The sequence below is a fragment of the Pezoporus flaviventris genome, unplaced genomic scaffold (assembly GCF_033815535.1).
Source record: "Pezoporus flaviventris isolate CSIRO_AGI_PZ_B2104156 unplaced genomic scaffold, CSIRO_AGI_Pfla_v1 ptg000007l, whole genome shotgun sequence".
Lineage (NCBI taxonomy): Eukaryota > Metazoa > Chordata > Aves > Psittaciformes > Psittacidae > Pezoporus > Pezoporus flaviventris.
Genome location: NW_026892555.1, coordinates 15341410 through 16494842, shown reverse-complemented (window position 1 = coordinate 16494842; position 1153433 = coordinate 15341410). Strand labels below are relative to the sequence as shown.

At 37.5% G+C, this 1153433-nt stretch overlaps 1 protein-coding gene across 3 annotated transcripts; it reads right to left on the bottom strand.

The window, feature by feature from the left end:
• Positions 1-487154: 487154 nt before the first annotated feature.
• Positions 487155-1088471, bottom strand: CSMD3 (CUB and Sushi multiple domains 3). Of its 3 annotated transcripts, XM_061447844.1 has the most exons (71): positions 1087912-1088471; positions 1002049-1002271; positions 975901-976013; positions 933609-933803; positions 903558-903765; positions 873762-873874; positions 846812-847120; positions 836632-836709; positions 831631-831718; positions 824655-824779; positions 817143-817264; positions 804356-804459; positions 798167-798279; positions 763022-763204; positions 761612-761938; positions 753010-753204; positions 745372-745510; positions 739938-740125; positions 738362-738550; positions 724132-724248; positions 716905-717120; positions 715917-716105; positions 703909-704078; positions 695056-695212; positions 690654-690845; positions 685437-685563; positions 684424-684626; positions 665565-665756; positions 664140-664278; positions 662609-662796; positions 650043-650237; positions 628426-628542; positions 607599-607712; positions 606883-606978; positions 605829-606032; positions 602635-602759; positions 598398-598494; positions 597375-597479; positions 593278-593396; positions 591506-591575; positions 589681-589797; positions 582928-583137; positions 580788-580976; positions 577974-578151; positions 575835-575980; positions 574364-574444; positions 573159-573272; positions 567910-568098; positions 567261-567407; positions 564836-565024; positions 562314-562499; positions 560807-561001; positions 560244-560417; positions 550767-550940; positions 542765-542938; positions 540475-540660; positions 535549-535722; positions 530415-530597; positions 528674-528850; positions 525514-525693; positions 521308-521481; positions 516900-517073; positions 516577-516650; positions 505443-505554; positions 503983-504162; positions 499963-500028; positions 498719-498877; positions 495735-495847; positions 493777-493864; positions 490592-490727; positions 487155-489280 (listed from the first exon to the last, which is right to left on the bottom strand). In XM_061447844.1, the coding sequence occupies exons 1-71, from the start codon at positions 1088087-1088089 to the stop codon at positions 489121-489123; spliced, it is 11121 nt and encodes a 3706-aa protein (XP_061303828.1). In that variant the 5' UTR covers positions 1088090-1088471; the 3' UTR covers positions 487155-489120. The 3 variants fall into 3 exon arrangements, with proteins under 3 accessions (XP_061303828.1, XP_061303829.1, XP_061303830.1); XM_061447845.1 differs by lacking the exon at positions 846812-847120 and having other exon boundaries at positions 1087912-1088470; XM_061447846.1 differs by lacking the exons at positions 836632-836709; positions 846812-847120 and having other exon boundaries at positions 1087912-1088470.
• Between the last annotated feature and the right edge of the window lie 64962 nt (positions 1088472-1153433).

Sequence of the window (1153433 nt, the reverse complement as noted above, 5' to 3'; positions counted from 1 at the left end):
AGCTCAGATGTAATTTACTGGTTTTTTTTTTATAGTATGGGCAATGCTAGAGCTTTTCAGGTAAGATCTGTGCTGCTGTAGCCATGCCAGCTGTTGAATCTGAGGTATCAATTTATGAGATTAACTAACCATTATTATTGGGTAACTGATGAAGAAATCTTTAAGTCGTTGAAGAAATTGAGGATCCTAAAGCAACAAGCAAAGAAACAACCAAACAAACAGAAAGCACAAAAAAAATAAACCCTCACTTTTTTTCATGTATCAGTGAAGTTATTTGTTGGAACAAATTGGAAAGGTAGACTGAAAATCTAAAACTCAAAAAGAGGTTGCAGTTTATTAAACTCTTATCCTAATAGTAACTCTGTTCTAAAGGGGGAGACCTCAAAAAACTTTATACAGAGGGAAGGAAACAGTATTTACAAGAATCAAATATGATTTCAATTATGTATTACTGAAGATTTTAGTGAGCAAACAACCATTTCTTGTTCAGAGTCTGGAGTTTTAGGTAAGCATAAGCTGTAGGAAGGACAAAGAAAGACCTGTAAGGGTGTAAAACATCATGACCTATTCACAGAAAAGCACTGAGCAAAACACTTTCATATGCCCAAAATGAAAAAAAAAAGCCACAACAAACCAGCAGTTGATTGCCTAACTCAGCTTCCAGAAACTACATATTTTTAATTTACCAATCAGAACACCATGGTTTGCAAGGTGTAATGTTCAGCCTGAGTTTGCTTTCATCAATTTCCTTGAGATCATCAGGACTTAACTAATATAAACCATGGACAAATAAAAATTTATTTTAGGAGAACCTTATGCTCTCAAGTTAAGGCTCAAACTGAAAGGCAAGTAAAAATTACAGGAATTATCTTAAATAAATTGCTGTCAAATAGGAAAAGTTTTTATTTCTACGTTATCTGTGACATGGCTAACAGACTTTGGGTCATCTCTTATAAGTATAATAACCCGTTTACAATTTCATGCTGTGACTACCTGATAGTAATATAAGTAGGCAGATGACTATCAGGGTTTGTACTTTCAACATGCTACCTTGTACTTATCAAACACTAATGTTTCAGGAGCTGCAACGTTACTTAATTCGAAATTGCTGACACCTTCATGATAAAACATGTCTTTACTGGCTGGAATGCTGTTGTATTTCAGACCATAATTTCTACAGGTTATGTGTTTTCCTGAACATAAACTTATTTTAATAACTTCAGCAACAGCTTTCAATCAGGTTGAGTTTATATATGTTCTAATATAAACAAAAGATGAAAAGATTTTTGAAGGATTCTTAGGGTACGCACTTGAAAGAGACACATGCATGTAAGGGTATGTTTCAGATGAAAGGTGCTTAGTAGAGGAAAAGTATGTTTGCTGATGAAAAATCCCATTGTATTTGACCAGGCTATGGCCATGTACAAAAATCAGTAGTTCATTTATCTGGGTATTTATAAGTAGCTTATTTATCCTCAGTGTGCTCTACACTTGATGAAGCAGATCAACAGATCAGCTTTCCTCCGAACTGTTGCTTATGTCTGGTGTGCAATATTACACATAAGCTGAGAGCATGGAGAGTGCATCTCTGTTCCCAGCACCCTGCCCTGCTCAGGCCATGCTACACAATATAAAGGGAGTGTTTGAGTGGAGTATGCAGGGATGAAGACTATGTATACTCAGCTTTGAGCTGAGGTGAAAGCCTTTTCACAATTCTGAGTTCAAAACTATGCAACCTTCACATTCCTTAAATTTGGTTTTGTCAGTTTTCATAATCTCAGAAAATATCAGTGAGTGACAGGTTTCTAAATACACAGTTTCAAAGTCACAGCAGAGGTTTTCAGATGTCAAGTTAAAAGTAAATAAAAACAATTTTGCCATTCCAGCAAACTCTGAATTTCAAAGCAATAAATTAGGAAGTTTATGTTTTCATTACAAGAACATACTTTTAAAAATGTTAAAGTAAATATATATTGTAGGAGTCAGATCATTTACTAAGGCAGGTTCCTGCAACTTTTGGATTATAAAGTAGAGATCCAGAAGCAAATTGATGCATGGTCTGCTTGACGAGGGTGATACTGACAATGCATATCAGCACATGGTGGAGTATTTTCCACACTCCTGTGGTAAGATACTCCTATGGGCTCTCCCCACAATTTTTCACCAGCAAAGCTCATGAAGGGTCTGGAGAGCAATTCTCATGAGGAATGGCTGAGAGAACTGGAGTTGTTTAGTTTGGAGATGAGAAGGCTCAGGGGGAACCTTATCACTCTCTACAGCTACCTGAATGAAGGTTGTGGTAAGGTGGGGGCCAATCTCCTTCCAAGTAACAAGTGGTAGTACAGGAGGTAATGGCCTCAAGCTGCATCAGGGGAGGTTTAGATTGGATATTAGGAAATATTTCTTTACCAAGAGAGTGGTTGGGTATTGGAACAGGCTTTCCCAGGGAAGTGGTGGAATCACCATCCCTTGAAGTGTCAAAAAACTGTGTAGACGAGGCATTCAGTGACATGATTTAGTGGTGGTCTTGGCAGTTCTGGGGTAATTGTTGGATTTGTTGACCTTAAGTTCTTCCAACCTAATTGATTCTATGATTTTATTATTCTATGATTCTATTTAGTCAAGGTCAACTCTAAGAGCCTTTTTGATCTTCCATTAAAGTGGGATGCAGATATTAATCTTGTGAAATATCAGGAACTGGTCTGTATGCGCAGATTTTTTTACTTGTGCTTGGTAGTAGTTGGCATTTTAAGTTCTAGTGTAAAACTGAAGGATGTAAATAGAATATAAGAAATTACACAATCCCATTTTCAGATAGAGATTTCAGCAGTAGAAGAACACAAAATGATAATCATAATCCTGAGAAAGAAAAGGGCTTCTAAAAATCCTCAATGGCTGAAAAAAGGTAAAAAATCAACCAAACCTAAATATTTTCCCCCAGTGGGAAAATCCTTCCTTGACTTCCATCAGCATTTTATTGGTTCCTTATTTTTGTGAAAGATCTTGTGACGAATACCAGAATTTATACCTTGCAGAAATAAAGATGTGTCTTCCTACTTTATATCTCCTGCTACTAAAGAAACATCATTGAGGAAGTGTGGTCTGGATGATCAGGTAGTGAGGTGGACTGTGAACTGGCTGAAGGAGAGAAGCCAGAGAGTTGTAGTCTATGGGGCTGAGTCTAGTTGGAGGCCTGTAACTAGTGGAGTGCCTCAAGGGTCAGTACTGGGACCAGTATTATTTAATATATTCATCAATGATTTAGATGAGGGAATTGAGTGTACTATCAGCAAGTTTGCTGATGACACTAAGCTGGGAGGAGTGGCTGACACGCCAGAAGGCTGTGCTGCCATCCAGCGAGACTTGGACAGGCTGGAGAGTTGGGCAGGGAATAACTTGATGAAATATAACAAGGGAAAGTGTAGAGTTCTGCATCTGGGCAGGAACAGCCCCAGGTTCCAGTATAGGTTGGGGAACGACCTGTTAGAGAGCAGTGTAGGGGAGAGGGACCTGGGGATCCTAGTGGACGACAGGATGACCATGAGCCAATGGCATCCTGGGGTGTATTCGAAGGGGGGTGGTTAGTAGATCGAGAGAGGTCCTCCTTCACCTCTCCTCTGCCCTGGTGAGACCGCATCTGGAATATTGTGTCCAGTTCTGGGCCCCTCAGTTCAAGAAGGACAGGGACCTGCTGGAGAGAGTCCAGCGCAGGGCAACAAAGATGATTAAGGGAGTGGAGCATCTCCCTTATGAGGAAAGACTGAGGGAGCTGGGTCTCTATAGTTTGGAGAAGAGGAGACTTATTAGTGTCTATAAATATATAAAGGGGGAGTGTCACGAGGATGGAGCCAGGCTCTACTCAGTGGCAAACAATGATAGGACAAGGGGTAATGGGTACAAACTGGAACACAAGAGGTTCCACTTAAACTTGAGAAGAAACTTCTTAGTGAGGGTGACAGAACACTGGAACAGGCTGCCCAGGGAGGTTGTGGAGTCTCCTTCCCTGGAGACATTCAAAACCTTCCTGGACACATTCCTGTGTAACATTATCTAGGTGTTCCTGCTCCGGCAGGGGGATTGGACTAGATGATCTTTGAGGTCCCTTCCAATCTCTAGCATACTGTGTACTGTGTGTACTGTGTATTAGATAAAATGTTGCTTGACAAAAAAAAATGGATACTAATTTTTCTTTTCTCTCCACAAATACCTGTGATCAATATCTTCTTTATAATAAAAATGTTGTTTATGATTTCTCTTTTACCAAGAACTCATGAAGCATCATAGCAAGGTAACACTGTACCTTACGGGTGCTAGGATTGTATTTCTGTGTCAGGTCTTATTCTAATTACCAGCCAAATGAAAATGCCGATCAGTCAACATCTATTGTAATATCAAACTGAATTCTTATTTGAGTCAGTAGGATCTTTTCCTCATTTACTAAGATAATAATATTCACTGTAAAGAATGAGCCTTTCCTAATCAGACCACTCAATTTTCTTCCTCATCCCAGGAGGCTATTAGCATTTACCACTAAAAGATAAGCAGTAAAACCCGTGTTTCAACCAGGAAAATGTTGACACAAAGTAAATCTTGAAAGCTGAATGGTTTTGAACTAACTTTTTATAATCTTCAGTGAGTTCTTAGTCTCTGAAATATGCATATTTAAATATGCTGCAGCCTGGTTTGTTGACTCTATCAAATGTAGACCCTCATCTGTCATTTAACAACCATCTGGTGTCTGTTGGCAAAACATCACTTCATCATCTGTAGAATATTGTTCATGTGAGGGCTCCAGTCCTAAAGCAAATCCTGAGATATTTGCATATTCAACATGATCAGATATCTTTTTTTTTTACACTTGCAGATATCAGTTTTGTGGATTATTATTGATAAACAGTTATTTTCAAGCAGTAAAATATTTAATAGTTCTTCAGACACTGAGGCTTAAAATTTAAAGCTTATGTCCACATCCAGGTACCCAACAAGAAGCCTGTTCAGGATTTTGAGAAACGATCAGCATATGCCATTCCAATCGATCAGTATATGCCACTCCAGCCCAAGTTTTCAGGTGCTCACTGTTCTCAGGAAGTCAGGTAGGTGTTCGTTAAGGTCATCGATATATAATGCTAAGTGTGAATTAAAGACTGTAATTTTAAACAGAAGGTTCTTAAGCTGTTTGCTATATTAATTTTCCCTATACTAACAGCCTTTGATAAGTGTTGCTCTAGTTTTCCAACTGTTGCTTTGATTTTACATTGCTATCTGATAGAATATCATTATGCCACCACATTCAGTGGAAAAGAAATGATGGCCTGACAAAATTTGATTTAGTGCTAGAATTTGAAATTACATACAAGTGCAAGAAGAAAATTGTGCAGAGTTTCTGCCAAGTGTAGATTACTGCACAAATATTTTGAAATAATAGCAATGTTAGAATAAAGATTAACATCTCAGATTAGATTATTTTAAAATGTGTAGATATAGTCATTGAATATTTGTGGTTGGGGATTTTGTTTCCATTCTAGGGCTTTTGGTTGAGTGCTGCTAGGATGTTAAAACACAACAGCAGTTTATTTTCTCCACTGTAATTTCCTCACTGAACCTTGGGCAACTGTGCTGATTTTCAGTGGTTCTTACTGTGCTCAAACATGAAAAGTAAGTGCTTGCAGCCAGACTCAAGAACTTATTAACCGCAAATTTTGTCTTGTGGAATTTCCTAGGTTTGGGAATATGCAAAAATATGTCTTAGGTACATTTGAAACCTATTGTTCATCACATTCAATGTTCTTCTGAAAAATTAATTATTCTGTTAGCTATTCAATGCCTGCAGTTTTTTGTCTTATTTTAGATATATAGCATAATAAGAACACCCTTGTCACTAATAAGCTGATAAGTGTTTGCATGTGGGTTGTAGCTAATAATGTGCCTACCTTACAATCAAAAGGACTTGTGTATGGGTGTTGCTGTCATTGTATCCATAGCAGGAAAAGGCACAGTACATACTAGCTGCTCAAATTGATTTAGCAGCTTCTGCTGAGTTTGGCTGGAGTGCTGTGAGTAGTTAAAGGAAATAGTTTAATTGCAGCTTATGTATTTCTGCCACTTAAGTGTACTTCTGTACTGAAAGTTATCAATGGCTCTTAAAAATCATTAATGTTCAATGCTTAAATTTTCTAAGTGTAGAATAGAGAGAAGATATGTAATTTAAACGCTGGTAAGCCTTTGGGTTCTCCTCAGCTCTTACCCTTTTTTTTTTGCTGTTTAAAATTCCCAGAGTGCCTAATCCTGGATAATTGGCAATATTTCTTAGAAATTTTTTTTTTTTTGTCCTTATCATTTTTGAAGGTATATTTTGTAATGTGTTTAGTCCTAAAGTAGAATATGCTGAAGAAATTACTGTTTTCCAAAGTTACTACATGAATATTCATGAACAAAAAAACTGTTTCAGTATTTTATCCTGACCTCTGGCTTTGCATATGTTCTGCTTGCTTTTGTATGAACAAAATACTGAATAAGAAATAAAGAGGAAAGTTCTTGTTAAATAATGTCAACTTGTATTAAGTGATCAGAGATTGGAACATTATTTGCTAAAAAGATGTTTTGAGTGAACCTAATTAAGAACACAGTGCAGGAATGGATTTAAGGTCAAGCTCAAAGCCAGACTTTCCTCATTGCTTATTTATGGCTGATGCAACCTGTCTTTAGCTCTGCTACAAGCTAGCTGAACTGCTTTGGATGTGAAAGGAAACCTCAGACAGTGAGGCAAACTCAGATGCAGATAAAGGAAAACTCAATTTTTTTAAGAGTGCATATATTCACTCTTGTTAAATGTGGCTGTCTCCTGGCATTGTATACCAGGCTGCCCCATCTATTTTGTTTGTTTAATTTTTTGTTTGCTTGTTTATAACAATACTAGGTTACCATCTTTGGGCTAAGAAAATTATTTAGAATTGTTACTGAAAAGACACTTGGGGCAATTTCTAAAGTGACAATTCCAGACACCAAGTCAAATAGGATTACAGACAACCTGAGTCAATTTTATATGGGCAAGTGTGGCTTGGTCACAGGATTTAAATCCTTAAGATCTGAGTGACTTTCCTGAACAGCAATAATGTAAAGGCATAATTTTACCTGGAATTCTGGAGAGGCTAAATTAATCCTCTTTTGTCATTGGTGGGTCATTCTTGTAGGCTTTATGAGTTTATAGTATTCAGAGCAATATAGTGTAGTACACCCCAGAAACATGTGCAGATGGCACATGAACTGATCTCTTCAAATTATCAAGCTCTGTATTATAGAACAAAGGAAATCTCAGGCATCAATTCTGAGAATATTTGGCAATATTATTTAAATAAAGCTTTTGGTAGAATGAGTTGCTTTCTATTAATCTGTTCACTTTCTTTACATTTGGATGACCAACAAGCTAGAATCCCCACCCAAAATCATTCTACCTACTGCAAACCCCACTCCTGGCTCATGTACAATGTCTGCTTTTCACATATTTAAGGACAAAGGGCTCTGTAACTAGAGTTCTGGTTCTGTTGAAATTGATTTATGGGTCATTACATTTCTGACTTCCTCCATAGTCCTGGATAGTCTCAATAGCAAATGAGGGATAACCTTAGTTACGTCACTTGTCTAATCCTTTCAGTTGTGTTAAGAACTTTTCCTTGAAGGTACATTACTACTGCTTCAGCATGCCTGAGGAACAACATAATGCTAATAAAGTATTGATGATTTGATAACGTTGTAATTACTTAATAAACTTGGGAAAGGAAATTGTTGTCTTCTTTGCTATGAAATAAGAAAACAAATGCTTCTTCCCAAGTCCAAGCGTAGCACAGTTAGGATGACTGCTAAGAATGGTAGCCAAACTTGTGAGTGTATGTGAACTTGTATGAATCTATACACAATTGAAACAAACTTGTATTTAGAATTTGAATGAGGATGGGATGAAACAAGTGAGACAGTTTGTTGGAGTTGGATAGTAAAATGTGGATGCAAGATGAAGTGCTGAGTTTATGGGCAGCTAAGCATTCCCTGTGCCATGCCAGTCAGTACAGCTGACGTTATTCCAAAAGATTTTTACTTTTCTTCATGCTGTTCACTCCACTCCCACCTGCTGGCATTGTCAGTGCTGTATCTTTAAAGATACCACAAGATAATCCATAAAGTTGTGGCATAGAGACCTATGTTATTCAGTCACTATAAATACATGACAGGTGACTACGATTTGAATAACTTTTTTCCTGATTTCTGATGAACAGATGTTGCAAGAAATAGCAAAGCATAACTTCATTATATTTTTAAAAGAATATGCAACAAAACCACCCATACTCATGATGATCTGCAAGGGGAAACAGGATTCTTTTGAGATATTGTACAAGAAAAAGCCTCTCAAGAGAGGCTGGGGTCTCAGACTCAACAGTCTGTTGAGGTTTAACCATCATGACAGTTAAGGTCCACAGAAGTGGGGATTAGCTTTCCTTCATTCCCTCCTGATCTGTATTTATGCTGTCCCTGTGCCTATTTCACTTTTTAAGTGTGAATTTTACATTCTACTATACTGTGCATTATGAGGTGTCTCAAACTGCACTTTATATCTTTATTATTTGACCTGACCTAGTCTTTGTAGCTTATTTGCTTCTAGCTCACCAGGGATCTATAAGATAAAATACTTCAATTCCTTGAGGTCCTTTGCTGTGGTGAAGGGATGGTGTCTCCACATCCATTCTATTTCTTCTGCTCTCTGACCTCCCTGCCTCTGTGTCTTCCATCCTACTGACTGTGCCTGGTATTTGGGGATACTGTATGTTGCTACTTAAATGTCCCTTTATTCTCTTTCTTTTTCATTGTCTCTTATTTGATCACTTGTAAAGTTTAACATTTTCTTCTACTATAATTGTTATTATACTATAATACCTTGTCATATTTCTTCCACTTTTTTTCACTGATTTCATTTTCATTCTTGGCAAATCTGTTGTAGGATAGTGCTTACCTGCTTTATTTTTGCTCCAGAGATTATTGAACAGAAATTTAAGCCTGTCAGTTTTTGACTGACGAGAATGTTTGCGGTCTTCTCCTTAGTCTCCATGTTAGACTGCTTTTAAACTCTGCTGCTTAGTCTGATGCCAGATGGGAACAAGGCCCAGTTCCTTTCATTTTCATCAGCAATGCCTGGCCAGCCTTTATGGTGCAATTTTCTGTTTCCACTGCTTGACAGGTATTCTAAGAAAAGAAGTTTTTTAGATTCAGGACACGTATCTTGCTAAAGCTATCAAGTATTTGAAATTTCACTGCTCTCAGTCTAATAAAAGAAGGTAGCATCAGAAATTACACTCATGTTGACCTTAAAAGGGCTAAAATACGATCTTGGAAAAAAAAAGTCAGAAACTGTATCTTATATACACGTGCTTTGTCAGAAGATGCTATAACTAGGATATTCTATATCTCATAAAAATACTAAATTCTGTGTCTTTGAATTATCACTAATTAATCAGTATGCTCATACTTGTATCTCTGCCTTTATGTTATCATGCAATGCGATCTCCCACGCTGCTCTGTGATTCTGTGCTGCAGAGAAGCAGTGGTCACCATCTTCAATATCATACTAAAAAGGTTCTGTTTGTTAAATGAAGATTTTGTTTATTAATTGGATTCTGAGAGCATCTGCTTGATTTAAGGATTTAAGCAGAATCATGCCAAACATCTGGATCCCCGTAGAACTAGCAGTTTGGTGCTCAGCTGTTACCTCTGATCTGTCAGAGAGATTTCTTGAGAATACCCAGAGAAACAGGAAACCCTCTTGTTCAGAAACATCTGTACACAATAGTGGTTTATGCACATGCGTCTAGCTGCTAAGTGAGAAAACCCAAAGCTAACCATCTTGTAAAATCCCTTTTGGGCAAGCCTGGGGCTGTGTCTGACCCTCATCCCCATCACTGGGCCTCATCCTGACTCCTGTACATGGGTTGATACCTCTGCCTGCCTTCAACTATTGCCAGAGAGGTATATGGTGCCCAGGACTGGGGCTGCCATAGTGCTCCCCAGCTGCCTTGCTTGTGGCTGGGGGAGGCGGGATGGGTCTTGTCAGCCAAGACCTGACCTGCTGCCTGGCCATCCCCCACTGCCCCTGAACTCCAGGGAGTAGCTGACCCACATGGTGCCCTGACACTGAGAATGTAAGAGTCAAATGCGATAAAGCCAGTTCACCCTGGCTCTGGAAATGCAGTCTCAATGAAAGCTACAGATGTTCAAACCTGGGTCGCTTGACAATTTTTTTTTGAAGGCCAGAATGTGTTGGGTGGAAAAGGCTGTGCACCACAGCTTCGAAAGGAGAAGGGGACTGAAGAGGCCCTTGAGAGGAAAGATGACATGCTGATGGACAAAATGCAGCGTGGTATTTCATGCTTAATTTTTTTATTTTCGGAGACACTAACTGTATGAGAGGAATGGGCCTGAAAATGTCATGGATAATTCTTGCAATGTGGTGAGATTTAGTAATATGTTGCAGGGGACACTAACTCTGTCAAACCCAGTCTCAATGTGCATGTGATGAGCCAGTTTAACATTCCCCATTTAAAATCACACTTTCAGAAATTTAAACCATAAGAAAAAGTTAGAAAGACATGATACTGTACTACATTTTTGTCCTGACAGACCTTGTAAAAGATTTTACTCAGTTTTGTAAAGGTCTAGTGCTAAACCTTCCTCATTCATTAACTCAAAAATCATAGCTCATAAGTGCTTTTAAACATTGTCTCTGCAGCAGTGTGGCTCCCCAGCTGTTCGCCAATGCATCACTTTCTAAGACTAGCTTTTCCCTGGAGTTATAATATTTCATTAATGGAGAATTTGAAATTGACCTCTTCTTCAAAAGCTTTTTCCTGTATTTCTGTCTATTCCCATATCATAGCTTTAAGTTAGTTGGCTCAGAGGCTCACAGTTTTTTGACAAGTGGTTAAGAAATTTCAGCTCGATCCTTAAGGTTCAGTGACTAGCACATATTTATGAGACTGAGCATCTTTATGATTTTTTTCTTCAGTCCATAGTTCAGTCCTCCTTTTGTTAGGAAAAGTATGACATGAGGCACTTTCTCTTACTAAAACAAATTCAATGTAATTTCAGGTTAACCAGATTCCGTCAGATATTTTTTCCCTAAGTTAATTTCAGTTTCTGTTCCCAATCTCTTCACCTTGCCTTTTTCTCAAGTAATGAGAATGTCAACAATTATTTGTGTAATAGTCAGGCAGTCTTTCTTGGTCTATATTTAGTTTTGTTCAAGTGATTCTTACATATATAGTGCTTTTAACTACACGTAACTATGCACTACCTAAAATAAAAATAGTTAACTTGGTGAAATCCACTCATGTTTCAGGGAAATTTTCTCTTCCACATTTTTCAGATCTCTTAAAGAATTATTTCTATGGAGAGAAGACCTGAGATTAAGATATAACCTCAATCAAAAACATATATTCTTCTAATAATTGCTGCTTGTGCTTAAGAAACTTTTCAACAGTGACAACTGTTTTTCAACTGAAAAATTCATAGTAAATATTCCAGGCTTAAACATCCTGATGATGTTGCTGGGCATTCATTATGCACTTCTGCACGGTAAATGGAATAGATGTTCTAATTTATACTTTGTAAAAAACACTGCAAGTCAGACAGAAATTCCTTTGGCAGTTGTGATAGAGATAAGCTTAAGTACCTTTTACAATAAGCTTGGAGAAAAATGAACTCATTTTTTCCTATTTCTTTGAAAAATGTTTGAGGAGAGATGATCCATGGCTGTTTTTCATGGCGCAGCCCAGAGTCCTAAACAAATTATTCTGACTCCTTCTCTTGAGTCTCTATCACTGATTTTTTTTGTTTTGTTTTGTTTTTGTTCCACTGAGGATTGGTGCATTCAAAAATTTTAAGTTTTACATTAACTTGTGAAAAAAAAACAAAACACAGAATGAAAACTATCAGATTCTTTTTATAACTGTGTCACCTCCCATTGAATAGGAATTGTTATAGCCTTCAAAGAAACCTCAGTGCATGTTTTTCTCCCCTATGTTTCACTGAAAAGGTCCACAGCTGACTAATGCTCAACTTGCTGAAGTACCCTTATGTCCTTTTCTGTAAAGCGGCTCCCCAGCCAGTCAGGCCCCAGCTTTTACTGGTGCATAGGGTTAGTCTGTACTTATTGCAGGGTTCTGGATTCTCCATTATTGAACTTCAGGAGGTGTCATCCCATTTCCCCAGTTTGATGTGATCTCTCTAAATAGCATACTTCAGAATACGAACCACTCTTCCCACTTTGGTATCGTCTGTGAACTGAGTGTCTGCGTTTCTTTGCCACAAAGGTCAGCACTGCAGTTAAACAGTAACTGACCTAGTATCAGCTACTGAAGAATAATATTACTAGCTGAGGGTAAGCCATGGATTTTAGTGGCATAATGATATTTTCTGTTTTCTCCCAGAGTTTTTTCATTAATGATTCCCAACAATGCGTTTGCTGTTTTTGACTTTTACTGCAGGCTGTGCTTATATTTTCATGGATTTACCTATCAGCTGAGATGGGGGGGGGGGGCACAAAATTAGGAAATGAAATATATAAACCTTCAGAATCAATTTTAAGTAATGTTAAATTTGATGGCCTTGTAAGAGTAGCAATGGAAAATTACTGAGGTGCATGAGTCACAGAAAAAAAAAATAGAGTACAGCTAGAGAACACACTGAGTATTCTTGTATAAGATAAACCATTGTAGTTGATGTAGTTTTAGGCCCTTATGACTTTAGTGCAAAATGAGTGTAAGAAAAACAAGGTAGAAAAACAGGACGTAAGGATAAGAAGTATCTGGGAATGGCAGGTGTCCAGGATGGGCTACAGTTAAACTAACTGATAAGTAGAAGGACAGGATGATTGCTGTGTCTGTGGTTTTAACAAACCAATTAAGCTGGTATAAACATCTGCTCTGTGTGCTTCAAAGGCTGCCAGAAGTATGAAGATTGTTGGAAGAAGTAAACGACCCCCAAAGACCAGCACCACATTTTTGTACGCATGTAGGGAAACTTTCTGGAAAATGATGTAATCCATACGTAGCCTCGTGAATATGTATGTATGCCCAGTGGCTATATAAGGATGGCTTGTGTAGCAATAAGGGGACACATGTTAGGAGGAGCTATCCCCCGTGTCTTGTGGCTCCACAATAAAGAATACCTGCTTGTCAACTCGAAAACCTTGTTGGCGAGTTTGTTCCTGGAGTTTTCTCTGAATTACAGCTGAGAATCTTGCTCCTGAGTGGTAGTAGACAGGTCATGCTATTTCTACATAGGTGCAAACAATGTGCTTTGAATTTCACCTTCTATATCACTGACCAGTAACTCGGGTCTTGTTAAGTTCTTCATAACTTGTTTTTTAACTCACCCAACTTAATGCACTGTTCAAATGTTTAAATGACAACTCACACTAAACCATGCCACCCAAGGCTCTGTCTGACCCGGCCTTGAACACCACCAGGGATGGAGCATTCACAACTTCTTTGGGCCTTACCACCATCACAGTGAAGAACTTCTTCCTTATATCTAACCTGAACTTCCCCTGTTTAAATTTAAACCCATTACTCCTTGTCCTATCACTGCATAAACCCCTATGGAACACTTCTAGTTGCTTCCAGTGATAGTTGGATAACTGGACAATTATTCCTAACATTTTTTTCCTGTGAGTTACCCAACTAATTCAAATTTTCTCCTAATTTTGATTTTATCACAAGCTTCCTTTTCTCCTTTGTTCCTCTATACAGGATTAGAATCTAAGCGCATCAACACATTTACAAAATTATATCCTGCTTGTAAGATTCTGAACAAGATCCTGTACATTGTGCACCAAATAAATGGACATTGTTATTTTTTATGGGCTCCCTGGTTGGCCGATTCTAGTATGAATGTTGTTAGTCACTTGAAATGTAATCTATTTCATTTCCCAAAGTGGTATCTGCCTAATTTGTAGAAGGGTGCTGATGCAGTTAAATACTTAAGAGCTAAAGCTGCAAACTGCTATTTCTCATAGTTTAAGTCCAGTCAGTAACTCAGAACCATGTAGTCGCTCTCTCACTCCCCCCCTTCCTCTGCCCCACTCCAGGAGGGATGGGGAGGGGAATCGAAAGAATGTAACAGTTTAATAACTGAGAGCAGTTTAATAACTAAGGTATAACACAAAACCACTACTGCTACCACCAATAATAATAATGATAAGGGAAATAACAAGGGAAGAGAATACAACAGCTCACCACCCGCCGACTGATACCCAGCACAACTGAGCAGTGACCTAGCCCTTCCGGGTAACTGCTCCCAGTTTTACATAGTGAGCATGATGCACTGTGGTATGGAATACCTCTTTGGATAGTTTGGGTCAGGTATCCTGTCTCTGCTTCCTCCCGGCTTGCCCTCCTCCCTGACAGAGCATGAGGCTCAGAAAGTCCTTGGTCAGAGTAAATATGACTTAGGAACAAAGAAAAACATTGGTGTTATCAGTGCTGTTCCCAGGCTGAAAGTCAAAACCACAGCACTGCACCAGCTACTAAGAAGGAGAAAAATGACTGCTACTGATGAACTCAGGATGCTATTATAAACATGGCACTCTTTAATTTTACAAGATAATTTAGTAGATTTGATGTGAGAACTATGTATATACTATGACTTAGTGGTTTAAATGGCTTTGACTTCTGTTTTAAAGAGAGTACAATATGTGGTATCTGTATTTTTTTTTACTTTATTTTTATTTTAGGTGTTGCTCATTTATATTTCTTAATTTTTATTTTTTTTTATACTTCTCTGGTCTCAGTTCAGAAGGTTTGTGCATTATTTTGAACTCTGTCTACAACTGAAATTCAAAAAATAGGTACTTAGCTGTTGCCTGCTCCAAGGACTTTTTCTCCCCTTGAGGGGAACCTATAGCCCATAGCCTTCTACTTCCTACTGTGAAGTTTTTTTGACAACTGACACTGCATCTTTACAGAGCTGGATGGCTCAGGGTACAGTTTATAAGCCCAGTCAGGATTTAGGAACTATTTGTTCCTCTATATAGCCCTCCTGATAGATTTAAGTGTACATGGTTTTCCAGGATCATGTAAAGGCACACCATCAGAACATCTTTTGCAATATGCAGTGATGACTGCTTTCTTTTAAAAGCAAAAAGATAACGCTTTCTTTTTTGATGTAACTCATGACTTATCATAGTACTCAGGTCTTATAGCCTGCAGCCCAATATGTACAGCATTGCCATTGCTGGTAACAGACCACATTTTTTTGTACGGGCTTTTTTCGCTTCTTTTTTTTTAGTTTCTTTACCTGCAACCACATTTTTTTTTATGTTATTTAAAAAAAATATATGCATTTTGCTTATCTTTTTATAGCATAACTATAATTTTTATATAGTAAATAATATGATTTTTTTTAGAATGAAATATTTTTGATTCTAAGGTAATGACATAGTACAGAAAAAATGCATGCCTGGTATAAAGCAAAGGCCTGAAAGTGAAACAGATGCATCTACTGTGTGGAGACTATAAAGGAATGAGATGATTAAAAAAATAAAAACAAAAAACGTACAGTTGAGGCTGGAGCTATGAAGAATTCAACAATGGTCAGTTAAAGTAGTGCAGATTTGGGAGCTGGTCAAAACTGGGTGTACAGTAGTTAAAAGAAAATGCAGCAAATATCTGAAGTACAGAAATATGTTATTCGTTTTTAAATGTATCAAATATATAAGTATATAAAGGATAGAAAAATAGTCTTCCTACAATGAAGAAGAAGAAAATGTCAGAATCAATAGCATGCTCCTCCTGGCAAAGCAGAAGAAATGCCATCATTAACATCACTGTCCTCCAGGAGAAGAACTTAAGATGAGGCCAGCTTAGAGCACCCTTTCTGCTAGAGGTCGTGGAATACATCATCAGTGGGTCCCAGGGGAATAGTGTATGGATGAGTGCAAGAGCAGACAAAAGGCAGCGCTAGAAGTTTTCCATATCACAAATTTTAAGTATTTTATTAATGAGGTTTGTTCTGAGTCATCTAGAGAATTTGGACTATAAATTTTACTATCATTTTAACTGGACTAATCATACAAACTGTTACAATTTAATTGAAAACTTTTAATAGACTAATAATAAATCCTTGGCATCTCATGAAATGTATGGTCCCTTATTTGCACATAAAAAAAGGTTTTGAGGGTTACATTCTCAAAGTAGGATGCTTATATGAGTTTTCTCCTCTGCCTGTAAGATTTCTGTCTCTTCCTATAAGTCATTATAAAGCTTTTCAGGTTGAAACTGTTTCAGTTTAAAGGAATTAAATTAGGAATGAATGATGTATCAAATTCCACTAACTGGGACAAGAATACCATAAAATAACTTGGTGCTCAATTTCTGTTTCTCTTCCCTCCCTCTTTCTCCTGCTACTTGAACTTCCCCCTGTCACTCAGTTGATTGTGTGAACACAAAGCAGAAAATTTGTACTGTTTGTTCAGAAGCAGAAAAATTTGTACTGTTTTTATGATAGTGTTTTGGAAATTACCATTTTGTCTACTTTACAGGATGATCTTTCCTAGATGACCTAAAATTGACAAAGGATGATAGCTGGAGCTGGAGCATAGCAAAGTGCCTTGTTCCGTTAACTTTCTTTACCACTCTGGTTTCTGAAGACTCTGAAGATGTACAAGAGTACCCTGCAGGTTCTATCTTTCTCTCCTAAATGATATTTCCTTTCACTTTCTCTTTTTTTCTTTTTTAGAATCTCTTGCAATCTCTGCTTTGTCTCTTTGGTGGATCTGATGCCATCTTTCACAGTCCTTTTAAAGTCATTGACTCAGAAGTAGATTAATTTTTTCCTTCCCTCCTTTCTTTATCCTAAAATTTCTTTGCTTTTTTTATGGATCCCATATATGCATCACTGCAATTCTTTCATGCATTGAATCTTATATTTTAAAACAACATTGTATATCTTTATTAAGTTTTATTAAAGTGTATCATGTGGCTGAAACCCACAGTTCAAAACCAGAGTGAATCTCTTATCAGGCAAACATTTTGGTCTTTATGAGATATATGAGAGAGATGCTCAGAATACCTGAGGAGTTGCTCAGTAATTCAGTACTACTCTGTGCTGTCACTGCAACTCCCAGAGAAAATGCTGGGTTTGTTTTCCTCTGCAGTGAAAAATTAGAAAAGATTAATTGATCAAAACATCATGAAAAAGAAAAGTGAAACTGAGACCTGAGAACCATTTGTGGTGAAAACACTGTTACAGCTAGCTAACTTTGTTAAAAATAGTGTTATGATTAGGGTAGCTGTTGATATGATAATGTGTGGGGTTTCAGAATATCAGTGAAGCAAAAAAAAAAAAAAATAGATACTTCATTGCCTAATTTCTTTCCAATTTTAGGTTCTGATATGAGCAGCTACAATTCTGAGATCTTTGGACATTGGTACAGCATTTTTTTTTTATATGAAACATTAATCAGTAAAGCAAGAGATCTGTATAAACAGGCTTCAGATTCCATGTCATTTCCTATCAACTATAGCTGTTTGTAGCCCATACTGAATGTCAGTTTGCTCAGATACTATCTTCTCGGTCATTCTCAACAATACTGCAGGGAATGTAAGACCTGCATGTTAAATGTCTCCTTTGTAGGTAGACAGTATCAAAGGCAAAGAGGTATACTGCATACATCTCCTAGATAATCTATACTAGTCTCTAACTATTGCTTTTTAAAATACAAGACTTCCTTCCAAAGCCCGTTTCATTTTGCATGCACTACTGTTTATGTCAGGATAGATATGAAATGTCTTAGAGGCAATGTCAGAGTTGACAGGATTATTGCTTTTTCCCCCCTCTTTTTAGCCTTTGTGCCTGACACTGCTCTGCACAAGAGTAGTGGTTTGTTTCAGAATCCTCTTACTGATAATACCATGGGAGCAGCTGTTCTCACAGAATTTTCTCAAAAGCATGAAGATGAGAAGAACATGAAGGGGAGTCAGGAAGACACATTGTGATTCATAAGAGATTATCTCAGCATGTGGGAGAAAAACAAAATAGTTAAAATAGACAAACAAGTCTTTCACAGAGCTAATGTAAGTGGTCCTTGAGTGATCTTAATGTTGGTGTGAGAAGGAGTAGTCATGGCTCAAAACTAAATATATATGTACATATCCATACTTAAAAAAATATCTGTGTATTTATAAGATTAGAGAGTCATAAGAAAAAAAAAAGCAACAAAAAAAACCAACAAACAAACAAAAAAAAAAACCCACATTTTTCTTATTTTATAATTATTACTATTCTACATGATCTTGGATTGTTCATTGCAATGAAAATTACTTTCATACTAAAAAATGCTGAAATACTGTTCTTTCTATGAGAACACCTCATTTGGCATTGGCTATCCTTACGATGTTTAGAATCAGTATAATAGGAAGGCAAGGAATTATATCTTAAAAACTTCCTACCATGATTAATATTCACTCCACAATTACTTTTATTTCCCCACTGGGAAGTGGCAAGCTAAGACATTATCCGAGGGGTAATGGGGCATTAAAAATCATATTCAAATTCTGTTGAAGACACTTCTTTATCTGCCAGTTGTATTTAAGGAGCTGTAGCAGGATCTGCTATATATCTGTAATATACCTGAATTTCCTTCCAATAACTAATTACCAGAGAAAATACACAATGTGTGCCTGTGACTCTCACAGCTGTGTCACTAGTATCTCTAACTGAGCAGAGGAGCATGCAGTGCCTGCAGTATAGTTTTTTCTCATAACTCAGAACAGAATGATGTCAGTTCTAACCAGTTTTACTTCACTGATATTTTAGAAAGTATGTCTGGGACGAGTCCTTGTTTTTCCAGTTTGGGTATATTTGAAAGTATGTCTCCTCTGCCAAATAATTTACCTTCTTGGTTGTTAAGGTTCTAATAGCTTGCTTTGGAAAAAAAAAGTAATTACTTATTCTTATAATCTTGGGCTTTCTTTTTGGCTAAATTCTTCCTACCACATTTTTTTTTTTTTCCTGGGGATGCCAAGTAAGAAAACTCTTCCATTGCCCTTCCATTATAAAGCATAGACACAGTGGCATTGTGTGGTTTTGGGGGATTTTTTTTATTTTTTGTTTTTTGGTGCCCTATATAGTCACTTGCCACTGTCTCAGAAGACCTTTTGTCCTAGAACTTTCTCATAAGGTGACAGGACTTGCACAATATGTAATTCATGCTCTTATTTTAATTTCATAAAAAACATAATTCCGGTCAACAGCAGCACAACCTCACTTTATTATTATTTTGAAATAAAAAAGCACAGAAGATGACACTGATGTCTCAGGACTGCAGAGTCACCACATGGGAGTTACTTCAGTGAACCTGTAATAAATGCTCGAAGCACTGTAGAGATATCCCAGCTGCTCCAGGCAATGAGCCGGCTTCAGTTGGAGCTCGGCTCAGGTTCCTCTATACAAACGCACATAGCATGGGAAACAAACAGGAGGAATTAGATATGTGTGGACGTCTATGGGGGTATGATATAATAGGCATCGCAGAAACATGGTGGGATGGCTCCTATGACTGGAGTGTTGGAATGGAAGGTTACAGGCTCTTTAGAAAAGACAGGCCTGGCAGGCGGGGAGGGGGAGTTGCCCTTTATGTTAGGGATAGGCTGGAGAGTATGGAACTCTGTCTGGGGACAGGTGAGCAGTCCACAGAGAGTTTGTGGGTCAGGGTTAAAGGGAATATAGCTATGGGAGACATTACTGTGGGGATCTGTTACAGACCACCTGATCAAGGAGAACCTGCGGATGAAGCACTCCATAGACAGATAGGAAAAGCCTCACACTCACAGGCCCTTGTTCTCATGGGTGACTTCAACCACCCTGACATCTGTTGGAAGGACGGTACGGCCCAGCACAAGCAATCCAGGAGGTTCCTCGATTGTGTAGAAGACAACTTCCTTCTGCAAGTAATAGAGGAGCCGACAAGGAGAGGTGCCGTGCTTGACCTCGTGCTCACCAACAGGGACGGGCTCGTTGGAAATGTGACTCTTCAGGGCAGCCTTGGATGCAGCGATCATGAGATGGTCGAATTTGAGTTCCTCAGGACAGTGAGAAAAGTGTGCAGCAAGCTCACCTCCCTGGACTTCAAAAGAGCAGACTTTGGTCTCTTCAGGAACCTGCTTAGTAAGGTTCCATGGGATGCAGCCCTAGGGGGCAGAGGGGCCCAAGACTGTTGGTTGATATTCCAGGATCACCTGCTACAAGCTCAGGAGTGTTGCATCCCAACCAGAAGTAACTGCAGCAGGAGGGCCAGGAGACCTCCTTGGATGGAAAAGGAGCACCTGAGGAAAATTCAAACGAAAAAAGAGGCTTATAATAAGTGGAAGCAAGGACAGGTAGCATGGGAAGAGTACAGGGATGTTGTCCGGGAAGGTAGGGAGCAGGTTAGGAAAGCTAAGGCCCAGTTAGAATTAAACTTAGCTAGAGGTATTAAAGATAACAGGAAGGGATTCTGCAGGTATATAGCAAATAAAAAAACAGACTAGGGAGAATATAGACCCCCTCAGGAAGCTCTTGGGAGAAGTGGCTACCCTGGATTTGGAGAAGGCTGAGGTTCTGAATGACTTCTTTGCCTCAGTCTTCACTGGCAAAGGCTCTGACCAAACCACCCAGGTCTTGGAAGGCAGACAGAAGGACTCTTCATTAGAGACTGTAGTGACAGGACAAGGGGTAATGAGTTAAAACTTAAACAGGGCAAGCTTAGATTGGATATAAGAAGGAAATTCTTTCCTGTTAGGGTGGTGAAGCACTGGAATAGGTTGCCCAGGGAGGTTGTGAATGCTCCAACCCAGGCAGTGTTCAAGACCAGGTTGGACGAGTCCTTGGGTGATATGATTTAGCGTAAGGTGTCCCTGCCCAGGGCAGGGGGGTTGGAACTAGATGATCTTAAGGTCCTTTCCAACCCTAACAATTCTATGATTCTAAGTGTGAGTGCATTGGTTTGCTAAAAAGTGGGCTAATCCCAGGCAATGTGAACATGACTCCTGGCTTGGGAGTGGACCCTGCTTCCTGGATTAGATGCATTTAAGGATATTGATGTAACCTCGGAGACCATTACTAGCAAGGTGCATAGGACATAGACTTTGTACTGGTGAGTCCTTTACCTCAATTTTCTTCACTCTCATGGCTGACTTCGCACTGTAACTGTTCACTCTGTATCAGAACCATGTATCAGACTAAGTGTGGTGACAGGGAGGCTGGTTTTGTTTTTTTAACATTATCGAGTGACACAATTTCTATTTGTCGTGGTTTAAACCCAGTCAGGTAACTTGTTCACTCACTCCCAGTGAGTGGTGCCAAGCTGACAACAATCGAGGTCCGTGTCCCTCCCCCACCGGGGTTCTCCCCCACTCCCGGAGGAACGGGGAGGAGGATCAAAAGAGTGCAACTCCCACGGGTTGAGACCAGAACAGTCCAGCAACCAATGTACAAAAATCACCACCGCAACTATCAACTACAACAATGATAAGGGAAAATAACAAGGGAAGAGAATACGATACCACCGGCCAAGAAGACGAGTTCCACCCGGAAGCCCGTGTCCTTCCGGGTAACTCCCAGTCACCCCCCACCCCGGCCATGACGTGCTGTGGTATGGAATACCTCCCTGGCTAGCCCGAGTCAGGCGCCCCATCTGCTTCCTCCTGGCTTCCCCTCCTACCTGGCAGAGCATGAGCCTCACAAAGTCCTTGGTCAGGGTAAACATCACTTAGCAACAACTGAAAACATCGACTTCACCAACACTGTTCTCAGGCTAGAAGTCAAAACACAGCACTGCACCAGCTAGAACAAAGGAAAAAAAAAAACATGACTGCTGCTGCTGAACCCAGGACATTATCCACCCCTTATTCCATACCATTCACGTCGTGCTCAGATCCCACATTTTCAATACACCATCGCTCTCCCATATATATACATCCATATACATACAGACCAAGAGGAAAAGATCATTTTCTTAGTGCATGGACCAATCCCTATAATGCTGCCAAGTCCATTCGGTCCATGATGTTCAAAGTTCATTCTCTGTTGGGATGATGGCTGGAGGGAAGTCAGGGCCAGTCGCTGGTGACCTGGAGACATCTAGTTGATGGGCTATAAAAGCATTACACAGCAGGCAACAGCATACAATTGAGTTCACTGGCTGTTTTCCCCTAAAATCAAATCCCCTTGAGGTATACATCGGACTTCCCTATCTTCCTGCATTACCCACCAAGTATATCCAGGTCCCTGAGCAAAAGCAATCCCACGAGTGGGTTCGCCTTTACCTGAAGCAGGAATAACCCAGACTGTCTTCCCCAGCAAATTCTTCATATGCACCACGGGAACTTTGTCCCCCTCTACAGTATGTAAAAGTTCTGACTGGGCTGGGCCAGCCCTGTTGGCAGATCCTCTGGTGTTGACCAACCAGGTGGCCTTTGGTAAGTGTGTATCCCAATGCTTGAAAGTTCCCCCACCCATTGCTCTCAGTGTAGTTTTTCACAGCCCATTGTACCGTTCAATTTTCTCAGAGGCTGGTGCATGGTAGGGGATGTGATATACCCACTCAATGCCATGCTCTTTGGCCCAAATATCTCTAAGGTTATTTCGGAAATGAGTCCCATTGTCTGACTCAATTCTCTCTGGGGTGCCGTGTCGCCACAAAATCTGTTTCTCAAGGCCCAGGATGGTGTTCCGGGCAGTGGCATGGGGCACAGCGTATGTTTCCAGCCACCCGGTGGTTGCTTCCACCATGGTAAGCACATGGCGCTTGCCTTGGCGGGTTGGTGGCAGTGTGATATAGTCAATCTGCCAGGCCTCCCCATATTTATACTTCAACCATCGTCCTCCATACCAAAGAGGCTTTAACCGCTTGGCTTGTTTAATTGCAGCACATGTTTCACACTCATGAATAACCTGGGCAATAGTGTCCATTGTTAAGTCCACCCCTCGGTCACGGGCCCATCTATATGTTGCATCTCTGCCCTGATGGCCTGAAGTGTCATGGGCCCACCGGGCCAAAAATAATTCACCTTTATGTTGCCAATCTAAGTCCATCTGAGCCACTTCAATCTTAGCCGCTTTATCCACTTGTTGGTTGTTCTGGTGTTCCTCAGTGGCCCGACTCTTGGGTACATGGGCATCTACATGACGTACCTTCACCACCAGGTTCTGCACCCGGGCAGCAATATCTTTCCACAGTGCAGCAGCCCAGATGGGTTTACCTCTGTGTTGCCAGTTGCTGTGCTTCCATTGCTTCAACCACCCCCACAGGGCATTTGCCACCATCCATGAGTCAGTATAGAGGTAAAGTACTGGCCACTTTTCTCATTCAGCAATGTCCAGGGCCACCTGGATGGCTTTCACCTCGGCAAACTGACTCGATCCACCCTCTCCTTCAGCAGTTTCTGCAACTTGTCGTCCAGGACTCCATACAGCTGCCTTCCATCTCCGATGCTTTCCCACAATACGGCAAGAGCCATCAGTAAACAAGGCATACTGCTTTTCACTTTCTGACAGATTATTATATGGTGGGGCCTCTTCAGCACGCACCACCTCCTCCTCTGGTGACATTCCGAAATCTTTGCCCTCTGGCCAGTCCATGATGACTTCTAGAATGCCTGGACGACTGAGATTTCCTATTCGAGTTCGTTGTGTAATTAGTGCAGCCCATTTACTCCATGTAGCATCAGTTGCATGATGTGTAGAGGAGACCCTGCCTTTGAACATCCAGCCCAGCACGGGCAACCGGGGTTCCAGAAGGAGCTGTGCTTCAGTGCCAATCACTTCTGAAGCAGCTCGAACCCCTTCCTAGGCTGCCAGTATCTCTTTCTCAGTTGGGGTATAGCTGGCCTCAGATCCTTTATATCCCCGACTCCAAAAGCCGAGGGGTCGAACTCGAGTCTCCCCTGGAGCTTTCTGCCAGAGGCTCCAGGTAGGACCGTTCTCCCCAGCTGCAGTGTACAGCACACTTTTTACATCTGGTCCGGTCCGGACTGGTCCAAGGGCTACTGCGTGAACTATCTCGCGTTTAATTTGCTCAAAGGCTTGTTGCTGCTCAGGGCCCCATTTAAAATCATTTTTCTTCCGGGTCACATGATAGAGAGGGCTTACAATCGAACTGTAATTCGGGATGTGCATTCTCCAGAACCCCACTGCACCCAAGAAAGCTTGCGTTTCTTTCTTATTAGTTGGTGGAGACATTGCTGTTATCTTGTTGATCACATCTGTGGGGATCTGTCTACGTCCATCTTGCCATTTTATTCCCAAAAATTGAATCTCCTGTGCAGGTCCCTTGACCTTACTCCGTTTTATGGCAAAACCGGCTTTCAGCAGGATTTGGATTATTTTCTTCCCCTTCTCAAAGACTTCTTCCGCTGTATCGCCCCACACAGTAATGTCATCAATGTATTGCAGGTGTTCTGGAGCTTGCCCCTGTTCCAGTGCAGTCTGGATCAGTCCGTGGCAAATGGTAGGGCTGTGTTTCCACCCCTGGAGCAGTCGGTTCCAAGTGAACTGGACACCCCTCCAAGTAAAAGCAAACTGTGGCCTGCACTCTGCTGCCAAAGGAATTGAGAAAAATGCATTGGCAATATCAATCGTGGCATACCACTTGGCTGCCTTTGACTCTAGTTCATACTGAAGTTCTAGCATGTCCGGTACGGCAGCACTCAGTGGTGGTGTGACTTCAGTCAGGCCACGATAGTCTACTGTTAGTCTCCATTCTCCATTAGACTTTCCCACTGGCCATATGTGGCTATTGAAGGGTGAGCGGGTCCTGCTGATCACCCCCTGACTCTCCAGTCTACGGATCAGCTGATGGATGGGAATCAGGGAGTCTCGGTTGGTGCGATATTGCCGCCGGTGCACTGTTGCGGTCGCAATTGGCACTTGTTGTTCTTCAACTTTCAGCAACCCCACAGCAGAGGGATCTTCTGAGAGACCAGGCAAGGTGGACAGCTGCTCAATTTCCTCAGTCTCCAAAGCAGCAATACCAAAAGCCCACCGGTACCCTTTTGGGTCTTTGAAGTACCCTCTCTTGAGGTAGTCTATGCCGAGGATGCATGGAGCCTCTGGACCAGTCACAATAGGGTGCTTTTGCCATTCCCTCCCAGTCAGGCTGATTTCAGCCTCCAGCACAGTCAACTCTTGGGATCCTCCTGTTACTCCAGAAATATAGATGGATTCCACCCCTTGACAGCTTGATGGCATCAGGGTACACTGTGCACCGGTATCTACTAGAGCCTTATACTTCTGTGGGACTGATGTGCCAGGCCATCTGATCCACACAGTCCAGTAAATCCGATTGTCCCCTCCCTCCACCTGGCTGGAGGCAGGGCCCCTCTAATGGTCGTCACAGCATTGGACACTTAAGTAGTGTTGAAAGGGATTATTCTCCGTTATCACAGGGGCTGGAGTAAAATCAGCTCTTCCATTCCATCTGGGAAACTGCTCACCAGAGACTGAAGCCATAGCTCTCATGGGACGATCAGTCTTGGCCCTTGCTCCCCTCTTCAGTTCACTCACCCGTTCCTCCAAAGCTGAAGTAGGTTTTCCATCCCACTTTGTCATGTCTTCTCCGTGATCCAGCAGGTAAAACCATAGGGTACCCCGTGGCGTATACCTCCTGTATCTCCTCTCTTGAACAATAGGACGCCTTTTGTTAATAGCTGAGACGTGTGTTGGTACACATGAGGAGCTGGATAAATCAGATAGATCGTCCCTCAATTGTTCGAGGTCCTGGGACAGTTTTTTCACAGCTGAGATGATGGAAGGGGTGAGATTGTCTTCGAACTCTCGGAGTTTATGAACCATTTCATCCACTGTTAGTGGTACTATGTCATTCCAGGTCACTGTTGCCAATGAATGGGCATATGATGACGGTGAATTTCGTGTAAGTTTTCGCCACATGGGTCGTGTACATTCAACTTCATCTGAATCTATAGGTGTATCCCCGTTATTCGGCTTGATGTGATAGAGCATCGCTACGATGGCCGATTCCCTCAGAGACTGGATGCCTTTGTCTATAGTAGTCCACTTGGCCGAACGACTCGTAACATCGTCCTTGTATGGAAACCTTTCTTTCACAGCTGCCAAGAGCCTCCTCCAAAGGCTGAGGGACTTTTTCTCTCTTGCAATTGCTTTGTCAATTCCCCCTTCTCTAGCAAGTGATCCCAGCTGCTTGGCTTCTGTACCTTCTAGTTCGTGACCATCGGCCCCATTGTCCCAGCATCGGAGTAACCAGGTGATGATGTGCTCCCCTGGTTGACGGGTAAAATCTTTTCGCATATTCCGCAGCTCGGTTGAGGTCCGAGGTCGAGAAGTTACCTCTTCTTCTTCTTCTTCGTCATGTGATGATGACTCCTGATCAGATTCTGGACCGGGTGGTGAATTCATTGGTTCTTCATCTCGCTTCACCCTTTTTGCCTCCTTTTTGCTTGTTCTCTTGCGTACAGGGGCAACTGATATTGGTACGAATTGGTCCTCTGGTTTGGCTGCAGTGATTATCACTGTGGTTTGAGTAGCGACTGTACTTGTTGCTGGGGGTGATGTAGCTGCTGTGCTTGGATCTGGGGTAACCGCGTTATCTGTTGCAGTGGAAGTTCGAGCAGCTGCTGTACTTGCCACTGGGGTAGCTGCGCAGTTCATTGCAGCCAAAGTTTGAGTAGCGACTGTCACTTTGCCCTCAGATCCGCCGACATTCTTTTCCTTTTGAAGGTGCTGGATAGTGTTGAACAAGGCCCTGTAAGCATAGGCCAAGCCCCAGCATGTTGCCATGATTTGTCCATCTCTGGTATGGCCAGAATGACCACACACCTCATTTAAGTGTTTTACTAATTCTTCTGGATTTTGCAGTTGTTCGGTAGTGAAATTCCAAAGTACTGGAGGGGCCCACTGACCTAGATACTTGCCCATACTATCCCACACACCCTGCCACTCATGGCTGTCCAGCCTCAGGGAAAATCTCTCGGTCCTCCTACATTGTCGTTTGACCCCAGACAAGACCCAAACCTGACTCTGCTTAACTCTTGAAATCAGTAGTGGGCAAAACACACTCTGTATGCGTGCTGGCATGGTGATTCCCATCACCATCAGCAAACAAGTCTCAACAGCATTAAAAGGCCATTCAAAAAATTCAAAACTCTCAAATGTAAATGGTCTGGGGGGACGACTGGGAGGGTAAAAGAATGTCTCCTTCACAGGTTGAGCACCTGAGAATGAGAAAAAAGATGTATAATTGCTAAGCACCTCCATCATATACCTCCCAAAGTATAAAGGTGGTGACCACACTGGGAACATAAGCCAGATCAGTTTCATGATCAATGATTCTATTGTATTACAAGTCATTACCATAAAGTACAATGGGACAAAAACCTTAGCCCAAGCCCCACACTTGAAAAACACTAATACAGCAAATACCGGATGGACGTAAGATACGATATACTGAAACTGTGAGATCAAGAGGAACAACCTTGAGAGCCAATAAATCAGCATTGTGACGAGTGACTTCCAATCCAGTCAGATCTGTTCTTATCTCAACCCCTCGTGCCCCACGTTGGGCGCCAAAAAAGAACTGTCATGGTTTAAACCCAGTCAGGTAACTTGTTCACTCACTCCCAGTGAGTGGTGCCGAGCTGACAACAATCGAGGTCTGTGTCCCTCCCCCACCGGGGTTCTCCCCCACTCCCGGAGGAACGGGGAGGAGGATCAAAAGAGTGCAACTCCCACGGGTTGAGACCAGAACAGTCCAGCAACCAATGTACACAAATCACCACCACAACTATCAACTACAACAATGATAAGGGAAAATAACAAGGGAAGAGAATACGATACCACCGGCCAAGAAGACGAGTTCCACCCGGAAGCCCCGTGTCCTTCCGGGTAACTCCCAGTCACCCCCTACCCCGGCCATGACGTGCTGTGGTATGGAATACCTCCCTGGCTAGCCCGAGTCAGGCGCCCCATCTCTGCTTCCTCCCGGCTTCCCCTCCTCCCTGGCAGAGCATAAGCCTCACAAAGTCCTTGGTCAGGGTAAACATCACTTAGCAACAACTGAAAACATCGACTTCACCAACACTGTTCTCAGGCTGGAAGTCAAAACACAGCACTGCACCAGCTAGCACAAAGGAAAAAAAAAACCATGACTGCTACTGCTGAACCCAGGACACTATTTTACAGGAACTTATAAGGAACATGTATATGATACATAAACTTACAGATTACGTGTGAATGAATTCAGGTGTCAGGTTCCTCGGGTTTTGCCACTTGTTTGAATCCATGTCAAAAGCTTGCTCAGGGGTCTGTTTTCTCAGTTTATTTTAGGCTGGGGACTCTCAACTACTTAAATGTTATTAAACCTATGAGGAAATAGGCTGTCTAGATACCCGATAGTATCTTATATTTTGTACCAGTGCATCACGAAGTGCTTTATAAACAAATAGAATACTAATAGTTTAATACATACACTTAACTAGGCTTTGATATATAGCACTCGGGTTAAACAGACCATTTAGAATAAGGCATGTAAAATACTGTCTAGTCATTATTTCAGGATGATTTCCCATAAGTATACACACTTCCACCGACATGATATAATTTGCTGTAGCATGTGTGCCCATATAAGTAGGCATAATATCATTACCCAGCTTGATGCTTTGTCCTAAACGCAGATTAGATAATCATGTCATCTGGATATTTGCATGGTTTATATGAAATAAGATGCTGCTAGCAGCCCTATATCTCCTCACGCCGTATCAGGTGTGTGGTGCTATTTTGCAAGTCCCATACCAGTTTGGAACCGAGATATCACTGTTGTATGTCCAGTAGACTATACAGGAGATTAGTCCAAGGGAAATTTGTCTATAAGCTATCTCACTCCCAAGGATGCTTCCCCTTGCCCCTATTTAGCATTATTTGTCTGAAAGCCATGAAAGTATGCACCTGAATTTTCATTTATCATTGGTAGATAGAAAAAGAGAAAATTACAGTTAAACTTATACTGCTGTAAGCAAGAGAGGTGGCCTTCTATGATGGGGCTACAGAACTAATGGACAGGGGTAGAGCAGTTGATGTCATCTACCTGGACTTGTGTAAAGCGTTCAACACTGTCCCACACAACATCCTTGTCTCTAAATTGGAGAGACATCAATTTGATGGATGGACCACTCGGTGGATAAAGGACTGGCTGGATGGCTGCACACAAAGAGTTGTGGTCAATGGCTCAATGTCCGGCTGGAGACCAGTAACAAGTGGTGTCCCTCAGGGATTGATGTTGGGACCGGTCTTGTTTAACATCTTCGTCGCTGACATGGACAGTGGGATTGAGTGCACCCTCAGCAAGTTTGCCGATGACACCAAGCTGTGTGGTTTGGTTGGTACGCTGGAGGGAAGGAATGCCATCCAGAGGGACCTTGACATGCTTGTAAGGTGGGCTGACGCCAACCTCATGAAGTTTAACCATGCCAAGTGCAAGGTCCTGCACCTGGGTCTGAGCAATCCCAGGCACAGCTACAGGTTGGGCAGAGAAGAGATTCAGAGCAGCCCTGCAGAGAAAGACTTGGGGGTTCTGGTTGATGAGAAAATGAACATGAGCTGGCAGTGTGTGCTTGCAGCCCAGAAAGCCAGCCGTATCCTGGGCTTCATCAAAAGGAACATGACCAGCAAGTAAAAGGAGATCATCCTGCCCCTCTCCTCTGCTCTCGTGATCCCTCACTTGGAGTATTGTGTGCAGTTCTGGTGTCCTCAACATCAAAAGGACATGGAATTGTTGGAACAAGTACAGAGAAGGGCCACAAGGATGATCAGGGGACTGGAGCACCTCCCATATGAAGACAGGCTGAGAAAGTTGGGGTTGTTCAGCCTGGAGAAGAGAAGGCTGTGTGGAGATCTAGCAGCCTTCCAGTATCTGAAGGGTGCCTATAGGGATGCTGGAGAGGGACTCTTCATTAGGGCCTGTAGTGATAGGACAAGGGGTAATGGGTTAATACTTGAACAGGGGAAGTTTAGATTGGATATAAGAAGGAAATTCTTTCCTGTTAGGGTGGTGAGGCACTGGAATAGGTTGCCCCCGGAGGTTGTGAATGCTCCATCCCTGTCAGTGTTCAAGACCAGGTTGGACAAGGCCTTGGGTGATATGGTTTAGTGTGAAGTGTCCCTGCCCATGGGAGGGGGGCTGGAACTTGATGATCTTAAGGTCCTTTCCAACCCTAACTATTCTATGATTCTATGATTCTATGAAGAAAAGAAGCACCTATATCACAAGAGTAACGCTTTAATATGTACTGGGACTGTTTATATTAGAAGTGATTTCATATGAGTGCAGGTTAGAAGTAGACAGATTTATTCCCTAGCTGGTCTGCATATCCAGATTAATTTTCAAAGGAAATTAACTGCATGATCAGAGTAGGAGCCATGGTGTACTGAGATGCACACCTTAGAAAGGATGATCAAAGTACCGGGACATCAGATTACATCGTGTGTGTTTTCTCTGCAGTTGGGCTGTAGTCCAAGTGCTCATTCTGGAAGCAGAGCTGTAGGATATTCCTTTGTCTTGTAATTTAACTGTGATTAATTACACAGTCAGGTAAATGATGTTACTGTCAGCTAAAGTTTCCTATCTATCTGGCATGAAAACTGGCAAGAAAAATGATCTTACCTTTGAAGCTATATATTTATTCTGAGTAGCCTTACACTCCTAACAATCAATTTAACAAATTTCAAAAATGCCGTGTCTTTTCATAGAACACAGAGCACCTGTTTCCCATGATCTTGGCTACAGCTTTCTATCCCCTTTTTGGGTACTGTACCACATTCAGACAGACACAGTTTTTATTAGAACTCCTCTCTGAGCAACTGAAAAGGGAAAAAGTGCAGAGGCATTGTGTTCAAAATTAGTGAACAGTAGCCGGGGAAGAGAACTTTAGGAAGCAGTTTACACCACTGACACAGTGTGGCTTCAGAAAACAAGGATGACTGTAGGGTATTTGATTAGCTTTCCACTCTGAAATGAAGCATTTTGGAATACATGAGGAATGGATTTTTGTGATTTTTTGGCAGTTTTTGAACAATAAGTTTATTTAAAAGATAAAAGCTAAATTCCATTCAACTGAAGCAATATTCTGTATATACAAGTTAAGAAAATAATTGCATCATAGTACTTTAAAGAAAAAATGTTTTTGTTTGTGTGTCATTTGCCATTGAAAATAAAATCACCAAAACTAAATATAAAGAGAGGTTTTTTTCTTATTTTTTCCCAAGTAGTTAATCTGTCCGGATTATTTCTTGGGCCCTCCGGAAAAGCCAAGTGTTTTTGCAGCTGATGCACTTGGAGTAATTAAGTGACAGGAATTCATCTTACCAAATGAAAAATTAAGCGAATTGAAAGAATAAAATTTATTTTAAATTTCATCCTTTACACAACCAAATACTAATGTTTTGCAGTGAAGAGCCACTATAATTTGAAAGAAATGCATGAGAATATAATTACATAGGTTTAAATTATTTTAACTGGGCTTAAAGACCTATTTCTGGTTTAACGCTCTTAAAAATAGATGTTTTGTTACACAATAGCATAATATTATATTTTTGTTAACACACTACATGTCTTAGTCTGTGCACAAACAACTAACAAAGCCATTAAATGAATTCCCACAGTCTATAATAAACTAAATATTCTTATGTTACAGTGTACATGACAAAAGGTTTAATAATGAGATATATTTACGAGGAAGTTTATTAATTGGATATGAAATTAAAACCACTTCTTGAGTAGCTAAAAGTGGATTCCATCATGAAAAGATTAAAATGCAGTTAGGCTTTCTACCAAGGGCATACATTAACATGTTATGAACAGTTAAGAAATGTTTCCTTAAAGTTCTCCACTAATGAAATTTGTATGTTTGCAAAATACCAAATCATATTATTTTAATAATAGTTGATAATAATAGTAATATGATATTGGGAAAAGATTGTAGGTTTTGGATTGGATCAGTGGCATGAGCTTTTTATTCTAATTCTTTATGTCATTAAGAGAGCAGAGACCAGGGGAGTGGAGTCTACTTACCACAGGGATGTATACAAAACTAGTATTTTAAACATTGAGCTTACATATGCCTTAAGAGTCTGTAAGTGTCAACTACTCAGTAGACACCCTAAATCCATTCTGTTATACGACATGTTCACTCTAGTGATCAGTACTGCTCATTCTCCTTTTTAGAACAAATAGAAATAATAGAAAAGAACAAATAGAACAAATAGAAATAATATTGTCAGTCTATAGATTTCTGCTTAATTAGACCCTGTGCATATAAATTAGGAAGCTTTCTAAGGGTTCCTAATATTTTCCCCTTGTTCACCTGCTGACTGGTCAAAAAACATGAGCATACCAAACATGGAACTGTTCTCATTTTGATAAACAAACAGGCCTCACAGCCTCAGGCAGCACATCTGTGTCCCACTTCTGTACAGTTTCTTTGTGTCTTTGGGCAAATATCTAGAATATCTGTCATCTCTTGCTGTGCATATCTCTGATCTTAAAGAAAGTTCTATTTCATAACAACAATTTGCAAAAAGGTTGGTAGAGAGTTCTTTGGTTTTGTTTTGTTTTTTTTTTTTAATATTTTGTTGCCTCAGCCCCATCTCCAAGGGGATACGTGAAGCATGGGACTGGGGCTGCCCTAGTGACCCCGGTTGCCTGCTTCTGGCTGGGGTGATGGGAGGGACCCTGGTAGCCAGACCCCTGAGGTCCCAATGCCTTGTCCCTGGAGAGCCACCCATCAATACTGAGCCTCAGCACACCGTTGCGCAGAAGACATGGAAATAAAGTTCTCAAAATACTACTGAGCTGTTTGGAAACTAAATTGTAATCATGGATTCTACTGATTTTAGTCAAACTAACAGAATATTAAAGAAAGATTTCGAATGGTTTGGGGATTTAAAAATAGAAATTCCTGAAACTTCATGCCTGGATGTTCCTTTTTTATACAGAATTTTAATTGTTGCTTATTTAACATTAAAAAGAAACCAGTACTGGCTAACATAGGTATGCTCAAGAATGTGTAATAAAATAGATGTATTTTTTTAATATATATATGTATATAATTATTATACATATTTATATATAACAATAATTTTATGCATATACATATATATACATATTCATATGTATGTATTACTAAATAGAATTATGTGGTTTTCGCTAAGAAAAACATCTGGGAATTGCCTGTTTTTAAGGCATCCACTCTTTTTGTAAGCCTGATTTTTTTTTTTTCCCAGAAAAGGTGATTCAAATAGTTCTAAGTAGAAGCGAGTATCAGGGTTTGAGAAATAGCAGGTTTCATAAGGTGTGTAATTACACAGCGTACTGTTAATCAGATTCAAGTGTTTCTTGACCACTATTTATGGCATTAAATAATGGAATTAGAAATAAAAAAAAAGATGTAAAATAAAAACTACTTGACATTTATTTTCATATTTTCATATTCTCTTTCTAAAAGTTGTTTTGTGGATTTTTTTTTTTTTTCCGTGTTTGGGGAGGGGGGAGGAAAGAGGAAGTGGGGAGGTTGTGGGGTTTTTTTTTCTTCACCACAGTTTTTGAACAGGAACAATTTTCAAAGTGTTGTATAAGCAGATATGAAAAATATATAACATGCTATGAATAGAAAAAAATCCATTTTCAATGGTCTAAATATTCAAATGCATAGAGTTGCACTAAACATTGTTATTTACCATAACTGGTCAAGTCACATGTGTATGTATACGAACAACTCCATTTAAAGAATGATAGCAATTTTTTGTAGTTGTTTTTTTTTGTCGTTGTTGGGGGTGGGAGGTGTTAGTTTGGAGGTTTATTCCACCCTTTATTTTTTTCATTCTGGCTTTGATTTTGCAATTTCTGCTTTATATAATCTGTTCTGCCCAATTCTGTCTATCTGCTTGCCATCAAATCTGTTATTTCAAGACACTTGCACTATGTAGTTACAGTACGCCTGCCAAAATTCTTCTTTATTATTAGCCTTGTTATTGATAGGTCTTCCAGACATAATAATAATGGGGAAGGTTTCAAAGAGCTTTTCTGTTAAATGTGGAAGGGAAATCCCTGTCTCAGTCATCTGAGTCTAGGCAATTGGAATCCAACTAAATACATAAATCTTAACTGCCCAGTAATTTCAACTTCTTTTAAAGTGAGTCACTATTGACAGCAATAATGCCCTTTTAAACAATGCCCTGCAAGACTGGACCATTGTCTAGACAAATATATATGCCTTTATGGCCATTAGTCAAGTTTCCATTCATGCTTGCTTGTAAAATTGCCAGATAAATCAACAGATCAGCATAAAGTGGAATTTGCCTTTATTTTAGTTGATCTTTTTTCTCATAAATCTTTTTCTCATAATTATATTCTTGAACTCCTCCTCTGCCTTACCCCCTTAACTATTTCTATATTTAAGGGGTTTGATATGGATTAATAAGTGTCATGTTCTCATCACAAAAATTATTTTCAAAGAGAGAGAATGGGAGAGAACAATTAATGCTGATCAGAATTAATTAACCTCAGTTTAAACAGCAATATTAATCCACTTTACCTCAGGTACTTAGAGTTTGAAAGTTCTATTTACAGTGATAATTCTTCACTGTGAGATGCATGACGGAAAAATCAGAGATTGAGAAAATATGTTTAAGGTCACTTCATTTCAGCCATGTTTTGGGCATTAGCTCATTCCTTGGGCTTTATTGTGAAGATTGATAGTAATATGAGTCCTTGCATCTTATGAGTATTTTATTTCTCCTTTTGCATTTGAAAGCTGTGTGCTTGGGTATTCCAGGTTAGAATCTTTAAGGTTAAAGCTTTATGATCAGAATAACTGGACATTGTGGAGGCAACTAACAATTTAAATGTGATTTTACAAATGATTTTCCCTTCTGCTATTAGGGCACACTAAACAGGATACAAACAGCCCTTCACTTGCTTTGTTAACTTGTGTATTCCAGTGCTAGACCAATGTTGGAACAATCTAATCATTTTTACACCTCAGAGATAGATATACTTTAGAGCAGATGGACTCCGGTTTATCTTTACTATATAACCAAATCGTAGCCACATGCATACCTCCTTTCTCTCATTTCCAGTGTTGTGTCTGGTATAACTATCATAACATAAAGTGTTTTCTTCAAAATAGAATTTTTTACTGCATTTTCCTTCCAAGAACCATTAAAATAAGCAAACATTATGCTTCACTGCTTTATACGTTTTGGAAAAGATGATAAACTCATGTTCAGTAGAGAATATGCAATTGCCATTACTGTTAAGATGTTAATTTGACTTTTCTAAACTTGAAAGGCATAATTAATTTTTATTTTTGGATATTGGCCCACATTTATTCTTCTTACATTAAAATTGCAGAATTGTGTTATACTCCTTCCTCACAGTATGTTGTATAACAGTACAGAATAACAGAATTGTATTAACATGAATATGAGGATTTTTTCCAGATGAATGCATTTAAAAAATAGTATTAATTGAATATCAGAGTCACTAGGATTTCTTTCTAAGCAAGCTGGCTGATATTAATGACGACTGCTTCTTTTTGCCTGTCTGGTTTCTTTAGATGGCAGATTGATTTTGAAAAGACACTGTTAAAATTTCTTCAATATTTTTTAATCTCACATTTCCACTTCAGTGGGATTCATACAACCTGCACAAAGAAGAATCTATAATTGATAAAAAATATATATCAGCAAATAATTAAATTGACCAAACAACATCATTAGTGAAGACTTTCCATGCTGGGTTTTTAAGCAAGTGAAGTATCTTTCATGCTGTGAAAACAATATAGGTAGATATTCTATGGGTATTCTCTTCTGAAGAATGAGTTTTAACGTTATTTTAAGCCAAAAGATGGATGTTTGCTTCAGTCTGCTTTTAGCTTGAATCTGTCTTTCATAATACTTCCTGAAAGATCTCAATTCAAACTTCTTTTTTTGGTTTACTTCAAGAATATCCTGGCCACTGTTACTGTGCATGGGGATAAACAGATTCCATGGCTGTCAACAATAGCTTAACATTTTTATGCAGAATTATGTTCAGGATGGTTAAGAACTTTTTCACAAAAATCTTTTGGTTTGATTTTTGGAGGAAAGAGATGATTTATGAAGCATCTTGATTTTCAGCCTTAGTTTTTACTAAGGTGGTCCAGGGATCCCATCAGACACATTGGTTCGTATTCTACACAGTCTCATCCAGAAGGTCATAGCACTCAGCTTTTTTTCTTTTTCCATTTTTTTTTTTTTTTACAAGGGGAAGGTTTCAGAAGTAAATATTCTGAGTTAATTCTGAGTGGACTCTCAGGGAAAGTAGCTAAAGCCACTGTTAATCAAACTAGGAAGATGCATTATTTTATGTCAACAGAGAAGCTACGTTCTTTTGTCTACATGGATAGGGTAGGAGGCCAGGGCTCTCTGCTTTGATCTTAGGCTTGTCCGACACTGGAGAAACAGTAAAGGAATGCAGTCTGTGTTAGCTGTGCTATTTTGTAATGTAAAAGAAACTAAATCCTATCTATAAATTTGCACATTCCCTTTAGAGAATCAAACAAGTTACTATCAGCACAATGCTTTCCGTGTGCTCTTCTTGCTGTTAATCCTACATTTGATTTTTATGGTATTTTGAAGGCAAACTTCTTGTGAAAATGGTAGTTAGCAGATCCTGATTCAAAATAGCTAATGTAGAACACTAGGACTTATTCTATATGAGATATAAACTTTATACTGAAATTTCAAATCTTAGTGTTGACTTGGGCTTCAGTCATGGTTACAAATATTAACAAAAATGTTTCTTTGAAATCAGAATAAAGTAATAGCTATTCCTCTTAAACATTATCTACTTGTTTATATCTAGCATTCTTTTATAATCTCTCTGTTTTTTGCCCACTTTGGGATAATGATCTAATTTTGAAGAAATAGAAGGGGTGATAACTAAGCTCACAGATTTCAACAAAAGTTTAGAAAAAATTTAATCTCACTTTTAGCACTTCAAACTAAAATCTAAGTTTGACACTTGTTCTGTTAGCTTGTGCCTTCGTAAATGTTCCTTATGAATATTTGTAAAGTTTTGCTAGAATTTGCAAAGAATTTTTTGTGAAACAGTTGGTTTTCATCATAAAATTCTAATCTTCTGAAATGGAAATGGAACACTGGCAGGCTGAGAAAGTTGGGGCTGTTCAGCCTGGAAAAGAGGAGGCTGCATAGAGACCTCAGAACAGTTTTCCAGTATCTGAATGGGGCCTACAAGGATGCCAGAAAGGTACTCTTCATCAGGGACTGTAGTGATGGGACAAAAGGTAATGGGTTTAAACAGGGGAAGTTTAGATTGGATATACGGAAGAAGTTCTTTACTGTAAGGGTGGTGAGGCACTAGAATGGGTTGCCAAGGGAAGCTGTGAATGCTCCACCCCTGGTGGTATTCAAGGCCAGGTTGGACAGAGCCTTGGACAACATGGTTTTGTGGGAGGAGTCCTTGCCCATGGCAGGGTGGTTGAAACTGAATGGTGTTAAGGTCCTTTCCAACCCAAACAATTCTATAATTATATGATTCTATGAAAATATTTTCCATTTTAGGGTCAAATTTCTTACTTTAAAATTTGACAAGAAATCTGTATAAAAGAAAATAATGCTTGGAATTAAGGCACCAAGGAAGTCATATGCATTTTAAATATCAAAATTAACTTGGGATAAGGAACATTTTTCTGCAACTTCTAGCTGAATAGCAAAACAAAATTAGATATCTTCACCAAATCATATCAGTTTGCTAATGAAAATTTTAAAACAATGGAGGAGCTGGTCAGTTCCCTTCTTTCTACTATCACTAGTGTGATATCTGCCATGATTACTAAAAAGCCACAGCATTACACTGGGATGTCGGGGCAGGTCTCAGCACTTCCCTGGGCATTCCTGGGTCAGAGCTGATGCCATCTTGACCACCAGTGACCTGGTGATCACAGGACCATTGCCTGGTCTAAGCTGAACACTTATAATGGCCATGGATTGTTGCAGAATGACTCTAAGAGCAGGACCCTAAAGCCCTGGAGGACTGTGCGAGCAAGGCAGGGGGTGGCCCCCACAGGTAACCGGAAACCGGACATGGGAGGAGAATGTGGAGGAAGCTGTGTGGGGCTAACCAATATTCAGCCAAGGAGGAGTGGCTGAATACCACTCCTATATATATGTGAACTGCGTCACAAATAAAGTAGGAGTTTGCTTATCACCCATATTGGGTTGGCCTGTCTGCTTCTCCTCGCCGCTTACAGTGGATGGGAAAGACTGGAAAAGTCACTGCAAGACAGGTTTCCTGGAGTTGAGGAAGGCTGTGGTGCACCTTCTAGGCAGGGAACAGAAACCAGTGTGAAAGGAGCATGTCAGGGTAAGAAAACATAAAAATAGGCTCAGGAATACTCAAGTGTGAACAGGAAGGGATCTTTACCACCACAACAGTTGTAATTCTCTTGGGGAAGACCTCAGTTATGAAACATTGCAACATCCCCAAGCTGTGTTTTTCTTGTACTATTGACCTGAGGACACAGCGGGACATGGGGAGTGTGAATATAACAACACAAAACCCAGATTGGTATTCTGAAGTTTTTTTTGTATAATAATTTAAAGGGTATTATTGCTATATTTCTGTATTCATATAAGTAATGAGTATTAGTAGTATAACTGAACAAAAAATGTTTGCTATATCTTTATTCATATATGAAAGCAGTAGTTGACTAGTAGCAGATTCTCTTCTCCAGATGTACAGCATGTTTCACTTTTTACCCATAACAAGGTGGTGAGGGTGTAACAGGCTGGAAGTCTCATGTAGTCTAAGTCACCTAGACTTGTTTTCTAAGTATTTCTTAGTTCAGATAGTTTAAACTAAACCAAGTCTAAGTGGCTTACTGTTTTACTCGTGACACATAATCAGAAATAAATGAACTATAGATTCAAGATCAATATTCTCAACTCAACAGAAAAAAAATCACTTATTAGGCTCTTCTGAAATGTTAGTATTACCCACAAATTTCTCAACACCCTTGTATCACTAATCCTGAAATATTTTTTCACACACACATACATCCACTTTCCTCGGTGCAGCCTCCCTTACTTGCACACGCTTTCTGTTGGTGCTTCAGCTTTGGGCAAACCTGTCCATCTCCTGACATGTCAGTGATCCCCACACTAGTGAGAAAACAACCAACTAGTTCAGGTTCACACACCTTGAGTTTCTGTGGGTCTCTGTGTCTCTGTTCTGCCCATCTTGTTACTCCAGCACCTGGGGTTAGACACTTCTCACCAACCAACAAGTTACGATGTCAGTGTGGAACAGCAATTGCTGCTGCCTCCACCCACCCCAAGGTCTATCCCCACTGTTAAAAAATATTCATACTTCTTTTATATCTGTTTTCAAGCTGAATCTTTTGTTTCAAATGTCTCTTTGTGATTCCCTGGTTACTGTTTAATCTGATTGATTGTCATCATATTCTTTAACAGGCGTTTTGGTCAAACAGCACCCTCCCAAACAACTTTGGGAGTGCCATTGAGTGCACTGTGTGTATTCATATTTCTGTCTTAACATCTGTTGTTATTCAGGCCACAGGTGAGCCCTGTGGGCACTCCACACCAGTCTAAATGAATAAGCAAGTTAGAGAGTAATAAAATGTGACACTTTAAGAGCAGAATACTATAACATGATGGATCAAAAAATTCAGAAATAGTTTTAGATTTTTATCACAGTTTCACAGTTGCTGTAGTACTTTTCATATTGTAATTGGTTATGGCTTCCTCTGGCTTTCCACATCTCGGTTTTGCCTGTGTAACTCTCTCCTATTGCTAAATAAACTGTATGTTAGGTTCCACGTCAGATGTCTTATTTTTCATTGTGATCTTCTTTATTTATTTACATAAGAGCAAAGGGGATATAAAACCTCACTAAAACAGAAAAATAATAATTTTCACTACTCTGCAGTTGCTGCACGCAGATATAATTGGCTACATAAAGCAAAAATCAAAAAGATATCCAGCCCAAACTATCTACAACATTATACAGCTTACTGCAGTTAATTCTTCAAAAGGTGAGTAGTCACATTCAATGTATTCATATTTAAACATCTGGACCTATTTTAATATATTTTTAAAAGGGTGAAGTGGAAGAACAAACAATTCGGGACAGGGAAATGAGTTAGGAAAGAAACAGACACTATGAAATATATTTTGGATGTAAGAGTTACATGTGCTATAGTATTTAGGAATCCAGCTCCAGCTGGGAGAGAAACCAATGGGAGAGTGTCCAGAGGATCTGGTGAAAGCTTACATGTTGCTAGAAAGGGAGAGCTCACAAGAGTGGTATTTAACAAAATGGTTATGGGGAGAAAGAACAAAGAAGAGACAGATCCTTCTAGGACATTGTTATGAATGACAACTGACAATAGAAGATGCTCAGTGTGATGTTGTAAATGCACCCATTTCCACAAAAGAATAAAAAAATCCACACACAATTGGAAAAAAGAAACTTAAGACAATTAGATGTGTTGGGGGAGGGGGGTATCATTCCATCCCAATACACCCAGTCAGTTGCCAGAACCTATAATAAATGCTCGGAGCACTGTAGAGATATCCCAGCCGCTCCAGGCAATGAGCTGGCTTCAGTTGGAGCTCGGCTCAGATGCCTCTATACAAACGCGCATAGCATGGGGAACAAACAGGAGGAATTAGATATGTGTGGACGTCTACGGGGGTATGATATAATAGGCATCGCAGAAACATGGTGGGATGGCTCCTATGACTGGAGTGTTGGAATGGAAGGTTACAGGCTCTTTAGAAAAGACAGGCCTGGCAGGCGGGGAGGGGGAGTTGCCCTTTATGTTAGGGATAGGCTGGAGAGTATGGAACTCTGTCTGGGGACAGGTGAGCAGTCCACAGAGATTTTGTGGGTCAGGGTTAAAAGGAATATAGGTATGGGAGACATTACTGTGGGGATCTGTTACAGACTGCCTGATCAAGGAGAACCTGCGGATGAAGCACTCTATAGACAGATAGGAAAAGCCTCTGAATGACTTCTTTGCCTCAGTCTTCACTGGCAAAGGCTCTGACCAAACCACCCAAGACTTGGAAGGCAGACAGAGGGACTGTGAGAATGAAGACCTTGAGCCCACTGTAGGAGAGGAACTGGTTCAAGACCATCTTAAAAATCTGAATGTGCCCAAGTCCATGGATCCTGATGATATCCATCTGCGGGTCCTGAAGGAGCTGGCAAATGAAGTTGCGGAGCCGCTGGCCATCATATTTGAAAAATCATGGCAGTCAGGTGAAGTTCCCAACAACTGGAAAAAGGGAAATATAACCCCCATTTTCAAGAAGGGGAAAATGGATGACCCAGGGAACAACAGACCAGTCAATCTCACCTCTGCGCCTGGCAAAATCTTGGAGCAGATTCTCCTGGAAGGCATGCTAAAGGCACATGAAAAACAACAAGGTGCTTGGTGACAGCCAGCATGGTTTCACTAAGGGGAAATCCTGTCTGACCAATTTGGTGGCCTTCTATGATGGGGCTACGGAACTGACAGATAAGGGCAAAGCGGTTGATGTCATCTACCTGGACTTGTGCGAAGCGTTCGACACTGTCCCACACGACATCCTTGTCTCTAAATTGGAGAGACATCAATTTGATTGATGGACCACTCGGTGGATAAAGAACTGGCTGGATGGCCGCACACATAGAGTTGTGGTCAATGGCTCAATGTCCGGCTGGAGACCAGTAACGAGTGGTGTCCCTCAGGGATCGGTGTTGGGACCGGTCTTGTTTAACATCTTTGTTGCTGACATGGACAGTGGGATTGAGTGCACCCTCAGTAAGTTTGCTGATGACACCAAACTGTGTGGTTCGGTTGACACACTGGAGGGAAGGAATGCCATTCAGAGGGACCTTGACATGCTTATGAGGTGGGATGATGCCAACCTCATGAAGTTTAACCATGCCAAGTGCAAGGTCCTACACCTGGGTCGGAGTAATCCCTGGCACAGCTACAGGTTGGGCAGAGAAGAGATTCAGGGCAGCCCTGCGGAGAAGGACTTGGGGGTGTCGGTTGATGAGAAAATGAACAGGAGCCGGCAGCGTGTGCTTGCAGCCCAGAAAGCCAACCGTATCCTGGGCTGCCTCAAAAGGAGCGTGACCAGCATGTCGAAGGAGATCATCCTGCCCCTCCTCTCTGTTCTCGTGATCCCTCACCTGGAGTATTGTGTACAGTTCTGATGTCCTAAACATCAAAAGGACATGGAACTGTTGGAACAAGTCCAGAGAAGGGCCACGAGGATGATCAGGGGACTGGAGCACCTCCTGTATGAAGACAGGCTGAGAAGGTTGGGGCTGTTCAGCCTGGAGAAGAGAAGACTGTGTGGAGACCTCCTAGCAGCCTTCCTGTATCTGAAGGGTGCTTATGAGGTTGCTGGGGATGGACTCTTCATTAGGGCCTTGTCGTGGTTTAAACCCAGTCAGGTAACTTGTTCACTCACTCCCAGTGAGTGGTGCCGAGCTGACAACAATCGAGGTCCGTGTCCGTCTCCCCCCCTCCCTGCACCGGGGCTCTCCCCTTGCCCGCTCCCGGAGGAACGGGGAGGAGGATCGAGAGAGTGCAACTCCTACGGGTTGAGACAAGAACAGTCCAGCAACAAATCACCACCGCTACTATCAGCTAAAACAATGATAAGGGAAAATAACAAGGGAAGAGAATACGATACCACCGGCCAAGAAAGTGAGTTCCACACCGGAAGCCCCTGTCCTTCCGGGTAACTCCCAGTTACCCCCCCACCCCGGCCATGACGTGCTGTGGTATGGAATACCTCCCCGGCTAGCCTGGGTCAGGCGCCCCGTCTCTGCTTCCTCACAGCTTCCCCTCCTCCCTGGCAGAGCATGAGCCTCACAGAGTCCTTGGTCAGGGTAAACATCACTTAGCAACAACTGAAAACATCGGCTTCACCAACACTGTTCTCAGGCTAGAAGTCAAAACACAGCACTGCACCAGTTAACACAAAGGAAAAACATGACTGCTACTGCTGAACCCAGGACATTATCCACCCCTTATTCCATACCATTCACGTCGTGCTCAGATCCCACATTTTCAATACACCATCGCTCTCCCACATATATACATCCATATGCATACAGACCAAGAGGAAAAGATCATTTTCTTAGTGCATGGACCAATCCCTATAATGCTGCCGAGTCCATTCGGTCCATGATGTTCAAAGTTCATTCTCTGTTGGGATGATGGCTGGAGGGAAGTCAGGGCCAGTCGCTGGTGACCTGGAGACATCTAGTTGATGGGCTATAAAAGCATTACACAGCAGGCAACAGCATACAATTGAGTCCACTGGCTGTTTTCCCCTAAAATCAAATCCCCTTGAGGTATACATCGGACTTTCCCATCTTCCCGCATTACCCACCAAGTATATCCAGGTCCCTGAGCAAAAGCAATCCCACGAGTGGGTTTGCCTTTACCTGAAGCAGGAATAACCCAGACTGTCTTCCCCAGCAAATTCTTCATATGCACCACGGGAACTTTGTCCCCCTCTACAATATGTAAAAGTTCTGACTGGGCTGGGCCAGCCCTGTTGGCAGATCCTCTGGTGTTGACCAACCAGGTGGCCTTTGGTAAATGTGTATCCCAATGCTTGAAAGTTCCCCCACCCATTGCTCTCAGTGTAGTTTTTAACAGCCCATTGTACCGTTCGATTTTCCCAGAGGCTGGTGCATGGTAGGGGATGTGATATACCCACTCAATGCCATGCTCTTTGGCCCAAATATCTATAAGGTTATTTCGGAAATGAGTCCCATTGTCTGACTCAATTCTCTCTTCCGAAGCAGCTCGAACCGCTTCATAGGCTGCCAGTATCTCTTTCTCAGTTGGGGTATAGCTGGCCTCAGATCCTTTATATCCCCGACTCCAAAAGCCGAGGGGTCGACCTCGAGTCTCCCCTGGAGCTTTCTGCCAGAGGCTCCAGGTAGGACCGTTCTCCCCAGCTGCAGTGTACAGCACATTTTTTACATCTGGTCCGGTCCGGACTGGTCCAAGGGCTACTGCATGAACTATCTCGCGTTTAATTTGCTCAAAGGCTTGTTGCTGCTCAGGGCCCCATTTAAAATCATTCTTCTTCCGGGTCACATGATAGAGAGGGCTTACAATCGAACTGTAATTTGGGATGTGCTTTCTCCAGAACCCCACTGCACCCAAGAAAGCTTGCGTTTCTTTCTTATTAGTTGGTGGAGTCATTGCTGTTATCTTGTTGATCACATCTGTGGGGATCTTTCTACGTCCATCTTGCCATTTTATTCCCAAAAATTGAATCTCCTGTGCAGGTCCCTTGACCTTACTCCGTTTTATGGCAAAACCGGCTTTCAGCAGGATTTGGATTATTTTCCTCCCTTTCTCAAAGACTTCTTTCACTGTATCGCCCCACACAATAATGTCATCAATGTATTGCAGGTGTTCTGGAGCTTGCCCCTGTTCCAGTGCAGTCTGGATCAGTCCGTGGCAAATGGTAGGGCTGTGTTTCCACCCCTGGGGCAGTCGGTTCCAAGTGAACTGGACACCCCTCCAAGTAAAAGCAAACTGTGGCCTGCACTCTGCTGCCAAAGGAATTGAGAAAAATGCATTGGCAATATCAATCGTGGCATACCACTTGGCTGCCTTTGACTCTAGTTCATACTGAAGTTCTAGCATGTCCGGTACGGCAGCACGCAATGGTGGTGTGACTTCAGTCAGGCCACGATAGTCTACTGTTAGTCTCCATTCTCCATTAGACTTTCGCACTGGCCATATGGGGCTATTGAAGGGTGAGCGGGTCCTGCTGATCACCCCTTGACTCTCCAGTCTACGGATCAGCTGATGGATGGGAATCAGGGAGTCTCGGTTGGTGCGATATTGCCGCCGGTGCACTGTTGCGGTCGCAATTGGCACTTGTTGTTCTTCAACTTTCAGCAACCCCACAGCAGAGGGATCTTCTGAGAGACCAGGCAAGGTGGACAGCTGCTCAATTTCCTCAGTCTCCAAAGCAGCAATACCAAAAGCCCACCGGTACCCTTTTGGGTCTTTGAAGTACCCTCTCTTGAGGTAGTCTATGCCGAGGATGCATGGAGCCTCTGGACCAGTCACAATAGTGTGCTTTTGCCATTCCCTCCCAGTCAGGCTGATTTCAGCCTCCAGCACAGTCAACTCTTGGGATCCTCCTGTTACTCCAGAAATATAGATGGATTCCACCCCTTGACAGCTTGATGGCATCAGGGTACACTGTGCACCGGTATCTACTAGAGCCTTATACTTCTGTGGGACTGATGTGCCAGGCCATCTGATCCACACAGTCCAGTAAATCCGATTGTCCCCTACCTCCACCTGGCTGGAGGCAGGGCCCCTCTAATGGTCGTCACAGCATTGGACACTTAAGTCGTGTTGAAAGGGATTATTCTCCGTTATCACAGGAGCTGGAGTAAAACCAGCTCTTCCATTCCATCTGGGAAACTGCTCACCAGAGACTGAAGCCGTAGCTCTCATGGGACGATCAGTCTTGGCCCTTGCTCCCCTCTTCAGTTCACTCACCTGTTCCTCCAAAGCTGAAGTAGGTTTTCCATCCCACTTTGTCATGTCTTCTCCGTGATCCAGCAGGTAAAACCATAGGGTACCCCGTGGCGTATACCTCCTGTATCTCCTCTCTTGAACAATAGGACGCCTTTTGTTAATAGCTGAGACGTGTGTTGGTACACATGAGGAGCTGGATAAATCAGATAGATCGTCCCTCAATTGTTCGAGGTCCTGGGACAGTTTTTTCACAGCTGAGATGATGGAAGGGGTGAGATTGTCTTCGAACTCTCGGAGTTTATGAACCATTTCATCCACTGTTAGTGGTACTATGTCATTCCAGGTCACTGTTGCCAATGAATGGGCATATGATGACAGTGCATTTCGTGTAAGTTTTCGCCACATGGGTCGTGTACATTCAACTTCATCTGGATCTATAGGTGTATCCCCGTTATTCGGCTTGATGTGATAGATCATCTCTTCGATGGCCAATTCCCTCAGAGCCTGGATGCCTTTGTCTATAGTAGTCCACTTGGCCGAACGACTCGTAACATCGTCCTTGTATGGAAACCTTTCTTTCACAGCTGCCAAGAGCCTCCTCCAAAGGCTGAGGGACTTTTTCTCTCTTGCAATTGCTTTGTCAATTCCCCCTTCTCTAGCAAGTGATCCCAGCTGCTTGGCTTCTGTACCTTCTAGTTCGTGACCATCGGCCCCATTGTCCCAGCATCGGAGTAACCAGGTGATGATGTGCTCCCCTGGTTGACGGGTAAAATCTTTTCGCATATTCCGCAGCTCGGTTGAGGTCCGAGGTCGAGAAGTTACCTCTTCTTCTTCATCTTCGTCATGTGATGATGACTCCTGATCAGATTCTGGACCGGGTGGTGAATTCATTGGTTCTTCATCTCGCTTCACCCTTTTTGCCTCCTTTTTGCTTGTTCTCTTGCGTACAGGGGCAACTGATATTGGTACGAATTGGTCCTCTGGTTTGGCTGCAGTGATTATCACTGTGGTTTGAGTAGCGACTGTACTTGTTGCTGGGGGTGATGTAGCTGCTGTGCTTGGATCTGGGGTAACCGCGTTATCTGTTGCAGTGGAAGTTCGAGCAGCTGCTGTACTTGCCACTGGGGTAGCTGCGCAGTTCATTGCAGCCAAAGTTTGAGTAGCGACTGTCACTTTGCCCTCAAATGCGCCGACATTCTTTTCCTTTTGAAGGTGCTGGATGGTGTTGAACAAGGCCCTGTAAGCATAGGCCAAGCCCCAGCAGGTTGCCGTGATTTGTCCATCTCTGGTATGGCCAGAATGACCACACACCTCATTTAAGTGTTTTACTAATTCTTCTGGATTTTGCAGTTGTTCGGTAGTGAAATTCCAAAGTACTGGAGGGGCCCACTGACCTAGATACTTGCCCATACTATCCCACACACCCTGCCACTCATGGCTGTCCAGCCTCAGGGAAAATCTCTCGGTCCTCCTGCATCATCGTTTGACCCCAGACAAGACCCAAACCTGAATCTGCTTAACTCTTGAAATCAGTAGTGGGCAAAACACACTCTGTATGCCTGTTAGCATGGTGATTCCCATCACCATCAGCAAACAAGTCTCAACAGCATTAAAAGGCCATTCAAAAACTTCAAAACTCTCAAATGTAAATGGTCTGGGGGGACGACTGGGAGGGTAAAAGGATGTCTCCTTCACAGGTTGAGCCCCTGAGAATGAGAAAAAAGATGTATAATTGCTAAGCACCTCCATCATATACCTCCCAAAGTATAGAGGTGGTGACCACACTGGGAACATAAGCCAGATAAGTTTCATGATCAATGATTCTATTGTATTACAAGTCATTACCATAAAGTACAATGGGATAAAAACCTTAGCCCAAGCCCCACACTTGAAAAACACTAATACAGCAAATACCGGATGGACGTAAGATATGATATATTGAAACTGTGAGATCAAGAGGAACAACCTTGAGAGCCAATAAATCAGCATTGTGACGAGTGACTATCAATCCAGTCAGATCTGTTCTTATCTCAACCCCTCGTGCTCCACGTTGGGCGCCAAAAAGAACTGTCGTGGTTTAAACCCAGTCAGGTAACTTGTTCACTCACTCCCAGTGAGTGGTGCAGAGCTGACAACAATCGAGGTCCGTGTCCGTCTCCCCCCCTCCCCGCACCGGGGCTCTCCCCTTCCCCGCTCCCGGAGGAACGGGGAGGAGGATCGAGAGAGTGCAACTCCTACGGGTTGAGACAAGAACAGTCCAGCAACAAATCACCACCGCTACTATCAGCTAAAACAATGATAAGGGAAAATAACAAGGGAAGAGAATACGATACCACCGGCCAAGAAAGCGAGTTCCACACCGGAAGCCCCTGTCTCCTTCCGGGTAACTCCCAGTTACCCCCCCACCCCGGGCATGACGTGCTGAGGTATGGAATACCTCCCCGGCTAGCCCGGGTCAGGCGCCCCGTCTCTGCTTCCTCACAGCTTCCCCTCCTCCCTGGCAGAGCATGAGCCTCACAGAGTCCTTGGTCAGGGTAAACATCACTTAGCAACAACTGAAAACATCGGCTTCACCAACACTGTTCTCAAACTAGAAGTCAAAACACAGCACTGCACCAGTTAACACAAAGGAAAAACATGACTGCTACTGCTGAACCCAGGACAGGCCTGTAGTGATAGGACAAGGGTTAATGGGTTAAAACTAAAACAGGGGAAGTTTAGATTGGATATAAGGAGGAAGTTCTTTCCTGTTAGGGTGGTGAAGCACTGGAATAGGTTGCCCAGGGAGGTTGTGAATGCTCCATCCCTGGCAGTGTTCAATACCAGGTTGGACGAGTCCTTGGGTGATATGATTTAGCGTAAGGTGTCCCTGCCCATGGCAGGGGGGTTGTAACTAGATAATCTTAAGGTCCTTTCCAACCCTAACTGTTCTATGATTCTATATTCCCTTCACAGGAAAAAAAGGCATATGCTTATCTTGAACATTGTGCAGCTATAACAACTGGCTGCCTGAATTCACAAAACTTTTCCTGAAATGGTGAGATTTACATGCTAAGCATGTTGGTGTTGCTGTCTCTTGATCTGCAGCTTTTTCCCTGTAACCAGCTTGTTTTCCGTCCCAGTGAAATTGCAGATATAAAACTGTAATAAGGAAAAGCACTCAAGTAAGGAGTAAATTGCTTTTTTTTTTTTTTAAAAAAAGTTTACAGAATAAAATAAAAATGGCAGCAGAAATGCACTGTGTTTTTCTACTACTTTCAAACACTTTTTTAGAACATATTAAATTGTATTCTTTTAGAATGACTGTTTGATAAAGCACTGTTGAATATAAAATCATGTTAGAGCAATACCAGTATTTATGGTGTGTGTATATGTATATTTAATGTATTAAAAAAAGAGATTTAAAGATGGATAAACTCTACTAATTTTATATTTTCATTAAATAAACAGATTTCATGTTAGTAAATCTCTGAATTATTCTTCTGCAGTGCTTGTTTCTAAGTTTAGGACTAACAATTTGCCTTTTAGCAAATATTTTTTGTGTGTGCATTTACTATTCACTTAAATTGAGAACTTTGGTGTCCTGGGTTCAGCAGTAGCAGTCATGTTTTTTCCTTTGTGTTAACTGGTGCAGTGCTGTGTTTTGACTTCTAGTTTGAGAACAGTGTTGGTGAAGCCGATGTTTTCGGTTGTTGCTAAGTGATGTTTACCCTGACCAAGGACTCTGTGAGGCTCATGCTCTGCCAGGGAGGAGGGGAAGCTGTGAGGAAGCAGAGACGGGGCGCCTGACCCGGGCTAGCCGGGGAGGTATTCCATACCACAGCACGTCATGCCCAGGGTGGGGGGTAACTGGGAGTTACCCGGAAGGACAGGGGCTCCCTGGTGGAACTCGTTTCTTGGCCGGTGGTATCGTATTCTCTTCCCTTGTTATTTTCCCTTATCATTGTTTTAGCTGATAGTAGCGGTGGTGATTTGTTGCTGGACTGTTCTTGTCTCAACCCGTAGGAGTTGCACTCTTTCGATCCTCCTCCCCGTTCCTCCGGGAGCGGGGAAGGGGAGAGCCCCGGTGCGGGGGGGGGGGAGACGGGGGGGGGGGAGACGGACACGGACCTCGATTGTTGTCAGCTCGGCACCACTCACTGGGAGTGAGTGAACAAGTTACCTGACTGGGTTTAAACCATGACATTTGGTCAGAAAGGCTGTGAGCCCTGAGCTTTCTAAAGAATTTCAAAATATATTTTCAGTCATCTCTTGAACTGATCTTTTGAAGTGGATGTTTTACGTAATGCATTAGGTTTCCATGAAGCAGGCGAAAAAAAAGTTCTTAAACAGCTTCTAATCAGTTATTGGTTTTAAAACCAATAGATTCAATGAAGATTAACAGACTTGGAATTTCTGAAAAATAAGTCTATCAAACAAAAATTTGTAATATCAGTTCTGGAGCTTAACTGACAAAAGAAGTTTGGAAAATTAACTTTAGTGAAGTGGATTAATGATTTCACTATCTATATTCTCAATATTAGAAGTTCAAGTGTTCAGTGTATCAATGCAGTCTCTTAATAGCCTCCATGTGTTTCCCTTTCTTAGTTCACAAAAACAGTTCCCCTGTGTTTAAGGGAATTGCATACCGCTTTCTGTTGATAAGGATAAATTAACCGACAGATGTATTTATGTTCCTCTTTTCCTTCAGTTGCATACCTAATACCACTGTGAGTAACAAGACCTGATACATACTTTTACTGTCTTCAATAAGTGGAACAAAACAAGATCATAATGTGTGACATACCATGGTGGGTGCCCTTGATTAATCACAGCTCAGATTCGCTTCTTATGGATTATGTTATCATTTGTGCGTTTTGCACTGTACTCACAGCGTCCCTATGTTAAACAAGATCTTTCCTTCTATGAGAAGAGATTCAGAGCAGCCCTGCGGAGAACGTGTTGGTCGATGAGAAAATGAACATGAGCAGGCAGTGAGTACTCGCAGCCCAGAAAGCTAGCCATATCCTGGGATGTATCAAGTGGAGCATGACCAGCAGGTAGAAGGAGGTGATCCTGCCCCTCTGCTCTGCTCTCGTGAGACCTCACCTAGAGTACTGTATACAGTTCTGGTGTCCTCAATGTAAAAAGGACATGGAACTGTTAGAACAAGTCCAGAGGACGGCCACGAGATTGATCAGGGGACTGGAGCACCTCCAGTATGATGATAGGCTGAGAAAGTTGGGGCTGTTCAGCCTGGAGAAGAGAAGACTGAGTGGACACCTCCTAGCAGCCTTCCAGTATCTGAAGGGGGCCTATAGGGATGCTGGGGGAAGGACCATTCATTAGGGCCTCTAGTGATAGGACAAGGGTTAATGGGTTAAAACTTAAAAAGGGGAAGTTTAGATTGGATATAAGGAAGAAGTTCTTTATTTTTAGGGTAGTGAGGGACTGGAATGGGCTGCCCGGGGAAGCTGTGAATGCTCCATTCCTGGCAGTGTTCAAGACCAGGTTGGACAGAGCCTTGGATAACATGGCAGGGGGGTTGGAACTAGATGATCTTAAGGTCCTTTCCAACCTTAACTATTCTATAATTCTATAACATTCATACACTGTTTCCTCTGTGTAAATCACAACTTTCACTGATGTCTCTGCAAAATTCTCATTGATGTCTCTGGAAGTGTAGAGTTCTTTGGTTTCCTTGCAGCAGTCTCTCTCATCCCATTTTCACAGATTCACAAATTTAGAAAGCAAAAATAAAATCTTGTACATCAAGTGCCTAACACAAGCCAGTCATGGATGTGCACCAACAGCATCATGCTCTTATGTTTTGTACAGTACTGATCTGTGTTTTAATTGTTTACCAGTGTAAATTCTGCATGGCCTGGATAAGATGGCTTAAGCTTTGTATTTTTATTTGTACTCTAGTTGCTTTGACCTGCTTTTGAGGTTTTAAATGCACATTTCTTAAAAAAAAAAAAAAAAGAAAGAAAGTAAAGAGAAAAAGAAAATACGCAGCTATTAGGAATGCATAAGCCATAGTTTTATCAAACATTGGCCACATTTCAGGTATCTCAGTTTCCTACTGAGGGCAAATCTGAAGATTTTGCACTTAAAATTTATTATAATGAGATAAACTTTTTTGTTAACAATTTAGCCTTCTCATTTTTGCTCATCATACTAGTTAACAGTAAAAAGCCACAGTGAGCAGTATGATAAAAGAAAAGATGTTAATTTGTGGTGTGCATGTGAAATACTCCAGGTGGAATTTAAAACTTCTTGCCAAAACCAGTTCAGTCTAATAAGGAAATTGTGCTGGAGTGCTGAATTAACAAGAAAGTAATCTATTTATGCTGTCACTGTACAGCAGTAAAACATTAGGTTCCTATTCAGCCTCCTTAGACTTTTATCATGAGGCAGATAGTAGAGGTAGTGCATTCATCTGAACATACTTCTCAGTTGTTTCATCACTGTGTTAGAAAATGGTGCCACAAATGGGTATGTTGTCTCAGGTGTACTGCCCTACTTGAGTTTACATTTTCATGGACTAACTTCCTTTTCAGTCACTGCATCACACTATAAACTCGTTTTTTTTTGGCTGGTAGGTCCCTGCCTGTTTTAAGGCTTTGATTAATCCACACACTTTAAAATATAATTTTCCAATTTATAGTTGTTTGTACTTCTAGTGATTAACAGCTGTCATATGCAGCTGGTAAAGAGCACTTGCATCTTTTGCATAGAATCACCAAGAAATCACATGTTCGGTATAAAGTTAACTATCTCCATTGCTAATGGAATTATCACTGATACAAAGCTATCACTGGCCTATAAATCATGTTATTTATAGTTTTCCTGAGTCTCATCAGAGGAGTTTGTTAAGTGAGTGACAGTGGAATCCCTTTGCTTGTATTTTTTTAAAACCTCTGACATAAGAAAATACTCCAGTTATAAATCATGTCTTTTTGACTTATTGGTAAGTCCAAAAAAGAAATATTTTAGCCTGCTTCTGATTAAGATATATCAAGAAAAATGAAAGGGTGATTATTGTATCTTCTACCATATTGATGATAACTTCCTGCTCTACTGTGGTCTCTGCTTAGCAGCTGATACAAATACCTGTACAGGAAAATAAAGTGAAATGCTGAGCAAATAACTTTTTATTCAGTTCACTGGAGGGCCTCAGAACAACAACTCAATATTTCCAGTACTACTTAGAAGGACTTTTTTCTCTAAATTTGATGTGAAACAGAATGTAAAAAAAAAAAGATTAAGCAAACCGACTAATTTAATACAAAACTGAAATGGTTTCTGTAGATTCTGAATTAATTTATATGTTTGAAATAGAATGAAATGTGCCCTTATGAAACCTTTTTTAACATAACATTGAGTGGCCTGAGTATTTTGTTGAAGAGAAAAGAATAAATTATTGATAAATAAATAAGACCTATCTTTATCTAAAGATGTATACACAGATACAAGAAGCATCACCTAAAGCAGTTTCAGAATGATATAAAAATCAATGTGATATCTGGTAATTAAAAAATTACGTGGTTCTGGTCTGCTAATAGCAGTAATCATACTAAATTTGTTACCGAATATAGTTCCTATGTTAAAATATGCAATAACAAGATGCATAGCCATATATTAAATAAATGTCATATCCACTTGTGCCCATTTCATTCTGTGGTCTGGGATACAAACCAGACAATGATACAATCTTACAGTGATTAAAGTTCCAGCTGTGATTTGTGTTTTAAATATTAACCATCGCTCATTCTTTTTTGAATCCAGATAGCTTTGGTTCATCATGTGTAATAGTGATCCAGGAATAACGTTTTACTTTTACATGTTTAAGCTAACCTTTCTTTTCTCAAAGATGTAGTGTAATTATTAATTCTAAGTGGTATCTTGACCTTTTCTACAGTGTGGTCCTCACAAAAGCAATTGTGAGAAGAGGTACCTGACAGTTCAAATTGGAACAGAGAACAAAGAACTCTCAAGAAAATTTAACAGTAGTTCCAATTTCACTTTTCATTTAGTTCTAATGGGACAGATCTACTTTGATGAATCAGCAATCAACCTAAATTCATAAAAACTGAAGAACATGGGTTTGGATAATGGTACAACACCAATAAATTACTAATGATTTTCAATTTGAAAGAATCACTACCAAAAACACCCACATTATTTAAATTAAAAAAAAGTGAAATATATTTTACAATCATATTCTGTAAAATTATGGTGAAAGCTCCCATTTTATTTTGAAGAAAAAGTTCTGCAGAGAAGAGTATGCTAGACTACACAGAAGTAGTGTTATGCATTTTCCTGTATTCATTTATTTTTCATGTCATGTTCTTCTGTTGTAGCCAAGTTGCAAACTGGGAAACATTTGTCTGGTGGATCCTGTAACTCCACCAGATGTCCAGAGATGACTCGTTATTGTCTACTAAGAGAAGAAAAGAAAAATTGCAAAAGATAAAACTAATAATCTGCTTTACTCAATAATTTAGGTTCACTGACCTGAAGCAGGATTTTGTTTGTTTTTTTTTTTTTTTTTTTTTTTTCCTTTGAGGAAGAGTTAGTAGCATTGCTGTATGCTGAATTTCTTAATTATTTTATCCCCAGCCCAAACATATCTTGCCCTCTTATCTCTCATGACCATAAACTATAACTTGCTTCTAAATGTTCGCTGGTTCCAGTTTAAAAATTACCTACCAGTTCTCTTACAGATCTTGGAGAGGAGCCTATCAATGTCACAACGTGTTTCTATGCCCTGATACTTGCTATAGTTTGATTACCTTAAACTTTTTATACATTTTACCTTTCTGAATTCCAAAACCAAATCGTATTTTAAGGTCACAAGTGACCTTCTGTGGAGCAGCTAAATAGGGTTTCTATGAAAATCAAGAATCCCACGTGATCCTACTTGGACAGGACTCCACTGAGCTTTACTTCCTAATGCATTCTGTTAAAATGGCTCGAGCTTTGTACAAAACTCCAAAATGATTAAATCTCTGGCTTGTCAAGCATGTGTATGTGAGGACAGGAGGAGGCATACTGTCTTAGGGAGGCTTACTTTCTGCCTTAAATCATTCTTTTGAGTATCTCTGAAAAAGGCTGCCAAGGCTCTGGATATGTTTGTAAAGGTGATGTTTGTAGAACATTTATGCAGTATGCAGCACATTTTGCTGATATTTTTATGCCTACTTGGTTATATCTGTTAAGTCTTATTGACAGGAGATGGTACAAAGCAAACTAAAATAAGTGCTATATTAGTTCCCCACTAACCCTGAAGTTAAAGTGTAAGTGCTGCTGGCATTCAACTCAATACCTAATAGTAAGGGCTTCTCTTTCATTATTGCAACCTCAGAAAGAACAAATCAGATCAGCAGGACAGATAGACAATAAAATAACTATTGAACTGTAACTAATTTAGAAAATATATCATCTGTCACTTCACAAATGGATGCTTTCTGTACTTGTGCCAAACTTCTGAAAAAGTAATTCTATACAAGCTTTGATTCTTTTGCATGTTTTTAGCTATGAAATACACCTAATTTTGCTTCAGTTGTTTTGGATTCTTAATTTTTCAAATATGTTGACCATTGTGCAAGTGGTGAGGAAGAAGGGAAGGTATTCACATATAGGGGCTTTTTTAGATTGTAATGTGTGCTTCAATGGCAAAAGTTTAATTTCTCTTTCACTTCAAGAAATAAAATAAAAAGAATCTCACAAACACATCTTCCAGACTAAATGCACAAAGTCTCTTATGTTTTTCCATGCTTTTGGACGCTGGAATTTAATTTCAGTTATTTCTTTTGTTTTGTTATCTGCTATTTATTTCTGAAGTATCTAAAGTCACATGAATGTCATGAAGGTAATTAAACTGACAAAGAAGAAAGATGTTCTGTTTTTTTTCTTTTCCTGAGGAAAAAAAAACAACTGTCAGACAAAAATCTAAGCAATATTACTGGGTAATATTTCCTTAAAACTTTTTGCCCAGGGAAGCTGTGAATGCTTCATCCCTGGTGGTGTTCAATGCTGGGTTGGACAGAGCCTTGGGTGACATGGTTTAATCTGAGGTGTTCCAGCCCATGGCAAGGGGGTTGGAGCTAGATAATCTTAAGGTCCTTTCCAACCCTAACTATTCTATGATTCTGTGATTCTAAAAAAAACCCCAACAAAACCAACAACAAACAACCCAAACTGAAACAAACAAGAACAACATCAACAAAAATCTTTTGCGGAGAAATTCCATATTTTCATGTAGGATATGTTCCTTGGGGCTTCCCAGGTTCTACGTGCTGGAACATGAAGGTGTCCCAGTTCTAGATTAACAGCACTGACTTTATTTTTTATGTTCTCTAATAAGGTTTGATCTAAATGTTTTTTTCTGATGTAAAATGGAAGATTGATCTGACTATACCAATAATTCTATGAAGTTACACCATATATTTTTAATTTCTTCTTCCTTAGCACCAAAACACCAGTCACAATCACCTTTTCAAGTCTGAGTTGCAGGGAATGTGTGTACCCATTTGTGTTCTGTAAAGATCTGTTGCTAAAACCTAGGGCAGTATCTCATGCTTTGTTTAAACAGACATTTTCTTCCCTTCCTTTTTCAACACCATAATTCTGGCTGATAATATTCATGACATACCAACTCATCTCATGATTCTTCATTCAAATCTATTCTTTGTTTACCCATATTGGTTTTATATAATATTTCAAGAATCCACCTGCACCAAGGTAACCAATGGTGTCACCTTTTAAATCCCATAATAAAATAATGCATTTAACATTTTTATCTAATTTGAGCCTTGTTCTTTAGTATGGCATGCACTTTACTTTCAACTTCCCTGTTGGCCAGTAAGGCAATTACTATAGATCTGCTTTTTCTAACTTGCCTTGTAGATATGACTGGCCAGACAGTAATTATTTCTTTACCCATTGTACTGCAACTTGAGAGTCTCATTTTGCCCTTTTTAAGTGCAGACTCCTAATAATTGATGTAAATTTATGAAAATATTAACTTGGAATATTGATACGGCTGCAAGCCTTATTCCACCCTTAATGGGTTTGGAATGAGTGCTGCATAATTTAAAGTTATGTGTCTCACAAACACAGGCTAAGAGTGGGTGTCTGCCTTTCAGAAACAGCTGCAGTACAGCAAAGATATATGCACAGATGCTCATCACTAACCCTTTTTTATGTAACAGTCTTTTTTCCTTTCGTCTTCTTTTCATCCATCAAATACAAGACTAGACAGCCTTCTTGTGCAGAATCCTTGGTGGTAGCCTAGCGTAATCAGATCTTTCACCAGTCCTTGAGCGATTCATTCAGGCTGATCAATCTGATGCACTGATTGCTCAGTCTCCAGTTACACTCAGAGAAGTGGTATTTAATCTAATGCCTGCACTGGTGATCTCTCTATTTCTTCAAGTTTTCTTCCATTTTAGATAGATAACATGTATTAAATTCTAGGCTTAGGGTGACAAAGGCAAGTATTGGGGAAGGCAATCTAAAAAGATCTGTCCTTTCTTCAGTGCCACCATATCTAAGGCCTGAGGGAACAAGAATATTTTGCGGTGCTCTGCCCACTTCAGATTATACTGATTAAACCACTTGACTGTCATTTTGCTGTAGCATGAAGCATCCTACATTCTGGAGGTACCTCTCAGATACTGGTGATACTGTAAGTTCAGAAACAGAAAAGTTCCCAAACAGAAAAGTTCCCATCCATCTCCATGTTGACATCACACATTTTATTACTCTACCGTTAAAATACAAGTAAAAGAGCAAAATATTTAATACAAACTCTTTCCACAGATGATTTTTAAGTATATGTTTTCAAAGATACACGAAAATAACTAAATATATGCTGCCCTGATCAGAAATTTTGATCATTTAAAAAAAGCCAAATTTGGTGAAATAAAATGTCTCCGTAAGATATTTCCCCTTAAAAAAAAGAAAAAAAAAGAAAAAAAAGAGAAAGGCATGTAGAATCATAGAATCATAGAATAGTTGCGGTTGGAAAGGACCTTCAGACCATCTAGTTCCAACCCCCCTCCCATGGGCAGGGACACCTCACATTAAACCATGTCGCCCAACCTGGCCTTGAACACTACCAGGGATGGAGGATTCACAGCTTCCCTGGGCAACCCAGTCCAGTCCCTCACTACCCTAAAAATAAAGAACTTCTTCCTTATATCCAATCTAAACTTCCCTTGTTTACGTTTTAACCCATTACCCCTTGTCCTGTCACTACAGGCCCTAATGAATGGTCCCTCCCCAGCATCCCTATAGGCCCCCTTCAGATACTGGAAGGCTGCTATGAGGTCTCCACGCAGCCTTCTCTTCTCCAAGCTGAACAGCCCCAACTTTCTCAGCCTACCCTAATATGGGAGGTGCTCCAGTCCCCTGATCAATCTCGTGGCCCTCCTCTGGACTTGTTCCAACAGTTCCATGTCCTTTTGATGTTGAGGACACCAGAACTGTACACAATACTCCAGGTGAGGGATCACGAGAACAGAGAGGAGGGGCAGGATGATCTCCTTCGACATGCTGGTCACGCTCCTCTTGATGCAGCCCACTGGCTAGCTTTCTGGGCTGCGAGTGCACACTGCCTGCTCATGTTCATTTTCTCATTGACCAACACCCCCAAGTCCTTCTCCACAGGGCTGCTCTGAATCTCTTCTTTGCCTAACCTGTAACTGTGCCTGGGATTACTCCGACCCAGGTGTAGGACCTTGCACTTGGCATGGTTAAACTTCATGAGGTTGGCATCAGCCGACTTCACAAGCATGTCAAGGTCCCTCTGGATGGCATTCCTTCCCTCCAGCGTATCAACTGAACCACACAGCTTGGTGTCATCAGCAAACTTGCTGAGGGCGCACTCAATCCCACTGTCCATGTCAGTGACAAAGATGTTAAACAAGAGCGGTCCCAACACTGATTCCTGAGGGACACCACTCGTTACTGGTCTCCAGCAGGACATTGAGCTGTTGACGACAACTCTTTGCATGCAGCCATCCGGCCAGTTCTTTAACCACCGAGTGGTCCATCTATCAAACTAATGTCTCCAGTTTAGAGACAAGGATGTCATGAAGGACACTGTCATGCACTTTGGACAAGTCCAGGTAGATGACATCAACTGCTTTGCCCCTATCTGTCAGTTCCGTAGCCCCATCATAGAAGGCCACCAAATTGGTCAGGCAGGATTTCCCCTTAGTGAAGCCATGATGGCTGTCACCAAGCACCTTGTTGATTTTCATGTGCCTTAGCATGCCTTCCAGGAGAATCTGCTCCAAGATTTTGCCAGGCACAGAGGTGAGACTGACTGGTCTGTTGTTCCCTGGGTCATCCATTTTCCCCTTCTTGAAAATGGGGGTTATATTTCCCTTTTTCCAGTCATCGGGAACTTCACCTGACTGCCATGATTTTTCAAATATGATGGCCAGTGGCTTAGCAACTTCATTTGCCAGCTCCTTCAGGACCTGGGGATGGATTTCATCATGTCCCAGGGAGTTGTGTAAGTTCAGGTTCTTAAGATGGTCTTGAACCAGATCCTCTCCTACAGTGGGCTCAAGGTCTTCATTCTCACAGTCCCTCTGTCTGCCTTCCAAGACTTGGGTGGTGTAGTCAGAGCCTTTGCCAGTGAAGACTGAGTCAAAGAATTCATTAAGAACCTCATAGTTATATATATAGTATAGATATAAGACACAACCAGTTCAGTGCACAGGTTTCAAGGTGTTGTAGCACTGTTCCCTTTTGTATAGCATTTCTTAATAATAAATAAAGATAATTTAAACCTGAAAAATGGGAATTTCAAATCCTTGCCAGCTGGATTTTCTTGCAGAGCAACTTTTAAAACTTAACATATTTCTTATAAACTCCTAAATAGCAAATTTTCAGAGGTTAAATTCCACTTAAAGATGCTCAATTCATGGTAGCATGCACACAGAATTGATTTAAAAAAAACAAAACAAAAATCCCCATAAGCTTGAATGGAAATATAATTTCCTTTATTAACATGTATTATCCTGGAAAGGAGACATCTTGGTGTCAGAAAATAATTTCTCTTTTTCCCATATTTGTCTGTGTTAGCAGTTATTTCCTAACGCTTTTCTGAACTGACTAGTATTTAACTGGACCTTATTGAGTGCAGAGTATTTATCTCTGTTTTTCTTCTCTTTTCTTTTCTCTGCTTCTTATTTTGACTCATTTTGGACTCTGGCTGCTCACTCATAGTGTTTTCTGCAGACTCAGTGTTGTCAGAATCTGATAAATTGATTTTTCTGTTTGGAACATATTCCGTATCTGTTAAATCCCTAATCCACCTGCTTACAACAGTGATTTTTGACAGCTATGTTGTACTGGTGTTTCTGTCAATATTATTTAACTATACTGCAGATTGGACTGTTTCACTTCTTCACAGATTTTTTCATTTTATGACTGTTTTAAGAATTTTTTCATAACCTTGACTGATTCTCCAAAATGTACAATTTAAAGAGGAATGGGTTACATGCTTCCCATTAAGAAAAAAAAACAAACAAGCAAACCAAAAAAAAACCACCCCCCCCAAATATGCTTACATTAACTACACAATGACATTGCTTTAATTTCATCATTGGCGTACTATAATGTGACACTAATGAATGCTATCTTAAAAAATAAATCTATAAAATTATTTCTATTTCTTTTTACAAAGAAATATCTTTGTTCCCATCTAGATGAGAATTTTCAAAAGACAAACAGTGCACTGCAATTGTTTTGATTGTAAACCACTTACAGGAACCTGTGTAAATAAAGAATAACTAAAAGAGAACTGTAAGCATCAAAAATCTTTTATTGTGGTGACATCTACTGCTACTTTGCTGTGGTATATGTAGCACATTCCAGCATTCCATAGACAGTATTCTTATTCAGTTTTAATTAGAAGGATAAGAAGGTACAAACGAGGCATGGCTTTTGAGAAGTAAATGTTGGTTGGCAGATGTCACCACAGTAAAAGATTTTCCCTTAGCAGGAAATTCCGTAAAACTGGTATACTTAAAATGCTGTAGTACGATTTTGAATAGATAACTCAACAGCTAACTTGGATTTTTCTTGAAAGACTTTATTGGCCTAGTGTGATGATATGTGATATTTCTGTGAGTAAGAAGAATAAAAGAGTGGATAGTATGGCTCCAAGCACTCTTGGGAATTTTTTTTTTTAATTTCATCCGTTCCATGTCTCTAAGGACCTTCTATCTCTTCAAGATGTTCTTCATATTCTGTGATATGTATTAATAGATGCTTACAAATCCACCAAAGAAATAGCAGGTGAATAGCAAAAGGATTGACTATGCAGATATTTTTGGAATAAATATTTTTGTATCCAAGGCCATTATAATCCAGGCTGACTGAGAATGGCAACTCACATAACTTGAGTAACTTAATAATTAAAAGACTCAAAATATTGATAAAATTAAAAGGATTTTAAAAATTAAACAAATACATCTATTTTATAAAGAGAAGAAATATTGGAATTGATTTGGGGGTGGAGGGTAAAATTTCTGCTGGTCCTGACAAACTTCCTGGGTTTTATACACATGTAAGATTTAAAAAGGCTTAATCTGTAAACCAGAACTCAAATTTCTAAGAGCATAAAAGAGAATAAACTCATTGTCATTACAGTGAGGTTGCAACTATACATATTCCTGAAAATTTCTTTCCCAAATGCATAGTGTAATTGTTTTGATCTTCAAGCAAGATCTCAATTTGAATTTAGTCTCAATTTTTCTGCTTTTCTCACAATCATAAAAAAATCTACATAACTGCATAAGAGAGAATATAGATATAAATAAACAGACAGATGACAAACTGGAGAAGACTGAAAAATGTTTCAAGTTGCAGGAGGACCTCATTGAACTGAACCTGTTGACCATTATTCTCTGACCTGTTTCCAGATATGTAAGGACCTGTTTACAGAAAAATGTTATGAAATCACTGCTATCAACTGTTTAAGTATGTCCAAAACCCTTTAATATTTCACACGTATAAGTTCTAGAGCTGTTTTAAAGGCCTGAAAATCAAAATATATGAGTCTATTAAAGGTTAGTACCAATTATTTTGAACTAAGTGCAATTCTTTCATTTAGTCTTGAACAAAACCATGGCAAACTTTCTTGGTTTTGAATTTTTATCTTTTGTTAAATTGCATAATTGCTGAATATTCTGCTTTAGTAAAATGTAATTTGCAATCTCTAATTCATACTAGTAAATGTTTTGCACAACTACTGACTTTAATCATGTCTTCTTACCTTGGCTTATTTTCAAGGATTTTAGCCTCGATGTCACACCTAGGAAGACAACTTTTCCAATTTCATTCCCACACTGAGGTTTGTCCCTATCTATTAGAGAGACTGATCAGAAGTTTTTCTCTAACCATGTGTTCTGGCATTCATGGATCACTGCTGTTTTCTCCCTTTATGACTTCAGTTAATATATATTGCTATAAAAATCAACTGATTCAGTTTGATGAATAAAAATATTTCCTTTACCTCTCTTTTCATTGCAATTGAAAAATTGACAAGTTTCTTTCCTTCCTTCTTGGCCTCATTAAAAATAAGCTTTGAGTGCCTTTGGGATTGTGCAAAGGGGGTTATTTTATTTTGCTTTCTTAGAGTAGCTTCACACATTTTTTTGTGGAGTCTCAAGGATTTATTGCCTTTTTGAAGAAAAAAGGGTTGAACGACACGTATTTTATGTTCTTGTTGTAGAAAGACATAAAGCCACCTGTGGGGAAGCTGGAGGACTGACAGGGCATGTTTAGGAAATAAGTGAAAGACACATTTAATTTTTTTGAGAAAAAATTGGATATATGTACACTTTTTTTAGATTTACCATGCAGCTGCTCTCTCACTCCCCCCGCTTCTTACCCTGCTGCTCCTGGAGGAATGGGAAGGATAATCAAAAGAATGTAAACCCCACAGGTTGAGATAAGAACAGTCCAGTAACTAACGTACAATACAAACCCACTACTGCTACCACCAATAATCATAATGATAAGAGAAATAACAAGGGGAAATAATATAAAACTAAAAGGGAAAAAGGAAAAGAAAACTATAAATACAAGTGATGCATAACACAATTTCTCACCACCTGCTGACTGATACTGAGCCCAGACCAAGCAGTGATCTGGGCCTTCCAAGTAAGTCCCCCTAGTATATATCCAGGCCATGACGTGCTGTAGTATGAAATACCTCTTTGGCTAGTTTGGGTCAGGTGTCCTGTCTCTGCTTCCTTCTGGCTTCTTGTGCCCCTCCTCACTGGCAGATCATGAGATTGAAAAGTCCTTGATCGGAATAAACATTACTTAGCAACAACTAAAACTTAAGTGTTTTACCAGTATTGTTCCCCGACTAAGGTCAAAAAGACATCACTGCACCAGCTACTAAGAAGGATTAAAAATAACTGTTACAGCTGAACCCAGGACAATAGTGCTGAAAAGCTTAACTCAGTCATGAATTCAAACAAAGATATTTTTCTGAGGTGTTTTTTGTTTAATATCAGAATTCATACATTTCAGGGATCACATGTAAAATAGAGTATCTGACCATTGTGTTGGTTTGTTTTTCTCATGATGTTATAAAATACAGATCTGCAACAGCTGTACCACCATCATCATGGGACAGCATTAATTTCTAGTGCTTCTGCAGGATTTCAGACCCCAGCCTTGGAGATACTTGCCTTTGAATTAGGTAGCCAAGACTGCAAGACAGGCAAAAAATTATAAAGGCATCTCTCTATCTCTTCCTGTTAGCTTGTTCAAGTATTTTGCCCACATTTATCTTTAGAAGTGCATAAATATCCCATTTTATTTTCAGAGAGATACAAAGAGTTGAATGCCAGCCTGCCTGTGTTTTCAGATGGGGCATGTGAGCCACCTGGGAAAGCAAATATATCTAACAAACATATAACCCATGAGGTATGGACCAGATCACAGGACAGAGAGGGCAGAATTTGGCAGGCATAAGATACAAGAAGGTTTTGGGTACAGAGAAGGAATGAAGCTGGGAATGACTTTGGGACTGTGAATTTCAGTAGGAAACATTATTACAGTATCAATAAAGTGGAGCATCTTCATGAAATTATGTCTGACACCTTTTATTTGAGGAAATAGCAAAGCATCTAGGAGGTCATATTCTAGGTAGAGAGATTCATGGTAGGGCATGGCTGGAACTCATTATTTTAGGAGTTGTACAGGTAACTAAGCAACTGTCAGAGGGAAAGCATAAAGACTGTATTGTGTACATCTTGATATGTTTGCATAAAATTGCCTGACAAAGTCAAAACTATTGAATTCTATAGACTCATAAAGATCCTATTTTGTTAGTCAGTATGTATCTTAGTGACTGTCCTGCTCCAAAACTCTGCCAAGGTAATAATTTAAGTCTAATAATGTTTCTGTATATATGATGCCAAATTTTCTGAGATATAACTGTTTTGTGCTCTGTGCAGTAACTGCATTTTAGCTAAATTTGTGGCATCTCTGTGATTACATGAGAGCTGAATACCTTTTGTTTGTTACTACAAAGCTTAAATAACATTGTTCACTTGAGGAATCTTTGAGACCCTAACCAGAATAATGGAAGAATTTCAAGGCAATATGTTAAATCACTGATGAAACAGAACTGCAGTTCAGTTCATTTAAGATGAATATTTTAAGATAAAAATACATCACTGAGTGTTGTGTTTTTTAGTTTATTTGAGGACATTGATATGCTAACATCTGGAGGTCATAATTCTCAAATTCTGGTGAAAACAGATACTTTGATAATAAGAATACCATTGAGTTGAGACAGCACCAATTAACATACCATGCATCCAGGAAAAGACATCTTTTTTTTAGTTCACTTTCTCACACTTGTACTGTGACATATGGAAGTCATAGGCAAGTTTGCCAATAACACCAAGCTGTGTGGTTCGGTTGATATGCTGGAGGGAAGGAATGCCATCCAGAGGGACCTTGACATGCTTGTGAAGTCGGCTGATGCTAGCCTTATGAAGTTTAACCATGCCAAGTGCAAGGTCCTACACCTGGGTCGGAGCAATCCCAGGCACAGCTACCGGTTAGGCAAAGAAGAAATTCAGAGCAGCCCTGCGGAGAAGGACTTGGGGGTGTTGGTCAATGAGAAAATAAACATGAGCAGGCAGCGTGCACTTGCAGCCCAGAAAGCTAGCCAGTGGGCTGCATCAAGAGGAGCGTGACCAGCATGTCGAAGGAGGTCATCCTGCCCCTCTGCTCTGCTCTCGTGAGACCTCACTTGGAGTATTGTGCGCAGTTCTGGTGTCCTCAACATAAACATGGAACTGTTGGAGCAAGTCCAGAGGAGGGCCACAAGGATGATCAGGGGACTGGAGCACCCCCTGTATGAGTATCGGCTGAGAAAGTTGGGGCTGTTCAGCTTGGAGAAGAGAAGGCTGTGTGGAGACCTCCTAGCAGCCTTCCAGTATCTGAAGGGGGGCTATAAGGATGCTGGGGATGGACTCTTCATTAGGGTATGCAGTGACAAGAAAAGAGGTAATGGATTAAAACTTAAACAGGGGAAGTTCAGATTGGATATAAGGAAGAAGTTCTTTCCTGTTAGGGTGGTGAGGCACTGGAATGGGTTGGCCAGGGAAGCTGTGAATGCTCCATCCCTGGTGGTGTTCAAGGCCAGGCTGAACAGAGCCTAGGGTGACATGGTTTAATGTGAGGCGTCCCTGCCCATGGGAGAGGTGTTGGAACTAAAATATCTTAAGGTCCTTTCCAATCCTAACTATCCTATGATTCCATGGTTCTATACCAGTTTGGTTGATTTTTTTTTTTTTTTATGTAATAACATAAACCAAGACTATTTTTGGTTATACAATCCAGAACAATAGAAGAAATGTACTGAACTTGATAGCTTCACCACCCTTGACATAATGGGGTGGAGAATTAAAAGAACATAGAACCCACAGGTTGAGATACCAACAGTTTAATAAGTACAGTATAGTACTAATGCTACTAATAATACTAGTTATGGAAATAAAAAGGTGAGAGATACAAAATTAGAAAAATAAACACTAATAGGAAGAAAAATAAAGCTACTAGGAAGAAAAATAACTATTACAGTTGAAACCAGGACAACTTTTGAAGCTCCCTTCCAACCCAAACTATTCTATGACTCTACAGTTCTATGGTTTTCTTTAATATAACTAGTATGGGGCTAAGTGTGGATTTGTGCTTGAAACAGTGTTGATCGCACAGGGATGTTTTAGTCACTGCTGAGCAGTGCTTACAGAGTCAAGGCCTTTTCTGCTCCTCACCCCACCAGAATGTAGGCAGGGGATGCACAAGAAGATGTGAGGGGACAAAGCCAGGATAGCTGACCCCACCGATCCCAGGCATACTCTACTATATGACAACGTGATCAAAATATAAAGCTGGGTGAAGAAGAAGGAAGAGGGGCCGTTTGGAGTGATGCTGTTTGTCTTCTCAATTAACTGTTACACATAGTGGAGTCCTGCTTTCCTGGAGGTGGCTCAACACCTGCCTGCCCACGGAAAGTAGTGAATGAATTCCTTGTTTTGCTTTGCACGTGCATAAAGCTTTTGCTTTACCTATTAAACTTTATTTATTTCTACCCATGAGTTTTCTCACTCTTACCTTTCTGATTCTCTCCCTGTCCCAACATGAGGGGAGTGAGCTCATGCTTAGCTACCAGATCAGTTAAAAACCACAACAAATGTTGATTGGTTTACAATATATCTAAATAATTGGAAAATCACTAAGTATTTTTTTTTTTAATTATTAATGCTTTACTTCCACAGCATCTTTGGGAAATAACTGTAATATTTCTGCACCAAATTCTTCCAAAGATACTATGCATATTGATGACTTACAGTAGCCTACTTTTTTTTAAAATAATGTTAGCACTGAAAGAACTTTTTCACTGAAAGACATTTATTTATTAACACATCTTAGAATTATTAACAGTGGTTCTATATTAAAACATTATTATTTACTCAGTAATCAGATGTTATTCCAGGGTAGCTATTTATAAGCCATTGGTTTTTTATGTCACTGAAAATACATTTTAAAAAAATTATTTTCTAGTACCGGGATACTCATGGAAACACTTTTCTATGAGAATTTAAGAATATGGTGTGAATTTCCAAAAACCTTTCTTCTTCAACACTTTGCTCTTAGCAAATGCTCAGTCCACAGAGACAGCAGAGGCTAGAAGAGACAGAATCAATTCTTTCTTCCTCATGGCTTAATGTGACTGGGAATAAGACTCGTGGCTTGCCAATGAGATGGAAGGATTCTGTTCAAGAAACTTACCTTGCTCCTTACAAAGACTCAATGGACTTTGCCAGCAGTGCTCCTCTCTGTAATCTCTTTACCTCACTGAAATGTTTTGCTGCTTATGTTTAAAGCTAACTCTTGTATGGTCTTTCTCTTCTGGGAGATAAGCTGTGAGAAGTTTCATCAGGGGTCTCCTCCCTGCTTTGTTTAGGAGCTGTTTTCAGGCTCAGGTCCCAGCCCCTACCTGAGCTCCACTGCAGGGTGACTGTGCCTGGCTGTACAACTCCCTGGTCCTAAATATGGAGCCTACCTGGCCAACTTGAAATCTTGGCTTTTCCTCAGACCTTTCTCAGCACTTTGGACTCATTTGGCTGCCTTGACTCTTATCTGAACCTGGTAAGTTCCATTGGAATGTGTCTGTTCAGTAGCAGTCATGGAGATGAAACTCCCTCAGAAGTTGTGACTTCTGTTGATGCACCTGCAGTCTGACAGTGAGCTCTGCCTTAAACTCAAGGAATAGTTTGCATAACATTTTTAGAAAGCCAGGATATCTTAACAATTATCAGTTTAAGGGAAAACCTTTTTCCTCAGATGAGTGTAGCAATTTGTTAATCATTTTCTTTCCTTCAGTATACCACATATTAAAAATATCACTGACTATTAAATACTTTTATGAGTCAGTGAATATGTCTATCACCAAAGAGAATGGTGAATTATTTGTTTATTTTCATCTTTTAGCTTGATAAAAAGACTCATGACAGTAACTAGGAGATTATTTTAAGGAATGAATTATGTTCAATTTAGCTAGTCAATATTCAAATTAAATGGAAAAAATATGCATTTCAGAAATGCTGCATCTATGTGCAAAAATATCTCCTGTAGCATGAATTTCAGTCAAAAAAGGAGCAAGAGTACTCCAACATCAAACCTCAAGTTATTCCTTAAATATCCTCTAACAAAGCACAGTGATAATCCAAATAAGTTCTCTGACCTTGATGATGTACTAATATACCACCTTTTTTTTTTTTTAATGTGGAGTATTAGAAATAATCACTATACATAGTGACACTATAGCTCACTAGATATGAGAGATATACACCAGATGATTGGCTGAATGCTGTTTAAATGATTATCTAATCATCTTTAATTAGGTTGTGACATAAAAAACTGTATGCCTTATTTGCATTTGTTCCCTATATTCTAAAAATATAATTATTGTATGGTTGGATGCTATGAATAATTGTTAAATTATATCTATGCTCTGTAATATTGACATAACTCACTGTCTATGAATATTGAACACTCAACCTGTTTATCAATCTATTTGTAAGGTGTGGGAGTTTCTAAGTAACAAGAGCACTCTCCTGGACCACATGCTCTAAGAAAAGCATCTTTCCTTTTGTTCTCTGTTATTTGTATCATTCAAATAGCTGGGAAGTCTAGTACTTTTTCCTGTGGTTCTTTCCATTGTGATTGTTATAAATTGCAACTGAAACACTGAATATTCACAAATATAAACTTATAAGATGATCAGAAGTGACAGTTAAATGAACTGACAGATTTCATTTGCAAGGTTATTTACAATTTCCATCTTGTCTGACTTCTCTGAATTCAGCCAGTTGTCAAGACCAGAGAACTCTTTTTTCTGGAAAAAGGCCCTTCTATGGATGTTTTTTGGGGGCGGTGATCTTAGTATTTTCATGGATTCATTTAAGTGCATTTTTTTTCTTGATTTACTTAGAGATTTTATTTCATTATTCTCTTCTTTAATGAGGTACTGGGGGTTTAATACAAATGAAAACAGATAATAATTTGATATGGATTTTCAAACCATGGGAAGATTATTATGAGTACTCCTTGCTCCTGGAAACTGCCCTTGCAGAACACATGCATGCAGAATACAGGGTGAGATTACACAGGGAGATAAATAAGAAGTTTAATAAGAAGATATAAGATAGGACAACATCTCAGTGCTCAGGAGCTACATAGGTCTAGTATTCCTATTATTCCTTAAAATTCCTGCACCCCTCCAAAACCAGGGATTATAAATGCTCCCCTGGTTTATACCCTCATCATTTGCAAAGTTTAGATTGATTTCCCTGGAAGTAGAGTCTGTAGTTTCTTGATAGCCCATCAATTACTGTGAGTTGCAACCTTCACTTGTTGTCATAGTCTCTACATTTACTGTGTGAGGTCTGTCTCTCTTCATATTTTATTTGTGTTTTCTTCCTTTTCTCTTAGTTTCTGACCAGGTCCCTGATCAGATAATGTCTCACACCTTCATCAGTTAGTGTGACTGAACACTGGTTCTGTGCACTGTCACCCATTATCATTTGTCCCCCAGGACTGTGTCTCTGTCTGTTCTTGTTTATGGCTTTCTCCTTCTCTTATTATCCCTTGATGCACTGAATAAAGGAACAGAACTCTCCTTCAACATACCCTTACATATGCTATTAAAAGATACTCTGAGATTGGATTTTCTACCCACAATGGGATAGATGTACAGAGACTGCTATACCCAAAGAGAAACTTTATTCTCAGTAATGAGTTTTTTCATGTGGCGTTGCAGTGTTCCCTTCAAATATTGTGGATTACTGCTGTGCTTTCATTAATTTGATTCATTCCTAGTGAATGTTACTTAAGTATCCTCCAGACATACGTCTAATCTCTCTGGAACTGGTTATTTATCTTTCTTGTAAGTGTTTATAGTATAATATCATATATGAATCATTTTCATAAAGTGCCCTGGTCAACTTCCAGAGCAGTAATAAGGATATTAAATAAGACTAGACCTAAGTTCTCTTTGTTCTTCATCAGCACATCCTTCTAATACAAAAGTAATAGCTTACCATTTTTCAGAACACATCCCTTTATTAAAAATTATCATCAAGCTGTTAATTTATTAAATTTTTCATTTTTGAGATATTTTTTCTGGATTAAACTTTATGGAATGACTAAAATCTATATATACTGCATGTAAGTTCTCGCTTTATCCATTAATGTGCAAGTTTCAAAAAAGCAGTAATATTTTGTTTGTCAAAAGCTCTTCATTTACTGAGATATCATTTCTAAAAGTCTTATTTGCCTTAATCCTTTTGCTCTGATAATTTTAATTTTTTGCTGCTTATAATACAGATTTTGCTATAAAACAGAATAATTGTTATTTATGGAGCTAGCTGAGATAAAGGAGATTTTCTGCCAGACTATTATTCAGATACCTGAACATCATCAGTTTAATTTTGAACCTCTACCTGCCTATTTTTTTTAACAAGTTAAAGTAGGTTTAACTTATTTAGAATTTCCATTATGCATGGATATATCTATTATATACAGATTACAAATACACTTATTTTTCTCTACCTTTTTAAATGGGGTTTTGACTTAATTAGTCATTGATACTTGCTTGCTGATTTAAACTGTTCAAATTAACTTTCTTAATGGGTTAATTTTGTTTAGAAACCCTGCCAATTTTTAATATAAAAGATAAGCTTAAGATATCTTTTTTAGAAGCAGCAATTAATTGAGGCAGGATATTTCAATTTATGATACTTGCATTAAGATCTCTTTTCCCTTGAGATCCCTGAGATAGTCTTAAATTATCTTAACTCTTCTTTTGCTGATTCTGTTTTCATTATGACTATCATTGCAGGCAATTTTTCAAAATTTGTCTTGTAACTATGTTAAAATATTATTTCTCATAATACTGTATCATAATTTAACATGATAACATAATATCCTCATTTTCATGAGTGATTGGATTTGCTGATCATGTTCTTCAATAGAAGATTTTCAGATTATTTACACTTTCGTAAGGAAATTTAAAGTTTTTGATCAAGATGTGCATTGCCATCCTCCTTCAAGCCGGCAGGTTTTTTCTACTGTGTCAATTCCATTTTTTGTACTGCTTATTCATTTTACATATCTCCAGCTATACATTTTTCTCTGTCTTCCTCACTGGCTTCATATTCCTTTATGGGCCAACATATACTTCTGTCCTACATGGACATTTTGAGTAATTATCTCAGAGAGAAACTTCCTTTTCAACTGGAATGTTAATTTGATCAAATCTGTCTCCCTTTGTACTTTCAATAGAGTGAACTTGACTTTCAAGATTTCTTGATTTTCATTCTACGTGAAAGAGAAAAAAAATCTTTGTAGGTGGAAGTTATGATTTCTGAAAGGTTGGAACAATGGTTTGTATTCCAATCCTGCTCAGTTTGTCCTCTGTGACCTTTTAAAGGTAATTAAAAATAAACTTTGACAGTTTTTTCTGGGTCTGTTTTGATGGGTTTTGGTTTTGCTTTGTTTTTTTTTTTTTTTCATTTAAAGAGTTCACATTTTGTGTTTTGAAACCTTTTTTTCAGTGGTGGTCTTGGCAGTCCTGGGGTAATTTTTAAACACGACAATCTCAAAGGTCTCTTCCAACCTAGTCGATTCTATGATTCTATAACTTTATAGAAGTGTACACATGTTCAGGTATTGCACAAACTAATAATTTCAGACAGACGGATATGTTGGACCATAAAGGAATATGAACCCAGTGAGGAAAAAGGATAAAAATGTGTAGCTGAAGATATTTTACATGAATAAGCAGTGCAAATTCTGAAGCACCACTGAAATGTAACAGAAATTCTCTGTTATGGGAACAGAATTCTCTGTTATTGTTATACAAGATTGTGCAGAGAGAATTCTGCATCTATGAAGCATAAAGGGGAGTTTTAATTCTTGAAATAGAGCATCACACATTCTGTGTCTTTGTGGAAAATCTAAATAAACATTACTAGGTCAAGCCATGTTTACAGCTACTATTAATACAATCTTTCTCTTCCAGATTACAATAAAGATGATCTAAACTTATCTAGAAGTCTTCTAAAATATTTAAGACTTCATTAAAACTTTATCAGAGCAGTATTTTCAATTATCTGTTTAAATACTAAAACATAAACTTCCCTTCTGCAAAAGTAAAACCACCTGTTCAATACGAGTTAGCCTAATAGGTGTTTATCAGGTGTATATTGTATTTTTTCTCTTTGTTCCAGAGTAAATTCAAATTTGTTCACACAGTAAAGCCATTTCAGATTGTTAAATTGGCCATAAACTAATGACTTCATTTCTCTGCTTCTTTGGCTAAATTAAATCAGACAAATGAGAGCTTGACTGAGTGAAAAAGAGAAAACCAGTATATGTCCAGCAAGGATGAGCAGCAACTTATTCTTGGGAAGCATAATATTGGCTCAAGCAATGTGAAACTTCATCTCAAAGGTGAGACAATCATCAGACAACTTGTTTTAGCAGAGGGATTTTTATAAAGGTAGGTGTGACTTCCTAAATTCAAAAGTTCCCAGAGTTCTTGTTCAGTTCTGCATAAAATTGAACCTAATGGTCATTGGTAACAAGATAATCTAAACTTTTCAGCTGGTTCTTTTCAGTTCAATTCTGGTGTTATTTCCTTCTGACTTCAGTAAAATATTCTAATTTGAATCTTTTTCTCCAGTTGCTTTTGGTACTGATATGATCTTCATCCTTATGGATTAAATATGTTCTTTTAACTTGGAGTCCTTTCACTGCATGTCAATTTCAGAGTGAATGAAGGCTTTAAAATGAAAACAGTCATACAGATATGAGAAATAATTAAATGGCAAATGGACAATATTTTTCATGTTTCACACATTATTTAGGCCGTTCCTCTGTCAAATGAAATATGTGATGCAGCAAAAATAGAAATATTACTCTAACAATGATGAATTGGAATACCTTTTTTTAATAAAGAAGGTTTTATTTAAAAGAAAATAAAGTGCAGAAAGAAATATAGGTTCTCAAATTCTGGTGTAAATAATATGATAATGCTCTGCGTGTAAATAATATGATAATTTTTTTTGTGAAATTAAGACAATACTTTAGTTCACTATCATTCTATTGAAATTCGTTTATAGAGTCATGGGAGGTTTGATTCTGGAGAAACCCTATATATGTCATAGCAAACTGGAGCCAATTCTGCACTGATTTCAAGTGTGTATTTCCGATTAAAGTACTGTTAAATTAACAGATGCAATTTAGTTACTGAACTATATTTTGAATTTCTGTTACTAAGTAACATTTTCCTCTTTGTAATATGAAATTTGTGTACTTTTACTCTCTTTCCTTATTTACCATGCCGGTGTTGTCTACACAATACCAAATCAACTAAATGGGTGGAGTAAATCACATTTTTGTATTAAGTTCTTTTACGGTGTTTGGATTGGGTTTTATTATTATTAAAACTCTATATAGATAATATGTTGTAAATACTATATTTTATGTAAATTACTAACTCCATGCTCCTACAGAGTGCTACATTGTGATCTGCTGTTTGCAGAGTTCCTCTGCTACCAAAATGGAATATGTAACTGTAGTTGAGGTAATAATTGTTGCATAAGGAATAGAACAAATAAAAAGGTTATTTATAAACACTTTAGAAGTTCAAGAAAGTACTCATATTTTTTTTTTTGTTAAGATGTCAAGGCTTGGATCCATCTTCTCTTGGTGTCCAAAAGGGAACTAAACCTCCACATGCATTACACTTCTTCAAAAGAAATGCCATAAAAATGAGAATGTATTTCTTGTGAAATATTGGAATAGAACAAAAATTAAAAGGGATAGATGAGAATGAAACTAGTCTGCAAGAGTTTTCAAGGTTTCCCACCATGCAAGAATATGTTCCATGCATAAAATTTAGTATTGTAATCATATTCATAAGGAAAAATACATTTTGTTGCCTAAAACTTTCACTTGCTTATTCAGAATATGCATCACTATGATAGTTACATTTGCGGAGGTTACTTTTATCTTTTGATGCAGATAATTTCTGATAAACAATTTCTTTTCTTTTTTTTTTTTTTTAGATTGCTGTTGGTATGTTATCCCGTTTAAAAACTGGAAGAAATGAAGTTTCTATTACTGTCTTTGGAAAGTATGAGCAATCCCCTCATTGCTAGCTCCTTGCCTCTGAGTTGGGGGAGAGAACTAGAAACGCAAAAGTGAGAAAACTTGTGGGTTGAGATAACGAGAGTTTAACAGGTGACACAAGAGATCTGTGCACAAATAAGGCAAAATAAGGAATTCCACTACAACTTTTCATCAGTAGGCAGATGTTTAGTCATCTCCATGAAAGCAGGGCTCCACCATGCATAACAATTACTTGGGAAGACAAATGACATCACTCTGAACTTCCCCCTCATTGCCTACCTCTAACTTTTAACAATATTTAGTAGATATTATTTAATTTTCCAGGCTTTGCATCTTCTCACACATGCTAAGTTTTCCTGAACATTTTGGAGAGTGACTGTATTATTCTGCTTGATAAAAGTTTCTTGGGCAGATGTTGCGATTTTAAGCCCAGCCACTCAGCCTCTCTCTCACTCCCCTCTCTTCCTTCCCCCCACTCCCAGAGGGATGGGGAGGAGAATAGAAAGAAGGTAACTCCCACAGGTTAAGATAAGAACAGTCCAGTAACTAAGGTATAATACAAACCACAGTTACCACTAATAATAATAATGAGAAGGGAAATAACAAGAGGAGAGAATACAAACACCACCTGCTGACCGATACCCAGCCTGATTGTGCAGTGACCTAGCTCTTCCAGGTAACTGCCCTCAGTTTATATAGTGGGCATGACGTGTTGTGGTATGGAATACCTCTTTGGTCAGTTTGGGTCAGGTGTCCTGTCTCTGCTTCCTCCCGGCTTCCCATCCTCCCTGACAGAGCATGAGACTCAGGAAGTCCTTGGTCAGAGTAAACACAACTTAGCACCAAATAAAAACATGGGTGTTATCAGCTCTGTTCCCAGGCTGAAAGTCAAAACCACAGCACTGCACCAGCTACTAAGAAGGAGAAAAATGAATGCTACTGTTGAATCCAGGACAGCAGAGGAGATTTCTGCCCACATTGAAAACAAGAAACAAATTAATTTTGCCTTATTTTTCTATAAGTCTGAAGTCTTTTTTAGATTAGTAGATTTCTGGTAAATAATGCTGAGCTACTTTCAAGGGATTAAAATGGAACCATTCAACTTTATATTAGTTCATGCACCCAGTTTCTCATCCCAGCTGGGGGTTTTAACGTTACTTTGCAGAATACTGTTTCTGTGTTTGCAACTTCTGTAACTTTAGAAACCTTCTCATAGTGCTGGTGTTCCTCCTTGGTACACAAAGGCAGTGTGGATAGACTCCAGAGCTGGTGAAATCCATCAATATCTGACATATTCACTGTGCTGTACAGTGCCCATATTTCATTTCAGATAAAATTCTTATTTTAGTTAACATGTATTTTTCTTGTTTGAACTCCTTATGTTAAGGTGAATGCGATGGCAATATTCCATATGTGGTATCTGAAAAACTCATGAGTTTTTAACACTGTATTAGGTTTACATGGCATGGTTTCAGTAGCATAGTGGTTATGGTGATTGTTTATGTAAGAAGCAGCTAGAAGGTGCTCCCATGTTGGACAAAGTCTGGTTTGGTTCCAATGTAGAAACGCTGCTGGCCAAAGCTGAACAAATCAATGACACTGGTAGTGCCTTTGTGATGACATATTTAAAAAGGGGTAAAAATACTGTACAGCAGCTATGAGAGAAGAGTGGGAAAGTAGGAAAGAAACAGCTTTGAAGACACCAAGGCCAATGCAGAAGGAGGGGAGGAGGTACTTAAGGTGGCAGAGCAGAGATTCCCCTGCAACCCATGGTGCAGACCATGGTGAGGCAGGCTGTGCCCCTGCAGCCCATGGAGAACCATGGTGGAGTAGATATCCATCGTGAAGCCTGTGGAAGACCCCATGCTGCAGCAGCTGTATATGGCCTGAAGGAAGTTATGACCCTGCAGAAAGCCCACCCTGGAGCAGGCTCAAAGTAGTTATTGAATTAGTCAGATATACTGAGCTCAGCAAACAGTGCTGTCAAGGAGGTACACAGTGCTAGATGGCTTGTGTGAAATGGGACAGTGAAGAAGTCATGCTCAAGGCTTCAGAGAACTGACAGAGTTGGCATAACTATGGTGATTCTTTGCTAGAGCAGACAGTCCCTGGCCTGGCTGAGGCAACCATTCCAGTGCAACAGAGGAAGCTGCCCTGCTCCTGAGTTGTGGACCGTGCCTGCTGGTGCTTCTTTCTGAGACAGGGTGTTACAATGTACAGAAGGAGGGACATCGAGAGGGTGGTAAATCAAGTCTTTAAAACAGGTACAGGGCTATGGTATTCCTCAGAGGAGACATTTGGACCAGCTGAGCCTGATCCCTGCACTGGCACCAAGTAGAAGCAGATGTACTGGTTTCATCTGGGATAGAGTTAATTTTCTTCCTAGCAGCGGGTACAGTGCTGTGTTTTGAATTTAGGATGATAATAATGTTGATAACACACTGATATTTTAGTTTTGTTAAGAAGCACTTACCCCGATCAAGGACTTTTCAGTCTCTCATGCTCTGCCAGTGAGAAGGGACACAAGGAGCCAGGAGAGAGCAGAGACAGGACACCTGACCCAAACTAGCCAAAGGGATATTACATACCACAAAATGTCATGCTCAGAATACAGACTGAGGAGAGTCAGCTGGAAGGGGCTGATCGTTACTCAGGGACAGGCTGAGCATCTGTCAGCGAGTGGTGGGTAATTATATTGTGTATCACTTCTCTTTTATAGAGACTTGATTCTCCTCACTCCCTTTATTTATTATTATTATTATTTTTGTTGTTATTGTTGTTGTTGTTGTTATATTTTACTTTATTTCAATTATTAAACTGTTCTTAACCCAAAAGGTTTACCTTTTTTCCAGTTCTCCTCCCTGTGCCACCAGGGAAAGTGGCTGCCTGGTATTTAGCTGCTTATTGGGGTTAAGCCACAACAGCCAAATGGTAGCAGCAACATGGCATTTTAAGGAGCTCCTCAATTCTGTCAAAAGGAAGGACTCATATATAGGCAGATGGATCCAACGTGTCAATGCCTGGTTACTTGCATAATATTGCAGGCAAGGCTTCTGCTTTTCTGGTGATAGCACTCTCTGAGGAACTGACATTAGTGGGGAGAGATAGGATATATCTGATGAGATGAGGAATAATGCCTTTGCCAACAGGTTTATTCACCTGTTGAGGAGGGCTTTAAAATACATTCACAGGAAGCTTGTGACTGTTGTGCTTCACCACTAGCCATTTATGTCAAATGGCTAAGGAACCACATGCCTCATACCCTATGATGAATCTGTGAGCTGGAAAGGTCTTGGCTCACTCACAAGGCAGTGAAGGTGCCCTGGAAAAATATTTTGAAAGGTGGTTTCAAAGCCCAAAAATGCAAGATAACCAAAGTACAAAAAAAAAAAAAAAAAAAAAAAAAATACCAGAGCTAAAATGAAGAGATCTTGTCTACACTACTGACAAACATCCAACTACTTCACTGTATAGCTGGATCCATAGAATCCACTTATCCTGTGGGCAACAGGATGAATATGAGTCAGCAAGGTGTGCCTGCAGCAAGTAAGGCTATAGCATATTAGCCTGTATTAACAGGCTGTATTAACAAGAATGGATACGGCAGCTAGCTTCTGGCAATTCTGAGAGCAAATTTAGAGTAATTTATATAGGTTTTAGTTTCCAGTGGAAAACACATGCAAAAAAAAATCAACCCACAAAACCAGACTAAAACAGCAAACTCAGTAGAGGTCCAGAAAGGTGACTAGAGGCCTTAAGCATGTTCCATAAAAAAAAGGAAAAGAGAAAACTGTTTCTTCAGTTTTGAGAAGGAAAACTGAGGGAGGATCTTACTGTTATCTTCAACAACAGTGGGAGAGTAGAAAGAAGATGGAACCAGAGGTCTTATAGATGCCCATCAAATAAATAAAACTTAATAGAGACAAGTTGCAGCAAATCTGGGTTCTAAGTAAAACCAGCATTTGTTCTCCTTCCCCTCTACTCTGCCCTGGTGAGACCTCATCTGGAATATTGTGTCCAGTTCTGGGCCCCTCAGGTCAAGAAGGACAGGGACCTGCAGGAGAGAGTCCAGCGCAGGGCAACTAAGATGATTAAGGGAGTGGAGCATCTACCTTATGAGGAAAGACTGAGGGAGCTGGGTCTCTATAGTTTAGAGCAGAGGAGACTGAGGGGTGACCTTATAAGTGTCTATAAATATATAAAGGGGGAGTGTCACGAGGATGGAGCCAGGCTCTACTCGGTGGCAAACAATGATAGGACAAGGGGTAATGGGTACAAACTGGAACACAAGAGGTTCCACTTAAACTTGAGAAGAAACTTCTTCTCAGTGAGGGTGAGAGAACACTGGAACAGGCTGCCCAGGGAGGTTGTGGAGTCTCCTTCCCTGGAGACATTCAAAACCCGCCTGGACACATTCCTGTGTAACATTATCTAGGTGTTCCTGCTCCGGCAGGGGGATTGGACTAGATGATCTTTTGAGGTCCCTTCCAATCTCTAGCATACTGTGATACTGTGATACTGAGATTTTCAGATACTGGAACTTAAATAAAATAGTTCAATAGGTATGCTATTGTAGATATTCCTAGCATGTCCACCAGATACCATTTGTTCTGTTAAAGAGTGAGTATTCAAGAAACTGCATAAGAGACTAAGTAGTTTCTTCTCTTTTCTTTATTGTATTTCCAGTTGGCTAATCTCTGTGTAAAGATGAAAAGGTTATCATTCATCCTTGGAGGTCAAACGCTTATTATTAAGTGCACAGTCCACAGGGTGCTAGATTTACTATATAACTCAAATGATCTGAATAAAAGATTTTTTTCTTTTTGGACTTGAGCTGGAGATGAACAGTTGAAGCAAATAGAGTTTTTTCTAATTTACATTCTGGAGACACATCTGTCATTATTCTCAGGACTTCAGAAAATTCCTCTATAAATTCACATTCTTCTTACATTCAAGGCTTCACTATTAACATAGAAAAAAAGAACTTATAGAATCATAGAATAGAATACATATATATGTAACTGTATAAAATATACATATACATGTAACTGTATCAAAGATTAAAAAATGCTCTATAAAATAAAATTACTTTAGAACATTCTTGTGCATGTTGAACCTTTTCTGTATTAAATTTTTGTTCTATATTCAAAATTTGTATACAAAATACATGTATATTTTCACCAATTTCAAAATTGTCTGAAAATAGTGATTATACAGTGCATTTGCCATTATCATGAGTCTGGCTTTTATATTAAAATCAGCAAGTCATTTTAAAATTTACCAAAAATAATCTATAATCATATGTTCCAGTCTGAGTATAATAAAGGAATTATTTTTTCTAGTGTCAAACAGTGTGCCAAGTATTTCTTGAAAAAAATCAGTACCACTATGCTATGTGAAAGCAGTTAACCATGTAATAAGAACTCCATTTACAAGATAAAATAGAGGCCTGTGACAGATATATATACATTAACTCTGGTGGAACATTAACTTTACTTACTGTAATCAGAGTCATTAGTACTAGGCCACATTCAATTTAGCATAGCAGTGGATGTCAACACATTATAAGTTTCAGAGAAAAATATCCTGAGTTGCACCAAAAGAAGAATGACCAGCAGGTCAAGGGAAGTGTTTCTGCCCCTCTATTCTGCTCTTGAGGCTTTAGCTGGAGTACTGAGCTCAGCTCTGGGGCCCCCAACTTAAGAAGGACATGGAGCTGTTGAAGCAAGTCCAGATGATCAGAGGGCTGGAGCACCTCTCCTATGAAGACAGGCTGACAGACCTGGCATTGCTCAGCCGGGAGAAGATAAGGCTCCAGGGACATCTTAGAGAAGACTTACAGTGCCTAAAGGGGTCCTACAAGAAATCTGGAGAGGCATTTTTTTACAAGGGTATGTAGGGATAGGTCAAGGGGGAATGAATATAAACTGAAAGAAGGTAGATTTAGATTACATGACTGGAAAAAGTTCTTCCCCAGGTTGTTCACAGAAATTGTGGATGACCCATCCCTGGAAGTGTGCAAAACCAGGTTGGATGGGACTTAGAGCAACCTGGTCTAGTAGAAGGTATTCCTGCCCATGGCAGGCAGGTTGGAACTAGATGATTTTCAAGGTCTTTTCCAACCCAAACCATTCTATGATTCTATGAAAATGTCTCAGTTAATTTTTCAATGATGGGAATAGAATTTAGATCTCAAATCAAATGCATTTCACAGGTGTCTAATTTAGGTTTTGGTTTAAGCTTTCAAATAATTTCCTTATGCAAAAGGTTTCTGATAAATGGGTCATTTTCTTAGTCTAATTTAAAATTGTCTTCTGCATAATGTTGCCTACAGGTAAAAACATATGTGTCCCTTCTCTGTCCTGCAGCATTAGACTTGGTCCTGCTAAACCAAATCCTTAAATATATTCTATAACTGACATATGTCACTTTAAAGTATGATGTGATCTGGCATTTCCCCTTCAAAATCCTTTCAACTTGAGTCATACAGCAATTATGCATTCCTTTGTGCTTCAGGATGGATAAATAGATAAACTGACTGTCTTTCTGAGAATATGTCTTCTGAAGAATGGGCATATTTCCAAAACCCTTTGGAAGAAAAAGAGATTAAATAGGGCTGGACTTCTAATGCAAATGTGATCTAGCAGGTCTTATTCTGAAAAAAACCTTGTTATAGGAGGATTGCTCTATGTTGCAAGCTTAATTTAAGTAAAAATACTTTGCTGTTTCTTGTCTTTGTCTAAATTATGAAGATATTTTTCAATACTACACACATCACTACACGTTCTATTTCTTTAGGATATTTCTTATAAAGATAGTGATTACTTTACACACAGAACTGTAAGAAAAATATGAAATAAACTATTTGGAGAAAAGTAGGTAAATGAGTTGAGAGATACTGTTTATGAATATTTAGTGAAGTTACATTTCTGAGTGTTTGAGGTGTGGCTTCACCAGTGTTGAGTACAGGGGCACTATCAATTCCCTAGTCCTTCTGGCCACACTAATACAGATACAAGGCAGGATAATATTTCTGATATAAGCCACTATCCTATTGGCCTTCCTGTGTACCTGTGTATGCTTCTGGCTCATATTCAGCTGGCTATTGACCAAAATTCTCAGATGCTTTTCCACCAGGCAGCTTTCCAGCCATTCTTCTGCAAGTCTGTAGTGTTGCAGAGTTGTTGCAAACCAAGTGCAGGACATGGCACTCAGCCTTCTTGAACCTTATACAATTTACCTAAGCCTATCGGTCCAGCCTATCCAGACCCCTGTGTAGAACCTTTCTCCCCTGAAACAGATCAACACTCTCAATCAACTTGATGTTGTTCAAATGTAAACACTCTCCATCATTACCTAAGAATACCTTAAGTTGATGAATATTTACATTTATACATGAGGCTTGACATCTGCTATGTTGTGCATATTTATAATCTAGTTTTATGTTGGAGTACTTGAGGAAGGTCAGGTAGAATAAGTCCTAATTGCTTTGCATTGTAGTTTTTAATGTTTCTGAAGTTGGAATACACTTGAATGGCAGATTAAATGAATTGCACTGCAGACCTACTTGGGACAGTCTTTATTTCATGAGAGGTAATGGAATTGCATAAAATACAAAAGGACAAAATCTTTCATGAGAATTTCCATAAAATCACTGAATGTTTGAGGTTGGGAGGTACCTCTGGAAAACATCATATCCAACTTCCTTGCTATAAGCAGGATGAACTAGAATAGGTTACTCAGGTCTTTATCCAGTTAGGTTTTTAATATCTCCAAACATGGAGACTCCACAATGTCTCTGGGCAACATGCTCCAGGACATGACCATTCACACTGCACATATATTATTGTTACCTCTACATGGAATTTCTTTTTTTTTTTTTAATTTGTTTCAATTGCCTCTTTTCCTGGTGCTAAGCACTACCAAGAAGAGTCTGGATCCCTCTTCTTAATGCCCTCTTATCAGCTCTTTATACACACTGGCAAAATCCCCAAGTCTTCTCTTCTGGTTAAGTAGTTGCAGTTCACTCAGCCTCATCTTGTCCAAAAGTTGTGCCCCTTCACTTGAGTATGACCATGTTTCATTTGTACTGGTGACCCCAGCACTGGACACAACACTTCTCACCAGTTCTGAGGACAGGAAAAGGATCACCTCCCTCGACCTGTTGGTAGAACTTCTGCTGCAGCCCAAAAAGCTGCTGACTCATGATCCTCCCCCTCTACTAGAACCTAGGGAGGCCACATCTGGAGTACTATGTACAGTCCTGGGCTCCCCAGTTCAAGAAAGACAAGGAGCTGCTGGAGAGGGTCCAGTGATGGCCACAAAGATGGTTAGGGATCTGAAGCATCACTCTTATGAGAAGAGATTGCAGGAGCTGGGCCTGTTTAGTCTAGAGGAGAGAAGACTGAGAGGGGACCTCATTGATGCATATAAATATCTCAAAGGTGGGGGCCAGGAGCATGGTGCCAGACTCTTTTCAGAGGTGCCCAGAAACAGGACAAGGAGCAATGACCACAAACTAAAACATGAGAAGTTTCACCTCAACATTAGGAAGAACTTTTATACATTGAGGGTGACAGCGTACTGAAACAGGATGCCCAGGGAGGTTGTAGTGTTTCCCTTTCTGGAGACATTCAAAACCCACCTGGACATGTTACTGTGTAACCTGCTCTAAGTGGCCCTGCCTTGGCAGGGGGATTGGACTAGATGGTCTCCAGAGGTCCCTTCCCTTTTGTGATTCTGTGATTCTTTGTGTCAAGGGAACACTGGTGGCTTAGCTTATGTTCAGGCCTTTTACTGACAAGCTGCTCTCCTGCTTCTTGGTCCTTAGTCTGTAATGTGCAGGTACAGGTTTTTTTATTTCCTTTTTTGAATCTCATGATGTTCCTCTTAGCTCATTTCTCCTCCCAGCTGAATTACCTCTGAATGTCAGAACAACTGTCCTCAACCCTCATGCACAGATCCATGAAAACACACTTGTAAACCATGCTCCTCCTCCCATATTGTTGATGCCTACATGAAAAGCAGCAGGGAGGTATAGTTTCAGGACCAGACAAGCCTCAGCATCTTCTTCACCACACCTTGTATCTGAGACTGGGCAAGCAGCAAGCTTCCCTAAATACCAGTGAGGTCAGCATGTGAAGGCCTCTTTCCCCTGTAGCAGTGAGTCTCCTACTGCTCTCATCACTTCTTTTAGGTGATGCTGGGGGGTTCAGTCTCAGCTGCCATGGGTGCTAGGCTTAAAAAGCTCCCAGTTTATCATCTGCTAGCAAATCCAATCCTGTTAATTATACAGACTTTCCAGTGCAATTGAGATTCAGTTAGGATTAGGATAAATACAAAGACTTTCAGTTACACTTCAAATGCGCACCAATTGGAGTTACTTGGTAGTGACAATGCAGGTAGTATAATTTCATCACCGATCATCAGCATTATTTTATATTACTGAATAAAACAGGTACTAATGTTAGTGTAAATACTACTTACCTGTATTTTAGGGTGCTAAAAATGTCAAATTGCTCTGAATACCGACAATTTGTAAGAAGTAATTAATCCATACACATTATTAATCCATAGTACTTTTCAAAAGATATCCACACATGACCTTATAGTGACTATAAACTTAAATGTATTTTGGTAACAGCTGCGCATCATAAAATTACAATTGTGGAAAGGCAAGGAAAAGCAGTTGTGCATCATAAAATTACCATTATGCTGAGCAGCATACAGTCACAGAATGGAAGGATGATTGCTGCCATGGGGAGTTCAGTATGTAAAAGCAAAATTATTTTTAACTATGTTCGAAGACTTTATTTCTAGCTACTTTCTAGCAGTTAGTCACTGCATCTACATCTATACTGGAAATTAAGGATTGTTAGGAATTTTTTTATACTCACTGGAACTCAGTTGGAAATACTATTATGCATTCCTACTTTTCCTTTACTACAAACATTAAATGTGGTTGGCTCAATATATAACTGGAAATACAATGTTATTACATTTGATTATGACATCAAATTTCTTGTCACATGAGACTCCATATATGTGAGAAAGCAGTGAATTTGTATACATGAATTACTCATTTAAAAAAATATAAATAAACAGAAAAGACATGACAATTTTGAGTTGAAAATATCTTTGAAAAGCATACTGTATTTAATAGGGAATATCTGGAAGTGTTTTAAAGCACATTATAATATTCCTTGTTATTTGTAAAATCCCCTCATAAATTCCATAGGCTGGCTGAACAAAGCAATGTTTTCTTGTGCAACTCTGTCATTTTTCATAAGACCTTATGGTAGTAATTTAACTTTGGTTGCGTAGAACTAGAATAACTACAATGTGCATTGACATTACAGAACAATATACTGCATAAGGTCAAAGATAGAGGTGGTTTTCTTAGAGAGTACATTACCAGAGTTGCGGTAAACATTTCAGGTAAAACACAATAGTGTGATTTTCTGTCAGGAAACTAATTAGATTTTATTTTGGTTCCCATTTTCTAGAAAATTTACAAATGCATAAATCTTTAAATATTACATTTTTCCCATTTGTATAATTTAAGAGTCTACTTTTCAATTGTTATCCCAAAAGAAATAATAGAATAGATGTCAACATTATTAAGTATTGTTGCAAATTGCTGAAGTAGAGGTTGACTATGTGTTAGCCAAACCTCCATTCCTTCCTTTCTTGGAAGTAAAGCAAAGTGGAAGGAAGAGAAAGGGGAGGGGAGAGGAAGGGGAGGGAAGGGGAGGGAAAGGAAGGGAAGGGTGAGGAGAAAGGAACTTATGATGAGACAAAAAAATTAAGTAAATGATGAATTACAATACTTATTTCTCAAGCTACTAGACAATAAAGAATTACAGAATTTATTTCATAAGCTATTAGTCGTTCTATTTGCTCTGGGTTTATAGGTTAGTGTTGTTTTGATTCTGGACTCCAGTCAATGTGCTAGAGGAAGACTGTCACGGACAAAGACTAAAGTCTGTCAGCTGCTCTGTAAATTGTGCTTGCTATACAAGAATACTGCTCAAAGAGAGAATGCTGGAGGAAATTTGATTGAGGCTTGACTTCATTTGGGCTTTTATTGAGAACATATGTCCATTGCTGAAAAGAAGCAGGTGCCATAAAGTCCCTTTAAGTAGTAGATATTTTACTTCTATTGTGTCCTGTAAAGTTTGTTCTTATCTATGTTTTACTATAAGAAATCTGGTCTATCATTCACATATATACCCTATAAAGTTTCTTCTATTTGTTAAGCAAATAAGATATAGCATGAATTTCCACAAAACCCATACAAAGCTGAAGAGTTTATCAGAGTGGCATATCACATGCATCTTGGAAGAATACACCATTAAAAATCACTTTTATGGAAGTCAGATCTCTGATATGAGGCTTTGATTCATAAGGTCTGATGATTCTTGAAGCTTTCCAAGTTCTTAAAGAAGTTAAAAACAAGAATCTAAGATTATCAGATTAGATGAAAAATGCAGGAAAAAATGATAACGTTGATATAATTACTAGTTTTATTGTAACTTCTAACTTTGTATTCTATTTTTTTTACTAGCTTTCTGTTGATTTATTTTTATATTTTTTTAGTAATAGGAAAATATAGACAAGAAAATTAATTTTACATATCTGAATATTTCTTCTGGTAAATTTATGTTATTTAGATAATATTTATTCAGAATATTTTTGTTGTTCTGTGCCTCATTCATGAGGTCTGTATGAATGCTGATGCATAATGGATGTTTGGTTGGACTATTTCAATAAAAAGAATAAATGTTGCTGTAATTTCTTTTAATATGAATACTCATAATACTGTTATTGTATCAAAAATAAATAGCATCTTCAGTGGGAGTAATTAGGTCTAAAACACAGTGAGTGATCAAAAATTGCAAGCTGGTGTAACATATGAGACATCTTGAAAAAATTCCTCAAATCCATATTTTGAATTTGAACAAGGAAAATAGAGATATTTTAAAGCAGATTCTTACATATAAAGCAACTCTGGGAAATACTGAGCTCAGTCCTTGGCTCTGGAACCTCAGGGGATCTGAACCCTTGAATGTAGTGAAACATACCTGCTCAGAGATTAACTGCTTTGGGGAAGAAATACATTGATCCATATCACTTTGTTTAAACTCATGAGCTCAACAATTTTCCCAAGGTTTCCTCTCATTATTACTTCTATATGTAGTTACCATAAGGCTGGCATAACTGCATATTAAATATCTATTGAAAGAAACATCTCTGAGAAGATAGTGAAACACTGTTTGGGTGAATTCTATGCTGAGTAGTTCCAAAACAGAGGTCAACTCTTCACCATATACAGATTGTAATAATAAATTATGGAATATTATTCTAATATTATGTCACTATTAAGTGATATTGCTTAAGATTTAAGACTAAGAATTCGATCTTGAACCACATGGGATCAGTGTATAGTTTTGCTGTCTTCAGTTGTATAGCTTCAAATCAGGATACTGTCAAGTTACCCGTCAATAAACTACTGAAGAGTAAACATATATAACTTGCCAGGAAATAGAAATATGCAGCACATAAAAAGTTCCTTCAGATTACATGAAAGAATAATAATAATTTATTTCTATTATGGGGATTTTTAATAAAAAACATTTGATATAAGCCCAGTCAGAATTGTTGGATACCCCACTACCTCCAGGACTCTTAGTCATATTGTTTCTGCCAGGAGGTTTGTTTTTTTTTTTAATGTAATCCTGTATGTCTAACTCAGAATCAGCATTTATTTCATACAAGTATCCATCTAAGAATTTTTGTACTTGTTTAGTTTCTGTAACAATTTCTAGTGTATTTCTAGCTTCTATAAATAGATATTTAGTATTCTGTATTTAGTCAAGACTTGATCTAAATATTGTGACAGAATTCTTTAGACACAGAGAATTGAAAATTGAAAAAATAAACTTTTTTTCCCCATGGCTATTCTTTGCTTGGCTAAATAATGCAATAACATTTGCCTCAGTTCACAGACCTACTCATTATTGGAACCACCATATTTTGTCTTGAAAAACTGTGTATCACTTACTGTTCTTAGAAGAAGGATCTGTGAGTCTTTTCTTCTTCCTTGTAAAAGGATTTATGTCATGAATAAAAGTTTTAGCTATACCTCCAGCAATATAGCCACTGATGATATGAGCAGAGAAAACTGATTTCTACAGAAGAGAAGCTATGGGTTTCTTTCAAGAATTTGGGCACCTCATGGCCTTTAAGCCTCAGGTCTGATTCTAGGTGTTGCTGCACGACACTCTTTTTCACCTGTTGTGTAGTGTCAGCTTTTCGGTTGTTTTACTTGAAGTGTCCAGGTCTAGACCTGCTCCTGAATATCTGCCTTCTGTCTCTGCTGCATTCCTTGATGCTCTGCTAAAAATTCAGCTGTCTTCTTGTCCTATTGTTTCTCTCTGATTGTCCTGGGCTTCCTCATACACCCTTTCTGAAATTTGTCCCTAAACACAAATTTCTAGCTTATGCCAGTTAGTTTATCTGCTGTTCACTCACTGAACTGTTCAATGAATGAACTATTTATTCACTCAATATAGCAGGCTATAACTGGGATCATTATTTTTTACAGTATTTAGATATTACAGGATGGAGTTTCTATCAACTGTTAAAACAAGGAAATCCTCAAGAGATTGTTAGATTGAATTTTGTTCTTATATTTTAAGTGTTGTAGATTTCTGTGCTAGACAACTATGTCCTTGTCTGGGCTTACTTTGCTGTCCTGCAATTTACCAGGAAAAGTTCTGAGCATATGTGTGAGTTTTAATACTCAAAATGAGTCTGTGCAGACTCAATAGTGCAGAAATAAAGAATTATCCCAGTAGCATTTTGCTGAAGGGTTAAGAATAACTTTCTATGTTGTGGCATCTATTTCTGTTTTTTATTTCTTAGAGTAATTTTCTTTTATCAAAAGGACCTCTGTTCCAATTGTAATTAACCATGTTTATGGAACAATTTTTGGGACTTTTCTGTTCACAGAGATCTTTTTCACAATAAAGATTACTTTTTCAATGATGGATTATGTTTGAAGAGAACATCCTGCTCAATCTAGAAAAGTTTTATCTAGCTGGACTCCTAAGGTAGACATTTTGTGACTTAAGGATTGTTTAGAGGGGCTCTTGTCTTGACACTGCTGGTATGACTTCTTATCCATGCTGCCATAGCAAAAAAGAATGAAAAGGAGAACCCTTTCAGGAGATTTCAATGCACTTCAGATCAAGTCTGTACATGAAAGGGCATATCTGTAAAGTTAAATGTACAAAGTAGACATTGGAGGGAAAGAGGATTTCTAAGTGAAAGAATATTTTTAATTTTAATTTTTTTAATTTCTGAAAATTCAGAGAGAAGGAGGAAAAAATGTCACAGTAATTTTATGATTTTTTTTTTTTTTTAACCACGTGGTAAATCCAAGGGGTTTTCATTGTTTTGTGGGATTTTTCAATATCTGACAATATGAAGCTGCTATGTGAGTAAGTGAAAACTTCTTTTCAAGAATAATGAGACCATATTAGAAAAAGAATTGCCATCAACTTCAGGAACTGAATAAATAAAAAAATCTTCTGTCTCAAAGAGCTGTCCTAAACAGGGCAGCTACACAGTAAACGAGAACAAATCACTGGAAGCAATAAGTCCAAAGTGAATCAAATATTTGTAAAGGTAAAATTTAGTGTAAACAGTGTATCTTTTACAGTGATGCAGTCTCTAATTCTGAAAGATCTGAAATTCTGTCAATAATAATTTCACTATAGGGCAGAGTGCTGCTATCTGGCAAGATCGCTGTGAAACACACAGGAAAGTGAGCATCCTGATTTGTTGGCTGGAGGTTACGAATCAAATTATACTAATTTATTTGTTTTTTTGTTCAACCAAAATCAGCTGGTACTAATCTCCATGTTGCTTCCCTCCTGTTCCCCCCAGTTTATGCATGAGAGTTTGTCTTCATAGTACCAGAGGATTTTTTTTCTTTCTTTAATGCATTTTTTTTTCACACTTCATTTTAAATTTAGATGTTTACTTTGAAAGCAGAAAGAAATGTAGTGGAAAAAGTAGAGAATGACAGAACCAGAAAAAGTTTCCTGGTAAAGTATCTTTGCAATAGATAGATCTAGATTGCTAGATGGATGTCATCAGAAGTATATGATCCATACTTGAATTGTGCAACATTTAAATATATTTTACTATCCTAATAAAAATAATCTAATTTAAACATTTAAGCTAATGGATAGCAAATTTATCTAACTATGATTTCTTCCTGGGTGAGACCTGATTTGGCAGTACTCCATTTAAAGTGCTTTTATAAAGGTAATACGAATTCGCATGCTGTGAAACTCCAAAAATTGTCATGAGGAAATGTGCCTTTAAATGTCTTTCTATTCACAAGAAAGGGAGGTAGTAAATACTTATGAAAAAAGAAGAAAAACTTAATATAATGTCCTGGGTTCAGCAGTAGCAGTCATGTTTTTTCCTTTGTGTTAACTGGTGCAGTGCTGTGTTTTGACTTCTAGTTTGAGAGCAGCGTTGGTGAAGCCGATGTTTTCGGTTGTTGCTAAAATCATCAATCAGCACGATTTCTGCCAAGTATTTCCTGGGTGTTCTTTTAATGACACTGTGGACTGTCCATTAAAAGAACTAATCTTCAGTACTAAGGTTTACTTCTATTTAAAGCAGAAAAAAAAAAAAGACAAACTGTCACATAAATAAAAGCATCTCACTGTCAGCTGGCAGTAATGGTTAGTGTCTATGAAGTTAGAATGATATATTATATATATTATATTTTATATATATAATATATTTTTTATATATATACTATTTTTAGGGTGTTTTGTGGGTTGACCTTGGTCAGCAGGTTAGCCCCACAGAGATACTTGCTCATTCTCCCCACAGAATGATGGGGGAGTGTAAAAAATTAAAAGAATAAAATGTTAATTTAATGTGTAAAGTAGCCAGAATAGGGCAATTTCCCTACATGTTAAGTTCCTCTGTCACCACCACTAGACAGAATTCTCAGCTCAAGACACTTACTGGGTAAGTTCTTACATTCTTAATTTGAAAAATAAATATAATTAAAAAAAAAAGGCCAAATACTTGTTAATCTAAACAAAAAAACTTCATTTTATGTCAAATGAACTTAATATATGGAGTTTGGGTTGAGTTTGCTCTTAAAGAATACATGTGACCTGAGTTCAGCAGCAGCAGTCATTTTTCACCTTCTTAGTAACTGGTGCAGTGCTGTGGTTTTGACTTTCTTTTTCTTTGTTGTCTGAGGAAAGATTGGCATTCTGCTCCTTTTATTCTTGTCTTCTAAGTCTTTATAGTATATTTAACAATTAATATAACTAATTACATAAGAGTTTGCAGGACTGCCTTTGGTTGTAAAACAAATTACATCTTACAGCTTTCCAAAAGTTGAAAGGAATGGACTTGTGTTCGAAGCACAAATAAAAGGTGAAAGGTGCTTGTTTGTCATTGCTCCCTTATATCCAAACATGACTGTTCAAAAATTACCTGTCTTGTTGTGAAGGAAATAAACTGCTTGATAATTATAATTAAACAAGGTTTTTCAGTCTGTCTGCTGAGAACTTGGCAAGTATACTTTGAGGTCCTGGGTTCTCTGAAGAGATAACTAGGAAAATTCTTTACTGTCCCTCTTTGTTTTATTTTGTCCATCTCCTTCTTGGGAATGAAGTACGCTTTTTTTCCTATTTTATTCCTCTGAATGTGGGAGTCAGTGAAAAATTTATGTTTGTTTGTTTTTTTTTAAGCAGACAGTGAAAATGGATATCATTCTCTAACTCAGCTAAAGAGTAGACCAGAAGGCTAGAATGAAAGTGTTCTTTGTTTCGGTTTGCTTCTTAACAAAGCTTTTACAAATAATGAACGCTTTGGAGCGTACATTTTATTTTCTGTTACAAAATATATGAGAAGTTCAGCTTTGTCATTTGAGTTACTGTCTCTTCAGGAGGTTAACCTGATACTTTTGAAATAAATCGTTTCACTCCTAACTCAGCTTTAAACACAAAAGCGTGTCTTTTCAAATCTGAAAAAAAAGAAAAATTCCTACAAAACCTCCTTGAAATTCTTCCTTACGTTTTTCTTTTCTCAGATGTGAGGTGAAAATCTTTTGAATTTTTTTTAACTTATGATTTCTCTTTTCCTTACTTGTTTCAAAGAGAAAGTGAAATAAAAAAAGTAGAATATAGAGAATTAGGGAGTTATCTGAAAATTCAGAATAATTTTCAAAGTTTGAAGACTCAGAAAGGAATCTTATTTTTATAAATTAGTGTTTCTTTACAATTCTGTCAGCTTTATTTACATTTTTTCAATTTAAGAGGAAAATCCAGTAGCTGCTGTTACCTTCCTTTTTCTTGTCCACTTGTTATATAAAGACAGCGGTTAATCAGCGTATAAGAGAACAAGTAGATCTTCCCATTCTATTCTACTATGAAAAGTTTCAGATATAGTTTGAGAGAGTAGCAAGCATTGAATATGATTTTAGGAAAGCTAAGGCCCAGTTAGAATTAAACTTAGCTAGAGGTATTAAAGATAACAGGAAGGGATTCTACAGGTACATAGCAAATAAAAAAACAGACTAGGGAGAATGTAGGCCCCCTCAGGAAGCTCTTGGGAGAAGTGGCTACACAGGATTTGGAGAAGGCTGAGGTTCTGAATGACTTCTTTGCCTCGATCATCACTGGCAAAAGCTTTGACCAAACTACACAAGTCTTGGAAGGCAGACAGACGGACTGTGAGAAGGAAGACCTTGCGCCCACTGTAGGAGAGGAACTGGTTCAAGACCATCTTAAAAATCTGAATGTGCACAAGTCCATGGGTCCTGATGAGATCCATCCACGGGTCCTGAAGGAGCTGGCAAATGAAGTTGCGAAGCCGCTGGCCATCACATTTGAGAAATCATGGCAGTCAGGTGAAGTTCCCAATGACTGGAAAAAGGGAAATATAACCCCCATTTTCAAGAAGGGGAAAATAACAGACCAGTCAATCTCACCTCTGTGCCTGGCAAAATCTTGGAGCAGATTCTCCTGGAAGGCATGCTAAGGCGCATGAAAATCAACAAGGTGCTTGGTGACAGCCAGCATGGCTTCACTAAGGGGCAATCCTGCCGGACCAATTTGGAAGCCTTCTATGATGGGGCTGCAGAACTGACAGATATGGGCAAAGCAGTTAACGTCATCTACCTGGACATGTCCAAAGTGCATGACAGTGTCCTTCATGACATCCTTGTCTCTAGAGAGACATAAGTTTGCTAGTTGAACCACTGGGTGGATAAAGAACTGGCTGGATGGCTGCACACAAAGAGTTGTGGTCAACGGCTCAATGTCCAGCTGGAGACCAGTAACGAGTGGTGTCCCTCAGGGATTGGTGTTGGGACCGCTCTTGTTTAACATTGTCGCTGACATGGACAGTGGGATTGAGTGCGCCCTCAGCAAGTTTGCTGATGACACCAAGCTGTGTGGTTTGGTTAATAAGCTGGAGGGAAGGAATGCCATCCAGAGGGACCTTGACACACTTGTGAAGTCAGCTGATGCCAACCTCATGAAGTTTAACCGTGCCAAGTGCAAGGTCCTACACCTGGGTGGGAGCAATCCCAGGCACAGCTACAGGTTGGGCAGAGAAGAGATTCAGAGCAGCCCTGCAGAGAAAGATCTGGGGGTATTGGTTGATGAGAAAATGAACATGAGCAGGCAGTGTGTGCTTGCAGCCCAGAAAGCCAACCGTATCCTGGGCTGCATCAAAAGAAGCATGACCAGCAGGTCAAAGGAAGTGATCCTGCCCCTTTACTTTTCTCTTGTGAGACCTCACCTGGAGTATTGTGTGCAGTTCTGGTGTCCTCAACATAAAAAGGACATGAACTGTTGGAACAAGTCCAGAGAAGGGCCATGAGGATGATCAGGGGACTGGAGCACCTCCTGTATGAAGACAGGCGGAGGAAGTTGGGTCTGTTCAGCCTGGAGAAGAGAAGGCTGAGTTGTTAAAAAAAGAGTGAAATTTTACGTTAAAATTATTATATAGAGGAAGAGAAATGACTATATTTGAAAAATTTTTGAATCAATAGTAGACTTCTGTATATTAAAAGAATGCTGTAACTTTGCTGTGGTAGCCTCAGCAGTAGAAACTAACGTAGCAATGAGAAGGATACAGGATGCCTGGCCTAATACCTTGTAGTTTAGATACAGGGCAGCCTTGTCTAACTGTGCGTCTTGATAATACAGACATTCATAAATTTTGTAGTACTTACAAGGAAGCTTTGTCTAGAAATGGAAACCATGTATCTCAAGCAGCAGAAAGTTTCATCTCTGCAATATTGGTAACTTTGTGAAATCATTGCAACATAAAAGGACAAGCAAAGCGAGAAAGTGAGAATGCTGACATTCACATAATGGTTGGGGCCTGTCCAAAGAGCAGAAAGGTGAAAAGAATAAGGGGAGGAAGACTCCTTACTTCATCTGAGGAAGACTCCTTACTTTATCAGGACGACCACCAGAGAGGGCTGCGCAAGCGTAGAAGAGTCTGATGTCGGACTAATGAAGTAATCCTTAATGCATATGTATTAGTTATGAAATTTTAGTGTATAAATTGCGAATGCGATGTGACGAGGTCGAAGCCAGATTTGGGTGCATGACCCTGGTTTCCCAGAGCTGCAATAAAGCACCTCATATAACCATTCCAGGGGTTATGTGTCAGTTCTTATGCTAACTGCATGGAGACCTCATAGCAGCCTTTCAGTATCTGAAGGGGGCCTACAGGGATGCTGGGGATGGACTCTTCATTAGGGCATGCAGTGACAGGACAAGGAGCAACGGATTAAAACTTAAACAGGGGAAGTTTAGATTGGATATAAGGAGGAAATTCTTTACTGTGAGGGTGATGAGGCACTGGAATAGGTTGCCCAGGGAGGTTGTGAACACTTCATCCCTGGCAGTGTTCAAGGTCAGGTTGGACGAGGCCTTGGGTGATATGGTTTAGTGTGAGGTGTCCCTGCCCATGGCAGGGGTGTTGGAACTAGATGATCTTAAGGTCCTTTCCAACCCTAACTATTCTATGATTCTATGATTCTATGACTCCAATGTTTGTTACAAGATGTGCAAGGTTGCCCTAGCTGCTTCACTGTTGTATTATTTGTCTTGAGAGACCTACTACTTGTAATGCAAAAAGACTGTTGGAGTTTTTCCCATTTCACCACTGATCTCCTCAATCCTCAAATTTTGTAAGCATATTTTTTCTTCCTTTTTGTTATTCTTGACCTTTTTTTTTTTTCTATCATATGACACTGGGCAAATTATTAAATCAAAAAATCTGAAGAACTTTTAATAGTATTCTAGATGCACTGTCCTGCACACTTACAAAATCATTAGCTTAAAAACATAAATTGAATTCTAGTGTCCAAAACATAAGGTTTGGTAAGGTTCTGTCCTGGGTTCAGCAGTAGCAGTCACGTTTTTCCTTTGTGTTAACTGGTGCAGTGCTGTGTTTTGACTTCTAGCTTGAGAACAGTGTTGGTGAAGCCGATGTTTTCGGTTGTTGCTAAGTGATGTTTACCCTGACCAAGGACTCTGTGAGGCTCATGCTCTGCCAGGGAGGAGGGGAAGCTGTGAGGAATCAGAGACGGGGCGCCTGACCCGGGCTAGTCGGGGAGGTATTCCATACCACAGCACGTCATTTGGGTCAGGTGTGCTGTCTCTGCTTCCTCCCGGCTTCCCCTCCTCCCTGGCAGAGCATGAGGCTCAGAAAGTCCTTGGTCAGACTAAAACATGGGTGTTATCAGCTCTGTTCCCAGGCCGAAAGTCAAAACACAGCACTGCACCAGCTACTAAGAAGGAGAAAAATGACTGCTACTGCTGAACCCAAGACAGGCACGAATAACCAAACCTTATGCAAACAAATTCATATTGCTAGAAATTCCACAAAAGCACAGGTTGGAAGGAGCTACTTAACAGATACATTCTTTTAGCCTTGGAATACATATGCATGCTTTTTTTTTGTCCCCTGATCTTCAAATACTAATAATGTTAGCAAAGAAAAACATAAATTGCAGTTTTAGCTGCATAATCTGCAGATTCAGATATTGCAGTGAGCTACAAGAGGCATCAACTTCCACTATTAAGTTCCACAAATCTGAGACCATTTTCAAGCATATTACTAATACAGAAAACACTACTTTCATCTTGAATTTTAAATGTATTTTCAATTCTCTTAGTAATACTTTACATGTCCCCCAGGAAAACCTTGATATTGTGTACTTTAAATTGGAGATTTACTTTCATGTGTTGATTGCTACATACTTTCCTTGCTTAATCTCAAAAGTTTTTCTGAACTGCATTTTTATGTACGTTTACTTTAGGATGCACCTTCAGTGCCTTAAATGCTTTTAGCTTAGATTATTTTATTCTGCAACAATCTAATTACTTTCAAGTGTCATAGATGACCTTATTTACTGTTTCCAATACTTTAACTTCCTCTCTAGAACTGGCTGCAGGAATTTTTGTGCCTTGTTTTATTTTGGCTTGTAAATCGTAGTTTCAGACAAGGAACTCTGCACCCCCACAGAGCTATCATGTCTTTATGCTCTTTATTTTGTATAAGTTCATGAAAAAAAAAAAAGAAGAGATTTTTCCTTCTTCTTTCTTCTCTGGAAATATGATCCAAAGATGACAGCAGCAATGCAGTATTCATGTAATACTGAAGATCAAAAATTTCTGACCTAAATGTGCCCAACGAATACTTATTTTAGAATGGGGGAAAAGGACAAAAAGGCAAAAAAAGGCTATTTCAGAAGTTTCATTGTGACCTAGAAGCTTAAAAGAAATGTAAAAAAAAAAATAATTTAAAAGTACTTCAAACTTGGCATTTTGAGAAGACAAAGGGCAGTCAGGAAAAACTGATTAAAAAAACCAACTGTATCTATTACATTCAGAACTACAAATCAGTTCTATTCATCCTCCATTCTCTGGTACCTCCTTCCTATTATTCCCTTATCTCAAATGCTCTTGCTTCGTCATTTCTTTAATCCATGGTAACAGCATCCAGAACTCATCTTCTGCTTTCTGGATTCTTCTGTCATATGTCATTGATGAACTACTTGATTAAAAAAAATTCTATTACTTTTTAATTCCTCATGAGGTTTAACAGATTTACATTAGTAAAGCAGCATTCATTTTTTTTTCACAGTAAATACATTAATAGCAAAAATTGTTGTTATGATTCGAATAGGAGAGAGAAGAAAATATTCTAAGTGCTTACATAAATAACCCATGCCTAACCTATTCCATGTCTAACCAATAATCAAATGAATATAACATATGTCTGATATTTCATACACATCCTTTGTGACCTTAAGTACAATGAACATTATTAAAATCTTCACTGACGGTATTTATGTATGCCTTTGCCTTTCTAATATTTTATAAGTGCATCATATTAAAAGACTGAGTAGGAGAACCCATGGTAATAATGCCCAGAACATGTTCTTCCAAAAATCGTTTTTCTTTTCATAAGCACACAGCCAATAAAATCTGATTTAAATGTAAATTTATTTGTACTTTTTTTATTAATATTGTTTTAATAGCTTTCAACTGCAATATTTTCAAAATGAAGTAAATTTAGTAAACCCGAAGTAAAAAAAGAAAATTTGAGCAACTTGAATTTTTTTCCTATAGTGATACAGCTTTCAATGACATGCATACATGTTTTTTTCCTGTATTTGTGTCAAGAGTATTTGTGTTGTCTGACCACCTGGTAGTCATCTTGAAGACTTATTAATGATAAATAAGATTAATGTCCCCATGGTGCTGACTGAGGTCTAGAGACAGTTATTTAGACTCTAATTCTCAAAAGTACTATATTTTTAACCTGGATTATTAGTTTGAATAATCCATGTCTGTCTTAAGTCACATTATTACTTCCTAGAGTACAATGAGACCATGACTAGCCTAGCCAGAGAACTCTTCATTTTGCTTCAGAGCAGAGTGTAACAACAGACTAACATGTATGCACTGTGTGGGACTAGGAAACTCTCAAGAGCCCACATGACAACTCAGATATGCCCAAATTAACATAATTTTACAGATGTGAAATAAATACTTACTCCAGATTAACCACACTCTAAACACATGCTCCAGCTTTGTGACATAAACCTCTTTTTCATTAATAGGTGTGTAATTTATACTCCATTCAGGTAATCTTAAATCTAAATGGATGAATCTGAATAGTTTTGTCTTCTGTGAACTGTCTCTAAAACCAGAAAAAAAAAACCCAACAAAACAGCACTAGTAAAATTCAACCTTCATTTATTTATGTATTTATTTTAATTCTCACCAACTTCTCTGACACGTAGCTATCCAAAGAGGGAAGAGCACAGAATCTCTGCAAGGTACAAAACACCAACTCCAAGGGTCTTATTGTCATGTTTGATAGCACCGTTTTGAAGAACTTCCAGAAAGATATTCATGAGGCATTTTTATGACTGGTCATTACAGGGTCCTCAGCACTTAATACTTCACAGACTGAAAATGCATGATCTGATTATAGCTGATGTTATATTAGACTGCCAGAAATGTCACTGACTTCATTAGAAAAAAAAAATCTTATATCCAATTTCCTTTTAATTATAGCTTTGATAACTAAATGATCCTTTCAACTTATGTTACTTTCCATCTTTTTATTCTGGCAACAAAAATGCATAAGCTAGCTAAAGCATCCTCTGTCTTCCAAAAGTCAATCTATTTCCTACTGTTAATGAGAGAAAATTCCTGATATTTGGCAGGGTAAAATATTCTTAATAGCTGCTTTTCTAATGCACTGTAAACAATAGAACAAAGGCAACACAACTGTATGAGTAAATCAATCGGTTTCAAATTTTCTAACCTATAGTTCATTTCCAGAAGTTCTGAATCAGCAGCTATGTATTAAAGTAACAATTTAGGTTATTCATATTTTATGAGCATTCTTCTGGAAGTTTCAGCTGAAAAGTAAGGAGGTATATACTGAAAGGCACCGGCTTGAGGGTTGTTTGTTGCTATCTGTGAAATGATCTGGGTGATCTTAGTCCACTGATCTCTTACAAGCAAAATTTATAAACCTATATATGTAGGTATACTCAAATACTAGACATGGGGAAATGTAGATGTGTTCCTGAAAAAATCCCAGTGTACTCTAAAGAATGAAAATAAAATTTAAAAAAAATCAGTTAGTGTGGATAAAGACATCTGAAGGTGTGTAAGCTGAAGGAAGCAGATGGGGAAAAGGATTCTCTTAGGAAGTATCAAAATTAATTTTCTTTCACTTTCAGTTTCTATGGAAGCAGTGAATTTGAAAGGAACCATTAGCCCAACTCTGGAGGAACAGCAAGTTGGGGTGATCAGTGTCTTCAACCAGTATTTAGAACTTCTGTCAATCTCCCTTTTAACCTGAGCAGCTAGCCAGGGGTCTGAGTTCAGCTCTGTAGGCTCATCAAAACAGCCTGAATTGTTGACAATTCAGCCTCTTAGGTTCAATGCAGATGATCTCTAACTGCCACAGACTCCATTAGGAAACTATTCTAAGGGGTGGCATGGAAGGTCTGGCAGCAGTACTTCCCTTCCCCTCCCCCTCCCCCTCCCCTCCCCTCCCCCTCCCCTCCCCTCCCCTCCCCTCCCCTCCCCTCCCCTCCCCTCCCCTCCCCTCCCCTCCCCTCCCCTTCCCTTCCCTTCCCTTCCCTTCCCTTCCCTTCCCTTCCCTTCCCTTCCCTTCCCTTCCCTTCTGTCCTGGGTTCAGCAGTAGCAGTCATTTTTCTCCTTCTTAGTAGATGGTGCAGTGCTGTGGTTTTGACTTTCGGCCTGGGAACAGCGCTGATAACACTGATGCTTTCAGTTGTAGCTAAGTAATGTTTACCCTGACCAAGGACTTTGTGAGTCTCATGCTCTGCCAGGGAGGAGGGCAAGCCGGGAGGAAGCAGAGACAGGACACCTGGCCCAATCTAGCCAAAGAGGTATTCCATACCACAGCACGGCATGCCCAGGATGTAGAACTGGGGGCAGTTACCCAGAAGGGCGATTTCACTGCTGGGTTGGGATGGGTATTATCGGTCAGAGGGTGGTGAGGTGTATTCTCTTCACTCGTTATTTCCTTTATCATTATTATTCTTATTGGTAGTAGCAATAGTGATTTGTGTTATACCTTAGTTATTAAACTGTTCTTACCTCAACCTGTTGGAGTTACATTCTTTCAATTCCCCTTCCCATCCCTCCAGGAGCGGGGGAAGAAAAGGTGAGGGGAGTAGACTGTGTGGTTCTGATTTATGGCCTGGGCTTAAACCTCGAAAGTTCTTTTTTGCACCCAGCGTGGGGCACAAAGGGTTGAGATAATGACAGATCTGCCTGGAGTGTGTCTAATTGTATTTCTGCTAAGAATTCTTTGTTTTGGATTAATAGCCACTCGTCACAATGCTGAGTTATTGGCTCTCAATGTTGTTTCTCTTGATCTCACAGTTTCAGCATGTCATACCTTACTTATAGTCGGTATTTGCTGTGTTAGTGTTTACTGGCTGGGGGCCTTGGACTAAGGTTCTTGTTTCACTGTACTTTATGGCAATGACTTGTGATATGGGCAGGCTTTGGCAGCAGGGCGGGATGGAGGGGGCCATGGACTGGTACCTGGCCGTCCCGCTGCTCTTCAGTGTCCTGGCCCTCGTCCTCACCTCTGTCTTTGTGAGGCTGCCGAGAGCTGTGGAAGAGCAGCCCTGGAGCTGGCGGCAGCCGAAGTGGCCCGGAAGAGTGGCCCCGGGGACCAAGAGGCGACAGTAGCGGGGCCAGAGGCCGGGAGGGAGTGGCTGCCGGTGGAGGAGGTCGGGGTGGTAGAGGAGTGGAAGGAGGCAGCTGTCGAGCATTGGGAGGAGGTGGTGGAGGAGCCGAGCCCCGCAACCGAGCCCAGCCCCACAACAGCAGAGAGAATCGCCCTGCAGCTGCCCACCGAGCCCCGCGAGCCCAAGCCCCAAGAGGATGTGGAAAGCAAGATACCACCTTTGGAAGCCTCAGCTGGGTTCAGCCTGTGGCACCCGGGACAAGTAGAGGATGCAGGAGACCACGCAGGACACTTGACCCAAACTAGCCAAAGGGGTATTCCATACCACAGCATGTCATTCCTAGGATGTAAAACTGGGGGCAGTTGCCCGGAAGGGTTAGATCACTGCCAGGGTTGGGCTGGGTATTATCAGTCAGCGGGTGGCATTGTATTCTTTTCCCTTGTTATTTCCTTTATCATTATTATTATTATTATTGGTGGTAGCAGCAGTGGTTTGTGTTATACCTTAGTTACTAAACTGTTCTTATCTCAACCTATGGGAGTTGCATTCTTCCAATTCTCCTCCCACCCCTCCGTGAGCAGGGGGAAGAAAGGCCGGGGGGGGGAGTAGACTGCATAGTCCTGATTTATGGCCTGGGCTTAAATCATATCACCTTCCCTTCTCTTTCCATTCCTCTTCCCTTCCCCTTTCCTCCCTTCCCCTCCCCTTCCTACTCCCCTTCTCTCATCCCTTCCTCTTCCCCTTTCTGTTTCCCTTTCCCTTTCCCTTTTCTTCCCCTTTCCCTTGCCTTTGATTTGCTTTGCTGTCTGTTCCATGTTGAATAAGAAATAGCAAAACAGATTTCAATGATTAAAGTGACCACTTTTCTCAATTAGGTAAATCAGTGTTTTTTAGAATACTAGTGTCCACTGTAAATACAGAAAGTGAGCTTTTTCTGGGTTTAAATATTGTTTTTTATGAGGTTGCACTTTTTCCACATTCTTGATGTTCAGATTCTTATATTCATGAAAAATGTCTGTTATTTTCTTCTTGCAAATAATGAGTTAAACTAAAGTAAAATGACAATGAATACTTAGCAATAGGGCTTTAATGTCTTGCAATAACAAGGTGCTAAAAATGTTTAAATTGAGATACTAAGGTGATCTGTAATACTGCAGATACACACCAGGTATTTCTTTGACATTTCTAACTTTTTTTCAAGTTTTATTTGTAAGAATAGGAAGATTTTCAGTGTAGCACTCTGTTCAAAACAATCATGTTCCCTTTCTTCCTTTCCACAGGGCTCCTCATTATAAGTCCTCAAGTGATGCTGATTAAAGGTATAAGATTCAGTTTATAAAAAAAAACATAAAATACCTAATAGTCTATAACTTTCAGCTCCTGTTTCTCCAGAGCACACATGATTTGTTACTGATTAGGGATAAGTGATGTCCTTCCCTATACAGTGTTGTTTTCTTCTGCACAGTGCTTTCTTGAAACAAGAGTTGTGTTGTCCTTAGAGAAATGTACTGTGAGGAGCCTGACTGGTTGAATTTCTAGATTTGTGATCACAGAAAGCTATGTTTCACATAGGTTTGAATTAGGTTTGTGTTCAACTAAAATAATTGCAGTTGCTTATTAAATGTGTTTCTGTCCTAGCAGGTTGCAATTGCAAGCCATGTGTTGGTGAGATTTCTGTGGAAATACATTTTTCTCAGGCCAGACAAAAATCTACTCAAACTGTTGTTAATCTCAGATACAGACCAGATCTGTAGCATTGCATCCAGTTTTGGCTTCCGGTACAAGAAAGAATTTGTAGTGAGTTTAATAGAGAACCACTAAGCTATTTGGAATTAGGGACCTTATTCTCTGGGTAATGGCAATTCTCTGAGAAGTTGTGTTTAGTCAGGCACAAAAAACATTTTTGGGGTACACAATAGCACCTTACCAATACCTATGATGAAAATCCTGAGAAGATAGAGCCAGGTAATTTACTGAGATGCAGGGTGGAAGAACAAATTATAGTGGTCATAAATTGAAATGGAAAGGTTCTGACTGTGAAGTATTGCAGGAGGCTGCCTAGTGAAAGTGCGGTGTTTCTCTTGTTGAAGGTTCCCAAGATTTTCCTGAGCACCCTGCTTTCTCTTACAGTAGAGCCTGCTTTGAGCAGGAGGGTGGACTAGAGACATCCTGAGAAACCTGTCAGCCTGAATGATTCAGCGATTCTATGATATTGCAGTGAGTGACTATGTAGAAAAAGAGTCCAAGTTTTAAAATACACTGAGGTGTTAGATATTTTTACATTATCTGGTCTGGTATAAATGTACTTCAGAAAATGATTAGTTTATAACCAAACAAAAGTGTCAATAATATTTTGATCCAACAAGTATTCACTATTACGGGCAACACTAAATGTCTGTGATTTGTGTCTGCTTATGTAAAAGAGAAAACAGCAGAGATCTGTTTCTTTATCCACATTTACAAATGATAATTAGTGATTTTCCCTGAAAATACATACCTGAATTTTGTATGTTTCTTTCAAATCCAAATGAATTGTTTCTTTATTACACTTCCTTAATATTTATAAATCACTTAAAATACACATGCAATATTAATGTTTTGGTCTACTTCATTTTGTCATGGTTTAATCCTAGCTGACAACTAAAGTAGCACACAGCCACTTGCTCACACCTCCCGCTTTAGTAGGACGAGGTGGAGAACTGAAAGAATGCAAAACCTATGGATTAAGACAAGAGCAGTTCAATAGCTAAAACAATGTGTGATATAATGCTATTACTACTAATAATAATGAAATGGAAATTAAAAAAAATGAAAAGAGAGTTAAAAAAAAAACAAAATAGAAAATATCTAATAAAAGTGATGCACTATACAATTGCTCCTCACCTGCTGACCAATACCCAGCCTGTAGCTGAGCAGCGATCTGTCCCTTCTGGGAAACTCCCCCTGGTTTATATACTGGTCATGATGCGCTGCGGTATGGAATACTCCTTTGGCTAGTTCAGGTCAGGTGTCCTGGCTCTGTTTCCTCCTGGCTTCTTGTGCCTCTCCTCACTGGCAGAGCACAAGACTAAAATGCCCTTGATCAGGGTGTTATTGAGCAACAACTAAAACATTGGTGTGTTATCAGCATTTTTATCAGACTAAAGCCAAAATACAGCATTGTACCAGCTACTAAGAAGAAAATTAGATCTACCCAAGCAGAAACCAGGACACATTTATACATGGAACAAAAGCAAATTGTGGCAACTTCTTTACTACCTATTTATTGCTGTCATTTAGTTTTGGACTTGGTATAATCTTGTCTATCAATCTACTAAGTGTCATCTGGGCTGGACATCATATATGCTTAGACTTACACTTTTTGCAATTGCTTCTATATTTTAAAATGAGTTCAGCAGTCCAGCTATGTTTTTCTTGGAGATTTTATCTCCTTTTTTACATTTTTACACTTAAGTAGTTTCTGTTTGTTTTACCTTCTGTTTTGATTTCTATATAATGTGTTTACTTTTGCTAGCTATCAGGGTTTGTTTGCTGTTTATTCATAATTGTGTCTTCACTTCCCCTTTAATTTAGGGTTTGGTTTTAAAACTTACATTCTATTTCTTAGACTACATCTTTTACACCACCTGACATTAAAAATATATGTGCTTACAATAACAAATGGTTTTCTCAAGAAGATTGTAGAACAAAGAATAGCAAGTGACCCAGAAGGCTGCTATTTCTGTTTCCATTTCCTTTTATTTACTCATTAAACTATGCACAGAAAACTACTAAGGCAAAATACTTTATACCTAAACTTTTTTCCCGGTTCCTTTTCATTCTAAAATTTCAAATACTCACTCCATTAAAGTTAATGAAGCATCTATGACTGACTGCAGTAGTTACTTAGAAAGACATTGTTACTGAACCATGTTTAATCAGGGTACTGCCAGAAATCAGGTACAGTATGTGTGTATCACAGTAAGATGAACAGAGAACCTAATTAGAAAATCAAAAGGACAAATTTGGGTTTTATGATGGCAGGCACTGCTCTCAGACTCCCTACATACAAATTAATAAGTAAAGTGCTGGAGAAAAAGAGTATTCTTGGCAACATCGCTTGATGGACATTTTGCACTAAATCATCAAGTCATATTTCCCTGAGGACCAGCCCTAAATCTCTGAGAAGAGATTATTATAAACAATTGAACAGAGATGTCAGAAACCATATATGACAAATAGATTTTTGGCTACATAAATGTATGTGTGTGCACACACACAAGTGAAATATTTCCTGTGTAAAGAGAAGTTTTATGTAGTCTAGGGAACTAAAACTTTGCAATAACAAATCACAGAACTTGTGTTCGAGCCCCAGAATTGACCACAGTATTCCAGGTTGGGTCTTACAAGAGCGGAGTAGAGGGTAGAATCATCCCCTTCGACCTGCTGGCCGTGCTTCTTTTGATGCAGTCCAACATACAGTTATATTTTTCCTTTTCCAGTCAGCAGAAACTCCATTGGACTACTACGATTTCTCAAACATGACAGATTTTAGAGTAAAGCTCAAAAGGTAAAATTTCTGTCTCAGTTTCATATAATTTCAAAATTCATATTGAATAGGTAGGACAGTTTAATTCTCTCCATTATTTTGCACAAGCTTGTTTTATTTTTATTATATGAAAAAGACATACTTAAAAAGAAAGTATGTGTTTAATAGAGTGTTTTGTTTCACACAATGGAAGATAAAAGCCAGATACCAACGTAATTTACTTTTCTTTAAACATTAGTTGCAGAATATATTATATTTTGCCATTGTTTCTTAATAAAAGCGCTTCTCTCATGACTTTCACTTGAGCTATTCTGGACATCTCAAAGGAAAAGTTTTTACCTCATCTGCAACATCTGCTATTTCTCTTCCTTCTAGTTCTGAAACTGAAATTTGATTTCACAAGTTGCTCAGTAAAGAATAGTTCTTTAAATATTGGCAGCATATATTCTCATCCTTGGGCAGAACATATGCTGGTGACAAAAGTATGCCTGCCATCAATGGGCTCAGATAACTGTAAGAAATTTTTTTTTCCTCATTTTCAGGACCCAGGAATTTATTAATTCTTTGAGATTATAAAAAATCTGTTTGAAAGTCAGTATAAAGGAAAGAAAAATTAACAGTCAATGATAGGATTATCATAGAATCATAGGTTCAGCTAGATTGGAAAAGATCTTTAAGATCACCCAGTCTAACCCTTACCCCAGGACTGCCAAGTCCACCACGAAACCATGTCACTAATGGCCTCATCTGCGCTGGTTTTGAACAGTTCCAGGAATGGTGATTCTACCACTTCTCTAGGAAGCCTGTTTCAGTGCTTGACTATCCTTTTGGGGTAGTATTTTTTCCTAATATCTGATCTAAATCTCCTTTCAGCATGACATAATTTGAAGTTGCTTTTCAAGACTTTACTCTGGACTTTGCAGTATAGTTGCATTAGTCTTACACATATTGCCTTTCCTGGCAAAGTGATAATGCCAAAACAGAACATTCAGAAGGGCAAATGTTATCTACCTTAGTCATGCTGCAAGGAAATGGAAACTGAAAACTAATAGATTTATGAAGAATAAAAGGATTTATGAAGGCAGAAAGTGAAACAGACATAGTAGTTATCTTTCAACCATTTGATGTATCTTGTCAAATCACAACATATAGTATGACATGGTACATACATCAGATGCTGAGTTTAATATCTGGCATATTGCATGCATTCTATGTATTATCGTATCATCATAAATGTTTTATATCACAAGATACTGGGTTTATTGGTTTTGCTGTGATTATAAAGTAAAGCTGAAGAAATGGCCTGGGAAAAAGTAGCAATAAAAAATAAAAAATACAAAGGACAAAAAACCAGAGTAATGCTAAGATTTTATTTTTTTTAACTGCAAACACACATACAAAATAAGTGTGCTGCACTACCACACCCTGTTTCTAAGCTGAAACTACTTAGTAAGTAAATTATTCAGCTCTTCTGGAAGACTGTAAAATTTCAAGCATTGGACTAAAACACACAGATTTTACTCAAGTTTATGGCAAGCAGTATGCCACTTTAAGGCAAGCAGCATGCCACTTTATGGCAAGCAGCTGGAGCTTTCTCCAGCTTTCCAGTGAAAGTACTGAAATTGCAAAACTATGGATTTTCACATCAATTGATTTTCTAAGAAGATTTAAAATAGGTTTCAGTTAAAATTATTTTGTCATTTTTTAATGAAGTCAGTGCATTTGACTATAATTAGAGCTAATATAAACCCAGAGAGTTCATTCACTGTCATTCACAACTAATCAAAATTTGGACCAATAGTCTTAATGATCAAATTGTGTTCTTATGAAGTACAAGCTTTATTCAGTGTTATGAAAACATCCATCAGTTATTTGACAGGGTAGAATGAATTGCATAGGATAGCAAACTCCACTGTATCTCCCCACAGAAAAGACTCCTGAAAACCTACTAATTTGCCTTAAATGGGTAAGAAAAAAATGCATGAGGTAAATGATGCAATATGTGATTCATCAGATCCTTACCTCTACAACTGTTTGGAAAAGAAACTAAAATTGTGAAAAATAAATGAAGAAAGGAATCAGAAAGTCTGTCACTCAAGACATGCCATTGTGAGCTGGAGAAATATGAAGCAATGAACTGAATGATTGTTCTCATCATATGGTGCTTAGAGAAGAAATTTATTGATTTTTTTAATCAATGAATTACTAGAATTTTCTATTTGTACTATACAAAGTGTAATTCAGAGACTGTAGTCTAGGAGCATGTTATAACTTGTTACATAATAAAAAAGGAAAGAGAAATAAGTTTTCCTGTAGTCTCTTACCGTTACACCGCACCATCCTCCAGCTCCTGACAGGAATACCAACCTTATTTTTTTCATAGAGCAATAAGCATTAGGAAATTATCTACAACAGAGGGTTATTCTCAAGAATATCTCTAGACATTGCCAAAATAGAATAACTGTTTAGGGCATCAGGCTAAAGAGGTCAATAAAATGGCCATGGCACACCACAAGTTTTGTCTATATGGAATAAGCAAAAGTCATAGAAGGCATGGGAAACTGCCATGTGGATAGTGATAATATTTCATAAAAATATTTTTATATTCTTCATTTTGATATTTCATTAAAAACATTTTAAATAAAAAAAATAGTTCAAAATCAAAAGTATTTCTGTTTGTTTTTTTTTTTGCCACCCACTTCCAACTCCTACAGTAGTATAGCTATTTTTTTTTTTTTTTTTTTAGGCTTTGTTCTTTTCCTGCCTTTAAATGAAATGAGGAAGTTAAGAAGTTTCACAGCAAAAGTTATTGGTTTCAATCTGGCATTTCCTAAGTTAAAGCTCTTTGGAGAATTGTTTATCTTCAGCTCAAAACATCAAACCTTTTGAAAATCTGATCCCAGTTTCTGGTGCTCAGTGTGATCCAGTGTCTGCCCCTTACAACATGAAATAGGACAGAAAATTCTACTTAAGTAAATAGTTGAAGAAGGTGGTTACTCAGTGTCTCACTCTCCTTTACTTTCTCACTTTGAACAGCAAGAATGTTTATCTTATATTGAAAAGCCTAATTCCAAATTCTGCTGTAGAACCATGTAACCAAAAACATGGCCAAGATTAAAAAAAATAAGGAAACACCAATGAAAAAAAAGTTCTTAAGAAGGAATTGTGAAAAGATTATCAAGGGACAAAACCATACAAATGCATACTGAGAGTGGTATTCTGAATTCTGTCAAAAGATTTTTTTGACAGTAGATGATAATAGTCAGTGGCAGAGTGAGTGCAGTCAAGCTTAAATCACCAGTAGGCAAATTCCTTATCTATGAAAAAAATCAGGAGTAGGGGACTTGAAGGTAAACTTTTTGAAATTGCCACTGACAGCTGCGACATTGATATGTTTTTCTATCCATATGAAAGCAATTCCTGTTGTTTTTAACATATTTGGAGATATAAAAGCTAAGCTTTTAAGGCAGGAAATCACTACAGGCTCAGATTTGAACTAGAAAGACATTTGTCTCTGGGCTCTGTTTATGTATTATCTTCTCAAAATGTCTAGTTTTCTGGCATTTCTTATGAGTTTGGACATTGACTTGCTCTTCCTTACCTCTTTCTAAAAATCATAGTGACAATTTTTGAGCTGCTTTTCTTCTTGTCCCAGTGTCAACCCTCCACTGTAACATGACAGTCCTACTTCCACCACACCGCTACTCACACATAAAAGAGGGCTAGTTTTGGATTGGGGAAAGGAAAGATCTAAATTTAATTTACAGCAATACTAAACAATAAGTCTACACTGCTGGAGATTACACAGCTGGAGTCAAACAAAAGTAAGTAACTTCAAATAAGGTGGGAATGAAAATATTTCAAGACTAGTCAGATAAAAGAAAAGGTACCTTGTGTTTGAGGAAGGAACGTGACTTCACATAACCTCTTTTATCTGCATCACTGTTTGAGTGACACTTGTGCATTGATAGTTTGGACTGACATTTCTCTCTGGATGAAGAAATAAATTGTTAGACCAGTGGGTTTCCAGGAAAATTAATGACAACCAAACATCAGAAATATAATCACATAGACCCTAAGGAATTTTGAATTCTTAGCATGTATCCAGATCTTTGCATTTTCAAATTATTCATCCTCAATAAATTAGCATTTGTTCTCTGCCTCTCATAACTTTCAAATGGTCTTATATCCAACTAATTCAATAAGATTTACTGGGGGTTAATGTTTAAATAGGGATTTAATGTTGAGTCTATTAATCTGTGTGTGTTTATAACCACTAGTTTTAAAAGCATGTTGAAAGAATGGTCAAAAACCCGGTGCCTTCCTGATACTTGCCACATCTTAAAACACATGAAATGGCAGTTTAGCTCAATTAAGAACAAATAAATTGACACCAATTTCAGCTAAAGCTGAAGGGAAAATTTGCCTAAAATCCAAGCTCTGGACTGCAAGACACCACTTTTGGCTCATGTCCAGCTTTTAATCCACCAATACCTTCTGTGGTTTCACTACCAATTCCTTCTGTGCAGGGCTGCTCTCAATCCATCCTCCACCTAGCCTATATTTGTGCTTGGGTTTGCTCTGACCCAGGTACAGGACCTTGCACTTGGCCTTGTTGAACTTACTGAGTTTCACACAAGTCCACCTCTCAAGCCTATCAAGGTCCCCCTGGATGTCATCCCTTCCCTACAGTGTGTCAACACAGCTTGGTGTCATCAGCAGACTCGATGAGGGTGAACTCAATTCCACTGTCCATGTCGCTACCAAAGATGTTAAATAGCACCAGTCTAAATACTGACCCCTGAGGAACACCACTCGTCACTAGTCTTCACATCGACATCAGGTTGGTATTGTTGTTGATTGAATGTGACCAATTTCTTATCCACAGTGTGGTTCATCTATCAAATCTGTGCCTCTCTACTTTAGGGACAAGATATCATGTAGGACAAAATCAAATGCTTTGCACAATCAAGGAAGATGTCAGTTGGTCTTTCTTTTTCCACCAATGCCATAGTCCTGCTGTAGAAGGCCACCAGTTTTGTTTGGCATGATTTGCCCTTAGTGAAGGCTGTCACTAATCACTCTCTTTTTGTCCGGGTTCCTTAGAATACTTTCCAGCAGGATCTACTCCATGATATTGCCAGGCACAGAGGTGAGATTGACTGGCCTGTAGCCTCCTCAATCTTCCTTTTTTTTCCCTTTTTAAAAATAAGGGTTATGTTTCTGCTTTTCCAGACAGCACAAACTTCACCAATCTGCCACAGCTTCTCAAATATGATGGATAGTAGCTTAGCCATTATATAACTTAGCCGTATTACAGCTTTCTTTCTTAGCGTGAAATTCTTGACCCTTTCTTAGAAGAAAAGTTTTAGGGCTTTTTTTTTTTTTTTAAGAATGAAGTAAATAACAGAGACAATCTTTAGTGTCTCGACTTTGAAAAAACTCAGCCTCATTAAATCATTAAAAAGGAGAACCAGAGGTGTTAGACAATGGTCAGACAGGAGATCTCTTTAAGAATGCCCTAGAGTTACATCTCAAGAACCTCATTATTAACAGTCAGAAGGGCATGAGTTGCAAAATCTCAGGAAAATTCCAGCAACTCTACATGTAAAATAGCATTGGTCCCTCCAAGACTACTGTATATTAACTAGACTTGAAGCCCAGGCCCGTGACATTGTATGTATTCTTGTAAACTAAGTAGACCCAGGCCACAAGACTGGTTTAGCACCATTTATGTGTTAGAGTATTATTTTGCATAGTTTTGTTCTAGACCCAAAAGCATTCTCTAAGATAATGGTCAGGGGATATTTGAAAGACAGTGTGTGTCAAGAAGAATTTCTTCAAGGTATTTTAGCATGCTGGGTTTACTCAATTTTGTTTAATTTGGTTCTTGCCCTTTTTTAAATTATTTCTTATTTTCTGCTTTTTGTTTGTTTATTTGTTTGTGCTTTGTTTTGGGTTGTTTGCTGTTTTCTGATTTTTTATTTTTTATTTTTTTAGTGAGAGATGTGCTAGTCATTTTCTCATGCTATTTCCTTTCCTGACTCCTTTTATTTGCTGATGTAGGTATGGCTGTCATAAAGTCAGTCAGAAAGTCTTCCCAAAATCTTGACATAACTTCATTGACTTTGCAAGGGAATTTGTGGGGTACTAGTCAAATTATACCATTTCATCATGAAGGATGTCTTAAAGCAGACACTGTTATCAGCCCACAAAAAATGTGGAGAAGCAACATTCCCACAATGCTACTACTACTATAATACATATACTACTACCACTACAACAACTACTACTAATAAGGGAAATAACAAAATAGAGTGATTAAGACAAAACAAAAAAACACCAAACCAATGATGCACAACACAGTTGCTCATCACCCACTGAGCAGTGTCTAGCTTATCCCTGCCCCACTTTATATCCTGAGCATGATGCTCTGTGGCATGGAATACCCCTTTGGCTAGTTTAGCTCAGGTGTCCTGTCTCTGTTCCCTCCTGGTTTCTTGTGCTCCTCCTCACTGGCAGAGCATGAAAAATTGAAGTCCTTAAATCAGGGCAAGTAAGTGCTATTGAGCAACAATTGAAACATTAATGTGTTATCAGCATTGTTCTCAGACTAAAGCCAAAGCACAGCACTACACCAGCTACTAAGAAGAAAATTACTCCAGCGGAGTAGACTGATAAAGTCTTACAAATACATTCACAGTTTTCTCAAGGATTTCTTTTTTGAGGGGTGGGGGAGGGGAAAGAAGTTGGAGGACAGTCCAGTGTCAAATAGTTCGATATACTAGCAATAGCAATGAGTTTTGCTCTTAAATTTCTTAGTAGGGTGGCTTTATTTTTTTGATCTGTTACCAAAAATATGGATGATAAACACCAACAATTCTGAATTACAATGATCATGGCAACTTAATTTTGTCTAAGACAAAATAAAGGAGTAAGTTGTAGTTGCGAATAAAGATATCGCCATCAACTGAGAAGTGGTTGCTCAAAACATGACTGATCTACATGACTTATAGTCAAGACTGATTTCTAAAGTGTCAAAATATGTATGAAGAGTTCAATTAAAATAGAAATAAAACACCTTAAAAAGAATGAATGATCATAGTAGATTCATAACAGGCTTTGGAGCAATTTTTTCATGCTGAGTTTTTGAGAATATATTGAGGAATATTGATGGAAAGATCTAAGGCTGAAAGGAGTTTGATCGACTGTCTTCTTTAGCATTCCCTTATGTCTTTTAATAATTTTATTTCTGAGTCTCCTATTTTGAGCAAATTAAAATTAATTTTTTCTTTCTTTGGAAAAAGTCATCTGGTTGTATGGATAATCTGCCAACACTAACATGGACTAGTTGTATCATTTCTCACTTGATAGTTTGTATACAAGATTTAGACCCAAAGGTCCTTTAGTAAGATACAGATAAAATGTCTTACCAAGTCAGAGTTTTTGCTGTTTATTTTTGTTTCAGTTCCTGTGCTAAAACAAAATATTCTATCAGCTATTGGAAAACAAAGCTGTTAGTCTGTATAAATTGACTGAATCCTCATGGAAATCTTGTGATTAATAGGTTACCATTTCTTACACTACTGACAATAGTTCTTGCAAACCTAGTGCACATAGCATATGTTAGAGACAAATTATTCCTGTACGTTTTGTTCACAAAGTAGAATACACAAAAGCTGCCTGTACAGCTAAACTCAGCCTTCATATGTTTGAGGCTTGGAGGCACTCTGCTACTACGCCTGCAAACAAAGCAAGTTTGTAAAATCCTGTTCTAGACAGAGGTATAATTAGTATAGAAATCAATCTTATTTTATATATGAGTAATCGAATCTCATAAACAATACAATCTGCAATACAATTTTGCAAGAAGAATTATTAAATTTCACATTCCTCCAGGCATGACTTCAAAACTAAGAGAATTCTTAAGAAAACAGTTTTAGAAAAAACAAGCCAACAGATAAAAATGACCAATTCTTCTAAAAGAATGTTCCTAATTATGGAATACTGTCATGAAGGATTTTGTGTATGCCAGCTGCAAGAACCAGGCCACAAACTGTGATGTATAACCCAGAAGTTATTTACTAAGCAGGATGGTAAAGTGAGTGCAAAGAAGTTTCTATTTGAGATTAAAAAATAGTTTTTATTTCTGTTCATAGAATCACACTATCTTTTGAGTTTAGAAAGCATCTTAGAAGATCACAGTCCAACCCCACTGCTGAGAGCAGGCTCAATTATGATAGATTGCTCAGGGTTGTGTTGTTTTTAATATTACCAAGAACAGACACTCCGCAGCTTGTCTGGGCAATGTGTTCCAGGACTCAAACACCCTCACAGTAAAAAAAAAAAAAAAAAAAAAAAAAAAAAAAGAGAAAAAATCTTATGTTTAAATGGAATTTTCTTTATTTATATTTGTGCTCATTGCCCCTTGTTCTCTCACTGAACACCACTGAGCCTAGTTTCTGTTACTGGCTTCCTCTCATCAGATATTTGCATACATTCATGAGATTCCTCTTGAGCCTTCTCAGGATTTTTGGATTAGGCAGTCCCAACTCTTCAGTCACTCTTTCTATGAAAGATGCTTCAGTTCCTTAATCATCTTCATGATCTTTTTCTGGCCTTATTCTGGCACATCCATGTCTCTTCTATCAGTGATCCCAGAAGTGGACACAGTGCTCTGATGGGGTCTCATCACTGGTGGCAGACCCTGAACCTGCTTCCTATAGTGCTGTTGAGAGACCCCAGGGTGCTGTTCACCTTTTTTTACCATAAATGCACATTGCTGACTTATATTCAACTTGTTGCCTATCAAGACCACCATGGAGTTCTCTGAAAATCTGGTTCTAGCTGGTTGACCCCAGCATGTACCTGTGCACATTCTCCTCATACATTTCATGTTCATTTCAATCAAGTTTCAAGTCTCTCCTGCCCACTTGTGATCAGTGTCATGGACCAAGCAGAAAAGGACACTTCAATTACATGATTTAACATGCTGCCCAGGAAGTTCTGAATGCCACGTCACTGGCAGTGGTCAAGGCCAGGTAGGACAGGGCCTTGAGCAACCTGGTCTATTGGGAAGTGTCCCTGCTCACAGTAGGTTGCCTGGAACTTTCCAACCCTGACTATTCTATGGTTCTATGTATCCCAGTCCTGGATGACGGTCTGCCCTTTATGTGTAGTAGTTCCATCTTCAGCTTAGACTTCAATATGATGTCAGATATCAGATCGATTTGTTGCCCTAAATGGGGCTACTCTCATAATGGGTTATTGCATTTCTAGATTAGACTGTCGGCATGAGCTACCAATGTACTTCTGAGTTAGGTAGCTTCAGGCTGATATCTCTTACTTTCACATTATATAAAACCATTTTGTAATCATTACTTAGTGACAGTCATCCTTTAGCTTCTGTCCCAAGTGACTGAGAAGAATGTAAATTTGGCAACAGTTACATAGCAAAACTCATCCACGCTTCTCTATTTTCCCAACACATACAGGAGTAATCTAATCAATTATATACTGGCAGGTGTAGTCCAGCTCTCATTTGTTTGAGCAGTGCTTTCAGATAGGATTTTTCCTGCAGCAAACACAGAAGAATAATTTAAATACTGTAGAGATTTAAAGTTGCACAGCAACACCTTAATATCAGATTGTCAGTCTTTTGTACATCTAAGCATAAAAGAGGCTTTGAAACTTCAGTAAATCTTTTCACATAGACACTTGATGATAGCCTTCCTGGAGCTGTTTCCATGAAACCAATAAACTTTGTGTGTAAATGAGATTTGTAAAAAGGGGATAGTGTGATTTATATAGAACTCATCAAGACTTCGGAAAAAAATCTTTAAATCTGATTTCTTTTTTCAGGTCTTCTTCAAGCTTCCCTCAAAATGAAGCTGTACTGTAGCTCATTTTCTGTGTAGATGGATTCACATGGGAGAAAAAGATGTGCAGATATCTTAAGGAATATATTGCCAATAATCTGTATAGTTTCTACATTTTTTTTTCTGCTGCTATTATGCCACTGTTTTTCAGTGAACTATTAACAACTGTGCATTTAAGACAAGAGAGAAGTTATTGATGAACAGAAGAGAAAAAAATTCAATGTCAACTTATGTTTTCAAATTAATAGAGATTTACTGAATGCTTTTTGAAGCCCAACACTGAAAAGTTTTATGGACAAAAATAAGGAAAAGGTGAAATTTAAAATATTGGAACAGCTTGACATTTACCAGTGGAGTGTGGAAACAACTCTGTTTGAAGTCTGTTCCACAATATTAGACTTCTAGGTTTGCATCAGTCCTGCATTTCAGTATGCAAATTTCTTTCACACTGCCAACAAAGGCTTCTTCATTTTGAGCTTCCTTAAAATTTACAGTTTCAAGTGTCAGCCTGATCAATTAAAAGATTGATGAATACAATAATTTATTAGTAGATACATGTCTGCCTGACTGACAAGAAATGTAGTTTATATTTGTACTGTGATATTTTGAACATGTACTTATAATGCTTTCATATTTTTCTGAATAAAGACAAATTTTATTTAACAAGAAACTAGCATGGATTAAGCATCATAGAACTGTTAAATTTTACTGTAATGTATAATCATAATAAATAAATAATTTATGAAATAATTTCTTGTTATTATTTATCCTTGCTGTTGATGGAGAGATGGAGTGCATGGAAAACAACTGCAACAACAGAAACAAATATAATAAATTGTTAAAGACATATATCTATAAGATGTGTGTCTACTTTCTGAAAGTAAATATTTTGTTTATTATTGGGTTTTGTTTGCTTCGTACAATCCCATGACAACATTTTGCTACTAACTTTTGCGAAAAAATAAAAAAAAATCAGATGTTACCTGCAGTTCCTACTACCATCTGGTTTTTATTTGATAGCTGAAAAAGCATGTATAGGTTACCTAGACTTGAAAAAGGTCATATAAAAGTACTGTATTTACTGAACGTATCATCAGTTCATAAGAGATCCAGGATCACAAGAATAACTGTCTAAGGGGATCATGAAGATTGCTCAGGAACTAGAAACTGTGAAAATTCAATGTGAATTACCTAGCAGTTTGCCCAGTAGTTTGCCTCGTTCAGTACTCTTCCACTTTCTGCAGATAATTGTGAGGATTTTGAGGAAGTCAGAGGTAGGTAGGTTTGTACCTAATGGAAGTAAAGCATATTTTGAAATAACATTGTTATTTTGATTGTACTTTACTACTAATAATATTATAGCAAAGTGAAACATCCAGGTGAACTTTACAGCTTTTGCAATTTGAATGAATGCTAAAATGCTTGAGTGGATGAAACTGTTGATGCTGCAGAAGAAATTAACTTACTTCTGAATATAGTTACAGAAACAGAAAAGAGAGTTTTGGTTTTTTTTAAAATTCTGATACTGCTTTGACTGAGTTCTATCTTATTGGTCATAGGTCAAAAATTTCACTCAGACTACCCCTAAAATCTAAATAAAATTGTAAAAGTAGCTTCATATAAGAATGAAATGTATTAACATTCAATATGAAGCAAAATATTTTTATTTTATTTAGTTTTTAAGGGATTTTTTACTCTACAGTCTTGAAGTCAAAACTTCTTTAGGCTGTTTTTTGCTTTAGTCATCACCAGTTACATTCTAGGTGACAAAAACCCAGCATATATCCCTTCATTTCTGCCTGTGCAAACCACTCATATGAAATTCACCTGTGCTAGAGTACAGTCTCCATGACACCAACTGTAACTTTAGCATGACTGAAAACTTTTTGGCAATATTCATACTGCTCTAGTTTTGAGGGAACATCAAATATGACAACTGTGTGTACCATAAGCCTTTGGGAATTCTTTCATGTTTGTTATTTAGCCTCACCTTACCTGAATGACACACAAGCCACTGTGAGATCCCAGGTGTCTAAATCAGTCTGACTTTCACCAATACGTGAAACACAAGTGAAGAAAAAAGAGATGGAAGAAGCAACATGTACTAGAGCAGGCAAAGGCCTTGTAAGTTATCATTCCTCCTTGCTCTTCTCCAGGCTTATACTGCAGTTATACAAGGTAGCCCACACAAATGTCCCAAAGAGGAAGAAGGATCCTTGTGCTACAGGATTCCATGGCCAAACTACTTTGCTGTGTCCTAGGAACCCCTTGAAATTCCCCAGGTGTGTGATTTTGCCTCTGGATACCTTTTCTTTAAGAGCACTTGTGGGCTCAGTCTGGAGTTTTCAATGTTTGATTTCAGAAGAACCCACAAAAAGAACACAAGAACTTTTTCATTTTATGGCAGAAGAGCTGAGCAGGTTTCAATGGTCAGTTATAGAGCTGGTACCTATGTGTAAATCTAGTACTGACCCACAAAGCCTGCTTGGTCAACACGACCTGAGCTAAATTCTGCTTTGTCTTATATTTAGAGTGGTTATGCTGAAATTAGAACAGGTCACAGAATCACAGAATAGTTAGGGTTGGAAAGGACCTTAAGATCAACTAGCTCCAACCACCCTGACATGGGCAAGGACACCTCACCCTAGACCATGTCACCCAAGGCTCTGTCCAACCTGGCCTTGAACAACACCAGGGATTTACCACTTCTTTAATCAACCTTTTCCAGTGCCTCACCACCCTCACAGTAAAGAGCTTCTTCCTTATCTCTAACCTGAATTTACCCTGTTTAAGTTTTAACCTATTACCCCTTGTCCCATCACTATAGTCCCTAATGAAAAGCCCCTCCCCAGCATCCTTATAGGCCCCCTTCAGATACTGGAAGGCTGCTGTGAGGTCTCCATGCAGCCTTCTCTTCTCCAGGCTGAACAGCCCCAACTTTCTCAGCCTGTCTTCATACAGGAGGTGCTACAGCCCCCTGATCATCCTTGTGGCCCTCCTCTTGACTTGCTCCACCAGTTCCATGTTTTCTTGAGAACACCAGAACAGAAGTCAGTGAAGTATTTGATGTTAAATACGCGTTTAGTATCCTGAACATGTTCTCCTTGCCTTTTAACTACTCAATGTATGACTTTTACCACGCCATGCTATATTCTGCAATAATAAGTGGGAATCACTTATGAGGACATAGCTAATGGGTATTGTTAATCCTCACTGAGACCAAATACAGCTTCAGGTAAAAATATGGCAGTATGCTTAGCACACTGTGACGGGAGTTGCAATGGAGAAAGGCATATTCTTGTACACAACGCAAATGGCAATTTTCTGATGGCTGTAGCTCAGGAATAATTAGACCTGTCATCATAAAATGTAGCATGTAGCACCAGAGAAGGCCTGTTCCCACAAATTTTTAGTCAGATTTTGTTCAGACTTTTCAATTTTGAAAACAGGTTAAGGTACTGTGGTATTTAGATACTGACTGAGATGTCATTGTCTGTTAGCATGAATAAGAAACCATTTCTATTAGTGGAAAAAAGTAGAAAAAGCTGAAATACAACTGACTGAAGTGTTTAGCTAATTAGAACAGTTTGATTTTTTTGAGAATTATCTATATAAATAAAAAATAATATTATAGTATGCAAGCAAATGAGGCAGATAAATATCAGATGCTTATCACTAATTAAAAGTTAATTTAGACAATAACAAAACCAAGAAGTTGAGTGACAGACTCTCCTAAACAGACAAGACATGACAGACTCTCCGTTTAAAAAAGCTCTGTCATAATTAAGTAGATTTTGGCCACAAACCAACTCCTGTTTTAGTCAATGGCAAAATTCGTCCCTTTCAGCGACAGTAGACCAGGGGCAGGCTCTAAACAGAAAGTAACTGTGTAAAATATCAAAATTGCTAAACGTAGAACTAGCACAGAGGGATAGAATTTAACTCCCTCAGTGTGACAGAAAGAAAGAAAGAAAACAAAGGATATAACAAATTTCTTTGTAGCCTCATTTACATGAACAATAAGTGACTTAAAATGGCTTAGCTTTATTCCAGCATGCTGACCTGGCAGGTGAGTTCTACCAGATTAACAGCAAGAGTACTAAACCGACTCCCCACCAGGTCAAACTAAATCAGTGGTGCAGAAGTTGCAGGTGGGTGTGGTTATACCTCTGACTGTGAACTGCTGGTATGGTTTCCTGTTGACAACAGTTGATAAACAAAGAAGAAGTGATAGCATTCTTGAAATACAGGAAATTTGAGTCTGCCTCTGTACATCTGTAAATTGCATGTGCAAGGGAATGTTTGATGACGCTGAACCCAACTGACAGCATGGCCACATTTGCAGTTTCAGAGTCTTTGACAGCCCCTAACAGAATAGCTAAATCTAAATTCACTGTGCAGAATGGTCTGGCTTCTTTTAACTTCTGTCTGTGCCCAAGGTGAGTGAGAGAGAACTGAGAAAGATAAACCAACACCCTGAGAGGGACTATTTCAACAATATGAATATATGTTGGTTTTATTTTTTTCCTCTGCTTTTTTTCCTCTAAAATGAAAACGAAAATTATCACATCTCTGGTATTGTCAATAACAAGCCAGTGAAAAATAACCTACAAAGACAACTGGAAATGTTTTACATTTTTCATAGAGGCACAAATTATAATCAGCTTTTCCTTCTCTCCAGTTGAACTGTTTTATCTTGCCATACTTTCTTTACTCCTACTTACAATACAGAAATGCAAGCTGAGCAATCTAACTTGCTTTCTGTAAGGTAGCTTTGAAAACTATCCTCCTTTATCATTTCGCTTTCAGTCCAATGAGGTCTCATGTTTTGAACTCTGATAATTCCAACATATACTGAATGCCTTTTCACTGTAAAAAATTTAAAGTTGTTTTCACAGAGCTGAGTGTTCATTATAACTATTTAAAGGAATGGCAAAAAAAAGTGACTGCAACTTGTAAAAACAGGAGCCTAAATTTAGATTCCAAAAGTTGAACAGCAGTTCCCAAACTCATGGTCAGACAGATGATTAAGTTAGAATGTTTTGAGAAGTACCACCCTAGAAAGGCAAAATAGTTGTGTATATTGTATATATAGCATATATTCCCATAATATTTCATTTTTCTGTGGTTTTTAGAACACATGTTTACAGAGTCTCAGCTGAAGGACACAAATACAAAGTCTTAAACTGAGAGCTTGCAAGGGACTTGATTTTTCAGCAGTGCTGAAAAAATGGCAGTTGTTCATGGCATAGTGGATCTGCTTAAGAAGTGAAATCCTGTGCCTAGTAAATAAGACTGATTTTGGTATTTTTAGGCTTTAAAATGGTTAAGTTTTATATATAATTGCTACATACTGATATACACTGATCTTTTTGTATCTAGTAGTCTAGTGAAGACTACTTTAAATTTGGAAGATAGATGTAGACAGTTTTGGCTGCTTTTGTAGGAAAGACAATATTAATACTTTAGCATTCTTATCAACTACATTGTTTAAAAACATCAATCCTCCAGCTGAGCCACTCAGTCTGGCAGCAGGAACAATACTGAAGAGGCTCTTACCCTGTTTGCCAAGATAATCTGACATGTGCTGCAAAATACAGATTGGAAAGACAAAAATCGCATAACAGATCTGATGTTTTTAATGTATTTGAAATAGAAAAAAAACAACAACACAGAAGACTCAACGTTTAATGTTTGTAGCAAATGAAAACAGTCTAATTTCTTTTTCAGATATTGTCCTGGGTTCAGCAACAGCGGTCATTTTTCTCCTTCTTAGTAGCTGGTGCAGTGTTGTGGTTTTGACTTTTGGCTTGGGAACAGCGCTGATAACACCAATGTTTTTAGTTACTGCAAATGTTTAGGCTGATCAAGGACTTTCTGAGCCTCATGCTCTGCCAGGGAGGAGGGGAAGCCAGGAGGAAGTAGAGACAGGACACCTGACCCAAACTAGCCAAAGAGGTATTCCATACCACAACACGTCATGCCCAGGATGTAACTGGGAGTTACCTGGAAGGGCACGGCAGGGTTGGACTAGGCATTGCTCAGTGCTCGGTCAGGCGGAGTGGGGCGAGTTATCGGTCGGCGAGTGGTGAGGTGTATTCTCTTCCCTTGTTATCTTGTTATTTCCTTTATCATTATCATTACTGGTGGCAGCAGTAGTGATTTGTGTTATACCTTAGTTACTAAACTGTTCTTATCTCAACCCATGGGAGTTGCATTCTTTTGATTCTCATCCCCATCCCTCCAGGAGCAGGGGAAGTTCAAGAAGGGTGGGAGTGAGAGAGCGACTGTGGGATTTATGGCTGACTGGGTTTAAACCATGACAGATATATAAAGAATGCGGTTTTCCCTTTGCTATGAATACTGTATTTAAAGCTTTAAAATTGTAGTGATCAGCTATTGTGATAAGGAATAATTACAGATTTTAAAATATTGGATTACATAACATACGTTAGCATTTACCATATTAGCTTCATGTATATCCTCAAAGAGGGATGCAATCATCCTTTTAAATTTTAAACACAATAATTAACGGAAACTTAAGATGTAAGTTAGTTTGAAAATATAACAAAAAAATACTTTTCCTGACATTTTATTTATTGTTTCATTAATATTATCTGTAAGAAATGCAAGATTAATCATTCCAGTAGTTTAATTCCCTTCCACTTGCCTACACTTAAATTGTAAACACAGATATTGGAATTTTTCCATCTCTAAACTGGAGGGATTTACACACTGAGAACAGAATGGGGTTTGGATGCTGGTGTGAGTACGTGGAGTTTTCTGTCTTCCTAGAGAAATTCTGTCAGGAACAGCAGCCATAATGTCCTTTAGAATAGCAAATTTTTTTTTGTAATGTGTCTTACCTGCTTCTCACTTTATTTAATAGGGTAAATTGCGCTACTGCTATGTTTCTTAACTGTGCCACCACCATTTCAAGAGTATCACCAAAATTCTTCTTCACACAACACCTTTCTTGAGATTTACCTTCTTTCTTATTAATTTACCATCTTTCTTATTCAGTGGTATTGTGAGACTTCAGGAAAGCAGAACTGTCTAAATTTAATGTGCATTTACCTGAAATAGTGCTATATCTTGTGAGCCACCATACTCAAACAGCAGTTAGGAAAGAACACATACTGCATGAATTTATCTTCCAATGTACCACCATTTTCTTTAGAAACAAATTTAGTGGCTTTTCTTACAGGCAGCTGCCAGATAGATTTGTTATTTTTGCGTTTTGAAATTAAGCCTGACAAAATTGTTTTAACCATGGTGCACTTGTTTTGGCAATGCCTACTTATTTGTCCTCTAAATGTTATTAATTAATATTGTGGAGTTCAGTGTGGAGTTCCCTGATTATTACATTAACATAATAAATCAAAGTCAGCTAAATACAAAGAAAATATAAAATAGTGTGCATCATTTTATTCTGTGTTCCATGCCAATTGCACAGCAGAAAATTGCTTCATGTCTGAGGTTGCTTATTGGAATTACAGTATAAGTAATAGTATAAAGGCAGTATTCAGTATCTACTAAACTGTGGTTTTTCACTAGGTTTTTCTTAACTTTAGCATTGAAAAAAATCATCAGTGTAGGGCACTGTCATGAGCAAAATTGTCTTGAGTGGAGAAATTTAACTGAATTTTAATTTATTGCTTATGTGAACCTTTAATTGCTGATTCTGCTATTGAGATGCAATGAAGACAATAAGTTAAAAAAAGGCTTAGGGAAAATCTTTTCCCTCCTCCTTTGCCTGTCTCAACAACACTCCATATATCTTTCTTCTCTCTTTCTGGTCTCCCTTGCTTTTGCAACACAATGTACTCTGTCCCTTCAGAGGTGATTGACAGCACAGGAGGAGGGGGTCAATGCACAGCAGTTCCTTCTTGCCATTACTTGTCTTTCTTTAGGCTTTTTTTCTTTCCTCTGCTCTTTTCTTGAATGTTTTGCTGCACTGTGTGAGTCATATAGAGCCTGCAGACCCTGTCAGGGTGTACCTGCTCTGGCATGGGTCACCCATGGGCTGAAGTCCCCTCAGACACATACCTCCTGTGCCTCCTTTAGTGTGTTTTCATTTCTTCCTCTGCAAGTCCTGCAAAATACAAAACCTTGGAATTTTTCTTACTCTTCAAATTCTGCTTCTATAGGTTTTCTGAGAACATGGTCATTATATCTGTCTGCATTTCCACTTACAAGGAATGCCCTGAAGAACTTCTGTGAAGCTCTATGAATCTATACTGTATATCATTGAAATGCAGCTTTATGATATTTATTTTTATGAGAAAAAAAGTCATTCTCATTATTCAAAAAAAAAGTAAAATTCAGGGTGTAATTTCTACATCCTAAAATGTAACTATAGCCTTTTCAATCTAAAAGTCTTATTTCTGTTGAGTTAACAAAAAAAGGATAATTAAAATAAATCTTTTGGAAGTATGGCACTTGATGGATAAAACTGTATTACAATCTTATAAGCATATGCCTAATTACAATATTATAATTTAAAATCACTTAATATATAGAAAAGTGAATAGTAAAAATAGAAAAGAATATGGAAAAGTTGTATAGGCACAGTTCAGTGTGCAAAAATATTTCTAATATTATTATTCAACATCTTTCAATATGGCCTTACATTAGTCAGTTATTTCATACATAAAAAGTTATATTTTTCACTAAAACTTCCTTTAAATAAATTTAATAAAACTAATGCTTTTATTTGCAATTGTGCTGGATTGCATGCATAGAAATCTACCCACATAAGAGGAGAAAATATATTTCTTTGCATCAGTTTCCTAGGAAAATGAGGACAAAACATATTTTTCTTCTTTATTCTTAATGTATACATACTGATACTTTAAATTGGTGATGAACAAAACTTTTTTCTTTATGTTGCTTGTCCCAGTAGCAACTCTATTTTTGGCATTGTTTAAGCCCAGCCAAAAATTAAGTATCACGCAGGTGATCACTCACTTCTTCCCCCCTACCCCCAGCAAGTGGGATGGGGAGGAGAATTGGAAGAAGGTAAAACCCTCTGGTGGAGATAAGAGCAGTTTAATAATTGAGATTAAGTAAAATAAAATAATCATACAAATAATAGTTACAATAACAATATTGATGATAATAATAGGGAACAACAGTGAAAAAAAAAGATAAAAAAAACAAGCTCAAAAGTGATGCACGATGCAATTGTTCAACACATGCTGACCAATACCCAGCCCACTCCTCGTTCGCTTTTCTATACTGGAAGACAATAGCATATTCATAACATTATGATAAAAACAGGTACAATAAGGCTCCATGTTTCTTCTGCTGAATCAGATATGTGTCTCCAAATTCAAAACAGAGATATAAACCACTGAAACACACTGTGTGCCTGTAGCTATAATTGAACATTTTATATCAAAATAATTTTGGCATTTGTATGTTTTATATAAATTATCAATTTGTAGTTAAAACAAAATGCTAAATTTGTATGAAGTGAAACAGTAAAGGATTTTAGCTAAATGCCTCTAATTTTGATCTAATGCTATAATAGTTTAATTTCTGCCAAGATCTAGTTGCTGAATATCTGTGTACATAGAACAGATGCATATCTAATTTGATCATACTTAAAATTTAAATACATTAAGGCTTCACTAGATAGTTACTTCAATTAGTATTAATGATGTATGTATAGGAGATAGACTGTCATGTAGTGTTGGAGTTCAGTCTGATATAAAGTAGAAGGTAATTTGTAAAGCTTTGTTTCAATACAGCTTCAAGACACTTAAATAAAAATAACTTAGAAACCCCACACACAACAGAAATCTTATTCTGTGGCTGTCAATTGCAAAAGAAACCAAGAATATGACAAAGACATAGATAAGCACGACAAGGCCACAATCTAAATGAAAGAAGAAACCCTTTCAGAGGAAAGATTAAACAAATGCCCTTGAGGTTCTACCACCCTGTGTGTCAAGGAGTAGCCAAGGAGCTGAGAACTATTAGGAACAGTTCAGACTATTTAACTGCATAACCAGCAATGAAGAGAGAAGACATTTCCTCGTCTGTGGAAGCTAACCCCTGTGTATAGTCAGAGTCCTATTAACCAGTGACTTTTTACCTTGGGCTTAAGAGTGCACCATATTTTGCTGTGTGTTATTTATGTCATAAGATTTCTGCATCTCATATCCACATTACAATGATGGAAATATCTGTCATTCAACTAGCTTCAGGTCCTGGTCCTACCTGACTGGCAACAAGTTTTCAGTTTAATCCCAGCTATGTAGTGTTGTTGCTCCAAGACGCTACGGGGAGGACTTGTCTAAGCAAGCAAAACCACTGTACTGTTCAGCCCAGCTGTGCTGAACTTTAAGCATTACCCGCCTTTCCATGACTTGCAGATCTCCCAAAGAATACATTTGGAGTTGAAGCCATATAAATTTGGGCTTCATAAAATAACTTGATAATTAGGGATTGTTTCATTTCAACATCCTGAGCAGTTCCCTGGCTGCCTTCACTCTGACTGAGGAGGAATTGTTAACTGCAGTAACAGCACAACAGAACTGAAGTAGCTTTGTAACCACAATATTAGCAAGTCTGAGAGCAATGACACTACAGAGAATACCTCCCTTCCCCTCCAACAATGGAGATAGTAGATCTTCAAAGAATCATCAAAATTGTCATGCAGATACAGTCCTAGACACTACCTACTTAGTTTGGAAGAGTATGAGACCAAATTAGTAAACTCTGTAACAGACTGATGATTTAAAATGTTCTTATTTCACAGGCCTGCTACAGACTGAAACAGGTGGATTTGGGAGAACAAGGAGTTGTTGGTATTTAAAGGCAGAAATGTCAATGCACATTCAACTACCTTAGTTTCACTCCCAGAAAAAAAACAGGTAAATCTTTGGCACAAGGACAGAGCAGTAGCTCTCAGAAAATGAACAGTCTACAAACAGTTGTTTTGAATTATAAATAGGGATTCATCCCAGAATGAAGGAAGACAACCAAAAAACAACACCCCAAAGCACTCTTTGCATTGACTTGTTATTAACATTTAGCCTGTGGCAGCACAATCAATAAGCTGAAAGTTATTTATAAATTTAGAAGGAAGAGCAATTATGTTTGACTGTCTGCCAGCAGTGTTTACTAGCATAAGAGATTAAAAAAAAAAAAAGAAAAAAAAGAAAGAATCAAACTAACAAGGAAAAACTCTACATTGTAGTCTTCAGTACCTTTGCTCTGAAGTGAAAAAACTTTTTTCATTCCCTCAGATGCTTTCCTTTGCATCTTGATTACATTTACTGGTTTTGCCCTCATCTTCAGATTAACTCTTCCTGCCTGATCATGTTTCCATGACTTTGCTCTCATGAAGCTATGATGTCAGCTTTCTAATGCAGTTTGTTTCCTGTTCTCCAAACTAGATGCATACTTTTTCTTTTGTTCTCCTAGCTCTGTCTTGCATAACAAATGCTTTTGAAGGTTAAATTGAAGTTTCCTTTCCTCTTATTTGGATCCACCTTTAAGAAAAAATTCCATGTTGCTTTAAAACATTAATCAGTGATATCAATAACATTATATTTATATATTGTTATTTAAGAAGAAAAAAGTCAGTTGAAAGTAGATTTGCCAAAATTTATTCATGTTACTAAAGAAATTATGTTGCTGCTTCCTTCTGTTTAGCCTTCTTATCACAACCTATCTGAAAAGATTAGAGTGAAGAACCTTAGTCTAAAATACTGATTTTTCTCCTTGCAATAATCTTTGCAACCCTTTTGATTATGTAAAATTATATATTGAAATAGAATATCAAGATTTTTTTTTAATTTGCCTTGAAACATGTAAGAGAAGAAAGATTATTTTTGAATGAAGGAATCAATATGTGTTTTGCTTATGTGAGCATTTGCAATACAGTAGAAGTGTTAATTGGGATTAAACTTTCAGTGATTATCTGAGCATTCAACACATTATGTGCCTGAATTTGCCTCTGTGTTGTCTTACAGTATCTGAGTAAGAAGTAAGTATGAAAATTAAGAACATCCACCAGGTTTTGCTTACATGTGAATTTTGTAAATAGTACCTCAAAAAGTGCAAAACTGAATATTGTTTCTTATGAGGACATGGTTTCATTAATAAATGTTTTCTTACAGAACTTTCTTGTACTTGACAAGTTTAACATGTTTCCTAATTATTAATAATTGAAAAAATTTACTGTACAAAATCGTTCAGAGGCTGTTTGTATGGCTGAAAAGCAAAGCCATGTTGCAAATAAAAAAAATTAATCTGAGACTTCTCTGAAATCTAAAAGAAAATAAGAATATTTCCTTCTCTCAGCTGCAAGATATTTTAAAATTTCTTCTAATGCTAAGACTATATTCCCACATGTGGTTGGGCACATCTGTACCCTCATATTTTCCCGTGCATGCACATTTTAAAAGTATAAAATACTTTTTTGTATAATTTTTTGAAATATTAGGGGGAGTGGAGTCTTGTCTTTTTTTAATATATATAATAAACAGTTTTTTATAAAATGAAAGACAGAAATGTCATACATTTGTTCCCTTTTTACTGTCCTCGGGACTCCCTTGTGAACTGGTTTAAACGTAAAATATCAAGTGTAATCTTGAAGGACACAATTTTCTATTTTGACTTGTACACTTATATGTGTGCTTCAGCATCTGCTTTCATAAGTGAAGATCTTCAAGCTAATCCACTACTGAAATATATATATATAATGAAAGGAAAAAAACACTACCTAGAAGAAAACTTAAAGAATAATTCTGCTCAATGCAGCAACCAGAGTACAGAAATAAACTCTGAAGAGATTCCCATTTTAAGGATCCCTCAGTGAAGCTCAGAAGCTTGCCTTAATCATCTTAATTCTTTATGTAAAGAATGGAGATAAAGAGATAGAAATGGTACACAGGAGGGCTTTGTGGTTTTCTTACTGAAGCATCCATTACATATCAAGGGAAACACTTGTTTTAGCAATGATAAGAATGAAAACTTCCTTTGATCCCAGACAGTACAGTAAGGAGGAAGTTGTAAAAATCCTCTTTTTAAGTCAATGTTTACTTAGAATTCAAAATTTTATTATTATGTAATTACTATGATCCAGTCAATTGCACATAGATCATGTAATTTTATACGGATATGCCTTAATATGCTTCCGGAGATCAGGCATAATAGCCCTTCTATGTCTCAGAGTAAAGCCTTGAGATGAAATACATTGGAATATGATCAGTGAAAGGTGTTGGTGAGAAGCAAACATTTGTCAGCCGATGCACTCTAATTGTAATAGCTTATGTGTACCACAGGAATAATATGGAAAATAATGCTAATCAGCTAGTGGCAAGAGTAACTTCTAATGCATACTGGAAGATTGTAGAGATGATGATTAATTTAAAATTAATCTCTCATAATCTAGTGTTTCACGCCATAACAGAACTGTTATAATGACTGAAATATCACAGTATCACAGCTATAGTCTTGTATTTCGGATGTAGTGAAGACTTCATTTTACACAATACTTCCTTGAATGGAAGTGTCCCTATCAGTACTTGCTGCTCATTAATTAATAAATTTATTGCACAGATAAAAATCTTAAAAAAATGCATATAACTATAAGCAGATTCAGAAACACTTATGCATATGTAAAATGCAGGAACAAGTATATAATTTTGGAATCTGCAATCTGCATGTATAATATTTGTAACATTTTATCTTAAGATTCTATTTGCCTGGTGCTTTTTAGCACAGATCACTTTTATTCTATTATGGAACTTAAAATGCACATTAATGTGTATACATTCCATTTTGCTCACCAGCACACATCAGTAGGAAGATTTGCTGCTGCAGGGGAAAACCAGATGATGCCATATTTTTGTCTCATTTTCCATCAACGGAAAATTCTGCTAATACTTTCTGGTATCTGATCTGTGTCCATTTCAACAAATATATATATATATATGCATATAATATATATGTATAACATATAACCATAAATAATGAATGCTATTTGTCCATGTACAGCAGATTATTTACTTGTGTGTGTGTTTACTTGTGTGCGTGCATATGTATTTAAAATAACAACCAAGGGCCACTGAAAAGAGGTCTAAAAGCAGGAAGAAGGCAAGTAACTGTGATGTACTGAGGCCATTACCAGTCACACATTACAAGGATCTTTCTTTTTATTTGACATTTTCTCCTACATTTAAATTAAGAATACTGCTATAGGAGCAACATCCCTGAAAACAGAAGGTTTTTATTATATTTTTTTTAAAGCATCATTTTATTCTGTGGAAGCCCTAGGTGGCTTGCTGTTTGCATGATATCCAATACTGCAGCAACTTTGAAAAGGCTAGACACTGTTTTCTCTAAAAAATTTAACTTATGGGGAAAAACACGAAAGTTGATAGATGACGTCTCTGATTCTCTAAAGAAAAACTCTTAAAAACTGAAGTTCTTGCAAGTGGACAAGCCAATCAAAGCGTTCAGGTGTACTCCCTTCCTAGAGTCCTTTTACTGGGAAGAGTATGCCTATTTTTCAGGAGACGATGCTTAGAGTTTATCCCAGTATGGGCAAAACTTTGTATAAGTTGAATATAGTTCATAGATTTTTCACCTCCTCAGTATGTTTTGCAATACACATAATTTACATGAACCATATAAATTTCTGGGAAGTGACAGCTCTGTCTAATAGAATGAACACTCCTACTGGTCTAACATTTAACTCAGCAACATTAAATCCTAATGTGAAGGAAAATAAGCTCATGAGAGGTATCAGATGGGAAGATGTGACACTGGAACCTCCAACCACCTGGAGAAGGATGAAAAACAACATTAATCAGCACCTGTTTTTTCAGTGATGTCATGTTTCACCTTGTGCAGGGAGTGTGCACCTTACTGTGCCCTCAATTATTTTATATCAGGTGTAGTGTCAAAATCAGCAGTTACACTGGAATAAAAACACATGAGGTAGGCTCACGCTTCACATTCAGTTCTATTGTCATAAAAAGAAAGAAGGAAAAACACATGAAAATCATCACCTCATTAATATATTTGCAGGTAATAGTGTTACCTGTACGTATAGACACATGAATAACTCAAAATAGCTTAGTCACGGGTAAGATCAGCCCCCTTTTTGGTTCTATTTCTATTACAGACTCGAAGTTGGGTGGAGGGAGGGATCTATCAAAATATGTTTTCACTGTGGAATGAAAAAAGGTATAGAAATATGCAAGGGAGTGGAACTCTGAGCTGGGAGGTTTATTTAGTGATATGAAATGTTGTACAGACCTTGTCAGCAGGGAGCCCAGGAAATAATGGGTCCAGCTTTGTGGACGTGAACTCCACTCTGGCTCAGATCATCAGTAGTGTGGAGACCTTTGCCATGGGCATTACTTTTGAAGTAGATTTATTCCAAGGAAAGACTTTAAGACAGCATCTTTGTGCAGTTCAGAGGATGTGCAAAGACCACAACACAAACTACAGGAATACATAACTAAGTAATATACAAGGTGCAGTTTATAGTGCTTTGCTCTTCTTTACTGTTTTTCCTCGCCATCATATCCAGCTGTGCCATCCACATTTGCCATTTAAACTCTGAGAAGGAAGTCTGAAAAATGAATTTCTTTCTATAAGAGCTTTCACTATATGTGGTTTCCCACACTCAAAGCCAACTCCTTGGTAATGAGGTTTAGTTGAGAAGACTCAGATGGACTTAAAGATCTTCAAGAAGAGTCTATAAGAAGCATCAGGGCATTAGCTATCCCAAACACCTTTGCGAAGAAGCCTCATCAGAGGCTTCCCTTCCTTCATGTGAGAGCTATTTTTAAGCTGAGACTTTTGTCTATGGTCCTGGCCTGAGCTATGTTGCAGCAGCCTTACAGATACACCCATGTCTGGCCATGTACATCCTTGATCCAGTCACTGACAGTAACTAAGGTTCATCCTAAAAGTTCATAGGAAAAGTTCAACAGGCAACAGACAAGGAAATACCCACTGAATATAAGGCAAATATAAGGCAAATTTCCTAATCAGAGTTCTTAGACTATGGAACAGGTTGCCTAAAGTTGTTTTAGACTTTACATCCTTGAAGGTTTCTAGAACTCAGCTGGACAAGACCTGAAACAACCTAATCTAATATTCCAGTTAGCCCTTTTTTGAGTAGGAGTTTGGACTAGATGTCTTCCAGAGAAGTTAATAGATGACTTCTAAATTTTTTTTCTGGGATTGCATGAAGTTATGCTTTCAGCGAGAGAACAGAATTAGCTTGGGTGTAGCCTTGTACTTAGGATGCTGTACAATTATACCTCAGATAAGACTTTTTGAGAGATAACAATGATTATTTTGTTCAAAAGGTACATAATGAAGAACCTTAAAAAAAAGTAAAAATCCAGTAAGTCCTGTATGCTGTTCCTAGTATATCTTGCTTCATTCCGTGGGAAAATTGTAGGGCTACTCATGATCTAATTATTTCTATTCCCTTTTGGAAATCATGCTTTTAGCACCTTTGCTGTTGTTCCAGTAGATAGACCACAGCTTTGATGACCTTTCATAAAGATCATGTGGCTACATAATTATCACCCACAGTTCATGTTGTTATACTGAAGCTTGTTGGGTGTGCTACAGATCCACTAAATATTAGTGGTGACATTCCTTCTGCTCTGTCAGTAATGGTCAAGCTTTCTGAAGAAAGGGGAAATAAAATTTATAACTGAATAGTTATAAAATCATGTTCTAAGACAGCAACAGATCTAGGAGAGAGTTATTAAAAAACAGTTACAAATGTGACAACATAAGACAATGAAGCAAACAAGAAGCACACCTGAATGAGATAAATATTTATGTAACATTCACATTGACAAGAAACAAACTAGGGTGGAGAACCTCCATATTTTCTTTGCAAATTAGCTTAATTTAGGTAATTGTGTTTTCTGTATTTTGTTACATTTTTAGGTTGCAAAAGTTATTTTTCTAAGGATGCTGACAGCAACTGGTAAAATATATCAGTATTATGCAAACATGAATCTATGTTTTCATATTAATAGCAAAATTTATCAAATTAAGTGAGCCTTTTTTTAGGTGATGGGTAATAATGATCAGTGACATTATGTCTTCAATAATGATTTTTCTCTAATTAATTTTCTCAGCATATTTCTGGCTGATATCAAGGCTCCTAGCAACAGTGGATTTATGTTACTGGATTGATATCACTGATATCCCATGAGACTTGCTTTGTAGTTCAGTGTAATACTACTTTGCCCTTTATCATCTAATTACATGAGATATTTTTCTACTTTCTATATTTGGTAAATCAAGCATTTTTTGAAAATAATTTTCTCCTAATAATACCATAGTCTAAACAAAGGTGACTTCCCTCCAGCCATTAATTTAATCAAATTGTAATTAATTTTCTCTCTTGGCTGTAATGTGCAATCATTTAATTAAACACAAAAAAGATTCTCCAGCATGGTGATTCCGTAAGATGGAAACTGCATTAAATGGCTTCTGCCTCCTGTTTGTTCTGAAGAATTTTTTTAGAAAAAAAAATGATATTTAAAACTTGGATAAATATCAAAGATTTTGGGTGCTTATCATGATTTTTTCTGTAATGATAGGACAAGGGGTTTAAACTTAAACAGGGAAGTTCAAGTTAGATCTAAGGAAGAAGTTCTTTACTGTGAGGGCACTGGAACAGGTTGCCCAAAGATGTAAATTCTCCATCCCTTGCAGAGTTCAAGGCTGGGTTGGACAGAGCCTTGAAACACATGATCTAGGGAGAGGTGTCCCTGCCCATGGCAGGGGGGTTGGAACTAGATGACCTGAAAGTCCTTTCCAACCCAAACCGTTCTATGATTCTGTGATTCTATAGAGTATTTCTCACACAAGCTTGGTGATATTTTGATTTTACAAATAGTAGAAGTGCAGTCTAAGGCCTTTTCTGCTACTCTCTGGGGGTGCCCAAGAAGCTGAGAGTAGCACAGCCAGAACAGCTGACCCCAACTGACCTAAGGGATATCCTATACCATATGGCATCGTTCTCAGCATGTAAATTTGGGGGAAGAAGGAAGAGGGGATGTTCAGAATAATGACTTTCCAGGTAACTGTTATACATGATGGAGCCCTGCTTCCCTGGAGATAGCTGAAACACCTGCCTCACCATAGGAAGTGGTGAATGAATTTCTTGTTTTCTTTGCTTGTGTGCACAGCTTTTGCTTTACCTGTTAAACTGTATTTATCCCAACCCACAAGTTTTCTCACTTTTACCCTTCTGATTCTCTCCTACATCCCTCCAGAGGGAAGTGAGTGAGCAGCTGTCTGGGGCTTAGCTGTCAGCTGAGGTTAAACTGTGACATGGTCATATTGACAGAAGGCAAGTTTATTAATTTAGATCTGCAATATATTTGTGGTTTATTTTGGTAAAATAGGTCACTGAATACATTTATGAGTATTAAACCAGAATTATTTACAGATAAGTACAGAATTAAAAATTAGTTTTGACACGTACCATCATTCTGGGATAAGTTCTAACAGTTCCTTAAAACTTTGTACTTCACCTTGCTGGGAAAAGTATGAAGTGACAGCTTTTCCTGCAAAATTCAGAATCATGTTTTTTCTGTCATGTTCTGTACCTTCCTGTTTCATCACTGGTCTTCAAATCCATATCACACCTGAAATTTACTATGTGAGTATGTTCCACATTCATTAAATGTTTATTCTCTGCTTTCATTGCTATCTCTGTATTTGGTTTTATCTAACATCCAAGGTTGCATTCCTATAATGACCCATAACCATTTGTCATTGAAAGTTGCTATTCTTTTACAACAGACATATCTATTCATCTTATGTGGCATTAATCTATTCAGAAGAGTCTCTCTGATTAGGTAATCGTATAGTTATTAACAGATATACACATCTGTCATGGTTTAAACCCAGTCAGGTAACTCGTTCACTCACTTCCCCCCTTCTTTCCCTCCCCCTACTCTGGGAGGGACGGGGAGGAGAATCAAAAAGAATGCAACTCCCACGGGTTGAGATAAGAACAGTTTTAGTAACTAAGGTATAACACAAATCACTACTGTTACTACCAATAATAACAATGATAAAGGAAATAACAAGGGAAAAGAATACAACATCTCACCACCAGCCGACCGATAACTCGCCCCCCGCAGCCCGACCAAGCTCTGACCGATACCTCCTCCAATCCTGCGGTCTCCCAGCCCTTCCGGCTAACTCCCAGTTACCTCCTGGGCATGACGTGCTGTGGTATGGAATACCTCTTTGGTCAGTTTGGGTCAGGTGTCCTGTCTCTGCTTCCTCCCGGCTTCCCCTCCTCCCTGGCAGAGCATGAGGCTCACAAAGTCCTTGGCCAAACCAAAACATCCCTGTTATCAGCTCTGTTCCCGAGCTGAAAGTCAAAACACTGCACTGCACCAGCTACCAAGAAGGAGAAAAATGACTGCTACTGCTGAACCCAGGACCACATCTTAATGTCATTTTTCTTTACTAGAATCTGGTATTCTTTAGAAAGCAGGAAGAGTTGTAGTATGCATTACTTCTTAAAATGGACAATGAAAGGTGCAAGGAACACAGCATGACTGGGGGCAGTGAACTCTGTTCTCCAAGGTGCACATGCTTGACTCTGATATGTACTATTGACCCACATTTAAATGCTAATTCATGAGTGACACCTAAATGGTAATGCGTTAAGTCCTTTGCGACACATTTCTTTGAAATCCTTAAGGTTCAGCTTTCAGACTTGACCTCTGTGGTAAAGCCAACAGAGATATAAAGCAGTTCTGCTTGGGCATTTTCAGGGATATAAGTATATGGAGATAGGCAAAGATGACTGAATGCAGCCCACATTGTTTCACTGACAGTAAATAGCAGCACTTGCTGAAAGTTATCATAGGCATTTTTTGTACCTCTTCAAACTGTAATTACATTAATGAACAATGAATAATCTTGCAAATAAGCAAAATTAAAAAAAAAAAAAAAATACAACACTTACTTTATGATATCAGGCAACTGTGGAGCTACCTAATCCACCACTTTGAGATATTGGAATTGGTCGTCTAGCCTTGTAAATTTCTGTATTCCATTATCAATCATTTAAGCCTTTAATTTTCTGTTCTGAAAGAGATAAGACATTTGAAGGTTATATTGCAGGTAACAGCAATAGACAGTGTACAGATTTCACTCAATTCATTGAGTGTTCAGTCCTAATTACATGAGTTATCTGTGACAGAGTACAAATAATCTTTTTTTTTTGTCTCTAATCTTAAAATGTCCAAAAATTCCTGTAATAAAACTTAATATTTATGAACCTCAACACACAGTTAATAATGAAGTCTGTTTTTTAACTTTTATCATTTGTTGAATAGTGCTACAGATGTACAAGTGCTACTTCGGTGAGCTTGCAGATAAGGACAAAAAGAATAAAGGAAAGAACTTAAGTAGAAGTAAATGCAAATAGTGCCACAGGGAAAATTATCCTGAAAATGTACAGAAAAGACTGTGCTTGGTGGGGAAATCATAGCTTCCTTTTTTTTTGAGCCTGATTAACAGCACCCCTTAAATATTGCAAGAGTTACAACGTTAACTTAACTGCCCCACACTGGGCAAGCAGAAGGGTCAATATTTCCCTTAAACTGACTGCATACCTGGAGATTTATATTCTTCTGGAATTATTAGTTGACCCTGGATCCTGTTTGTCTTTCTTCACAACAAATTATAACAGACTAGTCCTTTTGAAAATTAAATCATAGAATCATAGTATGATTTGGATTGAAAGGTACCTTTAAGGGTCATCTTGTCTTACCCTCTCCTTCCTGTAATGAGCAGGGACCTCTTCGATTAGATCAGGTTGCTTACAGCCCTGTCCAGCGTGACCTTGACTTTTGGGATGGGGCATCTACCAGCTCTCTAGGTAAACTGTTCACTACTGTCGTAAAAAAAAAAAATATTCCTTAATCTAGTGTGAATTTACCATCTTTTTATTTAAAACCATTACCCCTTGTCCTATCACTAGAGGCCCTGCTAAAAAGTTTGTCCCTATTTTCCTTACAAGCCTTTTTAGGTATTGAAAGGCCACAGTAAAGCCTTTCTTTCCTCATACCCTCTGCTTTTCCAAGCTGGGCAACCGCAGCTCCCTCAGCCTTTCCTCTTAGAAGAGATGTTCCAGCCCTCTGAACATTTCTGTGGCTTGGGCTCACTCCAGCAGTTCCATGTCTTTCCTGTGCTGAGAACTACAGAGCTGGACACAGTACTGCAGGTGGAGACTCATTAGCAAGGAGCAGAGGAGCAGAATTACCTCCCTTGATCTGCTGACGACATTTTTTTGGCACTTCATGTCCTGCTTCTCACTCTCCAGTACACCCTGCCCTTCTCCACAGGGCTGCTACCAATATCTTCATCATCCAGCCTTCATTGATATCAGGGGTTGCCTTGACCCACTTGAGGGACCTTAAACTTGGCCTTGGAGAATCTAATGAGGTTCACAGGGGCCCACTTCTTGAGCTTGTCCAGGTCACTCTGGATGGCATCCTGTCCCTCAGGCATGTCAACCACACCACTCAGCTGGGTGTCATCTGCAAACTTGATGAGGGTCCGCTTGATCTCACTGCCTGTGTCATTGATGAAGATATGAAACAGTACTGGTCCGTGACAGTGCAGACCCCTGAGGGACAGCACCCATTGCCATTCTCCATTCATGGACATTGAGCAACGGTCAAATTCATCGAGGGAATGGTCAAAACCAATGTCTTCCATGCATAAGGCTATAGGTAACATGGTATTACTAACCTGTTATAATATTTTCCCTTCTATATCTTATAAGATGGTCTTGACTATATTAAAGTTCAGATTTGAATATTAGAATAACTGTTCATTTAAAGGTGTAAAATGTAAGCTCATATCCATATTTTGTTAAAATAAAAATCTAATCGTAGGTTTCCAAAATGTATTATGTATAATTTATACATATTTCTTACTGAAACAGGATATTTCAATATTTAAATGCATTGACAGGAAAGAAACAAACAAAACCAAACAACACCCAAGAGCTTTGGCTGCTAAAATAGTTTTTCAAGATTTTACTGGAGGTATTCAAATTTCCACTAATGTAATCCCAAAGTTGAATTCGACTATCATTGGATCTAATAGTACCAAGAAGATAAACTGCTCCTGAGAAGCAGAGGGACTCAGAATTAGTCCATGTTGTCTCTTAAAAATCAGGCAAAATTAGGACTCATAGGATTCTGTGACAGGAATCAAGCACCAGTACTTTGTAGTGCAGGTCCACGGCAGGGGGGTTAGAACTAGACGATCTTAAGGTCCTTTCCAACCCTAACGATTCTATGATTCTATGATTCTAGGTATTTGTCAACCCTGAAAAACCTGTACAGACTTCTCACAAGTGAAAAATTCTGTAGTAAACCTTCTGGTTAGGATGCTTGCAGTTCTGCTACTGAAGCACAAAAAAAATGTCCTCATGTATCATTCTAGGATGTGACCTGAATTTTTGCAGTAACAAATTGGATTCACATAGTCCCTCATATCCATTCAAACTTCTTAACGATAACCTGGTGAAATGGATTCGTAAGAGTTTAATAAAGTTAGACAGAGGCATGATTGTCTTAGTGATAGCACAAAACAGATGTAAAAGTTTCATTTGTCATTTTATTCATTCATCTGAAAATCTTCTGCATACTTATATTTCTTTAGTGAATTTTTCTTCCATTTATTTGTATAGACACAAGTATTGATGGCTTATGCACATAACCCATTGAATTTAGCACACAGTTGAAACCCAGCTGTGTGATCCGATAGAGAATTAAACATATTTGCGACTTAAAATTAATTTAGTGTCATGGAAATCTGTGCAGCAGCAAAGAAAACAAGGTTTTTAAAAATAAGCAGCAAAAGTAAAACCTGTTTTTCAATAGGAAAAGAAGTAAGAAAGTATATGGTTTAATTCTGATGTAAACTCATTTGTGTCATTTAAATGATTACACAGAAGATTGCATTGCATTTCATCCTGTTATGAGTAATTTGTTATGAATAGTAGTTATATACTTCCTCTACCACATTTTTACAAGATCCTCACACATATGTTGTTCTTATTCCTACTATAGCTAAATCCACAGAAATCACAGAAATACTAATTTAACAGATAAATATGATGCCAAACTAGGAAAATATCACTGGCAGCATTCTTCAAATAATTAATTTATTTTCATAAGGCCTCTGAAAATGTGTATAAATGTTCTCCTCATTTGTTACTTTTAATTTACTTTCTTTTCAACATTATTTTCCAGATTTCATAGTATCCTTAAGTGATGCTCCCTGCATCAAATATGTGACATTTCTGGTTCCACTCCTGCTTCGCTGGAGGGTCTACGTGTGCACAATAAATTTCCTCTAGAAAGCACTCATTGTTTCCCCACTCCAGCTGTTCTCTTGGCATGTCATATATTGCCAATCAATGGTTAGGCTTTTATCACTCCGCAATTTATCTGCCTGTGTCATCTGTATTTTCAAGTGTTATACCCTACTTTAGGTGCCCATAAAATGCTTCTGCTTGATTTGGGGGGGGGGGCACTAAATATTAGCAGACACAATTGGTGCAAAGTCACCTTCTGCATGTGCTGTTACGTTTTTTTTTCTTCATCAAAAGAGAAAACATTTCTAGCAGTAGTGCACTGGACAATTCTTCACGATGCTGAACACTATGAAAAATAGTGATCAGTCCTCCCTCACCTTGGAAGTACAAATACTCTCTGACAGCACAGCCTGAATGATAAGATAGTAAATAAAGGGAAATATTATACTGTATATGCAATTTTAAACACCAAGTACTCTACGAATGAAGCTAAACGTTTCAGACAAAAAGTATTTTCACAGTTCTGATACAGCTTACCTTGTCTCCAATTCATCTGTGAATTGTGCTGTATCCATAATATCCATCAGACTATTCCTAAGTCATTCAAGGACACCCTTTCAAGTACAAGAGTCTCAGCAGACTCTTCCCTTTTTACTGTTTTGTTGGGAAAAGGTATTGTAATATTTTTTCCTATTTGTCTCATTCAAGCAGTGCTTTACCAAACCATGGACAAAGAAGCAGTGAGAAAACGGCTGTAGCTATATATGATTGGGAAAAGCTGATACCAGCACTCTTGAGGCTGCTGTGCTTCAAAGGATTTGAAAGTTTGTTTTGATAGAAGATGAAGGGACTAAAGTTCAAGTTCTGTGATCAGAGACACAAAAAAAGGATATCTTCTGATAAGCTTCAGTTGTAAGCTTTAGACTGCGTGCACTCAGACTGTCAAAGTTGCCAGCATGGCTAAGCTGGATAAAAAAAATGAGTGACACAAAGAAAAGAAGGGCCGCAAAGAAAGTCACATAGAGAAATACATGAGCACTTGTCAGTGGTGGGAATCACAGGACAGCTAACTCTGCTTTGGTATGCCTAACTGATTTGTACAAGTATTTCGTAGGCATGAACCACACAAAATGCAGTACTTGCAGTCTCCCTAAACTATTAACCCTTGCCTGCAAAGAGGGAGAATCACCCTATAGAAAGTTTATGGAATGGGTTCTCCTGCATTTTTTCTGCAGGGCCCAGGAAGCTCTGAGATTTGAATTTCATTCTATAAATTATAGAATCACAGTAAAATTTAGCCTGGAATAAACCTCCGAAAGTCATCTGGACTGACCTTCTGCTCAAGACAGTTTTAACTTCAAAGTTTGATCAGTTCCTTTGGCCTCTTGGCATGTGCTTCAGTCTGCTTACCAACTTGGTGACTCTTCACTGGACTTTCTCCAGTGTCAGCACCTGTCTTTTATATCATGGCCCAAAACTGGATCAGATACTCCAAATGCATCTTTGCAAATGCCATGTGAAGGGAAATTAACACTCTCTTTTGACCTGCTGGTCACACTCTTTTTGATGAAACCCTTTGTGCTTTTACTATTTGTTGCCCCAATGTGCTGAAGATATCCTCTCTGACAGTCCTGGAATTCCTGTTTGTCCATTTTTCAGCCATTTATACTTTTTCTTATTACAGAAATGAAAGAATTACCCATAGAAACTTAAACCACTACCCCTGCAATTGCCATCAAGAAACCTGGCATATGTAAAAAGCTACTAATGAAACTGATGCTTAAATCCAAACACCCGTAATGTAAAAATGTAGAAATGCAAGCTACAAAGTTCTTATCTGAATGACAGCCTGCTGCTTTTTGATTGAACCTTTTCAAATGAAACATCTCTGTAGTGACAACTGATTTTATCATGTTCTTTGTATGAACCTCAAGCTGTCTTCCTTATGGCTGCTTCCATTAGTCAGCAGGCCAAAAAACTTTATTAAGACAATTTCATTAGTTAAACTTACTTCTAAATATGCCAGCTATCATGTTTTACATACTGTAAATGTAATATGTATACAAAGCTAAAAAGTGCAATATTTAGTATGCTCTTTACAATACAGTATTTTTTCTATGTTCTGTAGTCTCAAAGACACTAGAAATACTTCTGTAGATTTCTTTAAATATGGGTAGCAGTCATACTTTCTGAGTATGGTCCTCAATAACGCACAATTTTAAAGTTACAGTTTAGACACCCATTAAGTAAGAGAATTAAATAAACACTCTTGGAGAAGTTAAAAGTCCATTAAAAATCCTAAGCTTTATAACTGGGAGCTCATCACACCTAAAATGAAGATTCACTTATCACTTCAGAGTACATTCATCTGTGTCTCTCGCTAGTGGATTAATCTTCTAATTTTATTTTTTCATTTTTATTTTCAGCTTTTTGCTTGGCAGGCTTCCTTTTCCAACAATTGAGCTTGTGGTAAATCTTTAAATAAATTTTCATACATTTCTTTCCTAAACATGTAACCCTAAGCCTGAGTCATATCTTCTGTTTAGGATCTATCAGATTTTATTTATCAAAGCTTTTCCTGGAAACAGTGTGCTGTTTCCAGTATTGAAACAGTATTGAAACATTCCATATGAAATGAAGGAACTCCATCAAAGGAGACTAAGAGAAACCCATCACAGACCTATCACAGCCTGGTGGTTAGTCCATTCATAAATCAGCTCTAATATAGAATCATAGAATCAACTAGGTTTGAAAAAACTTTTAAGATCATCAAGTCCAATTATTATACCAGGACTACCACTTCCAAGAATTCCAAAGCTTCACTGGAAAGTATGTTCTAATATCTGGCTACTGTTTCTGGGAAGAATTTTTTCCTAATATAAAATCTAAACCTTCTCTAGCACAGTTTAAGGCCATTACCTCTTGCGTTACAGCTAATATATTCAGATTACATCAGATAAAACCCTTACAATTATTTTAATTAATATGAAAATACAATGAAATTGGGATAATGGTTTACCATCAGCTGCAATGCTGAAATTATTTACTTACTAAGATGTCCCAACTATTTGTCATGGTAATGATGATAAGCAGTTTCTTTTTTTTTTGCCTCTAAATTGGAGAGACATAAATTTCATAGATGGACCACTTGGGGGATAAAGAACTGGCTGGATGGCCGCATGCAAAGAGCTGTGGTCAATGGCTCAGTGTCCAGCTGGAGACCAGTAATGAGTGGTGTCCCTCAGGGATGGGTGTTGGGACCGGTCTTGTTCAACATCTTTGTTGGTGACATGGACAGTGGGATTGAGTGTGTCCTCAGCAAGTTTGCCAATGACCCCAAGCTGTGTGGTTCGGTTGATATGAAGTGAAGGGAAGCCATCCAGAGGGATCTTGACATGCTTGTGAGGTGGGCTGATGCCAAATTTACGAAGTTTAACCATGCCAAGTGCAAGGTCCTATGCATGGGTCGGAACAATGACAGGCACAGCTACAGGTTGGGCAGAGAAGAGATTCAGAGCAGCCCTGCAGAGAAGGACTTGGGGGTGTTGGTCAATAAGAAAATGAACATGGAATGGGTTGCCCAGGGAAGCTGTGAATGCTCCATCCCTGGTGGTGTTCAAGGCCAGGTTGAGCAGAGCCCTGGCTGACATGATCTAGGGTGAGGTGTCCCTGCCCATGGCAGGGGGGTTGGAAGTAGATGATCTTAAGGTCCTTTCCAACCCTAACTATTCTATGATTCTATTATTCTTGACTGAATAAAGAAAGTTTCAAAAATGGCAAAACTAGTGTCACTTCAGCTATAATAACAGCTGGAGTTTTGAGGATCTAAGCAGCTAATAGTGATATCTCTACACTATTTTTATAATTTTATCTTAATTTCTACCTCAAGACCAGAAATTCTGGTCCACTACAGTCAAAAAAGACCTGAGGGTCTTTCTGTATTTGAAACTTTTAATTTACCATAGATAAAATGTTCTGCAGTATATAAGCTGGAGGTTCAGGAATGCAACTGTATGCTAAGCAGAATGACACAACTCTCAAAAAAATCTTACTTAATACATTTTTTAGGTCTAAAATACATTTCTTAGGACATTTTTTAGGTCTAAAATACATTCAATGAGAAAAAGACTGCTTACATTTTTATTATTGCTTCTTACACCATCAATAACAAGAATTCTGTGGATATTGCAAGAGCTCCATATAGCACAGCATACTTTAAGTGTTTTGCAGTGAACTGTCTTTGGGTTATAGCAGTTCTCCTCTTGATTTATTTATACTTCATTACAAAAATGGTTATAGAATAAACTGAAAGTTTCATTAAAGACCAAATTATTTTCTGTCAAATCTGATTAAGTAGCTATGAGAAGATGCACCCCTACTTTTGAATTACGTTTCTCGTTCTTTGTATTGTCAATAACTTTATTCTACATGTTCTTGGACTTCTTTCACTTTGAAAAGTCATATTCTGTATTTAAATTATGGTATCATGAATCTGAGGTTGGTATTAAATATCTTAACTTTCCTCATGAATATTTTTATTCTTCTTGCTGAATATTCAGCCTTTTAAAGGTGGACTTTTCAGTCTGAAATATGCTGCAAGATCACATTTGTACTATTGTTTCCCTCCATTGCCTGTCTCTGGTAGCCAGGCAGCTTTGTAGCCTTCTAGCATCTGTCAATACCTATGTATTTTCTTAGGATTCAGCAGCCTTTCTGGGTCTGTTTCTTCTCACCCCGTGATCAGCAATGTCATTCTCAATTTTTTACCACAAAGAACTGTGGTTACATAGAAGTTCTAGGCCTCTTTTTCCTCATTTCATATTCTACCTTAGACTAAATACAAAGGTAGTTCATCAAAAGAACTGAAGTTATAATCTCAATAATACATTTATATTTAACTGTCACGATGTTCCCAAGTGTATTCTTATTTTGAATGTATTAATTTCTTCCCCTGAGGAAAACCTGCAGTCTGTGTGATTTCTTATATAACTTGCATTATTTTTTTCCCCATTTGCAACACAGAAGATAAGGAACCTTATTACTCTACTGTACTATAGTACTATGTAAAAGATTACTGTCTGCATAGGTCATTTTTCCTTAGTCTTCAACAACATATTCAACCATTTCTTTATGTTATTTGCTAAAAATTGTTATTCATATGACATTTTTCTTGAATTTCTGATTAAAGTTTTTCTCTTGTTTGGTCAGTTGATTGGTTTTGTTTTCTTTTTTTTTTTTTTTTTTTTACTATGGTTTAACAGATAATCTGCAGGTTTAAAATTCAACATTTCATTAACTGGACTACAAAAAAAAAAAAATTTTCTTTTTTTGCCAAGAAAGTTAACTGTAATATGTGTTTATATAGTTATTCCTGCTCTCTAATTTTAGAACAGCTGAAAAAGTCTGAGTATCGCATGCCTGACTTGTTCTATCGTGTATCCTCAGATTTATTCCACAGCATACACATTTCAAAGACTATATATCATATAAGGCTGTATATCACTCTGGTTTGATATCCTAATGCTATCACTGATGATAGAACTCTTGACTCAAGTCCCTTTATCATGAATAATATGTTAGTTATGTTGGTTTATGTTTCAATTGATATGCCTCAAACTTTTGGTTTGCTACTTTTGCATATTAAAATAGCAATTTCAACAGCTAAGACTAGCTAAGTAGTGTATAGCAAAAACATAAGAAACTGAGGACTTTTCTAGTAAAAATATTAACTTTTTTCACTTTATTTTTAGATGGAAGCTGGGCCCTCTTTAGTTTACCACTCTGTTACCAGGTAATTATGTCTGTGAGAAATATACCAAAATACGCAAAGACAAAGGACGGTTGAGAACATGAGAATCTTCAATAAAATTCAGACATTAAGAAAACAGCCATGAGAAAATGGGATGGAGATGGACAGGATGTAGCCAGGACCTGCAGAAGATGAAGAATGGTGAAGTAAACTTTCTTTCTTCTCAAAACACTGTGGAAGGAAAGTAAAATACAGTAACCATGTCTGGGGACATCATGAGCTGAGTACCACCAAAAAGCCATTACTCTTTTCTCAATAAAAATTAAAATACAAAAGTATTAAGTAGATGAACATCAGCATTACATATATTTCTGGAAAACGACTGTTTTATTGGTGGTTTTGTTTTTTATCTGATGATTACTTTATGTCTGATAGGAGGCATTTATACTTGGTGAAAATTAGTTACTGCTTTTGACCACCATGTTAAAGGAATTACCACCTGGCATTTTCTTCTTCTGTTAATGAGAAAAAGGAATTATCACTTGGCATTTTCTTCTTTTGTCAATCAAAACACTAAAAGTACAGAGAGGAACTGAAATTTTACTTTGTGAAGAATTTTACTGTGTAAAAATTTTGCTATAAAATAAGTGTGTAAGAAACTTAATTCTAGAACATTAAAGGATTAAAAATAACTTCAAAACTACATGTATCTAACCAAGCAAAATGAAAGAGATAGTGACATTTCTTGGGGGATATTTCATTTTGGTCTTTGTTCTCATGCATCAGCTCACAAGAAAAACAAAATTACTGAATTAACAGAAACACTGTCATAGGTAGTAATGTTGAACAGTTTTTCAAGAGAAGGAGGAGTTTGGTCTTTAAGGTTAGCTTCTATTCTGTCATATGTCCCTGTCCTAGGCAAGAATAGAAAAAGATGGTCACACACATTTTTTTTAATCTGTTAATATAATAATATATTTGATAGCACACAATGGTACAAGTGAACAGTGAGAGAGAAAAAATAACAAAAAACAACTTGTCACAAATTTTGTAACTTTGGTATTTGTATGCAATGTTTTCAGTGTTCAAGGCCAGGTTGGACAGAGCCTTGGGTAACATGGTCTAGGGTGAGACATCCCTGCCAGTGGCAGTGGGGTTGGAACTAGATGATCTTAAAGTGCTTTCCAACCCTAACTATTCTATGGTTCTATAAGAAAAACAACAAAGTGAGCACATGCTTTCTAAGGGAATAATCTGAATGTCTATGCAGATATGTTCTAAAGATCACATGTAGATTTTGCACTCGATGTATATAATTTCAAAGAGTGCAAGTACACAACTTTTCTCTGTTGGTGCTGTATTCAATTTCTTGATTAGCAAAATAATTAACATTACGTATCACTAAGAAAAAATATTTTATTATGAAGGCAATTTTTTTTTGTAACTTCAGTGTCATGGTTTAAGCTCAGCCGGTAATTCAGAACCGCGTGGACAGCAAATTATGTGCACCACAGGAACTTTATCCCCTTCTACAGGATGTGAAAGATCTGACTGGGTTGGGCCAGCCCTGTTGGCTGATTCTCTGGTGTTGACCAACCAGGTGGCTTTTGGCAAATGTGTATCCCATGTTTGAATGTCCCACCACTCATTGCTCTCAGTGTAGTTTTTAAAGTCCATTGTACCATTCAACTTTCCCAGAGGCTGGTGCATTGTAGCGGATGTGATATACCCGCTCAACGCCATGCTCTTTGGCCCAAGTGTCTATAAGGTTGCTCCAGAAATGAGTCCCACTGTCTGACTCAGTTCTCTCTGTGGTGCCTTGTCACCACAAAATGTTTCTCAAGGCTCAGAACAGTGCCGCAGACAGTGGCTTGTGGCACAGTGTATGTTTCCAGCCATCTGGTGGTTGCTTCCACCATGGTAAGCACGTCATGCTTGCCTTGGCAGGTTGGTGGGAGTGTGTTATAATCAATCTGCCAGGCCTCCCCATATTTGTACTTCAACCATCGTAATCCATACCAAAGAGGCTTTAACCATTTAGCTTGCTTAATTGCAACACGTTTCACACTCATGAATAACCTGGGCTATAGTGTCCATTGTTAAATCCACCCCTTGATCCTAAGCCCATCTATGTGTTGCATCTCTGCCCTGCTGGTCTGAAGTGTCATGGGCCCACTGGGCTCAAAATAATTCACCCTTACGTTGCCAATCTAAGTCCATCTGAGCCACTTCAATCTTAGCAGCTTTATCCACCTGTTGGTTGTTCTCATAATCCTCAGTGCCCCGACTCTTGGGCACATGAGCATGTACATGGTGTACCTTCACCACCAAGTTCTGCGCCTGGGCAGCAATGCCTTGTCACAGTGTAGGAGCCCAGACGAGTTTACCTCTGCACTGCCAGCTGCTCTGCTTCCATTGCTGCAACCACCCCCAGAGGGTATTTGCCACCATTCATGAGTCAGTATAAAGTACTGGCCACTTTTCTTGTTCAGCAATGACAAAGGCCAGCTGGATGGCTTTTAACTCTGCAAACTGACTTGATTCACCCTCTCTTTCAGCAGTTTCTGTAACTTGTCGGGGACTCCATACAAGTGCTTTCCATCTCTGATGCTTCCAAAGCATTGGAGGGGCCCAGTGGACTAGATACTTGCCCATAATGTCCCACACACCCTGCCACTCGTGACTGTCCAGCCTCGGGGAAAATCTCCTGGTCCTCCTATATAGTCATCTGACTCTAGACAAGACCCAAACCCAACTCTGCTTAACTTTCAAGATCAGACAAAATGGTCGTGGATAAAACACATTCTGTACATGTGCCAATGTGGTGATCCCCATCACAATCAGCAGGCAGGTCTCAAGGGTACCCAAAGGCCATTCAAAACTTTCAGAACTCTCAAATGATGCTGTAAATAGTCGGGTGGGGGGGGGGTGGGAATGTAAGGGAATGTTTCCTTCATAGGTTGACCACCTGAGGCGGAAAAAAAGAGATGTGTAATTGCTAAAAGCTTCCATTATATACCTCCCAAAGTGTAGAGGCTATGGCCACACTGGGAATGCATACCAGACCAGCTTCATGATCAGTGAGTCTATTGTATTACAAGTCATTACCATAAAGTATAGTGAAACAAGAACCTTATCCCAACCCCCCCAGACAATAAACACTAAAACAGAAATACCGGCTATAAGTAAGGTACGACATGCTGAAACTCTGAGATCAAGAACAACAACTTTGAGAGCCAATAAATCAGCATTGTGATGAGTGACTATTAATCCAAAACAATAAAATGCTTATCACAAATAAGATTAGACACACTCTGGTCAGATCTGTCATTATCTCAACCCTTTGGGCCCACGCTGGATGCCACAAAGAACTGTTTGTTTTAAGCCCAGCTGGTAACTCAGAGTCATGCAGCTGCTCGCTCATTCCTCCCTCCTTTCTCCCCCTGCTCCCAGAGGGATGGGGAGGAGAATCAAAAGAATGTAACTCCCATGGGTTGAGATAAGAACAGTCCAGTAACTAAGGTATAACACACACTGCTCCTACAACCAATAATAATTACGATAAGGGAAATAACAAGGGGAGAGAATGCAGCCAATCACCACCTGCCGACTGATACCCAGCAAAACCCAAGCAGCATTCTGGGCCTTCCTGGTAACTGCCCCCAATGTTCTACATAGTGGGCATGATGTGCTGTGGTGTGGAATACCTCTTTGGATAGTTTGGGTCAGGTGTCCTGTCTCTGCTTCCACACAGCTTCCCCTCCTCCCTGGTAGAGCATGAGACTCAGAAAGTCCTTGGTCAGAGTAAATATTACTGAGCAACCACTGAAAACATCGGTGTTGTTCCCAGGTTGAAAGTCAAAACCACAGCACTGCACCAGCTACTAAGAAGGAGAAAAATGACTGCTGAACCCAGGACATTCAGGATCAGGGGAAAAATTAATCATACACAAATTGACAATTCTCATGATTTATCATTATTTGCTATTTCAACATATTAGCCGGCCTAGAAACTTAGAGCTATAAAATCACAGAATAGACCTCTTTGTTCAAGGAGGGCCACTGAGAGCTGGTTGCCCAGGACCATGTACAGACGGCTTTTGAATATCTCCAAGGGAGGAGATTCCACCACCTGTAGGGGCAGCCTATTCAAGTGCTCATTAACCCCCTCAGACAGAACCTCTTGTTTCAGCTTTTGCCTATTTCCTCTGGTTCTGCCATTAAGCACCACTGAAAAGAGACTGGTTCTGTCTTCATTACACCCTCCCTTCAGGTAATTATACCCATTAGCACAATATCTCCTGAGTCTTCTCTAGTCCAGGCTGAACAGTGCCAGCTTTCTCAACCTTTCCTTCTACGTAGAAATGCACTAGTCCCTTAATCATCAAGTGGCCATTTGCTGGACTCTCTCCAATACATATTATCCAGTATATCCAGTACTTCAGGTGTGGCCTCACCAGTGCTGGGGAAGGATCACCTCCCTGGCAATAATCCTCCTTATGCAGCCCTGGATACCTTTAGCCTTATTTGCAGCAAAGGCACATTGCTGAACCAAGTTCAACTTGGTGTTCACTAAGAGCCCCAGGGCTTTTCTGCCAAGCAGCTTGCCAGCCAGTTGACCCCCAGCATATTCTGGTGCATGGGATTGTTCCCCACCAGCTGTAGGACTTTGTACTTCTCCTTGCTGAACTTCCTGAAGTTGCTGTCAGCCCATTTCTCCAGACTCTTTAGGTCCCTCTGAATGGCAGCACAGGCCTCTGACACTCTTCCCAGCTTGGAGTCATCTAAAAAGCTGCTGAGGCCACACTCTGCTCCATCATCCAGATCATTAATGAAGATGTTAAACAGGTCTGAATCAAATACTGACCCATGAAGTACACTGTGTACCTTGTGTCTCTAAGTAGTCTTTGTGGTACTTATCACCATCCTCTGGACCTGTCTGTTAAGCTAGTTTTCATTCAAATATATTTTGTATTTGAAGAGAATACCTTTTTAGCCTGTAGTTTGACCTGGAGTAGATAGAATTGCCAATTGGATCAATCGAATTTCCCAGTAATGTGTGATGTGAAGTAAGAAACCATAGGGTATACAATAAAGTGACCATAATATCATGACTAGAGCTGTCAAGTGAGTTAAACATATAAGGGATGGTAATGTAGGATAACAATCCAAGCTTTAAGAAACTAAAGAGATGCAATTTGTATTTTCAATCTGTATTTGCAGAGGAGAATATTAGGACAGATATTTAGCAACTATTAAACATTAGGTCCCAAGCCATATGAACATGAAAGTAATTAAAAAAATTCAGTATATTACGGTTATACACGGGTCAGATATTTTTCAGAATCTTTAAAGAGATTTCTTTTTCTTTCGGCATAGATTGTCTCAGAAGCATCCATTTTGCTTTTCTGCTCAATATGTTATTATGTTTTGCACCTGTGCAAGTTCGCTAAGTCTGTTGACAGCTTTAAGGATTTTAAAGAAGGTCTGCATTTGGATTTCATCCCAGAAACTGACAAGGTCTTTTAGAACTAGAGGGTGAGTTTATTATTCAGCAATTCTCATAAATAGATTAAAAAAAGTGGGAAGTGGCTCTAAGTGTAATATCTAAAATAATCCGAAAACAAGTGTAAATATGAACAATTAGTGCAGAATAACACAGTTCTGTGGAGAGCTGAAGACAGGGACATGCTTTTTGAAGGCAGAACTGAGTTTGATCAGATAAATGTGATTGCAAATATACACTGGAAAATCCTTTCAAATAGGAATTCACAATGGGATAAAGGGACCCACTGAAATTTTATCTAAGCTTTTAAAGCAGATAAAGACATAGACTGTTTGTAGATGAGAAATTTCACTTAGATTGCAAAATGGAAAAATGAATGAGCTTTGCAGTGTAAAAACACACTCCTGAATTCACACGTGCAAAGTGTGTGTCACTGTCCTTCATGACATTCACATCTCTAAACTTCAGAGATATAAATCGGTTGGATGGACCACTTGGTGAATAAAGAACTGGCTGGGTGGCTGCATGCAGACAGTTGCAGTCAATGGCTCAATGTTGATGCTGGGACCAATCTTGTCCAACATCCTTATTGGTAACATGGGCAGTGGGATTGAGTGTGCCCTCAGCAAGTTTGCCAGCAACACCATGCTGCGTGGTGCAGTTGATATGCTGGAGCGAAAGGATGCCATCTGGAGGGACCTTGACACACTTGAGACATGGGCCAATGGCAACCTCACAAAGTTCAACCAGACAAAGTGAAAGTTCCTACACCTGGGTTGGAGCAATCCCAGGCACAGCTACAGGCTGGGCAAAGAAGAGATTCAGAGCAGCCCTGAGGAGAAGGACTTGGCAGTGTTCGTCAATGAGAAACTTAACATGAGCCAGCAGTGTGCGCTCTCAGAACAGAAACCAGCCGTATCCTGGGCTGCATCAAAAGGAGAGTGACCAGCAGGTCAATGGAGGTGATCTTGCCCCTCTATTCTGCTCTCGTGAGACTTCACTTGGAGTACTGTGTACAGTGCTGGTGTCCTCAACATAAGAAGAACACAGAGCTGTTGGAGCATGTCCAGAGGAGGGCCACAAGGATGATCAGGGGACTGGAGCACCTCCCGTATGAAGACAGGCTGAGAAAGTTGGGGCTGGAGAAAGTTCAGCCTGGAGCAGAGAAAGCTGTGTGAAGACTTCATAGCAGCTTTGCGGTGTCTGAAGGGAGCCCATAAGGATGCTGGGAAGGGACTCTTCATTAGAGAGTGTTTTGACAGGACAAGGGGTAATGGGCTAAAACTTAAACAGGGAAAGTTTAGATTGGATGTAAGATGGAAGTTCTTTACTGTGAGAGTGGTTAGGCACTGGAGAAGGTTGCCCAAAGAAGTGGTATATGCTCCACTGCTGGCAGTGTTCAAGGCCAGGTTGGACGGAACTTTGGGCAACAGTTTTGTACCTTTGGTGTTTGTATGTAATGTCTTCAGTGTTCAAGACAGGTTGGACAGAACTTTAGGCAACATGGTCTAGGGTGAGGCATCTCTGACCATGGCAGGGGTTTAGGAACTTGATTGTCTTAGAGATCCTTTCCATCCTTAGCCATTCCATGATTCTAGGATTCTGTAATTCTTTGAGAACCACTGTTGAGTGCGATAGGATCCCTGATGGTAAAAAATGAGAAAAAGATACTCTTAGAACAAAATGTCTTAGATGTTTGTTAGTGTTGTGGAATATAAAATTTGTAAACAACAAGAATTAAATTCCATGTGAAGAGTAGCACTATATTTCAATAATTAATGGAGTGTCTAATAGGGATATTTATAGTCTTTGATCTTGTCATTATAATCTCATTAGCTGGGCTATGATTATTCAGCAGAAAACTTTATTTAAAATTTCTAATTTCAGTATTTGTGGAAAAGGGCAGCATGATAAATACCAGAACATGATTCTTAAATGGTCTGCAGGCAGGGTAAGATATTGCTACCAAAACATCAAGTAACAATTCAGTTCACATGCTGACAAAGACAAGGGTGATCAATGCAAACTAAATTGTCAATATGATTAAAAACTCAATACTGAAGAGACAATATTAAAATCAGGAAGAAACTGATGTAAATTCATTAGTCCTTCAGTGGGTTTATACTCTTGTAAAAATCAAATTCAGTGTGCAACTTGAGAAAACATTGCCTTTAATTTTGCAGGTTAAAATATTTAAAAGTTGAAGGTTTTCTCACAAGAAAAACAGGAATCATAGAATAGTTAGGGTTGGAAAGGACCTTAAGATCATCTAGTTCCAACACCCCTGCCATGGGCAGGGACACCTCACACTAAACCATATCACCCAAGGCCTCGTCCAACCTGGTCTTGAACACTGCCAAGGATGGAGCATTCACAACCTCCCTGGGCAACCCATTCCAGTGCCTCACCACCCTCACAGGAAAGAATTTCCTCCTTATATCCAATCTAATCTTCCCTGGTTAAGTTTTAACCGGTTACCCTTTGTCCTACCACTACAGGCCCTAACGAAGAGTCCCTCTCCAGCATTCCTATAGGCCCCCTTCAGATACTGGAAGGCTGCTAGGAGGTCTCCACGCAGCCTTCTCTTCTCCAAGCTGAACAGCCCCAACTTCCTCCGCCTGTCTTCATACAGGAGGTGCTCCAGTCCCCTGATCATCCTTGTGGCCCTTCTCTGGACTTGTTCCAACAGTTCCATGTCCTTTTGATGTTGAGGACACCAGAACTGCACACAATATTCCAAGTGAGCTCTCACAAGAGCAGAGTAGAGGGGCAGGATCACCTCCTTCGACATGCTGGTCATGCTCCTTTTGATGCAGCCCAGGATACGGTTGGCTTTCTGGGCTGCAAGCACACGCTGCCTGCTCATCTTCATTTTCTCATCAACCGATACCCCCAGATCTTTCTCCACAGGGCTGCTCTGAATTTCTTCTTTGCCTAACCTGTAGCTGTGCCTGGGATTGCTCCCACCCAGGTGTAGGACCTTGCACTTGGCATGGTTAAACTTCATGAGGTTGGCATCAGTCCACCTCACAAGCATGTTGAGGTCCCTCTGGATGGCATTCCTTCCCTCCAGCGTATCAACCAAATCAGGACACTTTAAGTAGGTGAGCATTCTAAAATACCGTTTAATTCATATAAACTATTTATTATTTTATAAAAATCCCAAATTTTCCTAAATAACAAATCATACATTGCTATGGTCATTAAAGCCTTTTCAGTAAGGCTTTATTCAGCTGCCATTCTTTACACTGCTTATAGAATGAGTAAAAATTTTGTTTAAAGATATCTTCATAAATTATGATGATTTGACTGTCACATTATATTTTATATAGCAGTTTTATATACCTACACATGATATTATTTCAGAAAATAAATAAGAAAAACAAAAACATAATCATTTTCTATTTTGGAGTTCACCTTCTGAGGCACCATACGGTGCTCTGTCAGGTAAAAATTACCAGCTTTTACTATATCAGTCATTCTACAAGTGTTTTCGAAGATCCATGTCTTTAATTATATATGGTTATCTAAAAGAGGAATAAAAAAATATAGGAGTGAAAATACAAGCTAGATCTTAAGATAGTTTCAGACAGCATGACTATTATTCTGACTATCTGGTAACTTCAACTATTTGGATTCTTTCACCAGTAAGTTTTAGCTGACTCTGGAGCAGTCAGACTATTGCAAACACAGGATCACCTGACTGCACAGCGGTTCAATATAATCTGTCAAATATCATACTTCTCCTGCAAATTTTCACATGAATTCATAGAAAATTTTAATTCTTGGAGGAAAGTTGAAGGTTTACTATAGAAAAAGAATAACAAAAAAAACAAACCCAAACAAAACCAAAAATAAATGGACTAGACATTATTAGTCTTCCTGGGGAGTAAGGCACAGATAATTCTTAGACTAGCAGTTCCTTACATTTACATCCTAGAATTTTTTGTCAAGAATCTCAAAATTATTGTATTTTGTCACCTCCATTGTGGAAAACCTGCATTTTACATGTCCTGTAAATCTAAATCACAATTACTTTATACTTCACATTAACTTTTAAGTTACCTTAAATAGGTTAATCTTCAATTCTGAAAGCAAGACTGTCATCACAGTTATGTACTACATGAACTGTAGCTTCAGTCACTGAAATTGCTTTCCACTTTAAATTTCCATGTGCAACCTGAAAGCCTGAAGCCTCTTTGATTGGAATGACATATTATCCTGAGACTTTCAAAGCCAAAAAATTGAACATTTAATTTTTTATGTACATTTTTTATTAACCCCTAATAAATCACCTTTGTGCTCCTTATTTTCTTTCTAGATTAGCTTTGACTTTCAATGAAGAAGGATAAAGAAAAGTCTCTTTAAGCGCATGTCATGAATTTTAGGGTAGTACAGATGAGTATAGAAATTCTACAGTATTAAAGTATAAAGAGGAATGTAAACATAAAGAGTTCTGTTTATTTTTCATTCTAAACGCTTTCCCTTTCCTTTTTTCTCATTTATTTTCCAGACTAATGAGCCAAGGTATTCAAGTACCTCATAAATATATGATATCTTTTTTAAGAAAAAAGATGTTTTCACTCTAAAATTTTATATGATTGTTTAATGTGTTATTTCTGTATTTTAACAGCTTAATAATTTTGTTTTGCTTTTTTAATTTTTTTCTTACACTCAAGTCAAAATACCCATAAGCTTGTCTTTTATAATTGAAGTCTAAAAACATATATACAAGAAAGTCATAGAAGTCCATTAACAGAATATTATGCTGAAAACATTGATTTGCTATTTGATATAACTTTCATGAAAACACACGATATGGAGCAAATTGTATACTTTAGCTGTAATACGTTGAAAATTCTCCTCGAGTATTTACAGGAACATAATACTTTGTTCTTTGGATGAAAGTAAGATGAGAATGCTGGTCTTTATTACACATAAGACTCCAAATGCATTAAAAGCGGTTAGACAGAGCTAATAAATGATATATTAAAAGAAGAGCTGAGGAAAGACAATCATTTAGTTACAAAATTTTCTCTGAAGATCACTAATGTCACAAAAAAAGGGCTTCAGTGTTTTTTGCATTAGACTTTAAGTATCATCAAAGAAACTGCACTGTTTACAGTGGGGATACTTTTTACATGTGAGCAGGATGCAATAGCATATGTGGGTGTGTCCTGGGTTCAGCAGTAGCAGTCATTTTTCTCCTTCTTAATAGCTGGTGCAGTGCTGTGGTTTTGACTTTCGGCCTGGGAACAACACTGACAACACCGATGCTTTTAGTTGTTGCTCAGTAATGTTTATTCTGACCAAGGACTTTCTGAGTCTCATGCCCTGCCAGGGAGGAGGTGAAGACAGGAAGAAGCAGAGACAGGACACCTGACCCAAAGGTGGTGTTCCGTACCACAGCATGTCATGCCCAGTGTATAAACTGGGGGGAGTTACCAGGAAGGCCCAGAATGCTGCTCTGGTCTGACTGGGTATCAGTCAGCGTGTGGTGAGCGGTTGCATTCTCTCCCCCTTTTATTTCCCCTTATCATTATTATTACTGGTGGTAGCAGTAGTGGTTTGTGTTATACCTTGGATCCTGGACTGTTCTTATCTCAACCCATGGGAGTTACATGCTTTCAATTCTCCTCCCCATCCCTCCAGGAGCGGGGAAGTGAGGAGGGGGGAGTGAACTAGCGGATGCGTGATTCTGAGTTACCAGCTGGGCTTAAAGCGTGACAGGGTGTGAGAAGTGAACCATATTAAGGAGGATCACAGCGTTCTATAAATTCAATGGTTTTATTTCATAAGTCATTGTCTAGACATTGTTTTTTTTTATACTGGCATTTTTTTGGTTTTATTTTCAGTCAGCCAAGGAAAATTTAGTAATGCGATTGTCACAGTCATAACTAAAGCAACAAAAATACAAACTGTATGTTATGTAACTTCAACCTGTTATAAAGGGCGAAATCTTCTTCATTTTCTTCTATTTCCTACTGCTATTCATAAGATATTCTTATATCATTAGCCAACTTATTTTTCAGAACAGACACTGTAACTATCCTCTGTATAATATATGCAGCAAAGAATGCACGAACTAACAATATGACTTCTCCGGAAATCAGTAGGAGATTTATATGGTCATTAAGCCTTAGGAAAAAAGTCTTCTTTGAATAAAACAAGCTTTATCGAGTGATAAACCATAGATTTCAGACTTAAGAGGCATATGCTTCAGATTATACAGTTCTCAGCGCAACAGGATTTGTTGCTATCAGATTTCAGAGAAAACTGAGAAAGCAACTTTGTGAGATCAGTATGTTTATTTAAGGAGCTTATCGCAGAGTACCTTCACATGTGCTGAAAAGGTTAGGTATGTTCTGGTTGTACTTTCATCTTTCTTTACATTTTATTTACATATATCACACACATAATCCAAAGGCTTTGAAATCCAGACACTGATCTGTGTTAATTTGACTTGGAGGCGTATTTCAAAAATTCCCTAACACAAGTGTACAGGTACCCACAGATTACTCCCACTGAAATGGGTTGCTTCTGACTTTTCTTAGACTACTGTGAAAAGGACAAAGCCTCACCTATTTCTGCCAAAATAAAAAAAAATAAAGAACAAGTTTTGTGGATGGTAGCATTAAAAAAAAAAAAGAAGAAGAAAAAAGATGTATAGGATGATCCCGTGTAGTTGGTAGCTTGTATTCCATCTTTGTTGATATTCAATCCTTTTCTTAGTGTGAAATCAGATCTGAAATCTTTCACATACCTTTTCTCTGATGAGATAAGCTTAATATGTAGGATTGTGTTGCTTTAAATGTTGCTCTTGCTTTTTTCTTCATTGGTTTTAAACAAAATCGTTACCAATCTGTTTGCATTTAAAATGTTACCAACAGAATAAAACAAAAGAGGTGGGAAAGGTGGATAAACAGAAAATACCATGACAAACTTATTAAGGCAAAATAAGAAACACCATAATTTATTGAGTCAGGGACACATAATAACAGAAATTTTGAGACCCTGAATTCAATACAACTTAACAATACTTTCATGAAAACTCTAAGAATCTGTAAAGCACACACAAAAATGAAACAAGCAAAACCTAAACTTAGCAGAAGGAAGGCAGTCAGGCAAGCATGAGAAAAGAGGTTTTGTTTGGTTGGTTTTCTTTTTAACTTTTTGAGAGAGACTGTAGAAAAAAAGTTTACAAAAAGAAAAGAATCAAAATTATTTCATTTCTCCCTGTCTTGGCTGAGTCATATTCACCACACAACAAAGAAGCTTGTGTATTCAGACAGTATGGGCAACTAAGATACCAGGGAATTTTAGTGGATGTATGCTAAAGAAGTGGGAGTGTGAGGTAACAAGAGGTTTCACCAGTCATTATATTCTGCTGAAGATTAGGGAATCATAGAACCATTAGGATTGCTAAGACCTTAAGATCATCTAGATAACTCTCCGGTACCCTTGTAAGCCCCTTTCAGATACTGGAAGGCTGCTATGAGACCTCCACGCAGCCTTCTCTTCTCCAGGCTGAATAGCCCAACTTTCTCAGCCTGTCTTCATACGGGAGGTGCTCTAGTCCCCTGATCATCCTTGTGGTTCTCCTCTGGACATGCTCCAACAGCTCTGTGTTCTTCTTATGTTGAGGACACCAGCACTGTACACAGTACTCCAAGTGAAGTCTCACGAGAGCAGAATAGAGGGGCAAGATCACCTCCGTTGACCTGCTGGTCACTCTCCTTTTGATGCAGCCCAGGATACGGCTGGTTTCTGTTCTGTGAGTGCACACTGCTGGCTCATGTTAAGTTTCTCATTGACCAACACTGCCAAGTCCTTCTCCTCAGGGCTGCTCTGAATCTCTTCTTTGCCCAGCCTGTAGCTGTGCCTGGGATTGCTCTGACCCAGGTGAAGGACCTTACACTTGTCATGGTTAAACTTCATGAGGTTGGCATCAGCCCACCTCACAGGTGTGTCAAGATCGCTCTGGATGGCATTCCTTCCCTCCAGCATGTCAACTGAACCACACAGCTTGGTGTCATAGGCAGACTTGCTGAGGGCGCACTCAATCCCACTGTCCATCTTGCCAATACAGATGTTGAACAGGATTGGTCCCAACACCAATGCCGGACACCACCCATTACCAGTTTCCAGCTGGACATTGAGCTGTTGACCACAACTCCCTGCGTCTGGCCATTCCGCCAATTCTTTATATAACCAGTGTCTGCACTTTAGAGACAAGGATGTCACGCAGGACAGCACTGAACACTGCACAAGTCCAGGTAAACAATGTCAACTGATTTGCCCCTATCCATCAGTTGCATATCCCCATCACAGAGTTCCATCAAATTGGTCAGGCATGATTTGCCCTTAGTGAAGCCACGCTGGCTGTCACCAGCCACCTCATTGCTTTTCATGTGCCTCAGCATGGCTTCCAGAAGGATCTGTTCCATGATCATGCCAGGCACAGAGGTGAGACTGACTGGTCTGTAGTTCCCTGTTCCATTTTCCCTTTTAAAAATGGGGGTTATATTTCCCTTTGTCCTGTCTTGGGGAACTTCACCTGACTGCCATGATTTTTCTAATATGATCAACAGTGGCTTAGCAGCTTCATCGGACACTTTACTTTAGGACTCCACTGACGGATTTCACCAGGTCCCATGGACCTGTGCATGTTCAGAGTCATTAGATGGTCTCGAACCAGATCCTCTCCTACAGCAAGCCGAAGGTCTTCATTCACAGTCTCTGCATCTGCCTTCCAATACTTGGGTGGTGTGGTCAGAGCATTTGCCAATGAAGACTGAGGCAAAGAAGTCATGAAGAACCTCAGCCTTCTCCAAATGCAGGGCAGACAGGTCTATCATTTCCTTTTGTAAATGGCCCACATTATCCCTAGTCCTTCTTTTGGTGGCAGCATACCTATAGATGCCCTTCCTGAAATAATTAAATTGGTTACATCAGGATTGCAATCCTGATTACAACTAGTAAATATTTTCAGAGATACATGAGTTCATCCAGATTTTTCTCTCACTTGATAACTCAGTAATAATATTTGAAATATTTGAATATTTAATATTTGAATAATTAAATAATATTTGAAAATAATTATTTAAATTTGAATAATTTATTCAAATTATAATTTGAAATTTTATTTTGAAATTTATTATAAATGAATTATAATTTGAAATTTATATTGAAATTTAATTATTTGAAAATAATTAAATAATATTTGAAAAATTAAATTTAAGATTTTGGATCCTTAATTCAGAATTGTCAATTCCTTTTTTTACGCCATGGGGCTAGTCCATAACAGAAGACTTCCAGTGAGATCTTTGTTTAGAATATTTCCAACTGTCTGTCAAAGCTGGAAGTAAGTTGGAAAGCTGTAGTAAGATGGAAAAGAGAATCTTCTCCATTAGCACTGGGCACAGATGAAAAAAACCCAAAACTTCTAGACACTAAAAATGTGGAAAAAATCCATAAGAACACTCTGACCACAGAAGTGTTGCTAGATTAATCACAACTTCTTTCACATGTATTAAATAAAACAATTTTTGTAAATTCTTATTTGGGTGAGATCTCAGATTTTGCACTGATGAAAATGACAAAATACAATAAAGTTTCTGTGAAATATGACCCCCCTAAATCCCAAATGGTTAATACATACAGGTAGGTACAGTATTTCCTTGCTCAAAAAAAATGTTTTGATGGTCATCCCCAGTGGCAAGTACAATACACCTGCCAGGTGGCACACATCTTAATTTGAGCAAGTGATCTTGCACAACAGCCCCTCAGTGATTGAAAAGTCCCACTCCTGAGTCTGTATTGCAACATAACATTATCCATAACTTAAAATCTTTAAAGGGAATAATAAAACAGCTGCAGACAGTCAAAATCACATAAACAAACTGCTTTTCCTGTTCAGAAGTCTTCACCAAATACTCTCAGTTTCTAAGACCAGAGTTTGCTTTTTTCATTATTGGTCCATCTGTCATGCACAACAGCCATGGGCAGAGGGGAAAACACCTGCGCTTCAGTAGAAAAGCTGCCAGTTTACTCTTGCCTTTGGCAAATTGAATAAAAAAATCAGGTCTTACAGATAGGATTGTCTTGTGGCTGTCATCGTCCACATGTTCATTGGGACTATTTTCAACTGCTGAAACTAACAACACTTAGCATTTAAATACTGTTAGAGGCTGACAGTCATTCTTATTAGACTTGGGTTTTAAGTAAAGTCTCAAAATCTGGAACTAATAAGCAATGGATCTCCAGAATAAAGGAACTGATGCAAGAAAAACTGTAATATATAAACATGTGGTAGAATTCTGTAAATGTCAAATGCTGATTTAATGTAGCTACAGCAACAGGCTGTAGATCTATGATGATTCAAATATGTTACTGTCAAATATTCCTAACTTTTGGCCAGACCCAGCCACAGTTTATTCAGGATCTCTCTCTCTTAGATATGAATAAACCCCTTATACTTTGAGCAATACATTATGATTTAGTATAGGCTGGTGACAATTTCAGGTGATGATTTGAAATAGCAAAACCAAGGGACCACAGAAATTAAATCAGTCTTCTCCCCTCTCTCCTCTCTAGCCAGTAGAATTTTATTTAAAATAATCAAGCAAGAAAAGCTTATGTAAAATAGTAATTACTCTGACCTGGCTTAGACCTTTTTATTGGTCTGACTTGACTTATGTTCCAAGATGTACCAGCTCTGGCTGGTATGAAATTCAGTAACTATCTCTGTTAGAAAGTCTCTATATAAAGATATTAAATTCTTCTCGGTGAAAGATCAGCATCTTGGAAGATAGATCACATTTCTAGGATTCAAATGCTTATATTAAAATAATTAATTATTTACAGAATTTATGCATAAAATGGTCTCCTTTTTGCACCAGGACCTGCATATTTTTCTGTGGTTTGCTCACATCACATTCATGTACTGATTTAAATACTGACAGTAACAGCATTAATCTTGATGGCTTTTCCATGCATTTAGGAGTAGTTTCCTTATATTCAGAGCCCTCTAGACCTTATTTTCTACTATCCCACCCTCTCATGTCTCTTATGCAGCACTTAATATACTAGACACATTGCATATTCAAATACACAGTGTTAAACAGTGTCCCATCTGGCTGATGCCTTTTTCAGGTCCTTGCTCCTTCCTCAGTTACTCATTCACTCTGATACCAGAAAGGTGCCTACAGTGATGCTGGGGAGGGACTCTTCATCAGGGACTGTAGTGATAGTAATAGGTTTAAACATAAACAGGGGAGATTTTAAGTTAAGTATAAGGAAGAAATTCTTTACTGTCGGATTGGTGAAGCACAGGAAGAGGTTGCCCAAGGAAGTTGTGATCCCTGGCAGTCTTCAAGGCCAGGTTAGACAGGGGCCTTGAGCGACATGGTCTAGTGGAAGGTGTTTATGCCCATGGTAGGGGCATTGATCCTAAGGTCCCTTCCAACCATAACCATTCTATTATTCTATGATACTATGATATTGATTTTTTCTCCTTTTTAGTTAGTTTGTGAATTCACTTACGTTTTTCTTCAGCTCTAAAGAAGGAGAAAATGTACAAAACCCCAGTGACTGTGATGTTTGTGTGTTCTCTTTTAATTGATAGATAAAGATTGCAGGGATCCTCTACAGACTATAGAAGCAGACAAATGAGAAAACAAACGCCAGTATACAGTTTAGTGAATGGTTGCAGATTATAAAGATGCAGTACCGGTGTTTCATAATACAAGATTTTGTGGTTGTTCAATCACATTGGAAGGTCGGTAATTTGAAGCAGACAGAAAAATACTTGTTTTGTAAGCAACTTTTTTGAATCAACTATTTCAGTCATCATTATCAGGCAGTAGTGTACCAATGGTTCAGCAAAATCAAACCCAAGTTTTTGGGAAAGAGTACAAGGTGTTATGCATCAGAGAATATACCAGCCCTCCAACACCAGTGTATTGAGAGGGAATCAGAAAATTATCTGATTGACAGAGAAGTTTTTCCTGACCAGCCTCAAAGAGATCCTTTTGTCTTCTTCTTTCCTTTACTTTTAGTGGTCCTTCTATTTTAGTGTTTTTGAAAACTACAAACTACTAATAAAACTAAATTAGGAGGACCACTTATTTGGAACAAGGGAAAAAGTCAACATTAGAAAAATGTCAAAGGCTGGTACTAGATTAAGTCAGAATTTTCTTTGGTAGTATTCCCTAATGTAACATAAAAGTATGCCCACAGGGTTTGTTTTCTTTTTTTTAGATTAGAATTGTCCCATTTTTTCTGTGTGTGTTTTAGATTTCTGTTCCATTGTTAAGGGTATGTTTTTGTGTTTATACACTAAAGAGAAATGTGTACAGTATTTTGCATTATAGAGCGGCAAACTACTTTTAGAAATTTTGTGGAAAGAAAACGTCTCAGTATAATGAAGTTGACATTATAAAATTGTGGGGACACAGGACGAAAAAAAGCAAAAGAACAGCAACATTCACAAGAAATATAGAAAAACTGAAGACTAGTCATCAGTTGGGACTGCTCCTTAGCATTAACTACAACATACTTTACTAAGCAAATGGATTAGTTCTATGACATATTTTAATAATTAATTTTTAGAACTTTAGGTTGTTGAGGGGTTTTTTTCATTTTTAGTTTCTTTCTTACACTAGACTGACCTTCCTACTCATTCTTCTCTATCTTCTTTTTCATCTTCCAAAACCATATTTTCAGAAAAAAAGTGAAAAATTTTAATTAAGAACATTTTCAATGGATACAGTATAATTCTCCAGCGCATATGGTAGTGCCAATCTTATAAAAATGTGAGGCAGAATAAAAACATAGAAGCAAGATAAATTTTCTTTATTATGTAGTTATCAATATAGGTAACCTTCAGATATGTTTTATAAATTGCAGTTCTGGAGACTGTGAAAACAACCATGATGTTTATTTCTCTATGCACCATTATAATACATACTAAATCAAAGTTTTCTCTCAAGACTTTGATGAGAATGGTGGAAATGTGCCTGCTGAAAGTGTTGACTTTAAATGGCTGACAACTGCTTAAATGACTTTGCTATATATAGCAGCTCTTCAGGGAATATTTAATTAAGTCATAATTGCACAGAAATATCCTTGTAAGGCCCTACAGGACCATAGGGAAACTGAAAGACACGTAGAGGAGAATCTCATTATTGGAGATCTGTTTTATACAAATTAAAATTTACTTATTCCAAATAGACTAGATGAAATGAAAAACCTGTGCCTTTGCAAATTAACATAGTTCAAGCTTACTATAAAATACAGAAGAAAGAAAATATTAAAATATAAAGCATGTACTTGATTGGAATATAAGATTTGTGAGTAATGAGAACCCCCAAATTACCTCTAAAATTCACATTTCAAGAAACCTCAACAATAATATAAATACTTCCCTTTTTTCTTCCTTTTTGTGATTCTGTATCTGCTCCTCAGTCCTGTAGGCTGTATGCAGCCTGTGTTAAGCAGCACACACAAAATTGAGCTATCTCATTACTCTTCACTCTCAAAATCAAAACTTGAGTAACTATAATAATAATATAACACGGCATTCTTATGACTTTCATTGCACAGGAACAGATCAATCAATTAAATCAATAAAGTCAGTACGTTCTACAAAATGAAATACTAATCTCTTTACTGAGTCATACGGACACAGGATTCTGATTTTGTGAATTAGATTAGAAAATACAGGTTGTTGGTTATTTGAAATGTTAATTTATGACTTTATAGGTGGATAAAGACATCAAAGACACAAGCTGTCCATGGTTTACTTCAGGAATTTATGATGTCAGGATCAAAGAACAAAATGAAACATTCAAAAAGGAAAAATAATATTTAGGGCAGGTACAAAATAATACATTATAATGCAGTAAGAGTACTGCTTTCTTCTTAGGTTCTTTGTACGTGGTACAGTACTGTTGTTATCAATGTTATACCTGTTACCTAAAATATTATACTTGTAAACAGTCAGATGTTTTTAGAATTGTTTTTGGTTTTGGTTTTTTACTTGAAGCTTAAAGACTTTCTATAAAAATCAGGTTGTTCCTTCATTGTTTCCCTGACTTCTCTGCTACATAGCTCTTAAAGTCTACAGGTCAGATACACAGATAGTATAAACTGATCTCTTCCTTGATGATACTTCTTTAGAAGATGTATTCTGAGAATATTGGCTTTTTACACAGTCTGATAGACTGTTTCACCATGTCATTTTCAACAGCTTTTCTGGCACCATGAAATCTTACAAGGATTATTCTTCATGATCCATAGCTAATAAAAAAAATAAGAAGGAAAAAGAAAGCTGACAAGAGGTTGCAAAATGCCTTTGCCCTTGATGAACATTAATGTGTTTCAGTCATGTTCCTCCTTCTGACTACCTGATTCTGCTGTGTTTTTTAGAGTAGAACAGAAAGCTGTGGCTTTTACGGTGTACATTGTTGGGCAGGCTTCTTACACAGTCCAAAAGAAAACACTGAGGCATTTATACTTCCTTCTGTACCACTGCCTCTATATTAAACTGAACGCCCCTACATTAGCTCTTGTGGACTAACAGATTGGAAACTGACAGTCTTTCTGGAGTCTGTCCCATGTCTTTCCACAGATTAAAAAGGGAACATCTCTGAATGGATACTACAGAGCAAACAAAGAGATCACGGAATGGGTTGTCCAGGGAAGTTGTGAATGCTCCATTCCTGGTGGTGTTCAGGTCCAGGCTGGACAAGGCGTTGGGTGACATGGTTTAGTGTGAGGTGTCCCTGCCCACGGCAGGGGGATTGGAACTAGATGATCTTAAGGTCCTTTCCAACACTAACTATTCTATGATTCTGTTCTATAATTCTAACAAAGTCTGAATGAACTAAAATAAAAATCAGAGCCTAGAGTGAGTCAGTTATCCAAAAGGCAGAGTTCATATCAGTTGCTGAAATACAAACATAAGTTCACAGTATCACAGTACCACAGTATGCTAGAGATTGGAAAGGACCTCGAAAGATCATCTAGTCCAATCCCCCTGCCGGAGCAGGAACACCTAGATAATGTTACACAGGAATGTGTCCAGGCGGGTTTTGAATGTCTCCAGGGAAGGAGACTCCACAACCTCCCTGGGCAGCCTGTTCCAGTGTTCCGTCACCCTCACTGAGAAGAAGTTTCTTCTCAAGTTTAAGCGGAACCTCTTGTGTTCCAGTTTGTACCCATTACCCCTTGTCCTATCATTGTTTGCCACTGAGTAGAGCCTGGCTCCGTCCTCGTGACACTCCCCCTTTATATATTTATAGACACTTATAAGGTCACCCCTCAGTCTCCTCTTCTCCAAACTATAGAGACCCAGCTCCCTCAATCTTTCCTCATAAGGGAGATGCTCCACTCCCTTAATCATCTTCGTTGCCCTGCGCTGGACTCTCTCCAGTTCCCATTATAACAGCAGCAGAGTATTCAAGTCACCTGTATATATATGTCAAATATGGTACAAGAAACTTACACACTAGGGAGACAACTAACGTTGTGGACCTGCAGTTAAACGCCAAACAAGAACAGCTTGTGACAGTTTAAATAAAGGTACATGCCTGTGTTTGAAAAGCTGAACCATCCCATGCAAAGCAATTTAGTTCATTCTAAAATGCACATTACCTGCCTAGTCATTTCAATTCATTAGCTGTACTGAGAAACAATGTATTTACCAATGGGATAAACCAGCTGAGGAAATATTTTCAGTGCCTTCATCAACTGGTTCTTTAAGGAGATGGACAAGACAACCTGTTTTAACAATGCTGCTTTAGAGCATATTTTGAGTGACATCGAATCAGAGAAACATAGAATCAGCTAGACTGGAAAAGACTTTTAAGGTCATCAAGTCCAACCAGGACTACCAAGGCCATCACTAAACCATGTCACTAAATCATCTATATGTTTTCTGAGCACTTCCAGGGAGAGTGATTCCACCACTTCCCTGTGAAGCGTGTTCACCTAAGGTGAGACTTTATTAATAGATGCAGAATTTGCCCAATTAGATCTTTGTCTATTCAGATAAACTAAAGTGTGCTTAAATGAAATTTGATCAGCTCTCACAGGTTGCTGAGGGGGAGTCCGGGTTATCAAGCTGTCTTTCAGGCCATGCTGATGTTCTTTCGTTGTGCGGTATTCCTTGCAGAGGTTAGATTTGGATCTTCTTTTTCATTGTTTTTTTCTCTCCATGCTTCTATACAGTCATTCTTTATAAGTTCTTAGGTGTTACGCAGACCTATTTTTATCTCTCTGGTGAGGAGCTTTATCATACACACTAAATACTGGTGACCCTGCATTCTGTCCTACTTGCTGTGTTCTTCAAAATTGTTTTAATCTAATTTATGTTCTTCCCAAATTAGATTCTATGCAAGTAAAACATTCTTTATTACAAGGTCAGTTTTTTCTTGTTTTTTTTGTTAACTAGCATACTCATGCATGGTGGGCACTACTATCTATCAAGTGTTAATGAATATCTTGTGTTTAAGTTGTTTATATATATCAAAAGCTGTTTCATAATCACTTGAAAAATAGGAAGAGTATTCCGTGCTAAGGTATTCACTAACTCATATTTTATTTTCTGTTTTTCATGTTTCTGTCTATTAAACACCACAGGAGTTTTGCATGAGAATATAACCTCAATATTTAAAAATTCTCTGCTCCCATTCGTAATCATTGCATCAAATACCAATCTGTTTGTGGCTTCATTGTTGGTCACAAGAGAAAATGACAGAAACTACATTTGAAAGTAGCCAATGTAGTTTTTAGAACACCCCAATGTGACAGGCTCAGCAGATTTGGACTGCATAATTACAGTCCCAATGTCACATGGTGATATGACTTCTAATTTATAAAAGGGTGTAGGAAAGTAAATAATTCCTAAAGACCATTGAATAGTTACTTGAATATCTATGCTCACAAAAAACATGAAATAACATGGCAAATGGCAGAGGAAGTGTCCTAAATACGTTTGTTAGAAATTATACCTGTGGTCTTCTCACTGTTAGAAAGTAAAGTTGTGTTAGAAAAGATTTTATGAAAAGTGCATGTGTTTCATAGAATCATAGAATCATAGAATCATAGAATAGTTAGGGTTGGAAAGGACCTTAAGATCATCTTGTTCCAACACCCCTGCCATGGGCAGGGACACCTCACACTAAACCATTGCACCCAAGGCCTCGTCCAACCTGGTCTTGAACACCGCCAGGGATGGAGCATTCATAAACTCCCGGGGCAACCTATTCCAGTGCCTCACCACCCTAACAGGACAGAATTTCCTCCTTACATGCAATCTAAACTTCCCTGTTTAAGTTTGAACCCAGTACCCCTTGTCCTACCACTACAGTCCCTAATGAAGGGTCCCTCCTCAGCATCCCTATAGGCCCTCTTCAGATACTGGAAGGCTTCTAGGAGGTCTCCACGCAGCCTTCTCATCTCCAGGCTGAGCAGCCCCAACTTTCTCAGCCTGTCTTCATACAGGAGGTGCTCCAGTCCCCTGATCATCCTTGTGGCCCTTCTCTGGATTTATTCCAACAGTTCCATGTCCTTTTGATGTTGAGGACACCAGAACTGCATACAATACTCCAAGTGAGCTCTCACAAGAGCAGAGTAGAGGGGCAGGATCACCTCCTTTGACCTGCTGGTCATGCTCCTTTTGCTTCAGCCCAGGATACGGTTGGCTCTCTGGCCTGCAAACGCATGCTGCCTGCTGATGTTCATTTTCTCATCAACCAACACCCCCAAGTCTTTCTCCGCAGAGCTGACAAAAGATAGGCATTTGTTGACAAAAGGTAGGCATCTATTTTCATTGGAAGTACCAGACTTCAGCTGGCAGCCCTGAAGGGCACAGGTCTGCTGTAGACCCTGCCACGTACAATCACATATGATGATTAATTTTTTTTCCTAGGCTACAGAACTGAATTTCTCATATCTCTAATAGACATTTAGGAGCCTAAATCGTCAAACTTGGATTGAATCCTATCCATTACGATGGATAATAAAGCTTTCTGTGCATTCCTGAAATGAGTGTTAGAACTTGGTATTCTTACCAACAACCATTATTTAGTATCTTAGTTTTATTTAAAAACCACAAACTTATTTAAAACTTCCAGTTGTTGCACTGAGTCCTGATTGAAATAATTAAATTCAGATGATAAATATAAATCAGGAAAGATTGTATTATAATTAAAGGTTTGTGAACTGAACTGAAGGAAATATTTGTGTTCTTTCTGAGTAGTCCTCTCTAGTTGTAAGTATGAAGAAAGAACATTGAGTGAACTCTGCAATCTGACATTACCATTACAGCCTCCTGTTCAGCCATCACAATAGTTTCTTTTCTAATTCTGTTGATGGCATGAACTTATTTTGTGTGCTGAAGTCCTCCGGTATGTAGTTCATAGGAAGATGAGCCTCAGGTGAAGAATGTCAAAGCAAAAAATGCCTAAGTCATTTTCAAGTGAGTGATGAGAGGAATGTAGCTTTGAAGTGAGAAATAATAAAGGAAAACCTGTGCGGTTTAAAAAAATAATTAAAAAAAAAACCAAACAAACCAAGCCACACCTTTCTTATTTTAACAGCCAGAAACTAAAAAATAATGATGGGAACAAGCTTTCACAGAGAAATTATATGCTGCTTCTGAGAACAATTAGGATAGATATCAAATAATTACAAATGCAAGGCTTTTCAAAAGACAATTTTCCACACAGTGTTCCCTGTGTACTGCTGAATTCAGGGGTTAAGAAAACATTGTTTGTATTTTAATGCTCTGACATTTGCCCTGATCTACCATTACTTGAGTGACCCCAATTGAAGATTATCAAAGAAGTCAAATAACTGTACTGTTCATCCCTTCTCTAGATTACCTCTATTTTAGCTTAAATAACAGCGATGGGAACAAGGAAAGCTCTGCAGCAGATCCAAGTCCCTGAAGTAGAGAGAAGCCTTCAGCAGATTTTGTTGCTGAACTTTAATCGTTGTCTTCCATCACTGAATTGGGTTAATGGGTCAAAGGGTTGGCAGTGGCAGGACTGCATGGGTGTGCTATGTTAGTAGAGGCCAGGGGCTGTCCAGTAGGTCTGCTTTAGGATGCAGCTGAGCAAATCAGCAATTCTTGTGATGTTTCTGTGATAACATCTTTAAGAAAACCGTTGTAAGAGAGTGAGGAAAATGTGAAACAACCCTGTAAATACAAAGAAGAGAAGGGAAGGGGAGGGGAGGGGAGAAGGAGGTGCTTTAGGTGCCAGAGCAGAGATTCCCCTGCAGCCCATGGTGCAGCCCATGGTGTGTGCCCCTGCAGCCCATGGAGGTCCATAATGGAGCAGATATGCCCCTGCAGCCCAGGGAGGACAATACAGCAGAGCATGCAGATGCCCAAAGGAGGCTGTGACCCCATGGGCAGCCTGCACTGGAGCAGGCTCCTGGCAGAGCATGTGTCCGTGTGGAGAGAGGAGCCAGCACTGGAGCAGGTGTGATGTCAGCAGCTGTGACCCTGTGGGGGACCCATTCGGAGGCAGTTTGTTTCTGAAGGATTGCACCCCATGGAAGGGACCCTACACTGGGGCAGTGGAAGAGTGTGAGGAGTCCTCACTCCCTGAGGGGGAACTGTTATGGCATAGAATGCATGTGCATGATCATAATAATGTGTTGTATTCATCTCACTGACATTCTTTTAACAAACACTTCCTCTTGTTTGTCACTATGTACTGTATAGGAGTATGTGTTTATATATAATAAAGCTTTACATATGAAAACATTATTTCTCAGTAAGTGTTTCTAAACTGTGTATTTCCACATTAGTAGCAACTCTGCTGCAGCAGAATGTAAATAGTATATGTAATTAGATTGGTTTTTTTGTTGTTTTGTTTTTTTTTAGAAAATTAGTTAACTTTCTTTACATACTGGAGGGGAACTACTTATTTGTTTGTCTGTTTGCCTGTTTGTTCAATGTTTAATCCATAGAAATTGCTTCTCTAATCTTTGATAGTTCAGATGTTCTCTTGAGCTTTCTTTCCATCTTACTAAAGTTATTTATCAGTACTGTCTTTTTATGATCTGATGACTGGGACAAGGTCACATTCTTTTTGAATCAGTCTTCTGTGAAAAATTTCTAATCTGCTGTAGAAATTAATCCTGAAATATCACAGGCAGCTTGGACATTGCAAACTGGTGGTTTCTTACATCCATGTTTAAGGCTATCCATAACCCAAACCTTATAGGTTCCTTAATCTGCTCAGAATTTATGACTGAGGATTTTTGTCCAACTACAATAGGCATGACATGAGTTTGAGTGCATTTGAATAATTGTGTCCCAGGAATATTAAAGGGTGTATTTTGCTATCATCATTATTTCTTCCCTCCTTAGTATGTTTACAGCCACAGTTAAATCCTGCCTTTTATGAAATGTGCCAAGGTGTCCTGGTGAATGTTCTTCTAAAATTATTATTAATGACTCTTTGGATTATTGACTGTTCAGATTTTGTTTTGGTAGAATTTGTATCCTTCAGCATTCTGGGATTATTTACATGAAAACATATCTTCCCTTAAGGTATGCTAATATAAATATATTTTAGCCTGTAATTTCAAATGTATATAGAAGGCAGAGAAAGTAAAAATAAATGTATTATGTACAATGTTATTTATTAGGAAGGAATTTATTAGAAGGAATGTTATCTGATGGATATATTGCTGGAGTCAGCAAAGCAAGCTTTCCACAGTTATATGATTATAGGTAAACCATTTCCTATCTTAGTCTCCCTTCTGTTGTCTGTGTTATCAGTGTAGGATCTAAACTTTTCAGGTAGTATGTTATATTTCATTTGTGTAGTTAAATTTTCATGTTGTTACATAACATTAAAGTTTCTGGACTTCTGCAAAAACAATGGAAAACAAAGTCCCTAACCTTCTTTGGTATAAGCTGCATAGCACCACTGAAGTCAGTTGATTTGTATCCAGTGAAGATCAAATCATAGTCTGTGTGTGGGCTGCTTGAAGCTACTCAGTTTGTTAATTCCATTACCTTGTCCTTTTTGCACAAAAGGGATGACAGTGCTGAATGCAGATTCAAAATCAAGTGTCAGCACTGAGACACAAACTACAGGAAATTTATAAACATATAGTATTTACAGCATCTGTTAGAATACATGTGATACATGTGATAAATAAAGTGAGATAAATAGAAGTCCATGGGGAACACCATTTTCTCTCTTGGAAGTTTTCATAAAAACAGTTTTTCTCTCCCCAACAGATATTGAATGCTGAACAAAATTTAGAATAAACTGAATATTAGTGAAAGATGTGAAGTCAGAGACAAATTGATTTTAGCAAACTTGAAAACGGAGACAATTTCAAATGTATGAGGAAAATACCCAAAGCAAGCAAATATACAACATAAAAAGAGCTACAGTGTGTGCATTACCATTAGATAACCTTACAACCTTGGATACAAGCGGCTAGATAAAACATGCAGGTTTTCAAATACCTATGCAATGTTAAACAAAAACTGTTTCACTTGGATGTGTAGACAGAGTAAACCTGATACATATTTGTATTACCTCAGCCTGGTTCTGAAAAATGTCGTTGAAATAGCCATTTGATATTTCAAGAGAAATATAATGATTTATTAACTTATGCATAGCACAGTCATTATTACTAGCTTGTGTATGTTAAAATATTGATAGTTATCGGTTTGCCTGTAGTAAGCTTGTCTGTGATAATATAAGGGTAAGAAATCCATAAGAATCTACAGTTGCTTAGGCTTCTGAGAAGTTGGAATGAGGAGGTAACAGTGTAGTCATTCCCCTGCCTTTTAGGTTACTCAGGAAGAGGGTTGAGAATGTTGTAGAAATATATATATATATATAATTCTGAGTATTAGCAGCAAAATAAAAGTAGTTAACATTTCATATACTAAGGCGTCTTCTGACTAGGCAAGCATGAGAGATGCAGAAAAAATTCCTTATGATTTAATTACATCTAGGTACCTATGTCTGTTATAGTCAAACACAAAATATAAGATTCCCATATTGAGAAACTGATATCCTTAGAATAAACCTAAGGACCTGAACCCAGGACAAAGTTTTGCAGGCATATGTATGTACACAAGCACAGGGGGAAAAAAGAAAAAATACGAGGAAAAAGAAATTGTTATCCATTTGTTTGCACTCATGTATGAGTTTCACCATTTTAGATATATTTGGTACCTATTGGTTCAAAATACTGAAACCACAAAAACCTCTTATCTAAAATGTTGAACTGTCAACTAAGCCAAACTTTTGTAATTTATACTCTTTTTCTATTTAGATTTATTTGCACTCTTCAAATATTATCATGGAGGACAGAGCGAATACAGGACATGGTTTTCTACAAATGTAGGATGTAATCTATACCCCTGTGTTAAACACCTGTCTATACCATGCAGGGAGAGAGCTGAGGGCCACAGAATTAAGCCCGCGTCTGCCTGAAACTAAAATTGAGCTCCATACAGATCATCAGTAGGTACTAATCAGGATATTAGTGGTTTTATTGCTAACAGTTTGAATGCTAGGATTCTCCTCAAATATATGAACCTATATCAAATGAATGGAAGCAATCTTGAGCCTACTTCAAAATTTGATGCTGTTTGGTAAATATAATCTTAATTTTCTTGGTAGAATTGTTCTCCATTAACAAATACCTTTTGCCTTTGCAGACTACTTAAATAGTTTCTCAGTATGAAAAAATATCCTTGTAGTGTCACTAATATCAATGTTTGGTAAACCTGTAATTTGCACATTTATATCTTATAGAGCTGTAACACACAGTGCCTGATTATTGTTTATACAGTGGCCATTCTATACGATGCTGAAACTAAAATATGAGTCTTCAAATGCAATTTACAATTCAGAGGTCTACATAAAGTAACTCAATATCATAGTGCAAAAAATTCTTTGTAAATAAATATCAAATCCATGACATTTGCAAAAATTGAATGGTACTGGTGGTTGGCTTATTGTTGGTTTTGAGTCATCCTCTTGATTTTCAACTCCAGGAATAAACAACCTAGTTCAAACTGCTACTTCGTAGCTTAGTGTGAGTAAAACCTGCTGTAAAGATGAATTCTGTAAGTTAGTAGCATACTAACTGGTGTCTCATAATGTATTTCAGTAGTGAATTCACCAAATCTTGAAAAAACTATGTATTCTCACTATGTGGCTTTTCTATGGTTTTAAATTTTGAAGATATCATAGAAGGAAAGTTTTTCTAAATCTATACAAAAATGGGTCACATTAAGTGCTGTGACAATTTCAGTAAGCACTGAACAAGCCCTGGTCCCTCAAAATGAAAGGTGGACAAATCCATCTTGTAGAGACATCATTTTCCTGTTTGCAGGTCAAACATGTAGCCACACTTTCCATAAGGTGAAACATTCCCTTATATTTTCCATTACTATTTTTTTTTTTTTTTCGGTTTAACTTTTAAGAGATGTTAATGGTTTTGACACAATTAGATTTTTTTTGGGTTTTTTTTGACAAGCTTCCTTAATACTTTCTAAGTCTGAACAAACCTGGGTCTGACCCATTTTTGGGGGTCATGGTGTGACCTAAAATTCTTTTCTCTTGAACACAAGGGAGAAACTTGATGTGTTCTTTTTGTTTTCACTTTGATCCTTACCCTTTTTTTAGCAACACTAATGGTACTGAACTATATTTATGATGTTGGTTATAACTGCCTTCTTTTATGATCCCAAAACTCTTTCCCGATTATATGTTCTCAGAAATACATTTAAGGAAGACTTCTAATGCGCATTTTATTTTAAGCAACATTTTATTGATTCTCTTCGGGTACAATGGTGCTGTATCTGTACTTATTTCAAAACAAAAATAATGTCCAGAAATGGAGCTATGCATAGTAATGAAATTAATCAGTACTTACAGTCATGCTTACTGGCACAGAAGAGTCTTACAGCTAATGCTTTGCAATATCACACTGAAACACTTTAAAGGAAAAAAAAAAGGAAAATATAAACACATTCTTCTCATGGATAGAATAAATTCAAAAGGCACCGAATTTGAATGGAATTAAATGAAACTTTAAAATGTTTATAAAATCTCTCCAAACTTACCTGAATTATGTATCTAGAAACAGATTTCTTGCAAAGATTCTGAGCCACTGGAATACTCCAGATACAGGCAGCAAGGGGGATGACTGTTTTGTGACACAGTAGAACTCCTATCTATGGAAGGGAAATGTAAAATAATTTTGACATTCATCAAGTAGTAAGTCTTGTTTGGATTCATTTTAAGTATGAAGAAAATTGCTTCTTACTTCAAGCGAAGGGGTTCACTGACTCAAATATTGTAATAGCTACAGAAATAAAGCAATAGCTGTGTTTAGGGGGTTTTAGTATTTTGTTGTTTGGGTCTTCTGCTTTTTTTCCCTTTTAAGTTAGCTTTTTAGAAAAAAAAAAAAACAAAAACAACCCAAAAGAGTACTTTCATGGGTCTTAGTAACCCCACAGCTTTATACAACTCTAGCACTCCAGAAAATAGCCTGAAGAATTCATGTGATTTAGCAGCCAATTCTACCAACATAATGAAATAGAGGTGTAGTATCTGTTTCAGTCTCTCAGTAAAGCCACAGCAGTAATACTATGTCTTTGTAATAAAAAAAAAAGCTTATGCTCTAATTCATGAATTATTTTTGGTTGGTTGGTTGTGCTTTTTTTTGTGGATTGTTTGTTTGTTGTTGGTTTTGGTTTTTTTTTCTGTTGACATACTGAAGGTTTCATTTTTGTGATTTTCTTCATAAGGCTTACATTTCTATACCCATATATTGTCAGATGGACACATAACATTCCAGTGGCACAGCTTTCCACAGCCACTAATTTTAAGAATAGCAGTGGAGAAAGGCTCTAACATACAAAACACCTCTGTTCATCAGAATGCCTTTGTTTCAGTTGATTTGTAGTGTTTGAAACTACACATGCTGAAAATTGTAGAGAGGTGCCCCTGCTGCATTTAATCAGATATGGTCTTATTTGACGTTGTTTAAAATGCTTGGATTGTTAGTTGCCCTTAGGTGTTTCTGAATTGTTAACACGTTTCCAACAGATTTATCACAAACCATCTATTTAGTGATTTTTGTCTGAGTAAAAATATTGTAAGAGATCCACAGAAATGTAAACTAATATCCAAATGAACAAAATATCCATATAAGCTACATTTAATAGTCCATGCAAACAATGTAGTTTTTTACAGAAGATAACCGTCATTCACTGATATCTACAGCTACATATTAATCATGCCAAAGTTCCAATCTTTAAAGAATTTCTCTACTTAGAAGTTCAAACATATTATTTTACAAATCTATCTCCCATTGTGAAGTCTATGTTTACGTAGCTCCTGAAGATGGAAGAACTTCAAAGCTGAACTTAAAATTTAGAGTTGACATGCTTTATGATTGTTTAAATTTTTAATGCTAGAAGAATAAAAAGGACTATTTACCACTGATGAACTGATCAAGTGGCGAGTTCTCCAAACATCTTCCAGATTTGCTCCACACAGTGAACTGAAAATTCACATTTCAGGAGTAAAATGCATTATAGATTTTAACCTACTGGAATCTGAATTAATGGTAAGATTTCATTTAAAATATTTAAATTTTATATAGAAATTATATAATCAATTAAGCCGTGTTCAAAGAACATTCAGATCAGTAGAATAGTTAGTCTTGTTTTCCATGGCTTTTTTTTGAGAAGTCTCACTTCCTTAGATCTGTAGGACATCCCACTGAATGATAGAACCAAACTGTAAGTAAATGCCATGTTTCTCAGTACTGTAGGAGAGGAGTATTAACTTATATTTATCATGTAAACACATACTATATGCTATGCAAATTAGATAATTTATATATAAAGAGTGAAAATAATTTTATTCTGATATTCTTCGTACCTGGCTTTCTCGATGAAGTAGGTGCCAATGAAAAATAATTGTATCAGACTACCTTAACACTGTTAACTATGTCATCAGTCATTCTTTGTTAGACTCACAAAATCAGAATATAGAATAATTTATGTTCAAGTGGCCTCCTGGATACTGGCTGGTCTCCCCATTTTAGTGTCATTCATGAAGTTAATGAGGCTGCATTCTGTGCAACCCTCCAGGATAATTTACAAAGTAGAATTGTGAGAGCCACAGTACTGAGATGTCTCTAGTGGGTGGCAACTGAGCTTGTATCACAAATCTTAAAAGTTCTGACAGTTTTCTGCCTAATCTCTAGCCCACTTAACAAAAATTTCTCTCACCATTTTGACTGTAAGGAGAGATATGAAAAATCTAAGTCTGCCTAAGCTTTATCAGAGCCAAGCCTTGTTTTGTCTTTCTTACTTCCAAGAGTGGATCTGATAGGTTTTTCTCAGGGTCCACTATTAGATTGAACTCTACATAGAATATAAATGCAGGAATGTGACATGTCCTGTTTCTACCTGCCTGCATTCCTTCTTTAGTCCAACAGTTCAGTAGTTAGAAAGTATCTGGAGAAACAGATATTTTTCTGCCTAAAGAAATCCTCTTTTTACCAGCTGTATATTTCTACATTATAAACTAATATTCCAAAGCAGTGAGAGAGGGTGAAGAGTGTTTATTTTTTTTCTTTGTGAAGAAAGGTGAATTTGATATTCATTTAACTAGCAAAAGAAATCACTGTAATAATAGTACTATAATTAGACAATTCACCCAGAAATAGGGACATGCAGGTTTCTCTCATTATTCCAAGTACATATTCCTGTGCTATATTCCAGTATTCCAGTACATCAGATGTTTAAATATTCATTTCAGAAAACAATGAAACATCAATATTCCCTTGCAAGTAAGTTTCTTAATATTGTGTTAACAAGGTTATATGTTTCTTCATTCATCTTCTCACTGAGTATGCAATCAAAAGAGGTGGAAGCTTAAAGGAATCACTTTACCCACAGTAAAGCCGAGAATTTGAATTTCTCCACTCTGAAGAGGAAGATTTCTTTTATGAGGAGCCCTGGTCTAAGGTAGCAGAACAGTCCTAGACCTCCTTTTTCAGGAATAGCAATGGATTGTACAATGACAACTGCTACTTGGAAAGGTCATTCACAGAAGCTGTTGCACACAATATCACACCTCCCTTCACAGCAGAAACAGCTGATTTCAAAGCCACATAAAGACAAACAGTTAAACAAGCCTCATTTTGCTATATGCCATCTCGTACAATTACGAAAGAACGAAAACAACCCAACAAAACAAGCACAAAAAAAGTACAAATATACCTGAAGATATTCTTGGGTTACTTAAAGCATTTTCTATATTTAGGACATAGAAGATGAGATCATATCAGCTTAATCAAAATTCTCCACTACTCTGACTAAGCATAGTAACTACTCAAACTCTGGTTTAAAAATAAGGGTGGATCCTTTCACTGAGGACAACTGAACCCAGGACAACTAAAAAGAGAACTGAAAGTAGATATTGGTCCATTTTGGCAGAACCACTGTTTCTTCAACAATATGTGTCTACTAAGATAATATTTGTAATACCGTAAAGACAGTGAAATGTAGTTAAATGACTATACAGTTAAAACACAGGTTTGTCTGTCAATTACCAACATGGGCACTTGGAATTTAATTGCAAAGAATACCCCTATGCCTGCATAGGGGTTTAAAACATACCCTAGTCTTACTGTTATTTGATCTTTTGCAATATTTCAGGAAAAATTCTTAACTTCTTATGCCACTTAGATGTCTGTTTGATTTATTCTTTTGTTTTCTTTTAAATCTTGCTCCTCAATTATTCTTTTTTTACAATATTTCAAACAACTTTCCTTTTATTTTTAGTTGGAACTGTACTCAGCTATTAGTTAAGCATCAGCAGGCAGCACCAGTCATTGCTTTACTACAATAGCAGGCACAGAATAAACACTTACTATAATAGATGTGAATATAGAGTCAAATGTGATATCTGTAAATCTAGATTTTTATTATATAGTATTTATTTTGTAATGATGCCTCAAACTGGTCAAATTGAAATATTTCCTCAAAGAAATAAAAATGTCAAAACTTTTCAAAAACTTTTTTAATTTTTACATAGCTGAAACCCTCTTGCTGTATATATGTGGAATAGAAATGTATGGTATTAACCGTTAGTAAAAAATCAAGACATTCCATTTAAATTATACTATATCTTGATTCGAAATTAAATATTCCCATGTTTCAGATATGAAAGGAAAAAGCTTATTGGTTTTCCACAGTTGTGGTTTAAACCCAGCCAGACAGCTCGCTTACTCACTTCCCCCCACCTTCTTTCCCTCCCGCTACTCCCGGAGGGACGGAGAGGAGAATCGCAAAGAATGCAACTCCCACGGGTTGAGATAAGAACAGTTTAGTAACAAGTATAACACAAATCACTCTGCTACCACCAACAACAACGATAAGAGAAAATAACAAGGGAAGAGACTACGATACCACCCGCTGAAAAAAGAGTCTGACCCAGAAGACCCCATGTCCTTCTGGCTAAATCCCAGTTACCCCCCGGGCATGATGTGCTGTGGTATGGAATACCTCTTTGGTCAGTTTGGGTCAGGTGTCTTGTCTCTGCTGCCTCCTGGCTTCCCCTCCTCCCTGGCAGAGCATGAGGCTCACAAAGTCCTTGGCCAGACCAAAACACCAGTGTTATCAACTCTGTTCCCAGGCTGGAAGCCAAAACACCACACTGCACCAGCTACCAAGAAGGAGAAAAATTAGTGCCACTGCTGAACCCAGGACACCACTGTAAAAAGCCTCCACCCACCGATATATAAGTCAAATAACAGACACTTATTTTCACACTTTTTTATAACACTTAAGTACAAGTTAGATTCATTATGCAGTAGTTTTATGTAAATCTAAGCACCTAAGATCATGATTTTACTGGACCATCCACAGACTGATGCTCAAAAGCTCATTTACTGTGGTGGTGGTAGAGTCCACACTGGAATTATATGGTTCATAACAACTGCAATATTCCAAACTCTTCTGTTCAATTTTGTAGGCCAGGTAATTTCCTGGAATAAAAGGAATGTAGAAGCATTTATTTTGCCTGTCCCTTTTAATACATCTACATATGTTTGTGACTCAGAATTTTCAGCTATGTCTTTCAGAAATATTTTCATTTCTTCCCAATATTCTTGCACTATTGTTGAAAACTGGATTCAAGTATTATACTAATCATTGTGTAAAGGGTTATATAATATCTTTTGTTACTCATCTGCAGCTGAAGCTCAACTTTTCTAGAAAAAGACCTTTTGGGTCTTTGAAGTACCCTCTCTTGAGGTAGTCTATGCCGAGGACACATGGAGCCTCTGGACCAGTCACAATAGGGTGCTTTTGCCATTCCCTCCCAGTCAGGCTGATTTCAGCCTCCAGCACAGTCAACTCTTGGGATCCTCCTGTCACTCCAGAATTATAGATGGGTTCCACCCCTTGACAGCTTGATGGCATCAGGGTACACTGTGCACCGGTATCTACTAGAGCCTTATACTTCTGTGGGACTGATGTGCCAGGTCACCTGATCCACACAGTCCAGTAAATCCGATTGTCCCCTACCTCCACCTGGCTGGAGGCAGGGTCCTTCTAATGGTCGTCACAGCATTGGACGCTTAAGTCGTGGTAAAAGGGATTATTCTTCGTTATCACAGGGGCTGGAGTAAAATCAGCTCTTCCATTCCATCTCGGAAACTGCTCACCAAACTGAAGCCGTAGATCTCATGGGACGACCAGTCTTGGCCCTTGCTCCCCTCTTCAGTTCACTCACCCGTTCCTCCAAAGCTGAAGTAGGTTTTCCATCCCAATTTGTCATGTCCTCTCCGGGATCCCACAGATAAAACCATAGGGTACCCCGTGGCGTATACCTCCTGTATCTCCTCTCTCAAACAATAGGATGCCTTTTGTTAATAGCTGAGACATGTGTTGGTACACATGAGGAGCTGGATAAATCAGATACATCGTCCCTCAATTGTCTGAGGTCCTGGGACAGTTTTTCCACAGCTGAGATGATGGAAGGGGTGAGATTGTCTTTGAACTCTCAGAGTTTATGAACCATTTCATCCACTGTTAGTGGTACTATGTCATTCCAGGTTACTGTTGCCAATGAATGGGCATATGATGACAGTGTAAGCATTCCATGTAAGTTTTCGCCACATGGGTCGTGTACATTCAACTTCATCTGGATCTATGGGTGTATCCCCGTTATTCGGCTTAATGTGATAGATCATCTCTACGATGGCTGATTCCCTCAGAGACTGGATGCCTTTGTCTATAGTAGTCCACTTGGCCGAACGATTCGTAACATCATCCTTGTACGGAAACCTTTCTTTCACAGCTGCCAAGAGCCGCCTCCAAAGACTGAGGGACTTTTTCTTTCTTCCAATCGCGTTGTCAATTCCCCCTTCTCTAGCAAGTGATCCCAGCTGCTTGGCTTCTGTACCTTCTAGTTCGTGACCATCGGTCCCATTGTCCCAGCATCGGAGTAACCAGGCGATGATGTGCTCCCCTGCTTGACAGGTAAAATCTTTTCGCATATTCCGCAGCTCGGTTGAGGTCCAAGGTCGAGAAGTTACCTCTTCTTCTTCTTCTTCGTCATGTGATGATGACTCCTGATCAGATTCTAGACCGGGTGGTGAATTCATTGTTTCTTCATCTCGCTTCACCCTTGTTGCCTCTTTTTTGCTTGTTCTCTTGCGTACAGGGGCAACCGATATTGGTACGAATTGGTCCTCTGGTTTGGCTGCAGTAATTATCACTGTGGTTTGAGTAGCAACTGTACTTGTTTCTGGTGGTGGTGCAGCTTCTGTGCTTGGAGCTGGGGTAACCTCGTTGTCTGTTGCAGTTGAAGTTTGAGCAGCTGCTGTACTTGCCACTGGGGTAGCTGCGCTGCTCATTGCAGCCAAAGTTTGAGTTGCGACTGTACTTGTTGCTGGGGGTGGTGAAGCTGCTGTGCTTGGAGCTGGAGTAGCTGCACTGTCTGTTGCTTTGCCCTCAGATCCACTGACATTCTTTTCCTTTTGAAGGTGCTGGATAGTGTTGAACAAGGCTCTGTAAGCGTAGGCCAAGCCCCAGCACGTTGCCACGATTTGTCCATCTCTGGTATGGCCAGAATGACCACACACCTCATTTAAGTGTTTTACTAATTCTTCTGGATTTTGCAGTTGTTCGGTAGTGAAATTCCAAAGTACTGGAGGGGCCTACTGACCTAGATACTTGCCCATACTATCCCACACACCCTGCCACTCATGGCTCTCCAGCTTCAGGGAAAATCTTTTGGTCCTCCTACATCGTCGTTTGATCCCAGACGAGACCCAAACCTGACTCTGCTTAACTCTTGAAATCAGTCATGGGCAAAACACACTCTGTATGCGTGCTGGCATGGTGATTCCCATCACCATCAGCAAACAAGTCTCAACAGCATTAACAGGCCATTCAAAAAATTCAAAACTCTCAAATGTAAATGGTCTGGGGGGACGACTGGGATGGTAAAAGGATGTCTCCTTCACAGGTTGAGCACCTGAGAAGGAGAAAAAAGATGTGTAATTGCTAAGCATCTCCATCATATACCTCCCAAAGTATAAAGGTGGTGACCACACTGGGAACATAAGCCAGATCAGTTTCATGATCAATGATTCTATTGTTATTACAAGTCATTACCATAAAGTACAATGGGACAAAAACCTTAGCCCAAGCCCCACACTTGAAAAACACTAATACAGCAAATACTGGATGGAAGTACGATATGATATACTGAAACTGTGAGATCAAGAGGAACAACCTTGAGAGCCAATAAATCATCATTGTGACAAGTGACTATTAATCCGGTCAGATCTGTTGTTATCTCAACGCCTCGTGCCCCACATTGGGCACCAAAAGGAACTGTAGTGGTTTAAAACCTAGCCAGGCAGCTTGTTCACTCACTCCCAGTGAGTGGTGCCGGGCTGAGAGCAATCGAGGACTACCCCCCCGTCACCGGGGCTCTCCCCTTCCCCGCTCCCGGAGGAACAGGGAGGAGGATCGAAAGGGTGCAACTCCTACGGGTTGAGACAAGAACAGTCCAGCAACCAATGTACAACACAAATCACCACCTCTACTACCAACGACAACAATGATAAGGGAAAATAACAAGGGAAGAGAATACGATACCACCGGCCAAGAAACGAGTCCCCCCCGGAAGCCCGTGTCCTTCCAGGTAACTCTTAGTTACCCCCCACCCCGGGCATGACGTGCTGTGGTATGGAACACCTCCTTGGCTAGCCTGGGTCAGGTGTCCTGTCTCTGCTTCCTCACAGCTTCCCCTCCTCCCTGGCAGAGCATGAGCCTCACAAAGTCCTTGGTCAGGGCAAACATCACTTAGCAACAACTGAAAACATCGGTTTCACCAACACTGTTCCCAGGCTGGAAGTCAAAACACAGCACTGCACCAGCTACCACAAAGGAGAAACATGACTGCTACTGCTGAACCCAGGACATATAGGTACTGATGTACAATATCTTAGGGAATAAAAACTTATAAGGTGGTTCTGTTGCAATGCAAATGATAAATTAATAATTAGAATGTAAATGGTAAGTACTATAGAAGGGGAAATGTCAACAACAGTCCATCATTATTAATTCAAATCTCTCAATTTGAACACCTAATCTGATTTATAATACTGTTTTCAAAGGCATTGAGTACCATCAACTCCATTTAAATTGTAGCTTTTCAGTAAAATGGAAGGTCAAATTGAGTTTGCTCGATACAGACAGATTTAAATATTTAATGATCTAAACACACAGCTTCTAAAACTGATCTAAACAGAATGTTTATGAATTTTTTTTTATAAATGTTTGTTTTTAATAAAAAAATGATTAGAACAAGAGGAAAATAGAAGAAAAATGTGTGAGCACCTAGTATCTGCTTAGGCCATTTTTTGGACTGAATCCTCTTTCTTCAACTGTCCACGAGTTTCTACCATGCATTTCTGAATAAGCTGGTAATTTTTAAAAGAAGACTTGAAAATTTCAGGGGACTTTATAAAGACACAGAGTGTCTTAAATGCAGTGTTCCCAGGTAACCAAGAAGTCTAATGGCATCCTAGCCTGTATTAGAAATAGTATGACCAGCAGGGCCAGAGAACTGATCATCCCTCTGTATTTGACACTCGTGAAGCTGCACTTCAAATATCCTATTCATTTCTGGACCCATCATTACAAGAAGGTTATTGAGTTGCTGGAGTGGGTTCAGCGTAGGGCAACAAAGCTGGTGAAGATTCTGGAACAAGTCTTCTGAGGGAAGAAGATGGGGGAACTGGAGTTGTTAGTTTGGCGACGAGAAGGCTCAGGGGGAACTTACCCTTTTCTATAGCTACCTGAAAGGAGGATGGAGCCAAGAGGTGGCTGGTCTCTTCTCCTGAGTAGCAAGTGATAGAAGAAGAGGTAAGGGTCTCACAGTACACAAGGGGAGGATGAGACTGGATATTAGTAAGTATAAATATGTCAAATTGTCTAATTATTAAGCAGGTATGTAAAATTTGGTTGGAAATTAAAAATGCCAACTCCTAAGTATGCATTTTCCTAAAATCTTTTCTTTTCCAGGTAATTTAAAAAGATTCATTTTCAAATAACAGAAAGACTGGGTTTTGTGCGTAATAAAAAGGAACACAAAAATTAACCACCTGAAATCCAATAGACTTTTTAGCTCATTTTCATCCTACTGCTTATTCTAAGGCATTGCAGCACTGCACAATCATTAAAGTCTTATATGAGCTTATTATGATTTTGGCATGACTCTTCCTGAGTTTTAATGAAAGGAGTTAGAAAAAGGGTGTTTGCTGTTTGTTTTCTATTGCGATCATGCAATTTCACAGTTTACACAATCATGTCATTTTAGCAATTCACATATTTTTAAACAGTTTGTTATGCAAAAGAACCCCAGAACATTGATGACTTACATTCATATGCTTCATTTGGGCAAGTATTTTCCATATTTGAAAATGCTTTAAAGGCAGGAGTTGTGATGATGATCTTATATGAGCTCTTTTCCAATACAGTTAATGAGCTGCCAGAGCAACTATTATTTTTTTATATCTAATGCAATTCCTTATAACAAATCTTCATTCTTGTCTTAAAATACCCAGTAACATTTATGTTACTATTTTTTGTCAGGTTTTAAAGTGAAGATCCTACTGTTAAAATATCCACCTCAATTCCAGACTGAATAGCTTTCTATACTGCTGGTATTTGTTGCATGCTGATGAATTAAAGAAATATCTAAACGCATTTCACTTCCCCATAAAAAGTGGTCATAAGCTATTATCAATCCACAACATGAGTTCTTCTTTGCAATGTTGAGTAAATCAGTCATTTGGACTGTCTTACTATAAGCTTGCTTTCAAATGCTTCACTGTTTCTTCCTGTGCTCTAAATTGTTTCCATGTGTTGGTCCACTCAAGGAAATTAATCACAACAAAGCACATTACAATAGTTCTACAGGGCTTGCATCACAGCAATTTCCTAAGGATACATGAGCAGTCCTGCTTTCTTTTTGTCCTGAGTTTGGTATTGTCTGTGCTAAACTACTGTGCTTGTTCATGCTACTAAATAATTTACAGCAAAATTTCAGCTACTTTTTGTGGTATGTAAACATTAACATCAACTGTTGCAAATTATTTCAGTAAACTAAAAGAGCTTTCGGGGAATTTCTATATGTACTTTAATATAGCTGACAGAAGAAAAAATATTAAAAAAAAAGAAGGAAATTAGTTAAGACATGGCATGGGAAAGGCACAAATAAGGGAATAAATGAGAACAGTAGGTCACAGTATCACACAGTATCACAGTATGCTAGAGATTGGAAGGGACCTCAAAAGATCATCTAGTCCAATCCCCCTGCCAGAGCAAGAACACCTAGATAATGTTACACAGGAATGTGTCCAGGCGGGTTTTGAATGTCTCCAGGGAAGGAGACTCCACAACCTCCCTGGGCAGCCTGTTCCAGTGTTCTGTCACCCTCACTGAGAAGAAGTTTCTTCTCAAGTTTAAGTGGAACCTCTTGTGTTCCAGTTTGTGCCCATTACCCCTTGTCCTATCATTGTTTGCCACCGAGTAGAGCCTGACTCCACCCTCGTGACACTCCCCGTTTATATATTTATAGACACTTATAAGGTCACCCCTCAGTCTCCTCTTCTCCAAACTATAGAGACCCAGCTCCCTCAGTCTTTCCTCATAAGGGAGATGCTCCACTCCCTTAATCATCTTCGTTGCCCTGCGCTGGACTCTCTCCAGCAGCTCCCTGCCCTTCTTGACCTGAGGGGCCCAGAACTGGACACAATATTCCAGATGCGGTCTCACCAGGGCAGAGTAGAGGGGAAGGAGGACCTCTCTCGACCTACTAACCACCCCCCTTCTAATACACCCCAGGATGCCATTGGCCTTCTTAGCCACAAGGGCACAGTGTTGGCTCATGGTCATCCTGTCGTCCACTAGGACCCCCAGGTCCCTCTCCCCTACACTGCTCTCTAACAGGTCATTCCCCAACCTATACTGGAACCTGGGGTTGTTCCTGCCCAGATGCAGGACTCTACACTTTCCCTTGTTATATTTCATCAAGTTATTCCCTGCCCAACTCTCCAGCCTGTCCAGGTCTCGCTGGATGGCAGCACAGCCTTCTGGCGTGTCAGCCACTCCTCCCAGCTTAGTGTCATCAGCAAACTTGCTGATAGTACACTCAATTCCCTCATCTAAATCATTGATGAATATATTAAATAATACCGGTCCCAGTACTGACCCTTGAGGCACTCCACTAGTTACAGGCCTCCAACTAGACTCAGCCCCATAGACTACAACTCTCTGGCTTCTCTCCTTCAGCCAGTTCGCAGTCCACCTCACTACCTGATCATCCAGTCCACACTTCCTCATTTTAGCCGTGAGGATGCTGTGGGAGACTGTGTCAAATGCTTTGCTGAAGTCAAGGTAGACCACATCCACCGCTCTGCCATCATCCATCCACCGTGTTATTTCCTCATAAAAGGCTAAGAGATTGGTCAAACATGATTTCCCCCTGGTGAAGCCACGTTGACTGCCCCTCATAACCTTCTTATCCTTGATATGCCTTAAGATGGTACCAAGGATAAGGTGTTCCATCACTTTCCCAGGGATGGAGGTGAGCCTGACCGGCCTATAGTTACCCGGGTCCTCCTTCTTGCCCTTTTTGAAGACTGGAGTGACATTTGCTTTCCTCCAGTCCTCAGGCACCTCTCCCGTTTCCCAAGACTTGGTAAAGATGATGGAGAGTGGTCTAGCAATGACTTCTGCCAGTTCCCTCAGCACCCGCGGGTGCATCCCATCTGGACCCATGGATTTATGGATGTCCAGATTGCTCAACTGGTCTCTAACCCATTCCTCATCGACTAAGGCAAACCGCTCCGTCGACCTGACTTCATCTAAGGTCTCAGGGGTACAGGGCTCTTCAGGACTGCCTGCAGCAGAGTAGACAGAGACAAAGAAGGCATTCAGTAACTCTGCCATCTCTGTATCATTCAGATGTATGAATTGCTGAGGTGAGTAGCTCGAGAGAGGACGCCTTCAACACCGGAGCAGGGGGGAGATCAGCGTCCAGGAGCCTCAACTCCGAGTGACAACAGCCACCGAGGGAACCTCAAGTCCTCGACAGGTCCTGCACAGGAGCTGGCAGCTCAGCTGACACGAGCAGCTGATTCACATGGGGCGGAGCCTGAAGCATCGGCACCAGCCCTGACTGGGTAAAAACCTGCCCCAGCGAGGGTAGCGAGCGACCTGGAGCACGGCGAACAGAGCGGGCAGGCGAGCGGGATGGTGAGCTCCCGTCATATGTTCAGGGCCTGGTCTGGGAGCCCTGCTCTGGCTGCCCTGGCGGTGGCAGCGTAGGCACCCAGAAAGAGCCGATGAGAGGGGAGGCTGCAGTGCAGAGCTCGGGGTGTGGAGAGTGCCTGCACTGGTCTGGTGAGGGGAGGGTGCACAATGGGCAGGGCTGCACTCGGTGCTCCCTGGTGGAGGTCCTCCTGCAGCAGGGGCTGAGCTGCGGGATGCTGTTAATAGGCTGCGAGATGTCAGGGAAGCTGAGAGGAAGCAGGAATGCTTGCTCCCGGCCCAAACTGTGCAGGGGCCTCGAGCTTCACCTCTACCTAATGAAGGAAAGAAGGAGGCCGTTAACCTGGGAAGCTGGGAATTAGTGACAAAAAAATCAAAAAAAAAAAAAAAAGAAGGAAAAGGACAACTGAAAGCAAGGGGCTTCCCCCTAAATCCCTTGTCCCCACGCAGAACCGCTTTGCTGTCCTGCAGGGGGCTAATGAGGAAATGCACTCGAGCCAGAAACAGCCAGCTGATACCTTGGTAAAGAAGATCTCTACTGGTTCTGCTAGGAAAAAGCAGCGGGTCGTAGTAGTAGGGGACTCTACACTGAAAGGGACAGAAGCACTTGTCTGCTGGCCAGACCCCATCTCAAGGGAGGTGTGTTGCCTACCGGGGGCACGGATCAGGGATGTGGCAGAGAAGCTGCCTCCTCTAGTAAGTCCCACAGACTATTACCCTCTCCTGGTGATATATGTGGGTGCTAGGGATATAGATAGTAGTAGCCTGGGGAACATAAAGAAGGACTACAGAGCCCTGGGGGAGGTGGTTAGGGGCTCTGGAGCTCAGGTGGTCTTTTCATCAATTCTCCAGGATACAGGGGAGGACCTAAAAAAAGATAGGAGGATTAGCCAGATTAATAAATGGTTAGAAGGATGGTGTCATAGTCAGGGGTTTGGGTGTCTTGAACACGGGACCCAAGCTTGTAGGCCAGGTCTAGTGGGGGCTGGTGGAGCTGATCTGATGATAAAGAAGGGAAAGAGCAGTTTTGGTAGGAGGCTTGCCAGACTGGTCAAGGAGGGTTTAAACTAGATGTGCTGGGGAGGGGGCATCATTCCATTCCAACACACCCAGTCAGTTGCCAGCACCTGTAATAAATGCTTGGAGCAATGTAGAGATATCCCAGCTGCTCCAGCCAATGAGCCGGCTTCAGTTGGAGCTCAGCTCAGATGCCTCTATACAAACGCCTGTAGCATGGGGAGCAAACAAGAGGCATTAGAGATGTGCGCATGTCTACGGGGGTATGATATAATAGCCATCGCAGAAACATGGTGGGATGGCTCCTATGACTGGAGTGTTGGAATGGAAGTGGTGGGATGGCTCCTATGACTGGAGTGTTGGCTTTTTAGAAAAGACAGGCCTGGCAGCCGTGGAGGGGGAGTTACCCTTTATGTTAGGGATAGGCTGGAGAGTATGGAAATCTGTCTTGGGACAGGTGAGCAGTCCACAGAGATTTTGTGGGTCAGGGTTAAAGGGAAATTAGGTATGGGAGACATTATTGTGGGGATCTGTTACAGACCACCTGATCAAGGAGAACCTGCAGATAAAGCACTCCATAGACAGATAGGAAAAGCCTCACCCTCACAGGCCCTTGTTCTCATGGCTGACTTCAACCACCCTGACATGTGTTGGAAGGGCAGTACGGCCTGGCACAAGCAATCCAGGAGGTTCCTCGACTGTGTAGAAGGCAACTTCCGTCTGCAAGTAACAGAGGAGCCGACAAGGAGAGGTGCCATGCTTGACCTCGTGCTCACCATGGAAGGGCTCGTTGGAAATGTGACGCTCCAGGGCAGCCTTGGATGCAGCAATGATGAAATGCTCGAATTTGAGATCCTCAGGACAGTGAGAAGAGCATGCAGCACACTCACTACCCTGGACTTCAAAAGAGCAGACTTTGGCCTCTTCAGGAACCTGCTTAGTAAGGTTCCATGGGATATAGCCATAGAGAGCAGGGGGGCCCAAGACTGTTGGTTGATATTCAAGGATCACCTGCTGCAAGCTCAGGAGTGTTGCATCCCAACCAGAAGGAAGTGCAGCAGGTGGGCCAGGAGACCTCCTTGGATGGATAAGGAGCTCCTGAGAAAAACTCAATTGAAAAAAGAGGCTTATAATAAGTGGAAGCAAGGACAGGTGGCATGGGAAGAGTACAGAGATGTTGTCTGAGAAGCTAGGGACCAGGTTAGGAAAGCTAAGGCCCAGTTAGTATTAAACTTAGTTAGAGGTATTAAATATAACAGGAAGAGATTCTACAGATACATAGCAAATAAAAAACAGACTAGGGAGAATGTAGGCCCCTTCAGGAAGCTCTTGGGAGAAGTGGCTACACAGGATTTGGAGAAGGCTGAGGTTCTGAATGACTTCTTTGCCTCGGTCGTCACTGGCAAAGGCTCTGACCAAACCACTCAAGTCTTGGAAGGCAGATGCAGGGACTGTGAGAATGAAGACCTTGGTCCTACTGTAGGACAGGAACTGGTTCGAGACCATCTTAAAAATCTGAACATGCACAAGTCCATGGGTCCTGACGATATCCATCCGCGAGTCCTGAAGGAGCTGGCAAATGAAGTTGCAAGGCCGCTGGCCATCATATTTGAGAAATCATGGCAGTCAGGTGAAGCTCCCAACAACTGAAAAAAGGGAAATATTACCCCCATTTTTAAGAAGGGGAAAATGGATGACCCAGGGAACAACAGACCAGTCAGTCTCACCTCTGTGCCTGGCAAAATCTTGGAGCAGATTCTCCTGGAAGGCATGCTAAGGCACATGAAAATCAACAAGGTGCTTGGTGACATCCAGCACGGCTTCACTAAGGGGCAATCCTGCCTGACCAATTTGGTGGCCTTCTAAGATGGGGCTACGGAACTGATGGACAGGGGTAGAGCAGTTGATGTCATCTACCTGGACTTGTGCAAAGCGTTCGACACTATCCTACACGACATCCTTGCCTCTAAATTGGAGTGACATCAATTTTATGGATGGACCACTCGGTGGATAAAGAACTGGCTGGATGGCCGCACACAAAGAGCTGTCGTCAGTGGCTCAATGTCCAGGTGGAGACCAGTAACGAGTGGTGTCCCTCAGGGATTGGTGTTGGGACCGGTCCTGTTTAACATCTTCGTCGCTGACCTGGACAGTGGGATTGAGTGCGCCCTCAGCAAGTTTGCTGATGACATCAAGCTGTGTGGTTTGGTTGATAGGCTGGAGGGAAGGAATGCCATCCAGAGGTACCTCGACACACTTGTGAGGTGGGCTGACGCCAACCTCATGAAGTTTAACCATGCCATGTGCAAGGTCCTACACCTGGGTGGAAGCAATCCCCGACACAGCTACAGGTTCAGCAGAGAAAAGATTCAGAGCAGCCCTGCGGAGAAGGACTTGAGGGTGTTGGTTGATGAGAAAATGAACATGAGCAGGCAGCATGTGCTTGCAGCCCAGAAAGCAAATGATATCCTGGGCTGCATCAAAAGGAACGTGACCAGCAGGTCAAAGGAGGTGATCCTGCCCCTCTACTCTGCTCTTGTGAGACCTCACCTGGAGTATTGTGTGCAGTTCTGGTGTCCTCAACATCAAAAGGACATGGAACTGTTGGAACCAGTCCAGAGAAGGGCCACGAGGATGATCAGGGGACTGGAGCACCTCCCGTATGAAGACAGGCTGTTCAGCCTGGAGAAGAGAAGGCTGTGTGGAGACCTCATAGCAGCCTTCCAGTATCTGAAGGGGGCCTATAGGGATGCTGGAGAGGGACTCTTCGTTAGAGACTGTAGTGACAAGACAAGGGGTAACGGGTTAAAACTTAAACAGGGGAAGTTTAGGTTGGATATAAGAAGGAAATTCTTTCCTGTTAGGGTGGTGAAGCACTGGAATAGGTTGCCCAGGGAGGCTGTGAATGCTCCAAACCTGGCAGTGTTCAAGGCCAGGTTGGACAAGGCATTGGGTGATATGATTTACCGTAAGGTGTCCCTGCCCAGGGCAGGGGGGGTGAAACTAGATGACCTTAAGGTCCTTTCCAACCCTAACGATTCTATGATTCTGTGATCTTAAGAGATATTAAAACTGTAATGATGCTAGAAAATATAAGTATTTCCATTGATATATTTGCTGGACTACCGGGTTTATTATGAGGTACAATATTAAGTGAAATATTAAAAAAGATTTGATAACTCATTATTTCTTGTATTCTTTTCTGAGTTTAAATAGGAATTGTTTTGATGGAAAAAAACAATATATTTTTGTAAATTCTGAAAAATGCCAGGTATTTTAAACAGAAGCTGAAAGGCTATTATTACTCTTTGATTAAAAAGTGAAAGTTATACAACCGAAAGCTAAAATCCTTTTTCTCTTTGTCACATGCATTACTTTGCAAATCTGTCTGAATTGAGAAATTTGCAGACCCTTTGTCTAAATGACATGACGGTTGCTTCTTTGAAAGAACAACGAGGTTATGATAAAAAAGTAAAAGCTAGAAGGGCAAGAAAACAAAATTATTCTCTGGCCATAGTCTGCTCCTTTTTCGTTTTTTCAAGAGCAAAACTGTGTGTATATGATCTCAAGGCAGAACTGTTTGTTTTCTTGGACCTGCAGTACGCTGCATTGGTATGATAGTCTCTGGTGTCAGAAGTCAACCTTTGAAAATCCTGCCCTCACAGTATGCACTTTCCCAGGCAGTTTTTAATTTCCCAGTTAATTGATCTTCTTGAAACAATATAGCTATTAACACTTCTCCAAGGACTTGATGGGTATGATTTCCCACATGCTGAATTTGTTTGCCTGTGACGCCTGCACACTGTGTCTGCTGCATTGAAGTTCTTCCAGTTCTTGACTGTGGAAGTCAACAGATGAGGGAACTGCTAAGTAAACTCAACAGCTCACAACTTTTTGTTATTACCTCAAGTTCTAGGAATGCTTCGTTGTAGTTTAAAAAAGTACATTAGAAAAGAATGCTTGCATTTGCATTTGACTTTACTGCAGCTTCAACAATTGAACTCACTTTCTTATTTCTAACAATCACTACAACTTTTTCATTTACATTTTTTCCACTTTTTTCTTTTCCTTATAACAAAAGAGAGTCCTGGTGTTTTACATAAAATATCCTCTTTATTATATTCATTTTTATCAGCTACATTGAAGGCATGACTTCCCACACGGCAATTTGTAGTTTAAAAAAAAAAAATACCCTGTTTAGTTTGTTAAAGCCATTAATATATCAAGTCATTCGCTTAATTATATTTCCTTTGTTCTTCAAGGAAAATGAAATTATAAAGAACTGTTAGCTACTTCACACTAAAGTATTCCAGAACTTCAGTGATTAATTTTGTTTCATCTCTTTTACAGCAATACTAAGTTTCATCTCGCACAGAATCTAAGATGTTAGATATTTCATGGGTTAAAACATTAAACCAAGTGTGCTAATAAAAATGGAAAGACCAGCCATAATCTTATTTCTGAATGACAAGAAGCTCTGTATTTTGAAGGATCAACATCAATTGACTTGGTGAAATATAAGCTAACTTCTTGTTTGTAGAAAGCTAAAGGCATTATTTGTCCTGATAGATTAAATTAGTAAGAAGGAAAACCTTGTCTGATTAAAATGTCTATGCTATGGCCCATATGGCCATATATATCTGGACCCAGGAGAAACCTAACTAATTTCACTGGTGCTGATTTCATTGCAATTGGTTTGAAACTGTTTGCATTTTATTTTTGCTGCGCAAGAACAGACAAAGTGGATTTAAATGTAGGTCTATTAAAAGAGTGAAAGCAAGGCACAGGGACATTAATGTAAAATAGAAAGATACTTTGTCATATACATAGCTGCTACTGTAAAGAAGAGAGTAATCTGTTCCCCAGAGGGTTATGGCATGATGTGACATGATAGCTTATGGAGGCTCGTCTAGTTTTGTGGGTCTCATATTTAACAATATAGCAGAGTTTAGCTATGTTCATGGATCTGCAAGCCATTCTACAGGTGATACATTTACAAGATTCAGAAAATTGTTTAAAAATTAGATTAAAACACATTTGCCTGTAAGTTCTGTTGAGAGGATAATAACATTAACGTATGTGAAAAGAGAACAGGTTCTGAATAAACAGTATTAAATTTCACAAATTCACCCTTGTTTCTCTTTGGCTGCTAAAATTAACCCTCAGCTCTGCTATGAGATTAAAAAAAAATGTTTCACAGCCTGTTCAAGTCAGGCAGTAATTTCTTGTTTTGACTTAAAACAACTATTTGTCAGAAAGTGTTAGTGGTAGTGCTTCATCAACTAATAGGCATACCAAAAATGAGGAATATTGTTCAAAAGTAATTTGCTGTTGACTGCAGGCAGCCCAAATGTTCTTCATCATGAGCTTTAAAATTAACCTTGAAGATGAACTATGAACACTTGCAATTCCTCACTCTGGCCTCATACAAACAGTAGCTACTTAAGCACTCCCCTTTCTGTTCATAAATGTTATACAAATAAATGCTCCCAAGGGCTTTAAGAGCAACTTCAAGATGTCTTTGCAGAACTATGCTAACTAATTGCATTATCAGTACTAACATGACATACCTAAATAAGATGACCTTTATAAACTTTTTTTTTAACCTTTGTTGTTTTTTCTTTTTTTTTTTTTTTGGGGGGGGGGGGCTATTTTATTTCTATGGACGTTCACACTTTTTCATTAGTTTATTAAAATCAGGATTTTAACTGTGTGATTTCAGTTCCTGGGAAGACAGAGCAAACAGTAAAATGCCATATAAGCAGATGAAACATCGTAACTGGATTATATTTATTTTATTGCTTTAATCTCTACTAATCTTAACATCTATATGTATTTTTGTTTTCTGGGTTTTTTATTTTTGGTTTGGTTTCTTTTTGGAATTTGGGCTTTGTTTTTTTTTGTTTGTTTGTTTTGTGGTGGTGTTTGTTGTTTGGTTCTGTTTGTTGGTTAGTTGTTTTTTTCTTTTTTTTTTTTTTTACTTTGTGTGTTTGATTCTACTGAGACTTACAGAAAAGTTGAGACAAATATTAGTATTCTGGAAAGGGATTTATGAGTTTCATAATTCCATGGCTAATCTGAAATCTCTGATAACATTTAGGTCATTTGTTGTGTATACAATTCTTCATAACTAACATGTTAAAACAGAAATATGCAAAACATTTCTGTTTATTTTTCCTCAAGATTATCCAATGCAATTTTTTTCTATTGCATTTTGTTGTTTCCTGTAAATATATCTCACATTTTTGTAGCTTGGTGATATTTACAAAAGGCCTCAATTCAAGATTCTATTTTAATTTAGTTAATATTTAGTGTATTGGTCTTCATGTAATTAATGGAAATGTGAACATACCTAACACCTGTTACTGTAGTAAATTCAGGGAAAATCCATTCAAATAAATCCGATGGTTGGAGGACTGTAAATACTGATCTTATTTTTATTGCAAACACCTTAGAAAGATATGTCACAAGTACTTAAATCCTTTGGTAGTCTATCTTTCATGTAGCTGCTAGCTTTGTAACTGAAATTAAAATGCTCACCTGTCACATCATGCCTTCTCTGGGCCACAGTGATTATGCTTCACAGTTTTTCTGTGGAGTTTTATGTCTTTTTTTTCATTCTCTGCAGAAGGTTATTTTTAAAGGAGGATTTTAATTTGAAAATGTCAAAGCTACTATTCATTTTTACTAAAATATTAAATTATTTTAACTTTCCTTGCCAGATCAATAGGGCTTTTACAGAGGAACTCAGAAATAATTCTCAAACGTACCATACATGTATCTGTTACATCCATTTTCACTCAGGAGTATGACTACTCTGAGTGTTTTGGTACAGCTTATGAAAATATCTATACCCACTAACTTCACTAGGTTTAAAGACAGTGTCAGCAGTACCTGCACAGGCTATGGAGGAAGAAGCAATGCTCAGAAAACAGACAAATAATTTTAGATTCTTCCAAATAACCAGAGAACTGGTGAGTGTGATGTCACTAGCTACCACTTTGTCTGGGTAAAATGTGGCAGAGTTAGCTGGGATGTATGATGTGACTTTTTGGTAAAGCCTGCCTTTTTAAAATAATGGTTTCACTTGGTTACTGTCACATCTGATGTAAAAAGGCAGTCTTATGCCTGTGGCTCTTACCATAGTGGTGACTAGAGGAACTAAAAGGGAAGGATCAACAGAGAACAGCAGATGACATGTTTTTTTTTGGCTTGATTTTGTTTTCTGTATCTTCAGTCTTTCCTCAAAGAAGCAATCAGGAAAGATATGTCTGCAAATTGGCCTAGAATATCATTCTTTTACATCTTGTTAAATAGAACCGTCTGTTTCATGTATCTGTCACTAAGCTGCTTTTTGATAATCTATGTAGTGTTTCAATGTTTGTTGGTTTGGCTTTTTTTTTCCTTCCATGTGAGAAATCGGTGTTGATTTACTAATGTAAGGATCAGTCACACAGCAAACACCCACACTGTAGTAAAACTAGGCTTTATTTCCTTGGCCTGTTACCTAATCGTTTTCAGAAAAAAAACTCAGTAACTCACTAAGAAAATGCAGAAGCAGCATCATCTGATTCTGGTTACATTTCTTACAACCAGTTCAGAATTGACCAGTACATGAAGCCTATCTTGTTTTTGTAAGAAATAGCATATCCAGTTCCCTGTTTCCTCTTCTAAACAATTTATAAACTGTGCTAAGCTACCTCTGTCAAGACTGGGTAAACGGACTGAAGTAAGGCAACAGTAGAATCCGATTATTTTGGTATAATAACTCTTCTTTCCCTATAGCAAATCTTACCAGTCTCTCCCAGTCACTAGTGTCAGTCAGTGTTAGCAACAAGGGAGCCACATTTTCCACATGGTATGCAGACCTCTTCAGCAGGCTTCTGCAGCATATATCTGTGTTGCATGAGTTATTCTCCAAATCAATAGCTAGAAGATATGAGAGCTTTAAATATTAAGGCAGTTATGTCAGTTCACTCCATCTCAGCAGGAAAGCTGAAAGACTGACAGGTTTGTCTCTCTGTGGTTTCCAGCCTCTTCCTCACATATCTGCAAATTTTGAAGGGGTTTCTGCATGTGTTGTTTTGTTTTGGGTTTTTTTTCCAAACTTTCTTTCAGAACAGATTTCTTTCTTGCCTCTGTGTTTCCTATATGCTTCTTCCTGGTCTTTCTTACATTTAATTGTCCAGTATTTCTTCAGAAGTCTTCTGGCTTTGTCTGGGATAGAGTAAATTTTCTCCCTAGTAGCTAGTGCAGTGCTGTGTTTTGGCTTCAGTCTGAGAACAATGCAAAGAAACCAACGCTTTTAGCTGTTGCTCAGTAGCGCTTACCCTGCTCAAGGACTGTTCAGTCTCTCATGTTCTGCCAGTAAGGAGGGGCACAAGAAGCCAGGAGGGAGCAGAGACAGGACTTACCCAAACTAGCCAAAGAGGTATTCCATACCACAGCGCCTCACGCCCAGTATATAAACTGGGGGGAGTTGGTGAGGGGTCAGTGTGTGTGTGGGGGGTGAGTGCCGCTTGGGTACTGGCTAGGTATTGGTCAGTTGGTGGTAAGCAACTATATTATACACAATTTGACTTTCTTGGGTTTTATTTCACTCTCTTTTGTTGTTTTCCTTTTCATTACAATTATATTATTATTAATAATAATATTTTCTATTATTAAACTGTTTTAAGTTCAACCCATGGATGTTACCTTTTTTGCCCTGATTTGAGTGAGCAGCTGTGTAGTACCTAAATGCTGGCTGGAGTTAAACCACAAGAAGAAGTTTCTATGACCAGATAATGAGAGAATTGGAAAAAAAACATAAAAGCTGCAGCCTAATATAGTTCATTTTGACCCTTTCTCACATTTTCTTTGGCCTTCCCAGGTGCAAAATAGTTGCTTTTAGGTATAAATTCTACAGGCTTCTCTATTTGAGGCTCTTTCTTTCCTTAAGTGTGTGAAATCTACCACTTTTTTTTTTTTTCCTCTTCTTCCTGTAGCTAATTTTTTGTATTAATGTTTTATTTTATGGATGAAATTTCAAAGAATTTTCAACCAGTTCTAATTTGTTTGGAGCTCAGTCATTTACTCTAAAACATGAATTGTTTTCAACTGGAATAAAATGGTTCCTTTAACACTCCTGGCTATTTCCACTCTTGCTTTAAAAGCAGCAGAAGACTAACTGCTCCAAAACGCCTTCCTCATAGATACATAAGGGGCTGATCGCTTAAAAACAATCAAAAATAGAAATGTATTTTCTTACTATCTCTCAATTTTTATTTTCACTGTATTTTTGAAAATTTCAGTGTTCTGACTTTAGATAAGTTTTGGACTTTTTTGTTTTGTTTGTTTGTTTTCTGCCACAAATGCTATTTTCTCTTATCTGTATGTAAATTCCACTTTTAAAATCTTTATTAAGATGAATAAACTTTTAAAAAATACCATTAAATAGCTAAAGATGACATCTTACAGTCTAATGAGCATCTAACACAGATCCTTCCTAAAGCCGTTAATAAATCACACTGTAATAGATTTATGTATAGATTTCTAAATTTTATTTTTAAGAATGTGTACGATCAAGTGCAGTTGCTTTGGAAAGAGAATACATTAGATATTCCTGTTAACCACAATTTTACATCAGATGGTTATAAACAACTATGTGGATTCCGATCCTCAGAGTTCCTATCTTTTGCATGTATCTTTTTATGTGTACGTATGTCTAGGACATTCTTTGCCCTGAGCAATACAAGGACTGTCTTGGTATGAAATAAAATATGGTTGCTTTGCCCTGTTAAGACACCCTGGCTATGACATGAAAGAATCAAGCATCATTCCTTGATAGAACTCACTGAAATCATACTTTCATATAAGGGACTAAGTGGACACCATGGATCTTCTGGCAGCTGTACTTCTGATGAGCTGACATGGAGTATTTTTACCACACTAGCTCCTTTTCCTTTGCAAGAAGGAAGAAAAATTGGACCAATTTAGTGCTATACCTATGCCTATTCGGCAATCTTTAAAGACTCCCATATATTGTCAGCTTAATGATTATCTAGCTGTTTTCTTAAAATGTCATTTTCAATGACTTCTGCAGGGTACTGACTCTCACAATTAACTGAGTGCAAAATATTAACTCTGACTTTCTAAATATTTGATGATAAATCATAGAGATCCAGTTGCCTTTATGAAAGATGGATATATGTCCTTCAGACTGAATAAACCTAGAATTTAACTGGCATTAAATACTTTCCTAGTGAAGGTTTTGCATGCCATTTTAAATTTTTTTTCTGAAAGAAATGAATGCAAAGTTTTCTTTTAGTTCTGTCATGGTTTAAACCCAGTCAGGTAATTCGTTCGCTCACTTCCCCCCCTTTCTTGCCCTCCCCCTGCTCTCGGAGGGACGGAGAGGAGAATCAAAAGAATGCAACTCCCACGGGTTGAGATAAGAACAGTTTAGTAACTAAGGTATAACACAAATCACTACTGCTACCACCAATGATAATAATGATAAAGGAAATAACAAGGGAACAGAATACAACACCTCAGCACCAGCTGACCGATAACTCGCCCCCCAAGCCCGACCAAGCTCCAACTGATACCTCCTCCAACCCTGCAGTCTCCCAGCCCTTCCGGCTAACTCCCAGTTACCTCCTGGGCATGACGTGCTGTGGTATGGAATACCTCTTTGGTCAGTTTGGGTCAGGTGTCCTGTCTCTGCTTCCTCCCAGCTTCCCCTCCTCCCTGGCAGAGCATGAGGCTCACAAAGTCCTTGGCCAAACCAAAACATCTCTATCAGCTCTGTTCCCGAGCCGAAAGTCAAAACACTGCACTGCACCAGCTACCAAGGAGGAGAAACATGACTGCTACTGCTGAACCCAGGACATTATCCACCCCTTATTCCATACCATTCACGTCATGCTCAGATCCCACATTTTCAATATACCATCACTCTTATCTCGGTGCACTCTTATCTTAGTGCATGGACCAGTCCCTATAAAGCTGCTGCGTCCATCTGGTCCATGTCAGGCTCCATCTCTTGTAACAGTCTTCCAGAGCAGGAGAGACTGTGTGCAGTGTTCACACTCGTGAATAACCTGGGCAATAGTGTCCATTGCTAAGTCCACCCCTCGATCATGAGTCCATCTCTATGTTGCATCTCTGCTCTGATGGCCTGAAGTGCCATGGGCCCACCAGGCTTAAAATAATTCACTGTCCCCTTAAGCAGTTTCTGCAGCTTGTTGCTGGGGACTCCATACAGCTGCCTTCCATCTCCGATGCTTCCAAAGCACTGGAGGGGCCCAGTGGACTAGATACTTGACCATACTGTCCCACACACCCTGTCACTCATGACTGTTCAGCCTTGGGGAAAAACTCTTGGTCCCCCTGTATTGTCGTCTAACCCCAGACAAGACCCAAACCTGACTCTGCTTAACTTTTGAGATCAGACAAAATGGTTGTGGGTAGAACACAGCCTGTGTGTGTGCCAACATGCTGATCCCCATCACAATCAGCAGGCAGGTCCCAAGGATACCCAAAGGCCACTCAAAACCTTCAGAACTCTCAAACGATGCTGCTGTGCTTGTCACTGGGGCTGGTGTAGCTGCTGTGCTTGCCGGCTCTCCCACCGCCAGCTTCTCTTTTCCTGAGTCCAGCTCTTCCTCCTCTGCCTTGCTGGGAAAGGCTGCGTGGTCTCCTGCATCCTCCTGGGGCTCGGCGGGCGGCTGCCGGGAAATGCTCTCGGCCGTCGCGGGGCTCGGCTCTTCCGCGGGGCTCGGCTCCTCCGCGGGGCTCGGCTCCTCCGCCGCCTTATCCCTCTGCTCGGCAGCCGCTTCCTTCTGCTCCTCGACCTCCCCGACCTCCTCCACCGGCAGCCGTCCCCGCACGGCCTCCGGCCCCGCTCCCGCCGCCGCTTGGTCCCCGGGGCCGCTCTCCCGGGCCGCTTCAGCAGCCGCCGGCTCCCGGGACCGCTCCCCCCCAGTTCCCCGCAGCCTCACGAAGATGGAGAGTAGGGTGAGGGCCAGGGCGGTGAAGAGCAGCCGGACGGCCAGGTACAAGTCCACGGCCACGTCCGTCCCGCCCTGCTGCTGGAGCCCACCCGTATTACAAGCCATTGCCATAAAGCACAGTGAGACAAGAACCTTAGCCCAGGCCCCACACTTGATAAACACTATCACAGCAAATACCGGCTCTACGTAAGTTACAACGGTCTGAAGCTGTGAGATCAAGAAGAACAACTCTGATACCCAATAAATCAGCATTGTGACGAATGACTATTAATCCAGTCAAATCTGTCGTTATCTCAACCCTTCGTGCCCCACGTTGGGCGCCAAAAAGAACTGTCGTGGTTTAAACCCAGTCAGGTAATTCGTTCGCTCACTTCCCCCCCTTTCTTGCCCTCCCCCTGCTCTCGGAGGGACGGAGAGGAGAATCAAAAGAATGCAACTCCCACGGGTTGAGATAAGAACAGTTTAGTAACTAAGGTATAACACAAATCACTACTGCTACCACCAATGATAATAATGATAAAGGAAATAACAAGGGAACAGAATACAACACCTCAGCACCAGCTGACCGATAACTCGCCCCCCAAGCCCGACCAAGCTCCAACTGATACCTCCTCCAACCCTGCAGTCTCCCAGCCCTTCCGGCTAACTCCCAGTTACCTCCTGGGCATGACGTGCTGTGGTATGGAATACCTCTTTGGTCAGTTTGGGTCAGGTGTCCTGTCTCTGCTTCCTCCCAGCTTCCCCTCCTCCCTGGCAGAGCATGAGGCTCACAAAGTCCTTGGCCAAACCAAAACATCTCTATCAGCTCTGTTCCCGAGCCGAAAGTCAAAACACTGCACTGCACCAGCTACCAAGGAGGAGAAACATGACTGCTACTGCTGAACCCAGGACAAGTTCTGATTTTAAAGTATGGAGAAATCATTTGTCCTGTGCAAATTTAACCATTTATCTCAACAACCAAAAAGAGACATCCTGAACTATTAAAGAACCCTTTTCATTGACAGTAACAGGATTCATATTTTTTGCTGGGCAGTCTGGCTTTAACATTTAATTAAATATTTTCCAGTAGATGTCAGCATTTTACAGTGATTGGAAATACTGAATTGTACTGGCAATGACTCCTGTAGCTGACAGGCTGTTATGCCTTTTCTCTACAAATGTTGGTTAAAAGGGATTTATGACTCTTGTTTCAAATTAAGAATGGCCAAAATTTTCTATTCATGCTGTCTTTTACTTTCCTGTATCTTAGGAAATGTCTATGTCTATGCATTAAAAAGACTAGTAGTAATACTTAAAACCAAGAACTACAAACGAAAATGAAAAATGCTCCAGTTGATTCACTTGATACTCTCTGAAGTCAAGGTGATTTGAAGTTTTAATGATATTCACCTGATGGGAGGACTGATATTGGAAAACTTCTGTGATATGGCTGAAAATAGGATTTCACAGTATTGGAGTTTAGATCCGTATTTTATTTCAGTTTACACACACAAAAGGAAACATGCTGTCCTTCAGGCTTCCTTGAAATTTACAAACTTGCGATTACTGTAAATATTTAGTTTATTAGGATCTGAACCTTCCCCAACCTTACTGCAAATTCATTAGGTGTACTGGTTCACACATGTAGTATATTTGCTTACAATTAGTGTAATTCATTGCTTTGACAGTGACAGAGCACTGGAATAGGCTGCCCAGAGAAGTTGTGGAATCTCCTCTGGAGATACCCAAAACCCTTTTGGTTGTAATCCTGTGTAATATGCTCTAGGTGAGCCTGCTTTGGGGGGTGCAGGTGGGGAGAGGGAAAGACTAGATGATCTCTAGAGGTGCCTTCCAACCCCAGACGTTCTGTAATTTTGTAATATTTTGCCCAGTGCTGGACTTCAGTACAAGAAAGAGTAAAAGTAAATTAAAAAGTTCTAGTAAAAGGCCAAGAAGATTATTAAAGGATTGGGGCACCTGCCATAAGAGGAAAGGATGAGAATGCTGGGGTTGCTCAAACTCAAGAGAAGGCTCACAAGTCTCTCAGCTGTGCATGTAGATACCGCAAAGGGAGGGTGTAAAGAAGACAGAGCTAGGCTCTTTACAGTGGTGCCCACTGATAAGAGAGGAGGCTATGGGAACAAAATAGAAAAACATGAAATTCCATCTGAATACAAGAAAGCAGTTTTTCACTGGAACAGGATGCCCAGAGAAGTTGTGGAGTCTCCATTTGTGGAGACTTCCAAAACATAGCTGGACATGATACTGGGAACTTGCAATAAATGACCCTGCTTGAGCTGCACGTATTGGACTAGGTGATTTCTAGAGCTCCCTTCCAACCTCAAAGATTCTGTTATTATATGGACTATATGTAGAAACTTCCAGACAATTTGAAAACTTGTTCACATTGTGCAAGTATTTCAGGTTTTGATTATTTCTGTGTTGCCTGTTCTGTTTTTTGGCCAGAGCAGTTAAGAAAATTGCACAGACCTACAAACATTTCATGCTGTTTAGGAGGTTATATTTCAAGTTGCAAGTAAATAGTTTTGAATGAATCCTAGTGAAAAATGATTGAAAAAACTTAATGCATCTTGTTCATAAATCTCCTGATTATTAAGTGGTGTCCTGGGTTCAGCAGTAGCAGTCGTGTTTCTCCTTCTTGGTAGCTGGTGCAGTGCTGTGTTTTGATTTCTGGCCTGGGAACAGAGCTGATAACACTGGTGTTTTGGTCTGGCCAAGGACTTTGTGAGCCTCATGCTCTGCCAGGGAGGAGGGGAAGCCAGGAGGAAGCAGAGACAGGACACCTGACCCAAACTGACCAAAGAGGTATTCCATACCACAGCACACCATGCCCAGGAGGTAACTGGGAGTTAGCTGGAAGGGCTAGAGGACTGCGGGGTTGGAGGAGGTATCGGTCGGTGCTTGGCTGGACTTGGGGGGGTGGGGTGAGTTATTGGTTGGCTGGTGGTGAGGTGTTGTATTCTCTTCCCTTGTTATTTCCTTTATCATTATTATTATTGGTGGTAGCAGTAGTGATTTTGTTATACCTTAGTTACTAAACTGTTCTTATCTCAACCCGTGGGAGTTGCATTCTTTTTGATTCTCCTCTCCATCTCTCTGGGAGTAGGGGGAGGGAAAGAAGGGGGGGAGTGAGTGAACGAGTTGCCTGACTGGGTTTAAACCACAACATTACACAAACAAAAACTTATTAGAAGTTCCAAAGTGCTCAAAACACTTTACAACAATTGGTATTCAGTGCTTTTCTGCTGCACTTCCCTGGCTACCCATAAAGAAGTTAAAAAAGAATATTGCTTTATTACTCTCTAGAATTGAATAATGTATTCTAGAATACAAATTTTCCAAATCCTTTATTGGCTTAATTATAACCCATATTAAAAAACAATGCTGTGTTACACAGACATTGCATTTCCTGTCTAGCTATGTTGTGGCAAGCTTTTACATTTTCATTGATGAATTCGAGAATCTAACCTAGGAGCACTATAATGAGTTAAAATTGCTCAAAAGTGTGCAATCAAGGGTTTGACACATACCTTTATCATTGTAAAAATGTTATAATATGATTCTATGACATGGAGAACAGGAATGTACAATTTGAAACCAGATGAAGAAAACCAATTATTTCTGTTGGGGTTCATCCACAGAGTGATCCTCACTGCTCCATCGCAGCCTCAGTCACTTCTCTACTCTGTTTCCTGTAGAGTGGATCAGTATTCTGTCCTGCTCTTTCTTAAAACATGAACTCTAGTTGATTTTTACTTCATAGGAAACCAGAGAATGTGATGATTTGGTTCTGGGTTTTTTTTACCTGTAAGTGGCTTTTAATAAGATGGTGACTAGAAAGTCAAAGTTCCTGAATTCTGATATAAAAACCACAAAGAACAGGAAATAACATGAGAATATAAGAGGTATTTCATTGGCCTTGACATTTGAAAACTTATTTGAAAGATTGGATGTTTTGCTTTGTTTCACCAAATAGTAAGCAAAAGAAACTATTAAAATAATTTAGAAGGAGGCACAATATATTTTTCTCAGTCCAAATTAATTAATTTTAATTCATATATACTGAAGGTGATATTCAACGTATGTAGTTATTAACCTTGCCCATAATTCAGGTTTTACACAATACTAATATTGTTTTTAAGGAAATATACAGTAGGTGTTTACCAAGCTAAGGTATCAAGGAGCAAATGCTGATTAATATTTGTTTTTTAAATTCGTTGAAAATAAAGTTGTTACATATACATATCTTGCAAAAGATTTTACCTTTATGTTTGTTTTTTAGGTGCAGTAAATTGATTGTACCCTATTAAATGCCATCATAAAACCATTCAGTCCTTATAATCTTAGATATTTAGCTGAAATTATGAATTTACTCAGAAGTGGTTTGCACAGTAATTTAGATTCCAGTTTTATGCCTTTCTGAACAAAATACCCTCATTATATAAGTCATTGAAGCTCCATCACCTTCAGTGGTAGTGTCTGGTTTGAGGCTACCTAGGATGTCCAGCTCTCTATCATTAACATCTACTTTGCATCTCTGTTGACCCCAGGTATCAAACAAGATAAAAACTGGGAGCAAATGCAGTCTACTGAAAATGACCCATTTCTTTTATTATTGCCATGAGCATTTTAATTAACTAACTTAAGCAGAATTTTTTTACTCATGCAGATCCTCAGGACAAAGACCCTGAGCATGCGCACAATTCTTTTTTTTTCATTTTATTGACAGGCAGCTATATTTTATTACCAGAGAACAGCTTCCTCTTGTTTTATCTCCCACATGTTTTATGTCCCACATGATTTAAGGAAGACATGCATATTAAGTAAAATTCTCTGTGTTACTACTCAAAATAGTCTATATTTTTTTCTTTGTTTAGCTTCTTTCTCTTTGTAGAGCTTATTTTTACATTTGCCATTCTAGGGTGTTGGAATTTCTTAAGGTTTTTATTCTTGACTGACTGCTGGATTTTGAGAGAGTCAGAAGAACACTTGTAGAAACCTTACTTCTTATGAAAGTATTGGGGAGAGACATTTTAGCAGGGCCTGTTGTGATAGGATGAAGGGTGATGGTTTTAAGGTAAAAGAGGAAAGATTCAGGCTGAACATGAGGAAAAAAAAATTCAATGAGGGTGATAAAACGCTGCAACAGGTTGCCTAGAGAGGTGGTAGATGCCTCATCCCTGGAACCATTCAAGTTTGGACAGGGCTCTGAGCAACCTCATCTAGCTGAAGAGGCCCCTGCTCATTGTAGGGGGGTTGGACTGGATGACCTTTGAAGGTTCCTTACAATCCAAACTATTCTATGATTCTACATTAAGTGTTTTCTTACATCATATATAAATCTATACATTTGGTCCCTTAACTAATGAATTAGAAATTCTTTGAATTTCACAGTCATGGTGTGAATTATGCCTGTTAGGATAGATTATCTGAATGACTACATTCAGTAAATAAGCACAGGAAAAAAAAAACCACAACAGAATAGCCATCTTCAGAGTCCAGTGATGTCTCCCACGATCTTCCCCAAACTTATGCATATAAAAGTAACAATTTGTTCTTTGTAAAACTTAGAATGCATTTTGCATTTTTCTGATATCTGTACATATTTATTTCCTTCTTTACTGTATGGTTGTCTTTGACCACAGAATAGTCTTTCCTTTACAAATGATTTTCATATGTTAACAGTATAACAATTTTTTTTTATTATTATTGCTTACATAATCTCCTTAGGTTTCAGGTTCTTGAATAATATACCCTATGCAAATGTTCTTGACAGAAAAGCAATTATCATAGTACAGGAATGTAAGCACCAGGTTTTGGCAAGTTATTTTATCTTGTTTGAGATAACCTTTATTTGATAGGTCTAACTTCCTAACACTGAAGTAAACAAGCCTTAACAGTGTTCTTAACACAGTCTAACCGTAAACTGTAGATGTTAGTGACTTCTACTGAGTAAATCAGCTTTAATGTTGATCATCTGTCCTAATCTGGGAGAAATACCCTTACTTTTGTCCTTTCTGAGAGCTTCTGGATCAAACAGAGTTTGGCATTCCTACTATATAATACTCAGTGTTAAAAGGAAAAGATTGTTTGGCAGTAACAAAAAGGTGTTGATGGACAGAAAATAGGCAGTAATGCAGGTTATAGTCTAGCAGCCTTGCAGAAACAGGGATTTCCCCCAGATCATTCCCTATATCATTCATCCTAATACTCTGGACTGTGCTCTTTGTCAACAAGTGTGATCTCAAACTGTTAACACAGTTATGTAACCGACAACTTCTTCAACACAACTAGGACCATCTTAATAAATTTAGCTATTGCAAACTCTATTTTTTTCCTTTTATTAAAAAAAAAAGTTCCTTTTTATTTCATAAACCGAAACAAAAAAATCCCTTGCTATACTGACAGCAGACAGTGGTTTGGCATGTTAAGTAAGGTATGCGTGTCCATTCTGAGGTTGTGCAGGCCTACTAGCTGTAGTGTTTCTTTGTTATCTCTTCAGTGTCACCATCCATTTACCAGTCTTTCTCTGTCTGTTCTTCTTGTCTTAAACCGTCAATAATATGTTATGGAGTGCTTTTGTTCCAATAAGTAAAACATGCCATGCGTGATAATGCATCTGGATGTGGTTGCAGTAAAATACATAAAAACATAATAATGGGGATCTCTAGCCTTTATCACCTGGGAAGGCTCCATTGACTTCTTATGTAATGTAATTAAACATTAGTAAGATCACAAGGCCTCCAAGGAAAACTTGTGGTATTTGTATTTAAATTGCTATATTAGTTCTGAACAATATTTTTTAATCCCTCATTCCTTTGCACATCAAATATTAGAAAATAATGAAAATTAGTTGGGGTTGTGCATGGGGGCTGTTAGGTTTTTTTTTTTGGTTTTGGTTTTGATTTATTGCTATAGTGCTTGTGTTTTTTTTCTGTAGTGTTGTTTGTTTTGTTTTGTTTTTTGCATGTTGTTGAGTCAGTTTTTTATTTGTGGCTTGTTTTTTTTTTTTTTGTTTGTTTGTGTATTTTTATCCTTTTCTCAATAGAATAATACAAAGAATGTTTAGGCAGACTCTAGTGAGCAAGTAAGTACTTTCATTATATTATATTGTATTGTCATCCTGATTGCTTAATGTAGCATGCAACCTTTTATTTGTCCTAAAATATATCTTCAGAGATGATCTTAGTGTTCAGTCTTGGAGTATAGATAACAGTGCAGTACTGCAAAGGAAATCTGGCTAATCATTTGTTGTGGTTTAAACCCAGTCAGGCAACTCGTTCACTCACTTCCCCCCTTCTTTCCCTCCCCCTACTCTGGGAGGGACAGAGAGGAGAATAGAAAAGAATGCAAATCCCACGGGTTGAGATAAAAACAGTTTAGTAACTAAGGTATAACACAAATCACTACTGCTACTACAAATAATAACAATGATAAAGGAAATAACAAGGGAAGAGAACACATCACCTCATCACCAGTCAACTGATAACTCGCCCCCCCCCCACCCGACCAAGCACCGACCCATACCTCCTCCAACCCCGCAGTCCTCTAGCCCTTCCGGCTAACTCCCAGTTACCTCCTGGGCATGACGTGCTGTGGTATGGAATACCTCTTTGGTCAGTTTGGGTCAAGTGTCCTGTCTCTGCTTCTTCCTGGCTTCCCCTCCTCCCTGGCAGAGCATGAGGCTCACAAAGTCCGTGGCCAAACCAAAACATCAGGCCGAAAGTCAAAACACAGCACTGCACCGGCTACCAAGGAGAAAAATGATGACTACTGCTGAGCCCTGGACATCACTACACAAAGCATTTTCCTTCAAGATACGGAGAGTCAGAACATTTCTGGTGGGGGAAGTAAAAAAAAAGGAAAAAAAAAAAAATCACACTCTCCTTTATTCATGAATGTTTGAATGATGGCCTAGCAATAAATAGCCTGCAGGTCTGTTGTTTTGGTTGTTGGGGTTTTTCTGGTGGCTTTTGCTGGTTTTGTTGTTCTTGACAGCAGATGGACCCTTAAATTGGCAGAAATAGACCTAATGAGATTTGATAGTTAGATACCAAAACTGGACAAAAATGTATGTTTTTAACAAGGAGGTAATAAATCATTGTATAACTAATCTAGCACTATGATGCATTCTCGTCAATTTCAGCCTTTTAAGTCAAGGTTAGGCATTGTTGCAAAGGGCATGCTATTGCAAAAACGAAAGTAATATTTCTTAGCTAAGGTTCTTTTATTTGAAAAATGGAACATATTAAAATCAGTGTTCAGAATTTGTGTTCTCATGTTAAAAGATGTCTTTCCAAAAATATAGATGCCTGGATTAAATTCTAGTCTGCGTGTAGCTGCCAAAATCTGCATGTCATTCGAGCTACTCGCAGTACCTCTTCAGACTGTAGTCTGTGGTGCATGTATAGCATGAGTTCCTTTCTCTTATCTAACAGCTCTAGAAGGATGATTTAGCCACCATCAGGCAGCATAAATACAATTTGTTGTCACATATGTTTAAGTAACTGAATTTGACTCTTTATCAGACTGAATCAGTATAGCAAGTTGCTCAAGTTTGTTTACAATTCTCATCCTATTTACTAAGGTAAGAAGGAATTTAGGTGAACCAAATTAAAAAGCTCCCTCTGTTTCTAAAGGTTTTCTTGGCTTTGATATGCTTTTTGAGAACAGGGGGAAGTTTGTTTCCTATAATTTTCTCATAGTAGTTTTTATATATATGTAGTTTTACAAACTCGTGTAACGGCCGCAAACCTCTTTCACATAATGATCTGAAAACTGTTCTACATGCTGTTGAGATGAATTGACCATACTTCAAAGTGTCTCATACTGCATATATGCAGTAAGTATAGGTGAGATGTTGTTTGTGTGTCAGCTCAATACCAGAACAGAAACAGGAACCCTGCTAAAGGCAGTCCTTTAACTATATTACAACTCACTTATTCACCTTCTACCTTGATATCTCTCATTGCTTGCAACATAAGGACACAACTTTCCAAGTAGGATGCAGGCATATTCCTTACTTTCCCCTGCAGAATTTCTCCCTCTATGATATTGTGGATATTTCTCCTGTGTATATATGGATCCAAAACCATTAGGGGTACCAGGATTTGAGAACAAGTTTTCAGTGGTCAAAGGTGGACATTGTCACAGGTGTACCCTGAAGCAAAGAGAAGAATGCCTTTGTGCACATGCTTTCTGTGGACTCTAAATGTGGTATTAAGAGAAAACTCCACTCACTGGAAAACAAAAAGAAATATTTTGATAGTTTCTTTGGGTTTTTATGTAAAAAAAAATGTGTGGAACAGAGACATATTGCAAGAAGATTTAATGAAAGAGAAAAATTTACAGGTAAACTGCAGCAACCACTATAATCAAGTTATTGCTGTATTTTACCATCTCTTGGAATGCAGGAAATGTTGTATGAGTCTACTGCAGGCTCAGACTATATAATTTATATATAAAAGCTACAGGGGAAATTGAACTGAAGGATGAGGTAAAGATTTCGACGCTTTTTAGTGGTAGGGAGATAAGTATTATTTATATCTGATGTACCTCATAAAGGTGATAGAAAGAAGAATAATAAAACTTTGAACAGAAAAAAATGTCTAAAGTGTATTGTAGGGAAAAGAAATAGAGAAACATATTCAAACAAAGGAATAATAAAAGTATTAGATGGAGGGGCAGATATGATGTTTAGAGACTTTTCCAGAGGGGAGGGCAGGCGGAATAGAGAAAGGTGGAAGAGAGAGAGAATTGTGTGTGTCTATAATGCCATAGCACTAGCTGTTTCTGAGCCAGGGCAAAGGGTATTAGGGCAGTAGAGTTAGTCACTAGTATTAAGATGTCCCAAAGAAATATCTACATATTTCTTTTCAACAAATAGATAGCTTAAACTGAATATCAGTCTGAATTTGATGCTTACCTGTCAGTGTAAGCATCTGTAAGCATCTATACACACCAAATGCACCGGACCTTCTGTGGAACAAAGTGAATTGTCTGCTCATTTATGAATAGCAAAGTAGCTTTAGGCACTGACAGATCAGTCTGAGACTTAGGCTCTCCAGGGATCTAGCAGTTATGTACAGTAGGTGACCTGAATCATCATCTGAGCTTAGATACCCAAATTCTGCCCAACCTTAACTCCATCTGCCAGTGTAATTTGAATTGACTCCATGGTTTCCAAATAGCTTGTTAACTGCAAGAAATATACCTTCCAAGTAGCAAAACCAGGAACAATATTAATGAAGGATACAATGTTAGGCAGACAACATCCAGAAAAAACTATTTCCTTTCCCTGTAAAGCAACTATGAAATAAGTCAGATCAGACACAGAGTATACACATTAGCGAGGAGATGATCTTGAGAGATTACACATATTATCCCCATTCCTTTCCTTTAGTGTCTTATTTAATCAGTCACAGTCAGTTGTACTGGGGAGCAGGAAAATGTATAGGAAAATACAGAAAATACATATTATGACTATTAACAGAATCCATGTTGATACTGTTAAGTCACACATCAAAGAAATACTCTAAAGATTTTGTACTAAAGAATTAAGCTTTATTTTTGCAGATTCTGTTGCATTTAACACTGATTTTCACCAAAACATAATGAAGCATTTTCTTACTAAGAAGGTAAATACTAAGTTGTTGCAGATTGCTGAATTCCATGGGTGTCTAAGTGTCCTGGGTTCAGCAGTAGCACCCATTTTTCTCCTTCTTAGTAGCTGATGCAGTGCTGTGGTTTTGACTTTCAGCCTGGGAACAGCACTTAACAAACAAGTACAGCAGCATCATTTGAGAGTTCTGAAGGTTTTGAATGGCCTTTGGGTACCCTTGAGACCTGCCTGCTGATTGTGATGGGGATCAGCGTGTTGACATACATACAGAGTGTGCTTTATCCACACCCATTTTGTCTGATCTCAAAAGTTAAGCAGAGTCGTGTTTGGGTCTTGTCTAGGATTAGACAATATAGGAGGACCAAGAGATTTTCCCCAAGGCTGGACAGTCATGAGTGGCAAGGTGTGTAGGACAGTATGACCAAGTATCTAGTCCACTGGGCCCCTCCAGCACTTTGGAAGAGTTGGAGGTGGAAGGCAGCTGTACTGAGTCCCCGACAACAACTTGCAGAAACTGCTGAAGGGGAGGGTGAATTATTTTGAGCCTGGTGAGCCCATGATCAAGGGGTGGACTTAGCAATAGACACTATTGCCCAGGTTATTCACGAGTGTGAACACTGAACACAGCCTTTCCTGCTCTGAAAGACTGTTACAAGAGATGGAGCCTAACATCATGGACTGGATCGACTCAGTAGCTTTATAGGGATTGGTACATGCACTCAGGAATGATCTCTCTTTCTCTGTGGTGGATGTATATATATGTGTATATATATATATATATAAGAGTGATGGTATATTCAAAATGTGGGAACTGAGCATGACGTGAATTTTATGGAATAAGGGGTGGATACTGTCCTGGGTTCAGCAGTAGCAGTCATTTTTCTCCTTCTTAGTAGCTGGTGCACTGCTGTGGTTTTGACTTTTGGCCTGGGAACAACGCTGATAACACCGATGCGTTTAGTTGTTGCTCAGTAATGTTTACTCTGACCAAGGAGTTTCTGAGTCTCATGACCTGCTAGGGAGGAGGTGAAGACAGGAGGAAGCAGAGACAGGACACCTGACCCAAACTAACCAAAGAGGTATTCCATGCCACAGCATGTCATGGCCAGAAATGTAAAACTGAGGGCAGTTACCCGGAAGGGCTAGAGTATCGGTTGGCAGGTGGGGAGCGGTTGTATTCTCTTCCCTTGTTATTTCCCTTATCATTAGTATTATTGGTGGTAGCAGTAGTGGTTTGTGTTATACCTTAGTTACTGGGCTGTTCTTATCTCAACCCATGGGAGTTACGTTCTTTTGATTCTCCTCCCCATCCCTCTTGGAGCAGGTGGGAGGAACGGGGGGAGTGAAATAGAGACTGCGTGACTTAAACCATGACGCTAAGATATAAAATCTGTAAAGTTAATGGTTTATTAACATTAATACAGTCTGTCATGCATCATATTGATAATCGATTTTGTTACTAAAAAGTGAATATTGCTGCATTCTATAATTTGGGTTACAAATATGAGTGATTAAAACTGGATCAGAATTAAGTAAATTAAAAAAAAAATAGTTCTTGCTAGAAATATGTCAAGGATAACACTTACTTTCCATTGCCTTGAGCACTGACATAGTTTGTGACTTCAGTTAATTTCTTTTTAAATAGATTTGGTCGGTTCTGTCCTGCTGAGGTTCAGTGCTCAGTTTTGGTTACCTAGTTGTGACATTAGAAGCTACTAATGGAAACAAACAGGTGTCAGAGTCTAATATTACATAATCAAGCTCCTTTACTTAGTACACAAGTGGAGGACTTCGAGAAAGTAAACTTGGTATTAAACATAAAGTTAGCTGATGCAACTTTGATTTAAAAGAGTGGCACAATAAACTTATATCACAGTGCAAGTACACATTACATTTAATGGACTGTAGGAACAGCAATATGCAGTGGACTCATAAAACAAATGCAAAACCCACTCTATGCTGTCTATAACATAATCACTGTCATGAGGTTGGGCAGCCTGGTTGACAGGAAGGAATATGCGAGTTCAAACTAGCTCAAGCCCATTGCTCTCTTAGAAATTCTTTTTATTGGTTGTTCAATTTATATATACTGTGTTGGTTTGCACCAAATCTACAACCCCATGCTGGCTGAATCAGGAAGATACTTGCGCTTTTCTGATAAAATCAGTGACAAATAGTTACAAAACAGGTTCACTCAGCTGATATAACTGCTTGATTTGTTCAACTAATGCAGCTACTTCACCTGACTGCCATGATTTCTCAAATATGATGGCTTCATTTGCCAGCTCCTTCAGGACTCACGGATGGATATCATCAGGACCCATGGACTTGTGCATGTTCAGATTTTTAAGATGGTCTCGAACCAGTTCCTCTCCTACAGTAGGACCAAGGTCTTCATTCTCACAGTCCCTCTGTCTGCCTTCCAAGACTTGGGTGGTTTGGTCAGAGCCTTTGCCAGTGACGACCGAGGCAAAGAAGTCATTCAGAACCTCAGCCTTCTCCAAATCCTGTGTAGCCACTTCTCCCAAGAGCTTCCTGAAGGGGCCTACATTCTCCCTAGTCTGTTTTTTATTTGCTATGTATCTGTAGAATCCCTTCCTGTTATATTTAATACCTCTAGCTAAGTTTAATACTAACTGGGCCTTAGCTTTCCTAACCTGGTCCCTAGCATCTCGGACAACATCTCTGTACTCTTCCCATGCCACTTGTCCTTGCTTCTACTTATTATAAGCCTCTTTTTTCATTTGAATTTTCCTCAGGAGCTCCTTATCCATCCAAGGAGGTCTCCTGGCCCTCCTGCTGCACTTCCTTCTGGTTGGGATGCAACACTCCTGAGCTTGCAGCAGGTGATCCTGGAATATCAACCAACAGTCTTGGGCTCCCCTGCTCTCTAGGGCTATATCCCATAGAACCTTACTAAGCAGGTTCCTGAAGAGGCCAAAGTCTGCTCTTTTGAAGTCCAGGGTAGTGAGTGTGCTGCACTCTTCTCACTGTCCTGAGGATCTCAAATTCAACCATCTCGTGATCGCTGCATCCAAGGCTGCCCTGGGGTGTCACATTTCCAATGAGCCCTTCCCTGTTGGTGAGCACGAGGTCAAGCATGGCACCTCTCCTGGTCACCTCCTCTACTACTCGCAGATGGAAGTTGTCTTCCACACAATCAAGGAACCTCCTGGATTGCTTGCGCCAGGCCGTACCGTCCTTCCAACGGTTGAAGTCAGCCATGAGAACAAGGGCCTGTGAGGGTGAGGCTTTTCCTGTCTGTCTATGGAGTGCTTCATCCGCAGGTTCTCCTTGATCAGGTGGTCTGTAACAGATCCCCACAATAATGTCTCCCATAGCTATTTTCCCTTTAACCCTGACCCACAAAATCTCTGTGGACTGCTCACCTGTCCCCAGACAGATTTCCATACTCTCCAGCCTATCCCTAACATAAAGGGCAACTCCCCCTCCACGGCTGCCAGGCCTGTCTTTTCTAAAAAGCCTGTAACCTTCCATTCCAACACTCCAGTCATAGGAGCCATCCCACCATGTTTCTGTGATGCCTATTATATCATACTTCCGTAGATGTGCACACATCTCTAATGCCTCTTGTTTGCTCCCCATGCTACAGGAGTTTGTATAGAGGCATCTGAGCTGAGCTCCAAATGAAGCCAGATCATTGGCTGGAGCGGCTGGATTATATCTACATTGCTCCGAGCATTTATTATAGGTGCTGGCAACTGACTGGGTGTATTGGGATGGAATGATGCCCCGTCCCCCAGCACATCTAGTTTAAAGCCTCCTTGACCAGTCTGGCAAGCCTCCTACCAAAACTGCTCTTTCCCTTCTTTATCATCAGATCAGCTCCACCAGCCCCCACTAGACCTGGCCTACAAGCTTGGGTCCCGTGTTCAAGACACCCAAACCCCTGACTATGACACCACCCTTTTAACCAGTTATTAACCTGGCCAATCCTCCTAGCTTTTTTAGGTCCTCCCCTGTATCCTGGAGAATTGACAAAAAAACTATCTGAGCTCCAGAGCCCCTAACCACCTCCCATGTAGTCCTTCTTTATGTTTCCCAGGCTACTACTATCTATGTCCTTAGCACCCACATGTATCACCAGAAGTGGGTAATAGTCCGTGGGACTTACTAGAGCAGGCAGCCTCTCTGCAACATCCCTGATCCATATCTCTGGTAGGCAACACACCTCCCTTGAGACGGGGTGAGGCTGACAGACAAGTGCTTCTGTCTCTTTCAAAGTACTGTCCCCTACTACTACGACGCACCGCTTTTTCCTGGCAGCACCAGTAGAGATCTTTACCAGTACATCAGCCAGCTGTTTCTGGCTCGCGTGTGCTTCCTCATTAACCCCCTGCAGGACAGCAGAGCGGTTCTGCGTGGGGACAAGGGATTTAGGGGGAAGCCCCTTGCTTTCAGTTGTCCTTTTTCTTTTTTTTTTTTTTTGTTGTTTTTTTTTGTCACTAATTCCCAGCTTCACGGCCTCCTTCTTTCCTTCATTAGGTAGAGGTGAAGCTCGAGGCCCCTGCACAGTTTGGGCCGGGAGCAAGCATTCCTGCTTCCTCTCAGCTTCCCTGACATCTTGCAGTCTATTAACAGCATCCCGCAGCTCAGCCCCTGCTGCAGGAGGACCTCCACCAGGGAGCACCGAGTGCAGCCCTGCCCATTGTGCACCCTCCCCTCACCAGACCAGTGCAGGCACTCTCTACACCCCGAGCTCTGCACTGCAGCCTCCCCTCTCATTGGCTCTTTCTGGGTGCCTACGCTGGCCACCGCCGGGGCAGCCAGAGCAGAGCTCCCAGACCAGGCCCTGGTCATACGGCAAGTGCTCACCATCCCTCTCGCCTGCCCTTGTGAACTGCCACGTAAACTGCCTCTCCGCTCTTCCTGGGGCAGGCTTTTACCCAGTCAGGGTTGGCGCTGCTGCTTCTGGCTCCACCCCATGTGAATCAGCTGCTCGTGTCAGCTGAGCTGCCAGCTCCTGGGCAGGTCCTGTCGAGGACTTGAGGCTCTTGTCGTTCAGATTTGAGGATCCTGGACGCTGAGCTCTCCCCCTCTCTGGTGTTGAAGTCGTCCTCTCTCGAGCTACTCACCTCAGCAACAGAACACATCTGGAAAATTGTTTGTTACTGTGTAGATTTCTGAAACTGTTCATAAAATGCTAAGAATTCCAGCTGGTTTATGGAAGAAATATAATTACCTTAAATGTAGGTTCCCCATGAGGTATTTTGTCTTCCATAGTTAATACAGAAATGCAGCATCACCTCACAGAGATACAGGAAAGATAGAGCATGTGAAAGAGCCAGTTAGAATAAAGGAAAGGTAACTTAATTTCAATTTGATTTGTATTTTAGATGGTTATGTCTATAATAACATGTTTACTCAAGGCTTTATTTTGCACTGCAATCCACATAAGAATTTTCTGTTCTTTTCTGGTCAGAAGAAAGTGTAGGGACTCAACCTTTTCTGGGATTGGAAGCTTTGTTACTGTATTGAGCCAAGAGATAACTAACATTCATGTAGTTGTTACCTATGTATATATGTGTGTATAATCTAAAATATCAGGATTAGAAATAGAATCAACTGTGGTTTCAGAGTATGTGATTAAAATATAAATGTTGCATTAAAGATGTGTGACTAGTTTCTACAAACAGTGAGTATTGAGAGCAGTCATGCTGAAAACATTGCAAGCAGGTGAACAAGACAGAATAAGAATTCTCTGGAAAGCCACGTGCTGTGAGAAATGAAGTAATGTTGTCTGTGGTCTTACTCCAATGTGCATCATTGTAAAATCAGAGAAACACTGAAGATGTCTGATGCAAGAAACAAAATATTACAGTTTAAATTTTTCTGCTCAAATTCTGGTAATGTATTGCTTTATTTTAGTAAAAAAATGAGGAAATTTAAAAAAAATGAGGAAATTAAAACTATTGTCCAATTTAGAAAGTAAATAGCCTGGCTTTCAAATGTATTTGCTAAGTAACATCTAAAATAAGTAGTGTATTGTATAAGTAGAATTATATAAGCTAAGTAGTAAACATTTAGCTAAGCAGTGTGTTAGCTTAGTGGGGAAAAAATAATACAGAAACAAAGAAATGAGTAGATAACATGTTAGTTGCTGGTACCCACTATAATGCATATGAAATTTTTAACAAATTCCACTTTGATCTAGGAGAAGGTTTATGACAAATGTTCTCTTAAAGACACGTTTTTTTTTATTTTTCTGTGTTGTATAGAATGGGTAGTTCTGCTGTAGCACATTCTGCTAAAGTATCTAGTAGGCCTAGCTAGTGTAATAATATTATATATATCAAAAAAAAAACCAAATTGTTTGAGATACCGTTTGGTTTCTCCCAGGCCAAAATGTCAATAGCTTCCTCAGTCTTACTTGACTCTGTATAATAGTATCAATTTTCCCACCAATTTACTATTGTGATTCTTGGGCAACTTTTTGCCCCCACTAGTTTGTTTAAGGGAGACTAATGAAGAGATGATTTCCAGTCTTTGTGCTGCTACAGCCTACATATATTATCTACAAAATCACCTTCTCCTTCCACTCCTCTACCGCCCTGACCTCCTCCACCCTCAACCGCTTCCTCCCGGCCTCCGGCCCTGCTCCTGCCACCACTTGGTCCCCGGGGCCTTTCTCCCTGGCACTTCAGCAGTCATCGGCTCCTGGGGCCACTCCCCCTCGGCTACCCGCAGCCTCACGAAGATGGAGGCGAGGATGAGGGCCAGGATGGTGAAGAGCAGCTGGACAGTCCGGTCCAAGTCCAGGGCCAAGTCCATCCGTCCCTGCTGCCAGAGCCTGCCCATATTACAAGTCATTGCCATAAATTACAGTGAGACAAGCGCCTTAGCCCAAGCCCCACACTTGATAAACACTAAAACAGCAAATACCAGCTCTAAGTAACGTACAACATTCTGAAACTGTGAGATCAGAAGCAACAACTTTGAGAGCCAGTAAATCAGCATTGTGACGAGTGACTATTAATCCAAAACCATGAATGCTTATCACAAATAAGATTAGACATACTACGGTCAGATCTGTTGTTATCTCAACCCTCTGAGCCCCACGTTGGGAGCCAAAAAGAACTGTCATGGTTTAAACTCTGTCAGCCACGCAGTCTCTATCTCACTCCCCCCCCTTCTTTCCCTCCCCCTACTCCCAGAGGGACGGAGAGAAGTATAAAAAAGAATGCAACTCCCACGGGTTGAGATAAGAACAGTTTAGTAACTAAGGTATAACACAAATCACTACTGCTACCACCAGTAATAATAATGATAAAGGAAATAACAACGGAAGAAAATACACCACCTCACCGCCAGCCAACTGATAACTCACCCCACCCAGCAGTGAACTAGCCCTTCCTGGTAACTCTCAGTTACATCCTGGGCATGACGTGCTGTGGTATGTAATACCTCTTTGGCTAGTTTGGATCAGGTGTCCTGTCTCTGCTTCTTCCCGGCTTGCCCTTCTCCCTGGCAGAGCATGAGAGTCAGAAACTCCTTGGTCAGACTAAACATTTGAGCAGTAACTAAAAACATTAGTGTTATCAGCGCTGTTCCTAGGCCGAAAGTCAAAAACACAGCTCTGCACCAGCTACTACAGAGAAAAAAATGACTGCTACTGCTGAACCCAGGACAGAAGATTAACCAGAAATTTTTAAATATATTTACTTCACTGTTGTATTTGCAAATCAGCCCACTTGTGTGGGAGCTTAATTATGTATTTAGAGAAATACAGAACTATTAAGAATGCTTTAGTGCTCTGAAAATGAAAGAAAAAGAAATGTTCTCATGCTTGTACTTTAATCTCAAACCCAAGAACAATATCATATATTCTGAAAAGGATAGATGCTTATAGTCATAATCTGAAATATAATCCTTGCAGGAAAAAAAATAGTCCTTACAATATATTTCTGAATTATACAGGTGCTTGTCAATTCAAAAACAATACCATGTTTAACATTCCTTCTCGTTTTGCCTACTGCCATCGACTTTGTTGGAACATTTCAAACTGAAAGGTTAAGGGATTCCAGGTCTGAAATTAAGGAGGACAAGAGAAGAAATTTTGTCCCTAAGTGTTGATAAACAGCTGTGTTATGGCAGACCCTAGTCTCCTGGGTCTGATCATGAAATGATGTGACATGATTTTTTTAGAATTATCTAATATATTATTTAATTAGAGTAGTGAGGAATTTAACTTCTGAAAAAAAATCTAATTGTAAGTGGTACAACATAGGAAAACATACCTGACTCACAGAAAATAAATAGTAGTTGGTAAACTGCCAATTTGTTTTATTAGTAGTCCTACAGTAAATCTTTCAATATAGGATTTAAAAGCAATTTTACATTGTTCCTGTTATATGCTATCTGAGGCTTTCATGACATGAAATGATATAGTGAAACAGGGACTGGTTACACTAGAAAAATCTGAAGAACGCTTTATTCACCTAAGTGTCAAGATTTCAGGGGTTTATTCAAAACATTTGGGTTTGTGTGTAATATTGTCTGAGAAATACATCAACAAAAGTATAGTATTTCAGTACAATAGCAGATTAAATGTAAGGCACTGCAGGGTGACAGAAATGTATCTAAGTATGACACAAATTTGAGATTCTCCTGTGAAATAAATGATTACAAAGTGACATAGGAAGTATAAAGAAAATATCTTGTGTGCTGCAGCAGGTAAAGTATATCTGTCCTATGTAGCAGTTGATAGTGGAGGTAAAGTGAAGTGAGATAAAAGAATTCTACTTGTGTGCCTTGCATATAGATGCGCATAAGGAGTATTATGAATGCAAACATCAGTGTTCTTAAAATTTATGGGCACACTGTATAAAGATCTTTTCATTATTATGACAGTTTTAATGCCATGACTGCTTGACCTGTAATACTGAAAATGTTGGCATTTATTGTTAAACCCTTCCCTTGTAGACCGATATAGTTTACTGACAAGAAATCCACAATTAACGTGCACATAATACCTAAGAGCTCTCTGTTAGCAGGAACAGCTGCACGGATAGCTCCAAGAGTTGCCATTTGTGATGACATGTTTTACTCACTGTTTCTAGTAAGACAAATGTCTATCTTATGAATCACTGTAACAATAAAGTATTACTCGCAGCAAAACTGAATGTAAGCTGCACTTCTGTTGTCATATTAAAATTGTATTAGAGTGTTACACCTTTATCTGAGGTCAAATGTAATCTTACATAGCATATATCCCAAGTTTAAAAAAAAACAACACTCATACGTTAAAGCCACTAATAAGTGTAGGAAAAGATACATTCCTTTCATTGCCAATGAAGGAATGTATTTTAAAAAATACTATTGATAAGGATTCATTAACAAAGGCTTGATGTTGCTAGGTGCTATGAGTCAAAACTGAATGCAAACAGGGAACTCATTTGTAAAACGATTACTAGTGTTGTATTCCTGATCTCAATTAACTGCCAGCTGAAGTCAGATTCTCTTAATATGATTCCTTTTAACATAACAAGAGCAAATAGTTCTGCCATGCAGAACAATCTGATTATTTCAGACACAGTGGAGTCTTTACTTAAAAATGTCAGCCAGATTATGAATTCATGCTAAATAAATTAATGAAAAGATTAATATCAGTGACAGTAGTGCTTCCAGATATAACTTCTCATTATGTCTAAAAAGGAAGCTCTTATCTTTTACTTTTCTTCCCCCTCCCCAACCCCCATCCCCTCCACCCCCCAGCTAATAAACATTCTCTTTGTAAGGCATAATTTCCTGTACTGTTTGAAACTAATTGGTAAGTTCAGAGTTTTGTCTGTTTTCACCAAGATAAAAGAATGTATGTATTTTTCTATGGATTACTCTTGTCAGTGTTCAGTCTTTTGGTATAAGAGTCCATGCCAGTATGGAAGTGTTATTACAGTGTATAACTTGTACTGAAAATAACTTCAGACAACATTCTCAGGTAGGATTTATGTAACACTTAACCCTTGCCACTCCAATTCTTTGATCAAGCTAGCTTTCTTAAAAGAAGACATTAATACATACATACAGGCTCTCATTTTTTGACATATAAGTGATCCTATTGATTTCAAAGTATGCATTTTCTTCCTTGTTCTTCACCAACTTCTTTTGTTTTCCCTGTTCTTTGCTTTATCCTTTCTTTTTCCCCAGCTGTGTAGCTACATATTAGTCATCCTCCTTGCTCACATACGCATTCTTGAGAGGCTATATAGTAAAATGACCTTGTATTAGAATACTGAAAAAAAAAAGAAAAAGCTGTTACTGTGGTGTTTCAGCATAGGAGAAACTAGTAATCATCCACTTAGTGTTCTCCTTATCTATTTTCGTATAGGATAAATCTTCAGAGCTTTCCTTTGAAAACATTCAAGGAACAAAAAAATGCTAAGTAAACAGTCACTCTGAAAATTATCGACATAAGCATATGTTGTAGACAGTTGAGTTCCTTTAAATTGTCAGTCCTAAGTTTGTAAGACTTAATCACCACAACTGCTAAATTTTTTTTTGCCAATCTTCACATTAAGTGGGTGAAATTAATTAGAAAAATACATGATGAAACAAATATTGTAGAAGGTGTTCATAGATCTGAAAAATTTGTTTTCCCTCATATTCAGTCAACGTGGGTACCCTGCAAATAATGGGAATGATAGTCTTAATTTTAGTAGTAAACTTTATATGTTCCTGTGCCTGGTGTGCATTTGTATACATGAATGTTAATGCGTATTTAATTTAATCACATTACTAAGCTTTCAAGAAACTTAAAAAACATTTTTCTGAATGTAGAATAAGTTTAAGCAGAAAAAATACAGAGACTGCAACATATTTATTGGTTGAAGAGCAGAAAAGCACAGAGTGCTGACAAGCTCTGTTATTTTTCCCCTAAGATATATATTTTTTCTGTGACTTAAGAATTTGTTGGAGAACTGCATATCAAGAAAGTATATTAGGTTAATATATTAAACCTTGCTCATCTCCTGGAAAATAATTTATAAATCGTGTTGCTGGAAAAGATACAGCTACATTCCTTTCTTCAACAAGCCTTGTAAATAACTGAAATTTATACAATGATTGTAAAACTGGGTAGCAATGGTCTTTCTTAAATACCTGCAAAATCTATTGATCAGTACATATACTAACAGAAAGAAGGATAGACGTGAGCTTTGTAATTTTCAGTAGGCTCAGGTTCTCACCACTGTGTAAAGAAAAATTTGGAGGGTGGCATTAAACGCTGTTTGCATATAGTGGAAAAAAAGTTCACAAAACCGCAGTTATCTGTATTGGAAAGTTACTGTCATAGTCACATAGGAAGTGATATGCTACAGAAATGTTTAACAGTATAGTGTCATACACTCCCTGATCATGTATCATAGACTTTGTGAATCTCTTTGTTAGACATTAACAGTACTGAGATGTGTACTTCAGGACCTGAATTTCAGAGTAGCTGCTATATCAAACAGAAGGAAGTATGGACAAAGGCTGATGATCTTAAAGGTCTTTTCCAATTCAGTTGAATCTATGATTCTAAACCTCTTCCTTATTTTTTTCTTCATCATCTATTTAGAATTTTGTGTAACTCAGTAAAGTACATTAGCCGGAAACAAAATTTATGTCTACCATAAATAAAGGAAAAATCAGAGATAATGATGCTTTGTTAATCTTCTGTCCTGGGTTCAGCAGTAGCAGTCATTTTTCTCCTACTTGGTAGCTGGTGCAGTGCTGTGTTTTGACTTTTGGCCTGGGAACAGAGCTGATGAGAGTGATGTTTTGGTTTGGCCAAGGACTTTGTGAGCATCATGCTCTGCCAGGGAGGAGGGAAAGCCAGGAGGAAGCAGAGACAGGACACCTGACCCAAACTAACCAAAGAGGTATTCCATACCACAGCACGTCATGGCCAGGAGGTAACTGGGAATTACCCAGAAGGGCTAGGACTGCGGGGTTGGAGGAGGTATTGGCCAGTGCTTGGTCGAGTTGGGGGGGGGGGGGGGGGGAGTAATTGGTCAGCTGGTGGTGAGGTGTCTATTCTCTTCCCTTGTTATTTCCTTTAGCATTATTATTACTGGTGGTAGCAGTAGTGATTTGTGTTATACCTTAGTTACTAAACTGTTCTTATCTCAGCCTGTGGGAGTTGCATTCTTTTGGATTCTCCTCTCTGTCCCTCCGGGAGTTGGGGGAAGAAAAGAAGGGGGGGGGAGGGAGTAAGCGAGTTGCCTGACTGGGTTTAAACCACGACATCTTCTCACTGTCAGTGTTTGTAGAGTGTATCTAAAACATTTTAAAGTTCTTACTGTATAGTCTCCAAAATATACCTATTTAATTCAAGAGGGCTATGTCAGGGCTTTTCTGTTTCTAAATAGTGTTAGTGATGATGAAATATGAAAATGTATTTAATGATGGAAAACCAGTCTCTTTCAAAAGAGTATATCCTCTACATCTCTAATCCAATGACTGTGAGTGTACAGTTTAAGAGGAAGTAAGACACCGGCTTGGCTGACATGCTCTCCCTGAAGAACATCTCCTACTGTCACTGTGCTAGACAGACCACTGATCTGAAGGAGCAAGGCATTTCTTAACTGTTTATTTCTTCTATTTTTAAGACCTCTTTAAGGAGTACAGTGACAGCATAGATTGAGGTCATGAAGATCCACAGGAGACCCACTTGATTTGTCTCTGTTATCTCAGGTTTTCCACCACATCTCGGGTGCAGACATGAACCCCTATTTTTAACTAGCCTGAAAGGGAGAAAATAAACATGAAATAAAAAGAATACAAATTCTGTGAGAATTTTATGTCAATTAACAAACATTTCAAGTATAAAGCTTAAATGAAATTGCTAAGACTTATTGAGAGGAGGGGAGCAGCTGTCAGAATATCTCAAAAAGTAAAAATTTTTGTCTATCGAAATATATTCTAGCTGTGAAATAAAGCCTGCTGAAGGAGTTTCAGGAATAACATCAGTGCCACTTTTTAAAACCTGATTTTGAACTGGTGATATAAGGTACCACTATATTTAGTAAATAAGTACTTTTTAAAGAATTCTTGGGGTTTTCTGTATCATGAGAAGACTAAGCAAAAGGTTACTAGTCCACAATACTTATGTCACGACATCACATTCAGTTCACTAGTCACCTCAGTCATAGTCCAGCAGTGACTGATCATAAGTAAGACAGAAAAACTAACAGACAGTGGTTACAGCATTACTAGTGTGAGGGAGTCTTTTGTTCCCATTTTCAATAGTTCATATTTCACATAGTCCCCTTCCAGACTCATGCCTGTGTCCACGTTATACAAAACTGAATTGTTTTATGTTTGCAATCATAGCTGGGGACATTTGAATATTCTCGCAGGCTCTAATGAATCATAGAATAGTTAGGGTTGGTAAGGACCTTAAGATCGTATAGTTCCATCACCCCCTGCCATGGGCAGGGTCACCTCACACTAAACCGTGTCGCCCAAGGCTCTGTCCAACCTGGCCTTGAAAACAGCCAGGGTTGGAGTATTCAAAACTTCCTGGGCAACCCATTCCAGTGCCTCACCACCTTCACAGTTGTCCTGGGTTCAGCAGTAGCAGTCATGTTTCTCCTTCGTGGTAGCTGGTGCAGTGCTGTGTTTTGACTTCCAGCCTGGGAACAGTGTTGGTGAAAACGATGTTTTCGGTTGTTGCTAAGTGATGTTTACCCTGAGCAAGGACTTTGTGAGGCTCATGCTCTGCCAGGGAGGAGGGGAAGCTGTGAGGAAGCAGAGACGGGGCACCTGACCCAGGCTAGCCAAGGAGGTATTCCACACCACAGCACGTCATGCCCGGGGTGGGGGGTAACTGGGAGTTACCCGGAAGGACACGGGCTTCCATGTGGGACTTGTTTCTTGGCCGGTGGTATTGTATTCTCTTCCCTTGTTATTTTCCCTTATCGTTGTAGTTGATAGTAGCGGTGGTGATTTGTGTTGTACAGTGGTTGCTGGACTGTTCTTGTCTCAACCCGTAGGAGTTGCACCCTTTCGATCCTCCCCCCCATTCCTCTGGGAGCAGGGAATGGGAGAGCCCCGGTGACCGGGGGGGTGGGCCTCGATTGCTGTCAGCCCGGCACCACTCACTGGGAGTGAGTGAACAAGTTTCCTGACTGGGTTTAAACCACGACAGCAGTAAAGAACTTCTTCCTTATATCTAACCTAAACTTTGCCTGTTTAAGTTTAAACCCATTACCTCTTTTCCTATCACTACATTCCTTGATGAAGAGTCCTTCCCCAGCATCCTTATAGGCCCCCTTCAGATACTCGAAGGCTGCTAGGAGGTCTCCACACATCCTTCTCTTTTCCAGGCTGAACAGCCGAAACTTTCTCAGCCTATCTTCGTACAGGAGGTGCTCCAGTCCCCTGATCATCCTCATGGCCCTGCTCTGGACTTGTTCCAACAGTTCCATGTCCTTTTTATATTGAGGACACCAGAACTGCACACACAATACTCCAAGTGAGGTCTCACAAGAGCAGAGTAGAGGGGCAGGATCACCTCCTTCAATCAAACCATATCACACCTTTATTCTTCATTTATTATTTGCTATTTCCAAGTAGCAAGATGATCATGCTACAATATTGTCTCTTTTTTTTGTAACATGATATGAAAGGTAATAAAGTAATTAAATCACTCATCATATTAGCAAAAGTAGTAATTTTGTCCTATATTATGATTCCAATTGTATTAAGAGCTGGTTTATATTCAGAGATCATCTCCTCCATCTGAGAAGTGATGCATTCCAAGAGAGATAAGTTGGGCAAGTACACCAGGAGGCCTGTGTGGATGAACAAGGAGTTCTTGGACAAACGCCAGCATAAAAAGATGCCTACAGAAGGGCAAAGCAAGGATAGGTGACCTGGGAAAAATATAGAGAAATAGTCAGAGCAGCCAGGGATCAGGTTGGGAAAGTTAGTGCCCTGACAGAGCTCAATCTAGCCAAAAAAATTAAGAGTAACAAGAAAAACACACTGGAGGGAAGAGATGCCATCCAGAGGAACCTCATCAGGCTTGAGAGGTGGGCCAGCACAAACCTCCTGAAGTTTAACAATGCCAAGTGCAAGGTTCTGAATATGGCTGAGGGCAATCCCAAGCACAAATACAGGCTGGTATGATGATACAAAGAGATCAGAGTGCTGGAATACCTCTCCTATGATGACAGGTCTGGAGTTATACTTGTTCAGCCTGAAGAGGTCTCCAGGGAGATCTTAAAGCAGACTTCCAATACCTAAAGGGGGCCTACAAGAAATCTAAAGAGTGACTTTTTACATGAATGTGCTGTGACTGGATAAGGGGAAATTGCTTTAAGCTGAAAGAGGGTAGATTTAGACTAGATAGTGGGAGTAAATTCTTCACCATGAGTGTGGCGAGGCATTGGCACAGGTTGCCCAGAAAAGCTGTGGCTGCCCTAGGCAATGTTCAAAGCCAGGTTGGATCAGGATTTGAGGAACCTGGTCTAGTGGAAGGTGCCGCTGCCATAACAAGTGGTTGGAACCAGATGATCTTTAATTTTCCTTCCAGCCCAAACCAGTCTGTGATTCTGTGAAGAGTTCTGATACAACAAAAAATATTTAATGAAATGTGAATTGATTTTGCCCTCCTTTACATTTTACCTTTTTTCTTTTCCACAAGCTTAAAGCTTCAAAACAGACTTTATCTCCAAATCTGTGGCATTTTTCCTGTGAGTATTCATGTAACTGTTCTGATGAATATATATATATACATATATATATATGAAATAGGCATTTCTCCCTTCTTTCTGAAAAGCATGATCATTCCACTTATTCTTGTTTTATAAAGAATATAGGGGTACACAGACACTTAGAGCTATTCCCCTTTACTCAAGAGTTTAATAAGTGAAGATTTCTGTACGCCATAAAAATATTTTCCTGTAATTTATTTAAGCTTTTTTCCATAATATATTATATATTTTCAACAACAAGATATGTTTGATTAATGGGATTTGACATGACATGTGTCACTTAAAAATTGCAGAAAAGAATGCTGCTCAATATTTGTCTATCAGAAATGACACATGTTCCCATGTGACTACCTTTCCAGACAAGGCTCAGGCATAGCCTCATTTCCTTGGGCATAAAAACACTGACACTCAGGAAGAAAGGATGATGTCTGTCATGTCTTCCTTTTCTCCATAGAAACTCTTCTGAAAAAACTTTTAGGGCTTTACTCTTATCTTTCAAGAGACTACAAAAGTTTTGTTTGTTCAGTGCTTTGCTGTGAGATACCTAACTTTAGCTGAACTGAGAGCACCCTTTAAAAATTTATTTCATATTGCTAACAGGAATTTTGGGTGAGAGATTCATACAAAGCTGAAGAGGTAATTAAAGATATATGTTTGTACATGTAAACAAACGTGCATACACATTTGTTTAATTTATATATGTTTTTTTAGAAGTATTTTGTGAAAAAGCTGATTTACACATCGCTCTCTATACCAAATTCACCCTTAATTGTTACAAATAATTTATTTTATTATGTTTTTGATCAGTACCATGAGAGTGAACAATAACTGTAGAAGGCAGAGGAAAATCTTTGAATTTCAATGTTTTCCACTGTAATCTAAGAAAATTAGAGGTAATTATTATGTGTAATATAGTATTTAGATATTTGTGTATATGTGTGCAAAAATTTGAAATCTGTGTAAATGCTTATAAACCTATATGATATATACCCAGGCACATGTTTTAATGTAATTACTTCTGTGGAGAACAAAAAGGAAGGAAAAATTTTAAGACCATAGCTGTCTTTAGGCTATATAAGCAGTTTTTGAAATGATTACTTTTAACCACTCATATGTTCAGACAGAAAAAAGCACAAAGGATGCCTGCAAGTGCCTTCTAAGACTGTATCTGTCATTGAGTAGAACAGCTGTACTTTTTTGTGTGTTGGTTTTGTTTTTTTTTTACAGGAAAACATATGAGAGATTTTAAGAAAGAATATCTATAAATTATTTTTGACTCATTTCTGAATCAATATTAGGCAATGACAGTAACTTTCATACTATTACATATGGTGAATCTCTTGTTGTAGGGGCAATATGACTTAAAATGCTTCTTACCTCGACAATAGGTGCTCTACTTTGTTGTGTAGTACACAATGACAACAGGACTCAGAGTTGGGGAAAAGGTCAACTCTTAAGACAGTGATACCTCAGGGAAACCGGAAAGTGTTCCCACTTCTCAGCCTATGTAGCCACTGGCTTTCCAAATAGTCACAAAGCACTTCACTGCCTTAGGCTATTTCAAAGTCAGAGCTGCTTCATTCTAATTAAAATATATGTACATCGTTTAATAAAAAATAGCCTTTTAAAAAAAGTCCATTACTGTGTATAAGAAATCCCAGTAGTTCCTCTGAAAGCTACTTACATACAGCACAATTTACTAAAACAGTTTTCTAAGGAAATTCAAAATACTAAAATTGGAAGCAAATGTGATGAGATGGATAATGAATTCATTTTAGCTGTTCTCACAAAGGGAAGAATATAGAGGCTGCTATAGTCCTTAAAATTCTAAAGACAAGTATCACTTCCCAGACTTGACCAGTAAATTATTCTAATTTGTCTCTGAATATTGGAACCCAAATATATATTTGTACATATATATAGATTAATATATGTATATATAATATAGTTCATACATATATATGTATAATATATGATTTATATATAATATTGATTATACATATATATACACACACATATATATAGATTAAGGAGAGATATACATATCTCTCCTTAATCTACCCCGCTCTTAGTTTATGCAAATTTCAGGATAAGACCAAGGATTTTGGAATTGAAACTGAAGAGATAAATTTGAGAGGAGCAAAAGCAAAAAGCGCTAAACAAAGACAAACAATACTTTGCTTTCAGCCTTCTCTATCCTTCCTGTTTTCTGTGTGAAAACAAAGGAAAATAATGGACCTCCATTAACAAATATTTAGTTAATTTATATTATTGACCACCTCTCTGTGGTTCTTTAACCATGTTTTTAGAAAACACAGTTATTTTTTCTTAAAGAAGGTAAATAATAAATGCTGGCAGTATTTTCTAATAGTAAATACTGGAGAAAGAATACTTTTCAAGGCCAAATTTGTCTCTTTTATCAGAGTCTAATCCTAAAAACATGTGTAAAAGTATTGAATTGTCCTATAGGTTAGAACTCTGAGTTATTCTGAATGCATGATGTCACCTGATGTCATCACAGTCATCTGATAATAATTAAGTAAGTTCCTGGGAAAGAGGAGATGAAGTCTTGTCGTGCAGTAAGCCAGTAATCTAAGAAAATGTGTTAAAGATAAAAAGGAAATCAGTTAAAATTACAGGAAGAAAAGTCACCAGACAGCAAGAAAAGTTGCTTTAAAATAAAGATTCATAAAAATACTATCAGACAATCTATAGGTTTTTTTCCATAAGTAGCCCACAAAATAAAATCAACAGTGCTGTCCTTTAATACTGATGAACACTCCTGTCAGCTGAAGAACATAAGCAAACAAAAACCAAAGTTATGAGGCTACACATGCTGACCCGTCCTTCATTAAGTTCTGCTTATCTGGGTCTGCTTATCTGGGTCAGAGAGATAGGGCTTGCCATGTGGGATAACCAAATCTGCAATTGAAAAAGGACAGTAAAGCTTTTCTTGACATTGAAGAGTTGAAGCAGATTGAGGCACGTCGTGGTTTCAGACATCAGAGTTCTACAGGATGTGCCTGTTTAAGTAATTCTTGTTGAATTTAGACAGTTTTAGACAGTAATTCTGTCTAAAAAAGTAGACTAACAATTAGAAGATTAAGGTTGAAGAAAAAATAAAAACTTCTAAGAAATTTCAACTTAATGTAACAAAGTAAATTTGTATAAGCTGAGGTGATTTAAAGAGCCAAACCTTTCTAAATGTAATAAATTCACCTGATGAATTCTAAGGTTTCTGTCGTGTGAACTTCCAGATAACAAACTTATTTCCTCCATATTTTTCATAGATCTACTTAGAAGTTAGAACTTGAATCTTGAAGTTGCCTAAATACAGATATTATTATGCATTCTTTAAATATTATATAATTTTATAGTAAGTATTGTACAACCTTTATACTATTTCATTGAGAGTTTTTTTTGTAAAGAGGAATACACATAAGATAGAAGAAGAAATAATCTTTAACTTTTGTACAAAGCTCTTGCTGCAGTTTTTCTTACTCATCACAATATAATCTTAGACCTGGACCTGGACATAGTAATTGTAATTTACAGTACTGCATTTCTTTTATTTTCTTTTTTGCTTCAGTTGGTTTGGTCCTGAATGTAATCCCCAATGTTTTAATTAGAGCTTAAACAAACTCAGCCTTTTCCTAGAGCGTTCCTTCAATTTTTTTTTGTGCAAGCTCATTGCCTTTCTGTAGCCAAACTTTGATTTCATAATAGGGTACCAGACTGATCTTTTTAATAATAAATATCTAAAACATTTTGTAAGACTGATGACACTAATTATTCTACATTTTCCCAGACATTCTAAATTTTGCAAACACTTTTCTTAGAAAAAGGAAATTAAATTTGGGTGGATTTCACTCAAACAATTAAGCTTGTAAAACTGCCTATTAAATCACATGAATTTTGTTTCTACATTTTGTAGGAAGCATTGTATTTTACTGAAGTCCCTTGCAACTTAAAGGCTGTTTTAACAATGGTTTTGGTTGTTAGATACAAACAAACATTTTCATTAACCAGAATTAATGTTTAGTAAATAGCTGCCATTTCAACTGGCTAGGGTTCCTTGAAGTTAGTAAACAGAATCAATCCCCTATTCTCTGACTTTTTATAGAGTAAAATCCTTTATAAATAATTCATCCTAATTGTTCTGAATTTCAGACGAAGCCTTAATCTCACTAAAGAATGGGAATTGTGCAATTGACTTTAAAGAGGCCTTTGAGTGGTTCTCCATATAATATTTGCATCTGCAAAAATAAAGTCATTAGAAACAAAGATTTTCACACATTAAAGCTGAAGTGGGAGCTATGTATGAATTTTCTTTTTATTTTCCTGATGAATTTTCTTTTTATTTTCCTGAGTGTGTATGTGCTATCCTGATGATAGCATATGCATACATACCAGTATGCCATGTGTTACCATTGTGGGGAATGCTGACATAATGCTTGTGCCTGATAGGGCAAGTCTTCAGGATCCTGTAGAACCTGCTCAGACTTCTTGATCCTTCCTGCACGTTGTTCAGAAACTGCAGAAAAATGTAAGCAAATTTCTGTCCTCATTATTGTAGGACATATGTTTTTGGTTCTTTGGTATAAAGATGCATGCTTGAATATGGAGGAGACAGATGTTTTCATAGTATCAGCCAATGTTTTGCCTAGAAGAGCAGTAAATGCCCCTTTCACATCTCCAGCCAATCCTTCTTTCCTTGTGAGTACAAGGTCCAGCAACACACCTCTTCTCATTAGCTTCTTCAACACCTGTGTCGAAAAGTTATCAATGATCTGCAGGGACCTCCTGCTGGACTGTGTGTGCCTAGCTGTATTGCCTTTTCAGTAGCAGATATCAGGTGGTTGAAGTCCCCCATGAGAACCAGGGCCTGTGACTATGAGGCTACTTCCAGCTGTCTGTAGAAGTCTCATGGACTTCCTCATCAGGTGGCCTGACTAAACACCTACAACAGTGTCACTCATGTTAGGTCTTGACTCTTTCTTCATCCACCTCTAGGCAGAGCTTAATACATTCCAGTTGCTCTCCCACATAAAGAGCAAGACAAGCGCCTCGCATTGGTAGCCTGTCTTTCCTAGAATGACAGCATTCCAGTCATGCAAGCTATCCCACTATATCCCATGTTTCTGTAATCACAATGACATCATAACCCAGCAGCAACACATACATCTCTAATTCTTACTCATGCTGCATGCTTTGGTGTACTGGCATTTCAGAGAGGTAATTGAGTGTTCTGGTTTCCCAGGAAGGGTACAAAATGATCCACTGTAGCCATACACACCTTTGAGAGTTGGCCTTCTGGTTTTCATCTTGGGAAGCAGCTAAGAAACATTTATCATTGCTCTGGTTGGCCTGGCTTATTCCCCAGTTGGATATGATGGCATGAGCATTGCCATTTTGGACCCCACATCCCATGTCCTTCAGTTTAAAGCCTATCTCAACATGTTGGCCAGCCTGCTGCCAAGGATCCCCTTGCCTTTTCTAGACAGGTGGATCCCATCCCTCCCTAACAGGTGTTACAGCTGTCAAAGAATGCCCCATTGCCATAAAAGCCCAAACCATCACGACAGTACCAGTGACAAAGACAGAAGTTGAATTGCATTATAGTCCTGTTTCTGGCTGCACCCTTTCCTTTAACTGGTAGAATGGAAGAAAAGATAACTTGTGCATGAAAATTTTTCACTTACACTCCCAGGGAAAAAAATATAGGATTCTCTTCCTATTTTTCCAGATTTTCCAGAATTAAATGCTTATTTCATGGGTTTCACTTTCTGCAGTTCAGATTTATAGCTGACTTTACATTATGGCCAAATATACTTATATAATGAATTCAGACTGTACCTAATAGCAGAACACCTACCTGACTAGAAGAAATCTGGTTTAGCTTATATTTTCAATGGGAACTTCACTCTATTGACTATAAATGTCTAAAAATAGTCCCCGAAACAAACAGAAAACAACAAAGAAAAAAACTACAAACCAAATATGTTACTAATGACACAAATATATTTGGAAGATAATCATGGAAGTTTTAAGACTATTTTTCTCATTAGACTCTCTAATTTAATCTTTTTCTTCTCAGTTTGCCACAATAGTTAATTTATGATTGTAGAAGAGTTTGTGTTGGAAGGGACCTTTAAATATCATTCAGTCCACTTCTTTTGATGCAGTCCAGGATATGATTAACTTTCTGGGTTGCAAGTGCACATTTCTGGCTCATATCCAGTTTCATGTCCAATGTCCATTCTTCAATGATGAAAGATGTTGATAGCATAGTGCTTGTGCTAGTGTCTGTCATAAATATATGACAAAAACAAACAAACTTTATCTCTTATCTTAATCTCTTTGCAGTTGGCAGTTTTCTGATGTACTGTGGTAACATATCATCAATTCACTGGTCCACCAGTAATGTATGAAAGTTAATGTGTAATCAACACACCATGATTTTGTTGATAACTTGCTGTAATGAATTACCAGGGCAATGCCAGCAGGTGCATACTAATAAATGATCATATCACCAGAGGATGAATTTCTTCGCTGTTTTTACAAGCAAGGAACTTGCTGAGGATGATGTGTTTACTTCTGGTAGAAGGGAAAATCCTGAGAGGTAGAAATGGAATTCTAAAACCCTACTGTTACTGCACTTGTACTTTCAAAATATTCTTGCTGACATAAAAAGGCACAAGCAATTCCACCTTACAGTTGTAGAAAAATCATGTGCAGCAGAAAAGACAAATTCTTCTTTTGTGCTTACCCATTCAATTGTTATGTCTATATCACATATCACATTTGCAGTCATGAAGTGATAGAATTTTCAATCTTTGGAAAAGTCAGGAAGAAGGTCAGCAAAACCGCCTGCATGACATCCATGTCTCTAAACTAGTGAGGCATGGACGTGATGGATGGACCACTTGGTGTATATGGTATTGATTGGCAGGTTGGTCACTCAAAGAGTTGTGGTCAACTTCAAAATGTCCAAGTGGAGATCAGTGATGAGTGGTGTTTCTTGGGGCTTGGTACTGGGACCAGCACTGTTTAGCATCATCAACAGCATCATAGACAGTGGAATTTGCACCCTCAGCAAGTCTGCTGACAGCACCAAACTGTGTGGTGCAGTTGACAAACTGAAGGGAAGGGATGCCATTCAGAGGGATCTTGATACGCTTGAGAAGCGGGCCCATGTGAATCTCCTGAAGTTCAATAAGGCCAAGTGCAGGGTCCTGAGTCTGGCTAAGGGCAATCCCAAGCACACCTACAGGCTAGACAGAGAATGGGTTTTGTGCAGCCCTGAGGAGAAAGATTTAAATACCTGCATTGCTTTAGAGGAGACAAGAAGTACAGTGCAATTTCAGCCATTACTATTTGCATTCTGTGGAATTCATCCAGTTGCTTGCATTTGTAGAATATCATAATTGTTGTTTTTACACAATTTTACTATTTTCTTACTATTAAATGGAACTATAATTCATTGACAAGGGGACTGTAAGTGGTAAATAGATTTATAGTGTGGGAACTGTAGTTGGCCACAGTTACTTTCAGGTATAATATTAGCAGACATTGAAAGTTGAATTTCTAATTAGCTTTTCAGTTATATGGATTATGCATTGGAGAGATTTACTAAAGTGGAAACTTTCAGATGCTGCCAAGAAAGAACTCATCTACTTGAGGGGTCTTTTCAAAGTTTTCCAGTCCTGTTACTGTTTATGAATTTATTTTTTCCACTGCAGAAAACTCAGATCCTACTCATTCAACAGGGCCTTTTTTTGTTCTTTTTTTCCTTCTGGACTGCATACCTTTCATGGATAACCACTAGAAATACAATCTTCCAAACATTCCAGAATTAAAATCTGAACCCACCAGCTTTGTTGTGAATTATAACGTAGTTTTTAATGAAGGCAGTTTCACAACAGAGGAAAGAATTCAAGAAAAAAAAATGAAAAGGCAGTAACACTGAAAAGACTAATTTAAAAAGACTAATTTTTGTTTTGTTTTTTATTTTCCATTACTGCTTATTCATGAAGATTCAAAAGTATTTGTAATATTTAGAAACATATATTAATATTAAATGAAGTATAAACAGCTTTTATTGCTGATCAGATGTCATATGGTATGTGATATCCCTTTAGTCAGTTCAGGTCAGCTGTCCTGGCTGTATACCCTCCCAAGATCTTACCCACCCCCAGCCTACTGGCTTTTGCGAGTGATGGGAAGGGAATGTTGGAAAGACAGCCTTGCTGCTCTGAGAGCAGTGCTCAACAGTAGCAGAAATACTAGTGTGTTATCAATGCTTTTCTAGCTGTCAGTACAAAGCACAGCACTATAAGGACTACTATGGGCAAAATTAACTTACCATCAGTGACGTCATTCTCAGTTAAATACAGCTATACCAACACAGAAAAACAAAGATGCCATATTTGTCTGTTTAGGCTGCTTATTTCTACATAAAACTTAAATTCAGTTACAGAAAGGCTCCATATTTTGGGTATAAATTTGTAGCTATGAGAAGCTAACTCACTGGATAGAAAAATTTGGTACAGACAGAAACAGATTTCATTTGTTTATGATCAAAGAGAAAGGAGTTTATTATCTTAGGCATAAATCTACATTTACTTTCTGATCAGAATTGGTTCTCACCTAGTTTACACAGTCTGGGAGAAAAAAAAAAAAAAAAAAGGAGCTTTACTTACTTTACTTTTTATTTGGCTTTTCATATTCTCTGTCATAGATAAGTCATGATTTTGAATGCCATGATTTCAGGTGCCAGAATATTTCTACTCTCAGCAGAGGAAATACTGTAAAATAATAGGATTCTGGATTGCACAGTTCAAGTCACTCCCAGTTCCACTCTGGAACTGGCCTGTTGAACAATGCCCTCTCTCCACCCCAACAACCTCTTGTGACTTTATTTTATCAGTCCTCTAACTGGCAAATATTAATGGAAACTGAACTAATTTAGCATGGGATAAATTATGTCCCAGCGTTTAATTTGAAGACAAAGAAATAGCTTGTTCAGCTACATCACTGAACATCAGAATGGCTGTTAATCATTTATTTTGCATGAAAATTTTACCCTGTATTTTTCCCACATTTTGTCTTCTTAAAATTAAGATCTCACTCCCATCTCAGAATCTCACTCTTATTTTATTCCAAATTTCGCACCTACGCTAAAGAAAAGCAGGATCTTTGATACACTGCTGTTCCAAGATTTTTCTTTTCTACTGTACCTGCAAGTAGTAATTAAGGATAGCAGGTCATATAAGGAAAGCAGGTGTATAAGACAAACAAATATGGCATCTGAAGAAGCATTCATTAGGGACAAGTACTCCCTCTTCAGATATTCTGCCTCATTAAGGGATAATCAGGAATGCATCAATAAGGTGACATAAATGATTACTTGTGCATCTGTCTCAGTAATTTTTATGCTGCTAAGGTCTGCCAGCAGCAGCAAATGGGAAGAAATTGCCACTGCATTATGATGTTAGATTGATATTAGCAGAGCTACAATTGAGGTTTTCATGTTGATTTAAATGGTAAGATATAAAGTTACCTTATGCAGATGCAGTTGAACTTGGTGCACAGATGATTGCTGCTGACACAAAAATGTCTATAAAGGTCATTAACAGCCTAAAATCTGAATTCTATTGAAGAACATAATTATAATTTGCATGATTAATACTTAAGGGTGGCTGTTGTATAAGCAGAAGTTTCTAAACCCAGCATCTGCTAAGCGTTGCTTAGCAATATATATCTATATTTAGATGCAAGGATATATGATGGGACAAATTATAGGTTATAAGACTTAAAAAACAAAAGTGAAAATCAGAATTGTTAACTTTAATTTTGAAGTACATAGACAATATGTAATATATGAAAAAAAAAGCTTGAGGCTTTTGTTAGTGAGACAAGTGTTCTGACCACACCACCCAAATCCTGGAAGGCAGACACAGGGACTGTGAGAAGGAAGACCTTGCACCCACTGTAGGAGAGGAGCTGGTCTGAGACCAACTTAAGATCCTGAACATATGCAGGTCCATGGGACCTGATGAAATCCATCTGTAGGTCCTGAAGGAGCTGGCGAATGAAGTTGCAAAGCCGCTAGCCATCATATTTGAGAAATCATGGCAGTCAGGTGAAGTTCCCAACGACCGGAAAAAGGGAAATATAACCCCCATTTTCAAGAAGGGGAAAATGGATGACCCGGGCAATTACAGACCAGTCAGTCTCACCTCTGTGCCTGGCAAAATCTTGGAGCATATTCTCCTGGAAGGCATGCTAAGGCACATGAAAATCAACAAGGTGCTTGGTGACAGCCAGCATGGCTTCACTAAGGGGAAATCCTGCCTGACCTATTTGGTGGCCTTCTAGGATGCGGCTACAGAACTGATGGACAGGGGTAGAGCAGTTGATGTCATCTACCTGGACTTGTGCAAAGCATTCGACCCTGTCCCACATGACATCCTTGTCTCTAAATTGGAGAGACATTAATTTGATAGGTGGACCCCTCGGTGGATAAAGAACTGGCTGGATGGCTGCACGCAAAGAGTTGTGGTCAATAGCTCAATGTCCGGCTGGAGACCAGTAACAAGTGGTGTCCCTCAGGGATCGGTGTTGGGACCAGTCTTGTTCAACATTTTTGTCAGTGACATGGACTGTGGGTTTGAGTGTGCCCTCAGCAAGTTTGCTGACGACACCGTGTGGTTTGGTTGATACACTGGAGGGAAGGGATGCCAGCTACAGGTTGGGCAGAGAAGAGATTCAGAGCAGCCCTGTGGAGAAGGACTTGGGGGTGTTCCTTGATGAGAAAAATGAGCATGAGGTGGCAGTGTGCACTCACAGCCCAGAAAGCCAACCGTATCCTGGGCTGCATCAAAAGCTTTAAACTAGATTCGAAGGGGGATGGGGTTGTAGCTGGGCTTGCCCCAGTGGGGCAGTGCTCCAGAATTAATGAAGACTGGGAGGCCTCCTACAATCCTAGGGTGAAATCGGTGTGCTCAGCTCGCTCCCTGAAATGCCTGTACACCAATGTGCGCAGCATGGGAAATAAGCAGGAGGAGTTGGAAACCTGTGTTAAGTCAGGAGACTATGATCTGGTGGCAATTACAGAGACGTGGTGGGACAGCTCACATGACTGGAATATAGTCATGGAGGGCTATGTTCTTTTCAGGAAAGACAGGCCAGCCAGGAGGGGTGGTGGGGTTGCTCTTTATGTGCGGGAGGAACTACAATGCACCGAGTTCTGTCCAGGGACAGATGACGAGCGAGTTGAGAGTCTGTGGGTGAGAATAAAGGGGGAGGCTGGCAGGGGGGATACTGTTGTAGGTGTCTGTTACAGACCACCGGATCAGGGTGAGGAAGTTGACGAGGCCTTCTACAGGCAGCTGAGAGCGGCCTCACAGTCACAGGCCAAGGTCGTCGTGGGGGATTTTAACTTCCCTGATGTTTGCTGGAAGGACCACTCTGCAACCCAACCACAGTCCAGGAGGTTCCTCCAGTGTATGGATGATAACTTCCTCCTGCAAATGGTGGATGAGCCGACCAGGAGAGGAGCGCTGCTGGATCTCATCCTCACTAACAAGGAGGATCTGGTTGAAGCAGTAAGGGTTGAGGGCTGCCTTGGTTGCAGCGACCACGAGATGGTGGAGTTCAGGATCTTGTGTGGTAGGACTAGTAGAATACCAAGTAGAATTGCAACCCTGGACTTTAGCAGGGCAAACTTTGGCCTTTTCAAGCAATTGCTAGGGGAAATCCCATGGGCAAGGCTGCTTGAAGGTAAAGGGGCCCAAGATAGTTGGTTGACATTCAAGGACTGCTTTTTCCGTGCTTAAGATTGGAGCATCCCGACACGTAGGAAGTCAAGGAAGAGGGCCAAGAGACCTGCGTGGCTAAATAGGGAATTGCTGGGTATGCTCAGGTGGAAGAGGAGAGTTTACAGGTCATGGAAGGAGGGGCTGGCCACTTGGGAGGAATATAAGGCTGCTGCTAGAGGATGTAGGAAGGCAGCTAGGAGGACTAAGGCATCCTTAGAATTAAACCTGGCCAGAAGGGTCAAGGACAGCAAAAAGAGCTTTTTCAAATACATGGCTGACAAAACTAACACCAGAGGCAAGGTAGGCCCACTGATGAACGGGATGGGTGCCCTGGTGACAGAAGATACAGAGATGGCAGAGTTACTGAATGCCTTCTTTGTCTCTGTCTACTCTGCTGCGGGCAGTCCTGAAGAGCCCTGTACCCCTGAGACCTTAGATGAAGTCAGGTCGACGGAGCGGTTTACCTTAGTCGATGAGGAATGGGTTAGAGATCAGTTGAGCAATCTGGACATCCATAAATCCATGGTCCAGATGGGATGCACCCGCGGGTGCTGAGGGAACTGGCGGAAGTCATTGCTAGACCACTCTCCATCATCTTTACCAAGTCTTGGGAAACGGGAGAGGTGCCTGAGGACTGGAGGAAAGCAAATGTCACTCCAGTCTTCAAAAAGGGCAAGAAGGAGGACCCGGGTAACTATAGACCGGTCAGGCTCACCTCCATCCCTGGGAAAGTGATGGAACACCTTATCCTTGGTACCATCTTAAGGCATATCAAGGATAAGAAGGTTATGAGGGGCAGTCAACGTGGCTTCACCAGGGGGAAATCATGTTTGACCAATCTCTTAGCCTTTTATGAGGAAATAACACGGTGGATGGATGATGGCAGAGCGGTGGATGTGGTCTACCTTGACTTCAGCAAAGCATTTGACACAGTCTCCCACAGCATCCTCACGGCTAAAATGAGGAAGTGTGCACTGGATGATCAGGTAGTGAGGTGGACTGCGAACTGGCTGAAGGAGAGAAGCCAGAGAGTTGTAGTCTATGGGGCTGAGTCTAGTTGGAGGCCTGTAACTAGTGGAGTGCCTCAAGGGTCAGTACTGGGACCGGTATTATTTAATATATTCATCAATGATTTAGATGAGGGAATTGAGTGTACTATCAGCAAGTTTGCTGATGACACTAAGCTGGGAGGAGTGGCTGACACGCCAGAAGGCTGTGCTGCTATCCAGCGAGACCTGGACAGGCTGGAGAGTTGGGCAGGGAGTAACTTGATGAAATATAACAAGGGAAAGTGTAGAGTCCTGCATCTGGGCAGGAACAACCCCAGGTTCCAGTATAGGTTGGGGAATGACCTGTTAGAGAGCAGTGTAGGGGAGAGGGACCTGGGGGTCCTAGTGGACGACAGGATGACCATGAGCCAACACTGTGCCCTTGTGGCTAAGAAGGCCAATGGCATCCTGGGGTGTATTAGAAGGGGGGTGGTTAGTAGGTCGAGAGAGGTCCTCCTTCCCCTCTACTCTGCCCTGGTGAGACCGCATCTGGAATATTGTGTCCAGTTCTGGGCCCCTCAGGTCAAGAAGGGCAGGGAGCTGCTGGAGAGAGTCCAGCGCAGGGCAACGAAGATGATTAAGGGAGTGGAGCATCTCCCTTATGAGGAAAGACTGAGGGAGCTGGGTCTCTATAGTTTGGAGAAGAGGAGACTGAGGGGTGACCTTATTAGTGTCTATAAATATATAAAGGGGGAGTGTCACGAGGATGGAGCCAGGCTCTACTCAGTGGCAAACAATGATAGGACAAGGGGTAATGGGTACAAACTGGAACACAAGAGGTTCCACTTAAACTTGAGAAGAAACTTCTTCTCAGTGAGGGTGACGGAACACTGGAACAGGCTGCCCAGGGAGGCTGTGGAGTCTCCTTCCCTGGAGACATTCAAAACCCGCCTGGACGCATTCCTGTGTAACATTATCTAGGTGTTCCTGCGCCGGCAGGGGGATTGGACTAGATGATCTTTTGAGGTCCCTTCCAGTCTCTAGCATACTGTGATACTGTGAAGAGGAGCATGACCAGCAGGTCGAAGGAGGTGATCCTGCCCCTCTACTCTGCTCTTGTGAAGCCCCACTTGGAGTACTGTGTACAGTTCTGGCATCCTCAACATAAAGAGGACATGGAACTGTTGGAACAAGTCCAAAGGAGGGCCACGAGAATGATCACGGGACTGGAGCACCTCCCGTATGAAGACAGGCTGAGAAAATTGGGGCTCTTCAGCCAGGAGAAGAGAAAGCTGCATGGAGACCTCATAGCATCCTTCCGGTATCTGAAGGGGGCCTATAGGGATGCTCGGGACGGACTCTTCATTAGGGACTGTAGTGACAGGACAAGGGGTAATGGGTTAAAACTTAAACAGGGGAAATTTAGATTGGTTATAAGGAAGAAATTCTTTACTGTGAGGGTGGTGAGGCACTGGAATAGGTTGCCCCGGGAGTTTGTGAATGCTTCATCCCTGGCAGTGTTCAGTGCTAGGTTGGACAGAGCCTTGACTGATATGGTTTAATGTGAAGTGTCCCTGCCTATGGGAGGGGGTTTGGAACTAGATTATCTTAAGGTCCTTTCCAACCCTAACTATTCTATGATTTTATGATTCTAAGTTCCATGTAAGTGAATGGGAAGGGAAGAAAAAGCAGCAAGATTCTAATTTCTTCAAGTTATATATGTGTGGAATGAATAACAGTAACAAATGCCTTAAGAAAAGGAAAAATAAATCAGTTTTGTTTTTTCCTTCAGTAGATCTAAGAAAGAAAAAAGGTGATCTAAAGCCTCTTAGGCATCCATAAGTCACTAGAATTTTGCATGAACTAAACTTCCTTTTAGTGTCACAAGATGATCAGAATCCAGTCTCACTTCACAGACATTCTAAAATTCTGTGGATGCCTTGTCCAGTTACACTTTTGTGTTCCATCATAGAAATCTTGGTCCAGTTTCACCAGCGTATATATAGTGCCTTGGCATGTAGATACAGAAATCCACAGTCTTGCTTCAATTTTTTCCTCAGCTTTTATTTCAGAATTATCAAAAGATGTTAAGTCCCTGTAGTTAGTTTTGGTTTTTGTTTTTTTTTTTTTTCTGCTTTTGATTCAACACTAGAGTGAACTACAAAAATTCTGTGACTGCTACCAATTGCTGCTATAGACTTCCTTTGGGCAGAACAGATAGACTCAAAAGCTCAAAGAGAAGTAGGCATTTAAATCCAACTGACTTTAAAGCTTAGAAAAGGTGTTATTTATTGAAAAAAAGTTGCAATTCACAACACTGTGTTCACAATTCTGTGTTTTAGCCAGACAAAAATAACATGTGAAGAGAACAGATACAGTGCTGAGTTATTTGGTGTTCACATTCTGACTTATTAAATATTTTTTTTATTATTATTAATATTATTAATAACAATAAGTTTGAAAATAAGTAAAGGGTCCTGTATGACTTTGAAGTGGGGCTTTTAAGGAAACCCATCACATTTCACTTTATCGTAGTACTTATAGAATTAACAGTCCTTACAGCAGGAGAACAGACATCTGTGTAATAATCTTGTACTGATGAGCCAGATTTGCTGGTTTCGAGTGCAGTCATTGCAATCATCAATGTTGTCACATGACAGTCATTTAATATTCAACTATTACAATGCATCCTGTAATTAAAAAGAAAACCAAACACACAGACAGTGGTGAACATTGCTAGGACACTGTTTTCTGGAAGTTGGAAAAATAATTAGAAAAAGAAAATAAAATTGAAAACCTGATCGAGTCCTGAAGTTATACTGTAAAAGGATCTGAATTCTCTGTTTTTTCCTGAACTCTTGTCTAATATAAATTCTTCGTTCACAAGATTCAACCTAGATTATTCTAAATGTTAAGAAAATTTATGTTTTTTCTTGAAATGAAGCATCCTTCATAATTGTCACATTCTTTCATTGTATTATTTAACTACCTATCAAATTATTTGATTATATTTAAGATTCTTTCTTTTTAAAAGACTTAAAACTCTCCTCAGATTTGCCATGTCATACAGATGTGTATGACATAAGCATACATAAGCAAGTGAAAGGGGTTAAGGGGTTATTACACAACACATTTCCATTAGCAGATGTCTCAGTGAAGGACTGGGAAACGTTCAGCTGCTAATGGGTTTTAAATTACATACCCTTATGCTGCATGCTTTCTAATATTAGGAGAATTGGTACTCTCTTCTTTATAAGCAGGTAAAAAGAACTCATTTAATCTCACATTGCACATTTTAGTTGTTCAGCACATAATCAAGAATACTTTTTCTTAATTAAAAAAATAAATTACAAAAAAAAAAGGGTTTAATTTTGTAGTACAACAGAAGCAGAAAATCCAGATATAGATTAATTAGACAATAATGGCAAACATATTTCTGCCAAAATAAACTGATTTCCTTCGGTGGCATGAGTCTCGTTGGATTCCCCTGTTAAGCATCCAAACAGAGTGTTGCCTCAGATCCTGTTTCCAGAAGTACCCACAGTCTGTAACATAATATTTTTCCATGGATCTCTCCACCATAGCATTCTGTCTGCCTGTTTCCTTTCCACATTTTTATATTACTAATATGGAGCTTCATATTACTAAGTTCTCCAAGACTCCAGATTATGTCTTCCTTTATACCTAAAAAGAAATGTGGAAAGTCTAAGAGTAAGAAGGCAAGTGCAGCCAACATCTTTCACATGGAAGTTGAGTAACAGGAGAAGCAGGAGTGGTCTCATCCACACGTCAGGGTCTGACTGGAGAAAACCCCAGTGCCAGAGCCTGTTCCGTACCTGATACCGAGAGTGACATTAGGATGCAAATGAGGTCAAGTACCATAATCAATCATTTGGTTTATTAAAAGAAGACAATTATTATAAAAAAGGAAAGTTATATAAATAAAAAAGGGATAGTGATAGGACAGATTTGAAAAAAAGGCAGAAAATGAAGCAAGAAACTGGGGTACAGAGAGCTACATGGATCCAGCGGTGTCCTGGGGATCCATCATCAGAGGTGGTGGAAGTTCTTCAGGGTTCATAGTCGGTATGGAGCAGTGTCCCCCAAGAGTCCATAGTAGTCATCGGAGGTGGGTGCCCTCGTGGAGATGTCCTTCTGGAGTTTGTCCCCTTGAAGGTACCCTGTGGAGTGTGTCTCGTGCTCTCATGGAGATATCTCGTGAAGTGTGTCCCTCGGGGTCTGTAGTAGTCATTGGTGGAGTGTCTTCATGGAGGTGTCCTTCTGGAGTATCCTCATGTCAATGGCACCTTTGGCAATGTCTCTCTTGGCGATTACCTTTTCCCCTTTTTATAAGGAGTTGGGGGGAGTACCTCTGTTATTCATGTCATGTATTACACGCTCCTGGTGGACCAGTCTCCTTGGTCTTGCAGCCAGCTCTTCAACTGCAGGTCTGCAGCAATTCTTGAGATAGTGGGCAATTCTTCACAACAATCTTGGAGGTCTTAGCTCTTTCCCACTCATCCCTCAGGTAACGGACAGTGGAAGAATCTTATCTCACCTCCTCCACCCATCTCTGAGACAAAAGATAGGTGGAATCCCATCTCAGCTTCTCATACCAATCTTTGGGGCAATGAACAGTGGAGTCTGATTTCAAATCAGTCTCTCACAACATGGAGGTGAGTTGTTTGGGCATGCACCTGACCTGACGTGTTGAAGGTACAACACATTCACTGGTGCTGCAGGGTAAACATATACCTAATTAATTACAGAGATACCTTTGGAATGAATTAGAATGAAGAGGGAAACACGATGCTTTCACATGAAAAATGAAAGTAAGTAAAAGAAAAATTTGCAAGAATTAGGTGAAATAATGAGGGAGAAGAATAGGGATGAGGGTGTTAAAGAAGTTTCTCCACCCTAGGTTACCCTAGCTGAATTTCAGTGTTTAAGTCTGATAAAGTAATTTATTTAATAACTAATATCCTTTATTTCTTTGTAGTGGGATTGCAGTAAACAGGAAGATTGGAAGGTGATCAGAGACCTACTTGCTTTAGGCTGTTAAATATAGCCACCCAGAAGAGATATTGGACTGCTGCTATCTCTCACACAGTCCTCAAATCACACAGTGATGTCTACACTTACTGACATTATATGCTAGATGCTGAAAATAGAATATGGAATTGTACTTGAACCAAGATTGAAGACAGATACAAGAAGATGGGTGTGTGTGTCTGTGTGTGAACAGTTTACGGCTTCAACTGGTTTTCTTCCTTTGCACTTTTAACTGTCTATGAATATTGTTTAATTATTGCCACATTACTGAATGGCATTTTACATACTAATAATATTTTGATATGTTATCTACTGATAAGCAGGTGAAAATTACGTATCAAATACAGACGTGACTTTAAAAATATAAGCATTTTTATCAATATTTCTGATAGGTCAATTAGTGAGTAAATAAATTGAGGTTACACAAAAATAATTAAAGATTTGGAAAATATGAAGTGAGAAGTTAAAGAAATTCAACCTATTTATCTTAGTTAATCTAAGAGAAGGTTAAGATGTGATGTCATGATATCAAACTTTAAAAGCCTAAAGGAATAATTAAAATTTGATAGTAGAAAGTTCTTCATTCTAAGTCACAAGTATATAACACGATCTGATCACTTCAAATAAAGCTAGAGAAATTCAGACTAGGCACATAATTTTAATTGTGTTTTCTGAGCCATTGCAATAACATCTCAAGATTTCAATTAATACTTGGGCAGCTTTTTTTTTTTTTTACTAGACGTAATACACTTAAATTATAGAGATATAACAGAAAATAAATTTAAATTTAAAATTTAAAAATTTTAAAATGTATATAAAACATCAGGTTTGTGATGAATGAGCTAATGCTGCATTCACATCTGCAGAAATAAGATATTGTTAACACTTGTGTTGGAATTTAGGAGCTAAAGCTCCACTGTAATGTAAAGGTCATAGGTGAACAATCCCTGAAAATTCTTTCTTGCTCTGTTTTTTCTTATGGTTTTTGTCTTTTGATATTAACAAGGACTGGAACTTGTGATATAGTCAACCACTGTATATAAAGATTAAGGTAAAATTAGTGTTCCATGTTAAAATTCCATCATAGACTTCTCTATTGACTCTTCCACTGCTGTCTAGACAAACCATAGCAATTACAAATTAAAAAAGGAGAGAACAGTTATTTAACACAAACTGGAAAAACAGCAAGGTGTTTTATTAACTGAATTGATGAAAGTGGAAACTACTTGTCAATTGAAATGCTTTGCAACCATGACAATAAATCATTAAGAAGAAATGGTAAGTGAGCTAAGTCATTTTCAAATGGCAGCAATGAGGTGGAAAATTGTACTGTGGAGAAGAATGCTCACTAGCACTATATTAAATCATTTACTGAATACTATCACAGTTTAAACTTTAATTTATAATTAAGTTTAAAGGAACTTTGAGCATATTGTTTTCAAAGAGAAACTTGTTTGATAGAACTCCTAGTAAATGTTATCCCACTGCCTGTTAGCTTAAAAGTAAATACTTAAGATCTCATTTATAAGGGTCCCTTAGAGCAGTCTTCAAGTGTTGTTTTCAGAATTCTGCTTCTGTTTCTAAGCCTGAGAAGAGTTCAGCTATGACCCTTGTTACAGAAATGAGTAATTCTGAGAATTCTTTTCTTAAAGATTCTCAAATGAATGAAAGTTTAGATAAAAATACATACAAATTAAACGTAGGTTGAAATAGCATTTGAAACATTATAGCATTGGTCAACTCCAGTGTGTTATTCACGATACATAACCAATGCAATAAAGAGAGCAAAATTGTGTTCTGTAACAAAAGGAGAATCAGATGACATAACTGACTCACTTGACCTTCAGCCAGTAATTATGATTCCACAGAGAGTAAGACAAAAAAGAAAAATTGTAGTGCCAGCAATGAATAATAAGCATTTTCTGGAATAAAATTTGGAAATTATTTTATGCATATTTGTAATTTTGTACAGTGTCTTTGACAAAAGTAACATTGTTAAGAGTCTTTAAGGACTTTCCAACTGTGATAAAATCAAAACAGGTATAATAAATTAGTGTTTTCACTAGCATGAATTTGAAGATGTGAATAAGAAAGTTTCCAAACAGCGTGCCTAAGGAGCTCATGGGTAAACAGAATAACTATCAGTGTAATTCTTCATATAATCACAAAGATATTTCATAGTTTAAATGCATGTTAATGTGGAGCTATGATTTTCAGTGACATTTTTTCCCAGTGACATTTTGTTAAAACGCATCATAATAATTATCTAATAGAAATTAACCTTTGTTTCTCTTAACATTGTAACAGTTATAGTCAGTACAAGTATACAATGGATAAACACTCTCATCTAGAATGTAGAAAAAGAAAAGCTGTATTTCAAGAAGAAACACTACATTTTTGCTTACTTATAAAGATAAAAAATACTGAAAAACAGCAAGTAGATTTTTTCATTACAGCTTATTTTTCTTGAAAAGTAGGCAATTCCTAAACACATATCTTGAAGTATTTTTATATTAGACCTCGTATTTTATTCCAGTGCACTTTCACGTTATGAAACTGAGGATTATGTCAAAATGAAACAGACTATATTCTTTTTAGGTTTATTTTACTAATTAGAATAACTTTTGGGGGATATTTTGATGTTATGTTTGATGTTAGCATGTTTGGAAATTTAGACGTTCATAGCTTTAGCATGTATGACAAATTAGAATTTTGTAGACAACCTTTTTTCATTAGATAAAAAACCCCAAACAAACATAAATAAACATCAAAATATTATTATTTTTTTCTCTAGGTCTGTTTTTCTTTTTTTTAAACTAAAGCATTTTATGCATTAATTATTTTGATATGCATTCTATCAAGGAAGATGGCAAAGCTATTTTAAATAACTGGCATCTAATCACTTCGTAACTTAAACTTTTTGGACTGTACCTGCTGAAGATTAAAATTCCAAGGAAAAAATAGTAAAATAGAATCATAGAATCACAGAATGTTTTGCACTGAGAGGGACCTTAAAGATTATCTAGTTCCATGGGCAAATACACCTTCCACTAGACCAAGTTACTCAAAGCCCCATCCAGTCTGGCCTTGAACACTTCCAGGGATGGGGCAGCCACAACTCCTCTGGACATCTGTGCCAGTGTCTCATCACACTCACAGTAAAGAATTTTTTCCCACTATTTAATCTATATCTATGCAGCTACTCCAGGCTGAACAAGCCCAGTTCTCTCAGCCTGTCTTTGTGAGAGAAATGTTCGAGACCTTTGATCATCTTTGTGACCATTCTCTGGACTTGCTCAAGCAGGTCCACATCCTTTTTACATTGGGGATTCCAAAACTGAATACTGTACTCACTGCAGGTGAGGTCTCACAAGAACGGAGTTGAAGTGAATAATTACCTCCCTCTGTCTGTTGGACTCACTTCTTTTGATGCAGCCCAGGAAAGCTGCCTGATACAAAAGTACCTGGGGGTATTGGTCAGTGGCTGCCTGAATATGATCTGGCAGGATGCTCAGTTGGCCAAGAAAGCCAATAGCATCCTGGCTTGTATCAGAAATAGTGTGGCCAGAAGGAGGGAAGTTATTGTGCCCCTGTACTCAACACTGGTGAGACTGCACCTTGAATACTGTGTTCAATTTTGGGCCTCTCAAAAGAGGAAAGATGTTGAGCTGCTGGAGTGCTTTCAAAGAAGAGCAATGAAGCTGATGAAAAGACTGGAGCGCATGCCTTATAAGGAGCAGCTGAGGAAACTGGGCTTGCTTAGTCTGGAGAAAAGGAGGCTTCAGGGAGTTGTTTTTGTTGTTGACAACTACCTGAAAGGAGGTTGTAGCGAGGAAGTTGTTGGTCTCTCCTCTCAAGTAACAAGGAATAGGACAAAAGGAAATGGCCTCAAGTTGCACCAGGGGAAGCTTAAATTGGATATTAGGAAAAAATTATTCACCAAAAAGTTACCAAGCTGTGGAACAGGAAGCACAGGGAAGTAGTTGACTCACTGTCCTTGTAGATATATAAAACGTGTGTAGTTGTGACACTTAGGGCTATGGTTTAATGGTCGACTTGGCAGTGCTAGCTTAACTCATTGACCTTAATGGTCTTCTACAACCTGTCTGATGCTATGATTCTATGATAATTGCAATTAATAAATTTCTGCCTATTTAATAAAAACAATATTTCAGTGTCTGTAAGTTGCTGAAGTCTGTAACTGTAATTTTTAGGCCATTACACTATTTTAAATCAGTTATCTGTTCACTTAGTAAGAATGTAGATTACTCTGTTATGATGGCTTCTTTTGAAGCTCAAGGGAAGTCAGGAATGTATGAAAAATAAAAAGACAGGATTGCTTGCTTCTTCTTCCACAGAAGCTCAGTGTGAGCCACCTACAGTCTAAAAGTCACAGAGAATTTTTGAAATGTATCTTCTGGAATATCCCACTCCTAATACTAAGAAAGTTACATGGCTTATGGGCAGATACTGTTTTGTAGCTGGCTGGACAGGCCGAGGACCGACCTCTTCTGCTTTCACACCCTGCAAGGAAGGAGCCAGTCTTCTGTGTTTTCTTTTTATTATTTTCAAAGGTCTTCTGAATCTAAGATCTTTAATTTGACATAAAACAGTTTATGTCTGATATTCTAATTCTTATGTAGTAGCATTTTATTTGATAGAGTTAACATTATTGCCCATAACAATAACATAAAATTAAAGTCTAAGGAAATATAATAGGAATATAATAGGAATATAATCAGGCTAACAAACTGCTTTTCAAGGAAGGATTACAGGTATTGTGCATTAAGTAATTATTAATAATTCAAATACTAACTCTTTTCTTCATATACGTCACTCCAGTCTTCAAAAAGGGCAAGAAGGAGGACCCGGGTAACTATAGACCGGTCAGCCTCACCTCCATCCCTGGGAAAGTGATGGAACACCTTATCCTTGGTGCCATCTTAAGGCATATCAAGGATAAGAGGGTTATGAGGGACAGTCAACATGGCTTCACCAAGGGGAAATCATGCTTGACCAATCTCTTAGCCTTTTATGAGGAAATAACACAGTGGATGGATGATGGCAGAGCGGTGGATGTGGTCTACCTTGACTTCAGCAAAGCATTTGACACAGTCTCCCACAGCATCCTCACAGCTAAATTGAGGAAGTGTGGTCTGGATGATCAGGTAGTGAGGTGGGCTGTGAACTGGCTGAAGGAGAGAAGCCAGAGAGTTGTAGTCTATGAGGCAGAGTGTAGTTGGAGGCCTGTAACTAGTGGAGTGCCTCAAGGGTCAGTACTGGGACCGGTATTATTTAATATATTCATCAGCGATTTAGATGAGGGAATTGAGTGTACTCTCAGCAAGTTTGCTGATGACACTAAGCTGGGAGGAGTGGCTGACACGCCAGAAGGCTGTGCTGCCATCCAGCGAGACCTGGACAGGCTGGAGAGTTGGGCAGGGAATAACTTGATGAAATATAACAAGGGAAAGTGTAGAGTCCTGCATCTGGGCAGGATCAACCCCAGGTTCCAGTACAGGTTGGGGAACGACCTGTTAGAGAGCAGTGTAAGGGAGAGGGACCTGGGGGTCCTAGTGGATGACAGGATGACCATGAGCCAACACTGTGCCCTTGTGGCTAAGAAGGCCAATGGCATCCTGGGGTGTATTAGAAGGGCGGTGGTTAGAAGATCGAGAGAGGTCCTCCTTCCCCTCTACTCTGCCCTGGTGAGACCGCATCTGGAATATTGTGTCCAGTTCTGGGCCCCTCAGTTCAAGAAGGATAGGCACCTGCTGGAGAGAGTCCAGCGCAGGACAACTATGATTAAGGGAGTGGAACATCTCCCTTATGAGGAAAGACTGAGGGAGCTGGGTCTCTATAGTTTGGAGAAGAGGAGACTGAGGGGTGACCTTATTAGTGTCTATAAATATATAAAGGGGGAGTGTCACGAGGATGGAGCCAGGCTCTACTCAGTGGCAAACAATGATAGGACAAGGGGTAATGGGTACAAACTGGAACACAAGAGGTTCCACTTAAACTTGAGAAGAAACTTCTTCTCAGTGAGGGTGACGGAACACTGGAACAGGCTGCCCAGGGAGGTTGTGGAGTCTCCTTCCCTGGAGACATTCAAAACCCGCCTGGACACATTCCTGTGTAACATTATCTAGGTGTTCCTGCTCTGGCAGGGGGATTGGACTAGATGATCTTTTGAGGTCCCTTCCAATCTCTAGCATACTGTGATACTGTGATAAGTTGCATTTCTTCTCTTTCGCTGCCTGCTTTTGTACAGCCATTTTGCTGATACAAACTTAAGCATTGATTTTTATTTCATATCACACTGAAACATAGTAATTTCACAAATACCTTTTGCAGAAACAATCATTTTAACAAATGAACTCAATACTCTCTATGACAGCATTGTTGTTAGCTAGCAGCCGCATATACTATAGATAAATTGATTCATAATGAAGGGTTATAATGGGAGGACAGACCTGAAAGCCAAGGGACTAGATTCTTTTACTTAAGAGATAGGAAGTTAAACTGAAATACTGAGAATGAAAATGGAATAAGTACTGTAATTATAATATAGAAGACTATAGATAGACAATACCATAAGTGATTTAAGTGATTTAACAGACAATTCTGTGTACACTTTTCTTCTTATTCTTAAGTGAAAGAATCCTCTGAGTTTGAATAATCCAGTGTCTTTCTCCAAGTAGCTACTAAAAATGCCCAGGGTCGGAGATTGAAGTGTTTAACTGAAGGACATATATTACAGTTTTGTGTCATGAGAATGTGACCAAATGTTCATTAAAGTGTCTAACCCAATATTCCCTAAGGTGTCTAAAAGAAAAGTGAAACAAAACAAAAAAACCCCATAGTTTCATACCAAAATGTTCAGCCTGGAGAAGAGAAGGCTGTGTGGAGACCTCATAGCAGCCTTCCAGTATCTGAAGGGGGCAATAGAGATGCTAGGGGAGGGAGTCTTCATTACGGCCTGCAGTGACAGGACAAGGGGTAATGGGTTAAAACTTAAACAGGGGAAGTTTAGATTGGATATAAGGAGGAAGTTCTTTACTGTGAGGGTGGTGTGGCACTGGAATGGGTTAGCTAAGGAAGTTGTGAATGCTCCATCCCTGGTGGTGTTCAAGACCAGGTTGGACAGAACGTTGGGTGGCATGGTTTAGTGTGAGGTGTCACTGCCCATGGCAGGGGGGTTGGAATTAGATGATCTTAAGGTCCTTTCCAACACTAACTATTCTATGATTTAACTGTTCATAGGTGGTTGATAACTGTGAATCATGTTTACAATATGTTAGTGTAGTACTACTACAGTATGTACTTTGGATGTGTCCTGGGTTCAGCAGTAGCAGTCATTTTTTTCTCCTTCTTAGTAGCTGGTGCAGTGTTGTGTTTTTTTACTTTCTCCCTGGGAAGAGTGCTGATAACACCGATGTTTTTAGTTACTGCTCAAATGTTTAGTCTGACCAAGGACTTTGTGAGTCCCATGCTCTGCCAGGGAGGAGGGGAAGCCAGAAGGAAGCAGAGACAGGACACCTGACCTAAACTAGCCAAAGAGGTATTCCATACCACAGCATGTCGTGCCCGGGATGTAACTGGGAGTTACCCTGAAGGGCTGGCTCACTGCTCAATCAGGCTACGTGTCGATGGGTGGTATTGTATTCTCTTCCCTTGCTATTTCCCTTATCATTATTATTATTGGTGGTAGCAGCAGTGGTTTGTGTTATACCTTGGTTACTGGGCTGGTCTTATCTCAACCTGTGGGAGTTACATTCTTTTGATTCTCCCCACCGGGAGCCGGGGGGGGGAAGAAGGGGGAGAGTGAGCGAAAGGGCTGCATGGTTCTGATTTACAGCCTGGGCTTAAACCACTACAGGATGAAGGAAAGCTGCAGCTACAATAAAAAATTAGATTTAAAGAGAGATGCAATAAATAAAAACTTCATAATATCTGTTGTCGACGTATAACCAAAATACATCTTTTACTACATTTATTTTCAAAATTCAAGTTGATTTTCCACAAATGATTCAGAAAGAAAAAGTAGAATTGTTTTGACTTATTGATTTCAATAGTACTGATGTGTTTAATTCTAAAGGTATAAACATCAGTTTAGCATTTCAATTTTCATACATTTATAACTGATTAAATCCTGGTTTTCAGGCCATGCAATATGTTGAATTAATATTATGATCTAATTTTAGTATTTAATATCATGTTTTGACATAAAAATGAAAGAGTTCCAGATTATTGAAATTCACAGTATAGACAGTCTCTTTCTTGCTTCACCAGAATTTTTATTTTGTGGAACGGTGAGTTTTCAATCTCTTTTAGTAGCACTCTTAATATAATTACAAAACTAGAATTTTTATTTGGAGAAAAATATTATATTTTGACATACTGTCCCTATGATACTATGAAAATGTTCAAAAATTGTTTTGTTCTTAAGTTACTAACTTAGATCTATATTCCTCACTGCACTACTGAAACTCTTAAAAAGTCCTAGCTTCCTTGAACTTTCTCACATTGCATGCCTACAGGTACCTAGAGATTTATCACTGTGCAAGTCACACATGTTCCAGTTTTGTCATTAAGCTGTCACTGGATAAAACACAGAAAGAATTTGAGAGCAGAAATGTGAACCCTGATTTCCTTAATGTCCCTGCTAGTGTGTCCTACTTTCTAGCCAGCATGCTCCATTTTGTTCTCCCTGCAACATTTCCTTCATTCTTTCTCCAGATCTGACCTCAGTTTCTTTATTGATCTTGATTTATTTTCTCATAATGGCAAAGCTTTCTCTGGAGAGATGGATAGTGCTTCTTTATATGAGTCAGACTAGCATATATCTAAAGAGGGTCTAATCTTATGGGGAAGAAGAGTACTGGTATAATCTCCTTCAGCCAAGAGGCTGAACTTTAAAATGATATTTTATGAGAAAAAAAAAAAAAGTTTGCTATTCTGGTTAGGCTTTAAAAATAGAAGTTCTTTTAAAAAAAAGATTGCTTTCCTTCAGTAAGTCTTGCAGAAGAAAGATGAGGCACACCCAAGATGGGGGGGGATGAATTATTTAAAAAAAAAATAAAATTAATCATCTACAAGATTTATACATGACCTACACAGCTCAGATTTTGAAAACCCTAGGTTACAGATTTGGATCCTGTATTTAAGGTTAGATATTTGCAATGAACTAGTAGAGTTCAAAGTACCACAAACCCCAGATCATCACTGGGATTATTTGATACACTTCTGAAATAAAATGTCTACATGCTGATTCCAAAGAAAAAAGGGGAAAAAAATGGAACAATTCATAGTATATATAATTTGTTTTTCTCCATTTATATTGGAACAAGCTATAGTCGGCAGCTAAGTTATAATCATGAATAAATCCTCTAAGAAAGTTTCAGGCTCTGGTAAATATTTCCACAAGATATATTTATTTTTGTTGAAAAAGATTGAATAAAAATGCAGCTCAATTACTTAAAATATATATGGCAGGAGAATGCAGCATGTTAGTCATTTAGCTGAGTGCCAAAAAACAATAATAAATTAAGTTTTAAATGACAGGAATCATACAATTATAGAATAGTAAGGGTTGGAAAGGACCTTAAGATCATCTAGTTCCAACACCCCTGCCATGGGCAGGGACACCTCACGCTAAACCAAGTCACACAAGGCTCTGTCCAACCTGGACCTGAACACTGCCAGGGATGGAGCATTCACAACTTCCCAGGGCAACCTATTCCAGTGCCTCACCACGCTTACAGTAAAGAACTTCCTCCTTATATCCAATCTAAACTTCCTCTGTTTAAGCTTTAACCCACTACCCCTTGTCCTATCACTACAGTCCCTGATGAAGAGTCCATCCCCAGCATCCCTATAGGTCCCCTTCAGATACTGGAAGGGTGTTATGAGGTCTCCATGCAGCTTTCTCTTCTCCAGGCTGAACAGCCCCACCTTTCTCATCCTGTCTTCATATGGGAGGTGCTCCAGTCCCCTGATCATTCTCGTGGCCATTCTCTGGACTTGTTCCAACAGTTCCATGTCCTTTTTATGTTGAGGACACCAGAACTGCACACAATACTCCAGGTGAGGGATCACGAGAGCAGAGTAGAGGAGCAGGATCACCTCCTTTGACCTGCTGGTCATGCTCCTTTGGATGCAGCCCAGGATATGGTTGGATTTCTGGGCTGCAAGTGCACACAGCTGGCTCATATTCATTTTCTCATTGACCAACACCCCCAAGTCCTTCTCTGCAGGGCTGCTCTGAATCTCTTCTCTGCCCAACCTGTAGCTGTGCCTGGAGTTTCTCCCACCCAGGTGTAGGACCTTGCACTTGGCATGGTTAAACTTCATAAATTTGGCATCAGCCCACCTCACAAGTGTGTCAAGGTCCCTCTGGATGGCATTCCTTCCCTCCAGCATATCAACTGAACCACACAGTTGCTGTCATCAGCAAAATTGCTGAGGGTGCACTCAGTCCCACTGTCCATGTCAGCGACAAAGATGTTGAACAGGAACAGTCCCAACACCCATCCCTGAAGGACACATTACTGGTCTCCAGCTGGACATTGAGCCATTGACTACAACTCTTTGCATTTGGCCGTCCAGCCAGTTCTTTATCCAGCAAGTGGTCCACCTATCAAATTGATGTCTCTCCAATTTACAGACAAGGATGTTGTTCAGGACAGTGTCAAATACTTTGCAGAAGACCATGTAGATGACATCACCTGCTCCATGCCTGTCCATCAGTTCCATAGCCCTATCATAGAAGGCCTCCAAATTGGTCAGGCAGGATTTTCCCTTAGTGAAGCCATGCTGGCTGTTCACCAACCGCCTTGTTGTTTTTCATGTGCCTTAGCATGCCTTCCAACAGATATCAGGGTGGTTGAAGTCCCCCATGAGGACCAGGTCCTGTGAACGTGAGGTTGTTCTTATTTGTCTATAAAGCGCTTCATCCACAGAGTCCTCTTGATCATGCGGTCTGTAACAGATCCCTACAGTAATGTCTCCCATCATTGTTCTCCCTTTAACCCTGACCCACAATATCTTTGTTGACTGTTCGCCTGTTCCCGGAGTTCCATACTCTCCAGCTTATCCCTGACTTAAATCTAAAAAGAATCTGAAAAGAAAATTCATCCTTGTTGCTATAGAACACTAGTAAGTAAAAATATCTCAAAATTCAATACTTCTTATAACCTATTTGTTGAAAAGACTGCAGAGATCATAATTATGTTGATAGAGTATAGAAAAAGCATCAGGATGATCATGCTTAACATTTGTCTAATACCTTTTATCCAAGAATCTAAAGACCTTTGTAAACATTAGCTAATTAAATATGATTATAAATTCCTTTCTGCTGCAAACAACAAAAATGGTTATTTTTCTTGATAAGTGCCTTACTTTTAATGTTTTTGGGTGATGTGTGGGAAGTGGACAATTTGCTTTTGCGAATTTAGTTTTCATACTTTGTCAGTTTAGGAGGCTATGAAACTATAAAAATAAAGAACTTATGAACCTGATGAAGAGTCTATATATATGTGTATGCAATTAAAAAAAAAAAAAAAAAGCAAGCTAAAGAGCAAGAGAAAGGAAGAGATTCAAGTCTCAGAAGGTCATTCATGAGCTCTCCTTAACTGTCACATCTTCCTTGCAGGAAGTGCTCTGTCTACTCACTAGGGTAGATAGCTTATATTGTGTTCTGTTTTTTAAATGGAAACTTCATTCTAAAACCTGAAAAACATTTCAACAGAAGTTGACTTACATGTAATAATATAAAATGTAAGTCTGCATCTGTAAAACAATTTTTCCCTGAAAAATAAGTTTTTTAGCAGAGTGAGGTCTAAAACAACCTGTGCACTTAGGTAACTCAAGACTGTTACTAATCTGTGTTCCTTATTATATTACTTATTGTACACCTTAGCTATGTATCCTACAGGTGTATGGTGGTAAAAAAAATTCTTGAAAAACTGTTGTAGGGTATGTGAGGAGGTAAAGGAAAGAAAATTAAAGAAGACAAAGGACTGTTGGGAAAGATGGAGTGAGATTTGATGAAGCAGGAATGTAAAACCACTATGGTGAGATTATTTCTGTGCTACACAAACACACATTATCTATAGCTACTGAATTACAAGTGTGGGATTTTTAACATGTTTTTTGTAAACTTTATATATAACAATCATTCTCTCTAATTAGACTGAATACGTATATAGTTAAGATACACCTTCTTTGACTTGAATGATCTTATAGGTTTTTCTCCTTTTCGATATATATTTTGCTAGCCTGGGGAAAACCAGAAATAGTTTATTTACATTTCAAAATTTTAACGTGCAAAGTTTTGCGTAAGTATATAAATTAATTCCTTCAAAATAATTAGAGCCTTTTCTTAAAATAGTAATGGTTAAATCCAAATTTCTATAGCTAATGATGTACTTTTATTTATGTATTTCAGGCTGAGGAAAAGAAAGTCATCTTCGTTTCCATACCAGATTCATATTCCCAAAGAACAATATGGTGATATAAAAGAAGCTTATATTATGAGGAGGTTTATGTATTTTTTAAAACCTCATATTGATTCTTCTAAGATACTTTGCCTGTCCCTTTTGCTGGTTTGGAACCCATCTTTGTAGATGCTGTGACTATATTCTATGAATGCTTTGAATATATAATATGATTGTTGTTTTCTTGAGGGAAAGATGAATCATTTAGCCTTTGACTTAGGAACTAGAAGCTACTTTAATTATGCAACTGTTTTCCTAAAGACATTCTTATAGGCAAGATGGGGCGCATCTGGTCCTTAGTAACTGTAAATAATTCAATAAACCACACTTAATAAAGCTATATTTTTTACTATATTTTTTTCAGAATTTTCATGAGTTTTGTCTACAAAAGAATATTAGCAATTGCTGGAAGTTATTTTTCTAAAAAAAATAATTTGAATTGCTCAATTAAAAAAATGAATTCTTGATATTCACCTATTTATTTGGTTTTCTTCCATTGTTATTATTAATGTTTGAGCTTTTTTGTCTTTTGTTGAAAGGAAAATGAAAATACTTCTGCTTATTATTGTTGTTATAGTCCACAAAACTGAAAGCCACAAGACTTGCACAAATTTAAAGACAAAGCTGAAGAAGTGTTTGGAAGAATTACAATGACTAAAGATCAATATGCACCAAAATATAATATGTACAGTTGTGTGATTGTAGCTCAGGTGGGCAGTAAAAATCCTACCCAGCATCCAGTGAACACCTGAGTGAATTTTAGGCGGTGTCCTTGCTGCAACTCTGCAAAATAATCATTATCAGAGGCAAGAAACAGAGTAATTAATATTTGCATAAAATGACAATAATGATTGAAGTCTAACTCCAGTGGATCACCCAGCTTCACAATTGCAAGCGGCAAGGAGAAGCAGACAGGCCAACCCAATATGGGTGATAAGCAAACTTCTACTTTATTTGTGACGCAGTTCACACATATATAGGAGTGGTATTCAGCCACTCCTCCTTGGCATAACAGTATTGGTTAGCCCCACACAGCTTCCTCCACATTCTCCTCCCATGTCCGGTTTCCGGTTACCTGCGGGGGGCCACCCCCTGCCTTGCTCGCACAGTCCTCCAGAGCTCTATGGTCCTGCTCTTAGAGTCATTCTGCAACACACAATAGGATAAGAGAAGAAAACAAAAAGGGCTATAAAACATGAGATTATGAGAACTGTTCTGATCCAAGACATGCCATAATAATATTACAAAGCCTTTCAGCAGCAGAATTTAGATCAGAGGGAAAATAAATGCTAACTTGCCAGATGTTGTTAGAAGGAGCAAAATCATTAGAGCAGTGCCCGGAGGCTCTAGACTGAATTGGGAGCCATTATGCTAAGCATTGCACATATATATAGTACGGACCATTATTTGATTGTCAGAGTTTGGTCTAAACTGTCAGGAAGGGTAGAGACAAAAAACAAGGGCATAGAAAATACTGCCTCTCCAATTTGTTCTAGTGACGTCCCACTTGGAGTACTGTGTGCAGTTCTGGTGTCCTCAACATAAGAAGGACATGAAGCTTTGGAGCAAGTCTGGAGGGCCACGAGGATGATGATGGTGCTGGAACACCTCCCATATGAAGACAAGCTAAGAAAGTTGAGGCTGTTCAACCTGGAAAAGACTGCATGGAGACCTCATAGCAGCCTTCCAGTGTCTGAAGGGGGCCTACAAAGTTTCTGAAAAGGGACTCTTCATCAGGGACTGTAGTGAGAGGACAAGGGGTAACAGGTTCAAACTTAAACAGAGGAAGTTCAGGTTAGGTATAAGGAAAAAATTCTTTACTGTGAGGGTGGTGAAGCAGTGGAACAGGTTGCCCAAAGAAGTGTAAATGCTTCATCCCTGGCAGTGTTCAAGTCCAGGTTGTACAGAGCCTTGTGCAAAATGGCCTAGGGTGAGGCATCCCTGCCCATGGCAGGGGGATTGGAACTAGATTATTTTAAGATCCTTTCCAACCCTAACTATTCTATGATTCTATGAAAAGGGTGAAAGGATCTCAGGAGAACAATTTCTTGCCTGTTTTCCTGTTACTGTTAAAAAAGCCCCTGTAATTGCTGAGAATATTTTCCATTCACAGGAGGTGCTGCAGCTCCTTCAAGATCCAGCGTTACAGGTCTATTGATTTAATTCACAGGCATAATTAAAACTGAGATGAAAGAATTCAAGGTATAACAGGGGCTTGGTAGAGCAAGACTTTGTGGTTCCTGTGTTGTTCATTTCTCTGTCTCAAATTTTTTCAAGCTAGCATATCCCATTAGAACACCCTAATAACCTGAAACAGAACAGAGAGTAAACTGAGGACATAATCCTGAGGATTTCGTGATTTATAATGATGGCCATAGTGCAAGTATCATGAAAATAAGAATAAAAGTTTCAGTGCATATCACGACTTTTTAAAGAAATTAGTTTCCAGCCTAAGTTAGTTTTTCAGATTCAGTTAATATTCAGAAAGGAGAAATGAGTCATCTTTAGTTTTGAAATTCCCAAAGCTTGAAACAAAAATAAAAGAATTAATGAAATTGTTGCTCTGGGGGAGAAACTCTAACTTCAGAACTGTCAGCCATGAACTTTAACATAAATTATACGACAAATTACTTGAAATATATATACTGAGTAATTAGAGACTTAGGAGACTACAGAAAATATCCTAGAGATGAATATCTTTTCTGTGTACCTGAATTATTTTAACTAGTGAAGGAAGAAGAAGGAAGTAATTCCTCTTAATTGAGTAGAAATGTAGAAAGTTTAAAATATATTAAAAACACATGGAGGAAATAAAAAATTTGTGAGGGTTATTTATTGCAGTTGCTGGAAGGACATTTCTGAATGTCCAGATTCATAGCCTGTAATTTTAGTGAACGTGTTGAGAGGTAGGTAGAACAAAACAGATCAAAAGATCCGCAGCCAGAATTTTCAGGGAAGACAACAACATTTGTATGAGCTGAAAAATAAGTAGGTTTTATCTGAAAATGTGGTGGGCTCTATAGAGAAATTACTATGTGGAGTATTTGGCTTATGCTGAGAGGGACATCCAGATGAACAAATAACATACATCTTCCTGGTTTTAAAATCTATGAGCTTCAAATCATCTTGTTTTTTAGTTGTTATGTAGGAATGCCTCTCTTTGTTTCCCACAGCATAAACCAGTGTTTTGTTTGTAGACCAAGACCTCTCTAGTCTTGAGTAAACTGTGCATTTGCGCTATAACTGCAGGGATGATGCATTCCCTCTTTCAACTCTTGAATGTGGGGATGCCTACAGAAGGGTAGGCAGATGTGAAAAGTCATAGATTCCTGTTTGAGAGCTTTTGAACTCAGCTTTAACCTACATGAAACAGAAAAATGCAGAAAGTAAGTTAAAAATATAGCTTTAAGAACAAATAAGTGAACTGAAAGTGATGCCATTTTAAGGAGTACTTGGAGTACTCCAATTTTATTTCCCCATGCAGTTAAGCAGCCTTGAAACTGCTGATGTCCTTCTGATCTACTTAATTATCTAGAGACTGCTTCTCACCTTTTACTTCTTGCTTAAAAATTGTTGTTTATACATTGTTGTGAAATGAACAGATTAGAATATGGCATAAGCAGGATAGTGCACTCCTAGGAACCAGTCAGTCTGGAAATAATTTATCTGTATTCCTACAGTCTGTGCCTTCTTTTAGTTTGTTAGCTTTGCACACTGCTTCAAGAGCACTCTGAAAGGACTTCCAGCCTCATAAGTCCACATGCTACTGCACCTAAGAAAGACTTTTATTCTCCTTCTTAGTGTGAACATGCTCACAGGTTTACAAGCATACTTACCTTACCTGAAATTTGTATCTGTATCACATTTCTTGACTCCTGGAAGCCATTCTGAATTACAGATAAGACAAAGGAGCTTTCAATAAATCAGGGTCAGAACTTGGCGTAACTATTTAATTGAACTACAATGTTTGCTATTCATTGTTTTAACACAAATATCAGCTTAGGTTTGTTATTTTTTTTCCAAGTAGGCACTTGATTTTTTCTTTCTTGTTTTTTTTCTTTTTTGTTTTATTCTTAATGTAGTCTGTGGTTTTTAAGTCTTTATAGAGAAATGTTATGAAAGTGAACTTTCACAGAGCTGAAATCTAGCTTTCTTTCCACATTATATAAAAGACTGTGAAATACAGAGATGTATATACCCTTGCACACATGGAGATAGAGTACACACACAACTCCACATCAGAGAATTTGACTGCTTTAGTGAGAGCAGACAATTGTTCAATCATAAATGACAATTACCTTGACAGAAGCAAAATTATTTTCAGTAAAACAAGCATTCAGATTAACAGATGGCCTGATTCTGCTTCCTTTTCATTTATGAAGTGATCATTTACTTCTGGAATTACCTCTGCCAAGCACTGGGATTAGCTGGGGAGTAAAATACAATTTATATGAGAAAGCTGCAGATCTGAATTGCCTCTGGATAAGTACTTGTTAGATAAGGATGTAGCAAGCTTCTAAGTTAATAGGATTTTTGGTATTGTTTTTACTTAGAGTTAGCTGATTTCTGTGATAACAGTTACCATATATAGTCTAAAGAATCATTCAACTAAAAATAAAATAAAAATAGCCAAGAATTTAGATAGCTGCCTTGTGAAAAATCAAAGAAATCCTCATTTGAAGAAAAAATTGTGTTTTATGTTGGATTTCCGTTTTCAGTTCAGTTAGACATCGAAAAGGCCAGATGCCAGCCTTAATACCTCATTATTACTATTGTTATTTTCTGTTACCTAAAGCCAGTCTCCATATATCATTAATGATGTATGAACCCAGAAATTATATTTACCAGAATAAGTGGAACAGGGATCACATGGCTCTGTATTTGCAGTAAGAGGGAAACTTTTGAAATCTCCACCTTTTCAAAATAAATGTGTTGCCAGCCAACTCAGCTGGAGTAGTATATCAAGTATTGGGTTCTCCAGCACAAGAGAGACATGGAGCTCCTTGAATAAGTCCAGCAAAGCCGTACCAGAATGATTAAGGGTCTGGAGCATCTCTCATATGAGGAAAGGCTGAGGGAACTGGAACGGTTCAGCCTAGAGAAGAGAAAGCTCAGGGGGGAGTTTGATCAATGTATAAAAGTATCTGGATGGAAGGTCTCAAGGGGATGGACCAGACTCTTTGTGGTGGTGCCAGGCGACAACATGCATAAACTAAAGCACAGGAGGTTCCACCCGAAGATGGGGAAGAACTTTACTCACTTCTTTAAGTGAGGGTGACTGAACCTTGGAATAGGTTGTCCAAAGAGGCTGTGAAGTATACTTCCCTGGAGATACTCAAGAACTGTCTGGGCACAATCCTGAGTAATGTACTCTAGGTAACCTTGTTCGAGCAGGGAATTAGAAATAGATGATGCCCAGCACTCCCTTCCAACCTCAACAATTCTTTGATTCCCATGAGGTACTGGGAAAAATTAATGGTGTTCAAACCAAATAGATCACTGTATCAAAGATAAGAGGCTTCACCTGATGGTTATTTTCCAAAAATAAAAATGTGGTTTCTATAAATTTTGTCATATTTCTGTTTCTTCCCAATCCCAAAGTTCACTATTTTCACAAAGGCTATCATGGTTGTAAGAGGTATGCCAGAGTTTGCAAAGGAGACTAAACCACGTTATGATGCAGTAAGGAACCTGTGAAGAGCATGATCAACTTCTCTGTCTTCCAGAATTCAAGTAGTTGAAGTGGGAACCAAAGTAAACAACTCCCATCCTTGTTAGGAAAGGTAGGAGGGAGGATCAGAAAATATGAAGAGATTATTTACAGGTAATTGCATGTGCGTTTTTTTATTTGGGCCAGAGAAGACAAACACAAGTCACCAGTATCTTGGAGACATACTAACAGTTACCAGTGTTTAAGGTATCATGAAATAAACCATAATCTATGTGCCAGATCCTTAGCTATTATAAACTAAAGACTTCAATTGAGTAAATGAGCTTTATTTAAGCTCTTTTCCCCTCAGAGTTGTAAAGGATAAAGTGCCAGCAGCATGGTTATTATCTTTCCAAATTTATTCTCATTCTGGAATGCACAGTCTAGTAAAATGTTCTGCCACTCTATCTATGTTCGGATCACAAGGCTCTATATGAGGAAATGTGATTATTTTCCTAGATGATGTCTAGAACAACATATTTCATTAAGTCTTTGGTATAAATGGAGTACAAACAGAACCAAAATTGTACCCTTCACTGAAGAAATTTATTTCAGTATCTGAAGATTTCACTTGTTTGAATCTTTCTTAAAGACCTTTGCAAATTTTGTATTTATTGCATCAACAAAATTTCTGAAAGAAAAGCAATAGGCAGTAAGAAAATGGAATGAAGTTGAGGTTGCTCAGTACTGTTTGTTGAGAAATTAAATTGTATTTAAATAATCTTCAAATAAAATAGAAGGAAATCTAGAAATATCCCTTAATATTTCCTTGTTTCTCACACTTTTTTTTGGATCTTAGCTTTTCCACACAGACTTTTAAAGACTAAATAAGGTTGTCCTTGAACACGCAAAAACATTTCATCTGATCATTCTTTTTGAATGTACTCAGAAACTTTAATTTTTTATTTGTTTTTTTTTTCGTACATATGTATGGTTCTTCTACATTTGTTTCTTAGTCTTATGGAATTTATGAGATCATCCCATTTTTGTACCTATTTTAATTGTACATGTTTTGCTTTTGTGGTCTCCCATTTTAGAAGCTACTGTGTAAAAAATCATTTTAAACCTAGAGTTCCTTAATTCAACATACGTAATATCCTCATTTAGAAAAGGGAAAAATACATAACTCACAAGTACTTGAATAACATACATTGGAACTTGATTTTGCATTGTAAATGTAAGCATTTTTATTAGTTTCTGCTTCCTAATATCTAATAATAAACAAGTCTACATTAAATAATTTCAGAAATTGCTTTATTTTGAACTCAGAAACATAACAGTAACCATTGTAAATGTTAGTTTTCCTTTTATATTGTCACAGTGGTACATAAAACAATACCATAAGCTTTCTATTCTGGGATCCCATGCATGCTTCCAGCATTTTTATTTATCGCAGTATCAGATTCCTGAACTTCTATTAATCTTCAGTCCTTTACTGAAACACATTTTTTCTTCTTTTTGCTTAAATTTTGCTCAGTACAGCCTGCCTGAAGAAAATACTGGAGGTTCTTACGTTTTCTTTTCCTATTGACCTGTTAGACAATTCTTAAGTCGTCACTGCAATTTTGAACAATACTCTCTATTCATGTAAGAGAAGCATATACCATAACTAGAATCTGCATAATCCATTAAAAAGAAATACATACAAAAGTGCAGTAAGTAAAAAAGATCACATTAGTACAGAGTGCTGCTGTTTGCTTTCTTCCTCCTAATTTTGAATGTTCAAACTCAAAAGAACATTTCAATGAAGTTTCAACCTGGTATCTCCAGATGGATGTAGAAGCCTGGATGTTCTTATTCAGGGTAAATAATGTAGCTGATTTTACTTCAGTATGACAGCTATGAGGAGCAAAATCTGCTATTATTGTTTTACCTTTAAATTAACTTTAAATTATTAAAAATAAAACAAACCCAAACAAAAAATCAAGATACTATTTTTTTCCTTCCCCTCACCCCAAAATATATAATCACAGAATCAAAAATTAGATGAGTCTGGAAAGCAGGTCCATAAGTCATCTAGACAAATCCTTACAGCTAAGCTCAGAGTCAGCTAATGCAGGTTGCTCAGTTGCGTTAGCTGATTCTGAGTTGTCATGCATGTGCAGTTGAGCTTTAAATATCCCCCATGGATATTTAAAGTGGAGTGTCCATTTAAAATGGAGTGTCCACAGCTCCAGTTCTTAGCCACCCCTGCAGCAGTTTTTTTTCTGCATGTTTAAGCAGCATTATCTGTATTTGAATTTTGGACCATCGTCCCTTGTCCTGTCACTGGGCATAACTGAAAAAATCCTGGCTCCATCTTCTTTACCTCCACTCCTTATCCCACATGGATAAGACCACCCTGAGCCTTCTGTTCTCTAGGCTAAGTATTCCCACCTCTCTTAGCCTCTTGTATGAAAGATGCTTCAATCCGTTCATCATCTTTGTAGCATTTTGTATACTTGATGTAGCATGGTCATGTCTCTCCGGCACTGGGGAGCCCAGAACTGGACACAATACCCAGAGATGTCTCACCAGTGCTGAAGGAAGAATCACATCACTCAGTCTGCTGTCAGCACTCTGCCCAGTTCAGCCCCAGAAGCCGTTTGCCTTCTTTGCCACAAAAAAAGCTCATGTTCAAATTGCTGCTCACCAGGACTCCCAGGGCCTGTTGTGCAAATCTGTTTCCCATGTGGCTGGCCCCACACTAAACTGCTGAAGAAAATTATTCACCTCCAGCTATAGGACTTTAGAGTAGTCACTGCTGAACTTTATGGGGTTCCACTGTGTCCATTGTTCGAGACTGTCAAGGTTCCTCTGAATGGCAGCAATACCACTGCTGATCATTGCAGCCTTTCTGAGAGTGCATTCTGTCCCATCTCACCATGCTACATGACTGGTGTGCATCAGTTTCTTAGCTCTGTGGATAAATCTTGATATTGTTCATAACAAAATGCATTGCTGGCAATGTGTTCTCTCTCGACACATCAGTAGGAAACAAACTTGGAAAAAAAAAGGGTAATCTGTCGCATGCCTATGTGGTCTTGACAAGACAGTTATTTTGACAACTAAATGTATCTTATGAAGGAAATAATAATTTCTAAAGATATTAGCTTTCCTAGAGGGAAAATAAAGCTGTCCACCTTATGTCTTTTAATCAGTTGTTACTTAATGAACTTTGCTAAGCAAGATTCTCAGAGTCTGACATTCTCTTTCTCATTAAAAATGGTATCCCCTTGAGTTCAATGGAAGCCTTGTTAAGATTAAATTTTCAGAGGTTGTCTGTTTCTGTTGCCTGACTGTGTTTTAGAGACTGTCAGACTGCTTACCATCGTGGAGCAGCTGCATGTAGACAGATTTACAGGGAACAGCTGTAGGTAACAGTCAATCATATTTGGTTCAGTGACAGAATTTAATTAGCTGACAACAAAGGGAATTACTCCATAAAATAAATTAATTGTTATTTGTGTACAAATACATTTCTTTTTCAGGTCTTTATTTAACTTGGAAGAGATAAATAAAAGATCAGTATATAACAATGGTCCATGCCTGACCAAAAGTATCACAGAGGTAAAAGTATCACCCCTCCCCTCTGCCCATTTTCAGGATACTTGCCTTGTAAGTAGCAATATTTGGCTTCTTTCACCACCGACACTATTTTTGTTACTTTCTGCTCAGTGCTTTGTCCGACATACCTGTTTTTTTTCTTGATTATTAATCAATAAAATGTATAGAGAATCAGTAGGCAATAAGCAGTAAGATGGCTCAGCTTCTTACAGATATATTAATTCTAGAAAAATGCATTACTCGTCTCTACTTGAGTGAAGAGGTTTTTAATTACTCTTCATAAAGTTAATATACTCTGTAGAACAAAAAAATAATTAAATGTTACAGAAGGTATCATATGATTCAGCAAACAAGCATTCAGACTTTCTGGCCCAATGAACCATTATACTGTGACTTCCACCAAAGGCTGAAATGTGCAAGAAAACCTGAAGTGTTTCAACGATATCACAGCTTTGGTAGGATTTTTATTTTTTGTTAACTCACTGACTAGAGGTAGCATATTTCTGTCTGGAATTTACTCTATACGCTCTACTGTTCTTCCCATGTGTACAAACTCATTTCTGAGATGCATTAGCCTTCCTTTCTCACTTCCTTTAATACAGTAAAATGCACAGTAGCTCTGATCATGTAGAGAAGGTCTAGACACAGCCAAAGTGTGCATGCTTTAGGGACAGACATGTTTCCCAGATGTATGAAAGATCAATCAAAGGTCCATCATGGATCTTAGAAAATAGACAAAGTTTCACCAGGTTGATAGGTATACATGCATTTTTTTATAGAAAGATAAGATGTGTGGGGAGATTTGGATGCATGCACACAAAATTAAAACTGTACTGGGTATTCACAGAATCATAGAATAGTTAGGGTTGGAAAGGACCTTAAGATCATCTAGTTCCAACACCCCTGCCATGGGCAGGGACACCTCACACTAAACCATATCACCCAACGCCTCGTCCAACCTGGTCTTGAACACCCCCCCTTGTCCCTGGGCAACCCATTCCTGTTCCTCACCACCCTAACAGGAAAGAATTTCCTCCTTATATCCAATTTAAACTTCCCCTGTTTAAGTTTTAACCCATCACCCCTTGTCCTATCACTACAGTCCCTAATGAAGAGTCCCTCCCCAGCATCTCTATAGGCCCCCTTCAGATACTGGAAGGCTGCTATGAGGTCTCCACGCAGCCTTCTCTTCTCCAGGCTGAACAGCCCCAACTTTCTCAGCCTATCTTCATACAGGAGGTGCTATCATGCTATCTTCATACAGGAGGTGCTTACCTTCAAATTATGTGTGCTTAACTGCCCCAAATTTAAGATTTTTCATTTAATGTAGTAGCATAGAGATGGCACATATTTATCTAATGATGTTCCTGAAGAGTGTTTATGCTCTTTATTGTCCTCACTGGATAGCCTTAGAAGGAAGAGCCCTTAGGTTGTTTAAAGACAGCAGAGAAGTGACCTTCAGAGGAGAAGGCAATGCAAAGGTGAGCTGAAATTCAAATTTTCACATTCTTTCTTACTGGCTTCCAGCAATCTGACCACTAGCACACACTATACAAAGAGCACAGCATCTATAGAAAATGTGCCTTTGCAGAGAAGCACCATCAGACTACAGTTACTCTTCCATAATAAAAATATCTACCCAAGATATTTTTCTTTTTCTAATGAAATACTTATCACTTTGAGACATTTCAGACAAAATCTTTTAAAACTCTTCTCCTACTATTTCTGTCGGTTCTACTCTTCTGTAACTCATTATTAAAGAGAGCAAATGTAATTTTGTGTGAACTATATCACGAAAGCTATGAGAGTGAGGAATGATGATGTTTCTCTATCACTGAAAAATGAAGAAAATCTTAGTTATTGATAATATACCGAAAGTAAAGCGCTTGCACTTTTAAAAAAAATAATCAATGCTGGAATCAATAAGAACAGTTTGAAGGTTTATAACACATTTAAAACTTCCACTACTCTGAAGTAATAGCTGAAGAAGAAAATATAAATGTGCTACCTTTTTGTGGTATTTTGCCACTGTAAAATGTAGCAGAAAAGGTTGAAAGAGTGGCTATGCAAATTATTTTTCAGGTAAAGCAGTTTGGCCAAAAGTAAATCCTTGATTTTACTGGTGTTCTTCTATTGACCTTAGAGTAACCCGGATTTCACTCTTTTATCTGTGGATCTGAATGACAAAAATTTTAGTTTGTCCTTGCAAGACTCCCTAGGAAATGCAGCTCAGTTATTTTATGTTTTTCCAGCTTGCTAATTGAGAAAAGGGGCAGATTTCTTCCAATATCAAAAGATCATTGAGAATTAACTGGATTTTATAGACTTATATTTTATATATATTAACCATGCAGTTACATACCTACTCCATAAAATCAGTTACCCTGATTTCATATGCCAGTGGGGGAACCATAAACTTAAGTCTCTATTTATATGCAAGAGCAGCTTAACCGATACATGGATAGAATCATGGAATAGTTAGGGTTACAAAGGACTTTAAGATCATCTAGTTCTAACACCCCTGCCATGGGCAGGGGCACATCCCTCTAAACCAAGTCACCCAATGCTCTGTCCAACCTGGTCTTGAACACCGCCAGGGATGGAGCATTCAAACTTCCCTGGGCAACCCATTCCAGTACCTCACCACCCTCACAGTAAAGAACTTCCTCCTTACATCCAATCTAAACTTACCCTGTTTAAGTTTTAACCCATTACTCCTTGTTCTGTCACTACAGTCCCTAATAGAGAGTCCCCCCCCAGCATCCCTATAGGCCCCCTTCAGATACTGGAAGGCTGCTATGAGGTGTCCACGCAGCCTTCCCTTCTCCAGGCTCAACAGCCCCAACTTTCTCAGCCTATCTTCATGCAGGAGGTGCTCCAGTCCCCTGATCATCGTGGTGGCCCTTCTCTGGACTTGTTCCAATAGTCCCATGATCTTCTTATGTTGAGGACACCAGATTACAGGGATTACATGGCAGTCCAAGCGAGGACTCACGAGAGCAGAGTAGAGGGGCAGGATCACCTCCTTTGACCTGCTGGTCACGCTCCTTTTGATGCAGCCCAGGATACAGCGGCTTCCTGGGCTGCGAGTGCACACTGACTGCTGATGTTCATTTTCTCATTGACCAACACCCCCAAGTCCTTCTCTGCAGGGCTGCTCTGAATCTCTTCTCTGCCCAACCTGTAGCTGTGCCTGGGATTCCTCCTACCCAGGTGTAGATAATTGCAGGTAAAGCATATGTAAATGACATTTATAGCTGTGCCTGTGAAAAGCACATGGGTTTGTGAACTTACTCTGTTTAAACATAAAAGTAAGGATTTGGGCCAAAAACATTCCGTCTTGACATGTTCTTTATCCTGAATTTCTTTTTAATTGTGGGATTATGCAACTAGACAAAATTATCCAAAATGTAAAATACCATGGAACTTCACTTATGTTAAAAATTAATAATATTGAAAACAGGTAAAAGTACTAAGGTTAGTCAGAATAAGCTGTAGCAATAATTTTATGAAGATTGTTTGGAAATAAGCATTGCTAACATTTCTTAACCATATGACCATGTGACTGCACACTTAAAACCACAAAGAGATGGATGTGGGGCATACTGCCCTCGTTAATCGTGCAAAAATAAGAACAGAAAGATTAATATATTTTTAAAAATCATAAATTTAAGAACATCTTTCACCTGTCATTGTAATGTGTATTTTTGTGTGTTAAGAATGTACTGTTGCTTAAAATTTTTCATTAGTTACAGTAAGTTTGTCTATTTCTGGGTTTAAATGTTCTTTGAAGGAGGTATGGACATCAAACTTTTCATACAAATTTGAAATAAGTGGCAGATAAGGAAAAAGTAAATTAGTATACTGAAAAGGGATTACAGCCTTCAGATGAAGTACAATCTCTTGTACAAAAAAAATTGTGAATTGATATTTTCCTCTTGGGGAGGATTGCCTAGCTATTGCACATGGAAATGTTATCAGGCTAACTGTAAATCAATGTGAAGGAAACCTAAATAGAGTATATCATAACTACATAATTTATCAGGGATTTTTTTATTATAGAGATGAAAAATATTTCAGAAAGCAAAAAAATAATTCCAACAAATGTATTACCTCAGAGGTGGACCAAAATCTCTCTTGGAAACATAGAATCACTAAATCTGGAAGAAACTGAAAACAATGTATTTGTTTCCTTCTGGTAGGAAAATACCTTAGAGCCACAGGATTTGTTGGAAATGTCCTTCCCCCCAACTGTACGCAGGAATGAGTAAAGTGTTTTCTTTAACATTATCAATCTAATCAGACAGGCTTTTTTATATGTTTATTCCTTTTTAATAATGTGTCTTTCTTAGGTTTAGTTAGCATATGTACAGTAGATTTCCTTTCTATTATTGGGATTAAATGTAGTGTTCAAACTTTACCATTCAGGGAGAAAAGTACCTAGCTCCCTTCTTAATCAACAAGGACATTATCTTTCTCTTCAGCAGCAGTTGGGTCAAGTTCATGGACAAGTCTTTCTGTACCCAGTTTTTATTAAAGATTCTTGATGCTACAGCCCTTGAAAATTAAGTCGTTTCATATAACTGAACAGTGTTGGAGATGCTGGGTAGGAGTGACCAAGGACCAAGAGACCTGGTTGCCACTGGAGGAGTCAGCAAGGAGCAGAGGCAAAGGATTTTAACTACCCTGCGTGCAGGCAGGACTGGTGGGGTCTAACAAACGCAAAACCTAAACTTTTAAAAAGTTTTCAGGCGGAACAAATCCTTCCAAACACACAAACTTAGAAATATGTACTCACATCTGTTTACATTTAAACAAAAAAGTCCTTTGATGCCAGAGATTGCATGATTTTTATAAGCTGTCATTATATATATTTATTCAAAAAATATATTCCTCTGCAATCTTATCTATATCCATGGCAAAATGATGCTTTTACATCAAAATTAAACTCACTGTAAGTTCTTTCTGTAATATTTAGAGTTAATACTAGGTACAGCTGGTAAATTTAGACTTTATAGGAATATGCTTGCTATTTATCATCTTGTATCTCTGTGACTGTACAATGGCCAGTGTAAATATCACTTAGAGAGGCTTATAAAAGGCGGAAACAAGGACAGGAGGCCTGGGAAGAATACAGTGATGTTGTCCAGGAAGCTGGGGACCAGGTTAGGAAAACTAAGGCCCAGTTAGAATTCAATTTAGCTAAGGATGTGAAAGATAACAGGAAGGGATTCTATAGGTACAAAACAAATAAAAGAAAGATTAGGGACAACACAGGCCCCCTCCGGAAGTTATCTGGAGAATTGGCTACTCTGGATTTGGAGAAGGCTGAGGTTCTTCATGAATTCTTTGCCTCAGTCTTCACTGGCAAATGCTCTGACCACACCACCCAAGTCCTGGAAGGCAGATGAAGGGACTATGAGAAGAACTTGGGCCTACTGTAGGAGAGGATCTGGTTCAAGAACATCTTAGGAACCTGAATGCACACAAGTCCATGAGACCTGAGGAAATCCATCTGTGGGTCCTGAAGGAGCTGGCAAATGAAGTTGCAAAGCCGCTGGCCATCATATTTGAGAAATCATGGCAGTCAGGTGACATTCCCGAAGACTGGAAAAAGGGAAATATAACCCCCATTTTCAAGAAGGAGAAAATGGATGACCCAGGGAATTACAGACCAGTCAGTCTCACCTCTGTGCCTGGCAAAATCTTGGAGCAGATTCTCCTGGAAGGCATGCTAAGGCACATGAAAATCAACAAGGTGCTTGGTGACATCCATCACCGCTTCACTAAGGGGAAATCCTGCCTGACCCATTTGGTGGCCATCTATGGTGGGCTACAGAACTGATGGACAGGGGTAGAGCAGTTGATGTCATCTACCTGGACTTGTGCAAAGCATTCGACACTGTCCCACGCGACATCCTTGTCTCTAAATTGGAGAGACATCAATTTGATGGATGGACCACTCAGTGGATAAAGAACTGGCTGGATGGCTGCACACAAAGAGCTGTGGTCAATGGCTCAATGTCCAGCTGGAGACCAGTAACGAGTGGTGTCCCTCAGGGATCGGCGTTGGGACCAGTCTTGTTCAACATCTTTGTTGCTGACATGGACAATGGGATTGAGTGTGCCCTCAGCAAGTTTGCTGATGACACGAAGCTGTGTGGTTCGGTTGATAGGCTGGAGGGAAGGAATGCCATCCAGAGGGACCTTGACACACTTGTGAGGTGGGCTGATGCCAACCTCATGAAGTTTAACCATGACAAGTGCAAGGTCCTCCACCTGGGTTGGAGCAATCCCAGGCACAGCTACAGGTTGGGGAGAGAAGAGATTCAGGAGATGGACTTGAGGGTGTTGGTCGATGAGAAAATGAACATGAGCCGGCAGTGTGTGCTTGCAGGCCGGAAAGTCAACTGTATCCTGGGCTGCATCAAAAGGAGCATGGTTGAAGGAGGTGATCCTGCCCCTCTACTCTGCTCTTGTGAGACCTCACTTGGAGTGCTATGTACAGTTCTGGTGTCCTCAATATAAAAAGGACATGGAACTGTTGGAACAAGTCCACAGGAGCACCACGAGAATGATCATGGGTCTGAAGCACTTCCTGTGTAAAGACAGGCTGAGAAAGTTGGAGCTGTTGTAAGGATGCTGTGGAGGGACTCTTCTTTAGGGACTGTAGTGATAGGACAAGGGTAACAGGTTAAAATTTAAACAGGGGAAGTTTAGATTGTATATAAGGACTAAGTTCTTTACTGTAAGGGTGATGAGGTACTGGAATGGGTGGCTCAGGGAATTTGTGAGTGCTCTATCCCTGGCAATGTTCAAGGCCGGGTTGGACAGAACCTTGGGTGACACAGTTTAGTGTTAGGTGTCCCTACCCATGTCAGGGGGTTGGAATTTTATGATCTTAAGATCCTTTCAACCCCTCACTATTCTATGATTCTATGAAATTCACTTTTTCAAATTTTTCTGATATTAGTTCAACTTGTATTCACCTCAGAAAGATATTAAAAAGGGGTATAACATCAAAAAAAGAAAAAAAGAAAGAAAAAAAAAGAAAGAAAAAAAAACAAAAATGATGATCAAGATCAAACAGATGCAGAGTTTACCAAAACTGTTTCTGTTCACCTCATTTAAAGTATAAACTACAGTACAAATAGGATTCTGCAGTCTGTAATAAGAAATAGATCAGAAGCAGCAGTTATGGTGAATCAGTATTTTAAGTGACAGTTTGTAGGATGCAGCTGTTATGGATTAGGCATTACATTCTTTGCCATTGTAGGGATGAACAGGGCTGAAATGCAATGTTTGTTCTGCATATAAAATCATTTGGAAGCTGCTAATGTGATATGAAGCAGGAATGACTTTTGTCCCAGGCTGCATGAGAATGGCAAGATACAAGACTGGAGTACAGAGAAAATTAAAATAAGTTCTACCCATTAATAGCAGTCAAATATTCAGAGTCATGAGGGAAAAAAAAAGGTGGAATTGAGGATTTTTTTGACATTTCAGCAGGTTAGAAGATGACCTATATGGTTGGAACAGACTGCTGAAACAGTCTGTGTCATCTCTATCCTTGGAGATATTCAGAAAACATCTGGACACCACCCTGTTTAACCTGCTTTAGATGACCCTGCTCAATTAGGGGGCTGGACCAGATGACCTCCAGTGGTCCCTTACAGCCTCAACCATTTTGTGATTCTGAGAATCTCTGAGCAAAAAGTTACAAAGAGCCAGGGACAGCAAATACAGGATTTTTGTTCACTATTGGTATGTTGGAGATAGAGGTTTGTGCACCTTTTGGGTGAATGTTCTCCATATATAGCTATATTTATTTAATCACATACAGCTTCAGTTATTATTTTTTTTTCTTTAGTATAAGATATAGTTCCACTTCTTGATGTACTGTTTTTTTGCATATTGGGTTCACTAATCACATCTAATCTGCGCACCTTGGCTTATAGCATTTGCTCGCTCTTCTTGGTTTTTCCTAAGCAATAGACCAAATCAACTCTGCTGTATGAACAAATAGATATCCTCTATTAACTTCTAATCTATATGCATGCAGCTGTGTATAATAGTTTTGGGTAGGCATGTTTGCTGACTGATTTTAAAATCTAAGCAAGCTATGCCTTTCCTTCACCCAAAAGATCAGAAACAAAAGCAGAGTAAACTCTACTTTGAAAAATATTTAAGTCCATTTGATTCCCTGTTCCTTTCTGTTATTGCAACATGGTTTCAAGTCACTGAGCAATGGCAGAGTTTCTGAGTATCAGAGCAACTAAAATATTAAAAATGCTTTTTGGCGCTAATATGTGTTGTTTTGTCTGTATCTCTCTTCTGCCTTTCTAATAAGCCCTAGGGCAATATCACATCTGTCTCCTGCTCATTGTCTATCTCTACAAATAACTTGGCAGCTTGTGGTCACCTAACTGTGAAGTGATATTGCACCAATGTAGGCCTTTGTCAGATACATGTTCAACATATTGTTCTCAACTGGAAAAGCTTTAGGCGATCAGTATGTGATAGTATATCATGGGTTAGAACATTTCCATTTAATATCACAACCAGCTATTGCTTCAGCTGTTGTTTTAGGTTATTCTTGTGGTGTTTTCCCACAAGTTTCTTATTGCAATTATTCTGCCATGCTTCTTATGGTAGCCTAACACAGCATATATCTTTAAGCATACTAAATATGTTGGCTAGAGTTGCTTGAAACACCTGAAAAGTCCTCTTAATTTATTTTCTTAAATGTGTGACATGAAAAATAAAAAATCTTGAAATAATTCTGGTGGTAAGCAGTTCATTCTGTAAGCTGTCAGCTATGTGATGGCTAATTGAAAAAGGATTAATTTTAAACACCTGACAATAAGAAGACATTAGTTTTCTGTGTTAATATTTAGAGTGAATATTTTATTATCAGAAAAAAAAGAAACACAAAATCAAAAAGATCTTTCAGACAAAATTGTGCAGTCTGCTATTTTTTCATGCAGAATTCATTCTTATATTGTTTACTTCTTTTTAAAGTTATTTCTCCTGTTTCCAAGTTAAACACCCCATGCTTGACTTTTCTTCACTGAAATTTTGAATTATTTGCTTAAAATTAATCCAGTTCACTGTACACAAGAAAGCAAGTATATACAGTTTATTATTTACACATTTATTCTTTCTTTAGTTAATTGTCTGAATTTCAGCTTTGAATTTTGATAGAGATTAAAGGTTTTATGTTCAGCTGTGACAGAGAGCTTCATGCGACTGCTTTCTTATTTAAATAATATCTTCAAAAGATTGTTTGTGGCAGCACTAAACCCAAATTAAGTTATAGACAAAGCTAATTAGCTAAAATAATCTAATTATCTATAACATCAGGTCTTGTCTTGGTTATGTTGCCAAAAGAGAGATTATAACATATACCCTACTGAGCATCATTGGATCCAGCAGAGATTTTATTCCAAGTTAATTGCAGGTTTTAAAGTTGGAATGTGTTATAATGAGTTTCTGAGAAAACAGTACAACCTTTTTTAAACATTTAATACATTTCCTTATAATTATGTATAGAATTTTGAAACCTGCTATATTAAAGTTGCTGTGGCGGAGTTCTTCCCGTGACCCACCCTTAAAACAGCCATTATCAAAAAATTACTATAAACAAGCTGTGCAATTTGAACTGTGTTGATTTATGAATCTTCATAATTAAATCACCTTTGAACTGCATTATCATAAGACTGTTCAAAGCCATACACTTTCAAACTTGAGTTACTGAATATACATATTTTTCATTCTTGTGTGCCCCCTTTACCTCATATGCTAATGTTTAGATCGATGAATGAAAGATATTCTTGGAATTTGAAAGAAAGATATGTACTTATCACCAGGTTGGCTGGAGCTTCAACTGAGATATTTTCACTTCTGTGAAAATCTTCTTTAGTAGGTTTTACAGAAAGAGGTCTGTGTTTCCTAATTAATATTGTGTGTCTGTTATAAACATTTGTGGTTTCAATTCCTGTAGATTTTGATTCAGAGTACACAGAAGCATTCTGTAAATGCTAAGATGATCAATGTCTCTCAAAGAGTCTAATCAGACTCTTTGTGCTGCAGAATCTGCTTATTTTCAAGTCAGAGCTACATCTGTTTGTACTATTAAATGGATTCAATAAATCTAGTTTTACTAACTGTAAAGATTATTTTGCAAGGTAACATTTTATGCAACAGCTGTCTTGATGCACATTTTTATATTGCTGTAGCTCATCAGCACCTCATATTACTATGTTACTATTTTTTTTCTGTAATAATTCAAAATGGCATAATGGAAAAGGTAATTAAAAGCATGAGAGCTACTTTATGCTACTTCTTCTAGTACAGACACCTTCCCCTGTGTGCACAACTTTAGTAATTAGTTTAGGTTTGTTTTCTTTTTCATCTGGGAGTTAGCAAGAATTTGGCCATACCTAATAAGTGCATGATTAGTTTAGAACCTTTTAATCCATACACTTCTTTCTATTGACATCCTTAATAATATTTCTAGAGACTCCACTGGGATTCTGTGTGGTGTAATTGTGTTAGTACAATCACAAATTACATTTTTAGTAATCCTGCATTGATTAAACAGGATTCCCATTTGAAGATAAATGTAACTAGTCTTATACTTCACAGATTTAAAGAAAAAATGTTACTTGCTAGCATTTTCATACAAACATAAAATTTATTTAATGCAGCTGACATAGAATAGTTAGGGTTGGAAAGGACCTTAAGATAATCAAGTTCCAACCCCCCTGCCATGGGCAGGGACACCTCCCACTAAACCACGCTACCCAACGCTCTGTCCAACCTGACCTTGAACACTGCCAGGGATGGAGCATTCACAGCTTCCCTGGGCAACCCATTCCAGTGCCTCACCACCCTAACAGTAAAGAACTTCTTCCTTATAGCCATTCTAAACTTCCCCCGTTTAATTTTTAACTCATTACCCCTTGTCCTGTCACTGCACTCCCTAATGAAGAGTCCATCCCCAGCATCCCTATAGGCCCCCTTCAGATACTGCTAGGAGGTCTCCACACATCCTTCTCTTTTCCGGGCTGAACAGCCCCACCTTTCTCATCCTGTCTTCATATGAGAGGTGCTCCAGTCCCCTGATCATCGTGGTGGCCCTCCTCTGGACTTGTTCCAACAGTTCCATGTCCTTTTGATGTTGAGGACACCAGAACTGTACACAATACTCCAGGTGAGGTCTCACAAGAGCAGAGTAGAGGGGCAGGATCACCTCCTTTGACCTGCTGGTCATGCTCCTTTTGATGCAGCCCAAGATATGATTAGCTTTCTGGGCTGTGAGTGCACACTGCCGCCTCATGTTCATTTTCTCATCAACCAACACCCCCAAGTCCTTCTCCGCAGGACTGCTCTGAATCTGTTCTCTGCCCAACCTGTAGCTGTGCCTGGGCTGAATTCAAATGTACACACTGAATTGAAATGTAATTTCAGTCGCCATGATTATACATATAATAACACTGGTAATAATTTGGTGATTTGGTGGGATAATTAATTAAAGGTCTGATTTGATGAGTTCATTGTCAGATCTGTTTGCAGTCAGAATGGAAGGTTTCAGGTATCATTGCTGTCATATGGCAGCATTCAGAATACGTACCTAAACCTAGGAATTCAATGAAAGAATGCCCTGCTTGGCAAACCTGATGTCTTTCTGTGACAAGGTGACCCATTTAGTAGATGAGGGAAAAGCTGTGGATGTTGTCTGTCTAGACAGTAGTAAAGCCTTTGACACAATTTCTCACAGCATTCTCCTGGAGAAAATACCTGCTTGTGGCTTATGCGGGAGTACTCTTTGCTGGATAAAAAGATGGCCAGACGTCTGACACCAAAGAACTGGGGTGAACGGAACTAAATCCAGTTGGCAGCGACTCACAGGGGGTGTTCCTTAGGGCTCAGTACTGAGGACTGTTCTGTTTATTCCTTATCAATAATCTGGATAAAGTGATTGACTGTATTCTTGGTAAGTTTGCAGACAACAAGTTGGGCAGGAGTGTTGATCTGCCTGAGGGTAGAAAAGCTCCATAGATTCTGAAAAGGTTATCAGATTACAGGTTACAGGTTGGTGTCAAGCATTGGAACAGGCTGCCCTGGGAAGTAGTTGAGCCACCAGCTCTGGAGGTGTTAGAAAGAGATGTAAATGTGGCACTTAGGGACATGGTTTAACGGTGAACCTGGCAGTGTTAGGTTTAGGGTTGGATTCAATGATCTTAAAGGTCTTTTCCACCCTAAAAGACAATTATTCTAAATGAAATAAGGAAAATGCAATGAGGAGTTGTCCAAACAAAAAGCTGAATGACTTGTGAAAGTATTGAAGATTTTACAGAACATATTTTTAGTCTAAATGAAGAAATATATTGAAATTATTTGAATTAAACATGCAAAGTAAAACTGTATTCTATTTGTACAACTGTGGTGCATTACTGTTGCTCCATACCATACACTTAATGAGCTACTTGATCACCCTTATTGAAGACACTAATCTCATCATAATTTGGATTTAATGTTACTATGACTTTTTCAACACATGATCTAAGAAAGCTTGACTTCAGTTCTGGAATATATTGCTTCATATTCTAGGAAACCTTTCAACTTTTTACTCAATTTTTTTTTTTTCCCTTCACCCCTGTGGAAGAGCAAATAATCAAGAATATGACAGTCAGGGAAGTCATGTTCAATGAGCTAGGCTGACTTGGAAGCTAGTGAAAAAAATGTAGTCAAAGGGAACAATTTCCTCCTGAGTTCAAGCAGAGCCAAGACATTCCTAAGTCCTGTCCTGGCAGATACTTTTACCTTGTGACAGCACTGTACCTCTAGATAACAGGGAACTGGTGAATCATTCTGATGGAAGTGAAATTACTTTTTCCTTCTCTTTCCTTATAATTGATCCAATTACTGGATTTAGAGTGTTGAAACGAACTCTGAATATTTAAGGCTGACATAGACTAATTCTTAGGAAAATGTGCTTATCTGGAAAGAATTTATATTGCTTCATCAGTTCAGGATGTTGGTATCAGCTCTTCAGCTATTTTGCCACAAAGGGAAAGAAAATATAATTATCCGTCCTTAAGCAAAATTTGAAGGAGTACTGAAATTCATCACCTTATTTTCTCTGACAATAAAGGCATACTGACATGAGGGATATGACAGGATAGTCTAGGCCAATGTCAGAAAACAGTGAACTACTTGTACCAGCAATATTTTTTTTTTTTTTTTTTTTAAGTTTTACCAAATCACTGCAAGAGATTTTAAGTTCTGCTCGTGATCGAACTGTACAAATATTAATATAAGAATTCCCCTAATCATAGCAGAGAAAGAACATGCCAGAAGAACAGGAAGGGAAGCCATGCTAAATGCACAGAACAATTAACAGGTACATACATTTCTTGCCTCCATTCCCAGTCATGTTTCTTTATACACAAAGTATTCCTGCTGCTTAAAATTAGAAAAAAAGTCTTCCTCAGTCTTATGACTCTGGTCACAAAGAGACATGAGCTTGATGTCAAGCAGTTATCTGGTGAGATTTCCCTGTTAGTTATTTGTCAGCTACTCATGAAATTACTGTTTACATGAGAGAGTATACTGTACTATTCCAGCAGTGGGCTCTGCTTAACTCATAAAATTAAGTCACATTTATCCATTTAGACTACGATTTAGCTTTAGGCTTCACCACTTCTCTGAAAGTGGATTTTTATTCATCTGTTAAAAGACTTGCAGTTTAGCTGCAGGTCTGGTTTCCATTCTTCACTGGTATTTCCAGATTTCACAGATCTGCTTGATACACATAAACTGTGAGATTTTACTAAATCATCTGCAAAGCTGTTTCATCTTTATTTCTTTCAGAATATCTCATAAACAGGTGTGTATTAAATTGCTCAGTATTAATAGTCTCTGTCTCTTATACATAAAGAACTCAGGAAATTAGAAACAAAATACAGATGGATAAAACTAATGTTTTTGAAATTCTGTTTCTGAAGAGACACTAGATTATTTTCCAGAGAAACTCTTGAACAGCATTGCTTGTTTTAAGTATTCATAGTAATGTTGCTGCAAAACATCAGTTATAAATATTCTTTTGTTATCATTTACCCAGAAGGCATTTCTACTCCACTTCCTATTTTCAGTCTTCAGTGATGCTTTTAGAATTACAGAGGGTTGGGTACAATACTACCCACTCTGCACCTGCAATTGAAAATAGTATTGCTATCATTAATTTGCTAAAAAATCAGAAATTTGTGAAAGGAGAAAATATTGACAGAACTGAATTTTTTTTTCATGCAATATAGTTTATTCTAAAATACTGAAAACGTGAAGTACTGAGCAACTAATTCCTCTGTTTACTACTGTGAACTCATTTCAGAATATCTAGCCTCTAACGTCTGTTCAGAAACTTTTGTCATGTTTCCTCCTTGCCTGGTTCTTTTTCCTCATACTCTCACAAACTGCTAGAAAATAATGGGCAAATGGGCAGCAAAGCCATTTATACATGTGTTTCTTTTGAATGTAGACTAATGGCTGCTTTTAGAGGGAAGGCCATTCTTGTCTACTTCCCTGAATTAAAATTTTCAGCTGTTCCTTGAAAATGAAAATGGGAAAACTCCATTCTCAGAATATGATAAACACCTCAAACCTTGCCCATAAACAAAGAACAAAAAACCCTACCCAAAAAAGTCTTTCAGTAACATTTTTTTTAGCTGAAATCAGAAATAAAAGCTACACTGGAGTGCTATTTGCACCTTTATATCAGTCCATTAGGTACAAGAGAATGGTGCAATGAAAATCTGCTTCTGAACATCTGATTCTGAAATAGACATTTTTCTGATAATAAAATAATTTGTTTCATGTCCACTAACTTCATTTGCTCATTTTCCCTCAATGAATGTCAGTTTTATTAGTCGAGAGGTATAGACAACAACTACAAACCAAGCATGTTCTACATTGCTGTAGCAACTAGTGAGCTTTCTGATCTGTCTTTATACAGGAGTGTATTAAAGTAACAGGAAAAAAAACAAACAAACCAACAAATTAAAATCCTAAACACTAAAATCACAGAATAGTTTGGGTTGGAAGGAATCTTCAAAGGTCATCTAGTCCAACCCCCTGCAACAAGCAGGGACTTCTTCAACTAGATCAGGTTGCTCAGAACCACACCCAGCTTGGCCTTGAATGTCTTTGGGGATGGTTCATCCACCACCTCTCTGGGCAACCTGTTTCAATATTTACCACCTTCATTGTAAAAAATTTCCCCTTCACATCTAGGCTGAGTTTCCCCTCTTCATTTAAAACCATTATTCCTTGTCTTATTGCAAAAGGCTCTGTTAAGATGTCTCTCCAGATATTTCTTGTAAGCCTCTTTTAAGTACTAAGGCCACAATAAGGCCTCCTCCCCAAAGTCTTCTCTTCAGGCTGGACAACCCCAACTCTCTCAGCCTTTCTTTCCTCATAGGAGAGGTGTTCCAGCCCTCTGATCATTTTTTTGGCCTTCCTCTGAACCCTTTTCAACAGGTCCATGTCTTTCCTGTACTGAGGATTCCAGAGCTGAAAGCAGTACTGCATGTGGGTTTTACCAGAGCAGAATCACCTCCCTTGACCTGCTGGCCATGCTTTTTTGAATGCATCCCAAGATACAATTGGCCTTCTCGGCTGCAAGCACACATTGCTGGATCATGTCCAATCTTTCATTCACCAGTACCTCTAAGTCCTTCTCCTCAGGGCAACTCTCAATCCCTTCATTACCCAGCCTGTCTTGATCCTGACCCAGGTGCAAGACCCTGCACTTGACCACACAGTTTCATGTCATCTGAAAAATTGCTGATGGCACACTTAATCCCACTGTCTGTGTTGTTGATAAAGATACTAAGCAGCACTGGTCCCAGAATGGAACCCTCAGGGATGCCACTTGTCACTGGCGTCCATCCAGACGTTGAACCATTGATCACTATCCTCTGGATGAGACTATCCAGCCAATTCCTTATTCACTGAACAGTCCACCTCTCAAATCTGTATCTCCCCAATTTAAAGAGAAGAATATTGTGGGGGGCTGTGTCAAAGGCTTTTCAGAATTCCAGATAGACAACAAAATGCTAGGGTTTTTATTTCTCTCACAGTGGATTATTTCTGGTGTGTATGCATAACTTTTAATTTCTGATGTTTTCAAAGTATATTATGAAGAACTTATTTCTCAAGTGGTTCAAGAGGCAGGCAGAATGCACAAAGCTACCCTCCCTGTAGTCGCCAGTTAGCTTAAGCATGATTTCCTTTGTTTACCATTTTGCATGCTATGTTTTGCTAATGAATGATGGCACCAGGAAAAACAGCAAAATGAGTTCAGCATTTTGACAATGTATTTCAAAGATGATCTGTAAAAATCTCTGCCCTGTATTTTAAATATGGGACTCTTTGGGGCAAACTGCATATTTTGATAGATGATGCAGTATATTTACAACACTGACATACTGGTATCTGTTCTTAGAAGCTGAGACAATGCTGTGCACTAGACTGAGGTAAAAAAAAAACGCATTTCACATATCTTGTCTGAGCAATGTTTAAGTCTGCATGACTCAATAGAGCCACCACTAAATCCTGTATCATAAAGGTTTCATTTTTTTTTTAGAAATTTAGACAGTTTTTATAGAAGAAAATAATTAAGTCTTCAGATTTGGCACTTTATTTAAAAAGAAAATATGCAAAAGCACACTTCAATATTTCTTTCAGTCCAATTAAATCTGATGAAAAATAAATGCATATCTAAACTCTCTGTGATGTTGCCTTTGTTGGGAGATGCCAAGGCATATATAAAAAATACAATTAAAAAAACAGTGGTAACCGAAAACATACAAACATTGAAATACAAATGTTCTTTTCTTTTCTTTTTTTTTTTTTTTCCTTCCCCCTTCTCCATCCCTCCCTGGCAGATAATCATAATCTTAAAAATGCCACTCTTGTCCTGGGTAGTTGGACACATCACATTTTGCAAATTTTAAGTAGAATGCTGACAAGCTCATAAATGTGTTGAAAAAAACATACCATTCACAATCTTAAAAACTGAGATTTATTTAAATCCTTCCAAGAGTTCAGCGTGTTATTAAACTAAGTAAGCAAAATTGTGGAAGGCTGGATTCCACTGATGATGAGATAAAACAAGAAGAATAACTATAAAATCAAATTCCTGTAATACTGTATGAATCATAAAAATCTGTCATGATGTAGCAAATATAAACTGATTCTCTTATGGCAATGAAGGTATACTGACCAAATAATCTCCATTCATTATTAATGGCAAATTTAGCATGTGATACTGTACTAATTGATGCCATTACTTGGACACAAGTACAAACACAAAGACACATTGCACCGTCTTTAATTAAATTGAAACCTTAGAATTAGTTCTTCAAGAATCTGATGTGGAAGTCTGATGTGAAAAGGTTTCACAAATGCCAGCCTTGGTTCACTTCAGAAAATAAATTCTGACAATTAATTGCTATGGCAACCACTTTCACTAGTATTAGTTTCTGTGATGAGAAACACAAATTCTTGACCAATAATGTATGAAATGCACCTTATAGACTGGCCTGAACCCCGAACGAATGGAAGAAGTTACAACCCTTAAAACTTAGTGATATATGTCAGAGGAGGGGACTTCTCATCATTGACTGAAGAAATGATAGGGAATTCACTTAAACAAAATGTGTTAGCTGCTTATGTGAACATTCCTAACATTTAAGAAGGCAGAAAAGGATTTGTATAACGTTTGGACTTCTTTGTGCTTGTGTTCTGTTTGCAGCAAAATAACGCTGAATGGATGTCACCGCATAAACTCTATTTATCTGCATGCTTGTTTATATCATGTTCCTATTATCTTTTACTCCATTCTTTACAACTAGAAGAGTAAACCAAGATTAGCTTCTAAAGACTTTGGTTTCTTCATTCATAGACAGCTGGCCTAAGTTTTCCACAAGGTAGAACTTCTGTCTTCTACTAACTGCTATGTTCTTTTGCAAATGAAGAGGACAATGTCAATATCTCCAAACTTTTCTTAAATTTCATTTTTTTTAGAATATTTTTTTGTAGAAAATGGTTTCATTTTCTGTAGAAACCTATTCACGAGTTACATTTGTTCTTGTCTCTGAGAAACAGATTCAAAACAGTAGCTTTTCTTATCTGGATATTTACAGTATAGGCATCTCACTGAAATAAGAGCAACAACTGAAAATTTGGATTTTTAGCAACTGTTAGGAAAATACATGTGATAAGGATAATTTTTTTTAAACATCCACTGTCTTCTAATAATAGTGTAAGTTACATAATAAACCAAAGAAAAATATGCTTCTATCTGGTTTAAGTGCATGCTTTCTCCTTCATGCTTTTATCCAGAAAAAAAACAACAAAAGCAAATGTTACGATAGTACTGTGAATAACTGGATTGAAACTAAGTTGTTTACCTATTTAAACTATTCCCCTTTCTCAAAATCTTCATTAACTTTTATATTTATACACGTGTATCTTTACTGTGGATGGCATTTGTAAACAATTTCTTCCCATTTCCAAATTATTTTACTTCTCTGCACTTGCTAGTCAACCCCTCCAATATATTGCTTTTGCTAGTTCCACATCTTTCTGAAACACAATGTGTCCTCACCGATTAAGAATTTTGTTGGAAGATATCAATATTTTTCTCCCAAGTCTTCTAACCAAGGGTTGCTGGGAAGTGACACTGTACTTTTCCTGATAAAATTCTCATTGGTAAGTTTGTCCCTAGGTCCAGTTGAACACAGATAGCTGCCTAGAGAGCAAAATAAAACTAAATGACAAACTTAGCTCCAGCTCTTTCAATTATAATGTTTTTATACGTCTCTCAATGGCCTATTTTTCTCATTCTCACTTCAGTCTTTGCTCTTTTAACTGATACCACTATGCTGCTTTTAGATTGCTAAAATCTACTATAAAGTGCACGTAGTAGGTAAGGAAACATGTTCTCTATATGTTGCAGACCCTTTTCTTCAGCTACTTGGAGATGCTGAAAATAGGTTAGGGAGAAAGACAAAGGGCATGGGAATCTTCCTAATGTTCCAACCATTAGAAGATTAGATATTAAAGTTTTCTAGTTCCAGCTACAGTAACAAATAAAATCCATATAAGGCTCCAGTTTTGATTCTTGATATCCTGGTTTTTGCTGGGATACAATTAATTTTCTTCTTAATAGCTGGTGCAGTGCTGTGTTTTGGATTTAGTCTGAGAATAATGCTGGTAACACACAAATGTTTTAGTTGCTGCTAAGTAACACTTATCCTGATCAAGGACTTCTCAGTTTTTCATGCTCTGCCAGTGAGAGGGGCACAAAAAGCCAGGAGGGAGCAGAGACAGGACACCAGACCCAAACTAGGCTAAGGGATATTCCGTACCACAGCACATCATGTTCGGCATATGAACTGGACAAAGTTACCCGGAATGGATGAATCACTGCTTAGGCCAGGCTGGGTGTCGGTCAGTATGTGGTGAGCATCACTTGTGGCTTTTTTTTTTTTTTTTTTTCTCTTCCTTTTCCCTTTTCAGTTTTATATTCTCTCCCCTTGTTATTTCCCTTATTATTAGTAATATTAGTAGTATATTGTACATTAATTATTAAATTGTTCTTATCTCAACCTGCAGGTATTACATCCTTTTGATTCTCCTCCTCATTCCATCTGGAGAGGAGCAAAGTGACAATGAGCAAGTAGCCGCACGGTACTTAGTTGCTGGCTGGGTTTAAACTACAACACTTGACTACCTAGTATGCTGATAGAAAATTTTCTAGATATTCCTGAGACACATTCTCTGCTTTAAGAAATCCTTTGTATGACAGAGCCAGCAGAATGTATTCTGAAAAACCTGTGTGTTTTAAAGGAATCAATTTTTTTTGAGATCCTTGGCTTTTTGAAAATCTTTTCACATCTGTAGCAGTATATATAATCACACACATTGACTTCACTCAAGACAGTGAGATTAGAGAAATATTTTTGCCAGTAAAGAGTTAGGATTTGCAAAAGGATGATGTTTGGGCTGTGCTTCCAGACATGTAGTATATTTAGGTGAACTTATGGCATGTAAACCTCCTGCCTTTGGTTTCCTATTCCTATTGGTTGTCTGGCTCAGCATGAAGAACATGAAGACACAGTTTCTCATTTTAGTATCAAAACCTGATAACACTTTGTGCTAACTTAGGTAAAAAATTTATTTGCAGAGGTTGGTTGTTTTGCAGAGACAAATTTGATTTGGCTCATTCCTAGCAGCCAAAAGAAGGTTGTATGCTGGCTTGGTCAACAGAAACCTTCACAATTCCAGATATAATCCCAAGGATTGTGCATAAGAGCATTCACAGATGATGAGAATGCCTTTCTATAAGTAACTGAAACACTGTCAGGATGCTTCTTCCAGTGTGTCTGAAGTAAGAACACTTGATGGTATGGTGGTATATCAACATTTTGCTTTCATGCTTTTAAAAAAACGATAAATAGAAAATCCAAGTTAGTTCCAGCCAGCATGAATACACAAAAATATGCTAATAGAAGTTCTGTTACTAATTCAATGAAGCAAAATTGTTCCAGGAGCTGTACAATGCAGCTTTTATAAGACAGGCTAAGTTAGAGTAAGCATTTCTAATTTCTTTTAAAACTCTGAAAAGTCACGGTCTTAATAACTTCTTCTAATGGTTCATGCCATAACCTGCAGTCTGTATACAATATACAATGAACATAGCTACAGTCCACCTTAGATTCACCTGATAGTCAGTAGAGGATAATAACATTTTCTTTTTTAATATTTTCCTGTATCTGATACCTAAACCTGCTCAGAGCCCTGTCCAGTCTGATTTTGAATACTTCCAGCTACGGGGCATCCACAGCTTCTCTGGGCAACCTAGTGCACTGTCTCAACACCTCCACTGTAGAAAAAATGTCTTTCTTTTGTCCAAACTAAACCTACCCCTTTCAGTATAAAACCATTTTCCCTCATCCTGTCATTACAGGACATCATAAAAAGCCTCTCTCCATCTTGGTTGCAAGTACCTTTATATATTCAAAGACTGCTCTAAGGTCTCCCCTGAACCTTTTCCTCCAGGCTGAACAACCCTAACTCTCACACTTTCTTCATAGGAAAGATGTTCTAGATCTCTGATAATTTTTGTGATCCTACTCTAGACCTGCTTTAACAGGTCCATGTTTTTCTTGTTCTTGGGGCCCCAGAGGTGGAGGCAGTACTTCAGGTGTAGTCTCATGAGAGCACTGTAGAGGGAGAGAATCACCTCCCTCAACCTACTGCCACACTTCGTTTTATGCAGCTCAGCATAGGATTGGTTTTCTGGGCTACTGCAGGACATTGGTGGCTCATGTCAGTATCCTGACTCTACACTTCACCCGTCCAATATTTCTACAGGTTATGAATTCCACTAGGACTTAATCACTGCACCCCAGGGTGCCACTGATCTTGGCATCCAGTCATGTGATTCATCCCACCGTGTTTCAGCAACAGTGATTATATCACAGCTTTCTAGCTGAACAATAGCTTTCAACTTCTGCTTGTTATCCATGCTGTGTGCCTTGTTATGGAGGCACTTCAGATGGGCTATTGACTATGTCAAATTTTTAAAGGAACACACCTTAATTCCTTTGAGGTATGTCAGGGTCTGATTGGACAAAACCCCAATGCCAGGCCCTGTTTCAGTTTGTGATCCCAAGGATGAAATTAAGACACAAATGAGGTCAAGTATGATAATCAATCAGTAGGTTTATTAGGAAAGGACAATTATTGAAAAAAAGGAGAAGCCAAAAACCTGAGTACGGCAGCAGTCATGCAGCCAGGCATTCAGCCATTCAATTCATCTCCTTCTTCCTAAACTACTTCCTCTGACTGAGAGGATAGGGGAGAACATCAACAATGCTCCAGATCCAAAGTGCTCCAATAGATGTGTCTCTTTTGATGGTTCTAATTTGCCTCATCATTGGAGCCCATATGGAATAGTAGAAGAGAATGATAATCTGTAGGGTTCACTAGGCTCAGCAACCTCTCAGTGGCATCAAGAATGCGATCTCCTAGCAAAATTCTCTAGCGAAATTGTCTGGATGGAAAATGGGTGCTTCAGTGCCTTTCAATAAGGAAACTCTAGTTACTAATACTTCATGAGCTTTTCTGATGACAGTGGTTCTAACACAGGTTGGCGGATAGATGAGCTTTGTCTGGTTGGCTTCTCTTGGACCCTGTCTGTTACTAATGTGCTTAGCTATCAGCATTTGATTTCAGTGACTTTTTTCACTATTGCATTGTGAGGTTTTTCTGGAAGTTCTTACAGACAGCTTTAGATATGAAAATTTTCATATCAATAACCTGCAGAATTTATCTCCTTAATATGGCTGATTCTTTTAAATAAAATGGACAACACAGACACTGACTCAGACCCCTGGAAGATGCCAAAATTATTTCCCCTTTGTTGTAAAAATTAACCATTTATATCTGTCATTGGTTTCAATCATTCACTGTTAATCCACAAGAGATCATTTGTAATTTGCCTATTACATCTTGATATTTTTAAGAGTTTTTTGCATCTGATCTTGCTAAAATATTTTGAAAATACAGAATTACAATGTAATGTCCCAATTTAAACTTACTGCCTGCTTCAAATACTTGTTCCATGGGGCACAACTGCTCCCTGCAAAAGTCACATTGACTCTCCCACAAAAATGTTTACTCATGTCTTCTAATACCATTCCTTCTTCTAAGACTATGAGTTAGTTTCAGATGGAAATTTTTCATCTATATTTCTTGAGAAAACATATGGGAATCTTTATAAACCCTCATGTTATCTGCAACTAGATTTGGTTGCCCAAAGTCCTGTCCAACCTGCCTTTGAAGGTTTCCAGGGATGAGACATTTACCACCTCCCTGGGTAACCTGTTCCAGTGTTTCACCAACTTCATAATAAAAAATTCGTCCTTATATCTACTCTGAATTTACCTTCTTGGTACCTTCTGGGTGCTGATTGATGGTCTGATGAACATGAGCCAGCAGTGTGCCCAGGCAGCCAAGAAGGCTAACAGCATCCTGGCTTGTACCAGAAATGTGGCCAGCAGGGCCAGGGATGTGATCATCCCCCTGTAACCATCACTGGTGAGGCTGTACCTTGAGTATCGTATTCAGTTCTGGGACCCTCACTACAAGAGAGATACTGAGATGCTGGAGTGAGTCAAGAGGAGGGCAACGGAGCTGGTGAAGGATCTGGAGAATAATTTTTATAAGGAACAGCTGATGGAATGGGGGTTGTTTAGTCTGGAGAAGAGAAGGCTCATAGGGGACCTTATTGCTCTCTCCAACTGCCTGAAAGGAGGATGGAACGAGGAGGTAGCTGGTCTCTTGTCCCAAGTAACAAGTGATAAGAGAAGACGTAATGGATTCATGGTGCATCAGGGGAGGTTTAGGCTGGATATTAGGGAAAAATTCTTCACCGACACAGTGATCAGGCATTGCAACAGGCTACTAAGGGAATTGGTGGAATCACTGTCCATGGAAGTGTTCAAAAAATGTGTAGATGAGGCTCTCAGTGACACGGTTTATTTGTGGACTTGGCAGTCCCGGGGTAATGGTTGGACTTGATCTTTTCCAGCCTAGCTGAGTCTATTGTTCTATGATTCTATGATTCTTTTAATTTGAAATCATTATCTCTTGTCCTATCACTACATATCCTGCAAAAAAGTTTACTCCCATCTTTCTTATAAGTCCTTTTTAAGTATTGAAAGGCCACAAAAAGGTCTCACTGGAGGCTTCTCCAGGCTGAGCAGACTAAACTGTCTCAGCCTTTCTGTAAAGGAGGGGTCTTTCATCCCTCCAATCATTCTTGTTATCACCTTCATTGAACCACCATGTTATATCTCACTTTTCTACATTTGACGTGTTTTGCACGTTAGGTATATGTTCCTTTTCATTTTTACTACGCCTCAAACTAATTTTCTCCAGCTCCTATATTTTCATTACTATCAATATATGCCTACTAGTGATTTGTTGATAGATTTGTGGTCTCCAGTGTCACCTGTGTGCACACTTTTAGCTGTCACTGTATGCCTGGCTTCCTTTAGCTGCATCTTTGTCCTAAGGTCACTTTCCAGCACACAGCATAACCACTTGTCTGCATAAAATTTTAACAGAACTTGTTAAACAACACAAATACCCATACATTTTGTGTATGCTAACAAAGCTAACACAAATTCTAAGCTATGTGGTTATTAAGCAAATGTTGTTACAGATAAATAGGCTAAAATGAAGCTATAAGACAAAGTAAGTTTAGAGAAAATAAATATGATCGTCCCATCCTGACGGGTGATGTTGGCTTAACACAAAGGCTGTCTTGTTATTGTGAATACCAGCACTTTATTTAATGATTACAGAGCTAAAAGGTCTTTGACAAATGTGAGCCCTTCTGTCTTTTAAATATTTCTATTAGAACTGAGTTTTGTTCTTGTCTGAACTCCAGTGCTACCATATAAAGAAAATCAGAGAAAATCAGATTCTTGGTACCAGAAGAAGCCACACTCTGCAATGGATGTCTTTTTGGAATACTGTCATGAAGCAGATATGGAGAAGTCCAGGGAAGAATTGACTATAGACAAAAATTAACTAAAAGATATCCAGAGTAAATCTGCTGACTTACCCTACTGTATTACATACAGTAATATGCTAGCAAGCATAATAATGAATTAGGACACATTAGCTAAGAACTCAAGTGGAAGTCTAAATATAGCAAAAAGCAAACAAATAAACAAAAAATCTCAAGGAAATAGGATGTTATGAAGATAGAAAGATCTTAATGGCACACAATCAATCTGTTCATCAACTACCTTTGAGCAGAATGAGCAGGGGATTTCTGAGATGGGGCTGTTACATTTCACATATTGCTTCTTAGACTATCAGATGGTTCTTACTGCTCCTAAAAATAGAGTATTAAAAACACAAATCTCAGAAAACCTCATATAAAGCAATAAATACTTTCATTTATCTACTAGAATTTATTTCAAGTTTAAATTCGCCCTCTTTGTAACTGCATGTTATAGATTTATGGTCATATTCTGATCAATTAACATGCTAGCATATTTCTCCTCCTTATTATATTTTACTAGTCTGTAAAAGCGAGAGACCTTCAATTAATATATCTATTTTATTTCCTTTGTCTTTTTTTAGATTCATTCAGCCATATTAAATGAAATATTAAACTAAATCAGTCCCCCCAAAATTCTTGAGGAATACCATTTTCATCTTTATTTCAGATTTCCAAGTTTTGTTATTAGAGAGCGAGAGAGTCATATAATATATACTTGTCAGTAGGTTATGCCGCTGTTTCTTTGATTTTCCTTTGGCAGGCCACATATCTTTAACAGCATTTTAAATTCCTTTCTATTAATACAGATTGTTTTTCTTTTCAGAGAAGTACTGTATGGCATTGGTTTATATTATTTCAGAAATGTTGGGTAACTGAACTTTCAGTTGCTAGGGTAGTTCTGCATCACAGGCTATAATCAAGGAACACAGTCTTTCATTTCTAATTTCCTGTAATGTCAAGAAAAGCTAAAAAACATATGAGCATCATGTGGTTTGTAAATCTGTCTTCAAGCACGTCGTTCCATAAAACAAGTTCCTGATACGCAAACATACTCAGCAAATAAACATCTGTCAAGCTTACTGTCTGTGCTAAACCCATCAATACCACTCTAAGAAAACAAAATCATCTCCTCTCCAAAGCAATTATACCACAGGAGAATGTTCTTTTCCTGAAATATTTATGTGCAAAGAAACAGACAATACTTCTATTGAGTATTTTGTTTGTTTTGCTGGGTGTTTTGTGGGGCTGTCAGGGTTTGTGGTTTTTTTCATTTTTTTTTTTTTTTCTAAAAACTGAATCATGCCTTCAGCTCATGAAGCAGAATGTCGGTGAGAAAACAACGTTTATTTACTGTGTGACTTAGTCTCATCAAGCCTGTCATTTACTTTGTTAAATTCTACACATCAAAGGGTAATGTTTGCAGAGTTGTGGTATATAGAATGAGTTTCTTTTCCGTCACCAGAATGCTGCCCAACAATTTCCCTTGTGCTTTTTAATATTGTACTAGTTACTTGGTCTAGCATGCACACTGAGGAGAAAAAGGACATAACAGTGAATAAATAGTTGACAGACTGAACTCATAGTAATGAAAAAATTACAGGGATTTAGAAAAGGAAAGCCATGCCTCTAATGATCTAATGAACATCCACTGTATGAGAGAAGAAGCCATTTTGCATGGTAACAAACCAGTTAGTACGTAATGGAGAAGAGAGAACTCCTGACAAAAATGGAGGAAAAGTATCTAGACTATATCAGGTAATAAATGGACCAGGAACAGAGAAGTCTACCAGTGGAGTGCACAAAATGGCCCCTATAAAAAATAGACTGTGAAATAACTTTGAAATGTTTGCTAGCTTTTTGTAAATCAAAACATTGGAAAATCTGTGGCTATAAACTGCTACTTATTTATAAAACAATCTTCTGTTTTTTGTAAGAGAGAGTTGCCTACAAAATAAATAACATTTATCCAACAAAATTAATTTCTCTGAAGTAAATTTTGGTTTTTATTCCTTGAGGGTTTTTTTTTTGGTTGGGTAGAGGTTTTTTTTTTCTTTTGTTTGTTTTTTCTTTTCTTTTGGGGTTGGAGCCAGAGAAAGAGTGGACATAATGGTGCTTGGAAAGCCTTCCAAACAAAATAGAACCCTCCTTTGATATAAAAGCCATCAGTTCCTTAGTTACAGGTCTCCACAAAATTCCAGCTACTACTCCAGCAAAAGAGCTATCCTTGTAGATGGGCCTATCCATCAGCTTTCTTGAGAAAGGCCGTTCAATTATCTGCACATATAGATAAATCGTACTACCACAGCTCTTTGAAAACTGATCCATTAGTCAATCTCATCCATGATCATTCTTCTCTTTACTTGCTTCTCAACCTAATTTCTCCATTTTTAACACTTTGAGAAGACAGGACACTGAAAAGCTGAGCAAGCTGCTATGTAAGTAGGAAAGAGAGAAAAAGTAAGAACTTCCAGAGTAGTGCAATCATTACATTCAAATTAGAACCAAATGTCAAGGATGCCAGATCAAAAACACCCTGTTACTTGCATGGGATAAAGAATTATACCTTGCCTGTCACTCTAGAAATTTTCTGATAATCTCATTATATTCCTAATAGTCTATTCAAAATGTATTGCTGTTCAAGTTACAAATAATGCTATTATTTATAATCTGAAATTCCTAACAGTGTTACAGTTTAATCCAATATACAGTCTTTCTTGAATTTACTCTTGACATTAAGCTTACCCTTCCTATACCTTCTGTGTCCTAAAATTCATTGGTCTCTTTCAATAAAGAAAGCAGGAGAAAGGTTTAACAGTAAATTATATGCATAGTAATCTGCTTTCCAGAAAGACTGTAACATTGGTGGTGGTAAGCACTTTTTTTCCCTCACTCTAGAGTCTGCTTGGGGTTATGTTTATGCATTTTTCTAATATGCTTTACACCTTGGTCACTGGTCAGCAACACCACATCATATCAGAATTCACTTATTGGTACCTTTTATACATGCTGAATACTGGTTCTGTGTTCCCTTGGTTCTCGGTATTATCCAGGTCCCAAGGCTTCCTTCCTTTAATGACCAGTAACTGATCACTTTGTTTCTTGCCTGGAGCTTCTAGTTTCATACTGTGCTCATATTTTCAAGATTTCTTCCGTCATCCTATGCTCGTACTCCTCAGTATGAACACACATAATAAACCCCCAGATATTAGTTCCTATTACTTAGAAATCTATCAAGATTACAATAACAGTAGGTGCTACAATGCACAATTACTGAAAAATAACCAAAACTGTAACAGGTAATATTTACCTGGTCATCACAAAAAAAATAGCAATCCTGTATTTGCTATTGGAACTTATTACAAGAGGATGTAGCTGCTATAGAGCAATTATGTTATACTGAGGTTTGAAAGGCAATAAAAACAGTATCACCGAATGAAGTATTATAGGAATAAGCAGAGCTTCTTAGGTATACAAAGAAGTTATGAAGGCAGCTAGAGTTGCACAGTATTCTCAGCTTATAGTATGTGTTGCACAGTATTCTCAGCTTACAGTATGCGTTGTCTTAATACTTCATCCAGAAAATACCAGGTTGGTCTTGAATCTTGCAGTGTTATCATATGGTAGAGCTGTGTCAGAACTCCAGCTCTTTGTCCAGTTTACTATTTCACCATCTGTTTAAGCATGGAATTTGCTTTTGAACTTCATACTAGCCATCAAAAGTAGAAACACTTGTTAGACTGAACACTGATCTGTATAGTTTTGTTCATCAAGCCTAACCACAGCTGCCAGTATCATGCCAGATTGGAGCCTTATCCTGATTTAAAGTTCAAATTCCTCTCCATATTTTTATGACAGAGCTTCAAATGGGATTTTTTCCTATCCCTAATGGAAAAGAAGAAATCAAAAAATCATTGTTTTAGGGTTTTGTAGATCTTCAGAGGCATTATCAGAAAGAAAGCCTAAAGCAAGATGGCTGTTAAAAGTTGACCATAATTAGTCCTATTCATACAATATTACCACATATTTATCTTGAGCAATATTCTCTTTGAGCAGGGTCTAGGCAAGTGAACACACTTAAATTGGGGATCTCTTCCAGCTGCACAAAAATCAAGACATCAGAGTCAAAAAAAAAGAGTGAACAGTGGGGTTTATAACTCAATATTCATGTATTCAATTGGCAATATTTTCAAGGTCTGATTTTTCAGGAAGTGTATAAGGAAGCTCTCTAAAAAGTAGACCACTTACAGAAGTCACAAACTGCTGAGGGTAATCACTTCTATATGACTGAAATGCTTTTTAATTGAGAGTTAAGATGCTTGCATTCACTAAACAAACCCCCATTTCCCCAGGCCCTTCATTCTTTTTGGGAACTTTTGTTTTGATTTGTTTTTTGGTTTCTCCTCTTGACTTTACATTCTGACCAAGGGCAGAAAGTTCTCTTTGGTCCTTCAGAAAGTATATAAAAAAAAAATCTGTATGTATCTAAGCCTCTTTAAAAGCATAGGACATAATACCCTACATTTAAACTTTCAGTGTTTACAGACATTTGTATGGTACTTTACATCTTGAGGCAAGTGCACAGCTTGTTTTATGGCCTCTGTCAACTCCAGTTTATTTCATAGCACTTTGTCACAGATTGCTTGCAAACAGACTGCCTTAGGAATGTATACTCATGTCACATATATTTAAATATCTTAAGTGGTCTTCCTTTTATAATAAAGTTTCTGAGGGAAAATCATGACTAACAAATTTATCTGTTTTCTTTGTTCACTGTCAGATATCCTTTGTCTGTCAATAAGGAATCTAAAATGTCTGCTTGCTACTTATCTTAACGAAATAAGTTACTATACACTGTGGTAGAAACCTGACATGCCTATAGTATTTACCTGACACATATATCACTAAGTATTTTTAGAACCATTACAAGGTTTCTTTGGGACTTTGTCATATGAAGACCAAGTTTGTCAAGGCTGCCTATTTCTTATATATTCCTTCCACTCATCACAAGTCTCTTTCATATTTTATAATAGTTGTTCTAAGAATAAAACTAGTGCTCAGCGGTAAGCTTGTGATACTGTACTTAAAATCTTCAGCAAAATTTAGCACATTTGAAACAATATCTACTAGTCATAGTAGCATAGAACTCAGGCAGCCTTCAACACAGGAGCTACTCAGTAGGGTTAGGGATTTTTGTAGTTAATATTGTTTGCAACATTCTGTTAATTGTCATAGCCTGTATATTTTAACTGTCCAATTTCAAATCAATATGACTGAAATAAAGTGGTAAATTATTTCTTTTTTGACATCTCTCTTTAGAGTATTTGCCTTATGCGACTCTTGCAATTACTGGTTTTAGTTTGATTTTGGTATTGATTTAGGGTTTGTTTTTTCTGTTTTGTTTTTCTTTTGTTTGTTTGTTTGTTTGTTTAAATGAAATTGAGTCCTTGTTATTTTCCTAGTCCTATTGCCTACAGTTTGTGTCTTTCAATTTGCAACATTTTATTTTTAGATGAGTTTAATGAGATTTTTAAAGCACATTTGATAGGTGCCAATAAGCAGAATAATAGTGGCAGGAAGAAGCGTTCTGTCAAGAAAATAAAAACTATGGCTTGTTATTTGATTAAGAAATTTATTTTACATGGATCCCAGAAATAAACGTTTTCTCACTTCTCTGAAATTGTAGACTCTGATAGGCCTCTGTGTCTTAGAAGATGTGGCACCTGTGAAATATTGCAAACATTCAGAAATTACAAGGAATTAATATAATTTGAGAACTATGTTAATGAATATTTTCACAGTTTGAACTGTTTTTGATTCAGTCATGTACATTTTATTTTCTGTACCACAGAAGTTTGTCAGCAGTTTTTGTTTGCTCAGATCTTTGTGAGAATGTTCTTCCTTCTTTTGCTCCTATTTATTCTTTATTTGTGGATACTGTTGAAAAAGTAATGTGTGATTTTCTTACTCCTGTTAAAGCCAGTCTCAGAAAAGTTATCAGTGGGAATACCGTCAGGAAACTATTAATGAGAGGTGTAGCTGGAGAAACCAAAATGAATGAAGCTTGACTGAAGTATCGAGTTCTAAAAGCTTAATTCTCATCCTTCAGAGTTTCAGAACAATCAACCTGGACATCAGCCTCATCCTTGGCTAGTGATGGAATTCCCTTAAGGGAACACAGCTCTTGTATGCTGCATCTATAATGGAAAGAGAAACATTGCTCCAGGTTTATAGACTTTGTAGACTTTGTACAAAGTATTTAAAAATCAATTTTAATTCTGAAATAGATTGTATGGCTCTTTCCACATTGCTAAATGTTTCTGCTACAAGGAATAAGCCCCAGCCTGCGACCAAGCCTGTAAAAGAACTGTGGTTCACATGCCACTTCCAATTGAGCCTTACACGGTGTCTAGAGGTTCTCAGACATAACTATAATTTTGCGTGGCATTTCTGAGTTAAAATGAAGGACAAAACATGTTCTAGGGAGTACTTATATACTAACTTAACTGAGGTGTGACAGGATGTCAGGGAGCCAGGAGACCAGCATGGTTAAACAAGGAACTGCTGGGCAAACTCATGTGGAAAAAGAGAATCTATGGATTATGGAAGGAGGGGCTGACCACTTGGGAGGAATATAGGACAGTTGTTAGAGGATGTAGGGAGCCAATTAGGACAACTAAGGCCTCCTTGGAACTTAATCTTGCAAGTTGGGTTAAGGACAATAGAAAGGGCTTCTTCAAATACATAGCGGATAAAACTAACACAAGAAGCAGTATAGGCCCACTGCTGAATGAGGTGGGTGCCCTGGAGACAGAGGATGTAAAGAAGGCAGAGGTGTTGAATGCCTTCTTTGCCTCTGTCTTTACTCCTGCAGACTCTCCCCGGGGGACCCAGATTCCTATAGCCCCAGAAGGAGTCAGGATAAAGGAGGAGTTTGCTTTGGTACAGGAGGATTGGGTTAGGGATAAGTTAAGCAATCTGGACATCTATAAATCAATGGGTCCAGATGGAATACACCCGCAGGTGCTGAGGGAGCTGGCGGAGGTCATTGCTGGACCACTCTCCATCATCTTTGGTAAGTCGTGGGAAACAGGAGAGGTGCCTGAGGATTGGAGGATGGCAAATGTCACGCCAGTCTATAAGAAAGGCAAGAAGGAGGACCTGGTTAATTATAGACCAGTCAGCCTTACCTCCATCCCTGGAAAGGTGATGGAACAACTTATTCTTGACACCATCTCTAGACATATCAAGGATGAGGGAGTCATTAAGAGCAGCAACATGGCTTTACCAAGGGGAAGTCATGTTTGACCAACCTTATAGCCTTCTATGAGCAAGTAACTAGGTAGATGGATGATGGTAGAGTGGTAGATGTGTTTTTTCTTGATTTCAGTAAGGCATTTGATACTGTCTCCCACAGCATCCTCATAGATAAACTAAGGAAGTGTGGGCTTGATGATCAGGTAGTGAGGTGGATCAAGACCTTGTTGGAAGGAAGAAGGCAGAGAGTTGTGGTCAATGGGGCAGAATCTAGCTGGAGGTCTGTGACTAGTGGAGTCCCTCAGGGGTTGGTGCTGGGACCAGTGCTGTTTAATATTTTCATCAACGACCTGGATGAGGGAACTGAATGTACCCTCAGCAAGTTTGCTGATGAGACTAAACTGGGAGGAGTGGCTGACACACCAGAGGGCTGTGTTGCCATTCAGCGAGACCTGGACAGGCTGGAGAGTTGGGCCGAGAGGAACTTGATGAAATTCAACAAGGGCAAGTGTAGAGTCTTGCATCTGGGGAAGAACAATCCCATGTACCAGTACAGGTTGGGGGCTGACCTGCTGGACAGTAGTGAAGGGGAAAGGGACCTGGGGGTCCTGGTGGATAGGAGGATGACCATGAGCCAGCAATGTGCCCTTGTGGCCAAGAAGTCCAATGGCATCTGGATTATTGTGTCCAGTTCTGGGCCCCTCAGTTCAAGAAGGACAGGGAATTGCTTGAAAGAGTCCAGCGCAGAGCCACAAAGATGATTAAGGGAGTGGAACATCTCCCTTATGAGGAGAGGCTGAGGAAGCTGGGTCTCTTTAGCTTGGAGGAGAGGAGACTGAGGGGTGACCTCATTAATGTTTACAAATATGTAAAGGGTGAGTGTCAGGATGATGGAGCTAGGTTTTTTCAGTGATGTCCAGTGATGGGACAAGGGGCAATGGGTGTAAACTGGAGCATAGGAGGTTCCATGTGAACATCAGGAAAAATTTCTTTACTGTGAGAGTGACAGAGTACTGGAACGGGTTGCCCAGGGGGGTCTCCTACATTGGAGATATTCAAGGCCTGCCTGGACAAGTTCCTGTGTGATGTACTCTAGGTTGCCCTGCTGTTACAGGGCGGTTGGACTAGATGATCTTTTGAGGTCCCTTCCAACCCTTGGGATTCTGTGATTCTGTGATGTCAGAAATCTCTAGAGGTGCTCAAAAGTGCAATATCAGACCAAGCAATGTTACTTACACTAAGTAGAGCATAGGGAGAGAAGCATAGTACATTCTCACCTGTAAATATTATTGAAAGGGTACGTGGACTGATCTATCCTCAGAATGAAGCAATTGTATTTTGTTTTGGATAAGATTGTTTTTCTTCCCAGAAAGAGAAGCTACAATGGTATGCAATGTGGACAAACAGGAGACTGATCCCTGGGAGTGAGCTGAAAAAGATAAACTATTTCACAGTGCAGGTGTTTTGTCAATTTGGTAGGGAGCGCAGCAAAGCAAATGGCAAAATGAAATGATCTGCTTCTAGGATATTGTCCCTATTAGCAATAAATTACTACATGCTGCACAACAGCAGGGTAGGAAAGAATCTTCACCATGAGAGTGGTAAGACACTGGCACAGGGTGCCCAGAGAAGCTGTGGCTCCCCATTCCTTGAAGTGTTCAAGGTCAGGTTGGGTGGAACATTGAACAACCTGGTCTAGTGGAAGATGACCCTGCCCATGGCAGCATGGCTGGAACTTGGTGATCTTTAAGGTCGCTTCCAGCCCATACCATTCTATGACTCTATGACAATAATTCCCTCAGTTTAACAAGCTCTATTACCCAGCAAGGTAGAGATGTGTAGTACAATTGTATTGTTGCACATGCAAAGGGCCTGTCTGCACCAAATAATGTCTAATGTCCAATAGGGAATCCTGGAAAACTGAAATGCTTGAATGCCTTGAAGAAAATTATTTATTTGGGAGCACTTAGATTATTGTATTAAAAGAGTAAAGCCTGAAAGACTTATCAATGTATTCACAGGTAAAATCAATTACCTTCTTCCAAAGAAGGAAAAAAAGCCAACCCACATGTATTTGTTAGATTTGACATTGTCACAAATATAGCTGTATGAAGCACATCCAAAATTCTATGGAATCTGGTGTGCAGCAGACTTTTCTTGTCACTAAAACATTATTAAAACTGAAAGAAAAGTCCCATAATTTTCCATGCTTACTTGGTCATCATGTGTTTGACTTTTCCTGGAATTAGAAATTTATGTAGTGTGTACTTTGTGCATTGTAACTATAGAAGATGAGGTGTTTAATCCCATCTGTACATCACCTGCATAGAGATGTGAATAAATTGGATTACACTCAGCAGTAATGATTATTTGTACATCTGCAATAAATTGCACTTCAGCACCTTGATGTGTGTAATTATTAAGGCAGTCACACAGCATCATTCCCATTCTAAGTTCTGTTATTCTCCACATTACAAATACGTTAGTATGTCTTAGAAAAATTCTATTTGTAGTTCATCATAAAATCAGCTAATGCTGAGCATGTTACAGTAAATATGCTCAGAGAAAATGATTAAGTTATTTAATGTAGCAGTTTTGGGGGGGGTGTTAAGATTGTTTATAACACTCCACTGATGTCTGTCTTCATGATGCATACAGCGTTGGCTACATACAGCTGGCAATGGCTGATGTTCTAAGAACAAGACGAAGAAATAAAATTTTAATTTCTCCATCAATCTCTAGTATCTTCAGTACTAAGTATATATGAAGAAGGAATATAATCCATTTTGGCAAACACAGCAGGAATAAAACAAAGGCAGATGAAGTAATGAGGTCTTAATGTTTATCACATCTTTTATAACCTGATGGGAAAAACAAAGGAACCTCGGAGTACCCTGAAATACAAAAGTATGTGACCTTTCCATCTCTCATCCCATGTCTTGCCTGAAGCCCACATGGACAAGAGAGATAAAAAGAGATGTATACAGAAGTCATGAACTATCTTTTAACTTATGGTAAATGGAGATTTTTAGTGTCAGCTACCAGAAAATAAAACCTTTATAAATGTAAACCCTGTTATGCTTACATACTTTCTCCAATATATTCCTCAAGACAAAATACATGACAAATAAAATAAAAATCAAAACATTGTGAAATTGAAGTTTCTTCAGTTTCATGGGGGATTCAAAAATATGCTAGAAAGATGTTTTATCATCTAAAATAGAGTATAAGGAAAGGTTAACCAAACTCATAGAGCACTATTGCACATATACCTTTTTAAAATTGAGTAATCATAATTTTTTAGTGAAGATTGCCATGACAAACTCATCATTGCCTGGCACTGGTGTTGTCAGATGGAGGTATGTTAGAGCTCTCAGAGGGAACCTCCTCAGTTTCAGTTTGTACACATCTCATCTGTCCCAGTGACTAGCTACAACTGAAAGGAGTCTGGCTCTATCCTCTTTACGCTTTCCCCTCAAGTATTCATACATAAGAATAGAATCCCCCTGAGCCTTCTCTTCTTTAGAATGAGAAATCCCAGATGTTTACTCCAGTGATGATATTCTTTTATCAGCAGATATTGGCCTGCCAATAAGGATCTAAACAGTCTCTTTACATTCAAGCTTTTTATTTTTATTTTTAAGAAAAGATAAATTATTTCAAAAATTTATTTCATGGCTTGACCGCTCTGAATTGCCACCTTTCCAACAGATTTAGAAGGAAAGCGAGTTCTATGTGAAGAGCTATGTTCAGTAACATTTTAAATGTAAGCTGTTAAAATTCATTGAGTGAATACCACACAGAAAAAAAAAATAATAGCAATATGTGGATAGGAGAATCAAATTATTCCTCTTCTTTTTTTTGCATTGCTCTCTTGGAACATGTGTTTTTTTTCTTAAAATATTTGACTTTATGACAAGAATGACAAATAAATGTCAGAAAGCCTAGCCTGAGAAATTTACTGTGTAATGCACATCAGCAAGTAGAAAGCAAAATACACTGACACAGTGCTGCACATGGAATGGTCCATTGGAAAAAAGCCATTATGTAGTTCACTTGAGTTTATGTGTCATATCTGTGATATTCATCAATACTCCAGAAATAAGTGTCTTAATCTTCCTTCTCATAAACTAATTTAAAAAAAAAAGGATTAGATTTAGCAAATACATTTAGGTAACTTGATTGTCAGCTCTGCAGTACCAAGAAGTTAGCTGACATAAGATCCTGTGTGAAAAGAACAGCAAAGAAAAAGATGGTTTGATTGTGATTTCAGCATGTCAGCTGCTAAAAAGCATTTAAGAAACAACAGGGGAAGGGCTTTCTCTCTTTTGCAATGTCCCTCTCTGAAAATGTGGCTGAATCTCAAACACTGTTATTGATTTAGACACATTGTTTGCTAATTCAATTTAATAATTAATTTTAATAATAATTATGGTTTGCATAATGGCCTAAGTGGATTGTTATTGCTGTTTGTCACGCCTCTGGCACTTTGCTGCTTTATGCAACTGGCTACCATATGTATGATTTGAAGCTGACCTCATAATCAGACTGAATAGTATTTTAAATCTTTCCCACTGATGTAGGGTCATTACAAAACGAGGTTGCAAATTTCATGGAGACCAAATGTGAGCAGAAAATAGTACTACTTGCCAAGGCAGAAGGATTTGAATATTGTTTGTTTTATGTAAAACATATGAGGAACATGTTACACACTGAAAATTTTGGCTGAATACAAGGAAAAATAAATCACAGAGACAGCACCGCAACAGGATGGCCAAAGTATACGGAAACTCTACTCTTGTAGATGAAACCTTGTAGATGTAGCCTGGTGTAAAATTCAGCTAGAGATGACCATGAGCAGCCTTACCTAAGTTCAAAGCCAACCATAGTCTGAGAAAGTGGTTGAACTAAATGATTTCCAACTGTATCTTTCACCCTACATTATTCTGTGAGTCTAAGTAGTCTTTCCAAAGAGATGTTTTTAAACTCTGAAATACCTGTTTCTTTTTATGTCATTTAGGTAGCAATTGCATGTATGCTCAGCAGTAGCAAATGAAGCTTTAGACCCAGATATTTAGACAAGGCTTTTCTAACCTGTTCTCTTGAACTGAAGAAGTTACACTATTACTAAATTGCAGCCTGCATAGTCTGAAGGTCCTTTTAAACTGCTTGTTGTATTGTTTCTTTAGGTCTCTAAACACTAAAAAAAGAAAAAAAAGGTGAAAGAAAAGGTTCATTGGATAATTTTAGTGATGTTTGCAATAGCCACACAACTGTATAGGAATTTACCCAAGCTAACCGATCAGAAACAAAGAAGAAAAGAAATATGTACATTCTTCTTCCTCAGATTATACACCTGATTCCGGGTTGTGAAGGATAGCTATTTCATTTGTTTTTTCTCACATAAAAGTAATCTTAGAAGTCTTAAAAAACACAAAGTCTTAAAAACGTTCCTAAAACGCAGCAAAGGAAGACACAGTAGAATCATTGCTAGGGTGTGAGAGATTTGCAATTAAGGTTCTCTCTACTTGGAGGATTAAAATAGGGACGTTTTTTTCTGAGACTATTTCTCTCACCATTTAGAAGTAAATTTATAATTCATCATGCTAGAGAGAAAGGAAATATAACTGTGTAGCCTTATGGATACTCTGATTATGTATGCTATGCTTGTCATTCCCCATATGTGGTAGATATGTGACCTGAGAGATCCTCTAATATTAATCATTTTGAGGATATACAAACATAAAGGAAGGTTATTGTGAAAAAGTATACTGTATTGCAGCATTTTACTTACTCAACATCATTGTTAGAAATAAACATTTTGAAATCAGCAAATTTCAGACTGGATGTCTTGAATCTATGTGTCCTGACAGAAATATATTAGGAGATGTCACACATCTTAATGTGGATCTACACATAGCAACCCCCCCACACCCCCCCTCCCAAAAGCAAAAAAGATATCATTTTTAGGGTGTTTTTCTATATCATCTAGCAGATTTTCAAGTATGTCCAGGAGCTATAGGTCACATCCCAAGCTCATTGATTTTTACTGTGAGTTTTTTTCCATCAGATTCAATGTTTTCTGTATCACATTGCAGTTACACAAGAGGCTACTAATGGCATCTGATGGATTAAAAATCCAACAGCTGTTTATAAATTTATGTCTGTCAAATCCATTTTCTAATCTGATTGATATAAAGTACATACCAAAATACAGAGGGAACCCACTGGCTAAGATCCGTTTCTCCTCCTTTCTGATAATAGAACTCATGCTACTTTAACTCTGAAAGAAGTCACAGCTTATTTTAAAAGGTCAGTCTTAGAAAGTTAACTTTCATTTTAACTAACATCAGTTAAAACTTTTCAGATTTTTCAAATCATCTATTACCTGCAAAAGTCAGTAAAACCACTATTAAATGTTATGACAAGAATCAGTCTTTAGACAAACATGCTAGTTTTAGGCTTCCATCTAGTTGTCTACAGTTAGTGTTTCCGACAATGGTCAGTAGTATATTTCCCCTCCTAGGTTCATTACCTTGAAAGGAGAACCTTACAAATTTGAAAAATCTAGACTAACTGACCTAAACAATGTATACTATATTAACAAATGTATCTGAACAATGGACACTAAATACACGTTCCCCAAATCCCAAGGCACTACAGGATTTAGATATGCTGCTTCTACAGGTTGGTCATGTCTCTAAGCTACACACGTTAGTTTGCCATATTTCTCTATCAGACCAGTCAGGACAAAGAGCATGTGAGATGCTTATGTTTTAAAAAGCAATTTCTTGGGTAAATGCATAAATGACAGGAAATGCACTGCCTATGTCTCCAGCCCTCTTTTTGCCTACATAGTTTTCATGCAGGAGATAGAGACTTAGAATCAGGTAGGTAGCAAGAGGTGTGTGTCTACATGTCATTCTCAATAAACTCTTGCTGAACGTAATAGCATTTCATCTTGGGAGCAGAGGGATTAGAATTCTGTGTAGTGGCAGCTCTGACTATAATCCACTATCCTTTCTTTTGTAAGATATGTCAAATGAAAAAAAAGATTATTTTTAATTATTCTTTTATCATTATTATTACTTACCTTTAGCTGAATGTGTTGTCTCCTTAACATCTTGCAAATATCAGTTTTCAGCATCAGTGCTAGATACTTTAAGAATTTTGTACAAGATTATGAACTAAGGAAAAAGCCAATATCTTAAATTAATTTACTTAGTACAAAATACCAACAGATTTAGAATTGTCATCTTGTTTATTAACACAGGGAAAAGCTCATTTAGCTATGAAGGATTGATGAAGGATTTATTGCAAATAAGATCCCCTGATGATTTGACTGCAAACATAATGTACTATCCTGTGTCGAGTTAATACATATTCACAGCAAAACATACAGCCATTTTTTAACGGTTGCCCAAATAGTTTAGCGTTATGAGCACCTTTTCCACAGACATGTTTAACAGTACCAGTTTAAAATTTAAATAGTTCTTTACTTATCTCAGTTTTATTCTCGAAAATCAAGCAGCCCATGCTTCCTCATACTATATTACCATTTACATATATATTTTGTGCTGCTGATTTAGAAATTAATAGTATGTAGTAATTATCTTTAAATTGAAACTATGAAATTATAATGTGCAAGATAAAATATATACAAAGTGAATTAATTTTCCTTGTTAGAAAACTGTAACTCTGTTGTAACATTTCAATTTCTAACAAATTAGTTTTAATGATTTTCCATTTCATTGGAATGGAAAGTCTCTGCTTATTGCTTCCAGTGGTTTGCACCCTAACTCAACACTTTCTTAATTCTTTACCAGACATACAAACACGTTATATCTATTCATTCCTTAAAAGCATTTCACTGCAACAACTTTTGAAACTTTGGCCCCATTTGTGTCTGTTCCTATCAAACTCAAGATTATTGCACCTATAAATGTTGGAGCTGGATTAAATTACCCCTTTTAAATACATTTTTCATTAACTTCTCCAACAGCAGTGGGAATTATTATTAATGGGAAAGAGGATGTGATTGAAGGGAGTAGGGGACTGCTGCATTATTTCCAGCTGCATCCCTTGTGTGCTAGTTTTATGTGTTCTCTCCTAAAGGAGAACACACTCTACCTCAGGCTGAAACATTACAAGAAGAAAGCAGTAAGAGCAGGGCAGGCATTCAGACAAGCACAGAGTCCTGGCAAGTTGTATGACAACCACAATGAGGGAACTTCTTTCTTTACCTCTGCAGACAGTCCCTGGACTCAGTGAATGTGGTTTTCATAAATTTAAACTTACCTTTGGAATAATCACAGACATTTCAAAATGAAAGGTACTTCTGGGCAGCATAGATAGTATCCTAATGATTAAAACAGTCATTAGAAAAAAGGAAGACTCATCTTCCAGACTGTTGTTAAAGACAAGCAGAGAAGTGTTTAAACTTGTTCGCCTTTATCTGCTTTAAACCCCTTTGTATGATTTAGGTGGTTTGTTTATTTTTAAAAATCTGTAAACTCAAGCTAAAAGCACTAGAACATACCAGTATGAGCTTAAGAGAAGGCAGCTCAAGACTGGTCCCAAATGATAGTTTCCTAACAGTATGTGAACATTCTCCATTACAGAACTGTCAATATCCCTCAGTGACGAACTATTTCATGGTTATTTTAATTCTCATTTGCAGCTACTGCTTTTTCTTACTATTGCTGCTGTTATTTTTTTCTTGTTATTGAATTACTCAGCCTACACTAAACTACTATTATTTTTTGCTGCCAAATAATTTACCTGATACCATATTCAAAATTGTTGCACAAGAAGGTGCTTGGAAAAAAAGATAGACAGATGTGCATCACTATGAATAAGGATCATTAATTTTAACGTCATGACGTTTTAACTCTATATCAGTTCTATTACTCTCATAGCTTTATATCACTTATATTATCCTTGACTCTCAGAAGACCAGATGATCATGGGAATTTAGGCTTAGAAATCCATACAGATCACAAAGCGGGACTATTCTTCACTGTACATACAGACACTTGTGGAGCAACTGCAGTCAGTACTCTCAAAATAAAATGTGTGTTGTTTTTTTCCTTTCTCTAAATTGACTTCAAACAAGAGTGTTTTATTTTTTTTATGAAAAAGTGTTCTAATTTACATTTATGTAACTGATGTTCTACTTTTTTGTTCTTAATGGTTTACATTTCAATAACTATGGGCTTTAAAATATATTACAATGTAAAACTAAATGCTCATAAATAGCTGTATAGAATATGCTGTTAAGATCATGGTGTTTTGAGAGACAGTATTAGTGTCACGTTATTTGCAAAAGTTGCTACCAATGTAGTAAAATAGGCCCATGAAAGAATTACATTTTTTTCCACATCATCTTTATATTTTAAAGACTGAACATTTTAAACTCTGTGAAAGAGGAACACACCTAGCACTATGATATCTGGCTAAACTAAACTATAGTTCCCTTTTAATATCCTCAACATTAGCATGCAATTTTACAACTACACAAATGGCATGATGTTACAGTCAATGGTTGTAGATATTGTTAGGCATTTAAATAAGGGATTTTATATAATGAATTAATAATAATGTCATAGTTAACCATAAATTTTATGCTAATGAGAATAAATTGTATGAGAACTTTAAAACAGTGCTTTTGCTATGCTTCTAAATAATTGTAGCATTAATATTTTGCTTAGAGCTATTTGAAGTTCACTCCTGTCATTGCTAGCAATTATTAAACATTTTCACTTATGTAACTGAAATGAAATACGAACCCATCAGTAACTTTAAAGACAGTCTTAACATAAAACCAACTTGTGTGGCATTTTATGATTTACTTAATAATACTGTAATACCAGCAATTTTCAATTATGTTCTCAAAGTTCTTGAACTATTGTCACTTGAAACCATGTCTTCTGCTCAATGATGTGTTTGTCTGATACTTGTTTTTAAAAGACTCCATAAAGCTAGCGTATGTTTTCTTTCCATATTTTATAATCTTTTTTTAGAACATTTATTTAGATTTAAAGTTTCAATGCACTTCTATCTGAGACTAAATTACATTTATTCAGAAAAATTCAAACCAAATCTGTGAGCACAGTTACATGAATTACAGAAGGGCAAAAACACATAGAAACTTTTAGGAGGTTTATAGGGGGGATCACAGCTTGTGTGTGTGTGTTTTTAATAAATTAACTGTTTTAAAGTTGCAGCTCAACATTTGAAAGAAGGAATTTCTCCCTGTTGACTGTCCCTATAAAAATCTTGTTAATTGTGAATGGGAAAAGTCAGACTTCATTTGGTTTGAGCCTATTTTTTAGTAGAATATGACAAATAAGTTAACCCATGATGCCATACCGACTAAGCAGTCTGTTGGCCTGCAAATGGGCATTATCATTACTTCATTTGCTACAAGAATGAAATCTTTGCACAATAAATGACAGAAGGCAGTTTCCTCTGTGTTGTTAATCTGCTAGTATGATCACTGGACTTCAAAGGTGGGCTGAGCTGAGTACAGGCAGGAGATGAAAGTAGAAGACTGGCAGAAACACTGAGTTGGGACAAGCTGGACAAGCACATTCTGAACTATGCATAGGATGAATATTTCCTATGAATAGGAAAAAGCAATGATTGGAAACGATTACTGTTACTGACTGAAATTCCACAGTATCCTTTGAATGAAAAATATTTAATGAAAAGTAGTTTTTTCTCACTGTTTCCTCAGTAAATTCTATTTTTATATTAATCTCACTGCCTCTGCTTAATTGTATAATAATTGACAATTATATATAATTAAACTGATTACATTTATGAATTAAAACAATGAATCATAATTCCTTTAACAATGAAAGCTGAGACTTCAAATATACACTGTAAGATTTCCAGAATTATAGGAAAAATTATTGATCTTGTGTGCTCACAATTTTTCATCATACACAAGAACTCAGAAGAGGGCAGAGGAAGGTCTGATTTTTTTGAAGTCCTTCTGTTGAAGTCATACGATAGAAGCTGTGGCTTTGATCCTTTGATCTCTTAGTGACTTTTGGTCAGGAGGATGTCTACAGCAACAAAACCTGCCTACCAGATAAACTCTAGAATAACATATCAAATAACTACAACCTGTTGAACAGCACACTGAATGATACATGCTGGACAATAAATAGGACATAAACACTCAATTTAATGCTATGGTCCTGGATGATTCATATCATGGATAAAACAATACAAGAATAGTGAGCAGGTTGGTAAAATGTGAAGAGCAATTTTAAGTTGTTTAAGTTTTAAAATATCCAGCAAAAACACTGAAGAACTGAGGACAGTATGTAAAAGTGATGACATAATGGTTCACTAACTAGAAAAATGCTCTTATGATAAGTTTACTATATTTAGTTTATTAAAGTGATTATGTGTCACTATAAACCTCCCTATGACAAAGTGAATCCTTGGTGCAAAATGTATCTTCAAAGCAGCAAAGAATGGTGTAATAAGAACTCAAAGCTGAGAGCGGTAGCCAATCATTTTAGAAATGTGTCCCTGCTCTTCAAAGTGACAGTGGTTTAATTTGAAAGCAGTAATGAATTACAGAAAAAAATGCCATTGGAGGTGGTACACTGAGTTTGCCATTTCTTAATAATGTCACACTAAGATGAAATATTTTCTGAAACTTTATCTTTACTCTAACACGGTTCTTTGTGTTACCTGCAAATGTAATCCACAATGAACTGATACTCACTTCAAGAGCATTCAGGAAAATGGTAATAGTGTTGTTTTTATTGTCAGCAATACAAGATTGATAAAGTAAAATACTGTAAATCCATAAAGTCAAAATGGACTATATATATAATGTCTTTATACTGTTGAAACCAAGGAATGAATAAACTTATGTGAATTTCATCTGAATATGTGGTTTGTATTATATATCTCCTGAAATTGTGCTTCACAGTAGCACTGTCTTTTAATTTCATCTTCTTATTGGAAAGTGCTTGAAGAATTTCCTGTTCTGATTAGAAATCTTTCATCTTATATTTGAAAATACTATTTTCATATTTTCAGAAGGATCATAACATTTAAGCACAACATACATTTATATAGAAAGTAAGTTCCTTTTATTTACTAGGTATCCTAAGTTGATGCACAGAGTAAAGGGTGAGCAGATGAAGCTAAGTCTGTTTATCTTATATTCTGTGTACCTTCTTTCCTTATATTTTGGTCAATACTATGTGTATGGAAGCCAGGATCATATATTTGCGTAAAGCTATACTCAGGAAGAAATCTCAAATATTTTCAAGGTACCAAAACAGAGACATTTCAGCATTTCTGGTAGCTGTTGATTACAAAAGGTAAACAGCTTTCTTAAAATCAGAGCAAACAAACAAACAAAAACCACACACACACAAACAAAAAACCAACAAAAGAAACCCAAAAAAACAACTTTGGATTTCATATTCATTTGAATTTTCAGTTGTTAATTCACAGATACTATTTTTTTCTCATGGCTTTTTGTGTTGCTTTCTACAGAAGTCTGTCTTAATCCTGACAAGATTTTTTTTTTTCTGATTGTTTCTTAGAATCTTTTTTGTGTCCTTTAAAAATGTGCCCACTAAGTTCATTAATATCACAGGAGATATAAAATATCCATCTTACTTTTATTTACTACTGTTCTTTTTATTCCTCAAAAAAAATTAGAGCACTTTTCTGCAGTGTAGCACAGAATATAGCATTACCCCTAGAGCTTCATATAGTCGCTGTTTTCCATGGTAGTTTCCTAGCCTGTAGTTATAACTTTCATACCTTATTCTCACAAGATTTTTTTTATTATTATTTTTTATTTTTTTTTTTTTATTCTTTAAATGAGACCAGTTGATGTCTCAATACATACCTTCTGGTATGACTACTCTCTCCTTATCATTAATTATTCTGTCAATCTTTGTGTCATTTGCAAATGTAAGCAACAGTGAACTGATACTCACTTCAAGAGCATTCATGAAAATGTTAGTAGCGTCGGTTTTAACATCAATCATTCCCCATAGGAAAAGTGTTATTCAAACACAATTCCCACAGACAACTATATTTTGAAATATGTCAGGCCAGTAATATTTATTCCCTGTAATATGTCCTTGATTTCATAGAATCACAGAATGGATTATATTTGGAGGCACCTCTGGAGATTGTGTAGTCCAAACCCTTCTGCTTAAAGCAAGGGGAGCACATAGAGTCGGTTACTCAGGGTTGTGTACAGTTAGGTTTTGGACATCATCAAGCTGGCAGAAAAGTCCACAACACAGATAACCTCCTAGCAACCTTTTCCAAGGTTTGATTCACATAGCCTCTCCCCATATGCTGCAAAGCCATAATCATCTTCACAACCCTAATTTTCTTAGAACACACTACATTTTAAAAGTCAAAATGTTACAATTGTGACACTGAGTTGTGACCTTACCAATGGTTCAGTCGTTTGTGGCTTTGTCAGTCCCGTCGAAAAACAAGCCAGGTTTTAAGGAGTACCATTATCTAGAAAGCCATTCTGATTATGAATCCTCTTCCTTTACCTCAATACCTTATTTAACGATATATCAGGATTTCTCTTTAAAAACCTGAAGTATTAGGTTAATTAGTTCTAGAATTACTCAAATTATTTTATCTAGCATCATTTTAGTTCCTTTTTAATCTTTCATAATTTTCCATGCAGCCCTAGGTTTCTTAACCTTGTATCCATCCTCTGTGTGTCTCCTTTTTGCATTTTAGTTCAGCTAGGAGCTCCTTGTCCAGCCATCAGGAGTGGCATTTTAAATTGATTTCTTGCTTGTTGGAATGGTCAGCTCTTGAACCTGGAGCTTGCGATGCTTGAATATCAACCAGCTTTCTTAGGCCTTTCCACCCTCCAGGGTCTATCACATACATTTCTGCCAAGTAGATTCTTGAAGAGGCCAAAGTTTATTCTCACAAAGACCAGCACTGTGATCTTACTTTTTGTCCTACTCTCAGGATCTTGAATTTCAAGATCTCATGGTCATGGCAGCTAAGTCTGTCTTTGACCTTCTCATCCCAAATATACCTCTCCTTGTTTCTGAGCATGAGGTCTAGCATATTACGTCTCATTGTTTGGCTCCTTTATCACTGGAGTCAAGAAGTTATCATCGATGCTTTTCAGGAGCATCCTGGATTGCTTATGCCCTTCTGTGTTTCCCCTGTAGCAAATACCAAGGTGGCTAAAGTCCTCCATCAGGACTAGAGCCTGTAAATATTAGGCTAATTCCAGCTTTCTGTAGAGGGCATGATCCACTTGTTCTTCCTGGTTAGGTGACCTATAGCAGATACCCATCACAATGTCAACCACACCAGTCTTCTCTTTATTTTCACCCATAACACAGGGAAAAAGGGCAGAGTTGTGAAGATACTTTTACAGTCTGGATTGAGAAATTGATGTATGTTTCATTAAAATCAAACAAAAAAAAAAAGAAGAACAATTAGAGCTCTCTGATGAAAAGAGGTTTTATGATTTCAAAAGAAAACAGCTACTTTCTTTAAAAAAAAAATAAAATAATGATTTGGAAAATGCTAATTCTGTCCAAATGAGCAAATTGTTGATACTAGTCTTAAGAAGTAGCCATTCCATATGCTGTTTTAGTAAAAAAATCAAAGGTGTGAATTTGTGTGAGTGAACATAAGACATTTCTAATTAGCTACATTAAGAAATCACTTTAACACTGTTAATAATTTTCCTAATTAGCATATAGGGTAATTATTGTTGAGGTAGAACAGAAAACATAATTAGAGATAATTTTTTTTCATTGTCTACTTTTTCTACAAAGGCAGTTCATTATGCAACTCTGTAGAAAATGGCATAGATATATCTGAGCTGACAGGTTGCCGTAAATTTTATGACTAATTGGTATCTAAATGCTATGTACAAGTATTATGTAAAGGTAATAGAGGTTAAAAACAGACATTAAAATATTTTACATATAGATGATCTTTTAAGTAATGCTAAATGCAAAATATTATCTAATTTGGTTTAACAGATTTTAGTACTTGAAATAAAATTATGGAAGAGGATAGAACAACTAACAACAAAATAAGGTGTGTGATAGTTTTAACTGTGTGTTTTAAATATAAAATTGCACTTTTTTTGTCATTGTTTTATGCTTACTATCATATATTAAGCTTACTTGATAATTAGGATTCTCCAAATAAGTTGTATAGTTATATACATATACAGTTGTACATATAGTCACAATATAGTACATATCGACACACTTAACTAACTTCAGTGGAAATTTTACTTATTTAAAAGATTTTTGCCTTTAATTATTTTACATAAACCCCACAATACCAGTCTCTGAGAAAGCAGGATTTCATTGTGCATTTACCAAAAAAAATGTAAAGAAGACAGTTTTTTGCCCTAACATCCTGGGCTGTATAGAACATAGTGAAACTATAGTGACAAAGAAAGACCAAAAGCTCATTTTGGAAGCCATTTAATTGAACTGTCAAGGTAATTCTAGCTGTCTGAATCTAGTGTAACATTAGTACTTCACACGCCTAAGCCATTCTGGGTTATGACTATTAAAAATAAAATCAACACAAAATGCTGGAGGGAGTCCAAAGTTCAAAATAGCTAAAGTAAATTTACATAACAAAAGTTTAACCAGAAAGAGGTCTAAAATAGAACCAATTAAATAAATACATATATTTGTGTATATATATAAAAAATATACTCTCTGTGCTGTTATATAATGAAAGAAAATGCATATTCTTTCCTAGAGATATTGATTCAAACTGGTATACAAAGATAAAGTCTTAATTTCTAATCCTAATCCAGTGAACCAGATGTAAAAAAAAAAAAAAAAAATTGTAATGACTTTATAAGCTATTCCCACCAAAAGAGTCCTTTGGGAATGCAGGCTGCCATTTTTTAACCGATCATTTTATTGGTCTCCTCTGGAAAACCTTACAAACATAGAGAATAGCATTAGAATAAATAAAATATGAGGAAAAGATGAGAAGAGTATTTACCCTGGGTTCTTTTGCACTAAAATCAGATTATAAAATATATCAGAACTCTTCAAATACCACAATTTGTCAGTCATTGAACCTGCAAGCACAAGCTGAATAGCTACATATATGGAGAAAGTTCTTTACTGTGAGGGTGGTGAGGCACTGGAACAGGATGCCCAGAGAAGTGGTGAATGCTCCATTCCCAGCAATATTCAAGGCCAGGGACTTGAGTGACATGCTCTAGTGTGATGCACCCCTGCCTGTGGCATGGGAATTGGAACTGTATGTAGTTTTATGCTATTATCAGCAGTTCAGCTATGATTTTATGTTTTACCACAAATCTGATCGACGTATCTTATGATATAAAGTTTTATCTAACCCACTATTGCATAAGAGCTGTTGAAGGTAGCATACATGCGTCTTATCTAGTCCTGATGGATTTAGGTTTACATCAGTCCAGAGAAATGTTTCTGGTATGACCATATTGCCCAAATTTATTTAAATATGATGGCTATGATAATCACCATAGTGCATCATGAAACCTCATCTTTGTTACAATAATCTTCCTGAACATTCTTGATAACATAAAGTCCATCAGTTTTGGTGCATTCAAAGAAAAATACCTTTTATGCACACTTGCCCTTCTTTTCCCTTCCCTTCCCTTCCCTTCCCTTCCCTTCCCTTCCCTTCCCTTCCCTTCCCTTCCCTTCCCTTCCCTTCCCTTCCCTTCCCTTCCCTTCCCTTCCTTTCCCTTCCCTTCCCTTCCCTTCCCTTCCCTTCCCTTCCCTTCCACTAATGCAACACATACATGTAAAAACAATAGAAAACAAAATATTTATGTACTTCTTGAAAAGCAATGTCAATATTCAAAGTTATTATAGGTAAAGCAGATGAAAAACTTGACAGAAATAATGTCTCAGTTCAAAATGCCTAAGGCGTCTGCTAACTTAACTGTAAAATTTCATCATATAAACCAAAAGAGCTGTACCTTGCTATGATTCATTTTAAGTGTTCGTTTATTAATTTTTTTTTCTTTATGTCCCAGGATAATGATTTTTCAGTTATGGAGAATGCTTCTGTGTAAATACCCTCTTCCTTCAGGAAAATAAGAAATGTCTAATGAGCAAGCTTGGCATTTCCAAAGGCAATTAGTACAGTTTGAAATTAGATATGCAAATTAGCAATGCTCCAATAAATTGGTGGTCGGTGCACAGATTTTTGTCCTTAGAAATTGAAAAAGCACAAGCTAAATCACAAAAGGAATGAATTTATACTTTGTTTTACTTTGAACTGGTCTAGAAGGTTTAGCATTCTATTCATAGCAAGTGGCAGAGTTGGCGATTATAATTTGAGGGTAGTTTTTTTTTACACATCAATAACTATATTCTAGAACAACAAATATTGAGGACAGAAGTGTTTATTAGTCTATATACAACTTTTATTGAACCAAATACTACTCTAAAACTACTTTCATGCATAATGTTGGTAAATAAATACATGATTGTTGCTATCACTGTTGTGGCTGCTATTATCATTGCTGTTATTATTATTATTATTATTGTCATTAACATATCTAGCAGTTATAATGTTTTAGACATGTTAATAATTAAGAATAATGACATCTCTGAATAGGAGGAAAAACTGAGGGACTCTTGATTTTACATTCTACTAGAAAAGAGCTGGGCTGATCAGGCCTAATGCCTGATTCAGCATTTCTTAGATAGTCAATTTACTGGGGAAATATGACCCACGTTATTGTAGGATAAAATTGACACATATTTTGCAATATCTGGTTCATTTTAGTATGGAACTATTGAAGATTGTCAGATATCATGAAACTTCAAAGGGGAAAGAATTTATCAGGAATAACTGGAAAGATCTGGTAGAAAAAAGGGACAGCTCTTGCACTGGGACACTGAGAGGGACAAATAACTTCATGGCAAACTTGTTTACAACAGCTGGATAATTTAAGTAACTGCAGATAAACACTGTTATATATTTCCAAGACTTCAGCCACGATACTTCAATGTTTTCTCCATAAAAAGAAGTGCAGTCGTCAGGTCAAGGAAGTGATTCTCCTCCTTTGCTCTTGTGAGACCCTACCTGGGGTACTGAATCCAGTTCTGGGGACTCCAGCATAAGAAAGACATAGACCTGTTACAGCTGGTCCAGAATGTGACCAAAAATGGTCACAGGGCTGAACAGTAGTGACTTCTGCTACTTACAAATTATTTATATGTGATAAACAGAGAAACAAGTTATACGCCCAGCTCTACAATCTACTATGTAGCCACTGCAGCTGATTCCATGCAGAATTGGCAATAAAGCAGAGTACAAATATTTAAGTGATATGAGTCAATTCAGAAACATGTAAAACAGATCCTTGCCATATTTCTTTCAGTAAGGTTTTGTCCAGCATATATTTGAGTGCTTTGTTTTCAGATCCTAGTCTTATATACTTTGATTGAACGGATTTCCTGCTTCTCTTAGTACATTTCTTCATAGTTCTTCCTAGATAGAATTTTCTTATTGCTGGTGGTGACTAAGGATCTCCTATTGACTATGGAGAGAAAACAATAATTTATGCTCAAATTACCACAGAGTAATCCAGCTCTGTTGTTAGAAACTTGTAAGTATAAATTTATATCTGTCGTGGTTTAAACCCAGTCAGGTAATTCGTTCGCTCACTCCCCCCCCTTTTCTTGCCCTCCCCCTGCTCTCAGAGGGACGGAGAGGAGAATCGAAAAGAATGCAACTCCCACGGGTTGAGATAAGAACAGTTTAGCAACTAAGGTATAACACAAATCACTACTGCTACCACCAATGATAATAATGATAAAGGAAATAACAAGGGAGAGAATACAACACCTCAGCACCAGCCGACCGATAACTCGCCCCCCAAGCCCAACCAAGCACCGACCGATACCTCCTCCAACCCTGCAGTCTCCCAGCCCTTCCGGCTAACTCCCAGTTACATCCTGGGCATGACGTGCTGTGGTATGGAATAGCTCTTTGGTCAGTTTGGGTCAGGTGTCCTGTCTCTGCTTCCTCCCAGCTTCCCCTCCTCCCTGGCAGAGCATGAGGCTCACAAAGTCCTTGGCCAAACCAAAACATCTCTATCAGCTCTGTTCCCGAGCTGAAAGTCAAAACACTGCACTGCACCAGCTACCAAGAAGGAGAAAAATGACTGCTACTGCTGAACCCAGGACATTATCCACCCCTTATTCCATACCATTCACGTCATGCTCAGATCCCACATTTTCAATACACCATCACTCTTATCTCGGTGCACTCTTATCTTAGTGCATGGACCAGTCCCTATAAAGCTGCTGCGTCCATCTGGTCCATGTCAGGCTCCATCTCTTGTAACAGTCTTCCAGAGCAGGAGAGACTGTGTGCAGTGTTCACACTCGTGAATAACCTGGGCAATAGTGTCCATTGTTAAGTCCACCCCTCGATCATGAGTCCATCTCTATGTTGCATCTCTGCTCTGATGGCCTGAAGTGCCATGGGCCCACCAGACTCAAAATAATTCACTGTCCCCTTAAGCAGTTTCTGCAGCTTGTTGCTGGGGACTCCATACAGCTGCCTTCCATCTCCGATGCTTCCAAAGCACTGGAGGGGCCCAGTGGACTAGATACTTGACCATACTGTCCCACACACCCTGCCACTCATGACTGTCCAGCCTTGGGGAAAATCTCTTGGTCCCCCTATACTGTTGTCTAACCCCAGACAAGACCCAAACCTGACTCTGCTTAACTTTTGAGATCAGACAAAATGGTGGTGGGTAGAACACACTCTGTATGTGTGCCAACATGCTGATCCCCATCACAATCAGCAGGCAGGTCCCAAGGATACCCAAAGGCCATTCAGAGCCTTCAGAACTCTCAAACGATGCTGCTGTGCTTGTCACTGGGGCTGGTGTAGCTGCTGTGCTTGCCGGCTCTCCCACCACCGGCTTCTCTTTTCCTGAGTCCAGCTCTTCCTCCTCTGCCTTGCTGGGAAATGCTGCGTGGTCTCCTGCATCCTCCTGGGGCTCGGCGGGCGGATGCCGGGGAATGCTCTCGGCCATCGCGGGGCTGGGCTCCTCCGCGGGGCTCGGCTCCTCCGCCGCCTTATCCCGCTGCTCGGCAGCCGCTTCCTTCCTCTCCTCGACCGCCCCGGCCTCCTCCACCGGCAGCCGTCCCCTTGCGGCCTCCGGCCCCGCTCCCGCCGCCGCTTGGTCCCCGGGGCCGCTCTCCCGGGCCGCTTCAGCAGCCGCCGGCTCCCGGGACCGCTCCCCCTCAGTTCCCCGCAGCCTCACGAAGATGGAGAGTAGGGCGAGGGCCAGGCCGGTGAAGAGCAGCCGGACGGCCAGGTACAAGTCCACGGCCACGTCCGTCCCGCCCTGCTGCTGGAGCCCACCCGTATTACAAGCCATTGCCATAAAGCACAGTGAGACAAGAACCTTAGCCCAGGCCCCACACTTGATAAACACTAACACAGCGAATACCGGCTCTACGTAAGTTACAACATTCTGAAGCTGTGAGATCAAGAGAAACAACTCTGAGAGCCAATAAATCAGCATTGTGATGAGTGACTATTAATCCAGTCAAATCTGTCGTTATCTCAACCCCTTGTGCCCCACGTTGGGCGCCAAAAAAGAACTGTCGTGGTTTAAACCCAGTCAGGTAATTCGTTCGCTCACTCCCCCCCCTTTTCTTGCCCTCCCCCTGCTCTCAGAGGGACGGAGAGGAGAATCGAAAAGAATGCAACTCCCACGGGTTGAGATAAGAACAGTTTAGCAACTAAGGTATAACACAAATCACTACTGCTACCACCAATGATAATAATGATAAAGGAAATAACAAGGGAGAGAATACAACACCTCAGCACCAGCCGACCGATAACTCGCCCCCCAAGCCCAACCAAGCACCGACCGATACCTCCTCCAACCCTGCAGTCTCCCAGCCCTTCCGGCTAACTCCCAGTTACCTCCTGGGCATGACGTGCTGTGGTATGGAATACCTCTTTGGTCAGTTTGGGTCAGGTGTCCTGTCTCTGCTTCCTCCCAGCTTCCCCTCCTCCCTGGCAGAGCATGAGGCTCACAAAGTCCTTGGCCAAACCAAAACATCTCTATCAGCTCTGTTCCCGAGCTGAAAGTCAAAACACTGCACTGCACCAGCTACCAAGAAGGAGAAAAATGACTGCTACTGCTGAACCCAGGACATTATCCTTTATGTGTCTTAGAAAGAGAGGGAAGGAGCACTGAACGAGTTTCTTTCCTTGTGAAAGAATCTGGTGAGGATTACTGTAGCATGGGGCAGATTGACAGAGGTTTTGTAAATGGTCTGTAACAGATTACTAGAATATCAAAACTTCAAGATTAAAAGATAGCTCAAAAGAACTTCATCAGCTTCCACCATGACAATATTAAAATACTGACACTTGAAGGGCTAGATTCTCCTCATTACTGGAGTACACACTACACATTTCAGAATTTGCTTTGCTGCCCTGATGTGCTTTAAATTAGTTCTTCAATTCTTTATTATACTCTTTTAAATAAAAAAGCTATTCCTGCGTAAACTCTAATGAAAGATCAAGTCCTTGCAGAAGAGACTGCAAAAGGACACTAGCACTGAGGCAAATTAAGAGTGTAAAGTGTTTATACAGTCGTGAACTTGTAAAGTTATCAAGTGTTTTGTTGTTTGATTTTTATTTGGTTTTGGTTTGTTTTTTTTTTTTTTTTTTAAAGGGGTGCATATTGATGTATTATGGTGTTTGGTTTTCATTTGCAGGTCTGAAGTAGACATAGTAAGTTAGCTAGAAATTATATGTTTTGAGACATGATCAGATATATGCGAGATAGATATGGCATCTATTTGCTTCTTCTCAGGATCAGTTCCTTAAGTGTTTGTGGTTTAGCTTTTTTCTGTAGGCGTTTATGGCTGGATTTCTGCCTAGGTGAAAATGAATAACACATTATCTCATTAACTGCCTACTAGTCCAGGCAAAAGAAACATTCCCCTATCCATAATATGATTTCCTATGTTATCTTCATTATATCTTTTGATCATAGCAATAATTTGAGGTTTTTTTGTCAAAATGGGCTGTTTTCTTTTGTCCTGTTTGGAGGTTTTAGTTGAATTTATTTTGCTTAATAGCTTGGAGGGAAGACTTATTATAGCACCAACTAAATTAAAGCTTGTCTGGTCTAGTGTGAGGTGTCCCTGCCCACGGCAGCGGGGGTTAGAACTAGATGATCTTAAGGTTCTTTCCAACCATAAACATTCTATGATTGCATGCATCTTTTGAGAAAGCAGTCAGATTTATTGTAACAACATGGGAGCTGAAACGGATATAAGAATAAATTGCTTTAAGTTACTTAGTCTGAATAAATATTTAGGGTTGCAATACTTTGAATCAAACTGCCTGACAACTAACTAAAAAGCCATCATAACAATGATCCACAACTGGACGTATCTCCCTTAGTGTGAGCCCCCTCACCTTTGTTTCAGAGCTCTTGTCAATTAATGTTGCTTTATTTACCTTGCTCTAGTAGAAGCTACATGACTTGAAGTCATAGACCAAGAATCCTTTCTGCAGTGTATGGTACACAGATAAAAAGAATAACGACTTGTGCAAGGAGAAAGCAGTATGAGCAAATCCAGTATTAATGCAACCAGGAAAACACCCACACCATTGAGAAAGAATATAACCCATTGTCTTCTGAAAATATAGAGGTGGCTTAGTCTTTGCAAATAAGAGACCTTTAACTTTGTAGGTTATATTACTCTGTGTGGAATGTACATTCTTTTATCACTGCAAACTCTGAGCAGCACTGATGCTAAAAGAACTTTCATTATCAACAATTCAGAATGTTTAAAAAATAGTGTAATCTAATCCTACAAGACTGTGAGCTCAGAACTGCAATAAATGTGATCATACATTTATTTTGAATGTAAATATTTCATAGTAAATCTCATGTTGCCTCTATGTCTTCTTGAAGAAAATAATATTGTGCAAGTTATACAACTAAATACATTGGTATATTAAGATACAGCAATGTTTGTCAAGATATGACTATATCAAATATAGTATTGCAGACATAAAATTCAACACATTAAGATTATATAATATCCTACTTAGGTGTGTTGAATTTTATTTTTTTTTAATAAGGGCCATATTGACATACACAGACACAAAGTATTGTTATGCAGTTAATTGCTCTCACTAGAATCAGGGGAAATAAACTCTAGTAAACCACCCTACTTGTAGACAAGAGATAATATTGAAAGCTTTTGAAAACTGCAACTTTTTCAGTCATGGCTTCATATTTTCTAGTAATGTTATTACTGAGTCTCCCTGTCTCTCATTAAGACCCTATTTGGTAACTGAAGTTTGTTCTTCACCCATCACAGAAACTTGTATATAACTTTAAGCTCAATCCATTTTATTTCATCTTTTTCCTTCTTGCATTTTTACTCTTTGTTTTTGTCTTCCCGATTCTTCTATCTTTATTTCAAGCTGTGGTTCTCCTGTCCATACAAACTTTGAAAATTTCAAGTAAACGCTCAGTAACAAATCTGTAGAATAAAAAAGGACTTTGTTTTGCTTTCTTCTCCAGAAACTCTTTGTTGCTATTCTTACAGTATTCTTTTCTGTGTAAAGTCCATTTTTAGTAGACATCATGCAGCACCTTAGAGAGTGCTATCATGTTCTAACCATAGGGAGCCTTCAAACAGTGTTATGTCTCATAAAACCGCAGAGTACACTTCTCAGTTAATGTTTCTCTCCCATGTTTATTCACCTGTATTTGTCACTTATATAGATTGTTCAGTTACAAAAGAGATAGTCTGTGCTTTAACCATAAATAAATAAATTTAAATACTATCAATAGACAAACCCATTGAAGCCGTAGTTGAGTAAATTATTTGCCATCAAACTGTTTTATTAGTCATTTTACAGAGCAAATTGATATGTCCTTATTCAATCCCCCATTTATCAGCTACTTCATTGGGAAGTAAGATTTCTGTAAACCTACACACACTAATAACTTCAAATGGGATTGTCACTGCCATCAGCAGTGCAAAGTATTTATATCAATTGCCAAGATTAGGTAAATAAATGGCATTATAGAGAAAAAAAGAAAAACAGGCAAGCAAAATCATCACTGTTATCACCACATTCTATGAGAGTCCTACATAGCACTGCTCTCTAAAATCAGCCCGAAATTGATTTCACTATGATGAATACTTGCAAGCTAAAATATTTATCCACCTGTATATTTGGAACAGTATGGTTTATAAGAATACCTTGTTGACAGCTATTCATAATAAAGACTAAACCAAGAAATAAGGACAATAATAAACTAAAGACCCAGATACACAAACCATAATGAAGAGTGGATTTCTGAGAAAATAAGAATGACCAGAGCTCTTAGGTCACTGATAATTGGGCCTTTGAAGAAAGCAGTAGAGCACAGACTTGAAGAGATTCAACCAACTCTTTTGTGTGTGCATGTCTTCATATGTGTATGCTTTTGTGTTTGTAGTTCACTACTTAGCCTCAAGATGAACAGCCAGCAAGTTAGAGACCAGTCTGGAAAAAGCCAAGCTCAGGATTGCAGGCTGGACTGACAGAGCCCAGGGCATGGGCAAGGACCCTGTACAGGTGTGACTGGGACAGACTGATCAGTGTTTGAGGGGCCTGCAGACATGCATGTGTTGATGGATCAAGAGATTGTTAGGGACTGGGGGGTGGGGGAAGTGTGATAATGGGAAATCCTGCCCTGATAAACTGGAGAAAAGGAACATGATTTGGCTGTGTTGTTCATGTCTTTGTAAGTGCTGCTGTGGTTTATGTGGGTGCCAGCAAGAGGACTGCTCTCTGACTATGTGTTGAGGATTAAACCCAGCCGATAACTCAGCAGTACACAGTTGCTCACTCACCCTTCTCCTTCCCCCTCAAGGTGGGATGAGGAGGAGAATCTAAAGGATGTAAACCTCTCAGGCTGAGATAAGAACAGTTTAAAAACTAAAGTGTGGCATAATAATACTACTATCAATACTAATAATGATAAGGGAAATAACAAGGGGAGAGAATGTTAAACTAAGGGAAGATTAAGAAACAATAAACACAAGTGATGCTCACCATATGCCAACTGACACCCAGCCCAACCTGAGCAGTGGTCCATCCCTTCCAAGTAACTTCCCCCAGTAACTTCTCCCAGTTCATATGCTGAGCATGATGTGCAGTGGTATGGAATATCCTTTGGGCTAGTTTGGGTCAGGTGTTGTGCCTTTGCTCCCTTCTGGTTTCATGTGCCCCTCATCGCTGGCACAGCATGAGACTGAAAAGTCCTTAATCAGGGTAAGTAGTGCTCAGCAACGATTAAAACATCAGTGTTATCAGCAGTATTCTCAGACTAAATCCAAAACACAGCACTGTACCAGCTACTAGGAAGGAAAAAAAAAAAACAAATAACAAAGCTATTAGAGGTGAAACCAAGACACTGTGTCAATCTGTATATCTGACCTATGCATTGTGTGCGTATGTACTTATATTTTTGGAGTAAATGCTCAAACTCCCTGCTACCTGGGTGCCTGAAGGGCAACAGAACCAAGCAGACTGGGGACAAGAACTCTCCTAAGTCCCAGATTTGGTCTCATTTTAACAATATTAATAAGTACTGATAAATTACACATTAACAAAAAAAAAAAAAAAACCAAACCACACACACACAAAAAAAAGAAAGAAAGAAAAAAATAAGCCTAGTTCTTTAATTTAAATGAAAACTACAATCTAAGAATGGGCAAAAAATACATAAAATATTTGTAGAGTTAGACTGTCAATTCCTGTGAACATAAATTTTAAATCTGCTTTTTGAAGTTAGTGAAAATTTTGACTAAGTGCTATACTACTAAGTAGATAGTAACTTCTGGTGAAAAAAAATAACTTGTAACAACTGACTGCCTTGGCTTGGATTGTGATATTCCTAACACTGCATACCTTTAGAAAAGATTTATTTTATCCCATGCCTTTAAAACAAAGGACAATGAAACTTTACACCTTGAAATGTAGAGAATTTGCATTTGAATAATATTGATGTGTTGATGCAGATAGAGGAAGTGTAGAGCTTTTAGTGAAGTTAAGGTTTTTTTTTTTTCCTGACCATCAATTACAGCACATTATAAATACTATCCCTAGGGTTGAATTTAAACAATTTTACCTTTTTTTTCTTTTCAAAGGAAGATTGAAAGAGGGCTTAAGAGACAAAGAAAATATCTAGATACAGTATATTTTAGCAACATTTTTATTGTATATGATGCGTTAAACCAGATATGTGGAATAGAAAAAAAAAATAACACAGAAGAGCTAAGATATTATCACAGGCAGATGATGTTTGAAACCATTCCCAAAAGTTACTAATAATTTTTTTTAAGTCATAACATTTATTACTACCTTACTAACTTAATCTATTTATATACAGAATATGTTTTGTGCTTTCTTAGCTTTCTTTATATTTTTTTTGCTAGTGTCCTTTTATAAGACAGCTTTTCTATTTTCCTAGTCATCCTGCTGGTCTTCCTCTCCACTTGTTCCAGTTCAGTTCATCTTCATGACCACAGGGAACCATAGCTGTATACAGAATTTCAAATGAGTTCTCAGAGATCGTGTTTATAAAAAAGTAATGCTTTACAATTCCTAATGTAAGTATCTGTCTTGGAGAATTCTGCCTATATTCTTTCATCAAAAAATAAACCCATATTCTTTTCTTTCTCAATCTTCTTCCAATTAATGAGCACAACAGCTTACAGCTTTTTTAATAGGCCCTAAGATTGAAAATTTCAATTTCTTCTATTTAATTTTTGTCCTCTGTTTTTCCAGAGTTTGTCTTCTGTGATATCTTATTTCTCCACAGCTTTATGTCAACAGCAGATTTCATCATTAACCTACTAATTTTTGTGCCGTGGAAACTAATTGAAGTATTAACACAAAACTAGATGGATCTGTGTAGATATTTTCCGTATTTTCATTCCAGGCTAATACTTTACCTTCTAATGCTATTTATTCAGTCATCTCCTCATATTTCATCTCTGGATTTTGGCCTTGCTTAGTTTTATTAAGAATTTTGCACACATTTTAATGGTAAATGATTTCACTGACATTCAGACAGGTAAGTCCCCAGATATTTTTAAATATCTAAAAAACACCACCTTTTTTTTTTTGATCCTGTGTGTCCCAAACTAATTTTCTTACATTACATTTCTAACTACATTAAATTTATAATTTGACATGATTAAAATATTACATTACCTGACTTTTGAAATGTATTTAATGGTCTATATTTCTAGGCCATTAAACAGACATGATAAATCTGTAAACAGATTACTCAGTTATTTTTTCCTCTTTCTTTGGAATACAGATAACAGACAACTGCTTTGACTAGATGAAGTTTTAGGCCTCTTCATTTTTAAGTACCCCAGATGATGATGATGATGTTGGTTGTTATTATTAATAACAATATTGCTATTATTATTAAATTAGTATTATAATTAATGTTATAATTAATAATAATAAATAATAATATCTTAAATGGAAGATAGAGTGATAGATTCAAGTTATTTTATTATTCGAAGCAAAGATTCTGTGATCATAAAAATATGAGAAGGATACTAGGGCTCTAAAAATAAGCAGAGAGGGAAGTAACACAGGCAAAACACTTCTGATTAGGCTTTACCACTGCTGACCACAGATAAACCCAGAGGAAAAAATCAGGAAGAAAAGAAGAAATGCTGGAGGTGGTACAAGCTTTGGTTTTTGTCAGTGCTGTAAATGATATCTGGCTTATGCACACCTTCCGGTAATATACAGTGATAAAACATATTTAAGCTGATTTTTTCTTTCTTTTTTTCTTTTTTTTTTGCATTTTGTATAGTGCCTTTACAGCCTATGAAAATTTTAGGTCACATTTGGTAATTTCTGCTGAAGAAAGATAAAAAACACAAACACCCCACTCTTTCAATCTGAGGGAAGAAATTTGGAAGACTGGTTTTCTTAACCTTACACTACTTTTCAGTGTCACTGTCTGTTAATTGTCTTACCAGCTAAGCACAAAATGTATGCATGAACTGTCCAATCCATGTTTGAAAGAGAAGGGCAATATTTAAGTAACAGAGAAAACTGCCTATCATGTAGTGAATTTGCATATGAAGTACTTTTTGTGGCCAAGTTTCTAATACTAGTACATCATACATGTGCTCGGCTTATTTAAATGCCCAAATCTCTTATTCTTTCCCAAAGAAGAATCAAAACAACATTTGAAAATACAAACGGGTATTGCATATCCAAACATTATTTATGTTACAGTATTATATTTTTCTGAATATAATTATATTTTATATATAGATAAAGATATACCCCACCAAATTATATTATATATATACCCCACTAAAGGGAAATGAGTGAGCAGCTGTGTGGTGCTAGTTGACAGCTGGGGTTAAACCATGATGCTTCCCTCCAGCGGTGGTATATAATTAAAGCTGTTATACTAAATGTTTATCAGTAACAAACTCATCATTAACTTTATTTAGAAATTTTATGATGCATTACTTTGTGCTGCTTCAGCTAAAAGATAACAGCAATAAATACAATTCTTTTTCAAAGAATTAGTTATTGGAGTCTTTTCTAAATTATTATTTGCAGCTCACTGGGGATTAACATGTGATGATGTTCTCCTGTTTCTACTAGCTAAGTAAAACTAGGAAAAGATAAGGACGTTAAAGATTTCCAGATATTATGCTGTCATATAAACAATTGAGTCAGTATTGAGAAAGGAGGAAGAGGATGATTGTGGGTCAAAAGATAATCTATTAAAATACAATCACAGCTATGAAATTGAAGATAACAATGTTTGAATTATAGTCTCTTAATTAGAATGTCAGCAATCAATCAAGTTCTATATTGCTGTTGTATTCAAAACTTGAAACCAAATTAAGGTTTTTCAGATATTTGCCAATTGAGTGGAAATTGTGGGGAGACTACAACCTCTGAACATTGTTTTTTTGACAAATCTATCTCAGATTTCACATTTTCTGCAAATTTCACATTTCAATAGCCTAAAAATATACAATTTAAGGTTTTTTTATCTGTTTTCCATAATTATCAGTCCAGCCTTACTTGTTTTGGAACAATTGATATTATTTTGAGACTAATACTAATTTTTTAAACAATTAATTTTATGCATTAGAATAAATTAGAATAAATTATAATAACTTATTCTGGCTATTGACTCCAGGCAACCAGAAATGAATGTGTATAATGTGATAGTGAGTATGAAACAAGTATGAACTCTTACAGCTGTTAAGAAATCACCTGTAGGTCAGGTGGCAGTGTTTAGCAGATGTATACAAATATGACACAAGCATGGGAAGCTGTTAACTATTAATTGCTCAATTTACTTTTGGTGAGCAAAGAAATACTGAAGTCTTTAAGACAATCTAATAACAAACAAAATCCAAGAGTTATCTACATAAAACCAAGACAGGACAAAAGGTAGGCAAGGGGAATCAAGAGGCCAAGGTCCTTGTAAGTAACAATACAAAATTACAAGTAAATAAATTAATTTAGAAGCTGCAAAGGAAACAGTTCTTATTAACAAGGTATTCACCAAGACCAAAGTTAGTCCAAAGTTACATCACATGAGGAAGAATGAGCCACTGTTAATTGGGAATTCTTAAGGGCACTCTATAGGCAAATGTTTTGTCTGTCAAGATATTTATGATCATTATGATATTTATGGTCTAAATTTCAGAATATGATTACAGGACACAGACATAGTGTATTTTAAAAGATACAAATGTTCCATGCTAGATGATTAGTAGGCAGTGAGTGTTGGCTTATGTTTATACTTTCCATCTTCTGCAATAAAGGAATAGGGTCTGAAAGAATAACAGAACCACTAAAATTGCTGTTAGGAAAAAGAACAATTAAGTAGTGATTTTTCAGGGAGCATGAGGTTTTGACTTCTAATATGGATACAGAAAAAAAGAGCAACAAATAACTCCAGAGACCAACTAGCATCCACATATTCATCTCTTAAAAGAGCTCTTGGGTCAAGCAATCTAGAAGCTGTCTCTTCAATTACTTTAAAAGGCTAAAAGAACGATGATCTTTTTCTAAGGCCTTGCTACACTGGATAATCCCTGCAGGTGCAAGAAGATAATCAGACTGACAAAATTCAGTGAATGGACAGTTAGTGCTCTGTACTGCACAAGCCAACAGCCTGGAGACAAAGGAGGAATGTCGAGTCCTACTTTATTATTGCTTCACTGGGCTTGTTAACTGTTACTTTTTCCAGTTGCATAACATTGATGATATTTTGGATGTCACTTGAATCTATTCCAGCATGCTCATCTCCTTTTAAATGTTTGCTTTAAGCATCAGAGGAAACTGTAATCTGTTACCACAGTGTAAATCACAAGTAACTCCAGTGCCGGCACAGGAGTGACATGGTATAAGGCTAAACTTAGTTCAGAAAGAAAATCACTGAATATATGCTGTGAATTTGTTTAATAGTCTTTTCTGGCTATGCAACATCCGTACAGCTTGTGTGTTGATTCTTCCTCCTGTAATCAGCAAAGCTACTCTTTCCTGTGTTCATGGCTCCTTCAATCACTGTCCTACTCCCTGGTTTTCTGCTACACTTGTGTGTCTTGTATGGAACAGAGACGCTGAAGAAGGTTTCTAAAAATATGCTGAGAATTTTAATGCCAGAATGAGAAAAGCATATGGATATGTTTTCCAGAGGTTGTTACATCAAAAATCTTGTTTAAGGGCAAAGTGAAAGAACACTTTATATATATATGTATATATATATATATATATGCACATATATATATATATACAAAGCAAAGATTTTATTATTAGAATAATTGATACCTAATAATTGTTAGCCAGTTAATTATTACAGGAAACAAAAAAAAAAGCTAAAGTACACTTAAAATTGTTAAATATACAATTCTCAGCTTGTACTCCTCCTGGTGCAATGCTCAGCCTCCCCCTGCTCCTGTACCCTGATTTTTTCTCGTGTTTCTGTGTGTGGTGTAATGTTACTGGGAATTGTTGGCATCTGGAGTCTTTGCCAAGACAGACAGGTATGATGTTCATGTTGATAGTTTCTTTCTCCTCTCTCTGTGGTTCACTTGGAACCATTTTCATATGTTTGGCAGCATGCTTTTTCTTCAGTGGTCTGCAGCTCCAAGCTGCATCCAAATTGGCTATATGTGGCACTTATTATATATGTCAGGTACACATTCTTTGTTATCTTTGTTACCCCAAGAATCTTTTTTTCTTTATCAACTCCAGGTCATAATTTCTTTAACTGATCATAAGTAAGTTGTTTATACTAGGGGCATCTGTGAAAAGCCCATGTCTATGCTGCATCCTGTTTCCATACTTTTTAAGGACTCTGCTGTCATATCAGGCCTGTATTTCTTCACCCTATAACACCTCTACAATGGAATGAACTGGTGGGTAAAGGAAGAGCAACTGATGTAATCTATCTTGATTTCTGTAAGACTTTTGATAATGCTCATCCACAACATTCTTACCTCTACACTGGAGAGATATAGGCTTGAAGGATGGACTATTTGATGGAGAAGAAATTGGCTGGATAGTTATGGTCAATGGCTCAACATCCAAATGGAAACCATTGAGTGGTGTCCCTCAAGAGTCCATACTGGGACAAATACTATTTAATATCATCATTAATGACATAGATGGAGAGACACTAGAACAGGGTGCCTAGAGATGTTGTGGATGAACTATCCATGGAAGTGTTCCAGGACAGTTAGGATGGCACCTTGAACAACCTGGTCTAGAGGAAGGAGTCCCTGCCCATGGCAAGAGTGTTGGAACTATATGATCTTTAAGGTCCTTTCCAACCCAAGCCATTCTATGATTCTGTGACTACGTGCACTCTCAGAAAGTTAGTGAATTACACTAAGCAGAATCAATAAGCTTGAAGGAAGGGATGCCACCCATGAGGACATTGACAATCTTGAGCAGTGGGCCAATGTGAACCTCATAAAGTTCAACAAAGCCAAGTGCAAGGTCCTGCACCTAGATCAGGGCAATCCCCCAGCATCAACACAGGCTGGGGGACGAAGGGCTTGAGAGCAGCCCTGCTGGGGAAGAGTTGTGGTATTGGTGGATTCAGATAGAGCAAGCTGCACAAATCCCTGTCCTGAACCTTGCAATCTCAGTATTAACTTCATAGACTGCTACTAGCAATGACAATACTATATGCCCAAGCTATAGATTAACAGATACAGCTTGCACTTCCTGCTCCAGAATATACTTTGTGGATTTTTAGAAGGGTGTCAGTGGCTGATATTTGATATAACTGGATGTGTCTGTATCCCCTTAGAAAATGAGCTACTAAACATTTTTTGCTTTTGATTGTTTACTTTTTTTCTACTGGCTAGGGTTCATGTAGTCTCACTGCTTCTCAAATAGACAGAGAAATATAGAATCCATACGTCATTGTCTACATCTGTTCTCCTGTAAATACCACAACAAAAAAAAAAAAAAAATTAGAGAGAAATGTAAGATTATTGGCCTGAGCCCAAAGCAAGTGAGAAGAGCTGCAACATACTGGAAGAAGCAGAATGTCAGCTTCTAAAATGTCTGCAGCCACTGCAAATTTTTTATGAGAGCCTGTCACAACATCTGTTTTCCTGTGGAGCTCTGTTCTTGTAATTGATGCTATTCCCCCTCCTCTGCTCTTTGCTGTCTGCCTGCTACATTATGAGGAAATATTAGCTGAGATAAAGTAAGTTAAAAAAAAATGTTGAAATTAGCTAATTGGCCATAGTATAAATTGCAGGGATAATAACAAAGCTTCACTTTTTTGGTCATGAAAAAAAATCTGCACAAAGTCATGCTGTTACATGTTAGTATTCAGAAAAATTATCAGCATTATTAACATCCTTGAGCATATCATTACGTATTTGTGCTGGTTAATTAAGCAACTTTGCAAGTATGTTATCATATAATTGCAACTAAAACTTTCTGCCTCATAGGGAAAGAAACGAATTATTAACTTGGTATTTTCAACAGTTTTTTACTGACTAGGTTCCAACAGACCTCTTAGATGTGTTATAGAGAAACAAAACAATGCATTCATAGTGATTTGCCATTTTCCCCAATATTTTCTATAAACAACAACTTAGGAAGATTGCTTTAAAATGTAAAAGAAAAAAACAATGAAATTATAAGAAAATTATTTTTCTAGCAGCCAAACCCCTTAGTGGACTTTCAGACCAGGAATTAGGTACCTAAACAATGTGGAGAAAAAAGTTAAATACATCAGACTCCTAGCTATACACCTCCATATTAATATTTTAGTACCTTCTGATTGCATACACTTACACAACATTTTGAAATAATTAAACAGCTCTCTTTTTCTTCGAGGTACTGCTAGATGGGGGCTCATAGAAAAGTCAGATCCTGAATAAGCATAAAAAGCAGTTCCATTTCCATGCCATAATTAAACACACAGAGAGAAATAGGCAGAGTATATCTAGTATTCCATCAGGCTTTTCAGAGTCACTTGGGAATAGGAGGCATAGATTCCATCTTGCTACAGGTATGTTTTATAGTCTTGCATTGTTTTATAATGACTCTGTAGTGTTGAAATATAGAACTTGCCTTTCATGCAAGGTAACAGTTTAAACAAGAGAAAGGACCTCTGATCTGCTTCAGGCAGTCCTAAGGAGGATGGGATTTTGCTTTACTAGATTTAAGAGATGCAGTTGCAACCACAAGTACATTGCAAAGGCGCATAGCAGCCACAGTCACATTTTCTGCAGCATCCAGTATCGTAAAAATTCTCTGGTGGGGTGGGCAGAGACTGAACGATGTCTTGAGTCTAATACACCCTAATTAATATAAAAGCATCCTATTGCTTTAAACTGACAATAATGGGGGTTTATGTTATAACTTAATTTAAATAAATACAATTTTAGACTACATCACATTCTATGTGTTTCTTTGGTTTATATCATAGATATGAACCTTACTTAAAGGTTCATATACAGGTAAGTAAACTGGACGAATTTTATGTGCCTGGGTTCTTGGTTCTCAGACATAACATAGTAGCTAACTTGATTAGAAAATATACTATCTACTGGCTTCTGTATATGGAATTAAATTAAGAAAATATACTCAAAATTGATGTGCAGATCTCCAATATATGTATGAAAGCTGTAAATACAGAAATTAATAAGCATTAATAAAAAAAGAGTAAAAGTATTTATGATTGCACACTAAATCCAATGATATCAATGAAAATATGGTTGTTGTCTTTTAAAGTCTTTGAATCAGGATCTCTGATGACTTAAGCTATTCCTATTAACATACATCAAATATTCTCAGCTTTTTTGTTTTTCTCCATACCTTAGTATCAAAATTTTGTCTTGAAAGAACTACAGAAAATTCAATGTAAGCAGTCAAATGCATTTACATTGCTTGTGCCTGTGTTCATTTCTATCTTGTTCAAATTTAACTGACCGCTGTTTGCAATGAAGCAGATTACAAAATAGAATTTTTAAAATTAATTTTTCAGAGTAAAATGAGTTCTTTCTAAGCTTCACATGCTGAAAAAAACCTGAGAAGGTGAAACTTATGGTTGTTTATATTTAATTATACATATATACACACATATATTCTATATTTATACACATATTTAAAAATAAAAGTTGTTAATAAAAATTTATTTAAGACTTTTTTCACATAGGTAGTGTCATAGAAGCATCTGAATATTTTAACTTAATTTATTCTTCCCTCTCCTAGTTCTTTACCCTACTTTAAATTATGTCTTTTCCTTTATAGAGAAATAGATGAGTTTAAGCTATGGATTCTGTTTGAAAAAGGATGCACCTGGACATGTCTGTACACTGTTCAGAGACTTTTCCCAGTACACCAGTTGGAAATAGTCCTCTTATTTTGGAAGAAAAAGAGTCAGAACAGGAAGTAGTTGAACATTTAAAGCCAGTCTATCATTTTGCTGTAAGGTGGAAATGTCAGCAAAAAACTTATAATTCCCTAAACATTAATTAATAGTGAATCAAAAAATTATAAATATATATATATTAAACCATGACACCATTATGTTTATTCATGTATGTTTTTATTATGAGAAATAGTTGTGATAACTAGACATTCAATCATTTCTAATATTCTCCCAGTCAAGTACAATACCAGCAGCAGAGGACCCCTAGAATGACTGCTAGCATCTAAAATCTGAGTGAAGAAACAGAAAGCGCTAAAATTCTAATATTCTAATAATATTCTAAAATTCTGATATTCCTTCACATTTGGACCAAGTTTTAAAAGCTCTGTTGAACTTTTAAAAGCTCTGTTGCTAGATTTAAATGGAAAATTAAAAATAAGGCCTCAGAAGTATGTGTTCCGCACGTTTAGCAGAAGAAATAAATGATAATAGATGTATCTAATAGTGAATTGATAATGTATCTAATAGTGAATTGATAATGATAATAGAATTGAATTGTTGCAGAATGTTTCCAAGAGCAAGGCCATGGATCCTTAGAGGCCTTGCACGACCAAAGCAAAGTGTAGGCCTCACAGGTAGCCGGAAACCAGATGTGGGAGGAGAATGTGAAGGAAGCTGTGCAGAACTAATCAAGACTGTTCTGACTAGTAGGCGTGGCTAAACACCACGCGGATATAAGCGAAGTGCGCCACAAATAAAGTTGAATCTTGCTTATCACCCATATTGGGTTGGCATGTCTTGCTTCTCCTTGTTGCTAACAAATGGCGCCCGAACAGGGACCATGACTACAGGCCCCGGTCACCAGGGACCCGGAATACAGGGCCCCGAGTATCAGGGACCTGGAACGGCGAGTGAGCGGTGCCGGCAGCAGCGGTCGGGGAGCGCGGGCAATGCTACTGCGGTGGCGTGACGGTCCCGGGTGCTTGGACTGATCAAAAGGAGTCCGCCGCTGGGGCGAACCAGACACTGCTGCGTCGGGAGGCCAATCCGGAGACCGAGGTTACAGGACGATCCAGAAGAGATCGGAAAAGGCCGGCCACGAAAATGGACCGAGAGGTAGCCTCTGATTTATTACAGTGCTTTTTATAAAAGTGGGGAATTGAGCCTGATACTCTAAAGCAGCTAGCAGGTCTAGTGGCTGTAGGGAAGGCTAAGGGATTTTTGTAGATCCTAATACAGTTTTTGAGGAGAGTGAGTGGCAAAAGTTTGGTGATGAACTATTTGACTCAATGCTTAATGATGATAAAACGGCAGAGAAACTTGGTAAACCACGGAGAGAAGTAATAAACTACAAAAAGATACAAGGCAGAAAAGAAAACTGCCGCTGTAGCAACGGAGAAGCTAGGAACAGATGTCCCCGGTCGGTTGAAGCCGGGGGAAGATTACAACTCGTTTCCCCTAACTCGCGGGGCACTCCTTGTGCTTGGAGCACAGGGTTTTCCCCTCCCCCTTCCTTTTCTCCCCCTCCTTCATCAGAAGGTGCAGCGGAGGAGGTGTAACCCCCTGCTCCCCCACCACCCCAGTTCCGAAAGTAGGGACTTTGAAAAGGACAGAGAAAGTATATTAGAAGGGATACGCATGATGAATGTCGAGGAAGCTGAAAGGAAGAGGGTGGTGCCTCGGTGCCAGATTGATTAGGGAGCCATTTTGAAGCACGCAGTAGAAAATAGAGATTATGCGCTAGCGGGAGATTGAAAGGAACTGCAAGCCTTTCCAACCCATTATGCCCTAGAGTGGAAATTTTTAACTGAGTTACGGAGGAGCCAGGTCTGCAGATGGCCACATACCGAACAAGAGACATCTGACAAGAAAGACATAGCTGCGAGCAACGGAGACCCTGAGTTCAGCCCAGGATCAGACCCCGAATCCCCTGAATCCGAGCCAGATTTATATCCTCTGCTTCCAGACTCTGACTCTTCGTCTCTCGGGTTGGTCTGCTCAGACTCACTGGCCTTGGAGACGCTCAGCTGCAACAATGGTTAATCAAAGATGCAATCATTACTGGTGAGTTTTCTGCAATGGGCATCTCTGCGTATCCTGTGTTCACTACACAGCAGGGGGCGAAAGAGTGGGAAGCTCTTGATCACAAAATAGTTAAGGAGGCCTGACAAGCAGTGACCACGTATGGGTTAAAATCCTCTTATACTCAAGCTGTATATGTTATGATTTTTTCTTGCAATTGACAGGGGGAGCCCATACAGTTTCTCTGTGATACTCATGTACTAGAAGTTGGTAAAAATAAGTATGTCCAGGTTTCTGTCAACCTTTGGAGACCTTTGTAGATACTGCTGGCCACTTCTTCCAGCACAGGCTGGCCACCTGTGTCGGAATGAGTGTGCATTTTGGTCAGATATTTATGGTTGCAGATATTTATAGTAGCTGCTGAAGCAGGCAGGCGGCTGTAGCTGCTGGCTAGCAGGCCGGCTTTTGCAGGGATTAAAAAAAAAAAAAAAGGAAAGGGGGGAGAGAGAGTAATGATGCTGCAAATATGCAGTTTAACCTGTCTACTTCTCAAGAGTCGATAACCTGGGGGAGGGGGTAAATTTGTGTCCTCCTGCCTACAGGTCCATGGCGACTGCCGGAAAAGTTTGTCAAGCCTTGCCATGAGCTGGACAGACGAATGGAAAAACCTGATGCCTCAGCTACAGGAGCTGACTGCGAATACCTCAAGCAGAATGAGGTAGAGGAAGAGAAAGAGCAAATAACTGCAAAACATCACCTGGGGACAACTGAAAAGTAACATCCTGAATATGTGTGCTTGTAAAGTAGCTATTATTAGAGGTTGTGATTCTGTGTATAAAACCACCTGTATTTACTAGCTAGTTGCTAATAAGAAACTGCACCTTGTATTGTATAGATTTGTCACTTGTAAAAGAGATGTTAGAGTATGGAAATTTGCAGTAGCTGCTAGAAAAATGCTAAGGCAAAAGCTAGAAAGATTTTAATACAATGGTAGTGTTATAAAGCAGGTAATGGAACAAATTAAGATGGTGGGAGAATTCCACTGGTAAGAAATTTCTTTGGCTAGTCCCTTGCTACCATCAGCATCTTCAACATGCTGCTGCACCCTGTAATAGTTACTCTGCTAATGTAAATGTGTGTGTGCTTTGCTGTAGTAGCGACTTGTTACTGGATAAAACAAGGGGGGAGATGTGGAGACAGTGTTCTCACGGGAGAATGCATAATTGGTACATAAACTTTGAATAGTCCTGAAAGATACAGCAAGGCCATGAAAGGCCCGAAGAAGTTTAAGCAAGCAAGATAAGAGGTTGGAATTCACCAAGTTAATGAGAACTGTGGACTGTTGGCAAGCTTTCAAGGTTGAGTTCTTACACTTGTGTTTAACCAATTATATGTTAGTCACTAAGGGTCTTCAAGGCATGTATCCAATTATAATATGCCAAATCACTGTAAGTGCTTCAGCTGGGGCCTTGGCTCAGTTAAACAAGCTAGGCTGCTGGCTTGCTAAGCAGACTAATCCTACATCGAAGGCAATTTCTGATTTGTTGTTTGATGTTGACTCTGTAAGACATGCAACACTGCAGAACTTTTTGTTTTTGGAACAGGGACATGGATGTGAAGAGTTTGATGGAATGTGTTGTATGAATCTTTCTGGTCATTCTAATTTGATACATGCATAGCTGAAAACCCTGGCTCAGCTTACCCAGCAATTGCAAGTGAGCAATGACCTAGGGATAACTAAATGGTTGTCCTCATGGGGCATTACAGGTTGGCTTAAAACACTGCTATTTGAAGAACTGCGCTTATGCATCATTGTTATTTTAATCATTGTAGTTGTTAGACTTGCTTATAGTTGCGTGATGAAACAAGTGAACAGAACTACCCACAATGTTTTGCTCGCACAAAAGAAAAAGGGGGGAATTGTTGCAGAATGGCTCCAAGAGCAAGGCCATGGATCCTTAGAGGCCTTGCGCGAGCAAAGCAAGGTGTAGGCCTCACAGGTAACCGGAAACCGGATGTGGGAGGAGAATGTGAAAGAAGCTGTGCAGAACTAACCAAGACTGTTGTGACTAGTAGGCGTGGCTAAACACCACGCAGATATAAGCGAAGTGTGCCACAGATAAAGTTGAATCTTGCTTATCACCCGTACTGGGTTGGCATGTCTTGCTTCTCCTCGCCGCTAACATTGAATAGATATTGAATAGAATTGAAATGATAATAGATGTATCTAATAGTGAATTTTCCACACTTTTCTGGGTCTGTTAAATTCAAGTTTAATGCATTGTAAATCTCAGTTCAACCAACCTGACTAATTTTGCTTTGTTTTAATTTATTGACAGAATAAAAATTGTATGAAAAATGCTTTTTTGAAAGCTATTTGTCAGCTTATTCACCCAACAAAAAAAAAAAAAAAGGAAGTGACTTTTAATTTCAAATAGAACTAAAGAAAAACCAGATGAAAGGACTATGGTTTGTATTGCAATTTATAGAATCATAGTATCATAGAATAGTTAAGGTTGGAAAGGACCTTAACATCATTTAGTTCCATCTCCCTTGTCATGGGCAGGGACATCTCACACTAGATCATGTTATTGAAGAATTTAAGCAAATTTGGTCCTAAAATATTATTAAAAAAAAAAAAGGCAAACAAAAAAATCAAGTTTCTAAACTTTACAAGGTTTTATCTAGCTGAAACTTGGCTATATTCAGCAAGAGTCTAAAACATTGCATTTATAGCAAATGTATCTGATAAAACCCCATGTCCAGCTGTGGAATCTTGTTAATATATTGATCTAGGACTTTGGCCTCAGTTCCTAGCTGTTCCAGGCTCTAGTGGCCTGTGCAGTCTTTGCCTATTTCTACAAGCCCTAAGAAAGAATTTAGAATACTATCACTTGACCATTCAAGGGTTAGTTTCTGTACATTTGAATTTGCGTGCACGTGAGGTAATCCACTATAGCAATGAAGAGCACAGATCTATATAAAGCTGACCTTCCTGAGGCCTTTGGAGTGACTATAAGATTTGTGACATAAAAAATAAAAATATGAAGGTTCAGGTTTGACGTAGTTGTTACACTAAGATACTCCAGAAAGCATATGTAGAATTTATAGAATCTTTACTGTGATCTATAATAATGTTCTGAACGGTATAAACAATGTGAAAGACTTCATTAGCATTTAATGACACATAAATTTGATGATTATGCAGCAAAAATGGACACATTCCAGAAATTAGCCTCTGTCTGGATTAAATTAGCTAACATGTTGGGTAAACAGGTGGCAATTTGAAGCCACAAGGTGATAATTTGAAAGTTAAGACAATCGAATTAAAGTGGAAGTGTTAATGAGTGTTATCAAAAATCTGTTCATTATTTCAAAGTTCCTGTAACTACTCTGATTTGCATAACATTTACTGTCTTTTATGTAATATACAACCTTTGCCTATAAATTCTCCTCCTTTACTCAATGTCTAACACTTGAGTGCAGTGCATTACATTTTCAGATATACCTAATTTGGTCTGAGTGCACGCAGCTCATCAAAGATATGTGTCATGAGGAGTGGCGATCACAGGAGGCAAGAGCATTTTTATATCTTTATTTGGGAAACACTTCGCCTCTTCAATGAAGATGTGAGATTGGATTAAGTGAAAACAATTACAGGTCAGTCTATAGTTTATGCTTTCCCTTAATAAGCCCAAACCTCAACTATACTGATAATTTCTCAGAACACCTCCTTCTAATTACTTTCAGGAAAAAAAAATTGCAGGCTACTTACACATTACATTCCCAACTTCAGTTGTAATGTAGACATAACTTAAGATAACTTTCATATTTATATTAATGAATGTATGAAATCTATAAAGAAAGAATTTACAGTCATTCACGCAATTCCGAATCATAGAATAGTTAGGGTTGGAAAGGACCTTAAGATCATCTAGTTCCAACACCCCTGACATGGGCAGGGACACCTCACACTAAACCATGCCACCCAAGGCACTGTCCAACCTGGCCTTGAACACCACCAGGGATGGAGCATTTACAGCTTCCCTGGGCAACCTATTCCAGTGCCTCATCACCCTCGCATTAAAGATCTTCCCAAAGTTTTAACCCATTGCCGCTTGTCCTATCTACAGTCCCTAATGAAGAGTCCATCTCCAGGATCACTATAGCTCCCCTTCAGATACTGGAAGGCCACTATGAGGTCTCCACACAGCCTTCTCTTCTCCACGCTGAACAGCCCAACTTTCTCAGCCTGTCTTCATAAGGGAGGTGCTCCAGTGCCCTGATCATCCTTGTGGCCCTCCTCTGGACTTGTCCAACAGTTCCATGTCCTTTTGATGTTGAGGACACCAGAACTGCACACAATACTCCAGGTGAGGTCTCACGAGAGCAGAGTAGAGGGGCAGGATCACCTCCTTCGACTTGCTGGTTAAGTTCCTTTTGATGCAGCCCAGGATACGGTTGGCTTTCTGGGCTATAAGTGCACACTGCCAGCTCATGTTAAGTTTCCCATCAACCAACACTCCCAAGTCCTTCTCCACAGCTACAGATTTCTCAGAGATAATATTCATAGCAGGCTCAGTTTTTCATTCTGAAGCAAATGATTGCTCCTTCTTAAGACAATATTTAAAAGTAGGGTTTTAACTTTGAAAAAAAACCAAAACTTTATTATAGTATAAATATATTTTGCTAAATCTCTTTTTTTTTCATTCTGTCTATTTTTATTAATCTCCTTTTTTATTTTAAGATATAATTTGGAAAAATACAGGTGAAATTTCAATTTCATTTTAACGGGCAAGTCTAACGTGTTTCTGGAAATCTGAATTTTGCAAGAAGAAAAAGCTGAAGATAAATATAGATATCTAATACGTCCCAACTTCTTTGGGAATGTAAAAGAATTTAACACAATTCTTCATCAAAATTGTGGCTGTACAACAACAGCAGTAAATAGATTTGAAACAGACAGCATTAGATGCTGAGTCTATTTCATAGAAAATAGTAGGTGGGTTAGAAAGCCAGCAGACTGTAAGATGGAGAAACATAACCCAGACAACAGAAAAAGATCTTATGCTATCCAGGAGAAAGTAAAGCAATTAATACCCAATCCAGATCAAGAAATAAATGTTCTGTGATCATAAGCATTAATTTGCTTTTAGGGACAAAAATGTCTGTCTTTCAGCTTGAAGATTTCTTTGGATAACTTCTTAAATAAAAAGAAATGGTAAATGTAGGGGGCTTACATGCTGGATCTACATCACACCTTGGACTATTCTCTGGCTTTAAGAGTATTCATTGGCCAAACTACTTCATCTTATTTCTCTGAATAACATTTAATCACATCTAAACTGCCTGTTGGAAATTATCTCTACCTGATTTTAACCTCTTAGACTTGCTTGGAATTTGTCCAAGGAAGGTTTTGTGAATTCAAATCAAAACAAAAGTCTAAGTCTGTAAGCTTACTGGGAATATTCTCTCAATGTAGAGACATTATAGTTCCAGTGTCTGGAAATATTCCCCGACTTTATTTAGCATACTATTAGAAATGTAGGCTCTTCTTCAGACAGTTCAAATTCACTTCAGAGGAAGCTGTGAATATAGCATTTCAACAAATACCTTGGCTGTGTTTTCTTTAATAGATTTTCAAGATATTATTAATGAAATTCCAAACACAAATGTCAAGTTTGTTGCAACTGCTTTGTCCAACATTCTGTGCAAAATGTGCATCAAATACAATCCTAATATACAGTTCCAATGGTAATATTTGACTAACTATAAAAGATCATTTACAGTGCTATAATAGCCTGGATCTTACCACTTAACTTAAGATTCAATAACAATGGGACACTTTCTTAGTCCAGATAATAGGTATTCTATACTATCAAGATTCACAATTCTATTTGATACAGAACAATTCTAGTTATGCGAAGAAAAAAAAGCAGGTAGCTTTTAGAAAATGTTAACTTTTATGGTTTCATAAAGACAGTATTGTAAAGGATAGATGTAAACAAATTAAAGAATAAAAGAATACATAGATGAAGTGAAAGCTATACTGAAAGGGTCGGATTGGAGAAATAACCCAGTGCCAGACCCTGTTTTAGTTCGTGATCCCAATAGTGAGATTAAGACACAAACGAGGTCAAGTACTGTAATTGGACAGTTGTTTTATTGCAAATTATGAAAAGACAGTTATAAAAAAAGGGAAATTATTGTAATAAAGGGGATAGCAATAGGACAGATTAGAAAAAAGGTAGAAAATCAAGCAAGAATTTGGAATGCAGAGAGAGAGAGATAGTCATCACCATGTATTCAGTGGTGTCCCGGGAATCCACTGTCGTCGTCATTGGTGGTGGGAGCTCTTCAGGATTTGTAGTTGGTACTGGAGCAGAGTATCCCCCAAGAGTCTGTTGGAGGTGGGTGTCTTTGGAAGCATCCTTCTGAAGTCCCCTTGAAGGTACCCAGTGGAGTGTGTCTCATAGAGTTGCCCTCATGACGATGTCTCTTGAAGGGTGTCCCTCAGGGTCTGTAGTAGTCATCAGTGGAGAGTGTCCTCACAGAGGTGTCCTCCTGGAGTCATACTCATGACAATGGCTCCCTGGTCACGTGCCTTGGTGATTATCTTTTCCCACTTTTTAATGAGTTGGGGGAGCACCTGTGTTCCTCATGTCACGTATTACATGTTCCTGGTGGATCAGTTTGCCTGGTCTTCCAGCCAGCTCTTCAATTGCACGTGTGTGTCTGCAGCAATTCTTGGCATAATAGGTAGCGATTCCTCACACCAACCCTCAAGGTAATGGACAGTGGATTCCCAGTTCAGCTCCTCACTCCCTTCTCCCAGGCAATGGACGGAAGAGTCTTATTTCAACTCCTCCCACCCATCTCTGAGACAATGGTCAGTGGAGACCCATTTCAATACCTCAGAGCAACCTTTGAGAGAATGGGTAGTGGAGTCTTGATTTCAGATCAGTCTCTCACATATACACATGACTGATTTCTCATTATCTAACTTTGAGGGCTTTATTTTTAAAGTTAAGCACCTGAATAGAATTTCAGGGTTTAATGTTATCACAGGTGTATATGCATGTACAAATACATACTTGTAGACATACTGGCTGACGTCACAGTTTCAGATTAAAGTCTACTAGATTTTGATCAAGGGAAATTTGTGTATACTAAGATGAGCAATTGACTCACATTTTCAAATCCAAATACGTACAAATTCTAGTTTAATATATTACTTTCTGCTGTATATAAAATTCTCAACATTAATTGTCAGGAACTAACAAATGAGGTTAGAAAATTTTAATTGAGCCAGTTAATGTACAGTGACAAATGGGGAAAATTGAACACGTTCATGCTATGTGGATGAAATTGTTACTTGTTGTAAAGCTGCTAAAAGAGCCATTTGCAGAACATGCTAGTATGAAGCTTTTATCATTTGCCTCATATAAATTCTGAATCCACTACATGATAGTAGCTGGCATGGTTTTTACATTCTGTTTAATATTCCCTCTATTTATAGAAGTTTGTTAAGGTACCTGTGATGTTTGTTAAACTACCCGTGACGAGGGATTAGGACACAGACTTTATCGACATAATACACTCATTCTTTAGGAAAAGGACAGTTATATAAACCCGTTAACTGGGAAAAAAAAAAATTATATGGTTGCTCTAAAAACTGAGAAAGTTCATGTTTTCAGAAAACTGCCATTCCATATTGATGTTAGTTTAAAAAAGATCATTTTAATTAGTACTTGCAAATGAGAGCACTTCATTTTGTTTTCTTTTATGACTAATTTTTGAGAATATATTCAAAATGTCTAATTTTAGATTATATAGTAAGATCTTCAGAGGATACCTTGATAAGCTTTTGTCAAAAGCTCCTTGGGGGCAGAGCATTAAGTTAGGAATCATGTTTTAAAATAGCTTTAAGAGCTTCAGTTGTAACTTCAAAATTGAAAGAATTATACTTAAGGCAGGAAAAGTTTTCATACATCTTTGATTACTTTTCCATTTAAAATAACATATCTAATAACTTCTGGAAAAATTACATACATAAATGTCATCAGTGGAATCATACCAAACAATTTTGAATTTTACCATGAGCTGGAGCATTACTTCAGGATGCAGGTTTACTTCTGAATTATTGTGCTTTCAAGCTATGTTTTACTTCAAAGGTACATGAAAAAATTTAATTCATAAACTAGCTCTTCACATTCAGAGTACTTAACACCAAACAGACTTATGAAAAAAGTAATCTAAATCTTTAATTCATTCGTACTATTTTCAGTGTCTAAACTCCCCCCTCCCTCCCCCCTCCCAAAAAAAAAGAGGCATAGAATGCCGTGTTCATGATATCCAAACTTTAAGATGTGAAAGAATGAATGAGCATGACGTGAATTTTAAAAATACAGGGAAAAATGGTGAAAAAAGTAAAGGTAAGGCAAAAAGCATGCACACATATAAAATAGTATATATTGTAATATATAATATGCAATATTATGCAATACTTTATGATTCATATATTTATAAATATATGTGAAACATAATGTAACAGATGTAGACAGATACCAAAACACTCAGACAATAGATTTTTATGCATTTCACCTGTATGGAATCTAAGCAAGCCAGAAGAAAGCTGTCATTGTGAAAGTGAGAGGAAAGGGAGTCTTGAATGAGGAAGTACAATACAGTGATAACAACTTATTTACGAATCTCAAACACGAAAGAGAAGCATAGAAAAAATGAAGCCTAGGACAAGGTACTAAGCATAAACTGATATCAGCAAAATCAAAAAGCCAGTACACAAATGAAATGTATTAAGGAAAGAAGATACACGAGCAACTTTCCTGTATGTTAATAGCCAGATGAAGACTGAAATTTGGAGTAGTGAGAATAAAGATGAAGTAAATCATATCATACTAAACTGATGAACACAGACCAGGTGGTACTTATGATGAGAAAGATAAAAACTTAGGAACAAACAAGAAACAACTTTAAAAGTCCTCAGGTAGATTGTAAATTTTCATTTGATATATTACTTTCATATGAAGATACTTAGACCTTGGCTAATGAATCATAGAATCATAGATGGAACTAGGTTGGAAAAGACCTTTAAGATCATAAAATCTGACCATTACCCCAAGAATGCCAAGTCCACCACTAAACTGTGTCACTGAGGGCCTTTGTCTACACATTTTCTTAACACTTCCAGGAGCGGTGATTCAAGAACTTCCCTGGGCAGCCTGTCCAATGCCTGACCAACCTCTCTGTGAAGAAATTTTTCCTTATATCCAGTCTAAACCTTCCCTGGCACAGCTTGAGTCTGTTACTTCTTGTCCAGTAGTAGTTAATAGGGAAAAGATACCAGCCACCTCCTCAGTCCATTTTCCTTTCAGGTAGCTGTAGAAAGTGATAAGGTCCCCCTGAGCCTTCTCTTCTCCAGAGTAAACATCCTGAGTTCCCTCAGCTGTTCCTGAAAAACTTCTGATCTAGATACTTCACCAGCTTTGTGACCCTCCTGTAGACCCACTCCAGCATCTCAATATCTCCCTTGAAGTGAAGAGCCCAGAACTGACCACAGTATTCGAGGTGCAGTCTGTCCTGGGTTCAGCAGTAGCAGTCATTTTTCTCCTTCTTAGTAGCTGGTGCAGTGCTGTGTTTTTGACTTTCAGCCTGGGAACAGTGCTGATAACACCAGTTTTTAGTTGTTGCTAAGTAATGTTTACTCCCATCAAGGGCTTTTAGTCTCATGCTCTGCCAGTGAGGAGAAGCACAGGAAGCCAGGAGGAAGCAGAGACAGGAATCCTGACCCAAACTAACCAAAGAGGTATTCCATACCACAGCATGTCATGCCAACTATATAAAGTGGGGGCAGTTACCCAGAAGGGCTAGACCACTGCTCTGGTCAGGCTGGGTATTGGTTGGAGGGTTGTGAGCGGTTGTATTCTCTTCCCTTGTTATTTCCCTTATCATTATTATTATTGGTGGAAGCAGTAGTGGTTTGTTATACCTTATTTACTGCACTGTTCTTATCTCAACCCGTGGGAGTCACATTCTTTCGATTCTCCTCCCCATCCCTTCGGGAGCAGGGCGAAGAATAAGGGGCCAGGGGTGTGAGCGAGTGGCTGCATGGTTTTGAGTTACAGGCTGGGCTTAAACCATGACACAGCCTCACCAGTGCTGGGTACAGGGGGATGATCACTGCCCTGGCCCTGCAGGCTACGCTATTTCTGATACAGGCCAGGATGCCGTTGGCATTCTTATTCACCTGGGCACAAGCTGGCTCATGTTCAGTGATCATCAATCAGCACCATCAGGTCCTTTTCTGCCAGGCAGTTTTCCAGCCACTCTTCCCCAGGCCTGTAGTGTTGCACGGGGTTATTGTGATGCAAGTGCAGGACCCAGCACTTCGCCTTTTTGAACCATGTTTTGCTACAGCCCATGTATCCAACCTGTCTAAAGACCTTTATCTTTTGTGAACTTAGGGAAAACATGGTGATATTTTGAAAGACTGGGAAAAGCTCTATGGTCCTTATTTTTGTAAAATCTGAAAGGAGGAATCAGTACATATAGATATACCTCACAGGATCACAGAATCAGAAAATTGTTAGTGTTGGAAGGGACCTCTTGAGATCATGTAGTCCAACCTCCCTGCCACCTAAAGTAGATTACACAGAAACATGTCCAAGTGGGTTTTGAATGTCTCTAGAGAGGGATACTCCTGAACCTCCCATGGCAGCCAGTGCTCTGCCAGTTCCAGTGCTCTGCCACCCTCAGCATAACGAAGTTCTTGCTCATGTTGAGGTGAAACTTGTATTTTAGTTTGGCCATTTCTCCTTACCACTGGACACTACTGAAAACAGTCTGGCACCATTCTCCTTGCACCCCTGCATTGAGATACTCATATACATTAATGAGTTTCCCTCTCAGTCTTCTCTTCTCTAGACTAAACAGGCCCAGTTCCCACAATCTCTCCTCATAAGAGAGATAGATGCTCCAGATCCCTGATCATCCTTGTGGCCCTTCACTGGACCCTCTCCAGTATCTCCTTGTTTTTCTTCTACTGCGGAGCCCAGAACTGGACACAGTACTCCAGATGTGGCCTCATTAGGGTTGAGTAGAGGGGGATAATTATCTCCCTTGACCTGCTGGCCACACTCCTCCTGATGTTACTATTGGCCCTACTGGCTGCAAGGGCACACTGCCAGCTCATAACCAATTTATCATGCACCAGTCCTCCTAGGTCCTTCTCAGGTGAACTGCTCCTTAGTAGGTCAGCCCCCAACCTGTACTGGTACTTTGGGTTCTTCTTCCCCAGGTGCAGTACCCTACACATGCCCTTATTAAACCTGGTTAATACCAGTTAATAAATGGTTATTATCAGTGCCTGAAAAAATACTGGAACAAGTAATCAAGCCAACTAGGTTTTCCAGTTTTCCTGTTTTCCATGTATACATGTGTAGCACAAATAACTGTAGCAAAGCAATTGAAAAGATGAGACATCTGGTGTTAAGGATAAAACAGTACTGCACTAGATTGTAAAGGTTATGAAGTCTCCACCACCACTGTTAAAACAGAGTAGAAAGAACATCTGCCAAAAATTAGTTAAAGCTATTTAAGTAGGGAGTGAATTAGATACCTTCATGAGCTCCCTTCCAATCCAATAATTCTGTGAATTGTGTAAGAAAATTAGACAAAAAAAGTGTTCTGGTACTACTAAAGAAACATTCAGAATCAACTTGCTATATAATTATAGTAGTGCCTCCTGAGCATTTTCTGTAGTATTTTAAACTACTTATATTACTATAAAACTTAACGTTGCATGGCTTTCTATAAATATCCTAATTCTAACATTATGGTTTATATTAGCAGCCACATCATTTCATTTCTAAATGCTTGAAATTCTTTTTATCTTGATTACTTGGTTTCAAAATCCATTACCTCTTTCACATATTTTCAAATATGATTTATCATTTTACAAAAATATGTATAGATTGCACTTCAATCCCACAAACTTTTCTTTCTTTTTTACAAGTTGAGAAAACAACTTTATATTAATGGTGCTAAAATAACATCTTAGTAACTATTTAGTTTTAAAACAGAATTTTCACTCCATTTATGCCTTTTCCATTGTTCAGTAATTCATTCACATTATTTAAGCAGAAAGGAGAAATAGTTGAGTAAAAAAATCACAGATTAATTGAATACAATGTCAGAAGGAATCATTAAGCTGTGATGCCTGAACTACTTTTTTTCTCCCCTAGTTAATCTGTATGAAGCCAAATTACTTGCAGATTCTTGTGTGTTTGGTGTTTTTTTTTTCTTCCCCCATGAGAAATCATAAACAGAAAGTTCAAGATGCTAACTTTATCTGATGAAGGTTAGTCTCCTAATCTCTGTATTGTGAATAGAAGGAAATCAAACTCTCAAAAGATGCTCTAAGGGAATGCAGAGACACTAGATTACTGCATTAAAGATGGCGTTTGCCAATACAATGAACAGCTTTCATTGCTGTACAATGAAGAAAAAGAAAGTTGTCCTTGCTGGTTTCTTTCCTCAGAGATAAACACATATGTATAAAACTTATAGTGTGAGCATGGGTATGAACTATCTCTCTGAAACTTGCAAAATGGTGGAACTATAATGCAGTGGTAGGAAGCCATTTATATTCTTGATCTCTAAAGTAAGTCATAGGAAATGAAAACTACCAGGAAATTACTGGAAAACAATGTAAAACTGTTATTGATGTACAGAACATGGTAGGGATAGTTCAAGGAGACCTTTTTATTTTTTTTTTTTTTTTGCAAGTAAATAAAACTGGGAAGTAATTTAGAAAAAATGTCTCCTTGGCTGCAGGGAAATAACCTAAGGAAGTTTCTACTTTTCTTGGGTATGTGGTACAAAGGAACAATATAAAAGGGAAGATATTGACGTGGAATAAACCAAGCACTCAGGCAACAGAAAGGCCATAGGTGTCTTATAAAGAAAAGGTATTTTAAATTGACTTAGTTTTGAAATGCCTTGGTCACTTAAGAAGCTGATGATATTGCTTATCTAAAGATCTATATCTCTTAGTAACTGCTTGCTTTCTCTATCCTCCATAATTTCATGTTTGATATTTTTCACTTTTTATCTTATTGTGCTGCTTTTTAATACTCTTTTTTGTATTTTATCTACTCTGTGTCACACTGCATTAGAGATCAAAAGATATATTCTGCTTCATGTAATTTTATGTTTGGTATCTATTCATTTCTATATGATCAGGATCTTCCAAATTTTACTTGATTATGCAATCTATAATTGATTTTTTTATTCATATTATTACATGCATTTCTTAAAATATTGTGTCATACAGATTTTTTAAAGTGTGGATCAATACAAGGATTTTTTCTTCTTTGTATAGTACCTGGAACAACTGGCTCCTGAATCATGACATAATAAATATTATTCAAATTACTAATAATATATTAACAGTAAATAATATATTGACATTCTAATGAACCTACAATCATATCATTAATGATAGATTATTAATAAAATGCCTATGTATGAAAAAAATGCCTGGATACATTGAAAGAATCAGCTCATTTTTAATTAGTCATTTTTCAGCTAACAGAAGAGAAGATTAAAAAGGGCCTTTGAATATCATAGAATCATAGAATCAGCTAGGTTGGAAAAGACCTTTGAGGTCATAAAGTCCAACCATTATGCCAGGACTGCAAATTCCACCACTAAACCATGTCAAATATGCTTTTTTCTTTCTACCACAAGAAACTTACAAGAAACAAATTGTACAATCTATAATTTACACCTTTGCAACAAAACTGAGCAGGTCTCATTAATACAAATAAATTGCAGTATTTATAGTATTAGTGCATTACCCAAGAAATATAATGATAATGAAGCTATTTCCAGTTCCACCAGTCTATTTACTAACTGTAAAATCATACGAACAGGAAGTCTCATAGATCAGGTTTTATTTGGAATTTTTCCTACATTAATATTGACAAGGATCCCCTTTCCTGACTTTTTTTTTCTTCACTTTTTTTAAGAAACTTTATGCCACATCCCACAACTAATAATACTTCATAAATCTCTGCTCATTTTGTGATACAAATTGTTAAACTGGGCTTATCTGTCCGGTGCTGAAAGAAGCACACACACACGTACACACACACACACAGAGTCTATGCTGAAGATCTTTAAGAAGTGGAGAAGCTCTCTGTCTGATTATACTACTGGGAATTTTTGTCTCTTCCTGTTGCACTTGGGGAGATAACTAGCTTCCATAAAGAAATGAACGCTTCCCTGCTCCTCACATTTGACATCCTGAAACAGATCTGTGTGAAGTAAAGTCTACTTGGAGAAATTAAGACATAATTTACTTTTGCCTTGGACTTCTAACAAATTGATGAGAGAGAAAATTATTTGGAATCACATATGTAACATACACATACAAACATATATGCATGTAAGTCTTCATGGAAAGTATACCTAGTATGTATTAGGTGTGTGTACGTTCATACATATATAAATTACAATAACTCGGTCTTAAAATTCACAAATCACGTGTTCACTGTGACTTTCTATATAGGTTATTACAAGTTCTGCCATACTGAAGCCTAAGGAGAAGGTTCATCTATATTTTCCCCTTTGTCAGTTTTTAATAGATCTAATTGCCTAATTATCTGCTTCAGTGCAATGGTGGAGTGTTGTAACATTTCTCCTCTCCCCCAGGGAATGTGCACATTCTCTGGGAAGCTGCCATCTGCTTCCATTTAGAATACTGGTGAAACACGCATTTAAGCACTGAGGGTTGCCAACTTCATCTGTCACTAAGCTTCACTCAGCAAGCATTGACCATTTTATTAATATGATTCCTGTTACACATTACAAAGAACATCCTGGTAGGAGGACCAGTTTATCATCAAAAATGAAAAGATGTATTTGTTACTGAAAATTACCACAATACAACCTCACAGAAGGTAGAATGCAGCTAAAGTCAGACGTTTCAAAATTATTATTTATTTTCACTTTGCTGGTCCTTATTTATCCTTTTATGAAATGTATGTTCTGAAATGTATCAGCGCTCATACACAGCATGATTTGATAAAGTCAAACCAAGCCACCACCCCCTGGAAAGTAAGCATTTCTGGTCCACATACAAAGTGCAGTTCAACTCCATTCAGTAGTCCACCTCAATTACTGCTTGTAAAATGCAAAGGAACTTGAGAACTCTAACAGCCCATGTAATTTGATGGTTATTACATGGTACAACTGAAAACAGTCCTAGTGTAACCTGCTTGTATTTCTCCCAAGACATTTAACTTCCATTGTCTTGGTCTGGGTAACTTGCAGGCATAGAACTGTGGTACACATAATATATTTTCTAAAAGATTAACAATAGAAATAATGATAAATATTTTTCCATGAGGTCAGTTAATCTTAGTAAGGTATTGGTGGAAATTTTTCCAGTGTTCTCCACAGTAGGGTTAGAGATTTGTCAAATATCAGGCCCTATATCATATAGCATTCTTGTAACAAAGAGACATAAAAGTGAGCAACATTTAGAGAAAAATTAAGCAATCTTTGAATGAGTAGGTAGTTCGAGTAAATAAAAGCTTCTCTGAATTAACATAAAATTTATAAGCTAGAGACCAGTAAAGTCAGTCTCTGATGTTTTAGTCATGGTTTTAGGCCATGTAAACAGTTTCCCAACAAAAATTTTACCAGCTTCCCCTCTCATATTTAATTTGTTGAAGCAGTTATAATCCTGACATTTGCAGATCACAGGAATGCTTTAGAATTATAGAATCATAGAATAGTTAGGGTTGGAAAGGACCTTAAGATCATCTAGTTCCAACCCCCCTGCCATGGGCAGGGACACCTCACACTAAACCATGACACCCAAGGCTCTGTCCAACCTGGCCTTGAACACCACCAGGGATGGAGCATTCACAACCTCCCTGGGCAACCCATTCCAGTGCCACACCACCCTCACAGTAAAGAACTTCCTCCTTATATCTGATCTAAACTTCCCCTGTTTAAGTTTGAACCCATTACCCCTTGTCCTGTCACTACACTCTCTAATGAAGAGTCCATGCCCAGCACCCCTATAGCCCCTCTTCAGATACTTGTAAGGTTGCTAGGAAGTCTCCACACAGCCTTCTCTTCTCCAGGCTGAACGGCCCCAATTTTCTCAGCCTATCTTCATATGGGAGGTGCTCCAGTGCCCTGATCATCCTCGTGGCCCTCCTCTGGACTTGTTCCAACAGTTCCACATCCTTTTGATGTTGAAGGACACCAGAACTGTACACAATGCACCACATGAGGTCTCACGAGAGCTGAGTAGACGGGCAGGATCAGCTCCTTCAACATGCTGGTCACACTCCTTTTGATGCAGCCCAGGATACGGCTGGCTTTCTGGGCTGCAAATGCACACTGAAGCCAGCTCATGTTCATTTTCTCATCAACCAACACCCCTAAGTCCTTCTCCACAGGGCTGCTCTGAATCTCTTCTCTGCCCAACTTGTAGCTGTGCCTGGGATTGCCCTGACCCAGGTGGAGGACCTAGCACTTGGCATGGTTAAAATTCATGAGGCTGGCATCATCCCACCTCACAAGTGTGTCAAGGTCCCTCCGGATGGCATTCCTTCCGTCCAGGGTATCAACCGAACCACACAGCTTGGTGTCATCAGCAAACTTGCTGAGGGTGAACTCATTCCCACTGTCCATGTCACCGACAAAGATGCTGAACAAGAACAGTCCCAACACCCATCCCTGAGGGACACTACTTATTACTGGTTTCCAGCTGGACATTGAGCCATTGACCACAACTCTTTGTGTGCAGCCCTCCAGCCAGTTCTTTATCCACCAAGTGGTCCATCCATCAAATTGATGTCTCTCCAATTTAGAGACAAGGATGTCGTGTGGGACAATGTTGAACGCTTTGCACAAGTCCAGGTAGATGCTATCAACTGCTCTACCCCTGTCCATCAGTTCTGTAGCCCCATCATAGATGGCCACCAAATGGGTCAGGCAGGACTTCCCCTTAGTGAAGCCGTGCTGGATGTCACCAAGCACCTTGTTGTTTTTCATGTGCCTTAGCATGCCTTCCAGGAGAATCTGCTCCAAGATTTTGCCAGGCACAGTGGTGAGACTGACTGGTCTGTAATTTCCCGGGTCATCCATTTTCCCCTTCTTGAAAATGGGGGTTATATTTCCCTTTTTCCAGTTGTCGGGAACGTCACCTGACTGATTTTTCAAATATGATGGCCAGTGGCTTAGCAACTTCATTTGCCAGCTCCTTCAGGACCCACAGATGGATTTCATCAGGTCCCATGGACTTGTGCATATTCAGGTTTTTAAGATGGTCTCTAACCAGATCCTCTCCTACAGTGGGCCCAAGGTCTTCATTCTCACAGTCCATTCCTCTGCCTTCCAAGACTTGGGTGGTGTGGTCTGAGCCTTTGTCAGTGAAGACCGAGGCAAAGAAGTCATTAAGAACCTCAGACTTCTCCAAACCCAGGGTAGCCAGTTCTCCTGATAGCTTCCAGAGGCGGGTCACGTTGTCCCAAGTCTTTCTTTTATTTGTAGTGTAACTATATAATCCCTTCCTGTTGTCTTTCACATCTTGTCGTGGTTTAAACCCAGTCAGGCAACTTGTTCACTCACTTCCCCCCACTTCTTGCTCTCCCCCTACTCCCAGAGGAACGGAGAGGAGAATCAAAAAGAATGCAACTCCCATGGGTTGAGATAAGAACAGTCCAGTAATTAAGGTATAACACAAATCACTACCGCTACCACCAATAATAATAATGATAAAGGAAATAACAAGGGAAGAGAATAGAACACCTCAGCACCAGTTGACCAAAAACTCACCCCCCCAGCCCAACCAAGAACTGACCCATACCTCCTCCAACCCTGCAGACTCCCAGCCCTTCTGGGTAACACCCAGTTACATCCTGGGTATGACTTGCTGTGGTATGGAGTACCTCTTGGGCTACCTTGGGTCAGGTGTCCTTTCTCTGCTTCCTCCCGGCTTCCCCTCCTTGCTGGCAGAGCATGAGGCTCACAAAGTCCTTGGCCAAACCAAAACATCATTGCTATCAGCTCTGTTCCTGAGCTGAAAGTCAAAACACTGCACTGCACCAGCTACCAAGAAGGAGAAAAATGACTGCTACTACTGAACCCAGGACACATCTCTAACCAAGTTGAATTCTAACTGTGCCTTGGCTTTCCTAACCTGGTCCCTAGCTTCCTGAATAACATCTCTGTATTCTTCCCAGGCCGCCTGTCCTTGCTTCCACCTTTTATAAGCCTCTTTTGTCCTCCGAATTTTCTCAGCTGATGCTTATGCATCCAAGGAGGTCTCCTGTCCCTGCTGCTGTACTTCCTTCTAGTTGGGATGCAACACTCCTCAGCTTGTAGTAGGTGAGCCTTGAATATCAATCAACAGTCTTGGGCCTCACTGCCCTCTAGTGCTATATCCTATGTAACCTTACTAAGCAGGTTAACTTCCTCATCCAATGTTAAGATAGAACCCCAAACTTTGTCTTTTTCAAGACATGACTTCTGTGGGACATTTTCTACATGGCTGAAACACCCACCCATAGCCTCTACAGAATAGCAGAAGTAAATTTGAGAAGTGCCATGCTACTGTGTTTAACTACTGATATGTTTAATAAGTAAGCTAGAAAATGTAGTGGGAAACATTTTCTCAGTTTTATGTATGTTTAGATAACAAGGTAGTGGGCATAACAGACCTTAAATTTACAAAAAGTTGATCATCCTGCTATAATATGTGTTCTTTCACACAGCTTCCCTATAAGTGAAAATAAAAATTGTTACAAGAAAGCAAATTCATTGGCTAGAGGGTATGATTTTATACTACCTTACAGTATGAATTCCATGCCAGTAGATTAGTTTTATTTTAGGTTTTTTCCAAAACTTATGTGGAAGTGATTAGTTGTTCAATCATGTTACTGCAGCATCAGACTCCTCTAATAGGAGGTAATTTTAGGCTGTTATTTCTTTTCTGCAGAAGACATATTAATGTCATTGTTGAAGCCATAGAATCTGTATCTTTACTATACCACAGTGTGTCTCTCTTTACTAAGATTACAAAACCCTGTAAAATAATTGCTAATTGTAATGACTTTGAAACTGGCGTACTACTGCTGTTATGTGGTATTCACATAATGGAATTCAACTAGTGATTATAAGAAATCTGTTTTTAAACTTACATTCTGATTCAGAGAAAACTCCAGAACAAACTCATCAACAAAGTTTTCAAGCTGACAAGCAGGTATTTAATGCAGCACCGGGAGACACGGGGGATATCTCCTCCTAATGTGTGTCCCCCAGTTGCCACACAAACCATCCTTTTATAGTCCCTGGGCATGCATGCATATTCATGAGGCTATGTATGGATTACATAATTTTCCAGAAAGTTCCCCGCATGCGTACAGAATTGTGGTGGTGGTCTCTGAGGGTCATTTACTTCTTCCAACAATCTTCATCACTTCTGGCAGTCTTTGAAGCATGTGCAGTAGATGCTCATACCATTTTAATTGGTTCATTAGCACCAGAGACATAATCCTCCTATCCTACTACTTATCAGTTAGTTTAACTGTAGCCCATCCTGGACACCTGCGGTTCCCAGACACTCCTTATCCCTGTGTCCTTTTCTCCTAGAGTGTTTTTCTTAAAACTATGTCAACTATAACGATTTATCTTGTGAGAATTCTCAGTACGTTCTCTAGCTGTACTCTGTTTTTTTTTTTTCTCTATGTATCATGCACCTCAGTAATTTTCCATTGCTACTGTTACAAAGCCATCAAACTTAACATTACTTAAAACTAATTCTAAAGGTTTCTATGTTCCATTTTGTGATTTTGTGCCCCTTTGACTCAATTCAGAGACAGTAAAAAAAACTCAACATGAAGCAGGAGCTGACATGATTTCATCAGGACTGTCATGTTGTCTTCTTGCAAATCATGATCAAAACTTTTTGCATAGTTAAAGACCATTAGGATAGAAAGATGGGGAAGGTATGGAAAAAAACACAAACAAGCAACCCACAGTAAATTAAAGTAAGTTACAAATTAAAAGAAACCTCATCCAAATTCTCTGAAACCAAACTGCATTGTTAACAATTGCATCCTCTTTTCATCCTTTACTCCCAAAGCAGCTGAACTAAAATGATCAACATATAAAACAAGTTTAATTTAATTTTTCTTTTAAACCAATATTTATACAGTTTTCTAGGCTGAAGTGGTTTTTTTTGGTTTTTTTTTTTTTAAGAGTTTGTATTTCATGGCTGCAAATCAACATACTCAAAGAAGGAAGAGTATAAGCTTTTGTCCTACCCTGAAATGAAACTGATATTACGCTCAGACAAATCTGTAGACATTCCCATCCATGGCTTCTTTTTCACATCCTGATTTCCATGTAGATCCCAGTTCCCCCCAGTCTGATCATCTCCTGTTTGCACATATCCTAACAATTACTTATAGTGTTCACTTTCTGGTCTTACTTCTGTCTTCCAGTTTACAGGCATGGGTTTACAACAACAGCAAGAGGGCTGTGCAGCTCGCTCCATCACAGCCGCATCTACTTCAGAGCTATACAGATTAGCATACTTTATGAGATTAACTGTAATAATTCAAACTTTTCAATTTTTACAAGATCGTGCCTAATTTATTTACCATCAAAATATTGTTCAGTTGATGTTTCATTGTAGCAGATTTTTCTTTGAAACTTAGTAAATGTTCAGAAACTGCATATTTGATTTTACTCTCAGAGTATTTTGATGGGGAAAATAAATATTTTGGTAATTTTTCATTATTGATACTTTCTGTTGCACTCATTCTCTTCACATTGTGTACTTTTCATTGAAGAACCATGGTTTCAAAAGCTGTATTAGTACATTAATAAAGTATTCTTGCTATCACTACCAAAACCAAAAGCATTGTTGTCACCTAACCTTAACATTCAAAAGACACCTTCCAGCTTGACTTACAAATCCTCAACATTTGTACCTCTATAGTGTCAACTATTTCCCCAGTCTTGCAGTGATTTACTAATCAACTGCCATCAAATCTAGTAAGGCTCCAGAAGCTTAAAACAGCAGCAATCAAGAACCTTCAGGACCCTGGTTCAAAAGCCTCTCATGAAATTACGAACCATATCTAGAAAAGATCAGATCTTCACACAGTGAATCTTGCCATAGAATCATAGAATAGTTAGGGTTGGAAAGGACCTCAAGATCATCTAGTTCCAACCCCCCTGCCATGGGCAGGGACACCTCACACTAAACCATGACACCCAAGGCTCTGTCCAACCTGGCCTTGAACACCACCAGGGATGGAGCATTCACAACCTCCCTGGGCAACCCATTCCAGTGCCACACCACCCTCACAGTAAAGAACTTCCTCCTTATATCTGATCTAAACTTCCTCTGTTTAAGTTTGAACCCATTACCCCTTGTCCTGTCACTACACTCTCTAATGAAGAGTCCATCCCCAGAATCCTTATAAGCCCCCTTTCAGATACTGGAAGGCTGCTAGGAGGTCTCCACACAGTCTTCTCTTCTCCAGGCTGAACAGCCCCAATTTTCTCAGCCTGTCTTCATACGGGAGGTGCTCCAGTGCCCTGACCATCCTTGTGGCCCTCCTCTGGACTTGTTCCAACAGTTCCATGTCCTTTATATGTTGAGGACACTGGAACTGCATACAATACTCCAGGTGAGGTCTCATGAGAGCTGAGTAGAGGGGCAGGATCACCTCCTTCAACATGCCGGTCACACTCCTTTTGATGCAGCCCAGGATACGGCTGGCTTTCTGGGCTGTGAGCGCACACTGAAGCCAGCTCATGTTCACTTTCTCATCGACCAACATCCCCAAGTCCTTCTCTGCAGGGCTGCTCTGAGTCTCTTCTTTGCCCAACCTGTAGCTGTGCCTGGGATTGCTCCGACCCAGGTGGAGGACCTAGCACTTGGCATGATTAAACTTCATAGGGTTGGCATCAGCCCACCTCACAAGCTTGTCACAGTCCCTCTGGAAAATGTTTAGGTTTAGCTAATGTTTAAATGTTTAGCTATGTTTAGGATTGCCCCGACACAGAGGCAGGATCTTGTACTTGGCCTTGTTGAGGTTCAAACCGTCCATGTGGGCCCACCACCCAAGCCTGTCAAGGTCTGTCTGTATGGTATCCCTTCCCTCTAGAGTGTCAAGCACACCAGTCATCTTGGTGTCATGTGCAAATTTGCTGAGGGTGCACTCAATCCCAGTGTTCATGTTGCTGACAAAGATGTTAAACAGCAGTGGTCCCAATACAGACCTCTGAAGGACATCACTTTTCACCCATGTCCACCCAGACACTGAGCCATTGACCACAACTCTCTGAGTTGACCACCCAGCTGATTCCTTATCTCCTGAGTGGTCCATCTGTCAAATCCATGCCTCCTCAGTTTAGAGACAAGGATGTTGTGCAGGACAGTGTCAAATGCTATGGACAAATCCAAGCCGCTCTTCCCTTATCGACCAGTGTTGTGGCCTGATCATAGAAGGCCACCAAATTTCTCAAAGCAAAATTTGCCCTTAGTGAAGCCATATTGGATGTCACCAATTGCCTCTCTGTTTTCCATGTGCTTTAACACAGTTTCCAGGAGGATCTGCTTCATGATTTTATTGGGCTCACAGTAAATAAATTCTAATAGCTAATCTAAATCTATCATCTTTCATTTCGATTCTGTTATCCCTCATCCTTAAACTTCACACCCTGATCAAGAGTACCTCCTCTACTTTCAGCCTCCCCATCTCTCACCAAGGTGAGATTGATTGGCCTGTAGTTCCTGAGGTCTTCCTTTTGTCCCATTTAAAAATGAAGGCTATGTTTCCCCCTTTTCCAGTCAGAGGGAACTTCACCAGACTGCCACAATTTCTCAAATACGGTGCATAGTATCCTAGCTACTTCATCCACCATTTTCCTCAGGACACACAGATACATCTCACCAGGTCCCATGGACTTGTACACCTTCAGATTCCTTAGATGGTCTTAAATCTGGTCTTCTCCTGCAGCGGGTTTAAGTCCCTCATTCTTCTAGTTCCTGCCTTTTGATTCTCTGAATTGGGCAGCATGGCTAATACACTTGCCAGTGAAAACCAAGAAAAAAAATGGTTGACTATCTCAGCCTTCTCTGTGTTGGCTGTAGCCAAGTGTCCTGTTTTGCTTATGAGGAAAAGTACAATTTCTTTTTTCTTCCTTTATTGTCCTATGTACCTGAAGAAACTCTTGTCATTTTTCACATTTCTAGCCAAGTTCAGCTCTAGCTGTTCCTTGGCTTTCCTAACGCTCTTCCTGCACTCTTGAGCTATATCCCTGCAATTATCCCTGAATGCATATCCCTGCCTCCATGGCTTGCACATTCATTTTTTCTTGGTGTATTTTAGTTCACCTAAGATGTCTTGAGTTAGCCAAGATAGTCCCCACTTTCCCTGTCCCACTTCTTGCACATTGGGATTAAGAGCTCTTGCCCCCTAAGAAAAATGTCTTTAAATATCTCCCACCTCTCATTCACTCCTTTTCCTCTGAGGGCAGTTTCCCAATGGATCCCGCACATTGACACCCTAAATAGTCAAAAGTTTGCCTTTCTGAGGTTTTGGGTCCTGACTTTTCTTTTTAGCCATCCAAGCAGATTTCCACCAGGGCATGATCACTGCAGCCCAGCCTACCTTCACTCTTGTCCTCTCTGTTAAAAAGTTCTGTTTTTGTGAGCAACAGGTCCAGCAGTGCCTCTCCTCTGGTCAAGCTCACTATCATGTATTACTCCAGTAGTTTCCTGGAGTCCCTGGAGTGTTCAAACAGTGATTGAAATAACCATTCATATTCTTTAGGTTTAAGTTTCAGTACCTATCATAGAATCATACAATGGTTAAGGTTAGAAAGGACCTTATGAAAAGCCTAGGGGAGGGGGGAGAGGAAGCAGTGCGTGACAAAACCAGGTTACAAGCTGAAAAGTGTTATTTAGGCTAAATCACCCAATAATGCTAATAGACTTACAGATTTTTTTTTTAGGAAACATGAAGGTATTGATTATGCCTTGAAAAAGCATGCCTATTTTAAAAGACAGAAATATGGTGGTTTATGTAGCTGAAGTGAAAGCAAAAGAGACAACAACCTCTATATGGGAAATATAACTACAAGTTGAGATAATTTTGGAATTTTGTTTTGATTGGACCAGAAACTGTGTAAATTGACATTAGCACTCTCTCCTGCTGAAGAGGCAGAAACAAGACATTCTAAATTCCTATTTAAATGAAAGGCAATGGATAAAAAAAAACCACAAACAACAAACAAACCAAACATGATTGCATTATAAATGTACCTCTTACCTCAAATGACAGACAAATCTCTTATGTTCTGGGTCAGCCCAACGTGGTGGGTCAAAGAGTAGCTGCTGAAGCATGATTTATATCTTAAGTTCAATATGAAAAGGTTCAACATTCCCAGCCTAAAATCCAAGTCTAAATTATCATCAGATTCCTGTCTCCTTGTACCAACCAAAGGACTATATCAAATATAACTTAAAAAAAAAGTATAATTAAACATTATAATTAATAATCATGTTACTTACCTTTGTTGAAGATAATTTGAAATCGCTGAAGATTATTTGAATTGTTGAAGATTATTTTAAATTGCTGAGGTGAGTAGCTCAAGAGAGGATGCCTTCAACACCTGAGCAGGGGGAAGCTCAACGTCCAGCAGAATCAACTCAGAGCGGAGAGAGCCACTGAGGGAGCCTCAAGTCCTCGACAGGACCTGCCCAGGAGCCGGGGGCTCAGCTGACGCGAGCAGGGACTCACAGTGGGTGAAGCCAGGGGGAGCAGCTCTAGCCCTGACTGGGTAAAAACCTGCCTCAGGGAGTGCGAGCCACCAGTAGAGCAGCGAACAGGGAGGGCAAACATGGTGGGTCGAGGCAGTTTGCACAGTAGTTCGTGCGGGCAGGCGAGCAGGATGGTGAGCACTCATCGTATGACCAGGGCCTGGTCTGGGAGCTCTGCTCTGGCTGCCCAGGCGGTGGCCAGCATAAGCACTGAGAGAGAGAGGTTGCAGTGCAGAGCTCAGAGTGTAGTGAGTGCCTGCACTGGTCTTGTGAGGAGCGGGTGCACAATGGGCAGGGCTGCACTCGGTGCTGCCTGGTGGAGGTCCTCCTGCAGCAGGTGGCTGAGCTGCGGGATGCTGTTAATAGGCTGAAAGATGTCAGGGAAGCTGAGAGGAAGCAGGAATGCTTGCTCCCGGCCCAAACTGTGCAGGGGCCTCAAGCGTCCCCTGTAGAACATGGAGGAAAGAAGGAGGCCGTAAACCCAGGAAGCTGGGAAACAACAACACACAAACAAACAAAAAAAACAAACAGAAAAAGGAGGAAGAGGACAATTAAAAGCTTGGGGCTTCCTCCTATATTTGTTGTCCCCACCCAGAACCACTTTGATGTCCTGCAGGGGGTTGATGAGGAAACACACTCACACCATGAGCAACCAGCTGATGCACTGCTAAAGAAGATCTCTACTGGTGCTGCCAGGAAAAAGCAGCGGGTCATAGTAGTAGGGGACTCTGCTTTGAAAGGGACAGAAGCACTCGCCTGTTGGCCTGACCCAGTCTCAAGGGAGGTGAGTTGCTGTCCTGGGTTCAGCAGTAGCAGTCATGTTTTTCCTTTGTGCTAGCTGGTGCAGTGCTGTGTTTTGACTTCCAGCCTGGGAACAGTGTTGGTAAAACCGATGTTTTTGGTTGTTGCTAAGTGGTTTACCCTGACCAAGGACTTTGTGAGGCTCATGCTCTGCCAGGGAGGAGGGGAAGCCAGGAGGAAGCAGAGATGGGGCGCCTGACCCGGGCTAGACAAAGAGGTATTCCATACCACAGCACGTCATGCCCGGGGTGGGGGGTAACTGGGAGTTACCCGGAAGGACACGGGCTTCCGGGTGGGACTCGTTTCTTGGCTGGTGGTATCGTATTCTCTTCCCTTGTTATTTTCCCTTATCATTGTTGTAGTTGGTGGTAGCGGTGGTGATTTGTGTTGTACATTGGTTGCTGGACTGTTCTTGTCTCAACCCGTAGGAGTTGCACCCTTTCGATCCTCCTCCCTGTTCCTCTGGGAGCGGGGAAGGGGAGAGCCCCGGTGGGAGTGAGTGAACGAGCTGTCTGGGTAGGTTTAAACCACGACAGTTCCTTTTGGCGCCCAATGTGGGGCACGAGGGGTTGAGATAACAACAGATCTGACTGGATTGATAGTCACTTGTCACAATACTGATTTATTGGCTCTCAAGGTTGTTCCTCTTGATCTCACAGTTTCAGTATATCTTACTTCCATCCAGTATTTGCTGTATTAGTGTTTTTCAAGTGTAGAGCTTGGGCTAAGGTTTTTGTCCCATTGTACTTTAGGGTAATGACTTGTAATACAATAGAATCATTGATCATGAAACTGATCTGGCTTATGTTCCCAGTGTGGTCACCACCTTTATACTTTGGGAGGTATATAATAGAAGTGCTTAGCAATTACACATCTTTTTTCTCCTTCTCAGGTGCTCAACCTGTGAAGGAGACATCCTTTTACCCTCCCAGTTGTCCCCCCAGACCATTTACATTTGAGAGTTTTGAAGTTTTTGAATGGCCTTTTAATGCTGTTGAGACTTGTTTGCTGATGGTGATGGGAATCACCATGCTAACACGCATACAGAGTGTGTTTTGCCCATGACTGATTTCAAGAGTTAAGCAGAGTCAGGTTTGGGTCTTGTCTGGGGTCAAACGATGATGTAGGAGGACCAAGAGATTTTCCCTGAGGCTGGACAGCCATGAGTGGCAGGGTGTGTGGGATAGTATGGGCAAGTATCTAGGTCAGTGGGCCCCTCCAGTACTTTGGAATTTCACTACCGAACAACTGCAAAATCCAGGAGAATTAGTAAAACACTTAAATGAGGTGTGTGGTCATTCTGGCCATACCAGAGATGGACAAATCATGGCAACATGCTGGGGCTTGGCCTATGCTTACAGGGCCTTGTTCAACACTATCCAGCACCTTCAAAAGGAAAAGAATGTCGGCGGATCTGAGGGCAAAGTGACAGTCGCTACTCAAACTTTGGCTGCAATGAACAGCGCAGCTACCCCAGCGGCAAGTACAGCAACTGCTCAAACTTCAACTGCAACAGACAGCGCGGTTACCCCAGCTCCAAGCACAGCAGCTGCACCACCCCCAGCAACAAGTACAGTTGCTACTCAAACCACAGTGATAATCACTGCAGCCAAACCAGAGGACCAATTCGTACCAATATCGGTTGCCCCTCTACGCAAGAGAACGAGCAAAAAGGAAGCAAGAAGGGTGAAGCTAGATGAAGAAACAATGAATTCACCACCCGGTCCAGAATCTGATCAGGAGTCATCATCACATGACGAAGAAGAAGAAGAAGAGGTAACTTCTCGACCTCAGACCTCAACCGAGCTACGGAATATGCGAGAAGATTTTACCCATCAAGCAGGGGAGCACATCGTCACCTGGTTACTCCGATGCTGGGACAATGGGGCTGATGGTCACGAACTAGAAGGTACAGAAGCCAAGCAGCTGGGATCACTTGCTAGAGAAGGGGGAACTGACAAAGCAATTGCAAGAGAGAAAAAGTCCCTCAGCCTTTGGAGGCAGCTCTTGGCAGCTGTGAAAGAAAGGTTTCCGTACAAGGACGATGTTACGAGTCGTTTGGGCACCTCCCGTATGAAGATAGGCTGAGAAAGATGGGCTCTTCAGTCTGGAGAAGAGAAGGCTGGGGATGATGGGGATGGACTATTTATTAGAGAGTGTAGTGACAGGACAAGGGGTAATGGGTTCAAACTTAAACAGAGGAAGTTTGGATTGGATATAAGGAAGAAATTCTTTACTGTAAGGTTGGTGAGGCACTGGAATGGGTTGCTCAGGGAGGTTGTGAATGCTCCATCCCTGGCAGTGTTCAGGGCCAGGGTGGACAGAGCCTTGGGTGGCATGGTTTAATGGGAGGTTTCCCTGCCCATGGCAGTGTTGTTGGAACTAGATGATCTTAAGGTCCTTTCCAACCCTAACTATTCTATGATTCTATAAGAACATATTATTGTAAAAATTAGTATAACAAAGCCTAAAGGATTATTTCCTTGAAAGATTTCTTAGATTAAGGATAAGCATTATTCAAGCTGTTCTGCTTGTGAAGTCTACAGAGATCTTAACATTTTATTTTAGTGAAAGTACAAGCTAATTACTACCAACATGCTGCTGCAGTTTTCTGTGATATTTAATACAAATCTCTTACTTGAACTTTTCTAATTAATTTAATTATCTTTGCCTTTTGTCTGACAGTGTGGAGGATGTTAAAAACACCCTGACATCTGTACTTTACATTATGAATACAAATCACAGTGAAAATGCTGTAATATTATTATTACTCTTAGTATCTTAGTTCTGTGACTGAACATAAAAGGTAGATGAAGAACCGCAGACCTACAGAAAAGTTTTCATTGAAATTATGGATTTGTGCTGGATAAAAGTAAGAGCAAACAGTGGAATGAAAGATACAAGTTTTCCAAAATGCCAGACATAATTTAGAAAGGTAAAATCAGCCCTCATCCTATTCCACCAAATCACAGCCATTAAAGTAACGGACCTGTGAGCTAGTATCTCAAACAGCAGAAACATGCCAGAAAGCAGTCAACAAAAGCAGTAGGTGAAATAAATGTTCTGTGAAAAGGAAGGTGGAAATGCAATGAAAACCAATTGTCTATGACAAAAAATAGAAGTATAAAACCAAGTATTCTTATGAGACTTCTGTTTGCACAGAGGCTGAAACATTCTAGTTAGGATAATTAACTGAGACTATAAGAAGCTAAAAGCATCAGGTTCAAACTGCCCGAGACTATATGAAGCTAACAGCCTCAGGTTCAAACTGCCCTTTCTGTAGGGCAAGGAATTTCTGTAGTACTTGAATAGTCTCTGCAGACTCCAGAGATTGTCCCCAAAACAAGCACTTCTTTTGACAAAAAACATGAAGACTGGCATAAGCAGAACTATCAAAGCATAGTAGAAAAAACCACCAACCAAACAACCATACAAAAAAAACCACACACACAAAAAAAAACAAACACACAAAAAAAACAAACATTAAAACACAGTGTAAGAGAAAGAAAACACTTTTTTTTTTTCCCATTTCTTTTCAGGTGATGCACACTTTCAGAGTTGGAGATTTCTGTATACATACATAAGAGCTCATTCTGTAAACATACTATAAACAGCCTCATACATTCTGAATGCTGCCTTCAGAAAATAGGGGTCCTGGTTCAGAGAGCAGTAAGAATAAGCAACCTGATCTAGTTGAAGATGTGAACATCACCGCATCTATTATGGAGGGCAACAAATAAATAGAGACAAAAGGTTATGGCAACCCTCGCATCATTTTAAATGGCTATCCTCTGTACTCCAGACTTGAACATTAGTACACTCAGCCCTTCCCTGGTGCTATTTGTTTTACTGTAGCTCATGCATTTTTGCTCCTGTAAAATTTTCCACAGATTAAAGAAATCTACACAGCATAAAAATGACAAAAAACAGAAGGGAGGGAATCCCATGTCACCTATTGGTACTTCATGTAAATGTTGAAACAAATTTAAGTACATGGAAATGGCAAATGGGATTTGAAATATTAAGCTAATATTAAGATACAAAGTTTATTTTTGAGAATACATTTTCAAGAAAATTAGTAAAAAAGACCTTAAGAAAAAAACTCAATAACAGACACATGTATATTTACAAAAGAATGTAACACTAAACAAACAGTCTAAATCCTTGAAGTGTGTCATATTTTTTCTTAAAAACACTTCCACACACAGCAAGACTGCCCTTCTTTATAATGAGAAGCATCAGTTTTGAGAATGGCTACTCTGTATCTCTAATAACTTATACTGGCTAATCCAGTTCTAAGCAACAGAGCATTTCTAAGATGGGACTTTAACCTGATTCTTTCTAAACTGATAAATATACCAAGTATATCTTTATGTCAAACTGCTGACTGTTCTTGTTATGTCTGAATAAAGGTCTATTCAGTATTGATCTTTAGGAGTCTTATGAGGCTCATGTGAACTAACGTTCTAAACAAATTACAATCTACAATGTCTTTGTCTGAAAAAGCAAAGTCCTGCTCAACCAGGGTCATGTGTTTCATTCGTCATTTGAATATCTTACTCTCATCCCAGAGGCTGCAGCTATTCAAAGTTCAGTTTGGCTTTGCACAGTAAGAATTCTCTACACTAGTGACAAATGACTGGAACATACTGTTCTCTGAGGTACATTTTTACAAAGCTGATATCCCTAATTAAAATGTATATATAAATGTATGTAAGTTGCTGCGTTCTTATTTAGGGAACCGAAAGAGTCAAGTTAACAACAAACTTGGGAAAAAAAAAAGGGGGGGGGAAAAGATAGAAAATAAAGATAAATCAAATATGGTTTTTGCTACCTCAGTAACATGAGTGATAGATTGAGAACAGCCACAAACGAAAAGGCTTTGTTTGACAAATATTTCATAGCATTACATGTCGTGCTGGGAAATTTTGGTCTGTCATTTATGTTTTTTTCCCCATTTAATGAATGGAGTCAGAGGTCTATGAGACTTGGCAGGACCTTTTTAATAAAAAAAGCTGACAAGATAACATATAGCTGTAAGTAGGTCAGGAGGTAAGGAGGTCCTTTTCAACTTTTACATATCTTCCAGGATATACATTAACTTTGATCTTGCTATCTAATCTTCACAGAAAGACACATGCAGTTTCATGCAACTGAAAGGAATTGAGCTGATTTAATTGCAGGATTGGTGTTTAAATGAGGTCACGTTAAGGACACATGATTAGGCCACAGTAAACAGACAAGTTTCTACCATCAGTTCAGTAGCTCAGAAGTACCAATGATGTTTCCCTAATGATTTATTTAAATATAATCTTGTCTTATTATTCACATGCAAAATTATTCTTACTAAGCAATAGGAATGCTTAATTTATGTCTAGTTTAGCAAGGTATTTCTTTGCTATAGTTGCTAAAGAAGAGTTACTGCACTCTAAATTCATACCTCTATTTTTATTTGTATTAAATTTTAGGACAGGACAAGCTCTGCCATTTTCATTGTGTTACTTTGAAAGATATGTTCTATTTTACTTTATATCAACAATGTCCATTCCCTGAGAATCTTAATTAAGAAAATAAACAAGTTTTTCATATGCTGAGATGAAAATTAACATTTATTGCCCCAGGAGGCAAACGTTATTCAAGATTTACCTCTTAGTGAACAGGTTTTTTAGGGATGTGTTTCTTCAGACTTGATATGAATAGCTTGTTTGTGTGCATTTCTACATGCCTATAGGTGTTAAATCACCTTTGGCTTTGCTATTTCAAAAAGTGCAAATGAAAATTTGATACTTTTCTAAAGAAAAAAACTTTCTTTTTATTCTATTTACTTTCAACAGTCTTCATTAATCTTGACTTTTTTTCACCTTTTGAAACTCGCTAATATTTTACAATGTTAAGAAATACTTAAATTTTATTTCTATTATTGCATTTGGCTGAACAAAACAAGCACAATAATCGTAGAATCATAGAATAGTTTGAGTTGGAAGGAACCTTAAAGATCATCTAGTTCCAACTGCTCCTCCCATGGGCAGGGACATATCCCAGTACACCATGTTTCTCAAAGCCGTATCCAATCTGTTCTTGAACACTTCCAGGGATGGAGCATCCCCAACTGCTCTAGCAAGCTTCAACAAAATAAGAAACATAACATAACTAAAGTAATAAAGCTCCTTCTTCACAGATATTCTGGATCCACTTTATGCCCCAGAGGTTTTTGGAGGCAGAGCAGAATCTCAAGCAGGGTGGACCTTGAGTTACCACTCTTCCAACCTTAATCTATTTCTAGCAGCTAAAAAGATGGAACGTCTGATAAAATGAATAAGACTATGCAGCTAAAAACTGTTTCTTTTTATATTTAATAATTTGGGGGTTGGTTGTTCTATATACCTTGCCTGATATTTTAAGTGTCTTGACACTGACACAGCTGCAGGCAGCCCTGCTGATACAGCGTGCAGTTTCAAGTTTCCAGTGCAATGCGTGTCAACAGGTTATCTTAGGTATGTACATCTCATTGCAAAAGGGCTTAGATAACTTGACTAACTGAACTTTGATCTCCTCTAAGGCTGGTTAGTCAGGCTAATCAAAGCTCATCACACTTAAGCCTAGGAAAATGCTCAAGCCCCACACTTCTCTGCTAAGCATTCAACCATGAAAGGAAATTAGCTCTGATACAAACTAAAGGGAAAGGACAGTAAGTTACAAAGTCTTCCTTCATTCCTCCTATCAATACCCATATCACTTTCCTGACAATATTCACCCCAAGTCCACTTTTTTCAGTCATGACTTATTTTAGCTATCAAAGACCTTTAAAAACATGCTAAGGAATGCTGTGCTGGATCTGCCCCCATTTATATCCCAGAAGGCTTTTTTTTTTTAATAGTAAATGAAAAGCCTTTATCTGTTTTTTTTCTGTTTCTGCCACCTAGTTCTATGCTAATGTCATGCATATTAGATACACTGTGACAGAAAGGACAGTAAAAGCCTTCTGAGAAACTAAGGATTGTAGAAGTTTGAGCTTAGGTGTTTCAGGATCCAAGCCAAGTGCCAGAGTCTGAGGTGCTGGAGACTTGAGGATAAGCAGACAGGTAGAGAAAAATACACAATTCTGACAGAAAACAGCATGAAATTAAAGTATAGCATGTTAGCAAAAAAATTCTTTGGTGTTAGCAAATCAGAACATTATAATGAAGGTAATACAAGAAAATACTGGACAGCCATACATAGGACTGCACATTTTCTACCTAAGCCCAAGGAATTTTTATCCATCCCTCTCTCCTTCCCCATTCTGTTATTCAAAGCTGATTTGAAGGTCCATAATAAATCAAAAGTTATTTCAGCTTCTAAAACTAGAAGTTCACTTAGGAGACAATACATTCAAAGGTAATAGATACACAAATATGCAACGCTGCATCTAATTAATAAATTTCATAGCAATATTTTGCAACATCATTCCTGAGCAAAAGAACCATGGTGATGAATGCAATCTCTTCCTAACAGCAAGCAAATAACTATCTCAATCCTGATATTCTTCATGAACATCTGAATTATTTTTGCTAAAGGGGAGATTAAAGATAAGAAGCAAAAGCAAAAGATAAAGCAGTTTTCTGATAAAAATATGGATAATGAAGTCCTAATAACCAATTCAAGGAAGAAAAAAAAAAAAAAAAGACTATGACAATGAGTTTTGAATTGCTGAGGTGAGTAGCTTGAGAGAGGACGCCTTCAACACCTGAGCAGGGGGAAGCTCAACGTCCAGCAAAATCAACTCAGAGCGGAGAGAGCCACTGAGGAAGCCTCAAGTCCTCGACAGGACCTGCCCAGGAGCCGGGGGCTCAGCTGACGCGAGCAGGGACTCACAGTGGGTGAAGCCAGGGGGAGCAGCTCTAGCCCTGACTGGGTAAAAACCTGCCCCAGGGGGCTCGAGCCACTAGGAGTGCAGCGAGGCAGTTTATGCGGGCGGTGTGCAGGATGGCGAGCACGCACCTTACGACCAGACCCCGATCTGGGAGCTCTGCTCTGGCTGCCCAGGAGGCAGCCAGCGTAGGCACCCAGAGAGAGAGGTTGAGAGCGGAGGCTGCAGGGCAGAGCTCGGAGTGCAGAGAGTGCCTGCACTGGTCTCTTGAGGGGAGGCTGCACAATGGGCAGGGCTGCACTCGGTGCTGCCTGGTGGAGGTCCTCCTGCAGCAGGGGCTGAGCTGCGGAATGCTGTTAATAGGCTGAAAGATGTCAGGGAAGCTGAGAGGAAGCAGGACAAGGGGTAATAAGTTCAAACTCAAACAGAGGAAGTTTAGATTGGATATAAGGAAGAAATTATTTACTGTTAGGGTGGTGAGGCACTGGAACGGGTTACCCATGGAAGCTGTAAATGCTCCATCCCTGGTGGTGTTCAGGGCCAGGTTGGACAGAGCCTTGGGTGGCATGGTTTATTGTGAGATGTCCCTGCCCATAGCAGGGGGGCTTGGAACTAGATGATCTTAAGGTCCTTTCCAACCGTAACTAGTCTATGATTCTACAATTCTAATTCAATAAAGGGAGGTCTTTGAGTGGAGAAGACTCTTGGTTCCTTTGTACCTAGAGCAAAACAAAATGCTAATGTCTCTTAGCATCAAAGTAAAATAAACTGTGGCTATGAACACATGCTTTCTCCCATGATGTCTTTCACTTCAGCCTGTTTGTTGTCTGGAACATTTTTTTTAGCAAAAGCGGATTGCAAATTACGAGACCCACGAGCTGCATAAATTAAACATGCCTGGATCACCCTCTAGCACTGAAACAGATGGCACATAATTGCCCATATTCATACTGTTTAACTCTTTTACCCTCCAACACACTGGACATACTCAAAAGTCCTACTGGGAATTCTTTCGTTCGTACTGTAATTCTCAAATATTAGCATGGTTAAAAACTGTGCCATGGACTGGTCTGATCAATATAACTATTTTAACAATATAGATGACTGAATTCCTTAAAGAACTCAGAGCTGCTAATTAAATTGGAATATGCAGATATTTTGAGACTTGCTATACACTTTTAGTTTGACATTGTGCTCTAAAACCAGATACTTTAGACAGCAGACTTTTTGTTAAGCAGCATATTAAGGGAAAGTCAAACAGTGTTGGGTTTTTCTAATACTGAGTTTATACAATGGTGTCTGAACATGGACTCTAAAAAATCAAGTACACATTATATACATTATACATTATATACATTCACTAGGGTAAATTATGAATTGGTGTAGTTATGAAACATAATAAATTCATTTACTGAGGAATAAAGCTGTTCAAAAGACTACAAAGCCAGAGAGGAAATTATTGTCCTACTCTAAGGCTCTGTGCTTTCTACCTCCAAGCTACCAAGGGTATTGGTTCTCACTCCTTTGATCCACATGAATAGATTAAGCTAATGGGCATAAGCTGAAACAGACTTCAAACTAGATATAGAGAACCTTCTTCACCGTGAAGACATCAAGCTTTGGAACAGGCTGCTAAGAGATACTGTGCAGTTTCCATCCTTGGAGGTGATTAAGAGTTGAATGGCCAGCTTCGGGAACCTGGTCTGTCCTTAAGTCTGACTCTCTCTTGAGTAGGAGGGTTACCTAGAAATGTCTTGAGCTCCCTTCCAACCTGAATCATCAGATGAGCCTTTGATTTTAACAGTGGATAAGACTGTTTAAGTTTTAGAAAATAACACTGAAGCATTATAGGGTTTATTTATTTGTTTTATTTCACTTGTTGACACTCTCATTCTTGCATACTCATAAGCACCAAGAAGCATATTCCTAAGCAGTTTGTTCAGTATTCAGACTCTAAGGTACATATAGTCAAGTGATCTTTCTGACCTTCAGGCACTGTGATATATGCATTCTAGTGATCTGCAGAGATATCCTCGCAGTGAAATGAAGGACAGGTGATGGCATCTATCAAGATCTCGCAACTTCTCCTTGGTTCTTATTAAATTTATAATAATATGCTGGGTTTAGATTTTATTTTTATTTTTTTTTGTAGTCTTCAGTACATGGCAATGTTTAATCTTTCCATCCTGTCTCTCCTGTCTCAGTAACTTCAGTCTTTTTCCCAGCTTATGTGTCCTGAGAAGCTGCAGATAAATTTGATGTCATCTCACTGACCTGTTACTCTACTTGGCATTGGTATATGCCATTATCATAAACTTCTGTCAATCCTTCTGATAATCCTCCATACAGATATTCACATACATTCACAATTTATTATCAATTCCTAGAATTTTAAAGGTCTGTTACAATTATCCACAAAGTAATAAAAGATAATATTACACACCTGGGTCAGAGCAATCCCAGGCCCAGCTACAGGTTGGGCAGAGAAGAGATTCAGAGCAGCCCTGTGGAGAAGGACTTGGGGGTGTTGGTTGATGGGAAAATGGACATCAGCAGGCAGTGTGCGCTTGCAGTCCAGAAAGCCTACCGTATCCTGGGCTGCATCAAAAGGAACATGACCAGCAGGTCGAAGGAGGTGATCCTGCCCCTCTACTCTGCTCTTGTGAGACCTCACCTGGAGTATTGTGTGCAGTTCCAGTGTCCTCAACATATAAAGGACATGGAACTGTTGGAACAAGTCCAGAGGAGGGCCATGAGGATGACCAGGGGACTGGAGCACCTCCCGTATGAAGACAGGATGAGAAAGTTGGGGCTACTCAGCCTGGAGAAGAGAAGGCTGTGTGGAGACCTCATAGCAGCCTTCCAGTATCTGAAGGGGGCCTATAAGGATGCTGGAGAGGGATTCTTCATTAGGGACTCTAGTGATAGGACAAGGGGTAATGGGTTAAAACTTAAACAGGGGAAGTTTAGATTGAATATAAGAAGGAAATTCTTTCCTGTTAGGGTGGTGAGGCACTGGAATAGGTTGCCCAGGGAGGTTGTGAATGCTCCATCCCTGGCAGTGTTCAAGACCAGGTTGGACGAGGCCTTGGGTGATATGATTTAGCGTAAGGTGTCCCTGCCCACGGCAGGGGGGTTGGAACTAGATGATCTTAAGGTCCTTTTCAACCCTAATTATTGTATGATTCTATGATTGTATAAACAGTATTTCTTACTTTTGAGATTCATCAGGTATATTACTGTTTGACCAGATCTAGCAATAAGAATTGACAAACTGTAAAGGAGTGGAAGGATAGATCAAGATCAGTTTGTAATTAAAAGCTTAATAGAGTATTCAGAAAAGAAAGAGTAGCAGAAGTTGGAAAATGAAAATGAATTTGAAAGGACCAGATGGAAGAATGTTACTTCCATAACCCAAGCCATTTTCACAGCAATGTAAATTCACTTAATCATCTTATAACAAAATACATTAGAATGATTGATAGAGATGGGAATATTGCTAATTTAAAACTAGAATTTGAAGAAAAAACAAATGTTTTTTTCTGTATTCTTTTCAAAGAATTCTAGAATGATTTTTTTTGAAAGGGACTTTAACGATCACCTAGTTCCAACCCCCATGCCCTTCCTCTGGGCCATGTTGCCCAAAGTCCCATGCAGCCTGCCCTTGAACACTTTTAAAGGTGCTCAAGGTACTTGAAGGTTGCTGTAAGTGTTCCTAGAGCCTTCTTTCCTGGAGGCTGAACAAGCCCAACTCTCAGCCTGTCTTCACAGGAGAGGTGCTCCAGTCCCCTCATCATCTTTATGGACGTCTTCTGGACTCACAAAGCAGGTCCACGTCCCTCTTGTATTGGGAAGCCCAGAGCTGGATACAGTGCTCTAGGTGGTGTCTCATGAGAGCGGAGTAGTGGGGGAGAATCACCTCTCTCAACCTACTGGTTGTGTTCCTTTTAATGTAGCCCAGAATAATGTTGGCTTTCTGCACTGCGAGCACACACTGAAGCCAGCTCATGTTGAACTTCTCATCAACCAACACCCCCTAGTCCATCTCCTCAGGACTGCTCTCAGTTCAGTCTCCACCCAGTCTGAGGAGATGGCTCTGTAATAGCTACCAGTCTAGTCCTAACAGGGCTAGAAGGAAATATGAACTAATATCTGCAGCGGGATTCACAGCCATGTCCTTCATCCAGAATGATTTTCCTGTGTTGGAAAATAGCCACAGGCATCCAATCATGTAGTTATGCTTAGGATCTTCCTAACAAAAACTTTAGGAACTGTCCCGTCCTTCAAAACAAGAGATACGACTCTATTGTTTCCAAAAACTAAGAAAGAAAAGGGGCCTTTCTTAAACATTTTTACCTAGTTTCAAAGGACTTTGCATTAAATTTTCTCTTCTGCCTGAGGAGATTCTAATGAGCCTCTGCCACTTTCCAGGAGAGTACCCTACCAGGCGATATATATATTTTAGTCTAGGTGATGTCATCCTTTACTGCCCCTGTTGACTCTAGGATGAAGTCCAGGCAAGAGCACCTATTCTGAAAAATACTAATGTATGTCATTATGATATACATTTTAAAACAGAAAGTGGTCATAGCACTTCACATTTGCATTTTTATCAAAATCAGTACAATGCATATATAGTTAAAACTTCGAGACAACAATCTTTTTTGTTTATTCATTTTGAAATTTGATTCTAACTGTTCATTTTCCCTGCCAAAGATTTCCAAGGAAATTAACTGGAGAATTCTAGCAGTAAGCAGAGCAGTGTCTTTAAAAATATTAACATTTTTAATAGTGTAACATTTCTTTTTTTCTGTAGAAGAGATGTAAGCACAATGTGGATATGAGAGGGGGAAAATTGGAGAAATATTTGCTAAATTGTGATATCATTTTTTCACAAGCCTTATTGTCACATGAGGCAGAAAAGCAAGGCTGTGTTTCCCAAGCCTCCTAGTAACTCCATGGCTTAAAAAGATAGCAGTGAAAACTCCTGACAGGTTGATTTTCTGTTTTTTTTTTTCAGTAGAGATGCTGCAGCAAGCTCTTCTGTATCACTTCTACAATATGACTGCTCTTTAAACATATCAGCAGAGGATTAAGGTTGTTCTGAGATGGGGGTGTAAAGGATCATTCATGTACAAAGGTTGAACTACTCATTCTGACAACTGCTGCAGTTACAAATTTTCATGCCTAGTCAGAAGATGAACATCAGAGCAAGGTTATAATTGGATACAGTCTTTCCAAAAGACAAACATATACAAGCAGAACTGTAAGCACTGCATTTTATATCAGCTCTTTCGTACTGAACAAACATGTTTAAAAAGCACCTGCAGGCTCACTGCTGGTTTTTCTTTGTGCGACAATACACAACACAATAGACTCTAATATAGATAGGACTTTTGAGTCATTGTATACCTAGCACAAACTCTATTTAATTCCGTAATACCCAGTAATAAAACAGATGAATCATGTACAAAGACTTCCTCAACTGTATTAGCTCATTCAGCAACTGCTTTTAAATTTCTATGTTTCTCCATAGTGTCTTAACTTAAAACCTACCACTGCAGGATTTTCATGGTTCTGGTTCTGTGAAGAGACCTATTTTAACCACCTGAAGGAAGTGTGACTAAACTAATAAGAACAGTTTTCTCCCAAGCCAGAAAAATCTCATTAAAAAAAAAACAAAACTCTCAAATTGAAACTTAATAAATAAATAAACAAACAAATAAAATTTGACTGTTCCAGATAAACGAAATGTTGTCCAGAAGTAATAAAGTCCAAAACACACTTGCAGCTTGCATGCTTATATCAGCTGATGCTTAACAATATCTAACAATTTTAACAAATATGAAGTCAGGCAAAAATGTCAGGCAGCCTGTGCAGAAGAACAACACAAACTCCTCAGCAAACTCAAACAGCAAAAGGAAGCATACAGAAATAGGAAGCAAGCAGGTAGTGTTAACCTGGGAGAAGCACAGAAACATTGTCTGGGCATGAAGGGATGAAGTTAAGAAAGCTAAAGCCAAAATGGATCAGGGATGTCATCAGGCAGAGAACACTTAAGCAAAACATATGCATAAATCCATGGGCCCTGATGGGATACGCACGAGTGTTGAGGGATCATCATCACTGTGAAATTAAACTGTCTCCTGTTTGTCGTTATGAAAAATAGGATTGAAGCTTTGACAGCCAGAATGGGTCTTTCTGATTGCAGATTCCATGTAAACAGTCTTTCTTACAGTTTCTTACAGGGAAACAAGTGATTTCAGTCAAAACTTTTTCATGAGAATTTTCTATTTGCTAAGTGTCAGCACCTGAATATTCAACATAATGCCTTTTTTGGGTCTTATTACAAGATTCTTATTTCTTGTCACACACCAAAAGTTAAAATGGGGTGTTTCATTTTGGGCTTCAAAAGTCTGTCACCAAGGGCAAATCACTGCAGCATCTGAATGAACAGTAAGAGAAATGCAGCAACTGCTTGGATAGGAATAAATATCCCTAATAACTAAAATGCTAAAAACATCCAGAATGACCTTGGGATCAAAATCCTTTCTCTGTTGGGCGTCATGGCAGATGTAAAATATTGTGTTGGTTTGGATCAGATGTTCCAGAAGAATTGGGACTGTGATGAGTGCTTGAACTTCATGTGAAAGGGACAGATCTGACAATAAGGCAGACTTGCTTGAGGATGGAAGAGAAAAGTAGAACACTGAAGCTGCAAATGACTTGCTAGACAAAAGAATGGATGGCTTTGTGATACAAGGGTGGGAAAAGATTACCTGAGTCAAGAATTTTTACTTTCGCTGTCAAAAAATGGTTGCAACTGTCTTTAACAGTGACCTCAACATTTTTTTTCGTTGGTGATGATGACTTTATTGCCCATGTCTGATTTTCTCCTTTCTTATTATTATGCCTTCAAATGCTGGTCCTTAAATGACACCTGATCTTGAGTAGCATAAAAATTGGTGCTTTTTTTGTTTGTTTAATTTTATTTTCAATCTTCTCCATTACCTTTGTGGCCAATTAACTTTATTTTACCACAGCTCTGCTTCATACTTCCCCAGGATTTGTTTATCCACAGCAGTAGGTAACATTGTATTTCCCTCCCTGGACTCTTGGTTTTCTTTTGACAATCCATTTTGGTGTAAGTCCAGCACTAAAATGTTAAAGATAAAATGTTAAAGAAGTTCTGCTGCTGTTTATAATTTTTGTCTTCAATAAAGACATAAGGTTGTTTGGGTTGTTTTTTTTTTTTTTTATTTATTATTTTGAGTTTTTTGGTTTTGTTTTAGGGTTCAGTTGGCTGTTGGTTTTTCTGTCGGAACACAGGTCTGGTTTTAAAGAGAATAAACACAAAGCACAACTTATTTTACAAGCATATTTTTTTCCATACCTCTTAACAATTTAAATTGTTTTCTTATTGCTATTTCATTAACAACAACAACTGTTCTCTTGCAGGCAATTGTAGTCTAACACCCATCAAGTGCCAGATGTATTTCTTATTCTTGTGAACCTTCCCTGCTGTCATGTCTTTTACATTTCCTGCATCTTCTCTTTGTTTCGCTTGTGACTGTTCTTCACTTGTCAGGTCTTTCCTGTTGCATGAGGTAAGATTCACCTTTTTTTTTTTATTATGAAGTCTAGTTGCAGCTTATTACTTATTACTGTATTGTCCTGATAGATTTATTTAATTTAAGCCTTATCTTCTAACACATTCTCCATAATTTTTTATTTTCTTCACCATTCTTTGGACATTTGGTCTCAAATCAGCCTGGCATTATTAATGTTGCATATCTATTGCTTTTCAAAATTTTTTAAATGTTGTTGGTTTTGACTCATCTATTCAGCATAATTGCAGTTTGGTTTTCTATTTTCCTATGCAGTTCACAAATTGATTACTTTCATGACAGAAACGTAATTGAACTTAGACTTCCAAATCCATTTAAAAACATAACAAAACAAAATAAATAAGGAAACATATTAAATATGAAGAAAGCAACAAATATTATGGTATTTGATTTGCAAAAATAAAATGGAACTAACCTTTGCAGATACAAACTTTTTGTTTAATTTATTAATAAACACTGCTAATATACAATGATCTGTATTTTTACTAGGAACCCTATATCTATATATTTGCAATTGAAACATTACATCTTTAAAAGAAATATTTTAAATTTTCTAAAAATTTTATTTAAAAACTTTTATAAGAAAAGAACATATTCTCTCTGTAGAATTGTCTTAAATCTTAGAATGCCATTCACTGGAAATACTCATTCTACAGAATGTGATTGGGAATTCATTATTCCAAGTGAAAGTGCTCTTATTTTGTGAGTTGTCCAACATTCTGAAAGCCTTTGGGTCTTCTGATATTAATTATCTAAGTTTTTCCTAGTTCCATTATTTGCATAGTTGGATGAATATTGAAACTTTCCTAAGACTAACAAGGAAAATATCTTCCTCCTCTCCTATGTGGCTCAGTAAATATTCAGTAGTCAAGTTTATTCTATTTTTCTCACATTCTTATAATGTTTCTTAAGATTTTCACTTTCAAATATATTGGGGGGGGGAGGAGGGAGGAAATCACTCTTTTGTCATGAAAAATCAATAAAGACTATAATGGAAATGTATTTACTTTCACAACTACCTCTTTGCAAGTTTCATTATACAGCAACAGACAGCTATAATACACATATTTACCTTACGATACAATTTCCTCCAGTCAGAATTTCAATAAGTACCATCAGATAAATCATTATTTATCAGTTTCTCACACCTTTATAAGCTTTTATTGCAGTTGAATCCAACTTATATGAGTGGATCATGCACACATGCAACTGTAATCAGTATAGCTATAATCACATCTAAAAAGTAATATCTAAGGTATTTCTGGTACCTAGGCTTCCTAACAGCTAGGAGAGATTGCTTGAAAAATTATTTTGTCACTCTGTTATTTATTCATAAATAATAAACTTATTTATTATTTATTTATTCCTTATTGTACATACGTGATTCCCTGGCATTGAAGCTACAACATGTTAAAAAAGTAAGCAATATGACTTTCAGTGTATGACTATGCATTGCTTGCATTGGAAAAGTAGCAATTTAATATGTACCATTGCACTAAAGACAATTGATATTGACTCCAGACAAAAAAAAGAAAGGAAACTAATTGTCATAGGCTGGATCTACACATATTAATACCATCTAGTGAATGAACACAGGACTATCTTTTATAAGTAAAAAAATCCTAATACCTGATAGAATTTTCCCACATTTCAACTTATGCCTGTTATCTCTGCCCTGTTGTGGTGCACCTCCAAAAAACATGGCTCATATTTCCTTTACTCTTTCATCAGGACAGTGATACTGTCTGTTCTTAGCCTTCTCTTTTCCAGGTTGAACAAGTCTACTGCTTTCAATGTATTTTGTGTTCCAGCCCCTGGCCATCTTTCCAACCTTCACTAGGCTATCTCCAGTGCATCCCTGACTCTCTTTTAACAGCACTGGACATAGCACCCAGTTATGTCTCACCAGGGCTAAGGGAAAAGATCGTACCCTTTGACCTGATGGCAATGCTCTGCTTAATGCAGCCCAGGGGACTGTTGGATGTCATTGCTGCAAGAACATACTGCTGGCTCATGGTCAACTTGTTCACTACCCAATGTCACAGGTCGTTTTCTGTAAAGCTGCTTTTTCAACAGTTCAGACCCCAGCCTATAGCAGTGTCCTGTGTACTGATGGCTACACCTAATCTTGTGTCCTCCACAGAGTTGCTGAAAATACACTCCACCCTGTCACCCGGCTTTATAAATATTAGACACTAGACTTTATTAATCCCAGTCCTAATCTCTGAAGGATGCCCCAAGTTGTGAGCTACAATCTAGACTTTGTATTTCCTTGTTCACTTTATTCAGTAAACCACGTCTTTGTAAGAGGCTTTACAGCCTAACTTTAAAAGTCAAACACAAATTTTATACCTGTGTGAGCAAAACCTAATGTTGAGTCAGTAGAATGTTCCTATTATTACTTTAATTAAGTTTTGAAATCATAAAAGCTACTTTAGAAGAACTATATAGACTCTAAGAAATATGCTTAAACATCAAAAAATGTTTCTTCAGGGTTTGATGATCTAAAAAGGACTATACTAGTCTTTATAACAGAAAGTTTTATATGTTGTTATCTTGAAGTATGCCAGACAGAATTTACTTATAATGCCCTTTTAAAACAGCTCTGTTGAAAATTGCCCTTTTTAAAGCAATTTTGTTGTAAAATGCTTTTTGTTGTAAAATGCTTTTTGTTGTAAAATGCTTTTTATTTTAAAATACTTTCAAGTGGTTTTTTAGGTGTCTAGTTACATGCTGCTTCTACGACCTTTGTTTTTGACTTTTCCTTCTGTCATAACTGAAAAGGGAGGCAGCCTTGTGGAAAACCTGATTTTGAGCTGGAGTGGAGCGCAGGCTTCACATGGGACCTGCTAGGACACTGGGAATTGAACTGCTAGCAGTATCTTGGGAGTTTCAGTCAGAAAGAACTAAATAGAATAAAAACTTACATTAAACCCACCTTCTAGTTGGCTCCTAGTTTGCAATGATATTGATGCTGAGATACATTAAAATTTTATTTATCTGCTCTAGGGAGTGAAATTCCACAAGAGTCTAAGATTTGTGCTGAATGAGTTGGCTTCATTCCAGATCAGAGTCTGGAATACTGCAATTTAGAAATGGAAGATTTTCTGTCTAAATTGACCCCCATGTGAGATACTGATGTCAGTGAGAAAATGCTTACACGTTGGTTTCCCTAATGAAAAGCTGTAGGTCTTATATTGCTATATTAAATTTTCTTTGCAGTTCAATTCTGTGAAAATGAAAGGCTTGTTTTATACATTTCTCCAAGTTAATTTTTCATATAAATGTACGCATCCATGTGATTAAATGGATACAAAATATGTAAGTACCCTCTAAGTTAAGAAGTATAGTAGACAAAGAAGGGTAAAAGATAACTTCACCTTCATGCATACTCAGACTAGCATGACCACAGCTTTCCTTCAACATGAAGATGAAGCAAATTTTCTATAAAAGAAAGTGTCTGTAACTGTTGCCTACTGCCTGAGAAAAAAAAAAATAATCCCTGAAACAATATTTTTTAATTATACTTTTATTAGCACGGAAAAGAAATTGTGCAATGCCCCAGTAACTGACTACATTTGTTTTGTATTTACTATTTTAGTGTGGGTTTTTTAATAAATACTTTTAACATTTGAGGGTTTTTTAAGCAAAGTGTTATTTATTTTGGTATGTTAGGTATGTTATAGCCACTTCAGACATTTACATGACTCCTCTAGAGTAATACACATGTTTGTGATCATTTCCTGTAATGGAAAGAGTCAGTGCAGACCTTTTTGAATCGGTAGAGTGCAAGTAATCAAGACTATTAACCTGCCAGACTGCAAAAGGTCATGAAAGTAGCAAAACCTATTTGACAGTAAGAGATTAAAGTGAGCTTCAGCACCTCCTGCGCGTTGCTGTTAATGACAATGAGGTCTGGTCTGTAAGATGAATTTATGCATAGCTTCATCTCCTAATGTGTTTCTCTTTTTCTCAAGAAATATCACAGGATAGTATATTACTTTAAAAGAAAATTACATTAATTTTGCTGACAACAGCATTTAGAAACTTAACAGGAATAAAAAAGCACATATTAGAAAGAGAAATATAAAACATTAGCATGTTTTTCTTGAATATGTAGGACAGCAGAATCTCTGCTTTTCTCAGTTGTTTTTGTTTTTTTTCTGGTTTTTCTTTTTTGGAGTATCTCAAGATGGCAGTGTTTCAGAACACTTCTAATTTGTCTGTTCTACGTATTCTTATGCTACCCACCACAAAACTTAAGGATCCATGTAATTCTCCTCACTTTACCCACGTGAGAAAGTGAAGCTGTCTCTCTCACTCTCTCTCACACACTCTCCTTCCTTTTTCCTAATGCTTTCAGAGACTTCTACATTTAGTTAGTTGTCCTTGCTGTAAATTTCTTTAAGTTGTAATTAGATAATCTTCCAGATTCTGGCAGACCCCTTTATCAGTAATTCTGGGGGCATTATAGCCCCTATTTGATGAAATTCAGACTTGCTAAATTTACAAACTTGCTAAGTTTACAAAGCACTAATAAAATATATGTTTATTTGTTCTCAGTCGAAACCATATTTTACCTGCAAGTATTTCTAAGGAACCCTGTAACAAAATATATATGACTGTACATCCATTTTCCTGAATTTATGTTCTGTCAAACAAGATCCTGAACTTCGCTTATAAATATGTTTGTGTGTATGCTTTATTGAGATTGGAACTTTGCTTGAATATTTGTTAACCTTAACCTTTTGAACTAATTTCACCAGATCAGTTTCATTTTTGTACTCTCTTTGAGTATAAATGAGGCTCTTAGTCATATGCCAAAGCCCAACACCTAACAAATTGATGCCTCCTTTGTTTCCCAAAGTTTTACAAGGAGAAGTAATTAGTTCATTCAACAAAGCTGGGATGAGGAAGTGCTTTCACTTTAAGACAAAGTATGAGAGTGAAAAACATGATCTAGTTAACAGGCTAAGGGAACAAGCCATATACACATGAAGCCAGGAATTATTGTTAGAGTAATTAAAATCTTAACAGTTGAATCCAAAAACAGGAAACAGCTTTTCATAGTCTAGTTAAAGTAATGCTAACACTCACAGTTCAAATTAATACAAAAGGACTCAACCTCAAAACTGTTGTAAAAAAAACTTTTTCCTCATACCTACCCTTTTTCTGTAGTATTTATGCTCATCTTTCCAATATTTTTTTTGATTTTATGGTCAATGGCAATAGTATGTCCCAAGTAGAGAGGTGATGGGGTGTCAGAAGGAATCTTTGAGTGTCTTGAGTTCTTCACTTGGTAGAAGTGATTCTCATTATGGGAGGACCCTTGTCCTCAGTCTCAGAATCTGCTTGGAGCTCTTCTTATGCTTAGAAGAAAGCTTAGGTTTTCTTATCACAGCCTGCTTTCTTTTCATTTATCCCCAGCTACAGTTTCACTGTACAACGGTTGTTGCACAAATGCCTCCATGAAGTGGCTACCTGGGTTTGTCAGAACTTTCCCATATTTGATAGTCAGAGAGAGTCACCTCAGACAAACTAATCAAGAGTCACTTGGCCGTTCGTTAGGTAGCTTTTGAAAGAAGGATAAAACAGCTCTGGACAAGGTATGCCCAGACAAATCCTAAGTCCCTGAACAGAGGAGACAATGAAATAGTTGTGGTTTAATACTAGAAATGGCAAAATCATATTTAGTGAGCTACACCAACAGTTCTAACTTTTAGATCATTTATAATGCTGATTTTGTCTGCTTATCACAAAGGCCATCCTGAAAGTCCAGAGTCTGTTGCTTATCTCTGCAGAACTTATTCTGCTCACTCAATCAGACATGCTTACTGAACAAACAAAAGGTATAATGTGCATTTATGGTGTAAACAGAAAAACACAGGATCCAGTGTAAAAACAGATGACCCTGTGTGTGATTATGGAGGTGATTTTAGATTTGGGGTAAAGATGTGGTAAGCCAATGGTTAATGACTGCTTACTATATAGTGGGTCATCATCTTTACCTGAGGGCAGAATTTAAACTCACACTTTCACAGTTCCTGTCAGAAAAAATGTGCTAGTTGCTGATATCTCCATTTTTGAAAAGCAAGCCATTAAGCTAGTTTCCAAACTTTGCACTTAGGAACTTTACACCCCTTGGATTAAAGGTTCAGAGATCTTTTGCCTTGTTAGCCAGTGTCGTTATCTCCTACCTTTGCTCTTGATTTTATATTGTAAAATGCAAGATTAGAATATGTTCTTTGACACTGACAGACTTCTAAACAAATGTATTACCCATAGAACAGCTGAAAACATTAAATAATAAAGAAAATTAATAGACTAATTTCATTAAAAGTTCCAGGGATAACCATTTAAGTACTTGAATAGTTTAGGAAGAGATAGAGCAACTTAGCCTGATGCAAAGTTGACTGCTACCTCAAGCTTTGTTTATTATATCTACAGAAAAGAGTGAGGCTGACATATTAGAACTGTTTTAGGTCATTTTTTTTAAAAGCTTGCTGTTCCTTTCGACTACAACTAAAATAATTTAGAAATAACTGGACAAACATTATCTAGAAAATAGTGAAGCAATTACACTGTGGGTTGTTTGGGGTTTTTACTGTTTTCATTTATTTGTTATTTAACAAGGCCAAACAAAATTGATCAATCAGAGTTAAAATTTGAAAAGATGCTCAAGTCTGCACTTTTTAATGAATGGCATGGTTTTTAAAGATTTCTGTAACTGTAGTTTATGTAGAATTAACTGTCTATGATCCTAGAATAATAGAATCATAGAATCATTTAGGGTGGAAAAGACTTTTAAGATCAATCAACCTAGCATTGCCAAGTTCACACTAAACCATCCTTTAGTGACACATCTACACGTCTTTTGAATACCTCCAGGAATGGTGACTACACCACATACCTGGGCAATCTATTCCAATGTTTTATAGTCATTTAATTAAAGAAACATCTCCTAATATCAAATCTATACTTCCCCTGATGCAACTTGAGGCCATTCACTCTTCTCCTATCACTTGTTACGTGGGAAAAGACTAACACCCACATCACTACATCTCCTTTCAGGTATAAGGTCTCACTTTAGCCACCTTTTCTCCAAGCTAAACAAACCCAGTTCCCTCATCTGGTCCTGATAAGACTTGTTCTCTAAGCCCTTCACCAGCTTCATTGCTCTTGTTTGCACATGCTCCAGTATCTCAATGTCTTCCCTGTAGTGAGGGGCACAAAACTGAACACAGTATTTGAAATGTGGCTTCAATAACTTCCCAGTCCTGCTGGCCATACTATTTCAGATATGAGCCAAGATGCTCTTGCTCTTCTTGGCCACCTGGGCACAAGCTGGCTTATGTTCAGCAGCTATTAATCAGCATCCCCAGGTCCTTTTCTGATGAGCAGCTTTCCAACTGCTCTTCTCCAAGCCTGTTGTGGTGCATGGGGTTGTTGTGACTCAAGTGCAGGGCCCAGCATTTTGTCTTGTTGAACCTCATGCAGTTGGCCTCAGCCCATAGATATAACCTGTCCAGATGCCCCTGCAGAGCCTTCCTACCCTCCAGAAGATCAAAACTCCCACCCAACGTTGTATCATCTGCAAACTGACTGAGGGTGCACTTGAACTCCAGATCACTGACAAAGATATTAAACAGGACTGGCCCCAGTACTGCACCCTGGGGAACACCCCTTGTGGCCAGGCAGCAACTCTATTCACCAACAATACTTTGGGCCCAGTTATTCCGCCATTTTTTAACTGAAGAACAGTACCTGTTCAAGCCCCAAGCAGCCCATGGGAAACAGTATCAAAACCTTTACTAAAGCCCTAGTAACCGGCAGCTGCAGCTGTTCCTGCATCCACTCATGATGCATGAGAAGGAATACAAGACTGCAGTGACAGCAGAGACCTTGGAGATACGGGCCAGATAGTACCAGAGATGAAAACAGACTACAGAATTATCAATGGCTCATGCATGGTAAGTTTCTGATAACAATGGAAACTCAGGAGGTGGGAAAAACTGATTTTAGGAGCAACAAAAATGTTAAGTATCTAACACATACTAAAAAGCAATTAGTATAGTAAAGTTGAAAATAACAGCTACAGACTACTGGAGAAAGAGCAACATGTGCAAAAAGTGGTTAACAATATGCTTAACTGCGCACCATGGCAAGGAAGAAGAAATAATTACCATTGATATTATGGTCCTCAGACAAAGAGAAAGAAGAAATGCTCCCCATGACAATGATTGCCTTCCTGGAAAAGACATCAGGAGGCTCACAAATTGTCATAACCATGCTTTCCAAAATTTTGAAATACACAGGAACAGTGGAAGGATGAATGTAACACAGATAAAAAGTAAGAGATACTAGGAGAGACAACTTTTAATTGCAATAATGTTTAGGAGATATGCTTTGTAATAAGAAATACTTTAGTCTCTGAGTGTTATCATCATAACTGGTTAAGCAGTTTTGGTTAAACTATTGAAACATTAAGCAGATTAAAAATAAATAGGAACAATGTATTCAGTAACAATAGGTTGTATTTTAAGAAAGCAAAATGGCTTGTTTCTGATCTCAGTATCCATTTTCTTGTTGGTCTTCTGATGCTTTTGCAATTAGTACCACTTAACACTGAAAAAAAAAATTACACTAAGGATCTGATGAATTATAGCATGTTTCAAATATAAGCAATAGAAAGTGATGAAACAAATGGTTTAATTTTTCAAAGAATAATTTTTTAAACCAATAACTTTGGAATTTGAATTTACAGATAATTATTGTCAGGATAAATGGCAGTATAATTCAGAAGATAATCAGTAGTTGTTCTTGTGAACATGAAAGGATTTAACATGAATTATCCTTTAAAAATAGCTCCAATGTTTTAGAGACATTACAGTTCATACCTTAAATGTTTAACAGGCTAGACTATTGGCTTATATAAATTACTGCAGAATCACTAGAAGTAAGGACATGGTCAATATTCTTTCCATTTACAGGCAATATGAAAAAAGGTAAACACTCTTTTAAAAAGAACAAGAAATTATTCACTAGAGGCAACATTGCTCTATTTCTGAGCACTTGAATATCTACAGGAATCCTCTGGCTTTTAACACAGTGGAAGCCATAGAAAATGATGGTACTTAACTGGTAAAATTTAACCATTCTACACCTGCAAATTTTTTCATCACCCACAATACTGGCGGTTATGTTAATATCTAAGCACTAAAAACGTATAATGATGAAAGTATATTTAAAATAGTTAACTCATACCTTTTTCAGTTAAAGAACGTCAAATCTAATAGATCATATTAAATGACATTAATGTTAGAATAAATTCAAATTTTCCATTAAATCCAGTCTTCTTCTAAATCCAATACTTAAGATACAGTCTACTGTCAATCTTTAAAACCAGACATAAGGGCCCCTGTGTTGATACAGAAAAAGGTTGACAAGGCTTAACAGAAAATGTAGGAAAAATATGAGACAGTGACAGTTTTATTTTTACTGTCTAAGCTTAGTAGAAGAGATTTCTTTTTAAAACCAAATTCCCAACACACTAACAAATAAATAAATTGAACTGTTCCAACTATTCATAATTCATTTAGAATTCAACAACTTTGTGTTTAGGCAACTGCATTAGTTAATAATTTGACAGAAATATCTGATTTTAAAATAGTTTGCCTACTTGGTTTGTGGCCTGAAGAAACTGTCGTGTGCCCTTGGTGTTGATAGCTATATTAAGCACATTAGCTATATTAAGCTATATTAACCTGTCGTGGTTTAAACCCAGTCAGGTAACTCGTTCACTCACAACCACCCCCCCTTCTTTCCCTCCCCCTACTCCCAGAGGGACGGAGAGGAGAATCGAAAAGAATGCAACTCCCACGGGTTGAGATAAGAACAGTTTAGTAACTAAGGTATAACACAGATCACTACTGCTACCACCAGTAATAACAATGATAAAGGAAATAACAAGGGAAGAGAATACAACACCTCATCACCAGCTGACCGATAACTTGCCCCCCCCAGCCCCGACCAAGCACCGACCGATACCTCCTCCAACCCTGCTGTCTCCCAGCCCTTCCGGCTAACTCCCAGTTACATCCTGGGCATGACGTGCTGTGGTATGGCATACCTCTTTGGTCAGTTTGGGTCAGGTGTCCTGTCTCTGCTTCCTCCTGGCTTCCCCTCCTCCCTGGCAGAGCATGAGGCTCACAAAGTCCTTGGCCAAACCAAAACATTGCTATCAGCTCTGTTCCCAGGCCAAAAGTCAAAACACTGCACTGCACCAGCTACCAAGAAGGAGAAAAATGACTGCTACTGCTGAACCCAGGACATTATCCACCCCTTATTCCATACCATTCACGTCATGCTCAGATCCCACATTTGCAATATACTCTTATCTTAGTGCATGGACCAGTAGCTATAAAGCTGCTGAGTCCATCTGGTCCATGATGGCAGGCTCCATCTCTTGTAACAGTCTTCCAGAGCAGGAGAGACTGTGTGCAGTGTTCACACTCATGAATAACCTGGGCAATAGTGTCCATTGCTAAGTCCACCCCTCGATCATGAGTCCATCTCTACGTTGCATCTCTGCTCTGATGGCCTGAAGTGCCATGGGCCCACCAGGCTTAAAATAATTCACTGTCCCCTTCAGCAGTTTCTGCAGCTTGTTGCTGGGGACTCCATACAGCTGCCTTCCATCTCCGACGCTTCCAAAGCACTGGAGGGGCCCAGTGGACTAGATACTTGCCCATACTGTCCCACACACCCTGCCACTCATGACTGTCCAGCCTTGGGGAAAATCTCTTGGTCCCCCTGCATCGTCGTCTGACCCCAGACAAGACCCAAACCTGACTCTGCTTAACTTCTGAGATCAGACAAAATGGTGGTGGGTAAAACACAGTCTGTGTGTGTGCCAACATGCTGATCCCCATCACAGTCAGCAGGCAGGTCCCAAGGATACCCAAAGGCCATTGAAAACCTTCAGAACTCTCACACGATGCTGCTGTACTTGTCACTGGGGCTGGTGTAGCTGCTGTGCTTGCCGGCTCTCCCACCGCTAGCTTCTCTTTTCCGGAGTCCAGCTCTTCCTCCTCTGCCTTGCCGGGAAATGCTGCGTGGTCTCCTGCGTCCTCCTGGGGCTCGGCGGGCGGCTGCCGGGGCATGCTCTCGGCCGTCGCGGGGCTCGGCTCCTCCGCGGGGCTCGGCTCTTCCGCGGGGCTCGGCTCCTCCGCCGCCTTCTCCCTCTGCTCGGCAGCCGCCTCCTTCCTCTCCTCGACCGCCCCGACCTCCTCCACCGGCAGCCGTCCCCTGGCGGCCTCCGGCCCCGCTCCCGCCGCCGCTTGGTCCCCGGGGCCGCTCTCCCGGGCCGGTTCGGCTGCCGCCGGCTCCCGGGGCCGGTCCCCCTCGGCTCCCCGCAGCCTCATGAAGATGGAGAGTAGGGCGAGGGCCAGGACGGTGAAGAGCAGCCGGACGGCCAGGTACAAGTCCACGGCCACGTCCGTCCCGCCCTGCTGCTGGAGCCTGCCCGTATTACAAGTCATTGCCATAAAGCACAGTGAGACAAGAAACTTAGCCCAAGCCCCACACTTGATAAACACTAACACAGCGAATACCGGCTATAAGTAAGTTACAACGGTCTGAAGCTGTGAGATCAACAAGAACAACTCTGAGAGCCAATAAATCAGCATTGTGATGAGTGACTATTAATCCTGTCAGATCTGTTGTTATCTCAACCCTTCGGGCCCCACTTTGGGTGCCAAAAAGAACTGTCGTGGTTTAAACCCAGTCAGGTAACTCGTTCACTCACAACCCCCCCCCCCCCTTCTTTCCCTCCCCCTACTCCCGGAGGGACGGAGAGGAGAATCGAAAAGAATGCAACTCCCACAGGTTGAGATAAGAACAGTTTAGTAACTAAGGTATAACACAGATCACTACTGCTACCACCAGTAATAACAATGATAAAGGAAATAACAAGGGAAGAGAATACAACACCTCACCACCAGCTGACTGATAACTTGCCCCCCCCCAGCCCCGACCAAGCACCGACCGATACCTCCTCCAACCCTGCCGTCTCCCAGCCCTTCCGGCTAACTCCCAGTTACATCCTGGGCATGACGTGCTGTGGTATGGAATACCTCTTTGGTCAGTTTGGGTCAGGTGTCCTGTCTCTGCTTCCTCCTGGCTTCCCCTCCTCCCTGGCAGAGCGTGAGGCTCACAAAGTCCTTGGCCAAACCAAAACATTGCTATCAGCTCTGTTCCCAGGCCGAAAGTCAAAACACAGCACTGCACCAGCTACCAAGAAGGAGAAAAATGACTGCTACTGCTGAACCCAGGACAATAGTGTACATCAAATATTTACTCCTGTTCTAATAAACAACTTAAGAATAGCTCCAGCTTAGCCCTAGAAATATGCATCACAAGAAATACAGGGAAAAGAGAAAAGCAATCCTTTCTCTGCTTTGAGCAGATGTTCCTTTTTAAATTATCAGTTTACTTCTCTCACTTAATTATAATAAATTTTTGTCATGTTATTGGATCTAGTATCACCAGTTTGTGCTTTAAACATTGATTGACTTTTACTACACCCATAGGGCAGTAAGAGATCTTGCTCTTATTTCACAGTGCTTTTATAAGGACAAGAATAGCAACAACGGTAACAATGATCACAGAGCCACAAAATGAATGAGGTACCTGTGGATAAATCTAGTTAACTACAGCAGGGTGCTTGGAGGCACCAGTAAGATTTTCAGTATGTCCGAGGCTGAGTACTCCACACTCTGGGCAACCTGTTCCAAGATTTAACCACCCACACAATAGAAACAAACAAGCAAACAAACAACAAAAAAACTTTCTTATGATTAAGTGCAATTTCGTTTACTTCCATTTGAGCCCATTGCCTGGGTGCCACTGATGAATGCCTGGCACCACTTCTTTACTAGCCTCCACAAGATTTACTACCCACACAAGATTTCCCTGATTCTTCTCCAGACTGAAGAGTTCCAGCCCTCTCAGTCATCTTGAGTAACGTTATTGACCAACCTCCTGTAGAACATCCTGCTGCTTACTGATCATGATGTCTTGAGCCTGGCAATTGAGACAGTTTTCAGTTGACTTCACTGTCCACTTGTCTATGAGAATATTATGGGAAACAAAGTTGAAAAGCTTGATAAACTACATCCTGTCACTAATGTTTTCCTCTCATCATCAAGCCAGTCATCTCATCACAGAAGTCTACCAGGTTGGCAAGATTTTCCCTATGTAAATTCGTTCCATATACTCTCAGTAACCATCTTGTCCTTAATATCTTTGGAAATGGTATCAAGGAGGATTTGATCCATCATCTTTGCAAGTGTCATAGTTTAAAACCTATCCAGACAGCTTGTTCACTCACTCCCACTGAGTGGTGCTGGGCTGACAACAATAGAGGCCCCCCCCCGCAGGGGCTCTCCCCTTCCCCGCTCCTGGAAGGATGGGGAGGAGAATCAAAAGAGTGCAACTCCCACGGGTTGAGACAAGAACAGTCCGGCAACCAGTATACAACACAAATCACCACCGCTACCACCAACGACAACAATGATAAGAGAAAATAACAAAGGAAGAGAATACAATACCACCTGCCAAGAAACGAGTCCCACCCAGAAGACACCATGTCCTCCCGGGTAACTCCCAGTTACCCCCCCTGGGCATGATGTGCTGTGGTGTGGAATACCTCTTTGGCTAGCTTGGGTCAGGTGTCCTGTCTCTGCTTCCTCCCGGCTTCCACTCCTCCCTGGCAGAACATGAGGCTGACAAAGTCCTTGGCCAGACCAAAACATCAGGCCAAAAGTCAAAACACAGCACTGCACCAGCTACCAAGAAGGAGAAAAATGACTGCTACTGTGAACCCAGGACAGCAAGACTGACATAAGTTTTACTAGTAGTTCCTTGCTCTTTTTTTAGATAGGAGCGATGTTTGCTTTCTTCTGGTATGAGTTGTCACCTCCCTCCTACATCGTTCCTAGTGTAAAGGGGATTTTTTTCACTTATCAACAGGGTCACCCTGGTGGAAACCACCTGGGTAGTTATGCTCATTGCTCTCACCTCCAGAAACATGTAGTCAAGCTTGATGCTCTCCAGTTTTCCCATGGCTGTATCAGGACCCATATGGAAGGCGAGCAGTAGCTAATAGTCTGAGGGCTGGATAAGAATCAGCAGTCTAGATCACCTTCAGTTTGACCCTTGGCAAGCAGTAGGCCTCACTAGACAACAGGTCAGGTCAGCCAGTGGGGGGGCACTCTGCTGCGGGGAGGAATCTCCCACAGCTTTCACTTACTGAATACACATTAAGTTCTGTGTAAACAAAAATCAGACTTAACATGTTCAATGTGGTATATGTACTTACAACAGACCCAAATATGTTTTTTTTATATTCAGGACTTCTTTTTTATTTTTTTTTAATTATTATTTTTATTTTTTTCTAAATAAATTCTATTTTTTTTGTAAAACAGAGATTCCAGTAGTCAAACTCCTTGCTCCTCAGGTCGAAGGGATTTTTATGGACACGTAGCTTCTTAATTACAGGTTAAGAACCATGGCAGCATTGTGAAATACACAAAACAGACTGTGCTTTTGCTCCCACTGTTAGAAAGATTGAGTTGGTGTAGATCAGTAGCAATGTTGGTATGTCTAGAAAGTTGAGCCTGTACTTCACATTTTCATAATCTGGCCAAATTTTGTAGAACTGAGGTTTTACTGAGCATACATGGAACCACATTTTAATACTTTAAATTACTGTGTTTGGAGTGTTATGAAATAGCAAATGATCAACTGCATGAAAAAAAAGACAATGTTAATGACATGAGGACAATGTGCTGAAATACCAGACAAGAATTGTGAGAGAAATACCATCAAGAATTTGTGATGAACAGCCACAAGAAATAGATAAGATACTTCTGTCATTTATAAGAACAAATTAATATCTTCTTAAGACTTATCTGTTTTATTGCTGCCATTTTTCATAAATTACCATTGCAAAAGTATCCTTCCTGAACCATTGTAACTAATTTTCTGAAGTAGTTTAATCTCAATACATAGCAAATATATTGAGATATATTTCACTCATTTCATAAATTCAATTATTTGTTGTTTTATGTCTCCTGATATTTCAGCAGTTCTATTCCTTATGGTGCCATTTGAAGAGGAGTATTGGTATTTTTGAGAAAGAATGCTTAAACAGATCTCAATATGTATCTATAGCCTGAAGTAAAATTAACACTGCAGAAGTATATGAGCCTTTTTAACCTTTTCAGTATGTTACACAATAAGATGTGATGCTCCTGAGGCAATCTTGGGTAGATTTGTGCCTGGTTTATGTTTCATTTTTCTCCTCTTAAGTTTCTGCTGTTTTTTTACAACACTTACAAATTTTGAGAACTTAAGTCATTGCTTGTAATCTCTTTTGGAGGCTGATTTGATTTCTCCAGGTGATTTCTTTACTCACTGTTTCTATCTCCAGGGACATTTGTTTGCCTGTCTATCTGTTAATTTATTTATTTATTTATCTGATGCACAAAATGTTTGAATGTTAGAAATGTTGGAAAGATGACACTGAAGTCTGTGGACTATATTAACTGTTCCCCAAAAAGCCTTGTTTAATTATTTCTTTAGTTAGGGCTGCTTCAGGAGTCTTGCAGGCTCACTGCAGAAACTGTTTGTCTAGTGGTCTCCACTGTGAACATCAGATGGGTGTAAGACAGAAGAAACCACCCTTATTTTCCATACCTCCTAGCCAGGTCTTCAGGAATCACAGTAAAGTATATAGTGCTTCATGAAATATAGCAAATTGTCTCTATTCCACTGAGTGTATTCACCTCATGACCTAGTGAAGGTCATTGTTAATTTCATGGTAGTTTGGGGATTTTTTAAATTTTTTTTTTAAAGAAGATACAGTATCACCTAGTCTAGTCCCCTGACTCCTCATCAGTGACCGGAATTACATTTTCCTGTCTCTTTCTTTTACATTTTCACATTGCTTTTCATGTTTTCTTTGTTCTGTCTCACAAATTCAAAACACCTCTGCATAGGCAGCATCTACCTGCTAAACTTCAGATAGAGTACCAGAAATGCAGATCTCAACATTAGTTATGACTACTGAAAAACTGGAAGAAATTAAATACATGTTATTTATGCCAGAACAATAAAAAAAATTAGACAGGATATAAATAAAAGTGTAAAGAGTCAGAACACCTATTTCTTTTTCAGTCTCCACTGAAGGTTTTCTTTTCTTCTAGTAGCTGTAATTCCCAGAATGGTATCCAGAAATGGAAATTTTATATCATGATTGAATAAAACAGAATTAAATAAATAAATAAAAAACCTCAATAGCTTCTTTATATAGTTCCACTTAAAGAGGAATACCTGATGTCATTTACTTCTTTAAACCAAGTGGCAGGTATTTGGTGTACTGAAAAGTTTCAAAAGTTTCAAAATTTCTCCTGGGAAACTCATCGAGACATTAATATAATATAACCAGTAGGATTTTCTGCCTTTCAGAGTGGCTCAAAAACCTGTCAGATGTAACTCAGTGTCATTTGCTAGTATAAGGCCGCAGATTTTGTATTGACCTAAGATTGTTGTGGCCTGAGATGATCTGGACTTGTTTTAGCTGTGATAGAAATAGTGTGGCATTCAGGAAGCCTCTGTCTTGTTTTCATTTTGGTTAGTTTATAGGAAAAATAATTATTCACCTTGGAATGAACTATCTGTGACATTAAAACAAAAATGTGGCATGGATGAAATCAGATGATATCACAGGCCTTAGATGTTCCCACATGTCACTGTGATCAACTTCTGGTCACTGCAGAAGTGCAATTTTGTGAATTAGGTAAAAACAGTTTTATTGATAATAAACAGAAAAGAAACAAAACAACCAAACCTTAGTATTTGGGAAGAAAAGAAAGGCAACATAAACACTGCACTAAGAAAGCATAAAAATAGATCCAAGTGACCCAAGCTTGGTAAGGAAGAAAGCCCCAGCATGAACATCATACTCCTTGTGACTCAGGACTCATGACTTTCATGACTGAACATATCACAGCTGTATATTGAAAACTTGTTTGTAGGAATTGACATTGTTTGCTTGTACTGAAATATGTAGCAAACTAGAAAGAAAGAATTACAAGCAAAAAACCCAAAACAATAGTCCCATGGTTGAGCCAGTTAAAGGGGATGACAAAGCTGAAGTCTTTATGTAAGCAGTTCTATCATCTCCTGAAACATGAAAACTGCTTAAAAAGGCTTCAGTAGACAGCCAAGGTTCAGGTTCTGTGTTTTTGTGATTACCTTCCTGAAGAGCTGAAAGAAATGAATAAAATGCCTTCCTTGAAACTCCTAGCTGAATGCTGCATAAGACTCTTAAACTGACATTTCAAAATGATACTAGAGTAAAACATAAAAAAAAAAAACAAACCCCACACATGTGCATGTAAGAAAGCACTTACACATCAAGCATTTGAGAGGGTTTTGGAATATAGCAGCTAGACTGCAAAGCAGCATTGCTGGAAAATTAGAAATATAGATATTTAAGAAATTTTGCTAAGATGGACTGAAAAGTTAAAACTTTTTTTATATATCTGGTGTCTATGACTGTGTCGTGGTTTAAAACCTAGCCAGGCAGCTTGTTCACTCACTCCCAGTGAGTGGTGCCGGGCTGAGAGCAATCGAGGACCCCCCCACCGGGGCTCTCCCCCTCCCCTTCCTCGCTCCTGGAGGAACGAGGAGGAGGATCGAAAGAGTGCAACTCCTACGGGTTGAGACAAGAACAGTCCAGCAATCAATGTACAACACAAATCACCACCGCTACTATCAACGACAATGATAAGAGAAAATAACAAGGGAAGAGAATACGATAACACTGGCCAAGAAATGAGTCCCCCCCGGAAGCCCGTGTCCTTCCAGGTAACTCCCAGTTACTCCCCACCCCGGGCATGACGTGCTGTGGTATGGAATACCTCCTTGGCTAGCCTGGGTCAGCAGCCCCGTCTCTGCTTCCTCCTGGCTTCCCCTCCTCCCTGGCGGAGCATGAGCCTCACAAAGTTCTTGGTCAGGGTAAACATCACTTAGCAACAACCGAAAATATTGGTTTCACCAACACTGTTCCCAGGCTGGAAGTCAAAACACAGCACTGTACCAGCTACCACGAAGGAGAAACATGACTGCTACTGCTGAACCCAGGACAGTATCCACCCCTTATTCCATACCATTCACGTCACGCTCAGATCCCACATTTTCAATACACCATCGCTCTCCCACATATATACATCCATATACATGCAGACCAAGAGAAAAAGATCATTTTCTTAGTGCATGAACCAATCCCTATTATGCTGCCGAGTCCATTTGGTTCATGATGTCAGGTTCCATCTCTTGTAACAATCTTTCAGGGCAGGAAAGGCTGTGTGCAGTATTGAATCGTTGCCTGCTGATGCTGGTCATTCCTTTAATGCAGAACTCATCCGGTTCTATCAAAGTTCATTCTCTGTTGGGATGATGGTTGCTGGGAAGTCAGGGACAGTCGCTGGTGACCTGGAGACATCTAGTTGATGAGCTATAAAAGTATTACACAGCAGGCAACAGCATACAATTGAGTTCACTGGCTGTTTTCCCCTAAAATCAAATCCCCTTGCATCGGACTTCCCCATCTTCCTGCATTACCCACCAAGTATATCCAGGTCCCTGAGCAAAAGCAATCCCACGAGTGGGTTTGCCTTTACCTGAAGCAGGAATAACCCAGACTGTCTTCCCCAGCAAATTCTTCATATGCACCACGGGAACTTTGTCCCCCTCTACAATATGTAAAAGTTCTGACTGGGCTGGGCCAGCCCTGTTGGCAGATCCTCTGGTGTTGACCAACCAGGTGGCCTTTGGTAAATGTGTATCCCAATGCTTGAAAGTTCCCCCACCCATTGCCCTCAGTGTAGTTTTTAACAGCCCATTGTACCGTTCGATTTTCCCAGAGGCTGGTGCATGGTAGGGGATGTGATATACCCACTCAATACCACGCTCTTTGGCCCAAGTATCTATAAAGTTATTCCGGAAATGAGTCCCATTGTCTGACTCAATTCTCTCTGGGGTGCCGTGTCGCCACAAAATCTGTTTCTCAAGGCCCAGGATGGTGTTCCGGGCAGTGGCATGGGGCACAGCGTATGTTTCCAGCCACCCGGTGGTTGCTTCCACCATGGTAAGCACATGGCGCTTGCCTTGGCGGGTTGGTGGCAGTGTGATATAGTCAATCTGCCAGGCCTCCCCATATTTATACTTCAACCATCGTCCTCCATACCAAAGAGGCTTTAACCGCTTGGCTTGTTTAATTGCAGCACGTTTCACACTCATGAATAACCTGGGCAATAGTGTCCATTGTTAAGTCCACCCCTCGATCACGAGCCCATCTGTATGCTGCATCTCTGCCCTGATGGCCTGAAGTGTCATGGGCCTACCGGGCCAAAAATAATTCACCTTTATGTTGCCAATCTAAGTCCATCTGAGCCACTTCAATCTTAGCCGCTTTATCCACTTGTTGGTTGTTCTGGTGTTCCTCAGTGGCCTGACTCTTGGGTACATGGGCACCTACATGACGTACCTGCACCACCATGTTCTGCACCCGGGCAGCAATATCTTTCCACAGTGCAGCAGCCCAGATGAGTTTACCTCTGCATTGCCAGTTGCTCTGCTTCCATTGCTTCAACCACCCCCACAGGGCATTTGCCACCATCCATGAGTCAGTATAGAGGTAAAGTACTGGCCACTTTTCTCGTTCAGCAATGTCCAGGGCCAGCTGGATGGCTTTCACCTCGGCAAACTGACTCGATTCACCCTCTCCTTCAGCAGTTTCTGCAACTTGTTGTCCAGGACTCCATACAGCTGCCTTCCATCTCCAACGCTTTACCACAATACGGCAAGAGCCATCAGTAATCAAGGCATACTGCTTTTCACTTTCTGATAGTTTATTATATGGTGGGGCCTTTTCAGCACTCACCACCTCCTCCTCTAGTGACATTCCGAAATCTTTGCCCTCTGGCCAGTCCATGATGCCTTCTAGAATGCCTGGACGATTGAGATTTCCTATTCAAGTTTGTGACCATCGGCCCCATTGTCCCAGCATCGGAGTAACCAGGTGATGATGTGCTCCCCTGGTTGACGGGTAAAATCTTTTTGCATATTCTGTAGCTCGGTTGAGGTCCGAGGTCAAGAAGTTACCTCTTCTTCTTCTTTTCCTTTTGAAGGTACTGGATAGTGCTGAACAAGGCCGTGTAAGCATAGGCCAAGCCCCAGCACGTTGCCATGATTTGTCCATCTCTGGCATGGCCAGAATGACCACACACCTCATTGAAGTGTTTTACTAATTCTTCTGGATTTTGCAGTTGTTCGGCAGTGAAATTCCAAAGTACTGGAGGGGCCCACTGACACAGATACTTGCCCATACTATCCCATACACCCTGCCACTCATGGCTGTCCAGCCTCAGGGAAAATCTCTTGGTCCTCCTACATCGTTGTTTGACCCCAGACAAGACCCAAACCTGACTCTGCTTGACTCTTGAAATCAGTCGTGGGCAAAGCACACTCTGTATGCGTGCCAGCATGGTGATTCCCATCACCATCAGCAAACAAGTCTCAACAGCATTAAAAGGCCATTCAAAAACTTCAAAACTCTCAAATGTAAATGGTCTTGGGGGGAGGACTGAAAGGGTAAAAGGATGTCTCCTTCACAGGTTGAGCACCTGAGGAGGAGAAAAAAGATGTGTAATTGCTAAGCACTTCTATTATATACCTCCCAAAGTATAAAGGTGGTGACCACACTGGGAACATAAGCCAGATCAGTTTCATGATCAATGATTCTATTGTATTATAAGTCATTACCCTAAAGTACAATGAGACAAAAACCTTAGCCCAAGCCCACACTTGAAAAACACTAATACAGCAAATACCGGATGGAAGTACGATATGATATACTGAAACTGTGAGATCAAGAGGAACAACCTTGAGAGCCAATAAATCAGCATTGTGACAAGTGATTATTAATCCAGTCAGATCTGTTGTTATCTCAACCCCTCGTGCCCCACATTGGGCGCCAAAAAGAACTGTCGTGGTTTAAAACCTAGCCAGGCAGCTTGTTCACTCACTCCCAGTGAGTGGTGCCGAGCTGAGAGCAATCGAGGACCCCCCCCCCCGCACCGGGGCTCTCCCCTTCCCCGCTCCCAGAGGAACGGGGAGGAGGATCGAAAGGGTGCAACTCTTACGGGTTGAGACAAGAACAGTCCAGCAGTCAATGTACAACACAAATCACCACCTCTACTACCAACGACAACAATAAGAGAAAATAACAAGGGAACAGAATACGGTACCACTGGCCAAGAAACAAGTGCCCCCCGGAAGCCCGTGTCCTTCCGGGTAACTCCCAGTTACCCCCCACCCCGGGCATGATGCGCTGTGGTATGGAATACCTCTTTGTCTAGCCTGGGTCAGGTGTCCTGTCTCTGCTTCCTCCTGGCTTCCCCTCCTCCCTGGCAGAGCATGAGCCTCACAAAGTCCTTGGTCAGGGTAAACATCACTTAGCAACAACCGAAAATATCGGTTTCACCAACACTGCTCCCAGGCTGGAAGTCAAAACACAGCACTGTACCAGCTACCACGAAGGAGAAACATGACTGCTACTGCTGAACCCAGGACAGACTGTCATGTTTTTTTTAAAATGTTCAAGGTTTTCCAATATAATCTATGAGAAAATAAACAAAATTAAATGAATAGATCTGGGTGTTCTCTTTTACCTGAAGAGCCTAATATTGGTCAATCATCTGTATTTGTTTAACCCGCAGGAAGGGACTTCTTTAATTTCATGTTGAAATCACACACTTGAAGTATGGGGAGTTGTTGTTTGTTTGCATAGCTTGCTATTTACCAAAATTTTAGGCAAGGTCAGTATACCAATGACATGGCATTATTCAGAAATCCTTATTCTTCTCTGCACTGTGTTAAAAATCAAATGAACAACAGCTTTTTGTCAAAGCAAAAAAAAATACCAGCATGTATAATATTAAGATATTCTGATGCATCTTATGCCACTGCTGGTAGAATCATGCTGCCGGCATATTTAAAATGAGCCATCAGTCACACAGAGAGACAATAACAAGCACTTTGCTGTCAATTTTCTGACCCAGATAACCTTAAAATGAAAAATTAGAATACAGAGTGAAAAAAAAAAAATCATGATCCAATGATTGTATGTATTACCATGATACCTAATATATTGGCTAATGTGCAATACTAACGTATGTATGAATACATTTTTTTTTAAATGAAATAACACAATGATTTGGGTTGAAAAGAACTTTAAAGATCATCTAATTCCAGCCCCTCTGCCATGGTCACAGACACCCTCTACTGTATCAGGTAGCTCAAAGCCCCATCCAGCTTCGCCTTGAACACTGCCAGGAATGGGGCAACCACAACTTCTCTGGGCAACCTGTGCTAGCTTCTCACCACCCTCACAGTGAAGAATTTCTTCCTATTGTCTAATATATTTCCCCTCTTTCAATTTAAAGCCATTCCCCCTTGTCCTGTCACTACATACCCTTGTAAAAAGTCACTCTCCGGTTTTCTTACATGCCCTCTTTAGGTATTGGAAGACTGCTATAAGGTCTTCCCTGAGCTTTTAAGTCTTCCCTGATCCTTTTCTTCTTCAGGCTGAACAAGCCCAGCTCTCTCAGCCTGTCTTCATAGAACTGCTCCAGCCCTCTGATCATCTTCATGGACCTCCTCTGGACTCACAAAACAGGTCTAGATCCCTCTTGTGTTGGGGGCTCCAGAGCTGGACTCAGTACTCCAGGTGGTGTCTCACAAGAGTGGAGTAGAGGGGGTGAATCACCTCTCTCAACCTGCTGCCCATGTTCCTTTCAATGCAACTCAGTGTCCTGGGTTCAGCAGTAGCAGTCATTTTTTCTCCTTCTTGGTAGCTGGTGCAGTGCTGTGTTTTTGACTTTCGCCCTGGGAACGGTGCTGATAGCACCTATGTTTTTAGTTACTGCTCAAATATTTGGTCTGGCCAAGGACTTTCTGAGTCTCATGCTCTGCCAGCGAGGAGGGGAAGCCGGGAGGAAGCAGAGACAGGACACCTGACCCAAACTGACCAAAGAGGTATTCCATACCACAGCACGTCATGCCCAGGATGTAACTGAGAGTTACCTGGAAGGGGAGAGGTCTGCGGGGTTGGAGGAGGTATCGGTTGGTGCTTGGTCGGGCTGGAGGGGCGAGTTATTGGTTGGCGGGTGGTAAGGTGTTGTATTCTCTTCCCTTGTAATTTCCTTTAACATTATGATTATTGGTGGTAGCAGTAGTGATTTGTGTTATACCTTAGTTACTAAACTGTTCTTATCTCAACCCATGGGAGTTGCATTCTTTTGATTCTCCTTCCCATCCCTCCGGGAGCAGGGGGAGGGCAAAAAGTGGGGGAGTGAGAGGACCACTGCATGATTTATGGCTGACTTTGTTTAAACCACGACGCTCAGAATAAAGATGGTTTTCTGGACTGCAAGCGCACAGTTCTGGCTCATGTTGAGCCAACACCTCTATGTCCTTTTCCTCAGGGCTGCTTTCAATCTGCTCTCCATCCAGCCTGCAGTTGTGCTTGGAGTTGCCCTGACCCAGGTGCAGGACCTGTTACTTGGCCTTTTTGAACTACATGAGGTTCACATGGGCTCACCTCTCAAGCCTATCAAGGTCCATCTGGATGGCATCCCTACCCTCCAGTATGTAAACTGCATCACACAGCTTGGTGTCATCAGCAAACTTGCTGCTGTTGTACTCAATCCCACTGTCTGTGTTGCCAGCAAAGATGTTAAACAGCACCAGTCCCAGTACCAACCCATGAGGAACACCACTTGTCACTGGCCTCCGCTTGGAGATTGAGCTGTTCATCACCGCTCTCTGAGTGTGACCATCCAGCCGATTCCTTATCTACCAAGCGGTCCATCTGTCAAATCCGTTGATTTAGGTATGATATTATAACACTGGACAATTAACAAAGTGGTGAAGTAAAGAATCTGTCTAAGGATGGATCAATTTTTAATATTAAAATTTTTGTTAGCTTTTTTAATGCAAGAAGTATGATAATGTACAGAATTTCTAACATGAAACTAAAGGGCATGAGCAAGACATGAGATAATTAGAATACTATTCATGAAGAGACAGTTCATCTTTACAGATGGCAGAGGAAGAATGAAATTAGCTGTAACAATGCCTAGTCATTTACTTGATGCCAATAAGAAACTGAAGACTCATTGGGCAGAAGCAGAAGCGATATAAGGCCAGGATATATTAATAAGGTGGTTGTAAGCTACCAACCTGAGGAAGATATGAAAATAAACAAATATAATGTCAGGATATAGCAAACACAATATAGAGCTAAGGTAATATTACAGTCTGCCCCCAGTTTATATACTGAGCATGATGTGCTGTGGTCTGGAATACCTCTTTGGTTAGTTTGGATCAGGTGTCCTGTCTCTGCTTCCTTCTGGCTTCCCCTCCTCCCTGACAGAGCATGAGACTCACAAAGTCCTTGGTCAGACTTAACGTTACTGAGCAGCGACTAAAAACATTGGTGTTATCAGCGCTGTTCCCAGGCTGAAAGTCAAAAACACAGCACTGCACCAGCTACTAAGGAGAAAAATGACTGCTACTGCTGAACCTAGGACACATAGAAATATCAAATGCTGGTGTAATGTGTCTGGAGGTATTTTAAAATTTTGTAAATAATTATTATTATAATTTTGTAAATAATTATTATTGAAAAGATTTGATAACGTGAATAACCCTGAAATTTGTGCCTTGGCTGAAATTAGTCAGCAGGATTCAGAATAAGGTACTCATTCTTCTGTTCATTTTTAATATCCTGTATAACAAAGGAAGTTAGCTATTCTTGCAAGATGTGATACCATAATTAATCAAATGGACAGAGCTTATAGATAAAAAAACATATTGTGTTTCATATTTCCTTGCAATTTTTGCAGGAAAAACAAGGCATGAAGAACTTCTCATTAAAAATTTTCAGACCACTAAACTTACAGTTATAGCATACTCCTCATGCTCTCCAGTTACCTAAGAATTTGTTGTATCATCTCTTTTTCATCTGCCACTATCATCAATCACACATGAAAAATCCAATGAGATGTGCAAACATAAATGCAGCATTTATTAATCTATTTTTTCCTGTTACAGTTTTTTGGCATTGGTGTTATTAAAGTCTATCCCCAGATTCAGCTTCCCATTTGGGAGGGGGAGGGGGAGAAACCTTATTAAAATAACAGGTATTTTTGAGGTTGTAGAAGCTTTACTTTCAATCATAAATGCCAATGAAAAGTAACAAAGTAACAGAAGTATTTTTGTTTCCACTAATTATTTACTGGAACCTGTGACAAGAGAAACAAAGCTAGACCTTTCTTCCTTCAAACTGAATTTCCATATATGAAGCATATCCTCGTTTCATATTTAAGAACAGTAGAAGAGGCTTGCACCATTCTGCTTAAACATCAGTGAAAAAGAGTAGTAGTGTTAAAACGTAAAAGAGGAGGGGGTATTGCCTTCTACATCAGTGAGCAGCTGGAGTGCATAGAGCTCTGCCTGGGTATGGATGAGGAGCCAAATGAGAGCTTATGGGTCAGGACTAAAGAGAGGGCAGGGACAGGGGACATTACAGTGGGGGTCTGCCACAGGCCACCTGACCAAGAAGAACAAGAGAATGAGACGCTCTATAGACAGACAGGTGCATTCTCACCTTCACAAGGCCAGGTTCTCCTGGAGGACTTCAACCAACCCAGTATCTGTTGCACAGATAACACAACAGGGAGCAAGCCATCCAGGAGGGTCCTGGCATGCGTTGATGATAACTTCCTTAACCAAGTGATAGAGGAAACAACAAGGAGGGGGGGTTATGCTGGACATTGTCCTCATCAACAGGGAGGGGCTTATGGGGAATGTGAAATTGGAGGTCAGCCTTGGCTGCAGTGACCACAAAATGATGGAGTTAGAGATCCTTAGGGTGGTAAGGAGGGCATGCAGCAAGCTTGCTACTCTGGACTTCAGCCTCTTGAGGGATCTGCTTGGTGGAGTGTTATGGGATAAAGCCCTGGAGGGAAGAGAAGCCCAAGAAAGCTGGATAATAATCAAGGATAACCTCCTCCAAGTTCAGGAATGATGCATCCCAAAAAGGAGGAAGTCAGGCAGGAGCACCAGGAGGCCTGTGTGCATGAACAAGGAGGTTCAGGGGGACAGGGGGACAAACTCCTACATAAAAAGGATGCCTACATAGGGTGAAAGCAAGGACATATAGCCTTGGAAGAATACAGGGAACAGCCAGGCAACAGGTTAGGAAAGCTAAAGCGTTGAAGAACTCAACCTGGCTAAGGACATTGAGGATCAACAAGAAAAACTTCTATAGGTATATTTGGGATAAAAGGAAGATGAAAGAAAATGTGGGCCCCCTCCAGAAGGAAATAGGAGACGTAGTCATGCAGTACATGGAAAAGGCCAAGGTGATTATGGAAATCATTCAGTACATTAGGTACTTACACTGTAAAATCAAATTTCTAAAGAAAGAAAAAGTGGATAGCAAGCTTATTTTCTTTGCAAAAGGTTCAAGATACTATTCTCCATTCAAAACCTAATGGTTAATTTTGTTTAGTCAGAGAAGAATTACAGTAACACCTTCTCCCCTCTTTGATCAAATTTTCTCCAAATACAGTCTCTGAAGAGATGGTACTAACCAGGAGTGACATTAAGGAACATGAAAAGAACCCAACATAAAATTTATATTTGATATTGTGGTTGGATAACCAGAAAAATATTCATGAAGAGCTGTTGCACAGGCACATGAACATGCATAAAGTCTAACTTATTTACTAACCTTGGTTGTTTGTTTTTGTTTGTTTTTGGGGCTGTTCTTTGGTTTTGTTTTTTTTGGGGGGGGGATTTATATGTGTATATAAAAATCTACTGGATTCATCTTAATCATAAAAGGGAGGGTTGGAGGACACAATTATACAATAATTGTCATTACTGACATCACAAACAGAATGAGCACTCATCCTGAGCTCTCACATGCCCACCTTTGTTACTCTGGGTATAGCCATGGAAATCTCCACTGAGAGATTTTCACTGTACTTCTTGTTCCTATGTACTGTGTTGTTAGGTGTCTTGCTAACATGTTATCTTCATACTTTATAGGAAAGGAAACTAAAACTCAGAAGATTTTACCTAGTGTCATAAAGTTCTGTTGGGGATGGATCTCACCATTCACAGAGGTAAATCTAACTAAAGATATTGGAATGCTTAAAAAATATTAGGCTTCTGACTCCAATAGAGTCAGAAGTTTAGAACATTGTGAACTAAATGCTCAAATTTTCTGTTCAGCCAGTGAAAGATCTAAAAAATACATGAAAACTTCTGTCTTGGGTTTAGCAGTAGCCATACATGAGTAGAGCTAGTAAGCACTAACCAAGAGCTGTACACAAGAAGAGCAAGTGCAACCCCCACCACTCTGTACAGTTAAGACTCTAGATTCCAGACTTAGTGTACAGTGCTGTCCCACTGGCTCCTTACACATCTTCTGCAAATAGATACTATACAAGTAGGATGCATGCCACTGAAGGAGAAAGTGGAAGTCGGTGATCATGGGCTGTAGGGTCATTTCAACATCCTTATTAGATAATAATTGCATAAAATAAATATTTTGAGACAAAATGAAAGAAGCCTAACTCCTTTCAGGTGTGCTTTAAAAATCCTAAGGGGATTAGACACATCTTAGAAATATGAAAAGAAAAAGAGTAGACATATCTAAAACTTAGTTCAGGTCATAATTGATTCGGAGAAACCTCCAGGAACAAACTCACCAACAGAGTTTCAAGTTGACAAGCAGGTGTTCTTTATTGCAGCGCTGGGAGACACAGGGGATAGCTTCACCTAGCGTGTGTCCCCATATTGCTGCACAAGCCGTCCTTAAATAGTCTGGGCAGACATGCATATTCATGAGGCTACGTATGAATTACATCATTTTCCAGAAAGTTTCCCCGCATGTATACAAAAATGTGGTGGTGGTCTCTGAGGGTCGTTTACTTCTTCCGACAATCTTCATCACTTCTGGCAGCCTTTGAAGCAGGCTACACCAGCTTAATTGGTTTGTTAACGCTACAAACATAGCAATCATCCCCTCCTTCTACTTATCAGTTAGTTTAGCTGCAGCCCATCCTGGACATCTGCTAGTCCCAGATACTCCCCATCCCCACATCCTGTTTTTCTACCCTGTTTTTCTTACACTTTTTTTGTACTAAGGTCATAAAGACCTTAGGTCAACTACAAGGGTTTATCTTATACAAGAATTCTCGGTATGTTCTCTAGCTCTACTCTACTTTTTTTTTTCTGTGAATCCTGCACCTCAGTTATTTTCCATTGCTAGTATTACAAAGCCATCAAACTTAACATTACTTAAAACTGATTCTACTTATTTGCAATTTTTGTCTTTCATTTTGTGTCTCCTTGTCTCATAATGAAGCGTATAAAAAACAATATATCTGTATTTTTAGGTATTTCTGCAGACACACTTACTTTCAGGTGCTTGGAAACTCACAGGTTAAATATAAAAGCCATCAATGGGTATTTTGCTTCTGGAGTAAGGAAAATTTCACTTCCTATTTTTTCTGGTTAAGTTTCTTAGAGAACACGTTAGATCTATGCGTCAGACATTTGGGTGAAAAAGTTCAACATATCTGCTTTACCATCAAGAATTTTAGCAACTTTGAATCTTTAGCCAAGGAAGTCAGAATGTTCTTATATACAGTAATATGCCCTGTTATCTTGTCAAGTCTACAAAGGCCTACAAAGACTATCCTCCTCTGTCTCTTACTTGGCCCAATACATACATTTTGGGGATTTTTCAGAATTTAAAATGTGTGAAAAACATTTTTAAACCTGGACTATTTCTAAACCTGGAGATCCTAGTATCTGTAACATAAGCTGTTTGCATTGATGTTTGGCTCTGAGAATTCATGTTTTATTTGGAGTTTGGCTCATCTCTTAAATCCCTGAGGAAAACCCATCTCAAGCTATCACTGCCAAAATTACTAAGCTTCTCATTGCAGATCAAACTCTGTGACTTCCTTTAAATTAACAGAATCAGCCTTAGATGTGTGGACCTGCTGTAAAGCTAAATGAAACAATCTTCCAGTAATGGTTTTAGCGGTAACAATATTGACAAGGTCAATTTTACTAAGCAGCTACAGGGACGTTTCTTATTCACAGAATTGTTTTTAAATGAATTTGATCTAATTTTGATCCAAGGCATATTGTGAAAAATGAATTTTTCCATACATTTAATACCTTGCTATATGTCTCTCTACCATGCTAAATACTGAAGCCCTTGTGACATGATCTTTCCATATCCCTCTTCACATGGAAATTTCCCCATCTCCCATCCCTTACATATTACACACAAACACACATGTACACATACACAGTTAATGCAAATAAACTTAAAAAAATGTTTCCAGTGATCTGTTTAGCATCATGTTCAATATAATGCTAAAATAATAAAATGGAGCACAGCAGCTCATGAAACAGGGAGCTGCACACACTGAAACAGATGGGTGAGGTTAATTTAATACAACCATTTTGTTTCTTAGACAAAGAGATGCCTTTTCCTTCACTCTATCTTCATCAGCTTTCAATGTCTTTTTTAAATCACATGGAAATCCCAGGGAAACTCTTCTGTTCTTCCAAACCTAGGCTGTAGGCAGGCCGTTTACCACATGATCTTCCACTCCTCATTTTATGTTGTTTTTTCAAACTATTTAGCTCTCACAACTATGGTTAAACAATAAGCTGGTTTAGGACAAGCATTGTCATTAGCTGACTTTTGTAATTCACCTAGTGTTTAAGTCCTCAATGCAAATAACGCAATCACAGATATTAAACATTTCTCAACATTTATAATCTTCACTGTAATATATCTGAGGAGTAGTTACTCCTCAGTGAGCTCCATGGTTTTGTACTGTCTGGCATGGAGATATCAGCTTAGCATGGTCTTCTTTTCCAGATGAGTCCTGCTTCTTTTTGTCAGAAATCGTACATTTATAGAAATATCAGCTATTTGAGAAAACACTGTGAATAAATTATTTTTTTTAAGTGGTATAAATGAGGAATAGTACTATTGCAATGTTGTTACTTGAACAGGAAATTGTCAGGAGTTTGTGTTCCTTTTACAGTTAGCAGAGGGAGGCAAGCTTTAGAGGCACCTAAGCTAGATTCCTGTTCTGAATTACCCTTTGGCTAAACCTTTTCATTGACTGTATATATGGAGACAGCCTATACTAACTTAATCTAAACTAAATATCCACAGAACATGGCTTGACTGAATGCTGCAGCCCTTTCCAAGGACTTGATAAAGCCCACTGCTTGCAAAGCTTTCCCATCAACTTTGGCAATAGAGAGTGTTTGTCAGAAAGATAATCAGAATGAGGTCAGGCTACTGAAAGACTACTTGAGCCATGAGGCCTAACTAACATCTATTAAATGACAGCTTTACACTACAGCATACAACCATGACTCGAAAATAAACAAGTCTTGACAGAGTCAGAAATACTCTTTGTAACACTCATGACAATTTTTTATTTGGAGGCAAACAAAACTAATGCATTCATGAACTTGATTAGAGACAGCATATTGTCCTTCATGAAGGCAATATCCTCAGGGTGAGGGTATTCTCCTACTTTTAGTAAAGCAATAACACACTCATAGTCCATCTTTTGTCTATCAATCATCTACTGTTCTGTCCATCTTTCTAGTGGTGTTGTACCTGTATCAGATTTTTTTTTTTTTATTTCAGTGCAACATATCGGCCAAGACAGCGTGCATTTAGATGGTTAGTGTGCAGATTAGTTCAAAATATCCCCCTCATTCTGCAGAAGCTCCCTCTGATGAGACTTCATTGCTTTCAAGTGCTTTTGCTCTGGACAATACTTGGTTTTCACAAGCAAAAAAAGGAAATTACCTGAATAGAACAGAGGCAAAAAGATGGATTTTACGCATACATGTGGGTGCCAGTAAGGCAGAAATATTCCCACTGGGCACATGGAAAACCCATTAAGAACAATTGTCATGTCAAAATACATGCAGCTCAAGACTGCAGTCAGACATTTCATCTCAGGTTTGCAACTGAAAACAACGACATCAATGAAGTTGCCATATCAACAACCAGAGCACACATGCACATACGCATTAACTTAACACATGAGTTTAAACACATAAAAATACATTAGTTTCCAAAAATATCTATTAGTTTTTGTGAAAGATGTAGATATACAGGCTCCAGAAGATAATTTACATGAGGGTTTGGGGTTTGGGGGAAGAATGTATAGTTGGCAACTCCTGAATACAATTGTGTAAAAGGGTCAACTGAATCCTTGATCTAGCCTAGTTATATTTAAATTATATTTCAATTTTAACTGCATTGTGAAACAGATACAGATAATCCACATCTCCACCCACTGACTATTACACTTCCCTGATCCTTCTTTGAACCTCTCCTGAAATGTCTTTTTCATTACTTTGTTGGATTAGGGTAAGATTAGACTCCTCAGATCTTCCCCAGCATAGCCAGCTGTATGTGATCTTGGTCCCACCCCTAAGAAAAAAAAAAACAGCCAATGTACTGACCTACCTGTACCAGGTTGCATGATCTCTGGATTTGTCTTGCCCTTAGCTATTTTAACCCACTTTTAACCCCTTATCTTTCTGCTTAAGTATACTGTTGACATCAGGACTCAGAAAGACAATGGATAAGTGAAAGCAACATCAGAATAAAAGGGATTGACCTAACAAACTTTTTTGGTTGGTTGGTTGGTCTGGGGAGGAAGAGTGTGTTCAATATTTTTTACAGTTTTATCAACGTTATTGAAGAGGTTTTCCGGAATTAATTTGAACTAAGAATCATAGAATCATAGAATAGTTAGGGTTGGAAAGGACCTTAAGATCATCTAGTTCCAACCCCCCTGCCATTGTAACTATAAATAATCTGCATGTTTAGTATTGTTAACCTTTTTATTTTGATTAAGTAGACGAATATTTTATTATTATCTCCACATATAATCTGTGCCCCCTCTTGTCCAGAGCAAGCTTGACACTTTAAGTTATGCCTTACCATAGTCTCGTCAAATCATGTACAGAAAGTTTACTACCTTTTGTTATGGACAATAAATAAACATAATAACCTGGGCTTTCATAGTAGAAGAATTATGCATCCCCATAAATAAGTTGTTTGCAGGAAAATACTCCAAAATGTTTAGTTAGGAATAGACCCAATAGCATGTTGAAAAGCTTAGTATAACAGCAAGGCAAAATACTGAAGTAGCTGATTCTAATTATAGATTCCTTCTACCTTCTAGAAACTGACCCAATTGCCATAACTCATAGAGGCCAGCTGATAGTTGCTGTGTTTGGTTTCTTGCACAAAGTCCTCCCCAGACTGAGAAAACTGGTTTCTCAGTTCCAGTTTAGCAAATGGAATCGTTCATACACACTTATCGTCCAAGCATACATTCATTTTAAGTTGGGCTGATATGATGCTTCATGCTAAAGCATTATTGTTATTATACTTTGGTCAATTTTCTGTCTCTGGAAACTGTAGAGTCAATTAGATCAATGCAGACTGATTTTCAGATCCCATTTTGGTAATTCAACATTACTGTGGATTGATTACATCCTATTCTAAGCACATTTTCTTTTACTGTTTATATAACTGCTATGTAACTCTGCCTGTTTATCCATAACAGATTAACCACAGGCATCATTAGATCATCTATTAATTTAATTTTCAACTGCATATGACCTGCAGGTATATTCAAAATGGATTCGAGCCTAGATCAGATTCAAATAATAACTCCATAAGAAACCAAGCTGATATACTCAGAATCATGTGTCTAATTGTAAAGGTATATTTTTCTGATAAAAGAAGCCTCTCCTCCATTAGTTGCTGAACTGGTTGGTCAGATCAGTTAAGTGCTAACTTGAGTATCTAAGGATTAAGAGGAAGAGTGAGGTTTCCATTCTATTATGCAAGTAGAAATTTCCAACCATTACTATTTAAAGTGAAGAGTTGCAAGGTGGGAAGATTTTTCTGAGTTACATTTCATCTTCAGTTGAAAATTGCATAGTCTGCATAATCAAAATCACAGAACTCACTTTTTGCTGATTTCATGCTCTTTTTTTTAGTAGACTCAGAGCTTAGGTTTCCCTGATTCCTAGGGAATTCTACCTATTTAAATGTGGAGGTGAAAAAACAAGAATTTATGCACATCTACATTGTCTTAAAATATAATTAGCAGAAAAAAGAATATGTTTGGTTTGTTTAATATGAAAAATTGTATAACCAGAAAATCCATTTTCAAGTGGCAGGGCCATAAGGAGTTTATAATTCATTCCTAGAAGATTAAAAGCTAGTTACTGTATGTTGACCCAGTCAACTTTCCAGAATTTAAAAGATCATCTTTCCCTGTCATGGATACACATTTCTCATATAACTGTGAATCTAGTTTTGAAGACAAATTTAGCTGGTTGCTAATACACTACACATGCAAATCTTATTATTTCTCCTAGTATTTCCAGTGCAGTCTCACAAAAAGAAGTAAAACAGAAACTTGACTCAAGGTGATTTACAGCCTATGTGATAGAAGATGACCCTTTGGTTTAATAACATGAATAAGCAAAGCAAAAATAATGTTGTCAAAATTATATCATCAGTGGTTTAGAAGAACATTGGTGCTTTGATTTTGTTATAATGAATATTATTCATTTATTTATTTATTTATTTATTTATTGTGTTTAATAGTATTACATTTTTTATTTACAACTGGACTCTCCTATTAAAAACTAGCAGTAAATCATATGAAGTGAAAAATGCTGCCACAAGATAGAGGTATGAAGGCAACTAACCTTGAAAAGTGTTTTGGATATTTGAATTTCAGAAAGTGAGGACTCTAAATCAAAGTGAGAGCTATAACTGAAGTCATAGCTAACATGTCATCTTCCATTAAAAAAAACAAAGAACTTCATGCAAAATTTCCAAGGAGAACCTCCATTCGCTACTGGATAGTAGTGGAAACCTAGTGACAGAGGATGAGGAAAAGGTTAAGTTACTTAATGGTCCTTAATAGTCACACCAGCCGTCCTCAGGGTACTCAGTTTCCTGAGCTGGATGGCAGACTGGGAGATGATTAAAGTCCCCATAATTCAGGAAGAAATGGCTAGCAACCTCCTGCTCCTCTTAGATGTATACAAGTCTATAGAGCCAGATGGGTTACATCTCAGAGTGCTGACTGAGCTTGCTAAACCACTCTCTATCATCTATCAGCAGTCCTGGTCTAGTGGGCAAGTCCCAGAGGATTGGAGGTTGGCCAATGTGATGCCTCTCTATAAACCGGGCAGGAAGGAAAAGCCTGGAAACTACAGGCTGTCAACCTGAGCTCAATGCCAGGTCATGGAGCAGATGGCCCTCAGTGAGATAACAAAGCACGTGCAGGAAAATAGAGAGATCAGGCCCAGTCAACATGTGCTCATGAAGGGCAGGTCCTGCATGACCAACCTGATCTCATTCTATAATAAGGTGAACCCACCTGGCTAATGAGGGAAAGGCTGTGGGCATTTTCTATTTGGACTTTAGTAAAGCATTTGACACTGTCTCCCACAATATTCTCTTGGAGAACTTGGCTGTTCATGCCCTGGACAGGAGGATTCTTCACTGCTTTAGAAATTGGCTGGATGGTCAAGCCCAAAGACTGGTGGTAAATGGTGCCACATTCAGCTGGTGGCCAATCTTTAGTGATGCCCTCAGGACTCCGTTTTGGGGCCAGTGTTGTTTAATATCTTCACTGATGATCTGGATGAGGGGATTGGGTGCACCCTCAGTAAATTTGTGGATGACACGGGATTGTTGATCTGCTGGGGTGTGGGAAAGCTCTGCAGAGGGATCTGGACAGGCTAGATCAATGGGCTGCAGCCAGTGGTATGAGCTTCAACAAGGCAAAGTGCCAGGTCCTGCATTTGGGCCACAGTAACCCCATGAAACTCTACAGGAAGTGTGGCTGGAAAGCTGTTCATGGGAAAATGACCTGGGAGTGCTGATTCACCCCTACTGAACATGAGCCAGCTTGTGGCCAGGTGGCCAAAAAGGCCAAAAGCATCCTGGCCTGTATCAGAAACAGCATAGCCAGCAGGGCCAGGAAGTGATCATCCCCCTGTACTTGGCACTGGTGAGGCTGCACCTTGAATACTGTATTCAGTTCTGGGCCCCTCACTACAAGAAAGACATTGAGGAGCTGGATCCTGGAGAGTAAGTCTTATGAGGAGCCGCTGAGGGAACTGGGTTTGTTTAGTTTGGAGAGAAGATGGCTCAGGGTGGGCCTTTCCACTCTCTACAGCGACCTGAAAGGAGGTTGCAGTGAGGTGGGACTTGGTCTCTTCTCCCAAGTTACAAGCAATAAAACAAGTGGTAACCGCCTCAAGCTGCTCCAGGGGAGGTTTACGTTGGATATTTTGAAAAATTTCTTCACTGAGAGGGTGGTCGGGTATTGGAAGAAGCTGCCCAGGGAAGTGGTGCAATCACTGTTCTTGGAAGTGTTCAAAAACAGTGCACTTGGGACCCTTAGTGACATGGTTTAGTGGTGGTCTTGGCAGGCCTGGAGTAATGGTTGGACTTGACAATTTATTCCAACCTAATTGCTTCTATGATTCTATGAGTCTATGATTATCTCTACTCATATACTGAGATATATTTACTCTTGTTGTTGCTGTTGCTATTATTAACTCAAAAAATGTAGTGCCAATGTATTTATGTTCGCACAATACCTTTATTACAAAACATTTGGAGGCTTATAGATTTTTCTGTTTAACTAAAGAAACTGTCATGAAAAATCCACTTCGTCTAGCATAAAAAATTTATTTCTTATGTTTCAAAATTAAATGATCACTTATAGCATCCTCCTAGTCTGGAGAACATAATTTTCCAAGTTAGCATTATAGAGTTTTTTTGGATTTTTTTCCTCTTCTACATTAACTGTGCTCATATCTTCAAAATATTTGGCTTCTTACCCTCTAGCCTTCTATTTTTATTTCTAAAACTATGTGATATTAACTTTATTACATACAGTCTCTAATAACTGAACTTCTATGGATGGTTTCATTAGCAACTGAGAGCAGTCAATTATTGATAAGAAGGCTGGAATTCCGACAGTAATGCTTTACAGAGTGGTCTTGCATGAGCTATGAAGAGAAGTCAGTTGCTATGAAGTTATTTTTTTAACATCCGAATATGAAAGCAACATTTCTGGGAGGAGAAATAATAAATTAAGAAATCAGCCCTTGAGAAAACAATAATAATAATAAATTAACAAAAGAAAAAACAACACCAAAAAAACACCGCAACATAAAAAACAAATTTTATATATTTTCAAATATAAACCTTATATTGCAATCCTACATTACGATATACATCAGAAGAAGGCTGGGTAGTGTATAACAGGTATGCTAGCAGATTTACTACCAAATACTTTTTATTTTGAAAGTTATCCACATTATTCTGTATAATACAAATAATCTTAAAAATACTAATAATATTTCCTATGTAGGTTGTTTTTGTTCTTGACTAGGAAATTATAATTTGAAAGGCAGCAGGGAACTACTGTTACATGCCTATAATTGCCCTGAGGTTTGATTCCTTTTTAATACATTCTGAAAAGTCAGAATGCTGATCTATGCTTCAGTAAACTGATTCTATCCAAGGATATGTTTTGTCAAGGGAAGAGAGCAGTTTCCTTTGCTGTATTCAGTCTTCAGACCACCACAGGCTGCAAACTTTAAGTTCTTAATTCACAAAGGCTGACTGCACAGAAACCTAAAGCGGAGTAATACCTATTTGAAAAGTGTCATAAATAATATTTCATAGAATGACTAAAATAATGACACTGAGGCATGCAATTTCTCTCACCAGCTTAAATACACAAAAAGGATTTCTTGTCAACAAAACTCCAGACATTTCTGTATACTGAGAAACTAGAGTCATAACAGATCTTTTTTACCAATGTTGATATTAACTGCTTATTATAAGTTTTATATAAGTTTAGTTTATATAAGTTTATATATGCTTATATCACATGCTGGTGCCATATTACCCAATAGAGTGTTCTTACAGAGGAAGGGCTTTTCACCATTCATGTTAATGGTTGAAGGTACCTGGGTACTTTTGGAATGTGCTGAGGAGTGCTAAGCAGAAATGTTTTGCAAGTGAATAGCAAATGGCAAATGCAGTCATTCAAAGGATTTATGTAGTATCACCTCATGCTGTTATAGCTAACTTGGTAAGATGATAATTATCTGTCCTGATTTTGACTTCTGCTTTCTTCAGCTTTTTCTATTAGGCCACTCTAGCCCAGGTCACAGCATGAGCAGGTGTGGGCCATGTCTAAAAGAAACAGTACTTTGTTTAGCAACATTTAGTGCTTTGTTTAGCAAAGCCTTGTGAAAATGGAGTTTGCAGTAGGTGGAAATCATTGCCTTCCACAATATATATCCTGTCAGGGTCCTGGGCATGGCACCTCTGCGTGGGACTTTGGCTGTTGGACTCAGGGCAAAGCATTTGGCTGCTGTAAAGAAAGAGCCAGAAGAGGCATCAGTGAGGGCATGTTTCTCCTTCCCAAGGAGGTGCTTTTAAGGGGAGGTTCTACCACTGGTTCCCCCCAAGCTGCAGCTCCTGTCACTTTGCAGTCCAGCCCTGATGAGCCATGAGGCCATCTGATCCTGATCCTCACCCACATGCCAACATCCACGTGATTTTCTGTCTCCAAGTTTATTCTAATGACTAATAGCTGCTTGTATTGAAAGTGCATTTTTTATTTCTCACTTAAATATGACTGGTTTAGTTTAGCTCTCCAGTCTTTTATCTTCTCAAACAAACATTGATGGGTGCATAGCTATGGTGTTTGACATCCATCTGACCTCTCTCATGGCCAGTGACTGAGCACCATTTAACTAAAGCAAACTTGCATGTAGCAACAGTGTTTCTCACATGAAAAAAAAACAAAGCATTTTACTACTTCACGTTAACAAAGAACAAACATTTTTTGTTACAAGTTAGTTTATGTATTGAGAACCATAATCTACAGATAATGGACAGAATGAAGTCTGGTAATCAGAAAAACAAAAGCTGTGTATCCTCAGTTCTTTTTAAAAAATGCACTTCTGTCATGCTATGAACTTTTCTGTCCAAATTAGAGCTGCTTACAACATGTTAATTTATGTATCTGTTGTATCAGAAATGAAGAACTTGTCTCTCAAAATAAGGATGCAGAACCTCTCCTGATATACTTTTGAAAATCTAGTTTATGATAATGTGTGAAGTTTTTGTGCGAATAAATATGTATTAAGGATTACACAAACATATAATATCAGAAAATTCCAGAAAAAAAATCTTCCTGAATATTCTAGTTTTGTTAGTGATACCTAATAAGTATATTATTAGGTATAATAATATATATGAATATACAGTATTATGTAATCTATGTTATCATATACCTAAAAATAAAATAAAAATTTAGTCTTTAATATTTTTCTTTATTTTTCAGGACAGCCAAGACACAAAGTATCATGCTGTTTAAAAATATACACTTAGAGCTAAACAGGATTGTAGAAATAGAAAAAGTATTTGCTAATGACTAGCAAGACTCTCTGTGAGCACCAGGCTAACAGGTGCTAGGTTACAACTGCTGAGTGAGAAGTCAGTTTTCAGAAAGCAGTGATTCTACAGTGGTTTTCTTTCCCTGTTTTTTTGCTTTTGGTGGTTTTTTTTTTTTTTGAATGTTCTGCAAACTTATAAAAATATAACAGCCTGGAGGCATATGTTTTACAACTATAATGATCTCTTAGTAAAAGTTTGGGTTGTTTTTTTTCGGGATTTTTTCCTTTAATATCTATTGTATAAGCCATTCTGATACATAGGTAATTTTGAATTAAGAAAGCAAGAATAGTGTTTTCCATAATTTAGTGAGAAACATGGATCTGAAATATGTCCCAGCCTGCATACCCCTTGTGCCCAGAGACAGCATCATGTTACAGTTGTGTGTTATATCTGATTCTTTGTTAGGAGTATAATATAACAAACAAACCACCACATGATATAATGCTGAGGCATAGGACATACAGTAATGCATATAAATGCAGAAGTATCATACACAAGAAGTTATTTTATATAATTCTTTATTTTATAGAAATTATTTATTTAAGGGGTTGGGTGGGCTTCAATCTCCTAAAAAATAATCACTGTTAATTTTTGGACTCTTTAACATATGTAATCAGGAAAACTTCCTGCCCACAAAAAAATGTATCCAAAAAGGCCCACCAAAGAAAACAAAGAAAACAAACCAACCAAACAAAACAAACATAAAAAAACCCGACATAAAACCCATAAAAACCCAAGCTCCACAAACAAGCGAAACCACACCAAACAGAATATGTAAACTTTTAAACAGTGCAATGTGACAATGATATTACACAGCTAAGGCCTATGAATCATCTGGGTGCATCTGAGCACATCCTGGGTGATAATGTGTCTTTGCTCACCTTATAATTTAAATCACGTGACAAATTTACATTTTTCCAAATGTGCCCATTTACCCATTTCTCATTGAAGCATTGAAGAAAACACGTATTTTTGGAGCTGCCTTACAGGGCTGATTATTTACTCTGTAGGAACAAATAAAGAGCTCTTTTGGATATGTTTTTATGCCCTGTTTAATTCTGTGCTATATCTGTGTAGTTAGGTGATTCCTGTCTTATTCACAGTGAAATTACTGCACCGGACAATGATAGAGAAAAGGCTTCTACTTTGTCCATTACAGTGCAGAAGCGTGAACTGTAATTTTTGAGCCCCTGACCAACCCTTTTGTTCTGGAAACCAAAGACAAATGATGTTCTACCTTATTGTTTGAACTCTGTTAGACTTCTTTGGAAAGCAGCAAATAAACAGTGTTTGACATAAGTCAGGCAAAGTGACACTTGAGAAAATAAGTTAAATTAATAATATTTAAATAAGAATGCTAAGAATATGCAGGATTCTTAGGTTAAACATAACATATACAAGAGATTAACAGGATATAGACTACATTAATAAAGAATGGCAAATGACCATTGTCTACTAGCAGGAGCTCTTTTGATTTGAAAATGTAACCCAGAGAGTACAGAAAATAATTATAAGCAATCATCAGGGGAAATGTTGCTTGCACCATGGCAGCGAATAACTGTTAGACTACATAAAATATGAAAAATGAAAATTCTTCAGGAAAAAAACTATCAAGTAACATAATCAATAAATCACTTTGTAATATTTAAGGTAGAGCAAAAAACATTACTTACACATAATTGAAAAGCAGTATTGTTTGTAATGTTTACCTTGTCAAAGTCGCAACTTCATTAAAGCTTCTTTATCGAGCTTTTTGAAGACCCAGGAACCAGTATATACTCAACCCTTTTCTGCCTCTTTATATTTCAGTTGTGCCAGCTGATTATGATTATGATTAAATAGTCTGATGCTGAGTATTGATTATGACATAAAGGATATTCACAAACTGGGACTCAGTTTATTGAGTTATAAGGTTGTTAATGGTGATGCTGACTATCGATGATGTTACACTTTTTAAATGCAGAAGCACAGTTCCTGTACTGAATTTGTGTTAAATATGTCCATGAGATTATGGTTTTCATTCAACAATTCAATGCAGTATGCTCTTGAACTATAGTTTCACTATAGGTTTTGAATTTTTTAACCTCCTTTGAATCCTACAGCTTCATTTTCACTGTTCAGTTATTGGGCATATATTTACCAAAAACTGGAATTTCCTTGGAAGCTTCACAGATCACATGTGATCTTTTAATAACTCAGCATTTTTCAGGACCTTTCACAGCCTAACACTGCTTTTCTTTGAGATCTCATGACCTTTTCAAAGATTTTTCTTTTTCTTTGTCTGCCTTTCTATTTTTTGGTGTGAAGCAAATAGAAGCAAATATTTGAAACTAGCTCCAGGCTGTGGTTCAACAGCTGGATGAAAATTTGTATACATGAGACTTCCTTTCAGAGGAATGCCTAGACTTTTTAAAGCAATAGGGATGTATTTAAACAAATATAATTTTTTTCCAGCACAAAAACTCCTATAGGCCAAGTGAAGGAGACATACAACAGTTACTTTTTCTTTCTGTGCTGCTGCTTTTCTCTACAAATCACACTGAAGTGACTGGATTTTAGCCTTTACTCTTTCAAAATGTTTTTAGTTTTGTCAGTTGTTTTTTTTTTTTTTTGTAGAAGCAAGAAATATTTCTTCTTGGTTGGAAGGAAGATACACAAACATTTGATTTGTGGAGTTCATTCATAATGTCAACGTAGGGTTTTTTGTTTGATTTCATTTTTTTCATACAGAACGGAACAAGGTCTTATGTTTCTTTTCCTGTCTTGGTTTCTCTTCACTTCATACATACCTCATGCATATCCAAAACACATTAAAAAAATGCACTGCTAATTTTCACAGTTCTGTTTAATGGCGGTTTTTCTATTTGCTCACTAAATTTGACTGTCTTCCAAAGGCTGCTGTGAGAACCGTAGGATAGTTATTCTAGAAATGTAGAAAAATCCTCAGAGAAATGAGTGGAAAATGAATTTTAACATTGAAATTTTGGCATATGCGAGTATAAACTCAGATTACTTTCTAGATTAAATTATAGATTAATCTGTACTCCATAGAAACTGATCAAAGCTGAAAGGTTATTTACCTAAGATAATTAGACTTTATCCAGTGGTAAAGAAATCTTTCAGAAAAAAATTAATCTGCATTTTTTTTCCTTAAAGTTTAAGTTCTAAATACCTTGGGAAATACTTTTAGGTGAACTTTAAGACCTTGTCTTCATTTTATGCTTACTGAAGTTATAATAGTAGTAAAACTAATGTGCTGACTCCTGAGATATCACATCATAAGATTTTAATGGCAGCTTGACATACAAATCCTACTGCCAAACATAGTAAATCATTGTTATATCCTAATCAGCCATGGTGAAGGACAGTTCTTGTCCATGATTAATTCAAATTTCTTCTTCCAATATTTTCAAACTGAGACTCATAGTGTTACAACTGAGTGTTATGCTTATACTGTTTTAGGGGAAAACACATCAGCAAATTATCTTAATTAACCAATGAGCTTTATCAATGAGAAACAAACCAAAATGAAATGGAAAGGAAAGCAAGCAGCATATGCCATGGAAGATGTTGTGTGACAGCTTTTCACTGTGTCAGAGAAAGGGAAGTGCTCAGGGAAACAGCTTTTTCCACATAATAATGAGGAAAAGTCTGTTCTTGGTGACATAGAGCATTTGTCATATCATTTTTACAGAGAGTGAAAGTATGTGGCACTGAAAGAAAGAAAAACTGTTAAAGTAATCTTACATTTTCTGTCTTATCCCATTGGTCAATACAGTACTTTTAAATGAGCTTCAGACTAGTATTTTTGTTAGTGCTCCAAAACTGCTTGGACCTGCTTTATCCAAACACCATTTAGCAAAGTTCTGTTTAATTTGATATTGCCAGTTCTCAGAGTGATGATTATTTTGATTATTTTAATCTCTTGTTATTATACTTACCCAAGACCAAGAATCAAAATGTACATTGTGATCTGATTTCAAAGGAATTTACGAGACATGAAACATGTCCTCTGTGTGTACAAATTACGGATCCCTCCATAGTATTCTCTATGGTACTTTATTTCTTTCTTTCCTTTAGGTCTGGAAGTTCTGGCAATACCTTCCTTTTCCTAAGAGACTGTAGTTCATTAGAGAAGCTAACGATGAAATGGAATATTTCATTCCATTAGGGAGGTAGGGAAAGAAGTGAGCCAGTCAGGAAGTCTAAAGTAAATAGAACTTACATTTTCTAGGATAATTTGTTCCATCTAAGCAGAGACTGGAATTTCAATAGTCCATTTTTTTCTTCCAATGGAAAATCAAAACCAGTGAAATTCTGAGAGAAACTGGTTGAATCTTATTTTCTTAATTTTTCCATGATTTTATGAATCCAATTCAATTTCTGACTACTCAGTGTCACTGAATGTCAAAGCTTACTGTTTCCAAGGTGAAAAAATATTTTGGTTGGGATTTTTTTATTTTTTTTTTTTTAGTTTCAGGAGCAGGTCGATTTTTGTTTTGTTTCATTGGTTTTGGATTTGTTTTGTTTTTTGTCCCTATACACCCCTACATACACCCCTAAAAGGGCATATTACTTTTTTTTATATCCCAATTTTTAATCTTGACGATGCTCTCTCTGTTGGCTCTTTTCTTCTGTGAGATAATCAGAGGTTTTCAATAACAGTCTGTTTAGTCCCTCCTTCCAGATCATTCTTTTGTAAAGTACAACAATGGCTGTTATTGACCATAAAATTCTTGTTTGTTATTTCTTTTCCATCCCTTAGGGTGTATTACCACACTAAATGATTATTTGTATGCAGTGTTCAGAGGTTTGGTTTTTTTTTTCAAAAAACTTAATGTTGTCCCAAATATTATTAAAAATATTAGTAAAAAATTAACATATTGCTTGTGTTCTATCTCTTATGTTGTTTTTTTAAAAAAAAAAGTAGAAAAAAGAGTTGGATTTTTTATTATTATTATTTTCTCTAAATTTATGCTGTATGCTCCTGATGCTGGAAGGACCACTCGGCAACCCAGCCACAGTCCAGGAGGTTCCTCCAGTGTATGGATGATAACTTCCTCCTGCAAATGGTGGATGAGCCGACCAGGAGAGGAGCGCTGCTGGATCTCATCCTCACTAACAAGGAGGATCTGGTCGAAGCAGTAAGAGTTGAGGGCTGCCTTGGTTGCAGCGACCACGAGATGGTGGAGTTCAGGATCTTGTGTGGCAGGACTAATAGAATACCAAGTAGAATTGCAACCCTGGACTTTAGCAGGGCAAACTTTGGCCTTTTCAAGCAATTGCTAGGGGAAATCCCATGGGCAGGGCTGCTTGAAGGTAAAGGGGCCCAAGATAGTTGGTTGACATTCAAGGACTGCTTTTTCCGTGCTCAAGATCGGAGCATCCCGACACGTAGGAAGTCAAGGAAGAGGGCCAAGAGACCTGCGTGGCTAAATAGGGAATTGCTGGGTATGCTCAAGTGGAAGAGGAGAGTTTACAGGTCATGGAAGGAGGGGCTGGCCACTTGGGAGGAATATAAGGCTGCTGCTAGAGGATGTAGGAAGGCAGCTAGGAGGACTAAGGCCTCCTTAGAATTAAACCTGGCCAGAAGGGTCAAGGACAGCAAAAAGAGCTTTTTTAAATACATGGCAGACAAAACTAACACCAGAGGCAATGTAGGCCCACTGATGAACAGGATGGGTGCCCTGGTGACAGAAGATAAAGAGATGGCAGAGTTACTGAATGCCTTCTTTGTCTCTGTCTACTCTGCTGCGGGCAGTCCTGAAGAGCCCTGTACCCCTGAGACCTTAGATGAAGTCAGGTCGACGGAGCGGTTTGCCTTAGTCGATGAGGAATGGGTTAGAGACCAGTTGAGCAATCTGGACATCCATAAATCCATGGGTCCAGATGGGATGCACCCGCGGGTGCTGAGGGAACTGGCGGAAGTCATTGCTAGACCACTCTCTATCATCTTTACCAAGTCTTGGGAAACGGGAGAGGTGCCTGAGGACTGGAGGAAAGCAAATGTCACTCCAGTCTTCAAAAAGGGCAAGAAGGAGGACCCGGGTAACTATAGGCCGGTCAGCCTCACCTCCATCCCTGGGAAAGTGATGGAACACCTTATCCTTGGTACCATCTTAAGGCATATCAAGGATAAGAAGGTTATGAGGGGCAGTCAACATGGCTTCACCAGGGGGAAATCATGTTTGACCAATCTCTTAGCCTTTTATGAGGAAATAACACGGTGGATGGATGATGGCAGAGCAGTGGATGTGGTCTACCTTGACCTCAGCAAAGCATTTGACACAGTCTCCCACAGCATCCTCACGGCTAAAATGAGGAAGTGTGGACTGGATGATCAGGTAGTGAGGTGGACTGCGAACTGGCTGAAGGAGAGAAGCCAGAGAGTTGTAGTCTATGGGGCTGAGTCTAGTTGGAGGCCTGTAACTAGTGGAGTGCCTCAAGGGTCAGTACTGGGACCGGTATTATTTAATATATTCATCAATGATTTAGATGAGGGAATTGAGTGTACTATCAGCAAGTTTGCTGATGACACTAAGCTGGGAGGAGTGGCTGATACGCCAGAAGGCTGTGCTGCCATCCAGCGAGACCTGGATAGGCTGGAGAGTTGGGCAGGGAGTAACTTGATGAAATATAACAAGGGAAAGTGTAGAGTCCTGCATCTGGGCAGGAACAACCCCAGGTTCCAGTATAGGTTGGGGAACGACCTGTTAGAGAGCAGTGTAGGGGAGAGGGACCTGGGGGTCCTAGTGGACAACAGGATGACCATGAGCCAACACTGTGCCCTTGTGGCTAAGAAGGCCAATGGCATCCTGGGGTGTATTAGAAGGGCGGTGGTTAGTAGGTCAAGAGAGGTCCTCCTTCCCCTCTACTCTGCCCTGGTGAGACCGCATCTGGAGTATTGTGTCCAGTTCTGGGCCCCTCAGTTCAAGAAGGACAGGGAGCTGCTGGAGAGAGTCCAGCGCAGGGCAACAAAGATGATTAAGGGAGTGGAACATCTCCCTTATGAGGAAAGACTGAGGGAGCTGGGTCTCTATAGTTTAGAGAAGAGGAGACTGAGGGGTGACCTTATCAGTGTCTATAAATATATAAAGGGGGAGTGTCACGAGGACGGAGCCAGGCTCTACTCAGTGGCAAACAATGATAGGACAAGGGGTAATGGGTACAAACTGGAACACAAGAGGTTCCACTTAAACTTGAGAAGAAACTTCTTCTCAGTGAGGGTGACGGAACACTGGAACAGGCTGCCCAGGGAGGTTGTGGAGTCTCCTTCCCTGGAGACATTCAAAACCCGCCTGGACACATTCCTGTGTAACATTATCTAGGTGTTCCTGCTCCGGCAGGGGGATTGGACTAGATGATCTTTCGAGGTCCCTTCCAATCTCTAACATACTGTGATACTGTGATACTGTGATGTCCTTAACATTCAAACATTCTGCCCCCTCTTTTTATAGTTTTACTATAGCTAAAAGGTACACAATACTGTGCAGAAAACTGAACCTTTCTTGAGTTCTTGACACCTCACCTTTGGTTTCTTATTGCACTGAGAGAGAATTAGCATATTTGTTTCTCTCATGCCAAGAGTTTTTTGAAGATTTCCAGTGTTTTCTTATGAATGTGGTTTGTTGCTTTATTTGCTATTTCTGGATACGCATGTTATCTGTGTAAACTGAATTCTCACAACTTTCATTCCAGTAAAATAGTCATTCTTATTTTCTTTATAGTAAAATAGTCATTCTTATTTCTGTTTCTTTTTCAATGCTATTAAGAGATATTAAAAATAGCATTTTAGAAAAATCAGTATAATTATATAGAAAAATCATGGAATCATAGGACATCTCAAGCTGGAAGTGACACATAAGTGTCATTGAGGTCAACTCCCTGTTTCTAGCAGGATAATAATCATAATTTCAAAATAAATTATTATACATCTTTTCCCCACCTTTGATAGTAAGTATCCCCCTGTATTTCCCATGGACCATTTTAATTGGTACTGTTTGCTATTTTCTTTTTGTCTTTTCCTTCTTCTCTGCGTATGACTTCAACAACCAATGTGCAGCAAACTTGATATTCTGCATAATATCTTCATAAATATTTGTGTCCCTTGTAAACTCACTACAATTTCTTATTTTCCTTTGTGTTTTCCTTTTTATGTTCCCTTTCTAATGTTAGTCTTCTTCTACTATATTCTTTGTGACTTTGACACTTTAATTTAATGCGTCTTTTCACCTGTCACCTCCTATTGATGAATGTTAACACTTTCTTCTATCATACATTCTTTATTAGGTCCCTGTGGCTGCTACTCAGGCAGAATTCAAAGTGAAGGATAGTGTCATGATTCTCATCTTGGATTCAGATCTTCCTGAAATCACTTATTTGCTTGCAGAGTTATGACAGGAACTAAATCCCTTTGTCATTGAGTCATAAAGCAAGTCTAAGGGGTGACCTCATTTCAGTCAAGGCCTCAAGGGAGGCCAGTGAAGCAGTAGGTGTTGATCTCCTCTCTTTAATGACCAGTGATAGGACACGAGGAAATGGGATGAAGCTGCATCAGGGAAAGTTCAGATTGAACATTAGGAAAAAGTTCCTGATTGAGAGGGTGTTCAGTCACTGGAACGAACTCCCCAGAGAAGTGGTCATGGCACAGGCCTGTCAGAGTTCAAGAAGTGTCTGGATGATGCTTTTAATCATATGATTCAGTTTTAGGTAGCCCTGCAAGGAGAAGGGATTTGAACTTGACGATCCTTACGGGTCTTTCCCAACTTGAGATTTCCATGATTTTATGATTCTAACATAAGTGCAAGCATTTGAAGGATGCTTTCTTAGTTTTAGGTAACTCTGTGAGAAACAGGGAGTTGGACTCAATTATCTTTAAGGGCCTCTTCCCACTTGAGATGATAGTGGTAACAGTCTCAAATCCTCCCTATATCAGATGAAGGACTAAAGATACAAATACACACAAAACTGTGATCTAATTTTGGCTATGTAATGACTTAAAATTCAAATCCTGGATGTGTTATTTCCTTAAATTTAATATCTACTAATAAGTAAACAAGAAATATGTTTTGGAAAAAACAAGGGTACCTCTTTAAGTCTTTTTTATTTTTTTCTTCCCCCTCCCCCCTCTCACTCCCCCCCATCCTTGCTTAAAATTTAAATGTATTGGGATTTCAGAATTTAACAATAACTGTGATGGCTGTGTCACTGCTGTGTAATTCTAGTTTTATGCCAACATAACTCTACTGTTATACACTGATATGGTACTAGAATTAAGCTGTAGTAGTCTGGCTAGCCAGAAATATGAATGCCATGAAGGTGATCTGGGTGTAGAAGTTAATTGTTAACACCCAAAAAAGATCAGACGATTTTGGTTTTTAAAAAGCCATTGTGGTACACTTGACCTTGGCTGGATGCTGGGTGCCCAGGAAGCTGCTCTGTCACTCCTTCTCATCTGTATGCAGGAGAAAAAATGAGATAAAAGGCTGATGGGTTAAGATAAGGGCAGGGAGAGATCACTCAGCAATTCCTGACAAAAACAGACTTAACATGGGGATTTTAGTTTAATCAAATCAGAGTAGGGTAATTAGGAATAAAAACAAAAAATCTTAAAAATTAACACCTTCGCCCGACCCCTCCCTTCCTCCCACTCAACTTCCTGGACAGTTTTCTCTACCTCCTCCCCTCCCAGCAGCACAAGGAGGCGGTAAATGGGGGTTGCAGACAGTTCTTCACAGGTTATCTCTACCGCTCCTTCCTCCTCAGGGGAGGACTCCTTGATCTCTGCTCCAATGTGGGGCCCTTCCCACAGGAGAAAGTCCTCCATTAAGCCCTCCAATATGAATTCTTCCCACAAGCTGAAATTCTTCACAAACTGCTCCAGTGTGGATTCCTTCCATGGGGTGCATCTTTCAGGAGTAGATTGCTCCAGCATGGGTCCCCCATGGGGTCACAGCTCACACCACAAACCTGCTCCAGTGCGGGCTACTCTCCCATGGGACCACAGATCCTGCCAGGAGCCTGCTCCAGAGCGGGTGCCCCCAGGGTCACAGCCTTCTTTGGGTACACCTCTGCTCTTGCATGGGGTCCTCCATGGGCTGCAGGTAGGTATCTGCTCCACCATGGACCTCCTTGGGCAGCAGGGGGATATCCTGCCTCACCATGGGCTGCATCATGGATCATGGGCTACACCCCTCCTTCATCAGTGACCTTGGTGTCTGCAGAGTTGTTTCTCTCACATACTCTCACTACACGTTCTGGCTGCCGTTGCTAAACCACAGGCTTTTTTTGTCCTTAAATGTTGTCACGGAGGCTCTACCACTGTCACTGCATGTAATAATTCAGATGACCCTTCATATAAACAAATGAATCCTAGGTTTCATGTAATAACATTTTCTGGATGAGAAAGCTGTTAATAAAAAAAAAATCAGAATTTTAAAAAAGTGCATTATAGTGTGTTTCATTGCCAAAATATGATTTAATTTCTCACATTCAATGAAAGTCAAACATATAAAAGTTACAAGGCATAATCAAATCCATTCTATATTTTAAAGAAAGACAAACTGTTCAACCTGAAGTCCATATATGACCACTCTATTTCTTTATTTTAAGGAAGATTGTATTTTTTTTCTTCTTCTGAGGTTCAAAGGAGATAAATACATCAAATAAATACAGAGTAGGGTAAAATATACCAGGCTGCACTACATCTGAGGGATATTTGGATAATGACATGAGGAAAACCAAAGTTGGCTAGCTGGGCTAGTCCAGCAAGGAAAGAAGAGTTTAGAGAATCTGAGAAGGGAGTATAAAATATTCTTCTAGCTTTTTCCTGCCCAAGAATATTGCCAGATTAAAGTTTGTTTGGAAGACATTAAAGCCGGCAGAAGGGCTTATTTCTATCGTAATGGCACTACGATATTTTTATTTTCTTTGTGGAAATCCTTTTAATTCAGTCTCCCCTTTGAATCTCAGTGAATAAAGTCTTGTTCCTATTTCTCTGTTAATTGTCCAAAACACATGAGAATAGTGCTTAGAAGGAAATTACAGAGAATCAGAAATCAAAGGATACTTTCCAAAATCCTTTGTTCTCATTTCTGCTGGCCATCCAGCTACCATCCTTCACATAAGTAGGAAAGAAGTGATAAGTTGCCATACTATTACAGCAACAATTATAGTCTGAACTTTTTTTTGTGGGTAAGGGAATCATCCTGCACTTGGCTCTAGAATTACATCTTTATATATGAAAGTAAGTAATTTCTTTTTTTTTTTTAAAAAGGGTAAAAAGTGGGAAAATATTAACAGATGAGAAAAGGTAATGTCACCTCCCTACATGGCACTGACAAGAGCAATATTTGGAAGGTGGATCTATGATTCTATAAAGCTAGACGTTCAAAAAATGTAACAGATTACCAAGGTCACTGACTCCAGAATTTTGCAATTCAGAACCCTGTGTAACTGAAATTTAGTAGTGAAGAGGGAATATCAAAGTTTACATACAAACACACAGTATAAAATATAAAAAACTCCTCCACTGTCTATCAGAATATTAAAAGCTTTTCTGCTTGAGACACAAACACTGTAAAACACTAAAAGAAGAAGGAGAAATCAAAGGAAACATCAGAAAAGGGATTACAAAAGAAAACCTTTAAAAAAATACCAAAAAACATTTTCTAGAGCACTTATTTTCGCAGCCCGGAAAGCCAACTGTATCATGGAGTGTGTTCAAAGGAGTGTGACCAGCAGGTCGAAAGATGTGATCCTGCCCCTCTGCTCTGCTCTCTTGATACCCCACTTGGACTATTGCATACAGTTCTGGTGTCCTGAACATAAAAAGGACATGGAGCTGTTGGAACAAATCCAGAGGAGGGCCATGAGGATGATCAGGGGACTGGAGCACCTACCGTATGAAGACAGGCTGAGGAAGTTGGGGCTGCTCAGCCTGAAGAATAGAAGGCTGCATGATAGATATAAGGAAGAAATTCTTTACTGTGAAGGTGTTGAACCACTGGATCAAATTGCCCAAGAAAGTGGTAAATGCTCCATCCCTGGCAGTGTTCAAGGTCAGGTTGGACAGAGCATTGGGTGACATGGTCTAGGGTGAGGCGTCCCTGCCCATGGCAGGGGGGTTGGAACTAGATGATCTTAAGGTCCTTTCCAACCCTAACCATTCTATGATTCTATGATTATTTGATTCTATGACTTGTGGTCTGATTAATACACTTCCTAGTAAGAAATATGAGAAGATCACTATGTAGTTTGTTGCAAATATGATTAAGAAGCAACTTGCTCACAATCTCATAAGATCTTATTCTATAATTGATGTCTTTAAGTTAGCAAATGAAAGCATAACAAGATCCAGTTACTAGGAATTAGAAAATTCTCACTCAAAATAAGCTTCAGATTTTTAATATTGTGTTAATCATTAATAGATAAAACCAAAAGTCTCAAAAAAAAAGAAGAAAAAAACCAAACAACCCAGAACCTTAGTATAATCCACACTTTGATTCGTGGTTGAGTTTACAAACAAAGATATTCAGCAGAATTAACAGCTAAATAGGAAGACCAGTATAAATCTTCTGACCTTAGAATGCCCAAGTGATATTATGCCTGTGTACAGTGCATAATTACCTAATCACTAATAGCTAATCAGTTGTCTCCAAATTTACCACTGTCACTACTAGAACTCCGACTCATTTCATATGCTGATTTGAAAGTCTAATTCAATCTGAAATTGTAATTTTAACAGGTCTGCCAGGTGTTGGGTTAATTGAAAAGATTAAGTTACATAGCTAAGGACCTTCATGAGTCTAGCATCAAGAAATAAAAAGATCAACATCTTGATAAGAAGTTCAGCAAATTGATCTTTAACCAGCAGTTCCAATAACACTGAATCCTTTTCCTGGGTATGTATGTAAGCAACACTTTTTCACCAAAAATAGGCAATGAAATAAAAATAACTTTAAAGAACAGAGGACATTCACATCTGTGTAAGTGTTCAAAAACCATGTGTGTGAGACCCTTAGTGACATGGTTTCGTGCTGGACTTCACAGTCTTAGGGTAAAGGTTGGACTTGATGATCTTAAAGATCTTTTCCAACTTAGCTGTCTCTAAGGAAAGTGCAGCACACATTACTCAAGTTCTTTTCATATCAACACAAAGCATATTTGGTGTGGTATCTCAGGATGATTCTAGGATGGAAACATACATATAGTATTGTCTGCCAGATTCCCAAACATAGTGAGATTTATTAACTTTCTAAATTACTGTATACAAAGGTAGCTATTTTAGCATATTTTAACATCTTAACAGTAACAATTAAGATAAAATGTAAGATAAAAACGTACAACTAACTAGCCCACGAACTGGCTGGCTGATAAGGCTGATTCATCTAAAGCACTCACAGGCATAGCTACTAGGTCATGCACCTCACCTGAGCTCAGCCTGATTGAGATCTTAAGTTGCCAAAATATGAACTAGCCCTGATCCAAATGCCATATAGTCTTACCAGCATGACTTTTTGTCTAGGTTAACATTCCATTTTCAGAACCTCATTCTATGTGCCCATAAACTATGATGAAAATAACTGACCCAACAACTGAACTGTTTAAACATTATCCGGAGCCTATTCAAAATATGCCAGACATTTGAGTGATGTTTTTAAAATGAAAAATAGAACTTAACCCATGTAACTCAGTTCAGCCTTTATGAAGATATACACAATGTCTTACAAAACTGTTGTCCTGATGACTGTTTTTAAATGAGAAAAACTTCTAAGGATTGAAAAAATTCACAGGAAGTGAAAAAAAAAAACAAACAAACAAACCACGACACAAAACCATAAACAAAAGCAAAGACCTGTTGGAAGATGCATGTGGTTTTAATATGGGCAGATTTCCATGATGTGCTATAAATATGTTTGGCTACGCACTTCAATGGCAGACTAACAAAGATCATGCTGTAATCCCAGCTCACTACTGGACAAGAAGTGGAACTTTTATTCATGCCAAGTCAAAGGGAAATGAGCTGTGAACATGACAGCTCAGCAGAGCAGCTCAAGATAAAAGCAGGGATGACAAGGATAACAGAGGAATAAAATGAAATAATTTGGAGTAGAGGAATAAAGCAGCATAGCAATTTAAAAAAAGAATGGAGACACACTGTGTCTTTGTTGTGAATAGTGAAGGAGGAGAGTGATTACCAGAGGGCAGAACAGAAAGTATGGGGTGGCAAAATATCTTTTATATTTTGAACAGAGCTGTTGGCAAGGTGGAAGAATAACAATGAATTCCCACTGAGCGTGGATGAAATTATCCGATAGCCCAGATGATATGTGGATAATGAACAGTAGGAATGGGGATAGCCATCAACCCCTCAAAAATAATATTCAATAGAAAATTACCTTAAGTTTCAACCAGTAGAAAGCTGTGTAAAACTTCAAAAGTTAATATCTTGAAGGAAGTTAAAACAAGGGACCTTGACATGATTGTAAGGTGGGCTGATGTCAACCTTATGAAGTTAAATCATGACAAGTGCAAGGTCCTACACCTGGGTTGGAGCAATCCCAGGCAGAGCTACAGGTTGGGCAGAGAAGAGATTCAGAGCAGCCCTGCAGAGAAAGACTTGGGGGTGTTGGTCAATGAGAAAATGAACATGAGCCGGCAGTGTGCGCTTGCAGCCCAGAAAGCCAACCATATCCTGGGCTGCATCAAAAGGAGCATGACCAGCAGGTTGAAGGAGGTGATCCTGCCCCTCTACTCTGCTCTTGTGAGACCTCACTTGGAGTATTGTGTGCAGTTCTGGTGTCCTCAACATCAAAAGGACATGGAACTGTTGGACAAGTCCAGAGGAGGGCCACAAGGATGGTCAGGGCACTGGAGCACCTCCCATATGAAGATAGGCTGAGAAAGTTGGGCTGTTCAGTCTGGAGAAGAGAAGGCTGGGGATGCTGGGGATGGACTATTTATTAGAGACTCTTCATTAGGGACTATAGTGTTAGGACAAGGGGTAATGGGCTCAAATTTAAACAGGGGAAGTTTAGACTGGATATAAGGAAGAAGTTCTTTACTGTAAGGTTGGTGAGGCACTGGAATGGGTTGCCCAGGGAAGTTGTGAATGCTCCATCCTTGGCGATGTTCAAGGCAGGGTTGGACAGAGCATTGGGTGACGTGGTTTAGTGTGAGGTGTTCCTGCCCATGGCAGCGGGTTGGAACTAGATGATCTTAAGGTCCTTTCCAACCCTAACTATTCTATGATTCTATATTTTTTTCTTTCTTTTCATTTGCCCTTTACCTCACAAAAGCTGGCATTGAATTGAACAAATTAATATTCCAGTTAGGAGATTCTTAAAAAGGAAAAACATTTTAAATGAGGTTTGAACTGATTTTGTGTCATGTTACTAATGTGCAATGCTCATCTCTGTTTTCATTGTCCCTCTTTTACATGACATGTAAATGAAGAATAAAAGCTAATTTTAGCCATATATTTCTGTAGCTAAAAAAATAGTTAATTAGATGGCATTTCCTGTTTCCAGTCACCCTACAAGTGTTTATAAATGGCCCTTACAGAAATAACTAATTTGTTACTATTTAAATATTCATAGGTTCTCATTATGCAATGTCAGGGTACTCTGTGTTGGTCTGTTTGTACTGATGAAGTAAAGAGGTGAATGATGTAATAAATAGGACTTGGAGAAAAAAAACAAATATTCCTCTTTATGTGACAACTCAGAACACTTCATAATATGCTTAACATTAAGCATGTATTCCATTTTCATCAAAGTCAATTGGACATGCATATGTTACAATTAGATGAATAAATATGGATCTATAGAGTGATTCAGACCATTTGAGTTCAAGTATTATCATTTTAGGTGACACTAAACAGATGCATCATATTAATGACATCCTGAAAAAAAAAAAAAATTGCACATTTAGTGAAAGTGTTACATATTTTATTCCAGAAAAACAAACAATAATATATTTACTTGGGAGGTAAAATAAAGGAAAACAATAGCCTAGCTAGTTAGTGTAGCTGATATCTAAACCTGATTTTCATAGAAGAATAGTTCTAAAGTGAACTACTTCTTTACTATATTAATGCATTTTTTTTATAAAGAACTATGGTTTTTTATAAAGAACTATTTTTTTTATAAAGGACTTTTTTTTTCTTATTTGTATTTTCTTGAATTCTGTCTCTCCAACAAATAACCTGTTTACATTTTTTCTCTTTCAACATACATTAGAAATATTTTAAAAAATATTTGCTAAATTCATTAGGTCTGCCTTTTTTTTTACAGTTTTGAAAATATAACCTGTTTTTACCCTGACAGGTTAGAAACCAACAGGTAAAACAAACCAGCAAACAACAAACCCCTCCCATGTTTTAAAAATAATTAAAAACTATTTTATGTCCAGTTATGTTCAAATCTCAAGATTTTGATCAGCAGGGTTGATTAAGTCATCATTTTTAGCCCCTCAGAATGCTTTGCTTTTTAAAAAATTACTGTTATTACTATAAAATTACCGTAAGATTACTGTTTAATACATTAATTTAGTACAGAAGATTTAGAATTTTTTTTTTTATGATTGAGGGGAAAATTAACACTAAATGCAGCTGAAAATTGCACATTTATAAAGCATGAGTTCTGTATTTTAATGGCAAAATTTCATAATTTAGCAATTAAATCTACCTTTCAGTTTATATCAGTAAATAAGTGATGCTATTAAAAAAAATAATGAGTTGCGGAAATAGGATTAGAAATTAATTCTATCGTTTGCTGTTTCAGCATCTTGCAGATCCATAGGACCATAAGGCTTTCCTTAAGGCCAAATATCTATACTGTTTCTGTTGTAATCTGTTCAATCACTCTTGAGTGATTCTGGAGGCACCAGAAGGGGAGTTTGTCTCTAAGGTTTTAATAAGTTTCAAATTCACTTTAGGTCAAAGAACTTATGCCTTACAGCCATTTAATAAAAAAACAATAAACACCTAAATCTGGAGTACTGGTATGCACACTATGTTATGTCAGGGTACACAGTGGTGGTCTATTTGTACTGCTGAAATACTCATTTTAATAGAAGGTCTTTCTTGGTGCTGTGTTATTTTGTCAGTCAGAATGGAGATTAGCACCAGATGGTGTTTTGCTACTCCTATCAAGCTGAGGAAAGAAAAAAAGAAAACACACACAAAAAAAAAAACAAGACCAAAACAAAAACCCCAAACCACTGTGTATTTGTGAGAAGGTGTGAATGTATGTGTGCTTTCCCATTTGAAAGTTAGAGCAGACAATGATACTGACATTACATGTCAATGACATGACAAAAGAAATAATAGTATATGAAGATTGTGAGACACACTTGAAACTTCCAGGGGTCGAAGGAAATGGGCTGTAGCTTCACTCATGCACCGATATGACCTCCTCTTCCAAATAATTCACTTACATGTTAAACTCTTCTCATCAGGTTGAGTCTGAAGATGACAAATCCTCAAGGATCCTTAAATGTAGAGCTTCACTTTTTAAACTTTGTTATATTTAAAAAAACTGCAGTCATTAATATATTATGTATACAGAAAGGTAGACAATAAGTTCAATAGAATTAAAATAAATGGAAACCAATATTGCTGTGAAAGTTTTCTGAAGTAGCTATGATAAACAGTGTCAACAGTAAAGTACAAAATTCCATAATACAGTATGTCCAACATTTTGAGTAAGTGAAATCAGCCTATGGAGCTAACAGGAACACTTTGATATGATTTGTTTAAAAGATTATTACATATTTTATTACTTTATTTTGCCTACAGGTAGATTCTGTATAGTTTAGTAAGGCTAGAACATCATATTATTTCATTTCTTGTAGATAGAAAAAAAAATATGTCTTTTACATTTGTCTAAATTATCTCTGGTTTATTTAATAGAATTGTGTCATAATTCATATGTAAATCATATCAGCATAATTATCATTTTTTAAAATTGGCATTTTAAAGATGTATTTCCAAAGCTTTCGCAGTTCAGTGGGAGCCATTAACTAGCTTTAGAAATTGTGCATAATTCACGTCATTGTTCTCCAGGACTCACTCCATAAAGAAGAAAAAAAAATAAAAAATAAAAGCCCTTTGAAGAGGTGAATAGAGAGATGCTTGAAGACAAAAAGCTGAACTTAAGCTATCACAGTATGTGAAGACTAAATAGAAGTAGAAGAAATTTGGCTTTATCCAAAGTGGCTTTATCCACACTATTTTTCAAAAATGTCGCATTTTACCCTTCAAATGACATGAAATAAGAGATGCTGAGTTTCATATCAAAAAAGAGCAGTCTAAGCCCTTTCTCCTGCAGTCTGTGTAATGACTCTGTTTTCATCCTCTATCTTCATTTACCTCACAAATGCACTCTGTCTGAACAGATATTCACTAAGACTAGGTACAGTTGCATATCAAGTGCACAGTAAAATCTTTGTCAGAGTAACTCTTTGGAAAATCCAGGCCTAGTTAATCAACCTACTAAGGCTATTTCTATACTATTAACTCAAATAGTGCCAGACCACACCCTATGGAACTATTTAATTTACAGATCTAATCTTATCCTAAATTTTACCCCAGGCATCAGAGTGCTTTGCTCAACTAAAACATTCTGCTTTTGAGACAAAACTTACATTCTTAAAAGCTTGTGAGTCCCATTAGATAATGGCAGATTTTCAGGAGGACCTCAAAAGGCATATTTCAGATTAAGGATTTCTAAATTTCTATCCCATCTATATATGCTGCAGCTATTCAAACAAAAAAGGGAAAAGTTTTCTAAAACTACTAAAATTATCTCTTTTCCTCAGAAAAAGCAGCAAATTAATTACTTAACCTGAAAGTTTAATCAATTTTCAGGCATAGATCCAGAATCAAAAATGTTAGTTTGAATGTTTAGACACAGAGAATAAAATTGTTAAAACAAAAAGTCAGTGGTACAAAAAATACATCCAATTATTAAAACCAGAGGAAAAATATTTTAGTAGAAGATAATTTCAAATTACAAGACTATTTCAAATGCATCTAAAATATGTTAATTCGCAACGCAGAAGCAGCGAGTTTGTGCTTCTCTCTGAAGACAAAAATTACCATGTAAAACATGTATAGCAAAGCCAATTATAAAATTTGCTTTTTCATTTCAAGTGTAATGTAAAATGTAATCCATCCTCCTAACTCACTATAAAGACACAACTATTTTTAATATATGTCTAGAAGCACTTGAATTATCTTATATAGTTCAGGCTGTCTATATTTAATGGGTAAGACTGATGTTTATAAAAGCTTCAAGGGGAGATTCAACTTCCCTAACTTAACTCTCTCCAGTGTCTATATAAGGAATACAGAAATTAAGTTTAACTAACTAGTTCACTATTTTTTTGCAAAACTGAATCAGAAGTTTAGTAGAAAACCACTTTACTTAATTAAAAAAATCCACACATATTTCTCAAAAAAATGACTGAATCCATCTCCAATTCAGGATTGCAGAATATCTCAAATGGCTAGCACATTCATTCCTTCATGCACCTCAGAAAACAGACATTATTTAACATTGTATGATTAACATTAAAAAGGTTATATTGCATTTTGAAGCATTAAGACAATTAAAAATCCTGATCATTTCTGAAAATGTTCTGATCTTTCCTGTTTTTTAATATCTGTTTGCACACAGTACACTTTTATTTTGCAATATATGGATTATGTCATCATTCTTGATGTGAATTCTTATTTTAATTCACTCGCCATTTTCATATGGGATTATGACATCATTTTTTTATTTTTAATTGTGTTAAAATCTGGAACAAGTATTTATACTGAGGTTGTCTGAACCTCAGTTTATTAAAACAAGGTATCCAAGACAATAAAGGAATGTTTCCCATAAAGTTGTACTACATTTTTAAATTATGTTTGTTTACCTTATCTTAGCTAAATATTACCCTGTCAAATTACTGATTTGTTTGCATTTCAGATTAGTGGACATACTAAAGCTAGTTATTCAGCTGGCAGATTAGGAAATTAAAATCTACTTTGGGTATGAATAAATGTAATTACCAATTTTTATCCAAATCTAAATTTATTATATAAATTTTAGCCATCTTTTATTTATATGTATTTTTTAAATTTCTGATATCATTATCATTTCATTTCTCTTCCTGCCTATATAGAAATATTCTACAGTCATTTTAAGAGTTGGAAATAACATATCTTTTAGAGTGACAATACATGACCACATTACTATAGTTCCACAAAGTAAAGAGTGTGTGTAATCAGTTTGAGATATAAGGTTAATTTAGGTATGACTATCTCTGGCATATTCAACATATTCAAGAGCTCACAGCAGACAGAATGTAATTAAACAAAATCTTGAGATTCTTTTCTTGTGAATGAGATACAGTCAGATGTCTTCTGCTTTCAGGACTTCATACTATTCAATTGATCCAATATGCCCATGATGTACCTTGGTTAGCCTTTGAGAAGACTTGACAAGTTTAGTGATAACTGTAAGCCACTTAGTGATTAAAGCATTTTTACTTTGTCCTTGTATTTTCTTAGTCCTTGGTCAAGAAAAACTTGGTTGCACTGGTGAAGATGACCAATTGCTTGTGTGATCAAAATGTTATCATTTCTAATAAAACATGTACATATTTAAGTTCTAGTATTTTTTTAGTTCAAGATGTTAATGAAATGCCTTCCAGGAAAGAATTATCTCTTCTGGGTTTTGTGGGTTTTGCTTCATTTTGTTTATAAAATATAAATCTTCCACGACATTGCTGAAAACCAAGGAAGGAGTAGCATATCTACTTTCAGTTGATTCCAAGACCCTAAATAACACGACAAGTGATAAATGGGAAAATATGCATTCATTGTGGGCATCAGGCTGACATGCAGAATGGATTATTATACCTTTTAGAGATGGTTTCTGTGTGCTAACAATATTTCAGTTTCTTTGATGCAAGATACGCTCTCTTTAAGTTGCATTCCAGACCCTGTATGTCTCTTGAGACCCATTTTACATTTCAAAATTTGCCATAGATATGTGAAAAATGAGGAAAAGATTCCAGCTTGGTACATTATTTTTGGATTGTCCTGCTCTGGAGCTATTCTTGATACAAATATGCATGCTTATTTTCCAAAAATATTTAGTGTTCATTGCTTTTGGAGGCCTCAGATTTCTACTTGGAGTTATGGCATAATCACATATTTTCTACCACACAGACATAAGGTGATTTTGTTATCCTAAATACCAATTTTACCACTAAAGTATTCTTAGGAAAGGAACAGACAAGACCAATTGTTTTCAATTGATTGCTATGCGTAGAAAATTGCTATGCAAAAAAAATTATATTAATTCTGGTTCTACCCAGCTACAGTCCTACCCTAGTCACTGATTCCTAAAAGTCCCATACTGTGTATACTACAGGTGCAAAAGCTGCTCACAGTTACCAGGGACTTATTTCCCTATTTTCAGCTCTTTCATATTAATTTTAATATCATTGCCTTCAAGATGCTTTAGTATCTTGGTAGTAGCAACATATGGAACTGGGACAACATAGATATGGAAGAGTTGGACTTGCTCTTCCCACTGCCGCTATAGGATAGGCAGAGGGAGAAACATGATTAAAGTCACCTTTCCATGACATCAGTGACATCAGCATGATGGGGAATTTTTATTTTACCCCTTGAGGTAAATTAAACGTATGTTTGTGCTTATATAGAGAGCTTTCTATATATTAAAAACATCAACGCATTGGACAGACTCCTACTGCCATAAGCAGTTTTAGAAAGAATCTGTAAAGATGCATCATGAGCTGATTCTTTATATACACTTGCATCAGCACCAATGCTGTGAACATTGACATGGAGCACCTCAGCCCAGCTTGAGTCCAAACCCCAGCCCACCTCTGCTGCCCAAATATGACCATGAGTGCTCACATTCCAGGATGGCTGCAAGACAGGTTAATGCTGTGCTGGCTGTTTCTTGTCTTACCACCAAAGGAAACTTGACATTTTTCTTTGAAGGAAGTCCCTGTGTCTCTGGCATTCTTGCTTCCAACCAGTTTAACCCCTTCTCAATGTGGGTCTTGCCCTCCATGACAAATCATTCCAAATCATGCCAATCTTCATGGTTTAGAAATTTCATAAATCAGCAGATTTGTTGTCATAGGGTATCCTATTGCTGATTTAGTCTCTACCTAGAGACAAAATTGTCAGCCAGACAAAGAAAAACTTTACCAGATTTAAAACCTTCAGCTGCTGTTTCTGACATCTTAATTCGAAAAAGCTCGCTCTGTTAGGCCACCTCTTTCAGGCTCAGATGATGACAGGAGGTCAGAAAATTAACAACACACAATGCATATGCCACATCTGAGGAAATATAGAGGGTTAAGTGATTTCCTGATTCCAGAATTCAGGCATGGAACAGAAAGGGAGAAATAATAAACTACCTTACAGCAGGGGCACCACTGAGCAAGAAGAAAAGACAGAAATATTCATCCTGAGGCTCCTGGAACTACAGCTCTGAGGCAGTTTTTGTGTTGTTCTGATCCTTGTAAGACAAATTTTAAGTCCAGATCTCACTGCCACTGCCATTTAGGAACTTATGACAAAAACAAAACAAATAAAATACAGGAACTATGTCAGCAAAATATTTTTTCTCAGAAAACTGGAAGAGGCAGTGCAAGCTCCTGCCCTGAGTTTTAGCCCTGACAAAAAGATACCTTTAGTCTTGACCTTGATTTGGTATTCCTTCAGCTTGTTATATTTGTTGCCTGTTCTTTCTGGTTGTTCTTCATTCAGGCTGATGCACACTATGACATTCCTAACTGGTACACTCCTTTCTGAGGTCATTGAAATCTGTAATATTATTCCTGCCCTCTAGCCTTATGTCCCATTCCCTGGCAACTCACCCAAATTGTAGGTCATCAAAATTAAAAGTGATTTATGGTGAAAATAGCAAAGAAACTGTCACATTAAGCCCCACATCGTCATGTCACTGTCAGTACACAATAATGCAACTTATAAATGGTATGCATATAAAATCTTAGTAATATTTTAATATTCATTTCTGGTAAAAGAAGGCTATTTATTTACACTGAAAATTAATAATTTATCTTTGTGACATTGACAAGTATATTTTCTGAATTTTAAGGAGCTTGTTCCATTCCTCTGGGAACAAGTTCCTAAATTCCACATTGTAATTTTTTGTTCAGTTTCCCATCATACTTATCACCACATGATGGAGTTTCTTCTAAAGTTTAATGCAAACAAAAATATTACACTACAGGAACTTTTTTCAGATTATTTTAGTGAATTGAATCCAAAGAGTAAATATAAAATATATATGAAATTTCAGGCTCTACGTTTTCCTTCTTCTGCTAGCTAGGCATGTCTGAGTTTCAAAACTGTCTGTCAAAAATGCTAAATATGTTAAAGATTGCATCTTAAAGATGCTGAATTCACCAAAAACATTTTGGAAAATTATGTGAAACAGTCAATGAAAAATATATATAAATCTGGTGAATGTGAAAAGACTCTATGAAGTTAGGATTCCAGTCCAGATCCCAGGGAACTTTAAATTTTTTCATAGTTAATTGCTATATATCACACAGAACTTACTGCCAAAAGAAACCAGCTGTTGTACGCTGTGGGGGAAATAAAAACCAGAACAGTTTTTTTCTGGTGAAGGTTTTCTGAATCATAATTTAATGATATCAAATAAAGGCCTAACTGACATTTTGTATTTCTCCAAATGTCTGGAGCATCAGACATGCTGTATAAGTTTATCAGTATTCACAGATCAGAAAATCCAAAATGTAATAGCACCATTCAGTAAACTCAGCTCATCCATGTTTAAAGTACCACAGAAGCATATGTATAAAAATGTTAGCTCTTTCTCATGTAAGGAGGAACTGATCCTAGAAGGCTCTGCTGTGTGGCATGTCAAACAAGGATTATACAATGTATGTGTAAAAAAAATCCATAATTATACTTGTATGTAAATGTCAGCACATTTCTACATAGAATCATAGAATGGTTTGGGTTGGAAAGGACTTTAAGATCATGAAGTTCCAACCCTCCTGCCATGGGCAGGGACACCTCACCTTAGACCATGTCACCCAAGGCTCTGTCCAGCCTGGCCTTGAACACTGCCAGGGATGGAGCATTTACCAGTTCTTTGGGCAACCTGTTCCAATGCCTCTCCACCCTCACGCTAAAGAATTTTCTCCTTACAAGTAGCTATTCAAATTGTACTTGCAGGTTGAGTGACTAACAAATTGTGGTGTTTGAAGAGTTCTGATATATTTTATAATCTGATTTTAGAGAAAAGAACCCAGAGTAATTACTCTTCTCATCTTTTCTTCATATTTTATTCTACTAACTGGAAATATTGCTGGAGACAGAAGGTAGACTTGCAAACTGTTTGAAGTTAAATTGCATTCCTAGCTGTCTTCTTCTGCTTTAAACTTCCAATATAACTGGACTTGAATAATTTTTCTTTTGATATTGATCTATTGTGGGTCTTGTTCTATGTGTTTTAACTCATCATTCCTCCATGCTTCAGTATTATTTCCAAATACGAACACAGTTAAAGCTATATTAGTATTCATGTCTATAACATATTTCAGAAGAACTTGATCTTTATATTGTTAAATGATATTTGAAATCCACTACCAAGAGCAAAAAGTCTACAGGATCCTGAAAGACTGCATCCTAAACATACACTAATGTGCTAAATTCAGTTGTGATAATTATCCTTTTCATAAGGCTAAATTTTCTATGGTGTCATTTGTGTAGCAAATCCAAAGGCAGAAGAAAGAAGCATGCACATAGTTCTGTTCTCCTTTGGAAGATTTTTAAGAAGCATCAAACATCTTTCCCTGAATTCTAGAAAGTGCAAAGGACAGTTCTTGCTTACTTTCTCTGTCTTTAGTGAGGGAAATTCAATCTAGTCAGCCATCTAGGAAGATGCACACAAGGGCATCATAAGGGCATATCTCTCATTTGAAGGAAGATAGTGTCTGATCACACAATTCTTATAGAAGGACACTCTGGAGCCAACACACCACCACAAAGTGTGCATGCCAGGTAATAACAGAGCCTGTCAGAAAGCAAAATTCCATGAATAAATATAATCTCAGCAGTAGCACAGTACTTCTACGATCACACACTCCAGTTACTGAAGCAGAATTAAAAAAAATGCAAATGCAGGCATTACCAAGGCACAGGAAATGGGAACTGAAGACTTATCAAGTTCATAAAGCACTACAATCTAAAGCGAACCAGAAATCAAACTAAAGCTTAATATTGTTTCCTGAGGAACTTTTGACAATTATTTTAGCTTTCCTTAAGCTTAAAATTGCACACTCAATGCACCAAAATGCATGTAATATATTATTTACTGTGTTACCATACTCATATCTCTTCACACAGAGAGTAATTTAGATATTGTAAATGTTTTATTTCAAGGTTATTCTAACCAATAATAAGTCAAATGTAGTCTAAAACGATGCACACATGTAGTGAGACTCTAAAATATAAATGGCTTTTCCAGGAATGTGGAAACATGAAAAAACAAGCAAACAATCAATCAAACAAACAAACAAAACCCTCATGGAAAGTCTGAGAACATAATGCAGCTCACTGTGAGCTTGGTAACTGTATCTGCCATTACTGCGGCTGGTGTTTTTGCCTTACATTGTGTAATACCTCTCTGCCTTTCATTCTGTTTAGTTTTTGGATTGAGTTCATCATGATGGTATGTGTCACATCATTTCCACAGTGTGTGACCTGCAAGTATTGTGGAAGCCTATAGCCAGACTAGTGAGAGAAAGACAATAAATTATGATTTTCCTTGAAGCTTCTGTCTCTCAGGCTTTGCCTCCACATTACTCCAACTCTGACCGTGCAACTATAGCAGAATACAACCAGCTTCCACCAAGGCAAATAACTGAAACAAAGTCTGAGATACCAGAAGCTTCCATCCCAAGCTTTTAAGGAAGCTAACTGTTATGTTTAACCCCAGGCCATAAGTCAGCCATGCTCTATCTCGCTCCCACTCTTCCTCTCCACAGCCACCCCCCCCCCCCCCCAGCTCCTGGAGGGATGCGGAGGAGAATGGAAAGAATGTAACTCCCATGGGATAAGAACAGCCCAGTAACTAAGGTATAACACAAACCACTGCTGCTACCACCAATAATAATAATGATAAGGAAAATAACAAGGGAAGAGAATAGGATACCACCTGTTGATACCCAGCCTGACTGAGCAGTGAACCAGCCCTTCCGCGTAACTCTCAGTTACATCCTGGGCATGACATGCTGTGGTATGGAATACCTCTTTGGCTAGTTTGGGTCAGGTGTCCTGTCTCTGCTTCCTCCCGACTTCCCCTCTGCCCTGGAGAGCATGAGACTCACAAAGTCCTTGGTCAGACTAAACATTTGAGCAGTAACTAAAAACGTCGGTGTTATCAGCGCTGTTCCCAGCCCGAAAGTCAAAACCACAGCACTGCACCAGCTAAGAAGGCAGAAAAATGACTGCTACTGCTGAACCCAGGACACTAACAAACAAGAAGGTCACGTAGGCATTGTTCTTAAAAGCATCACTGAAGTAATGAAAGAAATACCTGAGCCCATCTGGAGGACTGCATCCATTTTGGAGTCCCAGAAAAAGAAAGACATGGACCTGTTAGAGTGTGTCCAGAAGATGGTCACAAAGTGGTCCTAGAGCTGAAATAGCTCCCTTATGAAGAAAGACTGAGGGAGTTGAGGTTTCTCAGCCTGAAGGCTCCCGTGGGAACTTATTTCAGCTTTTCAACATATAAAGAGAGCTTATAAGGCAAATGGAGAGAGATTTTTTTAACAAGGCCTGTAGTGATAGGACAAAGGGCAATGGTTTTAAATTGAAAGAGGGTAGGATTAATTTGGACACAAGAAAGAAATTTTTTTACAATAAGGGTAGTGAGACACTGGAATGTGTTTCCCAGGGAAGTTGTGGGTATCCCATCCCTGGAAGTTTTCAAAAACAGGCTGTGTGGGTCTTAGAGAAACTTGATCTACTAAATATGCCCCCTGCCAATGGCAGAGGGGTTGGACCAGGTGATCTTTACAGACCTCTTCCAACCCAAACACTTTGATGATTATATGATATACATACAGATTATTTGGATGCAAATTGGGGCTGCAGACCACAGAATGTTTAAAAGTAAGGTGTAAAAACATGCTAGCAAACATAAAAATTACCTCAAGGGGATCCTAGGATGAAGAAGAGGAAATCATCAGCATCATATTGCTCCTGGAAGGATTCATGATACTGATGATTCAGCATAATACCACCAGTACTAGCTTGAACCTTAGGACCCAGAGAAGCCATGAAAGTGTGGCTATAAGGAACAGAAAAATTGAAGTGTATGCATATCATTTTTACCTGCATCATTGTTATTATTGAGACATTATATATATATATCTCACTATTCATCTTTTTTCTTTCCTTTTATTTTTCTTTTTTTTTTTTTTATTTAGACCTGGACTAATACTGATTCTCATATTCAGCTAATAAGATTTTAATTACAGTAACAACGAATTCCTGGATTTATGTATAAGGTGTTTGCTTTTTTTTTTTTTTTTTCCATAGCAAGATTTTGACTGTAACAAAACTGCTTTTTGATAGTGGATAGAGGACAAACGATGCCTGGGAAATTGCTGCTGACAAATCTAAGGATGACAATTGTCCTCTCCTTAAAAGCTGTCATTACAGTTTTTGGATTCCTATCTGTCCTGTCATTACACAGTTTTTGGATTCCTATCTGTCATATCTTTGAATGAACAGAACAAAAACTATACTCACTATCTTGAGATAGCATCCTTCCAAAGGGATTTGAAAGACCAAGATTTAAAACTGTTTTGTAAGAAATATAAACAATTTCTTTCATCCCTAAATTCCCTTGGTCCTTTGATTATAGAGCAGAACATGTCTGCAAGAGGCATATACTGAGCTATCTCAAAAGAGACAGATGACTGATAGTCACCCTGGACATCTGTGTTCAGCTTCAGCTTGCTCAGACTTGCATATTTTTAGTTATTTCCTCAAACAGCCGAAGCATGCACTAGATAACTGCGGATGAAAGGGTCTCTGCTGAGTCTAGAACCTGGGGAATCACTTATCTTGAGATTTTTTTTCCTCATCTTTTCTATCATCTTGTTACCTTAAGGAGCTTAGCTCACATGCAATAAACAGGCAGGTACCTACTGATTTAATGATAACTAACATATATTTTAAAAGATGTCGCAGGTGGCAAACTAGTGGATTTAGGCACCTAATGAAGCAGAAAGACTAATTATCTTGCATGATCTGGGATGAAAGGACAAGGTTAATGCTGTCTGTTTTAAATATCAGCCAGCTGAATACAGTACAGCATTTAATAACACAAATCACTTAGCACTAAACCACTTTCTTTACATTTGCAAGCCTGGGGTGACAGGATTAAGTAAATTCAATATATTTTCTAGGACATCTTTTCTCATATAAGTGATTACATTATTGTAATGTTTATTCACTCTCTGGGGCTATTCTGCTTGCTTGCCAGGGCTATAAACATCTCTCTTGCTCTTTTTTCTTTCCTTGTTTTTTTTTGGTGGTTTGTTTTGGGTTTTTTTTTTCCTATGGGGTGGCAAACACCCCCAGCTTAGACAGCCACTTAATCAGACTGCATGGAATCTGTTGGGTCACTATTGATCATAATTAAATGTTTTGTCCCCACAAAGAAAATGTTGTTGAAGTAATTTTCCATAACTTCGCAAGTGGCAGACACCCTGAATCAGGAATCAAACAATAAAATAACATCACAATTTTGTAGTAAATTCATTTATATCTGAATGATGAGGCTCATTATCTCTGCTTTGAAAATCTGTAAAGCTTAAGACAATAAAATTCATTAATATACCTCAGTTTAATAAATATTAGCTTGGAATAAAAAGGCTTTCTGGTTGCACTTTTATCCTTCCAATTTACTCCTGCATCCCACCATGGGGAGTGAATCAGTGGCTCCATGGTTCTTAGCTGACTATTTGGGTTAAATCAGTAGATTAGTTTTGGTTTTTAACATTTCTATAGGTCTTATAAGTCTAAGATTTCATTGGTTTATATATCACAATGAACTACTTTTCAGAATAATCATTATTTACTAGTAAATGCTTTAAAAAAAGAGATTAATGGTTTTAATTCTTTTGTTTCCTTTGCAGATAATCAGCTAAGTTTTACTTAGAGTTACAGACACCTGAACAGTGGCTTTAAAACCATCCATGGGTATAAATTAGTCATGGACAATGGCCTGACACACCTGTTTGTTACAAAATATTATACTGAATGCATTATCACAGCTGATTTTGCTCTGTAAGCATCTAGTCCTGTAGGTGTTTGTTTCCAGTGGCTGAGTCTGAAAATATATCTGATTTTTTGCATGGTAGATAATGAGAGAATCAAAGGCCAAAAAGTTCCTGAAAACAGACTCTCAAGCTATCTTTTCTGCTCTCCATCCCATCAACACAGTAGTTGAAAATGTGCTTTGAGCTTTCTTATTTAATAGGGAGCATGACAAAGTACAGCTGGGGAGGTAGAAAAATCACAAGTAGCTAATAACACAAAACAAAAAATGACAATTTCTACAGTGACTCTAGTCACTGGCCTGATAAAGAATTTCCTTTTCTGTTGCATCACATTCTTGGCCAGAGAGAGCAGTCAGCAGTCCAGCTTCTACTTGTTATTGCCTGCCACAGCATTTCCCCTTGCTCGTAAGACAGAAAGGTGGCCACAAGCCGCCATCCATTGCTTTGTTCAGACTTTATTTATTTGTACAGTGAAGTTCTATTCTCACTGGCATCTATATCACACCCTAATAAATAAATAAATAAATAAGGTCACATTCTTACCAATGTATTTATCTGCCTCAAGTACTACGAACAAATGAATATAATTTCAGGATTATATGTATTGCTTGCATGATGGCAGCAGCAAGGAGCATCCCCCATGCAGCACAAGGTGATGAGTGCTCTGCAAATAACATGCAATGATGGAACTGAGAAAATTTTTTGAGTAATCAGAATAAGTGGAAGAACGACACATTGAGGTTGTACACTGGAAAAATATATTGGGTTTGGTGACAAATATGTCTTCTTAGCTATAGCAGCCATTGCTAGAACGGATGTTTGTGGGAATTTTAAGCTCTTGTATCTTGTATTTTCAGAAAGCAGATTTGGAGTGATATATTTTGATTATGTTAATCAGATTTCCCACTGAGTTCATTAGTTGCAAAGTTAGCTTGTCAGAGAACAGAAAAAAATACACAGAAACACACACAGCATGCATTTCTGAGCTAGGCCACTCTCCATCATCTTTGGTAAGTCGTGGGAAACAGGAGAGGTGCCTGAGGATTGGAGGATGGCAAATGTCACGCCGGTCTATAAGAAGGGCAAGAAGGAGGACCCAGGTAATTATAGACCAGTCAGCCTTACCTCCATCCCTGGAAAGGTGATGGAACAACTTATTCTTGACACCATCTCTAGACATATCAAGGATGAGGGGGTCATTAAGAGCAGCCAACATGGCTTTACCAAGGGGAAGTCATGTTTGACCAACCTTATAGCCTTCTATGAGCAAGTAACTAGGTGGATGGATGATGGTAGAGTGGTAGATGTGTTTTTTCTTGATTTCAGTAAGGCATTTGATACTGTCTCCCACAGCATCCTCATAGATAAACTAAGGAAGTGTGGGCTTGATGATCAGATAGTGAGGTGGATCAAGACCTCGTTGGAAGGAAGAAGGCAGAGAGTTGTGGTCAATGGGGCAGAATCTAGCTGGAGGTCTGTGACTAGTGGAGTCCCTCAGGGGTCGGTGCTGGGACCAGTGCTGTTTAATATTTTCATCAACGACCTGGGTGAGGGAACTGAATGTACCCTCAGCAAGTTTGCTGATGATACTAAACTGGGAGGAGTGGCTGACCCACCAGAGGGCTGTGTTGCCATTCAGCGAGACCTGGACAGCCCGGAGAGTTGGGCCGAGAGGAACTTGATGAAATTCAACAAGGGCAAGTGTAGAGTCTTGCATCTGGGGAAGAACAACCCCATGTACCAGTACAGGTTGGGGGCTGACCTGCTGGACAGTAGTGAAGGGGAAAGGGACCTGGGGGTCCTGGTGGATAGGAGGATGACCATGAGCCAACAATGTGCCCTTGTGGCCAAGAAGGCCAATGGCATCCTAGGGTATATTAGAAAGGGTGTGGTTAGTAGGTCAAGAGAGGTTCTCCTCCCCCTCTACTCTGCCTTGGTGAGGCCGCATCTGGATTATTGTGTCCAGTTCTGGGCCCCACAGTTCAAGAAGGACAGGGAATTGCTTGAAAGAGTCCAGCGCAGAGCCACAAAGATGATTAAGGGAGTGGAACATCTCCCTTATGAGGAGAGGCTGAGGAAGCTGGGTCTCTTTAGCTTGGAGGAGACTGAGGGGTGACCTCATCAATGTTTACAAATATGTAAAGGGTGAGTGTCAGGATGATGGAGCTAGGTTTTTTTCAGTGATGTCCAGTGGTAGGGCAAGGGGCAATGGGTGTAAACTGGAGCATAGGAGGTTCCATGTAAACATCAGGAAAAATTTCTTTACTGTGAGCGTGACAGAGCCCTGGAACGGGTTGCCCAGGGGGGTTGTGGAGTCTCCTACATTCAAGGCCCACCTGGACTAGTTCCTGTGTGATGTACTCTAGGTTGCCCTGCCCTTGCAGGGGGGTTGGACTAGATGATCTTTTGAGGTCCCTTCCAAACCTTGGGATTCTGTGATTCTGTGATTCTGTGAATAACAATAACTTTTATGTGACATAATCATGTATGGTAAGTATTACAGAAATAAGCCCCCCAGTTTCTGAAAATTTTACCACCACCTATTAAACAAAACATGGTTACATCTGATAAATAGTTTTCTTTTTTTCTTTTATTTTCTCAAGCATTTAATAAATAAAGTTGAAAAGGTAAACCTAAATTTAAATCTGCCCTATTAAAAACTCTGTGGGGTTCATTTGCAGATTTGATTTTCCCTTAAAAAACCCAACATGTCAGTATATTACTTAGTTTAACTTTTCAGTTATTCTCTGTGGAACTGAAAGGGGCAGTTGTGCCTATTGCAGAACAGCCTCCATACAAATTGATAATGTACTATTCATTCAACCATCTATTTACTTGCATCTGTTTGGCATCCCCACCATCTTCCAATTTTGTGAACTAATTAATTCATATGACTTCAATTTTCTCTGATTATACATTTCCATTTCATGCAAACAAGGACATTTACCAATATCACATTTAATGAATATGATTTTTATTTCAATTAGAAATTGTAAACATTAATCTGATTTTTGTTGTTGTTGTTATTGTTTCTAAGGAGAATTTTTAAATCAGATTTTAGAAGAAAGTCAGTGGGTTATTGATAGAAACTAGTAGGAAGACAGTGAATTATATTTCTAGAAATACTCCATGATCAACTGGTTATTATTCTTAAATTATTTGCTTGTTAAATTGTTTTTGGCCTCCCATTATGTGTTTTTTGCTAACACACTAGAGCAGTAGAATGTTTGAATGGGACTGACCCACACACAGATGTGGACCTTTTTATTTTTTTTTAGTGTAAAATCCTTGTCAGTTAGGAAGTTCTCAGTGAACCCATGCTTTATCAGGAAGCGTATATTGCTGATAAATTCATTTCCAAGTAACTATATTCAAAAACCAGTCATCTAAAGTGTAACACTGCTTTCATCACATGGGAAAAACACAAGTTCCATAAAATTAGTTTAGTTTTATTAAATTATGGCAGATGGATAAAATGAGATTAACCTGTTTTATTTTTGTGGTAAGATTTATGCTATGTAGCGTATAAAGCAAATAGCCATTTATTTTATTGGAAAATGTCACAATCCAGGCATTGCCAATATTTGTGATTTTTGAAAAATGCTATTTATTGTTTTCATATTACAATATAGGTGTATTGATTTCCAAAATGCAGGCAAACAGAATTCTTGCTTATGAAAATCTGATGTTTTGCAAGAATGATGACATAGAGTAGAACACTGAAATAACTTACTTTTTCATTTAGAAATTAAGATAATGGGTGGAATGGATAGCCCCTAAAATGTTTTATCCCTGGTGACTTTAAAGAGCAGATCTAGCCTCAGATGTAACTATCAGATGGAGATTGGACTGGGTATATAGGTTAATAGGGCTACTAACAATCTTTTGTAGAATGGTGCATTTCCAATTACTTCAATGGATTTGGGTTAATCTGCTATATCTGGTCCTCATTTGGAGAAGACAAGAGCAATGACTGCAAGTTGCATTGGGAGAAGTTTCATGTTAATAAAAGAAAGAATTTTTTTAGGCTGAGAATAATCAATCACTGGAAAAAAACATTCCCAGGGATGTGGAGTACCCACCATAGGAGTTTTTCAAGATGTTACCAGACAGGGTGCTAGATAATCTCATGTAGGCTCTCTTTCCTGTGAAAGGTTGGACTAGATGATCTTTCAAGACCTGTTCTATGAATCTATGATTCTGTGATCTAGTACCAGGGTAATTACACTTTGAACCTGCTATATATTGCTCTGGAAGGTAGAATTTTTATTACACCTAGTATTAGGCATACAATTTATGAATCCATGTAAAACATAGATCTGATTTGCTGAATCTCTTGAATAATAAAGTTGTTTTCAAAATGGAAAGAAAATATTCTGTGAATTTAGAATTTTGCTTTTTATGCTATGGATTTGCTTTTCTGCTGCAGTCATTGTTCAAGTGAAGAAAATCCCTAAATTCACTGGAAGATTGTTTATATAATGGGTGGTCTCATTGCAGCTGATATCGCCATGTCCTGGCTGTCAGGGTGTCTCCTACAGTCTTCCCTATTTCTATATGTAACATAATTGGGCTGGCTGAGAGAAGCACCATTAAGCCAAGATATTTGCAATGCACATTGTTTAAATTGCTTGTTTCAATTCCAGACTGTCTGTTGTTAAACAGAATGCTCTAGCTTTGCTAGTACTCCACAGAAAATCAGTACTGGGGAAATGTAAAAGTATCACTCACTCTAAAACAAACATTCAAACATAGACACACATGGGTGATATTCCCTAAATAAGGACACGAGGCATTCTTTCAAACAAACAAAACCCAGAAGAAACCTATGGTCAATTCCGTGCTATGCATTTCTTAAAATTTCTTGGCTGTTCTTGTAAGAACAGTGGCCTTTTTTTCTTTTTTTTTTTTTTTTTTTAAATTGGTTGTATACTGTGCATTCATGTGTCACACTTAATCCAGCAGGAAAACCATCTATTTCACACTGTTGCCTTTTTCACTTGTAGTTTACCACTGGATCTCTTTACAGTGAAACAACACAGCATGCCAAATTTATCTGTACCAAGATTAAAAAAGAAATTATTCTCATAGTATTTTGATATATCATTAAGCCAGATTTTTGGCTTTTTAAAATTCTTGATCTCTTGTCCATGAAGATTTTGTTGAAGTCTGAAGAATTCCAGTCCTGTCATATTATCAGAAGTGGAGCACCACCTGGATCATTGGGAAATCAATTTTCTGAGGGTCTTTTAGGGGGAGAAAAGATGGTCTGATTCTTTCATGCATATTGTAAGAAGAGTCTTAGGATGTTTTGCCTGTATTGATAGATATATATGGTCTATCTATCTATCTATCTACCTACCTACCTATCTATCTATAAAAAAAAAACCTGTGAAGTATCCTTTTAGAATTTTCAACTAGAAAAAAAATCTGAGTCTCAGTGTCACTGATGACAGTTTAACTTCATCTTTGTTCAGTCTCCAGGTGGAAAATATTAATTATTATTCTCATAAAGTCTGAAAAAGCATGTATTGAATCACACAGTTCTTTCAGTGGAAAAAAAAAAAGAAAAGATTTTCTATCTGTGTCACCATTTATCTATCAGAAGATCTTATACTTTTCTCCTGATTACTTAGATGAGGTACTTCTGTCAAAAGTGAAATATGAAAAGTGAAATTCACATAAAGAATAGATTTCCACAGACAATAAAGATGACTGTACAGTGATGGAATAGTGCTATTTACCCCACCACATCATAATCATATATCATTTTTTCTTTCAGACAACAAACACTGCCCAGGTGCCAGCTGAGAAAGATTTTTTTTTCCCTACAACAGCATCTGGTTCATTGGCAGATTCTTCGGGCATTTGCAATGACATCTACACTCACTGTCTGTAAGTCTCTCCTATCATTATGTTGACCATTTGTCTGGGCTGGTGTGCCCTTCTGTTAAAACATTCTTTTTGTCTGTTCTAAACAATTTGTTCAGTATATTAATTTATTAATTGGCTAATTGTTGTACACAAGATACCATGTTTGGAATCACTCACAGTAAAAATTAGTCAGTACACATTTCTGCAGGCTTTCCAGTTTGCTTCTTGTGTGAATCAGCACTAGCTTTTCTGTTGTGTATTAAAAAAAAAAAAAAATTAACTAAAACCTGCAACCCCAAATCTGATCATTAATACAAGTTCATTACTATTATACACCAATGCTTTTTCAAGTTAAAAAATTAATTAAAATATAACTGAATGTCATGGAAAAGCTATCTCCTTAAACATTACACTTTAAGGAAAACATTACACAGAAAATATTAGACCAAAACCAGACACACCCAATGTATGCATCATCTGTAAATTCCCTAGAAGTGCTTTCTGTCCCATCATCTAGATGTTCATAACAATGTTAGAACTGTTTCCAATATAAACCTCTTAAAAATACCACTCAGAACCACTAACCAGTTCCGCTTTGCACCAATACCCTGTTACCCAACAGTTCAATTAGATTTTCGCTTTCCATGTAGTACACCTACCTACTCCCTATCCCTCTAACTTGACCACCAGGATTGTGTAAGAGACTGTTTTCCAGTTTTATTAAGTGGTGAGCCCACAATAGTCTAGAGAAAATTATTTTTGCAATTTAATCTAGATACAGTAAGTCCATAAATTTCTTCCTGAAGATATTCAGAATCTGAAGCAACATCATCAGTCCATGCATACCCTGTCTATATGGATCGAATATAATGTTGCATGTATATTTGGTTTCTTTTTCTAACAATGCCCCTATAATTGTGGGGAAATAGCTTAATTTATTGGTAATGAAATCTAGTGAGAAAAAATACAGATATTTTGTACATGGGTTCTACATTTATTGAGGTGTTAGTAACCAATGGCGGTGGGAGAAATACAGTAAAATTTATTTTCAAGGATTTATTTATTTTTTTTTTTTAGTTTGCCAAACTAATTATGTGTATAAATGCCATATGTCGTTTGTCTTTTAGTATTTTTATAAAATCTGTGTCACTGCAGTTACCCGTTTGTTTCTTCCTGCTAGGCACCTGTGCATTTGGAGATATTTGTAAGAATGTATACAAAAGGATCTAAATGGTGAGCTGCAAAGCCACAGGCCATTCAAGAACAAAATCCATAACAGGCGGCCAAAGAAACAGTTGGTCCTTTTCTGTTTGACCACACTGTCTGGTGTGGATAGGCAACAAATGGAAAGTGAACATCTTTGTTCCATAACATTGTGTGCATTGTGGTCTTGACTGTATAAGAAGGCAAAATTATCTGCCCATCTGTCCATATTAATGTTATCTAATAAATTTGCAGTGCAGAAACCTTTGATGGCATCTTTCACCCACTCCTATTTGATAAAGAATAAAACAAAGCACAAAAATACTAGAGGCTGTCATATTGTCGTGGTTTAAACCCAGTCAGGTAACTTGTTCACTCACTCCCAGTGAGTGGTGCCGAGCTGACAACAATCGAGGTCCGTGTCCGCCTCCCCCCCCCCCGCACCGGGGCTCTCCACTTCCCCGCTCCCGGAGGAACGGGGAGGAGGATCGAGAGAGTGCAACTCCTACGGGTTGAGACAAGAACAGTCCAGCAACAAATCACCACCGCTACTATCAGCTAAAACAATGATAAGGGAAAATAACAAGGGAAGAGAATACGATACCACCGGCCAAGAAAACGAGTTCCACCCGGAAGCTCCTGTCCTTCCGGGTAACTCCCAGTTACCCCCCCACCCCGGGCATGACGTGCTGTGGTATGGAATACCTCCCTGGCTAGCCCGGGTCAGGCGCCCCGTCTCTGCTTCCTCACAGCTTCCCCTCCTCCCTGGCAGAGCATGAGCCTCACAGAGCCCTTGGTCAGGGTAAACATCACTTAGCAACAACCGACAACATCGGCTTCACCAACACTGTTCTCAAGCTAGAAGTCAAAACACAGCACTGCACCAGTTAACACAAAGGAAAAACATGACTGCTACTGCTGAACCCAGGACACATATGAAGCTATATGAGTTGATTAATTTCCTGCAACACTTATCTGGAAATGAAACTTTATAATGGGTTTCTCCTTAATTTAGAAAGTGTAACTGTCAGAAGGAAAAAAAAAGGGGGGGGGGGGGGTGAAGAGAATATAAAAAAAAACTAAGTAGAAGAAAAAAAAAATCTAAGTGAGAAAACAAGCAAATATCGAATATGCTATTCAGTTATATTTGTTCTCTTCCATGTCATTTTGACTTTTCCATAAAATAGTCACTAGAGAAATCCTTAATTTTGAACAAATTTGAGCAAGGAGAGTTAGCAATTTCTATCTGGTCTATTACCTTTTACTTAGTAAAAAACGATGATGGAATGTGTTGGACAGTATGTCCAACTAATAACAGAGAGTCTTGACATATCTTCAGAAGTTTGATACCTGTGTCTAGAGGAAAGTTATTTCAGTATTTTCTGATAGCCAGCATTAAGTAACAAAACTTGGATGTTTACTGGAATAGTCTGGCATATGCTTGAAGCTCAGCTGGAGAATATCCACTCTTCATAACTATTTTTATGAAAGTACATGGAGCAAAAACAAAGAACATAAAATCTCAATTATCTGGGCATTTGTGAAGTTAGAGATGTAGTGAAAATAACTTGCAATATAACTGTAGTAATCCATTAATACAACTATACAACTACAAAGATCATCATCATTTAAGATCAAAAACATCATCTTACACTTAGTTTAATACTTGCATTTTATTCCTATCTCAAGAAAAATAATTCAAAGTTGTATACAATCATAATTTGGAAGACATGATCAATGCAAATATTTAGCTTTAAGAAATAATAAAAAGATATCTAAACTGGGACCTATCTATCTTTAATTTTTTTTGTCAAAAACCTTAGTGTGATTGATGTAACAGTCGTATAATTATCTCTTGAAAAGAAACAGACTCCTTTTAGCTTTTTTTAAAATTAAGTAATAATAATAAACACATTTTAAAGTACTTTTGCTTATTATTTTGTCCATGGTCTATATATGTAATGCTAAATAAATCATTTTGCTTTGAGAGCAACCTCTCTTTTGCTTGTGAACTTCATATATTTTGAGGTCAGACATCAAGGGTTTATGACTTGATGTTGTGTAATATGTAGTATTATAGAACACAATGTATTAAATTCATTTTCCACAGTTGAAATTGGTGCATATGTGCAAAAAGAAACAGCTCATTAAACTTATTTCAGCTTATGCTGATGATAATACTATGAATCAAACTAATTCAACCACCTAGAGAAGTGAATTTAGCAAAGGTTGTTCCCAGAAAAATCATAGCAATTTCTCTTGTTCTCTCTCATTATTTGTTGCGGTCCAATTGGTTCTTTCTTCACAAACTTCCCTTAATCGCCAACCTAACAGCTGCTTCTTTGTCAGTGCTCCCATCTTTCTCATATCTTCAATTTCTATTGTTTCTTTATAAACTGTTCCAAACCAGACTAAAACTGATCTTGTATATAATTTAAGCTGTAATTTCCTACTTCTGCATGTTGTAAACTATAATTTACTAATAATATTCTAAAATCTGTTTTTTCTACTATTTCTAAATATATTATTCTTGGGTTTAATAAATTTAGAAAGCAGCACATTAACTTGTGCTAAGGATGGATTCTCATAAAACATGATAGGTTTTATGAACAACTAAAATTTTCAAGACTGCACCCACAATGTATATGAGCACCGTCCACTGTAACATATTAGCACTTTTCCTCATTATTTTCACTGGTACTGGTATTGATTCCCTATTAGAGATAATACATCAGACTCTTCCTTTATTTGCACTCTGTTCAATGCCCTGTGGTTACGATGGAGAATATCACAGAGACCGATGTCTGGATTCTAGTAGCACTAGCACTGGATTGCTGAATTGGTGTGTTTTAGAGGCAATTACAGGAGCATTAGAAATAGCCACTTTTTCAGAAAATGGTACAGCAGACACACATATAGTCTGTGACTGAATTTTAGGAAGAACATTGCTCTCAGTTTTTAAATTGAGACTAATATTTCCTAATGATAAAAGAGAATAAATTTGAAGATTTCTATTTAAAGGTAATTTTTTGTTTGTTTGTTTTAATAGAACTTGTTCTATGCTATTTATTCACTTGTTTGTGTTGCTTTCTTCTGGAGTGCTTTTTACCAAACGTAAAATTCTCCACTTATTTGAACTTTATCTATTTACTACATTCTTTATTCCACTAATATTACTACTATATATCTACTGCATTCTTCATTCCACTACTACTATTATCTACTTATTCCTTTTTCTGAGTACATATCAGCTAATTTTTTCTCAAAGAGTCCTTTAAACTGCTGTTAACTTTCTACTGGTTGTTCATGCATCTCTTTTCTAACTCTCTTTGCCAAACAGTTGTTCAAAGATATTCTAACAGAACAAAATCTGGAATCAAATTAACTGTGAGGTTTAGGTGCACTCTTACATCTAGTGTTCTTTCAGATAACAGGGGAAGAAGAAGACCTTTCATAACCTATTTACTGTGAACCCTGTCTTACAAAGTGATACTCGGTCTTCTGTTTCTGCTAATGTTATAGAAGGACAATAGAATTTAAGCTGTCCTCACTAGCAATTGCAGGAAGGGCTTCTTAATTAAGAAATGGCGCATCACATTGATTAAGGAAACACATGATGGGGAAGGATATTGAAAGGATGACATAAAATTACCAGCATGTTTTACTTGTTTTATTTTGATTTTTTCAAGTGTTTTAAGTATACTGTGCAGCAGCAAGCTACATTTTTTTTACTATAATTGTGTGGTGAGGTGTTGATAATGGAGTAAATAAACAGTTTAATACAGTCAGCTGTATTTATCATTGTAGAATGATAAATGGTATATAAGTGAAAAGAAATAAGGGATGACATTTGCATTTATTAGCTTAATCTGTCTTCACTGTGGTTTTTCATGCTCAACAAAATAATAGCAAAAGTGAAGGAGAAAAAAAAAAGTAATTTTATTATTATATTCCAATATCCATAATGTTAAATAAATTTGAAATTCTTTTAAACCTGTGAAGCAGTGGTCCAGAGGTTGTCCTTGTGTGCAGTGAAAAGAAAAACCATCAATGAAATTCAGCTTCAGAGCTGTGGTGAAATGTTTCATTCTTTTAACCAGTGATGTTACTACCTAGAAGGGTCTCAAACAGGAATACACTCCAATTCTTAATAAATATGTGTCCCGCGGAAGAGCCCAGCCCTGAGACGACTGAGAGCATCCACCGGAAGCCGCCTGCCGAGCCCCAGGAGGATGCAGGAGACCACGCAGCATTTCCCAGCAAGGCAGAGGAGGAAGAGCTGGACTCTGGAAAAGAGAAGCTGGTGGTGGGAGAGCCGGCAAGCACAGCAGCTGCACCAGCCCCAGTGACAAGTACAGCAGCATCGTTTGAGAGTTCTGAAGGTTTTCAATGGCCTTTGGGTATCCTTGGGACCTGCCTGCTGATTGTGATGGGGATCACCATGTTGGCACACATACAGACTGTGTTTTACCCACGACCATTTTGTCTGATCTCAAAGTTAAGCAGAGTCAGGTTTGGGTCTTGTCTGGGGTTAGACGACGATGCAGGGGGACCAAGAGATTTTCCCCAGGGCTGGACAGTCATGAGTGACAGGGTGTGTGGGACAGTATGGGCAAGTATCTAGTCCACTGGGCCCCTCCAGTGCTTTGGAAGCGTCGGAGATGGAAGGCAGCTGTATGGAGTCCCCAGCAGCAAGCTGCGGAAACTGCTGAAGGGGACAGTGAATTATTTTGAGCCTGGTGGGCCCATGGCACTTCAGGCCATCAGGGCAGAGATGCAACACAGAGAGGGACTCATGATCAAGGGGTGGACTTAGCAATGGACACTATTGCCCAGGTTATTCACGAGTGTGAACACTGCACACAGTCTCTCCTGCTCTGGAAGACTGTTACAAGAGATGGAGCCTGCCATCATGGACCAGATGGACTCAGCAGCTTTATAGCTACTGGTCCATGCACTAAGAGTATATTGCAAATGTGGGATCTGAGCATGACGTGAATGGTATGGAATAAGGGGTGGATAATGTCCTGGGTTCAGCAGTAGCAGTCATTTTTCTCCTTCTTGGTAGCTGGTGCAGTGCTGTGTTTTGACTTTCGGCCTGGGAACAGAGCTGATAAGAGTGGTGTTTTGGTTTGGCCAAGGACTTTGTGAGCCTCATGCTCTGCCAGGGAGGAGGGGAAGCCAGGAGGAAGCAGAGGCAGGACACCTGACCCAAACTGACCAAAGAGGTATGCCATACCACAGCACATCATGCCCAGGATGTAACTGGGAGTGAGCTGGAAGGGCCGGGAGACTGCAGGGTTGGAGGAGGTATCAGTCGGAGCTTGGTCGGGCTGGGGAGGGGGGCGAGATATCGGTTGGCTGGTGGTGAGGTGTTGTATTCTCTTCCCTTGTTATTTCCTTTATCATTATTATTATTGGTGGTAGCAGTACTGGTTTGTGTTTTACCTTAGTTACTAAACTGTTCTTATCTCAACCCATGGGAGTTGCATTCTTTTTGATTCTCCTCTCCATCCCTCCGGGAGTAGGGGGAGGGAAAGAAGGGGGGGAGTGAGTGAACGAGTTACCTGACTGGGTTTAAACCACGACAATATGTAAGGACTGTTGTGGGCCATTTTGGAAGCAGAGTAGAGACGACTGACTAGAGAGCGGCATTTTTCTGAAAAATTTATATAAAGTCACTCTGGACTGTTAGACGAGCCTGAAAAAAATAGTTATTATCTATTAATGACACATTATTGGTAGAAGGAAATTTAAAAGCTATATAGAACATATTTCACAAGTGTATTGTGCATTTAAAAATAATCCTTTAAAATTATTGGTCTTTTAGTTCTCATTTGAGAATAAAGGTTGCCATATGTAATGTTTGTGACTTCTACCTGACAAAAGCTAAACAAATTTCCAACTGTTCTTAAAGCCAGCAAGACATTCTTTTTTATCTGTCTTTGTAGTCTTTCTGCCTGGGAAAGACTGACATCCAATTCAAGGATGGGCAACATATACCCTCCTTGACCACAAGGATGATTTCAGCCTAGTCAATAGGTAATGTTATAATAATCTTATTCACATTGTATCTGTTTCCAAGTTAGAATCACAGATGTTTTCCTTTAGAAATCAGTGATTATTTTTCCCAACTGCTACAACTCAGGAAAGTATTTTTTTTCCCTTTCTTTTTTTTTTACTTTGCAAACATTTTTTCTTTAAATACAGGTCACATAGTCCCTTAAAGAAGAGCTGATCCTGGCCCTTAAGTTACTTGCATTGATTTTTAGGTTGCTTATATGTTTGCCTAAAAAATTTAAAGTTTTAAAGTTGTATGAAAGAAAAAAACAAACTTTAATTATTACAAATAATTTCCAAATTTCCAAACTCCTCCTATTTCCTGTACTGTACCCTATGTGACTAACTAGGCAAAGTGTGAGAATAAACTACACAGCAGAGATAGAGGAAACATTCTTGTTTAACATATTTTAATGACAACCTCCTTCTACTTGAAGCTTAAAGTGCATGGAAGTGCATGGAAGTTTAAAGGGTATTTTAAGAGAAATTACTTTAAGTAGATTAAGTTTCTGTTCTTGTCTTCTGGCAGAACTGGAAATTGTGAAATTTCTAGTATATAGTATTAACCAACCAGTTAGAATGTGGGGATAAAATACAATCATTTTATCAGATAATTATCTTAAAAGATGACACAGAAGAAAAAATATTGAGTGTTTTATACATCAGTTTGTTTCATATATATTTGAAGAGATATACTGAATTGAGTTACACAATGAAAAGGACGGAGAATGTAAAAGTAACCTAAATAAGTTAGTTTACAGTTAACTTGTCTGAAAAATCCTGTCTTTCAGTGTTTTACTACTGCCTTAAATATTTTTCCAACTTGACCATATTGGGACTGATTAAGGAAATGTTCATCCTACAAAAAAAAAAAAAATGTCTTCTTACAACTCTTGTAAATCATAATCTTTATTTCTTAAAGACTTAAACTTATTGACTTGTGTTACTCTTACACAAAATTGATTTTTTTTTCCCTAACTCTTAGAATCAACCTCAAAGACCTTTGATCTCTTCTACAGATTACAAATCTTTGTTGAAGATCTAGGCATCAGAACTGCATGCACTATTCCAGCAGTAGTCAGACTAATTATGTAGAAAATACCTACTGTTTCTGCTTTACAGTAATCTGCTAAAAATCTACGCATTATGTTACTTCATAGAGCCACATCACTACAATAGAAAGAACCTCATGCTCCTTTGGTTTTAAACAGCAAGACCTGAAGTTATTCTAAGAACTACAATATGTAGCTTCCCATCACTGCAGAATATTTACTCTAAAATAGACAATATACTTGGCAATATAAAAATAAATGTAATACACATAATTCCAGGTTATTATCAATGTCTTCTAGAGTATTTGCCATTTCTCTAATATATATGTATATGTATTGGCTAAATTATACTAGCACTGAGTCTACATTTTTTCTGAATAATTGGTAAGATTTATTGAACATCATTGGCTAGCAAGAGATCAGTACTGGATCACATTAAAAATTTCTTGTATTGTCTGCCAGAAGCCTCATAGAATAGCTCTAGATGTGAAGGTAAGAATTAATAATTTTTAATCCACCTGGTAAAAGTGACATTGGTTCTGTGTCATAGCTTTTTTTGGGAGAAAATTATATTCCTATTCTTATTCTTCATCTTAGTCTTATCACCATCATCACTGTTGTTGTTGTTAGTGTTGTTATTATGCAACTTTCTCACTTGTTAACCTATGTTCTGTAATGGCTTACTCATCACACAGTTACCAATTCATTCCTTCTACTCCTTTTGAATATCATCTCCTTCGTTTTTTAGTCTCTGGTACTTTCCCTGAATTCTAAAATTTCTTAAAAAAATCAAATTACTAAAAAATATTTCCAGAAAGTTCATAGAATCCTGCATACAACTTTTCCAACTCTTCAGTTTTCTTCTGTATTCATGAAGCATATACTTTGCTCACTGAAACAAGAACAGTCTCTCTGAGCCACATAAACATTTTCCTGCTTAGCTCTGAATGTTGGAGTGAAATAATTAATGAGTATTTCTGTCTTTCAGCAATATATCTGAGCGATATTTTCACACTTGGCTAGAATCAACCACTCTGGAAGTTGGTAGCTTGTTCATAACCTCATCTTTTTCCATCATGATAATCTTACATAGTACTGTGAAATGGCCGCAATTATAAATTATCCTTAAATAAATTATCCCTCAGCACTGACACAGCTTAAAATTCCCTCTAAAGACAGACATTTTCAAATGACAATTTCCATCAGGAAGCCCAGGAAGGGCTGACTGAAGTCACATAAACCAGCAATTGTTTGCGAAGATGAAAGTTAGGCAGGTCTCTCCTACGGAAAAGCTGACACTTCCACTGAGCAATAATTGTGAAAAGGAAAAAAAAAAGGGGGGGTGTGGTGGAGGAAGGGATTTACCAGTGGGTTATTTGAAAACAAATAATACATAGCTTCAATTCTACTTTGGAAAATGAGAAAAAATAATTCCAGCTACAATATCAGGGTCAAAATCTAAGACATACACCACATAACAAGTGACAGTGATAGTATTGATGGTAAATATTGCTCTCAGAATTCTTAGAGCTTTAATGTTGAATGTCAGAGAGGGGAGAAAATTAATTCTTTAGTTCCTAAATGCAATTGTATACTTACATTAACCACTATTAATACTTTGCACTTGATCAAAAGTTTTTAATGATCACATCATCAAGTGATGGCTAATATAAAAAGATCTAACTATATTTCCAGATAAAACTTTTCTTTTGTAGAGCTACAGTAAATTTGAAATTTTTCATACACCATCCACCTTGTTCTTCAAAAAACCCCAAGAAATAAAATTCAACATTGAATCTGTGTACTTTATTAAAAGATTTATTTATTAATGTAAAATCCATCTCAGTTTTGAAAAGATTCCCCCACCCAGATTCACAGTCTTTGGGAATGTTTCCATTAACATCATAAGGAGATGAATGTTGTCCCAAAAATGTAAAGGTAATTACTTTAAAAAGCCTTTGACCCCAGGACTTTAGTCATGAGCAAGTAGTTTGCATTTCCTCTTCTTTCCTCATTCCACACATTTTCTCTACAGAGAGCAGGCTATTTACACAGAAATTGCAAAAATAACCTCTTACGAATGTAGCACTTACTGTGTGTTTTATTTGTACCATTCTCCCTCTCAGGTCTTGTGAAGGATGAACATTACAATAATGCATACATATTCATAAAGCAATATTGTACGCTAATTCTCACAAGGCTGTTATTATTCTAAATGAAGTATTAATAGCCACTCACATCTCCAAATATCATCATATAGTAGGCTTTGTTGGTCAAATTAAATCATTTAACTGCAGTACAATGACTAAAGAATATGAGCAATTTAATATCAAGTGTACTTTCTTTTAACATAGGATTGAAAAAAGGATAATAACATTAGCCAAAATACATACTTGATGTAGAACCATCTAAAAATATCTTATGAATTAACTTTTGTCCATAAACATGAATCTTACTACCACATTACCATAGATATATATATTGCTGCAGAGTAGTCAAGGATTAAGCCGAACAAATCCAGATATGAGGCTTAAAACTCATATAATGCATCACTGTTAGTGTTCATTAAGACCTCAGTAAAAAGATATTTGGAGTCTGTATCTATTTTAACAACATTTGTTGGAGTAAACTATAAAGAAAAGGCTATAGATAATAATAGAATCATAGAATGGTTTGGATGGAAAGGGACCTTCAAGATCATGTAGTTCCAAAACTTTCTACATTCACTTTCACTAGGCTAGATTTCTTAAAGCCCCTTCTAATCTGGCCTTGAACACTTTCAGGGGTGGGGCAGCCAGAATTTCTCTGGGCAACCTATGCCAGTGCCTCACCACCTTCACAGTAAATATTTTCTTCCAAATATCTAATCTAAATCTACCCCCTTTCAGTTTAAGACCATTCCCCCTTGTGCAATCACTACAGTCACTACTTTCAATTGTTAATAGGGAAAAGGTCTCATCAATGAAGCAGTCACTGGTACCAAGGAGGCGTTGTCTATGTACTGCACCATTGCAGTTAGCCAGACATGTTTATTATGTGGCCAAGATAGGACCACTACAGTTGTTAACCTGGAGTTCCTTAGAGCATAGAAGAGAGATTTTTTGCAGAGTGATTAATTTTTATTATGAAGTAGAAGTCTAAAATAATTAATTTCTCCTTATTAATTACAGAGGAAGCCTGGAAGAAAAAAATCAGTGTAGACATTTACACTCTAAATCTCTTAAGCTGCTGAGGTATTTAAAAAAATTAGTAGTTTGTGTACTCATTACACATTACTAGAGATGAGCTTTTATAGCATATCTCATTGTTTTAATTTCCTTCATTTCAAAATCTGAGCAGATTTGGTGATATTTTTAGAATCTATTCAGCTTCCATTTCTTATTTAAAAAATAGTTTCTAGAGCTCATGATTAAATAATTGGAAGTAAAAGCAAAACATGAACAAACAAATGAAAATAACCTAGCTATTATATGCATTATAATTTTGAATAGGTGGGATTAAGTTCCTTTTTAAGGCTACACCTGTAAGAGGTACCTATATGACCTACACTTGAGTTAAATTCTTGCAACATAAAACAAGGCAATCTTTTCCATAATATTTTTTGGGGATTTCTGACCAGTTTGTCCTCTAAACATGTCCTGGAATTTAAGAGTGCTAGCTGACCTGAGACGAAACTGAACCAAAGACAGATCGATCAAATAAGGAGTAAGCCTGATGGCACATTTGCTTCTTGATTCCATTAAACTTTAGAATTTAGACATAGCCTTAAATCCTTGTCATTACTGCTGTGTCAGTGGGAGAAGGGTACATGCGCTAAAAAAGGGAATATTGACTTAATTATTTTAAAGTATGATAAATTAATTCTAACCAGTATTTTTGAGCATGTTTGTTTACATGTTATTGATTTTATTTATGAGAATTTCAGTAAGATATGCTATCTGGAAGCTCATAAGTAAAACAGCACATCTGTGTTCCTGGTGGAAGCTTTTCTAGTGAATGAAACATATAATCATAGCCTATATGTTTTCTATCATTTAAGAATTAAAAATGCACTACCAACACAGAGCTAAAATTGCCTAAAAATAGTGCAGAATTCCACTTCCCTAACTCATTTGTACATAAAGTACATATGTTTATGATTGGTTTCTTGAATTCATGGTCAAATCTTTATCAGTACTTTTAATTGCCCTAGAAAACTTTAAGCAGTATGTAATGGAACAAGCTGGAGTTTTAGTAGACTCTCAAGAGAGCCAGAAGCAAATTGTAAGATTTCCACTCTGTATGTGTTCTTCCCATGGTTTAAATAAAGTCAAACAAAAGGCTTCTCAGACAATGAAGGGGCTGGAGTATCTTTCATACAGTGAAAGGCTGATAGAGCTGGATGGAACTATTTAGCCTGGAGAAGAGAAGGCTGCATAGAGACCTCATATCTGAAGGGTGCCTACATAGACACTGGAGAGGAACTCTTCATCAGGGACTGTAGCGATAGGACAAGGGGTGATGGGTTTAAACTTAAACAGGGGTTAGGGTTAGATATAAGGAAGTTCTTTCCTGTGAGAGTGGTGAGGCATTGAAACAGGTTGCCTAAAGAAGTGGCAAATGGGTTGGAACTAGATGATCTTAAGATCCTTTCTGACCCGAATCATTCCATGATTCTATGATTTATCTTTGGGCAACTATTAGCATCAAAGAATGGGTAATATCTCTGAAGTGCTGAGAGACTGTGGGTAGGGAACAGGAAGGCAGACAAAGGACAGGTGAAAACCCCCTGTATTCTCAAAGAAAAGATCTAGTGTTATTGTCATGTTGAAATACATTCCAGATTTACTGAATGTTAAAAATTCTAAAGGAGAAAATGGAGAGTGGAAATTAGAAAAGAAATTTTGAAATTTGAAGCACAAATATGCTAACAGAAGAAATGCATCATGGGACACTCAATTCAAGAATTAGGATAATTTACAGAATCACAGAATCCTAAGGGTTGGAAGGGACCTCAAAAGATCATCTAGTCCAACACTCCTGCAAGGGCAGGGTAACCTAGAGTACATCACACAGGAACTTGTCCAGGCAGGCCTTGAATATCTCCAACGTAGAAGACTCCACAACCCCCCTGGGCAACCCGTTCCAGGGCTCTGTCACTCTCACAGTAAAGAAATTTTTCCTGATGTTTACATGGAACCTCCTATGCTCCAGTTTACACCCATTGCCCCTTGCCCTACCACTGGACATCACTGAAAAAAACCTAGCTCCATCGTCCTGACACTCACCCTTTACATATTTGTAAACATTGATGAGGTCACCCCTCAGTCTCCTCCAAGCTAAAGAGACCCAGCTTCCTCAGCCTCTCCTCATAAGGGAGATGTTCCACTCCCTTAATCATCTTTGTGGCTCTGCGCTGGACTCTTTCAAGCAATTCCCTGTCCTTCTTGAACTGTGGGGCCCAGAACTGGACACAACAATCCAGACGCAGCCTCACCAAGGCAGAGTAGAGGGGGAGGAGAACCTCTCTTGACCTACTAACCACACCCTTTCTAATGTACCCTAGGATGCCATTGGCCTTCTTGGCCACAAGGGCACATTGTTGGCTCATGGTCATCCTCCTGTCCACCAGGACCCCCAGGTCCCTTTCCCCTTCACTACTGTCCAGCAGGTCAGCCCCCAACCTGTACTGGTACATGGGGTTGTTCTTCCCCAGATGCAAGACTCTACACTTGCCCTTGTTGAATTTCATCAAGTTCCTCTCGGCCCAACTCTCCAGGCTGTCCAGGTCTCGCTGAATGGCAACACAGCCCTCTGGTGTGTCAGCCACTCCTCCCAGTTTAGTATCATCAGCAAACTTGCTGAGGGTACATTCAGTTCCCTCACCCAGGTCGTTGATGAAAATATTAAACAGCACTGGTCCCAGCACCGACCCCTGAGGGACTCCACTCGTCACAGACCTCCAGCTAGATTCTGCCCCATTAACCACAACTCTCTGCCTTCTTCCTTCCAATGAGGTCTTGATCCACCTCACTATCTGATCATCAAGCCCATACTTCCTTAGCTTATCTATGGGAATGCTGTGGGAGACAGTACCAAATGCCTTACTGAAATCAAGAAAAAACACATCTACGTCTCTACCATCATCCATCCACCTAGTTACTTGCTCATAGAAGGCTATAAGGTTGGTCAAACATGACTTCCCCTTGGTAAAGCCATGTTGGCTGCTCTTAATGACCCCCTCATCCTTGATATGTCTAGAGATGGTGTCAAGAATAAGTTGTTCCATCACCTTTCCAGGGATGGAGGTAAAGCTGACTGGTTTATAATTACCTGGGTCCTCCTTCTTGCCCTTCTTATAGACCGGCGTGACATTTGCCATCCTCCAATCCTCAGGCACCTCTCCCGTTTCCCACGACTTACCAAAGATGATGGAGAGTGGCTCAGCAATGACCTCCGCCAGCTCCCTCAGCACCCGCAGGTGTATTCCATCTGGACCCATTGATTTATAGATGTCCAGATTGCTTAACTAATCCCTAACCCAACCCTCATCTACCAAAGCAATCTCCTCCTTTATCCTGACTCCTTCTGGGGCTATAGGAATCTGGGTCCCCTGGGGAGAGTCTGCAGGAGTAAAGACAGAGGCAAAGAAGGCATTCAACACCTCTGCCTTCTTTACATCCTCTGTCTTCAGGGCACCCACCTCATTCAGCAGTGGGCCTATACTACTTCTTGTGTTAGTTTTATTCGCTATGTGTTTGAAGAAGCCCTTTCTATTGTCCTTGACCCGACTTGCCAGATTAAGTTCCAAGGAGGCCTTAGCTGTCCTAATTGCTTCCCTACATCCTCTAACAACTGTCCTATATTCCTCCCAAGTGGTCAGCCCCTCCTTCCATAATCCATACATTCTCTTTTTCCACATGAGTTTGCCCAGCAGTTCCTTGTTTAACCATGGTGGTCTCCTGGCTCCCCTACTTGACTTCCTACCCATTGGGACACTCTGATACTGAGCTTTGAAGAAGTGGTTCTTGAATGCTGACCAACTATCTCGAGCCCCTTTACCACCTAGTACCCTTTGCCATGAGACTTCCCTTAGCAATTGATTGAAGAGGCCAAAGTTGGCCCTTCGGAAATCCAGAAATATGGCCTTGCTGGGTATTCTATTCCTCCCACACAAGATCCTAAACTCCACCATCTCATGGCCACTGCAGCTCAGGCTGCCATTGACCATCACTACTTCAACCAGACCCTCCTTGTTGGTGAGTACCAGATCCAGCAGCGCTCCTCTCCTAGTTGGTTCATCCACCATTTGCATTAAGAAGTTATCATCAATGCACTGGAGGAACCTCCTAGACTGTGAATGATTGGCTGTGTAAGTCTTCCAGCAAATATCAGGGTAGTTAAAATCCCCCATGAGGACCAAGGCATGTAGTCGTGAGGCTGCTTTCAGTTGCCTGTAGAAAGCCTCATCAACTCCTTCGTCCTGATCAGGAGGTCTATAATAGACCCCTACAACTGTGCCACCCATACCAGCCTGTCCCTTAATTCACACCCACAGACTTTCCACTTGCTCCTCATCTGCCCCTGGACAGAAATCAATACATTCTAGTCGCTCTTTCACATAAAGAGCAACTCCACCACCTCGCTTTGCTGATCTATCTTTCCTAAAAAGGACATAGCCATCCATAACCACATTCCAGTCATGTGAGCTGTCCCACCATGTCTCTGTAATTGCCACCAGGTCATAACCTTTAGACCACACACAGACTTCTAACTCCTCCTGTTTATTCCCCATGCTGCGTGCATTGGTGTACAGGCATTTCAGGGAGCGAGCTGAGCACGCTAGTGGCACCCTTGGAAGGCGGGAGGCCTTCTGGTCTTCATTCATACTAGAACATTGCCCCACTAGGTCAAACCCAGCTACACCCCCCTCTCACTTCGAATCTAACCTAGAGCTCTGTGAGTGAGCTCTACTAACTCTTGCCCAGGTACCCTTTTTCCCCTGCAGGACAGGGTTTAAACAACTACACTTTCCCTCAAATGAAACAATAGATTGAGATTTCTCCCTAGTCCGCCATTCCTCAAGCCCTAGCATGTTTCTCTTGGGCTTGTCCCCAACAGGCCCACTTATCTCCCCTTCCTACCTAGTTTAAAGCCCTGACAATGAGACCTGCTAACTCCTGCCCCAGAAACCTTCTCCCCCTCTGGGACTGATGTATCCCACCTGCCACCAGCAAACCAGGTGTCTCATATAGCAGCCTATGATTGAAAAACCCAAACCCCTGCCTTTGGCACCAGTCCCATAGCCATACATTGATCTGCAATCTCTTCCTATTTATCTCTTCACCTTTGCTTGTAACAGGTATGGAGGCAAACACCACTTGTGCTCCAGACCCTCTAACCAGCTGTCCCAGGGCCCTGAAGTCTCTCTTCATTGCCCTTGCCCTGCTTGTAATAATTTCATCACTGCCAACCTGAAAAACCAGCAGCAGATAGTAGTCAGAGGGCTGCACCAGATCAGAGAGTTTCCTTTTAACATCTCCAATCCGAGCCCCAGGTAGGCAGCAGACTTCCCTGTGGGATGGATCAGGTCGACAAATGGGCCCTTCTGTTCCCCTCAGAAGGGAGTCACCCACCACAATTACTCTTCTTTCCTTCTTGGTTGAGGAAGTTCTAAGGCATGGGGGTGAGTGACAAGCCCTAGGTGACTCACTAGATGGATCTACCCCTCCATGTCCATTTACCTGGCCCTGTAGTTCCAAGACCTCATACCTGTTACTCAAGGGCAACTGGGAGGAAGGAAGGGATTGTGAGGGTTTTCCCTTACCTCTCTGAGGAGGGACCTCCCTCCATACTTCCTTGTCCCTTAAGTTTACTCCTTCTGTCTGATGATAGGAGGGAAGGGGATCTATTACTTGTTCAACCACTTCCCTCTGCCCTTGCCTTAGGGTGTGGCTCCACCAATCAATTTCACTTTCACACTCTCTGACAGCTCTCAACCTTTCTACATCCTCCCTCAGTTCAATCACCTGCTTTAGCAGGTCATCTACTTGCTGACACCACACACAAGCAGTGTCACTGGCTCTCTCTGACACAAGTGCCAGGCTCAGGCATTCACTGCAGTCAGAGACCTGCACGGCCACATGTCTGCAGGAAGGCTCAGTCTGGGTACCCACGCTATTCCTCACTACAGGTTTTGATCGAGTGGTGACCATGATCTATCTGGTCCATCGGTCCATCTACGTCTCTTTGCACAAGCAAGCAGTCCTTCCTCCTCCTGCGCTCCAGTCGAGTCCTCTTGATCAGGCCGTCACCCCATCGCCTGCCTGCGCAAACTGCCTCGACCCGCTCCGCTCCCTGTGACAGGTTTTTAACCACTCACAGCTGTCGCCCAGCCCCCTGCTGGCTCCGCCCCCGGTGAGTCAGCTGCTCGCGAGAGCGAAGCTGCCGGCTCCTGGGCAAGTCCTGTTGAGGACTTGAGGCTCCCTCCTCAATGGCTTTTGTCGCTCTGAGTTGAGGCTCTTGGACGCTGATCTCTCCCCGCTCCACTCCAGTGTTTCGGGCGTCCTCTCTCAATCTACTCACCTCAGCAATTGACGAAGTAAATTTGGTGAAGTTTGTTTATCCCTGTGAATCAATGCAATGAAACGCATTCCTGACCAGCACTCCCTGAGAATAGCCATATACGGATAAGTTATAACACTGATATACGGATAAGTTATAACACTGATTAAGAATAATATTGAAAAAAAGCTATACAAGGGCACAATCTATCTTTTTAAGGGATTATGAACAACTGAAGCATAAAAAGAAGAGGCTGAAATCCTCTTCCTTTAATAAAGAGTAATCTATGAAAATTAAATGCATCAAAAGAAATCATACAAGCATAAGGGCTGGACATATGAGATTGCTAAAGCAGTACTCATAAACTCTCATGAAAATATTTTTATTGTAAAGAACAGGAAAGATACAGTCTTTGATTGGAACTATATAAGAGGAGGAAGATGAAAGTGATTTTAACTGCACCTGTGCAATATATTTATAATCATAGTTCCTAAGTAGAATTGATGGTAGAAATATTTATCACCAATTTGCATGTGAAAATGTTTAGTAAAATCTGAGAAGATAATGAAGAACTTTTTGTGGAATTTGGTAAACTTGCTGACATGGTGAGTACAATAGTACATAAAGTTGCATGTTGAAAATTGCAAGGCAATTCATAAACTGTGCTAGAACAAAACTCTGTGAAAAAAACAAAGCAGTGTCTCAGCAAAATCTGCTTTCTACATTCTAATAATTAGCTGATGGGGATTTTTTTGTTTGTTTGCCTGCTCGTTTTTTGTTTGCTTTGTGGGGGTTTTTTATTTGGCTTTTTTTTTCATTTGGGGAGGGGAGCTTGTTGGTGTTTTATTTGTTTTGTTTCGGTTTCTTTTTTTTTGGTTTGTTAGTTGGTTGTTTTTTTGTGGTTTTTTTTTCTTTTTTTTTTTTTTTTTTAATGAAGGTATTACTGAGCAATTATTCCAGGGAAAAAAAATCCATTGCCTAGAAATACATTGGAGATTAAAAAAGGCCATGTTGAGTTAGTGGGAATGTCAATGACATGTTGTTTTTATTTCTACCCTATTCTGAAAATATATGGTGCTGGATGCTGTTAAGTAAAGGAGGCCTAACCAGACAAACCATTGGTCTGACTCACAGGGAGTATCCATTGTCTTTTCCATACCTTGCCACAATGCTCTGCCTCCCTAATTATTCTTCATTATCTCCTGTTCATTTCTTCATTGTCAGATTATTAATTTGTGAAAGGGACTATAATCAATAAATACACTTAAAAATATGATTACATAACTCACCTTTTTATTAGTGCTCTTGACATTCCTAATTATTGCAGCTGATATATTAATTCATGGAATAAACCAAAACCAAATACAAGCACTTCCTTCTACCAGTTTTACAGGGTAGTTGCAGTATGCATCTCTGAGTCCATATGGATTTTCTTTTTTCATTAGTTTTATGCTATGAATTCAAAAACCTGTAAATGTGTCTGAAAAATGTTTATATAATATACACAGATAAATCAGTGGGTTTCATCCAAGACATAGCTAATCACTGCAAAGCTACACAATATGTGAAAATGGCACTCACTACAGGTAGATGACTTACGCTGAAAACAAAACTGAAATACTACAGTGAAAAGTAAAGGAAAATATTTTACTAATTTAAGTTCACTTAACAGGTCAGGTTGCTTCCTAGGCAGAAACAGATTGCAGTAATGCAGTGAACAAAAGTACTGCTGATAACCTTGTCACAGGCATTTATCATTTTCAACCATCTGTAAACCATTTAGCCATCTGCCTCTTCAGGTTCATGGATTTAAAAAATGGAAATATAGTAATATAAATATTTTATGAAGCTAAATATCTTGAGGAAAAATATGCATTACATGTAGGATGTCATTGGGTTTAGTTTGGTTTTTGTTTGGGTTTTTTTAAGAGATTTTCCAGCAGACATATGGTACAACTCTTGGAAAATTTATGTTAGACCTAACCCTGCTAGAACAGAAGCAGTGCTTCAGGCTTAGCCTAAACTTAGGGTTAGGGTTTAGAATGAGAGGAAAACAGAGCTGCAGGAGCTGTAGAGCTGGAAAGGTACCATGAAAGGGAACAGCAGGAAGCAAAGAGCCCTGAGCTGTGTGAGGTTCTTCCCTGGGACCATGACTGAAAAGCTTTCTGTGGGCTTTTTTCTGAATAGAAGGTAGAAAATGCTATTGCGAAATATAAAATCACGAGCCTGTGTCCAAGAGATGCATGCATGCATACACATGCACAGAGGACAGTAACAGACTGCCACAGAAAAGATAGATGGTCTTGAACACAATCTCCTACTGTGCGCAGGTCTTCATTCTGCCAGTCCCTACCCTTTCCCCTATGATGCTGGCTCATTGGCTGGAGTGGCTGGAAGTCCTTTTTGCTGCTCTTCAGGTGCTCTCTTGCTGTGATCCCCCACTAGGTTCTGGGCATCTCCTAATGGCAGCATTATCATACTGGTAGGAGAGAGATGGATTGAGGTTCCTCTCCCCCAGAAATTTAAGTTTAAAGTCATCTTGATGAGCTTGGAAAGCCTGTGACTGAAGACATTTGTCCCTTTCTTTGAGAGGTGGACCTCATCAGCCCCCAGAAGGCCAGGTTTCTCAAAGTGAGTCCCATGCTCCATGTAGTTGAACCCCTGCCTGTGACACCAGTCCTAGAATCATTTGTTGATTCATCAGATTTGACTGGTCCTTTTACGCCCCTTGCCTTTGACCAGGAGGACTGAGGAGAAAACTACCTGCTCTCCAGAGTCCTTGACTTTCAGTCCCAGGGCTCTGTAGTCCTTCTTGATAGTCTGTGCAAACTATTAATATCTCAGCCACACAACAGGAAGTCTGTATTAAAATATCCTCTTATAATTTTTTTTTCATGTTGACAGAAATACAGGGTATACTGATTTGCAATACTCATGACAAGTTCTGTTTTCTCGTTTCTTTTTCTTTTGTAAGATTGAAATGATACTGTACTTACTTTCTTAAAGACCTTCATAAATACTAACATAATATGTTTGTGGAATTTTCCAGTGATATATTCTCATTACAAAAATATTTTATTGAATTTATGTTCAGACCTTTGAGTACTGTCTGCATCTTAGATAATATTGTCTTAGTGTGAGGATCTGAAGGCTTTTATTGCTTATCCTCATGGACACTGTTTTAGCTTTTCCTTCTGTAATTAGAAACTTACAGGAGTTCTCTAAAATGAAACAAAGCAGTAAATCAAAGACCATTATATTTTTTTTAATGGAAACTTTCAACATTCTGCGTGTATCAGCGACTCGATATATCTTATTACTTTTAGGGGCAAGGTCACCTCTTCCTCACAGCAGTATAGATTCCCACTGAAATAACTGAACTCAAGACAATTGCACCTATTTTAATCAAGAGGTATTTATAATCAGAATTAGGTTCTCCTGCATATAAAATGAAGATTAAATAATGGAAAGAAATTTTGGCATCATATAGAAAAAGAGTGACACCCTAAGAAATTTTTCAAAAAGTTAGAAATTTATCAGGACCTTTGGATGTTTGAATGACAAAATCTAGTACAGAGTGAAAAATCTTGGTTCTACAAATATGGCAAGGAAAATTTCATCAAAGCATAATCTGGCTTATACAGATATATGAATAAATGAAAAGAATTTTCAGATGGTTTTGAATGCAAGGTTTGAACTCAGCTGCATTGCAATTCTTGTAGTTGCTATAATTGAATATAATCTATACAGTCTTTTATGTTAATTCCCCATTAACTGTTTCCAAAAGTGAATGAGAATCTTGTGCTTAATAAAGCTCTATTTCATTTTACCTGTGTAACAGTGTAAGTATGTTCCTATTTCTTAGAAAAACAAGTGGGCATTTAGCTTTAATTGTAGTAATTGGATACAATTTACCTAAATGGTTTTTGAGGTTGACATCCGAGTTTGTTTTTTTTTTATTGTTGCCTTTCCTCATTTCGCTTATTTAGATCATCATTTTATAATTAGCTATTTCATTAAATGGTAAATTCTTTTAGAAGTTTTTGCATTATTTTGTTGCTAATGTAATGTTTGGCTTACAAATGTGTCTTCAAGTTAAGTCTTTAGTAAGTAATAGAGCTATTATTAGATTATTCATTTATTATATGTAAGTAGGGATTAGTAAGTTTCTAAAACCATTGCACATCAGTATGCAAAATGTGACAAGGATAATTACTGGTCTTTTTGCTGAGAGTTAAATTATTTCCTTTTAGTTTATTTTTTAAAACACTAAAGGTGTGTTTTCTAATAAAATATGCACTAATTAATATACCTAAAAGAAGCATATTAATGCTTTCAAAAAAAGGCAGAATCATAGAATCATAAGATTATAGAATGGTTTGGGATCTTAAATATTGTCTAGTTCCTAGCATCCAACCTGGCCTTGAATGCTTCCAGGGATGGGGCAGCTACACCTTTTGTGGGCAGCCTGTTCCAGTGCCTCTCCACCCTCACAGTTAAGAATTTCTCCCTTATACCTTAGTCTACTCTCTTTCAGTTTAAAGCCATACCCCCATTCCCCCTTGTCCTGTCACCACATGCCCTTGTAAGAAGTCCCTTGTTTAGCAATGTGACACTTCTTTGAAAAACTTTTCTGATGTACAGTTTTGATGCCTTTAGTCATACAGATCAATTCATTCACTGAAGAGCTCATATTGAAAGTATTTATAGAGAACAATACTATCTAAAAGAGTGTATGCCTTTGTCATATATTGAAGGTTTTGTGAGCTTTATGGCTTTTGCACTCATTAAGTATTTTCTTTAAACAAGACAGTATCTTTGAGGACATCACAAAATAATTTTTTCTTTTCAGTCTTAAGTCACCAGGAAACTGCACGCTACTGCGTACTGTTTCCTATGAAGATTCCAACTCACCACTGTGCATAATAAGACTTAACTCTCTAAAGAAGATCTAAGGGGTTTTCTATACAAGCCAGTTTATCTCAGACTATTTAAAAACTCACTTTGTTCTATTGGCAGATTTGTAATAAGATTCCTATCACTGTATTAGCAACCTATCCACAATATTTAGTACCAAACCAATCTGTGTGACATCTGCCACCTTTACTGGCTATTTAGTATATTTTTTAATTAACAAATTATAGAATCATAGAATAATTAGCATTGGAAAGGACCTTAAGATCATCTAGTTCCAACCCCCCTGCCATAGGCAGGGACACCTCACACTAAACCATGCCACCCAAGGCTCTGTCCAACCTGGCCTTGAACACCACCAGGGATGGAGCATTCACAACTTCCCTAGGCAACCCATTCCAGTACCTCACCACCCTTACAGTAAAGAACTTCTTCTTTATATCCAATCTAAACTTCCCCTGTTTAAGTTTTAACCCATTACCCTTTGTCATATCACTACAGTCCCTAATGAAGAGTCCCTCCCCAGCATCCTTATAGGCCCCCTTCAGATACTAATGTTCCTTCAGATACTAACTGGTCCTTAATTTTCTACTTTCCCAGATTATTTCATTAAAAGGCAGAATCCTGTGTATAAATCCTAAAAATGGCAGAGAGATCATTAATTCTCCCTAGTATTAAGAGATTTCTTCTGTATGAAGAAAGATGAGTGAATTTACATCAAATTATTATTTACATTACATAACATAAAATTGTTACTTCACATTATTAACAGCTGGGGTTCCTCTTCTTCCAAGTTCACTAGTAAAGAGTAGAACTAACACAAATTATCTCAAAGAACCATGTATTTTAGACTGACAATTGATTTTATAGATTGCTTAAGTAAGGCCAAGAAAAAAAGAGAAATTATGATAAAAAGAGGTAACTATAAAAATTATAATACAAAAAAGCAAAAGCTAATCTTTCAAAAATATTTTTTCTTGACATCTAAGTAATATCTGTATATACAGTAGATACCGTTGTATTGCCATGATACTTTTCTTTTTAACAGTCATAGTAAGAAAAGATTTTTCTGATGTTTTAAATTTTAAAATTGTTTAGATAACTCTCTGCAGAGTGGTCAGACCATTTGATTGGCAAAACCTCCAGCTGCTTGTGAGTAAGTATTTTTTCCCTGATACATCTCCAGAACAATGTGGAACTGTCTGCTTTAAATATATATATTTGTTGAAATTAAAGCTATTGATATTTTTGAGTACAAATAAATGCTCTACATGCTATTCATTATTTTGTAAAGCAAGTGTTTTGATAGGAGGACATGAATTAACTACAGAAATTCCACGTTGCAGGGACAGAAAAAAGTTATATGTGTTATGTATGTAGCCTTGCCAGGGCAGGTCTTGTTCTTATGGTAGTTTTCAGTATAATTGTTTTGAAAAGTTGAATAATGTTTCCCCAGCATTAAATGAATTTCACTCTTGAACAGAATTTAGTGGGTGTACAACTTGCACCAATTTGAAATCTTATAACTTAGAGATATAACATTTTCATTACACTAATTATTCCTCTATTTTAAACTGGAAACACTTGCGACAACTATACCTCTGTAACCCCTTAACCTCTTATTTTTCTACCTTAAGTACCTTCCCTCTCCAATTCATTGTTTCTTTGCTTTTCCTTGTCTTTTCCATCTTGCTGGGGTTTCAGGTGCAAGCCAGAAATGAATGCAGAGTGTGCCAAATCAACATGAGCAATTAGAGTTCTGTTAACCAGGGTTGGATATTTGTTCATGCAAGCAGAATTTTTTTCTTCATGATTTTCTGCTGCAGAAATTTAATTGTTAGGTTTATCATCTTTATTTGTACAGCCAAAAAAATGCATCTGTCTGTGCTCTCCAAAATGTATAGGTTTTGTTCTGAACTTGTAAAATACTGTGTGAACACCATTCTTCAGTTCCCATTAAGAAAGAAGCCAACAGGAGCTGAAACACTGTAATGGAAGTTCAGAGCCTGGAGGGTCACACCTACTTGAAGCAAAACAAAAGATCTCTCTTCCCAGAAAAGGCTACTTTATTTGGGAAGGTTGAAACTACAAAAAAACCAAGCCCCAAAAAAGCACAAACCCTCCATAGCCAAACTTCCTCTGTCATGTTTTTGTGGACTTCTGACTCAGAAGCAAAAGCTATGACAACGTTTTGCCATGGATCTTTTAATCTTTCCTATGCAAAAGCAGTTCAAACTGTCATTGTTTTTTTCTTTTCTGAAAGCAAAGTTTGTTGGTTTCAAAATGTTGCAATTCTCCCTGTGTTAAATGAAAAAATTAAGATAGAACACTAGACAAAAGACCAGGTATTCTTTGACTGTAGTTTGTATAATCATTTCACTTAGAGATCACATGCAAAAGCAATGCAGAATGCACACTTCCAGAATTCTGCATATCAGATCAGCCGTTGCTGCACATATACAGGGCCTTTCCAAGAAAACCTTTGTCACCATGCCATCTGCACAATGGGCCATGGAATTTGACTGCAAGGACTGACAGATGTGTTCCATCCACACTGCAAGTAAGGTATGTGTGGGCTTTTCCCACTGAGGGATATCAGGGACTCAGGATTTTCACCTGCTGACTCTTCAGCTGTTCTTCAGTGGTGAGATCTGCCAAAAGGTACATTCAGCATGGAGTACAATGAGCACTCAAAAAGCCATCTAAACCCAGTTTGTATGTTTCCTATAGGCTGCTAGTCAAAGAGCAATTGGTGAAATTAGTCAGCTTTTGGTCAGGAACACAAGTAACTGAACTGCAAGATAATCCACACAGCTAACAGGAAAAAGCAACATCTCTAGGCAATAATATGTGCTCTTTCACTCTTGTAGACCTGTAAATGAATACCTTGTGAGACAACTACATATACTTTATTTCTAATATTATTTGGTGTAATTACTTCTGGTAAAATTCATACAGTTTATAAATATTTCCCCAACACTCTTTCCTAATTTATGTACTCAAATATATGGTAAACTAAAAACTTCGAAAAAAAAAAAATCCCCAAAACCTAACAACTTTTATTAAACTCTTCAATATAAAAGTTGCTTTATTACTCTTGTGACAGGATTGTGTTCCTGATGACAACAGCGAGTAAATCTGTGTTCAGCCTTCACTGGCATAAAAGATGGACAGTGCTGTGTTGCCCTACATATAATGAGTGCCAAAGTAAAATCAGAAAAGAACATCTTTAACTATTTGATTTTCCTATATCAGATTAGCCCTAATGCTTCCTATCTTAGAGAACTTGGAAGTTTTTATGAACTGCTCACAATGACTCACATTACTGAGATTTAAAACCTCCTTCACCTAGACATTATAGTGGGCACAGAATGAATAATGTTATGTAAACTGAAAATTGATCCAATTCTCATTGCTTTTGGAGGCAAACCCTCCTTTTTAAGGATTTCAGGTTCATCCAACAAAATTAACACATTTTTATGTCTGTTGACACTAGAAAAAGAAGCCTTAATAACAACTTAAAAGCTTAAAGAATCAGGAAAAAAAAATCTCTTCACCCATCTCTTCACCACAATCCCTGCACAAGACTCACTAGACGTGGGTTTTTTCCTGCCTTTTTACTGTAAAGCAGAATTTATTCATATATTGGTCTAACACATTACAAATTAGTGATAGAAATGCATTATCTTACCTGAATTTTGGACATTTGAGGAAGAACTTCAAAAAAAGTGCTAGAAGCTCTTGCTAGTGAATATGGATCCCTACTTTGCCATATTTGTTTAATAACTTTTTTGCTTCTCTAACAATTTGTTTAATGAACTCTGAGGATTTTTTTTTCCTAAAAGCAAATGCACTTAATTATTTCTTAAAACGTTCCATATATACTGCGTGGAAACCTCTCTCTCTAGGACTCTGTCTAATTTGTGTTCTTGTTTTCATGTAATATTGTAAAGCTTTCACATTCTACCAATTCAAAAGTAGGATAAAAATGTGGGTGATGGAAGTAAACACAGTTACACTATAGTCACAACTGTTAAATGGTAGGGAAAAAAAATGCCAGTAAACCATGGTTTGTGTGTGGGTGTTTTGTTGTTTTGATTTTCTTTTTTACCTGTCCTGTTTCTGTAGTGTTTGTCTCTTGCCTACTTCTGTATAGATTCTTCTAAAGCTTAAATGTTCCATGCCTTAAACAAAAAGACAAGTATGCTGCCTAGATGACATAAGACCGAAGGTTATTATTTTTACCAGGCTGAAAAAATTGCTCACATTGGTTTTTATTTCCAAATATATTTACTTGTGACAGCTTGGGATAACAAGGTGGGAAAGTGAGAGGAAGGAAGTGCCACTGAACCTCAGACATAAGTCTGAGGAAGAGGAGAGCAGGAGGATGCCCAAAGGAGGCTGTGACTCTATGGGAAGCCTCTGCTGGAGCAGGCTCCTGGCAGGACCTGTGGCCCTGTGGCCCCATGGCCCCTTGGAGAGAGGAGCCCTGCTGAACCAGGTTTGTGGCAGAAGCTGTGACCCCATGGGGGACTCACGCTGGAGCAGCCTGTTCCTGAAGGGCTGCATGCATGGAAGGGACCCACGCTGGAGCAGTTTATGATGAACTGCAGCCCATGGGAAGGACTCCATGCTAGAGCAGAGAATTGTCTTTTATAACAAAAATGTACTATATTTGTAGATGAAGGGACAGCAGTAATGTCATTTGACTAAACTTCAAGTCTTTAACAGTCTCCCAAAATATTCCCGTGTCTAAGTTAGGACATTATGCTTTCAATGGGTGGATAAAAAATTGTTTGGGAGATCAGGATCAAAGGGTAGGCTTACCCTAACCAAGAGGCTGGTGGTGGTTCTCAGGGGCCCATTCAGGAAAGCATCCTGTTTAATATCCATATCAATGATTTAGAGGAGATGAAAGTTAGTCAGAAAATTTGCAAATGAGAAAGTGTGAGTAAGAGAATGGCCAGTACTGGTGAGGGCACCACTGCCATCCAAAATGATCCATACAGGATTAAAGGAACGTTATGAAGTCCATCATGAAGAAACAGGAGATCTTGCACTTGACGAAGGCATTCTACTGGCTGCAATTTTATTGAGGCACCTGGGTTTATTTAACCTGGAGAAAAGATGACTTTGCTTTGAGGACTTAATGCAATTCTCATACCTGTGAGGATGGTCTCAAAAAGACAAAGCCAAAATCTCTGCAGTAATACATGACAGGAAGGCAAGAAACAACACATAAAATTCATAAGGGGGGGCTCGAACTTGACATGGAGAGAAACATTTTCCCCAGGATGACAGTCAGACAGTGAAAAAGATTACCAAGGAAGGTTGTGCAGTTTCCATTCCTGGAGGTTTTTAAGACCCAATTGGATAAAGCCCTAAGCAACCTGGCTGACCTCACAGTTGACCCTGCTTTGAGCAAGAGGCTGGAATAGAGAGCTCCTGTCCAGTCTGAATTACTCTATGATCATATAATCCTATAATTCTGTGAGAACAAGCTCTGCTTGAAACTTTTTCCCACCCTGATGCCATATTCCTGGCTATCATAACTGTAGTTTTCTGTTATTGCAGATCAGTTCACAAGAATCTGAGCCTGAAGTTGAAAAATGGACTAGAAAGAAATACTGAGAGTTTTACATGTATATATATAAAGATACATATTCAACTTCTGAGAATTTGTAATTTTGTTTCTATGTCTGAGTTATATAGCCTTATCTCCTCGAGAATATTTTCACAAACCCCACAGAATTTGTTGCTCTATCAAAACAGAAATATTTCATAAACACAGCTTAAATGTCAGCACAATACTGCCAGAAACGTTTAGCTGCATATAGTACTTAGATAGTCTCAGCTAACAGAGTCAAGAAGTCAAGGGCTGGAGGTATCTGTGGACTGCAAGTGTTTTCAGAAGAGTACCATGCAGAATGTGATTCTGGATGGACACATCTTTCCTTGTAAACAGTAAACAAGAAACTGAACTTTCAAAACCCTAGACAGAATAGAATTAAGTAACTGTTTTCTTAGTGATTTTCATAGACTTTTCTATGACTAAGAATCATAACTGACAATCTGTTCTCCTGTGAGACCCATATTATTGTGATATTACATATCACTTACAAATGCTATATGGACTTCCCAGGTTCTTGCATCTTTTCATATTACACAACAGCATAGAATTATAGAATCATTTAGATTGGAAAAGATCCTTAAGATTATCAACAGTAGATATATTATTTTTTTGTTCTTTAAATATCTCAGGGAAGAATGTGTTTGATGTTAATGTGTTTTTATAATTTTCCTTTCAGGGTTTTTTTTTTGCTTGTTTGTGGGATTTTATTTATTTATTTTTTTTTTTTCTAAAAAAGCCGAAGTTAAAAGCAATGTAAAGAGGCTTTGTCATTTGTCCTAGGTTCAGCAGTAGCAGTCATTTTTCTCAGTCTTAGTAGCTGGTGCAGTGCTGTGTTTTTGACTTTCAGCCTGGGAACGACACTGATAACACTGATGTTTTTAGTTGTTGTTAAGTAATGTTTACTCTGACCAAGGACTTTCTGAGTCTCATGCTCTGCCAGGGAGGAGGAGAAGCCGGAAGGAGGCAGAGACAGGACACCTGACCCAGACTAGCCAAAGAGGTATTCCATACCACAGCATGTCATGCCCAGTATACAGACTGGCGGGGTTACCCAGAAGGGCTAGATCGCTGCTCGAGTCAGGCTGGGTATTGGTCAGCAGCTGGTGAGAGGTTGTATTCTCTTCCCTTGTTATTTCCCTTATCATTATTATTATTGGTGGTAGCAGTAGTGATTTGTGTTATACCTTAGTTACTGGACTGTTCTTATCTCAACTCGTGGGAGCTACATTCTTTCGATTCTCCTCCCCATCCCTCTGGGAGCTGGGGGGAGGAAGAGGTGGGGAGGGAGTGAGCGAGCAGCTGCGTGGTTCTGAGTTACTGCCTGGGCTTAAACCACAACATCATTAAGCACTGTATTCTGCCAGTTTTCCACGTTTTCTGATAACCTAGTCCTGGAATGTTGAAGGATGGAAAAGAACAGATAAAAGAAGATCAATTTTAAGAAGACATTTTAAGTTATGAGACTAATAATGCCTAAGTTCACTGTAGGTGTCTATGAAGGTTGTTACAGCATTTGACAATGTACCTTTTTCTATCGTTCATATGGTATTTGTGAAATTTCACATGAAAAACATTGCCTGAAATCATAGTTTTAGTTTTCAGTCTCTAACATTCATGAACTGTACCTCAAAAAGCTTCAGGTGTTACTTAACTTGTATTGATCTATAGTTCTGCAACTTAATTGAGCAGTTACCACTCTATTTTTTAATTCTGCTTTAAAAAAATCTTGCTGTATTTTCATGAAGACATAATACAGCTAAGTTAAAGGTCCTACATGTGGGTTGGGGCAATCCCAGCACAGCAGCAGGTTGGGCAGAAAAGAGATTCAGAGCAGCCTTGCAGAGAAGAACTTGGGGGTGTTTGTCAATGAGAAAATAAACGTGAGGCAGCAGTGTGTGCTTGCAGCCCAGAAAGCCAACCGTGTCCTGGGCTGCATCAAAAGGAACATGACCAGCAGGTCAAAGGATGTGATCCTGCCCCTCTGCTCTCCTGAGACCTCACTTGGAGTATTGTGTACAGTTCTGGTGTCCTCAACATAAGAAGGACATGGAAATGTTGGAACAAGTCTAGAGGAGGCCACAAGGATGATCAGGGGACTGGAGCACCTCCTGTATGAAGACAGGCTGAGAAAGTTGGGGCTGTTCAGCCTGGAGAAGAGAAGGCTGTGTGGAGACCTCATAGCAGCCTTCCAATACCTCAAGGGATACAAGGATGCTAGGGAGGGACTCTTCATTAGAGACTGTAGTGATAGGACAAGGGGTAATGGGTTTAAACTTAAACGGGGGAACTTCAGGTTAGAGGTAAGGAAGAAGTTTACTGTTGAGAAAAAGGGGGGGCACAAAATCACAAAATAGAATATAGAAATCTTTAGAACTAGTTTTAAGTAATGTTAAGTTTGATGGCTTTGTAACAGTAGCAATGGAAAATTACTGAGGTGCAGGATACATAGAGAAAAAAAAATAGAGTACAGCTAGAGAACATATTGAGAATTCTCACAAGATAAATCGTTATCGTTGTGACATAGTTTAAGAAAAACAGTCTAGAAGAACAGGACACAGGGATAAGGAGTATCTGGGAACCGCAGGTGTCCAGGATGGGCTACACTTAAACTAACTGATAAGTAGGAGGATAGGAGGATTATTATGTCTCTGGTGCTAATGAACCAATTAAACTGCTATGAGCATCTACTGCGCGTGCTTCAAAGGCTGCCAGAAGTGATGAAGATTGTTGGAAGAAGTAAACGACCCTCAGAGACCACCACCACAATTCTGTACGCATGCGGGGAACTTTCTGGAAAATTATGTAATCCATACGTAGCCTCATGAATATGTATGTATGCCCAGTGGCTATAAAAGGATGGCTTGCGTGGCAATGGGGAGACACACGTTAGGAGGAGCTATCCCCTGTGTCTCCCGGAGCCGCAATAAAGAATACCTTCTTGTCAGCTTGAAAACTGTTGGCAAGTTTGTTCCTGGAGTTTTCTCCGTATCACTGTGAGGATGGTGAGGCACTGAACAGGCTGCCCAAAGAAGTGGTAAATGCTCCATCCCTGGCAATGTTAAAAGCCAGGTAAGATGGAGTCTTGGGTGACATGGTTTAGTGTGAGGTGTCCCTGCCCATGGCAGGGTGTTTAGAACTAGATGCTCTTAGGGTCCTTTCCAACCTTAATCATTCCTTAATTCTATGATTCTGTAATTTCTGTATTTCTACATCACTGTAATAAAATTAACCTTCAGACAACTACACCTCATCTTCCATGAACATAAAGGCATTTACAGATTGTAATTCACACCTGTAATCTCTTAACAGTAAATATAGCATTTTACTAAAGATATTACATACCTTATTACCATAAGCATTTACATTTTGCAATGATCTATAGACAAGATCTTTCTGCAGATATGGCTAAGTATGTGGTAAATATATTGCAATTTGAAGCAATAAATACTTTATGAGAATTCATTACTTGTAAATGAACATTAATATATCAGTATATACATTTATTACAATATATAAAGTATAATACACTAAATATTACATACATACACTATGTTATATATAGTATATGTACATAATATAGAGTATATATTTCATACATTTTGATTTTCTTTAAAAGAAAATAGGGAAAACTTCATCACCACTGGTTTTATTTTACATTATATGTTTGCATGGATATATATATATATAAAATTGTGTTTTATATAGTGTATATATATGCCATATATATGTGTATAAATATATGTATATATAGTACATATATAGTCCTCACTATTTTCTGGACATGCTTAGGAACGATATAGACATCTGCCTTAACAGGTTCCTTAGCTATTAGCCCCTTAGCTTTCTTAATTGCTTTTGTCACTTTGCATAAATCTCTGGAGTCCATGGCTGTGGTGAGGACAGTTGCCTGTTCTCCTGAATTTTTCTTGTGCTATATAATCTCTTTCTCAAAATTGACAATTGACAGTTCATCTAAGCTCATTAACATGTGCTAAGTATTAATTTCTTCACTTACAGGAAAGCTCTTTACTCCAGGCCAAACATTATTTTTGCTTTTCACTAATGACAAAGTCCATCATCATCATATTTTAGAATCACAGGCACCAATTTGGTGCACTTAGCCTTTTTTTAGATTTGGTTAGAGATAATCTGTATCACGTTGACATAGTTTCAGCATCTGGAGAAGGTAATAAGAGGGGGAAAGAACAGTTACTTTATTGGAAATACATTTTAATTAATCAGTCTTACATCTAATATATGTCCTTCGTCTTTAGTAATCTTAGGCATTCTTATAGGCAACATAAAAAAAGCCATAAGTGCAGTGAGAGCTTTTCATTAATTTTCTCATTGTCCGTAACTTTAGAAATAAGTATTTTATTCTACATAACACTGACAGTGCCAGAATCTCATGACTATGTATGTAATTTAAAAGTACATTTACAAATAACATGAGAAGTATAAATTTACAAGTCTCAAAATATTTTTACAATTCGCTGTTGGTTGAAGAGGTAGAATATATTAATTATACTTTAATAAAAAATAAAGCCCCAAATGCCATCAAAAAGCATGTAAATCATAGTTTTTAGCAGATCACTACAATAAGATGTACCCTGTTAGAATCACAGAATAGTTAGGGTTGGAAAGGGCCTTAAGATCATCTATTTCCACTCCCCCTGCCATGGGCAGGGACACCGCGCACTAAATGATGTCACCCAAGGCTCTGTCCAACCTGGCTTTGAACACTGCCAAGAATGGAGCATTCACAACTTCTTTGGGCAACCCAGTGCCTCACCACCCTCACAGTAAAGAAAGACTTTCTAATTTCTTGTCCCCCTGAAAAATTTTTTTTGGATCAAACAACTTTTCAAACAGGTAAGAAATAATTCACTAGATATGAGGTAGAGGAACAAAAAATGTTGTCAAGATATAAGTGGAATCAACAGGTTAAGCTGCTCTGAGTGCGTGGATGATAAAGTCACATCAGCTTCTTGCTTCTCATCTGGTTTCAGAATCACTGATCAAATATAACAACATTTAGCGTTCTAACACAGAACATTAATCTGTTTATTCCTTTACGCTTTCCCAGACTTGTGTGTTGGGTTTCTTTTTGTTTGATCTTTAGGGTCTTCTGACCACTTTTCTAGCATCAATCTATTTCCGAATGCATGAGTGAAAATAAAAGAAATAATCTTAGGGACTCATTACTCAACTTATGCTACTGGTCATTCTCTTGGTGGGCTAACGATAAATGTGATGATTTCCCATGCATTCTCAAATACTTCTATTGACATATGGGAGCAGAATCCTTCTGTATTCTGCTTGTCTTATAGAAGAATCTATTCACAATTTGAAGAGGCCGGGTATATTTTTTTAATTTCCAAATTCTGATTATAGCACTTAACTGGCAAAACTCTGATCATTGCAGAATATGATAAAGCACCAAGCAGAATGTCTCACAAGAATCACCACAGGATACTTAGTGTTCAGATACAACCTCCTGTCATTCAAGTATTGGAAAAGAGGATAAATATATAAATATTTTTTCCATACACAGCCTATTTTATTTTAGGAATATAAATTATTTTATCAGTACTATGTAATTCAAACCAAAGTTCCCTCTGATAAACATTATATATATTCTTAGAAATGTGGACATTCAGCTAGAGCATAAAATTCTGAACACTAATTCATGTTGGTTTGAGGTTAAAATTTACCTTCTCTTCAGTCTGTTTGGGATCTAAGGCACTTTCTAAAAGTGTGTTCTCAGTATACTTCAGACAAAAAAGTATTTTCGTAGAATCATAGAATCATAGAATCGTTAGGGTTGGAAAGGACCTTAAGATCATCTAGTTCCAACACCCCTGCCGTGGGCAGGGAAACCCTACGCTAAATCATATCACCCAAGGCCTCGTCCAACCGGGCCTTGAACACTGCCAGGGATGGAGCATTCAAAACCTCCCTGGGCAACCTATTCCAGTGCCTCACCACCCTAACAGGAAAAAATTTCCTTCCTATATCCAACCTAAACTTCCCCTGTTTAAGTTTTAACCCGTTACCCCTTGTCCTGTCACTACAGTCTCTAATGAAGAGTCCCTCCAGCATCTCTATAGGCCCCCTTCAGATACTGGAAGGCTGCTAGGAGGTCTCCACACAGCCTTCTCTTCTCCAGGCTGAACAGCTCCAACTTCCTCAGCCTGTCTTCATACGGGAGGTGCTCCAGTCCCCTGATCATCCTCGTGGCCCTTCCTTGGACTTGTTCCAACAGTTCCATGTCCTTTTTATGTTGAGGACACCAGGACTGCACACAATACTCCAGGTGAGGTCTCACAAGAGCAGAGTAGAGGGGCAGGATCACCTTTGACCTGCTGGTCATGTTCCTTTTAATGCAGCCCAGGATACGGTTGGCTTTCTGGGCTGCAAGCACACACTGCCAGCCCATGTTCATTTTCTCATCGACCAGCACTCCCAAATCCTTCTCCACAGGGCTGCTCTGAATCTCTTCTCTGCCCAACCTGTAGCTGTGCCTGGGATTGCTCTGACCCAGGTGTAGGACCTTGCACTTGGCATGGTTAAACCTCATGAGGTTGGCATCAGCCCACCTCACAAGCGTGTCAAGGTCCCTCTGGATGGCATTCCTTCCCTCCAGCATATCAACCAAACCACACAGCTTGGTGTCATCAGCAAACTTGCTGAGGGCGCACTCAATCCCACTGTCCATGTCAGCGACGAAGATGTTAAACAAGACCGGTCCCAATACCAATCCCTGAGGAACACCACTCGTTACTGGTCTCCAGCCGAACATTGAGCCATTGACCACAACACTTTGCGTGCAACCATCCAGCCAGTTCTTTATCCACCGAGTGGTCCTTCCATCAAATTGATGTCGCTCCAGTTTAGAGACAAGGATGTCAAGTGGGACAGTGTCGAATGCTTTGCACAAGTCCAGGTAGATGACAACAACTGCTCTACCCCTGTCGATCAGTTCTTTAGCCACATCATAGAAGGCCACCAAATTGGTCAGGCAAGATTTCCCCTTAGTGAAGCCATGCTGGCTGTCACCATGCACCTTGTTGATTTTCATGTGCCTTAGCATGCCATCCAGGAGAATCTGCTCCAAGATTTTGCCAGGCACAGAGGTGAGACTGACTGGTTGGTAATTCCCCAGGTCATCCATTTTCCCTTTCTTGAAAATGGGGGTTATATTTCCCTTTTTCCAGTCATCAGGAACTTCCCCTGAATGCCATGATTTCTCAAATATGATGGCCAGCGGCTTCGCAACTTCATTTGCCAGCTCCTTCAGGACCCACAGATGGATCTTATCAGGACCCATGGACTTGTGCACATTCAGGTTTTTAAGATGGTCTCACACCAGCTCCTCTCCTACAGTGGGTGCAAGGTCTTCATTCTCACAGTCTCCTCATCTGCCTTCCAAGACTTGGGTGGTGCAGTCAGAGCCTTTGGCAGTGAAGACCGAGGCAAAGAAGTCATTCAGAACCTCAGCCTTCTCCAAATCCTGTGTAGCCAGTTCTCTCGAGAGCTTCCTGAGGGGGCCTACATTCTCCCTAGTCTGTTTTTTATTTGCTATGTACCTGTAGAATCCCTTCCTGTTATCTTTAATACCTCTAGCTAAGTTTAATTCTAACTGAGCCTTAGCTTTCCTAACGTGGTCCCTAGATTCTCGGACAACATCCCTGTACTCTTCCCATGCCACCTGTCTTTGCTTCCACTTATTATAAGCCTCTTTTTTCAATTGAATTTTCCTCAGGTGCTCCTTATCCATCCAAGGAGGTCTCCTGGCCCTCCTGCTGCACTTCCTTCTGGTTGGGATGCAACACTCCTGAGCTTGCAGCAGGTGATCCTTGAATATCAACCAACAGTCTTGGGCCCCTCTGCCCTCTAGGGCTGTATCCCATGGAACCCTCCTAAGCAGGTTCCTGAAGAGGCCAAAGTCTGCTCTTTTGAGGTCCAGGGCAGTGAGCTTTCTGCACGCTCTTCTCACTGTCCTGAAGATCTCAAATTTGAGCATCTCATGATCGCAACACCCAAGGCTGCCCTGGAGGATTTTGACCTAATCAGCTTAGTATGTCTGATTTGGCATGATTTGTATGCAGCAAAGTATGGAGCACTAAGAACATATTCACTGAATACTTGACTAATTGCTAGAGAATTATATATATTTTCAACATTAATAATTTTTCACAAAAGTATGAGACCTACTTTTCAGAACTACTCCTACTCTTACTCCTGGTTGAGCAAGTCAGGATATTAAGTTGCCATAGGTTCAGCATCTAGAAAATAATGAATGTGGAACACAGTGGGTTTTTTTTTCATATAATCGTTTTAGTATCAGTCCTGCTTAATTGTGTAAATTTACACTTCTGATTTTATTTGTAGTATGTTTGCTTCTATAATCATACCATCATTGAATCATAGAATGGATTGGGTTGGAAGGGACCTTAAAGATCATCTGGTTCAATGCCCCTGATGTGGGCCAGGACACCTTGCAATAGACTATGTTGCTAAAGGTCCCATCCAACCTGGCCTTGAACAGTTCCAGGAATGGGGCATCCACAGTTTCTTGTGGCATCCTGTTCAAGTGTCTCACCACCCTCACAGGGGACAGTCTAATTAGTTTCAGCTACCTTCCTTAGAATAACAAGAAACAGTGAGTAGACTCTGTTAACCAACTCCAGTCAAGAACTGAAATATGAAATTCCATATGCCCCAATGAAAATTAACCACTCCGCTACTAGAAAGCTAAACAGTTAACACATAAACGATTTATGAGTCACACAGCTCAGGAACTACAGTAAAAAACAAATAACAAAGAAACAAACACCCCTAACCCAAAACAAAATAAAAAAACAAATCCAACCCAACAACGGAAACTCAACAAACTATTATGAAAACTTAATTCTCTATTACAATGAAGTCAGTATAAAACTTGAAAAACGCAAAATGGACACTAGCTTGAGCATTAATAGAACTGTTGAACAAGTTCTATGTAAGTTTCATTTACTTTTATATGTTAAAACATATAATGCATAAATCAAAAAAACAGAAACTTCAGATTCTGGGTTGCATATGAAAGTTTGGCCACTGTGAAATAGTATTTTTCTTTTGCTTTTGAGAATTAACCAATTTGCTCTAGAACTCCTGCAGAAAAATATTAGTGCATGTTCCTTACAGTATCGTATTTACAGTGACTCCTTGCTCCTCTTTCCAAAGTATTTAACAACACAGCCTTCAGTGATTTCAGCATGGGCCAGAATGGGCCTTTTCAGTTTATATAGAGCACAAAAATGACAACAGAATTTCCATTTCTTTTTCCACCAGTTATCCTATAAATATCATTTCTGATCAGGATTTGTCATCCACTTTCCATGTTTCCAAGCAAAAGGGATACTTAAAAGACACTTTTAATATTATAGTAAAATAATTAAGACCCTACGCTGCAGTTCAACATCATTAAAAGGAAACACTGCTTTCTTATAATGACAGAAAACACTGTATGCATTGGTACTGTTTCTTAATACGTACATCCTCTACACTCCTGCAGAAAAAGGTAGCAAAATTCATGTGCAAAGTAGGCTGTCTACAACTTTGAGGAACATTGAATTTTTCTTTTTCTTTTTTTTCTCCTTTTAAAATAAAAATGAAGGTTTTCTGTGCTTTTGATTTGGTTGACAAGTATAGGTCTTTTTTTTTTTTCAGTGTAACACATTGTCTCATTGTTATTTGTGAAAGAAATCTGAGTCTTGGTACTTCACCTAGAATTCTTGTTACTTCACCTAAAATTCTTGCTACATCACCTAAAATTCTTGCTACATCATCTAAAATTCACAGGAAGGTTCAGAAAAAAATAACCTGATTTTAAGACCCACAAAACACCATATTTGAATTATTATTTTGGTTATTCTCTTGGCTTCATAACTGAAATTAATTTAAAGCTCATCTTCCAAAGAAGAAACATGGTTAAAAAAAGCAATTGTCCATTTTTATTTTGTTTACATTGCACTGAAAATTTACATCATACTTTTACAAATCCTTTTTCATAAAAATATACTTCTTTACAAAAGTGTATGCATTAATATAAGAGGAGTAGCCAGTTGCAGAAGAAACATTTTAAACAATCTCAAATGTATTAACTGTAACATTAATGAATGAATCATAGTTATTGCAGTCATTTGAATAAACAAGAATAAATAACAACCAATGGTATAAAGTATAAACCAGCATCCTTTTAGTAGAATAAAGTTTGACAGATTGTATGAATATTCAAAACAAAGTGTTGTAAAATGGTTTATAAGAAATTCATCAAACATTATAGAAATCCAAGCAGCAATCCTGGGTACAATGATTTTTGGTAGGCACTCTCTATTACGGTAATAAAAAGTTTAGATTTTCACAGAATTATTAATGTCTGAAAGGGACAATAACAGGTAATTCACACTGGCTAACACACAGCATTTGTGAGTCATGCGGAAGACAATGACCTACATCAAATAAATTACTGAGTTGCCACTGAATAAGTCTGATATGAAATAACAGTTAAACTAAAAATTCAGTTTCCTTAGAAGTGATTCTGGAATGTCTAAAATTTCTATCATCTGAGGATTGAGGAATCTGAACTGTCCCTAAAATGAATGTGTTGTCTCTAATAAGATCATGGCTTTATATGTTTGTGTTTTTTTTTCTTTTCATTGCACTACGGTAATATATTAAATTTTAAATCATTAGCTGTAAGGATTTGTTTCCATAAAGTATGGAATACATAGATAAAAAGATGTAAAAACATGGTATTTCCAAATTATAGCTTCCTCTTGCCTTATAGGCCTGATCCCAAGTTCAATGAAGTCTGCTAAAATCCATCAGCTTCAACGGGATTTCGCCATGCTTTGTGCATGTGTTTTGACAAAATGCTGAAGGAATAAAACGATGTGATACAATCTAGATTTAACTAGTACGGATTGAAAAATGGACTCTTGAATTTTTGATCTATGGATATCATTATTAATGTTACTGTAAATTGCACTCTTTAATTGGAAATGTCATTATGTTTCACCTCTGAAAAAACTTAGGATGGTCACTCTTTTGAGTGGTCTTCAACATTAAGGAATATAGCCACATGACAAATCTCAATTCATACTAGCTTCTTGATTGCAAAATTTGTCTAGTTGTACGACTGACAAAAGAAATGTAGACCATTTATAGGTATTGTTAATGGAAACAGAGAAAAGAAGCTTGACTTGGAACATAAAAAAGGAAGGAATATGTGAAGCAGGGAAGGAAATCCATTAAATAAGAACATGATATTTTAGTTTTTCTTCTGTCACATGAAAATAGTTGTATTTGCTGAGTTCTAAATAGTATATTCTGGAATTGTAAAACTTAACTGTTCTGAGAAAAATAAAATACTAACAGGCTCAATAAATGAAAAAAGGTACAAACTCATAAAAAAGATGTAGCATATGACTGTTAAAGAGAAGTCAGTGACCTACTGTCTCCTGTAAGTATAGCTCTTATTTTCTACCTATAATGTTTTTTTAACCCAATCCCTCTATTATAGTTTTTATAAAGCACAGAAATACTGATAGTGGATGCTCCTCCAATATATGCAAATACGTTTTATGTTTTTAGAATAACCTCCTTTTTAAAAAAGCAAATAAACTGTGAGTAGCACTCATGGAGTGCAGCAATTTTTTTTTTTAAACTCTCCATGTTATACACGAAGAAGAATTTTGATCCAGTTTATGAAAAACAAAATCAAAACAAAATAACCATAACCCATTCTTGTCTATTATTCTCAGGAAAACGTGACCCACTATATCCTGAAAAGTGTGCTTTAATTTTTTTATTTTTTTTTATTTCTAATCAGTGAACTGTGTGTGCACTGTGTTGTGTGTCAAATTCCAGACTTTGAAGACATATCATTACCACATTATACCATTGTGCAGACGGTGTTCAAATTGGGGTCAAATCGTACTGCTTTCCCTTCCACAGACTTTGCATTTGTGTCATACATGGGGTTTTCAAAAGCAGCTTGTCCATTATTATTTTCATGTACAGAGCATCCAGTGTACTGTGTTTTAGGTGCAGTCCTGTAGAGGAAAGACAAAGAGTGTTTGTAACTGCAGTTTTCTTTGCTGACTTCATGTGCTTTAAGAATCTGAACAAGGAGCTAAATATAACCTCTTGGTTTTTTTTTACAGTATGTGTGATCAAAGTTAGTACCCTCTCAAAGTTTAAAGGATTTATGATTCATTTAAAATTCACTTAAAAAACATAGTTAACCTGAGAAGTGGTATGCATTTCCTTTTGGATGATCAGATGATAAATAGTTAAGAGTAAAACAAAATCTTCTAATAAATGCAGTAATTCCCCAGCCAGATGACTGAGGTTTCCTTTTTGTATTTGGAGACTCAACAAATTTATCAAGAATGATTTTATAGCTGAAACATTTTCTTATTCACTAAATAACTCAAAATATAAAAATTAAATCCCTTAAAAACATTTCATCTATATTGCTATGCAAAATGCATACTGTATTGTAAATGATCAGTATAAAATATAAAGACAAGTGCCCATTCCACACAGTTACAGCAGATGTATAAAAATGTTACACGAGCATTTTTTCACATTCTGAAGCTCTTCAAAACAAGTGGTACCATTTAGAAATGATGGGATGTGTTTTAAACTAATGTTATCCAGCACAGTTTATTACAATTGTTATCAGGCTTCCAGATGTAAATCTCCATTTTGACAGTTAGTAGGCAATGAATTTTCTTTTCATTAAAGTGATTAAATATTCTTTAGTCATCTAATGCTTTAAAGCTATAGAAAAAAGATTACTTGAAGATAAATCCAAAGACCTAATACTGGTCTTATAACAAAACAGTTGAATTTAGACTACTGAAATTGAAAGGACTGGTGGCTATGTAACATAATTACACATGAACTAATAATTTCATATGCAGAAACAGTTCCATAATGAAACCTCTCAATGGCATAATACTTTCATACACTTGCAAGGCAATAAACAGAGCAGTTGTTAAAATAAATTACTGAAGATATGACTCATAATTCTGTCACATATAAAAAATACAGGCAATCAGCTGTAAGTACACACAAAGTCTATTTATTATATTATTCTCCATATGCCAATAATTTATAGCATCCATTTTGTTATTATGAAAAGAGAAATTTATAACATTTTAAATAGGTAGGAATGAAAGTACAGAACAGTACAACAAACTGATCTATTAGTTGTTATGCCAGACCTAATGGAGGTAGGTTTGCATACCTTGCAAACACTTCATGGTTTTACAGAAAAAATTATTTACACTAATAAAGATTGAAGGCTCTAAAACACCAAGTCATACAGGAATTCTATATACTTAATTTGTACTCACCTTTGTTTATAAAGGTAAAAGCCAAACCCAGCAAATATAAGGGCAAAGAAAGGCACAAGGATAGCAATGGCCACTGAACTACTATTTGTACCATGTGGTTGATTAGAAGAATTTGAACCCTCAGACATGTTAAGACCTAAAAAAGAATAATAAGGGGAAAATAAAATAAAAAAGTAATGTATTCTATATGTTTCTGCTACCACCAGCACATAATACTCCATAAGCTTCAGAATTCAATAATACCTTGAGATTGGGTCATTATAATTTGTTCAGCTGTATATATGCAATTCTATGCTGAGACCACCTGGAAAGTAAATGTAGTGTGGCATGCCACATTCCAGCTAATAAGTGGATGCAAATTGTTGGGACAACAATAAATATATTTTGTTATGGTAAATATCTTACTGCATTAATTCTATATGGGATTCAAGTTTTGGATGTTATTAATACACATTAATGTTCTCTGTTACCAAAAGTCAATTATATAATAATGCATATGTTTGATTATATTACTGATTAACTTGTGTATTACTGATTAATTTGAAATTAATAAATACTGCATGTATGAAAAGCAAACATCATTTCAAGGAAAGGGTAAATTATCTGAAGAGGCAACCTGAAAATTCATCATGTTGATTTCATTTGGTGCTGCTATTCATGAATGAAAGAGGTAGGAACAATTGATAAGAGCTAAAGCCAGAGAGTGATGAAAAAATAAGAATATGATCTGCTGCATGGTTGAGGAATACATTACCTAGATTATCTACCCAGACAAGATATATAACTTTTTTATGTGAGGAAGTGAGTAACGATGCAGCTTCAAAGTTATTTTTTAAGCTCTAAAGGGGACTTTTAAAAATTGTGTAGGTCATAATATTTTCTGACTTTCTTGATCTTACAAGGCAATATATAGAAATTAAAAAACCCAAACCCAACCAACCAAACAAAAAAAACCCAACCAAAAAACCAAACAGATAATCAATATACTAAAATATAAAAAATGAAAAAAAAAAAATGTTGGTAGGAAAATTTTATGGGAACAGAAATAAAACTATTTTGTTTCAGATAAACCATTTCTGTGTTTTTGTGAATGAAATAATGGTAACAGATAACAAAATGTGTTCAATGCAAATTTCTTCATAACTGTATTATTGATTGTATTAACTACAATTAAATCTTGTACAGAATTTAAACCTTAGCAAACCATTTTTTATCCTAGAAGATATAAACCAATAAAAAGTACCTTCTCTATATTACAGGAAAAGAATCTTACAGCTACAAAACTAAAAAAATAAAATTAAAAAAAAACCCAACAAAATCAAATTAAGAATATAATTTTCATAAAACTTTATCAAACACTTTGCCAAGGATGTATTACAAATATTTTGTAGAAGTTATTAAAGGGAAATAACCTTTTATATTAATTTAAAGGAAATAATTATTGAAAAGATATATCTAAAAATTATTTTCAAAGAATTTGCCTATGCAAATACGGGGAAAAACAAGACCTCCCTCCCCACGTATTGCATTTTACTGTGACTTATAAGAATGAAAACCAGAAAAAAAAAAAATGCCTTTAATTCATATATCCATTAATAAACCCTTCCAGCACACTCAAAATTTAAAGAATTTCCTGGTTTTACTGAAAAAAAAAAAAAAGTGGACAATACTTTGCAGCTGAAAGAAACTAGTTTTGCATCCACATATAGGAATTTTATGTGAAGATATGCACTCCAAGGACCCACTGCATTAGTGAGAAGTGATTCCTCTTCTAAAGTTTTCTCAATAGTATTTTATCATTCAAGATTTCAGTATTAATAAATTCAAATTCTTGCGGTAGGAGAAATATCACAGTTCTGAGACAGTATCAAAGAAGTAAATGAATTTTTTTTTCTTATAAAGCACAACAGAATGCTGTTACCAGAGCTCTGTTATCAAAGCTGTCTTCTCCAAGAAAGGATAAATGAAGACTATTAGTTAGACTAGAAAGAATAAATAAAGACTATTAGAATTGAATGCATAGAATCAGGAAGTCAATTTTCAGGGCAAAATAAGTGCTTACCATGTAAGATTTGGGGGGTTTAAAAGTAACATAAAAAAATTACTTGCAAATATTTTTCAGTTGCACTCTTCTACCAAATGTTTAGATGAAAAGTTTTTTAGCACCATTAGCAAGAAATCGGTTTAGAAAAGCATTCTATAACATGGGCTTTCTAAAGAGTTAGTGAGATGTGAAAATAAATGCATTTTACACATATTCATAGAAAAAACATTTCTCAAAACATTACAAATAGATGATAGCTATACTGAAACAAGGGGGCACAAAATCACAAAATAGAATACAGAAACCTTTAGAATTAGATTTAAGTAATGTTAAGTTTGATGGCTTTGTAACAGTAGCAATGGAAAATTACTGAGGTGCAGGATACATAGAGAAAAAAAAATAGAGTACAGCTAGAGAACATATTGAGAATTCTCACAAGATAAATCGTTATTGTTGTGACATAGTTTAAGAAAAACAGTCTAGAAGAACAGGACACAGGGATAAGGAGTATCTGGGAACCGCAGGTGTCCAGGATGGGCTACAGTTAAACTAACTGATAAGTAGGAGGATAGGAGGATTATTATGTCTCTGGTGCTAATGAACCAATTAAACTGCTATGAGCATCTACTGCGCGTGCTTCAAAGGCTGCCAGAAGTGATGAAGATTGTTGGAAGAAGTAAACGACCCTCAGAGACCACCACCACAATTCTGTACGCATGCGGGGAACTTTCTGGAAAATTATGTAATCCATACGTAGCCTCATGAATATGTATGTATGACCAGTGGCTATAAAAGGATGGCTTGCGTGGCAATGGGGAGACACACGTTAGGAGGAGCTATCCCCTGTGTCTCCCGGCGCCGCAATAAAGAATACCTTCTTGTCAGCTTGAAAACTTTGTTGGCAAGTTTGTTCCTGGAGTTTTCGCCGTATCAATACTAAGCAGTACATTGCAAGGCATACATAACCCCTTACAACTTCTGACAAAACACTTAAAATGAGATTTTTAAAGATATGACTAGCTCAATTTTCTATAAAATTTCAATTCTGTTAACATCCTGTGGATACCCTTATAATACTGGACATGATAAAAGAAAATATGGAACAATGAAGTGGAAAAAAAAAGTCGTAATTGCTGAATACCTAATCGTTGAAGTCCAAATTGTCCATAATCTTTACCCTGGATGAATCCTTGGAAAACATATGTTGCTCCATCAGGTTCAGCAGAAACCTGTAAAAAGTACTCAGAATTAAACGGGGGGAACTTTGTTACAAGCTATCTGTTATTTGTAATAGAGATACCCTAATATGCTTTACTGGTAGTTGCTACTCCCCATTAAAAACACCCTCCTTTTTTCTAGAAAATTTATAAAATTCAAAAGAAATGACGGAACTGTTGAAGGAACAACTTAGATATGTTGGCTTATGGTCACATATAATACCTTATACTACCTGTAACTGTATTATTTTTTAAAAAACAACAAAACAAAGTTTCTAGTAACTCATGATGTCAATATTTTTAAGCAGTTTACACACTTCATAATTATCTGATTTATTTAGGTAGTAGATGGTCAAGTTATATTGTAGATCACCCTATTGTGAGAAGGAGGAAAGGGTTGTGATCCTATGAATATCTCTTTGGTTAGGGTAAGCACATGGTAAACTAACACTGTATACAAATTTACAGATACTTGCTTCCCAGGATAGTTTTTAGCTTTAAATTCATTTGTCCCGAGACAGGTTCCTTGAGAAAGAGAAGTTTAAGGGAACCTTAAGTGTGTGTTCAGCAATGACCTGAAGCTATGTTTTCACTGAAGAAGGGGAATTTCTTACTTCAGGTTAAAATAACCTGTTTGAGCTCTTCCCGGATTGAAAACAAAAAGAAACTGGTCAAATAGGAGCAGTATGTATACAGCATGGAATTTAGGGACTGTACTGTTACTTTTGTACATTTAGAAGTTCGAAAGTAAATTTCTTGCTTTTACCTTTTCTTTTTTTTTTCACCTCAGGAGCAGGTTCATGAAGCCTAAAGTTTGTACAAGCCAGGGATTTAAGCCCTTTTACCAATATATTTATTAAGCTCTTTTAAGCTGCTTTTTTTGGGTTTTTTTGGTTTTTTTTTGCTTTGTTTTCACACCAGTGCCACAAGTTGTATAAATTTATTCATTCACTTCAATGTTGACCTCTTCTGTTGGCATGTGCACTTACATCGGCATATCTGCAGTACTTTACCAGTAGGCGAAATGTAAGAAAACAGACAAATTCCATAACAAATGAGATGGTGTAAAAGGGATGTATGTGCTCATAATCAGCCCTTTGTTTTCTGAAAAATCTACTTCCTTCTCTTGCAAATAAAGTGTCTGAAGCCTTCATCACACTCAAGCTTTTTCCAGCCTTAGCATTATCTTGGGCAATGTTTGCTTTTCCCGTCTGTTCTCTGACAGGGTTTCCTTTTCATGGTTTAAAGAAGCTCTAGTCACCTGGGCTGGTACTTCATTTATCCCTTTCCATCACCTCTCTTCCTCCCAGTCATGCGTTCTCTTCTCCCTTTTAAAGTATAACCTCATAAAAAGTAAACTTTTAAAATATAACCTCGGTCCCAGAACCTCAAAGGGGCTTAATGCTTAATTGGAACTATCTATTTTGTTTTCTCCATACACATAACAATACAGCTTTTTCATCGTATTTCTCGAAACATCACCAAAAAATAAAACATGACTGCTAGCCTAATGATAGAAAATTGCTATTATATTAATATTATATATTAAAATACTACTACAAATTGATATATTGTCATGATGATAAAATTCCTCAATATATTGGAATTAAATTCAATGAGAAGTATGACAAAGGTTTCTCTGTTAACATGCATTAGAATTGTGCCTACACAATATGACTGTTCCCATATTTTTCATCAGACTGGTTTCCTATATCTTACAATAAAATTTCCATTTCATTTAATGAATCAGTATTGCTAACAAGACTCCATTTGATATTTCTCGGTGTTTTTTCAATGTAAAACATCATCTGATTTAAAAAACATCATGATTTGAAAAAAAAAATAAATCTTTCCTTCTCTTTTGTAGCAGAAATATACTCACAAAACCATCCATAGCCCATTTTTCATCTTTCAGTTTGCTCACAGATGTATGGGAAGGTGCTTTAATGAGATATATGTGGAGCATTAGCCGAGCTTCCTGGCTTTTATACACTCCTGTAGAATATAGTTTTTAAAATTTATATTTGTGTTGAGAAGAGAAATAATTTCATCTTCAAGAATAAGCATTTAATCTGCTGCCTTAAAAGGGTAAAGCAAGAAAAATATGTAGCATTTTAACAAACATTTTTTTTAAGCAAGCTGCATTCTTTTGTGAAATTATTTCAATTATCCCAAGATTTCAATGGAAACTGCTTAGCCTGCAGAGATGACAGAAGGGAAACCCTATACACACAGCTGTTATTTAACAGTTATTTTAACAAGCATTAGACAGACAAACTGACAGTAGTCTGATTTTAGATGGAAAACACAGTTCTGAATCAGGCAGAGTGCATTCTAACTTTGCATTCCTACTTTCAGTATTGCTAATTTAGTCATCAGGTAAAGAAGGTGATACTAGAAAGATCCACATCTAAATTATTTTCCAATAGCTGGTGCTAAATTAAAAATTTCTAAATTTGTAAATATCTCAAAAATTTGAATTGTTCTTCATCAGTCAGTATTATGACACATTTTCTTCCAGACATTCCTCACTCACTGAGGTGAACAGCTCCAGTGCAGGTGTGTTCCACAACAAAACAGGGATTTTGAAACAGGGACCACAGAGTACTGGGCAGGTTTCCTGAACCAGGGAAACCCCAGAAGAGCACCAGGACCTGCCAGGAGCTGGCAGCTCACATGAGAGTGGTTGACAAGGCACAGGCAGGGCCAGGAGTAACGTCAGCCAATCCCTACTCCCATGGAGTGCAGATCTAGGGAGCACGAGTGACCAGGAATGATGTGAACAGAGTAGGCAAACGTGGTGCAGCATCTCAGTCAGGGCATTGCGTGGCAGTTTGCATGGCAGTTTGCACGGAACGGCATGCAGGGAAGGCACCTCTTTGAGGGAGGGGCATTCTACTGGTCAAGTGGAGAGATCTGAAGGCCTCATAGGCCAGCAAATGGGCGCTGTCTGCACAGGTCAAGCATGCTCATCTTATCTGGTGCTGAAAGAAGAATGGTGGGCACTAGTCTGCCAGCAAAAGCTGTAGCTCCAGCTGGGAGGTCTGCAGTACCTACTGTGGTGTTGGCCAATGCCTCCACCCAGATGGAGCTGCTGAAGGAGAGTCTGCAGTGCAGACCTCAGACTGCAGGAAGTGCCCAGACCTCACTCCGGGAGCAGGGACATGCAGCAGACCTGCCTGCTGATGGTGTGCCCGTGTGGAGGACCTCCTGCGGCACATGGCTTGAGCTGCAGGAGGTGGTGAGAAGGCTGTGTAACATCAGGGAGGCTTAAAAGGAATTGAACACCTCGTTCCAAGAGCAGTCTGCAGTGGACCTGCAGCCCACGGCCAGTCAAGAACTACACCGGAATACACAGAAGAGAGGCGTGCCAGTAATGCAGAAGAAGGGAAGCTTGCAATGGCAAGGACCTGCAGCAGGAAGAGGCTTCCCCTGAAGCCTGAAGTGCCCTTGGAGAATCACTTCACTGCTCTGCAGACTGAAGAGGAAAGATCTGTTGAATCAGGAGAGACACTGGAGCTCAGTGCATCACCATGATCTGCTCCCTGTGTAACCAGCACAACTAAGAAAAGGTCATGGATGATAGTAGTAGGTGACTCTTCTGAGAGATGTGGAGGCACCTATATACTGCCCTGACACTCCCCAGAGAGGTGTGCTGCCTACTGGGAGCTCCTATCAGGGATGCCATTGAGAGACTACCAAGCCTCATAGAGTCCACTGACTATTATCCACTGCTGTTGTTCCACATAGGCACCAGTGGTACAGCAAGGAACGGTCTGAAGAATATCAAGAAGGATTACAGAGCACTGGAAGTGGTGGTAAGGGACTCTGGAGCATAGGCAATTTTTCCATCAATCCTTGCAGTCAACGGGAAGGAGTTTGAAAGGGCCAGTTGAGTATGGTGAATCAAGAGATGTTAGTTATGGGACTGGTGCCGCCGCCAGAGATTTAGCTACTTAGACCATGGGACTCACTTTGAGAAACCTGGTCAACTGGGGACTGATGAGGTCCATCAGCCAGAGAAGGGGAAGAACATCTTCAGTCATAGGTTTGCCAAGTTGGTGAAGAGTGCTTTAAACTAAAGTTGCCAGGAGAGGGAAACCTCAATCCATTCCATTCCTGCCACGTTTGATGCCAGTATCAGTGAGAGATGCCCAGAGGGATTGGAGCTCAGCAGGAGAACACCTGAAGAGCAGCACAAAGGAATTCCAGCCACTCCACCCAGTAAGTTGGCTTCACTGGGGGTTAAGCTTAAATGCCTGTATGCAAACCCATGTAGCACAGGGAATAAACAGGAGTTAGAAGCATGTGCACGCCTGTAGGGTTACGACCTTACTGGCACAACAAAAATGTGGTGGGATGGCTATAGGAGTGTTAGACTGGAAGGATACAGGCTGCCCTGGTTTGGTCTGGGATAGAGTTAATTTCTTTTCCTAGCAGTTGATGCAGTGCTGTGGTTTGGCTTTAGTTTGAGAATAATGCTGATAACACACCGGTGTTTTATTCTTTACTAAGTAGCATTTGCCCTGGTCAAGGACTTTTCAGTCTCTCATGCTCTGTCACTGATGAAGGGCACAGGAAGACAGGAGAAGCATGAGAATCAGGATGATTCTTTCACTTCTCATTGACTGTTAATTCCAAATATAATAAACCCCTCCAAAATTTAAAAAGTGAGAGAGAATGTAAAGGTTGAAAAATCCCACCTTTGAAAAGGAAGTGAACTAGAATGCAAATTTCTTTGATAAGCTAAGGAAGTTTGCAAAAGATGTTAAAAGTTTTAGTTTTATGCATAAAGTTACAGGGAACCAATTTATATAAGGCAGAAAAAAAAAATAAATGAAAATAAGTTTTTTTTTTATCCCATACCTGATAGCAGCAATTCCATGTTGCTGTTTGTAAGTGTTGCATTTACTCTTCCTGAAGTTGCATTGAAACTTGTGACTGTCAAAGTCATGGGCTGTTTCTTGCTTTTGTAATTATAAGAGCCTTTCCATATATAATTTTGGGCAAATACATCATCTGGAACTAATACAGACATCAAATATTTCCAAAACATTTTGAAATATTTAGTGCTTATGAAGTCAAGCATCCCGCAAAATGTATGCTAAAAATGAGTATTTTCTCTACTTTATACTGTCTCATTTTAAGTCTATTAAGCATAATAAAAAAAAACCAACACTTAGATGGTGGATCTACAAACTACAAGCAAGGAAACTGCATGGTGCAGAGTCTGATACTGTTGATTTGCTATCTGACTGAAATTTTTTACTCTACTTCCAGGAAAACTGATCCCTATACACTTTATTTGCAATTAATCAGGATTGCAAAAAAATTTCTGAATGAAAAAAATATGACTAATATGCAGTACATCACTGACAAACAGTTTTGAAGTAGTATATCTGTTAAAGAAAAGGAAAAAGAAACTGACAAAAATCCAAAAAGCTCCACACCCCCCCCCCCCCAAAACCTCCTATGCAAAGGAATTACTTTTAAGTCTTTATTAATTATCAATAAACATTTAACAGTGGTATAGTCAAAAGCTAGTTTTAGTTAAGAAGTCTGCCCTCTTAAAAAACACAGAAAAGTTTCTCTTGGATCTAGTCAGGACATCCAAAGATAGTCTTCTTTAGCAAACCAGGTAAAATTGGAGTTGACATTAGACAGAGTTAGATAAACTACTTTCTCTAGCCTAAAAATTAACTTTTTTGAAGGCTAAGTTGAAGGCTAATACTGAAGTATCTAGGTAAAGCAATTCAAATTAGCACTACATAAAAGAAGTGCAAGACTTAAAAATTGTGAAAAATCACATCTTTATTCCTGGGTGAGCAGTATAGTATCTTATACAGAACACAGTGATTTCTGTAAAACTAATAAAATCCTCCTCACATAACAGCTAGAAACTGTAAATGGATACAAAGAATAACATGCAGTATAGATGGACTTAAACAATGGGAAATAATTTGATTAATAATGGGTTTGCTCTGTTAATGTAATGCCTAATCTAGCACCCTTTATTCATTCTAAGCCATTCATTGTCATCTCACTCAATCAACTCTTGCTGTCTTTCCTACAGAAATTGTTTACATGTATATATTCCTCAAAGTACTTACCACTCAGTTTGGGACTTGGTGTTCCCAAAGCTGGTCTGGGATCCTTCACTAATATTTTTGAACCAGCTGTTGGAAAGAATAAATGACAAAACCAAAAATCAGTAGCAAATATATTACTCAGAAACTAGGAAAATAATTTCCATAATGGAGTTTATTTGCTAGAAAGAATGTAAGATGTTTCAGACTTGATCAGTATCAAGCCTTAATATCACAGAAACACTGGTTTCTTCCATTGTCACATTTTCTCCCAAGTCAGTCACCTGGATGCTACAAAGACATTTGCAACAGTGGGGGCTTTCACTTCAGGATCCACAGTTCAGAATTCACAGTCCTGGACTATGTGCTTAATATGTTAGATGTTGTCTAGTTATGTCATCTAAGGCAAATTATGTCATTTAAATTGGGATCGACACAAAACAGCAGTGTCAATAGTGCTTTGACTAGAATCAATTTAACACCAAACAATGAAGACACACATAAAAAGGGCATTTTAAATTATGCTTCTCTTCAGAATTTAATTATCTTTCACAGTAGTGAGCTAGATATCACTTAAGTTGCACAGAGAGATGGTAGATGTGCCATCCCTGAAGACATTCAAGTCCAAGGCTGGATGTGGTTTTGAACAATCTGATCTAGTTGAAGATATCTCTGTTTGCTGCAGGGACACTGGACTAGATGACCTTTGAGGGTCCCTTCCAACCCAAACTATTTTGTGATTCTGTGTTTAAGACTCTGAAAACCTAAAGATGCATGCTTAATCTTCTGCTAATGGAGGAGGTTGCTGTTTCTTTAAAGAATAGCAACAGAAAGAAACAAATAAGGCTGTCCCCAGCATCTTCAACTGCTCAGATGATTTGAGCATTGGAATTTGGAGAATTTATTTAATTTCTTCTGTGCTTAGAGCAAGAACTCTCCCACCACTGTAGATGATCAACTAAATGCAATGGGACAGTGTAATTTCCTGCACCTGAAGCTATTTTATTTTGCAGAAACTAATTGGGATTCATTTGGCCATAAAGAAGACACATAATTCCGTCTCCTAATGTAGCATAGTCTCATGCAATGCTAGGCTCCATTCCTTGCTCCAACAGTTATTTCAATATTTTGTATTTTGGATCTTGGCTTTGAACCCAGGCCTTTTCTCTCTGATTGATACTTCAAAACCAATAGACAAGAAAAGGAACAACCTTCTCCCTGAGCATTTTTCTGCACAAAGAGGGAAACTTTAGCAAGAAGCACTGAGGATGTTTTGAGAATAACTTCTAGCTTATTACAGAAAGCTTGTTCTTGGTATATAGCTTAAAACTGACAAGAAACTAGAGCAGGGGTAGGAATTCAGCCTAAAATTCTCATGACCGGTTACTATTGATTGATTAATCTCTATTTCCTCCTCATTTTGAATGGAATTTACTGAACTTCAACCTGAAGGGCGTGCTTCAAAATGCTTTATTCTTTTTCATCTACTTCCAATGGAAGTGAGCAACTTCACCTGGTGCTCTTCTCCCTTCCATAGGAGAGAGATGTTTCCCCCCTGTAATAAGTAAAATTGAAAACATTTAAGAGATGTTTTACTTCATCTAAATAGAGTCCATACTTTACAATATGTTGCTGATTCTTAGCTTTCTCCCCTGCTAAAAAGGAAGAAGCAAAGCCTCTGATCTTAAAAGTTTTTCATTTCTGTGACAATTGTTCAGGACATTGGGAAACTAAGTTATATGACAAGGTAGATACACTCATAGTTGCAACTTAATACGTTTTTAAAAAATGTCATATAGGTTCCTTACTATCAGATAGGACAGCTAATACTACTTGTTTCAGTATCATCAGCAGAAAATTCTTGGATCAAAATACAATGCATGAATCACATCTGGCCTTTCGTAACACTTTCTGAGTACAGAACAAGTCATAAGCTTCCTGGCAGCTTGCTTTCTAGCACTTTCCCAAAGCTCTACTTTGTTTTCCTGCAGTGCTTGCCTGGCATGCTGGCATGTAACGTCAGGACACCTGTTTTTTAGTAATACAAATTTGATTCTTATTTGTCTCCCAAGTAGCAGTGTTTAGCTATATCCTTTTAATGCCTCTGAAAGAACCCTGGGGATAACCACATCTGAAACAGTAAGTACCAGTAATCTGGAAGGTGCTTTAATGAGTCAGGAAATAGAATTCCAAACAGTTGCTGTACTTGATAATGTTTCTTATCTTAGATGAAAAGCACCATTCTCACCACGATTTTGCTATGAGGTTTTTCATGCCCTGCCATGACAAAGTATGTATTAAAAAAAAAAAATAAAAACAAAATAAAATGTTGGAATATTAAGAATAAAGTTTGGTTGCATTTTGTTTGCAAGTACTATGTTGTTGCTTATATACAAATATAAAATAATATTAAACCCTATGGAATAAATCCATGCAGTGATTCAGACACCCACATGGGACTTTATGCATCCTTCTCCAACATCAGAATAGAGTAATAGTATCATAGAATCATTTAAGTTGGAAAAGTTGATGACCTGTAAGTTCATCAAGTCCAATTGTTAACCTTACACTGCCAAGTCAACCACTAAACCCTGCTCCTAAGCACTACGTCTTTTAAATACCTCCACCCTCCACTTCCCTGGGCAGCCTATTCCAATGTTTAATAACCCACTCTGTGATGAAATTTTTTTCCTAAAATGTGATATAAACCTTCCCTAGAACAACTTGAGGCTGTTTCCTCTTGTCCTAATGCTTGTTACTTGGGACATCCATTTCACCACAACCTCCTTCTACGTAGTTGTGGAGAGTGATGAGGGCTCCCATCAGCCTCCATTTCTCCAGGCTAATCAACCCCAGTGTTCTCAGCCATTCCTCATAAGACTTGTACTGTAGACCCTTCACCAGCTTTGCTGCACTTCTCTGGATGCACTCCAGCATCTCAATATCTTTCTTGAAGTGAGGGTAGAAAAAGTAAACACACTATTCAAGGTGTGGCCTCACCAGTACAGAGTACCTAGGGGGATGATCACTTCCCTAGTCCTGCTGGCCACTCTATTTTTGATACAAGCCAGGATGCTGCTGGCCTTCTTGGGCACACTGCTGGCTCATATTCAGCTGCCTGTCAACAACATCCCCAGGTCCTTTTCCTCTGGGCAGCCTCTCAGCCACTCTTCCCCAAGCCTGTAGTGTAACATGGGATGTGATACAAGTGCAGGATGTGGCACTTCACCCTGCTGAACCCTATACAGTTGCCCTTGGCCCATCAATCCAGTCCCTGTCCTGTCCTCCAGATGATCAGCAGATCAGCATTCCTACTCAGCGTGGTGCTATTTGCAGACTTACTGAGGGTGTTCCAGAAGTCCAAGGTAGCAGTCCTGCCAACCCTTTTCCTTACTTCCAGACCAGTTAGGTCTGGAAGAGACTCCCACCTTGGTATTTCACTCTTGTCCTTCCCCCTGGTTCTTACCTGTAAATACTCAACCACATTGTCACCACCATCAAGGCTCCAGAAAGTCAAAACACTCCTTAACATACAGGGCTTGCCACTACCTCTTCTTTATTGCCTATAACTTTTCATGAGTTCATAGCCATCTATTGCAGCACCCGACTTGTGTGAGTCATCCCACCATGTGTCTGTGATGCAGCTATATCATAGTAGTACTGCAACTGCAATAGCTGTCTTGCAGCTGACAATCTCTGTAAATAGAATTATCCTGATCTATATTTAGTAGGTATGTGCAAAACCCACTGAAATTCTTATTCCACTGAGCTTACAAAAACAGAATCCACATCTGACTCAGTCAGAAGTCTAAAAGTAGGTGTTACACAAATATTTGGCTTCCAGAATAGCAACTAGAACTGACACATCTGAACATGCAAATGAACGACAAGTACATTAGACACAACAGGGAAAGGATTACAGTTATGCTTTCAGATGTTCTCCCTCCTCGTTCTCACCATTCTCCCTTAACTTATTGGACTGCAAGTAGAGAAAATCACTGAAATATGAGAGATGACAGATGCAGTGGTAACAGAAGAGCTTACCTTCACAAACTGGAACTTTCCCAGTCCAGGTACCATCAGACCTACAGGCTCTATGCTCTGATCCTCCTGCCAGGAAGAAGCCTGGCTGACAAGTGTAAATCAATGTATAACCAAGTGAGGGAAGATCCATTCCTACAACATTAGCATGAGTTGGTGTTTCTGGTTGCTTACAGCTGTGAGCTACAAAGAAAAGATAAAATATCCTTCAGTTAAAATGTTGAAAATATTTATGAAAAAAAATAATCTATACCCATTCTAACAGGTAACTAATAAAAAAAAATTCACTAAGCATAAAATATTAATACATTTTAAATTCACATTAAAAATTACTATGCAACCTATAAATTACTGTCCTGAGCCTGTAAATACATCTTGAAAATGGACCTTTCAATTTTAAGGGATCAAGAATCAACTTAAAGGTACTTGCATGACCAAAAAAAATTTTCTGCATATGCAAACATATACAGCACATATCTTACCACAGTTAAAAGCAATCATAGATTGTTACTTACATGACTTATGATATCTGTGTAGCATTGAATAACAGTAAATAAATGGGTCATTTGGAAAACACTATGAAAGATTGTAGATGAGGCAAGTTTTAAATATCAGGTAGAAAAATTAATTACTATTCCTAACCTCATGACGGTGTCTTATGTCTTTAACAACCGCCAGAACCTGAAAGTCTTGTGTTATCTCAAAACCAGCACATGTCCAAGATCAGACCTCATCTTTCAACACACTGAGATACTGATTTGCTGTTTGCTTAGGGGTACTGCTAGCACCAACTGAAACATTACCAACTGTTTTCTTCTGTGGATAAGCTCTCCATACACTGAAGTGATTCTGTAAGGTCAGATCTTATAAGGTGAGGCTATTTTCCGAAAAATACAGCTGGCAGCTGATTAACTATGACGTTATACCTTCAGCAAATTATCACTGTTTATCAAAGTGTAAAAGATCTAAAAAATTAAATATCACTTCCTGTACCCAAGTAAGCATGTTCTCTCCATTTCAGATTCAAAACTTTTGAGTTACAACCCTCTTTTTTCCCCCTTCTTAAAATATGCTGATTCCTTAGTTGAGAAACAACTCATAGTCTTTACTAGACTGCTAGTTATTGTATGCTCTGGTAGAAGTTAGGGTTCTGCAGCGCTTTACCCGCATGATCCTGTTCTCACCATCTCCTCTTCTCCTTGGAAGGGTTGCACCCTCTTACTTATTTTCAGCATCCCTTTGGATGAAGAGCTGACTGTTATTCTGTCTGTTATTATTTTATGTTGTGCTTTTCATTTCATTCTATAGGCAAAACCATATTTCTAGCTTCTGTAAGATAGTAATGTAATTTTTTATTAACTTTAAGCTACTAAAGCTATATGAATTAACTTTATAGCAGTGTTATGGTAACTAAATATCCTAGATAAAATGATTGATCAAAAATCTATCAATCATTTACTTACATATACATTCTGGCTGGATTCCACTCCATGTAAGATCAGGAAGGCAAGTTCGTGTTGTTGAGCCATGGAGAAGGTGTCCTTTTTTACACTGAAATTGAACAATATTTCCTACCTGTTGAAAAGTAGAAAATACAGTGATATTGTTATTAGAAAATGTCACTTGGTTTATTTCTTTCAAATTCGATAGTAAACCCCTCCACACAATACAGCCTCAATAAACTGTGATGCTCCTGCTGTAGAAAGTAATTTCACAGAGCATTTTGATATGAAATTAAAATTTGTTTCATACTTATTAAAATTCTCTCCCAACAACTGAAATCCTCTATGGAAGAGAATCGAAATTTCATCTCCTGTAGTATATCCGGTGTGCTGCTTTTGGCCCAGAATAGCTGAGGCACTGTGAATCTGGAAACCAAGTTTAATGTGGCTTTGTAGCTCTCAACCAAGGATGAACCAGTTAGGCAATCTTGCAGAAGACCAGAGAAGTGGCAGAGATAAAATTAACAATAGATTCTGTTGGACATTTAATGAATTAAACCCCCTTTGTGAAATGCTGAATGAATTCACAAATTATAATCAGAAATATTTCATCAGAACACGCAAGGTCTGGCCAACAAAACTATCTCATACATCAGGGATTATAATACTCCTATAACAATTTAAATTTTTTGATGCCAAGAGGTAAAAAAAGAATTGTTTTTTATATCATGTGGATAAATAGAAACCAGAATGCAAGTACATTAAAATTTACAGTAGCAATTCATCTGAGATGAGGTTTTAATTATTATTATTGTGTGTATATGTTGCATGAAAAGGAAAATAGAATTCTTTAGTGAACAACAGTTTCTGCACAAACTTCTTCAGTATGTCCAGTTATGGTGACATTTATGAAAATGCAAATAATTCTCAGTTTCCCTCAAGAGCAGGGAAATTCTGTTACAAGTATATCATTCTAGCAGTAGTTTATCACATGCTCTGAGTGGTTAACTCAAATATTAAAGTGCAAAGATCACATCTATTTTTCTGCAGTGACCTGTATTAATATATTTATCAACTCATGTTTAAACAAGAATTTGAAAATTTTGAACTCGATGTGACAGCACATTTATGGTTCTGTGTTTAGGATTTTTTTTGGTTTGGTTTGTTTGTTTGTTTATTTGTTGTTTTTTTTTAATGTGTTTTTTTTGTGTGTGTGTGTGTTGGATGATGATGATTATTATTATTTTGTTTAAATGTATAACATGATTCAAATTGATGCTCAAAGGTAAAATTTGGACTTCTTCACAACAGTTTAGCTCTGGGAAACAGTGTTTCACTGCTAGAAGTAGTCATTTGAAAGTTTATTGCAGTATGCCATTCCAGCTCAAGCTTCTCATCAGAATAAATTTAATAATAATCCATGAACTACAGATAATAGCTTTTCAACACAGTACATGATTTAAAATTCCTTTTTTTAATTCTTTTATGTGCTCACTGGAATACGTCATTACTTTTAGAAGATTTTGAAGAAAATGCACTAAATCAGTTGCATAATTAAGCACAAAGTGGGAAAATAATACAAGTTTTAGCAGTTGTACCAAATAGAAATAGAAGTACTTTTCTGTGTGGTAAAGAACTTGGTTAAAACAACCAACACCAATATACTACTTTACAACAATTACTAGTCTTATGAAATATTTATTCATTTCAGTAACCTGCCTCTATCAAAGTGATCTACATTCACAGCTATGGAAAGAACACCTATCTTGTTTAATGTTTAGTTTTTTAGGGAATACAATACTTCAACATTGGCTTTAAAATCAGTACCCTTTCACCCTTGGCCACACCAAAAGCAAACCTCAGTTTAATTATTAAACATTGTTTCTTAATAAAGAGAATAGGACTTTAATGTTCTTTCCACTTCATTATTTCAAAGTTGACTCTGATCTCCTTGAATATAAAACATCAAAGAAAAAATATAATTGTTTTGTGATGTGGAGTAGCTGTGCATCATGGAAGCCAATGAGGTGAAGAGGTTAGTTGGCTACTTATACTCAGCTACCTAATTATAAACTGTAACTAAGCTAGAGATTTAGACTCAACAGTCAATAGCAACTCCAGAAGAAGCTACTGTAGGGCTTTAACTCCTTAGTTATGCTACTGCATTTATTTTCAACTAACACCTTATGTGATGCATTCTTTAAAAAAAAAAACAAAACAACAACTGCATCTTCTCTTCAGAGTTCAACAGTTCTTTCTTACAATGCGATTATCTTTCATCTATCAGCTCCACATCATGTAAATATGGGCAGTAGTGAATTAATCAAAAAACTGCAATCTTGAAATTTTCATCTACTTCTTAGGAGTGTATTACCTAAAATGAATCTGTCATAGTATAGAATCTCTTTAAAGGAATAAAAAAATCAATAGATCAGAAAAATGAATTCCGTGTACACAGTAAAAATCAGTGTATTGTAATTCTACTCATCAGAAAAATCGTACTTTGTGAGTTGAAAGAACTGGACAATCATGTCCATAATAGTCAGACCTACAGGACTCAGTGGGTAACAGTGGAAAAAAGGAAGGAACTTTTTTTTTTTATTTTATTTAACTTCTCAGTCTTCTGTAGCTGCCTATTTATCACTTTGGATTAGTCCTTTATGACTGGTGTTTTCTGCTGGACAGATATATTGAAGGAAACCTGTTCACTTGAAGAGCAGAACAAAGAAATGCACAGATTTTTTTGTTTTCCACTGTCTACCCATCTTCACTGCAGCTCTGCCTACCTTATGGCTTTACTGCAGCTTGGTTGCCTAAACATCAAGCCACTTCTTTAGTCTTTAGTAGTAGAAATATACCACTGAGATAAAGAAATATATCAAGTTGCCAAGTAAGTGGCAAGGCCCACAGCCAAGGGATGAAGATACTTTTAGAAATGCTGCCATGCTAGTCAAATTAAAAAAAAAAAAAAAAGAAAGGAAAAAAATCCAGCTCCCTAGCTCCCTGCTCCTAAAACTTTTAAATTACTTTTTTGGAAAGTCTGTTTTACAATATTATTGTGCAAGAGGCACCAGGTGGCGCTACAATACAGCATTCCATGGTCTTAAATTCCCAGTCCAAGATGTTCTGAGTTCAATTTTTTTTTTTTTTATACAGTTCGAACAGAAGCACTAGTGAGGAGAGCTGGGGAAACAGCTGAAATATCTTTGCTCACTATAATCTCCTGTTTTAGGGAAGTGTACCAAACCAGCATAACACAACAGTGTTTGAATGCAATCCTGAAAGAAAAAGAAAGCTTTCCTTGTATACTGCTTTTCCATAGTGTCTGCTATGGTTTAGATATTACCAAAATCAACATCACTAACTTTGCCTTTTGCTAAAAACCAAAGACCATGTATGTGCTGTTCTGTAACAGGAGAAATAGCAGCCCAAGAAGAAAATGCGTAAATATAATTGTGCATCCATTTATAAAAAAAAAGGATAGTACTCTATTTAAAAAAAAAAACAAAATTACACTATAGTAATGTATAATATTTATAAAAATAATAATAAATTATTACCCTTATTATTTCTTATACTCCTTAAATGAACATAAGATATTTCTAGCTTTCATGAGTTACTCTAGATTCAATTTTTCCTTAGACTTCAGTTTACCAAAGAAGGAAGCCTAATAAGCTTCTCCATCCCCAGCAATTCCTGCCAAAGGATCGACAGGCTAATGGCAAGTCAGTTATTCTTCACTATCTTTTAGCATCACATTTTAAGTGAATGAAAACACAACTCATTAAGTCTGCTGTATCTGTAGTTTAGTAGCCCAGCAATACACTATTGCCACTATTAGGCAATAATGCCACAATAGCAACAGGCTATTGAGATTGCAAGTCCTCTGGGCAGAGTTTGCTAGGACTCCTTTGTCTGAAAGTGTCTTAAGCTGCCTGGAGTTTTGTTTAGGTTTTTTGTTTGGTTTGTTTGTTTGTGGGGGTTGGGGGTGTGGGCATGTGTGTGTTATTGTTTTTGTGGGATTTGGTTGGTTGGTTGGTTTTTGTGTGGGTTTTTTTTTTTGTTTATTTGATTTAGCTGTAACATCAAATTTTCTTGTGATCTGCTGTTTATGAATTATTTTTATGCCTTCATTTATCTTTTTGTGATAAACCACATTTTTATATCCATAGTAGTAACAAGAAGCTATTATGTGCAGTATGAGCTATTTATCCTTAGTGTGATGCAGTAGAGAATTACAGGCCCAAAACTGGAATGATAGCAAAGGCCTGGAGACTTCATTGCTGTGAACACTCACCATGGTCTTTTAAAGAAATGCAGACTTGGACATAATCAGGTTTCAGGGGTTAAAAGGGGCAAGTATCACTGAGGTGAAGCGTGCCTTATAGAGTAGATTGAAATATAATTTGAAGCTGCATGGTGAGCAGTATAAAAGTGTGTTGGAAAAACTGTAAATAACCCCAGGTAAAACAAGAATTACAGGGACCAAAATAAAAAGGAAAAAATTCCTGCCTGTGACATACTCCAGATTCTGATACCAACACACCTCGCTGACACCAGGCTGAAGCCAGAGACCTCAGGATCCCAAGAAGTAGAAGAAACCAGGAAAAATGTGTGGTGTCTGATAAGGTGTAAATTTCATTTTCATTGATGCAGTGATAATGTAAACTGTGTTAATGGAGACAACTATATTAGCTGGACTACTGGTAGCACAGCACTTCTCTTAGAATTTCATCCTACACTTCAATCAACTCTGACGTTTTTATAAGCATTACATTCAGAGAGAGAGAGTATTTGCAGGGTTGCTCCACATCTACAGATCAAGTTTCATATGCCATTTCATAAAACAGAACCCAAGAACTTACACAGAACTACCACTACTGTAATGTGGCTATTTTCCTTTCTAAATTCAGACTGCTGTTTGGCTCTCTTCAAGCTTTAATGTAGGGGAAAATAGCTGAATTTCTACAAAAACATATGCTGGAAAAGTATGAGGAGTAATAAATCTTACATATATGACCGGTTGGTCTAAGGAGTTCTAAACTGTTCTTCAATTTAGTAGTACGTTGTATTACAACAGCTTAAGATGAAAGTGCTATAAGCATTTTTCTGTTACTAGCAATATATATGAAAAAGTATTTCAAAACCACAGTTTCTTTCCAAGGAGTAATTTATTTTCCAGATTACAGATGAAGCCAGCATTCACCAAGTTCTAAGATAGTTTGTCTTCATTGTAACACACTGTTATGGTGCATCTGTCAAATCAAAAATACTCAGATGAAAGGTAAACATCCTAGAAGTACATACTGATAACAATTAAAATGGGTGATGCTAGTCATTTACATGCCATGCCTGATATCCCAGGAGCACTCAACTGGTATTTTGATGTGTCCTGGGTTCAGCAGTAGCAGTCATTTTTCCCCTTCTTGGTAGCTGGTGCAGTGCTGTGTTTTGACTTTCGGCCTGGGAACAGAGCTGGTAGTGATGTTTTGGTTTGGCCAAGGACTTTGTGAGCCTCATGCTCTGCCAGGGAGGAGGGGAAGCCAGGAGGAAGCAGAGACAGGACACCTGACCCAAACTGACCAAAGAGGTATTCCATACCACAGCACGTCATGCCCAGGATGTAACTGGGAGTTAGCCGGGAGGGCTGGGAGACTGCAGGGTTGGAGGAGGTATCGGTCGGAGCTTGGTCGGGCTTGGGGGGCAAGTTATCGGTCAGCTGGTGCTGAGGTGCTGTATTCTCTTCCCTTGTTATTTCCTTTATCATTATTATCATTGGTGGTAGCAGTAGTGATCTGTGTTATACCTTAGTTACTAAACTGTTCTTATCTCAACCCGTGGGAGTTGCATTCTTTTCGATTCTCCTCTCCGTCCCTCTGGGAGTAGGGGGAGGGAAAGAAAGGGGGTTGTGAGTGAACAAGTTACCTGACTGGGTTTAAACCACGACAGTTCTTTTTGGCGCCTAACGTGGGGCACGAAGGGTTGAGATAACAACAGATCTGACCGGATTAATAGTCACTCATCACAATACTGATTTATTGGCTCTCAGAGTTGTTCTTGTTGATCTCACAGCTTCAGAATGTTGTAACTTACTTAGAGCCGGTATTTGCTGTGTTAGTGTTTGTCAAGTGTGGGGCTTGGGCTAAGGTTCTTGTCTCACTGTGCTTTATGGCAATGGCTTGTAATACGGGCGGGCTCCAGCAGCAGGGCGGGACGGACGTGGCCGAGGACTTGTACCTGGCCGTCCGGCTGCTCTTCACCGTCCTGGCCCTCACCCTACTCTCCATCTTCGTGAGGCTGCGGGGAACTGAGGGGGAGCGGCCTCGAGAGCCGGCGGCAGCCGAAGCGGCCCGGGAGAGCGGCCCCGGGGACCAAGCGGCGGCGGGAGCGGGGCCGGAGGCGGCGAGGGGACGGCTGCCGGTGGGGGAAGCCGGGGCGGTCGAGGAGCGGAAGGAGGCGGCTGCCGAGCAGAGGGAGAAGGGGGCGGAGGAGCCGAGACCCTCAGAGGAGCCGAGCCCTGCGGAGGAACCGAGCCCCGAATCCGAGCCCAGCCCCGCGACAGCCGGGAGCATTCCCCGGCAGCCGCCCGCCGAGCCCCAGGAGGATGCAGGAGACCACGCAGCATTTCCCAGCAAGGCAGAGGAGGAAGAGCTGGACTCAGAAAAAGAGAAGCTGGTGGTGGGAGAGCCGGCAAGCACAGCAGCTACACCAGCCCCAGTGACAAGTACAGCAGCATCGTGTGAGAGTTCTGAAGGTTTTCAATGGCCTTTGGGTATCCTTGGGACCTGCCTGCTGACTGTGATGGGGATCAGCATGTTGGCACACACACAGACTGTGTGCTACCCACGACCATTTTGTCTGATCTCAAAAGTTAAGCAGAGTCAGGTTTGGGTCTTGTCTGGGGTTAGACGACGATATAGGGTGACCAAGAGATTTTCCCCAAGGCTGGACAGTCATGAGTGGCAGGGTGTGTGGGACAGTATGGGCAAGTATCTAGTCCACTGGGCCCCTCCAGTGCTTTGGAAGCATCGGAGATGGAAGGCAGCTGTATGGAGTCCCCAGCAGCAAGCTGCAGAAACTGCTGAAGGGGACAGTGAATTATTTTGAGCCTGGTGGGCCCATGGCACTTCAGGCCATCAGAGCAGAGATGCAACATAGAGATGGACTCATGATCGAGGGGTGGACTTAGCAATGGACACTATTGCCCAGGTTATTCACGAGTGTGAACACTGCACACAGTCTCTCCTGCTCTGGAAGACTGTTACAAGAGATGGAGCCTGCCATCATGGACCAGATGGACTCAGCAGCTTTATAGCTACTGGTCCATGCACTAAGATAAGAGTATATTGCAAATGTGGGATCTGAGCATGACGTGAATGGTATGGAATAAGGGGTGGATAATGTCCTGGGTTCAGCAGTAGCAGTCATTTTTCTCCTTCTTGGTAGCTGGTGCAGTGCTGTGTTTTGACTTTCGGCCTGGGAACAGAGCTGATATGAGTGGTGTTTTGGTTTGGCCAAGGACTTTGTGAGCCTCATGCTCTGCCAGGGGGGAGGGGAAGCCAGGAGGAAGCAGAGACAGGACACCTGACCCAAACTGACCAAAGAGGTATTCCATACCACAGCACATCATGCCCAGGATGTAACTGGGAGTGAGCTGGAAGGGCCGGGAGACTGCAGGGTTGGAGGAGGTATCAGTCGGAGCTTGGTCGGGCTGGGGGGGGGGGGGGCGAGATATCGGTTGGCCGGTGGTGAGGTGTTGTATTCTCTTCCCTTGTTATTTCCTTTATCATTATTATCATTGGTGGTAGCAGCAGTGATTTGTGTTATACCTTAGTTACTAAACTGTTCTTATCTCAACCCATGGGAGTTGCATTCTTTTTGATTCTCCTCTCCGTCCCTCCGGGAGTAGGGGGAGGGAAAGAAAGGGGGAGTGAGTGAACGAGTTACCTGACTGGGTTTAAACCACGACATGATGTTACTTGAACACTTGATGTTCTTGAACATCAAAACCACTTGATATTACTTGAACCTGATCTGCTTCTGTCTGCTGAATTCAACACTGAACAGTAAAAGCCATGCAAAATTCTGTTACCTCTGTGTTACAAAGCTCCTGTTTAACCACTGAAACACCACTTAAATGTGTCAGGTTTTGATATGCCTTTCAGTCAAACCTGGAATCATGCTATATATACCTGAACTTTCAGTGAAGTCAATGAGACAGGAAAACAGATAATCAAGACTAGGAGAAACAACCAGACAAATCCCCCAGTGCTGTGGAAGTTCACAATGTGAAATAAGTATTGTGAAAAGCAAGTGACAGTTAGTGATATAATCAGGTAAAAGAGGAGGTATTGTCAATTGTTGAAAAGCACTTAAAACAGAACTCCACATAGGAAAACTTGAATTCTACTGTGAGGCTACAGTTGGAAATTTTTATGAGACAGGGACATAAATTTAAAACTTAAGTTACTTAAGTCACTCAGTTTAAAAAGTGAAGTATTTGAGTTAAACCAAAACAAAACCACATAAACAAAAAGAAACCACCAAACCCCCAAATGAGAAAAAAAAAAACAAAACAGAGTCAGAAAACTGTCTTCCATATTCAACAGTAACAGCTGCTTGTTATGCATTTGCCGACTGCAAAACATTTTGCTGAATTTTACATACGCTTTTTTGTTCTATTGTTTAAAATGGTAGACAATGGATCCATCAGACAAAAGAAAATCACAGCTATCTCATCTTCAGTATTTTGGTATAATTCAGAATTATTCTTTACCTTTCTGCTATGAATGAAGGCAAAAGTAATTCATACAGCAAACTAATTATAGCACAATTCAATTAATTTATAGTATATTTGTGGTTTAAATGAGTCATAACATTATTGAATATATGGTGATGTAATATTTCTTTCCAGGATCTACAGACAATAACTTGTCTAGCACCAATCATTTTCACTGTTGTTTCCACCCAATAAAGAGCTAAATTCAGCTTCATCTGTACGAATGATGAAAGATATTCCTACCCTTTCTGTATTAAGTAAGCAATCACATTTAGAGTACCCAGAAATTGCATGCAGACATTTAGTTACTGTATAAACCCAAATTCACTACACAAGTATGAGGATAAAGTTGCTGTCTAGGTAAGGAGACTATAGTTCATACAGTTTAAATCTGCTAGGCACTAAACTTAAAACTGTGGGATCAAGGTTGTAAAGTCTGCCAGCAAAAACACTGCTTTTAGAAAATATTTATTAGTTGACATTTAGCCTGGTATTTTGACAGTTCCATGCTAGCTGTGAGTGATACTTTCATTCACGACTACAACTACACCACAAATAAGAAAGTCTGCATTAGCTTCTTCACTGATAGAAAGCTCGTTAATATGTCAGAGCAACTGTGACAAGAAAATTTTAGAAAATGGTCATTGCAGTGATTCACTTCTTACACAGTTGAATTTAGTTGCCCTCTAGCATAATGTTGTATTACACCTAATGAAAGTTAGCCCAAGGACTGCCCCTGCATATTCTCTATCTTGGCAGAAACCAGTGCTCTATTTCCTGAAGAAAACTGAGACTACTTTTCACCACTTGCATATGATTGTGATCTAGAAGAAACTGAAAACCCAAAGATAACTAAAACAATCACTAAGCAGGAGGAGTGTTGCATAAAGATCACAAGAAGTCAAATCAAATGCTTTTTTGGACACAGAACATTGGAAGTCTTTAGCTGCAACCTTTGTTTTTAAAACTAATTTAATTTTGTAAATTTCTGCAAATTTTAATCAGCCTTTTCTTGATTTTTTTGTAATCTTCATTTTTTGTTTAACTCCTGCTACTAGACAGGCAACACATACAACCGGGGAGCAGATAGCTTACTCTTCTTTCTAGTCCTCGTCACATGCCTGCAGTTTCAGCCCCAACACCAAACACAGCTGTTTAGACTTTCTCTTAGTTTGTTTGCAGCTGCATTATCAGACTCCTAGCAAATTATAGGGCTCATTTTTGCATCTCTACACCATTCACCCATAAACCTCTCATTGATGTCACTGTTTTGTTTGATTCAGAAAATCAAAAATTCAGAAACATTTTAAATTTCAATTCTGTTCCCAACAGAAGCATACGTAAACATCATTTGCCACAACACACCCTTGTAGAAAAGGCAGCCAATAGGCTCCTGGGATGCATCAGGCAGAGCACAAGGGAGGTGATTCTTCCCCTCTTCTTAGCACTGATGAGACACAAGTGGGTGTTGGGTCTAGTGCTGGGCTCACCAGCGCAAGAGAGGCAGGGACATACTGCAGTGATAGGCCAAAAAGGTGATTAAGGGGCAAGAGCATCTGGCATATGAGGAGTGGCTGAAAGAACTGGAATTGTCTGACCTGCAGAAGAAAAGGCTCAAGAGGAATCTTATCAGTGTGTATTAAAAGTTACTGTGAGGCATGAAAAGTGACAGACTTTTTTTCAGTGGTCCCCAGTGATGGGACAAGAGGAAATAGACACAAGCTGAAACTCACGAAGTTCTGTTTAAAAATAAGAAAAAACATTTTCACTGTAAAGGTGATCAACTTGGAACAGGTAACCCAGAGAGGCTGGGGAGTCTCCGTCCTCAGAAATATTCAAAACCACCTGGGCAGAGCCCTGATCAACCTGCCCTAGCTGACCTTGCTTTGCGAAGGGGGTTTAACTAGAAGCTTTTCAGAGGCGCCTGCCAGCCTCTATGACTCTGTGATTCATTAGCAGTCACATCATTTCCAAATGTAAAAAAAAGAATTGCTTTCTAAAAAGAAAAAAACACCCAAAAACTAAAACAACAAACAAACACAAACAAAACAAATACTGCTTTTTTAGAGTATGTTTACACTAGAAGTTTGGCATACAGTATACACACTCTTAAGGAAAAAAAGCTTACTTGATAAACAGTAGGGAGCACTTCTATATAGGTGGGGAGATGCTGAACTCCTTCAAGCTGAAACCAAGCAGGGTTTTACACAGTGCAGTGCTAATAGGGACAGTTAGAAATAACGAACCACAACAACTTCAGCAACCAGCTCTTAAAAGCTGTAAGCAGTTTCTGGAACTCCAATCAGAAGTTTCTAGACTTTGAGGAGTATAAAAATATTTTAATATGCAAGTTTAAAAAAAAATAGTATACTTTACCTGATAGCCAAATGTGTTGTTTTGTGACCCATGCCTTGGGACTCCTGGATTTTCACATGCTGTGCGAGTAGGTTCTTTAAAAAAAAAAAAAAAATTGACAATAAAGACAAAATAAATTACAGTATTTTAATGATACATGTGTTACAAAATTGAGCTTGTTCAACAACATTCATTATGTTTATGAGAGAAACAAAAATAGTTTCTTGATTCTTAGTGGGCATAGAATAACACCAGGATAATAGCTGAAAACTCCTAGATTGACTCATCAGGAAAATGAATAATAAGCATTTCAAGAAATCTCAATAATGTAGTTGTAACCTTACCTATACATCGAGGGGAAGATCCACTCCACGTGCCATCTGCTTGGCAAATCCTGGTATTGGAGCCAACCAAAATAAAAGGAGGATTGCAGCTGAAAGAGACTTCTGACTGATAGATGAAGCTTTTGCCTTCTCTTTTCCCTTGAGCAGGTACTCCAGGGTCACCACAGAACTTTGCTATGAGAAAAGACATGGTAGAAATGGAAAGTGTCATTTATAAAAATACACAAAAAGTAACACTTACCTGAACTTGGTGATACAGTTACTCCAAATTTTATATTTATTTTATTAAACACAGGTGTCCTGGGTTCATCAGTAGTCATTTTTCTCAGTCTTAGTAGCTGGTGCAGTGCTGTGGTTTTGACTTTCAGCCTGGGAACAGCGCTGATAACACGAATGTTTTTCGTTGTTTGCTAAGTAATGTTTACTCTGACCAAGGACTCTCTGAGTCTCATGCTCTGCCGGGGAGGAGGGGAAGCTGGGAGGAAGCAGAGAAAAACTGACCAAAGAGGTATTCCATCCCACAGCGCGTCATGCCCGGTATATAAACTGGGGGCAGCTGCCCGGAAGGGTTAGATCACTGCTCAGTCTGGCTGGGTATCAGTCGGCGGGTGGTGAGAGGTTGTACTCTCATCCTTTGTTATTTCCCTTATTATTATTGGTGGTAGCAGCAGTGGTTTGTGTTATACCTTAGTTACTGGACTGTTCTTATCTCAACCCGTGGGAGTTACATTCTTTCAATTCTCCTCCCCATCCCACCAGGAGCTGGGGGAAAGAAAGGGGGGGAGGGGGGGCAGAGGGTGGGTGGGAAGGGATTGAGCTAATAGCTGCATAGTTTCTCAGTGACAGGCTGGTCTTAAACCACGACAACAGGTCAAATAAAGAAACATTTAATAGGAATTCAGAGGGAAACTAGGTAGCCAGTCTAGTCTGCTTCAGTTTGCAGGAGTTTTGCTAGCTGCTCAAAATGCCTACATAGTGGGCTTGGTCAGTAGCTTAAAGTTGGCACTCAGAGTTACACAACTTGTTTTATTAAGGTGCAAATATCCACAACTGACTTCTGCTCCAAGCCACATCAATATGCAAATCCTCCTATAGAGAGCAATCAGTGAATGTATCAAAACTTCATGTCAATTTCCCATCCTCTTCTGCTTTTTCTGCCACCTAACAACTGTTCAACATTTTTGTGTCATTAAATACTTGTCAGACAGATTTGAGGAATCGCAAATTTTTACTTCCTCATCCTTCAATGAAGCATACAATTTGCTATGTATGGAAGTAAACCACTTACATTTTGGTACAGCTAGCAAAAAAACTCTCAACATAATAAATTTCAGTGTCGATCTAGAAGTCAAACACTAATAAGCTGTTATTAGCCGGGATAAACTTGACTGATGAGAACATATTCTTAAATTGGTCTTTTTAACTTATACCTATCACCTAGAGATTTATTATGTCTAATAGCACAGCATAACTAAGGGAAGGCACTGCCGGCAAATATACTGTCTGTCTTCTGCAGCATAAGGTACTGATTATTGTCAGAAGCTGTATTTGAATAGATTGAGGAAACGCAATCAGCTATGGCAAACCCTGTGTCATCAGGCTATATTTTTCCCTGACACTCTATGAATTCTGATCAGAAAATGCTGTAATACACACCAAAAAAAACCAAAAAACACTAACCTGGATGTGTACAATGACATAATTCTAAAAAGACACACTGCACAGACAGTGGAATTTTCTGCTCCATTTTTCACTTCTACAAATTAAATTTAAATTACATATCTTAAACAATCACCTTCAAAATACATTTCTAATATCTCTTTGTCATTTATATCTTAAGCTTTCCAAAGGATCTGCTCACATGAAATGCTTCTGCCCTCTACTTCTGTAGACACTGACTGTACGGCAAATACATGCACACAAACTTTATTGAAAAAAAAAAGGCTTGATATTTAACATACAAAAAATGTATTCAATTTCATCATTTTAAATGGAATGTGACTGTATGCAGTATTATAGGCCAACTTATGAAAAGATCTATGAATTGGGGATAGTGTCCCACAGAGAACCTCATTGTGTGATTGACAGATCGTGACTGTAATTTATGTTTTCATTAAAAAATTCTGAGGGAGTCTTAATTTGAAAATACATTAAACACAGATTTTTAACACAGAGGCTTGAATTTATCTCTTGAGTAGCTCCTTTCAGCCACAAATTATCAATCACTCTCAGAAAAAACAAAAAAATTCTCAAATTGAAAAATGTTATTTTTGGTAAGATTATTACTTTTTTATAAAGCTAAATAAACTCCACCACATAATTGTCAGTCAACTTTACCTAATCATTGAAGAGCTACTGGATATCTGTATTCTGTAAAAGTAACCATGGAAACCAGGCACCATCATAAAACACGGCAGTTTTCCTCTGATATTGGAACAGGGGATTACAGAACAAACTAATGTTGCAGCAAACTGGAAACTCTGTGAGTGCTCCCACTGCCAGTGGAAGCATTTCCCAAAGGACTCTGAGATCCACTAACAGAAACATGGTCGTGGAGCTTTGACACTAAAGCTATGAAGCTAGCCTCTTTCTTCAAAGGCATTTAACTGAATAAGAGCAAATTATATCTCTAGATAGGAGTTTTCAGGCATAGGCCTATGTATATTTTTTGCTATTGCCAAGTTTATAAAAACAGCAGTCCTTTACTCAAAGTGCTATATGAATAATTAAGCAGACAAATTTACTAGATCATAGATGACAAATGCTCACCCAAAGACATGACCATATTCCATTCTGAATAGTTATTCCATGTTATAACTATACCATGCATATCTTCAGTTACAGGCTCTATGGAATCAAGCTGGGAACTAGATTTCTGATGTCAAGAAATGCTTAAAGATTGCTGATTGAGAATGACTTTCAACAGTTCCCTCTCATTTCTGCCAGATGGCAGCTAGTTTGAGCTCTTTGACAAACACCGGCTGCCAATAGATTTTTCTTGCAAGCCAATGGGTAACCATTGCACATTAACAATGTTCAGTTAATGTAATCTCTGCATGAAACAGACTTTAATTACCAGGCAACTGTTTTCTGTACTAACCATATCTTTTATAGAAATTAAAGGTGAAGACCCTTTTTCAGAACATATTGCAGTATTGAGTACTCCAAACTCAAAAATGACAAATAGCTTGTGGTATCCAAAAATCATGTAAGGACTCAATATTTGACTAAAACCCAAATTATTAAAATAATTTTTTCATGGTCTTTGATGTTCACAGTATAGTTGACCCTAGAAGAGCTCTATTTACAGAACTTGAACAACAAATGGTGATTTTTCTTTTTCTTCCAGAACCAGTGCCTTTCAACATGTTCCAGCTCTGGCACACACAGTTTCACAATCATGAGGCAACTGTTATTGGTGGTATGAGATGATTATCATCAGGAAAAAAAAAATCTAGATAGTGTGCATTCATAGTAGTAGGATATAGCCAATTTTAAAAGGAAGAATGAAAAAAAAATTAGTAAAAGAACGAACTGCATTTTGCAATGTTTAGCAAGCTACCTGGCAAGCTCAGCTACTTGGAAAGCTTGAATTAAACTTCAAAAACTGTACAGCCACAAATATAAAATGATCCTCTTCCAGTCTGATTCCTTGCTCAAGACCATTACAGAGTTTCAGCAGAATAGCTATTCTGCAAATAACAGAACCTCCTTCTTCAGTGCAATCAATCAAATGTCTCTCAGAAGCATCACAAGCACTTCTTTAAAATGATTTTTTAAATAATGAGTTGAATGACAGCAACCTAACAAAGAAAAAAAAAACCAACCAAAAAAGCCACATCTGCTATTACAATGACGTTTGTAGCAATATAAAAATCCATCAGGGTTGTAACTTTCAGGTTAGCAAAGTTTACAGCATAAAACATGTAACTTAATTTAGTGTAGGGGGAAATATAGACAATTGTCCAGGAATCACCCTGGAGCCTAGTCAACATCACCAGCAGAAGAAGCCCCTCTGTGACATCAGAGAAAGTTCAGGATGAGTAATGAGCAAAGAATAGAGATCATAATGAAATTACCCTTGTTCTATATGTAGCTGTGCCTGAAAACAAGACAGCATCTCTTGATCTTGTTTTGCCTTGGATCATCTGGCACACATTGCCTGTAATATTTCTTTTGTGTTTGTGTTTAAGGCTTCCTATATGCTCACAAAGGATTTACAGACATTCCTGTGTCTTCCACAATCTATAAATGATGTTGTCATTTTGGAAAATACAAAGCTTTAAAATTAACTTAGTCACTGCTGGGGGAGAAAAAGAAAAATTAAGAAAAAAGTTGAAAACTTTAAAGATGAAAAAAAGCGCTGTTGTTGAATAAACAAATAGAGGATTATAAAGTGAATACATACGCAAGCACTGAGGTACTTCACCACTCCATGTTCCATTCCCAACACAGGTCAAAACAGCAGGAAAAGAGAGTTCGTATCCTGGAGAGCATACATAACTAATGCTAAATCCCCAGTCCAAGTTTATTCCTTCCAACCTTCCATTAGAGATCTGTGGCGGAGTTGGGCAGGTAACAGCTGCAATAATATTCAAAATAATTAGGCCCAGCTGCTGTAAATATCCCCAGTGTACAGAATTACTAGAAGAACCATATGTGCTAATTTCACCTTTTTAGAGGACATTATAGTCAGGACATGCTATCTTCCACCCTGTATTTTTGCCTCATTTCCTGAAGTTAGTACTTCTGGTTTCCTCTGTTTAGGAGAGAGTGGCTGATTGATAGAGTATCTTAAAACTGGATGCTGCAACAAACTGAATAGGAAGACTACCTAAAAATCAGTATGGAGACTATGAAGTGTACAACATTTAAGAGAGGTCTGGTCTATTACAAAATTACTTTGTTTGTCCGTTTAGACCACATGGAGTACAATTATCTTTAGTTACCTTAGTAACAGTCAAATACTTTCTTCTTATTAAACCTATTAAACCAGCTTATGTTTCGATAGATATTAATGCCCAGGGATGAAATTTCAGGACACTTGATTTGAAAGCCTGCTTCTAAGTAGCATAATTTGGTCAGTATTTACTTAATGAAGAGCCCCTCACCAAAAAGCATCTAGCTTCTAGCTAGAGTGAGAAAATTTGAAGATTTGCAACCTCTTGAAATGAGAAGGCCAACAATAAGTATTTCAGTGTTGTCAACCATATACTGGGCTGCGTCAAAACAATCATGACCAGCAGTTCGAAGGAGGTGATCCTGCCCCTCTACTCTGCTCTTGTGAGGCCTCACTTGGAGTATTGTGTACAGTTCTGGTGTCCTCAACATAAGGAGGACATGGAGTTATTGGAGCAAGTCCAGAGGAGGGCCACGAGAATGATCAGGGGGCTGGAACACCTCCCGTATGAGGATAGGCTGAGAAAGTTGGGGCTGTTCAGCCTGGAGAAGAGAATCTGCATGGAGACTTCATAGCAGCCTTCCAGTATCTGAAGAGGACCTACAAGGATGCCAGAGTGGGACACTTCATTAGGGACTGTAGTGATAGGACAAGGGGTAATGGGTTTAAACTTAAACAGGAGAAGTTCAGGTTAGATTTAAGGAAGAAGTTCTTTTTTGTGAGGGTGGAGAGGCACTGGAACAGGTTGCCCAGAGAAGTTCTTGATGTGCCATCCATCTGTGGCACAGTTCAAGGCCGGGTTGGACAGAGCCTTTTGAGACATCGTCCAGGGTAAGGCGTCCCTGCCCATGGCAGGGGGGGTTGGAACTAGATGATCTTAAGGTCCTTTCCAACCCAAACCATTCTATGATTTTATGATTCTATAATTTCTCATTTCCAAGCTTCCCAGGAAAAAAATAGAAGCATCTACTCAGTTGTAGAAAAGAGGGCTGAAAAATACCACAGGACAGTAGAAACAACCGGACATGACTAGTGACAAAGATAAAAGTGTTGTTCAGTGTTTAATGGTGTACTAACAGAGAAGTGCTACCTGAAAAGTGCAGGAAAAGGAGTATAAAAGAAGTTAAATGAAAAAGAAAAGAGAAATAAAAAGAGGAAAAGAGGAAATTTAGGTCAAAATTACTAGAATAAACAAGAAAGAGAAAAGGAGAAAAAAGGGAAACTGCTAGCAAAAGAGAAAGAAAGGAAATGAAACTAGTATGATTTAATTTAGTGGAGACAGTGGGGGCAAATGAGAAAAGGTGGTGACTAAAAATAAAGCAGAGAACACAGGCCACAACAATGGAGGAAAATAAACACTGCACTTATAACCTTTAAACTTATGTTTAGACATCTGTCACCTTGCAGTCTCAGAATAAGTCAGAGGCGCTAGATTGGGAGTACTGCATATCTGAATATGACCTGCAGAAGGTTCATTGTGTGCCATTTCTCCATTCTTATACTCCTCATTAAGAGAATCTTAACTAATTACACCATAAAGATTCTCTGGAATATCATGCATGGCTGCTTGAGAATGATGGATGTAGTAATATTACCAAATAATCCTCTGCCAACCAGTAAACCAGATCTAATTCTTAAGGCCCTTTTTATTTATACTTTCTGTTTCTCTTGCTCTGGTTCATAGTCAAAAACCAAACCACCAACCAACCAACCAGAACCCAGAAATGGACATGATAGCTTTTGCCATACTTTCATGGTGTTTTAATAAAAGCAAGTCAAAACAAGTACTCCAAGCAGCACAAATCTGTGGGCATTCTCCAAGAGCTTCATGACTAGTCCTTTAAAAAGATCTGTATTTTTTAACCTTCAAGCTGAATCATATAGGAAGAAATACAGGTCTATAATTAGGAAATTAGACAGAAGTAGCATGAAAGTAGGTTAATATCAGAATTTTGAGGTGAAAAAGGCAAAACAATACCCAGAAACAAGGCAGAATGTCTCTCTAAGTATCTTGGTCAGAGATTTAACCATAAATATGTATATCAGTTTAAGACCTAAAAGTATATTAAAAATGCAAGTCTGCAAAAAAGACAATGCTTGAATAGTTCAATATTTAGTTGCAGATGAAAATGCATCCTTTTCCAACTAGGCAAAGCCAGAGAATGATTTGTAACTTCTATTTCAGTGGCATGGCGAAAATTATGTATCCATTTTCTGCCTAGTTCATTTTCCAGTTATCTTAACTAAATGGTACCAGAAGAGCCTAACACTTCCTCTTGACATTAAGAACTAGTAGTTATACATTTCAAATGCACTACTGCATATTATATTTTACCTTTAACTACGCAGTCAAATAAATGGGGTTTATTAACTTACCTAGTGCACTCCCACAGGCCTGTGTGAAGTACAGCAAGATTCTGAGAACACTAGAGATTCTTTATATGATTATTATTTAGTATTTATACAAGCCATACATATGTATGACCTAAAATCAGAAAGACTCAAAACTCAAAGCCAAAATTGACCTTCCTTTGTATGGCTCCATTTGAATCAAATCAAAGTTAGATTTTCTGCTGCCGGTTAGATGCCTTGTAGTCCTCTAGGATTTGAGGCTGTGAGACTGTCATAAATACTTGTTCTATCTTATGATCTTCTAGCTATTTGCTTACAACAGTCTTGCAGACAGACAGACTCTAGAGCAATAGGACCAGTATGGTCATTCTTCTGTTCTTAAAATCAGTTTTGTAATTGAAGCTGAGGCTCACTCAGAGCACAATACAAATAGAAAAAAAAAAATTAATTAAGAGGATGGCGAAGTCTGACATTGTCAAGAATGTGTTGGGAAAATAACTTAAAAAATTATATTGTCAGAGGTGAATTAGAATTCAACTGGACTTGGTAAGATATTAGGAGAACTTTAGTCAGCAAGGAGAGTAACTGCAAACAGGGTGGAGATTTGAAATTTACTTTGTTTTGATGAATAAATTCAAGATTGGAAAATGAGAACTGCTGAGCAGGTATGTATCTGTGCTTTGTTAAAACAACACAGAAGGAAGATGGACGAAAACAAAGGAAGTACAAACTTAGCCAACAAATTTTTAAAAGAAGAGAAATCAGACATACTTAGTGTGAACCCCGGAAGAAAATGCCAAAACGGTAATGCTGTGGTATCAGGAAGAGTGAGAAAAATTACTCTAGAGAGAAGCTTTAGGATTTATCCAGCAAGTTTCTCAGTGAAAACTGTTCCAATGATACAGATAATGTGGTCTTTCCGTAACATTCAGATTTGTCACTGTTTAAATTTCAACGGAGGGCAAAAATTTCCAATAAAACAGAAAAATGAGGAATGCAGTCTTTTTCTAAAGCCAGGGACATATGCAAGGTCATTTTTGGTATGACATGCTAACATTAACAAGCAAAAAAAAAAGCTAAATCATCATTTCATATTGTCTAATTCAGCTTAGTAGCAGGGTAATAAAATGCTTTATAAAGCTACAAAGAACTGTTCAACATACTATGCTGGCATGAAAAACTAAAAGGGAAAAGAAGCAAAGGATGCAGTCACCATTCCTGCAGCCAAAAATATAAATTTGGTGTGTTCGTACTAACAGTAACTTTTGACTTCTTTTGAAATATTTTTGCTGCCTCATTACAATAAACAGTGGATGTAAATGTCACATAAGAAATAGTTGATAAGAAAAATAAATGTTGTACCTTTACATGTTGGGATTACTCCACTCCATGTGCCATTGCTAGTACAAGTGCGAATTAAAGAGCTATTTGATTCCATCGTATAACCAGGTTGGCACATATAAGTAACATTTTGTCCAACAACATAATCATCACCATATCTTATGCCATTGGCTGGGACTCCTGGATCTCCACAACTGATAACTGCAAGTAAATAGTTGAAGAACAGATTTTAGAACCTAAATGTGATTTATTTATATGAGAGAGTAAAAACATAGGGCAAAACTAGAAATTTACTGGAGAAAAAAGGAGAAGGTAGAATTATCATAAATCTCACTCCATCAAGAGCAGATAAACATGTCATCTGAATTAGCTGCCAAACACAACATGTGGAGCTGTGTAACAGTTACATTTGGAGAATATCAACGCATATATTCAACGGCAGAAACAATGGACTGTACAATTTGGATCAGTAAAATTTCAAAATTATAAAATAAAAAAAAAAAAGGCATGAAATAATCCATATGTCATTACCACTCTTTGATACCCTCAAATTTTCCTATCAGTTCACAGTTTCATTATGAAAGAAAACGATATCTACTATTTAATTTACTTTTCCTTGGGTACATCCTGAAAGGAAATGGAGTCTGGAGAATTTCAGTTATACATCTGCAAAACTCTCCTACTTTATAAATGCTTACATGGTCACTATGCACATAAACAGATGAGAATGTTCAGGCAACCCCAGACATGGGCCATGGTTTATGCCAAAATGGATCTACACTACTTTAATGAGGGGGAGTGGTTGTAAAGCTTCTTGTGACTTTTAGTGTCAGGAGATAATCTCCTAATGAGACTGTATATTCATAAAGAGTTAATAAAGAGTTGTATCATTATAATCTGAGAATAGGTAAGTAAGTTCCTCTCAGATCTGGTCAACTGGGTCTATCAATTTCTAGAACAGTTTTCAAAGGAAGGTATCTTGAAAACCCCAGTGGCAATGATAAAAAGCCATTGTTCTCAGAAAATAAAACATAAACAAGGAAAAAGCCTCGCACCTGGAAAACACAGCACCCATGTGTTTTACAGTTTATCTTATAGCAAACTTGGGAATCCCCCTTTTTCATTGTTATTAATTCTGGAAAATTGTAGCAGGCAGTTTCCAGGGTAGAAAGCACATCCTGGCCACTTCTAACTCAAAGCCAAAGCATGACTGATGGGAATAACACCCTCTTTGTATTGTGGTTTCCAAAATGAGAAAACCCATGGCTTCATGTCTGTATTGTATTCTGACAAGATTCCTTGATCTAAATAATTGGGTAATTTAGAATCCAAGGTATATAGTATTCCTGCTCTACAATTCATCGCAGTCTGAATGAGCAAATAATAATTAAACTGCATGTATCAAATTAAAGTCCAACATAATCATTGTCTATGGATACAGAAGAGACTATAATACATACTACAGGGTTATATGGGTTAGCCTAAAGGTAGCTAGTGCAGTAGTAAAGAAAACTGGAGTTCAGCGTTTTTTATTTTGCCTAGTAACACAATTTATTAGAAAAAAAAAACAAAACCAACTTCAAAAGTCATAGCTTTTTTGTTTGTATTTTTTAGAAAAATATAGACTTGTAAAACCTATTTTTCTTAGAAACACAAATTCAAATACTTCACATGTTCTACCTTTCTTTATTTGGCGTATTCCATTTACTATCCTTAATGTTGCAAACTCAACTGAGATAACCCTTGATATTTTAGCAGGTATACCATTATTTTGACTGGATTACAACATAAAGCTCAGGTCTTTACCCTTTTTTCTCTAGTCCTTGTTTCATCTCTTTAGATTTTTCTGTATAAAGAATATTTCAAATCATTGCCTTCCAAATTTAAAAACATGCAAATACCTCGGCTTTAAGCAGATCTCTAGATTGTTCTACCTTCTCAAAATTCCTACCTTCTTATCATTAATTTTCCAAGTTATATTACAAAGAAAGCAAAAAAAAAAACCCAAAATAAAACAAAACCAAAAAAAAAACAAGAAAAAAACCCACCCAAAACCCAGACCTGATTTTTCTTTTTCTTATATTTTTGACCTTTTGTATTCACTAATCTTTATCTTACTATTGGAAAAAGAGTTGCATGAAGAAAAAGACTGAGATGTGGGAAAAGAGTCATTCTTCATATTACTGTGCTGTAACATTAGAACTGTTCACAGAGATGGGTTAGCAGTAATATGTGAAAAGATCTGCTTGTTCTTGTGTCTTATGCTGCAATGTTTGACTTTAAAACAAGCAAAAGAATATGCAAGGAGGTGACCTAGATTTTTACTGAGACATTGTGTTTTGTCATAAACATAGGAATGAAGCTTTAACTGAATCAACATGTAGTAGCTACTTAGATGGCTCAGTGGCACCTCACAGATGCAGACAGTCAAAGGAATTACAGAATGGTGAGGTTGGAAGGGACCTCTGGATGTCATCTCATCCAATCCGCTGCCAAGCAGTCCATCCAATGACCCAAAGTTGGAACACCTCCATTTAAGTCAGTGTAGTAGGCAAAAAGCAGTTTAAATTGTTGTAGCAATGCTGAGCAGAAAACCGCTGTACACTGAGGAGCCAGTGATACGCAGTACAGTTAGCTTGAGGAGCCTGAGACTTGTACCGCATTTTGCTGTGCATGCAGCATGGCTTTCAGACCTGTGCTGCACAGATCCTTTGGCCCAGGCAAAACCTCAGCAAGCACATTGCAACAAAGGAGCTTCTGGGAGCTCCCGCTCAGTACCAGTGACTACAGCAGCTGCATGCATATCCTTGCTTTTTATCTAGCAGCACAGAAACAAGTTCTCATGAGAGCATTGCTTTTCTTTGACTGCAGAAATTATTTGCTTCATTGTAAGAAAATCTTTTCATAGCTTGAATATAATAGCTTGATACCATTTTTATGGTATCATTACAGTTATGAGAATTAAAGTAGGTAGATCATGTAACCATACAACTCCCTTATTATACTGTCTTTAAAAAAACATGTTATTCATCTTTTTAAGTATTTCATGTACACAAAATTATGTATGAAGTAGTACAAGAAAAAGCTGAAGACAATTTATTTGCATCAAACTTTGATATTTTACTTTATTGTCCTTCAGAGGAAAGAAAAACAAAGACTGTTCATTAGAGATGTGTCTTACTTGTGCAGTTTGGCAAGGATCCAGACCATGTTCCATTGGCAGTGCATTGTCTTACAGATGATCCGGAGAGTATGTATCCTTCCATGCATGAATAAATTACTGAATTAGAGAATGTAGTTCCATCAATACGAAATACTTTTCCATTAGCGGTTGTTCCTGGATTACCACACTGCACAGCTATAACACAAAATGTTAAATATGTTTAAAATGTAGTAAAGATGATTTTTGACAGTCCTGCTGCCAGCAGTGTTATGTGGTAGAAATACGTGCTGCTGTTCTGAAAAATGTAAGTTTTGACCACCTACTGACAGGACATGTTGTACAGTACATATCTGTTTGCATTAATTACTAGTTTTTACCTTTTTGCATGTAGGGAAGCACAGCCTCCAAATTTAAGTTTAAATTAGGCAATAGAGGAAAAATAGCTTACCTCTGAAAACAGACTCCCAATTACAAAAAAGACAGATGTACAGTTGTAGATTCAATTTGAATCTATAGTATGTATGCATTTATAGCATCACCTCGGCTTTAAGCAGATCTCTAATTCAAAGCACAGAATAGAGCCAAAGTATTATTTCATAGGAAAGTATAAGCCTGATGTTTCCCAGTTCTTTGAAGATTAACTTTGTAATTGGAATGTGCCTTTCGTATGTGATTACATATATCTACATACATACATCTAATTGATATGTCCTAAACTATAATATATGTACATGTGCATCACACACACACACACATATATATACCTATACACCTATATATCATCTGTGAACCAGATCCATAATTTCAAGATTTTTTTTTGAGGTAAAAATAACACCAAAACTATCTTAAAATGTAAAAGGGGTACTTCATTTCTGTAATAGATAAGATCAAAGAAGAACAGTGGAAAGTTCAGCTGGGTTAAGCATATCCTTTTAGATATCAGCATACAAACACATATATGTATTTATGTTAGGTCAGGCTGGTAATCATTCAGCAGAAAGGGTATCAGAAAACCAGCTTGTTGCATAAGATTTTAAAATTAGATTATTTAAAACATATAATGCCATCAACAGTAATAAAGTGGCAAGTAAGAGTACAGGTTCTGAAATGACATTCTGCTTTTCAGGAAGCTTTTCTTTCAAAAGGAGTCTCTTTGGAATTATTTCTTATTTTTGAATTAAGATAATTAAGGTAATAAATTATTGTCCATAACTATTCCATTACAACTTTCTTTAATGATAATACATCTGGCTTGAAATTTCTAGAATTATTTTTTCCCAAATAAACTTGTTTCAGCATTTCATTTTTTTATTGAAAAAGCCAACTGTTTATCACACAGATGAATCTAATGAAATCCTAACACTGACATTTTCCTAAAACACAGTTCTTTTCTCTGAAATCCAAATGTATGCACAAATTGAGTTCTAGAGGCCTTACCTATTTCCTTTTCTGTTTTTTCTCTTTTTTGCACTGGGTAACACAAATAGTCGATGCTGACACAAAATTAAGAAGAAATAAGCAGTCCTGTACATTTTTTTTTTCTCAAAACTTTGAAAACGTGCAGTTTTCCCATGGGTGCTGGGAGCTGATTTCAAATTAGTCACCTGACACCAAGCTATTGCTTTGGTGTAGTAACTTACGAGAAAAAATTGTCAGTTCAAAATCAACTGTATACCAAAAATGACAATATAAAATTGGTCTTTTGATTACCATTTTTAACAAGACAGTTTAAAAATACAGTGGATCCTCTGTGATTTACCTTTGCACTCTGGTTGTCTTCCTGTCCAACTTCCATTTGCCAGACATGTCCTTTCTTCTGAGCCATGGAGGATATAGCCAATATCACAGCTGAAATGTACTGTGCTTTTAATTTTAAAATTGTTTTCTTCTCTAGACCCATGACCTGGGATACCTGGATCACCGCAAGAACCAGCTGTGTCACCTAGAAGTTAGAGTGCAAAGATCAGAATAAATATAAAATATTATTATGACACTGCATTTAAAATAATGTTTCTATACATTTATAAATAACTTTGTATTTATGGAAAAAAGACACCCATATATCTCAGTAGGTGTGAGTTCCTGTAATTAGAAAATTACTGGATTCTCAAATAATTTCTTTGTACTTCTTTTATGTAAGTACAGAACAGAAATTATAATTATCTCAAGATTCCACTTAGACCATGCTAAACTTTTGGTAATAGAATCATCAAACAAGAAAAGGGAAACAAAAAACTAGCCAAACAAAATACCCTTGACAATTTTTCATTTGAAATAAAGAATTCTGAGCAAAACCACAGTCCTGATCATAAAGATAATTTTCTTGTTTATCTATACAGAATGTTCATATAATACTTCCTATTTTTATTGTATCATTAGAGTTGTAACAGTTTTATCAGTGAATGAATGCTGTAGTCAACAATTTTATGTACATTTGACATGAAGAACTTCTCTGATTTATAGAGATGTTGAAAGTTCACTTCAAAGACTGCCTGACAGCTAAATCTCCCTCATCTAGAAATGTTTAAGCAAATTCTAAGAGAATGTTTTCTACTATCTGTTTTATATCAATGTCAAAATAATCAACATAGTCATAATATTAATAATAATATCTAAGATTATACATCTAAATCATTTATTGTGGGAGTTTTTAGGAAGCCCTAGGTAGCAACTGTATTTGCACAGCAGGTCAGTTGTTCAAATTTTTTAGTGTATACATAGGATCTGCTGTTTCATATTTTTAAAGGTCTTTAAACTAGACTTCTATCTAATAAGAGATTAAGGTATATTGTATTACTGAGTATAGAACACAGAAGAGTTGAATTCTAGAATCCTCGGAGCTGCTCTGTTTGGGTTTTCACCCACAGCATAGAGTTTTCTGTGAAACTTGCAAATAAACTGAACAGTCTTCTACACAAAATATGTTTCAAACATAATATTTTTCAGAACATATCTGCATTATTTTGTAGTTACACTAATGTAAGTAAAGAAGAAATATTTTAGGAATCAGCTAGAAGGCTTCAATTCAGCTACTGAAGAATATCATATTACATATATATTCACATTCATGACAATTATTAAGATTTATACAAATTATGCAAGGAATGTCATATTTTTCTGGTATTAATTTAACCTTAAATAGCAGTAACAAGGGAAGTTCTTACACAGAAATAGATAAAGTGGACTGCTCCAAGTACCAGAAGACTAAAAGCTACAAACTCTGTATCATAGGGCTCCATGGGAAGTTGTAGCGAAAAACAGAGCTTCCCTTGTTTTGCTTGACACTGTATATCTGTAAACTAGACTGCTGGAGTGACTGGATGAACACATCTCTTTACTAACAAAAGCATGTACAGAACAGCTTTCTTTGCTTTGAGAACTACAGTGTCTGAGAAAATACTTGTTTTAGTCAAATGCACTTTTGTCACTTAAGAAGGTAGTTCATGTGGCTGCCTGCAGTTTTGTAGGTCATGATTAGTACTTTTTATTTCCTTTCATATAGGCCATGCTTTATTCTTTCCCCACACAGTCATTGAAAACCAGCATAACTCTAAGCACCTCACAGGAGCTGATCTGCACCATTCCTTATAGGCTTACGGAAAGGAAAATGCAGTTATGGAGCCTCAGTCTGAAGGTGTATCTGGAGAGTCAAAGAAAAGGCAGAACTTTGCTTGGAAATGCAGAAAGAAAAAAGGACAAACCTGGCAGATCATACTTATTCAACCCCTTGCTGAATCAGCTGACAAAGTAGGCTAATTGTGAACCACTCACTAATTTAGGAGACAATTTTATGATTGCTTAAGCTAAACAAACTTCAACCAACACTTTTCACTTGAGAATAAGCAAGCTAATGTAAATACATGCCTATTATACTCAACTTTTAGAGCATTTATGTGCATTAAGCTACATGGTCCTATGTATTTTAGCACTTTCAGAAAAAAAAATTAAGTAAATATAAGAGCTAGCTGACTGGTTCAAAATCACAGACTCAAAAGTGTAGGCTCTTCTCTGTTTATGCACTTCATTATGTGAAATGCATCAATAAAGCAGCCTCCCAGGCCTGTTTAAAAAGAAGCTGTAAATAGTTACAAATTAATGCAAGTAAAAGATTTTTATAAGCTTGCAAAATACTTCATGTCCAAGCTACTCGGGTGACTTAATATCCCTCTAGTTTGCAAATAGTCTGCTACATATCTTTACAATAATTTTAAAATGTCCCAGATCAAGATATTTTTCTTTATTTGGGGAATCTGTATCTTACATTTTCCAATATGATTTATTTAGACTATGAAGGTTTTGGAGCCAGGCCTATTCATTATGCTATACTTGTAAAAACTCTACAATAACAGCTCATTTTTCAGCAAGTAATTTGGCATTATGCTTAAAATAATTTTCAGATTAAAAAAATGAAAATAGCTTTTTTACTATACCAACTATAAATTACATATTCCTCTTGCAAATGAAATCATGTGTTCCTTCGTAATGCCTAATTATTACTGTGAATTATTATTCTTGTAATCATAGGGAGGTCAACCACCAGCTCTTTTGATTGAAGGTTACAGACATAATTTTTCTAAATGACTAATCACATCAGGAAGTTACAGAGATATACTCAATGATATCATAACGGAACAATTTCTTATTACCTCATGCAGAGATTCAACTACGAGATTTTCAGACTCAGTTATGAGTTATATAGAATTATATAGAATTATTTTTAATTTATTTTCAGTAAGCTCCTTTGATGTTTTCATATACATTTTTCAGGGCTCCTATTTCTATTCTTGATATTTTTGTCTATTTTTTTTTAATTCACAAATCAGATTTTTTTCATTACAAAAACTCTAAACAGCCTTAGATTTTATCTAAAGAGGATTTTTTCCCCTAAACAAATATCTATTCACACTAGCTATTAAAAAAAAAAAAAAAAAAATCTATTTGAATTTGCAATTGACATAAATATCTCATAATTTATTAAGTAATATTTAATATTAAATTTGATTTCTGGTGCATAGCTCTAAATATCACAGGTTATAAGTTCCTACTCTTTGTTCCCATTGTGGTATAATTTCCTCTGATTTTATTGATGGAATGTTAAGAAATTAAAATAGGTGTTCACATTTTCTATTTTCAGTCACATTTTAGGTTGTAAAAGAAAATTGTTGAAAGAAGAGAGATTCACAGAGCAAGATAACATTTATATTTTCCTTGCCTGCAACCACTTCCTAGAAATTTGCAGTGGAAGCTTCAGATACTGAAAACATCTTCCAACCGTTTGGAAAAAAAAAAAAAAAGCATATTCTGAAACTGTAGCTGACATAATTAGTTTATACCTGGATACACTAAAGAGATCAAGGCAGGAGTTAAATAAAGTTTTGGAACATGTGAGTATATGAGACCCCACCTGGAGTACTGTGTCCGTTTCTGGGGTCCACAGTTCAAGAAGGAAATAGACCTGTTAGAGCAGGTTCAGAGCAAGATCACAAAAAAATTAGCATGGGGCTGGGACACTTCTCCATGATAAAAGGCTGAGAAAGTTTTGGCTGTTTCATCTGAAGAAAGGAAAGGTCCAGGGAGACCTTACAGCATCCTTTCAAGATATATAAAAATATAAGGAAGATGGTGACATTTTATCAAGGCCTTTAGTGACAGGACAAGGGGTTGCTGAGAGAAGTTGTGGATGCCCCACCCCTCGAAGTGTTCAAGGCCAGGTTGGATGGGGCTTTGAGCAACCTGGTCTAGTGGAAGGTGTCCCTATTCGTTGCTAGGGGATTGGACTAGATGACCTTTTGAGGTTCCTTCCAGCCCAAACTATTCTATGATCTAGTGGAAGATGTCTGGGGGCTTGAACTACATGATTTTTAAAGAACTCTTCTGACCCAAACTATTTTATGGTTTCATGATTTACTAATGCTGTAAAGAATCTTGGATTTCTAGTGTGAAGCTAGTAGAGCAGTATTGTCAGGTTTGCATTATCGGTTATTTTTCATCTCTTGATTTGGCATCGCTGTAACCCAAGAAAAATATGTGACACTTTTCTTCTTATCTATCTTCTGCCTTGACGGATATCTAAATACACTGAATTACATAGGTCTGAGTAAGGTCCAAAACCCCACTGATTTCTTAAAACTATATAATGGAAGCATGAGTATGACAAGAAAGAACCTCCCCCAGTATTTACTGAGAATTGAAACTGTTAATATGATTAAACCGTGCTACAATCTGTGTTTACATACTCAAATAAATGGAATTTACTGAAATCCCAAATTGGATTTTTCTCTTGATCACTGATTTTAAAGTGAATCAAACAAATTGTGAAACAGACCATTTCTAAGCATCAGGTTGTTGAAAAAACATAACTCAACTTCGGTGAGGGCTAATGTATTACAAGAATTAGATGGCATTAGCCCAAAAAACAATCACCCTATCTTGAAATTATGTGGAGCCCACTTGGCCTCATAAAGATGGATGTATCATGCAATTAAGACATACCTGTGGTGTCATTAAGTCAGTAGATACTTTTCTAGTTAAAAAAATACTCAACAAACCTATCATCTTTAAAAGATAAAGATGAAATATTTCCCCATGTAAATTAATACTTTTCAGAACTCACATAGGAAACATTTTCAAAATAAACTGGTTCCTTTAGCATTGCACTGAATGTGCAATTTTTTTTTATATGTCACTGAGAATGAGACATATACGTATGCCATTGAGAAAGCCTACTTCTTCCAAACTATTTTCTTGTTAGTAGTTTATACTTTTTTTTACTTCTATTGAGATAGTACTTCAGTTTTATATATGACTTTCCAGGTTTTAAAATGGTCTTCTGATAAAAATCAAAACACATTCAAAACAACTTCAGGACACAGTCATTAATTTGAAAATATTACCTGAGCAATGAGGAAGAGATCCGCTCCAGTGTCCATTTAGCTGACACGTGCGAGACGCCTCCCCTAACAGCAATCGTCTACCTGTGCAGGTATAATGAACAGTAGACCCAAACGTGTATTTATCTCCAGACAGGACTGCATTAGGAGGAACGCCAGGATGGCCACAGTCAATCACTACAATGCATAATTATTGGAGATAAAAAAAGGTTATTATAACTGATCAAAAAGTTTGTAGTTATGATTTTCATCACTCCATACATATACTTTGTGAAGAGACAGATATTTTTAGGGTTTGGGGGTGGAGGGCATATTATCTGATTGAAAATGCAAAATATATTACAGACCAAAAAAGGTGAAACAAATATTTGGAGATCTCAAAAAAGGTATTTAATGTATAAACATAATGTCAAATTACATTAAATCACTAGGATGATCTTTATGGCATGAGCACACACACACACACAAGCACACACTCATGCATGTACTCTTCAGAGAAAAAATACAGGAAGACAGTATCTGCCAAAGTCACTGACAAGGTAGAGAATATGCAGACCTTCATCTCTCATTGACAGGTCCCAAATCACTGGTCATGACTTCTATTAGATCTATAAACAAAATCATTTTGCTAAATTTCACTGTGAACATTAATGCTAATATACTAATCTGAACTAATACACTAGTCAGATCTACCTTCTAGTTTTAAATGGCTCTACCTTCTTCTAGTTTAAAACCATTTCCCCTTGTCCTGTCACTACAGGCACTACCAAAATGTCTGTCCCAACCTTTCTTATTAGCCCTCTTTAAGTGCTGAAAGGTCACAATAAGGTCTCCCTGGAGCCTTCTCAGGCAAAACAACCCTAACTCTCTCAGTCTTTCTTCAGAGGAGTGGTGCTCCAGCCCTCTGTTAATTTCTGTGGCCCTCTTCTGAACCTGCTCCAACAGGTCCATGTCTTACATATGCCAAGAACTCCAGAGCCAGATCCAGTACTGCAGGAGGAGTCTCACAAGAGCAGAGCAGAGGGGGAGAATCATCTCCCTTGACCTGCTGGTCACACTTCTCTTGATGCAGCCCAAGATACAGTCAGCTTTCTGGTCTGTGAAAGCACAACTCATGTCCAGCTTTCCATACACCAGTTTCATCAAATTCTTCTCCACAGGGCTGCTCTCAATCCCTTCATGACACAGCCTGTATTGATACTGGGGGTTGCCCTCACCTCCGCTGCAGAACTTACACTTGGCTTTGCTGAAACTCATGAGGTTTGCATAGGCCCACTTCTCAAGCTTGCCTTCTGGATGCCATCCAGTCCCTTAGGCTGGTTAACTGCATTGCTCAGCCTGGTGGTGTCTGCAAAGTTGCTGAGGGTGCACTCAATCCCTTTATGTCATTGATGAAGATATTAAACATTACTGGTCCCAATACAGACCTCTGAGGGACACCACCTGTCACTGATATTTATCTGCATATTGAGCCACTGTTTGCTACCTTCTGTATGAGATTATCCAACTAACTGAACAGTCCACCCATCAAATCCATCTTTTCAATTTAGAAGGATGTTGTGAGTGACTGTGTCAAAGGTCTTACAGAAGTCCAGACAGATGACGTTCATAGCTCTTCCCTTGTCCACTGACATAGTCATTCCATCATAGAAGGCCACTAGATTGGTCCAGGCATGACTTGCTCTTTGTGAAGCTATGCTGGCTGCCTTGAATCACAGGAGGATGTGTTCCGTGATTTTCACAGGCACAGAGGTGAGGCCACCAGGTCAGTAGTTCCCAGGGTTCTCCTTTCTACCCTTTCTAAAAATGTGTGCAACTATCCATCTGTATAGTCACCAGGGACTTGACCTGACTGCCATGACGTGGGAGAGTGGACTTAAGGAGAGTGACTTGGCAACTACACCAGTCAGTTCCCTCAGGACTTTTGGATGCATCTAGCCAGGTCCCATAGACTTAGGTCTATTTTGGTTCCTCAGGTAGTCATGAACCTGATTTCTCTTACAGTGTGCGGCACTTCTCTCCTCCAAGCCCTGTCTTGCAGTCCATCCACTCAAGAGGTTTGCAATCAGAGGCTGTTAGTGAAGACTAAGGCAAAAATACCCCAAAACAGCAGTTGCGTACCTCAGCCTTTTCCTCATCCATGGTTACCATTCTGCCAGCTGTCTTCACCAGGGGCAGGGGTACACTTTCTTTGACCTTCCTTTTCTGGCTGACATACCCATTTAAGCCCTTATATTTTAGCCATGCCTTGGCCTTCCTGACCGCATCCCTACAGGCAGCATTGCTGGTACAGGTACTCTTCCCAGAATACCTCTCTCAGCTTCCACTGCCTTTGAATTTCCTTCTTGCCTTTAGTTTGATCAGTAGGTCTCATCTCACCCATGCTGGCATCTTGCCTTTCCTGATTTCTTATGCCTAGAGATTAAGAACTCTTGCTTTCTAGAGAAAATGTCCTTAAATATCTGACAGCTGATAGCATCCTGTTCCATCACATACCTGCATAGTACCTTTTTATAGGTGTGTAAATTTAATTTTACATTAAGCTTTGATTCAGATTTAAAGAACAAAGAAGAAAAATAAAAGAAAATAATATTATTAATCTTCAGAGTATGTAAAACATCAGGTCAAAAGTTATTTTTTCAGTATTATGGACAATTATCCATCAATCTCTGTCCCCCCAAAACCTCCCTTTCCTAAATAAATAAATAAATAAATAAGTAAATCTGAAAGATATGCAAATAATTTTTTTGCCAATGTGCCATTTCAATGGCTATTTCTTTTTCCCTGAAACCCCTAACCCTTAAAACCCCAAGCCAAAATACACCGTTAATACTGATAATGGATGAGGTATATAACATTCTGGAAAAACAGAAAGAAGTGTAAATTCACATCTGCTTCTGGTCAACTATGATGACATACCAGTAAAATTACAGCATTATTAGTTTAAAGCCTGATTAAATTTATAAATGTTCAATTAAATGAAATATTATACCTTAATTCTTGGGTATCGAATTAAAAAGTAGACTCAAGGGTTTTTTAATCTCTATAGGTGTCAGCAATTTTGATCATTCTATCTGACAGCTATGAATGTCTGTATATGTCATATTGTGAGGGAGTAAATGTCAGAACAAGGTGCTGCAATAGATTTATCAAGAGGATGGCACCCACACTAACAAAAAAACTAGCCTGTATTATTTGGAAATTTCAAGCTTGGAAGGTGTGGATTGTGTGCACTCACATCTCAGCAGCTTAAGAATAACAAATCAGAGCATGTCTATCAGAACTAAATTAAGAATACTTTGCCATACAAAACCCCCCGATATGGGCACTGGAATTCTTTGACATATGTTGTCCAAATATGTCTTCATTTTTAGTACTTTTCAAATCTATTTTACTGGCCTCATGTAATCAAATAGTGTATGTCCTTAGAAGTCTTTAATTAAAAGACAGAGTTGAAATGGCATTGTGATCCAGGCCAATGCTGAATTCTGCTTCTTACAGGATTTACAGAAACTAGCACTCTAGCTACAACATATTTCAAAGGAATCGAGCCCCTTCACAAGTGAACAGCTTCTTTTCTCTTGTTACCATGTCTTTTCTCCATTACTCTAGTGATATTTCAAAACAAGGTCTGTTCTTTGGAACCAGTTAGAGGGAGACTGAAATTCAACTACATCAACAATAATCCAACTTTGGTCAAAGGATAAGATCTAGCAAACTTTCCACTTCTTTTCCATTGCTCTTATAGTGCAAAAATGTGCAGACTACTAAATGACTGTGATGCATATGTCCAAAAGGGAAACAATTTGAAATACACTCCAGAAGCTGAAAGGGTCTTATAAAAAAATAGTCAATAGATGCATCAGAATCAGTTTTAATAAGTTTTATGATTATTAAATATCCTGGATAGTGCCTATGTTAGAATTCATTGACCTTTCTGTATAAATGACACAAATAAAGCTAAGGATACCCTTTCAAAAGTACACATAGCACTCTTACTCCCAAAGGTCAGGTTAAAAGAACAGTAAAGTCTATATTATCAAATTACTTGTGACAATTTTGAAAGAAGACTAAGAAATAAAAATACAAAAGTATAAAGAAGAAATCTCTGTACCTTTAGTTTTAGGTTTTCTTTCTCTTTGGGGACATGTTACTAATAAGTAACATTTATATTTCTGAAACTGTAATGTTACCTTCAAATTAAATATGAAACTGTTAAATTCATTTTTATAAGCTTAACTGTGTCTTGCAATCAAGCTATTTATCCTATCAAAGAATGGGACAACCTCCAGAACCGAGGGTATTAACAGCAATAACAAAGTTTCAGGGGAGTCTATTTATGTATTTATTTATTTATTTAAAGAGAGAGAGGAAAAACAGAACTGGAGAACCTTCAGTTAAGAACTAATATTGCAAATATCAATCCATGAACCCTAAATAAGGAACCCTTAGCCTGTTTTCCCCTTTAATCTCTAGAAAATAAAGATTTTAGCCTTTCTCAGAGAAAAAAAAAATTGATCTTAAAGCAGAACTTTTTTTCATAAACTTACAGAAAACTGGGTAAGCCAGCTGTCCCAGACAATTAAAAACATACGAAGCATTTATGGCTGTATCTACATCACAGTTGCAAACTTGTCCAGGAAAAGCCAGAACAAAAACCACCTGCTCTTGCTGATCCCCTTGTCTTGGTGGATCATATGACTATGATGTTCAGGTACATAATTCAGAGATGTTTGTTTCATTTCCCAAAATTTCTCTAAGAATATAACTGCACTACTTCAGCTGCTACTAAGACCTTCCATTATTACTGCACACACACAAATGTATATGATTATTTTAATTGCTGTTATGATACTGATGGAAATGTACATAAATTAATATCTAGTCTAGTCCACATTCTTTGTAGAAACATACACATTATCTACTTACTAATGCATTCAGGCAGAGGTTTGTCCCAGTGGCCATTTGGTTGACAAATTAAAACTGAAGAGCCAAATAAAAAATATCCAGGATTACAGTCATAAAATACCACTGTGCCATACGTGAAATTTCCATGTTCAATTTTACTTTCTCTTATAGAATTTGCAGGGATTCCAGGATCAGAACAATTGACCACTAAAAAGAACAAGAGCACAGACCTGAGAGTCGTACAATCTACTAAAATGGCCTTTAAATGGTCTTTTCATTTCTATGAGAAACTTTCAATATGTTGCTATCCTGATTTTATATTTAATGATATTGAGTTAGGAAGATAATATGAAACCAGGAGATGCTAAACTCTGAGCAAATGAAAGGAAATGTTTCTTCACGGAATGTGATGATGCTGTAAAAGTATTAGCCACTAACAGTGACTGGACACCCCAACATATTCAATTTATACCCTTTTATAAACTACTGCCCCCAGCCTGAAGGCTAGACATGCCTCTGGTCTAACCCAAACAGCCATGCAAATATACTTATGTTCCTATACTAACATGTTGATAATGAAGCACCTTTGAGGCAGGTGCTTTCAGCTAAAGGGCACATGGTCAGTTAGGTAAGACCGTGGTGCTCCCACCAGAACAGGGAAATATCCCAGCAAATGGGTATGTGCTTTAAAAAAAAAAGGGTATACTTTGATGGTTAAGAATACTGATGGATGGTTTTTTTTTTGAGTCTACAATTTAAGATTCCTACGTTTGAAAAAATCAGTGAAGATTTTTGATTGATTGGTTGGGGTTTTTTGTTTTTTGTTTTCTTTTTTTGATACATACAGCTAATGAGGGGACTATAATACTTATTCTGGGGATCACAAAGATTTTTTTTATAAGTTTCCATGCAATAGACTCCTCTGGTCAAGTAAACACATCATCACCTACTCAAAAAACTACTTATTCTAGAAAACTACAGTTCATGTAAAAATTACTATCCCTATATCCTTATAATCAGTTTCATGTTTATATGCATAAATGTGTATGTACCTGTGTGCAAATACATATATTTCTGTATGTGCATGAATGTTTGTACATAAAAGTATCAGAATATGCTGAAAATCTTTGTAATCAAAAAAGAAATAAAGCTATTTGTCAGATGCAATTTAAAATCCCTTTTCCTACCTACACCACTCAATATAGTTACAGCTCACCTATTTCTCTCTAGTCATTACTGTAAATGTTGGAATCTGCTAGTGTAGGACTCCTAGGAGTTCTCAATTGTTGGTACCACAAGACTAGAATAGACACATTTTTCAAGGATAGAAATAATTTTCTAGCATCTGGACTGAAAATGAGGCTTACTGGGTACCCTTAATACATGGTACGTGCTTAGTATGGCAAATTAAAAAAAAAAAAACCAACAAACTTTTCATCAAAAAAGGTCGCTGGAAGTTTAAGTTCTGTAAACTATTTGGCAATATCATTTAAGGCAAAGTGATCAAAGGAAAGTGGAGAACACTTACTGGAAGGAAAATATAGTAAATAAAATTACTATAAATACATAATGTGACCTAGGCTGTGTATAGGTAAAAGTCCATAGAAACTGCTGGGAAGATACTGAGAAACAATCAGCACAATTTCTGCATTTGTAAAATCAGGTTACAAGAAAAAAGTACTTTTTTCTAAATTAGAACAATTAAAATATTTAAAAAGCACATAACAACAGACTTTAAATGGATACTGGGGTTAAAACCTTTCTAGAAGTGCTTATGAAAACTCAAACAGAAATAATTTCACATATTTTTATTTTCAGTGGAATAATTTTAAATATAATATCCAGAAGTGTTGATAACAAACCTGAATAGATTATGTTAACGAATTATAATAAAAAATCAAAAATTTAAGATAAGTGGTCAGCTCACTGGAAAAGAAAATGAAAAAACGTTTTCTTATGCAACTATTGGCTAAAAATGCAAACTATGTTGGCTAAAAATGCAGGGAACATTATTCTGGGACTTAAGCTATTCACCATCGCTATATAATTTTGCTTAAGGGACTTGTAGAAAACAATTTAAAAAAAAAGAATACCAACTAAAGAAACATAAGAAAGTTTCTCTGCAACAGTTATCCTGGCAATGTGAATGTAGAACAAACCTAACTGAAAAATAGAATCATGAAACATCTCTAATAATTTGATGCCTGTTAGTAAGGGAGGTTTCATTTTTTTCTTGATAGTCCCTTTACCTTCGCTTTATTTTTCACATTAATTTTCCATCTAAGTTTGAAATCTGTAAATGCATTCTTACCTTTGCATATTGGAGGTGGGTGGCTCCACTGCCTATTAGTCTGACACTGTGCTTTCATTGGTCCTTGCATAACATATCCAGTATTACATGAGAATGTCACAACGTCATTGAAATTGAAACCATTTCCACTTGTTCTTCCATAAATAGGACTACCAGGGTGACCACAGCTAACAGCTAGCATAGCACAAAACAAAGAAACAAAAAACAGTGCATGTTGCTATCACTTTTCATGCTCTAAGATATAACAGATAATCATTATCACTAGATCCTATTTTAGAGTTTGATATTCTAAGATACTGAGTACTTTCCATGAAAGACTCATATTTCTCTGAACTTGTTGCAGAATGACTCTAAGAGCAGAACCATAGAGTTCTGGAGGACTGTGCAAGCAAGGCAGGGGGTGGCCCCCACAGGTGGCCGGAGACCGGACCTGGGAGGAGAATGTGGAGGAAGCTGTGGGGGCTAACCAATACTGTTGTGCCAAGAAGGAGTGGCTGAATACCACTCCTATATATGTGTGAACTGCGTCACAAATAAAGTAGAAGTTGCTTATCACCCATATTGGGTTGGCCTGTTTGCTTCTCCTCGCCGCTTACAAATGGCGCCCGAACAGGGACGCGGACTACAGGGCCCTGGTCGCTGGGGACCCGGATTACAGGGCCCCGGTCGCTGGGGACCCGGATTACAGGGCCCCGACTAGCGGGGACCCGGGATACAGGGCCCCGACTAGTGGGGACCCGGACTACAGGGCCCCGACTAGCGGGGACCCGGGATACAGGGCCCCGGTCGACGGGGACCCGGATTACAGGGCCCCGGCCGACGGGGACCCGGATTACAGGGCCCCGACTAGCGGGGACCCGGATTACAGGGCCCCGGCCGACGGGGACCCGGGATACAGGGCCCCGGCCGACGGGGACCCGGGATACAGGGCCCCGGTTTAACGGGGACCCAGGATACAGGGCCCCGGTCGATGGGGACCCAGGATACAGGGCCCCGGTCGACGGGGACCCGGATATAGGGCCCCGACTAGCGGGGACCCGGATACAGGGCCCCGGTCGACGGGGACCCGGAACGGCGAGTGAGCGGCGCCGGCGGCAGCGGCCAGGAAGCGCGGGCAATGCTGCTGCGGTGGCGTGACGGACCCGGGTGCTTCGACTAACCGAAAGAATCCGCTGCTGGGGCATACCAGACACTGCTGCGTCGGGAGGCCGATCCGGAGACCGAGGTTACAGGACGACCCAGAAGAAGACGATCCGGAAAAGGCTGGCCATGAAAATGGACCGAGGGGTAGCCCTGGACTTATTACAGTGCTTTTTATAAAAGCGGGGAATTGAGCCTGAGACTCTAAAGCAGCTAGCAGGTCTAGTGGCTAGGGAAGGCTAAGAGATTTTTTTTGCAGATCCTAATACAATATTTGAGGAGAGTGGCGAAAGTTTGGTGATGAACTATTTGACTCAGTGCTTAATGATTATAAAAAGGCAAAGAAACTCGGTAAACCACGGAGGGAAGTAATGAACTGTATAAAAAGATACAAGGCAGAAAACTGCCGCGGTAGCAACGGAGAAACTAGGAACAGACGTCCCCGGTCGGTTGAAACCGGGGGAAGATTACATCTCGTTCCCCCCCCCCCCCCCCCCCCCAACTCGCGGGAGCACAGGGTTTCCCAACCCCCCCACCCCCCCGCACCCCCCCTTCCTTTTCTCCCCCTCCATCAGAAGGTGCCGCGGAGGAGGTGTAACCCCCTGCTCCCCCACCACCCCAGTTCCGAAAGTAGGGACTTTGAAAAGGACAGAGAAAGTATATTAGAAGGGATACGCATGATAAATGTCGAGAAATCCGAAAGAAAAAAGGCGGTGCCTCGGCGCCGGATCGATTGCGGCGCCATTTTGAAGCAGGCAGTAGAAAATAGGGATCATGCGCGAGCGGGAGATTTAAAGGAACCGCGAGCCTCTCCAATCCACTACGCTCTAGAGTGAAAAAATCTTTAACTCAGTCACGGAGGAGCCAGGTCTGCAGATGGCCACATACCGAACGAGATACACCTGATAAGAAAGACACAGCTGCAGGCAACGGTGACCCCGAGTTCGGCGCAGGATCAGCCCCCGAATCCCCTGAATCCGAGCCAGATTTATATCCTCTGCTTCCAGACCCTGACTCTTTGTCTCCCGGGTCGGTCTGCTCAGACTTACTGGCCCTGGAGACGCTCAGTTGTAACAATGGGTAACCAAGGACGCGAACATTACTGGGGAATTTTCTGCAATGGGCATCTTTGCATATCCTGTGTTTACTACACAGCAGGGGGCTAAAAAGTGGGAAGCTCTTGATCTCAAAATAGTTAAGGAGGCCTGACAAACAGTGACCACGTATGCGTTAAAATCCTCTTATACTCAAGCTGTATATGTTATGATTTTTTCTTGCAATTGACAGGGGGAGCCCATTCAGTTTCTCTGTGATACTCATGTACTAGAAGTTGGTAAAAATAAGTATGTCCACGTTTCTAACAACCCTTGGAGACCTCTGTAGATACTGCTGGCCACTTCTTCCAGCACAGGCTGGCCGCCTGTGTCGGAATGAGTGTGTGTTTTGGTCAGTATAAAAGCCCAAGCCTCATGCGATGTGGGGGAGGCAGAGCCTCTGCGGGGACGCCCGCTAAGGTTGAGCCTGCCACCTCGCACTGCAGTGATGCTTCTCGGAGCTGGTTTGCTGTTAAGTCTCCACAGGGTCGTTGTTCTGTACGTGGGACTGTAGTGGGAGCAATGATGGCTTTTGCATGGACCAAAAAAAAAAAAAAAAATAAAAATTAAAAAAAAAAAAAAAGAGGGGAGAGAGAGTAATGATGTTACATTTAACTTTAACCTGTCTACTTCTGAAGAACTGATAACCTGGAGGAGGGGCTATATTTGTGCCCTCCTGCCTACAGGTCCATGGCGACTGTCTGCAAAGTTTGTGAAGCCTTGCCATGAGCTGGACAGACGAATGGATAAACCTGATGCCTCAGCTACAGGAGCTGACCGTGATTACCCCAAGCAGAATGAGATAGAGGAAGAAAAAGAACAAATAACTGCAAAACATCACTTGGGGGCAACTGAAAAGTAACATCCTGAATATGTGTGCTTGTAAAGTAGCTGTATTAGAGGTTGTGATTTTGTGTATAAAACCACCTGTATTTACTAGCTAGTTGCTAATAAGAAACTGCACCTTGTATTGTATAGATTTGTCACTTGTAAAAGAGATGTTAGAGTATGGAAATTTGCAGTAGCCGCTAGAAAATGCTAAGGCAAAAGCTAGAAAAATTTTAATACAATGGTAGTGTTATAAAGCAGGTGATGGAACAAATTAAGAGGGGGGAGAATTCCACTGGTAAGAAATTAGCCAGGTTAATAACTGGTTAAAAGGGTGGTGTCATAGTCAGGGGTTTGGGTGTCTTGAACATGGGACCCAAGCTTGCAGGCCAGGTCTAGTGGGGGCTGGTGGAGCTGCTCTGATGATAAAGAAGGGAAAGAGCAGTTTTGGTAGGAGGCTTGCCAGACTGGTCAAGGAGGCTTTAAACTAGATGTGTTGGGGGAGGGGAGCATCATTCCATTCCAACACACCCAGTCAGCTGCCAGAACCTATAATAAATGCTTGGAGCAATGTAGATATCCCAGCCACTCCAGCCAATGAGCTGGCTTCAGCAGGAGCTCGGCTCAGATGCCTCTATACAAATGCCCATAGCATGGGGAACAAACAAGAGGAATTAGAGATGTGTGGACGTCTACGGGGGTATGATATAATAGGCATCACAGAAACATGGTGGGATGGCTTCTACGACTGGAGTGTTGGAATGGAAGGTTACAGGCTCTTTAGAAAAGACAGGCCTGGCAGGCGGGGAGTTGCCCTTTATGTTAGGGATAGGCTGGAGAGTATGGAACTTTGTCTGGGGACAGGTGAGAAGTCCACAGAGAGTTTGTGGGTCAGGGTTAAAGGGAATATAGCTACGGGAGACATTACTGTGGGGATCTGTTACAGACCACCTGATCAAGGATAACCTGCAGATGAAGCACTCCATAGACAGATAGGAAAAGCCTCACGCTCGCAGGCCCTTATTCTCATGGGTGACTTCAACCACCCTGACATCTGTTGGAAGGACGGTACGGCCCGGCACAAGCAAACCAGGAGATTCCTCGATTGTGTAGAAGACAACTTCCTTCTGCAAGTAACAGAGGAGCCGACAAGGAGAGGTGCCGTGCTTGACCTTGTACTCACCAACAGGGAAGGGCTTGTTGGAAATGTGACGATCCAGGGCAGCCTTGGATGCAGCGATCATGAGATGGTCGAATTTGAGATCTTCAGGACAGTGAGAAGAGCGTGCAGCAAGCTCACTGCCCTGGACTTCAAAAGAGCAGACTTTGGCCTCTTCAGGAACCTGCTTAGTAAGGTTCCATGGGGTACAGCCCTAGAGGGCAGAGGGGCCCAAGACTGTTGGTTGGTATTCAAGGATCACCTGCTGCAAGCTCAGGAGTGTTGCATCCCAACCAGAAGGAAGTGCAGCAGGAGGGCCAGGAGACCTCCTTGGATGGATAAGGAGCTCCTGAGGAAAATTCAATTGAAAAAAGAGGCTTATAATAAGTGGAAGCAAAGACAGGTGGCATGGGAAGAGTACAGGGATGTTGTCCGAGAATCTAGGGACCACGTTAGGAAAGCTAAGGCTCAGTTAGAATTAAACTTAGCTAGAGGTATTAAAGATAACAGGAGGGGATTCTACAAGTACATAGCAAATAAAAAACAGACTAGGGAGAACGTAGGCCCCCTCAGGAAGCTCTTGGGAGAAGTGGCTACACAGGATTTGGAGAAGGCTGAGGTTCTGAATGACTTCTTTGCTTCGGTCTTCACTGACAAAGGCTCTGACTGCACCACCCAAGTCTTGGAAGGCAGATGCAGGGACTGTGAGAATGAAGACCTTGCACCCACTGTAGGAGAGGATCTGGTCTGAGACCATCTTAAAAACCTGAATGTGCACAAGTCCATGGGACCTGATGAGATCCATCTGTGGGTCCTGAAGGAGCTGGCAAATGAAGTTGCGAAGCTGCTGGCCATCATATTTGAGAAATCATGGCAGTCAGGTGAAGTTCCTGATGACTGGAAAAAGGGAAATATAATCCCATTTTCAAGAAGGGGAAAATGGATGACCCAGGGAATTACCAACCAGTCAGTCTCACCTCTGTGCCTGGCAAAATCTTGGAGCAGATTCTCCTGGATGGCATGCTAAGGCACATGAAAATCAACAAGGTGCTTGGTGACAACCAGCATGGCTTCACTAAGGGGAAATCCTGCCTGACCAATTTGGTGGCCTTCTATGATGTGGCTACAGAACTGATGGACAGGGGTAGAGCAGTTGATGTCATCTACCTGGACTTGTGCAAAGCATTCAACACTGTCCCACTTGACATCCTTGTCTCTAAATTGGAGCAACATCAATTTGATGGATGGACCACTCGGTGGATAAAGAACTGGCTGGATGGCCGCACGCAAAGAGTTGTGGTCAATGGCTCAATGTCCAGCTGGAGACCAGTAACGAGTGGTGTCCCTCAGGGATCAGTGTTGGGACCGGTCTTGTTTAACATCTTCGTCGCTGACATGGACAGTGGGGTTGAGTGCGCCCTCAGCAAATTTGCCGATGACACCAAGCTGTGTGGTTCGGTTGATACCCTGGAGGGAAGGAATGCCATCTAGAGGGACCTTGACACACTTGTGAGGTGGGCTGATGCCAACCTCATGAAGTTTAACCATGCCAAGTGCAAGGTCCTACACCTGGGTCGGAGCAATCCCAGGCACAGCTACAGGTTGGGCAGAGAAGAGATTCAGAGCAGCCCTGTGGAGAAGGACTTGGGAGTGCTGGTTGATGAGAAACTTAACATGAGCCGGCTTCACTGTGCACTCGGAGCCCAGAAAGCCAACCGTATCCTGGGCTGCATCAAAAGGAGCGTGACCAGCAGGTCAAAGGAGGTGATCCTGCCCCTCTACTCTGCTCTTGTGAGACCTCACCTGGAGTATTGTGTGCAGTTCTGGTGTCCTCAACATCAAAAGGACATGGAACTGTTGGAACAAGTCCAGAGAAGGGCCACGAGGATGACCAGTGGACTGGAGCACCCCCCATATGAAGACAGGCTGAGGAAGTAGGGTCTGTTCAGCCTGGAGAAGAGAAGGCTGCGTGGAGACCTCATAGCAGCCTTCCAGTATCTGAAGGGGGCCTATAGGGATGCTGGGGAGGGACTCTTCATTAGAGACTGTAGTGACAGGACAAGGGGTAACGGGTTAAAACTTAAACAGGGGAAGTTTAGGTTGGATATAAGAAGGAAATTCTTTCCTGTTAGGGTGGTGAGGCACTGGAATGGGTTGACCAGGGAGGTTGTGAATGCTCCATCCCAGGCAGTGTTCAAGGCCCGGTTGGACGAGGCCTTGGGTGATACGATTTAGCGTAAGGTCTCCCTGCCCACGGCAGGGGGGTTGGAAGTAGATGATCTTAAGGTCCTTTCCAATCCTAACGATTCTATGATTCTATGATTCTATGATATGTCTGCCCACTGTATGAGCAAGAAGAATGATGAATCCAAAAGGGAAAAGGTCAGAACTGTTAATTTTAAACACATCTCAAAAATGCAATTAAATAATCTAAAGTTAAATCACAAAATGCAAGAGTATTTTTCTACCTATAATTTGAACCTTTGATCTGAAGCCGAGCTGCTCCTGATTAATAAAGATAGAAGTGGCTGCTGTTTATAGCAGCCTTTATGCACATATAAGGTCTTTCCTAAACCTTGTGTCCTTTTCTGAAGTGATGTACTGTACATTCTCCTGTATTCACAGAAGCAGCGTCCATTTGATTAGAGAATACATCCATCTTTCTCTGCTGTTTGCACATCCAAAATGCACTTATTTTTCACTAATTCAGTTCTAAAATTGATGTTAATATTTTAATTTAGAAATTATTAACAGTGTCTAATTTTATTGCCTTAAAAGTTAACTATAAAGAAATGTGCTGATCTTAAATGTAATATGAAGAAGTAATGATCTATTACTATTTCGTAAAGTGAAAACAAAATTAAGAAATACAATTATTTTAGTAGTTTTATGTACATCTTGCTCTCTGTAAAACAAAGTAAAGAGTGAGTGGTAAGGGTAACAGTCTGACAGTGTGCATTATGATTCATCATTCAACTAGTTTCTGATACAAAAATGTAGGTGTAAGAACATTTGGAGTCGACTAATACATTTTCAATACACCGATATTAATGAACCTGAAGTAATGAAACATAATTGTAATTTCCTTGAGGATCCTTCAAGAACTTTCCAATTTTCCTAACTGGAACACAGCATTTATTTATTTTTTTTTTTTACTGCTTAATGTGATACGTTGAAATCACACAAAAGCAGCCTCATTACCAAAATGCAAAATTCATGCTAAAAAAGCCAAAACCAGAAAACATAGTATGTCTGTGAAGAGAAAAAAAAAACCAAACAAAACATAACAAAACCAACCAAACAAAACCAGTGTATGTTTGTTGCAACAAACATTTTAATCATCAGTGCTGACATTGTAATTCAAGATTATCTACTTAACAACAGGAATGAAAGTCAATGTAGATTCAGTATTTCCAAAAGCCACTAAGGAACATGAAGCCATTTTCAAAATTGAATACCTGGATAATTAAGTCCCTTCACTTTTTGAATAAACTCCATATTCATATATAAATCACAGGTATTTAGTTGCCAAAAGAAGCAATGGAAATTTTAAGTGACAACACAGAACTTCATCTGATAAATGAATCACAGATTTGAGGTGGCCACACAATTTTGAAGATCTGTTTTAAATCTTCTGTGGGGTGGAGGGTAGGGGTGGAGGGTGCAGACAGGAGTTTGGTTTTTTTTTCAAATGAATACTAAGTTGCAAAGTAAGTCCTCATCTTGCCTGACACAGACATTTCCGCAATATGGATCAGGATGTGATGCCATGCTTACTTACGCACACAGGATGGAAGCTGACCAGACCAGTTATGATCCTGTTGACATATACGTACAGAAGAACCAATCAACCGAAACCCAGGACTGCACTGATATACAACTGTGTCTCTATATCCATAATTTTCTCCAATTACTTGACCATTGACTATAAGATCTGGAAGACCACAGTGACCAGCTATATTTTTGCAAAGTAAAAAAAAAAAGAAGAAAAATTTATTAGTAAATATGCCAGACAAATTTTTAACTATAATTACTTAATTAAAACAAATGCTGAACAGCTTTAACTTTCCTTTTTTTTTTAAAAATTATTTCATTCAAGAGTTTATTTTCATTAATTTGTGGAAACCTGATAGAATGCAATTGTCTAAGTAGAAATGTACACATATAAGAAATTACAAAAAGATACTGTATTAAAAACATTAAATGTCATATATGTTATTAAATTTATTTTCAAAAATGTGAGTAAATCCTACTTATTAAAACTTTTATAATTCTATATTATTTCCATTAGTTTCCTTTTAAGATTAAACTCAATAAAGTTAGCATTATACCACTCCATATTTAAAAGAAAATTAAAAATGCATATAAGCACAAAAATAATATAAATATTATAAATATCAATCCACATGAATGTTCTTCTTACAATGGAAACAAATTAACTTCAACAATATATTGCTGGAATCTGACTCTGGATTGACTTGAATTTTTATTTTTCTATTGATCCCAGAGGAATCCCGAAAAAGAGTAACACATTTGGGTTACAGTCAGTGCAGCTACATCCAAATGTCCTGCAACCAAAAACCATTGTGTGTCTTGTCATAATCTTCTACCCTTATTCTCAAAATACAATTTTTTTTTATTTATACCACCAAAGTCACAAATAGACAGTTAATCCAGATAGAGTCTGGGAAAAAGATGGACCATGTGTCATTTGTTATTATTTTCCTTAATGAACTCTGGAAAATGGGCACTACTATTCAGCAAATAATGTGGTAATGCCAAGTCCTCTGAGAGTGGTTGACTTCATGAAGACTGTGTCATATGGCAGAGAAGTCACTGCAAAAATAATTACGGCAAGCAAGAAAAACAACCAGTGTTTCATCTAGTACTTTAGTGAAAAAGAAATATTAGTGACCACCCAAATTTCTCTGTTCTCCTTTTCTCCACTACTTCCCTTCTTCCCGCCCAAACAAATCTCCAAAACATGGGTCTGACAACAAGAAAGGACATTTAGCCGCAGTATAGCTTGGATTGTTTTTTCCCTTTGATCTTTCAAGTATTTACAATACTCCGGTGTAATTTTCAGCATTTTGCCTCATTCTTTCAGGGCTAGAAACTTCCTATATAAAAAAAAAAAAAAAAAAAAGGAAAAAAAATAGCCCCCCCCCCCCCCCCCAAGTTTTTGTTATAAGTTGCATCTGGCAGTTTAAGCTTCGTATAGTATTTCATCACATGAATCATGATAATGTCAGAATTTACAGTAGAGGTAGAACATGAAAATTCACACTTAGTCAATTGATGAGTAAAATTTGACTTTGTCATTAAGAATGGGAGTCCAAATCTGGTACTGTTCAAGGGTATATTCCACCCTTGTTTGCTCCTTCCCTGTTTCCTTCATTGTTAAATAAGGACCAGGCATACTTGAAATTTGCTGGGTTTTCTGAGATGGCATATTAAATGTTTATATTTTTCTGTCAAAGTACTTCATGATTCTCCAGGGAAGTCATAATCTGTTTAGTATGTAGCAGACTTTATTGCCATAAAGAGCCCAATTTCCCTACCCTATTACGTTTGTTATGATGAATGGGACTAACTGTATGAGGAGGAGAAACTGAAGTTCAACTAGACAGTTTGAAGTAATTCAGGCCATGTTCAAGGGAATATTTTTGCATTTAATTACAGTGTTTGGCCTGGTTCTTAATTAAGATTTTAGTGCTGCTTTATGGCAACGAAGTGAAAGCAGAATACATCACCAGAAAGGTCAAGCACTGTTTCCTGTGCAGAGCGAATAAACCTGAAGTAATTCAGCCCATCAACTGCAATGTGTGCTCATCACAATATTCCAGTACTTAAAGGGCAGGTACAAAGAGGATGGAAGCTATCTCTTCACAAGGACAGGACAAGGGCCAATGGGTACAAGTTGCACTGGGAGAGGTTTCAGCTTGACACAAGAAAGAATTTTTTATAGTAAGAACAAACATTCACTGTAACAACCTCCACAAGAATGTGATGCAGTCCCCATCACTGGGAGTTTTCCAGATGTTACTGAACAGGATGCTAGATATTCCCATTTCAGCTCCTCTTCCCCAGAAAAGTTGGACCATATGTTCTTTTGAGGTCCCTTTCAACTTGGGCTATGATTCTATTACTTCCTTTGCCTCCATTATTTTTTCCCACTCTGTATAACAATTACATATTTGGAGTACTAACTATACTGCATGACTAATTGTGAACTAGTCACTATTAGTAAAGAAGTGTATATATTTTAAATAGTAGAGCCTATGCCTATCCCTGTGTAAGGTTTCTAAACTGAAAAATAAAAAAAAATCTAAATGCATGAAGATTATTATAAAACTGCAGCTCTGTAATAACAAAATTCTAAATCAGCTTATTGCGACAGTGTTAAGGAATTAAATATCGTTTAAAACCAAGATATGCCAGACTTCTGACAGGTTTTTCATCTCAATTAAAAAAAAAAAACAAACTAAATACAATAAAATAACATTTGGGATTTGAAGGATTTGTATCCAGTTATCATTCTGCTTTTCAGGGGAGGTTTTGTCTGATTGAGAGACATAAAAAGATTTCAAAACAAGCAGTACCCCACCCACCAAAATAAAACTGTGGGTTCATCCCTATTTCTTTCATTTTAAAAATTAAACAAATCTGTCATGCAGGTGCATGTGGAAAGCAATTCAATGTGTTTTCTTCTGAAAGTGTGTGTAATGTTATACATAGTTCCTGTTAAGTGAACCTGTGAGAACATTAAATTTCCACTAATTTATGCAGTTGAATAAATTCCCTAAGTTGTCATGAAGTCAGAGATTCATTCATATTTTGCAGGAGTTTTTTGTTTGTTTGCTTTATTTTCCCATTCTATTTCATACATCTAGAGAACTGGTCTCCCTCAGAGGAAATAGATCTTTCACTTATAATACCTGCTATCACTACTAATGTAATGACAATTAAAAAAGGAGAGGAAAGAAAAAAAAACCCTAACCCTTAAGGCAACAAAAAAAAAAATAACCAAAAGCGAACCCGCTACTATCCATCCATATCTTAAAAACTGTTACTCAATTACTCTTCCATTCTATTCTGGCTCTGTTGTGTTTCTTCTAAAAGCTAGGTGTTTATTTATTTTTCTCATTAATATTAGTGGAATTATTCCTTTTTGCCATTTTCCTCTTAAGGTACCTGTGAAGAAAAGAATTTTAAAATGTTCCTTATACATTAAAGATGTTCTCATATTCATTATTGCATATCCTGGTAGTTTTCTGGGTCAATTCTGCTGTTAATTGTTTTTCAGGACTTCCATTTGTGACAAATAAAGATATTTATTTCCTGTTATTAACATGCTGAAATGAGTTTCTGAAGCCTGTGACACTTTTCTTTGTGTATTATGTGTTTGCATGTAGCTGCATATATACACATATAATAGTGAGTTTGGGGTTTGGAAGTTTTGGTTTTTTTTCATTCTGGAGAGCTTTCAGATTACTGATGATTCTTTGGTAGTCTGAAAAAAAACAAATACCACATGTGTATAGTTTTTTGAGAAACTACTTTTGTTTCTGAATGAGACATCTAATTGAATCATTACAGAAGGTGAGCATTTTAGTTTTGAAATTTGGTATTTTGAAACTGAAGAAAAAATTATAAAACTGTTGTAATAACTAACCTTCATTCAATATAACCACAAGGCATGGCTAGCTGTCTTTTATAATTAGATAGCTAAATTACTCCTCCTAAATGCAACCTAAAGCTGCTCAGGAGCTAAGTTCTGCAGGTGGACTGTTTTCACTGGGGACGGAATGCAAATACTGCAAAATGGGTATCATATTGAAAGAGATCTCTGTAAAGACAAAGATAATCTGACAGAAAAACTAAGGAGAAAACTGAAAAACAATAAAGAAATTGAAAGAAAAGGAATGCTGTGAGAAAAACTAAGAGTACTTTTGGGAAAACGAAGGTTGTAACATTGAGAACAGCACTGACTTTTTTTCTTTAAATAATTTTTGTTGTTTGACAGGAAATGTATTTCACAAATAGATGAGCAAGTATTTAAGAAACACCGATTCTATTATCAGTTTGCAGCCAATAAGTCATTGAATACTTACATATAATGGATAAAAGATTTCATAGTACTGTTATTATCTAATGGAGTATCAGTTTTTTATCCCCAAAGTAATATTCTGATTCTAAGACCAATTGCAAGCAAATATGAAACTTTGTGGTCACCTTGACAGGCTATTGAAAACAAAAATATGAAAAAATGATCACGTAAGATTTGTGGAAGATACAGGAGGAAGTGGCTCAAGCATCAAGATCAGTATTGTACTTCTGATCTGCATTTATTAGAATGAGAGAAAAATAAATGCACACTTGCCTGGTATATTGCCAATACAAACAAATAATAAGTAGAACATTTACTGCACTGCATTAAGAACTGAGTTATGGGTAGAAGAAAAGCTGAAATAAAGTTAGCAAATGTTAAGCAAAATCTCCATTCAATGATTTGCAACAATTAGTTTATCATAATTACTGTTAAGTGGGCAGGAAAAAAAATAATTCAAACACCCTAGCAGTAAATAGCTGACTTCACACTAGGTTAGAGTGTAAGAATATTACAGAGTAAGCTATTCTAGACTTTTCAGGATCGCCTCATTCATTGTCAATGTCTTTATTTTAGTGCTGTACTGTAAGACAGTGTGTAGTTCCATCTTTTCTGTGCTATGGATATAAAAGACATATACAGCAGTTCTGTGAATCCAGCTGAGGCCCCTAGGTCTTAATGTAACCCATAATTTAAAACTGAAACAAAAGATGTAACTTTTGCAATGGCAATGGGTGAATGCTTCAGGAAAGTCACAGATTGAGGGTGGAAGCACTATAACATTCTCTATTTCCAGTCTAGAAAAGCTTGAGAATAATAACTACATGAAATATTATTAAGAAAAGAAACTAGTCAAAAAAGTAAGTATGAAGGATATTAATAACGTGTGAGCACCAAATAAATTACCTAACTTGACATGAAATCCAGCTGTAGCAATGAAGAATGAGTGTAACAGCTTGGCGTCAGAACCTTTGAAAACTCAGCTGCAAATGATATTTCTTGTCTGCCAGTTAAACTCTGAGATGCAAGAGTAGGAATAAATGAATACAGAAACATTGCATTATGGGCAAAAACATGCCCATGCTTATTTTAGGTGTAAGCAATGTCAAACATGAGCACAGAAGTGAAAGACTTCTACAAATCAAGATATTATTGAAAAAAAGAGAGTTAGGCTATTATTCAACAAAGTTAATTAACCTGTCAAGATGACCTCAGTGGAGGAGGAAAGAATTATTTGCAGAAAATCCTTTCTTCTCTACAGGGCTTGCATGTCTTGGAAAGAAAGGGACTATTCATCAGGGACTGTAGTGATAGGACAAGGGGCAACGGGTTCAAATTTAAACAGGGCAGATTTTAAGTTGCATATTACGATGAAATTCTTTACTGTGAGAGTGTTGAGGCACTGGAAGAGGCTGCCAAAGAAAGTTGTGAATGCTCCATCCCTAGCAGTGTTCAAGGACTGGCTGGACAGGGCCGTGAACAACCTGGTCTACTGAAAGGTGTCCCTGCCCATGGCAGGGGAGTTGGAACTAGATGATCTTAAGGTCCCTTCCTACTTAAACCATACTATGATTCTATGATTAAATGGCAACCAAAGTAATGCAGGAAATATTTTAAAATCTAACAAATGACCTCAAGACAATTTATTTCAGTGCATACTAATCTCCACCACATCAACTTCAACACACAGCCATTTTAGAAATTGTGCTGCTTTCTGGAAATGAGTATGCATTTCCTCCTGCCAAGCTACATTAGTCAACCCCCCTCCCAAAAACAATAAAAAACCCAACCCAACAACAAAAGGTGCTGAAAAAATAATTATCTTCTGATAGTGCTTCTCCTTGGAGTTAAAAAGTCTAAAATAGTGTTAATGTATAAAGGGAAGACAATCTCAGTCTGAGAAAAACTTTTGAAAATGTCGAGAAGTTCTATTCATCATTCAGATATCAGTTCAGAATCTGAAAGTACTATTGAGCCTTCTATGAAGCAGATCCTATTTATTTGCACTCTGGGAAATGCTCAGCTTACTAAATGGCTGATTACAGGTATAAAAATAAATAAATAACCATAAAACTTTAGTTACAGAAATATTTGTTTTAATGATCATTGTTACTCAATACAGGTATAAAAATAAATAAATAACCCTGAAACTTTTCTATAGTTATGAAAATATTTGTTTTAATGATCATTTTTACTCAATTTGATTTAAAGCTTATCTTGTTCTAGTACTCTTGTATCTAATTAGGTTCAACACTAACTAGTTTTAGGCTCTGTTGCTGATACCTGTATTCTCATTTATTCCAAATTTCGTAAATTGCTCAAATTACAAATAACTGGAATGGAAATTAAGTAGTCTAACATAATGAATAAGCAAAATTGAGTAGTACTTTTGAAAAAAATAATCTGTAATTTTTAACCAAATGCATGGAGATTATTTTATCCTGTAGAATTTCATTAATGTCATATAAGTATACTCTTAAGGGAACTTTCCACACATAAATAGAAATACACAGGTAATCACGTGAATCCAAGCATAAGTACGTTTTTCAGCAAGTAAAAGTGGAAAGGCTCTAAGACAAAATATAAGAAAGGTTAATGGCTGTGAGTAGAAAAGCTTTAGAAGCAGAAAGTGAAATTTAATTTTTTCTTACTATTTTTTAGTGATTGAGAACAAACCCCAGAATTTATTCATAAATTGCACAAAAATGTATTTCTTGGATCTTTATCTGCTCCATAGATCTTCCTACTGTATTTTATTTCCCTTCTCCCACTTTCTACCATATCCTTAATTTCCTCCACCTTCCATCAACTTTTTCAACCTTCTTAAACAAATTTCTGACTTCTGATTTGTCATTGGATAAACCCGTCCCTCCAGCTTAATCACTTGTTGAAGAAGCAAGAATTTAACTAAGTTACTCTGAGCCGTCCCAGAAAGTTCATTCCTGCACAGTGATGTAGCACAGCAGGCAGTGTTGCTGCAAGAGCAATTATGGTAGCCATTACCCTCTTCCTTTTATACATTTGCTCTGTCACTGCCTTTTCCTTTTTTTCTTTTCCTTGTTTTTGCAAGGCATACATATTTTTTTTTAATATGCTATATATAATGAATACTACACTCTATTTCTGTAAGTAAAACTTCTATTCATGTTCTCTGCAACAATTTGCAGTCATTAAAGCTTTGAAGATATACATTTGAATATTAACTGTAGTTCTATCAGTCTGATACAGAAGGTATCTTTTAGATTACTGTTTTCCTCTCTAGTCCTATAGTTGCTTTAACACATTTTCTTAACTGCTTATTGTTACTGGATAATATAGTATGTGAACTTAATTATAATTAATATCTTCTCAGAAGGGTTGAAAGATGATTTAACCTATTAATATAAGATTATATTATTTTATTCTTTTTTTACAGACAAATGCAGGAGAAATTAAATTCATTCTGTGTGATCTACACTTGACATAACGTTATTTTGGCAAAATTCTTAAATGCAAGTATTTTTTCAAGGTGCTATTCACAAATAGCAGACAATTTGGCTGATTTCTCTTTTTTACATTTCTCCAAACTTCAACAGCTGTAACCTTTGCAGACAACCCATTAAAAGAAAACCCAGACAAAACAAAAGTCAGAACATTTTGATTACACACATACTATGGTGTCCCTAAACTTTTAGATTTAGAAGTCTGTATTACTGTTTTTGATAGTTTAGAAGAAAAAGAAACTCCAACATGTTTTTTTTTTTTCTTCTTATCTCTCTCTGCTAAATGTTTTTCACTGTAAAACTGAAACATAAACAAAGCCTACTTATCCCCTCATCTATATGTCAGAAAACATTTCAGCAGCACAATTTTTAAAATGGCTGTGTGTTGAAGTTGATGTGGTGGAGATTAGTATGCGCTGAAATAAATTGTCTTGAGGTCATTTGTTAGATTTTAAAATATTTCCTGCATTACTTTGGTTGCCATTTAATCATAGAATCATAGTATGGTTTAAGTAGGAAGGGACCTTAAGATCATCTAGTTCCAACTCCCCTGCCATGGGCAGGGACACCTTTCAGTAGACCAGGTTGTTCACGGCCCTGTCCAGCCAGTCCTTGAACACTGCTAGGGACGGAGCATTCACAACTGTCTTTGGCAGCCTCTTCCAGTGCCAGTAGCCTGATAAGCAAACGTTTTGCTCATTTATGAGTCATCTAAATTAAGCTTAAATTAAGATTTGCACAGAAAAAATGCTGTATTACAGAAGTAAAATTGTTTGGGATGTAGAGTGGCCTAAAAAGGTAAACAGCAATCTGCACAAAGAGATATTGCAACAACACCTATATTTAATGTATAGTTCAGAATCTTCTGAAAGTCTCAGTCCATGGATGTTCTTTTACATTCTCATGTTGAATAACAAGGTATAATATGACCTTCACATAGAGTTCTAAAACTGGAACACTATCATAGCTTTGATTTCTACTGAAACTAAAATGTTAATTGCATACAGTGTTAAAATCAATGTCTCTGTGGTTAACAAAACAACCCAGATCAAGTACATATGCTAATAATGAATTAAAAAGAAGCCCTGAAATACTTTTGCAGGGATCACATGTTCATTCTATTCATAAACTCTTCAGGGGCTGGTGTCTGAGTATTTTAAATAAGATGCCTAACCATGTACAACTAAAGTGTGTCAAATTTGATATTGTCTGGATAGAGATTTTCTTTGAGAAATAAAGTTGCAGTGCTCCTGCGAAGTTTCAACCTTTTTTTTTTTTCTGTATCTTTTGCAAGTGTGCAGATTAATTTTGTAACATAACCACTGAGTTCAGGTCTACTATGCAGGTATTTTCTTTTACTGGGAATATGGATTAAATCTGATACATCTAGAATCAATCAGTCTTACTGTTTATGTACAGGTCTACTTTAGAGGCATACACAACAATCCAGTGACACGGGTTTTGTATGTTGGGAAGATACTGAAAAAGGGATTAAATCTGTGGAAAGGTAACCATAGTTATAATTAAACACAGCCACACAAATTTTTAAAATGCAGAACTCTCCTCAATGTCTGTGCTAACAGAAAGAGACAAGCTGATACATTTTGCTTACTTTTGTCTGCTAGAGAGAAAGAAAATAAGGAAGCCATGACATTAGTATCCATACCTAAACATCTGGTCTCAATTCCCCTCCAGAGTCCAGAAGACAGACATTCTCTCACTGCAGAGCCAACTAGCATGTATCCAGAGTCACAAGTAAATATAGCTGTAGATCCATATGTGATTTGAGTTCCAATCTTCTTCCCATTTGGAGGTGTAGGAAGTTCTCCACAAGAAATAACTTTATGGCAAAACCAAATCAAAACAGATATGTACAGCTGAGTATCGCAAGCATAATAATAATTATCAACCAGAAATACTTATTTTTGCCAATTATCAACTAGTCCACTTACCTTGATATTACAGTGAAACAGACAAATACATTTCAGAGTGTTAAGCATTTTTCATTAAAAAGTAATAGATACAGGTCATGCTTACAGCTATTTCCTTGTCACTTAACCTAATGGACTTTATTTGTAAATAATAGCCTTCAGGATACCCAGAAATTCCAACCAGGAAAAAAAATTCTAATTAATATTTAATTAGTTAATTTTTATTTCAGAAAAAAAAAGAAAAGCTATATTTTTATCTGAAGTCTGTAGAACAGATGCACATACAACATGTACTCACTCTGGCAGTAAGGCCGCTCATTTCTCCAACTCCAAGTGCCATTAGCAAGACACTCGATAGATGCTGGTCCCAAACCATAATATCCTGGATCACAGCTGAAAACTACTTTTGTTTTATACTCATAATGTGAACCATTCACTATTTTCCATCTTCCATGTTCCAGTGTAAAAGAATTGATGCTTGGACATGTAACAACTTCCAAAATAATGAAAATACATAGTTAGTTGTGGCTTAATACGGGGAAATTAGGAAAATCTGTGCCTTTGTTAATTCAGAAATATATTTTCAATACAGTGAAGTAATATTTGAAGAGCAAGGCTGCATTTCAAATTGCCTGTGGTTAGCATGTATGAGTTGTCTTATTAAGTAATGATCAATAGACCCGGCAGAGCAGTGATTGTGTATACAGAGCTATGCAACTGGTGTATACAGAACCTATACTATGAATTCACTGTAAAGTGAGAGTTATGGAACTGCTGTGATACTTTATGTCAGCCATCAGAGACTTTACTAAAATGGTAGATACATTTCAATTTTTCTACCCAGATAAATTCTATGAGATCTTAAACACTCATTTGGAGAAGCTGTACATCGGTGACAGATAAAATACTATCCATATCCAAGATGGTTTTCCAGCAGCTACACAATTTCATGCTCTTCCTCCAACCCCTCCTAAAAGTTCTACAACCCTAATCTAACATATCAAAAGACAGAGAATAACATTTTTGCTGGATACTACTTTCTCTCCATTTGTACTGGTTCTTTAGATACAGGAAAAGGCATGAGAGAATGAAATTTTCAACAACAATAAAAAGGAAGAAAAGAAAAAAAAGGGAAAATCTTTGAAAATTATTCTAGGGTATGCTTTCTTTCCTCTCCAAAATTCATTGGGTGAAATAAACAAAATCTTAATGTGCAACAGATACGCTGACATTTCTTTTATCAGTCTTACAATCACTTGGGTTTCATACCCCATTTATAATGAATGGTATCCACTTCTTTCTGGGACTGAACATGTATTTTTCTTTCAGTGATACTCCCCCAAGTTTAGATGGTGCAGGATTATAATGATGGGAGGAATATAAATAGTAAGCAACTGTTTTGACAAAGTATTCCAGAGGATCAGAGCCTTTTAAATTCTGGATAGTAAACAGGATTTTTTAACAGTATATAAATAGTGTGAACTCTGAAACTCTCACTAAAGAGATGGCTTTTGCCTAAACCTCTGCAACCATTAACTTTGATGTAGCTATAAATTAATCATCAGTTTGAAAATTTTCATAATCTCTAGTGTATTTCGTCTGCCGTCACAGAATGTTTCAATATATAGCTCAGGTATATACATTTCAAATATGTATTTCGCAATAATTTAATACCAACAATTATTCATAGATTAAAGTAACCAGAAGCCGAAAGTTTAAGTAATATGAAGATTTGTGCTCTGGATAAATAAACAAAGTGTATGGCCAGGTTCTTACTCGCTGGAGAGTTTTTACTTGTTACTTACCTACACAGCGAGGTGTTTTATTGTGATTGCTCCAGGTACCATCTGGCTGGCAGACTGCAGTAGTAAGTTCCTTGGCTGATAGTCTATATCCATCATTGCAAAAATAAGTAACACGAGTGCCAACTAAGTAATCTGTGGTTAATATCCCACCATTTAATGGAGCTTTAGGAATTCCACACGATATTGCTGAGTAAAGAGAAAGACATAGTTATTTTCTATCATCTTCTGCCCTATAAACTCCCGCTTGCTCACCTCAAAGTGTTTATGAATTGTAGTTCCCTGGAAACTATGCTAAGAAAGATAAGGAGGTTACTGGTGACAGCCAACATGGCTTCACTAAGGGCAAATCATGCCTGAACTGATTTGGTGACTTCTATGATGGGGTTACATCATAGAAGCTGCAGGATAAGCGAAGAGCAACTGACATCATCTACCTGGACTTGTGCAAGGCATTTGACAATGTCCCACGTTACAGCCTTGTTTCTAAAATGGTGGAACGAATCACCGATGGACCTTTCAGTGGATGAAGAATTGGCTGGATGGCCGTACTCTAAGACTTGCTGTCAGTGGCTTGATGTCCAAGTGAAGACAAGTAATGAGTGCTGTTTTGCAGGGGTTCTCTCCTCATTCCTCTCTCTCACACTGCTGTGCAGTGTTCTGCCCTATGTGCTTCTCCCCCTCAACTCTGCTTTCGTGAAACCCCTCCTGCAGTACTGCATCCAACTGGGTTCCTCAACATACGATATACATGGACCTGTTGGAGGAAGTCCAGTGAAGGGCCACAAAGATGGTCAAAGAGTTGGAGCACCTCTCCAATGCAAACAGGCTGAGAGAGTTGGAGTTATTCAGCCTGGAGATGACTTTGAACTACTCTGTAGTGAAACTGTACTGCTCAGTAGTAGGGGGAATGGCAAAGCTATTCTTGTCTTGTCTTGTAAATACCCTTTATGAAAGAACGTGAGAGCGATTTACTGATGATGTTCTCAAACTTTTGATACAAGTGATTGTACCATAAACTGACTGTATCACTCATGTATGTTGGATAATTTTCTCCTCAGCAAAACAATGGAAAATTAGATGTATGGAAGCAGCTTATTCCTGAGGCATTTTGCAGTAAAGTCTTTAGGTTGAACCTGAAGAGTTTGCTGTCGTGAGCTGCAGCTACATAGAATGGCCACAGATCACTTTGTGTGCATAAGCACTTGCTGGGAGAATTGAGTAAGTTCATATCATGTATCAAAGCTCACCTTATAATGTATAATTATAATTAACTGTTATTAATGGTCATTCCATTAATACATACATAAAATAATTTTCAATATGCTAACATTTGGTGGCAACAGTCTTTGTATTTGATCAGACACCATGAGATTACTAAGCACTTAACACCATTTGTTCTTAAAGTATTATCCGAGTATTACAACTATTTCTATCACTGAACTCAGTATGTTGAGAATAATTATCTGCTACTTGAATTTGGTAAATTGCTTGTTTTGATTTGTTGGTTTATTTTTAATTCAACATTGTTTGCAACATATAATTAACAATCTGATCAAGTTCTAGAAATAACTGACATGAAGGCAGTCCTTAGATAACTGATGTGGGAAAAAGGCTTAAGCAATATATGTAGCAAATGCATTGCCTGTGCTTTTTTTCTGGGGGAGGGGGGCAATTTCAGTTTTTAAAAATACAGGCAGACTTTTTATGTATTAAGACAAATTTCTCAAAACCTTTTAAACTGAGATTATGTCACCTTTAATAAAGGTTAGGTTGCTTTCCCTTAGAAACATATAGTTCAAAGACTTTTTGTCCATTAACATAGAACAGTCCCATATCATTTATCTCTGCTGGTTATTTTTAATAAAGACATGTCCAAAGTTTCATGAAAAACATTCATTCTAATAGCTCACTGAACAGTGACATAGGTTAAGCTATCAGAACAATAGTGCTTTTTTTTCAGGAAAGGAAGAATTAGAATACAGTTGTGATGGGTATTAAATAAGAATTTCCTTTACGTTGTTAAGTAGAAAAAGATTTGCTTTTTATAAGGCAGCAGAACTTGATGAAGTTAACTTGATGACTCTTTCAAATTTTAATTCAAACCACAGAAGATTAGAATGGCATCATAGGTAATGCATTTTAATCCAGCGTCCTGTTCTTGGAAATATAGCAAGTTTCAGGTCTATTTGCTATATAGTTCTTGTATCATAAACAAACTTTACTAAATATTCAGTCTCAAATGAACTTTTTGAGTAATTTCATATTTAAAATTTCTTGTGTTTTTTTCCCCTCACAGAGATGTAGATTATTCTTAGTATCTTCCAGTCTTAAGAAATTCTGTTGAAATACTATTTCTTTAAAAATACATTTGTTTTTTTAAGTTTTATCAGGCTGAAAAATTTTCGTAGAAAGGCACAACCATGATGTAATTACCTGCTATTCTTTTCTTAACTGATGGCTTACATTAGAAAAGGAAAAAGAAAGTTCCTTACATTGTATTGTTTTATAATGAAAGAATTTACCTTGACAAGCTGGGACTGGAACATCCCATGAATAATAACCAAATGGAGACTTCCTGCATACAGCAGTACTTTTCCCAATGAGCCGAAAACCTCTATCGCAAGCCCAGCGAACCATGCTGTTGAGCTGTCCACCTGTCTGACTGACAATGAAACCATGTGGAGGGGACTCTGGAGTACTACAGTAGAGAGCTTTAAAAATAAATATTGAATAAATAAAAGATACATTTAGAATCCAGATGACAATTCTTGACAATTCAGTCAACATCTAATAACAAGCTGAGAAAACATCAATAAGAGTTGTTAAGTAGTTGGATTTTGTGTCCTGATCACGCAGGTATTAAGCAATTTCACAAAGTTTGAAGGCAAAAAATAAAAGGGCTTCAGGTTTTAGCAGTCTCAAAGGAAATACAGTGGTAGTCCACTTGTATAACTGTTTTATCATCATCTTTCTTAAACCAAGTAAGCTACAGAATTTCAGTTCATGATAAAATTTATTGCAATTGTATAAATTTCAGTAGTATGCAATTTATTTTTTTTTATGATGGAAACATCAAGGGCAAACTGCACATAACTTTTTAAATAATCTTTTCCTTCTGGTCCTAAATGAATCATTAATTTCAAGTTCTGTGATACAATGAACTGAAGTGAGCTAGCAAATCCAAATAGATTTTAATTCTACTCATGAGCGTCACCATAAATCCATGGAAAAAACCACTGAATCTAGTAGGTCACTTGGGTTTAGCCTACCTTGCCAAAGGAATGGACCAGAAAGGACCTGCGACCTGAAAGCAAGGTTAAGATAAACGTTGTTTAAGAATTTTACTTCGTCTCTGATTGGTTTTGTTCAAGGATGAGCCAAGACTGCTTAGCCAAGACAGCAATTTCCCATTTTGAAGGAAAGAAAATTAAGTTAGAAGTTTGCTTCTAAGTTCATCCTTCATGCTTTGAAGACACATGAAAACTACTGGTACATATTTTTTCAGGCAAATACAGAAGTACTACTTCACTTGCGCTTTAGGCCTTCTGTGTTCCATGACTTCAGGGCAATGGTTTTCTCAGACAAAGGTTTATTCTGATCAGGATGAAATCATGTGGCTGTTTACTCTTTCTTTAAACACTGCCCTATCTTTCATATCACATGGTATGAAAATATTTTCTTCCTTACACTAAATTGCTTCTGCTTTATACTCTTGAAAGAATCAGATATATACACAACCATGCTTCTTCAGTGTATAAGAAAATATACTGTGACATTTTCTGTGTGGTACAGATCACCAGTAAATATTTCCTGTCTACCTCCTAATGGTTCTCTCACTGACAGTAGGAAGAGAGTTTTAAGAACTTTCTCTTCTTTCTAACAAGCAATATATGCAATGAAAATAGGTATCATACAATACATTATGTCTAGCCAAAAGTGGATCTTATCTAACTATACAACAAACATGTTACTTCTGAGAAAACTGTTCTCTCCTAAAGGGAAAGATGATGCTGATACTGATTAACAGACCTTTGTTAGTCTAATTATTTTTCTGCAACAGTGAAGTAGCCAAAAATTGAGTCAGGAAAAAAAACAAAAAAAAAACATAGCAGAAAGAATTTTATATTTATTCTCTACTGCTTTCTCCACTTTGTAAAGTGAAATTGTTTTATGCCAGTAACTTCTCCAGTATCTACAACTATTATCCCCAGTACTTTTCATTAAGTGTATTTAATGCCTTTTGTCATGATAAAAATAAATTGTGTAATTGCTGTCAACTGCAACAGATCTACTTTGACTTAATTAATGAATAGTAGTATCCAGTAAAAATTGATATTATACAATAATTCTGTAAAAGCAATTATATAAAAATCAATCATCTTTGTCAAGTACCATATTCACATCATATGCACAAATATGTTCATTTGAATTAATAGCACACACAATGTTGGCTTTTTTGGCATACTAACTGATCTTTTCTAATACTGATTGCTGCTTCTGTTGAACCTCACGAAGTTCCATCCTTCTGAGTTTCACAATTTTTCACCTTATATCTGTTTTCACTCCTGCCTTGTTACACCTCTTCCTCTGTACCACCTGAAGTGTTAATGATCCAGTAATGAACACAGAGGCACATGAATGCAAATAAGTGATGGGAGGGAGAATGAAAATGCTGCTTCTTTCATCTTTAGTACTGGCCTATGCCATTTTAAAGTCCTGTGAAATATTTGCTTAAATATCTACAGAGCATGTGCTTCATATAGTCTTCTTATTTTTTTTTAACTCACAAGATTAGCATCAAGAGGTTCATATATAAAGCAGGTTGGATTTCCTTTCGGTCTGGGAAATTAATGTTGCAAAATTTAGCTTACATTACCATTTTCACATGAGCAAATTATGTTGCACACTGAAATTTTACACACATTAAAGAAAGTCTGATTTACATACCTACATATCTTATCCTGAAACCTTTTTTATTGGTGCCATGATCTGCTGACCACCGGAGAAATACTTCATGGCCATGGCTGGTTATGTTTAGAGAAGACGAATAGTCCCCACTGAGTGAAATGAGCAATGGACTGTGACTATTTGGTCCTTGATACAAGGAAGAAAGAAGAAAAAAAAGAAAAAAAAAAGGAAAAAGAGAAAAAGGGAGTTACAAAGTTTAAAATAACATACAGTGAGCTATATACATGCAATTAATAGATATAAAAATATCCTCCAAACAATGGTAAAAAAATGTGAATTAAAAAATGGAAGTTGATATTATATGTTATACATTAGGCAGTACATATTTATTCAGAAAAAAAAATTATTTCTAAACATAATTAATCCAGTACAATTTTGAAAAAGTAATCCAACAGTTATTTTAGCACAACAAATGTGTGCTAATTTTTTTATTATTTTTATTATATTATTTTTATTATTTTATTATATTATTAATATTTTTTAAATGAAAAATCTTTTTCATTTAAGATTTTAATATATATATACTGACAAATTATGTTCTGCATAAACAATAGTGATTATACAGATGCAGTGTAAAATACATATATAGAGAAAAAGGATCATCCAAAGTTGTGCATCCCATAGTTACCATCAAACACCTCAAGTATATCAAATTCCTTTTCTGTCTGGAAGAATTCGAAGAACATGCTTATATTATAACCCTTTTCCACAGTAATGGTCCACGCACACATCTGAAGATTTGGGTAGCTGTCAGGATATCCAGGGCTCAGTATTACTCCTGTTGAATCCAGACGCATTTCATTGGCTGGACAGAGAACTGTGAAATAGAAAGATTGGTAAAAATGCTAAAGACCAACATTTATGTTTCATGTGATTGACAAGATTTTCCAGAGTTTATAAGATCTGCATTACTCATTTTAGCTCTGTAAATTAGAAAGATTGTCAACATTTTAGAAAATCATTCCAAAGTCAGAATAAAACTCTAAATTATGTATATCTTGAAAATAAGCCCTGCAACCCTCAGAAGTTATCAACTCATTACATTTTTCTTCTTTCATTCTCTAGAAGATAAGATATTCTTGTAGGCTGTACTTAAGTACAAAATTGTTGCATTGTTCAAAAACTGAACTGTAGACTTTTTTTCTCCCTCAGATTACTATTACTGTTAGCAATAATCCCAGGTAAAGTCTTGCACTGGAAGCAAAACTTGAAGACACTGTGATTTTTCATTGTCAGATTCTAAATAAAGAGTAACTAATCCTTCCCACAACCTGTCTGTATAAAGCAGCACCTTAATTTTGAGTTCCTCAATCAAGCTCCAAGAAGACTGATGTACCTGCACAAAATGCAAGCACTATTCAGACATGACGCCTTTGTTCTAGTAAATAAAAAACATGCTTCAAGCTGACATTGTGTTGCTCAGAAGGACTAACTAGACAAGAAGATGACTTATGCTAATTCAGCTACCTAGTTTTTAGATTCATAGAAACATCGGGAAATGCTAGGTTATTGCCTTTACGTGCAACAAAAACCTCTGTTTTTCTTTTACCGCACCTAATACAGTCCTATGTCTTTCCTTACCAAAAAAAAGCAGCAGAGTCCTTAAAATCAAAGCTTATGACTAGCAGTCTGTTGGTGTTATAATCCTTAATGAGCTAAAGAATCTCAGGATGACTTCTCCTTTTAACAAAAATGTACAATGATACAGCATTTCACCATAAGACAAACACTTTCTGAGGAAATTAAGATCAACTTTCCTCCTTCTAACACTGAGACAGACTGTCTCCCTGGTGAAGAGATATTAAGTCACATGAAGAAGAAGTTATAAAACACAGAATTTCTTAACTGCTGACAGCCTTTTTCCAAATTTAAGTCTAAGAAATAAGAAAAGGAACATGCTTTATCCTTTTTCTCGAGAACATTGCCGGGAGGCTCTAAACCCCACAACATGAGAGTGTTTCCTGCAGGAATGAAAAAAGACACATGCTCATCCCTGCTGACCTTTTCCATGGGTATTGCCAACCATACCTTCACCATACTTTAAAGAATTACTTTTTCTTATTTTCCACATCATATTCTGAAGTTATTCACATTCCACTTACAGCTGTGCTGGAAAATACACAGCAGCTCTGGCTATTCTTAACTGCCATAGTCTCAGGAGGAATACAGGATGCTAGCAGGAAAAATGCTACTTTGTAAATAATTTAACACAAATATTTAAAGTAGCTGCTCAAACTGAGAAAAAAAGTGTTTAAAAATATGATGAAGAGGCTTGATTTTGAATTTATCTTGATTCACTAGATCTACACAAATAACAATCCCATTAAATAAAAACATTTGATAATACCATTTCATATGGAAGAGAGTTAAACTTTCTCTTAGCTGTTATAATCACTCATGCTCTGCCAGCGAGGAGGAGCGCAAGAAGCTGGGAGAGAGCAAAACCACGACACATAACTCAAACTACCCAGAAATACATTTGACACCACAGCCTGTCATGCTCAGTATATAAAGTGGAGGGAGCTGGTTGCTTTGGGCTGGGTTAGCAGGTGGTATTTGTATTGTGCATCATTTGCTGGTCCTGGGGTTTATTTCTCTCCTGTTGTCTTCATTTTCATTACAATTGCTATTAGTAGCAGTAGCATTGTTATTACATTTTTTTAATTTCAATTGTTCTTATTTCAACCCAAGGCTTTCACCTTTGTCTGATCATCCTTCCTATCTCACTGTGTGGGGAGTGAGTGAGAGGTTCCATATTTAGTTACCAGCTGGGGTTAAACCATAACACCATGTTGCTGGAACTTTTTCCAGTAGTTGGTTTTGCTTTATGATAAATGAACAAGTGCCTACAGTTTATTCAGAACTGAACACTACTAAACAGGAGCCTTAATTGTTTTGTTTTTTTTATATTCACAACTAACAGACAAAACTGTGTTAGTACTCAGCTGTTACAAGTTATACAAGAAAATAACTGGATTTTAGATTTCTCCAGAACACTGAAAACAATGTTGGCTTATTAAATACAAAAATCATACTTTTATGGGGGAAAAGTCATTGGACTATGAAGACAGATAAGAGAATACAGAAGAGAAAGTGAGAGCAATAAAGAACAACCATCTTCATAAACAAACCTCGTAAAAATCATAGAATCACCAGATGATTGTGGTTAGAAAGAACCTTTGAACAACATGTAGTCCAACCCCTGCCACAGACAGAGACATCTTTTACTAGATTAGATTGCTCAAAGAGCCATCCAACCTGGTCTTGAAAAAAAGGAAGCAATCTGTCCACATATTTTAAAATATTGATCTCTCACTTTCAAAACAAGCATTTGATTGCTAACTTTAGAAAGTTGATTTTCCTGTCCTGTGTTTGTCTCAATTCATCAAGAAGAGATTGAATATAACACCCTAACATGAGAAAAGTCCTGTGGCTGGAATTTGGCTGCCAAACTACAGTGATGGGCTACTTGAATTACAGACTTTATTCCAAGTAAATGAAAGAATTGCTCTTGTCAGCTCCATACATACATATATATATATAAACACACACACACACAGAGAAGTGTGGCAGGAAGGCAGGAAAAGCATCTAGTAAATAAAAGACATGCTTCTTTTTTTTTTCATTTGGCTGCAGTGGTTTATTTACAGCCACTTTTGCTGATTCTGTATGATTCTGCTTTGCAAACTCTCCTCAATTTCAGGATCTTCAGCTAAATGTCCCTCAGGAATTTTCTAAACAGCTAAAGACTTCTTTCTGCTCAATGGATTCTCTTGGGAGTCGGGTAGACTAGAGCTAATGTAGCTGAGATATAGCTGAGAGTCATCACTCAAGAATTTCAGGGTCCTCTGATTATGATATAAAATACAGTTTGAATTTTCTTACTCTGAAGCTTTCATTTTATCCTGAAAGTAGAAGATAATTTCAAGGAAATTAAGGGCAAATTTACATGCTGCATATGGGAAATATGTTTTAACAAAAGAAGATGATAAGGATAATAAACACTGGCATAAGCTTGAATTTAGTGATTACTTTCTGATCTAAAGAAGGAAATGCTCAAGAATTTTAAGAAATACTTGAAAAATAGAAAGCAAAGTGTCATAGTTTTAAATAGTACTAAGTGTGGTGTTGTCATGGTTTAAGCTCAGCAGCTCAGCTGCAAATCACGCAGTCTCTCTCTCACTCCACCCCTTCTTTCCCTCCCCCTACTCCCAGAGGGACAGAGAGGAGAATCGAAAAGAATGCAACTCCCACGGGTTGCTATAAGAACAGTTTAGTAACTAAGGTATAACACAAATCACTACTGCTACCACCAATAATAATAATGATAAGGGAAATAACAAGGGAAGAAAATACACCACCTCACCACCAGCTGACCAATAACTCAACCCACCCCACCTGACTGAGCACCGACTGATACCTAGTTTAACCCTGCAGAACCGTAGCCCTTCCAGGTAACTCTCAATTACATCCTGGGCATGACGTGCTATGGTATGGAATACCTCTTTGGCTACCTTGGGTCAGCTGTCCTGTCTCTGCTTCCTCCTGGCTTCCCCTCCTCCCTGGCAGAGCATGAGGCTCAGGAAGTCCTTGGTCAATCTAAACATTGCTAAGCAGCAACTAAAAACATTGGTGTTATCAGCGCTGTTCCTAGGCCAAAAGTCCTAGGAACTTAGTGCTGCACCAGCTACTAAGAAGGAGAAAAATGACTGCTACTGCTGAACCCAGGACAGATGTAAACTAACCTGGAACGATTAAAATCTCCAAATAAAATCTTAAATATGTTTTGCTTCAGTATTTTCTCCTAGGGATACTTTACTATTGACAACTATGTCTTTACTGCAATACCTTGGATTCAAAATTCTGTTCAGCAGCACTTTTCAGATTTAATAAATAAATGAATGTTGAATGTGGGTATTAATTTCAAGTTAAAAATTGAAGCAAAATTGAAGCAAAACTCACCAAACAGTTGGTAAAGCGTCTAACATATACACAAGGTTACGGCAACAGAATTAAACACTGTGAAGTCTAACAACAAATCTATGCTCTGCTTAATGAAAAGAATTAGTGAACTAATACAAACATGAACCAACAGAAGTACTGAGTTAATTTTTTCAGAGTGGTTCTTATGTAGTGTGTTATAGCCTGCACAATTAAAGTATGGTAGCTTATACCTAAAACCTGTGTAGTATACTAAAATGACAAAAGAGATAAATTTTAGGCACAGAATTTTGTTTTGGGTCTTGCAATGAATATGAATATGCCTTCAGCAACAAATGCTGAAAGAATGCCTCAGGATCAGCACATAGGTCTCTGTTCATCATGTTTTAATCTTGTTTTGACTTTAACAGTGAGGTAATGTTATATCTGTCTAGTCACAGTTTCAATAAAAGGTGGAAAATATGAACATACACAGGCACGTACACACACACACGCACATACAGAAAGCCTATTATTTGGAATACCTTGAATAAAAAGGTAAGCAAAGTTGCACTGAAATACGGTGTTGGAATCTTGTTCACCCAAATCCATGCCATATTAATTTAGCATTTTTTAGAATTTCCATATTAATTTTCATATTATTATGTCTCATTATATATTATATTTAGACTCCCTCCAAATAAAAAGAACTGTGAAATTTTCACAAAGTAGAGCAGCAGTCCTTTAAACTCATCAAATTTATTAAAACATTACTACTTATTCTGCATTAATATATGATGCCTATTCACCATAACCAACAGTGCTAACACTGGGAATAATATCAAAAAGTCTTAAATATTTTCAGTATGCCATCTTTCGTAAAGACATAGTGGAGAGTATTTAAGTAATCACCATTCAGTTGGTTTGGCAGGAGGAAAAGAAAAAGGATAAAAGAACCTTGACAGGTAGGTGGTGCTCCATCCATCTGAAGCCTTTCACCAAGTCGGCAAGTCAGAATCTCATTACCAACCAATGTAAAGCCTGGTTGACACTGGTATCTTATTATGTCTCCTGTTTGGAAAAACAAAACAAGACAAAACACAAACAAACAAAAGAAACATTAAACAGTAATTAAGTAGGACTTTTTCTTTAAAAACATTATTGATTAATGAGGTTTCTTGCCATCATATATAATGGGATAAATGACCTCTGGCATAAACAACTTCGATTTGCCTAAGAAATGTGGTAAATGAGCATTGTGTTGCACACTGTGCTGCATTTATCATTGTTTTTCACCACATTATTTGTTGGATAGTTTGCTAATTTGTCTGGGTTTGACTGATGCTGTGTGAACCATGTGTCCACAAAGCTTTAAGCAATATAATTTATTGGATAACCATTATGAAATAAATTAACAGATAAGACTGAGTCAGTAACTCGTAAAATCCTGAGGGGGATGTGGAAAATAAATAGGAACTGGATTTAGTTGATATCTAACTTTAGCATAGTGAGAATGAAAAATTGTCAATTTCAATTAAGAAATTAAAAATTCATATAGGTTTATGTACCAATCAGAGAAAAATGTTGGTTTTCTCTTTGTTACCAGTATTGGACTCTAATATTGGACTCTACTAAAAATAAATTTATTTTTCTTTGCCATAATGTGAGCAAAATCAGTTGATCTGACATTTTACATTTGATCTTATAAATCATATTTCTTTGACATATAGGTGATTAGGTAATATTATTAATATGTCTTAGAAGTTCAGAATGTCCTCCCCTTCTCAGATCTTCTTAATTTTTACAAATTTGACTTTACTCTTCAGGTTACAATACTTTATTTCTGCTCCAGAATAAACCACTGTCTTATGTCATCTTTTGGGTTTTGTTTGTTTCCATATAAGGCAATGTTTCCTATTAAACATTATGAAAAATCTATTTTAAAATGAAATTAATTAGAAACAAATTACTGTGTTACTTATATATATGGGATTCACAAAGTTAGAGGAATGACTTTGTAAAAAATTTATTTTCGAACATAAATTAACATCTTACAAGCATGGCTTGCACCCTGAAAAGCAAGAAATTTCAGGTTTGTTGTGGTTTTTTTTTGTTTGTTTTTTAAGAAAGAAAAAGTTCCTTTTATTTTTCTTTTTGATTACCTATTTCAAATTCATCATCCTCAGTTAGAATTTCAGCATTTGGTATACTTGTTGGAGGCTGGCACACTCGGAGCTGGTAGGCTATAAACAGAAAGCAAGCATAGTTGACATTCCCATACTTAGTTAACTCACCCATGCAAACATAACTGATTCAATAACCACATTAATAGCATCAAATCAAACATCTATTCATTTACTTTGAAATTTTCAAGAGAACTAACAAAGGAAATATTAATTTCAGAATTAAGGAAAAATTGGAAGTTGCACCTGTGATCTTAATTATTTAATTTCAGTGGCAAAACTCTCTTCATAAACACCTAAAAGCTTAGAAACAGGTATCAATTTTCTCACTTATGTGATCTCATCTGAAAAGCATATATTTTATGTACTATGCAATCATTATTTTGGTTTGGGTTTTTTACAATACATTCTTACTGCTGAATGCTTCCACTTTTAAAACTGTAAAAAAGACAACATTTAGAATCCAAAATATTCTACCTAGATGAAGCATAACTGATGGACAGAACCAGTTTGAATGTGAAATTTCCTAGTAAATAAATATTGTGAGCCCATCCCACCTGCACATATTCTCAGAGAAAAATGTTGCTTTCAAACTTCAAATCCTGTTTCCCATGAAAAAAATTTCTGACTTAAAACATATGTATGCAACAGCCAAGCAAAATAATTAAGTGAAACAAATGATAAAAAAGGACAAGTAGGAAGAGCAGGCAGAAGCCATATAGCCGTATTTTTTTTCACAGAGAACCTGCACAGATGGGCTTATGTTTGGACAAAGACAAAATTCTCTTCAATTTGAATGCAATTAGGACAGAAATAGGCCAAAGAAATCACACTGAAGTACTTACACTGATAGTATGTATAGTCATCTACATTTTAAGGTGTACCTTCAGGTTGATCAGTGTTTCTGTTTTTCACTGAAACTACATTTTCATGTAGCATCTCTTATTAGCGAGGAAACATCACCTACTTATGGCAGATGATGATTCAGCTACATTTATATACCTCTTTCTTACTTCCTGTGCTGGTATCCTTTAGTAATTAAATTAGTCAATTTTTTTTGTCAGTCACAAAATTTATATTGTATCCAGGTAAAATCATTTGTTTCTACTGAGTAATCATATTTTAGAAGCATTGAAAGCAGTGAGAAGATAAGCACCTTGAACTGTACGGTCTTAATGCTACATTCTTTGCATATCACTCTTCACAGTGATTTTGATTGCTTGTTTGTTTTTTCTTGATTACTAGTAAATTTACTATGTGGTAAGAAAATATCTTATTTTCATAATTCGTAATTGTCTCTCATATGTTTGCATTACTTATGTGGTGATCAGTCCTATTAATAATAGCAACCCTTCTCTGAAAAAAAAGTAATTAAGTAAATCTTTTTCGCGAGTTTTCTGTCTGCAGTAATCTCTGCAGACAGCGAAATACTGCAGTTTGTCACACTTACCATGATAACTAAGTACAAAGAAGCCACTGGTAGTAAAGTCACTATGAAACTTGATCAGAATCTGATTGGAAGTGCTATAGACTGATTCTAATGCAGTGTTGCCACTAAATTGTCCAATCTGAGGAGAAGTTTGGTCCGGTCCATCCCTAAGGAAACAGATACAAAAAGGTTTTTCTTCGTTCAAACAAATATTTTAATTTTTGACTGTACTTCATCTTCCTGTCACAGACTGATCGTGTTTACATATCTGTATTTTCAAATGTGGCTATCAGGGAATAAATAAACCGAATACTCCTCATGTCCCCCAGTCTTCTGAATTTGGTCATTTCTAAGAAAAATAAGAGATTAGCATTATTCAGTTTTAAAAAGAAAATAAGTTAATATTGGCTTCATTAAAAATGTTTATACTCTAATGTCAACATTTTTTAACATAGCGCCCCCCCCCCCCCCTTAAATGTTACAATGCTATCTTAAATGCATGTACTGCTAGTATGATCTCTGCTACCTTATGGAAGACTGAAATACTCATTTAAATTGAAAAAATGAACCAAAGTTAGCTCTAAACAACAGTGGAACTGTACAGAGAACAGAATCATAAAGCAAAGGCATTATTTTTTTTTTTACTTGCTTCCTTTCAGATCAAAATACTGAAAGTTTAAATTTCCTAACTGTTATTGGGATAACATTCTAGGTGAAATCTGAAAATAAATATACATGAATAGCAGAATAGACGCTTTAATTACAGAATATTCTCCTAAAAGTGATGTTACTCTAAACACGATACAAAACATTTTAAAACATCAACAAAGAACATACAATGAACAAAACCTGGGTTATAGTATAGACAATTAATTTTAATGTAAGATCTAAATTTGTAACGCAGCCAGGACAACTGTTAGCTCATGAAATCACTTGGTAGAAAGGAAGAACCAAATGGAAGAAGCACTAAAGGTGGACAGTGGTGTTCTAGTATTTGTGGGATAAAATAGAGAAAAGATGTCTGTATGCACAAAAAAGTGTAATTTAATTCAGGAAAGATTCTGAAAGTCAGCTTAAATTTGATACACAAAGCATGTGGTGAAGAATTAAAGGAATTCAAAATTATCTGATTTTTATCAGAGCAATAGTCTGAATACATATTCTGATCAAATTTTGGTTAAAGACAAAGCGATCAAGTATCCAGGATGCGGGCCAAGACAGTTTGTAGCGCACATGATGAAAAAAACTCCAGGACCTGCAGAAATGTTCACAAAAGGGTGTAGAGATCTGTTTAATGCTTAGGAAAGTTGGAATGAAATCCTCAATTAAATGAATTTATATGAATACAAATTAGATTTTCATGCAACAGAAACATAATATTTAATATTCCAAATTGCTTCTCATTATTTTGCACTACTCAGACTACAAGACTCTCAACCTGTGGATTTTCAACCTGCAGATTCAATTACCAGTGGATTATTGTTTTAGGCAAGCTTTCAAAAGGTCTTAACCACTGTAGAAATGTCTAGGTGACTCACTGGTAACAATTTCAAGATTACTGTTTGAGATGTTACACTTCCTTATATCCTTCTGCCTTTACCAACTTTGCAACTAAGAACAATGGGGGCTTTAATTAAGACTAATGTCTGAAAAGATTTATGATAGACATGGAATCAAGTATATAGAAAATTTAATTTGTTTACATTTATTGTCAGCTCAGCTCTTCTTGTCATAGCCAAATATAGTCTCTCCTTTTCTGTACTCTTAACAGTTTAAAAAAAAACAACTTGCAAGAAATTAAGAAAGTGTTGCTGTAGTTTCTTGTATTATATACATCTGCAATTGCTTATTATCACTCAAACATTTTTTCTCTTGGTTGTTGATGAACTGTCCTATTGATTCTTCTGTACACTTCATTAACAAACTGAGGCACACTAGTATCGTTTTTGAATTCTTAAGACAAGGGCTATGAAACTTCATGTCTAGTGCTATATCTAGAATGGCACATTAGAAAGCACGAATTAGTGCAGTTTCCCCTAGAGAGAGCACCAGTTTCAAGGGAAAAATCACAAATATACTCTTTTTAATCCATATTTTGCTGCATAGTGTCACAAGAAGATTAAAAAAAAAATATATGAAATGCTAAAAGTGTTTTCTTACCAGACAGTTATGAAATCATATATTGGCTCTGTTTGAAGAATTGTGAAATTGATGTAGATTCCATTTCCAGGTGGTACTCTTACAAGCCAGAAACAGTCTTGAAAGTTTGGATACTCATCAGGGTATCCTGGAGAGTATATGGTGCCATTCATCGCAGTTATATTTCCTCCACAGAGAGCTATAAAAAGACATTTGTGTTTAAAACACATTAGTTGCTTTTTGCATTCTACTTAGACCATGTAAAAGCTCTTCTTTTAAACACATATAACTAGATTGTGTAAAACCATTGCTGTAATTTACTAAGTTTTTTGCAGAGTCAGAAGTCTATTTTGACATTATTGGTAAAATCTGAAAGAAAAAAAAATAATCCTGATGTCATAAATACTATCAGAACTGGAAACTAAAGTAATGTTTAGACACTGGGTTAAATTATTCCCTGTACCATTGGAAACCACTTTGTTACAGCTTTGTTTAAATGGCAGCTACAAATTAGCAGAGAATCTCATTAATTGCTTCCATTTATTTTCACAAGAAGTTAGCTCACCTAAATTATCAAGTGAGAGAAGGGATATGCTAATCGAAGGATGGGGAAAAATTAGAGGGGAATTCAAAAATGAAAATATTGCATGCTACAGTATGAACAGCAATTTTGCATTTCTGGAGACAAATTCTGGTAGACAAAAGTCCTTTATGTAATTCTTGATGAAGTGCACTAATTTTAGACATCATACAGTGTAAGACTGACAATACAGGTTTTGGACTTCAGGAAACATGCATTTTGGGAAAACAGATTGCAATTACATGATTTTTTTTCACAGAATTTTCAGATGCATGCTGAATATATGACAACACCATGTTATTACAGAAAAGAAACTACATTATAGAAACCTAGCTCTGGAAAAGTGAGCAAAGCCTAAAATGGTAAAATTTTCTTCATTTTACATACATTCCTCCTCACTCCACCCCAAAAAAGGGCATGGGATGAGAACCCAGATTCCCTAAAATATGCTTAAGAACCTATAAATAGAGAACAGACTGTTGGAAATATAGTTTTGACATATAGGAATTATGCATTGGTTTTTTTTAGGTAAAGCATGTGTTATGGTTTATATATATACTTTGATGCTGAACTGTAGGGTAAGGAGACTTTCAGTCACACCTCATCCATTCAGACTCAACAGCTGGTATAATGCTTTTCTTCAGCTTTTGCCTTCAAACACTCAAGGGTTTTTGAGCAGTGCAGACAGCATTTCTTCTGCAGCAGGGTCTTAGGGGAGTGAAGACATAGGCAGATGATTGCCAGGAAATGAGATTTCTTGGAAAAGGAGAGGGAACAGCTTCCAAATGGATGAAAGTGAGAGAGATGAGTTAAGAAGGGTCAGAGAGTAGCAGATGCTGCTGAGCACAGGTTAGAGGGATTTTAGGTGCATGAGAATTAAAGAGAACAAAACTGTTTACACAGGAAGCATGTCCAGTGATATGACTCTGGCTGTCTGCTTCAAGAAGTCTGAGGCATTAAACAAGACTTAGTATATGCTGCCTTACAATAATCATATTAAAGCAAATACAAATTCATAACATACTCTGCATTTCTGGAACTAGGCATATACAAAAAAGCCCGCTTCATTTTAATATTTTTGAACACAAGGCTTTTATCTCAAATCAAACCAAGTACAACTAGAACATAACAAATTATCTTTTTCCTTCAATAATAAAGAAAAAATAAACAAAACTCAAAAACATCAGTAGCTTCCAAAATTGTCAAAACCCTTTACAAAAAATACCATGGCAAATATTTGCATAAAACCCCTTGTAATTTAAGAAATTTCACTGGTATCTGAGTAATGTTGGCAGGCCAATCATGCAGCATAGCACACATGTTAGAATTCGATTATCAGGATAGGTTTTTTTCTCTTCATCTTTTCACATCACATTAAGTAGAAACAAAGAACTTTCCACCCTGTTCAGGGGCTTCATCAAAATTGATACTCAGAACAGCAGCATGTTTTGGGCATTTTACAATTTACTAATTAAATTCTTGCTTCCAGTAAGCAATTCAAAGGAACAGAATCACTCCATTCCATAAATTATTTTCTTGACTCTGAGGCACACAACATACAGCTAGAACTAAGTAAAAAAAAAAAAGCTAATCTGTTTAGTTTAGAACCATTACTATTTCCTCAGGATCCATAAAATGGAGGTTGGAACTTAACTGTGATAAACTAAATTCTTCCCCTTTCAAAAGACAGGCAGTATAGGTGTCATCTGTCTTTTATATGATAAGCCTTCTCCTTCTGAATTCAGAATCAGATGGATCTGAATTTAGATACCACATCCATCAGAAATGCCTGTGGCTCATCAACTCTGGAAGGAATTTTAAGTAATGAGGCTTCAAATTTAAGTACCTGAATTTAGGTAAATGATTCACAATACAATGCAAAAAATCCAAAAAGAAGGCAGCTTGTTATTTTCTGGGTTTGATTTCCCATTTCCCCTTCTCCCCCCATCTCCCCCCAGGCATTCCTCTTCAACTTGCCTGCTACTGGAGATCTCATTCTTAAAGCTGAACTTTTACCATTTAATATAGAGGGAAGTTAGGCCTTTAACTCAGGTCCTATGCCTATGTTTAGGCATGTAGAAAACTTTACAATCAGTTACTTAATTGCTAAATGTGTTTGGATCTTGTAATCCCAGGAGTGTAGGATTTTGGGATGACAGTTTTGAATATGAGTATCTTCACTGTGTCTGTGCTTTTTCAGGAATCTAAGAAAGATTTACAAATAATGAAGGGCTCACAGGTCACCCAGAACATACCTTCACATCTGGGGAGAGGATGGTTCCAGTTACGGCTGATGCCATGGAGACAAGTCAGAGCTGAATTTCCAATTAATGTGTAGCCAGGGAAACACTCAAATGAAATAGTTTGTCCCACAGTAAAGTCATTTCCAATAACAAAACCATTACGAAATGGTCGAGGGTCAGGACAGCTTTGTAGCTGATATGCTGAAATAATAAATAAATAATAATAACAATGGGGGTGTAAAAGTAAAATGCAAATTTTGTTACTTCAAAAATAAAAGCCTTTCATTAGATTAAAACTGCTTCTTAAGTTCCTTCATGGTGATAATCAAAACCATTGGTCCTACAATAGGAGAAACAGTGAAAAATTCCCACAGTGACTCCAGAAATATGCATAGAAATTTCCAATTCCAAACCTCATATGGAAAACATAATACTAACACAAGGTTTAGATCTGTTCCTTACACTTTGATAACCTAAGTGTGTGTGTGTGTGTCTGTGAGTAAACAAACACCAGACACCCTACCACATAGGTTTTTGGAACAGAGTGTGTAAAGGCAAAAATGAGACTAGCCTCTTAATTCTTTTAATTTCAGTAAGTACAGAAGTAGTGCAGTAAAAAAGAGAGTATAAGGGAATTTTGACTTTGTGTTTTCTCCGCTTATATCTTCAAAAAGGTAGTGCCACTGACTGTCTCTTTAAAGCTTCAAATTGCTTCCAAGTGCACCCTTTAAATTTAAAAACCTGCAGAAGAGTGTCTAAACTAGAAGTGTGGGGAAAAACCTAACAATTACATAAGACTGATGTGATGCCATGACAAGCAGGAGGCTAACAGCCCATGCACTTCTAAAAAAAGTGCAGGATAAAGGCAAACAGCAGAATTACAATAAATATGAAAAGCAAATCAGCCTAAACTGCATGATGAGTGAGTGATGTGTGCAGTATTAAGGAGCAGAACAAGCATCTAACTAAAAAGCCCCTTCACATCAACAGCCTAAAAGATGAAAGGTGGAATCTAGAGTGCTTGAACCAAGAACCCTTATGTGAAAGGCACGGCATAGAGCAGTTGGATGCAGTGTTGCCAGGTGAACACTTTTCCAAGACTGAAAGCGCAGAGAGATCCAGGTGGAAGAGCATTACTGTTGTTTAGAACTTATATTAAATGCCGCTACTATTAATGACAGTAACAGTATATGCTCTTACCTTTTACTGCCCTTTTTAGCAGTAGATAAGATTAATACTACTTACTACTAGTAAGATTACTTACTTACAAGTAGTAGTAAGTTCCCTTACTCCTACAAATTTTATCATAATCTAAATAAGAAATGAAAATCTTACCAGGCAATTTAAGTCATAAATTGACATATTAAAGAAAAAAAAAAAAAAGAAATAAGCTAGCACTTTTTTACAGTGGTTCACTTCCAGAATGTTACATAGAAATCAAGTCAATTTGGACTTGTTACTATTGAAAGAGCAATAGCAGACTGCTGTGAAAAAAAAACTGTTTAAAACATCCTTTGACATTATTTGTATCATGAAAACAGGTACAGTTTAAACTATACAATTGACCTTTTTCTGTGAACAGTGGTGTTCTAATCCTTTTTAAATGAATCTGCAATTATATAAATAGAGTAATGTTCTTGCAGTCTTCTTAAGCTCAGTGTGATCTATTTGGGTACAACACAACAAGAAACTTGGAGGAAAATTATGAACTAGGAAATAAAACAGATTTGGAGATTTCTGGGTTGGCATTATTCTGTACTAGCCTACATCAATCCAGTACTTTAAAACAATATTCAGATACTTCTCTTCCATAACCCAAGACACAAAATTGAGATTCCCATATGCTTATAAAGATTGAACAATAGAGATGCTTACTTTGTAAAGCCATGCAATGTAAATTAATATGCCAACCAAATTCAGATATAGGCAATTACCTGTTTGCCTGCATTTGAAATTTGAATTTCAGATATACTATGCAATTATTTTTCCTTTTTCATCTTGATTTTCTCAATTCTTCTGTTTCATCTCAATGCATAACACTTCGGTTTGAAACACACTAAATCTTTTATTTCAGGTTTATCTTTTAGAAATACCAAGAAAAAATAACTTCAGCAGTTACCTCATTCTCACATAAGAATGTCAAAAATCTCACCTTGATATACAATATGAAATCCTTGTTTGTTCTGTGAGTAATCACTGTGAAAGTATAAGCTGGTTTCATGAGTTGTGCTGAACAGAGAGGCTGGTAGCTGAGGGCCACTTAGTCTCCCAATAATAGTGCTAGTTTCTGTAGATCCACTCCTAACTTCTAAGTAATCATGTATGGTCTCCGTCGAGAAATTCACAAATTGTAAATGGACACCTGAAAAACACCACAGTAAATAAAAGCCACTGGTATCAATACCGAGAGGGAAAACTATGTTGGTACATTGTACACTGAAAATATCAGTAAATAATGCAACCAGGGGAAATGCATGTGTTAGCTCCCGGATGCAGTCCGTGGAATTCAGTCTGAAGCATTCTCTTCATGCATTACTAATTCTGAGTGGCTGGCAAGGTAAAAAATGCTAAAACTGAAATACTGACATGATCCAAGGCACTGAATGTATGTTATTCAGTCTTCACTGGCGAATGCTCTGACTACACCACCCAAGTCTTGGAAGGCAGACACAGGGACTGTGAGAAGAAAAACCTCAGGCCCACTGTAGGAGAGGATCTGTTTCAAGACCATCTTAAGAACCTGAACATGCACAAGTCCATGGGACCTGATGAAATCCATCTGCGGGTTGTGAAGGAGATGGTGAATGAAGTTGCTAAGCCACTGGCCATCACATTTGAAAAATCATGGCAGTCAGGTGAAGTTCCCGATGACTGGAAAAAGGGAAAGGGGAAAATGGATGACCTGGGGAGCTACAGACCAGTCAGTCTCACCTCTGTGCCTGGCAAAATCTTGGAGCAGATTCTCCTGGATGGCATGCTAAGGCACATGAAAAACAACAAGGCGCCTTGTGACAGCCATCATGGCTTCACTAAGGGGAAATTCTGCCTGACCAATTTGGTAGCCTGCTATGATGGGGCTACAGAACTGATGGACAGCAGTAGAGCAGTTGATGTCATCTACCTGGACTTGTGCAAAGCGTTTGACACTGTGCTGCATAACATCCTTGTCTCTAAATTGGGTAGACGCCAATTTGATAGGTGGACCACTCGGTGGATAAAGAATTGGCTAGAGGGCCGCACACAAAGAGTTGTGGTCAATGGCTCAATGTCCGGCTGAAGACCGGTAACGAGTGGTGTCCCTCAGGGGTTGGTGTTGGGACCGGTCTTGTTTTACATCTTCGTTGCTGACATGGACATTGGGATTGAGTGCGCCCCCAGCAAGTTTGCCGATGACACCAAGCTGTGTGGTTCAGTTGATATGCTGGAGGGAAGGAAGTACAAGGTCTTACACCTGGATCGGAGCAATCCCAGGCACAGCTACAGGCTGGGCAAAGAAGAGATTCAGAGCAGCCCTGCGGAGAAGGACTTGGGGGTGCTGGTTGATGAGAAAATGAACATGAGGCAGCAGTGTGTGCTCACAGCCCAGAATGCCAACCATTATCCTGGGCTGCATCAAAAGAAGCATGACCAGCATGTTGAAGGAGGTGATCCTGCCTCTCTGCTCTTGTGAGACCTCGCTTGGGGTATTGTGTACAGTTCTGGTGTCCTCAACATAAAAGTAACCCTATCCCAGTGATAGTGTATCCTGAGAGCTATGGCCCCTCACTCTCCTCAGTAGCTGACACCACAGTCTGCAGGGCACTCATACTCCTGCTTTGTGTCCAGGAGCTGCCACCAATTTTCACACACTCACACACACACACACACACACACACACACACACACACCCCTGCACAGGTCTCACCAGTAACTGGCATTGAGACCCCCACTCCAGTAGCTAGCACCACAAGTCAGTGGCACACACACTGCTGGTCTGACTCCAGTAGCTGGCACCAAATTCCACTCACAGATTCAAGTCTCACCAGTAGCTGGCACTAAGTCCTTGCAGCACACATGCACACAGAATAGAGTGAAGATAAACAGAGACACAGTTAAGATTTAATAAGAAGATACGAGATTATAGGATAGACTGGTGATAAGGTGCATGGCTGAGTCAGACAAACATATTGACTGGCCCCCCAAAAAAGACCCTTTTATGCCCTTTTATGCCTACCCCCATTTTTGTTCCTCTCTGCTCCCATTTACCCTGCACATCCCCTCAGGGGTCTGTATAGGTCTACTGATTCCTGTACCCCTCCCAGTACAGGGTCCCCCTGGTTTACCATCCCCTGTGCATGCGTGTGTTCAGCTTCATTGCTGTTTGAATCTACAAATGGGAAAGTACAGCCATGTACCCCCGCTGGGACAGAGACCTTGTGCCTTGAGCTGTGCTCCAGCAGCTGGGCAGGGGGATCCTCACCTGGAGTGCCTGCAGGATGTGGCCACAGCCCTTACATCTCTCAACATATACAGTATTTTTTATGTCACAAAAAATGTAAATGATATTATCTAACCATCATTCATCAGTATGCAGTTCAATTACTGAATTCTCATACACACACGACGCCATACGACAATCCTGACAATAGAAATTTCTGATTATTTGATTCAGTAAGGATCAGAAAGGTTGTTTACTATCCATTATCAAGTTATATCTTGTAACCAGGTGATGTATCACAATGATTACGTGGCAGAAGGAAAAGGCACAGCAGCTAAGTAGTCATAGGGCTCTTTAAACATTTTCCTGCATATGCATATTTCTATATAATTTACAACAAAATAGAATTTGTATTTTGTCTGGAGCTAGTGCAGCTATGGAATGACAATGGAATATTTTCATTAAGAAGATGCTTAAGAAGTCCCACTGATGTTACTGGCAAAGTCAATCAACATGATTTCATATAAAATTGAAAGGAAAAGATAAAATGTTAGATTAATTACTGAGGAGTCATGAATAATTTTGTAACTCCTAAACTGTAATAGCTAAATAGTGTTTGTCACTGTCTTTTAGAGCTTTCTCCCCAGATACCATGTAAAGTATATGAATGGTTTTGTGAAGCATGTAACATTTTATATGCTACAGGAAAAAAGGTTGGTGCATTATTAAATTACAGTTACCTTGATCATGTCTGTCTCTATTTATTTGAAGATAGTTTATATTGATAAGAAAGCTTCTACTTGTAAGTGTCATTCTTTGACTTTGGCAGCCTACAAATATATTTCCTACACAGGGAATCCAGTTATATCCAAACTTTGCTCTTTTTATATGCATGGTATTTGTAGGCTTGGCCTTTTATACAATCCTGTGAAAAAATGCTTGTCCACATTGTAAGTTGTCATTAATAACTGACAACTCATGCAATTTTACTGTCAAGCATTTTCTCTTTCACCCATTTTGTTCGATACAAAACCAGCTCTAATATATTTTTGTCCATAATTCTGCTCTTTGTACCCTACTGCCCGTCACTACAAGTTCTGAACCACATCAATCTTCCAAAGTAGTCATCCTTTGCTCAGCCTGTAGCACCTGCCTCTGTTTGTCTCAGAGTTCTGCTTTTTAGACTGGTTTTTAATATGGCTTTTTTTCAGTTTGGGTGCACCTTTTAATTAGCATTTAAGATAAAATCTAACCACAAATCTCAAAAAATAGCAACAAATCATATAAAGTAACCTTGTATTCCAAATCAACATAGTGCCTGTCATTGGTTTAGATTACACCATTAGTTGCCATAAAGTGGAAAAGCTTATGATCCATAACTTCTAACTCAGAAAAAAAATCTTGTTAGAAACACTTAAACTGAAAGCCTACACGAAGTTCCCATGATAGCATTTCTGAGTTTTTCAATTTACTACTCAAGAGTTAGATATATGTGCCACTACTGAACTAAAACAACAGCATCACTAAAACCAGTTATAGCCATCACTTTTTCATGTCACTTTTTTCCTTTTTTTCAATGAAATTTGATTTTTATTTTAAATTCAGTTTTAACCATATCTTGTTTTAAGATGGTCAAAAATGTCAAGCACATTTCAATCTGTGCAGCTTTAATTTTCTTCTAGAAAAAGGAGCATTTCATTTTCCTGTTCCTGAACTGAAGAACAGTTCATAAAACAAGTGAATAAACTTCAGTTGGTGCAAAGCAGTGCAGAATTATTAATTTTGGTGGAATTCAATTTATTTATTTCATCCAAGAATTTGTTTTCAAAATTTCAGTAGCTGAATTTCCCTCCTAATGGAAGGGAAATTACATAGTATGTTAATAATATAATGTTTAAATAGGAGTCTGAAGAGTCAGATCAAAATTCTTGGACATGGAGTAAGAAATGGAGACATAAGCCTGGGAGACAGCAAGCAAAGCAAAAGGATTGGAGTCAGGAGTCAGTAGTAGAAAAGAGGCAAGATAGCTCTAAATTAAGACAATCACAGAATCATAAAGAGGTTTGGGTTAGAAGGGACCTTAAAGATCACCTAGTTCCAGCCCCCCTGCCATGGGCAGGGACACCCTCCATTAGACCAGGTTGCTCAAAGATCTGTCCAACCTGGCCTGGAACACTACCAGGCATCCACAGTTTCTATGGGCAACCTGTTTGAGTGTCTCACCACCCTCAGGCAAGACACTTGGGATAAAAAGACAGCAGTTTTTGTATGCAGTTGATCACACCGTGTTATGGAATCTGAAATTTAATCTATACTCCAGATTTTAATTATTTTTTCTTTTTTAGCAAATGTCTTTGAAAGCATCTGGCAACATATGCTGTTCCCAGCTCTGAATATCCCTTTTCCCTCTTTGACCCAGGGATGATGCACTTACTACTTCTGTAATTTTCTTTGATAACTCACCTAGCAGGGGTCTGCTTGGGATCTGAAGATTCTAGACAGCATTATAACTCATGATTAAACAGCTGCTACACCAAGCTGTCTAAAATTCAGGTAATGGCAGAATTAAATTTTCAATGCTATTTCTATAGAATGCTAATACAAAAAATCAATTATTAACTTGAATCCTGTGTCTTTTGAAAAAAATGCAAACATAAAAATTGGGTTCTATATGGAAATCTCTATCCTGACATAATTTATTTCCCACAGATGAATTCTGTTAAGTAGGTTACAGTGTTACTGAATGTTTAATAGTCTTCAATTTAAACAACCCATGCAGAACAGCTAGCTTTCATTTACATCATAAGTGAACTGGGCTCATGGGACATACAATCAAAAAGATCACAGAATTGATTTTAAAAAGAGGAGATAGAGAATCTGAACAGAATGCAGAAGGAAAAACCATTTAGCATGTCACATTCACTTACTGTGTAAGACTCGAAAATTCTATATAATCAAGAATATTGCAGAAGATGACAAGTATACAATAGAAAATAGCAAGGAACATCTGAAAAAAACAGAATGTCATTCAAGCAGCATATAAAGAAAAAATCAAAGTACACGTGCTCCTGCAAAAATGTCACAAGTGTAAAAAATTATATGGGACAGCTGTATTGGCTAGCTTTGAGCAAACATTATGCAATGATAGATACATAGGATCTACTCAAAGCTGCTCAAGAGGTTAGCCTATGTAACTGGTATTATGATTCTACCTATGCAAAATCATGGTGAATGAGAGAAGTTCTGGTGACCAAAAAAAAGTCTGTAGACATATCCACCTTTAAGACATGGATGGGTATTGTGGTAACTGCAGGTTCACTGCAGTCCATGGAAAGATTATGGAACTTGTCTAAATGGAGACAATTTCCAAATACATAACAGACAAAAAGGGACTCAGGAGAAATCAACACAGATTTATTCATGGAAAATCACAGTTAACCATTATTTCCTTCTGTGATTAAACTGACAAAGGGAGGATATAACATACTTTCACCCTGCTATGGCTTTTAACTCAGACTTGTAGCAGAATCTCATCTGGAAGCTGAACATATATGAGCTGGATGAATGGAGAAATAGGTTAAAAATAAATGGAGCTTTAAGGCTCCAGGGATGATAGTCAGTCATTCAATGTCCAGTTGGTAGCCAGTAAAAAGCACAATATTTTATGGGTTGATATGGGAGCTTACACTATTCAAGGTCTTCATTCTTCAGGAGAAACCTGGATAATTAGAATACACCTTCAATAACTATGTGGAGGATTGTAAACTAGGGGGCATGGATGATATACTAAATGGCACTTCTGCCCAATTTGAGACTGAGAAAACAAACCCTTCTTAAGGGTTTGCAGAAGAAATGTGAAGTTCTGCATATGGACCATAACATCCCTATCTGTTGGTACAGGCTGGGAATTGGTTAGGTGAGTAGTAGCACTCCTGATAAGGACCTGCCAGTTGTAGCGGACTTGATCTAGTGCTACTGACAGTTTCACTTTGAGTGGGAAGCTTGACACCTTTGAGCGAGAGGCTTCTACAGGTCTCTTCCAAGAACATTTGTATGCGGCTGCGACATTCACCTAGCACATTCAAAGAAGCTTAATGATAAAATAAGGAATTCAAATGCAGCTTTAATTACTCCTAAAGTGACACTAATTTGGTTTAAAATGTTTGTATTTATTTTTGTTGGGTTTATGACCTTACAAAGAGAAAGCAAGCCTGTTAAGTCGTAAAACAGTGCTTGATTGTAATTAAAAGTATTTGTCTTCCTTTATCAGAAAATTGTATTATACATCAGATGAAAAAATAAGAACCTTGTAGATTTTCTATTCTGTAGTTTTCTTTCAAGGCTTTGATAACTTCCTTAAATTAATTATAGTTCTTTTTTTTTTCTTTCTTTTTCCCGAGATACATATTCACAATATTTGAAAAACTAGGTTCAGGGTTTTGAATCTATAAAAAACCTAGCAAATTAAATCCACAAAAGAACACGTACCAAAACCAACAGGCAGCTTTATTGTCCATGTGCAATCCAAACTGCTAGGATAATTGCCAGGAAACCCAGGGCTGAGGATCACTCCGCTGAAGTCCGACATGGCTCCACCACATTGTGCTGCAAAAAAAAAACAAAACAGACATTTCTTCAGAGGAGTAGAATGAGCTAAAAAATTATCCATAACATTGAAGATTCTTCCAATATTATTAATATCATAATAAATATTTTTAAAAACACACAAACATTCCTTCACCACTATTTGTAAGAAAGAAACTTACAAGTAGGTATTTCAAAAATATGTATCTACTCTGAATTGACTAGGCTTTAACTTAGGGGACAATATGCCTGAAAAGAGACCAGATTTTTACTCAGTACTCTGTCCACATGAGCCATCCTTGTGAACAGGCAAGCCACACATATCAGTCAGCTCATAGCAGCATTGACACAGCTCCACATCAGTTTGTAAAGGAGCATCTTAATAATGTAAGACAACACTGTATTTTAAACAGGTTCTGTACTCAAAGTGTTTTAAGAGGCCTTTTAAAAACTGCACTTGTATCCTGCTTTTCCAAAAAATTAGATAAAATAAACAGATTTAGAAAATGTTCATGCCTACACAGAATCATAGAAATATACATATTTCTGGGAATTGAACAAAACATATTTTTATTTTGCTTTTTTTTTCAGGCATGGCATCAGTGTATAAAGTACCTTACACTTCAGTATTGGATATGAAGATGTTAATTCTGCTAAATACAATTTTGTTTAACGTTTTTTTCCAAGTAACAGTTGCTAAATTCTTTGAAATAATTAAAAAACATTACTTACAAAAAAGAAGGAAAAAAGAAAAAAAACCCTGAAATTTCAGCACAGCATCCTTGTCTTCAGAATTTACCACAGAGCAGTGCAGTTATCATATCAGACTTTCTAGACATATGCTATTGCATACTGATGGAAACTGAAGACTAACCCCTGAGGAAAAAATCTTACAAATATCTGAATCTTGTTGAATATTTATAAATTCTAAGCTGAAGGAGCTCAGTACCTCATAGGAGGTTTTAACAACTCAAAGGATTAAGAACAATATTATGCGAGGCAACTCAAGAGGGTACATAATCTGGTTTGAAGAAAAGCAAAGTATAAAATATTTAATGAGGTCTGCATCATCCTGCTTTCCATACATTAAACATTACAAAGATAGGTAACTTTTGCTGTTAAGAACCTGGAAAAGAGGCATTTCTATTTAGTGAAAGAGAATGGAGATGGAAAGAGTTTACATCCCTCAAATTTATTCATCATATAAAAAGAGTATATTTGAGTGCACTTCAGATGTTTTACTTGGGCTTCTGGCAGGCTTCCACTGCTTCTTCCAATAATATTAATATGGTCATGTATATAGTTTAATTTGAAAAATAATGTATCTTCTGAAATTGAGCAGACATGCCCATGCTGAACCTATTAGAGATGAAAATGTAATGCTATTTCTGTTTTAGTATTTCTGTTACAATCATCACTCTGCTGGGGAAATGATTCATAAATAAATTAATTATGTTTGCAAGAGTCTCTGGAGGTCACATCACTGATAGTGAGTTGATGATATATTCTGACTAGAACATATGTCATTCTTTCTTTTTATTATTGGACATTTCAGAAAAGGTTTGCCAAAATAACTGTGCAGCATACTTAGAAATAATGAGGTAGATGTAGGAGAAAGAATAGGGGGAACTAGAAGAACTTAATTAGAAGTGAAAATGGTCAGTTAAGCTGCAGATTTTCTGAGTCCTCTGGCTTTCTCATTCTGGTATGTTTAAGAAAGTTTACATACCTAAACATATTGGAATTGGATAATTCCATCTTCTTACTGGTCCAGGCATACAGGTGATATGTGAATGTCCCTAAAATGACACAATATTTGATAACTCATATAATAAAAATACACACAATACAGCATTAGTATCTCAAAAATATATTTGTAATTTAAAACATCATTGAAATATATAAAACTAATAAGATACAACTTCATTGTACAATGTAAATTATACCTTCAATACAGCAGATAAGACTGCAATGTTAACAGCCCACTAGATAATTGTGTCTGTGTCCTTAATGTTACTTCTAACAGTGTAACAGTATCCAGATGAATTCTGTAATACCAACTTTAGTATAAACCAATAGAAACAAAAAGCCTAACTGAAGCAACAATTACATTTACATCATTTGTTGAACTTGATAAAAAGATATGAACTACATACATTATGCAGTACTGACTTTACATCTTAAATTCCTAATACCTATTCTAAATGCAGTCATTACCTTCATTGTCAAAACAGTCAGCTTAAGTTGCCAAATGTTGAAATATTCAAGAAAATTCTACAAGATATGTCCTTTTACAATAGAGGTGTTATGATTTCAAGGCAATCTGCTACAAGTGAGTTCCAAGACCCACCATAAAAATGAGTGGCAAAAACACAGTATATAAGCAGGTATAAGCAGGGTTTTTTAAAATATCCAGAAAAGTAATTAAATTTCTATTTTTGATGCAGTATATATGAGCCCAGTATTCAGGTCTTCACAGACTGATGGAAAATAAATGTTTCAAATGTCATATAAAATAAATGTCAGAAATATCATATAAAATAAATGTTTGAAATTATTAGCTTTTTTAAAACGTGTTGCAGGCCAGAGAGATGTTAAGGAAGAAAGAAAGGTATGTAAGCTGTTCTTTTGCTATTTTACTTGGAAGGTATCAGTAACTCCATTGGCAGTTAACTATGTGCTGTTATATAAAAACCATTTTCTCTCTTTAAGATTTACTAAGCATGGGTAATATGATTGTTTTCTCTCTTTTTACCCTCTCAAACAGCTAGATAAAGTGAAAACTGTAGGGTCTTCAGAGTCACACATGAGAAAACATAGTTGTTGAAACCTCTCATTTGAAACTTCAGTCCTTTCAGGGACTCAGGTGGAAACAATACACAGTTTTGGACCATTTTGACAGTGTAGCTGTACAGATTTTTTAAAATATTCTCAAGAACTTTCCTATAGGCAGACAGATTCCTACTGGTGATTTACGATCATTGCATTGCGTCTAGTTATGCCTTTTGCCAATACAAGAGCATAGCAAATTTTCATGGCAAAAATACACCCATATTTGAAATGAACCCCATGAAAATACTTAAATAAAATAACTGACACTATCTGATTTACTGAAAAACAATTATTTCCTTCCCTTTAGTTTGCTTTTATTCCCCCTCTTCTCTTCCTCTTTTCTCCTATATATGGAGAACAAAAAAAATCTTAAATGGATAACAAGTGATTTAACTTGATTTGCCAGCACTTTTGCTCAGCTGTGAATACCAAAGATGCCATCAGTAATAGAGAACAACCTATAACCACTAATATAGAGCCATACACTTCTGATGGAATATTTGAACAGTTGCTAATTTAACATTTGGCAGAAAAGCCTACCAGTTCTGCAAGTTTATCACATGTTCAAAACTTCTGAAGAGTTCAGTGTCCATTTCATACTGACAGACTCAAACATAACCACTTTAAAAGAATTAAAATGCACTATTTGTAATTGAAAAATTGGCTCACCTGAAGAGAATAGCCCTGATCACACTGGAAAGACACCACATCACCAACCATGTATCTGTCTCCAACTTTAATCCCATTGCTTGGGGTCTGTGGTTCAGGACAAGAGTCCAAACCTATGGCTGTGAAAAATTGAGAAGTTTAGACAATTCAAGGAACATAAAATCTGGTTTTAGATTCACACAGAACTTTTGTGTATGCTGTACATAGGCACACTGTATTGATATGTTTTAGGAAGCTCTTGGGTACCAGGAGTTTCTCTGTGGGCAAGCAACTAGTGAATTATTTTGTACCAAGGAGAAAATCTTTCTTCCCTGAGTAAAGGAAAAGGAAAGAAGAAATTAGGGTGGCAACAAACACTTCACAATAATCTGCAGTCTCAACTCAAACTCTTCTCTGAATTTCCACTGTCTCCTGGCTCAGACTCATTCATTTTCACCTCCATTCTCACTCCTAATTATAGCCACATAATTCAAACTGGGAGCACCCCACTCTTCTTTCTCAGCATTTGTTCCAGGGAATGCTGGCCAATACCACACTAAGTGAAGAACACAGAAACACCAGGGCGAAGTATAACTGTTCACCTGCATTCAATTCTTCACAGGTCTGACTCTACTCTTCCATTCATGTACATACAGAGAGTAAATATTTACATCAAGTTTCACCTAATCTGCTGTTTTTAATGGAATAGCTTTAGAGTCATAACACTAATATTTCAACTTTTTGATTGCAATAGAAGCTGGTTTGCCAAAAGACTGCATGCTTTTTTAATAGATATTCAAAAGAGAAATAGAGTCTTCATTACATCTACCCAGGAAGTTCCAGAAGTCATGGCAGTCCCGTGATGTTCCCACTGAATCAAAAAGGGGAAAGGCCTCCATTTTTAAAATGGGAAAAAAGAAAGACCCAGGAAACTACAGGCCGGACAGTCTTGAGGGCCTTGGTGCATGGCAAGATCATGGAGTAGACCCTCCTGGAAACTATGCTAAGGCAAGTAGAAAATAAGGAGGTGACTGGTGATTATTTTGAGCTTTAGCTAGTCTGGTTCTATAGGGTGATTGTCCATGTGTGAAGGCATTAGCTGAGATGTTGAAGTAAACTCTCCTATTTAGTTTTGCATGGCAGGAATCCAGATTTCATCCTCTGAAACCATGCTTTCATTCTGTGGTGTGTGGCAGAGAGTGGTAAACAAAGAGGGATGCCTAATACATTGCATTTTTCCACAGGTATTCTCCAAAAACATGTCAGTATTTTGCAATTTGCAGTATAGAAATTTACTTACAGTGAATCCGTATTTTAACTTCAAAATAATCTTGACAACAATTTCTGGTTTATTTTTATTAAAAATTTATAAATTATCTATTCCACAGATTTTATGGAGTTATAATGTTCACTTAATTCTATTCTATCCTTTGAATATCATAGATTTTACTTCAATAATTCCCACATATGCACAACATGATGGTTATTTTAGAGTGTATTTTCATAAAATGTACCATATATCACAGAAAATCTTAAATAAGAGGTCACCATAGTTTACTCTCCAACTGAAATTCTTTACTTCCCATGAAATTTCTCCTCTTAAAGTTTACATTTGTTTCCAGTAAAGATGATACACTTAGACATTGCAATTTCCTCACTCCATCCCAAAGTCCGTGTCCTGTTTTAATCTCAGATGGATTTAATATTCTTTCTAGTAGCTGGTGCAGAGCTGTGTTTTGGATTTAGGATAAGAATATGTTCATTACACACCAATGTTTTAGTTGTTGCTAAGTAGTGATTACACTTAGGACTTCTCAGCTTCTCATACTGCCCTGCCAGTGGGGAGGGAGTGGGATGTGGGGTGTGGGAAGAACTTGGGAAGATACAGAGCCAGGACAGCCAAGGGGATTTCCATACCATATGATGTCTATTCAGTATACAAACTAGGGGGAAAGCTGGCCAGGGACTGCTGCTCAGGACTGGCTGAGTATCGGTTAGCAGGTGGTGAGCAATTGCACTGTGCTACACTTGTTTTGCATAGTCCAATTATTATTAAGAGGGGAAGAAGGAGGAGTAGCATATTATCTTCCTTTTCTCTCCTATTAAACTGTCACAGAGCATGAATTTTACTTTCCTTCCAAATCTTTCCCACATCCTAATGGTGAGGGGAAGTGAGCAATCAGCTGTGTTGTCAGCCAAGATTAAACCACAACAGTCTATATGATGTTTTAATCACATATCTCTATCACCTGCACATGCAAAGTTAATTATTAAGTAATTTTGTAAAATAGCATATTTCACTGAGCTGGTTAATTGTGTATCTGCTGAGGGACGTCAGTATTTCCTGAATCACAAATTTTCAGTATATACTTTGGGTTCATGCACTCACACCGAAAAAGTATTACATTTGTATAGATTCACACATATACCCCTGTATAAATCCATACATACATATACAGCTATTGTTCTTGGTATGTACCAGTACTTTAAATGATATACTGTGAATTCTTTATTTAGAGGTGAAAATTGCAAACCAGCAGTATACTACACACTTCTATTATTCGGACACATAGGAATACACTGAGGCAATTTCACTTTCACTGGATTCAGTCTCATTATACTTTGTTTTCCTAACTTTCTTCAGTTTCTTTCCCTCTGAAGTTGTAAGCAGCTGAAATAGTATCTGAATTTCAATCCAGAATCATTCTAACCTATAATTAATGTTTAGTTAAAGACATGTGATCAGGAAGCAATTTTTGAATGCTGTGATCTCCAAATGGCTAATCAGACAACCAGAGCATAGGATCTGCATACTGTAAAACTGACAAGAAGTAACCGTGACACAATTATGTAGATCAGACACCAGCACCAATATGAGCAGAGGGAACTGCACAGCTGGGAAGGAAAAAAAAAAACAAAAAAATCTGCAACAAAATATTAGTGACTGCCAGAATTCCTGTCAGTCAGCTCAGGCAATCTCACTGAGAAGAAAACAAGTTTATAATTATAGCTTTTTCCACTGCGGTACTCAGCAATACTAAAAGCATTTGAAATAATTCTGGTATGCTCTCACCAACCTGTGAGCATTTGTCATTTAAGAAGCACAGCTGCTATTTTCAGTTTATTCATTCTCTCATTTTCACTGAGAGTGACTCAGTGTTGTGTCCTACACACGCATATAAAATACATACTATATAGTACAAACATGATTGTGTTGGTCAGTATTTGCAGATTTTGGGAGTGTCGGGCTGCAGGGATGCATCTGAGAGATGATGGTCTATACTAGACACAGACAGTTCCAGCCAACTCCAGCTGACCTGCTACTGGACACAGATGCATTCACCAGAGGAGCCTGTGGTGTGTCTGCACCTGTCAGATCTGCCTCCGTGAAAATGTGCATAAATGTCAGTCAGCACCAAGAAAGGAACCACAAGGCCAGAGCAATTGGAGAGGAGACCTCACTGAAGTAGGACAGAGAGAACAAGACTGACCAGAGACTGCAGCCAAAGCAGTTGGCTGAGCAGTGGCTGGAGCCTGACAGCCCACCCAAATGGACACCAAGAGCCAGGATCCTTGGGACACTGACCCAGCCTGCTGCACTGCCCCTCCCTCACCAAATGGACAGTGCAGTGTTTGATGAAACAAAAGTGTGTGTCCAGAGGGAAACAGGGGTGCTTTCCATAAGGGTTTGTTTTGTTATTATATTTCTTCAGTAGCAGAATCAGTAATTAATTTTTAATTGGCAAAGAAGCTGAATTGAAATCCCCCGAATCAGTGTGCTGGTTTTGCCTGCAATAATTATATAAATATGGTCTATCTTGGGATCAAGATTGTCATATCTGCGTTCATTTCTGGCTGTTGTGTGTTCAGAAAAGCTTTTCAGAGAGCAAAAGCAAGACAAACTAAACTTTGCAGCGCTTACAGTACAGCACAGCACAGGTTTCAAGCATGATATTGTTCACTTTTAATTAAATGTGAATTTTATCAATTACTCTGAAGTAACGGTATGTAATACATTATGTGCAATAGGACTGAATATTCCTCTTTTATATTGTTTAGGTACACCTGATGTCTGGAATCAGCAACAGATCTTCATTAATCTAACATGTTTGAATTACCTGTATACTCAAGATGAAATCCAGCAGCTGAAACACTGATATCAGACTGAAAATTTAGGTACAGATTATTTGATGTGCTGTTGAGAAGCGGAGGAATAGTTGTTCCTGAAATGAGAAATCAAAATATTACTGAAATGCACAGAAACTGAACTAAATACATAAATGTGTGTATATAAAAAGAGAGAAAAAGAGAAATGGGGTAAGGGAGAGGGGGAGGTCATATAACCAATTCCACCATATTTTGCCATCATGGATGCTACCAAGTATCTGTCCCTATAAAAGTTTTATTATGTTTTCAGTGCACCACAATACCAGAGACATGAACTGTAGGCATTCAGGGAAGCAAGGTCTAATATAGAATTATATTACATGCTTTCATCCAGGAAAAGAGAAATATTCACGAGGGTTTTCATAAGAGAGAGAACAAATCCTATATATCAAGCAGCTCTTAACATATATTGTAGGGCTGTTCTTAAAAATGTGATTGATCACCTATTTGTTTTTCAGCACAAGACAATATTATTGTCTGTGGTCTCATTCTGTAGACACGAACAAAGTAGAAGTAAGGAAAACAAAACAAATTAAGGCAAATAGAACTGTCTTGTTTACATAAAATAAGTATAAAGAATGAATAATTTATTTATTTGCAGTTTCAAGAGGCATTTTGGTTTTAGATGTCTATATTTCTTGATCCTGATGTTAAGAGTGAGCAGAACCTGAGATTAACAGATATCTAGTTTGGGAGCCTCTGAATGTTATTTCATTTCTAACATTTTCAAATATCCAGCTTTATAAAGTCTGCTAAGAGATGACTGATCAAATCAGAAAGAATATTACCCATTGTTAATTATAGGAGGAACAAACACACACACAAGAACTAAAAGTACAAGTCCATGGGAGCTAGCAAGATGCATCCACAAGTCCTGAGGGAACTGGCAGATGAAGTTGCTAAGCCACTATCCATCATATTTAAGAAGTCATGGCAGTTTAAAGATTTACTTATTGTAAAATCTTCTCAGTCACCTGAATAACTTCCAAGCCTTGGAGCATTGTTGTCACCACCATCATAAAAGTCTAAGGAATCCCAGTTATGTTCTGTGGCAAAACTCACCACTTGCACCTATGAAGAAAAATTTGAGGTGAAGAACATAAACTTGTCTCCTCTGTATTCAAGCATAGAGATGATTAAACTGTGGCCTCTGCTGCTTTCAGTCATGAAAAGTTGTGAATTTCTCACGTTGTTAAAGAGAATTGAAAATCATGATTAAGTGAATAAAACTGCTCAACAACATTGTTTAATTGCCAATCATGACTTATGAATCCTGTGACCCTTAGTGATAACCTCATATTACCTCTGACAAGTCACACAACTTGGAAAGCACCTTAAGATCATCTACTTCCAACCCCCCTGCCATGGGCAGGGACACCTTACGCTAAATCATATCACCCAAGGCCTCGTCCAACCGGGCCTTGAACACTGCCAGGGATGGAGCATTCACAACCTCCCTGGGCAACCCATTCCAGTGCCTCACCACCCTAACAGGAAAGAATTTCCTTCTTATATCCAACCTAAACTTCCCCTGTTTAAGTTTTAACCTGTTACCGCTTGTCTTGTCACTACAGTCCCTAAAGAAGAGTCCCTCTCCAGCATCCCTGTAGGCCCCCTTCAGATACTGGAAGGCTGCTAGGAGGTCTCCACGCAGCCTTCTCTTCTCCACGCTGAACAGCCCCAACTTCCTCAGCCTGTCTTCATACAGGAGGTGCTCCAGTCCCCTGATCATCCTCGTGGCCATTCTCTGGACTTGTTCCAACAGTTCCATGTCCTTTTCATGTTGAGGACACCAGAACTGCACACAATACTCCAGGTCAGGTCTCACAAGAGCAGAGTAGAAGGGCAGGATCACCTCCTTCAACATGCTGGTCATGTTCCTTTTGATGCAGCCCAGGATACGGTTGGCTTTCTGGGCTGCAAGCGCACACTGCCAGCTCATGTTCATTTTCTCATCAACCAGCACCCCAAGGTTCTTCTCCGCAGGGCTGCTCTGAATCTTTTCTATGCCCAACCTGTAGCTGTGTTGGGGATTGCTCCGACCCAGGTGTAGGACCTTGCACTTCGCATGGTTAAACCTCATGAGGTTGGCATCAGCCCACCTCACAAGTGTGTCATAGAGGTATAGAATGATCCCCATGTTAGAAGGAGTCTCAGGGGAAGACAAAATGGTATCGTCAATTACTGCAGTTTCTTTGTGATTCTCTAGTTTATCCAGAGCTAAAAACAGTCCCACAGTGATGCACACTTCTTCACCTGTCTTGCCATGTTCAATTCTGCCTCCAAGTAAGAGCAACCTCCTTTGTTTGGTTAGCTTCATCACCGACTCATCTCCTGAGGAGAGGCAGTCACTAGCATGCTAAAAGCAAATGGCAGAACATTCACTTACTTCCTTACAGAGGTGATAATATCCTTTCACTCATAAGGAGATGTAGAGTCGTAAGCAGATAGACTGCAAGAGGGAGGATATATCTGTTCTCATATAGTGATAACACTCTCCACATAACAGAGAAATTCCTGTTCCTGTTTTAGAGGGGAAAGGTTCTGGAGGCTTTTTGTGGGGTTTTCTTTTTATTTAGTGAAATAACTGTTCAATGAAAAGCATTTAAAGAGTGACAGTAGCATGGATAAAACCCCAACCACTCTCAAAAAGGTCTACCTTAGCCACTAAGTTAAAGAATCATGCTTCTTAGTGCTCTTTTCCTTTAATTATTCTTTTATTTTTTCCAAAATAGAATAGCTTCAACAGAAGAAATAAGCACCAGTTTCAGTACAACTAGGTAATGAAGTTATTTTTCTAGGTGAAATATATGACTTGGACCTTCTATATAGAAGGAAAGTTCAGTTTGGCTACCTATTTCTTGGATGGGGGTCTTAAACACTGTACTTATTTGTAGGAATTGGTCAGATACTACAGGCAAAAGATGATTTTTATTTTTTTTTTAAGTGAAGCAATGGAAAGGCCCTTACTGTTAGCATGTTTTAGTACTTGGAGGAGGCCCTGTGGATCTGGTCTTTCAGAAAACTGTAAGGCATGGCTATTTATTTTTTGGTTCACAGGGTATTTAGATGAAACTTAGGTATTCTCTCTGTCAGAAATATTTTTGAAGACATACAGAATTGGAAGTGCAGGCACCTAGGAAACTTTCAGAACAAAATTCAAATTATCAGATGTTTTGACTATGTTTCCAGGGCTAGACTGCTGCTGACCATGGTTTTTGTATTTGTCATAAACCATGTAATTTAAAACATTTGTTTTACTGCAACTGATGCTATTTGCTCTAACCTCCCCATGTAGTCAATAGACATACCTTCAAGCAGTGATTTGGAGCCAGAGTCTGTAGTAGATGTTTTGAATCATGTACTCAAGGTGCCTTTCTGCTCTAACTTCATAAGGAACTATGGTAGATTAATTGCTTTATACAAGGTATTTAAGTTAGGTGCCTGAAGGAAGATTTGGTGCACGCTTCATATTTACCTAAATCTACTTTTAAATGTCTGCTTCTCAACTTAATATAAGACAGCTCAGCATTCACATCTGATCATAGTTTCAACAAATTCAACAACATAATCATACACATTGGTAGTGTTATACCTAAATAGCTTAAAATTCCATCTATACATTCCATAGAGAAATATGCATTGGTGATACATTTTTTTTATCTTTAAAGTTGGAAAGTGTCTTTTTTACTTTGAAGGAATAAATATTGGCCAGTAAAAATGTCCAGATATTTTATGCATTTACATAAACACAAAAGCATTAGCTGCCACAGTATCTTGAATATCCACACTTGCACGTGTTCTCAGGTTGGACAAAATCTGTCCATATTTTCAAATGCTGCCTCAAGTAGCTGATTTTGACAGTAGCAATTACATTTTTACATATGTATATTAGCTTTTTGTTTCCTATGAACTGAAAAAAGAATTCTGATGACCATTTTCTTTTTGGTCATTAGTAGCTATAAAGCAAAGCTTAGTTGTGAAAAATAATGCTGTTAAAATGATACAATGACTTCTGACTTACTAATCCTGTATTCAGTTTACTATACCTGAGACTTTATCTTCCACATATAGCCCTGAAAATCAGATAAGATTCAGAGGATGAATCATGAATATCACATTTCATGACTGTCCTGCTTTAGTTACAATATTAGACTTTCTAGAGATATAATTAAAATAATACAGGGTATGCCCTGAAACTGCCCTGCTCTCATTACATTTATAGAAGTATAAGTGAATGACTTACTCAGTTAGTGACAATAAAAAGGAAGGATGGCTTTTCACTAGTTCAGGGAAAAAAAAAAATAAATTGGGCGGACTAGGAAAAAAAAACAAACAAGTATCTCTTTTCATTGTGACTCTGGAGAAAAAGAATATCATGCAGACTAGACACCTAACTTAAAAAGAGTTAGTAATTTAATCAGTCTGTGATGAGAGATACTTCCAAAAAACAACAGTGACTGCCTAAACCAGGAAGTCAATTAATGTGCAATTTAAATCCTCTGAACTATCCCCTTAGTGTTTAACTTCTGTTACTGATTGTGTAAGAAACCTTATAGCTTTAGTCAACCATTTAAATGATGTAGGGTTCCTCAAAATCAATCTCAAAATTGATTTAAGTTATTAAATATTATTGTTAATGGACTTAGCTTAATGAATGCTTTGCTGCTATGTGTTCCATGAAGTTCTTAATTTAAGTAAGTAAATAAGAATTCTGCCAGTATATTAAAGGAGGAATTCCCATCTCATGCTGAAACATACTGGAGCATCTTTATACCACGATGAGATTCCATAACTATAGAGTAAATAACAAGAGTTTCTAGGAAAACACTTATAACTTGTCCATTGAAACAACCCACTTACTTTCACTCTGTTAGAGGAGATTTATTCACTTTGGGGAAAAAAAAAATTACACGAAAGCCTCTTGATTTCCTCTGGCTTACAAGGAGTCACTGATATATTGAAATGAATAATTTTAAAGTATTGGTGATTTTCTTTTAAGCAGAAAAAGTTACAAGTGTGTCTTTTAAGATTTCTGTAGTTCTTACAACTTTTAACAACTGTTGGAATAAAAATGATGTGTAATAAATTCCACTGTGAGAATTACTAGTGAGATAGAAAAATGTATGAATATATGATCTTTTCATATTCTTGCATCAGGAGGAACAGCCTTAGATGTGACGACAACAAGCAAATTGCAAGTATACTTACTTGAATCCCAGCTCCCTCTGGTACTGTGATCTTCCACACACAATTCAGGTTGTTGTCATAAGGCTCAGGGTAACCAGGAGACAAAATGGTCCCTTTGCGCTTTGTCATAATTCCACCACAGGGCACTGGAAGGAAATGTATAAGACAAGAAAAGAAGTACGAAGCTTCAGAAGTGAGAACACTTACTATAAAAGCTTACACAATGCTCAGCATACCATAGCCAAAAACTTCTTTTAAATTTATGGCACATTAAAAAATTTATATTTGCCTCAGGAAAATGAAATCTTGTACCTCAAAAACCTTCATTTCAAAAAAATGAAAATTATGTCTTCCTCCTAGTTTTCTACCGGGCAGAATCATGCTCATAATTCCCTTACTTATTTGACCTTTAACAAAGTTAAAGCCAGTCTGTTACTTTTAGGGGTTAAGAATGAAGTTTGAACAATTATGTATTGTATTAGTATTAAAGATCAAAACATGTTGTAAAAAATGGTATGTTCTTTCTTAATATTGCTGCTATGATGTTTTCTAAATAATTAATAGCATCAGTCTCAACTGCTTGACTCACTGTGTGTGGGAATTAACCCATTACAAACTATGGATCTATCACATTAGTTAGCAAATTGGTATGTGTTTGCAAGACTGCACTCACCGTATCCATGCCCATAGATTAATAGGATCATAGAATAGTTAGGGTTGGAAAGGACCTTAACACCTAGTTACAACCCCCCTGCCATGGGCAGGAACGCCTCACCCTAAACCATGTCACCCAAGACTCTGTCCAACCTGGCCTTGGACGCTGCCAGGGATAGAGCGTTTACCACTTCTCTGGGCAACCTGTTCCAGTGTCTCACCACCCTCACAGTAAAAAACTTCTTCCTTGTATCTAACCTGAACTTCCCCTGTTTAAGTTTAAACATATTACTCCTATCGCTACAGTCCCTGATGGGAAGTCCATCTCCGGCATCCTTGTAGGCCCCCTTCAGATACTGGGAAGTGTCTATGAGGTCTCTAAGCAACCTTCTCTTCTCTAGGCTGAACAGCCCTGACTTTCTTAGCCTGTCTTCATACAGGAGGTGCTCCAGCCTGCTATTAAAAGTATTATGTGTGAAGCAGGACAGAGGCAGTCAGTATCACCAAGTTTATCTTCTGAATATTCAACTTGAATGTATCTTGCCTAGATCATTCTAACAGGGACAAAGAATATTACAGCTTAATCTAGATAAAGATATTCTGTATTTAAGAAGTTGAAGGAAAAGATTAATGAGATGGTTTATCAAAACTATTAGAAGCTAATGTGTCACTTCTATGCAGTGCTACTAAGTTCTGAATGGATTTCATTAGATATAAATATGAAGATTTAGAAAGTAGGTAGGAGAATGCAACTTATCTTAATACAGAATACTGTAGCTACATTTTGTGTGGTATATAAGTAATAGAATCTGTTGGGAACTACATGGCTAAACTAAAGGTCAGTGTCACTTAAAATGTTTCAATAATTACTCATAAAAGGATGAACAGACAGAACAATTGATGTCTACTATTTGTAAGGAAATACTCAAGCATTCACTAGAGTTAAGATAATTTAATACGGTCATGTCTGCGACTTCAATTATTAAACTGATTTAGTTCAATGCAAACTTTACCTCATATATATTTTTATCACCTTTACTGGCACAGTAATTTTAACCTGTAACCCTTTCTCAGTTCAGCTTGCCTAGAGACAAATAGCTTTGTCTTCCACAAGCTGAATTGTATACTAAAATATCAATAATATATTGTGATCAATGATCAAAATAATTATTTCAACACTATGTCGAGTTGTCATATCTGAAAAAAAAGGAATACATTTAAAGAGGGTAAATAGTACAAAATCTGTAATCACTGAGAATAAATTAAGTATATACTTCATTTTCTTGTTGATATATAAATTGTGGTTCTGTGTCTATGCCTGAAACAGTCTAAATAAACATTATTTGTGTACAATAGCTGGTTAATCATATTTTATTAATATTGCCCCAGTGTACTTACTCTTGCTCTCTAGCAAGAGCTTAGTATTTTTGAGAAAAATCTTGTATTTTATTGAAAACTATTCAGACTCTACCATGCTTATTAGCACAAAAGATACAAAATCAATCTGACGAAAAAAATGTTCTCTGTTTCCCTTTCCTCCCACTCATGTAAACCTCTTCTTATGTACTTAATGCTCATAATGTCTTTTTGTAATGGTTAGGATAATTTTTATAAAAAAACCTGTTCTCTATCAGGAAAAGTAAAGTAACTTTAACTCATACATGACTGGGAATGGAGTTCTTCAGATGTCTTGATCTTCAAAATGAACAGTTTTTAATATATTCAGTTTGCATAAAATTAATGTATAAAGCAGTCAGTACTGCAACAAATGTTACAGGTGGAAAAATTTGGTGGCATTGCAAGAACATTTATGCAAATGATAACCAATTTTAATTCATTTATAAACAACTGAGGTTTTCCCATATTAAAAAAAAACAAGCCAAACTCTAGTAAAACTTAATATGCAAATGTGCCATATCTGCCCTTGACAAAAACCTATGGAAAAATGTACCATTCGAATTTTATCTCTTTACTGCACAGCTTTTCAGCACAATCATCAGATTTCCAGTTGGTGCAAATCAGCTTTAGAAATGTCAATGGATGCACATTAATTTGAAATTTTAATTCTGATAATTTAATCTTTTATGACTCGAAGCAAAGTGTATTTTCTGATATGAAATAGTACTGGTTTTTTTTCTGACAAACAATGAAATTTTAGTGCAACTACTTCTAAATCTTTAAAATAGTAGTGGTCTTTATGATAGCCTGCAATATCTCATTAGAGATCTGCAAGTTGAGAGCATCTTAGTCTTGCAAGCAGTCAGGGAACAAACTCATATTTTTGAGTCTTGATTAAGGGACAGACAGGCACTGTCACTGATGTTAGTAACAGAAACTAGCATGTAATTTATAGCAGCAGAGTTTGTTCATTAAACTTGTGAAATGTCACAGCAAGGTTACAATAGAAAGGGGAATAAAAACCTTGAATGAAGAAGAAAGTGAATAAAAGTAAGCAAGAATAAAATATTGTACAGATAACACAGAAGGAACACTCTCAGCTGGAGAGAATGGTCTGCACTTTAGGTGGTAATTAGTTCTATTAAAGAGCCTTAACAACTCACCAATACATGTAGGGAGTGAATCATTCCACTGTGCCAATGCATTTGGTACTGTATCACATCTAATTGCTGTTGACCCGTGGAGGATATAGCCTGGATTGCACTCAAAAAGAACCAATGACCCAACTGCAAATTCATTTCCAATCCTTTTTCCAAACCTTGGTTCAGGCACAGAGCTGCACTGTGTTGCACTTGTTCTTGGAACAGCTGCAAACATACAAAGAACTGTGGGTTCCTCATTTTAGATTTGGTGGACAAATATAGATTTTGAACCACAAATATTCAAAATGACTGGAAGAAACACTGGTTATTTGCCAGTTAAAGAGTATTTTCACAATCCCCAAATTAATTTTTGTTATATGGATCGCATACTTCTTTATGTCAGAGCTTTTATTTAGAAGTGTGTAACACTGATATTCTTGCCAAGACTAAAAACAATGCATAAAATCCACACTGAAACCTTTCTAAAATGGCTCTGAAATACAACTATGAAATATTCAGCTAATACATGTTTTAAAAGTAATGTTTTCTGTGTCAGATAAATATTTATATCTATTTCTGTGGACTTCTAAATGCGTATTCTGATTGTCAGCTCATGATTTAAATTTAAGGAAATAATGAATTGCAGTTGCAAGTACTGATGTATAAGGCAAATAATGTAAACCAAGAAAAAGCATCTTAATAATAGTAAGATCACTGATTCACTCACAGCTAATAACAGTTATTCATATTAAAATTGAGAGATAAAACAGTTCAAGGAACCAGATGGATCTAGCATTCATTAGTCAATTAGATCAGCAAACAGAAACAGCTGCTTCATATAACTGTCTTCTTAAATTTGAAACCACTCTTATGCTTCTTAAATATTTGATTTAAAATTTAAAATACAGATATAAAGAATGGTCCTAAACACTTTTCAAAACATTCAGAAATAGTGACAGCTATGATATGGATAACAGGCTATTATTTTCCTTCATATTCTCAGTCTATTACTCTCTGATGATTTAAAATTTGTGATCGACACAATAAATGTACACATTTTTCCAGATTGTCTCACCTTGATAAACAAAATGAAATCCTTTAGCTGTTACCGGTCCAACTGAAGTAAATCTAATTGTGATCTGGTTACCTGAGCTCAATGGAAGGGATTCACCTACTCAAACAAAGCAAATACAAAGCTATCATAACCATTTTTTACTAAAGGAGCATTCAACATGTTTGCACATAGAAATAATCCTCCTAAACCCATGTTCTGCTTCAGTACACTTTGCAAGATACATGCAATTTCAGTATTTTATACTGGCTGTATTACTTTGTTCTAGAAAAGGGGGACAAAACCCATCTCAGGTATTAGGAATATTTGTTGTTTGTTTCCTTTACCAAAACAAAAAAAAAAACCCTCTTTCAATTGAGTCACACATAACCTATATGTTTTTACCTTGCTACAAACATATACTGCTTTAAAATATATAAGAACCATTTCAGATTGCTCACTATATAAAAATCATAAAGGCACAGAGTAAGAAGCCCAAAACACTCACTATAATAAGTACTAGAAGGAAAAAAAAAATCTAAAAATATAGATTCAATTTTACTTCATTTTATTCATTAATGCAATGAGGGTTGAGTGTTTAGGCTTTTAGTTAAAAATTCTGATTTAATGTTTTTTGCCTGAATTGAATCTAATAGATTGGGGTTCTTTTCCTGACCTCACTATCATTCTAGGTTTATAAAAATAAATAACATTTTAATAAGAGTTCTATTAAAGGATACCTGAATGAGATCCTGAGAGAGAGGATAACAAAGATGATTGCAGAGTAGGGCCATCATATACTTCAACTACATCATGGAGTGATGTCTGGAAAAACACAAACTGGCCAAAAACCACTGATGAAGCAGGAACGAGCAAAATCAAGAGACATCAATGTCCAAAGAAAGGGTAACAGAATAAGAAAGGACAAGCAAAACAGGAAAAAAAGACAAAGGGAGAAAGAGAAGAAAATACATTAATATATTGTTTTAAATATAAGTAAATTAAAATTATATATAATGATTATCTGTTCTGTTATTTAAAGTTATTTTTCATACCATTACAGCAGTAAATGAATAATAAATGCAATTATATATATATATATGAAGGAGACAATGAAGTTACACAAACATACATATATTCATTAAAAGATTATAGTAATTAGGGAACAAACCCATTTTTCTGCTGTTGAATATACTTTAAAATTCCCAGTTCACCACCACTCAATTCACAGCTAAATTCTCACCACAATATCTTCCTTTATAGTTCTAGGTGTCTTGCTATATATATATATTGCATTTTATGAATTTTTTCTGTTAAGACTCTGTTATCACAGAATCACAGAATTTTTAGGGTTGGAAGGGATCTCTGGGTATCCTCTAATCCAACATCCCTGCCAAGGCAGGACCACCTAGAGCAGGTTACAAAGGAATGCATTCAGGTAGGTTTTGAATGTCTCCAGAAAGGGAGACTCCAGAACCTACCTGGGCAGCCTGCTCCCATGCTCTGCCACCCTCAATGTAAAGTTCTTCCATACGTTGAGGTGAAACTTCTTGTGCTTTAGTTTATGGCCATTGCTCCTTGTCCTGTCACTGGGCACCACTGGAAAGAGTCTGGCACCTGCTCCTGGCACCCACCTTTGAGATATTTATAGGCATTAATGAGATCCCCTCTCAGTCTCCTCTTCTCTAGATTAAACAGGCCCAGCTCCCACAACCTCTTCTCGTGAAAAGAGATGATCCAGACCCTGATCATCTTTGTGGCCGTCCACTGGACACTCAGAAGTAGCTCCTTGTCTTTCTTGCACTGGGGAGCCCAGAATTGGAAGCACTACTCCTTTACTTACCCTTTACTTACCTTGGAATATTTATTTTTTTCTTAAGGACATTAACATTCAGTGCATCTTTACCTTTGTGAAATAAATAAGCAACCCATCCAAAGTAGCAAACACTTTTCAGAATACATATACTGAATCACAAAAGTGATTTTTTGAAGTCATGTTACTAGGACAACTCAATTGAAGAATGTTATTTTTGCACGGTCTGTGAAACATGTTCCCATCACAGGCGTTTACACTTGCAAAAAAGAAAAAAAATAACTGTTTGGATTAATTCTGGCCCCAGTATCTACAAACATTTACATCCTAATTTTATCACCATTGCTAACAAAGGAGGGGAAAATGGATTACAGACCATAAAGATGAAAAATTAGAAGCAGTTAGATATGTGTAGGTACTAGAACAGCTATAAAGAGTAAGAGAACCAGTTCTAGTTCATTATCCAGGTTAGACATTTGGGGATAAATAGTCTAATGTGTTGCTACTAGATTGTATTTATTCACCATATATTCTATAATATCTTTATCTGGTATATTTTGTTACAAAGGATGAAGCTAGGCACTTACAATTCCTCCAATTCATACATCCTTAAAGCATTGAAAATATTCTATTAAAAATGTAATGTCTTCAAATTGCCCTTTTTTTTTTGACTGACCTAAAGAAAAAAAAAAGCAAGGAAGTTCCACCTGGCTAAGGATCTTGTCATACTCTCTTTTCAAGAAGAAAAGATTTTTATTTTTTTTTAAAGAAAACGTTTTTATATTTATTAAAGTTTCAAACAAAAGTAATTTTAAAATTGTGAGACACTTCTGATTTTTTTGTTTTGTCTTAATTTAGGAGGAACCATGAGATGTCAAATTACATCCCACATTTTTCCTTCAAATTAAACATTGACTTTTTCTTTTACTAGATCTGCTTATTTTTAAAACAATATTTAGCAGCAGTCAAATCTTCTCTTTGGTGTTGCTAAAGATAACTAAAAAATTTAATCCAGATTTTTTTTTTTATCACATTTGCACTTTTCTTAAACTTAATTTTCATACACAATGCATCTGATTTTGCCATTCAGCCAAGTAAAGGTCCTTGGGACTTCCACTGCTATTTCCCGTTTTGAATTAAGTTGCAAACTGTATATGGAAAATTCAGGCAAGTGCTGAAGTGTAACTTAACAATCACATCAAGAGCTGTGTCCTGGGAAATCTAAAAAAATAGAATTAATAAGCTATATTTGTGTTGTAATGGGTTATCATAAAATATTTCCACCGCAATTATACAGTATAGTGAGAAAAATTCAAAGGTCTGCTTCTGCATTTCGTATTTCAAGATTGCTGTTGCCTCCAGTTTTGTCTGAAGCACCTTCTTCTCTAAAAGCATAGCACAAGAAAATGAACAAATATGTGACTTATAATCAGTCATTTTGAAAAGAGAAAGCTCCACAGATCACCTGTGGTAACTTTTTTTTTCACTGTCAGTTGAGTATTTCTTAATAAAACACAGATAAAATCTGAGAAGGTAACCAAAAGTTATCATGTTTGAAATAAAATATGTTATGAAGAGTTTTAAGGTGATTAGCATGCCTGAGGCATGACAAAGCACTGACAAATAGGAGCTGCTAGCAGAAAGCGGTTAATATAAAACAGCAGTATGCTCACTTAAGGGGCTTTGAGTCCACTGCTTTATGACCAATTTAAGTTCAAGTGAATCAAACTGCTACCTCAAGTCAGGAAGAAATATGGTGCAGCCAGTAGTGGAGATAGATAGAATATAGATCTTCTTCCTTCCTCTTTTTGTGCCAAGATACTTATTTTTTATTAAATCATCTGTGAAATACTGTAATGCATCTGATAATCAGCTGAGATTGTCACAAGAAGGTAAATTCTGATTTTTAGAACAGTTCATTATTCCTGTTTTCTGTGGGTTATTGTTGTCTGTGCATTTGGCATGTATTTAGTCTCTTTATTTTTTAGTGTTTGAGAAGAATTTTCTTAATAACAAACCATGGCAAATATAATTTGAAGACTAAAAAATATCTGCTTCAAAATTAACAAAACCTGATAAAATATAAACCTGATCATTCAGTATAATCTATACAATCTGCCCTTGGAAAACTCATTAAAATATTATTAGCCAGTCCAAATAAGGATCAAATCACTTTAGCTAACAAATCTGGGGGTTGATATATAGGTGCACTGCAGACGAGATATCAAAATAAGGCTAGTGATGGGTTTATGTGCAAACCACTAGAAGAGGCACTCTTACTGACATGAGTAAGGGTAGAGAATTGCTTACCTGCAGCACATAATTATTAACAAGAGTGACCGAGCAAATGGAACTATATAATTGAAATAATAATACAAAAAATTGGATATAAAAATTAAGAGAAAACATGAAAACTTAAAAGATGCGAAAGCTGTTATATTAATTATAGTATATACTATCTACAATAATAACACTAATATGATGTACCTGCTATGTAATACGGAACCCTGAAAGAAACATCACTCCATAACACCTTCTTTTCTGTAAATAGGTATGTTTCAATTTGACAAAAGTGAAATTCAAGCATCTATTATTATTATTTGTTTAAATAGGTAACAATGGCTTATTTACCCCCTGGACAGCAGCTTACCATTTTGACAGCTTTTAAAGCTCTTAGGATTGATTGCATACCTAAAACATTGAATTTATCTCATTTTGTCTAAGCTACCTAAAATTTATATAGTTTGTGGGGACTTATTTCTTGAATATTTTCTTGAAAAGGAATGAATCATGCTCTGGAAGGACCTATCTTTATTGATTAACTGGAGTGAAACCTAGACAACTATTGTAAACTAGATATTCACCTTTTAGATGGCTGAAGAAAACTGAGATGAGCTTCATCCATAATATTTTGATCTTACAGACACAATTTTTTCTTCTTTTTTGCCTTACAAAGCAATCTTTTAAAAACTTCAGTACACACTGAAGACCTTAAATAATATTCTACTAAATAAAAAAATAAATGTGTTAAATAAATGTGGTTTTACCTGTGCACAAGCTGAAATAACATGTCGTGTATAGCAATAGAAAAGGCTTCCTCCAGAGTATACTGTTTTGTTCTTAAGAAGGAAATAAGGACATATGTTGTGAAAAAAAAGAAAGGGCAGAGACCTAGAAGAACATAGGTTGCTTTTTCATCCAATATAAAAATCAAACTATTCAATTATACACTGACAGAGAATTTGTTTTTAATGTCACTTATAGTACCATATTTTCTCTTGTATACTTTTGAAAATGAAAGACTACTGCAAAATATACTTTAAAGTACCTAAAAATCAATGACACATTCAAATACCAGTAAATTAAACTAGGTTTTCCTTCAATTAATGAGATTCAACAACTATAATGAACAGGTGTTCAATACAATGTAAGTATCCATAAGACAAGAAGTGTTAAATTATGACAAGCTATTGGTGTTACAAGTTTGTAGGGCACTAACTGGCTAGAAGCACCCTTGCTTCTAACCAGGGAACTTCACAAATGGTTCACCAATGCCTGCTTACTTGTGTCTTATTGTGCTGCTAATGTATGTTCTTATCACATACGGATCACATTTAGCTGCCGCTTTAAAGACAACTTGGATATAAGTTTATTCAATCTTGTAGCATACAATCTGTAAAACAGTAACTGTTAGTGAAAACACAGTTCACAAATACTAACTTTTTTTGTGTTCTGCTCAGTATGGAGAACAATGACTAAACTTCCAGACAAAAAACTGATTGTCTGCTGAATAAGAAATCAGAAAAAAATCAGACATCACAGATTGGTCTGTTCAGTGTCAACATGCATGTTCTTTCATTTAGTACCTATAAAGGGTACAAGAAGAACACTTAGAAAAACAGACAGAATAATAATAAGGATAAATGGGGGGGGGGGGAAATTTGTGAAAGCTAGAGAAAAGTACAGAAGAAAAACAGATGTACATATGAAAAATAAATTATAAACCAGAATACAAGTATATACAGTGAATGGAAAAAAAAACCCAAACTATTACATATATGATGAAGATGCTTTCTAAAACCTGTGGCATGCTGTCAAGCTTTTGAATCCTTCATGGCTTTTCTTTTTTTCCAGTTAGATCATGACACCACATTTAAAAGGAAAAAGGACTCCTGTGGCATTTGCTTTAGACTTACTATTTTTTTTCCTTATTTTTTGGAAGGTCAGTCTCAAAGTTTTGAGTGAAAATACAACTCTTCCTTTCAAATACTGCTAATGGTATTTCCAAACCAATGAAAGAAAGTTGAAATAATAATACAACTCTAGTAGAACAGTTTGTCAAAAAATACAGATAGATGGCTCTAAGCAATAACCAAATTATATTTCACAGACTGAGAGTGAAAAGACCCAGAACACTGACTAAAGTAAATAATCTATAATTTATTTAATCTGAAGAAAATTTGCATGGAAAAGCCTACTGATAGGTAATATATTTTTTGATGTGTAAGCCCATCGTTGTTTCAAAATATCCTGCTAAAACACAGGTATCATTACGCATAGGATCAGGTTAATAAATGGTTAGAAGGGTGGTGCCACAGTCAGGGGTTTGGGTATCTAGAACATGGGACTCAATTTAGGAGGCCAGGTCTACTGGGGGCTGGTGAAGCTGGGTGCGCGTGGTTTTGGTAGGAGACTTGCCAGACTGGTCAAGGAGGCTTTAAACTAGATGCGTTGGGGAAAGGGGGCATCATTCCATCCCAATACACCCAGTCAGTTGCCAACACTTATAATAAATGCTTGGAGCAATGTAGAGATATTCCAGCCACTCCAGCCAATGAGCCGGCTTCATTTGGAGCTCAGCTCAGATGCCTCTCTACAAATGCCCATAGCATGGGGAACAGACAAGAGGAATTAGAGATGTGTGCACATCTATGGGGGTATGATATAATAGGCATCACAGAAACATGGGGGGATGGCTCCTATGACTGGAGTGTTGGAACCGAAGGTTACAGGCTAAGGACACTTGTGTTGGGCAGCCCCTTGTTTTCTGTCCTGATATTATGATTCTTATGGTACAGGTGTATGGCTTCATAACTGATAGCTATTTGTAGTGGAAAGTCTTGATTTAAATACTTTAAGTGATGAAACTGCAGAATATATTTAGGCAAATTATTCCACTGTCCAGTAATTTTATTGTTTGGGTTTTTTTTGCCCTCTGTGTATTTCTGATTTATTTAGGTCTAAGTGCTAATCAGTATGTACCTGACTAAGTCTGCAGACTTCATGATTTTATTATGAATACTGATACACTCAGACTTCAGTTGTGATAATACAGTGACTTTTAATGTAGGTAAGGATAAGCATATTTTTTAAGATTTTTTTTTAAGGTATCAAGTTTTGAAATCTGAAATTATTTCAATTCTATTATACATAGAATACGGTATTATTTTCTCTAATCAGAAAGGGGTATGGACTCAACCAAAAAGAACAGCATCAAAGATGTTTATACTCCACATAACCATTTTATATGCACATTACAATCAAATATGTTGCAGATAGCATAACATCATTCCATATTTGACTACACTATTGACAGGCTTAATCTTCTCAATGGTATTAAAAAATCCAGAAGACTTTGATCTTAATAACTGGTAATTTACAAACATTAAAAATAGATACCTGATTGAATACATTAACATTTATTACATAGAATACATAAAATCACACTTTGATCTTTTTTCTTAACCAGACATTGGACATTACCTAAACTGTTACTAGCAATGAACCTAACTATGCCATTTAATTAGTGTCTTTAAAAAAAAAAAATCTATTATAATGATTATACTTGCAAACAGTAAAAGATTGTTGTATATTATACAACATATATAGCTGATATATGATCTATGTATATCAGAAACAAATAGTGTTGTATGTGTTTCTTATACTATTTTATTTTAAGGAGCTATGAGAATTCATGATAACATGGTTGAAGAAAATTGTGGTAGACCGTTCCTTTGCCTCCTTTAACAAGAAAAGGTCTTATTTGTTTCCAGTGAGATACATTCTGAGCGAACAGAGCAAACTTGGATTATAGTTATACCAAGTAAAAACCTGAACACTTTGAATAGGATCCAGGAAACATGAGTCTAGCAGTTATGAGGCCTTATTTTGAAAAATAAAGAGAGAATTTGATTTAATAAGATTAGTCTAGAATAATCCCTCATTTTTAATTATGAAGTTTGCTTTCGTTTGGTTTGGTTAAGTTTGGCTTTTTAATTCAATAATATTTGGAGGAACAGTGTTCACAAAATAGCTAAAAAATAAATTATGAACATGATTTATTGTTAAATTAAACATGAGAAAAATTTATTTCCCTCTCATTCAGTTTCATTTCTAATTAGATGGATGAAACTATACAAAAACATTATTCATAACTGCAGAAACCAAGAAAAAGAGAAATACTAATTATTGGAAAGAGGTTATATAATAAAATTACATTATCTTCTTTTGTGTATTAAGGACAGATAAAAAAAAATCTGTGAAAAATCAGTGAAAGCTTTTCTAAATAAGGTATGGAATTTGAATATATCATTTTTCCCCAAAAGGTCATTCTCTGAAGCATTTATATTCATATGATTATAACCCATATTGTGATCATCCAACCTTAATTCCCAACAGTCTAATTACATGCCTAGTCAACAGAAAAAAAAACACAACCAGAAAAAACAAAATATAGAAAGATAGATTAAGACAGCTTTAAAGGAGTATTCTTAATAGGAATTTTCCTAGTTATTATTATAATTCATAAGAAAATATTGCTAACAAGAAATTCTCACTAAGGCTTACTGAATATGGTATTTGTAGTTTTAGATACTTAGTATCTCTAAATTAGAGTTCTATTAGTATTAGGTAACTGAGCCTAAAATTCTTAAATTGAAGAAGTTGTTTGTCTTTTTACAGTGGTTTTAGAAACACTTATTGCCAATTTGTTTTTAATTTCTCAGTAAAATTTTTAAGGTTGGATGGGAGGAATTTTCATGTAAGTACTCAGCCAGAGAGAAATCTTTCGCTATACGGGCCTGCCGTAACATGGTATTTATTTAATTTAGTCATTCATCTTTGTAAATTCAATTTATCTGAAGTACTAGAGACATATACTGACCTTTGGGTTCAGTTTAAGCTAAAATATCTATTCGTATCTATTTTCTAGTCCTGCTTCATTGCTTTCCTATAAAATTGCGTATTTGCTTTTAGAAAATGCATCTGAATCACACTTTCAAAGCATCTGACTGTCTAAGCAAGTTTTATAGAAAGAAAGAGATGGTAAAACATGATTTTTCTGTTGCTTATTTTTATGTCTCTGATCTGAAGAAGAAATAAAACAATTTTTTTTTTGTAAATTTACAATTAAGTAAAAAATCTTATTAAGATGCCAGGTTTAATTCAAGCCATGTTACTAAGCAACAAGGCTTCTAGATTTAATGGAAAAGGCACTATGAAAAAGCGGCATGGTTCTTCAATCACCTCTCAGCTAATTTAGAGCTACTAATTAAAAGTACAACAGCTTTTGAATATAATAATTATCTTTTATTATCCTACCAGTACATGTTATTGTTTAGGTAAGGTGATTCATCAGTTCATTCATCTGAAACAAATTATCACTTCACCTGAATCATGTGGATGAAATTAATACTTGAATAATTATTTTTTCTTTTCATTAGTAGGCAAAACCAAAACATCTCCCTAAAAAAAAAAAGAACCAAAAAAAAAAAAACCAACCAAAAAACCCAAACCAATTAGGAAACACTGAAAAAATCCTTCACATCTATTATCAAAAAGTATATAAATAAAACCTGTGAAAGAAAAGAATAGAAATATTCCAGCCATTCAATAGCTGTATACAGGAGACACATCAATATGGTCCGCAAAGTAGATGCAACCATTTATCAGTTTCCAGTCTGGCAACAGATGTTTTGCCAGTCTGCCTGAGTCCATAACTGAAATGTGAAATGAAAACTTAGGGAATGTTTCAAAGTGAAATGTTTCAAGAGCTAAATGGAAAACTTTTATTTGTGGAGAAAGTAAACCCTGTGTAAGATTTTATTTTGTTCTTAGCAGGGCATCAGCACAGAAGTGGTAGAGAATGCATCCTAAATACAATGAGAATGTTATTATTGAGTTTTCTGTTTTCTCAAAATTACTGTATTTTCATTATTTTAATTTATAAATATTACAATGATTAATAGTAATATCATAAAGTAGTAGAAATTCATTACTCTCTAATTCATTTTAATTGCTCTGCATTTATTGACATGATATGAGTGAAACTGGTTTATAATCCTGAGTAGTGGAAATTGTCTTCATCTGCAGTCAAAATATTAGAATACTTTATCGTTCATAGAATCACAGAATGGTTGAGGTTGGAAGTGACCACCAGGGGTCACCTAGTCCAAGCTCCCTGCTTAAAGAGGGTCACATAGGGCTCATTACTTATGAGTCCACAACCTCTCCAACGCTCAGTCACCCCCACAGTAAAGAACATCTTTCTTATGTGCAGATGCAACTTCCTGTGTTTTAGTAGTTCATGCCTGTTGCTTCTCATCCTATCACATGGCAATTCCAAGAAGAGTATGGCCCTAACGTTTTGACACTCTCCCTTCATATACTTACATACGTTTCTCAGATCTCCCCCTTGAGCCTTCTTTTCTCCAGGTTAAACAGGCCTATCCCCTCAGCCTTTTGTCAAACGAGAAATGCTCCAGACTCTTAATCATTCCAGTAGCCCTTTTCTGGATTTGCTCCAGGAGCTCCATATCTCTCTTGTACTGGAGAGCCCAGAACTGGACACAGTACTCCAGGTGAGGATTTCTCACCAGGGCTGAGTAGAGAAGAAAGATTACCTCCCTAACCTGCTGGCAATGCTCTTCCCAGGATACCTTATTGGCCACAAGGGCACATTGGTGGCTCATTGACAACTTGTCCACCAGGACTCTTGGGTCCTTCTCCATTGAGCTACATTCCAGCAGGTCAGCTCCCAGCCTGTACTATAGCATGGAGTTATTCCTTCCCAGGTGCAGGACTGTGCACTTGCCTTGCATTTCAGATGCTCCTCCCTACCCATCTCACCTGCCTGTCTAGATTCTCCTTAATGACAGCACAGCACTATGGGCTATCAGCCATTCCTCCCAGATTTGTATCAGCAAACTTGCTTTCATAGATGTGTACTAGATCCACCATTAAATGTTGGGGGATGCTGCTACTTACAGGTGTCCAATTGATTGCAACCTTCTGAGAAATGCCATTCAGCGAGTTCTAAATCCACCTCACCATCCACTCATCCAGCCCGTGCTTTGCAAGCTTGCCTATGAAGATATCATGGGAGACAGCCTCAAAAGCCTTGCTGAAATCCAGGCAGACAACATCCATTACTCTACCCTTATTTATGCAGTCAGTTGTCCCAACACAGAAGGCAAACAGGATTTCCATTTGGTGAATCCATACTGACTTCTCCTGATCACATTATTTTCCACATGCTAGAGATGGCCTCCAGAGTGAAGTGTTTCACCATCTTTCCAGGGATTGAGGTGAGGCTGACTGCCTGTAGTTCCCAGGATCCTCCTTCTTGCACTTTTTGGAGACTGGACTGACATTTCTTCTAGGCACCTCTCCTGGTTGCCACCACCTTTCAAAGATGATCAAGAGTGGTCTAGCCGTGATGTCCACCAGCAACCTCAGCACTCATGGGTGCATCCCATCAGGGCCCATAGACTTGTGGGTGTCAACTTTGTCTAAATGATCTCTAACCAAATCCTCTTCAACTGAGGGAAATGATTCCTCTCTCCAGACCTCATCCCTGGTCTCCTGGGTCAGGAATGAATGAGGGGTGGCCTTGGAATTGAAGACTGAAGAAAAGGCAGCATTCAGTGTTTCTGTGTCCTCCATTGCTAGGGTCCCTGCTCCATCCATAGCAGGCCCACAGTTTCCCAAGTTTTCTTCTATTATGTATTTGAAGAAGCCCTTCTTGTCCTTAGCCAAATAGAATTCTAAATGGGCTGTGGCTTTCCTCATCACATTTCTGCATACTCTGACAACATCCCTTCAGCTTAGGATTTTACTACGCATTTCAGTACATATACCAATTACTTGAATTTGCAATACTCAAAGCTTCAATCAAGAACAAAACTACGTAACTTACATTTTTGAAGTACTTCCTAGTGCACTTCCTATTTCAGTTCAGAGCCTGATCTTCTAAACTACCATCAAAATCAGGAGATGCTAAAATTTAGACACCTTCTTCACCCATGAGATAAAAAGAAAATTTATTCTCCTTGCATGGAACATAAAAATGTTAAATATTAGCATGAGCTGAGACTTTGTAGATCTGGTTTTAGAAAGTATGACAGGAAATGAAACCACTGGAGAAATGAGACTGAAAAATCTCAGTGATATTATGACAATACGTTAGGTTGCAACTACACCAAAATTTTCAGTCATACACGGTCTCCCCTCTCCACTTCCATCCCCCCAAAAAAAAGCTCACAGAGGGAATATTTTGAGCTTCAGAAAGTCCAAAAGGAACCATCCAAACCATCCAAGAGCCTTAGTGATGTATATGTGCAGCATATTTATGATGTAATGACAGATAATAGGGAAAAATTTAAGCACAGCAATTAAAATTACAAGAAAATTGAAATATCATGTTAAAGTATAGATTGGGACTCCTTTGAAACACTAAAAACATTTCTATTTTAGCAATAACTAAATTAATAAATAAGCCCAAACCCAAAATGTAAGTACCTGTACAGTTCAGCACTAAAAATCACAGATGAACCTTGTGAAATAGTTACCCTAATATGGAAACTGCATGTATGGCACCAGACATATCAAACGTTTGGTGCAAGTATTCTGTTTCCCTGCATACCTGAGACTTATGTGGAATCCTGACACCTATACATACCATTTCCACCTTAGGGAAACTCTTTAACTAGATTTTTTCTTTTTAGATAACTGTAAATAATAATTGCATGCAAACAGCAAACAGGTAAATAAACCAACCTTTCTTTAGTAAAATAGAGGGCTCAGAGATATTTTTCTAACAGTGCAGAATAATCATCCATTTTGCAGTCACAACTGCAATTGGAAGAAATACAAAGCAAAGTGAGGACTGCAAACACCTTTTTCTTTGTTTTCTAAACATAGTCAATTACAGGGAAATCTTTAAAAGTAATCCTGAATCTTTGAAGATTGTATCTGCATACAGAGTGGTGAACACATATCTGAGTCAATACAGGTGAGCTTACTTGAGAGAGGAATGGTTTATATCCAAAGGAATATAATGAAGAGGAAAGGTGAGAAATATGGACTGTAACTACATGAGCAGGGCCTAATATTGAAATGCTTTATAAATGGAAGACTTTTTCTGTAGAAGGATTTTTGCAGTTCCTTGATCCTAGACTGATCCTAATGAACTCCTTCCCTGAAATAAAGCAGAATACCTCAAGACAGAAACTCGGTACCCTAACAGACAAACTGTATGTTATTCTAAATAGAAGCACTGTTAGTCTTCCCAGTTGTCTGGGATTTTATGTGCCATCTAAGCAAAATTAATGCTTCCAGAAGAATCAGAAGCTGTAACAGCTCTTTTTTCTATCAGGAAAGATTTATTTTATTTACAAAATATGTTGAATAGCTTGATCTTTAAAAGTCACCTGATGGTGACTTTAGTATTGGCTTCTGCTCACCTGGCAAGCATGTTAAGCACTGAACCAGTGAAGGAAATACTCCCCAGCTGTGAGTTTATATATATATAAAGCCCTTCAGTACTTCCTCTCATAAACCTGGGAGATTCATAGGTAAGTGGAAAGTGATGTGAAATGACCTTCTGGTACTTCTTTAAATTATATAGGCAGCATCTTAATGACACACACTTGGCCTTGAATTAGAAAAGCAAAACCAGAAGTATAAGTTATACACCTAATGCTTACTCCTTTTCTCCCAAATGGCTGCAATCTCCAGTTATTTTATGGAGGGCAAGTAGTAACATAATTCGTGTGTACTTCATGACAAAAAAGGTAATCACCAGCTACGAGGTATCTTCAATATAAAATACATTATTACTAGCATATTAACATGTGAATTAAAGAGTATTACTGCTCTGGTTTCAAACAATAATATAAAATGAAAAAGTCACAACCTTGTTAAAACTTGCAAAATATTCTCAAATTTTTACATCAATGGTAATATAATTTCCTAGTTTGAACATGTAACTTAGATTCTTTATTCTAATTCATTTTATACCAAACTCTGAAAATATTTATATTTTAGGCAGCACCTTAATGTACATTTATTATTTATGCTGGGGAAAAATCCCTAACTTCATACTTGCCAAAAAAAAAACCCAAACCACAACAAAAAATATTTCCAGCATGTAACTATTTCTGCTTTTCACTTTCTCTTTCCAGACGGCAATATAAATCCATTATGTATTCATTGTGTAGACAGGCTATAGGCCATAGCTTCCTTTTCCTGTAAAATATTGAAAGTAATGAAGTCCAGCACCTGAAATTCTTCTTGAGTATGTGATCTAACATTTAGACAAGCAGGAATGCTATTTGCTAATACATGCTTAATAATAAGACATAGATTTTGTTTGCCTCCAGTGTTATATATAAAAGATTTGAGGATGAGGAATCATTAAATAAAGCTTGAATTTGAATCATCCAAGCTCAAGCCCCTAAATGGCTGCTAACTGAAATGTATCTGAAATTGATAGCCTTACCATATACTCACAAGATAAGATCATGAAGTTACGTGTGCTCAGTGTGACTACTGGATGGATGTAGATTAAACTAGCATCAGTGTTCTCTGATTCATTTAAACCAATAGTAGCTGCCAAAACAAATATGACAAAACATAGCATTAAAAAAAAAAAAAAAAAAAAAAAAAAAAAAGAAGAATACTCTGTCAATTGTATATGGGGATTGACAATTAATCGCTGTGATATGTTGTGGTTTAAACCCAGTCAGACAGCTTGTTCACTCACTTCCCCCCCTTCTTGCCCTCCCCTTACTCCCAGAGGGACAGAGAGGAGAACTGAAAAGAATGCAACTCCCATGGGTTGAAATAAGAACAGTTTTAAGGTATAACAGTAATCACTACTGCTACCACCAATAATAATAATGATAAAGGAAATAACAAGGGAAGAGAATACAACATCTCACCACCAGCCGACTGATAACTTGCGCCCTCCCAGCCCGACCAAGCTCTGACCAATACCTCCTCCAACCCCGCAGTCTACCAGCCTTTCCAGCTAACTCCCAGTTACATCCTGGGCATGACATGCTGTGGTACGGAATACCTCTTTGGCTAGCTTGGGTCAGGTGTCCTTTCTCTGCTTCCTCCCAGCTTCCCCTCCTCCCTGGCAGAGCATGAGGCTCACAAAGTCCTTGGCCAAACCAAAACATCATTGTTATCAGCTCTATTCCCGAGCCGCAAGTCAAAACACTGCACAGCACCAGCTACCATTGAGGAGAAAAATGACTGCTACTGCTGAACCCAGGACATTATCCACCCCTTATTCCATACCATTCACGTCATGCTCAGATCCCACATTTGCAATATACCATCACTCTTATCTTAGTGCATGGACCAGTCCCCATAAAGCTGCTGAATCCATCTGGTCCATGATGTCAGGCTCCATCTCTTGTAACAGTCTTCCAGAGCAGGAGACACTGTGTGCAGTGTTCACACTTGTGAATAATCTGGGCAATAGTGTCCACCCCTTGATCTTGAGTCCATCTCTATGTTGCATCTCTGCTCTGATGGCCTGAAGTGCCATGGGCCCACCAGGCTCAAAATTATTCACCCTTCAGCAGTTTCTGCAGCTTGTTGCTGGGGACTCCACACAGCTGCCTTCCATCTCTGACGCTTCCAAAGCACTGGAGGGACTCAGTGGACTAGATACTTGCCCATACTGTCCACACACCCTGCCACTCATGACTGTCCAGCCTTAGGGAAAACCTCCTGGTCCCCCTATATTGTCATCTAACCCCAGACAAGACCCAAACCTGACTCTGCTTAACTTTTTTGAGATCAGACAAAATGGTCGGGGGTAAACACACTCTGTGTGTGTGCCAACATGCTGATCCCCATCAGAATCAGCAGGCAGGTCCAAGGATACCCAAAGGCCATTGAAAACCTTCAGAACTCTCAAACGATGCTGCTGTACTGGTCACTGGGGCTGGTGTAGATGCTGTGCTTGCCGGCTCTCCTTCTCTTTTCCGGAGTCCAGCTCTTCCTCCTCTGCCTTGCTGGGAAATGCTGTGTGGTCTCCTGCATCCTCTAAATTCTATTACAGCTAACACTACTGTTTATGTAATTTGCAGTGAAGCTTAGTTAGCTGATTGTACAAAATTGCATAAAATGTCTTCCATACACTTTTTAATGCTGAGCTCTCAAAGCTCAGTTTTTAAGAATTTACTAAATATCATTCTACTGTTTTGATCTGCTAGTGCAAGATCCATTGCAAATCTTTCCTTAAAAGAATGGTGTTAAGAGGATAAATGACTGCAGGACAACAGAGCTGAAAGAATACGAAGAGGAAAAAAAAGGGGGTTTGAAATTCCCATCATCTATTGATTTTGCTCACACATCAAAAAAATTCTTCATATTGTTAAAAATAAGTATTTGTATGTACATCCTCAGTATTGCATGATGTTCACTCTGTACTTCAGAAAACTGAGAAAGTATACCAGAAAAACTGAAGCACTATACTCCTAACCAGCTTTCATGATAAACTAAATTGAATGCCATTACATTTCTGGATTGATTCACCTTTTTAAAAATATTTTAATTTTTAAATGAAGTCTCCTGTGATACAGTCAGCTTTTCTATCTTTATGCCAAATTCGTGTAAACACATACAGAGAAAGTCGACAATTTTGTCTTAGAAAAAAAAAAACAGTTTTGTTTTGTTTTGTTTTTAAATTACCTGGGGAAAAAAAAATGAAAAATATTTTTCAAAATGCACAAATAAATAATGGTCACTTCATGTGGGTTTGAAATCATTCTCTTTTCGGGAAGGAAAGGTGGGCTGACTTACTTTTTATAAAATACATAGCATAAGCTGGATCATTGTCCCTTTCTCCTGAAATTAGTGTTGTTGAGACTTTATGCAGCTGGGCATACAAGCATTTGAAGCAGTCTTTGTGGTTTCACTCAATATTGCTGACAACTAATCATTTGGACATAGCAGTCATACTGACTTAGAAGTCATTGCTTATATGAAAAGAAGGTAGGAAACAGAGTAAGATACCTGTCTATGTTAGCATTTTGATATTTCAGACCATCCTCTGTCGTCTCTACCTCCTATTCAGCAAATTGTTGGTTAATTCGGTAATTGCTTGGTTCATGGATAAAAGTGTTAAAGCCAGATGTTCAGCCAGACATATATATGTATATATCAGTCCATATATTTCTGCCAAATTTCCTAAATGAAAGTAAGATGCACACAGGAGTGCTTCTGGATCAAAGTTATGAAAAGTAAATGTTTTACTTTAAGGCTGCTATGTATTATCATAAATACAATTTGGTTCTTACTACTTTTTGATACGGGGTCATCATTTGACATGTTCTGCTACTTATGATCTGTCCTTGCCTATCTTTTTTTCTTTCTTAATGTAAACTGAGTTTGAAATCAAATCAAGCAGCACTGAAGTAACTCTAGAGTGACATGGCTTTTGAGCTGTTTAACAATTCCAGATTCAATGAGCTGTCTAACACAAAACACATGTTGACAACATTGTTCACTCAGTTTGTGCCTACATTGGCAGAATAAAAGTTTACAAGTATCAAGAGTTTCAAAAAATTACTTTTTACTTTTCAAGGATACTATTATTAATAATAATAATAATAATAATGATAGTAATCATAATAAAATACCACCATCACCAAAAACCTGCTCATTGGCTCTGTTTGTTTTTTCTGTCACTTATTTACAACAGTTCAGGGCTACTGCATAACACAGAAATTCAAGAAAAAAACACAAGGAAAAGATGAAAATGGTATACCTTTATGGTTGAAATGTGTCTGTGAATACTCAGGAATTAAACAGAATAGTGGCTTTTAACTTCTCTGTTTGTAGTAAGGAGACTGGGTCTACCTTCATTGACAAAATTTTAAGAAATCTTGTCCCAGGATGTCATCCTTGTCAATAAAGTGCTTGCAAATATTATATCTTATTGTAAATGTATAGCAAACGCACAGTCTCCATGGAAAGTAGACATTTTCCTAATGACATACGTGTTTTTTTAGCTTCTTTGTAAGAAAAAAAAAAAAATCTGATTTAAATTTCATATTTTTGATGGCCACTCAGAATTTATACTTAATTTTCTGATAGACTAGCCCATAAACCACACTTACATGTCTTACATGTCTTATGGTACATCTCTTTTGCTCTAAAACATAAGCCATTTCTGAGGCAAGTTGATATGCCATTTATTTTACTGTTAAAAATACCAACTTAAATAGCAGAGTATGCAGAGCAGAGCATACACATTAATTCATGTGCAACAGGAAAACAAAATGCAATCTTAAACGTCTACAATTTTAATTGCAAACAATGCTGGATTTCATCGCTGAACAATCACTACACCATTTAAAAATATCAGTGTGAGTATGTCAAAGAAGATGAGTCTTCCATGTTTACAGAAGGTTTTGTTTGTGGCATACTGTGTGCTTTTGTGCATCATTTATTTTCTAGCTTAAACCTGGCATGGTATGAAATATTGCAACTATGATTCTGAATGGCAGAATAATGAAACATTGAAAAAAAGTCCACACTGCAATGATTTTTCCACTGGGGCTTAAGAACCTGAAAAGCTGTACATGAAATAGCTTTCCTTTCCACCCCCTCAAAAACTAATGCAGGCCTATGAGTTCCCTTCTACGTACTGAAGATGCTATTCCATGTAGCTTTTTTTTTTTTTTAGAGTCCTCTAGTATAAAATCTCATCTACTGTACTGGATTCCAAAATAGTTCCTGAAGAGGTTCCAATCATGACGTATTTGAATGCTATATTTCACATTGAAAGTTGGAGCCACAGGAAAGATTATGGAAGCTTTTTTTTTTTGCTGTTTTCTCTAGGGAAATTACATTAAATTATCTCATGTCAGCAGGTTTGCTGGAGTTCCCTCCATTCTCTAAAAAGCATGTGTCAACTCTTGTTGTGCACATTCTCTGACTGTGTCATGATGCACATTAGCAGGTGAATTCAAGATGAAATCTGGTGTCTTTATTCACAAAGGCCAGCATTTTTTTGAGATCATCTTGTCAGTGAGTGATCCCCCCAAAATCTATACCGAGCACTGCAAAGAAAGGCTTTTTTCTCAATGCAATGTATTGCTTCTATCAGGACCCAAAATAATGGAGTTACAGGGAATAATTTCTAAAACTGATCTTAAAAAGAACTCAGAATTAAAAAATTATAGCTATCCTTCTCTGTAATTGTACTCGAATAAATTGTGATGAAATAGAGATGAAAGCTATTAGATAAAACACATGCATTACACAAGTATTTAATATTTCAGACAGATAAATAATTATCTTGAGTTTAGAAAGTGCAGGTTAAGCAGATTGTCAGTATTACTTTGACTTTCTTAATGGTTGTTAGTGTAATAATCTTAGTAATGATAGATTAGAGAAAGAGCATGGGTCAGAAAAAAAACATATTAATATCTTATAAAAAGAAAAAAAAAAAAGTGCAAACCCCATCATTGTGTAATTCAACCAAATGCTCATATTTTAAAATTTGAGCTTCTGAAAGCAGCTGAAATGGAAATACTTGTTTTGACCTATTCAATTTGTCATGTTATCCTTCTTTTTGAATGTTATACTGTTTTTTACCTTCCTCTTTTTACACACAAGCATTTCTCTTTACCAGATATGATATTTACCTTTCTCTTTGAACACAAGCATACCTGTTTTCTGTATTCACAAAAAGTGAATTAAATACTTCCATGATATATTCTGCAGGTACCTATCGTAGCTATCAAAATATGCTGCTTAAACACAAGAAAGGGAGTAAAGGTCCACCCAAAGGTAGGACAGGCAAATTGCTTGACAGAAATGACAGATACTTTATGACAATTATATCCCTAATACATCACTGAATCCTGGTATGACAGAGTTAATAATATCTAAATCATGATCTCCTTTCTTTGTATGAGCATTTTTTCCTTCTTTTTTTTTAAAAAAAAACAACTTTGTATAAGCAATATGAAGGGGTCAAACAATTCAATACTGTGCTTAACACAGCGTGTAAAGAAAATGAGTATTTGTCAAATTATTCAACTACGCAGAATAGTGGGATTTTTTTTTCCTATATTCATGTTTTATTTTGGGAATTCTGTCTTTCTTTCCAGAAATGACAAAATTACATTTCCATCCAGAATGCCAAAGGGATGAAGCACAGGGCATTAACATTTTAAATCCTCTCCTATAATGAACTTTAATTCCTTAAATGTTGATACCTGTGTCATAAAGCATCAGATATGATGCAAATGGGAAGACATAATTTTTCCAGTTTATCTAAAACAAATTAGCTAGGTTAAAAGCATATGCTTGTAAAAGCTAGAAACAAATCAAGAATTGTCCAAAAGTGTTTAATCTTTTCTGAATGCTCTAGTCTGCACAGACTCCTATGGCTTAGGAGACAATACCTTAAAAGCTGTATCTGGTAGTAGCCTACGCATCTCTGTGGTATACATAGGAAGAAATTAATTGGATGTCAAGGGAGTTCAGTCATCATGAGTATGGCAGATGGATACACAGCAGTTCAAGCATTGTCTTTAATTTGGATATATTGTTTGCAGAATCAACATGAAGGAAGATTAATATATACCCATCCCCATCCCCAGGCACCTGTTATTTGACAAGCTGAAATGTGAGCAGTGGGTCAGAATAAAGTCCTACTTATCCAAACATAAATCTGAAGAATGGATATTTAAAGAATAAATGATATTCAATATGTGGCATACTGCTTACAAACAAGTCAAAGTGAACAACAAACTATCGGCTGTCATTATAGGCATTGTTTAGCAATAAAGTGAGATAAAATAATACATAAATCCAGAAAGATAAAACAGTGCTGTAAAAGCCCTAACTTTACGTGGGACAGAAGACATTTTAAAAGATTCATCTAGCCATCAGAAAAAATGTTAGGATGGGAGTGAAGTTTTGATGGAGGACCTCAGAATCTACAAAAACCTGACAGATGCATGCTGCTTTACTTTAATTCCTCAGGAAGGACTATGCCATTGCCTCAGGATGCAGAGAAGCCAAGGACTATGAGAGTAATACCAAACAGTTAAGGTGAATATTCCTTTATCTGCTTAGGTGAACTTACTGGAGCTACACTACTTTCAAGAACCTTGGCACATGATCTTGGGTGAAGAGAAACTTTAACTAGTACCACTAGTATATTTGGCTAGCACCATAGCAATATGCTAAGTTTCATGCTGGTTGTCATAATGAGACAAAAATAAATTAACAGTAATTTCAAAAGATAATGGTAAACATAAGAATTTTCAGAAAATAGTGCGCTATAAAAAAATGGCAATAAGTATAAACAGAAATATCAGTTTAAAGGAGCTTTTTCATACTGGCATGTTTAGTATAAAAGCAATCATACAAATCATCCAGAATTGCTGAAAGTATCCAAGCAACAAAAAGATATGAATGAGATGAGATCTACTTACCAAATTCCTTAGGAACGGTGATAGAATAAACACAGTTGTGACCAACACTATAATTCTTGGGGTAGCTTGGTGATAATACAGTGCCTTCAGAGCCTGTTGACCGGCTTCCACAGGGTGCTAGAAAGTGAAGATAATCAGTTTTGAATAACATAATGTCAGAAAAAAAATCAGCTTAAGGCTGTATGTTGGCATATGCTATTACAGTAAATTTTATTACACTTCTACACTAGATTAAATTTGTATACCCTGTGAAGTACTAAGTATGCACAACTTTCTCATGTGTCAAAAGAGAATTGATGACACCCTTCTGCACAACAGTAAATTCTTAGAAATGCTAATAGATACATAATTTAAAACAATGTACAGAAGTACTGCAATAAGAAAGTTAGGATTGCTTGGCTGAAAATGATATACCATTTATTCATATCTCAGTTATTTAAAACATTATATATATTAAGTTATAAGCAAGCACACAAGTGTGATGTTTATTCCACCATTAATAGATATAATACTTTAGGTATAATGGCAGATAAATAACAATGCTATTTACTACAACAATGTATGTTTCTAAGGTTAACAATAGAAGTTAGACTTGGCATTATTCAGAACTCTCAAGTTAGAAACTGTTTTTTCTTATTTTTATTCGTTAGATGTTCAGGTGCATTTAGATGTCATAAGTGTTCAGTGTTTTCCTGTGTCTTTTACCTGCTTCTCTGATTCTATTGTCAAGATTTTGGCATATTTTTAGAATATTTCTTCTAAACACCTTGGACCATAAAACATTTTTAAATGACTTTAATGATAACATGTCTAACAAATTTGTTTCCTCTGCTAAGACCTAAGTGGCTTTCTAAAATAAGTACTACTCAAATGATTCATTTGCTACACACCAAAAAAACCTGGGTTTTCTGGTATGCTCTCAAAAGATTACTGTCTTTCGAATTACATTAAATAACAAAAAGATGGCTTTCTTACTATTATTTCAGAAGATTTTATCTCCTCATTTTTCATACTAAATACAAGCCATTTATTAGTGTAGCTACAAAACCCATTTTCAGACAACTTTAAGTTAATTCGCATAAAATGTATGGTAGAATATGCCATAAAAAGAACACATCTTTCAGTGCAGCAGTTTGACAGCCTGTGTACCTGAGAGAGGAGCAGATGGTACCCACTGCTCCAGTCGGCATATACAATTTGTAAATGATTTCATGGGCTAGTGTGAAAGTCATGGTATTTGAAATAGGTCAACAGAAGGATCTTGCTTTTGCCTGTGCACTGTGTACATGTGGTAGATGTGGCATATATAACAGAGATTAGCATATTGGTCATGACCCAGAGCAGAACATAGTCTTGCTGATGCTCAGTACAGCTTTGCTGATAGGCACTGACTCTGGGATATGAAGTAAGCATGAAGACTACCATAAGTACATGGAATATTGTTTTCTATGGCTGAAAGAATAATCTCAGTGTCTTCCCTCAATCTACCATCATATCAGAAATTCATATCAGAGATATCAGAAATTCACGCTTTCTTGTGAAAATGTATTTAGGTAATAAAATAATTGGTACTTTTTGCCAAGAAGCAAGAGTCTTGGCTGAAAGTCTCCCACCCAGTGACTTATTTGACCTGGGTTATTTTGAAAATACAAACTAGAAACTCTTCATTAACTGAATGCAGTAAGTATTTTTTATAAAAACAGGTCTGCATACAAGCTTGTAAGTACTCAAGATATCTATTCCAGATTTTGGATGAAACGGAAGGGAATATGTAAAATTTAAGCGATAAAAGCACCAAAACTAGAGAAACAGTGTTGCCAATAAGCTTATTAAATCTCCCCAATCCCATTCCTTTTTTTACAGCCTGTGAGTTGAATAAATTAATTACTGCAATAAAGAACAAAACACTGTCTCACTCCAGCACTCATATAATTTTTATACTTCCCTAATCAGAAGATACAACATAATGTTCAAATTCAGGGTAAAATTAGGATTTCACTGAATCCAGCGCCACTGACACCAAAAGGGAGAGAATTTCACCTTAATTTTTAGTAAAACTCATAGCAATAGCACACAATAGCGATACTTACGTTAATAGTTACCTAGTTAGTTCTTAGCACATTGTGGACCATTACGTATAAAGTCCAGACTTTCTATATCCTTATTCTTTTTTTATTCCTACATGTTATGCAGTTAAGCAAGGTTTATGTGAGTTTACAAAACCACTACTATTTTACAACAGAACAAAATTTAAAAACTCCAAATTTCTTGTAAACATACATTTTCCCATAAATTCAATTAACATGAATAATTTTTCAAACAAAGAACAAATGTACTGCAGATTTTACGAGTTTTTAATCACTTCAGTGCAATGTCTTACCATACAGATTACTGATATTAATAGTTCTGTGTCTCAAGTGATTTTTGAGTTCTATATTTACAAAATAAGTAACACTGTTTATGTTGTATTGCCATTGTAACACTGTATAATACCATAATATATTGTAATATCAGTGATGCTGCCACAACATTTTTTAAAGTGATGAAAATAGAGAAACTAAATATGTTTGTGTAGTACACAAGAATTTAAGAAAACTAGTACATTTTCAAAGTGTTCTTGATTTTTCTGAAGTAGAATTATTATATAACTATATAAATGTCTAGCCAAAATATTTCACAATATTTGAAAAGTAGTATTTTCACAGGTGGTGGGGAAAAGAAAAAATCACACAAAATAAATAAGGTACACAAATTTCCAGAAGCGATTAAACCTAATAATTTTTGCAAATGAGGAAAAAAAAATCAAAAATACAATTTGGCACCATCAATAATCTGCGAGTTCTCATTAATACTTATGTCTGATTAACATAATTTCAATGTCTATAGAAAATAGAGATAATGCCATTTTCTTTTTATAATTTATATGAATTAAAATGCCTATATGACACATCGTCTGAAACAACTAAACATTTTTCCCACACACTGAATCCCATGAATGCAGCACACATCTGCACTGGTCATATAGTGGGCACATTATCTGGTCACATAAGATTACAAGAGACATGGTACAAGGCTGGAAGCAGAATTTCCAGCAGGGCTTCCTTGGGCGCAAATTCTCTCAACAGAATTGCCTACAGCCTACTTATGTGCTCAGTACTGTCTGGACTTAGGGATGAACTATTTGTCACCCTGACATATGTAAAGTTAAATTTTCAGCAACAATAAAATGTACATATTAAGTATTTCGTAGTATTTTCCTTCACTTGGTGTTCTCATTCTTGACTTTTTCATTCCTCCCTTTCTTAGTTTACCTATCTATCCCCTTATGGTCTTTCCCATTGTTTTCCAACTGCTGCTGAAATGACTCTGTCCTCACAAGAACTCACATTCCTGGGTCTCAAAAACAGATAGTATAAAGACAGTTGAATCGAGATGTAAGCACACAGTTGACCTCTGCAATCTAAGAAAATATTTGACTTCATTCATCAATAGGTGGTAAAACATTCAATTCTTATAGGAGTAATATATCCCCTGTAAAGATGCTGGGGAGGGACTCTTCATTAAGGACTGTAGTGACAGGACAAGGGATAATATGTTAAAACTTAAACATGGGAAGTTTAGATTGGATATAAGGAAGAAATTCTTTACTGTTAGGGTGGTGAGGCACTGGAATGGGTTGCCCAGGGAAGCTGTGAATGCTCCATCCCTGGCAGTATTCAAGGCCAGGATGGACAGAGCCTTGGGTGACAGTTTAGTGGGAAGTGTCCCTGCCCATGGCAGGGGGGTTGGAACTAGATGATCTTAAGTTCCTTTCCAACCCTAACTATTCTATGATTCTATGATTCTAATACTGTTCTCCAAGACTTTTTATTTTGCTATAAAGCAGCAAGACTGTTCTCCAGTCCTTCCTGAAAGTATCAGAAAGGAGGAAGAGGCTTATTTGATATTTTAGTAAACCCATATTGCTCACTGACTGTATTTCCTTTCTTACCTTTTGGGAAATGCTTACTTTAAATAACACAAGTTTCAGGCATGGGAGATTTAACCCTGACCATCACTAAACATTACTATTCAGAAATCAAAGATGGATGCAGGGACATGATACTATAGCTACAGTGGATTAAAAATATTAATTTAATACAAAAATAAAACATATTTTTACCTCTGTAGAATAGCTAGTATGGAATAATTTGGCTGGATACTATAATTCCACTACTAGAATTTTACCCATTTACTTTCACTTATGCTTATTTCAGCTACATAAGTCTCACTGCTTTTCAATAATTTTTACAGATTAATTTAATTTCCAAATAACTAGTTAAATGTTACAATCTGAAAGGCTGTAAAAATCAACATCTCATTATTATGCTGCTCATTGAAAGATCTACTTACAGTAAGAATTCTAACAGACACATCACACCTACAAATGTAAACTGTGTTATTTAGCACAAAAAAGGCAACAAATGCTGAGCACCATTTCCCTAGGAATGAAAAAAATACTACGGAAGAAAACATAGCAACAAACCAACCAATAACAAGAAAAACACTTCAAATGGCAAATTATATTGTCTGATGTAATTCTCTGATAGTATTCCAGTATTTTTAATAATATTTGCTTAGGCACTGAAATACTGTATCACTTGATTTCTTCTTTAGTTTATTTTCTGACATATAAAAATACTACTCAGTATTCTGTACTTCCTTGTCTTGCCTTCCAGGATCAGCAGTGGAACACTAATGGGAGAGAAAGGGACTTGATTGTAGTAAGAATGTGATAAGAATCAGTGTGGTGATGCACTGCTCACTGTTTCCTTGAAACATTAATAAGCATTAGTGTGAAAAGTTCCTTTTCTCTGTGTGCTGAATTTTCTGTAATGGTATCTTGTCTTATAAAATAGCACTTCCAATAGCCCTTGAAAAAGCCCTATTGTAACAATGAAGTATCATCCACTCTCTATCTTAAACTGGTAAGCTTTTTTATCAGGAAGATTACCCATCTTGATCATGGGTATTCACGCACCTTTGTCAAACTCTACCTCTTTATGGCAATGTTTTAGTAAATAGAGAATACAATATAAAACGCATTACCATCATCAGTGATACCTTTACTCACATTTCAGCATATGCTAGCTGTAAAAGAAATATAGATGATCACTGCACAGAGGCAAAATCAGAGCAGAACCACATATCCTTGTAATCTACAACCAACTACCATTATAAAGTAAAATTTTCTATAGCTAGAGCAAAACAGTACAGGGTTAAAAGCCCCTGCCATATGCTTATTGCTCATGTGTTTTCCACCATGTCTTTGCAGTTTAACTAATAAAAAGACCCCATAGGGAAAACTTCAGGAAAAGAACTGTTAAGAATGGACTATGTATGTATGAGAATCAATCTCAAATCTCTTCATCTTTTGAAGAGTTTTTTTTCCTACCAAATAATTTTTCTGCAGCTTGAAGCTTTTAATTCCTATTACTGCTTTCAGATTAAATACTTTCTAGGTCCTAAAACTAATATCCAATTGAATTTAATTGCAATTACAGATTTAAGTGCCACATATTGCACCATCCGTTTAGAAGCAGCATTCCTCAGTGGAATCAGTGAGAAATATGAATGAATAATATTAATAAATATTAATATAGGAATATAAAAATGAATGGCACAGTATAGGTTTATGTCACACAGATGAATTTGATTACACATCTACAAATACAATAAAAAATGAAGAATAATAGTGTATAAACTCTGCAGAAGGAGTTAAAAATAGACCTTGAAGAACTGATAATGGGATACTGACATTTTATCTAATGGGCCAGTTTCATAAATACAGACTAGGATACCTACTATTCAGTTGGTCTAAATGAGTAGGTTAAGCAAAAGTAATTTGGTGACATGATGTATGCTTTTAGAATTTAATATATTGCCATGGTTTAACTACAGACAGCTACTAAGCAAGGCACAGCTGCTCACCCACTCCCCACCCCACCCCCTCCTCCCCCCCGCCCCCCCCAGCAGGCTTGGTGGACAAGAATTGGAAGAGTACAAGTGAGAAAACTTGTGGGTTGAGATAAAAACAGTTTAATAATAAGAAGGAAAGAAAAAAGAAAAAGGAAAGGGAAAAGGGAATATAAAAGGGAAAGAAATTCTAATGAATAGGAAAATAATAACGAGACAGAAATAAAACCCAAGAGAGACAAGTGATGCAAATGAGAACAATTGCTCACCTCCCACGAATCGTTGCCCAGCCAGTTCCTGAGCAGTGCTCCCCCCACCCCCCACTAACCTTCCCCAAAGTTTGTTAGTGATCATGATGTTATATGGTATGGAATATCCCTTGGGTAAGTTGGGATCAGCTCTCCTCCCAACTTGTTTTGCACCCTCAGCCTACTCACTGGTGGGGTAGGGTGAGGAGCAGAAAAGGCCTTGACTCCTCTGTGTAAGCACTTCTCAGCAGTGACTATAACATTGCTGTGTAATCAACATGATTTTCAGCACAAAGCCAAAACACAGTCCCACACTGGCTAATATGGAGAAAATTAACTCTACCCCAGCACAAACCAGCAGATATATTAAATAATCATGGTTTTTCCTAGTCTGATATAATAAAATGTCATTCTATTTAGCTTTTGTAAGCCAAATGATGAGATTTTCAGGTGTAGTGATTCCTTGTAGTGGTTAAGTCAAGACTAATATATAGATAGCAAGAAAACAAATATAGTAACTGATAACTCATCACTGGAAAATAAAATATTTTTTTAAAGCATGCAAAGGAAATCTTAACACATAAAAATGGTAGAAAAATTTCTTCCAAACTTCCAAGTGACAAATACTTTTATTGTGGATATCAGTGTGCAAATTTGAATGTGATGAAACACTAAAATTGTTTTGACAATACAATGCATATGGAAAAGACAGTCCAACATAGAAATACATGTTTTAGTTGCTGTTTGGAAATACAGATATACATTAGAAAAAAAAAGACAGCAACAAATACACAGAGAGAGTGTACCATCATACACTTGGAAAGCAGTACCAAAGAAGGCGGTATCATAAAGAATATAGAAGCTTTCCATACTGCCATATCTTCATCCTTCACAACACAGTTTATTTATGACAATCAAAATTTATTTAAAAAATGAGAGAGAAGCTCAGGCTAACATATCTTAACAGAACTTGAAACTTGCTTGTTAAAACAGAGGACAGCAGAAGCTGGTAAAATCCCCTCGGGAATTCAGAAACTTATCAAAGCAGGGCCTAAATCATCAACAGAAACTGGAGAAATGATGGCACTATTAAAAAAGAAAACCAAACCAACCAATCAAACAAAAAACAAAAAACAAAAAACAATGAAATCACAACAAACAATCCAACAGTGAAATTCAAAGTTGCAACTAAAAAAACAATATTATTTCCAAATGTAGGAATAGAAAATCAAAAGCAACTCGAAGCTAGGCTTTCATGTACGAGACACAGAAGTAAAATTTCTGCTTCATCCAAGAGCAGCAAAGTGTCAGCAGGAACATCACATCAAGTTTTCGGCATTCAAAAAGACAAAAAAAAAAAAAAATTCAAAAAAAGAAAAAAGTAATTACTTTTGTTTTGTCTCCAAGCAACAGCAAAGAATAAGACTATGAGCAGCCTAATCACTTTCTGAATATGCAGTAGATTGAGATAAAAATTAAAGAAATGAATTTTTCTCTTCCTCCATAAATGGTAGGATAAAAATTAACTGTCAACAATTTTGGTAAAATCAATTAATTTTAGATATTCTCAGAACTACTTTGGGAAGTCTTTTTGGTTTTGTTTTTTTTTTTTCTTGTGATTCCTGGAAGAACAAAACATAAATATCTATCACAATGGGTTAAGTATATCCAAGCAGACAACAGCAAGTACTTGACCTTCTTGTAACTGGTTATATATATAACCATATTAATTGATTGTAGCATGAGAAAGAGGTACGTTCAATTTTCTTGGTGTGGGCAATTTTAAAACCACAAACAAAACTTTTATAACAGACTGCTTTATTTTTTTCTAGAAGAAGAAGGATAATATATCATGTTCAAAGGTAAAAGTCAGAAATAAAACAATGTTATGTATAAAGAATTTCAAAATAGGAGAACCCCTAAAAGGCAATTATTCCACAATTTAAAAAGTATAATAACTTTTAATTACAAAACATCCCCCCCCCCCCCCCAAAAAGAAAAAAAAACAAAACCACAAAAAACCCCCACAAACTAAACCAAAAAAACACCTGGAAGTTTTCTGAAAGATGTTTGCTCAAGAAAATACACCTTATAAGGAGAGAACCAAGAAATTGAAGATCTGTGTGGCTCAGCAGTGAAAGATAATTTGACACATTTTAAGAAGGACATTTCAAAACGATAGCACCACTTTCTTTTCAATAAAAGAGCAAATAAAAATTTAGCAGATGCTAAAGCTGACTTTCATCTTACGCTTTCATTTTAAAGTATAGATATAAAAAGCAATTAATCACACAATTATTTCTATGTAAACTTATTTAACCATTCATCAACTTTTACCACCAAAACCAGCAAAACTCAAATCAAATCCAAATAGCTTTTCTTTCTTCAATTTCCTTTTCTTGAAATCTTTAAAACAAAATTAAATGTCTTCCTGAAGGTATAAGGAGTACCTCACTTTAAACAGCTGAAGATGAGAAATCTTTTTACATTCAGGGGGAAAATAACGCGAAGGAGAATTGGTTTAGCCTAACTTTGGAAACAATGTTTGGTCTCAGTTTAATGATTAATGATTAATAAATTTCAAATATATTCCTTTTATCCTTATGAACTGCCATGCATACAGTTTTAAAAAGTTCTAAATAGTTTTCTTTGATACTGAAATCATGTGTTGCTTAAAATTAGTTTACCAAATTTACCCATTTTAGCAAAGTGTATGTAAAGTCTGAAATGAATTTTCTCATATGAAATGAGATATGGCAGAAGGTCAAATCCTACATTTTTTTCTGCTGTGGAATGTGATCACAGCTGAGGGCTCCTTCATAATATTGGCTGTTACCCAAAATAGCCAAAATATCTCCCATTTGCAAAATTACTGCCTTCTTACTGATTTTTCTTATGTTTTTGTGAACAAATACAATTAGCTGAAATTAAACATATTTCTTTTCTGTCCTGGCTGACTTAAACCATGTATGTTTTAGTTGGGCAGTAGAGTGTGGAAGCATAAAAGCAAAATCCTGTGCTCCTATTTAAATTGTCAAAGTACTAAAGAGAGAATTAAAGAAAATGTGTAGAGTGAGATTCCTACTTTTCACAACCCAAAAGCTTATTCTGTATAAAGTTTCCATTTCTAAAGGTCAGGGTGGAGCTACACATCTGGAATTGTTTATTATCAAAGCCTGTGGCATTTAGATGTCAAAATATCTACCGATTAAGCATAATCAGATAGTAAATATATATGTTTCTTGTATTACTAATTTATTGATAAAACTAAAAAAAGTAACCTGATTGAAATCAGGATGAAATTGTCTTGTTAAATCCCTGTTTAAAAGATGCACCAGCAAATTCCAAACCTAACATAGCCAAATTGCAGACAATTATTAATTCTTCGTTATTCTACTAGTAGTGCAACAAACAGCTTTCTGTAAGAAAAATAATTCAACAGCTAGTGGTGGTATAAGCTAATTCCCAGTGTCTAGACTCTTAAGTGATGTTTAATGTACAAATTTTTTTCTTCTCAGCTCTTGATGGAAATGTATGTGACTCATGAAGGCCTCACTGAGTGATCACATTGCCTTTCTGCAATAGGCAAAGACTTTTAATGTCGCTTCTCAGAACAGGAGGCAGAATCTGAGTTTTCTCTGGCTTAGTGTTCCCAGGCAAGCTGGAAGATGGTGTGATGTCTCCCCTCCTTCATGTTTCTCATTGCACCAGAGATCTCTGGATCCAGTTGATAAATGCACTAGAACTCTATGAGATAAATTTCCAGGTGTCTGGCTCACTTCAGATGCACTCACTGAACAAGGCTATGATTTGTCCATTTAACTAATGTTTTATTTTTCTCTTTGCCAATAAAATGGAGTTAAAGCAGCAGGATCTGAGAATGAAGCCTCTAATAAAAGGAAATGTTGTCTAACAGATTATGTGCTAGAATAAAAGTATTTGCAGTGAAACAGTCTCTGCTCATAACAAAGGGAGGTTCAACACGTCTTTGAAGTCAGCTTGTGCCTCAGCAGAGGTTCATTAGTTTGAAAGAGCACACCAAAGTTATAGCTTTCACAGTTACTGAAAATCAGTAACTAAATAAAAACTTTAAAATGCTTTTCAAGTCAATTATCTACAGCAAAGGTTTGACATGATATTTAAGGAACTTCTGGAGGAAAACAAACAATCAATTTAAAATGATTAATCTACCAACATAATAAACGAATAAAAAATAAGAGAATAGAACATTGGCAGTAATAGTTTTCTGGGGGAAACTGTTTCAGTCTTGCAAGTCTATTTAGACAGCAAAAGGAAAAGAGCATTACATGACAGACATGTAGAAGTAAAAATAAGTCAGAGGTTAACAAAGTTTAATTCATTTTTAGCTACAATAGTGGAGTTGAAACATTGACTCATGAGAAAGTATGAATGAAAAATATGCAAAGCTTTACAGATCTCTTCACAAGAAATAATCATTCCTTCCTTAAAAAAAAACAACAAACAAAAAAAGGAAAAACCCAAATCCACACACAATCGGTAAGTACAATCACATTCACATTAGAAGCAAACAAAAATAAATTGTGCCAAAAAGTGTGGAAAAAGGACCCAGCTCTTGAAACACAGGAAATAAAAACAGGGTAAGAAACAACTGTTAATTGTAAAATAAACAATAATCAAAATAACTGGTTTATGAAATGAACAGTTATGAGCACAAGTATCCATTGAAAATATAAAAAAAAAAAAAAAAGAATACAGGATTGGCTTTTAAAACAAGTAAACGGACAAAAAATGAATATACTCAGAATAGTCACTGATCTAATTTAAACTGCTTTTGCTACACCTGGTGCAAGTGGTTTCTGTAAAAGCCAGTTACATTACTCTGGCATTACCAGTAATAACTCTACTTGATTTTGAATTACAGTGTGTCATGTCAGCACCCATCAAGACATTTCAAGCACTGGTTACAGATTTACTGGAGACAAGAATTGCCATTTTTATCACATGTTGCACAGAATTTCATCAGTGTTAAAATCTCAAACTCCTGCTTCTTGACTAAGTAATGTTGATGCATATTGTTTACCTCTTTTATGTCTAGCTACATTCTGATTATACTGCATCTCTTTCTAACTCTTTAATGATTGATTATACTTAAAGCAAGATTAAAACAATTACATTTCTACGTTTGAATATTCTTTGCATATCCATGGCAAGTCAAGCTTTGGATACACATAAGGAAACCAAATGTCTAGGACAGCAGATAACTAGGAAGGAGTGGAAGGAAAAGAAATACATGAAAAAGAGGGAGGTCATGGTTTAAGGTGACAGTGTCATGACAGTTTCTGTTACGAGTGTGTAGGGTAATGACAACACAACTTGGAAAAATGTCAGCTTCACGGTTTTTATGAGACTCCAAAGAACACCTTTCTTTCAGAGCAGATTTTGTCAATTGCAGTAACATGATCTTCTAAGTGTGAACACACATTTAGATGAACATCCTGTCTTCTGTCGTGTCTGACATGTCCATAAATATTGTTAGAGTAAATTTTGAGTACATCTTCAAACAGTTTCTGGACTACTTAAAATCTTATTTTAGTTAACCTTCCTTTTGATTTCCTTAACCTTCCTCCTGACTTTTTTTTTATTTTAATATAAAATGAATTCAGTATGTTACATTTGCAATGAACTGTACTGGTTAGAAATTATTAGCAGATTTAGAAAGTAACTATTTACTTTTGAGGCCTGCTCAACCTAATATTTTGGGTTTTTTACTACTTTAAGAAAGAGTCATTAAAGGTAACATGATTTTTGTCCTGAGTGGCGACTAGTTGTTTGTAGCTTCACAACTGCAGCATCATTCTAAATTCAGTTGAGATGCTAGGTTGAAATGCAGGGAAATACATGTTTTACCAATATGAAGCAAAAGTTAGAAACTCACTATCCTGTTTAGAGTACACTGAAATAACTTAATAGTTTGAGCATATATTGCGTTAACAGCCTTCAATTCGGATCATTTCAATGCCTAGTTTATGGAAGTTGAACTGTCCACGATTAAATATTTAGCTATAAGTTGCTTTTTCAAATCTGTCAGAGCCAAGTACTGAAACAAGTATCTACTTTCTGAATAAAAGGAATCATACCAGCCATTTTTTGCTGTTATTTTTAATGGTCTTTGAATTATGTTAATCGCAGAAAGTCCCAATCCCTTGGGATGCCATAATACAAAAACAAAGCAAGGTTGTTGGTTTTAGTGTGTGTAAAAGACCTTTCCATGTTCTTCATGGATTCCCTAGTGATCAGCAGCCCAGAGAAACTTGTTTGTTGCATTTCAAATCACCAAGTTGAAGGTGGCATAAGCTACACATCTGTCTCTTGATAACAGAAAGATAGATTTAAGGAGCTTTTCAGTCAGCATTTCTCAGCAATCTAAGACTGGTTTATTTCCTTGCAATACAGGTAATACTTGAGAATGTAAATTTTATTTTTCCTTGAACTCTAGGCTCTGAAAAATAAACTCTGCTATATCTGAAGGAAAGGAGATACTATTTTTGCGTTATGTTTATTTGTTCTATTGTTAAAAGGGACACATCAGAATATGTCTCATAGGCTAGGACGCTCAATGAGGAAAAGAAAATCCTCAAATATAATCCTGCTAGAATTTTAGTAATCTGTGAAGAAACATCCATAATGATTTCAAGGTAATTTACATAACTACTAAAAGCTAATTGTCTATCGCCACATGCCTATATTTAGGGTTATTTCTTATATGAGCATTTATCCTGCCTTTAACAAAATTTATGCCCATTTTACTCCCTAGTCACACAGTATTGAGGAATAACCTTTGTGGATTTGCCTCTGGATTTGATTATGCAGTATAACTCTGTGATATCTGTGAAATATCTTTGTCACCTCGATTTATGTGAAGTTGTATTGAATGGCACAGTTCCCAACATAAATACATATGGGATCTTTATGGTAACCATCTTTTATTATTTTTTTTCAATAATATAAAGCCCTCCACCACACCAACAACTTTCAATTCTTACTTTAATAAGTGTTAATCCTACATATTGTATTACATTTCCCTTAAAAAACAACCTTTCTTCATGGCAGTCAGAACTTTTCAAAAATTCAATTATATGGTATCAACTGTTGTTAATTTCATTCATATGCTTGCTGAGTTTTCAGACTTATCAATAAGCTCCACATTCCTCCTTAAAAAATTATATTGATTTTTCTTCAGCATGTTTAACTATGCATTTCCTAGTTCTGTTCTTTTTTATAGTCTCTACTAATTTTTTTAATTGTGGAAATTGATCAGTTGCTCATCGTGGAAGATTTCCGACATGTTCATCACCTTCCACTATTTTTGATAGAAAGGCTAACTTAACCTTAAGGTAAACATTTATACTTCAAACACTCCATATCTGCAATCCTTCAGAACTACACAGAAAAGACTGTCACATTTTAGCAGCTTGCTATGGTTCTGTTTATTGAATTTCTTTAACGTCTCTTCTATAACTGCTTCCATTTTGACACAGTTCTGTAGAGCTAAATGAATGTTCTAATACAGAACGTCTCTGGTTACCTCAATAATGTAACAAACATGCAACATACAACATAACATATCATATAATTTACTTAAATTTCTGCAATAATGCTGTCCTTGAATGTATTTTTGGCCTTGAACTTCTGTTGAAAATTTAGTGCATTTCCTATTTTTCTCATCTTTGAAAAAGTGTGTTAGTGTTTAGATTAGGGTCCCATGATCTAAATTTGTTTCTAAAACCCCTGTTGGCCACACTTTCATCCTTTAAAATTATTTCCTCTTTGTGGAATACGTATTTTATTTTCTGGAATACTAAATTTTGGTTTTGGTTGGTGAGACTCTAAAATGGTATTTATACACAATTTCCAGGTCACCAGTTTACTTTTTTGACGTTGTCTTCAAATTCATTTCAGTTACCTTCATCAGTGTGATACAGCTCCCCATACAAAGCCAAAAATTGCTTTTAGTTTTTCTTCTCTTCCCTTCCTCCCAGGGTGTCCAATCTGAGTGCATTATGGACAATTTGGATACATTCTGAGCATATTATTGTCACATTTACTCTCATTGAGAAAACCTGCTCTGTTTTAGGCCAGCTGTTTCTCTATTTGATACTTTTACCTTAATGCTGAAATAAAAGATGTTAACTAAATAACTGATATTTGAACTGAGGATAATTAAAACATCAGTGTTCTCTGATCTTCACTGTCATGGTTTAAACCCAGTCAGGCAACTTGTTCACTCACTCCCAGTGAGTGGTGCTGGGCTGGCATCAATCAAGGGCCCCCCCCCCACCCGGGCTCTCCCCTTCCCTGCTCCCAGAGGAACGGGGAGGAGGATCGAAAGGGTGCAACTCCTACGGGTTGAGACAAGAACAGTCCAGCAACCAATGTACAACACAAATCACCACCGCTACTACCAACGACCACAATGATAAGGGAAAATAACAAGGGAAGAGAATACGATACCACCGGCCAAGAAACAAGCCCCCCCCCCGGAAGCCTGTGTCCTTCCGGGTAACTCCCAGTTACCCCCCACCCCGGGCATGACGTGCTGTGGTGTGGAATACCTCCTTGGCTAGCCTGGGTCAGGCGCCCCGTCTCTGCTTCCTCACAGCTTCCCCTCCTCCCTGGCAGAGCTTGAGCCTCACAAAGTCCTTGGTCAGGGTAAACATCACTTAGCAATAACCAAAAACATCGGTTTCACCAACACTGTTCCTAGGCTGGAAGTCAAAACACAGCACTGCACCAGCTACCACGAAGGAGAAACATGACTGCTACTGCTGAACCCAGGACACTCATCTGTGCTCTCAACTGTAACTCTAAATACAGCTTAATATCTGAATATATCTTTTAATAAAAAATCACTTAAGAACCAAACCAGTGCATTTCCTAGCATGCTATGTAAATAAAAATTTAAACTACCAACTTAGTTATTCACTGTCAAAACAATAGAAAAATAGAAAATGAAGTGCAGTAAAACAGGGAAGAAAATGAAACTTTTAAAATTCAAAGCAACAAAACTTCTGTGGTAATTGGGAGTACACAAAGGTGTTACAGTTGTGAATCATTATATTAACTTCTGTTACCACACAGCTACACTTCAGGATACAAAAAAGAAATCCATAATTAAAAAGGTTCTAGGGAATACCTGAAAAGAAGTCAAGTTTTGTCGTGGAAGATATTGTTCCTTAAAAATAATGTTAGATCAGAAAAATGCTGTTATAAATGCAACTTCTGAGTGAAACATCAAGAACATGAGATCGGAAAAGAGGCAGTTATAATTTAAGATGGACAATGATCTTGCTACAGTAGGTTAACTAACTGCTATATGTAGCCCAATGAAAAAGGAAGATTGAATTTCATTTTAAAACAATGCAGTCTCTTAATTGCAGTTTTTTCAATTCCACAGAACCCTCCCCTAGTCTTCACTGTGACAGTCCATGTGAAGATGACAAAACTTTTGCAAAGAATGAAGTATGTATTAGTCTCATACATGTAACTACCAACCTATCCCACCTAATAAAATCTTTCAGTTGCATGGGTTACTGAAGTCTTATTAAACAAGTATGAAGACCCTCAGACTGCTGAGTTTAAGTTAGACATGCATATTTATCAGGTATAGCCACTGCAGATGACTGGCTCAGTTTATTTAATTCCAGTAATCAATTAACTGACTTACCTTAATTACTGACTGATACTACATAATCCTACCCTACTTCAGTATCTTGAAGCTTTTGGAAAAGACGTATTTGCTTATCTGTGTGAATAAATGGCAAGGATTTTTTTTTCCTTCTAAGGACAGAATACCCTGCAGGCACTCTGTCTGTTCTAAAAAACCTTCAAAGAAAGATATGTACTTATGATGTTAACACTTAATACAGAAACAAGCATATATTTATTTAAACTAGTCCTAGAAGATGTTTTTCTCTCCACCTCAAAATACATGATGGAATAATATTTTTTAAGAAAAAAAAACCCAAACCAATATTCTACTGGAAAATTCACATATTCAAAGCAAACAAATGTCTGTATTTAATATACAAAGTTAAAAAAAAAAAAACACATGCTTTATTCTGCTTTTTTCCCCTGTGATTTCTATATGTTTTTATTGCCAAATTAATTAGAAACTGTATGTTAGTAAATTTATACATTTTATCATTTATGTTCTATACTCTATAAAACTAAATTTCCCTCATACATTTCCCTTGCTTGTTCATGATGTTTATTCAAACTAACAGTTGCATCTACTATTACACACAGTATTTATTACACAATGGACATTGTAAAGCCATATTATGAATTCCAAATGTGTATGTGAAAGGTAAGCAGAAGTAGTGCTTGGTGTGAATACATGTATGTGTCTGTACTTATTTTTAATTGTTTTCTGAGTTTTCTTGAATTACTAACCTTTACAGCTCATTCAGATAACATTTTCAAGCTTTGTCTGATATGAAGAGAAGAAAGGCTTAAGAAAACCTGAGATTTTAGCTTAATCACATTGTTTAAAAAAACTGTAAGTTTTTGCGAAATACCAGCTATCCACATAGCCCTATCGAAAGATCTTATTTTTATTTCCTATTTCCAAAGCCATTTATATATTTTACAGTAAACTCTCAGTGGCATGTCAATGGAAAAAAGAGCCTGCTGTCTCCAAGAAATACATACTGATAACCAAATCCCTACTTAATTACTGCCAAAGCCACTAGGTGGAAGCTAGCTTTTCTTTTTTTGTCTTTTTGACTTCATAGTTGTTGGTGTACAATGACGAAGAGTAATGACTGTGTTCATACAAAACTGTGTCCTTAGGGTGAAGTTTCTAGGGTAACGTATACTCATCCCTAGACGAGTACTCCTACTTTCTCAGTAATCTTCTGTCGTCCTAGTGCTAAGTTTTTACACAGACATGCAAAAAGTAACCCTACAATCCCTCCAAAATAGTGTTTGTTGTATGCTTATATCAAGCAGTATTACTATCAGTGTATTCAGATACTTCACTATAAGTTGTATTTCTTATGTTGCTGGTCTAAAGTCACACCCTGCTGGCAAGCAAGCACAGTAAATCCTTTTTATGCAGTCCAGATGCAAACATCAAAATGTACCTTCTTAATAACCTCTTTGAATCCGCTTTAGTGATCTTCTAAGAAACCTGTCTCTCTCCACTGACTGCATTGGGAGGAAAGCTTGGAATTGTAAAGAAACTGTCATATACTTGTAAAAAACAGGCAGTGGAAGCTTGGGAGCAAAAATTCATTATTTGGAAGTTATTTCACTCACAATAAAATATCTCATATTTTCTTCATAAGTCCTTAAACTGCCTTTTCAAGTTTTGACTATTAAGAGCGAAGTTTTCATAATACATAGTATTCGAGTAGCATTTTACACAGCCAAAACACAATTCTAATTGATTTAAATTGTACTGATAAACACTCAGGTCATGGTCTACGTGACTTCATAAAACAGACATGTTATTCTGACCAAAATATTAAATGATAAATGCTTTGTAAGTAGCCACTATAGAATAATTTTAAGTAACGCATGCTGCATTAAGTGGTTAATTATCTGTAACTAATCAATTTAAATTAATATTAATATTAATTAATATTAATTAGTTGATATCAATACTGATTATTATTCTATTAATATATATAATACTTATTACAAAATAACAAATATTAAGCTTTCCTGTGCAGTCTTCCATCCTAAAATTTTTCAGGTATAAACCTGATCTGAGCTTCCTCAAATATCTGTGACAACTTAATACAGATAGAAAAAAAAAATCATATAGAGGAGCATGAATTACTACAAATTAAAATAAGAGCTACTGTCAGTGCCAAAACAAAGTACAGGTACTTCCTCTGACATTTCAGTTTTCAGGAAAAAAAATTATTTGGGTGAAGATGAGGCTGTAGGCACCCCTTTTTGCAGCTCCTAACAACAGAAATTGTTCTCCAGATCATATGGTAGTAGACTGAACATGTAGTTTAAAGACCTCTCTCCTTCCTCATAATGCACATGCATATATTTTTTAGCATGGTCCTTAATCACTAAACCACCATGAGTACAGTAAGCAATTGTGTACAGAAGACTGCGAATTAAGATTGTTTCAGTTGTAAATAAGAATGGTATTGTTACTTTTAAATATTATGGTATGTAATATTCTGTGAGAAACTGCAGGAATTTTTTCTTTTCTTTTGTTCGAAAGACAAACAGTACATATAAATATTCAGAATAATTATTCAGGATGTTTTGTTCTCCCCCCCAAGGCAAATAAAGCACAGGCAGCTCATGACATATTTGAGATTGTTGGACATATCTTTCAGCTGGAAATATTTTGAAGTCTGGATTCAAATATTTCCAAGGACTAAACAACAGACTGAACACCATAATGAAATGTAGCAATATTTTTAGTGACCAATAAATTATTTCTTCTGGTAGGAGCTAAATTTTTACACTCAAGTCATAAACGTGATTTGCGACTACGGGGTTTTGTTTTGTTTGTTTGTTTTTTTTATTCTGTAAACAATTGTTTGTTGCCAAAAATTTAAAATTAACTACAGAGGGTGAAGAAATCATTAATCATCATGTCTGTCACAGTAAAATTGCATCTGCATATGCTAACTACATCCTGTTCTTAACATCCACCATGAAATGGCAGATAGCTCAGCTAATATGCTAATATGCCCAGATAATATTTGCATGTGTTCATAAAAGAATGAAGCCAATGATTTGGTTCACTTCCCACACTTATTAGAGAGGCTCAAGGTCATTTTAAATAATGATTTCAACCAAATGCAAGTCATGCCTAATGCACATAGGACTAGGTCATAAAAAATACTTAGTGCAGAAAGGTACAATTACAAAAATATTAGCTTTATACACTGAGTAGATTTTGGAAAACTATCCCTCTACGATCCTGAAAGCCTCTGCTCAGCTTTTATCTAACTCTAAATTAATGAGTTACTGACTACTGGGGTCTATAAATACTCACATTCTCTAGGTATACACATTGTCCAAGAAAGCAAGTTTTGTCAGACTGAGGAATTCATCAACCCTTTCATGCTGAAGCCTGACCAGACCCAGAATATCAGCAAAGATTTCTTATGTGGCTTGCTGAACCAGACATTTTCAGAGAAAGCTTAAAGCCATACCAAATGGTTGTCCTTCATTTGCCTTTTAATTCTGAATGGAGAATGTTTTTTTTTTTCCCCACATTTTATCTAAAAGGCTGGATTTCAGAACAAGAAAGATCCGTAATTCCTTTCTCTATGCGGGCCATTCAAACTCATCTAACATTTCTCAAGAGTACATCTTAAGTTATATCAAGGTATTTAGAATGGTTATAGAGATGGCACTCTATTCTCCTCTACTGAGATTCTACCCTTCAATGAAAATACCCATATAAATTGCAAAAAGAAGTGTTTTTATTGAATTTCTCCCTTCCTCTGCTCTGACCTACTTAGCTACAAACATGAGCAAAATGAGGATTCACATTCATAATAATCCTTCATATTCTGAGATGAGGGCCCAAAGACAGAACATCTGACTGTGGTACTCAGTTGCTGTCTGGGTTTAAACCATGACAGTAGGTGAGACTGGTGGTCAGAACACAAAATTTAGTTCTCAAACTGTTTCTACCAGCTCCATATAATTGAAAGCTACTCAACTGATACCATCTTTCTCACAGCTGTATAAATGGTTTGTTTTTCTTGAGCTAAATCCCACTATTACAGGGGGTATTCATTACATAGTAAAAATATGCTATAATAAATCACATCTACAAACCTACACCAACTCTGAACTGGGTGAAAAGAAAGATAAATGAAAATTCCAAGGCTAAGTCACTTTATGGAGCTTATTCTGTGGCATCATACCCTAAAGAAGTGTAGGGTTTGTCATCTTTGAAATAAGGCCTTGTTCATCCAGGAAAGGAAATGGTTCCGTTAGAATCAGTAACAACAACCCTTTCATTACAAGATTTTTTTCCTTTCATTAAACTGACAGTTCACCCAAGTAAAACAGTCTCCCTTTAGTGTATGTCAAAATAGATAGAAATTGAAGACTGCTAAGCAGATTATAAGTGAATAGACCCAATTATTGCATCACTGACAAAGAAACTACTTATCTTTTGATGAAAAAGATCTTCCAAAAGAAGGAAACATTTTGTCTCTTATACACAGCATTCCTCACTGACTGCTATCCCCCCCTTCCAACATTCATATTCCATTTTAAAAAGAGAAAGAAACTTCTGACTTCAATTGCACACAGTCTACAAGTCTGAAACACTTACAGTGTCCTAGGGCAAGTTTTCCAATTTGATGCTACTGAATTTTCCTATTCAGTGTTATGATGGTTTTGGTGGATAATGAAAATTCTAAGTTCTTCAAATGCTTACAAAATTAATTGGTTATTTTTTTTATAGTTGACAACTTATATATCTTTTTTATTTTATTCTTACTCTACCATCTAATTTGCAAAAGAAATTTAAGTACACAAAAAAAAAAAGAAAATCCACACCGTAGTTAAAATATTAAAATTGGAAATTGAATTGGCAGGGATTTTTTTTTTGTCTTTAAATTATGAAAAGGAATTGAAATTAACATGGTAATGAGGAGATTCTACTTTGATAAATAAAATATTAGTTTTATGATCTGGCATTTTTGTGTTGTTCACAAATATCTGGATAGATGGGAGGGTTTTGTGCTCAGTTTTACAGATTATGTGAAAAGAATATTGTTTTGGTTTTTTTTTCTGAAGTGGCTGTCAAGTGCTGGCAAAAATTAACACCAAATCAGCAAAACAAATATTGAATCTTTTAAGAGTTTAAACCTAAAAATGTTTACATTTGAGATACTGGTAGTATAACCAAAGACAGGGGTTTCCTGAAATAAGTGGAGTTTTTCATAAAAATTTGAATGATTGGATCTTTGGTGCATTTCAAGGCTGAATTTTCCTAAAGACCACATATGCAACAGGTTAAATGATGTAATGTTGTATATACAAAATACTTCATCTACATGGTTTAAAAACCAGTAGTAACAAAAAGAAACAAACATATATTGTTACATCCAGAGTATACTTCATGCTATGTTTAATTACATATATATTACTATGTTGTAAATTGGCTGATTCAAGAATACAAGTTGTCATAGAGGATGACATTACTATTAATCTCTATTTACAATATTAGCTTGTAGCACTGTTTAGTCAATGTTATTAAAACCTTGAGTTATTAAATGTTATTTGTATTAAGTATATAATTGAAAAGAACTTTGTCCTAAAAGAGAAGTTTATTAAAATGGCTTAAGCTAATTTTCTACCTGTTTCTTCAATGTGACAAAGCAAGAATAATAACAACAGCATCTATAATAAATGAAAAAATGCTCTTACCATGACAGCTGGGTAGGGCTCTATTCCATCCAGGTCTTCCATCGTCTCCCATGATACATGTTAGTGTAGAATATCCTTGAAGTATGTAACCGGCATCGCAGTAATACGTGACAGTTGACCCCAGTTTATAATCCATTCCAAGTCTTGTTCCATTCATTATATTTCCAGGATCAAAGCAAGACTCACGCAGCTTTGCTATAGCAGAAAAAAAATGCAAACTTAGTTCTGAATATAATCTAAAACATAAGAACTATTTCTCTGGAGTTTCCTCAAGGTCTTATTTGAACATTCTGTAGATACATAATGTTCCTTCCATTCTTACACCAAAGCCTCTCTCTCCATTACTATATAATGACGAAAACCATCTTTCCTATACTTTTTGTAGACAATACCTATAGAACTCCATAATGAGAATTATTTTGTTCCAGAACTCACTGGGACCAAAGATTTAGTTACATAATTAGATGAAGTTAGAACTATGGACACTGTTCCAATAGATAAAACATATCATAGTTTTAAAACTGTGGTCTGAAAACTCTGAAGTGGTAGAAACCAGCACAAGTAGTTTGTTACAAAATAAAAAGTATCCAAATGAATGTATTCAAAATTAATAAATCACAAATGAATATCTATATCCATTCAAATGATATACTGACATATTTTCAAATATGGGTGGGAATTTTCCCTCACAAGATGACAAAGCATTCAAATACTACTTAAAATTTATCTCCCATTTTTTGTTGTTGTTGTTATTTAGAGCTATTTGTTTAAAAATATTGAAATTCAAAAACATGAATATGCTCTTATCTTTGCTTCCCTTTTCCTTCTATAATGTGAATACCTGTATGTTTAATATCCAAGACCTAAAAAACTCCAAAAAAAATAACCACTCAGCATTTCTAATGAAAAATATTACTATCAAGAAGGGGAGAAATGACAAAAATTCCAGAAAAATTTGCAATATGTTTCCAGTTAGGGGGAAAAAAAAAAAAAAGAACAAACAGAAAATGTGCTAGGACATGGTAGAAGCTGGAATGAAGCAGATGATTTTGTGTTGTGCAGGATGGTATTTGAACTAATTTCTTTTATGAAGCAGAAGACAGAAATTTCAGATTTTCTTCTTTACCAATTAAGACTGTTGTGGAGAAGATCAATAGGAACTCTTATTATATTCTGCAGGATCAGTGCCTACTTTCTAATACATCAAAAAAAGGTGTTATTTTACAAGGCGTATTTGCACTGTGGAATTTTCAGCTACAGGTAGGTACAGTTGCAAAAAGACAATATGAGGAAAACTATTTAAGAGTTTCAGATACAAAGAACTTTATTTGATTCTGGCAGTATCTAATCTGAAAACTTAGTTTCTTAGCTTCTTAGTTTCTGAAAACTTAAGATAATATGGCATAATTATTATATAGAATCATAGAATAGCTAGGGTTTGAAAGGACTTTAAGATCATCTAGTTCCAACCCCCCTTCCATGGGCAGGGACACCTCCCACTAGACCATGCCACCCAACTATTATACAGTTTAGCCACATATCAGCTATGATCACTGTGAGAGACAAGCTAATGAACTAAAGAGATAGTTGGTTTGATCCCCTAAGGCCAATTTTATGTTGTGGTATTTACGAGAGGAAAGAATTACATTGCAAAAGTACTGCAGTACATTTACAATTGAAGAGGGAAACACACAATAATTCTGTTGAAATTTCAACATCATATCTTCCAAAAGAACATGAAGACCTCCTAATATGTTTAGCTGTTTATTATGACTTACGTATCCAATTGTCATGTTTTAAACCAAGCTGGTAATTACGGAGCTTTCTCACACACACACCCTTCCTCCTCCCTGGGCAGGATGAGGAGGAGAAGCAAAAGAATGTAAATCCCACGGACTGAGATAAGAATAGTCCAATAACTAAAGTACAGTATACTACTACTACTACTGCTAAGGGAAACAACAAGGGGAGAGAATATAAAACTAAAAGGGGAAATTAAAACAAAAGAAAAACCCCACAAGTGATGCACAATACAATTACTCACCACCTGCCGGCTGATACCCTGCCCGACCCAGGCAGCGATCAGTCCCTTCCAGGTAACTTACCCCAGTTTATATAGTGGGCAGGACATGCTGTGGTATGGAATACTCCTTTGGCTATCCTGGCGTCCTGTGCCCCTCCTCACTGGCAGAGCATTAGAGACTGAAAAGTCTTTGATCTGGGTAAGCGCTACTTAGCAACAACTAAAATATCGGTGTGTTACCTGCACTGTTATCAGATTAAAGCCAAAACGCAGCTCTGTACCAGCTACTAGGAAGAAGATTAACTCTATCCCAGGTGAAACTAGGACACTAATCTACAGAGTATGCTTCTGATATGAAAACCAGTATAATAGTAAGTAATAGTTACATCACATAGTTTATTGTTAAGAAAAGATATTTGATACCTACACTGATTCACATAGGTAGTTGTGTGGTGCCTGTAACATCTGTCTCATGTTCTGAATGGTAAGTTTTCAAAGTACCATGTGACACTGGAAAAAGAAAGGCTAAAACTTTTATAACACTCATTCAAAAATTTGGATGGAAAATCAAAAGTTAAAAGATAAAATTTACTAGAAAGTCTGAAAGTTATCACATAGGTATTAATAATTATTATGTAGGCAAATCACACTTTCATTTGAGAAGTCTGGCAGACCTGAGGGTAAACTAAAAATTCTTTCAAGTCTAAATTCTCAAATAAAAAATAAAAAAGAGAGGAAAAAAAAAAATCTAATTTAGGACTATAACACTTTGACAATAGCGAGGAAATATTGTGATTTCTTCTTACTGAACTGATATTAATATATTTGTATTGATGCACAACCGATAATATGAGACCACCATTCTGGAGGTTATGATAAGAAACCTAGATTTCATAATTCTAGAAGGTCCTTGGATAAAGTAGAGATTAGTACTACATGAGAAATTAAAGAGAGAAAAAGATAAAGTCATCCATTATGTCTGGTGCATAAATCAAAAAATGAGAAAAGACATGATCTGTCACAGCACAGATTTTCTCTAGAGAAAACTTACAGCCCTGTAATTTTCTTTTCCCCAAAGATACAGTTGTGACAGCCTCCTGAAGTTGCTGATTAAACAGTAATAATATCACTATAGAAATACAGTTTGTTAATAACTATTCTGAAAAAGTAAAGCCTTGAATACTTAACACCTTCAGAGTACTCTGGCAAATCTGAAATAGCTGCTAAGTGAACTTGTAAAGAAAGTCAGTATACTACGCTACAATATATGAGGAAAAAGTCAAATGTAGCAAAAGGATACATCAGGTCAAGCTGAGGGACTGTGGGGGGAAAAAACAAAAACAAACAAACAAACAAAAACAACAAACAAACAAACAAAACACCAAACTGAGCCAAAAAGAAGACAGTATTAACAAATTTGTAAAAATAAAACAGAAGTGCTCCCAGGAGACAGGAGGAGAAGTTCTTTACCATCAATGTCATATTGCTCCAATTGAAGAAATCAAGACACTGATGACCCCTTAGCCTGTTCCCTTTCTTTCCTAAGAATACTAGTATCATTAAGTTGAAAACAAAGAAGGGCAGTGGCAGGTTTAGCAGAACAGAGAATATGCTTGACAGCGTGTGTGTGTTACAATTTTAGCTGTATTATTATAAAGACTTTTTCTGTAGTTACAGGTTTTTTTAAGTTTTTTTCTGTAATAGGAATGAAATAAAAATAATCCTTTCATTAGTCAGGTAAGATTTCAGTTACAGTAACATTATATTCTTGGTTGCACATACTTGTGCAAATTCCTTTTGCCCATAATAAAACTTTGCAACAAGCTTCAAGAAAAACATCAGTTACTTCTCTGGTAACATTCACATACTACTGGATCAATTCAGGATTCTGAAATACAAGCTGAAAACAGGGAGCGATATGTGCTGCCACAATCTCAAGTTCAACAAAGAAGTCTCTTTTAGCTAATGTGGTAATGATGCTCAAATCCTCTAGAAAACTAGTATCCCTGTGAATGGAGAACATCATTGAAAGCCAAGAGAAGCAGTTGCTTTGCCCAGAACTTGATTACTTATTACTCCATCCATAAGTCTCAAAGAGAACACAGACATAATAAGCTTCTTAGAGACAGTGTTACAACTATAGCAAATATTCCATAATTATTCTTCAGAGCATGTATTAGAACTAGCGAGCTGTTCTTCCATTATAAGCTAGAAATGAAGGAAGGGAGGAAAGGAACAACAAAACCCAACCAGAAACATGATTATAGACCAGACTTGAGACCTGGGTGAGGTCTGAGATATGTATCTGAAAAATAACGGCCCATCAATGAAGCACAGTTTGAGTACTATTGCCATTTAAGATAGGACTACTGTAGTCCAATGTGCTCACCTGGACAACAGCAAAATCTTTTAGCATGTCTCACAGTTTACTCAGGGATAAGAATCCACTGTTTACCACCTCATTTACGAGTTCTGCCTCTTTCTCCTCCTCTTCTCATGATGGTGCTGCTTCAGCATAGCCTGCCTCATCCACTTTCTCCTTTCTCTTCATAGTAGGAGTTTCTTTTCTTAGTAAATGAGCTGACTTTCACATCCAGTGTTCCATTTTGTTTATAGGGGCCACTGATACTGGCACAGGTTCGTTCGCTGGTTCAGCTGCAATGCCTGTCACAGTAGTTGTAGTAACTGCAGTGCCTGTCATTTTCTTATCAGATCCAAAGACCTTCTCTTCCCCTGGAGGGTACTGAATAGTGTTGAGAAGGTATTGGTACGCATGGGCCAGGCCCCAGAACATTGCAGTGATTTCTGTCTGGAAATGCCAGGGTGACAGCATACATTTTCAAATATTTTACTAGTTTCTCTGGATTCTGCACTAGTTCAGGGGTGAAGTTCTAAAACACAGGAAATGCCGACTGTCCTAAGTACTTTTCCATACCATCCCACACACCCTGCCCCTCACAACCATCCAGCCTTGGGGCAGATCTGGTATCTTAAATGGTTGTTTATCTCTAAGCAATATCCATAACACATTCAGGAGACATAGCAATAGGAACATGCTAGTTCGCACATCCCAGGGATGTCCAAAATTCTCAAGAGGTTTATAACCAACCTGGAGGTGAAAGGGAAGAGAACGGGACAGGTGAAAGTGGTCCACCTTTTCTCACCCACAGATTGGCTCACCAAGGAGAAAAGGTAAAGAGTGTAATCACTAATAATTTCTGAGACATTGTTTCAAAGGCATGGAGATGACAGCAGTGCTGAGTACAAATAACAGATTAGTTTCATGAAAAGTAATTTTATCTTCTCATAAGTCAGTGTTACACAGTACAGCAAAACGATAACTTTAATCTGGCCCCCAGAGATGATAAACAGCACAAGAGGAAATATGACCAGCAAATAAGCTGCTACATAAGACAGCTCTGAGAAGAAGCACAGCAACTCTGAGAGAAAAAAAAAAAAAAAATCAATATTGTGACCAGCGACTATTAACCTAACATTTGTTTTAACATGATCTGGTCAGATCTGTTGTTATCTATTCGAGCCCCCTGTCAGGTGCCAAAAGGACTGTTGTGGTTCAACTCAGCATGCAGATAAAACACCACAGAGCTGTTCGATCACTCCCCATCAGTGGAATGGGGGATGGAATGGGAAAAGTGGTAGAACTCATGGGTTGAGATAAAAAAAGTTTAATAGGACAGAAAAGGAAGGGAAAATAATAATGACAGAAAAATATACAAAACAACAAGTGATGCACAATGCAAGTTCTCACCACCTGCTGACCAGCCCACCCCTGAGCAGCGGGCTGCCAACCCCCAGGAAACTCCCTCCATTTTTTTGTTCAGCATGACATTCTACGGTATAGAATACCCCTTTGGTCAGTAGGGGTGTGGTGGTTTAAATCCAGTCAGGCAACTCGTTCACTCACTCCCCTCCTTCTTTCCCTTCCCCTACTCCCGGAGGGCTGGAGAGGAGAATCAAAAAGAATGCAACTCCCACGTGTTGAGATAAGAACAGTTTAGTAACTAAGGTATAACACACTACTGCTACCACCAATAATAATAATGATAAAGGAAATAAAAAGGGAAGAGAATACAACATCTCACTACCAACCGACTGATAACTCGCCCCCCCTCCAGCCCGACCAAGCACCAACCGATACCTCCTCCAACCCTGCAGTCTCCCAGCCCTTCCGGCTAACTCTCCGTTACATCCTGGGCATGACGTGCTGTGGTATGGAATACCTCTTTGGCTACCTTGGGTCAGCTGTCCTGTCTCTGCTTCCTCCTGGCTTCCCCTCCTCCCTGGCAGAGCATGAGGCTCACAAAGTCCTTGGCCAAACCAAAACACCACTCTTATCAGCTCTGTTCCCAGACAGAAAGTCAAAACACAGCACTGCACCAACTACCAAGAAGGAGAAAAATGACTGCTACTGCTGAACCCAGGACAAGGGGTCAGTTGTCCTGCCTGTGTCCCCTCCCAGCTTCTTGTGGCCCACCCTCCTCACTGGCAGGGCAGCACGAGAAGCTGAAAAGTCCTTGATTTAGTGTAAGCACTGCTCAGGAACAGCTAAAACATTAGTGTGTTATCAATGTTACTGTCATCATAAATCTAAAATACAGTACAATGTCAGCTATTAGAAGAAAATTAACTCTGTCCCAGCCAAAACCTGGCTCCTATAAGCCTGATTCTCCAGCCTCATAGGATCCCTCTAAATAGCAGTGTACCTTCCACAGTACTGATACTTCCCTCCAAACTGCTGCTGTCAACAAACTTGTTCTGTCTCATCATACAGTTCATCAATAAAGAGAGCACTGCCCATATTTTCAATCACAGTTAAGACTAACCAAAAGTTCGAGCTCAGCAATCAAGTCAGTTTTCCATCCTCCTTATCACGCACTTATCTAGCCTCCATCTCAGCTCTTAGGATACTGGGGAAGAGCATGTTAAAGGCCTTTCTAAATTCAGGGTATTCAATGTTCAGTACTCTCCCCTTGTCCATACTGCCACTTATCTCCTCATAAACAGTGATATGTCAGTTGGGCATGATTCCCCATGGTAAATCCATAGAGACTGTTCCCAAAGAGCTATTTGTCCTTGTTTTCAGGAATAGTTTCCAGGTAGATTTGTTCCATAATCTTTCTAGGGACTGAGTTTAAAACTACCAGCCCTGCACTTTGCTGGGTCTTCCTTTTATCCAAGGTGCACATATTTATCTTTTCTATTCAACAAGAGCCACCCTGACTGCCATGACCTTTCAGACATGATTGAAAGCAACTTTGCAGTGGCATCAGCCAGCTTCCTCTTGGGTGCATCTCACCTGTTCCAATGGAGATATGCACAACTAGATGGCTTAATTGCTTCCTGACTATTTTTTCCTCCTTTATGGACAATGTTTCACTTCCCCAAATCCTAGTCATAAGTCCAGGAAGGACTAGGAGCAAAACAGACCAGTGAAAAACAATGTAAAAACTTATTCAGTACCACAACTTTTTCCACTGTCTTTTCCTTGGGTCTTCTGCCCTAGTGGTGAGTAACCATACCAATAGACATCTAGCATCAAAAAATTGTCATCAACACCATTAAGAGATCCTTTGGACTGCTTCTGGTAAGCCACTTCATTCTTGAAGAAGCTACAGGAGTGTTAAAAATTCCATGTGATTATGAGGACTATGCTTCATCCAGGTATCGATTTTTTCTTGGACAGCTGGTCTGTTTCTGACACCTACAAGAATATCATCTGTATTGATTTCCTCAACTAACTGAACTGTTCTCTGCTCTTGAAAATGATAATCCTTTACAAAATGGAAGCTCTTATTCAAAGTAGTTTAGGACTTTTAGGTGTACACCTTAAATGTATTCTCTACCATTTCCTGCCTTTTCCTTCCTGTTTTTGACTTATCACAACACTAAAAACTTCTCTCTGAAACCTGCTGCTCTGCAGGCTCCCTGCCCAGTCACACATTATAAACAAACAAACAAACAAGCAAACAAAACCAAAACCAAAACATTTGGTTAATAAAAAATTCTAGTAAAGGTTTTCTGCTCAATAACGTAATTCTTAATTTAATCTCATGCTTACAATATTTTCTGCTTACAATATGCTATCCAAGAAAATAACAAAAAAAATTCAGAATCTTTACAACTGCTCTTTTGCCAAATAGTAAGTTATATCACTTTCACATATTAAGACATAGACTTGTAGAATCATTTAGGTTGCAAAAGGCCTTGAAGATCATTGAGTCCAATCGTTACCCTGACACTGCCAAATCCCGCACTAAAATATGTCTCTAAGTGCTATATCTACACATCTTTTAAATACTTCCAGGGATGGCGACTCAAACACTTCCCTGAGCAGCCTGTTCCAGTACTTCACAACCCTACCCATGCAGAATTTTTTTCTAATATTCAATATAAACCTCCCCTGGTGCAACTTGCGGCCATATCCTCTTGTCCTATCACTTGTTACTTTAGACAAGAGACAGACACCCACCTTTCCACAACCTCCTTTCTGGTAGTTGTAGCATTATAAAATCTTCCCTGAGCCTCCTCACCTAAACACCCCCAGTTCTTTTAGTGGCTCCTCATAAGGCTTGTGCTCTAAACCCTTCACCAGCTTCATTTCTCTTTTTTGAACATGCTCCTGCACCTTAGTTACTTTCCTATAGTGAGAGGTCCAAAACTGAACACTGAATTTGAGGTGCAGCCTCACAGTGTCTTTATGCTACTACTAAAGTAAGTTAAGTAGAGCAGTGTCATATTTAGCAGTTATTCCCAGTAGAAATGGAATAATTCACTGAGCAAACTGGTCCTCTGCTTATGGGATTTCAAGCTGTCCAAATTTCATAATTCTTAACATTTTTCAATGGGAATTGAAATCCTTCCTTTTGTTTATGTCTCATTGTTCTAAGGTAGAGGTTGAAATGCATACTTCAGATATTCTGAGAAAAGCAGGAGATATAACCATATCAGCTGAACAGGGAAAATTAGGATTAGATTGATTCCTTTCTCAAACTTCCCCTCACTTACATATAAACACAATGCATAAACAAATGCCTAAATCCTCCCATTGTTTGTATTTCCAGAACCTTTACAAATGTGATGAAAATTTACATAATTTTTTTGGCATCATTACTCCTGGAAGCACAGAAAGAAAAGAGATCTTAGTGGCACATACAGGCAAGCAGTTATGTTATATTGTATTTTGTCTTGATTCCAGTGTGCAGTGCTTCACTTCTTTGTTTAAACCTAGATCAAGAATAATAAGAGATTGCATCCTTAATGAGCATCCTTCATACTTGGATTGGTGAATGGGAAAAACATTTAATTCCATTAGACAAGACTGTATTCGACAGCACAGCAGAAAAAGTTTTGGCCCTTTGAAAAATCAACATACTTTCTTGTTCTTCAGAATGTCTGTGTTCCTGAACTGCTTTCTATAGCATTCTATTTGCCTTTGTCATTCTTCAACTTAATTGAGAAGGAAGAAGAAATATTTTTAACTGATGTGGAACCATACATATGGGATCACCATACATCTGGGCTCACTATCAACATGTTTGACACCTACATTTAACTGCTTAAGACTAGCTTAACTGTGGAGACATCCTTTACACCTGTTGATTCCAATGACTTTAGAAAAGTAAAAGAGGACTTTGTGGGTTTGCCAAAGCAATAAATGCATCAGTCTTTCTCTTGTAAATCTTTTCATTTGTTAATTGCTATTAGAATAAATGGAGAAGAAAATAAATCCGAAGAGGTTAGCATGCACTGCCCCTATACCAGCAGCATCTATATTTTCTCTCTGGTTGTCTTTAAAGATTACTGGGTATTTTCATATTCATTTAATATCAAGTATTTGTTTCTTGAGCCACAGTGTCCTGGGTTCAGCAGTAGCAGTCATGTTTCTCCTCCTTGGTTTAAACCACGACAGTTCTTTTTGGCGCCCAACGTGGGGCACGAAGGGTTGAGATAACGACAGATCTGACTGGATTAATAGTCACTCATCACAATGACGATTTATTGGCTCTCAGAGTTGTTTCTCTTGATCTCACAGCTTCAGAATGTTGTAACTTACGTAGAGCCGGTATTTGCTGTGTTAGTGTTTATCAAGTGTGGGGCCTGGGCTAAGGTTCTTGTCTCACTGTGCTTTATGGCAATGGCCTGTAATACGGGCGGGCTCCAGCAGCAGGGCGGGACGGACGTGGCCGTGGACTTGTACCTGGCCGTCCGGCTGCTCTTCACCGTCCTGGTCCTCACCCTACTCTCCATCTTCGTGAGGCTGCGGGGAGCCGAGGGGGACCGGCCCCGGGAGCCGGCGGCAGCCGAACCGGCCCGGGAGAGCGGCCCCGGGGACCAAGCGGCGGCGGGAGCGGGGCCGGAGGCCGCGAGGGGACGGCTGCCGGAGGGGGAGGTCGGGGCGGTCGAGGAGAGGAAGGAGGCGGCTGCCGAGCAGAGGGAGAAGGCGGCGGAGGAGCCGAGCCCCGCGGAAGAGCCGAGCCCCGCGGAGGAGCTGAGCCCCGCGGCCGAGCCGAGCCCCGCGACGGCCGAGAGCATCCCCCGGAAGCCGCCTGCCGAGCCCCAGGAGGATGCAGGAGACCACGCAGCATTTCCCAGCAAGGCAGAGGAGGAAGAGCTGGACTCAGAGAAGCTGGTGGCGGGAGAGCCGGCAAGCACAGCAGCTACACCAGCCCCAGTGACAAGTACAGCAGCATCGCTTGAGAGTTCTGAAGGTTTTCAATGGCCTTTGGGTATCCTTGGGACCTGCCTGCTGATTGTGATGGGGATCACCATGTTGGCACACACACAGACTGTGTTCTACCCACGACCATTCTGTCTGATCTCAAAAGTTAAGCAGAGTCAGGTTTGGGTCTTGTCTGGGATTAGACGACAATATAGGGGGACCAAGAGGTTTTCCCCAAGGCTGGACAGTCATGAGTGGCAGGGTGTGTGGGACAGTATGGGCAAGTATCTAGTCCACTGGGCCCCTCCCGTGCTTTGGAAGTGTCGGAGATGGAAGGCAGCTGTATGGAGTCCCCAGCAACAAGCTGCAGAAACTGCTGAAGGGGACAGTGAATTATTTTAAGCCTGGTGGGCCCATGGCACTTCAGGCCACCAGAGCAGAGATGCAACACAGAGATGGACTCATGATCGAGGGGTGGACTTAACAATGGACACTATTGCCCAGGTTATTCACGAGTGTGAACACTGCACACAGTCTCTCCTGCTCTGGAAGACTGTTACAAGAGATGGAGCCTGACATGGACCAGATGGACGCAGCAGCTTTATAGGGACTGGTCCATGCACTAAGATAAGAGTGCACCGAGATAAGAGTGATGGTATATTGAAAATGTGGGATCTGAGCATGACGTGAATGGTATGGAATAAGGGGTGGATAATGTCCTGGGTTCAGCAGTAGCAGTCATGTTTCTCCTCCTTGGTAGCTGGTGCAGTGCAGTGTTTTGACTTTCGGCTCGGGAACAGAGCTAATAGAGATGTTTTGGTTTGGCCAAGGACTTTGTGAGCCTCATGCTCTGCCAGGGAGGAGGGGAAGCCAGGAGGAAGCAGAGACAGGACACCTGACCCAAACTGACCAAAGAGGTATTCCATACCACAGCACGTCATGCCCAGGAGGTAACTGGGAGTTAGCCGGAAGGGCTGGGGAGACTGGAGGGTTGGAGAAGTTATCGGTCGGTGCTTGGTCGGGCTGAGGGGGGCGAGTTATCGGTCGGCTGGTGGTGAGGTGTTGTATTCTCTTCCCTTGTTATTTCCTTTATCATTGTTATCATTGGTGGTAGCAGTAGTGATTTGTGTTATACCTTAGTTACTAAACTGTTCTTATCTCAACCTGTGGGAGTTGCATTCTTTTGATTCTCCTCTCCGTCCCTCCGAGAGCAGGGGGAGGGCAAGAAAGGGGGGAAGTGAGCGAACGAATTACCTGACTGGGTTTAAACCACGACACACAGAGAGGCAATTATGAAAGCTCCTATTGATTCTGAATTTTACAGGCCTGTATTTTATTTTTTTTTACTGTGTTATGACCTCAGATCTCTCTGGGACATGCAGACAGCTCTACCATGGGCTATCATACAAATATCTAGCCAAATATTTTTTCATTTTCAGTATTTGTCTCCTAGATCCTGGCACATTGTTTCATCTTACAGGATCTTAAACATATGCCAACATGCCCTACTAAGTGAAGAAAAAATAGAAATAAATTATATTCTGAAAAATACATGCATATGTGCCAGTAGGTTTTGTTACTGAATCATTATTTTGGATATCTGTCAACTGTTGTCTGATTTTTTTTTTCTTTTGGAATCATGCATTTAACATCATCATATATCAGTGAAATAAAATCATATTAGAGGTTTATCTTAAATTAGTACCTTTGTAACATTATATTTTGTATTTAGAGATAATACACGTTATCATACTCTTAGGCAAAATAAAAATATTACCAAGCAGGAAATGATGAGAAATTCAAACAGATTAAAATTTAAACTCGTACACTGAACGTTTTTAATAGAAAACTCTCTTTATTTACCTTTGTACTCCAGATGGAATCCAGTAAAACTAACAGATCCATCGCTCCGAAAAGCCAGATGCATGGTATTTGAACTGCTTTCTATCCTCTCTGGCAGCTTGCTATCTTGAAAGCTCCCAATAAGAGGGCTATTAGTGTCTGGTCCATCATAGATATAAAGAAAATCATAATTTGGTTCTATACTGAAACTGTAGAACAAAGAAGAGAATTGTTAGATAAAATGTGCTTTGCTAAACATTTTCACTCTTATTAGGTTAAATAAAAGTTTGCTATTTCATAGAACAAAAAAGAAACCCTCCACTGTCAGAACAGTGGTTTGCATAAGTGTTTGATTAGAAAACAACAGAAATACTGTATTTATTGATTCTCTGCTTAGAAAAAGCATTTTACTGCTGGCCAGAAAGAATTAAAAAAAAAAAAAAGGAAACATTTTAAATAGAAAAAAAATAACAACAATATTCCTAAAACGTCAGAGAAATAAACAACATAGATTTACTGGAACCCATGGCAGAAATGCTCTATGATACAATGCAGTCTGCTGCAGAGTGCACACAGCTTCCAGTCAGATTGAACACCCTCACACACCCAGGAGATGATCTTCCAGTAACCTTAAAGGCAAGATGCATTTTGCTTACAATCAGTTTAAATGAAAAGGAGTAGCAATGAAAGCTCATATTTTCTCTTGAAATTCATTTTAGTTAATTTTTAAAATCTAATTAATTATTTAACTATAGACAAATTAATTAGCATATTTTTAACCTACATTTGTTTAAGGGCAGAGGGCTAACGAATAAGATTATCTCTGTACAAAAGCAGATTTAGAAAAGATTATTTGTAAAAAACTGAAAAAAAAAACATTATTTTGTCTATACTTCATACTAGTTCCTGATTAAAACTAATGCAGGCATTAAAGACCTTGTCAGTTCCTTCAGGGAAAGTATTATTTTGCTATTAGATTATTTCAAAAATATTTCCTCGCAAAAGATATGCAAAACTCTCTCAAATGTCAGCAGCTTCAACTTTTTAAGTGCCATAGCCTGTACTGAGTTTAAAAGGGTTAGAGGGGTAATTCCCACTCAAAAGCTCATTTAACAGTACTCAGTGGAGTATCCAAATTTTTGTTTATACAGTAAGGGGTTTTTTCCTCATTCTGCAACAGTTTGCATGTCATAAGTGAGTCAAGTCTCAGTAAGTGTGCAATCTGATGTGACCAAAGCTAAGCTGGTCAGCTCCTGTCAAGAATCGTAGTGATTGTCTAGATTTGAAGAACAGCTTGGCTATATTTGGGACCTATGAACTGTTTGCATACTATACTATACTATGAAAATATTTTCATTCTAAGATGGAAGATATCTTATACCTAAATGTACAATGTAAAGAGCAGAATACTATTAAATATTTTAGGTTCATAGGTCTTTCACTGCTGCACAGTAAAAAAGTGCTTAGATTTCAGCATTCTACAATCAACAAAGTAGTTAAATTGAACAACTCCCTGTAATAAAGTTACAAACATTAGCAAGTAGCAATTTACCTGATAAATGCTAATGATATAACATAATCATCATTAACAGTGATAGTCCAGTCACAATCTCTGCTGTGAGGATAAGGATGAGGGAAGTTTGGTGAAAGTATAAAACCTGATGAGCCAGTCAAGTTTCCTCCACAGGGAGCTGTGAATGCAAATAAATTAGAATTGAAGAGAGAAGGTGTAAAGAAAAAGAAGCAAGTACCAACAATCTGTTCACTGACATTTAATGTCCTCCAAAAGTTAAACAAGAAACAAGTGAAGTATTTACAAAACTTTAATAGAAAAAAAACCAAAATGTATTCACATTTCTCCTTAGACAAATACTAATACTCCTAAGTGAAAAACTTGTTTTTTGAACTCTGTGTCCTTTTACTTGCTTGCATAACAGTCTTTCCTGAAAATACCATGAACTTGAAAAATGCTCTAGCTGCAGACATAAAAAAACTTAACTGGATAAGCTTTCCACTATCTTTTTCTTCTTAAAGGCATTCTAAAATGGGTTATGAAATTTGATCTACTTACACCAATAATGCAAGTATCTGCATTTTCACTAGACAGCATTGATTGGTAATTAGGATCAAGACTGATACAATGTAAATAAAAATTTGAAAGAAACACTCTAATTGCAGTTTTCAACCTCAGAGATAAATAAAATATTTTTTAAGTACACACACAGAATTTAACAAATGTATTTCTCTGTGTGATTTTGAGGTTGCTAAATATTGTGTGTCTGTGGTCCAGAAATGGAAATACTTAATGAAACCAGTAAAATTACCATAATCCACAGGAAGTCTTGTACTTCAGCATCCTTTAATTAAGAGTTCATATAACAAGTGAATAAGCATGTTTTCTAAAGACGTTTTCTCAAATTTTATTAAAAAGATTCTAGATAAGGTTCATAGATACTTATTTTCACAATCAAAGCCTATAAAGTGGTAATCTGCAGTACTAGAGAATGTAACTAATTGCTCAGGTATTCTGTAACAGAGATTCTGTAAACTCAAAAGTTACCTTAATCACTTAAAGAATGAAAGAATTATTTAAGTTGGAAAAGACCTTTAAGATCATCGGGTCCAATTGCTAACCTTACACTGCCAAGTCCACCACTAAACCATGTCACTAAGAGTCACATCTAGATCAGACTACCCAGGATAGTCGTCACTGACACTGACTTTTTTGCCTTTCTCTGTCACAGATCATCAAATTATAAATGATACAGCCTTGAAAGGGACAAGATAAGAACTATTATACCAACAATTACAGAGTAAATATTTTGTTAATGTCCATTGGAGCTCCATGAAGAATAATTCATCAGATGTGCAACACTCCTGCACATTTGTTCTTCAAAGAAAGTTCCTAGAGCAGTGTGATTCATTACACCACAATTTCAAAATTAAGGTAAGTATTATTTGATTTTTTTCTGCATACCTATACAGACTGGTGGATTGGGCTGCCAGAAGTACCGATTTTCTACCTGAATGCAGGTTATTCTCTCATCTCCTTGCAGTTCATAGCCAGGGTCACACTGAAAAATGACAGTGTCTCCAGGTTCTCTCCCATCCCCATTTCTAGTTCCATTCATGGGGACACCAGGATCACGGCAGGCAGTAGCTACAGAACCTAGCAGAGAAATGAAAAAAAAAAAAATTTTAAAGTCATCTTTTTCATCCATTTTTGCTCCATTACATTTTTCCTACTCAATTCTAAAATGCTGAGAAATCATCCAACAATCTGCTGCTTTTATACTGTTAATTTATACTATTTATACCATTAATTTTCACCACCTGCTTTAATTATTGGACGTATTCATTTAATTTTTTTTTTGGAGTAAAGTCAGTAGAGCATTGCAATATGTAAAAATAAGAGTAGATTTCCTAGTACCCTAGACACTCAGCATTTCCACCTTAGAGGAATTTTTGATAGGAATAATGGAAAAAATGGATTATACCCTTGCACAATACATTTACCATGCTAGGCTTTTGTAATAATATTAAAGAAATCACCTACACCCAAAAAATATACATATGGACTTAGCCTGACAGAAAATACAGCTACACATAATGCATAACTGCAGATTATTACTAAGACCCTACACACAATTACAATGACTATGAAAGAAGTATGAGAGAATTACAGATGTTTTCCCTGGATTTAACATAATATGATGAACGTACTCTTTAATATATTTTGTACCAAAATACGTAAGCTTATGTAGAAAGTAAACACATCAATATTTAAGTAAATATTATTTCTTAGTTACATTATAAAACAGCAAGATGTTATATATATTACAAATAAATAACAAATGTCAGAGTTGCCTGTTGAACTAGTCACATTGAGCTCATCAACCTGTATAACAAACATGAAGTGGCTGTACTAAGATTTAGTTCAGCTGTCCTCTTTCTGGGGACCTAATACTAGCAGATAGCAATGTATTAATCTGAAACATTCACGATGGTTTTGAAGAACAAACCGTGATTTAAATAAGTTATTTCCCTAGGAAAAAAACACAAGTATCTTGCTTTCCAAGATGTAATTAAAAAAAAAAAAATAAAATAATTAGATCTATGAAGTTCTGCGGCTTTTTATGGGGTTTTCAACACAAGAAGTCCTGAGTAAGGGGGAAAATAAACATACAAGCAAAAAAAAAAACACAAAAAATCAACTATGACCAGAAGTTAGGGAAATTTTTCTTCCTTATTCCTTAAAAAATAAATAAATATTTCTTTAAAATATTAACTACTGCATGATAAATGAAAGATAATAGTTTTTTTAATATAAGTATTTGTCCTGGGTTCAGCAGTAGCAGTCATTTTTCTCCTTCTTGGTAGCTGGTGCAGTGCTGTGTTTTGACTTTCAGCTCGGGAACAGAGCTGATAACAAGGATGTTTTGGTTTGGCCAAGGACTTTGTGAGCCTCATGCTCTGCCAGGGAGGAGGGGAAGCCAGGAGGAAGCAGAGACAGGACACCTGACCCAAACTGACCAAAGAGGTATTCCATACCACAGCACGTCATGCCAAGGATGTAACTGGGAGTTAGCCGGAAGGGCTGGGAGACTGCAGGGTTGGAGGAGGTATCGGTCGGAGCTTGGTCGGGCTTGGGGGGCGAGTTATCGGTCAGTGGGTGGTGAGGTGTTGTATTCTCTTCGCTTGTTATTTCCTTTATCATTATTATCATTGGTGGTAGCAGTAGTGATCTGTGTTATACCTTAGTTACTAAACTGTTCTTATCTCAACCTGTGGGAGTTGCATTCTTTTGATTCTCCTCTCCGTCCCTCCGAGAGCAGGGGGAGGGCAAGAAAGGGGGGGAAGCGAGCGAACGAATTACCTGACTGGGTTTAAACCATGACAGTTCTTTTTGGCGCCCAACGTGGGGCACGAAGGGTTGAGATAACAACAGATTTGACTGGATTAATAGTCATTCGTCACAATGCTGATTTATTGGGTATCAGAGTTGTTCTTCTTGATCTCACAGCTTCAGAATGCTGTAACTTACTTAGAGCCGGTATTTGCTGTGTTAGTGTTTATCAAGTGTGGGGCCTGGGCTAAGGTTCTTGTCTCACTGTGCTTTATGGCAATGGCTTGTAATACGGGGGGCTCCAGCAGCAGGGCGGGACGGACGTGGCCGTGGACTTGTACCTGGCCGTCCGGCTGCTCTTCACCATCCTGGCCCTCACCCTGCTCTCCATCTTCGTGAGGCTGCGGGGAGCCGAGGGGGAGCGGCCCCGGGAGCCGGCGGCTGCTGAAGCGGCCCGGGAGAGCGGCCCCGGGGACCAAGCGGCGGCGGGAGCGGGGCCGGAGGCCGCGAGGGGACGGCTGCGGGTCGAGGAGGTCGGGTCGGTCGAGGAGCGGAAGGAGGCGGCTGCCGAGCAGCGGGAGAAGGCGGCGGAGGAGCCGAGCCCCGCGGAAGAGCCGAGCCCCGCGGCCGAGCCGAGCCCCGCGACGGCCGAGAGCATTCCCCGGAAGCCGCCCGCCGAGCCCCAGGAGGATGCAGGAGACCACGCAGCATTTCCCAGCAAGGCAGAGGAGGAAGAGCTGGACTCAGGAAAAGAGAAGCTGGCGGTGGGAGAGCCGGCAAGCACAGCAGCTGCACCAGCCCCAGTGACAAGTACAGCAGCATCGTTTGAGAGTTCTGAAGGTTTTGAATGGCCTTTGGGTATCCTTGGGACCTGCCTGCTGATTGTGGTGGGGATCAGCATGTTGGCACACACACAGACTGTGTTCTACCCACAACCATTTTGTCTGATCTCAAAAGTTAAGCAGAGTCAGGTTTGGGTCTTGTCTGGGGTTAGACAACAATATAGGGGGACCAAAAGATTTTCTCCAAGGCTGGACAGTCATGAGTGGCAGGGTGTGTGGGACAGTATGGGCAAGTATCTAGTCCACTGGGCCCCTCCAGTGCTTTGGAAGCATTGGAGATGGAAGGCAGCTGTGTGGAGTCCCCAGCAACAAGCTGCAGAAACTGCTGAAGGGGACAGTGAATTATTTTGAGCCGGGTGGGCCCATGGGACTTCAGGCCATCAGGGCAGAGATGCAACATAGACATGGACTCAAGATCGAGGGGTGGACTTAGCAATGGACACTATTGCCCTAGTTATTCATGAGTGTGAACACTGCACACAGTCTCTCCTGCTCTAGAAGAATGGTACAAGAGATGGAGACTGACATCATGGACCAGATGGACTCAGCAGCTTTATAGGGACTGGTCCATGCACTAAGATAAGAGTGATGGTATATTGAAAATGTGGGATCTGAGCATGACGTGAATGGTATGGAATAAGGGGTGGATAATGTCCTGGGTTCAGCAGTAGCAGTCATTTTTCTCCTTCTTGGTAGCTGGTGCAGTGCTGTGTTTTGACTTTCAGCTCGGGAACAGAGCTGATAACAAGGATGTTTTGGTTTGGCCAAGGACTTTGTGAGCCTCATGCTCTGCCAGGGAGGAGGGGAAGCCAGGAGGAAGCAGAGACAGGACACCTGACCCAAACTGACCAAAGAGGTATTCCATACCACAGCACGTCATGCCAAGGATGTAACTGGGAGTTAGCCGGAAGGGCTGGGAGACTGCAGGGTTGGAGGAGGTATCGGTCGGAGCTTGGTCGGGCTTGGGGGGCGAGTTATCGGTCAGTGGGTGGTGAGGTGTTGTATTCTCTTCGCTTGTTATTTCCTTTATCATTATTATCATTGGTGGTAGCAGTAGTGATCTGTGTTATACCTTAGTTACTAAACTGTTCTTATCTCAACCTGTGGGAGTTGCATTCTTTTGATTCTCCTCTCCGTCCCTCCGAGAGCAGGGGGAGGGCAAGAAAGGGGGGGAAGCGAGCGAACGAATTACCTGACTGGGTTTAAACCACGACAGTATTGAAGATATTAAATTTTCTGCTTTAGAAACAAGGATCACATTCCTGTATATATCTTTAAATAAGCTGCTAGTTTTTAATTTAGAAACAAAAATATTACTAAAATATGGAATTGCTAAATTCCACCGCACTATACTAGCAGATCTTGTAAATGTTCCACACAAAAGTATCAGACACTGGAGCTAGATCACACAGGAATTAAATTTCAGCAAATATGAAAGTATTAAATGCACAAACAACCTTTACAAATTAAAAGTCTGCTTTAAGGCTAATTTTGGCATTGTAGCACTAGAATGTAAAAGTCAGGTTCTCTCTGCCTACAGCAGAAGTAGATACATCCCTAATAGGCTTGTGGTTTAGGCTTGTTAAGTACTCAGTCTCTGAAAGTCTACTGCATATTTTTTCAGAGATTGTTCGGCGATTTGGAAGGCTCTGTTACGAGTATCCATTGTAACTGAAGGATTTATGAAACAGTCTGACAGACAAGGTGAGCTATTATTTTAGAACCAACCATGAATGTCATACAGAAATTCTCAATAGGCTGATAAAAAGTAAATTAATGTAGTCTCAGTGAATAAAATATAACAAAGGGAAAGAACCCAGAATGCCAATGACTGCACCAGGATGCATAAAATTATATATTTTAATTTTACTTTCTCATAAATACATAATAATTGACTTTTGATTTCTCTAAAATGTGTGGGGAAACTTTGCTTCTGTGTTCCCTGCTTTTAAGAAAGAGAGAAAAAAAAATCCATAATATTGCTATTACACGATACATGATTTATTTATTCACATAGTTGTATGACATTATCATCAATATCATCAGTGGATTAATAAAATGATGATTTGTTGGTGCAAACACACTGTAGAGCTACAGAGCTATGTTTATCTATTAACCATATAGTCAATGGAATTTATAATCACAGCTTTCCTGTCGTGTCTGTTGTACTATAGTTTTTGTTTCATGTGCCTGACTCTAGTCCATCATCACTACTGTTAAAAAAAAACTATAAAGCTATGTTTATCTGTTTGATTTCAAAGATCTCTATTACAACTGTCTTGATAGGATATGTTCTGTATTGCATTCTCAACTCTGTTTACCTCTTTATTCTGTTCATTTTTAATATTCATTTTCATTACCTACCTTCAACCTACTTCTTGTCTCCTTTTGAAGTTTCTATACTGTGTTACTTATGAAGTGTTTATTCCAGTACAAGAACTGTGGGGTTTGGGGTTTTTTTCTTATTATATTTTCAGACACCTCAATCACTGCCTTCATCATTCACCATCAAACTTTGTGGAGTAAGCAAAATGTTTGGGAATTATAAAAATCCTTTATAACTTTGCTATCATACCTGCGATGCACTCTTGAGAGCTTTAGCGAAAGAAATGGAGGAGACTATCACAATTCCCCTTAAATTCATGTATAGGATCTGAAGACATGACATATTAAAATTGATAAAGTAAGAAAAGAATACATCAGTTTTTACTCTATTATAATCATTGTAAACTCAGAGTTTAGAAGACTTAAGGTCACATTGTCTTGAATATAGTGAGGTGTGACTTGTAAATGTAATCAATTAAATTACTGTAAACTACATTTTAGATGGGAAAAAGACAAACTCAAAAAGTGTCTGTTACCTATTACACACAGCATGACAGGTACAAGAATGACTGTGTAGAGCATAAACTTGTGTATGATCATCTGAGAGAGATTTTTTTCCTAAGAAACCTATTTTGTTCTTTCTCTAGGCAGTGCCAGTTTGGAAGAATTACATCACAATCAAAGATTTGTACTAGATTAAGAATTCCAAGAGACAGTTCTTGACTAAGAACTCCAGCTTCAGGATGAGGATGAACTGTTCAACAGGTGAGAGATTATTAGATGGATTAGACACACAAAGATTGCATGCCTTTCTACATGGTCAAAGTGACAGAAGGTCATTTCAACATTAACATTTCACACTTCAGAGCTCAGTGTGTTTGTGAAATAAAACTCCAGATTGAGTTTTGTTTTACAGTGGGGTATGGGTTTGGAGCACATGAAGTGATTCTTTTTGGATGAAACTAAACTGAAAGATAGATATACTTCTGAATTACACTGGAACAACTCTGAAATAAGAATATCTCTGAATATGAACAGTGTTGCCAGCAGCGTTTCAGTACCAGCTGTTTCAACCTATATATCACCTCCTCTTAGTCTATGTTACTTACTAATATAGAAATAGCCAAAGAACCCACAAGCCAGACTCCATATAGATTCCATACAAGATATTTTCAAATGCAGACTTCGAATATGAGACCACCGATTCTCCACAGAACCTGCGCCAATGAAGAGGCACAAGTAATAGTTACTCTGAAGAGTTATTTATTTCACCCTGTTTCTGCTACGTAACTTGAAGGAACTGGAGCAGAATCTTGTTTTGGAGTTTCATAGCAGCCAAGCCATGTAAAACAAAAAAAAAAAACACTCCCTAATCTTGTTTGTGCTTTTCCTAAAAGCACTCATATAAACAGATTTATCTGTTCTGAGCAGTTAAGATGAGAGGAGGGAGCATCTTAAATCATCACCTGACTAGCTGTACATGGCTGTCAAAATGCTCCTGAGGAGCTGCAGAAGCCATTAAGCCAGCATTCTGTCACATCCAGAAAAAACTTAAACACAGATCAGTCTATAAATGTCCTTGATGTGGGGTATAAAAATATTTTGTTATATTTTTTAATAGTAAGGCACTGAAATACACTTAAACTATAAATCAGATAATTAAATTATCATAAATTGATCATTCCTGCCTCAAAAATAGTAAGTTATTGCAGAGTCCAAAGGTTTCTGGTAGTTCATAAGTCCAGGCAATTTGATACATGACTGAAATGATCTAAGATGACAGCTCCATTTTCATGCAAGAAAGATACTTTGAAACATGGTAGTAGAAATGTGACAAGGCAGTAATAAACTCCTTTGATGCTGGGATCAAAGAGCAGACACTGGCCTCTTCAGGAACCTGCTCAGTAAGGTTCCATGGGATACAGCCCTAGAGGGCAGGGGGGCCCAAGACTATTGGTTGATATTCAAGGATCACCTGTTACAAGCTCAGGAGTGTCGCATCCTAACTAGAAGGAAGTGCAGCAGGAGGGCCAGGAGACCTGCTTGGATGGATAAGGAGCTCCTGAGGAATATTCAAATGAAAAAAGAGACTTATAATAAGTGGAAGCAAGGACAGGTGGCATGGGAAGAGTATAGGGATTTTGTCTGGGAAGCTAGGGACCAGGTTAGGAAAGCTAAGGCCCAGTTAGAATTAAACTTAGCTAGAGGTATTAAGGATAACAGGAAGGGATTCTACAAGTACATAGCAAATAAAAAACAGACTAGGGAGAACGTAGGCGCCCTCAGGAAGCTCTTGGGAGAATTGGCTACACGGGATTTGGAGAAGGCTGAGGTTCTGAATGACTTCTTTGCCTCAGTCTTCACTGGCAAAGGCTCTGACCAAACCACCCAAGTCTTGGAAGGCAGATGCAGGGACTGTGAGAATGAAGACCTTGGTCCCACTGTAGGAGAGGAACTGGTTCGAGACCATCTTAAAAATCTGAACGTGCACAAGTCCATGGGTCCTGATAAGATCCATCCGCGGGTCTTGAAGGAGCTGGCAAATGAAGTTGCTAAGCCACTGGCCATCATATTTGAGAAATCATGGCAGTCAGGTGAAGTTCCCGATGACTGGAAAAAGGGAAATATAACCCCCATTTTCAAGAAGGGGAAAATGGATGACCCAGGGAATTACAGACCAGTCAGTCTCACCTCTGTGCCTGGCAAAATCTTGGAGCAGATTCTCCTGGAAGGCATGCTAAGGCACATGAAAAGCAACAAGGTGCTTGGTGGCAGCCAGCATGGCTTCAGTAAGGGGAAATCCTGCCTGACCAATTTGGTGGCCTTCTATGATGGGTCTACAGAACTGATGGACAGGGGTAGAGCAGTTGATGTCATCCACCTGGACTTATGTAAAGTGTTTGACCCTGTCCCACACAACATCCTTGTCTCTAAATTGGAGAGACATCAATTTGATGGAGGGACCACTCGGTGGATAAAGAACTGGCTGGATGGCCGCACACAAAGAGTTGTGGTCAATGGCTCAATATCCAGCTGGAGACCTGTAACGAGCGGCATCCCTCAGGGATCGGTGTTGGGACTGGTCTTGTTTAACATCTTCGTCAGTGACATGGACAGTGGGATTGAGTGCGGCCTCAGCAGGTTTTCCAATGACACCAAGCTGTGTGGTTTGGTTGATACACTGGACGGAAGGAATGCCATCCAGAGGGACCTCGACACACTTGTGAAGTGGGCTGATGCCAACCTCATGAAGTTCAACCTGCAAGTACACCTGGGTCAGAGCAATCCCAGGCACAGCTACAGGTTGGGCAGAGAAGAGATTCAGAGCAGGCCTGCAGAGAAGGACTTGGGGGTGCTGGCTGATGAGAAAATGAACATGAGCTGGCAGTGTGTGCTTGCAGCCCAGAAAGCCAGCCGTATCCTGGGTTGCATCAAAAGGAGCATGACCAGCAGGTCGATGGAGGTGATCCTGCCCCTCTACTCTGCTCTTGTGAGACCTCACCTGGAGTATTGTGTGCAGTTCTGGTGTCCTCAACATAAAACGGACATGGAACTGTTGGAACAAGTCCAGAGAAGGGCCACAAGGATGATCAGGGGACTGGAGCACCTCCCGTATGAAGACAGGCTGAGCAACTTGGGACTGTTCAGCCAGGAGAAGAGAAGGCTGTGTGGAGACCTCCTAGCAGCCTTCCACTATCTGAAGGGGGCCTATAGGGATGCTGGGGAGGGACTCTTCATTAGAGACTGTAGTGACAGGACAAGGGGTAACGGGTTAAAATTTAAACAGGGGAAGTTTAGATTGAATATAAAGAGGAAGTTCTTTCCTGTGATGGTTGTGAGGCACTGGAATGGGTTGCCCAGGGAGGTTGTGAATGCTCCATCCCTGGCTGTGTTCAAGCCCAGGCTGGACGAGGCCTTTGGTGAGATGGCTTAGTGTGAGGTGTCCCTGCCCATGGCAGGGGTGTTGGAGCTAGATGATCTTAAGGTCCTTTCCAACCCTAACTAGTCTATGATTCTATGATTCTATCAATATAATAGAAGTCCTCAGATTTCTTGCTGTTAACAGTGATTTCTAAACTTAGTTTTCTAGTGCATGCCAAATCGAGTATCAGTAAAGAGTCTGTATCCCAAACTTGAGATAAAATTACTTGCTTATTTTCATTAATTTGTGCATGTCTTCTTGACGGAAAAGAAAGAGGAATTTTATTTATTTGAGAATTAGGGGAAGAAACAAAGAAAAAAAACAACCAAACAAAAAATCCTGACTTATTTCCTGTTTGATTTTTTTTTTTTCTTTTTCCCAGAGCACAAAGTCAGGGCAAATCATTCAAATTTCAAGTTCTTCATAACACACAGCAGAAGAAAAAAAACATTATTCTTATTTAAACTGATATGTCCTTCTTAACTCTCCTCACTTTAAATGAATGCTTTCTGTAGTTGATCTTTCACACTCACATCAGCCTGACCCATTCCTGACAGACTGGACCTTCAAAATTCAAGCTGTCCCAGACCCCATGTAATACCTTTACCCACATGGACACTACAGTTTCTCTGAATCTCTAATACTGTTTGAGAATTAGGTCAGCCTGGTATTTGCTATCTTAAATCCAACCTTCTATATAACTTTTCCTGAGAAAGAAAGAATAAAATGGCCACACTGTTTTTATTCAGTCTTCTACCAACAGAAACACTGATGATTTTTAATTTTTTTTTTGTCTATTTTTAACTTTGTTTCTGCTGTAAATCTAACAGAGATTTAGGAGCACAGCCGTTATAATTCTTAAGTAAATTCTAACCATAGACTCTGTTGATTTTGCATGACTTCATAGAGTCTATCTAAGTTTTTCAGGTATTGTTTGAAGATTAAAATGGGAAAATATAAAGAATTAAGCACAGAATCAGGATTTCATAAGGACAATGAAACCCTTCAACAAAAGAGTTTAATTAAGATTTTGCACAATTACAGTTGTCGAGGTAAGTTCTCTGCTTACCTAAACTTTTACCTACATCATTTTAGTCACTTAAGCTTGGGTTTCATTCCTCTTAGATTCTGCAATAGTCAATAAGTTAGGAGGTGTAAGATAGGTGATGTTTATTTTCATGGGAAACAAACAGAAAGCCCCAAACAAAAATAAACCCAAACAAACAAACAGAAAACCAAAAAATCAGTAAACTGGAGCAGACCACAGTTTCAGTCTCTCCTGTCTAATCTGAAGCAAAAGACAGAATACATATTGATGTGGCTTCTCTTGTAGAACTTTCTAACCAATTAAAGAGTCAATAGCGCTAAGAATGTAATGCATAGGCTTAGCTTCAGTTTTGATTTTAAATAATCCTTAGATATTTTAAATAAAATAAAAGCTTTGAAAGAAAATAGCAAAATCATCAGTTTAAGTTTCAGTTTCAGACGTTCCAAGACCAGACAACAAATTAAGTTCTTGATTGAACTTCTGTAAGAAGAGAAGGTCCCTGCTGAATATTTAGAGCTGGGACAGCAGACTGGCTTACTTCTCTTCTTATTCTATGGACTATGATGGACGATGGAGGAATTGATGCTGTGGATTGCCAATAGCATCTTTCAGGTCACACACTCAGAACAGCAGTAGTAACCACCTTGAGAATCCAAGGCTCTGGCACAGCTTGCAAGTCATAGGAATGGTACTTTTTCTTGCAGATAGCAAGGCCCATCTCCACCAAATCTCTGTAACTTTCAGTGAACCTTTCTGAGGCTTATTTTGCTCTTACGCTGAGCACTGACCAAATGCATTCTAGCACCAAGCCCAGTACCACACATCACAAGAGGAAACAGATGGCTGAAGAAAGGATACACATTGGAAAAGGAAGGATAATACTCCTACCCTCCATGGGAAATTCCCTGGCTGCCTATGAATTCACGAGGACTACAGCTTGGGCAGGTCACAAAGGGAAGTGTAATACAGTCTGAAGGTCCTGACATCTCAAGCATTCCATATACTTATCTGGTTGTCCTTGTAAACATGTAATTGCCAACCACAGGTTATGTGCATGCTATTGTCAAAACAAGGGTTAAGTAGACTGTTCTGTCCTGAAAGACAAGCTCACTGAGTTTCAGATTTCTTGTGAGTTTGTGCACCTGTGTGGGGATGTCAGTGGTGTCCCCAGGCTCATAGAAACTGGCAAAGCACAACTTGTAAAGTTCCACAAAAAGATACATGGTGGAGACTACTGCAAGGTCCTTTACAAGCTAATGGCTTTTTTGTTGTGTGTTGGTTGGTTGTTTTTTTCCTTTTCCCTGTTTCCTAGTGCATAACAAATAATATTCCCATTTTGATAATATTCTCCTGACAATAAATAACCACTAAGGTCTTTCTGTGGTATTGTTCTTTTAAACTTCTTGTTGCATTATATGTGAGTTCATGAATCCACATCCACATATAAACCGTGTACAAAGTTTTCTGGGAGATCCCAACCTGCAAAAATGCATCTGAGGTGACCATGACTAGCAATCTTTAAAACACAGTTATTACCAGAAAAAAATGTGGAAAGTAAAGCCATGCCTGGTAACCCCCATAACATACTACATTCTAAGTATACATTTCACAAGAGGGAAACAGGAGGGCTTTTAGCAAAAAGCATCTACTCTCTGCAAACAGCTGCTGAATCAAGGAATATAATCCAGGCATATGATTGACTTGCAGTCTATCCATGAGCAAAGCTCCCCACAACATAGGGCAGAAGGGTCTTTTTAGAAGCCAAGTTCCTCATAGTGTAGATACAGGGCTGGAGACCAGCACTCCTACAGCATTTCTCAGGAGCTTTGTACTGAGCTGAAGTGAGGCTGGAGATTCATACTTCTGTCTTTGCAAAAGCAGTGGTTTGTATGACCAGTAACAATAAGTTTTATAATCCTTACCTGGTAACACCAACTGAAAAACACAGACTACTTGGCGAGCTGCATACATCAGTATTATTGCATTACTATTGTATTCAGAATTTGTATCCAGATTATTTTGTGCATTCTACTGATTATCAGCCTTAAGTATTTAGTAGCAATTGTTAAATGAACTTCTTTCAAAAGTGTTGTTTGCATTGTAACCTAGTATTGTCTCATATCCTTTTTTTGTCGGAGAATAGTGGAAATCAAGTTCTTTCCTAACAGACTTTACCTGACAGTGAAATCTGTCTGATACATTTTAGTTCTTGGGGAGATAACAGCTTTAATAATTAAAGATAACCTAATTTTCTTTTTCATATTGTTTTTGTTGTTGCCAAGTTGCATTAGTTGTTGAAATGCATTTTGTTAAAACCATCTAAAGTACTACACTGCTCTTATCATGTCTTACTGGACAACTTTTATGAGTATTTTTTCATAGTTCATAAGTAGATCTCTTTTTTCCATAAATATGAAATTTTCAGTTCTGAACATCTATTATTCCTTAAGCATTTGCTCATAGCTTTGGCACCAGGTATAATACCCAGGCCCAAATAAATGAATTGACATATGGTTTCACATAATTGCTGGAACTCAGCAGAAAATGGATACTCATAGTATGAAATGACAATATGCATCTGTTTAATTTGATTCTTTACAGAATACTGTGCAACCTGTTCTGTTGCAACTTCTGAAGATCCTGTGCAACAAAGAACAGCACTGTCTGAACTGAAATCCTCTGAAGAGAAAGTGAGATGGCTCCTATCTTAAAAGTTATTTTTTTCTTTTGCTTTTAGTATCGAAGATCGTATGTATGCATCATACCCTTAAAGATTCAGAACCCTATTAGTATTTTGGGAGTTCTTATAGGTAGAGCCGAATTTGGAGCTCCTGACACCTGGTAAAATATGAAGGTGTTAAATCTGCCTGAAATAGTCATCTTTTGTTGACTTTTTGCTTCTTTTTTATTTATTTATTTAATATAACTGGACATTTTCACACTGATACAGAATTGGCCTCATTATTTGGTAGTATTCTGTCCATTTGTTGAATGTCATTATGCTGATCTGTAAGATTGCGTTTTTTTCTTTTTTTATTTAAGAAAGCATCATACACTTGCAAAATTTAGAAAACTGTCAGAGAAGAACTTCTGTTTCCTTTACTCTTTGTAGAGTTTGCAAATTCCCAAAACAACAATGGGAATATAAAAAATAATCAAGATCTGATTTGTCTTTTCATTTTCTTTGGCAAAGGTTTAAAATTCCTCTATGTAAGTGAATTATATCTTATATGCATGTCTGAATATGTCCAGCCAATAACTAAAGTTACAAGTCCACAAATAACATTTTCTACAGTCATATATAAAAGACTGAAAGATGAACATTCCTTCAGTCAAATGTCTGTTGGGTGTGTTCTTTATAAGATCAGGCAGTTTACTGGCATGCTTTTAAGAAAAAAATATTTCTATGGCAATGAAATAGGAGCCTAAACCTCTTTTTTAATTTAGCTACATTACAAACACCCAGCCCTAACCAGGAATGGGGTAACAGTGAGAACAGACAGCCGACAAACTTGAAACAACCTCCATATTAAGCAGTCTTCTCAAAACTAAAAAAACCAAACTGAAGAAAGAAGATGCATATGGGAAGTAAAAATCCATATAAAGATTTTGACAGAATTATGGATTAAGAAAGAGGAACTGGGTTCCACCAGTGAAAACTTTTCAAAAGGTAGCAAGATTTGTTACAGAGCATGAAAAATTATCGTTGATCAAGTGTAAATCTAGTTTGACTGCCTTCAAGGAATTTCGCATCTATATTTTGGCCATTTTCCCAACATATTGCTTCTCTCTGGAAACAGTTTTTCATTATGTTCCTTCCATTACAAGCTAGCAAGAAAACTTCCAAACAGCTTTTTTTTTTTTTTTTTTTTTATGGTACGTATAAAAGATCTGTATAAAGATCTATAATGGATTTTGTTTGCAAGTAAAATGACCCACCAGAATTGCAAATTTTATCAGAGACACCTGAAGTACACAGTTCAATTTTGTATGGCATTAACGAAAAAAAAACGAAAAATACCAGGAAGTTTTTCAGATTCAAGTAAGATGTCACACATATGAAGTTACAATAAAAATTAAAACATTAATTCCCAATTTGGAACCAGATCAGCTTGAACTCACTAAAATGCAACATCACTAATCTGAGAAAGCCTGTTTTAAACTCTAAATCTGTAAATTGAGGGCAGGTGAGTAGGCTTTGTATTGATGTAAGTCACAAATGTATTTGCCTGCATAAAATACACATATCCTATATACTACTTAACTAAGAAGCAACAGATACTAAGCAGTTACTGTCATTTACAAACCTGTTACAGGAATGGCATTTTTTGTCCCTGAAAGACCCATAAGTTACTATTTCTTTTACTAATATCTGCTACTTAGAAAAAAGGCAATAGCTGATAGAAGGAAAACAAAACAAAGTCCATCTTCTTTCTGTTAAGACTCTTGATGCCAAAAAAAAAACAAACAAAAGCAAACCCTTGAAAAAAATCCATGCGCAAACAAACCACCACCACCCCACCCCCCACCCTCCCTCCGCCCCAAAGTCAAAACTAAAGCACTGGGCTAAATTTAGAAATGTGAATATTCACAATTATTTCTCATAGTTATCCTGGAATCTCTAAATCCAAAGGACTCCTCTCAAATTAAAAAAAAGAAAATAATCAGGAAACCAGAGTATGAAAACATTTTAGATGAAAAACTGGTTCTGCCATGGAATAGATGCAACGCAGAATAAGATCTATCTTACTGATTTCAGAAAACAGAAAAAGCTATGTTAGGAAATGATCCTTATACCAGCAGTGATAGTAAAAACCACTCTGTAAAAAAAACCAAAAAACAGTTAAATCCCTCAAATACATTATCTCTGTTACTGGAAAAAAACAGAAAAGAAAGGAATGAATAAAAATGTACTGAGCAAACAGCAACAAAAAGCAAACAAAACAAAAACAAACAAAACCAAACACCACCACCCATAAAATACAAACAGACACTCAGTAGGAAAAAAACCAAGAGGCTGTTCAGTGTCAAAAAATCTTCCTAAATGACACTGTGGTAAATATGTATTTCTTCGAACAAACAATCCCCCCACCCTCCCACCCCACCAAAAAACAACACCACAAACCAACAGTGAGAGCGAACAACCGAAAAAAAAACAAATCAAATACAGGATTTTTAAAAGAATGCATGGCTATAAATCAGCACTAAACCTGAATATAGAAGGCTGATTGGTAAGCATTTAATCATTAAATGTTATCAAAGTAAGCAATATAGTGCATTATATTTCTAGAATGGAAATTAATATAGCTAAACTTAAGTCATCCAGGTTGGTATCTGACACAGTTTTTCTAGGCTTTTTCTGTAGTCTACAGAGACCACTAACTCCAAAGGACTATTCACCCCATCTTAAAATAAGGAGGGAAAGCTGTAGTTTGATAGTAAATTAAATCCAAGCATTTTAAGGCATATCCTGTTACATAAAAAATTGCTCTTATATGATATAAAATACTGCTAGAGCATCTACTTACAAACCCACCCCACCCCCCACAAATACTCAAAACATGCTTACAGTTTAATTCTGCACAGGCTGCCTTATACTGCTCAAAAAATGCTCTATATTGTGTGCTGTTTAATGAGCCAGAAATGTGACTGCACACTTAGGCCTGAGCAGAATGCAGTCTGTAATGCTGAGTGACTCAGTAGTGCAGCTATTAATGGTGAAATAATGGTCTATGAAAGATGAATACAGATCCTTTCTGAAAAAATGATATGTGGCACCTGAACTGTTAAAAGCTAGCAGAGGGGAAACTTCCTTGCAATGTCAGATTCAAAGGCCCTTGAAAGCTATGGAAAGCTATGGAAGTAATCTCATGAACTTCATTAGGATATGATATTACACACTTCATGCATATTAAGGGACTAAAAAGATTCTTTTAAGCACCCAAGATTATTATCACCCAATTTTTTACTTCAGTGTTCTCATTCAACTTCTTTCATTTCACTTTTTCTCTCTCTCAACTACTACTCGGTGACATGAAGCAACGGCAGCGGAAGAAAATGTTTCATTATACTTCATACTTCTGTCTGATCCTGAGGTGCTCATGTCTCTGGCAAATACACACTGATTTCCTTCTCTTTTTCCTTCACTATTCTTGAAGTTTTTCTGTTTTGTGCAGAATTTACTGACCAAAGGAAACTACTGCTGATTTCATTGGTGTTTTTTCAGTATGCGCTGGGCTTTTCATGCTGTCAGACAGTTCAGAGTAAACATGCTGTAACAGGGGCTTCCTGTTTGCATGCTGCTTGTGGCCTGTTGAAAACCTTACATTCTTTACCTAATTTAAGGGAAGACCTCTGGCACCTGTTCTCTAGCTGTATTATTCAATCTGTTCATTCCATTTAGGCATGTTCCAAAATACATCCAAATCTACGCCAAATCCATCATGTTCTCTTCTCCCTTTCAGAGTAATGCACAACTGTATGAACTTTGAAAATTAATCTCTGTCAACCATAAAAAAGTCAGCCATATTCCTTAGAAATTTAGCATAGAATAGTTTCCTTCATATTAATTACTTGCTGAAGAGATTATGAATGTTAAAAATATGGAAACACTTCTACTATGTCAGATAACAAAACCCCATGTCAGCTTCTCTAAGGTTCCCCCCCGCTCCCACCTTTAATTTGGTGAAGGATGCTATCTCACCTGGAATTTATGTTACCATATACAAACCAATTTTCTGTACATATTGGATGATTGTAAAGTAGTCAAACTCAAATGATACTACATAAGCAATGGGGATTGCTCCCACTCATTAATTAAATGACAGATGCAGAATTGTGTATGAACAGCTGATGAAATGAGATCAAAAACTATAAAGAATGAATAAGATGGTTAATTCACTTTTTACAGAAAGATTTTTATTTTAAAAATTAAGAAAATAATAAAAAAAAAAGCATTCAAGGTCTTAAAAAGGTTTGAACATTAAATATCTTGTCATTGAATAACGTTCCTCTTGAGGTAAAAGGACAAAGAGTCCAGTTAAACACTCATGTCCAATTTTGTGAAATGGTGAGAGGAAAGTAAAAGCAGACAATGCCCTGTGCAAGCTTTCTGTTCGTTAATTGCACTGTAGCTAAAGTACACATACATCATCGGTTTTGCTCAGACTACATTATATACTCAAAGAAAGTATATAAAAGTTTGAAAAAAACATTGCATAGAGTTATCTTTCCCTTTCCTCCATGTTCTCAAATATATATCTTTCCCGGTTAGTAAAATAGTATGAAATCTATTAAACCATAAAGCAATAGTGTCATTCAGGTTGTGTATTCAGGAAAAAAAAAAAAAGTCTGCTATTCTAATACGGAGTATATACCCTAACTGTGCAACATCAAGTAGTGGACTGTGATTTTTGTGAATCTAGACTAAGAGAAATGCTGATACAGTAACTTCATGGATCCTTTAAACTGTCATGATTAGATCTCAGCAGACTGAGCACAGAAATCAAAAAAAAATACCTCTCCATTCAGAGGAAACCCTAAAACCTCTTTTCAGGCAAAGCTCTTTAAGCACATCGGTACCTGCTTTATGGCTTTACTCCCATGTCTCATCCCTTTTTTCTTGCGACTCCATTCTTAGTCTGCATCAATCTCTTTCTACTCACCCTAAATGACTGCCTGAGGAAGTTTCAGTGCATAATGTTCTCCCCATTCACTTTTCAGCCTTAAACAAAGGAGCATGTCTGAGGCTGGAAAGAAGGCATGTGAGACTCTCCCAAACAAGCTGTGGAAGCGGGAAAGGTGGTAAAATGGCAAAAAACATCTTGGAGCCAAGGAATTAAGAACTCTACTGATGGCTTCAAAAAACATCAGATGAAGCAGATTCACTACTAATGAAGGATCATTTACTTTGTCCTCTCATTCACATCATTTTTCCTTCAAATTACTGTCTGCACATGCATGTATCTGTCATACACATAGAAAGAATGAGAGTAAGGTAAAACAAAGGCTAATACAACTGCCAAGCACAGGAATCACAAGGTAAATCTTATTAAGAATCTCTTTGTAGACCCAAGTTAGAAACTTGAGTTTATTTTGTTCAGCTACTGCAGAATAAAATGATGATACTAGAGCAGATATTGCTCATCTTAAAAAATGCATATATATATATAGATATATATATAAAATTCACTGACCAGAAGGAAAAAAAAAAACAAACAGCAAAATGGGCTTCATTCAATGATTTCTTCTTTTTCAGCACTAAAACTGTCTAAAGGCATTTAATAACAGTTAAGTAAGCATTTAGATATGTCATCACACTGCCTGTAACAAGATGAAATAGAGCTACATTGCAAAAGGGAGACAGACACTGCTGTTCCTGTAATGCTATTTCCCATTTCATCCTATGCAAGTGCAGCAGGAATTAAAACTCTGCACATATGTCTCCAAAACCAGAAACTCTTACTGATTGGAAAAGGATAGAACTTTTAACATACCTCCATCATCAGGATGAATGTGGTTTCGACCAACCTGATCTAGTTGATGATGTCACTGTTCATTGCAGGACGGCTGGGCTACATGACCTTTGAAGGTCCCTTCCAACTCAAATTGTTCTATGACTTGGGAAAAACACTAGTCATAATTACTAGCATTCTGTCACTCTCCCAGCTGCACTTGAAACAAAGCCAAACAAGCTAAGGACATGGGAGGTCTTTTTGAGGTTCAACAAGTCTGAATCTGGGCAAATTCTTTCCCTAATAAGGTCAGAAATGTCACTGATTTCAGTTGTTCCCAGCACTATTCATGAGTGAAGTAAATTATTAAAAAAAAAAGAAAAAAAAATTATAAACTTACTTGAAAACTGTATGGCAAATCCAGATTTGCTGATATAAAAATCTGTGTCAAACTGGATAGTTACTATGTTGAGTGTACTGTGAATGCCTTCAGGAACAAGGGATCCACTAATTTCTTTGAGTAACATCTCATTCTCAGGTGGACCATCCCAAACTCGTAGAATGTCATGGGACGCCTCAGTATCAAAAGCAAGAAACTGAAGGCTGAAAGGATACCATGAATTTTTAGTCAGCTTTCATATTACCCAACAACATGCCAGTAACAACAAATCTAAACCAATAAAGCAAATAAAGTTTGAATTCCTAGGGTGATTTTCCGTAAAGTTTCGCACCTTTACATTTGAATGCATAAAAGCTCGATACATAAAACATTTTAACAAAAAAAAAAAAGACCTAAATATATTTTAATTGTTCTACCATAGAATAGTATGTTAATTTATCCAATCTGCAAGTATCCACACAAACTTTTCATCAGATAATAGTTTTCTTAAGACAATATTATATATCACTTGTAAAAAAAAAAAAATCTAACTGTAAATTGATGTAATTATCAATACAGTGTGAATAAGTGTCTAACTAAGAAGCACTACCAAATTGGAGGGTTTAAAAAAAAAATATACTCTTCCATTAAATGGTTCTGCTGACTCCAGCACTTTCTACATACTCAATCTTATCATTTTGGCATTAAAATAGCATTTGTATTAGATAGTTTTTATATCAGATTTCCAGTTAACAGTTCCAGTTGGTATATATGTTTGCATTGGTTTAAAATTCATCATCATTTAAAAAAAAAATTATATCCGATCTTGAAGCTTGAGCTTCATCAGGCAATGTTTATTGAAAAAGACAGTTTCAACAGAAACCTACATACTCAGACTAAGAATGCCAAAATACTGGCTGTTAGCTGCATCTTAAATTTTAAATTCTAAACCCTTTTTTCTCTACTACACAGGTAAGATTTGGTTATTATATAATCAAAAAGATTTGTTAAAATTGCAAGATTTGTTTCGGTACCTGACAATATTTCCTGGGTCTACTTCAATCACCCACATGCAATGCAGGTTGTTGTCATAGGGAAAAGGATAGCCAGGTGATAAGATTCTTCCTGATGATTCTCCTTTAAAACGGCCTCCACATTCAGCTAATAAAAAAACAATATTACGTAATGTGTTACTTTTAATTCATTACAGTTTGTCTTCCAGTTAATAATCTGAGCTAACAATTTGTACATCTACTCTCTTACTTGAAGGAGTTACACAACTAAACTGACTGCATGCCCTAAGATTGTAAGATAATACATAAGGTCTTGAAGTGGTTGGGGAAAGAATCCTGCAAATGTGGTTTTATTTGAATGTTTTTTATACTTTCCTTTGGCACCTATGTTTCTCTAATTATTTGAATGTAACATAATTATTAGAAAATGTATCATATACTGAAAGGAACATGGACTGTTACTTAAAAAAAAACCCAACCAACCAAACCAACCAAAAAAAACCCACAAGAACACCATGTTTCCCTAAAGTAGTAGAATTAAATTAAGAAAACTAAATAAATCACTAAGTACAAAGTAAAAATATGTATTTAAAAAAAAAATAAAAGAGGAAAGCATACTAAAGCAGGCTTTTCAGAGAGAAAATCATCTTTTTAGTCTAGGAAAAAAAGTTGTAAAATTTCTTACTCATAATACAGTATGTAATAGCTATAGCATTATATATAACATAATGAAACTATGTAATTCTTAGAGGATGACAGATGGTAAGTAGGTCCTTTCTAGCTGGCCTCAGACAGTTACTATGCAAAACTGAGTATTTCATGATCTTAATACCCAATCTTTCAGAAAACCTTTTTTTTTTTTTTTTGTAGATTTCTGGAACATTTGAAGCCTTCTTGTTATGCTTTCCTTCCTTTTAAAGTCACTGTAATTTATTTATCTCTTGTGAAGTGAAAAGCCAAAACAACTCTTTGATTAGATCTCTCAGTAAAGTTAAAATCAGTTTTATTTTGATTTAACATCACCTTAACATTTATTTGAGAGATTTATTACCTTATGATCTGTAAGTTCTGTGATAAAATATAACTGAAATGCTACAATTGATGGATTTTCTGAACATACTAAAAGCAAATCGGCAGAGGCAAGTGGCCCTTCATAACTGTTTTAAGCACTTTGTGAATCTGTTAATTCCTACTCTTTAAAAAAAAAAAAAAATCCAAATTATTCAATTCAGAAGATATCACAGCTTATTATTCTTCCAGCAGAGTAAGGATGTAAATAGAGTACACTGGAAGGAAAAAAATTACCCGCAAGCTGGATGAAATGTAAAACTAATTGCATTTCATCCAGAACCACTGATAACAAGCTTATAATTTCTAACTTTCACAGAATGTAACCTGTTTGCTTTTGTTATGATTTTTAAGGGTTCCCTTTCTCTCTCCCCAGTAGCTTATTTCTGCCTCTCCATAAAGGTTCCAGCTCCCCAGTTTTGCTTGTTGTTAAATCAGCTGTGCAAGTGATGACTTCTCAGAAATTAGCATCCTCTCAAGCTGCAGTCGGGAGTAAAGGAACAAAGCTATTTGTTATCCTTCATCTCCAGATTGCTTACTATGAAGACAATCCTAATAATCTTAGCTTTGCCTCCAAGTGTCAATGCTAAAGATTCTTCTAAGGACGTAAAGTTAAAGGTAATACACATTATACTACATATCTTGCTGCAAATTCCATTGATGGTATGTTGTATTGTAACATTTACTGCCTGTTTAACATTTCTGATTACTACAACTGCTTGAAAAAAGTTTTGCTATTGTCTTGTCAATGTCTCATTTTTCTAAGAAATTATATTAAAACAAGAACAGCAGCAATTTTAAGTCAATTCCTGACAGTGGCAGCAAATTAAAATGTCTGTTGACTTATGTTGCTCTTAAGTATGCCAGCTAAAATGTTTCATGCAAAATATTGCTGTTTTCACATATTCTCAGAGTTTGCCTTAATGATCTGACCCTAAAACATCTTATGGTAGGCTGAGACCAAGTAAATAAAACAGTGCATATATCTGCCTGACTCTTAAACAAGTACTCTGGAAATAAAGGGCATCAGTGTTACAAAAGAAATTTTTATGGTTAGGGATTCTTTTTTTCATTTTCTTTCATAGCAAAGAAGCTTAGTTTCTAGCCAATTATAACTAAAATTGAATGTTGAAAGGACTACTATAATCCAGAAATGTTAGAACAGTTTTACTGCTGATTTATCTCCACTTCTTGTTATTTAATCATTATTGAATTTAGAGTTTTGAAACTGATTATTCTGATCACAGATGAGTAAAAGATATTCAGACTTAGGCCATTGTTTGGACATATTAAAGAGGTCTCTGTGATAAACCACTGTGATGTAATTTTGTCATTTTCTTTGGGGAACAATTCTAATCTCAGCATACTTTTTCTTACTGATCTTGTGCATTTCTTAATTGCCCTTCTGCTTCCCAGATTTCTTCCACCCAATTTCCCCATATTGTATCATTACTAAGACATCATTAATCTCTTCTTACATATTTTTCAGCCCAAGAAGGCATCAACAGACATTTAAGACACTTTATATTGTCCATACTACATCCCTTTAAAAGTATGATCATTAATTAACATGAAAAATTAGAAGGTATGTGGAATTCAGGGTCATTATTTACAACTGGCATTCAAAGCCCTTTTAATTTCTAAAGCTTTCCTATACAAAAACCTCACTTGTTTTAACTAAAATATTTTAAAATCTATTTAGCGAAACCTATGAGATCCTCAGGTTGGAATGGATACTACTGTTGATATAGACAACAGCCTTACAGCTGCTTAACTCTTCTCTGGATAGAAGTAATGTGTTTTACTGCTTTTCTCTGGAGAAATACCTAATCGATATCAAGAAAATAAATTATTTCTGAGATAACACAATATATGTACTTTTGTTTGCTTAATTAACAGCAATACATACAAATACATGGTATTCTTAACTGGATGTATAAGTAACCTCCCTGTGAATAGCAGACTAATAAATATTTTTTGAATAAGATTAATTTAAAACTCAAGAAGTTTACGCCACAGACTGAGTCACATTCTAGAGATTCACCTACACAGAACATTCTGGAATAACTATAACATAGTTTTCACAAAAAGTCTGGTGGCATTGCAAAACCCAGGTGTTTAATTTGTGGTTTGTTGTTTTTTTTTTTTAATATAGTGACTTGAGTTGGATGGTTTAACAGTACTGAAACAAAAAAAAAAATAAGACCTTAAAGTATATGCAGCATATCATCACTTGTAACAGAGGTTCAGATTCCCGTCTGGATTTCAGTCTACTGACCCAGTTCTAAGGTTGGCAACCTGTAACTTTTGAGCTGTATGCATCTGTTCTGGAGAGGGACTGCTGAATAATTAAATTCAGGGACCTTCCTCCAAACAGCTTCTGTCATTTACAGGACAAATGACAGGAACATTAACCACCCACGTGTGAATTATTCTAGCGACCTCCCCTTTCACCAGACCTAAACTATGTAAGGTTTTGCTTTTTTGTATTGAATACAAGAAGATTGAATCTCACAGGTCTTGTGAATAGTGCACAGTACACAATCTGGGGAATCAGTTTAAAAAACAGAGGAATAACTTAAGACATATTCACCTAGGTCTGTTTTAAAACTAAGCAGGAACTCATACATACCTATATCTATCTATCTATCTATCTATCTATCTATCTATCTATCTATCTACACATAAAAAGTGTTACTTCAGTGATATGTATTATGATTTTTAATGTTTATAAAGGAACTGAAGATATAATTTGTTGCTCAAACTTTAATTTCAACCTTCTGGCACCTTCACATTTTATTGATCTTTTTCTTTCAGCTTCCAGCATGTGTTCTTTGTACATCTATTTGCTACTTGCATATTCCTGCACCATACTTTCCTCTTAATTCTTCGGCTTCATATATCCTAAATTATGTAGAAATTAGTTAAGACTTATCACAAAAGCACTTATTCTTTAATTATCATTCTAAGAGAGCTGTTCATTCCTTATTTGTTGCCTATTTTTCCTAAATGGACTTTATTTCTTGATAAAGATATGCCAAAGTACATTGTTTTCTGACAAACATAAATCTATACAAACTGCAATTCACCCCTTGCTTCTCCTACTCAATACCAATTTTTTAGTATCATAGAATTAACAAGGTTGGAAAAGACCTTTAAGATCATCAAGTCCAACCTTGATCCCAGGAATGCCAAGTGCACCGTGAAACCATGCCTTCCATCTACACTTGTTTTGAATGCTTCCAGGGACAGTGATTCCACCGCTTCCCTGGGCAGCCTGTTCCAGTGTCTGACCACCCTTCCAGTGAATAATTTTTTTCCTAATATTCAGTCTGAATCTCCCCTGGTGCAGCTTGAGGCTGTTACCTCTTGTACTTTATTTCCTCTAAAAGGAGATGAAAAAGGAAGAAAATTACTAGAATCATAGAACAGTTTGGGTTGGAAGGGACCTCAAAGATTATATAGTTACAACCCCCTTGCCATTGCAGGGGCACCTTCCACTCGATCTGGTTGCTCAAAGCCCCATCCAACCCAGACTTAAGCTTCTGGGTGTTTAAAAGGTGCTTAAAAAACATTTAAGTCTTGTCTTCTTTTTGCTTTCCTGCAGAAGAAATTGACCCTGTAGGTACATGCACAATTTATAAAGTTATTTTAATTTTAATATTGTAATAAAATATATAATATTGTGTTATTCATCACAGCAACATAACAGAAGCCAAGTGAAAAAAAAAGACCAAAAAACCCCTCTATATCTTTTTGTGTCTTTAAGTTGTAATTTATAGTATTTATATGTAAATATATGTAAAGTTTTGTAGCTTAATGATATTTAGATATCATTAGAAAAAAAAAAAGGTTTACAATACCTCATAAAATACCTATGGTCCTTGCTTTTTGTATTTAGCTCTATTTTTATGTTGACTATTTGCTGATTATAACCAGATTTTTACATATTAGGAATTTCACTACACATGAATATTTAATAATTACTACCTTTTTTTAAACTGAAAAAAGCAACAGCACTCACACAAACTTGGATGAGAACTATGCAGAGATGGCAAATGTGTAAATAGATCTGTACACATACAGATCAGATTCCACACAGATCTAACAATCCTTACAAGATTTTTTTCTTTCTCATACAGTACTTTAAGTAATAATAAAATCTAATACCAATGCATGAAGGCAGAGGATAGTCCCATGCCCTTCTTTCCCCAGTCATACACTTTAGAAGGCTACTTCCATGGAGTGTGTACCCTGGATTGCATCCATAAATTATAGTGCTTCCTGCAAAATGACCTTGGTCACTGATTTTATATCCAAATTGTGGCACACCAGGGTCCTCACAATGTGAAAGCTCAAAACCTGTGTAGGAATAAAACATTATAGTTACAAAATCAAACTGATAAATACACGAATGAAATGAAGATTTTCTGGTTTCCAGTGGAAAGAAAACATTTTCAGACTTCATGTAACAAAGTTTAAGGTTTCTTCCCCAGTTTTTACAGTCTAAGAGGGATAACTGCCTATACCCCTCACTTACAGCATACAAACAAAAATATCTGTGTCATAACATCATTCTTCCCCAAGTCCAATTAAAGACTGAAAAAGGAAATCTCTTGTCATTATCAATGAGTTCTAAAAGTATGCAATAACTTATGGCAATTAAAATGACTGTCCATTTACTTTGAGGACAATCTCATTTGTGAATAGACATTTGAAGTCTCATAAACAAAACTGCACTGTAGTTTTGTTACTGTGCATAGTAACGTCAATGGCACAATACCACTTACAGCACCATAGAAATACTGCTATATTCACCAGTCTCTACCCTAATCCTGTGTTCAATAGTTTGCAAATTCAAAAACTACCTGCAGGAAGAAATTATAATGGTGGTACAGAGAGTTCAAGCCAAACAATTTGGAAAATTTGTAGAATTAAGAGATGTGGATCAAGAAGGAAACAAAACGACTTAAACATACAGAAACAGGAAAGCATATTAGCAGTTAGGGAAGCATAAAATATAATTCAGAAGGAAGATTGTCTATTCCAAATAAGGTTTTCTGTTACTGACTGAGAAGCAGCTCAAAATCTCACTGTGTTCAAAACTAAATGCATTTTATAAATATCATGCATATCAAAGAGTTTGTAGGTTAAAAAGGTACTTTTTGTCAGATTGATATTCTTGTATGCAGGTGACATGGGAGCAAATGAAGGGCTTTTCATGTCTGCATTGTTCAATAAAGTCATTTACACAATATTTGTCCATCTGGTCAGCAGTTGGTAGCCTTTCACAGTCTCTCCTCAGGTACTGAGTCATTACTGTTGATTGATAAAACGTTATTTTATTTTACAGACAAAATGATTCATTTTGAATAAGACCGTTTTGCTGAAAAATAATCGGTCAAATGCTGTATCTTCCCTGTTCTTCCATCAGCTCACTTAACGTCTGACTCAAAATGGTTCACCTCCTGAACAGCCTACACCAACTCTGGGCTGAACTTTTCTCACTGCAAGCTAAGCTACTGTTTCTCAGTGCAGAATGCAGTGCAGAACCTCTACAAGAGGCTTATGTGAGCAGAAACTTTTGTTGCATGAAGAAACTTCTTTGATATTGCCATTCTAGATACTTATCGACCAATAAGAATTTCCTGTCATCTAAGAAAATTGCGGATCAGACTGTATGAAAAAAAGAAGTCAAAATGTGCCTTGATTCCCAAGATGTCCTCATCTCTGGATGGACTGCTTATAGACACAGAACCAAGCAGTCTATTTAACTGATCACTTCCCTCCTGAGGGTGAACATGTAACTCCATTACCTAACCATTGGTGCTAGCAGCATTTTTGCTGTCCTAGTTGTATTTCAGCTAACCACACAGAGCTGACAGTTCTAGACACCAAACCAAAGGGAAAACTATCATTCTAGAGAAGCACCTGGTAGCAAGGGGCTTAGTGAAGCAGATATGGAAAGGCAATAGCTAGAAACCATAGAATCATATGATCATAGACTAGTTAGGGCTGGCAAGGACCTTAGGATCAACAAGTTCCAAACCCTCTGCTGTAGGCAGTGACGCCTCACACTAAAACATGTGTCCTGCATTCAGCAGTAACAGTAATTTTTCTCCTTCTCAGTAGCTAGTGCAGGGCTGCGTTTTGACATTCAGCCTGGAAACAGCGCTGATAACACCAATGTTTTTTGTTGCTGCTCAGTAATGTTTACTCTGACCAAGGACTTTCTGAGTCTCATGCTCTGCCAGGGAGGAGGGAAAGCTGGGAGGAGGCAGAGAATGGACACCTGACCCAAACCCGTCAAAGAGGCATTCTATACCACAGCATGTCATGCCCAGGATGTAGAACTGGGGGCAGTTACCCGGAAGGGCTAGATCACTGCTTCGTCATGCTGGGTATCGGTCGGCAGGTGCTGAGCGGTTCTTATCTCCTTATCATTATTATTATTGGTGGTAGCAGCAGTGGCTTGTGTTATACCTTAGTTACTGGACTGTTCTCATCTCAATCCGTGGGAGTTACGTTCTTTTGATTCTCCTCCTCATCCCTCTAGGAGCGGGGGAAGGAAGCAGGGGGGTGAGAGAGAGGCTGTGTGGTTCTGGTTTATGGCTGGGCTTAAACAACCCCGCCTTGAACACTTCCAGGGATGGAGCATTCACAACCTCCCTGGGCAACCCATTTGAGTGCCTCACCACCACCACAGGAAAGAAATTCTTCCTTATATCTAATCTAAACTTCTCCTAAGTTTGAACCCATTACCCCTTGTCCTATCACTACAGTCCCTAATGAAAAGTCCCTCCCAGGCATCCTTATAGGCTCCCTTCAGATACTGGAAGGCTGCTAGGAGGTCTCCACGCAGCCTTGTCTCCTCCAGGCTGAACAGCCCCAGCTTTCTCAGCCTATCTTCACACAGGAGGTGCTCAAGTCCCCTGATCATCCTCGTGGCCCTCCTCTGGACTTGTTCCGACAGTTCCATGTCCTTTTATTATTGAGGACACCAGAACTGCACACAATACTCCAACTGAGGTCTCACGAGAGCAGAGTAGAGGGGCAGGATCACCTCCTTCGACCTGCTGGTCACGCTCCTTCTGATGCAGCCCCAGTATATGGTTGGCTTTCTGGGCTGTGAGCACACACTGTTGGCTCATGTTACGTTTCTCATTGACCAGCACCCCCAAGTCCTTCTCTGCAGGGCTTCTCTGAATCTCTTCTCCACCCCGCCTGTAGGTTTCTCACAATATGTCCCTGAAGACACAAAATATTTCATTGTAGCTTGTGGGGATTTTGTTTACTGCTTAAAAGCATTAGGGCAAGCCCATGGTTCGCATTGAACATTTCGTTGCCTACATCTACAGAAAACAAATATTAGCTGTATTTCCCAAAATGTAAAATGTCCAATGAATGATGATCAGTGGCACACTTGGAAGCTAGCAACTAGCAGCATACGCTAGGAGTCAATACTGGATCCAATCTTTCAACACCTTCATTAATGATCTGGATGGTGGGACAGGGTATACCCTTAACCAGGCTTGCTGGTAACACCAAATTGGAATGACTGTCAGTACTTCAGATGGTCGTGACCCTCCAGAATAACCTCAACAGGCTGGATAAATGGGCCAGCAATGAACCTCAGGAAGTTCAACAAAGGGAACTGCAAAATCTTGTACGTGGAGAGGAATCTTTCATCACCAGAATAAGTTGGCAGCTGCCCGGCTTGAAAGCAACTTTGCAGAACAGACTTGGGAGTCCCTGGTAGATGCCAACCTGAATATGATCCAGCAATGTGCCCTTACAGCAAAGAAGGCTAATAATAACCTGGGCTGCATTAGGAAGCATGTTGCCAGAAGACTGACAGAGGTGATCCTTCCCTTCTACCCTAAGCACTGTTGAGGCCACATCTGGAGTATGGTCTCCAGGTCTGGGCTCCCCATACACGAGAGATGTGGAATTAATGAAGAGGGTCCATTGAATGGCCACTAAGATGATTATGGGATGGAAGCATCTCTCTTATAGGTAAAGGCTGAGAGAGCTGGGACTGTCCAGCCTGGAGAAGAGAAGGCTCAGAGAGATCTTACCCATGCAAATAAATCTGACAGGATTGCATAAAGGAAATGGAGTATATAGAGCCTGGCTGGGATGGAGTTAATTTCTGTATCAGATGTAAATCTTAAGATGAAGAATCTTTTACGTATAAATTATCTTTATGAAAACATGGGTTTTAATTACACATCTAAAACTACTTGCATGCTTAGATATATTTTATGCACTAGTACAACTAACTTAAAATTATATTATTTTTTATTATCTTTTCCAAGACTGGAAAAACCTGCAAAATAAAAAACACATCAGTTTAATTATCAAACTACTTGAAGTGCCATAAAAGTAAAGGCTTTTTATGCTATGTGTTTTGATTTTTTTTGAGGTTCAATTATGAAACTATATTTTGATTAGTGATTTGCTGTTGATATAATCATTATTTGTCTTTTGACTGCATTTTCATTTTATGAGCAAAGAATTTTCATTCCTTCAAAATTAAAAATCTCTTATAACTGTTTTCACAAATACTTACTGGTATACACAAGCTGAAAACCTTCATCAGTGCCTTCCAGGTCTGAGTTAAATTCCAACCACAAATGGTTTGAAGTACTACTTAGCGTCAGGCCTCTTAATGAAGCCCCAGTATATGCACCCAGCAGGTGAGCAGTGTTGTCTTTGCCATCATAGATCTGTAAAATAAATGTGAGTTTTATAGTTTTGAATTAAAACAATGATATATTTGATTTACAAAATAATTCTGTACATTTCCACTAAGAGGGAGGTCAGCTTTGCCAAGAGAGTTCTATTGCCACTCAACCCACAGTACTATCCGGATATGCTGTTAGCCTTTCTTGAGTTAATTGTGGTGATTTTTCAAATGCAATTTAAAATATGCCTGCTACTTTTTTTTTTTTTATAACAACAGTAGTGGGAAGAGGCGCCATATCAGCTCAGTGTTTTTAAAACTCCCTGTTTTCTTTTTCATTGTCAGTATTGTAATGCTGGTTACAACCTATTAGCAAACACCTATTTTGTGTAGCTACATCTGCCTCAGGTCACTAAGGTGACATAATAAAAGCTCATATATTCACAACCTTGGCTTGTTAAATAAACCTGTGATTTAATTTTTTTTTCATATGTGAAAAGAGGTTTCAAATTTAACTGTATAGTTAAAGGAAACTAAGAAATCAAATAAAAATAACAACTGCTTCTGTGCGTTTAAAGACTAATGTAATCTATATGTAAATTGTAATACAGCACTTTTATTACTTATTTTTCTGCAAGAGTTGTTCTTTACCATATTGGAAACAGAAACTTCCACCAGACTACTGAACATATTAAGTGACCTTTTAATAATTCTCTCCAAATCTCCTGAAAAACTGGGTTGCTTTAAAACATCACAGGTTGCTGCATTACTGAAATTCCTAAAAACAATTAAACTATAAATTAACAGTAATTGTTAAGCTAACCACTATGTCCCACAGGATTCATTTTATTGATAATAACTAAACATCAATAAATGGGTTTTAAGAAAAATTTTACTTGCAAACCAGTACATTGACCTCTGAACAACTTTCAAAATGCAATATAGGTAAATTCTAAAGCTTTAGTTAAAAAAAAAAAAAGTATAGTCTCCAGTTCTGCATAAGATCTAATTGTATTAATATGAAATGTAATTAAAGCTTGCATTTGTAAACAGGAATCCATGCCACAATGAAATCAAAACAAACACACCACCAACAGGAGTAAGGCAACAAATTGTGAAATATTTGTGAAATTGAGATCAGTAATCAAGCAAGAAAAAAATGCCAGAAGACAAAATAGTTCTAAAATGGACATAGGTTTATTTTGGTAACTGCAAGGAAAATGTCCATTCCAGAAGAATTATTGTTAACCTCGTGACAGAATTTAAAAAAAAAAACAGCTTGAATTTGATGCTCTTTCTTCTAATCTCTCCAAGCTGCTTATAACTAATAACACCAAGGATCCTGGATTTATTTTTAAACACTACATAAGAATAATCCATTTCCTGCTATGTATGCATCACTAATGATTAACCAAAGAAAGTTATTGTGAGTTATACCAATTATTCACAATGTCTCGCCAGGACTTCATGGTACAAATTTTCTTCATGTTAGAATTTTCCCACAAATACTTTATTGCAGTTTCATTAAATGAACTACTATATTAAACTTATCACACTAACATACTGACATCTCTTCAGACACTAATTCTACTTTATGGGCTAACGAGCTGTCCCTCTGTATAATACTTCTAAGCCTCTATCATTTCTATAAAGGAACAAAATTTATTTGAAGAACCCTAACACTTCAGAAACTCTATGATTCTTTGAGGAGAACTGCATTTGGTTGAGGGAGAGATGTGATTCATTTGAACATAGAATCATAGAATCATAGACCAGTTAGGGTTGGAAAGGACCTTAAGATCATCTACTTCCAACCCCCCTGCCATGGGCAGGGACACCTCACACTAAACCATATCACCCAAGGCTCTGTCCAGCCCGGCCTCGAACACTGCCAGGGATGGAGCATTCACAGCCTCCCTGGGCAACTCATTCCAGTGCCTCACCACCCTAACAGGAAAGAATTTCCTTTTTATATCCAACCTAAACTTCCCCTGTTTAAGTTTGAACCCGTTACCCCTTGTCCTGTCACTACAGTCCCTAATGAAGAGTCCCTCTCCAGCATCCCTATAGGCCCCCTTCAGATACTGGAAGGCTGCTAGGAGGTCTCCACACAGCCTTCTCTTCTCCAGGCTGAACAGCCCCAACTTCCTCAGCCTGTCTTCATACGGGAGGTGCTCCAGTCCCCTGACCATCCTTGTGGCCCTTCTCTGGACTTGTTCCAACAGTTCCATGTCCTTTTGATGTTGAGGACACCAGAACTGCACACAATACTCCAGGTGAGGTCTCACAAGAGCAAAGGGGAAGGATCACCTCCTTCGACCTGCTGGTCACGCTCCTTTTGATGCAGCCCCAGGATACGGTTGGCTTTCTGGGCTGCGAGCGCACACTGCCTGCTCATGTTCATTTTCTCATCAACCAACACCCCCAAGTCCTTCTCTGCAGGGCTGTTCTGATTCTCTTCTCTGCCCAACCTGTAGATGTGCCTGGGATTGCTCTGGCCCAGGTGTAGGACCTTGCACTTGTCATGGTTAGACCTCTGGACAGCGTTCCTTCCCTCCAGGGTATCAACCGAACCACACAGCTTGGTGTCATTGGCAAACTTGGTAAGGGTGCACTCAATCCTACTGTCCATGTGATCAGCAAAGATGTTAAACAAGATATGAAACTAATTTTTTTTTTTTCATTGCTGACCTTCAAATGTTCAGATTAATATATACCCCTCTTCTTGAGACAGTTGGTTCTTCTCCCTTAGGACAATCAATGGATACATGTTTGGTAGTATAATTCTCAATTTAAGTAATGTTGTCTCTCTTGTGCTTCATTTGAGTTAATGGGTATCGTTATACAATAGATATTTCTAGCTGTATTTTAAATTATACGGTTAAGTTGCAAAGAAGAGTTAACAGCCTACGTTCTGTTGATGGGATCTGAAGAACCAGCATTTTTTTCCTCCCTGAAATAGGTGGGAGTTTTGCTAAAGATTTTGAATGAGGTAGTAATTCAGCTTCAGAATGTGATCCAGAAGACAAGATGGTATGTGAATTAAGGTAGCATCATTATCTTTTTTTGAATATAGGAATATTCTTTCTCCTAGGCCTTGCTAGCACATCTGGTTTTGTGTCACTTGGGTGCTAAATGTATGGCCAGGAATAATCATGAAAATACTATTTGGTTGGATGCATTCTGCCTTCAAGTTATTCTGTAGCATTAATGCAAAGATAATTGATTTGTGATATAATGCTTGAATATGCCAGTGACAACCTATTCAGAAAACTGAAGTCCATCTTTATGAGCTATTTTAAGACCTGATCTGTTAAATGATTACTTCAAAAGGAGGAAAGGCACAAAAAATTGCATTAATGGCTTCACATCACAGTGATACTTTGAAATGTTATAGGGAAGGATGCTAACAGTGAACACTGCTTACGTAAATATGATTTGAGCTGAGAGATGTAATGTTTAATTTGGGGAGGAGGAGTTATGTTTGCATTTACAGTCAGAGAATAAAGAAATCTTCCTAAGCTTTTGAGGGGCTCTATTGTCAAGAAATTTAAAATGGAAATTTTCAACTAGTATATTTAACTTCATAAAATTTTAGCAAGGGGATAGCATAAAGTGAATGTCTTAAATTTGTACATTTTAATCAAACTATTTTTGAGATTTGCCAGTGAAACATAAAAGGCATATGGATATGAAGATCTGTGCCTTTATAAAGAGAAGAAATAACACAAAATCAGCAGCTCAGAGCTGAGGCTGTCAACACCCTGTCAAATGTATCACTTACATCACATGCAAATAGAAGCACTAATATAAAGACAGAAAAGGGCCCATATGTTTGGGTTTTTTTTTTGTCTCCTACATTTATTATCTATTTATCACTTATGTTTTCAGGATGATATTGCTAAATGATTATGATGGCAAGTGTGGAGATTCTTAAGAAACAAATTAGCAAAAGCCCAAACATTACCTCCCTTCAAAGTCTTCAAAACCCTTCAAAAACTGAATCCTGTGCACACCTTTCAAAGCTAGCCCACAGGTGAGTCAGCAAAGGCAGTAAAACTGAATCCTCCATATTCTGCAAGAGCAGAGTGCTGAGCCAAACGCAGGCAAAGGGTACTCTTAATGCCAGTTCTATTTGGTTTAGTGACACACTGTTACCTGCCTGTTACTGCACTGATTGTTTTAGTAGAAGAAAAAAAGAAAGTTTGCTTCATTACAGTATAGAAAATAATTCTTAAATCCATTTTTTTTCCACATAGGTGTAATTTCATCTGGCACATCAGTGCTCACTGTACATACTGCCAAGCACACAACCTACTGCAAAAAAAAAAAATAAAAAATCCCTGCAAACAACTGCTCTGTTGTTCTCTTTTCATACTTAGTGTTCCTTTCTCTTTTATTTTAGGTTCACTTATGGAATCTGATTGCAGGTTTTTGAGGGGCAGTGATTTGATTTTTAACATTGGACAGAAAACTACTCAGTAATTATTACCATGCATAGGTACATATTTATTTCTGTTGAAATCTTCTGAAAATAAACAATCATATTCAATCTTCAATTTCAGTAAAATATGCCTTTCCCCCAGTAAATTGATAAAGTATACTAAAAGATCTTCAACATAAAAGAGTACTTTCTATATTCAACTGATTTCAACATGAATCGTTTTCACCACTAACAATGAACTACTCAGGCAAATAGAAGTACGACAACTCTGTTCCTTTCCATGCAAATCTGAAGGGTTTGCTTACAGCTATTGGAGACTCCAGATTTTACAAGCAAAACTCGTGGATGAAGATAAAAGCAAGGAAAAAAAGGCAAACAGATATGTTCTCACACTTTGGAATCCATGTATTCTTTCCCTCTGCTTCCCACATATGCAGTTTACTCTAAAAATGTTGAATTCTGGAAATAGCACAGAAACTCAGTTATAAGTACAATTACAAAGAAGGAGATAACTGTCATCCTGTTTCCAATTAAATGGATGGGCATGTAGTGACTGTACAGATCTTAAATTCTTCATATGCATTCATGAAACTTTCATGATTATTAATACAAGTTGTCAGACTATCAAGGGCAGGTTAAAGCCCTACACAAATAAAAGTGAGAGACATGTATTTCTCCTAATTTCCAATAAAAAACAACCAGCTAAAAAAACCACCTACAACATTAATGTATGCAGCCAGAGTAGTTACATCAAAAAAAGAAAACAGAGAATTGCATACTAAATGAAACAAATGATAAACCAAATAACTTGTTCTGATAATCTCTGTGTCTATACCAGCTCAGAACTGATAAATGGGAACTCCTCCTTCTCTTCCTGGGGAGTAACAGTAAAGGCAGTGACTTATTTCTGCTAAATATGCTGTTTCCTCCTAATGCTGTATTCTCAATCCAGCTGTTCCACTGTTTCAATCACAGTGCTTGTCAGGTACAGATCTGGTCCATGGTCACTTAATTCACGTGGTAAGCAGCAGACCCCATGACTTAACAATATATCAGAAGTTCAGTAGAATATTCAGTCTATTCAGACTTTGAATGGAATTTTATCTATGTATTGCTGGCAATCTGAAATAGTAGCTGATAAAGTAAGAAAAAGTTCATGATTAACTTCTCTGCCAACATTTTCATTTATCATAATCGAAGAAAAGAGGTGCATCATCCATTAAATGTCTAGCTCAAAACCTGAGCTTTAACTATGAAATATTCCACGGTTGCTTTACTTGTGTTTGGGGAAAGGAAGCCCTTTCTTGGAGGCTTTTGTAGAAGTGTTTTTGTTTCCAAATAGCGACTTCCTTACACTCCCTACTTCACAGTTAAAAAAGAAAAAAGGGTATATTCACAATACATCATTCAGCTGTTTGCTGTAAGACTGGATGATTTTTGGTTTTCTTTTTTTAAAACTTCTTTCCATTGCCATTTTTCATATCAGAAAAATTAATTACTTTTTACTTAGAGATTTCTTAGAGTTTTGTCAAGGCATTAATGCTTATATCCATTCACATATTAGACATTATCCATTAATGCATATTAGACAAGTTTACACTGCTGACTATTATTGATGCTTTAAAGTATAAACCTAGTGTCCTACTCCTGTAGACAAAAGTGTATTCTCCACAGTAAGCAAAATAGGCAACTTAGGCAACATTTTCCCTTTTTTTTTATTTTAGTTACCGGTTCTACAAAAATAAAAGGTAATTATTGCAAACTTATCTTCAAAGATATTTTACTGGGATTAAGTTCAATCAGCCTAAAAGAATATGGGGGGTGGGGGGGTTGGGGGGGTGGGGGTGACTGCTTTCCTGATCTTGAAGATATTAATGATAATGATAAATACTAGGCATATTCCCAAGTCAGCCACATCCTAAATCTTCAGCTGATAGTTTTTCGGCTCCTGGAGATGAGAAATAACCAATAATATTAGGGATCAACAAACAACTTCAGAAGTGGTTCCATGAGGTAAGTTACGGAATGTGTAACTGCTGCTTTCTGTTTTCTGAAACAAAACTTCTTTATTAAATAAACACCTGAATAAAAAGTCAGATAAAAATCTGTAATAAGAGCGTCATCAGAGGGATGAGGCGAGGGCTCAACAGGATACCATTCCTTCCCACAATATTAAAGGTCCAGTGCCTCTCTCTTCCTACAATATCAGATGAAAAAGGTGATAAACATACTAAATAATAATTCTGGTAAGGATTTTTTAATAGAGTGGGAGGAACTCCAACTCATTATTATAATTCAAGGCTGCTGAATTGAAAAACAGTCTAATTACTAGATATTACTTCCATTTAATAGACATCTACAAAACACTGCAAATATTTCTGCTACTGACGTTTACAGCTGAGTGGTGGCCTCCCTCCATCTATAATTAATTTGACATTCCTCTTAGTTAACATTTTTTAGTAAAACCTCTGTAGTGCATATGGTTGGAATGACAACTGAGAAATCTTAAGTGCACAGATCTTTTCAAAATTGTATGTTCTTTAAATTATTAAGGAAGAAAAAAGTTTTAACTGCTTTTATTCATGTTCATCCACATTTATATAATAACTAGCTTCCTCCCTACAGTGCTATAACTTTTACACTAAGATAATAGATTTGAATGGTTTCAGCCTAAAAAGTCTTGAGGAAATGCAGCCATATGCTTTCATTGAACGGGCATTAAAACTGTGGACAGAAATATTAGCATAATGATTTGGGTGGATAAGGATTCAAGTTCATATGTAACATCTGATTTAAATCTTATGCTGATGTTGGCTGTTTTAAAGATCTTACCATAACTTCAGCAATTCTTCTGCTTCACTAAGAAATTCCAAAACTGTTAAAATTATCTACTTACATACATCATCTGGACGTTTTTAATGGAAACTTGAATAAACAGGGGGTCTGTTTGAGGTTTTCTGACGTTCTATTTATATGCTAATAAATACTACATATCTTTCAAATTGAATCATTCTGCATGTGTTAATGTAAATATCAAAAGGTATCCACTTGGTTCTGAAGTAAGTAGTGAAACCAAAATAAAATAAACATACCTGTGCATGCTGGGTATCTATTAGTCTTTGGTTTATTTTAGTTTGTGTGTGTTTTTCTTTAAGAATGTAATACCTGGTTTCATTTAAAACTTTTTCTTTTTTTTTCCTGTTGCTTGATTTCATTTTGTATTGGTTGCTTAGGTCTGCTTATGCCTTAGGTGTAAGTAATCCCTTTTTGGCAATGTTTATGTCTGGCAACTAATGACAGAAATTGTAACCTGATGCTCAGATGGTTAAAGTTACATGAGTCTAACAGTCTGAATCATAGGCTTTTTCTTACAAATACATCTTTCCGTAATCCTTCTCATTTTAATAACTAACTGGCACACTATGGTCGAAAAACCTTTTCTTTAAATCAAACATGATTGACAGAGTACATCTTGTTCCTTTGATTTCTGGGAGGCAAGTTTAACTAATTTGAGTATTTTTAAAAATCAGACAATTATTTAATCTCTTTTATTAATATCATATTGCATTTAGTGCTAAAAGACAGCTACCATGATCATCATCAGCTTTAAATACGTAGTTTACTAAGCAATATATGCCACTGGAAATGTGTATTTTGGGGAATACAGTAATAAAATCTATGAACAAATCAAAGTAAATGCTACTGAATTTATGGAGTGAAACTGCTCTATAAAAGTCTGGAAGGTTCTAGTTTCCTGTTTTTACTTTGTTATTTGTTTATTTAATGAAAAAAATCTCTTCACATGTAATTGCTAAAATTATAATTTTTTCAGGAGATGTTATATACCACCCAAGATTAGAGTAATTTAAAGCATAAAACTCGTATACAAAATGCAGTAAGTAGACTGTGTATTAAATTAAGCTTCTGGCTGTAGTATTTATTATCTTTATATCATATAGCTCAAGTTATGAAGATACTGAGGAAGAAAACAGAATTGACAAAAGATGTAACTGATGAATATTTAGCACTAAGAATAGAATAAAAATACACATTAAGGCAATGCTTGATTTACAGTTTCAATCTCTTTTTTTTGATTATATGTAGTCAGAAAAATGCGTTTTAAGAAGCAGATTACAGAAACACCTCAGGGTGCCTGATTTACAAATGGAACTGGTTCACATATGTATTTTCCAAGGAATCTTTAATATAAATTTGAATGATACTCTACTGTCACAGACATAAACTTAAATGATATGAGAAACTACAGGTTAGTACTAAGTTACATGATTACATACCTTAAGAACATCTCCTTGGGCTAAGTGAAATGTTCTGGCAGAAATATTGATTCCTTTCCCTGCTTGTACCTGGATGCTATAAATACATTCATGGTTGTTTTCATAATTAAGAGGATAATTGGGGGACAATAAGATTCCTTCATTATTTGTCGTGGAGGCTCCACATTCAGCTGCAATCAAAAGAAAATGTTAAGGTATATTTTAGTAGAAATCATAGATAGTTTTCGTAATGGATATGATGGGAATGTTAATGCAACCTAGTCCAACATTATTAATGATTGATATCTAGAATCTAGTTCTAAATATATATTCATGAAAATGATTGAAGGCTATAATAATATTTCTGAACTGCAATACTTTAACAGAAGTTTGTTAAATAATAAGGAGATTTGATATTAATGGCATATTCCAGAATTATAATGTTTTAAATGATCTTCGTTGGATATTGTTTTGGAGGAAATACACTTGCTTTTACTTCTCCAACACAGACATTCATGAAGACACACAGATTATATGAAAATAATAGTACTCTAGAAGTCTAGATGTATATATATTTACATATACATGAACATGTATAAATATGCATACATGCAGATATAAACATCTTCACACAGATTAATGAAAAAAGAATTTTTCTCAATTACTAACTTGCTAAAAGAGTCAATAGTATAAATTTCAGTAGAAAAAAGTTATTCTGTATCTCCCAGCTAAATAACAACAACAACAACAACAAAATAATTTCATTAAAATGACTACAAAAATAGTACCACAAAAAAAACATAAAATCTTGTGGCTATGCTACATTGGGCATTAATGCCTAACTTTCACTTACTATGATATTTTGGACTACTCACATAATTAAGACTTTTTTAGCACTGAGGTATTTTAAATTAACACGGATAAACTATAACAGTTCTTTCCTTCCCTTTTTATTTAATTTTAAATTTAATTGTAATATGAAATGTTCTGGCTTATATTTGTTTCAGGATCACTTCAGTATTCTTGCCACTTATTTTATCAGTCTCGTGACAATATGCCCTTTTACTTTAACCAGGGAAATTCATTGGTTTATAATTTAACAGAATAATTAATAGTATTGTTCAAAACTATGTGGTACACTTAATGGTTTGAAAAGATGTGTAAACAATCTATGGTACCTATTTTAAGAACTACAGTTGTTTTTTAACATTATTATAATCCCCTCATCAGACTTGTTTGAGAAAAATCAAGATACTGAAATATATATTATGTATATGAAATCCACACATTATTAAAAAAATCCATTGATGAACTATTTATTCTGTATGTAGCTAACCTAAATATTATTCAGAGCCAAACCAGGCAGAGATTAAAGCAGGAGAAATGCTTGATGACTGTTTATTTCTTTAGTGATACAGAACAAGTACTTAGGTGTCATCATTTTTCTTAGAGCAGCTGGATACACACAATCTAGGCAGAAACGGAAAACCTTCTAGTCCACATGATCATGTCTATCCTTTTATTTCATTCTCAAATAAATAGGTATTTGCTATTCTCAAGGTGTATAGTTCAGGCTGAATTACAACACATCGGAGTAAGATGACTGTCATTTCAAGTTTGTGGGACATCCTTTCCCATTCCAGAGATAGAAAAGTCAAAAGGCACAAGGTAATGACAGTATTAAACTGATCCCAGAGCTCTGGTTTCATCAGAACTGTAATTTAAAGCAATTGTTTTTAAATCTTAACACAGCAGTGAACTGTTAGGACATTTTAAAGTAATACTTGAGAACCATGTTTTCTGTTAAAATAATGAAATTTTCATGTTGTACTAGTTATGAATCTGATTGCACTTAACTCAGAGGGAGAATTTTGTGTTCCAAGTTGTGGATGTTCAGGGCCAGGCTGGATGGGGCTTTGAGCAACTTTATATAGTGAAAGGTGTCCCTGTCCATGGCAGGGGGGTGGACTAGATGATCTTTAAAGTTCCCTTCCAACCTAAACCACTCTGTGACTCTATGTACTATCTCAACACTTGTGTTAGCAGACAAGTAAGCAAGTTTAGTAACAGTCGTCTTGAAAACCATATTATAAGAGAATTTCTCTTATAGCATTCAGTTACATCATTACAGTTCTATGGAAGCATACACTGTAGCCTACAATAGTAGCTTCTTCTTCTGGGATTCTTAGAAATCCCCCTTCTAAGAGGGATTCTCACAAAATCAAGTTAGCTCCTGGCTTCTCTACTTGCCTCTTGTTCTCTTGTTACTGCAAATTATGACTTTACATTAAAAAAAAAACCAACCAAACAAACAAAACCCACCCTCCAAAAAAAACAAACAACAACAACAAAAAAAAAACAACAAGCAAACAAAAAAATTCACAACTAACAAATGGAAAGCCCCAATCACAAAATGCCAAACACAAAAAAGTGCAATTCTGAGTAAGTGCTGAATCAAACAGGGAAGTGCTAAATCAAACTATTAACATTGCAAGACTTTAAAAACTGTACCATAGTTTATTCTATCTGCCCATCTCCACTTCTATCTGTAAACATGAACAAGCAACTACATTGCTTAAAACTGCATGGAATTTCAGGTAGCCTGTGATTACTTTCTATTCTTTGATAACTTTAATACTATAGCATTAATTAGAAAATATCATACTACTTCTATGTGCAGATAAATGCTGAGTTTAAAAGTGTCAGGGAAGAAATGTTAACTGAGTTCTAAAGTTTAATAGAAATACAAATACTAAACATACGTAATGTTTTAAAAATATTTGGAAAAGCATTTTGACAGGTGTTAAAATAAAAGAGACTTGAGAGCACAGTTAAGGGATAAAATTGAGTGAAAACATGTATAGAGGGAAATATAGAAGAGGAAAAAAGAAGGCACACAACACTGTTTTGAAAGTAAAGAAAAAATCACAGAGGAACAGAAAGTTTGTGACAATCTTTTTAAATATATTTAAAGCTGTTACAAGAAATTGAAAACATTTCTGTTCTGTCTTCAGATTTTGGTTTAGTAACAAACCAAATTTGAATTACAACAGCTGAAATTCAGGCTGTTTTAACACCAAAGTTAACAAAAAGTCTACTTATTTCAGATGAAACTTAGAACCTGCCCTACACACTTTGATCGTGAGAAATAAATGAAATAAGGGAAATATTACAACATCCGGCTACGTTTTCATAATTACTTTTTTTTAGCCTTATATAAAGTACAAGTAAGTAACACTAAGACTGAAATAAATAACCGTTTCTGGACATTAACAGAAATTTAGAATCTTGTCAGTATTAGAAGGAAGAATAAACAAAAACTCAAAAAAATAATGAAAGGAAAATAGTGATATAATCAGCTATTATACAAAATTACTGTTATGCTTTTGGTTATGAATGCGTGTTCATTGTACATTTCCATAATAAAACAGATGAGTTTAAGCTACTGTTTATTATTGTGTTTGAATTCTGTAATCATGTAAAATGCCAATTTTATTGTAACCAAGGAAAGAAATGCATCTGTTCGGGTAATTTAACCATTTGAAAACAATCCTTCAATGAATGGCTTTTTGAAAAGAATGTGCTCTATTAAGAAAATCTTGCAACGTTTTTCATAATTCAGCTGATGAAAGGTTCACCAGAAATAATCATCAAACAAAAATATGTGACACACTGCTACAGATTGAAATTCAGCATTGTTTTCTTCAATGCAATCGTTGGAATCAAAAGATAAGACCTACAAATAGCAGTTCTGAATTCTGAAAAGATGGTAACTCTTGGTCAGGACGTTAAGGCCAACAACTTGACTGGGCAAGTAACTGGAAGCATTCTAAAGGGATTTTATCAGGAGTGGTAGTGGGCTGCAAATTGACAGCTATTTCAGAAAGTATATCTAAATTCAGTGCTCAACTAACTAGTTCTTACAGAATCATAGAATAGTTAGGGTTGGAAAGGACCTTAAGATCATTTAGTTCCAACCTCCCTGCCATAGGCAGGGACATCTCCCACTAGACCATGTCACCCAAGGCCCTGTCCAACCTGGCCTAGAACACTGCCAGGGATCAAGAACTTCTCTGGCCAACTTGTTCCAGTGCCTCAACCACTCTCAGAGTGAAGAATATCTTCCTTATAACCAACCTAAATCAAAATTAAACCTGTTCAATTTTCAAACCATTGCACATTGTCCTTACAGTCTCATTGACCAATACCCCCCAGGTTCTTCTCCACAGGGCTGCTCTGAATCACTTCTCCGCTTAGCCTGTAGGTGTGCTTGGATTGCCCTGATCCAGGTGGAGGATCTTGCAATTGGCCTTCTTGAGTATGATGAGGTTGGCACTGGCCCATGTCTCAAGTGTGTCAAGGTCCCTCTGGATGACATCCCTTCCCTCCAGCATGTCAACCTCACCACATAGATTGGTGTCACTAGCAAACTTGCTGAGGGCACACTCAATCCCACTGCCCATATTGCCATCAAGGATGTTGAACTGGATTGGTCCCAACACTGACCCCTGAGAGACACCACTCATCACTCATCACATGGACACTGAGCCATTGACCACAACTATTTGCATCCAGTCACCCAGCCAAATTTTTATCCAGCGGGTGGTCCATCCATCAAACCCATGTCTCTAACTGAAGAAACAAGGATGGCATGTGGGCCTGTGTTCAATGCATTGCACAAGTTCAGGCAAATGACGTTAGTTGCTCTGTCCCTATCCAGCAGCAATGTAGCCCCACTGTAGAAGGACACCAAACTGGTCAGGTACGATTCGCCCTTAGTAAAGGTGGTAATCTTCAGACATTCTACCTCTCCAACTGATAGCAGGTGCAAGCAAATAAATATACTCTTATCAAAACAAGACAACAAAACAGAGGATAACAAAATGATCCTGAAAATATTAAGTTGTGACTAATACATTCTTTTCCTGAATAACCTGAATTATGAGGGCATCAAAATTTTTCAAGGTGGTTTTGGTATACTGACAGAGTACAGAGCAAAGATGAAGAAAATGAATAGAACATTGTCTTCTTCAACCAGTAAGAACAGTGGGTTTTATTTTTGTTTTATAGTGTTCTAAAAGACAGGCTATACTTTCATAAACTAGCAACTGCAGTAACTTATCATGTATCTGCAATACATGCATCTACATCATCATTGATTTGACCATTAGAAAAAAACATGTAGTTGTCTGTGCATTAAATTTGCTCTCAATATTTTTGCTCATACTTTTTTTGGCTGTTATATGACTGCATTGTTTATATTATAATGAAAGACAGTATTGTCAGATTTGAGAAGGTCCTGTATTTAAGACTTAAACATAATTATAGAGCAAGTTGATGTTTCTGCTAAAATGGCCAAATATGAAAGAAATTATTGTTATAAAAATTATTTAAATTATTATTCATAGCTTTATTAATAATAATCGCAATTGATGGCTGCAGCTGACAAGAACTGAGTGGAGTTATAATTAAACAATATGCTCTTGCACTACAAAAGGATGGAGAAATAGCATGACAAATGAGCTTCTGCATTAGTATTAACAAGAGAAGATGTATTAACAAATACATATTTTAGATTAGGACAACTTAAACAACCAAAGTGCACAATTTGCCTTTAAACTAACCATAAAATTCTTATAAACAAATAAACAAAACAACGCCAAGCATGAAAACCCAAAACAAAGCACAAAATAGAATCATAGAATAGTTAGGGTTGGAAAGAACCTTAAGATCATCGAGTTCCAATCCCCCTGCAATGGGCAGGGACACCTCACACTAAACCATCTCACCCAAGGCTCTGTCCAGCCCGGCCTTGAATACTGCCAGGGATTGAGCATTCATATCTTCCTCACCACCCTCACAGTAAAGAACTTCTTCCTTATATCTAATCTAAACTTCCCCTGTTAAAGTAATAACTTGATAACTGTTGGAATTTAGGGGAAATTTCCACACAGTAAAGAGGAACAGTTAAAAACTTTATATAAAATATTAAAATACTAAGAAAAGTTAAGAAAGTGCTTATCACATTATAATGCCATTATACTAACAGATGGTGAAACCTCAATGCCTGTATTTTGCTATCTTCAGGATATCTTATCCTTGAAGAAAATAAGGGAAATAACAACATACTTAGAAATGACAGGGGAAATATTTAAAGAGATAAAATTACTTCTGACAAACAAAAGAAAGCTTAGGAGTAGTTTGTTCTGAGAGGAATCAATGGCACATTTACAAGTGCATATCACAGTCCTTAAACTGTGAATTCATGCTGCCAAATCTTTCCACTTATTAAAAAGAAAACTCAATTAAAACTAGCAAAAAGGCAATTTTTCATACCCAGATTATTACATAATTGTGCTTTAGTTCAACACTGAATTTATTTTTTCTCTCATACAATATAACTTTTCAGACATTTCTGTTCTTCACTCCCCAGATATTCCCTGAAACGCAACTTAACTTAGACTTGGCAAAGAAGCTACACCAGTGAACAGGAAAAAAACTATCACCTTCAGAAAAATATAAGGGCCTACACAGCAGGGAAGCCATGAGGATACTAGGCTGTTTTCTTTGCATAGACACAGAAACAATTTTGGGTTATAAATTCTGACTTGACAGTTATAATGAAAGGCCATGTAATTTGGCGATTGGGAAGCCTTATAAAGGAAGGAATAAAAAAGGAAAATAAAAAAAGAAAATGGAAGAGGGCAAAAGTGAGAAAAAGAGGACATGAGAAATCCTGGCATAAAAGATATTACTTTCTACATTTCACTAGAAATTGAGGTAATTACAAGAAAGCAGTGTGTGTGCTTAATATGAACACTGCGTTTCGTTATTATTTGAATAAACCATGAAAAGAAAACACGAAACTAAGGAATGACAGTATTCTTACAGATCTTTAATCATCTTCATTCCACTACTGATAATCAGAAAAGTTTAATTTTATCTATTTTACTATCTGCACTTTAAAGTAACAATATTTGCTTTTGTTTGTTCTTGTCAATAACAGTTATAGGGAAATTCAAACTGTCTTCTTGTCAGCTAACTGTGGAATTGAAAATGATAAAGAACACTAGGCAGAGACACCTGAACTCTGAATGCATTAGAACCAGTTCAGAGGCACAAACCTCTGAAAACAGCAGAACTGCATCTTCACGAAATTAAGATGATACCTGTACTCTATATCACAAGCTGGAGACATGCCACAAACATATTGTTGAAAATGTTGATTACTTTGGACTATCCAGAGCTTAAATTTTGCTTCTAGAAAAAGCTAAAATTGAACAAGTTTTCATAATTAAGGTGTTGTGGGTTTTTTTAAGAATCTGTTAGTGAGAATCAGTACGAGGTGGTTTGGTTTGGTTTTGTTTTGCTTTTTTCACTATACATGTTGAAGTTCAAAGCAGGTGATTTAAAAATTCTTGACTTTTTTTTTAATCATCCGATACATCCACCTATCAATAGACTGTCCTGGGTCTGGCTGAGATGGAGTTAATTCATGGGAACCCATATAGTATGTGGTTCAAATCTGTGACCAAAACAGTGTTGGTAACAGACCAGTGTTTCAGCTATTGCTGAACAGTGCCTGCCCAGCACCAATGCCTTCTCTTTCTCACACTGCCCTCCTAGTAAGTAGGTACAAGACTGGGACGGGACACAGCTGTGACAACTGACTTGAATTGATCCACGAGGTATTCCATGCCATAGAGTGTAATGCTCAGCATAAAACTGGGGGAGTTTTTTCAAAGCAGTCATTGCTTGGGGATCAACTGGGCATCAGTTGGCTGGTGATGAGTGACTGCCTTTCTGTTTCTTTTCTCTCATCACTTATTAAACACTTTGTATTTTGACTCACAAGTTTGTCTTTTGTCTGTTAGTTGGTTGTTGGTTTGTTAGTTTTTTTTTTCTTTGCTTTTGACCTATTCCACAGTTTTCAGACTATTAAAAATATGCAGTAGTAAACAAAGCACTCTCAACAAAATAGTCCCGTGTGAAATTACCAGCTACTGGTTTTCTTTTCTTTTGTTTTCTCCTACAACAAGCACTTCTGAATGTTCTTGAAAAAAAAATGTGGAATTTGCCTGAATAAACAGAGGGAAAACTCAATAAAACAAACCAAAGTTTTATGATTAGCAATCAACTGCACCAAAAGACGTAAGGGCTAACAGCAGATCAAAAACTTTGAACAACTGAACAGTATGTCTGGCTTCTTCATAATAACATGAGATTAAGATAAATAAGTATTAACTTTCACAGGCTAAAGCATTTGATATTATTGCTTACTCATCATGAGAGTTCATATTCAAATAAGTATAAAAGTTTTCAGAATTGAATAATGATGTGACTAATTTCTCAGTTATTGTTATGATTTTTACAAAATTATTCATTGCATGTCTCCAGATGTATTGAAAAGGAGCATTTATTTAGGTACCAAAAAACAGCCAGGAAAAGCCAAGTGAACAAAACAATGACAGTATGTTGACTTTGTTAGTTAACTGAAACTACTATATATATACTAGAAACATAAGTGATACAATTCACAAATTACTACAGACATCTAGCCAAAAAATAAGCTGAATCATACAGTAGATTCTTGTAAATATATTGAAAATACATACATTTATTAGAAAGGAAATGTTGGGATATTAGGTATGCTGTAGATGTATATAAAAGACATAAATATGTATTCATGTGAAATTCTACCAATCATGTAATTAGTGACTGTGTTTGTTCATGTTCATCAGGATTTACATACAGTAGTATTAATCCTTTGAAGTTATTAGTCATTTAAAGGAATCAGCTAAATATACTGAAATGTGTAAAATATTTCTGAATTTGTAGGAAAATCTTGTTATAAAAATTGTTCCAGCACAATATCAAGCCCTATGTAACTCAGATACTGCTATCATTTGAGCTGTTCATCTTTAAATATTCAGTAACAAATACCTTTCTCGCTATTCGAACATTACTTTTTATTTCCAAATTTCAGTCTTATTTTCATATTTGAAAATAATGTCTTCATAAATCGAATAATAATATTATCCAATATATATATAATTTGCTTATCCAACTTCTGAGTAAGAATAGGAAAGACAGATTCTGACTCACTGGCAATTAATTTGGTTTAGAATATATTATGATTGGCTACTCTGTTTCAGGACTCAGCTCACTGGCCTTTTGTTTCCAGAAAGGGATGCTTGACAAATGTTGTGGTCAGAATTCCAAATAATCTTGTAATCCACATACATTTACAACTGCTTTTTTAATTTCTGTATATCATTGTCCAGAACTATGTCCACAATTTAATTAATGTTGAAAGAAAAAAAAAATTATTTCTGTTTTACTTAAAAAAAGTAGGATTTTCAGCTGAACGTCCTTTTTCTTGCATTAATGGAAGAGAGAATTGAATCTCCTGACCTACTTAATTTTGCCATTTATTATAGTAAAACATTTCCACCATTTCTCTGTTTATATTAAAATGTTTACAAGATCATTATCTTTCTACCTTTCCTCCTAGCCCGTCTCAGAACTCCCACCAGCTCTAAAATATTTTTATGTAGATAGTTTTGGAAATATTTCAGGTGAAACTAAAAGTTACTACTTTAAAAGTTACTGTCCTCAGTCTTCTATATTAATTTTTTTGGTCACATGACTAGAAGAACTGTGACCATCATGTGAATGGAAGCACTTTCATCATATGCTAAGGAAGCACTTGGGTCACATGACTTTAGTCTATACTGCTAAATGCATCCAATCCTGGAAAAGATCCTGGCTCACTGGCTAAATGATGAAGTATGGTATCCATCTACACTGCTCAGAGCCAAGTCTGTGTAGAGAAGTCTCGTCATGACTATAATAAATACTACATGGTAATTAGAGTCTTCTAGGTTCTATGTGGTGCTTGTGTGATCCAAAAGCACAACAATTTATTTTTATTTTTTTATGCGGGTGTGTGTTTGTGTTCAGAATACCGAAAGGTATTTAAGGACAGTGCTACACCCAGATTACTTTATTTAGCATAAAGGTACACAAATGTGCAATATGACATGAAGATTTGAGTGATAGTATGACAGTGACTGAAGGTCCAAAACAGGCTTTACTTATGCATGGCAAAAGTTACGAGGCGTCTTCTAGCAAACAGGACCAAGACCAGTGCAGTCTTACCCATATCACCTACTAGAAGGGTATTCTGTAGTGAACTATCGTTATATCTACTACCAAATTTTCTCCAGTTTATTGATGTCTGTCTTATATTGTATTTTTGTATTGATAAGCTGAGCACAAATTCTATGAACAGTGGCTGGTTCCCAGATGAAGTTGTGTGTATGTAAGTATATGATATCAGAAACATTAATGCTCATGAATCACTTTGGCAGAAAACGCCCAACATAAGCAACAGAAACAATATGTAAATGTCTGAATTCAATACAAGTGATAAGCATGAATTTCTACTCCCCAGCTGTTTGAATTACATTATATAAACACAAAATCAACAAAGGCCTAATATTTATGAGGGGAAAATAACTAAGTCTTTCTTTCATTTTCAAAGATAAGGAGAAAACATGTTGCCTGGAAAATAACTGACCCTTGTGTTCCAGCTTTTCTTTTCTTCCCCCCACCCCTGCAAATGTAAACATTATTTTCTGTATCATTAAAACTAAACAGCAATTTCTTTTTCATTTCTGCTTCTTCACAAGTTCTTCTTTACTGATAATCTTCAGTATATTAACACTTCCAGATAGTACTAAAATTGAACCTCTCTTCACAACTTCATGCATTCAGTTTTCTTACTTACATAATTTTAATTCAGACTTTTTTAGCACTGAGGTGTTTTAAATTAACGTGGACAAAGTATCACAGTTCTTTCCTTCCCTTTTTATTTAATTTTAAATTTAACGGCAACACTAAATTTTCTGTCTTACATTTGTTTCAGAATCACCTCAATATTCTTGTCGTTTATTTTACCAGTCTCATGAGAATATACCCATTTCCTTTAACCTGGGAAATTTACTGGTGTATTATTTAACAGAATCTCTTCTGTACATACATATGTAAATGTTGCTTATGCATATGCCAAATTCAGAGCTTTTGTTATACCAAGGTAAGCATCGGAATCGAACTAACACAGTGTTAGTTTCACGTGACTGTGTAGCTCATAATCAGCAATAGTTATTATACAATCAGATTCTGAAGGGAACTTAAATTTTGCTACCATACAATTTAGGATGAAAAAATAAAATATTTCAAATACACATCAATAGAGATGTTTAACATGCAAACCTTTCCTTCTAGCATTACTCTTAAATAAATAAACAGACACTTAAGCAACTCTCCTATTTCTTAGAGATTGTGTTGTTGTTTGTACAGTTTTCAACAGAACTGAAAATGAAGACATACCAGAAGAATTCAGCTCAGAAAACACTAGCCATTAAAAGTTTCTAGTCCAACCTCTGTATGTAGGCTAACCCTATGATGAGTGGAGAGTGTTAGGAACCATTGGAAAGTGTTTCCTCTCAGTTATCCTACTTACAATTTTAAAACCAGAACAACTGTTCTGGGGAAATTATGAGGATATGGTTCTCTAATTTTTATAGGAAGCTGAAGTTGACTGAAATCCTACACACGGTCCTAGTTTTATGAAGTAACTCTGATCTAAGTGCTCTAACTACATTTACAGAACTTTGTAACACAAGTACCACTTGGAAGCTTTCACTTACGAAAAGGAGTTGATTATTAGGCACCTGAAATGTTAAATGCTGATTTAAATTTATAGCCAATTTTCCTAACTTACTATCAAAATAAGAAGAGTATTGTGCTCTCAATTTGAAATTCCTTGAAATATAGACTGTGAAGCTCACTTATAGTTCTAATACTAAACATATAAAGATTGAATCTGACTAAGGAGATAAGGGGAATAGTAGTGTAGATTAAAAAAAAAAGAGGCGTATTACAATGCTTTTCCAATCTGTAAACCTGCAATTCCATAGACAATGACTACACATACAAGCAAATGAAAGCAGCTGACCACGTACCCACACACCTTGGAAGAGGTGCACTCCATACCCGTCGGCCACCACCAAGACAAATAATCTCTGAAGCTCCTTCTAAACGATATCCAGATGAACAGGAGAATGTCAGAGTATCTCCCACTCCAAAATTAAATCCTATTCTGTTACCAAACTGTGGGATCCCAGGATCTTCACAAGGTTCAAGATTATATTCTGAAAAACAAGAAAACAAGTAATCTTGTGCAGGTGAGAACATTTCAGTCATATTTGTAATCTTACAGTCTAGTAATTTCTGTGTATTTCCACCTAAACTATCAATACAGATTTCAGATTCAAAACCAAAATGAATGCATAAATTTTAAATTAGCAATTATACTACATTAAAAAGTAAGACTAATGAATACATTCACAATATATTTAAGATGCATAACACAAGAGACTTCGTCAGTCTGAAACATCCATAAACATCCCAGGTACATGAAGCAAATTAAAACAATAGCACAACATTTAGATCGGATATAAGGAGGAAATTCTTTACTGTTAGGGTGGTGAGGCACTGGAATAGGTTGCCCAAGGAGGTTGTGAATTCTCCATCCCTGGCAGTGTTCAAGACCAGGTTGGATAAAGCCTTGGGTGATACGGTTTAGTGTGAGGTGTCCCTGCCCATGGCAGGGGGGCTGGAACTTGATGATCTTGAGGTCCTTTCCAACCCTAACTATTCTATGATTCTATAACATAAAAACTTAAACAGTTGACTCTTGGGCTCATCTGGAATTTCACTAACTAAAATTAGACTAGTCCTGTCATGTATCAGAGATGTCTGTACAGAAGCACAGAGGTTTGATTGCTTTGAAACTGTTGTGCTTAGGAAACAACTTCCATAGTATTATGATTCGGTATATGTACTCATCAAAATCACTTCAATTTTAAAATTTTTTCTTTTTTTTTTATCTACATAAAATACTGAAAAAAAAACTTTTTCAGGTGCCAGGGATCACAGGTATTTCCTTACCAGAAAAAGAGATATTAAATCCTTCATATGATATTGAAAAATCTGAAATAAAGCGCAATTGAGCTCTGAAATTTCCATAGAGACCAGCATTGATTGGTGAAGGAAGCTCTGAGCCAGTCAGACGTGCTAATGGCTGTGTGAAACTGCCATTCTCTGTTATTAGTAAGTAGTCATGATGATCCTCCAAATGAAAGGTGTAGAAAGTGAACTGAACTCCTATTAGAAAAAACAGAATTAGATTTACATATCACACTGTCAACATCAATGTAATTAAATCAAGGATCAAATTCATGCATTTCATGATGAATCAGTTCAGCAAATTAAGATATCCAATTTTTCTAAAAATTTATATTATTCCTGATTTTAGTATTAAAATATCTTTGCAGAAGGTCTGTTAGGTCTGTTTTTTTTTGACACTACCTTTCATTTTTTCCTTTACCTCCAAAACATGGACGCTTGATCTATAGTATTCAAAGGCATATGCTTTCATTTTTATATAAAATCTGAGGATACACTATGGATGTTCAAAATTACAAAGTGTTTATGGAACAATGGGAAAGGTAAACTTTATTTCTCACAGTCCCTGTACAGCATCAGTACAGGGAAAGTACAAGGAAAGGTCATAAAATGTATGACATTATATTCTAATGGCACATACAGTAACAGCAGCACTTCCAAAAAAAATGGGAAGTTTCTCAATAAGATGTGGCATATATCAACGGTATGTTCTTTTGCAAACCATCAGATAGAAATCACACATCTAGAAAGGAATGGATGATCAGGTAGTGAGGTGGACTGCGAACTGGCTGAAGGAGAGAAGCCAGAGAGTTGTAGTCTATGGGGCTGAGTCTAGTTGGAGGCCTGTAACTAGTGGAGTGCCTCAAGGGTCAGTACTGGGACCGGTATTATTTAATATATTCATCAATGATTTAGATGAGGGAATTGAGTGTACTATCAGCAAGTTTGCTGATGACACTAAGCTGGGAGGAGTGGCTGATACGCCAGAAGGCTCTGCTGCCATCCAGCGAGACCTGGATAGGCTGGAGAGTTGGGCAGGGAGTAACTTGATGAAATATAACAAGGGAAAGTGTAGAGTCCTGCGTCTGGGCAGGAACAACCCCAGGTTCCAGTATAGGTTGGGGAACGACCTGTTAGAGAGCAGTGTAGGGGAGAGGGACCTGGGGGTCCTAGTGGACAACAGGATGACCATGAGCCAACACTGTGCCCTTGTGGCTAAGAAGGCCAATGGCATCCTGGGGTGTATTAGAAGGGCGGTGGTTAGTAGGTCGAGAGAGGTCCTCCTTCCCCTCTACTCTGCCCTGGTGAGACCGCATCTGGAGTATTGTGTCCAGTTCTGGGCCCCTCAGTTCAAGAAGGACAGGGAGCTGCTGGAGAGAGTCCAGCGCAGGGCAACTAAGATGATTAAGGGAGTGGAACATCTCCCTTATGAGGAAAGACTGAGGGAGCTGGGTCTCTATAGTTTGGAGAAGAGGAGACTGAGGGGTGACCTTATCAGTGTCTATAAATATATAAAGGGGGAGTGTCACGAGGATGGAGCCAGGCTCTACTCAGTGGCAAACAATGATAGGACACGGGGTAATGGGTACAAACTGGAACACAAGAGGTTCCACTTAAACTTGAGAAGAAACTTCTTCTCAGTGAGGGTGACGGAACACTGGAACAGGCTGCCCAGGGAGGTTGTGGAGTCTCCTTCCCTGGAGACATTCAAAACCCGCCTGGACGCATTCCTGTGTAACATTATCTAGGTGTTCCTGCTCCGGCAGGGGGATTGGACTAGATGATCTTTCGAGGTCCCTTCCAATCTCTAACATACTGTGATACTGTGATACTGTGAACACAATAGCGATAAGAAGACTTAAAGGTCAAGCAAGAGAAATTACTTTTTCTGCATATGTGTAACTAAGAGTTAGAACATGATCTTTGGGTAGAATGCACAGAAAAGTCACAAAAAAGAAACAGTTTTTTTTAACTTTTAAACTCTGTTCCTGACTATTTAGTGTGTGAATCCTCTGTCCAGAGCATGAGCACATGTGTAGCCACTAGTGAACATCAATATGGACTGCCTGGTGAGCAGCATGAGGTCAAGGGGCAACACCTAGGAAAAAAGCGATTGATACAGAAGAACAGCACCTGGACAGAGTGGGATGTGGGGGCCAGGTCCTGGGGCAGGACCTGGAAGGTTGTGGAAGCATGTTGGTGCTCTTCTGTATGCCAGTGAACACACTTGTCTCGCTCCCTGTTAGGCTTTGTATGTGTATGTGTTTGTACACACTGGCATCTTTGCAATACATGCTTAGGTGTGCTGTCAGATGTACATACAAATGGAAACAACAAGAGAAGTCCCTTGAATCTGAAAGACCTCTAGATTGTGCTTCTCTTTAAGAGGACTGGAAAATTGTTCAGTTTTTTCTCAAATAGATACCTCCTTCTCTTAGAGCTCCACTCCACTACCCCCACTTACTGTAGCTTGCATAGTCAGATATTGTATATGTATTGTATATGCTTAGTAGCACTGATACAAAAATTACAGGATGGAGTTGTGCTTTATGTACAGGATAAAATAAGATAATCCAAGAGATCTAGCCTGGATTTTAAAAAAAATCCGGATTTGGTAAGTATATGAACAAAGCCATTTATCTGCTTTGAATATCCTATTTATTCTCCTAGACTGTGTGACAATAAATTGGCAAAATCACACACTGAATTTTTGAATTAATGTTGCATATCTTTTGAGTTAATTCATACAAATTTAAGTTTGGGACTGATAAACTAGCAAATACTTTAATTTTTATTTTCATAGTTTTACATAAGAGACAGCACTGATCTGACATAAAAAGCTCTTAGAAAAACTAGAAATACAGCATGAGGCTGAAATTCAGGTAATATCTGTTGCATTTACTGCACTCAAAATTAATTTGGGTCATTTTTTTGCATGCATGTATATTGCAACAATAAAATCAGAAATGCTGAAGAAATTTTATGGTAGCAACCCGAAATAGTGGAATTCCTGTGAATCACAGCTGAGCTTCACTGAGTATTGTTCAAACACCAAACTCAAGGGAATTTTTCAATCAATTTTCCAGATTACCATGACATTTCTGAGCAAAACTCTAAGGTGTATCCCAGCAGTTTCAGTACAATTTAGTTTTCTTCAGAAAACATTCTGACATTAATATATGCCGTGTAACAGATTGTGTCTTCTCCAGAGAAGAATTTTAAAAGATATGTTCAGGTAGATTCTTTCTTATAGGCCACCTATGCCCCTTTTTTATAAAGGGAATATTTAAAATCTGAAATGAAGACAGACATAATACTTTAATGTCATTTCTCAATATTATAATCCAGACCGTTGGGGGATGGGTAAATTAACAGTTATTTTAGTAAAGGGTTTAAAATACACCCCTGATACTCCAAAAATTCAATTGCACCATATATTTAATTGCATGGTAAACACAGAAAAAGTAAAATACTAACTACTAAACATATTAACTGTATTTAAAGTGCACTTTTCCTTCCTTGATTAACAAATTAAAAAAATAAAAAAATAAAATAAAACCATATCAAGTGTTTATGGACATTCAAGAATCATAATGCTGGTCCATAATTAACACAAAAATCATTACAGAATTCCAGAAGTAGGTACACTTGAACAGTAAAATTAAACTATACATATGTATTTATATTGTAGGTATACAATGTTATTTAAAACAGCATATACAAACAAGAAACAGTTTTTCTTAGCAATACAACATATCCGGATATAAAATTTAAACCTGAATGAAACATATGCATTTAATTGCCCGCTATTATGTAACAGCACTATGAAAATGCAGCATAGAATCATAGAATAAAGATGTGTTTTTAAAAAAGTACCTCACAGCATTCTGGAACTACAAGTTTTCCACATTTTCTTGGCTGTGTGACATTAAAGTACAAAATTTTGTTAACCAAAAAAAAAAAAAAAATCCTAAACAAAATTTGAATTATTTTTTAAAATCATTATCACTATTTAGTGACCACTAGAAGATACTCCTTGAAATTCTGAAGTTGAAATTATATTTGACATGAAGTAGAGCAGAAAATGAGATTTCCAGAAGAAAGCTTTTCTCCCTCACTTTAAAATAATCCATTTATGTATATGTGATTAATTCTCCCAAATGGAAACTATCTAAAACTTAGTCTTCCTAGTGACAATTCATCTGGGGACTCTATAAACCCCTGGACATTAGATGATAGAGATAAATAGGCACCTTCAAAGGATGGTTCATTTCATCCACTTTAAATACTTTTTCAGCATAAGATGATTCATATCCTGAATATATATGCGTCTGTCCATTAAATACAGAAGTGGCATAATGAATTAGTTTAGTCACAGAACTTTACTGTTAGGAGTTTAAAGTTTAATTAAGAAAGAGTGTGATTTATCGTCATAAAAGGAGAGCTATCTTTCTCAGGCAGTACCTACCGGAAGAGCTTAAACTATTAATACCTTTTTGCCAACAAAATAGGAGAAACCCATACAATATTTCCTATTTCCTTTTCACATCAAATCCTCCCTCTTCAATTGTTCCAGCAGATCTTTGAGCATCATGAATCAAAATGCCCAAGTCAAATTACAACACAGCATTCATATTTAATGTTTTTATTAACAATTCCATAATATAAAATGCATTGACATAAGAATGCACTTCCATCAACATAATTGCACATATATAAGTACAGATGTGCTTATAAATGTGCTTATAAGTATAGATGAGCTTATATGATTACCCTCTTTCCCTATATACTTTATTTTGACATATTTGTTTTCTCAGGAGTCTCATTATAAATAGTGGGGTTTTTTTCCAATAGCCTCACCTAAAATGTAATCACATTGAGAATTTCAGCTTTTATTTACCCCACATTTAAAGATTAAAAAAATTAAATCCATAATTTTTTTTTAAGAAAAATTAAAGTGTTAGTGTCTTTCAAGAAACCTGAAAAATATGGCTTAGGTTTGCTGCAGAATTTACATAATTTTCAGTCCCACATTACTCCACAAAGCTAAAAGCTTATCTATGTCTGCTACTTCTCTTCAATGCTCATATTATAAAGCTTGGGCTGAGTATCCAATGGCTTTTCAGATAGGGTGTAAACTAGATTACTACAGGGCTAACAGTTTTCTTACACTTTCTATCAGTCTTCCTTGCTTATCCAGAAGAACAATTCTATACTTCCCACATCCTTTCTCCTTTGTGAAATATCCACAGTACCTTATATTCCTGCAAGTCTAAAAGCCATGTTTCGTACTTATAGGTAGCAAAGCCAAATGAAGCTTCTGATGGAGGCTCAGTAATTTCAGAATGCTTTTTCACTGTGGATACTTGCAAGCAAATTATATTGACACAGTGGCATCATTTGATAGTAAAGAGAGACTCCAGAACAACTGAAGCAGTAATTTTGAGGGATACACTTTGCCACTTTAACATTTTAAGGAGTTTTAAATGGGACGTCCAGTCAGAGGGTGTGGTGAGTGAAGGTGATAAGATTTGCATGAAAAAGAGTTTGGGAATGAGCTCTGAGGCCTTGGTGTTTTGACAAGCCCTGGGGCGATGAGTTTGGGCATTGAAGGGCAGGAAAGGTAAACAAGCAAGCCTCAGGAGGATGGGCCAGGATGTAGTTGTGGGGAAATCTCAGTTAGGCCAGAGGATATGGTGGTTGTGAGAGGGTCTGCAACATTGTGATTGGACTATTTACCTGGAGAGTTTCACAGTGGCCAATGAGATTGAACGTTGTATGTATGTGCAGGTTGGGAAAGTACCGAAAAAGGGGATAAAAAGGGCTTGGTGGTAATAAACGAGGATTTGAGTCTCTGCATCAACTTGAGTCCGTGTCATGAAATACCACAAGAGGGATTTAGTATCTAGATGAGGAACTATTGCACTATTTGTACAAAATAGAACAAGGGAATCACACATCAGCACAATTCCCTGTGAGGGGTATCTTATTTTTATGTTTTCATAACACTTTTAGAGAATATATCATCAGTATGCTTTGTCTCATTTTCACACCCTCCCAGAGAAAACTGATTAAATTCAGATTTGAACTTCCTCTCCTCATTCCTTTTTCTACATTCTTTCCAGTGTTACAAATGCAGTTCTCCATTTTGTGTTCTTATCACCTCACCCTATTTATATTCAGTTTCTTTCATACCTGTCTCTATTACCTTAACATTATTTTTTTATGCTTCTCTAGTTCTTTCCACTCGTACTAGAAGAGCACTATGCAGTCACATCTTTGAAAGAAAAACAACCACCAAACCCAACAAAATTCTAAAAGTTCGAACCATCTTATCTTGTCCCAAAACCTTTCACCTTAAAGTAAAAAAGACACACTATTTTGCAGAAATTTTGCTGTCTGGAAATCCCATGTGTCTTTATATTTCTTTGAAAGAGCTCTTACTAAGATCCTTTCTCAGAGAAAAAAATAAAAACATTATTCTTTATCCTGAAATCTAGCTTCAACAAACAACTCTTTTTTTAAAAGTCTCTCGTCCTTCAGCTACTGTGATCAGTCATTATTTCTTTCTCACCTCTCTAACTGTTCTCTTCCTGGATTTTATTATTTATTATTTTTCCATCCCACATTTATTTCAGTGCATTTATTCAATCCATAAATGCATATGAAGCTGCCATTTAATGCTGCTACCATGAAAATGTGTCTTGGTAAGCTGGAACACTTTCTTCAAAATAATAGGACTTTTCTTGCTGACATTTCCTTGTAGACAGCTAGTCAGAATGTAAATTTAGCAAAATGAGCAATATTTTAAACAACTCCACCCTCATTAATGTCATTCATTTCTTGTGCCATGAGTAACATCTTCACTTTTGTCTTCAATTTTTTTTTGTTAATATCAAATCTGTATATCTGTATTCCAGCTAATCTCTCTGTAAGACATTTCCTCATCAGAATAAGCACTCATCCTCTTTCACCTGTACAAATTAATGTGCACACATCCAACTATAAACTTCTAGGGACTGTCTGCTCTGTAGAAAGCATTAGGGCCTAGTTCACTTCTGGAATTCTAGGAATTACTATAATAAAAATAAAACCACAAATCAGCAATGCAGTTCCTAGTTCATGGCTGTTATCCTAGATCTACATGTGTAGAAAGATCACTGGACTTAGAGATTTAAAAAAGGTGCAAAAAGAGACAGATTTATTTACCTTTTCCATGGGTAACATCCACAGTCCATGTACAATTCAGTGAATTTGGGTACAGATCAGGATAACCAGGAGATAAAATTGTTCCACTAGGTCCTCTAACATCTCCACCACATAAAGCTAGAAATAACAAAAAAATAATAATAATTAAAAAAATATAAAAAAGATGAGAGAAAATACAAGAAAAAAAAAACAAGCAAAAAAGCAACAACTTTTTTTTAAACTTCTGTCCTTAAAACTACTTAAAAATAGTTGGTCAAAATATTTGCAATTGCACATATAACTACAGCCTGTTTTCACATAATATGAAAATAAATATAATCAATGAATAAGTAACACATTTTAGTAGATACTTAGAAAATTAAAAACAATTTCCTTAGCTCCGTTTTTACATTTTCTTGAGACTCTGTGAAAGTCAGAAGTTCAGCAGGAAGAGGAAGGCAGAAGACAGGGAGCCAAACAGTGTCCAGAAGCTAAGGCTGGAGAGTTAAAATAGTGTAGAGTGGATCTCCTACTGAAGAATTACTGGCTGAAAATATTATTGCAGGGAATCATGACATGCTTTCTTGTATCTAATTACTGGATATGCAGCCATATCTATAATCAAAGTGATAATGATAATCGCAAACATGTCTTTCTGGAGTATCAACAGTGACTTTTTAAAAGTAATCAGTAACTGAGCATTATAAAACTTGAATTACAGCTTGAATTAATACCAAATACAAGAATTAAATCCTTACAACATTGGTATAAATATTTTCACAATTCACCATTGCATTTTAATGGTGAATTTTCTGTTCTAGAACTTCTGAAATACTAAATTAATTGAGCAATTTTTAGTAAAGAAGAGGTTCTTACACTTTAGAATTATCTTTTACCAATAATATTGATTAAATCTCACTACCAAGCAAAGTTTGCATCAGAGTTCTCTGAATATGTAGTGTGACCAGCAGGTTGAAGGAGGTGAGCCTGCCCCTCTACTCTCCTCTCATGAGACCTCACTTGGAGTATTGTGTGCAGTTCTGGTGTCCTCAACATAAAAGTAACATGGAACTGTTGGAACAAGTCCAGAAAAGGGCCACGAGGATGATCAGGGGGCTGGAGCACTTATTGTATGAAGACAAGCTGAGAAAGCTGGGGCTGTTCAGCCTGGAGAAGAGAAGGCTGCGTAGAGACCTCATAGCAGCCTTCCAGTATCTGAAGGGGGGCCTATAGGGATGCTGGGGAGGGACTCTTCATTAGGGACTGCAGTGATAGGATAAGGGGTAATGGGTTCAAACTTAAACAGGGGAAGTTTAGATTGGATATAAAGAGGAAGTTCTTTACTGTGAGGGTGGTGAGGCACTGGAATGGATTGCCCAGGGAAGCTGTGAATGCTCCATCCCTGGCAGTGTTCAAGGCCAGGTTGGAGGAAGCCTTGGGTGAGATGGTTTAGTGTGAGGTGTCCCTGCCCATGGCAGGGGGGTTGGAACTTGATGATCTTAAGGTGCTTCCAACCCTAACTATTATATGACTCTATGAATCTATGAACATAGATTATCTTGGAAGGGCTTATATTTCTTTTTATTTTTCTTAGACAGATTACACGCATTACTAAAATTACTTTGTAGAAACAGATGATCTTTAAGGTCCCTTCCAACCCCTGACCATATATTCCAGGATACAAAAAACCCCAGTAAACCATATTACCATAAGACTTAAGCCAAATAATATAGTCTGTTTTAGGAAACTTGACTGCAGTTCTTCCCATGAGCAGCTATTCCAAAGTAATTAACACAAACTCTCCCTTCTCAGCCTTAAGTTGTCAAGTTCTCAACCAGCATCCTTTAAGAATTTTCACTGGTGCCAACTGTAGTGTCTCTGAGCCTGCACCCTAACCTCAGCCAGTATTCAGCACTCCATAAAGTTTTCTATTTAGCACATGCTGAAGCTGCAGAAGGATAGTTTGGGAGATAGGCAAAGAGCAGTTACTTGTCTGCAATTCCAGTTGATATAACTACCAATCCCTCTTCCCCTTGTTATATAAGCTGTTGCTTACCTATTGCTAGTGTCTGTACTTCCTAGCCTGCTGCTGCACCAGTGAAGATGCCTCGCCAGCATGAGCTGGTTAACCCTGCTCCTACTTCTGTAACATCAGCAACATAGCACTCTACATCATCCATTGTAAACGTGGGAGAAGTCTGGCCTTTCAGTTTACAGAGTGCTCAAACAACAACTTCATACTTCTTCAGAAGAAAGGTGTTGTGAGTAATTTGTTACATCATGACATTTATTCTAATCTATCTTGATCTATTTTCTACTTATGACAATTTATGCTAAAAGCAAATCATGAAAGTGGTACCCATCTTTGCTTTTGCTACCAATTTTCTTAATCTGACAATGAAAATGTTCACCAGTCATGGTTTTCTGCTTGTAGAAGTACATTCAAAACTGATGTGAGGACAAGCCATACAGTAAATTGAGATAATATCCAGAATGCACCTTCTATCTTACCCTGTACCTAAGCAGACATTTGTCTCAAGAAAATACAGGCATTTTTCAGACATTTCAGTAGCACTGCGAAATGTTTTCATAAAAGTCAGTAACTTTTCATAATGAGGTTACTGCAATGCATGCATCACTATCTTTAGGGCACTGAATAAAAAGTATACATTAAATTATAGTTTTCTTGTAAAGCAAAAATGGAACTTCATTATATACTAGGATGAAGATCACCCTATTTTGCCTTGCTAAATTTGTTTGATTGTTATAATTAGATCACATTTATGTTTTAAACATGTATATTTGTCTGGTTAGCCTCAGAATTTCTTTGTGTATGCTGCTTTTCCTACCAACTTTCTAGTCTTTTTGGCATAGTTGTAAATCAAAAATTTGCAGATCCAGTAACACAGGCTAAAATAGGGCATTCTAGGAATACACCAGCCCAATCTTATAACTATTTACACAGGGAAATAACCTTCCATCATACTAATTTTCCTCCTTACTTCTTTGATGCAGACAATGAAGTTAGTTAACTGCTGTCCATTTATCATCTGATCTTGTTACATTTAGGTATTCATGAGGGCTATGGCAGCATGTTATTGGAGATTCTGATGGTATTACCTACTTTGCTGATACCTTAGGTAAGCCCTATTAAATAAGAAAACGCAATCAGTTTTTATAATCATGGGAAACAGTCCAAACAAATAATGTATTTTGCAGTGAGAGTATGGAAAACCTTTCAGGAATGCAAATGGTGACAAACATCTTTGTCACACCATCAGGCACTCAAGAGTAATTCTATGAAGGCTACCAGATGGCAAAAGAAGGCATCAAGGGACCAGCGTTTTAAAAAACAAAGCCAAGTTGACAGATCTGAAATACAAAATGTGCACTGGCCCCGATAAGATGGCAAACAGCCCAAGCATATAATATCACTACTAGTATCTGACTCTGTTTCAGAGTGCAAAGGAAAACAGAAACACAAAAATAAAACCAGCAAAAGATAAAGCCTCCACATTTTTCCAGATTCTACAAGAAGCCTTTCTTTCACTTTATCTGATTATACAGAGATGGTAGCTAGGAGAGACTAAAAAGTAGAATGAATAAAAAAGCAAATAACTGAAGCACTACCTTGGTGTTCTAATGTGGAAAATGGAATATTGCATTGTTAACACACTCATAATTTCTTTGTTATGAAAGAAGACATGCCTATTTTCAGAATTGTGAGAAATAAAATAACAAAAAAAGAGAACAAAAATAAACAGAACGATATATAGAAGTAGCTGTATGAAATACAGATACATATGTGGATGCATAGTACGAAGTACCTCTACAGCACTGTGGTGATCAGAAATGATACGACAATTTAAAAAGTAGGTTTTAGATAGCTCTAAATTAAGATTAAAATTTAATAGTGGAGTTCAGTGGCTAAGTCATTGCCTAGGTGAAATAAATTCTTACAGTGTTGGGTTAATTACTTATACTTCCTTTTGCTGCAAAAGATTGTAACTGCGTTTGTTTTACTCAGTAATGTATCACTCATAAAGAGTGACAGAAAGAAATCCTAGCTTAGAAAACAGCCTTTTATAGTTGGAAAATAGTTTTGGCCCAATTTTAGAACCTTGATTTAGGCTACTCATATGTGTCTCAGTGGGAGATATGAAATGGAACATTTGTAATGAAAGCATTTGACTTGTGTCATTCATAAAACTATTAAGTACCATTTCAGGCCATATTTCATGCTACTATAAAACTGTTACAGAAAATCAATGTTCCAAGACTAGAAATAGTCTCATAATTTATAGCCTAAATTTATTCATGGTAAATTTTTACCCATTTGTTCTTCTGCTTAAGCGTCATTATGCTCTTTCCCCTCTTGGGGACTCATGCTGGAAGGCTGGCAAAGCACATTAGTATCTCTAACTGAATCAGTTATATGAGACAGGTTTTCTTTATGTAATTCTGCAATATATATGTTTCATATCCATGACCACTGCATTAACAATCTCAAGTACTTGCCTCTTTGTCATTCTTGTGCTACACATATTTCTAGGACACTTCACATTAGATTGTGACATTTTTGTCCATAGATGAGGGTTTTGTTTTCCTTTTTTGTTTTTTTGTTGTTTTTTTTTTTTTTACATATATATGTCCTCTGTTTATATTTTACTGCAGAAGTCAATCTGCCTTATCTCTTCCTGCAGAGGTCAGCCTATGTAGCTTAGCTTGAAACTTTCACAGAAAAGCCTGTTACCTCTTAAATTTTGCATTTTATACCATGAAATAAAATCCAGCAACCCCTAATTATGCTCTCTGTCACACGAGGTCTTTGAATATGGATTATTATTTATTTAAAGACTATTTAGTTTTATATAACACAAACCAGTCTCAGAATTATGAAGGGTATACCAATAATACAAAGTTATCAAGAAAACTGGATGTGAAAAGGGGGTTACCATATGCAAGAAGGACAGAAAACTATCAAGAGACTGTATTTGTTATCTTAGTAAAGGAAAAGAAAACAATACAGATATACATAAATGTATATATCCATGTATGTCTCCACATAACGTTCACTAGCAACACAGTAAAAAAAAAAGCCCATATTGTTGTCCCTTTGTAGCCAGACTGAAGATGTTGATATCTGCGCAATTAACGTTTTCCACATTTTCAAATTATAGCACCTATGTATAAAGATATTTCAAGAGACTGGCCATAGGCCATCAACCACCACTCAGAAACAAACATACAATGATGTATTTCATAATTTCAAAAGGGCAAATACACATAAGAACAAAAGCTTTCAGAAAAAAAAAAAAACATTTTTTTAGTAAGATCAGCTTGCTTCAAATATGAATAATTAAAAACTGTATTTCAAAAGTGATGGGAAGAAAACACACACATTTATAACTGATTAGTAAAAATTAGTAATTTTACAAATGGTTTCAAACATCAAGAAAGACAAATAACATATGCTAGTTCTGACAGAAACATGGAGTAAAAAGCAGATAAACCTATTTATACACAGATGTGTTTGTGTATACATACATCTAAATACATGTATATCTACATCTAAATATAAGTATATATATGTGCATAAAGACAGACATGCCACATTACATTCATTTTCTTAATTAACTCTAACTTCCAAGTAAAAACCTAACTCTGAAGTTGTCTTCACTTACTGTATAATTTGATAATAAAAACAAAATATAAATAGTTAAAAATAATTGAAACAGTGGGTTAGCATTTGAATCTTCTATACTGCTCTTCATAGACTAAGAAACTTCAGCATGTCTTCTCCAACTACAGATGTGTCTTAAAATGGGATGCAGCCAAGCAGTAATAATATGGACATCATATTATAATCAGCTTCCCAAAAGAAACCTTAGACTTGAGTTACATTACACAAAAGACTAACTTAGTAGAAACTAATGTAGCCTAGTTTACTCACAGCATAAACTTTATTTTACCTTCTGATTTGAGACCAAGACATGCTATCTATTTCCAGTTCTGACATCTACCACACTGAGTATCTGCGGCAGGTTTTTTAATTATTTTAGTAAAATTATTGTTTTCGCTTAGAGATGTCTTAATAGAAATGACATAACACCTCTACCATATTGTCACGGAATCAATAAATTGAGGTTAAATAAAATGTATTGTTCAAACTCAATTAAAGCTCCACCAATTAGGGTATCATCTATATATTGATATATGTGGACACCTGCTGGCACCTCCACAGTATGGAGGAGCTTGGCCAAAGCACTGTAAGCAATACTGGGGGAGTGTTTATACCCTTGGGGGTGTTGGTTGAAGGTGTACTGCACGCTCTTCCAAGTGAAAGCAACTGAGGTTTGTCTTCTTCCCTTAGGGAACTATACAAACCCATAACTTTAACTTCTAGAATGGCCATTCAGGGGTGGGCAGCAGCCTGTACTACTGTCACTACAGAGGTTATGCTCCGGACAGCAGCGGTCAATGATGAAGTATTACCACTCCGCTTCCTGTGATCAGTTGTTAAACACCACTGGCTATCGGCCTTATGGACTGGACAGACTGGAGAGTTCTGAGGGGAGTGCATACAACTTACAATGTGCGTCTTCTCTAGCTCTTTAATCACTTCAAGAGGTTGCCTGTTTGGCTGTTGAGATGTAGGTTATTTTGTGGCAGGGCAGGGGCAGTCTGCAGGAGCCTCACTTGAGGGGCTTCCGCCTCTGCATCCAGGACTCCACACTCTGCCATTGGGCAGACCATTGCCAGCCTGCCAGTGCATCAAACCCTCATGTTTTTCCCTTGTGAGGACTTAAAGCCACTTCCTTAGCTGTCATCCTCTTCTCCTCAAGTAGCCAGAGTTGAGATTGAGCCAAGGGGAATTTCTGCTAACTCAGTTACACCCACTATATTTGCAGATTTCCTTGAAGGTTAATTCCCAATTTCTCTGCTTGCTATTTATTTAAAACATTAATTTGGGCCCTGTATCAATTGAAAATACCAGACTTACTGACTTTGGCCCCATGGGATACGTTCATACTGCTCCTCACCAGTGGGCCATCAGCAGGAGTTTACCAGGAGAGAGAGCAGCTGGAGTCCCAAACCAGCTGCTTGTTTGTTAATTGCTTCAGGTCCTCCCACCAAGGTGCAAAGTGGTTAAAGGCTGAATGTGGGGAGGGTTGATTGTACTTCTGGGCTCCTAGCTGTTCCTTCCAGGTGGAAACCAGTTTTCTGATGTGATCTGTGGGTTGACCCCTTGCTCAGGTTACACTTCACAGCAATACTTTTTACCAAAGCTCTTTCCTTTCCAAACCCCAAGTCTGTCCTGGTCCACCTCGGGATGGTTCTGGATCCCAGCAGGGTGGCCAGATCAAACCAGGCTGGGGTTTGTGACTGACTGGCTGGATCATCCTCTGAGGAACTGTTTGAGGCAGCTGGGCAGTACCTGAGCAGCCATCACTGATCCCTGCAACCCTCTCTTACTCTTCTTAGTGTTTGTACCACCTCTGGTAGCTCAGATAGGCCCTTCACTTCCACAGTGACCAGCTCTCCTCGCTCCTGAGCTGTACCACCCAGCCCAAGAAGCCTCTCGATCTGTTGGTCAAAAACACTTCTGGACACTAAAACCCATTCGCTTCTTTGTCACTGAACAGTATCTGATGTCCCCCATCAGAGAGACTCCACAAACACTCCATTCACATTTCATTCGGTTTATGCTAAAACTCCATTTGAAAATCCTTGAACTCCTGTCCTGACCATGGTTTAGGGGTTCCTGCCCTGCAGAAATGCCTTCCTTTCAGTTTTTGGAGAGTCGCACATTCACTTCCTCCAGCTCCTCCACCTCTTTGGAACTCCTCTCATCAGAATCTCCCCAGATATCCCTGTCCCAATCCTCTGGGTTTCTGCCCGTAACACTGGGGTTTGATTTTTTTCACTCGTGCCAGCATAATTTCAATTTTTTTTTTGTTCCAATAAACACATTTGCTCTTTCTCTTTTCAATTCCTCTTTCAAACAGTCCATCTCCAACTGCTTCTCCAAATCACTTCTTGTAAAATGGTTCTGTGCCTGTACTGAGCACGTGCCCAAGATGCATGCATGGCCTCTATCACCTCCCCCACATCCTCAGCATTATTCTATGCTCCCCAGGGCCATTCCTCGGTCAAACCACTTCTCCTTCTCCATCATGCGCCTGGGGGAAAAGGGTCCCATCTGTGCTTCCACAGCAATTCCTCTATGGACATCCTGCCAAATATACCCACTTATATGCCACAGAACCAGTAAATCAAGGCTAAATGAAATTAATTGTTCAAACTCAATTCAAATCTCCTTTAACATCAACTACAGATTTGGGATGTCACACAGATTCGTCACCACTTTGCTGATTCTTAAAGTTCATGGCCAATGATCCAAAATGTGCAGTCACTCATCTGAAAGGGAGGGCTCTTGACCTGTAAAAAAGGGCTGTCCTGCTGCTTCTAGGGAGACCAAAACAAAATGGCTTCCCAGGGGCTCCACTGCTGCTCTGGTCAGATCTGAGCTATGGTCACATATGATCATGCAGCCCCCATAGGCTCAGGACCAACTTTCCTGCCCCTACACCCGCCACCACGTAGGTGGGACAAGAGCTGTGCAGAGGGAACCTAGGCTCTGGCCTGTGGTGGGAAGCGTCTCTAGGCTTTGGTATGGGCAGGTGTACCTGCCACATATTTTCCCTGGAAATGGTCCTCATAGTACTGCACAAGTCATATTTGCCAATTCATTTGCACATCTAGGTGTTTTCAATTTAAACAGTAAATGTTTTCCATCTTGATTGAACATTTTTCTTGTTATTTATTAATTTTCTTTGGTAAATAAAGGCCAAGTGGAATGACTATATTTATTTTTAATTCAAATAATGAATAAGAATTATTATGTATTAGCATTGAATTTCATGTTATGCTGAAGGGAATAAAAAGTACTTTACATTCTTAATTAGGTATCTAACTTTTAGATTTATTTTTCTGTCATTTTTAATTGGATTAATACAATATTTCATATATTGAGTAGAATAGTTTTTTCTCACATATACTCAAAGATTAAAAGCAAAATTCCATTTTAAAATTCATGTAGGAAGGGCGGGATGAGACAAAATTCTTCTTATTTCTTAAGCACTGGGAGAAGGTCACAGTCAAGTAGCTCAGGGCTGTCCAGATAGATAAGTATGCAATGAATCATGTTTAGATGTTACCTAGGAATAGTATAAAGGAAATACAAGTAGTATTTTTTAATCAAAGGTCAAAATCATTGATTTTTCTCAAGTATGACTGTTTTTAAAAGCCTGTACATATTCCAATTTGAAAAGAATGGTAGTTATTTATTTGCATGTTTGTTTTCCTAGGTAATGTTGCATGTTTATGGTAATGACCAAACCATATCTTCAGATGAACTATTTCAAAATAAACTAATGTACATGGTAGTACCAATCATTTTTCTCTGGTGTGTGTGAATAAAAAAGCTGTTTATCCATGAAGCAAAGAAGAAAAAATAATGGCAGTAGTATAGGCCTTGATCAGTGCCACCTTTTTTGAAAAGAAATAAAAAAATATTTCGCCAAGACAACTATCCAGAATGTTGCCATACTTTACAACAGTACATTTTACAGTATCTTCTTAACAGTCTACAGACTAACTCATTTCTTGTAGAGAGACTCATAGCTTGATAAAGATCATTGGGTTTACTTTTTGTTCTTTGAAGAAGTCTTAATATTATGGTTGTATAACCTTTTTTAACATACTGGAGTTGTTGTCTTGAAAACTGCACAGCAATTCAAGGACTGTATAAATTCAAGTAGCTTTCACCACAGTGAAAGGATGAGAGGTAATAGATTTAACTGGAAGATGAGAAGTACTCACTAGATGTTCAAAATGTATATTACGCGGCCAAACAATGCTCAGGGAATAAATGGAATCTTCCTCCTTGGGCATAAAGCTCAGTTGTGTAGAATCATGAACAACCTGAGCTAACATGCAGATTAGACCCATTTTGGGGGGTATGGGTTTGGACTAGATGACATTCTGAGGTTCCTTTCAGCTGTAACTGTTTGATAATATTTTCCGTAAATATTTAGAGAACAGAAATATATTCTACTATCCTCAAAGGTCAGCACTCTATCTTTTTTTCCCCCAGAAATGCTTTGCTACACTTCTGTAAATATAGAACTGTATTTGCTTATGTATGCATACACACACACACGGAATACATATGTGCAATAACAAAATAGTGTGCACACCTTATCTGTATAGATACACACAAGAAACAAAACTAATTACTTTTGAATGAATTACACAGCCTGTCATAATCACCCCCTCAGACCAGAATTTAAGGAAGGAAAACAGTTTGCTTGTTCACTTTCATATCATCATTCTCAGTATTGTCTAAATGTTCCTGTAGACAATGAAGTGTGAATTCTCTGATAGGCTTTTTTTGATGCTTATCTGTGTAATATCCGAACCTCATGAAATAGAATAGAATTGTAATCAACACCATCTACTTTGAGGAAGAACTGCTTCTAAGAAATCTAAATTTTTTTCCATTTCTACACACCTCCTCCTCCAAAACACAAGTTGTCATAATCTGTCTGCACCATTATCATGATTTGTCTGCATATCACTACATGATGTAATTATCAAAAAGACATAATTATCAGAAAGAACAATCGAGAAAGAACTTTGCTCCTCAGAAACTGACAGAGTAATATACTGAATGAGCAGGAACAAGGACCAGTGAATTTACAAATGGCACAATTATTGCCCTGGGTTTGGCTGGGATAATTATCTGCCTAGTAAATGGTTCAGTTCTGTGTTTTGGCTTTAGTCTGAAAATACTGCTAAAACACCAACGTTTTAGTTGTTGCACAGTAGTGTTTATCCTGATGATAGAATCACAGAATCATAGAATAGTTAGGGTTGTGTCCTGAATTCAGCAGTAGCAGCCATTTTTTCTCCTTCTTGGTAACTGGTGCAGTGCTGTGTTTTTGACTTTCAGCCTGGTAACAGAGCTGATAACACCCATGTTTTTATTTGCTGCTCAGTAATGTTTACTGTGACCAAGGACTTTCCGAGTCTCATGCTCTGCCAGGGAGGAGGGGAAGCTAGGAGGAAGCAGAGACAGGACACCTGACCCAAACTAGCCAAAGAGGTATTCCATACCACAGCACATCATTCCCAGTATATAAACGGGGGGGGGGAGTTACCTCAAGGGCTAGATCACTGCTCAGGTTGGCCTGGGTATTGGTCGGTGGGTGGTAAGCAATTGTATTCTCTCCCCTTGTTATTTGTTATTTCCCTTATCATTACTATTATTGGTGGTAGCAGTAGTGATTTGTGTTATACGTTAGTTACTGGACTGTTCTTATCTCAACCCATGGGAGTTACATTCTTTCAATACTTCACCCCATCACTTAGGGAGTGGGGGAAGGAAAGAGGGGGGGGTGAGCAAACGGCGTATGTTTCTGGGTTACCAGCTGGGCTTAAACCATGATAGTTCTTTTAAAAAAATAAATAATAAAAATCTCCCTGGCAGAGCATGAGACTCAGGAAGTCCTTGGTCACAGTAAACATTACTGAGCAGCAACTAAAAACACTGGTGTTATCAGCACTGCTCCCAGGCTGAAAGTCAAAACCACAGCACTGCATCAGCTACTAAGAAGGAGAAAAATGACTGCTACTGCTGAACCCAGGACAGGTTGGAAAGGACCTTAAGATCATGTAGTTTCAACCCCCTTGCCATGGGCAGGGACACCTCACACTAAACCGTGTCACCCAAGGCTCTGTTCAACCTGGTCTTGAACACTGCCAGGGATGGAGCATTCATAGTTTCCCTGGTCAACCCATTCCAGTGCCTCACCACCCTTACAGTAAAGAATTTCTTCCTTATATCCAATCTAAAATTCCCCTGTTTAAGTTTGAACCTGTTAGCCCTTGTCCTATCACTACAATCCCTAATGAAGAGTCCATCCCAGCATCCCTATAGCCCCCCTTCAGATACTGGAAGGCTGCTAGGAGGTCTCCACACAGCCTTCTCCACACAGCACTGGAGGTGCTCCAGCCCCCTGATCATCCTCGTGGCCCTTGTCTGGACTTCTTCCAACAGTTCCATGTCCTTTTATTGTTGAGGACACCAGAACTGTACACAATACTCCAGGTGAGGTCTCACAAGAGCAGAGCAGAGGGACAAGATCACCTCCTTTGACCTGCTGGTCATGCTCCTTTTGATGCAGCCCAGGATACGGCTGACCTTTCAGTCTCATGCTCTGCCAGTGATGAGGGGCACAAGAAGCTGGGAGGGAGGAGAGATAAGACACCTGATCCAAATTAGCCGAAGGGGTATTCCATACCACAGCACATCATGCCCCCTATCTAAACTGTATAAAGTGGGGGCAGTTACCCAGAAGGGACTATCTGGTGCTCAGGCCAGATATTGGTCAGGAGGTAGTGAGCATTATATTATGCATCACTTGTGTTGGTTTTGGTTGGCTTCTCTCTCCCACTCCCCCTTTTAGTTTTACGTTCTCCCCCCTTGTTATTTCCCTTATCATCATTATTATTACTAGTAGTAGTACTATATTGTACTTTACTTATTAAACTGTTCTTATCTCTACCAGTTGGGTTTATATCCTTGTGATACTCCTCCCCATCCTACCCAGGAGATAGAGGGGGAAAGGGAGGAAGGGTGAGTGAGCAGCTGCATGGTGCTGAGTTATCAGCTGGGTTTAGATCACAACAAATATACAAACCCATACTTGCAGTTTATGGAAATAAAAGCCCATTTAGCAAATGTCCTTTTTTCCCTGGGGGTGCAAAGACTCTGGATACTATTTAAAAACATTCCACCAGAGAAGAAATTCAGCAATAAAATTAAAATGAGTTCAACCATGAATTGATTAAATTTACTAGAATAAATGCACTCAATCATAACTTTAGAGCATATTTATTCAATGGACAATAGCCATTTAGCAATGTGCCCTGAAAAAAAAAAACCCACAAACATCTCATTTACGTCATGAGTTGCATGCTAGCTCAGCATCTTAAGGAAGCAATTTATCACAATATATAAGTTTGTTTCACAGCAGAGCACAGTATTCATAGTGAGCGTGTTAGTACTGTTTAGTTTAGATTGTTACCATCTACTGACTGTCACCATAAATAAGCACATCTTATTTTTATGGCCTATTCAGCAAAATACAGTCCCCTTGACTGTGAGCTGTGGGAATCCCACAATTCTTCATTCAAAAACCTGACTGAGAAGCAGAATCCTTGGGGAAATGGGCTTGCTGAATGAGAGTGCCATTTTCAGGAAAGTGATTGATTATTTACGCCCCTTTCTACCACCAAAAATTTTGAGTTTCATCATATACTGACATGCTCAACCTACTGAAATATAAACCCAAAGCACTGATAACTAAATATCCCTCTAGAATTAAGTGGGTACATTATTCCTGATAACATTTTTATCATCAGAAAAGTGTTTACCATGCTCAAAGGAAAAAAAAAATAATTTTGAGAGGAAAACATCTCAAACGTACAACTTAATAAACATTGAATATAATTGATATCACCCTAACTAGGAAAGCAGATTAAAATAAACAATTTTGATAACAAGAGATTACTAAATATATTAGGTAATTCTTCAAACAGACTTTTTTTAATGATATGATGGAGACTCCAAAATATATGACATCTTACTTTACCTGTTTTTGTCTGGTTTAACAATCACTATGCATAATGATGCCATAATTAATTCCTACAGTGATTCATGGATGTCAAGTTCTGTTAACAACCTACGAACATAGTGATCAATACAATAACAGGACAAAATGCTGGTTTTGGGTCAGCTATAAACAAACCACATCTCATGTTTCATATGTCAGCAGGCCTGTGTCCATAGATGGATACCCAGCCACAAATATTTGCAGCTTGCAATCAGAGTTTTACAAGCAGATATACATTAACCTTGCATACTGTTAGCTAACTGGCAATCAGGTCATGGTAACATACATTCAGACAGATGTATCTTCAATAATTTCTTGATTTCAAGACTTATACATAATTTTCTACTTTTATTAATATCTCATCACGCAGAGATATTAGATTCCTCTACTTTTTTTTTTTCCAACAATAAAGGTATTACAAGCTTCAATGTTTAATTCTTTCTGACTAATAATAGTTTAGCAAAATGTGTATATTTTAAGGCACTTTGTATTAATCCATTCATCCTTACCATCACAAGTTGGGAGTGGGTGACTCCACCAGTGATTTTTTTCACATAGCAAAGGCTCCTCATGACTCAGCCTATAACCTGGATCACAACTAAATGACACAGTGGAACCTATAGAGAAGTCATGTCCATAACGACGTCCATGCACTGGTATGCCAGGATCCAAGCAGGAGTAAGTATTAACTGTTACACCTAGATTTCAAAACCAATGACAAATGAAAAAAAGTCAAATAAACTTACATTTTTAAATTATTATTAATTTAAGTAATTCACTGTGCTGTGAGTGGGGGGTGAAGGCTTCATTATGACACATTTTCAGTGAATTAACCTTGCACTGTATTTCTCTGTGTCACCATTATAAGATGTTGTCCATAATGAATTGCATCCTGCCACTGTTGCAGATAAAAACATCACATAATTAACAGGATACTTAGTTTGATCCTACCTCAGTAACTTTAAGTGATTTTGTCCCTGATGCTGATGTCAAAGACTTTGATCATCACACAAGATTCTGATTTCCAGCATTTATTTTTTTCCTGATAAAACTTTGTTATCCTGGTTAAACTGCTTTCTCTTTCTTATGAAATTTATTCTTGAAATATTTACATTGATCAGTTATTTGAATGTGAGATATTGAGAAGATAAAAGGACAAAAGAGAGTAACAAGTAGTTGACTTGATAAGGAGAATTTTAATGTGTACTAAAAAATTAAACCTTTTAGATTTTTTTTCCTAGTGAGTTTAACTTCATTATAAAAGAGTCAGGGAAAAACAAAGAAAGGAGCAAAAACCTCTAGGAATATTATTGAAGCTAGCAAATTAGAAGGAGTGTTCAGTGTAACAATTCTTATGTGTGTTATTCCTCTTATTCCTACAGAAAAGGCATAAAATATCCTTCCTCACAGATAAATTAATTGTGGAAAGAAATAATTACCATAGAAAATAAGAACATATAAAAAAACTTCAACTTTCAACTGGATATTTTAAAATGGAAATGCTGAATAGATGACCATTATTCACTCCTATTTTCCAGAAAAGGGAATTGAACTGCACTGGAAGACAATTAACCAGTAAGAATTAAACAAAAATATATGCAGAACAAATCACATAAAAATGGTGATACGGTCCCTAAAAAAACATAATAAAGCAATTCCATAGCTTGATTTTCACCTCATTAGTGTAAACTACATTTCCCATTACCTTCAGGTAGAGCTACAGGTACATCAATCAGGACAGTAATTCAGTTATTTGCTTAGATTTTCACAATCTTTCTGATATTGCACAGTTTTACACACACAAAAAAATGTATAAAATACAAGAATACAAGGACATAAAGCAACATCCAGAAGAAAGACATATGCTTCCCATTCCTACCTTTTGATTCATGGATCAGTACAGCAATGACATTAAATCGCAAGTGAAATTACTGGTCATGCCTTTTGCAGTTTAACATCACTAAATCTTTCTCTGTCTGAAAATTAACATAAATTTACAAAGACAACACCTGTGCACCTTCAGTTATTTATGACCAGGATAGGCATTGATGGGAAAATCAAATAATACAATTCAGAATGACCTACTTTCATAGTGAATCTTGAATCCATTGTTAGAACGACTGTTGTCAGTTGTAAATAGAAGATAAATGAAATTGCTACTGCTAAACAGGAATTGTGGGACTTGTGTACCATTGTAGGATCCCAAGAGCGGAGATAATAAATTTGGCCCATCATGAACTTCCAAAACATCATAATTGAGTTCCGTCTGAAATCTGGAATTGAGGAAAAACACAGAGGTACAAATATAAGGACCAGCTGAAACAAATTCAGTAAACTCATGCAAAGTAAGCCACATTTTTAAACCATGCTTTTCCCGATCATATTCTTTTAATTATTTCTCTACATATTTATTTTACAATATAAATATAATAGTATTAATTATCCTATAAAATAATACAATAACCAAATTTTAGGTTAGTGCCTTAGAAAGATGAGAAATAATTTTAAACTCCTTGAGCTGTTTTGCATTGCGGGAAACAAAAGCCAGACATATTTTGTTAGGAAAGATTAATATTACTTGCATATACTATTTTGTAATAGAAACGGATTTTTCTTTTCAGAAAAATTAAGTCAACTATATAGAGCATATATTGATGCATTCTTCTATTATAACCTTTACATTTAGCACAAATATCATCAAGTTACTTTATATTATAAAAGAATCATGATCTGAGTGCATACTCTTAAAATCATCCATAAGCAGAGATAGAAGCCCTTAAGTCTGCTCTGAGATTCCAGTGTCTTTGTGACACTTGAGGCTTAGTCCAAAGTAGTGGGAGAAGTTACGGAAAAAAAAAAAAAAATCCTATTTAGAAAGCCCTACAAAGCAAAATGGCTATTTAGAGACAGCATATGTGCTATTTCGAGGAAAAGCTGAGTGTGACAGTGCCGCTCATTATCTCCTTGCTTGTCTTGTTTTAGATGGTATCAGCAATCCCAAACACCTGTTTGGTATTTGTGGCTTCTTTCTTTCTTGCTATGACAGACTTTGTATCAGTCATACTGCTTTAATGGACTCTCTGATGGACTATTGAAAAACCCTTTCAGAATTAAGAAGGAACAATTACAGCAGGATCCTACAAGGAGACTACAGCTATTCCTAATTCTCTCTCTGATTCACTTAGATGCCTAATTTGGCTTTGTGAAATCCATTCAAGGAACTGTATGACTAATGCCAATGTTCTGTCGTACTCCATATTCCAGTATTTATGTCCCATGAGCCTGAGCCTAATGACCTAAAGGAGTCTGGCGAAATCCGAATTAAACCTCCAAAACATATTTTCTTTTATTTATGTCCCACTCCCATGAAATAACACAGAAATAAAGTAAGAAGGAGTTACAGAAATGAGACAGGATAAACCTAGAAGCAGAACTGAAGTTGCTTTTTTTTTTCTAGTTCCCGTATGGACCAACAATGTTATGTTGATAAAAAGCTACAAGGCTTTCCAGTAGTTGGTTTTTTCCCACTAATCCTTACAAAACGGAATCAGTCTTGGAAACAGACTATTTAGTCTTGCTCTGCTTTCTTAGTTCCCTTATCAAAAGCATACCTGGGACAGAAAGTGTAAAAAGGCATTGACCCCATAAATGTGAAGCAACTATTAGGCCCCTCAAGGCATGATGAAATGAAGCTGAGTCTCCAAAGTCATAGCAGAAATCCTCTTGTTGCTCAAAGATGACATACAATACCATAAACAACAGCAAAATAAGGAGAAGATTGTGGGGAAAAAAAAAGGTCAGTTTTTTAGTGAGGTGAGCTGAAAGAAATTTGAAGGCATGATTATGTACCTGATTATGGCTCATAAAACTGGTCAATTTACATTTATTTTATAAGGCTGATGCTTTTTTTTTTCTTGAATACCTTCATCTTGATGCTCAACTTACTTGTTTACCTATCACGTGGTTATTACCCAGTGTTAGAGAACTGTAGGGATCTATAGGAAACTGAATAAAAAATACTTTGCGTTCATGTGAGACTACTCCAGTGTTCCTTCCTACTTAACTAGCCACCTTTCTTAAATTAACCTGGATGACTTTATTGCTATGTGAGATCTATTCTTATGATAGACTCACAAAAAAATCATTCAAGCATAAAGAAGTGAAACAAGCTTTAATACAGGAGATGGCACACATTTTTTAATCTTATTTGAACAGATAAAGCTGCTTTAATACTTACAATATGCATCTTTGTTTCTAAGAGACAACATATCAACTCAGTGCTGTGTCAGGATATAAGTAGAATATCCTGCTGCACAGTGTATACTCATTAGTCTGATGTGACTAGTACTCCAATCAGTAGTTTGCTGATTAAGATCACTAGCATTTAAATACTCATAATTAGGCTTCATGATAAACACTTCATTACAATGAAGAATAGCACCTGCATTTCTCACTTCTATCATTTCAATTCAGCCTAAGAAGCTACTGATCTGTAACAAAAATCAAACATATTACCATAGCTTCAAAAGGAATAAATCATTTAAAGTATGCACGACTGATCATAATACAGAACATGAAAAAGTTATTATGAAACCTCTGAAAGCACTCTACAGAAAACGTGTGTAAGACCTGTTCCCTTTCTCTTAGAAAATCCAAAAAAGAAAGAATGCAAAGATTCTAGACATGTACTGTAAATGTTTTACCCTCACTGCAAAATTAAAAGTCTTTTAAATAACGACACATATTGCGGAAGTCTTGTTATTTGCACCAAGAAAAGCTAGAAAAAAAAACAGTTTCTCTTTGTTTTTCAGGACAATGGTTAAATGTAAAGAACTGGGCAAAATATGACAGGTTGTTTTTAATCATGTAAGAAAGCCCTTTGGCTATAGTTTCTGAAGTATATACGTCAACAAAATTAAACTCCTGTCTTTATAAAGTCCAGCAGCAGATTTGCAAATAGAAGGAGCAGAAAAAGGATAGTCAGAATGAGTGTAAAGAAGAAGGTAATGTGTCTCAGAATGTAAATTTTAATTGCGTGAAAAAAATTATTTTTAATAATACAGACTAAATAAAACTACTAACATTAGTAGTTTACAAAAGGTTTTTTTTCAGTATGTAAGAAAGATTTTTTTCATTATTTGGTTTTTGTCACAACTTTTGCTTTACATCAAACTTCTAATTATATTTCTGTGAACTTTTATACATGTATTTTTTACATGTACTCCTGCACTGAAACAAATAAGCATACACACACCTATACGTAAAGGGCCTCTCTTAGACTGATGCATCTGAGCAATTTGCATATCAATCCAATTTTTAGCAAGTGACAAGAGTGTCAAAAATAAGCGGCAATGGAAAAAGAAGTGTTATAATGTCACAATGAGACCAGGTTATAGGGAGGCCAGGAGCTTTCTCTGTGATCTGAAGAGACCACATCTTGTTCGTATTGCTCTTACCTACAAGAGTACTGGAGGTCAAGCAATTTTATGACAAGGTGTTAATGCATTACAAACAAAAAATTGTACACAAGAGCCTGTCAGATATAATAAAACTGGAAGAAAATCCAGTTGGCACAAAATTCTGCTAATAAAAAGGTAAATACTTTTCACTTTGAAATAACTGTCCACATCAACTGTGTAGCTGAAAACAAAATGCTGAATTAAAAAATAAATTATTTGAAATTAAATCTTTCTTTTCAAAATCTTGAGTTAATGAAAGTGCCAATATTTCTATTTTTAATTTTGATTTACAAGCCAATAGAAAAAACTAATAATTTCCTTTTAATTTTTAAATAACATGAGTTTGATTAATTTCTGCGAAAAAGAGTTACTCACTTCACATCTGGAATATTGTGTCCAGTTCTGGGCCCCTCAGTTCAAGAAGGACAGGGAGCTGCTGGAGAGAGTCCAGCGCAGGGCAACTAGGATGATTAAGGGAGTGGACCATCTCCCTTATGAGGAAAGACTGAGGGAGCTGGGTCTCTATAGTTTAGAGAAGAGGAGACTGAGGGGTGACCTTATTAGTGTCTATAAATATATAAAGGGGGAGGGTCACGAGGATGGAGCCAGGCTCTACTCAGTGGCAAACAATGCTAGGACAAGGGGTAATGGGTACAAACTGGAACACAAGAGGTTCCACTTAAACTTGAGAAGAAACTTCTTCTCAGTGAGGGTGACGGAACACTGGAACAGGCTGCCCAGGGAGGTTGTGGAGTCTCCTTCCCTGGAGATATTCAAAACTCGCCTGGACACATTCCTGTGTAACATTATCTAGGTGTTCCTGCTCCGGCAGGGGGATTGGACTAGATGATCTTTTGAGGTCTCTTCCAATCTCTAGCATACTGTGTACTGTGTGTACTGTGTATTTTTTTGTATTTTAATTCGCAGAAATCTGATAAAGCTTCCTTTTAAGCTGATGTTTAGCACTAGTGATTTTAGAAGACTAGCTTTCATTGCCTGTTAAGGGTAGGAAACACCACTGAAGTATCCCTATCGCTTGTCCTCTGTATACAATGTTATGTGAACACTTTTTCATAGTGTAAGCTGTAGTACTAAAAAAAAGTGTTAAACTTATCACCATGAGAATTTTTCCCTAACAGAAGACAGTAATTTTCATACCCTGCTAAAAACAACTTTTGAACTGTATTAAAATGAAGTGGTATCTTCTACATTAAGTATGATCAGGAAAGTCAAAATATGCTGCATAAACATCAACTGGAAATTACTTGCATGATATTTGTGTGCTATAACTTTTATCATCAAAGGCCCTTTTTGTTAATGGGCTCATCATAAAACTTTATTAATATTTACAAGTAAAAAGAATCTAAAACATCCTTGAAAATACATAGAACGTAGCGTTTTTCTAATTACACTTTCTGTTTCAGTTTTTCATGAAGACCTTAAATGTCTTGCTACCATGAGAAATTTAAGGTCCTCAGCACATTACAATCCTTGGAATCAGGAAAGGTCCCAAGTAACAGGCAGTTAATGCAGGAAAAGTGGAATCCTGCAGTAATTTGGGGAAAATGGCATTCCATCCTGAGAGCACAGTCCTTTCACAAGAAAAGAACAGCTGATCTGATAATTAAATGGTGGATAAAAATATGAATGCATTCAATTCAGTTTTCCTAGTTGATTCAGATTTTCAGAGTTGAAGATTTCATGGGTTTGAGAGGAAAAATAAAACACTTTATAAATATAATTCATCATAGAAACATGGTTACAAGCAAACGAAACATGCTGATCTTTAAAAACAAACGATTTTTTTTTTTACTGGGCCAGACAGTCTTAAATATATGCAAGAGGGCAGGAATTTCAAAAGCTTTTCAATGCGTCAAATTAGAAATTACAACGAAGATAAAATTTATACCCTGAAGGCACTGAAGATCTTTTGGAAAATCCCGCCTGATAATACAATTACTTGATTTTAGAGTGCAAATGAATATTTTGACAAAGCTAATAAATTTCTGCTTCTGGCTAAATACTGGAAAATATTAAATAAGAAAAACATTAGCCAAGACCTTTCAAATGTAATTTTGATAGAGTGTCCTGGTTCAGCTTCTATCACCCACTCACAATTCAAGGAATCCTTATAATACCCTGGCCAGCCTGGAGAAAGGATTACTCCACTGGGAGATGAAAAATGCCCACCACATGGAGCTAAAAATGAAACAAAGAGAAAGTTATAATAAAACACACTTACATGTAATACACAATTATCACTTTCAATATAGTACATCTACAATAAACAAATTAAAAAAAAATAAAGTTGCAGGAAGATGCAACAAAGCTTCAAAGCTGACAGACTCTGTGGGGTTCAGAAGTATATGGAGACAACTGAATTAAAACCTTAAACAGGTAAACTGTTCAATCAAGTTTTTGCTGCTGTATTCTCAAAGGTACAATCTAATTTCCTGAAGAAAGGACATACAACAAAACATAGTATTCAAAAAGTGACATTATTTCTGCTTGTAATTGTGAACAGAGAGATTTTAAAAACTTGCAAACTTTCAGGTGAGCATCAAGCTAGAAACTAGTGAAACTTTATTTTAACATAACTCCGCTGTCACGCCACATACATTTAGCTTGTCAAGTTGGCAGTTCAAATTCCTAATTCATGAAAAAGACATACTTACCATTCTTACAAGATTACTTGATATTTTTGAAGCATTTGGCAAATATATATTAAATACCATAAAAATATAAATCTGCAAGCAGAATTACTAGAATTACATGCAGTTTTTACCTCCAAGATAGTGAGCAAATATAAACTGGGAAAACTGTGTTAAAATATAACTGGAACCAAATTGTTGATAATCATATTTTAAGTTTTTCAGTGGCTTAATGACACATTAATAATCAGGAATAATCTCCACAGCTGTAGATATTGCAGCGATGAAGAGCATTTCTTTGAGAAGAATCCTTAAACAGTTGAACAAAATCTGGTACAGAGTGAGGGAAATTTCCATTAGCTGATCAGTGTCAAGACAGTTAATTATAGGGCAAAGACAGATTCTCGACAGTAGTAATCATTTTTGACTGATGCTGATTTTGGCTCTGGAGATTGCTGGTCTTCCTTCCTACTGGTGGGAAGAGCAAAAACGGTTACGACCAGTGATGATAAAAGACAGACCTTTTTTAGGTTTAATTCTTGCAAAGCTCTGTGCAGGTTTTAATTTCATGCATGAATGCAAACCCACTACATCTGATGGATTTATACGTGTATGTAAAGTCAAGTGAATGTGTCATCAGACTTCTGTGAGATCGTCTTCTCCTCAGTGATATGGATGAGTAAGGAAAAGAACATAGGAGAGCTTGGCATGTTTTTGTTTACTTGATTTTAGTAGGAGATTGAAATTCCTTAACTAAATTAATTCACAGAATTATCTGGAATTCTAAGCATCTAAGAAATGCAGTAATTCTATCAATGGAAGTATTAACATTTTAAAAACAGGAAACAAATAATGTTTTTCCAGCAATTTAAAATGTCTAGGACATCTTACGAATTTAATGAATACTCAGTATGGTAAATTGAACATATATTGTTCAGCACAAGCATAAACATCCTCAAAAGACCATACCCATGTATCTTTCTATACATGTATTATGCATATATATATATATGAAAATACTAAACATACATATGTAGACAAATATATGTCTCCTTGATCCACAGGAAACGACAGAAAAGCAACTGATCTCTGAATATATTTTCCTCTAGAAGATTAAAATATATTTTTCTTGAGGTACAATGTCAAATAACTAATTTCAAATACTTATTTCTAGGAAAAAATAATTTGTGAAATACTTGACTCAAAACTAATCTTTTTCAATCACTGAAGTTCTTGCAAACTGTTGTCATTTAGTGAATCCGGCTACTTCAGTAAAAATGGTTTCAAGTACGGACATTTAGTAAGTAGTTTTTTAAAATTATTATTACTTATATTATTTTAACTACAATGAACTACCTAGAATATGAAGTACAGAAGGGGCACCTGGGAGTAAAAAAAAAAAAAAAAATCTTTTTCACAGTTGCTCAAACTTGCATGAGTATTACTTGCAACCTTATGAAGAGACCTCACCAAGCTTTCTTTGATGAAAATAAATATGATAAGCTGTTAAGCCTTTTCAAAAGGAAAAAGAAAGTTAAGAAAAATATAATTGTGTTACATGATTTTCACTAACTACCATAACAGCATAAATATGTGAAGCCTTATTAAGCGTAGCGGATTATACTTTACAACCTATGAAATGCAAACTATATGTTATTTATTTTCTGCAACAAAGATGCTTTTCATGATACTAACAAAGCAGTATTTAAGAGGAAAGCATTACATACAGCATGCACTTAAGTTGGTGACCACAGACTCCTATGATCAGCAATCTAAAATTTCTTTATCTTCAGGGAAATGAAACCTGCAGAATGTATTAAATATTTAATTAAAACTTTACATTAAAACTTTACATTTTGCAGCCCAGAAAGCCAACTGTATCCTGGGGATGCATCAAAAGGAGCGTGACCAACAGGTCGAAGGAAGTGATCCTGCCCCTCTACTCTGCTCTTGTGAGACCTCACTTGGAGTATTGTGTACAGTTCTGGTGTCCTCAACATAAAAAGGACATGGAACTGTTGGAACAAGTCCAGAGAAGGGCCACGAGAATGATCAGGGGACTGGAGCACCTCCCGTATGAAGAGAGGCCGAGAAAGTTGGGTCTGTTCAGCGTGGAGAAGAGAAGGCTGCGTGGAGACCTCCTAGCAGCCTTCCAGTATCTGAAGGGGGGCTATAGGGATGCTGGGGATGGACTCTTCATTAGGGACTGCAGTGACAGGACAAGGGCTAATGGGTTAAAACTTAACCAGGGGAAGTTTAGATTGGATGTAAGGAAGAAGTTTTTTACTGTGAGGGTGGGGAGGCACTGGAATGGGATACCCAGGGAAGCTGTGAATGCTCCATCCCTGGCAGTGTTCAAGGCCATGTTGGACAGAGCCTTAGTGACATAGTTTGGTCTGAGGTGTCCCTGCCCATGGCATGGGGGTTGGAACTAGATGATCTTAAGGTCCTTTCCAATCCTAACTATCCTATGATTCTATGATTTTATGACCAAAATTCTTTCTTCTGTTCCCAAAATTCTATTTTTATCAGACCTATTTATATACATATATCTACATATATTTCAGTGCCTTACACAAGCAGGCAGAAGTAAAATTCATTGCTTCCCCAAAATGTCAGCCATGAGAAGTAGGTAGCACCTTTTGTGGACAGTGCTAAATTATACAAAGCAGCAAGTAAAACTGAACCATCTACGTCACTCTCTTTTCCATTATCATCTGTGATGTGGTACACATGTTCACTGATTCAACCTGGATGAGAACAAAGATTTATTTGTCAGAGTTCTCAACACAGTATCAAGCACTGGATATCCCTTATAGCAGATGAAGCCCTTATAAAAATACTGACTTTTCATGTGTTATAAGAAAGAAGAATTGCACTAACTGGATAAGTGGACTTTCCGGGCTTAGCTTAAGAAGGTTACCAAGCAAGAGTTTTATATCTCATTTTATCTTCTCATTGAGGAAATGATGTTTTTCAGGGCATTCACAACTTTTATTCTTTTATGGATTTATTTCCACAAAATGTTCTGACATCAATTCCACTTGTGGAGTGAGGGCCCAGTATTCTGGAGAGCAGAACTTTTTAACGCTACTGAGATGTAAAACATATCATTGATCAGATTCTAACCTGCAAAGTGCGGTAGAATGTGTTAGGATAGGGTGCCTTGGGGTTGAATAAACAGATACATCATTAAACTAAGGATCTTTGTCACCTTAATCTTTTCTCTTGAGTGTGACATGAATATGTACCAAGAGTTGGATTTATTAATCTACACAAATAATTAGAGAAGAACATGAACTTCATTGTATATATTTATGTATTTATGGATGTGAACTTTATTATACATGATAATCATGTAGACCTCATAGTAACTTACGGACACTAGGAATAAACCATTTCTCCGGTTAGAAGTATGCTTAAATACTTAGTTGGTTCTGATGAATACTTGTATAAACACATTGGTCTATAGAACTATAAATGCATGACAGAGTTATTTGCCATTACAAACTTTGCTTAATTGATGATTAAGGATTTGATCCAGCCCAAATTAGATTTGGTGAGCTTCTCAGGATCTGAAACCTCAGGGACTAAACACATTTTCTAAAGGAAAATCTTATAAGATTGTTTATACTTTCTTGTTTTTTGAACCTATTTGCTTGGGTTTAGTTTTATGACACTTTTCTAAAAGAATTTGTAAAATGACCCTGGACTTCACAAAGCCTTAAAGTTCATACACAGCTGACGTAATCAAGATGGAAATTTCCCCCCAGATTTCATTTTCTAAGGTGAAGGATGAGTTTTCTTTGCTTTTTTTGCCAGGCTCACTAGAAACATACACATATTTACTAACATGACAAGCATCTATATGAAAACAAACATTTTTATTTTTGTTTAAGGTTTTTTTTTTATTGTTGAATAAAGCATCTTAGTGAAGCACTGGAAGTGATTTATACACTAAATGTATGTATTTTGTAACTATCTGAATAGAACAATTACTTGTTGTATTGTTTGTAACAAGCAAAAACTTTTGGCTTGTTACCAAACACATCAATATTCACACAAATAAGAACTGTCAGAAGACCTTCTGAAGATGATGATGGATTAAAAGCAGTCCTGCAGAGAAGGACTTGGGGATACTGGTGGATGAAAAACTGAACAAAGATGATCTTAAGGTTCTTTCCAACCATAACTATTCTATGATTCTATGAGCTGGCGATGTATGCTTGCAGTCCAGCAGGCTAATTATATCCTGGGCTGTGCAAACAGCAGCATGGCCAGCAGTTCATGGGAGGTTATTTTTCACCTCTGCTCTGCTCTTATGACAGCCTGCCCACAGTACAACATCCATCTATGGAGTCCCCAACACAAGAAGGACATGGATCTGTTAGGGCAGGTTATGGGGGCCACAAAAATGATCAGAGGGATGGAACACCTCTCCTATGATTAAAGGCTGAGAGAGTTGGGCTTGTTCAGCCTGGAGAAAAACAAGTTCTAGGGAGACTTTATTGTGGCCTCTCAATATTTAGAACGGACTTGCAAGAAAGAAAGACTTTTCATCAAGGCCTGTAGTGACAGGAAAAAGAATAACAGTTTTAAACTAAAAGAGCATAGATTCACACTGGATATAATAAGGAAGACAATTTTTAACATGAGGGCAGTGAGGCACTGGAACAAGTGGCCTAGAAGCTGAGGATGCCCCATGCCGGGAAGAGCTTAATGGTAGATTGGACGGGACTTTGAGGAACCTGATTTAGTGGAAAATGTCTCTGTCTATGGCAGGGAGTTTGGACTATATTATATTTTAAGGTCCCTTCCAACCCAAAGTATTCTATGATTCTATAAGAACATAACGCTATTGCTGCAAAGATGGTGTGATGTAAAAGATTTAATATAGACTTGATTCAGTTTCCAGTGAAGACAAGGGATAGCCTTAAACTAATTTAACAATGAATTGGTAAGGGACTTTATTCACTGGGGGGGGCGGAGGGGGGAGTGGATTGAAAGAAGGATGAAAAGTGAGTTCTGCTCCAGTAGTATGTTAAAGACATAATAGCCTAATTTGTAGGAACAAAAAGGTTTCTAAAGACTATAAAAACTTCAGAATTCAATATGCTGCAAACATTTCTAAATATGCAGACTTATTTTTTTTTTTTACTTACTGATTGTTTTGAGTGTTTCTCTCCTTTTATTTTAAAGTCACCATTTACGTGCTACAGCAAACAGTACCAGTAAAACAATAAGGTATTTAAACTCATAGTCACCTCAGCAACCAGAAGATTAACTCTCCAGCATTCATCATCCCTGCATTTTATTGTGTATAACCACTTATACATATTCATAATACATATGGAGCATATAATCTACAAAATATATCACTAAGAATAGGAGTACCAGATGGCCTTATTCTGAGCCAGTATACTACCATAGTATTGCTAAACTTGTACACAGGTCCATTTTCTCACAAAACTGTTGAAGATTATCTTTGGAATACAAAAAAGTAACTTATGAAAATACTTCTATGAATATTACATTAAAAATAATGCTTATTTTAAGATTGCCTAAATTCAAAGTAATTTCTCTATTAGGGATCTGACAATCATAGAGTGTTTTGCTGTTTTGGTTTTTTTTGAAAGATCTTTATTACACTTCTCCTGATTATGGTTCTTCCTGATTCCTGCAGTGCAAAATTCAACAGAATTTTTTATTTGACCTTCGCCATCTTATGCTGATTTCTGAGACCTAGGAGTCCTTCCCTTCAGAATAGCTGGGTGATTTGGCTTATTTTAAAGAGCTTTGGTTTTTAAAAAAGAAAACTCTCCAGTCATCTTGCCAAAAGACTGTTTCCTTGACCTTTTTTACAATGATTTTCAGCCCCTGTTTTTCCCCTTTAGGTGAAGGGATCATAAAATATTGACAATTAATGAAGCAAAGATTATATTTTTTATACTTATTAGCATAAATAACTCCAAGGAAATATGCATAACACTGTGTTTTAGAGGTTGTGATGTATGGAAGTATGTGATTTCTATAAATAGGAAGATGAATTGCTGTAAGAATCTTCCCAGCCTAGGTGTCACTGTGGATAAAAGAAGCATAACCACTGCAACAGTTTCCTAAAACCTCTCAAATCGTTTTACATACCAAAGCCAAAGACCTAAAAAGAGATTAATATCTTCTTTCTAATCTAATATCCTATCAGCAAACTTCACTGAGCACTCAAATGATTTTAAATCGTTCATTTGTCTGAAGCAGGAAGTCAAAAGCTTTATTTGAAGAAAATCTTCTAAATGAAAATGGGTGAAAAAAAAACAAACAAACAAACCAGACTTCTTGACTCCTTAAGAACCTTGAGTGCCAAGATGAACAAAAGATTTAAATATTAAACAACAAGAACCTTCAATATACTAAAATAAGATTCACTGAAAAGGATGTTCTTATTTTCTTCTTCCCTGTTATTTATTTCTCCAAGCTACTAACAAGGCAAATCATGATAATTGGACTGGAATTCAAAAATACAGAGATGAATATTACTGGTGTATTACTAGCACTGAAGCTTATTGCTTTAAACAGTTTCCCAAATGGGACGAATGCATGCTTTAAAAAGAACAAAATATATATATAAATAAATAAAAGGTAGGAGTGATCCTTTCAAGCATAAAATGTATTTGGGAAATTGTAGTTCCACCAGTGCCAAATGAGAGCTATCTGAAAATATGAACAGTGCAAAACTATTCCCATTCCAGTTCTAATAAGGTTCCTAGATGAGCCTTCATTGTTACAGAGGTTATAAAGGAGTGTTCACATCACTGACATTTACACCTATTTTTTTGTGTGTTTTTCTTCTGTCCTTGCAACAGCTATAAAAAAAATTCACTCTTACAGACAGGCTTTTAGCAACAGCTCATGCCTTAATAGACTCCTTTATTAAGGACTAGGTTTTACAGGAGTTTTGTGCTATCTGCTTGTAAAAATCTGAACTTCATTTGATGACAACTTAAAAGAACTTACATCAATTTCTGAATTAGAAAGAAGTATTATACATACCTCCACATTTAGGAATAGGTCCACTCCACATTACTTTTCCATCCACTAACATGCAAGTAATTGTTTCAGTTCCTTGTGTTTTAATAAATCCTTCCTCACATATAACTGAAATCGAGCTCCCCAGCTGAAAGTTGTCACCAAAACGTCGAGCATTGATTGGGACTCCAGGATCAGGGCACTCATTATGTCCAAATGCTTTTCAACAGAGAAAAAAAAAAGAAAAAGAAGAAATGGGCAGGGGAATACTGTGATAACTCTTGCAAGTAAAATAACATTTTTAGGATTTTATACTGCTCGTTAGAAAAAGCAATTTATATTAGGAAACAGTAAGAAACAAAAGCTGGACCAACAGCAGAAAATGTATTAAAAAAATGCTTAAATATGATGAAGTTATACCAGCATGAATCTTAGTTTGTACAGCTAGGCGCTGGCAGATTTCAGTGATGGCTAAGTTCTCCTTTCCAACAGCCCATCCTATCAAATGTTACAATGGGCCAGAACCTTCCATCAGAAGGGGAGCACTTATGGTACAGTAACTCCACTGTTCTTTTGTATTTTCCATTCACTGTCACAAACATTCGAGCCCTAATGACCTCTGTGTGCCTGATATTGCCATGCTCTAGTTTGTTTCCTGCATGGATACCTGGTGAACAGCTACAAAATAGGTAATGTTGGCAAAGAAAGAAAACCTGAAACTTTTTTTATATTTAAGGTCAATGCATCATGCACAAATCCCTCGAAAATTTAAAGTTCTTCTACAGGCAAATTAAACTTCTGTACTTTCACCATATATATCTATACTATAACAAAGATAGTCTATCTCTTCCTACAGAATGTACCTTAAGCTGGGTGAACAAACATGCTCATCTTCCTAACAGACATGAGCAAAGTCATATGTACAGCCTTAAAATTTATGCATTACTTAGATATTGTATTTTGATGTTTACTTTATTAAGAACAATGCACATAAATCTTAGATTTTTTAAAAATCTCAGGCTGATTATTCAGTGATAACTAATATTACAAGCACAATATTCACCCTCCTCAGATGTAATGACTGAAAATTAAATCTTCATAAATATGTTTACATATGGAAACAGAAAAAAGGGCTATTTCCTAAAAAGATAATTTTCACAATATTTTACTGAAGTTTTACTAATGTGTCTGCCACACAAAACACATCCAAACTCCCTATAAAATTTAACTTCACAAAAAGATTTTTCAGAAGTTGCATTATAAAAGTATTAAGAATCATAATAAGAGACAAAAGAAAGCATTTATTTATTGACATTTTGACTTAGGAAATGCCACATGTGTTAGGAATGAAAATAGTGTTGAATACCATTTGAGGATGGAGTTAAAAAATGATGCAATCCCACACTTTTTCATAGAGCTTACAATAACACTTTCAATACTTTATGCACAGTCATCATATTTAGTGAGGGGATAGATTGTCTGTTTTTCTTCCTACCTTCAGGCAACACAGACATAGATTTTCAATACTGTTATCTGTAAATGTAGATAAATGGTGACTCAAGGTATAGCTTGCTTGTGTATGACACCAGTTTATTAAGTCTGCAAAATTGAGCATTGCTCTATATTTCAGCTCCAGAACTGAGAGTTGTGGCTGCTACTGCTGCTCCTATGAAAGCAATTGTACTGTATAGGATGCTATGGAAGGTAAGAGAGTGAAAGACAACCTTTCCCAGCAATAGTCTCTCTCTCAGCCTAGCCTGGCCTCAGTTTCATTAATAATGAGTAAAATTCAGCCTGCCTATACTTCTGAAAAGCCTCCTGATGAACCTGTAATATTATATACAATCTGTAAACTGAAAAGAAAAATATCACACAGGTATATATTCCACCAAGCATCAAGAAACTATGGAAATGTTCTTCATGCAATATTACACGTAAAGAAGAGAGCCAGTGTCCTTGGTTCAGCAGTAGCAGTCATTTTTCTCCTTCTTAGTAGCTGGTGCAGTGCTGTGTTTTCAACTTTAGCCTGAGAGCAACACTGATAACACCGATGTTTTTAGTTGTTGTGAAGTTTACTCTGATCAAGGTCTTTTCAGTCTCATATGCTCTGCCAGGCAGGAGAGGCACAAGAAGCCGGGAGGAAGCAGAGGCAGGACACCTGACCCAAACTAGCCAAAGGGGCATTCCATACCACAGCACGCCATGCCCAGTATATAAAGTGGGAGGGGACTTACCCAGAAGGCCCAGATCGCTGCTCGGGTCAGACTGGGTATTGGTCGGTGGGTGGTAAGCAATTGTATTCTCTCCCCTTGTTATTTCCCTTAAAATTATTATTATTGGTGGTAACAGCAGTGATTTGTGTTATACCTTAGTTACTGGACTGTTCTTATCTCAGCCCGTGGGAGTTACATTCTTTCGATTCTAACCCCTCTGGGAGCAGGGGAGGAATTCTGCGTGTTTCTGAGTTGCCAGCTGGGTTTAAAACATGACATCCAGCTTTCTTGTGTTTATTTGATTGTACAGGTATTTTAAGTAGGATCTGGAAAAATGCCAGGCAGCATAACCACAGCACGAGGTGATGTTGAAGTACTCTCAGTTTTGATTTTAACTCAGATAGATGCTAAAACTTGCATTTTGAAAAAAAAAAAAAAAAAAGGGGGAAAAACTGCAGAGATCTCAAGAGATAGGAAGGCAGGAATGAAGCTAACCGTAACTCATCTGGTCTGAAGTCTGCTTTGAAAGGTCCTTGGAAATAGGGCCAGAAAAGAGTAGTCCACTGGCATGATTAATTGTTTTGGTAGACTGCCCTACAACGAGTTTTAGCTGGTAAGTATAGCAATGGCTCTGAAGTAAATGTAACCCTCTCAGACGAAAATATCAGAGAAGAAACAAAAGTTAAGAGAACATAAACTAATAATAGATATTTCATTAAAAAGGATTTTAAAAGTTTGTTTGACGCTATGCAAAAACTAATTGTCACTACCATCACATGTAAACTCATACTTCTGTGCAGTACATAACAGTTTAAAGAATTCTATCTTGTGAAGTACTGAGATTGAAAAGCCCATCAGGAGGGAGTACTAGCAAAAATGTGCCATGATGGACACACCCTATTACAGCAATAAAATAAAGAAATCTTTGGATATAAAATTAGCATCTGGGATTGTCAATGCCTCAGCCTAGTGAGCTGAAATCACTTGAGTAACTAGGCTGATGTCAGAGGCCCACAGTTTGACCTTCGGCATTTGCTATGTAGTTCATATGGTTATAACTTTTTCTAGAGAAAGCACAATTAAAAAGTTATAATGAAAATAGCAACAACAACAACAACAAATCTGCATAACTTGCAGGAGCAAGAGACCTGAATTTATACAGAAATATTTGCCCAGCACCTCCTACACCCCAATCAATGAGCAGCAGCTCAAAACAGTCCAATGACTAGCAAAACTAAAACAATCTGACAGATGCTATCCACTTGAAAACACTCATTCATATCAGCCTGAAGAATGGTTGGCATGACTGGCTTCTGGAATGCCAGCCCATGGAGGACCTACAGAGACCCTGGGACCAAACTCTCAAGGCTGGAGCTGACACACTTCCTCCCAACTACTGATAAGCCCTGCTTCTACCAGTGACAAAGGGGGAGATAATCACTCACAACTTTGCAGTCTTCTTCAACTCCTTTGTCACAGAAAATACCCATTCTCTATCATATGGCTTCAACTGGCTATGCTACTTGCATGGCTATGACACTGCATAGGAATTAATGGGTGTATATTATCTGTTTTGAACTAAACTAGGAAATCCAGACTGAAACAGAGAGACTATTCATCTTCACTGCTTTTAATTTATGTGACCATCTTCAGATCCTATGTTTAGTTCTGATCTCCATAATGGAGGAAAGATGTAAATTAAGTTGGAAGCATTCATAAAGAAGTCACAAATATGAAAAGAGGCCCATATTTCCCTTTAAATTAGGGAGTTCAATGCATATAGCTTATTAGAGTGAAGATTAAGGGACAACTGAGTTTATAAATACCTTCGGAATGACCAGAAATGTTGATTAAGGGCACCTGGGTTGGGGATATAAACTGCAAGCAAGGAGCCATGCGCCAGGCATAAGTATGAAGTTCTGTAGCAACTTAAACCAGTATAATTTCAGGTCACTATGTTCCTGTGCTCTCCTGTACCCAAAAAGGCACTCTCCTGCTTCATGCCCCCTTTTGCACCAAGTAGTGCATAGCCAGATATAATTAAACCAATACAAGGATCTGACCAAGCTGAAAATTACAGCCTTGAGAGTTCCTACTCTTTCAGTTACCGGAACATTCTCTCAAAATCCATTTTCAAGTCACACATTTCTAAGGGCTTCTCTCAAAATTTAACTCATTAGAGATCCTTGTGAAGAGAGACTCAGTGAAGTAACTCAAAGATGAATAATTTAAAATCTAATTTTTTTTTACTTCCAGAAGAAGTTGAATTTGTTTTTATTGGAATGAGAATAATTATTTTAGACCGGATATGTTACCACAATAAAAATTAATATAGGATAAAAATAGTTTCTAAGAAATACTATTTAAAAATCAGATTATGTACTAATAAGTCAGCTTCCTTCTTCGCCATACTATACCTCAATAACAGTAACAAAGTTAATTTCCGTTAGCAGCCTACAGTCTTTTTTAGGAAAGATTGATCTTGTTCTACCTTTTCTGTGACATACTCTTTCTGTTCTTGTAGGGGGCAAAAAAGAGACTGAGAGCTCTAAAATATATAAGCTGGAGTGTTAGCAGAAAATGGATATTTTTTAATTAACTTTGGGTTTACAAATGCCAAGAAAGAGTGAAAATGATATTAACTCCTTTTTTCCTTTCTCTTGGTCTCAAACTACTTACTATGGAAAGATTAATCCTGTAATTTATCAGATTTACAGAAGAAAGATTAGACACATTTTCTATAGTTATTTTACTTTTATAAGTAGATTTTAACTACAGAGTTTAATAAACACATGCCCGTCTCCATTTTACCGTAAACACACCCATAGAAAGAAAAATGTGTTAAATACAGAAAATACTTTTAAAAAATAATTCTTTTCAGAGCAAGTGGTTTTCATTTTACAACTGGTAAAAGTTAATATTCCACTGTTACTTCCTTATAAAAATTAAAATTATACTATTTGCTACTATTGGCATATAGTTTAAGTGACTACTAATGCAGAGATGGCATGAGCAGCCTACCACATGCCCGAAGTCTGGAAATTATTTAAAGGAACAGAATTTAATCCTGATAAGTATATTCATATAACACTGAAACACTAAACCTGAGTATATAATTCTCATAATAATTTCCTGTCGTGGTTTAAACCCAGTCAGGTAATTCGTTCGCTCACTTCCCCCCCCCTTTCTTGCCCTCCCCCTGCTCTCGGAGGGATGGAGAGGAGAATCAAAAGAATGCAACTCCCACAGGTTGAGATAAGAACAGTTTAGTAACTAAGGTATAACACAAATCACTGCTGCTACCACCAATGATAATAATGATAAAGGAAATAACAAGGGAAGAGAATACAACACCTCAGCACCAGCCGACCGATAACTCGCCCCCCCCAGCCCCGACCAAGCACCGACCGATACCTCCTCCAACTCTGCAGTTCCCCAGCCCTTCCGGCTAACTCCCAGTTACCTCCTGGGCATGACGTGCTGTGGTATGGAATACCTCTTTGGCTACCTTGGGTCAGCTGTCCTGTCTCTGCTTCCTCCTGGCTTCCCCTCCTCCCTGGCAGAGCATGAGGCTCACAAAGTCCTTGGCCAAACCAAAACATCGCTATCAGCTCTGTTCCCGAGCTGAAAGTCAAAACACTGCACTGCACCAGCTACCAAGAAGGGGAAAAATGACTGCTACTGCTGAACCCAGGACATTTCCATAATAAAAGTATATAATATTTGAGAATATCTATTTATACACAGGCCTAAGTTTTTATCCAAGAAGACTGCCTTAGATTGTCCAATTTTATTTCTTTTTTTTTCTTATCACTAGATTTAGGCTTGACACCATTGAGCACATCACAGTGAAACCATGAAGAAGTAAGCAAAACTTATAAATGTTAAAATTACATGAAGCAGAAGAAAACATAGAGCAAATGTTACAACTTCTGTTAAGAAAGATGGATCCAGCATCTTACTTTCCTTACAACTGATTTTGTATTTCAATAGTACTGAATAACTGAAGAATTTCCAATATATAGTTATAATAGTAACACACCACAGCTCAACATTTAGTTTGAAATGATGAGTGGTAGCTATAGAAACTAAGGGAGACACTACATTTTCCTCATGTTTACATTCTGCATTTGTGAGAAAAGACACAGGGATGAAGTAGCTAAGATAGAAGGTCTGGGTGGTGAAAGACAATATCAGAAAAAGAATGTTTACACAGTAATCTGGTGGCAGTTCAGCTCTTTCCTATTTAGACATCAGTATTCGAGGTAAGTCTTAGGAAATATTTCTCTGAAAGACTGACAACCTAAACCAAAACAAAACAAAGGTAAAAAAAAAAAAAATACAGATTGGGAGGCGAACTACAGTGCCATAAAATTAGAAAGCCACAGGGGGATTTAGTCCTGGCAATAATATGAAAATAATATTAATTATTAACATTCCTTGGAGAAAGACATGGAGTCCGGGTCTCTCAGTTGCCAAGCTCACTTAATCTCTTTTCCTCTTTGTTTAATGGATCCTTTTTTGTTTGAGTTTCGGGGTTTTTTTTCAGAGTACAACATCTTCAACATTAATAGAAACATCTTCACTCTTGTATAAACTAGAATGCTTCAGGTACCCATTAGACTTTTCAGAATATCAAAATATCCATCATCTCTTGCCTGTTTTGTCTACTTGTCAGCATGGAAAAGTACTCTGATACCTCTACCACCAGTAAGGTTAAAAAAAGGGAAAAACACATCCAAAAGTGTGAGGTGGGTCAGCTCTGTCTGAAGGATATGATGGTCCTCACGACAGCCACTCTCTTATCCCCGTGATCCTCTCTACACACAGTAGCAAGCCTGACACTGCAGACATTCCCTCTCCTTCTTTCCTTCCAGTTTCCCCAAGGGACAACTTGGCTAAACCCAGTCCTGCTGGGATGGCAAAATTTAAATTTACATATGTTCCCAGGAAAGTTTCACATTATATTTTGCAGTGTTATTCATGCTGTGGGCTTACGTACTTCATCATCATGCCCACCCTAGCTGGAAATATATCCTGCCTGGACTTCAGTATGGGATAAATGCCAAATAACTCAATAGCAATGTAACACAGGCAGTTCTTCATATGTCCTTCAGAAGAAATGTAACAATTTTGCCAGGAAAAAGTAATGTGAATAAGTGACAATGGTTTTTAGCACTGGAGAAGATATTTAACGTCACCTTCAATTATTATGCTGTCAGTAAATGCAATGCCAAGTAGTAAATGTGGAGTTATTTATGGTTTTGATTAGTTTCAACCTTTTCACCTTGCCCAGGATAGAAGCAAATGAAATACACAGAACTACATTTTAATGGGAAACTCTCTGTTTCTGTGTAATAGATAAATACAAAAGGTGACAGAAGATGCTGGTTGCATTTCCAAAAGTAGGTAGGTACAATTCAGAGTGCACAAGATAGATGCCTAGGTACTATTTACTGCAATTGCTCTGAATGGCAGTCTAGAAATTTCTCTCCCCTTGGCTGTTAGTTGAAAGTGTATCTACCAGAATATAATTAATACGAACTATATACAAGCTTATACACAAGCATACCAAACCAGAGTAACCAACAGTATGTAACTATTCTTTTTACCTTGTAATGGTGTAGCAAGGCACAACATTCAAGCATTTTACATAAGCAAGTGAACAATTTGATCACCAGAAGAGCAAAGCTAGACAGGTGTAGTTGCATACAGAAGGCTCCCAAGTAGCAAAAAAATTGCTCAACACAAGATAAGTGTAAGGCACTGCAAACAGACCAGACATCCTTGTGAATATACAAGGATGACTGGTAAGCCAAAAAAGAACAAGGAGGAGACCTCCTTTTCTGTGCATAGGGAAAATAGCTTAAAATCATAAGCCATGAGAAGGCAAGAGAGAGAGAAGACCACAAGCCTATTGCGATTTGACTTCTCTTATCGAAGAGCTTGTATAGCTGCTCACGTTAACCATGATGACTAGGAGCTAGCATAGACTTGCAGCTATCAGCTACAGGGTATTACAGACATTTACAATGAAACCAGCATACGAGTGCTCAAGAGTAAGTTTTGTACATGTAATGAAGGTGATTAACATTATGCAGTATTTAACCCGCAGCACAAAGGGTGCTGTTAGCCCGCTTAGTAGAGTTCTGTTTTACAGCCTGAAATTCTCCTGATTTGGTCTTCTGAACACTCCCATTACAACAATCCCTATGATAAATATACACTTATTTTCAGCCCTAATACTGTATTTGAAAGGCAATCTAAAGACCTAAATTAGGTATTTGTAAGTACATAGGATTTGTTTGAAGTTATATTACCATAATGCCATTTTTACATACTTATACATATCTCCTAAACTGTATGTTGAAAAACAAAACACGCACATAGATTTAGAAAATACTAGTACTCACTGTTATAAGTGATGTTAAACCCACGTCCTGACATTGAATGGTCAGCTTGAAACTCCAGACGTAAAATATGACCGTTACTGGTAAGATGGGAAGGGACTTCAGCACCAGTAAATGTTCCTATTATGGGGGAATCCGGAGAGTCACCATCTTTAACTGCAAGGAAGTCAAACTGAGATTCCAAGTCAAAGTCATTAAAAGAGAGATGTATTCGACTCCCAGGGTCTGAAATTATTGTCCAGATACAGTTTAAATTATTCCCATACCCCTCTGGATAATCAGGTGAAAGAACTGTTCCCATTGGTGCAGTGAAATTGGAAAGGCAAGGAACTGCCAAAAAAGAGAGAAAGAAATTAGATAATAGAATAAAACATGTCAATGAGGACTTCTCTGCTACTAAGTTTTTGTAAGAGATCCTTAAACTTGCTAATTACATCAGCTGAATAATTCAGCATTTGTTCTCATCTGTGAAGCCAGAAAGAAGGTTGTTCTTTTTTTGTCTTCTTATTCCCTTCCCCTCAATAAAACCACCTCCCAAGCAGAGCCCCCAAGTAATAAAGAACATCCTTATTGCATTGAAAGCCCACAGCAGTCCTTAAATTTTACCCATGTTCAACAATCCTCAATCACTTGGCACCACTTATTTTCTCTTTTAGGGAACTGTTTAGATAAGCAGACCTCCCACTGAGCACATTAAAGAGGCAGAAAGTTAATAGGGCCCTTGTCATTTGTTGTTCACACAGAAGCACAAGAAAATAACTATTCTCAAAGAGACACAGTGTTGTTCTGTGGTTATCAGGGTAATATTTTATATTCAACCATTTCAGTTAAGACACACTAAATTGAGTTGCATGGATGAAAGCAACTGATTGCACTCTGAAGATATTTGATCTGTATTATTCTAGTGGAAAATTTAAGAAAGGTGTTGTCCCAAATACGTGTCACAACACCAGCTCTACTTATACTGTATATTGTAACTGAACAGAGCTATAAGTGCCCATGACGATTTAAGCGCTGAAATATGTTCATATATAATACATGGGAAAAATGTAAATAATTTAAACCCTTGATTACAATTCAGAAACTTCCAAGCTCTAAAAAGTGAATCATACATATAATATACACAGAATCCATTAAAAAAAAAAGCCAGTAATAAAGCATATATCAAATCACCTAAAGACAACTTCTTTAATAGTTGCCAGTAAAAGAAAAAAGTATTTTAGCACTTCTAGAATCTCTCTTAGTCATAATAATTAAGCAAACCCACCACTGAACAGAAGTAAATTCATCCTGTCAACAGTGTTAATTACATTGTGCCAACTCTGCACTCAATCACAAAATTATTATATGTAAGGAAAAACTTATCATAATTTTACATTCTAAAAATAATAATAAAAAATATTTGGTACATACAGATACAGATTGGTATGTTTGCAGACCACTGGTTGTTTTCTTGGCAAATGATAGATTTCTCTCCAATTAATTCAAATCCAAACTGACATTCAAACCTTAAAACATCACGGTTAGAAAATCCATCCCCTTCTCTGATACCATACAACGGTGTTCCAGGATCCCCACAGCTTTCCTTTTCAATTTCTGTTGAAATAAATAGGGAATTTATTTCTAGAAGAATAAAATAAACTCCCTGTGGGTATATGCTCACATCTAGAATATAACTATACATTATTATAAGCAAATGAAAATCATCTACATAACAACAGTTGCTGAAATGTACTACCGAGTTTGATTCTATACTTCAGCTCCTTAAGGATGAAATTATATGTAAGGATTTTAGAAAAATCAGAACTCTTTGTTTTAATAGACTACTTGAGATTAAAAGGATATATGGAAAAGGTATTACTATTTTATTTTGTTTTGCAAAATTTTAGGGAAAAAAAATGTTACGTAAAATACCACTTGTAGTACATGTGCATATAAAAACAGCAACAGAGACCAGCATCTCAGCATTGTGTGAACACTGTCCATGTTCCAACACAACGGATGAACCAATGACAGGGCAAAAAAGGAGTAAAGACACAAAGGGAATTGCACAAAACCAAAAGGAGACTATAGATAAATCTGTAAGTATATACACACATTTATATACACACACAATACACACACAGGTAAAAATAACTTCTCCAAAGAAACATTTTACCTCAGTAGGTATCTGAATGAGTCTTTTCTACTTGTACAATTTTTACAGCTATGATATTATCTCAAATTACATATTGTCTTGAACTTTCACTGGTAGTTACAAGCACGGAAGGTTCTTCTGTAAAGCACCGATACCTATATGCATTTCACAAGCTCATAAGGCAGTTTGAGCTGAAATCGTAGGACCTTAAAGATCATACAGTTCTAACCCTCCAGCTAACCTCTAACCAGTTCCAGTTCTTGACTGGCTGCATGGAAACATTTCTTCTTTATTTAATCTGATCTTCTCGTGTTCTAACTTACGCCCATTGTCCCCACCACCCTCTCATCATGTAAAGAGCCTGCTTCTTTCTTCTTAACCTCCTCATAGCTACTCAGAGGCTGATATTAGACCTTACGTCTACAGGCTGAAATAGGCCAATTCTCTCAGGCTCTCCTCACAGAGCAAGTGCTCAAGCCCCTGATTGTTTTGATGGGCCTCTACTGGACTTGTTAATCTATGTATCAAAACTGGATGGGCTTATTCTAAATAGAGTCTCATGAGGGTCAAGTAAAGAAGAATAATCACTTCCATCAATCTGTGCTCCTGTTAATCTATCTTAGGATGCCTTTGACCTTAGCTTGCTGGCCACTAGATATCAAGGCCTTTTCTGAAGACTCACTTCCCAGATTTTTCTGAGTGCAGGATTCATTCCCAGGTTCAGGATGTGGCACTTGATCCTGTTGAATTTCATAGAGCTTTTGTAGGACAAGTCCTCTGGGCTGTTTAAGTCCCTCTGGATAGCAGCACTGTTGGAATAAGTCCAGAGGAGGGCCACGAGGATGATCAGGGGACTGGAACACCTCTTGTATGAAGAGAGGCTGAGAAAGTTGGGGCTGTTCAGCCTGAAGAAGAGAAGGCTGCGTGGAGACACCATAGCAGCCTTCCAGTATCTGAAGGGGGCCTTTAGGGATGCTGGGGATGGACTCTTCATTAGGGACTGTAGTGATAGGACAAGGGGTAACGGGTTCAAACTTAAACAGGGGAAGTTTAGATTGGATGTAAGGAGGAAATTCTTTCCTGTTAGGGTGGTGAGGCACTGGAATAGGTTGCCCAGGGAGGCTGTGAATGCTCCATCCCTGGCAGTGTTCAAGACCAGATTGGCCGAAGCCTTGGGTCATATGGTTTAGTGGGAGGTGTCCCTGCCCATGGCAGGGGGGTTGAAACTAGATGATCTTAAGGTCCTTTCCAACCCTAACCATTCTATGATTCTATGATTCTTGAGGAGATTCAACTGTTTCTCCCAATTTGATGTTATCTTAAAACCTGATGAGAGTGCACTTCTTACTCTTCACATTCAATGACAAAATGGGATATCCAAGAGCAGAAATGTGTGGTACTCTTTTTGCTCCTGGCTTCCAGTACAGTATGATCCATTACCCACTACCCTCTATCCTATCATCTAACCTGGTTTTGTTTGCTTGTTTGCTTGATATTTGAATTTGTGTTTATCTGGTTTGTGGGTTTTTTTGTTGTTTGGTTGTTTTTGTTTTAGGTTGGTTTGAGGGTTTTTTTTTTGGTTGTTTTTTTTTTGGTTTGTTTGTTTGTGGGGTTTTGGTTCTTTTTTTTTTTTTTTTCATTCAATCAGTTATATCGCACAGTATTCTCACAATGTGTTCACATATCCACCTCTGGATGAGCAGAATGAAAAGTCTTAATGAAGCCAAGGGAGGCAACATCCACTCTTCTCCCCTTGTCCAGCTACATAGTGATTTCTTATAAAAGAGCAATCAACTTGATCAGTTGGGCTATACCCTTGATTAATTCATGTTAGCTATTCACAATCACTTTCTTCATGTGCCAGGAAATGGCTTCCAAGAAGACTTGATCTGTGATTTCCCCAAATACTGAAATAAAGGTCAGCCTGCAGTTTCACGACTCAAGCTTTTGGCTTTTGTTGAAGATCATACAACTGTTTTGCACTCTTTGGAGAACATTCCTAAGCTTGACAAATTATCAAAGATGAGAGAATGTGGCCTTTCAGGGAGATTCACCAGTTCTCTCAGCACCCTTGGATACAGTCTATGTTACAAACTTGTAAAGAAAATGCTGTGCTCAGGATATGAAACTTACTTAGGAATGCATTCAGCATCTACAGTTACAGAAAACACAGTACACTGGTGACAGAAATTGAGCACAGAATATATTTTTCCTTGTCTATCCAAACTATCACAAACCTCTTTGAGAAATCCTAAGTACAAAAACCACAGCAAACTTAAAATTAATTTATCATATTTTATAATAATAACAACAAATGTCCCTGTACCATACTTTGAAAATTTCTTTTTAAAGGTCTTGCTGCCACTTTGCCATGCTTCCATAAGAAGAAGAACAAGCAAACAGCAACTCTTTTGATTTTAACTCAAATGTTTTTTTCTAGGGTCATATTTTCAGCAGCACACATTTCAATTCTCAAAGCTTTCAGCTATTAATGCTATGAACACAACTGGAATGTGACAAAAAGCAAATAAAAACATTCAATTTCAACAAGGAAATGAAAAAGAGTTGAAGTTTATTTTAAAAAGACTTTGCAGTGATTTGAAACCCTTTACTATTCTGTTTAATTAAAGAAAAATCAAAACTAACCAAAAAAAACCAACAGCTAACAAAAAGCAAAACAAATATCAGCATTTCTTATTGCTTTATTTGTATTTATTTACTCAGTTCTAAGAAAAGAAGAATATAAATAATAATTTTCAAAAAGCTAAAATCCATGTTCAAACTGTCCCCAGAACACAGACCTCGAATAACAGTTAAAGCTGTCCTGAATAACATGATATCCCAAAGAAAACACAGACTCACTCCTAGTATATTCAATGTCAATGAGGCAGCTAGTGGCAAACCTAGAAAACTTGTTTTTAACTACTGAAGACATACAAAGTTTTCCTAGGCTGTCTTGGTAGATTAATACTGGCAGATTTTCCCTGGAAAAAGGGAAATATAACCCCATTTTCAAGAAGGGGAAAATGGATGACCCAGAGAATTACAGACCAGTCAGTCTCACCTCTGTGCCTGGCAAAATCTTGGAGCAGATTCTCCTGGAAGGCATGCTAAGGCACATGAAAATCAACAAGGTGCTTGGTGACAGCCAGCATGGCTTCACTAAGGGGAAATCCTGCCTGACCAATTTGGTGGCCTTCTATGATGCAGCTACGGAACTGATGGATGGGGTAGAGCAGCTGATGTCATCTACCTGGACTTGTGCAAAGAATTCGACACTGTCCCACACGACATCCTTGTCTCTAAATTGGAGAGACATCAATTTGATGGATGGACCACTCTGTGGGTAAAGAACTGGCTGGATGGCCGCACGCAAAGAGTTGTGGTCAGTGGCTCAATGTCCGGCTGGAGACCAGTAATGAGTGGTGTCCTTCAGGGATCGGTGTTGGGACCGGTCTTGTTTAACATCTTTGTCAATGACATGGACAGTGGGATTGAGTGCGCCCTCAGCAAGTTTGCCAATGACACCAAGCTGTGCGGTTTGGTTGATTTGCTAGAGGAAAGGAACACGATCTGGAGGGACCTCGACATGCTTGTGAGGTGGGCTGATGCCAACCTCATGAAGGTTTACCATGCCAAGTGCAAGGTCCTACACCTGGGTGGGAGCAATCCCAGGCACAGCTTCAGGTTGGGCAGAGAAGAGATTCAGAGGAGCCCTGTGGAGAAGGACTTGGGGGTGTTGGTTGATGAGAAAATGAACATGAGCTGGCTTCAGTGTGTGCTTGCAGCCCAGAAAGCCAGCCGTATCCTGGACTGCACCAAAAGGAGCGTTCATATTCATTTACATTTTTATTAAATTTTTCCTTTCTTTCTTTAATCTTTACTGCATGCCTTGCTTACAACATTTTTATACTCTGTAAAACTGATGTTAGCATCAGTTAATTTCTGAAGTCGAAACAGAATACTTTTGTCATCACTTAGTTATCCTTAGAAGCAGAAATTGTAGTTACTTTTTTTGGATTGCAGTGAAAATAGTGTTTAGATTTGTTTTTTTTTTTTACAGAACTTCAACAAGTTTCCTTTGAAACAGACAGGAGAAAAGAAGTACTGCTTACTGGGCTTTTTTTCAGACAATCGCATTTTAAGTAACATGATTTTTTGGAGAGACCATTATTTCATCTTGTTTCAAGTCACTAAGGGGAAAAATTATATTCATATTCACATTTTTTACTGCTATCTCTACCGCTCTTATTTCCGCTTCCCTGAATTACATTTTTGTTTCAAAAAATCCTAAGAAGTTAGGTTCAGAGCCTGGCAAAGTTTCATTTCTTGATAAACTCACTAGTCATAGAATAACAGAATAGCTGGAATGGACCTTCAAGATCATCTAGTCCAAATCCTCTGCCATGGGCAGGGGTACCTTCCACTAGACCAGGTTGCTCAAAGCCCACTCCAACCCAGCCTTGAACACTGCCAGGGATGAGGCAGCCACAGCTTCTCTGGGTAACCTCTTCTGGGGTCTTACCACCCTCACAGTAAAGAATTTCTTCCTAACATCTGATCTAAATCTACCCTCTTTCACATAATGAACTCGTAAGATTCACTTCTTAACTAAGGTACTCAAGCTTATCAAAGCACACAATACTTGTAATTTAAGATGACATCCCCTTGCTTTAGGGAGTGATGAAGCCTCAGGCTTCCTGCACCCGCTTCAGTGCCTATCTGACATCATAGCACAGTCTTCATCTAATAATTCTTGAGAAAGGAAATATAATTTACTCTTTAGGAACTTTCTATTACAATGAAACAGTTCTACATAGAGCAAGCATACTATTTGTAAATTTCATTTCATAATTCAGGTACAGTTCATTTATTTTGCAGTGTCATTTTGTAATAAACTATTTTGCTCATCAGGAAAAATTAGGTCTAGGTTGTAACTTCACCTACTTTCACATCTACACCTACAGTTCCTCATTGTAAATAATTCATTTATGATAAATAGAAATTGTTTCCCATTCTTTAAGGTTACCAGAAGAAACAGCTCAATTATTAATGCAAGAATACAAAGTAAAAAAAAACATAAAATTGGAAACTTCGGTATGAATTGCCAAATAGTAAAGGGAAATGAAAGGTATTATGAGCTTTCCTCCTGGAACATAGCTTGAAGTCCCACCAACAAAGCTGCAAGTTAGGGTCCACTGCATTAATTTTAGTTAGACTAAAAATGTCACTAATAATACATTCATTCATACACTGCATATATATAACAAAGCTTCATTTCACAGCAGAAGTTGTTACAGAGTATATTTCAGGGGAAACTATTTCTACAGGATATTGTATATGATAATAATTTGGAAAAAAAATTATTATACGTAATGACTGCCTTTGAAAAGTAAAAGTAATCTTACTGCTTAAGCACATTTTTGTACTTTATATTTTGGTAACATTCTATTTTTACATTTTTACTTATGTTCTCTTTTATGGTTTATTCTGATTTTTGAGATTTACAGTTCATCTTAGCTACAATAAAAGATGCTACGATGGATATTTCTTTTCCTATGGTCACTACCACTTATTCACAAATATAAAAGCAAGTATTGCTATTTGTGCCTAAGGAAAAAGAAATTTATGCTAATATTATTTCTGTAGATAGCCCTTTCTTTCTTTGTAGTCTTATTAAAAAAAAAAAAAAAAGAAAAAAATAGGAAAAGCACTTCTCAGCATATATACAGTTTGCTAACTGTGTCAATTATGAATCAGGAAAGATCTCTTGAAGTCTGAGGCTTTTGAAAAGGAAAACAAAAATCCATTGTTTTCAGAAATCATTTCACATAGAAGGATACTACAGAAAAAGGAGTCATGATTTCTGGTAATGTTAGAAATCTAACTTTTATTAACATGCTAACTCCTGTTGAGACTGTTTAGGATACTCATTATTTTGGAAACATGGTATGCCAAATTGATAAATTACTGGTCTCAGTTTACTGAATGGATCTTATATCTGCCAACATATTTTCTAAGGAAAATCTACAAAATGTATCAAATTGAGGGAAAAAAAATAAAAAGAAAAACAGATAGAAAATTAAGGTAACAATTTAATTTTATTTTAAATTATCTTTTTGGGTTTTTTGTGTATCTCACTGAAAGGTTCTGTAGATTTCCAATCAGTGATGTACTGAAGAAAGAGCTCAAAGCTGCAGTAGCTACCAGTATAGGGACAGCAAGATAGGAATGTTCTTTTTTGTCTTACCCTCTGTCTCTGTGAAGGACAAGCACATTCTGGAGGTGAATAAATGTGCCTTGGGGAAAAGAAATGGTCACTTACTACACAAATGCATTTTGACAGAATCGCACTGAAGTTAGTGCTTGAAGGGGTAACTTGTCTATCTTTTCTCTCCTGTAACTCAAGGAAAACTGAAAGATAAGAATGTGATTCTTATAAGGGAAAACAATTTTGAAAGAAAAGAGATCACTGGTCCACAATGGAAAAATACAGTACTGAAGATTTGCTATCACTTCAGCAGAGGCTCACAATCTATAGTACTTCAAGGAAATACCAGGCAAAGACCAATCATTGTTTAACAGTATTTTAGAATAATGCTTGTTTGTTTTTTTCTCTTTTCCATTAATTAAATCAATGGAAACATGACATGAGATTTGTTTAGTCGTTAGTAAAACTATATTTGAATTCATTACACGCTATTTGTTGCAACAAAGCATACTGGACTACCTAGATACTAGTTTGTGAAAAGAAGCAGAGTTTCAATATGTTATTTAAAAAAGAAAAAAAAAGAAGAACATACATGGCTGTTTGATATTTGAATTTGTTATGTCAAAAGTTACAAATATTCACCATCATACATTGACACAATGAGAGCTTGCAAGATAATGGGGGGAAAAGTCTATATAATCCCACTCTGAAACACAAAGGTATGTGCAATTTTTATATACATTACTGACTGCATATTACATATCTCATTTAGTTGTCAAATCGCCATGCCAGTGTTTCCGCTAAAGGACTTGCATATTAAAAGAGCTAGGAAAAGATATCATTATGTACTTGTACAATTTTTGCTCTCAAAGTACAAGGAACCAGCAATAGTATAATCATCTGTATTGGGACAAGGTTTTGTTAGCAGGGCAGCTACTAGAGAGACTTCTGTAACCTGCTAGAAGCTTCCCCCATGTCTGACAGAAATGGGGAAGAGTGTGAAGAGTCCTCCCCTAAAGAGGAAGGAGCAACAGAGACAACATGTGATGAACTCACCACAACCCCCGTTCCTCATTCCCCAGTGTTGCAGATGAGGAGGAGTTAGAGAAAATCAGGAGTGAAGTTGGGCCCAGGAAGAAGGGAGGAGTGGGGGGAAGGTGTTCTAAGATTTAGTTTTATTCCCCGCTACCCCATTTTGATTTGATTGGTAATAAATTAATTTTCCCCCAGTTGAGTCTATTTTTCTCTTTACTGTAACTGGTGAGTGATCGTGATCTCTCCCTGTCTTTATTTCAACCCATGAGCCTTTTGTTGTATTTTTTCTCTCCAGCCAGTTGAGAAGGGGAGTGACAGAGTGGCTTTGGTGAGTACCTGACATCTATTCAGAGTAAACCCACCACATCTTGGACATTAGAACTGAAGTCATAAGAGAAAAAAACACTCAAAAAAGCAGCAAGCAGGAAAATAAAAATTAATGACTTATGAATCAAGAACATATCTTCATGTCAATTAGGATGATAAATAATACAAGCAATTGGTAAATTATGCTATATGTCTTCACAGTATATATAGTCAATAAAAGGAATCTTAAAGACACATAACAAGACAGTTATGGACTGATTTCAGCAAGATCTTAGGCTACCCTTATCAACTTACATGGGAAAAGACTGGAGGTTTGGTCACATTTACATGTAACAGGGATTAGGTATGGCTATGATTGGTAAACAAAACAGAAAGTAATTTGCATCACCTAACAGATGATACCTTCTCCTAAATATTATTATCTTTATAAATAAAGGAAGCAGTTTTGTCTACTAACTGTTAAAGCATGAGCATTTTCATAAAATCGGATGGATATTTATTTTCAAAATAACCAGAGCCCATTGTCATGTGATTGTCAGTCATATTTTAAAGGTTATCAATACCCTTACTTCAATCAGATTTTTATCTACAGATTCCATATCTTGGGAATTACTAATGTATAAAGAATTTCAACCTTAACCACGATTCTTACCCAAAACAATTAGCATGATTTGTTTAGCCTCAATTCTGATCACAATAGGTTTTGTACGTGTTTTGATTTGTTTGGTTTTGTTGGCTTATTTTCCTAAAAGAAAGACTTGCTCTTACTTGTGGTGTGCCTATTTTTCTACCAAATAGTAAGTCTGAGAATAGGGAATGACTCTTTCAAACACAAACAAGTTGTAATAATGTCTGTATCAAAAATGTGAGAAGGTGCACTCCACAGGATCTACGCTTGTGCCTGACTGCCCTAAACGAGAGACCCATCGCAGTGCGTAGCAGCAACTTCTTTGTGCTCTTGGGTTCCCTTACAGAAGAAGCAGATATGCAAAGGCAGGAAGGGAGAGGAGGAGCATATAGAATCAGTTTTGTCCCTGTATGAATTCACAAGATATTCATTGTATAATGCGTTATCCATCCAATGGTATAGAGTCAGTCAGTGAAATAGTGAAATTTGGAGGGGTGGGGGGAAGGGGGAGAATAAATCTATAAAAGAATCACAAGGTACTTCTCATTTCCTGATCATGTAAATTGATCATCCAGAATGCGGGCACTTCACAAAGAAAAAGGCATAATTAATCGAGGGAAAGTAATGGGGCTAAGGTCACTTTTGGGAAAGTCAGACAAAGTTCCTCTGAGGATGCAGTGGGAAAGCAATGGCAGCCACCATTGTATTTTATGTATATCACAAATGCTCAACATTTCTAGTATAATGAAAAACTAGTTGCATGACTATAGATTTTTCAGAGGGACAGCAGTTATACCTGCATGTTTTTTATTTTATATATTACCTAACATTTTTTACTATAAGCAGAAAACATTTCATAATCTATTATGTATTGTAGGTACTTATGAACTTTATGGATATATATACTTTCTTCTTTTCCTATTCAGCGTCATTTTCTTTTAAAGCTGAGTTATTTACTAGTCAACCAGCAATAACCTGCACCAGCTAATGAATGAGCTTTGTGAGACTCTACATAATAACTGCACCTCCAATAAAATAAGTTGCTCTCTTCATTTGGGTTTAGAAAATTAACTGTTCTGTAGAACCTTATGCACACAGTTTAATAGCACCATGGGACTTCTCATTCATATAAATGTACACAAAACTGGGGTTCAAGTACATATATTTTTGGAGGGAAAAAAAAAAGCCCAAACCAAAAACATTGTACAGACTAACTGCAATACCACAGCACTGGTTAAAAAAATAAATATTTTCATTTATTTTTGCTCAAATACCCTCACCTGTAAGCTGTACATTTCTTGTCTTTATGGAATAGCTTTTAGAATATAATTCAGGACAGTACTTTTTCCACAACCCTTTAAAGCACATATTAAAATTTACAGACACGAGTCTATAACATAATTTAAAAGTTCTGGTAGAGCAGTACTATCTGCTAAGTTTTAAATGCCTTTTCTGTAACATTCAACCAGGCATTACCTTTACCTTGCTGGCGTCTCCCATTATTCACTTTGGTTAAAAGCTATTTAGAATGTCCAGAAGTCTACCAAGTTAAATAGCTGGGGCATTAATTTCAGCCAAAAGCATAAATAAAAATATCTAAATTCTAAGATAAAGACAGAATTAAAAACAGTCTGTGTAGTGAGGTTTATCAGCATGCTTAGAAGTATTTAGAACCCACAGCAAAACAGCTTACCCTGTAAAAAATATCGAGTCCTATTTTACCAGAGCACATAAGAATGCTTTTGTCTTTGAGTATAGGTTTTAGGGCCGAAGTCAATTTTAAGTACTACCCATAATAAAAATACTGTCTGATTTAATGCCTGAACTAATGAGAAAATATAGCTTAAAACACAGAAAGCTCCCAAGATAACTCATACCTACTTTATTTGTTACCTTTAACAACATAGTCTGTCAAACATATTTTAGCTTATCAACTCTATTTTCAAATTCTTTGTATAAAATTCAATCTTCTTTAAAGCTTAAAAAAAAAAAAAATCATTAGTAGCTCCAGAAGAATATTCATTTAGCAGTATATTTGGTTGCACCAAAACAACTTAGCTTTAAAGCATTCTTTAATTTATTTAAACATACAAGTTAATGCAAAATTTTATCTCTTATTTGTATTACTGTTCTTGTCAATGAATTTTACAGATCTTGAAGCTTTCCAAATTTAACAAAAATAGTAAGAATGTGGATTCAGGTCAACAAATATTCAAGATGCTTCACTCTGTCTTATGTCCAAAGCTACTGTTGTTGGATGAACTTATTCATTTACTCTAGGGGATCATAGATTCCTGTAGAGTACTGCCATCTCCTTTTTCATCAGTTCTTTGTTTTTCGTGTGTTACCCATTTTGTGCCATTCCTCATGTATTTGACCAAATAGTAGCAAACTCTAATGACAATACACTATGAGCAGTATAAAAAAAGTATATATAAAATTTTCACCAAACTGGTGATAAAACTATGGTAGCACAACATGAATGAAAAAGTGTATCTGTTTCATTCCTTGATTCTAATTGGCTTCTATTTAAAAACCCAGTCATAAATAAATATAAGAAAGGTAACGCACTGGGGTATGGGGCAGGGAGGAGTTAAAAATTACAGTTGTATGTCAACTCCATATGCAAATCCCCAAATACAGGCAAGTCATTTAAGAGATATCTTCAACTTACTTTGTACAGGAAGCAATAAAAGTACTTTAGAGAATGCAAGATATACAATACTCAGACGCAATTAAAAGAACTGTTAACAGCCTTGAAGGCCAGAGACTACATAAGAAGTTTATCAGAGGCTCAGATCTGTCTAGCTGGAAAATTTATATCACAATTGCCAAAGAGGTGAGCAGACCATAAAAAATACAGCAAGAAATTCTATATAACTGCAGGGCAACTGGAACATACCAAAACAGACTTTTCAATGTACAAAGTTTCTAAAGAAGATCATAAGGAACATTTTTTTAGACTTAGTACTTGAATCCTCTGAAGTCAATGACAAAACCATCATTAAGGTGGTAAGTTTTGAATTTTGTTTTTTGATTTTATGCTACATACTGTTAATAGCATAACTGACATTACAGAAAGTAGTCATTCAAGTAAAAAATGAAAGAAACACAGAACTATTATAATATGTACCTTATAAGTAACCATTATAATATGTACCTTATAAGTATTAAAATGAACACAGTATAAAGCATACATAAAAAGCTGTATTGTAATTTCTTTCCATACTACACTAAGGCATAAAAGAGGCTCCCTGCATTGTCTAAAAGCTAGTTTCCATACTAAACTTTTTATTCAATACTTTAATTTCTGTCAAACTTGACCTCAAATACATTCTTCACTTTGACTTCAGAATAATTTAACATTAAATCTGATTTTTTCTGGGTTTGATGCTAATAAATTTTGATCCATTTTAGGTAAATGCACTGAATAAATAAAACATTTCCCACTCCTTTATCGGTAAGTGTTCAGTCACCAATATTTTAGCCTTAGGTGGTTTGTTGTTTGGGTTCCCTAATCTAAAAATATGAGTACATATTTTTTAATTCAACTGTTATTTTGACCTGGCAGTATTACAGTGACTGAAGGAGAGCAAAGTAGCTAGAAGCCAGTAACCATGTACCAATACTAGAGTATTGGTGCATATCAAAGAAATCAGATAAACGGGTAGTCCCATTTTTCTTCTTCCAAATCTCTCCTGCTTCTACATTTCTGTGGAAATATTGCTAAATCCCAGTACCTTGTTAATTTCAGATTTGCTTGCAAAAAAAAAGCTGGCATTTTATCATTTGATGAAATATCACTTAAACTTTTCAAAATCAGCAACAATGTCTGTCTTCCATCTATGTTGTGCTCAAGAGATTTCTGCTTAGTGCACAAATTTATTCTCCTAAAAACAATCAACATGGCTTTCCTCCTTCAGCCTTGTTGCAGTAATACTTGATTTGTTTCAGTATAATTTTGATGTGAAGAGAAGATGCATGTCAGGGGAGACATGTTATATCCTCCCACTATGTTCTTCTGAAGCTGCAGTATATATATAAACCTTATATTCCTGTTTGCCTACTCAACCCTTTTTGCTCCCCAGACACTACATCTTTGAATCAGCCACAGCTTTCATTTAAAGCTGATTTCAAGAATCTAGAGAATGTGCTGAAAGTCATGTTACATTTGCTCTCATTAACACACTTACTTCACCTTGGAGGAACAGCATTTAGGCATAGTTGACTAATTCCTGGAAGCTTCTCCTGAATGTACTTGACCTTAGATGGACTAAAGATGGATCAATGGATAATCTGAAGAAAGTTTCATGCAACTAGTAACACTTCTATATTAAAGGTTGAAACTCATTTTTACTTTCTGGACTGCTACAGCACATAGCTACACCTCAAAAAATAGAGTAGCTTTGTTAAAGAGAGAAAACATCTATCAAATTTAGCAGCTCTCCCTTAATATAACTTTTAGTAACAGATCACTTTGCTATTAGCTTCCTTTACAGAACTGTAGAAACTAGGCACTAGGAAGAAAGAATAAATGGAAAAATAATACCAAGGAATCTTATCTAAGTCTGTGATCCTTTATATTGACAGTTACAATGACAACACACAGAACATTCCTTAGACTGCTGGTTACTGCTCGGCCTGTCAAAAGGAAATAACCATGTGAATGAGTAGTCAACATATTCAGAAAGGTCTGAAATACCTTTAAAGGTAGCATTAAGTCTGAAATAGCTTTTAAGGTAGCATTAAGCCTAAAATACGTTTATTAGCAGCTACATAAATTCCATAATTTCCATGTCTGAATCCTCTTTATTTTAGTGGATAAGGGTTTTTTCTCATTTTTAAAAAATGGTTTTCTTCCACAGGCTAAATAATTTGATTTCAGTTAGAAAAATACAAGCATGCTGTTAATAATTATAAAGAGATTGAAGGCTGTAATTCATTCAATATTTACAAAATATTCTGAGTTTAGATAAAAATATGCAATATAATATTTTACTAATATGAGGAGCAGCCAGAAATTCATTTGTGTCCTTGCTAAGTTGACTAAGTGATTTCACTCTTACCTTTAGAAAATCTTTGGGAAAACAGAATGTTTCAATAGATTCAATAGAATAGCTTCAACTCCATCTGTGAATATGCTTTTGAAGATCATATAGATTAAAATGAACTATTTCAGAAGATTTCTGCTGGCACTATGGGAGTCAAGCAGACTAGTACATACACTGTTGACTCTTCTGTTCCAAGTAGTGCTGTCCTTTTTCTTCCTATGTGGTAAATATATGCAGATAGAAGTCCAAACCCAAAACGATTGAAGCTATCATCCAGAATTTATCTCTTGACACATCCAGTTTATCTGTTGACAACTGTGAATTTATTTGCAGCTAGTACATCATGTGTAGAACCTTTTAAATCTGTTGAGGTTACTCTAACTGACAGTATCAAGGCAGACACTGATTTCAACCTGCACCGGCTCTGCAACTCTTCTATAATGGCAATCAGTAAATCTTCCCCTGTAATGCTGTGAATGATTTCATGATGGTTATCTGCATCATATTCTGAATACCTGTATGACTATACAACACCACCAAGGTTTTAATTATTTTTTATTTTTTAATGAATTTTAAAGTATTGTTATTAAATTTAACAATTCTGCTGAGCTAAACACCTAGTCAGAATGTAATACTACTAGTTCTAGTTCACTCTTGCTGAAGGCCACAGAAGAGAGCAAAATAGAAAGTCTGTAGACAGTTACTAATTCCTATTAAAAAAAACAACCAAACAAAACACATTTGATCTGTGCATTGATCCACCCACACAGGAGTAGTAACATGAATGGTAAAACTAAACACCTACATAGCACTTAAAAAAAATATAGCTATGGGAAATGATGAAACATTCTGAACTAGTTAACCGGAATTAGACAACATCAATTATGCAGCAGGAGACTACCAATTCTCATTTATTGTGATATTTGTTCCTTGATATCAACTTTCATTTTAGCTGCATCTTTCTACTGTTCGATGACATTTTCTCAGAGACTAATCATACTACTGCGATATACCTGTCTATATCAGCAAAATCCTCATGTCTGTAACTTGCTACTTACTCTGTGTTATGATAAATGGTATTATATGGTCTATTAATCATAGAATCATAGAATCATAGACTAGTTAGGGTTGGAAAAGACCTTAAGATCATCTAGTTCCAACCCCCATGCCATGGGCAGGGACACCTCACACTAAACCATATCACCCAAGGCCTCGTCCAACTGCCAGGGATAGATCATTCACAGCCTCCCTGGGCAACCTATTCCAGTGCCTCACCACCATCACAGGAAAGAATTTCCTCCTTACATCCAATCTAAACTTCCCCTGTTTAAGTTTGAACCCGTTACGCCTTGTCCTATCACTACAGTCTCTAATGAAGAGTCCCTCCCAAGCATCCCTAAAGGCCCCCTTCAGATACTGGAAGGCTGCTAGGAGGTCTCCACGCAGCCTTCTCTTCTCCACGCTGAACAGCCCCAGTCTTCTCAGCCTGTCTTCATATGGGAGGTGCTCCAGTCCCCTGATCATCCCCATGGCCCTCCTCTGGACTTGTTCCAACAGTTCCATGTCCTTTTGATGTTGAGGACACCAGAACTGCACACAATACTCCAGGTGAGGTCTCAGAAGAGCAGAGTAAAGGGGCAGGATCATCTCCTTCGACCTGCTGGTCACACTGCTTTTGATGCAGCCCAGGATACGGCTGGCTTTCTGGGCTGTGAGAGCACACTGATGTCACCTCATGTTCATTTTCTCATCAACCAACACCCCCAAGTCCTTCTCCACAGGGCTCCTCTGAATCTCTTCTCTGCCCAACCTGTAGCTGTGCCTGGACTTGCTTGAACTCAGGTGGAGGACCTTGCACTTGGCATGGTTGAACTTCATGAGGTTGCCATCAACCCACCTCACAAGTGTGTCGAGGTACCTCTGGATGGCATTCCTTCCCTCCAGAGTATCAACCGAACCACACAGCTTGGTGTCATCAGCAAACTTGCTGAGGGCGCACTCAATCCCACTGTCCATGTCACTGACAAAGATGTTAAACAAGACCGGTCACAACACCAATCCCTGAAGGACACCACTCATTACAGGTCTCCAACTGGACATTGAGCCATTGACCACAACTCTGCGTGTGGCCATCCAACCAGTTCTTTATCCACAGAGTGGTCCATCCATCAAATTGATGTCGCTCCAATTTAGAGACAAGGATGTCGTGTGGGACAGTGTCAAATGCTTTGCACAAGTCCAGGTAGATGACATCAGCTGCTCTACCCCATCCATCAGTTCCGTAGCTGCATCATAGAAGGCCACCAAATTGGTCAGGCAGGATTTCCCCTTAGTGAAGCCATGCTGGCTGTCACCAAGCACCTTGTTGATTTTCATGTGCCTTAGCATGCTTTCCAGGAGAATCTGCTCCAAGATTTTGCCAGGCACAGAGGTGAGACTGACTGGTCTGTAATTCCCTGGGTCATCCATTTTCCCCTTCTTGAAAATGGGGGTTATATTTCCCTTTTTCCAGTCATCGGGAACTTCACCTGACTGCCATGATTTCTCAAATAGGATGGCCCGTGGCTTAGCAACTACATTTGCCATCTCCTTCAGGACCCACAGATGGATCTCATCACGACCCATGGACTTGTGCACGTTCAGATTTTAAGATGGTCTCAAACCAGATCCTCTCCTACAGTGGGACCAAGGTCTTCATTCTCACAGTCCCTGTATCTGCCTTCCAAGACTTGGGTGGTGTGGTCAGAGCCTTTGCCAGTGAAGACTAAGGCAAAGAAATCATTCAGAACCTCAGCCTTCTCCAAATCCTGTGTCGCTAGTTCTCCTGAGAGCTTCCTGAGGGGGGAAAATTATTCATCCCATAGTTTTTATATTGTGTTTAACTCATGTATCTCACTTATCTAAGGGGTAGAACTCTTATGCTCCACTGTTGTTTCAAAAAGCCCTCTCTACTTCTACACAGAGCTTTAGCTTCAGATGTCTTCAGACCATCTACATAGTTTGCTCTCTTGCCCACGGTTCTGGTCTCATGATTCCTCATCCTGCTCCATTCTACTGTGGTCAGTTACTGTCTTCTGGCATAAGGCAGTCACATCTTTCCAAGAGGAAACTAGGACAGACTAAAATGAAAACTAACCCCATCCCCAAAAAAACAACAATCCCCCAAACTCCAGGACAAATACCAACCTCAATGAAAAAAAAAATACAATTCCCAAATTTATTGTAATGGACAGAAACTTCATTTATTTATTCTGAGACTAATAATTTCTTCTAAAAATGTTCAGTATAAGTACTGAAGAAAAGCAGATGTAGTTTGATAAAGTATGACATAGCTTTCCATCTAAGAGTAAGTATGGCTACTTTTTACGGCTTGTACAGAAACAGAATGAGTCTCAAATATCACAGCTACATACTTCCTGTAAATGGCTCTGCTACATCAGAAAACCCTCTTAGACTACCTGAATATATTGTATTCTGAAACACAAGGTACATTAAAATAACAATGGCATTCTTCCCATGCTTTTCCTTCAAGTGTCCCTGCTCACCATGAGGACATGGGCCCCATTATTTGCTCTCAAATCTGCTATTTCTACAAAATCCTATCATGCTTAGGCAAAATTATTACTTTCTTTTCACCTGATTGTTTTTTGCTCTTTTTTTTGTGTTTATTGCTCACTCCTTTGTAGGCAAAGAAAGCTTTACTACACTTTTTTTTTTTTTTTTTTGCTAGCTTTCCCCTTTCCCAGCTGTCATCTGCTCATCTCTCAGCTCTGCAAAAAACCCAGACTGGTAATCTGTTAACCTCTGAAAGAGTTTGAAGTACATTCTGGGGTACTACAATTCTGTATTATTCGCCTGGATCATTCTGAATGAAGTGAGCTTTTATGTCATGGATAACAAAGGAACTATGGGATTATTCCAGCTACTCTCAAGTCAATAAAAAGAATAATGGATTCAGCTGGACCTGGACATTGAAAATACCATCAGCTTACAACTCTTCTGGTCTTACAATAACCTGATTTAGGCAGAGCTTTCCATTCTATCCCATTTTTCAATGGTGAAATAAGCAGGTGAAGCTACTTCCTCCCACAGCTACAGAAGTATAGCAGTTTTAAAAAGAGGGGAGAAAAGAGAAGACAGAAGACAAATAGCATTTGCTTAAATACTGGTTTTATGGGTGAACTTAGTTTTATTTATGTCAGTTACTCTAGTTCAAGAAGTTGGACTATGTTTACAAATCAGCTTGAGATGTCAATTTTTGAGATACTGCCAACACAGAAGAGAAAATGAGTAAAGTATTAGCTGAACTACCTGAAGAGAAGAACATGCTGCTGCAGTTAAAAATGTGATAAGAATCCAAGAAATTAAAGTTTGTGATGTATTATATGTGCTAGCCTCATTAGATGATGATTACAATTAATGCATATGCCCCAAGAGAACAAAAAACCACAACTTTAAAATCTGGACATTTCCTATTTGAGTTTCATTTCTGGAATGTTTAGGTTTAGAATCTGGTACCTGATAAATAAAAAGTGTGAGCAATCCAAAATATCAGGAAAGTAAATGAGAGATGCAATGCATCAGCTCCACAATCACATAAATCACAGCTGGGCTAGCAGCAATGAAGCCCGAGTTGTGTATCATGAAAAGGTTCCAACAGTAGTTTTCCACTAAGTCATTACTAGGTTCTGATTTATCCAGTTTTTTCTGCATTTAACACTAGGATGATAATGATTTTATTTTTTTTTTTATCTGAAGCGGAAAAAAAAGGCATTACAATCTTTGTTGTGGTTAGAAAATAAGTTCATAAATATTCTAAAACCAATCTAAAATCATTGTGTATTTATTGCAGACTTTAAAGAGTGTGTAGTAAATACAGTAAAGGCCAACACTTGAATCATGAGGTTAAAAATAATAAACAGCTGCTATATATCCCAGGCACCATTCATCCAATATGAATAAAATAGGGAATATTCATATTTATTCATATTGCCAGGGAATACTGGCAAAAATCTTTGAAAAGCTAAATTCCAGCAGCTACATACAATTTTACCCAATATGAATAAAATAGGGAGCCTAAGGGAAATACTCAGTGACTGTGTAATTAAAGACCATATGATAATGAAGGTGTGCAGAGGTTGCATTATGCTTTCACAGGTAACATCCACTCTGGCGCTTCCTAATTTTTAAAAAATTAACTTTGCAAAAAGACTATCCTCCTCTAATACACCCCACCACACAGTTCTTGAATTCAATCCACTCCATAATTAGCTTAAGTAAAAGGAAAAAACACATGTTATTTAGATAAACATTTCACCTCCATCACACCATCTTTCATTGGTAGCTTTTGATAACTAAATGTTTCAGCATTGCCTGAACCATAGATCTAATGTTAAACAGCTTCTGGAGAAATCCTACTTCCAGCAGAGTGGAAAAGGACCACTGGGACCTATGTAAATGCTTCTCTGAAATGCCATGCACCCATGTGCCAAAATACAAGTCTTGGGAGACTAAACAAGTTTATGTTTCATGCCTTCCTTTTTAAATAAACAACTCTGTCATTTAAACTGTTACTCGATATATGAATTAGCTCTTCAGTAAAATGAAGAGGTCAGTTCAAATATCTCAAAGCTGTAATTATGGATTTATCAAGAATTTAAAATATTAATTAAATTTGAGCTAAACTTTCTAGAAAAATTATTTAAAGAAAAAGCCATGAGGTATTTATTTTAGAAGCTTCTAAATTTTAAGAGAACAAGCACACAGCCAAACCCATTTACATTTTTTGCTATGACAGTTAATGAAGAAATTGTCTTGCTTTGAAAATGTTATTCAGTTAGTGATGTATTGCTTATGTTAGCATAACATATATTAGTCATCTAATAATAAGAGCTGAAAGGGAATGACATTCAGTTAAAACCTATCTTTTGGGTTTTATTATGGTCCAGACTTTAGCTGATATTTTTATCAAAACTAAGTATTAAAGATTTTAAAGATCTGAGACAAAGCTAAGCAGTTACCACGTAAGTTCCACTTAGACTTCATAGTCAGAATTTTGTTATGTGGGCAGGCTATTTAGCAATTGAGACATTACTCCTTCTAGTGGTTTATGGGGAAAAAGTAGATATCAAAACTACTGCCAGAATATTTATTGTAATTTCAACTTGTGCTGTTGAGATTTTTTTAAATGAATGTGATATCTGTTGATGTGCATGATGTGGTATTTGCAGTTTCTTCAATCGTGTATAAAACTTTTTTTGACAACAGAACATAATCTCCCTTCACGATGTACCTTTTGAATACAGCCTGATTAAAAATAAAGTAATTGTTGCTTTTCAGCGATAGGCAGAATAGAATTAAATTACTCATTCTATTCAAAGCATCCTAATTTTGCCAAAAAAGTAGGCAGGCAAGACTATTACCATCCCTAACACTAATCAAAGAGCCACCATATCCTTTATTTTTTCTCATTTTTTCATGGAAGCCAGTAGATTAACTGATAGCTTTTTAAGAAGGACATTTGAGGTACTTCAGAAATTATGAAGTCTGGCAATCTTCATTTTCTAGAAGAACTGCATATTCATGGATCATGCATTTTTCAAAACAAAAACTAAATCAAAACCATTTCTGAAAGAGGTGATACCCTATAACAGAAAAATCAGTTGGAACTATAACAGCTATCATTTAAAAGCAAAACAAAACAAAACAAAACAAAACACAAAAACAAAATCCAAGACATAATTAGCTCTACATCATTCCTGCAATTTCATGGTCAGACTGTTAACATTTACCACAGTCATGGCAAAGAAAATAAAAGCAGAGAAATGCCTCAATGACAAAGTATGGAAAAGCATATAAAAAATGAATTCCAACAAATAAAAGTTCTTCATATTCCAAACAAAACTACTCCCCTCATGACTACCAAGAAAGGTATTTATATTCAGGTGAGTTACAATCCCTTGCATTCATTGGAACTCTTTCAAATGCATTTACAGTTTCTAATGGATGCAAACACATGCACAGCAACAGCCTAAACCAAACTAACAGATTTAAAACCAGCCAGAAAATGTGCAAGTGCTAAATATGAGTACTGCACTTATGTTATGCTTTATAACATTCTATTAGAATGAGTTTTATTTAGTGACAGCTCCCTACAGTTTCTAGGTTCACACGTTAAACTGGGATTCCTAAGTCTTACTGAAACAAATTCACTGATTGAAGAGGCTGAATGTAAATTATACTCACTATGGGTTAAGCAACTAAGAATATACCATGTATATGTCCACTGCCATCTAAAGGAAGCCTGAAAATGAACTAAAGAATATAAAATATAAGAATTATGGAAGGAACGACATAGTGGTATCATAAGTTGGTCCCCAATGTCACAAATTTTGCCAAGACACAATTCCACTCCCTACGTGAAGACAAGAAGAAAGAAACATACCTAACAAGACTTGTATTTTAATACAATTGGGAAAAATAAAAAGTCCTTTTTTTAAACGAACCACTGTAGGTGATAGAGAGGACTCAAAGGTGGGAGTCTTTGAGTGCAACAGCTGTAAACTTGTTTTGTCTATCTGAAAATTGGTAAGTACTAAAGTAAAGTAAAAGTCAGATAAATTCTTACAGATACTGATTACTGAAAAAACATATTCAACACACCTTGCTGACAAAAGTATATTCCTACACACTTACCTAAATTTATAAATATTAGTGTTAAATGAAAACTCCTGATGGCATTATTGAAAAGGCTGAAATTTCACCTTCAAAATCTGACTAAGGCAAATGACAATAGAATCTCCAACAAGATTTGGAACCACTTAGCAAGAAAAATGGATTCACACCATCAATAATCAGCTCACTCACTGAAAGTAGTGGTGTAACTGGTGCTTAAAAGCAGGAAAGTAATAAAAATAACATCAGAAAGCATGAGAAATGACATTTATTCTTGGATCATTTTATATGAGATCTCATGGGACATTACCCAGATTTAATTTATTTCACTAAAAACACCCAGTGAATTATTTCAGTTCTGCAAGATGGGTGGACATGAACCACTTTTCTGTATAGCATGATTAGTGGTCTGCCTTTCACTTGTAATCCACCTTTTTTTAAATATTTTCCATTTCACATCCACAATATGATTTGGAGTCTGTGTTTCAGCATGGGATGCCACCCACACTGCTGAAGATGAGAGTCCTATGACACTGCCCAATATTTAAATTTGGTTGTTCACACCAACTCCATTACTTTAGGAGGAGTTTCACTTTCCTTAATGCTATTCCTCACTTGCTACCAATAATTTCAATGAAATTACAGTAATTCAAAATCAGATCTTAAGTAAAATATTTATAATTTCTAGGAAAAATATATGTTACTAGACATTTCACAGAGAAATTCTTTAGACATCTAAATTGCCATAAAAAGATGAAAAGAAGCTAAAAAAAAAGCAACCAACAAATTACCTCATTTTCTCTTTTAGTCAAGTGGATGAAGCTCTAAGGACAGATGCCATACTGAAACTGTATTCATAGAATCATAGAATCATAGACTAGTTAGGATTGGAAAGGACCTTAAGATCATCAAGTTCCAACCCCCCTGCCATGGGCAGGGACACCTCACACTAAACCATATCACCCAAGGCTCTGTCCAGCCCGGCCTTGAACACTGCCAGGGATGGAGCATTCACAGCCTCCCTGGGCAACCTATTCCAGTGCCTCACCACCCTAACAGGAAAGAATTTCCTCCTTACATCCAATCTAAACTTCCCCTGTTTAAGTTTGGACCCCTTACACCTTGTCCTATCACTACAGTCCCTAATGAAGAGTCCCTCACCAGCATCCCTATAGGCCCTCTTCAGATACTGGAAGGCTGCTGGAAGGTCTCCACGCAGCCTTCTCTTCTCCATGCTGAACAGACCCAACTTCCTCAGCCTGTCTTCATACAGGAGGTGCTCCAGCCCCCTGATCATCCTCGTGGCTCTTTTCTGGACTTGTTCCAACAGTTCCATGTCCTTTTTATGTTGAGGACACCAGGACTGCACACAATACTCCAGGTGAGGTCTCACAAGAGCAGAGTAAAGGGGCAGGATCATCTCCTTCGACCTGCTGGTCACACAGCTTTTGATGCAGCCCAGGATACGGCTGGCTTTCTGGGCTGCGAGAGCACACTGATGTCACCTCATGTTCATTTTCTCATCGAGCAACACCGCCAAGTCCTTCTCTGCAGGGCTGCTCTGAATCTCTTCTCTGCCCAACCTGTAGCTGTGCCTGGTGTTGCTCTGACCGAGTTGGAGGACCTTGCACTTGGCATGGTTAAACTTCATGAGGTTGGCATCAGCCCACCTCACAAGTGTATATTATACATGCATTTCACTGAACAAAAGAAACTTGCCTCAAAAGTGAAATTCTGTTTGAAATACACTAAATTTGATCATTAAAGATGTTTCTGTGGCAACAAAGCCTATCATTATTGAGCCACATTAATTTCTTAAGCATGACAAGTATATTACTTATAGTTCAGTAATGGTGGCAGAGGGGTAACTGGAGTAATATGAAATTGAAGCTGCACTAGGCCCAGATCACGCTGTGTTCCTATAATTCATCTTTACTTTCAGCTCGGATCAGAACACAGTACCAAAATCAGGGCAATCTTCTTCAGCTCCCAGCAGTGAATCAGTCCAGGGTTCAATTCTACTACACTCTAGAATTGTGACAAGTTTATATTTAAGCCTGACAATGACCCTTATCTGCAGTGTTCCAGAAAAATAAATTAATAGAACTACTAAATGCATCAGCAATAAACAAGAAACTTTTTATATCCACAATGAAAAAGGCTTTTCAAAGGTATTACAATTAATAAAAATGTGGAAAAATAATGCTTCTTTGTAAACGGATGATCTGATTCACTTCATAGATGATAATAAGTAAATTCTTTAACACAGAGTTAGCAGATTTAATTGCATTTACCTTGGTTGCATTAAAGACTGAAAACGAGAGATAGGAATGCTGACTTTATGGCCAAATCATTTTTGGGCATAAATCCAGCCAGACTTAAACTGATACAAATGTATTTTCCAAGGTAAGATTAAGTTGTAACTCTCCAAAAGTCCTAGGAATAAATAACCTAATTTGTGCAAACACAATTTCCCTCCCCTCACCCCTCCAAGACACTGACTGAGTTTGGGCTTTTTTTCCCACTTGCTGAGTTAAAGTTGTATTTAAACGACCATATTTAAAAATAAAGATGTCAATTGAAAACATTTTTCATAACATGCTTAAATGGAGAAATCCCTTGTTTTTTAGAAAAATGTTTTCATCGTATTTGTGCTTAATTCCTGGTGATTTATGAAAACAATACAAAGGAAGTAGGTGTGGTGAGATGTTTCTTTAATAGTATTGGGCTCACTGGAAATAGGAGAGTTAGAGTCACTGAGGAAGACTTATGGAATGATGATTGTTTTGATCAGGTTAGCTCTGGCTTGCTAACAACAAAGACAAAAGGAATTAGCTAGCTTTGTGCTGGCTTTCCATAGACTTCCTGCACACAGTTTCACACTAACAGAATGCAATTCTTTGCACCTTTTAAGCTTTTTAGTCTTATTAGAATAATATTATGTGCGTAAATATTTAGTCCAGAACTTATCTAATAGAAAGTTGTGCTTTATCAGACGTACCTATCAAAAGAGATTTCAGATAAATGAACAGAGGCCATGTGCAGGAAGAAGATCCTGTCCTCCATAGGAGGTAATAAATAGCACCATTTAAAGAGCAGAGAGAGCAAAATTCTGAAAAATTTGGAAAACACCACAAATTTAGTGATTTAATTATGATTCTCATTTTCAGCTGTGTGCCCTAAATATAGACTCATAGAATCATAGGATCATAGAATAGTTAGGGTTGGAAAGGACCTTAAGATCACCTAGTTCCAACCCCCTGCCATGGGCAGGGACACTTCACACTAAACCATGACACCCAAGGCTTCATACAACCTGGCCTTGAACACCACCAGGGATGGAGCATTCACAACCTCCCTGGACAACCCATTCCAATGCCTCACCACCCTAACAGTAAAGAATATATAACATCATTAAGCGAAAAAAGCCACTTAACAGAACTAAAAAGCTGGTAGAAACCATGGTAAAAAAAAATATCCAGGCAGCAGTCAGTTGAGTAGTAAGGCCATGTAAAAGCCAATAAATTTTATAACCCTTAATTCCCTTTTGAAGAGATCAAAAATATTAAATGTCGAATCTCTACTGTACATCTTAATAGGATTATTTCCAACCTACAACAGATTTTAGATAAGAGGGAAAAAAAAAATAAAGAAAAAAAGGAATACACTTGTATAAACAAAAATCCAAACCAACATAAAACAAAACTAAAACCCCACAGTTTTAAACACGCTTAAAAACAAGGGAACGGGAGAGTGGGGAAAGAAAAGTAAGCAATTTGAAAAAGACACTGGCAATCTTTTTTAAACTACCCACTGGGTTATTATGAACATATCACCAATAGGTATGGAGCCTAAATTGTTGAAAGTGAATAAAATTTGACCCACCATCTGTTTTTCTCAAAACCAGACAATTAGCAATTTAATTGACTTGGCACACTACATATTACAGTACATACAGTGTGACATTTTCACATTAGGAAATGATTTAGTTTCAACAAAGTTGTAGAAAAGGTGCCTTGAAGCTTTTGGATTATTCTTATTTCTTGGTGGTTGTATTTTAGAAGGTTGGTTTGTTGGTCGTTTTTTTGGTTTGTTTTTTTTTAAGACAAAACTGTGCCTAGCGCTCAAATTCTCCCATAGGCAACTTTTTAAATGCAGTGCTAAAGTAGGATACAAGGCACTATGTCACTATGCCAAGTGTTATTTATTATTTATTACACTGTGTCCATGCTTTCATTTTATGAAGCCTGAGACTGGACTGTCAGATTTTAGGTGTCCTTTAAGTTGATATAAAAAGTTAACAGTAGAGATAGACATGTTAACAGAATCTAAATAATAATTCCCTACAGTCCAAGTACAAGACATTTCCCCAGTTTTAAGTACACTAACACAATGTACATTTTCAGGATTGCTTTTTATTTCATTTCTCTGTTTCTTCCTATACATTTACATGGTAAAGCATATGGGGATTTGGAGTGCGGGTGAAAAATAAGCAAACTGAAGCAAAACTAATATTAGCACAGGAAGTTTTAATAAACAGCATTTGCAATACAGTACCTTTAGAGAGCAATAGCTCAATGGCTTTTATCGTTGTATATGAAGGTATTTTGCAACTCAAATATCATCTACAGATATAATGTAGAAAGAAACCATAACACATATATTTTTATACTTTTTATAATTAAGCTTATAATAAGATTTATTATTGCAGCTACTTGTATAACCTACAGCTATTATGTTCATATCTCTTTTAAGTAACTGCAAGATAACTGTCTAAAAAACATGCGTAGTTGTAGTCAATAAATAATAAATCAGTGATAGCCACTAGGACTTAGCAACAACGTAAACTATGCACTCCACTAAAATGAATGCCATCACTTTTCACTTTTTCCCTCAATTCAGGCAAAACTTTAATTGGCCAATAGGTTCCGCTGAAGTGCGAGTTACACATATCACTTTTTCTGGCTAAGTCTGGCACATCACTCATCATCCTAGTTTCTTCAGATCACCTCTCTGAAACACCTCCTCAAGGAGGGAGGATTTCAAACCCCACTTTTTGGAATTGAAGAAGATTTAAGGGATCAGGTGTTCAAAATGTCAAAGTTCCTACATTTCAGTTTGTAACCCTGACTTTTCTGAGAATTGAGGTTGGTTTTAAATAATGTCACCAACAGATCTTAGTAATTTCCACTAATGCCTACTAAAGTTCACCTTCTAGGGTGTATTCTATTTGATTTATGAATTAATTTGTTTAATGTCATCAATTAATTCTATCAGGTTAACGTCTGTATTTGCTCAGTAATTTCCATTAATACTCAGAGAAAGTTGTCATAATCTGACTTTGATTATAATTTAATAAACTTATTGGTTATGTTTCCTACTTAGTAAAGTTCATTTTCTTCTCAAATTGGTCTCTGTAACAGTTCAAGTGAAAATATTTGACTAACAAAAGCAATAATCAAGATTACTTAGTTTGCATGCACATGTTCACATCTCTGCATTTTCCCAAGTCATTTAAAATGCAGACTAAACTGATATTCTACCTTGGGATTTCACAAGAAGTTATTTTCCCAATTTTTGTTAGTTGTTAAACAAAACAAAAAAACTACTATCAAATGGTTCTCCAGTTCCACTTAAAAAAAAACAAACCAACAAACAACCTATAATTTGCAAAAATTAAAACAATTCCCTTAATTGCCTTTCTGTCACATTGAAGTTCTTGAAACAATTTAGAATTTCCAAGACAGTAATCTCAAATGCTCTAAATCCCAGGAGTCTACTATAAATAGATAAGAACAGTTCCTCCAGACACTGTTTATCTGAGAAGTCAGATGTGGCCTTCTTTCATTAGTTGTCTCCATCACCTCTCAATCACCATTAGTGAATCATTCACCACAGAATCAGCAAATTCATGCAGTTGTACCTTCATGAAGCAGTTGTACGCTCATGTATGTATGGTTCCAGTAACTGCCTACCACGCACTCACTCTATCTACACTCTATGCAAAATGATATGCTGTTCAATCTGGCAAATTAAGTGAAGTTATACATTTAATTGGAAATGTATTCAGCTGGAATGTCTCTTTTTTTCGTTTCTTTTTTTTTTTTCTATTGAAGGTGTTCCAACCTGAGGGTATCTAGTTTCTTATTCCATGGCAAGTGAAAAAATACAGTACTTTAGTTCTTACAAAGCACAAAAGAAAAGGTATTTTCCTGGCATTTCTCAGTGTATCAAAACTAAATCACAGAAAATCATCTCCAAGGGATGCTGAATTGATATAAAATGCTTTCTTGCCAGTCATATGAAGTTAGAATCAGAAGAGATTTAAAATAATTTACAGGGGAACAATGTAAACAGAAGAATAAATGTGCAAATTATCAGTTAAAAAAACTTTCCTGCTTAAAATAGAAAATCCATCTTAAAAAAAAACACATTTGTTTCCCAGATTATTTTTCAAATGATATAATTTATAAATGTTGACAATTCTATAGAAACATTTGATGTTTTGTGAAACTTTGAGACAAAGTAAAAGAAGGAATTTTTCATGGAAAGTATAGGGAGTTATTTACTCTCAATAAAGATGTGGGTTTTTGTTGTTTGCTTTTTTTTTTCCCAGCATAAAATCATAGATTCACAGAATCATTCAAGTTGGAAAGGGCCTCTAGAAATTATCTGGCCCAGCCGCCCAGCTCAAACGGGGTCACCCACCTACAGTAGGCTGGCCAGAACCATGTCCAGTCAAGTTTTGAGTGATATTCAAGGACAGGTATTCTGTAACCCCTCTGGGCAACCTGTTCCACAGTCTGACCATGCTTGCAGTAACAGAGTACTTTCTCGTATCCACATGAAATTTCATGTTTTAATCTATGACAATTGCTTCTTCTTGTGTCAATTAAGTTCAGGTTCTAAATTTAAAAGTCTAGAAGCTTGCACCTGAACTTTAGAGATTTAAAAAAAAAAAAAAGTTCTGAACATTCATTGTCTCTTTAGAGTCAATGCGACCGAAGACTGCATCAAAAGCACTAAATTCCACAGCACATTTTTTAGAAATTAATTAAGTTTACCTAGTCATATCAACTTGCAACTCTCTAGGGTTTTTCTGTCACGCATTTTCTTAGGTATTCAATCAGATTTCACAAATGCTCCTGAAGCTACAAGGAATTTGAGATTATCTACTCTCAGCTTGTGTTAAGAGAGAAGGAAAAGGGGAAGTGAGAGAGGGGGAGAGCAGAGAACAGTGCCCCTGGCAAGCAGATCTTTTCATGTAAATGGAAGGAAACTGAAGTTGGGGCTGTTCAGCCTGGAGAAGAGAAGGCTGCTTGGAGACCTTCCAGCAGCCTTCCAGTATCTGAAGGGGGCCTATAGGGATGCTGGAGAGGGACTCTTCATTAGAGACTGTAGTGACAGGACAAGGGGTAACAGGTTAAAACTTAACCAGGGGAAGTTTAGATTGGATACAAGAAGGAAATTCTTTCCTGTTAGGGTGGTGAGGCACTGGAATAGGTTGCCCAGGGAGGTTGTGAATGCTCTGTCTTTGGCAGTGTTCAAGACCAGGTTGGACGAGGCCTTGGGTGATATGATTTAGCGTAAGGTGTCCCTGCCCATGGCAGGGGGTTGGAACTAGATGATCTTAAGGTCCTTTCCAACCCTAACGATTCTATGATTCTATGATTCTATGATTAATTGGAAATAAAAAGATATGACCAGATACAAAAATACTGAACATGAAATAAAACAAATTTGGCAGGTAGCTTCTCTAAGCTGCTGCTTAGAGAAAACAAAGACTCTGCTGAACACCTCAGCACTATCTTGGAGCACTGCCAATCCATTCATGGTTTCTGATAAAATTAAATCTTTCAGTGTTTTGAACATGCTGCAAGTGGTTAAATGGGCAAAAAAAATGAAAGCTAAAGCCAAAGACAGATGCCACTGTCTACCCATCCATACACCATATAAAAAAGAAACAATAATATACCTCAGGTGAAACATTCCTTTCAATTAGCAGCAGCTGACCAGATGACACATACATACAGTAAGTGCCTTGACTGCTCAGGAGCTGTAAATTAATCAGTTTGGAATCCCTTCTTCATTCCAAGAATACGTTAAAAAAAAAAAAAAAAAAAAAGAAACAAAAGCTTGGACTTAGAATTCAAGGAGCGACAATGATTTTTGATGTGACAACACAGAGATAAAGTCAGCCTCTCATGATATTAGTGACCGGATTTTTCTCTCATATGATGCTATGTTTTGGATTTGTGTTGAAAACAGTGTTGATAATACACTGATGTCTTACCTACTGCTGAACAATGCTTAAACAGTATCAAGGCCTTTGCTTCTCGTCCCACCAATGAGTAGGTTGGGGTGCACAAGAATCTGAGAGGGGACACAGCCAGGGCAAAGCTGGCCCCAGCTGACCAGAGGGATGTTCCATAACATACGGCATCAGGCTCAGCAGATAAAGCTGGGGGGAAGAACGAGGAAGATGGGGACTTTCAGAACTATGGAGTTCATCTTGCCAAGTATCCATTACAAATGATGGAGCCCTGTTTTCCTAGAAATAGCTCAGCATCTGCCTACCAGTGGGAAGTAGTAAATGATGTGTTATTTTGCTTGTGCAACTGCTTTACCTATTAAACTATCTGTAGTTCAGTCCATGAGTTTTCTCACTTCTATCCTCTGATTCTCTCCCCAGTCCTGCTGTGGGGGCTGTGAGCCAGCAGCTGTGTGGGGCTTTGCTGTGGGTTGGGGTTACCCACACAGCTGGGTAAATCTAAAGCTTTATAGATCATAGGCATTTTCTCTGGAAAAATACTACAGAAAATGACAACAGCAAACTGAAATAAAAAGTCATCAATAAATTTAAGATACAATCTACTCTAATACAATATAATTAATTGATGTTTCTTAGAACATGAAATTACATGGTGAAAAGGCACTACTGATGTGGTTGTTTTCTCATGCTGTAGCACGTACAGAAATTAATTATTGACTTGGGGAAAAAGGGTAAAAGTACACCCAAAACACTCCCATGGCATAATGCTCAGCATTATGGAAGACTCAGAAGTTCAAAAGTGCAAAACCTCAACTGATTATTCTGAGTATTTTACTTGGAAACAGTAAAAATCCTTCTATACACATACATTTTAAATTTAAGTTCTGACTGCATATTAAGTACAGTGTCTACCTACTTGTAGCTATCTTACATAATGAAACAGAATCATAGAATAAACTAGGTTGGAAAAGACCTTTAAGGTTATCAAGTCCAATCACTACCCCAGGACTGCCAAGTCCACCATTAAACCAGGTCACTGAGGGCATCTACACATTTTTGAACACTCCCTAGGGACAGTGATTCCACCTCTTCCATGGGAACCCTGTTCTGATGCCTGAGCGCCCTCTTGGTGAAGAAATTTTTCCTAATATCCAACTAAACCTCCACTGGTGCAGCTTGAGGCTGTTACCTCTTGTTCTATCTCTTGTTACATGGGAGAAGAGACTAATATCAGAGCAGTGAAAATCCTCCGCTCTTCTTTATAGGTAATATTATCACAAATGGTCTCATTACTAAATTCTTTTCATTAAAGACTGCAAAGCAGAATGTATGATATAGAGTTTTATTGCACAAAATTAATTAGTAGTGGGAGTCACCTTCAAATAACAATTTGTCTGACCAGAACTCTACTGACACGAGAGTTATAGAAAAAGAAGTCATAAATTATGTGTCATGGAAATAATTACCTTAATTTTAAACAAACAAAACCATTAAGTAGAAAAAACATTACTAAATTAAGTCTTTTTGACGATAAATACCCTCATTTTATAAATCAACTTAGATAACATAATATTAAACAATAGGAAGATGCAGAGAAATTAAAATTAAAATCAATAATCAAAAAGCAGCAGTAATCACATCTAGAAAAATATTGTGGAGAAATAGGGGAAATTGAGATAAACTACACAATTTCAGTTTCTAAGAACATGCTTTTAGACTGAAGACCTACTTTCATCAACTTTGTAAAGTTAACAGAAGCATGAAAGTTTCTTGGTAACAAAAAAGTTCTCCTTCCAGAGATTATTTTAAAAGACAGCTATAAAACCCACACTAATATGCATTCTGATGTAACAGCTTTTTGAAGCACAGTTTATTGTTATTCTCATATGACCTTAGACCAATATATTTCTATTGAAAGATTGCAGGGTTAAAAGCAATACTGGCAAAAATCTTTGAAAAGCTAAATTCCAGCAGCTACATACAATTTTACACTTCTTTTATCCTCCTACTAGATGAAATTTTTAAGACCTTTGTTATAATGTAACCTGCACAGCCTCTTAAGTACTCAGAAATACCATTTAAGGAGCCACAAAAGATCAAATTTCATGCAACATCTACGTATATTTCTCCCTATAAAAATATATGAACTAGGTATATTGTTTTGAACATTTATAATTTACAAATTACATACTAACATTTTACATTTTCTTGGATTACAAATATATATGTGCGTGTTTAAATACAGATACACATGGTCAAATTGCTGCATGCAATCTTGACTAAGAGTAGACAATGGCTGGGTAGAACAGCACAAGTCTTTCTATTTAAAATCAGATGCAAAACAAACAAAAACAAACAAACAAAAAGTATCTTGAGACAGGAAATTTCTTATCTCAGTAGTAAAATTCACATAAACTTTTCTAATGATGAAGATAAATTATTGAATTATCAATGACAGATGTCAAAAGACCTCGTGGACAAAATTTGTAATTAAAAATAAAAAAAACAAACACAAAACCAACAACAAAAATATCCACAAAGAATTCCTCCCTTGCACCCCAAAACACAAAATCTATCCTTATGCATCAACGTTTTGAAAGAATTTAGTTTCCAGCAACAACACATGATCATTTGTAAACTACCCCTGACAAATAAAAAACTTACCAACAAATAATAATTAGAAAAAGAAAATACTACATCAGAGGGTACAGAAATCTCTGATCTGCATCTCCATTTCTGTTGGTTGCTGAAAGCAACAGCAGTAAGTATTTGGACCTATGGCCACAGAAACAGAGCTTGGGGTCCAAACTTAAACAGGGGAAGTTTAGATTGGATATAAAGAAGAAGTTCTTTACAGTAAGGGTGGTGAGGCTCTGGAATGGGTTGCTCAGGGAGGCTGTGAATGCTCCATCCCTGGCCGTGTTCAAGGCCAGGTTGGACAGAGCCTTGGGTGTCATGGTTTAGTGTGAAGTGTCCCTGCCCATGGCAGGGGTGTTAGAACTAGATGATCTTAAGGTACTTTCCAACCCTAACTATTCTATGATTCTATGATGTTCAAGGAAAGAAGTTATAGAAATAGAATTTGATCTAGTCCATTAAAGAAGAATATAATTAAACTGGGCACATATTCTTAAATATCCATATAGTCACTTAAACTAAAGTGTCCTTTGACCCCGACTCCTAGAAATCACAATTCTCTTTATTTCTGAACTTTTCTAAAAGAAAAGTCTTTGCAATTTTCTGATTCTAGTAAAGTCAGTGATATTTCATGGTCCTGAATGCACTGTTCCAACTGAATCACTCAGTTTACTTCACTGGACTTTCAACTTGCAATTCGTTAAGTTTCAAAAATTTAGTTGTATAAGATCATTAATAGAAAAAAACTTGATTCCATAAGCTAGATAGGTGGGAAAAAAAAAAAACAAAACAACAGCCGACCCTCCACACAGAGCTTTATATCCATTGAATGCATGATGTGTTCAAATGCTATTTAGTGAGCTAGTGTGAAGTACCAGTGTAATGCAAGACAGAAATACAGACTCAGTATCTAGGTGTGTAATCACAGAGTTGATTATATGGAGATGAGATTGTGAATGTTCACCCTTTCTGTCCCCTTCTATCTGTTCATATTCAATTAATTTTATTCTTGCAGAACTATAGCTTCTAAGAATAAATGTAACTCATTAATGAAACAAAACATAGTGGTACATTATAAGACACCAGACAATAATCTGCCTTTTGCAAACTAAAACTGTTGCAAGCAAAATTAATTTTTACTATACAAGAATCCTGTAAATAAAGGAAACAACTACTTTAGCTGTGGAAACTATTGAATTCAGCTCTAAAAAGCTTCCTTTTCCACTTAACTATGGTTTAGGTTTTGTAATATTAATAGTTAAACTTGTTTATATTTATATTTTCTAGCCCCTTTCAGCAGCTGGAATGTGGAAATCCTGAGTCTTGATAACTACAATATAGTAAAGTAGTAAGATTTTTCTTTCGTAGTACACTAGATCTGAATATCAAGAATGACACAAGCACAGTTGTGCCTTACCACTCTACAGTTTACTATATGCAAACAGCCAAAGGGAAGTTATGGACAGAAAAAAAACCAGCAAGTCACATTGTGCCAGTTTACTCCTAGTATGCTTCTACACCCCAACTGCCTATCTTTAGTAATATCAGCTCCAATTCTAATACACAGCTGCTGGTTTAACTTTTGCCTTTTCTCTTTCCCCTTCTGATGAGTAATTTTAATGAAAAATCATGCTTTCTGTTATCCAGTTTTTGGTGGCAGGCAGGAACCATGTAATTTTTTTTTTTTTTTTTTTTGCAAGAAATACATGCAGCTGTGTTAAATCTAATATAAAAATAATAAATAGAACTAATTCTGTAATAATACAATAGTTAATATGTGCATATGTATATATACGTTATTCTTAAGTTTGGGGTTGATTTTTGCTGTTCATGCTCTATGAGAACTTTACGTTCTCCCAGAAACATCAAATAGCAACAGCTATTTATGTTATGCATTATAAGGCCCTCACATTTTAAGACTATAAAGAACAGCATTATTAGGAAAATTTTAATTTGTCCTGGCTCAAAACTCATCAGTAATTCAAATTCAGTGTTTTGGTTTTTTTTCTGTTCTGGTAGGCATGCTAAATTTTCAGAGTATGTAGGAAGTAATAATTTCATATAATCATAGAACAGTTAGGGTTGGAAATGACCTTAAGATCATCAAGTTCCAACCCCCCTGCCATGGGCAGGGACACCTCACACTAAACTATGTCACCCAAGGCTCTGTCCAAACTGGCCTTGAACACCTCCAGCAATGGAGCATTCACAACTTCCCTGGGCAACCCATTCCAGTGCCTCACCACCCTTACTTTACATATTTACCTTTACATAATCACAGCATTATTTACTTTAATATTTTTCAACATGAAATAACAGAAAATGATTATAAAACTATATGCCAAAAAATCAACCACTATAAGAACACAACAAACAAAAAGTATGCAGTTTCATGTGACGTAAGACATTTAAAGAGAATAAATTTATCTTTTATATTTGTTTTTCAGCTTACCTTTTATTTTCTTGTTTTTAAAACTTTCAGAACTGAAAATAGAATGCATCCAGTAATATGAAAGAAAAAAAATCATAATATTGGCATAACTTTTTAGTACACCATTAAATTAATTTCCAATATTGTATCGTTACCTTTGTAGTTAACCTTGAAACCGATTGAGCCCACACTTTCATCTGTTTGAAGATGCAACCACATCTGATTGCTCATGCTCACAATTAAGTCGGGTACAAAGCTCCCAGTTAACCTATAGAAAAAGAGAAAAAAAACAACAAAAAAAACCTAAATAGATTAAGTAGCTAGATTTGGGTTTTGCTTTTTGTAAGGAATCTAAATAAGTGTTACTTTTTTCTTTGTTTGTTTGTTTTAAATTAATTGTATTCTGCTCACACCAATTTAGTTACCTGCTGGCTGGTTAGTCATTGCAGGTTTCAATGTTCCAATGATGCAGATTTGGCAGCAGTGTATAAACACAAGCAATTACTGCTTGTGTTCTACTGAAACATTTAATCTCACTTTCAACTGCTGGTCCAGAAAGACATGGATCTCCTGTAATCCGGAAGCTTATCTAGGAGTCCTGTGTGCATGACTCAGGTACATGCAAGCATACCAAATGGCATTAGAAGCCCACAATAATGCACCACATTTATTCTTCTGAAAATGTATTTCTCTTGTATACATTTACTCACTTTGGAATACACACATTGTGTATTTAAGAGGAATTAGCTAATCTTAAATTGCAATACTTAGTATTATTATGGAAGTCCATGTGTTCCATGCACACTCTCACCTCCTTCTCTACCACAACAATCAAAGAAGCTGCCTGACAGACTCAGCTGACATTCATTCTTTCATTAACAAAAATACCAGAAGTCACAACTTTAAAACCACCCAGTGTTACATGATGCTGAGTAATTAGAAAGACCTGAATTTGGGTTTTAATTTTTACCTTCTTTTTTTCACTTTTCATATAGTTTGCAAAAATTTGCAAGTCAATGATATCCTAAACACTCATTCTGTTTGCTGAATGAAATCCTGTGATAGCAAAAAGGAAATGCTGTGAAAGCTGCAGTCTTATGCTAAATTGCACTTTTCCCTATAAATCTGCCTCAAAATTGGTAATAATTTATCAGCTAAAACGGAATGGTGGAAAGTACCAAAACAATTTACCCTGTTGTTAAATGGATCACAAGCACAAGACAAGCACAAGACTGTGTAAAACTGTTACCTTCAGTTTGAACAATTCTTTAAAGCTAGCTGAATCTTTAAATGAACTACTTTAAATATATTTTGCAGCTAATTTTAGTTCTCCCCTCTGGTCTTTTTTAGCTTGATTCTATATGAAATACTCTGCTGTAGGAAAAATTCCTGTCTGTTTCCCACATCTGCATTCACAGATGGAGCTACTACAAAGACTCTTGACAGAATTGAATAAGTAAATGCCTGGCCAAAGTAATGTGCTAACTGCTCATTCCTGCACTAAAGGAAAGTGTCTTCAGTGAGTTCAGTCTTTGCCAAATTAATAGATTAACAGGATGTTCCTCAGAAACAACACTGATGTAATGGCTAACAGAATTTTGTAATTGCTGCTAGTGATTGACAGTACATTTGGGGATTAGTATATACCATTATATATATACCATATGCCAATATATGTATACCATTGGGTATATTAATCTCTGTTGTGTCAGAGAGAATAACTCCTTTGATAAACAGCTACCAAAATTCTTGAAGGTCCTATTTTCTTAAGTTAATTATAAAAACATTTTTAAATGCATAGTTTTCAGAAATAACATTTTTCTATTACATAGGATGTGGGAAAAATACCGTTTGAAAATAAGAATCAATCAACAGAATACAGAATACAGATATCACTTACTGCTCTTTTAAGTGCTTAGGGATCACTGTACAAAAATAACAATTAAAAAAAATGGAAAAGGAAGAAATTTAAGATAATAATAAATTTATGCAGTCATGAATTATCCTGTCTTTCCTCCTGGGGTTTATGTGACTTCCTCTAGCCTGGATTTATTACCTAGATTCCTGTCCTGGAAGTAGGTTCCTATACCCTCTATTTCAAATCTGAGCAGTGAACACTCAACAGTAAAGATGGAAAGATGTGATTATGATAACTCCCTTTTTATTAAACAGCTTACAGTTATGACACAGTTATGGGTGTTTCCCATCTCCTTCTTCGGACTCAGAAACTACCCCTTCCACATACTAGTGGCATACATTCCTCTGGGAGAGCATACTGAAGACTAGGTTAAAGGATATTCAGAAGATTACAACACTCTCCTTCTGATGAAGATGATCTGTAATATGGGACACTGTACACTCAAACCAACAAGCATACTAAAAGACTAAGAGCAAGTTTCATGCTTTGTGCACAGTATTTTCCAAATGCATGTGCAGGAATGAGCTCCCAGATGCACATTACATTAAGAGTTGTCCACAGCAACTGTTAAGCCAAGCTGCTGAAAGCAGACTTCCAAACATCTTGAAAGAGTGCTGTGACTGATTTCTGAAGCACCATTTCCTTTTCTTCTTCTCTTCTATCGCTTGGTAGTAAAACTTAACAATGCTCCACCATGCAAAGACCTTAGTTCTATAAGAATGCACTAAGAAAGCCTGTATGAGTCATTTTGTCAAACACACGAAGTATTCCATTCATATTTGAGTTCGCCTAGGTGCTAGGCTCCCTAGGTTGGAGCAGTCTGTCATGTTGCTGGGTGTATGTATATGGGCACAGAATTATAGGCGCCTGGGGAAACTTAATGGCAAGTACTGAAATGGCTTTGGAATTTTAGCCACTTCTGTGATTAGCATCAGCAGAGTAGGAATTATCAGGATAAAATTCTATCTAAATGTGACTTCAATTTTTTATTCTTAACCTTCTTATCTAGCAGTGCTCAGTAATACTATTGGATTAAACACTTGGATAGTTTTCCTGATTAACTTTGATAAATTGGAAGATAAATGTTTTAACATCGTCTACACATAAGCCATATATATTCAAACCAATGTTGTACAGCAATTTGATGGAAGAAAGATAATTATTTTAAAATTTAAAATCCAAAATTAAATAATACAATAGCTGATTTATTTTCTGTGCATCATATCTCAGACAAAGTCTGCATGGCTCACAGGAGAAAACATTTACAAGTTTTTTACAGTACTCAATTATGTTCCATCTTCCATGCAATTCTTTTAATACATTTTAATCCTAATAGCTTCAACATTGATACTTCTGATCACAGAATAATCAGATTATTCCACTAATAAATAAAAATAATATATGTGTGGCTGATTTTACAATTTTTTTTTTAATATTAAACCCCTCAAAATTATTTAGGGGATTTTTGCTTTTCCAGGATCTCCACAGCAATAATTCTTAAAAAGTATATATTTATTTAAAGAACAGGTTCTCTTATCGTATGATAACACTTCACAACTCTAACTAACTCTTTTATTAAAGAAAATTATTCAGAATACTTTTATATTCATGACAGGTTTGATCCTCTAATTTCATAATTTCTCCTCCACACGTCTCATTATCAGACAGACTTTTACAAAAAACAGTACTTCAGTTAAATGTTAAGACCTGGCGAACCAGTACTTAATAAATGCTCTTTACACATGACAGGATAACTAATATAGTTTAGGAGTCTAAGAATTTCTGAAATTGAATTCCAGCTTTATCAAAAGTTTATTTTGATGGCCTAGTAGTGTTTAGAAATACAAATTACAGTATTTCCCCACTTCTCGAAGCTATTATTAGTAACAAATAGAACATCTACAATCCACTGAAGACATTTTGCATTATCCTAAAGTAATTGCATTTGAAATACCTGTAGCTGGTCTCCTCATTGATAAGAAACTTAAATCGTAGAATAGTTTAGGTTGGAAAAAAAAAAATTAAGATCATCAAGTCCACTGCCAAGTCCACCACTAAATCATGCCCCTAACAGTCACATTTACATGTCTTGTAAATACCTCTATGGATTGTGACTCCATCACCTTTCTAAGCAGCCTGTTCCAATGCCTGAGAAGACTTTCAGTGGAAAAATTTTTCATAATATCCAACCTAAATCTCCCCTGGTGCAACTTGAGGCCACTTCCTCTCATCCTTTCACTTGTTACTTGGGAGAATAGACCAACACCCACCTCGCCACAACCTCCTTTCAGGTACTTGTAGAGAGCCATAAAGTCTCCCCTCAACCTCCATTTCTCCAGTCTAAACAACCCCAGTTCTCTCAGCCACTCAGCAGGCTTGTGCTCTAGACCCTTTACCAGCTTTGTTGCCCTTCTCTGGACATGGTCCAGCACCTCACTCAATGTCTTTCATGTAGTGAGAGGCCCGGAACTGAACACCATATTCAAGATGTAGCCTCACCAGTGCCTAGTACAGAGGGACAATCACTTCCTTAGGCCTGCTGGCCACACTATGCCTGATACAAGCCAGAATGCTGTTGGCTTTCGTGGCTACCTGGGCACACTGCTGGCCCATGTTCAGCTGGCTGTATTTCAGGTGACAAATACTCCCAGTTCCTTTTCAGTGACAGCTTTCCAGCCACTCTTTCCAAAGCCTGTAGCATTGCATAGAGCTGCTGTCATCCAACTGCAGGACAGACTTCTTGAACTTCTTACAATTGGCTTTGGTCCATTGACCCAGCCTGTCCAGATCCCTCTGCAGAGGCTTCCTACCCTCTAGTAGATCAACACTCCTGACCAAGTTGGTGTCGTCTACAAACTGATGATATACTCAGTCCCCTCATCCAGATCACTCTGTTAACAGAACTTAACAGAAGGGTTAGAATGTTGCAAAACGAATTAAAAATAGGTGAGATAGATAGCCTATCTTCTGAAGGATAGATATAAGGGGGAATTCACAATGAAAACTTGCAAATCCAGAAACAACTTTATTTTCTGCTCAAACTTTTGCAATTAACAATACTAAGCTAAAATTAGGAAAGATAGGTAAAAATTGATCACAGGATACTCAAACCAGACCAATTCTTTATGTTCTCATGGTAAACAATGGAAAGTTACAATAAAAATCTTAATAATACATTTCCATTAAATATACTGTGGGAAGAATCATTCTACTGAATCCTAATTTTGCTATTGTTTTGGGGTTTTCTGATTAAACACATTTTTACATTTATCACATCTGCATCTGTTCTGGCCTGAGTTTTAAATTTGCAACTCATCTGAAGTAATGATAACATGAGACACTCTCTGAGAGGCAAGTTCATTTAAAAATAACGGCTAAATAGTATTTGGCCTTTTCCAAAAATATTTCCTAAGTATAATAAAAAAAACAAACAAAAACCAACCAAACAAAAACAAACAAAAAAGAAAACAAACAAACAAACAAAAAAAAGACTGGAAAAAAAAAATCTTAAGGGACATTCATTTCTCCTACAAATTGTTGTATTTATTCAGAATGGAACTGGACCTACATAAAATGACAGACTACAAGTCTACAAGCCAAAAGACTGGGGAATAAACATAATCACTGGATTATACTGCTGTCTTCAAAATATTATAAATTAAGCAACAAGATCCTGAATTTGCCTTCTTGATACTGTTATTATTATAAGACTAGTTAGCATCATAATTTTAGTATTTGAGAAATATGGATTCTGAATTTAGTCAGTGATTGTTAAGTCTCTACCCCCCACACCCCAACCCCTTCACTCCCTCCAGACTCATGCATTCTAGAAGAATGTTGCGGGATGACAAAAACCTTAATACTCAGCACAGTCTGATCTGTAGTCATACGTGGGTTTGGTAACAGCCCACTCAGATTTTCTCTATAGTAATTTTCTTCACTATACTAACTCATGTTTCGAATTATCTACAATAAATGGGAAGCATTTAAATGTCAAGATACTACAGTATACTACAGTACATCTTTCTACATACTAAGCTTGCTAGGAGACTGTAAAAGTTTGTAAGTAAGTTGCCCATAAATTTGTTTGCAATTATGTTCATACATATTTTTAATTTGAGAACACACTTTTAAAGGGCGTAAAATAGCCCCTAAAAAATTTACATTTCTACACATGGATGTACAGACTATGTCTTTTAAAATTTCTGATTTTAGTTTATTTTTTTATTTTCTTATGTCTAGCCCATCTCTTTCTGACTCCAAAACAGTAAACGTATAGCCAGGTAGTTAAACTTGAGTAATCTTAGAAGCTCAGTAAGATTAGGGTTTTTTTTTGAGATTTTCCTGATTTTAATCACTGTCTACTCTCATCAAAACCTCATTAATTATATTCTGTAATGCATAAGTGTAAATGCAAAAGACTTACACTTGAAGCACTGTTTTAGGATCACCCACTTCTCCTCCATCACCAATTGTCAGAGTGTCATATCCAATCTCCAGATCAAATTCTTCAAAATTAATCTGAATAACCTAGGAAACAAAATAAGTAAATATGTTTTAGAAATAAAGGAACATACCTGAGAGTTTAGTCTCTACATAAGCTTTTCAGCAGTGCAAATAAATGAGATTTTCCAATTAACAATTCTATGTAACTTCAGTATATTTTACAATACATTATCGCAATTAACCCAACAGGTTTGGTCCAAGAAATATGAATTATTATAATAATTTTAAAGTATCATCACTCTGCTGACCTCCTCAAAGCATTGTCATTTCACTTATTAATGTAGTTGTTACACGTTTAATACAGTTCTGTATAATTGCATTACATTTTGATTAAGATATACTCAAAGAGCAACATAAGTAATTGCACTTCATGCAATACAACTGTTTGCAAATAACAACTGAATAATTGTACTTCACTGAGTAAATGCAGTTGAGGTGAAGAACATAATTTACTCCTGACATCTATAATCTGGCTCAGGCAGGATAAAGCTGGATCAAATGTAAAAGTAATTTCTTATTTCATGAACCTGAGTAGAATGTAACTATTAGAAGCTTAGGCATTTTTTAATATCCTGTAATTTAAAACACAGTGTAAAACTTTCACTTCCATTTTCACTTAGAGCAAAATGCAACCATATTATTAGAAAAGCAAATAAAGCATATTTTCTCCACCCATTTATTAATATACTAACTGTGTCCTAACAAAAAGAACAGAAATTCCTCAAGTTTTCATCCAGGTCAGAATACTTATGCATATAAATTTTTATACCTATGTCTGTAATAAATGTTTTTCAATTAAAGTTATAATTGAGAACTGAGAGTGTTTGTGTTTCACGTCGTGGGTGCCATCCTGATGGATTAATATAATGTCCTTGAAAGCTCATGTGGCTTCATTATACTGGAGGTCTGCTAATTGTTTGAAGGCTATGTTTCTATGAATAAAAGCCAGTACAGGTAAGTTGGAGAAACTTTATATATTTACTGCATTTATGCCTCACCCCACCATCTCATTTAAAATAAACAACAACAAAAAATAACAACAAACTGCAGATGGACCACAAAACATTTTCAAATGGTGAGATAAAACCAGAGAGGATGGTACTATGGTCAGATAAAACCAGAGAGGGTGGTACTATCAAAAGTAGCTTATGGAAGGCAAGCATGAGGACATTTCAGACATGCAGAATTCCAGTTGAGACAATTTGCCACAATAGTCATGATCTGTCATTTCACACATAAGACAACTAATGATATTGTATCTGCAGGGTTTCAGAACTGTGAAGAATATCTTTACTTAAAATTAAGCTTTGTCATAATTACTATTCTCTTCTTTTCCAGATATAGCCATGCAGTAGCCCCTGAAAATATGTACCTTTATAGTAGTTTTTGTGAAGTAAACAGCAGGTAGCACACTACAGTAATTATCCTGATACAGACTAATTATATTTTTTTCTTTCAATGAATGTTATTAATGTTATTAAACATGTCCCTAGACACTACAGTCAGGAAAAAGGAATCTTTTCTTTCCTCTTCCCCTATATACACACATATACATGAACAACAAATTTTATTTAAAATAAAATATCTCAAGTTGTGCACTCTTATTCACTGAAGTAAATATGAAAGTAGCTAAAAGGAAGGCAGTAGTCTCTCTGTGTCCTGGTCTGCTTTTGTTTTTTATAAACCCAGAAGCAATAAGCAATTTATAATTGCTGAATTAAATTTATAAACCAAGAAGCATATCAAGAATAAGAAAAAAAGATGGTAATAGTAATGATTATTATCCAAGCTACCAAAAAAGAGACTTTCTGAAAAGCACGATACTGTACTTTGTTCGGACTTTTCTGAAAGAAGAACTGGCAGCAGAGATGTAATTTCTAACAAATTTCAGTAGATGTGTCTCCTTTCTATGCCTTGATACAGAACAGAGTCTGTTATCCAGCTCAGAAGTAATGCAGGAGAAGACTTTATTGCACAATTAATGGCTAATTTGAGAACTTCCTACAACTCTTCAGAGAGAGAACATGCTTAAGAGTATGTGTTCCAGACAGCAATCTTTCCCGAAAATTGTTCAATATGACTGTCTGGTTACCGATGGAATTTTTCAAGAAAAGTAGTGTTCCAGGTTATGTATTAAACTTCAAACTTCAAAACATACAAAGCAGAATGCTGTGTAACAGAAGAAAGCATAAGTGCTTCAGGACTGCTTTTAAACAGGAAGTGTAGTAAGGAAGATATTTGAATTAAAGCATCCTGCCAAGTACGCAACATTATTACATACTATTTTGTTGCACATTTTATTTATTGATTTATAAATCAATAACTCAAAATATTCAAGAACTGCTGTGCAGCATAACAATAGTTTAACTGTCTTTTTGGTAGTTGCTTATTGCATGAATATACCCCACAGTTCAAAATGAAACAGCCTAAATATTAAGCACTCTGTCCTTTCAAATTTAATTTATTCTTTGAGTATCAGAGGGGATAAGAAAATAGGAAGAGGGGAAAGAAAAAAAGAAAGAAAACTTGGAGATCTTTAGAATGTTATAGAAAAAAGCAGGCGACACAACAAAGCTGTAAGACAATTCCAGGAAATAAATGCTTGCTAGCTGAACTGTAAATTTCCTTCTATATTGTTGAGTCCATTTGCTGGCAATAGAATTCATCATACTTAACTGTAGACATCTACAGAGCAAACATATATATTTGATGTAGGCTTCATAACCAGGGAAAAAACATGTCTGGATTGTAATCTATTTCATTAAAAGGTAGATAACACCCACTAGATCAACCACAGCTTAGAAGTACCCGTTTATCTTCCTTGACTATAAAGTGAGACTAGGCATTTATATATGGATTCCTACACTGCGGACATCCAAAATTGAATTCACCCAAATATATTTAAGTAGTACCATCTGATATGCTGTAAAGCAGCCAGAAGATTCACACAAATCTGGCAGATAAAGGATCTTCAGAAGAGCTGTGCTCTTTTGGGAAGGCACCTGAAGACCACATGGGGTTATCCCGGAGTATTAGATGCCAGAGGCAATCTCAATTCTACAGACAGCAGATGAATTCTGCTTTGCAGAGTCATTGGTAAAGACATCATGCAGCTCTTTAAAAGGCAGTTTTGTTTTGTTCTGGTTTGTTTTTTTAAACTCCAACAATAGTGTTAAGTGTCCCTTCATTTTCCATAGAAGTTAATCCTGAAGTTATTTATAAAGGTAATTTAGAATTACTTACTTTGGGGCCACAATAACTGAAAACAAATATATAGTCCTTCCTATTCCTGAGAAAAAATACTATAGGAAAGTCTTAAAATGAAAGGATAGCACATTAAAATAACAGCATGAAGAGATTTTATTTTTCATGTTATAATTGTGTGTTCACATTTAAGTAAGGCCTGTATTGTGTTGGCTTGCGTTCAGAAGTTTCTGACATTGATTAAACAGAGGAATACAGTCTTAACAGTTCATCAACTTATGCAGCCCCAATTGAAATAAATAAATAAATAAATAAGTAATCTTGTAAATAAGACCTCTAAAGGAAACAAAAATAATATAATTACACAATTTAATTGAACTATCAATACAGTATTCCTTAAGCAAACACATTGGCTCTTACTTACATTAGTGCGTTTATTATGGTCCTAACAATGCAAATTCTCATATAACTTTTACCTTGTGAAAGAGTATTGTGTTGTGGGTTTGTTTTTGTGGGCTTTTTTTACCTCTAAGCAATTTCAGATTGTATTTTGCCGCATTTTCACACATCAAATATCTTAACCTTTGCAAATGTCTCATTATAAGTCCAAAAATTGCTAGTGGTTGTGCACAAAATTAAGTTTCACTCATTTTTATTAAGCTACTAGTAAAAACAAACTTTTTTTTTTTTATTTTTAGCTTGGCACTTAAGGAAATGACTGGTATTAGATTATAGATGACTGTATTAGATTATAGATGAGTAGTTTCAGTAGGAAAAACTACTGAATCCATCATTTATTGTGAGATCCAAAGTATAATTTTATTTAAATTATTAATACTGAGGTATAATTTTATTTAACATTAATACTACCATGGAGCAGTTAATCCTGGAAATCACTTCCAGGAGCACTAAGGACAAAAAAATCATCTGCAGTAGTCACCACGGCTTTACCAAGGTGAAGTTATGCTTGCCCAACTTTGAAAATCTTCTATGAAGAAATGACTAGCATGGTAGGTGACAGTGGTAGATACTGTCTACCTGGGCTTCATGCAGGTCTTTGAGATTGTCTCCTGTAAATTATTCATAGACTGTTGATATAGGGGCTGGGTGAACAGGCATTGAGGTGTAATGAAAACTGCATGAAAATCTGGGCCCAGAGGGTAGTGATCAGCAGCACAAAGTCTACTTGGAGGCCAGTAACTGATGGTGTATCCCAGACATCAACACTGGGACAAATCCATTAATATCTTCATTGGTCATCTGGATGATGGGGCAGAATGTATCCTCAGCAAGTCTGCTGTAACATCAAAACAGGAGCAGTGGCTAATATGCCAGAGGGCCATGGTGCCATCCAGAGGGACAGGCTGGAGAAACGGATCAAAAGGGAGTCCCATCAACTTCAGCAAGGGGAAGTGCAAAGTCCAGCCTCTAGGGAGGAAAAACCATACACCAGTGTATGTTGCTGGAAAGCAGCTTTCAGATGTGTACCTGGTGGATACCAGGTTGAACAAGAGCCAGCAATGTGTCCTTGCTGCAAAGAAGACAAATAGTATCCTTAGCTGAATTAGACAAACTAACTTACCCTCTGCTCATCCATGAAGAGACACATCTGGATGTGGTATCCAGTACTCCCCAGTACTAAAGAGATTGGCACACAGTGATGGAAGTCCAGTAAAGGGCCTCAAATATTATTAAGGGATTCAAGCATCTATCTTATGAGGAAAGACTCAGAGAGCTGGGGCTATTCAGCCTAGAGAAGACTCAAGGGGATCTTATTAAAGTATATAAATACCTGAATGGAAGGTGCAAAGAGGAAGGAGGCAGCCTCTTTTCATTAAAGGGACAGGACCTGAGGCAAAGGGCACAAACTGAAATACAGTAAACTCCCTCTGAACATCAGGAAAAATATTTTTACTGCAAGGGTGACGAGGCACTTGCAAAGATTGAACAGATTGTAGAGTCTCCCTTCTTGAAGATGGTAAAAAGTCATCTGGACATGGTCCCATGGGCTACCATCTGTAGGTGGCCTTCTTGAGCAGGGAGGCTGGACAACAGGTCACTTCCAACCTCAACCATTCTCTGATTCCAAGAAAACTGAATCAACTAAAACGTACGCATCTGTTCAAATGATCACTTACTACCTCCACAGCTAGTGTTTTTCTACAGATAAAGGTATTTGGAGAGAAATTAATCTTGTGTATTTTGGATATTCCTCTGTCCTGGGTTCAGCAGTAGCAGTCATTTTTTCTCCTTAGTAGCTGGTGCAGCGCTGTGGTTTTGACTTTCCGGCTGGGAACAGCGCTGATAACACCAATGTTTTTAGTTACTGCTCAAATGTTTACTCTGACCAAGGATTTTGTGAGTCTCATGCTCTGCCAGGGAGCAGGAGAAGCCAGAAGGAAGCAGAGACAGGACACCTGACCCAGACTAGCCAAAGGGGTATTCCATACCACAGCATATCATGCCCAGGATGTAACTGGGAGTTAACCAGAAGGGCTGGCTCACTGCTCAGTCAGGCTGGTTTTCGACGGGTGGTATTGTATGCTCTTCCCTTGTTATTTCCCTTATCATTATTATTATTAGTGGTAGCAGTAGTGATTTGTGTTATACCTTAGTTACTGGGCTGTTCTTATCTCAACTCATGGGAGTTACATTCTTTCCATTCTCCTCCCCGTCCCTCTGGGAGTGGGGGCAGGGGAGCGGGGGAGAAAGGGCAGAGCGGGGAGAGTGGACTGTGTGGCTAACTTGATGACAGGGTTTAAACCACGACATCCTCTTAAGATAAATAATTAATCAGTACATTGGGATTTGTAACTCTACTGAAAACAGTATCTTTTCATTAACTCGAGACTACAGCAATTAGCCTTCTGTTGACCAGTCAGATGACACTAAGTTAGATGATAAAGTTTCTCTCTTCCATAAAATTGCCCCTCATGTTTCTTCTTCACTGCAATTGTGAGAAAGATGGGAATGACTGTATTGAGAATAACATGCTAATTATTTCCTATTAGATGTAGCTGAACACAACTCCCTGCCTGAAAAGCACTTGATATAGTAGCATGAGGAATGAATGAAAGGAATAGTAGATTTTAGAGAAAGGTGAGAGAAGATTCAATTGATTACAATTTATGGGCTATAGAAACACAAGGCTATGTGATTAAAAATATATGTATATCCATATTAGGAAGTTGGACATCTAATCTAAGGTCACATTTGTTTTCTTAGGCTCCCAAAGTTCCTCCTGTCTAACCTAGTCTTTTAAATACGTTTCATATATCTTAGCAAAACATTCTCCAGCGTTACTTTGAGAAAATGATGGACGAATGTCACTCCCAGATAATTTTTACCTGCAATAAGCTAAAAATGTTCTAGTCTCTTTCTTTCTCCTAATAGAGGGATTTGTACTTTCTATTAATAGGAAGGCTTTTTCAAAAAGAGTTGTTACACTTGGAATTCATTTCCTCACTGATTTTTACTGGTGTATAAGCACTTAATGCTACATCTCTTTGATACCACAGATCTTAAGGCTGAAAGGTTTTAAAGCAATTTAGTTAAGCTTCTGATGTTATTAGGGAGGTGAAATGCATTTCATTGATGACTTCATCCCAGTTAACAATAAATAAAAGGAGCTGAGACTAAAAGACCATACAGCAGAATTAGTAGCAAAAGTATATTAGACTGAGATTCAGATCTATTTCTAAAGAAAACAAAAGTAATCTTAAACCATTGCATTGTTCTTTAATAGAAAGATGATTGCAACCATAGGAAGGTTGCCCCTGCTTCTGTTCTTCCATTCATGAGTTACCCAAAAAGGATACCCTTACGTAGCATAGATATCTGCACTTTTTCACTCATTGAGGGCAAGCAGTCTGCTCCAAAAAAAAAAGATGTCATGAAGTGAAGTCAGCCTAACTTGGTGAGCAGCTATTCATGCTAAAGGGAACAGAAACACAGGAGTAATGCTTGTGACTTAAGTCTCAATAAATGTTCCTGCACCATCAATTTGCATTGTGAATGTGCATTGGGGTTATGTGGCAAGGTTTTATTAGCAGGGAGGGACTGCACGAGTAGCTTCTATGAGAAGAGATCCGGAGCTGACCCCATCTCAGACAGAATCAGTTCCAGCTGGCTCCAGCTGATCTACCTCAGGTCAAAGCTGAGCAAATCAGTGACCCATGCTGGAAAAGGCCTTGAAGGACTACTTCCTGCAGAAGGTACCTGATGCTGGAGCAGGGAAAGAGCCTGAGAGGAAAGAAGCAGCAGGTACACGGTGTTACAAAGTGATCACGACCACCATTCCCTGTCCCCCTGTACCACTTGGGGAAGAGGTGGAGGTAGAAGAGCCAGGAACAAAGAAGGTGAGCCTGGGAAGAAGGGGGATGGGAAGAAGTGGGTTAGGAAGAATGTGGTTTTACTTTCATTCTCCATGCCACAGCAGGTGTGTGTACCCTGTAAAAAGCCCACACCGGAGCAGGCTTCTGCAAGGACCTGTGACACTGTGGAAACCCATGCTGGAGCAGTCCACTCCTGAAGGACTGCACTTTGTGAGAGGGACCTGACACTGGAGCAGGGGAAGAATGTGAGAAAGGAAGGAGCAGCAAAGACAAAATGTTATGGACCGACCTCAACCCCCATTCCCCATTCTCCCTGTGCTGCCTGAGGGGAGGAGGTAGGGAAGTTGGAAACCCCTCTGGTAAGAAGATAGGGGCTAAGGGAAAGTGTTGGTTTAGCTTTGTTCTTGCTTCTCATTATCGTACTATTTATCCTGCAAATTATCCTAACTTAATTGGCAATAAATTAATTTCCCCGAGTCTGTTTTGCAAATGATGGTAATTAATGAGTGATCTCCCTGTCTTTATCTTGATCCATGAGATTTTTCATCATATTTTCTACCTATGTACTACTGCAGAGGGTGAGTGAGAGAGCAGCCTGGTGGGCATATGGCAAGCAGCCAAGGCTAACCCACCACAGAACAGTACCATCAGCCTTTAAAGCAGTCACTTCTTAGAAAACAAACAGCACCTCTATTTCTCAGTCAGAGATCAGAAAAAGGTACATGTTGAGCGGAACAATTAGTTATGAAGAGCACTCACAAGATCAACCAAGTGAACTCAACTGTGGAGGAAAATAACAGATCTCTGCGCCAAAAATTCACCAAACAAAAAAGACTGAAATGTGTCAATTGCTCAAAGAGAAAGCACTGAAGATTTCCTGTCAAAGTCTCTGGGTCATATGCATATGTCTTTTAAAAAGTTCTAGCTTGGGTGTGAATATACATCGTAAATACAAATAAGAAAACATCTTTGCGTTCAAAGTGTATGGGCAGCATAACTTAGACCAATTTTAGGAACTTACAGAAAGTAAAACAGAACTAAAACTCTGATTCAACCTTTAATTCAATATGAAGTCTTAATCAAAGGTGGAGTTAATATCTGGAATTCAGATATGGCTAGAATCTAAAGCTGCTGATGGCTGAAAGTAGTCACTTCTGTTGCACTTATTGCAGTAGGTAGAATCTCTCACCCATTTCCTATAGGTAGATCATATTTTCAGAGTGAAAAACACTTGGAAATGTCAAGAAAATATTGAGTGAGATAAAATCTACATTAATTGAGAAAATGAACCTGCCCACCTTTCATAATGAGAGTAATAGTAAAATAGCAGTATGGGAGGGCAAATCATTTTTTCCTCTGCAATTGCATTGCTTTATTTTTCTCCATGTCTACTATACTATTTTTTCCAGTGGTTAACCCAAAGCACATGCACATACCACCTGACTCCAAATTCTCTCATTCAGCAATGATTCTATCCCCTCACAGCCAAACCTGCTAGCTTCCTGTCTTAAAAATAGCTGTTCTGAACAGAACTGAAATATTTTTACATCTTCTAGTTTCATATAGAATAAAAATACATTATCTCCTATCAATAAACACAGTACCGACTTTTTTAATCTGCATGGACGAAAAACAGGGTCGTGGTTAAAAATGTATAGTTAAGAATGAGCTTAAGCATGCTCATATTTTCTCGTTATTTATCTGACTGTAACACCCACAGTACATCTTCGTGACAGGCTTTGGAAAAGCCAAGTTTGAGACATTTGCTTGTAAAAAGAGCTGCAGTGTAGTTTGTTCAAACAGGCCTGACCAAAACAGACTTCATGAAATGAGTGTTTGAGTTCATGCTAAAGCAGCCAGTCTGCTTGGGATTTATACTGTTAACAACAATAAATATGGATGGCAACTGAGTTTAAGCTTGACAGCAAGCTTAGGAAATATTCCACTGGCAGTTTTGACATGATTACCAAAATAACACAGTTGTGGTAAATTAAGTGCAAGCACTCAGCTGCTGGCTCAATTTGTTTTGCTTTTTTTTGGCTTGTCCTAAAAAAGCACAAAAGCACAGAAATGAAAAGATTACATTTTACGCAGGAGGAAAACCGAATTATCATGACATAAGGAAGGAGGAAGGAAAGAGTGGAAGGTAAATAAAAAAAAAAATCAATATCTTAATACAGAGTGATTAAATGAAAACCATATTTATTATAAATTCAGTAGTAGTTGCAAGTTATTCCATTAGTAAACTTCAGACTTGCAGAAAAATATGTGAGGGATTTCCGAGACATTAGGAACTGTTTCAACAGTTTATCAGAAAGTAAAGGACTACAGCAGTTGGAAACAGATGTCACAAATTTTCAGTAACCTCTGCCACTACAACAGAATTCAGATTATAGCTTTCCTAACAGATACTTGACACCCACAGAAAAAAAAATACTAGCAAAAATTATTAAAGACCAACCAAACCAACCAAGCCTAAACCTCAAACCCAACTATGTTCCAATTCTCAGGCATACATCATTACTGATTTCCAAAGTACTTCAAAATATGATAAAAAAAGAGGAGAATGTGAAGACTGGCAAACTTTTTAAAACTGTATTCTAAAGACTATTATGCAGGTAGTAAGAATACTTTTATGCTTGATAAACACTGAATGTAAGATTTAAATATTATGGTGACAGACAAAAAAATAACATCTAATCATGTAAAATTTCCCTTTTTTTAATTAAAAAAAAATCCTGCCATGTAAAATTAACAGAACTAGGATCTAGTTTTCTGATCAATCTATATTTAACAGTGTGTTTACATATTTAAATCCTCTTTACAATTTTTAAAGGAATACTTTTGCTTATTTTTCTCTTTCTTAATGCATGTTGGTGAACAATATGTAGTGTGAATATGGCTGAGATCTGTCAGAAAGGTTGTCATTCTAGCTCTGATGTTTCCACAGTGTTTCTGTCACTCTGGATTAGAAAAAGAATCAGCAAATATAATTCATAAGACTTGACCTTTGGTTAACTTTAGCCTTAATTCAGATTTCACTGATATTTTAGCCTGTGGTTAAATTTAAACTTGTAATGTTGTAACCCATCCTCTAAAGGGTAAAAGCAAGTCACAACTGCAGTTTTCTTACCCCACACGCTATTTAAACAAATAACATGAACTAGGCTTTAATGTAGAACAGCAAATAACATTTTTGCCATTAGTAATAAAAATCCCAGAGGATTTGTACTGACCTGACAATGAGTATCTCAGAATTATTTTGCTTTCTCTTGGCCTAAACTAGTTTTAGCATGCTTGTGTTATGATAGCAATTTTCTAGCAATTACTGCCTAAGAGATCTGATTCAGCTTTGTGAATATCATACATGGCAAAAAACACCCTAACAAACCAGGGCACTAGCTGTCTAACAAACAACAGCCTTTTATGTTAAGTGAAGCTGAAGATATTGTGCAATTTTCAAACTTCACCTAGTAACCAATGAAAAGGAAGCAAGGTACTGCCTTGGTGCAGTGCTGGAAACAGTCATCTTACTTCATTAACAAAGAGGCCAATTTGGCCAAGCTGGGATTTTAGGTAGCTAATAATGAAAGAATTACATTGACCATTGGCAAAATATCTACAGCATTTCAAGCAATATAAAGTAAAAGCACCTGCAATGGAGAACTGATAAATGATTTCACTCCACCTGTCAAACACCTGTCAAATAATCTACAAATCTGCATATGTCTTTCATTTCTTGAATATTCTTTGAGGCAGATCCCTAGAACTCCAGTTTTCTTCTTTGTGATCAAAGAGCTTTGATTCTACGGTAGACATGGGTAAGACGGTGGCAAAAATCACTCGCTTGACATATATAAAAAATGTGTGGAAACCACGTTAAGACAATCTAGAAGTGGGAAAACTTTTCATGAACTTCCTCTATCATATACTATTGGAGAACCCCACAAGTGCAGGTACTAATCCTCACATGGAATTTCAACCACCCCAATACCTCCTAGGAGGGACTGCATCATCTTTCAAGGACTCATGACACACAATCTTTAAGTTGACTATCTATAAATTGTGTAAATTGGATTAGCTGTCCTCAGAACAAGGATTAACCCAACAAACAGCCCTCTCTCTGCCCCTAAACACGTTACCATTTTCACTACAAATATCTTAATCACTTGATTAAATAATCCTTTTTTCTTCTTTCAAAATGGAACATAAGGATGGCCTCCACACAGGACTTTGTAAGATTAGAGGCAGAACTGCAGCAGTGTAGCTGAATGGCTTCTGAAATGTAATCAGACTTTTACTGAGTCCTTTGATAATCTCAGGTATAAAGGCGTAGGCCTTCTAGGCCTCTATGATCAATTAATGGAATGTGATATGTAAATAGCAATATAAGACAAAAATTAGGAGCTAGGAATATACCCCTGTACCAGCAAACACAGATGTTGATAGTTCTTTATAAAATGTTTCTGAGCTGTACAGCTAATTTTTGTTTCAATACATCTAAACAAGTCCATTACACTCCATTCAGATAAAATGATATGCCTGGAAATAGAATATAGCCATTGCTGCCAGGTGCCTAGCTCTTGAATTTAAAGACAAGTGGTGTCATAACTCAGCTTTATTGCTCTACTTTGACTCATCTGGCATTATCAGAACTCCCAGTACTTCTGGTTTAAAGTGTAGGCATAAAAAACATGGGAGTTTAATGCAGTAGTTCAGACAATTAAATAATTTACACAACTTTAGAGCAGTCCTTCATGAAGAGAAACTGAATTCATAAACTTCAGTGATTTCTCACATAGCCTAAGGCCAAACATGATATACGCAGTCTTATACACAAAACAGCTCTAGTGATTACAATGCAGTATTAGTGGACTCATGAAATTGCTTTATAACACTGGATAGATGTTTCTGGGAATAATCTATAAAAGTCACATAAAAACCCGACAGCATCTATTTGGCATACAAAAAGCAAAACTCTCTTAGGGGAAACAATAGGTTTGAACATCTTTCCATACCCATCCAACATCAGCCATATCTTAGAAAAGTCTGAAATGCATCAAATACAGCAGCCGGACTGTAAAGATAAATGATGTTAGTGAAAAATGTCATTGTCTACATGTATTTTTGGTGTTTCATTTTAAAGCCCAGCTAGAATTTTAAACTTACTTTATTAGTATTGATAGCTGTGATGACCCACACACATTGAGCATTGCTGTCATACTGGAATGGAAAATTGGGTGATGTGAAAGTACCTCCAGGTCCCTGAAGATTGGATCCACAAGTCTTGACTGAAAAAGAAAGGTCACTTCTTAATTCACATACAAAATATATGCAGCAGTTTTACAAACCAATTTCTATTAATCAAGGTGTGAAGGATTCAAATACCATTGATCAAAACCAGAACCACCTCATACAAGACCACAGAATATTCATGTTAATTTTTTCTGACATAGTAAAGAAAAGAAAAAATTTTTGCATATGTGAAAATTACCATACAGTTGTATTGCAGTTTCACAAAGCGGGTTTATTCGATCAATACTGAAAACAGGAAGATGCATCTGCTGCTGGATCAAGACTTGTTCCTTCCCTCACATTAGCATTTAGAAAGAAAGTCACAATTTCCATCCATCCTACACCACTTTTACCCCCCAGAAGACTACTCCAGTGAAGTCCGTTCAAAGCCACACCAGAACCCTGAAAACAGGGAGGGAGGAGAAATGAGAGAAAGGGTCCTCATTTATGAGCAATAGCAAATGTCATTGAAGTCATAAGTGAGACTAACACCGAGCACAAATTTTTATCTATGCTTATAATTAAGAAACTGTATGATTCCTGTAGCCTGTATCGGTGTGTGGGAAGAAAGGAGGGGAAAAGCAGTGTTCTAGACACAATCTGCTGCTCTATCTGAACATGTGAATCCATCCTTTGTGGCAGAGTTGGCATGTAAAGCATATGTCCTTTGTGTGTACGCTGTGGTAGAGTTACAATTTGTGTTCTGCACAGTCAAAAAAAGCTCTTATGTGATTTCTTTACCCAGTAATTTATATTTGCCTCTGAACCTCAACACTGCATTTTTGTCTTCAATATCCCCATTTTGCTTCCACCCTATTACCTGTGGTTTTTATCTCTATACATATCACAAGTTTCCTGTCTCTTTTGTCTGTGATGCCTCTGTGTGTGAATCACATGAAGATTTGTTCTCAATCACTGCAACCTTTAAAGTGCTGCAGGGTGAAGACATATTTTTATTTAGCTTTTACTGAGCATAGGAAAAATCTCTCAGACATATAACAAGTGGTCTGCATAAACTTTTTGCTTTCTTTATTGACAATTAGAAATAATTCCTGTGTCTTTTAAGACATTTTTTTTATAACCTTTCTGAATTCAAGCAGTTACTCACAAGACAGTTCATCTAACTGTGTGCTGCCTCTAATGGCTCTGTGCTGATTCTTGCAACACTACAAAGATTAAGTAAAGTAAATGAAAAAAATAAATTGTTTCCACTGGATTTTGGAAGTACTTCCTCAGACTATTTACACATCTCTTCACATAAGTCTACTTAACATTAGAAGAGTTTACAGATAAGATGAAAGTTGAAAATTGTAAAAAAAAATATATATAATGATTAATTAATATCAATAATGCCTTTTCCTGGACTTCTTGAGTCTGTCCCTAATTATTTTAAGGATCTGAGAACCCTGAAATACAATCTTAATATCAGTTAGCTGCCACCTGCATGGGTGACTGGCTATCTGGACAGAAGTTCCACTGGCATTTTCATCACAGTTCTTATATGTGAAATATATTAAAAAAAAAAAAACAAACCACAGCTATATGTGTGTATATGTATGCATAGATGTAGAGAATGAATTGTATAGTAATTGCAGAAAAGTGCAAATTTAACATACAACTTTTTCTATTTTTCCTTTAGTATTCAACTACAGAAAGAAAAGTGATCTTTTTAATTACTATTATTGTTATTTTTTAAGGAACCACTTTGTTGCATTTTTGTGGTCAGTGTCATTTGCAAAATTTATCCTTTAAAATAATAATTATAATTTTTTTCTTTTTTATAAAAGCTTCACCTTTTCTGGATTTAACTAGGCTATGAAAAATAAAAGCTCACTATTAGCAAAATTATGAATATATTTTGGCTGTACTTACTTCCCAAAATTAAAAGGAGGTATGTTAGAAATTTTGTCTCATCTCTTTTGAGTTGCAAAGAAAAATGAAAGTTCTTTAGAAAAAGTAATCTGTTTACATCTGACAGTTGCAGCTATTCAGAAATGATTTCTGGGTACTATACAAGTTTATTCAGACTGCATGTCTCAATAGATTTTTTCATTGCTACTGCTCACACTGTACAGCAATGACACATTTCAAAATAATAAAAAGAATACAATGTAGAATTCAAAAAATTAGAGCTCAGGAGTGTACTAAGAGCTTATGGAACAGTAAACAAATTCCAATATTGCCAAAGAAAATCTCACTGAAATTTTCCAGATTAAAAAGGTCTTTCATTTATGCTTTTGCTTAGGTAGAGCTGGGGAGCATCAAGAAGAGACCCCTCAGGGGCCTTACAAGTATTTTACTCCCAAATTGTTGTTGGTAGTGCCTGATAGGAGAAGAAAACCAAACCAAACCAAAACACAGCAAAATATCAAGTTTGTATTAGTAGAATATAATTAAAAGAGAAGATTCTTTTGGTAGAATTATATTTTTTAGGATAGCTTCTTTTAAGAACAAATTTGAATTAATTTTATCACTAATTCCCACAGATTGAGAACTTGGAATGCATCCAGTGGAAGACCACCAAGAAGACTGAAGAACTTGATAGGTAAAAAAAAGACTGAAGGGACTGGGTTTCTTTGACCTAGAAACAGTACCATCAAGAAGGAATCTAATCACAGACTTTTGCTACCTAAAAGGCCGTTACAGAAAATATACTCTTTGCACAGGAATGCATGGAGACAGAATAAAAGGCAACAGGCACAAGTTTTTTCATGAGAAATTACATCTGGTTATAAGAAAAAAATTCTCCCTCATATGAATTACTAAATATTGGAATAGGATCCTGAAAGATATGGTAGCATCTCCTCACTGGCAGTAGTGAAGACTTGGTTTGAGACAGCCATGGATTACCTAATCTAAGGTCCTGCTTGAAATAGATCAGATGATTTTTTTTTATGTTCTTTCTACCCTAGACTTCTCTGCTTCTTGATCAGTGTCTCAGTGTCAAAAGGAAAGAATAACTGAATGAGGTTCACAGAGGTTTGTCCTGGCTCATGTTCATTAAATAGTTTCATTAACAGTTTGGACAGCATAATGAAGTGCATACTTATTTAATCTGCATCTAACAAAGAGCTGGGAAATTATATTAGCAAACATAATTAGAATTAAAAATGAGAAATTGAAGAAATTACATTAAAATAGGATGCAGTTCAGTAGAGACAAGCACTGGACAAAGCACAAAAGCAGGAATAATGAATTCACAAATACAGGGTAAGGAGCAAGTAATTTGCAGAAAATCTTCAGGGGCTACAGTAGCTCAGAAACATAACCTGAATAAAAAATATCCTACTGGTATGAAAAGACACTCAAACTGGTAGATATGCACATAGCTATAGGTAGAAAAACATGAAAATGTGAGAAATAATTAATTTCTCTCCTCCACTTAGCACTGGGAAAGCCCCTTCAAAAATATCAAGCCCATATTTAGAAACTATAATTTAAGAAAGACATGGTCCCTTTGGGAAAATTATTAAAAGGGCTGGAGGCCTTTAGGTAGGACCCATGAGAAAGGAATGACTGAACTGCTGTTGGTTAGTTTAAAGAATAACATGTATTCTTGAAGTATACAGTAAGCTGTTGAAAAGACAAATTAAATGACCAGCTCTTTATATGGAAGCACCTTTCGAAATAAGACAGTTTACAGCAACAAGGGTTCATATCTGAATTAGAAAAATTCTCTACTTGCAATGCTAATGAAGGACCGAAGTGCTTGAGTAGGATCTAAGAGCACTTTCCTTAGAAAAAGATAATGTTAGACAAAGATCTTCAGGGAACAAATACAGCTGGAAGAAGGAAGTAGGGCCACTTTAAACTCCAATTATCTATGATGTGTTGCCTGCATATATGGGTGTGTATATGCATATATACATGCTGTTAGTCACCAACACATTTAAAAGTTCCAGCTACATGTCTGCATTTTGGAGAGAAGTGTTTTTTTTTTTAAATATATACTATAGGCAAGTAAAGTATTTATAAAGGGAAGATCTAAAATTCATAATGTACATTCTTACATATCCATGTTAAACAAACTGATGTTTACAATCTATCAAATTAAAGAGACTGAGTCCATTATTTCAATGTTGTTTTAAAAATCACTTTGTCAGGAAATGAACTGACCAAAATAGCAATATGAAGCAAAAAAACCTATTCTAAATTTGTCAGAACCCAGTTCAAATACAGACCACTGGGACATCTACTAATCATCTAAGTTACTTTGTATCCTGCCTATAAATTGATCATGATGTAAATCATAAATTGTGTGTCTCTTTTAGTTTTCTCAGACACAAATGATTATTTCAAAACCACATTTTCTTTCTTCAGAGTTTCTAAAATACTGTACTTGTTTCAGAAATGGCTGATGACTTGCCAGCAGACTTATAAAAGGCAGCATTCATAAACATTTCACAGGGTCTGAGAAACAAGCAAGCAGAAAACAGGAGACGCAGGCATGAAAATAAAAAGACTAATCCACCAACTGTGAATAGATCTATCTGTTTCATTTCCTGAAAAGTAAATGAGAGGAAGAGATTTATCAACTGGCAAATAGTTTCATAAGGTAGATAATTGTCTCTGCTTAATCAAGTTGGCTTTTTAAAAATGGCATTACCCTGTAGGGGAACACTGAATCCCATGGCAGACAAATAAGTAGGGTCTCAATCCTGAAGTGTTTAAATTTTCTCTCTTTAATGAAGTCACAGAGGGGTTGACGTAAGTAGCCATGTTATTACAGCCACATGTATTACGCATTTACTGGTATATGAAATAATTAACAACTACAGAAATGCTCATCTTTCAAAACCTTCAACTGTAACTCAATGTGCAATAAATACCAGGGTAAAAATTCTCAGGTTATTTTTTGAACATTTTTTTTTTTCTTTCCCAGGAAGGATGGGAAGGCATTGTTCATTCTGCTGTCTTGTAACAATTGTATGCTACAAGAGTTGCATGAGGCAAATTAAATTGGAACAAATCTTACAATCCCCAGCAGAATTTTAGTCTTGCATGATGCATTGATCTTGAAAAAGTCCAGCTAAAACACCAAATGTTTTAGAGGATGAATTCACTTCAAATTTCAATAAAATGCATGAAAGTGACCAATTAATTTTCAGCTGCTGCTTACGTTAATTTATCTGCTTGACTTTAACATATGTCCATACTTTCCTCATAACTCCAAATTCTAACTTCTTTTCAATATATATTTTCCATAAATCACAGTGGGGAAAATGCCTTGATGTTCCGCCATCTTTCTTAACCAGGTCCATACACCCGAGCAACTGCTATTTTGCTAGGGTGATGGGAGACATGAATTTTATTTAAAAAAATAATTAAAAAAAAAAAAAATTGTTGGTAAACTATAAGGTATTCCAACTGCAAATCTAGTCAGGATATTCGATTTAACTTTACAATTCTCAGTATTTTCTAGAAGTCAAAAGGTTTAAAAATCAGTCAAATCTCCACAGTAGCATTTTCCTGGAAACTACCTCTTAAGGTTCAAAAGATATTGACAATCTACAATATTTGCTTATATTTTCAAAGTGATACATCAGTTTTCCTTTTTTAATTCCTATTATATTTCTCCTGTAGAAATGCTTCAGACTTATTCCAGATTCACTTTTATGAATATGATCTTATGCCAATTCCAGCTAGTATTACATGATAACTCATAAAGAGAATTACATTTTTGGCAAGCAGTTATATGCCATATGAGAACAAGTCCTAGGATTTTATTACGTCAGATTAAATGCATCTAACAGAATTGGTAAGTTCCTGCATAGAACTCTGTCCACTTGCAGTATATGACGATAACTAATTATTAACATTCACATGCCATTTTGGAAAAAAATATATCATTACTGTAGTATTTTTGTATGTGCTCAATATATGATTTATGAAAGTGAGTGAAAACAATTTTAAGCTGTCCTGTTCAAATAGTAAATACCACATTATAAAAACCAGCACTTTAAGTCACATTTTAAAGGCTAACAGGTGAAGTATCTAATATAACATCTGTGCCTGCATTACCTGCAAATCTGCGTCAGGTCAGAAGAAAACACTGATTTCTCGCATAAAAGAATATTTGTGTATGATTGTTTGCCCAAATGTTTTGTACATACACATGCAAGTTCAACAAGTAAATGCATGCATATATTTGCAGCTACTTTCTTCATGTTACATATTTCTTTATAATTTTTATACCTATGCAAAATCCTTTCAAAGTGTTTACAGTATGTTTTGTGCATGAAACTTGAAGAGAAGACATAATTACTAGTCCAGAAGGAATGTTTATATTTCAGCTTTAGTATATCTAACAGCCTAATTGAAACATCTATCAATCACCATTGTATCAATTCTTAATAACATTCTTAATATTGGTCCTCTGCTTTTTAAAGTGGAATTAGCTAGTTCTATAAAGTTAATGAGTGTAAGGAAGTGAAACACACTCCTTTTGGTTGTGAATCACATGTTCTAACTATGAATAATGGTGGGTTTGGATATTTAATTAATACATATTCTGCAGTTTTACACTTAGATAGAAGTTTATCAGAACAGCTAACTTCCAACAGATTTACTGCTTTTTCTTTTTAGTTCAGTATTAATGCTTACTTTATCACTGGACACATTGAAAATGTGATTTGTAAATCATCATAAAATATTAGTTCTGAACATAGTTGTACTGAGGAAAAAATAAAAAAATGCACTAAAGAATGTGGTTACCCTGCTGTATTTAAAGTACTTTGATACCTGCTGCTACTCAGAATGCAAAACTTATAAAAAAGTAAAAAGCAAAAAGCACAGTAATACTTTCATTACATATACTAATATACGCATTAAATACATATACACTAATACTTTAATTCCTTGATTCAGGTATTCATCATACTACTTGCCACATGTATTAAGCAGAATGACTTTTTCTTCTCTTTTTTTTTTCTGTATTTTTGCCCTTTATCCATTTGGTTAGGGTTGAAACCAGGTATAGACTTACTTCTCCAGTCCTTATCCATCCTAAATTATAGTCTTTCTCATATGCTTAGCAAATGTATAATGAAGATGCCTCATGAGCTACTGACTGTGTTTCAAATCAATGCAATTTTGAAATCCATCTTGGTGAGTCTTAATATTTAGTATGTGATACATTTTCATCAGCTCATTATGAAGTGAACTTCACAACATAAGTTCCCAAGTGAAATAAGCATACTGAAATACAGACAAAGTTCATCTTAAACAGAACAGTACTGGTGATACACCTTTTTTAACTAAGGAAGTGGGGACACTAGGATTATAACTCCAGGTACTTATATAATATTAATTTAATACAATTGGCTATCAAACAGTAACTAACTATGAAATGAGCAAATCACTATAAGGGTAAGAATTCTTCTTTACCTTTGCATACAGGTCTGTGATCACTCCATGCAGCAAAAACTTCAGCTATCCTCTGACAGGTGATAGTTTTTGAACCTTGTAGCACATAATCTTCATCGCAGGAGAACTGTACTGTTGCTCCCAAGCTAAAATCAAACAATATAAAAAGAAGAGGGTTTTTTGTGGAATTTTTTTTTTACAAATAATTATCAATGAATTTTTCCAGTCTTTCAGTTATGACAGTACTGACAAACAATACAAAAATGTAATTGAGTAATTTTTGCTCTTAGTACTAAAAGGCTACAGATTATGTACTAGCCTGACAGCACACAGTGTTCATCCCTCTCTGGCCTTGCTTTGGCCAGAGCTGGTTTACCTCTTCTTAAGAGTCATCTGGAGATCAAGTAACTGTTTTCCAACCTAACTTCTGATGTCCATATAGCAAAGGTTTGACAAACCTGGGCACCGTGTAACAAACAGTAGCTATATATGTTAATTGAAGCTAGGAAACAATTATAAAGAAATATAAGGAAATCACCTAGAAGAGCCAAAAGGTCAACCACAAGACTGAGGAAGAAAGCCCCACTATAAACACTGTATTCCAACCAGTAAAGACCTTAGGACACAGATGACTTACTGTAAATGTCCCCACCCCTGATTCTTCTTGAGGAAGTCTGATGCTTTTGACTTTAGAACAAGAGGGGCATTGGGAGGGGGAGCACAATACGAGTGAAGATTAGATACTGATAAGATTTACCGTATTTTAAACAAATGTATATTATTAATAAGACTTTCCTGTACTAACTTGGACTGAGAATGCACTATTGTAGACAAGTTATAACTGTTTTTCATATTTTGATTACTAGGTTAAGATTTTCATTAGACTAGCAATAAAGTCTTGACTCTGTATAAGTGGGGTTTTTTTGCCAGTAACAAGATTCTGAATGTAACAACAAACAGACAATGAAAGTTAAAAGGTCAATATGAATATTTGCTCCTTTAACTGGCTATATGTTTCTCAAAATAAATGAAGAAAATAAAGAATTCTAAAAACATCTTTCTAGGTATTTAGCTGTGATTATTTATGATGTGACACTTCTGCCTTGAAAAGATTTTGTACTTTTCCATATGGACCTGACATTTGCTGTTGCAAACTTGGCGCAGAACAAAACAGGAAATAAGACCAGAAAAAGTTTCACTGTTATGTTTTTTTTGGGTGAGAGCAGGATGGGCAGGAGGGAAAAGGTGGCAGAGAGAGATTGGGGGAGAGTGGTGTTCAGTTTTGAAAAGTTAAAAAGCTCAATACATAAATGTATATTATCGAGATAATTCTTTTTCTCCATTAATATAACTTCTGTTTCAAGTTCTCATTGCAGTTGAAAATAGTCAATATATCAGCCCTTTCTCTGACATGAGTACCTTCTTCTATAATTCAACAGAAGATAACTTCTTTAATTAATTACCTGTGTAGAAAAACAATTTATTTACTAATTTATTTTTATTTTGGTACAGTTTCTTGAAAAAACTTCCTTCCTAATTTGGTCATTGGGGAAATAGAAAAAAATCAATACCACACAGCATTTCTTTTTAACTCAAACATATCAAACTATTAGATCACAGACACTCATTGATTTGAAAGAATTCTGCCTAGATTTACATTCACATTCAATCAAGACCTGAGTTAACTCTTTTCTGGGACAGTGATCACAGTAAGTGCTTTTCAGTTCTACTCTAGCCAAAATACAAGGTGACTTTGGTAACACACTTTTTGTATAGAATATTAGCTACTAGACCTTAGCATCAGGTCTTTATTTAAACTTTTTTCTTAACTTATAGCCCCTCAAAGTATCTCAGAGGTTTTCCTAAGTCCATTTGCCTTGATAAATAAATTTATACATACACACTTTGGCTACAGTATGCATCCAGTTCTCAGTTTTAAATCTCTGAAAGCGAAGCCTCTGTAATGGCATAGTTCTTATTAATCTAAATAGATGTTTTAAGGCCCTCTATATATAACCCTCTAAAGCCGGCACTTTTACAAAGAGGTTGGAAGAAGCATGAGGGTATCACTCAATGGTGACAGGGTATCTTTGTTGATTTGGCAGGGATTTCAAAATCTGGGTTTGATCCCACAGAGTAACATTCCTTTGTGCTGAAACACATTTTTCTCTGCAGGGTTTGGCTTGTAAAGAATATGTCCTGATTTTCTTTCCTTAAATATGGGCTTTTAGTGCTGTAATAGTAATTTCAATTTCAGTTCAATTTACAAAGGCAGACAAAAAAATTTAAAAGACTGAACACATCTTCCAGAGCTTAACTGTTGTTAGGTAATCGCTTCAAACACACTTATGATGAAAATAGCTACTAAATAAGATTGATAGTAAACAGAACAAGAATAAACTTAAGGGGGTTAGAAATCTTACATGTTTGTAAAGGAATGGTGCCAGAACAATAAAGCTGATGAAATCTGGGGAGTACCTGGGCTTTACAGAAACATAGATAATGAGGACTGAGGCCATGAAAAAATTATATAGTCACCTAAACAGAAATCTCAGAAAAGGAGGATCTGATAGTGGTTAACAGCTCTATGAACTATTCCAAAACCAGTTCCTGTTTGTAGAAGAAACAAGAATGTTTGCGAAAGGAGAGAGCCTTTGCATGCAGCCTCCTTCATGCAGCCTCCATAAAAAACACAGGAAGATATAAAAGTGAAAAACTGAGAAGAATAAAATGTAAACCTAATGGAAAGGCCCTTGCAAGGTAAAGCTGAAAAGCTTCTATCTGAGGAAAAAGAGGCATAAGACAGATCAGAGAGTTGGAAGAAATGTCAAATTTGTGAAACAGAAAGATGATCTATCATTACTGTTAAAATTCATGTTCAGCTAGTCCAGGGACTGTACAGTTAGGGAGGTTCAAATGGTTGTAATTGGGAAGACAAGAGCAACTTTCTCAAGAAAGGATTTTCACAAGAATCCACCTGTTGTAGAAGGTCGCGTTGAGAAAATCTGAACCCCTTTGATTACCCAAAGAATAAAAAAAGGAGGACCTGAAAAAAAAACCCACATGGAAATCTATTTAACTGTAAGCATAAACACAGTGAGAGTGGAAAATCACAAAATCTGTAGCATGTGACACATGAATGAGAGGTAAAATGGCAGTTAGGTAGGGAGATAATAAAACAGCATTCTAAGAAAAAAAAAAAGAGGAAGACACAGACATTGAATTCCTATGGCAGATAGATAAACTCAAGAAGAGAGTAATAAAAAAAAAATCAAACACTTCCTGTCTGAAAGGTCAAAAAAAAAGACTGAATCAAAAAATAAAATCCTGCAGAATCCTTCTTTACTTGCACTGTAATAATGGCATCCATAAGGGCCAGCGTATTGACTATCATGAGCTTGTCAAGAAAATATTAAGAGACAGGGTCTCTCAGGAACTTAAAAGCCTAGTTCTAAACACTTTCAGACACTGAAAAGCATTAGTATTTCACAATTATCTAGTAGGAGAGAGCCTTCTTGTTGTTTCTGATGATTTTTTCTTTTTTTTTTTTTTTTTTAATCCTTCAATGTGTTTTATACATACAAGAATTCAGTTCAAAATCTATTTTTCTCATACAAAAAAAGAAAAGAAATTGGTAACTGAGTACAGGAGGGTAAAGCGTCACTTCCCTCCCCAGGTATAGTAGATGAGTTGAATACGATAAAGATTCAAAAAGGACATGAAGATTACCGGGCAATAATTATTAGCTCTAAGACAAAATGAGAAAAGTCTTACATCTACATTTCTTAGACTAAGCTTTCTGTAGAGCACTTGGCCATGGTTTTTTTGATGTGGGTCTGGTTTGATGTGGTGACATAGCAGCAATTTCAGTACGTTTGGGATTTTTTCTTTCTGAAATGCCATTAGGTTTGCATTTTCAAGAAAAAAAACCAAGCAAACATTGGTTATATTTCTATTAGAAAACAAAAAGTATGTGTAAATATTAAATAAGTTTACAAATTTGAGAAAACAATTTAATCTTATATCTCTTTTTGAAGTGTTCTTCATATGTCCCCAATTTCAGATCCCTCTTTAAAGAACACGAATTTAAAGCAGTAAGGAGTCTAAAATGAAATTACAGACTCACTAAAGGATATAAAAAAGTTGCCTTAAAATGTTGAACTTCATATGAAGTTTATATAGAATAGTATTATTTTAACTGTTGGCATATGTGCAGCAAACTAAATCATTTTGGATTATATTCCTCTATTATTTGATATTTATTTTTTTAAATTAGAGATCAGGAATCAATTATGCAGGGAATCAAAACCTCAAGCTAATCTGTAAATTATATTATTCTGCATTTTGAACTTACGTCCCTCTTGAAAATTTTCTGATGGATAGATGGGACAGACTAGAAGAAGGAAATAATGCAGTTTGGATTTTTTGCACTGATGTACAGGGAATGTATTTGAATTCATACACTGCAGTTCTATTCCATTTCTGTGGAATCAACTGAAAGGTCACATACACATTACAGAAAAAAAGTATTTTCCAAGATGCACATCTTTCTGCCCTATTAACCTACTCTGTCCACACCTGCAACCAAGCAAGTTTGAGAGTACACCATTTTTTGCCATAGGAAACAAACAAACAAACAAACAAACCCACCCACTATCAAAAATAAGTAAACATCAGCTCTCAGTCTGTTCCTAGTAATCTGATGGTACATTTTAAGGCTACTGTATAGTATATAAATAATCAGTAAAGCAACACAGACGTTATTTTCTCCATCTGCAGTGAAGGAATCTAAAGCCTTCAAGACTATGCATAGTAAATGAAATATTCTTAACCTAGCAACTTTCTGCACAGCACTGATACATAACTATTTATGTGCAAGCTGCAGATAGAATCTACTGTAGTCTTTTTGAGCCTCAGTAGGAGAGTTGACCTATGCCACAACATCTGTCCCAAGTTAAGCACAGACACAGGAACATTTCTGTAGATCAGTTGATACAGTACTTGGAAATATCACTGCAAAATGCTAGGATTCCAAGATAGAATGTTAGAATATCTAAATTTTCAGAAGTTCTGGTCAAGAAGAATCCTTAACATATGCTGAACAAACTAAAGTGATGACAAAATTTCAGTTGCAGAGGAATTTCCGACACTCTGGAGATAATTGGTAATTCTGCTTACACAGTTCATAAAGCGTCACCATTTCCCACAAAGCTTGTACTGTCAGAGGCTTCTGTTCGACAAAGGAGCTAATTAACTGCTGACAAATGAAACGGGTAATATTCTACTTCAAACTAGCCTCACATGTCACATTACAAATCATCAGAGTTTTGCTCAATTTTCAGGATGCTTTACTTGACATTCAGAGTCTAGGAGCTCAGTGAATATCTGCAGAGAAGGGCATGTGATTCAGAGAAGGAAAATTAAGTGTGGAACTTCCAGTCTATCAATGTAGTTACACTTCAAATTCATGATTCTGGAGAAAATAACTATAAAGCAATTTACAATATAAAATGAAAGAATAAATTATCATTAGTTATACTGTAACTAAACTCATTGGGTATAGTAGATTGTTTTTAATATAAACTTCATATGCTTCCTTCTCTCAGTAGAAACTGATTTCTAGACCACACTGGCACCTTTGTGGCTGTCCAACATTATTTACTGCCTTCTTGTCGTCAAATTTGATCTGAATCTCATCTTTAAATACCTAACTGGACTACACTACAGAGGTAGAAGGAAAGAGGCTCATTCATTTTGTATACACAGAACTTGGGGATGGAGGGGGAGGAACGCATTTGGTTCACAAGAGAATTCTTGTCCAGGTATAATTCAGTTTGGCTATGTTTATTCCAGTATAAACAAACAAAGAAAAAAAGCCTTCAAAACCCAACAAATAAAAGAGCAACAAGACCACATGAAAATTTTTTTCTCTTCATCTACTACATCTTTCTTGTATTTACCACAGTGGCATTAATGCTAAAACTTGATTTAAATGTCGAAAAGATGTGTATTTTTAATGTATGACAGGTATCATAAACTGTTGGAAATTCCAGCAGAATGAACACTATTACAACAAAAAATTGAAGAAACTTCTTGGGAAGGGAAGATTTCATTATGCCATAAGATAGCTTTTACAGTACAGGAAAAGCTGGCAGGTATTAGTAAATATTCCTGTCTTTATTTCAATCTTCAAAGTCCTGTTATGTTCAAATAATCATCTAGCATCAGAAACTATTCAGAAACTCAGATAGACAAGAGATCAAACTTAACTAAAAACATTTTCAAGAAGTGATTATATGTGTCTCTCTAGTCACACATCAATCACTGCTGTTACTGACACCTGGAGTCGTATGTTCACTAAGAAAGACATACATAGAACGTTTTGAAGGAGTATTGCAAACTTTTTTCCTTAAAAGATAAATTTGAAAGATAGATGAGAATGGAGAAGTATACATCAAAATTAATAGGAAAATAGTTTGCACTAAGAATGCTAAAATACTTTGAGGACTACTAGGGAAATGTATCTGCATGTATCAAACTTCTGGGTCCCTGGAAAACATGCTATAGAAAATGAAATATTCTCTATTATATTTCAATGAGTACTATAACAATATCTGAAACTGTGAGGTTTTATTTTCTTTTTGCATTGCATTTTTTTTCTTTGTGCCTCACAACAACCTTCAGTACCACGTGTATGCTCAATATTTATAAATCTAATACAGTATTTACATGAGAAAATAATTTTAACTTACATTCTTCAATCTAATTTTTTGCTAGATTACTGGCGATATATGTTCTCTTCCAAACAGATGTTTTATCATCTTTGCATATTAGTTACATGCTATATCGCACTACATAATTTTATACTGAATTACATTTCACTTTTTACTGAAAAGTTCAGTTTTGAAAGAGTAGCACAACGGCAACACATTTTGAACAGTTACATTTTCAAAGTTCAGTATTAGAGAAATTATACAATGTAGGGTTTATATTTTACCTAAAATCTGAGCCTATCCGTTTTCCATTTTCTGGTTCTCCAGGATCAGGACACGAATTGGATGCCTGCTTAATACCTCCCTCATTCACTGCAAAAAGACAAAAATAAAACACAGAAACAAACAAACAAAAAAAGTTGAAATAATGCAGGGGTTTTTTAGGAAATGAAGAGTTAAGCAATTAACAAATATGAAAAAATATATTAGCTACATTTTAGGTCCTTTAAAACAGATTTTCCATAGAATATAATCCATACATAAATTTCTTCTCCCTATAATAAGCAAAGCATGTATTTTCTGGTTGGTTTGTTTGGCGGTTTGGGGGTTTTCTGGTGTGTTTTGGTGTTTTTTTTTAAAATAACAGGTTTTTCTATAAGTTGGACTCATAAACTATTTTGTTTGCCTGTATTATTAAACCCATATGGAAATGTTATTACTATTCCTTTACACACATTAACATTTAAAGGAATGTTCATTAAGTTTAGGTCTGTAAGATTTTATTCTGAACATAATTTAATAAATGTCATTTCCACTAAGAGCTGACCTTTTCTCCTTGAAATATAATAAAACTTGAACGCATAGGCTCATGCTGAGAGAATTGTCCTTAAACAGCATTGAAAATGCAGATATCTGAATGTAAAGCCTAAATGCCAGTTTGATTTGCATACACTTATCTTACCGTAAACTAAAATGGATCTTCAGAGAGAAACTTCATGTGAACCTTTCCGTGTGTTTTTCCAGAAATTTTTATGTACTGATCTAGCACTCAGCATATTCAACCAACTCTTCACTCATTTTTTTTCATGCATTATATATGTTCCTGTAATTTTTTACAGCTTGCAAAAGTATGTCTTGAAAAATAATTTCAGACTAAAATAATTCTATTAACTTTGTATTTCATTCTTTACCTTCACTGAATGACGAGGGAGCAGTTCCCCCTCAAAAAAGAAACCAACATTTACGCAAATAAACAAATCTAGTTTCTAACTATACTTCATGAAATTTCAGCTTCTAATGAAGAGTACTTTGGGGTTTTCCCATACTTCAAATTTGTCTTATTACACTCATTGAAAGGGAATAATTGATGTGATACACCAGAGGAAGCCAAAAGCCAAATGAAAATGTTGCAAATATTGCTGCTCAAAAAACCTATTAAGCTCAGCCCTTGTCAACTGGAACCACAGTATTTATCCTTCTCTGCCCAAAATACCCATGTCCAAAGTTATTTTAATAGCATACCAAAGCATTCTCTATTCATCTCAATCTCTATGCTCTTTTGGAGCAGGAGGGCTCTTCCTCAGAACCTATCTGTATTACCTGGTTTCAGTCTTGCTTCCTCAATACCTGGGAGGTGTGATGAAAGCATATTGACTATAGAAAGTTCCTGCTAATGATGGAGTAAACATAAAATATATACCAGGCTGAGAAAGCTGGGCTGTTCAGCATGGAGAAGGGAAGGTTGTGTGGAGACCTCATACCATCCTTCTGGTATCTGAAGGGAGACCTATAAGGATACTGGAGAGGGACTCTTCATCAGGGACTGTAGTGACAGGACAAGGGGGAATGGGTTCAAACTTAAAGAGGGGAAGTCAGGTTAGACATAAGGAAGCATTTCTTTACTGTGAGGGTGGTGAGGCACTGGAACAGGTTGCCCAAAGAAGTGGTAAATGCTACATCCCGGGTTGTGTTCAAGGTCAGGTTGGATGGAGTCTAGGGTGACATGGTTTAGTGTGTGGTGTCCCTGCCCAAGGCAGGGGAGTTGGAACTAGATGATCTTAAAGTCTTTTTCATCCCTAATCATTCTATGAGTCTATGATCAGAAAAGTGCAATTCCATAAACTGCATTTCATAAGGACATCTAGTAGGTGTTTCTTGGATGAACATTAAAAATTAACTCTTTGAAATATCAGGGTACTTTTCTACAATTCCAAAGCCTATATCCAGACATGACAAATTCAGATTCTTCTTAAGTAGGCTGTATATGGAAAAGACTGAGCAATGCAGGAAGGCAAAAGAAGTATACTTGAGACCAAGCAGGGAAAAAGACACCAGCTCAGTTTTGTGACAGTCTGATATATTTTTTGACATTAAATATATGTTAAAACTATAGTTGGGAAATAACTCATGATGCTTGGTAATAAAATCAAAGAAATTAAAATAAAATAGTGTTGTTTTGGGGCTGTATCATAGAACAGTGCACACAGAAGTATTTACTATGAAAAAATAGAAATTTGATTTAAACAGAACTATGTCTATTTACTGTAATTCATGTTTTAGTATTTCAAAATACAACTTTATTTTCTGTACACTATATTTCCCCATGCACAGGTAATAGAGTGAATATTAATATAAAAAAGAATGTTATATGGATTTCAAAGTACAAGAAATATTATATACTCCGATATCTACCAAAAATGGGAATTTAATAACCCTATTGGGCTTATGACATCTTCTGTATCAAGTTCATTCTTAAAAATACTCTATTAAATGGATTTTTAAATTATAAATTATGAAATTATTAATAATCATAAACAAAATAAAACAGCTTATGTTAAAGGAAATCATTAAAATAAGTACAACAACAAAATTAAAGTAAGACATATACCACAGTGAACATTCAGAAGAAAATGTTGTAAGTAAAAGTCATTAAACTGATTTCTGATTTGGTCCCAAATCAAAAATCCATTTGAACAAAAACTTCAATCCATTCTATTAAGTACTTAGTGAAAAATAAATGAACATTTTATTATTTAACTGTTACTTTCCTAGACGTAACGCTTGATCCTTCTGCCTAATGAAATACAGCTTTGTGTAGTTTCCCAGATATCTGTCTATCTGTATTTGCATGGTTTACACCCCAGATTGTCATATGACAATAAGCAAAGAAAGGGTTCCCTTTAGTAAATTAAAGGGTCCTCTAGAAAAAGCATTAATTAGGTTCCCCAGTGTTGTTTTTGTTTCTTTTTTTAATCCTAACACTTGTGAAATGACATTGATGTGCACTTGCTTCATCACACATTGTGTCATCATATCAAATATTGCCATTCTGACTTTACTATGTGCAATTTCCCATGCATTAGTATTGAATCTTATATACCCGAATAATTAAAAAAAAAAAGTAATGGGAAAAGTAAAGGAAAACACATACACCTGAGAAATGTTACATGATATTTTTTTAAGACATTCCTAATATAAGGCCTAATGTAAAATAGGTATTCACTTGTCCTTATCTTATTTCCACTAACAGCTGAATGATGTCATTGTAATGCAAGTACAGATAATCTGAAACCATGCTGGGAATTTTATCTGAAGTCAACAGCTAAATACAGAGGCTTTTCATGAAATACTGCCTCAATTTCATCAGCTACCAGAATGACTAGCTAACCAAAGTCTAGCTAGATTACAGTATAAAATCTTAGACATCTGTTTATGACAAGATTACAACACTAAAGGTATAAATCCTCAAGGTTTTCGCCTTCAATTATTACTGGATCATATAGGTAATCTGCTCTGCATAAACAGCAAAACAGGATACAGATGTTCTCATCTTTACATAGAATATCATAATGTGAAATTGTCCAAAGACTTTAAAAAAAATATATTGATAAATGTCATCACTGATGTCATAAAAAGCACCTTTAGGTATCAGAAGTGTCTAGTAATTCACTTTAAATCTACAGTTATTATTGTTCATATAGTGGAATGTTTAACAATTTGTGCAAAATAAATCTTTAGATAAACATTCTGTTTTATCAGCCATTGTACTATTCTCATCTGTTACTATTAAATCACAGATAGACCATCAGAGACCTCAGTGTAATTATTTTACTGCTATTTCTTTCTGTATGAGCATTCTAGCTTCCAGTCATGCAACATGTGTAAAAAGAATACTTGGTTTTAAGTATAATTTTACAAAGTCTTCAAATAAACCAGAAATACCTTTCGGAACTATTTAAGTGATGCAGTTTACAGAATAGGTGAATATGGCAATATGCTACATTATAAAAACTGAAGTGTGTTTTGCTTTATTTTTCTGACTGCTTGAGACACCTCTTTATAAAAACCACACCTCTTATATTGGCAATTTAAAATCTAAAACTAAAAAAAAAAAAAAAAAAAAAGCATTAAGAGTTATGACAATATGCCCTTCTAAGTTCTGGGAACTGAATTTACCACTGACACTTTAAAAAAAAATTAGTGCAAATATGTCCAACCTAAGGAGCTTTTAAAGCAAGTCCTTTCACTCCTGCGAACAATGAAATGTAATTTAAGCACACATTGGCTAAACATTTAGTCCATCTTAATTTTAACCAATTACTCATAAATATTTAAAATGCGGTTCTAATCCAAAAAGGAAATCTATAAAAATGGCATGTTCTTTTGAACAAGATATCCTCTTTAATGCATTCAGAGTCAAACCTCTCCATTTTATGTTAGAAAGTTGCCTGACTCCTCCTTATGAGTTAATCAGGACCGGGTCCTCTAAGATGCCAAGCGCTTTCAAGTTTCTATTTTCTGTAATTAAAGTCTAAGGCACTAAGCATCTCCAGAATTTTTAAACTTAGAGCTTGTTAATCAGTTCAAAATGTCAAAGTTAATGAAGAAAGAAAAAAAATCAGAAAATTGCCTCACGTGTCTCTTGAAAAAGCTATGTGTTTGAACATTTACAAATGAAGATAGGCTTTGATTTGTATAGCCTTTTGCTGCTAGCACTAATTTTCAATCAAAATAATGCATCTCCTGTTCACAGCTAAGATTTCAGCGGGCACCTGGGAGCCTGAATATTTATTTGCAAATACTGCAAATTAAGTGTGAAATGCCAGATTTATAGAAAGCCTGCCTTTAGAGTAGAACCATATTTAAGAATTCACCATGCAGATTGGAAAGATTTAAGTCAGTTATGTTATCAGAAATACATAAACAATTTTGAAAACACACAACACAGACAGCACAAACTTCACTCTTGCACTAGAAAAAAAGTAACAAAAAAGGAGTACACTCACAGATAGAAAACTTGTTGCTGTTGTCTTTCCCTGGAAACAATTTAAATCCTCTAGATTTAAAATCTATGGCCTTTTTCACTAGTCAAAAAAAAACAAACAAAAACATGTATCAGGCAATACATTCTAAAATATTTCATTTCAATTGACAAATTTTATCATGGAAGTATATACCAATTAGAGTACCATCTATCTAACAAGCTCACAGTGTGGACCTTTTGAGGAAAACAAAAAGAAGCACTGAGACCAATTTGTACACTTGACAAAAGAAAGAAGTAGAACTTGTAATTATTTTTTTTTCTCCTGTCTGAACAAGTTAAAAAAAAAAAAAAAGGAAGGAAAAAGAAAAAGACCAAAAGTATTTGTTTTCATGCACCACTTGGCTGTATTCCACATTTTTGGAACCTGGAAAATTTAAAGAATCATAGATTTGTCTGCTGTAAAACAGCTGAACAGCTGACTCTTATCTGGTGTGCTTTCTGTGTAAAAAAACAGTAGTGTTTGTGTCTCACCTATAAAAAAAAAATATTGAAAATAAAAATCCTACAGAATACTATTATATCTTTCAACTAAAAAATGAACAACCTTTTAAAAATAGGTACTATAACTTTTTTTAAGCAGATAATTTTCTGAGAAATTTTAATTCAATAATTCGTTTCAGTGATAAAGGATTTAAAAGGAAAAAAAAGAGTCATCCATTACATGCTATTGAAAGCACACTGAAATCCAATATATATGCTCAGATCTTAATTTCCTAAGCACCCAAGCAATACAGGACATATATTAACCCTCATACATTCTGAGAAGGTTTAATTAGCAGTGGAAATGCCAACATATTTCTTGCCAATATATTTTGCCTGTCATTTAAGATTTTAAAATCTATATTAAATTCAGTATTACATTCAGGGAAAAGACAAAATAGAGGCAACAACTAAAGAGAAGAAAGCAATATTCTAGCAGACAAAAAAAAAATCCTTCTAAAAGTAACACATTCTCCCAGTACTGAAAGTATCTCCATTAGTTTTCAAATTCTAACTTATCTATGTTCTTAGCATTAATATGGAAGAATAATTTTTATCCATGATATACTGACATTTTATTATCTGTGTTTAGATCACACAGGCAAAACAGAAATATTTTGATCATAGGAAATATATTGCATTATTAAATTAAGCATACCAGGCTAATTTTCCGTTTTAACTACAGAGATTTAGATACAAAAAATAAAATACAGTCTACTGTTCTGCTGTTGGCTCTGCAGTTGGTCCTCTTTCTAGCTTGAAAATTGTATTTGCAAAGTGTGATATGAAAGGTAGTTGGCTCCCGCTTCACTCCTAAACCCACAGCTGAACTATTTCTGTAAAAGTCTCTATGATAGCTTTATGGCTGTATGATAAAGGCAGTTAATCCAGTCAAACAGCAAACCATGTGGCCTTAATTTATTTTTGAAACCAAATGACTAATGGAAAGAGCAAACTTACAGATATCAAAAAAAAAGCAAGAGAGAATAAAGGAAAAACAGCAGAAAAAAAGCTTTTTCTTTCAGTCATTACACTATGTGCACCTTTTCTCCATTATATTTTGCCAGTGAACAATGAACCGTACGTAATTATGGTTGTCATGTGTAAAGTTTAAGTACATTATTCTCGAGAGACTTTTTAGATTAGATGTGTTTAAAAACTATACAGAAGATGCCTTGTGTCGGCTACAAGCAAATAATGCTGATGAAAACAGTGAAGATTAAAGGAACTACTTTTACGGGAAGTTAATACAAGAAGATAGACAGTACATGGTCACAGGATTTTTCAGCACCTGTTAACTTGTTATATAAAAATCAATGAATAATCAATTAAACCCTTACATGAGACATAAATACCACCTAGCAAAATACTACTGATCTTTTTTATAATTAAAATTAATCATTATCACACACAAGAGCTGAAAAAGATTCATAAGAAAACAGCATACAACTAAAAAAGACAATTTATAGGATCAATACAGGATGTAATGATAAATATTTTTACACTTCTGGTGGAAGAGACATACTTTCTTCTAAATGCATAAAGGCTTTTTATCTCAACCGTTAAACTATCAAATGTAAATTTCCTTGTGTATCATCATAATGTAACCTATAAATGTTGCTAATGGTTCTGGGAAATATTTGCAGAAGCACAACGCATCTGTTGCCACAAAATAATTTTTTGTTGTTTTTTTTTTTTTTTAACCCTTAATACCAGAAATCACCCCCAACCTCCAATAACAGGTGCATAAGCAATTCTATCCTTAGTGGAAGTCATGGATACAAGAACTGCACCTTCACACAATAGGGCTATATTGGAATAGCAGTAATGCCCTCTAGACAATTGTGTGAGATTTCTAAGATGCTGTTTTGACACAAATATGAATGTAGGAGCATATCTATAAGCTTCTTTTGGCCTTCTCTGAGCATCAGTATAAAATAACTCCTACTGAACCACAAGATAGACCTAGCTACTCTTCCAACCATTAAGTAAAATGAGAATGGGCTTGAATACATGATCTTAGGTGCTGGGATGAATTGAAATACTCACATTAGGGAGAGGTTTGTCCTTTATTTTCAGAAATCATCATAACAACATATTAAAGAATGGAGACTGGTTTGGGTTCTTTGTTTCTTTTCATCCTCAAAAAACACAGTTTATGAACACAAGAAAGAGAGTTCACAAGATCCAAGTTTGAAATGAAAATAGTTACAAGAGTGTCTTGTTGAACACATGTAAAACAAGAAAAGATTTTTGTAACTATTTGCATCACTTTGTTGAAGCTATTAAATATCACTGAGAAAGCAAGTAACTCAAGACCTCTTTACACTACAAGAGAAGAATTTTACTTTCAGCTGGGTTTTTGTATGTTGATTTATTGAGTGGTAGTTTCTGAATACACTGTGAAGCACTAGAAATAGGAATGTACTTGGTCCAAACATGCCATCACTAAACTATATGTCAGGCTCATATGCATGCACATACATAAAACTGGCCCCACCAAAAATGGCATACCCAGGACACAATAAATACATTCTTTAATTCTTGGCAAACTAGGCATTATTTTGCACATGCCAATGTAGAAAGCAGTGAGGAAAAGAGTAACAGAGCATACACATGACAGTAAGTACTGAAACTGGATATCAGTCTTCAGAAGTCTCAGAGGATGGATTCATGTCAGCAAACAGTGCAGTTGCACACATTATGCTATTCCACAAAGAAAAATAGACACTTTGTCTCAACTCATCTGGCTTAGATTTCTACTTTCTCACAAAAGAAGTTTAAACTTTGGTATGCCCATTTCTCTCAAGATAAATAGTTCAGACATGATAAATTTCAATATGGGAAATCTGCTTCTAAAATATGGCAGCATTGAGCTATATAGCCAAGCAAAGGATATCTTTTTAAACACTGACAACCCAAAAATTCATGTCTTTGTTTTAGTTATGAAACAGCATTTGTGTAAACAAATTGTCCAGCTTGTCTTATCTGCATTTTATAAACTACTAAACCAAGTATAGAATGTATTTAAAATGCTGACAACTAAACCACCACATATCTACACAGAACAGGCACTCAAGTTGTGTTTCTACCAGTAACTATATGGAGTATTAAACATGGAATCTTGGGCCTTTTCTGACTTCATAAACTTCTTTCCTTGGGTATAGCTCAAAGTAGTTCAAACACTGAAACAGCTCTTCCCATCTCCTGAATCTTTCTTACATTATATTCCCTACCACTCAGCTAATGGAAATGGAGAAAAATATCATAACGTTAACGCCATTATTTCAAGATTTCACATACAGCTGCCCTTAAATGACATCTTCAGGAATACAGTATCATGTGAAAAAGGCAGTAGATTGCTATCTGACTGCACCTAAATGTGTACAGATTTTACCTGCAGCAGCTGCAATTTCTAATGACAGAAACAGGAGTTCTATATACTCTGGACTTCTGACATTTGGTGCTCATGTACAGATATGCCAAAGAAATCATGAATGATGCTTCCAGTTCATCTTGGGCTTAAATCTAATTCATTGTATTTCCCCTAGGAGCTGATCTATATGCACAGCACAGCCACAGCCTGCATGCACCGAACTTACTACCCATGTACAGGTCTATTCCATTCTTCTTTGTGTGCACTTTATGTTCATTATGCATGCGATGCAACTATTTATCCAAAATTTCCAAACTCTGACAACACAAGTGCTAGATATCCAGATATCTTAGGGGTCAACACTTAAAGGGATTACACAAATGGGATAGTGGTGTTGAGGAAGGTACAGCAACCCATTTAGCACCTAGTGCACTGAAGGGTACAGAAATTTATATTAAAAACTTCTAAACCACCTAGCAATTACCCAAATAAACTTTACTGTGATCCTACGCACTGACTGATGCAGCACTATCTTCTACAGCCTTACTGCATCTTGAAAATTGGTGTAACAGGAGACGAATTTTCAGCAGTTTTTGTAGTAAAGCATGAACCGTGCAGATTAATCATTTCTTAAATATGAAGAACCATTTAGAAGATGAATAATCAAGACTATAAAGTAGTGAACCATCCAATTTTCATGTTATTCTATTTTTTACTTTTTTACATGAGCTGATCCACCTTTTGCTTTCACTATTCACCTCTGCCTTGTCCCTCCCTCTAAAGTGCCCTAGACAAAGCAGATTGTGTAGAAGACTTCAGATCACTGCAGCCACTGCATTACTGCCCTGAATTACTGTACTGTACTATTAATTACTCCACTAGCATACTGCATTAATATAACACATGGTAAATATTTTTTCTTGATCCTACACTATTTTAAACATTATGTGGTGGACAATAAATAGACAAAAAAAGTGAAAATTACTTAGTGTCTCCTTGTTAAAAGTAGAGATGTTTAAATAAAGTTACTGCTCATTATGATCAATTACAGAGATAAAATTAGATTTTTTTTTTTCAGGTATCATAGTTTTGCTGGCAAGATCTATTTTAGTGTTACCCCACAGTCTAAAAGTTTATTCAGAATGGAAAAAAATGGAAATGCGAATGAATGTAAAATTCTCTCCGTAAAATGAAATGCTCTGATAGCTCAATGAACATAATTTTATACTTTAGGAAACATGCCATAGCCATATGATTCTAACCTAATGTGTGAATTTCACCTTTATACTAAAATGTAATGTATTATGATTTTATTTTAATAGGTTGCATTTCCATTTTAATTGTGAAACTTTTCAGGTTCATTTTTCATCCATAGATAAAAACCTATGACAGTTTTCAGTGAACAGTATGTTATAAGCTATGTATAATTTAATATGCAGTTGAAAATATCTTATTGAGTTCTTAGCTCAGTTAAAAATTAATTGGTGAGACACATAAGGGAAGTTGAAGTGCTACTGCTCTATGTAATTAAAAAAAAAATATTTATGTAGAAAAGTCCTACTTTACATTATTTTCAATAAAATTATTAAAAATATTTTAGTTCCTTAAGTCATCCCAATTCACACAACAAACATTTTTAACGGCTCTTCAGAAAACCTCTCCTTCCCTGCTCCTCCTTTCCTCTTCCTGTTTCTAAGTGAAATTCAAAAAACAAAAAAAAAAGATATATATTTTCTAACAAACCCTAATCCTTAAAACATGTACATTAAATTATTCCAAGGCAGTGCTTGATCAATCACTGAGTTTCTCTTAAATCCATTTGGTTTTGAAAGTTTCATTAGCATCTCATTTAATTAGTCATAACAGATCTTAAAAGTATTTAAAGAAATCTTCTTGACTCCTAACATCATAAATTCTCCTGTAATATACAGCAAGAAGAAATGTTGGTTCAGTGCAGAACACCCAGTAACTACGCATAATGTAAGTCTGTTTTTTTTTCTCTGATTTTTCCTGGCTATCACGATGATACTACATAAAGTCAGCTCAAAAAGCATACTGTAAGGTGTGATAAGTCACAGATAGGTGTTTTTTTTTCCTCTTTGTGCACATAGGGATTTTTTTCCTCTTTGTGACTTTCTTGGTGCACGTAGTTATATACCTGCCAGTACTGTAAATAGTTTTTGCAAACATTCAAAATGTTGGAAAAAAGAAGTCAATAGCTTATTTCTTAATTTTTCATGTAAAAAAGTAAACCACTTCAATTGCCTACACTGATTATGATTGCTGAATAAAAGGATATAGCCAAACTTTATGGCTCATACTTGAAAAAGAAAAAAGAAAACCATCTGTAAATTGTTTATACTGAGTTCCTCTTACATGATATGAGTTAGTCCTTATTTATTATTTCTGGGGCAGAAGTCCAGGTTCAGTACAATGAAGAACAAAAGTCCAGTAATTTGATAGGAGATACTTGAATTTCAATCCACCTCCTTTCCCCCCCTACTTCCAAATAAAGGTAAAGGATATACTTTTTGAGTATATACTTTTTAGAACTCAGGACCTAAAAGATGATGTTTCTCTTCCAGATATTGTATCTAAATATATTTTTCATTACCCTGTCAAGCTGCATCTTGAAAGTAAGCTTTTAACACTTGGTCCACTGTCTTCTTCTACCAGAAGGCTTCATCATTACAACAAGAACTCTTCTCGCTCCTCCTCCTAACGTATCTATTTATATACTATAAACTCACTTGTCCTTACCTAAATTCTCAAGATACTAGTGTTCACTTCCTGAAACATTCATCCTTTCATCCTGTCTTACATTTTCTTTTGTAAGAAAATGAGGAAAGACTGAGGGAGCTGGGTCTCTATAGTTTGGAGAAGAGGAGACAGAGGGGTGACCTTATCAGTGTCTATAAATATATAAAGGGGGAGTGTCACGAGGATGGAGCCAGGCTCTACTCAGTGGCAAACAATGATAGGACAAGGGGTAATGGGTACAAACTGGAACACAAGAGGTTCCACTTAAACTTGAGAAGAAACTTCTTCTCAGTGAGGGTGACGGAACACTGGAAGAGGCTGCCCAGGGAGGTTGTGGAGTCTCCTTCCCTGGAGACATTCAAAACCCGCCTGGACACATTCCTGTGTAACATTATCTAGGTGTTCCTGCTCCGGCAGGGGGATTGGACTAGATGATCTTCCGAGGTCCCTTCCAATCTCTAGCATACTGTGATACTGTGATACTGTGATGAGATGATCAGAACAATGTAAAATCATTACAGTTCTTATATTCATCTGATTCACTCTGAATTCTTTTGATGAAAGAACTATAGTCATGTACAGTATTCCTCATGATGTCTTACTACTGCCTTATAAAATGATGCTTGTACTTCCCTAGCTCTAATGGAAGTATTTCACCAAATGTATCTAGGTTCCTTTTTCCTCTCATAAATAGTCATAACACCTTCAGCTAGCCTTTGACACAACCTACAATTATTGTTGAAGTCCAGATAATAAGTGTGGTAGACTAACTTCATCTAGCAATTTCATTTTAGCCAGATAGAAACCTCTTGTTCTCTCTGCACATCTCTTTCATACATATACTTCAAAAAATACCAGTTTAGGAAACAAAACATTATTGTTAGTGTTTACTCATTCTGGAAGATCTTATTCACGGAATAATGCTATGGAAGCCAACAGTACTACTCTTTCTGCAGTTACTGTTTTGCGTCAGTGCTAATGTATCATAAACAGCACAATTCTGATCTCGCTAGCAACATGCTGAAAAAAGCCTACAGTGAAGACTACATGAACAGTACATTTTGACCATTTTAAATATACACATATATGATATAGTAAACTTCAGTTAATTATACTTGGTATATTAAATTTGGTCTTTTCAAGTATTCATTCATTTGTGTAGATTTGGCAGCATAATTCTTAAATTATGATCAAGAGCACAAGAAAAAATATATTTCCAACGTAAAAACTAATCTTTATATATGTATATATGTATATATATTTTAAATAGTGAAAGAATTAAAAAAGGAATTTACATAAACTTCTTCAGTAGCTCATATATAGTTCCATATTAACTTAATATGAAGGGCAAGACAAGTAGTTTTTATACTTTTGTGCATATTTAATTGTCAAAGAGGTTAAAATACTTCAACAAAACTACAGAAAACTCCACAGAAACACCTGCAGAATATCTTCCCATAATGGAAATTACTTAGTCAGTTAATAATAGTTTCACATTCACAAACAAATATATCTGTGTTTTTGTAATGAGGAATATTTTATATAAGACCATTACAGGCTATTTAATGATGGTCATTTGTTATCTTTTCATGGCTATTATGTTATCAAATATTGGTGTTAGCCAAGCAAAAATAGTAATTTTTTTATTCAGTATATGAACAGCCACTTTAGTAGTATACTTAAGTATGCTGTTCAGTGTGTATGATACAGTAATACAAAATGTTTAAATGATTTTGTATAAAGAATTCTAGCAAAATCAAGACTTTAAATGTGGCATGAGAGAATAATGTGCACACAGCACTAGGCATGGGCTTTCTTCTCAGTACAAGACTGATTTAATCTGTATGTGGGATGTGGTACCTTTTATTATCTGTGGTACTACTTTAATATGTGACAAATAAGCACTATAATATTATTTTAGAAGTATCTTAGTCCCTTTTTCCCTTCTTTTTTTTTTTTTTTCATAGTGGAAGCTTTTGCACGTTAAGTGACACACTTCAGAGGTATATGCCTTAACTATATCCTATATTAAAGGATACATCAGAGAAAAGGACAGTGAAAAAATAAGAGAAGACATTGTAGTGTGAATGATTACAAAAAGGAGATGGAAGAAACTGTATGTATATCAAAATTACTGCCAATTTTAATTGCCAAATTATTACTCTGTCATGTATTTAAATTAGAAGAGAATACAGGCCCTCAGATACTCCCTTGACCAAAGATCTTCTGAAGTGAATGTAGAGCCATAAAACCAGTACAAATCAAACTACTAATTTTTAACAGTCAATAATCACAAAAAAATACTGGACTGAAATTAATACAAATGAAACATAAAGAGTTGTTCAATTATACATTTCATATGTAAACCAAATACAAAGCTTGTTTTTCAGTTATTCTACCTAAATTAATATTTTAAAATTCTGCAGAACTGCAGCTCTGGGTTTTTTTCGGTATCTGTTAGTAAATGAAGCTACAGTAATTGTCAAGAAAGTAACTTTCACTAGGTAACTATCTAACCCAGCTGTCTTTACAAAATATCAACCATATGAGTCTTCTACAAACTGCTAGGGCTATAAAAGATGTTCCTCTTCATTTGTGTTTAGAAATTCTTCATGCACAATAGATTAACATGAAACAAAGGACTAGCACACTATAAGTTAAAAATACATAATAAGTAGTATTCAACATTAGCCTGCAAAATCAAACTGCTCCTTCCCTGAGGTTTCGTATGTGTAAAAACATACCACTTGCAATTTGCTTCTGAATGTCTATGCTGGTTAAATAAAGACATTCTAGCGTTGTTTCTCAGTCTCATGGATCTTACCTTTTAATATTTCCCCCTTTAACACAATAAACAATATTTTGTTTATACTCCAAATGTTGGTCACTCTCAGTATTTTAGCATGTGGATTAAAACCACCTGAATATAGAAACATATCAAATTTTCAGCTTTACTACTTTAATACTTACAATTGAATTCCCTAGTTTTCTAAACTTTGTTTCATTCACTAATTCCATGCGTGATTGATTGAATAAAAATGTACAGACGTTTTAAAAAAGCCAAAATTTTGCTTAAGATTTAAGGGAGATGACTACAACTGCATCACTGATTAATTTAGGATAAAGCAGCCCTTTACAAAACACACTTTTTAGACTATAGTTGATTATGTCTAAACATATATGCAGAATAGTTTAATATTTTAATTTCTATTGTCCAAACTTTTATCAGATCTAATTTACACTGCTCTTGACAGTGAAATATATATAAAGTGGCATCAAAAGAAAAATCCTTATCTTTCCCTTTTGACTTTTTATAAATCAAATTAATTTAAATTACTATGACAATATTATTATTAATTTCATTTTTCCATCTGGCTGCCCACTAAAACTCAATTTTAAGCAGATTTAATCCTTTTCCCATTTGGTTCAATTACATTTCCTGAATGGATACCTGACCTTTCACTTTTAATTTACACAAAATAATTTTCCATAACTACATGGGCACAAGTAAAATAATATCCAATACCTCTATGAGTAACAACTGCAAGTTCTTTAGTTCTTTCTATCTGCTCATCATTTCTTGGTCGTCTTCTTCTTCTTTGTAAATTTGCTTGATGAAGGAAGAGTGCTTCTTTGGAAGTGGCCGACTCTGGAACTGATTTTCTTATATTCATAGCTTGCACTTGCTGTTCTTCAGAAGGTTGTCTATAGATGGTCACTGCACTGGATACAGCAACATCAGCAGATGTGCTAGCAACAGTAATAGCACCAGTAGTGGCGGCAATATGCTCCTCTAACTCACCAGTGGAGGCAGTTTTGATCAAAGTGGAAGAACCTGTGGGACACACAGTAGCACTGGATGCTAACTTTTTCTTTAGACTTTTGTTTTCCTGATCAACCTAAGAGATCATATTTCCTCTGTTTAACACAGTAATGACAACTGACATGAAAAGAAGAAAGTCAATATGCTTTATTTAAAAAATTGAAGTAATCAGAAATTCTTTAATGCTAGTGAACATCTTGCAATTATAGTGATATTGCACATTCAGTTTTAAATGTCCTCAATAACTTGATAGAATAAACTCTTGCACCAGTCAGTGTGACAGCACATAATTTCCACCCCTGAAAATTCAGTCCTGAAATCAACATGGCTAGAGTAAAATATACACCTATATCATTAAAAGGGACATGTAAACAAGCGATAACCACCCTATCAAGCACTGAAACAGAAGCATTATATAGTAACCTAGGTAGCAGGCGAAGCTTCAATACGCCAACTGGTAATAGGGCTGACAAATATGTTCATACATTTGATTCTCTTAATCAAAGCTTCATAGGGATCTAAAAGCTCATTTAGACTTGATACAAGGCTAAGGGTGGATGGATAGTAAAAAGTACATGTATAAACAAAACATCTAAGCATAATTCTCTAAACCTGGATAAAGGCTGTAATTCTCTTTTTGTTCTGATTCCTGCAATAGGCCAGATTATGTTACTCAAAAAAAACACCCACAGAATGTTTGGAGAGTTAAAGACTTGTCCATGCGCTGCTTGTAAAAACACTAAGTGAACATTCCTGATTTGTCTAGTAACTAAAACATATAACCCATGTGGGAATTTTTAAGATTTTATTAACTTTTTCATCCTTCCCTATTTTCTCGATTTGGCTACAAATGTTTGGAACCCAAGTCTCTCACCTGTGAGCCTTTAGAATATGTAACACAGTAGCAACTCCATCTTGACTGGAATGAATAAATGACTGGGCAATGCATAATAAAATTCATAACAGCATAAACAAAATTAACATAGCATGAACTGCACTATGTTATACTAGTATTTTAAAAATATGGGACAGTTATTCCATAATAATGATTATGGGGCTCTTGGACAGTCATTCTAACAATAATATTCCACACTTTTTACTGTCCTCCCACACAGACTTTGAGATTTGTCCTTTTAAGTGTAGTGGGTGATGACAGGATGGAAACAAGAGTTTTTGCACTGCTAGAAGAACTTATACAATAGAAAATGGAAGTACGACTCCCAGAGGAACTTAGTATGTAGCACCTTCCATACACAAGGTATATCAAATCTCTTGATAGAATTACCAAGTGTTCTGTATAAATAAACAATACAGATCCTAATGCCAAAAGGTCTTGCTAATAAAGTCTCTTTTGTTTACTGCAGAAATTTTAGGCTGAAAATGTTTCATTTTGCAATACTACTAAAAAATATACTACCATAACAGAATACTTAAGCATTACACAGACAACTAATAAGGCTGTTGTGGGTACATATTAATTTTGCTATCTTACATTTCATGTCTTAATACCTGTTCTGCACTACAGCACCTCTAAGTCATACACTGGTGGTTCCCTCTACAAAATTAAATGACCTTAGAAGTACCAGTAATATTCCAGTTTTATGTGTCAGAAACCAAACCAAAACCTGCTTACTGTCCTATGATGAGAGTATTATAAGTAACTAAAATAGACCTAGACATGTTTCAGTCTTTATTTCAGAATAAAAGACGGAAATTACCAAAACAGTGAATAATATAGAAAGACTGGGCTAGTTGTGATTCAGGATACAATAAAGTTTGAAAGACTGTTATCAAGATTAAAACACAGAAAATACAAGTGCATGGTCTAGAGATATTTTGGAACAAGATAATGCTGATTAAAACAAAGAAAATTTATTGCATGTTACATAACCACTACTATTGACACAAGACCTGTGTGGACACATTTTTACCATGCAAGCAAGTATACAAGAATAGGCAGTCCCTTGCTCCCAGTATCAAGCTCAAAGCAAAACTAAATTCATAATCTCAGTCAAATGGCATGTTATACCCTACTGCTTTAAAGAGGCACAGCACTTTAATTGAAAGCAATTTAAGACAAAGTTCATCTCAAAGGAGAAAGGCAAGAAAAATTATGTTTGCTTAAAGCTTCAAAGCTTATACATTGAAAACAACTGTACAACTTTGATACATAGGCAACTTTCAAGGAAAACACCTAACTTGTTAGGCTTCCATATACACTTACACTGCAGAAAAATGAACATGCAGGTCAGTAAAAGGTAAACAGTGTGGTGTGATTTGCATGGAAGATTTTAAGACAAAATTAACGTTACGGATAAACAATCTGGTAAGTATCAGTTACTGCATAGAACACATACATTCATGTTTGCCTAAATATCATTTGTAATCTGTAAAAGCATGAACTTTGGTGTTTTAGTATTCTGTGAAAACCAGCTTAGATCAATTGAAACACCTATGTTGTATGGGCAATGTAACATACTCTTCAATTCAGCTACTTGCAGTCAAATGTGATATTTCAATTTTTTAAAAAAGACTATTTTAAAAATTGCAATTTCTTGTATGACACAAAACAACCCCCACATGTTATTTTCCCTGCATATTACAGTTCAAAAGATAAAATAGAAAAAAGAAGCACACACTCACCATGAAAAATAGTGCAAGAAGGAAGAAAGGAAGACTGATTTCTGCTTTTGGGATAAAATTTAAAACAATTTTCAGTCAGTTGAAGTCAACCCAGAGGTAGGTCATTACTTTGAATTCACAAAGAGCAACTAAGAAAATCTGAGGCTTAAGGAACTGCCAGGCTGCACCACGGGAGGAAGCAATAACAATGTGGAATCAAGAAAGAGTAATTGTTGCTTTGGGCATGGGTTCACAAGAACGGATCCTGACCAGATCCCAGACTAAAGCAGTCTGAGACCTACTAGGCTGCAGTCATTTCTCTAAGTGAGTCCCTGTGGCTGGAGAGGAGATTAAAATCATTAAAATTGAGGACTTTTATGTGTCAAATTATACTGCTTACATGATTAAAGATTTGAAGCAGTATTTACACAAAAAAAACCAAATGTGTATAAGTTGAAGGAGATGAAGATAATGATCTACAGAGCAATTCAGTTCAGAAAACTAGTCTGAATGAACTACTACTCAAAAGTGTTGTAACTGCTAAATCTTTGGATAACACAAACATATGGAAGACCCATAAGCCTTTCTATTTATAAAAGGAGTGGATGTTGCTCCTGATTCCAGGATCATTTTCAGTAAAGAGGCAAGAGCCTTTGACATTTGCCTGAGACAAAGCTTCAAAAATAGACTATGAATCTGTGCTAGATGCACACACTTTGCATATGCAATATGCTACAAGTATACACAGGGCTCTTCTTATAAACATGATAGCAAAGGAAATTTACCCCAGATAAACTCCTAGTGGAAGTTCTTACTTAAATTAATCTAATAGACTAACTTTTTACAAGTACTCCCTAAGGGAATAAAATAATGTAGGGAGATAACGAATACCTTTCCCACTCTGCAGAAGCATTCATCAGCAAAGTACCTGAGGAAAAAAAATAGCATCTAATACAATGAAAATGCTTTTATTGAAAATGATTTTTTCTTCCCTTTTAGAAGCTTATGACTTGGAAAAGCTTCCCTTTAAAACAGGAAATACTAAACCAGTGTATTTCTCTAATCAGGACAGATACTTGAAATGTATTCATGTAAGTAATGTGCCAATATTAAATTAAAATTTAACAACTTTTACAAACTGTTCTCCTGAAAAAAAGTAGTCAGTAGTCATGGTAATTCATGTGTTGGAAACCAGAATCAGTCAAATGCAATTCTTGTTATATATCTTAATTTGAATCTCTTTGCAGTTTAGAAATAAATTGTTTTCTTAAAATCAGTTCATTTCAGACAAGACCACCTGAGTTTCATGCTTTCATTTTAGAATCTTGAGCTCTGTGCTATGTTAACATATTGTGTTCAATCACAGATTAAGATGCAGATTTTAGATGTGGCAGTTGTATCCTATTAAACAGAAATTGTCTTTCTCTTGCAGTTCCACAAGCTTCTACAAGATGAAGTACTAGCAATTGGTCAACATACATTAACGCACTGTTTAAGATTGGGTTTTTTAATAAAGTTAACATAATTAGATACTAATATTTAGCTGCCATTCTTTAAGATATGACAAAATAATGTTTTAGCAGGATTAAACAAATAAATTTTTAAGAAAAATCAATTCATTCACTAAATTAAGGTGAGAGTGTGGAATTATAAAATTACCATGCTTTCAGATATTAAAGACCAACTAGATTGCATAAACTATTTCTAGCCCAGTGCAATTTTTAAATAAAGCTTTGACATGAAGTATGTTACTATAACTTCGGTTAAAACAAGTCAAATATTGTAATTCCACAGACTGAAAGCACATCCAGTAAAACTTGACACAGTTGAAATCCCACCATTAAATGTCTGAAATGCAACAAGATGATTCATAAAGAAGTATTTTTCAAAAGCTTTTAATTTTTTTTTCTAAATTTTCTTTTATTTTAGAGACAACTGATGAACAAACATTCTAATACCATTTATTTCTCTGATGGTTAGTAATACCATGCTGACTGGGAGTCAAACTCATCAAAAGAAAGCAAACAATCTGTAGCATGAGTTTCGTTCATGTAACACTGGGATTAAAACAATTTTTATCCATAGAATACCTCAGGGCAAAATGGACTTCAGGAGGCCTCCTGTTGTCACAACAACCTAAAGCAGAGTCAGCCATGAGTTCAGACTGGTTGCTCAGGGCTTTATCCAGTCAGGTCTGAAGAAAACCTCCTAGAATGGAGACTGCACGATCTCCCTGAGCAATTTGCTCAAATGCAAGACATCCCTCACAGATCTGACTCTTTCAGATTTTGCCAGTTGTCTTTCAACCTCACACCACGCTTCACCATGAAAGGCTTGGCTGTCTTTTCATGATGCCCTTGCAGGCATTTGGAAGCTGCTATTAGCTCTCTTCTCCAGGCTGAAAAAGCCCAGCTCCCTCAGCCTTTCCACACAGCGCAAGTGTTCCAGCCCCTCAACCATCCTGGTGGCCTTCCACTGACCCTGCAGCAGCAAAGAACTTACTTTTTCTGTCATAGGCCCCAGACACGATTCACTGCCCCAGCCATGGAATAGGTGTGTTTAGGAAAAGGCAATAATCCTTCTTTTTCATCTCATGGCTACATTCCTGTTATTATAGCTCATCATGCTTTGCTCTCTGCTGCGAAGGCATGCTGCTAGCTCAGAACTTGCTGTCTCCCACAAACCACAAGGCCTTTTCATCAGAGCTCTTTGCTATCAGCCAGTTCTGTTGCCAGGGGTTCTTTCTACCCAGATACAGGGCTTTACATTTGCCGAGTTTGAGTTGCATAAGATTCCCATCAGCCCATTCCTCCAGCTTGTCTCTCTTATAATGGATGGCAACCCTCTCCTTGACTATATCGAATTTTGACTGACATCTTGGCGTCATCTGCAAATCCAATGAGATTGCACTCTGTCACTGATCCAAGCTCACTGATAAATACATTGAACAGAACTGGTACGTTGTACCAGGATGTAACCCTGCAGTACTTCACTTCCTATTGGACTCTAGGAAGAGTATAGCCCATTCATGACTATCTTCTAAATTTAGATATTTTAACTTCAGTAGTGGAAGAACAGATGAATACTGGCAAATTATTCATAAGACCAAATATATGGCATTTAAGGCTACTGTTCACAGCTACTCTAATTCATTGGAATTAGTTTTGCTGCCCAATTCCTAAGAAACAGAGTTCAAAACGTGAGAGTAAGTAGCAATATTAACTATCTATCTTGTTTATTCAGGACGAATCCAAGATGCAGGACTTCATTAGTGCTTGTGACACATACGATCCAACCAGACTTCCCAAACAAAGCTAAAGGTTAATGGAGATGACTCTAGACAGGACTTACTACAGTCTAGCGCTAATGAGGTCAGTCTGGGATGTTTCCAGTATGTCTCAGTAGCATAAAGTAAGCTATTGTATCATTTTGCAATGGGCAACGGAGAAAGAAGTGTTTACAGTTTTAAGTAAAAATAAAATGTATATTACATTAAATAATAAAAGAGGTGGTTACAATTATACATAGAACTGCAAAAAAGAGTAACCATTATATTCATCTTCATTCTCTCAGCTGTTCAAGGACTTTCAGTCAAGGCGCATTTGTTATCCTTACTTGAAAACTTTCCCAGAGTTAACTAACTTTGCAGTCACCAGTGAATCCCATTAAGAAGTTCTGGGTTGTTTGTTTTTTTTTCTAATAAAATAACTCTATTAATTTTTCACTTTTATGTTCTCTGCCATTAAATATCTGCTGCCTGCAAGACTTTCCAGTATAGTTACAAACCTAACTAGAAGAATGTATTCTGGATCTCTTAAAAGAATTTTCAAGTCAGTGTAGGTACAGCATCTTATCTAACATATTTTCCTAGATGTCATTCCAGACTCAATATTTTCACAGATCTCTTTCTTATTCTTCATAAATTTCTAGTAACTTTACCTGCTTTTAAGTTCAAATTACACTTTTGTGGAGACAGTGTTCTCACTGGAGAATGGATAATTGGTACATGAACTCTGAATAATCCCAAAAGATACAGCAAGGCCATGAGAGGCCCGAGGAAGCTTAAGCAAGCAAGATAAGAAGAAGCTGGAATTCACTGAGTTATGAGAACTGTGGACTGTTGGCAAGTTTTCGAGGTCAAGTTCCCACACCTGTACTTAACCAATTATATGTTAGTCGCTAAGGGTCTTCAAGACATGTATCCAATCATAATATGCCAAATCACTGTAAGTGTTTGTAAGCAATAGCACATAAGGAGTTAAGGCTTTGCAATAAATGGCTTTGGTCTGATCATATCGATCTCTGACTGAGTCCATATTTTTTCTGCGGCACACTTTTGCTTCTGTTGATCTTCAAGAAAGTAATAGAAAAGAAAGAATCCAAAATGCATATCACATTTGAGAATCTAAAGTCAGTATAAATGGCTGACAGAAAACATTCTTCTGATTTTCAATTTCCAGATATTCAGGAAGGAAATAAAACTGTGACTTTAAAGAAATACATGACTGAAAACATGTTGTTCAAAACAACTTTCTGGACTTCAGTTCAAAAGGCAATGATCCTTAGATTTATCCAAATAGCAAAGACTCCAAAAGCTGTCTAGACACCATTATATTGTAGTGCTCTCATTTCTTATCAACAGAATGACATTCACACTTTCCTTTTACTGCCTGAGGGATAGTAATATTAGTTGTCTAATATACATTCAGTGCTATAAGCAAGTAAACTAGCATGCATAAATCAAATATACAATTCCAGATAGAACAACACTTGCTAAATCTGGAACTACATATTGCTATGACTTTAAATCTTTTACCTTTTTATTTTTTATGAAGTTTAAATGTGTGGAAAAAAAAAATAAAATAAGTAATAATTACCTTTCATTTACTCTTCATACCAAAAAAATCTTTTTAACATTGATCTTGAGTATCTAGGTCCGGTATCTAATTGTTGCCCTAAGCTGACTAAATGCCTGAATTTTCTGTTTAAATCCAATGTTAGGCATCATGGAGCTATTTGATACAAAGTTATTACTAAAGGTTACTAAAGTAATTGAAGAGTCATAAGATTTATCCAACGTGTTAATCTTCACTACAGGGAAAATTATTTTAGGAACTAAATATTTTTTCTTTGCTTTTAAACAGATCTGTACTTGTAGAAATAACGTGAAGTTCCTAGAAAGGTTGTTCATTTTACTATGTAAATGGCAGACAAGCTTGCAGAAAAGTTATCTTGTCAGTTTACCTTAGTATCAATCTGTATATGATCATTGCAGAGGAAAGGATGCAAGTCTAATACTTAAGCACATCTTTTGTATCATTTACCTGTGTCTAGCAAAATTAACAGAGAATGCTACAGAATTTCTGAAGACTGTAGACAAATAAGCGTAACTTTGCCATTAATAATACAAGGCCACTGTACTAGCGTTGACCCCATGCAGGCTTGCCTTGGCCTGAGGTCGTTTTCACTAGTTTTGATAATTTGTAGTGGTCAAGTAAATATTTTCTGACCTGTTTGTATTGTTGTGCTCTGAGAATACTGCATACACTTAAGTTCCAATAAAGCTACATAGTCACTGCATAACAAGCAGTGGCCTTTGTACTTACTGAGGCTGAGGGAGGCTAATGTGCAATTTCAGATTTTAGTAAAGAAAACTGAATAAGAAGCAGCCTGTGTTAAGAAAACATATAAAAGAAACAACTGAACTCCAATACTGAAGAGGAAGCCCATCCCATCACCCCCATGAATATCAAGCTCCCTCAACACAGATCCTTGGATGCTATCAGTTCATTATAATCACCACCCTAGGAGCACAGTGAAAAGGGTGAAAATAAGACAAGGGAAAAACAGGAGAGTATGAAGGCAGTTCTTAACTTTTAAAAGTATATTATTATTATTGAGGCTTTTCTATATTACCAGGTCGTACCATACTACCAGACTGTTAAAACTTCAACTGGAATAACAATAAATTGTTAACTCCATATAAATTGCGTTCCCTTCAGCCATAACAAAATTTTGTGCCAAACATTGCATTGTATATATGCATTACAATACACCTAACTTTAGACCTGAAGTTTTGTATACCAAATGTAAATTATGTTTCTATGTATCTTAAACCCCTGAAGTAAGTACTCTTAATGGCTGTTGGGACTCTGAGAGAAATAATAGGCCTTAACAGCATTGCTCAGCCTTCCCTAAGCCTCCCCTCACCCAAGCCTATGGGTCCAGGACCCCTAGCTTGGAGCCATCTTCCCTGCCCGATGCCTGGGGCTGGGTCTGCCTCCAGCTGTCCCCTGGCCTGCCTTGAACCCTGGCTGAGGGCAGTGGGACCAGCACTGGCTGCAGTGGCTGGCACTGGTGGCCCTCATGCAGATCCCCTGCGGTCCCCAGCTCACCAGCCCTCAGGGAGCCATTGGCTCTTGCTGCACCCTGAGACAAGTACTGTCTCTTAATCACTTGAAAAATACTATACAAAGCATTAAATTTAACAACAGCTATTTTTCCCTTATTCTGACTCTCAATTGTTATTCTCAGAATAAATAAATGAAGTTTATCTCTAAACAGAGTAAATAAATGTTTATTATAAAGTAAGGCAAAGTTGAATGATTTATAAATGACATTGGACCATCTTTTATTTTGGCAGTTTATCTAAAAGGTCAGGACAGGCTAAAAAATAATACCTTTAAAGAAAGGTCAAGTCCTAAGTGAGATGAAAACATTTCTTCATGAAGGAAGAAGGTTCCTTCACTACAGAACCTGATTCAAAATCCTCTTAAACTTTACAAAGATACTCATGCAGAACATCATGTGCTGTCAGCATCAAGAGGACAGTAACTGAACTTTTAAGCTTTGAAGTAGACATCCAGTGCAAAACAAAAGCTTTGCCTCAAGCCACCCCAGGAGATGCCCCCAGTGATTCGTTAGCCAACAATTTCAAGGTGTCTTAAGCTAAATGCTCAGACATTAAAATAAATATCAAAAGTATGCTTCGAAGTGTTACATATGTATTGCCCTAATGAGCATTTCATGCAATTTTGGACCACAGTACAATGATAGTAATGAAAGAGCTCTCTTTTAATAGCCAAAATGTTACATCCAAAATAGCTTCCTCGGTTACTGTAAATGTCTTTCCCCAGCAGCATATTATGTTGTACAAAGAAATGCTCACAAAGCAGCATCTTCTATAGGAGAAAGATATATTGGCATGTCTAAAAGTATGGCAATCCAATTTTCAGAAATGGCAGATGGATACTTCTTACATTCCTTAGCTGACAGAACTAAATAAGATCAACTTTTGAGATGACTCTTTGCTCAGCACATCTGAGCACTTCAGACTTAAGCAGAATGGTTGAGGTTGAAAGACACCTCTGCATATTGTCTAGTCCACCCCCACCTGCTAAAAGCTGGGTCAACATAGCAGGTTGCTCAAAATGGTGCTTGGTCCATGTTCAGTTTCTAACCCTACAGTGATACAACCTGCCACAAATTTCCTGGGAAGCATGTTCCTTTCTTCTATCACACTTACAGCAAAAAAGGTTACCTCCGTTTAAATGGAATTTCCCATATTTCAATATGTGCCCATTACCATTTATTCATTCATTGGGCGCCACTGAGAACAGTCTGGCTTCATCTTCATTACTCCCTCTTGCTCAGTCTTTATCACTTCTTCTCATCAGATATTTATACACATATTCACCAATATCCCTGTTTATTTTTTAAAATACTGATATGTTGAAGTGTCTTAAAAATTATATTCTTTAAATTAGAATCACATTTATTTGGAAGTGCATATATGAATAAGAAATTTGGAATAACACATGTTCGGAATATTCTTCCCACTTTTTCCTTTTCTTATAAAAATACCATACTTTCAAATCAAATTGTCTACTGTGACAATCATCTTCTTGGATACAAGTTCTATTTTCCAGAAAATCTCAGAGCTGACACTGGAAAAACCTCTCTAAGATCATGTGTCACTTCCACTCTGAAGAATATTCTGAAAACTAAAAATTAAATTTGTAGAAAGTTATTAATATTTTTTAAGTTTGTTGAGATGGTGAAATACCCTTTCAAGTCTGCACAATTTTCCAGAAATTTCTGCTTTATCCAAATCAAGGACATTTCAATTCCTGGACTCAACCACAAAAGCTGTTCTTCTATTCAAAAACTGAAACTCAGTATTTTTCGCAGCATTTGCCAATTATCTAGTCATGCCAGAAAGCATGACTTTCTGGCTTCCTGCCTTGTAGAAGCCTGCTTTCAACAATTTCTTTACCTCTATTAAAGAGCTACATTAGAAGGCACATTCATATCCTAAGACTATGAAGACAACAAAGGAGGTCCTGGTAAGCAGAACTAGCATCCAGGTTTCAGACAACAAAAAGAACATAACCCAGAAAGCAGGATTAATATTAGGGGAAGTTACTTGGAAAAAAGCACACACAGCAGTCCACAGAATCCGGGGTCTGAAATGCAAAACTAGTGCAAGCTCTCTACCTCAGATATGGATCTTAATGTGTTGGCACATACTGTGGGATCCTTTCCACGTAACCAATACTTCAAAGAGTGTAAGTAAAAAAAACCAAAACCTAAAGATATTGTGAAGAATTTTTCTTTTACTTTCACTACTCTACAAAAGTACAACTTAAAGGCTGAAGCTGCATTGAATTTAGGCTGTTTCTGAATTATTCTTTTTCTTTAAGAGAAAGTTTATGTAAGAATACTGCCTATAAAGAGTAAATTCTTTTTAACTCATTCTATGAAAGTCATGATGCTTTTCAAATGAAGATACTTCAAAACAAAAATGGAATGTTCCCTTATTTCCAGCATACTAATATTACTGCAGGATCAGACACTCAGCAAGAAGATACTGTAGAGAACATGAGATTGTTCCATGTACTTTCTTCTCTGAATCCTACTGAGATTACTGAGATGGGAAAAATACATTCTAAGTACCTGAAACTAAAGTCAGCAGACTAAATTTACAGTATTCTAAGGCCCACCGCTGACACAGTAAGAAATAAAATAAAGCAGGAGGCACTAAATGAGATTGAGATGCTCTTAGCACCATAATGAATACTAGAATATGAATATTCTAAAACCTTCTCTTGCATTAAGGGCAGCAATTCCCAACTTCACATCAATGGGTTATGCAACAACTAATGGGGTTTTGAGGTATAGGGTTTTATTGGGGATGCTATGACTGTCAGTAAGTTGATTTTTTTTTTGTCTGTATTTTTATTTATTTTCATTAATTTATTTTTATTCCTTTTAAATGAACAATGTTTCATTCTTAATATCCCTGAGAAAAAAATAAAAGTCCTAAATAAAAGAAGAGTTTCTTTGTGTTTTTACATATGGAAGATACTATGTTTTTCTACACAGGAATGTAACATTCATTGCAGTATATACATAATTTCCTAGATTTTAAGGTCCTTTAGTAGGTAACAAATGAAATAACTATCACTTAAATATTACTGGTATTAATACCAGGCAAAAATATGAAAGGCACCTCTAAAACAAGTTTCCTATCTTCTCCTATACAAATCAACTCATATAGTGCTATAATTTGAGAATGATTTATGTAAACTTAAATTAACAGAAACCAATCTGTACTAAGTATGCTTATCCTGGAATTATGTGAGCATTTCTGACTGGCAGGAATTTTTATTGGGTTGTTTTCAAAACTTCCATTGCAAATCTTTCTCTTCTTGGAAATTTAATCATGAAATACATCAGAAACCTTCTGCATGAGTCTTGAAAAATATTGACATCCTCTTTCTTTAAAATGAACTTCTGATGTTTATGGCATATCATGTTGTGTGTCTCTCATTAGGGTCTGGTTATTCCTACTTAGAGTTTGACTTCTGTCAAAACTGTCACCAGTTTTTACCGTCATTTATAGATACTTCCTGTACCTAAATAAAATGGCATTATGAGAATCTGCAGAGGCAAGAGCTTCTGAAAGATTCTAGAGAGCTGCAAAGCATCTTATTTCATACGTAAGAAAAAGTTACAGTGATTGAGAATTTTCAGCACATATTGAGTAAATTCATTCCCCCAGGAAATAATAAATAAAACCAACATTAATTCTAACACAAGATGAGGACAAAGACAAGTACAAAAAGAAATATTTTGCCTCTGTATAAATAATCTCAGATATATTGACTTAAATGTCAATTAAATCCTCAAAACCAACATTGTGATAGCCTCCACAAGAGTTAACAGGAAGAATTTCTTCCAAGTTAGTTAATACTAAAAAATTTCCATTACAGAGATTGCAAAGCTGAATGATTCTTAGCTTGAGTACTACTGACCAGTTTGCTCTAAGTGTCAAAACAGTGTGCTCAAATGGCTTCAGAAAAACAGCAGAAGGTCAATTTCTTAAAAAGAAAATTTCCTTCAAGACTATGATGATAATTTTTTTTTATCATTAATTTGTTTAACATGTATAGGTTTAAAAATTTCCAGGAGAAAATATGATATAAGCATGCGGTTTATATATAGAATCACAGAATCATAGAATAGTTAGGGTTGGAAAGGACCTTAAGATCATCTAGTTCCAACCCCCTTGCCATGGGCAGGGACACCTCACACTAAACCATGACACCCAAGGCTCTGTCCAAAATGGCCTTGAACATCGCCAGGGATGGAGCATTCACAACTTCCCTGGGCAAACCATTCCGGTGCCTCACCACTCTCACAGTAAAGAACATCTTCCGTATATCCAATCTAAATTTCCCGTTTAAGCTTGAACCCATTAGCCCTTGTCTATCACTACAATCTCTAATGAAGAGTCCCTCCCCAACAGCCTTATAGGCCCCCTTCAGATACTGGAAGGCTGCTAGGAGGTCTCCACGCAGCCTTCTCTTCTCCAGGCTGAACAGCCCCAAGTTGCTCAGCCTATCTTCATACAGGAGGTGCTCCAGTCCACTGATCATCTTCGTGACCCTCCTCTGGACTTGTTCCAACCGTTCCATGTCCTTTTTATGTTGAGGACATCAGAACTGCACACAATACTCCAGGTGAGGTCTCACAAGAGCAGAGTAGAAGGACACGATCACCTCCTTCGACCTGCTTGACAGGCTCCTTTTGATGCAGCGCAGGATACGGCTGGCTTTCTGGGCTGCAAGCGCACACATATCTCTCTCATGAGAAGTCAAAATACCCAGCACCAGGCTGCACACAAATGAAAAGAAATCCTTTCTTCTTGTATTTCCAGTTATAAACTTACAGACAGCTTGCCTATTTGTTACACCTATACACCAGGAACATATATGAGGAATAAAAGGTATTATTTTTAATCCCAAGTTTACTGTTACATGAGAGAGAAAAGGAGTTACAGATGAAGGAGATCAGAAAAAGCAGAAGTTTGCTCTAATTCAGAAAGTCAATATGCCTGTTCCCTTTTATATCTGTCTCAGCTTTATTTGATTTAATATGTCCTTCAACTCAAGGATTCTTTTCACACCTATTTGTGCATATCATATCGCGCCAACACAGTACTATAAGCTAACCCAGAAGTACCTAAGCAATTCTGCTAGCTTTGTGAAAAGTAGAAATGTTAGTGTTAGCTAGTTTTCAGGTGCCCTGGATTGGGTTCAAAAGATCTGTTAGCCTACTCTAGCAGGAACTTTTTGAATTACATCAGCAAGTACCTCCATTAGTATCCGCCTCAGTTTTGACATGGAAAACAGACATACTAACTAGTTCTGGAGAAACTGAATGAAAAGGAGTGCCTTTTTCTGGAAAAACAGTCTGAAGGAATGGGCCAACACGAATCTTATGAAACTAAACAAAGGCAAATTCAAACCTTGGCAACAGGCAAGGTTGGAGTCTGACTAGAACTAGAGCCGCTCTGCTGAAAAGGCCATGTAGGTCCTGGTGGACAGAAATGAATGCGAGCCAGCAGTGTGCCCTGGTGAGCACCATCCTGAATTGCATTAATAGAAGCATGGCTGATACACAGATGGAAGGGATTATCCCCAACTCTATTCAGCACTTGCTATTTCCATGTCCTGTTTGAGGCTCACCAAAAGGAAGGGGCCTGGGGAAGAAACTGAAAAACTGGAGTGAGCTTGGCAGATGATCCCCCAGGTGGCTGGGACTGGAGCACTTGCCCTGTGAGAAGAAGCTGAGGAAGCTGAACATGTTCAGTACAAAGATGATTTCAAGGGGGCCTAAAAGGAGCTTTCCAATACATTTAAGGTGGAAGTACAAGAGGAATAATAAGAAATTAGAGAAGTCCTGAACAGATATAAGGAAAAACTTTTACCCTGTGGGGACAGTCAAGCTGTAAACAGATTGCCTGGAGACTTTACGCAGTCTCCAACCTTGGTCTTTTCAAGATAGGATTGGACAAACCCCTGAGGAACCTGGCTTTACCTCAACACCCAGCTTCTTCTGAATAGGAGGTACCCTTCCAATCAGAATTATCCTATGATCTTATGATTCCTAAGCTACTTCTTAGGGTGTCCTGGGTTCAGCACTAGCAGTCATTTTTCTCCTTGGTAGCTGGTGCAGTGCAGTGTTTTGACTGTCAGCTTGGGAACAGAGCTGATAACAAGGATGTTTTGGTTTGGCCAAGGCCTTTGTGAGCCTCATGTTCTGCCAGGGAGGAGGGGAAGCCAGGAGGAAGCAGAGACAGGACAGCTAACCCAAACTGACCAAAGTGGTATTCCATACCACAGGACATCATGCCCAGGATGTAACTGGGAGTTAGCTGGAAGGGCTGTGAAACTGCAGGGTTGGAGGAGGTATGGGTCGGTGCTTGGTCGGGCTGAGGGGGGCAAGTTATCGGTCGGCTGGTGCTGAGGTGTTATATTCTCTTCCCTTGTTATTTCCTTTATCATTATTATCATTGGTGGTAGCAGTAGTGGTTTGTGTTATACCTTTGTTACTAAACTGTTCTTGTCTCAACCCATGGGAGTTGCATTCTTTTTGATTCTCCTCTCCGTCCCTCCGGGAGCAGGGGGAGGGCAAGAAAGGGGGGGAAGTGAGCAAACGAGTTACCTGACTGGGTTTAAACCATGACATAGGGTAACTTAAATTTTATATGTCATTCACTTTTAACTTCTCCAAAATTATAACTGAATGGAATTATAGCCAACTCTGCATGACACCATTTTAATGGATACTCAGTCTACTCTACCCACTGCAAAACCCACCTTGTTGACCCAAACTTTTCTGGTGAGTTTCAGCTAAAAAAAAACAACAACAAAAAAACAACAACAACAAACAAAACAAACAAAGAAACAAAAAAAGACCAAACCCCAAAATCACTCTTAGGAAATGCTACAAACACTTTAGTGTTCACATTGCTATTCCACTGTCTTTCTGGCAACTTTCAGACATAGAAACAGAGAAGGTATGACCAACATGGTTCTCAGAGGGCTTTAGGGCTCTTATAAAGTCTTATTTCAAATATGAATGGTAGTGAAATTTGAAATAATGAAAACCTGAAGAAATTATTTAACCGAGTATCTTTGGTACTCATTAGTGATTTCAGAGATAAACATATTCTATATAATAATGTTCATGACTATGTGCCAGGTTTACTGCCTCAGCTGCATTTGAAGGAAAACACTTCATTAAGTGGAGGTATAAGTTTCCATGTGCCTGTGAATGGGGAAAAAAAAGTTAAATTTCTTTCAGCTTTCTGTTACTGCTACTGATACAGTACACAAACAAAGCAGCCCATATTTTAAGGTATAAAAAGATCATTTGACTGAGGAAAGCATAGGTGGAAAAGAAAAAGGCAGTTCAGAAAATTCTTTAATTCATTACTTGGAGTAGAATTCATTAAAACATTAACGTTTTATTGAACAGATTGGACACCTTCTTTACAATGAAGTTTGGGGGATACTCTGCAAAATGTACTTCTGGAATTAGATAGACTTAGTCCTAAGAGTAAAGTCAGATGTTCTCAACCTTACCTATGCTGGGAATGAGTAAAACCTGTAGTATCTTCTTGAACACTAATGACGTATCAGTATTTCAGAGCAGAATTTTGGACCTATTTTTTCTACTGGAAAAAGAGCAACATTCCTATCTTTAGGCAGGAGACTATTCAGCATTGTACTCAGTCTTCATGCATATGGTGTGATGAGTCTTCACAAAAAAGGAGGGAGAAACATTTAAAAGAACACAACAACTATATTTCACATAGCTATCACGTTCATACAATTAAATTTAAACTAAGTAAGCACTCTACCTTTATCCTCGAGGATATGAGGATAAGATTTCTACCAGAACTGCAAGTGTTTTCAGGCAACTAAAGAACAACCAACCAACCAACTGTGGCTTTATAGCAAAGAGAAGAAATAGAGACAGAGATAATTCTGCATAATAATTTATGCAATCTGATTATAAAGAACATGGGAAACTCAAATGCAAGGAAAGACAAAAAAAAATCCAAAATCCCACATTCAGTTACTTCATCATCTAGTTCTCTACATAAGGTTGTTGGTTTCTTACCAAAAGGATCTCTTTTATAGTGTGGGTGTCCCCTAACAGTATTAAAAAGAAAAAAAAAAAAAAAAAATCCAAAATTAAAAATTCGGGGGGGGGGGGGGGGGGGGGGGGGGAGGGGGGAGGAGAAAACAGGAATAAAGCATCCAGCAGAAATCATTCTAACACATCTTATGTGACTGACAGTATTCATTTTAACATTTAAAATCTATTTTTCAAAGGTAGAGCACTTCAGGTTTGTCTCCTTCAGTGTTCAGTAAACTTCGTAATAGTCAAAACTATTCAAAACCTAAGTAGAACAGCTAATCACTTTTGATTATGGTGAAATAATTTTCACTGCAGAAGAAAAGGAGTCACTTAATGAAAAAAAACAAAGCATATTATGGGAGTATTTGAATGTCAACATTTTTCAAAGGGGAAACAAAGTGTTCCAACAGTTTATTTCAATACCACTAAATATTCTGAATGTAAACAAGCATTTTATATCAGGTTTTTACCTCAGTTATTTTAGCACCTAGACATAAACAGATCATCAGTGCAATATATTACACTGTTTGATGGCCATAAAGCACACCACAGATATACAGGTTAAAGGTTCTGACCTTATCAAAATGAATATTTTGAAGTTCATATAAACTTTACCATTCATGTACTATCATTACAAGTGAACAAGGATAGAACAAGTCCAGAGGAGGCCTATGAGAATTATCAGGGGACTGGAGCACCTCCCATATGAAGATAGTCTGAGAAAGTTGGGGCTGTTCAGCCTGGAGAACAGAAGGCTGTGTGGAGACCTTCTAGCAGCCTTCCAGTATCTGAAGGGGACCTATAAGGATGTTGGGGAGGGACTCTTCATTAGAGGCTGTAGTGAGAGACAAGGGCTAAAGGATTAAAATTTAAACAGGGGAAGTTTAGGTTGGATATAAGGAAGAAATTCTTTCCTGTTAGGGTGGTGAGGCACTAGAATGGGCTGGCCAGGGAAGCTGTGAATGCTCCATCCCTGGCGATGTTCTAGGCCAGGTTGGACAGAGCCTTGGGTGACATAGTTTAGTGTTAGGTGTTCCTGCCCACAGCAAGGGGGGTGGAACTTAATGATCTTAAGGTCCTTTCCAACCCTAACTATTCTATGATTCTATGATTCTATTACAAGAGTTCCACTATCAGAAGATATTTATTTTAATAGTTAATGTGCCTCAAATTTTAGTTGGTTTCCTTAGAGGATTAATTTTTTATACATATTTATAGATATATGTGCACACATAACATCTTACAGAAATTAAATATAGTTATATAGAATTAAAATATTTAATTTTTAAAGCATAGTGATTTTTTAAATATCTTCCTTTCCATAAACCGGGACTATTCATATTAACTATGGATTTTATATTTTAAACATCAAATTTTCCTGGGGGTTTTGTTCAAAATTTTGGTTTTTGGTTCAATTTATTAATTCCTGAACTTCCAATAAAACTGACCTAAGTAAGGAAAATACTTCCTTTGTAAGTATTACATAAGTTGAAACAAGGAGTAATTCTGTTTTTTTTTTTCTTCTATGAGATGGAATTGCTTGCAGTCAGTAACATTGTAAATATAAAACACCGACATTTTCTCTTTTGTAAACAATGAACAGATGTGTGTAGAATAGTAAATGAAACAAATATATTAAAATTTTTGTATGCACATAAAATATTAGAGGTTTTTCCTCAGGCCAAGTATGAAATTAAGAAGATATATGTGTTGAATCATTAAAAAATGGGAAGGACTCTTTACTGCATCACTTAACATTTATTTCAGATATAATTTAAACATTAACACAAACTAACATGCCTTCATATTTAACATCAGTTCTATTGTCTTTTTTTAATGAATTACGATCTTATTTGAAGTAGAAAAAAGTGAATTAAAATTTTAGAAGCAAATCTTTCTGGATCTGTATACAGCATCAGAACTAACTGAACTAACCACTGACAGTGCTGTCATTGCAACCTGTAATTGGGAGAAATCTAAAAATAAATATTTTAAAATGGGTGAGGGTCAAAAAATATTTTTTTCTCCTTTCTGACTTGACTACAGCAAAATTAATGTCCTTCTGTGCACTGTCATTGTGTGGGTGTATAGTCGTGAATAAAAGACATCTCAAGAGTGCAAAGGTGAAAAATCATCTGTTCAGAAAGTCTAGCTGTATAAGATGAATTGGAGCTAAAAGACCCATGAGTATGAAAGTCCACTAAATGCATTTACTAGTGTGACAACGTATGCAATTTAAGTCTTTGTTATGTTGGGGGTGAGGGGTGGGGGGGGAATCTGCTAAGAAATTCTGGTAATTTCACTCTATGAAGAGCTTTCCTTTTTCCTACATCCATTCCAAAACCAGGTAGTGTGGTCTGTTTTGACAATAGGAGTTCAGGGTCTGAAAAGTCACAGATTTATAATTCTTAGAACTAAGTGGTTGTCAAATAAACTACTAATGCAACTAGGAGCTTATTTATATTGACCTAAGCAGAAGCAGGTACAGACTTTTTTTAAGTAGCAGGTTTCTCAGACGTGACTCGTCATGAAGCACCTTAACTTCTCCCAGGGAATCTCATGCCCATGAATGTGTTGTTAGTAAAAACCAATTTCAGTAACTTATATTATGTGAGATTCAACCTGAAATTAACAAACCCACATCTACGAGTCTGCACTAGGTATATAAACTATCATAATAAATGCAAATCTAGTCAATGTAATAAGGAATGCAGTATTTTAATTAATCTTAAAGCACACGTCTCGGAGAGGACATAACAGCTGCCTATATGCTCTTTGTTGTCATACTAGTTCTTCCCTGTCTTCCAGTTTCTGTGCCAGAATGGCAGTGTGCTGGTTCCAGACCTGGTTTCAGCTGGAACTGAGTTATTTTTTTCCCAGTAGCCGGGACAGAGCTGTGGTTTGGATTTAGGATGAGAATAATGTTGATAACATACCGATAACTTAGTTGTTCCTGAGCAGTGCTTACACTAAGTCAAGGACTTATCAGCTTCTTGTGCTGCCCAGACAATGAGGAGGCTGGGGCATAAGAAGCTGTAAGGGGACTGTCCTGGGTTCAGCAGTAGCAGTCATTTTTCTCCTTCTTGGTAGCTGGTGCAGTGCAGTGTTTTGACTTTCAGCTCGGGAACAGAGCTGATAACAAGGATGTTTTGGTCTGGCCAAGGACTTGGTGAGCCTCATGCTCTGCCAGGGAGGAGGGGAAGCCAGGAGGAAGCAGAGACAGGACAGCTGACCCAAGGTAGCCAAAGAGGTATTCCATACCACAGCACGTCATGGCCAGGGTGTAACTGAGGTTAGCCGGAAGGACTGGTAGACTGCAGGGTTGGAGGAGGTATCGGTCAGAGCTTGGTTGGGATGGGGGGGAGAGTTATCGGTCGGCTGGTGCTGAGATGTCGTATTCTCTTCCCTTGTTATTTCCTTTACCATTGTTATTATTGGTGGTAGCAGTAGTGATTTGTGTTATACCTTAGTTACTAAACTGTTCTTATCTCAACCCGTGGGGGTTGCATTTTTTTCGATTCTCCTCTCTGTCCCTCTGGGAGTAGGGGGAGGGAAAGAAGGGGGGGAATGAGTGAACGAGTTACCTGACTGGGTTTAACCCACAACAGGGACAGAGATGGGACAGTTCACTCAATCTTGCCAAAGGGATATTCCACACCATAGAACTCCATGATGAACAATAAAACTGGGAGGAGTTGTCTGGGGGTTGGCAGCCCACTGCTCAGGGATGGGTTGGTCAGCAGATGGTTAGCACTTTATTGTGAATCAGCTGGTTTGTATATTATTTTATCATTATTTTCCCTTTCTTTTCTGTTCCATTAAACTGTCTTCATCTCAACCCATGAGTTTTTTTTACCTCTTTTCCGATTCTCTCCCCTGTTCCACTGAAGTGGGTGTGACTGAACAGGTGTGTGGAAGTAATCTGCTTGCTGGGTTGAACCACAACATGTGGTGTCCTGTAAATTTCCCAACACCATGCAGATGTCTCATTTACTCTAGAACACCTCTACCAAACTCCTACCACCTGGTCAATTGAATCGCTCTGCAACCTGCACTGAAAGGATTAGCTAGGTCAGTTGCCCATACCCAGCTTAGGTTCATGCAGTTCTGTTACTTCATAACACACCATTTTGCAACACCTTCGTCTGTCTGTCAGAAGAGCCTCTGCACTTCTGCCACTGCCATAAAATTATCTTGGATACACTAGGTGATTTCATATGTGCATGTAGACTCTTGCAGCGGAACTGTGACCTAAAGCTCCCCAGCTTTAATTGTCATTTAGATACCAATAGGTGTTTAAACCTACAGGCTACCATACAGAGAAATCTACATTTTGGTGTCCTGGAGCTGAATCTCACATAGGACTTCATATGACTTCTTAGTCTTCCGGCAGTAGCACTGTGTACTATTTTGAGCCTATTTTCCCTTTCTGGCTACTTAAAACATGATGTTCTGAGGCAGCTTAGTACTTTTGTTCTTTACCTGATTGCCAATTGCTCTCTGAAAGCAAAATCAACAAATAATCTAAGAGAAGTCTAACTCCATAAATCTTTCTGAATTAAGATACATTTCTATTCATATGCAAAATGACTAAAGAAAAAGAACAAAGGAAAATCAAGCAGAGAAATAGAAAACTTTTCAACATCTGTTTTTACTATATTGCATCACACACTGAGAGGGCTGGCATTTATCCACCTTCAGCTCTACACAGTTGACTGTGAAGTATTAAGCATTGTAACAATTTGCATGTATTTCAGTATGAGCATGACAGCTGAAATTTATGCTGTTCTGAAAAACTCATTGATATATTTCATCTCTTCATCTGTATTTTTCTGTAAGCAAAGATTCTTATGGAAGGCAGATGCCACTGTGCACTCAGTCAACATACTTGATACTATTTCATTCACAGTATGAGCATTAGTTTGTACATGGCTTAACCAGAGGTAGAGGAAAGGGGGAAGAAAGCAAACCTAATTAAGAAATGGATTTCACAAGTGAAATAAATAGCAAGTATACGGCTACTACTGAAACCTTCCAGAGCTTAAAAAGAGGAGGAAAAGAGAGACGGAGAGAGGAAGGATTCTGGATCTCAAAAAATAGGAAAGTTATAAATTCTTAAATTTTACTGATCAGAAAATGAAGAATTCTTTTCCAAAACCCTTTACATAGTCTAGGTATGCTTGACATAAAGAATACTGAAGTTTATGTATGCCAGCCTGTAAAACTGGAAGCCACGAAGGTAATTTAATCCCATCTGTCTACTTAGATAATATTATGGATTAATACATAAGTGATGGAATGCAAAGACTGGCCAACAGAAAGCAGTAAGGAAAAGGAACCTTTACAGGAACTGCAAATGGGTGGAGTAAAAAAGGACAACTAATTTTAGAAACAGCAAGAGGATTTACAGTGCCAAGAAACACTGAAGCAGCAGCTTCAGGAAAATCAAATGAAGCTTTGGTTTTACTTCAGCCAACAGTTTCTAACTCTTTTAGAGTTTTAACAAAGCAACAAGGACAGAAAACATCATGACAATGAACCTCAGTGACTAGAAAGAAGGGCTGAAACACTGGTGATCAGACAAGCAAGAAAAAGCATGCCCTGGTTATAATCGGCAACCTGGGCAGGGAAACAGTTTGATTATCTGCTAATTGACATAAAGCACTTTGTCATTTACCAAACATCGTTTAAAAATTGTATAATTCAAAATCTTTTGTGAATTAGAATGCCCATTAAAAGAAATTAATAAACATAACCTGCATGACAATGTATTTAAATGAAGCTGAGAATTTCCCACAGTTTCATGCACCTCAGTAAATTTCCTTTGTTCTGTATAAGAGAATTTAAACAGTCACAGGTGTTTGCAAGGCCTGAAACAAACAATTAGGCAAAATTTGAAAACTAATGAAATTAGAAGGACATTTATAAAAGATTGTGTAATACCCTTGGTCTTCTGTTTGTTATTTTTTTCATATGTAGCTAGATTTTAAGACTTCTAATTGCATCCTTTTTAGTCTTCTTTTAATGTGTCTAGGCCACAATAGCTTTAGATATTACACTGAAGCTAAGCCATGTGAAGTTGCCTTGTGGAGAAGAATCTTATAGAAAACATTTCTATAAATTTAAGACAGTAAGATTTGGTTATTTCATATCTTGCCCAAAAAGTGGCCATAAAACTCATTTAATTTTTTTTTGTTCGAATAAAACAACAAATGATATTTTTCAGACTGTAATTGGCATGAATGGCAGGGGGTTGACAGGAGGGGCGTGGGGGACCACACATGTGACCTCTGTGATGGGAGGTCAGGGGCTGCCCCATACTGATCACAGCTGGTGCCAGCTGGCTCCACAGTGGACGCACCACAAAATACAACTGAGCCCAGCCGCAGAATCTCTGGCATCTCTGTGGAAATGTATTAAAGGTAAGACAGTAAACACTGAGAGAAAGGAACAAGACCAGAGCAGGAGGGCTCCATTCCAGAGACAACAACACTCCCAAAGGTACTGGAGCTCATGGATAACTCACACTGGAGCAGGCTCTTCCTCTAAGAGGCTGTGGCCCATGGTCGATGCACATCACAGCAGAACAAATTAGTAAGTAAGAAACAATAGAAGAGAAGAATGAGAAATGAAAAGTAGCAGAAAGAAACTCCTACACCTTGGCATCTTACATCACTGAAAAGACAAAGAGTAATTTGTGGTGGAGTAGATAGAAGAAGAAGAAGAAGAAAAGAAGAAATGTCTGGAATTAAGTTAAACCTGCAAAAGTGGAGAGGAAAGCTGTTTTCCCTAATTGTTTGACTATTTCCCAATGCTCAAACCATTCATTCCTTTATATTAAGTCTGGTTTACTGAAGACAACAGTTGAGGAGTAATGAGTTTTCTTACTCTTGTTCTTCCTATTTATTTTCTGCCCTGTTACATTGTGGGGTTGGAGTGAGTGGCTGTGGGAATGCTTCACTGACACTGGGTCACACCACCACCCAAATATACTTTCACAAAATGTGCAGTTCAAACAAAGCCAACAAGCCAATGGAGTGATGAGATGAAAAAAGCAAGTACCAAGAAAGTGCCAAGCAGAGACGGGGGAAAAATTATGCAGTTGTCTGAAGTTCAGAATTTGGAGTCATCCTTTGAAAGATGCAACAACAGAATAAAAAAAGTTAAAACAGATGAAGTGGTAAGAAATTAGTAAATCTGGTTATAGTGGTACTACATAGGAAAGATGAAGTTTGAAGGAGGGAAGTCAGGAAGAATTTACAGTCATATCTATGTTAATGGAGCGGAGAAAAGAGTGAGTTTTTCAACAGTTATTACAGTGATAATACAGACTACTGAAAGGATTAACAGACACCCTCTCAAAAGTGATGCAAGAAAAACCAGGTAGATGTATATATTCTACCTGATTCTTTGGAAAACTTTTCTTTATTTTTATTGTGACAACTCATGTCAGGGCAACAGTGAAATTACTCTTTGAAAATGGTCTTTACTAAAAGTCTTATATTTGTCTTTAACTGGAAAAAAACACAATCGCTTCTTTACAAATGGAAATATATGTTGCATATTTTTTATTTTTTTGTCTAAATGCATGAAATATTTTTAATATGTTTATTTAATTTCCTCACACTGTCCCTTTTACCTTGCAATCAATCCAGAAGCCACTCCTCCCTATTACCTGACAACATATTTTTCCATTTTAGACTATCAAGGTTAATTTTCAATGCTCATACCTGCTGGAGTATGGACTTTGATGCTTTTACGTGCTGAAATTATTTACTCCCTATTTTTTTTTTTTTTCAAAGAGTTGCAAAAGGCATTTTCTTCATTTTTAAGAATGGTGGACTTCTGCAGAATTTCACAACTTAGTATTCAGTACAATTTAAACATGCATTCAGCAATATGCCATTAGAAATTAAACGAGCAAACCAAAATAATATTAAAAAAAAACAATGTAATCACTACAAACTTAGACGGTAAAGACAAATAGAAGATACACAGCATATTCAAATTTTCCACACCTACCAGCTCATATTTTTTTATGACTTGCAGAAAACTTATTTTGAAACAAAAAAAAAAGTCTGTTCTCTTTCAGTAACTGTTACCTCACACTTTCGGCAGGAATCCAAGTATGTGTGTCATCTGAGATAGTTTGTTCTTCTTTTCCCAGTAGCTCAAAATTAGCATCTCAACAATCCAAGTTACTTCACATAAACCAGCAAAATAGTTATCACGTGGTTTCTCAATTTTGAGGTAGGCTCTAATAGAGAAAGTTTCTACTTTATATCTCTTAACAGTCCCGCAAGCTAACAATTTCCCAGTAAAGAAGTGTGTTTATCACGTTCAGTGTGAAGGGTACCATGCAGAAAATGAGTCAGTGCTTTTCAGTTATAGCAGCCCTGCACCTACAGTAGGAAGGCTCCTTTTGCCTAAATTCACTAAGAATACACATTCCAGAACTTCTGTGAACTTGGGAAGTTCAAACAGAGACATACAATATTTGTTAACATAGTAATCAAATTTGTTGTGTTCTTGTATAGAATATGTTATCTGAGGCAATCACAGAGTTGTGAAAAATGTACTATTACAAAAGACCAATTACATAAAAAGTAGTCCTAGTGTTTTGTTAGTTGAGATTTTTACATTAGTTGATTAATTTTATCAGATTATTCACAAGTTTATGTACCTCATCTCTTCCTTTGCTGAATTTCCTATAGAGAACTGTAAAAGAAATTCATGAACTGAATTTCATTCAGAATGCCATGATTATATTTTTTTAATCAGAAACATGGAAAAGCACAAAAGCACAAAAAGGGTTACTGTTCCCTGAAGATCCATTGACACACTGCAGATATTGAAAAATATTATTTACAGTTATGCTTGTGAAAAAGCAGACAGTATTACCATGAACTAATGAAGCTCAGTTTTCATTAGCACTTCATCATTAGAATGACCTTGTTTCAAATGGTGATATTCCCAAGTTAATGCTTCAGATGCTTTCACTCTTACTCAAAATAATGCTTGTTCATAAAAACAGTGGATAAGAATCTTATAGGTTAATTAAACCCTTAATAGCACAACACTTTCAGAAACAGGTAGTAAGAGATAACAGTGATTAAATGCCACATCAGTAAATAGAAACTTACTCACTGTTTTAGAAGCATGACATACACAACCATAGATGCACATACATATTTTAATAATAAAAATATTATTTCTGTATCTTTTACACAATATGTTTCAGAATATTAGGATCATTTTAACACCTCAGTACTTGCATAGGATAAAGTGAAGTAGATATCTGCTGTAATTTTTTTATAACTGTATTTAGATAAACTAGATAATACACTACCCCTACTCTAACATACTGTAAAATTTTATGTAATAGGTTGCACAACTGAATTTATCATTATGCAAATACAAACCACACCTTTATGAGGATTTTTAAAATGGCCCTTCCCACTTCCTCTATAACTTCAGGCACAGGATTTTTTAACAAAAAGAACCCCCCCAAAAAAATGTATTTCCTTAAATGTACCTTGGTAGTGAGCACTAAATCCACGGTATCGGTGATTGCTGTCTGTTATAAAATGTAGTCTGAGCCAGTTTTTGTTACTGATAACTGGAGGAGGTATATTCGTTCCAGAGAGCCTGAATTAAAACAAACAAATAAAAAATATTATTGAAAGATTAATTATCAGGGATGAAGAGCAGTAGTTTTTCATAAAGCTTTGATAAAGCTCTTGTGTGGAAAACTTTCTTCAAACATACATTCATTGACTGCTTTCAGTAGGACTTTTTATTCATCAGTTAATAGTATGTTATTACAAGCATGAACAGACAAGACTGTTTGCAATGTTGAAGTGGTGGGATACAAATCAGTGCAAATCCAGAAACCACACAGTCACATAACTGGTCATGAAAAGAACTACCATGATGCAAGCGCATGATACTCAGGCTAGAAAGAGTTAGTGTCTATATGGACCACTTAACAGGTTAGGCAGAACACTGCTTTGGGCACCAGGAAAAGGATTATACACTGTGACTTTAAGGTTCACGATATGGAATAAGAGAGCTTAGGTTATGCAGGCCAAAACACAAAACTATAAAACAGACATCTATTTTTTCAAAAGCAAGTAGTTTTCTAAATTCAGGATAAAAAGAAATAAGAAATACTCAATCACTTCAGTGAATCTGAAAATAAATTATTAAAATTACAGGAAGAGTAGAGACCTGAGATTGACCCCAGCTAGCAGCTAAGTACCACACTCACTCAACTCTCCACCCTGTCCCCAGCAGCAAAAAGTAAATCAAACCAAAATATTTGATCATGTAAACATAATATTTTTACTCTAATCCACTTCTTATTAGACATCTCATTTTCTTTAAATAGTATTTCTGAAAAATAAACTTACTACATTGTCACCAGTAATAGAAGAAAGCTTCAACCAGACAGAACAGTGGCAGTCTCTAAACTTTTATTCTTTGCACTGTTAGTGTTCTTTTTGCTCTTTGCTTCTTTGTTGTCATACAGTGCCTAGACCTAAGTTTGAGCTTAGTCCTGACGTAGAGCTAAAAGCTGACCAGCTCAGGCTTTGAAAATTAATGGCATTTTAGATGCAGCTGAGCATCTACCTAGTTAAGTTTACCTGTTATATCAGTTATTCATTAACACATCTACCTTGACAGATATAAGTTACACTTAAGATGATTCTAACTTAAGCACATGTTGATATCATCTGAGTTCCAACTAAATTCCCAGTTCCTAAAATCTGATCTTTACAGTTCATGATTTCTATGGTATTGTTCCCAGAAAGTAGATTTGCAAGCTGACAGAATTTCTAATGGAGACTGGCATGAAATGAATGCTTATTCTGCTCATATAACCGCTCCTTTTCTACATCAATTTATCTTCTCATCAAATTATAAAGCTGTTCACCATTATCATAATGCATTGGCAGTCCAACCTACTTCTGTGCCAGCTACTGTTCCAAACATATCTAAACTGCATCGCCTACAATATTTTCCTAAATTCAAAGAAAAACACCATATCTACCATAAAGGAAATGCAGCTGCCTCATCTTTTTGTTATTGTTCAAAGGATGTCACACCTCCCAAACTGCACAGAAACCCGCATAGCAAAAGTAACAGACAATAGGCTTCCCTTCTGCAGTTGTCTTTCATAAACTCTTAGAAATGTCCATGAAGAACTTTCGTATCAGTGGTTGTGAACCAGAGATTTAAAGTATCTCACTGCTATGTGTAGTCAACAATGACCACCCTAGATATTCTGTTATCTAATGTAAAAAAAAAAAAAAGGGCTTACTGAAATAATACACCTTTCTTAGTAAAAGTTTAGTCAGTGAAGTTCTCATGTTTGTATCTTCTTTGGTTTGTGATTGTGGGTAAATCACAGTTTACAGAAGAAATAAGGAACTAATTCTTTTGAAAATAAAAATCTTCTTTCAATTCATTACAACACTGTGCCTCCATCTCCTTTTCTGTGCTATTTAGGAGGTAATTTTCAAAAATCTGCTTTAGGCTAACACTGGTCCAAGTGAAGTCAATTAGTATTTTATTCTCCCTCGAATATGTCTAACATATGAGTTCCACTTTATGTTGCAAAGTATTGGTTTGGGTTTTTTTAATAGCATGGTGTGCATCCTCTATTTCTTCTGAAGACATACTGACATATCCTAAAATACTCTACACTTACTTCAACATCTGAAATGCACACTGCCAGCTAACTATAATCTTAGCAAATAGTTTTAAAATACCTGTCTTGTTCATTACTAAACTAGCTTTAATTACCAAAAATCTTCTAAAATTATAGCTCTTAAAACAGAAATTAAAATAGAACTGTCTTTTCTCTTTTAAGTCAGATGCCAAATAAATGAGGATTAGTAGAAGACACAAATGATAAAACAAAAATGTCTGATCTTGTACAAAGTTCACAGATACATTATCCTCACTTTTACAATGATAATAGCCAAAGTATTTAACAACTACTTCCATTCACAGCACTGTTTTCTATTTCATACAATGCATGTGTGCGATGATTGTCACCTTGCTAAAAAATGGCTCAGAAGCTTATTCTGGACCAGTATTATTAAATAAGGTATGTAATATACAAACAAAGTAATTTAGACATGATATGTTTATGAAGAGAGGCAAAAAGTGCCCACACTGCAAAGGTCCAGTCAAAGCTCAAAATCAGATCAGTTAATAAATGTGTAAAAACTTTAAGGAAGGATACAGACACTACAAAATATGCATATAAAGGGTAGATGGTACTAAAGAGTCAAACAGGCAGTCATCACTCTAACTGCCCAATTCTATTTTATTATGTTTGAATTTGTATGGAGAGAATGGTAACGGAATTAAAGCTTTATATGTTACTTATTTATTTGGAGCAGAAATCAGTGACAACCTATCAGGTATTCTTTCAGTGAAATTGATTCATTCTCAAAACATATGCATTTTAATTTTGAAGAATGATTATTATCAAGTAACAGGTATGCAAACCCTGCTAATGGAAGCAAACACTAAACATGTCCAAAAATATTCCAAATAGAAAAACAGTTATTTTTGTTGGAAAAACATACAGTAAGTTTTTCACAAAATTTTTCATGAAGCGTATAATTACTGCATTTCCTCACAAGCCAGGAGATTTACAGAAATTCAATTGATCAAAAAAAGAATTTGCAGTTGATAGCCCCTCTATAAGCAGTGCTGAAATCCATTCTAATTCTACCAAAGCTTTAGGCTAAAAAGAATTACATCTTAGTATATAGATTTCATTGCTCATATGTATGCACTTCAAAATCTTAAGCGCTTGTTTTGATTGTAACTGCAGCTGTGTGGAATCCTTCTCATTGGCATTATTTGCTTGTTGAAATAAAACTGCTATATGGAAAGCTTTGATTAAAAAAAGTATCACATATTCTGATAAGACTAATCATGCATTATCCATGTACACATACATGCTAGTGGGGCTTAATACTTCCATAGCATAATACAAAAGCTACAAAAGACCAGGTCCTAACCAACAGAACAGCACTCCAGCAGTGACTTATATCATTTGGTTATATTCTGGTTAATTTAGGCAGCAGGTGCATTAAATACAAATGTGAAGTATTAACTACTTACAGCTAATTGTGCTTCCTGGCATGAAACATATCGGTAAAAATCTATCATCCTTTACTTTGTTCCTCATGATTGACTTGATCCCATAAAACAGCTCTTGTAACCAGATTCATAATGAAGATCTTTTATAAAAAGATCCACCCCACAATGTAGATGTACACTCATTCATGGATAGAAGATTAAAACTCAGGTCTCTGATTTAATAAATCTAAATCTGTTTAGAAAGAACCAGATTCACACTAAAGAAGCAAAGCTAAAACTAACTGAATATTCAATACATTGCTTAACTTGAGAGATTGTGAAGGATTTGGTGATTAAATTAACATACCCCTCTTGTTTCATCAACCCAGTTAGTACGATGTTTACACTGAGGTTCAGACACTAAACTAACCATTAACCTTTTGGTCAAACAGCAAACAAGCAAGTTGACTACACCTATGAATATCCCTTATGTTTCCTACTCCAATGATGAGATTAATGGGTCTTAATGGCAGTCATTATAAATGTATCTATCTCGTGACAATTTTGGGTACTGGCCTTTTATTCCCTCACTTTTTGTGGTTTGTTTTGTTTGTTTTTTTTTTTCTGGAAATGTTTTATCCAAATTCTGTTTAATCATCTTAGAGCAAGGACACTGTGACATATATTGTCAAGCAGCCAAAAATAAACCGTCTTCTACCTCTTAAAAAAATCTATTGCTGTCTGAACTAAGAACTCAAGATTTTAATTTTGTTGAAGATATCAAATAAATGTTACATGCAAATGGATATATTCAGTTATCTTTGGATAACAAGATAGGTAACAAGATGGGTAATTGCCTGTAAATTGTTCTTTTGTCAAGTATTTAAAATATAAATATTCAAGTAGCATGAAAGTAAGTATTTTCAGAGCTGTGGATTTCCTAGAATTTTAATTGCAGTTTACATTTATGCAGCAACATATATAATATTGGTATATCTGTATTACAGTAAAAGACTTAATGAGATGCCTCTGTGACAGAAGCTATGGAACTTTTATGTAAGTGTAATTATTCATCTAATTGTATGTGTGAAACTCAAGCTGTAGGTGGGTATCAGGGCTGCTCTTCTGTTTGCATCCAGTACACTTGAGTCATTAATCCCTGGATGATTCAGGGATTGCTATCAATCTGCTGTTTACTAGATTGACCATCTAGTGACATACAGACTGGCATGGGAAAATAGACCAATTTTAAAGGTTATTACAATATCAAAATATGCACTTTCCCGACCGAGTATTCAAATAATGAAACCAAGAAACAATACAGTGAAAGAAAGATTAGGTTGGAAATACAGCAAGCAATTAAATTAAATTAAATAAAACAAGAGATGGCAGTTGAGTTAAACTTCTGCATTACCATAGCTCAATGTCCAGTCATATGGAATGACAGAACATGACTTTCACAAAAGACAGTAAACAGTACTAATTCAGTCTTGAAGGAATAAAGAAAACATAGACTCCTCTCCCTAAAGCCAACTCTTTCTCAAACATGCATGAGACAAGAAAAAGTTTCCAAAAAGAAAAGTGTCTAAAATATAGCATTCCATTAGCAGTTTGAGGGTAATACATCACTCAAGTTTTTTAAGTCATTAAAAAAGGCACAAGTCAGTGAAAGACCTAGTTCCTAAGGCTGGTTCCTGTAAAATTGTCTGTAGTAGGACTAAACATTTTATTCAACTGAGAATCAGGGCATTGACAAGTTTGAAGCTACATACAGCCTTGATTGTTGCTTTTGTATCTTAGAACTGCATCCAAATGACTGACAAAAAGCTATTTTTTTTACTTTTAGAACAGTAAATTATCACCCTTCAAATTTAACCTCATGAACTATTTAGACAAACAAATAGACTAGACAAACAAAACTTAAATAAGCCAATGTTTGGGAAGAAGGGGGAAGAAAGTTCTATGCTATGTCACCTTGAAAAAAATACTTGTTCTGTAAAGTACTTTAACAATCTGTTGATTAATTTTTGGAACTATTCAGCTAGAAGGATAAAAATAAGTCACCCTATGACTCTTTTTTGTCAAGTTTGGTATGATTTCTGAAGGACTGAAAAAAAGTCTTTGTTTTAAAAATGTCAGTGTTGAAATAAATGAAAGACCACTCATGCCTCTGCAAAGTTGGAAAAAGTTCAATTTTGAAGTAAAGTTACTGTCATACAAAGCAAGTCTATGAGAAACCACTGTATGATCATTAAGGACTGAATAAAGGTCCAACTGATGATTAATGAAAGTTTGTAGTACTGTTGATATGAAATGTAAAAAAGTGCCAAGATTAAAAAATGCTTTTTAATTTCAGAAGTAAACTGCAGCTTATAGAGCCAGATGTTCATATGTCAAATTTTCTAATTAATCTGTTGACTTGGCAGAATGATGAAATTCGATGGAAGGTAAAAGGAGACTTCCAAACACACATATTCTGAAATGTTAGTCTATGACACAAGGAATGTGTTGTTTGTGACGCAAGTAATAAACATAACACTGATAGACAGCATTGCTGTCCTGATTGCATGAAGGACTAGTGTCATAAGTTGCTGATTTTAATATAGATGTCAGGGACTTACAGTCATTACTCACAAATGTGATGCAAATAACCAATACAAAAAGTGACCTTGTGATTACAACCCCATTTTCCTGAGCATATCATAGAATTAACATAAATACAAATTAAATTCACCTGGGCTGCACATAATGGCAAACATATGGGTCTTTCTACCACGCAGGCTGTAACAAGTTGCATAGCTCCTTGGTGTAACTGATGAGACCAAGCCATGGTCAGGGCAGTCAGCAAGGAGCAGAGGTAGATGAGTCTGAATGCACCACTGAGAAGATGCAGCCCCAGCTTCAGCAGACTATGCAGTGAGACCTCCACCAAAGGACTCATCCTAGTGGCCTATAAGCTATGATAAGGTGGACACCAAGAGCTGCCACAGGATTTCTTTTCCTGGAAATGCTAAAGCAAACCTCTAGGGCACCGTCTCCTTCAAGAATCAATGTATGTGATTATCCGAGTGTTTTCCCTGGAATCCTGCATGATTCTCTCTACTTTCACAGCTTCTCTAATAAAACTGAACTGAATACATCTTGTATCTGACCAATTACTTCTTTGTGTAACAGTCAAAATGAATAATGGGCCATTATCTCTGAGATGTTTACACAGTTTGCCTCTCTTAAAATGTTGGCGGTATCTTACTATTTCACAGAATCACAGAATCCTAAGGGTTGGAAGGGACCTCAAAAGATCATCTAGTCCAACCCTCCTGCAAGAGCAGGGTAACCTAGAGTACATCACACAGGAACTTCTCCAGGCGGGCCTTGAATATCTCCAACGTAGGAGACTCCACAACCCCCCTGGGCAACCTGTTCCAGTGCTCTGTCACTCTCACAGTAAAGAAATTTTTCCTGATGTTCACATGGAACCTCCTATGCTCCAGTTTACACCCATTGCCCCTTGTCCTATCACTGGACATCACTGAAAAAAACCTAGCTCCATCATCCTGACACTCACCCTTTACATATTTGTAAACACTGATGAGGTCACCCCTCAGTCTCCTCTTCTCCAAGCTAAAGAGTCCAAGCTCCCTCAGCTTCTCCTCATAAGGAAGATGTTCCATTCCTTTAATCATTTTTGTAGCTCTGCGCTGGACTCTTTCAAGCAATTCCCTGTCCTTGAACTGTGGGGCCCAGAACTGTACACAATATTCCAGATGCGGCCTCACCAAGGCAGAGTAGAGGGGGAGGAGTACCTCTCTTGACCTACTAACCACACCCTTTCTAACACACCCTAGGATGCCATTGGCCTTCTTGGCCACAAGGGCACATTGCTGGCTCATGGTCATCCTCCTATCCACCAGGACCCCCAGATCCCTTTCCCCATTCACTACTGTCCAGCAGGTCAGCCCCCAACCTGTACTGGTACATGGGGTTGTTCGTCCCCAGATGCAAGACTCTACACTTGCCCTTGTTGAATTTCATCAAGTTTCTCCCCGCCCAACTCTCCAGCCTGTCCAGGTCTCGCTGAATGGCAACACAGCCCTCTGGTGTGTCAGCCACTCCTCCCAGTTTAGTATCATCAGCAAACTTGCTGAGGGTACATTCAGTTCCCTCACCCAGGTCGTTGATGAAAATATTAAACAGCACTGGTCCCAGCACCGACCCCTGAGGGACTCCACTAGTCACAGACCTCCAGCTAGATTCTGCCCCATTAACCACAACTCTCTGCCTTCTTCCTTTCAACCAGTTCTTGATCCACCTCACTACCTGATCATCAAGCCCACACTTCCTTAGCTTATCTATGAGGATGCTGTGGGAGACAGTACCAAATGCCTTACTGAAATCAAGAAAAAACACATCTACCGCTCTACCATCATCCATTCACCTAGTTACTTCCGCATAGAAGGCTATAAGGTTGGTCAAACATGACTTCCCCTTGGTAAAGCCATGTTGGCTGCTCTTAATGACCCCCTCATCCTTGATATGTCTAGAGATGGTGTCAAGAATAAGTTGTTCCATCACCTTTCCAGGGATGGAGGTAAGGCTGACTGGTCTATAATTACCCGGGTCCTCCTTCTTGCCCTTCTTATAGACCGGCGTGACATTTGCCATCCTCCAATCCTCAGGCACCTCTCCTGTTTCCCACGACTTACCAAAGATGATGGAGAGTGGCTCAGTAATGACCTCCACCAGCTCCCTCAGCACCCGTGGGTGTATTCCATCCAGACCCATTGATTTATAGACGTCCAGATTGCTTAACTTATCCCTAACCCAATCCTCCTGTACCAAAGCAAACTCCTCCTTTATCCTGACTCCTTCTGGGGCTATAGGAATCTGAGTCCCCTGGGGAGAGTCTGCAGGAGTAAAGACAGAGGCAAAGAAGGCATTCAACACCTCTGCCTTCTTTATAGCCTCTGTCCCCAGGGCACCCACCTCATTCAGCAGTGGGCCTATACTGCTTCTTGTGTTAGTTTATTCACTATGTATTTGAAGAAGCCCTTTCTATTGTCCTTGACCTGACTTGCCAGATTAAGTTCCAAGGAGGCCTTAGCTGTCCTAATTGCTTCCCTACATCCTCTAACAACTGTCCTATATTCCTCCCAAGTGGCCAGCCCCTCCTTCCATAATCCATAGATTCTCTTTTTCCGTATGAGTTTGCCCAGCAGTTCCTTGTTTAACCATGCTGGTCTCCTGGCTCCCCTACTTGACTTCCTACCCATTGGGATACTCTGATCCTGAGCTTTGAAGAAGTGGTCCTTGAATGCTGACCAACTATCTTGAGCCCCTTTACCACCTAGTACCCTTTGCCATGAGACTTCCCTTAGCAATTGATTGAATGGCCAAAGTTGGCCCTTCGGAAATCCAAAAATGTGGCCTTGCTAGGTATTCTATTCCTCCCACACAAGATCCTAAACTCCACCATCTCATGGTCACTGCAGCCCAGGCTGCCATTGACCATCACTACTTCAACCAGATCCAGCAGCGCTCCTTTCCTAGTTGGTTCATCCACCATTTGCATTAAGAAGTTATCATCAATGCACTGGAGGAACCTCCTAGACTGTGAATGATTGGCTGTGTAAGTCTTCCAGCAAATATCAGGGTAGTTAAAATCCCCCATAAGGACCAAGGCATGTAGTCGTGAAGCTGCTTTCAATTGCCTGTAGAAAGCCTCATCAACTCCTTCATCCTGATCAGGAGGTCTATAATAGACTCCCACAACTGTGCTACCCGTACCAGCCTGTCCCTTAATTCACACCCACAGACTTTCCACTTGCTCCTCATCTGCCCCTGGACAGAACTCAACACATTCTAGTCTCTCTCTCATATAAAGAGCAACTCCACCACCTCGCTTTGCTGATCTATCTTTCCTAAAAAGGACATAGCCATCCATAACCACATTCCAGTCATGTGAGCTGTCCCACCATGTCTCTGTAATTGCCACCAGGTCATAACCTTTAGACCACACACAGACTTCTAACTCCTCCTGTTTATTCCCCATACTGCATGCATTGGTGTACAGGCATTTCAGGGAGCGAGCTGAGCACGCTAGTGGCACCCTTGGAAGGCGGGAGGCCTTCTGGTCTTCATTCATACTAGAACATTGCTCCACTAGGTCAAACCCAGCTACAACCCCCTCTCACTTCGAATCTAACCTAGAGCTCTGTGAGTGAGCTCTACTAACTCTTGCCCAGGTACCCTTTTTCCCCTGCAGGACAGGGTTTAAACAACTACACTTTCCCTCAAATGAAACAATAGATTGAGAGTTCTCCCTAGTCTGCCATTCTTCAAGCCCTAGCATGTTTCTCTTGGGCTTGTCCCCAACAGGCCCAGTTATCTCCCCTTCCTACCTAGTTTAAAGCCCTGTCAATGAGACCTGCTAACTCCTGCCCCAGAAACCTTCTCCCCCTCTGGGACTGATGTATCCCACCTGCCACCAGCAAACCAGGTGTCTCATATAGCAGCCTATGATTGAAAAACCCAAACCCCTGCCTTTGGCACCAGTCCCATAGCCATACATTGATCTGCAGTCTCTTCCTATTTATCTCTTCACCTTTGCTTGTAACAGGTATGGAGGCAAACACCACTTGTGCTCCAGACCCTCTAACCAGCTGTCCCAGGGCCCTGAAGTCTCTCTTCATTGCCCTTGCCCTGCTTGCAGTAATTTCATCACTGCCAACCTAAAAAAACAGCAGCAGATAGTAGTCAGAGGGCTGCACCAGATCAGAGAGTTTCCTTTTAACATCTCCAATCCGAGCCCCAGGTAGGCAGCAGACTTCCCTGTGGGATGGATCAGGTCGACAAATGGGCCCTTCTGTTCCCCTCAGAAGGGAGTCACCCACCACAATTACTCTTCTTTTCTTCTTGGTTGAGGAAGTTCTAAGGCATGGGGGTGAGTGACAAGCCCTAGGTGACTCACTAGATGGATCTACCCCTCCATGCCCATTTACCTGGCCCTGTAGTTCCAAGACCTCATACCTGTTACTCAAGGGCAACTGGGAGGAAGGAAGGGATTGTGAGGGTTTTCCCTTACCTCTCTGAGGAGGGACCTCCCTCCATACTTCCTTGTCCCTTAAGTTTACTCCTTCTGTCTGATGATAGGAGGGAAGGGGATCTATTACTTGTTCAACCACTTCCCTCTGCCCTTGCCTTAGGGTGTGGCTCCACCAATCAATTTCACTTTCACACTCTCTGATAGCTCTCAACCTTTCTATGTCCTCCCTCAGTTCAATCACCTGCTTTAGCAGGTCATCTACTTGCTGACACCACACACAAGCGGTGTCACTGGCTCTCTCAGATACAAGTGCCAGGCTCAGGCATTCACTGCAGTGAGAGACCTGCACGGCCGCATGTCTGCAGAAAGGCTCAGTCTGGGTACCCACGCTATTCCTCACTACAGGTTTTGATCGAGTGGTGACCATGATCTATCTGGTCCATCGGTCCATCTACGTCTCTTTGCACAAGCAAGCGGTCCTGCCTCCCTCCTGCGCTCCAGTCGAGTCCTCTTGATCAGGCCGTCACCCCACTCGCCTGCCCGCTTGCCTGCTCGCGTGAACTGCCGCACAAACTGCCTCGACCCGCTCTGTTCACCACGCTCCTAGTCGCTCGTGCTCCCTGGGCAGGTTGAGGACTCCCCCTGTTGAGGACTTGAGGCTCCCTCCTCAATGGCTTTTGTCACTCTGAGTTGAGGCTCTTGGGTGCTGATCTCTTCCTGCTCCACTCCGGTGTTGCAGGCGTCCTCTCTCAATCTATTCACCTCAGCAATTGACATTATACATATTATACAAGTCTGCTGTCCAAGTAGGGTAAGAAAGCTTATTCTTACTTCTTTATGGTGTTAATAAATGAACCAAACAAGAAAACATTGCAGCTGGTACTACAACTTGATGCTCAACAGACTATATATATGCAGTAGTACTGTATAGTTGGTTACATAAAAAATCATGTTGGGACAGAAGAGAACACATGATATATGGAGCCAAAATTTACAGTTAGTCCAATTAATGCTTTAATGGACTAATAGTCTGAGTATCAGCAAGTCTCACTAATAATACTAGTAACTCCTTTAATTAAAGAAATCTTCCTAATATCTATCCCTTTTCTCTGCTATGGTCATCCTTTCAGTGAGTCCTGAGATCAGGGCCTCATTCTTTCCCAGACAGAAGGGGAAAAACATCTATTGTGGGTCATCAGTATCCTAAGGTCATCCCTGGAAAGATGTTAATGATAAAACTCCCCCCTTTCAGTCCTGAATCATCTTTGAGCTATTTGATGTTTTCTTATCAGAGCCTGTTATTGATTCCCAGCCCTCCCCAGCCCCAGTGAACACAGAGGGCCAATGTGTTACACAGCACCTGCCTAGGGTTGTAAGACCTTTACTATACATGGTAGTCACATAGTCACTTGACCAGTAAGGCAACTGTCAGAGCTCAAACAAGCTAAAACCAGCACAGGTCAAGACACCTCAGTAGAGTCCTAAAGCAATCCTGCTGTCAGATCAATACAAAGATTGTGGTCACTTCTCAGTAATAAGGCGAAAATCATACTTACTGGACTACCAGTTGATATCAGTATTGCCAGATTCACACTACAGAAACTTGGAGGCATTGGAAACAGGAAGGAAAGAGTTGTTCTTGCAGTTAATTCTCATTTAACTTCTTTCCCTAATCCTTAGTACTTGATGTAACTACAGCAGTTAAAATGAAAAGCACATACAGGTATGCAATATTCAAACTGGCAAAAGACTCTAATTATATTTTCTGTACAGCAAAAAGGGAAATTGGAATGAAACTCTGGCTGGAGATAAAGTTTAAAATATAAGTCAAATTACTCCCACTCTGCAGCAAAATTAGGGACCCCATGGGTCTTATTAGGAAAAGTACTTTCAGAATCTCAAAGTTTTCCTGAATATCTGCCACTCTAGTTACTCATAGTTAGATATTAAATCCAAATGCAAATGTACCTTAAAAGAGCTGTTCCTTAAAATTAGAATAAAAATTCAAAGTACTGTCATGTTAGGCCCGAGTCAGTTATGTTATTTCATCTTTTTTAAGGGTGATATTAAGACAGTGCAAGTCCTGAAATGGCTTTAAAAAACAACCCATCAATACAAAGTAAGAGGATAAAAATGAAGCAGTTCAACTCAAACTATAGGTGATCTTTTCTGGTGATCTTAAGGGGATAAAAATGAAGCAGTTCAACTCAAACTATAGGTGATGTTATTTCCTATTTTCTGCCTCTGAAACTCTATCAAGGTAGACACCAAAATCTGTCAGAAAAGGCTATTCTTATTGTGTAATTTAAATATAATTACTGTCAAGGTATCCATGCAGATTAATCACAGAACCATCCACCTCAGTTTCCACCTTATTTTTTCTGAATTAATGTTTTGCTCAGTTATATATTGGGCAAAAACTTTCTTCTATATCTTAAACATCTAGTCTCCTAGTTCTACTGTATTTACCACATAAGACATTTACCTTCCGCTCTTCCACAATATATCTGTAAGCCAAAGAATTTCTTACTCAGTAATCTTATAGAACTTTCATCTCAGAGTGCTTGACAAGTATCAGGGAACTGCACCATCCCTTATTTCATCCCTTCTTTTTATGTGCACAAGTCCACGGGTCCTGAGGAGATCCATCCACGGGTCCTGAAGGAGCTGGCAAATGAAGTTGCGAAGCCGCTGGCCATCATATTTGAGAAATCATGGCAGTCAGGTGAAGTTCCTGATGACTGGAAAAAGGGAAATATAACCCCCATTTTCAAGAAGGGGAAAATGGATGACCCAGGGAATTACAGACCAGTCAGTCTCACCTCTGTGCCTGGCAAAATCTTGAAGCAGATTCTCCTGGATGGCATGCTAAGGCACATGAAAAACAACAAGGTGCTTGGTGACAGCCAGCATGGCTTCACTAAGGGGAAACCCTGCCTGACCAATTTGGTGGCCTTCTATGATGGGGCTACAGAACTGATGGACAGGGGTAGAGCAGTTGATGTCATCTACCTGGACTTGTGTAAAGCGTTCGACACTGTCCCACATGACATCCTTGTCTCTAAATTGGAGCAACATCAATTTGATGGATGGACCACTCGGTGGATAAAGAACTGGCTGGATGGCTGAACACAAAGAGTTCTGGTCAATGGCTCAATGTCCAGGTGGAGACCAGTAACGAGTGGTGTCCCTCAGGGATCGGTGTTGGGACCGGTCTTGTTTAACATCTTTGTTGGTGACATGGACATTGGGATTGAGTGCACCCTCAGCAAGTTTGCCGATGACACCAAGCTGTGTGGTTCAGTTGATACCCTGGAGGGAAGGAATGCCATCTAGAGGGACCTCAACATGCTTGTGAGGTGGGCTGATGCCAACTTTATGAAGTTTAACCATGCCAAGTGCAAGGTCCTACACCTGGGTCGGAGCAATCCCAGGCACAGCTACAGGTTGGGCAGAGAAGAGATTCAGAGCAGCCCTGCGGAGAAGGACTTGGGGGTGTTGGTTGATGAGAAAATGAACGTGAGCCGGCAGTGTGCACTCGCAGCCCAGAAAGCCAACCGTATCCTGGGCTGCATCAAAAGGAGCGTGACCAGCAGGTCAAAGGAGGTGATCCTGCCCCTCTACTCTGCTCTTGTGAGACCTCACCTGGAGTGTTGTGTGCAGTTCTGGTGTCCTCAACATAAAAAGGACATGGAACTATTGGAACAAGTCCAGAGGAGGCCACGAGAATGATCAGGGGACTGGAGCATCTCCTGTACGAAGACAGGCTGAGGAAGATGGGGCTGTTCAGCCAGAACAGAAGGCTGCGTGAAGACCTCCTAGCAGCCTTCCAGTATCTTAAGGGGGTCTATAGGGATGCTGGTGAGGGACTCTTCATTAGGGACTGTAGTGACAGGACAAGGGGTAACGGGTTAAAACTTAAACAGGGGAAGTTTAGATTGGATATAAGAAGGAAATTCTTTCCTGTTAGGGTGGTGAGGCACTGGAATAGGTTGCCCAGGGAGGTTGTGAATGCTCCGTCCCTGGCAGTGTTCAAGACCAGGTTGGATGAGGCACAATCTTGGCCCTGCCTTGGGACCCTGATGATCCTCTGTCTTTGGCTCCAGGAACTCCATTCAAGCTCAGCCTAAAAGTCTGTCACAGCTCTGTTCGTGGCCATCCTCTTTTTGACTGGGCTCCTAGAGGGACCGTGCGCCTAGTTAATCACTTACTGCATTAGGGGCTGTCAGCTGACTCTGTTATTGAAGTTCCCAACTCTGACCCCCACGTTCAGCCTCTGCAGGACTGCACATCTTTGGTGAGTGAATGGCCTGATTCGGGTCACCTCAGCTCCCAGTTGTCCCTTCTTTGCTCCTGATACTCCCAGACAGAAACAATTCAGATATCCCAATTAAACTGCTCTAATTACTAAAACTGCACTACTTTCCTACGATAAATTATCTTATTTAAATCACACTATGAATTTTCTTTGTGTATTTGAGCATACTTCTCTTATCCTATTTGTAATATTCATATTCAAATATTCTCTAACTGCAATTAGGGAAACTTTTATTCCATCTTTTGTAAGGAAGAACTTTAAGATGTTACAATAAAATTAACATGATATCTTAACATTAAGATATCATACACCTCCATCATTGTTAATCCATAAAGATATAACTGACAGAAATTCTTTAAAACCAAGGATAAAATCTCTGAAATTATCTGTGACTAATAAGAGGTAGGACAGTTCACATTTAGCCTTATTAGATAAGTCAAAAGGGTAGAAGGAGATTAAACAAGTAGTATCAGCACTCATGCAAAATGTCAAATTTTGAAATAAATTATTTTGACACTTTTCAAGATTTTAGACTTTAATTCCAAGTTTGATGGTTCATCATTAAAAAAAACTCCAAAGCTGGAAGTTGAGAACTCATGATCTGTCTGTGTTTCTATGACTGGATGAGATTTAGTAATCCAAAATGTGTTTTGTTTGGGGTGGGGGGTAGGTGCTGTTTTTTCTTGTTTTCATGGATTAGCAGCTCCTAAGAACATTTTTATTTCTTTGCCACAAAGAGCTGTATGAGTGGTCTGTGCAAGAAGAGATCAGGGGGCTGCCCTGTGCCTGACACAGTTCCAGTCAGATCCACAGTGAAACAACCACAGGATACAGTTAAACTCAACAGCCAAGCTGGTGTCACCTCTGTGAAATGTATTTAAGGGCATTACACTGCACAGGCATTGAGGGGAAAAAGTGTGAGAAACAACCCTGTGAATACTAAGGCCACAGAAGGAGGAAGAGGAGATGTGCTAGCTATTCCCCTGCAGCCCAAGGAGAGGACCATGCCTAGAAAGAACTGTGGCCTGAGCAGGCCTGTACTGGGTTTCCATGGCAAGGTTCTCTTAGCGGGGGGCAGAGCTACAACGGAGGCTTGTGTGAGAAGCTGCTGGAAGCTTCCCCCATGTCCAATGAGGCCAACGTCAGCCAGGTCCAAGATGGATCTGCCGCTGAACAAGGCTGAGCCTATCAGCAATGGTGGCAGTGCCTCCGTGCTGAAGTATGTAAGTATCTAAGAATTGTGCAGGAGCAATTGCATCTGGAGAAGGGAATGAGAATATGAGAAACAGCTCTGCAGACACCAAGGTCAGTGCACAAGGAGGGGGAGGAGGTGCTCCAGGTGTTGGAGCAGAGATTCCCCTGCAGACCATAGTGCAGACTATGGTGAGGCAGGCTGTGCCCCTGCAGCCCACAGAGGTCCATGGTGAAGCAGGGACATGCCCAAAGGAAGCTGTGACCCCGTAGAGAGAGGAGCCCACACTGGAGCAGGTTTGTGCAAGAGCTGTGACCCCGTGGGGCACCCATGCTGGAGCAGTCTGTTCCTGAAGGATGCACCCCATGGAAGGGACCCACATTGGAGCAGTTCATGAAGAACTGCAGCCTGTGGGAAAGACCCCTATTGGAGAGGTTCATTCTGCCATAGGAGGGATCCAAGATGGAGTGTGAAGAGGAAGGAGTGGCAGAGACACATGTGATGAACTGCCCACAATGCCCACCTCCCTGGTGTCTATGAAACACATACCGAATCTTAAAATATTACAGCAGTTGCTTTCTTCATCCAAAACAATGCTTTCATTACTGACCCTGTAGACTATTTCTTAAAAGTGTCTGAAATTCTCTCTTCTGTTCTTTACTGAGAATCAATGACCAGTTCTGCACAGATTTTGTAGGTGGTTGACATATCTAAGCAATCAAGAACAATACTTCCAAGATACTGAGCTCAGTGTCAAGCACCTCATTAAATCTTACTTCTGAACATCACACTTCCGCTTGCACACTCTTCATCACTGGAAAACACACAATGTGGATATCAGATACCAAATGAAATAGGCTTGCACCACAGAGAACCACAGTCCTTCCCTTCCCTTTGTGCCAGATACCTGGCTGGAGTTAACACATTCCTGTGTTTCAAAGTGAAACAACATACAGAGATACTCATGCATATAAAAGCAAGAGTAATTGCCCCGAGGAAGGATTCCCATTGACGTTGTTGTATTGCTCCCAGCTCTAGAGCTAGACTGGCATGGCACTGAGCTGAAGACTGACGTGTGTAAAGCAAAAGTCTGGGCCAAATGCTACCGACTTTCAAGAGATCATGGTGAAAACAATGCACCAAAATATATTATTGATGTAATACTGAGTATTGAGTTTATATATGTTAAAATATCAAGAATAAAAGACATTTTTTCCGGTTTTTGTTTGGTTTGGTTTGGTTGGTTTTAATAAATATTATAAAAACATTTTAAAAATGCAACATTTGTGACAAATTTCATGAGAAATGAGAAAAAAAGTGGTTTTTGTTTATTAATTTGATGTATAATTATGAAAACATGTAAAAATTGTTTTATAGATATCAATTCTTCATACACACATGTGTGCAACATCACCAATTCATACAATCATTTTCTTTCAAGTACCAAATGCTGCTCTGATGAGTATGCACTTCAGGGACACCACTGCATGGATCTGACTGCTAGCCACCTGCTGTTTCTAGTAAATGAGACTGTGAATTAGTGATCCATGTCACAGCATTTTAACCTCTCTATGCTTTGGAATCATGCCTCTGAGTTGAACATTTGTAGTTTAATTTGTCCAACAGAAAACATCACAGTCCTTATTAACAGATGCCATACTGAAGATTTCGAGAAATAAATGTCAAAAAATCCAATACAATGAGAAATTACAAACTAAGAAAAATGTATAAGATTCTCTTGAGTGCTATAAAATCTCATAGTATATTTTATTTGTGGATAATTAATATAATTTAAAAAAAGGTAATTAATAATTAGGAATATTTCAAATTTATTTTACTGTCTCAATCTGCATAAACTCCCTAGATTCAAAAGTCTTCACTTTATAATTATTAAAAAGATAAATATTTAAAATCTGTTTGTGTGTTAAAATGTAGATGTAATATATTCATTGTGACATAAGCAAATAAAATCATTTGCTTTTAAGTGTCATGTCTTTGTCTCTCCCTCTTCCCCGCATCTTCCAATAGGCCCACTAAAGAATGGTGGCTTCTACATAGGACACAAAGAAAATGTTTATTAGAAGACTTGTTTATAATAAGAATTAATGTAAGTAAGTGTTTAATATATTGTCTAATACATATAAAAGTTGTGATAAAGAGCAAAAACAAAGCTTATAAGATTTATCAATATTCTGTGTTGTTAGAATGAAATATATTAAAGGAAAATCTGGTGCCTTTGCTTGAAAGGCCAGCTCATTATGTAGATTTTCCAGGCTAAACAAATTATAAGTAAACATTCCTGAGATTAATATCTCTGATTTACTGTACTATGTAAACTGATTACTGATGAAATTTCAGATCCGTTTCACCAAAAGAACTTTAACTTTGTGCATGACATTTGGCTGTAAAGTGGTATCATGTAAATTATGCAGTAAAAAGCAACTAAATTAGCTGAAAAATATCTTGTATGAGTTAACATTGTTACCTATTAACTTCTTGTAAGATGCCTTTTAGTGATATTAGTGGTAATGATGATATGTCATTTGTGCACTCTGAGAGACCGCTATTCTGATACATCTGAGTTGGAATTTTGCAAATATTCAGATCTAAAACTGATAAAAGATAATAGGTCACTAATTCACCTATTATAATTTAAAACTGACCTTTAAAGTACTGCAATTACAAGAATGCAATAATTAGGAAGACAACCAGAGCAGGCTATATATAAGCATGAGCAGGCAAAAGAAAGCTTATGCTCCACAGCTGTGTCAGTGTACTTAAGTCCTTACCTTTAGTACCCATACTAGCATGACACAGAGAACAAACGTTAGGTTTAATGAGATGCAACACCAACTAATGATATAAAATTGTTTCCTTTTTTTTTTTTCCCTCTTTTTTCTAGCAATATATTCTGGGATATACCTGATTAGGAAACATGAAAAGATTTGTGTAACTGCTAATGCAGTTTTAAAAGACTTATACTTGCAAACGAAATTTTCTGATTTTGGGATTGAACATCAAATTAAATTGGAAGCTGCTGTTAAAGACTGGGTTTTTTTGAAAGAAATGGTGTCAGCTACTACTAAGCCTTATTACAACAGTCTTTTACCTTACCCTTAACTTCACTTTAGGACATGCAGGATAGTATGTTCTTGCTCAGCAAACAGAGATGATGGCAAGAGTTTATCCTCTGACATAAAAAAGACTGGGGAGAAGAAGCTGCGCAGCAGTGCAGTATATCCACATAAAAGATGGCAGAACCTGTGCTATATGCTTCAGGGATGACAGAATATATACTATGCAGTAGGTAGGTTTTCTGCTGATTCAAATGTACAAGTCCAATACTACAAGTTTGGGTACAGAAAAGGCTGATCAAGAGATGTGAAGGTTCCAGCAACTTACTGTATTTTACACAGAATTATGAAAAAAAAGTCTAGAAGCAAAGAAACACTAGTAGTTCAATTAATCAAGATAATATCTATATTAAAAAGCTTTTCAGTAGAGGGAAGAAAAGTCCAATAAGAATTCCCTATTGGCTTGAAAAAGAAACCAGACAAAAATGAAATCAAGAGTAGTATAATCATAATCAAAACACTGATATGATTAAACATTAGTTAATATCAGGCGAAATTAGATTCCATATTTGCTGAAGCATTAAATAATGATTTGGTATCTTCAGGTTTTCTTATCACAAGCCTTAAATGAAGGCAGAATAATTCTACAACATAAACTGAAAAGTTCTGAACTTCAGCCCTGAAGATACTTTACAGATGCAAAACTATTACTCCTTGATGCATCACAGTTATCATAATTTCTTCAGTTTATATGAATAATGAAAAAATTTCTTATTGCCATGACTGGAATTATCCTACCCTGTATACTACCCACCGTAACCTTGATGGTCTCTAAGAACATGTGCAGTGGTGTGTTAGATCAGAAATACACTTGAGACTAATATTTTATTTCTGACAATGAGCAGTAACAGATAACTCACTAGAAGTGTCAGAAACCATGATTATACAGAGTGAGATTCATCCCTTCATACATCACCACAATTCCCAGGAATTTCATAGTCTGCAGGCTTCTTGAATGGAGCCTTTCAAGCAGGCCTTTATGTTCAATCTCCTTCAATAAATGTTTTTATGAATTTCTGATCCATTTTTCAACCTTAGTTTTCTATCTATAACATCCCATGCCAATGACTTTCATAACTTAATTATGTATGCTGCAGAGAATTTTTTTTTAAATCTTCTACCTGATAAATCAAGTATCCTTATATTGGCATAAGAAATGAATTAATGTTCCTTATTTATGTAACATATAATATGCATAATTTCATTAATCTTTCATATAGTTTCTTTCTTATTTCTTTTCAAAATGTAAAAGCTTTAGCTTCTTTTATTCCTCTCCCTATAGATTATTTTCCCCATATCTGTTTCCATTGTTTTCCCCTTTTCTGTACTGTTTCTCATGTTATTGCAGCTATCTTGAGATAGGGTTTCAGAATATTAACATGGTTCAGGAATTAGGTCAGAGGGAAATTGCATTTAACTTTCAAAAGTTTAAATTTTTAAAGCATACCTAGATTAATTTATCTTTAGTGTTTCAAAATTTTGAAAATGCATTGCATTCCATTTGTAAATACCTAAAACTGTTAACCTTAGAAACAGTTTAATAATTATGGGATAAATGTATTTCTTTTTAATATCTGTGCATATATAAAATATTTACTTTCATGGCCTACTGTAGGCAGAAGAAATGAACACAGCGTTATGTCATGACCAGGAAGTTGTGGCATGTGATTATTAAAAATTCCTCTGACACTGGTTTGAAATTCAATCTATCTTTAATATAAAGAAATTGCATAAGCAGGGTCGTATGATGCTTAATGGTTTGGTTTAGGTTCATTTTACAAGTGAATTTGCACTCTAAATAACGTCAAGTGATTTTCACAAGCAAAACAAATGAACAATCACAAAAAGTTTTGAGTAGCCTGTAGGCCCCATATAAGCAATGTTTTATCTTGTCAGGATTTATTCATGAACACAAAGAGTTTCATTCATGCATTCAAAATACAGTATTTTCAGCTGCTGTGTCCAGAAACATAAAAGAAGGAATTATGACTGTATGTAGTTTATCCAATGTACAAAGCATAGTAATGATTTTAAAACAGAATCTAGGAACAAGAGTGATTTAGGATTATCTCTGCAGCAATTAACTGTTCTACCACTGCTTACTTTTCTCAGTGAAGTAAAGGAGATCATGGCAGGGACTCAGTATATATGACAAGGAAGTATTAATTTTTGATCACTCTGGAATGACAAATGAAACAATTACCTGCTTTTGTCTGGGATCATTCTTTCGTTTGTGTTTGGTTGTCTAGTTGTTTTTTTTTCCCCTGCCTGGTTTTGAGACTTATGTTATCCCCTGCTTTATGCGTAATACCCTTTCTCCCACCATACAACCCATGCAGCATAACATACAGCTGTTCCAGCCTTACTTGCAAGCTCAGTCACTGGTGTTTCAGTCAAGACTAGAGCAGTTAGTCTCCCTCATCACTCCAGCAACTGCCATCCTGAGACAACAGCAAATGATCACATCAAAACAAGTGCAGTATTCTGCTGGAGTAAGCACAGTAAGTGTTCCCTGTTAAATTATGAAGCCATCTTCCCACTAATTTTTTTCCAGAAACTGCTGATTCACAGACTCAATTTTTGTATTTGTTTGGTTTTGTTACTGATCATGATTTTTACGTATTCATTAGTAAAATGCCTTACAAAATGATCTACAAAACAGAGTTACAAATAAGCAATACTAGTCCATCCAGAGAGTGTTAAAACTGCCTACGGAAGCACTAACACATTAGCTAGTACATGTCTGCCCAAAAGGGACAGTGTAAAAACCTGAGGTTTTCTTCTACCATATAAGGATTCCTGAGAATTACGTTTCAACTTGTTTCTAAACATGGATAAGACTTCAGGAAATTATATGATAAGACATGATATGGATATATCATCCAGCCTGGATAAAGCCCTGAGTTACCCTCTCTCACCTCAAGACCTGAACCTGCTTTCAGATGTTGGACTAGAGAGCTCTTGAGTTCCCTTCCATGTGTAATTATCCTGATTATAAGATTCTATCATTCTCTCCTGTGTTCCCTTACAACCTACTTACCCAGACACATACCTAACTTATTGAGTTTCAGGATTATCTTGTTTTACACCATTGGTTGATCTGCATTTCCAGGGATATGACAGTTTCTCAAAGTCATATTCTCCCTTTACTAAGGATTGTGTCTATTTATTGTAAATTTTACAAAGTAACTAAATGTCTTAGAAAAAAAAAAAAAAGCATAGACTACAAGCTCTTTACTCTTAAGTGGCAGAATAAAGGTTTTCATCATGCAACTCATGGTTACACGCGTCTATTCTGCATGAGAAGTTTGAGACATGTTTCTGCATTTCACTTTGAAGTACAACCTGAGAAATGAATGCAGAAAATACCACTAGAACAGGGTATCATGAAAGGTACTTGTGCTTCTTCAGGAACACACAAGAATAGTACAAAATAACATAGAGAAGCCTTCAATTCTATTGTCAAACACATGATTCCTTTTTTCTCTCCAGTTCAAATCTTCATGTTTCAATAAGCATTTTAAGAGGACCAGATGCAAAGCCAGTTTCAAAGTCCTTTTCAAATGATGGTCACCAAACAGAATCACACAACAGAACAGCAAAAAAAAAAAACAGAAAAAAACAACCAAATGTGCCATTAACCTCCTCAGTTACTGCAACAAATTCCCTTCCTAATACTACCATTGGGCCTGACTCTACATATTACAGAATGCATTGTGCTTCTTGGACTGTTCTGAATGACCTCATGGAAATGCTACAGGTGAAATGCTGAACCACCACATACAAAATCAAACCACAGAGGCAAAGACTAAAGGATAGAAATAACTGATTTCTATGGAAAGCTTTTGTTTCCAAACAGCCAACCACTTCATTTCTCTTTCTCTTCAGAAAAGGGGTGAAAACTATAATGCAGAATGCATGGATAATCAAAGACTCAAACCAGGCAATACTTTTAGCTTTAGTATTCCCCCCATTCCTGGCTTTCTGCTTACCCTGTTCATTGTTAAGCATTCTGCCTTTGCATTTGCATCTATTTTGTTTCTGCAGTTTAATCCAATAAAAAAATTAATTGTATCCACTGTCAGTAAAACCTCTGCTTTCAGCAGGTTTTTATAACTGCATTTTGTTTGCCATACTAACTTAATATTTTTTCCACCTATTTGGCTACAAATGCAACATTCTTCTGAAGAAATCTTTCCTGTGATAAGCAGTATCATTTCTGCCGCCACTCTTTAAATTTGAACTCAGTTGTATCAGAGTACAAACCATCTATGACCTGGGGCATTTAACATCCTTATTAGGATTACATCACTTATTAACATTGCTTTCCTGAGTCTTTTTTCTCTGAGCATTAAACAAGGCTTAAAAATTTTGTATAATAACTAGGGAGAAAACAGCAATAATATCTAAGGCACTCTCACAACAGTCTTTATTGATTAAAAAAAAACAAAACAATTGCACTTGTCACTTTCTAATTTGAAGCAATCTTTCAAGAAAACAGTTGCTGGGCCTGAGGTCGGCCCTCTCGATTTAATCTCCATTATGGTCACCTGAGCTTCTTTTCTTGTCTTGTCTGCTCTGGCTTTTTTCTCCAGCACATTATTATTTTCATTGGTACTTGTACTACTTAACTGTAATTGTCTATCTTAGTATGTCAGGCAGAGGTTTTTCTCTGTAGCCTTATATAAACAGCATTTGATCAAGTACATTGACTAAAAATAAATCTAACCCATTCAGACACTGGATGGCTGAACAAATCAAATAACTGCTTTGTTATAAAGACATGATTGAGAACCTGATGTTTTAATGAATGTATCTGTTGTGGGTTAATCGTCAACAGTATATTTAATGTTTAAATGCCTCCTTAAGGCTAATTTCTATTGTAACTGGCAATTAAAAATTACCATGTAGATGCCAAACTTGAATGAACTGCAGCTTCCCCTCATGGGGAGAAAAATCAAAATAAAACCCTTTTCCATAATAACTAGCATATTACTATTATTACTTAAAAGTTCTCAAAAGCACTGAATGTTCATAATTTTGTTCTTTCACAGCACTGGTAAAACAGGATTAAGATTCCGGAAATACTTTTTTTCTTTATCATTAAACTATAAATGACAGCAAAGGCATGGAAAAGGACACATAAGATGCAACATATATATTTCAGAATAAGTATTGCTGAGGAATATGAAAGACTTTGTATTCTATATACTACCAGAGTCCTTTAGTGCTAAAACAAATGGTCCCAAGGAATGATTCCAGGGCATCAGGCCATGAATGCAAAGTGACTATAAGGCTTCTTTAGAGTGAACGGGCAACATTCAGGTTGAGTAGTACTTGGACAAAATTTGCCTAATATTTTAAAACTTCATTAACAGAGTTTGTAAGCTTAGATTCAGAAAAAAAGTCAGTAAGTGTAATATTACAAGAACACTTGAAGTTAAAATCTAATTATCCTTTTACAATATGTAAAAAAGAATCAGCTGTGAAATTGAAGAATGCTGTGTTTAAAGTTACTAGACAATCACTACACTGACACTATTTAGGACCATTTTTAAATGAGCTTCCACCTTTCATAATATTTACTTGTTTTAATGTAAATGAAAATGGCTTCACAAAATTCTTACAGGGAAATTATGATTGCTGTAAATTTGTAATGAATAAAGTGTGCTCATTAAATTGTCCTTAGCTGTGCTATACAGAAGAGTAAACAACTTAATATAATAATATAAATAATATAAAAATAATACAATAATATAAATAAGATAAATATAATATATATAAAATATATTAAAAGGAGAAACGTATAGAAGGGAAAGTTGACAATTTTTTTTTCAACAACAGCTAAATTAAGCTGATAATAAGGAATAGAAAATACAGATTTAATGTCTTTTAGGACAGTGTGCAAAATATCCATTCCACCTTCACACACTCTCATCAGGAGAATGCTCTAAGTGCATCTTTCACAGAATATTCTGGGAAGGAAGATCTACCAATTTGTCAACACAATTTCAACTGGAGCCTTAACAATTATCTTAACAATTCAGAATAAAGTAAATGCTGGAAACCAGGATACTCATACCAAAGCAGCCTAGAGAATCACTCCACTTTTAGGCTCAGTGATTATTAAATATTCTATTAAAAGTGACCAATGGCAAAAAATAGAGAAAAGTTCCAACCACAGTATCCTCGAGGCAAGCATCAGAAAATTCTTCTATGTTCAGATACTCTCAGATTATATAACTCTGAACTTGCAGATGCTGCATAAATTATCCTATAATGACACTGCAATTTCTTTCACCAATGAATATCTGAAACCATAAATCTTCACTTAGGCAAACCTAGCATTTCACCCTTTACCTTCAGGTTTTTTGGTTTGTTGATAAAAGACGGGAAAAACAGTTACCTCAAACTAACAATTTTCTCTTGGTTTCACTTCCAAAATGAAAAAAAACCCACCTTCATTCAATTTAAATTACCAAAAGTCAGAATCAGTCCTTGACAACAGACAACAAAAACCCTGAAGGGCAGCTATACAATTTTTTTCCCACTGCTTAAACAGCAATGGCCTATTAAGATTTTCTTGAAGAAAAGATTTGGAATAACTGAAATACTGAATGATTGGAAGACTACAGAAAGTTAGAAGTTCAAAGAATTGTAGGTCTTGTCTTATGGATAACCCCAGGCTACCTACTTGGTATCTTCCCACACAACAATCCTGGTCTCTAAATTGGACAGGCATGGATTTCATGGACAGAACACTCTGGATAATTGGCTGGATGGTCGCACTTAAAGACTTGTGGTCAATGGCTCAATGTCCAAGCAGACAAGTAATGAGTGATGTTCCTCTAGGGTTACCATTGTGTCGTGGTTTAAACCCAGTCAGGTAATTCGTTCGCTCACTTCCCCCCCTTTCTTGCCCTCCCCCTGCTCCCGGAGGGACAGAGGGGAGAATCGAAAAGAATGCAACTCCCACGGGTTGAGATAAGAACAGTTTAGTAACTAAGGTATAACACAAACCACTACTGCTACCACCAATGATAATAATGATAAAGGAAATAACAAGGGAAGAGAATACAACACCTCACCACCAGCCGACCGATAACTCGCCCCCCCCAGCCCGACCAAGTTCCGACTGATACCTCCTCCAACCCTGCAGTTTCCCCCAGCCCTTCCGGCTAACTCCCAGTTACATCCTGGGCATGACGTGCTGTGGTATGGAATACCTCTTTGGTCAGTTTGGGTCAGGTGTCCTGTCTCTGCTTCCTCCTAGCTTCCCCTCCTCCCTGGCAGAGCATGAGGCTCACAAAGTCCTTGGCCAAACCAAAACATCGCTATCAGCTCTGTTCCCGAGCTGACAGTCAAAACACTGCACTGCACCAGCTACCAAGAAGGAGAAAAAAATGACTGCTACTGCTGAACCCAGGACACATTGGGACCAGCAATGTTTAACATCTCTGTCAACCATATAGGCAGTGGGATTGAGTGCACCCTCAGCAAGTGTGCTGGAAACACCAAGCTGTGTGGTGCGATCGAAACACTGGAGGGAAGGAATGCCACCCAGAGGGAACTGACAGGCATGAGAGGTGAGCCTGTGTGAACTTCATGAAGTTCAACAAGGACAAGTGCAAGGTCCTGCACCTGGGTCAGAGCACTCCCAGGCACAAATATAGGCTGGACAGAGTCTGGATTGAGAGCAGCCCTGAACAAAAGGTCATGCGGGTGTTTGTTGACAAAAAACTCGACATGAGCACTTGCAGCCCAGAAAGCCAACTGTATGCTGGGCTGCATCAAAACGACACCTCACTCTCTAGCAGGTTAAGTGAGGTGATTCTCCCCTCTGCTCCACTCTTGTGAGACCCCACCTGGAGTTCTGTGTTTAGCTCAAGAGGGCCCCAGCACAAGAGACACGTGGATGTGTTTGAGGGAGTGCAGAGATGGCCACAAAGATGATTCAGGGGCTATAACATTTCTCCTGTGAAGACAGGCTGAGGAAGTTGGCCTTGCTCAGTATGGAGAATAGAAGTCTCTGGAGAGAGCCTTCCAGCATCTAAAAGGGGCCTACAGGAAATCTGGAAAGTGACTTCTTACAAAGACATGTAGTAATAGGACACTGACAGAGGGGGGACTTAAATTAGATATTAGGAAAAAATTCTTCACTATGAGGGTAGTGAAGCGCTGGGACAGGTTGTCCAGAAAAGTTGTGGCTGCTCCACTCCTGGCAGTGTTCAAGGCCAGGCTGGATGGTGCTTTGGGCAACCTCGTCTAGTGGAACGTGTCCCTACCCATGGCAGTGGCAGTTAGAATTAGATGATCTTTAAAGTCTCTTCCAAACCCAAACCATTATATGATTCTATGTATTGTTTAACTTGGAAAAAAAAAAGGAATATTTTGTTACACAGCAGATTAGCAGAAAAGTTTGAGTTTTGTTGTTTGTTTGGTTGGTTGTTGTTTGTTTTTTTTTTAATTCAAGAGATATAACAGTCACATAAAGCAACAAAATGTCTAATTATTTTATAATGCTTCTTATTATTCAGATATGATTTTACAAATTATGTACTCTTTGTTTTCCAGAATGATCAAGAGCCTGGTTTTAGTTTTAGAAGTATACTGCTATGTACACTTTATAAAGTAAGGTATCTTGAACTAAGCCTATTGTCTAAGGAGATATAAAGTATTACCACTGCAAATCCAATTAACAAATTGTTATTAATTAAGCTTTCCAAAGCTATTTTTCCTAACACACCGGTGATACTTTTGTATAATTGAATGCATAAGTCTAATTTAGGGACTATAAACAACAAGCTAAAAAAACAATATGCTCTCAATCAACTTCTATACATGAGCAATTATAAAATTCCTATTGTAATTTTTATGTTTTGTAAACACATAAGAATTACCCTATATAATCTTATCATTTAAATATAGCTAAAGCTTTTTGCAGAAAAATCCTTAAATCACTGTTTGAAGTTCATGATTGAATACATGAAACTCATTCAAGAATAATCAAATGCACGTTTACCTGTTCAAGTGATTCATACTGTATATATGTCATTAGTGTTACCTCACTAATAATTATTATAAATTATTGTTTAAAACTTACCTTAGCTGACAGCTAGTTCAAAATATTTCAGTTTAACAGCTTGAAAAACTCAATGGTAATTAAGTAATATTCTAATACAGGTAATTAACTATGTAGGTGGCAGCATGAATGAGCTCAAAGTATGAAATACTATTTGCAAAAGCTGAGACATAATGTATACCCTGAAGTATAAGGAATATTACTTATAAGCATCACTTGTAGAAACCAAGACTGATGCTTTCAAAACAATGTCATTATCTAATTTTTAGCTATTTGCTTATTATTAAAAAAATACCTTTGCTTATTTGGGCTATGCTATGTTTGATGTTTTCTTGTACTGATAATAAGAAAACAAGACTCTACTGACTAATATGGCTAGCCAACCACCTGTTGTATCACCTGTTGTTCAAATTACTATTGTGCTAGACCTTCTAATGCTTTATGAAACAGTTAAGAGCTTAAGATTTTACTGAAGAGCATCACAATTATTTCTGGTTTTGTATACATCCTCTTTTGTGAACCAATAGTGTATTTAAGCCAACATAACAAACACAAAGATTTGTCTTATTCACACGTTTCTTGAGTGGTATGACCTTACCATAAAACCACCTGTCCAGAAAACCACAGAATGTATAATTTATTTTTTCACTTAACTGAATCTGATCTTGAAAGAGATTGTTTACTATTTTATTCCTTCTATTTGTTTTACACAATGCATCTACACTGAGATCAAGAACTGCAGAAGCCATCCTAGCAAAAATATTGCTACTACTGCTAAGTCAACAAGCATACACACACACACACACACACAAAAACAAACAAACAAACAAACAGAAATTCTCTCTAAAGGAAGCATATTTGAAATAAAAACAAACCCAGAAAGCACTGTGGCCACTTAGTTCAGGGTGGTGTATATCACAGATGAGGATGGAAATTTCTACCTGTAACACCAGCTACACTCTAACACATTATTCAGTGAGACCACAGTTCTCTGTACAGAAACTACTCCAGCGATAATCTGTTACCAACAGATGTGACCAATGCCACAATGCACAGCTGTGTACCTATAGGACTCCATGTCATTAACTTTCTGACATTATGTAATTCCCTGAAGGCTCCACCTATCCTTATCAGTACAACAGTCCATCCATTCTGCTTCTAAATATACACAATTTTAATACTAGAATGGTTAGACTGTTAGACCTACAGACAAGAAGGTGAACGAGTCTACAGCGCCTTTCACATTGATGTTACATTGTGAAATATATTTGGAAATTATTTTACAGCTGCAATTAGAAGAATATTAACATTTATGTCATAGTAGCAACCATTACTGTTTTTCTTTGGGTTTTTTTTTTTCAGCAAAACTTATCTACTGATAAAAGGAAAAGTCACAGAAGTTATCCTTCTACATTTCATCATCCCTTTTAAGGCATTAAAATTCCAATAGTTGACTTACCATATTGTAGGTGGTTCAGAACCTTCCACTTCCAAATAATCATATTTTTCTTCCATTTGGAAATCTGTAAATATGAGCGAGATAGTATCACCAGGCTCTGCCACAACTGTCCATGTGCAATCTGCATTATTATGATATTCATTAGGAAAGTTGGGGCTTGAGATGATACCACTGGATCCTCTCATAGTTCCTCCACATGCATCCTCAGCTGTTAAAAAAAAAAAAAAAGAAAAAAAAAGAATTATAAATGTCATTAAAAATCACCCCTTGGAAATGTATACTTTCTTGTTGAGAACGAAGTTTATTACCAGTTAGGTGGAAAATTGCTTGAGGTTTTTTAACATGTTAGACTCGGAGTGCTGCTGCAAGTGATTGCTTCAGATTTTAATTATTTAAATATAGTGCCAGCACATATTTTGTGATCTACCATTATTTTGATTAGCACTCTTTCACTCACATTACAACAGCGAGCAAAAAATTTATTTCGTCTTCTGCTTTAAACAAAACCATTTTCATAAAACAAGTTCAGCTTAATCCCTATCATATGCAGTCTGATGCATGACATGCAGCAGGCAGTCACACTATACTGAGAAAATCCTACCCATCTTATTATCATGTTAGTTTAGTGAACACCTAGTGATATTTAAGATTTTTCTCCAATAATCTTTTTCCAATTTTCAAACAACTGATCAGTTTTAAAACCAAAGATGTTCACAGGTGATTTACCAAATGTCAGATAGAAGACACTTTCACAATTAAGATGTTTACCTCAGAGTCATTTTAATGGGTGTAAGTTTTAATAGATCAAGTACGTCAAGTTTACCACAGGAATAAATTTTTCAAGCTATGTGAATAATCATGAAGTTATTTGATTATATTATCAATTGATATCAATTACATTATCAATTATCACAACCAGTGATTTATTGGTTATGAATACACCAGTAAATCTCTAAAATAGAAGAAGGCTCAGAAGAGATGGGTAAGAAAGATGTACCCATAAAATTCAGAGAGTAACACAGTGTATGACTGAGCACAGATGTTGCAAAGACTGTGACTTTTATCTCAATGCAGAGGACCAGAGGGTGGTCACAGCTATCAACAGCTGAGTGGATTAACTGGTGGTGGAAATGTTTCTCCCAGAGTTCATTAAGAGTGTGAATGTCTTCCTGAGCCAGACTAGAATGGAGGGAGAGAGTATCTGGCACAGCCCAACACAGAGTATAAAACCAAGACAATTAAGAAAAGAACTTTAGAGAGCAATGGGCTTCACCTAGCTTCAACCCATGTATTCCTTCCAACGATTGGGGATGCATAGTGTTGTGATTATGAGCGTATTTTAGATACCTGCAATTGAAATCACATCGGCATTGTGATAAAACTGTATATTGCATTTGACATGTAGCTTGCTAAGTGTAACATACCTATGTGTTATTATGCAATATATTTTGTATCACTCTGCTAAATTAGAAGTCCTGTGTCACAAACTATCTTTAAATATGTAAGTTTGATATTAAACACAATGTTTTCCACATGTTGCATATATAGGAGAATTTGGTCAGAGTGTATTTGACTCTGACACAACCATGCTCTATTTTCTAACATATAATTTTATGCTGAATAAACTAGGTAAATATTGGAGATTTACAAAATCAGTGCTAACAGCAACAGAACTAGTTCTATGAGCAAATAATTCTCAAATGACTGATATGTATCTTCTATCTAATTAAAAAATTCGTTTTGAGGATCTCATGTTAATTTTTTTCTGTTATCTAATACAATTGACTATGAATGTATGGCTATTACTTTCAGAAATGGAAATACCTTTCAGATAACTTACACGAAAATACCATGTTACTAGATGGAAATAACGTACCACATTACTTGTTTGTTTTGTCATCTATATATTTGAAACATACCTGAAAAGCAATTCTTGTTTCTGCTTAATTAGAGTGCTACTATGAATAAAACTTGCCCTAGAGCCTAAAAATCCAGCCAATATTGCTGAAAAAGTTAATGACAAAAAAAAAGAAGTAGTAAAACGTCACAGAAAAAAAGCTTTAAATAATTCTGCAACAAATAATAGCTCACTTCTCATGGAAAGAAAAATGTTACAGTAATTGTGGAGTTTAAAACATCAGGTTTCATCTCTTAAAAAAATCTGCTAAACTATTATCTGACCAGATAGAAAAAAATAAAGTAAAAACAAGTCTTGGATTTAGAATCATAGACGCATAGAAGATTTAGAGTTGGAAAGGATCTTAAGATCATCCAGTTCCAGCCTCCCTGCCATGGGCAGGGACACCTCACATTAAACCATGTCACCCAAGGCTCTGTCCAACCTGGCACTGAACACCACCAGGGATGGAGCATTCACAAACTCCCTGGGCAAACCATTCCAGTGCCTCACTGCCTTAACAGTAAAGAACTTCTTCCTTATATCTAATCTAAACTTCCCCTGTTTAAGTTTGAACCCGTTACCCCTTGTCCTATCACTACAGTCCCTAATGAAGAGTCCCTCTCCAGCAGCCTTATAGGCCCCCTTCAGATACTGGAAGGCTGCTAGGAAGTCTCCATGCAGCCTTCTCTTCACACTGAACAGCCCCAACTTTCTCAGCCTATCTTCATGCAGGAGGTGCTCCAGTCCCCTGAACATCCTCGTGGCCTCCTCTGGACTTGTTCCAACAGTTCCATGTCCTTTTTATGTTGAGGACACCAGAACTGCACACAATACTCCAGGTGATGTCTCACAAGAGCAGAGTAGAGGGCCAGGGTCATCTCCTTCTACCTGCTGGTCACGCTCCTTTTGATGCAGCCCAGGATACCGTTGGCTTTCTGGGCTGCAAGCGCACACTGTCGGCTCATGTTCATTTTCTCATCAACCAATACCCCCAAGTCCTTCTCCACAGGGCTGCTCTGAATCTCTTCTCTGCCCAACCTGTAGCTGTGTCGGGGATTGCTCCGTCCAGGTGTAGGACCTTCCACTTGGCATGGTTAAACTTCATAAGGTTGGCATCAGCCCACCTCACAAGTGTGTCAAGGTCCCTCTGGATGGCATTCCTTCCCTCCAGTGTATCAACCGAACCACACAGCTTGGTGTCATCAGCAAACTTGCTGAGGGCACACTCAATCCCACTGTCCATGTCACCAACAAAGATGTTGAACAAGACCAGTCCCAGCAGCCATCCCTGAGGGACACCACTCATTACTGGTCTCCACCTGGACATTGAGCCATTGACCACAACTCTTTGTGTGCATCCATCCAGCCAGTTCTTTATCCACTGAGTGGTCCACCTATCAAATTGATGTCTCTCCAATTTAGAGACAAGGATGTCGTGTGGGACAGTGTCGAACGCTTTGCGCAAGTCCTGATCTTACTAATTAGCCACTACATACAACAGAAATAAGGCACTTCATCACATCACAGGCTCAGGTTCTTCACTGTAAACCGAATAAATATATATTAAAAAAAGGTAATAATGAAGTTTTGTTTCATGTGTTAAAGACAATCAGTAGAATAATTTTTAATTGTTAACCACAGAAGTAAGATATCCATTAAAGCAATGAGTAACATACTGGCTCAATGATTTTGAAGCATCTGTGTCTTGATTTTTATATATTGATTATGTTTTATCAAGTACTGATTTATAAAATGTTGTATAGGAAAATTTTCATAACTAAATTTCTGAAGCTTATGCAAACTGGAAAGACAAACAGTAGCATGTGAAATATCTTTTCAGCTTATGTAACAAGTTAAAAGCAGAAAAATAGGACTATCATGCATGACTAAAGACTTTGGAATAGTTTTCTGACTTAAAAAATAGAACTGCTGTTGTAAAATACCGTTCTACAGAACTGTTTTTTTTCTTTTCCCAGATGAATTATAGAGAAACTTATCCTAGTTCCTAGCAGTATTAAAAAACTGCTCACTGAATATGTTGCTTTATGCTACCAGTACTTAAAGGAATAAAGTTTAAAAACACAAGCTGTGTCAATGAGTATGTCTGCTCTTCTGAGCCACATCTGTGTAGAGATTTTTGCCAAAATGCCATTTTGCTACCATAAGCAAAATGGCCCAGATAAATCATCCTGTACTTTGTTCTGATTCATGCAGCAGATTTGTTACAAAGAAAATTATTACTAACTACATTTAAGTGCTGTAAATATAACCAACAGCACACCAGATACCATCTTAGGCTCTGTAATGAAAGCATTAGCTCGATAAATAACAAAATTGCTATAATGTGTTCCTATATTCCTCCACCTACAGTATCATTTGCTTGGGATTTATTTGGTTCCAGTCTTGCAGTCAGGTCTCATGGGTAAAAGCTTACATATGGGACAAGGCTAACAAACACTAATCCCCTTGAAAAATGTCTGGTGCGTTAAGTTGTGAAGCCACTGGAAAAAAGAACTGATCTTCAGGTAAATTGGCAAACACTAAAGTTGACAGTAGTGTTACCACTGACTTCATAGTGCATAAGACAAATGAAAAGGTGCAATCTACTTTTAGCACCTCCATTTCTATCACACTGAAACAGCGTAATTGCTTAGATGTCAGCTATAAACATTACAAACAGAACAACTGGAAGGAGAACATTTATGAAGACTAACAGTGGCCCATCTTTATCAGTGCACAAGCCCAATAATGACAGGTGAACAAGGCAGAAAGTGAGGAGAGATAATCTTTGCAGCAATTTCCTTACAGAGCCCTAAAAATCTCTCTTTCACTGGCCTTTCCACAGCCTTCTGATCTACCTCTCTCAAATCAGAGAGGTAAAGAGTCCTCAAAGATGCTGAAGTGCCAAACACTACAATCACTGCAATCAGAATGTAAAAGCTAAACAGCAATTAAGCACCTAAATACCTTGAAAGATATTTACAGAGTCAGGTATTCTGTTAATTTCCATTTACCAAATATGGAGGAAATCATTCACAGGAATGGTGAGAAGACAATACTTCAGTTAAGAATTGATAAAATCTGATATTATATGAAATTACAAACAAATAATTAACATTGGTGACATTTTTATAAAAAAATACTTTTAAAATTTCTACTCCATATATTCAAATTAAATTTGTCATGTACTGGGAAAAACTGTTGGACTTACAAACTCACAAAATTGATATGAAGGCATAAATGTAAAAAATATACATAATGCCAAGATGTCATTTTTCTCTGAATTTAACCATATGCTGAAAGGGGAAGATTTTTCAGTCATATACAACTGGGGACTTGGTTTAGAAAAGCTTTTCAAGGTATTATGAATTCAAACTCAGATCTATGTTTGAATATGTATAAGGGCTCTTACGAAGTGGAAGCATCACTGATATTATGATACAAGTGATGATTACAAGGGTACGAAAGTACAAAGGTTTTGAGGGTTTGTGTTGGTAGGTTGTTTTGGGGTTTTTTTGCTTTTTGTGGGCATACTTTATTTTTGTATATAGATACATGTGACTTTTTTCATTTTCTTTCAATGATAGCTAAATGACTGTAAAAAAATAATGTGAACTTAGTACACATTTAAATAATTTCTGGTGAAAAATTTATAAAATTTTATATTTCTTTTTTCTAACCATCTTCCTGGTTTGTTCTTCACTGGTCCTTTTTCATAATACATTTTGAAAATATATTTCTCTAATTAGTCTTGATTAAATTTAATTTTCTGCTTATTCCTGCAGTCAGTGTTATTCACAATAACATTATATAAGTACTGAACTGTAATTTTCAAGACAGATGATCAAAGGCAATGTTATCAGTGATTTATAGACCATGCAAATTCATGGATTTCAATAAGAATTCAATGAGATCGCATGGTAGATCAAGCTTTATCTTGAACACAATGTATCGCGTCATCTTATCTATCTAGATATTTATAGTGTACCAAACAGCTAAACTTAAGTGCATAACTCAATTCACCACAGACCTTTGTTATCTATTCATGAAAATAATGCTAATTAAAAAAGAGTATAGCAACTTTCCAGGTTTAAACAACGATCTTTTAAATAGCAAATAAAAGCAAGCTGAGCCACTGTTAAAGAAGCCCATCAAGAATAGCTGAGAGGAACTGCAGTAATCTCTTTATATATTGATTTTAGCTACACAGACACTATGACATTCATGACATGCTCTTCACAGTGTAGTTCAGGTATAACCCCAGACATACTGTTGTCTCATCTTTCAAATTTTAGACTATTATTTCAGACAAATTAGCTTAGCAATCTAAGAGAATCAGCACTTCATGACACCCTTTCAAGGATTTTACAGTCATATTAATTATTGCTCTTAAATATACATATTAATAACTAGCTTTCAGCTGAAGATCATGAAAGATCTTTATATTAGAAAGCCATCAATTCTTTGAGAAACTCCAGTGCTCCTCAAAAGACTTTAAAAAAATAGGTAAACAAATAATACTACCTAGGGATTGCATTAGTGGAATGAAAAACTGCTTCACCTGTTTCTGCATAGAAAATGTGCTTGTTTACACGTGTCTACATAAACTCTAACCTTCTACATACAGATCTTGTCATGTAGATGGCATAGCAAGATCTTTGAGGCTTAACTGCTGTCTTAAATATTGGTTTCTCACTCTTAAGCCATCTGATGGGCAACTGAAGAAAACAGGGACCCTGAAAAATGTCATTATCACCCCATATTTAGCATACATTAAGAATAAACTAACCATTTACATGCATAAAATAATGTGAAAAGTGAAGCATAATTCAAGTATTTTCAGATGTGTCTAAATGAAAGGTATTGCTCCTTACATCCCTCTGAAGCTGCTCATGATTATTTGATGCAATAAAATATAATGGAAATGGAAACAAATTATGCACTTAATACTTTCTGGTATTATTCCAACAGCCCAACCCTTTACCTGAATTCTCAATTTTGACAGAAAATACAATGTTTTGTTACAAAATTCTACTACTGTTTTTCTAAATACAATTTTTAATCAACTTTCTTCATATTCAAAGTAAATGAATTCTCCAGGCAGGAACTTGGCTTGAGAAAGCAAGCATTACAGTTTGTTAAAAAAAACTTACAGCTAAGATAGTGTGCTGCCTAAGTTGTGCAAACATTTCTGAATCAGAAGGCAGTTCCTTTCACAGGAACCTCGTCTCTTTTTATTACTTCTGAAAGTTTATCAGATCTTAGGTCTAAATAAAACATAAATATAAAATCTCATTTGAATAGCAGCCCACTGATCGCTCTTCAGGGAGAGGGTTTTCTATTTTCTATAGGTGCTCATTATACATGCTTTAAAATACACCTATAACAACTACATGATTTACTGATTTTATTTTTTTGGGGGGATGAGGCTTAGAATTATCTTGACTTAAATATTATCACTACACAAATGTCTTATGTTTATTACGTTCCCCTCTATATGTCTGTATGTTTATACACTTACATCGCTTTTACAGAGCACAGAATTGAGAAGTACTTCATAACACATTCTGAACTTCATGTTCCACAAGTTTGAATTTGCTGGTTTATACATCAGCAACTTTCACAAATTTCCAGTGTGACACCTGGCCACTGCTTAATCCAGTGATCTTATATACACTCCAGCTTTGCAACTTTCTGCACAGCCCATAATGCTCCACAGGCAATGAGATTTTCTGTCTTTAGCACAAACTACAAAACTCCTTTTGTTCCCTATTCACCTTACTTGGAGAGGGCCAGTGAACATCTACTGCAGGAATCCAGTGGTACCAGCTGTTCTGCTACAGCTCTGTGTTCTTTTCTGCTGGCTGTCAAATCTGTATAAATTGTACATCTATACTGAGCATACAAGTGCAAAAATGGAGGATTTGAGGATGTGATTTATAATCACCCTTGGTTTATTTGGAATTTAAAATCTGAGTTTTACAAACTGCATAGACAGTCAGCACATCAGCCAACTGCTCCTTCACTGCAGTTTTCCAGCAAGAGAATGAAATACATCTTTTTCTCACCTATAAAAACTTAGGAGTGGAATTTCTGTGTTTATTGCTTACAAACAAATCAAGGTAATTTAAATGAAAATGTTTGGACAGGCTTTTCTTGTGTAAGCACAACAGAAGAAATTAAAAGATTTCTTGCTGATCAAACTGTTTCCAATTGTTTTGTGAAAACTTAACAGTTCTGCAGTGTTAAATTAATACATTAATTCAGATTTCATAGTTCTCAAGCCTGATATTTACTGGTTAAGTTGCTGAGGAGCAGAGGGCTTAAAAACCAGGCTAATAATGCTTAAACTATACAGATTTGCATTATACTAGCAATAAATTCTGGGCTTTATATACGAGGTATGCATCCACTTCATCCTTACTTCCAGTGTAACAATATGTCTTTAAAGAAGTGTTTGGACCTATGAGATACTGCTGTAAAGGATGTTTATTATACTTGCAAAAAAAGAAAAAAAAAAACATCCTTTATTTTAAATCTCATTCATAAGAATTGTGCTATCTGGAAAAGTAAGTTTAAATACATAGGAAGGAAAATACTGTTTAAAAGATTTCAATACTTTTGACTTATTTGGATAGAACACCCAATTTTTAACTACCTGAAAAGAGGCTACAGAAAAGATGGAGTCAGACTTTTTTCCAGGGTGGACAGCAAAAAGACAAGAGACAATGGTCACAGAATGTAAATTTGGATATTCCATTTAGACATCAGAAATGTAAAAAATTGCCATTTGATAAGTTGATTGTGATATCAGATATCCTGGAGAGGCTGTGGAACTTCCATCCTTGGAGATTTTCAAAAGCGAAATTAAAAAGACACTAAGAAATTGTGGAATGAGACCACTTGAATCTTTATGTAAACCACCATGCAATCAACTCTTAATAATTTTCTACATCACATTCAGAATAGGAACAGGTTGTCCAGGGAGGCTATGGGATTTCTATCCTTACAGATGCCCAAACCCCAACATTACATGGTCCTGAGCATCGCACTCCAGTGCCCTTGCTTTGAGTAGGGCACTTGGACTAGATTATATCCCTGAAGGGCCTTCCATCCTCAGCCACTGTGTATTTCTCCAGTTCTGTGACATGGGAATATTATGCTCTCACCTAGTTCAAGAGCTGAGTATATTTCATGGTGAACGTGTACATGTGGTGAGCCATGGCAAACAGGGCAGTTTAAACAAGAATTGAGTGTTGGAACTGGTCAAAGATCAACAGCTGTCAGGAGAACAATACTAGACACTGGTGGAATGATGTATACTGTGAGTCATTGTGGACTGATGAGACCCTTGCCTGTAGGAGAGATCTGGTGGAAGTATTTGAACACAGTCATACAAAATCATATAAAAGCAAAATGCCCACAGTGGAAGTGGACTGTGTTGAAGCTGAGCCCCAACATAAAAGCACCAGCACAGAGAGCAGTTGCACTAAGCATTGCCTTTCCTGGGCTTAACTGACATCCTCTCTGGGGTGGTGATCTTGGTGTATATCAGTGTGAGTAAGATAAAAGCTTTACCCTGACACATCTATCCCTCCATCGTTCTGCTTAAAAGATTGAGCTCTGGCAAATTAAATTTTTCAGTATTCCTTTCCCCTCTAATGACAAATTGCACACATGCACACACAAAGTTCTTTATATCTGTACATTTTGTCCCTTCATCATAATCAGAAAAATATATGTAATGGGTATTTTAAGAGATGTTCCTTTAGAGCCATTAAGGCTACAACATACATCTTTCTTATTTCACACATCATTTACTCAACAGGTAGTAAAGGCATCTTCAGAGCCATTCTGGTTTATGATAGGAATCCAAATCATTAAAAATATGTGCCCAAAATCAATATAGAAATTTTCCTGGAAAATTATAGTGCATGTGTAAGAGTAAACCTAAAATCCCAGCTTGGTGTCCATCTTGCTATTTTACTTCAAACTTAGAAAGTAACTGGATCATGGTTGAAATGCTTATTTTTCATTTTCATTAGCTTGTTTTCAGGTACTAGTAATTAGCATATTTCGATTACCAGGACTTAAATGTATGACAAAACATGGAATAATAACCTCATGGGAAAAGCAATGATAGCAGAACTAAACTAATAATAAATAAATAATAACATACATCTTTCCAATGCTGTTTTCAAATAAAGATGTTGTAATACTTGTATTGATATTAAGTGTCACAGCACTCTCTTTGTGACTGCATGAGTACAGCTGTTGCAGGCATTTCCCAGACTGAAACAGAGTTGAGTTGAAGAGCCAGTATATAGGGAAGTATCAGTCTCAGAAGTAGAACTCTGAAGTCCCTGATGACAGACTTTGAGCAACAGCTACTTTGAAAATAACTCTGCTCTCTCCCTGCATTTTTATTGCTCAGCATGGCCGACGGCATGGAATAGCTCTTGGGTTAGCTGGGGTCTTCTCCCAGCTTCTTATTCACCCCCAGACTAATTGCTGTGGGACGTGGGGACAGTGAGAAACAGAGAAGAATGCCTTTATGCTTTGCAAGCACTGCTCAGGAATAGCTAAAACACTGGTGTGTCATCCACACTGATTTGGTCACAGATCTAAAATAGATGACATAGTAGCTGCTATGAGGAACATTAACTCCTTGTCAGCTGAACACAGTACAGCAGGTAAGGAGTTTTGTACTTCCAGCTCACACTGGTTTTAGTTTGAAGTGAAGACATAAAGCACTTCTCCTTTTGAAAGGATACAATGGTTCAAAATACAAGACACTATAAACTATTCAGTTTTACAAATCCTTATGAAGTATCCTTTTTCTTAATAAATTTAAAACCTTTCTTAGGTATTAAAATTTGAATACTTACTGTCATTGCCAAAGTGCTTTCCCCATAAAGGTAATTAAAATCAGGATTTACAGTATCCTGGCATCACATGCAATAATCCATTGCTATTTATTTGGTGCATGCCAAAAATGGAGTATCAGAATACAAAGCACTCATGCTTTTTAAGTGTCTGGACGAAAATAAATATCAAAAGGGAATGAATACAGACCTCTCATCTCAGTATCACCAACCTCAAGCCAGATGGGAAGTCAGTGAGAAAGAGCTAGAATTCCTTTTTTTTTTTTTCCATTTTTATTTTTTATTTTATCCCCTCCCACTTCAGTAGCTAAAGCAGAGATCTGTGACATGTATTAATTGAAGTGCATAAATCAGGGTATTATTAATACTCACTTACCTTGAACCCAAATATAAGTGCACTGAAAAAATGTAACCAATGTAACAGCATAATGTAAGCATTCTGGTGATGTTCAGATGCCATAGAGAGACACAGGCCACAGGCATTTTGGAAAAGTATGTAAGCAATGGCATCCCCAAACGGACAAAGATGGTTGCAGCTGCACACAGGAGGCATCCAAGCAAAAGAAGTTGCAAAATAAGATAAGCAGAAGTCACTACAAATTAATGTTTTCAAGTCACATATCCCTGTGACTTCATTTTGAAGAATAACTAGAAAGGATATGCTTTCACGACTCAATAGTTTTGTTTAAATGATACTAATTAATGATAGGTAAGAACTAACTGCTCACCCAAAATGTGTGATTAATATGTCTATTTAGTAAAATTCAGTTTTAAAGTTTAAAACTGGCTTCATTTGCCAGTTTTCTAAATACTTCATGATAATAGACTAACTCCCTGATACATACAAGTAGAAATAGTTGTATATTCAGTTGCAACACTCCTTATCCAATACTTGCTGTATCGTACTGCTTATGAAGATGGTGGGATGGGATGTGTACTTATGGATAGATTTTGCAATTCCATCTGGACAGATGACATTACACAGGATTTACTAAAGCGACAGTTTTACTTCATAAAGGTATTTAGAGGTACATGGGCAAAACACCACTAGGTCAGCATATTAAATTTCCTAGCAGAGATTTTTAAAAGATTAATTCTAAAATTAATTGGGTTTTAATGCCAATGCTGACACAACACAAACTTCTAATGTGTATAGACATCTTCAGTGCAGGACAGCAAAGAAAAACAATATGGAAAAACAAATTGGCTGATAAAGGTAATACAATTTATTGGCTGCCAGAATATTTGTATTTAGTGACAATTCTTAATACATACAATGTAATAATACAGTAATAAAATGCAGAACGTGCTATTTTCAAAATGATGTCAGTGTAACAGAATCAAAGAAAAAAACATTCCTTACATTACAGTGCAGACTACCTGAAAGTTAAATAATTCAATAGCAACATAAATTATTGTCAGATTAATTAAACATAGTACTTAGCAGAACACAGCATATATGATTACTTGTACAGGAAAATGAAAAAGAAACTTGGGACTGCATTGTTGAAACTCATTGCTGAATTGACTATACAAACAGTATGAATTTCAGCTTGGCTTCTTCCCGTTCCAGCAGATTTTGAATCTATAGCCTAGCTTTAATCAAACTTGCAGTAATGACACATTTTGATAAATATTTCATTCATTTAAGATTTTCATGAAAATAGCAGCTGGATAGAGATAAATTGCTCCTCTCACTGCAGAAAATACAGGAGTGTGAATACAATCATATTATAAAAGCACTAGAGAGCAAAGATTTGTACATTCTACAGCTCAATATTTCTATTGCTTTTGTACTACAACCAACCTGCACCACAGAAAACAAGCATTTTTTACCTTGCTTTTTGGTTTGCTTGGTTTTGAAATACTAGAGGTGTGTGTGAATAGAACCAAGTAATTTTAATGCTTTGCATTTTAACTATTGAAAAATCATTGATTACTTTTTTCTCATATTCTAAACCTAAATTGCTTCTCTAAGTGGTTATATTTCTCTCAGTCTACAATAACCTTAACTAAATGAGGCTGATTACTATTTTAGAACCATGTTCTACTGTCTTCCTACCCCATTCTCTGATACAGGAATTTCATATGCTTCTGCAGAAATGATTAAAAATTAAGATTTAAAAGTTATGCCTTTAAAATATTAGAATTTGTGAAAAATCAGAAGTGCAGTTCTCAGCCTATGGCATACCACTTCAAAAATGTGAGTGAACTAAATTACCTCAAAATAGAATTACAAGACCATGGATACAAATAGAAAGTTACTCTATTACAGTATTGATAGACTTTTTATTTTATAAAGATATTTATATATAATAAATAATATACTCAGTATTTTTGTATTTATGAATATTTTTGAAGGAGACAGACAAAAAGTGTGCAATATCCTTGTTAGGCATTTCTAGCAAATGTATACTATTTGTTCATTAAAAATGCAGCAGATTCATGAAGTTTATCTTGCTGCATTTTTTTCTTTTCTTTTTATGAACATAGCATGCTTTAATCAACAAATCCTTACATGCCTCTCTAATGTACTTGAATTGCTTCCCATTCAGTCTGTTAGTTTGTGGATAATTTTCACGTTTTTCTTCTTGCTACACTGAAAATCTTTAACTGAATTCAGCAAAAGGGAACATAGCCTTTTTTTGGCAGAACACACTACAAGGGTTATAGAGAATGAAAAACAGCAGCTTCTCAATATAATCATACATTTGACAGGGAGGCAAGAGAAAAGAAAATGTATATGTATACAGTTCATATTCAAAAGTTTGGTTTTTTCTCAAAACAGATTCATATACATGCAAGGAAATATACAAGTAGCTGTTGATCTGGAGAAAATAAAGATTGCTTCCAATTTTATATATTTATCTCTTCTTGTATACCTTCTCCATTCCCTCATCAGTGCCTCAGCTCTGACTTTCTACTTTGGTCATTTTATCTATACCCTATAATCACTATACATTTTTACATATTCTTTTATCTTCTGTCCCATCACTGATTTATAGAATCATAGAATCAGCTAGGATTCTATGATCATCAAGTGCAACTGTTACCCCAGGACTGCCAAGACCACCACTAAACCATGTCACTGAGGGCAGTATACACACGTTTTTTTAACACTTCCAGGGATGGTGATTCTACCTCTTCCCTTGGGCAGCCTGTTCCAATGCCTGATCACCCTCTTGGTGAAGAAATTTTTCAAAACATCCAACCTAAACCATCCCTGGCACAGCTTGCGGACATTACCTCTTGTCCTGTCGCTTCTTACTTCGGAGAAGAGGCCAACCTCCACCTCATTACAACCTCCTTTCAGGTAGAGAGTTGTAGAGGGGTTTTGGGGTATTTTCCCTTAGCAGTGTCAAGATTGTGCCTTCCATTTCTCAGAAACTTCTTGCCTACTATCACTGTCTTCTCTCATGCTTATCCTTATTCATAGTCTGTTACTTTGTGACAGATTTTTCCAGCAGTTTCTTTCTCTTTGCATTTGCAGAATCCACTTAACATATGGGACTGGACATCTCACCTAACTTTTGATATACATACATAGTAGACTTCTAAATTTGAGGTAGTCACCTTAGGCTCTTTTCATAATGATTTATGAGAAATAGGCACTTTTAAGGTGAACCATATCTCATTTGAGAAAATTAAGATTATAGTTAAGTCTGCGAAGAAGGGAGGGTTGAGGCCAAGGTGGTATAAGATTTGAGTTTATTTCTGTCGTGGTTTAAACCCAGTCAGGTAACTCGTTTGCTTACTTCCCCCCCTTTCTTGCCCTCCCCCTGCTCTCGGAGGGACGGAGAGGAGAATCAAAAATAATGCAACTCCCACGGGTTGAGACAAGAACAGTTTTGTAACTAAGGTATAACACAAATCACTACTGCTACCACCAATGATAATAATGATAAAGGAAATAACAAGGGAAGAGAATACAACACCTCAGCACCAGCTGACCGATAACTTGCCCCCCTCAGCCCGACTAAGCACCGACCCATACCTCCTCCAACCCTGCAGTCTCACAGCCCTTCCAGCTAACTCCCAGTTACATCCTGGGCATGACGTGCTGTGGTATGGAATACCTCTTTGGTCAGTTTGGGTCAGGTGTCCTGTCTCTGCTTCCTCCTGGCTTCCCCTCCTCCCTGGCAGAGCATGAGGCTCACAAAGTCCTTGGCCAAACCAAAACATCCTTGTTATCAGCTCTGTTCCCAGGCTGAAAATCAAAACACTGAACTGCACCAGCTACCAAGAAGGGGAAAAATGACTGCTACTGCTGAACCCAGGACAATTTCTCATTATGCTACTCTGGTAAATTAAACTAATTTCCCCAAGTCAAATCTGTTTTGTCCATGACAGTAATTGGTGAGTGATCTCTCCCTGTCCTTATCTTGACCCAACAGCCTTTTATTATATTTTCTCTCTCCTATCCAGCTGAGGAGTGTGAGCTGTGGTGGGTACCTGGTGTCCAGCCAGGGTCAACCTGCCACAACGGGAAAGACAAAATGGACTGAGGCAAGTAGAGAGCTGTCAAGACTATTTGGGGTCTGGAACATATGATCTTACTGTTGTCTTCGCACAGAGTAAATGGAGCCAGTTTCTTCTGAAAGATGCACCATGAAAGGGAAAGAGAAAATGACCACAAACTGGAAGGTAGGAAATTCTGATTCAATGCAAGTAACAAGAAATTTTTTGAGTGAGGTCAGACCCTGGAAAAGAGGTATTCAAAACTCAACTAGACAGGACACTGAGCAATCTTGCTTTAAGCAGAAGGTTGGACTAGAGGCTTCCAGAGGCTGCCTTCCAAACTATGTGATTTCATAATTCTATGATCAGACATTAGACAGACCATCAATGTGGCCCTAAATATAGTCTAGACAACTAATGTACATGTAGCCTTCTATACTGAAGTTGAAGGAATCCCTCAAACCCTGCCTATTCCAAATTCAGCTGAACACCACTGTGGTTTGTAGCTTCACTTAAGTTGATGCTACAGGAAGCTATTTAAATCTTTGGTCATTGAACAGCCTTCATAACTTCTAAACATTTTGAGAATTATCATGAAATGTGATGTTTATGTGAATCAGTCACATAATATAAATATTAATTATCATGATCTGCTGATTTCATCTGAGATAGAGTTAATTTTCTTCACAGTAGCTAGTATGGGCTATGTTTTGGTGTTGTGCTGAAAACAGTGTTTATAACACAGGGATGTTTTAGTCACTCCTGAGCAGAGCTTACACAAAGTGAAAGCCTTCTCTGCTCCTCACCCCAGCCCATCAGTGTGTACACTAGGGGTGCACAAGAAGTTGGGAGGGAACACAGCTGTGATAGCTGACCCCAACTGACCCAAGGGATATCACATACCATATGGCACCACGCTCAGCATGTAATGCTGGGGGAAGAAAAAGGAAGGGGAACACACGCAGAGCAATGGTGCTTTGTCTTCCTAAGTAACCAATACATGTGATGGAGCCTGGCTTTCTTGGAGTTGGCTCAACACCTGCCTGCCCATGGGAAGTGATGAATGAATTCCTTGTTTTGCTTTGCTTTCCTGCTTAGCTTCTCCTTTATCTATTAAACTGCCTTTATCTCAGACCACAAAAGAGAGAGTTTTCTCACTTTCACCCTTCCAGTTGTGTCCCCCATCTCATCAGGGTGGGGAGTGAGTGAGCATCTGTGTGGTGCTTATCTGCCAGCTCAGGGTAAGCCATGACATATGAGAAGAAAGACACATTTGAGAAATGCAGAAAGTCATTAAAAAAAAAAAGTAGATTTCCTTAAACTCTTTTCATAAATCCCATAAAAGAATGTGATACTTCTCCTACTAAGATAACACAGCTTCATTTCCATTACAAACACAGATTTAACAATATATTTACTGCTATCCTGTTGAATGAATCTTTCATTAAAATGTTTTCTCAGCTAAACAGTATTTTTTTTTCAATTATGCTTCCTCTGCAGTTGCCATCAAACATCTTAATTGCTTATGAACACAGTTCAGATCCAAGCAGAAATGCTTAAATGAAAACATTTCAGTCCAAGAAAAAAACCCCACACTCTAGGTGTTAGTTCTCTTGAGAAATATGTAAAATCAGAGATGGAGTAGACAAGTTAATAAGTCAATATAAGTCACATGGCATGGAAGTGACCTTACATTTATTTCTCTTATGTTTTGGGTTTTTTTTTTAAGCCACTACAAAAAATAAGTATGACAGTCTTGGCCACTTCTCCTCCTTCACCTTCTGTAAATGAATAGCCGTATTCCCCCTAATGCAAAACTGCCTAAAATAAGGACAGCAGCACAAGGGTGGAACATCAGAACTTATTATGGAAAGCAGTATATTCTTTTTAATGAGAAAATGGAATTCTTCCATTTATTGCACCATTTTAAATGAAACACTTATGCACAACACAAGTGATCTAAAAAAGAGGCAGCGGGGAACTGGAGAAAAGACAGGACTTCTTGGAGGATTTAACAGGGTTGGTGTTTCCATGGAAACCCTGCCAGTGTACTGGATAGAATCCTCCAGGAACTGGTGACCAAATAATGCAAGACTCCCTAATTGTCTAACAACAACTTGGTTTATGTTTTTAAGTACAACTCTTCACTTAATAGCACACTTAGATTGCCAGAGTTTTATAAAGAAAAGGAAAACAACGTAACATTAAAGTACCCTACACAGGACAAGGTAATGTTTTAGGTTGACTTACACAAATTCTACATTCACACAAAGTTTAAATATATACATATATATATATAATAAATAATATAAATACGAAGCAATCAACATTTTAAGCAGCAATATAGTACACAATATTCCAAACGACTCTGTAAAGAACACCCTAAATCTACTTCAGCTAACTGAACCTAGCCAGCTAACACTTTTGGTCTCAAGACAATCTGCACAAACAATGCAGCATTTTTTCTGTATTGAAGCTCAGAGAGAATACTCTCATTTTTATGCATTTGCGTATTTAGTAGAAGAAAACATCTGCATACACATATATCCATGTACAAAATGTTAGACTTGCTTTGTGTATGAAAAACACCCCATCACATACAGTGAACCTATAATTGCTGTCAATGGAGTTGAGCCTTGAAACACAGCACACACCAGCTCTTCAGGCACTTGCAACTAGTTGTCTGCTGCCTGTTTTTTAAGACACGACTGTCCCAGGTTGTTTTCTTTGGGGCAGCCTGTAGTTCAGACTAATTTCTAGATGGACTTTCATATTTGTCCTCAGTAGCCAGCTCTGCAAAACAGTCTTCACACACTTCTCATTTCCAAATTCCACAAAAGTCTCTGGTTTGCACAGTGCTACTCCGCTTGTCAAATATTTGTTCACATTAAATACTGTCAAGTGTTTTCTGAATTTTTAATGTACAGTGTGACAAAATAAATTGCATCAAAGTTTGCAACCTCTGGGGAGGCTGTTACAAGACCTTGAAAATTACGTGTTGACTGTTTACCTACCTGCTAGAAGAGTCTGTGACTTAATCAGTTCATTTATCTTCATTTGCTATTTTTGGTTTGCTTTAGATTTTCATATAAAGCTGAAATGGTAGTTTGACAACATGAAATGTTTGGAGGTAGTGATGAAAAATGTTATACTTAGACATGAACAGTTTGTCTTCAGAACATCTTAAATATATAGATAACGGTGGGGTAGGGCGGAGAACACAACTCAAAGGAAAAATGTATTTTTGTTCCAGAATTCCATTTTCTTTCTTCAATTTACAAGTTATATGACAAGTATCATTAACTCAAGGAAGTTTATTTGTCTGGGGTTTTTTTGTTAGTTTTTAATGCTTGTACTTACATCTTCACTTGCCACATATTGTTCTATAAATGTGTGTAATACTGATCCCCTAACTGAAAGCTCTTATCTAACAGAGGTATCTGAACATTGGCCAGTAAGAAACTAATTCTGTTAACATTCCAGGACTTGTTGATAAGTTTCAAGCTATTCTTCATAATGGATCTAAATACTGATGGCAAAGCTTTTTACTAGCAACTTCTTGATGTGGAGCATAGCTCTTCCAAAGTGTTATGCAAATGATGGTATGAGGTTTAAGAAGGAAGACTAGAAAGACTGGAAGGGTGAAATACTGGGGATAATAGAAAAGGAAGCTTTTAGTGTAATTATTTGGGTACATTTAGAAAATCTCTCAATTGGACTCCATGTGCTAGCCTAGCCAGGAAACAGCTGAAGTGCAGGAGTCTACCAACCAAGCCTGCCATTTCCAGAGCTGTCAACATGCAGACTACACATTAATTTATTCTGGGACTGGAGGCCTACAGAATTACTTATTCTGTAAACCATCTCCATAGTGCTGGCACAAAGCAGATAATATGAGGTATTGGAACTTATATCTGAGAGAGAATTATTTGGCTGATAGCAAGATCATTATAGCATCCTTGTTCAAAATAGCAGGTAGTCCTGCAAATAGCAGGGTAGATGTGAGACAAATAAATTTAATACAAAGATAATTGAAATTATTATGGTTGTAAATCTATATGCAGTACCACAAAACAAACTGAATTAACATGCAGTGCCATACTTAGCAGTTCAGGATACATGGCTTTTTTTGTCTGGGTGTTCTGTGCACATACGAAACTAAAAAAAAAATCAGCAGGAGGCTCGTTCACAAACATGAATATTCCCTTCTGCATGCTCTCAAGAGAATCACAATTCAGAGGAAAAAATCAGATACCATGTTAGGCATGTGGAACCACTGATTTTAACAGTAACAGAATACTGAATGAACCAATAAACCAGAACCTATTAAGCAGCATAATCATTAGATAGCTTGAATCCTACGGAAGGCTCCAAACATCAAAAAAAAACCCTCATGTGCTTCAAGAGACAATCCAAACTATGGAAACTGTATTCTAAAAATGGATATATTTTTACAATACAAATCCATTACACAGCACTAATCCAATGGGTTCAAATGTTAATTTTTTTTCTGTTCTAGGAACTAAGAAGAAAGTAAGTGTTCAAAAATTTTAATATCACCTTCCTTAAAAGCATGGAAGTGCAAAAAAGTTTTGGTTAAAAAATACATTCCAGCTACAGTTCTAAGACTCTCAGATGTTTGAAATATATTTCCTTAGTTTCTTTTTTAACTCTTTAATACTGTAAAAATAGATATTAAAATCAGTGTCTGTCCAAGGAAACTACTTAGTTAACCTCTGCAGGAAACTGAAGTCATACACTGACACACTACACTGATAAAATGCAGTATGGTAGCATAATTTTCAATACAACTAAGGATGTAGAGGAAAATTTATACTGCAAAATAGAAATAACTTGTTTACAAAGGTCTTAAGCACTTGTACTTCTATGAATTTTTGAGTGGATGGGCTCACCACTGCAAAGTCACTGAAAACTATACTGAACTTTTAAAATCCTAGAAAAGCTCAGTCTTAGCTACAGTGTCTCTTACATAAAATGATGGACTTGTCAACCTGAAATATCTGAAATTCAACCTAAGAATCACGGAGTGCACTCTGGCCTCTTTGATAACCACAATTCCTTAAATAACAGTGAAAGATGATTTCATGGTAGTAATGTAATTCTTTAAATAACAGTGGGGGATGAAGAGGAACACCTGGTTTATAAAGGTTGGTTGGACAAATATATAGAAAAATGTATCACTACTGGGACTGAAATAAAGAAAAATATTATAAATATTTGGGCCTGGGGGTCTCTTTCCCCTTTTTTGTTAATGAACAAACTTTAAATACTGCATGTGAACAGCTGCATCAGTAAAGGAAAATCCTTTTTGTTTTAATTTAGGAAAATTGTTTTTAGCACAGAGAAAGAAACGCCTTTTAATTGATACTTACAAAAGTACTAAAAGAACGGAATGATAGTAATGAGATAGTCTCACATATATCAAAAAATCATGTACCAATGTAACATAATGTCTTTCACCTGATGATCATGAGGCCATCTGCAAGTGAAACACAGCTTACAGTTAAGAATACAAATAAAAATAAAATTAAAAAATAATTGTCATCTATACATCACTGAAATATTCAGACACTCTTCAAGGCAGCACCAGATGAAACAGCATCAAAAGGGGACATATGTTTGACAGAAGGCAGGATAACTGAAAAGGACTATGAACAGGTCTACCATATGTCAAAGTCATACATTGGTTTTCTATTGTAGTTAAATCTGTTCATGAAGAAAAAAAAAAAAAAGGAACAGACAAAAAAAAAAAAAAACACAACTCTCCAGACTGTAATAAAAAATGTTTCACTGGTATGGCCACAAGAGCCATCAAACTGTGCTTGAGTGTGAGGCATGCAGTGGCTGACCTTAATTTCGGGAAACAGTTTACAGACCCAGAGAGCAAGTCATAAATTTGCAAGGTGAGGAATCAAATTCCCTTTTAAGAGGTCTTTTTAAATAGTAGAGATTTTTCTAAGTATGCACATACAGCTGTTATGTATACTTGCTTTTCTTGCACAGTTAAAGCTTACCTGAAGAGCTACAGCGACTATAAAAAGTGGATAATGAAGCAGCCATGCATCTGTCTACAAGAATAACTAAAGCAAGCATGGCTGCTTGGAACAGCTAAAAGGAGCAAACCGTGGACAAGTCACTTTGCTGACTTAGCTACATCTTAAATGTATACAATTAAACAAGAAAGATGAGAGCATCCTGGATTTCTTAATCCTGGACTATGAGCAAGGCATAACTGCATGTTATAAGCAATGCACAACTGTGATTGTGCTTGCAACTGCATCACCGGGGGATGACAAAAGAGAGCTGTCATTACTGTACTTTGGGCACCCAGAGCAGCCAGTTATTGATTATTCTGCTACTCATTCTTTTGCTTTCTCCCTTCAGTGAAAAAGTACTCTTAATCCATTTTCTGTACCATTTAAACCTTAGCTCAGTAAGTATCAGACACCTTAATTTGATTTACTCAGGTTCCTGGGGTGCTAGTGATTGTTAATGGTTATAAAATTTGAACGCAGTCTTTGGTCTTCCCAGTAATGCTAGAAACTGAACACTTTACAAAATCCTTGGTGTATGGATGATGTCTACACAACTTGGCCAAGTGATGGAAACCCTTTGAACTTTTATACACAGTTAGAGGAAAATTCCCAAAATAGTTTATGAAGTTATGATCATTACTGTTATTCGTAAATCACTGCTTTTCTAATCCTCTTCAGATGAACAGATATATAGAACATAATTTTCATTACACATTGTTTGACAGAAATTAAGCACTGCCTCAGCATTTTACTTGATGCCCAAAGACGCAGGAGGACTGAATCGCCAAGGATTTCTTTTTCAGCATTAGAATTAAATAAAATAGGAGTAAATGAAGAATTAAGCCATAAAATTATTCCCATAAATATGTGTACTTTGTTTTTTTTACTTCATATAGTTAGAAAATTGGAATCTGGCACTGTATTTTTTGCCAGCCTGGAGATTTATAGATTGCAGTAAATAAACATAATAGTATTCTGGGACTTTGGCCCGGTTTGTCTACAGCTCCTGGAGGCCTTACAAGTGCTTTATTCTGTGGGCAATACAGAAAGATAAAAGCCTTGCCCATCTACCTGGAATTCAATAATTAATCTATTCTGAAAAAAAAAAAATCCACAAAACAAACTAAAACTAATCAAGAAAGCATTCTTCATTAAGAGTGTTATTTAAAACCCAGATCATTATTTTTTAAATAATAGAAAATAATTATAATAACCCTAATAGACTACATAGGTGAATAAATGGACACACCAGCACCTCAGATGGCAGAATAGTGCATATTGTAACTATGAGTTGTGATCAATAAATTACAAAAATCCTTATCTATTCTTCACTAGTTGGGGCCAAACACTTCAAAAGAAAACATGGATAAATTAAAACCAGTCTAGAGGAAATGAACAAAAACTACTTGTGGTCTCAAAAGCGCGACTTCTGAAGTAATAGTGCATTAGCAATACTGTAGTTAAAGAAGACCAAAACTAAACAAGTAACAGGAACTTGTAACAAAGAAGAAAATAATTGGTTTCTAATATAGATATATTAGGAAGCATAAAGTCCCATGAAAACTAGAGTCTGTGGATTAGAGACTTCCTTGAGCTATTTAAATAACACTTCACATATTTCCTCACTTTTTATGCAGTGGTGTGCAACAGACTCACAGTCTGAGTTCTCTGATTGTTTTATTCTTCTCTGATCCTTATCTCCAAGCTCTGAACCATCCCATTCTGCAACCCCAACAGCAGATATACATACATTCAAGCTGCACCTTCACGCACAGGCCACCACACCTTCTTCTCTGCTGCTTCTCCTGATAAGTTTGTGTCTGTCCTTCACCATGCTCCAGCTATATGTGCTCCCACACCATGTCTCACTTATTCTAACAGAATCACAGCTCCCTGACTGCACGTGGAGCTGAAGTTCCTCCTGCCTAGTTTTATGCCAGGCTGACTTGAGGCAGATGCCCAGATGTCCTTTCACCTGGCTTTATCGTTTCTGAAGTTTCCCATATTCCCATTACTCTGCACCTTTTCCTTTTGATCCCTGTCCACTGCTACCTGTCTTAAATGCGGGTCAAAATGTCTGTTTCCCATAACGGTTAGTTTAAAGTTATTTTGTTTCAATACTGATCCGAACATGGTTTCTTTTTAACTCATGGTTTATGCAAGAAGAAGAAACTGGCAACTATCAGGCCTCAAAACAAACTTTTAAAAATTATTATTATAAAGTTTTTTTTTTAAAGTTCTCTGACATATATACAAAACACACATCTTTACAATGTGTACTGGGTTTGCATGCCAAGGTCTTCATAGCAGGTAGGCTACAGAGGTGTGCTCCGTGATAAACTGCTGGAAGCTTCCCCCATGTCCAATGCAGCAAATGCCAACCAGCTCCAAGACGGACCCACCACCGGCCAAGGCTGTGGCCATCAATGATGGTGGTAGCGCCTCTGGGGTAAGATATTAAAGAAGGGGAAAAGTTACTGTGCAGGAGCAATTGAAGCTGGAGAAGAGAGTGAGAATATGTGAAACAGCCCTTCAGACACTAAGGTCAGCACAGAAGGAGGGGCAGGAGGTGCTCCAGGCATCAAAGTAGAGATTCCCCTGCAGCCTGTGGTGCAGCCCACGGTGAGACAGGATGTCCCCATACAGCCCATGGAGGTCCATGGAGAGCAGATACCCACCTACAACTTGGGGAGGACACCACACTGGAGCAGTGCCCAAAAGAGGCTGTGAGCCTGTGGGGAGCCTGCACTGGAGCAGGTTTCTGGCAGGATCTGTGGCCCCATGGAGAGAGAATCCCACATGGAGCAGGTCTGCTGGCAGGAGCTGTGTCTGTGTCTGTGGGGGGACCCATGCTGAAGCAGTCTGTTCCTGAAGGATGCACCCCATGGAAGGGACTCAACACTGGAGCAGTTCATGAAGAATTGCAGCTTGTGGGAAGAATCACACTGGAGAAGCTCATGGAGGACTGTCTGCTGTGGGAAAAACCCCACAGTGGAGCAGGGCAAGAGCATGAGAAGTCCTCCTCTGAGGAGGAAGGAGTGGCAGAGACAATGTGTGATGAACTGATCACAACCCCTATTCTCCATACTCCTGTGCTGCTGAGGGACAGGAGGTAGAGAAAATCCTGAATGAAATTAAGCACAGGAAGAAGGCGGGGTGGGGAGAAAGTGATTTTAAGATTTGGGTTTTTTCTCATTATCCTGAGATCAATCATAATCATAATTACTTTGATTAGTAATAAATTAATTTCCCCAAGCCAAATCTGTTTTGCCCATGATGGTAATTGGTGAATGATCTCTCCTTGTCCTTATCTCAACCTACAAGCCTTTTGTTATGTTTTAGAAAATATATGAAGTATATAATATTGGGACATAACAGCAAACTTACATTTGTGAGAAAGTAGAAGGTTTATGGACTTAACCATAGACCATTGTTCAAATTCTTGATTAGCCAATTTGGAAATGTAATTACATAAAATTTTATACTCTTAGACAAGGTCCAACTTGGCCTTGAATACTTTCAGGGGCAGAGCATATATATTAGAAATGCTAATATTGTCATTATTATCACAGAAAAAATAGTACATTTTAGCATGTTAGGAATATTTGATAATTCTAATATAATAAACATTCATATTTCTCTAACAATTTCCTGATATACATCAATAATGACTTAGTTTCAAATAATTCAGAAAAGTTTCACCACTATTTTGAATAATAAGAAATCTATGGATCTGATCACAAATTAAAATTCACATGGGGATTTCCTGTTCTTCAGGATTAGATACATTTGTTCATATAAGCAGACTGTGCATTTATGTGAAATGCTCCTGACAGTGAGAACCAGATACTATCCGGAGAAGAACACTAATAAAATTAAATGATAGAGAGATAACTTCCATTATGGATTCACAAAGTTCTTCTATTCCAATAATTCGAAGCAACAAAAGGTAACGTAGTGTCCTTCATTAAAATGACATTCAGGGTATTATTTTGCTCTGCTTGAAAGCACCCACCACTCTACTTGAAAACACACATTTGCATTATACTCCTATAATACTATTTCAATAGCAGTAGTAGTCCTTTTTCATCATCCTCACCCCTCACACACACACACACACACACACACACACACACACGCATCTTAATTAACCTCTCTAATTTTGAGGAAGCAACATTGCCATTTGCAGACCATTTACATTTTTTAATGCACCAACCATAAGACCATGGGCCTTTCTAAGGCAATGATTTATAATATCCCAAAAAGGACCTGTGGAGCAATCTCTGAAAAATTGCTCATTCATTATTCAGCTTAATGTCTTATACACAAATACATCATTCTACAAAATATTTTTATTGGTTTTCTTTTTAGATTTCCTTAAATAATCCAACATGTTGTAAATTCAGTCTCACACAGCTATATTGTGGCTTTTCCAAAGAATAAGTAGTAACAACTGTTTGTGTATAAGAACTGGTTTCAGATGAAAAACTGCTCGATCTCTGTGAGATGTAATTTATTCCTGCCTTTAATTAGTGCACTTCATTTTCCTTTATGCATATTGTCAGTTCCACCAGTTAATGCACTGCATGGCACCAACTGCTGTACTCGGACTTTATTTCCTGCTTTGTTCTCCCCATAGCCTACAAAACCCAGCTTACAACTAAGATACAAAGACAGTGTCAGCTTATTTAATGCTCATATTACTAGATTATATTTGCCACACTTCCATATAATCATTTACCAACCTGCAGCCAAATTTCCCTGTGAAATTCTTACACTGTTATATTAATATTTCTTGCTAGCTATGTGAAGTTTAATTATTTTTTTTTTCACAATTCTGTATCATTTTATGCTGTACATAAACAGATGTACTCCTTCAAGAAAGTATATTGGATTGTCTGCAAGACTCTCAGATACACTTTTTTTCATTTGAAGATACTGTTTTATCTGATGTAAAACTTAACTCACGTAGTTGAAATATGTACAGTCATGCATCTATGGAGTTACAGCATTATACCAGTGACTACAATTAACAACAATTTCTCTCCAGTGGGTTCTGCACACAGGAAATAGCACAATATTCAATAGTGAGATGAATATGACAATATTCAAATCTGATAGCCATTAGATCACTTTTTAAAATATGAAGTTATACGTATCTTAGTCCACTTCATTTGGAATAAAACCACTGAAGAAGAATAAATTAAGTATACCTTTCTACAAACAAGTAGAAATAAACATGGATATATATGTACAGGGGAATTACAGAATTCCCAGACTTGGAATTTAGTAACAACCTCTCTACTCTTTTACCTGTTGTGGCAAAATATAGAAAAATACTCAATATCCTCCCAGCTCAATAATCAAAAAAGCTGAATTACATTTTGTCCACATAAAAAAAAAATATTTTGCAGCTGTATGTATAGACAAGAGTGACAACACTTTTAGAAATACAAATAAACATCTATTTTACCCTGGAATACGAAAAGCTTTAAAAATAGAAAAGTTAGAATACTTGCTCCATTGTGAAAGTGTCTAATTATTATAACCTTTATGGAATGACAATATTATATGCAAATGTAACCTTATTTATTGGCCTCAGTAAATTACTCCTAGTTTGCTGCATTATGGAGAAACTGCAAGCTGCAGCTTTATCTCAGGAATAGGTGATATGATAAAGCTGCTGTCATATTCCACTGTTGAAAACAACCTTATCAAAATTAATTTGTCAAGGAAGAAGACATTATGTAAAAACTAGTCATGGGTTGTGCACAGTATAATTGGCCACAACATAATAAATCAACTGAGTTTTATTTTAATTATTTGTGCACTTGTAATAAATCTAATGAAAATTACAGTATTTAAGTGGATGCCAGAATATGCAAGTGACAGGTGGAAAACTGTGCATTCGAACTATGTTCCCTGAAAAACAGGACATAAAATAAAGCAATTGTTAGGTATATGCATTGATTTCGTTATACAATCTAAGTAATGAAAAAGGAAGCCATTTCAGGAATAACTCTTTTCTTCATGAATAAAATTTGGCCCCAAAATGTGTAACTTAAAAAAAAAATACATCAGAGTTATGCACCAAATTTAAACCATAAAAATGTAATAGGGTCTCATTTAATGGCAATACTGGTCATCCCAATGAAATTACCCTCACTGAGACATCAATCTCTAAGAATTACACTGCTAAAACACAAGCATGACCTTCTCCTGATCTCTTCATTCACAGTGAATGCAACATAAAAGATATGATCTAAAAAAAAAAATTAATCCCCAAATTTGTTTTTTCTGAATTAGAGGCAGAGAACAACGACATTTACACACAGATGATCTGAATACATCTGACCTTAACTCTGCTGACATATAAGCATGCTGTAAATTTAGAGCTTTATTTCCCATAGATAAAAATGAATAACCAAACAACAAAAGATAAAATCCCAATAAATATTGAATAAACATACTTTAGTGCTATTCTTGAGGTTTTTTTCTAAAAAATCAGACAATATCATTTCCTAGGTCATGGCACAGAAATACTCTGTATTTCCTCAATCCAACTAATTATATTAAAATGAACAACTAGTACATGCATGTCTGGAAGAGACCTGGCCATCTACCAAAAAACAGTAGTCACATTGTTCGGTGTTGAGAAAAATGAATTTGTACACATTGTCCTGGTTTCATCTGGGATACAGCTAATTGTCTACCTAGTAGCTGGTACAGTGCTGTGTATTTTGGCTTTAGTCTGAGAATAATTTGAGTAATCTCAAAATTACACACTTGTTTGTCTCAGGATCTCTGGTTTAGATGTAATGACCATTGGTAGGGAACAATAAGATATTTATCATAGCAAGTCTTAAAAGACGAGTGCTTAATTGAAGAGAGTCTCCATGGCAAACTGAGAGAAAGGGATAAGTAGCTCATTAGTGGGTAATTACCTTTAGCAACCTTCTGCAGAATTCTAGTTTGGATAATTGCATTAGCAAAATCAGGACAAATTCATTAGAATGGAAACACATAGGGCTCTGTATTAAAAGTAAAGTTAGATGTTTCTGATATGAAACACAGACTCATAGAAGCAACTACTGAAAACAATTAGTTTTTTTTTTTCAATCAAACAGAGACCAAAAATATCTGAATAGTAATTTGGTGCATTAAGCCTTAAGCCATTATGCCTGATGTCAAAACAAGAATCTATCACATTCCCAGGTTACATTTCAGTAATTTGTAACCACTACTACTGAAATGCGCACCTTGCTTTTTAAAGTATTTTATTTGTCAAACTTTTAACCCCTAGATTCTTCACATTCCCTTGGAATAAAAATAAAATCTATCCAAAGTTCTACTGAAAAATGTAGTATCAAAAGCATGTGTAACACTGTGACTGTGATGATTGAGTGGTAAGTGGAAGCATCAGGTTCAAGTCTCATCTTCTTCATTTAAGAGTATAAAATTTTATGCCATTACATTTCCAAATTGGCTGATCAAGAATTTGGACAATGGTCTACAGTGAAGTCCATTAACCTCTACCTTGTTCCAAAAGTAAATTCTGTGCAAGTTAATATATTCTCATCAAATCTTTTCTATGATCATCTCCGCAAACAGAATTTGGATATATGCCTTGATTGTGTATCTTTAGTATTAGCTATCATTTTTCTGAGAAGTAGGAAGGGAAAATTCAGGAGTTACAGTTTTATTAGAAAATAGTATTATTAATAAGAATAATTTCTTATTTTCTTCAAGGTCAAGGTCTGTATTTTCTTCAAGATCATGGGTAGCCATATTAAATAGCTCTAAGCCAACAACAGGAAACAATAGAATGGTATTTCTAATTATACACATTTCCTACATATAACTGCTTTTTTGAGATACTGGTTAACCAGGTTTTAACCTAAGTGAATCTTGACTATTTTTTTTTATTTTAATCTGAGACTTATCAGGATGTTAATTTACATTGGAATGTTTTTGTAGCCCCTGCAAGACTGCATCAAATTTCTTGGGACAAATATAAATTTTACATTCTACAAAGCTAACCTGTGAAACCATAAAATCATTTCAGGCTTGCCTGACATTAACAGTGCTTGATCAAAATATAATCTTTATTGTATTTTGTATGCAATAGTGATAATTTCACCATTTTATCATCTTAGTTCCTTTCATTACGCTGCAAATGTTATAGTCTCAGAAAATAGAACTCAACCATTAAACAGGATCCCCTACTACTGCAATAATTCTAATACAACAAAGTAAACAGACTCGAGCTACAATATTTGTTAGAATACAGCAGATATCCTATATAGAAATCTTAAGGTATCAATTCTGACTGAGAATGAGAGTAAGCCCTCAAACTCAACAGTCTTGGCAGCTTCAGACTTCAGTTTGCTCAATATCCAAGTTAATACTCAACAAAAAGTCATGCATTAGAAAGTATTAATGTACCCAAAATTTCCATTCCAATAGTTGCAACATGTCGAACACAGACATTTCTGTCCTGCTTATTACAAGGTTTCTAGTTCTTATTTCATTACATATATTTTAGAACAGATGAGAAATAGAAAAGGATATTGACTTAAAAATTTGTAGGTGCATATGCTGACATATATGCGTGAGCAAGAGGTCAAAATATTTTAAACAGCTTTTCTTTAATCACAGTCTAAAAGTAAATAATTAAAACAGAGATTTTAAAGTTGTACATAATAATAAATATAATATATATTCTAAAACATTAATGTAGCATTTCTCTTACCTCTACAGATAGGGACAGGGAAATCCCACGATGCCGTATTCGCGGAGTTAGCCATGCAAGTAAGCTGAGGGTGGCCATCCAAAATATATCCAGTTACACAGCTGTATCGGATTTTGTCACCAACATCGAATCTCGTACCATATAAGATACCCTTTGGTGGAACTCCTGGATTGCCACAGGAACTACTCTGCAATTCTGGATAAGACATATTTTTATTACTTATAAATTTTTTATAAATCAATACTACCTTTTCTGAAGAATATAGAACACAAATTACGGCAAGTTTGGGCAGATAGTGTGTTTTCATGGATATTATACAACTTTTTAACACTGAAAAGCCATTACTGACTTAAGTCTATTAAGTATCTGCTTACATACCCAAATAGTCAAGGTAGAATATTACATGAAATAGAGCATAAGGATTTCTTTAAGCTACAGATATAGTGTCATATATTTTTCTTAATTGATAGCAAAGAACTCATTACATAGGAAAAGGAAACAAAGGAAATTGATATATTTCTGACTGTTAAGTTATACAACTGCAAAACAACAAACAAAATTGTAAATACAGACATGAAGGAACATTAGACTTTTAATCAACAAAAATCTGGAAGAATAAACAAAACTACTCAAGAAAATATTAGGAGAAGGTTTCAATAAACATAAGCCTGAGCATGATTAGGAAGCTGTTGAATAATCTAACACATTTTAGATAACAAGGCAAAAACTGGTAAGATGCTGTGGGTAACTGATTTCTGAAAAAAGTATTGGTTAATTTAATCATATACAATAACATAATAGACTTCTATTCTAATGTCATGCTTAGCCATTTAGAATCCAAAATGAGTCACAGCTCTGCTGTTAGTTTGATCTCTGTGGACATTAATTAGAGTTTACTTTTACTAGTTGGTACTCACACTCCAACTGTGTACCCTTATTTATAATGTTTCAGCATTATAAACAGCTTTATTAAACATCTCCCATCATTTACTGCTGAAGTCCTTTAGTTAACGGCCGTAAGAAGATAGATTTTTTTTTTGGTATAAGTGTGACCAAAAGAGATTTCATATTACCATGAGCTCTTCAAAATTGGCACCATGTATACTCACCATCCTAATGTGAACACGGAAGAGACAAATCAGGTAAACCTGTATTTGGATTCATAACAGATTTCCCTAATCTACAAAGTCAGGAAAAAAGATGTAAGAACAGAAGGGTATGTATGTATTGCCTTAATTTCTTTTCTTCAGTTCCATGCAACTAAATTCTTCTTCCATTTCCCTGATGTGCACATGGGTGTGTGCACACAGGAACACACACATATATAGGTGTGTGTGTGTATATATATATATATATATATATATATATATAGTATGGAAAAAATATTCAAACTGTTATAGTAGGTTTCGAAACAAGCAGCATGGCTCATACGATACATTACTTCCATGCAAAGAACTACCTAGAACTAGGATGCAATATTAGATCTGTGATACTAGCCGTGAAAGAAAACTATGTAGCAGTTATTAAAAGAATCCAGTATAATCCTATATATATGCTATGTATGCTATACATGTCTATATACATATGCTGTACGCAAAATACATATTAATGTATCTGCAAGACTTGCTGTAACAATCATGTTTGATGTGAATTTGTTAAATATGTAGATTATTTGATGCTGTTGTTGCTGATGCTTTCTCTTCTATAATAAACTCCATGGGTCTTGATTTGACTTTCATTGACTTGAATAAGGATACGGAATAGAAGTAAAAAGATAGCCTGTCTCATCTTGGTCACTTCAAAGCTCACCCAAGTGGCTGGCATTCTTACTACTGTTTTATCAAACTAAGTGTTCTGCCCTCAAACAAAAACCCTTCCCTACCCTCATATCTGCTTGCAAGAAGAAGGCACTGCTGCAGCTGACTCCTATATATTTGTTCAAAGGGATTGCCTTAAATCCTTTAAAGGTTTTTCAAGGCTACTCCAGTTATTATTTATCATCACAGCATTTCAAAATAGAGGCAAGAATATCATCCTGTGGATGTTGGTTATCTTACTTATCACATTATATTAACTTGAAAACTCTGCCTGTACATGCTGTCTCTATTTTCAGCGTCTCCAAGAATAAAACTTTCAAAGGCTTGTATTTCTGAGTGTTCTGTAAAAAGGTCAGAAAAAGATTCCTTGTCCTTTGAAATGATGAATATAAAGATCAGTGATGCCTTTAACAGTCACTGCGTAAAATTGCTTGCTTTATTCTTACTGCTGTTTCATCAGGAATTACCAACAGAAGGCAATATATTCTTCTGAAATTATATTTTAAACCACTAATTAAAAATTACCCTCCTTCTAAAATAAAACTCATTTTTCCAGTTGCAATACTATATGACTTCTCTACAAAGAATACTTGGCATTTTACATCAACTTTTTAAAATTATGAAAGTGGCTAGTGAGTATATGTCTACTTCCAACCCTTCAAATAATTTTGTTCCTGATTTAGGTAAGAAAGTAAAAGATAAAGCATACAATTTAAAATATATTAGTTTCTCCTGCTATTTTAATTTTTAATTCATATACAAGTACATTATTTTGAAGGAGTGTGTGTAATTCACCAAGTAACTGCATTTAGTCTTTTCTGATAGTATCTATTTTCAAATTGAATTTGACACTGCACTACCAATTCCCTGCCATTTAAAGCTACTGATTGTTACTTTGAGACTGTCAGCTGTCAGGGAACACAGGAATTGCTAAACTAGATCATAATTTTTATTCTGCTCTGCACAGATTCTTGACTTCAATGACATTCTGATATTCAGTAATGATAGGAAGTGCAGAAAACTATTTCCTTTTAAATTTGCCACACTGTAATTTGGCTGAAATTCTCCTTGTGCACGTACTCTGAAAATAAGCATAATTGAATTTTTGCATCATCTTTTTTTTTACTTTTTTTTAATTGTGTATTGCTGTTCATTTTTTTCAAGCAAGAAGTCCCAATTGTTTCAATCTCTCTTCAAGTAGGAATATTCTTTGTCCTACATTTACTTGTCAGGTCTCTCTGACATGAAATCATGTGCATTATTTGCTTGCGCAAAACCAAAATACTTTTTAAAATAAATATTTCACCTGTAAACGACATACATATTAACTTATATGATGATAAAACACTGAGGTCGAAATACCCTGTAATGCTTTTCAGTAAATTTCTATTTCATTAATTCTTATTAATGTCAATGGAAATTCTTTTCAAAGACTGTGGGTAAAATATGCCTCAGAGACTTCTGCTTAGCAGAAATAGATATTTGTTTAAAGACTTTAATTATCAGAAATTCAGCCACTTGTAAATACTAATTAATAATCTATTCAAATTAAATTACATTAAAATCATTTCTTTGTGACAATGCTTTCAAAAACACAGCTAGGACACGTTGAGACTCTTTCTCAGCATTCATTCAAATCATAATCATATATGGAAATTTCAAATTTACTTGCTTTTCATTCAGATTTTATGTCAGGATTTTATCCTTTTTTTAATGTTCCTTATTAAAGCAAGAGTAGCACCACTCATCCCTCAACTGCTTGAGCATGATATTTATTATATGATGTCCAGAAAAAGTATTTCCAAATGTTCCAAAAAAAAAAAACAGTGTTTGCATTGCATTCAGCTTGGTGAAAAATACTTGTATATTCTCTGCTGAAGATGAATGTTCTTCACATACTAAATCTGATTAGAAACTTAGGAACATAAGGAACTTTGTCTTTTTTTAAATTATTGAACCACATCTTTTTTACAGTTTCTGTTCACAGCTATTACAAAGCATTATGGTCCTATATTTCCCAACCTAAAGTGAGAAACACTGTCAGCATCAACTGCGTATCTTCACGAGTCTTCACTCATTGGAATTCCTATGAAGTACCCCAATAGAGGGCTAGTCCTAGGCTGCTTGTTCACTCACGTCTACTATTTCAAACAATTCCTCTGTAATTCCTCTGCCAGTCAAACCTGAGTACAGTCCAAGTAAAACTTTTAAACAAAAAGTTCAGGTTAGATATTATGAAGTTCTTTACTGTGAGGGTGGTGAGGCACTGGAATGGGTTGCCTAAAGAAGTGGTGTGGCAGTGTTCAAAGGCCTTGGGTGACACGGTGTGTCCCTGTCCATGGCAGGGGGGCTGGAACTCTATGATCTTAAGGTCCTTTCCAACCCTAACCATTCTATGATTCTAAGTAATATGCCATTCTAGGGACCATTCCAGTCGTCTTTTGGTACAGGACTTGGTGTAACTGGTAATACTAGAACGCTGGTGTACACAGATATCCCATAGAAAAGTAGCACATATGAAATTTTTCTTACTGATAAGCAAGAATGCTTTGGTATTGAAGACTGATTTCAGAAGTGCTGCATGTACTATGTGTGTAGAGTACTATACAATTAAAGGGTCACAAATATTAGGAAAGCTGATACATTTGTAAGAGTATGAAGTGGCCTGAAATTTACTTGCCCAAAATTCACAAGAATCAAATCTTCTAAGGGTATAATTTAGATGCAGACAGTTTTCCAAAGGTTTTAGAAACTAAAAAAGTAACTCTGACACATAGTTTCTACTTCATAATATTCTGCTTTTTGTCTCAAAATGTATTTTGTTTACTTTCTTTTCTACTCTGTTCTCATTCACATTGCTCTGAATATATGAGTAAACATGACCTAGATTTAGATCTAAAAGGGTCTAGAAGAATTAACTGATGAGTATAGAAACATTATCTTCCTACACACATATTGAAATCTACATACCAATCCCACGTAAGTGTACAGAGTGAGAGAAACCACAAGAAAAAAATTGAGTAGGCATTATCAGTGCAGTGAAGGAAAAAATAAAAAACTTAGTGTCAAAGTGGCAATTTAACTGCACAAATATGTATGCTTCAGAGAGCAAAGAAAGAAGCAATACAGATTTATTAAGAGAGATCAAATGGGAAAAAATTCACTCCCCAAAAATCTAGGTCTAGTAACTGAACAAGAAAAGTGATTATTCCTTAATTCTAACAGATCTCTTGCCTCAGGATACAAGTGCAGAACGAAGAGTCACTATTCTGAAATCCACATTTGTAGGTGGGCAAGAGGAAGTGTGAGAAAGATTGTTTAGGGGGGGATTCCTAAAAGGAAACAAGGTAAAATGTGTTGTTTCTTCTCTTGTTCTTAATTGCTCTTTCTTGATAGAGAAATTTCTTTGTAATAGTAACCTCAGTGAGGGTCTCTACTGTTGACTAAAGATAATAAAGCTAATTACATTGCACAGTTTCTTAAATATCTGTTAATGAATGACATAAATTTGCTCCTTTTCTTCCCTTTAAAATGAATTTAATGCCAGAAAATGACAGAGGAACTTGATTATTTGGTGTAAAGCAACTCTTTAGTATAAGGGTGTCTTTTAAAACTGTCCTGAGGGAACTTTAAATACAGACTTTAATATACAGTTTGATTTTCATTGTAAGTACATCGAAACAATCACTGCATTTGCCTTCTTTGCAAATAACACAAGAATATTACTCTTTATAGCTTTAAAGTCACAAGATATTTTCATTAGGCACAAACCACTTCAGCATTATTAGAACTGCACTAATAGAACTCTTCTACAAGCAAGGGAACAACAGCAGTAGGAAGAAAAAAACCCTCCAGGATATGTGAATCAGACAAGTGTTAAATGTAGTTGTGTAGTAACAGTGATACAGTGAGCATGACAAATGTAATACAGGAAACGGTCCAGGGTTTGTCATATGTTCCCTTCACATGAAATACACTGTTTGAATGCCTGTTTAAATCAGCCAAAGACAGAGGACAGCACCAGAGAGCTGAAAGACCATGCAATATAAAATGGTAGTCTCTAATTTTACCATTTAACAGCATAATCCACCACGAACTGAAATGAACAGAAAGATGACTATGAGCTTCAGTAGCAGTGGTTAAATCTGATATTTCACCATTAGACATGCTTCTAAAATGTCACCTGAAGGGAATGACAAACAGGTAAAAACTGTTAGCTAAGACAGCTCTAGAGTTAACAGCACCAGCCACCCTTTACAAATTCCTCTTTACTTTGACTAAAGCTTTATCTGCAGTAAATTCTGATACAGCTGCTGAGAGCACCAGTTAAACTGTGAGTATGGCTGGAAGGTAAATTCACGTAGTGCATGGACTGAGAAAGAGCCCTGGTGACTACATGAAGTTTTGGAATGGGTGTAGAACAGAAAGTGTCACAGAGATTGCTCCATCCACTGTGCTCTTCAAATATTCAATGACATGAGTATAGTCCAGAGCCTGAGGTACTGTATCTGCCACATGTGGTCATTCTTCAGTCTCCCAGGTGAAGCCTAGACAGATACACCCTGCTTGCCATGCAATGGCTGTGTAGATACATCCATATATGAGCCATAACAGGATTCTTCCATTTAGACTGCAGTGATTTTGAGCACGGTTTTTGGCATAGCTGTATTCTGTAGGCAGCTTGGAAGCGGCTTTTGTGATTACAGAGATAGGATAATTTCAGAGCCCAGGACAATCTAAAATATAATTCTAAAACCTGTATCATATCACTATACCTTTGGCAACATGTGTTTCTTACTATGCCTCTTAAAAGTTATACAAAATAATTTCATGTACAATTTTTGAATATTTATAGCAAGAATATTATATCATTCATATATACATACTGGTTTTTATATATATATATCATAGTATTACTTATTTTCATTCTACTGTTGCCTGAACGCCTCACTTTATTTTGCCTTATGCTAGGTACTTTATAAATGTTGCATTATTCCTCATTGACTGTCCTTACCTGGAGGATTTACAGTAACCAAAGATACAGAAAGCTAACTGAATTTAGGAAAAGGCAGTCTGCCCACCAAAGGAGGATGTCATAGTAGAAACAATGATATCTGTTACATCATATAAACAGTGTCTCCACATAAATTTCAAAGACAAGAATGGCTATTTGTTAAAAAAAAAGTTATTAATTTTATGTATTTATTGTATTGCCATATCTAGATTCCTACTGCAAATAGGGCTCCATTTTGCAAAATAGGGTTCCATTTTGTTAATACAAGTACTAGGAAGAAGTAAAGTTTTTATATTCAAGATGACAGGAATACTGAAAGTAGAGAACAGAATGAGATAAAACACATTTTGTGGAAAACTACTGGGACTTCTTAAGAGGACTTAAGAAGAAATGCAAGAGTTGACACCTGACCACTGATAGGAAATGCTAATTAGTGAATTGACTCTTAAAGTGTTATAAAGGCTAATCTGAATGATTTAAATGGTTTAAATGATTATAAAACTAGAGACTGGCAAGTTTTAAAAAGAAAGCATGCAATATCTATTCCAATTTCCTGTTAGCAAAGGTCATCTGAACTGATCAGTATATAGTTTGAGGATACACAGACATGTCCACGGGTAATCAAACTCATGTCCGACTTATTGGACAAGGTTTCCCTGCCACTGGTCTTCTCCATAAACTGGCATTACACTGTGTCGTGGTTTAAGCCCAGCCATAAATCAGACCATGCAGTCTCTGTCTCACTCCCCACCTTTGCCACCCCCCCCCCCCCCCCAAGAAGGATGGGGAAGAGAATCAAAAGAATGCAACTCCCATGGGTTGAGATAAGAACAGTCCAGTAACTAAGGTATGACACAAATCACTACTGCTACCACCAATAATAATAATGATAAGGGAAATAACAAGTGAAGAGAACACAACCGCTCATCACCCGCCAATCAATACCCAGCCCAACCAAGCAGTAATCTAGCCCTTCCGGGTAACTACCCCCAGTTTATATAGTGGACGTGATGTGCTGTGGTATGGAATACCTCTTTGGTCAGTTTGGGTCAGGTGTCCTGTCTCTGATTCCTCCTGGCTTCCCCTCCTCTCTGGCAGAGCATGAGACTCAGAAAGTCCTTGGTCAGAGTAAACATTACTGGGCACCAACTAAAAACATTGGTGCTATCAGTGCTGTTCCCAGGCCAAAAGTCAAAAATACAGCACTGAACCAGCTACTAAGACGGAGAAAAATGACTGCTACTGCTGAACCCAGGACACACTGAAGACAGAAGATTTCTGCTATGTTGAACTTTTCAACTTCTTCTTTTTGTTTTAAAGAGAAACATTATTTCTGCTTCAGTAGGTCACTCAGGGTTTAATACTGGAATTGAAAGCGTAAAATGTGGATATGGCATATGCCATGGATTTATTATTAGATAGTGGCATAAAAGGGCACAAAGAAAATCAGTTTTCACTTCATGAAAGGGACTAGGCACTTAGAGCTGGGCACTAGGTGACACCTGAAACATTCAGAGATGCATGACCTGGCAGAGTAACAAACATTTCCTTCCATCTGTATCACTGGTAACATAGAATTCCATTTATTTCATATCTATAAATAATATAAAAAACATTTCCTTGGTATATGTATGTGTTGGTTCTAGGCCAGGTTGGACAAAGCCCTGGATGGCATGGTTTAGTGGGAGGTGTCCCTGCCCATGGCAGGGGCATTGGAACTAGATAGTCTTAAGGTCCTTTCCAACCCTAACTATTCTATGATTCTATGATTCTGTGGAATACTTATATATAGAATTACTATTAGGAGACATCACAGTGCTCTGTTAAAAGTGTACATGTTCGAAGCAATTGCATCTCTTAATTGACTACTTGCTTCTTTTTCTCAAAGGGCATGCTGTCTCTTACAATGATGTTTCAGTCTGGTTTCCACCATTATTGCTGGTACGAATGATTCGTTAACAACACAGTTTACAAAAAACATGTTTACAAGAGTTCAAGTTATATCCCTATACTTATTTTTTAAACGTTTAGCCATTTAGACACCAGAAAAGTGGGCCTTAATTCTTTAGTTTTCATTTAGAAACTTTTATTTTAGAACTTTCTTTTGGAAGAAATCATTATTCCCTCCAAAATCTGTATCACAGTTGTTTTTGCAGTACATCATTTCTTGATACAATTAATGTACTTAGTGTATCTGATGGCATAATCAAATAATCATAATCAGCCTTCTGAGATGTCATGAAGACACTACCGAAGTCTCCAGAGGTCTTTTCTTTTTCATAGTGAATCTCAACTGGCAGGTTGAAACTACTGCTCAATCAGTGGAATATATAGTGGTTAGGCAGTTCCTCTGCTTTGTCAAGACTAGACTGCTGTAATTACTTTTCTAAATGTTCTTATCATATCCTTTTAATAAAATATCTTCTTTAAAAAACATAAACTCTTTACCCTTTAATGTGTCTCAAGATCTCAGCCCATCAGGTGAAATTTAAAATCCTTAACCCAAGTTCCCTTTTAAAATGTTTTCATGAATGCCTCACAAAGCACCAGAACATCTTTCCGACTCTGTATGGATATGATAGAGCTTATTCACGTAAGAAATGCACAAGACATCTTTTATCACATTGCACAGCTGTCATTAATATGCATTTCTACTCTCAAGATTCTAAATTTGTGGTAACGCATAAATAAATCTAAAGTAAAAATACTACGTTCCTAGGTACAACATGACATTGTGAATCAAAATATTTTATCAAAATGCTGAAATATAATCTCCATTCCAGATCAGGATGGAAACGTAATCCCTTTTCTTTAAATCAAACCATACTTAAAGATCCTGCATTCAGAACATAGCTGAAATCTTTTATTTTCCTCATTTTTCCCAGTTTTTATATGACATGACTCAGAAATATTTTCTATTTTCAGACTCCTTTTCCTAACCACATTCATACTTTTAAGGTCTGAAATGAATGGCTTACTAATAATGCTATGTTTTATTACAAAATGTTTCTTTGGTTAATGTCCATCTGAGTTACAATATGAATTTTTCACTAAAAATGTACAGACATGAGAACATTTAAAAATACTGGCTCAAGGATATATGCATGATTCTGCTTTTAATGGTGCTTACCCTGAGAATTTCAGTTTTGAATTGCGTTATGTCCTAATGCCTCTACCAATTAAGGTGAAATAATACAACATTACTGATCGTGTCCAAATTACTTACACAATGATTCATTAACCAGGAAAGACAGTGATAAAATTAATGGATAATGTGAAGAAATAAACATAGGTGACAGGCTGTTCATCAAGAGTAAGCAGAAAACATGTGAATAACATATTACATAAAACTTTGTTTTATAACTCAGTGCTGAGCTGCGCACACATGTACCTTCCAAAACTATCAGCTTTCCACATGGGAGGAAAGGCACATTCTACTCCAAATACAAAAGAATTAGGTCTAGTTTTCCCTTCTACTCCATCTTTCCTTTACACTTTAAGCAAGAATTTGTAGGTGCCCTTTCCTGGGAAGCAGTTATCTGTAATGGCTATTTTATTTCAGCATTATGCTATCATTTTTGCAAGAATTAACATTAGTGTTGGTATTTAGCATTCTATTATCACCTTCATTGCATGGCCTTGTGCATTTCCTAGACAACACCTTTCTTAAGCCTTGAAATTTGTCTGCTTTGCCTTATGCTGGGGGCAAGTTCTCTAGCACATTTGAGAAAACATTTTCAGAACTCTTAAGCATAGAAGAATGAAAGTAGCGTATTTTCAGATGAAACATACGATTTCCTTATGCAGGAATGATGTAAAATGTCTGAAAAGCACAAATACAGGTTGGGAAGGGACTGAACTGAGAGAGACCTGAGGAGAAAGACTTGGGGATGTTGGTTGATGAGATACAGCAATGTGTGCTTGCCTCCCAGAAAGCCTTGGGCTGCATCAAAAGGAGTGTGGCCAGCAGGTTGAAAGGGAAAATTCTGCCCCTCTACTCTGCTTTCATAAGACCCCACTTGGAGTACTGTATTTAGCTCTGGGGCCCCCAACATAAGAAGGACACAGACCTGTTGGAGTACATCTAGAGGAGGGCCATGAAAGTGATCAGAGGACTGGAGAAGAGATGGCTCGAAAAAGACCTTGTAGCACCCTCCAGTACCAAAGTGAGGACCTACAAGAAAGCTTTTTACAAGAAAGCTTTATGCATGAAGCTTTTTAAAAGAAAGCCTTTTTTTTACAAGGGCTTATAGGGATACGGTAAGGGGTAATGCCTTTAGATTAGGTATAAGAAAGAACTCTTTACTAAAAGGGTGGTGAGACACTAGAGCAGGCTGCCCAGAGAAGCTGTAGATGTCCCATCCCTGGCCAAGTTCAAAGCTGGGTTAGAGAGGGCTCTTTAAAGACCCTTCCGATACATAGCATTCTGTGATGCTATAGAAAAGAAAGAGCTGTCAAGCTGAATATTTACCAGCATGGGGAGAATTGCTTCCTTTAGGAAGTAATTCCATAGGGGGAATTACTGTCCTCCAAGGAGCTTTGTGAAAAGTGCTTAATTATAATTTTTTATTCTTTTTAGTAGCAAAAAAATAAGTAATATAGTCATGCACATGATTCAATGCACTACTGTCTCTGGGCTGTGCACCCTTATGGGCACATTTCCCCAGAGGTTTTAAAATCAGAAAGGGCTATGCGTAATTTCTAGTCTGAGTCCTGCAGAAGCAGAGATCAGATAGTTTTCTTTGTTACTGCTGTATCAAAATAATTGTGTTTTAAGACATAAACAGTAAAAGGCATTTAATCTTACAGATGCAGTGACAGAGAGAATCCGCAAAGTAATACTTGTGATACAGGCATATTAACTTCCTTCCTTCAAGTCTCCTTTTGTCCCCATCCATTCAGGTTACCTGCTGTGGGTCATTCCTCTTAACTGTTATGGGAATGATTAGAAATAGTCATAATTTAAGGGGAAGGAAAGGTTTTTCATTAACATAACTCAAGATTTGAATTAACTTCTCATTAAACATCTGTGTACGTCACTGTTTCTCTGGCTATCTGTACATGACAGGTTAATATTGATACAGCCATGCCAGTCATATCTCTGAATTTACTCATATTTCTAAACTAAGAAACTACTTGAACAACACCCTTTCAACTTCTACTTTTAAATACTTACAATATTCTCTACTTTTATTGAGAAAAAGAAAAATGTTCTAGAAGTTTAATAGACTGCTGCAGCCCTGCACATACCAGTTTGACAGAGCATATGAAGTGTTCTTTGTGATGCTAGCTCACTGAAAGATCATATATCTTACAAAGATCTTTGCAAAGCTTCTTTAAAGAGTGACAGATTGGTATGCTAGAAGAGCTAAACAGCGTCAAAGGAATATATGTTCTACTGGTAGGCTGTTAACACTGTGTGAAATGGCAAAGAGTACGCAGAAATGTACCCTCAAGTTTAGATCTGACATGCTTAATCATGTGATATAGAATTTGACTTTAATGTATAAGGAGAAAAATAATATATATGTCACTTTATGGACAAAGAAAGAGTATTTTCAGCATTTTCTGGTTTTGATGGAAAGAGTCTAATGAACTGATGACCATTTTGGTCTGATTTACACTCTTTTTGCTCCTGCAAAATAGAGGTGAACAATAAAAATAAGGAGACATATCTTTTTTTAATTTCTCTCTTGACAAGTTTAGAAAGATATGTTTTCACTCTGGGAAAAAGTCTATTTTTATGAGACATGTCTGTAACAATTGGAGCACTTCTGCAATTAACGTTGTCTTGGTTATCAGATATTTACTGTATTAATGTGTTGGCTAAATGTAAATAGAAGGCTGCAAGGGAAAAAAAGATGGAGTCGGGGGCAAGGAAATTTATGCATTTCCAGATTTCTCAGGTTTAGTCTCAGGACCTGCATTCAGATGTGATAATTTAGGCAGTAAATTTTCTGGATGTTAATGATGGCTCAGCAAACTAATATATTACCATATGAGCATCTGGAAATCCTGAAAAACTTTTTGTCTTTATCAGTTATACTGACCAAGTATTTATGAACAGACATATGACACTACCTAGACAGAATCAACAGTATTGATGTGATTTCTGTATCATCTATCTTGTTTCAAGGAAAAATCAAACAAGTCTTCATTATGATGTCTTTTCTTTCCTCTACATATTTTTTATATTAAGAAAAATGAAAACTGAGTTATTAACTCTTACTTATATTAGTAGGTTTTTATAGGCTGTAACTTTTCAGTATACCTTTGTGTCTGTTTCTGCAGTAGTTTATTCCATTTTAAATCTCTCACTTATTTAAGTAAGTCCTGTAAGGCTCTGCCTTCTCTTTCATCAGCAACTTTGGCACAAATATACTGAGAATATGCTGGGACGTAAATGTATAAACTCTTAAGTGGAATCGGCATATGTATTTCTAATTTCCTATGCTACTTTTACAAAAATATAAAGTCTACTATTACAACAGAGTTGAATATTGTAAAAAAGTAACAAAACCTAATTAAGCAGATCTACAAACTGAAGGAAAATTGGACATCAGCACATTAAATGTATATTGTGATCCCCCTAATTCACAGTTTTTAAAAGCATTCTTCAATACAACTGAGAAAGCTTCAGGGTTAACTGTCCTACATTACTTCTGCAACATCAAAAATTAGTTTGAGAATAGGGAATAAAAATCCTTACTTGTCGGCAGTATTTTATTTGCTTTGTGAAACAATATTTTGAAACACTGTCCTGGGTTCAGCAGTAGCAGTCATTTTTTCTCCTTCTTGGTAGCTGGTGCAGTGCAGTGTTTTGACTTTCGGCTCGGGAACAGAGCTGATAACAAGGATGTTTTGGTTTGGCCAAGGACTTTGTGAGCCTCATGCTCTGCCAGGGAGGAGGGGAAGCCAGGAGGAAGCAGAGACAGGACACCTGACCCAAACTGACCAAAGAGGTATGCCATACCACAGCACGTCATGCCCAGGATGTAACGGGGAGTTAGCCGGAAGGGCTGGGAGACTGCAGGGTTGGAGGAGGTATCGGTCGGAGCTTGGTCGGGCTTGGGGGGCGAGTTATCGGTCAGCTGGTGCTGAGGTGTTGTATTCTCTTCCCTTGTTATTTCCTTTATCATTATTATCACTGGTGGTAGCAGTAGTGATCTGTGTTATACCTTAGTTACTAAACTGTTCTTATCTCAACCCGTGGGAGTTGCATTCTTTTCGATTCTCCTCTCCGTCCCTCCGGGAGTAGGGGGAGGGAAAGAAGGGGGGGAGTGAGTGAACAAGTTACCTGACTGGGTTTAAACCACGACAAACACCTAACAAATTACTAAAATTAGGAGTTACTACTGTCCTTAGCAGCTGTTTTGTGAAGAACAATATTACTGATATTGATGCATTGCTGATATAAGTAAAGCTTTCCCCACCTTATTATAATTTATGAGATTACTTAGTCATGAAAATCTTTGAGTTATTTAGTTGTATTTGAGCAAAACTTAAACTATGTGAATAGTTATTCAAGCTCCAGATGACTAAGGACTTAACGTTCTTGGTAACGAAGATTACTATGACCAAATAAAGAAATAAAACTTATTTCCTGGTTTGTTTTATTTGTTGGGGTTTTTTTTGGTTGTTTCTCTTTTAACAGAGATTGTGTTTGATTAATTTTATTTTTTTTTTATTAGGAGAAAATCTCAGATGTAGTTTATTTTCTGGTAATAGACCAGTCAAATCTACTTTTGTTTATGCAAAGCCAAACTTTGGTCTTATTATTTCTCCTGGAAAAGTATATTAAGTTCTCTGCACTGCTTTCTACTTCAGTCTTTACTGAAATCGGTCTGTGATGGTGGTAAAAATGGAAAACTATCCACAGAACTCTTCAAGAATCAACTGCATCATCAGCTACATGAAATTCTTCTTGCTCTTCAAAAGTCAGGGCTGTTTTCAGGACTACAGTCCTCTGGCTCATGACCAAAACTCAAATTCCAAGTGTCCAGAATAAGCAATGTCCAGTAATGCCAGTTATTGTTTATAACTACAGCTATTTTCAATCTGTATATGTCAGAGTATCAAATGACTCTGAAGTGGTCTTATTCACCTCATAATTGGACTAAACTGTAAGATTTTAACAAGGGGTTAGAAATGGTTGTCAAAGCAACCTCAAATACAGAACAATCCACATATCAAGTTCAAGAAATCAAACTACATTAGTTCCTAGTAAAATTCTTTCCTAAATGCCACTCATATCTGATTGATTATGGATTCATTAATTTTAGTGCTGGCTAATACTGGATCCATTTGAAAGACCTGTTGATAATTAAATCATTTTCACTTGACAATGTAATTATTCTCCTTCCTGTATTTCTACAACTTAAAATTCTTTAATTCATGGAATACTGATTGCTACCAGTTTAACACAGAATGTTTTCATTTAAATACCTTCCTACACTTAACAACTGGAATATGCATACAAAGTATGCGGAGAATATATATGACATGCTTCATAACACAAGTTTTGCATATTAACCACTTAGAATTTTTTTCCAACAAGATATCATCTGGAAAAAGAACAAGTAAAAAAATATGTATGATTTATGAAACAAATCCATACATCTGTATGCTTATATATGCTCTTTCTTGTATTATTCTTTTTGGTTATCTGTTTTCTGTTGTAAAAACCACACTAGCTTGAGGTCATGATGATTTTCAATTACATGAGTCAACAGTTTCCAAGATACACTGTAAAAGATGGTGACACAATTACTGGCATGTCTGGAGTGCTCACATACTGGATTTTTTAAAAAAGACTTTTCATATCTTAATTTTTCAAGGTGGTTACAATTTATTCAATAATTAGTTAAGATCTGTAGTGCTAACCATACAATAAGCAGATGACAGGCATGACACCTGCCTTTGAAACTGGCAGATATTTTACTGTTTAATGATATTACAGATGGTAACCAAAATTACTGAAGCAAAAGTAAAAATTTATTCAGTCACAAATTTTACACATTAGGCACAAATCTCAGAATTAAAAAAAATAAAAAAAAATAGAATTATGAAAGGAGAAATTATTAAGTTACATGAAGCACAAAGAAGGGATTGGCAGGCATAAATACAAATTTTCAAGAAAATCCACCAAAGAACATTATTATTCCGTTCCTTCTCATTTTACCAACCATCTTCCAGCTTCTGTAAAAGACAAGAATGAGTTTCTGCAACTGCATTCTCCTTTACTCCGTAAGTACTACTTCACAGTCAGAACATTATAGAGACCTTGCACTGTTTCATGGCTACTCTCAAAAAATATGTCCTTCGTTTGGTGTCAGCAGCAGAATCCTGGTCCAGCAGGGACCAGAGGAGAGACAGATGCCATCAGTGCAGTTCAAGGGTTTGGTCTAACTCAGCTTGGGGAAGCAATAAGAAGCCTTTACCATAAAATCAGAGTTTTATCCCAGTTGTTCGACCACATACAATCCTCATCTGCTAACAGCAGACCTCCTGGAGGCGCTATGGGACTTTTTATAACCACAGTCTCAGAGTTTAAAGCATTTCCCTGTTTCCTAGACAGTCTCACTAAGCCTGAGATTTCTACAGTTTCTCAGTATGATAGTCATAGTTACACAAGGTAACAAAACACATAAACATTATCATGTCATTTTCAAGATAATCTCTGAAAATATATAAAGTTTCTAAACCTGTTCAAAGCTTTCACCAGGAAGAAAAATCTTACCTATAAAAATTAGATGAAAAATCAAAAACATTCATTACAAACATAATATTTAACACTATAAACCACAGAAAATATCAGGCAACTTTATTAAATAAATCTAAATAATGCTAAGTAATCCCTTGTGCTATATTGTGAAGGAAAGCTATTTCTGAAGTTAAATATTAAATACAAACAATGCAAATAACCTGAACAAATCTGTTTAAGTCACCTGCAAAGATAGTTCTGAAAAAGTAGCTAATGAAGTGAAAAGTTGTGATGTAATCATGGCACATGATGGCAGACAGATTCAATTAACTGTCTGAATATATAATGTGCATGAAATGTATTCAGATAAGGGTCTGTATTGTTAACTTTATCAATATATGCTTCATGTACTGATATATGATTATTTCAAACTTTTTGATTACATAAAACACTTATCTATGACTTTGCCCATTTCTTGTGAAGATTACTATTTTGATTAAAATCTATCGATTTTGAGTTGATTTTTCATTTGAAGAATGTTTACCTACTGAAATTAATTAGCTTTTAGTTTGTTAACGATGCTTTGGCATTTGTATAGATAATTACATCTTCCTTGAACTCAGAGTTACTTTTCACTTAATTCAGAGTTTACATGACGTTTACCCCTCACTCTGCATTTTAGCTTTTAATAGTCCTGCTTTCAAAAACATTTATTTTGGTCAAAATGTATCTTTGTCATTCTGGAGATATCATTTAATTGTTCCTTTGAAAACATGCAGTATGAAACTGCATGATGCACTACTTATATACAGGTTTTGATTAATTAACTAAATGGATTTTCATGAAGATGATAAATCCCATTTTTTCCAGACTTGTCTGTTTCCACAATGTTTTAACTCAGGGTAATGTCTGAATGTCACCGATAAAATATAGCAAAAAATGTACACTACCAGGGCATTGTATCTTGGGTTAGGAAATAATATTTTTTATTTCAAAATAGGTTGGCAGAATGAATCACTCTTACTGTAATTGGCCAGGATATTGGATTTAATATTGGTATTGGCATGAAGGTGGTATGAAATTTTTAATGGTTTCCTTGGAATCTGTCTTCTACTCCTATTTTACTTATAAAAGGTTGCTATTGCTAGATTATAAAAATAATTCAGCAATCCCATAATTTTGCGCTATCTCTAAGGGAAAATTACTACAAAGGAGAATTACTGCAAATGCATCTTCTAGCAGGAATCTGGGACACTATTTTGCCATAAACTGAGACATACAAAGGCTTGATGGTAGTTCTCTCATTATCATCTGGCCACTTTATTCACTGCAACTTGCTATCCAACATGCTGCCACAGACATTAAGGCTGCAACAGGTGCAACAGGATATTTTGAGGGCACAATGTATTTTTTTCTTTCTAGTGGGAAGTGCAATAGTGGAATTGCATGCAAATACTTCCCTGTTCTAAGCCTGTTTAATAGGATGTGAAATAGGATCACAGCAGAAGAGGACTCATTGCAGGAGCAGCAGAACAACAGACTATGGTCTGTCGGTCTTTCTGTAGTTTTCTTTGACGTTAATTAACATCAGTCCTTGTTTTTAATTAGCAGTTATTTCTACTAGGCAGAAAGCACCTAAATTACTCTCCGAGGCAGGAGAGTGGCAATCAGGGTCTACTTTCTCTAAATACAGGAGTCAAACAAGTAACAACGTCCTCCTTCCTGCAAGAAGTGGAGGAAGGATAAGTTGGTTATATGTCAGTATTTTGTGATGTTTTCATGATGAAAGGTAATTTTGTTGATGGAAGAAATAATAGTACCATGGTGTTCCAAAGTGTAAATCTTCTCTTAATTTTTACTTCATTTTCTGCAAGGCTGGAGATTTACAGTATCAGTGATCACACACATCTTTATATATTTCAAGACACTGATTGCAATATGCTGTATAATATTCACATTATTCATAAGTGTTAGAACAGTAAAACAAAGTTTGCATCAATACAGTTCAAGTAAATTTGAAACAATGTAGATCAGCTGATTTCAAACTGGGGGAACTGCTCCTGGGCACAGGTTAGTATCAACAGCATCGCTGACTCGTGGAATATTCTGCATTTATATAAATTTTAAAGTAAGCCAGATTTTGCCTAATATATTTTACAGATTAAAAGGAGGTAGTAACTTAAAATAACATTCAGTTATATCTCTGCAGTTACCATCTAATTTGCCCTCATCGCATTGATTTACCTCTTTCTGGTTTCACTTTGCTGCTTTTTATGTGTCTGCCAGAATAGCCATCTCTTAAATGAGCTGAGAAATCAGAGTCTAAGGTTAGAAGTGACATGTCACGAAAATCCTAAAACTTGGGGGGTTTTAAACCTCAAATCAACAATTACTTGTATTTTAAGATGCCATCTGGTAGCTTTATACATAACACAAATTCTGAAATTAAAGGGATTATTTATTAAACAATGATGGTTATCTCAAAGTATTATTCATTTACTAGTAGCAATGATTTGCATGAAATCAAGATTAGTAAGCAGGATTCAATTGATTTGTGACACTATACCAGCAGCTATTTGTTCTTTTATGTTTAATGGATATGACGTGAAACTTAACAGACCAAGAAACATATTAATTAACTTAAACTATAAACCAGAAAGCACTTTCAAATATTGAAAACTACCATATACTTTAAAATTTTATTTTTTTTTTTCAAAGGGCTCTTTCTCAGCTGGTCATGTACCTTCTCCCTTTTTCCAAGATAAAGATGCACCTTTTCTAGCTGTGTAAGGACTGTTCCTGAATCCTGAAATTAACTCTTAAAAAGCCCTTCATCTTAAGATATATAATACTTTACTTTCTGTCCAAGACTGTGTGCCTTCAAATGATTTATTTTTTTTTTTTCACAAATACTACCAAACCACTGCAAAAGTGATTTTTTCCTTTCTCCATTTTTGCTATCATTTTGAAATTGTTAGCTATTTGCCTTTGGACTGGGTTTGAAGATCAATCCAATGATGATCTAAGAGCCAAACAACTGCCAAATCCTGTGTTGCCTTATCTAAATTTTAAACACCCATCCTCCAAAGTAGAAATCTAAAAAGCTACATTACATGTCTTAGCTCCACATAATGTACAATGAAACAGTGCCAAGGAAAGATAATTCACGGATATGGCTGTTGCGCAAGGGAACACACAGAACTAGCTAGAATGGTGAAACTATGCACAAAATGTGCATTTTATATGGAAGTCACCTGGAAGTTTGAGGCCATATATGAAAGTAAAGAAACAGGTCAGCAACTATTCCCTACTCCTAGGACCCAGTGTCAATGCACAGCAAAAATCCTTATGTCCTAGTATTCTTCCCACACCATAATGGCCTCACCCATACATGCGATCCCCTGTATCATATAGAAACATAGAATCATAGAATAGTTAGGGTTAGAAAGGACTTTAAGACTATCTAGTTCCAACCTCCTTGCCACGGGCAGGGACACCTCACACTAAACCACGTCACCCAAGGCTCTGTCCAGCCTGGCCTTGAATTGTGTGAAGGCACAAACTGATACAATCAGAAAACATGCTGGGGAATAAATTCTCTGACAATTGCACGGCAGACATGATCACCTGGTAGGGTGACCACCCATTCTATAAACATATTTGGTTTACTAGTACATATACACTGAAGTGATTCAGTCAGCGCTATGTAAGTGCCTTTCCATCTGCTCTAATCAGGATCTTTGCTAATTAAAAACCCTGGAACTACTCTCACAAAGCTCAAGCTGGGATCACTGTTTTAGCTTTCTTTTTGGCACAGTGGCAAGAGGAAGATGTGATGTGGATGGAGGAAAGGCATTCTCTAAGAGGAGTCTATGAAAAAGACTCCAGAATAATGGAAATAACTTTCTTTCGAGAAGCACTCCATGTGGAACAAAGAGACTCCTGTTTATTTGTATTGACACCACTTACATAAGATCTGGGTGACAGCAAGACTGGTCCTAGGGATTATGAAAGATGGTGGCGTAGGACTTCAGCTTCCAAATGTAGATGACTAACAGAGACCAGGCAAGTCGCATTCTTAGAGCATTGCTCTTTCCCCTACAACTAAAAAAAGAAGCTTACAGTGTCTGGGTCACATACTATGTATATACTGTAAATCCCTTTAGTTAGCCGACCCGAGTCCCAGATGATGTATCACACAGATATGCTTATACTATTAGAAATTTATCTGCTCCAGTGGTATCTTACCAGACTATTTAACTTTACATATTACTTTATAGGCAACTAAAATAGGAAAAACGTGGGGTTGTGCATACCCTTTCTCAGCGTAAATAAATATAACATTTTTTTGACTTTGCATCTGGGTTCTTTTATGTGAATTCAAATATCTTACTATTTTCCAGCTATCTATTCAACAGATAACAACTTCCAGTCACTTTTCTGCATATTAATTTGCTAAATTACATTAAAATCAATATTCATGTCCTTCAGTTAATAAAACAAGTACAAAAAAGGCATTACAGAAAAAAAAGAAAAACATTTGTACTAATGTAAGACTAAGATTTCTTTTAATCTTATACCCCCTATACATATAAATTCAGAACTTTAAAAGCCTTAGAGTACCCAAAATGCTTTCAGAAACAGCTTCCTGTGGATCAAGAAATAAAAATAACAGGGCTGTTAACCAAGAAGTTTTCCCATGACCAGTTTCACAAACAGCAACTGATTTAAAATTAACCAAGCTGTTAATTACATTTTTTTTCCTCCAAATACAATACTACACACCCTTTGAAGTCTCACAAAGCATCAGAGAGGAGAAACACCAAAGAATGCATTGGGTTTACAAAAAGCATGATGCAGTAGTCACTAATACAGAATACATACAATTTGCTTGGAGAAGTTTAAACCACTTATAATGATTATCAACTGTGCCAGTAACCCAAATTCAGCTTCCTTTGTTTAAATGTCTGGGAACTGTTAGGTGAAATCTCTGCTGATAATTTTTCTTTCTTTTAATGTGAAAAGTTTGGTTCAGTTCTACTTCCTGATCTTGACTGTGTCAGCATGACCTGACTTATAGAAATAACAAACAAGTTGGCCATGTTACTAGCCCCAAATAACCCATTAGAAAAGTTGGCAAATGGCCAAACGTGAACATGCCACAATGATTCCTTTTAATTAAAACTTGGTTCCCAGGTGTCATGGTTTAACCCCATCTGGCAGCTAAGTATCACACAGCTGCTCGCTCACTCTCCCCTCAGTAGGATGGGAAGGAAAATTAAAACAAAACAGGTAAAACCCATGGGTTGATAAAAGAGAGAAAATAAGCAAACAACAGAAAAAGCCCAAAACCCAGCAGTGATGCTCACCACCAGCTGACTGACACTCAGCCCAACCCCAGCAGCCATCTGCCCCTTCCAAATGGAACACCCCTTTGGTTAGTTCAGATCAGTTGTCCTGTCTGTCGCCCGGCTTCTTGTGCCCCTCCTCACTGGCAGAGCATGAGACTGAAAAGTCCTTGATCAGGGTAAGTGCTACTTAGCAAGATCTATCAGTTTATTATCAGCACTGTCCTCAGACTAATGCCAAAACACAGTGCTGCACCAGCTACTAGGGAGAAAATTAACTTTATTCCAACCAAAACCAGGACACCAAGTTGTGATTAATAAAGGTGATAGTAGTGCTCCTCAATAGACACAGCACAATAGCTGATATAATTATTCCTGCTCCATAGTCAGATGCATAAGTCATTAGTGTTTTCCTAGATCAAGTGCTTAAATATTGCCTTCATGAAAAATCAAACCAAAATACAGCACCAGGAAGCAAAAACCAGACTTTTGAAGACAAGGGATTATTATAATAAATGCAGACATCTATTGCATAGATATCTAAGAACTGCTTGTCAGCATTTCATTTATAATTAGTTGAAAGTAGCATCTTTAAAGAACAATTAAACAGCTTAGTGAATTACATCAGCTTTAAAATGAGGCCATATAAACCAACTGGGGTAGCCCATGCTTTATTTCCCTTCTGCTACAATAAAATAAAAGTAAATTAGCTCACCTTCATACATCAATATTGTAAAAAATTGTGATTAAAGGAGACGAACCCAACACATAATCAATATTAATTCTTAAACTAATTTACCTAAATTAGAATAGAAGAAGTTTGTACATCTTATTTCATCTTTCATTTCCACAAGTAAAACTTAATTCACTAGTAAGTTTTTCTGCATGTCATGCAGATTTTAAATCATTCAAAGATGCAATCAAAGAAAGTCCTCTAGCTACACAGAGCAGAACAGATTAGAAATATTCCTCTCACAATTGTTCTATCTATAACTACTACAGATACTGCAGATAGGATTTTCTATTTAATTTGCATTAAACTGAAAGTGGCTGTACTGTGTCCCATATAATTAGATACACAGTTTTGGTCTTCATCAGATACGTCTGTCAGAAGCTGATTTTATTACTTTGCAATGTATCAAAATTCATTCTGACCTCCATAATCTTTGACAGAGGGATGAAGGCTGGAAATCTAGAAATATATTTCATGGATTTATAAACACCAAAAGACATATGCAGAAACATGATATGAGTAGGGACTTCAGATGCCAAAATAAATACAGTTCTTTGAATAACTGCCTTTTAATAAAGCTGGAACAAAACTTTAGCTTTCAGTGCATAAGCACTTATTTTTAACAGACACATTAATAAGAAATGATTCATTTGCTATGAAAACATAATAAAAGTAACAACATAACAAGACTAATATTGAGAACATTCACGGAAAGGTACAAACACTAATATTGAGAACATTCACGGAAAGGTACAAACACTAATATTGAGAACATTCACAAGCTTGCTCAAGGTTCATTGTACTAACATGGTCCTATCAAATTGTCCATTGCTGTCATCAACTGATGGAAGTAGAATTTCTCCCCAGTCACCTTTATGAAGAGCCTATTATAGCTATGCATATCCTAAATAAACCACTCATCCTGAAAAAGAGATTGCTTTACACACTGACTGTATTTACATTTCTATGTTGCTACTGTATGAGAAAGCTTTGTTTGATGCATATCAATTACTGTCCAAGTTCTCTGTGCAATCTAACAATCTAAACCATACTTTGGTAGTGGAAATGACAGGAATGGCATACCAGTTCAAAACCTGCTTTTCACAAAAGTAAAGGCTGGGCAAAGGCAATATAGCTTATGAACAAACTGATAAGAGATGTAACTGTTGTCTTTAACTTTCCATGTCAGTATTGGTATTTCATTTTTGTAGGTATGTTCAAATACAGACTGGAGATAAAATGGTAAAGGAAAATGGTAACTAAAAGGAATTTGAAAGGTAAGATGAGGAAGATTATACTAAAGACTATTCCTAGCTCACTCTCCAATCTCTTTTACAACTCCACTTCTGTTGGAGTTTGTCAGCTTGAGGTAGTGCTCTCAGATACCACAGCTCCTCTGCTACCCACACAAGCAGATCACAGAAAAAAAAAAATACGGGTTCCATCCTGACCTGGTGCCAAAGGCCTGGGACTTTAGGCACTTGAAAACCAAAAGGGCTGCACAGTTCCCCCTTCACAATTTAAGAAGTATCTTATCAGTTTTGCTGCTGTTGTTATGGTGTAGGCGGCAGAAATGCTGACGAGAAGCATTTTTAATTCAAAGCTTCTGTTCAACAGTTCACAGCAGAGAAGTGACCTAGAATTCTCCAGATTTTCTGTGGCAGCCAAGCTGGCAGCTACAGACCCTGTAGTGATTATTTAAAAAAAAATCACTGCTTCTGAAATGAAATATTACATCCCGGGTCCCACCTGGTCTATACAGATTTGGGGTGGGGGTGTCTGAATAGACATGGAGTCATTTTTTCTTATCTTGCAATTTTTTTTAGCCATTACAGCTAGTTTCTCATGAAGGACTTTAATAACTATTTCATTTTCTCATTTTTAATTTTTCATCTGTGTCAGTATAGCCAAATGCTACTTGCTCACTTTTGCTTTTCCTACTTATTCACTAAATTCTAGGAGATGAAAATTAGACTGAAATAGATTTAATTTAAAGAAAACATATGAAGGGTTAACAGAATTCAGTAAGAATTTAATGAACATAGTAAAATTTATTTGGGGAAAAAATTAACTTTCTTAAAGTTTATTTTCATTAGCTGATAAAAATATGCTCCAGAATTCTCAAGGATTAATTAAATACCTACAGAAAGAGTAAAAGAGCAATTTCAATCACCACACTGAAATTCTCTATATAAAAATGATTATTTAAAATAAAACATATCTGAATATGGTTCTATTAATTCATTAGTAATTTAAGCTGCTTATTAAAATTATTTAAATACTACATTCATAGCAGAATTAAAATGTTTTTCTTTTAATAATCTTAAAATAACTTAATATGATACAGTAGCATTTAGGAGAAGGGTTTTTTTTCCCAGTTTGCTGGCTCAAGACACCACACCAATGTTACATTAATGAAAAAGTAGGGAAGCTACAGTGCATCAGATAAGAGTGCTGGAAGTTGTCACCATACCTAGAACAATCAGCAGGCTCAGAAAAAAGCTAAAATACTGAACAGTGAAAAGTACTGATCTACTCCATGTTGAGCTGATACCGAATTGCAATCTCCACTAAGATACAGGTTTATGAGCCCCTGCAATGGACTCTGGAAGGAGATATCAGTGACTTAAAGGTCATTTTAGTTTATCGTTTCAACATTTCTTCCAAAATGCAACAAATATGATAGCCAACTGTGACTTTTCTTTTTCTCTTTTACTTTTTGGAAGGGTCATTCAAGAAGGAAACATCATGAGCTATCAGAATTGCCTAACAGCTCTTCCTCATTCTATGTAGCTGGTAGCATTCTAGGGATGAGAACAACCTGCAAGTTTGCTACTGTTTTGCTGCTGTTCCATAGAATGGGAGCTAGCTTTAATGGAAATCACCACCAGGGCTCCTCATTCTCCAAAATCGCACCAGTAGTGCTGTGAAATAAGACACAGTGTAACAGCCGGATGTTTTTTTATAAGGCCTACAACTCCATACAAACTGAATCTTGCCTTTGCTCCTGCTGTGAGAAGCCAAGGTATTTCAGGTGGTACTTGGCTTCTTCGGATGAAAGAAAAAAATATGAACATATTCTAGTATGAAACTTGCATTTCAGTAAAGTGAACTATACATGAAAGAACTATAATAAATAGACCATCATAGTATGCAATAGAATAAAATTATATATGCAAATATTTCATTACTTTACTTTAATAGCTCCCTATGATTTATCATACTGTACCTATTTCTATTCTCCTTTGTTGATCTGATCCCCAACAGGTCCACATCATTAAATATTGCTGTTTTAAGGAATTAAATTTAAGTCTAATGTAGTTATTTTTTAGTGCTCTATTAAAAAAAAAAAAAAAAAAATAGTTGTCTGTGTACCAGTGTTTTACCAGAGTTTGCTTCAACAGGGCAGAGGCTGACACCCTTTGCTCTATCTCTCTTACACAGACACCTGTTCCACTCCTAGTTAAACATTTTTTGTTATCTAAATTGCTTGTCACAGAATGTACAGAAGACAGCTCAGTTCACTGTCTGCCAGGCTTAGCCCAGTCCATAAAGATTAACCTTTTATGGTCTGAGCAAGTTGAGTATCAAGCTGCAACAACCTAGATTGAGAGATACCTACTACAGAGTATCTGGTAGCAAGTTAATTAATAAATTCACAGTCTAGACCTTGAATAAATGCCCAGTTTGAATTTACCTAGACTTGGCAGCAGGGTGGCAATCTAAATTTAGATCTTTTCTTTAAGAAGAAGTTTTCTAATCAATACAAGGAATTCCTAACCTGCTGACAGGTATCTTTTGCAGACTGCGAAGCTATTCAGCTACTGCACCCAATTCTTCTGAGAAATCATTTTTACATTTCCATACGTTACTGTAAGATTGAGCCTCATTCGGAAGATGAGTTACTCATCTAAGACCTAAATTCCCCTTTTCTATTTCAAAATTTAAACAAATTAACTGAAGATGCCTTTCTTTCTGTAGACTCCTTCCATTCCTATTATCTTTTCAGCACTCTTTCAAGTTCACAATAACCCAATTATCTTTCTTGAACTGCTCAGCTTTTCTTGAAGTCTCAGTTCAATGACAACTCTCTCACTAGTTGGAGCTCTTTGATAACACCAGATATTGCTTCCTTTTGTAATATTTCAAACTTTCTGACAACCTCTCTGCTTTCTTGGTTCAAATTGTGAACTCATGTTCTTACAAATTAGTCTCTCTAGTGATCTCTATAGTGACAGTACGATGCACTTCAGGGACTTTCTCACTTGAAATATATCAGCGACAACATAACTGGATCCAGGTAAATCAGATTGGATCACCAGTACTAAATGAAAAGAAAAAAAACAAAGAAAAAAGAGAAATTTAAGATTTTTAAACAAATCCAAACTCTAGCATTGAGGTTTACATTATACTATATATGAGAACAGGGAGGGAGGGACCACACTGGGTTTTTTTCCTCTTTCTTTATAAAACAGTTCTGTTTACCAAACAATTCACAGATAAGTAAGTTATGCTAATAAGTACTTCTGCTTCTTGGAGTAAGTAGATGAACATTTACTAGGGAAGTTAAAAGAATATGCCATCTATTTAAGAAGCTAACATGTCACAACATAAAGATAGTAAGTGTTTAAACAGAATAAGGCACAAATACTTTAATGATAGTAATAACCATTTAACCACATTAATGTTTTTCAGAGTAGGTAGTTGGCCAGAAAAAATAGCAGAAAATATGCAAATAGTTTTCTGCATAGAGTTTAGGCAGCTTTAATTAACGTAATTTAACTAATAAAATTGCTAATGTTGCTCTAGAAAGAACAAACATCCAAGAAGGTATTCTGTAGTGGCAATGTAATTTATGTATTTATAGAATCATAGAATAGTTAGGGTTGGAAAGGACCTTAAGATCATCAAGTTCCAACACCCCTGCCATGGGCAAGGACACCTCACACTAAACCGTATCACCCAAGGCCTTGTCCAACCTGGTCTTGAACACTGCCAGGGATGGAGCATTCACAACCTCCCTGGGCAACCTATTCCAGTCCTTCACCACCCTAACAGGAAAGAATTTCCTCCTTATATCCAGTCTAAACTTCCCCTGTTTAAGTTTTAACCTGTTACCCCTTGTCCTGTCACTACAGTCCCTAAAGAAGAGTCCCTCTCCAGCATCCCTATAGGCCCCCTTCAGATACTGGAAGGCTGCTAGGAGGTCTCCACACAGCCTTCTCTTCTCCTGGCTGAACAGACCCAACTTCCTCAGCCTGTCTTCATATGGGAGGTGCTCCAGTCCCCTGATCATCCTCGTGGCCCTTCTCTGGACTTGTTCCAACAGTTCCATGTCCTTTTTTATGTTAAGGACACCAGAACTGCACACAATACTCCAGGTGAGGTCTCACAAGAGTAGAGTAGAGGGCTAGGATCACCTCCTTCGACATGCTGGTCACGCTCCTTTTGATGCAGCCCAGGATACGGCTGGCTTTCTAGGCTGTGAGCACACACTGCCGGATCATGATCATTTTTTTAACCAAACAGCACCCCCAAGAATTTCTCCACAGGGCTGCTCTAAATCTCTTTGCCCAGCCTGGAATTGCTCCAACCCAGGTGTAGGACCTTGCACTTGGCATGGTTAAACTTCATGAGGTTGGAATCAGCCCACCTCACAAGCATGTCGAGGTCCCTCTGGATGGCATTCCTTCCCTCCAGCGTATCAACTGAACCACACAGCTTGGTGTCATCGGCAAACTTGCTGAGGGCGCACTCAATCCCACTGTCCATGTCACCAACAAAGATGTTAAACAAGACCGGTCCCAACACCGATCCCTGAGGGACACCACTCGTTACTGGTCTCCAGCTGGACATTGAGCCATTGACCACAACTCTTTGTGTGCGGCCATCCAGCCAGTTCTTTATCCACAGAGTGGTCCATCCATCAAATTGATGTCGCTCCAATTTAGAGACAAGGTTGTCGTGTGGGACAGTGTCAAATGCTTTGCACAAGTCCAGGTAGATGACATCAACTGCTCTACCCCTGTCCATCAGTTCTGTAGCCCCATCATAAAAGGCCACCAAATTGGTCAGGCAGGATTTCCCCTTAGTGAAGCCATTCTGGCTGTCACCAAACACCTTGTTGATTTTCATGTGCCTTAGCAAGCCATCCAGGAGAATCTGCTCCAAGATTTTGCCAGGCACAGATGTGAGACTGACTGGTCTGTAATTCCCCGGGTCATCCATTTTCCCCTTCTTGAAAATGGGGGTTATATTTCCCTTTTTCCAGTTGTTTGGAACTTCACCTGACTGCCATGATTTCTTCTGTCTTTGTATTTTAAAACTCTGTCAAGTTTCATTTATTTGATAGACAGCGTGTCCTGAATTTATGATGATTATGATATTCATTAGTCTTTACCTCCAGTACTACATGTGGTATAAATGCAAATGAAAGAAACAGGATACTGCCCTATTTTCTGAAATTGGTTTTCTTTCTTTCTTGATTTTTCTTTTTGTTTTCATTTTAATTTCTGTTACATTCTTTTTTGTAGCTCATTCCTGTAAGCCAAGCATGCTATCCCATAGATAACATCTTTTAAAGACTGTTATGCTAGTTTATAAATGTTATCACATGTGAGGGATTATGTGGGTGGGGTTCATCTCACAAGACTTCCCAAACACATAGTGCTGATGTCGATATTCTGTATTATCATTGCAGACTTCCTGCATCTGCATAGTAGAGGGGAGAGAGAAACAATTCCAGCGTGCCATCCCATTTCTTTTCTTGCTACTGGCTATAAAGTAGGCATAAATGACTAGTTACACGTAGGTGTATGTATAAGACATACCTACCACCTGGTGAATGCTCCATCCCTGGCAGTGTTCAAGACCAGGTTGGACAAGGCCTTGGGTGATATGATTTGGCATAAGGTGTCCCTGCCCATGGCAGGGGGGTTGGAACTAGATGATCTTAAGGTCTGTGGAGACAGTGTTCTCATGGGAGAATGAATAATTGGTACATAAAACTCTGAAAATCCTGAAAGATACATCAAGGCCATGAAAGACCCAAGGAAGCCTAAGCAAGCAAGATAAGAAGAAGCTGGATTTCACCAAGTTAATGAGAACTGTGGACTGTTGGCAAGCTTTCGAGGTCAAGTTCCCACACCTGTGCTTAACCAATTATATGCTAGCTGCAAAGGGTCTTCAAGACAATTATCCAATCATAATATGCCAAATCACTGTAAGTGCATGTAAGAAATAGTATTTAAGGGGTTAAGGCTTTGTAATGAACGGCTTTTTGTCTGATCATATTGATCTCTGAGTCCATACATATTCTGCGGCAAAGGTCCTTTCCAACCCTAACTATTCTATGATTCTAAGAAGAGAAACTAAACCCATCCCTCAGAAGAGAGCAGTGAAAGTATAATCTGAAATACTTCATATCTGAAAACCAACCTTAGAACCAAAGGGGTTTAGGCAGAGACCTAAATCTCACAGGAAACTGAGGTAGCTCAGGAAAAAAATAATGCTGTATGTATATTAAGATTGAAACTTCTTAAGTTTGTCTTTTGTAACTATTTCCAATCTGTAATATGTATTTAATCTTGCAGGTTATTTTTTTAATTTTTTTTTTTATTTGTCATTTCAAGTCTGTATAGTGATGAAACTGGATTCAAGTGAATATAACAGGCAATTCGTATAATAGTTTCATGAAAGACTCAAATCTAAACATGACAAACTTGCTCCTTGGATTATTTGCAACCTGAAACAATCTTGGGAATCCAAGATATTGTGACATATTTTCTTCTAAGCAGTGAGAGTCAATTTTGTGTGCTCAGTACATCTGCTAGCAAGCAATAGAGACAAAGCCAAGTGGGGAGACAATTTACAGCTGTAAGACTGTTATGATCTCCTGTTGTCATTCTGTATTACACTTGTTGCATCAAGATGCAGTTTGCTAAATGCTTCAGATTAAGGTAAATGGGCTGTTGTCAAAGGAGCAGTGTTTTTTCTATGCCATCAGGAGTACATAATGTCATTCATGCTGCATGGCGTTTGTGAGCCGTGCAGCAGGCAGCAGGCTGGGCCAGAGAAAAGGCTGAGGGAATAACATTAGATACAAAAAAAAAGGATACGTTTTTATCCTTACTAATTTCCTGATCTGGCTCCCTGCATGGCATTGCGAGTGATACAGTGAGAAGGAGAAAGGAACACGAGGCTGGGGACCAGACTAAGTCCATAGCACCTCAAAACAAGTAATAACATTTAATATTAAAGTAATATTCTTTCTACTACTTTTTCAATTCCTTTGCCTTGCTTAATCTCACCAAGTTGATGGCTACCCCTCTGAAAACTGTGCTTGTTTATATCGGTCCCTTGGTCAAAATTGAAATGTGTTGCCTACCAACACCACCGTGAGAAGCTCTTGTGCTGTAATGGTCATACCATTTTAAAGTTTGAAGTCTCCTTTTCTATTATCATCTTGCAATAATTTTTGTTGTTGTTGTTGAATAAACTCCTTGGTTTTGAGCAACTTTTCTTAGGTTTGTTATTATTTTATGCTGTACTTTAAAAAGTATTTATTATTCTGTGAATAATAAATAAATAAATGTATTTAATTGACAAAGAAGGTTTCTATAAAATAGGCTTTATGAAGACCTTTTCAAGCGAGTGCAGAGCCCTGGGAAAAGTTGAGGTGTAAGAAGTCTCTACTACCTTGCACCTCAACAATACATGAAGCTGGAGAGTATTTCAGATGCAACAGTAGCACATCTGTGAATGGAAGTAGAAAATTTTTCCATACAAAGATTCTTCATGCTCTGAATTAACACGTTCTTACTGCCTGCAATAAAAGCTCTTGTGACAAGTATAGAATTGAGTAATGCTACACTGTAATTAAAGATGACATAGCATGTTGTTATTTTACAACACTACTTGTCTGTAAACATCATATTCTTCTGTCTACTTTCTAAATAACTTGTAAACGAGAGAGACAGGGTGGTGTAAGGAATGACTATACAGCACTGGCTTTCATTTTACAGCACTGATTCAGACCCAGACATAAATGCTCATGTGGAGAAGCCATAATTTACTAGCATTTTCTTACCCTGTGGTTTTAAATAATTTCTCTGATGATGCATATCTTCATCACAAAATCAGCTCTAAAAAAACTGCCACTAAGTGCATCAGTGTTGATTATCCCTTTAGAAAGACTGGGAATTGAACACTAAAACTGGCAATGATATCTGGTCCTAAAAGAACTAAGAACACTTATTCCTGGAGAGAGACACTGACAGAACAGGGAAAAGCGACATAAATGTTAAATGCAATTAAAATATTTGTTATCCTACTACTTTAATTTAATCTTTAACAATACAGTAATTATGCAGCAGTCTCCTAATCCTTTATTTTTATATGAAAGCAGTAGGATTTCTTTCTCTTATCAAGTCACCATATCTATACTCACTTCAGATGCTGTTTTATTTATAGCAAGGAAATTACATAATGTAAGATGAAAACCAGAAGCAAAGAAAGTGTAAAAATTATGCACCAAAACTCGCACTGTTTTTATCAACTTTTAGTGATTCCATTGCCATTATTTTCAGAAAATTCTTTTTCTGAATAGTCCAAACTATAGTGAACTCATGTCTTTAAAGTCTGTAAATTTCAAGGGTTTTACATAAACCATTTATCAAGAATTCATTAAGACTTTTTCTCTGCTTAAAAGAAATAGGTTAGCTGTGGAGTTTTAAAACATTTCTACTGTAGAGCTGCATTTAAAGAAAAAGTTATAAAATTGTGTCAATATTTTGGGACAACTTTTCCATTTATATCTATAGTGTGGATCTTTGATAAGCAGCTTAGCTAATTACTTTTTAGCTGTAGCATGCAAGTTGTGTTCCATGGGATTTTAGTGGCCTGCTGCCAACCATCTAATAAAGGAATGGCTTTTTTTTCCTCTTTATGTTGTTTAGGTAGGGATTTGTCGACAGAATAGCAAAATTACCAAATGAGAATGGCTCCTCAACCCAAAAGAGGGATTTTTATTTGTAGATAAAATTGTTTTCAATTTTTTTTTTTTTTAAATTGTAGAGCATTTCACTAACCATCTAGTCCATTGTCAAAGCTGTCTGAATTTGCACGGAGGTTTGTATGTAGGACCTCATCGGCTAATGAGTAATTGTGTGCCAAGAATAAATCAAAAAAGCAAGTATCTTCCAAAAGCAACTTCAAATTTTGCTTTCTTTCAAAAGACAGGAAATTAGAGTGCTGAGTAAGCAACTACTCCTCTCTTCCTGTTAAAATAAAACTGTCATAATCATAGCTAACTGTTTATAATGGTACTGCTCCAGATGATGTCAGTAACTTACACAAATGTATGCTTTATTTGCAAACCTAAAAAAAATTCACCTATTCCCAAGCATTTTCCATGTCACATAATTTATATTGAGCTTAGTGGGAGCTACTGAATGCCCAACAGTATGAATATCTTACTATGGATCTAAGTGTCCAACTAGGAACGATAAATGTGAAAAAACTGAAAATCTGCTAAAATGAGAAAATGAGTCTGTTCCTAGATTACAGTTCTGTATTACCGAGACGCATGTTCTCATCATGAATAAACCTCTTCAACTGTAGTTTCCTAGTGACTTTCAAAGACTTTTTAAGATTGCATGCTGAAACTGCTATTGTATATTACTGATTCAAAATTTCACTGAGCTGTAAGTTAGGGAAAGCATGAAGGAAGCAGATGCTTATAAATATGGAGCTGCATTTATTTTGATACTTTTATGAGCAGCACATTAGCTCCTACAGAATACAGTTTCAGTTACATATACTACTTGCCTAGATATGGGATCAAACCAAGAATCTTAAATTAGGCTGCTTTAAGATTTGCGTTTGTTAGGATGTTGTACTTATCTTAATAATATGACAGTCCAGTAGCTGAAGAATGTAAGTTCACAAAGAAAACCTCAGAATCTCTTGAGAAATATCTCTCAAGACTTGCCATGTATGTTAATTTAGGGTTTGTTTTTTTTTTATTTTTCACAAAAAATGGCATTGAAAATATAAGAAAAAAAACTAAAGACTGACATATATTAAGATCTCAAATTAATCACTGTCTCAGTTGAACTTCGGTATGAGGCATGCATCAAAACAACAAATTATAGTACCATAGGTTGACAAATATGACTTATTTAACAACATTATTCTGAAAGAAATAAATTTAACAGTATATTGAAATCATAAGTAGATTTTTTTCAGACTAAGGGAGAAACATGTTTTCTTCCAGTAAGTAAATATGACTTAAGGCAGAAGAAAAAAGAAGTTTGCATTGGTTTTTAACTTTCAAATAATTATTTTGCAGATGTTAAAACAAATTTATTTTCATTCATTCTGCCTGTAACAAAATCATGCATGTTTCTGTGTTTCTCTAATCAATCAGCTTATTTATTTATCAAGATTTGTCAAAGAAAATTTAGCACCCAAAGGACAACAACTAAAGTCCAACTGGTAATTATGGTAGAAACACTAGGTATAATTACATGTGCATGAGCTTTTCTTCCTACAAATGGTAAGCTATTTTCCAAATGAAACAACAAGGAAGACAAAATCTATCTAGATGAATTTATCACATATTCTCCCTAAAACAGAATGGCAAATTCTGTGGAGCAGAAACTATCTTTAACTGTGCTTTCGTGCACTGTTAGTAAAGTGACACTACCCTCAATACTGAGTGTTTGAGAGGTAGTAGTATTTAGATACTCCCCTCTACCTGACACAGTCGCCTGCCTGCAAGCCAGAACTGTAGTCTTGGACAGTGTGTTTGTTGACTGGGGCCCAGACCCATATTTCACAGAGCAACTTCTGTTTGCTCAGCTTTGCAACTGCTACTTCATACTATTCACCCATGACTGGTAATAACATGGCCAAGGGAAACTGGAAGCAGATCAAAGGTTAGTATGTATTTCTGAGGGTGAAGAGTGAGGGGAATATGATCCCAGATGGTGTTGGTATCCGTTTCAACCCTTCTGCTTAGGAGAACAGCTCTGGCTATGAGCAAGTGCATTTAGCAGACCAATGCCTAGCTATACCATTGTTCTGAAGGATCTGGGCTCCTTAATCATGGTACCTCACATGAAGATGTAGGATTGCTGGTAAAAAATTAAACCACCTGGTCAAGGCAAAGATGAACATAACCTCAAGTACACTTGCTTATTTCGTAAGGACATCCTTTAAAAACAGTCTTGTCAGTGGATAGTAACCTAATCACAAATGAAGAGAAGAAAATTGTGCGCTGGATTAGAAGGCTGGGAAGTAAGTAGCGAAACTGGGATGTGAGGCTTTGAGACATCACATTTGGACTTACCTGGGGAATTGTTAAGCAGAATCTCCTGGGAAGCAATTATAAGGAGGAAGGGCTGCCAGAGACAGCTGATGTTTTTAAAAGACAATCAACTATTTTAAGGGTAAGTGAACTTTGGCAAATGACTCATGAGGCTAACAAAGGAGCTTCTTAGTGAACAAAAAATGAAAAGAAGTACAGACACAAAAATAATAGCAAAGAGGAGAGACAACAGTAAAGCAGTATGAAATGCTTTTGTGCCTCATTCTTTCACAAGAAACTTCTTCATGTATCTGTACGGGTGGGAAGGTGAGAGGCAGTTCTGGGTGTGCAGTAAGTGAGGGATTAGGTAAAGAAGTTGAATACAGTCATATCCACCCAAGGGTACATTTACGCATGTGAAGGAATGTTATAATGGCCACTGCCTCTAGCAGTTCTGGGGCCTGGTTTCTCTCACCCAGCCATTGGAGTCCAGCCCCAGACACCTGTGGGTGTCGGACTCAGGCCAATGCCCCTCACTGATGCTTTCCCATTTGCAGATTTAACCAGTCACACAGGCGAGCATGAATCCTGTCACCGAAACCCGGGAAAATATCCAGGGAAAAACACCCTGGACACCGACACGACTGCCTCAGACTGCCACACGCAAGGCACTGCCTTCAACAGCACCCACCTACTGGGCTCACATAAAATACACAAGCACCAGCAGCCGGCAGAGGAGGTTACTCATGCGGACATGCACACGAGTCTGTGTGGGTTCACAAGCACTCGTACATTAACGGATCCACGAAGTACCAGCCCAAACTCCCAGTGCACCCAGCACCCCTGCCCGCACCACAGGCCCTCTTACCAGCCCCATGCGTCCCCTACTCACTGGCGGATCCAGCTTGGTGCTCGCTAGCGTGTTTTTTGGGACATACACCATTCCCACCCCAGTGAGCGGCTGCCGAGCCCCCTTATCCCGTCCTGCTCGGCGGGGGAGGGGGGGAACTGCTCCGTTCGCGTAGGAAACCACAAGGTCTCCAGACGCTGAAGAAGGAAACAAGAAGTAAGTTTACTGTAAATTTCCCTAAAACTGTATCAGGAGGAACAAAAGTCTCGGCAGGTTCTTACTCTTATAAAATGATACGAAGTAGAAAGAGAAAAGTAAAAAGGAAAGAAAGACGGAAAGAAAATTGAGAAATAGGATCAACATCCCCTGGATACAGCGACGTCTTCTCGGTCAGCGAGTGGAAATTCTTTCATTTGTAGTCCTTTCAGTTGGGGTCCTTGTGGTCAGTGAATCCGCTGGAGTCCAGGGTGCCCACCACATGGCTGAAGCATAGGTTTGCCCTTTTCTAGGGTCAGGCTCTGCTGGACTCCTCCCACCGGTGCAGACTTATCCGCAGGGGATCTGGTGAGCCCGTTCCAGCGCGCCTTGTGCCGTGGCAGGCGACACAGTGTCTGTCGCTGCTTCCGGGCAGTGCATTGCCGGGGCAGTTGATCTTCATGGCTTCAGGGCAGACACCACAGAAAACCACCCCCCACTTTGGTGGAGCAGCATCCCTGCTGTGATAAGTGACGATAAGTGAAAACGAGCCGTCCGCTCCATCTTTGGAGTTGTTTTGAGACACAAAAAAAAAAAGGTCTCTTGGGCATCACACCCCCAACCCCACTCCAGTAGCAGAGGCACACTGGCCGGGGGCACGTGTGTCTCTAGTCTGACTCCATAGCTAGCGCTCGGCCTTTGAACCCCTCACACACACACAGGGTCAAGAGATTGCAGCAAGAGTTAAGAAAGGATTTAATAGGAGGCTAGAACAAGCTGGTGCTGAGGTTCAGGGCTCAGGCAGACCAGCGTACTGAACAGACAGGCCCGTTTTTCACGCAAAATGATAAAAATGCATAACTAGCGCAAAATAAGTTGCTACTTGGAACAAAATACTTTATGTTAAGACTTTGAAAGCCTATATTAAAGTGAAAGAATACTCTGAAGTGTGTGGTTTTATTGCAGTACTTAAGAACCTACCATAAGAGCTAACAGATGCTAATGCCCTGTAATTTAGCAGATAAAAACAGAACAAGAGCCACTGACTGGAAGATTAAAAATCAGAACTAAAAAGTCTTAGTTCTAAGTAAGGCAGAGTGATCGGTGGAATCAAAGAAAGTGATAATTTTCTTGTGTCTCAGTGTCCTCAAGAGGTGATTTGCTTTCCAGATGTTATTCTTTAGCCGAATCTAAATTAGTGATTGCAGTATCAAGAAAACTGTGTGAAATGCAATAAAATAAAAATTAGCCAGATTAAGTCCACAGGCCTATTTTTATTTACTCTTTCTGTATGTATACAAGAGTGGTGGGAGTGATGCAGCATATAAGTAAAATATTTAAAATTAATAAGCAGCAAGGTAACCAGGTATTGATTTAATAAACAGTGATTCCCTTCTGTATTAAAGCATTACATCCAAGTACTTCTAGCATTAGGATTAGAGTGGTAGTCCTGAGCAGTGCTGTGTTGTGACACACAGGCTGACTGGATCAGCTGGAAGAAAAAAGTGGTTTTCCCTGCCAATACTTATTTTATTCTGTGATAATGTTAGGTATTAGCTGACAGTGCAACTTGTAAATGTTACATATGATTTTAAAAAACATTGGCTAGGAAGATGTCATGTGGGTATACATTTCTGTATGATACATGGGAAAGAATATTGATTTATAGTTTTATCAGATAAAATATCTGAGGTATTTTGAAATTTTTTATAGAGTGAACTTGTTTTGCTTTTTGTCTATATTGATGCTGAAGTATAAATAATATGACTAAAAGCAGGATGATATTTTCTGTTGTTAATCACCGCACAAAGTTGGTGCAACTTCAGTGCTGTTAGTGTAGTTAAATTGGAAACACATCAATACAAAAAAAAAACTTTGCATCATGAACTAGCACCGTATTTTATAGCTTAGATATTTATTCTTTCGCTAAATTTTGCTTATATATTTGATAACTCCCCTTCATTTACTAAATTAATTTGGAAATACTGCAAATCACACCTTCCCCTTTGCCTTCCCTGTACTAAGGGAGTTAAGAACTACCTAACAGTTAATTAAAGAATGCTACAACATTCAACATTCAAAGCCTGATAAGCATATTTGATGTTTTCTATTTCCTTGAATACGCAACCATTTTATTTCTGCAGATAGAAGTCTACGAACAGGCATTGTTGATATGTTTGTGCCCACAGTTACTGTTCCAAGACCAGAAGGATATGCCAGATAATTTCATGTGACTTCCTAGAAAACTTAAACACATATTTTTTTCCTGTTACCCAACATGCTGAATGGAAGTAAAAATTATTAATTTAGATTGACTTCAACTGTGTAATATGTTTCCTTGCTTGTTTTAGTATGATTCATTTTCAAAACAGGAGTTTCCATTATCTATTTAGGTAATTTAAGCAGTCTCTATTTTAATTATTCTTATCTTTTCTTTGTGGACTTTTCTTTCAGAAATGCTAGGAAAATTCAGTTTTAATTCCATTTTTACCAAGGACTTGCTGAAGCAGTCTTATGACAGAGAGCTCTATATCCAAAATAGCAATGGCAAAATACGAGCCAAAATGAAAAATGTCTCTGTCTGTCAGGTAGTAAGTCTAGCGACAACTTTGCATCTTAGAGTCTGTGGCTGTTACGACTCCAACCTGGCAAGCGCTTTTTGAGTGGACCTATTATAGAGACCACTCAAATATTAAATGATAATTCATTGGCACTCAAATTTTTATATGGCGTTAGTAGTGATGTTATTAGCTTAATACAAGTAGTACTTCATGAACCGTATGTAAATCCAGAGTTTAAATCATGTGTAGCCACATTTCATAATTCTGTTATGCAGAAGAGCTAAAAATAGATTATTCTATTTGTTCATATTTTCTAGCCCTATACCAACTGCCAAAATTATTTTTAGCATCCACATCCTGGCACATTTAAGTCCTAGTAATATCTCTGATCTGCATTCTTCAATAATCCCGTACATCAGCTACCAATTTTTCTCAATATTGCTGAAAGAAATGCATGATATGTCCCAAGAAGTCACATCATCCTATTCTGTTAATAAACACCATCTGCTCCCTTCTTTCCTCCCCCCACCACTCATTACTCATTAAGATGAGATCAGTCTTGAAAGTTTTAACATTGCTGTCAAATCCCTCTCAAAAGCATTTAATCAGAATTGCTGAATTTCTATAACACCATTCTAGTACAAGCATGAAGAATATTTCATTATTTAAGGTGTCTAATAATTCAGTTTTATAGTTCAGTTTAAAATTAAGTGTAGCAGCACAAAACAGATAAAATTGTATTTCATAACACTATTATAAATAATTGCAATTCATCACCAGGACATTCAGAGTTTTCAGTATAAGAATGCATATTAAGGTGGTTTTTTTGTTTTTTTCCCCAATGATCAATAGAATAGCATAAAAATATCTATCATGTTTATCTCGAATAAAGATGGACATAAATTCTAGCAGCAGGATTGTTAATGAAGTCAGTGATTTCAAAAATGTCAGCTACCTGTTTAATAGCAGTAAAATAACCCAGTAAGAACAAAATTAAGCAGTTTTCAAAGCAGGACTAAGTTCAATGAAGCCCCTTGCTGTATAGGTCAAACTTCTATGTTGCTTTCTTTCTCAGCAGCTGTATTTTCCCTCCCATGCTCTCTATGAACAAAGCTGCTTATGTATCTTAGTACAACAGGAATGGAAAAGTGCATCAAATTCTTCTATCCAGAAGCCAAACTAATCTTATCATAAATAAAAAGGACACAGCTACACTGTGACTTGACCTAATTTTTCAAGTAGGGGATGAAGTATAGCGTTTCTTCTCCGTACATTAATACCTATACATGTTACACAGACCCTGAAAGCAACTAAAAAAAACCAAGAAAATATGCCAGAAAGCTCTCTAGAAAAAAAATAGGCATGGAATCAGCAGACTTGTAACTCCCCCATTTCTCACTCCAGCCAGCGAAGCTCTTGGTGCAAAACAGAAATAAAATGATAAATTGCTGATGGTAATTATTGCAGCTCAAGTGTTTTTATTAAAATCCCTCCTTAAGTTTCAATGCATCTCAGCATTTTCTGTTGCCACTGTGATTTTTAATTTTTTTTTTTTTTTAAGTAACCTGTTTCTGTTTTCTCTCATGAGATCCTTTTTCTCCAGGGGTATCATTCTATATAGAGGTGTATTTCTCAGATGTGTTCTTTCCCAAATAATAGAGAAGCTGAACATAAAGAATTATGTGCAAAATGGTACTGAAGCTAACCCAAATAGGCCACTTGACATTGAGGAAGTTAAAAAGGTGAGAAGGAGAAAAGGAGGGAGGGATGCAGGGAACAGATTGAGGATTATGATATTGATGGTAGGAGGCCAGAGTGAGTATTTCCGTGGCCTATCCTTATTTAGTTTAACTGGATGCAATTGTAAGGGTTTACATATAATGGCCCAGCATGGTAGTTCTATTGATGACATCATTTTATATCTTTTCATACCCATTTTTATTCTCAGTAGACCAAAAAATTAATACATTCTTTTATGTTACGATCAAGAAAGCCCACAGTAGATTCATGTTTCTCACAGAATCTGTCAGGTACTCTGTTGTTTCTTGTCAACTTTCAACTGCAAATCTGTCAAGGAGGATGGGGGGTTAGAGAAAGAGATGTTGATGGGCTTTGTTTATTTGGGCGTTTTAGTTTGGTTAGTTTGATTGTTTTTAAAGATAGTGAATAGTAATTCACCCTGTATAATCATCTGTCTATCCTCTATTTCCAAACATTTCAAAGGGAAGTATTTTAAATGATCAGTGGTTATGAAAGGTATACTCCTTTTTCAAATCACACCTGGATCTGATCCCTTCAGATGCGTATCTCTACTGCTCATCCTGCCCTCTCATGCTATCTCTATCATTTGTCTTTATTGCAATGACAGGTTGCTAATCATTTCTATCTTAGGTTTCGAATTACAAATCCATAATGAAGCACTTAAGTATGTGGTCTGATATTTAGGGGTACTAAGTATGCAGATGTTTCATCAGGGAGCTAAAAAGGAGCTACTGGGCAATCAAAATTTTTGAAAATTGAATACTAGGTAGACCAGCTCTGAAAATGTTGATTGCAAGGTTATACACATTCATAAAGAGTACAAGAACAGAAACGGAGAATGCCTTGATGTGATTATCATTTAAATGCATCTATTCTCTCATGTCAAGGAATGATGCATGAAGTGAATGTAATGTAATGAGTTTTCATTTCTTTGGTAGCTGGATATAAAGGCAGGCAGTTTCATAGGAAGTTAGAAAAACAGGAATTGAAAGAAAAATTTTCTCAGTGAATGGAGCTGCCTTGATGCAGCTCTTAAAAAATAGGGCTGGCCATATGAAGAGAGACTCCAGTGAACTAAAACTCTTTAAACACTTTTAGTATTCCTGATTACACAAACTGAAGTGTCAGATCCAAAAAGGATGAGTATCAAATTGAAGGTATTAAGTTTACGTTTCTTTCTAAAATGCTGATTTCTGTGATTGAAGGTAAAATTCCATCCTTATATGTCAGTGGTTCAGGAGCTTGAGTTCTGTTAATCAGAATGTTATTTTAGCCCAGAAAGGAATTATATGAGGAGTCAATCATATGTGCAAACTGAACTCCATGGTGATAAGCATGTTAGAGCTCATTGTCCCAGTGCCCAGAAATTTATTAAAGAAAAAATGAATGGATAGCATATTCTAGCTCTTCAAACATGACTAAAGAGAACTTGATCATAAACAAGATCCTTGAACATACATACAATCCTATAAACTTCTGGACTTCAGGAATACGTGTGGCAGCTCATTCACTCTGTCTGGGTGAAAACTGCTAGACAATTGTGAAAACTTCAGTACAGAAGTAGGTTTATGTTAGTTTGGAGAACTGAGTCAGTATTTCTCCTATCAAAAGCATGAGAAAGAATCCATCCATAGAACTTGGAGATATTAATTTGACTACTTAGTGAAATTCAAGAGTAACTACTAATGTCTTGGCATTAATTTGAAAAAAAACATACATTAGAAGGTCCAGAAAGATTATGATTATGTTTTTCAGAATTTAAAGAATTTGGCATTATTAAAAGAAATGTTATAAAACATTTGTGTCTGTATGGTACTGTAGACAGTAGAGTTTTAAATATTTTGGTTTCAGATGTGAGTCTGTGCATCTGAATGCCTGAACAGCAAACACTGTAACTTGGTTAAGTTATAAATGTGTATTTGTATGCATTTTTGTGGGACGTTCATGATTCATAGAGATCAGAGAAAAAAATACAGAATCTATGATTAAGAATATCTTACCTTCATAGTAAACTTTAAACCCATGAGCACTAACTGCAAAGTCACTTGTCAAGCGCAGTGAAAATACAGATTTTGTACTTGTCACAGGTGGAGGAAGATGAAATCCTGTTAACCTAAGAAACAAAAAAACACAACTCATGGTTAATTGTCTGAAAAATAAAATTGTGTGTAACAGGTTGCTTTTCCAAACAATATTTCATCATGGAAAGGACAACCGACTTAACAGTATATAGTTTGTAATACTCGAGAAAATGATTTTTAAATGACAGTTTATGGAATCAATACACAATTTTAGTGGCTTTCATGGACACTGAACCAGGTAAGGTACATTGGTTTGAGAAAACTGTATTTAGTAGAGATGATAATAATATATATAAACTTGATTTTTAAAATGGTCCAGATTATAACACTTATTTTCTTTATTCCAGAAGAATAACCTCATCAGGGTTCATACCAGACAAGCAAACACATAGTATTTACCTGTCAAAATGTTCAAAAAACAAGTTGAACAATTTAGCTGTGTATGCTCATCAGTGAAATCTAGACATACTTTCAGAGCCCAGTTAGCCTTGTGTGGCAAACACAAGATTAGTGTGATTCATTGTATTAATGATTAAACATTAATTGTATTTGTTGCTTAACCTTATTTTTACTTATTAGTTTGAATTTAGAATTATAGAAAAATTTAGGTCAGAAAGACCTGTGGAGGTCAGATAGTTCAATGTCCTGCTCATAGTAGATTTAACATGAGAGTTGGTTCAGAGTGTTCAAGATTTATTACTTTTCTTTCCATTATTAGAATAATAAAGTCACTGTTTCTTTTTTCATACATACATTAAGGATCATGTTTTAATTTACTATTATATGTGATTCATTACCCTATGCCCTTATGGAAACCATTTTTAAGGACACTGCAGTAGCCAGGGTATGCTATTGTCATGACAGATATGAAAGCCAAATGATAATATTACTTACAGCATAATAGCCAGAAAATTGAAAAAGAAGAACAAAAGTAGCAATGACCCTTAAAGAGGTGTATATACAGATCTCTACATATGCAGCAAGTCATCCATGTGTGTATCCAGATACCTGCTCTTTGTTTTGGCATTGACATCATCATAAATAATGTCATTAAAACAATTGTTTACAGATTATTTAGGATTTAGGAAATGCATTTGTTTTACTTGATTAAGAGAATATATTTTTGTTCTAACAATAAAACAAATTAATAAAATGCTTACCTCTCCCAAATGTGCATATATATAATGATTTGACAAGTTAATACAATTTTCCCATTAACTTACCCATAAACCAATAAATACATTAATTACATTAATACATTAATTGGTAAATATCACCACTTGCAAGTCAGCTGACCTAACATAAAACCAAGCCAGTAATTTGAATAAAAGTTTAATTTGCAGCACAGACTAAGTCTAGCCGATATCTTTTTGGTTACTCAATGAGTTGAGGAATTTGTGGGTATAAATGCATATCCAGCATAAGGGAAATATACATTTATCCCAAATTATTTAATTTTATGAGTGGTACATATGCACAGCTTTGATAGATAGAGGATTTTTAAAATGAACATGCATTTTACTAGCATGGCAAGTGTTACAGCTCCACATGCAAAACACATCATTATTGGAACTGTTTGATACCATTTAACTTTCTGGGTTGTGCCTTCTATCATCATCATTATGCTGCATGAACTCAGAAAGGTTCAGCTTATTTCTTTAAATTGGTTGCTACACTTAAATTTGTATGAAAAATGCAGTTTTTATTTGTAGTTTAGTGGATGCAAAAATAATTAAAGTTTTTAATAACCAAACCATGCAAATATCACTTGGCAAAATACTGCAAGTTTTCAAAAGAAAATGTAATTTAATGTCTCAAACAATCACTGTCACCTAATACTTTAATATTATTCATTGAGTGTTACAGCACATTGACCTCACAACTCAAGTATCATTTTTTATGTAAAACTCTGCAAAAAGTCATAAGTGTTAGCCAAAATAGCTTTTGTTGCCATTTAAAACGAAACCTAACACGTACATAAAAACCACAAAAGGTATTTTTGCTGCCGGGTAAGCAGCACTACATCTGTAAGATACTGATTGTCATTTTCAGGCCAGTCACAACTAAATGGCTAACTTAAAGAGAGTACCCTCATAAAAGCAGAACTTTAGGTGGGACGCTTATGCAAAACAAGCAGTCATCTTCTTAAGCTGGTATCATCTGCATATTAAACGCATTTAAAATTTAAATTTCCTATAGTAGCTGAGATTTTTTTATCTACAGCAATTTTCTCTCTTACATTACATTTGCATATTTCATTCCATTTGCATCAACTTTTTTCAAATTTAACATACTTAATTGAGTGACTCAGGTGTCTCTTTACTGCTATTTTAGATACCTTGAGGTATTTGAAACATAAGCACAGAGCTGGTAGAAACAACGCTGAACCAACATGAGACCCATGCTCTTCTGGAGAGCTGGAGGCCAGGCAGGATCTATTAGGATTTTAGATGTTATGTTAGGCACTTCAATCACCCCTTTTATATTCTACCACTTTTCACTTTGGCAGAAGAAATTTATACTATAACAGTATTTCATTCACTCAGACCTTATCCTCTTCCGTTTTTTGGTTTTGGAATTAGGTTATCTAGTGTTCCCTGAAATACACAGAGAGATCCCATAAGCAACTGATACTAGCTCCTGTGGCAAGAACCCATGGGAACTAAAAGTCAACATCTGCGGAAGTTGGAGAAAGCAATACAGCTTTTTCTGTCTCCTAAAAAAATTATGAATTGTTCCGTTTTACTGAAATATTTGATTTGAGGTGCTGTAGTTCAGTTACAGTGTTACCTAACATAACACTGTCCTGGTTTCTGCTGGGATAGAGTTAGTTTTCTTTCTAGCACATGGTACAGTGCCGTGTTTTGGCTTTATTCTAAGAATAATGGTAATAAGACCCTGATGTTGCTTAGTTGCTTAGTTGTTGCTGAACAGTGCTTACCCTGATCAAGGGCTTTTCAGTTTCTCATGCTCTGACAGTGAGGAAGGGGCACAAGAAGCCAGGAGGGAGCAAAGACAAGGCACCTGACCCAAACTAGCCAAAGGGATATTCCATGCCACATAGCATCTTGGCCAGTTTATAAACTGGGGGGGGGGGGGGGGGCAATGCTTGGGTCTGGCTAGGTGTCAGTCTGCGAGTGGTAAGCAGCTGCATTGTGCATCACTGGTGTTTTTGTTTTCCTCTTCCTTTATTATTATTAGCAATAGTAATAATTAGTAATATTATTAGTACATAATATAATGTACTTTAGTTATGAAACTGTTCTTATCTCAACCTATGGGCTTTACATTCTTCTGATTCTCTTCCCCATCCCACCCAGGGAGGGGAGAAAAGGGAAAGAGGTGAGCAAGCGGCTTTGTGGTGCTGAGTTATCAGCTAAGTTTAAACCACAACAAGCAGTGATACAAATTGGTAAATTATTGTACTGCATATTTATGCATATGTTTGCTTTGTTCTTGCTGGTGTCTTAACAAGCTTGTCAGGTACCTTATGCCCAGAGGAAATGGACACATTCTGTGCCCACCTAGTAGACTTTAAATTGTGAATGTGAAGTATGAAATTAGCTGGGTGGATACTCAAAGGCTACAGATAATTTTGGGAGTGCAGGAAAAGGCTGAGATGTATTATTCATTCAGCTTTTCTATATTATAAAGATCAGATGTTCTTTCTGAAAAACATCTTATCTACAGAAATTAATAAACTCTAGTGGCAAATACCGTGGAGTTAAAGATATGTGCAGATTATGTGCAGATGTAATAACTATTTAGAATTTAGATATTATTTACATGCAAAAAATATGATGCTTTATAAAGTAGGTTCAGTAACATGAGTCTGGAAATGTTTTTGTAATCACGTCACTGTATAAGAATGAATAGAGAACAGAAACACTTAGTAACTGGGAACCAGAGAATGGGTATATGAGAGAGAAATCAAAGATATCTCTATAAATAACCCCAAGTAGACCCAAGACTGAGGAGAAGAAAATTGCCATCATCACCATCATACTCTTTGTCAAAGAATTCATCCTGCTGGTTGTTTGCCATAACTACCTTGTGGTGCCATCTTCATCCTAATAAGGCAGACCAAAGCTGCTGAGGATCCAGAGGAACATCAAAAGGGTGAGAACACACCAGACAAAACAGGTAGAATCTAGGAAGTTTCTATACAATTTTAACTGTATTATCAATGAGATTTTTTTGTACTAATGAGTTACTTCGTGCATGAGGATAAATAATATTGTATGTGGATTGGTAATAACTGTTATATTCACTGTTATATTTTTTACTACTTCTTGGCCAAGAAAGATGCGTGTCTCTAAGAACTCAGGATGCAAGTGCAGAAAATTTCCTGATGTACAAATTAAGTGACTAAATGACATTGGTTTCCATCTGAGAGACTAGTTTTGAAGGAATCTTTGTCATGTGGGGAAATTCTCTGACTTCATCCTTTCATGTTTCTTCAGTAATGTAAAGGGTGAAATAGTCTGCAACAAAGCATTGCCTTATGTATGCAGGAATTCATAAATATTGCTTCACCATTAATACAGTAAATAATTATAAGAAATTTTGATTATGTTTGAATCTATAAGAATATCTGTAGTAATATTTTTTTGGTTTTGTGACTGAAAATCAAATAATTTTCTTTCTAACATGCCGTTTACAGCATGTGTCACTGTGTCTGTTCTTCCTATGAGTAACTATATTTTGGCACATGTTATGGATTCACACACAAAAAGTGCATTCAACAGTTAGCAGTTTAATATCTGTCTGTTTTCCTTTTTTTAAGTGGATTTTAAGAGACTGTTACTCCAAGAAGAATTATAATCTCTCTTTTTTTAAATCATCTGTATCATAATTTAAAAATGACAAATCAACTTAAATGCATGGTTTCCAAGCTTTTAAGTGTTCTCACTAGAAATTTCATTTGTTTTCTGCTTTTACTGTGATGCTTGGGATTAAACTTTTAAGCATATAACAAGTAAACTTTTAACTATATGCTGTACTTACTTACTTTGAAACTCACAAGCCCTTAAGGAAAGACAAACTCCCAGCTGCAGGGTCAAGTTAGAGTAATCTTGTCATAATTGCAAAATTAAAATGATGGAAAGCAGTCTTGATTAGTCATACAAAGTGCTCCTAGATGAACTGTTAACTTGAGATTGTAGTGCGATAAATAAAATGACAGCACTTCCTCATTGCCTGCATATCTTAGATAATTGGTGTTTGACAAAGCAATGATTACACATTTAAATATGTAATTAAAAAAGAAAAAGTAAAGTTTTTTGTTTGGTTGGGTTTTTTTTAGGTACTGTCCTGGGTTCAGCAGTAGCAGTCATTTTTCTCCTTCTTGGTAGATGGCGCAGTGCTGTGTTTTGACTTTCAGCTCGGGAACAGAGCTGATAACAAGGATGTTTTGGTTTGGCCAAGGACTTTGTGAGCCTCATGCTCTGCCAGGGAGGAGGGGAAGCCAGGAGGAAGCAGAGGCAGGACACCTGACCCAAACTGACCAAAGAGTTATTCCATACCACAGCACATCATGCCCAGGATGTAACTGGCAGTAAGCTGGAAAGGCTGGTAGTCTGCAGGGTTGGAGGAGGTATCGGTCAGAGCTTGGTTGGGATGGGGGGGATAGTTATCGGTCAGCTGGTGCCGAGGTGTTGTATTCTCTTCCCTTGTTATTTCCTTTATCATTATTATTATTGGTGGTAGCAGTAGTGATTTGTGTTATACCTTAGTTACTAAACTGTTCTTATCTCAACCTGTGGGAGTTGCATTCTTTTCGATTCTCCTTTCCCTTCCTCCGGGAGTAGGGGGATGGCAAGAAGGGAGGGGTGTGAGTGAACAAGCTGTCTGGCTAGGTTTAAACCACGACAGGTACACAGAATTCTAGCTTTTCTACACTCTGTTATTAATTTCCAAAGAAGATAGAGTTAATCTACAATATTGCAGTTTGGATTGGATATTGTACAAAGAGATTCACACAAAGATTTTAAATTAATAGCAGTCTTTTCATTTGATCTCAATAAACTTTTGATTAACTCACAGAAATTTTACAATAGGAAGAGTTGCAGGCTAATTTAAAAGGTGTAAAAAATGTCCCTAATTTATATAAAATAATGCAGAAAATTACGATGTGTCAACATATGCATTTATTAGAACTTTGACATCAACTATATCAGATTTCTCAAAGCCCTCTATAGGCTGACCTTGAATGTTTCCAGAGATGGGGCATCTACAGTCTCTCTGGGCAACCTGGTACAGTGTTTCACCACCCTACTTGTGAAAACTAGTTTTGCTGTGACAGCAAATAAAGCAGTCAGAAATAATCATAGAAATATTGTTGCTAAGATCAATCAGATTAGATATAGGACTCTCAGATCTTCAAAATTTTAAATTCATATGTACAATGTAAATGTTTTTACTCTCAAAAATGTTGTAGTGTACTCATTTTATTTTTAATTTATTTATTTTTAGTACCAGAGCAAAGCTAGTTTAACTTTAGCTTTTCAGTGCTGTGTCCTTTCTTCAGGCCCATAATCTATACACCCATCTATGCATCCATGCCTTTCTGAAATTTGAGAAGAAACAGCAATGTCCAAACAGCGTGTTTCAAGAACACTATAAAGTCAAGCAGCAATAGTAGCTAACCCAAGAGAAGATCAAATATGCTCCAAAAGAATTCTGATGAATTGGAATGCACATGATGGCAATCAAGACACTACTCATTACTGAATTTTGGAGAGAGAAATCCAGTAACTCAGAGCCATGCAGCCGCTTGCTCATACTCTGCCCACTGCCCCCCCCCCCCCCCCCCCCCCGCTTCTCCCCCCCGTTCCCAGAGGGATGGGGAGGAGAACTGAAAGAATGTAACTCCCGCAAGTTGAGATAAGAACAGTCCAGTAACTAAGGTATAACACAAGTCACTACTGCTGCTACCACAGATAATAATAATGATAAGGGCAATAACAAGAGAATACAGCTGCTCACCACCTGCTGACCGATACCCAGCCCAGCCAGAGCAGTGATCTGGCCCTTCCAGGTAACTGCCCCCAGTTTATATAGTGGGCATGGGGTGCTGTGGTATGGAATACCCCTTTGGCTAGTTTGTGTCAGGTGTCCTGTCTCTGCTTCCTCCCAGCTTCCCCTCCTCCCTGGCAGACCATGAGACTCACAAAGTCCTTGGTCAGAGTAAACATTACTGAGCAGCAACTAAAATCATTGGTGGTATCGGCAATGTTCCCAGGCTGAAAGTCAAAACCACAGCACTGCACCAGCTACTAAGAAAAAGAAAAATGACTGCTACTGCTGAACCCAGGACACTTTCACATTGAATTTCTGTCTTTTTAGGTATATGTTCTAATTATTTTTCTGACATTATATTAGAAAGCAAAATAATCTACCACAATTAAAGCTGTAGTAGGTTCCTTTTTAATCCTTTCTACATCAAACTCTTTCATTGACCCAATATATATTTTCCTGTAGTGCTCAAATAGGCGAGCATCATGTTTTTTGGTAGTGTTCTGCTATACTTTTTGAAAAATAACTAATTTAAAGAAAAAACTAATTCATAAGAATAGAAGGAATTCTAGAAAAAAAATTAAAATGGCAGATTAAAACTGATAAGATTAAGTTCAGTTACCTTGTTGAACTAATCTTTTGTATTAATCCATGAGTTTAGAAGCATTCAGAAAGGGATTGGCCATGTAGCTAATAAGCAAATTCAGAGTTTAACAGTATTATCAATGAAAGAATCGTTAAGAATTTTAAGAGGCATATGAAAATCTCACGATTCAAGAAATCAATCTATTTCTTGGCAGTGAGCTGAATTGATGCTCTGTAATGTGTGTTATTCACATGTGCATTGGGTGCGGGTGTCATGGCTTTGGTGAGGAGAGTTCAGGGGCAGTCAAGTGTTCGACATAGCTGGTTCTAGCCAGGTCCCCAACAGATACATTGCAGAACACAGCTGAGTGCATCAGCAAAGCTGCTGGCACCTCTGTGAAAGCATATTTAAGGAAGGGCAAAAAGCTGCACAAGCAGTGAAGAGCAAAGAAAAAAAGTTTGAAAAATAGACCAGTGAACTCCCAAGTTCAGAGAAGGAGGAGATGTTCCAGGCAGTGTAGCAGAGATTTCCCTGCAGCCCATGGCGGACCATACTAGGGCATGTACTATGGCAGTGTAGACCATGGAGGACCCCACACGAGCAAATGGTATTCCCTCTCACAGCCCGTGGAGAGGACACACTATGGAGCAGCCCGTGGAGGACCCAGGCTGGGAAAAGTATGAGAAGAAAGGAGCAGCATTCTCCCTTTCTCAGATGGGAGATGATATTCCCATCTCCCCTCTGTTGTTCAGGGAAGGGGAAAGTAAAGGAGATAATAAAAGCGTGAAGTTATGCTGAGGAATAAAAGGGTGAGGAAGAGGGGCAAGGTGTTTAATTTTATGTCTTTACTTTCCCTCACCATCCAAATCTCTTATTGACTGGCAATTAATTATATTAATTTTCTCCACGTTGAGGCTGTTTTGCCTTAACTGTTTTGATAGTGTCCTGGTTTTGACTGGGATAGAGTTAGCTAACTGTCTCAGCCAGAACCAAGATGGACAGTAATTTCCCCACAATTTCCAGTAAGTGATTTCCCCATCTTTATTTTGAGCCTTTTTTTTTTTTTTTTTACCTTATTTTTCTTTCTGTCGTGTTGTTGAGGGGGAGTGGTGGAGTGACTGAGTGGACACCTTGCAGGCAGCCAAGGTCAACAAACCACAACCTCTAATGTTTACACACCAGTAGGAACAAACGTTTTTGAAATCTAAGAAGAGTGTTGGAAAGGGAAAACACCATCTTACTTACTACAGTTAAGTTTGAATCTAATTGGTGTTTAACTTTTTGGGTGTGCATTTGCACATGCTTGTGTACATGTTGAGAAGTTATTAAAGGTGCTGAATTGGAACTGAGAGTATTGCAAGCTTGATCTGCATTGTTGTGGTAAAATTCAGCTGAGTTTGGTCTTCTAGTTTTCCTTCCAGGGAAGCAGTTAATTACCCATTGAAACAGGAAGAAAGTAAGGAGTGTAAAGGCTTCTTTAAAAGTACTCCAATTCAAATATGAGTGGGAGTAACACCTACACTTCTTATATGTCTATTCAATAAGTTTAAAATGAGCAAACAGAATTTGTCATAATAGCCTATAAAACAAAGCAAACAAGATGGAGCAGAAGTGGCTAACTGGGTTCAAGTGTTGTTCTCACTAAAAATGTTAATAAAAATATGTTTTATTCAACAATTCATTAACAAATCAACATGATTTATGAACTCATTTATTTTTGTCAAATGCTAATTTTTCCCTGTCAAAATGCAAAACTGCTCATGCAATCTATTATTTTAAAATAATGATCATAGGTCAAGGCTGAACATTTTTAATTGAACAGCTGCTTTGAACTAAACAATAAATTACTCATCAGGTTCTGGCATGATCATTATATTCCTTACAAAGAGTGTTTCTAAAAACTGGTACCATCCATTATCAATGTGAAACTTTTATTATACAACTCAACTGTTTTCTAGCACCAAAAATGAAACAGACTTTATAAATAATTGTCTTTCCTATAACAGTCAATTCATTTTAATACATAAAAAATAGGAAGAGCTTCAAACAGTAACTAAGAAGAACCAGATGTCTCAGTACCATAGAAATACTATTTAAAAGTCTGTAGGGTGAGGATTTGCATGGTTCATGGGTAGAAAACTGATCAGAGCAAAACATAGCTAACCAGTTACTTTTAGAGCACTCAAAAACATTGTAGGTCCATTAATAAGAATTAAAAAATTATGAAGCATGCAGTACATATTTTTAGCCTTTATCAGCCTGAATATTATGACAATGTAGTCAATTCTACTCATCTTTTAAAAGTTGGGTAAAGATGTACAGTACATTTTTAGCAGCTCTTGGACCTTTCTAAACATGAAAGAAAGGAGCCTGCTCCTTCCAATTTTCCCACAGCTCTGGTACTGACAGTGGTTCTGATGATTTGCACTCTTCTCTATGAATTAATTCATTTAAATATCCTGATAAACTAATCCATTAAAAATGAACCCAAGTCAATTCAGTTAGCAAAGGGAAGCATATGCACAAGGGAATATTGCCTGGTGTCCCCAGGATATCAGTGCCAGAGCCAGACAGCAGTGAAGGGAAGGATCACACAGCCAAAGTCAGAGGAATATGTGAGCTGGATTTGCTTCTGTAAGTGACAACAAGCTTTTAGATAAGCTTAACTATCTTTTGTAACTTGCCTTAATATGTGAAAATAGCACAATATGGAAAGGAGAAATGCCATGTTTGGCTTATCACTGTTGTGAGTGCCAGGAACTTCGGGATGAGCTTCAACTTACACCAAATACTCTGCGGAGTTTTGGAAGTCATCCATGAGCAAAATGCTTGTGACATTATCACAATACATGTTATTTCTATTCTGGTACACAGATAAAGTTGTAGTAACAGGGCATGTGAAGGAGGAAAAGCTATCTGCATATATCTCAGATTTTAATATGAAAACCTCGCTGTCTTAGAATATAAAGTCATTATTGAGAAACATCAACAAATAGAATAAATCAATCCTGAATTAAGACTCAGTACACTGCAGGGAAGAAAGAAGTATGTATAAAGTTTTTATTTTTGACCACTGCAGTGAGAAATTAAGGTCTCAGTTTGCCATATCTGTCCTGAATTGCCCTTGGCAGGGTGGGTAGAGGAACACCAAAACTTACACTTGCATGGGTGGAGAAGGGTTTCAAAGCACAGGAAGAAATGAAAAAATGAAAAAACAGGGCAAGAGAGACAACCAAATAAAACACCAAGTAGAAGAGGAAAAAGCCAGGATAATGGAAAAGAATTTTCATTTCCAGGTCAAAAATTCTGAGACAGATCTGGTAAAAAAGTTGTGACACTATTTGACACTATCAAGCCATAAATGTGACTCTGTAATGATCTTTACAGAACCCAAAAAGTAAAGGGTTGTAAAATAATGTATTTTTTACATAAGCACAATGTATATACTGTATCAGAACTAAAATACTGTAGCAAAATTTCCAGCAGTAAAGTGAAAAGCATTTGTAAGAAAGCTGCATCTGAGTTTAAAATCCAAGAGAGAAAAATCTAAATCAAAAATTTGGACTTGGAAAACATAGATTTTCCTTTTTCATTTTTCTCTTTCTGTTACATATAATCAGTGTATGTGGAGTAATTTTTGCTCTTTCCATCCCCACAAAACAAAAAGGAGAAGACTTCCTGGGAAGAAAAAAACTCCTCACAGTATAATTAAGTTTCAGATTTGTTAAAAAATCCTCTGGGCAGTGGACTTAATACAAAACCCATTGTAACCAAACTGCATCTTCCCACCAATTTCCGTGGGCTTTGAGTCAGACCTTTAGTTCTTCTACAAACCCGCTTTGAGCATTCCTCTTAAAATAAACGCGATCTATATTTGTTCAGTAATAGTAAATAAGGCTTTTACTGGTTTTTAGACAGAGAACACAAAATGGACCACTGAAAATCAGCACATGTTTGAAACAGACTAGTTAGCATGTAAAAATACAGAGCACTTCAGTTTTAGGGGTGCTTTTTTTTTTTTTCCTAATAGTTATAATAAACATAGGCAAGTATTACAAAAGTCATTAGTGTAAGGATAAAATGGAGCTTATCCATTGACAACAGTAAATGCACAACTAGAATATTTTTCTATATGCTTTGACAATATAGTTTACTGCATGTCATTCTGCTAGGTATGAAAGCACACAATGTTGTACTATTAAAAAAAACAGATTTTTTTCTAATATTTTTAAATATTTAGGAATAACTAGAATTATTATTGCAGTGGGAACCAAATAAATACTTTTCCAGTTTTAAGAACACACTGGTGTGTTCTTGCGCTGCTCCAGTGGTAGATACAGTGATTTCAAAATACACTACTTTTCCTTATGAAGTAACACTTTTACTAAACGTTACTAAGAAAGTCCACTATGACAAGGATTTTTTTTGATTACATACAGAATATCCATGGTTTTGGCATGTTTTTTTCACACTTTGAGTGCCACAATTATTTCAAGAAATAAATTTTTGAAGATTTTCTTACTTTGGCAGAAAAAGGTAAGAAAATGCAGCCAGTGTTTGTCTTTTTATTTAGGATTGGATAATAGCTATGCACATCTATAGTTGCATGTCTGCCAGTTCTGCATCTAGTATGTACATGTTAATAAATGGGTGTAGGTTTAAGTAAAAATAAGTGTCTTATACATTATTATAAGTCCACCTAGCCAGTCTTTTTTGTAATCATCAAATAATAGGTTAGGCTGTGTTATCTTAATTCCATATATGAGTAATTTTGCCTGGCATTAGCAAAAAAAAACCACAATTTTCATCAAACATAATCAAGGTAGTGGAGTAAAAAAGACTTTCAAGGGAAATAATCATTGCTGCAAACAGAATATTTCCCTAAAAAGAGGATAAGTGAGAGACCCAAATTTCATATCAACATAAGCAGTTACAGTTGTTACTTTTTACTATTCTAACTGATAAAGACGATCAAACAAAAAAGTCTATGCAGAAACTTTCAGTCATTTTCATTGTCCCTGCATTATTTGGATATATGTTTTATAAAAATGCTACTTTTTGAAACCACTGAGACATAATGCAAAGTGTGAAATCAATGCAAAATTATTCTCAGGACACTGATCCATTTAATAGATAACAGTGAATAGGCTTTCTTAGAACATTAAAAGTTCATCCTGGTCTGTATCTTTTTTTTCAAATTTTACCTTTGAATTCATTACAAGTTATAACTGACCAATCTGAAAAAGACACCTTGTTTAAGCAAGAAAATTTTTATTAAAAAGATAACAACACTGGAAGGGACTTTTTACAAGGGCATGCTAGGATAGGACAAGGGGGAATGGCTTTAAACTGATGAACGGGAGATTTAGATTAAACATTAGGAAAAAGTTCTTCACTATGAGGGTGGAGAGATGCTGGCACAGGGTGCCCAGAGAAGCTGTGGCTGCCCCAACACTGGCAGTGTTCAAGGCAACCTGGTCTAATGGACAGGCAGGGGGGTTGGAACTAGATGGTCTTTAAGGTCCCTTCCAACCCTAACTGTTCTATGATTGTATGAAAAAGCACAATAAATTGTTTATGTGCTAGCGGTTATAACTTTGAAAAAAAAAAAAAAGGAAAAAAATCAACAACCCCACAAAACCAAAAACCAACACAAACAAACAAGCAAAACCAAAACAGTAATGTCTCAGTTTTTGAAATGTCTTCTTCATAGCTTATTTTCAGTTAAAAAATTTCTTACAGCTGCACCACATCAATCAGTGTTAAGAACTGAACTGTGTTAGCATAAAAATGAAACCTGGTACTACAGCATATTGGTCATTAACCTAGTGTGGCTCTAAACAAGAAAACAATGTCCAATAATATTCCGAGAAAAAAAAATTTAATTTCTCTAGACAACCATCAAGAAAACCTTAGTCACAGAAAAATTAAATCTACTTCACTGAAATAGAGATAAATAAGCTTTTAAATCCTCCACATAAAACTGAACAATCATGTAACTCCAAAGTTCAACGTATGCAAAGCTGAAGGCCCATCAGAATCTTGTTTATTACAGGTGCTATTATGCTACAAATAGAATCCTGTCTGGATTTTTTTTTAGTTGAGGGCTTTTTGTAATTTTTAGTTAAGGCCACTGTGAGATCTTAAGTGATATTCAAAAGTGGAAATTTGACAGATAGGAACTACAAATAAGAAATGTAGTAAAAAAGAAAAATTATGAAAGGGTAATTAATTAAAGTGGGTTTGTAAGGTAGGACAGAGATGAATAAAACAATTTTACTGAGGAATGTGGAAAGGAATTTAATAATAAATTATAGACTATTGTTTGATAGTGAAAGCAATATTGTGGAAACAGGAAGGTACAAATCCATTCATACTGTATTTTTCATGGGTAAGCCTAGTCAGATCTATTCTTTTCTATTTTAACTTCAAAAAGAGAGCTATCTCCATTTTGTTGTTTGCCCTATTTGTCGCCATAATCACAGAAATTACAATACACACCCTGAGAATAAGGCATATGTATATTATTTATATGTGGAAAAATAGTACCTTTCTATAATACCTTTTTATAGTATTTTGTCTGGAAAAAAAAAACTTTAACTTACGTACATAGTGAATAATATTATTTTTCATACCTCTGAGTTCTCTATTTTGGCCAATCAGAAAGTTTACTTGATTTTCTTTTTTTTTTTTTTTTTTTTTTACTTGACATGGAGAACTTCATGATGATTTCATATTTTAAATATTTTTTTTTTTAGTTCTATATTTAAATATTTTTTCACTTCTGATAATCTCTTGAAGTCACAGAGGAAATAAAAATAATTAATAGAAACTATTACAGCCATGATTCATTTTCGTATGGTCTGCTATACAAGCTTACAGTGACACTAGGACTAGGCAAAGAATATTTTTGCAATTATTAATAAAGGGCTATGAAAGGTAATTACCTTGATTAGCATGTCACTGTGACTTTTTCTTTCAGTTTATAGAGCTGGATTACCAAATACCATACTGCACACTTCCTATGAAAGCAGTAATCTAAGAAATTACTTAGTTTCAAATTTAAAAAAAAACTATACTTGATTCCATATTTTGCCATTGGAGAAAACTTGTTTCAGTGGTTATGATCAAAAATTGTGTCCTTTAATATTTACTGTTACATTTCAAAAATACAAACTTTTTTGCAATTTGCAAACAACTACTTTCTAAATGACAACTGAAATACTACAGTATATGAACATCTACAGTACAGAAATAGAAATACCGCTGTTTTCACTTAGGATTTTGCCACTTTTGTGTATGTAGAGTTCCATGTGGGAGTTTGCATGGGTCTGATACACCCTTTATAGCATCTGTCTCTTTTCATTCCTGTCATATCTTACTTGTTGCTTACTAAAGTTTCTTGGGTTTTTGTAGAAATCGGTGTAATAAAAGACATTCATCAAAGACGCTATCTATCTATGTATCCAATCTCTTCACATCATTCCTTATTTTTATACTTGGTGTTTATTAACTGGATCATCACATTGGGCCCTTTTCATTTCACTTTTTCCAACAATCAGTACTCCACCAAAAAATACAGTCTCCTTGATACATAGATGCTTGTTACTTAAATGAGGAGTTCTCATCAACTTTAATCACCTTGTAAAAGATTATCAGAGAAAGTTCTTCTGCAGGCTTCAGCAACAGATGTCTGTACTGGTTTTCTGCAGGCCACAGATAAGAACGAACAGCATTTGTCCAAGAAAAGGTTCTTGCTTTTATTGTATTAGAAAAAAACCTGAGGGAGATGAGGATTCTCTGCCTGTAAGTCTCAGTTGAAACATGGTCTACTTGTATAAACTTATATAGGTTTAGTATGGCAGATATACAGAAAGGGATTTTAAACTGTGACCAAGAAAAACAAATTTATTTTATCTTAGAGAAACTTCTAATATTGTTTAAAACTGGATAAAATATACATTTCTCTCTAGACTCAATTAATTTCACATTATAAAGGAGCAATATTTAACTACCAAAATTATTTCATACTTTGTATAGATGTTTAAGACAAATACCAGAGAAAGAGAGAAAAAGTTATAGAATCACAGAATAGTTCAGGTTGGAAGGAACATTCAAATGTCATCTAGTCCAACCCCCCCTTACAATTAGCAGGGACATCTTCAACTAGACCAGTAATAGTGTATGGTTGTTCTAGATACATACTGATTCAATTATCAAGTTTATGAGGCATGTTTATCAATATTGTCAACTACAATAATACAAGGTGATTTTAACAATCGGTTTAAGAGTTACTTTTTTGTCGTGTAAGCAAGTCTCTGCAGTAGGCAGACACCCCTGCAATAGTCTTTCCCATAGACTGTAACTTTCTGGGACAAGATAATTACAAGATAATTACTGTGATCTATCATTCTTCCCCTTTTCATAGTTGAAACATAGGTGGAAGACTAATGGCCTCAGTCTGTGTTGACATGCTGTGGTATAGTGCCATATATGTAAGTCGTATATAAATGGTATCCACAATGAAAAACAACATTGCTTCTTAGACTGTTTCAAATCCCATCAAGCAATTTAGCAACACAAAGAAAAATTTAATAACTAATATTTAGCAGAGCTGGTTCTCAGAGATGACCATGCTCATCTCCCTATATAGATGGTATATGAACTCTTCATCTGCAGGTACCAGCTTTGCCAAGAAAATGATTCTCACAGGCTGTAAAAGATGTTTTTCTTACATTACATGAGAAGTCAAGTAAACAAGCTAGTGCAATATCCATTGGATATTTCAAAGTAGCCAAATTGGCCATCCCAGTTGCTTCAGAGAAAGATATCCCATGGAAGGTCGAAATAGGAAAGTCTGTTTCTATTGTTAGTTAGAAAAAGTTACCTCCACCTTCAAATAATTAAAATATTTATTATTTTGTTGGTTTGGTTTTGTTTTTAAACCCTTGTCATTTGGACTTCCTTGCTAGCTAAATGAATATCTAACCCTTTTTTCCTAACCTGCAAAATTCTTGGCTTCTTTGCAATAATGTGAATATAAGTTCAAGAGGCCAGTTGCACCTTGTCTGGATAAGCACATTCTTTTATCAGTTTTTATTTTCTACCTTTCACTCTCAGTGGGTATCTAGAAATTCAACATCATATCAAAATATTCCCAAGAGTATAGCACAACTGATGTCAACTACTGTTCTTTCAGCTTTGTCTATATAATCACAATGCAAAGAAGTTTATTACTTCAAGTATTTTATTTTTTTTCATAAAGCAAACTTTACAGACTGGAAAAAAATCTCCATTTAAATATCTTGCTTACTCAGAACCCATATTTTAGAGAAGAATAGCTCTTTACAATTACATTCTGCTACTTCTTTTTTTTCAATTATCTTTGTTTATTCTATGCACAAGCTTTGCTGTATTTGTTGCTGTGTCCCTGCCCTGTTCAGTCCATTTTCAGCATTTTACACATCTTCTGTTTACACCATTGCCATATTTATTTTTCTGTTTATGCAGTGAAAATGTTCTTGTTTAGGGTCATTCTTTAGGGTCATTCTGTTCTGTTATCTATCTCACCATTTTCCATTGATTGCTAGTTCACTGTGCCTCTTTTCTTACTTTAAATATCATTGTTGTCTCCTAGTCTGCTTTGTTCTTTGTTCTTTGTTCTTTTTTTTCTTTTTTCCTTATCTATTCATTAGTTTCTGACTACCACTTATACATCTATATTTTCTCTTTATAAGAAATAAATCCCATTTTGTTTATTTCACTGGTCTCTAAATTCTCAAGTGAAATTCCCTTTCTTCTTTTTCCATGTAAATAGTGGATAAAACTAGAGAACTGTGGATCAGCTTTCTTTCAGAAAGAAAAATCGATGACTCAGTAATCAGAGAGGTTCCAAGGTGTTTCCAAAGTGCTGAATCTGTAATTTGATTTTAATCAGCTCACAGTTTCTGCTCTGGTTGCCAATTTCAGCAGAAAATGAACAGTGACAAGAGACGAAAAGTGCATGTACTTAAGGTGTAATAAGCAGACTGAACAGAAAAAAAATCAAAGAGCTATGGTTGCCTCTAATGATAATGGAAGCTTTCTGAGGTTCAGTAAATGGTCCATTGTCTCCCTATCCACAACTCTTGGTCTACATCAATATCCAAAAAAATTTAAGCAAGAGAGTGAAAAAGGAAGCTTTGTACTTTTTGTGTTGTCAAAGTTAGTTGGGAATGAAGATCTTAATGACTGCAAATACTCCACTCTGACATGACTTAAGGACTTGATAGCCAAAAACTCAAAGAGATTTTTGGCTTTGTCATGCTTAATCTAGAACCTCACAGAGTTGTGTGGCGTTAGCTGACATGTAACAAGCTGGAAGTTGCATTGATGTTGATAGAATAGCCTAATTGTGGCCTGTTTGACCCAGACCTCTATATATTAAAAGGAGAAACACATATTCAGCATAGTTAGACTAATAAATGGAAAAATGAGCAGAGCTAATACATGAGGGCACTGGAAGTTTCTGCTATTGCCAACATTCATTCTCTTGCTAGCCTACCTTTGTCATCAAATTTCTATAAGATAATATTGACAATTTAGCACAAGCAAGATAAAAATGATAATTCTTCCAATTTAAGAATATGAAGTTTTATAGACAATATCTAGTCTAACAGAAATATATTTTTACCCTTTTAAAACTGGGAATTGTTAGTATTTTACTTAGTGCTATTTATTTCTAAGAATGTAAAATTATTAAAATACCCTTAATTTTATTGTGGGGAGATTTCTTTGTTGTTTGCTTTGTTTTGTTTTAATTTACCCTATGACCTTAATGTTTTTCAATAAAATTTTAGATGTAGAAAAAAGGGTGGATGGTGCTAGCATTTCAGTGCTGTAAAATCAAAGTAATATAAATTATTCAGAGAAAGTATACCTTAAATCTGTTTTGAGCTAAACCATAATGTTTGGTTATATTGTCAGTAATACCTGGCACATTTATAATGGAGAGACAGGTATCTGACAATGTTATTAGGCCAGGAGAAGGCACTAATAGGATAACAGCAGGGTGCTCAAGTCATCCATCTGGGTGTTCCCTTACCAGCCAAGTAAAGCAGTCATCCTGCTCCTACTGTGGTTCTGTAGACCACTGAAGCAGGTCCAATTGCTATGGCACCGTCAGAGCAGCCAGTTTGGCTTCTTGTTCTGGCATGTCCAACAGTTTTGCGTACCCTTTTCAGTAAGGGTAACCTCAGCCAAGAGCCAAGTAAACAGCCTGCAACCCTAATAATATTTAATATTAACCAATATTAAGGATTCATTGTAATTTTACATTAAAAAATGGGAGTAGAAATCTTTTTTTTTCTCTGCTTTTTATTAGTTGCACCAAAGAAATTAATTTTAATTTTATAGTCAGTACCACCCATTCAAAGAAAAGCAATATCTGTTGTTCCATATGCTAAGAAATAATAAAAAACAAAGTATTTTAGTTTTATTTAGGTTTAGTTTTGAATTTATTCCTCTGTAATGCAATAATCAGTTCTATTTTCAGTACTCTGCAATATCATTATCAAAGTGGTCTGTTTGTTTAGCACCAAATTCAAACCTTTGGAAATACTAGGGTGAAGAGAGCATACCTAATTACATTTACCCTAGGAGCATCCTAAAATCTGCTTAATCTTCTGGGGGTTGCTTCTCTTTTCAACTGGTTGGGAATGGTTAATAGATGTTTACAGTGTAGTCCTACTCAGAGAGTCAAATCTTGTAGGAGAAAGTAGATCATTGATAGAGAAAAAGCAGTGGATGTCTCCAGTAATTTCAGTAAATTTCTCCTATGCAGCTAAGAAGCACTGTGCATTTGGTTCTTGTTTGTCTCAGCAGGGAATGTAGATGAAAGGATGATTCACCCTACTTACAAACAAGAGATTATAAAAGATGAGTGTTAGCTCATAGTCTTAGCACCTTTCAAACACAGAAGGTTAAAGCTTCTTTCCATTCAAATTTCCTAAGGGGAAATTAACAGTTAGTAGGTAAAGTTTTTAATTCATCCAATTAAATCTCTGGGTACAGTGACTGTGTCAACACTTAAAACTATGTCTGCAGATACATACTGGTCATTCAGGCTCTCAAACACAAGCAAAATAGATATTTATTAAGTGTTCAAAAATTCCAGTTTCTGCCAGTTTGTGAGAGATCTACTACTCATGATTTTTAGATAAACATAGTCATACTTCTTTTCACTTATGCAAATAAAATGAATAGCTGCCACAAAATGATTATATCCTTTTGCTAACAATGGAGCTTTCCAAACTCTCATAGTATGTCTGTCCTTTTGAAGACCACACATAGTGAAATCTCTTTTTTCCAGAACATTCTGGTAGACTTGTCATTTTCTAAATAATTTTCACTTTAGAAAAATGTATAAGTTTGGCTACTACAAAATGACATTCTGAACATAAATGTATGAAAGATTCTTTTAGTCAACACAACGGCACAAAAATATACTAATTTGAATTATTCAGTTTATCCCAGTATAATTGAAGCAGCTATGCAGGTTTTTTCTCTGTTTAAAATAGATATTAATTTGTTCTATTGATTTCAATGCAATGTTAATTTTGTGATGAATATTTAAATTTCAAATCAATTAACTGGTTAGGTACTGGCAATTTTGGAAAATGCATTCCCTTGGAACTGTGAACATAGCTTGGATATATAATCACAAGTTATTCAGTCATTTAAAGATATTCCTAATATCATACTGCAAGTTGGGGTAATTAATTAGAGGCAAAAGTTTTAATTTTAGGAAACTATTAAGTATGACATCTTTTAAAAATAATGTTCAAGCCTAAGCACCTTGCTCCTTAAAAAAAAAAAAAAAAAAAAGATATACTCTTTGGTATTTGCTGATAATATATCATGCGTTATTGTGCGAGACTGAACTGAAATCAGACTCCAGCATCCAGTGTCTCAAAGATTGGTGTAAGAAACTCAAATGGGACTCCACTGTCCATTGCCTGAGAGATGGGTGGAAGGGGCTAAGACTCTGCTCATTACCTCAAGGACTGGTGTGAGGAATTGCTGCTCATTATCTCAAGGAATGCTACAGGAAGAGCTGGCTTCGAGGCCAGTGAAAATGGCTGCATGTGATCCATCAGGAATGTTCAGTACATGACATTAAGAACAGAGGTACTTCCCCTAATGCATTGTAAAAGGGGAAAAAGGTAATCACCATTGTGGACACTCACCACTGATGATGACTAAAGACCCTGGGGGACACACACCAATGAAGACAATAACTATAGACCCTCAGGACACTGCTGGATCCATGCTTGTGACTGTCTATCTGCACTCTGAATGCTTGCTTACTTTCTGTCTTTTTTCCCATCTGTCTTATTGCTATTTTTTTTTAATAATAATTTCTTTTTTTATAATAATTGCCCTTATAAAAGGCAATAAACAAACATTGATTGTGGTACTTGACCTTGCTTGCATCATAATTTCACTCTGGGGATCACAAATGACATATTTCCAACACTGGGTTTTTCTCCAGTCAGACTCTGACGGTTATGCTCAGAAATTTCTTTTTTAAAAAAGAAGAAAACAGTATTACACAAGTTGTAAAGTAAAATACTTGTAAGGAAATGTCAGAACTGATGTAGCCATTCTCTCATCCACCTAGATATGCACTACAACACAGACACTAATAGCACAGTTTTTATGGTTTCCATGTGACTGTTCAAGGAGTGACATGAAGTACCCAATGAACAATTGATATAGTTAGTCCCATACTTAGTTTTGTACAATATCTAAAGCTTGTTTTAAAGGTAGGTATTAAATTATTAAATACTTATAAAATTATTAAATGCTTATATAAAATACTTGCTTTAAAGGCAAGTATTAAACAATTTTCTCCCAGAGTTTTTAAAAAATTTCAGGATCCTGAGGAAACCAGTAGTCTTTTCTGGCCCTGACCAGCCTCAGCTGGGAGTCGCACCACTGTCCATGGCTCTTGGGACTTCATTTCAGCCCACAATCAGCCATCCAGTCCCTGCTACAGCTCTGTCCTTGCCTCTCAGTCCTACTCTGTGGGGAGCTTATCTGGCCCCATTTCTCTTTGTTTCAGCTAGACTCCCTGGAGGGACTCTGGACTTGGTTCATCACTTGCAGTGTAGGGTGCTGACCCTGTTATCAGGCGCCGGCTCTGCTCCCTGTGTTCAGCACCTGCAGGATTGTGCCCCTCCTGGAGCAGCCCTGCTCCTGCCACTCCCTAATATATGGCAGTAAATACGACTGTGAATTATTTACAAGGTATGCTAAAAATACTTTCATAACATGCAAGAGGTATCACCATGTGACTCCAATTGGCTTTTGCAAAGCAGTTGGTTTATATGGTTTTATCAATTCAAATCATGCCTTACATTAACTTCAGTTAAAAGTGGGATTTCTTATCACTAGTGGAAACAAAGTTCCTTATTTTCAGGCTGGGCACCCTGAAAATTGAAAAAATATTATTGATATGCATCTTCAAAAAGCGTGTCTGAAACAATTGATCTAATAACACACAGAAATTATGTGAAAGGCATACATTTTTTAAAAATGGAGTTCTATCTGGAAATGCAACACTTTCACTCAGAATAGCAGTCAGAAGTATTACCTACCTTCCCAAATAAGGTGCACACAAAGTTGCAAAATAAAAGTAATCCTTTAAAACTGAACCCTGATTTTTTTTTTTAAAGGAAATTAGGTGTATAAATGTGAAAGAAAGGGTACAAAAATTTCACAAAGATGCACAGGGAAGGCAACAAGAAAGCCCTGAAATTAGAAAGCATTTATGACTTGACCCATAAACACTCCCAAGTATGACATTTTGCTGAAAGCTTGGTTTAAATACAGGAAGTAACACTATCTTTTCTCAATTTTTTTGTAGGTGTTTACAACTGTGATTTATGGAAAGATATTATTATTTTGCATTTAGTTCACAGCTTTATTCTATATTTTCTCTATTTATAGTTTGAGGAAAAGGTCTATGCTAAATGAAGCGTATACAGTAACACAAACATGTAATATTGACTGTACACTTCCTGTAATGGCCACACCTGACATGCTTTTCTTCCATTTGTTATTGCTAAGATGCCATTTAAGTGCCATCAAAACCCGTTAAGGCTGTTAAGCATTCACTGAAAGCAGCCAATGACTGCAAATTTCAACAAGATGCAGTTCTGAGGAGATCAATGAAACAAAGAACAAAACTGGATCAAGCATCAGAGGTTATGAGCTTCAGAAATAGCCGAAATGCAAAATCTTTTTCAGTGATATAGAAACTCTTTCAATCAAAATACTGAAGTGGGAAAAGAAATAGAGGACTTGCCTGAGAATTTTTCTTTAGCTGTCATTTTATATATTTTACAAATATAAAAATTATATTCCAGATAAAGAACTAGCTAGATGGCTGCACACAGAGAGTTGTGGTCAATGGCTCAATGTCCAGCTGGAGACCAGTAACGAGTGGCGTCCCTCAGGGATCAGTGTTGGGAGCGGTCTTGTTTAACATCTTTGTTGGTGACATGGGCAGTGGGATTGAGTGTGCCCTCAGCAAGTTTGCCGATGACACCAAGCTGTGTGGTTCAGTTGATACGCTGGAGGGAAGGAATGCCATCCAGAGGGACCTTGACATGCTTGTGAGGTGGGCTGACGCCAACCTCATGAAGTTTAACCATGCCAAGTGCAAGGTCCTACACCTGGGTCGGAGCAATCCCAGGCACAGCTACAGGTTGGGCAGAGAAGAGATTCAGAGCAGCCCTGTGGAGAAGGACTTGGGGGTGTTGGCTGATGAGAAAATGAACATGAGCTGGCAGTGTGCGCTTGCAGCCCAGAAAGCCAACCGTATCCTGGGCTGCATCAAAAGCAGTGTGACCAGCAGGTCGAAGGAGATGATCCTGCCCCTCTACTCTGCTCTTGTGAGACCTCACCTGAAGTATTGTGTGCAGTTCTGGTGTCCTCAACATAAAAAGGACATGGAACTGTTGGAATAAGTCCAGAGAATGGCCACAAGGATGATCAGGGGACTGGAGCACCTCCCATATGAAGACAGGCTGAGGAAGTTGGGTCTGTTCAGCCTGGAGAAGAGAAGGCTGTGTGAAGACCTCCTAGCAGCCTTCCAGTATCTGAAAGGGGCCTATAGGGATGCTGGGGAGGGACTCTTCATTAGAGACTGTAGTGATAGGACAAGGGGTAACAGGTTAAAACTTAAACAGGGGAAGTTTAGATTGGATATAAGAAGGAAATTCTTTCCTGTTAGGGTGGTGAGGCACTGGAATAAGTTGCCCAGGGAGGTTGTGAATGCTCCATCCCTTGCAGTGTTCAAGACCAGGTTGGACGAGGCCTTGGGTGATATAATTTAGCGTAAGGTGTCCCTGCCCATGGCAGGGGGGTTGGAACTAGATGATCTTAAGGTCCTTTCCAATCCTAACTATTCTATGATTCTCTCTATATACACATATATATCTATTATATACAAGTAATGTATATATTATATACAGATATGGTCCCCTGAAAACATTTTTTTCCTGTTGCAAAATTAAGGGGAGTGTGACTAGTGTAATCCAATTACACTTTCATTAATATCAATAAGTAAAATGATAAAATCCAATCCCATTCTAGAAAGTTTCCACAATCACCTGTACCTCTGTAAAACTTTAGTTGTTTACTTAAAAATCTTTTGCAAAAAACTTTAGAAAATACGATCTTACTACTTGCTGCAGCAATCTGAGAAAATAAGCGTCACCCCGATTTAGTAAAGCTTGCATAATTTCACTATCACACTTCCTTAATTTGAAACCCTGTTCTCCACTCACACAAGTATGTACTATTTTTCTACCGCACCCACACACTGGCAAGATCTTGTAAGTCTTGCAAAAGTAGTCTATTTCAAGACCTATGAAGTCTTAATCATCTTTTCCTTTTTAAGTGCTGAGTTTCTTTATTCTTTTCTACAGAAATCTTTATCCTATTCTTCACCAGCATATAGCGGCATCCTAAATACACAATACTCAAAGCTTTTGAGCATGCTAGGCCTCCTTGACATAATTCTAAAGGTAATGACATTAAAAATATATACATATATAAATATATATACACCAAAGCTCCAGCTTTGAAGGCTTACTTTGATATAAAAAGAATCCTGCACACATAGATCTATATATGTACATAGATATCTACATGTCTAATACACACAGATATGAGCATACACTTGCACAAAAATATACATAATCCTCTGTAGTTTGAACATGACATACAAAGAAAAAAATTTTGTCTTTGTAAGATGTTATTTTCCTCTTCCTTCTTTCTTCCTAGCTTCCTCCACCTGTTTTTTATTTATGCTCATTAAAACTGTAACTCAGTAAGAAATGTAAGTTCCTAATAGTAATAAAAGTTTTATTCTTTTGTACTTGCACAGAAGCTATACTCTAAAATTACAATTTAGAGTGAATTAACCAATAGGAGTCTTGATTGACAGTGAGGGCCTTTTTGGGCTCCTACATGTGATCAGACCCCATGTAAGTTTTATCATTATCAGTGAATCAATTGTATATGGAAACACATCCCTTTATTAGAGCAGCACTATGCAAAATAAAATGAAACCAGATGTTCCATGATTAGGAATATATGTTACATTTTTCATCACAGTATCATAGAACCAAAAAAACACAGAATGATTTGGCTTAGAAGGGACCTTTAATGACCATCTAGTGCTATCCCCCTGCCACAGGCAGGGACACCTTCCACTAGGCCAGGTTGCTCCAAGCCCCATCCAACCTGGCCTTGAATACTGACAGGGATAGGGCAGCCACATCTTCTCTGGGCAACCTGTGCCAGTGTTCCTACACTAACCTCATGATGAAATATTTTTTCCTAATGTCTAATCTAAATCTCCCCTCTTTCAGTTTAAAGCCATTTTCCCTTGTCTTAACCTTATATGCACCTGTAAAAAGTCCCTCACCGTCTTTCTTATAAGCCCCCTTTAGGTATTAGAAGGCCGCTATAAGGTCTGCCTGGAGCCTTCTCCTCTCAAGGCTGAACAATCCCAACTTTGTCACCCTTTCCTCACAGAAGAAGTGTTCCATCCCTCTGATCATTTTTGTGGCCCTCCTCTTGACCTGCTTCTACAGGTCCATGTCTTTCCTGTACTGGTGGACCCAAAGCTGGTTGTAAGAGCAAAGAAGAGTAGGCAGATTCAGATCCCTCAGCCTGCTGGCCATGTTTCTTTCTATGCAGCCCAAGAAATTATTTGCTTTCTGGGCTGCAAGCACTTACTTTAACAAGAATTAAAGTGCATCACATAGATTTTATGACATTTATTATTAGTTAAGGAAAGTGCACCTTAAAGTCTAAATAAGAAAGAATTCATAATTCAGACAAGTTAAATATTTTCTCAGATATTTTAAGATATGAATATAATTTTTTTAATAATGTTTATTGTTTACCTTGTCCTAAAGTTTGCAGGGTGAGGATGCCCATCATATAGTGACAAATAATCATATTCTTCTTCTAGAGCAAAAGACTGAAAGACGATCTGTATTCTGTTTCTTTCTTCTGCTATTATAACCCACGTACAGTTGGCACCATTTGGATATCCATATGGGAAGCCAGGGCTTTCTATAGTGCCATTAAGTCCTTTTAGAGTTCCACCACAGGTATAAATAAATCCTAAAAAGCAACATGGAAACAGAAGTTAGGAACCCATTTTTATATCAATCTTCAATATAATACATACTTGGAATTCATTATTTCAAAAAAAAAGTCAGAATACCTTTTTGCAAGTACTGCATTTAGAAAGGTAAAACCCATGTGTTAATACAAATCCTGGCCACTTAATGCAAAATAACCCCACCCACCTAACAAATGTGTTTTCCATACTGTTTATGTAAAGACATATGGTAGCATATTTGCAAATAAATATATGTAACAACATCTCTAACTATATTTGGTCATCTATGAAGCAAAGTGTATGTAACAATTCCCTTTCTTGTAAAAAAGACAGAGACGCAGCCAGAGCAAAGTAAATGGTTTATTTTGGTTCAGGTCTGATGCAGATTAGATCTGTTAACCTTCTGCTGCTCCTTCCCAGATTTTGGTCCTGGAAGAGGCTGAAAAGCTATTTATTATGAACAAGATTTTTCCAATCAATATTTCTGTGTTATGAAAGCTCTGTACTTAAAGACTCAATGTGAAATAGCCATCTGTTGCATCATTAAATTATCTCATATAAATAATTGCATTGTGCATTTGTAATCAGAAAGCAGTAAGATATTCTATATCAAAATAAAATATTATGATGAAAACCTTATGTGTTTTGACTGACCCTAAGTAGGCGGTGTTGTGTAACTCCAGCTAAGTCCCACATTCGCTCAACCACTCTCCCCCCTTGGTGTGATGGGGGAGAGAATTGGAAAAGTTAAAAGTGAGAAAATTTATGGGTTGCAATAAAGAGTTTGATAGGTAGAGCAAAAGCTGTCCATATAAGCGAGGCAGAATACAGAATTCACTAGCTACTTTGGGCCATTTACAGGAAACCAGGGCTCCAACCTAATGTTTACTGAGGAAGACCCTGAATGTCCTGCCCTTCCTCCTTTCCTTCAGCTTTACCACTGAGTATGACATTGGAAGGCACGAAACATCCCTTTGGTCAGTTGGGACCAGATGTCCTAGCTGTGTCCCCTCCCAAATTATTGCCTGTCCCCAGCCTGTTTACTGGGAGGTGCACCATGAGAAACAGAAAAGGTCTTAACTCTGTTTAAGCACTGTACAGCAATATCTAAAACATCCTTGTGTTCTCAACGCTCCTTCAATCAATTTTGAGGAACATTAACACTATCCCAGCCAAAATCAGTACATGGGTCAAAGCTGAAATGTAGATCTGCCAATAGAGCCTTTTTAACATGAATATCCCAAAATGTCAGAAAAGGCCCCTACATTCAAAAGCCAAATTTTCTTGGACTATAAGCAATTTTCTTTTTATAGAGAAAATCCATTTTCTGAGAAAAAGTAGACAACAAGAATAATTGTTAAAAGATCTCGTAAGTCACTATGTCCTAGCAGGGTAGGTCCTTTTCTATACTCTTGTTCTCAGTAAGTTAGAGAACCTTAGCAGTTGCTAACTGCTCTAGGTCTTAGGATGTTTTTTTTTTTTCAGCCAGCTTTGCAGTCTGTCTGTAGGCCTACCTCCCCTCTACAGATGTTATGCTCTCTTATCCATTAAATACTAGATCAGTTTTCTTGCTTTGTCTTTTGCAGTCTCCAAAGCTTTTCTTCCCCAAGCATGCTCAGAGCAAACTCCCCCCTGCTAGTGGGGAGATATCAGCTGAAAAAAATCACAAGCACTCAGCTGCTTAGCATGCTCTTTCAGAGAAATAGGATATACATTTCATAACAAAGTACAAACAAACCAGCCAGATGCCATCTCTTCAGTTATACACATGTGTATATATTTGGGCTCATTAAGTCATCTTCTTTATGGCATATTCACAAGCTTGTCTTCATATTGAGCATTTAAATGTGCAGAACCCTTTCTCAGAAGTACTAAGCAGAAATCTCATTAGATTTTACACTTTGTGTACACTTGCTACACTCTGAAGTGACTCTTCTTGACGACAGAAGAAGGATACAACCAATATTTTTGTCTTGGCTTTTGCATATTTATATGCAATGGTAAGAAAAGATGCTTCTTATGTAGTGTGATTACTCTTTTGCTACAAATATCAGTATATCATAGATATACAAGGAATGGAAGATCCTCTTAGAAAATAATTAGGGCTTTATTTACCTCATTGGACACGTATAGCAAATTTTATCTTCTACTGCAAGTTAGCTTAGAGAATTCATTTTCATATCAGTGCCTACAAACTTTCATTCATTATCAACCTTCATTGCTAGGAGTCTGTTTTATTTATGTCTTTCTGCATCTCTCTCATATACTCAAACTATTTTTAAATCTCCTTTATATGCTATTGTTTATTATTTAAGCTCAGATGTTTTATTTAGCACTTAAAAAAAAATCCCTTGGAATACAGTTTGGGAGCCAGTCACTTTACAAAATGAAACTGTTTACTCATCCTAAAATCTTCATCCTAGAAATCTAGCACCTGCCACCAAATGTAGCTACTGGAATAAGATTTTTGAAATAGGCAAGTGTGCATATAGTTCTCTGTTTTTTTTTCTAGAAATCTCTTCCTGAGGCTTCTTCACGTGAATCAGAGAAGAAAGAATACTAAAGAAGTGAGAGAGAGAGGAGAGAGAGAGAAACTTAATAGCATGCACTGTTAATTGCTATGCATCTCACCAGACCAGGTGTGGAAAGCAGTGTGAACTTTGGCTCATCATTATGATCTGCCTTACTTTTTCTGTATCTAAGTCAGGATAGCTATCAATTACGTAAGTACTGTTCTGTTAATTCAATGACAGCTTTAAAGAAAAAATCAAATAATAGCTCTTTTGTGACCACAGCAAAATTAGAATTTTTTCCAATAAAAAGAAGGGCAGAGCCGTGGCAATAAGAAAGTACTTTGTGAGATAACACATGACTTATTAAGGAATTTAATGCTCCATATTGGATGCAATACTTGTTCTTAGATTCCTATACATACTTCCATGATATATGAAAGTTCTATTTATTCCTTTTACTCCATATCCAAAGAGTACTGAAAGGTAATTATTCATATGCTGCGAGAGAAAGTAACTTGACTAATTCTCAGCAATGGCTAGGAGCATGTAACACACTGTGCATATACCAGAAGATACATTTTTACTTCCAAGTATGGAAAAAACAAACAGCTAAGTTTGCCTTTGATAGGTCTACTCTTTTAGTCTGTAAAATAAAAAAATCCTGCCAATGGAATCCTGCAACATGCACTTTAATCCCTGTGTTCATATGTTAATCCGTTCTGTAATGCTCTCCACCTTGGCAGACCAAATTGGTTATATTCAAAATAGCATGCATTAACTGACTGGTCTGATCAAATGATGAAAACATGACACTTATTTTCATAAGGCAAACTTCATGCTGAAATAACTGGTATCACAAACTGTGATCTTTTTAATCTAGATTTCAGAATTAGCATTCAAAATAGTATTTACATGCAAACTGTTTTTCATTAATGTGAAGGTTTGATTCAAAACATGAGATAAAGAATTTTGAAAAGCTTGAAGTGAGACTATAAAAATACTTGCTGAAGTCAGTGTGAAGATGAACAACATCTTCACTGGTTATATTCTCTTCATATTTCATATGATTCAAAATTTCCACTGTATTATATTCTACCAGATTTTAAAATTCAGCTATTTAATTCTCATCAATTTCACATGGATAAATATTGCATGAAATCAGAAAACACTGCCTCTCCTCCTGATCTCATTAATCCTTGTATTTACTGTGGGATTACAGTATCAATTCTTAGTTAAACTATTTATTAAACTTTCATTGCCTTCTATCAAAGCAAGTAATACTTATGCCATATCCATGTCCCTTGCCCTTGGATGTCCCATAACTGTACTCACTCAGTACACTACAACATTGTCTTTTGCTTTTTCTTTTCCTCCAGACCATTCAGTTATATTATTTCATATTTGCACATTCTTACTTTCCAAGTGCAATTTATCTTTTGTTTAATTTCCTTTATCTAATGTATTCTTTAATAGTAGTCATCACCATAATTATACTGTGTCTGCAATGATTAACATGTTTCTAAGTTGTTTGTGTATTTCCTTTTAAAGAGTTATTTAATACTTTCTGCCAATTACTTTGAGAGCAGACTGAGAAAATGGAAGATAAGATGTCCATATGCTGCTTTTTTGGTTCTGTATCTTATCATCTCTTTCCCTTGAACCCATCTTAAGGGATAGTCAATTGTATCTTAAAGTATTCCTTAGCCATGTGTCCTGGGATCAGCAGTAGCAGTCATTTTTCTCCTTCTTGGTAGCTGGTGCAGTTCAGTGTTTTGACTTCCAGCTCGGGAACAGAGCTGGTAACAATGATGTTTTGGTTTGGTCAAGGACTTTGTGAGCCTCATGCTCTGCCAGGGAGGAGGGGAAGCCAGGAGGAAGCAGAGACAGGACACCTGACCCAAGCTAGCCAAAAAGGTATTCCATACCACAGCACGTCATGCCCGGGATGCAACTGGGAGTTAGCCAGAAGGGCTGGTAGACTGCAGGGTTGGAGGAGGTATCGGTCAGAGCCTGGTCTGGCTGGGGGGGGCGAGTTATCGGTCAGCTGGTGCCGAGGTGTTGTATTCTCTTCCCTTGTTATTTCCTTTATCATTGTTATTATTGGTGGTAGCAGTAGTGATTTGTGTTATACCTTAGTTACTAAACTGTTCTTATCTCAACCTGTGGGAGTTGCATTCATTTTGATTCTCTTCTCCATCCCTCCAAGAGTAGGGGGAGGAAAAGAAGGGGGAAAGTGAGTGAACGAGTTGCCTGACTGGGTTTAAACCACGACACCATGTCACCCATATTCATATCCATTTTTTTGTGCAGTCTACCTATTTGCACAATTGTTCTTTGACCCCCAGATGATGGTCCTTTTCCATTCAGAATCCATCAACTTTACTCACTTGTCTCTCCTGCTTTTTGAATGTTTCTGCAACATGTTTTTCTAGTTGTGATCTTTGATCACCTGACTGTCTGACAGCAAGGAGCAGTGAATTTTCATGATGACCATAAATCAGGAAGGATTTTTCTCCTAATGTTCCTCCATTGTGCTAAATTATCTTTCTGATGACTTGCATTATCATCACCTTAGGTTTTATGGTGTCTGTGTTGTATTTTTTACTCTTATCCACCTTGTTTCCTTATTCCCCTCATCTAGTCCTATTTGTGAAACCTCTTTCTTTGTATTTTCATATGACAATCTCACATGCTCTTAGCACTTCAGAGAACCTACTGGAGTACTACAGTGATTTCATAATGATGTGAACCCTTCCCCATTTTGTGAACCTTTTTCTCTCTCCTATCAATCCTTCCAGGTTTTGGAAAATCTATACACAGTCTTTTTACCAAAACTATCTCAGCTTCTCTATCATTTTAATTGTTCTGACATGCCTTACACCAAGGTCTTTGAGGCCATTTACAAAATGGGGAAGAGAAAGAGCTCATCAGATGAAATGACTGTATTTTATTGTGTTTGAAATTTACCTTTTAATCTCTTTGCCTCATGTCTTAGTTCTGTTCCATTTATGCTTTTCCATTTCCCATTAAGCCTCTTTTCTGCATAAAAGAAACCTCCATTCTCTAACATTAATTTCCAACAGAAAGTTTTATTGACTTTTTTCACATCAGTACAAACATGCAAGATAATTATTTCCTTTAATGCCCTAGATTTAGTCCTTCCTACTCTTCACCTTTTCCTCTGCCTCCCTCAAATGTCCAGCAGCTTGCATACGTCTTTCTTTTTCCAGTGTGCTTTCCTAATATGTGTGACTGGTAACTTTTAAACTAAGGGCACTCACTTGTCCTACCAGACAATTAATTCCTACCAGAAAATTATAACCCCATGATTGCTTCTGAGTCTCATTTTCTTCCTGCGCTAGTCATAGAAGGTGCACATACCAGCAGCAGTGCTGCACCACAGCACCCAGAATGGAAGTACACTAAACCTGTGTGATGGGGTAGGTAGGTATCCATACCACCTAGAAGCCATCAGAGCTGCTGCTATTTCAGAAATGTCTATTTTGTATTCATATAGACCTCTATGCAGTTTAACCCAATACTCTGTACTTCAAAGAATACTTCTCAATTCCACCTCAGCTCCAACAGCAGCTTTTACAATGAGCATTCTACCAGCTGAGCAAAGTCTACGTTTAATATTTCACCTGACCAGTAAAAAAAACCCCAACAGATTAAGTATATGATGTTCATATTTTTAAAGTTCCCAAAGCAATAATAACTTCTGTTGCAATTATATCTATCTTTGTGTGTTGTTTTCTTTCTATTTTCTATTTTTGCCAATTATTTTCTTTACATATAATGCATATTTCCTTGATTTTAGACTGTTTTCTCTAGTCTAGAGAAATTCCAGATATGCCTAATAAAGCCTTGTAAAACCTAAAAAAATCTTGTGTTTGTGAAGTGCACAATGTAATCACACAATTGTAGTGCCTCTGTTAAAAACAACACTTAGGAGTTCCAAGCAATTTAGGATATCTTCACTAAATTGCCATTTCAGTTCAGCTTGTTCTTAAAGGCATTTGCTTTCACAAACAAGGTATTTGAATGTTTATTCTCTCCACAGCTTACTGGAAATTGTGCCAATATGTAGACATTATAAAGTGTTTAAAAGTAGTTTAAGACTCCTTTGTCTATGATTTGTATAATTTTAAGCTTATGAGAAAAGATAGTTACACATCTTTGCAAATAATTGGGTAAGATAGGCTGTCTTGCTCTTGCATAAACTGTAACAAGGTGCCAAAATGACTTTTCCAATCTGGGCTGGCTGGAAACCCCATGACAAGCTCAATGGAACATGTACAGAGTACCATCCAAAAAGAAGCTAACACTGTAAAGTAATTATCACTGCATATGAAAAACTTCATGGAAGTACTGGTTTTCCTCCAAAGAGTAATTTCTTATCTCTGTTTCAGCCACCTTTTCTGAAAGAGGTTCAGAAATATTTTAGTATTGTCTTCCACTTGTCTCAGCTCTGAAAACTGGAAGAGGGACAAAAGCTTATGCCCCCTCATGTCAACATTGAGCATATTTCTTCTTTTAAGGAACATAAGGTCTAAAAAACTGCAGCACTGTTCATGTTCACAGTGCATCCACCCTGAGGAAGAGAAAGCTTAAAATGGCAAGGTTGCTAAGTAAAAAAATGGATCTCATTTAACAAAAGCATCCACAGTATTTTTTGTTACATATATTGAAATAAATACTTATTGCCATTGTGTGTATCTCTTGTTCTACAACAGAAAACGTTAGTCACTTCCTATAACTGAAAGCGAAAAGGCTTTAACATCAATAGTATCACAAGTCTTTAAGGAGCTTTAGAAAAGATGCAGCATAAACCTACTGTCCTGTAAGTCATTCAACAGAAGGAGATTATCACTTTCACACTTACCCTTAGGTACTTAATTATTTTAGTTTTTATATAAATCTTTGACAGGGAAGAGCCTTCTGCTTCTGTTTTAAAAACATTGCTACCACAACCACCTATGAAAGTCTGTTTTCAATAAAGTCAGCTGAAATATACTCAAGATTTTATCCCAGTATGTTATTAACTTTCCACCTAAGCATATTTCAATATTTCTCTCCTATTCCTCATGTAATATCTCAAATGCCTTGTAGACAAGGGATCATCTGTTCCAAAATAACTGCCTCCTTGCTCATGCAGCCAGAGAAGGGTAATCTCTCAGATGTGATAATTGAATTAGACATAAAAAAAGAGAAGACATTTAGGTTCTCATCACAGAATGAATTAAAAATACATGCTGAGATTGAAAGCTTGCCATATTCAATACCCCTCACACATGCTTGTGCTGCCGGACTTGTAGGAGAATCAGAGTTCTTATGTTTGTGGAGATTGTAGAGAGATACTAAAGGTGTTTCAGGATTTTAAAGATAGTTTGGATTTCAAATAATAGGAATTTTGGTCTCCATGGCATTTAGCCATCCTGCTTCTGTCTTCTTTGTTTAAGAATAAATATTTTGAGCTATGGATTCCTTATTTTATGAGAACTACCTACTCTTCCTTCAGTTCTTCCACTTGAAATGTTCAAAATAACCAGCATACAACCAGAAAATCTAGGAATTTTCCCAGCAGCCCTGAGGGAAAACCATATCAAAGGAATGGCTGAAAATGAATTCATGCAGATTTTGTGTTTGATTACTTGGGAAATTTACTCTGTGGAATATATATGAACAGATATTCCACTGTAAACATCAATTGTTGAAATATTTATTTTACATTTTCTTTTCACTGTTTCCTTTTCTGCAAAGATAACCACACACACACACACACACACACACACACACACACACACACATATATATATAAAAAATTTAATTGGGATATTTCTAGTTAGCTTAGAACCATCACTTAACAAGTCAAAATGCAAGGAAGAGCACTCCTGAAGACTGTGAACTGCCAATAGCATTTTGAAGTATTTCTGCTGTTTCAGAAATAACAAGTCCTAATTTGCATAGACTTCCTAATTGATTTTAAAATAACATAGATTTTAAATCACAGCAAAATTCTCTTTTTTGTTAAAACGTGCTGGTAAATAGTCAGCCCTTTCCACATCAACCGCATGAAATACAGTAATAAGATACAACCACTGCAGTAGCTGGTTAAAACTTCTGAAATAGTCTATCATTAACATGAAAACATGCAATGTATTGCTTCTAAAGCTTCTTCACTACTACTGTCTCTATTTCTTAGTGTATTTTACATGTTGATAGAGAAAAAACTTTGCTGCAAAGTACAGGGGTTTGGCTCTCTAGGATATAAGTCTATAACAGGGCTTGAAAAAGTTGTATTTGGGAAAAAAAAAAAAAGAGTAAATTGTGGTGTCCACAGCAGAATGATTCCACATTTTCCATGTTCCAGTTCCACTTCCACACTCTATATTCCACATGGAACAATACTATGAAATTGGTAAAATCTGAATTCTTAAATAACTGAAACAGTCACACAATGAGATGTTTAAAGGTTTTTGCTCTTGTCATTAGTGGAACAAAAGCAAATACCCTCTTAAAAAAAAACACCACCGACAAACCAAAAAACTCCACAAAAGTATCTTCTGAAGAAATTAATTTTTTAAATTAAAGTTCAAGCATACAGATACCTTAATTACAGTTTTCACACTAATCCTAATCTAACAGGAGAACGCTCAATATAATGCTGACTTGAATTGCTTAAATTTAAAGGAAACCTGTGTCATTATATAGTTGATGCATTAAAATCTAGGAACTGGGATATGGATCTCTCTAATGAGTTTTTCACAGAGGTTTAATCTAGTGAAGTTAAAAATAAGAAAAACAACCCACAATTGCATATTACATCTGGTAGTTTGAAATCTCTCAGCATTTTCAGATAAGTAACATAGAAGAGATTATTGCAAAGCTAAGTAACTTGTTGAAATTAGTATATAGCTTTAAAGAAAGAAAAAAACAGTTTCTGTAATCTTTCTAAAACAAAACATCAGAGATTTAGTCAGACTCAAAAAGGGAGGGGAAAGATGGAAGGATACCCAGAATGTTCAAAAAGTTCCAGTAAGCATTCAGATAGGAAATAAACATTATCAAATAAATATGATGCTGGTTTGAAGTGACTTCAACAAGATTAGAGAAGACTTTGAAGACTCAGTGCTTGGAAAATCAGGACAAAATTAAGGCTCTGTTTTAAGTTTCTGCCAATAGAGATTGAACATAGGAATCACTGCACACTGCTGCAGACAGTCTTCCCATATTCTATTTCCTTCTTTCAAAAAATATCAGACAACCTTCTATGGCATCTTAGATTTCTTCAGATGTAAACAACCTACAAAGTCTTCTCATTCACTCACAAGGATTAACTTCAGAAGAAATACAATTTAAAAACAAGAAAACGCAGAAACAAACAAAAACCTTCTTGCTTTAGACCACAGGGAAATCCAGACCTTTGGATCTCTGCTATAAACTTGGAAAATTAAAAAAGAAAAATAATCTAATATTTTATGCTGAAATATTATGATTTTCAGTGAAACATTTATAAAAACCTGGTGTCAATAGCTACCCTGTGATGCCATTGCTATGGGGTTTGGACCATTGTACCATTGCACTCCATGCACTTTACACCCTAAACTACTTGACGGTAGCAAAATTAAAGGTGTGTTCAGAATTATAGGAAGCAGCAGTTGAAAAAAACAACTGAAGTCTTTGATCTACTCCAAACAGTGGCAAATTTTTTTGAGTTAAATAGGAGACACATTTAAATTAATTAGACATGATCTCAACCCCTGTAATGAATGTATTAGCAAATACCACCTCTGAAGGTGGGCAAGCAGAACAGAAGTTAAAAAGGGAAAATACAGTGAAAATCACTATAAAGAAAAAACTGTCATTCCATAAGCAGGCACATAGACACTCACAATATGGCCCACTGGGGTGAGTTTTATGGTTTTCATTTTCTAGATCATATAACAGTGAAAAAATGCCCCCAATTCAAAAATCAAAGAGCCACAGACTGTAAAAACGTGAAGTGAATGCAGGGAGGTTTGGAGAAATTCTCATGAAGGATTAGACGTTACAGGACATTTTCTGACACAGTACTTAAAAATGAAGGGAGAACAAATTAAACATCTTGGAAACAAATGATTGTCAGTGGTAGATTTTCAGAATTATATTTCTGCAGATTTTTCTGTTTGAAGTCCAATATTATGATTTAGGAATTTCATATCAAGCTATGGATTAAAAAAAAAAAAATTGCATAATTTTCTATTTTTTGAGCTTTTAACAGGTATTACCACAGTCTGTGTAAATCTGTTTGTGATTTTACTGATGCATTATTAAACTGAAGTTTCTGTACTGAGGTTTCCAGGGTTTTTCTAAAATAAAACACACCAAAACCTCCAGACATAAAGAACACTAGACCGAGGAGAAGGTTTAGTCAGTAAAAATCTTTTGAAGAACAATGTTTTATGTCCACTTCTTAAAATATTTATGTTATAATGGGATTTTCTTGAGAACTAACATAATTTCTTTTTAAACTTAAATGATTTCTGTCTTTGTTTACTCATAAACTTTCTAAAAAAGAAGTAATTTTTGATTGAAGCAGCCTTTTACTGTACAAAAAAAATCCTTTTCATTTATAGATCTACAGACTTAACAATTTTTTAAATGCTTTCATGTCTCTGACTGCAAAGGTAATTCTTCAGGTATTATCAGTTCTGCTCACTTTTTAATTTTGAATGAATTCCATTGTGTATTTCTGAATTTTCAGTAGGTCAAAGTATTAACATCTTTACCATATATTCCTTTCTAAGTGTCACAAATATTTTTTTAATCATAAATTTCAGTAGTCCATTGAGGCAATAGAGATTGAGGCAAGATCAAAAATAAGTTAAAAAGAAGAACAATTTTAGCCATTGAGTTATCACAATTTGTGTGATTTTTTTTAATGAAATCTCATTTATTGATATCAATAACTTTAATTAAGGGCAGAATCCCCTCTCTTGACCTGCTAGTCATGCTTCTTTTGATGCAGCCCAGGAAACAGCTGCCTTTTTTTTGTGCTCATTCCTATGGAACAAAGGAACTTGATATTATTTACATTTTTGCAGTACCTACTGTTTGGAATTTGGACAGATTTTATCTAATGTTCTAGGTATTAAGTATTCACAAATGCCTCTTACGTACTATAAATTATTACTATTCCCATGTAAACACCTTATGAGTGAGTAAATGTAGATCATAGACTCATAGAATCATAGAATAGATCGGGTTGGATGGGACCTTCAAAGGTCGTTTAGTCCAAACCCACCCTGCAATAAGCGGGGACATCTCCAACTAGATCAGGTTGCCCACAGTGACATACAGCCTGGACTTGAATGTCTCCAAAGACGGTGCATCTGCCACCTCTCTGGACAACCTGTTCCAGTATTTTACCACCCTCATTGTAAAGAATTTTTTCCTCATATCCTCTCATTTAGTTTAAAACCATTACCCCTTCTGTTGCAATAGGCCCTGCTAAAAATTCTCTTCCCATCTTTCTTACAGGCCCCTTTAAAAAATTGAAAGGACACAATAAGGTCTCTCCAGAATCTTCTCCAGGCTGAACAACCCCAACTCTCTCAGCCTTTCCTTGTAGGAGAGGTGCTCCATTCCTCTGATCATTTTTGTGGCCCTTCTCTGGACCCTCTCCAACATGTCCATGTCTTGCCTGTACTTAGGACTCGAGAGCTGAATGCAGTATCCAGGTGGGGTCTCACCAGAGCAGAGGGGCAGAATCACCTACCTTGACCTGCTGGGCATAGATGTCTGGTCTGAGTCTTCTTGTGTTTCATCTTATATGAGCACCAAAAAAAAAAATGGTGCTATTTCCTGAGACTTTATGACAATTTGTTATATAATAGCCTTGGACATTCAGTTCCTCCCTTCTAGCAATTACTACTCAGCAGGGCCCTGTGGTTTTTCTTATCAAGTAAACAAAACACGTGATTTTCCATTAAACTGTGCGACTTTACAGCTCTAATTGAAGTGCCCCTTTATTTTAGCTCATTTCACCTTTTGACAACTGTTACTGCAAGTGTCTCATCCATTCTGCAGTACTGATGTCTGCTTTCAGCAACTAATATTTCTGAAATTAATCGATACCCTCCATTTCTGCAAAATTGCCAGTAATAGTGACACTGGCTTATCATGAATAATCATCCCCTTTGACATGACAAACAAGCTCTAACAGAAAAACTATTACTTTGAAACAAATTCTACTGCATTGAAACATTCTTAGTAGTAAATACTCTGGATAGAGCACTAAAACTTGCTCAATTCTGAGCAAGGAGAAGAAAGACCTTTTGTCTTTCTCAGGCTGAATCAGTCATATTCTCTTTATTAAATATTAGATAAAAGTAATGTCTTAACTAACAAAATTTTGAGGTGGAAAATGCTTTTCTGTAAGTGTTTAAAAATGGTGCACCTTGATTTTTATTTTTGCATTAAAAAAATAAACATTTTATCCTCTTGGCACCTGTATAAATGTTAAGGAGCTTGCTTTTTTTCTTTTTTATATTTTCTGTTTTATTCCTAGAGACATGTTATTGTGTTGTTGAGTACAGATTCCCTTCTTTGGAGTAACTGAAAATGTCTTCTTGTAATAGAGCAAAGACTAATACAGAGACAGGCTCTTTCATGGAAGGCATTATGAAAATGCTTTATTTCAACATATATGCATGTGTGTGAATGCATCAGGACAGATAGACTGGTAGATACTAAGGCAAGCAAAGCACATATGTGTAATACTTCTCTAGGAAACTAAAATGTTATTTCTAATACTCCACACTGATCACTGCGATAACAAAATGCTCAGTCTCATCCTGCAGAAGGTATAGTTGTTCATAAGAAGGAATACTTTTCTAGTAGTTTGGAAAGTCAGAGATTGTCTTTGCATTGTTGTAACAAGATTAAAATATTTACTTCTTGCAGAAAGGGGAGCTTTGGGAATCCAAAAGAGGACTGCAATACAAGTCCTTCCAGAGGAATCTGGAGACACTGCCTTCAAAAGTTGTGGATATTTTCTCACAGCCACATTGTAGTAGAAACATTAAGGACACACATGGCAACTTTGTTTGGTATCATGGGATTATATTTTAAGATCTGTGTTTAGTCCCTAGATTACAAGAGAAACATCATCAGTTGATCCCTTCTAGCTGTCAAACAGAATCATACTACAAATGCATAGTATATTGTTTCATTGTGCTCAGCCTGAGGCAAGAATATGGAATTTGGGTTGACTTTTGGTAAAAAAAATACCAGAAAAATGGGGCATGGTAAAAGACTGCGCCAGAGTCAAAATGTTTTGACTGTATCTAAAAGCCTGTCTCAGAGGAGTGACCACCTTGTGTGGCATGGTCTATTCAGTGACGGTTGGTGCAGTTGGAAGCAGAATTGACTGGAATGTTTGGATATAACTTTTCATTTTTGTTTTTACTATATAATAAGAACATTTAAAATCAAAAATCTTTGAATATACCCAAATGTTTTATTAAGCTTTCTTACTGCCAACATGAACTTCTGGTCTAACTAAAAGTGACATTCCATGTAATAGCTAGCTGTCCATAGTAATCACAAGGTGTACAAAACTCAATTTTAAGTCCTTGTTCTCTGTGTTTTCCCAGTTTATGTGTTGCAGAGTACTGGACATAGCTTACTTGCAAGTCAGCTTCATGCTCATATCTTCTAGGGTATCTTAGGTCTCATTTAAGTACTCACTTAAGATTAAAGCTAAATTTGCAAACTTCTGTATTTTGTTTCTTTAAAAGCAGATTTGTTTTCCAGCCTTAATTGTATGTCCAGTGACTTCTCTGCCTGGGTATTTAGAATCTTCTAACTGCTGAATGCAGTCCAGGGGTTTAAGTCATCTTTATGTTCCAGTACTGACATTTATTTTCTTTCATCTGCTTAAAAATGAGACACAAAGGGCAGAATTTGATTAAATGTGGGTGTTTACAACATCCTAACAGCAAGGCTCCTGTTGTTATCAGTGAAGTGCTGGACAATAGATTCAGTGGTACCTAGTTATGTACATCAGACTGCAATCAAATAAACTAACCCCACATAGTCTCCGTTGGCTGTAACACACATGTAAATACCTAGATCCACTCAGAAAACTGCTCTGCAGGTGCCTAATGTCAAGTGAAGAAATCCTGACAAAGGTACATCTGCACTTTAATTCTTTCCAATGATATATATTAATGCATTTTTTTCTTCACAAGCAAGACAACGACAGAGGTAAAGTCCGGCAAAAGTGGGCAGTTCCTTAGAGTAATCAGTATTCACTTGTTTCCTTAAAGCTGTTGCTGTTACTGGTGTAATGAGAGGTGGGGCACCCAGTGCAGAGCATTCATTTTGCACTATTTGTACCTGCAAGGTTCATGGTGCTTTCAGTTTCTCTGCCTTTCCTGAAGGAGATAAGGGCCAGGGACCCTACCAGTGCACATCTCGTCTCCTTTTCCTACTTGCACTTTACTACACAGAATTGCCACCATTGCTGCCATCTCTGTAGTATGCACACAAGCATGCAAGATGGCCAGCAGTGCAAGGGGAAATCCGACAGCATTTTCTATCAGTACTAACTTAAGCCAACACATCTTTCTGGTAACAGAAAGAGCATCAAGCCATTTTATTTCATTTCCCTCACCCTGTTACAGGTTCCTCCCAGATCCAAGAGGTGCAGAAGGTAAGTAGGCTGTTCAGCTGCTCTCTCCCTCTGTGGGAGAGGGCAATGCAGGTGTCCTGGGTTCAGCAGTAGCAGTCATGTTTCTCCTTCTTGGTAGCTGGTGCAGTGCAGTGTTTTGACTTTCGGCTCGGGAACAGAGCTGATAGCGATGTTTTGGTTTGGCCAAGGACTTTGTGAGCCTCATGCTCTGCCAGGGAGGAGGGGAAGCTGGGAGGAAGCAGAGACAGGACACCTGACCCAAACTGACCAAAGAGCTATTCCATACCACAGCACGTCATGCCCAGGAGGTAACTGGGAGTTAGCCGGAAGGGCTGGGAGACTGCAGGGTTGGAGGAGGTATCGGTCGGAGCTTGGTCGGGCTTGGGGGGCGAGTTATCGGTCAGCGGGTGGTGAGGTGTTGTATTCTCTTCCCTTGTTATTTCCTTTATCATTATTATCATTGGTGGTAGCAGTAGTGATTTGTGTTATACCTTAGTTACTGAACTGTTCTTATCTCAACCCGTGGGAGTTGCATTCTTTTGATTCTCCTCTCCGTCCCTCCGAGAGCAGGGGGAGGGCAAGAAAGGGGGGGAAGTGAGCGAACGAATTACCTGACTGGGTTTAAACCACGACAGCAGGGAATCCCAGGACAGACTTAAATCCTAAAATAAGGCCTTTATGTGCATAGTGTGGAGTTGATGGAGGGATAGCAATGAAGAGGGAGAGAACAGTGTGTAATAGCAATGCTGCTTAATCAGCTTTTCAAGAAAAACACAATGAAAATTGTATCAGCTCTGCAGATGGTGCAAATGGATGCTCTGCACTGGGTACCCCAGCTCTCATTACACCAGTGAGTAACAGCTTTAAGGAAACAACCGTAAGCATTTCAACAATGCTTGGACAGCAAGAATAGTACTCACTGAAAAACATCTTAACAGTAACCCTCTGTCTTCCTTCTTCCCACACAAAATATCTTCTTTTTGTTACAAAATTTCTGTATCTGTGCAAAATGCGATGCAATAATGAATTTTAATTAGTGCTTAGTGTGCCAATAGAAGTTTCTGCAGGAGTAAGGAGTGGTATTTTCTATTCTCTCTTATTTACTATCTCTGTAATTAGGACTATATGATTATGCTATCAGTGCAGTGAAAGGAAAATAGAATCCACACCCAGTATGAATAATTTCACCAGTCTGCATGGAAATTAGAGAATTTTCAAACAAAACATAATTACATTTTTCTGTTTTTCTTAATTACTTTGTTGTAATTTGAGAGGTGTGACTAAGTTATTAATGCAGTGTAATAAGCTGAAATAAATGCCCAGTGAACCTAACAACTTCTAAAAAACAGCACTTACTGCTTGGATGTAAAGGATGTGTTGACTTTGTTGAATTACTGTGGCAAACTGCATGTGATTTATGTTGCAGGGAGGGGAGATAACTGCTGCTCATTGCATTCAAAAATCCAGATTGCTAGGCAATAATTGTGTGCCACTAAGACAGTGTAATTGTTAATACTGGAAAGACTCTTTGAATATGTAATATGAAGTAGTGTATTAAGGCTAAACACTGTTATCATCATTGGGTTGATTAATAGAGTAGCTCTTAGAACTCACCAGAAATTTTAAAGATAGCAGATCTCCATTTAGAGAAGCTAAGTATGCCTGGGTTCTGCGACTGCTTTTAAAGCTTAAAAGTTCATGAAAGCTCCCTGAAAGTTCAGCATATGTGCAATAAAAAATTCAGGGAGGACTTCTCAGTACTGCAAAACTAAAACAAATCATTGGGACCACTTCAAGAGGCTGCCTTCTCAAAGAATCATGCTAGAATACACTGCATTTGTACTTGTCTGAAAAATGCTTATAAGTACTTAAAGAGGAAACAAGAATTAATTTTTAATTATGATACCTTTTTTTTTTTAGCATGACACTGGACTTCATGTATGAAACACCAGATGAAATCCATCCGTTAGCTGTACTTTGAAGTAAGAGATTAGATGCGCATGGATGTGTCCTAATATTCAGAAATGCTGAGAATAAGGCAGCCCCTGATGAGAATCAGACGTTTATTTACAATCAAGCTATTTTTAGATTTCATTTAGATAATGTGGGACACTTTCTAGATCTTATTTTCTTTCTTCACTTTAGAATTCTGTTTATACAACTTCCTGAAAAATGTTCACTTGCTCACAAACATCCCCCCTCCCGGCCCCATGATAGTCCAGCAGAAATTGTAAAACAGTGAAAAAAACTACAGCCCTATCCATCTAATGAAATGTATTATTTAATAACATCAAGATATATTTCAACATTACATTAAGAATTGAAAAAATCTGATTTAAATTTCTTCCTTTTTTTGTACACTACTCTCTTACTAAAACCTCATAAAAATCTGTGTTATTTTTTTCTTTAGAATGTTTTGACAAAGATCATTAATTGTGGGTAACATCTTCCTAGATGGTCCTATTCAACAAAACAATTAAGCATATTCTCAACATGAGATGTTCTGCTTTGTGTGTAGATTTGATTAATATTTTGCTTATGTAAATCTGTAATCCTAAATGTTTTCAGGGTTAATGACCCCATGTGGAGTCATAAACCACAAGAATAATTGAAATAATCTCTTTAAAGGGTTGTTCATGCCTCTATGAAATTCTGAATTGATTTTTTTCTTTGTAAGAAAGAGTAAATCAAAACAACTTGTTTCTTGCAAGTCACAAGCAATTAAAGCTGCTGGTTTTATAAATATATAAGAGATAGATTTAATTTTAATTTATAATTCATAAACATTGAAGGCCCCAATATTGTATTAAACCCATACTTTGGAAAACATATCAGCCAGCTTAACACATCTCCTTCTGAGCATTACCCACTGTACTTAAAATACATCTCAGTTTTTGAAGTAACAGAGCACCCAATCTGTACCATCATTAAAATGCATTCTTTTCACAGGTATTTTTGCATAAATCAGTCTGTAACATATTATGTACCCATACAAGAAAAGCTTAAATAAAAATAGATAATTATTGAAAGTTTCTCTATAGTCTTACCTTTGAGGATTAATTTTACTTAGGACACCAAATACTAAAGTTTTCAGGTATGGGGAAAATTGCTATGCATATATCATTGTATGATGGATGATATTTTAATATCTTGGTAAGCGTATCTGTTTGGTTTTGTTTTTTTCTTTTTTGCTACACTATTTTGTTTCATTAAATATTTGTTTCATTCAACTACTCCATTTTCGTCTTTTTTTTTCAGTATTTCTAGCTACTGCATGCTTTCTTTTCTTACTCAAGTCTTTATTGCAATAAATTGTATACTGCTTTTTTCTGTTTTAGGTACAATTCTGCATTTTAAACTATTTGATTAAATACTATTTCTCTAATCTTTCTTCAGATTACTGTAAAAATTTTAAAAGTGCAAACTTTAGGAATAAGATAAAAGAAAATATTAATTTATTGTCCATGGTGATTGTCTTTTAAACATCATCAGAGGAAAAAATGTCTTTATCTGTTTTATAAACTTCATGTTATGGGAATTCATTGACTGCTTAGGTGGGCCATAGTAATGTTTCTGTGGCTTGCACTACCTCTTACAGGGGAAGATAACACTGAGATATTGTAGAGAAACATACTGGAATATTCCATGTGATTAAGTTACAAGATTTGCAAAATGCCTAAGGAATAATGCAGAAATGTTAGCTACAGTTACCGTTCTCATTGGTCCCTAGATGCCAAAAAAAATTAAGTCTAAACAACAGGTAAATATAATCATATCCCTGCGAGTTTTACACTTCAATGAGTGACCCAGAATCAGGAAGATTATTACAGCTAATGAGCTCAAGAAAGATGAAAGAACACTTCTAGATTTACACTGAGCTGTTATGGTGTTCACAAATGATGACATTCCTGGCCACTTTTCTCTATAATTTTCTCTAACATAATGTTTCTTGGGATTTATTATTGCAAAACATTTATATAAAAAGTTACAGGAAGGAATTCATATATCATAGCATTAATTCATGAGCATCAGACCTGATTACAGAATTATATTGCTATATTGACATTGAGCTAAACATACCACCTGATGATCTAAACTTTGGAAAAAAAGAGAAAGAAAGCCAGTACAGCTCTACACAATGGTATATATAAAGTGCATTGCCCTTCAAACATCTGTTGATCATAGAATCACACAATCAACTAGTTTCAAAAACACATTTAAGATCAATCAAGTCAAACTCTTACCCCAGGACCGCCAAGCCCTCATCTGCAAGGGTCTCATCTACACTGTTTTTGAACTCTTCCAGAGACAGTGATTCCACCACTGCCCTGGGCAGCCTGTTCCAATGCCTGATCACCCTCTCGCTGAAGAAAGCTTTCCTAATATCCAGTCTAAACCTCTCCTGGTGCAGCTTGAGGCTGTTAGCTCTTGTCCTATCACTTGTTACCCAGGAAAAGAGACCAGCCACCTCCTTATTCCATCCTTTCAGGTAATTGTACAGAGTGACAAGGTCTCCCCTGAGCCTTCTCTTCTCCAGACTAAACAAACCCAGTTCCCACAGCTGCTCCATTTAAGACTTGTGCTCCAGGCTCTTCACCAGCTTTGTTTTGCTTTTCTGGACCCACTCCAGCAACTCAGTATCTCTCTCATAGTGAGAGGCTCAGAACTGAGCACAGTATTCAATGTCTTATTCAACAAAAAAGAAAAAAAAAAAATCTGCAAAATAAAAGGAAAGTCATATCTGCAGAATCAGCAGAACACTTCTGAATGAAATGTACTTTATCTTTCTGCCACTAGTATTATTTTCTCCCCTTTATTACAGTACAAAATGCACTGTAAAATATTTGCTTTATTATTGCTATTAAGATACGTTTAGAATGAGACAAGGACAAGGAAGGGACTATCTGTTGCAGCTTTGGAGGGTCTAGGTGTAAGGACTTCAACAGTTACTAGGACATTTACATTAGATGTGGAAAACCTCCAGGCAAAATAGGCTTATTGGGTAACTTCCATGGCCCTTATCCAACCCTTCTACTTTCAGAAACAGAAAGCAAACAAGAACAGTCATGTATTCTTCAGTTTATTTGTTTCACAGGCAGATTGGTATAAAATTATCTGATAATTTTAATTTTCATATAAAATTGACAGTTAAGATGCAATAAATTGGATAGCATTATCATTTCAGCAAGATTACTAAGGGAAACTGGTAACTAAAGGGACATATACTTCAGCTTTTGGAAACTAATTAAAACAATCATGAAAGCCACAGCACTCAGAAAAGCACAGCTCAGACAGTGTCAATGGAGCAATTAAACACAATCTGGACTACAAGAAAAGCACAGAAAAAATTGTGCCTGAAGATGACAGGGTCATCAAAATAGTGTCACAGAGAGGAAACAGAAGGTATGACTTACCTGAATGCCTAAAATGATTTGGATGAAGTCCTTCAGAAAGGCCTTTTAAAGACCGTAAATTGAGCATAAAAACCTTTCTTAACATGTTGCTACAGATGGTAGTAAGGAGGTGAGTAGAAACATGTAATTAATCCTGCTTATTATGGCAGCATCTAGAATCATAGAATCATTGAATTGTTTAGGTTGGAAAAGACCTTTAAGATCATTGCGTCTAACTGTTACCCTAGCACAGCTAAATCTACTACTAAACATGTCCCTACGTGCCACATCTACACATCTTTTAAATACCTCCAGAGATGGTAATTTCACCACTTCCTGGGCAGCCTGTTCCAGTGCTTGACAACCCTTTGGGGGAAGAAATTTTTCCTAATATCCAATCTTTTCTGGTGCAACTTGAGGCCATTTCCTCTTCTAATGCTTGTAGCTTGAGTGAAACAATACACAACTTCCTTTCAGGTAGTTGTAGGGAGGCATAAGGTCTTCTCTCAGTTTCCTTTTTTTATTCCAGGCTAAACAACTCCGTTGCCTCAGCTGTTCCTCATCAGACTTATACTATAGACCCTTCACCAGCTTTGTTGCAATTCTTTGGATGCACTCCAGGAATATAGTTCAATTTGATTTTACAGACATCTGAATGAAAAGTAACTGGTTAAAAATTAACAAAACAAACAAATAAAAAAGCTATCTTAGTAAAATGTATGATCCCACAAAATTCATGCATTTCTGTTATTTTGAATCAATGCACTTGAAAGTTCTTCCCCTGGACTACTAAATATCATCCTCCTCTGGCATGCATTGAAATAAATCCAATTAAGTCAAGCAAGTTACAAACATATAAGACAGCTGATAACTGCTCAACTGCATTCATAAACAGAAAGAATACAGGAACAAAGAAAAAAAAAATGTGCAGTGACAATGTGAGACAGAATGAAAGGAGGCAATTTAAAAGAGATTAAAAGTTGGGGGAGTTGCCCTTTATGTTAGGGATAGGCTGCAGAGTATGGAACTCTGTCTGGGGACAGGTGAGCAGTCCACAGAGAGTCTGTGGGTCAGGGTTAAAGGGAATATAGCTATGGGAAACATTACTGTGGGGATCTGTTACAGACCGCCTGATCAAGGAGAACCTGTGGATAAAGCACTCTTTTATAGACAGATAGGAAAAGCCTCACACTCACAGGCCCTTGTTCTCATGGGTGACTTCAACCACCCTGACATCTGTTGGAAGGACGGTACGGCCCGGCACAAGCAATCCAGGAGGTTCCTCAATTGTGTAGAAGACAACTTCCTTCTGCAAGTAACAGAGGAGCCGACAAGGAGAGGTGCCATGCTTGACCTCGTGCTTACCAACAGGGAAGGGCTCGTTGGAAATGTGACACTCCAGGGCAGCCTTGGATGCAACGATCATGAGATGCTCGAATTTGAGATCCTCAAGACAGTGAGAAGAGCATGCAGCAAGCTCACTGCCCTGGACTTCAAAAGAGCAGACTTTGGCCTCTTCAGGAACCTGCTTAGGAAGGTTCCATGGGATACAGCCCTAGAGGGCAGAGGGGCCCAAGACTGTTGGTGGATATTCAAGGATCACCTGCTGCAAGCTCAGGAGTGTTGAATCCCAACCAGAAGGAAGTGCAGCAGGAGGGCCAGGAGACCTGCTTGGATGGATAAGGAGCTCCTGAGGAAAATTCAAATGAAAAAAGGGGCTTATAATAAGTGGAAGCAAGGACAGGTGGCATGGGAAGAGTACAGGGATGTTGTCCGAGAAGCTAGGGACCAGTTTAGGTCAGTTAGAATTAAACTTAGCTAGAGGTATTACAGATAACAGGAAGGGATTCTACAGGTACATAGCAAATAAAAAGACTAGGGAAAACATAGACCCCCTCAGGAAGCTCTCAGGAGAACTGGCTACACGGGATTTGGAGAAGGCTAAGGTTCTGAATGACTTCGAGACCATCTTAAATATCTGAATGTGCACAAGTCAATGGGTCCTGATGAAATCCGTCTGCGGGTCCTGAAGGAGATGGCAAATGAAGTTGCGAAGCCACTGGGCATCATATTTGAAAAATCATGGCAGTCAGGTGAAGTTCCCAAGAACTGGAAAAAGGAAAATATAACCCCCATTTTCAAGAAGGGGAAAATAGATGACCCGGGGAATTACAGACCAGTCAGTCTCACCTCTGTGCCTGGCAAAATCTGGGAGCAGATTCTCCTGGAAGGCATGCTAAGGCACATGAAAAGTAACAAGGTGTTTGGTGACAGCCAGCATGGCTTCACTAAGGGGAAATCCTGCCTGACCAATTTGGTGGCCTTCTATGATGGGGCTACAGAACTGATGGACAGGGGTAGAGCAGTTGATGTCATCTACCTGGACTTGTGCAAAGCATTTGACACTGTCCCACACAACATCCTTGTCTCTAAATTGGAGCGACATCAATTTGATGGATGGACCACTCTGTGGATAAAGAACTGGCTGGATGGCCGCACACAAAGAGTTGTGGTCAATGGCTCAATGTCCAGCTGGAGACCTGTAATGAGTGGTGTCTCTCAGGGATCGGTGTTGGGACCGGTCTTGTTCAACATCTTTGTTGGTGACATGGACAGTGGGATTGAGTGCACCCTCTTCAAGTTTGTGAATGACACCAAGCCGTGTGGTTCAGTTGATACGCTGGAGGGAAGGAATGCCATCCAGAGGGACCTTGGCACACTTGTGAGGTGGGCTGATGCCAACCTCATGAGGTTTAACCATGCCAAGTGCAAGGTCCTACACCTGGGTCGGAGCAATCCCAGGCACAGCTACAGGTTGGGCAGAGAAGAGATTCAGAGCAGCCCTGTGGAAAAGGACTTGGGGGTGTTGGTCGATGAGAAAATGAACATGAGCTGGCAGTGTCTGCTTGCAGCCCAGAAAGCCAATGGTATCCTGGGCTGCATCAAAAGGAGCGTGACCAGCAGGTCGAAGGAGATGATCTTGCCCCTTTACTCTGCTCTTGTGAGACCTCACCTGGAGTATTGTGCACAGTTCTGGTGTCCTCAATATAAAAAGGACATGGAACTGTTGGAACAAGTCCAGAGAAGGGCCACGAGGATGATCAGGGGACTGGAGCACCTCCTGTATGAAGACAGGCTGAGAAAGTTGGAGCTGTTCAGCCTGGAGAAGAGAAGGCTGCATGGACACCTCCCAGCAGCCTTCCAGTATCTGAAGGGGGCCTGTAGGGATGCTGGAGAGGCACTCTTCATTAGAGACTGTAGTGATAGGACAAGGGGTAACGGGTTAAAACTTAAACAGGGGAAGTTTTGGTTGGATATAAGAAGGAAATTCTTTCCTGGTAGGGTGGTGTGGCACTGGAATAGGTTGCCCAGGGAAGTTGTGAATGCTCCATCCCTCGCAGTGTTCAAGGCCCGGTTGGACAGAGCCTTGGGTGATATGATTTAGCATAAGATGTCCCTGCCCACGGCAGGGGGGTTGGAACTAGATGATCTTAAGGTCCTTTCCAATCCTAACGAGTCTATGATTCTATGAGATTAGTAAGAATAGGATATATAAAATGATGGGTCAGACAGTTCAGATAAAATACTCTGGAATGATTATTTTGCCTTATTCTTGAATATTAAAAAAAGAGCATTATACATTCTGAAGTTCCAAAAGCACATTCAGTTTAACCAGGGTGTTCTGTAGAAGTTATTACCACAAGAAAATACTTAACACATGAATTTGCAAGTGCAAGATAAGCCATCTTAATGGAAAGAAAAGAAATATATTACATAGCCATAAAAACAGTTGTTCTAGATGCTAATATCTGTAACTGCATTATGTGATTATGAAATTACAGCCACTGAATTTTCTCTCCTGATATAATTTCTCTAGTTCTATAACGTCTAAGAATAAAAAAGATACCAAAGCCCTTTTTTCAGAAATCTTCCTTTTTTAAACCTATATCATGCTATAGAAAGCTTTCAGATGAACTATTAACTGAAGCTGCAGTTGAACAGCCAGTATTTAGCTCCATCACAAAGCGCTCTAGAGACAACTTTTCCATCTTTTATTCCTTCATAAGTACACAATGATAGTGAATATGAAATTATACATCCCAAATAATAAATGGAACATATCTACAGTGAATACATCAATGACTCTGAATCTCTGTATATTTTCTTGTTAATTGACTTAAAGAAGAGCAGTGGAATAAACTACCAGTTTATATATGTTTGTCCTATATTTCTTCTTTATATTAAGGTGATACTACATCACTATGACAGATTACAGACCCACTTTGATTACTGTCACTTTCATCTTAAGATCTTCAGTATTTACTTCTTTCGGATTTAATTTTTCTTAGTAAATATTGTGTTGGATTTTTGGGCTGTGATTTTGTATTTATTAACCAAGTACACTGATCTCTTTTTTTTCTATATGAATTTCCAGAGCACACACAGAGGTGCCTTCTCTTTTCCTTAGTGTTACATACAATGCCTCCCAACCAAACAGTACAGATTGTCACTGACAGCCTCTCATGGGAAGGAAGAAAATAAAGAATAGAAGAAAGAACATCTGGTATTGGCTGAAGTAATAGGAAAAATTGTACTTCTGACTGCATCTAGATTTTTTAAAAACGTATGTGAAAAACCAAAATGTTACGCTATAACAACACTCTCCCTTTCTATAAAATCTTGTTGAGATCTAATATGCTTGTTTCAAAAACACTTATTTTAAAAAATGGGTAAGATTTGACCTTTTCAGTATGAATAACTGAACTGGATTGTGAACCTACAGCCAGTATGATCTTTCTACAACTCTTTCTCAAGTTTGAAAGAGAGAAAAAAAAACAAAACCAATCAGCTTGAAGCTCCTGTAGAACAGAAATATTTTTGTTTTGCTTTTTCTCCAAGTAATAATTCTACCAATGAACCGTGATAAAGACATCCACCTCAGATCTTCCCACACAAAAACAATAGACATCAACATTGCTATTTATCATATTTTTTTCTTATGCTATTACTGTTTTGATTTACTCAAGAGGAGATGCAACATTTTAATTCAAAATTGAATGCATCTTTTCAGTGAGCTCAGTAGTCTTAAGCTTGACACACTGCTTATATTATTTTATCACTGTTAATTTGCAAAATGTTGAGATGAAACAACAGGTTTGTTTTTATGAATTAAAATCATCAATGTAGTAAATACAGTAAATTATACAAAGATGTCAGTGTAAATAATTTACTAGAGAAACAAAAATATTTGATGTATTAAAAATTGTATTGCAAAAATATTTCTGCTCAGCAATGCATACAAGATTTATTCACAGAAGTATTCTTTCAGGTAAAATTACTCTTACTTGGATGAAGAAAATTATACATGAATGTAATTCTTTTTATTGGTATAAACTTTGAGATTGAAAGGAACTTTTGCCTTTATGAACTGAGTCCTTTAAAAAAAGCACAGTATTTATTTGTTTGGAAGATGTCTTTTCTTGTGGGACAGTGAGAGTTTAATGTGAACAAGCACTTACATTTTTTTCTGATAAGTTCAAAATTCTAAACAGGACCAGTGATAGTTCAAGCTACTATCAGTAGCTTAAAAAAATAACCAAGCAAACAACCAAAATGACAAAAAAAAAAAAATAAAATCCCCATTCCCAACCACCTATGTTTCTAATTTGGAAGAACCGACATATTCTTCCTAAATTAAAAAACACACAAAGCCTCTCCCTGATAAATTCAAAAGTCTCAACAGGACCAGTAACAGTTCAAGCTACGGAACAAATTGAAAAACAAAAATGTAATTTCAAAACTTTACATCTCATTAAAAAAAAAAATTTTTTTTTTTTTTTTTGCAAGATCTGCTTACATCTGAGCTGATTTTCTAAGCACGGTGTTAACATAGTGTTAGCTTTTATGAAAACTGCCTCTACACACACAACAGAGGAGAAACCCCCATACCCCAGTCAGAGACTTGAGTCTCTCTCTGCAAATTTAAGTTGGTTTGCATCGCATCTGCTTTGCATCTCAAAGCTTTGAAACATTTGGTTGCTTAGAAGGCAACGTGTAACTACTGCGATGCAAGGGTTAGGTATCAGCTGTTCTGATGAAATTTGGAGGAACTTTCTTCATTAGCGTAACTGAAACACTCCATCTGCTGGCTTTCAGACGAATTGCAAAAAATGCAATGCTGTATTAATTTTCGGCGTTCTCACAGTTCCCTCAGCCAGCATCAACTGAGCAGTATCATCAGTAATATTTTTCCCAGCTCACAGACACACTCTCTGAGATGGTATCAATAATATCTATCATCCACATGATCACGTTAGCTAAATAATTTTTAATTAGCTATTCATAATTGGCTAATCTGTAAGCGTTCCAGAAGTGAAAACATTACGGACTTGTGGGTTACAGAAATCTGAAATGCCACAAACTTTAATCAGTGATGTGAAAAATTTAGCAGGGTCTAAAATGCCAGAATTATTTTCAAGCCCTTTCTGTTCTGCTCCTCTCAGTAAATTCTTATGGCTTTAAAACTACAGCATTCCCCACAGTGTAATACAGGATCTGTTCCTTGGTGCCTTCTAATGATGAAAGCACTCGCATTGTTCCTTCTCTGTTATATCTACTAAGAAAAATAAATGTTATTGAATTACCTTGTACCAAGCTCTAAAAACAGTATAGATTTGGCAGCAATAAGGAGCTGAATTGGCCAGCTAAATAGTAATATGCATTGTAACATCAAAGGTCAGGATATTTCCTGACATAAGTTTCTGAGGTCTAGGCAAATGCAGAGGACAAGCTCTCATGTGGTGTAGCAAGGGACAAGAGGAAAAGAGCACTTCAGAGATAAGAAGCAGTTAACTACAGAGAACGATGCTGGTGCTGCACACTTGTAAGCATCATTATATATCTGTACTGTGCTCTTGCCTTAATTTAAAAGAAATATTCTGAGGTATAATTTCAGTGCCTGTGTAATTTCAGCTGGAATCCTGTAATGTGTTTGATTGTCACTAGTTCATAATAGAGAGCAAATTAGTGTTTTTCTCCTAATTTTCCTTTGAAGACAAAGCATAATAAACTTAATTCCAATGTTTATTGAAATTAGTACATGAAAACTGTGAAGCTATCCTGTGCTACATGTTATTTTCTCTAGTATACTTTTTAAACTGAAAACAAAAATTTATCTGGAAATGCATGTAGATTTTAGAAATTATTCTGGTACTGTAGGTTCTTTAACTTGCAAAATTAAGTATATTAAACTAATATGAACTGTCATTTATGTATACACAGCAAGTGCTGGAACACAATTAAGCAAGGAATGTATGAAAAGGTGTTTCAATTTGGACCTTAGATTCTTATATTCCTAATCATATTGAGTGGGCCCACTAAAATAACTGCAGATTTGGTTTTACATGGCCAGATGGTAAAGATTCAAGACTTTTTCAGAACAATTTATATTTCTTACATATATTTGAAATCTATATTTAAGACAAAAAATCAAAAAGAAAACAAAGTATATTTCACTTCCTCATTTTACCTAAAATATTTATGATGGCTGGAACAAATATACTATATTATTTTCTCTATTATACAATTACTCTAGCAATTGTGAAATTAATTCTAGGAAATGTGTGTAGTCATACACTACATGCTATATGTATACTTATTACATGCTGAATACATACTTCTTTGTGTGTGTGTGCAACTACAAAATTGTCAACAGCTACAGAAGTGGATACAAAGGACAACAAACATGAAAACAAGTGATATACATAGAAGCAAGGATTACACATGTAGAACACTAAGCATAGGAGAAAATTGTATCATAGAATCATAGAATGGTTTGGGTTGCAAGAGATCTTAAAGTTCCAATCCCCCTGCCATGGGCAGGGACACCTTCCGATAGACCAAGTTGCTCAAAGCCCCATCCAACCTGGCCTTGAACACTGCCAGGGATGGGGCAGACACAACTTCTCTGGGCAACCTGTGACAGTGGTTGCCACTCTCACAGTGGTAAGATGATATACGTATACACATATACATACATATACATAAGAAAATATATGAGTGGAAGAATCTAGAAATCTAGGAATCACATATAATTCTTTAAGGTTCTTATTCCATCACTTTTTATGCAATGTTATGATCTTAATTAATTTTTTGTGGCTCAGTATCCATCTACAGAAATAGAATAATAATTTTTCTTTCCTTCAGGCTTACATATTTAGATTCTTAGCTCCAGAAAGCATAGTCTTCTTTCTTGTCTTTTATTTCCCACTATTTGTAAAAACTGTACCCCTGCCAAATCTCAAAGGTTAATGCTGTTAAATTATTTGACTCTAGAAAAGATAACACTAGAAATTTTTAAAAATCCAAGCCCATTTACATGCATGCAACTAAATTTTTATGAATAAATGTCACGGTTTAAACTCAGTCAGCCATGAAGCCTCTCTCTCACTGCCCCCCTTCCTCCCCCCTGCTCTGGGAGGGATGGGGAGGAGAGTCGAAAGAATGTAACTCCCATGGGTCAAGATAAGAACAGTCCAGTAACTAGGGTGAAACACAAACCACTGCTGCTACCACCAATAATAATAATGATAAGGGAAATAACAAGGGAAGAGAATACAATCACACACTACCTGCTGACCAATACCCAGCCCAACCACGCAGTGATCTAACCCTTCCAGGTTAACTGCTCCCAGTTTATATAGTGGGCATGACGTGCTCTGGTATGGAATACCTCTTTGGTCAGTTTGGGTCAGGTGTCCTGTCTCTGCTTCCTCCCACCTTCCCCGCCTCCCTGGCAGAGCATGAGACTCACAAAGTCCTTGGTCAGAGTAAACATGACTGAGCAGCAACTAAAAACATCTCTGTTATCGGTGCTGTTCCCAGGCTGAAAGTCAAAACCACAGCACTGCACCAGATACTAAGAAGGAGAAAAAATGATTGCTACTGCTGAACCCAGGACAATAAATCTTTGTGGATTCAACTTTCATATTGGAAATTCAGCAGGATTCAAGACTGATATTAAAATATAACAAAAAACTCTTAATTTTATTTAACGGGAACCAAGGTGTGAATTTATTTTCCAGCATATCACTAGACATTAATAAATCTCATATACAGGAGATCTTTGGGGTCTAATATACAGGAGGTCCTTTGCTACATATGGGAAGGTCATGGCTTTAGAACTGCATTTTATTCTTCTTTCATATTTTCTGTGATGTGGTAAAACATGTTTGCAATAAAAACATTTCAACAAAGATCAACTGTTCAGTTTTACCAAACATGCTCTTCTCTTAAGTAGTGTTTTATGTATGACATTTAATATAGTTCTTTAAAAATGTGTAACAACTTTATGTGAGCAAGAATGTTACAAAGGTATTTTACTCCATCTATCTAGTGGACTACTTTCATGAAGTTAATGTAATGCATCCCCGCCTTTGTTTATCTGAGTAAGCATGTCTTGGGATACTTCTAGCACTTGGCACTATTTTTGCGTACAGGCATGGAAATTAATTCTTACATCGTGACAATTGAGGATCCTAATTGTGTCCGCTCAGCAGCAGCTCAAAACCAGTCATTTTCAATCACTGAGATAGCACTCCCAGTAGGATCAGCCTTTTGTTTTTACAGGGTTCATAACAAGTTGGCCACCTCTTGAATTATATGTCAGTTTTCTTAAAAGCAAAGATCAGATATGAACATTCAGAGTTAGTATTTTATTTTATCCTATGGCAAAACCCATACAAAAATAACAAAAACAAAGCCTGCATGCAGTATGACAGCAATGATTTTACCACTGAAATAAAGTGTATGTGCCTCAGGTAGAGTAACTCCTCTGCAAGTATCTAGTTACCAAAAATATAAACATGGCTTCACCAGTAAGTATCCATGCTAGATTAAGTAATATAGTTTACAGGAGAGGAACTGAAGCACATGGTCTTCAAAAGTCATTATAAAGTTTACATTTAGAGTAATCTATTTTTTTTCACTATTTCATACTCTGTAGCATTTTGTAAGTTCACAAAAGTTCAAAAGCATATTACTGCTGGCCTCTATTGGAACTGTAAGTCTCAGCACTCCTGAAAACTCTACCTCTGGGATCTTGGATTAGTTACTGACAAACACACAACTACTGACTACCTTCAAAGCTTGTTTTAAGCCCCTTATTAAGGACTTATTAAAGACATCATTAAGGACTTTGGATCACAGAGAATATATGTGGATTTTAGGCACCTCCTAAAACCAGACTTCTGATCCTGAAAATCCTCACTCAGCTTAACACAGGAAGTGTCTACATTTCATTGACAAAATAATTTATCACTCCAAGCTCTTTAAAGGCTTAAAAAGGCAATCTTATTCTATGATGATTTCCAATCTAAACAGTGTGCCAGTTTTTCCTAATTGCTTCTCCACGAAGCCATACTTGCCTGTATCCGTGAGTAAGTTGTCAGAAAGCTTTATTGCTTAGTGTTGTTAAAGGGCGTTATAATCTTATAAAGGAAGTTATAGAAGTGTGAAATGTTATTGGGATTCACATGTTTTCATTGTAAATACATTAAATCCTTGTTAAAGTCCTAATTCTACTTTGTAAAGTATGAAAATCCTGAAATGAAAATAGAAATTTTAACAATGGGAAGTGCTATCCACTTAGTGACCAGTGTTACCCAGCCCAATTGCGACTTTTCATTGTCACCTTTAACTTCCCATCCTCCTGACTTAGAATATTTCCTTCATTCTACATGTATCATGCATCTCTTACTGCCCTCACTGCACAACAAAAGATCCACTGATGCAGTAAAATATGAGAAACAGTGATTGCCTATTATTGACAAAAGTTAATTGTAGCACAAAGTTATTAACGGACAGTATAATGTGATATTTTTCTTTCATATTTTTCTTCCATACTTAGCTTTATTCTCTGGTAGCGCAACAGAGAAGAAAAAGCACTTTCAAAAATTGCATTAGTACTCCTATTCAGCTCTCCTCATATCAGTGGAACCTGAAGTGCCATGTATGCTTATCAAAGTGCGGTTTAAAAATACATTTTTCTTTTAAACAGAAAAGGTTAGAGTCTGAAAGATCTGGAGCTGCAATTCCTGAAATACCTCTGCTGTCCTGGGAGTATGACAGTCAGCAGAGATGAGATGCTTCTTGCATCTGTTGCTATGCAACCTCTGTGGCATCCCACGAGCAAAAATGTCTTTGTCCTATACTTCATGCTCAAAATGGGAAGAAGAGCAGTCAGCTTCAGGGTTCTATCAGTATTTTCAGCTTGTTATTTAATCATGAGAAGTTGTCTAGAAAGATCTAGAATAAATGAAAATAAAGACTGAAAGTTTTAACAATGAGCAACAAGATACTAAAAAACATTCTCTATCAATAGCTTATGTGAATAGCTAAATAAGAATTTGTATTAGAGTACTCCTGAATCCTTAGTGCTTTTTGCTTGACTTGTAACAAGACCTGGGCAGGGATGTTTTTTCTGAATGTCTTGAAAAATCTACATTGCCAACAATATTCCCATTTGGAAGAGAAGAAACCTAAGCTGAAAATAGGAACAGAAGAGCAAGAATAAGGTAGACAGAAGGAAAAAGATCTTTACTTAGAACTCCTGCACCCTGGTGTCCATTTTATTAACTGTTATATTCTTAATTAATGTAGAAATTAAACACACTTTTTCCAGTTAAAAGTTGCTCAACTATAAACTGAAACCTTTTTTCTTTCTATTATGCCTGGGCGAGTCTGCTTGAAGTGCTAACCTCTACTCCTGCTCCTTTTGTTGCTTTTACAGACAATTTTGCAAGCAGCTTAACATTATAGTTATGTATGCAGTTTCTAAGTTCCTTCAGTTCACCTGCATTCATAATGATGAAATAAGTGATGAGCGTAGTTTAACCCCCTTGGCAACAAACTACTTCAGCAGTTTTTATATGATACCATCTAATTTTTATCAAGAACTGGCACCCAAGCTAGTAACTCCTAGTGTAGTTAAACATAAGTGTTTTATGGCATCAAAACTCAGATGATAGTGGAGAAAACTGATTTTATTATGTCCTAATTAAGTCTAATCAGAGTCATTACACTGGTATCAAAAAAAAAAAACCCTCAAAACTTTCTGTTGCTCTCCTTAGAATAGCATAGTAGATTAAACCTCAAACCTAGCAGCCTGTGTAGTAACTAATTTTGTGATATCTGCCAACACACCTTGCTTTGGTTTTCTCCACGATTAAAAAAGCTTTCACACTGAAATGTTCCACTGAATGACTGTACACTGAGTCCAGTCAGGAGCAGATTTTGGTTCATAAAGGTTCATAAAGTTCTTCAAAGGACTGCAGAATAGGTCTGCTGATAGAGGAGTAAAACAGTCATGGATTTCCTTGGTAAATAACAAAGGAAATGGAAGTTGAAGGAAGGGCATTTGTCAACCTTGAATGGAATTAAAGATACTGTTTTCAAATGGTATTTGTTCCCAAGTGGCTGGTCTGATTTTCTCTGTACATAGATAATTTACAGAATAAGAAATATTAGACAGCTTCTACTGAGTTTTTAAAAAATAGAGAAAAATTAGACATTCTTAGAAGCTTATCTACAAGATTATCTGCAAATTCAGTGCGAAATTCTGAGTATTCCAAACTTAGAAAATTAAATCATATATTCAAGATGGTTAACTAGGTATTTGGAAGACAGCTTTCCTTAGGTCTTATTCACATTTTCAAAACTTGATCATTTGAAATTGAAATCTAGAAAGATATTTCTCCTATATTCCTATTAAATGAAAGAAAGCAAAGACTGTCCTGAGATGTAGCTGTACTGTGGTAATCTTTTTGCAGACACTGTATCTTACTGAATACTCATTTTGCTGTATTTTATAATAGATTAGTGAATTAACCTGACATTCAGGTTAATTCATTCTATTCTTTCCCATATATCTTTCCTCAGTCATTTAGTTTGTGTGGCGAGTTAAAGCATTTTAAAGAAGATTTTATTGAATATTAATTTTTACATTTATTTTTCACCCCATTTAGTGTCATATACAAACTTGATGAGAGTCCACTCTGCAGCCTTCTCCCAGTCATTGACAAAAATTTCAAATAAGACAGACCAAAGAACTTCCACTTGTTAGCAGCCACCAAATAGAGTACAGCCCCATTAATCACAGTTCTCTGAGCCCAACCACACAGTTTTCACCCGTCTGGTTTTCCACCCATACAGATCATAATATTTAGCTATGGGTAATAGTGTCAGAGGTCTTGCTGAAGTCAAGGTAAATGACATCCACTGCTGTCTCCTCATCTTCAGACCCAGTTATTTTCTCATAGAAGACAATCAGATCAGGCAGGTGTGATTTTACCCCTGGTAGTCATGGCCCAGACTCTGCTGGGCTGCACGTTATTTTTTGCCTCTGTGAAATTACCTTGGGTTCACTTCTAGGAATCCTGATGACTTCCTTTTTTCACCCTCCCCTCAAATGTTTCCCAGATTGTTTGAATCCAAAATTTGATATGTAGTTGTTGAGTTTACTTTAATCTCACAGAAAATATTTTTTTTTCATTTAATGTTAAGTTCTTGTTGTCCAAACTATATCTGCAATTTATATTCTGGCTATATCCTCACAAATTTAAATATATTTTTTATGTATGTATGTGCTTGTACATATATATATGTGTATATATATATGCATATATATATGTGTGTGTGTATATCTAATTTTCCACAGCAAGAAAAGATTCCTCATTGAAGACTTGATGTAATCACAATAAAAAAATTTAGAAAGCCACTAATTCCAATTCCAATTACAACTCCATTATCTTGAAGCTTGAAAGAATAAAAAAATTTAGATAATCCATGTTTTTTAACATCAAATAAATTCTCAGAATAATTCAAAACAAGTGCACAACTACATGGATAATATGAAAATACAACAGTTATTAATACTTATTTAGGTATACAGAACTATTGCCTAGTCACCAGACGTATTACTAAAACAACTATCTGAACACAGACCCACATGCAGGAGCAAACTGCATCTGATAAGTGGTACCTGATATGTGATATCAATTCCTGATATGTGGTAACAATAGTTATGATTTTTTTCTATTACTCTTTCTTTAATTAATTGAATTATGTTTTTTAACTTCTAAAACTGAATTATGATCAAGGAATTAATATGAGTAGAGAAATAATAAGGTACATAGCAAATAAAAAACAGACTAGGAAGAATGTAGGCCCCCTCAGGAAGCTCTCAGGAGAACTGGCTACACAGAATTTGGAGAAGGCTGAGGTTCTGAACGACTTCTTTGCCTCGGTCTTCACTGGCAAAGGCTCTGACCACACCACCCAAGTCTTGGAAGGCAGATGCAGGGACTGTGAGAATGAAGACCTTGGTCCCACTGTAGGGGAGGAACTGGTTCGAGACCATCTTAAAAATCTGAATGTGCACAAGTCAATGGGTCCTGATGAGATCCATCCGCAGGTCCTGAAGGAGCTGGCAAATGAAGTTGCTAAGCCACTGGCCATCATATTTGAAAAATCATGGCAGTCAGGTGAAGTTCCCTATGACTGGAAAAAGGGAAATATAACCCCCATTTTCAAGAAGGGGAAAATGGATGACCCGGGGAATTACAGACCAGTCAGTCTCACCTCTGTGCCTGGCAAAATCTTGGAGCAGATTCTCCTGGAAGGCATGCTAAGGCACATGAAAATCAACAAGGTGTTTGGTGACAGCCAGCATGGCTTCACTAAGGGGAAATCCTACCTGACCAATTTGGTGGCCTTCTATGATGGGGCTACAGAACTGATGGATGGGGTAGAGCAGTTGATGTGATCTACCTGGACTTGTGTAAAGTGTTCAACACTGTCCCACACAACATCCTTGTCTCTAAATTGGAGCGACATCAATTTGATGGATGGACCACTCGGTGGATAAAGAACTGGCTGGATGGCCGCACACAAAGAGTTGTGGTCAATGGCTCAATGTCCAGCTGGAGACCAGTAACAAGTGGTGTCCCTCAGGGATCGGTGTCGGGACCGGTCTTGTTTAACATCTTTGTTAGTGACATGGACAGTGAGATTGAGTGCGCCCTCAGCAAGTTTGCTGATGACACCAAGCTGTGTGGTTCGGTTGATACGCTGGAGGGAAGGAATGCCATCCAGAGGGACCTTGACATGCTTATGAGGTGGGCTGATGCTAGCGTGATGAAGTTTAACCATGCCAAGTGCAAGGTCCTACACCTGGGTCAGAGCAATCCCAGGCACAGCTACAGGTTGGGCAGAGAAGAGATTCAGAGCAGCCCTGTGGAGAAATTCTTGGAGGTGCTGGTTGATGAGAAAATGAGCATGAGCTGTCAGTGTGTGCTTGCAGCCCAGAAAGCCAACCATACCCTGGGCTGCATCAAAAGGAGCGTGACCAGCAGGTCGAAGGAGATGATCCTGCCCCTCTACTCTGCTCTTGTGAGACCTCACCTGGAGTATTGTGTGCGGTTCTGGTGTCCTCAATATAAAAAGGACATAGAACTGTTGGAACAAGTCCAGAGAAGGGCCATGAGGATGATCAGGGGACTGGAGCACCTCCCGTATGAAAACAGGCTGAGGAAGTTGGGGCTGTTTAGCCTGGAGAAGAGAAGGCTGCGTGGAGACCTCCTAGCAGCCTTCCAGTATCTGAAGGGGGCCTATAGGGGTGCTGGAGAGGGACTCCTCATTAGAGACTGTAGTGATAGGACAAGGGGTAACAGGTTAAAAAACAAGGGAAGTTTTGGTTGGATATAAGGAGGAAATTCTTTCCTGTTAGGGTGGTGAGGCACTGGAATAGGTTGCCCAGGGAGGTTGTGAATGCTCCATCCCTCGCAGTGTTCAAGGCCAGGTTGCACGAGGCCTTGGGTGATATGATTTAGCATAAGGTGTTCCTGCCCATGGCAGGGGTGTTGGAACTAGATGATCTTAAGTTCCTTTCCAACCCTGACTATTCTATGATTCTATGATTCTATTCTAAAAAATAAGTAAAATTAAAGCCAATTTGACAGCTGAAGAAAAAAAAAGATAGTTTTAAGAGTATCCTCAGTAAGTGACTGAAAGAAATGATCAGGGAGTGCAGGGCATGCTCCAAACATTTGCTGTCTCAAAACAGGAATGAATATCTATCTGGAAGAAAAAACACCACATTGCCTTTATGGGCAAAGATAATGAAATTATCTTACTATGATCCTATTATGAAGGAAAACAATCCACATTATTTAATTGTAACTTTGGCTTTCAAGGCAGCCTGAATCTGACAGTGTTAAATTATAATTCCTAAATCAAATAGTACTACAGTTGCTGAAAATAGTAAGTCAACATTTTCTCTTTCATATAATCTTTTTAAAATATTTTTTTTCCACATTGATATCTCAAATCAGTAATTTGAGTCAGATTGGTAGCTATCATAAATCTTAACAGCATTCCAAATTTAAGAACATCTTATTAGGACTTTAAAAAAATAAAAACCAAAAGAAGAAACCATAGAAAACTCATGTCCTCTCTGCCAAATTCCGAAACATGCTGTGATATTTAAAGCTTCTAGTTCTTTAGAGAAAAAAGCACGAGTTCAGTAAACATATTCTACCATCTGCTTGGGATTCCATAAATTAAAGATGTCTGGGTATTTTTAACTGCATTCATACAGACTTGGATATTTTTTCTCTGTTTTGCATCTGTTGTGTTTAGTTCTTTGGTATAAAACTGAAAGATATGGAACATGCTCTTACTTCTGGATTATGATGGAGTGCAAAAAGATACCCACAACTCTGTTGAAGATGTTAATATTTACTATAAGGTGTTTACTATCTTTCTATTAAACCGTAAAATTCCTTTATCATATATTATCTTTCTATTTGCTATCAAATTCTAGGAATATCAGCAGGAAATATAAATGTAGAAAGAAAGAACAATCTTAAAAACATTTGCCTCAAAAAACAAGATTCTGTTAACTGACTAGGTTACTGGTTTTAGACAAATAAAGGATCATTAACATTTTTTATCCTTTGATAGTAGATTATTTTTGTGATTTCATTACCTTGAAAAGTAATTTTTTGTTTTCTAAATGCTTTCCTGAAAGACTGTGGAAATCAGATCTTTTTAGCCACAGCTTTTAGCCACAGTTACCAAGAATTTTCAAGATGAAACTAGTAAGAGAAAGAGTGCATCTGGGAATGAATGGCATGTGGTAAGTTCCCATTGAGGTTCTTAATGAGGCCTCCAGTAGCGATAAAGGAAAGTGTCAATTTTGTTCTATTTTTGTAGTTGATGGGTGGTAGCAGCCATAATTATTTATTTTCTTCTTTATGCAATATGGAAAGAATTACAAGGTGGTGACTATTGTATACAGTACAAGTCTTCCCCTTGTAGGCTATGCCTAAAATACTTCTGTCTCCCATACAATCCTCACAGAGAAGATGAGGAAATATGGACTAAATGAGAAGACAGGGAGGGGAACTGAAAACTTGCCAAACGGCTGGGCCCAGAAGGTGGTGGCCAGTGGCAAGAAGTCCAGTTGGAATCCAGTAATTATTGATGAACCCCAGGGATCTATACTAGATCCAACCCTCTCGAATATCTTCATTAATGATCTGGATGATGGTGCAGACTATACCCTTGGCATACTTGCAGATGACACAAAAATGATACACCAGAGGGTCATGCTGCTATTTAGGAGAGACCTTGACAGGCTGAAGAAATGAGCCAATGGGAACCTCATGAAGTTCAACAAAAGGAATTGCAAAGCCCAGCCCTAGGAAAAAAAAAACCACCCATCTCCATGGTAGGGTCCATTCCTACATGAACTACTGTATGATCATAGGTTTGTAATCACATATTACATTTCATGGCTGACTTGGAGAGTATTAAGATTGGAAGTAGTTGAAAAGGCATGCCAAACAGAAATAATGTATTACCAAAGTGTGAATTACAGCACTGAAGCAGAAGTGCAAAATATTTTAGAATATCATTAAGGCCTTTTTACCCATATAATTAGCAAAGTATTAATTTAGGAATTTCAAGGAAAAATACTGAAATGTCTTCTAGAAATCAAAGAAGCATATTGATGGTATGTATACCTTAGAAAAGAGATCTGTGAAAGAACTGAACTGAACAAGTTTTCTTCTTATTTTTGTTTTAATACTAGCTATGGACATAAGTAGTAATTTGTACTTTATATATTCAGGAAGTTTTTCCCACTACATTTGCAAATGGAGCTGGGTTAATGCAGTGTTGTCTTTCATTTAGTGTAATAAACATCCAACTGTGTATCCAATTGTGCATTCACACTTTATTTTTCCAGAATATCATAGGATATAATAATAATATGACAATCCTTCCCATAATGATGCAGTATGATCATTAACTAAGGTTAAGATATGAAATATATGTAACCCATTTTTTTACCAAGTCTCAATTAGAAACTATAAACATGTCTATATTTGCCCAGGTGACACAAAGGTCCTTGTCCCATTCTCAAAAATGAGGAAAGCATTAGCTATCATCAGAAATTTTTTTACTTTTTTTTGCATCCTTAGATTAATTCTCTAAAATATAAATTAACAGTAGTATATGATAGCCCTATGGGCTCGTCAGCTGTGAATACTATCTCACATGGCTTTAGAATATGCTGCCATCCTGACTTTACTTGGACATATGTGCAAATATAAATACACAATGTGCTAGCATCAGACTGACATCCTGAATCTTAAGGACCAGTTAGCCTCTGCAGGGAATCACACATCAGAGGTAGAGATAATATCTATCATTTCCCTTATGCAAACAACTGCAGTATTATAATGACAATACCCTCTTGAGTATTTTGAAGTCCTAAAGGAAAAAAAACATTCAAACAATTGAAGTTTTGTGTAATTAAAGGAATTCTCAGTTTAATAATGACAACCTTTTTAGGAAAGAGATTTTCTATATAACTGAAATCATGGTTTGATTGCATGAGGAAGAGGCTTGTGGGAAGTAGTCACATTTTTGTGGCAGATGCACATTTATAAAATCAACTTCATGTGAAGAGCTGATCATCATGCCTTATTTTCCCAGCTGGCACATTGTTTTGGGCCATAAACTTGAAGCTTACATATTGGAATCAATCACATTCATCAATACCAGTTATGGCTGCATATCACTCAAGGAAAGCAAACAGGAATCCAGACATAAGTCCTTTCATCCAGTGAAAACTACATTGCATCAGATACTTGTCCTAATGGTTCCAGAAGAAAGTATTAATATCATCAGAGTGGCTGAGCATCTCCATCATAAATTAAAATGATGCCACAGATCATATGGTCTTACCTCTCTAGGAAGTTTCAATCAGACTCTTTCATCCTACAATAAGAAGAATAAACCTCTACTCAATGGAAAAGTAATTACAAGCTATACTGAAATTTAAAACTAGGCAGTAATCATTCAAGCAAATCACAGAATACATATATAATACGCTATTTTCTACCACTTCGTTTGAGAACGTTTTACTGTCACTACTGAAGCTTTTAAAAACTGTGTCTTTGTGGTTGGTTTTTTGTTTGTTTGTTTTGTTTTACTTTTGGGTTGGGTTTTTTGGGGTGATTCCAGTGATAATTAGGTTCAATAATCTATCTGAATGTACCCTTATCATCCTGTATTTCAGACAGGGCAGTATGGCCACCTATTTCAGCCCAATAACTACATCTGTGATCTGAGTGGAAGAGAGGGGACTACATTCCTTTTCATTCTCTTTAAAGCAGATGGATAAGAAATAACCTCCAAAAGCCATTTTCAATCCATTCTGAGAGAAGAAAGAATTCAGAGCAATTCCTTATCCAGAAATACCACAGTGGGACTAGACTTTTTTTTCTGTTGAATGATTATTAACTCCCTTGATGAATATAGGGTTTAGAAAATACAATTGCTTTCTCAAATACTGACAAAAGCTTTGCTAGGTCTACTTCTCTGTAAGCTCAACTTTTAAAGCATTATAGAGACAACCTTAAAAATCTTACAAAGCTGTAATTTTCTTCTCCTAAAATAGAGCGCCTATGTTTGAATTACTAACTCTAAGACACCAAGTTGTTTTGGTACTGTTTCACGAGACATGTAAGAATCTGACTCAAATATACAAACCAAGAATGTATTTTAAAATTAACATGCGTTTATTAACTCACATTTTCCTTTTCATTGAAAATTTATTTCTTTGCCTCTCCATCCAACTGACTTTTTGTGAGACAAAAACTTACATTTCATGCCAATTTGCTTATATAAAGATATAGGAAGGACAAAACCTATTCCAGGAGGGATGGAAGTATAATTAGCTTGTGACCTATGACATCACTTCTTTTTTATTAATGATACATTATGTTTAAAAGTGTGTTTTAAATATTTATATTCAAGATTCAATAATGGGGGAGGGAGGTAGGTTTTTTAGTTTGTTTGTTTTTTATATATTTAACATTTTCCAGAGCTAGATGAAGTCAGAACATGCTACGAAAAGTTTAGCAGCTTTTCCTTGGACGTAAATTAGATAGTTTTTTTCTAGCCTGTGTCCACAATTCAATATAGATAAGGAAAGCTCCAATTGGCTCTGAGTATGATCAATGTAATTCCATTGATTTCAGTGAAAATTTTAAACAGTTTTGAAAACTCTTTTTATGAAAGCTCTTACATCTGGTATCTTTAAGACCAGTTTTTTCCATGTTACAAAATCCAAACAGCATTTGAGAACTATGGAATTTTAATGAAAGCAAACATAAACATTAATGCTTTTAGGAGGTGGAGGGAAGGAAGGATAACACAACTGCTTCCATACTGTTTCCTTCATCTCCCTGCTGAGACTTACAGGACAGGTCATGGCAATCATTGACAATACCCATAAACTGTATGGATAATCATATGCATTCCATCAGGTGCATTTTACAAGGTAGCCTAACAGCTAATCTCACAGGCCATTGAATATCCAAATAATGAAAAACATCTGATCTAAAACGTAAGTCTGTGTCCTAAATGTTGATGTTCCCTTGTCTTATCACGAAATACAACTTGCTTGATATTTTACAATTCAGTGCTCAGTAACACTTGTTTTTTAAAAGGAGATTCTTTTGTTGTTTATTTATATTCTTATTAAACAACAGAAAAGCAAACCAAAAAACCCTACTGAGAAAGGATCAGAAAATTCTACTGTGAAAAATTAAACCCTGTATGTGTTTTCCACTGATTATGTCGGATGGGATTTTTCTGACCTGATTCAAGCATCCGAAAGTTGTGCTTTTAAGCCTGGGTTAGTCATTCTATGCTTCCTTTATACACAAAAGAGAAAAAGGACACCTCTACGTGCTTCGTCTTGTCATCAGATTAGCAGCTCAGGAGGACTACGTGAACTGCCCTCTTGCTATCTCTTTATGTTGATTCTATAAATCAACTTTGGCTAACTGGTAATGGTTTAGCCACAACTTCTAAGCCTCCAAATTAGATCTTACTGCTGTTTTTCACTTTCAATTTTAAATTTTATTGCACTTCTAGTTGGGAATTGTTTAGTAAGTGGTAATTAATCTCCAACCTTTTTCTTCCTACACCGAGTTGATGTCCAATCCTTCTCTTAGAATAAATATATTTTAAAAAGAGCATGGCATAAACTTTCCACAGAACTTTATGCCTTTTCTTGAGCCTTCTGGAATTATAAAAACCAGGAGATTTTGCTATCACCTGATATTATGAAAGAAGCCATGTAATTCTATGAGGGTTGCTTGAAATTATTTATCGCAATGTTTTAAAAGAGAGAAAAATCCACATATTTCTGACTTATGCTTTAATTCCTACCATTACACCATCTCACAAAACCAGACACAAAACAAAGCAAAAAAACTCATTTGAAAAGTGGTTATCAGTACGTATGCCCAAACCAAACTCAATATGAAATTAAAGCATTAGAAAGCAGGCTGTAGAGGTTGGTAGATATCAAAGACTATTTTTTTGCTTTTTGTTAATTCATGCTAGTAGCAGTGTTATTTGTTGTCTTCCTTCCTATATATCCCACCAAAACTGTGAGGAGGAAAGTGCAAGAAAATATGGGAACCTTGCTAATAGAATAATGAATATGAAGAAAAGAACACTATGCACATAGTAATTCCACAGGCATCCAAATGCAAAACAAGACCATGAAGAGCTGCAAGTAAGTTAGGAAAAGTGCAACACATGCAGAGCTGTTGAATGATACTATTTGTCTTCATTAGCTCTGTCAGGTTATAGTACCAAAAACCACAAACTGTCTGCACATCCATTCACATGCATTCAACTCTTTTCACAAAGAAATATAAGAAAACAGAGTTGCATTTTATCAGAATGCTTGTATAACAGAATCCTTGAAGAATAGAAAGAAGTAATCTAAAAAGGACAAAAGCAGCAATAGCAGGTTTTCACTAGTTTCAACACAGAAGTCTATGGCTACCAGCTATCCTTTCTTGAGTTATGCATCTTCTGCAGCTCGTGATTTAGTAACAACACATTGTTCAAAAGTAAATGTTTTGCATAACATTTTCACAAAAATATATTCATCCTCTCAGGTGTACCTTAGTCAGTAAATTAAGTTCTTGGAGAAGAATATGAAACAAGGTAATCATACAGTAAAAATTCCCTGGTATGTTCTACAGTCAAATTCCTTGGAAATTTACGAAGTTAAGATGGATCCCTTTGTATTTAATAGTTCTCAATGGATTTTATTCCCCCCCCCACTTTTTTTTTTTTCTTTCTGGAGGGGAGAGAGGGGAAGAGAACAACCCAATTTAAATATAAGCCAGACATTCAATTAAGAAGCAATATATATTATGAAAAGCTTATATATTATGAACCTCTGGGTTCTTTTTGCGGGGAAAAGAAATTCTTCTTAAAGAAGGAACAAAATGCACAATGTATAATAGTAATAGCTTACTGCATGTGTAAGCCATTTGTTTTACAAAATGTTTCAGTTCTTTTCATGGAACACCGTAATCACTGTCCCTAATAAGCACTACTGTTCCTAGTCTCTGCTAATTTGATACTATTTCTTTTAAGTATATCCATGATAAACTGAAATTATTTAGAAGTGTAAATTTGTTCCTGCTTAACTATCTTCATTCTGATTTTTAGACTCCAAATTTTGTGGGAATGAGAACATTATTTTATGTTGAAAACATCTATTTCATTGAAACCAATCAAGAAAAAATAATAGCAAAAAAAAGATCTTAAAATGTAACAGAGTCCAGGTCAAGGAAGAAATGCTGAAAGACCAAGAGTGGTCATGGGTACATAAGCTCGTAGACATTTCCCCTTCATTTCAATCATAAACGTTAGCATAATATTGTATTTTGCTTACCTACTTTTGCTCATGTAATTTCCAATTAAAGCTGGTGACAATAAGTATACAGTAATTTTTAAAATTCTTTGTCTAATTAAGATTAATTTTCCTTGTCTATACCCAGCATATGCTGTCAGGACACTGTGGTGTGTGCAGTGGAATATCTGTATCCTACATTCCCTGTCTATTTACATTAGAGATATGTTATTTTCCATAGTTTATAAAGCAGTTCTTCCTTCCATGTGATTACAGTAAGTGCTTTATGAGGGTGGTCATAAAAAATCAGTGGGGAAAAATACCTCAGCAGTAGAGTGTTGTTCTGAGTTCTTATCACACTGAGTCGTAATTGCCATAGCAGATGAAAATTTTAACTGACAAGTTTTATGACTATGAAAGGGGAGTAGAGTTATCTTGTAGTATAGGTGTTTTTGAAAAACAGATTCCTTCTCCACTGACATCCTTCAGTTTTTAACTCTCCAGTAATTAAACGCCTAAGCTGTAGATTGCTTCACGACTTTGTGTGCAATACATCCCTCCCTCATATATTTAATACTTATGGGAAAATTCTTTGTAATAGTATCTGCACATTGAGCCGTAGTGTGAAGGCTACTTATCTCTAATTGTTGGCCTTGTGAATGAATAATGAAAACATTGCTTAGTTTATAACCTTGCTGTGCAACTCTGAAGAGAAGTCTTTTCCACCATGTCTGTGTGTGCCTCTGGTATGGTTTCTCAGTTTTCCTCTCATGGTTTTATTACTTCCTAGGCCTAGGGTCAGCAGTGGGCCAAAAGCCTGTTCTATTCTAGTATGCTCATTTTCATGTCCCATTAAAATTCTATTAGTTTTGAGGGCTAGTAAGCACATCCAGAATTAATTTTCTTGGTGATTTGAATTAGGAGTGATGACTGACATTAGAGTTCTGATATTGTGTTGCTTCATACAGAGGATGAAATCAGTGCATTATAAGACAGGCCTGTATTTCATCCCCAAGTTTAGCTGGCAAAACTTGAAAAAAGTAAATTATGAAGTTAGTACATGTATGCATATGCTACCAGATAACTGCTATCAGCGTATCACCTATAAACTAGAACAGTAGCTAAGTCTTCCTGTTCTCTTTATCCAGCCTTAAAACAACATCCTACTAGTAGGATTAGATGCAATCTAATGTCCAGTGTGCTGTACTAATTTTTTGTTCCAAGTTTTTCAGTGCTTCATGATTCAAAATACATGTAAAATATTCGCTGTATCTTGCACACCACATGCAAAGCAAGATGGTAAAATCTCAGGGAAGCAGAAAGGATTATCTTAAACTTCTAAGGGACTGGGTAAATATGAAAGCACAAATTTAATTAATCTTAATTTTACATGCTTTTATAAGGTCAAAATTCGCAGCATTGGGATATACAGAATCTATTTCTTGGAGATTAAATACCTGGCTCTGAAACTGGAAGCACTTTTCTATTCATATTAAATGGGACTGCAACATTAATACTACTAAAAATGCTTATCAGAACTACATGAAAATTTGAGAAAGTGGACAATGATTTTAATATCATGATGCCTGAATAAAAACTAGGTCATTCAGCCTGAAACTATTAATGTGAGTTTTCCATTACTTGTTTCTTATGTTCTACATAAAATTTAGACCTTTGAATTGAGAGCAAGGCATCTGCTGATGCAGCTAGATCTGTAACTGAATTATTTATGCACCATCAAAATTATTAGTAGATGCACAACTGCATCTTTTGACACCTATCATCTTTGAAAACTTAAAGAGGATTATTACAAAACTAAATATGTTAGTAGTTATGAAATAATCAATAAGTGATATATTAGGAAGAGGTTATTCCTTTGTACCTGAGGGAGAAGCAAAAAAAACCCAACTTGTCCAGCACAAGTTCCTATCTTACAATTAGAAAGATGTGTGTGCATGTAAGTGTGGTCTCAATGTCAGATAAGGAAATAACTTTCCATGCTGAGGTTTTCATGATGAATACGACAGCTCCAATACTCAGTTTTGCAAAATGTATTTACTGTACAAAACATTTTTATTCCGGGACATAGTTTCAGCACAGTGTCTGGTTTTAAAGATTAAGGATGCCCATCCTTAGGAAACCCTGGAGGAACAAGTCTCTGCAGAGGAAAAGAACCAATTTTCTTTTAAGTTTTCTTTTATCTATTTCTATACAATTTAATTATGATGACCTAGATAGGTACTTTGTGCTAACATCTTTTGTTAAATTTTCTGGACAGGGAATAGAGTTTAATGACAGCTACAGAAAATGGGAAAATATTTACCATCCATAGGAAATTTTAGCAAACATCATTATGTCCATATCAGAAAGAATTGTTATTTATGGAACAGAGAATAAAATTTATTTTGAAAGGAAGAGGCATGAAAATAATTTCTATGGAGAATGCTGTAGACTTTAAAACAAACTTTCAGGTTTAGTCAGCTGAAACTGTCAAAGTTGAGGCCAAGTAACATAAGGTATCATTATTTGTAGAGCACCACAAACTGCATAGTTGTTTGCAGACATAAACAAAGACATAGATTCATTTACCTGGAAAAACATTAATATTTTATAAGACTAGTTATTATGGTCTTATTAGATATGAAAGAAATTACAAAGATTTATTTTCACTTCACATAACTGGGTGAAAGAGAGCATCAGTTGTGTTTCCCACATTATAATTAACTGAAGCTGCACTTTAATCATCTTTCATAATCCCAGATTTTTCTAGATATTATTTAAAGCTTAGATTAACCATTGTTCACTGTAAATATCAAAACCTTATTTTAAGAATAACTGCTTTCTGGATTAGATGAAGTTTCAGTTTCTCCTATGAGACTAGAGGTCTATCTCTTCTGTTTTCATGAAGTCAAGTAGCAGAAACTGGATTTTAAATAGCTCTTCACTGAGACAAAATTAAGAGTATTACATAGAGCACCACAGTCACCCGAAAGAGTGACTAAATGCAGCTACTTTTGGTAAGAGACGAAGAAAGTTAAAAGTAGATTTTTGGGGGGTAGGAGATTTTTTTGCAATTTCTCTAGTTTAAACTGGCCATTCAGCTACTTTTTCTGACTTGTACCCTTTCAGGATATCACTGTTCTCTGCTTACCAGTATAATCTTTGAATTCCCTTAGTGCTTCATTCAAGCAAATGAGGACTCTGTGTGTTTGTGTCAAGGTTAAATTTAGATTTATATGACAAATTATATTCTCATATTAATCTCTCTGTAAATTGTGAGTAATTGAAATCAATGGAGCTACTCCTAATTTATACAAGTGTTACTAAATGCAGAATTTGTTGTCTCTGAGGTCAATATCAAGGGTCTTGCACACAAAAATTACATTAACTTGTATCAGGTCTACAGCTACATCAAGGAAAGCTGCAAAATTTTATCCAGATTAAGAATTAACTGAATCCAGAACTAAGTTGTCTTAATATGGAACTAATGAGTTTCCATAATGGAAGTTGACGCAGCAGTGACAATCTTTCAAAATATAGATCCTGGTCATCTTAATGCTGATACATTGGCAATTAGAATCATAAACACTACCTGCATGAATATGAAGCCATTTCACCATTAAAAGGCACTTCTGTTTCCCTTTATGACTTCAAAATATTAGAATTTTTCAGGGAAATAAGTCATAGTGAATCAGTAACCAAAACAACTGCTAAGATTATACACAACTGGTTGTTTTTAGTTTAGGTTGAAAACCTTATTGTCAAGTAAACATTCAATTATTACAAGTGCAGGTAAATTTTATACATGTGCCATCCATTTTAAAAATTGAATCGTACTGCTTTAATATTTTACTCAGTTAAGACACTGAAACTTTTAAGAGCAGCCACAGGGGCAATATTTTCAAATGGACATCTAAAAAAAAAAAAAGTGCTGAAATTAATGCCTGATTTTCAGAAATACTAAGATTGTTGTTGATTTTTAAGTTTAAATGAGATGAGTGCTGGAAATAATGACACAATTCCATAATGCAAACAAGAATATTTCAACAGTAGAATCCAAGTTACACTTAATTAAGCTGGTCACTGACAGGTTCTGACAGGTTCCCCAAGTAAGAAGAAATTAGTGATGTCATTTACCTTAGTGAGTAATTTGTGTGCTGCTTGCAGTACTGTTGCATACATGACAAACAAGTAGGATACATATCTGGCTCATAAAGCAGATATGGGGAATTAATGGAATGTGAAGAACCTTTTTATATTCAAGACAGAAAGACTAATAACTAGTTATGTCAGGGAAAGTATAAATTTAATGCAGGGCCCACTATATTTGATTTACTTCTTTCTTCTTTCCTTGTTCTCACATCATAAGTGGCCTGGTTTTTGCACCTCTTTTTGGTCATGATTTCTATCTAATAAAAATTTTATAAATTATTTTGCAAGTTTCAAAATCCAAGAGGAATAAAAGTATCCTAGGTTTTCATTCTTACTTCCTAGACTTCCAACTTCATATTGATGACCAGAATATTTTTTAATATATTTTTCTACCCAAATGACATTTATGAGTGCATTTTCTTAATATTTTTTTTTTAATTTCCTAGTAAGAATAAATAAATAACAGAGCTAAATTAGAATATGTAATGATTTGTCACATAAAGCAAATCTGAAAGCTCCATTTTAGGCAATGCCAAGACTTCTCTCCCTATTCCCTGCAGCCTTCCCTTTCTTCCCTTGACTGTTTGCCCTGGCACACACACAGGCAACTCTGCTTGCAGTTGCTCCACAGCAGTCTTTGGCAGGGTCACTTTTACAACACAGATTTAAGCCAAAGCTAAGTATCTTCACCTTTGAAAAACTGCATAAACACTCTGAAATAAATCAGCCTGCTGTGGATGGAACTTGTCTAAGGAAGGTGAGAAAAACACTCACTACTTTTTGGGAAAGGGGATAAAGAGAAGCACAAAGAGAAGGCAGCACATAAACAGAGATTTACAGAAAGCCAGGAACATACTGAAAGTAAATGCTACAGCTTTTAAGAGTTTGACTTTTCTGGAAGCGAAATACTTCTGGTTTTGTACACAAAAGCAGCAACTCAAACATCTCCACTCTATCCACATTAGTGTGACCTGGAGAAGCCACTTCCCAAACCGATCCTTCTTCTTATGCAAGACAAGTCAGCAGGAGCAATATTGGCTGTATTAATGCATTTAGTGCAATGGATACTCTCAAAGTTTTAGAGTATCCAAATTAAGACACAATTAGGAAAAAAAAAGAAAAAAAGCTTAAACCTGACAGGTATTTACTACCAAGAATCACAAGAACAAGATATAATATGGCATTAATTCTAAAAAGGCCTTTTCCATAAAGAAGCCTGCTTACAGTTTTCAGGAACAGTAAAAATGTAGCAGAGACACAGACAGTTCACCACAGTTACTCTCTCCCTGTGCTCACTGTCATGCTCGGTATTCCCTGAACACCCCAACACCCAAGACTTATTTTCAGGCTCTCTGGAGTTCATTATTTTAAAATCATTCAGAATGTTGAGAAAAACAGAGAAAATTAATCTGGAGCTCTCCCACACTCAGATTTCTGTAATAATTTGAATGATGTTTTTATGAGAAACCAAGTTACCTGTCATTCATGTTGTTCAAGTAGTTTCACTGAAAGGAAGAAGAGGGAAGAAAATCTGACTGAAAGGCCAGTGGACAGTAGTATAAAAGTTGAGTTAGATAAATCAAGAAAAACTCTAATTAGCAAGGTAGTTATATTTTTATTCTGTAAAAGGGCTTTCAAATTCAAATTGCAAAACATGCTTTTTTTATTAATTCATTCAAAATGCAGATTTTAGGATACTACACAATAATAACACGAGGGAAATATGGTGACCTATAGATCTGAAAGTTTTAAACCTTTTACTTAATCCATTGACATTACATCATAAAAGGTTCATTTAAAAAGATATATATCTGCAGAAGTTACGGGTTATAAAAACAGTGATCAGAATAAATCTGTATTTGTGACAGTCAAACATCTTTTCTGTTTGTCCTTCTCAAAGCCATGTTAACTTACTCATACAATGTAGGCAATTTTAACTTAATATGCAGCACTTTCAGGACTATAAGTGTTTGTCTGAAGCTGCAGTTTCTTATGTCACATTGTTGGCACTAATGAAATGCTTAACACTATAACTCCAATGTCACAGCTTTTTCTCTTAAGTTGTTTATATAAGACTTTCTATTCATAAAGCAATACAAAATGATAAGTACTAATAAACAGGATGGATAGGATTTTCAACAGCCCTCAAGCTTGACAGACTTTTGCTGTCACCAGAAGTGTCTGAAATGAGAACAAGATTAGGTCAATACTAAGGGCTTTCAAAATGCCACCCCCTATATTGCATCAAGTGAAAATGTATACACCTTAAAAAGGCAGAACACTCTGTACATATTCATTTTGCATCCAATATTAAGCAATTAAATTTTTCTTTAAGAAGGAAAAAAACACTCAGTGTCCAAATGGAAATAAGTAACAAGTGGCATACCTCAGGTGTTGGTGTTGGGAGTGGCACTATTTAACATCTTTGTTAAAGACACAGACAGTGGGATCAAGTGCACCGCTAGCAAGTTTGCCAATGACACCAAGCTGTGTGGTTCAGTTGATACACTGGAGGGAAAGAATGCCATCCAGAGGGACCTTGACATGGTTGAGAGATGGGCCAATGCCAACCTTATGAATTTCAACCAAGTCAAGTGCAAGATCCTACACCTGTGTCCCAGCAATCCCAGGCACAGCTACAGGTTTGGCAGAGAAGAGATTCAGAGCAGCCCTGCGGAGAAGGACTTGGGGGTGTTGGTCGATGAGAAACTGAACATGAGGTGGCTTCAGTGTGCGCTCGCAGCCCAGAAAGCCAACCGTATCCTGGGCTGCATCAAAAGGAGCATGACCAGCAGGTCTCCCTCTCTGCTCCACTCTCGTGAGAGCCCACCTGGAGTACTGCATTCAGCTCTGGTGTCCCCAAAATAAGAAGGACATGGACTTCTTGCAGTGAGTCCAGAGGAGGGACACAAAGATGATCAGAGGGCTGGAGCACTTCTCCTATGAGTAAAGGCTGAAAGAGTTGGGGCTGTTCAGACTGGAGAAGGCTCAGGGAAGACCAGCCAGAGGGTAGATTTAGAGTAGATATTAGGAAGAAGTTCTTTTATGTTGAGGGTGGTGAGGCACTGGTACAGGTTGCCCAGAGAAGCTGTAGCTGCCCCCATCCCTGGAAGTGTTCAAGGCCAGGCTGGATGGTGTGTTGAGCAACCTGATTTAGTGGAAGGTGTCCACTAGAGCTACATGCAGAGGTAGATGATATTTAATGTCCATTCTGACCCAAACCATTCTATGATTCTGTGATTCTTTGAAGACACTGAGATGTTATGAAAGCCAAAGGCATATTTATGCCTCACATAGGAGTCACACAGGAGCAGATAATGAGTGAAAGAGTAAAAAATCCAATACACTGTACTTGAAAATGCACTCTGGTTTTCAAAATAATTTGGAAGTGTCAGTTGTGAGTAGCGATAAACAGTGTTGGAGAATTAATGGTCTATAGAATGGCACTTTGCAACCAAAAATGGACCTTCCGGGAAATAGCTGGAGCTCTGACAGGTTAAGCAAAAGTCTGGAAATCTTGATAGATTCATAGCAAATCTACCAGTAAAAAACATTTGGTTGGATATTTAAGATAATTACAATGAAAGTAGGGTGGAAAAACCTTATTATTGAGAGGTTCCAAATCACACAATGGAGGCTTGCAAAAGCAGGCTCATTTTCAAGCAGTGTAGAAAAAGATGTGACAAGAAAAGCCAACCACCCACAAATCTACACACCTACACATCTTAGTTTAAAACCATTCAAAAGTTTCTTTGCTTTAGATTAAAAATATAATACAGGAGAGATCTTTTACCCAGAAGTTTGATCAGAAAGAGAATGTCTTTTGTAAAGATTCATTTTTGCATTAGCTATCATTCGAATCCCAACTATAGTCACATTCTTCTATTTCTTTGCCTGTGTCTTAGGTCTGCATGGCAAAGTACTGGTAGCCAAGAGGCTGCAAAAATTGGTTCTGTGAGAAGCTGTCAGAAGCTTCCCCCATGTCCAATAAGAGCCAATGCCAACTGGCTCCAAGATGGACCCACTGCTGCCCAAAGATTAGCCCATCATCCACGGTGGTAGCACCTCTGAAATAAGGCTGGCTGATGCCAACCTTATGAAGTTTAACCATGCCAAGTGCAAGGTCCTACACCTGGGTCGGAGCAATCCCAGGCACAGCTACAGGTTGGGCAGAGAAGAGATTCAGAGCAGCACTGTGGAGAAGGACTTGGGAGTGTTGACCAATGAGAAACTTAACACGGAACTGTTGGAACAAGTCCAGAGGAGGGCCACGAGGATGATAAGGGGGCACCTCCTGTATGAAGATAGGCTGAGAAAGCTGGGGCTGTTCAGACTGGTCAGCCTGGAGAAGAGAAGGCTGCATGGAGACCTCATAGCAGCCTTCCAGTATCTGAAGGGGGCCTATAGGGATGCTGGGGAGGGACTCTTCATTAGGGACTGTAGTGATAGGACAAGGGGTAATGAGTTCAAACTTAAACAGGGAAAGTTTAGATTTGATATAAGGAAGAAGTTCTTTACTGTTAGGGTGATGAGGCACTGGAATGGGTTGGCCAGGGAAGCTGTGAATGCTCCAGTCCTGGCAGTGTTCAATGCCAGGTTGGACAGAGCCTTGGGTAATGTGGTTTACTGTGAGGTGTCCCTGCCCATGGCAGGGGGGTTGGAAGTAGATGATTTTAAGGTCCTTTCCAGCCCTAACTATTCTATGATTCTATGATAACGTAGTTAAGAAGAGGAGCCCCCACTCTGTGAAACCCCAGCAGCAGGTAGAAGAGATGAGTGATAGATGAGATGAGAATATGTGTGAGAAACAGCCCTCCATACACAAGTGAAGAAGGAGAGGCAGGAGGTGCTCCAGGCACAGGAGCAGAGATTCCCCTGCAGCCCATTGTGCAGCTGATGGTGAGGCAGGCTGTGCCCTTGCCATACATGGAGGCTCACACTGGAGCAGGGGGATGTCCTAAGGAGGCTGTGATCCTGTGGGAAGCCAGCACTGGAGCAGGCCCCTGGCAGGACCCATGGAGAGAGGATCCCACATGGAGCAGGTTTGTGGAGGGAGCTGTGTCTCAGGGGGGACCCATGCTGGAGCAGTCTGTTCCTGAAGGATGCACCCCATGGAAGGGATCCACACTGGAGCAGTTTGTGAAGAACTGCAGCTTGTGGGAAAGACTCACATTGGAGAAGTCCATGGAGGACTGTCTGCTGTGGGAGGGACCCCAATTCTGAAGCAAGAGAAGAGTGAGGAATCCTCTCCTGAGGAGGAAAGAGCAGCAGAGACAATGTGTGATGAACTGACAACCACCATTCCCTATCCCCATGCAGCATAGAGTTGTAGAAGGTAGAGAACATAAGGAGTGAATTTGAGCCTGGGAAGAAGTGATGGGTGGAGGGAAGGTGTTTAAAGATTTGATTTTATTTTCTCATTATCCTACTCTTTTTTTATTGGTAATAAATTAAACTAATTTCCCCAGGTCAAGTCTGTTTTTCCTGTGACAGTAACTGGTGAATGATGTCTCCCTGTCCTAACTTCAATGCACAAGCCTTTTGTTATGTCTCTTTCCCTCGTGCAGCTGACAATGAGAGTGATAGAGCAGCTTCGGGAGACACATGGTGTAGTGCCACAGTGACCCCATCACAGCTATTTTTAATACCACATGAAGAGAGGAGAAAAGAAGTAACAGGTATCTGTTGCCCAGACATGTTTCATATGATAATATCTGAGAAACTTATGGAAAATTAAGAAAACAATTCCCTGTAATTCATGGAAGTACGTAAATTCAATTGGCTAATTTTAAGTATGTGCTGAATTATCATTAATTTCAATGTATCTTCAGGTTTCTACATAACGCTATTGAAGGCACTTTCTGCTGCCAAATAGGAGCAAGGTATTCCTACACTGTTAATATTTGTTTGCTCTGAATTTCTCTGCTTTCCTTTGCTTTTCTCCTCTCTGTTATATTCTTTGTACTGTCAAGTGGTTTTAGATCTCCACTTTTCCTAATAAGATCTGAAAACCATCTTCTAAAAAAAAATTAGAGGAAAAGAAATTGGAATTATTTTTTTTTTCAGTTGGAATTGCTTTTACTCTAAAATATTCTGGGGAAATATGCTATAGCATGTAGCACTGAAGATTTCTATCATATCATAATTAAAACATCAATTCAAATGTATAATTATATAATTAATGGAGACAGTAAACACATTCCAACTCAATGCTTCTTCCATCAGCACTCTTGCCTATTATGATGGTGAATTTCTGAAATCAAAACCAATCATTCCACACATACACATTTATCGCATGCACATTTTTCCTGCTTTGTGCTTAGTAAAAATGGATGTGCAGGCTGCAAGGTGATCTCTGTGAAGTCTATGAAATGTCTGAAATGACTTCAGAATTGTTGAAAAAGAAATGCACTGGAGGCAATCTAAGCTTTTACCTAAGTTAAACACAAGCTGCACACAGACAAGAGTCAAACAGCTCTGCTCTAGCTTACAACATGCTTTTCTTATATGACTTCTGGAAAGAAGGGAAGGAAGACAACAGTACTTAGGGTGCAGGTAAAGGCTGTTTGTTTGCAATACCTATGTACTTGAACCTAGACATACAATTAACTTTGCATATTAAGAAATCTGTCTTGCTCTTAAAGTCCTGTGGGAGTTTTGCCATTCAGTTCAACAGGAAAAGAACGAGTTAATATGATAATTTCAATATAAATGAAATTGAACCAGTGTGTGGGGGTCAGACATAAAAGTAAGAAAATACAGATAGGTCTTATGCAGCATAAAGCATAGATAATTCATCATTTTCCTTTGTATTTCAGCTCAGGATCATAGAATCCTTTGCAAATATTAATTGGTTCCTATGACATGTCTTCAGGGAAAGAAAAGGAATTTTCTCTACTAACAAAATATTTTTTCAGTAAAAGGTGAAACTTAAGAAAAAAAATTGAATTTTATATAAAGGTTTGAGCATATATTTTATGATATATTATGCATTAGAAGTATTACATAAGTAGAAAGCCACATGTGGCTTGTAAAAAGAATGTTTTACATATGATGAAATTGATGCAATTAAGAATTCACAGGCTGTATGAATCTCATGAAGTTTAGATCCACAAACAAAAATTTTTGGAGTTGTCAGCTTATGAGAATGAATTGGCAAATGCAGGATAAATAATGTTAGAATCCTGCCAAGAGTAGCAGACTAAAGAGGTGAGAAACTGACTTTCAACTACTTCTTGAATACTGAAAAATTATTTTAGTATTATTGTTGTGAATATTCTTCTTAAAAACAAAACAAAACAAACAAAGAAAACACAAAAAGAATTAAAAACAAAACCAAAAAGAAACAACCCAAAACCAACACCACCAAAACCAAGGTCCAGCTGGTTTAGTTTCAGCAGTTGTGTACAGTAAATGAAAGCAGCTTTCTCCCCCAGCAATATAGATAATAAAGAAGGTCCATGTGCATGCCAAGTTTTCCTGCAGACGTTGTAGCACAAAATAGAGAAGGTTTAATCCCTAATAGCACAAAGAGTTTCATTGGCTTGAACTCAGCTATGAGAAACAGAGCAGTTACTGTTTTTTTGCACGTAGCCGTTTCATGCATGGCCAGTGAATTACTTCTGATGCATTCATATTTGGGGAATTTAAAAAACCGAGGAAGGAAGGAGTAGAAAACCACATGAAAATAGAATCCAGACATTTCTTTAAATACCAATCTAGTGAATTGAGAGAAGTCATGAGCAAATGTAATTCCTAGAACAAACAATATATTATTCAGCATTAGTTATTTAATCCTGGTTATTGAAACAATTATCAGTTTAAGAAATTTAAGCCAAAGTATTTTAATTCAAATATTTCTCATATTTATTAAGATGCATCTTTAGTAAGTGTTCTTTTGATTTAGTAAAAAAAAAATTTTTTTTTTTTTCCAGTTTTCAACCTACAGATCCCCCAGCCATAGAGTGATGGATTGTAAAGATATAAACAAGAACATATCCATGATGTATTCTGCCAATTGGATAAGTTTTGATGTAATCCAAATATCCCCTTTAGCTACATTTTGTTTTTAGAAAGTATTGGGCAATACAGAAGTGTTACAATACACTGGAAATTAAATAAGTAACTTGTAAAGCTACTAAAGCAACTGGCATCAGAGTCAAAGGATCTCTGAAGATCTGAGCATCTCAAATGTGAAACCTCCTAAGCCTGCTTGGCCACCACAAAAAAGGATGCCCTATGAAATAACCTTAAAAGCCTGGGCTCCTTTAGCCAAGCAGAATGAAGACTAGGTATTCAGAAAAAGACCTCTATGGAGCTCCAAACCAGATTAACATCTGATGTCAATCAGAACCAGTCATTGCACTGCTTTGCCTCTGATTTTGCTATTCCTTCTTAATATTTTTGAATTTGCCATGTGAAATTATTTATGTAAATCACAACAAGTCATATAAATAACACCGCAAGGTAGGACATGTCAGGAAAAGATGGATTTGGCATTTGAACTACCTATCCACAATAAAATGTGTGGATTTATGTTGTAGGATATTACCTTATCTTCCTGTGTTTTGCCCGCTGCTGAATGAAGTAGGATTCAGGCAACTAAATTTTACTTCAGTGAACATAATGAAATCTAGAATATCATTGACATAATGATGTTAATGTCCAGAAATCTGCTTTTCCACTGATTTCTCATTTTGGGAAGAGAATATACCCACAGTTACTCACTATCTTATGTAAAATTTCCTTGGATGCCTAAAATCCGCTTTGACCATGTATTGCTGTGCTTCAATATGGGTAGGGGGAAGCCACTGAACAGCTATACCGATACTTAGCCTGAACTTGACACAGACAGGATGAAAGCCATGCCTTTGTTCATGTCTTCAGAACAACTAGTGGGCATTCTCAAAATATATCTATCTAATATATTAGGTCTCTTATAAAATGCTGCGAGGGTCATAACTTTACCCTAAATATACCAACAGAACGTACAGCTCTGTTCCTCTCTCTGTCCTTTAAAACCTCCCAGAGAACAAAAACCAGGCAGAAACACTACAGTGAAGCTTAGTATTATAGTATTCTTCCTGATTCAGAAATTTGCTATTCTGCCTGAGGGAATTTAGTTGTCTTCTAGATTTCCCTAAACAGCAGGCTATGGTTTTGGACATTCTCCAGTCTTCCATTTGTAGCCATTATATTGCTGCATATCAAAAAGAAGAGAAAAAATAGAAAGAACTGTTCACAGGGACAAAAGGGAAGATCAAGAATACAAGCCATAAAATGTCCTTGATTCAGGCACTAACAATCCCTTTTTTTTTTTTTCTGTGTCTCTTGAGTTATACATCAAAAGAAAAGACAGCTGTAAAGTCACAAGCAAATTCCTTGCCTTGAGTATTGTACTAACTGTTGGCAAATACAACCACAGCAAACATGGACAAAACCCTCCAAATCTCAGGAAAAAAAAAGAGAAAGTTTATATCCATTTGAATTTGTGATGGATATAGCAGCTACATACTGGGGCAGAACATTTACATGTGCCCGAGACACTGAAATGTTAAAGTACAAGGCAAGTAGTGGAGCCTAAGTCTCTGTTACTCTGCATCTGGCCTGACTTTTTACTACCTTGCAGCCTCTTTTATCACTGCAAAATTATTCTTAGAACCATTAAAACAGGGAGCTAAAAAAAACTATTAGTATTTTACACACCTATTCATCACTAAAACAGTGTAGTGGAGAAGTGCATTAAAAATAAATACTTCAGTATGTTCTTTATTATAACAGTGATCATTCTGTACTGGCTGTTCGGCTGGCTTTTTTAGATACAGGGATTAAAAAAAAAGGTTTAGCTCATTTTGTTTCTGAGATTTCTGCATGTTTCAGTGTATTGTGTAGCTAGTTGCATTTTACTGCAGCCCAGGGAAGGGAGTATAGGGTGCAGGTGTCAAAATTACAGTTAATGCCTGGCACTTGTATTAAATGGAATATCAGCAAAAATATAGGCCTTCCCAATGCCTATTTGAGAAAATATTAGAATATTTACAGATTGGTAGGGATATTTTTATTGAGTATCTTATCTATAATGTGAGAATTCATTGTTCATTACTTCATGCTAGAAAAAAAACCTTCAAGAAACCAACAAATTTTCTTCATTACACATTGATAATTGATTAAAATATGAGGAAGTTCCAGTTAAAGTATTAAGTCATTTGTGACATTCAAGAGAAATGTTTTCCGTTTTGGACTTTTAAAAATCCAACACAACAACAGAAAAAAAAAAACAAAGGAAACAAACCCAAATAAGTTTGAATTAGGCATTTTGATTAATCACTAGCCAGTCTATTGAAACATGCTTAACGGATTAAAAGCTTTTGAAGTCCAGATTATTTCCAGACAAAGAACTCCACAGAAATGAGATTTGATTCTTCATCTCTGTGAGTCTCCTTTTCTCATTAATGTCTTTCTTTGAAAACTGGACATAAATTGCTGTTGCCATTTGAAATGAAAAATTATGATGTGATATCATTTACAGCAACTGTGCTTGTCAAAAGCACCAAGCAATAGATAATCAGACACACTGAATTAACTACATTCATAGCTTCCACCATTATTATGTGACAATACTCCTGAAATATTGACATATACAAGGTACATGTTGTGCTACGAATTGCACAGATACAAGAAAGACACAGATTTTGATTTGAAAGGACTTCAGTCTGTACAAAACCAGGATAGCACAAGTGCATGCAGACTAGATAGCAAATATATGCAGACTAGGGAGCACAAGGAAATAAAGATATGATGCTAATCACCACAATGTGAGGTGGTCTCAGTTCACCAGCTGCCTGACATATACCAGGTTTGGAGAAATTGTAGCAATGCAGTATTTGAAAAAAAGGAACATTCACAGAGTATTCTAAAAAAAATCAATATGAATTAATTTTTTACAAGACTTATTTAGCAGATCTCACAAGTATGTTACGGAAGTACAGCTATTTGTATATTTAATACTGATGATTCTCATATGTGTTCCCTGTATGTGTGTCCTTTTCCAATGTATGTACATCTACGTCTGCCACTGATACATAGCTTCATTTTATGCTTTAACATAGAAAAGGGGATGTTTTAAGGTTTGTTAGAAAAAGTGACTCCTAAAATACAGAGATTTTTGATGCTTACATTTTATTAATTATTGCACTAGTCTGATTATTTTTGATGGATGGCTGTTATCAGTACTGAAAAGTGGCATGCAATCTACTGCTCTAATAGAAAAAAACCTGTAATTTACAATAATATGAAACCTCTTAGAGATTATTCCCTTACACATAGTAAGATATGTAACATGGTTAATATTTTATATTTATCATCTAAAAGGAGAGAATTTGTCATGGATTCAGTGTTAACAAAGGTGTCCTGTAATCAGGAGACATGGCTTCAACTTTCTGCTTGACCAAAGACTTCTGTAAGATTTGGGAAATCACTTGGGACATTTTAAAAATTCTTTAGGATTTCTGAAAGCTACTTAGGGTCTGATAGGCCACAGCATGATTTGAAAAAATGTAGTTCCTAATACCTATTGAAATAACAGGTCTTAGACATTAAGGCTTCTGACAGTTCTGCTAGGAACTTGCCTGAGTCGTTAGGCACCTAAGTACCCTTAAAAAATCTTGCCTATAACTGACTTGTAGAAAGACTTCCTATCTGCAAGGAAGGTAACAGGTTATAGGTAATAGTATTCCCTCGTGACATTGTATAAGGATACATGAATTAAATATCGTGGCACTGCTAGATATTAAAGCATAGGGTAGTATATCAGTATGTAAAATAGATCACAAAGAAATGCCATTTCATAATATTAATGGTGCAGTCATCTCTAGAAAACTGTATACAGTAGTGCCCAGCCAGTACCACAGATGACAGTGCTGAATTACAGGTGATTTAAAGACTGCAACAAAAAGGATTAAGTGCATTGTAAAAAAAAAAAGGGTTGGAACGGAGGTTGAAAAGAGTTGAGAAAAACCCAAAGACTAAAACAACCCCTAAAATAACCCAAAAGAAATCTTACTTGTGAGTGAAACCGTATGTTAAATGAGCTCACTGTCCTAGATGTACTAGATCCCCTGTATTTTTTATCAATTTACATGCATTTGCACGTCAGATTTACATGGTTTAACTCTAATATTTCCTTTTTCTCCTTTCTTTCTGATGCATTAATTATCTGCCAGATATTTTTTTAAGTAACAAAGGTATTTTATATTAAAAAGTCAATATATATATCTACTTAATTTCAAGGTATAGCTCTATCCCTACTTCATTTGTTTCTTTGTTTTTCCTGAATTGGTTATACTCTTTTCTTCCTGGAAAATGAACAGATCAAAGCAACACTTTGAATGCCTGAGAATGTTCATAGAATTAGAAAGTAGTTCTACTTTATCCACCACTCAGTGGATAAGAACTGGCTGGATGGCCGCATGCAAAGAGTTGTGGTCAATGGCTCAGTATCCAGCTGGAGACCAGTAACAAGTGGTGTCCCTCAGGGATAGGTGCTGGGACCGGTCTTGTTCAACATTTTTGTTGGTGACATGGACAGTGGGATTGAGTGCACCCTCTTCAAGTTTGTCAATGACACCAAGCCGTGTGGTTCGGTTGATACGCTGGAGGGAAGGAATGCCATCCAGAGGGACCTTGACATGCTTGTGAGGTGGGCTGATGCCAACCTTATGAAGTTTAACCATGACAAGTGCAAGGTCCTACACCTAGGTCCCAGCAATCCCAGGCACAGCTACAGGTTGGGCAAAGAACAGATTCAGAGCAGCCCTGTGGAGAAGGACTTGGGAGTGTTCATCAATGAGAATCTTAAGATAAGCTGGCTTCAGTGTGTGCTCGAAGCCCAGAAAGCCAACCGTGCATCAAAAGGAGTGTGACCAGCAGGTCAGAGGTGATCCTGCCCTTCTACTCTGCTCTCGTGAGACCTCACTTGGAGTATTGCGTACATTTCTGGTGTCCTCAACATAAAAAGGACACGGAACTGTTGGAACAAGTCCAGAGGAGGACCACGAGGATGATCAGGGGACTGAAGCACCTCCCGTATGAAGATAGGCTGAGAAAGTTGGGGCTGTTCAGCGTGGAGAAGAGAAGGCTGCATGGAGACCTCATAGCATCCTTCCAGTATCTGAAGGGGGCCTATAGGGATGCTGGGAAGGGACTCTTCGTTAGGGACTGTAGTGATAGGACAAGGGGTAACAGGTTAAAACTTAAACAGGGGAAGTTTAGATTGGATATAAGGAAGAAATTCTTTACTGTGAGGGTGTTGAGGCACTGGAATGGGTTGGCCAGGGAAGTTGTGAATGCTCCAATCCTGGCAGTGTTCAATGCCAGGTTGGACAGAGCCTTGGGTGACATGGCTTAGTGTGAGGTGTCCCTGCCCATGGCAGGGGTTTGGAACTTCCAACCCTATCTATTCTATAATTCTATGATTCTACTTCAAGTATGATACTGATAACAATAATCTTGATAAGTAGAATGTCCACCATGTAACCAAAAATCAGACAAGTCTGTGCAAAACACCTAGTACTGGCAGACCAAAAGGTGTCTATAAGTGGCATTGAAAGATGTGTGAATTTAAAGTGTGGTACTGCTAATGACTGAAGATTTTGCATGGACTTAATATACTGATGAGATGATAATTTTTAATAAATTGTGTGATAGAAGATAATCCAAAGTGCAGTGCATGATAGAGTTAAAAAAATCATAAATACTCAGAATCAGAAGATTAAAGACTATGTCTAATCAATATGTTCAGGATCAGCTGCCACTAGAATTTGTTCTGGAAGCCTTTTTTTCTTTTCTTTTTTCATCCTACCAGTTCTGCTTCACATACAATACATTTGTATTTTAGTATCGCTTCATATTCTGTCAGTGAATTTATGGACCAGGAGTTCTTATGAGAGTATCTTTGTCTATATTTGATGGTAAGGCTGTTGTCCCAAAATGGAGAAAACCACATCTGGAATGTGAGTAAAGCAATTCAGTTAGAAATGGGTAAGGTAAGGCAGCTATTATTAGGAAAGAGAGTGAATATGACAAATAATCCCAGTCTCTAATAAATTATTACTTTGAAAGAGAATATGATCAAGAGAAATCACTGAGAAAATGCCTTGAGTCTTAATTACCACAAAATGATTTACATCCAACTAATAGTATAAATGTATATGAGAGCTAACATATTGACAGAGATTAAAAGGACAAGAACAATTAAAAACCTTATAGTCAACATGAAAGCTTTTCAAATATAGTCAACATTTACTACCAGAAAGGACTATCACACTTTTGTATGTCTAAGAAACATTATGGAAATCCATTAAGAAAAAGTTAGCTATGCCAGAGATGATTAGAAAACTAGAACTCTTTAAAGATGCTGTTTCTTTACTAACACCTCGAAACAGTGCCAGTGTTTACTAGCTAATACCGCATGAAGTGCAGCTTTTAAAGATGGCGCTCCCGATCATACCTAGAGAGAACCGAGAATTGTATTTTAGAATAAAAATAACACAAATCACTGGGTAGATCATCTGCCTAGGTGTCACCTCTTTCCCTAGCTCAAGCATAGTATATTTGTGGCTTATTTTGAATGTCAAACGATAATTATACAATCATATATTGTAAATTCTTTTTAGCAATGGAAGCAGTTAGTGCTGGATTTGCCTATCTTTCACTACTCGTACCTGTGAAGTCTATTTTGCTTATTTTTAGCTACTGCTATAGACCTGAAACCCTGTGAAGCCTACAGTGGGCCCAATGAACTTTGGATTTGTATTTAGCACAATACTGAATTACAGGGCTGTTTATTTCAGTATTTGATATTGCAAGGAGCTGCATGTAATCCAGAAGCGGTATGGTATGTCTGGTAATCTTGTGAGATACTGTGTTTTAAAGACTTGCCATAGGATCTTTTGTTTAATTAATTATTTTATCTGTTTCCTCCCTATTGAAATGGTTGAGCAAATAGTAACTAAAGCTGATTATTATACTACTTTCTTTTATGAGCCAATTAACAGTTTAATTTAAAATTGTTTCATTTTGTCTCTGTACATATTTTATGTCGTTGCTAATCTGACATGTGTATGTATGAAGCAACGGACAAAAGAGTCTGCTTCAAAGATCATTTTAACTTTTCCTCGCTGCTAACACAGTGAGGTTCTGACACTTCCATTATAGGTAGACTGGCTGGCTGAGATTATATTTTCAGGTGCTAAACTCAGGAATATACAAGTTAATAATTTCATATTTCCCTATTTTCAAAAGCTGCAGTCAAAGTGTCCTTCAGGAAATACATTAACATTTTCTCTTTCAGAGGCATAATGTTAATATTATATACTGCAGGAAAACAGGGTCACTGTCTAAAGAGGGTTGGTTGAGATAAGGCAGAACTGAGGTAGAATGGAAATCTATTTATTCTGCTGTAAAATTCCTTAGAAAGTCTTTTTCCATTTGAAAAAAAAAAAAAATTAAAATAGATCTCCTTCTGCTTTAACTTTGCTGGGCTGAATGATATTGCCTTGAGATCTGCAGATGGCTCCCTGAAGCTGCGATTCCCCATTACATCTCAGCATGTCTGCAGTTCAGACATTGTCAATAACGAAAGCACTTGTAACTGTACATAGTTTAGCTTTCTTTCATTATGTTCCTTTTAGAAAAATCACCTCCCAATCCCTTATCATTCACATGTCCCTCAAAGTACAAATGATTTCATACAACACAAGCACAATACAGTAACAGGCATGAGCCAAAGAGACCCATGAACATACTAAGCTGGCTGCTAGGGAAACTGGCCTTCTTGTTCTTCTCTAGTGGAGGGGAAAGCATAGGGGCTGTTGCCAAAGGCATCATGAGCCTGAAAAATTTGCTACAAATTTTAGGCAAAGTGACAATGATAGAAATATTGAAAACATCCTTATTTTTTTGTGCAGTGAGGAAGTCAAGAACTGCATTTTTGTTGAAAGTTTTTGTCACTTTTGTCTTAACTTTTCTGACTAGCTTGGTGTAAACTGGTAAAACATAATATTGAAATATTGTTGATGTTCTTATCATTGTGTAATGTAGCTCTTATATTCATGGAGAGAATAAAAGTAGGGAAAAAAATTATGTTATGTTATGCAACAAAACATTAATAAGAAAATACAGATAGAACGGGCAAACTTCTTACAGGCTGAAGAAAACATCCTAGGAAAATGAGAAGCATAAAGATGATAATTTGAAGATAATATGATGTTTGTATGCAAATAAGATGCTGATGATCTTCCTTTTCTTACAGTATATTCCACTAATTTGCCACAAGGCAATATAAAATGCAATAACAGTGAGCAAGTACAGTAGGAAACCTTTGAATGTTCAAAGGGGACGTTCAATCATTTAAGACTCGCAATATAACAAGTGTGAAATTGTGATAATATGGTGGGAAACAGCCTACTTAGCACACAGGATGCTCACACTGCATGGTTACTTTGTGCTCTGTGGAGAAGCATCCGGCATTCCCTTCAGGTCTGCTTGCTCTATACAGGTGAGTGGCTAGGCTGGCTCACCAACAGATAAACCTCCCATCTGAGGGGAGAAAACAACAGGAGGATACCCAAAAGAATTGTTACTGAAGTAATGTTTGCATGGAAGTAACAACTTTTAAGCCAGAGGATCACAAATTGTATTATGAAATGAAATTCAGACTGTCCTTTCTCTGTCTCTATGGAGCAGCGTTTCTGGAGTCAGGCCAGAACGTGTTACCCCAAATGCATGCAGAAGGATGATTTGGCTCTTTTTTCCTCCTTTCTCACTCCCAACAGGGAAAGTCATCCACTGTTTATGAAAGCTCAGACTTATGCTGAGACGAAAAGAACCCCCAAACAGCTTCTCAAACAAGAATGAATCAACCAAACAAACAAAAGCCTACCACAAGTATTATAATGGAAACAGTAACAGAAAAACTGATTTTGGTGAGGTTGCTTAATCAGTTTCAACATAGAGGTGTTTGAATTGCATTAGGGAGGATAAGTAGGATTTCAAAGGTAAAACTAAGATCATTAATTTAGTTTTTTACAGTTAACTAGTAACCTACAGTACATTATTCTCAAAAGACAGAAACAATTCCTTTTTCTTACTATTCTTGCAACTATAGAACTGAATGTCTCAAATTTGTACCTAAGTCTTTGTAATATGTAGAATGAGAGGCTATTGGGTAATCCTTTTTTGCTTTTGTTTTTTGAAATTGGAACTTTTTTCAGGAATTGACATAAATAAAAAAAAAGGAAAAATATATTATTACAAAGGACTGAGTTCACAGTGGGGAGTAAGTGAAAGAGGAAACACACATGCTTGTGTGTTCATTTTGAGTTGGTAACAGCAATTCAAGAATCTGCTACCTTCTGGCTGAAATGTGCTGATGGATTGTAGGAAGTAAATTATTTCAGTACTTGTAACTCTGTAAGTTTGATTGTATTGGGATAGTCTATAAATTGCATGAATGGACACAGAGAAAATTTCAGAAGCTAATATAGATGGTCAGCAAGTTCAGAAGGATGAGACACTGAGCAGATCCATGGGTCTAAATGGCAATGTTGATACAGTTGTTCAGTTATTTTTTTTATTTTTGGTATATTCCAGAATTTTAGATAAGTTTATTTACTCCATCAGACACCAGGGTTGCAGATGCAAGACTTGATATATTAATGATGTGAAAGTCAGAAATAACCCATATATAAATGCAAAATGAAAAGAAATAGAATTATGAAAGTGTGATAATTCTCAGAAAAATAGAAATAGTTAGAAGTTTGGGAATAAATCCTTTCATAAAGCTTGATCTTAAACATTAGATTTTTTGTGCTGTCTGTACTGGATTTGGACCCACCCAGCTTCTCAGAACAGTTATAAAGCAAACCCCTGTTTTTCTTAATATGCAGATATAAGATAATATTACTTGCTCTTTTTAATTTGCTATTTATGTAACTGAAAAAAAATCTTGCAATCATAACCCTAGAAAGGGCATATAAATAGGTTTTATGAATAATTATTCATGATTTCCATCTGTTTAAAGTAACTAAAGCATATTATATTTGACCCACTAACTTCAAGATTTCATTTTTGTTTTTCTGTAGCAAAGGACAGTAGCAATTCCCTTGAAGCCAATTCTTATACAGTTCTAAAGAACTGAAGACTTCAAAGTGCATTTCAAATATATACAATGTTTATCCTGATGTTTTTTTTGGCAATCTATTCATAAATTGTAAACCGAAGTACCTGAGTTTTTACTGAACCACAGATAATGATATGCTTAACAGAAAAATTTACGTATTCTGCTTTTCTCCTAATCATTATCTGCAAGAATGCATTATTTGTTTTGAAACTGTGCATATGGCATTAAACTCGTATTTATTAATTTTGTATTCAAACTGAGACAATGAAAATTCTGCAAAAGGAGACTCCAAAATAGCAGTTAATGCAGTTTTTTGGCAACAGTAAGTCATAATAATAACCAGTACAAAAAGGTCTTTGTACTTCTGTAACATTAAAAAAAAAAAAAAATACAAACATTCAAGCTTCAAGATCACAGTAAAGACAAATATCTGCACTGTAGTAACACTGTTTTCTTAAATCAGATTTAAATTTTTCTCCAAGGGTTATAAACACAAATTCTGCTTCTATTCAATCCAGAGATGCATCAACCCCATGAATACCTAATTTAGATCTAACATTATGTAAAAAGCTCTTAGTATTACGTTTTTTTAAACATATAGGACTAAGTTTAGATGTAGTTCAAGCAGACATGAGTATGTTAATAGTATTATGATGTTTTTTGGAAGGCATGCTAAGGCACATGAAAAACAACAAGGTGCTTGGTGACAGCCAGCATGGCTTCACTAAGGGAAAATCCTGCCTGACCAATTTAGTGGCCTTCTGTGATGGGGTTACAGAACTGATGAACAGGGGTACAGCAGTTGATGTGATCTACCTGGACTTGTGCAAAGCGTTCAACACTGTCCCACACGACATCCTTGTCTCTAAATTGGAGAGAGACAAATTTGATAGGTGGACCACTCGGTGGATAAAGAACTGGCTGGATGGCCGCATGCAAAGAGTTGTGGTCAATGGCTCGATGTCCAGCTGGAGACCAGTAACGAGTGGTGTCCCTCAGGGATCGGTGTTGGGACCGGTCTTGTTCAACATTTTTGTTGGTGACATGCACAGTGGGATTGAGTGCACCCTCTTCAAGTTTGTCAATGACACCAAGCCGTGTGGTTCAGTTGATGGAATGCCATCCAGAGGGACCTTGACATGCTTGTGAAGTGGGCTGATGCCAACCTTATGAAGTTTAACCATGCCAAGTGCAAGGTCCTACACCTGGGTCGGAGCAATCCCAGGCACAGCTACAGGTTGGGCAAAGAACAGCCCAGAAAGCCAGCTGTGCATCAAAAGGAGTGTGACCAGCAGGTCAGAGGTGATCCTGCCCTTCTACTCTGCTCTCGTGAGACCTCACTTGGAGTATTGTGTACATTTCTGGTGTCCTCAACATAAAAAGGACACGGAACTGTTGGAACAAGTCCAGAGGAGGGCCACGAGGATGATCAGGGGGCTGGAGCACCTCCCGTATGAAGACAGGCTGAGGAAGTTGGGGCTGTTCAGCCTGGAGAAGAGAAGGCTGCCTGGAGAACTCATAGCAGCCTTCCAGTATCTGAAGGGGGCCTATAAGGCTGCTGGGAAGGGACTCTTCATTAGGGACTGTAATGATATGACAAGGGGTTAACAGGTTAAAACTTAAACTGGGGAAGTTTAGATTGGATACAAGGAAGAAATTCTTTACTGTGAGGGTGTTGAGGCACTGGAATGGGTTGGCCAGGGAAGTTGTGAATGCTCCAATCCTGGCAGTGTTCAAGGCCAGGTTGGACAGAGCCTTGGGTGACATGGCTTAGTGTGAAGTGTCCCTGCCTATGGCAGGGGGGTTGGAAGTAGATGATTTTAAGGTCCTTTCCAACCCTAACTATTCTATGATTCTATGATTCTAATACCCCTTTAGCTAGTATGAGTCACGTGTGCTGTCTCCAACCCCTCCCAGCTACTTGTGCCCCTCCTCACTGGCGGAGCATGAGAGACTGACAAGTCCTTAACTTAATGTAAGCACTTCTTATCAACAACTAAAACATCAGCATGTCATCAACATTATTATAATTCTAAAGCCAAAACACAGCATTGTACCAGCTACTATGAAGAAAATTAACTCTATCCCAGCTGAAATCAGGACAGGCAAGTAAATAGTATTGGAAGAAATTATGCACGATATGGTTTCTCCTACTTTGACAGAGCTATGTCAATACACACAGAGAAAAGACGGAGATATTGACCTTTAGATCATCTTTTGAGGCTGGACATTTTTGTGGACTCCGTTTGCTTCCCATCTCTTACTTTGGTGAGTGCTGCTATTTACAATAGGACAGAGAGGAACAAATACCATGGTTTGCTGCAGTGATGTAGCTCAACAAATTATCCTTAAACCGTCCAATAATGAGGAGTTTTCAAAAACATTTTTTTGTATTAAAAAATAATGTAATATTCCCTTCCCTTGATTTTATTTTATTTCTCCTTTCTTTTTTTTTTCTGCTCTTTTTTCTCTCCTTTCCTTTCTTTTTTTTCTTATTATACTGAAACAAAGGACTGAATGAGTATGTGCTTTGAAAAATGCCCTACTCTACTACATTTGAAATGTTTCATTTTCATCCATTTATTGCAAAATTGAGACTTGGTTTCACGACTTGCCCAACTGATGAATTTTGTCCCTTTGTATTTTTTTTTTTTTTTTTATATCTGTGACAAATTTTAAGTTTTGTACAGGTTTACACTTTTTATATTGTGCTACTATAACAAATAATGAATTTATTCCTTATCTTGAATAAAAAAAAATTGTAACTTTTCCAAAACTTTCTGTGTAAATATCTCCAGGCTCATACTCATCATGTAGAACATACTGTATTGTTTATCTAAAATGTTTCCATGAACTCTAAATTAAATTGCAGCAATCTTGATAAGGAGGTAGTTTCCTTCAGTTTTGTACAGTGCTAAGGAGCTCTTCCTATGTGGCAAGCACAGCTACAGGTTGGGCAGAGAAGAGATTCAGAGCAGCCCTGCGGAGAAGGACTTGGGGGTGTTGGTGGATGAGAAAATGAACATGAGCCGGTAGTGTGCACTTGCAGCCCAGAAAGCCAACCGTATCCTGGGCTGCATCAAAAGGAGCGTGACCAGCAGGTCGAAGGAGATGATCCTGCCCCTCTACTCTGCGCTTGTGAGACCTCACCTGGAGTATTGTGTGCAGTTCTGGTGTCCTCAACATAAAAAGGACATGGAACTGTTGGAACAAGTCCAGAGAAGGGCCATGAGGATGATCAGGGGACAGGAGAGCCTCCCATATGAAGACAGGCTGAGGAAGTTGGAGCTATTCAGCCTGGAGAAGAGAAGGCTGCGTGGACACCTCCTAGCAGCCTTCCAGTATCTGAAGGGGGCCTATAGGGATGCTGGGGATGGACTCTTCATTAGGGACTGTAGTGACAGGACAAGGGGTAACGGGTTAAAACTTAAACAGGGGAAGTTTAAATTGGATATAAGAAGGAAATTCTTTCCTGTGAGGGTGGTGAGGCACTGGAATAGGTTGTCCAGGGAGGTTGTAAATGCTCCAACCCTGGCAGTGTTCAAGGCCAGGTTGGACGAGGCCTTGGGTGATATGATTTAGCATAAGGTGTCCCTGCCTATGACAGGGGGGCTGGAACTAGATGATCTTAAGGTCCTTTCCAACCCTAACGATTCTATGATTCTATGATTCTATAAGCACCACCAATGCCACTGTGTAACTTATCACTGAGCGCTGAGTAGTCAACACACCTAAGTCACTTTCCCCTAGCATTTAGAAGCAGTTGCATTTTAGATTAATAAGAAATATTATTTAATAAATTTCAGAAATGACCCTCAGAAGATTAGGAAAGGAAGTGTAGGTTATTTAACATAGTCTGCTTTGAGAATTTAGATAGCACACTGTAATTATACAAATTGGAATTTAGCCAGCAGATGAAGACTAATGACAATATCCTGTGAAAAATGCCATGCAATCTTTTAGGACCAGACATGCCAGCAACACCTCATCTGAAACATGGCAACTCCAACAGCTCAGTGTCTCTAACACTTTGCTTGGAATAGGAGTTCAGTTCAAATTCTAGAAAGAAAAGTGCTTCCAACACAATCAGCACCATTTCCTGAAACTCCGGAAATACATTTAAATCTGTTTTACAGTACTAACCAATCTCATCCTACCTTAGAAGTCCCATGAAAAGCAGTCTGATTCAGCCCACAGGATATTTATTGCTTTTCAGTGTAATTGGAGAAGGCAGCCCTCTTCTCCAGTGGTTTTGGGGCTTGACCTAGTGAGGCTGGGTATTTAAAAGTCAGATACTGCAAGGCCGAGATGGATTCTTACCTTTCTTTCAATAGATTAACATAAGATAGGAGGTCCAAGACTGGAGTTCAGAAATGTAGGTTAGGTCCTTTGTTCCACATACTTCATGAATGAAAGAATTTAACTCCACTTGAACAAACAGCAACTTATGGGCTGGGATTTCTGTGGGCTGCCAATAGGGAGCTCTCAAGAGGAGCTCTCAAGAAAGAGGCACACTGGAAATTCTGCCATAGGCTTGCATTCTTGCCTCATTTAAGCATCTCTATGAAACTAGAAGCCTCTCTCTTTATATTGGACCTTCATGCCTGAGCCTTCAACAGCTCTCCCAAACACTTTAAGTGGGTGGTTGAACTCATTTTTTTCCATATACTACATAGTGGCTATAGCTCTTGTCAACTGCCTTGTTCTGGATCTATAATTTCGTATGCACGCTTATGAAAGGAGGTGTAAGACAGGCAGAATACTACTCCCACTAAGTGTTTTTGTTTAAAATTGACATCCAGGAAAAAGGAATTCTGGATCCATTAATCACAGTAACTAAATTTTTTAAATGTAGTAACTATCAACATATAAGAACCCTTTGACGAGACTCCCCAGCAAAGGTTAAAAGAAAAGAGAAAAAGTTACCACAGGACAAATAGAAAGAAAGATCCTTTTAAGAACGTAAAGCTGGTTAAAGGATAAGAAGCAGAGTACAGCTTAATGATCACTTGCTTAAATGGGGAAGAATCAAAAGTGAGATTGCCATAGGATCAGTGATAGGATCAATGATAGGATCAGTGATAGGATAAGTTTTCCTCCAAATCTCCATCCCCAATGGAGTAAGGAAATTTGCAGGACTGGAGATGATGTGAAGATCCTTCAATCAATCAAATGGTGCACCAGTACTGAGGAACACCAGAGTGTCCTCACAAAATGAATGGGTGTACAAATGCATAAATAGGTGAGTTTTAGAGATTAATATGCATATCGGAAAATATATCTAAATGATACCTGTGTGATGCTGAACTTGGAACTAAAAGTTTTCATCTCAGAATCATTACTGATATTTCTCTGAAATCATCAACTTTATGTTCCATGGCCATTAAGGCCCCCTCCCCACTTATTAAGCATGAGCTGGAAGAGTAAAACAATGAGATTAAGATAAAGTGTAATTTATAGACTACAGAAAACCCTGATGTACTCATATCTTTAGCACTGTCTGGAGTCCTAATTGCCACTTGTCAAAAAGAGAGAGTGATGTTCAAGAAGATACAGAAATGGGTAAATAGCAAATCTTGGGACTGAAGCAGCTGCTTTATAAACAGAAATTTGGAAGCAAGGTATAAGAGTAGTATATTCCTGTTTCCCCTCAGGATATTTTCTTTGACTTTGTCAGTCCTTTCTGTGCGAGCCTCAGAGAAACGCATTTCATCCTCACAGCAAACCACAAAGGTCAAACAGTGCTAGAAAACATCCTGTTTCAATGAATGGCTACTGTGATTGCATGATAGCTGTTCTTCAGAGACAGCTATGTGCCCTGGCTAGTGCACAGAATTTATGTGGAGATGGAATAAAGCTGGTATGTTTGAATCACCCACCCAAATCAGTCTCTGCAGGGCACATGCTGTCTAGTTTTTCAGGTGTTTATAGACATACTGATGAAGATTTTCATGAGGGGAATGAAAAAGACACTAAGAAAAAGCTCTTTCAGAGAAAACTCGACTTTAAACTTGGCAGATAATGGAGTTCCTAAATTACGGAGTTCAGATAGCTACCTTTCTCTCATTTTTATTGTTATTATTCCACTTCATTTTCTGAAGAAGTTTTCTAAATGTACTATCCTCTATTTCATTCTCCCCAAGTGCAGAAGATTTTAGCACAGATGGTTAGTATTAAGGCAGTGAAATGTTAGTTTCTGTATTTTTTGTTGGCTGCAATTTTTTTGCCATTTCAAGACAGAGTCACATTTTTCCTATGATAATTCCTCATTGCCATATTAAAAATGGTTGATTGTATCTGTTTACTCATACCTTACCAGAAAGGTGACTCAAAAAGATTGAAAAATGGAGGTTAAGTTAAACTTTTAAGCATCACTGGCTGCTTTTACAGTTCCACAGAAAATGCCACATCTTTTTTCAAATAACTTTTTTGTTACTGATATCTCTGCTAAGTGGATGTCTGGAAGAAAATGCAGCAATACTACAGTTCAGCATTTCCAACATAAAGCTCCTTTTTTCCTCCTTTCACGAATTTATATATTTAACTCCATTGTGAAAGATTAGACAGATAAAGAAGCTTTCAGCAGAATCACAATACAGGTAATTACAGGTCTGTTGGCATCTCCATTATGAACTCCATTTAGCATTAAGGGCTTAGCATTTTTCCATCATTTTGGAAAATGCCAAAATGAAGGCTGGCATGCAGATTAGCAGCCCGGATGCAAATTTGTTTACACAAAATATTTAAATCTTCTCAGCTGTTTTTGATTTAGAGATCAGCCAGAAACTTTAAGCTTTTTGGGTTTCTCATGTGCTTCTGCGAATTTCTGGACCAAATCACAGTTTAAAACCACTACTGGTTAATAAACTGTTGATCCATTGTCTTCTAAGTTTTGACATTATTTAGGCTTTGAAATGGATTTTAGAATTTCTGCTCATTTTTCAACTTTAACCTTTCTCCTGCCGTCTTAGTAAATGAATGATGAGTTAGAATAGGAGTCAAAAACTATAGCAAAAACTGATAGCAATCTTAAAAGTCTGAAACATCTTTTTAGACTCACTTAACTACAATTATAAACCAATGACCAAAGCCTGTAAGGTTTCTGAGAGTGTCAATTACTTAGCTCACTATTTCTAGTACCATCTTAAGGTACCGGCCTAAAACAATCTGATGGAGTTCAGCTGCTACAGTTTTTCAGCTTCATCACTTTAGTCCTATGCATGGTATGAACAGTTTTGTAGCTGTCATATAATAAATAATTTACCTGTATTGAAAGGAAGCATTTTGCTTGTTACAACAATCTGCTCTGTTCTGCTGAAAGTCAGTAACAAATCTTTTCATTTCAGGGGGGACAAGCTCCAAAATAACCTACTTTTAAGTACTTCAGTAAGGTTATAATTGAATAGATGATCACTCCTGTTCAAAAATATGCTTCTCAGTTCAGAAGAAACTTTGAATGGAAAGATTTACAGCCACCAAGCAACATGAGGTAGAAACACTGTTAAAAACATTAATTGAGCCATCAACAGAAATGAGATAGGAAAATTAGTTTTAAGTCAGGTAGAAAACAAATAGAAAAGATGCTGAGATTGTAAAATACAGATATTCAAGTAGATAGTGGGTATATTTAAAATCCTGGTAAGACATGGGCAAACAGGAAAAATCAATGATGCAGATTCTAAAAAAATGCACAGTCATCCAAGTGTGCCAGACAAAGAATAGGAACCTAGCCCCAAGCAGTCTGTAAATTAAAAGCACAAAAAAAGTATGGTACAAAAGTGAAAATAAACTTTGTGTTAATGAAGCATGAAGGAAGCTGATGAGAAAACAACAGATCAACTAAATATATCCAAATCAGTTTGGCAAGAGTATGTTCACCTACAGGACACTGTGTCCTGGATAAAAAAATAAAATTAAAAAAAAAACCCAAAACCAACAAAAACCCAAACCAAAACCCTGAAACTTTGAAGAATTAAGAAAACGTTCTTCAGAAAACATTAAAGTACAGCTAAATCTTCAGAAGTACCTGCAAATTCTTCAGTGATGATTCAGTACTCATTGTACTGTGTTCTACATTTTTTAATAAATGGGCCATTTTCCTTATAATTACCTCAGACTTGCCCTAAATTCTAGCAGGAAATTCTTGTCTTCTCAATAATTACAGAGCTTCTGCTGAGGAAGTTCTCTGCTTAGCTGATATCTGTTGCGCATTATGACTCTTAAGATTAGAGACTGACTCAACTGTCTGGATTTCAAAGAGATGACTAGTACAAGAGGCCCCATAGGGAGCAATTTGGAACAGTACCTTTCACAAGTCAGATACACAGCAAATTCTCCTTATTTCATTGAAATTCTCAAAGTCAATCTTGGAACAAGTGAGTAATAGAATACCAACAAATCTGGCCCTGATTTAACCTATGTGATTCTTTTTTCTCCCCTTTCCTATTGTGCCATTTAAAAAAAAAATAAAAATTCATACACAATATTCTGTAGAATCCAGAGACAGACTAATCTGTTCTGGTCATCCCAGAATGATGATATCACTAGGATACAGTAATATTAGATCTGTAAGATTTCCCTTACCATGTCACATCAACAGTATACATTGGAGCTTGAAAAACAGAGAAGCTGCAACATAGATTTCCAAAAATATAGAATGGTTAGCATTGGAAGGGACCTTAAAGATCATCTAGTTCCAACCCCATTTACAAGTATTTATGTAGAGTATCCATTACATTCAAATGTAATCTGATTCTATATTGTTTACTTGTGTGCAAATGACTAACTTACTTTTAAGTTACTATTAGGTTTTGACCTAATAATGTGTTTTGATGTTTCATTGTTTAGGGTGAAGGGGTATTATTTGATTAACAAAAAATAATCATGTAGACAGCCACAACAGACTGAAGAATGAAAATAAATATAACTGAAACTCCACTCTTCCAATCTTGCTTTCTTGCAGATGATTTAAAATCCAAAGAACATCTTGAAAAAAGTTTGTAAGTCTAATCTATGACCATAAAACTGGGAGGATATTTCATTTCCTAACAGATTACCCTTACACGTTTATTACTTTGGGCCACAAAAGGACTTTACAAATGACATAGAAACTGAAGAGAACTTTCTATATTTTACTGCAGCTTTATGTTTTTTTGGGACTTTTCCAGTGGTACTTGTGTAGTGGGAAGAGAGTTTGGGAAGGGAGCCCAGAAGTGCAGAGGAGGCTGGATAAACTGGCAAAAATTACAGCAGCTAGCTGATGAGCTAGAAACTGAGTGTAGTAAAAATATATAGATAGAGTTTAGGGGAATGGTGGTTTTTTTTTATGGGTAGCTTAATTTAAAACTAGCTGAAATTAGTGTAGAAACTCATACAAATTTAAATGACCTACAACTGTAGTACTAGAGAAATTCAGGAATAGTTGAAGCATATCCCTAGGAAAGTTGTGGAGACAGGCATGCAGCAGTCACCACTGCTGTTGAACTCATTCTGTATTAGTCATTGATTCTGTTGCTCATTGCTATTTCAGATAAAGAGCTTTCAGAAGCATAAATTTGTCAGGATGTTTACAAAAATCACTGTGTCTTACATTGTTGATTGTTGCAACTCTCCACTGCTGAAAATGACAATGACAATAAAATATATCTCACCTACTTGTCAGGGGAAAATTGTTATCCTTGTATGAGAAGATATGGGAGACTCTGTTGGCACTGTAACCTCTATGAAAAACACAGAAATGCTATTGCTAGTTTGGCGTCTATGCCATTTTTCTTTCCACAGAAAGGGCTGAAAATTAAACCTTCTCAAGAGTGCTGAAGTACTTGAGTAAAAAATTGGGACATTGAAGAAATACAACATTCACATTCTTACAAGATGTCTGCAATTGCTATAAAGAGAATATGGTTGCATTTAGGATATATGAAAGTTCGTTAAATAGAATCTGTAAAAACCTCCAAAGAAATATCCTCCCAAATGTCAGAGGTATTTTATTTTCCCAGGAAGGAGTTGCTGAGATTGAAATAAAGGGTAAAGAGGTGATATTATCAAAGTCTCTGAAGCTAATAGCTATGTGAATTGTGTGAGAGAAATGATTGGCCCCCTTCAAAAGAGCTTGCAGAAAGAAGCAGCTATTGAAAAGAATTCTGAATGAAAGTGATAGAATAGTGTTGAATAGTAATGTGGAAAGGAGTAGGTAATGTTGCTCCTATTTGTTTCTGAGTTGAAAACCACACCAAGAAACTGAGGACTGAGCAGTCAGTTTCCCTCTTTCAGGTATAAGTCAACATTTTTCAAGACCATCAAATGTAAATTTTTTTTTTTCTCAGTTCCAGGAAAATTTTTCAGCAGTTTTCTATGAATAGATTTAATAATTAATAAATAATGTGAATGTTGTGAAAATTTTAGCCATTTTAGTAGTAGTCTTAAGAGGGAAGTATTGTTGCCATGAGTATTGTTAAAACATTCACTTGATACAGTACAATTTGTATCATGTTACTTCAATATGCTAGAATGATGAAAACTCTCTAATCAGATAAGCACTTCTGTGTACACTATATTGATGTAAAGATTTTGGAGAAGATGTCTTGCCCCTTCATTCTGAAATATAAATTGTAAGTATTTCTTCACTTGTGGTCATTAAAAGTGCCATGTCATGCAATTAGCATTGCTAAAATAAGTAGCAGTAGTTGTACGGTTAAAGTGTCAGCATAGATGTGTTCAAGGTAAAACACATAAGATGAGCATGGTCATGAATTAAGCATATGTTCTTCTTCACAGCTACAGACGCTTGCTACCAGAATTGTTGGTATGCATTGCCAACAGAATCACAAACAATTTACTTCTGTAATCTTTAGATTTATAATGCAATGTGAGTTTTCCAAAGAGCACTTCTATTGAAAATTTCTAGTGTATTGTGAAATGCATGGCTTCTGTTACAATTTATATTGCTGACTCAAATGAAATACATGTACAGAAAACTGCAGTTCAAAACTCAGTATGAAAAGAAGCAGAGGCAAATCTGCTCTCAAAAGTAGATTTGGACTCTTCTGTTGCTTTCAATGGGCTTAACAACAGGCAGTTTAGAAGCTCATTTTATATCCTGTTTCATAACTTCCATTCACCTTTGGATCAAAGCTGATATACAGAAGCAAAAATGCAACTTTTAGTGTAGACTTTTAAAATATTAGTTTTAATTAGACTAAGCTTTGATCCTCAAAGAAAATAGCACAGCAATCAAAAAAGCTAACTATTACAGAAAGTGAAGTTTCCCTTCTGGGTCAGATTAAATAATGGAGGAAAGGTTTTGTAATCCAAGTAGTTCCATCTCAGTGGTATGCTGAAACAGAATACCTGTACTCTGCGTTTATGTAGTTCATTTTAGCCAAGGACTCTAAACTAAACTTGTAGATATCCACTTGCTGGGTATGAAAACAGTTCTGTAAGAAGATAATGATCACAGAGGGATCATTTTAACTGCTGCTGAAATACAGCCACCTCTGAGATGTGGCATGTCAGCCTCTTTAAATGACAATACCAGTATTAAAATTAAAAAAAAAGACAATAGCACAGAAACATTTTTTTTCTACATTTAAAAGGTGATTAGAGGTTTTCAGTCTACTAAAAAGTTTTATAGAAACTATATTAAAAAAAAAAAAAAATCCCTAAATCCATGTGAATGAATAATTATGTGCTAGGATCAGGTTTTATTAGTATTTTAGAAATGGGTGGTTTTTCTTTTCATCAAGCTTTCTTCCTAACATTTGGTAGCTATCACTACTTGTAATCTTGTTTGGTTAGTGAAAACAGTTACAAATTATAGTAGAACTTCCTTCTGAGATTAGAAATACACAATAAATTAAGAGGTAGTGGATGGCTTAGGAAACGCATTTCAAACACTTCAAGCTGTTACCTGTGTCTTTGCAAGATAACAATGAAAGCTCTTGAATATATTGATAATATAACCAAATACATGTAATTGATTTCTATACATGCATATTATGTATGTATGTATGTGTACATATATGTGCAAACAAAATTCTATGATAATGACATCAAAAGAGTCACAGTGCATAAAGATAGAAAGCTAATAAAATAGGTATATATGGGAAAGAGACAAAATAGAATTTAAGGTCAGAATCTCTATAATTCAAGTAATTACTCAGTCATTTCTGCCTCAAGCTTCCAGATTCCTTTAGTCCTACTGCAAAAATAATCAGTGTTACTTACATGCCTAGGGAAGTGAGAATTCACCACCCCATGAATCCTTCTGCTGTTAAATTACTTCTTGTTATTTATCTGATTTCCATGATTCAGTGTGAATATAACACATGCACTATGATGCATCTTGTACAGTCTCAGGGAAAATGGCAGTCTGTTTCTCTATGGCCATGTTGGTTGCATACCATCTTACTCTTTGACAGTCCAATTCGGAGAGGACCAGTCCTGGCAGAATCCCTTGTATGCCATTCCCTGATACTTTGGGTATTGTTATTCTATAATAACAATATTGTTACTCTATAAGTAACAATATTATAGAATATTATTACTCTATAAGTAACACTGTTCCTAAATCTATAAACTTATCCACCTAACACTTCAGACACTGGGAAAGAGTCGATGAATTTCAACCATTTTCTTCTTTGACATTTACAACAGTATTCAGCAATTGTGACACTAGAATTATGGAGCCACAGTAAATCTTATGTAGTCTGTAAGAACAGGCCAGTGAGACCATAAAGACAGATCTGGAAACTAAACCAGCTAAATATAAGCATCTACAAAAATGTCGTATGTCTCTGTGTGTGTGTGTGTATGTATATTTAAAACCATCTTCCTCATAGTCTGATAGCCTTCTCTATTCCATTTCCCAGAAGAAATGCTGAATGTTGGAAAGGAGATACTCAACATCTAATACTGCTAGCCTTTTTTTTTAAGACACAGTTGAGATCCTATAAAGTAAATATTATGCACCCTTCCATTTAGGTCCAAGATAATTGCCATATATTGACCTTGAATTTTACATCAATTTGAAAGAAATCATACAATTTCACAGACAAGGAAGCATTCTTCCACAGAGTTGTTTGAAAGGCATGTGTTTAAAGCTCATAAGAGTTCTGGAATTTTGCAATAAACCTTAGCATAAAAATTATTCAATCAAAATGGTTTTATAGCTTTTTAATAACTACTCCTATCATATGCCTCTCTGATTTGTTACTTAAACATCACTTCTTCAAATCTCATGTAATAAGAACTGCCTTGAAATTATAGAGGTCTAAGAAAAAAAAAAAACAAAACAACTTAGACCAAACTGTTTGTTCTCAACTGTTCTTTCCTGGAAGATTGCTTTGGAGTAACTGGAAAACTAATTTCCCACAAAGGCTTTGTTCTATCTTTTCAACTTTAATCATTATGTCCAGAAATACAAGCTGAATGATACTTATCAGCAAGAAGTTGAGTCTGAGATGTCACAAGCCCCTTGAAATAGAATTGAAATTTTCTACTAGTGGAGAAGGAAAAAACCCAGCAAAACAACAAAACCAAAAAGCAACCAACCAAAACCAACAACCAAAAATACCCAACAATTTTTGCAGCAGATTGTAAAGCTTTTCCTATTACTATCAATTCCAATTTCTTGGATTCTTTAGAATTAAGGTTTTACAGATGATTTTAGGTTATTTTATAGATTTTTTTTTTCTTTTGACTTATACTGTCTCTCTCCCAGCATTATAGCGACGGACTCACTTGGCCTTGCTTCAGAGGTGCCAACTATTTCCCCAGGCTCTTAATGAAGAAAGCTAAAATTGGAAATGCTCAATACCTCTGAAAATCAGATAGTGTCCAAGACACTTCTTTTTATAAAAGGAGAGATACAAGGCTATGCTATTCTTCATAACCTTTTCTCCTAAAGGGTGTTACAATCATGCAAATTGAGCCATCCCCACAGGATATTTCAAAATATTTTTTAAATTTCTATGAACAATTCTGTGCTTTTCTTTGTCTTTACTGGATTCAGTGGTCACAAATCTCAAATTCTTGGGGTTGACCTATGTAGCACATTAACAACACTGGGTTGTTGCCAATTTTATTACAAGCTTTCATACTACTCAGTGCTTTCAGCCAAATGCAGAGTGTGAAGGATGGAGGATGTATGGGAAGAGAAGGGAAGCAGAAGGATAAAGAACAGAAAAATGAGTGGAACACAGGCCAGTCCATGTCTCTTAAAACCTGGGTGTTCCAAAAGCAGTCTCTAGCGCAAAAGACACAAAACTGCTAGCTGTTGAAATCCAGGATAACATGCTAGTCACTCTGTGTGTGTTGTTTCTCCTATCTTTCCCTAGACTGCTGCTAATAGTCACTGTTGGAGATAAAGGGCACTAAGCTAGATGGGTAATTGATCCTATTTGACTTGTTCCTCAAAAAACAAACCCCCAAAAATTCCCACAAGCAAGAAAAATACCAGGTAGACCACAAATTTCTGCTGTTTACTGCATGGGAGTTTTGGAAAAGGAGAGATTTGAAAGCATATCCACGGAATTCTTTAGGTCTTCTGGGATGGTGCTTCCAAGTCAAGATGTTGATAACAGAGTCGCAGACAGAACATGTCCCTTCTTCAGCCTGTGGGCTACTGGAGCCCCCCAGTCTGCTCTCTCTAGGAAAGGGCTCCCCGTGCGCGAGGGGCTATTTCTGTCCCTAGTGCTGTCTGACTTGCAATCAAAAGATTTGCAGGAGTCACCATGCCAAAGTAAGCAAAGCCAAGCGATGGGAGACTGTATTAAGGAGTCCCGGGAGGCGCGGCCGCCTGAGGCGGCTGCGGAGGCCAGTGCTCGTGCCGGGCGCGGCGGAGCCCGCCGGCGGGGTGTGTCGCCGCTCCCTGCTGGCTCCGCGTTGCTACCGCTTCCTCCCTCAGTGAAAAACGTGAGTCTGCGGGCAGCGTTCCTCTGTGCCCTTTGAGGGTCCCTGGTGCCATCGGGTAGGGCAGGGCTCGGTGGTCCTCGATGCTGCTTAGAGGGGTTGTGTGTTCCTTCCTTTCTAACCTGCCGGAGTAGGAGCAGCTGTGCGCTACGCGCAGGGACTCAGCGGAGCCTTGGCTTAGCCCCGAGAAGGGTAACTTTGTCTGCATCCCTGCAGAACTACGCGGCTCCAAAAGACGCGCTCTGAGCAGCTTGCTGAGCAAAGCCTTGAGGGATCTGCGGGAGCTTGCGGGAAAGAGGCACCGTGGAAGAGCTGAGACTGTGCATGACGAGGAGTTGAAACCCAAGGACAACGTTGTCCCTTCTCTAGTCAGTGTCTCCGGTACCGTGCGTACAAACGCACAGACACAGACGCCCACACAAACGCACAAAGATGCAGCGGCGGCAGCGACCATCTGGCACTGGGGAAACCCGAACCCGGCGTTTCTAACCCAACAGTTTCCGCTCCGGGGACCGAGCGAGCACGTCGGTGTGCCCGTCCGTGCCCCGCCGAGAACAGACTTCGCCAGTAACCCCATAAGCCAAGGGACCGGGAAAGAAGCAGTGGGGAGGGGCTGGCAGAGCCTGAGTGGAGCGGGATTGAGTTGGGATGGGGGAGAAGATAGAGTAATGCACTTGATGATCTTAAAGGTCTTTTCCAACCTAGCTGATTCTATGATTTCACTCTATGATTCTGTGACTGCAGAGGTGGCTGAGAGCAGCAGGGCACGCTTTGTCCCTGCTAAATATTCCCACATGCCAGGTACCCATCACTGGAAATGGAAATCCTTTTCATTTTTTCATCACTGCTTCTGTCAATGAGCCGTTAAAAATCTCACCACTTCATCTCCCTTTCATTTTGAAAGCTGCCCTTGTTCTGCTTGTCACAACTGCAACAGGGGAACGGAGGAACACCAGCAGAAGCAAAGCCTCATTTTATCCAAGCAGACAAAAAAACAGACCTTGGCTTCTCTGATCTCTGTCTTGGAGTGACAATAAACCGAGGAGATGGAGAAGTCTTGTGGTCTGTGGTCATTTCGCCTTTTTCCCCTCTGGTTTGCTCCCACAAACAGATCACAAACATTTATAGGTTTGGGTCGTGTCCCCCCCCCTTTTTTTTTTTTTCTCTTTTTTTTCATGGTGGAGGGAGTTGCCAAACTGAAGAGGTGCAGGTATCAGTGATTTCTGTCCTAAATCCCAGGAGGCAAAGCTCACTACCGCAGGTTGTTTCCCCCCCCCTCTCCTCCCCTTTCTGTAAGGAGTTGGATGGTGGAGGTTTCCACTCCCTGCTCTTCCAAGTTTGTTTTGTGTCTCCCATGCCTAAACGTCGCTCCTCATTTCTCTTGTGGTAGGAGTGAGGGAGGAGAGGAAGGAACTTTCCTAGGTGTCTTGCACATCCAAAGGGAGGAGCACAGGAGCCATCATCCCTTGCACCTGGCCAGGCATCACCCTGCTTTGCATTTTCCAAGGGCTGGGTAGTGTGTGTGGGAGTTGTTTATTGTTTCTGTTTGTTTATATGCATTCCCTCCCCTTTAATGATGTAATTTATTTGCTTTGTTACTCCTTGTCTATCTGAGGAAGATTTTTGTTGGAGATTGATCCATGATATAACAGATACTCTGTAAGCAGCTAAAGATTTTCCTTTAAAAAGGTACAATTCCTCTTTACCTCAGGTCTTCCCACCATTTCTTCCCCAGCAGTTATGCCGATTTCCTTCCATTTTCTCTTTCTTTCTTCTTTCCCCTTTTCTAGCCCCTCCCAAGTGTTGTTGGAAGGTGCCAGAGAAGCACAAATTTATGGACTAATGTGAAGATATTTTTTGTCTATATGGATATATTTAAGGAGAACATAATTAATCAGATCATCATGCCTCTGTAAGTCCCCTGGGATGGTTTGACACCTGCAACAGTAGGATAGCTGGGGATTGAGATTGGAGAAATGGTGATGGGACAATGACAAAAGAAGGGTCTGAGAGGCAGATACCAAGCAAGGCTGTGGAAGTAGTCTGGATGACAGAAACCTCAGCAACAGTTTTGGTGTTATGATGTGGTGCTAGACTATTCAGTAGAGGTAATTAAATTAGGAAGGGTACGGGCTGGAGCTTTGTGGAAATGAAGGGTATGGGCTGGAGGTGGGGTTTGGTGACAAGGCCTTGCTGGGCAATGGTACAGAAGATGCAGAATCTGAGGAATCAACTTGCTCCCAACATCTGGAATGTTTTAAATGAGCAGGTATTCATTCATTGTTTGCCTTTGACATGATTTCTGGGAGCAGAAGCATGTCCTAACACAATGGGAATGTAAATCAACGTAAAATGTATTCATTCATGGAAGTGGGGAGAGAATGTGAATGCCCAGAATAGATGCAGTGCTGCAGCGAGTCTAAGCCAGTTGTATGGAGCTTGGCTGCCTAAAGAAGCCTACATCCAGAATGTAAATCTGACCTACTGGATCTGCAGTTGCTGAGACGAACCCCCCAGTCCAAAGAAAGTGTATGGAAACTGCCAGGGTCAGCACCTGGGAGGCTCAGGCCCTGACCATAGAGAGGAAGCCGCTTCACAGCATCTCTCTGGGACTGTACGTGGGCAGGAAGAGAAAGGGAGCATCCAGTGTTTTTTCCTTCCCCCATGCCCAACGGCAAGCGAAGCGGCTTCTCAACAGGTGCTGTGGAAACTTGCACAGCTCCGCGGCCATCGCGGCGCGAGGAGAACCGCCCGAGCCCTGAATTTTGTAGGATGCTGCCGCCCCGCGACTCGTGCTCACCAAGCAGCTGCAGCGGCAGCAGCCTCGGCGCCCCCACTCCGCTCTCGCGGAGCGCCGCGCAGCCAGCCCATGGCTTCCAATAGTCGCACCCGGCGCAGGGAGCGAGTTAATGGCAGCGGGCTAACCCAGGGAAAAGCGCGGAGTTGGTCTTTGATCGCAGGCCTCCCCCAGAATGGGGCAATGCCCATGGAGCAGCTACCGTCAATAGTTGAAAACAGAAAGAAGCTGCCTGTAATCCAAATGTGCATTAATGTCGCAGGCAAGCCCCCTCCCCTTGGATCCCCCGTGTTAGGATAACGTGAGATGAGGTAAAAGCCCTCGACACCCTCTCCATGAAACACGAATTATCTTTTTCACAAGATGCAAATGGGGGACAAGCAGCTGCAAAGCTCTACAATAAACTGTTTCATCCAAGGCAAAGCCAGCTTGGTAAGGCACGCTTTTGAATGCCGCCCCCCTCAGAACACCTCCTTCCCACTGTGCAGGCAACCTCTGTAGGTGATAACCAAGTCTAAAAACTCGGAGAGGATCGATAATGTCTACTAAATATTCTGGGAGGGTACGAATGAGGCGGGGAGGAGGGATAAGGATGAGGAGGGGGATAAAAGGGTGATTAATCAGATATTAATCACTGGCCACAAACAAGGGGAGATTATTTCGGGTAGGCAGCCGACTGTGGGGAGTTGCAGAATAGATCCATTTACTGAAGGCACGCGTGATGGGATCAGCACTTCACCCTTTAACGTCGCCTGTGTAATTTTGCAGGTGCACATTATTCAACCCACATATTTCTTCTTCTCTCTGTGGTAGCATTTCCCTTAACTGTCTGCAAGCACAGACTTAGTGGAGATATTTCTGCCGCTAACTAGAGGTTTCCTTTTGCTCTCCTTTCATGAACACAGAAACAGGAAAAAAGCAAAATAGCCCTTGCCCAGAAAAAAAAAAAAAAAAAGAAGGGACAGACAAAACCCACCCCAATACGCACCTCCTACAACATACATGAGGGAAAGGTACCAGAGGAGGGAAGAGAAAAGGTCTCTGTCTTTGCACCCAGCGGCAGACCATGCCTTCAAGGCTGAATTACTAACGCACCTTGCCGGCAGGCGGTGAGCCCCGCATGCAAGCCAGCAGCTGAGCCAGAAGCGCAATTCAGGCTGCGAGACCGCTGCGCACACGCTTTGGTCCTCTGTAACTTTCCCCGCACAACGGGTTAAACTAATAAGTGCATCGATACAGGCATTCCCGCAAAGAGCCCGTCGCTCGATCGAAACCCAGAAATGTAGGTAAACCTCCTCCCCCCCCCCCCCCCCCCCCCGCAACACACATAGACACTACTATCATTATCCCCTTAAAAAAGTCATTCGGTGGGATTTGCTGAAATATACACTAGTTAGAGGCTATATGAATCAACTCACGTCTCCGTTTGAGCATACTGCAAGAATATTTATTGAGCCCCAGTTCAGTCACTGCATTGAAAGCCAAGCCTGGCAAGCAAATATATTTCCTATCTCCGAAGAGAGCTCTGAATCAACTCCTTCTTTTCTCCCCGCTTTAGCCATCATTTATATCTTTCCATTGCAAAGTACTCAGGATAAAAATGTAAATTAAGAGATAAATATATTTTGAAACACACCTTGGTATAACAAGGAGAGAGGTTGCAACGCCCTGACCGAAAGCAAACGGACCCCTAAAAATATACCCCTCAGATGCTACCCTACCTTTCACACACGAAACCATCAATAAAAAGACGAGGTTCCAAAATGTAAATCCACTTTTAATCTCCATTTTCTTCACCAGGATGAAGTCCAGCCGGCCGCATTTAGTACATTCCCTTTCCCAAAAGTCTCCTAATTTCGATTCCTTTGTACGGATTTCCCCTCTGCAGATCCCTTTCATATTATTCTCGAGAGCTCCTAATTCCTATTCCTCGGCCAGGCGCAGCGGAGTTGTTGCTGTTGATGGTGCGCGGTCACAGCTCGGAGTGAATGGTGTTTCTGGGATACCACAGCAACCTTGACGAGGACTCAACCATCTCTCCAACGGGGGCACAAAGTCTCAGCTACTCTCGATCGTGTCTTCTCCTTCCCCCACCACCCCCCCCGCTACCCCAACTCCCTGCGCAGCCGAAACCCACCACAATCTGGGCTCGTTACAGCATCCTCCGGGAGCCACGGAAGAGCATCTTAAAGCTCAGGCACTCTCTCCAATAAACTCCAAACAGTATTTGCATTCGAGATCTTGCCCCCGCCCCCCTGCTCCCCCAAGAGGATCAATTCTGGCTGGGAACACGGCTCAGGATGAGAGCGCGGTGGCGAGGGCTCCGCAGCCGCCAGCGCAGCTCTGGGCAGGAGATGCGTCGGGACGCGTCTACCTCCCCTTGCCACGCGCGGAAATCACTGCCTTATTATTAACGATTCACGTGCGGTGCGTGGGGCTGCTGGCGTCACCAGCCGCACACACACACACACACACAGACGCGCTCTCGGGCTCACTCCCCGCACGGCAGCAAGCACGTCTCCGAGGGGTTTGCAGGCTAATTGCTCTGCGCAGAGACATTAATTACAGGCCCGGTCCCGGGGAGGAGGCGGCCACAGCAGTGCTCGCAGCAGAGGGGCTCATCGCCGCAGGGAGCTGCGGCCCCGCACAGCGGACACTGGACGGATATGGGAGAGTGGCGGCGGCTCCTGGCGGGCGGGGCAGTGTCGGGCCGGGCGGGAGGCGGTGGCGCGGCCGGGGCTCCGCCACGAAGAGCGCTGGCGCCACCTCGCGGCTGTGCCGCCTCGCCGCTCCGCGGGGCTTGGAGGAGGGCATTGCGGGGGGAGCTCCGCGGGAGGGGGGAAGGAGGAGGGGCGCCCAGAGAACGGTAGCGACCGGCCGCGAGGGGCTAGCACTGCCGGGCTCCGTTCTCGGCCCGCGCAGCTGCCGCGCAAGGTGCGCGTGGTTCACTGCGGCGCGGGCAGCGTGCGGAGGGTGCTGGCAAGCCACGCCTCTGGTGCGGAGGTGTTTATTCCACGGGGTGCGGGGAGGGGTGTGCGTGTGTGCATGTAAGTGCACACGTGTAACTGGCCCTGCGGTGCGAGTGCGTCTGTGAGGGCCTGGCCTTGTTAGTGCCCGTGTGGTGCCGTGTTTGCGTGAGTGTGAGTTTGGATACATGTGTGTTGGCGCCTGTGCGTGTTTGTGCTTGCACGTGTTGTCTTAGTGCATGTCTCTGTGTTTATGTGCTGCTTGTGCTGTCCTGAATGTGGGTGAATGTGCACCTGTGGTGCATGTGAGCACGTGCATGTGTGCTACTCTGTGTGCATGTTTTCATGTGTGTGCTTCTGCTTGTTGCGCTGCGCATGAGAGTGCGTGTGTGTCCTGCATCCAAGTGTGAGTGCATGGATCTGCTCACGCATTTCTGCATGTATTTTGTATGTGCATCTGTGTGTGTGTGTTTTTGCAATTAGTGTGTGCCTCTGCACATGCTTTTGTCATGCTTTCGTGTTGCATCAGCATGTGTATGTGTTCGTTGACACAGTTTTGCATGTGTATGTTTTCACACGCATGTGCATATGGTACACAAGTCTGCATGTGTGTGAGTGCATGGGTATAATCTGAAGTGAATTGTGTATGAACTCGAGTGTGTGAGCCTGGAATTTCTGGCAGGCAATTGCAAAGCATGGGTCTGTGTGACTGTACACAGGTTTGCTTTTCCCCATGTTGAACAGTGCGGGTGTTTTTTGTGTGTGCGTGGAGTGCATTTGGGGAAAGGTATGTCCTGGTTAGGAACTGTTTTCAGTGGCTGTGGGTGTGAGGAGAGGTTTTCTATATATGTGTAGGTGAACATGTGAATTTGTATGAACGTATGTATATATGAATAATCACAGTATCATTGAAAGTAGTACCTAAGGAATCTAGAAAGGTAAAGATTTGTGTTTACGCCAAGAGCACAATGCAGAGGAGGAAGTTTGCATAGCAAAGAGTCTTTTCCCTTGTGGGTGTAGGGGTGAGCAGTGTGTGTCTTCCACTTTTACCCATGCTCTGTTTTACTGAGGCTGCCAGCATTTAGCTGAGTGTGGCCCCACATATGGCTGACTGAACTCATCTCTGGAGCTGTAAGACTGTGTGTAGCTGGCATGCGAATAGAATATCTTTAGCTGCAAGGTCTGACAGTAACCAGCCCCATTGGATCCATACAGGTTTGTTTACTGGGGAGAAGCAAAGGTATATATTTCATGGCCTCGTGACTTGTCTACAGCCCTCTCTTGCAGACACGTAAGTCTTGGAGTGTGACTGCTGTAATTGAAACTTGGTGGGCCTAATGGCTTCCTCTGCAGTGGCTCAGAAATGTGAGTTCACAAGTGATAGCAGCCTTGTGCTGGTGTTAAGGGCCTTGCCACATTAGGATCAACCTTTTTGTCAAAATTTAAGTGGTTCCTGTCTTAGGTTATGTGGAATGGGTGAAAACAGCTAACAATATCCTGTTCAGAACCTGCCTGCTGTCTCCATTAAAACAATTCTGATATATCTCTCTTTACTATATGCGTGTGTTTACATTTATGCATGCATGAGTGTAACTGAATCCATTTTTCAAGAGTGATTGAAAACTGAAGGGGGACTTGTGCTTTCAGAATAGCACAAATGGCCTCACTTCTAGTATTCACTGCTTTTATGTGCTTGGAATAAAGTTCTGCCCTTATTCCCCCAAGAACACGTCTCAGCCCTGGAGCGCAGAATCTCCTTGGGGGAAGTACGTATCAGTGATAATGGATAAGAAGTAGATATCGAAGACCTAGACTTTTTGTTATTTCTAATTCATGCATTGCATTGATCAGTACTTCAATGCCCAACTTACTTAGGAGTCTTATTCTAATGCTGTTAGAAGTCATGTCTGTTTAACATCCAGTAAGATTTACTCTGTGAGTTACCTGTATTACTTATGAAAATAAAATTTTGACTCATCAGTTAGATGTTAAATGTGAATGAAGAAATGTTTATAGTTAAAAATGTGATGCCCAAGAAATGTTTGTGGAAAAATCTTGCTATTTTTCAAAGACCTTTAGGTTTCCAAGTACTTTAGATGCATTTTTAAAATAGCACTTCAGCAACTAAGGCAAATTTTAGGCGCACCTGATAAGATTGATTTGAATTTCTTTATAGAACACCCCCAACCTCAAACAGATCAACTCCTCAAATGCTGTAGTGTTGCATTTTTATTGTCCTTGTTTTTTTGTTAAATACTAGCATCCCATAACCTTTTGAATGATTCTGTGTTCAAGCTGTGGATTATCCTGTGTTTCATATTCATATAATGTCCTCCGTCTTACTGCTCCCTTCTTCCCTTCCCCCCTCCCTCCCATCTTCTTGCCTTTCTTCTCTCATTCCTTCGTTTCTTTCCTTTTTCCCCTTTTCCCTTCTTTTTCATTCTTGTGCTCTTGCTCTGTTTTCCTTCCTCCCTTTGTCTGCCCCCACCCCTTCTGCCTCATTCTTTCTCTTTCTTACCCTCATTTTTTTTCCCCTTTCTTCTTTCTCCTTTCTCTTTTTACCCTCTTTTGGCATGGTCAAGATTATTGATCATTTGGGTACTAGTCAAGGATGAAAGTGACTTGGCAAGGACCATTAAGTCAATCACTATGATTAAATACTCCCAAGAATTTTAAAATGTGCTGAAATCAGAAATGAGTAGGCACTTAAATGCCTGACCTGTTAGGCACATGAATATCAGCACTGATAGTGGAAAATGTGTATCAGAGACCTGAAAGTAATGGTGTTCCTTCATGGTAATATTGTTAGATGTTTCATAAACTATGCTGTGATGTCTTAATTATAGTATCTGTAAACAGGCACTCTTGTCTCAGAACCTCCAAGAAATAAATACACCAAAATAGTTCTATGGAATAATGTATTACTATTGGTATTCACATTTCCCACCCTCACAGTTCCCTGTTCACTTTGCCAAGGCAGATCAAATTTAAGTTTTGATAATTACATTGCAAATTCCTCCTACATTTTCAACTGCATTTGTTTTTCTTCATTCACTGTCATATGCTTTTGTGTAAGATAGCTGTATTTTATTAAATAACTCCTACATTTCACCCAGGGTAACTTCACTCTAATTGTAGGTAGACTGATTGCTTTGCTTTAAAAAATGCATGGGGTCTTCAGTGACAAATAACACTGTGAATAATACGATACATAGTGCTTGCAAGCAGAGACAGCATATGTAGGCATGTTTAAAGCATATAAGAGTAATATTTTAAAATGTGTATTTGACTTAGGATACAGATCTCTTTCAGTTGTATCACACAATTACTTTGAACATCCTGACCTTATGCAGAATGTAGAATTTTCTGAATTCCCATAATGTAGTCCATCTGGTTATAAACGCAAGTGTGACTGTTAAACCTAACTATGATTGTTAAACCTGAACTGCCTGCTCGTCTTTCGGTGGGCCCTAACATTGTTCTCTTACTTTGAAGATAGAAAGTAAGAGCATGTTACAGATATACTCCAAAACTTCAATTTTCCCACACTTTTCAAATTGTGTTGAAGTCTTTCAGGGGAGATTGTAAAAAGGAGGACACCATTGTGCCATCCCCAGGTACGTGGCACTTCATTCTTTACCTCTGTTTACTCAGACTAGAATAGTTTTACTGGAGTGAAACAGATAATGAGGTTTGGATGGGAAAGAGTGAGGTAGCAGTCATTCCACAGGTGTTGGGGTGCAGCCATGTGATGATGTTATTGCCACATATTCACAGTACAGAATACAGCAGAAGTATGAAGATCAAGTATAATACAACCCAAGCGAAGATGCAGTGAAGCAAATACAGTGATGGAAGTAGCTGGAGGGGAAAGGTGCCATAATACCCATACCCTCTTGACTACATTTTAACTTAAGTTTTCATAAATCAGATTCTAAGCTACCTCTAGCACCAAATATCTTTGTTCAGGAAAACCAGATAGCAGCAATTTTCAAAAGTACTCATTTACACTCTCAAACACACACACACACAAAAAAAATTCTTTCAGTTGCACTGTTCACAGGGGGGCAGAGATCATATGTTTCATTATCACTATTAGCTATGATTTTGTTATTTCTCTATTAAATATTCCTTGCATTCTGCTAGAGGCCACATCTGAAATCTGTTTGGAGACGAGAGAGAATGCAATTCTGTTTTATGCATAATTTCCTGATTTAGATATTGTACTGTGTAACACTTAATTTTCAAGTGGAAGTCAAGGAATTATCTTTGGTCTACAGCTACCAGATTTTGCAGATCTTGGTGACTAAATTTGTTCTTAATGTATCAGTAAAGCTCAGTCAAGATGCTCTTGGTGTGTAGTTGTGTTTGTCTGGGTTTTAAACAATGACATTCTCAGCAAAAGCTGTCACCACTGTAATGTGCTCCCAACTCTGGACAATAGAGTTTGTGTTTGATGATTTGAAAGCCCTATAGAATGTGTGAAAATAAGAAGTGTCTGGTTTCTTTACACAGGCAGAACAACTTTTTACATAGTAATGTGCAATGAGGCCAAGCTCACTAAGATGTGCTATGCAGTCAGCTTGGGCAGAATTTAGATCTTGATTCCCCTGTCCTTAACAATTGAGTGGTGCATGTTCAAATAGCTATTTGAACAGTAGCTGTATTACCCCTGAGATCTGGCAGTTTAGGACCTTTGATCCATGACCAAAGATGTCATTATTTATTCTGCTGAATGCACTGCTTTGCTGAGATACGTAAGTAGCTCCCGACAAGCTCATGAATGTGATACAGTACAACACTGTGCAGTGAAAGCTTGCCAAAGGAACTCTCAAATGGCAAATTCTAGAAAATACATTTAATGTGATCCTTCCACCAAATACAATTATTTCACATGTACTTAGTATATATATACATATATCTCTAAGACAGATTATCACTGGGAGTCCTGGATCCTATGGATATAAAAAAGGGAAATTCCATATTTGGGAATGGCTGTACATAGTGCCAGTAGAACAAAAGAGAAGAAAAGGTAAATTATAGAATCAGCTAGGTTGGAAAAACCTTTAAGATCAACAAGTCCAACCATTACCCCAGGACTGCCAAGACCACCGCTAAACCATGTCGCTGAGGGCCTCATCTACGCGTGTTTTGAACACTTCTGAGGACAATATTTCCATTCGCCTGGAATTTTCCTCTTCCCCTAGGAAGCCTGCTCCAATGCCTGATCACCCTCTCAGTGAAGAAATTTTTCCTAATATCCAATCTAAACCTCCCCTGGTGCAACTTGAGGCTGTTACACCTTGTCCTGTCACTTGTTACTTGGGAGAAGAGACTGATCCCCACCTCACTACAGCTTCCTTTCAGGCAGTTGTAGAGAGCGACAAGATTCCCCCCTGAGCCTTCCCTTCTCCAGACTAAACCCCCCAGGTTCCTCAGCCATTCCTCTTCTGACCTGTGCTCCAGACCCTTCACCAGCTGCACTGCCCTTCTCTGGACCTGCTCCAGCACATTAGTGTCTTTCTTGTAGTGAGAGGCCCAGAACTGAACACAGGATTTGAGGTGCGAAAGAAGTGTGCTGACAAAGTGCTATGCTTTGTTACTGAAGTAATAAAAGAGAATTGTCCAGAAATGTATCAAGTATTATCCTTCTGTCATAATAGTACTACTGCAGTATGTAAAGGAAAAGAAATCAGGAAAGGGTCGTGAGGTGCTGAAATAGGAAGAAAAAAGATCTTGTTTTTTTAAGTGGATTGTGTAGGTATGAAAGTGGGTGAGCTGGTGGGAGGAGATCCTTCCAAATTCCACTTTCTTGTTTGCATTAGATTGAGACATAGTAAAGGTATATTAAATATGTCAGTTATTTGCCATTCAGTGATAGTCAGATACAGCGTACGTACTGTCACTCTTCATTGAGCAAATCTGAAATGCACTCTCACTGGTGATTGTAGAATTTGTCAGTAAACTACTATTTGTTAGCCAGGGAGTGAGAGAATACTTCATAGAAAAAAGGTTTCTGCAACATCTCAGATTTTGTTTTAATGACTGGAATTTTGTCTGTGCTTTGTGTTCCATCATTTAATGTTTAATGGTTTTAATGCCTTTTTGTGGTTCTTGGAATGTTAGTGAAGGTAAGCACTGCAGATATAAAATTAATAATTGTTCTTGATGATACTTATAGGAGTTATATGTATAAATCCTCTGGCGCCTGCAGGAGAACAAATCTAGAAGGCCACTGTTTTGCGGTTATTCTGCATGAAGGATTCTCCTTGGCTTGAACAGGAATTATGTGCATGGAAAAAAAACTAAGCCTGTAAAATATTGGTAACCTTGACTCTAATTTCAGGTTGAAAATTATGTAATGAACAATTATAAGTAATTCATACCTCGGAAGAAGACTGGCATTCTATCTGCCTGCCATGTATTGTTTAATAAAAAAGTGTATAGAGACTGTTGACATTGCAGACAGAATTGATAACCTGGTTTAAAGATGTATTTCTGGATATGCAACTAAAGTATACTGATGGCCTTTAGATGCCATATGCTGAAGCTGTAAAGGCACAGACAGGTTAGGAAATTTTGGTGGCAAATATTTGCAATTTTTAATCTTGAAGAAAAGACAGGCACAATTGGAACTTAAGTGTATCTGATGAACACAAATATCGCAGCTGAGACATTTAATTTGATTTATGACTGCATTATTAATTTGTCTCTGAGTGTTCAAGGTAGCCTAGTAAAATATTTCAGACTTCTGTTTGCATTATTTAATGCTAGACATTGATCAGAACCTGGGGGGAGGGGATTAAAGAAAGTGGGTGGAAAATATTATTGGATTGGTTTCAGGCTATTTTGTTTCAGCTAGGTGTTTGGTATGCATGAACATGGCTAGACCTTTTTTTGCTATCTGTTTTGCTCTGTACTCCACTCTCAAATGATTTATAATGTTTGAATCCCTACTCCTGTTCAGCCAAGTGCAGTATTACAGCAAAGAGTATATTGGTGCTGATTTTGAATAGCATTTCACAACCACCTCTGTCTCTTGCTTCTTTTCCAGGATGGTTATCATGTATCACTTGGAGAATGATGATCTAGAAGTAATGACTGGTGATGTAGTGATGCTGGGATTTTTTGTGCAGCTTGAAATGCTGATCTGATCTGACCCGAGTTTGGGTATGTGATAAAAAGCTCACCTCCACACAAATAAAGGAGCAAAGACACGAGCCCATGCCCCGACCTCCCCAGGGCTGTCCCAGGAGACCATCAGCCCCACTAGACAACTGTGACCCAGTGCTGTGAGACTCTGGGGCTGGTTCTGGCACTCCTCAGACTTGGGGATCCCTGCCCAGACTGGGGAGTCCCTACCCTATTGAACAGGGCTCATTAAAGGATGCAGGATGCTGGAGAGGGACTCTTCATGAGAAGCTGTAGTGATAGCACAAGGGGTAACAGGTTCAAACTTAAACAGGGGAAGTTTAGATTGGATATAAGGAGGAAATTCTTTATTGTAAGAGTGGTGAGGCACTGGAATGGGTTGTCCAGGGAGGTTGTGAATGCTCCATCCCTAACAGTGTTCAAGGCCAGGTTGGACAGAGCCTTGTGTGACATGGTTTAGTGTGAGGTGTCCCTGCCCATGGCAGGGGGATTGGAACTTGATGATCTTAATGTCCTTTCCAACCCTAACTATTCTATGATTCTATGCAGGGGAAGAGCATGCTGAGACTGTGTGAGACTGATTATGGGATGTTTAGATCAGGAACCAAAGTTGGGGAAGCTAAGGTGTCATCAATGTGGTTTGGGGAAGAGCAGATGTGCAAAAATGGAGAGGTAAGAAGATAAAGGGGATCACTCTTGTTGACAGTTTGCTGGTACCTCTGTCTGCATTTCAAACTTAAACAGGGGAAGTTTAGGTTAAATATAAGGAGGAAGTTCTTTACTATGATGGTGGTGAGGCACTGGAACTGGTTGCCCAAAGGCTGCAAATGCTCCATCCCTGGCAGTGTTCAAGGCCAGGTTAGACGGAGCCTTGGGTGACATGGTATAGTGTGAGGTGTCCCTGCCCATGGCAGCAGGATTGGAACTAGGTGATCCTAAGGTCCTTTCCAACCCTAACTCTTCTATGATTTCAGATAGTGGGTCATATAACACTATACATCTGTAGTTGTCTTAGTTTGATTCTCTTGAATGTGCTGCTTCTTACCTATTTCTAGTTTTGATGAGTAGCAAAATTTGTTAGCATAGTATGTACACTACTTTTGATTCTGATCAGTTCTGTGGTGATTGTTTTTAGTATGAAAATATAGAATGTATAATACTACCCATTCTCATTAAAAGACTAGATGAAATACTGTTTTAAGTCCCCCAATTCCAGTTCTTAAGAATAAAGTACTTCAATAAATAAAAAATATAGTATTAATATCCAGAGGCACTAATTTTTTATTTTCTGTACTGTGGTAATTTATCACATATAAACAATTTATATGATCAAGTTCCTCTGATTTTTTTCTTCTGATGTATTTTCACTGCTTTAGGACTTCCAGTTCCCTGTGAATGTGTTACCTACCTTTCTGAAACAGCAGTCAGTTGCATTTTTTATTTCAGGTGTATTGTCTATTCATGTATGTGTTTGTCATTATTGTAGAAATAAAGAAAAATGGACTGTATTCTCTTACTGAATGTATGACAGTATGCGTCTCAGTCTGTTTGTCTTTTTAAGAAACTGGTTTCATTTATAAGCAAACAGTTTCTTCTCTGAAATCCTAATAGCCTCTAGCAGAAGTATTTTAGAGATACAGTAAATGGCATCAAAATATTTTATACTAAATGAGGAATAAGATTTGCGCTAGAAACACTGAAGGTCTACAAATGAAGAAAATAATAAGATCCTCGAATATTGAATATGTTGAGAAATTGAAAATTAACTTGGGTGAGTGTAAAAGAATCTTTAGTAGCTCTACAATGATTAAATGGAGCAAGTTCATTTTATTTGTAGATATTTCAGAGTTATTTCAGGAAAACAGTTGGAATATTTGAAAATCAAAAATCGTTTGGTTTTGTAACAGTAAAATGTTGTCATATGTCTAGAATAAGATAGAAAATAAATAGCAAAATAAATTACATAGAGTTGAAACCGTCCAGTGTTGTGTCAGACAAGTAAGGCTTTTTAAATTAAGCTAATAGCAAGTGGAGGAAAATGTTGGATTGATACATGATGGTCGTCTGAGATATAGGGATGAAGAAAAGGCAGAAACATTCAGTGTTTTTGACGGGATTTTTTTTGCCTTAGTCTAATAATGCTGATAGAGCTTGGGATGCCCAGTCCTCTGAGTTGGAGTACCACGACTGTAGGATCAGTATTTCTCCATTCCAATACCAGTTTGAAATAATAAGGGACTTGTATCAGCTGAATATCCATGAGTCTGTGGGGCCTGATGGGATTCATCTGAGTGCTGAAGAATCAGGTATTACAGCAAGACCCCTCTTGATCATCTACGAAAGTTCTTTAGGGTCTGGGGAGGTTCCACTGACTGGAAGCTAGCCAGTGTTATTTCAATATGTAAGAAGGGCATGAAAGACACAGGAAGCTACAGACCTGTTAGTCTAACCTCCTCTCCTGGAAAAATCTGGGAGAAGATTATAGTGGGTGTTATTAAACGGCATTTAAATAACAATGCAGTCATCAGGCAGAGTCAAATTGGTTTCATGGAGGGAAGTCCTATCTAACTAAATATCCTTCTATGATAAGGTCACCCAGGTGGTGGATGAAGGGAAGGCAGTGGATGTAGTTTTTCTGGATTTTAGTAGTGCTTTTGATACTGTCCCTCACAGCATCTTTCTGGACAAGCTGTCGAACTGTGGGGTGAGTGGGTTCATCGTGTGTGTAGTGAAGAGCTGGCTGAATGGCAGGGCTCAAAGGGTTACAGTGTATGGGCCTGCATCTGGCTGGTGACCAGTCATCCGTGGTGTTCCTTAGGGTTCAATTCTAGGGCCAGATCTGTTCAATATTTCTATCAGTGATCTGGATGTAGGAGTTTAATACACCATTAGTAAGCTTGCTGATGATACTAAATGGGGAGGTGCCACTCACTTGAGAGAGAAGAATCCTTGAAGAGAGATCTAGATCAGTAAGAGCATTGAGCAATCACCAGTGTCACAAAGTTTAACAAAAAAAAAATGCCAAATGCTGCACATAGGACACAATAATGCCAGGTGCAAATATAGGCTGGGAGAGGAGTGGCTGAGAGCAGCCCTGCAGAAAAAGCTCTGGGGTTGCTGGTTGACAGCAAGTTAAATAGGAGTCAGCAGTATGTCCTGGCACCCAAGAGGGCAAACCACATCCTGGGGTTCATCAAACACAGCATAACCACCAAGTTATTATCCCACTGTATTCAGTGTTGGTGTGGTCTTGCCTTGTGCAGAACTGTCTGCAGTTCTGGCCCCCGTGATTTAAGAAGGATATGAAATCTTTGAATGCACCCAGAGAAGGGCAACAAAGCTGGTGAAAGGGATGTAAGGAATGTCCTGTGAGGAATAGCTATGGGCTTTGGGCTTGTCTAGTTTGGAGAGAAGGAGGCTGAGGGGTAACCTCGTTACTCTCCGCACCATCCTGAGCAGGGGAAGCAAGGAGGGAGGTATTGATCCCTTCTCCCTGGGATCTGGTGACAGGATATGTGGGAATGGTTCAAAGCTGTGTCACAAGGAGGTTCAGACTTGACATTAGGAAGCATTTCTTTACAGAGAGGGCAGTCAAACACTGGAACAGGCTTCCTAGAGGTGGTCGATGCAACGTGCCTGTCAATATTTAAGAAACATTTGGGCAATGCACTTAATGATATGCTTTAACATTTGGTCAGCCCCGAAGTGGCGAGGTAGTTGGACTAGCTGATCGTTATAAGTGCCTTACAATTGAACTGTTCTGTTCTATTTTAAATATTTTTTTAACATTATAATATAATAAAATTGATTTTATATAGAGGAAAATACATCTCTGCATATAGAGGTGTATATATGCATATATGTATATATGTATGCACCTGCTGCATATAGATATTAACTGATATGAGTAAAATGATGCCATTTCACATTAACAGTTTATAATAGCCCTTATTTCCATCTCTTCTCGCAGCATTACATACAGAATGTAGGTGAAACAGGATGAATACAGAATGGAAAAAATATTAGACACGAGGAAGTATTTCTTAATACTGTAAAGGAGGTGGAACTTCCTAAATTTTACTTTTTGTAACGGCTGTTCAGAAAGGTTTTCATGTCATACTTACCAGGACTAGACACCTGTTTCTCTTCTTCCAAGAGAATGTATTAATCATTGAATGCTTATTCATGAGCCTTTCTCAAGGGGATGAAGCATGTCTTTCTCCTTTGATCAGTGTCCATACTTTCCAGGTAGTATGACTTCTATACTGAGCATCCAGTCCAACTCTCAAATCCTGGCAAGCTCCTGAGATTTTTAATAAGCACAATTCCTTCCAGGCATCCTTTGGAATAAATGACTCAGCTGTGTTTCTTAAAGGAATTATTTAATAATCAAGGTCCAGAAGAGAGTTCTAGGCTGATAATCCTCACATAATAAAATAATTTCCCTTTAGATGAGAATCAGGTGTGTAAACTCCTGACACATTTCTTCATCGTTCTTTATTTGTTAATTCAGGGAACTCAGTGCTCAGATGGCTGGCTGTTGTCCATCTGATTACTGAATGTCCAAATCACTTTGTGCATTTTGCTTGGAGCTTAAACTTTGAATTTAGAGCTTAAATAGTTTCTCTTGTTGCCGTACACCTTGTAGGCAAAGCAGAGGCCTATGTCAGCTAGAAGCTGCAAGTGCTCTAATCAGTATTAACTTGTCTTGAACCCAAATATAACAGTACTAAAATAAGATAACCAGCATCAATACCTGTGTATTTTGTAATGCTGTGTGGCAGAACTAGGTGCAATACTGTCCTGGGTTCAGCAGTAGCAGTCATTTTTCTCCTTCTTGGTAGCTGGTGCAGTGCAGTGTTTTGACTTTCAGCTCGGGAACAGAGCTGATAACAATGGTGTTTTGGTTGGCCAAGGACTTTGTGAGCCTCATGCTCTGCCAGGGAGGAGGGAAAGCCAGGAGGAAGCAGAGACAGGACAGCTGACCCAAGCTAGCCAAAGAGGTATTCCATACCACAGCACGTCATGCCCAGGATGTAACTGGGAGTTAGCCGGCAGGGCTGGGAAACTGCGGGGTTGGAGGAGGTATGGGTTGGTGCTTGGTCGGACTGGGAGGGGGGGGTGAGTTATCGGTCAGCTGGTGCTGAGGTGATGTATTCTCTTCCCTTGTTATTTCCTTTATCCTTGTTATCATTGGTGGTAGCAGTAGTGATTTGTGTTATACCTTAGTTACTAAATTGTTCTTATCTCAATGCATGTGAGTTGAATTCCTTTGATTCTCCTCTCCGTCCCTCTGGGAGTAGGGGGAGGTAAAGAAGGGGGGAAGTGAGTGAATGAGTTTCCTGACTGGGTTTAAACCAAGACAAATACATAAACACTTCACAAAGTATGTGAGGAGTGTGTTCAAATGGACAAAGATGTATGTAGTTGCATGCAGGGCAATTTGGGGAATGCACAAGAATCATGACTTGCAAGACAAGAAAATTAGCAATATAAGCAATATTGTGAGCAGAGCAACCCTGCTTCCCCTTGAGAGTGCCAAATAGCATAAAAAACATCAAACAGTTTTTTTCATAAAAGTCTTTCAGGCTTGATAACCTTAGCAATTGAGAACCACGAAGCACCAGACCATAGTGTCATGCATGAGATCCAGTGTGTTGTATACTCATAACTAATGTAGCATATTGGTGTTACTGACTGAAAGTTTTGCATACGTAGTGATGATCAGTAACAAGCAGCAGCTAATTACTAGCACAAAATGTGTTGTTAATGAATAAATTTAGTAAAGTTTGGGTTTACAGCTTAAAACTGGCCTCGTTTTGTCAGTCTTCTAAACACTTTATTACAGCAATCTCTTAATGAACTGACACATACATGTATGTATTATATATGTGCACATATATATTTAGACACATACATATTCAATTGCAATAGCCTAAAAGTTGGATGTTAAAGCACTGAGTGTTGGAGAAGAAGCACTTCAGCCATCTCATCTTCTGCAGATATGGCTTCCATCTTTGAATCCTTTCAAGGATTTCAATCCATCCAGGTCAGAGGATGTCCCCTTCTCTTGCTTCTCCAGGCTACGCAACTCCTTGTTGCATCTATCACCTCTTCCCCATGCTGTCAGCAAGGACCTGGAAGCTTTTGCTGTCAATGTTTATTGAAGCAGCAGCCATTCAACTTGCAAATAGTTGCTTACTCAGAAGGATATTCTTGTCCCATGCTTAATACTGAGTTCTCTATTCTCACCAGTCCTCAGAGAATCCTAAGATCCATAATAATTTTTAAAATGAGGATTTTGTAAACAGAACCATTCAATATGACAGCTTTCACAGCATGAAACACAAAGTGTTTGAAAATTAGATTAAATGGGTCTCTGATGTTGCACATCAGATGCTGTGTTCCTGTGAAAAAGATACAAGTCAAACAGCTGAAAATAATGTGTTTTGTTTGTATTTTTAATGGATATAAAAGCTGTTCAAAGCAAATAAAATCAAAACTAACGTACGTAATTTGGAGGGAGCAGAAGTGAAAATACTGAGGAAGTTAGGAGCTGCTGAAGCCTGTGGATTCCATGACCAGAGTTTCTTCTTTGCAGCTGCTGAAGCAGTCAGGTGCAGCTTGGGAACCCAGGGTTCTCTCCGTCCCATGCCATGGATGCTGCTGCTGCTTCTGTTCCTGCGTGCGGGTTTGGCAAGTAGGTTGAGCCTGTGTTCCAGAGGGGTGTGCACACACGCACACAGAGGACTCTATCATGGCTGGCAATGCAGACTACCACAGACAGGGTGCTCTCTTTAGTAGCAGCGCTATGAACACTAATAGCACTCACATAAAGCAGCCCAGTCTTGCTCCCCCTCTCTGGCTGATCTGTATTGAAGTGAAAAGTCACCCCCCACCCTTACTCTGTGTCCTTATATACTTGCTCTAAGCATGGAAGAAACTCTGTGTCTATCATGATGTATCTTTTCATCAGTGCTAAATTTCTCTTCAAATACTTCAAAGGAAAAGAGGAAAAGAGGAAGACCTTCCACAAGGGACATAGGGAAAAGTCTGTTGCTTTAAATGCCTGAAGACAACACTGTAAAGTTATGTGGGTTTTCCCCCCCAAGTGTGAGATTGATGCTCATTAGGGAGAACTTTCTAAAAGAGCAAAATATTGAAAACATTTATATGTAATAAAAAAGTCAAACTTTCCAGTGCTTGCAGTTCCTAAGTGTAGATTTTAATAAGAGATGGCTATTACTGAATAATTTACCAGAGCATATGTGTCAGAAATAAAAGCCGTGGAAACTATTATTTCCATGACAGTAGTGTTCACTGAAATATATTATAGACACAGACTTATAATTCAGCCAGCATTTCTGCAGCAAGTTATGATGTTCAAGGGTCTTAAAAGGTGAAAATTTCATAAATTTTTGTGAACTATAACTCGGTTATGGCTAAAAAGGAAAGGAAAATTACCTTTTTGTGAAAAATGGTCAGAATTAAAATGTATTGCACAAAAAAAAAATCAAGAGGACAAAATGTGTACAGTAAATTAAAAAGGCTTCCTAAGGACTAGTAAGTTATGCTCAAACCTTCTTTGATATTGTAGAATTTCTATGATATGTGTTGCATAGATGAGTATTTTTCATGTATTCACTGACTATATGTGTGATTTCACTGTTCAGTTGTTCAGTACAAAGTTATTCTTCAATAACTAGTAGAAATTTCTAGTACCCTGTTTTTTTTTACTCTCTTTTGTAATTGTCAGGCTTTGCAGTGTGAGATGACTCATTTCTTTTACCATAGGTACATGTTTGTCCTGTAGCATGGAATCATGGAATCATAGAATAATTAGGGTTGGAAAGGACCTTAACATTATCTAGTTCCAACTCCCCTTTCATGGGCAGGAACACCTCACGCTAAACCATGTCACCCAAGGCTCTGTCCAACCTGGCCTTGAACACTGCATTCACAACTTCCCTGGCCAACCCATTCCACTGCCTCACCACCCTCACAGTAAAAACTTCTTCCTTATATACAATCTAAACTTCCCCTGTTTAAGCTTGAACCCATTACCCCTTGTCCTGTCACTACAGTCCCTAATGAAGAGTCCCTCCCTGGCATCCCTATAGGCCCCCTTCAGATACTGGAAGGCTGCTAGGAGGTCTCCACACAGCCTTCTCTTCTCCTGGCTGAACAGCCCCAACTTTCTCAGCCTATCTTCACACGGGAGGTGCTCCAGTCCCCTGATCATCCTTGTGGCCCTCCTCTGGACTTGTTCCAACAGTTCCATGTCCTTTTTATGTTGAGGACACCAGAACTGTACACAGTACTCCAAGTGAGGTCTCAGAAGAGTAAGAGTAGATGGGGGTCCTCTACTCATGAGAGCATACTCACGAGGGGCATCCTCTGCTCACGAGAGCATCCTTATATTGAGTATATAAAAATCTAGATTCTCAGTATTCAACTTGGTTGCTACTTACTGCAAGGCTTCAAAACATGCAAAGAATTATACATCCTTAAATTAAGATGGTATCATACTAATTTAGTTAAGATACTTAGCTTTACTAGATAGCTAGTAGCAATCAGTGTGCTCCCAGCAGAGTCAAAAGAAGCTGGACCCTGAGTAGCTGGCCTTTTCTGTATTGTATTTAATCATGTATTTTAAAACAAAAATTGAAAAAATGTTTCCTCTAGCAAGTATTCAGAGGGACTTTCAAAATAATTATATTCTGTCATTCTGATGCTAATATTCATGTAATAAAGTATAAATTAATAAATTGAAATTACATAATATGTGCTAAATGAATTAACTGTGAAGTACAAGCACAAAATAAGTTTCCTCTGTTACAAACATACACATTCTTGCCTAAAGCAACAGTCAAGCATTTGCTAATATATTTTAATGCTAATATATAAATGCTAGTTAGAGGCCTAACTACTGCCTTTAAGTTGAGCAGAATGTATATTGTGATGGCTAAATATGTATCTAATGAAAAGTGTAGGACTGTGCCAACCTTACTGCCATAATCTCAGCCTGAAAAGTGTTTTATAAACTCATTGAACCTTTTAATGCATTATTCTGTTTACCAAAGAAAACATCAATCATAAACTCATTTTCCCAGAGAGGGCATAGTGATTTGAAGTTCTCGAAGATGTCCTATCTAACACATCAGAAAGATGAACACTTCACTGAAAATCTTCTGTCATGTTACACTGATGCAACTTGATCATGACAATCCATTTTTCTTAATTGCTTTCTGCAACAATTTTGTAGACATTTATGCTGAAGAATGGTTGTACACTTGTCTTAGATAGATAACAGACTTATCTGTAAGGAAAGGTCATTCAATTCTCATTCTAAACTGAAGAAGACTGAATGAGACAAATTGTTAACAGACAGTAACATCTAACTGAAGTTGTATGAATAATGTTCAAGCTTTCAATAAAAATGTATTTGGGAAAGAATTCATAGAAAGGTCTAATGAAAAACAGAAAAAAAACCAATGGTGGATAATTATGTTATGTTAACTTTCTTAGAAAAAAGAGAGGTTTGGGTCTTTGCTGGCTTTCATGCTGGGCTGGCTTTTGAACATGTGTGTATCCCATCAGCTTCTTAATCTCTGAACTGCTGGATGCCACAGAGTTCATTTCATACTGCAGTTTCTCATTGACACTGACATTTTTGAATGATGAGAGTTTCACTGTGGAGTGTGAATTTTTAAAATCTCCTGTCTAACACTTCAGTACAAAGACAGTGTGTGCCAAAAAAGAGCAACTGTTGCTGAATCATTAAGTTTTCTGTATAGAGCTCCAGAGAGGACAATGAATGTGCATTTTTCCTTCCACAACACCACCAAGACAGAACTAGAACTCAAATAAAATGGTCAAAACTGTTTTTTCACCTGCTGGTTCTCTGGCTTGATGATAGGTCTGTTCCTTAATAGTTTTGTTCGCAGAGGCTGCTGCAGAAAACAGAATTTCAGCATGATTTATAATGGCTTGACAAAACACTGAAAAATAGATGAAGGAAGATACAAGTACAAATACAATTTGTCTCTCAAACAAAGTTCTGCTAATGCCAGTAGAAATGGAATTAATTAGAGAAAGCATTCCGAACACAGTACAATATGAAAATAAAATTAAGTTGTATTTTCAAGGGGATATTATTAACAAGCAGCCATTTAATTTCCCATTGTGCTGGGGTTGGCTGGGATAGAGTTAATTTTCTTCATAATAGCTTGTGTGGGACTACGTTTTTGATTGGTGCTAAAACCAGTGTTGGTAATACAAGGGTATTTCAGTCCCTGCCTGAGGTATGCTGTAGGTGTGCCCATGTGTTGTACGTGGGACCGGCACTGCAGACTGCTGCTTTCCTGGATGGGCCCATCAATCAGACCTTGGTCATAGCTTGTCATGCATAATTATAGGCATAACATAACATAACCTCTTCCATTTCCTGGGCTCACCATGAGTCAAATAATGATGAGACTGTTATTTGCCTGAAATGCTAGCGGCTTTTCAGCTCCAAAAACACTTCCAAGGGCATATATGACAAAGATTACAAATGGAAACAATTTTATTTTATTATTTTTCAAATTTTATTTTATTTCATTTTATTTTATTTATTTTATTTTATTTTATTTTATTTTATTTTATTTTATTTTATTTTATTTATGTTATATTTAGTTTAATTTAGTTTTAGGTTTTTTGGTTTGTTTTTATTTTCTCTTTCTGGGTCTGTTTCAGAGCGATGCTTCCAAGCATTAACACAATGCATATGTGTAGCCAGGAGCAGGCGGATTCATACTTCAGTTTAACTTGAAAAAATATACCTTGCAGTCTGGCAGAGGCAAGTTATAGAGATACAGAAAGCAGCAGCAGCAATACAGGTCTGAGCAGTCCCTTTTTCCTTGAAGAGTGAGAACCTGAAGGATGAGGATCAGGACTGAACGCACACACAAAAGGTGTGTGGTACTGTGGCGTATTTTCAGAAGCATGACAAACATATCAATGACAAGCATACTTTTTTGCCTTCAAAAACTTGCTCTGCTGTGCTTCTTGGCATAGGAAGTGCTCTTATGCTTGTGTTGCATGCAGAGAGCACTGAAAAGTGGCAGCTCCTGATGGTTCAGTAAGACTGGAGTCAGTCCAAGCACAGGAGGCTTTGCATAACCCTGGGGAAATGGAGCCAAGGGAAGACCAGAGCTCTCTACTGCTACAGACTTGCAATGGGAACCAGAGAGAGAACCAGTGCACAAGTGGTGCTCTGGTGATGCAAGAACCTAGCCAGAATGGACCAGAGGATCCCTGACAAAGGGCTGTGCTCAGTGCTACAGGGGAAGAGAAAAATCCCCAAGTGAATGTTTCCAGCCTGCCCTGAGGACAAAGAATGTTCCCGCACACACAGGTAGGGATGCAGGGCACAAAGGGCCAGTTTTGGGGAGCAAAAGCAGCCAGCACCTAGCGAAAATTGTCCTGGCAAAAGGCTGTGCTCAGTGAGGTAGAGGAAGGCAAAAAGTCCCTGCACAGCACTGCTGGGCCACCCAGGGGGCTAAAAGCCTTCATTGCCCTGGCTACAGGGCACGAGAGGCCACTTTGTGGTGCATGAGCAGCAAGCAGGAGCCTAGCCAGAATGGACCAGAGGAGGCTTGACAAGAAGCCATGCTCAATGCTGCAGAGGAAGACAACACCTTGCTTCTGGGCATGGCTTTTGCTTTACCTATTAAGCATCCTTGTCTCAGACCATGAGTTTTCTCACTTTCACCTTTTGGATTTTCTCCCTTATAACTCCAGGGGTGAGTGAGCGAGTGGCTGTGTAGGCCTTAGTTGCCAGCTGGCCTTAAACCACAATACCCATACAGGTTTTCAGTAAAGCATATTTAAAATTCTTAAATTGTTCCTAAATTTAGCATAACAGTGTTAGCTATAGAGGTTTTTCCGTTTCTGCACATGTCCCAGAATGTTGAGCTTTTACCACAATCTATATTGTTTTAAACAATTTATCTGCTGTAACACAACCTGATCGAATTTACTCAAGAGGTGAAGTCCAGTGGTTCAGGATTCAGATGGTATTTTATATAGCAACGGTAGCCGTGGGTAACATTGCTACTTTAGCACAAATGTGTTTTAGAAGGATGTACCTTTGTGACAGAAAATACAGTGAGTTCAACAGAGTTTTCTTTAAATGTACGTTTAATTACCTCTTTGCTCTGTTTCTTGAAAAGAGTGTCTATGTTCCTTTTAAAGAAGTAATGACTGAGGACACAGACAAAGCTCAGTTTACAGAGTGCATAGCAGTTTGTGGTTTCACTGATTAGTAATTAAATATAAAAATAGTAATGTATCAGGTAATGAATGCCAGCTGAGTGTGAACCTTTGCAGAGATCAAGAAACTATATCTAAAATACAGAAGATGCTCAAATCCACTAATCATAGGAATTATGTAGGGAACAATGTACTGCTAACAGAAGAAAGACTAATTGCTGGACCGAACTGTAGCAATTAAGAAAAATGTCAAGGGCTAGCAGTAAAATATCACTGAGCTAAAGGTAAAACACATATTCTCTACAATACCTGTAATTTTTAGTGCAGTAGCAGTTACAGCAGTGATCTAATGAAATGTCTGAATTTCTATGCAGAAATGGAACAGTGTTGAAAAACTCTCTCAGAGCATCCCAGAGAACCACATAAACAAATTACTACTTTTTGTTCTTTTTAACTATGTGGGATGTATTGTATAGTGACAATAATAACTAGGCATTTTAGAGCATTTTGATCAATAATGCCCTGAGGGAAGAACCATCCTCACTCCTTACCTAAAAATATCACTCACTAAACAGACCAGTACTGATGCTAGAATGGAACCAGAATTCCATTCTGAAGTCTTCAGAATACAGAATGCCAGTGTGGGCTTTCTAATGAGTTTTAACAGCTAATTACCTAAATTCATTGAAATATGCCTATAGAAGTTAATATTCTGATATAGCAAAAAGGCTGCTACCACAAGCAGGTGTGTATAGGTATAGGTCAACTAATCAACGTTTCTGTGGATGTACGTACATAAATACAAATAGCTGTATATAAATACAAATGCTGTAGGTATATGTATCCTTGGAAGAAGACACTTATTTGAGATCTATCACAATATATTACCATTTAAGTCCAAGGGGTTTAGTTTTTGTATTTATTTGTACCTACTTCACATTAGCACACTGCAACAAGAATGCAAGACATTTTATTTATTTTTAAGTACACTGTACACTGTACCATAATGTGCCGTCTAAAATGCAAGGCAATTGCTCTCTTCTCATCAGCTATTCTTATGACTGAGGCAGTTTACTTTGCCATTGTCTTACTCATGTAAGTAAGCGAATTATCTTTGTCTTGAAAATATAGTGTAAATTTTGCTTGACACTGGGTGTCAACTGAAAGCAGAGAAAAATGTATAAAGTGTATGTAAGGTCATACTCTTAATATCTTTCTATTATAATGAATTATCTTACAATTAATAGAATCATAGAATCACAGAACTTTGTAACAATTGTAACAAATATAACTAAAGGCCTCATCAAAATAATACATATGTTCTTTGTCGTAAAAAAAAGTGGGGAAAAAAAACCTGTTTCTCCAAAAATGCGCTGTGCAATTAGAGAAGATTAATGAAAGCAATGGGTTAGGAAACCCAAAAAACAACCGAGGTGGAGGCTGACAAATACTTACTTTAACTTTTTAAAGTTCAGTAAGGAGGTAGAAATGTATTAGAACTCCTCAGGGTTGGTTAACAGGGTCAAAAAAAAATGAAGCCAAAGGAAAGTGAAATTGGAAAATGAAAACACAAAAGACCACAAAAAAAAAAAAAAAAGGCAGAAAATGGACAGATAAGAAACAGTGTGTAGTAGAGACCAATCTTTATGTTTACTTTTCTTTTTAGGATGGATTTACCCTCTGTTATGCGCATGAAGTGAATGAGTTTCAGGTCCATATGCTCATAAGTACATTGTCAGTTCTGAGCTAATAAGCAGTGTTATGTTCAGTTATGCTTACAGCTTTTCAGGTTTTATTTGAAGACTCAGGAATTGTGTTTTTCTTGCAAAATGTATCTTCAGTAACACCCTGTGGCTTGCCAAATGCAGTAGATTTAGAAGATTTTTGTTAGGCAGCCAACATATTTTCTTTGATTTGATAAATTTCTCATGTGAATTTTTTTCACATAAGTAAGTTCTACAAAGCCCATACTTTCATCTTTGGAAAGTGTTTAAAATGGAGTAACATCTAAGTTCCCAAGTCCTGTAACTGCAAAATATTTCTTCAATGAGAAATTTCAGCTAGGAGCTCAAAGACTTCCTGTTGCAAAGGTGATTTTTGTTGCTCAGCTTAAAAATATGAATCGGTCATAAAAAATCTGAATATAAAATGGTCCTTTTAAATGGTTTGAAGATGCCTTTTGAATATTTCTAACATCCACTTGATTTATTTTTCTGACTCAGATCAAATGCTAACTGACCTTTTCTCTTTATCTGGAGAGTACAAACATAGAGATTCACAAAGTTAAGAGGGAAAAAAATAGTAATTAGCATACTGAATATAGCCAACTCAGTCAACTGTGTATTTTCCAGGAGTACATCTTTGATGGATCAATATGTTTTATATGGAAATAATTCTAGATGGGTACCTAATAATGTTACGCTATGGTCTCATGCTGCCATTAGCTAAAACATAACAGAATAATTGTAAGGAAAACATAGATTACATTCTTTAATGTTAGCAGATGTAAATCATAGAACTACTATATGATGACTTTTTATGAAATGGACATTTCTTTTTGTTAAGATTGATTTAACTGAAGTTTACCTTATATACCTTGCTTTGTTTTTTTTTCCTCAAAAGTTAGTGAATATGATACAAATTTCACTGAAATAAATATTTTCAGTCTTCTGATGAAATTGAGAGACATCTGATTTCCTTGTATTCATTATGCATGTGACACTAATCAACTGATTGCTTGCTTTTCTTCTTGCGTCTGTAATTCGTATAGGTCAAGTAGTGTTTGATATAAGATACACTAAATTGTACACAAATATATACCTGCTTGCATTCTGGTAGGAAGAGATATTCACTTCATAAAAAGTCAGGAGGAAGATTAACTTTTCTTTCTTGAGACCCAAGAAACTGCTCGAATGAGGATTTATGTTCAACCATTACATTATCTACTTTACTGCTGGAACATGTTTAATTCAATATCTCTCTTAAACCCTCTCTGGAAATTTACCTCCTTTCTCCATTTTTGCAGGCTTGTGTAGTCAGGTCTTAGAGAGCAGTTTATGAAATCAATAGACCAACTTGCATAAAGAATTACATTATAAGTTATTATTTGTTTAAAGGACTTTAAAACTAACCAGTAAATTTTAAATTAAAAGGAAGCCTTCTACTTCATGAGAAGATGATCCATACAGCTAATAAGTCTGATGCAGTAATAAGTCTGTTCAGATGAACAAATTGATACTTCGTATACCATTGATGAATTATTCTCTTTTCTTTGTTATTACTTCACATCTGGGCAATTTGGCTAATTAATTGGATACGTGTGTAAGGAGCGTGTGAATGGCTGACTGAGTCTTTTAAGAAAGGTAGTAATATAGTGTACAGTTTTCATACAAAAGAGCCAAATAATATGTTCTTAAGGTTATTAATACTAGGAAATGTATTTCTGATCAGGACACACTCAACTGGCAAGATTTTGAAATACTAAGAAATGACAGGACTTCTAAATAAAGAAATTGATAAAATGTGTGAGATGATCTTTTTTGTTATTTTTAGACAAGATTATCTTTAATGTTGTCTTTTTCTTTTTTTTTTTTTTTTTTTGGGTAATTTCTCCCAAACATAAAACTTAAATATTGTAGCGGGACTTACTGTATTACTGATTCTACTTTGCTTACACCTAATGATCCTTTTTCTGAAGCATGTATGTTTTGCAGAAACCTAAAGCAAGATCTGTCATGTAACTGTAACTTCCATAATCTATTCCTCAGAGTATCTGTAAACTGTTTTTGGCTAACATGACTGCCAATGTTCTGAGTTACAAACAGATGAATTCTGTGATGTGCTAAGTATCGTTTTAGTTGTAGTGAGTAGTCTTGTTCAACTCAATAGGACCCTTAAGTATGTGCTTAGCTTTCATCTGAAACCAGTGCATATCTGAATGTGATTTGCTTTGAATGTCATTAGGGATAGACTATTCACTACTTTCCAAGCTCATTTTCAGAAATAATTGCAACCCACAGCTCTCAATCTTTGGGTTGTGGTGGTGGTGTGTGGAATAAAAAATAAACAAATTCCTATAATATCATATAGTTCATTCATACTCAAAGGTCATCAATCTCTGTAGAATCTTTTGAGTATTTTCTGTTATTTTAGTGTTTAATACAAAGCTATGTGATGACATTCATATTGAGGTATCCAGGTGTTTTATATAATCACAGAATTATCTCTTTTCTCACAGTTCTTGAGAATACCATAGGATTCTGTACAGGGAACAGCTAACATTGATTTTTCTGTTGTTGTTGGTTTATTCAGTGTGTTGCCTGAAAAACATAAAAATTCCTTTTAAATAAACAACAAACCATTGGTTTACAAGATTCCTTCTCTAGTGTCACATATCTTTATGTAAGTCTCTTGACACTGGAAGGCAAGGCTGTTTTAAAAAATGGCAATTTGTTTTCAAATCTTTAGATACTCTGTTAAATAACTTTGTTTATTATAAAACAATTCATGGATAAATTGAGTATCTAAATCTAAAATAATCCACATTATAAATATTCAGTAGAGCTCTGAAAGCTCACAAGTCAATAAAATGACACTCTGATTATACAGTTTCCTTTACTGGTCATTGTCCAGTGCATAGAGCAATGAAAAACCACAAGTCCTAATTAGTGAAGTAGTGAACTTAAAGCAATTGATGTTAGACTTCATTGTATCTCAGCAAAGCAAGAAAAAGTTGTCATCTACATGTTGTACTCTTGTTCTTTTGCTTCAGGTACAGGTCTTAGGTCTCATAACTTGCTTTTTGTTAGATGTGTGGCAGAGTACACTGCTATTAAGTATATGAACATTTATTGACCTGGATGAAAATGTACATTGTACAGTGGAAAAAAAGTAACATGTTTTTTATGCATACTCATACACTGCTATCAACCTGAGAGGAAACACAGTCATAAATAAACACAGGAGACTTAGCAAGGATTAACAAGACTTTTAACTGTCTGGAAGAGCCAGCTGTCAGAGAGAACAGTTTTTCTTTGGTTTCAGTCCTCAGACAGGCAGTTCTCTGAATTCATACATAATTTGGTTATAATTAGAATCATTTGTTTGTGCCACGTACATTCTTACCATCTTCAATATACTGTTGAAACTCATATTTTAGGCAATGGAATATCACAAGAAAATGAAGCAGTTCATGTTGAAATTTGGAGGAATTTTGTGGTGCTTCATTTGTGAAAAAAATAATATTGCTTACAAGTCCATCTTCTGACTCCTTTGTTTGTATTAGTAATTTAGGAATAAAATTCTGTTTATTCCTGAAAATAGGCGTGGACTAGAAAATTATATTATTTTAGAGTAATTTGACAGGGTGAAAAATCTCCGGATAATTAGCGTGCCTAGACCAATTAATTTCTGCTGTTACTTGTATTATTATGGAATCTGAAAACATGTATTGGATGTAGCAGATGTAACAGGTAAAAATAATGGAAGGAAGCTGTATTCATAACCTGCTTTGAAGCAGCATATGACAAGATCCTGTTAATTCAAAACAGGAAACCAGAAAAAATTAAGACAGGAAGAAAAAGAAATTGTGTGGCCATGTTGCTTATTTGTTGAAAAGCTTGCAAGTTACAAACACAATAGAAAAACAATTCATAGATGGCTGTCTTCAGTGTTATACTGCAAAGCTTTGTTTAGAATTATATTGCAGCAGGTTAATGTTTACAGCCAGTATTTAGTAGCATATAAAAAAATACTTAAAGATGATGAAGAGAGCTGAAGCTGTGTGTCAAAATGAAGATTTGAAAGATGAATTCAAAAACATTTTTGATAGTGTTTTCCTTCACTGTGGCTGACACTATTGTGGAAATTGCATTTATCACAAGGCAATCTTCAAAGAAGCTAAGAATGATGTATAAGTATTTCAATGTCCAGAAAATTCCAGTAAATTATTGGGCTTTTTATTTGCTAGAGAAATGTGTAAGAAGAATCATAGCTTGAAAATATAAAATCTAGTGAAATTAGAAATAAAAGACACATTTTTGATAAAAGGAGGATGCAATTAGATAAATGAAATCAGTAGAGAAGTGTAAAGCTTTCTCTTTCTGACTCTTTGAATAAGAACTGGATGTTTTTTGAAAGATATAATTTATTGTATCCAGTCACTGAGATCAATAAAAATTATCTTTTACAGAAGTCAACCTGATAGTCTAAAAGCTTTGTCTGGATCAATCCAGACTGAGTTACAACCTTCCAACAAGATAGCAGGCAGCTGCTCTATCACTGCAATGGACTACATGCCATCTTAACTTTGCCAAAAGATAAAAGTAAAATTTATACCCCAGCAAAATTAGTTTAAACTAATGCATTTTACCTCATAAGTTAGGGTGAGCTAAACATGCTCATATGGTCCGTTGTAACTCACCTGATGAACAGTGACTGGCAAAGCTGCCATAAATTGAGAGCTTTTGATTGTGTGCCCATATGCTTATATGAACAGGAAATACTCCATACTTTAAAGCTTTTACAGCTTGGTCCTCCATGGGTAATAGAACTTCTATGAAATTGGGTGGATCTGTAATTCTAATGGGAGTAAGTGTTGGATTTGGGTTTTTTGTGTTTTTTTTAAATGAAGTACAGATGAACAAGTACAAATGAGTAGTTACAGGATCTGTTTTTGTGAAAATTATGATGTGATTCATGAATGATAATAATGCTAAGCATTTGATGTGATATGATATACTTTGAGACCTTTGCTAACATGATTAGTTTAAATCCACTGTTTTACTCCTTGGAAACTCCTGGAAACATCTTTGTCTTACAAGGTGATTTCAAAGGTATACAAAATTAATCAAACGTTGGATCAAAAAGGGGTCAGAATTCCAGAATGCAGGTACTAAAATGACAGGATCTTTCAATAGTGCAAAATGTATAAGTTAGTTGAAAAGTACAAACTATAGCAACAATTTATATTACCACAGACAGATGATTACATATTCAGGCTGAACAGATGAGCTGTTAAAAAATAAAAATTCCATTTACATTTAAAGTGCTTGATAACACTGTGTGAAGCAAGATGAAAAGTGTTTTTTTAAAAAAAAACCCCACAGATTAAATAAAATGTTTATATTGATTATAGACAAAGCATTCTACAAAGAGTGCTAAGATGCACCTGTATGTAACAAATCAGAATTTCTAAATAAAAGTGGTTTGCTATATTTCTCACAATAAATTATGCTAGCTTTTCTCAAGCTATGCAGTGATTCATCAAATGTTTTTCAGAAGGGGCTCTGTCATTCTCCTACAATAACTGGCCTCTGTGTCACCCTTTCTTTGTGAACAAAGAAAATCAACAACCTTCTCACACTTTCTCAGATGTGCTTCTACCAAAACAAGTCTGGAACACCTACCAGTATGTCTGTGTGTGAGAAGCTAGAAGTAATGACACCTGCTCTGCAGATAAACATCGGTCTTCAGTGCTCTCAGCACAGTGTCTACTGATGCTGTGTAATTTTACATAACCCATTTTTCTTATTTTCTGCATGGCCAAGAACCTTGAATGAATACGGGATCTTAACTGCTCATAATCTCAACTTGAATAATCTTCTGTTTGTGGTATCACAAATTATCATGAAAATGATTATGATTTCACAGAAGGCTCTCATAAAAAAAACAAGATGTAAATGCTTCTAAACAAATTTACTATTTTCATAAAAATAAAAATCTAATTAGAAGAGGAAACAGTCTAGTTTCACAGACTAACAAACACGAAAAGAGCTGCTCAGCATTAAATATATTTTGAGAAAGATGTTAGCCTGAAAAAACCTACCAGAGTAAATAAAAGTTATTGAATAGTTAATCTGGCTTTTAGGACATAATCCTAAAATATTCAATCCATGGGACTTCTGAAATCAGAATAACTTGCTGTTGGAGTCTTTGCAGAAGTAAATCATTCAATTCCTTTAGAAGTGTTAAAAGCTGCTTCACTGGAATGGGGAATTCATGCATAGGAGGGTGGATAGTGTGGGGCCACTATGAGGGGTGGCTGTGACTGGAGATCATTAGGAGCAGCCATAAGGGGAGAGCAGTTTGCCCTTAGTGATATGGTTTAGTGGTGGGCTTGACAGATGGGTAATAGTTGGGCTCGATGATCTTAAAGGTCTTTTCCAACCTGGTTGATTCTGTGATTCTGTGATCCTGATAAGGACACATTTCAAGCATCGGTTTGCAGGATCTTGTGGGCATGCATTTTGAATTAAGGTTAATAGACATAAATATTATGAGAAGACATAAGTATAAAAAGGAAATGTATTTTATTAGAAAATACAAGTTTTTAAAGAGAGAAGATCTTCAGAGAAGGAGACTGATTTTGTAAAAAATGTAATTAAGAGAATCTTTAATTTTGACAATGAAAAATTTCAAGCTCATGAAACAGTGAATTTGAAGAAAACCTGGAAATAACCAAAAATATTTAAATTAAATCTTTCCATTATTGTGCCTTCTCACATTAATGAAATCTTGAAGATCAGTTCATTAAATATAATTTCATTGCTTTGCTCCTTTAGATACTAGTTTATCTTGCTTTTCTCAGCCTTTTTTTCCTGTTCAGTAGAATATAATCACTAGATGGAGAGAAATGCGTAGGTTGCTGGTTATAACATCATAGAATCGTTGACTGGTTTGAGTTGGAAGGGACCTTAAAGATAGAAGATCCTTAGTTCCAACCCTCCTAGCCAGGGACACTTTCCACTAGACCAGGACGCTCAAAGCCCCATCCAGCCTGGTCTTAAGTCTGGAGATGGGGCATCCACAAATTCTCTGGGCAACTTATTTCAATGTCTCACCATCCCCACAATAAAGAATTTCTTCCTTCTATTAACCTAAATCCACCCTCTTGTAGTTTAAAGCCTGATTTCCTCTTTGCTGAGATGCATCACTCCTGAACTTGGAGGCGATCCTTGAATATTAAGTCCACGGGACCTGATGACATGCATCCACAGTCCTGAGGGAACTGTGTCTAAGTGGCTAAGCGGCTAAGCCACTACCCATTATATATGAGAAGTCGTGGCAGTCTGGTGGAGAACCTACTGACTTGAAAAGGGGAAACATGACCCCCATTTTTAAAAAATGAAAAAGGAATACTCAGAGAACTGCAGCCCAGTCAGTATCACCTCAGTGCCTGGGAAGATCATGGAGCAGATCCTCCTAGAAACTATGCTAAGGTACATGGAAAATAAGGAGGTGATTGCTGACAGCTAGCACAGCTTCACTAAGGGTCAGTTGTGCCTGATAAATTTGGTGCCCTTCTACTCCTAATGGAGTTACAATGGTGGTGGAAAAGGAAAGAGCGACTGATGTCATGTAGCTGGACTTGTGCAAGGTATGTAACACTGTCCCACATCCTTCTCTGTAAACTAGAGAGATGTGTATTTGATGGGTGGCCCACTCTGTGGATAAGGATTTGGCTGGATGGTTGCAAACACTTGCAGTCAATGGCTCAATGTCCAAGTGGAGATAGGAGATGAGTGGCATTACTCAGGGGTTGGTATTTGGACAAACATTGGTTAACATCTTTGTTAGCAACATAGAGAGTGGGATTTGAGTGCACCCTCAGCAAGTTTGCTGATGACACCAAGCTGTGTGGTGCAGTTGACACACTGGAGGGAAGGAATGCCATCCAGAGGGACCTTGACATGCTTGAGAGGCGGGCCAGCACAAATCTCATGAAATTCAACAAGGTCAAGTACAAGGTCAGGGTAATCTCAAGCACAACTACAGGCTGGGAGGAGAACGGATTGAGAGCAAACCTGTGGGGAAAGACTTGAGGATATCAAGTGGACAAATGGGTGCCTCCTCACCGCTCAGGAGAGAGTCACCTACTATCATGTGTTGCTCATTCTTAGTTGCACTGGTTGTTATGCAGGGAGCAGATTGGACTGCTGTACTTGACTCCAGAACCCTTTCCTGCTGCAATGGGTTCTTCCTTTACGTCTGCAGAGCAGGCTCTCCACGGGCACCTCAGACACTGGGGAAATTCTCTTCCTCCTGCAGGTCCTTGCCATTGCAAGCTTCTGTTCTGAATTATTGGTCCTCCTCCATTCTATGTGTTCTTCTGTATGAGTTTTAGGCTGATTGGCTGTGGGCTGTGGGTCCACTGCAGAGTGCTCTTGGATCAAGGTGTCCAACTCCTTTTAAGCCTCCCTGATGTCATGCAGCCTCCTCACCACCTCCTGCAGCTCAAGCCATGTGCTGCAGGAGGTCCTCCACATGGGCACACCATCTGCAGGCAGGTCTGCTGCATGTCCCTACTCCAGGAGTGAGGTCTGAGCACTTCCTGCAGTCTGAGGTCTGCACTGCAGACTCCTTCAGCAGCTCCATCTAGGTGGAGGCATCAGCCACCACCAGGGTAGGTGTTGCAGACCTCCAGCCAGAGCTGCAACCTTTGCTCTCAGATGAGTGCCCACCATTCTGCCTTGAGCATCAGGTGTGATGACTGGCAATGGGATTTAAGTGTATACTATTGAACTGAAGGGGGCAAAGTAAGTGTTTGAAATTATGCCTGCTATTTCCCACACTGGTTTTAGAGACTGAAGTTTAAGGTTCCTTATTTTAACCAGGCAAAACACGTATGTGAATAACTCCACAGTTATGAACTGAATGTTTGTAGCTTTTTAGGATGGTGCTGATTCAGAAGTATAACCAGTTCTAAAAGGAAGAGAACTAGGTGGCCTTGAGGTCATCAAGTAATGACCTCAGAAATGCAAAAGCAGACTCAAAATCTTCCAATAAGTTTGGGTTGTTCAATGTAATTCCTGTAGCTGGAATACAAAAAAAATTAAATTCATGGCTTTAATAATGAAAAAAGTCCAAGGATAATCATGCATTGTGCACATTCCCATTATATGAAAAGGCAGATATATGTTGAATATATATTGCATATTATTCACTGAGTGCATGGTATAGTACAGACAATTTAAAAAAAATGTTATATTAAGAGACTATGGGAATCTAAGCATGTTATCCATAGAAATACATCCCCATATTACAGCTTCTTTAATTGATAAATGCACTAAAAATCTATTTTTTTATTTTTATAATTTTTATTTGCAATTAGATATGTTATTATAAGAGTCAAGCAAAGAAAATCGGATTAAACAGTGTGCTCAATATAAAAAAAAATAGGGTTATGCAGTGAAATATGTAAATTTTGGAGAAATCCAATGAACAGTCTCAACTGGAAAAAAACCTGGAATGGGCTACTCTTATTTTGCCCCTTATTGTGCTATTCTGTTTGTTTAATTATTATACATAGGATTTAATAGTTAAATGTAAGTACTTATTTAACTAATTAAGACCAGGAAACTGGATTTTGCACTTCCCAAAATTGATGCCTTACTGAGCTACAGTGGCTTTTAATTAGGTGGCTGAGGAGGCGAGAGGGACTGTGCATCTGAACTCAATGTCAAAGACTATGCATTTTGCATCTCAGGATACTTGGGTGACATGTATAATTGCTGTTGGGAATGTTGACCAGAAATTAAGAAGGATCTTAAGTCTCAGCAGAGATCTTGTCTTACAGTAATCAGGCTTCTTTTCACTATGCTCTGTATGACTTCCCTAATACTGCATTTGGTTGCTAAATATAATCCCCTACTCATCAGAAAGGGTAACAGCTCAGCCCCAGGCTGCTGTACAGTTTGAAACTCCAGACGCTTTCTCAGAAGGCAGAGCTATAGGTTTAAGCCTTCTCAGGGTAGGCAAGACTTAATGTCTCAATTCTGTTACTTTAAATACTTTCGCACAGCAGTACTACTTGACTGCTGTGTGAAAGAAATCTGTGTCCTGTATGCTCAGAAAAGTACTTGGCATCTATTCGTAATTAAGTATTTTGATGCGGCTTATGTTCTCTGTTGACTGGTTCTGTTAGTTGATACGTCATTTGGAAATGCAGGTGGAGAAAAGTAACTTCTCCAAAAGTTCTTCTTGCGGAAGAAGCTGTGTAAAGAATGTGGCTGCCTCACTTAGGAAGTAGTAGGCTGCATCATGCCCCCTGCTGCTTTACAGACCCTCAGCTGATAAAAAGCTAATGTAAGTCTGGGTGATGTCAAGACTGAGCCTTTAATATTCATTGGTAACACCTTAAATCCTTTTAGTGGCATCTTGTCTTCATTAACTCTCTCTTCTGGTGACAAATCAATTTCAGTATTTGGACCTACATTTGGATCCTTATATTGATTTTTTTTTTTTAAATTAAGTTTGAAAAGGTTGTGAAGTTCTTGTGAGTAGTTATGAAATGATTTATCACTACAAAGAACTATATGCCTCTTCAATGGAATAGAAAAGAAGGGCTCAGCTCTCACTGTTAGCTGGGATTTTTTTGTATATTGAGCTACACTTTAAAAACAGAGGAAAGCTAGCATTTATTTAGGTAGATTTCACTATGACGCAAATATCCTTTTAATATATGTAGATTTAAATAAATCTACACGTTTTCTATAGCCTTTGGAAAACTGGTGTGCTTCATATGGCTAAGAATTAACTGCTCGCCTTGCCATTTAGTTATTTCAGTTTCCTTACCCTGAATTCCTTCTTCTTTAGAGAGATGCAAGGAATGCACCTGCACCAGATGTTTACTCCAAGATACTTTATACACTGTGGCAATAAAAAAATTAAACTCCAGTCTCATTCTAGTTGCGAATAGCTCATATTTCAATAAATAAAACTTTTATGTAAAACAATGATAAGTTGTCATGGTTTAAACCCAGTCAGGAAACTCATTCACTCATTCCCCCCCTTCTTTTCCTCCCCTCTACTGCTGGAGGGACGGAGAGGAGAATCAAAAGAATGCAACTCCCACAGGTTGAGATAAAAACAGTTTAGTAACTAAGGTATAACACAAATCACTACTGCTACCACCAATAATAATAATGATAAAGGAAATAACAAGGGAACAGAATACAACACCTCACCACCAGCCGACCGATAACTTGCCCCCACAGCCTGACCAAGTACCGACCAATACCTCCTCTAACCCTGCAGACCCAGCCCTTCTGGCTAACTCCCAGTTACGTCCTGGGCATGACGTGCTGTGGTATGGAATACCTCTTTGGTTAGCTTGGGTCAGGTGTCCTGTCTCTGCTTCCTCCCGGCTTCCCCTCCTCCCTCGCAGAGCATGAGGCTCACAAAGTCCTTGGCCAAACCAAAACATCCTTGTTATCAGCTCTGTTCCCGAGCTGAAAGTCAAAACACTGCACTGCACCAGCTACCAAGAAGGAGAAAAATGACTGCTACTGCTGAATCCAGGACATAAGTAGTCTAGTAAGTGGTGAGCTTTCCTGAAATGGCAAAGGTGGCAGTTTTGAAGATAGCAACTTGGTGACACCCTCACTTGAAGACTGAAAGTTTAGAGTGGAAAATTATGCCACTGACTTCCATAATAGTATTTTGAAGTAATACTGGGGTTTAGCGCACTAAAAGCAGTCTTCTTACTGTGTCATAGCCATTTCCACAGCTCTTCACTGTTTCTGCACCTCATTCTCATAGTACTTCTCATAGCACACCTATCTCTCACACCCCTCAAACCTGCTGTCCTATTTCTTACTATTTCTCATTATCAATTACTTTTATTAACCCATCTTTCCTGTGTTTGGTTTTTTTTTTGTGGGATTTTTTTGTTGGTTTGCTTGTTTGTTTCGTTGGTTTGGTTTGGTTTTGTTTTTTTTTGTTTGGTTTTTTTTTAACGTTATCCAATCATAAGTATTGCTATTAGTTCAGCTTTAGTTATTACAGAAAAAGAAAAAAAAGTGCACCACCATTATGGGGAAAAAAACCCAACCAAACAAAAAAAACCCCAACTTTTATAATACAGATAAAATTATTATACACACATCCAAGTACCTACCGCTTTTTCTGGAGCTGTGCCCCTCTTTCCACTGCTCCTCTGTAACCTGAAGTATACGGCTTTAGTCTGGAGGGGCGGGAGCAGATTCTTGGAGCAAATCTTGGAGCAGATTCTCCTGGAAGCCATGCTAAGGTACATGAAAAACAACAAGGTGCTTGGTGACAGCCAGCATGGCTTCACTAAGGGAAAATCCTGCCTGGCCAATTTAGTGGCCTTCTGTGATGGGGTTACAGAACTGATGAACAGGGGTACAGCAGTTGATGTGATCTACCTGGACTTGTGCAAAGCGTTCAACACTGTCCCACACGACATCCTTGTCTCTAAATTGGAGAGACATCAATTTGATAGGTGGACCACTCGGTGGATAAAGAACTGGCTGGATGGCCGCATGCAAAGAGTTGTGGTCAATGGCTCGATGTCCAGCTGGAGACCAGTAACGAGTGGTGTCCCTCAGGGATCGGTGTTGGGACCGGTCTTGTTCAACATTTTTGTTGGTGACATGGACAGTGGGATTGAGTGCACCCTCTTCAAGTTTGTCAATGACACCAAGCTGTGTGGTTCAGTTGATACGCTGGAGGGAAGGAATGCCATCCAGAGGGACCTTGACACGCTTGTGAAGTGGGCTGATGCCAACCTTATGAAGTTTAACCATGCCAAATGCAAGGTCCTACACCTGGGTCGGAGCAATCCCAAGCACAGCTACAGGTTGGACAGAGAAGAGATTCAGAGCAGCCCTGCGGAGAAGGACTTGGGGGTGTTGGTCAATGAGAAAATGAACATGAGCCGGCAGTGTGTGCTCACAGCCCAGAAAGCCAACCGTATCCTGGGCTGCATCAAAAGGACCGTGACCAGAAGGTCAAAGGAGGGATCCTGCCCCTCTGCTCTGCTCTTGTGAGACCTTACCTGGAGTATTGTGTGCAGTTCTGGTGTCCTTAACATCAAAAGGATATGGAACAGTTGGAACAAGTCCAGAGAAGGGCCATGAGGATGATCAGGGGACTGGAGCACCTCCTGTATGAAGACAGGCTGAGAAAGTTGGGGCTGTTCAGCCTGGAGAAGGCTGCTTGGAGACCTCATAGCAGCCTTCCAGTGTCTGAAGGGGGTCTACAAGGCTGCTGGAGCGGGACTCTTCACTAGGGATTGTAGTGATATGACAAGGGGTAGTGGGTTCAGACTTAAAGAGGGGAAGTTTAGATTGGATATAAGGGGGAAGTTCTTTAGTGTAAAAGTGGTGAGCCACTAAAATGGGTTGTCCAGGGAAGTTGTGAATGCTCCATCCCTGGCGGTTTTCAATGCCAGGTTGGACAGAGCCTTGGGTGACATGGTTTAGCGTGAGGTCTATAAAATAACCATTAAAAACAGATGTGAAAATACAATTTGATAACCAGTCTACCTGCTAAGAGCAAAACCTCTTGTAGGTTATAATCATGGAGAATACATAAAGCCAATACACCATTCCAAGAGCAACAGTCAAAGAAATCAAGGAGTATTTCCAGAATGAAAGAGGGAAAGTTTGTATGTTACACTATAACATTGATTATAAAATACATTAATAGCTGTAGATAGTTATAACAACAAAGCTCAGTCCAGTTCAGCTTCTGAATCTCACTTCCTTTTTCTTACTGTAAAGATCATAATTTTTCAAAATCCAAATTTTGAGTGCTAGGCCTTTATAGACAGAGCATAGCTAAACTCAGATATGCCGACAGTCCTACCTTAATCAGCATTCAGACTGTTGTACATTCTGTAACTTCTTTGTAGATAAATAAACATGGTATATGAGAGCCGTCTATCTGGCACTCAGCATGAAAGCTGAACAGAGTGTCGTGGTTTAAAGAGAATCACTGAAAAAGAACTGATAACAAGCAACAACTCCTCCCACCCCCAGTAAACAACTGAGAAAATAAAATACTGTGCAGCCATAACACAATTATTTATGCTGTTCATAGTAAAGCTCCCTAGTCACATACATTTTTTATAGCTTTGTCTTAGCATGATGTTGATACTGATTTTTGTATTCCTGACCTTTTGGAGTCTTAAAAGCTGCTATATCTTAGTCCTGCTCCTTAGGGTGCTCTGATGTTCTTAATGGAGTAACTACTGCTTTCTTCATCCATAGAAGAAATAGAGTCTTGAGATGCTTGGATTTACAACTTGTTTTAAATGCCTTAACTGGACATGTAATTAATTACTTAGTAGTAATTTAAGATATACAAAATGGTTTAAATTCCATTAACCATATTGCTCATAATAGTTCCTACAGATTAGGACAGCAAAACTAGGAGATCTACAAGTATCTACAGGTAGACACTCAAAGAGCTCACAAAATGAAGTCATATATCAAGGACAGGCTAAAAGAGATCCAACAAAAAAGGGGGTGGGTGTGTGTGTGGGGGAGAAGGCATTAAATTAATCCAGATTTTCACTTTTGCACTATGAAAAATTTCCAGATGTGTTACTTTGATTTCTCCACATTATCCATCCACCAGCCCTCAGCTGAGGAGCAAGCTGTTCCACTCCAACTTTTGGGAGGGAGTTTTAGTATTATTTGGGACTTTTTCCAACTTGTTGATTCCATTTCTTCCTATGAAGGCAAATATGACAAAACCAACTGATAAGAATGCCTTTAAAAGTTGACATTTATGACTTTCACAACTTACAATGCAATAGAAATAAGACAATTCAGCCTTAGTTTAGAATAAGATAGAGCATGAATCCAGGGCTGAATTCAGAGATTGGTTCATTTCTCTAGATGTTTGAAATCAAAGTCCCCAAAACTAGGTCCCAACAGCTGATAAATACTAATTTTTTTCATTCGGAAGTAGTAAATTAAAACTAAATCTTCCTTATTACTGTTTTTATTTTTGATGCATTAATCATTGAAAATCCAAGAATAATCAGTTAACATTTCTAGTCAAGTAATTGATCAATATTTTCTTTTTCCTGTTAGAAAACAAATTATGAGTGTTGTATTCAAAATCTCTTATGGGCATGAAAATAACACATTTTATTTGAGGAGCCAAGAATTTATTCTGAGTCAATTAAAATAATGCTAACAGTCTAATCAAAATACAGCACTTATAAAAATAAAACAGAGCATCACAGCAAGTTGTCAAAATCCAAAGCTGTTTGCTAGTATCTTGGGAGTCAGCTTCCTATTAGTCGGTGGGAGTCCTCTTGTTTGTCCTATGTGCCCTTTTGTTCAGTGATTCTCAGTTACTTGGGTTTTCTATCCCCTTTGTTAACTTTAAAATTGATTTTCCCTTAAACACTACCAGGAGTGATCTTTATGATCTCTGTTTGCAGAATAGGACTTTTATCATAGCTCAGTAAATACATGTTTGACATTGCTAGTAACAGGCTTTGCAATGACTTTGTGGGGCCTCAGGACTGAGGCTGACAAAGTTTACTTTGTCTGAATTTGGTTAAACCTTCCTGGAACTTTGTTTTTATTTGATTTATCTGTAACAGCAACTTTTCCAACAACTGGAGATTTGTTTTATTTTTTCTTAAGTTTGTGTAGTGTAACTGTAGTTTTTATACAGATAGAAAGTACAAGCATGAGATGGTTAAGAGACAAAGCACAGGGTCCAGACCTCAGGGCTATAAACAACTCAGAGAAATGCAAGCATAGAGCTCTTTTTAGGATTTGTCCAAAAAGAGAATGAAGAAAAAATAATACATATAAAATGCACATTATGTAAAAAAAAATTGAGAACACTGAAGAAAAATCAAACTGCAAACTGAGTTTAACAAACACATAAAAATAGCCCGGGTGAATCCTGAAGTGAGAAGGAGGAAGAAACCATCATAATTAACACCATATTCCTCCATAGGAAGGACTTAGGATGCTGATGACTTGCCATAGAATCATAGAATCATAGAATAGTTAGGGTTGGAAAGGACCTTAAGATCATCTAGTTCCAACCCCTCTGCCATGGGCAGGGACACCTTACACTAAACCATGTCACCCAAGGCTCTGTCCAACCTGGCATTGAACACTGCCACGGGTGGAGCATTCACAACTTCCCTGGCCAGCCCATTCCACTGCCTCACCACTCTTACAGTAAAGAACTTCTTCCTTATATCCAACCAAAACTTCCCCTGTTTAAGTTTGAACCTGTTACCCCTTGTCCTATCACTACAGTCTCTAATGAAGAGTCCCTCCCCAGCATCCTTATAGGCCCCCTCCAGATACTGGAAGGCTGCTAGGAGGTCTCCAAGCAGCCTTATCTTCTCCAGGGGCAGGATTACCTCCTTTGACCTGCTGGTCACGCTCCTTTTGATGCAGCCCAGGATACAATTGGCTTTCTGGGCTGCAAGCGCACACTGCCGGCTCATGTTCATTTTCTCATTGACCAACACCCCCAAGTTCTTCTCCACAGGGCTGCTCTGAATCTCTTCTCTGTCCAACCTGTAGCTGTGCCTGGGATTGCTCCGATCCAGGTGTAGGACCTTGACCTTGGCATGGTTGAACTTCATGAGGTTGGCATCAGCCCACCTCACAAGCGTGTCAAGGTCCCTCTGGATGGCATTCCTTCCCTCCAGCGTATCAACCAAACCACACAGCTTGGTGTCATCGGCAAACTTGCTGAGGGCGCACTCAATCCCACTGTCCATGTCAGTGACGAAGATGTTAAACAAGACCGGTCCCAACACTGACCCCTGAGGGCCGCCACTTGTTACTGGTCTGTTTATACTGCTATGTCTGCTATATACTAGTGCTGTGATGATACATGGAATACTATGAAAGGTGAAAAAACCTGTTAGTGTTGTATCTTGAAGAAATAAAGTATTTAGTATTATGTATTTGGATACCGAAAAAACCTGGAAGGTGATTGGAATTTTCTATATAGTGAATTTTCACTTCATTTATCTGATTATTGTCTTTTTTTTCACCACTGGATCTTGATTTTTTTGTTTATGGTACTTTAATAAATTTCTGAAACACAGCACTAGCCTATTGAACAATCGTTGAATAGTTTTAGGCTGCAAAAGCTACTGCTGGTGCTGCGTAATTACTTCTAACATACATAAGTAGCAAAATAAAAACTTTAAGCTCTATGTTGTTTTACATTTCTTGTTTCTTTATGATCAGAAGATCAAGATTAATAATGGATGAAAATCCATCTTACACATTTTCTCAGTTAGTCCACTTAGAAATCTAATGAAGTATCTTTTCTAATTTTGAAACCCTGAAAGACTTCATGCAGAAATGAACTTCATTCATTAAAAAATAAATTAACAAATAGACGCAAGCATAAATTCAGTATAGAGGAACTCATACTGGTGATAAAATTCTGATCAGAAATACAGTGTTTAGATTTTCAGGTTTAAACACTGGGTTTGTATATTGGCAGCAATAACTGCAAGCAGTTTCGATCAACAAAAAATACTAAGCAAATAGCTAAGTAAATAATTTTATCACTGTGGGTAAATTGTGTTCACTTTATAAAAGTACGACCAATCAATCATTGAATAGCAGCTTACCAGAAACTTCATATCTCCTATTCCTAGAACTGCATGATTTGCTGGTGTTAAGCACAAAGCAAATCTATACTGAAAGTGGCACTGGTCCTAAACCAATCCATATAGTCTTTGATATGAAAGTTATGTACATTAATAAGAATAAATATATTAATAAAGTCCAACAATTCTTCATCTTAAAGATGAAAAACCAAAGAAAATAATATATGAAGCAGTGAGTCATTTGGATAAACCAGCTCGTCTTATCAATTCCGTTATTTTACTGAGTATATTAAAACAGAAAACACTTGAAAATATCAGAAAGGGTATCTGTCTCACCACAATTGTCTTTTTCAGTTATATGGTAATTATATTTTTCTATTTTATCACTTCCTACCCATAAGCAAACTAAAATATCTCTTGAAGTTATTTGGAGCCTTTCTTTTAATCCATTTCTAAGGAAATTTATTTATAGTTGCTAGAAACATATTGTTTCCATTTCTGAAGCCTTTTCTCGATGTCCCTGGTGACCACTGATAAGAATTTATTTCATTTCAGTTGTCAATTTTTTTGTCTATGGTGCTTTAGAGAGAGAGAGGACTCCTGTATTGATTTCAGTGTTTTCTGAATTCATGTGTCTTTTCAATTCAGCTATTAGTTAATTTCTGAAGAACTAAAAGTGGGCCAAATGCTAACTTTTTTTCTGAATAAAGGAAGTTTTGCTCTGTCAAAAATTTCACTCTATTTAGTAGTGTGAATAAGGTCTTCATCCAGTATAAGATTCAGACCACTAGGTAGAAAGAACCTGCACTGAACTTGGAGTGATTTGTCTCCTCAGAACCGCAGGAAACTCCCTGACAACTGGGGAGACTGCAGGTGATAAAAGTGAAATAAGTGCATTATAGATGACTATCCTTTGCATTATGTGATGAAGAACTGATAGAGATTTCATCTTAGAGAAAAAATATGTAGAGGCAATGCTGACAAGGTTTCATGGGGCACTACTGCCAATACAGACTACATGACTAGGGAGCAGCAAACTACCCCTCCCTTCTGCCTGTCCTGGAGGATTCCTGTGCTGGAGGCTCAGGTTGCTCTGGCTTAAATGCAAGGCTTCAGTGAAATCTTAGCACTTCTTTAATTAAGTAATGCCTCTGTGATGTAGTCTAGTTTTAATTTTTAAGCCTCCAACAGACCTGGTTTTCATCTCTGCAGTTTAGCTTGCTTCCCGCTTTACTCTGCGACAGTGCACTTGTCCTCAGAAGGACATACTCAGGTTAGAGCATCAGCCTGATTGTTACCTTCAAGGGCAAATAGAACCTGAGTGGCCTCTTAAGAAACTCAACTCTTCCTGGCATCTGGAACTTAGAAAAAGAAAGCAAAGGAAGTTGTATTATTGTTACTGAATGCAGCACTTGAATTTGTTCTGTTGGTGATATTTTCACAAGAAAGATGGAACTTCTGTGTATATCAGGAGCAGTAAAAGTTTCCATTTAGTTTACAAAGAAAAATGGTTCAAAATTGAAATGGAAAAAAGTTATCTATGGAAATGTGCAACAGAGTTTGCCAACAAATATGTATAAAAGATATATCCTTGTCCCAAAAATCATGAGCTTTATGTGGCAAGTATATTTGATCTCCTGCAAGTATGGGCTTTGCAAGTAATCTCAACATCCATACTATTAAATAACATTACAGGAGTATTATGCATCCTGTGCTTGTTGAAAAATAAAATGATAAGAGCTTATCCCAAATGTGCCAGAAAATTCTAACATTTTTCAGAATTTTATTATAAAGCTCTGTCGTGGTTTAAGCCCAGGTGGCAACCCAGAACCATGCAGCCATTTGCTCGCTCCTCCCACTTCCTCCCCCACTCCCAGAGGGATGGGGAGAAGAATCAAAAGAATGTAACTCCCACGGGTTGAGATAAGAGCAGTCCAGTAACTAAGGTGTAACACTGCTGCTACCACCAATAATAATAGTGATAAGGGAAATAACAAGGGAAGAGAATTTAACTGCTCACCACCCACTGGCTGATACCCAGCCTGACCTGAGCAGTGATCTCCCTTCCGGATAACTGCCCACAGTTTACATACTGGGCATGACGTGCTGTGGTATGGAATACCCCTTTGGCTAGTTTGGATCAGGTGCCCTGTCTCTGCTTCCTCCCAGCTTCCCCTCCTCCCTGGCAGACCATGAAACTCAGAAAGTCCTTGGTCAGAGTAAACATGACTGAGCAGCAACTAAAAACATCTCTGTTATCAGTGCTGTTCCCAGGCTGAAAGTCAAAACCACAGCACTGCACCAGCTACTAAGACTGAGAAAAATGACTGCTACTGCTGAACCCAGGACAAGCTTATAAAATTCAGTGCATTTTTTCCTCCTGTTCTTTTTGGACTATCTTGTGATTCCCATTATTAATTACAATCTATTCAAAAGCATTTATTCTCCTCAATTACAACTAGAACTGTAATTTAGCTTTTTTTTTTCTGTCATTGAGGTTGCACTAATATAGGAAAAGAAGTGATAATGTTCACTTTCATCTCATCTAAAATTTTCATTTTTGTGCAGATACAGTAGGCCTTGTGCAATGAGATGCTTGCCTAATGAGACACATAAACATATTTCAAAACTGGTCATAGGACCTTTGTTTTTCTGTTAACGATCTGTTCATGTTCCCTTTCTTCTGTATTCATCACATCAGAGAATTTAATTGGGAAAATTCTCCTGCTCCTTGAGTCATGTGCTGTGATATATACCCCACTCATATTTTGCAAATTGAAGTTTGTCATTAAGGTAAATTGAGGTTTATTATGGAAGTGATTTTTGCATCCCCTTCATCCTTTTTTGCTTCCTTCCCATTCATATCCTTCCATCACATAGAATCATAGAATGGTTTGGGTTGGAAAGGACCTTAATGATCATCTAGTTCCAAACCCGCTGCCGTGGGCAGGGACAACTTCCAGTAGACCAGGTTGCTTCAAGCCCCATCCAATCTGGCTTTGAACACTGCCCAAGATAGGGCATTCACAGCTTCTCTGGGCAATCTGTGCCAGTGCATCACCATGATCTCAGGAAAGAATTTCTTCCTAATGTCTAATCTAAATCTACTATCTTTTAGTTTAAGTACATTCTACCTTATCTATCACTACATGCCCTTTTAAAAAGTTCCTGGCAGCTTTCTTTTAGGTCCCTTTTAGGTATTAGAAGGCTTTTATAAGGTCTCCCTGGAGACTTCTCTTCTTGAGGCTGAACAACCCCAGCTCTCTCAGTCTGGCATCACTGTCACTGAGATACTGCTAGCATATTTCCACCATTCTTCATGGGCTAAAAACCAAGGTTAATAATAGCTTAATTATTTATTTGATATTTCTAATACTATTGTTATTCTACTAACAATGTCCTTTTATTCATGGTGTTTATTTCCCACATGATTGCAGCTCTTAATCTTTCTTCTTTGCCGACTTTTGCTTGCAAAAATGTCTTTATTGCCTTTCTTCCTCTCCTAATGGCTCTGATGCAGATTTATTTTCCAAGATGATTACATGAATCTGAGTAGTAACTGATCAGGGCTTCAGGAAGCACAATTCAGATTAAACCAATAGGAATCTACCTCTAAGAATAGTTCATTTGCCATAAACTGTAAACAGTATCCAGCATAGATAAGTCTGAATGGGCCAACTCTAAGGATATGGACAGGTGGGGTTTTTGCCTGTAAGAGGGATGGAGAATCCTTGAAAAAATAACGTTGCTCTCCTTGGTATCCTTTATGTGATAAAATAAGATAAAGTGAAAAAGAGAATCAATTCTATGAGGCAGCAGAGTAAGGTCAAGCAACCGGCTATGGGAAGTGCTTTGAAATGCAAGAGGTAAGCATTCAGAACTTCTTTCCAGTGTTAGTTCAATAAAAGCAAGTCATCTGTTTAAACTCCTCTATTCCCTGATCATGGAGGCAAAATAATCTAAAGCACTAACAAAATTTTAAATATTTCATTATTCTATGATAAAAACTTCTGAATTCATCAAGATTCTACCATCTGTATCATAAGAAGTCTCATTCTTACAAAGTCTTATTTGAAATAAGCCTTACACTGCTTCCTTTCTCATGTGATTCTGGGGGACCCATTCTTGAAAATTTCCCTTCCTTTGAGTGGAGCACTCTAAAGATAATGCATTATGTAAAATAAGTAGATAGATGTCTTACACTGCTTGATTATTCCTAGTGCTATTGCCTTTTAATACTGCTGTTTGTTAGTTCTGGTGCTGCTGAGTGGGTAATGTGAATGACTTACTTTTTCACATTTTTGTTTGACTTTTGTTTATCTTGGATGTACCTGTGTGTTCAGTAAATGAAAACAAAACAAAACCCTGAGTCCCAGAGGCATTTATATGCCAGAAATGTCTGCTGATTGAGCATTTTATGAACACATGGAAGAGTCCAATGCCATAATCCTTAACATACCCACGTGGCATTTACTGATGTAAATATTCCCACTGACTGCAATGGCGCTTCAGTATGAAAGCTTGGGTTAATAGCTGCTACTTAGCCCAAGTAAAGATTATAGTATATAGTCTTTTGTTAGAAGACTGAAGTATCAAGGGAAGTAAGCAATCAAGTGGCTGCCACAAAGGGCTGAACCTTTTACAGTCATGGTATGTTTTGACATAGATTTCTTTAACCAGTGCCATTGCTGCCATTTACAGCTGCCCAGGCCCTTCCTGCCCCAGTTATGTCTGCTGATACAGCTATCTGTGAGGCATGAGACTCGGGAACTGGCTCAATTTATAACTACTTTCTGTTTCCCTTTTTTCTTCCTCTCCAAATTATTTTAATGAAGACCAGTTCCTTCACCTGGCAGTTCTAGACTTCCCCAAAAATGCTGTTGGCACAGAGAGAAGACTGTACAGAGAGAGGTTATTTAATTGGCCTTAAACATAAACAGAGGAGCTCTATGTTAAAAGAAATAGAAAGGGGAAAGAGAAATTCTTTTAAAACATTATCCTTTAGAAAGAGAAGACCAACAAAAGACTCTTCCTGTTCAGAGGAGCTGTCTGTGAATGCAAGGATAGTTTGAGTCTCTGTCTAGCATGTTAATTGAAAGATCATCCTTAGGAATAAGAAGATATTTTTTTTTATCATGTACATGAGGTTACCTATTCAGTAGTTCACTGCTATCATCAATGTCCATTTACTAAGGATATCCAAAATTTGGTATGCATATTTAGGGGATCTGGATATGTAATTTCTAAATATGCTGAAGACCTTAAAATGGACAGACTGGGATTCACTTAATACAAATCTAGCAATGTATCCTATCTAGGCTTCATCAGTATGTAGGGGCAAGAGACAATCACCTCTAATCATTTGTGATATATATCCCAGACAGATATCTTGACTATAGAGGCATCCTAAATACCTAACGCTTTTAAAGGCTAATGTTATCTGAAATCAATCATGTTCTGAATTCAAACTGGATATGAAAAATGGCAGAAAAAAATAAAATGGTAGAAACAAATGGTTTTGAGCCTTATCCAAAATCACTAAAGAAAATGAAAGTCCTTTTATTGACTTCAAATTATTTCAATATATCTATTAAAGATATCCACTTACAGAAAGGTGATGGTGCAAGGCTATTAGAGTGTGGAATGTTTTATTTTAAAATATACTTCCAATAGCTGAAAAGAGTTGGACATTAGGCTTCTATTGCCTTCACATTCTGCAGATTTTTGTAGGGAAAAAAAAAATCCATCATTTGGTATAAAAATTGTTGTATTTTTTATTTCCTGAAACTTAAGATAAAAATATTATAACGTTGTTCCCCATAAAATTGATTTCCATATTAAAAGCTCTGTAGCTTTTGTAGTTAACATAGACTAAGCCTTTAATGCAGAGGATATACAAGTATATGCATAAAGACACAAAAATATATCGGTGTTTATCACACAGAAAACGAAGTGAAAAATTTGCATATTTGAACAAATTGGGTGGATTTCTTTCAGACATCATAAAAAATACTGGAATTAACAGCTATTACATTTAAATATAGATATCTATATTACATTTGAATGACAGCTAAAAATCCCTGCATTAATTACATTTTGTTTTCATAAGATATACATTCAAAAAGAGGTCTGGTATCAATTCAATTTTTGGATTAAGAATAATAATGATAATTTGTGATGAGGTAACATCGAGGAATCTCTGGTTTAGAGGATACTACTCAGAATAAGAATAAGTCTTTGAATACATTATAGCAGCCTTCCAGTACCTAAAGGGAACTTAAAAGAAAGCTGTTGAGAGGCTTTGAAAAAGGCATTTAGTGATAGGATAAGGGAGAATGTATTTAAAGTAAAAGATAGTAGATTTAGATTAGACATTAGGAAGAAATTCTTTCCTGAGAGCGTGGTGATGCACTGGCACAGGCTACCCAGAGAAGCTGCGAATGCCCCATCCCTGGAAGTGTTCAAGGCCAGATTGGACGGGGCTTTGAGCAACTTGGTCTACTGGAAGTTGTCCCTGCCCATGGCAAGGGTTTGGAACTAGATGATCGTTAAAGGTCCCTTTCAAACAAAACCATTCTATGATTCTATGATTCTTCTACTGTTTCCCTGTGCAAAACACAGAGAAGATATAGAGAATGACAGTAAAATAAGACCTGAAAAAGCCTAGTTTGGTTCATATTATATTTATGCCTGATGCCTATTACATGACCACATGACTCCTACAAAATAAAAAGAACAGTTACAAAATTGTAATATTTTTTTACAGGATACTAGGTCCCTCCATAGTTATAGAATCTGGAATACTAGCATCAGAATACTGCATTTCATTACTTGATTGTTCTGTTGATAGTGTATTAATGCATGGAAACTCACTGGACCAGCTCCCAGTCATGTGTCATTTCAGCTAGAAATGGATTGCAATGCACAAATGAATAACTGTGTTGAATTTTAAATATTTTTCTCTAGAATATTTGCTGTATACTCTATGCCATGTTATGTTGGAAATTATATTTACCATTTTTTACTTCAGCTGGATGGGATCGCTTTTCTTTATATGTACTCATTTCCATTTTTCTAAGTTGGCTGTGACAGTGTTTTGGTTTTGCCAAAATGTCTTTAAAATTTCTTTGCCCTCTATTTATTTTTCCTCTCACTGAACGTCAAATGAGTTTCCATCTGTACATTACAAACTTCCTGCTAATAGGATTTGTTATTGCAAAGATTTGATTACCTTTCAGTCAGTTTTTACTTCTTCTCGAAGTATTCATGTCAAAATACCGATGCATAACATGTATCTTAATTTCTATAAGAATTACTGTTTTCCAGCTTTTGTTTTTGGCAAAGAAATGTTTTGTAGTCACAAAAGAAGACAGACTGTGTTTTCCAGCTGTGCTACAACTCAGCTATTTGCAGCATTATTCCTTTACTCATTTTTCTTTGCAGTGGCGGAATGTTTCTGGGGAACTATTTGACCTCTGAATTTGTCAGAATTACAGACTTAGGGTGCTATTAGTGTTCACTGGGGCTGAAAACAGACCGTACCTCTATGTAGCAATAAATGTTGTAAAAAATATACGAGTATAATCACAAATCCATAATCATCTTTATGAATTTGATAGTTGAAGCAGTTTTGCAGTCTTCACAAGGTAGATTTGTGTTCATGCATGCTAGTCTTTGACTTAAAAAAAAGTAAATGAAAATGTGAAGCAGGCAGCAATACCGCCTGACCAAATAAACTCATCACTATACCTCTAGAGATCCCAGCTGTGTATGATTTCCAGCTCAGATTTTCTGAATTCAGAAAACATTTCTTTACTCATGTCTGAAAGATTTGCTCCAGTAGCCTTCGTGGATTAGCATAGCTCGCATTGCAGAGCACATCCTAACAGAAATAGCGATTTTTTTCTGACTTGAAGCGGGGGTAATTAAACATGCAAAAGAGAATCCTTATGCTTTCTACCAGTCTTTGAGGTTTTATTTAAAATATATTTAAATATTTTTTAATATAAAATATTTCTTTTAGGAATGAGCAACTCTCACAGATTCTGAGTATCTATGTTTTGTGTTCTGAGGATGACTTCTGCTGTTTTTTAAAGCAATGATATGCCTAAGCCACAAAGACTGCTCCCATATTTAGAGTATGTTCAGATTTATGTTTGCAGTTTAGTTGTGAAAACTGAATCAGGATCCTGCTCCAGCTTCAGGGAGAGCAAATTAAGATCAAGTGAATAGATTTAGATCCACTGAAAAATCTACACCCTCAGTTTAATCCAAGTCTTACTCTTTTGCACATGCATAAACACACTCTTCATGTAGAACACAGACTAAAAATACCCATATGACACTTTGTCAAAACTAAATGTCTTCTCTGTGGCCAGGATTTAGTGATTTATTTAAATTTTTAAATAAATTAATCCTTTTCCTTTATTCAGTTCTAGTGAGTGCAGTATAATTTTCTCAAGCCTGTCTGAAAAAAAAAGTGGATTTTATCTTCATAGGGCTTTATAAATACATAAGGCTTCAGACTTGTGGGTTGCTTATGACTAAATATAGAGGTCTCATGTCATTATAGCTATTTCTTGATTTGACTATTTCTGATATTGACATTTGAGTGTACAAATTTGTGAACTAACCATATCTATGTTGTCAAGTTTTAAAGAACAAGAAAGACTATTCCTATCTGTGGGTCCACTGGAACAGTAGCCCAGACATTTTTGTTTGCCTAATTAATTTAGCAAAGAACACAGATGGACAGAGCTTTGGAGAGAATGAAACCCCTATCTTTGGTATATGTGTGAGGAACACATAATAGAGCTATTGTGTAAGCATCGTTAGTGCAGATTTTTGGCTGGGAATTCCTCTCATTTTTCCAAAGCACTATTAATACTTTACTCAGATCTTTCAATGAAGGCAGCTTCATGTGAAAGAAAAGAAAAAAAAAAAAAGAGTGGAAAGGGCTGTTAGAGATAACCTTGATACTAGCTCATGTATCACAGAAATTTGGGATCTGGGTGCTTGGATAGGTCAGTGAAATTAAGCAAAATCTCATTATACCTTTTCTTTCAAGCATTACATGAAATTGGAATTATAATACATTGAAGACAGAGAATGATGATGGCACAAGGCAACATTTACTGAGGGACTTGAGACAGGTTGGATGAATACATTCCTCATTTGGGAACTGAACAACAAACTGTGATATGAGAACAATTTTCTGGATGGGAGAGAGGTAAATGGTGTGGTGCTGGACTGTTTATCTACTAGATATTCATACCAGCTGCTGGGGAACCAAGGTAACAGTTTCCTGATCTTCTCCCTTTCCAAGATACTACAGCTGTTTTGTTTATTATGGATCCACATGTTATAATGATGCGTTTCATTCTCTAATGAATTTTTCCTTGTTTCATACACAGAATCATATACAGCCACTTCATCTGGCTTTAAAAACAAAGTATCTAAGGAAATATCCCCAAAAGCTAACTGCACCCTAATTATTTCAATCTCTCTCTGATTCCACTGTAATTGATGGAGACAATTAGGCATTTACACCAGGGGAGAGAGGTGGGGAGGGTTAACTGCTAAGGGTACCAACGGAATGTAGTTAGTGATTTGAAAAATTCTGACTGGGGATTCAAGTCAATAGTGTTAGTTCTGAGAGGAAAACCTACTTATTTAAACTTAGTTCTTGATTTCAGTGACCATCTTGCGAAACTGTTGAGTAACATTGTAAGAAATTGAATTTAGAAAGAATACAAGCCAATCAATTTATTAATTAAATGATGATAAAAGTAGATTTTGTCTCTTGTTTTTTTTTGTTTTTTTGTGTTTTTTTTGGGGGGGGGGCGGAGTTTGTTTTGTTTTGTTTAAAATTAAAAAAAAAATAAATAAAATGAATAGCCCTTCCTCAATGGAAACAGATCATCCAAGGAACTAAAGAACTTAACCTAGGATATCTTTATTGTATTCTCATTTCATCATGGTTTTTGTAGTTAATTTTACATGATTTTTACTGGATTATTTTCTTCTGTTTCTTGCTCTTTGTATTTTTCTATACTAAGCAAAATGGAATATAGGAAAGCATTGCTTTGGAGCATATTTTGGTGGGGGGAAGTTTGAAATCACTTGCACTTAGATAATACTACCACTTTAATTTCTTCCTAGCAACTTTCCACTTTTCATTTTAAGATTTGATTCCAGAATTAATCACATGGCTTGTAGTTCTAAAAACAAAAGTATATTGCCAAATAACTGGTGAAAACACAGAGAAGTACTCTTTTAGCAAATGAACTACTACATAAAAATGACCTATGTGTTCATTGTAATTTCAGTATTATTTGTCACAATAAGAGACATAGTGGGTGAGATTTTATGAGAACATAAAAGAGGTAATGTTGGATTATTGCCATTATTAAACCTACTCTGGCATTCTGTTTCCATAAGCAGCTGCCTGAACCCGGTGCTTCAAATAACAGCAAAAACCACCATAAACCACCTGTCCATTGTTTAATATCATAGAGAGAAGAAAATTTCTTTTCTGACTCCCACAGATTATCAATTTATGCCCTGAAGCATATGATTTTATTGTAATTATGTTAGCTTGCAGAGTTGTAAGTGTTATTAATGATCATAAAGTTGTAGCTTTGCCATGTAAATGTATTGGAGAAAGAAATAGGACAACGTAAAAAGTAACTAACCTTGACTTCAGTGGGAGCTGTGGGAGCCCAGTAACCAGGTCATTGAAGCCAGGTGTTGAAAATAGTTTTGGTACGAAGACATAGGTATCTAATGCAAGGAGGAGGAGAAAGGAATCTTCATTCTTAAGAGTCATTATCATTTTATGGGTTGCAAGTCATCTAAAGATTTGCACCGAAAACATGCAATGGCTGACATACTTTCAAATTGCCAGAAGGTTAAGGTAATGGCAATCTAAATAAAGAAGGATGAACTTACTGGATATTTTAACTGAGAACAAAACCTCTTCAAGTTGTTTTTGGAAAAATGGAAATCTCTGTCCAAAGTGCCAACAAAATACAGTCAGGGGTGATTGGAGGCTTAGCATTATAATGAAAAAAATTTAGAGCCTGTAATGAGTAAATTCCTGTTTGTTAATCAAATCTTCCTTGCTTAGGAGTTACTTGCTTAGTTACTTGCTTGCTGAATAGTTACTGGAAACTTACAGTGCTTTGACATGTTGCTTATAGACCGCGGGTATCCATTAAAGTAAACGACGCATGGGGAAGGCGATAAGGAGCCTTCCTCCCTACACCCACCGGGAGACAGAATGAAACCCCCGAAGGAAGTAAGGAGCCTTCCTCCCCACACCCACTGGGGGACAGAATGAGACCCCTTATCTACAGATCACACAGACACAGAGGACACCAGGAGGTGACATGTATATAGGATGAAAAAGAGTATAAAACCAGTGACTTTGGGGAAGTGGGATGCGTGCCGTTGGCGGAGCGAAGACTCCTCGGCCGCCCAGCACTGTTTTGCTTGCTGTCGCTTGCTCAATAAACCGATTTGATTCATTGGTCTGGCTCTCGTCAATTTATTTGAGCCACATTTATAACAATTTTGGTGCCGTGACTCAGATAGAGGCAATCTGGTGCGAAGCCCCACACAGGGGAGTTCGCCCCACTGTACAGTGGCCCTTGCTTGGGTGCTATCTCACCATACCCTCTACCAACGAATCCTAAATTCGACAGCAAGCAAAAGAAAGCCGGCAACCCCACAATCTTTGTGCACGAAGCTCCGAACGAAGACGCAGGAGTGCGTAAGTATAGGCCGGTTACCTGTTTGGTTGGGTATCCAGGAGTGTGCCTGTGTGAGACGTCCAATTAAGGACGAAGCAAGTGCGGACCCCTTAGTAGTGCAGTTCCTATCTCCCGCGAGGGGCTGGGCCACGAACAGGTGGCAAAAAGACTGTGTGTGTGTGAGAAGGCACTCCGGAAGATGGGACAGAATAAAAGCAAGCCTTCTGATTCCATGGGGGGGCGGAGCTTAAGGCTAAGCTACCCCAGATACCACTAGATAGTCTGTTGGGATTGATGATTAAATATTGGGATGACTACCCTTCCAGGCGGGGTAAGGACAAAGTAAAAATGGTACATTATTGTATGGAAGTTTGGGTAGGTAAGCAGATTAGAGGTGATCATTTATATTGGCCCGTATTTGGGTCCTTTGAGGACTGGATCTGCCAGTCTTTAAATATTTAAGTTAACACAAAGGAACCATTTAATTTGGAGGAAAGTGAGTATGCAAGTTTATGGATAGGGTCCGAGACTAGGACAAATTTATATCCTTTAAAGAAAGAAAAGGGGGGGCAAAGAAGAAGGCGCAGAGTGAGGATGAAATCCCCATTTCGCATCCCCTTTATATACCACCACCACCGCCACCGCAGCCCTCTCCTCCTCCAAGAGCTCCAAACTACCCCTAGTTCCCCTGAGGAGAACAGGCGGGTGACCCGGAGCCAAAGTAGGACAAGGGAAAGCAGGGGTAATCTGTATCCCCTCCGAGAGGTTGCAATGGGAGGAGCGCAACCTGGTATGGGATATGTCTCTGTCTCTTTAAACTCAGGAGACGTTAGAGACTTTAAGAAGGAAATGAGTAACTTATTAGAGGGTCCCCTGGGAGTTGCAGAACGAGTAGACCAGTTTTTGGGGCGCAACGTTTACACCTGGGATGAACTGCAGGCTATATTGGGTATTTTGTTCATGGCAGAAGAAAGGGATATGGTCCGGAAGGCCGGAATGAGAATTTGGGACCAGCAACATCAGCAAGGTCCCGCGGCAGATGTTAAGTGGCCCTTCCAGAGACCTAATTGCAATAATCAAAATGAAATGGATAGAAGCCATATGCAGGACTTAAGGACTATCATAGTTCAGGGGATAAGGGAATCGGTCCCTAGGGGACAAAATATTAACAAAGCCTTCAGTGAACACCAGAAGAAGGATGAAACCCCTACGGAATGGTTAGAGAGACTTAAAAAAAAAACCTCCAACTTTATTCAGGGCTATATCCTGGTACTCCGGTAGGACAAGCCTTACTAAAAACACAATTTGTAGCTAAATCATGGATGGATATTAGGAAGAAGCTGGGAAAAATAGAAGATTGGCAGGACCGCGGTTTAGATGAACTACTGAGAGAAGCTCAGAAGGTATATGTTCGTAGGGAAGAGGAGACGCACAAGAAGCAGGCTAGAATGCTGGTAGCAGTGGTCAGAGAAGGGCAGAGGGTACCCCCTCCTAGGAAGGGGCCTGAATCCCGACAATCGGGAGCAGGACCCCGGAGGCCTCCAAGGGAAAAAGAGCGAGGAACCGTGCTTTGTTTCTATTGTGGAGGAAAAGGACATGTTAAGAAAGACTGTAGAAAGAGGATGATGGATGAGAAGATGTTCAAGGAAGATTAGGGGTGTCAGGGGCTCTATCTGCTGGGGACTCAAGAAAGAACAGAGCCCTTGATAAAATTAAAAGTGGGTCCCTGGCAACAAGAAGTTGAGTTCCTAGTGGACTCAGGAGCGGAAAGATCAACTGTTCAAAAATCGCCGCGAGGATGTAAGATATTCCCGGAGATGGTACAGGTTATTGGAAACAAAGGAAAACCAGGAATAAAAATTGATTATTGAGAATCAGAAAATTGGTGGGCTCATAAGTGCCTTTAAGGGCGGCTACCTATATCCAAAAGGGGAGACAATTGGAACAAGGGGAACATATACCCGAGAGCCCTAAACTCTGCCCTCAAGGATATTAGGATTCAACTATGGCTGAGCCCCTGAAGACTGCGACTGCTGCCAAGAAGAAAAATGACCTCGCTGTGCCAGGCAATGGAGTTGGCGATGAAGGGAGAGATGTACTAAGGTGGGAATATAGAAGAGACATAGTTACCAAAAGTTTAGGGTGGAAAGAGGCTATGGGCCAGGTGAGTAGTAAGACCCCTACCAAATTTCAAGGGAAGAATTGGAAATCTGAATTTATGAGAGGAGGTAACCCACCAATTTTCTGGATCATCTACTGGATATGGGGATGGACATTAATACTGGTAAAAGGATATGTCCATCAACCTTTCAAGTGGACCTTGTACAGATGGGAAGATCAACAAGTAGTCCAAAGTATAACCACATCAGGAGGGCCCACTTTTACTGCTAACCTCTGTCAACTAGTACCTAGAAGCCCGTGTTTAGATCGTGTTGGATTTTACTTCTGCCCAAGTTTGAATCCAGGAAGAGGATATTGGAATCACCCCGGGGAATATTATTGTGCCTACTGGGGATGCGAAGCAATAGCCTCAGATTGGGTCCCTGGAAATCTGGACAAGTTTTTAAGGGTACAATGGGGGCCTTATAAGGAACCAGGAGCCGACAGCAGGGGCCTCATTTTAATAAAGAAGGAACCAAGATCCTAAACCCGTATGACCTAACAATGTATTAGCAGAAAAACCCTCAGAGAAAATTCCTAAAATAGACAAAGTAGGGGTTAAAAATGACACAATAATTTCCAACAACTCAATGATTCTCGTATTAAATGACACACAAAATCCTAAGGACAGTAATGGAGACAACTTTCTTTGGAAATTAATGAAAGCTAGTTACCAGTTGTTAAATGCCACCAATCCCAACCTAACCAAATATTGCTGGCTATGTTATGGGATAAAGCCTCCTTTTTTATGAAGCAGTGGGAGTTACTACAAAGGCTAGGTGTGTAAATGGTTCTAACCCAGCAGAATGTACATGGGGAAAGGAAAATCAAGGGATAACATCGACTCAGGTCACTGGGAAGGGCAGATGTATAGGAAAAATTCCAAAACATCAAAAATATCTATGTGAAGTTAATACAATTGCTGCTAAACAGGAAAAAAACAGCTAAGTGGTTATTGCCAGCCAAAAACGCCAAGTGGGTTTGCTCAAACATAGGTGTAACACCTTGCCTGTCGCTAGAATTGTTTAATGGTACCTCAGATTTTTGTATCCAAGTAATGATAATACCAAGAATTCTTTACCATCCTGAAAATTTTATGTATGACCACCAGACTGCCCAAGACCATCACCTGTTTAAACGAGAACCTTTCACTGCATAGCCGCTTTAATGATCTTGGGAGGTACAGGAGTAGGTACAGGAACAGCCTCATTAGTAAAACAAAGTAAAGAATTTCACACCTTAAGAATGGCTGTAGATGAGGACTTAGCCAGAATCGAACAATCCACAAGTGCCCTAGAAAAATCTGTACGGTCGCTATCTGAAGTAGTGTTACAAAATTGAAGAGGATTAGACCTAATGTTCCAACAAGGAAGGCTTTGCGCCGCACTTAAGGAAGAATGTTGTGTGTATGCTGATCATATTGGAATTGTAAGAGATATCATGACCAAGCTACGAGGAGGACTAGAAAAAAGAAAAAGGGAGCGAGAAGCCCAACAAAGTTGGTATGAGTCATGGTTTAATTACTCTCCATGGTTGACTACATTACTGTCTACCATTGCCGGGCCCTTAATATTGGTAATTCCGGGACTAACTTTTGGCCCCTGTGTGTTTAACAAAGTGATTGCAATTGTAAAAAGCAGGCTAGAGGCCCCCCACTTGATGTTCATTAGGGCTCAATACCAGCCACTAGATAAGGAATCTCCAGTAGAAGACGCCTTAATTTTAAGCCACGCAGCACTCCAAAGATTTGATGAACAAAATGGTAAACAGAAAAAGGGGGGATTGTAATGAGTAAATTCCTGTTTGTTAACCAAATCTTGCTTGCTTAGGAGTTACTTGCTTAGTTACTTGCTTGCTTAATAGTTACTGGAAACTTACAGTGCTTTGACATGTTGCTTATAGACCGCGGGTATCCGTTAAAGTAAACGACGCATGGGGAAGGCGATAAGGAGCCTTCCTCCCTACACCCACCGGGAGACAGAATGAGACCCCTTATCTAACACCCACCGGGAGACAGAATGAGACCCCTTATCTACAGATCACACAGACACAGAGGACGCCAGGAGGTGACACGTATATTGGATGAAGAAGAGTATAAAACCAGTGACTTTGGGGAAGTGGGGTGCATGCCGTTGGCGGAGCGGAGACTCCTCGGCCGCCCAGCACTGTTTTGCTTGCTGTCGCTTGCTCAATAAACCGATTTGATTCATTGGTCTGGCTCTCGTCAATTTATTTGAGCCACATTTATAACAGATTCCAGTCTACACATGTCTAAATATCTACTGAAACACATGTAATTAAATAGATTGTCACCTCACCAGCAAAAGATTTTGTCCACAAGCTACATCCTGAAAGGATTAACGTAATAAAGGAATTTAACCTTTTCTTTTTCTTGTTCCTGATATTCAGATTTCCCTGTTTTCATTATTCTTGTTTTCCATTCATTTCAATATACAAATGAGCCATGTCGCAAGGACTAAGCATATTGTTCAAATTAGGAATGAAAGGCTTTGCATCTGACACTGTGGAAAAAAACCCAACAATGATTGATTGTTAAAAGGTGGAAATGTGTGATGTCCTATATCTTTCCATTCTATATTATGTTAGCACAGTTACAATTTCCTGCAGTGTGATTGTGACTAAGTGAATAAAATGTCAGCTGGCATAATGAAATAAGTGTAGCAAGATGGTGCCTAAAATTAATTGCAGAACTAGTGGTTGTGTTAGCATTTTTATATTTATTTCAGTCTTTGACTTTAACAGGTTTGAACAATACCAAAGCAAAACGCTCTGTATTTTATGTTCCTGTGTAGACCCTCCAGGAGGGATCTATCAGTGCTTGTTTGGAGTAAGCATCTATGATTAAGGCAGCTAGCCATTTTTTTAAACTGTCATCTAGTCCCACAACTAAAACAAGCATTTTTTTTTTGTACGACGGAAACAGAACCATCTTGTTTCTTTTCTGAGGATGCTTACTTCACTGTGGCATATCAAAGATGGGCTCCAGTTCTGGTGAAATCTGAAGACCTTTATTTCACCTCTTTATTATCCCTTTTATAGTCCACTAAATGCTAAGCAGTAACTTTCCACTCTCTTGCTTCCTTATCATCCCGATTTAGCAAAACTGCTAAGGGTTACAAATATTCACATCTTTTGGTCTGTCTTTGAGATGCACATCCTGCTTTATCTTGCAAACTGTTTGCTTTCTTTTGCTAACCGATCTTTATCATTCATTGTTCTTTTTCCAGTTCCCAAGGCTTAGGCCCTACCAGGGCATTAACCCCTGGTATTTTCTTCACCATTCCCAGGGCTTAAGCCAGACCAGGGCAATAACCCTGGATCCATTTCATTAACTATTTCTATCCCACCACCCACACTTCACTGCTCAGTATTGTCAGTAAACAAGTAATGCAAAATTCTTTTCCACTATGTCTCCAGTAACTGACTATATGACACTGTAGCTGCATACAATGTGTTTTATCTTTTAAAATCTGTGTCTGTTACTTGTGCTAAGTCTTAGAAGAATAAGGATTTATTTTGGCAAGACACAAGCAACACTGTTATGTCTAGAAAACAACTAAGTTGTAACTCATATTAATACATGGGCATAAATCAAATAGATAACAATATCCTGGTTAAAAAATTGCTTTAAACATATTGTAAGATAGTACTATATTACAGTGTTGTATTATAGGTGGTACATATACATATGTTTCTGAGCTCTATCATTGTGCAGAGAAAATTGTATATAAACTTCGAATATGGATGTATGTAAACAAATTATCATAAGACTGTAGCAATCACATCTAACCTTGCTTGGACTTCTCCCACCCAAATGTGCAGTGGTGTGCTCTGCTCCCTGCCACACCTGTCCTTTATTTCCCAGATCTGCTCAAGTAATAGCCATCACTCGTGGTTGTAATGGGTGCTTCTGGGTAGTGATGACGAATCTGGGGAGATGGATAACGACACAATAGCTAAGGGCTAATCTGAAAAATGTGCACCACCACCCTATATCCATAGTCCTGGTCAAAGTTGACTCAAACCAGGTTTCTGTAGTCGGTATGCAAACAAGACTACAAGTCAACCATCTTACTCCATAATCATGGACATTTCAGGGCCCACTGAGCTATCTTGCATGGTGGCAGGCTGTGTGGGAACGCCTCTCAAGGTTACTTCTTGAGGCTGAGAGATTCTTTGCCATAGCAGAGCTTTGATAAGTGATTAACAGCATGCTAAACTTTGGAATCTTAGCTAAGTGATATAAAAGATTGATTTCGCGTATATGGTCCTTTAGACATAAACAGTTGACCAAGTCTGAGACTAGGTCTGGATCTAGCTGCACCTGGACTCCTTTCTGAGAAGGAGTTTAGAACACAGAGTGGTCCTTTCTGAACCTCACGACTCAATGGGACAGTCTCCCTGACGGTTTTGTCTGATCCAGTCGTCTATGCACTAAATAATCAAGTGCAACTCACCATCAAATTTTGTTAAATCATTGTCGCATTTATTATCAAACTTTGTTAAATTGGTATTTTATATCAATAATCGTATTGTTACTTCTCTTACAAGTGAAGTGTGTCACTCCATCTGTGACAGTCTATTATTTTTAAATTACTTCTTACCGTTGTGAAGTTGTGTTGCAGATTAATGAAGGAATCTGTACACGTCAATATAGGCAGAGTTGTCTGCAAATTCTGTAGAAGACTACAAGAGACTCCAACAGAAAATAGAGGGGCAATTAGCAACATACTTGAGAAACTCATATGCAGATTGATCACTCATGCTGTTGCCTGTGTAAGCATTGCCATTAAGGGGAACTGTAGCTTAGCATTTGCTCTGCAGTTTTATTGATTATATTTCTCTAGCAAGGCTGCTTGCCTTTGAAGACTGGCCATCAAATATGAATGCAAAATCTCACTGCTACTTTATAAGAGGTTTACTTCTGCCAATTTCTTTGCAGGAGAAGACGGCAAAGGTAAGACAAATGAGGGAGGTGAGGAAGAAGTATTTCTATCATCTTCAATTGCTATCACTCTCGATATTTACTCTACTAAGCACCCTTATTTTGTTGCTCTTCAAGAAGAGAAATATTAATTTGTTTCATTTGATTCAGTTTTGTCTGCTCTCCCACTGGAAATGTAATACTGTCACACTTATCACATTTTCCTAAGGAAGACCAAAAAAATTAGATGATATTTTTGGTAATCTCTAACCATAATTATTTCCTTCATTCTCAGTTACTGGCATGAATTAGAAATTTTAAGCATTAGAAGATATGAATGTCTTGGTAATTTTGCAGTATAAATTAAACTTTTTTATACCCTTTGGTTTCTGTATGTGGAGACCTGTTCTATACGCTAGAGTAGATTTATCAAAATAATTTCATAAATGCCATTTACGGTACATCAAGATGTGTAGCTACTTTGGCTCAAGGGACGCATTTCTACTGAGGAGGTATTGAAATAATACAAAAATGTTATCAAGTGCTGTGAAAAATATCTCAGCTTTCATCAGAAAAAATAATCTGCTGCGAAATTTGAAACATTCTTGTGTAGGATCCTTGTATAAAAGTTCTTGTGTAAGTTCCAAGTATAAACATACTAAATGTAAGCCTAATGATCATTTTGGGTTGAAATGTGAGGAACTTTTTGGCAGTGGTCTCTTGAACCCTATTAGGTTTATATTACTAGCAGATACCCCAAACAGTTTTTTAAAAGATATTTGGAAGTGAGAACATTTATCTCCCTGTAGAAATTCAACACAGTATACCAAATAGAATACACAAAAGAAATGTATATATTCTTGTATCTGACACTGATTGAAGCAATGCATACAGGGAAAGTTTTTGTTGGGAGTTGTTAACAACAAATCATTGCAAAAGGAAAAGTTGTGTCTGTAAATGCTTTTGAGATTACATTCTGAAAAAGGTTCAGGATAAAAGAAACAAACAAAAAAATTAGGAGCTTTATGCTGTTTCACACAATTTTGAATTTTATGTCCCATCACTTTCCAGTAATTGTGTTAGTTCATTTAACTTTATTTAAATGAAATTTATTTATGTTATTTAATGAAGTAACACAGTTATTTCATTTAAATTTAGTCTGTGTGTACTCATTTATGCCAGTGCAAAATGAGTACATTACCTATGCTGGGTAGAATTTGTAGGTTTAAAGTACAGAACACATGAAGTTATCTGTATAATTTGAATAAAGTGAAATGTGGTACTTACTTAATATACTACGGATAACGAATTCATTATAACCAAATCTCCAGTCATGCACCTTTTGCTACTTAAACACATATGAAAGCAAGTATATGGGCTAATGGGAGGAATTTAAAACTCTTACTTTCTTGGGATGACAGACTAATTTGTACCAAGACTTTTTTCAGGGACTCCATTTATATATGTGTCTTTTAGTGGAACAAAAGAATTAATATTTTGTATCCGTTATCCAAATAAAGTATTACAGGAGCTTTTCACCAAAGTCACAAGTGACAAAAAGAGATATATTTTGTTGGTCGGTTGTTTTTCTTTGATCTGTTTTTCAAGCAGCTTTAGGAATAGGAATAAAACTAGTGAGATTTTGCTTTTCCCTGACTTCCCCCCCCCCCCCCCCCCCCCCCAAGTGTTCAGCTTTCTGCAGAGCCTGGGGATAAGTCTGCATAAATCTATTTCTTATTTCTGTGACAGCTAACCATTGACAAACATTTTATGACACTAATCATTCACTAACCATTCACTAATCATGAATGAGAAGTATCAGAGCAAATGGTAAGGGAGAATAAGATGAGGAAGGGGTACTTTTGTAGGAAACATTTGTAGTATCAGTCCTCATTTCAAGAGGAAGCTGATACTTAAACCATACTTACCCTGCTTCCAGTGACACCTGATAAAATTGTTACAAAACAATGTAATATAGAGAGCTGAGGGTCTTAATTTTGGGTTGAAACCACTATCTTTATTTAAAAAAAGATCATTCAGATAGGGGCAACTGCACAGTGCTCAGGCATGTCAGCAAAGAATTTACATGCTGGCATAATCTCTCCAAGATGAGTCTACTCACACTAGAGATCACTCACCGATGAAGCCAGGGAGCCTTAGGTTCACTTGTGATTGTAGAAACAATCAAACTGTGTCTTTGAGACCTCTTGCATGTATTTTATGTATTCAGATAGAATTTTATAGTAGCATGTTTCACGGAAAGAATTTCATAAATTGCTTCTGGATTGTTTGAGAGGGTTTTTTTGTTGTTTATTTTGTTGCTTGTTTAGGGGTGTGTGGGTTTTTTGCCATTTTTATTTTTAGAAAAAGAGAATAAGAATGTCAGGCTTTCTAAGCATTATTAGGTATTTACCTCATACACATTTTGTGGAAACATAATTTAGAGACAACCCTAATGTGTCAGAACTGTAATAGTCATAGAATTTATGTAGCAATTGGGAGATGAAGTGTCTCTGTTTGACCCTTAATATAAGGGTTTAGATTTCATCACCTAAATTTTGTTCTGTGGAATCATAAAAAAGTATTCTACTATTAATTTAAATGTATAGTGGGTTTCTATAGCTGTTTTTTTTTTTTTTTCCTGAGCTGAATTTTAAGAAAAAAACAAACGAATACCACAAGACATCACAAGGTTTGTGCTTAAGAAAGAAGATTTGGCAATCTGTGTGTCAGAGGTGTCAAACCAAATTAGAATCAGGAAGAACACAATGAATTTTCTAGTGTCAGTAATGGAATGTAAGATAAATAGTCACACCTGAAAAGCAGGGAGGTATTTTTATTCAAGTCTATCTCTCTCCCAGTCTGAATAGGTCATCTTGGTTTTTCCTCCTGATAGAAATTCTGAAGACAATTCTATGGTATGCTGTGATTACAAGGTTGAAGAACATTATTATACTGGTTGATGAGAAAATGAACATGAGCCGGCAGTGTGTGCTTGCAGCCCAGAAAGCCAACCGTATCCTGGGCTGCATCAAAAGGACCGTGACCAGAAGGTCAAAGGAGGTGATCCTGCTTCTGTAGTCTGCTCTCATGAGACCTCACTTGGAGTATTGTGTGCTGTTCTGGTGTCATCAACATCAAAAGGACATGGAACTGTTGGAACAAGTCCAGAGAAGGGCCATGAGGATGATCAGGGGACTGGAGCACCTCCCATATGAAGATAGGCTGAGAAAACTGGGGCTGTTCAGCCCGGAGAAAGCTGCTTGGAGAACCTCCTAGCAGCCTTCCAGTGTCTGAAGGGGGTCTACAAGGCTGCTGGGCAGGGACTCTTCACTACGGACTGTAGTGGTACGACAAGGGGTAGTGGGTTCAGGCTTAAAGAGGGGAAGTTTAGATTGGATATAAGGAGGAAGTTCTTTAGTGTAAGAGTGGTGAGCCACTGGAATGGGTTGCCCAGGGAGGTTGTGAATGCTCCATCCCTGGCGGTGTTCAGGGCCAGGTTGGACAGAGCCTTGGGTGACATGGTTTAGTGTGAGGCATCCCTGCCCATGGCAGGGGGGTTGGAACTAGATGATCTTAAGGTCCTTTCCAACCCTAACTATTCTATGATTTTCTTTTTTTTCTTACAGAAATTATGTGGGGAAATAACATAAAGGGCAGCCTAGGCAAAGACATAGCAAAAAGCCACTAGAGGATAAAGATGGCTTTCATATTATATGTTGAAACCATATGTTTCAGAGATATTTGGAATGAGAGAGAAGTAGAATACTCAGAATAGAACATCCAGAAATCTTCTTTTTGCATATTAATTTGCATAGAAGAAACCCAAATAAATTAAACTTTCTGAATAGTTTATAGGAGAGATCAAATGAGCTGAAAATGAGCAAGTGCTATATTTAAAAATACGAAGATTTCTTTGGAGAACTATGGTTTCCAGATTCTTACCTTTATAACATCATGCAAATACAATGGCTTTGAAGCAATGTCATTAACTGAAGTATTGTTCAATGATTTTTCATTCTGCGATTCTTTCTATTGGACATTAAACTCTTGCTGAAAAATTACCAATATGTGGAGATTTTTATCCCTTGAAGATTTCCCTACACAAAGTTACTTAAAAGTAAGAATGTTGAGGCAGCTAGATAGGTTGACTTTGCAGAGTAGCTGTGTTTTGTAGTCCTCTGCAGGACTGGGGCCATCTTGTGTGACAAAAGAAGTATTGTTTGCTAGGAAAGAAAGGCAACAGAAGAGGGACTAGCTCAGCCTCCTAACATAAAGAACAAATTCTGACACAGAAACTGTAAATGGAGTTTTCTGAAAGGTTCTGGGTCATAATTCAAGGACAAAAGGAAAAGGATTATTACCATTAAAGGAGTCCACATAAACCAGTAAACCTGGAAGGTCATATGAATTAGACTTTCTGTGAGCAACCTCATAACTACAGATATGCACAATAGAGGCATGTAAACTGGTAATCCTAAACTCTGCCCGTGGCAGCAGAAGAAAACTCTCTACTGAAGGTTAGGATGTGCTGAATTGAATTCTAGGAGTATTCATTTCACTACGTTAACTATTCAGCACAGTCATGGTAGACATTTACATGTGGTCAAATGAATTAGTTTCTCCTAAAATATAGTAACAGACCACTGGACTGACTTTTAACTGACTGCAAAACCAAAAAGGTATAGAAAGAGTGGAAGTTGGTTTACTAGTAATGGGTCCAATATTTTCAGAGTAAGAAGTCACTGGCAGATGATGCTAAGAAAGTTGACATGCTTAGTAATTTTTTGTGTAATTCATGACTAAAATACCAGCTGCAGCCTAGAAGTAAATGTAGTTAAAACCAACAATAAAAGAAGATTTCAGCCTTGAATAAATCAAGAACAGGTTAGCAGCTACTCATGGAGGTTATTTGTTTTCATATTGTAAGACTGATATTTTTCATTCTGTGTAGTTAAAGAATTGACTAGTGAAATAAGTAGAATTTGAAAGCAGAATTTATAGAACAAAGTTAAAAAAGACAATTGTTGTGCCACACTTTTAAAAAACTGTAGAAAAGGAAGACCCACAGAATTATGTATCTGTCATCAGTAGTTTAATTTCCAAATAGTGATGAACAAATAGTCTTGTGAACCAGGAGCATCTGGAAATAAAAGAGGAGACTAATAGCCAGAAAAGATGTGTCAAGACGAATCACTTCAGAACAAACAAATTTACTTCTGCAATAGAATCATAGAATCATAGAATGGTTTGGGTTGGAAGGGACTTTAAAGATCATCTAGTTCCAACCCCTCTGTCATGGACAGGAACACCTTCCATAAGACCAGGTTGCTCAAGGCCTTGTCCAATCTGGCCCCGAACACTTCCAATATATCAGATAATGGGCTTTACAAACAGAAGAGAAGTAGCAGACTTTTTGATTTAGACTTAATTTTATTTTTAAAGTCTTTTGACATTGGGCCTCATGATAGTATTAAGAAAGCCAAGAAAAAAATGCTTGAATGAGAAAAGTTTAAGGTGGAATTCCAGCAAATCTGGCAAGGAAATGGTGCCTAAGTTGTAGTCCTCAATTCACTGCCAAAATAATGGGGTTTTGCATGGATCAGTAAGTATAACAAAGCACTAAAAGTCCTGCTTAGGAATGAGTTGGATTCTTATCTCTGGATCTTTATCTGTGGATTAAAATTTGTGTTATAAGTTCTAAATCTATATGGTCAGTATAGAATAAAATGTCCTGCTGTAGACAGGTGGAAAGACTGGATAATGTTGCGATATTCTATCAGGTATGTGATTCTCTGTTCCTTTGCACATATAAATATGTGTGAGAAAGTGGTCAGTTTTTTACTTCCAGGCTTTATTTGTCTATTCATTTATTGTAGTTAACAGTTTAGCATCAGTGGGATTATTTGGAGTTAAGGGCATCCAGAATTACATTGCTATAGGTTTTTTAAATACATCTAATTGCTGGTTAAAGACAATGTGTGATTCAGTACTTGCAGGCAATTCCTATGTCAAAGGCAGAAATAGAATTTAGTTGTATGGATAGTTAATTGCTCAGGCAAAAATAAGAAGCAGCAGTCTCCTGTTTCCATGAACAATGTTATTTATAGAGATCAGAAAGAGATGGACATTTTTACAGAGAATTTGAAGCTTTAATGCTGGATTGCATTGTGAAGAGCTTTTGGGATTACATGCATGTTATATAGTGTTTACTAAATTCAATATTTAGGGTTTAATTTTAACACTGCCAAGAGGCTGAAGTCTTAATTCTAGGAAAGGTTCAAATGATGCTCTGTGCCTCTAACTAGACCATATGGTCTAAATGCTGAGTATCTTATAAACATGCCCGACACAGCTCTAAATTAGGTCATGGCTAAAACAGCAAAATCAGTCAAATTTGGGTCAAAAGGACCTGCTCGTCTTTTCTGTGTTACAGAGAAATAATTCAATGCATAAATCATGTACATCTGTATAGATGTCTAATTTGTGAATCATGTTTATGTTAGTAAAATTTGATATTTTGAGTAAAGCCACAGTGTTCCATCAGTATCAAGTTATGCTTTATCCAAAGAAAAAGCTGTCCTACTTAGGAAAAATATATTATGCAGGCATAAATATTAAATCCATAGTTAATAGGTCCTTAAGA

Excerpts from the sequence above, each read along its gene's own strand:
- CSMD3 (XM_061447844.1), bottom strand. The coding sequence starts at position 1,088,089 with ATGAAAGGGATCTGCAGAGGGGAAATCCGTACAAAGGAATCGAAATTA. Across the intron at positions 738,551-739,937 it reads ATTCAAGATTCACTATGAAA|GTGTAACAGTTAATACTTAC; the intron begins GTAGGTCATTCT and ends TTTGAAATCTAG. Across the intron at positions 664,279-665,564 it reads CAATCCACCAGTCTGTATAG|CTCCCTGTGGAGGAAACTTG; the intron begins GTATGCAGAAAA and ends TTGCATTCACAG.